This window comes from Microcebus murinus, chromosome 28 (assembly GCF_040939455.1).
Source record: "Microcebus murinus isolate Inina chromosome 28, M.murinus_Inina_mat1.0, whole genome shotgun sequence".
Lineage (NCBI taxonomy): Eukaryota > Metazoa > Chordata > Mammalia > Primates > Cheirogaleidae > Microcebus > Microcebus murinus.
The window spans coordinates 8935464-10088896 of NC_134131.1; the positions used below are offsets into that span (position 1 = coordinate 8935464).

Sequence of the window (1153433 nt, forward strand, 5' to 3'; positions counted from 1 at the left end):
TGGTATTTGTTGCCATAAACCTATCGATCTAGCAAACAGTCAATCAAATCATATTTTCAAAGCAACTTCCACGTGAAATCATAGTACAGCTGTGTCAGGGATTCCAACATGCAGCAGTAGTAAACATGTTTAACAGGTATAAATCTCTAGGAGCTGGTGTACATTAACTCATTTAGCACTCAGAATAATTCTTCAGGTAGGTCCTATTATCATCCCCTCTGTACAGATGAGGAAACTTTCACTGAATTCTATGAGCTCAAAGTTAATTTGAAGGCATAGGTTATTCCTGTAAGTACAACCAAAATCTTTTGATAAATGTCAATGTAGACCTGAGAATGAATTCGAAAGAAATTAGTGGGAATTAGAAGATACATCACACAGCTAAGTGATGAAAATACAAAAGAAATCAAACATCAGTAAAGCAGTGAATTGTGGACCACATTTAGTCCTCCGATACCTATTATGTAACTCACATCTTGAGAAATTTAATTAACCCCCAACATTAAATAACCAGTAGACTTCACATAAAATTCCAGATTTCTGGCTTCTCTCACAAGACAAAACAAATGAAAAAAATTAGATGATCTAGAAACCCTTGCTTCATGATGTCATATGGCCACTGGCAGCTGGGTCTAAGTACTATTTTCATCTTTTAGATGAGTATCTGGTTTCCAATTTACCACAGTCATCATTGCTCTCTAATATCTCTTAGAACCAGCCTGACTCCCTCAGATATTTTACCTCCCTGGCTGATGAAGTCGAATGTCCTAAATGTGCATTATTTTCTCACCACTAATGGGTGAGAATAAGTTCTTCCAGATTAATTTTGTTATCAGACACATGAAATGAATATACTGTCATTATCCATGTCCAGAAGCTCATAGTTGCATTTAAAGGAGAGTAACGGGAATAGCTCAGAGCAGGCCTTGGGTTACCTTTCTCTTTCTTTTCTCTCTAAGCATATTCTAGTTTCTTTTGTTTTCTTTCCATACTAAGCACTCTGTTTGGCCTGAGGTTCAGTTTTTGTTGTTGTTTTCATTTTTTCTTTTCAGAGTGGAGGGTGGGACTCCATTCAAACAATTTCGAAGGTAATTAGTGAAAAATTAAAAATAAGTTAACAGTCATGGTTTCTACCATTTTCATTTTTCATGAACAAAGTGACTTTTCAATAGCTCTCATTGGCAATTTTCTTTCTCTCTTTTACTTTCCTCTCTTTGCCGGCCTCCAGCAGAGAAACACAATTCAGGACCCTGAAAATCAGTAGGACCAACCTCAAACCCAATCAGAGGACATGCTGCTTGATGTTCTAACCGAGCATGTAAATCAGAGACCACGAGCACATGCAATCCTTTCTCTATATACGGACCACTGGACAGAAAAGTCTGGGAATTTTAAATTTCAAGCCTGTTGATCTCAGGAAGTTCCTACTGTGTATCTCAGTCACATATACCTGCCACAATACACTTCTTTTCCTCAGTCTATTTAGGAAATTTCCTCTGTGCATTGGCCCTCAAAATTTCTCATTTTGTGCTGCTGGTATGGTGTCATGTTGATTCTTCACTGAGTTATCACAAGGCAGAAGAAAATAGAGGAGCCAGCATTTATCAGGGATTTCTGTGGTCTCTCTTATAAAATTTCAAGCTTTATTTTCCCTTCTTAAGTTTTTTTTTTTCTTGCCATTTATGTTTAGCACCAAAAAAGACAGAAAACATGCCTTTAAAAGATGAAATTGTGGGTGAACATTTTTAGGAGGGTAAAAGCAACACGAGGAAAGAGTTGACACGGCTTATTTTGAAAGCGTGAATCACACGCTAGAACCGCGATGCCACCAAACAAACCGGGGAAATACACCTTTGGAGGTGAAAATATGATTTGAAGGAATGTGATAATAGTTTCTATAGAACACACAGAAAATATCGTTGAAATTCTGTTATTCCTTTTATTTCTCACTACAAATATTAGAAAATTGAAAATAAGACCTTGTCATAAAAAAAAATAAAATTGATATCGACCTTTGAAGTTTCTGTTAGAATTCAGTGTCAGAATTCTCCTGGAAAAAAACCATTCTACCACCATGCCCATTTCCAAGTTAAGTACCGCAGCTGAGTGACCTTGGAGTAGAGAACCGGTGGAGTTTTCTGCCTACGTGGAGGAGTGAGAGCGATAATGGTTCTCACACTTGGCTGGATATTGAAATCACAGGGGAGCTGAAAAAGTACTAACGTCTGGGTCCTTACACAGATATCACCCTGTCATCATGCTGGGGGGTAGCCTGTGCGTCAGAAGTTTTGAAAGCGCCCAAGTGGTTCAAATTTCAAACACGTCTGTGAACTATTGAGAAGAGGAAATGGTTGTGAAAAAGAGTGGGAGAAAGTATAAAGAGGTAACAGAAGGAAAGAAATCAGAGTCCCTCTTTTCTTTCTGAAACAAGTCATCACATGTACAGGAAAAGAGGGAAGAAGTAATTTCTTCTCCGTAGAAAAGATAAACACTAGAAAGCATGCATGATTTCCGCTAATTAAATCCTTCATACAAAACAAAAATGGCAATTATCATATGGCTCAACCTACTCAATAACTGGCCAACAATGATAGATATACTCAACACTGGTAAAATGTATAGCAATATAAAGGAAATTATATTATTGATCAAGTATACCAATGTACATAAAATATATAATTGTGTATCTTTGCATTTCTTATTGTTTCACAGTTAACTAAATGCTTGTGAATAGAGTATCTTATTTGTCTCAGTAATTCTATGTGGGACATGAGAAATTATCTTGATTTTACAGATAAAGATACTGAGGCCAAGAAAGTTAAGTGACATTCCAAAGGTAACACATGCTTGAGGTTCATTCAGCCCAGAAAGACAATCCAATGCCCCAATGGATAAACCTTGATTTATTTTTTTTTTTGTTTTTTTCTGGAAATACTTTTTTAACATATTATGGGGGTACAAATGTTTAGGTTACTTGTGTTGCCTTTCCCCCACTCCCTCCACGGAGTCAGAGCTTCAAGCATGTCCATCCCCTAGACGGTGCACATCGCACTCATTATGTATGTATATACCCATCCCCTCCTGCACCGTCCGACACCAATAAATGTCATTCCTATATGTCCACGTAGGTATTGATCAGTTAATACCAATTTGCTGGTGAGTACATGTGGTGCTTATTTTTCCATTCTTGGGATACTTCACTTAGTAGAATGGGCTCCAGCTCTAGCCAGCAAAACGCAAGAGGTGCTATATCACTGTTGTTTCTTATAGCTGAGTAGTACTCTGCTCCGTGGTATACATATACCACATTTTATTAATCCACTCATGTATTGATGAGCACTTGGATTGTTTCCACAGCTTTGCAATTGTGAATTGTGCTGCTATAAACATCCAAATGCAGGTATCTTTTTTATAGAGTGACTTTTGTTCTTTTGAGTAGATGCCCAGTAATGGGATTGCTAGATGAACACCTTGATTTCTTAAACCAGCTATTTCTTGCCTTTGAGGGCTGTTGACCTTTTGGATAATACTGACCCCAGCTGGCACTTAGGGGCATTTACGTGTTTTTAAAACAACTTTCTTGAAGCTTCCTGAGAGCAGGATGAAGGTGCTGTGGCTAAATGCACAGAAAAGATGGCTCTGTCCTCCATAAAACCAGGACAGAACAACTTCTATAATCTTTTGGGTAGAGAGAAAAGATAAAGAGAAAAAAAATACAATGAGAGTCATAATGGAATATGCTCTCTATTTGGTACAGTAATGACATTTAATATCTGATCCCCTAAATAAGCTTTTCCCCATTTAACAGAGGAAGAAACTGAGACTCAGAAATTCGTGTAACTTTAAGGTCCATGCTCTATCTATAATTCTAGAGGCATTAAAAAACAAAAACAAAACAAGCAGACAAAAAGCTTTCTTGAGAATTTAGTAGTCCTCAGTCAGAATCTTGGCTCTGCCACCAATTACTATATGATCCTAAAAAAAAAAAAGAAAGAAAGAAAACTCTCCCCTTCTCAGAAGATCAAATCTTTAAGGTCTCATCTAACTACAATTGTGTAGGTGTATGAGCTATAGTTAAAAGTACAATTCTAAAATGCTTAGAATTCAGCTTTTGTTTATATAATGCAGCGGGCATTTGCTATCTGCCATCTCTCATCTGTTCCAACTTAGTCTGGTCCAAGGTCCTCAGTTTTCCTCCAGTGAACACTGTTCCTCCCAGTGTCAGTGTGAGAACTTGTGGCCTCCATTCCCGGCCTCCTGACTTGACATGTGGCTTCATCCTCATCCATCATACACTCTTTACCACCGTCATTCATAGAGGGGAAGGAACCCAATTCCAGTCCAAAAGATCAGGGCTAAGACTAATTTTTTTTTTCAAAATTAGTGAAAGAGAAGTTTGTTTCCTTTCTCGCTGGGCTTGGGAGCAGAATGACACAGGCCTGGAGCTGCTGGCGGCCATTGAGCTATTTGGTGGAGCCTGAGACTTAAACAAATGGGGTGCAGAGCCGAGCAATGGAGGTAAAGTATAACCTGTCAATATCATTTGGATTCCTAAATCGAGATTTTCCTAAAACTTTCAGTGATAGGAGAAATAATTCCCTCTTTTGTTTAAGTTAATTTGCTTTGATTTTTCTATCACTTGGAACTGAAAAAGTTCTAGCCGATAGTCATATCCCATGTGCATCCTTTATTGGCAAACACAGAGACTCTTGAGCGGTTTAAAAGATAACACATTGGGTGACAGAAAAGAAACACTGGGTGATTATTACGGGTTCAGAACATGGGTGCCTTTGTCACAAAGCACTCAATTTAATCCGAGTTCTAGCAAAGCAGATGACTCATTAGAAAGCCTTTGGTTACAAATGAAAGAATGTCTCTTTCAAATGAGATTAAACAATAGGGGTCGTTAATGACACCGGTAACTGTAAGCACTAAAGGTTCATCAAGATCAAGCAGACCAACAATATTGCAGAGATCCAATTTATTTCTATATTTCTGCTTCACCCTGGGCAGTGGCTGTTTCATCCTGACGCTGTGACAAAATGGCCACCAGCTGCTACAAAAGCCACAAAGTGCTTTGTTCTTTTCCTACCAGTCAAGAGAACACTTTTCCCTATTACTCTCTTAAAAATGCAAGGAAGCTTCTTTCTCAGAAGCCCTCATTAAATGTCTGCTCATAACAACTTGGCCTTCCTTGGTTCCCGTGCCCTGAAGCTGTACCTGTGGCCCCCCGGGAATTGGATGTACTAATCTGCTTAAGCTGGGCGTGGGTTTGGCTTCACCAGAAACACAAAGGGTAAGTAAAGGGACAGAGGGAGTGAACATCATGACCACAAGTAGGATGCTACTGCCCAGATGATAAGGTAGTCAGAGGCTGGATGTTGAAAAATTACAGATGTTAACGACAGTGTCAAATGACCAAACATTTTACATCAGATTACACATGAACAGAGATGACTTGGGCCCCATGTCTGTGGGCTATATGTTTGTGCCAAACTGATTAATTTCCTCACTCTCCAAGCTGTGGCATGTATGTGGAATAACCCTAATGAAGAAAGTTATGTTGAGTAAAGAACAGGATGAGCCCAGTTGAACCAGGTGGTCTTGCCACTCCATTTCAGAAGATTGTCTCCAAAGCCACTTGTTTCACATTTTCAGTTCTCCCTGTAATTTATGTCTGCATTCAGCAAGTATTTAGTAGTCCCTTTATGTGCCAGGAACTATTCTACTCACTAATTTATAGCAGTGGGTCCATGGGCCAAACTCTGCATTAAGTTCCCTACAAAATTATCTTATTTATTTCTTATCAAAGTTCTTTTAGAGTAGGCAATTGTATTATTCAGCATTCTTGTTGCTCACAAAGACTCTGGATAAAATAAACAAAAAAGAATTAGTTGAAAAGATATTAGGGAGCTGAAAAAATTGACAGGATGTAGAGAACTGATGGGAGAAGGAAGCAAGAGATCTCCAGTGTCACAGGCTGTAAGAATCACAACAATTTCCTAGAAGCAATGAGTTCTCAATATACCATTAATTCTTTTTGCAACAAATGCCTTACAACTTTCCAAAAAAAAATGTCACTTAAGAAAGAAAGCATCTGATTAGCCAAGTCAAAATTATGTGGAGGGAAAAGGAGAAAAATCTGGCCTCTTATGATTCTAAAGCAGGATGGATAAGATTTTCCATCAAAAAACTAGTAGAATCAAGTATTCCTCCAACATGAGCTAGGAAGGAGTACTAAGTGGCAGGAGGGTTTGCAGGCAGGCCAGCCAAAGACTGATAAATGTCCACTCCAAAATTATTAGCTCTACTTTACAGATAAAAAATCAGAGGTTCAGACGAGATGAGTCACAAATTATTTTATTCTCATGCTCTCTAATATTCAACAAGTCAGCAACTGCATCATGTTGTGAGGCTAGTTTATAACATATATGAATTCCTAGGATTGGGAGGTATTTCTGTTTGGCATCTTGCTATATTTCATCTTAGTTTTTAACGTTGATAGTTTTAAGTCATAATGTAAGGAATCAATCGTATTCATAAAAGTCATTGGTAAGTGACTCTTGATTTTATGTTTCCACATAAGTTTGCTTAATAAGGTAAAAAACAGGATTATCAAATGCTTAGCATATTTAAACCTCAGTGGATCTACAAGGCATGAGTTAAAACCAACATGGACATCACTTATTGTGAGATATTTAATTTTCAACTCTGATTCAAAAATATTTATTGACTCATACTTTAAGAATAAGTTGAATGTGCACGGCACTGTGCTTGATACTATTAATCTAGTGAATCATTAGTTAAAATTTTGGTTGCTGACGAAACAAACCCAACCCATACCAGCTAAAGCAAAATAAACAAGAAATTAAAAATGTAATGTAATGTTTTGACCAGTTTAACAAAGCTAGTCAAAAAATGGAGCCAGCCTTGGCATACCATAGAATACAGTAACACCAGGGACTCCAATACATCAGAACTACCCCTCCTTCCACCCTTTATACTACATCTTCCTTTCATACTCTATCTTATCCCTGATTGTGCATATTGATCTCATTCCCTCAGGCCAGCTGGATCCAGGGCATTAGACGATTCTGGGGTTATATCCATATAACCTACCAACCAAGAGGAAAAACAGTATCTTCCTCACCATCTCCAGAAAAAAAAAAAGTTAAACATATAATCACCATTAATTACAATTAAGGTGAATGCTACTCAGAAATATAAGGGTATTTTTTTTAAAAAAGCGTTTATTATAGATAGAAAAGGATTCTTTCAAGAAAATGATACCTGAGATGACATGCAAAAAGAAGTGTAGGAGTTAACTAGATGAAGGGTGTGAGAAGTTCCTAGGCAGTGGGGAAAAAAGGAAAAAATGGAAAGCATAATTAAAGCTCAAAAATATGCTTTACAGAGTCAAGATTAGATGGTTAAAATATAGAAAAGTTATCTTGGATAATCTTTAATAAGATTTTTTTTTAAAACTTCTAAGGGTGTGTGATAGCTAATATTTTATTCTCCTCATTACATAATTTCTTTATCCAGTTACGTTTTATAGAACAAGCACTAGGCCAGGATCAGAAGACCTACTTCTGACACTGCCTGTACTGGATGATCTCTAGCAGATTATTTTTCTTCTGGGATCTCCATGTTCTCCTCTTTATATGAAGGATCTTGGATTGGACTAAGATGTCATTCCTAATAGTCAGTGTCTCATGCCCATGGTGCAAGCTCTGAGGGCAGTGAAGAGCTAGCTTCATTTGCAGTGAGGGCAGAATGGGATTAAGAGTTAGCCCTGTGGCGTGCCATTTGAGCCATTTGATAAAAGGCACTATAACATCACTGGAGTGATTATATATATATATATATATATATATATATATATATATATATATTACCTGGAAATAGGAGATGAAGGAAAAAAATATATTTAACAGACTCATTGTCAGGAAAAGTTCATTTGAAAGGACTCTTCTTCGGAGGAGTCACCCAGGGTAAGTAAGGGTGAGGCCACCAAGGGTAACTGGCTAGTTTTGTCTTTATGATTAGGATCTACTAGTCTGTTGCCAAAAGGGAATTGTTAGGAAAAATAAAACAGGGGCTGAAAAAGCCTAATAGCCGTGGTCCTCTGTCACCATCTGTTAATCTACACAACTCATATTATCTTCTAAAACACTGAAAACGTATCTCCTGCACATTGGTTTGAAGGGTTGCCAAAATATTGGGCTGTCCAGAGTCCATGCAGGCGTTGGTGCAGATCTAGGTGAGGAAGACTGCCTTTCCCATTACTGAAGTTCGTGGGCAGAGGTGGGGCAAATCTTGACGCTCTTTAAATGGCTTGCCAAGGAAATTTAACATCAGATACCGGCACAAATGTGTGGGTTTTTGGCAAAGTGTGAGATCACTCTGCGTCCATGGCTTTTAGACAATAGAGGTGCTGCGTAGACACCCCCTGACAAGAGAATATTGAGATAGCCCCTGGTTCTGCCTGTCAGAATCCCTCCCCTGGGAGGGACTGGGAAGGATGGGAGCAGAGGCACCCACCGTGACCTTTGGAATGAAATGTGACAGCTCCATGCAGAAATATTTAACCAGGAGAGTGAGAGGCTGAAGGTATGATCACATGTCTGTGGGACACGGGTAGACAGGAAATCATGTGGAATATCAATATTCATCTTTGCTAAAAGAGCAGCAGCTTCAGGGCGCATGTAGGCTCTTCAGAGGCAGTTGTTGTAAATATCATTTATTCTATTATACGCTTTCTGGAAAGGAACATATACAGACCAATTTGGTTGTTCATTGCAATGAAAAGAGTCGTCAGGATGCATTTTTAATCCAAATAGATCTCTTGTGCAATTATTTTCCAAAGACATAGTCTAATGACACAAACTAAACAGAATCTATAGCTAATTTTCAAATCAGTAGAGAGAACACTGAGATTTCGGGCATCTTTACTTAGTGCCACTTTCCTATATAAATAGAGAAAAGCAAAGTTGTAGTTCGGTGTTCTTTGTTTGCCTGTTTTGTTTTTAACTTTGAAGGAAAGATTGAAATTTATTTTAGATAAAACCTGTATTCTTATCGGTCCACAAAATAATTTTATTTTCCTTTGTTTTTGAAAATTATCTCTTAATTATTATAATATCCCTATCCTTTTTTTCCTGGAAAGAATATTCCGATAAAGAATATTCTAGACTACTAGCAGAACTAGGCTGACTCCTTTGATGCTGTTTTTATTCTTGATAAAGCTGCTTTTACTTATTTTAAGCCTTGTTTTTACTTTTCTTGAATGGATGTAGCTCTGTTCCTAATTCACTGAAATAATACGGAAAATTCAAATAATAAAATTTTAAGTTATCTATACATTCACTAGGAAAAAAGGAGAATTTCTCTTATTATCTTTAATACCAGAGACTGGATTTTGCCTCTACCAGTTCTTCATGCAGCATTTTGTATTATGTAAACAATAAGTAAATCCTTGATGAAGATGATGGTAATAATCATGATGATGATCAGAATAAAAACAATTAAAAGTATGGACAGTTGCTTTCTAAACTGTACATCTTTATAAAAGGAAAAGGTACAATGTTGAAATGGATCTGAGTTGCCACGAGTAATCATAGACTACTATTAGTGATGATAATATTATTCACATAGGTATGTGGTGATCCGACTTCTATCACCTCATTTTGCAAGGATTTCAAGATAAACGTGTGCCACCCTGAGTTATTTAGAACAAAAGATAAATGAGACTCATCAGCATTTTAGCAACCTCAGTATTATTAAAGTTGTTAAAACAATCCAATACAGATTTAAAAGCAACTAAATTCTGCTATATTTGCAAGCCCAAATGCTGCCTTTTAAAAACTGTGTACATAATGTTGGTTTTACTTACAAAGGTCAAAAGAGGGGCAGATTTAGTCCCTGAACTTGTTGATTAACAGTTTGAAGAATAAAATAACTAGAATACGTTACACACATAAGTCACAGTCATTTGAATGTATAATCTGTATATTAGCATCATTAACATATTCATATTTTCATGCCGTCTGATGTGTGCCAAGGAATTATAAATTGGTCTCTCAAAAAACTACCCAAGCGTGTTCCACAGAAAAGCAATGCAAGAGGTGGAAAGGAAACCAAAGGTCAAAATAAAGTGTTTCTGTCAAATGGAGCCAGAATGTCTCAAAGCCCTAGATTTGCAACCAGATAATCTGAGCTAAATACTTGAAAATTAATGCAGATGGAAGGACTGTGAATGCTGCCAGGAGCATGAGATTCTACTGGTGATTCTCTCACATTATTGTTTTGATATTTAAAAAGTTAAAGTGTTACAGATGTACCCCATTAACACACATGACTCCTTGGTCCCACAAAGAATGCCTAATGCTAAAAAAAGAAGACCATGGAAAGACACATACCTAAATAAAGAGTCAAATATAGGTAGGTGAATGGAGGCCATGGAACCTCTCAAGAATCCTAGCAGCTGCAGGATTCTGATCCACTTGGACACTTCTCGGTGGTTATGGGGGCTAAAGTGCTGTGGCATCAGCCTAGCTCACAGAAACCTCAAACTCCTGGGCTCAATCCATCCTCAGCCTCAGGTGCACACCACCATACCTGGCTAATTTTTTTCTATTTTTAGTAGAGACTGGTCTCATTCTTGCTCAGGCTGGTCTCGAGCTCTTGACCTCAAGTGATCCTCCTGCCTCGACTTCCCAGAATGCTAAGATTACAGGCCTGAGCCACTGTGCCAGGCCTTGGACGCTTCTTTTATGGACAATCACATGGCAAATCAATGGAGATTTCATGGTTTGGTTACAGCTGCCATTAAAACAAAAGATTGTTGAGTCTGGGGTCTTAGCTAAGAACTGTCATGTGTACAAATTTGCCTATACTCCTAAGTGCAAGCCCACTTTTTATACTGATAGACACTTATAATGAAGCCTGCTGACCACTGGACAGATTAACCAATGATTAGAATTGTCACTAAAAATATAAAAAAAAATTGCTAATGAATTTTTTCATATCTTGCAGAGCACAGTGGGGCCTCCCAGCTTAGTCACATTGTTACGGTTCAGCCTAGCAAGTAGTACTTTTTGTTGTCAGGATTCTCAAGACTATGAGAGTTTTAAACACATTTTTGTGGTGGTAAAAGGCTGTAGCAAAGACAACCATCAATAAATAAGCCACTGACTTAATTACAGAAGTCAACATGGCCATAATCATATGCAAACACGATAGATATATATTATCATGGGCGCTCACCCAAATTTATTCAGGACTTCCCAGCGGTCAGGAGAGACCCAGAACATTTTTACTCTCTGACATCCCTGGCATCATAAAAATTAGGTAACACCAAACAAAAATGATGTAATGTTTCAAACATTTTCATTGAACAAATGAATGTCTGATGAGGGTGTTTGGTCTTTGTTTTGATTCTGTCAGTATTTCTGGGACTACAGATAATACTTTATTTGAAGATAAGATCAGAAATTTAAATTAGAGCCACTGCCCTATTGCAATTGCCAGGCTTCCCTTGTGACATGGGATTTGGGTTTCAGATATAAGAGTGGGGTAAGAATAATACTCAAATACTTAATGCAAATATCACTACATAGGGAGGAATGATAGACATATAGAAAATATAGTTTGAAAGTTAAAAAAAAAAGTCAAGGCTAGAGAAGAGGAATAAATAAAGTATTGAAAGCTTAATATTTGAGCATGACTTCTCACTTTTAATTATTCTCTAAAGAATATCTTCTATTCTAGTCATCAGAGTACATGTCCTACTACCAGAAAACAAAGGCAGTGTGTTAAGCACATAAAACAAAGAAGTGCTGGAGTTACAAAGTTGAGCAAAAGAGTATGAACCCATAACATTGCCCTCGCAGTGCCTGGTATGTTGTCAATGCTCAAAAAATATTTTTATATAAATTAATGAATGAATGAGTAAATGTTAGTCTTATTACAATGTTAGGTGGCAAGGTGATTTTGGTTATAGTATTTTGCAGCCCATGACTCCTTTTTCTTTTTCTTAAGTTGGAGAATCTTCAATCCAGGCTTCATCTCTAGTGTTTTATCTCTTGTGCTTTTTTTCTGCTTAGCAGGCAGTTCTTGGTTTTGTGGACCTGAAGTACTGTAAGAGGAGCTTTTCAGTAGTAGTCTGGGACTGTAGCTTTCATGAGGTATGTAATCAAATGCATGAACTCTTGCTAAAGGCATGTATTGCATGAACCCTCTCCTTGAATCCAGTGCTTGGTAAATACTGTTCAACTTTCAAAACACACTGAGCCAAGACCACATCCTTTGCAGTCCTTCACTGCCTTTAGTAATGACCCAGCTATTATTCAGGCATGGGTCTCATTAGTCTCATTGTCCCTGAAGATATAGTTCCCTAATTCTTGATGTGTTTAAATGACTATGCAGATGCATAAAACTTCAGGTAATTTAGTCAGGATGGAAGTTCATTCACTCTGGTGCTCCTTTGTCAAAATGGTCTATGGTAAGAGTATATTCAAGCCACAGCCTTGGCATAAAGCATCTATACATACAATATTTTAATAGACTTGAATATCTAGAACCAAACTGTCTTATTGTGTGATTAAATTGAAACTTCTATTTTCTCCTTATTCTATTCAAATTAGATACCAACATCTCTGATCCTTTATTCCTTAGAACCAAGCTAACCAAAGGCCTAATTCTTTGAGCTTTCATGTTTGAATGTATTCAATGGTAATAAAATAACCAGGAAAATTAAAGCCTGTTCTATCATATTTTCTTCATAAGAAGTGCTTATATTTTGAGGTCAATTAAACAGTGGCCTCTGTTACAACAGGCTCTTCAACACAGAAATGAATCCATTATATGTACCTCATTTAATTACTTTACGGTCTACAGTATGCACAGGGAGAGATAAAATTCTGTACACACTGAGAAGTAGTCTTTTAGCAAACCTAAGACTGGTTTCAGTGGGCTTAGAGATTTCTCTTACAACAGCAGTAAAGAAATTAGTTACATAGGTCACAGTAAAACATGCTTATTTAGCACAAAACAGTAGGAAAGAGGGTGGCAATGATTCACCTTGACTACAGGGAATGATTTTGGAAAACATAGAAATGATAAGTAAAGAAGTTTTATTTGAAAGCATTTAAGAAGCAATTATAGACAATGAAGAGTAAAAAAAAAAATGATAAAATAAGTACTTGAAAGCTTATGAATAACAAATAAGGCTTATTCAGGTAATAATAGGTTGCAGCAAAGTTGCTGGAGTATAGTATTCTGTCAATATTAAGGAGAAGGACAAATACATTCATGCTTAGCTATTTGAAGAATAAATCCATGTGTGTATTTTTATCACTCCTCCAAAGGAATAAAAGTGTGCACTTAGTAAGCAAGTTAGGGTTTTATGGTCCTAATCAGGGTCAAATTTTAGCAATAAGTCAACCTCTAAGGTACACAAAAGGGCCCTGCACAGCAATAACATTAGTTAAAAATGTGAAATTCTCCTGAGCTGGTACAATTTCCCAACAAAGACATTATGCGTAAATTGTATTCAGAGCTTAAATTACTAAGACTAAACAGCAAATGCTTCTAGCAAAGGCTGTTTCATGATTTCTTGGGTTGTAAATTTCTCCAAAAGAAGGTTTGTAATATGATTGTTTTCTTTTTCTTTTTCTCCGTGGCCATGAAGACTGCCCACAAAAAACATGGACATGAATAAAGTTCATGAGTTAATGCAGGGCATTGCTGACCAGCAGGAACTTGCAGAGGGATTTCAAGAGCAATTTCAAAACCCATAGGATTTGGAGAAGAGTTTGATGAGGATGAACTCATGGCTGAATTAGAGGAACTAGGACAGGAGGAACTAGACAAGAATCTTCTTGGAAATCAGTGTACCTGAAAGAGTGCCACTACCAAATGTTCCCTCTATAGCTCTACCATAAAAATATGCCAAGAAAAAGGAAGAGAAAGACGATGACATGAAGGAATTATTATTATTTTGAGACAGAGTCTCACTCTCATGCCCAGGCTAGAGTCCCATAGGGTCAGCCTAGCTCACAGCAACCTTAAACTCCTAGGCTCAAGTGATCCTCCTTCCTCAGTCTCCCAGGTAGCTGGGTCTACAGGTATGTGCCACCATGGCCAGCTAATTTTTTCTAATTTTAGTGGAGACTGGGTCTCGCTCTTGCTCAGGCTAGTCTTGAACTCCTGAGGTCAAGCAATCCTCCCACCTCGGTCTCCCAGAGTGCTAGGATTATAGGCAAAAGCCACCACGCCCGGCCTACATGAAAGAATTAGAGAACCGGGCTGGATCCACGTAACTGGGCCAGTGTGGGCAGTGCCCAGGCAGACTCTGGTGGCCCCCACAGTGGACAAGTGTGTCTGTGCGCAGGGCAGGCAGGTTCCATCCTCTCATTCTCACTTCAAAGCTGTAGGGTCACATTGCTGCTCACTCTCTGCATAGCATGGTCTGCATCCTGTGGGATGGTTAGGGGGAAGGGAGCAGGTGGGGTGGAAGGTATCTGCTGTCTATAATATTGAATTTCTGTAAAATAAACTGTATTTGCAAACCCAAAAAAAATTTTTTTTTTTTTTTGCAATAGAGAGTGCACTTCTCATTGACCTAAAAATGGACTACACTATTCTTAAGTAATTACTTTATAACTAGCTAAGGAAATGTGCTGCTTTTGACTTGTAGACCTAGAATTGCCATAATTTAAGAGGTTTTAGGACATCCAGTTAAAAACTCAGAGAGATAATATTTTTTCAGAACCCAGTGCCATCAAATAAAATCAGATGCTCTATGTTGTTTCCTCACTAGTGCTTTAATTATAAGAACATCCTTTACCCAAAGAGTTCAGGTTGTAGCTATATGCACTTTGGTTCATAAGTTTTAGGAAGAAAGGTGATAAGTAAACTGAAACCACAGAATGGTCTGACATAGAGGTGGTGAAGTGCAGAGTTTCAGTAGTCTTCTCTGACCACAGTCCAGCTTGTTTTTCATGTCTAAGCTAATGTTATTGAAGAACAAGTTGAATATCATTCAAGAATGGTTTTCACTTCCAGACTAAACTGTTTCCTAACTTAGATAGCTGTTATTACATATATTGCCATTAATAATCTTAACCATGTCATAAAAGATGAAAAGCTAGTTCTATTCTTACTCAGTGTGTAACAAACACATTTGCAATTCCTGACATAGACTAAATGGATAATAAATGTTACGGAGTTAAACAAACTTGAGAATTCAGTAACTGCTGTGGCTCTGAAACTGTACCTTCCTGAACCCCTGCAAAAGGGAGCAGGTCTCAAGAGCCCACTAGTGGTGACTTCTTTACCCCTTCCTGTAAAGATTTTATCAAACATTAGACTCAACCCACATTACACAGTAAATAAATTTTAAATAATTTTATAACTGCGTTTTTGCAATTGTGTGGCTGTGAAAAACTCATTTAATTTATTGCCTATGATTTCTCGGCAATCATAATGCATATGCAAGAATTCTTACAAAGTGAGAAAAGTCTAATCGACAAAATGTTTTCATAAGTGGCAAGATTTTTAGGGATAGTGAAGTTGAGAAAATATGTTTGGAAGATATTTAATCAAATATTTATTAGTTTTTATTTGAGGTTTGTTTCTCTTTTTTTTGTTTTGTTTTGTTTTGTGCTTTTTTACTTTTTGGAAAATATACCTACTTGTTCTTAAGGTGCTGAAAAGTTGTAGGCCCTAAAAACTCTAGGTCCCAAAGGATAAAACAGTTCTATTTTCATCCCTTCTTTAACTAGAGCAGATCAAATTCGAACAATTTTACACATTGGACATCTGCTAAAAAAAAAACAATATTCGGAGTTGGCAAACCACTGATACAGAACTTTTTAGCTTCCCAAATGTGGAAACATAAACCCTCTATTTTGAGAAGAGAATTCAGGAAATCAGAAGTATGGAATCTTTTAAGAAAGAAATCGGCTTATTTTTAGAGAAAATGACAAAGCTCTCACCTAGACATTTCATTTATTTGGATTCAATGCAGTAAACTCCCTTTGCTTCAAAATATGTAAATTATCTTTGGGATTTGAATGCTGGCTAGCTAAATTACTTGGGTTATTTTTTTAAAAATCCAATTCAGGCTTATTCTGTTATACTCTATACTATGTTCTTTCTCATGAAGTTTCAGCTCCCTGAATCGCCTGACATCTAAAATCTGAGAAAGGAAAACCGATCTAAGATGTGTATGAGGCACATTTCTATCTCTATTTGAATATATATATTCTAGTGACATATTTTATAAAAAATAAATACTGTCAAATATATCTTCAATAATTATAAGAGGTCATGAAACATACCTAGTGCAGGAAATAGTGATAGTTGATAAAATGAACCTATGATAATCATATAAGATCCAAATGATTTCCAAATGAATTCTTCTGTCTTTCTCATCTTGAATTAAGAACTTTGTTTAATACCTCTCTCAAATTCTGCATGAAAACCTGAAATATGGCTTTGCAAAATCTGAATCCCTGATTATATTAAAAGAATATGCCTATACTTATTAAATGTACCTAGAAAAAAAATTAAGTCCTTTCTAGTGTAAGACAAGATCATTCAAAGAGTTTATGATTTTTTGTACTCAGATTCCAGCTCTCACAATTACCAGGCATGTTAGGAAAAAAAACCCAAATGACCAAACACTAAGGGGGAATAAAAACAGACTCAAGGTGATCGATATATTGGGAATGTCAGAGAGAGAATTTATATTAATGATAATTGGAAAGGGAGAAACTCTGCTTCCATTAAAGAAACAGTATAACCCATTCAGTTCCCCTTCAGGTAACAATTATAAATCTGTGAAAGAAGGGAATCACAACAAGTAGACACCTGAAGGTACATACCAGTTTGCTATGACACAGGAGAATGAGTTAAGTATTATGTAAAGAGGTAGGGCTGAAGAGACAGGGATTCAAGTTCAGGGCTACCAGATTGGCTTGAAATTGAGGAAAAAAAAATTCCCTAAAAGAAGCCAAGTCCAGGGTGGAGAGTTTTAAATATGAGTGCAGATTCACCTCAAATATTGGCAGATTCTTAAACTGCAGATGTACAGGGCAAGAATTTTCTTTTAAATCATAAAGCAACATGTGGGTGGGTAAATAGCTAAGCAGAGCTTTCAACAGATGCCCAATGCTAGGGAGAAAGTTTTGAGGTAAAATCTTAAGGTTAAAGGACACATACAAGGACAAACAACATTGCCTTGGAACTAATAACAAACTGAAATAAACCTATCTTAACAACTCTAAAACTAAGATTCAATATGAATAAAGTGAACTGCCAGTAAATTGCCTCCTTCCAGAGTAAAACTCAACACTAAAGGAAAATCGCAAAATAAAAAATGGCCAAAATACACCAACCACAGCACACAGCAAAGACTAAAATTTTCTAGACTTACAAAGAAGCAGACAGCTATGACCCATAACCAAGAGAAAAAAGGGAATCAAAAGAGACATATACGCAGACAATTCATGTGTTAGAATTTATAGATCAAAACTTCAGAGCAACTATTATAAACAGATTAAATCATACACAGGAATGGATGGACAGAATGAGGGAAGAAATGGAGAATTTCAAAACAAAATGGAAAGTTGAAAAAAGAATATAATAGGATCTCTAAAACTAAAAAGTGTAATATCAAAAATGCAGATTCATTGGCTGTACTTAATAGAACACTAAACAGAGAAAAAAAAAGATCAATGAACTCAAGGTGAAGCCAGCAGAAATTATTTTACAGAGGAAAAAAATAGTTTAAAAATTAGAACAGCTTTTCAACAAATAGTACTGTAAAATCGGACATCCACATGTCAAAAATGGATCTAAACATTGACTTTATACTTTTAACAAAAACTAACTCAAAATGGATCACAGAATTAAATGAAAAACTGTAAAACTCTTAGATGATAACATAGAGAAAATCTATGTGACCCTGAGTTTGCCAATGACTTTTTAGATACAATAACAAAAGTGCAATTTATGAAAGAAAAACTGAAAGTCGGAATTCAGTGAAGGCAAAAACTTATTCTGCAGAAGACACTGTTAAAACAATGAAAAGACAAGCAAAAGACTAAGTGAGAATCTCTGTGAAACACATACCTGGTTTGAAAACTGGCGTCAAAAATTAAAAAGTCTTAAAAGACAACAAAAGAAAACAAACAATATAGTCAAAAAAGATAAAGATCTCACCAAAGAAAATAAACTGATGACAAATAAACATAGCGCAAGATGTTCAACATCTTATGCCTTGAGAAAATCACAAACTAAAATACCCATGAGATACTACTACACACCTATTTGAATGGCTGAAATTCAAAACACTGACCACACCAAAGTTTGGTGAGGATACAGAGCAACAGGAACTCTCATTCATTACTGGCGGGAATGCGAAATGGTACAGCCACTTTAGAAGACAGTGTGACAGTTTCTTACAAAACTAAACATGCTTTAGCACAGATTCAACAATCATGCTCCTTGGTATTTACCCAAATGAGCCAAAACATACATCCACCAAAAACCCACAAATATTTTATTCATAATTGCTAAATTTTGGGAACAATCAAGATGATCTTTATTAGTTGAAAAGGCAAACAAATTAATATATCCAGACAATGGAATATTAGCAATGAAGAAATGACCTATCAAGCCACAAAAAGACAAGGAGGAAACTTAAATGCATATTGTCAAGTGAAAGAGGCCAATCCAAAAGGCTTCATACCGTAGGGTTCCGATTATACGACATTCTGGAAAAGACAAAACTATGCAGGCAGGAAAAAGATCAATGGCTTCCAGGAAAGGGCGAATAGGTGGAGGAGAACATATTCTTAGGGCAGTGGAACTATATCGCATGATTTTGTGATGATGGATACTTATCTGATACCTTTCTCAAAACCCACCAAATGTAACAACACCAAAAGTGAACCTTAATGCAAACTACGAGTTTTAATTAATTATGTATCAGTACTGGCTCATCCATTGTAATAAATGTATCACACAAATGCAAGACCTCAATTAATAGGGAGACTGGGTGTGTGTATGGGGGGTAGGCATTGGTAACATGGAGGCTGTATTTTTCACTCAATTTTTCTGTAAACTTAAGACTGCTCTAAAAAAAAAAAATAGTCTACTAATTTTAAAAAGTAGACCAGAACACCTGAATTGTGGGACAGTATGACATACTGTAATATACATATAAAAGGAGTCTAAGAGTGGAGAGAGATAGAGGGATAAGGCAGAAGAAATATTTGAAGAGATAATGGGCTGAAAACTTTCCACATTTGAAGAAAGTCACCAGTCCCAAACCCAAGAAGGAAAGAACATAACAAGCAGAATAATTGCAAATAATACTATCTATAGGCATATTACAGGCAAATTGCTAAAAAAAAAAAAACAAGAAAGAATATGAAAACAAATCTTCAAAGGCAGCCAGCAGGGAAAATAAAACCAACCAACCAACCAACCAACCAAGAGGAAACAACATTTTCAGAGGTCCAGGATGAATTACAAATGACTTCTTATTACAAACAGTAGAAACAGAAGACAAGGAATTACTCTTCAAAGTATGAAAAAATCAAGCTAGATGTCATCCTAGAATTCTAAGTCTTCAACAATAAAAGCATATAAGAAATTTCCAGAGAAATAAGATTTGATAGAATTTGTTTCCAAGAGACCCACACTAAAAGACTTTTTTTTTCAGGCTGAAGTAATGATTGTCTTTCTGATTTCTTCAGGAAGATATATTGTTAAATATTACACTTTAAAAATACTATTTAGAAAACTATTGTCTGTTTAAGCAAAAACATATTGTGGGTTTTCAAACACGTGTAGAAGTAAAATCTATGACAAAGAGAGCACAGCTAAAAAAGCCAATAGAAGAGATAAAATGAAATACTGAAAACAATTTCAAATCCAAAATAAGGCAGGGGAAAAAAAGGAACGAACAAACAAAGATGGGTCAAACAGAACACAAGTGGCAAGATGGTATATTTGAGTTAACTAGATGTATAACCACGTATGGTGCAAATAGATTGCACTCCAATTCAAAGACAGATTGTCCAGCTGAATTTTTTTCTAAATGCCTAATCTGCTCTGAAAAGGTATGAAATCCTCCAACTCTCAAGATCCAGGAAGAGATTCACTGTTTCAGGGAAGGGATAGAAAGAAAATCCATCTCCCCAGGGTAAGGGGCAGAAACCCTCTCACACAGAATCTTGCTTGGTATATTAGCCAGGGATGTTGGTCAGGAACACTGAGGAAGCCCCAACCTGTGCCCTGGGCTCATAGAATCTGCTTAATAAATGAATATTCAATGGTGATGAGTTTTTTTTGTCCTTTATATCACAGGCGACAGTTTGTTAGATATTTTCAAGAAAATTTAGAGTGCTAATATAGTCGGAATTTCACAAATTTTCTTGAAACTGCAGTCTTTTTTCTAAATCTGAACTTCTTTTCTGTTTATGCAAGACATTTTGAACAAGTTTTAATAAGGCATTTAAACATCTCTTCCCTTTTCTAAAATATACGTCTCTTCAATAATTGGAAGATACCATGACTTTTTATCACAGTTTCAAGTTTAGAGCTAGATAATAAAGTTAAACTAGTATATTCTTCCTTTAAGACTTCTAGGTGGATGATGTCTTTATATCTCAATTAAAATTTCTTTGCATGGTTTGAGTGGAAAAGCTTTAGGAATTTCTTATAATTGCTTAGATTGACTTTTCCTAGTCTTTAAATTCAGTCTTGCCTTATAATTAAGATTTCCATTACATTTGTGGTTTACATTTAAAAACCTATAAAGTATATTTTTCCCTTAGTAAGAAATATGCATTGGTTTTCTTTAGAAGCATTTGGAAATCTTAACCATAAAAGCAAATAGCTGATATTTTTTTTAGAAGAACATGAATAAGCTATATATTTTATGTAAGAAATAACATCGGGGGATGTATAATATCACAATGTGGTTTGTCTAAATAAGTTTCCTAAAATAATCTGTAGTTTTAGATATGTTGAAGAGAGGGAAAGCACACAGTTTAAGGGAGGTCACTTGATCTGGCTTTGTTTCCTGACTCTATCACTAACCAGCTGAGCGACCCTGTATGTCTCAGCTTTTCTTCTGTGCACTTAAGGGTTTGGGTTGTATTATATCTCTGGTTTCCTTCACACCTGACATTCTTTATGGATGCCAGAGTTTTTCTATTTCTGACTATGCAATTGCCTTATTCTACACTTAAGCCCTCTGTGCTGTCTTTAGGGAAGGTGACTAGAACCTCTCAAACTTACATGTGAAGATATCTATTGCAGAATAATCCCTAGCCCCACTCCTATAGCTAAAGTTTCTTAGGTATGAGGTAGGGCCCAGTTTATGAATTTTTAACCACCATGCCAGGTCATTCTGATTTAGTGGTCACAGATACAAAGAGCCTGAAAGCTGAGAATTTTTTTCTAAGTAATCTTTATTATCCAGCCAAGAGAAGTCTAGAGGCTATATTATGTCAATGGACATGGAAAGAATTAGATCGATTGTGGACATATTTATTAAATCTACCATAATAATCTTTCAATGTCATCAACATGTTAAAAGAGGTAATAGAGGAAGAGAGAGGAATCAACATGAAGATCGTGTTTTTGGCTTGGGCAGCTAGGTGGACAGTTAGGCCTTTGACTCTGAGGGCAATTAAGGAGTATGAACAAATGAGTTAGGAGAATAGTCAAGAACATTGGTAAGTGTTGGGCAGTCTTGCGTATGAAACATGCAGATTTATTCTGAAGGCATATGGACATGCAGGGCCAGTTTCCAAGAGGAAGTTTTAGGTTGAAGATAGAGATTTGATATTTATCCACATACAGATGGTAATTGAGGTCTCCAGAAAGGGTAAAACATCCAAGAAAAAAATGAGTAAGCTATAAGAGAAGTTCTTTTTAGAGGACTTAAATAACAGGTATACATATTAGGAAGTAGATATCCATATTTAATGTGCTTGAAGATCATCTGGGTGCTTTTGAAGTTTCCAAGGGCCTTACCAAAAGAGATTCATGTTTTCTTCAACGGAGCTGGACTTTGGAGACTGATTTTTAATAAGCACCCCATGTGATTTGAGTATAAGGATCCTTAACCACACTTGGAAATATATATAATATATGTAAATATATTACATGTAATTATATATAAATATATTATATAAAATATATTGATAATATATATAGATAACATAATATTAATATTATATATTAATTAATAATATTAATTGTATTGATTAATAATATAATATTAATAATATATAACTGAATTATAGACTCAAGAAGCAGATATTTTCCATTACAAAGATAGATGAATAAATAGGTGTGTGTTTGTACATAAATACATGTTTATTCTATGGAATTTGCATAGGATACAAATTAATTACTCTTGCATGCATAGACTAAATAGAAATAAAAGTCATCTGTGTTGATAAACCTTAGTAACTTTCTTCCCACTATTAGAATTGAGAACTGAGAAAGGGAAAGCACGCTTAATGTCCTAGTTGTCTCCACATCATTGCTTCCCAGTGTTTTATTGGGTGCTTAGTCCATAAGTGCTTAATAAATATTAATTGAACTAAACTATAAGAATAAATTTCTTGGCAGATGTTGCTTTTTTTCCTTTTCTGCTTTTTATAAATATATATAATTGCAAAAAAAAAATGAGCATTATTGAATTGGAACCCCTGGTCCTGTAAATATGTCAATTCCCTCCAATCTTTCATTTATTAGATGTGTGAACATGGTTAAGCTTTCTAAGCAGTACAACAGGATAATAATAGAAACTACTAAGGCATCCACTTTTGGCAAAGTAATTCAGACCACCCATCCCACTGATATCAAATTGAGTAATGTCTTGTTAAAAACATGCTTGCAGGCATCAGAGAGCTAACGAGGCGGTGAAGATCTTCAAGTGAAAGCCCAGGAAGGCAAGAATGTACTTGGGTGCTGTTGTTTCTCTAAGGAGGGCCATTTCTAATTCTGGAGGGGAGGGGGTTGAAAGGAAAAATTATCAGTGCTTTTAACAGCCCCATGGAGTAATGGGTATCTAGGTCCACAAAAAAGTGCATCTTGGTAAACCTACCATTCTGCGGGTTAGGATCATGTCAGGCTATGCTTTAGGAAAAGGGATGACCCATAATCCCTACAATAGAATTAAGGTAAAATGAGATCACTATTTCCTCTAGCCACCTATCAGAATCAAGCATAAATACTATCTAAAACAGACCACCTCATCCTGGATCCCAAATTATTTCTACAACTTTTCAGATGAAGTGTCCCACACTGAATGAGAAAGAATCAGTCACATGAGGAGGAAAGACCCCATGCCTGGAAAGGAGAGAGTATACAATAGAAATAGGAACTGCTTCATAAAGGGTCTGGATAATGGAGCTATTAGAACAATACTTTAAAATAACTAAGGTATTATAGACTAAAATAATAATAATAATAATAATGAGTAGGAACTTCCTACCAAATACAATTGAAAACACAAAAAATGGAGGTCCGAATTCATTGGATCCCACTATGAAGGCAGATTAGACATACCTGGAGAGAAAAATAGTAAATTAAATTACAGATCAGGAGAAAATATTCAGATTGAATATTAAAAGCCAAAAGAAAAAAGAAGAAGAAGAAAAATACAGAGGAGAGGATAATAAACATAAGAAATAGGCCCGGCAGAGAGGCTCACATCTATAATCCTATTACTCTGGGAGGCCCAGGTGGGAGGATCCCTTGAGTCAGGAGGTGGAGACTAGCCTGAGGAACATAGGGAGACCCTATCTCCACAAAAAATAAAAATATTAAACGGGTCTGGTGGTGCATATCTATAATCCCAGTTATTTGGGGGGCAGAGGCAGGAGGATCGCTTGAGCCCAGGAGTTTGAGGTTGCAGTGAGCTAGGCTCATGCCACTGCTCTCCTGCCCAGACAACAAAGTGAGACCTTGCCTCAAAACAAACAAATGAACAAACAAACAGAAATATAGAAAATATAGTAAGAAGATCTAAAATATGACATTAGTGTTCAAAAGGAAGCTATAGAAAGAACCAGGCAGAAGAAATATTTGAAGTTATGATGCATGAGACTTTTATAAAATTTAAAAAGATATTAAATCACAGATTACCAATAACATGGTAGATTATTTTTAAAAAATGGCCAGAAATTCCTCCCCTACCTAAATGAAAAACATTTTGCAATGTGGCCTTGTTGCTTATCCTACCAAGAAGTGAAGTGTATTATTACTTCAGCCCTTTGAATTTGGTCTGACCTTGACATTTGTCTCGACTGGTAAGCAAGAAGTTGGAAGAAGTTTGGGATTTCTGAGCGCAGACCTCAAGAAGCCTTGGAACTTCAGCTACCACTCTCTTCCTGCCTATAGACTTCCATGTGAAGAAGCAGAGTCTGTCCCCCTTGAGGAATGGAGGCTGGATGAGGAGAGAGTCCCAGTGAACAGCCAGCACCAACTATCAGACATATGACTATGTAGCCCCATTTGAGCAATCAAGTGATTGCAGCTGTGTAAGTCACTTCAGGGAGGACAAATGTAAGGACCATTCGGATGACTCCAACCCAAATTGCTGACTCACAGAATCATGAGAGAATGAATTGATTATTGTCTTAAGGCAGGCGTCCTCAAACTATGGCCTGAGGGCCACATGTGGGTGTTTTTGCCCATTTGTTTTTTTACTTCAAAATAAGATATGTGCAGTGTGCATAGGAATTTGTTCATAGCTTTTTATTTTAAACTACAGTCCGGCCCCCCAACGGTCTGAGGGACAGTGAACTGGCCCCCTGTTTAAAAAGTTTGAGGACCCCTGTCTTAAGGCATTGCACTTTGGGGTAGTTTATTAAGCAGCAACAGATAACTGATACAGAAGTTGATATCTAAAAGTAACTTCACAGCTGTATAAGAACATAAAACTCATACCAGTGACCTTGGGATTTGATGTTAAGTGAAGCCTGGAAAATTGTGGCGGAAATTCACAATGTGACCAGGAAAGGCAATTCGGAGGCTACAATTACCTGCGTAATTCGGTGGCAGGAGAAACTAACCTGAAGTAACTTGGAAGATAGAAAATGCACTTGATGGATGTGTGGCTCTACAAAAGGCAATCTGTAACAGAATATTGGCAGTGTCTCTTTTTGAGCAGAATTTAGAGGCAATGTAAAGGGTCTAGGATTTGCAGTCTTATAAAATAAAACTGTTTGTCATCCCCTATCCTTCCAGCTGGCAAAATATGCTCAATGTAAGAATTGGTCTCAGAGTAAAGATCAAATCCTGAGTGTGGCTCTAAGATGCTTTAATAAAACCTCAGAAAGATTAAAGGACGGAAATAGTAGACTATTAGCCAGGCAAAAGAATTTTAAGACTATTGCCTTCCAGCTGTCTGACATGACCAAAGTAGAGACAGATCTGTCTTAAAAATAACTGTGCATGTGGCTTTGGGGATTTGGCATATTACTCAATAAGGTTTAAAGGAAATCCCAAAGTTTTTAAGAGAATTGTATTAAAAAACAAAAGACTATTAATTTAATCTAAAAGGGACTGAGATTAGGCTGTTCAATATAAATGGTGGCTTTTGATCTGATAATTTTCTATGGTAAGAAAAATGATGAGAGATATATTCAGCTGCAAAATGGACCATTTCACATTGAAAAGGAATGATTATTCAAAGGGTAAAGCCAAGAGCCTTAGACAACAATGGACTAAAAATCTATGCCTAGGGAGCATAAATGGATCATAATCAAGGAGCATTCTCTGCATTTGAAGGAGGAGAAACTAACAATATGCATGTGCCTATTAAAAAACAAATCTTTGGACCAATGATTGCTATGTGCTTCCCGATCTTCCCCTTTTGAACAGGAATTTCTATTAGGTTATCCTATCCCTGTCTCACCATTGTATTCTAGGTGTATGGGAGAATTTAACTTGTCCTTTGAGTTAAGAAGAGATGCCACACAAAAAGAAGCTATACTATGGGAGCCTTGTGATCATCTAACCTGGTTGCAAACCACAAGATCTGAAACTATGAGCTTGATGCTGCAATTAGACAAGAATGTTGGGAGTCATCAGAATTTATGAGCGTATTTTACATGTGAGAGAAATGTGAATAATTTGGGACTACATGACATATTGTGGCCATTTAACAAAATTAGCCCCACATTTCTCCCATTCACATATGCACACCCCTTTGCAATATATTTCCATTCTTTTCATCAAAGAGGTGGAGTTTATTTCCCCATCATTTTGAATCCAGATTTATCTTATTATTTCGTTGACCAACAAAATGTAACAGAAGTTATATTTAGGGACTTATAAGCAAGGTCTTAAGAGGCTTTGCAGCTTCACTGCACACAAGTGAGTGAAGAAGCTAAGTTTCTTAAGTCCTTAAGAATGAGAAACTGCATGAAGAATGTCCAAGCAAGGTCTCACATGTAACATAGGCATGAGCAAAAAGGCATCTTAAAATGGCAAGCCCCAGTTAAGCTGCCAGACCACCTTAATAAGACAGGTAGGACCAAAAGACCAATCAATCCAAATTGCTGAGACACAGAATCTGAGCAAATAAAAGTATCGTTTTAAGCCCTTAATATTTGGGATTTTTTATATTGTAATTGATACAACCCCAAGTGAAGCCAATATATTCTCTACAAACAAAAAAAATAAATAAATTTTTAGACAAGTAACATATGAGGGAATTCCTTAGCAGTTCCTCAATTTAGGCAATTCTAAATGAACTTAGATAAAAGATAAGAGGTGCAGGCAAAAGAAGGGAGTCAAAGGGTAAATATGTGGGTATATAAATGAGTAATGACTGCAAAACAGTAGTGATACTGCTAAGGCGGATTAGATAGATACATAGGAAACAGGTAGAAGTTAGATAAAGAGAGCAGCAAAGAGAAAGATTTAAAAATCCCAATACCAATACCAATAAGTTTGGAGGGAGAAACATGGAGTTAGAATGTTCTAAGTTTCTTGAATTATTGGAGAAATGGTAAAAGTTCAGGAAAACATTAAATTTAATATATCAAGTTTGTATTTGTAATCTACAGGGTGCTAGGGTGGTGTCCTTTTTTTCTTTTTTGAGATAGAGTCTCACCTTGTTGCCCCAAGTAGAGTGTAGTGGCATTATCATAGCTTATGATATGAAAAAAAAAAAAAGAGGTGCAGGCAAAAGAAGGGAGTCAAAGGGTAAATATGCAACCTCAAACTCCTGGGCTCAAGTGATCCTCCTGCCTCAGCCTCCCAAAGTGCTAGGATGACAGGCATGTGCCACCACACCCTGCCTAGAGCAATTTCTAAAAGAAAAGTGAAAGAGGGGCTAATTATCCAGCTAATAAAAGCAGAAAATTATTGATAAAAACAATCCAGGGAAGACAAAAATAAAAAAGGGAAGAAAAGAACATAAAACAGGCAGGAAAAATAATGTGGTGGGCTTACACATAAATATGTTAGTATTATACTTACACCTGATATAAATGGAAAAATGACTCTACTTAAAAGATAAAAATTGTCAAAGTGGAATTAAAAAAATAAAATAAAACCCAGCTATTATTAGTTGCAAAAAACACACCTTAAATAATAAAAAATCATTGGAGGGGAGGGGGGCATGGGCAATATATGTAACCTTAACACTTGTATCCCCATAATATGCTAAAATTTAAAAAAAAAATGACGGTTAGAAGTCAGAAGTGTGGTTATCTTTTAGGGAGGAGGAAGCAGTAGTAATTAGGAGAAGATATAAGGGAGCTATCAGGTTGCTGGCAATGTTCTATTTCTTAATCTATTTACTGGTTGCACAAGTGTTCAATTTATAACAATATTTGTTCCTCCAAACCTTGTGTTGAAATTTGATCCCCAATGTTGCAGGTGAGGCATAATGGGAGGCCAAAGGGCATGGGGGCAGATCCCTCATAAAGGCTTCGATGTTGTCCTCACTGTAATGAGGAGGTTCTCACTCTATTAGTTACCTCTAAGCCTGGCATCTCCCTCCTCCCGTCTCTCTCTTGCTTCCTCTCTCTTGCCACGTGATCTCTCACACGCTACCTCCACTTCACCTTCCGCCATGAGTGGGAAGAGTCTGAGGCCCTCACCAGAAATAGATGCTGCCGTCAGGCCATGCTTCTTGTACAGTCAGCAGAACCAGGAGCCAAACAAACCCCTCTTCATTATAAATTACTCAGCCTCCAGTATTCCTTTATAACAACACAAACTGACTGAGACATGTGCGTTTTGCCTACCTTATAGAGGTCTCATAAAGATCAATTGATACAGGGAATATGAGGATTAAACTTAACAGTTTGCTACATCAAAAGCATAAAGAGATATATGTTAAGTATTATAATCATTATTGTTTTTCCATGTCATACACAATCCAAGTAATAATATCAATAATAATTTTTTTACCTGATAAATACATTCAATTAATAATGTTTATTTGGAAGAATTAGCCAACAACAACAAAAAAAAAAACAAGAATTCACAATGAAAGAAGAATCAAAAGGTTTACTTGCCCTAACAAAGATTAAATTATATATATATATATATATATATATATATATATAATTAGTAGTAAGAATGATACTGGTGTATCTCTAAAGAATATAATGAATAAATAATGTGTATATATATATATAAATGCATGTTATATTTTATCAAATAGTAAATCTAGCATTTCAGATATGTTGAAAAACAGATTTGATAGAAAAATAGAATGTGCATTACTTGGTGTCATTTTTATTTCAGCAGCAAATGCCTTATGACCTGATCTCTCAACCTTTCCTTCTACTTCCCCTGCTACTGTTCATCAGTTGGTTCTCATGGTATTCTCATGAGAGTAATTACACTCTTAAATTGTTAGGAGCACTCTTCTCTTCCAAGAGTTAGTCACCGTTTTATTTCATACTTATTCTTCCTCAAAGTAGGATCTTTGAGTGAAATGTTTCCAGCCCAAGTGCTATTTCTTCAATTTATTCCCTTTAGTGTCTTTTTTTCAATTTTTTTTTCTTTTTTACTATCCCTTTAGTATTTTGCTTGTATTCTTCTACATTAACACTTTTTTTCACAAAATTCAAAGTACACCCTTATTTCTTTTACAAAAGTAGAACTGATAATGTTAAGACTGAACTGCCGTATGTAATGATATTGGTACAACTGCTTAACCATTTAGTAAACACAAATGATATTTATAAAAACAAATAAAAATCACCCATTAAGTAAAATTAATGCCAGAAGAACTAAAGACAAGCATTTTAAAAATAAAAGCATGAATATGGTATGAGAAATATAGGTGCATATTTATGTTCCTTTAAAATTAGAACATTTTTTTTTGGTACCAGCTTTATTGAGATACATATTATAGACTTGATTTTTACTATAGTCTTCAAGCTGCGCCACCATTATCAAAATAAATATCGGGATTTTTTCATCACCCAAAATAAACCCTATGCCTTTTATCACTCTCCTATCTCCCTATCTTTCAACCCCCCAGGCCTAAGTGCCCATTTATCTACTTTCTGTACCGATAGATTATCCTGTTCTGGTTATTTCTTATGAATAGACTCATATAAAATGTGGTGTTATGACTACTTGCTTTAAGTTAGCATAAAGTTTACAAAGCTCATCTATGATGTATCATGTATCATTAAGTCACTACTTTTTATGGCTAAATAATATTCAATTTTATGAATATGCCACATTTTGTTTACTTATTCATCATTTGATAAATATTTAGATCTTTTCCACTTTTTAACTAGTTTGAATAATGCTGCTCTGAATATTCATGTACAAGGGCTTCTCTTTAGTTCTCACACTTTTCAATTCCAGAAATTCCATTAGACTCTTAAAAATATTTCTCTTTTTTGACATTCTCTGTTTGAAATAACAATGTCCTCATGTCTTCCTTTACTTCTTTAATCATTCTTTTCTTTAATACTGTAATCATATTTATAATGATTACTTTGAAGTTATTTTGTTTCCTGTTAAATCTGACATCTGGTTTCTTTCACAGGCAGTTTCTGTTATCTGCTTTTCTTCTTCTTTTTTTCTGTTGTATGGATCACACTTTCTTGTTTGTTTGCATATCTCATAATTTTTTGTTGAGAACTGGGTATTTTAGATAATATATTGTTACAAATCCAGAGAGTCATTCCCTCTTGCCTCAAGTGTTTATTGTTGTTTTCTTGTTTATTTGTATAGTTACTTGCCGGGCAATAATAATGAAGGCTATTTCCCTCACACTGTGAAGACTCTGATTTTGCTCCTCAGAGGGTGCAGGCTGGCTTTTAGAAGGGTTATCTTCCACTCCTTTTAGAAGGATTATCTTCCACTCCTTTTAAAAGGTTATATTCCTATCTCTCCACATCACTCCTACACTGCTGGTGGGATTGCAAACTAGTTCAATCTCTGTGGAAAGCAATATGGAAATGCCTTAAAGCGATACAAGTAGATCTACCATTTGATCCAGCAATCCCACTACTGGGCATCTACCCAAAAGATCAATAGTCACTTTATGAAAAAGGCACCTGCACTCGAATGTTTATAGCAGCACAATTCACAATTGCAAAGCTGTGGAAACAACCCAAGTGCCCATCAATTCTTGAGTGGATTAATAAAATGTGGTATATGTATACCATGGAGTACTATTCAGCTTTAAGAAACAAGGGTGATATAGCACCTCTTGTATTTTCCTGGATAGAGCTGGAACCCATTCTACTAGGTGAAGTACCTCAAGAATGTAAAAACAAGCACCACATGTACTCACCATCAAATTGGTATTAACGAATCAATACCTAAGTGGACATATAGGAATAACATTTATCGGGTGTCGGGAAGGAGGGAGGGGGGAGGAGGGGATGGGTACATACAAACACAATGAGTGAGATGTGCAACGTTTGGGGGATGGTCACGCATGAAGCTCTGACTCGAGGTGGGAGGGGAGGCAAGGGCAATATATGTAACCTAAACATTTATACCCCCATAATATGCTGAAATAAAAATAAATAAATAAATAAAAGGGTTATCTTCCACTTTCATTTTTCATCATTACACCCAGCTCTTAAGCTCTACTAATTTCCAACTGATTGATCCATTGTTTTTAAACAATACCCTGGGCCATAAATTACTCCCTAGACTGAGACCACTCTAATTAAATTTTGGCCTCCTTTATGGGGTAGTTTTGAGATCAATGTCTGAGTTTTGCTCTGACCCAAAGATGGCTCTTCTTAGTTTTCTTTTTCCCTGGTTTTCTCTTGTAAGCTCACTGGCTTGAAAGTTTGGCCTAGTTTATACCCCTCACAAACCTACCATCCTTTTCTTGATTGCTTTGCACCAAAATATCCTTTGTTTTTGAGAGCATCCTTAGGATGGAATGTCTCCATACTCTTTTTCAAGTAAGGTCAGGGAGGTTTTTTTGTTTTGTTTTGTTTTTGTTTTTGTTTTTTTTTCCTTATGGCCAACTATCCTTCTGGGCAAAATTTCTGAGCCATGGTTTTGGAACTCACTGCAGGGACAATGGGATGCTTTTGAGTGACACCCTAGATTTAAAAGGGATCTTAGCAGAGGCAGTAGCTTCCTCTATTCTAGGCTTCTCTCTCTTGACACAGAACCTCCACCTTACAAATAAACTGGAGTGAGGGCAATTGGGGCCCTAGTATTTTAAGCCTGCTGTGCTACAGGAAGAGCCTCTGCTTTTTGCTTGGGGGCTGGACGGAAGAAGGTAGCCCTAATCTCTTGGCCACACTCACCCAGTATTTAGCCTCCACAATAGGTGTGGGGAGGATAAGAAATGCTAAAGGCATGCCCCTCCCCCAAATATACTATAGTCCCTCTAGTGGGAGCCCTGGAGGTGGGGAAGTGCTGTGGTCCTGGCTGTACTCACCTGGAGAGGTGTTTCTGTCATGCTGAGCTGGTAGGGGAAGGTCATGTTTCAAATGCTACAGACTCTCACTATTCGTGCAGAGTTTTAGCAGATTTTCTTGAATAAACATTTCTTTATGAGCAACATAGCAAGACCTTGTCTCTATACACACACACACAAACACACACACAGAGATTAGCCCCTCATGGTGGCACATACCTGCAGTCCCAGCTACTCGGGAGGCTGAAGCTGGAGGATCTGCTTGAGCCCAGGAGTTTGAGGTTGCAGTGAGCTATGATGAAGCCACTGCATCACTGCATTCTAACTGGGGCAACAAAGTGAGACTGTGCTGGAAAAAAATAATTTCTTCATTTGATGTATGCCCTTCTCAATGGAAAAGAAGCAGAACTCTGTAAAAATATAATCTTAAAGAGATTTATTCTGAGCCAAATTTGAGGACCATGGCCCAGAGCCACGCCCAAGAAGCCTTGAGCAAGTAGACTGGCTGTGGTTGGGTTACAATTTGGTTTTACATTTCAGGGAGACAGGGGTTACAGGTAAAGTCATAAAACAATATGTGGGAGGCATACATGGGTTTGGCTCAAAAAGGTGGGACATCTCAAAGAGGGGCTTACAGATTATAGAAGGGTTTAAAGATTCTTTGACTTGTAATGGTTAAAGACATGAAGCTTTGTCTAAAGGCTTGGAATGTTTTAAGATAAGGAAGTCTGTTAAACAGAGACAAGCCACTGGACATATATTTATTGCTCCCTTCTCCAAGAAGGGAGAGGGGCATGCTGAGGCAAGTCTGACCTCCTTCCTCCTGGCAGACAATTTAGTTTCAGGATATCCCCTTGGCCAAGAGGGGGTCCATTCAGTCAGCTGGTGGAGGGTGTGGAGCCTTAAGATTTTATTTTAGTTCACACCCTTAAAACTACTTCTAGAGACTTTAAGTGTGTGTGTGTGTGTGTGTGTGTGTGTGTGTTTAAATAATGTTCACCTCAAGTTATGCCTGTTTTTCTGGGGAGTGGATCTGTTGAACTCATTACATTGCCATTCCAATGTAAAATCTAAGAGTATACTTTAAAAATACGACATCAAAGATAGAAATGTAAGAAAAACTAATAAATTTAATTATATAAAAATGTAAAGTAGATCTAAATTTCTAAAGGTAAAGGAAAATAGAAATTTTGCAACAGATAGAAGTTTACTATCTTAAATATACTGAAAATTTTGGCAAATCTCTAGGGCAAAAATAAACACTCAAATAAATACATGAACAAAGAACACAAAAAGGTAATTCATAAAATGCATACAACACATAAACTTACAGAAAACCTTAATCTCACTAGTAATAAAAGAAATGGAAAATTAAAAAAATCTTACGTCCACAAATTAGAAAAGATGTAAATAAAATTATAATACGCATTTAGCAAGTATGCAACGAACTGAAAAAAAAAACTGTGATGAAAGAGTGAATTGACACAAACTTTGGCAAAATGAATAGCTATCATGTTTAACATGTGTGTAAATTTTCACGTTGCATTTAATTTAATTAAAACTGTTATCTAGTGTGACATATGGCTGATGGTTGTGTGTGTGATTTTGAGTGTGTTGGTTTTAACTAGTGCTGTTGTTGGTTAACATTTGCAGTTTCCTAACCAGGAATCAGAGGTAGGAATTACAGTTAGCATCTGTAAACCTCTTATCAAAAACTCCCCAGAGATTGAATTAACTTTATTTATTAATACTATCAAGGATCGACTGCATAGAATATAAAGAGAGAAGCTTTGCTAATTGGCATAACTGAAGGTAGCAATGATTATTATTACTGGTAAATGATTATTTCACTAGTGAAATGAGTGGTGTTTAATATAAGGGTTTGGCTAGAAAATGGTACAATGAGGTTTGCCCTTGCAGACTATAGTATGAGAATCTGGTCAGCCCAATAGCCCAGTATTCTTAGAAAGGATGTTCCATGCTTATAATTCCAATCAGTTCTGTGCTGAGAAATTTCCAGAGGATTTTGTTACCTGACTCCAACTCAGACTTTAATTCAATCTTGTCCTTGCAACACTCTTGCCTGTAGTGAATGTTTCATTCCAAGCGCTGCTGGAAAACCTATAACAAGAGTTGCGACTTTATTGAGCTTACAGTTTGAATGACTATTATTTTGTTTTGTTTTGCTAATGTCTGCTCTGTTGTTACATGTGAGGAATTTAGCCTCGAATCTTCTTTTATCATAATTTACTCTCTTATTTTGAGAGTATTGGGAATGAGGCATAGAGCCCTCACCTATGCCTCCTCTAATTGTTTCTGATTATGGATACCTACCAAAGAGAATCTAATAATTAAGAATGAGCAAAATCACAATATTTTTTGACTCAGTAGTTCAAATTCTAGGAATTTGTTCTAAGGAAATAAGGATGTGTGTCAAATTTAACTTTTCTATATTTATCAATGAGTTATTTGTCAGCAGAATACAAGCAATTTAAATGCTCAACAATAGGGAATTGATTAACTTGTAGACTATTCTAAAATGAAATATTAAGCTGTTTTTAAAAATTAGGGCATAGAAAACTATTTAGTGACAGGAAAATATCAGGACACATTGGACTTGAAGAAAATGACACTGAAACAATATGCAAAAAATAAAAGTATTCTAAAAATATACAATTATGGTTATGTAAATATAGTATCAATTGTTTAGGATAAAATCAAAAGATATATGATTTGGTGAATTCTTTAATTTCTTTGTAACTTCAAATACCAGGGCTTAATAAAGAATGGATTATGAACCATCTACATCAAAATCACTTGGCTTGTTTTTTTAAAATGCCCTTACCAGAATATCTTGGGGGAAGTATAAATTATCCATTGCTATGTAAATGAATTACCAGGAAACAAAGGGACTTAACAAGCATTAATTACTGAACGCTTTTATCAGTCTGGAGTCTAGGTACTGTTTATGCTTGCTAGGTGTTTCTGGCTAACACTCTCTCATGAAGTTACAATCAAGCCTTTAGCCAGTGATTCAATCACTTTATGGCTTTACCAGGGCTGGAGAACCTGCTCCTTGGTGTAGCTGTTGGTAAGCCTCAAGATACCTCAAAACATCTACTTCACATCTCATTCACAGGATTGCTGGCAGGCCTTGGTTATTTGCCGTTTGGGCCTTTCTGTAGGCCTCCTGAGTGTCTTCACAGCATGGTAACTGGCTCTCTAAGAGAGAGAGATTACAAACAACACCCAAGATGGAAGCCACAGTCTTTGTGTAACCCCATTTTGGAGGTGACATCCATCATTTCAGTGAATCAATACGTCTAGCCAAGATTTAAAAGGAAAGGAATTAAATAAGGGCACAAATAGCAGAAGGCATGGATCACAGTGGTAGTGGGGGGGGGGCAGGCATGCATCTTAAATGCCTCCCAACATGGGCTGGGCCCCCTCAAATCTGAATTTTTAACAATATACTCAAAGGATTCATATATAAGCCATTTACTTTCAAAGTCCTAATAATAGACTAAACAATTTGATAGGTAGAATCTGACTGACTCATTTTAGCCCATAGATTGATTTCCTCTGAATCTGGGCTTCTGTGCAGATAATAGTCAGTCTTTGTTTCTCATCTAAATTCATCTTGTTCTTGGGGCCAAGACCAGAACTCCAGTTTTCTCAAGTTCTAAAAAGACACACTTCTCACTTCACTAAAGTCTCTCTTTTTTACCCTTTCGTGTAGTTCTTGGAACCGTCCTTCTTCGCAAAAAAACTCATGAATTACAAAGCTGAAAAGCAACAACAAAATCCACTTTGGAAATAGACACAAACCACTTGAGATCTGCAATAAACAAACAAACAAGATCCCACGTGATTGTAGTATATAATTTATTTGAGGAAGGTGGCAGAAGACAAACGGCATAAAAGATATCTTTTCTTCTTATGATAATGTATTCCTAAAATGATTGTGTGTAAATTGAGTATCTGTAAATGGCATCTGGTAAGATATGGGCTGAGGTGGCTAGCCATTTAAAGGCAACATTTGGTACAGCTGATCCTCATTCTTTGTAGATCCGTATTTTGTGAATTTGCCCATTTGCGCAAATTTATTTGTAACCCCAAAGTCGATGCTTAAGGCTCTTGAGTAGACACTTGTAGACACACAGAGAGCAATTAAAAATTTGAGTTGCTGAATGCCCACGCTCCCAGCTGAGCTCAAACAAGGTGATGCCCTGCCTTCTTGTTCAGCTCTCACACTGTTAAGAAGTCTCCCTTTATAGCAGTATATCTAGTGCCACGGTTTTCCAATTTTTATGGGGTTTTTTGTTTATTGGTGATTTTGCTGTTTAAAATGGCCTCAAGCATAGTGCTGTCTAGGGTTCCTAAACAAAAAAAAAAAGCTGTGATGTGCCTTACAGAGAACACGCACATGTTAGGTAAGTTTTGTTCAGGCAAGGGTTACAGTGCCACAAACTGTGAGTACAATGTTAATCAATCAACCATATGTATTTAAAGCAGATGTCTTGGTTTAAAAAAATCTTGTCACCCAGAGGCTCTGAGGAACCTAACCCTCTGTTTTTCATAGGAGCAATTCTGTGTTTGCAGTGACTTTATGGAACCTAACTAGTGAGAACAATAAAAATCAACCATAAATGCTTTTGCAAAGTAAAGACCTTTGGAACTATTACTTTCAGGTCTTGTATAAAGAATCCAATAAAATCTGGAAAACGTGTGGATGAGAGAAAAGCTGACTGAGTCCTAATTCCACTTTATTATGCTTAAATTCAGTGGGAGTCTCATAGTCTTGTTGATAAAGGAATCTTGGCTGGGGCTTCAGGTTTCCACTTTACTTTGACTCTATCTGTCAGTCTGTGTCACAACCTTCATGGCAATTAACTGTGCTTTTGTGTGCTAATTATCATTATCCCACTATGTGGCCATTATTATTCTGATGTCCTTAGTTTGAAGCTCAAATTTCAATCAGTCACCTAAAACAATTGCATAGGAGGGAACTTTGGAAGGCTGGTCTCAAAGTCCTTACCTGAGTTCTATTTTATTGTACTCCATTTCAAATCTCAACACAAGGTTATTCGTGACACAATTTTTTATAAAACTACTTCTTTAGCAACTTGATTAAAGCAAATTTGAAGCTATGCTTAAAAATGGGGATGGGACATGGGTACAAAACAAAATAATAGTCATTCAAACTGTAAGCTCAATAAAGTCGCAACTCTGTTGTTATGGGGCTTTATAACTGAAAATCTATTCAGGCACCTATGTATAAAAAAAATAAAATAAAAACAACTAATTATAAGACTATCTGATGGAGTCAACCCTGCCATTGGATGACCTTATTCAAGTCATTTAGAACAAAGAGGGTAGTGTTTATGAGTTTGTTTCAATCCCACTGGATGCCAGAGGTAAGAAGAAAATCAAATCAAATCAGATGTGGTCAGAAGAGACATATTTCTTTTTCTGTGATGCTCTTCCTCTTTCCACCTCTCGTATTATATCCACATCCACTAAATCCCCAGGATGTTTGGAAAAGAATAAGAGGGGAAGGGAAGGAGGGGACTGAGAGATGCCCTTTCTGGAGTTTGCAGAACTGTTGCATGCTGAGTAAAATCTGATAAAATATTCCATCCATGTCTCCAAAAAGTCAAAAGCATTTTCAGCGCTGATTTCCCTTAAGAGTTATCAGACCTCATTCAATCGGTTTAATGAGTGTAAGAGGTGACCTTGTGTCCACACAGATACTTCCATATTAAAAGACCTGGAGGTAAAACTTCACATAGGTCCCTAAATAGATATTTTGGAGGGTGTGGTGGGGCTTCCTGCAGCTCTATGCTGAGGTGCTACTCAGTCTAAAAGGGCAGGAGAAATTTTTCACTGCATTATAATGATGATTATTTGCCAATTACATGAGCAGCAGTAATTCATCCATGCACAGATACAGAGGTGGGTTTCAGTACAGTGGTATTGAACTTGATGCTGGCGTCGTTAATTGATTCTTTTGGAACATTTCCCCCAGAGAATCTCAATCACAGGTTCTCTGAGCAAGAAACTGACACCCAGCCTGGGTCCCGGATATGTGGGGACACACATGTGAGAATGTTGTGCTCAAAATAAACCTTTTCCATCTCCTGGCAGGGGACGATTCTATTAGGGGTACTCCTCAATCCTGGGAGCTTCAGTGAGAGCCTCTCTTTGCTGGCAGAGGTGGCAGTTGACCACTGTTTCTTCCCTGTAGGATGGAAAAAAGGGACTGGATTATTGGTTGCATTTTAAACTAGTGGCCATTATTCTGGGGGCAATTTTGGGGAAGTGCTGATCAAGCTTAGCATTTGATCAGAGGGGACATGTTGGGGAAAAGAAAAAGACACCTCCCAACTTAATGTTTGACTCACATCCCCTCAGCACAACTGAAATCTTTCTCCAGATACACAATGTCTGTTGACCTAACTCCATGGTGAACTGTGGAGCAGCAAGTCTTGGTCATGTTTACTTTCCTAGCACCTACTAGAATACAATGCCTAGCATATAGTAGGCACGGAATAAAGGTTTATGGGAAGAATGAAAACTAAACCTTTACTTTTAAAAATTTAGAAATGCAGTTAAAGGACTTTGCTTGAAATCTTCATAAAACTTTGAAAAATAGGTTCAATTTGTAGTCCCAGTGGGAGAATGTGACAACCTACTTTATTCACTTTATTCTTTGAAATTTTGTGTCCAGTCTAAAATACCATCTTTCCCCTGGATGTGTTAAGAGTGTGCATATATACACAGGAATATTTTCTGGAGAACTTCTGGGTAGGCATTTTTAAAATATATTTTTACTGAAAATTATATATATATTTACTTTTAATTGACTAGTTGAAGAAAAATAATCTGAAAAATGTCACAGTACAGGTAGTCAGGGTTCTGGCAGGAGCACAAAAGCCTTCAAATTGAGTGGAAGCCATTCATCTTAAGAAGTTATTTACCATGGAAAACACTCACATCAACCAACATTTCGGTTTTGTAAATTGCCTCTATTAGCGAAACAGATCAGACAAGGAGTGGGGAAAAGGTTTAAAATACCTCTTCAAGTTTAGGTAATCAGGAAATCTGGAAAAACAAACAAAGCAAAACAGCACTCCTTTCTTTGGCATTAATCTCAGCAATCATGAGAGCCATGGAATTTCTAGGGGTGCAAATTTGACCCCAACAATCAATACTTATCACCACATCTGGAATTGCCCATTTCTTGAATGGGAATTTTTTAAAAAAATTAATTAATTAAAAACCAGAAGACAGGCCGGGCGCTGTGGCTCACGCCTGTGATCCTAGCTCTTGGGAGGCCGAGGCGGGCGGATTGCTCAAGGTCAGGAGTTCAAAACCAGCCTGAGCAAGAGCGAGACCCGGTCTCTACTATAAATAGAAAGAAATTAATTGGCCAACTGATATATATATAAAAAATTAGCCGGGCATGGTGGCGCATGCCTGTAGTCCCAGCTACCTGGGAGGCTAAGGCAGAAGGATCACTCGAGCCCAGGAGTTTGAGGTTGCTGTGAGCTAGGCTGACGCCACGGCACTCACTCTAGCCTGGACAACAAAGCGAGACTCTGTCTCAAAAAAAAAAAAAAAAAAAAAAAACAGAAGACAAAACGCAAAGCAAAACTGACACGGTGTGAACTAAGAAGACTGCTGCATGTATTTGTAGGAGTTGGATGCTTGTTTGCTTACTACAGTAGTTTAAAAATAGTTTTCCAGTTAACATCTTTTCCACATAATGGAGATGTCAGGGTAGGTTTGCATGATTGTGTAAACGGTCAGAAGTTGTTTATGCAGCGCTGAGCCGCTGAGTGATGAGCAGGAAGACCTGGGTTCAGCAAAACCCTTGGGGCTTTTTTCCCCAGAGAGAGAAGCCCAGGTCTCTCCTCTCGGGCTTGCTGGAAATGCATTCCAGATGAGTTCTGCTGGGTTGGCTTTCCTCTGCCTGTCAGAGTCACTTTGCACAGTGCCGGTGAGCGGCTGTGGCATCAGCTGCCAATCTCTACGGCTGCCCTGAGGTTTGGAGTTGGGGTGAAGGGAGCCATGTCTGCGAGGAAACGGTGGATTCATACTGTAGTATGTCCATGGTAACGTCACCGCCTAAAGCACACGCTTCTGAATAACAACGCTTTCGATTTGACCCCCCCACACACACCCCAAATCGATCCTTGTACCTATTTTCTCGCAACCGTTTCGTCTCGCACACACACATTCCAGCTTGAAAGCGCGTTGTTGTAAGCGGGTCTCCAGGTCGGCAGCGCTGCCTCTTTGGCCAGTGCCCTGCGCCTAGGGACAGGCAGATAAAACCTTTCCAAAGCCCCCTCTTCAGGCTTCTTAAGTTCAGTGCCCCCCGCACCCCCCCCCCCCCCGTCCTTGTCCCCTGGCTCAGCACTTCGCAGCCCAGGGACAGAAATACTTGTTTCCCTGGCCAGAGCGTCCGAACCGTCCCCTTAATTCCGCGTCTCTCGGAGGCCAGAGGTTTGGGTACCTGGGCAGGTCGCGCCTCCTTGTGCCCCGACACCCAGGTTGCAAAGGAAGGCGACATCGCCTCAGTATCATCTATCTCCCTGGCCGCGGAAGCAGCATCCTCTGCGGGAACCCTCTACGGCCCCCGCACGGGAGCCAGGGGGACGGCCTCCACCGGCCCGGGGCTCAGGCGAGGCGCCCTCACCAGTCTCGCCGCGCGTGGGGTCTGGGGGCCGCGTCCTCGCGTCAGGGCCTGGCAGGTGCTGCGCCCCGGCGCGCGCCTCCTCCAGCCGCGCACTGAGCATGCCCGGCCGGGCTGCGCGCGGGCTCCCGCCCCCCCATCCTGCCCCCAGCCTCCCCCTCCCCCTCCCCGTCCCCACCCCCTCCCCGCGGCTGAGGAGCCGGCAGCCTCGACTCCGGCGCGCCGGGTTTTTCGAGCCGCCGCGAGCGCGGGGAGGGGAGGGGAGCGCCGCACCAGACAGAGCACCAGGTTCAACGCCGGGATTGGTCGCAAGTAGGTAGCTTTCGCCACGACGCCGGGACCCTCGGACTGTGCGGGCGCCGCACCGCAGGCTCGAGCCGGCCCAGCGCGCGGGTGCTGAGGTGAGTGAGGCGCTCGCCGTCCGGGTCCGCTCCGGCTCGGGCGCGCGCAGCCCCGGGCACCCCCCTGGCTTGCGGATTTTGGGGAAAGGGCACGGTCCTCTCCGGCTGCCGGGAGGACAGGGGGCTTGTCTCGGCTCTCCCTCCGGCGGGGCTGGCCAGCGGCTGTGGGGCCGCAGCACCCCAAGCCGGGTAGGACGACAGGGGCGCACCGGCGGGCGCTGAGCGCCCTGAACCCGGGAGGAGGCAGGGCCCCGACGACGCCACAGCCACCCCGCGGCGACCCTTCTTCCCCTTTTTAATCAGAAAATAAGTTTGTTGCGCTTGCGAGGCAGCCACAAAACAAGGAACCCAGCGCCCGGAATGCTTCGGGAACCCTTAAAATCGGCTCCTCCGGCCGCTGGTTCAGGCCGTTTCCCCTGTCAGAGCGCCCTGGCCCCGGGCGCGCGGTTCTGATACTGTTCCCCGGCTGTCCCCGGCCGCAGCCCCGGGTAGAGGAGGGCGAAGTTGGGTTGAGGTTGGAAGAGACTTGGGACTGAGGGGACCAGGGCCCGGAGCTGCGATGGAAGGGGGCGCGTGGACGGGGACAGACTCCGGTTTCTGGAGTGTCCGCCGGGAAGCGCGGGCGGAACGGAGCGAGCCGCCTCGGTCAGGTTCCCGCTCCTGTGGAAAGTACCCGCTTTCTGCTGGGGGAGCCTATAGCGGTGGCATTCATTTCCAGCAACTTCTGGGGAGAGGCGGGTAGAGATCCGTGTTCTTCTGAGAGGCGAAGGCAACCGCCTCGTCTCCTCCCCGGACTCCGCCTGCGAGACGCGCGCCGGGCGCCCCGCGGACGCCGGTCCGCCCGCCCGCCCGCTCGCTCTCCTGGAACGGAGGGCTCTAAACCTCCGTGCGTCTCCTCTCTTTGTGCTTCGTGTGTCTGTTTTACTATTTATGAAAGGTGTGGAGGTGAGGGTAGGAGGACGTGGGTTTCTGGAGGGAGGCTGGTGCAGGAGAACATGTTGCAGCGCAGCGGAGCTCCTGCGAGGAGGCGGCTCCTTCGCGCAACTGGAAGACGAGGCGCCTGGTGGCGGCCGGGGGTCTCCAGATTTGGAGCGGAAAGCCTGGCGCAGAGGTTGTGCAGGGCGAATCAACGGGACTGAGCCCCCTGGGGTGCGTGGTCAGCGTGGAGGAGGGTGCGCTGGTCTCTCGAGGTGTGTAGGACATTTGTTTTGTAAGGGGGAGCTCCCGACAGGAATGTTCGTGGAACTTTTTGTAGTTTTCCCAGTGAAATCAACACAGGGGCGGGGACGTGTTTGCCAGAATAACGGTGCCATTTAATTGCATGGGAAGCTCCCCGCGGCTCGCTGTGGCGGGAGCTGGGTATTATTATAAGGCATAACGCCACGTAGCTGGTTTGTTTGGAGACCTACATAGAATAATTGGGAACGTACTTGTATTTTTGCATTCGAAGTTTATGGTTTTTGTCCTTTAGGGACAGCGCGAAGACTGCAGATTTTTGTGCACGCAGGTCCACGCAGGAGCGTCTCGAGTCGGGTGGATTAGCAAGTTTGTTCGCTCTCTTCTGCCTCTGTCTCTCCCCGAGTGGGTGAGAAAGACTAGTGTGCATCATGAAGGCAGACACCTTGAGGCGATTTTGGTGGCATTCATGAGAAAACTCACATTTGACCCATAAGTTTATTCTTGCTATCTCCATCCTGATTTCATTCAAGACTTTGCGGGAATCCTGCAGTGGGTCACTGGAGTGGATACGATTGCTAAGGATCAAAAACAAGTCCCGTGGGAATATTATGTCTGCTACCTCATAAAACGGCTATAGATTTGTTTGTTTAAACTGGCGTCACTTGTGTTGTCTTGTTGAGGAGAGATCGTCATGATAAGCCTCATTATTTTTCAGTCTGAACCCTGTGAGTTGCTGGGATGGGAAAACTGACCTTTTTAATTAGGGGCTAAGATGCTAAGAGAAGTGAATTGCTGCTTGGAGCTGCATGTCAGAGCCACATGGAAATTTCAACAGAGGTAGATTTCTTTATTTGCAGCTTTTATGACAACACTTTTTCAGTTTCTTTGACCTGGAGGACATTCAAGTCAGTTGGGAGTTAGTTGAGCAACTCTTTTCATAGTCGTTTCATATTGGCAGGTGATTAAGAGTGATTAGTGACCAAACGTTTCAAATGCTATCGGAATTTTTATCATCCACTTATTTTACCTACTTCTTTCTCCTCCTTTTTGTTCAGAAATAAGCTTTATGATTTTCCCCCCTCTAAGCATTAAATCTTTTGGCTGCAGTTTTCCTTATGAAATGTACACAGGGTACCTGTTACTTCAATTTAGGTCTTACAAAATAAAAGTAACTTGACTGTTTAAGCTGCTCAGCAGAAAATTCCCCTTTATGGTTGTGTCTGTTCTACAAAAGTTTGTCTGACAATGGTTTTAACTTGTTGAATTCTTCTCTGTTATGTATGAAGACAGATACAACGTACATTAGTTTCAATCTCTCTTTTTAGGTCTAAAGGAATTAATCTTTTATAAAACTTGCTTTCATATGATTTTAATCCAATTAATCCATTTCACATGATAGGCAAAGGGATGTCTCTGCACACTGACTTGTTATTTTTGTGATTTTGTTTTCCATAATGAAAAATTTTTTTGACAGTCTCACTCTGTTGCCCCAGCTAGAGTGCCATGGCATCAGCCTAACTCATAGCAACCTCAAACCGCTGGGTTCAAGCCATCGTTCTGTCTCAGCCTCCCGAGTAGCTGGGACTACAGGCATATGCCAATGTGCCTGGCTAATTTTTTCTATATATTTTTAGTTGGCCAATTAAATTCTTTCTTTTTTTTGGTATAGACGGGGTCTCACTTTCGCTGAGGCTGGTTTTGAACTCCTGACCTTGAGCGCTAGGATTTCAGGCATGAGCCACTGCATCCAGCCTGTTTTCCATAATGAAATGTTTTAAGCTTGATTAAGGAATCAAGGAAGCAGGATTTATTGCCTAGATTTATTGGTATTCATTTATATATTATTTACTATCAGGACAAAATCTGACCACACATCAATAAAATTTATTTATACATTAAAGATATATACTCTTATATAATATGTACTTATAAAACACAGAAAAATAAACTAAATGATGAATACAGCAAAAATTATGAAACAGGAGTTTTAATGTTGTTTTTATGTATTCCAGTGGATCATGTTGCACAGCCCTGGGGTGTAGACCCCACTTTGGTGATGACTGCTATTGGAGATTTTCTTCTCTCCTTACCTCTACTCTGCTATTTTCTGATTCTGTGGGTGGTTACAAAACTGCTACAATTCTATCTCCTGTAACAGATAGATTAAGCTCAACTGTTTCCCTGTCATGGACTCCTATGTGTAAGGAATGAGGTATAAGAGATGAATGTGCTTAGGAGGCATCATCCTTGATCTCCCAAAGTGGCTATATAAATGATTAATAAAAAGTGAAGGTTTAGTTTAAGGACTAAAGCACCACTGGTCAGGAAGTGAAGAAACTAAGGAGTAAATGACTGAGGAAAGGAAGGACACTTTCCGCATTGTATTATTGTGTGGAGGCTAGAAAAGTCACGGATATTGAAGCAGATTGATCCAAATCTGGCCCTACCATTTATTACATTCACAGTATTAGTCAAGATAGTTCCTTAACTTCCGTGAGCCTTAGTTTCTTTAGCTATAAAATTGGGATAACATCTATTTCAAGACGTCGTGATAGGGATTAAACATGAGAGGATAGGTAAAAAACTTGGCTCTATTAGATTGGATCATTTAACAGCTAGAAAAAATGAATCTAAAAATACATACTGCCTCAGATCTGAAATACATTTATTTCTCATTTGTGTGAAGTCCCAAAATGTATGATCATGGCAGCACTCTTTCAAGGTGTGATTTGGAGACCCTGCTTCATCCATTCCGAGTCCTTGCCATCTTCAGCAGGGTCACCATGCTTATCTGCCTCAAGCCATTGGAAAGAGGACTTGGGAAGATGTTAATTGCCCAGATCGGGAAGTGGACCATGTCACTTTTGCTTGAATCCCACTGGCCAGAACTCAGTTCCATGTGGGTTATCTTGAGATGAGGTAGGCTGGGAAATGTAGTCTAGCTGTGTTAGCCAGGAAGGAGAATAAATGGTTGGGGGAACAGATAGCATTCACAGACATCCTATTACTATGCGTGATAGTTCCACCATGTTTAATAATTGTGACTTGCTTTTCTTTTCCCCACACCCCCTGTTTTTCCTGGCAGAAAAACTGGAACAGATGTAAGAAATAAAATAATAGTAGAAGCAGCGAATACATCTATAGTGGTTACAATTTTTGAGATACTTTTCTGAGCGCTTCACCCTCCTAGATTGGTATTATTCATATCTCTATTGTACACAGGCAAAGAAAAATTAAGTCATTTGTTCAACATAGCTAGTGAATGGCAGACTTGGGATCTGAACCAGGTTTTCTGGTTCCAGAATTGATTTTTTTTTTAACAGCTGCTCTGTACTACTTTTTTGGCTCTTGCTCCAATATTTTTCTTATTTAAGCCATTGGACCACGTTTTTGTTTGTCTATATTAAAAAAGTAAGGAAAATTTAAAAATCCTAAAGAAGAAAAAAGACCACGTCTAATCTTACACGTACTGGATTAGAGATGATGTAGATTTATCTTGAATACCTAGAAGAATCAAGAGCAGATATTTAAGTAATGCTCTTTCATTTCAACAAATTGTCATGATCTGTGCCCTAAATGATTACCTTTCTCTTAAGCATCCATTGTGGGGTAGTCTTGTTCTCCTACTTGCCTACAGCAGTATGCGAGAATAAATTCCTCTCCAATTCTCAGCATAATAAAACATTGTTCCTGGTAAATACACAGCTAAAATAGTCTCTCCTAACTTTTCTTTTGATAAGGCTTTACTCTTCATCAATATCACCAACCCTCAAGAAAGGAAATCCTCCTGTTCTCTCAGTTTTGCAAAACTTTTTTTTTTTTATTTCCTGCATGACTAAAGGGACCTATATCCCAAACCCTAGTGTCTGCTAAAAGAAAATGATTCCTCTTCTTCTCATCTTGTTGTCTCGCACCACTTACATTAGAGAATCTGCCTCAGCTCACCTTTTGTATTTGTCTTTTCTAAAAAAATGCCTGTTATGGTTTTGGTCCCCTGTGGCTGCAGTGGAAATGTGGTCAACAGCAAGAGAGTACTTTTTGCCAAGACAGTTCTTGTTCCAACATTAGTTATTTTTTTCTTCTTGTTCAGAATGTGTTTGTGGCATCTTCACAGTTAATCAATTGGTACATCTTCTCGCCATGGAGGAAGGCATGTGTACTGTACACTTATCAGTCATCTTTTTCCCAAAAGTCCCTGTTCATTTCCACCTGACTTTCCCTGAACCTCGTGACATAAGAAATCTGCCTTATTTTTCTCTAAACTCCTCTTCTTTCCAATGTTCCTCACTTCCACGCCATTTATGTATATGTATGTGTATGTGTGTATTTTTTCAAGCCCCTTCTATGATTTATTTAACGTGGTTGGAGGAATAGAGATGTTTTAACACATTGTTTTCAGACTCCCCATAAGCCAAGTTGCACAGGGAATTTTAGCAAACTAAGAAGAGCTGCTGTAACAAACTATAAATTTTCAGTGACTTAAAAATAACTTTTCCCATCTTTTTAAATATTACCTGGAAATTATTATTTTTTAATTTGATAATATGACAGGGGTGCAAACACTTCGGTTATCCATATTGCACATGTGGGGTAGTTCATTTTTCACAACATAGTTCCTGATTGAGTGGCTTTCCGTGCGGTCATTCAGAAAATCAAGTTCCTTATCCTCTTGTGATTTTTGTCCTCTGCTGTGTCCCTACAGTCCTCATCCTTTAGCCAAGGTAAGGAGTGTGAGGAGGAAATTATCCAGAGAGGTTTTCCAGGAGGTGGTTACAGGCCCAGCTTGGAGTGGTTATCGTGGCTTCTGCCTACACCCTGTTGGGCTGAACCCAGTCACTTGAACATTATTTGCTGCCAGGGAAGCTGGGAGGTGGAGTCTAGCTGAGTGCCTCAGAGAAAAAGAAGGGGTTTGGCAAATAACTAGCCAGACCCTCTCACAGGTTTCCAATGAGTGCATGTGAGAATACCAGCTAATTCCCTAGTTTTCTCTCTAAGGATGGGAAAAGGAGAGTATAGATACTGGTTATTTGCCTGATAAATACCCATTCCCTTTCTTCCTTTTAACTCTTTTAACTCCTTTCCTCTATTACTATCTCATTCTCAGTGCATATGGCCTGGGTGGGACTCCGTTTCCTACTTAAGGATTAGATGGTGCAAAGCGGGTCTTAGCTAAAAGAGCATTGACTCTCCCTGTCCACCATAATTGCTTTCAGAAGAGAGCAAACATGGAGCCCATAGAACCACTGTGGAGCAGGGAGATGATTTGCTGCTTCTCCGTGGCTCTGACTGGGCTGTATGTGTGCCCCTGAACCAGTTCCTGTGGACAAGGCAGCTGGGACCAGGGAGGGTGTCAGCCTGCCTCAGAGGCAGCTGCCCTGCCACCAGAAAGAGAGCTGAGAGCTGCTAGGGGTCACCACATGTTAATGAGATTGAAGCCCGCAGAAGGGAAAGCAGGGGCGTGATGGAGAGAAACTAGCTCAGTCCTCTTACATTGTTTGAGCCCGTTAAACCAGCTATGCCTAAGCCAAGTTTACCTGGTGACTTTATAGCTCTTTGAATTCATAAATTACCCTTTGACTTAAGCTAGTCTGGGTTGGATTTTTATCACTTAAAGTCAATACTAATTTATTTATAGAGGAGAAAAGAAGAAAGAATTCTAGACGGGAGAGGGGATCTCGTTGTTGTTTTTTTTTTCCCCTGAGCTCATTTTACGTGTTGCTTTGGTTCTGCTGCCTAACAATTCCACTTTCTTGTAATAAATCAGACTTCAGTCACCAAACATTTGGCACCCCCCTACCCAGGCACATACATACCTCACTAAATCATAAACCCAAAGTGCTTGTTTTTCCCCAAGCATATCGCTCTTTATAGAGTTATGGAAGGGAAATGGAGGTAAAACCACATGGTCAGGCATAATTCTCTCTTCCTAGATTTACTGTGGTCCCCCGTAGATGATGTTTTCCTATCTAACCCTACTTCCTCACCCCTTTCCTCCCTTAGGCCTGCAGCCCGTCTGCACCAGTCTAGTCAACCAATCCTAGAACTTGCCATAAGATTTTTTTTTCCACGCCTTTGTTTACATTGCCTCTCTGTTTGGTCTACTCTTGCTGTCCTTTTCTACTGTGTTTATTACAGTTTGCACAATGCCCAACTCAAATGTCACTCTGCTAAGCCTCTTTCAATACTACTGAGGCATAAAGAATGGCTCCCTCCTTTGTACATACTCCCATTGTGTTTGTTTCCATGCCACTGCTGTCATGTCTATCATGAGAATGACCAACCCTCCTGTTTTCCCCAGGATTGAGGGGTTCCCAAGATGCTGGACATACAGTTTTAAAACCAAGAAAGTCCTGAGCAAACCCAAATACATTCAGGGATACATTCATTGCCCTGCCTCCTACATTGTAATAGCTCTTATTTCACATGTCACTCAGTACAATGTAAGTTTTTTGAGATAATAGATAAGAGCTCAAAATTTGGAGTCAGAATCTTTACCAGTCCTAAATCCATTTTGTGCTAGCTACGTGATTGTTGAGCAAATTTTCTACCTTTTCTAGGTTTCAGTTTCATCATCCGTTTGATGGGATAATGTGTGTTTTGTAGGGCTGTTCAGATAATCGAAAGACATAATGAATTACATCACTTGGTTGAGTGACAGGCACATCTATAAAATGGGGTAGTACCTTAATGCATAAGAATTTTGTGAAGATTGTATGGAGAACTCCATGCAAAGTACAAGCAGTATAATGCCTAAAGCCTAGTATTGATTATTGCTATTCACCTTTAAGTATTTCTTGCCTAAAACATGGTAGGTGCCAAAAATACAATTAAACTCAGAGAATACATGTTCATGAGCATTAGTGATGTTACCCAGAGTTTGTGATAAGTGGAGCAAATAAGCCAGTGAGAGTGATTAGGAAATATTTGTGATAAAACTTGAACTTGTCTTTGAACTTGTCTTTGAAACTTTAAAAAGTAGGAATTGACTGCAGGATTAGTTACTTTTTAGTTACTATTTTTTGTTTTTTGTTTTTTTTCCCCTTGCTTATTTAAGTCACAGTCAACAATTTTCGTGGTTTAGAAGGAGGAAATATTTTCCATGTTTGGGCAGGGTCAATTTCAGCTCATGACCCTTACAGTGCCTATTTTTCACTATTAATTAAATAAAGGTGGTACGTTTGGGGGAAGGGAATTGGTTTGTGAGTAAATGAGGGTTCGGATAATAGAATCACTACTGATTCCATAATGATTTTGAGTTTAAAAAAATGGATACAAAATTTTCTTTATTCTTACCACAGAAAAAAATATACTCTCTACCTTTGGGCTGAATCTTTGTATACAGAAATATTTTGTACCCTGAACCATTATACTACTGTAAATATTGAGTATTCATTCATGTTGCCTATGCCTTTCAGGTTTGCCATGGAAATTTCCAGCAAGGGCAGGTGTTGCATGTGTGTTTATGCTGATATGGGTCCAGTTTGGACAAGAAGGAAATCAAACAAAAAAAAATGATATGACTCAAATCACCAAGTATATTTTATAAGGCTTGATTCTGGGCACACTGCCATCATTTCAAGTTGTGCAAATTTATATTGTCAACTGTATTATGATGGCTCTTCAACTGTCACATATAAATATGAATATTTTTGTCTTTAGTCACTCCTTTCATTAGGTATTAGCTAGCCTATTGATTCTAGATTCCTTGGAGATTAGTAAATTAATTGGGAGTCCAAGCACTATTGTTATTATATTTAATTGGGTGAATGACATCCTTATAGATATAATGATTGCCTATGTCTAATTCCTGGTAAAAATTATAGTACAAGCATAGTCATCTCAGTATTCTTGGATCTAAGTAATTGGATAGGGGGAGTTGTCTTTAATATAATAATAGTTTTTTTATTTCATTGAAATACCTATAAAATATATTCCTTTCTTGCCTAAACAGGTGACTAAATATAATTTACTTTGTCATGACACAAGATCATCATGAGAAACATAGTATAGTAGTTTAGACTAGAGCATGGGTCTTTGAATCAGACAGACCTGGTTTGAATTTTTGTTCTACTTCTTGCCAGCTGTGGTCTTGAACTTATTCTTACCCTGTTTAAGGCAGTTTTTTAAATTTATAAGATGAAGTTAATCATGCTCACCTTACAGAGATGCTGTGAACAAATGTTCTTATTTAAAGACTTTAGTGTAGCGTGCACAGCATATTCTAGAGTGCTGAGTAAGTTAGCCCAATGCTGTGATCCTTACAATTTATAAAGAACATAGTGTGTATAGATGTTTTATAAATTTATTGAAACAATGAATGTTGCCACATTCCTGTGACGCTGGTCTGTGCAATAGGCTACCATCAGGTGTGATGAGAAGTTGATACCTATGCTGGTGACCCCTGTCTGCTTTCTGCTGCCTTTCAGATTGTCACGTATGATCCCTTGCTTTGGTGAACTCGCCTTTTCTACTTGCTGTTTCTTACTGTTTGTAAACTAAAAAAAAAAAATAAAAATATGCAATATCTCTTCAAATTGCATTCATGGTAAGAGTGAATAGATTCTGAGTGAGACTCTAAAGGGCTCTGTTTTTTTGTTTATTCTACCTCCCACCCTTTTTTTGTGAGAGAAGAGTGGTATGTATGTTTCACATCCATTTTTACTGTTCTCAGTTTCACCTTCCCTACTTCCTGCATGAGGTACTGAGTGGTAAGATGTTACCATACTACAGCGGAAATAGAAAATAACTTGCTTTGGTAATATGGTGACATGCATTTGTGATATGCTTTGCAGAAGAGTCGTGTTTGTGAAGATTCCTCTGTTATAGTTGTGGGATGTTGGCTATCTTACCTGCAGTACAATAAACTTCATCCAAAAGTCTGCACTTGGAATACAGCATAGTCTTTACTGCATAAAGAAGTTCCTTTTATTTCTTTTTCAGCACATTTCAAGGTTTTGTTTACCAGTTACTAGAATCTAACTTAAACTTCCTATTATTTTCCTTTTTTATCCTAATGGCTGGGATTCCAGATACCACAGTAGTTCTAGATACAGTTATGGTGATTGTCACATGCATGTGTATGCACCGTGTAACATGAGGTTATTGTGAATTCATAGTTCCATTAATTCCACTCAATTGTTTCATTAGTAGCAAGTTACCATTATATTATAGTTTATATTAGGTGCTATAACCGAAATAAATACTTTTAAAGACATTACTGTTATTAGAAAAGAATCTTTTTCTATTAATGAATTTTTACAAATTTTAGTAGGTTTCTTATAATGTGGCTCCTTAAATCAGCATATTAAGATAAACTTTTAAGAAAAGAAACATAATATTATACACTCCCAAAAATAATGAATCCCATGTTTTGAATTGAGATTTAGTCTCCACAGATGGAAAACACTATTTTATGTGAGATAAAGGAAAGGCTGTAGTCAGACTTGGTGTTCAGAATAACTAGATGATTCAAATCCTGGCTCTACTACTAGTATATTTAGTACATACTAATGTATATTAATGTTGGTATGTAACATCAGACCAAGTTATTTAACCTCTCTTAGCTTCATTTTTGTCATGCATATAATAGAGATGTTTCCGCAGGGTTGTAAAGAATGAAATGAGTTGATCGTATGGACACATAGCCTAGTGCCAGGCACATAATTAGACCCTCTCTAAAAATGCAGAATTTATCATTATGATCTTACTCTTTTGATGCATTTATTCAATATGACACCTGCATTGTGGATCACATGTGGATGTTAGGATTTAAAAACTTGGAATTTCCTTCTTTTAAACTACTCAATGAAGTGATTTATGTTTGCTCCTGCGCCTTTATCTGCAGGATAGACAATGCAATCTCGCCTCGCTGTGTGGAGACAGAGGAAGGCAACATTTCCATAGTGCGTTGTTTTATGGTTGACTATTACTGCGAGCCACTGTGTCAGAACTGAGATGAGATTAGCACTATTTGAGATTTCATTTTGGAGAAATGGTTTTGGCTATGGTCAAGAATCTTATTTATTAAAAAGAATGAATTACTGAATAGGCTCTCATCTGTATTCTTTCTACTTCAGCTATAGCCCATGTTGCCATCCTGCAGAAGAAATGCTGACATGTGACACAGTAGAAATATAAAAATGTTTCAAGTTGCTTTCAGTCAAATGTGATTGAAATTTTATAAAAGATTTACGCTTTTTTTTTATTTGTAATACTGACAGTACCGGGAAATGGATTTCTGTTTACTCTGGAGAATATCAGTCACTTTTTGGATGCTTTGAATTTTAAAACTTAGGAAACATAACAGTAATGACTGGTATAATATTAATATCCCTGCAAGGAGTGTTACATATTTGAAGAGGAACTAGTTAATGTTGTTTTACTTCCTATGTGTTTTTACGGCCTTTCAAGTATGAAACATTGTTAGTAAGTTTGTTTTGAATGTTTCCTTCTTTCATCCTTACATGTAGGTTTATTATCTATTTCATGGAATTCAAAGAGTATTTATCACAAACTACTTTGTTCATAGTTCATTTAACCTCATACTACTTAGATGTCTTAATTTTTATACTTTTATATTTTTTTTCTATATTTCTAGCACATACAATGAGAATTCACTATTTTCCAGTGTGTTTTGTTTTTTTCTCCTGCTAAACTAAATCACATCAATATCTTAATTCCTAGAGGGAGATCTCCATCCATTTACTTATATCCTATAGCATCTGACTTATGGTTCTGTTATGGAAATTGGCTTGACTATAGGCTTCTAATCATACATGCCCTGGTATGCTCTGCTGTTGGATTATTTCCAGGGTGTACTATGTGCTACAGTTTCTAAGATCTAGCATTCCTGAAAGTCCTACAGTATTCACTTGCAATGGAAACGATGATAGAAATCTAGCCATTTCTGCTGTCTCAGTTTTTTAGATATTAGATAGAGCTACAGAAACATAATTACATAACTCACCACTCCCAATTGCCTAAATTATCTGGATCGAGCAATTGAGGACGCTGGAAGGGCTGTTCCCTAATATCTGAATATAATATAATGAATTGCCCTTCAAAAGGGACTGTTTGAGTTTGCTGTTGATTCTTGATGTGGTGTACCCTGTGTTTCTGTGATTGAAAACATTGATTTTAGTTGGGCCTAGGTACACAGTCTAAGTACATAGTCTATAGTTCAGAACAGAATATCATTCATATAAGAAATTTGCTCATTGCCTTGATGCCATTATAGTCCATAGATTGCTATCTTCTAGGAGCTTGTGACAAATGTGAAATGTGATCCCTACTCCAGACCCACTATATCAGAATCTTCATTTTATTAAGTGATTTGTGTACACATTAAAGATTGATAGACATTGATTTGCGTAGTATTCTTAACTAATTGAACCCACTGGTCCCATGCCACTAGGCTTCAATGCCAAGCATATACACAACATGCTTAATTGTATAGTGAGGACCCAATACTTTAGGATTAAAGGTAGGTACAGTAGGTTATTGCCAAAGGATGATCAGAGTTTATAGAGTTTAAGATACACACACACACAAATTTTCCAAAATACAGGTAGAATATAGTCAACATGAACAGAATAGACACTGCTTTGGAAATCACTGGAGGAAGGCTTTATCATTTTATGGGAATAAGTTCTTATCACTTTTCTGCTTCAAGCCCTTAGTGGCGAAATAGCACTAGCTATTCTTCCTTATGACGAAGATCAGGAACCCCAAGTGCCACATCTGTCATGTTACCCATGAATGTGATTGGTCCCCTCTAGTGAGTCCTACACAGCCAGTTTCAAGGGTAGACTTCTGGCATATACATGTGCTCCCAAGGACCTCCTGAGAAAAAATCATGTTACATGTATCCTCAAGGAGCTCTTTCCTTGTTAAAAAAAAAAAGAAAATTCAAATTACACTGTGATGTGGGATATAATGGTGGGAGTTGCATAGAGATGACAGGGAGGAATTGATAATTGAGATAACATGGAAAGATGAGCAGAGTTTTCAGATTGGATTTGGAAAGAGCACTTAAGAAAGAGGGTACAGTGTATACAATGGCCAGGGGGACATGAGGGAAAACGGCCTGTGCAGAGAATGGCAAAGGTGCGAGTGGACCTTAGGGATGTGGGAAGGTGGCAGCAGGGTCTTGGATTACACATTTTCATCGACCAGAATGTGAATGTTGCTCCCAGAGTTGGGCGGCCGACAAGCAATGGCAATGTGATGGTTGCATCATGAAGTTGTGCAAAGTAGTATCTCTAGCAAGTGGGGAACACGAGGAAATTGGGCCACATGCTTTATGCCACAGAAAGCCATTACAAGATTTTTAAGGGCTAAAATGACATCAGATTGTTAAATTTGAAAGATCCATCTGAATTCAGTATGGAAAGCTGAAGGATGGATTGGGGGGTAGCTTATAGATAGCATCTATAAGCTATCTAAGCTTTGAGATGTATGCCTGACCTATGATTAGTTATTTCCTATTCTGGCTCACATTAATTATGTGGGATAACAGTAAACTGAGTACAAAAGTGCATTTGCATTTTACATATAAAATATTTATACCTGTTTAATGCATTTCATATTTAAATCCAGTATGCAAAGGGATTAACAAGTAATTTGGGGTTTAAATTAGACAACCAAGAAAATAAGCAAACAACAAAGGTTATTATGCATATAGTGAAAATAAAAGCATCTCACAGTGTAATTAAGTGTTTTTATATTGTAGTATGAGAAGAATTGTCTCATGTAGGCTATAGGTTTTTTTTTTTTTTTTTTTTTTGAGACAGAGCCTTGCTTTGTTGCCCAGGCTAGAGTGAGTGCCGTGGTGTCAGCCTGGCTCACAGCAGCCTCAAACTCCTGGGCTCAGGTGATCCTCCTGCCTCAGCCTCCTGAGTAGCTGGGACTACAGGCATGCGCCACCATGCCCGGCTAATTTTTTTCTCTATATATTAGTTGGCCAATTAATTTCTTTCTATTAATAGTAGAGATGGGGTCTCGCTCTTGCTCAGGCTGGTTTCAAACTCCTGACCTTGAGCAATCCGCCCGCCTCGGCCTCCCAGAGTGCTAGGATTACAGGCGTGAGCCACCGCGCCCAACCGGCTATAGGTTTTTAAATGTACAAATTCAGTTGGTTATACGTCACTTTTTTTTATTGCATTTTAAAACTCTTGGATGTCAGAAGTTTACATGGCAAGATATCAAGTGCTCATCTGCTATCCAGTATATTTTCTGGCTTCATTCCATATTTCTCTCCTGTGAGTGAGGTGCATTCCTTTGCTGATAACATTTGCTGTTCCTAGACATTATTAAAGAGAAACTAATGTTGTTTGACAACATTTCAAGTAGTAGCCACTGATATTGTAGTGAATTTTTTTTTTTTTTTTTATTTCATAGGAACAAGTTTCGTTTTCTAACAGCAAAATCTCTTACAGTGGTTTTGGTCTTGTTGGGTGATAAAACCTGAGCCCACCCTCCTACTAGGAAGTGGACCAGAAGACCTTTCTGGGGAGCCTTCAACGAGGCTCTTCTCACTCCTCTGGTATACCAATGGTGGGGGGCATGTGACCTCACTTGTGACTGTCAGACCCTCTCCTCATATGTAGGATCTTGAGCTCAATAACACAAGGATGAAGAAATGGGCAGTAGGATGTATTCCTTTGGCTGTGTCAATGTTTTGGCCACACTGTCCAATGGTATTTGCTACTGGGGATTTGGGGAGCTGCTTGGTCCTCTAGTTCTCTCTTCTATGCCATGAGCTCCCCATATCCTATTTATAGAGCCTCCCTTTGCTTAGGTTCCCAGAGTTGGTTATTCTTGCTTGCAACCAAGGAATTATGAAGAGAAATGGAGGCGCTTCCAGTTAACGCTGTTTATTCTCTGTTAGGAACTTTCACAGCACGGACATACAGCTTACCTTTTCAGGGTGCATCAAATTATTAGCTCGAGGCCTGTCCAGTAATTTGGAAAATTAATCCCCTCGGACAGCCTATGGAATTTTCCTCAGTTTGCAGTAAATATTCTCATCCTACTGTTATGCAGAATGGGGGAAGATGTATGAATCTCTCTACCTCTCCTGGTTTTCTGGTTTTGGTGTGTGGCTTTATTCAGAAGAAGTTCTAACATTGCATATAACCACAGCTTCCAAGTTGCTTCTTTAAAAGTTTGTGCCTTCTCTGAGTAGTTCGCATCACCCCGTTCTCTGAGTAGTTCACATCACACCACCTTCTGATGTTTCATAAGATCAGCACCTGAAAGTTTCCTTCATGGTTTAGCCAGTACTTAGTCTTTTCTGCAAATATGTTTCTGGAGGCTCTGCTATCACAGCTGTGAGTAGGCATTTAGCTTTTTGTGCCTAGCCTGGAAACTTGTTGTAATTAACTCTGGGAACTGTAAGTCTTGGTATTTATGCACTAAGGTTTAAATCTTTCTCTAGGCTGTCTTATAATAACCTGAGCATAAAAGTCTCTGAATTTAACTGGAGCTTGACATTTATAATTGGGCTGGACCCCAGCCCTGATGCTCTTTGAATACTCTTTCATATATACCGTGTTTCCCTGAAAATAAGACCTACCCATAAAATAAGCCCTAGCAGGATTTCTAAGCATTTGCGTAATATAAGTCCTACCCCGAAAATAAGACCTAGTGATGGGCATGGCTATGCAGCGCATCTGCACAACCCATACATTTTGTCTCGGAGCAGTAAAGAAGATGAGCAGCCCTTCTCATCTGCCCCATCGTGACAGCTACTGTCCCAGAGGTGACCAGAAAGGTGCAGGCAGCCCCACCAACAAGGTCAGCTCCCCCTGTCAGGTCCCGGCCATCCTGTGCATGCTGCAAGCTGAGGTTTTGAGAGGAAAATAACACATCCCCTGAAAATAAGCCCTAGGGTGTCTTCTTGAGGAAAAATAAATATAAGACCCTGTCTTATTTTTGGGGAAACACGGTAGTCATTACTGCTAAACTGTTATTGAGCTTTTGTTAGAAGCAGGGCATTGGAGGAGTCCTCGTGTTGAATAAAAAGACCCATTCCATGTCCTCAACTTGGAAGTGGAAGAGGAGGGACATGTTTATTGGACGGAATATAAACTCCCTCTGGGGTAATTACTGCAAAATACTGTCCTCAGAAAAACCTGGGAACTTTAGAAGAAAATAAAGATATACAAGCGCTATTCTAGAGGTACTGCATCAGAGTCTCTGAGGATGAGCTTTAGGAAACTATATTTTGAATAAGCCCCTCATGTGATTCTGATATTCAGCCAGGTTTGGGGACTAGAGCATGTTTTGTGGGACACTAATTGTTCTAGATATAAATAGTATTCCCTTTAAGAAATTGTTTAACAGAAACAAGCAGAGGAAATTCTGCATTTTAAAAAAGTTCTCTTACATTAGGATTTTTCAGTATCTTTATGTCCATCGTGAAATGCACGTTTCTAAAACTTGTTTGACTATAGAGCAACCTCACCATCCACCATCCCTCCTGCCAACCTCCCATCTAGCACAAGGATGTCTATTAAGCATCTAGGGTTGTGGCTCTCGGCCTGGGCTGCCCCTTATAGTCATCTAACTTAGGTGGTCTACAGTGAGGGGTGGGTTCTGGAGTATTCTAGAGTATTTTAAAGCTTCCTGGGTGATTTTATTGGGCACAGCAGAGTTTAGGACTGTAGATATAGTGGAATAATCTTTGGAATACATTTTGGGAAATTTCATCTTGATATGTTCCATATCACCCAGCTTTTTATTGTTTCACATCTATCTGGTGGTTTTATTCAATTTATATACATATATATATACATATATATGTATATATTAGACTATGTTTTCAAATATCTTATTTTTATGATTATAATAAAAACATTTTAGGAAGATATGCCCCCAGTTCATTAGAGATACTCTGTAAGAAAAAAAAAATACATAGGTTGTCTAAGTGAATTTTAATCATAATGAATAACATGAATTGAACACTTTGAATTCACCAGGCAAGGTACTAAATGCTTTTGTTAGATTATCTCATTTAGACCTGTAATAATCCTGTGAGCTATTATGACCCTAGATGATGATCCTAGATGAGATAACTGAGAATCAGGGAGACTTAGTAACTTGACTCGGGTCATGCAGCTGCTAAACGGCAATACTGATGTCGGATCCCAGGTATGCCTGACTGTGAACTACTGCTCTTAACCAGTCTGGAATCCTAGTTAACGCAGAGACTTTTATGGTTAACGATCAGTGTATGGTTAAACACCTCAGTATGTGCACACTGCTTTCAGAACTACATTTGTTTTGCAAAGAAGGTGAATCTTTTATAGATTACGGGGATTTACGAAGGCATTCCACATGTTACAAACCATCTCAAAATGAGAATATTTTCAACCAAACGCTGGCATATGAAGATAAACAGAATTTTGTAGTTACAGTAGACTGGCAATTTGTGTCTGTAAATTGTATGTTATAGTCATTAATCTAAATGTATTTGAATATTCAAAATTCACTGTTTAAATATATTTTTCATACAAATAGGCTTCCAGATATTGCTAGGCATCTAGAAAATGTTGAATTTGATAAATTTGTTGTTACTCTGGCCACAAATTTAAACAAAAGGAAAAGAATGATTTTGACTACTGGCAATAAAACTCAATGAAGGGATTTATGTTTGGGTCCAAATGCATGCTTATTAGTCACTCAGAACATGATGTTTCATTTTAAAAGTACATGCCTTTGCATGTTGTTATGCCATTTATAAAAAGTTTTCAGCTGCATATCTTTCATTTTGCCAGATAAGATAAATTAAGTAATATGTAAATGACATTACGGGGTCCAAGTGTGATGGTTAATTTTATAATGTCAGCGTGGCTAGGCCCAGATATTTGGTCAAACATGTCTGGATAATGCTGTGAAGATAGTTTTAAAGTGAGGTTAACATTTAAATCAGTGGACTTTGAATAAAACAAATCCATAATGTGGGTGGGCCACATTCAATCAGCCGAAGGCTTCCAGAAAAAAGCTGACCTCCCCCAGAGAAGAGGGAATTCTGCTAGCTGACCGCTTTCAGATTCCAGCTACAGAATTAACTCTTCCTTGGGCCTCCAGCCTGTTGACCTACTCTGCAGATTTTGTACTTGCCAATCTCTACGATCATGTGAGCTAATTCTTTAACATAAATTCCTCTCCCATCTCTCTCTGTCTCTCTCTCCACTTATGTTTATGGTCCATCCTATTGGTTCTGTTTCCGTGGAGGACCCTGACACCAAGATTCCTTATTCTCCCTATTTAAACAAGGTTTTCCCATTATTTTTCAAGGCTTTTACTTGGATGTTCTTATCCACAGAGCTGCAACCAGATTTTGCAGAATGATGAGTGATGGGGATGGAGCCATAGTCTATCATCTCTGACACTGGAGATGTTTCCCCACATATCGAGCAATTTCATAGATGCCATATAGAGTACATGGGAACACAGAAAGTTCAAAAATGGAATATTTTTGGTTTTTTTTGCTCCCTGCAAATCTGTGGTGGTGTAGGTCTCCAGGTGTGGCTTTTGTCTTCTAGCCCAAGCATGACAATTTAGACAAATGTGAATAAAATCTCCTTCTAGAGTTTACTTCTAGAGTTTACTTCGTCCTTTCACTGAACCTACAAATACCAAGTGCTGTTAAGTGCTAGGGCCAAGCTAGGTCCTGTGGATAGAAAAGAGAAGAAGTCAGACATGGAGTCTGTCGTTGTAGAGCTTAGAGTCTGGTCAGGGATACCAAAGAAAGAATTAAACAATTAGTACTCAAAAATAATTATAAACTGTATAGGCATTCTGAAGAAGAGAAAGGGGTTCTGAGATAGAATATAATGATGCCAGGATCTACTTTAGATGACATTGTCAAGGAAGGCTTCTTGGTAGATGTGGGCTTTGATTCCCCCAAACTTGAGAAGAAGCCAGCCACACAATAACCAGAGAAGAAAATTCCAGGCAAAGAAGACAGCATATAAGAGACAGCAGGTAGGTAGGAGACTGGCTTACAACCTAACTTGAGTTTTATGTACAAACAGTCAAGTTGTCATTGGTCGAGAAAGCCTTAGACTAAGCTGAATGAAGGAGGCTATAAATAGAATGATGTAGCAGCAATGGTAACACCAGGAAAATGAGGACAGTTTAGCTGGATTCTAGTTTGAAAGTATGTTAAAAGGGAAACATTAGTTTCACACTTTACTAGTGTTTGAATATGTTTAACTTCCATATTATTTAAACCATAACATGAGGCATTTAGGTAACAGATAAGTCATATTTTTAATGTAAGTATGACCGAGTATGGATTACTACCCAAAGCTGGTGAATCAGTACTTATCTACAGACCTTGAATCTTTGAATGTAGTGTTGCTAGTTGGGAGGCTCATACTTTGGGAAGTGGTCTTTATATCTCAAGTCATTTCCTCTAGGCTCACTGATCTTGTGAATTTTAATATTTCCTCCCTCCCTTCCTCCTTCCTCTCTTTTTTCCTTCCTTCCTTTCTTCTTCCCAAAAGCTAGAAGTCACTGTAGCACTGGCTATGGTGAATATATCACTTCAAGTATAAGAAGTTATATGCCTGGAGATCTTTGTCTTTCAGTCTGGAAGAATTATAAAAAATAGGTTACCATAGAACTTGTGCTGTGTATAGAGCCTTTCACTGAATAATAGAAGCAAATGTTAAACTTGTAACTTGGCAGAGTTTCCATTTCACAGCTTGATGAATTTAAGTGTGCAACCTTCCTCTACATCATTGAAATGAAGTGTTAAGGTAATTATCCATAGAATTTAAAAGAAAAAAAACAACATTCTAGTACTACTGAAAAGTAGGATCTGGGACCTTGATTAATTTGGATTGGCTAATAGTGTTGTTTTATTTCCCTGGATAATGTCTGAACTTTCCGTTTCAGTTTGCCTTTATAACCCTTTGTATTTTTAAATTATTTTTCCTTAAAGGTTATATGTCTGTGAGTATGCATTTTAATAGTATAAAAGGGTGCCTAGTCAAAGCTAAGTTTCCTTTTTATCACTTTCTGTTAGCTTTTTCCTCAAGAGGCAATGTTACTATTATTTGTTTATCATTCCTTCATTGTGTATGGGCACATATATTTTAATATACTTCCCCAATTTAAAAAAATCTGAAAGCCTACTTATTAAAAAAAAAACACAGTGGCATGGAATATCCTTTATTCTCTTAAAGATGAATCTTAGCTATCTGTCTACATTAGTCTATATGTAGCTAACTCTTCCTTGCCAATGACTGCTAGGAGTATTTATTGCCTTTTATGAAAGGCATAAGAGTAGAACTTTGTTCATATTTATGTTCTTTACAGGTCTTTGTTACTATAAGCAAGATTTTTGTAAACATGTCTGAGTATATATAGAGTAAATAAATTCCTGAAAGAGGAATTGGAATTTTTTAGTCAAAAAGTACTGTGTTGTGTATTTTTTAACTTGTGTTTATTTTCAGATTGCCCTGAAAAGAGATTGTCACAACTTACATGCTCAAAATATGTCCTCATAACTTTTGAATTGATGCAGTAGCCCCTTAGCAATTAGCAGAAGTTCATTCCGTAATCTGTCAACATTAATAGTTTTTTACAAAGCCTTACAGGTGGGTCACATATCCAAGTAGGAAAGCTTTTGTTATCCATTCTGGTGCAAGGTTAAGGTTGGCTGTTGTTATTATCCTATTCATCCATAAGAGCTCATTGAAGGCTCTCAGCTCAGGGTTGCTATATTATATTATGAGGTATTGGGTACTATGGGTAAGCCCGTGGCTTGACTATATGGCCAAACGGGTCTTTGAAATTGCACATCAGGTAGAAGCCAGAAAAATGTGTTTTTGGCTTAGGGCAGCCTCAGCAAAGAGATAACCTAGTTGATCATTTGGGAACCCTGAGTCAGGCACAGTAAAGTTAACAGTGAATAATAGCTCTCACTTGTTGAGCATTAATGGCATGCCTCGCACCTTTGCATATATTATTTCTAATCTTTGCAGCAACACTCCAAGGTGGGAATTATTATCTTCACTTTATGGTAGTGGAAATTTAAGTTCAAAGAGGCTGAGTACGTTTCTCAAAGTCACATAACTAACGATTGGCAGCAATATTCTCCTCTGCACCACACCCATATTTTGCACATGGCTATACCTGTTTCCAGAGCAATTTTCCTTTTTATTGTATAATCACAATTGACCATCAGATTCACTTTGACATACTAGTCTTTGTGCATTGAAAAGGTGTCTTCTGGTCAGTATCCAAGAAAACTTAGACAGTCCTTGTCTAAAGGGTCCCTTTCTTTGGTTGGTCCAGTAATTTTGTCCCCTTGATGCTTATGGTGATGCTCAGATATCTCTGCTGTTCCTGTACCTAGCAGTGATGTGTCTCCTCATGTTCTCCACACCCTCATGTTCTGCACTGACATCTCATGAGATTTATTGAGATCCTGTAGTTTTTTTTTTTTTAGCACTACCCTGACTGTAATTAGTTGCTGACATATGATGATTTATTACAGGAGATCTCCTTAGAAATTTACTTTGTGTTTTGGGGCTGAGAAATGACTGTTAGAATTTCAGATTTACAGCTCTTGTCCTGCACCACTTAACATATCAAAACTACGTTTGGGATTACCAGGCAGCTTGACATCATAGCACTAGTCATCACGACCCTCTAAGTAGAACTGAAATGTGTAGCAAATTAAGAGCACTGAAGATGGTGCATGGCCAAATTAATTCTTCTTGATTAGGCCCCAGTGAATTTTTAAATATATAAACATATTAGGAGAATTTAAGATGTGGGCTAGTCAAAGCCGGAGAATCCAGGAAAACTTCTAACAATTCCACAAAGACAGAAAACAAAGAAAGCAGAGGACAAAACTCTAGACTATCAGTAGACTAGCATTTTGTTTAGGGTAGGAAAAGCAGGGAGGAGGCATCTCCCTGTGGCCAGGCTTGCAGGCAGAGTGAAATTAGGGGGAAAATTCGATTACAACAGGTTACCAGTATACCCTATCAAAAAGTGTGCCAGAATTCAGGTGAAATTTCCAATCTACTTGCAGAGATTTTGGAGAAGCAATGAGGATGGGAAAGGGGAGTGTACAAAAATATGAACAGGGTAATAATGAGAGAAAAGATATCAGCATCCACTTTTACTCTCACTTCTTTCTCACTCCTGTTAGCCAGGCCAGTGAGGTCAACTTGGTGTGTTGTTAAAATGAGACAGTTTTAGGTAATGGTGACTTTCTTGGTAGAAGATTCTCTTCTCTTTGAGGTCACGTACTTTTAAAACCCTTTGTCTGCATAGATTTCTTTTTCTAAAATGGCTTCGTTGAGGTGTAATTGACTTAAAAAACTGCACATATTTAATGTGTCACATTTGATGAGTTTGAACATATGCATACGTCCAGGAGACCATCAGCACAATCAAGGTAATAAATGCATCTATCACCTCCGAAAGTTTCCTCCTGACCCCCTCTCCATATCTGCGTGGTAAAATCACTTGAGTTTACTAACTTACAAGTTTCTAAGTATGCAGTACAGTATTGTTAAATATAGCCACTCTGTTTTGCAGAGATCTTTAGAACTCACTCATCTTGCATAACTGAAACTTGCACTCTTTATACCTGTTAAACAACAACTCTCCATTTTTCCCTCTGCTAGATCCGGGAAACCACCATTATTCTACTCTCTGTTTCTATGAGTTTGACTAGTTTATATCTTTCACTTAGCATAATGTCCTCCAGGCTCGTCTATGATGTCACATAAGGCAGGGTTTCCTTCTTTTTTAAGGCTGACTAATAGTCTATTGTGTGTGTGTGTGTGTGTGTGTGTGTGTGTGCGAGACACATTTTCTTTTATCCATCGATAGGTATTTAAGCTGTTTCCATATCTTGGCTATTGTGAATAATGCTACAAAGAACACAGGAGTGCAGATATCTCTTCTAGATCTAAATCTTCAAAATCGTGATTCCGATTCTCTTAGTCATAGATTTCTATGAAGTTCTCTAAGTACCTCAGTTTTTGTTTTTGGTTTGTGTATGTGTGTGTTTCAACTTTTAAAACGCCATCATATTTATGATGTCCCTCCTGATGAGTGTGATTGGCATTGATTGTGACTCTGTTGTACCAAAAGCCCTCTTTACCATTTATCTTAATTGCAAGTGTCCATTAACTCTGGAGCCCTGAATGGAATATAGCCATTTGAATATCTGAGTATTAAACCATTCACGGTCTTTATGGAATATCCTTCAGTGAACATGATTTTTCCTTAGAAGCTCACTTATCTTTGTCCAGTTAGAAACCACAGGCTCTTATGTGATAGATGGAAAATGGAAAAATGCATTTCTACTGTATGTTATGGTGTTTTTTTGTCCAAATCTCCCATTAGACTGAGCTCCTTGAGATAACTATTTCCATCTTGTCTTCTCTCCCTGCGCATGGAACATTTCGTTGTGCCACAGAGTTCCTGGTATTAAAGTGTTCAGTAAATATAAGAGTGAATTCTAGTTGGGCTCCATTATCTAACACCTTTTCCTGTACTTTCTGAGCAATAAGAAGTAGAGATCTGGTTTTCTAGTAGATTTATGCCTTATAATTAAAAAATATTGATTTTTTCATTCTGTGGACTTTATTTAATCATTAACTAATAAGATTTATTGAGCATTTTGTGGTTCTGTAGCCCTATACATAATGGTGTTAGCTCCTTAGCACATAATTGTTTTTGAACAGAATGGTAATTTAAGATAATTTGTTATACAAAACTAAGTGCTGTTTATGGCAAGGTTGAGAGGAGGAAAAGAAGAGGTAACTGTAAACATGGTTGAAAGCTCATCGGGTAGTAATTTTCCTACTTTTTTTTTTGTTTTTTGAGACATAGTCTCACTTTGTTGCCCTGGCTAGAGTGATTACCATGGCATCAGCATAACTCACTGCAACCTCAAACTCCTGGGCTCAAGCGATCCTCCTGCCTCAGCCTCCCGAGTAGCTGGCACTACAGGCATAAGCCACCACATCCTGATAATTTTTTGTTTCTGTTTTTAGTTGACTGGCTGTTTTTTTCCATTTTTTTTTTTTTTTTTTTTTTTTTTTTTTAGTAGAGATAGGGTCTCGCTCTTGCTCAGGCTGGTTTCAAACTCCTGAGCTCAAGAGATTCTCCCGCCTTGGCCTCCTAGAGTGCTAGGATTACAGGCGTGAGCCACTTTCACTGTGCGTGGCCCATTTTCCTGCTTTTAAATGAGCTTTGGCTTTTTTTGGTTGCAAGCAATAGAGACTTATTTAGGTTAAGTACTGGGGGCTTGTCAGAAGGTGAAGTAAAGGAATAAAGAAGAGAGAAATGTTTTCCACCTGGAAGATTCTGGTGGCAATTCTGAGAAAGCTACACTACCGTGGTTCACCTGGACCTCCAGACAGAGGGTAGTTCAGAACTAGAAAGATACGTCTGATCTTTTGTGGCTTTTACCCGATTAGGAGTGCTAGCAGTTTGTGGATCCAGATTTTACTGTTAAACAGTTAATTTGCTTTACTGACTTGCTGTCTTTCTTACTGTTGAGGTTTGTGTTTCCTTTCTTTCTCAATGAATCCCTTGCTCTTTGCTCAAGGGAAGACTGAATTGGTTTAAGTCACCATCTCCCCAACTTTGTAGGCAGTGCCCTTGCTAGGGTCCTCCTGATGACTTTTAAGTCACCTGGCCTTTATTGGTTTCACATCAATGTGCTGTGGTTGAATGAAGGTGTGGCCAGGGTGTTCAGAGATAACAAGTATATCAGAGAACTTAGAAGTCCCGTTCTGTGAATCATCCTTCAGAGCCTAGTAGGTGACCCCTCTTCCTTTAAATTTAAAAAGGAACTCAATATTTGGTCGAATTAAGTGGAGGGGGGGAGGGGAGTAACCTGATCTGAATATAGTAAAAAATTCAGGCTTATTTAACTTGTGTGATGCTCCATAATCTTTTGAGAACAAGCACCGTGATCGAAAATAGTCTCTTTTCTCTATTTGCTTTTTTCAATTGATTGTTAAAAAAAAATCAAGAACATTCCTAAAATATCAAAGAAATTACATGAGAGATAATTTGAGTCTCTTCACTTTTTATGCTCCTGCCAAGAGTTCTCCACAACCCCACCAATTATAGAAGGATCAGAATCCATACTGGAAATATATGCCAGCTTCAATTCAGCTGCTCTGTGCCAAGAATTCTTGCACCTATAAGATGCTAGAGGTTTGAGCTAAATGGAGCCACATTCATCAATGTTGTAGAACTCTGCCAGTATTTAAAAGGTGCTACAGGGAACTATAAGTCATGCACTGAATTAAAAGATTACAAGCTCCACTGGTATAGTCAAAAGCAAGCTCAAAGCTGAGTGGCGTCAGACTAAGAGTAGAAGATAACTTGACACTGAATTTTGTTCTGCCTCTGAATGCCAGTCTTTCAGGCAGAACAGGGAAAAGATGAAGTCTGTGTTGTTAAAAGATGTTTATTTCCACACCCCTATTTCTCTTTCAAATTGAAGGCTTTTTGCAGAGTATGTTTCACTGAAACCCTTAAAAGAAAGTGACATGTTACTACATGGGAAGACAAAGATAGAGTCTAGTTGGTAACGATTATGTAGTCAGGGCTTTATCTGCTTTCAGATAATTTGTGGCTTATTTTTAATCCTCTGCCAGTTTCTTTTCTTATTGTTCCATTTACCCGCTGATTGCAACCCTGAGCCAATCAGTCACTGTTGAGCGCTTCATGAATTCTACTCTTTTAAATTGGCTGCAAGAAAACACATATTTCCAAAATGGACATATTGATACTAAATAATATTTATTGAATACTTACTATGTGGGCAGATTCAATATTTTAAATTTAATGTTTACAGAAACCTCACTGGGCAAGAATTATTGTTATTACTGTTTTGCTGATGCATAGAGTGAGGCTTAGAAAGTTAGCTAACTTGTCAAGGTCTCGAAGATAGTGAATGGTATAGCCAGGGCTTGGACCCAGGGAAAACCTAGTCGTCATTAATCCTGCACTCACATATGATCACAGTCTGAGGACAGTGATCTACACGATGGCAGATTTTGCCAAGCAAGCATGTGTCATGAGGAGATCAGCTTAGGTGATGCTGGTATCCCAAACCACGTCCCATGAAGAAGAACTTAGGGTGTCGGGTGTATAGTGGTGAAAATTCAGTGCAAGGGATTCGAATAGATTTCTTAATGCAAATGAAGCAATTTCAATCGAAAGATGACTTTGATCTATTTTGCATTTGCCCAGAGGTCAGATCCAAGACACATTAAAGAAAACCATAGGGAGGTAACTGAGAGGAATGATCCAAAACTGAATGTGTTGCCTCAACATGTAGTGAGTTCCCTATCACTTGAAAATTTTAAAAAATAGACTATATTTTGGTTTAACAGGACTCTCAGAGCTATCGATTGATTAGCATGTATCATAGAGTATAACTAGCCAAAATGTAGTCCTTGGAACAAGGGGGGCACTACAGACTAATATTTTCTATGATCACATATTTGGCAGATGCCTATTTTGTTGATTCATGATATATACTAATGTATGAAAGCCAGAGAAATTATGTAGGAAAACAAAACTAAATTCTGCAAACTTTATTAACTTGAAATTTCCTATGTTTTTAAACTTTTTATTTGGTATTATTTTGTAATTCTGGGAAACCCTTCTTTTCTTGTGATACCATTAAGATCCCATAGAACACAGTGAAAGCTGGTCCAAATCTGCAAAGAAGAACATTATGGCAGAGACCTTCCATGGGCATTGGATGCAGCTATTTGTAATGAGAAACAAAAGGACTGCTGGCTTTCTTGGTGGACTTGTAAGAAGCCTGTAGTTTTGCATGGCGCAGGGATGGATAAACACAGTTGTTTTACATATATTATTTTACATTCTCTTTCATTCTCGGAAATAATCAAGTGTTGATGGCATTAACTTTCCTTTAGCACACGTGTATGGAGGGCATGTTTCTGGACTTTGATTTTAATTTTTTGAAACAGGTCTTATTTTCCCTGGGTATGTTTCTACTTACTTAAAAACAGATGCTGTTTGAAAAATTCATGAAAACCAAAAATATGCTGGAGACTTTGGAGAGAAGTGCTTTACTCTGTTATTAACATTAGATGGTTTTTAACAAATGGTCTTTTGCATCATCTTCTTGGCAGTTAACTACATGACCTTGAGCAAGTGTCTTGGCTTTTACGTAACTCAGTTTCTTAATTTATCTACTATGTAACCAGATTGTACATAAAATTACATAGTGTATGTATAGGAGCAGATAGATCCTTTCAAGCATATGTATTGGTGATATCATGAATGAACCTTACAGTTGTGGCAGATACACCTATTTTCTGAAATGAAGGTTTTCGAGACTGCCATTATATGTAAAAGTTACCTATTATCACTTGCTTGCCCCCCAAAACTATTTCCACTATTAATTGGAATATATCTTAAAGAAGAATTTTTAAAAAAGAATCTAAAGAACTACAGTAGTAAAGTGATACGGCACATTGTAAGTTTATGCATTAGCATGAGTAATGTAGCTCTGTTGATATGTCATTCTGATTTGAATTATAATTTTTATTTTTGTTGGTATGAAGGTTTACACACTTTTATTCTCAACCTTCCATTTTTGTTTTAAAAAACAGAGCCTCAGAATCTTTCTTCTGAAGTTAAAACTTAGCCCTAGAGAAAAGATGCTGCAGCATTTCAGTCTGTTTTTCTGAAGGTCTGAGCCATTGAGAGCTATATCTGAAAACGTAAGCAAAATGAGCAGTCCCAAAATGGGATTATAATTCAAACCTTTGATTTATTCAATTCAGTATAAGTAAGAGGATACACTATGAGTGAACAGCGAGCCTGTGAGAAACCTACAAGTGTGAAACCAATGATATTTAATTCAGGTAATAAAATAGAATTCTTAAACACGCACTAAATTAAAAAGCCAGAAGATGCAGTTCTAATTACATGCCTTAACTAGAAGTAGGATATTTGTTGAGCAGCTTATCAAATTATATGTAAATTTGTTCCTCTGGCACAATTTGCCTATATAAGCAGTATTAGTTCAGTATAAAATGTTTGTTTGTTATTGAAATTGGCTCTAATATAATTTCTGGGTTTTGAGAAATAGTCCCAGTTTTGTAGGATCACCCGCAGTTCTCCATTGCCACTGTTCTCAGTGTATGCAATTTTATTTTAGATTTTTCAAATAATAATATCTTACATATCTACAGTCTCTTATCTGAAATCCCTGGGGTCAAATGTGTTTTAGAATTTTAGATTTTAGGAAGGCAATATGCTATTTATGCTGTGTGTTGTGTGACATTCCCATAGGTTCTTGGGCAACACCCATGCATATTGACATTTCTTGGTGCTTGAATGGGATAAAGATCATAGAGACTCTTTTCAGCCAAGGGCAGCTTTGGCTGGCAACAGTTTGGTTTTTCAGAGCTTTGTGAATAATAGATTTGCAGAAAAGTATTCTTTAGTATTTTAAACATAATAATTAAATGTAATTATTAATATTATGTAATATTAAACATAATAGCTAATATGTATTGAGTTTACTCCAAGCTATACATGGCCGTCTACTTGTATTATCTCATTTAATCTTTGCCACTCTCTGAAAGAAAGTGATATTATTAGTTTTGTTAACAGGTGAGGAACAGTTTTGGGGAACTTAAGAAATTTGCCTAGGGATACATATACCTAGTAAGGAAGTGAGAGAGTCATATTTAAACTAAGTTGAAATAGATGCCAAAGTTGGTATACACAATGACTAGTTATCCTTCCTGTGTTCACCGTCTCTGACCTGCAGGCCATGGACTCTGTCTTATGTCAGCACAAAGGAAATTAAATGGGAAGGGTATCAGGTGGCCAGAGTTCCAGGCCCAGGGCATAACTGGGGAGGGAATGGGACTCAGTAGTGACAACTATGTAATTGGTGTCTCCAGGACATTGCCACTAGGATAAATGTGCTTCAAATATTGCAGTCCTTGTCACACCTTTTTGTGAGACAGAGTCTCACTCCACCCAGAGTGCAGTGTTGTCATCATAGCTCACAGCGACCTCAGTCTCTGGGGCTCAGATGATCCTCCCACCTCAGCCTCCAGAGTAGCTGGGACTACAGTCATGTGCCACCATGCCCGGCTAATTTTCCTGTTTTTAGTAGAGACGGAGCCTTGCTCTTGCTCAGGCTGGTCTCAAACTCCTGAGCTCAAGTGATCTTTCTGCCTTGGCCTCCGAGAGTGCTAGGATTATATTAATAGGAGTGAGCCACCGCACCTGGCCTTTTTCAGAAGAGAGAGAGAGAGAGAGAGAGAGAGAGAGAGAGAGAGAGAGAGAGAGAGAGAGGGAGAAGGGGAGAGGAGGGGTGAGGAGGGGTGAGGAGGGGAGAAGGGAGAGGAGAGGAGAGAGAATGAAAATGAATGAGAGAGAATGAATGAATGAATACTTGAGCCCATTGCCCTCAGCTAGTGCAGAGCAGAGTGTCCTGAATCCAGTATGATGGAACAGTGCTCCTAAAGGAAAATTGATTGTTTTTTAGTGAAAGAAGGTGTGATTAATGTGGGACAGCAGACTCCCCTGAAAATGCCCACTCTCTGTGGATGGTTAAGTCATTGTAGATGAAATTAACATTTGGATGAAAACTGCGTTTACCTTTTTAAGTGTAATCCGTTTTAAGTTTACCACTGCCTGGTATCAGCAGAACAGTGGGCTTACAATCTGACTACTCAGATTCCTGTCCCAGTTCAAACAATTTCTAGGGCTTGGATCTCAGACCTAGAATCATTGAGTCTGTTTCTTATTTGTAATCTGAAAGCAACTGTATGTCTCCCAGTTTACCCGCTGGGCGTTGTTTTAGCTAGAATGGCCCACTGGGGCCTCTGGAAGGAAGGTCATGCCCCATGTGGTCATCTACTACACTGAACCTACGCTGTCCCCGCGTGACCACTAGAGGGCAGTGGAGGGGGATGCTGCATGACTTCGTGGCTAAGTCACAAGTGGCCTTGCAGGGTCCACCTTGTTTTCGTGGCTTTGCTCGCTCAAGGGGAGGCCACTGCCATGTGAGAAGTCTGGCCATTATGTTATGAGGAAGCCCAAGCTAGCCACGTGGAGAAAGACCAATTGCTGGCCGGCCAACTGCTGTTCCAGCTTCCGTAACTGCTGTGCCAGGCGTGTCTCCACCCAGCTGAGCCAGCAGCCCTTTTCAGTCTGAAGTGCCATCTGGCTAGAATGGCCCGTGAGATGCCAAAGGGACGTGGGGCCATTCCACCCACAGAGACAGCAGAGGTAATAACCCGTGGTAATAAGGCACTAAGTTTCCCAGCAGTTTGTTATCCAGCCCAGATATCCAAAAACAGGTTTGTTGTGACGACGAAGAAGGGAGATAATGTGTTATATTCCTCCGATGAAGGCGAGCAGCTGCTTTATTATAATTGTTTTGACAATCCAGAAACCGAGGCCTCTCTCTCTAATATCCTCCGAGGTTTCATTATAATTTGCCATGGTGATGAGGGTAGTGATCATTCTGAGTCCTCTGGACAAGGATAGAGGGTGGGTGTTTGTGATTGGCCAGCATCCAAGATGGTCATCCTCTCTCCTTAGTGAAAGAGTTTTAAAACATTCTGCTTTTTTTTTCTTTCTCACTCTTATTATTATTATTTTTTTTTCAGAATGACTGGGATTTTCTATAATCATAGCAGTTTATTGTCATAAAGTCTCTTATTTAGAACTTCTGATAGATCCTCATTCTAGATGACAGGGCCCATTTCTATGTTTGTATAGGCTCCATCTGTTGGGAAGCTATAGGGGAAATAAGATGAGATGGAATTTGAAAAAAGTGACAGCAAAAATCAAAGAGCAGTTGGTGGAACAGGTTCCCACCGACGGGGGCAGGCTGGCAGAGCCAGTGTCAGAGTGAAATTGGTTCTTTGGTGGTGTCACAGAGCAAGGAGATCATGAAACAGAGAAATAAGAAAGAAGCAGGAGGGATGCAGAGGGGGAGGAACAAGGAACGAAGGATTTGATGTTAGAACACCAGAGCATTCAGTAATGGGTTGGATGGGAGGAGCTGGGAAGAGAGAGAAGGAAGCAGCTTAGGGTTGGTTGGGCCTTCAACGCGTAATGGGTTCAATCCCGCCTGTCCGTAATTAATTCTAGCTTTATTTAGTTTATTTTCTCTTCAGAGGAAAAGCAGGTGACCTAGACTGTCTTATTTATATTATAGCTGTTTGGAATCAAGGTGCATTTTCTGTAAAGTCTTTTACCCCGTGTAATTCTTCAGATTTCTTAAGTGTCATTGTCTCATCAAATTTAGAGTCTCGTGCATTCTATGACTGTTGCTAGCAGAAGAAGATAATGATCCTTTGCAAATAGTAGTAAAGAGCAATTTGTACATCCCAATGTCAGTCTCTTCTCAAAAGAGAATAACTCAATGTTTCTCCAAAGCTTTTTGAAATGTCTCTGATTTCTGTATTTTTCTTAGCTATGCAGAGATTTTATTTTGAGGAAAATTTTACATAGTTGCATTATCCTTAATATTTACTGATTTGCTGTAGAGTTTTAAAGTGGGCAAATGAAAGCCCTTGAGGATGAGATATTTATATTCTATCATAGCAAAGTAAATATATGTCTTGCAGCTTGAATTGTTGTTAGGAAATTTTGGGAAATTACTTGTGTTGCCTGAGTTCATGAATTATTTAATTTAAGGTTATTTTCCTTTTTAAATTTATCACTGACTAGGTCCTTTAACAACCTTTTGATTTATTAAGACTCACTTTCCAGAATTAGATTTAAAGCCTCATTGTTTTCTTATGATTTCCCTATGAAAATTAAGTATGTCTCTTATAAAACCTATATGTCTTTTCTATGACCTGTCCCATTTCTCTGTTATGAAAGGTAATCCTTTTACAACTGATGGAATTTTTAAAAAATTGACCTCATCTGAAGGACTAGCCCATTTCAGGGTCTGTCTTCAATTGTTAGAAAGACTATCGAATTGGGAGTTGGGGATTGCGTCGAGTTGCATCAGGAGGTAAATGACCTGCTTGTGTCTAGAGGTGTTCATGTCATTTGTCTCTCAAATCCTTCCTGCAATTTTAGGGGCACCGTGCTCCTACTGGGGTTATGTATCCGAATCCCCCATGAAGCTTTTTATTAATAGAGATCCCTCAGCCCCACAGTGAGCTTTATTAAATCAGAATCTCCAGGGCACTGGTGTGCTGAGCAAGCCTCGCAGGTGATTTGAATTCATGCCCAGTCTGGGTCTGAAAACCACTGCTTGACAAAGACAGGGCAGGCGGGTTGATGGATGATAGGATCCAGTCAGAAGCATGGAAAAGCTATGAGAAGAGACCACACGGAGGAATTCTTAATTTTGAGAAGGGCTGGGTAAGTTATGAATGGTGTTGTGATCCCTGCTAAAAATTCGTGAGGTTTCTAAGATAGTTTTATGTTCCCCAGTTGTCTTGAGGGTGTCTCCAGTTAAGCTCTAGTGCTGTGTTTCTCAACTAGGGGCATTTTTGTTTCCAGGGGATATTTGACAATGGCTGGAGACAGTTTGGGTTGTCATAGCTAAGGTGATGCTACTGGCCTCTAGTGGTTAGAGGCCAGGGATGCTGCTAGACATCCCAAGGTGCCTGGGAGAGCCCTGTATGAGTCAGAATTCTCCAGAGAAACAGAACTTGTAAGATGTCCCAGCTCATAGAGTCAGGCAGGGTGGGTTTTCTCTTGCTCAGCTTTTTTGTTCTGTTTAGATCTTCAGTTGATTGGATGAGGACCGCCCACATAATGGAAAGCAATGTGCTTTATTCAGTCTAGAGATTCATAGGTTTATCTCATCCAAAACACCCTCACTGAGGAACCCAGAATAACGTTTGACCCAATGTCTGGGCACCCTGTGGCCTAGTAAAGTGGAGCCATAAAGTTACCCTTCAGAGCCTCCTACACCAAATAATTGTATGGCCCAAAACATCAGTGGTACCAAGGTTGAGAAACCCTGATCCAGTGAAGTGGATCCTTAAAATAAAAATATTCGTGGGGGCCAGGATTGAGAAGGCTGCGACAGGGCCAGGCAAGAGGGCATTGGAGATGGCTCATGTGGACGTTGTGGAAGGCAGATGAGATTAAGAGGAGGAGGGGACATGAACATAGGCTAGAAGCCTGGGGCAGGAGGAGTTGGGGTTATAATGAACATTAGAAGCTTGGAAAGAGGCACGTGCATTGGAATATTATTTTTCCTAACAGTATTATATAAAACACAAGCGCTATCCATCTTATAGTCTGAACATATTGGGCAAATTTAATATCAGCTTTAAGATAGTAAATTTCCTCTACTCTATGAAGATGTAATGGTAGTTTCTGAGCCTTGAAAACTGGAAGTGAAAAACAATGGTAGCACAGGTAAGCCAGAGAGAATTTGCTGGTAAATTTTTCTCTAGACCAGTTTTTAGTGGAAAGAAGCATCAGAAAAACAGTAGGGGTAATCACACATTTGCTGCCTTTCCAGGGCTGGTAAGGAAGCTACAGTGTGGGGGCAGGGATATATTTTTTTGGTGGGGGGAGGTGGCACTGATCAATGCAGATAAAGGGCTAGTGTGAAAACTACATGCTTTAAAATACACTGTTTCGTTGTCATCACAAGTGTAGCTCTTCTTGCCTGATCTGGGTCCAGGTTTGTTGTCCATGGTGAATGGGGTTACCATAAGTATGGAAAATGGTTCCTGCCATATATTTAATTGGAGAGACTGGAGGGGTGAGGCCAGTGTCGCTAACAAGCAGTAACCCCTGTAAGTTCATATGCCATCACCTTCTGATAAATACTTCCTAATTTTGTCTAGGGGATGTGCTTCCCTAGGTTTGATCTGTCTGTTCTGAGAGGTGTTGGCTTTATCTCAGGTTATAGGGTTGGGTTTGTGGCATAGGAATTGCCTCTCAGAGGCACTTGACCATAAGTCCCATTCAGGTATGGGCCTGTGACCCCAGGTCAATTTAGTCAGATCTGCAGATCCTAATTATCAGGCTCTTTTCTTCCAGTACTTTTGCATTTGGAGGTATGAGGATGTAATCCCAAGTTCTTGACCATAACTTTGCCAATACCGTTGGAGGTACCTACTCAAAATATTATCATTTCAAAAGAGAGAAGAGATGAGAAATAGGATATCATTTGTGCTTCTGGATGAAACCCTGCCTGAAGCCAGCATAGTCCCAGAATTCAGTTATGTAAACCATTAAATTTCCTTTTTGGTTATACTAGTTTGTCTTGTTTCTTTCACTAAAGACTGAAAAATTTTATACTAAAAGATAACACCGAATTATTAAAAGAAAATGTGTAATGAGACAGGGGGTGATGTAGCCAACTAATGAATTTAGTCTTTCATGCTCCATTGTTTGGTCTTTGTGAACATATTGGTGATATTCTTCCATTATTGTGTTAAATATGTTTGTGTTTTAGAGAGTTTGACAGAAATGCACAGGCTTTCTCTGATGATGCTTTGTTTAAGGCATTTTTTCATATTTTAGAGGGTTTTTGTATTTGAGAAGTGATGTGAGAATAGTTTTTGAGAGTATAATTCTTAGAAAATAAAATGGTCACATTGTTTTGTTGGTTTTAAAAAAAAAGAGAAGAAAATGATAAAGAAAAGGAAGGAATAAAAAATATTCCAGCAGTGTTGACAGGGACAACACACTTCATGGTATTTGTCATTACAGACAGAGCTCGACAGAATTGAGTGTTTACGTTTTTATTTTTTATTATTGTACTGTGAGAATGAGTTAATTGTAAAGTCTGTCGTTATCCGACAATGCGGAATGAGTAAAGATAGAAATATATGGATTATGAGTTTAAAGGACTAGTTGCATGATTGCTGAAATGCAAAAAAAAAAAAACAGTTCTTAAATAGTATATTTGCGACATAATAAATTAGAATCTGTGAGGGGAAAATATTTTCACAGCGTCTAAAGCCATTGAATCAAAATAATCGTATAGATCATACTTGAGTTCAGATATAACGTAAATACATTCTCTAGCTGTGGCACCCATCTGTCAAGAATAAAACTCTGGCCCTCACTTAAAATGGCTCTCTGGGTCTGAGGTCATCTAGCTGTGTCTATAATGGACATGAAATGTCAATTTCATATGTTATAGTGGCACATTTCATATTGTGCTACTTAAGGTTATGTCAGCCTTACCCATAAAAAGCAAGTGATTTAGGTCTTATTCCAAATGAACTAACCATGGACATCGGCAATGTGCACTGCCTGGCCAACACAGACAAAGGGAATATGTGAAGGGGAGGCAGGAGCCTTTTCAGTTTCTCACCTCTGGAAGTATGAAATGTTCCAAGTCAGGATGTCCTGTCTGTATTTTTCCACATTTTCATTCCTTGTAAACGGTAATTTGAGGGCGGGGGTAGGGGGCGTGATTTTTGGAAATGTGCTTTATTCAAAATGAGTTTTGTTGCCTGCAGGTGACTCGCTTGCTTGGGTTATATTCGTGAGTTATTTTATGTAACTTTATCACGTTGGGAGGTTTATGAACCTTGTGTAGAAAGAAGATTGCATTTGGGAACCCGTGCTCATCCTGGCTTTCTCACAAGTGACAGAAAAGTACTGCAGATGATGTAAACAGAAATAAATGAATTTTTTGGAAGATGTTTGAGTCCAGCAGGGAGGTTGGAGAGTCAGTCTTAGAGGATGACAGGGAGAAAGGAGGCCGGGCAGGCATCCCTCAGCTGTAGCCTGACCCCACCCCTACTGCCCCGTGAGACTGAAGTGAAGGTGGCCACTGCCTCCTTATTCTGCTCCTTATTCTTCGCATCTCTGGATCCCAATCCAGAGTCCTGGGCACAATGTATCTCATTGGTCGAGCATGCATCAGGCATTGCTACTCCAGCTGCAAAGAGGCTAGGAGAAAGTAAGTGTCCTCCTTCTTTGACTTCTCTAATGGGAATCTGATTACCTCCCATTAAGTCTGCTTATGATAGGGATATCTCAAAAGAGAAAGAGGCTTCAGATGCTTGATAGCTGTAATGGTCAATTTTATATGTCAACTTGACTGCACCACAGAGTGCCTGGATTACACATTATTTCTGGGTGTGCCTGTGAGCGTGTTTTAGGATGAGATTAACATTTGATTCAATAGACTCAGGAAAGTAGATTGCTGTCCCCAGGGTGGGTGGGCAGTGTCCAATGGACTGAGGACATGCACAGAACAAAAATACAGGAGGAAGAACTTGCCCCTTTAATTTTCTTCTTTGTCTGGTCGAGCTGGGACATTGATCTTTTTCCTGTCCCGGAACGGGTATATACATACACCAAGTTCTCGAGCCTTCAGACTTGGACTGGAATCACACCATTAGCTCTTTACTGGGTCTTCAGTTTGAAGATGGCAGATCTCGGGACTTCCCAGCCTCCACGATTATGTGAGCCGATTCCTCTTAATACATCTCCTATCTGTCTATCATCTATCTATCTAATCTCCTATGGGTTCTCTTTCTCTGGAGAACTGTAACGAATACAGCAGCCAAAGCAAAGACGATTGTTATGTGTATGGTTTTATGGGGAGTCATTTTTCTGGAAAGCAGGAGAAAGTCCCAACTCCTAATACCATCATCTTGGGGATTAAGATTTCAACCTGTGAATTTTGGGCAGACACAAACGTTTTAGACCATAGCATAGGCCAGGTAAAAACTAGGTATAGATGAAAGCATGGTTTCCTTTGTTTGATATTGTACATATTAGCACAAAGCTGGTGTATGCCTTATCATTTATATTTGCACTCAAAGACAATTTCCTTTCTTTTTTTTTTTTTTTTTTTTCTGAGCTGCTTGTTCATGTGATCTCTACTTCTAGATGTCCAGGTCGGTTACTATGTCATTGTGGCAAGAACACCTTCCGGCCGGGCGCCGTGGCTCACGCCTGTAATCCTAGCACTCTGGGAGGCTGAGGCGGCGGATTGCTCGAGGTCAGGAGTTCGAAACCAGCCTGAGCAAGAGCGAGACCTTGTCTCTACTATAAATAAAAAGAAATTAATTGGCCAACTAATACATATATAGAAAAAATTAGCCGGGCATGGTGGCACCTGCCTGTAGTCCCAGCTACTTGGGAGGCTGCGGCAGGAGGATCGCTTGAGTCCAGGAGATTGAGGTTGCTGTGAGCTAGGCTGATGCCACAGCACTCACTATAGCCTGGGCAACAAAGTGAGACTCTGTCTCAAAAAAAAAAAAAAAGAACACCTGGTTTTGTTAAGAAACCCAGCTCCTTTTCCATAAACGTACCGAGTTTCATAATCTGCCAGCCTAACGGGCCTCAGTATACAGCATGCAGTCTAAGAGCTATACGAAACCCTCAAACCAGATATTCCTGTCCTTTAGCTGGAATATTAGTTCCTGGGAGAGTTGGGGAAAAATTCCTAACATGCAGAGTGCCTTGGCCCTTCAAATGTTTTTCCTCCATTACAATAGACAGCTTTCTACAAAGCTGTTGTGGGGTTTTGTGGTAGGCAGAATGATACACCCCCCAAAGAAGGCTCTGCGTAATCCCTGGAACCTGCCGCTGTGTTAGCTAACATGGCAAAGGGGACTCTGCTGGTGTGAGAGAATATTCTGGATTATCCTGGTTGACCCAGGATATGTACAAGTGTTCTCATAAGTGACAAAGGAAGGCAGGAGTTGTAGTGGTGGGATTACTGGCTTTGAAGATGGGAGAGGGCCATAAGCCAAGGAATGAGAGGAGCCTCTAGAAGCCAGAAAAGGTAAGAAAACAGATGGATTCTCTTCTAGATCCTTCAAAAGGAACAAGGAAAGCAGCCCTGCCAACACCTAATTTTAGCCCGGTGGAGACCCATTTTAGGCTTCTGACATCCAGAACTGTAAGATCATACATTTTTATTGTTTTAAATCATTACATTTGTGGTAATTTGTCATGGTAGCAATAGGAAATGAATACAGGTGTGAAGTTGAAGAAACCTTAGAAAGTTCACTGACGCTTTTGAAATTAATCCAGCACTCACATTCCAAAATCGCATAGCTCCCAGAGTCTCAAACTGATAACTACATAATCACACTTCCACTGTTCTCAGGTTTACTGCAGGCAGAATTATACCCTACTGGTGTTCAGGCAGATGTATTCTCACTGTGAAGTACTTTTTAAGTGGGGTTCTTGTGCTTGCCTCCAAAAAGCTTAAAAGCCTTTGGCAGATGCATCCATTTTATGAATCCATCTTCAACGGTGAAGATGGAAATGCTGGAAATCACCAACGATTAGTGGCTTAATCAGGAACCGAGGGTGGTGCAACTCCAAAGCTGCTGTCCTTTAGACTTGGCTGCCATCATTATATATTTCTTCATCCTGATGCATCTCACGTTCACCTGATGACACGTTAATGGTTTCTGTCGTAGCCATATTAACTATCCACACACAAACCTGATGGACACTGCTTCCGTTTACCATGGAGTTATTCGGCTGGTCACATAGCCAAAGCAGGAAGCAAAGGATGTAAGCAGTGTGGGTATATTACATCTTTTCCCAATGTTTGTGGAAGCATCTGTCTCTACATATTGATCACTGCAAGTAATATCTTTTCATAACATTATTTTGTAGTCTCTCCAAAACATGCTAGCCTTTCTGTTTTTGTTTGTTTGTTTTTTAGAGCTATGGCCTTTGTCTTTTTCCCTGCCTTTTTGCTATTCTTTTCTTTTTCACGTCAGTCTTCTTAATCATCCCCTCCCTGGTCCATTAGTTCACTTACTAGTACAACTGCCTTTGCAAAGGATAGAACAACAAAAATGAGGAAGAGAAGGGATGGGGGAGAAGAAAGAGAAGAGGGAAGGGGAGGAGGAAAAGCATTTCATAGACACTAAGGCTTTGCTTTCAGGAATATAGTGCGAGATCTTGAGAGAGAATTGAGGAGGGAATTTTCGTGTGACTTTCGGGTTTTGTGAATGGGCTCCCTCTATTTTTTTTTTATTCAGTTGTCAGGCAGTGAAGTGGTACTTTACTTCTGCTCTCCTCTGAAGGAACAAAATGAGTGCTCTATGGCTTTAACTTCTTTTTCTCTCTTACATACATTCAAATGTATGTCATGCTTTGTGCCTTCAACACGTAAGTGATGGTTGTCTACCTTATGGGTTTTTAGGGAGGTTCTAGAGGGGAAAGACAGACATATTTAAGAATTGTGCTTAGTGTAGAAAGTTCATCAGCCCTGGATGGGCACACAGATCAGGGAGTTCAAGGCTAGTGAATGTTTTCAAGGTCATTCGGAGCACCAAGCTCACTCCCTCTGGGTGGTTCACGGTACTGCAGTACAGTCTTTCTGGCCATCTCATGATTTGTGGAACATGTTCATTTTATAAACTGGATTTTTAAAAAATGTTTCCCTTTTTCTTGGAATCAACCATGGACACATTAATTAATAAAAATAGTTCTGTTTGCCTTATTCTATTTGTAGATTTGGTTTGCTGTTACCTTCCCAAATGTTTTGGCGGCTAATGACACTAAACCAAAGTTTGCCAATTCTGATTTTGCACAAACTGCATGTCAAAACTGTGTTAAGTCCAGTAATGAACACTTTCTTGTTTAGTCTTCATGACTTTTAGAAGGAGGTGATAACATTCCTACTTTTGAGATGAAGAATCTGAGGCTCAGAGAATCACCAGCAAAAGGCAACTTTGAGCCCAGATTGTCAACATCTAAATTCTTGCTCCTTTTATTATACTATTCTGCTAACTTATTAATAACTAGTGTTTGTTTTCAATGCATGCTGTGTGGTAGGCATCACGCCCTGTTCTTTATTTACATGGACTCATCTAATCAACAAACGTGAGCTATTACTATCTCTGATTTGTAGATGAGGAAAAGTGGGTTTAGAGGTAAGTGATTGCCCAGGGTTCTGCTGTTGTAAGTGCAGAATCAGTAACCAAACTGATGGGCTGTGTGCTCCAGGCCTGAGTGGGTCCACTCTGATGAGCCTTTAAAGGCAAGGTGCTAATTAAAGGAATCCGTGACTAATTTTGACGGCTAATGCGAGATTGGTGAAATTGATTTGTACCCTAGTATTTTGGTCACTTTTTAGGCCAGGTATACATTTTGAGGCTAGGTATACATTTTGAATAGTAGCAGCAAATGGTATGAGGGAAAACAGGAGTCTGAGCCCCTTTTTTGATGTACAGCAATGTTTGGGACTAAGAAGATGAAATAGAGTTATATTTGAGTAAAGCTGTGCCCCTTTCTTCAGCAGGTAGAATGAAAGCAACTTAGAGAGTATGAGAAGTAAATGATAAGTACCTCTTAGTCTTTCTTGATTTAGGCATCTGCCCCAGCTGGGACTGGGGCAATTGCCATGAAGTTCATGTTAGTCAGCCAGTGATCTATTTCTTTGACCATAGCCCACATATAAGGCACTGGGATTCTTCTGGACACTGGGAAGTCATGGCCTCCCAGCTTAAAATTATTCCTCTACTTCTAGGTCATTCCAACAGGTGCCTAAACTAGGAAGTTTTATGTAGACAGTTCTCATGGCAAGTCACTCAAAGTGATGGCATCTTAGAGCTAGCTGTTGTTTACCTTATGGGTTTTCAGAGAGGTTCTAGAAGGGAAAGACAGAAGAATTGTTCTTATTGTAGGAAGTTCGTCTGCCTTGGATGAGCACAAAGATCAGGAAGTTCAAGGCTAGGGGACAAAGGGTGGTTGTGAGGCGTGTGAGTGGCATTTGCCTATTGACAGTGGTTAGTTCCACTCTGCCTACACAGCCACATGGGCTGTTGAGGAGCTGGCTTGTGTCGTACTCATCCTCCTGGTCCCAGATCCTATTGTTAATGATTATTCTTAAACCTGTAATTGGGAGCCCAAAGATAAAGCAGGACTCAGCACATAGCAAGTCCTCAACTCAGTTTATTGAATTAAATAAAAAAATTGGAATTGTGTATATCAAAGCCAGATCAGCTCTGCCCAGGATTTCTCTGGAGAGATTTTGCAACACTGGAGCTACCTGTTAACACCAAGTTTATCATACTTATATAAATAGGAATAGGTGAGCAGGGAAGATCAGATACCACCCTGAGGCTTTGTACCCTGGTATACATCCTCTCCCCTCCCCTAGGAAAGCTTGAACTAAAACAATTTTGGGGGGGGGGTGGGTTTCTTGAGAGTAGATGTGCAGATGGAGCTTGTCTCTGGTGCTCTGGGCTTATTATTCATAATTTTCTCCCTAAAGAGAGTGATTTCTCAACCTCACAATCCCTTTGCTCATTTGGAAACAGAGTAGCAGAAAGATGAAAGAGAGTTTGTGACTCACAACTAAAATCTGTGTTCTCTTGTCACTTCGTCAAATTAGTTCTGGTGGCATTTTTGTTTTTCCCCTGGAAATAAATCATTATTAAGTGATTCTTTATGAAGGAGTCCACGCGTTTATCACAGCCCAGTGATCTAGACCCAGTTAGGGAATTTTAAGGTACAGGTCATGTTGATGGCCGAGCAAGGCTGGCCTTGCCACATTGCATTTCTCTCCACTCCCTGTGCTGCTATTAATCCTTCAGAACCAAAACTCAGGCCTTGCCAGTTAAGGGCTTGGAAGTAATCACATAAAACATAATAGTGTGACAAGGGGAGGTTGAGCTTTTAATTTTTTCCAGTTGATAGAAGAGGAATAGGAAAGGCCAGATGAACTGGGAGAAATCAGAAATAATGATAAAATATCCTCAGAACTTTAGCTTTTGTGATTCATGCCTCACATTCAGTTTAATTATTAAACTTACTTAAAAGCAACAGTTGGCTTTTGGAATAAATTAATCACGCCAATGATTAAACATGAAATACAATTCCAGTTATATTTGTTGATTGTTTTCTAAAAGCTTGGCATTCTTGCTCAGCCTTTTATATATAGTTTTTCATTATCTACCTTTATAAAATATATTATTATTATCATTCTCACTTTCAATATGAGAATATTTGGAGATTAGAAGGCTTAAGTAATTTGACTAAGGTCATATAGCTTAGTGTATAGTAGGCTGGAAAACAAACCCAGGATGTTTTAATTATACTAGAACAATCCTTTTTCTTTTCTTAATGAAGTCTTGGCATTAGGGTTTTTTTAATCTTTAATACTTTTATTTGGAAATTGATAATTAACCCTTTTAGGAAAGTAGTAATATAAATTTAGAAGTCATCTAGAATACAAGTGAAATCACTACATTATTTAATTTATGATTATTTCATTTAAAAAGTACTAATTTTTATTTATATTTGAGATATATCTGGGAATCCAATACTTTACCATGTATTAATTATTGATTTTGTTTACTGTAGTTTTGGGGGAAAATTTAATTGACTATTCTATTAATTCAGTCACCATATGCAAAACCTAGAGTAAGCACTATTAGAATTTTAGATTAAAATTTATTTATTCCTGAAAGTAAGCTGAGTTATATCTCAATACTTGTTTGAGGAACTGGTAATGCAAAAGCTTTCCAATTTATTTTGCTATTACCTAAAATAATAAATTTTATATTCTGTCCCAGTAAATACACAGATACACATGCATATATACTCATGTCTCATAAAATATTAGTTACCTTTATAGTCAGTGCTCACCAATATTTTATATTTTATCCCATTATATTAATAAAATATATACTGGTCATGATGCACAGTATTGATTTCATAACTCCCTTATGGTTGTAGCCTGCAGTTTGTCATTTGTTGAAGTGTAGTGTGGTGGAAAAAAGATGAGATGGCTTTTTAATCAGATACACTGGGGTTTGGTCCATACCCTGGAATATGTTAGCTGTGTGTCACCTTACCTGTAAAATGGTGATAATTAGTGCTTTTTCCAAAAGCCTGGTACCTAGTAAATGTTAGTTTCTTTTATCTTTAGAGTGCACACTTCATTCCATAGTATGGTAGAAAAATGTCTGGTTGTTTAAGCATACTAGCACTGTAGTTTGGATTTTTATATTATTTGTGATTCTATGTGTGTTTTTAATATCCTGTACTAAATATTAAAAGCCAATAAAAACTAATAAAAAACAGCAAAAAAAAAAAAGATCATGCAGTAATTTTAATAGACCAACATTAAGTACTCCAGAAAATGGAACAGAATCTGAGGGCTTGTTAATTTTTATGTATCATACTGGAAACGGTTCCTTTTATTTGTTAATTATTTTTATGACCACGTATTGTAGCATCTTCTGACACATTTTCTTTTTCTGTCCTCCACTTTTTAAACTTCCTAGCCCATTTTCTGTAGAGGTGCCAGTGAGTGCTTCAGTCTTGTTATTTCCCACCTTTGCAGGGTTCATTGGCTCTCTGTTATTTTTCAAATTAGTCACAGGCTCCTTAGCCTGAATTCAACCCTTTGCAGTACCATGCTAGCCTGCCTTTGGGGATTTGTTTCTTTTTAATCTGCTCTCTGTACTTTATACTTACTGCTCTGATCAAACAAGATGGCCTGCCTTTCCCCAGATGGATCTCACAATTTATAGTCTCTGTGTCTTTCCTTGCGTGGTATCCTCTACATAGAAGACTTGTCTCCTTCTCTATCTCTACCCATTAAAAACTCTGCCCCTGTTTTCAAATTCTGTATCAGAGCTGCTCGTTTCATTGTGACTCCTCTAATTGATTCCCCTTTCCCAACCTAGGACCCTATGTCTTCCTGTCTTTTTTATTATTATTATTATTTTTTATTAAGAGATGGGGTCTTGCTCTTTTGCCCAGGCTGGAGTGCAGTGGTGTGATCATATTTCACTGCAACCTTGAACTCTTGGGCTCAAGTGGTTCTCCCACCTCAGCCTCCGCAGTAGCTGAGACTCCAGGCATGCACCACCACACCTGGCTACATTGAATTATTTATGTTTTTAGACATGGGGTCTTGCCATGTTGCCCAGCTGTGTTCCTATCTTAAGGCATGTATGTTCTGTCCCAAGGTGCAAATGTTTCGTGGCCCCCATGTAGCTGATTGGTGGTGGGAGTTTATCCCTGAAGAGAATTGAGAAAAATATTAATAGGACTGGTTGCAGCTGCAACATTGGCCTTAAATATCTGCTGTTTCTTGGGCTGAGGTGGTTGGATAAATGTATCTAATGTAAAAAATCTTACAAGATTATTCAGGAAAATAGTAGTAGGAGTAACTGTACTTTTCTAACTTTTGGCTTTAAACATACAGTGTTTCTTGGGCTATGGCACTAAGGTAAAATTATCCAGTTTGTATAAATCTTATGAGGCTTGATAAATGGACTTAATAATTATCAGATGATGACAAAATTAAATGAGTCGGTGAATGTTAATGTGTCTCTCCTTTCATATAACTAGATGCCTTGGGACAGTTCCAATATGTGGCATTTATATTGTATTATGATGTGTTAATAACGTGGATCAGAGACAAGCAAAAGTCAAGGACAAATGTAATTTTCTGTGAAATGTATATTTAATACTTTTTAACATTTAGCTGAATTACTTTTGGATGGCAATTAAACATTTTATCTCCTTACTACTGTGATTTTATGTGTGTGTGTGTGTGTGTGTATGTGTGTGGTGTCTATAGAGTGAATATATTAATTCTCTTAATGCAGTCTCAAATACTAAATACTAAAGTATTATAGATTTTCTTTAATTGTATTGAGTTTTATATATTTTATCGATTCTCCTCTAACCTAAGAGATTTGGTGTTTTTTTTTTTTTTGATACAGACTGAACAAGGCAAATTTTACAATTTATGAAGCTTAGGTTATTATATTATTTCAGAAATGTTCCATCTGCCCTATGGTGGCCTTCAAGTTTGGTCAAGTAGTGAAGTAGTGCAAAGAGTACTGACAATGTAGAGGTCCCATGAGGGTAGACAGTGGTTTTACTTTGTTCTAAAGGGTACACACTTCCATTTGGCTGTTTTTATGCAGAGCACAGAATTCATATGAGGGCAAGTTCAGTAGCAGCCTTTAGTCTGTAGAGGGATGCATTGAGAAGTATGTCACATACCATAAATTACCAATTTGAGGTTAATGTATGCTATCGAGGACCCAGTGGCTCACAGTTACTGCTGTACCCTAAAAACACCTCAGGTTTATATGCTCAAGATAGAGAACTTCATAGTTAGAAAATAGCATTCCCCAAGGCTACAAGGAAACATTGCTTGACATTTTGCAACTCTATTTGATGTTTTTAAAACAGCATGCTATGTAGACACTACTCCAGGTCACGTGCATTTTTTTTTAATCTATACTTATACATGCTATTAAGCTTGCAGTTTTTATCAGTAGTAATGGTTACATTTCTATAATTTGATGCGATGAGTTTTCCCTGCAATATAAAATTAATTTACTCTTTAGTAAAAAGGCAAGAACCAAATGTCTTGCAGGTTACACAGTTGACTTGTGTGTTTTCATTTTCTCATACTGATAACATAACCAGGGGCCTGACCCATGCTAGTTAAATAACCAGAAATTATTTCCACAAGGTTGTCAGGCAAACCTTTGAGTTTTAATGCAAATTCAACAGAGAATGGGTAGGGAATAGCCCTTTTCCCCCTCTAGGTTGTAAAGTAGCTGGACATATGCAGGGTTAGAGTTAATGATTAAGGTCTATTCATATAAATTTAAAAGCTAATAATCTACAAGATGCTTAGCACGCTACTTGACACATTATAAGCACTCAATAAACTGATATTATCCTTTAAGAAGCATTTATCTCAGAGGTTAAGAGAATATACTCTGGAGCAAAACTCTGAGTTTAAGTTGAGTGACTTTAGACAAGTTGCTTAAACTATCTCTGCCTCTGTTTCCTCATTTCCACTATAGGCGTAGATCATTTACCTCATAGGGTGTTGTTAAATGCATATCAAGCATTTGTAACAGTGTTTTAATAAGCAAAAAAATGTCATCTAAATGTTAGTTTATTATTTGTGATACATTCTAAACCTATTTAAGTCTTAACATAAATATGCTTCTTAACATTCATGGAAAATTTGTATCTCCTGTTTTATTTACCTTTTTTTATATATATTTGAAACTATAAGTAGCTCTACCCAGGTGTAGGACATATGTTTTTCTATCTTTTTTTTCTCCCATGTTGGAGAAATCTATTTCCAAGGGGTGGTCTGGTTATTTGCCTACAGATCCTCCCCTGGGGACTATACAGCGGTGAGACTTCAAAGCTATCTCAGTTTGCACTTAATCATTTGAAACATCAAATAACTTGCTTGTTCATTTAATGCATGTTTTCTTATTGAGGAAATTAGTCAACCTAAAATGAGCACCAGAAGCTTATTTTTCTTGGTGTTGCTCTTAAAGTAGTTCTCACGCATGTTTATCTTGGAAGCGTAGGGGACTCTCCTGCAGCTTTTAAGGATGATTGAACTTGGGAATATTCTGTTTTACCACAAGACTCATGTTCCCTCTGTTTAATTTCTTAGAGCTTTCCCTCCCTTCCATGCAATTACCGTTTTCTTACACAGTAGGCAGACAAGATCTGTTTTGCTTCCTCCTTGGGGGAGTGTGTTTATTTGTTTGTCAAATACTCTCTGAGTTCCTGCTGGTCCACTGGGCACTGTCCTGGGTGGGTTGAAGATACAGTGATGAGCAAGATGGGCAAAGTCCTTGCTCTCTTGGAGCTTTCACCCGAGAAGGAGAAGACAGACAGCAACGACTAAACAAATAAGATATTTTTAGAATATGTGGAAGGATGATGAAGCAAATGATCAGTGGAAAAATGAGACAAAGAGGCAAGGAGAAAGGAGGCTGCTGAGATGAAGCTTCTCTCGTTTGCCTGCCTCTGTGCTGCCCTTCCTCCCCCCAACCCCGTTTCCTAAATTTCATGGAAGACAATTTTGCCATGGATAGGGCAGAGGGTATGGAGCTCAGGCAGTGATGTGCAGCCCAGTTCCTAACAGGCCATGGGCCACTACTGGCTGGGGCCTGGGATTTGGGGTCCCAGTTTTGAAGACTTCAAAAGTGGAGTATGAGATAAAGAAGAGTCTAGGATGACTCCCAGTGTCCTGAACAAATCTATTGAGATTGAGATGGAAAAGACTGAAGCTGGAGCAGGATGGGATGGGTGAGATTTGGGTATGTGGAGTGGGAGACACCACTGTTCCACTGGCAAACTATAAATGGTACCTCTCCCTTCCACGATCAGGGGTGGCAACATGACCTGGCGTTGGCCAGTGGTTCATTTAGACATGAAATAAAAGCAGGGGATTGAAATGTGCTCACAGGTTGGGCTCAGCCTCCTGTAATTCTGTCATCAGCATGAGAAGAAATTCCCCTGGGTGGCTGTTGCCCTCTTAGCCTGGTCCCCAAGTTGCATGCAAGTGATGTAGAGCTACCCCAGCTAAGCACAACTAGTTCCTCAGTTTGAAGCAGAACTGACCATGGAGCCCACCTGAGATCTTCAGACACTCCCTGGCCTACAGATGCATGAGAATAAACAGCTACTCTTATAAATCATTGAGTTTTGGGGTGGTTAGTTATGTAGAAGTTTTGTGGCAATAACTCAATAATGGAGAATCTAGGTAGTGAAGTGAAATAGGGAGTTGGATTTAAGAGATTTGATTTCAGAAGAAGTCTGGGATAGAGATAGAAATTTAGGCATTATTGGCAAACTGATGGTATTTGGAACCTCAAGGCGGAATGAGTTCAGCATGGGAGTGAGTGTGGCAGAGAAGGGGACCAAGGATTGCATCACTTCCTCCTTACAATGTCTTGAAGAAGAGGAGCAACCAGTGAGGTGGAAGGAAAATAGATTGCCCTGAAAACTGAGTGGACAAAAGCAATATTGAGGAGGAGGAAGTGATTCATGGTGTCAAAGGAAACTACTGAGAATTGGTTGTTGGATTTGATAACCTGGGGAGTAGGGGGTCACTGTTGACCTTGATAAATACAGTTTTATGGAAGTGTTGGAGATGAAAGCCTGATTACAATGAGTTTAAACATGACTATAACCAGAGAATGATTGGGGATAAGCAGCAAAGTAACTTTTTGAGGAGTTTTCTGGGAAGGAGACAGAAATGAGATGGAATAGTGACCCCATCACAGAAGGAGTAGTAACTCATGGTAAAGGTGTTATGCTTTATTCTGAGCAGGGTGGGAGGTAGTTGAAGTGTTTAAATAGTGATCTATTTGCATCAAGCTATGGCTGCTGGATAGAGAAGCATCTGGAGTGAAAGTGAGCTGAACAGTTACGAGGCTATTTCTGTTTCCTAGGTGAGAGATTATGTTGGCTTCAGCCTGAGACTTAGCACTGGCAATGTGGAAAGTCATGCATATATTTTGCAAAGTGGTATTAGAAAGAAAGCATGGTAGGATCTTTAGCTTAAAGTGCTTAAAAAGTTTTTGTGGTCAAATGAAAACCACAAATGTACATGAGATTTATTTATTTTTTTTTTTATAAATCCTCTCTACCTGTATCTTATCTTATGTAAATAATAACTGCTTGAAGCAATATGATACTGTACTGGTTAACTTTTATTAAAATTTATATCCTACCACTTTTTGAAGTAATTTTAGTTGTCTGTAAAAAAAATGGATATGATCATTTTTCTCTCCTTCAAATTCCATTCTGTTCCATTCTGAACCATCCCAGCTACACTGCCCTGTTTTGCTCAAGTGACATTAGAGACTATTTCTGGTATAATGTCCTTGTCTGAGTCTGTGGGCAAAATAACTTTTTAAGTGGAAAAAGTTCTATGATCTTTGTTTGGGATGGGTATTAACAACAACAAAACAGACTCTTCTTTCCTTAGATCTTGGATTCATATGTACTAGAGAGTTGTTTCTACAAAGATGGTGAATAAAGTATTTTTCCAAGTGTGCTTTCAGTAGAGACTTGAATGATTGTCTGTGATCTGTTTTGCTCTTATTCCACGTCCAGAGGTTCCCATGGGAACCACCCCCAATTCGTGGGAAGAGTCAAATTTAACAAACAATACAGAAAAGCCATTTAATCATCTTCTGTGTGATCCATGAAAGAGCCAGAAATATGGAGGAAATGAAATCACTAGAATCTCTTTCTATCTTATATGGGACTACCCCCAAACAAAGTCCTGCTCACGGTAAATAGATTTGATGGCAAAAAAAAAACCCTCCAAAAGTCCCAAATCTGATAATAACAAAAAAACCTCTCCTATCATCTGTCTCCTTCTCTGTTCATATACCTTTTCAAAATGTGTTAAATGTTTTTGTGCCTTACACTTTGGCATCTTGCCAGTCATTTTCATTTAACTGTTTTTCCCTTGAAAGATTTGTTTTCAGAAAAAAAGCTTAGGATTGTAATACAGAAAGCCTTCCACATAATCTTCTCATTATGTTCAGAAAGCTAATTTTAAACCTGAATCTCCCATCTCTCTCTCTCCATTCCAGTGCTCACCTGCCTGTGTTAATTAATTCCTACGCAGCAATGAAGATTGGATTCAGATACCTGATCCGTTAGCTATTGATTGCAGGGGCTGTGTGTCTTCTATGGGGAAATGGGGGCACCTGGTGCCACCAGGATGTATGAACAGATTATCAGTACTGGGGGGGGTGGCTTTGGTGACAGCAGAGACATAGACCTCCATCAGGAGCAGGTACTCAGAAAACCAGGGATAAGAACAGAGGGCACCTACACAATCTCATATTATGGGATGCAGCCCTTTTTCCTTTCCCTGAATGGATCGAAAACTATTTTTAAATGAATTTGCTTCAGCTAGATTATTAGAGAGCACTGAGTCCTACAGGTGGTGAGCTGGAACGGGTCTTGGCGACCACGTAGTCTAAGCTTCGTGTGATCTGGACCTCCAGGTTGACCTTCTCACTCTCCCCTTGCTCTCTACGGTGAACCCACACTGCCTTTATTCGGGTCCTCAATCACAACTAGCTCTTGTCTGCCCCGAAGTCTTTGTGCGTGTGGTTTATTCTGGCCGAGATGCCTCTAGATGATTCTTGTTCATTCCCAAGATCTTAGATTGTTTGTTATTTCCTCAGAAAGCAGGTTCTTGGCCCTCTAATCTACAGTCGGTTTCCCTGTGCTGTGTTGTCACAGCACCTTTACTTTTCCGTCAGAACATTTCACATAGTGCATAGGTATGTTTTGTAGATGAGGTCCTACTAAGACGGTGCCTTGCTTGGGTTGCTTTTTATCTTCCCCAGTAAAAGAGATTTTAGAATCTCCTCCCTTAGAAGCATATAGGTGATGTTTCCCCCTAAGGGCAGGCCGGTGGCACCACTGCCTTAGAAGGGGTGTAGTTAGGCTGGAAAGCAAAAATGCCTGGTATTTTTGAGGGGAAAGAGATGACATTTTGGACAGGTGGTAAATATCTGAGCCATTCCTGCCCCGGTGGGTCCATGCCAGCTGGGGACTTAGGAGGTGGCTGTTTGTGGGATCGAAAAACTGAGGCATGAGAACCTTGGGAGCCCAAGAGCCGGGCATCTTCGATGGGCATAGCAGTCAGGAGGTGAAGCTGCCCTCCGTGGGCCACGCGGGGCCTTTGCAGGAACCTGCATAGCAGCAGAGCCCAGCAAAGCAATGGCCCGGCTTCCCCAAAGCACGCTTACGCAGCGACTCTGTGTGGACGCAGTAAGCAATGGCAGCGGTCAGATTCCTCTCTAATGCTCCCTGGTGTGATGTCCTAGGAGGACCTCCTGTCGATTAAGCACATGGGACATCAAAAAATAAATTGGAAGAATAAGAAATGCAAGTATACACGAATGCCTCTCCTGATTTGGAGAGGCGTTTGTCTCCATCGGTCTGTAATATTCATTGTAGACCCTGCGCACGTGTTTTAGAGATGGAGGTGGAGAGAAGTCAAGTCACTCATCACAGAATCATAGCATTCACTGGTGGAAGAATTATAATAAGATTATGTGAATCTTCTGGCCCCAGTTTTGGTAGTTCTGTGGTCGAGAGGTAGCATGAAGAAAGCTGGGAAAATGTCTAAGATACATATTAAGAGGGCAGGGGCCATTCCCTCTTTACGAAATTACTGAAAATTATAGGTTGCCAGGGATATTTTAGAAAAGAGAAGTTTGAACCTACAGGTGCTTATGTTATGCCTGTCAGCCATTTTTGGGGGGGCATCCATATTTTCATCTGCATGTTTGTCCTCTTTGTTCCAGTTTTCCTAATGACCATCCTCCTTTTCCTTTTGCCTGCCTTGTTGGGGCAGTTCTCTTTCATCATGTTACCAGAGAGATCCCACTCTGAGACGTGTCTGTCATTGAGTCAGCTGCTTCCTGGCTAAAGAAAGAGAAGTTCTGGTTCCAGATCTGAAATTACCATTTTATACATTTTAAAATGGAAAGATATATTTTTGAAGAGTGAAATAAGTAAAGTAAGTGCATTATTAATATAACAAAATAGATTTCATAAGAGCTGGTGGGGTAATAAAAGTGAGACTAATGATTGATGGCTTCTTGGAGAAGGAAAGTTTTAAAGATATGAGATATAAAGATAGGAGGAGAAGATGTACACTCCAGGAAGAAATGAGACTTGTGGGGAAGATCAGGGTGCATGTGTTCATTGGGGTAGTGAGAAGAGAGTTGATAAGACTTTTGATGGGATCCCTCAGAAATAGCTAAGGAAAAGATGGCTTAGGGAAGGAGTTCCTTGAATCAGTGGAACGTTAGGCTGCTAAAGGAAAGTAAAAATTTAAAAAAAAAAAAAGAAAAATCTCTGAAATAATTTCTGGATTCAAAACCCGGATTTATTGTCAAATCCAGGGTGACTTTGGATAAGCTATTTAAGATCTGAGTCTGTTTCCTCATCTATGAAAATTGGTTTCTGTGAGGATCAAGTGCAATATCCTGTCATATGCTCTGAACAGTATATTCTGGCTTAGAGGAGGTGTCCAATAAATGCTAGAATATAACTCACTTAAAATTGTCATTACTGGCGCAGGTATGGTTCTGAAATAACGTTTTTAGTTTATCTTGACTTGTTTAGTTCCTGACTTTTACAGACTTTTTTCTTTGGATTTTCTCAGAATTTAATAGTCTTTCTTAAGTAGGTGCAGAATAAATCATTGTTTTCCTTCAAGAAACATGGATGAATAGGCACACACTTGCATCAAATCCTTCTTAGAAATCTATCAACATGAATGAAAAGAACCCCCAAATAGGAAAGATGATTTCATTTATACTAAAATTAGAGTGGAGCCTCAACCTCAAATGCTACATTACAAAGACTGGTTTGTAGATTAAATTTAGTAGAAGTTTCCAGGATTTCATGCACATGTTCTTTTAATCTTATATCTGCTGCGTATATGGGAAATGAAAAAAAAAAAGTTTGAAGGGCTTTCAATAACCCTGGAAAATAGGACAGGATGGCAAAGTTACACATCAAATTTCATGTTCCAGAAAATGCAACTTATAACAAAAAGACTTAAAAAGGAGGGATTGTTTTTCCCAAAAACATTAATTTAAGAAGTTTAGATATGTTTCCATAAGTCTACCGTCCTTCATTATTTGTCCATTAATATTTCAGTACAAACATACTCAGTGTTTCCTAAACACATTCCATTAATAATTAAGAAATGAAAGCTTATACTTAATGATTTCTTACCATATACACGTGGTTGTGGTCACAACAACGCTAAAAGAATTGTGGAGCACACACTCAGCTGTTGCACTAAAGACTGTCATCCTGCCTGCTTGCCTGTTACATGAACATGATTGGGCAGACTATCCTCATATTCTTTCCTGTTCTGCATCTGAAAATAACCTAGGCCGAAAGGACGGAATCCTCCCTGATTTGGGGAATTGAATGTGTCCCCATCAGCAGGGATCACAAACAGCAGCAGGTAACTTACACGAGAGAATCAGACTAGTTATTGAATATATATACAGCTACCGTGGAGCCTGCAGAGACATGTGGCAAACATGCAGCATGCGCTGGTGGTCAGCATCAGCCCATTCTTGCCATTTGGGAAAGTGAGCCCATTGTTTCTAGAGCTTTGATTTCCCAAGCGAAGCATGGAATCTGTTGGCTTTTTTGTTGTTGTTGTTGTTCATCTCTTTTTTTCTGGAAAGATGAAACCTCCAGCTTTAAAAGTGTTGGCAACTAATTCAAGATTCTTTTTAAAGCATAGTCAATGTAGGCAGCACTAGTAAGCTAGGACAGGACATAACTGTGAGCCACAGGCCCACAGGCTTTTGGTTGACAATCTCTGAGCCATAACGTATACAGTTGGAATCCTGAGAGGCAGAGAGTGGAGTAAGGATGAAGTCTCAGATCAAAGTCAGAACTCTTGGCATCAAACCTGTAACCTTTTTCCTGGAGCGCTTTGACTGTCTTAACACAAGACAAGGTCTGATCTGGGAGACCATTGTTTAAAATTGATAGTCCACATTATGCTTTTGACCAGAATCTCTCCACTACTGAGAATTTTGATCCTCGGTATGAACACACTGCTCTCAAGAAGTTGATAGGGTTTTTTTGTTTGTTTGTTTGTTTTGTTTTTGCATTTTTAAAAGAAAATAATAATTCTCAACATATCCCCAAAGCTTGCGACATCTATGCCTCTAACTGTTCCTTAGGAACTTTCTTAATATTATGAGAATTAAGTTTCGAAACAGAATACAGAATAGTTAAGCATAAATGGTCTCATCTCGTCCTGACCTATCTCAGGCTCTTTTTCAATCTTTTCACATGATGATATAAGCCAGTTCTATCTGAGCTTTGGGGAAAGCATTGCAGGGGTCTCAGAGCACTGGGAAAAGATACATAAGGCATCAGAAGGTTGGCTTTGACATGGCCTCCATGAAAGGTATACCGTTTTCCTGCCCTGTTGCTTTCATATTAAAAGGAATTTCTATCTGTCAAGCATTTCTCCTTCACTGCTTTCCCTGAGAACTATTGCAGCATTGTATTATGTGACACGGGGCATTTTTTTTAACATATGATTTGTAGACTATGAGATTTGTAAGCAGCTATTAACAATACCCTATTTTATTTTTAAAGCTATGTTTGAATGGATTCTGTTTGTTCCACTATGATCTTTTTTTTTTTTGTCTGAATAATAATGTTAGTTTGACATAGGCTGAATTTTTTTTTTTTTTAACATTTAGTTTAATCCTTTGACAAACCTTGCCCTCATTTGTGTTTGACCTTGGACCACTTGCCTTGGCTGGTTATTTAATTTGAAAATTAGAAAATGGCTATTTCATTTTTCTTGTTAGTAAACTCAAGAGCTCACCCAGGTTCTTCTTTTCCTTTGCCTTGTGTTTCCCCTCCATCTTCCTAATTTCTTATGTATGTATTAATAAAATTGCTTCAGAGATAATAGTCTAGTCAAACGCATAGCTACCTAATTTGTTTATGGAAAAGCTAAAGTAGGGTTGGAAGGACATATTACTAAATTGTAATTTTAAATTTTTTATCTTTGAATGTCAGCCTCACTGTGTTCCTTCTTTGAATCTATAAATATGCATTTTATTGAATGTTAGAGGTGGAAGGCAGTTTGGCGGTCACTTGGACTATAACCATTCTTTTACTGAAAGGGCAATTGTGAACTATGTAGGAGATGCTTCTTGGCCAAGGTCATACGTATGCTGGTGGCAGTTAGAGCTTAAGATCAAACAAATCTTCAAAACTGACTTTGTGTCCTGGATGGACATCTCATAATTATGTTGCTGTGACTTCAGACAAGCCAAATAACTTCTCTGTGTCCCAGTTTCAACAGTTTTAAAATGAAGGTTATAATACTGCTCACTATTTGTGATGAGGAATAAATGATAGATTCCATATCAACTGCATGACACAGCTTCTAACACCTGGTAAGTTCTCAGTAAGTTCACTGTTATTGCTGTATCTCTCATACTCATCACCCTAATCACCTGCCAATGTTTATTTTATCACAGAGCTCTGGCAATGTTTTCAAACTATCTGAAGGATTTCTTAACTTCTGTCGTACTTCCGCAGCAAGGGCTTGGTATCTGTTGTCATTTTTGTTCTTTGTTGAGGGTGTCTTAGGTGGTTCAGCAAAAGTATATGGGTGTGTTTTGTTAGGTTCACAACTCCTTGCTTCTCATTCTTCGCATTTGGTTCACAAATTCAGTCAGTATCGTATTGAGCAAGCACCTTCCTTCTGTGTGTAAGGCTCTTCGCTAGATCCCGACGATACAGGGTAAACAAGAAGACATAATCCCTCTCTTCCTGGAGCTTATGTTCTGTGGTGGGAGAATAGAAGCTAAAGAATTAATCATGCTTTTGTTTCTTTATGATTTGCTCAGTGGTTAAAATGAGTCCCGAGGGCTATGAGTGAGTGAAAAAGGGATATCAATCACAGAGCCCTGTAGAACAAATAGGTCTAAGTTAGGGGGCAGTGCAGGAAGCCTTTCATTTGGAAGGGATAGTGTCTGAAGAGGTGCAAGAAGGGGAAAGCATTGAAATTCTAGGAGTGGGTCGAAAGCCATTGTTGCTGAAGTAAATGGATGCTGGAGGATGAGGATGGAGAGGAAGAAGAGGCTAGATCATGGATTTTTAGGCCATGTTAACTTTTCCGGGCTCTATTATGAGAAAATCGAAGGTTACTGAAAAGTGATAAGCGGAAAAAATGTCACAGCCAGATCTTTTTAAAAGATCGTTTTAGTACTTCATGAAGAATGGGTGGAGGAAAGAAGAACAGAGGCAGAGAAATCTGTTCAGGGCAGAGGGTGGCCTGTACTAGGATGTAGGCAGTGGAATTGGAGAGAGATCTGAGAGTTGCACACTCTTGGATCTCGTGCAGTGCATGAGCCTGGGGTATGACAGGGTGCATCGACAGAGGCAGAGAGAGGGGTCAAGAGTGACTCTGCTTATGACTTGAGCCCCAGATGTCATTAATATTGGAGCAAGATGGATCCATGATTAGAATTTTTTCAGATGGAATCAAAGCACAAAGGAGTTCTACATTCTGGTAGAAGACTGATAGAAGTGAGAAGTGAAAAGAGGACTCTATTTGCAGTACACAAACCCCTTAGGAACTGGGCTGCACAGCAGAAGGTGAGTGACAGGTGAGCAAGCAAAGCTTCATCTGTATTTACACCTGCTCCCCATTGCTCACCGTTGCCACCACCCTGCCTCAGGTTTGTATGAAAATTGTCTTCCATGAAACTGGTCCCTGGTGCCAAAAAGGTTGGGGACCACTGCTCTAAGTCATGATTAAGACAGAAGACACACAAATATGTTAAGCAGTAAAAGAATCAAATGCCAAGAATCAGTATAGTTAAGGTGTGATTTGTGAGGTTTGTGTATGTTAATCAGAGTCAAGGAATTCCTGTTTCTTGCTGTTTTGATAGGCATGCATCACATTTAATCAGATGAACTACTGAGTTCAACTAAATTAATTAATCACTTTGTAGCAGAGACTGGGATAGTTTGTTTCAGTTCTTGGATGTAAATTGATTGGTTGGAATGTTTTTATCCTGAAATTAAGCTAAATCTACTGACATTTGTACACCAGATACTGGTCTTGCATCTTGTAAAAATGTATCAATTACAAACATTTTTTAAAATTTTTATTCTTTAATGAGGATGTGAGCTTCAGACTAAATCTTGTGTATCTATGAATGACAATAAAATACTAAATAAAAATGAATTATAATAAAATAAAATACTAAATAAAAAACTAAATAATTTAACATATTTAGTTTTCCTATATGCATCATATTTATTTCAGCACATTATGATTTCAGCTTGATTTGTGTTTGAATTACTCATTGTTTATCAACATGAGGTATCCATCTGTTTGAGAGTTAAGTATTTTATGTTCAGGGTTTTGTTCATTGTACTGAAAAAATACTCCTTTTGAATGTTCATGTATTGGATACATGTATACATGCTTGAATTAAAAAATAAAAGAATCCTGTCAATGTAAAGAATTTTGGGGGTAAGGCTGACAATTTAAGCAGGTTTTGTCTTGGACCTTTATTTCTTTTCCAACCTCCCATCAAATAATTAAGAAGGAAAACAACGTGCCACAACTGAAAGATCCATGAGGGTCCCCATCTATCTGCCTGAAATCTTGAGGGGTGTCTAAGGCTACCACTCTTGCAGAGAGATGTTAGTGAACTGTTCTGACCTGCTATTGACTCAATAGCATTTGTCAAACGTAGGGAATGGAGAAAGATGCTCTTGCTATTCTGCTGGTCATGTGGCCTGTCAAAGCCCACAACCACAAATGTTTAGAGAGAATTTAAAGCTGAATATAAGAGATAACTGTAATGATGTACTGATAGAAGTGTTCTATCAGACTCAAGAGGATATTGCATTTACCAAACAAAAGCAACCACAAAAAAGAGGAAAATTAAAAATTAAAGAAAAAAAAAAAGGAGATTGGGAGGGGAAAAAAGTACACATGTTGGTAGGGAGAGTACATATCAGAAAGGATGCTACTGGAAACCAAATTAATTAACTGGAAGGCTGGCAAAATTAGCATAACTACAAGTAAAAAGACAGTTTATAAAAGAGAAGATGAGACATGTAGGATAGGTCTTGGGGCTTATCTCATAGCTAATAAGAGGAGTTTTAGAAAGAGAGAACAGATGTGAGGATGGAGAAGAAATAATAGATTACCATTTCCCTTAAGCTGAACTAATTCTTAAAGCCTTCACATTAAATGAACTCACTAAAGGCTGGTGAAGATTAATGAAAATAAAAACTTTAGGCCTATCATGGCAAAATTTTTGAATTCCAGGTATAAAGAGAAAACTCATGCAAAAATTAACAGAAGGAAAAAAATTGGTTACCTACAAGGAAAAGAGAATTTGACTATTATCCAATTCCTATCTACCACACAAATGCTAATGGACAGTACAATAGTCCTGAGTGAAAAGAGTTTCAACCCTCGTAACACAACAAACTGCAATACAGTTTGCTCATATTTGCAGAGAAAATGTGCATTTTGATTCATGAAAGGACTCAAAGTATTCTGCACATGTACTGTTTCTTTCAAGCAAAAAAGAAGTGGGAAGAAGACTTAATGAGTACTATAGGAACTATAGGAAACAGTAAGTGAGTCAGAATATATCACAAATAAGTCACACAATGAGTAGGAGGAAACTTAATGAAGTACTATAGCATTTGACTCAATTCAGCATCCTTTTATGATAAAACTCTTAACAAAATAGGCATAGATGGAACATACCTCAAAATTATTAAAGCCATATACAACAAACCCACCACCAACATACTGAACAGGGAAAAATTGAAAGCATTCCTACTCAGAACTGGAACAAGACAAGTGTGCTCACTATCACCACTTCTGTTCAACATAGTGTTGGAAGTCCTTGCTAGAGCAATCAGGCAAGGGAAGGAAATCAAGGGTATCCAAATGGAGAAAGAAGAGGTCAGACTATCACTCTTTGCTGATAATATGATCTTCTATCTGGAAAACCCCAAAGATTCTACCAAGAAACTCTGGAATAAATAAATAAATTCAGCAAAGTCTCAAGTTGCAAAATCAGTGTGCACAATATGTTATAGTGTACACATATACAATGTACATAGTACATAGTCAGGAACATTCCTATACACCAACAACAGTCAAGCAGAGAATAAAATAAAAGATTTAATATCTCTCACAATAGCTAAAGTATCTGGGAATATATTTAACTGAGGTAAAAGATCTCTACAAAGAGAACTATGAATCACTGAGGATGAAATTTACAGACGATGTAAACAAATGGATAAACGTATCATGTTCATGAATTGGCAGAGTCAACACTGTGAAAATGTATGCACTACCCAAAGTAATTTTGAGATTAAATGCAATTTCCATCAAAATGCCAAAGTCATTTATCGCAGATCTACAAAAAATTACTCTATGTTTTGTTTGCAACCAGAAAGGAACACAAATAACCAAAGCAGCCTTAAGCAAAAGGAAGAAATTGGGAGGCATCATTTTAGCAGACTTACTAAAGGTTGCTAAAGTTACTACAAGGCTATAGTAACTGAAATAGCATGGCACAAAAATAAAGACATAGATCAATGGAATGGAACAGAAAACCCAGGTATAAAATCATCGACATGTTGCCATCTGATTTTCGACAAAGTAGACAGCAGTATACACTGGGGAAAAGAAGCCCTATTCACTAAATGGTGCTGGGAAAATTGGATAGCTATATGTAGAAGACTGAAACAGGATTCATATCACCCACCACTCACAAAAATTAATTGAAAATGGATCACACACTTAAATTTAAGACATTGAACCATAAGAATTCTAGAATAAAATGTTGGAAAAACTCTTCTAGATACTGCTCTAGGCAAAGAATTTATGAAGAAGATCCCAAGGACAAAATCACAGCAACAACAAAAATAAATAAATGGGACTTGATTAAATTAAAAACCTTCTGTACAGCCAAGGAAACAATCAACAAAGCAAATAGACAACCTATAGAATGGTAGAAAATATTTGCATGCTACATATCCATTAAAGAGTAATAACCTGAATCTACAAAGAACTCAAGCAAATCAGCTAGCAAAAATCAAACAACTCTATTAAAAAGTTGGCAAAAGACATGAATAGAAGCTTTTCAAAAGAAGGTATGCTAACGACCTATAAACATGAAAAAATGCTCAACATCACTAATCATCAGAGAAATGTAAATCAAAACAACAATGAGATATCACCTTACTCCAGTGAGAATGGCTTTATCAAAATGTCCCAAAACAATAGATGCTGGTGTGGATGCTGAGAGATAGGAATACTTATATACTATTGATGGGACCACAGACCTAGTGCAACCTCTGTGGAAAGTAGAATGGAGATTCCTCAACAAACTAAAAGTAGAACTACCATTTGACCCAGCAATCCTATTACGTGGTGTTTACCCAAAGGGAAAAAAGTCATTTTATCAAAAAGACACCAGAGGGACATTATATTAATAGTCTATATTCTGCCAGTATGATTAAGTAACATCGTAAGGCAACCTGTAATTCTTGGAAGTGTCCTGAATGACACATTCCAAAGCACAAGTAAGCACACTCACTGTTAGTGTCTGCCCACAGTTAGGAGGGAAATACGGCCTCCAGCCACATTGAAAACCATAAAAGACAAGAAAAGATCATTTGTATAAGGTGCTTACTTGAGTTCCTCACCGATTAGTATGCATTTAGCTCTTGATGTGTTTGATATTACTATTGTCTGTGGTACTCTAATCTAAACCATTGGTCCTTGGACCAACAGCACCTGAGAACTTGTAAGAACTGCAGATTCTCAGACTCCACCCCAGACCTGCTTAGTGATAAACTGCTGCAGTACACCCCCAGCATCTATGTTTTATCAAGTCTTCCACATGATTCTGACAGACACTAACGTTTGAGAACCAGTGCTCTAATGCACCCAAGGGAAATCTGTTTACTAAGTCAAGTTCTAATGTAAGGTGATCTTTCCTTTTAGAGTGTATCAGAGAGTCTATTGAGAATGCTTAGAAAACTGGTTGCTAGTAGGCCAGCCACGGAGAGCCCTTGAATACTTGGCTAAGTATGTTGAAGTTTTTTGTTTTTTTTTTTTCATAGATAGTAGGAAGCTTTAAATTTTTCTGAGTATGGAAAGTACATGAATGGTGATGTCCATCAAGGCAACTGCTTCAGCTGTAGTGTATAGCAAATTTCAGGGGACTGATACAAGAGATAGGGAGACAAGTTAGGAGGTTGTAAAATAGACCAAGCAAGATATAATAAAAACCTGGATTGGAGTAGATGAATGAGTTGGGGTGGGGGGTGGAGAGAGAGAGAGAGAGATTTCAAAGTGAAAACAGGACTTGGTTGCTGATTGCATGTATGGGCCAAAAGAGAAGAAAGGCAAAGATGATTGAAATTTTAAGCTTATGTGACAGGTATTATTGGCACTATAGATCAGAATGACCACCAGTGATCTATAAATTGGTAGATTGTGTTTGTGCTGATATCAGTCATCACACAAATGATTGGTTTGTTTGGATGTCTAAATTGGGGCTTTCAGTTCATCAGAAGGATGGCTAAAATTCTCAATGATTAGCATTAGAACAAAAGAGAACACAAATACAGTTGAGTACTTTGCCAGGCTCATCAAATATGATTTTGATGGGCTAAGAACTCCTAATGAGCACATAGTGATCAACTGAGCAAACAGACCACTTGGCTTGAACAAAAATGTCAACATAGGCATAATCTACTAAGTTGTTGATTAGGGATGGTACTAGCTGGTTGATGGATGTTAGCCAAGACATACAAAATGGTGGGAAGCCAGTGCATAGAGCCTCTGCAAATCTGAATGATTGGTTATTTTTCTTCCCATAATGTAATTTACCTGTATGAGTTTATATGCAGGGTTTAACACTCCTTCTTCAGAGTTCCACAGTACTTCATTTAGATTTTTATTGGAGTATTTATCTTAATAAATTATTTATCTTGAACAGAGCTTTTTTGTATAGTATAAACTGTTAATGGATATAAAGGAATAGAATGAATATTCTTGGGAGGTGGATTAGTGTTAATCAAAGTTTGAACTTGGTTGTACTATGGCAGGTATGATGTAAGAATGCAAGAGATCTTTGGAAGGTCAGTGCTCAACTTGGCTACTTACTTCCTATTATAATTGGATCCGGCTTGAACAATCTGGTTCCTTATCTGTTAAACAGACATGCTTATAATAGTTTACCTCATAAGGCCATTTTAAGAATTAAATGAAAAAATAAGATTACGCATATGTAATATTTAACACAGATTCTGGAAAAATAGTTTCCGGAAGAGGTAGCTATTGTTACTATTATTGCTGTTTTCTTTTATTGTCAAATAAGCATTGAGGGCCAACTAGAAATGTGCAGATCTTGAGTAAAGGAGTTTCTGCATCCCCCTAATACATCTACCAGCACTATTAGCTACAAGCCAAGCAAGTGTCATCGAGCCTGAACTTGTTTGGTGTGTAGTTGAGTAAGGAACTAATAAAGTCTACATTCACTTGTTTTTAGTTTTAGGGTAGAAGGGTACAGCAACTTGGTTATTTCAGGATATATCACTTGCTATCCTTTCTGTGCAAAAAAAAAAAAAAAGGCTATATTCAGTTATTTGGATTGAATAATTAATCCAAATAATCCAAATTTGGTAAAACTGTAATACTCCTAGATGGAGGTGGTTAAGAAAACTAGGCTATTTATTTTCATATATATATGTCTTAGTCCTTTTGAGTTTCTATAACAGCATGCCTATAGACTGGGTGGCTTATAAATAACAGAAATTTAGCAGTTCTGGAGGCTGCCGCTTCCAGGATCAAGGCCCTGGCAAATTTGGTGTCTGGTCTGGGCCTAGTTCCTGGTTCAGGGACAACCTTCATCTTCTGAGCCCTCACATGGTGGAAAAGATGAGGGAGGTCTCCAGAGAATCTTTTGTAAGGGCACTAATCTAATCTGTGAAGGTACCATTCTCATGATCCAATCACCTGCCAAAGATCTCACCTCCTAATGCTATCACTTTGGTGGTTAGGATGTCAACATATGAATTTTGTGGGGACACAAACATTTGGTGATCTACAGCAATATGTATACATCATTCATTTAATTTGTAAAAATAAGATTTCTACTGGGTGGAGTCATAAAAGGTACCTCCCGGGCTCACTGTTCTTTTGTAGGAAACTTCAGACTATACTCCTTAATCTCCTAAACCTCTATTAATGGCTTGAATTTTTCTCTGTAGCCTTGGAATTTTTTGTAGGTTTCCCTGCCAAGACATCCTGACTTGACATTGCTAAATATGGTAATCACTAATCCATCAAGACTCAGTTTATAATCCTCCTCCTTAGTAAAGTAATTTTCTTTCATTACAACCAAGGAATGAAGTCTGGGGAATTCTGTAGCATGTTGTACCAGTATTATGGCATGCATTTTAAGCAGTCTTGTATTGTATATGTTTGCATATAAATCTTACTTGTATTACAAGATTGTAAACTCCATAAGAGAAAGGCAGGAAAATCAATTTAAGAATATGGGAAAAGGTTTGAAGAGAACTCCTAGATACCATGCAGATTTAGCTTGGGTAGTGAGTAGTACTTGACACCACGTAACTTGATCTCACTGACCCTGGTTTAATGAACCAGAGATGGCCATCTGTTTCCAAAGGAAGACGATTTTCAAGAAGCAACTTGGCAAGAGCTCTGGCTAACAGGAATGCTGAATACATCGTGGTAGTGCTGACCCAGGCTGATCACACAGACAATGAGCAGAAACTGGTTGGGCTAAAGCTAAAAGGCACAGAGCCAAGGGCAATGATACTGCAGGCAAGCAGATAGCACAACATAAAAGTCAAGTAAAGAAAGTAGTTAGGAGAGGCGGGAGAAGATTATCTGCTCTCCTTACCAACCCATTTATCTTTATAGTAAATCTCATTGACCCAAGTTACCTGAAAATATGACTAATCTCTTGCATCTGAACAAAAGCCTAGCTAATGCTGCATCATTTTATAATCTCTTTGGTTAAACTAACTCTTTGTACATGTTGAGTCTAAATACGCTGCCTTGTAGTTTCCTTGCACAAGTACTTCTCATGCTTCCTGAAATCACACAGAATGCACTAACCCTCTTGCCAATTACAGGCCTTCTACAATAAAGAGGTTTTCCAACACTAGGGGAATGTTGTCTTTTACAGGAAACAAATGAGTGTCTGTGAGAGTTTCACTTTCTACCATGATCCCAGCGAGAAATAATAAGAGTATAAATAAAGAATGTAAAATTTGCTTATTAATGAAGTTTGCTAAATGGAATGTATATAAGTGGTAACATGATTTTTGTGTGTATGGCATATCTAAGATTAGCTCTAGCTTTAATAATTATATGTATTGGAATATATATCAGGAAAATATAATAACTAGCATGGGAGATGCCTGGCTTCCTAGATTCTATGGATTAGGACAAATGGAACATAGGTATTTAAATGTAAAATATGAATTAAAATGCTAATTAAATAATTTTAGTGGCATGCACTGTATGGCCAACATAACGGGGGGTGTTTGCTAATAAATGTAATTAGCGTAACACTTCTTTCAAGAAAAAGCATTAACAGTATGATATACCACAAGCAAACTGGATCAAGATTAACACTTTTAATTTTGCTTTCTAAATTCAGGGGGTATGTTTTATAATATTTGATCTAGTTTAGGAGATGCATGGCTTTAAAAACCAGCGTAAATATAAAAAGAAAATATTTTCTATACTAACACAAGTCATGCAAGAGATAAATGCCACTTCAAGGTCAATATCATGAAATTGGAATGCTTTCTGAATTTTTTAAAGAATGTATTGAGAAACAACTTTTGTGTTAGTAGAAATACAATGAAGTTATTGTTGAACCCAAGAAGACTTACAGACACATATAGCAGTTTGCAAAAATATAAGTTAAAAAAAAATCACTTTCAAGAGTCAGAGGAAAAAAACCTTTTTTCATAAAGGTTGTTAAAAGTCCATTTCCTTGTGGTATGCCAAATAGTTAAAGAAATGCAGTTGAAAGCAGAGCTGTGGTAAGCGATTCTAGGGTATATATCCATTAAGAAATCATGACAACAGAAAACAAAAAGTTTAAAGCAAGAGTGGCTAAAACCAGGTATCTCAAAAGAGCTCTTAAGCCCAATGTAGAGGTGAGAATATCTGATTTCATTACCGTATCATTTTATTACAGGATGGAATTCAAGACTGTCGGTGTGATTTTTCACAGGCTTTATTGAGTTGGGAAGGTTAGCTAATAAACCGCCTTCTACCTGGTTTCTCTACATCTCTTGTCTTGTCTTTCTGACCCATCAGGAATACTACGGTCACGTTTGTCTCCCTGAAGCACCTCTTAGATTGTTTTGCTCCTCTGATCACCGCACGTTCAGGGCCTTCTTTGTGAATGCCTCCTGACATCTGAATTCTTCAGCGTGCCATTCTGCATGTCTCCACTGTCTGTTCCACATCTGCCTTTCAATTAGTTTCCTTTGTCCTTGTGCTTGTTTACTTGATTTTATCTTAACATACTGTATCTGTCAGTGTTCTCCAGAGAAACAGGATCAATAGGAGTATATGTGTATGTGTGTGTGTGTGTGTATATATATGTGTGTATGTATGTGTGTATGTATATATATATATCTATATATATAGATATCTGGGAAATTGCCAGTTTTTGCTCTTAACACCTTCAAATGATTGGACAAGGCCCACCCAAAGTATGGAAGGTAATCTCTTTTACTTATACTCAGCTGACCATAGATGTTAATCACATCTGCAAAGTATTTTCACAGCGACATCAAAAGACTAGTATTTTACCAAACAACTGGGCTCCATAGCCTAGTCAAGTTGTTGCATAAAATTTCATTATCACAAAATGCCTTGCTTTTTCTTTCTTTATTGTGTTAATTTTTAAACATTTTTATTTTTTATACCTTATATGTCCTTGCTCACATTCCTCATCTTGAATACCCTTCAAGCCCCAGCTCATTTTCTTCCTTATTTGAGAAGTCATTACTGTTTACTTCAGCCAGTAATGATAGCTGGGACCTGTGAAATTCTGTAGCAGGATGCACCATTTTTATAGCATATATTTCATTCTGCCTAGTACTGAATGTATTTGTGTAAGGCTTTTATACTCTGTGAGAGCATTAAGCTTCGCAAGGACCAGGGTCATAAAGCACATGTCTTTGAATTGAGTTAATATATAGTACATTGCTCTACACAAAGGTGCTTCACAATTTTTTTTGTTTTTTGAAGTGTTGAGTGCCATTAATGCTTAACCTCAAAGAATTATAATACATTCTGGCATACTGTGGGAACATGGTACAGAAGAGTGTTTCACAAAGAGTTTTAGGCATTCTACCAGAGAAAGTAGTGTTTATTTTAATAGATGCAGATTAATGTTAGTGTGAGTTAGAAAAAATATGATTAACATCAAACCAATGAATTCTCAGATATTAAAAAGTTTAGGATGACATTAAAATAGAGACTTAGTTTTAAATCGATTATTAAATAAGTAATCGAGGGTCAATATGCAATTATGACAATGTTGTGAAGTAGTATGTGAAGAAATTATATTTGTGAAACATTAATGTAATGCAGTCTTAGACTGGAAATGAGGAGATCTGAAATTATATAGCTTCTCACTGCATGTCTGTGTGATATTAAGACCTTTTAGCTCTCTTGTTATCTATATCCTTTTTTTTTTGTATAGGTATTCTTTTAAATATAGTCAGACCACAACACAGGTAGTGCATACATAAAGAAAATCTGTGATGGGTAGACTAAGTTCAAATAAACTGTGTATATATTTAATGTAATAGGATCAAAGAATCTGCTAATAGCGGATATAGAACATCTGTAAGCTTAGAACTGAGTCAAGTAGATTTGTGATCTAATCTTATTATTCTGTGACATTTCTATTAAATGAAGGTCCTTGATCTTCCTGACATCCTCCTCACATCTCTAATGTGCTCATAGAACTCCAAGGTAATCATGATCGTTTGCAATTATAAATATCCTGTTATCAATTAATTTGCAGTTCACCAGTAACCATCTGATTATATCTAACAAAGCTGCACTGGCATGATAATTATGTTGAGAGTAATTATCATGTAATTGCACATAATTATTTGTACCTTATTAAGTGCTCACATGATTAAAATATTTCTGGTCAAATAAAAATTATCCATGAGACTAAATTTTTTTTGGAAAATAAGAGATGTTGTTTCTTGGTCTTCTCTTCTTTAGATAAAGTAGAGCTGTCTGGCTGACATTCCCATAATACCCCAAATAGGATGAATTGGTAAGGAGAGGAGAAACTTAGATTTCATTAATACAATGCCTTGTACATCGAATGAAGTTGAGATAATAAACTTCAACTTTCAGCATGGATGAATGCTTTCCCTGTAGTAGCTCTAACAAAAAATATTACCCTATTAAGAGTGTACACTATGAATGTCATTGAGGACAATGTGTTTTTCATGTTCAACACCACCATTAGCAATTTTACACTGAACACTTATTTTTCTCATAGTATTCTCCCTCCAAAACTTTGAATATTCACCTACTCATATTTAGTGTGTATTTTAATTTCCAAGGGCTATATTTAGGGTAGGGTGGGATACATGTATAATTATAAAAGCATCTCCCAAATTTGTTTATTCAGACATCCATTAGAGGACAACTATATATATCAGCATTGTCCTTCAGAGATATTATGTGAGCCACTTAACCAAATTTAATTTTTCTAGTAGATACACCTACAAAACTCCAGCAAGAAACAGGTAAAGTTAATATTAGTAATATATTTTATGTAAAATAATTATTAATTCAAAGGTACTCAAGTATAAAAAATTATCAATAAAATATTTTACATTATTTTGTGCTAAGCCTTAGAAATCTGGTGTGCATTTCACTTATAGCATATCTTCATTCAGATTAGCCACATGACAAATACTCAGTAACCACATGTAGCTTGTGGCTACGGAATTACATGATGCATGTATATTGACTATATCTACATGGTAGAAATATGAGAGTCCCAATTAATAGTTTGCTCTGTGATTGTATAGACTTTTATGTGAGTTTATATTTCCTAACCTGGTAGAAAAAAAAGATACATTGAGCCTAAAACATACCTGTTTAAAAAAAAAAAAAAGAAAGAAACTAAAATGTTTTCTAGAAGGATAGCAATAGAACTAACACTGATGGATTGCTTTACCAGGTCATATATGATACTATGTATATTTGCATTTATTATCTAGTTTAATCTCTTCAAGAGTCCATAGAGGTATCTTGTATATCCTTAACTTTACAGATTAGAAAAGAGAGGCTCAGAAAGTTTAGCCTTATCAAAATTGTATAGCACATATTGGAACTGAGGTTCAAACTTGGCTGTCTTTGACCACAAATTTTGTTTTATGATTTTCAAATAAGAAACACAGATTTTGGGTCCACTTGCTCATTGATGAGTCTAAGGAAGAAGATTTTGAATGACCGGTGCTTCCTTAAATATTGTGTAACACTCCTGATTGGAAGAAAGTTGCTGATTACTTTGATTCTTAGGGTTATTCTTGACCTCCCTTGGCCATTGGATTAAGTTTCCCAGTTCAGTTTCTTGAATTGGATTCTCCTGATAGCTAGTGCCAGCAAACTTATCTCAAATGCAGCATAAATTGTCTTCTGGTGGCATTTTAACTGAAAGTTTGTTGACTATCACACACACTTGTAGAAAGCCTACCTTTGGGGATAACTCAGTGACTGACAGTGATGCCTTAGCAACCATCTGATTGCAGTTACGGAGGAAATTTACCTTGGATTGAAGAATCGCATGCCACTGTGATTGACAGAGTCTGTAAGACAATCAAGGACAAACCCAGAGTGAATTGAGTAAGTGGCTATGAGCATTGACAGATAAGTCATGTGTCAAATATTGCCTAGCCGTCTGGTTACTACTCATGATTAGGCTAGGCTCATTGTGTTTAACTTCTTATTGAGGGCAACTACACGGGAAACTTGTTTGTTTTTAGTTTGTCAGTGAAATGTGCTTTATCTGCTAACACAAAATGGCTCTTCCTAAAGTCAACTTGTAAAAACATCAGCTATATGACTCCAGCGTGACCTTCAAAAAGCTTTATTTGGGAGATTGCCATAACTATGCTGTAAAATAGTTTCTCATTATTTTAAAGTGATGGATGCATTATTGAAAAAATATACTAGGTGCTGAATGTTGTACTCATGAATTGGTGCATAGTTTCTTAAATGGTAATAAGGACACAAAAGTGACCACCACCAGGGGATTTAGAAACCTGCAAACGTTTAAAGCCCATTAGCCAATCTGTATGGGTAATGAGAGGTGATGAGATGTCACCAATAATCCATGCATAAAGGGAAGGTGCCTTGTGTGAAATTCTGAAAATTCATGTTTATCAGAATGTGTCAAACACTAGGAGTCATTTGAGTGAAATACCTCTAGCAAGTATTTAGTTTATTTTTGATAAAAAAAATGAAAACACAGAGAAGTGAAATTAATTATTCCTTGTGATATTGTACTTGGAATGGGGCTCCAAGTTTACGGACTACTAATCCAGTGATACTTTTCCTCCAATAGCTTTGCCGCCTTTGTAAAGGATTACATTTTAAGTACAAGGACTATTTGGCTTATCAAATATTCATTAAGACAGCCAAAGTTGCTTTTTGTCACTGATGGGATAATAAAGTTCATTCTGTTTTCAACTACCAGTTTATCCTTTTTACTGCACTATTAGAAACATTTTGTTGTTGTTGGCGGTGAGAGGTATGGTGAGCAAGGTCTGAGCTAATCAAATGTAAATTCTCAGAGAAAATAGCAACAGCACCAGTTTGGGTGGTATGATATTTCTATTTCCATACGCAGAGTGGAACATTGCATGAGCAAGTAATATGGGCCAATTTTGTGTGATGATCTATGTATCATTTGTTCCTCTGTAAGAATGGGTATTGACTGCCGTTAGGTATTTGCAGTAACCATAGCAAATCCATTCCAATAGTGATGGATTCTTGCAAAAACAATATAATAGAATCAATAGGTTCTAGCAAAGTATAATTTTATCATCAATTACATGATGTCCCACTATGTTAACCCTTATTTTCCAACATATTTTGGACATTACTGCTGAGGTTGGACTTGTCAGCAAGTACACTAGGGAGTACCTATTTCAGGATATGGCCAGTGATAGCCATTTGTGAGTGGAAAATTAATATAACTGTGCTTTTTTTTTTTTTTAGCCAGGTGTCTGTCTGTGTGTTTCTTTATCTCTTCTCCTCTCCTTCCTCTCTCTATCTCTAGCTCTTTATCTCTTGTAAGCTATTCAAAAGAAAGATTCTAAATAAGTTCACAAAAACACTAACTGAATTGAGATGATATAGGTTGTTAATTATCTTTTAAAATATCTGAAGATATAATGTTAACTATGTCTTGTTAATTTCCTTATCACTAAATAAGAGATTCCAAGTTAATGCCTTTTCATCTTTTCATTAATAAGTAGCCAATATGTAATATCTACCATCCATATAACTTAATGAACTATCTGAGCTAGTGCTTAAAATTATGAGATGACCAGTCAAAAAAAAAAAAACAACTATTGAATATGCAGCTTATTGCATATATTTTGAATTATCTGAATTAGTATTTAAAATGATTGGCTAAATCACTCAAAAAGCCATTGAACATGTAACTCATTATAACATTAATAGAACAAAATATGTCTTCCCAAAATCCAATTATTAGTAATGTGGGAGCTATTTTCCAAGCAAAATTTCCCTATAAGTTTGTTTTTGTCTTGGTTGAGAACTGGCACTTTTGAGATAAAGCAACCAACTCAGCATGTGTGTGTGTGTTTTTTCCCTCCTGAATGATTTTATTCAACTTAAAATGACTGTTCCTAACAGCAGGTGCTCTCTTCTTTGTTTCGAATTATATACTGAACATGCTTGGGTGTTCAAAAATACTGAAAAATCAACTGTAAAAATGCTGGGAAAAAGAGAGCTATATACATATAGTAGGAAGATAAAATTTTAGTTCAAATTCACATTTTGTCTGAAGAATATTCTTCAATAAGTTCAATAACTAACTTTATACATTCAGTTTTTTAGGAAATTTTTGAATCCATTTTCAAAATATATCCAGTAGCAGAAAGCAGTTATAACATCTGCCTTGTTCTTACATTATGAATGAAATAAAATATTTGATACATATTAATCCTTATGTATGATAACCACGATTTTACTTTTCTTTTTTGTTGTATCTAATTTTAAAAGTTTTGGCAGTCCCCCACTGCAATATCTAATGAATTCAACTGACAAAGCCAAACGAGTTTTGTCACTAGAGGAGTTAACTTCATGGGCAATTTAAGTCTGTATATGTTTTCTCTTAGTTCCCAGAGGTGAATCTAAAGCAACAATAGAATTTTGCTAACATTGTTTTTTTTCTGATTTCAATTTTCCTCCCTACTAATTTCATGGCTTTTTTGTTTTGTTTTGGGTTCATTTTTGGTCCAATAAATTATTCTTCATTATTGACAAGAGTGAATGGGAATTTGGTTTTATGATCTGGCCATGTGATCTCTGTAAATAGATTAGTGGTTTATAGAGATCTGTTCTCTGTTAGGTGAGACAACAGGGAATGAAGTTGAAAGTCTTTATCTTTTTGTGTACTTGTCAATTTTGACTTCAGATATATTAGAGGTCAGAAAGAGAGCTTGAATTTTCAAGGAATTTTTGTGAATTCCCAGTATTTTACTCTGTTAGAATCTCTTCCATCCTCATCTCAGGCTTCCCTGCATAATGTGTGTGTGTGTGTTTGTTTTTTGTTTTAGAAACAAGGTCTCCTTGGGTTGCCTGGGCTGGATTTGAATACCCTGGCTCAGCCTCCCAAGTAGCTGGGACTGCAGGCAGGTACCACCACACCTGGTTTACCATGTGTTTTTTGTTTTGTTTTGTTTTTCTTGCATTAATTCAGACCTAGACCTCAACTACCACACGAACCTCAAGTTTACCCGAAATAATCTATTTTCACAAGCAAACCATTAGTGATTAGTGTAGCTTCTACATGAAAGGTTCTGCAGGAGAGATACAGCTGGAGAAAGATGGAAGCACAGCCATAGCAAAGTATTTGAAGCCTTTCTTAGTAGTAATTGTTATCCTTGTCCCCTTTGAGCTCCTCTGCCCAGAGCCTTCTCAAATCCCCCCTCTGTATCCATGTTGTGTCCAGACAGCCTGATCCCTCTCTCCTGTTACCCCTCTACCACTTAAATATGTTAAATATTTTCTCACCTACTCATATTGAGCAATTCAGGTCTTCCAAGTCTGGACCCTAACCTGCGTACATAATCATATTCTGATTTGGAGAGTGGGTGAGGCCATCTCTTTAGCACAATACAGTTTTTTTTTTTTTACGAGAGCGGTTGGAGTTACATAAGAGCAATATTCTGATCTGTTTTGAATTACACCTGTGTTTACTTTGCTCTGTGGATGGTTTTCTGGCTTTTCTCTTCTACCTTTTCACTTTTCAGCAGAACCACTACTGGCTTCCCAATATTAAAAAAAAATAAATAAATAAGTAATGAAGCCAAACATTTGTTGTTGATGGTGATGGTAGGAGGGGTGTGTGTGTGTTTTGCCATGTGTTACAGGCATATAACATATTTGCAACACTTACAGCTTCCCTATTAAGATTACAAACTGCTGAAGCTAAGCACTGTCTCATTTCCATGCTTCAATTCCCTCATTTCCCCTTTATTCTATTGTATCAGCCATGGCAGGACAAGCAAACCGTTCCCACTCATACTCTGAGTCTTTGCCAGAATTGACAACTCCTTTCTTTGCCCATTTTCTCCTGCATCTCAAGTTTCTGCATAGCTCCCTTCCGCCCCCCCCAAAAAAAAACTTAGACTTCAGACTGTTCCCCCATCTATTCTCTCTGCACTACAAACCTTTTTCTGTTTGAAAAATTCCCTCCACATATCCTAGCATCTCTGGCCTTGTCATTGATGGACTGATCTGGCCCTGACTGTCCTAAAGCCTCGGTCTATATATATATATATATATATATACACATATATATATGTATATATATATATATATTTATATGTATGTATGTGTATATATATATCACCTTTCTAAATTTGAAGGAGAAAACAAAAACTCCAGAAAGAGAATATCAAGGTGATAGAAGGGACTATAAAAACGGCTCATTGATTTTATTCTTCAAAAAATATCAATATCATAAAAGAAAAAGCAAGGCTGGGGAATTTTTACTGATTATAGAATACTAAAGAGATATGATAACTAAATTCAGTATATGGCCATAGACTGGATCATGAGGTGGAAGACATACATGTTATAAGGGAATATTACTGAGGGAATTAACAACATTGCACTGCAGCCAGCAGATTAGATAACTTTCCTGTATGAATATCGCTATACATCACATGATACGTTTCAGTCAGTGACCACATATACAACTGTGGTCACATCAAATTATGATACTGTATTTTTATGTACATTTTCTATGGCGAGATATGTTTTTTTGTTTGTTTTTTTTTGAGACAGAGTCTCGCTTTGTTGCCCAGGCTAGAGTGAGTGCTGTGGTGTCAGCCTAGCTCACAGCAACCTCAAACTCCTGGACTCAAGCAATCCTTTTGCCTCAGCCTCCTAAGTAGCTGGGACTACAGGCATGCACCACCATGCCCGGCTAATTTTTTCTATATATATGTTAGTTGGCCAATTAATTTCTTTCTATTTATAGTAGAGATGGGGTGTCACTCTTGCTCAGGCTGGTTTCAAACTCCTGACCTCGAGCAATCCGCCCACTTCAGCCTCCCAGAGTGCTAGGATTACAGGCGTGAGCCACTGCGCCCGGCCTATGGTGTAAGATATGTTTATGCTTACTATTGTGTTCCATTGCCTACACCATTCAGTAGAGTACCATGCCATACAGGTTTGTAGCCTGGGAGCACTGGCCTCCATGTGTAGTGGGATATACTGTCCAGGTTTGTGTAAACACACTCTGTGATCATATAATAACAAAGTCACCTAACAACACGTTTCTCAAAATGTATCCCCATGGTTAAGCAACTCATGCCTGTATTCAGTTCAATAAAATTAGCAGCTGTACTATGGATAACATAAGAAAATGTCCCTCTTTAAAGGAAGTGCTGGAATATCTAGATATAATGTCCATGATGTCTGTCCCAGATGTTTAGGGAAAAGAATAATATGGACATGTATAAAGAAAGCAAATTGCACAAAATGTTTTAACGAGGCATTATGGTTAAATTGTGTCCCCCCCCCCAAGAAGTTATGTTGAGATCCTAATCCCTGGTACCTCAGAATGTGCCTTTATTTGGAAATAGGGTTGTTGCATATGTAACTAGTTTAGCTGAGGTGATACTGGATGGAGTAGGGGAGGCCCCTAATCCAATATGATTGGGATCCTTGTAAGAAGAGGGCCATGGGAAGACAGAAATACAGGAAGGATGTCATGTGAAAACAGAGGCAGAGATTAGAGTTACACAACTGCAAGTCAAGGAGTGCCAGAGATTGCTGGCAAAGTGGCAGAGGCTAGAAGGCAAAGAAGGATTCCTCTGCAGGTTTCACATGGAACTTGCTCCTGCTGACACCCTGACTTCAGGCTTCCAGCCTCTGGAACTGTGAGACAGTAAATCCTCTGTTTCAAGCCACCCAATTTGTGGTCCTCCCTGGAAGCTGTTACGGTAGATAAACGATTGAGATGAGTTCTTTACTCTTCTTGAAACTTGCAGTTTGGAAATTTTGCAGAATTACTGGAAGATATTTGTAAAGACAGAATCTCCCTACGTTGCTCAGGCTAGTCTTGAACTTTTGGCCTTAAGCGATCCTCACACCTTGGCCTCCCAGAGTGCTGGGATTACAGGCGTGAGCCATCGTGCCCAGCCAAGTCGTTGAAATCACTGTTTGGAATTACTGGAAGATAAAAATATTTTTAAAATGGATACATACAACATACGCACACACACTGTCAGAAATGGGCAGCCTTTTACCACCTTCACTTTTACCACATGTCTCCCTTGGACCTCTGTAATACCTTTCACTAGCTCTCCCTGGTTTAATAGTTCTCCACTCCCCAATCGTTGGAGTCTAGTCTCAGCAGAGCGTAACCTATGCAAATTGTGCGTCAGATCATGGCACTTCTCCACTCTAGTCCTGCAGTGGACCCCGTGCCCCTCTGAGCATAAGCCAAAGTCTTTACAGTGACTCACAGGCTCTTACTTGATGTGGACGTATAATTTCTTCCACTGCTTTTCTCTCACTCTGTCTCAGCCACAGTGGCTTCCAACACTGCTAGGTATACACTTGAATCTTCTGACTGATGGATTCACTTCTTTACCCCATTGATTCCTTCACATCTTTGCTCAGATTATACCCCATTGAGTCAACGCAGATACCTCTACTTAACGTTGTATCCTCTCCTTGCCCTGGAATCCATCAAGAGTTCCAGTCCTCTTTATCATCCTAAGTTTTCTTCTGTCATACTGTTTACATTACTTGCTGTTTTGGATTATCGTCTGAGTGCCCCCACTGTAATATAAATTCCTCAAGGACAAGGGTCTTTTTCTGTTACCTTCTACTGTATCTCCAGTACCTAGTGGGTGATCAATAAATACCTATTTATTTATTTATTTTTTTTGAGTCAGAGTCTCACTCTCTTGCCCTTGCTAGAGTGCCGTGGCATCAGCCTACCTCACAGCAACCTCAAACTCCTGGGCACAAGCGATCCTCCTGCCTCAGCCTCCCAAGTAGCTGAGACTATAGGCATGCACCACCATGCCCGGCTAATTTTTTCTGTATATTTTTAGTTGTCCAATTAATTTCTTTCTATTTTTAGTAGAGACAGGGTCTCCCTCTTGGCTCAGGCTGGTTTCAAACTCCTGACCTTGAGCGATCCTCCCGCCTTGGCCTCCCAGAGTGCTAGGATTACAGGCGTGAGCCACCACGCCCGGCCACTAAATATCTATTGAATGAATGTCACTTTAAGTGGAATTGTCTTAAATCAGACTACAAACCTTGGCAGAAAAAATTTTCAGTAAATGTAATTTAGTAATCTCTTCCTTCCTTCCTTAGTTACCTGTGAAAAAAATATCATTTTGTTTAAAAATATATATGTTAATAACTATTCGAAATCATGGATTATGGCAAGTATCCATGTCTTAGAGTAGAATTTTTTTTTAAATGCAATGGAAACAGAATTCCTACTCTATTTTGTAGAGTGCAGTATGGATCATCAATCATCCTTCCAATCTTGCATTATTATAAAAAGTAAATGTCGTTTGCAGGGAGTTACTTCCTTAGTCTTACTAATGGCTACCTACTTCTATTCCTGTGTCTTTCCCTGGCCAGTCATTTCTTTCTCTGACATTCCATGAAATGGGAATATTATTCGGAAGCTTTTGGCTGCGTGTAAAAGTAAACAAGGCTTAAAAACGAGTAGCTTTATTATTTTACTTAAAGAGAAGCCCCAAGATAGGCAGCTGCTAAGGTTAGTTAATTTGGTGATCTGATGACTTCATCAAGGAACCAAGTTCTTTATTTTCACTAGGACTTCTTCAGTTTTTCTCCCACTGTTAATAAAACAAACAAACCAGACTGCCCAAATTTTAGCCACCATAGGCAGACATATCGACACCAAGATGAAGAAGAGGGGTTATTTCTTTCTGTGTGTTTCTCTTGATTAGCAAGCAAACTTTTCCCATACCTCTTCATAGACGTTGTCATGTATCTTCTTGGCTAGGATCGTGTCATATGCTTTTACTCAAACCAATTATTGGTAAATGGAATGGGGTGATTAAGATTGGTTTAGGGATTGGCAAAATTTTTCTAGAAAGGGCCAGCGGGTAAGTATTTTAGGGTTTGCAGGTAATACAGTCCCTGTGGCAGTTACTCAACTCTGTTGGTGTAACAGAGAAGCAACTAGAGACCATATGTAAAAGAACAATGTAGCTTTGTCCCCGTAAAACTTGTGTTCCAATGAAACAGATAGCCTGCTTTTCTTCACAGACCCCCGGTTTATGCTAATTTGGACTTAACCCTTAGTCACATCCTCAAGTTTGAGGAGAACTAGGTAAACTTCCCAATAAAACTCCTATTCTTCCTTCAGGTAAGAAAAAGATAATGGCTGTTACTCAGACACCAGCTGTGTGCCTTAGAATGGGCTCCCTGTGTTGAGTTTGAATTTTTTTTGCTATTAATATACAGATACATAACAAATATTTTAAAAAACAACTTAATAAACCTGTATTTCGGCTCTAAGAACTGAGATGTGGTAGTTTGCTGCCCCACTTAGTTCAGGTAGAGATGGATACTCAAGAAGGTAGTTACCCAATTTCACGCCTTTTGATTTTTCTTCCAACTCCCCATCCTAATACCTTCTACTTTAGATTCCACATGTAGGTGAGTATTTGTCTGTCTGTGCCTGGCTTATTTCACTCACCATAATGTTCTTCAGATTTATAAATGTTGTTGCAGATGACATACTTTCTCCCAGTTTAAAGGCTGAGTAGTATTCCATTGTGTTTATGTACCACATTTTCTTTATACATTTGTCTGTTGATGGAAGCTTAGTTTGATTCCATATCTTATCAATTGTGGAAAATGGTACAGAGAATATTGAAGTGCAGATAGCCTTTTGATATTGTATTGATTTCAGTTCCTTTGGATATATACCCAGCAGTGGGATTGCTAGATCATATGGCAGCTCTATTTTGAGTTTTTTAACAAACCTCCATACTGTTTTCCATAATATTTGGAAATAAGTGTTCTTCTGGTGTTATACAGAATGTTATATATAGCCTATCAGAAAAAATATGGAAGGGAAATTAGCATATGTTTCTAAGTATTGGTTACCTATGCAGGAGAGAAAATAACAGACACCTGTATATGTTTAGCACAGTTCTGGATCCAGAATGTTGGATTCACCACTGACAGGTGTCACTCTGAAAATCACATGACTGTTCAACTCATGGAGAGTTGACTTCATAAAAAAGAGTGAGGCCAGGCACAAGTGGCTCATGCTTGTAATCTCAGCGCTTCGGGAAGCTGAAGTGGGAAGTTGTCTTGAGGCCAGGAGTTTGAGACTAGCCTGGGCAATATAACAAGACCCTGTCTCTTCAAAAAATAATATTTTTAATAAAGTAGCTAGGCATGGAGGCATGCACCTAGCTACTTGGAAAGCTGAAGTGGGAGGATTGCTTGAGCCCAAGAATTTGAGATTGTAGTGAGTTGTGATCATGCCACTGCAATTCAGCCTGGGTGATAGAGCAAGACCCTTTCTCAAAACAAACAACAAACAAAAAACAAGGGTGGTTGCTTTCCCAATATCTTAAGACAATACTTATAGTGACACTTAATTACCTACTTTGGCTTGAAACAGCCTGGAGCATCTTCTTAATTTTGGAGATAAAATGATATACTGTAATTGGCAGGAAATAATAGAAGTCAACTTTCTCCATGAACTGTCAGTAGTGAGTGTGGCATTACCTTATATATTGCTAAGCTTTTAGTAAGTACTCACATGTGTTTGTTAGAGCCCTTTTTGAGTATAAACTTCACCCCAAAATCTAGAGATGGCATGGGAATAAGGAGGCTTCTGCAGACCCTAAAATGAGTAGTATCTATGTTTGATCAAAACTTATAAGACCCTAATTTATTTAGAGCTATATATCATCTATTAGTTGTACCCTATAAAGGGAATAGGCTGGGATTGACACCTCTTGGATATTTTTAAGTACCATGGCTTTTATGCCTTACTTGGAAAGAACTGGTCTGAGGTATGCGTGTGAAGGGCTTGGAGTAGAAAGAAAAAAAGTAGTGCCAGAGTACTTTTGACAGGGCCAGACTGATATTCTTGCTTTCCTGTAAATACTACCATGAATCCTGGCTCCTATCTTGGGCTTTGAATTCTTTCACTGACAGGATACTCTGAGAACACGTTTGTTTCTTTTAGTCATTGGTTAGTTGGTAGGCTCAATGGAACCTTTGTTCATTGCTTCAATAATTCTATCATTTGTTCATCACTTCAATTATATGTTCAATACAGAAATAATTTATTAAGCATCTATTATGGTGCTAGTCACTTTGGCCTCTGGTTTCTTTTCCATTGTTTTTTTTTTTTTTTTTTTTTTTTTTATCATTCACTCATTTGTTAATACTAGTGCTTACCGTGTGCCAGGTATAAAGGGATACAGGCAAGGTATCGCCTTCTTGTGAGGCTCTTGGCTCAGTTGACTGGGGTGTATTTTTAGTGAATCACCCCTATCTTCTCTGTGCTCTAAGCAGTGATCCACTCCTATCCTGTGAAAGGTGCCTGTACTCAGACCTATTCCCCTAGCAAATTGAGGCACAGGCTTTTCTGATGTTATAGAAACTTTTAAGGGACCTTCACGTTTTAGCATCACTTCCCTGGTTCTCCCCTCTTCAAACTGGTCCCTGGGCCTCTGCTGCTCTTTGTAGATTTCCGTGGATGTTCTTTTTACCTGGATTCATCCTATGTATGTAGTGGAGGGTGATGGCCCATTTTTAAATTGTAAAGACTGTCAATTTCCTTTCCATTCCTTCTTGGTTTACTAGCCTGAATGATTATATATTTATGAAAGAAAAAGCAGGAAAGAATGCATGTGAATTATTCTGAATGTAACATTTATTACATGCATATTGTGTTCCAGGATTGTGGTTCTGTGCCTTCATGCTCTACATTTCTGGTAATCCTTAAAATAATCCTACGGGCTGGTAAGAGTTGCTTTCTTCGTCTTGTGAGACGATGGAGACTCACAGGTTTTGCCAATGTCCCATGTGAATACATCTCACCAGTAATGAGATCTGGATTTGAATTCAGGATTTTCTGGCTGAAATTTTCTGCTTTTTTAACTCTATCATAAATAAAGAATACCAGTCTTATGAAAAGATAAAAGCTAATGGATACACACTTTTTTAAAAAAATATTTTTAATTATAGTGGGTGCATAACAGTTGTATATGTTTATGGGGCGACACATGCTTTTTAAAATAGAGAACTGTGGTAATGTGTAATTCTCTTGAGGGGAACAGTTTGACAGACACTTCAGTTTCACCACATGGGGTTCTTGATTGGTGACAAATTCATATTGAACCATAAATCCGTAATACTGTCATGCAAGGAGGAAAATGTGTTTGTCTTCCTAATCTCTTTTTAGCTTTGGAAAGTTTTAGGCTTTTCCTATTAACTTGATTTCTCTCAATTTTATTATTTTTTGAAATATATATCTTCTCATATCGTAGAGTGCTTTTGGATGATGAGTAGTTTTAATGTTTAAACGGAATCGCACATAGAATTCAAACTGGTGTCAGCTTTCAAGTTTGTATTATGCCGTTTGAAAAAGTTGGTCTATGCAGACCGTGCAAGTGTATTTGTATCAGCATGATTTCTACTAATTCCATGGTAATTGAACTTAACGGTTGTGAAATCATAACAGGGATATATCATATCAGAATCACAAAATGCTTGCTGTAATTAAGATTCCAGAAAATTTCCATTTCCAAATAAATTTATAAATAACTTTGGAGCTCTGAATTGAGACGGAATCAGTCAAGAAGAAAAAAAAAAATAGTATGAAGAAGTAAAATATTCTTCCTCCTCCCTCCGCCCGCCACAGTCATTGGGGACTTGCACAGAATATACTTGAGACTTAATTTGCTTCATTTTGAGTTTCATTTTCAAAGCTATTTCTTTTTCAGGCTTCCCATTACACTTTATTTGAAAACCAGCTCTTATCATTTTAGTCATTATTGTCACAGATCCCAAGTTCTTAAATTATGCCGATCACAAAAGATACTAGTTTTATGTTCTCATCTCATTCAGGGGCTGTTGCAATATCCCAGCCGAGGGCCGCATTGGTGACATTCAGCACAGATGACAGCTTTTGTTCTGAGCAGGCACACAGAGAAATGACAGGGGAAGCTGAATCACCATTTCACTCAGGCAAGGCAGGAGTGTGTCTCTGGGTCATGCAGCCCACGGCCAAGAGATGTCAGGATACCTACAGCAAACACAACAGCAGTGTTATTTGCTCGTGGTCTCTAGCCAGGCGTTCCCCCTCACTGGGCATTATTAATCGGGACCTCCTAAAGGACAAAGTGTTGACAGCCTGAGGTTTGCTGAAATATATATTGACCTATATGCTTTCTTCAAAATGCAGCTTCAGCTAGGCTCCTAAAAGAAGGCTTCTTTGACCCCACACTTCACTTCTTTCTTCCCCACTGTTTTGTATCCACACCACTATTTTGGCGTTTCTCACAAGTACTTTTTATTTTTTTTTATTTTTTATTTTTTTTTTGAGACAGAGTCTCGCTTTGTTGCCCAGGCTAGAGTGAGTGCCGTGGCGTCAGCCTTGCTCACAGCAACCTCAAACTCCTGGGCTCAAGGGATCCTCCTGCCTCAGCCTCCCAAGTAGCTGGGACTACAGGCATGCACCACCATGCCCGGCTAGTTTTTTCTATATGTATATTAGTTGGCCAATTAAGTTCTTTCTATTTATAGTAGAGACGGGGTCTCGCTCTTGCTCAGGCTGGTCTCGAACTCCTGACCTCGAGCAATCCGCCCACCTCGGCCTCCCAGAGTGCTAGGATTACAGGCGTGAGCCACCGCGCCCGGCCTATTTTTTTTTTTTATATGTTTAGAGATGGGGTGTCACTCGGTCAACTGGGCTAGAATGCAGTGGTGTGATCACAGCTCACTGCAGCCTCCATCTCTTGGGCCCAAGTGATCCTCCTGCCTCAGCTTCCAGAATTGCTAGGACTATAAGCACATGCCACTATGCCCAGCTAATTTTTGGTTTTTTTTTTAATTTTTTTGTAGAGACTGGGTCACACTATGTTGTCTAGGCTGGTCTCGAGCTCCTGTGCTCAAGCGATCCTCCCACTTCTGCCTCCCAAAGTGCTGGGATTGCAGGAGTGAGCCACTGTGCCCAGACACAAGTGCTTTTAAAAAAAAAAGTGTGTGTGTGTGTGTGTGTGTGTGTGTGTGTGTATGTGTATGTGTGTATTACTCTCCCATAGACTTTTGAGCTATTCCAGTGCAAAGATCTCACCTTACTCATCTCCTATCCCCTGTCCCTATCATATTTCTACTACAAATATTGTTATGTCTTGATAGCTTTGAAATTATTTGTTTTTTAATAGTATATTGGAAGTAGCCATCTGGATTCAGGTTCTAATTCCATGACTTATTAGTCATTATTTAATACTTTTATTTACACGTGTTAATTGAGTACCTACTATGTGCCAGACTGTCCCAGATGCTTGGAAACACAGGGCTGAACAAAATAGTCAGGATACAGGTACAAGACATTCCTGCTGTCCTGGAGTTTGCATTCTATGGAGAAGAAAGATAATAAATAACACAGCTTGTAGATAATCAAGACAAACATTCAATAAATGGTGTGTAGAGAAGTAAACAAGGAAATGTGTAAGTTGTTACTTTAGATTAGGTGGTTATTTTAGCTGAGAGATGAAGGAACCAGCCCGGAAGGTTAGGGAAAGGGCATTCATGGCAGAGGGGACAACTTGTGCAGAGACTCCAAGGTGGCAATGAATTTGTTATATTCTACGAACGTTAAGGTCATTATGATCACTGTGCTGGGTGAGGGTGAGATTCTAGAGAAATCAGCGAGGTAAGTGGCTTGGATTTTATTCTTAATGCACTTAATGCATTGGAAGCTTTAAACTACATAGTGTTTTGATTTAGTTTACTTTAAAAATATTACTCATGTGCTATGTGGAGAAAGGATTTAAGAGGGGAAGAGAGCTGAGTAGAACTCCATGGTATACGTATACCACATTTTATTAATCCACTCATGTACTGATGGGCACTTGGGTTGTTTATACCTCTTTGCCATTGTGAATTGTGCTGCTATAAACATTCGAGTGCAGATGTCTTTTTTATAGAATGCCTTTTTTTCCTTTGGGTAGATGCCCAGTAATGGGTTGCTGGATCAAACTGTAGTTCTACTTTATCTCTTTGAGATATCTCTGTATTGCTTTTCACAGAGGTTGTACTAGTTTGCAATCCCACCAGCAGTGTATGAGTTATCTCTCTGCATCCAGGCCAACATTTATTATTTTGGGACTTTTTGATAAAGGCCATTCTCACTGGAGATAAGCGATATCTCATTGTGGCTTTGATTTGCATTTCCCTGGTGATTAGAGATGGTGATCTAGCACCTCTTGTATTTTCCTGGGTAGAACTGGAGCCCATTTTATTAAGCGAAGTGTCACAAGAATGGAAAAACAAGCACCACATGTACTTGCCATCAAATGGGTACTAACTGATCAATACTTAAGTGCACAAGTCGTAGTAACATTCATCGGGTGTCAGGCAGGTGGGAGGGGGAAGAAAGAGATAGGTATATACACACCTAATGGGTGCAGTGTGCACCGTCTCGGGGATAGACATGCCTGAAGCTCCAACTCAGGTGGGGCAAAGGTAATATATGTAACCTAAACATTTATACCCCTGTAATATGATGAAATTAAAAAAAAAAAAGAAGAGGGGAAGAGAGGTAGTGGAGATCCTAGACAGAAAGTTATTGTACTAGGCCAAGCAACAGGTGATTCACTGTTCTAATTATCAGTGGTAGAGGTGGAGATTGGTAGGTGGACAGATTTTGGGATATGTTTGAGGTAGAGCTAAAAATGTACTAATGCTTTGGAGAGGTTAAGTAAAGAGAGAAATTGAAGTCTTTGTAAACTTGGGGAAATCCCTTAAGTATTTCTGGTGACAGGCCCCTCATAAAATCGGGTTTATAGATTCCCAACTGGGAGTGATTTTGCCACTCCCTTCTCCCTTCCTGGACGTTCGGTACTCTCTGGAGGCATTTTTGCCACAGTTGCCACAACTGTGGGGGGAGGGTAGGTTATGTTGCTAGCATCTAGCGGGTAGCAACCAGGGATGATGCTAAACATCCTGCAGTGTGCAGGACAGACCCCTCAGCAAAGTATTATGTGGCCTCAAGTGTCAGTAGTGCCAAGGTTGAGAAACCCTGAAATATTACCTCACAGGGTGGTTTTGAAGACCAGCTGAAATAATATACTGTAAAGCAGGATGGAAGTTTTAAATACTCTACAGAGACAAAGTGTTATTGATGCCGCAATTTTACCGTGTCTGTTGGGGTAAGACCATAAATTCCTGCAGATGAATAATCAAAAGAATCTTTTCTCTCCTAGTCCTGAATGGACGTGGTGCATTGCCAGTGTGGTTCTTTGGGCAGTAGTAGCCCCATACCACATCAAGTAGAGAATCAGAGAAGAATTGAAAATTTTTGCTTCAAGATTTCTTTTTACTCTACTACAGCCATCATTTTAAATTGTATTGTAGAAAGACTGGTTATAGAATTCACTAGAAATGAGTTTTAAAGTAAACTTTTATTTTTAAGAGAAAGTAATGAGTGGGAGAACATGAGACTTAGGGGGATCGTGGCACCTTTTTTTTTTCCCCCTGAGAAATGCCAAGGGCACTAATTAAAGAAGCTAGAGAGACAGGGAGAGAAAAGGCACGACTAGAGTAGCCCTTCTCCATTCCTTCTCCAGCACGAAACGCCCACCACACACCCCACCCACGCTGTACTCTGCACCATGCTCTTGTTAGTAACCTCCCACGGGACAGGACACCTGCTCTTCAGGAAGCCATACCTCAAAATGAGGGAAACAAGAAAGCCTTACCTGTCATTAGGTTCAAGAATACTCCCTACAATGAAAGGTTAAAAAAACAAAAAACAAACAAAAAAAAACTGCTTCAATGAGTTCTTAATTGGGTACAAGCTAATGTTGGTGGAAGTTTAAAATATTTAACCAGCAGTAAAATATTCAAGGCTGTCATTTGAAGTAATCAATGGCTAGGCGAATGCATGCATTAGCTGGCAAAGAATCACTTAATCAACAACAGTTCAGGTAAACAAGAGGAGAATTCAAAATGCAGAGCCAAAAATGCAGAGAATTAGCAAAGTTGCTAATGGCATCCAGGTACTTTCTTCCTCCAGTCATTGACTCTTTAAACATTTGTCAAAGTATTGCTAAAAATAACCAGTCGTGAAAAGATTCATTTCTTTTCAGAAGGACTGCTTGCTTAAGGTGAGTGATTGATGGCCAGGTCCAGTAGGCAGCTAGAAGTACCCAAGAATAAAGTGCTAGGAGGTGACCTGTGAATATAAAGCCTTGAGAATCCTTCAGCTGGCATGTGCTGCTGACAAAAAAAAAAAAAAGAACATTTTTTTTTCTTTTTTAGGCTTTACCACTTAAAAGTTTCCAACTTCTATCCGTGCTGTAAACATTATATGATAGACTCTATCAGGTAGACAGTGAGCTACATTTATGATAATATGCAGAAACTGACATAATGCATGATTTGGTTCATTTAAAAAATTCTTACTTATCTTCCTTTCCCGATCCTTCTCACTCTTTTCTACACCCTTCTATATTTAAAATAAAATATATTAAAAATGGTTTAAATCTTCCAGGGGAAGCTATTTTTAGTATCTCCAGCTACAAGAACAAAGCTCTTAAGTCATGTAGTGGAGTTACTGGTTAGAACAAGACTTTCCTATAGGCATTTTTCTTTTCTTTTTGAAGGAAATATGACTGCTCCTCCCCCCGCCCCCACCAATGAGCAGCTGTTTCTTCCTCTAGCTTCAGTAGCCATTAAGCAATTCTTCATGTTGAAGGACACATAGATTCAGAGACATTTTCTGGTTGGAGAAAAACAGAGTATATTTTCAAGGCTCCCTAACTTTAAGGTTCCTAGTTCTTATTAAAGTAGCAGGATAATCCCCTGAATGTGTAGTGGCTTATGCTTTTCATGGGAAAATCATGGGAGTGGAAGTTAGAAGTATTTGTTCTGATTTCAGCCTCATTACTAACTGCCTGCGCAGCCTTGTGGCTAGTCCTTTACCTTGAGTTTCTACTTAGATACGGGAGTGTTAAAGTCAAAAGAATCAATTTGTTACTGGATTTGAGACCTGATGAGAGTGTTAGAACCCTACCCAAGACTTAATTACTGAGTCAAGATGTTCCCAAAGTCTCAAAGTGATGGATTCTTTTACAACCAGGCTTTGTGTATCATTGAGAATTCACTCCCTTTGATTTGTAGACTATAGAAATTTAAGGTTGAGGGAAGCTTAGTAATTTACTCAAGGTCATATAGCTAAATAATGGTGGAACTTGGACTTTCACTGTCATCTACTAACCTCCAGACACTGCTCATCCCTTATTTGATTAGGTGCTTATTTAACCGAGAACAGCCATATATTTTTGTAACAATCACAATTTTATAAGAATCTATCTAGAACTTAAAAGAATAAACAAGAAAAAATCAAACAACCCCATCAAGAAATGGGCAATGGAAATAAACAGAAACTTCTCCAAGAAGACAGAATAATGGCCTGCAAACATAAAAAAAATGTTCAACATCTCTAATCATTAGAGAAATGCAAATCAAAACCACAATGAGATACCACCTAACCCCAGTGAGAATGGCCTGTATCAAGAAATCCCAAAACAACAAATGCTGGCGAGGATGCGGAGAGACAGGAACACTCTTACACTGCTGGTGGGACTGCAAATTAGTGCAATCTTTGTGGAAAAGAATTTCCTCAAACAGCTAGAAATAGAAATACCATTCGACCCAGCAATAGCATTGTTGGGCATCTACCCAAAAGAACATAAGTCTCTCTATTATACAGACATCTGCACCCGAATGTTTATGGCAGCACAATTCACTATTGCACGGTCATGGAAACTACCCAAGTGCCCGTCAAATCATGAGTGGATAACTAAAATGTGGTATATGCTCACAATATTATTATGCTCACAATATTATGCTCACAGTAATATTCACAAGGAGTATTATTCAATCCTAAGAAACGACAGTGAGCTAGCACCGTTTTTGCTATCCTGGATTAAGCTTAACCCTGTAATACAAAGCGAGATGACACAAGATCTGGAAAATAGGCTACACATCTACTCGCCATCAAATTGGTATTGACTGACTAAAACTATGGTGCTCAAAAAACGATAGTGTTCAACAGGGATTGACGGGGGGAGACCCACATCTTAAGGAAGTGGCGAGCATTGTCGGGGGGAAGGGATTACCTCTATCCCTTTTTAGGGAGAGGCAAAGATATACATTGTAACTAAAATGTCTAAAAAAAACCTGTAATCGGGAGGTGGGCAGGTGGACGGGGGGAGGAGGGGAAGGCTGTGTACTTACACGGTGGGTTCAGTGTGCACCACCTGGAGGCTGGGCACGCTTGAAGCTCTGGCATAGTGGGGTGGGGGAGGGGGTCAGGGACAAGATATGTAACCCTAACAATATCTGTACCCACATAATATGAGGTAATAAAAAATAATTAAACATAAAAATAAGAAATAAAAAAATAAAAATAAATAATATTAAAATGTATACAGATGTATGTTTCTATGTGTGTGTTTACTTTTACAATGGAAGGATAAGGACTAAATGATTAGGGACTATTTGGTTCTTATGTTCTGGAGAGAATGTGTATCACTACCTACCATTTTGTTGATGCACACTGTTTACCTGCTAGGTGTTACAGTTAGGCACTGAGAAATAGGGTGCTATCATTATGTTGGTGTCATAGTCATGCAACTGAATAATATCCAACTTCTGCTTGTCTTGGGTACCTCTTGTTTCTGTCATACTTCTGAGAGAAGCAGATGCATTGAAAAATAGAAAAGAAAGCAGAATAGAGCACTTCACATTTACCTGTGGCTTTGGCCAGCGATTAATACAATGGCATTGTAATATTATGCACCATGTGTAAGGCTCTGTTTTTCCCTAAGCTAATTATTCTAATACTGGCCTAGTTTGCCAGTTTTGCGCTGTCATACTCCTGAATAGGTGTATTCCTCAACCTGTGTGGTGGGTCCAGGCACTGAGTCAGCTCACATTGAAAGGGAGAAAAGAAAAAAATGCCAGAACATATCCAGGTACATTGACTTTCTGACCCCCTTGAAAGCACAACTCATAGAAGATGTGGCCCAATTAATGTCCTATAATTGTCTAAATCAGATCAGTAACACTCCCTTTCGTAGAAGCTAGTAAATAAAATATTGGGTATAACCCCTATTAAATGGATGAGAAAACTGACACATAATATGTTCAAATCGCAGGCTCAAAGTTGGTTAACTCCAAATTTCTTTCCCTTTTTCTCATGGCTTCATGTATATAAGAATTATATATATATATATAATTATATATGAAGAATTATATTAATTATATGAAGAATTATATTAATTATATGAAGAATTATATAAGAATATATACACAATTATATATTATTATATATAAGATTTATCATATATATTATATTATATAATATATTATATATATTATATATATGAATTATATATAAGAATATATACAAGAATTATATATAAGAATATATATGAATATATATGAATATATAAGAATATATATGTATATAAGAATTATATACATATACATATAATTATATATGTATATATATAATGTATATATATAATTATATGTACAATTATATACATATAATTATATGTATATATACTTACATACATATATACATATACATATAATTATATACATACATATACATATGTATATATATACGAATTATATATAATTCGTGGTATGAGTGTATTTTAAATCTGTATATTCAAAAGTTAATCATGTAAATGTAATAAACAATTATAATATTTAAATTATTAAACTGCATAGTAAAATATATCTTATAATTTGCATTTGATGTTTTGTTATTCATTCATTGTTGTTATTAATAATATAGTCCATGAGGAGTACTTGCGACTACTTGGAAGGTCAGAGAAATAGTTAACTTTTAAGATCTTTGATGCAGAGCTTCAAGTGGGACCATCCCTCAGAGGGTGTGCATCACTCTGACCCGAGAGGGGAGGGGAGACAAGAGCAATGTATATAACCTTAACGTTTTTATCCCCATAATATGCCGAAATGAAAAAAAAGAAAGGGAAAAATAAAGATCTTTGATGTATATACTTTAACAAATACGTTCAGTAAAATTAATATTTCTTGACATATTCATTACTCAGCAAAATTGCACACATCTTTTTAATTATTCCCAAACTTCCAGTGCCTTCAAACTCTTAACAATGAATTAATTCCTTTGATGTTATTATACACATTTTATGAAATTATATGCAACTGCCCAGGAAAATAACATAAGCTTCTCTTTTGATCCTAAAAATAGCTAACGCGACTGTTTCCTTTGCCATTCTAGAATTTGTTCGCAGATTCTTCGTGGAGTTGTGCACCATTGTGTGTCTCTGCTTGTTTTATTGGTTAAGCAAAGTAAAACTCCTGGATGGCTTTTAAAACTCTATACAAGCTTCAAAATTCATAAACACAACCTTTGTGCAAATGATGCTAAACTAAGAAAAAAAAACTATTACTTTAAAACCATTTTTCTCCTTTTAGATGTAGGCATAAGAGAGAAATGCTGCTGTTAACTTTTGTTTCAGGATTTTCAAGGCAGAGCACCATGTAGGATCAAGTCAGCTTTGTCGGAGTAATATTGATGTGTCAGCTCCTGAAGAACCACTTGGAGTTTGAAATAGTGACTTACCGACTAGATAACTGAGAAAGCTGAATCAGGATAGAATTTCTGGTCCTAATGACATATGGATTTCTCATAATTGTCCATATAAAATCCTGCGACAGTAACTTGCTTTGGAACACACTGAAGTTATTATTTCATTTCTATTTAAGTTATCTATTTACATGTAGTAAGTAGATCTGGGTCGGGATGTACTTAGGTGTTCATTAATTAATAGTTACTTTTTTTCAAATGATTATTTTTTGTCTTTTGGTAAGAAGAGGTCATGTGACAGTGAATTGTCTAGCAACATTTTAGTATTGCTTCTTTTTTATGGACTGATGGTTTTAAAACAGCTTTTTAACATACTTACTATATTCTTAAATACAGGGATAGTTTTCTACCATATCCAAGATATTTTTAATAATAAAACAGGTTTTTCTGTTTCCAAATATCATATCACTATTATCATATGTATTTTTCTGACTGTGAAACAATAGTGTGAAAATGCAAGAGAGTGTAATTACTGATTAAAAGTCCCATTAACTGTGGGAACTTGTTTATTCCTGGAACCAGTTTGGCCTCAAATGCAACCTGCACAAGTTCTTGCTCAGTTGTAAGCTCACAAGGGGCAGGGATTATTTCTGTTCTATTTTCAAGAGGCTAGCACAGTGACAGGCCCAAGTAGGCATTTAGTAATGAATGTCAAATATGCTAATGCAATTTTAAAACACAGTCCTTTAGTTCCTCTGCCTTAGAGTCCAGTAAGAATGCTAGAAACCCCGAATGAAACAGAAATAATATCTGTCCCAGCAAAATAACATGTGTATGGTTTTCAGGAAACTGGCTGTTTGTTTCTTTCAGAAGCACAAGATTATTAAATAAACTTCTGTAATGAGTGGATAAGATGGTGTATCCTATGCAAATAACCAGAGAATCACTTAATCAGCAGTTTGGAGAGATGAAAGTCTCATTTTGAAGAAATGCAAAACAATTGAATGCATTTCATTACTTTGCATTTAAAGTAGGGAGGGTGATGAATAGTCAGAAGGGTATCCCAGTTCTGTTTCTTAATAGGCAATTATTTTACTGGCAGTTGAGAACATTTCATCTTTATCTGATTTATAGATATAAGACCTCATATCTATATAAGACCTTATATCTATATCTTTATAGATATAAGGTCTTATATCTATAAATCTATGTAGATATTCTATAGATATAGATATATATTCTTAAATCCATAGATAGAAGCTCTTATGTTGCGCTTTTTCCTTCCTTGGGTCCTCTTTCCGTCTACTTCTTCCCAAGTAAATTATTGAAACAGGATTATTTTGAGGTGAAGTGAAGACGAAGAGAAGTAATATCTCTCTTCTTCCTTTTTCCAAACAATAGGGAGAGATCAAAGTTAGGGTCAGAGCTAATATCGTCAGCCTATAAAAAAGCCCACTCATCATGTCTAACTTTCTTTGACAGTGTCTACAAAGGATTCTGTATCTAGGGATGATTTTATTGTCAATATGCAATCAGGCAGGTCAATGTTCATTTCATTTGTGAAGAAAACTACATCAGGCAAATTTCATTATGAAACTTAAAAATCAATATACATTTGTGACAGTGTTCTCTAAATAATGAATGTGAATACTCCTTTACTCTGAAATAACATTTTTTAAGGATTGGATTTTTACTAAAAGAAATAAGAAGACATATCATTTTTTTCCTTGGACAATATTTGTATTTGATATGAAGACAGTGATATCAAGAATGATTTTTGGAGTCTGTTTTGTTTTAAATTAATTTGTTGGTCAGTTATGGTCTTTACATAGTTGAGACTAAATTGAGTAATAAAATATTCAGACATGTCAATTGATGATATTATAACAGCGATAATAATCATAGCTAGTAGTTGTTTAGTGTGCACTATTTATGGACACTATGATAAGACTTTTCATCCATTACTCACATCTAATCTTTATAACTGCTTTAGTATAGAAATGTAATACAGGGATACTTCATTTTATTGCACTTTGTAGATACTGTTTTGTTTTTTTTTAAAATTGAAGGTGTGTGGCAATCCTGCATCGAGCAAGGATGTCTGTGCCATTTTCACAACAGCACATGCTTGCTTCGTTTCTATGTATCATATTTTGATAATTCTCTCAGTATTTCAAATTTCTTTATCATTATTAAGTCTGTTAGGATGATCTGTGAGCAGTGACACTGGATGCAACTGTTGTAAGTTTTGGAGGTGCCATGAATCACGCCCATGTAAGACTAAGAGGGTGAGCTTAGTAAATGTGTGTGTTCTAACTGTTCCCCACACTGGCTATTCTATCTCTGTCTCTCTCTCTCTCTCTGTATTTCTCTCCCCTTCTTCCTTTCCCTCTTCCTGGGCTTCTCTATTCCTTGATACACAATTAGACCAATTAATAATGTTACATTGGCCTCTAAGTGTTCAAGTGAAGGGAAGAGTCACATATATCTCACTTTAAATAGAATTCTGGAAATCATTAAGCTTAGTGAGGAAGGCATGTCAAAATTGGAGATAGGCCCAAAAACCAGGCCTGTTAGGCCAAAAAATTAGCCAAGTTGTGAAAGCAAATGGAAAGTTCTTGAAGAAGATTATAAGTACTATGGTGGAAACACGGATGATAAAAAAAAAAAAAAAACCAAGGGGGCCTTATTGCTGATGTGGGTAACATTTTAGAGGTCTGGAGAGAGGATCAAACTAGCCACAACATTCCCTTAAAAGCCAGAACCTAATCCAGAGCAAGGCCCAACTCTCTTTAGTTCTATGGAGGCTGAGAGACATGAGGACACTGCAGGAGAAAACTTTGAAGCTAACAGAGGTTGGTTCAGAGATTTAAAGAGAGCAGCAAGTGCTGATGTAGAAGTTGCAGCAGCTATTCAGAAGATCTGCAGCTCAGCATGTCTTTTAAAGAAAAGTTATTCAGAAGATCTAGCTAAGATAATTGATGAAAGTGGCTACATTAAACCATACATTTTCAATGTACATAAAACAGCCTTTTATTGGAAGAAGATGCCACCTAGGACTCTAATAGCTAGAAAAGAGAAGGCAATGCCTGGCTTCAAAGCTTCAAAGGACAGGCTGACTCTCTGGTTAGAGACTAATGCCGCCGGTGACCTTAACTTGAAGCCGATGATTATTTATCATTCCCCAAGTCCCAGAACCCTTAAAAATGTTACTAAATCTACTCTGCCTGTGCTTTGTAAATGGAACAACAAAACCTGATGACAGCACATCTGTTTACAATATGGTTTGCTGAATATTTTAAGCCCTCTGTTGAGACCTACTGCTTAGAAAAAAAAAATTGCTTCCTTTCAAACTATTACTGCTCATTGACAATGCACCTGGTGACCCAAGAGCTCTGATGGAGATGTGCAAGGAAATTAATGTTGTTTTCATGCCGGCTAACACAAGCTCCATTCATCATGGAACAGTTTTTTCCTTTCAACTCAATATTATGACATACATTTTGTAAGCCTATAGGTCCCATAGATAGTGATTCCTCTAATGGATATATGGACATAGTAAACCTCCTCCCCCCTCCCACCCGCCCAATACCCAATTAATGTAGTACCTATGTGTCCACTTAAGTGCTGTTCAGTTAATACCAGTTTGCTGGTGAGTACATGTGGTGCTTGTTTTTCCATTCTTGGGATACTTCACTTAGTAGTATGGGTCCCAGCTCTACCCAGGAGAAATGCAAGAAAAAGTCAAACAACCCTATCAAAAAGTGGGCAAAGGACATGAACAGAAACTTTTCTAAAGAAGACAGAATAATGACTAATAAACATATGAAAAAATGTTCAACATATCTAATCATCAGGGAAATGCAAGTCAAAACTACAATGAGATATCACTTATTTCCAGTAAGAATGGTCTTTATCAAAAAGTCCCAAAACAATAGATGTTGACGTGGATGTGGAGCAATAAAGTATTTTTAAATTAAGATGTGTACATTGTTTTCTATGCATAATGCTATAGCACACTTAATAAACTATAGTGTAAAAATAACTTTTAAATGTACTGGGAAACCAAAAAAAATCTGTGTGACTCCATTTACTGGAATATTTTATTGGGGTGGTCTGGAACCAAATGGATAGCACAGATCTTTTACATGAGATGGGCCTGAAAGAATCCCTTTATCCACATTCTCTTGGGGAGAACACAGTCATTTGGCTACAAAACTGCAAGGGAGTTTGGGAAAAATAATCAAGTTTGCAGAACAAATAACTGGTCTCTTCCACAAGGGGGTATTTGTTATTCCCTTTTTATAAATGACGAAACTAAGCCTTAAAGTTCAAATAATAACCCATGCCGTCAACATCATCTAGGTGGATAATGGTAACACCAGGTCTGCCTTAAAAGTCCCTGTTTTTAAGCACTGCACTCTCCTGCAACCCTGTGATCTGGTAGTTTGCTGCTTACTGTGATTTACCCCAGAAACAACTGGTATCTTTCCAATGAAAAGGCTAGCGAGGACAATGGATGGCTGAGATTTTGACATTATGCTCTACGCAGTGTCCTCCACTTGACCTTGCTGTAGCTCTTCTGATAATGCTGAAATTGCAAAGCAGGAGTAATAAGTACAACTTCTGGGGGATAGTTTTAAGAACCAGCATGCAATTCCCCTGCTTTTTCTTTCCTGCTATTGTGACAATAGGCAGTGCTCCACTTGGAGCTATTCTGTCAAACTGGATCCATATTGAGGTTGATGAGCAGGGCCTCTCCGTGGACCCATGGTGGATGTGTAGTATGGAGTGAGTAAGAAAATTTTGTGTAAGCCACTGAGAGCAATATTTTTATTTTATTCTGTAGTGGTATTATTATTAAAGCACAATTTCCTGATTGATAATACACTCTAGCTCAGAATCTCTCCTTTTGTTGTCTATCTTATAATACTATCTGTAGAGGTGTATAAGATATTTATGTCCCTGTATCTATCCAGTGCTATTCACTAGAGTCTTGTTTTAATAAGTTACAGCTGAAAAAAGTATGCTTAGTATATGGTAGATGTATGTTTACCTACATGAAAAGATATCCACAAGCTATGTGAAAAATATGTGAAAAATACATAAAATCTTAGGTATGACATTTCACAATGGAAATAAACACTTTCTTCACATTATCGCAGGAAGGCAGACTTCCCAGGACTCCTGAGAGCTGGAGGAGGTAGGTGATGGCATGAGGCATCATCTCTGATGTAGTTCAAGCCACCAGTATCTTTTGCCTAAATAACCAAGTTAGCTTCCTTAGCAGTCTTCCTACCTCCAGTCTCAAACCCCTCCAATCCATTTTCCACACAATATAGCCAGTATGGCCTTTGTAAAAGATCTTTATACTGGATTATTCACCTATTAAAAAATTGAGGGCCGGGCGCGGTGGCTCACGCATGTAATCCTAGCACTCTGGGAGGCCAAGGCGGGCGGATTGCTTGAGTTTAGGAGTTCGAAACCAGCCTGAGCAAGAGCGAGACCCTGTCTCTACTATAAATGGAAAGAAATTAATTTGCCAACTAATATATATATCAAAAAAATTAGCCGGGCATGGTGGCGCATGCCTGTAGTCTCAGCTACTTGGGAGGCTGAGGCAGAAAGATTGCTTGAGCCCAGGAGTTTGAGGTTGCTGTGAGCTAGGCTGACGCCATGGCACTCACTCTAGCCTGGGCAACAAAGTGAGACTCTGTCTCAAAATAAATAAATAAATAAATAAATAAATAAATAAATAAATAAAATTAAAAAATTGAAAACTTCCACCATTGATATCATTAAGAAAATCAGTGTCTTGGCCATGAGTTCCTAAAAAACAGAGCCTAAGACAAAGTGCTCAAGCTTTCCTGATAGTTAGAATCCCATGGCAGCAAGAGGACCTAGACTTTGTTTCCTCCTGCTCTCTGGTACGCCTCCTCATCTCTCTCCTAGTTGCCTTTCTGTACTCACTGCTCTCTTAGCATCTTTTAATTGTCTTCTTAAATCTGCCAGCTTCTTTCATCACATCAAAAGCTCATTGGCAGTAAAGGCTTTCCGTTATTAACTGTTGTTATCTCCAATATTAAACACATAGAAGAAAAGCACATAGTGTTGTGTTCCACTAATGTTTATTGAACAGTTATCATATTTTAGCCAGTATAGCAATTTCCCTGATAATTGGGTGTTCAGAGGATTCTCAAGAAAGGCAGCACCTACTGCTTTAGTTCTGCCTTTTCCTGCAGGTTCAAAACAAACTCACAGCACCATATGCATGTTTAATTTTATGCATTTCTAGACACCACATTGATTTTGTTTTTTCCTTACTGTCAACAAAGAACTATGGATGTTTTCCTTGTTAGATTACAATCAACTCTTTTTTTTTCTAATTCCCATACTTAAGGCATTCTGAAACCTGTATGGTAACACAATTTTGTCTGTAACAACTACTACTTACGAGGAGTTTAAAGCAAAAATTCAGCAAATTCTTCATACTGAATTTTAAATTTTTATTTTTTTCTTGGTGGTTAGTTAAAAATTTTGATATTATTGAATGTTACAGTCTGTAACATTCTTCCACATGTCAGTCATGACATAGTTCATGAATCACTAACTCATTTAGTCAGTCATTTATTTAACAAGCACTTACTGAATACCCTCTATGAACAGACTTATGGATAGACTAAAGCCAGCTCTGATATAGTTTGTTTAGTATATGTCTTAAAAAAATTTTCCTACACTAATAATTTCTGTTGCCATTTTTACATCATGATTTAAAAAGTATCCTGATGCTTTAAAAATCTTCCTTCCTCATGTTAAATGATCTTAAAATGCCTCTCACCCAATTTTTGAATAAATTTTAATTTAATTTAAAACAGTGTTTTCTAGTGTTTGCACATTTGAATTGACCGAGCACTTAAAAAAAAAAAATAGCAGTGGCAGAGCCCCACTCCCAAAGATTATACTTTGATTCATCTGAGGTGAGGGCCAAAATTATTTTCTAAATTCACAAGTGTATCAGAATCTGATACGCTTTGGGCTGAGGATTTTGATTGAGAAGAATGTTTCTCAAAGTGTGATCCACAAATCATTGGAGATTTTTTATGAATCTTTGAGATGACCAAAGCTCTTATAATATTAATATGGACTTTGCTTTTAACATAAGATAATGAATTTTTCTATTTCAAACCTTCTAGTTATCTTTTCAGGATTGGTACCAATCCCATAAATGACGTGGCTTGTTTTGTGTTGGTTAGCAAGTTGGGAACCTGGTTTCCTGGATGAAATTACTGTTTTAAAGTATCAGAAAGTCAGGGAACACTTAGAATGTTGGAGTTGAGAGTTTTCGCTGTCTTCAGTCAAACACAATTCATTTTATGGATGGAGAAGTTGAAGCCAGAGGGATGAGATGTCTTGCCCAACTTTACATAGCTAGTCTGTTGATAAATGGGACTGAGAACTTGGGGCTCCCACCTGCAGTCCAGTGTTCTTTCTGCTGTATTTGCCCCTTGCCTCTCAGCAGCCTCTTGAAACATCCTAAGACTTCAGACTTCACTATTTCCCTCTGAGTGAAGTCCTAAAAATTCTACCAGTTGTTACTTAACCAGTGCCAATAAGTTCTAATTACCATTCAGTAATTACTATACAGTAGGCAGATGTATGTTACTTTCTAAGGGGGTGGGGGAAGCTGGAATGTGATCTACACCTGTGCCTTTGGTACTGTTTCTCCACTGAGCAGCAGCAGTCAGCATTAATATATAAACTCACATTGCCCAGGTCTCAAATTTAGCTGATGCGGAGCTGATCAGTGTAAGGGTTCTCCATAGGCGTTACCATTTGTCATTCTCCGAAAGTCAACTTTTTCCCCCTGAAAAACAAGTTTTGTTTTTGTACAGTTAACTGGTGCCTTGGTGAAACGAGATAGGGCCTTTCTCATAGGAAGTGCTTTTACTGGGAGAGTGAAGTAACAGAGTAACAAAGGGAATCTGTTGAGGATGTGTTTCTGTAGTTATTTTCTTATAGTGTACACAGCTAAGACGACAGAAGTTGAGATGAGGTTAGCAACAAACCATACTGATGGACTTAAAAAACAAATCAAAACAACAACTTCATGCTCATTAGCATGCTGCAGACTATATCATGTTCAGAAATGAGGATAGAAAATCCTCATTTGGGGGCTTATTTCTTACTATGATTCATTACATTATGTCATCTAGTGGAGTATTATGTTTGTTTCATTCTAACTGCATGGTTATAAAGTCTGCACTTTTTCCACCTGGGCCTAACCTAAGTGGTTTCCATAACTGGAAGGTGGCACTGATTTTTCAAATGTCTATTTGCTTAAGGTTTGCTCCTGGAGATCAGGTGGATAATGTGGTTAAAATAACTTAGCCCCCTGAGTGTGGAAATCTGATTCAGTGTTAGCTTAAGGGGATACAAGTATGAACACTTCATTTGAAGTCTGAAGTCTGCATATTTCTATGTCCCCAAACAGGCTAACACTTCATATGAGTTAGCACTTCACATCGGTTTCTCAATTTGGACAGCTGATGAGTAGATTATAGTAACCAGTCTTAAATAAGTCCTTGTGGTAGTCATCCATGATCAGACAATTGAACAGATTCCCATGTGTTTAATATTGAGTTTTTATAAATGTCTGTCATTTTCTTTTTCTTGAAAAGAAAAAGAACATAGAGCCCATGAAAACAATCACTTGAAGTCTGTCACAGTGATCAAGAGAAAACAGTCAAAGCCATAGGTAGGATGGCAATATCTGTGAGGAGTGTGTTAGGCAGCCCTTCAATAGGTACATAAAATATAAATAAATCTCCGTGAGTATGATCTTCAGTACTATTAAATGCAATCTGATATTTTTTTATTTTATTTTATTTTTATTTCAGCATAATATGGGGGTACAAATGTTGAGGTTACATACATTGCTATTGCCTTCCCTCACACCTCAAGTCAGAGTGTCCAGCATGTCCATGCCCCCGACAATACCTAATGCACTTATAATATATGGTATTTTTATTTATCAGTCATTTAAAATAATAGGGATCACTTAAGAGGATGTTCTACGAAAAAATTCTTTGATCATTTTAATTCTTAAACAATAAATTGTAAGTATTTAAAGCATTTAAAATATACAGAACATAATATCAATCCACATCCAGGTATTCACAACCTCCTTTGGAAAAAAAAATGTGAATATATTATTTTGCTGTGTTTGCTTTAGGTCCAGTTTAATTACAGATACAACTGAATCCTTAAATTCCAGATACAAATGGGCCCCTCTCACCTCTATCTCTTCTTGCCTGCCTTGTCAGAGTTGGTAAAGGTCCCTAAGTGTTCCCTCTTCATTTAAAAGTTTATACTTTTACATACAAATCCATTTATCCAAAATCTATAGTATTATTTGGTGTTGTTAAAATTTATATAAATAACATGATGCAATACATATCCTTTGGCTTCTTGCTTTCTTTCCTCTGTATTTGATGTGGTCAACATGGATTGTAGATCATTTATTTTAAATGCAATGTAACACTCCATTTTCTGACTGTACCACGATATATTTGTCTGCTCTTATGTTCCTGGGCATTTAAGTTTCATTTTAGGAAACTACAGCAATGAATTTCCTGGTACATACAGATGTCTTATGTAAACATTCCTCTAGAGCATGTAGCCACGGATGTGGATGTTGAATCTCTGGGTTATAGGGTATGTATGTCAACTTTGGTGGATGTTTCTGGATTGTTTTCTGAAATGATTGTTCAAATTTACATTCTCCCCACCAGTATTTAAGAGTTCCCTTAATTTGCTTCTGGTTGATGTTTTGAGCTGGCTGGTTCCAGTCTGCACATCCCTCCTCATGCCATGCTTGTCTCAGTCTTACCTACTTTTCTTGAATAGATCTTGCTCTTTTTCGGCACTTTTAACAAAGCCACAAACCAATAATTCTTAACTCATGGGTGGATTATGCCTGTTGCTAGTCTGCCTCTATTTTGTGACTTGGCTCAAATTACTAGACTTGTCTTTTATGTTAAAGGCACTTGGACACACGTTCTGAAAAGTAGATCTTTTTACTCCATCTCAGAGCCTATTCCTTTAGGATCCTATGTGTTAAATGCAGGATGAGACTTTATCTGACTTCTCAAGCTTCTCTTCCAAGGATTGAAAATTCAGCCCCTGAAATTCAGTCTGCTTCCCAGGACTTTGACTGATGCTACTGCGCTTTTCTGTGACATGAGTCTCTATCCCTATTCCTCAACAACCATCTCTTTGTCTTCTTTTGGAATGCCTATGTTTTAAGAGGGTTGCTCTTTATCTGTTACCATGCTTGAAGGCACTGTGTTTTCTGACTGGGCTTCCTCTCTTGTCACCTTTTGACCTCAAGAGCTGCTCTAGTGCCAGAGTGACTTAATCTTGTTCCTCTATGGACTCTGCCATTGATGCCATTTAAGAAAAAGATTTATTGCCATCACCTCTGGAAGTGATTTCATGCTGTTTATCCAATCTCCTGTAAACTCTCGGCAACTTTTTAAATCTCTGTTTCCTCTTTCAGTGTGCCTTGAAAATCATAATCACTTCCAGCACTACCAGATATTGTGATTTCCTCTCCACAGATGTGACTAATGTTCACATTCTGATGGCCAAGCAGCAAATGACCGTCTTTGGCCCAAATATCTGGGATATATCACAAAACCAAAGGCCATAAGAGAAGCATTATAAAGGGAAATCAACCCTTTAAAAGGGTATTTTTTTTTCCTGATTTCATAGGTAATGCATGTTCATTTTAGAAAATTTGCATAAAGAAAAATTAGTTTATCTAGGAACTACTATTAACTTTTTGCACCGATCCAGATAGAAACATACCCATGGACATATTAATTGATAATACATGTTTGAGTGCCCTTTAGGTGGTGGGAGTAGAAAGAGAATGGTAAACGTATCAAATATGCATCTACCACGCAGGGAGGTTAAAGTCTATCAGGGAGAGTTAGGTCACAGATTAATAACTAAATTGTTGAAAAATTGAAAACCAGTATATCTAACAAGAAATCCTTTCCACCAAGTTTCACAGAATGAGAAAAGCAGGCATGTGAACATCAAGGAGGAGAATGTTACAGGGAAAGAGAACTACATGTGAAGAATGTACATAGGCATGAGAGAGGTTGGTATGGGGCTAAATTTAGGAAGAGACACCACTAATTTAATGTGGCTTTTGACGGAGGAGTCAAGGGGAGATAAGAATATATATACCAGGCTGGGCGCAGTGGCTCATGCCTGTAATCCTAGCACTCTGGGAGGGTGAGGTGAGTGAATTGTTTGAGCTCGAGAGTTCAAGACCAGCCTGAGCAAGAGCGAGGGGAGACCCCATCTCTACTAAAAATAGAAAGAAATTAATTGGCTAACTAAAAATACACACACACACACACACATATATAAAAATTAGCCAGGCATGGTGGCGCATGCCTGTAGTCCCAGCTACTCGGGAGGCTGAGGCAGGAGGATCACTTGAGCCCAGGAGTTTGAGGTTGCTGTGAGGTAGGCTGATGCCACGGCACTCTAGCCCGGGCAAGAGTGAGACTCTGTTGCAAAAAATGAACAAACAAACAAACAAACAAAAAGAATATATACACCATTAAAATGTGCAATGCAATGTTAAGGTATAACCGGTTTAAGATAAATTAAAAGTTAAAAAAGGTTTATTTTAGAATCAGATAATATGGTATATTTTATGATATTGCCAATGTGTATACTGTTTCATAATTTTCTTTGGAAGTGTGAGTCTAGCTAGGCATAGTGGCAGGTACCTGTAGTCCCAGCTACTAGGGAGGCTGAGGTGGAAGGATCACTTGAGGTCAGGGATTTGAGGCTGTAGCATGCTGTGATTGGGCCTTTGAATAGCTACTGCCTTCTAGCCTGGGCAACATAGTGAGACCCCCATCTCTAAAAACAAAAAACAAACCAGTTTTTTGACATATGGTCAAGCCTGAACATATAGAAATTGACTAATTTGTGCATTGGCTTAAATATTGGTGGCATGCAACTATAAAAATCCCACAACTCCAACTGTTTATATATTATTCTGATACCCATGTTTATAGTATTAAACCAAAGGGATCTTTTCTCTGGTATAAAGGCAGAGTAAATGTTTACATGCAAAAAAGAAGGATTGATTCCAGTCTACCATTCTCCTCCTCAAAATTCTCCTGTCCTCAATGAGGTCCTTCCGTTTCTCATCATGATAGGAATGGTTTATCGGATTGTCCTATAGCAACTCCAATTTTTCTTATCAGTTAGAACCAAAATGTGTCATCCTCCTTTCTATATTTAGAAATTGTAAGAAGCTGTGCTTTGACATGTGAAATTGTGAGGAGCATCTGTTAAGGAGAATGCTGGGATTGAAGATGTGAAATGTTTAAACAAACGAGAAACTTTGGGCTTAGCATTCTCCTAGGATGACAGAGGGCTTGCAGATATTAGGGAGCTAATTCTCAACATAGTTCTGTGAGGTGGATTTCATCTTCCATAAATGCATAGATGCTTAGAAATGGTGAGTTGGCTCAGTGCTAATCTTTATATGTCTAGCTTGATGTTAACAGTAACTCTGAAGGTAGAGGGTTGGCGATTTATATTTTAACAGGTTCCTTATTTGGAACAATCATCTATCTCGGGTATGGTTTAACACTTTTTTAGGGCTCCAAAAAATACATGTGCAAATATAGGATAGTTTTGAATTTTTGTGTCCCAGTAATACAGAAAATTTCTAGAAATATACACAAAAACCAGTCAGATATTCTCTCAGTGAGTTGAACTTTATTCCTTTTATTTAATTTGTTTGTCTATTTATATGTCTTTGACTGTTACAGAAAAGCAAGTCTACTACTTGGGTATGTTGGATCTTTCAGGACATTGCATTCTTTTCCTGTTTATTATTTAGAGGTTCCCAGTTGCCCATTGAAGAGACTATTAAATGACATCTTCTAGAGCTTTGGTGTTGTCTCTCCCTAATTTTTCAGTCCCATTCCCTTGGAAGAGTCTTACATTTAGGCCTCTATCCACCATAAAAGATAATAAAATGATGGCTTGCTTTCTGTTTTAATTACAGTAAGGTAATTTATAACTGCTTTGTTTCTTTACTTAGAACCCATAATCATTAGTCACATTTCCGTCTGATTTAAGCATTATTTTTTATGGTTGTTCTGAGCTGGATCTTAGGCCATCAAATGTTCCCCTATAAAAGACGGCATTTTCCAGAAACATAGACCTTAAATTTAACAGAATTTGATTGCCAAATTCATACTGTGCTCCTAGTTATTTTCCTAGAATAAGTATATTTTTTCATCTAATTCTTTTTCCACTTCTTCTCCATCACCCAGAAAATATTGTTTTCTCTATCTTCAGGACACAGGTTTAAATGAGTTGATCAATATTTCACTATTTGCTGTAAGACAAATACGAATATTCATTTCTTCTGTGCCATCAGTCATAGTGTTTCCTCCATCTGATATCCTATATTCCTCTCTTGTTATGTTCCTTTATTGCCACCCAAATCGGATCCCAATTTTTAAAGTGGAGCTCAAATTGCACCTTTCTTGGCTTTCCCAGATCTTTCCATTTGGAATAATTGCACTCTTCCTGCAGTAATCACACATCGTGCTGTGAAAACTTACCATCCTCTGCCTTGCGTTATATGTAGGCGAGGATGTTTTTGTTTTCCCACTATGACAGCAACCACTAAAAGACATACTTCTTACATTTGTCAATCCCTAGGGCATCAACTTTATCCATAATGTGTATTCAGGAATATTGAGTAGATTAAATGAGAAAGTTTCTTAGCCAAGTTATTGATTCCCTTGAATTTACTGGCCTTCAAATATTTGCATGTGCCTACTTTATCAGGAGACATAAGAATGGAAATGAATAACATCAGTGTTCTTCCATGGAAACTGTGGACCCTGGGGACCTTCGGTTCTGTTTTACTTCCCAGCTCTGTGTCAGTCAACAAACTAACCTTTCTAAACCTTAGTTTGGTTATCTGAAAAAAAGAAGATGATGGTACCTCCTCATTGTTGTGGTGATTAAATAGATAATAATTGCAGGGAGCATGACATAATACTCTGGCATGTAGAAAGAGCTCAATAAATGCTACTTGCTAAAAATAGTAATAACTTGTTGTCTCCTTAGGTTACTCTTATCAGGATATCTCTTATGTGTGCAAGGGGATTGACTCAAGAAAAAATAGAATTAGAACTCAGATTTTTTGATAATATACTTATCCAAAAACAAAAAGAAAACACAAAAGTAGAAATGTTCATGTTTCTATCCATTTGATGAAAGGACAGTCTTGATGCATATTAATACTTCATCTTACGCCAAAAAAGTAAAATTTAGGGAGGCACCATTGAATAACTCTGCTTGAGTGATTCTACCTTGTTTCTAAGTAGACATTGCCTGCAGAATTTTTATGAAATATAGAATAGAGATATTTTGGAGAAAGGTCTTACATGTAAATTACAGAATACAATTGGTTGTACTGAAACATCCTGATGCAAAAATAATGAAATCATTGACACTAGATTTATGGGCATTTTGTGTATGTTTGTGTAGGTAGAAATTTAAGGTGTAAGGAAACAATTTTTTTTAATGTGAAAGCCTGAAAATTCTTACTTTTCAGATTTTTGGTTTTGTTTTCCATTCATATTAAACATTTCTTCCTTTATCTGTTGTATAGCTCAAAATGTCTCAGACCCCTACCTCACATCATATACAAATATTAGTGCAAAATTAATTTTAGACCACCTAAGTATAAGAGCTAAAACTCTGAGAAGAAAACATAGGAGTAAATTTTCATGAATTCTTGGGCTAGGCAGTAGTTTCTTAGATGAGACAAAAAAGGACAAGTGACAAAAGGAAAAGATAGATTGTACTTTATCAAAATTAAAAAAAAAAACTTTTTTGCTTTCAAGGCATCAAAGAAGTGAAAAGACAACTCAAAGAGTTAGAAAAAATATTTGTAAATATCATAAGGGACTTATATTTAGACCAAATAAGGAACTCTTACAAATTCAACAATAACAAGAAAAATAACCCAGTTAAAAATGGGCAAAGGATTTGAATGGACATATCTCCAAAGAAGATATACCAATAACCAATATGCACATGAAGTGATGCTCATCAGAAAAATGCAAATCAAAACCATAATGAGTTACCTAGTCCTACCCACTGGGATGGCCAAAATGAAAAAGAGAATAAGTATTGATGACAATGGGGAGTAATTAGAACCCTCATATATTGCTGGTGGGATTATAAAATGATGCAGCCAATTTGATAAACATCTTAGCAATTCCTCAAAATGTTAAAAACAGAGTTATCATTTCACCCAATAATTCCACTCCTAGATACAGACCCAAGCGAAACAAAAATGTACATGGAAAATAAAATCTGTGTATGAGTGTTTATAGCAGCATGATTTATAATTTCTAAAAAGTGGAATCAACACAGATGTCCATCAACAGGTAAGTCAATATACAAAATGTGCTTATTTCTGTATAACAGAATGCTATTCAGCAATGAGAAGGAATACTAATGTACTACGATGTGGATGAACCTTGAAAACATTCTGCTAAGTGAAAGTAGTCATAAAAGGCCACATATCATACGACACCATTTGTATGAAATGTCCAGAATTGTCAAATTTATTGAGACAGACAGTAGATCTGCAGTTTCCAGGGTCTGGGAGAAGAGAGGGGAATGCACCATACTCCAAAGGAAACATGGTAGTAAATTTATATGGGGTCTCTTTTTGTGGAGGTGAAAATGTTCTGAAATTGGATAATGGTGAAGATTGAACAACTCTTGAAAAGGCTAAAAACCACTGAATTGTTTAAAGGGGTGCATTTTATGTTATAAAAATTATATCTCAATATTCTTTTATACCCCCCCCCTACACACACACATACACATACCCCCAGGATACCAAACAGAAAACTGAGTCAGAGGCAGGCTTTCTGGTAGAACTTATTTTTGTAAATAAACCGTTGTTGATCTTACCCACTATGCTTCCTGAGGAGAATATTGAGGTGCATGGAATTTGTAAATCAGAGTTTTACTCTGTCATCTTCCTCTACACCAAGCAAAAATTGGAGTTACCACCATTATGTTGGTTCATATAATTTATTCCCTTGCCTAACCCCTGAAAGCCACTAAATAGACTTCTCATCCCTTATAGAGGAATCTGACAGAAGCCCACGAGGACTCAAATATAACACTGGGAAATCAGGCTGCTTGGGTCTTATACAGACTGCCTTAACATCTTTTATGTCCCATCTTGCATTCTCTGGATGGAAATTTTGGCTCCCACCTTTGCTGCAATATTGAGTTATATTTTACCTTATGGCTTCTTGCTTTCTGCCCTAGGGTTTCTCCAATATTGAGAGTTAATAGGTCCTGGGAATCTTGACCAAAAGAGAACAGAGAGACAGTAAATAAACACACTCCTCTTCTGTGTTCCAAGTGGACACATTGGAAGTTAATTTTACACTGTGCTGTCCGGTTACCCGCTAGTTGCCCAGAGTAATAACCAGTTTAATAACTCACCTTGGATTAGCTTTCCATCCTTTCCATCTTTTATTTCTCCTTGCTTCCTTGCCATTTCTTAACATATCCCCTCCCACTTCTGTTTTGGGGGATCCCTTCTAAAATTAAATGTCTTGCATATAAGCCTTTGTCTTTTTTTAAGGAGATGTCAAGCTAAGACACATTGTCTGACTCTTAGAACATCTAAGACCCTGTATGATTTACTTAATGTTTGTGTCTCAGTTGCTTCATCTATGTGGAATAGTAATAAAAATTGCCTCCTTTGCAAAAAAGAGTTGACAGAGTAGGCCTGAGACTGCTGTCCTTAGAGAGGCCTGCTTATGGGACTGTCTGTTGGCTGGCATCGGAGATCTTGACTGGTACCGATATAAAATTTCCCCTAATTGATAAGAGTGGCTCACTGTCCTTATATTGTATGATGTGGTCAATGCTCCACACCTGCTTCTTTTTGGTGGTTTGGAATTTTGGTACATGGTAGTGTAGGGGAGAGAAAATAGCTTCCCTCTGCACTTCTAGGTTCTTTGGCTGGGCTACAAATTAAATTGACAGGAGGAAAATCATATTTAAGTACGTAAGCATAGGAGACCCACAAACTGTGAGACTTGAAGAAGGGTCAGATGATTGAAGCTTATATAGCACCCTGAGCTAGAGAGAGGAATAGGGGCTGGGGCGTAGGGTGGGGGGAGTGGAAAGACAAGTTATGGGACGGTGAGGGGAGGAAATGTATCATGGATAAAGGTTGTCTTTTCCTGTAGGTCAGAAATCTTTCGGGTAGTAAAAATTGTCTGTAGCAGACTTCTTCCTAATACAGATAATTTTACTAATGCAGATTTCTTTTAAGATGTAAATTTCTTTTACAAAAGGACAGCCTTTTTAGAGCTACTACTGTGTCTATGTTTCTCAGAATAACCAGACAAATATATGCCAAATAAGTATATTTTGGGGTGGCATATTCTGGTCTCCTACAGTCATATTTTGGGGTGTTGTTCCCTGAGCACCAACAGCAGGCTGAGGATACTACGTGACTAGTTCTCCCCACTCCCACTCCCAGCCCCCAAAAAACCCCACGTGGGCACTGAGTCCCTGATAGGCTTCCCTGGACAGAAATATTACTCATGTGTTGCTGGATTTCTGTTCCTGGGGAAAACTACACTCTGTGTGCAGCCTCAAGTTAGGAAGAGAACATAAGGAAGCTTGCAGGTGTGTTCCTTCAGACACTGTGTCTTTTCCCCTTATTATCCAGTTGTGTGCAATTAATTCACTGATGCAATTAATCTTGGCCATGAGTGCAACTTATTATAGATTCCAAGTCCCACGCATTCTAGTGAATCTCTAAATGTAATAGTGGTCTTGGAGACCCCTGACACATCTGCTATGGTTGTTATGGTGAAGATTGGGTGAGATAAAGAATATAGAAGGCTTTTTAGCACAATGTTTCTAACATCCTAATGAATGTTAACATTTACTAAATGCACTGGGATCTCAATTGGTGTTGGGATTCCTGAATTAATCAGATTCACTGAGTCTATGACTCATACCAGCTTTTCAAGAGACATGAAATGATAGCCTGATAATAGAAGTCCTAGGGTTTGCATTTAGGGCAGGGATGCTCAGTGCAATTGTTTTATAACACAAGTCTTCCTCCCCTATCTTTAGCAGAGCCAATAGAAAATGAAGAATACTAGCTAATGACTTTTCTATTCTTGTCAACACCAGCCTCTCCCCCGATCACTACACTTAAAGTTACAGCTAGTTGTTTTTTACTGCACTGCCCTTTCTAGCATTCATTTCTGCAGCGACACCATCCCACATTTGGAGTAACCTTCCCTTGCCATCAGCTCACTCATGTCTTACCCGACTTACCCCACATGAATGGGTTCACATCCTCTCTCCAGGAAATTGTCATGCGATACTTTATTTTTTTTCTTTTGAGACAGAGTCTCATTTTGTTGTCCAGGCTAGAGTGAATGCCATGGCATCAGCCTAGCTCACAGCAACCTCAAACTTCTGGACTCAAGCAATCTTCCTGCCTCAGCCTCCCGAGTAGCTGGGACTACAGGCATGCGCCACCATGCCTGGCTAATTTTTTTCTATATATATTAGTTGGCCAATTAATTTATTTCTATTTATAGTAGAGATGGGGTCTCGCTCTTGCTCAGGCTGGTTCCGAACTCCTGACCTCGAGCAATCCGCCCACCTCGGCCTCCCAGAATGCTAGGATTATAGGCGTGAGCCACCAGGCCTCCCAGAGTGCTAGGATTATAGGCGTGAGCCACCGCGCCCGGCCTGTCATGCAATACTTGAATCCCATGGATCTCTCAGGCCATGCAGTGTCCCCACTTTAGTTTTAATATCATAGATTTGAGTACTAAGATCTGGATTCTGCACTATGGCTTTGCTTTTCTCTTGCACACCTTGAGAAAGTTACTTAGGTTTTCTGAGGCTGTGTTTGGTAATCCATAACACCAAGGAAATAATTTATGTACCACTCTGTATTTATGTAGTGCTGTCTTCTCTTCCAAAAATCCTAATGAATTACTGTTTCCAAACTCACAGAATAGTTTACCTCCTTGCTTTATAGTTTTATGTTGCCATTATGTTCTTACTTGTTTATGTTTTTATATTTTGTTTCTCCAAATAGTTTATAAGGTCCTTGAAGGTTAAGGTTGCCTCTTCTACATCTTGACATTTCCTATAGTAGTTAGCAAAGTGGTATGCAGTTATTTGGGGTTCCGTAAGAATCTTATCATGTTTATTGGTGAGGCTCTGTGAGTTTGGAAATAGTAATTCATTGGGATTTTTGGAAGAGAAGAAAGCACTGGATAGAGAATAACTGCTTTATATACAGAGTGGAAGCTAATGAAGTGGCAGAGTTTCAGGATTATTATGGGGCTGTCAGACCTTCTACACTGCTGGTTAGTGGCTCCTTAATTGTTGGCTGCTTTAGAAGTGCCCTATTGGCCTGTAATTTTGTTTCATTAATTATGCTCAGATTTAGTCGTATCTGAGATAAACAACCTTTAGACTTCCATTTCACCTTCATCGTTGGCAAATATTTATCATGGGTAGGGCTATTAAGTTCTTTATTAATAACTGTTTATTAAGGTGTTTTCCTCCCTGAAACCTAAAAAGAGCCATTTAGTAGTGACCTATGAAAATTCATGTATTGTAAAGAAGCAGTAGTGCAGAATATTTACTATTGAATAATAAATAATTATTTTAGCTCTTGTTTTATTTAACACTTAGTTGTTATTTCTTATTATGTACCAGACAATGTTACAGAAACTTTAAAAATATTAACTACTTTAATCTTTGTAACCCTTTGCAATAGCTGTGATTATTATTTCTATTTTATAGATGAAGAAATTGAGGCATAGCATGGTATGTGAATTATCTAAAGTCACACAGATATGGCTAAGCTCGCAGAAACAGTCTTGTTGTATAGTCTGTGCCCTTTAATCTCTATTCTATGCTGCTTTCTGTTATTACAGAATGCATTTATCTATTTGCAGATATATGCATTCGTGGTGATGTTGATATGGTTTTAATTGTTTTAGGGCCAATGGGATATCATATCAGAAAAAATAAGAGAGAGACCTATTTTGTGGATTCATAAGCTTCTGGTCTTAATTTAACTGTACATTCCTATATTTTCAGTTTTCATTGAAAATACATTCAAGAAGACAAATTGGTGGATGATAATGTATTGATAGATTAGGAATGCTAGGCGAATAGCTCCAAACTTTTTAAGTTGGTGGCATGAAGAGTAATTAATTGAAATCTCAACAGTCCATCCTTAGACGTTTTTGTCAGCCAGCCTGGTAGTCTCATCATAGCTGACCTAATATTCACTGTCCTTGTTCATTTTGCACATAATCCAGCATTAAAAGCATAAGGTATAAAAGGATGAAAAGATTATGCCCCACTTTACTTATTCAAGTAAGTTATTAGGCCTTGACCTTTTGACCAAATCGGATTCATCTTCTCTCTCCCTGCACTTATACCCATTTTAATACTGAAGCACAGATTTAATGGATTGTGAGTCTGTAAGTAATAAGAACACAGAGAAGAGTGGCCAACATGATTAAGATTTTATTTGTGGTGTAATTTCATTGTAATTAACGTTATGTAACTGGAGAAATATGGTGTTTGCACTTCTTCCTGGCAGATGTTTTTAAGTCAGTGGCAGAAAGGAGATTAAATAGTAAATGAAGACCTATTTATTGAAAATTATTTCTACATCCTATATCATTGGATTCATTTGTTTGATTCACAAACCACAGTTAATTTAGTAAGGGAAATAAGCAATATGTTTAACAAGCACTCTAAGTAAATTTGTTTGTACTGCTTTGAAGTACAATAGCTGGACTTTTGATAGTAGAGGTAGAATACTACTAGAAACATCTGCAAGTGAAGGGTACTTAAATAGTGGAAACAAAATATTTCTTTTTCCCAAGAATTACCAAAAGAATTTAAATTAAGCAAATGAAAATAATATAGTTTTGTGTGTAGAAAAAGGCATTTTCAATTTATTAGAAGTGATTTTTTTTTTCAAAAACAAATTGGGCCAATAATTATGTAATAAATTTATATAAATTTGCATCAGACACCTCTAGCCAAGGAATTGGCAATCTGTGGCCCATTGGCCAAATTTGGTTCTCCACTTCTTTTTGTGTTGCCCCGAACCTAAGAATGTTTTTTTATACATTTAGATGGTGGAAAAAAATCAAAAGAATAGTATTTTATGACACATGAAAATTATATACCATTGAAATTTCAGTGAGTGTCCATAGTAAAGTTTTACTGGGACACTTATTTGTGTATTGTTAATGGCTGCTTTTGCCCTACAGTGGCAGAGTTGAGTAGTTCTGACAGAAACTGCATGGCTTGGGACGCTGGAAATATTTATCATCTGGCCCTTTACAAACAAATTTGCAGACCTCTGCCCCAGTGAATAAATGAAACCATGTCATCAATAGTAATAACATGACCATGACTGTGATAAGTGCTTTGTACTGTAGGGGCAAAGGCCCTTTGCCCCCTAAAGTTTTGCTGAAAATCACTGACAGGAAGCAGATCGATTAATAGGAGAAAGGCATACAAATGTATTTAACGTGTATACGTGGGTGTCTTTAGCGTGAACCAAAGACACAGGGAGAAATTGCCCATTTTTATTCTTAGGTTCAACAAAGCATGAACAGACATGTAGAAATATAATTGGGCAAAAAGGGAACGATATGATGTCAATAGACTGAGTGGGGAAACCCAGCAAAGCCTGTCTATCTAGTCTTCTTGGATTCTCTGAGCATGCATTCCTTCCTTTTGGGTATGGGGCAGGACCCTCACTGGAATGGGGGTCTTTATGACAAGGTAGGTCAGATAATTTATTTTTAGACAGTTTTTACACAGAATAATTTTAGAGTGTACAACTTCCTTTCAGGGAAAACAAGCTCTGACTTTTATGGCATGCCTTGGGGAAGGGGGGTTCTAGTTTCCGTGGCTGGCAGCAGGGATGAATGGGACTGGCAGACAGGAGGACAGGGGAAGTTTAGAGAAAAACTTTTGCTTCTGAGTCCTTCATTTTGGGGGACTGTTTTCTAAACCACAGCAATATACATTGTCTTTGATCTTTCCAATGACCGCAATATAGATATATAATTGTCTTCATTGTATAGATCGACAGATAGGCTCTTAGACTGGGCTTTAGACATAATCTTTAAAGCAACTTGTAATATATTAATAAATGAAGGACTTCTAGAATTTAGACCTATTTAAAAACAACATTGTAAGTCTTTTTCATTTTCTCTTCTCTTTTTGTTTTTTTTTTTAATTTTTTTTTATTTTGGCATATTATGGGGGTACAGATTTTAAGGTTTCAATAAATGCCCATTTCCCCCCCATTGTAAGTCTTTTGAAAACGGAATTGTCTTCCATCACCCAACAATGATTATTAAATAGGGTTAGGTTGATTGATTTGTGAGTGATCATTCCAGAATATGGAGCTTGAGCTTTAGACATCCCAAATTATTTATAGCCACCTATTAAAGGGAAGTGCTCCATTTTGATGGTAGATATCACAGTCATTTTTCTGTGTCCATATGGATCCTGTTTGCCTCTGCTATATGTAAGAATGATTACAACGTGGTGCAAGTTTATGGTGAGGACTCTAATACAGGGTTCTTACAGGGTTGGCCTGTAGGGGACTTTCTTTGGAACTCTTTGATGCTTACTGATTTATTGCTGAAAAAAATTAAATTAGCAAAGATGATGGTTCAAAGTTCAAAGTTCAAAGATTGTTCAAAGTAAGAGTCCATTGAACCAGGTTTATGAAAGAAGTAGAGAAGTTATTGATATATTTTATCATTTATCTCTTAGTCACCCTTTCTGAATTGTAGGACTACAGTAAATGATTATTGCATTAGGATATGGTGATAATGGATTTTGAGTGTTATTCAAAAATGGTTTAAGAAGAGGTTCAGTTTACAGGGTATTTAACCTAACTTTAATCCTTCTGGAAGAGGGAACCACTATTTCTTCAAGAGCTTCCTGAAATCCAGTATCAAAAGATTAATTAAATGATACCTGTTAGGTAAACTGCATTTCAGTTTGTAGACATCATTAGGCTTATAAATAGACCCTTCTGAGGATGATGGCTGTAATTACACAGTGTTAAACATCAGGATAACAGCCTGATATTCATATAGTTACCTGGATATTTGAATAATCTAATCTTTCAGACTTCTTTAGACAGAGCTGAGTGATGATAATCTAGTGCTTTGAAGGCGGAGCCTGTGTCTTGCATCTTCATGGCTATACAATAACTAAATAATGGTAAATATTATTATTTTAGCTAACATTTAATGAGCACTATCTGCCAGGGGTTATGCTAATTTTTACAGTCAATAGCTCATTTATGTGTCAAAGAACCCTGCTGAATAATTATTAATAATTATTAATAATGTATTCCAACTTTACAGGGCTATTGTAAAACAGTCAACATATTTGAAATTAACATTCAAATATCTCTAACCCCAAAACTTGAGACCTTTTCCACTAGGCTGTGTTATATAGCATATTCCAAATGTTTGAATGCAAGAGTACATGAGAGGCTGTTAGTTGTTGTTAGGAAAACATCATTATAATGGAATTTCCATCTGTTCTCAAGCTGAAGTTTTCCTACTCCTAATTCTAGTAACCGTGGTCATCATTATTAAGCTTTTCAGAAATGCAGACTCTACTCATTTTGAAAAAGTACCATTTTCGAACCATCTCAGTTATTACTTATGATTGAACAAATCTGCTGCCACCTGTCCTACACAGCAGTGTGACTAGCAGCACAGGTGTGGTAAATTTCTGCTCCAATTTAGATGGATTACAAAGGATCAGTTTTTCCAAATGCCATTTGTTGAGATGAAACTAAATATTAATACTGCCTCGTGTGCCATAGTGAACAACTTGAAGAACGCTCATATACAGGACTGTCCCGAAAGTATACAGCCATTGTTAATATAAAGAGAAGGGCTACATGGCTGGACCCTTTCTGGACAACCCTCATATACCTTAAGTGATTTGCACAGCAATACTATTGGCCAGATGGACAACAGGCATTTTACACCTAAGGAAGGGAACAGCAAAGAAAAGATTTAAGAGATTTGTCCAAGTATCCTAGCTGGAAACTCAAGCCTTCTGACTTTAACAGCATGCTGAGAAGTGCCTAGGTTTGAGAAGGCAATGTCTGGACCCACATAATGGGAATGAGCCATCCTTCCCAGGCTCAGTGAAGATAGGATTGTATAGATGTATGGGTTCTTCCCTGCGGAGACTAACTTAGTCACCTGAACCATCAAAACACACACAGATACACCCAAAGGAACACATGTATCGTGCATAATGATGCTCTAGTTTTGCACTGTCCAGTAGAGATGTGACGTGAGCCAGAAAGGTAATTTCAACTTTTTTTTAGTTATTACAGTAAAAAGTACAATGAAGCAGGTGAAATTCACTGCAGTAATACATGTTATTGAACACAATATGTCCAAAACATTATCATTTCAACTCTACCAATATTAAAGCAATTATAAATGAGCTGTTTGACACTAAGTTTTTATATTAGCCACATGACAAATATTCAGTAGTCACCTCTGGCTAGTGGTTACTATGAATATCAGGGCTCTAAACGGCACATTAATGAGATCCAGCTTTCGTGTTTTTGGCACAGAGAGGCTCTGAAAGAAAAGTATGAGACAAAGTTTTTCTAACTCATCCCCTCTACGCCTCCATATTTTGTCATTCAGATGATCTCCTTTGTGTTTAAATGTAAATGGCTTTTCATATTTTTAACCTAACTGGGTAGTCATTTCACTGTTTGATATTCAATCATCTGATAAGGAGTTTCTATTTTCAAGAGTTCTCTGAGGAAGCAGTGTGTCTGTGCAAGGAAATACATAAACATGACTGCAGTGATTGGAACAAAATTAGAAGATTCCTGAGGAAAAATTGCTGCTATAATTTGACAAATGTACCTCAGCAACATCCAAGGCTCATGAGAAGCAAATTGGTTATTTTGGTTTAAAATCAAATGAATGTGCATTTTCTTCACCCCCCCCCTTTTTGTTATTTAGCTAAAATGAATGGCTGGTAATTGTTAAAATGTAATTTAACTATCGAAAGAAAAGATAAACCCAGAGGGAATTTAAACTACACTTCAACTCATTCAATCAATTATGTCCTGATAAAAGTACGGTAATTATGATCCAGATTATAAAGATTTTGGTATTTTTCCTTAGTCTTTTAGGTATTTATTAATGCAATACGAAACATTCCTAAGAAATTAACGTATAGAGTTATACATAAATTATGTATTTTCATATAGAAGTTTCCCCAACTGACAAGGCTTACCAGAGAGCATTTTTAAATATCATGTTTTAGATGCAGATATATATATAGTACACACAGGTAGTTTTTAAAAACGTTCATGAATATGACTATTCTCAGACTTTTCTGAAATTTTGTAGTATTTCCTAAAATGACTTGATCATATCATCTAATAATAACAATCAAAACAATGACATGAACAACTTCTAAGATTTAAACACTGTATACCCAGCAGAGATATTTCCAAGTTCAAGAAAATGTGCTTTTTACTTTTTATAGAAATTGCTGAATAACTCTCCACAGAGTTTGTGCTAATGAATCCACTCAGGAAAAATGTATGTGACTGTCTGATATCCCAGGCATTTACCAACAGTGTAAAACTTTTGATCTTTGACAATTCCATAGACAGAAAACACTGTGTGAAAATATTTTTGTTTTCATTTGCTTTTTTTGTTATCATTAAGATAGAATCCTTTCCTTTGCTCTTATTACCTTCCAGATCTCAATAACACTAACGTCCTGATGAAGGGATTAGCAAGTTTTAAATGACATAACTTTGTAGGTTAAAGACCACAAGAAAAGTTGAATTACAAGAAAAGATATAGGCACTTTTGACCCTAAAAGACAGATTCTGCTTTTCTGTAAAGCCTCTATTCTTTCTGAAATGATTAGAGCACTTTTGATTGAAATCTGTTTGCATGTTAAGAAGTTGGTTAATGGGGAACCTGTTAGGAGCATTCAAACCATCCAAGCATGTCTAGCAGCTCTGGCTGCTGTGATTATATTTTTAAACTAAATGGGGGTCAGAATGAAATGTCTTGAGACATGACAGTTATTAAACATATACTCACAGAAACCCCAAAGAGATGCTAAGAATTGACGGGCTTTTATTTTTATATACCAGATTCTTAACTGTTCCAGGTCTGAAATCTGCAGTTGACTCTTCACTCAATAAAATCATATGGATATTGAGTATTTTATTGTCAGTAGATGGCATTCTCCACTAGAAACACACTTTATAACTCCACCTTGTGGCCTCTACATAACCTCTTAAGTGGTCGATTAAGAAGCCTTTGCAACTTTTTGTTTTTTGCAGGCTTGTGATATATTCTGCATTCTCCCTGAAGGCTATATGCATTGATTAGCATATGGACAGCTATTCTGAACTAGGCCAATACAAATCACTAAGTAGTACTTAATTTAGAAATAATACCCATTTACTTAAGGATTTATCTCTAGTGAATCTGAACAAGCATAGATGGCTTGAGAATATTCTGACCATTTTCTAAGTGCTTATTTCAGTCCCCCCGTACCATAAGCCTTTTAACAAAGCAACAGTATGATAGTTCTAGGATGATAGAATTATCCTAAAAATAATAGTTCTTATCTGTTGCCAGGGCATGATCTGTTGCCATGCATAATGATGCTCTAGTTTCGCACTGTCCAGTAGAGATGTGACGTGAGCCAAAAAGGTAATTTCAACTTTTTTTTAGTTATTACCATAAAAAGTACAATGAAGCAGGTGAAATTCACTGCAGTAATACATTTTATTTAACACAATATGTCCAAAACATTATCATTTCAACTCTACCAATATTAAAGCAATTATAAATGAGCTGTTTGACACTAAGTTTTTATATTAGCCACATGACAAATATTCAGTAGTCACCTCTGGCTAGTGGTTACTATGAATATCAGGGCTCTAAATGGCTTATTTAGCTTATTAAACAGGTTATTTAGCTTATCCCTCTAATTTTGTAGATGAAGAAGTTCATTGTAGAAAAGACTTTTTCAAGAAAGTCAGCGGAAACTTCTGGGCTTTCTAATTTGAGTCCAGTGAATTCTCCCTTCTCAGAATTATCCATGCCTTGTTAGAATAAGAAGTGATATGCACAGCAAAAGGTAGAAGAAAAGCAAACAAAAAAAATCACCTGGAAAATCTACCCTATACAATTAGTATTGGTAAGGTCTTTTTATCATTCCAGTGATTCCATATATTCCTTGCTCTGTTAGGTATCTAATAGATTTTCCTTGTTTTCAGCTGATAGTTTGTCAGGTAGTTTCTGAAATGGCAACCTACCCTTTGGCAAGAAAACCAATAATGGATATGCATTTACAAAAAAAACTTCATCAGCTTGTAGAGTTAGTTTCTGCTTATCTTATATACAGAGCTACTTATCCAGTTTGCCTTTATTCCAGACACTGAACCAAGAAATCTTTGCTGATGTGGGCCTATGCTGATGATTCTAATAAGAAAATTCATTAAATGTTCCTTTATGGAAGTGACAAGATTGGGTACAATACTAGAGTTAGGAAAAAGTAAAACTATTTTCTTTAGCATGAGATGCATACGTTGTTGGTTGCCTTCGTTATAAAGAAATTTTGTTTTAAGCTTAATTAGTTACTCGAAAGAAGTTTGATCATTTTATCAGTGCGCTCCTAACAAACAGCATATTGCTCTTGTATTTTTTCTCTCCTCCTTTTCTCTTGCTTAATAACTAGCACCCATCTCTCTGCCAGAGAAGCATGTGATTGTATTTTTGGTATTCCCTCACTCACAAAAGATTCAGTCTATGCTAAATGGAGATCAGATACTTGCCTTTATTGTTGCTTAAAGCTTTGACAAAATTTGTTCACTTGCTTTGAACAGTATCACCCTGAGTTTATTTTCTTGGGAAAAAAGGCCAGAGTTATTTAGCAAAATTGAGTCCTCATTTACCTTGGCTTATCTGTGATATGGACAAGATCACTCAGAGCTCACCAAGGAACAAAGTACCAGAGAAGACCCATAAGTCTATATATTTCAGAAACAAAGAGGATTCATTTTTGCCTGTTCTGTTTGACTTTGGAATAGAGTGTGGAATGAATGATTATTGTGAATAGTTTAAGATTTAATGATGTCCGACATTATCCATTTGTACATTTATCTAAGTGTGAAGGATTATATATACCAGGATAACCTGAAAACTGATTAGAGCAGTTTTATTACTACGGAAGTTAACTTGATGCAGTTACAAAGAGAACTTCAAATATCTGTCCGGGAAAGGAATATCTAAGCCTATTTTTCAACATGCTACAGTAAATATTTTAAAGAAATCTGTCAAAATTTTGAAGAAATTAACATATGTTGTCAGTTTTTATTTTTTATCCCTTTGTTCAATAATTCCTATAATTATTTTTATAAATATTTGAACCTTCGTATCTGCTTAAAATAATATTTCTCCCCAATGCAAATCGCGTAGTCCATTAATGTCATTAAGAGGAGCTTTGCCATCCTATATAATGAACACATGACTGTGGATTTAGATTAATGGTTACTATGCCAACTAGAGAACCGGGTCTCAATAAAATGATCTCACTAGATTTTAAATTTTGATAAATTAGAAATAACAGAAGCATCTAGTACTGTGCATGATCTTGGGCTAACTCATTTATTTACTATCATTTATTTAATATTAATTCATTAATTTACTATTACACACGTCCCCTCAACAGCCAGGGTTTCAGTGACCACTCGGAGAGAGGCACTCTCCTCAGCGCTGGAATACAAATAAGAAGCACCACCCTGTCTCAGCGCACATAAGTTTAGCTCAAGGAGATGTTATCAGCATACCGGTCAAAAATTCAGTGCAAGAAGAAATGCTGTGAGAGCAGATGCAGCAGTGAGCCATCTTCATTCAGTGGAGGAGGGCTCGGGAAACTGAGGTTGGTCCAATTGAGATTTGAGGGATGTTAAGCAAGTGCTTCTTTAGGTATAAGGTACTGTAAGTTATGCCCGGTATTATGAAGATACTGGGTAGTAGCCACGTAATCATCATGAAGTTGCAAGATGATCTCATGGGGAGCATTTGTTAGGTTTGCATCTTCTGGACACTGCTAAGGATCTGTAATTTGACAGGAAGTAAACAGGAGTTCAAGATAGGAGAGTCCATTCTGCTGCTCACTAGCAGTGCAACCACAGGCCACCCACTGGACCTCTTACTCTACTTCCTTATCCGTGAACTGGGATAATGCCAGTAGGTGCTCAGTAAATGTTTGACTTAATGTCTAAACAACATCATATATCTGGAAGCATATTGTAAGTGGAAAAGTCTTCTGTCACTGCTTCTATTGTATACATATTTACTCAACACCTGCTACGTTCAATTCATTGATGTACATGTGGGGAATAAACAGTTTTGTTTTGTTTTCATCTTCAAGAAGCAGTGAGCGTTTTTAAAAAGTCATTATCTGATCACATACTTTTTTTTTATTTGGGGGCTCAGGAATACTCTTAAATATTTTCCTAAGAAATGCAACTTAAGTAAGTTCCATTCTGCTTTGGTCAGAATGGAACATAGAAAAAGACATACCCTAAACTATCTTTTTTTTTTTTTATTTATTCACTTTGATTTCACTCACTAATATCTATCGGATGGCAGGCTCTACACTGGGTATCAGGAATCTGTAACATAGATGTCACCCGCATTTGGCTTAGTGTGCAGTTAGGGCTATATTCACAAACCGCGTAATCACCTAGGCGATCTGTGATCGGTGCTCTGAAGAAGCAGCAAACGCTGTCCTGTAATAGTATACTCTGATACGGGGACCTGAGGGTGTCAGGGGAGTCCTCTTTTAGAAAGTGAAGTGGAAGTGGAAAGCCACAGCATGAACGGGTGGAGGAGAGTTAAGAGAGAGCATGCCAGAAAAAACAGTATGTACCAAAGCCCTGAAATGGGAAGGAACATGGCAAATTTGAAGAACTGAAGCTTCTTCAGTGTAGCTGGACTGCAGAGAGCAAGGTGGAAGATGAGATGGTGGGAATGTTTGGCAAAGGCTAGACAGTGCAGGGATTTGTAGGCCAGTGAAATAATTTTGGCCTTTTTCCTATGACTTCTTAGGAAGACAGTGAAGCATCTTAAGAAGACTGGGGCAGGAGAGGTGATCATACTAGCTACTAGATAGGGAAAGGACAGGTGGGATCAGGAGCGAGTGCAGCAAGAATGTTCTCCCTGGCATTACAGGTGAGAGATGGTGGTAGGTTGGGGGGAGGCGATGGTAGAGATAAAGAGATGTGGATGAAATAAAATAGTCTAGACTTAGCGGTGGGTTGGCTATTTAGAAGGTGAGAGAGAGAGGATGTTTTCTGTGACTCCTATCTTTTTGGCTTGTGAAACTGCATAAATTATGGGAGTGCCATACACTGCCAACACCGGAAATGGACCGCTGTGGAGAAAGGGTTGGTATAGGAAGTCACATGTTTGTATTCAGACAAGCTGAGCTTGACTTCTCTTTAAAGTCTCCAAACGGAGATGTCAGGACGTCAATTGGCTGTGTGGACATGGAGGTCAGAAAACAGAGTCTCAAGACAGGATATAGCAGTCACAGAAATGAAAACAAGTCTAAACTATCATTAATATCACCTAGAGTTTCAATTTAGACAGGTTTAGTGTAAGCCAGGTGTGGTGGTATGTGCTTCTTTTCCCAGCAACTCAGGAGGTTGAGGCAGGAGGATCACTGAAAGTCAGGAATTTGAGGATGCAGTGAGTTTTGATGAGCCACTGCACTCCAGCCTGGGCAACACAGTGAAACCAGGTCTCAGGAAGAAGAAAAAAAAAGGATGTTTTAGTGTAAAATTTTTGAGGATAAGAAAAGAGAGGGATTTTTAAATCTTGGATTGCTCTCATACCATCTAAAATTTTATAATTACCCAATTTATCTAATCTTTTTAATCTAACCTTTTTAAAAGTTATATTTCATGTTTTAAAAAATATTTTAGCTCTGGGCTAAAAATTTGGCATTGGTTTTATAGAAATGATAAGAAGGGAGTTTTTTCATATGGTTTAAAAGGAATGAATATTGTTGTTCTTTATGATCTTATGAAATTTATTTCTTAATTTCAAATGAGACAAAGTTTTGTCTTTCATATAAAGATTAAATAATTAATTTTGCTTATTTGAGCATATTACAGTATTATTATAGTATCTTTTTCTTACTTCAGATATTTAGATATAAATCAGCCCATAGGCCTTTTTAAAAAAATGATTTACTGTGACAGTTTCCTTGCTATTCAGGATAACTTATTAAACATATTTTTAAAAATATAGTAAAATAAGGTTTCCGTAATTCAGTGTAAAAACGTTTTCTAACATGACTTGCCATTGAGACTTTTTTCTAAAACTGATGATACCACTGGAATACAATTGACTACTTTAAAGAGAAAAAAGTCTGACTTTATTACTTATTCTAAAATCCATTTTTTAATTTTTATGCAATGTTTAATTGAACTTGAGATGAATAACATATTTTAGGAGAGGTACCATTTTTTAAAAATAGATTAATATATTTATAATATACATAAATATATGTTATATTTTAGGAATTGTGTAAAAGTTTTGACTACTGATATTGACTGGACTACTTTTCCTTATGACTTACAGAATTAATCTATAGCTATAATATTATACTATATAAATAATATATAAAGAGTACAACAGCAATAGATTTTATGTTAAATTACAAGCTAATAGGTGACTTTTAATATAATGTGTGTTCCACAAAATTCATTTGCAAATAAAATTTTATTATTAAATTTCATTTGCCAGTGTATTTTAAAGTTGTAGATTTTTCAAAATAGGAACACTAACTGTATTCAATGTATTATCTGAAACTTAAATATAATATGCAGTGCATTTATAGTTCTTTTCAACTATTTAGCTATAAATCTTTGATATTTTCAAATAAAATATGTTAATATGTTTTAATAAAATACATAGTTTGCTATGTTAAATCCTAATATTGCCAAAATTTACATTTTGGAACCTAACCTATCCCTGTAAAAATTATCTTATTTGTTGTGATTTTTAATGGTCAGTTGGCTCTATTTTTATTTAATAAATTCTCATTTTTTATATTGTTCAACCTAATATCTTTCTATTTTTGTACATACTTCTCTGTCTTTTCTTCCTCTGGCTTACTGCATATATTATATATACTGGAGAATTACCAGTTTGTTTGATTCTTTTAGCAATTTATAGTTTATTAAATCTGTATTAATAATGTGATTTGTATTTGGTTACCCAATTGTAGATAATCCTATGGTATTACAGAGTTTAATTTATCAAAAAGATCCTTAGACTTAAAAAGGATTACTGATCATTTAGGAATGATTAATTAATCAGGATAAAAAGTCCTAACTATACTAATGCCTGTCTGAGGTACATACAGGTACATACACAGACACAGATACACCCCCAATTCCATAGCACAAATGAGCAAATTATAACAAAACGAATGATATCCTGTGATGTTAGGCCCTCATAGTAGTGGGCCAGCTTTTTAGATCAAGTTTTGTGGGATATGATCTTCCACTAACTAGCTAGAGGATCGGGGGCAATTTAATTTCCCTGGGCTTAATTCCTTATTTGTAAAGTTCCTTGGATGGATCTGTCAATGGAAAGGAAGCCAAACTCTGTAAAATATTTTTTTAATTTTTTTTTTATTATTTCAGCATATCACGGGGGTACAAATGTTTAGGTTACATATGTTGCCTTTGCCCCACCCAAGTCAGAGCTTCAAGCATGTCCATCCCCCAGATGGTGCACACCACATCTATTAGGTGTGAATATATCCATCCCCTCCTCCCCCCTCCCACCTTCCCGGCACTCAATGAGTGTTGCTACTATATGTGCACTTAAGTGTTGATCAGTTAATATCAATTTGAAGGTGAGTACATGTGGTGCTTGTTCTTCCATTCTTGGGATACTTCACGTAGTAGAATGGGTTCCAGCTCTATCCAGGATAATACAAGAGGTGCTCTATCACCGTTGTTTTTTGTGGCTAAATAGTACTCCATGGTATGCATATACCACATTTTATTAGTCCACTTATGTATTGATGGGCTCTTGAGTTATTTCCACATCTTGCAATTGTGTATTATGCTGCTATAAATATTATAGTGCAGATGTCTTTTTTATATACTGTCTTTTGTTTGGGTAGATGGCCAGTAATGGGATTGCTGGATCAAATGGTGGTTCTACTTGCATCTCTTTGAGGTATCTCCATATTGCTTTCCACAGAGGTTGTGCTAGTTACAGTCCCACCAGCAGTGTATGAGTGCTCCTATCTCTCCGTATGCACACCAAAATTTATTGGTTTGTGACTTTTTGATAAAGGCCACTTGATAAAGGCCCTTCTTACTGGAGATAAGTGATATCTCATTGTGGTTTTGATTTCCATTTCCCTGATGCTTAGAGATGTTGAGCATTTTTTCATATGTTTGTTGGCCATTAGTCTATCTTCTTTTGAAAATTTTCTGTTCATGTCCTTTGCTCACTTTTTGATAGGGTTGCTTGATTTTTTTCTTACTGATTTTCCTGAGTTCTATATATAATTTAAAGAAGTTTATTCTGAGCCAAATTTGAGGACTGTGGCCTGGAGCCACGACCCAGAAGGCTTGAGCAAGTGGACTCTCATGGTTGGGTTACAGTCTGGTTTTATACATTTCTGGGAGACAGGAATTACAGGTGAAGTCATAAATCAATGCATGGAAGGTATACACATTGGTTTGGACCAAAAAAGTGGAACATCTCAAAGTGGGGGCTTATAGGTTTTAGGTGGGTTTGATTTGTAATTGGTTAAAGGAATGAAGCTTTGTCTAAAGGCTTGGAATGTTTTAAGTTAAGATAAGGAAGTCTGTTAATCAGACAAGCCATTGGACCTATAACCAGACTCAAGTGATTTGTTATGTAGATTGAGGACTTGCAGGTTTGTCTTGCATAGCCTTAGACCAGTTAATGAGTTATAAGGGATATATCTACAAGAAAAGGAGTGGGGGGAATGATGAGGCATGTCTGACCTCCCTTCTCATGGCCAGTAACTTAGCTTTAGGGCATTTCTGGGGTCTCATTGGCCAAGAGGAGGTCCATTCAGTCAGCTGGGAGGGAGCTTAAGATTCTATTTTATTAATAGTTTACAGATAATGTGGTTTCTTAGGTTCCTTCTTACTTTTATTTCCTGCTTCAAAAAGCTTGAGTTAGAGGTTAATAATTTTGTATTGGTAAGACTGATATTAAGAAGGTACAGGGAACGAGAAAGGCAAATTTGTTTATTGGGCTAACACAAGAAGGGTACCATTGATTCTTTGTCTAGTCAGCAATGTTCTTGTTTTTTTGCTGAATTTGTTGGGGTGGGCATGGATCTATCCTCTCTGTACCCTTTTACCCTATCTGACATGGAGACGCAGGATTGACTTGTTTTGAAAAATCACTCATTTTGAAAGAATCCCTCCTAACCTTGTTAGGTCAAGGATATCTTTTATCTGATTTCTCTCTTCCTGGATAGATAGGGTGCAGGCTGAAGAGAACATTAAAATATCTATTTTCTTAGTGGTATCCCTTTCTAGATGTGAATAATTCACTTGATTCTTCCAGGCTACTTGCATGAAAGGGTGTTGTCTAAGAATGCTAATCTTAGTTCCTTTTGTTTGAAATTACAGAAATAAATGCATTATGTTTTTAGTCTAGATAGTAAAACTTGCTGCCCTTTAAATAATCTTTATTTTCAGTTGCCTTTTATATTGTGGGGTTAGTTATTTGTTTGAGATGTGTTTTTCTTTTTTTTTTTCCCCTTTCTTTTCCTTTCCTTTATTTAAAAAAAAAAATCTTATCTGAAGTGGGAAATTGGGTGAAAGGTCCATTTAATTTGTGTAAGGGATTATTCTGCATTGAATGCTCTTTTTCGTTCCATTCCTGTATTGTCTTAAACTCCTTTTTTCAAACCTATCAAGGGTAGATACCATATAATTATTGCTTCATACTAGATGGAATTTTTATGAACCAGGCCAGAGAATCCACTAGATTTCTCAGATTTCTTTCCTAGCTCTTCTATGATTTTTATGGTATTCATATGTTAGGGTAAATGTAAGAAAAGTCATTTTTTTAGGTGAAAAATGGTCAAGTGGTGTCATATATGGGTGTTTAACCTATATGTGAAAGCTTAGTTATTGCAATATTTAGAATAAATATATAACTCATCTGCAAAAATGATAATGTCAAGCAGCAAAGCTTATTAAGATAATAACATCATTTAAAAAATTTAGATGAGTACCAGATATTAAAAACTATATTTTAAACATTTGTAAATCAAGTGAGAATAAAATGTTCTTTGCATATTTTACTTTTTTTCCCAGGGAGTTCTTTTTCTTGTGTTTTATGAGACAAATCACAGGCATTACAGTTTGAAATCAATTTCATTGTTTTCTGTGCAATTGCTACATAGCTGTTGAATATTTCCAGTTAGTTTTAATGAATAATGAAGTGCATGCTTGATTATATGCCATTAGTAAAAATATCTTTTTATGGCAAAGGGTGGTTTTCAGCATGGTGTTGACAAAGGCAACATATAAATGTGTTATTCCCCTTCAAAAGAATGCAAATCAGTATAACCAAATTTTAAGAGAAATATTTAAAAATAGACAATTAAAATTAATGGCTATTCTTTGTGTGTTACATATTTAAATTATATGAATATATAAATAGAGCATCTAGGTGTACTTATTTTCAGAGGCCAGTCTAGTACTAATTAGAAAAGTTGTAAATATCATAATTATTGTTGTAAATTAATTCCATTTTCGTTGCCTACATTTTATTGCTTAGTATGTCAGGCATTGGGTAGATGGTTTCAATTCTGACATCAAGAATGTTCCCATGACTATTTCTTACTTTTTCTAACAGTCATCTCCTCTCACGTTCCTTCTATTCCTGCTTCTTATTATCACTTGCCATCCCACTCATTATTTGATCTTCCCTCTCTGCCTTTTTTCATTCAGTCTTCCTTGCCAGGGATACCCCTGTCTTCCAGTTCTTACCTGGCGAAGTTGTACCTATCTTTCCACATCCAGCTTAATTTTGCCCCTTCTGGAAAGACATCTAGATGCCCACACTCAGAACTCCTGCTCTAGGTCACTGCTGTCTGCTTGTCTTTCCAGGCGGCCATCTAAAACATGTTGCCTTGTGACCAAACACATGCTCTCTGCTGTCTGTCTCCCAATTACACCGTGCACCTCTCTTCCCTTAGTCTCTGCTTTGGCACGTGCCACGCTTTTCTAAGCAATCCAGATTTGTTCACTTGAATTATTTTCTAAAATTAAAACGGCATACCAGACAGGGTAATAGTGGCCCAGGCTTTATTTTTCCCCTAGTGCTGCATTTGCGGTGGGTGGGCCAATTATTTCCGCCTCTTCCTTTTCGCAGGATCTCATTTATCCTCGTGTTTTCTGCCCCATTTGGTAAATCATCTCACACGATCATTTATTTAACTTCAAACACAATTCCTAAATGTTGAGAAATACGGGGGGGGGGGAGGGGGAGGAGCATGTTTGCATCTGCATATCTGGTGTTAGGCATTGGAGGAAAGAGCATGGAAATTTATATTGGTACTGGGAAGAACAGTTATTTAAAAACGAATTAAATGGAGAATAATAATTATTTTTTTTTTATCAAGGAGCAGAAGGAAATCTTTCTAGAAATCAGAAAATGATAGACATTTTCTTTGACCATTCTTGCTTTGCTTCTTTAATGTCTGTTTAATATTAATATAAAAAATAACAGCAGTAATGACAGCCATAGTGGCTACCATTGTTTCACAGAGTTTACTGTCTGCATACACATGCCTCATCTTATTTGATGTTCGTGTCATAACATGATATTAGTGAGGCAGGGGTTATATACATTATTCAGATTTGGTTGAGGTATGAAATATCTCATACTTTTTCAAACCTGATTGTAAAATCTTCCAGTTCCTTTATTGAATGTCAGTCTAATATTTGATATCTAATGACCTTTTTGCATCATTTTAGAAAGCTAACAACTATAAACCAGAACACAATGTCATGATTTACAGGGGTTGATAAGTTATAGAGATATTGTGGTAGACTATGAAAGCACTTAATTTTTTTGTCATCCCAACATATTTTCCCCCATCTCCCTTCTTTTATAAGAGATAGAATTATTTTGACCAAAATTCATGAACTAGAGTCCCAAGTCTCACCATTCCACTGTTCCCTATTCCTCTGGACAAAGGAATTAGATCAGCAATAAGCTTGTGAGTCCAAAGAGGACCATCTCTCTGCATGAGGTGACTAATGTCCATTGAGCTAAACCCAGAAGACACAGGGGAGTCATGCACAGGAGTCGGGGAAAGAGGACTAAAACTGTTGAGAGCTCATTTTCCTTATTTTAGGTCCTATTTCCTGCAAATTTTCCTCTAATCCCCTGAGCTACACCCTCAGGGTATCTAGGAGCTACAGGAGCCAATGAATTGCCCTTTCACTTAAGCTAGTTTGAATTGGGTATTTGTCATTTCCAAATCAGAATCCTGACTGATGTGTGGAAAATCATTGATATGACTTTTTTCTTCCTCTTTCTGCTCTACTTTCCATTATTCTTTTTTCCTCTCCTTTCTTTTCCTTTTCTTTCCTTCTCTTTCTACTTTTCCCTTTATCCCTTCTTTTGTCTTTCCCCCTCTCATCCATCCATGCATTCATCCCTACATTAATGCATCTAGTACTTATTCACTGCTTTGCATATATTATTAATAAATATTATGCTAGGTCCTAAGGGCAAAAAGGTAAGTAGTGTAGAGTCTTTGTTCTCTTTGGAATCAAATTTCTTCTCTTTGCTCATAATAAGTCGGTATTCTGAATAGGGAGAGAAAGCCCACGTCATATATGGGCGGGGGGGGGGGGATCCTAATGAAAGATTTCCTTAAAGATGTGGTCCCTGTCACCTCCATCCCACCCCCACCCCGCTGTGTCTTGTCAGGAACCAGACTGCACTGCAGGGTGAGAGAGCAAAGCTTCATCTGTATTTACAGCCTCTTCCCGTTGCTTTCATCACCACCCGAGCTCCACCTCCCGTCAGATCACTGGGGGCTTTAGATTCTCATAGGAGCGTGAACCCTACTGTAAACTGTGCATGCAAAGGATATAGGTTGCAAGCTCCTTTTGAGAATCTAATGCCTGATGATCCGAGGTGGAGCTGAGACAGTGATGCTAGCACTGGGTAGTGGCTGCACATACAGATTATCATTAGCAGACAGGTTTTACTGTACAGAGATCATAATAAGTCACTGTCTTCCATCACCCCCAGATGGGACTGTCTAGTTACAGGAAAACAAGCTCAGGCTCCCCGTGATTCTACATTATGGTGAGTTGTGTCATTATTTCATTGTATATTACAATGTAATAATAATAATAGAAATAAAGTGCACAGTAAATGTAATGTACTTGAATTATCCCCAAACCATCATCTCCCCACCCCCAAATCCCTGGAAAATTTGTCTTCTATGAAACCAGTCTCTGGTGCAAAAAAGGTGGGGGACCACTGCCTGAAACCATATGTATAATACTTTAGATTGGAGGAAAGATTCAAAATAGAATTAATAAGGAAAGAGATCATAAGAAAGTTAAGCTTAAAGCAGAGACTTTTTAAACATTGTCGTGATCAAGGCTCTTGGCCTCCTAAAGGTTCGCTGAAAATCACTGACATCAGGCGGATTGATCAATATCGGAGAAAAGGCAAAGAGACGTATTTAATGCATATAGACAGGAGCCTTCAGAATGAAAACTCAAAGATATGAGGGAAATTGTCCATTTCTATGCTTATTTTCAATAAAGTGTGGACAGCCGTGTAGAAATATGATTGGACAAAAAGGGTATGATGTAATGCTAATAGACTGAGTAGGGAAACGCAGCAAGGCCTGTCTGCCTCGATTCTTCTTGGGTTCTCTGAGCATGCATTCCTTCCTTCTGGTATGGGACAGGACCCTCACTGGAATGGGGGTCTTTGTGACGTATAGTCAAACAAGATAGGTCAGATAATTTGTTTCTGGACATTTTTTATACACAATAATTTTAGGTTTTATGGTCAACTCGATGGGGGAAGGGTCCTGGCTTTTATGACCTGCCTTGGGGAAGAGGGATTCTAGTTTCTATGGCAGTGTCAGGGAAGAATGGGACCAGGAGACAGGAGGACAGGAACAGTTCAGAGAAAAACTTCTGCTTCTGAGGACTTCATTTTGGGGTACTGTTTTCTGAGCCCTAGCAACATCGATTCTCCAGTGAGTTCAGGACAGATTACAGGGTCAAAATACATATGCCTATACCACAGTAAACATCATTTACCCTAAACATCATTTAAATTAAAGGTAAGAAAACTCTCCTTGAGTAGTTAATTCAATCTCCCTGTGCTCCCTTAAGTGTATCTATGTATGGATACAAGATGTGAATCAAGAGGGATCTGGACACATCGCCCTTCTGCTTTGGAAGAGTAAAAACTGTAAGACGACTAATACTATAGTGCATTACAAAATTACTCTCTGCAGTTAAAGACGCTTTATTAAGGTCATCATGATCTCATGCAGAACCAGTATTATGAGAGTTGATGAAAAACACTAATCACGCACAGCAGTTCAGTTCACGTCTACTCATATGGATATTCCCCAATACAGCAGTAATTTGGGAAGAAAAGATGTAAATTTTGAAGGCTCTGATCTGTAATGTTTCTTCTTAAAATATTTCAGCTGAGTTGCTTAGCTCAGTATGCAAGATCCTCTGTAAGCTGATCGTGGTCTAACTTGCCTCATCATCCCAGTCCTCCATGTGTCTTGGAAACTATTGCTCTCCTTCCATGGAATGTGTTATTCTTCTCTGCCACTGTCCTCTTAAACCTGGTGAACTCAGGGTTTTCATTTGAGACCTACTTTTGTTAAGGTTTTTTTCTCTTTGAAGCCTTTCCTGACTATTCGAGACAATATTGACTTCACTTTGTAACTCTGTATCTCTTTCTCGTGTCAGCAACCGCTGCTTTGGGTTGTTACTATGTTTGTCTCCCTCAAATGAGACAAGAGGCTGTATTGTGGAGGAAACCGAATATCAATTTGTAGGCACGTGAATGGGATATATTAAGCGGTTAATTCTTGTTAGTGATGAATAAATGAACAAAATGGGGTGGATGAGACACAGGGTATAGTCCCCTGTAGACAAGTAAAAGATAATGCCTTTCTCGACAGTAAGGGCAAAATAAAAGTTCTGAGATTTCAACATGCATTGTTCTTAAAACATTTAGGATTTTAGATGTGGAAAGGTTATTGTTCAAACTCTCAGTTGGTAGAGTAATCACCATTGCAGACATAGCCAGTGATGTAAGTTACTATGCTTTTGTAATGTGTTCTGATTGCCCCCAGGAAAATATTGAAAACAAAACTGAAGTGGTGTAGAAACTTTTGGAAGAAGCAGGATATGTCTTTGAAGAATCCAACCTGACATGTTATTCAGTCTATTGTGTGCATTTTAAGAAATACATTGATGAGTTGTATATAAGTCCCCCCTTATCCACGAGGGATATAAACCCCCCTTCCCCCCCGTGGATACCTGAAATTTCTCATGTTATTGAACTATGTTTTTTCATATAAATAGATACCTATGATAAAGTTTAATGTATAAATTAGGCATAGTAAGATATTAACAATAACTAATAATAAAATAGAACAATGATAACAATATGCTCTAATAACATTTATGTGCATGGGGTCTCTCTCTCAAAATATCTTATTGTACTGTACTCACCTATTTTTGGACTGCAGTTGACTGTGAGTAATTGAAACTGTGGAAAGTTAAACTATGGCTAAGGAGGGGACTCCTGTTTATGTTTTAAAGATATGTTGTCTGGTATGGTGGCCAGTTATCTAACGGGTACTTGAAATGTGTGTCCAAATTGCATGCGTGAAATGAATATCAGATTTCAAAATATAAGTACAAAAAATGAATAGAAAATATATCACCATTATTTTCAATTGTTTCTCTCTTGAAATGATCTTTTGAGATATTGGGTTAAATAAAATATATTATTACACTTAATTTTATTTTTTAAATATTGCTACCAGAAAATTTCAAATTATGAATACATATGTGTCTTACATTATATTTCTATTGGATAGTGCTGCTTTAGAAAGAGGAAATTAATCAAGAGAATAAAGGGATTAAATAAGAGTAAAGGCTAAATAAAATATGACACTTTAGGGGAGAGACAAACATGGAGAAGGGAATGGGATAAGTCAGCCAAACCATGGCAATGTGTAGAGATCATTTAGAAGTTTGTGCACGGAATCTGAAAGTGCTGTAACAGTTCTGTGAAAATAGTTTTGGAGCTATTAAATGAAAATAAGTGCTTATACAACATATAATAAATTTAAGGAATTCATGATATTTAATGTTCTATATTAATGGGAAGGTTTAACTAACCTACTATGATATTTTAGAAAGTATTCTGAAGTCAAATAAATTGAGATACACTACATATGTTTATCTTCCATCATATACACAATGTATGTTTTCGTATCAAATACCTTGATAAATCTTGCAGCTAAAACTCTATTACTGTTTCAAACAAAAATGCTCTCTTATCTTGAGGCTAGAACTCACTCCCTCTAAGTCTTTTGATAGCCACTGTTCCACAAGACATCTTTTATGAGGTACGGGCTTCACAGAAGATAAACTCAGTAGTTTATTAGGGAGGAAACTATGGCTAGGGGGATCCCTAATTTGTATGAGATTTTATGGTTGGGCAAAATAGACATATTGATGAAGTATTCACCACAGTTTAGCAAGCACTGAGTAGTTACTTTGTGCCAGGTCCTTATTCTTGAAATAAGATAAATAAGACAGGGAGGTTGGGGAATATCACAATTTATTGGCTCTCAGGTGATGGCTCTCATATTTTCAGAAAAAGGCAATGATAGTGTGTGTACCCTGACTCTGAGTATATTTCTGCTTCTATACTTAATTTTCCAACAGCTCATATTGCATTGAAACTGTTGCAAACATTCTTCAGAAGTATACACATTGAAATGAGTAAAATAAAACAGTTGTAAAACTGGAGTTTTAGAAATGTACCATGTGCCTGTTTTTAGAACTCTTACCATTTTTATTTAAAACCATAAAAATAGGTGCACATTTTTTTCTCTTTAGACAAAATATGTATAGTGAAAGTTTCTAAATTTAACCTATTTTTTTATTCCATTAATTAAGTCTCACTGGTCATATGTTATGAAAAGTGATACACCTTTCAGTTACTTGTAACTAGGTATCCTATCATTATTCTTAATCTGTCTAACTCTGCTGTTTTCAAAATTTTTTTTTTTTTAATGAAACTGTACTTAAAGCCTAGTAGTAAATATAGTGGCTTTTTTGAGAAGTATTCCTTTTCTCCCACACCTTCCTCCAACTTCACCAGCTACAGGTAGAAACCTAGGTACATGTTTGTGTGCACATGCATGTTCCCTCTTATACTCTCAAACTCTTACACTGTCAGATGCTGTTGGATGAACATCTTTCTGGATGTTAATTTTGCAGAATGTCAGTGGTCCAAATTATTTTCCCCGGGTACAGATAGGATTCTTAACCTATGCTCTCTGTTAGGATTCTGTTTAACAGCAATGATGTGTTTTCTTTCCATTTAACCTATAATTCAATTGCATATCATGGGCATTCTTATCCTGTAACCATCTTCCCTCCCCAAAACGTTTGAGATTCTATGTCTGAGATAGAAGTGCACATAATCATGCAATCATTTACTTATTCATTCAACAAATTTCCATCAAGGCAATGCTCTAGCAGTTGTGAGAATAATAATGAAGGGATTTATCATACCTCTTATCCTGACAGGAAACTTTTAATGGGGATCTATTTTTGCCATCGTATTTTAAGCGTTCCTTTTAAGTAATAAAACTCCTGTGTTTAACATTTGCTTTAGGTAAGTTCCATAGATAAATAGTTTGATTCTGTCCCATAGCAATGCTAGGGATAGTGGAAGGCACATCCTTAGCTCAGGATATTGGTTTGAAAGTGTGACATCATTTAGTGGGTAGTGTTTATTAATTCCCCACATATATTTGCAGCAGCATAATACATAGTGTTTAGTCAATAAAAGGTAAACTACTTACAGTAATTATCAAATAGTTATTTACCATCAAAAGGAGAGAGGGGTGGTGGATACAAAGAAATGATTCTAATACAAGGGAGAGACTACACGATAAGCTCCTAAGACAGGTGTAGATGGAGTCTGAAGGGAAATTCAGAATAGGTGAAACATACTTTTCTCTGGGGGATCCAGAGAAAGATTCATGGACAGGATTGGCACTGACTTTGTTCAGTGAAGCCTGGTTAGGATATGGACATACAGTGAAGGCGGAGATGTTCACTGCACGCTGAGTAAATTGTGTGAACATAAACATGGGGATATGAAAAGTCTTGGGCATGTACGTGAGCAGTGAGTGGAGGTGGTCAGTTAAGTACAAGTGTCCAGTGGGAAATGAGTGTGATTGCCATGTGCAAAGCACACGTCCATTGTGTTCTACAGTGTATGTACACAAGTGCCTTTTCTTTCCCCGGAAGGTAGACTTGGATGGATGCCTTTCTAGCTGGCCATCATTACACAGTCAATTCTGTTGATAAGTTAATGCTGATGTAGTGACTGCAATAATTCGTGAGTTACGCCGCTTTCACCAGCCCTGATAGAGTGTTGAATGTTCAAAAGAAAAAAAACTGAAGTGCCTATTAAATCATCAAATGCCATAGTGTGTTTATAAAATCAGATGAAAGCCAATTTCTACGTTAGAGCAAATCTACTTTTCTGTATTTGGTTTGTGTTGTAAGGAGAGATTACTCTGCTTCCCTAAGAAGGTTAAGCTGTCATCTAGTTAAATATGGACTTGAAATAATGCTGCCAAAGCAGCTGCCTCTGGTGATTGATGATGATGATGATGGATGATGATAGTTTTGAAATCAGTTTTGCAGGGGAAATTGCTATTTTTCTACTTTGGCTGATGTTGTAGTCTGGATTTGGGAATTTCTTGTCATATTAGGTATCTTTTTTTTTGATTAAAAAGGAAATTACTAAGGACTGTATTCTCTATGATAAAATACCTCTAAAACTGAGCTATGGGGCAATTGATTATAAGTTGCTCTGCACGTGTTAAACTTGAGTGGCAGCAGTTATTCTGGGCTTCCCAGTGTCATCTCCTGGTGAGTTATGTTTTGGAGAACAAATAGCAACCCATGTCTGGTCAGCAAAGTGGCAGAGAGTGTGGTATTTGGAAGATATGATAATAACAGCGCTCTGCTGAAGTCTTCAAAGAATGTTCATACGTATTAATATTTAATCTTCTCTGGAATTCCCTCAGAATGCATGAACATGTTCCCTCTCCTTGGATGCCCTCCTTCTCCCTAGCCCCACATATCCCATGGCTTGTTTTCTTCTTGCTTTGGCTCTGTCCTCAGGTGTTGTCTTATCAGAGAGGCCTTCCTTGGTGAATCTTCTGTAGAAGAGTATCCACTCCCCCTCTTCTCTCTCATTTCTACTGGGCATTTATCACCACCTGATGTGTCATACGTGTCTGTCTCCTCATGTAAGCTGCATGAGAACAGAGACTGGTATCTTCAGCGCGATAGACTGAGAACCCATAATAGTTTTTAGCCCATAGTAGGTACTCAGTAATCGTTGAGTCATTAGCTGTGTGAATGATTCTTTATTTTATACATGGAGGGCTAAATAATGTCATCATATTGTTAAAAAGAAGCTTATTAATGTTTGGCTCCAGAGTCAAGGTTAAGCTCTTTGGTTTATTTACCTAAATTGCTTTTGTTTGCATATATGCAAATAATATAGACAACAAACAGCCCTGAAAAAAATTGAATATTGAGGGCTTATTCTTAGGTTTGAACCATTTTTTTTTCTACTTCATCACATTCTAGAATAAAGGAATCAGTTTTGTTTATACAAAAGCACTAGTAATTACTACTCATTACCAGTGAATTGTGTAAGCCTGTGCAGGTACGTGTCTGAAAAAGCCATTTTCCAAAAAGGAAAAGAAAAGAAAACGTAACCCCCTCCCTCAGATATTTTTAAAGGCCAATAATATTTGTATCCATTGGGTAAACATGATCAATCAAAGCTCCACAAGCTTTATATGGGCTGCTTCCTAACAAATATGTTTTTCACCTTGGCCATTCATCATATCTGGAAGTTTGGATGATAAGCTTGAGCACTCCGTTAGGTGAACGCTGAAAATAGCCACTTGGTGGATTTGTAAAAGGAAAATCCCGTTAAAGTGTCAGAACAAACATGTATCCCCCTGGCAGCATAAAATAGCATATTGTAGCCTGTTTATGTTAGTGTTGGCCTGGTGTGGTGAAACTCAGATGAACTTTAGGAGGAGGATTGGTTTTAATGGGAAATTAGGTTATGAATGGAAAGAACCACAGCATAAATGTTGAAGGTATTCCCTTGCACCTTCCAAATGCATAGGGAATTTTCTCATGGGACTGAATATATTAGCTGTTGAAAGCAAAGCCATCTGATCTGTTGTCTGAGATGAACTACCTTAAAAAATTGTAGAGGGCCTTGAAAAACCAAAATATAGATAGTTGCCATCACCAGTACTATTTAGAAGGATTGATGAGCTATTCTGAGAGAGAAGAAAGGAGTATGATGAGAAATGAAATTTCAGATCATTGGAAGCAAACATGTGGTATCAAATCCAAAGGGTACTCCACATATAGGGTCTAGTCCAGAGGGATTAAAATGATCTTGAGACCTCTGAAATCAGATAATACACTAATACTATATGATATCATTATTAGAAAGTGGTCCTCCCACCTCAGGTAAGTTAGTATCTATGAAGGTTAGCAGATAGACAGGTAAAGAAGATAGACTCATTTATTTTTGGTTGTATAATGAGTGGGGCTTGGGCAAAGGATCTAGCTCCTAGAGACATGTTTAGTTACTTGTTGAGGTTTATAAGAAGCAGGAAGAGAGAAGAGCAGTTGAAGCAGCACGGGTTGGGCAAAGAATTGAATGGAAGGAGAAAAAGAGGGTCTTGGTAAGACAAGTAAATGAAATCCAGTGAGCTGGAAAGAAATCAACCAAACAGAAATTTCAGATGCTGAAGGTAATAGAGTGGGAAATGGTTGTACCATCACATTGTGGTTTTAGTTCCCACTCACAGTGTAAATACCACAATGCCTCTTGCTGTAGCCATTTTCTTTAAAGGAAACAAGGAATAATATTATGCCTTATCTCCCACATAATGAGTGTTTTTATTGAGACTCACTTTTAGATTTTTTTTCAAGTCCTCGCAGAGAGGGATTTTGAATCTTTTCAATTCCTGCTTTATCCAGGATGTTTGCCAGAAATGTATTTAAAGCAGTGGATGGATTTTAAAAATAAAACAACTTTTAGTATTTGTTTATCCATTTCCAGTATTTTGTGCATTGCCCCAAAATATTGCTGTATTCAATATGGGTTTGGGTCTCATATAGAGAAGGTGGCTCACTTTATCAAATAAAGTATCATATAATTGGCCCTTATGATTTAATTTTTAAAAATAAAATCACATTCACTTCTGCATGGTCAATTAAAAATATAAGAATTTAATTTCATGAGACAATTTTAGATTTGGAAGGACTTTAGAAGATCTGCTGTTGCTTCAATTAATAGACTAGGGAAGAAGAGGGAGATTATAACATTTTCCTTTAAATGACAGAGCTAATTAATAGCAAAATGGTAATACAACCCAGATTTTCTGAATCATGGCCTCAGTGTTATTTCTCCCAGGGAGAGCAGAATGGAGTGTTTAAGAATGTGGGCTCTATAGTTAAACAATGTTAGACTAAAATTTCAGCTATCGTGCATATTAACGAGTTATTTATCTGTAACGCTCTATTTCTTCATCTAGAAAATGGGGTTAATAATAGCATTGACTTTATCAGGTTGTTCTAATAATTAAATAGAAAATAAATATAAAAGTCTCAGCGCAATGCCTGGCAGAGTCTTAGAAAATATTCAGTAGTTGATAGTAAGTCTTTAATTTTTATTGTTGCATAACAAATGACCACAGACATAGAAGTTTAAAATAAGCCACATTTGTTTATCTTTCAAGTTCCATTGGCCAGGACTCTGGCACGTTTTAGCTGGGTCCTCTGCTCAGGGTCTCACAATGCGAGGAGGATCAAAGTTCCAGCTGAGTTACTCCTGATCTGGAGGCTCCCTTTGGTTAAGTAAAGATCTGTTTCCAGGATCCCTCAGTTGGTGGCAGCATTCATTCCCTTGTAGTGTCGGGACTGGGGTTCTCCTTAGCTGTGAGCTAGGGCTGTTCTCAGCACCCAGAGTCTGCTGTCAGGTTCTTGCCACATGGTCCTTTCCAATACGGGACAGCATGACCGTTTACCTCTTCAAAGTAGAGAGAATACTCTCCCATTTGAAATCTCTCCCTTCACAAATGTGGTCACCACCTGTTAAGAGCACACCTGATGAGGTCAAGACCACTCAGGAGAAACTCCCCTATTAATAACTCAAAACCAACCGATATCGGGTCTTAACTCAATCATCTCTGTACAGTAGCCTACTCACAGGAGTGAAATCTATGTTACTCACAGTCGAACCCCACCCTGGGGAGGGTGTTAAACAGGGGATGCACACCAGGGGGCAGGAATTATGGGGGGTCTCTCTCAGAATTCTGCCTTCCACAAAGCATTAATGTTATTGTTAATTATTAAACATTGTTCTTATCATTATATGTTTCTGAGGTTATAATGCTTTTAGAGCATTATAATTAAAGATGATTCTAGGGAAATAGTGGGAAATAACCAAACTGTTTTGGAACCCTTGCTCATGAAGGACTTTCCTTTGTGTCATGCTGTTTGCATGCTCATTTGGTTTTGGATTGCATTATGCATATTTAAAATATACTAAATATTATCCCCCAAAGAATGTAACTATTATAGTGTAACTTCTATACATCTTACCAGGTTCTGAATGAAGAAAAAAGTAGACAGTGATCATGGAACTCAGAACATGATATTCAATATCATGTAATATAATACCTAGCAATTTAAAATTGAATCTTTCACTGATTTTGCTCTAGTTCTAGTTAATGAATGAAGAGACGGGGAGAATCTTTTAAGGGAATAATTGATAAAGACACCTGCAAGTTTTATACATAAATCTGAGTAAGAGAAATTCTGCTTATAATGCTGATATTGTGTTGCCCCTTATTTACACAGTGTCATTATCTAAATATTTTGAAAATTCCAAATAAGTGTATCCTGCTTTTTACCATACAAAAGAAGCTAATGGAAAACCAATCCTCTGACCAGTTATTAAAATGCATTCTCTGTCCTATAAGCTCTGTTGTTAATTTTCTGATACACCTTGAATGTGCCACAAGCAATTTGTAATAGCATCAATTAACATTTGGGAAGTTGAGCATGGCCACCTAGGATATTAAATATTTGCTCCAGGAATGCTAATAAAGTCCACTGACGTTATATTCCCAAAGTGTTTTTTAATAATAAGAGCAAAGTTAAGGGTTACCAGATAAATGAAAGGATATCTATTTAGAGCAGTTTCCTGCAATTCTTTTGATTTTTTTTGTGTTCCCATTTCGGTTCTGAGCTCTCTCATTCATATTTGAGGTCAGAGTTTGGAAACGGGACTTTGAGGGCTGCATCACTAATGATCCCTTAGGAAATATGTCTTTGCATAATCAAAGTCATTGAGGGGACTTTCGTAAGAAAATGAAATGAAAGGATGAATTTGACCTTCCCTCCACTTCTTTATGGGGTCATTGCCATTTCTGTATTTGGGTATTCTTAGATAGCAGAGAAATGAAGTTCTGTTATTTAATTTAGCCCTAGATATCAAATATTATACAGTCTCTTCTATTAGGATAACATGTTGCCAGAAAAAGATATTGTCCTATTTTTAAAAGTTGGTTTAGTACTTTTCTTTTTTAAATCACAATATATTTTGTAGGCAGGTTTTATATTTTTCTGAACATCATACACTACAGATTCTATTAAAAATAAAGTTGGTGTAGTTTTACTAAAACAATGTCATGAAGCATAAGTATTAAGGAAAAAAGGCGGTTTTCCAATTTCAATCAGTTTTCTAGTTGATGTATTTATTTTTCATCTAATTTATTTTATATACAAAAAAACAACTGTTAGGAAAGTGAGTCCATTAAACTCAGTTTCACTGATTGATTTATTTTTATTTCAGCATATTGTGGGGGTACAAATTTTAAAGTTTCAAATAATGCCCTTACCCCGGGCTCCCCCCACAAGTCTGAGCTTCAAGTGTGACCATCTCCCAGATGGTGCACATCTCACTCATTATGTGTGTATTTACCTTCCCCCTTCTTTCCCCTCCCACCTGGCTTATACCCATTTAATGTAATTCCTATGTGTCCACTTAGGTGCTGATCAGTTAATACCAATTTGCTGGTGAGTACATGTGGTGCTTGTTTTTCCATTCTTGGGATACTTCACTTAGTAGAATGGGTTCCAGCTCTATCCAGGAAAATACAAGATGTGCTATGTCACTATTGTTTCTTAAAGCTGAATAGTACTCCATGGTATACACATACTACATTTTATTAATCCATTCATGAATTGATGGGCACTTAGGTTGTTTCCACAGCTTTATAATTGTGAATTGTGCTGCTATAAACATTCGAGCACAAGTGTCTTTTTTATTGAGTGTCATTGGATCTTTTGGGTAGATGCTCAGTAGTGGGATTGCTGGATCAAATGGTAGATCTACTTATATCGCTTTGAGGTATCTCCATATTGCTTTCCACAGAAGTTGAACTAGTTTGCAATCCCACCAGCAGTGTAGGAGTGTTCCTGTCTCTCCACATCCAAGCCAACATCTATTGTTTGGGGACTTTTTAATAAAGACCATTCTTATTGGAGATAAGTGATATCTCATTGTGGTTTTGATTTGCATTTCCCTGATGATTAGAGATGTTGAGCATTTTTTCATATGTTTGTTGGCCATTATTCTGTCTTCTTTAGAAAAGTTTCTGTTCATGTTCTTTGCCAATTTTTTGATTGGGCTGTTTGATTTTTTTCTTGCTGTTTTTCGTGAGTTCTACGTAGATTCTAGTTATCAGCCCCTTATCGGATGTGTAGGATGCAAAAATTTTATCCCATTGTGTAGGTTGTCTGTTTGCTTTCATGACTGTTTCTTTGGCTGTGCAGAAGCTTTTTAGTTTGGTCAGGTCTCATTTATATATTTTTGTTGCTGTTGTGATTGCCTTTTAATTTTGTTTACTTTATTTTGGCCTAATTTAATTCAAATAGTGTATATGTATGTCTGTTTAACCCATGATGATTTCTGCTCAGACTCTGTGTTTTGATTTACATGAATCAGGATATTGCTACATACACATTGATTTAATGAATGAAGACATTATAGATATTAAAAATAACAATATGAAATGATCAAATTTATTTTTCCTTCCAACATAATTAAATGGTAAAAATATACTCTTGATAAAATTTTTGATTATAACTTAATGCAGTATGTCCAGTAGGAAATAAAATGGACTTCGTTTCCAAATGGGTGTTCAGCAAAACATTTAAGCTTTTAAGTCACCTATATTACATTTTTGTGTGACTCTTTTGAAATATTAGTGCTTTATTCATTTTTAACTTTTTTGATATTCCTACTCATGTTTCCATAAATTCTCTGAATTTACATATCAGTAAAAATAGAAATTCTTTTTTTCTATCATTTTTTGCATTTTCATTGACTATGTTTCATACATATGAACAAGAAAAAAATTAGAAGGGATTCATTGGAAGTCAAAGATAGCTTTTCTAATAATGCTTATTTCATAGACTATCACTTTGATTTTACTGGTTGGTTTTGATAATGAAATATATACTCTTTGGGGGGTTAATCTGTACATTTAATATGGTTAATTATTTAGAATCATCTCCACTAGGAAACTTAACTGACATACTAAGAAAGGTGTTATAAATGCTGAACTCTTTTAAGTACATATTAGCTTGATGATCATATTTGATGATTCAGTCATTTGTCTTCCAAAACACTGTAGAATATTTTTTTTCTGAATTCAGCTATACTGTTGTTGTCAAAAGACTTTAGAAAGCCAAATTGTCTCAAAATTTAATACTTACTTGTTTTCAGTCTTTTAACATTTTGTCTTTAATTTTTTATGGCAGTTAAAGCTGTTTTTTTAATTTGCTTTTTCTCTTTTAGAGACTATCACAGTCACCAGGCCAGGTGCAGTAGCTCATACCTGTAATGCCAGCACTTTGGGAGGCTGAGATGAGACAATATCTTGAGGCCAGGCGTTCAAGGCAACATAGTGAGATCCTGTCTTTACAAAATAAATGAATGAATGAATAATAAATAAATAAATAAACAAATAAATAAATAAAATTAGCTGAGCATGGTGGCATATGCCTGCAGTACTAGCTACTTGTGAGGCTGAGATGGGGAAATCATTTGAGCCCAGGAGTTTGAGGTTACAGTGAGCTATGGCTGCAACACTCTACTCTAACCTGGGCGATAGTGAGATCTTATCTCTAAATTTTTTTTTTAAATGAGAAACTATCATATTCACAAAAGAATAGCAGAGAATACATGCAGAGCACCATGTATAGTAGTTGTATGATTACTTTCAGCAATCTAAATGGCCTTTGCAAATAATTTAGGATCCAAAGAATTTTCTTAGAGTCTAGAATTATTAGTTTGACTTTTTTCCAAATTAAATTGAAGTTGTTCAAGGTAAGGAGATAATCTTAAATCTCTCGTCTACTTCGTGCTGTGTGATTTTTGTAACCATATTGAAGAACTTTGTCTATTGTTCATCATTTTTAAAAGTGTTTAAACTACTTCCATTCCTGCTACCTTATTTTTCTGTCCATTAGGTGAAACAGTGACTTTATTTCAGGTAGAAATAATAGTCTTACATTTTTTAGAAAAAAATTTTGATATAGGTTGATGGGATGGTATTTATGAGAGCTGAGACCAGAAATTAAAAAGTTGTGACACATTGTTTTAGTCATCAAAACAAAGAAAAACAGCAAATGATTGATGTTTGCTGCATGATTTATGCCATTAATTCTAGAATTTCCTTTATCTGTCCTCTGATAAATTCTCTGCTAAAGAGCTCTGCCAACCAATTTTTATTTAATTAAATTATTTTCTTGAAACAGAATACAACTTCTTACTACTAATCTCCTTTTTACTGGCATCAGTTTGATTATATCATGCCAAGATTTCTTATTAATTTAACATTTTCAATTATTTCTGCATAGTTGATATGTGTCTTGTTACTTTCTGATGTGTTGATTTAAGAAGTTTCATTGAATATTACCAGAGATTGTCTTATTTCTTGCTGTCTCAATAAGCATTTAGAAAATTATTTCCTGATAAATAATAGGCCTAGGTAGTCATTAGATGAAATATTTTATTTTAGGATGAGCTATTACTTAAGAAAACAATGGAGAATGTTTTAATACCTTTTAAACCATTTATTCCTGCTAGATGCTCTGTATTTGCTCATGTTTGTGAACCTACCACCCATAATTTAATTGGTTCTGAACTTCCTGGATCATAAATGCTGTATTGAATAATTCTACTCAGGCAGCCTATTTCTCAAATTATTTCTGAACACTAATCTTTTATGGATACTTTGAACCTCATGTCTTAGCCTGAGTCCCTGACCTTTTATATTTTAATTTTGATTATTTGATGTTATTTATATGTAGATTTGCTCATCTCCCCCATTGAAATGTGAGGTATTTTTGAGGGTGGATAACTTTTCCATCTTGTCCACCAGTGTTTCCCTGGAACTTAGTGCACTGCTTGGCACAAGAGAGAGTGTTAAAAAAATAAAAGAAGAATACATGCATATATCCCAGCAGGTATTTAGCGTGTACTCTGACACTGTTCCTTTTCATTTATTATTTCACTTACTCCTTACAACCATATGAGGCATAGGTACTATTATCCAAGTGAGGAGGTGGAGACTTACAGAGGTTAAGTAATTCACCCAAAGCTATATTGCACTAGTAAGTTGGTTATTTAGTGATTATTTATTCTCTCTAAATTTCAGGCTTTTTTTTTTTCCCTCCAGAACTCCTTCTTTTAACCATATCTCTACACATTATGTCCCTCCTCCCCAACATCTTTATGGGGATCTGGCCATACGTTTGCTTTTGCCCATAAGCCTGTTTTTTTTTTTTTTTTGTTTATTCAATCTGCAAACACAAATCAGGAATCTGCTAACCAATTGATACGGGGGAAGGGAGAGGTCAGTAAAAATTATCTCTGACGTTAAAGACAATGAAAATATTGTACAGTGCCAGATGTTTTATAAAGTGCCTTTCCTGCGAATTCTTGTGTGGCTATTCCCACATGGCCAGTCTCGGAAAGGAGGTTCAGAGCTGTAAATGTTAAGTGCCACAGGCAAAGAGTCTATGGCTGGTGAGACGTGGGATTTACATCTGGTAGCTTTGTCTTCCATCCCATCCCTGCAGCGTGATGCTAGCAAGAACTACCTTCTTCCCACTCGTCTTTGTTGTTTGTCTGTCCCGCTATTTCTGGGAACTTCGCTCTATCGCTCTATTATTTTCAAGCTTTTTTTTTTTTTTTTTTTTTTTTTTTTTTTTGCTTTGTTCACTGAGATTTCTCCTGATGTCTACAGATTATTGGAAGTTTGTTTTGGTTTGTGAAATATACGCTGAAGCAAGATACTTGGCTACAGTTACAGTTTGTTGTATACCTTAGAGAGCATATGGGCCTCATTTTTTTGTTCAGACACGAGGATAACTATGGCGCCCAAATGGGGGTGGTGTTCACTAGGGTTTGGGGTAGCGGGAGATACACATCTTAGGGTTGTGGTGAGCATTGGGGGGGGGAGGGAATACCCTTTGTAGGGAAAGGCAAAGATATACAATGTAACCAAAAGGTCAAAAAAGGAAAAAAAAAAAAAAGAAAACTTTTATCTGGTGGTGGGCAGATGAGAGGGTGGAGGAGGGGAAGGACATATACTTACAAAATAGGTGCAATGCACACCACCTGGGGGTTGGACACGCTTTATGTTTTGGCAAGGTGGGGGTTGAGGGGAGGAATGGCAGGGGCAATATATGTAACCCTAACAATATTTGTACCCCCATAATATGATAAAAGGAAAAAAATGAGGATAACAATCCTTTTACTTTCTACCATGTAATGTAGCTATAGGACTAAATCAAGGTTTCTCAACTTGAGTGTGTTGATGTTTTAGGCCAGGCTGTCATTTGTCAGAGGAGTCTCTCCTGTGCCTCATATAGGAGGTTTAGTGGCTATCATGGCCTCTGTCCAGCAGCACCTGCCTAGTTGTGACAACCAAAAATGTCTTTAGTCTTTAGACATTGGCAACATTTTCAGCTTCCAGGGAATGCAAAATCACCCCTGGTTGAGAACCTCTGGATTAAGTTATGATAATGAATGTGAACAGTTTTCGTATATTTCAAAAGCATTTTTTAAATTCAGGTTATTGTTAGGATGAGCTTTAAGAACAATAAGAAATCATGATGGTAGATGGGGCAAGCAACAGAAGGGAAAACAATTTACCTACATCGAGGACCCGCGTGGGCCCCTCCTGTTATAGCCTGTGAAAGTTCACTCATAGGGATTACAGCTATGAGTTTCTTGCTGTTGCAGTATTTCAAGGAAAATATTTAATATAATATTGTCTGCTAATAGAACCTCCCATTACAGATTTGAGTTTTCATTGCTTTATGAAATATTTTGCAGCATATTCTCTACCATATGATGAATAATTAAAACTAAATTATACTTGTCAAAATAAATGAACACACCACATTTGGAGATAGAAAAATCCCCAATTTTTTTTTTTTTCTCCACATGGTTTATTGCATGTTATTCTTATTTGTGCTATTTGGTGCTACGAGGTGACTCAAAGTTAATATTCAGAGTTACAGCATTTATACTATATCTGTTTTGACAAACTGAGATCATAGAAGGTGCCAATTAAGTTTAAAGGAATATCATATATGTTGATTTGTCTACTACTTATAGTGTAAAAATTTGAAAATCTCATGAGGCATCCTTGTCTTAATGCCTTGGATATGCTATGTTACTGCTCATGCTGTTATTGTCAACTCTGCCGATATTCATTTATAAAATTTTATTGCATGACATATTATCCATTATTTATGTGATAGGCCTAGGTGATGGTGCTTTGACACACGGGAGAAGGATGTGAGCATTCTCTCTGTCAAGAACTTTCTATGATTTCATTTTAATGTAACTCGCTGCATTTACCATCTTGGATGGAAGCTTGGGCCATCAGCACCAACTATTCCAGGCTGCAGAGTTTCCATTTGAAACAGTTTAAAAATTTTATGGAACAGAGCAAGTGGTGTAAGGCAGGCTTTCCTTAGTGTGCTTTCCTTTCAGTGGAGTACTGCCCAGATGCAGAAGTTAGACATTTAATTTTCAGACAGAACCGTGTACCTTGAGAATGGCTGGACACTTTCCATTTGTACTACTTTTTGTTATTGTCAGAACTGATCAAATAAATCTAGCTGAGTATCTGTGTGTGGGATGCATGTAGAAAGTGATTTTATTTTTGCCCAATAAGTCCCCAAATGCTGTCGTCTTCATTTTATTTTCCTTCTCCCATCTTCAGTGCCTTTTGCAACTTGCCTCACAAATCACATTGTCTCCACTTATTGCCCAGGCTTTTCTCCAGCTGGTAAAATGGATTTTTTTTTCCTCAGCTAGATTCAGAGTTTTCCCTTTTCTTATTCCCTGTATGTTTCCCTTCACTTTTAATGTGAAAATTGCAAATATATTTCTAAACCCTTCTGCACAACACTTTCCATTTACGGAAAACTCACACTATATAAAGTAATGAGAAGAGATATCTAAAATGCTTCTTCTGCTTTCTGCTCTGTTTCTCCAACTGGACCAATTTTTCCAGATAATTTTCCCTTTCTTTCCAATTTTGTCTGCATCATATAATTCAGCAAACTGAAAGCATTTCTTTCTTTCTTTTGTTTTGTTTTTCAGATTCATTCTGTGCTGCAGACTTTTCTAACTGATGAAACACTGCCAAAGCCCACTTGGACATTTTTGCAACTTTATGTAACAGAATAAAAACCTTCATGCTGAGGTAAGGCAAGCAATCTGTGTAGGCTCTGACTGAAAAGAAGAGAGTAGGTGTTACAAGCTTGAACCTGTCTTATAACCTCTCTGTGCTTTGTTCTTGTATGTAAAATGAGAATTTTATCATCTGTCTTTCTCCTGCCCAGAGGATTTTTGAGGTTCACAAATGTGAAATATACAAAGATGTGAAATATATTTGCAGTTCCTTGTTTATTTTACTTTGCAAATCTCCCTTTCCACCCAAGAAGCTATCCTGATAACTAACCCCTCAGATCTAAGATAACTTTAAATGACATTTTTTTTTTCATACTATATTAGTTAGGGTTAGACTTGACTGCAAGAGACCCAAAACCCTTAAGGGCAGACACTTAAATAAGACAAAAATATATTTTTCTCTTTTAATTAAAAGTTGAGGTAAGCAGTCCAAAGCTGCTATGTTGTTCCATAATGTCAGGGATCCAAGCTTTGTCATACATAGTCCTGGTCCTTATGATTGCAGATGGAGCTTCTGTGTCTTAGTCATATTCCAAGCAGTAAAATGCAGAGAAGGTAAAATTATTTCCTTATAAAGAAAGTTCCCATTAGTTGCCATACAACTGCTCTGGTCAATCCTATGGGTCAGTGCTTAGTCACATGGCCACATGTGGCCGCAAAGAAGACTGTAAGATTCAGTTCCTTTTTTTTTTTTTTTTGAGACAGAGTCTCACTTTGTTACTCAGGCTAGAGTGAGTGCCGTGGCATCAGCCTAGCTCACAGCAACCTCAAACTCCTGGGCTCAAGTGATCCTCCTGCCTCAGCCTCCCAAGTAGCTGGGACTACAAGCACGCACCATCATGCCCGGCTAATTTTTTCTACATATATTAGTTGGCCAATTAATTTCTTTCTCTTTATAGTAGAGACGGAGTCTCGCTCTTGCTCAGGCTGGTTTTGAACTCCGGACCTCAAGCAATCCTCCCGCCTCAGCCTCCCAGAGTGCTAGGATAAGATTCAGTTTTTATTCTTGTGGTCACATGCCCTGCTAAAATTTTTGTCTTATGGTAGAAGAGAAAAATTAGCAGTATTTTCCACACAAACATTAATTTTAATATATCCTACATTTTAAAAAAAGAATGTTGCTAGGAAGATTGTGAACTACATGTGGGCAGGGACTATGTATAATAAAAAATTTAGCATTGTAAATGCTAAATTTTGTATTTTCAGCTCTTAGGTTAATGGCAGCACCAAACCAATGAATAAATATTCACTGAAAATATACATGGAGAGATGCTATTTTTGCTAAATGTGACATATGACTAAAAAGAAGACTGATTTTTTTAAAAAAATTAAAATAAATGCACCTAACCATTCCTTTATTTATTCAGTTATCATTGAATATCTTATGGTGCTGGTTAATTATAGTGTTATTTTTCTTTTTAAAAATTTTTTATTGCTATGTAGGCCGGGCGGGGTGGCTCATGCCTGTAGTCTCAGCATTCTGGGAGGCTGAAGAGGGAGGATTGCTTGAAGCCAGGTGTTCAAGACCAGCCTGGGCAACATAATGAGACCATGTCTTTACAAGAAATAAAAATAAATAAATTAGCTGGGTGTGGTGGCATGCACCAATGGTCCCAGCTATTCAGACGGATGAGGTGCGAGGATAACTTGAGCCCTGATTTCTAGATTATAGTAAACTATGATCATGGCATCGCACTCCAGCCTGAACAACAGAAAGTGACCGTGACCCTGTCTCTTACAAAAAAATTAATATATAATAATTGCTGTATGTAATTTTGGGGTGCATGTGATATTTTGATATCTGTATACAATGTGTAACGATCAAATCAGGGTAATTGGAATATCTACAAACTCAAACATTTATTTTTTTTCTTTATATTGAGAACCTAAAAATCTTATAGCTATTTTGAAATATATAATATTAATGTTATTGTTAACTATAATTCCCCCTATAGTACTATTGAATATTAGAGCTTATATGAATATGAATATTAGAACTTTTATCATGAAGGGATGTTGAATTTTATCAAATGTGAAAGTTGTTTTTCTTATAGTAGCCACTATAATGTAACCATTTATTAAGATGCCTTTTGGATTCTTCTTGGAAAATGAGTTTCAGGCTTAAGTTTCAAAACACATAGGGAAATAATTCTATTCACTGCTGTTTTTTCTTTCTAAGCCTGCTTTTTTTTTTTTTTTTTTTTCATATTTTGCTCTGACAACTTTTTAAGTCTTCCTAAAAATCAAATCTACCCCCACAGGATAGAGATTTGGTCTCCTTGGCGGATTTTTGAGTAAGGTCTATGGGGCTCCCATACATCTGAGACAAGGAACCTTCATGTGCTGGATCAAATTAATTAAATGTTTCATTTAATGTGCACTGTAATTGGAGAATTTATAATGCCTTCTATGCAAACTCATTCATGGTAAAGAACAGCATTGCTATTCTGAGTGTTTTAGAAATGTCACAATATTGGACTCTTCTCAGAAAGATTTCTGAAGAGTTCTTGGGAGGGGAAAGGCAATGACTGTACCAGCAGCTGCCACCACAGTCAAGCAGTTAGTTTGCTTGGCTTGGGATTTTTAGCTATCAAAAGTGTATGAGTTCTCCAATGCTAAAAGCAATGGCAAAATTGCTAAAGTTGCTTTTATTGCTCTTCAAATGTGAGCAAACAGTACTGTGATTCAATTTATTATAATAGAATTTTAAAGAGAACCAAATTAAGAATTAAATGCATTTATTGGCATAGTTCCGTCAAAGAAAAAAAAAATATGGAGCCAGGGGAATTTGCCTTTCAGGGATGTGGAGTTTCTAGTGAGTGAACTTGGCCTGTGTCTAAAAGATAGCATTCACCTCCTTTCCTGGTTCCTATGCCAAATATGACTGTGATACGTAGAAATTTAGTGTAGCAACCATTGAAAGAACCATTTCCTGAGGTGATGCTTCCTTTTACTCAAGAAATAAGTAGGTTCCCTTTGAATTGACCTGTGTGTGTTTGGAAAAGAGGCATAAATATCTCCTCTTCTCATAGGAAGAGCACTATTTCAAAGAGCCATTTTCTTTTCTAACAAAGAAATTCATGCTGGAGACAAATCAGCAATTTCACAGCTGGTTTGTGAAATCCTGAAATGATGTATACAAATCAAAGCAGGAGAGATTCATTTGGAATGAAAGGAATATTTGAATTGCATCCCAATTTCCAATAGGATATTGTTTCACGGCCCTACGATATTATAAACATGCCGTGTCTGCTATACATGACAATCATATTTCATCTGCGACTCATGAACTTTATAAGACAGTGGCAATTTGAAAGCGTAGAATTGCAAGATTGGGTGGGACTATCTCCTCTAATCCATCTCTTCTCCCTACTTTTCCCACTCCCAGTTGACCGTGCTAACCTCCCTCTAAGACATTTCTCAACAGCTACTTGAAAACACCCACTGATTCCTAAGGTAATCGATTATATTGTCAGTGAGTATTGGATTTTCTTATGCACATTGAAAAAAATGCCACTTTATTGGTTTTGATTTTGCCACCTGGAGTCACAGCAGGGGACTTTTCATCCTTTTATCTTATACATCGCAAGCTTTTCTTCCCATACATAGCAGTCCTTAAACATTCCCATATTGTAATCATTTCCTCTGGAATCCTGTTGACTCTTGTGCTAGGGTTGTAGCAATGGAGGTGATGAGAAGTGATCATATTCTGGACATACAGCATGGGCAGTTTGAAGGAATAGTCTATAGGAATTGGTCACGGAAAGGATACAGGCTGTGAGAGAAAGAGCAATCAATGTTTTGGCCTGAACGCATTTTACTAACATACGTTGAGCATCCACTAACTGTTCAGTCTACTTTGTTAGGCATTAAAGCACAATTAAATGTACATTTAGATAGTTGATGATACAGGTAGGGCTGCTCTGTAAGACTAAGAGAATGTTAGCTAGGCCTCTTCTATGGCTAGAAAGGGCGAGGGTACCCTTGCTTTCTACCCTCATGCTTTGACTTGAGAGAACCTCAGGATTAGAGAGTTCACCCTCAGTTTTAATTCTAAAAATATACTTTTGAGTATCTAGTATTTACATGAGTGTGACTTTACAGGACTGAGAATGAGAGTCTGATTAATTACCAGGAGCAACATTTTCAGTTCAGAGATGTTATATCCCAGTTACTGCCATGAAATTTTAAGCTCCATGGGAGCAGAATTTGATTCTTTTATTGTAGTATCCGTTGCATAATAGGAACTCAGTAAATGTGGCTGCACTCTTGTTAAACTGTAGTCTCGGTCTCTGTAGTGGATTTGTTATATGGATTAAATCCTAGTTAATGTGCTCTATCTCTATCTATCTATCTGAGAGAGGAAAATAATCTATCTTGGAAATCTCAGTTTTTTAATAACATTTTCTGTACCTCCCTTACCTCCTTTCTCAGCCACATGTGTGCAAATAGCATTATATCTGAAGTTAAAATGTACAGGATATAGGTTAAGGGAATCTTTGCTATGTTTTACCCTTCAACTCTTGTCTCTGGAGTAATAGCCTGTTTCTCCACTTTTGTTTATATGTGAGAAGAGGAAAGTAGGTGATAAACAGGTTTCTTCAACTACCCACAAGGTAGCATGGATTTGCAGGGAATTCTTAGCACCACCGTGACAGATTAACTATATAGGAATCTTTCTAGACAGTAGAATGGTGGTTACCAGAGCTGGGAAAGGTAGCAGGGAGAGGGAGACGAAGTGAGGATGCTTAATGGGTGCAAAAATATAGTTTAGTTAGATAGAACGGACAGTATTTGTTGGCACAACAAAGTGACTATAATCGACAAGGGAGGGCATAATTTAAAATAATTAAAAGAGTGGAGTTGGAATGTTCCTAACACACACACAAAAAATGTTGAATGCCTGAGATGATAGATGCCCCAATTACCCTGGTTTGATTAATTCATATTGTATGCCTGTATCAAAACATCACATCTACCTTATAAAGATATACAACTATTATGTATCCTTAATAATTAAAAATATAGATTTAAAAAATAGGCATCTGTCTAAATGCCTGATGCTCTGATGCATTAGTTGCCCTGCCTGGGAAAGAGCAGGGCTGCCTTGACATATAAACCCAGGCTGAATTCCAAATGTGGATATGTCCCCCAAACTAGCAAAATTTTCAAAGGTGTGCCCTTCAAAGGAGAGCAGAAGTAAACTGTACACTAAAAGAATTAGCACTCAGAGGCCTTTGTTTAATCAATGGTTAGTTTGGTGGTGATTGCACAAATTCACTACATTAAATTTAATCAAGGGTTGTTTCTGGCATGTGGGTGGCAAGCTTACTGATTAATTCATTTATATTCTTGCAATAAGATATGTTCTCCTGGATGAATTTCCACAGTTTGGCGACTCCACAGTATGCATTTCAGCATCTCTAAATGGCTGCTTTGTTCACAGTCCCGGAGCTTAAGTCATGCTGGGTGCTGGGTACTGATTAGCTTACTAGAGTAAGAATGACAGACAGGAAATGGCACCATTTTAGTTCATCTTTTGGAGGAACATCAAAAGAACAATTTAGGTGGCCTTAAATACTTTAGGATTTTATTGTCACCCTTTCGAGTTGCCTTAAGAAATCAATTAGGAGCGGTAGGGCAGATCATGATAAAACGAGGTCCTTCACAGAATTATACCTTTCTTCAGTGGGGTTCTGAAATTGATTCAGTATACCTATGTCTGTGATGGAATAGATTGCATTAAAACTATCATTTTGCAGCAGAAAAGAGACCCTATCAATTATAGAGTCTAATCCCTTATTTTAAAATATGATGAAAATGAGTCTCAGGAGTTACTGACTTTTTTAGCTGGAAAAATAGTTTGTAGTAGAGCTTTGAACTCAGGACTACTAGTTTTCTTCCCAATGCTCTTTTTATAGTCAGTGTAAAGGGTGTGGCGGGGGGGGGGGGGGAGAGGGGGAGAGTGGAGGGTTGTTCCTAGACAACTAGGTATAAAAAGAAGCAAAAGAATACGTGTGGTGTATATGGGATCGCCTTGTGTGAACATATCACTTGGCTTTAAGTGTGAAGTGGACAGGAACACCTGTTATGACCTATGGGGCCTTATTTCCCTACATTTTCAGAGATACTTTGCAGAAGTATTCCTGGGAAAGATTGCCTGAAATGTCTGTTAGTCTGCTTCATGTCTGTGTGCTCACAGACATGATGACAAGGAGAAGGGAGCATGTTGTTTGTTGTGGTCATTTTCTAGCAGGAACCGTGTGATTTACTTGAGGAAGACTGCAGGCTAGTGTTATAGGATATGGATCTCAGAACTACCCAGGAGAAATACATTCCTCTGGAGGGTCCTGGAGGGTGGAGAAGGCCATGGCTCAGTGCCTTCTATTCTGCTCATTTCTCATAGTTCAGCTGTCTCCTGGAATGTGGTTGTTTAGTATGCAAATCAGCAATCATCACCTGCATGGTGAGGCCTTAGCTAGCTCACAGGTTTGTAGGCTACTGTTGGTACCTGTTCCCTCCTCAGGAACTATCTCCAAGGTTGAACATCTGTTTTTCTTTCTATAAATCTGAATATTAATTAGGCTACTTCTTATGAACTTAGGGACCTCTTTGCTTTTTGGTGACACGTGGCAGAAAGAATACAGATGGTTAAAAAAGGAAAGCAAGGTAGGGAACAATGGCTGGAGACACATATATGGTGTTTCCCCTACCGTAGTTCCCACCTTGTGGCCCTTTATTAATTTTATAAAGGGTGGTTTCAAGTGCTTCTGGGTGTGGTCGACTGATACTCTACAGCTGAATCGCCTGGTGGGACCCCCACCTACAGAAGGTTTCTAAGAATTGTGAGGCAGCTTTCTCTGACTTGCCTTATATCTACATCTGAGATCTATTCATCAAAAAACACATTTTTGTGATCCAGAATCATCTCATTTCATTACTTTCTATATCAGAAATTTAAATAGTAAGAAACCAAGACATTATACAATAAATACTAAAAAAATTTATTAAAATTATGGTTTTTGAAGACTCTTTGGAAATGTGGGAACATGTTCACAAGATGTTAAATAGAAAAAAACAGGTTAACAGGTTGCAAAACAATATTTCAGTATGATTCTAAATTTGTAATCATCACAGAATTTTATAATCATGAAAAATGTTATTAAAATATTATAATCCTATGATAAATTTTAATGAGTACTTTCTTGATTTGCCTTAACATTCTTTAAAATGAAAATTGCTTTACAGATTTTTTACTGATTATAAAAGTAATAAGGCTCGTTATAGATATTATAAGCAAAATAGAAAAATATATTAATATAAAGATTCTTAAAATCATCCACAATCTCACTTTTCCTTACATGGCCTTACTAAGCTTTTTTTTTTTTTTAAAAAAAAAATCTTTCCTCTGGATACTTATTCATGAATTTCTGAATGTACCACTTTTCTCATTTTACTAAATAGAGCTTATATTATCTCCTTTTCCCATTGAACAGTATTTCATGGACACCTTTCCATTGCCAAAATACATTGATCTCAATCATTCTAATGATCCAGTCTATAGAATAGATATATGACAATCTCTTACTGATGGACATTTATAGTTTGTTTGCCTTTTATAAGTTGTACATTAAAACTACACCATGATAAACATCCTTGTGCATACCATTTTATGCTACCAAAATAAATGTATGAAAATACTTCCAGTCAAATTTTAAAATAAAAACCTCATGATTGTTCTAATTTACTCTTCTTTGATGATTGAGGTTGAGCACTTTTCATAGGGGTATTTGGGCCATTCAACTTAACAGTTGTATCCGTAATTATTCACTGTAAGATTGTTGAGATGAATGTGATTAAATGATTAGTCATTTATTGGAAGGAGTATTGTGAGGGTATCAGAAACACTTAGAGAGCCCCCACACACACATTTTTTGTTTTTATAAAACCACATTCCTGCCCTGAGGAGGAGGTGGTGCTTGCACTCTCAGATATTGCTTTTGCAATATTGCATGGTCAAATGAAAGGACACCACTGGAATCACATTCCCATCAGTTGTAGAGGAAGGGGCTGAGACTATGTCCCCAGGAGACCGATGAAGCTCTGTCAAAGTGCCCTGTCATGTCCTTTTATGTCTCCTCAGGGTTAAACTGTGTGTTCCCCAAACCAGATATCCCTGCATCTTTGAGGGTGGGCAGGGGAATTGTTTCCAAAGATATCGATATAAGATGTAAAGTTCTCTCTTAGATTACCTAAACTGGAAGGAAAGATAAAGTAAACCCAGAAACTTTCTTTGTGGTCAGATTTTCCTGCCATATTCAAAAGCTGGAAGTCAGACAGTGACTAGCTTTTGAGATGCCACCCAAAAGTTGATACTTTAGTACAAATCATTTTTTGAAATACAATAAATGGCGGTAAACCGTGACACTTTAAAATTGTTTACAGGGTTATTCAATGTTCACTTAAAAATAGATTGTTTTTCTGTTGTGCCGAGTTTTCGTTTTATAATTGACTGTAAGTGTAATTTACTGAAGGTGGTCAGTTTCCCCTTTTGGCCTATTCTGCTTATCTGTATCTTTTCCCAGTGAGGTGATGAAAGGCCCCAACTCAGCTTGCTTTGCAATGTAAGCAACAGACATATTGATAAGATGTGTCCCCTGTGTTGGTTTCCTTGTACTGTCAATGTCTTATGTACAGACATTTAACTTTACCTTTTGGTCTCATTTGAGGCAAACCACCATGCATGGTGAGCGATTTGAGCGAGTCTTTGGGATGATTGTTACACAGGTGGAAACAGGGTTTTCTTGGTTGGAAGTCAGTCGCCTGAATCTTCAAGTTTGTTTTTCCTAAAAGTTTATTGACCATGCCTGCCTGATAAAGGAAATCTTTGGCATAATAGTGGGAAGATCTTCCTCCCACTTGTGTATTTTCCTCTTAACACAGTGCTCATATATATTGCATCAAAAACAAAAACCTGCTATAAACATTTGAGTGCAGGTGTCTTTTTTGTAGAGTGTCATTGGATCTTTTGGGTAGATGCCCAGCAATGGGATTGCTGGATCAAATGGTAGATTCACTTGTATCGCTTTAAGGTATCTCCATATTGCTTTCCACAGAGGTTGAACTAGCAGCACAATTCATAATTGCAAGGCTGTGGAAACAGCCCAAGTGCCCATCAATCCAAGAATGGATTAATAAAATGTGGTATATGTATACCATGGAGCACTATTCAGCTCTAAGAAACAATGGTGATATAGCACATCTTACATTTTCCTGGTTAGAGCTGGAACCCATATTATTAAGTGAAGTTTCCCAAGAATGGAAAAACAAGCACCACATATACTCACCAGCAAATTGATATTAACTGAACAGCACTTAAGTGGTCACATAGGTACTACAGTAATAGGGTATTGGGCAGGTGGGAGGGGGAGGAAGGTGGGTATATATATATACATAATGAGTGAGATGTGTACCATCTGGGGGATGGTCATGCTGGAGACTCGGACTTGTGGGGGGAAGGAGGGAAATGGGCATTTATTGAAACCTTAAAATCTGTACCCCCATAATATGCTGAAATAAAAAAAAATAAAAAAAAAAAGAAATGAGAAAAACAAAACAAAACAAAACCTAAATGTTTGTGGGTAATCCCAGATGAGTTTTAATTATGATTTGATATAAAGATTGTAACTACCTCTGCCTTTCTGATTTCATGGTAATTAAATCTTGATAAAGGTTAAAAAAAAACAAAAACCTGGGCTTATAGCGTAACATACCTGGTTTTAAACTGTGGCTCTGCCATTTGTTATCAACTTTCTGAATGTCAATTTTCCCCATGTAAAATAGGGATAACAATATCTGTCTTGATGTATTTTTTTCAGATAAGGTAAGTAAGAAGTAAAGAAGTAAGCATCCCCTAGAGACTGTGAAAGAGAAAACAACCCATTTGGGATCTTAGGGAAGTGGTTGCACACTTTTCTATTCTTTCCCCAATCTTCAAAAAGGCCCAGGCCATACCCACATCTCCATCCAGAAATCAAGATATCATTCTAGACATTATTTGTTCTTCAAATCTGTAATATTTTCGGGATCTATGTTTGTTTACTTTTCTTTTCACCAAACCTAGAGAAGTACTGTTATTTACTTTAATTTTTTTTTTTTCTGGGGCTCGCTACTTACCTTTCTCTCTTATAGATAAATGCTGACAATGAATCGTATCCTATTTCCCTTTGATTAAAGCAGTCTCTAGTGAAATTCTCAGCACATTAAAAAGTCAAGTTTATGGGCCTTGACCAAAGAAGGCTGAATATGTATCCCTAGGGAGGGAGGGAGGGAGGAGAAATTTGGGAGAGCGGGAGGGAAGCCATGTGACCCGAGGAGAAGGAATTCCATACATGAAAACTAAGTTTACTGTCAAGCTTCCTAATGGAAATATTAAATATTATCGGTATCCATAGCCCATATTCCTACAACATGGCTGGTTAATTGTTGTGGTTAAAACACAATGCTAGGAATTCAAGAATGGGGACTGTCCCCTATCTAAGTGCTGGTGCTCCATCTTCAAAATGTATCATGGGGCACAGGGATGAGGGGTGGGAGGGTCTGGAAGGTGTGGATGAATTAGTACAAATCCAAATATCTGACTTGACAAGCAACTCATAGTGCAGGCATATCTTATTTATTCCATGGAGAGATTAGGATTTACTCCCTAGGGAGACTAAGGTGAGAATATCAGATTTGCCTGAAAATTCTGCATGGACATCACCAATGTTGCCTGTTTATCAGAGTCACTATAATGTTTAGTGCTGTAAGTGGTTAATTATGAACTTATCGACTGAATACTTCCATATAAACAGAGCTATGCAGTTGTCACAGTGAATACTCTTTACACGTAGACATTTGGATAAACCAGTGTCTAAATCGTGTTTTATACATTATATGAAAAAAGCCCAATATTATACCAAGAGTATGCCTTTTATGTGCTAACTGAATCATGTCCATTAGATATTGCCATAAGTATCTTTTATCTGCACTACAGAGTCATGTTATATACTAAAACTTAAGTCACTTGAAAGTTTTCTATGATAGTATCCTAAACTTTCTATTCTCTGATTGTTCCTTACTCTTCTCTCATGGATCATTATTTCTTCTGAATATTGTAGCCATTATTAATTATATGCCATGAATTTCACAATTATATATAATTTTATGTTTTTATGGTTTTGATCAAAAAATTAAATCTTAATTTGAAAGATTAGAAATATTGAATGAGTATAAAATCATCAATAATCCTAACAGTTGAAACTAATAATTTGAAAAATACTTTTATGTATATGTACATAAACTTTTAAATGTTGAAAACATATATATACATATATACATAAAAGTAAACATGCTGAGTTTGTATCATAGCTTTTTAACATCATCTGCATTATTGTTTTGAATTTCTATTTGTCTGATTTATTATCTTTTTAAAATTTGTCATGATGAATCAATTAAATGATGAGTATTTAGAAAGTAGGGCTCTTCTATTTTTATGATCCACCCACCATAATGCAATGCAAATGAAAGTTCTCAAATAGCTTTTGTTGTGAAATAATATGTTGGCCACTTTCTGAATAATTTGCTCTTTTGAAGTCCTTTTGGTCTACAAATATGGTAAGATAGTATAGATTAATGCAGTTGCTTTTAAAGAATTCATGTACCTCAAATATCAAACTATGTCTTGAAAAAATATTACACAAATAAACTGGCAGCAATATTGGAAAAAATTGGTAGATTTGGTAAAAACAGACCAAAAAAGCAATAAAGGAGGAGGGAGCTATGTGTTTTACAAACCACACATTTTCACCAGGGGAAATTTAAGGAGCTGTAAGGGTTCATAAAGTCATGGTACCCTGAGTCACTTGAGAATATGATATTTATCATTTCATTGTTTCTCTCTTCCTGTTAAAGAAAGGTAGTGTAGACTTATTCTTAGCAGACTATCAGCCAGGTTAATAATGAGCAACATGTATGTTTAGTAGGTTTTTTAAATATTAAGAAAATGACCTTTAAAGGTAAAGCACATGTAGACTGTTGCTTAGTTCAAAAAACATTTTATGGAGATAAACAAAACTTCAAAACTTCCCACTCAGTAGCTTATTGAAAAATAAGAAAGGAATATAGTTTTCAGCAGGCTCTGTCTGCCATAAAACATATTCCCTTCTACAGTTGTTTTTATTGTTTTTTTGCTGGTCTCCCTCTCTTGCCTGTGTTCACAGCTGGGCATTATTGTACACCTTTCAGGGTCTTTGTGTTGAATATCCCTATGTGCAACACACATATTCATAATTACTCAGCTTCCCCTCCTGTCTCCATTGTTATATGGAGCTAATATTACATATGATTTTGCTTTTCTCCTCCTCCTGGTTTGTCCTTTTCACCCTTGGGAAATACCGATTCTCCTCCATTGTAGGTGAGATGCACCTACATGGCTCATTTATGCTTACTTACTTCTTGTTTGGAGACTCAGCAAGTTTAGCACCATGATATTTATTGAATTTATCTGTCAATTTCTTCTTCCTTGCATGGCTGACTAATTCAGTGAAATCAGCACAACACTAGAAGCACACGGGATAATGGCTAAAATTTTTTTGAACAGAAAATTATAAACCAAAAATAGAGGTTAGATTTGAGGATGAATCCCTTCAGAAGGTGGCAACTTTTTAAGTTTGTGCAGGACTTTCTAAATGAATATGGCAGCAGACCATGACCTTCTAATGAACTACCACTCAGCTTTTCATAAGACATTTAAGAAGATACACAAAAAAAACATGAATTGGGAACAGGGTTGTAAAATAAAAAAGAAAGGAGCTTATAATAGGCAGAAACTTCCCTCCAAACAAACAAAGAAACAAAAAAGTATAATCAATAAAGAAATAAAAATCAAGATGGCCTCATTTTCTTCATAGCACAAAATATTAAAATTCAATAGTTTTCATGAATGAGTTAGTCTTTGGAATTGGCTCAGGACATGCACTCTTGGTCTACACATCCTACTGAACAGGAACACATTAGCTGGCCATTGATAAGGGAGAAAAGTAACTGTCTTTTACTCTTTGTGAACTTGGAGCTGCTTATAGTCATAGCTAGGATCTCACTGGCCTTTCTGCACCAAGGTCAGTTCCTGTTGTTCTGCATGAACACAGAAACTACAAATCTACACACTACAAATGTAACAGTTAGTTTTAGATCAGTGGTATGGAGAGGTACACATGCTTAGTGTTGAAAGAGAAATATTGTGCATGCTGTATACATGTGGAAGTTTCTATGCTGTTCAGAGAAGAACTTTAAAACATCCTTATGGCATAGTAGTTAAAAGAAAGGATGTTAAATATATGTGATGGTTTTGAATTCCAAGACCTCCATACCTAACTCTGGAAACGTTTTCAAACTTCTTTGTGCCTTAGTTTTCTCATTTGTAAAAAATGGGCATGCAACTCTTCATAGTAATCTTATTGTGAAGATTTAAAAGTAAGAACTAAGTACAGTGTCTGGTACATGTAGTAAGCCCTAGATGGATGATTTCCACTACTATCATTTATCCTCAATGAATTCATTATTTATCCTTGGTGGCTATTATACCACTGCTGTTATTTAGTTAGGCTTAGAAAGAAATGGCTCCCTGTTAGCTTTGAAGATTGAACTACCATACCATGTCCATCAAGTTCAAATTCAAGTTTAGATCTGACAATTGAAGGTGCCAATCTACAGTGATTATCTTCTGTGTGAGCAAAATGCCTGGGCTAAGTAGATTGCCCACATGATCTATGTAGAAACAAACAAAACAAAACAACTGAAACTAAAAGAACATCCAAATGAAATTATTGATTCAGGAGAGGATTAAGAGTTAATAAATTGGATGATGAGGAGCTGAATAATTGTACAATGTCCAGGTAGAACTACTCACGTAACTTTCTAGTCAAAGGAGAAGAAGGCACAATGGTGGAATCAGACTGTTTTTACTCTAATCCAGTAGTTGGTCAGTACTATATGCCTCCAAAATATAATGATATGATGCAAAATATAATATACGGCATCCACAATGTGGTATACTCAAAAACGTTGTTCTAAGATCAGATCATTAGGAGATACAGCGGCAGAAGAGCAAGCTAGATACCATCACATGGACACAGTCAGACAAATGGCAAACATAAGACATTTTTCAGGACAGCAGGCTTGGCCTCTTCCACAAGTTGGTCTGGAAAAACGGACTACACTATATTAAAAGAGACTAAAGAAACAAAATCATGTGCAATGCTTGGTCCTGAATTAGATATGTATTGTTTCAAACCAGATGAAAAGAAAACTTTTGACAGTGGTGCCTGTTTTTATAAACCAGGATATGCATCGTAAAAAATAAAGCAAGGCTTTGTTAAAATATTCTCAGATAAGAATTGCAACATACACATTTTTATGAGCTGTAAATGTTCTCGACATCTTTGATCAGGTCTTTTTGAACATGAGGTAGAAGTATAAAACTGATCAATCAGCAGACATTTATAAGCATAGGTAGGTGGGTCCTCTTGACTAAAAGAATATTTCAAGAGTTGTTTATTATGATTATTTGAAATGTAGTTATTATAAAACAAGAGTAAAAACATTAATCACTGCCCCGCTCTTTTGTTTTCTTATTTTATTTGCTTCTACCTTTCGGACCCAAGTTGTAAAATCTTGATTTACCTTTGAGGATACAAATGAAGAGAAATGCTCTTTGCCGCAGTTCCCACAGCTAGTGGCAGCTGAAATTGAAATGCAGCCAGCCTAATTTCAGAAACCATGCACTTATCCAGTATACTATAGGGTCCTCTGCTATTGTCCTCCTATAAAATACATCACCACAACCCTAGAGAACACAGCAAAATACCAAAATAAGAAAAGAGAATCCGGACTTTACTATTTTCCATGGAAAAACTCCACCTGCTTTGCCTGCTTTCTTTGTCAGCTTTGAGAACTTCCGTATGAAGTTTTGTACTTAGAGCCCCAACTCCTGAAAAACTGTTCCAAATGCCTTAACACCAGTTAATTTAAGTTCCTGACAGAAGTTGGAAACATTATGTGAATGACACACATAGTTTTTGTTCGGATCACCTGGGGAAGGCATGTCACGCTGGCATCAACCTCCAGCAGAGTCTCAGAGTGACAGAAGCAGCCGTTCAGAGGAGGCACCTACTCGCTCTGTTAGTGAAAAGTTGAGATTTGGATGGCGTTTTCTACACCCTTGACAGTTCGTGACATGCTGATGGGATGGAACAGACTGCATTCTGAAAGTTGGCTGTGACCTAACAAGCAAAAAGTTACACAAGTCATTCCTGGTCACAGGAGAGATTTCATAACCTCGTTTCTGAAAGCTCTGATAATCACTAGCTTTTTGTGATTACTGGATGCGCCTTTTCCATTTTTTGGCGCTTTCTACTCCATTAACATGGAAAGCATTGTTGAACTCAGGATCCGAAGTCAGGCATCACTGTAGTTTTGACTAAATTTCTTTAATTCTTTGAGCCTCAGTCTACTCATCAATGAAGAAGGGATGACGACAGTACTATCTGTGTAGTGTAGTTGTGAGCATAGATTATAAACATGTCCTGCACACTGCTGTCCAATAACTCCTTACCACAGCTACTATGCTTGTTAGTCCCCATGGCCCATCTATTTTAAGCCTAAAGCATCTTCAGGAGCTAAGCACTGTAATGCCCTGGAAGTGTCTTCCTAATCTCTTCTCCTCTTTCTACTGTGCGCTGTGGTCTTACACCTCTCCTGGCCACTGTCGGGTTATTCCTAAAGGAATACAGCAATTTCAGAGTCTCTGAAGCTCTCTGCCATGCCTGGCAGTATCACTATGTACTAACTGATATGTTTTTACTTTTCTCGATTCTTGAATAGCTTAAACAGTACCATTTCACACATCTGCTTGGAAAAATATTTGGCTAACAGCTTTTGGTATTGTTAGGCACTTTGCATTTTCTCTTTACCTTCTTGTTTGTTTATTTTAGTGTTAACTATGTGAGTTACTTCATTTGTCTAATTGCATTATTTCTCTGCTTAGCTAGCATCATCTTGCTGTGTGGAGACAAAGAGCAGTGGACTTTGAGTAGTACACAAGCATTCGGGTATTCTTGACTAACTCATTTTTGGCCAACTACTCTACTAACTCAAAAAGCAAAGATTTTCATGTGCTTTGAATTCTAATAAGCCACAAGCTTCTAACATCTCAATAGCCATTCTTTTTTTCCCTTTATTTTTATATATGCTCCTGCTCCATTTCTATAATTGCCTTTTGCAATTTTCTTATTTTCCTACATATTCTAGTTTATTAATATGCTGCAGCTGATAAATTTCTACTTTATTAACTGGAAGGTCATTGATATAAAATTTTATTTTATAGTATATTTTCTAGTGAATGGCTGTTTTATGCAGTTTTCAGGTGATTGGCCTGAATTTTATGAGGCCAGGCAAATGCAGCAAACATTTATAAAATTGCTGAAAATGTATATAAATGATGACAAACATTTAATGATTTGTTCATTGTTGGTTGGTTGTAGTTCCATTTTTCTCTAAAGCATTTTTGTTAAGATAGGGACAGTTTTATATAAAACGACCATCACAGTACACAGTGTGTATTTTTTCCTGTTCTCCGTCAATGAGAGCAAGAATACAGTAATGCAATCTCTGTCAACAATCTGTGCCCCGACGTGCTGTTCTTAGTTGTATTCCACAGTATGTGTTATTCACAAGTTTATGGTCTATTTCTACCATTCCATTTTTCCTGTTTTGATGAATAGTTGGGACCATAATGGCTTACCAAAGATGTATAAGTGATGCCAGGACACAGAGCAAGATCATCACACTGGCTATTAAAATGTAGCTTATAGGGTATCCTGAGTTGCCTTCAGAAAGATGTTATAGCGAACAGAAATAAAAACATGTTTACACAAAAATATGTACACAGATGTTGATAGCAGCATTATTTGTAATAGCCAAAAAATAGAAACAGCTCAAATATCCATGGCTATCAACTGATGAATGGATAAACAAAATGCGGCATGTCCATACATGAAAATATTATTCAGTCATAAAAAAGGAATTAAGTTCTGAAATACATTACAACTTGGGTTAACCTTGAACATATCATGGTAAGTGAAAGAAGCCAGACACAAAAGGCCACATGTTATATGCTTTCATGTGTATGAAATGTCCAGAATAGGCAAATCTGTATAAACAGAAAGTAGATAAAGGGTTGCCAGGGGTTGGGGGCAGAGGTAAATGGAGGATTATTACTAAATGGGTATAGGGTTTCTTTTGGAAGTAAAAAAAAGGTTCTGAGGTGGTGATGGTGGTTGCACAACCTTGTGAATATACTAAAAACCACTGAATTATGTACACTTTAAAATGGTTATATGGCAAATTTCATATTATGTGAATTTTATCTCAGTAAAAAAAAATTAAAAGAAGAAATTACAGTAAACAGAGAGTATAAAGATCAGAAGCCAAAAGAAATGAGTGGAAATTCTTTGACATTAGGAAAAGTGGCCGGGCGCGGTGGCTCACGCCTGTAATCCTAGCACTCTGGGAGGCTATATAATTTTATATATATATATATATATAGTTAGCCAGGCATGGTGGCGCATACTTGTAGTCCCAGCTACTCGGGAGACTGAGGCAGAAGGACCGCTTGAGCCCAGGAATTTAGTTTGAGGTTGCTGTGAGCTGGGCTGACGCCACGGCACTCACTCTAGCCTGGCAACAAAGTGAGACTCTGTCTCAAAAAAAAAAAAAAAAAAAAAGGAAAAGCATCATGAGTCTCAATTTTAGAAAATTAACCATAAGTGACAGACTCATTATATAAATGTTAATATTATAAAAATGAATTTGGATAAGAAACATGCATTATATCCTTCTATAATGATAATTTAGTAGGTGTTCCAATTTCCACAAATGGACCCCTTTTCCTCAAAATTGTAAGCAGTTACATCGAAAGTTGGAATGGAAAGATGGAGTAATGTCTTCACAAATCTGTCACTGAAACAGGCTGGCAAAGTAGTAAATGCCATGTCATGGGTGCTGGAGTACAGAAAAGAGAGTAATCAGTACTGCATAGCTTAATTGGAAGTAAAGAGGGGTTTCATAAGATAGGTTCCACTTAAACTTGTTTTGGAAGAATGAATTGGACATCTCCATGGTGTAGATAAAAGGGAACACTGTGAGTAGTAAGAACTTTCATCTTACCTTAATTGCTTTTTTCTCTCCAGGAAGGGTGAGTCAATCCTGAATTGAGCACAACTACCCATTACTAAAATATAATTTAAACAGCGTACAATCCTAATTTTTTAGGTGTAGCATGTGAGAGTTTTGTTTTTCTCCAACTTCTGCATTTCTGTTCAAGGGAGGCCATTAGAACCTTTTTTTTTTTTTTTCAATCTACAAAAGCTAAGAAAGCATATTTCTCTTTATGAATTTTTCATATGCTCATCTGATGCTTGTGCGCTCTCTGCCCCTTTGCCTGGCCTGAAATCTGCTTCTTACTTATCTAGTTCATCTCTTGCTATTTGCCAATGCAAATGTGAGACTAAAAACAGCTAAAATGATAAGGGCATGTTAGTAGAGTAAAAAAGGAAAAGAAAGAGAGACAAATAGAGTAAGTACCCAAAGAAGGAAAGAGAGTAGGGGACACAGATGGCTATACAATGTTCGGACAGAAGGGAAAAAAGGAAATGAGGAAACAGTGGGAAGAAATTAAAATGAAGCCTGTAGGCTGGAAGTAGTGAAGGAAGCAACTTTAGGAATGAAGCAAAAGTTAAGAACAGGATATAAAGTCTTTTTTAAAAAAATTGTGCTGCAAGAATGCAGAACCAGGTAAATTATTTGCAAGTATGTTGTGCTTTAGGCCAACCTATAATATACATATTAAGACTTAGCTTGTTATGGTGTCCAAGGTAGCTTTATATTTTTCAGGAATCCTGCATTAATTATTCCATTAATCCTTGTAACTGGAAGGCAGTTTTGTTTTTAAGTCTGTTACTGTTTTTCATGAATCTTATGTAGACCAAACTTCTGATGATTGCTTAAAACGAAGCAAATTATTATGTAAATTGTAATTTCAAGGACTTTATAATGGAGCATCAAGGTGTAAGGGTCTATGATACAATCATACTATTGTAATTTTCTGTTGTGGAGGAATTTATTTACTTAGTTGTTGAAATCAAACCCCTGAAACAGAACTGTTCAAATGGGTCAGCCCCATATTTGAGGATGTTCATTTTTTTTTTTTTTTTTTTTTGAGACAGAGTCTCGCTTTGTTGCCCAGGCTAGAGTGAGTGCCATGGCGTCAGCCTAGCTCACAGCAACCTCAAACTCCTGGGCACGAGTGATCCTCCTGCCTCAGCCTCCCGAGGAGCTGGGACTACAGGCATGCGCCACCATGCCCAGCTAATTTTTTATATATATATCAGTTGGCCAATTAATTTCTTTCTATTTATAGTAGAGACGGGGTCTTGCTCTTGCTCAGGCTGGTTTTGAGAGGATGTTCATTTTTAAAAGTAATATAAATCATTTCCAAAATGGAGGAAAAGTTAAGTAACTTATGATATGAATAGACTAAGAGCCATGAAAAATAGTCTTGAAGAAACACATTTAAAATATGTAAAATATTTCTGGTATGGTAGCATAAATACATATTATAGATCATTTATGTTAGAATGATTCAAATTATACCACAAAGATTCAACTTGGAAAATATATTAATGTGTCATTGATTGTTACATTAGGGCAGTAGGTGAAAGGATAGTTTTTATTTTATTTCCTTAAATACATTTTACTTACCAGATTAGCTAATATGATATGCTTTCATTAGGAACAAGAAGAGGGATAAATAATACAAATTAAAAATGACAAGTGCTCAGTCTCTGTAAAAATCATTTTCTTGCAACAAAGACACAATATGGAATTAAAAAGTAGTGATAACTATCAGCATATAAGTAGAGACTGAGGTTTGTAATTGTTACAGTCAGAGCTAAGACAAAATGCTGCAAGATGAGTAAGAAATACATACTTAAAAGCACAGAGCTATCCTTTGATCCAGCAATCCTATTACTGGGCATCTACCCAAAGGAACAAAAGACATTCTATAATAGAGACATGATGTTTATAGCAGCACAATTAACAAAATTGCCAAGATGTGGAAGCAACCCAAGTGCCCATCAATACATGAGTGGATTAGTAAAATGTGGTATATGTATACCATGGAGTACTACTCAGCCACAAAAAACAATGGTGATCTAGCACCTCTTGTTTTAACCTTGATGGAGCTGGAGACCATTCTTCTAAGTGAAGTGTCACAAGAATGGAAAAACGAGCACCACATGTACTCACCATTAAGTTGGTACTGATTGATCAACATTTGTGTGCACATATGGTAGTAACATTCATCAAGTGTCTGGCAGTGAGAGAGGGGAGGAGGGGATGGATATATTCACACATAATGGGTGTGGTGCACACTATCTGGGGGATGGGCATGCTTGTAATTCTGACGTGGGCGGGGCAAAGGCAATATATGTAACCTAAACATTTGTTTCCCCGTTACATTCTGAAATTTAAAAAAATGAAAATAAAAGAATAAAATTTCTTTAAAAAAAAAAAAAAAAAGCTTATTTAGCTGGACACGGTGGCTCATGCCTATAATTCCAGATCTTTGGGAGGCTGAGGCAGGAGGGTCCTTGAGCCCAGGAGTTAAGGTTGCAGTGAGCTGTGTTTGTGCCACTGCACTCCAGCCTGAGCAACAGAGGGAGACCCTGACTCTCTAAAAAAAGAAAAAAAAAAGTCTTACTTAAAGATTTCTTGGCCGGGCGCAGTGGCTCACGCCTGTAATCCCAGAACTGTGGGAGGCTGAGGCCGGTGGATTGCTCAAGGTCAGGAGTTCGAAACCAGCCTGAGCAAGAGCGAGACCCCCGTCTCTACAATAAATAGAAAGAAATTAATTGGCCAACTAATATATATATTAAAAAAAAATCAGCTGGGCATGGTGGCACATGCCTGTAGTCCCAGCTACTCAGGAGGCTGAAGCAGGAGGATTGCTTGAGCCCAGGAGTTGAGGTTGCTGTGAGCTAGGCTGATGCCATGGCACTCACTCTAGCCTGGGTAACAAAGCAAGACTCTGTCTCAAAAAAAAAAAATACATAAAAAATAAATAAAGATTTCTTAATCTGCAAAAAATTTTAATAGCACTTAATTTGATGAATTTGGTGAATGGACTGGTTAACCAAAATAGTTTATCTGGTTCAATTACTGTCGATAATCTGTTTAGTGACATTGCAATTGAAAATTATTCTGTTACACTGTAATTTCATTAATGACTCATATTAAAATTCTTGCAGAAGGGAAACATTTAAGATTACATTAACGTGCCTCACAGTTTTCTTTCTCTCCCTTTCTTCCCCTGTACATTTCTTCTTATAGTCTAAGTATACTGCTATGATAAAAAATTTAAAAAAAAATTCTTGTAACAAAAGAGGGATAACAAAATGAGACCCTCCTCATATTGAAGAAAACAATCATTGCTTCTCCTACCCTTTATTATACATACAATGTGTATTCCCTTTAGGAAACTAGAAAAATCTAAGTAAACAGACAAGGCAATTAGTCCTCTGTAACTCTAACACCAATTAGGTCATCACCAATGCCATTTTGTATTTTACCTAGATTTGTCTTCCTTTGCTTAAATTGGCACATAAATAAATGGTTATGGATTTTTCAAACTGTTTTATGGCCTGTATTTCACACTCAGATTTATAATATGAACATCTTCCGTGTCAGGAAATATGAATATTATTCACCATTATTTTAATGGCCAAATATTCTTCCATTTATGGATATACAACATTTATTAAAGTAATCCTCTATCTCTTTAGGATAAATTCCTGAAGCTGAATTGCTAAATCAAAGATGTGTATATTTTGATACTTTTAATGCATTGATAAATTGTGCTTAAGAAAGTTGTATCAAGGTATATATATCTGTCATCCTGAATTAGGTATATCCTTGGTGATTGGGGTGGAATTTTTACTCTATTTACCATTTTTATAAGCAAATAAGTATCATATTTTCTCAAATGCCATTAGTAGATTAGGCTTTTAAATATTTCACTGTAGTATATGTACATATATATAGATGCACATATCCATATATATATATATATACATATATATATATATCCCCCATCTCTCTTTTTCTTTCTCTCCTTATATATACGTACACATATATACATATATTAAGCTTTAAAAACAGTATGAACTTAAATTTTGAGGTTGTGGTTGGTCTGTACAACAACATTTTATTGATTAAAAAAAACAATTTTCATGAAGTGTATAGTAGCTAAATCAATATATCATGAAACCTAAAAGCAAAATACCACAGCCTCAAGCATAAAGGGTTCAGTTACTTTAAAATGCATTGTTATTAAACAAGACTTGTCAAGTTATTTTTTTAAAAAGGATAATGGATGGAAATTGTAATTTCTAAATATTAATAGGACAACTATCCTAAAATATGGTAAGTGATGTTTAGGTCAGATAAGTCTTAGAGTGAAAATATCCCATTAATGCATGTATGAGTTGCATTATAGCTGACTTGATAAGAAAGTCATTTACATTTACAACAGAACATTTCCTTCATAGAACATAGCAGAAGCTTAAAATCTTGGAATTATCCAAGGATATAATTGAACATATGTTTGGTTTACTCTGGGCAGCATATTTAAAAGGGACATAAATGAACTAGAGAGTACTAAAAGTATGGGAACAAAATTAATCCCCTTGTCATATGACAAATATTTGAAGAAACGAGGGGTGGTTTGGTCTGTATGAGTTAAAATTCAGAAATGACATTGTTGTATACAAACACTAGATGAATTATCAATGCAGATATAATGTTTTGATTATACACCTGAGATGGAACAAGGATTTGTAGGCAAAGTTATAAAGGGTCTAAACTGTCATATGGAGGAGATGCTCATAGTTGGATCAAATATTTCCCCTCAAAAATTTATGACACATTTTCTCAATGGAACTCTTTTTTTGTTTGTTTGTTTTTGGAGACAGGGTATCACTTTGTTGCCTGGGCTAGAGTGCAGTGGCATCATCATGGCTCACTGTCACTTCAAACTCTTGGGCTTAACCAATCCTCCTGCCTTAGCCTCCTGAACATGTGAGACTACAAGCATGTGCCACCATGCCTGGTTAATTTTTCCATGTTTTGTAGAGATGGGGTTCTCACTATATTGCTCAGGCTACTCTTGAGCTCCTGGCTTCAAGAGATCCTCCCATCTCAGCCTCCCAAAATGCTAGGATTATAGGCATGAGCTATCACTAGAACTCTGTATTCAGAAACTGGACATTTAATTAGCATGGTTTGTTGTAAAGATGATTTTTTCATTTGAAGGTAGTTGAGCAAGATAAAGTTTAAGGCCATTTTGAGCCCTGAGATTAAATATGAGTCCATAAACTTGACCGACTTGAGAATTTTGCGCCATTCTATACATTGTAGCTCTAGCATATAATGCATGAAAAAAGATGCTGCTTTTCCACATCACATTTTTAAACTGAAAATTTGCAGTTGTTTGTCTATGAAGGTAACTGTATTGACTTAGTGAACTTAGTAAATGATCTGCATTCCATCTACTGATGCTTAGATTATATTACAAGAGTAAAAAGCTAATAAACATTTTCTAACTAATTTTAAAATTGGTAAGTTGAGAATTAAGATCTCAGTTTGATTTTGATTTTGTTAATTTTATAAAGAACTGTGAGAGCCAGAAAGATATCAGGCACCGATGGCATTGACAGAAACAGAGATATTTCATAATGCAGTGAGAAAATTCACAGTAGAATTAGAAAATAAATTAGAGTCAATGTTAGTGGAAATAAAACGGATTGGATTTGAAAGGAAAGTAAGGAAGGGAATTGTCTTAGTTCGTTTTGTGTTGTTATAATATAAAGGAGTGCCTGAGACTGGGCAATTTATAAGAAAAGAGGCTCATCTAGCTTTCAGCTATGCGGGGTGTATAAGCAGCATGGCGTCAGCATCTGCTTGGCTTCTGGTCAGGGCCACGAGCTGCTTCCACTCATGATGGGGGGCAAAAGGCACCAGTATGTGCAGAGATCATATGGTGAGAAAGGAAACAAGAGAGAGGGAGGGTATGTGCCAGGCTCTCTTTAACAACCAAGTCTCATGGGGACTAGCAGAGGGAGACCTCACTCACTACTGTGAGAATGGCACCAAGTTGTTCCTGAGGGATCCAGTCCCCCAACCCAGTCACCTCCCACCATACCCCACCTCCAACATTGGGGATCAGATTTCCACAGGCGGTTTGGAGGGGACAAACCTCCAAACTGTAGCAAGAGGAAATTGCTATAAAGGCAGATTAAAGAAATTAAGAAATATTGCAATATGCTGATATCTTTAAAGTTTCTGTTTAGAAAGTAATAGATCAAGCCCTGCTAAGCAGAAAACAGAAAATATATTGCAAATGTCTGTGTTATCAAATAAGTAGAAGGATAGTAACAGAAATAGGAATCTGAAAAGCAGAATGAAAGAAAAAAAAATCATGTTTTGTGTTGTTTTCTTGGTAGAAAGGAGCTGGAAAATGTTAGATAAATATATAAATAAGAGAAAGTAGGTACATTTGTCTTCAGTGTTCATTTAATAATACAGGAAAGGTGGTGGAAGAATAAGAAATTCTAAGAAATGGAGTTAAATGAAGGCAGTTTATCCAGCTATTAAAGATAGGTAGTAAAATTCAGGGTACATAGAACCCTCTTAGGGCTAGAACGATCTTAAAATATTTTAATCCAATCTCCTGCCCGGCGAATGGATCTTAGCACCATATTTCTGAGAAGTGCTTGCTCAATATAGACTCAAAAGGGCATTTCTTCTAAGGTAATACATTTCTAGTTTTAAACAGCTTTCATTTATAAATTTGCATAATAAAATATGTATAAAGTATTTAAATTATATATGATATGAAAATTATATTTATATTTTAGAGATGCAAAAATAACTTTTGATCAGTCCCTTCCAACCTCAAACTCCTCTTAGATAAAACTTATACACATTGATAGAGAATGGGCCAATGCCATGCATTCTTTTTTTTCCCAATGTGTTGCAATCTTTCTTCTAATCTTCTGTTTCTACATAAGTAGATCTGAGATGTAAAACTAGCACAAGAGAGCCCAGGGTAGTAATAGAGGTGCCAGTTGGTACACATTTTATAAGACGTGATTTCTCAAGACAAGTGAGACTAGTTTTGAAGGAAGCAGGTGAAGAGAAAAAAGTGATGAGGATGAAAGCCCAGTAATGGGACTAGAACTCCCACAGGGGCCTGTGTGCCCTGACGTAACCCCATTCAGTCTCTCTGCATTCTCTGATAATTGCAGACAATTTATGCTTAACTGACTTAGCTCATCTCCTGGTGAAGGGTGGAATCATAACTGATCCAAATATGGGCCAATAGGAGACAGGAACATCAGTGGACCAAACAGTGAATGACTGAGTGACAGGCCCAGGGAGGGATGAGAGACCAGGTGCCCCAAACCCAAGGTGACGAAAGGTTACTTTTTTCCATACTGTTTATTACGTATTTCACCATAGGATAACAACTACTATAAAATTATTAAGGAATTAATTCACTAAAGTCTTTATGATAGAGTACTTATGGGGAGGGGGTCCCTAGAATTCTCCTGGGTTTTAAGCAGTTTTTATTTGTATTGCTTTGTTTTGAATAGCAGTATTTTAATGACAGTTTTGAAAGATAGTAGAATATTAACTCATCACATCCTTAACTGTTAAAGACAAAATGTCTCATGAGGCCTATTCCCTATCTCATTTATAAAAAGTGGTATTTGTAGTCTCACTTCTACAGCACTTATCTGCCCCACACATTTTGGCAGCAGGTTATTTTTCTTCTCTAAATGTTATGTATGTTTATGCTTGTCTCTTCCACAACAGAATGAACCTCACAAGGGCAAAGGCTTTTGTCAAATTTTTGTTCTATCTCTTAGTAAATAATCGTCACTCAGGATTTCTTTGAGCACAGTGCTAAACACATGGTAGGTACCCCATTGATATTTGTTAACTTAAGTTGAATATGACCAATTTTGTTTTATTTGCTTTTCAGGATCATTTGCATGCAGTAAAATGCTCATATCTGAAGTGTACAATGTGTTGACTTTTTAACACCCATTAACCACCACTCAGATAAAGATGCAGAATATCTGCATGATTGGCGAAGGTTCTTTTGTGTCTTTTTCCAATAGTAGTTCGCACACCCTCCCAGGTAGCCTCTTTTCTGACAGATTATCCTTTACAGTATTTTTACCTTGTCTAGAATTTCTTATAAATGGAGACACACAGGACATACTCTTCTTTGTCTACCTTTTTTTGCTCAACATAACATTTTGAAATTCATACGTATTATTTCATGTATCAGTAGATTGACCTTTTTTCAATTCCAGATAGTATTCTACTATCTGAATATACCAAAATACATTTTTCCATTCTCTTGTTGATGGACATTTCAGATGTCTTCAGTTTGGGACTATTAAAAATAAAATAGTCATGAATATGTATCTTTTTGTGGGCATACACGCTTGTTTTTCCAGGAGAAGAATTGCTGAATGATAGAGTATTTTAGACACTGCCAACCTGCTTTCTAAAGTGACTGCACATTTTGCCCTGTCACCTATAATGCATGGAAGTTATATTTGTGCCCACATCCTCACTAACATGTGTATAGTCAGTCTTTTAATATTAGCTATTCTTATGAGTGTGCCCTGGTATTGCATTGTGGCTTAACATGAATTTTCTTGATGAATGTTGATTGTGAAGCACTTAATTTTAAGGGAAGTATGTATACTTTTTTATTTTATAAAATTAAAAAAAATTAGTACAAGAAGAAGCAATTACTTTATCATTCTGTGCCTTTGTTATTCATTTAAAAATATGAATATTACTAGTACAATCTTAATCTGTTGCTCTGAAGACGAAATAAGATAAATTCAGCACCTTGCCTGACACATGGTAATCACTCAATAAAGGTTAGCTATTATTATGAGAAAAATCAATATGTTGTTATTTTATTGTTGTTACTATTATTTGAGAGGCAGAATTTCATAGTATTTATTGCTTCGATTCAAATCCCAGCCTTACCAGTTACTAGCTAAGTGGCTTTAGGCAGGTAACTTAACTTCTCTGTGTCTCAGTTTCCTCATCTATACAACAACCTATTTCATAAGGTAACTGTAATATTAAGTGAGTCAATAAATTTCATGGCACATAGTAAGCAATATACATGTGTTGGCTGTTACTGTTAATAGCGGTAGCATTGTTATTCCTTTGTATCTTTGTTATGGGTGTATGTCTTTAAAATAACCAGGAATAACAATTTATTTAAATATTTTCATTTTCATATCTTGATAAAATATTAATTTTAATCCAATAATTTGTTGTACCTAAATAGTCATTAAAAGTATAATCAGTGCTCGTAGTCCTGAGTCTGTCAGTTATCTATTGCTGTGTGACAAACCCCAAAACTTAGTGGTCTAAAACAGTGACCACTCATTTAGCTTATTAATTCTGGGGGTCAGCAACTTCGGCTGTGCTCAGCTGGTGATTTCTTCTGGTCTTGAATGCACTGTCAGTGAGCTCTGTTTCTAATAGTTGACTAGCTTCAGTTAGTGGAAACATCTAAGACACGTGTCTGTCCTCAGCCAGCTTACCCTGGCTTGTACACGCGTGCCGAGGCAGGACTCTAAAGAGAGAAAGAGAACACAGACACAAAGTCTCTTTGAGGCCAGCCTTATATCTTGTGTAGGGTTGCTCCCACCACTTTCTGTTGCCCAGTACAACTCATAAGGCCAGCCCATATCCAAGGGCCAGAGAAAGAGATGCAATCCCTTGATGTGAAGACCTGCAAAAAGGCGCATTGCAAAGGGAAGGGAACAGAATTGTGAGTTTTTTAGTGTATCACACTGTTGAAAGTTTTCCTTACTGAAGACATTATTCAAGTACTTGGTAAGAATAGGCTGTCTCTAGTTCTTTCTGTGGAAGTTATTAAAGAGAGTTTAAGTTTGTCAGGAAAAAAAAAATGCTGATACCGCTTTGATTTACCATCATTTAAAAGTGATAAATATTTGAAGACTAAGAGTAGGAGACCAAACTTAAATGGTCATGCCTGGGAAGAATGATCCGTCTCAGGGAGCGTAGATAACAACTGTTGCCAACCTACCATGACAAAGTTTAGTCAAATAGAAAGGGCAACACTAGCTTTAAGATTTTTATGGAACAAAAAGGCCCAAGAAAAGTAGTATAGTCCACACATATTCCAAGTGACAGTATGTGCAGACAGATGTTTGTTAAGTTTATGTTATCACCCTTTGTTCCTAAAAAAAACAAAAACAACAAAAACAAACAATAACAACAACAAAAACCCCTATAATTGCAATGAACTAGAAAATAGGATCATAAGGATAAAACTAACCTTTTAGATTTTTTTTTTATTTCGGCATATTATGGGGGTACAGATTTTAAGGTTTCAATAAATGCCCTTTTTCTCCCTCCCCCCACAAGTCTGAGTTTCCAGCATGACCATCCCTCAGATGGTGCACATGTCACTCGTTATGTATTCTAAAGGTTCTCTTGTGTTTATTTTAAACCACATTGCTTCTGTTTTCTTTCACACAGACTGAATGAAATAGAAGTTTGTATAGAGGTATGGCAAAATTTTAAAAGGTCTTCCTTCAGGCCTTTGATTGTAGGAATTGTTTTCATTTTGGATGCATCTTGGAATTCAGGGTATTCTGACTGCCTAACAATCCTCTTTTCAAAATGTGAATTTATATTATAATATAAATTCAGTTTGTGAGCTTTAAATGACAGCTGTAAGATTTTCCAGCAATTCATTAGTGACATTTTTCCAGTTTTTATTTGAGGTATCAAGTAGCTTATGTTATTTGCACCTATTAAAACACATGGGATGCTTTGTAATTTATATCTAAAAAGAATGCAGAACAGATTTGGTTTTAGTTTTATTTTTAAATTTCCATTGGTACGAAATCATAGCTCTATAAATGATATCCTGGAACATTGCCAGTGTTAAACATTTTGGCGTTTTAATGATTATGTTAAAAGTTATGGAATATTTAAAAAAAGTGTTAAGACATCATTAATTGCTTTAGAAAGCAGTGAAATAAAGACACAAATCACATGCCATCTTCTAAGTGTAAATAAATGCATACATGCCTATCCTGCATATAAATGCATACCCTGTAAATAAATGCATACATGCCTACCCTGACCTACCTATGCAAGATTGGAACTCCCTTGCAGTTTCTAATATCACCCTGCCTATTTAGTCCCTGAGGCATTTTGGACTTATAAAATACTATGTACTTTTCTTACTGGTTATTTTTTATTTTGTGAATACCTACATATAAATATAAGCACCATAAGACCAGAGGTTTTTGACTATTATTTTGAGTGATGAGTACTTATCAGCTAGAACAGTGCTTGGCACAAAGCGAAACGCTAGATAGTTATACGTTGAATGAACAATTTAATGGATAAATGCATGCGTTTAAATGGCCCCTACAAGAGAATGTAATTAGTAACAAATGGCCTTTAAATATATATCTCATTTTATGCTTAAAAAAATAGTTTATATTTTTAATATATTTTAATTTAATTTTAACTTTCTCTGTCAGGGATGTTGTCATTTTGTCAGTCAAATTAAAATCTACTCTCAACCTTTTCTTGAAATATAACAGGCTTATTTTCAAACCTACCTTTTGTTCTGATAGCTATAATTACTCAGAATTAGTATATTATTTTTTTTAACACACAATACCTCATCTATTGCCCAACTTAAGTAATTATCTAATTAACCTTGCTTTTTCAGCAAAGAGTTTCCCAATTGCATTCAGTATCAAAATGCCCTTGAAACAAATGAAATTTTAAAATTTTATTCTTCCCTCCCTCCACTCTTCCTTTCTCTGTGTCTCTGTCCATGTAAGTCTCCTTTTCTCTCATAAAAATTAGTGGAGAATGAATTTCAACTTTTTTTTTTACATTCATATTAAAAATCTAATGCCACATCTGTGGAGGAAAAATCATGTAGCTAAACTTAAACCAAAAAAAAGTATTGTTTATGAAATGTATATATTCCATAGGTTCCACTTAATGATTGTTATTGCTGAAGACCATGAATGACACCAAAGTAATTACATGGCATGTATGCTTAGATTAAATATGAGGACTTTTTCTAAAAGGAATGATTATTATTGTAAAATTTAACTATTACCTTCATGAGCATGATAGTTACTGTGAGGAGTAAATAAATGCATACATGAGAGAAAGCTTTGTAATATGTAAAGCACTTAGTACATGAGAATTTTTGTTTAACGCATTAACTGTCATGAGAGTTATATTTAACTCATTCTAGTTTTTACCCCGGGACCGAGTGAAACATATATATTGATAAAATCTTACTTGTTTATGTTCTTATTCTTACAATTAATATTGACAATTTACTTCTAAAAATGTGGATTAAATGAATAGAAGTCAATATGTTTCATTTTTCTATTTATGTTTACCTTTAAATTATACTTGAAGTTTCGATTCTATTTTTGTGATAAAACTCTATGGCCCCAAGGACAAGTTTCTGGGCTTTTTTGTGTGTGGCAGTCAATGTGTTAAATTATTAGTCATTAAAATCCCTTGTCCATAAAATTTTGGTAATCTTGTGTTTCTTCTGAGTCATTTGAAGCCATGGTCTGAAGCCATTTCTTCAGAGTCATTTTCCACTTCTGCAAGAGTCATTTGTACTGCTATTTTTGTCAGTTCTCACTGGTCAGAGGTGGTTTTTAACTTCTGTCCTCAGTGTTGTTCGAATGGTTGAGATTAAACAGAGTTCTGACTTCTGCATAGATAAGTGACTATGCTAATATCAAATGAGATTGAAAGTGGACTGGAAAGCTATATTCTTTATTGAGTTATGGAACAAGCTTATGGTAAGAAAATCAATCCAGTATTAAAATCTTCTCTATAAACTTAAAGAAGATTAACAAGATACATTATGAAACTTGGATTATTGGACAAGACTTGGAACATTTGGGGAATGTTTTTGTTAAATGAATTTCTTGTTTTACTGGAAGTTAATTAAAAAATAAACTCATAATATTAAACAATTTTCTCTAAATATTTTACTTTCAGGCCATAATCTGAAGTTTTATTTATGTTCATTCTTTTAAATTTGTTTCTTTTAGGGTTGAGATACATAATTATGATAAGCAGTAGTTAATTTATAGAATAGTAGATGTAAAAAGTTAGTATGTACAGACAAAAGAACATTTCAGAAAATTTTTATTTTTAAAAGTGTATTTACTTTATTAAATCATGTTTTATCTTTATTATATACTCCTGAAGATAAAGTACACAAAAGTTTTGTTTAATAGGATTATCTTAGAGACCTATATTAAAGAATTCTACAAAAAATAACTGTAGAATTATTTTCTAAAACATAAATAGTAAGTGTATTTATGAATTTTACTCAAGTTTAAATATAAATATAAATAGCATTTACCACATTAAAAATATATATTTATCTTAATTTTATACATCTCATTGTCCATTAGAGTCATATTTTATTTAGTATTCTGGTAATGACTACTTGAAATAAACCAGTAAGTGTAAGTCCCATAACAACTTAAGGTCTAGTTCAGGCTTTTCGGATAAAGATGACAAAGTGATTTGCCATATTGGCCTCTAATTATTTAATAGTGATATACTTCCTTGAGATAGATTATTTATAGTCCCTGCAAACAAGAGTAGGGTTGTTTTATATCAGTCAGAAATTTTTAATTGGAATTTTAGACACAGTGGGTTGAATAACCTATTCTTATGATTTAGCTAATTTTCTATAAAATATTCTCGCATGTATTAAAATTTGAAAGTCTGTTTTAAATTATTTCAACTGGTGATTTAATAAACACATTTGCATAAGGTCCTGGAAGTTCAGGGCAGACTTGTTTGTGTAAAGTTCTCAGAATAGAGGGGAGAATTGTTGGGGAAGTTTTACATTTTTTTTATCTTAAGGGACACTTCTTCCTTTAAAATAGGGCGCTTGAAAATTATGGTCACAAGTGAATGTTCGTTTTCGAGCCTAACTAGTGGAATTAGCCATCTCATTTATGAGTACTTGCTCCATCCATTTAGCACAGACACACACACACACACACACACACACACACACACAAGGTTGAGTATATTCAGTCAATGAACCTTCCTTATTTTTAATAAAATCTATCATCAGAGAAACCTGGCAAATAGCATGAGGGCTTGACTGTTTCATGGCTTCCAAATAGGAACTTGATTTACCTGCAGGAAGTGACCACTTAGTGGATGATCATTTTGAAAATATTGTTATTTCAATAACAATATTGAAGTCGGGATTTGCACTAAGCTGTCCATGCTTTATCTTTGACCCTTCTTTGAATCCATTACAAATTGAAATATCTGAATCTATCAAATTTTCCGATATTGAACGTTAACTGTATAATAGTAATGGTGAAATCTCAAACACATTAAACACACAATTTTAGTATCCATTATTGTAGAATAAAAAACTGCGTTAGCAAACATCAGTTACTTCTGTGATGGGAAGGACAACAGAAATCTCTATCAGTTTAGATTATTAGGGTCTGCATTACTACTCTTCATGTGTCATCTGTTTTAGCCATTTATCATAAATTTTTATAAATCTGGTTGACATTTAGGTATTTTATTAAACACAAGAAATGCCAGAGGAAATTGAATTAAGAAAGCTTGCAGTATGCTTTACTATTAGTTAAAAAATTTTTGTGGCTGTAAATGGTTCTGCTCTATGTAAAGAATAAATCTGTTCCCAGACCAGAGAATATTTATTTTTTTTCTTTTTCATGCTGAAGGCCCTGACCTTTTTTGTTGATAGCTGGTTTTTAACAGCTTCACCTTATGTTTTATTCCTTTTGATTTGTAAGAAATTTGATTATCAGCCTTGAGCAGAAATCATAATCACTGCACACAGAGGCAAGTCATTTAGGGAATAATACAGAGTTGTTTGAACAGCAGTGTGGAGTCTGAGTTTGACTGACTCAGATGTGTGCTCTGGTAGAACACTCATATCCGACTTAAGGCTGGAATCCACTTTGGACTTCTACAACCACTTCTGTTGGATATGTACTTTAAGCCACCGTAAGGCATTCAGACTCGGCTCCCCTGTCTTAAAAAAATAAACTCTTAGCAAGATGATAATAACTAAATTTAAAAATTCACTTCTAGTTTCCACAGATTAGAAATCTGCTTGAAATAAATCACCATGAACATCAAGCGTATAGTCTAAAATTGATGAGAAAGATAGATACAGCTGGGGGAATTAATTAATCATACGTGTGTGTGTGTGTGTGTGTGTGTGTATCTATAAAATTTCATCTAAATTGGAACTGAACTCATTCCTATTTATATTTTTTGTGACAAAATTTTATGGGGTAGGCAGGGAGAAGGAAGGCACTATTAGCTTTGACTTTATAAAACTCTGAGTTTTTTGGATCTAAGTTGGTTATGTAATTTAAGATAAGTATATGTTGTGGGAAAATGTTAGTGTGAGCAAATTAGTGTACATTAACTAAAGTTGTTGCAACACTAATCTTTGAAATGCAATCCAATTTTCTCAGATTGATTCTCCTGCCTGGAAACCTGCGGGCCAGATAGTTATGAATAATTTCTGCCTGTACCTATGATTCCTCTACTTCCATTTGTGTTCTCAATGGAAGTTCAAGAAAGACACAGAGCCCGCCACTTCAGCCCTGTATAGATGCTCAGGTGACACTGGTCACTTTGCCCAGTAAGGAAGATCATCTAATGATATGTTGGGATGTCTCATCTATGAGCTTATTAGTCCATCCAGGGTTTTATTTGTACCTAGAATACCAAGTTCATTTTATGTGCTTCACCGATACTTGTGAGTAAACACGTGAATGAAATTTTGAACAATGAAATGCCCTTTTGTTGACGCAATATGTTAAGTATAATAGCAAAGCCACCTGGAAGAAGCCATTTTGGTTAGTTGTAATAACAGCTTATTTTTATTGTGTGAGACATTGTTTTAAGAACCTTTACCTTATATAATAATTATGTAGGTCTTCAAGATTATGAAGTATAGATGCTGTTACATTTGTTTTCAGAAAAGATACTGAGGCTTAGAAAAGTTAGGTAACTCTTTTCAATCATTCTAAATTTCCTAAGTGGTAGAACAATGGCATAAATCCATGTAGTATTTTTTTTTAAAAAGAACAGCTTTATTGGGATGTAATTTATGTGCCATGCAATTCACCTTCTTAAAGTGTACAGCTTAATGTTTTTTAGTAGATTTACAGAGTGAATAATAAATATGCCAATTTATCGCCACAAACAATCTTAGAATGCTTTCATTGACCTACCCCCCAAAAGCCCTATACCTATTAGAGTCACTGCTCTTTGTCCCTCAAATACTCCCCCACTCAGCCCTATACAACCACTAATCTACTTTCTGTCTCTATATATTTGCCGATTCTGGAAATTTCTTATAAATTGAATCTGGTATGTGGTTCTTTATGACTACTTTCACCTAGTTTAGTGTTTTCAAGGTTCACCATGTTATAGCATATATGGATACTTTATTTCCATTTCTTTTTATTGCAGAAAATATTACATTGCATGGATATACCACATTTTATTTACTCATTCATTAGACATTGGACATTAATCCATGCTCATTTAACCACATCCGTCTACTACCTCTCTCTCATTACTTAGGATCGAATCATAATCCTAGCAGGTCTCTTATACCTGATAACTTTGAACAGTTCAGCTGTTTGGCACTACTACTACCCTTTCAGCATGACCACAGAGAACAGCTCCAAGCTTGTGGCTCCTGAGTCCTAGAGAGGGCATCATCTGCTTTCCTCCAAGGGTTGCTGTTTAGGGTGAAGTAGGCAAAATTTTGCCCTTAATCCTGGGTCTTAAAGACGGTTCTAGTCTTGTCCTTACTATATGCTCCCTGGGAGGAAGTCCTGTCCCTTACACATTCCAGGGCAGGGTGGGGCTGGGTAACCCTGGGGACTCCCCTCTCCCTTGCACCATTAGGACTTTGCTGCTGCTGTAGCATTTCACCAGCCATTGGCTCTGGCCTCAGTAGCCTCAAGTCTCCTCTCCCCACATGCCGTGCCCTGTGGGGGTGGGTGCAGCTGCTGCTGTATATAGAACTGATATGCTTATAGCTATTTAATGTGGGATATGTTCCTCAAGTCCTGTATATTTCCTTTAATCCTTCCTCCAATTTTCTTAACCGCCCAGTTGCAGTATTGAACTGAGCTTTGTAAGGGTTTCTCTGTTTGGGGGGAGGTTAGGGGCTCATCCTATGCTTGTAAATATTAATAAATAAGATCATGGATCTAAAAAGGATTCTCTGACTCTCAGAGAAATGGAATAAGATGAGTAGGCCTGGGTAAGAACAGGTGGACTTCCCCTCTATCTGTACTCTCAACTTCCTTCAGCTGACTCCTTAGCTTAACATGACCTTAGAGTCATACTACCACAGTTGCAGTAAAAGAGGTTGCAGCAGGTTTTCAGAACAAATAGGATCCTTGGAATACTGTGTAAAGAGTATATATTTTGTATCACAATAGATTATCACCTTTGGATTTTTCATTATCAAATAGCATTAGATTATGGCAAATTAAGTTGAGTGTTAATTGAGATTTCCTATAAATATAGATTACATGTGAATAGGTGAGATTCATAGTAATATTCAGTCTGCATATCTTTTGATGGGCTATTCAAAGTAGTAGTATCAAGGATAATGATTTGGTGAAATTACATGTTCATTACATTGTATTGGGAAGTTGGGAGCCAATATGTAAAGTAAAAAATTTCTCTTACAAAATATTTTCTTTTTATGTTCAGATTTATATGCTTATTAGTTTTATCCTTCACATCAAATTAAATTCTTTATTGAATGCCTTATGTAATGCTTAGTTATGATGCTTAATTTTCTCTGTTGCTAAAGTGTATTAGTATATTTAAAGAATGAACTTAATTGCACATTATAAATATCACATTGGAAAATATTAGTCTGATTATTAATCTACACCATGTACATTCAATGACACATATTTAGCGTCAGATTATGTTAGTGCTTTTTTGAATTTTACATGATGCTTGACGTTGATTATGATTAAAGATGGAGCAAAGGGAGGAAACTGGTGTATCACTTATGAGGTAGACACTTAACATCTTCTCGCTTGAGTTCACAGAGTAATTTAGATGAAACACTGTTGGCCTTGGTAATTAGGAAAATAATATAGGCAAAGAGTTGGCTTTATCACATTGTATGATCTGACCCAACAATAATGTGTCAGATAATACTACATATTCCCAGGATGTTTACTCAGAAAAAGTGAATAAACAGAATGAACTTTCTCTGTTGTAATTTATGGTATGTGTCTTGAGACCACTGTTGTACATAATAATCTGATATCTTTCAAAAATGTCAAATACGTTAGTTTTTAAAAAGTTGATTATCCAACAGGGAAAATTATGCAGTTGTTTACTTATTTATACACAGCTAACCGTGGCATAAGTGAGATTGTTAAAAGATTAAGAGAGTAATAAGGAAGGTATTAAAAAGTTATCTTTTGCTCCCTGTGGCAGGTGGAATTCACATATAGGGCCATTTCCCAAGTGCTCCTCTGGCTTTTACATTCAGTGTACACTTAGAGCTGTCAATTGCTTTCGAATTTTGACGCTTGCAAAGTATAAATGGAACAGATGAACATAAATTTCCCACTGTTGTTGGTGCTAGAAATTTCTGGTTCTACTCCGGCCGGGGGTAGCAAACAGACCAGCATGGCAGTAAGTACCTTTAATAGCTATTAGGCAATACACTCTCTTCAAGGAAAAGAGGTACATTATTTTGCAGCTGGGAAGATGGGTTGCTCCTGTAAGGGAATTCACTGAATGTTACTTCATAATATATTTGCTTCAGGCAAGTCTCTAGGAGTTATTTTATTTTATTTTATTTTATTTGGTGGTCATGACTTTTTCACATATTTATTTGCTTAATGTTTTGCATCAACGTATTGCTGAATTTCTAAGCAATGTGCTTTACTGGTTGCTAGATTCAACTTCTCTCAATTAATGTTCTAGTTTTCAAATCTTAGATTCCTCTTGAATAGCCCTTTTTTCTTTATGTAAGCCAAAACATATATTATACTGATATTTTTATGAACATATTTTTTGTGAATGTTCTTTTTTTCCAGTTGAGATATTGATATATCACAAACTTGATCTTTTTAAAGTGTGCAACTCAGTGGTTTTAGTATATTCACAAATTGTGCAACCATTATCATTATTCAATACCAGAATATGTTCAAAGTCAAAAGAAAACCCTGGTCCATTAACAGCCACTCCATATTTGGCTCTCCTTCAGCCTCTGGAAACCAGTAATCTATACTCTGCCCACACGGATTTGTCTATTCTGGATATTTTACGCAAATAGAATAATATAATGTTTAGAGTTTTGTGTCTGGCTTCTTTCACTTAGCAAAATCTTTCAAGGTTTTATTCATAAGGTAGCACATATTAGTACTTCATTTGTTTTTGTAGATGAATAATATTTAATTCTGTTTATATACAACATTTTGTTTATTCATCATCTGATGGACTTTGGAGTTGTTTCCATTTTTTACAATTGTACATAATGCTCCTATGAATATTTGTGTATAATTTTTCTGTGGATGTGTTTTCTTTTCATTGGAGTGACCTAGGAATGGAATTTTGGAGTCATATAGTAAATCTATGATGAACCTTTTGGAGGATGATCAACAAACTGGTTTACCAAAGTGTTTGCTCATTTTAAATTCTTGACAGCAATGTATGAAGGGTTTTTTTTTTATCATCACAGCCTTGCCAATCCTTGGGCTTGCTTTTTTTTTTTTTTTCCCATAACAATCCTAGAGGATATGAAGTGCTTCTCACTGTGGTTTTGATTTGCATTTCTCTTATCATTAATGATTTGAGCATCTTTTTATGTACTTCTTGGCCATTTATGTATCTTTTTTGGAGAAATATCTATTCAGATCCTTTGCCCATTTTTCAACTGGGTTATTTGTTTTTAACAAATTATGTTGTTAGAGTTTGTTGTTAGCATTATGTTGTTAGAGTTCTTGATATAGTCTGGATATGTAATGTGACATTGTTTTTCTTTTTCAAGACATTTTGGTAACTTGTAGCTCTTTGCATTTCCATATAAATTTAAGGACCAGCTTTATAACTTCTGCAATAAAACCACCTGGAACTTTGATAGGGATTGTATAGAATCTGTAGATTAGTTTGGGAGTATTGCCATCTTAACATTATTGTCTTCCAGTTCATGAATTTGGGATGTCTTTCCATTTATTTAGGTCTTCTTCAATTTACTGCATTGATATTTTGTAGTTTTCAGTGTTCACATGTAATACTTCTATTAAATTTGATCCTAACCATTTTATTCTTTTGATGCCATTTTAAATAAAATTGTTTCCTTAATTTCATTTTTGGATTGCTCTTCGCTAGTGTATAGAAATACAACTGATATATTAATCTTGTATCCTATAACTTGTGGTTCTTTACAACTACTTGTTATTAGATCTTAACTTACTTATTACATCTAACAATTTTGTAGATTCCATAGGATTTTCTGTATAGAATATCATGTCCTTGGTATTGCAATAGTTTTGCAATAGTTTTATTTCTTCTTGTGTGTCCTTGGTAAATTGTGATAGTTTTATTTCTTCTTTCCAATCTGGATGACTTTTTTGGCCTAATTTTCCTTACCAAAACCTTCATTACAATGTTGAATATTAATAGAAGTAGCAAGATAAGCTTTCTTGTCTTGGTTTTGATCTTATGGGAAAGACATTCAGTCTTTTATTGATAAGTATGATGCTAGCTTTAAGGTTTTTATAGATATCCTTTATTAGGTTTATGAAGTTATTTTTTCTACCTAGTTCCTTGAGTGTTTTTATCACAGAAGGGTGTTGCCTTTACTCAAATGCTTTTATGCATCTATGAAATGATCATGTGGCTTTTGTCTTTTACTGTATCAATATAATGTGTTACATTGATTAGTTTTCACATGTTGAAACAGTCTTGCATTGTTTGGATAAACCCACTAAGTTCAGGTGTATAACTCTTTGTATATGTTGCTAGATTTGCTTTGTTGAAGATTTTTGTGTCTATCTTTATGAGGAGTATGAATTTGTAGTTTTCTTGTGATTTTCTTATCTGGTTTTGGTATTAGGGTAATAATGGTTTCATATAATGAATTTGAAAGTGTTCCCTCCCCTTCTACTTTTGGAACATTTTATTAAACATTTTGCTTAGTTTACCAGTGAAGCTTTCTGGTTGTGGACTTTTCTGTGGAAAGCTTTTGATTATTAATTAGATTGCTTTATTGATACAAGTTCATTCAGATTTTCTGTTGATTCTTGACTCAGTTTCAGTAGTTTGTATCTTTCTAGGAATTTTTCCGTTTCATCTAGCTTACCTAATCTGTTGATATACAGTGGCTCATAATACTGCCTTTATAATCCTTTAAAAAAATACCTCTAAGTTCCATTATAATCCTCTTTTTTATTGATTTTAGGATTTTGAATCTTCTCCATTTTTTTTAATCAATCTAGCTAAAGTTTTGTAATTTTTTTATTGATGTTTTCAAAAAACCAACTTTTGGTTTCATTGATTTTTTTCTATTGTTTTTATTGTCTATTTCATTTATTTTTGCTCCAATCTTTACTATGTCCTCCATTATGCTAGCTTTGGTTTTATGTTGCTCTCCTTTTACATAGTCTTAAGGCAGAAAGTTAGGTTATTAATTTGAAATCTTTATTCTTTTTTAATATACATATTTAAAACTATAAGTTTCTCTTGAAGCACTGCTTTAGCTATATCCCATAAGTTTTGGCATATTTTGTCATCATTTTCATTCATCTCAAAGTAATTTGCCTTTTGATTTCTTTCTTGACCCTTTGGTTATTTATGGATATGTTATTTACACATTTTTGCAGATTTCCCAAATTTGTTTTGCTTTTGAATTCTTTAATTCCATTGTGATCAGAGGACTTTTTAATTATTTCATTCCTATTAAACTTATCAAAATTTATTTTATCATCTTTTATATTATTTATGAAACCTTTGATACTGCAATAGAGTTTATATATGTGTAAAATATAGCCCATAAATCTTTTAAAGTCTAATTTAGAAAATGTTTCCACGTGCACTTGAGAAGAATATGAACTCCACTGTTTGGAGTAGAGAGTTCTATAGTTGTTTGTTAGACTAGTTTGTTTGTGGTGCCATTCAAGTCTTCTATATCCTTGTTGATCTTCTAATATTCCTTTAACTATTTAAAGAGGGATATTGAAGATTTCAACTGTTATTGTTTAATTTTCTCTTTCTTATTTTTATTCTGTCTGTTTTCCGTCATGTCTTTTGGGTCTGTGTCATTAGGTAACATAACATAAGTTTATAAGTTATTAATATTACATTTTTCTGGCAGATTGACCCTTTTCTCATTATAAAATTCCCTGTTTCTTAAAATTTTTGGCTTAAAACATTAAAGTCTGGTATTAGTAAGACTGCTTCAGTTCTCTTTTTTTTTTTTTTTTTTTTGAGACAGAGTCTCTCTTTGTTGCCTAGGCTAGAGTGAGTGCCATGGCGTCAGCCTAGCTCACAGCAACCTCAAACTCCTGGGCTCAAGCGATCCTTCTGTCTCAGCCTCCCAAGTAGCTGGGACTACAGGCATGAGCCACCATGCCCGGCTAATTTTTTCTATATATATTAGTTGGCCAATTAATTTCTTTCTATTTATAGTAGAGACGGGGTCTCGCTCTTGCTCAGGCTGGTTTCGAACTCCCGACCTCGAGCAATCCACCCGCCTCGGCCTCCCAGAGTGCTAGGATTACAGGCGTGAGCCACCGTGCCCGGCCTCAGTTCTCTTTTGATTACTGTTGGCATGATATATCCTTTCCCATCCTTTTCTTTGAGCCTATTTGTGTCTTTGAATCTAAAATATTTCTATTGCAAACAGCATATAGTTACATCACATGTGTTTTGTCCATTCTACAGACATCTACCTTTTGTTCACAGTGTTTAATCTATTTACATTTGATGTAATTACCAATATTACCAATAAGGTAGGATTTATGTCTGCCATTTTGCTACTTGTTTTCTGTATGACTTATTTCTCTTTGTTTGTGACTTCTCCATTTCCACCGACATCCCTGCAGTCCAGGCCTTCACCTGGAAGGCAATTGACAGATATTCTACTTGGTTTTGGTAATAGTTGCCATTTCAGGATAGAGTCCCACTCATGCTGTGTCTTTTACTATATCAAAAGAAATCAAAATTTTTGGTTTTTTGAAAGTCCTTCAATTTTTTAATGCTGTAAAGTAATCGAGATTTTAGTTAGACATAGTTTGTGAACCAACCTAGTTGTGTGTGATTGGCAAATAGCATCAAAGAGAAATAATTTGCCAACTCTATTTCTTATATGTGTGGTAAGTCTTAGGACCAGCTTAAGCCTGGCATGCTTGCTTTTATATGTGTTCTTTTCCCACACTTACATAAATCTTGCCTATCTATAAAATAGTGTGAAATAACATTACTAAAAATTTACTTGTATTAAACACTTTATAGTATGCCATTTACATTTATATCCCTAACTATTTTTATTATACCTTATTTCAGTTGTTAGGGAGAATAGGTTCAGATTTTATCAGACTCTAATCAAATACTGCAAGAGTTTCTAAATGTTACAGCTGGTGGAACCAAATGCATGGATGGGTAAATACATGTTCTCTTGATTGAGACTTTCTGATAAAGGATAAGAGTGTTAGAACAGCAGGTAAATAACTTGGCTTTAGCCCGCACCTAATTTACTGGGTGCTTTTCAAGTTCTCCCACCTTATAGACTTCAGTTTTGGGGTTTTTTTTTTTTTAAAGGTTAGCTTTAACTACTTTAAAAGTCCAGCAGGTTAACATTATTTGGTTATGGCTGACACTATGGGATCTATATGAGAAGTTTTTCTCAGTCACTACAGCATGTAAAAGGGAGAATGGCTTTATTTTATGTCTCAGTGCATAATGTCTGTTATTCACTATCCCTAAAAGTGATGTCCTTTATAATGTACAAAGCTACTGGAGAGAAATTTATAGCATAAAGGTCAGCATTCCCACTTTTTCACTTCAGAACATTTTGCCTCATTATACTTTGTCCTTATTTTTACTTTTATATCATCATCTTTAGGTAATGTTTGACCTAAAACATACCCATTACTTGCTCTCTTTTGAAAATGGTTTCTCTTGTATCCCAATGGTGTATTAAGCTCCCGTGAGACTAGTTTGATATTTTAACTAAAATTATGATGATTATCTGTGTACATGAAATCCTCAACCCTCCAGTATCTAAAACTCACTCTTTCTCTGCCCCCTCTTCTTTTCTATTATGCTACAGAAATAAAAAAAGGATTGCAACTGAATACTAAAAAGTGGTCTTTCTGCAAGTGCTCGAGCGCACAGATCTGGTTAACTCTCAAATGATAGCTATTCAACCTGTCTTTCAAAGCAGTAGATGTGTTTTGAGATTTTCACATTTGATTTATAAACAAAACATTTCCCTTGACTTTATCCTCCTGTTTTTCACACTTCTTTTCCTTTTAAAGAATGAAAAATAACAGCTAAGGAATGTGGCCTGGAATGAAAAATATCGGAAACAGAAGCAGACCGAATAAAATATGCACCTACCATTCCCTCCTTGAAATAACATTAATGTCTTATTGGATCTGACAAAATTCAATGAATTTCTAATTGAAGACTGTTTCCCCATTCCTGATTCAACCTGTCCTGCCTAGCAAAAGCAGCAGGAATGAGTCATAGTCTCTTCAGAAAAGCAAGGCAGTGCAGATTGAGCTGATGATGAATTTTTTTTTTCCCTTTTGATTTGAATTCTCTTGACTCTGCCTTTCTGTCAACCCTGGAATAGTATTTTGATTTGTAATTTTATATTGATTTTAATTTGCTTCATTATTTTCTTGGAACCATTGAAGAAATATATCAAACAGGAACATATTTGACAAGGAGCAGAAAGAAGCCTTTCACTGACACTGGCACTGTTGGGTTTTCTTTCTATTGAAGCTTTTAATGACTCTTTGCCAATCTACTTTTTAATCATCCAAGGTAAAAGTAGTATATAGAGTGTTACTTGAAGCAGTCTTGACAGAGAGTGCGGCTCTGCACCTGTGAGAACAAATGACTGATGCTCCTTTTGGTCACTCAGCAGGAATAGCATTTCAATAGGTTTTTTGCACTGCTGTAGCATATGAAGAGTGGTTAGGAGTGTGCATTTAATCTGCTGTCTATACAGGTAGCTCGCTATGTCAAGGAAAGGCTTATACACATTTATAACACTTTTGGAAACTGTATGATTAGATCATTATTTGGAAAATTGCTTGTATGGAAAGTAGTTGAATAGAAATATGTTTTCCAAGCAATTACATTTCTTTCTAAAACTCTTTGCCCTTCATTTAAAGATTAACAGAACTTCTTAGGTAACCCTTAGATATTTTCCATAGTTTCAGAATGTGGAGGATTCTTAATCATGGGTGTGTATCTGATTTATATTAAAAGGCACTTAGTGAGTATGCATTGAATAGATGAATGAAAACTAAGGAAAAAAGGAGAGGTGATAGGCAAAAACATTTTTAAAAAAATAAAATTAAAAATAAACAGTGGATTTTGTGGTTGCTCTAGAGTTGTTCATCAGTATCCCAGCTCTCATCTTTTTCTGGGCATGTGGTCAAGTTGCACTTCCCCCAAAAGTGAGGCCAAGCATGTGGCTGCTAGCCAGGCATGGTGCTGTATACCTGTAGTCCCTGCTACTCGGGAGGCTGAGACAGGAGGATCGCTTGAGCCCAGGAGTTTAAGGTTGCTGTGAGCTAGGCAGACACCACAGCACTCTAGCCCGGGCAACAGAGTGAGACTCTGTCTCAAAAAAAAAAAAAAAAAAAAGCATGTTGCTGTGACCAATGGAATATGGAATATGGGTAGGAAGAACATGCATCACAACTAGATGGCAGGTTTAAAACCCGTGCCTAATTCTCGTATTCCATTCTTGCTGTTGTAGAGATTTTAAAAATGTTTATTGGTATTAAATCTTTTTCATCACCCTGAATAATTAGGGTAAGTAAATGCTGGCAGCCAATGTTGGTCATAGAGCATGAACAAAAACTAAACTGCATTAAGGCACTGATTTTGCTGTTAATATTGGACTAAAACACAGCTAATCTGACAAATATAAACTTCTTCGTCATTGATCAGTTTGTTACAGAAATCGTCAGAAAATTCTTTGCCCGAGAAGCCAGGAGAAATCTACCCAGGAGATCCTGAAGTCTGTGTAGTGTGGCACACACACTAGTTCTCCATATGACACTGTTGTGACTTAAGTGGTTCGGTCCCATCAAATAACCAAAAAGTGTGCTTTCTGGAACAGTTACGCTTTGTGCAAATACAGATTGTATTGTGAATACAATTTTTTTTTAAAAAACTATTTTGTTATTTTTTAAATGTTGGATAAACCTGTGTTTTCAGATGATTGAGAAAAAAGCCAGTATTTTGGGCTCTCTGGATTTTTGGTGGGTTGTTTTTTTGAGTGTGAGTCTCTGCCTGTGTGTCCTGTGTATGGGTGTGAGGGGGTTGTATTCATGGGTGTCCGGTGGTCATTGATGCGAACTACTGTTAAAATCTACAGTTACATACTACTGAGAACATAACAAAAACAAAAACATTACATGTCAAAGTCTGTGAGTTAGGACCAAAATTTATACCTTCAGGCAAATACATAGTCTTAAATAAAATTTTAGCACATAACATATTGTAAATAAAGTGAAATAATGTTCCACTTAAAAGTTAGAAAAGATAATGAAGTAATGAAGGGAGTAAGGAAAATGCTGAAAGAAATCATTAAATAATGTAACAACAGTAAGTAGAGTAGGAAAATCTAAGAACTATAACTTAAAAGAAAGACATACATAAGCTGTTCAAAAGTCTTACAGAGAAAAAAAATCAGGGAATATACACCAAAGTATAACGGGGATTATATCAATATAGAAGAGATGAAAAATGTTAAAGAAATGGGTAACTTTTTAGCAAAACAAATTATCTGAGTTAATTCAAGTAAAAAAATAATAAACTAAGCCAGAAACAAAACCCTGAAAAGTTGTGATTATCATCTCCAATAAATGCAGTGTCTGCCATCTTAATGGATATACAAATCCAATTTATTAATAAATTAGTAATTTTATGCAACAAAATTGATTCAGAGCACAGAAATAGGGGGAAAACTAACAAATGTATTTTATGAAGCAGAATAATATTAAAACACCTGACACGGACTCTGACACGTTGAATAAATGTACAGGCTGGAAGTGTGGTGGTGATTCTGAAACCTCTGTTGGACTAGGGTCATGGGCATGTAATCACACCCAACTATGTATGTTTGATACACTTTCCTGACCATTCCTGATTTAAAACATTATAAACTAACAAAAACAATTAGTACCCTAGTAATAGATTGATACTTCTTGTGAGCAAAATCTAAGTCAATATAGTAGTTAATGAGAAAGCATTTTAAGCATGCCTGCCACATTCCTAATAATAATAATAATAATGATAATAATAATAAAGATGCTCCTTTGTATTTTTTTTAACTTAAGTATTCTTAAAATTTTTCCAACCTGGTAAGGGATGAAGAAAGAATAAGTGAAAATTTTGGAAAGCAAACACAATTATTTCTGCTTATAAGAAATATGGCCGGGCGCGGTGGCACACGCCTGTAGTCCTAGCTCTCTGGGAGGCCGAGGCGGGCGGATTGCTCGAGTTCAGGAGTTCAAAACCAGCCTGAGCAAGAGTGAGACCCCGTCTCTACTACAAATGGAAAGAAATTAATTGGCTAACTAAAAGTATATACAAAAAATTAGCCGGGCATGGTGGCGCATGCCTGTAGTCCCAGCTACTCGGGAGGCTGAGGCAGGAGGATCGCTTGAGCCCAGGAGTTTGAGGTTGCTGTGAGCTAGGCTGACGCCACGGCACTCACTCTAGCCTGGGCAACAAAGTGAGACTCTGTCTCAAAAAAAAAAAAGAAATAGGATTGCACCCTTATTTATGCCTATCGGTTAAAAAGAACGTTAAGCAAAAATGTATTTTATAATACTTATTAAAATGTACTATTTCTATTTGTTTTTCTGTTATAAGAAAAAACAAAACTGTATAATAAAAAGATTCTTTAATAACCACAAACTATAAAATTCATAGGAAGTGACTTAAGAAATGTGAAATTCTTATGTGAAGGAAGCCATAACTTGTCAAGGAACATGAGGTTTTACTAAAATGGGAAGATAAACTATTATGCAGAATTTAGTTTCAAGCACACAAACACGCATACATATTAGAATTCTAATATAATTCTGAAGGTCAGCTGTGGGATTAATATCCAAGAGTAACCAAGAGATATTTGAACATAACTACAAAATTTTTAAAAATAATGTGAACTCCCAAAACTTCATCGTTGTATTTCATTTGATTTTGGAGATCTGGGTCATCTTTTATGATGACATACAGCTTCATTTTTTAATATCATAATCTCATGATGTTAATGGTGAAACCAACAAGTTAATGAATGAAAATAGTAGAATATTTGGTGAACTTTCAATAAATAGATATTGGGTACTTCATTGGATAGTCTTTTATTTTATGTGGTCTCTTCATATTAATTTATCTGTTTGACAATAAAATAGGTCTTTTAAGACCTGCCTAATCAAGCTATATTTGAAGCATTTGCCCCTACTGATTTATCCTAAAAATTTGGGGAAGGCTGCATGTGGTGGCTCACATCTGTAATCCTAGCACTCTGGGAGGCTGAGATAGGAGGATCACTTGAGACCAGGAGTTTGAGGTTGCTGTGAGCTGTGATAATGCCACTGTACTTTAGCCTGAATGACAGAACAATACTGTCTCAAAAAAAGATAAAAAAAATTGGGGTGGGAAGCTCAAATAAAATGATTGGAGAAAATGTCTCAAAATGCAAATTGCCAATAAGTTAAATAGTTTTAATAAACTAAGGTTTCTAATGAATATTCTGACAGCCTTTTTCCTTCGGGAATCTTGCAGTATAGAGTCATAACCTGTAATCTTTTACAGTGTTTTTATCCATTTCATCCATAATAGCATAAAACCTTGCCTATCATATCTCACCTTCCCAGTAATGTGTGCATTTCAGTTGCCCATTGACAATAAATGTTTTCCATGGTTATCTTTAAAATGCCTATTGATACTAGTTCTTTTAATAAGTAGCTCAAAAGGAAAAAATATGCACCAATTAAGTCAGGGGTGATCCCATATATTTCTTTCTGTAGTTTCTCCGTCATGATTTCTCTCTCTTCCCCCATGACTTCTTTTCATTACACATACATGTTCACTGTCGTCTTGTGAGGTGCTTCTGCCTTTAGGCACCCCATTGAAACTCTCAGACCTCTCTAAAGTAGTTATACTACCGATACTCCCTATTTCTTTAGCGTGGTTGTACAGACTACACGGCAAATATTTGTGAAGCACATTGTAAGCTTCTGTGTTAATGGTCAGGAGTAGCATTGCTGGCTGAATCTAGACTTGATGGATTGTCCTAAAGAAGACAGGTTTACATATCTGAATTCAATCAACAGTGTTAGTTGCTTGCGAAGCAGTTGGGGTCTCATTTAGCTTGACTTCATTACGTTACGTAGGGACCAGAATTATTTAGTGTGTTTTATTTTTTGGAGGACGCTAGCAGGCAGAGGATTCATCAAAATAATAACCAAAATACCCAGAAAAATCAATAGCTTCCTTTCAACTCCAGATCTTTTATCTTCACCCAGAGTAAGTCCTAAGCGAAATTGTACGGGGTTATGGTTCCTGGAGTCTGCCTGTCCCTCTTGCACACGAATCCTGAAGAGTGTTATCGTACAGATTGGTTCATGGTGCAGTGGATCACCTCGGCATTTCTTTATGTGTATTCGTTGGCCTACCATTCTGTTCTAATGGGCAGTCATAGTTTATAGTGACTTTGGAGGCTTTCTTCTAGTTAATCTGTCAATTTTTCTCACACAGTGCAGCTGCTGTGAAAGAAATTGGAGCTGTTACATTCCGTGCTTTGATACAGTTTGTAAAATGCTAGGTGGGAGACAGGAAACCAAACACAGCATGCTAGTAATTTCTTTAAAACGACTGATGTGCTAGCACTCAGAGTCTGTGTCCCAGGGAGCCGGCATCCCTTTTTTCTGAGAACACTAGCTTCTCTTTAGAGTGTTATTTCACTTTCGCGTCTGTAGTATAGATGTCCTTGGTGTGACTTCTAGGACTTCATGCAGAATACTTAAGTCTTCTGACTTCATTTTTCCTCATTGTTTTGTATTTCTCCACACTTAAGTCAAAATTAACTTGAATGTTAGTGTTAGGTGGAGTGGTATCATATGCTAAAACTAAGAGTTTGAGAAGCCAGGCGTAGTGGCCTGGGCCTCAGACCTCAGCTGCTCAGGAGGCTGAGGCAGCAGTTTGAGCCCAGAAGTCCGAGGCTGTAGTGCACCACGATCATGCCTGTGAACGGCCACTATGTTATGTAACCGAGATTCACAGGGCTGAGGGACAGAGAGACAGAGTCACCGAGGCTGTAATTATCAAAAGGAGTTTTAGCTCAAGCTAGGGTCTGAGCCCCCAGAGTGCCAACGCAGTGGCCTCTTCTTCGGGCAGGGACCCCCCTTTGTGTGCTAGTGAGCCTTTTATAACTAAGTTGTTTACACACTGGACATGCATCCGCCCCCACAGTGATTCTTACTTCATCCTGCCCCTGATAGGCTCTAACCTGTTCTGGGTCCTAGCTGAGAGAATCCGGTTTCCGCGTTCTTTGTCTTTCTCCTCTGCACCCCATAATGTACTCATAATGCCTTGCGGTTAGCAAACAAGCAGTAAACAGAAGCTGGAAGGTGTCCATTGTCCTTATAGCCCAGTATCTTACAACTACACACAGCCTGGCAACATAGCCAGACCTCGTCTCAAATAAAACAAAACAAGAGTGTGAGTATTAATATATTGATACATAATCATGTGAATAGACCCTTCGCTATATACTGTAATCCTATAATATACTACTAGGAAAAGATATATAATTGTGCTAGAAGTGAATATTACTAGAACTATTCTTATCAGAAAGGTAGCTTATTCCAGAAGAGCTTGGCCTTATCTCTATCAGGAATTGTCAGAATACCAGGTATGTGGCAAAGTCTCTTTTGACATGTCAGGATTATTTTCCCTGGAATGGAATGACTATATTCTTCCTTATTGAATCATTTCTGTAATTAATCAAAACTTTGGTTTATTCCTGTTCTACTAATATATGAGAGCTACAGGTAGTGTATTTTAATTGGTATTATCTCAGCGTGCAGATTTACTTTTCATTTTGTATCTTTCAGGTATGTGTCTGTTTATATTATAAAGAGTCTAATTAAGTAACTCTCTGTTGTAATAAAATTATTTTTTAAATTCAGATTTGCCCCAGACTGTTAGTATTATTTAAAACTTTGCAATTTAGTTACACCTAGTCAAAACAAAAAAAGGAAGATTCAAAAGGAACAGAAAATAAAATTAATATTTATCAAATATATACTAGACTTCAATCATTTTCCCAAATATTTTATATATATTATTTAATATTCATAAGAACCATAAGGATAAATATTATTATTTTGGTTTTAGACATCTAGAATGTCCAGAGATACTTTAGTATAGATAACCTGTAAGTTGGATGAACGGTGCCTAGAAGCCACATTTTTACTATCTGAAAGCCCATAAAGTTGACCCTTTTACAACATGGGCTTGAACTGTGCAGGTCCACTTCTACCGAAAAATTTTTCTATAAAAGTTACACCAAGTTTCCTGCCTCTCCTGCTGTTCTTTCCACCTCCTCTACCTCTTCAGCCTCCGCCACCTCTGAGACAGCAAGAGAAGCTCCACCTCTTTTTCCTCCTCCTCAGCCAACTTGACTTGGTGATGATGAGGATGAACATGGTGATCCATTGCCACCTAATGAATAGTAAATATATTTTTCTTCATTATGATTTTCTTAATAGCATTCTCTTTTTCCTAGCTTACTTTAACAATATAGCATGCAATACGCATGACACACAAAATACGTGTGAACTGCCTATGTTATGGGTAAGGCTTCCAGTTAACAGTAGGGTATTGGCAGTTAAGTTTTGGGGGACTCAAAAATTACTTGCAGATTTCCACTGCACAGGCAGTCATGGCCTCTAAAATCCATGTCGTTTAAGATTCAATTGTATATTCTTTTTGACTTGTCAGGGTTTATTTTTCAAGAGGTGTTGTCCTAGTTCTTCGGGTCCTTGCTTAGAAAAGTCACCAAGCAGGACCAGTGCAAGGGAGTGATGACAGACACTTAGCACTTCCACACAAGATAGGGAACCGAAAACTAATATTAGCTTATATGCCTAAATTTATGATTTTTTATTTCAACCTGGATTTAGTATTTGGATTCATTTACCTTTCCCTTTTGATGTCTACTTTCCACTTTAACATAGAGTTAATTTACATTTTCTGTGTGTCCCAGGTGGATAACTGTTCTTGTCTTAACAGTTGACCTTCGTAATGTAACTTCATGGGTATAGTTAAGGTTTATGGCACATTAACTTTACACAAGACATTAGTCAGTATTCCATTTTAATTTACCATTTTTATAATGACTACTGTTCCAAGTTGTTTGTGTCACTTTTGGCTGCCATAAATTATCCTGAAGCAAATATCTGTGTGAACTCAGGACCATACATACTGCTGACTTCTAAAATTATTAATACCAATTCTTTTTTTTTCTTGAGACAGAGTCTCACTTTGTTGCCCAGGCTAGAGTGAGTGTCGTGGTGTCAGCCTAATTCACAGCAACCTCCAACTCCTGGGCTCAAGCGATCCTCCTGCCTCAGCCTCCAGAGTAGATGGGACTACAGGCATGCGCCACCATGCCCCACTAATTGTTTGTATATATATATAATTTAGTTGGTCAATTTCTTTCTATTTTTAGTAGAGACAGGATCTCGCTCAGGCTGGTTTCGAACTCCTGACCTCGAACAATCCTCCTGCCTTTGCCTCTCATAGTGCTAGGATTACAGGCGTGAGCCACCATGCCCGGCCTATTAATACCAATCCTTAGGAAAAAGGAAACACATGAGTCTATATTTGGTTGATAATTTTTTTACAAATTACTATCAGTCTGTTTTTTTTAAGCAAATAGCGTGAATGCACCCTATGTTTACAACAGTTTTACAACAGTTTTAATTAAGAATAATTACAATAGCAGCAGTGAAACTCTCTTTAAAATATTCTGGATACGACGTGATCATTCCTAAAATACTTTTATTTTTGTGGAAACTAACATTAGGATCTCAGGGGAGAGGTCAAAGAGAAATGGTAGATGAATCTGTTTGGAGCCATGTTAGGTTGCTAAGCTCTCTGAGTGGAAATACCAAACAATGTGGGCTCTGTTAAATGCAGTCTGAGAAGGCTCCATCTTATAGCTCAGAGGGGACCCATTTTAATTCACAAAGCACATTAATTCTTATCTCCCTCATAAACACGTCTTTGTTTGAAGCATTGTCCCAGTTGTGAAATGTGGCTTGGAATGATTCTAAATAGTATAGTCATAAAAAGCTTCAACTCAAGAGTCACATAGATATGAGTTCAAATCTCATCTCTACCATTTATTAGCCATGTACCCCCATAAGAGTGATTTAAAACTCTTAGTTTTCTTAGCTTTAAATGGAAATAATTTGTCCCCACAGAACTGGTATGAGGGTTAAATAATCTTACCAGAGTGACCTGTACTTAGAAAGCATCCAGAAATGTGGAGTTCAGTAACTATTTAAATTAGAAGAGCTGCTCTGTTAAAATAAGTTTTCCAAATTTTTACTCTTTAGCATGCAATTATTACAATTCTTAATAACTTGAGTTTTCAGTACTATTTTTATGTTTCTTTCATATCAGCTTAAATGTATTCTATTTTCCTACTTAGACTTGTGAAAGCTAGATTGTCTCTGAAGTTTTGAGGCTATACAATCTATTATCTCAGGTTTCCTGTTTTGAAACAACTGAATTAATAATTGACATGGTTAGGAAAGGAATTTGTGGTCATAGAAACTATAGAACCCTTTACATTCAGTTCTATTCTGTCACTTGATTATCAGTGCTCTAAGAGAGAAACGGGTCATATAATAGATGATGACATGATTTGACCTTCATTTGAACTCAGCCAAAAATACAGTGAGCTGCTTTGAAATAGAGTAGTATTTGTTTATTCAAAATCCATGTTCATGGGCTATAATAGGGACTGGACATTTGGGGAGGTCATATAAAGAGAGGAAAGAACATGACAAACACCTGTAGTTATTTGTTTTGGATTTTTTGGAAAATAAGTTAAATGCTCTAAGTAATAGTGTTCATGTATGAAAATATTCTCTACTGTGCCACAAGGTAACATAGGATCATGTGATAAAATGTACACTAGGTTATTTCTTTTGTAACATTCTTCACAGCTATAGAGCAGTGTTTTTAAAGGAGCAAAAATGAATCAAAATTTAATTTGAAAGCAGGGACCCAAACAGATATTTCGATACTAATGCTCATAGGGGCATTATTTAAAATAGCTAAAAGGTGGAAACAACCCAAATGTCCATCAGTGAGTGAGTGGATAAACAAAATATGGCATGTGCGTGCAGTGGAATACTGTCCAACCTTTAAAAGAAATGAAATTCTGATACTTAGTATCAGTATATAAACAAAATATGTATATCAGTATACATATACATATACATAGTGTATCAGTATATAAACAAAATACATGCAATGGAATACTGTTCAGCCTTAAAAAGGAATGGAATTCTGATACTTAGTATAATGTCCATCCATGCTAAAACATGGATGGACATTATATTAATACTAAGTGAAATAAGCCAGACATAAAAGAAGAAATAATGATATAAAGATCACTTATGTAAAACACTCAGAGTAGTAAAATTCAGAGAGACAGAAAGTAAAATAGTGTTTACCAGGGGCCAAAGAGTTATTTTTTAATGGGTACAGGTTTCCTGCTGGGGAGGATGAAAAAGTTTCAGAAATGGATAGTGGTGGTGTTAGCACAATCTTGTCAATTGTACATAATGCCACTGAATGGTGCCCTTATAAATGGCTAAAATGCTATATTTCACACTGTGTTAGTTCTGCACAATAAAACATGTGTTTTAAATGAACCAAAATTTAGATCTTCAAACACTGAAAATCTAATCTGAAATATGGTGTTACCAGTGTCGTCGTCTTTTATTGAGCAACTAGCTGGATTTATTTAGCATTCTAAATGCAACAGGGCTTTCAAATAGAGAAAAAAAGTTGCAGTCTCAGATTAACGGATTTCAGATTAATGGAATACCAGAGGATTGCAGAAGTTCACTTTCCTGAGCACTCTAGTTCATGTCTGGCTGCTGTCACACGGGCCCGAAATTGCCATCTCAGTGGCACAGAGTCTCAGCTTGATAAGCAGAGGTATTTTTCGTGCAAGAGCTGTCTTGTCTCTGGAGGAACTGATCTGGAGTACTGTCAATAACAGCAACCATATACCTGAAGAATCAATCTCTTCCATTTTAATTTCATAGACATGCACCGCTGGAACTATGATTATACAGGATGAAGTCTCCTTTAGGAAAGCTGGCCGAGCTAAAAAAAAAAAAAAAAATCAAGCACTATTAGTGTGTCCCTGGAGCACAGACTGTAAATGCAAGGGGAGGGAAAGTCAGACAGGAGAGGGAAAGTGAATGGTAATTGCAGAATCTGGAGAACGTTGTTGCTTGCTTGCCTTGGTCTCATGGAGATTCATGGAACCTCGTCAATGACGGTGCACATCCTTCCCTTAAAGTGTCATTCTGCTTCAAGTCTATTGAATTCTTTGTGTACAGGCTTTTAGACATCTCTGCTTCTTCCATTGTTCAGAGTTCCAGGTTGGAACAATCACCTATTCTTTTTCTAGGCAGGGTGGGGCGTGTTCCAAATCATATAAACATATTTTGAAGTTAGGCAAATAACCCACTCATTAATTTAAGTTTCTTTGATGCTTTTTTTTTCTTTTTCCTGGCAGATTTTGGTCAGAGCAGGTATTACATTTGCAACTCTGATTTGAGTAAGCAAACACATGCGTGCTCATCTATCTGTGTGTACTCTCCTGTGGGTTTACTTTAGTGCATTGACTCAATTTACTTTCAAGTATGAACGATACGGCCGGGCGCGGTGGCTCACACCTGTAATCCTAGCACTCTGGGAGGCCGAAGCAGGCAGATTGCTCGAGGTCAGGAGTTCAAAACCAGCCTGAGAAAGAGTGAGACCCTGTCTCTAAAAATCAATAGAAAGAAATTAATTGGCCAACTAATATATATAGAAAAAAAATTAGCCAGACATGGTGGCGCATGCCTGTAGTCCCAGCTACTCGGGAGGCTGAGGCAGGAGGATTGCTTGAGCCCAGGAGTCTGAGGTTGCTGTGAGCTAGGCTGGCACTCACTCTAGCCTGGGCAACAAAGTGAGACTTTGTCTCAAAAAAAAACAAAAAACAAAAACTGTATGAACAATACAATCATAGTACAAGCAGCTTTGGGAGATAGCAAAGTTTAGTATTGGGCTTTATCGTATTGACTGTGTGCTTTTGGAAATTTGCGTCGTGCATTGGCAATCTAGAGAGTGCTAGTGGTGAGAGAGCTGAGAAAATGATTCCCAAACAATGTTATTTCCTAGAGAAAGGCTTCTCACCCTCAGCATTGTTGACATACTGGGCTAGATAATTCTTGGTTAGGGGGGGGACTCTCCTGTTCCTGATGAGATGTTTAACAGCACTCCTGGACTCTACCCATTAGATGCCAGTAACACCTGCCCCCCTCCAGTAGTGACAATCAAAAATTTCTTCAGATACTGTCCAGTGTCCATTGGAGTTGAGGTGGCAAATGACCCTTATTTGGGAAGAGCAGTCTAGAGCAAGGTGTGAAATCCCAGAAGCAGGGTGTTGGCCTAGTTCATAAAAGCTTAGGTTTTCGAAGCACTGAAGGGTGAGAGGAGAGGAATAATGGAGAAAATAGCTAGACAATATGTCTGTGGTATTTTCCCCATGGCATTGCTTCTTGTATGATGTGCGCGCGCGCACACACACACACACACACACACACACACACACACACATATAGTCTTTTAGTCTGCAAACCTGTATATGTGTTGCGTAGTATGAATTTTGTTTTTGTAATGGAAAAAGTTGAAGCACAACTTTATTTCTTTCCTGCTTCCTTGTCTTTATTGATATTACATTTTCTTCTTCTTCTTTTTTTTTTTCTTACCACTTTGCCAGAGCTATACCATTGTCCTATTATTCAGAAGCATAAGAAAGTAACGTAAAATATGACTCTGATTGAGCCACAAGTGATTTTCTTTTGGATATTGTTGGGACTCTTGGTTTCAGTTTTAATTTGTATAACTGACAATTCCAGAGTTTCGACCTGTGCCCTTGAAGCTCTGTCTCTCTGTGGGTCCTAGCTCTGCTTCCTTCCCTCAGTCTGTAGCCAGGACAGGGGCAACTGACTGCGGGAACCTTCAGCCTACCTCAAAAATATAAGAAAGGGGAAACCATCTTTCCCATTCTCCATAGATTAAACTCAGAAGAAGGAAAGGTGTTTGGGTCTGGTTGGGTCTTATATGTTCTTCTGACTCAGGCCCTGTTCCAGGGGAGGGACTAGCCTGTATCATCTAATCCCTACCCACCCCTACCTCCCAAATTTCCAGCCTTGCAAAGAGAATCATAATAATGATTCCCCTAAAGCAGAGATGCTTAATTTCATGCTGTTTTTAAGCTGCAAATTCTTTATGAAAATCTCTGCCCCAATTTTTTTATTTCCCTGTTTTGAGTGAGGTGTTCATCCTCTATTTTCAAGATATTCTCCTACGGTAGTTCTCAAAGTCTGGTCCAGGGGATTCCCCACGGGGGACTTTCAAATGGAAGATCAGATCAGAGCATTTTTCATAATAATACTAAGAAGGTATTTGCGTTTGTCACTCTCAGTTTCTCACAAGTGTACAGTGGAGTTTGCCAGAGGTTGCATGCCATTAGATACCACACAAGACCGAATGCAGAAGCACATAGAAGAATCTGGCTTCCTACTGTTGAGCCAGGCATGAAAGAGAAATTTGCAAAAATGCAGAATATGCCACCCTCCTCATTATTTTTTTTTGTATCAGATGGTATATTCATAGATATTTCCCATTAAACATGTTACTTGTGTTAATACATAATAGACCTTGTTAATTTTAAATGGATTAAAAGGTATTTTTAGAAGTCTCTATCTTAATTTCTAATGTGGTAAATATCAATAAACATAACCCATTGAATAAAAGCTCTTTGGGTTTCTCAATAATTTAAGAGTAAAAGTTTTCTTTATGGTTTCAGTTAAACACCTGTGTGTTAATCAAGTCCTCTCCACTATGGCTTTTGAAACCCTGGCATCTCCAGCCCTCAGAAAGTCATGGAATTTTTCCAGCACAAGCCCCCCAGTGGATGTTCTCTACTGGAAGTTCTCAATGGGACGTCTTCAGTTTCTTCCTGTATTTTTAGGTGTCTCTTAGCTTGAAGACACGGAACTCACCAATGGTTACCACACATGCCGGATTAGAAGCAAGACATTCATTTAAGGCTAGGGGAAATATGAGAACCTCTACTTAGGTATTTTATATCTTTTTAATAATATCTATTTACATTTTACATGTACATAATAACCTAGTAGTACCATTCGTGTATATACTTTAGAAATAAAAATATATAATTCAAGGTATATGTTTTTTTTTTTTTCCTAATGGATATATGCAACCAAAAAGGTGATACTTCTCATCCTACCTACAGTATTTGAGCCTATTTTGGGGGAAATTATACCCAAATATAAATAACTTGATACAAAGTGAAAAGAATAAATATTTATTTTAGAAATGAGGTGGTTAATTTTATGGTTCAATTTTACTGAGCCACAAGGTGTCCACATATTTGATCAGATATAATTCTGGGTGTGTCTGTGAGGGTGCTTATATATGAGATTAACATTTGAATCAGTAGACTGAGTAAAGCAGATTGAGCCCCTCACCCCCCAACAAGCCCTGCAATGTGGGTGGGCCTTATCCAATCAGCTGGAGGCCAGAATAGAACAAAAGCTGACCCTCCCTCCAGTGAGAGGGAATTTCTCTTGCCTTGCTGCCTTTGAACTGGGACATTGGCATTTTTCTGCATTGAGACTCAGACCAAAACATTGGATCTTCCAGGGTCTCAATGGACGTTCCTGGGTCTCTGGGCTTCCTGGAACTATACCATGGGCACACCTGCTTCTCCAGCTTGCTGGCTTACCCTGCAGATACTGGGACTTGTCAGCGTCCATAATTGTGTGAGGCAGTTCCCTATCATCAATCTCTATACACACACACACACACACACACACACACACACACACACACACACCCGTATTGGTTCTGCTTCTCTGGAGAACCCTAATTCAGGGGTTTAAGCAAACCATCAAGAAAATATACTGTAGCATATACCAACTGTAAGAGGCGAAATTGAGCAATTATATCTGTAACTTGTTCAGTCTGGGAGTTATTCATTCTGGTTACTGGGTGCCTTGCAAGCACAGAATTGGGGAATAGGATTTCACTTGAAGCAAGAGTAGGAGTGGCTGCCACTATTTTTTAATTAGTACTGTGTGCTAGGCCCTAGCCAATAAAGGTATTAAGATTACTGTCTCCATTTTAATAATGCAGAAATCAAAGCTAAGAAAGAACACTTTGCCCGTGGTCCTATAGAAGTAAATGAGGTAGCTACAATCTGAACCAGCCTTTTTCTAACTCTAGCATATTCTCTTCCTAGTTCACTAAGCCTTCTTGAACTTGACCGTCCACAAAACAATTTCCTACTTACAAAGATGTAGGACACCAAGATAATTTTCAAGATGCTTCAAATGTAGCATTGCCTACCCTGGAGTTCAGTTAAGCTACAACTGATTTATAGTGATTTAGGGAAAATTTCAACAACTTGATATAGAATTATAGAATCCTGGGAAATGAATGTGTGTCTGTATAGTGCTAAGTTTCTTTTCAGAAGGGGTAAAGATATTTCCCACTGAGTAGGAAATGTTTGCATTCTTCATATACTTCTGCATGGATTTTTCAAATTGATGGCTATTTGCTTCAAAATTAGGCAGGAAATCAATCCTGGAAATTATTGTGTGTGTAGTTCAATTTGGTAAAGTTGTAAAATATTGTTTCTTTCATCCTGTTTATACTCTTTAGTTGCCATTTTATTCTTCGTGGTAATAGAAAAATATTTGATGATATTGTAAACACGTATTGATCTTTAAGATTCTTTTCAGATTCTTTCTTCAGTGGCGCTTGGCTTTTGCATCATGATTTCCCTCTTTAGGAAAGAAAACCAGGTCATGCTTTATATTTCACATTTTGTTTTACATGTGTTTCCCCTCAAAAATATGTCATAGTATGATTAATATAGTCCTTCTGTCCTTAAAGAAAACCATAATGTATTACAGTTCTCTTTAAGGACCAGGAATAGCAATATATATGGGAAAGATCATACATCTTAAGTGATCTCCCTCCAGAGAGCCAGAATAAATAGAAGTCCTAGTGAAAGGCAGGGGCCATGTTGGGAGCCCTCCCCGTTCTGGGCTATTAGATCCAATTACTCATGTGCAATCTCCCTTTTCATACACTGGTGACAGTGTTCAGGACACATTACCCCAAAATATGGCATCTTGGCATCTGGGGATACACGAAACGCAGGCCTTCGAAACTAGAAAAAATTCCCCTTGCTCTTTCTCGAACCCTGAAGTAGGTCATAAGATCCTCGTTCCAGAGGAATGCTGTCTGCACACAGGAAAGCAGTGCCACACAGGGATGCCAAGAAGAATCTGAGCAAACAGGACGTACTAAGTTATTCCCAGTTTATTACCATTAGATCATACCCTTTTGTCCTCTCGTCATACTTCTGCACCACTGTCCATTAAAACTAGTTTGCCTTAGGTTTTGGTTCTTCCTTTCCGAAGGCTCTGGTGTCACGTAAAACTTGAATGAAATAAGTTTGTATGCATTTCTCTTGTTAGTCTGCCTTTTGCCGTAAGGGCTTCAGTCCTGAACCTTCCTGTGGGTGAGGAATCTTTCCTCCCTTAGACTGGTACAGTCAGTCCTCCGTATCTGTGGATGTTTGTCTGTGGAATCAACCAACTGCAGATCAAAAATATTCAGGGAAAAAAAATAACAATACAACAGTAAAAAATAATGCAAATGAAAAAATGCAGTGTTAGAATTATTTACATAGCATTTACATTGTATTAGGTGTTATAAGTGATCCAGAGATGATTTAAAGCATGTAAGAGGATGGCAGGGTTACATGTAAATATTACATTTTATATAAGGGACTTGAGCATCAGTGGATTTTGCTATTGGTAGGGCATCCCGGAACCAATCTGTTGTTTATTATATTCTCCAAGTTTTGAACAGCATACCACAATCATATTTCTTAACATAACTATGTACCATCTCTGCTATTGTCTATTTAACACTTTTCATAAATTGGCTGTACTCAAACTAATTTTGTATACGAGAAAAGTTTATATCGATAAAAATGGAAGTAAAATCTATCACAAATGAACACTAAAAATATATAAACATTTCCATAAGCATAAAATAAATTCACATCAATTTAAATTAAAATGTTTACAAAATGAAAACAATAGTGTTGATTTTGTGTCCTGCAACTTTACTGAATTTGTTTATCAGTTCTAATAGTGTTTTTGTAATGTCTTTAGGTTTTTCTAGGTATAAGATCATATCATCCGCAAACATGGATGATTTAACTTCTTCCTTTCCAATCCGGATGCCCTTTATTTCTTTCTATTTTCTGATTGCTTTAGCTAGAACTTCCAGTACTGTGTGGAATAACAGTGGAGAAAGTGGACATCCTTGTCTCGTTCCAGATCTTAGAGAAAAGGCTATCAGTTTATGTGAGGCTGGTTAAATGGGTACAAAAATATAATTAGATAATTAGATAGAATGAACAATATTTTATAGTAAAAAAACAAAGTGACTATAATGAACAATAAGTTAGGGTACACTTTAAAATAACTGAAAGAGTGGAATTGTAATGTTCCTAACACAAATAAACAATTAATGCTTGAGGTGATGGATACTCTAATTACTCTGATTTGTTTAATACACATTGCCTTCCTGTATCAAAACATCACATGCACCTATAAATATATACAAGTATTAGATACACATAATAATTAAAAATTAAAAAAAAAAGAAAAAAGAAAAAAAGAAAATAGTATGTACCACCAAAAGTGCCATGACCACATTTTTGAAAACTGTGAACTACCCTATACTCCTATTTTTCAGGGTTGAAATTGCCATTCAGAGCCCTTACCCTGGTTTCCACTGTATATAAGTAAACTGTGGCAATTAACAAATTTTCTGCCTCAAAGTGCCAGATTGTGAGCCCATCAGGTCTCTGGACTATGTTTCCTTCACCCCTCAACTCCATTATCTTGCACACTGCAGACAGTTATGCAGTGTATATATGATAAGTGCTCAATGAAGAAAACCAGGCCATGCTTTATATTTTAAATTTTGTTTTAGATGGGCTTCCCTTAAAAAAAAAAGTCACTGTGTAATTAGTCCTTCTGTCCTTAAGGAAAACTCACACTCACCCAGCAATCACCAGCAATGAGGTCCAGCCAGGGTAGGAGAACCAGGGCAGTACAGAACAAAAAGTTCAGATTGAGGAACCAGTGCTACCTGGGGAAAGGTACTTGAACTCCCAGGACCTTAGTTACCACTTCTGTTATATTCCAGATTCGCAGGGCCGCAGGACAGAGAGACAGAGTCACCGAGGCTGTAATTATCAAAAGGAGTTTTATTGTCTAGCTTGAGCTAGGGTCTGAACCCCCAGAGTGCCAGCGCAGTGGCCTCTTCTTCGGGCAGGGACCCTCCTTTGTGTGCTGGTGACCCTTTTATAACTAAGTTGTTTACACACTGATCCTGCATCCACCCCCACAGCGATTCTTACTTCATCCTGCCCCTGATAGGCTCTAACCTGTTCCGGGTCCTAGCTGAGAGACTCCGGTTCCTGCGTTCTCTGTCTTTTTCCTCTGCATCCCATAATGTACTCATAATGCCTTGCGGTTAGCAAACAAGCAGTAAACAGAAGCTGGAAGGTGTCCATTGTCCTTATAGCCCAGTATCTTAACACTTCTATAAAACGGGACCATGCATTCTCCCTTATTGAGGGGTTGATTTTTATTAAAAATCGCCTTTACCAAATTCTGAGCACTTCCTAAACATGAATTTAGGTAATCCTCATTAACAGCCCCCCATAAGCTATAAAGGAAAAAAAAAAGCTATTTTTGTTTCTACTTACATTCAACACAACACACTTTTGTGGCCAGATGAGTCGGTGTTTTTTGATCCCTCCATTTTTATCATACTTATGGTTCAATTCTGATACTATCTACCTGCAGTTAGAGTCAGATCCCACAGGTTGGGGGCTCAGTCACATAGGACTGCCCCCTACTGCCGCCTACTTTTAGACGCCAATCCTAAGTCCAGGCCTCCAGAATTTCTGACCAACCGGCTATAAATTTGAGGTTCCCAAGACCCTTTCCTTGGGTTCAATCATTTGCTAGAGTGGTTCACAGAACTCGGGAAAGCGATGTACTTATGCTCACAATTGATTATTATGAAAGATACTGCAAAGCATGTAGATGAACAGCCAGATGGGAGAAGTGCATAGGGCAAGGCATGTGGCAGAGCTTCCATGCCCTTTCTGGACACGCTGCCCTCTAGTTATAGCCACGTGTTCAGTGTTCAGCAACACAGAAGCTCTCCAGTCTCTGTCCTTTTTGGTTTTCATGGAGGCTTCATTGCATAGGCATAACTAGTTAAATCATTGGCCATTGGTGACCAGCTCAACCTTCATCCCCTCTCTCCTCCCTGGAGATTTGGGTGGAGTTGAAAGTTCCCACTCTCTAATCAGGTGGTTTCTCTCCTGGCAAAGGCCCCCATCCTGAGGCTATCTGGGAGCCCCCCAGGCAAGAGGACTTCTGATTAGCATGCAGAAAGCCACAAATTGCTTTGGAGATTCCAGGGGTTTTAGGAGTTGTGTGCCAGGAAATGAGAAGACCAAATATATGTTTCTTATTGTAAATCACAGTATCACAGAGGAAAAGATGCTCAATACCTTCGTTTTAGAAGTGAGAAAACTAAGGCACAGAGAGGTTAAGTAATTTGCTGAAGGTCACTCAGACAGAACATAGAGAACTGGGTTTTAAAAACTAGATTCTATATTCGCAATCACTATCCTCTGCTGTATGTCTTCTTACAGTATATGAAATTATCCATGTGAAAATATTTGAACTCTATCATTCTGTAGTTACTTTTCATGACTGCTGCTCTATTTTGTTTGTCTTCACTGAACAGAAATGTAGGTAATATTTCCCCCATGCAAGGGTGAATACTTAGATAAGGGGGCCAGCACCTAGAGGAAATACCAAATTCTAAATGTTCAATATATTTTTATATCATGTCACATAATGTGATACATTAAACAGTTGTGGAATGTTAAAATTGGGAATGTGGAATGACAGGTTGTCACTACTGCTATGCCATTTTTTTGTGATAATGGTGAACCCTAGAAAAATTTATTTTCTGATTTTGCAGCTTGCCAACCCGTTGATGCTTCCCGTACGGTTTCCCAATGGGAAAGACAGAGCTGCATTTAGCCAAACCTGATAATTTTCCTTGATGGAAATGTAAGGGGCTAAAACGTCTACACTTGGATGTGGGATTCAATATTTCGAAGAAAATCATTCTCCTTTTTTATGCCTAGCTTATAGAGGCAGATGACATAGTGTTTCAGGGTACTGAACTGTACAGACACAGGCACCTAATTGTTACTGACATGAGAGAGTTCTTGGTCCCTCAGTCAATAAAAATTGGCATGAAAGGGAAAAAGGGAATTGATACAGGTGAGGCTTTATGGGGGTTGGGGTGGGGGGTGTTGCTCAAATGAAAAGAAGGCAGTGCTGGTTAAGGAGCAGCCAGCACGCTGGCTCTCCAAACAAAGGGCTGAGGAACTTTTAGGGGTAGAGAACATTTGATGCTGTAAGGTTTTACGGTGGTGGTGAAAAGAAAAGACCAGACAGAGAGAAAGTGGGACCAAACATCCTGGGTTTCGACACCAAATGTAAGGTTTTTTGCTGGTGAAAGAAACAGAGAGAGATAGAGAGATGGGGGGGGGGAGCCAAACAACGTGGCTTTATTTACCGCTCCCGGAGGAGGTTCTGGGGTCCCAAGAGGGTGGGAGGGCCCAGAAGTCACATCCGTTTGAAGGGAGTGAGGCGTCTTATACCAGTTGGGCCAGGCTAGGGACTTGTGGCGGGAAGAGCTCGGGATTTTCCACTGTGACCTTGGGTGGTCATTGAGAAATAGGAAGAGCTGGTGGTATTTGGGGAACCCAGGAGCTGAAACGTGCCTATGTTTACTCAGCAGGGCCTGGCAGTTTATCCTTGGTGTTCTGGTCTCGTGAGCCTTTTCTTTATGATCTAGGGAGGGGAGTGGGGCCCACCACCAGCCTTACAGGTGCCAGCATTGAAATCATAGTGTATAGACGCAGACTTTGGTTGGCAGCTGCCCATCCTTCAAACATGCTTCTTCATACATCACAATTGTGTCATTAGCATGTTAAATCTCCACACTTGGGCATGATTTTAACGCCAAAATGAGGTAAAATGTCTATGAGTGGTCAACGTTGGGCTTCAACTCGAAGATAGCCAGCTTGTGCTGGCATTGACTGGGGCCATAGGACCCTACTCCAGTGATTACCGTGTCCTGGTAAAGAAAGCAGAACTGCCTTCTACTGAAGCTGGGTGTTAATCATTTTTAAAGCCCTTGTTCAGTATTGTAAGCAGACTTAAGCTTTGGCTCAAGATTCAGATAGGTAGGGACATTTCACCTCCTATACTATCCCATAGTGATTCAAGTCATTCAAATTGTGAGTTGAGTAAGTGCTCACATTAAGTGCCTATGTTTGGAACAGGGTCTGGTAGGTACATTGTGAGGGGTTTAGCTGCATTTCTGTCACCTACCCATGAGATGTTAGTAATACACCCCGTATGCCCCCCAATTATGACAATCAAAAATGTCTCCGGACTGCCAAAAAATTGCTTCTAGTTAATAATCACTGATATGGAGCAATAGAATCTCTGGATCTTTGTTGTTGTACATACTTAAAATTGATGATATCTTTGCATGTATTTGAAAACTTTAGATTTTTTTTTAGGATAGTAACTTATGGGCCATAATGCCAAATATGGTTCCAGTAATATTATTGTATGATGATTATTGTGTATTCTCTTGACTGTCATCGTCTCTTACAAATAAACTCCAGTCACGTCACTAGCAGAACCTCTGAGAAACTGTGTATTCTCATACCATCTTAAGGTTTATGTAAATAATCTGTCCAAATAATAACAGTATTAATATCTGACAGATATAGAGTGTTTAATATCTATAGGATGCTTTCAGCTCAATTTTTTTCTTTAATTTCCCCAGGAACTGAGGAGAGTTTTTATTCACCCATTTTATCAGCTAGAAACAGATACTCAAGAAGAGTAACTTTTGACTGTTTTTTTTTTTTTTTGAGTTATATCAGAAAGTACCATTGCTCTAAGTAATTGTAGGTGAAAAGAATTTTCTTGCTGATTAAAACCTTCATGGAAAGCTTGTCTTGATATAAGACTTTTTCCTATCCCTGAGGGCAGTGTCAGAAACTCAGGCCTGTTTCTTTCTCCTGATCTCTGAATTCTAAGCCACGTACCGCAGTTCCCTATTTTGACGTGTCACCGGTTGTTTGTCCAGGGACCTTGTGTAGAATGGAGCATCTGTCTCTAGCCTCTCAAATGAGCTGCCCTAATTATGTTATTCCAGGACAACTGCTGAAGCCCAGACTCTCAAGTTTCTGACCTTACAAGTGATGAGCAGCATAAGCCATTCCCATTGCTATTCTCAATCCCCTTCCTGTCTTAAATAGATTCATAGATTCCCTAGGCTCTTAACGATCCTCCAGCCCTGTTTATCTTATAGCCAAGACTCCAGAAATTAGTCTTCCTGAAAATGGCTCTTCAAGCCAGACTCTTCAAGGTGATGGTGCCTTGTGTAACCTTGATACGAAACCGCCTCCACTGTATAATACTGTCAACTCAGGGAGAGTCACTGTTCATTAGCTTAAATTGGCAGCTTGATGGTTCAGTAAAATAAATACACATTTTTCCCTATGGTAATGACTTTTTTCTCACTTCGTGAAAAGCAGTGGGGATCCTTGTTATCAAGAGATAATCATATTCTAGTGGTGCTACCTTATTGTGCCCAACGAAAGTCCTAAGGATGTGATTATCTCTTAATAACTCTAAAGCCTGTTATGCATCATGTTGTATTATTGTTTATTTTGAGTGTGTGTGTGCGTGTGTGTGGGAAACCCATTAATGATCTCTGTGGTTTATATTATTCATTGTGAAATGATAAAAGAATCAAATGACCATTTGTTTGCTTGTAGCTAGACAGCACAATTAGAAATGCATCCCAATTCCCATTGAAAAATGCATTTAAACGTAATCTCTTGCTTAATATTATTTTAATAACCCTGATGTTAATACTAAATTATGTCAAGCAAAGCTAATAGAAATTCTGAAAATAAGCATGGATAATTTAATGTCTACATGACCTTTACCTCCCACAGAAAATTCAGGTTGGGTTTTAACTGCCTGTGTAGGAAGTAAACACCCATGAGACGTACCTGCTGATTCAGTCATGGAAAAATGCCATCAATAACTTAAGCAAAATAGGAGAGATACAAGAAAAAGCCCATTAAATACAATGGCTTTTGAGAATATGGACAGTTATTGAATGTGGACTCTTTCCTTTCACTTCATGCCATCCCTTCATTTTCAAATAATGTTAATAGTAACAGGTGTCACTAATTGAACATCTGCTATAGACCAAATTGTTTTCATACATTATATATAATTTTATCTTTGTCAGAACCGTTCAAGGTAGTTAATATTGGCCCTCTTTTACAGCTGAGGAGATTGGGACTATGAGGGGTTACATAACTTGGTTGAGTATATGCAGCAGTAAGTGGTAAAGCTAAAATTCAAATCTGACTTCAGAATCCGTATTTTATCTGCTGATTATTTGAACGCATAATGTGCAGAATGATTAAGCACAGGTATAGGAGACTTGTAACGGATGGTGATCATATATACGTTTATTGTTAGGCAACTACATTTCTGACCCCAACAGGCAAAGCGGAGAGACCTTTATTTCCTCCCAAGCTTTGTGAGAACTGAAAGCTTTAGAGTTGCCTCATCTGGTTTTTGAACATGTTCATTAGAATTACCTTCGTGCGCTTACCTGTCACTTGGGAAGGGTTGTTTTTGTTCTGAATAAATAACCAACACACCTTTGGTTCTGAGGTATTTGGAAAGGGTGTAGATCAGGACTTTTTCATTCCCTAGAGTAAAATCATCCTTTTTGACCCAGGCCTTGCCAGCTGTTGCCTCTTCATATTTGCTTTTAGCTGAGAAGCTCTGCAGTCATTCATGGATTTGTCGTTCCTTTGTTGTAATGTAACTAGTGCATTTATGCATTTATGACAACAGCTGATTTGTTCAAAACTCATGGACCCAATCTTTCTGGGCAGAGGTAGAGTCATCCATTTATTCATTTGCGCATGTATTAATTTCCTGTCTATTCTCACATGTAGTTTTTTTGAGTTTGTAATAAAAACCATAAATAAAATTTAATCATAACTTGAAACTATTATGATAGTAGGTAGAAATTATGGATGTTAACATGGAAAATTTAATAAATTTTCAATGATTTTAAAAGTAATGATTATAATGATAACTAGCATTTATTTTGCGCATGTTATGAGCTGGCACTGTTCTTTACATGGATTAACTCAATCTACCATAACAACAACAGTATAATGTAGTGTTATAATTATTAGGTTCATTTATGCATAAGGAAGCTGACCTTTAAAAAGATAAGTAAAATAAAAGGTCTTTTCTTATGTTCTCCTTTGGGAAGAATCTATCAATCAATCAATCAATCTATCTATCAATCAGTCAAGTCTAATAGATTCACAGTGTCTTTCCTCTTTACATGGGAAGCACACAAAAGTGACCAGAAGAAATTCTATGATTTTACCTTGCTTCAAAGAATGGAATTAAGTGTCTACCTGATTCATCTGTGTTCATGCTCACGTAACTGAGATGGAAACATTTAACTCAATCACTTTTTCCCCTAATAAAGAATATGGATATTCTTTATAAAGTCAAGCTATTTATTTATTTATTCTAATTTTATCTTTATAATTGACAAATAACAATTGTACATATTCATGAGGTACACAGTGATGTTTTGATACATTTAATATATAGAGGTCAGATCAGGATAGTTAACATATCTGTCATCTCAAGCAATGATTATTTCTTTGTGTTGGAAATGTTCAATATCTTCCTTCTAGCTATTTGAAACTATATAATATATGAAGCTGTATAATAGTCATCCTACTTACTATAGAACACTAGAACTTGTTCCTCCCATCTAGCTGTAATTTTGTATCTAAAGTCAGGCTTTTAGATACATAATGAACTTTTGTAGCCAATTCATGTACATCCAGCTGGTAATTGACCATATTAAAACAAAACAGATGGTGGATGTACTTGTGATTCAGAGTTTACTTGAATAGAAAATTTTTCCTATTCCATAAGAAACACTTCTTACATTTGTCGTAATCATTTGTGGAACTTTATGTTTTTGGAATATGTAAGAAAGAATAAGGAAAACTTGTATTTCTGAATGTATTAAGAGTATGAAGAATACTTATTTGGTCCTTACTTTCTGGACATCAATACTATTCTGAAAGTAAATAAAGGTAGTTAGGTAGTATTTAATATAGAGATTAATTATTTGGTAATTCAGCATGAGAGAGCATACACTTATGAAGTGATGGTGTATCTATGGCTAATCAAGAAGATATAACATTTTTGTCCTAATCAGTTATGTTATTTTAAATATGAATCAGAGTAGACTTGTACAATTAAAGATATTTCTGAGTGGCTAAGCTATATATATGTACATATATATATATAAAATGATATCTTCAATTATTAGAAAATTATAAGACAGTTGTTTTATAAGAAATAAAGTTATTTACAGTAGAAACTTGGTGATAGGATACACACATATACATAAAGATGAAGATAGATATAAATATTCACATTAATTCCTGGTAAAATTAAGTTATTTCCCTTAGGGTGTAGTAGAAAATTTATTTCTTCAGGGAAAAAATACTACGAGGTAAAAATTATTTTCACAGGGAAAATATAATGGCATATGTATGTGAAGAGTGTTTTTTATTGTTGTTTTTGTTATTGCTACCCTCATTTTATGTATTCATATATGAAGCAAAAACCACAACACATGTCTTAGTTCATTGCTAAATTCTTATTTTAAAACTCTTTACATGTGCCTTCTTAGAAAACTATCTCTTTTATTGACACTGAATACCACAAAATATCATAGGCTTTTAGGGCCATTGTACTAATAGGGGAAGGAATGAGTGGTGGACTCACTTGTCAAACATTACTCAGCAAAGTACAGAATGGAACCTGGCTTCCTGGCTCCTAATCTAGGCAATTCTATCAAGCCTAAAATCCATTCCAGCTGTGTTTAATTTTTATTTCCTCCTAATTTGATTATAGAATGGGAAAAAAATAGTTAAGCATCAACTACATATAAGCCTATCTTTACTTGAAAAAAAATATTTATTTTGTATTTTTGTTTTTTATTCTAGGATTCATTAACATATAGCAACTCTACAGCATGTGGCTCCAAGAGCTGCCCTAAAAGGTAAGCTTCCCACAAGGGAAGGTTTTCTTCACCTGTAGATCACCTTTGATTAGCATCCTTAGTATCTTTGTGAATATTGAGGACCTTTCCTTACAGAGTGATGAGATCATTTTTGATGTTTTCATGCATGTTGAAGTTAATAAAGGTAGTAAAGTTATATAAAATAGAGCCTGGAAATAGGATATAGAGACCATTTCCATTTCCCTCTGGAGGAGACACTGAGGTAGGTTTTCTGTGGTTCAGATTAATTTGCTAATTCAAAAACTTTAGAGTTTGGCATTGTAGAAAGGGTACTGGAAATACAGTAAATGTTCTTGCATTTTTGCCAAATGGTTTTATGAGAGAGGATAATTTAGCAGTCAAGTCAACGCAAATATTAAGTTAAATGAGTCCTACAAAATATTCAGGTCTTAAAAGTTGAAAGTCTTTTAAGGGATAAAACACAAGCATTGTAACTCACTGTCTATAATGTATTCAAATTTTTTTGTTAGTAAAAGATAAAGATCTAAAAATGTAAAATTGGTATCCACTTTGGTTTCCCGAGGGTGATCTAATAAAGTGCAAAAAGTTTGGTGGGCTTAAAACAACAGAAATTTATTCTCTTACGGTTCTGGAGGCTGGAAGTTCAAAATCAAAATGTTGTCAGGGACATGCTCATTTTGAAGGCTCTAAGGGAGGAATTCTTCCTTGATCCTACTTTCTGGTGGTTGTTGGCAACTTTTGGTGCTCCTTGGCTTGTAGACGCATCATTCACATCTCAGCCTCTGTCTTTGCACGGCCTTCTCCTATGTGTGTTTCCAAATTTCCCTCTTCTTATAAAGAGATCAGTCACTGGATTAGGGCCCATACTAATCTGATTATGACCTCATCTTAACTTGATTTCATCTGCAAAGATCCTCTTTCCAAATAAGGTCACGTTCACAAATTCTGGGCTCAACATATCTTTTGGAGGGATGTAATTCACCCATAACAGCATCTATTCATTAAAAGTGAATTGAGTGACATTAAAGTTAAATATGGTTAAGTAGGTATTTAAGGGAAGAAAATACCAACATGAGGTGGGGTGGAGGAAGGTCTCATTCCATCGGTATACACAAAATAAAATGCTGCTTTAGTTTAAAGATGTAGTAATTATCTCTTCATGGCCAACTTTTCTCCCAAGCAAGATAAAAATTAAATGTTCAGTTATTCAATATAGAGATTGATAACATTGGGTGAATATTAGTGCATGATTCTTACTCTCAGATATTTTTTTAACACCTTCAATTTAAAAATCTTAGGAAAAAATTTATTTTACTTGATAAAATGTTTTCATTAAGCCAAGGTTGAATAAGTTTTTTTTTTTTTTGTTTGTTTTTTCCAATTAGCTACTGTTCTGTAACAAATCACTTTGAAACTCAGTGACTAAAAACAAAAAGGGTTTATTATTTCCCATGAGTCTATGGGGTCAGCTGCCTGAGTCTTCTGATCTGGAGCAGACGCCCCAGTCCTGGCTGGTTGTGTTCATGGCTGTGGGCCCAGCTCACAGGTCAGAGCAGGCTGCTCCTTGTGGGCTCTGCTCCACTAGCAGGAACCAAATTTCTCATTGTGGTAGCATTATTCCAAGGTATTCTGAGTGTTCCCAAGTTGCCATTAACTTATTTTCCGTTTTTACCTTTCTCAGTCCTGTGTACCACCTATAAACCATCCCGCACAAGAAAATAGGGGTGATCCTCCTAAATCACTTCCTAAATCTAATTGGATTACTACAGTCACTGATATTATCTTGTACTGGTTCCTAGCTTCCTTGGATCCATTTCTAGCCATTTAACTCAACTTTAGAAGGTCCTGCATTATTTGGCCATCACTTACCTTTCTATCTTCATTTCCTTCCCCTACCCTTCATTTCTTTCTCCCCACCTTGCAAAATAGAATCTACCAACTCGAAATTCTTTAAATTGTTCAAATGTGCCCTATTTCCCCTTGCCTTTGTTCATTCTATCCCTTCTTGGAATATTCTGTTCTCTTTCCTCTGCCCTCTTCTCCCATCTTTGTTTGATCAATGCTTTTTTGTTGTTGTTTTGTTTTTGCCAGTTGAAAACTCACACTTCTTTTAGAAAGACTTTTCTGGTTTCTCTTATTTGGGTTAGGCTTGCCTCCTGTGTCAACATCAATGTAAATAATAACATGACAATCACAGTGTAATGTAACTGCTTGCTTAATTATCTTACTCCTCCACTGTAGACTTTTGAAATCAGAGATCACATCTTCTTCATCATGATATTCCAAGAACCTAGCATTGCAATAACATAGAAGAACATACACAAAGGATCTAATTATCCATGGAAAGATTGAAAGATTTAACAACATCTTCCCTATTCTAATTCCTCTGTCTTAAAGTTATTGGACATTTCTAGCAGGCAGGAGGTCAGGTTCTGTCAAACTTTTCTGATCCTTCTTTGTCTCTACTTAAGAAGGGCCCTGGCACCACCGTCTGGTGGCCTGGCTTTTCTTCTTCTACCACAGGTCATACAAGTAGTAGCCAGAGGGACAGAACAGTTGTGAAAGATTTATTTTGATTTACAGATTTACTCTTTTTAAAATTTTAATTTCAAATAGAAGAAGTTTAATTGGTTGCAAACATGGAAATTAGGAGATTTCACACAAAATGATGATTTTTAGATTCTTTTGAAAGAAATCAGAATAAGTTTCTTCCCTGGGCCTGCATTGCCAGAGGGCTAGGAGGACTCAACCGAGTGGCAGCTGCCTTCCATGCTCAACTGAATGGCAGCTGCCTTCCATGCCTTCTCTGGTCCATCATGCTATGCCATTTGCAGTCTCTGTAGCCCAGCAGGCCCTTGAGCTCAGCATCCCCAGCTATACAAAGATATATAGATTAACAAAATGTGGGTGTTTAGCTCAGCTTCTAAGTGCCTGTCTCTGGTAAACAAAGGTCATAGGTTCAGTGGTTGGATGGGACATTTAAGTTGTTCCTGGCATATACTCATTGAGCAAGTGAAAATAATTTTGACTTTGTGTTCCAAGCCCTGAGCTTGAATTCCTGCTCTAATATTTTAGCAGATAGCCTAACCTCTCTGAGCCTCTTTTTTCCCCCTATCTGTGAAATAGAGACTATAATATTCTTTGTGGGCTTGCATCATGATAGGTTGCCTCATTAACACCACAAAATTTAGCCTAACCTACACCCATAGGGAAAATGGAAGAAAATAGGTACATTCTTCTTTTTTGGACTGGTACAAATAAATTTTCATCTTTTGTTAGTAAATTAACAATTAAAAAATACATTAGGAAAATGAAGTATTTATACATGCTGCAACATGGATGAACCTTGAAAACATGATAAATAAAAGAATCCCAACATAAAAGATCACATATTGTATGATTCAAAGTATATGAAATGTCCAAGATAGGCAAAACTGTAGAGACAGAAAGTAGATTCATGGTTTTGAGGAATTAAGGAAAGAGGGAAATGGGGAGTGACTGGCTGCTAAGGGTCACAGGGTGTCTTTTTTGGGGTGATGAGAATGTTCTGTAATTATATGGTAGTGATGGCTGCACAACCTTGTGAATATACTACATGCCACTGAATTGTACAGGGAATGGTGCATTTTATGGTATGTGAATTATATCTTAATGAAGTAATAGATACAGAAATGCATATTTTAGGAAGATAAAATTTCATCTTCAGCTATGGTAACTAGAGGATGTAATAAAATAAGTATACTGTCATTCAAATCAGTGCACACTATCCTCCTAAAAGATCCCGACTGACCTGTCTTCCAAGGCCAAAGACCAAATCAGACTTTTAATTGTCATGATTCATGGTTTTATGCAAAGGTGATGAGTGATGGGGTCAGTCAGCGATGGGTTTGTATTTTAAAACCTTCGCTGCTTAAGTCTCAAAGCCTCAGCTTCCTTAAACTGTAAAATAGGGTACTCATAGCCATTTTGCTGGATTAGGAAATATAAATGCCAAGTACTTACCATGATGCCAGTTAGAAAACAGGCCCTCCATAATTGATACTTTTATAATTAGTGTTGTTTCGTTGTAAATATTAGGCTATGACATTAGATATTTGGCAGCTCATCTGTTCCAGGGTTGGCATCTTACTGGCATCTTAGCCAGAAAAAAAAAAAAAAAAAAAAAAGAATGGCTAGAATTTCTGTTAGCACTTAATTAATTTAATCGGCCCCTGAGGGACTTTTGATGTAGCAGGGAAATATTTAACAGAGAAACATGATTTTTTATTCCTTCTGTCAGGTTTCTCTTGGTAGTTGACAGAGCCTTCCCTAGCAGAGGTAACATCACCTGTGCTGAGAGAGGAACATTAACATACCAGGAGTGAGATGTTAGAACTAAGAGAACACATCCCTGTGGCCTCATATTAAAATGTTTCTGTGCACATGCTTCTGAATACAATTTAAGCTGCTGCCAATAAGAAAATAAGCTGCTGTCTGAAAACGTGTGATTCAATTGTCCAGCATTTTTATTATTTATGGTTTTTTTTTCCTTTTAGTGACATTGTAGAGATTCCTTTTTACTTCTTTACCTTTGTCTTTGAGAATTGAAATGAAAATCATAGTGTGGAAATATAAAGGATAATTGTGTTCTGCTGTGAAGTATATTATATATTGTAATTTTAAACAGAAATTTTTAATCCAAATTATGAAAAAAAATATATCTATGTGAGTTGCTCCATTGGATCCAATTGCTGCTTTATGCTTCTCCTTATGGGTGATGGAAATGATTATGCTATGTTGAATGGCCAGAGTATCAGGAGATATTGGGTCATTTGTTTTCTCAGTAAGTATTTTTTTGGGAGTTAACTATATGCCAGATTCTGTATGAAGACTGGGTGAAATGGTGACAAATAAAATAGGTATGTTCCCTGGAATTTTGAGTTTGATATCTAATAGGGTAATAGATACTAAACAAGTAAAGAAAATACAAGTTGTGTTAGATGCTTTAAAGAAAAGGAAGAGAATGCAATGATAAAGAAGCAAGGGTTATAGTTCTCCATTAGAACTAATTTGATGTGTGACCATAGGTAGGCTACTTATCATGAATGGACAGCAGATTTCTATTCATTTGCTGGATTGATCCTTTGATCATTATGCCATCATTCTTTTTTTATTCGTAATAAAGCTTTTTTTGACATAACATTTATTTCATATCATGTTATTAATTTATGATCATACCTACTTTATTTAAATTAATTTTGCATAAGATTCCTTTACTACTTTGTTTTCAACCCTTATGTTTCATTTTAGGTATGTCTCCTTTTATTAGCATATACCCATATTTTTCGGCATGATTTTTTCCCCTTTTATCAAGGGAGTTAAATTTATTTGCACTTATCTTGATTCCTGAAATATTTTTAACATTCTTTCTATCATCTTATCGTGTGTTGGATTTTTTGTTTCTGCATATTTCTCTACTCCTACTAGATTAACTGATTTCCTTTATTCCACTATTCCTTCCTATTATTTTGGATTTTTCACTGTATTTTCATTTACAGTGTGCTTCCTTAAATTTTAAACTTACAAAGCAAAATTATAACAGTGTTCCCAAATAAAACCTAAAATTCTTTAATCCAAATTGTACCACCCAAAGTTCCAAGTTATTTTTCTATACATAGCATTTTAGTTCAATTTTATTTCTTTTTATAACAAGTAATTATTATATTTAATACAGTTAAGGCTTAACTTAATTTTTTTTATGTATTGGCCAATTTATTTTTTGTCATTAACTCCAGAATCTCACTTCCTTTGAGGCTAAATTCCTTTTACTCAATATACCAATTAAACTTTTAGCAGGTTCTCTTAATGGTAAAGTCTATAATATTTGTTTATCATTAAATATCATTCTTTTGCCATTATTTTTGAGTAATGTTAAGCTAGGTTTGGAATTCCTTGTTAATGGTATTTTTCCCCTTAATATTTTGAAGATATTATTCCATTGTTTTCTACCCTTTATTACTACAGATAATGGAGTCTGCCATTAGTCACATTATGTATGTGATCTGTCCTTTTTTCTCTGTTTACTTTTAAGATTTCCTCTTAATATTTGGACTTCTGCGGTTCTATTATGATATGTCCAAGTATGCAGTTAGGTTTAGTTCTTCTCCTGTGAAGAGAAGAACTCTCTGTTTTTCAGAGAGAACTTCTCTGTTTCTCAACCTCAGGACATATTTCTTTCGTCCAGTTTTGGGAAATTCTCATTCATTATTTGTGTGGATATTGACACTCTTAAAATTTATTCCTGATGTCCTTTTTCTGCATATCTCCTTAAACATATTTTGGACCATTCATTTCTCGTATTGAGAAGTCCTAGCTACCCTGTCATATTTTTTCTTCAACATCTTCGTTTTTGCATTCTGGGGAAATTCCTCCTCTGCTTTTTAAATTCTTTCATTATCATTGTTTAATCTGCTATTTAACTTTTGTATCAGTCAGGGTGGCCAGTTCATGCTACAGTAGCAAACATCTCCAAATCTCATGGGTTATTAATAAAACAACAAAAGTTTATTTCTCTCTGATGCTACACGCCCAGTGAAAGTTAACAGGGAAGCTCTCCTCGTTGTATTTACTCAGAGACCTGTGCTGAAGGAAGCACCATCTGGGAATGCTTCCACAAGCCCCAAGGCAAAGTAAAGAGAACTTGTGAAGCCACGAACTGTGTCTGAAAGCTTCTTTCCATAATCTACACATGTCATTTTTGCTCACATTTCCTTGGCAAAAGCAGCTACATGATCATAGATGTCTATGCCATTTTATATACTCTTAATTTTTACTCATTTTCATTAATCTTTTATTATTTTTAGTGCTTACATTGTATGTTTCTTTTACTGTGCCAGCGGACTCTGTTTGTGGTAGTTTTTTGTTGTTGTTTTTTTTTTTTGCTTTTTTACCACATATAGTTTGTAGTTTTTTATTGTGAGGTCACTTTAGATAAATATTTATTTGCTATGGTCTGTGTGTTGTGATGTTGTGGCAGTGTGTACAGCTCTTGTTACAGCTCTTATCCATTTGACCAGGGAAAGAACGGAGAGGCACACGAAGAGTTGGAGAACAGCCTTTATTCTTCTACAGCAGACTCAGCACACCTAGTATTACAGCTCCCTTCATGTCTTCCAATGTTCTCCCTCTTCCTGCCCTTCTGCCCCTGCTTTTATACCGTTGGTAGGGCTCAAGAAGCATCCAATCAACTATAAGCTTTAACATCCAATCAGCAACAGGCTTTAACATCCAATCAACAACAAGCTTTAACATCCAATCAAAAACAGTGGGATTCAAAAATTACCCAATCAGGATCACGCAAACAGCGTGGCTGGAAACAGGCAGCAGCATGTGGGCCTGGGGGCATTCCTGCACGCAGGGTCCCAGCCACTCGGGAGTGACCAGGGCGGCTGTGTACCACAGGGCCCAGCCCCAGCAGCGTGCCTCTAACTGGCCACACGCAGCACTGGAGATGCGGAACTACAGGGAGGTGGCAATCTGCCAGGACCTGGCGCCCGACATTTTCTGCATCAGTGAGAGAATTCCCCAAGAGTGGTTTTCCTTTTTTTTTTTTTCTTCTTTTTTAATCAAGGCTTTCATATTTAAAGGATCCCAGATCAGTCCTTTTGTTAATTTCTTTCATTTTATGAGTAGTATGATTAAGATCATATGCTTAAGCCCCGGATTGAGGTTTCAATTTCATTGAGTCCAGAGACAACACAATCCACACTTGTTGAGGCCATTTGGCAGTTTTTCAAGCTTTCTTTCGTGGATTTAGGGGATATGTGTTTTGTTCAGGGACTTTCCCTCTATCTCCTGGTGCTGGAAGGATGTGTCTCCTTAGACATTAATACTCCAGCTCCCACCCCTCTGTGCTATAGCAAGAACCAGCTTGTCCCAGAACCACCACCGGCTTAGCTAAAACTTACCGCTTAGTCTTTGATTCCTCTGTCCTTTTATGGCACCTTCAAAATTCCCTTTCTTGGGCTTCAGCTTGATGAAATTTTTAAAATTTGTTTTGGTTATATTTTGTTCATTATTTTTCTGTGCTTGTAGGTGGGCATTGATCTACATTAGCTGAGTTCTCTGTGTTTTGAAAATCAGAAGTTTCTAAGACCAGCTTTCTAACCTGAAAAAAGAAAAAAAAAGATGTTCAAATTGCATTATCCAAATTGCTCTTTTAACTCTATGATTCATCTCTTTATATGAACTAAAGGGAAGAAAAACATAGTGAATATCAGGTTTCTTGTCTTCTTTCCACTTTGATATTAATCAATCATGTCATGTTAGAAAAATCATTAAACTTTGTTGTTTCTCCATCTGTAAAATAAAGTTGAAACTCGATGCCTTAGACAAATGGATTCTCTTCCCCAAGCTGAGCAAGTTTAGATCTGAAAAGTTTTTAGGAAAGATACAACTTCATCCCAAATACTTTAATATTTAATTATTTGATTATATCTAGCAGAGTTCTTTTTAATCTTCATCACTGCAAAAAATATGTTTTACCCCACTTCATTTGCGATATTTTATATGTAGCCATCCATCTATGTACAAAGAATCATCACATCTTATTAAACCTGGGAATGAATGACATTAGGTTTAGCATTTTAAGGATCTCCAGAGATAATATTGACTAGGTACAGTGGCTCATGCCTATAATCCTAACACCCTGGGAGGCCAAGGTGGGAGGATCCCTTGAGCTCAGGAATTCCAGCCCAGCCTGAGCAAGGGCAAGACCCTATCTCTACTAAAAATAGAAAAAAATTAGCCGGGCATGGTGGCATGCACCTATAGTCCCAGCTACTAGGGAGGCTGAGGCAGAAGGATTGCTTGAGCCCACGAGTTTGAGGTTGCTGTAAGCTAGACTGACAGATGCCACAGCACTCCAGCCTGAACAACAGAGCAAGACTCTGTCTCAAAAAAAAGAAAAAAAAAAAAAAAGAGGTAATATTAACGTAAGTACTTGTTGACTGCATACGATATTTTTTCTAATGGCCTTCCAAAGTGAACCTACATTATTGCTTTCTACATACAGAAAGAGAAATCAGAGTGCACTTTTAACTTTGTCATGTTTAAATTAAGATATATGGTAGCTTGTCAAAATTGCAAACAAAGTCTTTAGAACATTTAGTACAGAATAACCCTTCTAATTGCATGTGAAATGAAGGAATGTAAAGTTTGTAGGTCACCCAGAACATAGTGTAATTCCCTTTAGAGTCTCCTCTTTAAATGTGATCACAAAATTAGAATCCATGATTTGAGCATCAGTCACAGATATACTAACAGATATTTGCCCTGTTGGCCAGTGAATTGTCGTCAGTTCATATTTTATCCATGTAATTTGTAAGGGAAAAATAAAGGTGATATATTCATCTGAACATTGTACATAAAATTTACTTAAAAATCCAAGCTGGAGGGAATGATGGACTATCAGCAGAACATTAGCATAGGTCCAATTTTGCAAACATATAGACTTGGATAATATTACCCAGTGGAGACATACAAATGCAAAGTGGAATATGATCTCAGACAGAGTGCTGATGGCCCAATATGAGTAACTGCGAACACTGAAACAAACAACCTGAAACAAGCTAGAGAAATCTGAGCAGCTTAAATCTGGGGATTGGTGCAGTGAAGTTGAAGGGAAACAATAGTCAACTTTATCTGAAAAGGATGAAATATCATACAACAGGATGACGTTTATGTACCTCTGGTGAATATGTTAGGGGCAGGGCATGGAAGAGTTAGCACAATCTACCTTTCCTATTGAGATCTCTTTTGAAATGAGACAGGCACTTGTCTCAAAGGTCAAGGATTGAATGTGTCTTAGAGAAGTGGTCGTGGTTATTTTACCTTTTCCATCCATCTTTGAAATAAAAGATTAGAGATAAGATGAGATCTGGCTAGACCCTTGCTAGGAGAATGAAACTTTTAAAGGACAGTCATAATTACAGCTATCTTCAAAGTAGTTGGATGCCAAGTCTTAGAGAAGTGTGGGATTAACCATGTTGGTAATGACAGAACGTAAAGTACCCCCAGCAGTGTTCTCAGGGGCATGAAAACCAAGGATTAGGAGAGCAGGTGATTGGGCACAGCTGCTGAATAAGCTTCTTAACCTCATCTGTACTCTGCAGGGAGGAAAAATAGCAGGAAAATAAAACCCTCCACCAAGTGGCTAATGGCAGTGAAATAAGAGGAGCATCAAAGGTACACAAGGACAGATTTGTCCTGATGCTAATATCTTGAACATAAGAGTCAAGCAATTGCTTAGAAAGCTGTGTTTCAGTATAAAATAAAGGCACAATAAGTATGTCTAAATAAAGAAAAAAAAAATAAGAGTAGAATTCCAGGGGTAGTTCTTTTTTCAAGGCACTTCTAACACTATTATTCACTGAGGACCTAAATACCTCTTAAATACCTCTTAATGTCTCTTCATTAAATTTTTGTTCATGAAATAGCTAGAAATGAATAGCTCTCAGTCAATATTGAATTGATGCTTATAAATTGAATTTAATCAGGAACTATCTGGATGCCTCACTAACCAACGAAAATTTAAGCAAGGCAAATGTAACGAAGAAAAATGGGGAGCAAAGCAAACAAATTGCACCAGACTTTGTGTGCGAGAGAGATAAAATTTTAATGTTTTAAGGCATTTGCATTCCTGGGTTATTGAACAATAGCCTAAACAGTCCTAACTAATCAGCTCCCTAAGACATGATAGAACCTGCAAGGAAGATAGTCCAACTTACATACCTTGATTTCTTTACAGGGTAATGGTTCTGTATTTTAGTAATTCTATATTTTTAAAAGTCCTTATATTGAGTTTACCTCAAACATATTGACTCTGGAAGCTTAAACTCTGTTTATTGTGTAATTAGAGAGCTATCTAGTACAACTTCTGGCTGGCATGAATGTGAGATTATTTAATCGAATTGGAAAGAGTAAACTCGTGGTATGCCATCTGTAAAATAAACCCCACATAACATTCACGCCAAATTTCTCATTTTAGAGTGGGTCAGAAATGTTTGGTCCAGAGCCACACAGTCAACCAAAAGAAAAATCTTGATAGATAGTGAGAATTTACTTTTCCACAAATTTTTTTTTTCTCTCAAGGAAAGAAAAAGGGTGACTGTACTCTCACTAAAAAGTGGATGGTGTTTAGCTGTACTCAGCAGGAACAGAGGAGAACACGGGAGAGTTCTCATGCTTTCACGCCATAAAGCAAATATACTTGTGACCTCACTTATACAGTAGTCCTCCCCTTATTAAGGGGGATACACTCCTCTTATGTGGGACAGTGTGGGGTTTCTCCACACTACTCAGAATGGCATGGAATTTAAAACTTATGAATTGTTTATTTCTGGAATTTTCCATTAAATATTTTGTGCCACAGTTGCATGCAGGTCACTGAAACTGCAGAAATCAAACCACGGATAAAAGGGGATCTCCTATATGTGAAATCTAAAAACCATGAAGTCATAGAAGTAGTAGAATGATGGTTACCAAGGGTGGGGGTACAGAGGAGGGAAGGAATGGGGAGCTGTTGGTCAAAAGGTACAAAGTTTCCTACACAGATAGGAGAGATAACTTTTCACATCTATTGCACAGCAGTGTGACTGTTAGTCAATAACATATTTCAAAATAGCTAAGTAAATTTCAAATGGTTCACCACAAAAAAATGATAAGTGAGGTGATGGGTATGTTAATTAGATTGATCTAATCATTCCATAATTTTTACAGACACCAAAACATCACATTATACCCCATAAAATATACAGAATTATGATTTGTCAATTAAAAAATAATAATAAAAACCCCTAAAGCGGTCCTAAATGATGATGATGATGACGACGATGATGATGATGATGATGATGACGACGACGACGATAACAGCTTACATATGTAGAGCACCTATCATGTGCCAGGTCCTGTCCTAATCCTTATAAACACATTTTCTCTTTTAATACTTATAATGTAATCTAAAGGTAGGTTCTAACATTGTCTTCATCTTATTGACAAAGAATCTGAAATTTAGAGTGGTTAAATAAGTTTCCCAATATTTCAGAGTAAATCTGTGGCAGAGTTGGGATTCACACTCATTTCCATCTTGATTCCAGGGCCAGAATTCGTAATCACTTCTTATCTTTGTAGAGGTGAACAGGAACTGAATGTTTTTGAACCTTAAGTGCAAAGATTTATGAAAATAAGTTTCAAGAAATGCACCCATTGGCGTGATATCTGAGAAGCCTGTTGCACCCCAAACTCTTACCATCCGCAAGGTGGCAAGGTACTAAGAGGGACCTTGCGGGTGAGAATCTGATATTAGCAGGAGACAGTTGTGCTGTATTGCTTTCAGCTAGTGCTGCAGAAAAATCACACTTGGCTGCAAAGAAGCTGTTGATTGCTTACACAGGTTTCTGTGGCATGCCAGCTCTTCTTTCTGCCTACTCTTTCTTATCAAAGGGCCAGGAGTTTCAAGTGAGGTGAGAATCCCACTTGACAAGCAGACATAAACCATTTGGGTAAAATACGAATTAAAAGGCTCAGAGATAGAAATAGGAGCATTAGCAGCAGAAAGTGTCTTGGGGATACATTGTGTCAGATTACATCAGGGAGTTGGGAGAATAAGTGAGTCATTGCCTCCCAGTGGATAAACCCTGCTGTGTCAGTGGTTGGGCAGCCTCAGAAGCTGTATTAGCTATTTAAAGTTGCCGGAGCTGTTCTCAATACCCCCAAGCCAGCATCTGCTTAGTGACATCCTCAGACATGCACACTATAACCTGTTTCTCAAGTAGCCTCAGCAATTATCCTCACTTCTGACCAGCGGCAAGGCATTGTGATACAGTTTTGTGTACCTTTAAGGATAGGGGTACAGAAATGTAAAGAATTTGGTATATTTTGCCTAAGATCACACAGCAATACAGCTGATGAGCTAAAATTACACTGTTGATTTCAAGGAACTTTTTGGTTTGTATAAAAATATGCAGCATAAATATGCTGTCATCGAGCACATTGAATCAATGTCTTGGCCAAGAATTCTGAGTCGTTCAGAAAACAGAAACCCTCTTAAACTAGCCCAGGCAAAAAGTTAGTTTACTGGAAGGAAACAGGAAATCTCACAGAACCTCTAGCTGTGAGGTACAGCTGTATTCAGGTCAGGAGCAAAGGTTGCTCTCTCTGTATTTATGGGACTATGTGGTCACTCAGTGCTTGCTTGGCATGGTCTCCCCCTCGCTGCCCCCACCTCTTGGTGTTTTGTCATTTTTTTTTGTTTTGTTTTTTTCTCTTTCCTGTTTCTTCTTTCTTATTTACTATGTACCCAGTTGAAATTGGCTATCCCAGCTATGGATTTACATGACCCACTGGCTCCCTCATTTAGGAATAATTAAGTGTCTGTATCCTAATCCGACATTCCACAGTGAGAAAAACCTACTGCTCCAATTAGATTGAGGTGCAAGGAGAAATAGGGATTTCCTTCTAAGAGAAAGGGTTGTGTAACTGGCAGACAACCCCAAAGATTCTTTTTTTTTTTTGTTGTTCAACATATTGCCATCTATGTTTAATTATGATGTAACTTAAATTATAGTAGGGGTGGGGCTTATCCTGCTTAATGTAACATGTGGATAATTAACACCCAGAGAGCCACTTCCTCCCTGCCTTCTAGGACTCCCTTCAGTAGTTGCCTAAGTGCTTTTTAGCTTGATCTGCTCAGTGTTTCCTGACTGCTAATCCTGTATCAAAGAAAATTCAATACAAGAATCAGGGTTTCTGTTTTCTGTTGCTCACGTCTTTGCTACAGGGAGAACGGGCAGGGTAGTTGCTGTCTTTTTCAAGCTCTGGCCAGGAACTTATTACAGGCACAGTGCTTTACAGCTTTAAAAGAGGGGACAAGAAGATAGATCCTGGCTTTGGCGTTGGGTTTTTATTTTTTATTTTTTTGTAGTGGCAACTCTTAAGTGAGCAGAGTGAATTTTTTATGAGACATTTGAATACCGTTAAAGACTAGCACATTTTTACTAGAGATTCCAAGACTGTTAACACAATCAGATTTATGCAGACTAGGTAGCATGGTCTGTGTTTATTATTATTTGATACCTAGACCAGTACTTCTCTGACTTAAATGTGCCCACAGATCACTTAGAAATTTTGTTACAATTTCAAATTCTGCTCCTGGATGACAAGCCTGAATGGGGCCTGGGATTTTGCATTTCTAACCAGGTTCCAGGTGATCCTGAGATTGGGGGTCCACAGACCATACTTTACATAGCAATGACATTATATTGTTTTTACAGAATCGCTGAATTTTTCAGAGCAGAAGAAAATATTATAGCTTCTTATTTTAGACCTGAACACAGTGAACTTCAGTTTAGTTAGGTTACTTGCTTAAGGACAATCTAGTTTGTAGCAGTGTAGGAATTAATAGCTAAATTCTTTCTATTCTACCAATTTCAGGGACTCATATTAATTATGTTGATCCATGCTCTTTTGTTCACTTTCGTGAAAATTACAGCATACATGGTCTTAATTTACTGTCATTGGTTTTCAGCTAGAGCAGGTATTGTAAACATAAACATATACACAGAAAGACAGATTTATCTGTTTTTCAGCCAAGCTTTTGCAAAGCAAAACCCAGGCTGCAGAGAGATTGTTGATTGATACTAAAATTTTGACAGCTGAGAGTATATTTTCAGCAACAAGATGAGTAACTTGGGCTAAAGGGGACCGATGAGAATAAAACTCAGATTTATTAAGGACCTTTCCAGTGAGCAGGCTGTGTCCTTTCTCAATGCAAAAACAGTGTCCAATTCCAATTATATGATCTTGCAACAAGTAATTTAGTTTTGATTAACTGCTATAAATTGCTATCACCCTCTTAATCCTATATATATTTGGTATCATTCTTTAACATCTGTAAATGTAAAATACTGTGATATTCAATAGATTTCTGAAAGAATACTCTACAGAATATATCATATTTCACTTAAAGCTTTTAAAACAACTCCAGGTACTGTCTTTTATGTAATAAAATATATGCATTCTACGCTTATCATTTGATTTATAAACCTACTATGTAGCATCATTAGTGGATGGGGAACATCTGTTTACCCCCATGGAACATTTTATTTAGTGCAAGTGAGGGAAAGTCAACTGCAGCAAAATCATTTCTTTTGCTTTCTAACAGTTTCTACTAGCCTTATCTTTAGGATACTTGACAAAAAAGGATACAATATTCCTATCTATTCAAGATGGATATCACAGTGCACTTAACAGTCTGAGCAATAACATGTCTGGGTAGTTTCGGTGACCTTGGGCAAGCTTACCATTTTCAGCCTCAATTTTTGTACTTACAACTTGCATATAGTAACATCTACCTCACAGTGATATGGATGAAATGACAGCATATTTAAAAGCACTTAGCCAGTGCTTGGCATATTAAGCACTCAGCAAATATTCTTTTCTTCTTATTCCCCCGAAGCATTTAATGTCTTTAGGATTAAGCTATAGCAAAATAATAATTCTCTTTACTTACCTCTGGCACCGAAAAATACTCTTGGGTGATTGGAATGAGTTTTAATTGTAATCAGAACTGAACAATTAATATTGTAAACTTGCTGAGGGAAAAATAAGAGAAACATGCTTCCCAGAACCAATTAAACATGATTTTAGACAATCCACTATTTCTGATTCTCCACGCCATTGCTTTCCCTATTAGCATGTATAAGTGAGAGTTAATGGTAAATAATGGGAACACAAATCAGAACTAAAGTGCACAGTCATTTTTCATCATGCAGCTAAAATGGTATTATTGATGTCAATTTATTGGTTGTATGGAATGAACTGCTATATTGGAGTTTTGTAGAAATCATTTTTTTATTCTAGTACAGCTATGTGATGAAGGAGAACTAAGCTCCTTTTTATAAAATACCAGAATCTGTCCCCCATGAATGAAGAAATATGACATAGGGCGTTGGTGCAGAAGCATGTGGTTTTCTCTTTCACAAGTACGGAGCCTCTAAGGAGGATTCTCTTTCCTGTCCTCCAGTGCGGAAAGGTGGGTTTATGAGCATGTCATAGTTGGGTCAAATAATTTAATCACTCTGGGCCTTTTCATTACATCCAAATAAAATAATTATATTCTCTAAATAAATTATAGTAAATATTTTTTTTTTTTTGCAGATTTTTATTAACCTATCACACCCCTCCGATATAATGAAATGGTGACGTTGTAAGATTTGATGCCATGTAGATACATTAGTCAGGTCTACACCCTTTAATTGGCTGGGCATGAGTTTATAAATAATCATCTTACTTTTGATAGGTGGGCTCATTTTCTGCTTAGAGAGAATCGCATGCTGTTACATAATTTTTACAATGTAAAATGTACAACATGCGTTATATGTATAGTGCGTAATACCCCGTATTTAGTTAGGAGCCCCTTTCTGGAATTGCTGGTGTTTCTGTTAAAAACAACTTAGGTGCTATAATTTCTGATGGATCTTACCCAAACATCAAGGGAATTTTAGCAGTATTATTTAAAACAAATCGTCTTTTTCTACCGTAAGACTGAGACAAACCCAGACTAGCATGTTGCTCAACTTAAATAATGTGTATTTGATTGTTCACTCACTCATTTAGTCACTCGCTAGGATATCTGGAAATAGGATATTTGGAAATCCTACCAAATTCTAGGTATTGTACAATATACTGTTAAACACAGGCCTTGCTTTAAAGAAGTTAATAGTCAAAGCAGAGTGAAAATCAGGTGAACAGATTATCGCTATATTTTGTGATAAGGCTTGTGCTATTTGAAGCACAGAATATATGGAAATGTCCCAGGAGAGGTGCCACTGGAATAGGATGATGGAGAGTAAGTAGGGTATTTCAAGGCACAATCTCTTTTGTTTAGGAACTTCCAAATGAAAGGCTGGTTTGAGCATAAATTGATGATTAATTCGTACTGTCTTATTCTTAGCAGTCAAAAAAGAAATACTAGAGTTCAATAATGTTTCTGAAATCTTAAGGGATTCGTTTTTTTTTTTTTTTCTCCCCTTAAACAATTCTGTATCATTGAACTGGAAATGCTGAAAAAATATATAATTTTCCCAGTATTTCCATCTTCTATGTTTGCCCAATGAAATATGAACACAGTCTTGCATAATGCTGAAAATTGGCTTTTAAAAAATTTCTAAATGCTCAGCATTCACCTTTCCTGAAAGATTGGAGTGGTGTTCAGGTTTTCCTCTAGCATAATCAGTCCGAGTACTGATGGTTGTAAATGTTCAGTGTGGCTCAGTCTCAGTCGTGGGCATTGTGTTATGATGTACTGTTGCTTTTCTTAAGCAGCTCATAATATAGATAAAGAACTGACTTGTACTGTGGCCATGGTATAACCTGAATGAGCACAGACATGATGAAATACTAAATCCTTGAGAAAGGAGAGATTATTCTTTAAGCTTAATAGCATTTTGTTTGTGTTTCTTTCCTAGTTGTATACCTGTATTAACCTTACCCCACCTTGGTTTGCAGCTCATTGAGAACAAGGAATTTTTATTAATACAGACACTCAAACTCAGTCGTTATCAACCAGGGGTAGCTTTGTCTCACAGGAGACATGTGTTGATGGCTGCAGACATTTTTCGTTGTCACAACCGGGGCTGGTGCTATTTGTATCTAGTAGTAGGTAGATGCCGGGCATGCTGTTTGACGTCCTATAGCATACAAGACAGCCTCCACAGCAAAAAAAATTATCTGGCCAAAAATTTCAAGTGTCAAGGTAGAGAAATCCTGCCCTAAATCATAGCCTGAGGTCGTTCTGTGACTTTGGTATTGTTAGCTCATACATTCAGCCCCCCCCCCCTTTAAAAAGGGGAATTAATTAACTAGTATGTTTATGCAACTCTGAATACCATGTTTCTCTGAAAATAAGACAGAGTCTTATATTTATTTTTCCTCAAAAAGACACGCTAGGGCTTATTTTCAGGGGATGTGTTATTTTTTTTTAAGTACAGTACAACAATCTACATTTATTCAAACATAGTTAAGTCATCTTCTTCTGGAACATCATCATAACTCTTTAAACCCCGAATTCCATCCTGAATGTCTTGCGACTCTATTTCCTTTAGAACCATTGGCCCCAGTCTCTCATGTTGAGCAATAGAGCCCTCATTAAATGAGCAGGGCTGGCGTATTCATCAGATATCCAGTGAGCACTGGGTCCAGTCTGCACAGTGGAGCAGAAATGATCTCTCTGGGCTCAGTAGGAAACTGCTTGCTAAGACTTTCCTCTGTCCCCTGGGGTTTGTGGGTGGTGAGAGGGGCCCACAGCACTGAGTAAAATGGCAGCCACAGCTTTCCTTCTTCCCCCTGGGGAAACACAATACCTAAAGTGGAGCGTCCCTCTCCTCACTTCACTCAGGAGACTTTCCCCTCAAAGCCTCAGCTTGCAGCAAGCACAGGATGGCCGGGACCTGACAGGGGGAGCCCACCTTGTTGGTGGGGCTGCCCATACCTTTCCGGTCACCTCTGGGACAGTAGCTGTCACGATGGGGCAGATGAGAAGGGCTGCTTGTCTTCTTGACCAGTCCGCTACGAAATGCATGGGTTGTGCAGATACGCCGAGTAGCCACGCCCAGCACTAGGTTTTATTTTCCGGGTAGGGCTTCTATTGTGCAAGTGCTTAGAAATCCTGCTCGGGCTTATTTTATGGGTAGGTCTTATTTTGGGGGAAACACGGTGTCTTGGAATAAGAGCTCAGTAATTAGGCTAGAAATTGCATGCTCTTCTGGAAAAAAACAAATGAAATACTTTGTTATCTAAAATAAAAATATTTTCTACATAAAGTAGCTGAAGAAATAACCGCTTAATATTGTGCGGCTGCAGCATCAGTGACTTCAGTCGGTAAGTCTACACAGAGCACTGGCCCTACTGGCAGGCACTGGGAATCTGTTAGGGAGCAGGCCGGACACAGTCATTGTTCTCATCAGGTCTGTAATTTCACGGGATCTGACAGTGACAGTAAACAAATAATCATGTAAATGCATATTAAAATTTTAATTTAGATAAGCGTTTTATGGTCAGCAGAAACACAGGATGATCTCAGAACTATAAAAAGACCTGAGTTAGAGGGAACTAGCAAAAGTTCCCATCTAAGTAGAAAAAAAGGAGGAGTAAGAGTTGACTAGGTTAAGGGAGCATTTCAAGCAGAGAGAACAGTATCATAGGCAAGAGCTTGGTGCATTTAAACAGTAAGGAGGAGCCAGGTATGACTAAGGAGCGTGCCTTGAGAATTAGGGAAGACCCAGATCTTCTGGAGGTCCTCTAAGTCATGTAAAGGATTTCTAACTTTTTAATTCTAAAACCAAGAGAAGACTTTTAGGTAGGAAAGTGACTGTGAGATTCGCACTGAAAAGCCCAAGCAAAACAATTAGAGAATGTTATATTCTAACTTTCTACATGAGCGTGTCTTGTGATGCTTTAACGATGGAAGCGATGCGATTGTCTACATCGGAACTAATCAAGGCCTGCCTAATTCTCTCATCTGTAAAATAGAATTATCTTCTTTCTGCACCTCTCCATTGGTGAGCCGGGTTTTTAGTCACTTTGTGGGAGGATATTATATATGCTATTAAAGGAAGTAGACCAGCCATTTTCAAATATCTCCCGTGTAAAGGGAGGAAACTAACATTTATTGGTTATTTACCAAGTGCCAGGACTAGGCTAAGCCTGTCACCTCTATCTATCCTTTCTGTGAGGCAGGTTATTTTCTTATAAAGCTCAGAAAACCAGATGTCAGAAATGCTGAAATATCCTACTAGGTTAAGACCCTACAGTTAGTAATTGGTAAACACGTGGTGGGAATTACTCTTACTCTACAACTTCTGTCTACTACATACAGGAGTTAGGTCATTGATATGTCTCATTTTTAAGCTATATTCCTACCTAGTGAAGTAGACATTATTATTGCCCTACATTATATGTGTAGGAACTCGATCTAGGGTGTCTTGGTTAGTAATTCCCAGGAGCTGCAGTTTAGATTTGAATCTACTTGTCTTGAAAACCTATTTTCTTTTCACTGCTGTCTCCAAAAATTACCAAAGTCTAACATCTTTCCTCTTTTTATAGACTTTTGTGAAGATGGAGAATAACTGGTCAGCATCCTCTTCAGAGTTGCTTTCTGTACAATTTAAAGTCATCTTCAAGGTGGTATTGGTAGCAAGCTACATAAAGCATGGAATGTAGTAATTCTGGCAAAGACTGAAACAATAAATAGTAAGGCAACACATAATCTATAGCCTTAATGTAGGCGATTTCCTACAAATAGAAAATAAATAATGCACATTGCATATTTCCAGTTACACGATCGCTTCTTAATGATCACTGAAGAAGGAAATATTTATAACAGACTAGGCAACTTTATGTTCCAGCCATCTAAGAGTCAGAGCTGTGCTTTCAATGTGATTCCTTAATCTAGTTTAGTTGGGGGCTTGTTTTTGGGGACAACATGGTATATTTCAAATTAAATTTGGAAATAAGACAGTGCTGGGTTTGAACTCTAGTGCTGAAACCAGCTAGCAGTGCCACTCTAACTCTCTGATTCTCTGAGACCTTTTCTATTTAATGGAAATAATATCTCAGAGTTCTTGTCAGGATATTTATAAGGTGCCTAGCACAGTGTTAGATAGAATCCTAATAAATTGAAAAGTTCCATCATAGTCATCATCACATAGTTGCTGTACTTGCTTTTTTATTCTGTTTTGTTGTTAATCTTTCTATTTCCAAGGACCTCTAAGTGTTAGCACAGCGGGGAAGATGGGTTGCTACCTAAATCATTGAAAATGATGACAATAGAATTTCCTTTTTCAAAACTCTCAAAAGTTAGCTGAGGTTAGATCATTTCAAAAGAACCTTCTAGCATTTTTCAACAATATATCCATTCTAGATCTCTTTTAATCTAGTTGAGTCCCTGGAGAACAGTTAAATAGTTATATTGCAGGCCTTGCACATGAAGCAAATAAAGTTAATGGATAGTGTATTGCATTGTATTTTGGAAGTTGCAAGTCAAAGGAAAAATTATGCAAAACCTGGTCCTATGAATCTGGTTTCCTGGTAATTGAAAGCACCTATTAGCGACTCTAACAAAGTTAAGGGGAAAAATTCTATTGTTACTATTTTTAAAAGAAACAACTCTCCATGGTGAATCTAGGCCATTGCCATGACAATATGAAGTCTTGTAATTTCTTTTTTTTTTTTTGTTCTGCCTCAAATATACTATTTTCATAGTCTAGAAAATAATGTTAATAATGTGCAATTTAACTTTGTATTTTTATGTTGGAGACATTTTTCAAAGCATTTATCCTTTGGGGATAAGGAAGTTACAATACAGTGTTTTATATTGTATGTGTATTTCACCTGGTGACTGAAGCACATTTCTGAATTTTTGATTTTGAAAACACCTACAGTTGTTATTTGTTTTCATGTTATTATTTTATGATGGGAGAAAAGACCACAAAGGGATTTGAAACAAACCATTGTTATAAGTACAGGTAATAATTCATACAGTGTATACAGCATCACTTTTTTTCTTCTCATTGCCACCTTACCTTACTTGGTTCAATCTGGCATTTTCTTTCATTTACACTTCTCTAGTAATTTCTAACTTTTCATCTTCCTGAAACACTGTTCCTCTAAGTCCCTCATGTGGATGAAAATATTCCCCGTTCTCCGGAGTGAAGAATCAGATCCTGACATTCAGTGTGTTCCATGATCTTTCTTCAACTTGCCTTTCTGATCTTTGTGATCATGTTTCCCTTTACTTCCCAGCCCAGCCAAATTAATCTAAATGATGTGGAATTACATGAAATACAAATTTATCTTTTCAAAATTCTGTTCCACCCAGTTAATAACAAAGGAGTCGTGGGGGACGGGGGTTGATGTCAGGATATGTGTAAGCTTGGGGTGAAATGGAAAGAGAGAAAACAGTGGGAAAGTGAGGGAATGGAGGGTGCAGATGCTTCGTGCATAAGTTCCGCTGGCGATATACTATTTGCCAAAGAGAGGACGAGATGAGCTGTGAGATTCCGTTCTCTGACTTCCCATCTGTCTCTTTTGTGTAAATACCTTGCAATGCCAAGTGTGATTCTAAAGTTCAAATATAAATACTTTTATACCAAGTGGTCCCTAAACACAAGTCAAAAGTCAACTCCTTGTAGTGCTCAGTGAAGGAGCAGTGACCTGTTCCTATGGCAGGGAAAAATAAAACAAAACAAAAACACAAAAATCTATCTCTGTTGGTCCTGTTGAGAGAGAGTAAAATATGTCCATCTGTAACATGGTAACTTTATAACGAAGTAGGGTAATTTTGATTATATGGTATTTTCAACTTGGTCTTTGAGTCTTAACTCTCAAATCTACTGCTTTCTGTGCTGGTAACCCATCAAAGCTTCTTTTCTTGGTTATATCCATTCCCAAAAAGTGAATTTCTACAGGTAAAAAAAGAAAAAAAAAGAGTACATTTTCACGTTAATTGAGGGTCTAGGAAACCAAATTCATTAAATAACTAAATAAGTGTAATTGAGAGTCCAAGAAACTAAATTCATCAAACAACTGTCAATTTGCATATAAGTACAGTTTTTCATAAGTGATCCACAGATATTAAACTTCAGGACCTAAACTCTGGGATTCTGACTTAAAATCCATGCCTGTTTTCATTCATGACATATTTTTATATATTATAATTACCCTGTTTGTTAAAAATTAAAAGAAAGGGGACAAAAGCTACCTTACCACTGTTCAGGTCTTTTAAAGCTTGGATTCAAGGTCATTTCTTCCTGAGGTTTCATTGTAAGCATTGTCCTATCAAGTATGTTTGCATAATTTAATTTAATAGGTAAAGAATACCATGTTTAATAAGTTGTACCCAGACATTTTAAATTGAAAATATCCATGCTTAGTTATAGTTTGTGGAAACTCTAAATAGTAAGGATATATGTACTATGTGTGATGATCCTTCAAATTAAATATATGTGACCTCTTAGATATAGCTATATTTAACCTTCATTTTCTAATAATATTTATTAAGCATCCCTCTGTGTGTGTGTGTGTGTATGTGTACACAAAGTGTCCTGACAGAAGGCTAAATGGCATATAGTGAAAGAGTAGTTTCTAGCATAAAAACAAGACAAAACAAAACAAAAAGCCAAACAATAATAAAAAATACACTGACCTACAGAATAAAAAAAATGCTAGATTTCTAAAAGTCACACTGTTATGCTTGGGACAAGCCTCCTGAAGAGGCATGCAAAAAATATACATTGCTTTTCTAGATTTACCTTTCCAATATACAAAGGCAAATTACTAGTGCTATATTTGCAAGCTTAAATTGTCCGCCCTCCATCAGATTTTTAGATTATTTCCACAGAAAGAAAAATAGAAACCACCCTTAAAACTATGAAAATCATAATTATAGTTATGATATATAGTGGAAATGTGAGAATAGAATATCTTTCCACTGGTAGAAAAGTCTCACTTGACTTTGAGGGGCTGGGTCTTTTCTTTTTTCAACATAGGGAGAGAATCCATTGAAACTTTTTTTCTCTACAACTCCTAAAAAAGTTCAGAATATTTGAGCCTTTAACCTTTTGGCCTTGCTGTGTAACATTAAATTCACCTCAGGATTCATAAGTACTGTCTATTATTTTTCTATTGAGGTTACCTCTAGATTTATTTAAGCATGAACCTTCTCAGTGATTCACTATGGCTTTACAATTCAGTATTTTTAAAATATGCAAATACAGCTGAAATTTAAAAAAAAAAAAAAAGAAAAAATGTGATTTGGGCAGGGCAAGGTGGCTCACACCTGGAATCCTAGCACTTTGGGAGGTCTAGGAGGGTGGATTGCTTGAGGCCTGGAGTTCAAGACCAGCCTGGGCAATAGCCTGTGTCAACCAAAAATAATGAAAAAAAACTAGCTGGGTGTGGTGGCATGCCTGTAGTCCTAGTTAAAAGGCTGATGCAGGAAGATTGCTTGAGCCCAGGAGTTCTAGGCTATGGTGAACTATGATTGTGTCAGTGCACTCTAGCCTGGGTAACAGAGTGAGACCCTGTCTCAAAAAAAAAAAAAAAAAATTACAATTACAATTTGTTGGTTATAAAACCTAAGCATTGTCCCTATTTCTTCTGGGTCTTGGAAAGCTAGCATTTTAAACTCCTATTCACAAAACAGGTGAAAATAATTTGGCTTTCCTCACTACTGATAATCTTGGTGCAACATTAATTAAAAAATCAGAGCCACAATTATTTAGCAACCTGTATTTTTCCCTTTAAGTGTCAAATGACAGATATTGATAAGGAGGAGCAAGAGGCTCTCCAAGGAAGCCTCACCTGTGCAAAGAAGAGCAGGAGGTTGGGTCAATTAGAAAAGTCACCAGATACAGTCCTAATTTAGGCAAAGTAGAATGATCCTCCTTACACATAATGGCTTTATCTTCAGGATTTGAGCCCATGCAACAGAATGTCCAGGCTATATTTGAAAACTGATGTTTGCTTCCTCATGCTTGGAAATTAGAAATATGTTTACATTTTTTTAAAAAAGCACAAAGTTCTTATCTAAGGTAGAGTCCTGCCTTTCTTCTAATGGTAGAAATTACAATACTTGTCCCACAGTTAAAAAAAGGAGGGAGGGAGAGAGAGAGAAAGAGAGAGAGAGAGAATTGCATTGATTTAGAGCTAGCTTCCTTTCTTTTTTGCATCCCCATAGGGTGGTGATTTAATCATTTCTCCTAAGTAAAATGATGTTTCCCTCTTGAGAGTGTCTGGGTCTATTTATACTGTTACCACTCTTTCGATATACAGTTGCCCATATTGATAGTCTGCTTTCACACTTAATTTCCCAAAGATCCTGTGAACTCATGGAGACTGCAACCACACACAGACTTGCTGCCCCAGTGCCCAGCCCCTGGTTAGTTGAGTACCAACACCACCTTTAGTTCCAAAGCATAGGAATAAGTATCCTTTTGTCTTTGTATTCTCTTTGCTCTCTTTAATACGCACAACTAGATTCACAACCTGGGTCCAGCAGGGAGATAAAAATACATTTCTGATATTTAATATCTTTAAAAGCATTTAATACTAGATAAATGTTAGTCATTCTGTGGGATGCTTAAGTCCATTACAATAAAAAAAAAAAAAGTTAATGACATTATGGCAGACAGAAATGTTTCATAACTGTGATACTCCGGTTTTCCTGAAATCATAAAATGGCCGTGAAAATGACTTAGGAAAGAATCGGGTTAGGGTGGACCACAGTTACAGCATCAAGTTTAATGACATCCAAAAGAATGAAACGAGCACAGGATAGAGGGGGGAGAGATGACAGAGCAATGAATTGCCCCCTACTGCTTCTGTTCCTGTTTGATCTGACAACATTGGAAGGATAACTGCTTAATGAGACGATGTGATTCAAATCCATTTGCATATTTTTCATCAGAGAAAGTGGTTTCCTAGTTTAGGGAGCGATTCTCTTATTCTAAATATGGTGGCAGTCTCAAGGACGGGTCTCCAAACGTCCCTACTTGTGTTTGGGTGTAATTTAGAGAAGGAAGGTGGGAACATGAGTCCAGAGTTTGCTGACCTCCTCTCTGTCCTGCATGCTGCGTTAGTGGAAGAATGAACTGGTGCCTGGAGGTTCCTCCTTCTGCAGTTCTTTTCACTCTTATAACTCAGCGAATAATCCCACCATTCATCTTAGCTAGCCGGTGAGAAATTTGAGTCAACCTTGAGTTACCCATGTGGTTAGCTTCCCACTGCACTTGGAGTCAAGACTAGCATGCTCTCCAGGGCTGACGCATCCCGGTGTGCTGTTCAAGACTGTCCTTCGCAGCGCTTACTGCTTTTTGAAAGTCTGCCCAAATGTCATCGTCAATAAAGCTTATCCTTAAAACCCTATTTGAAATTATAACCTCCGTCTCCAAGACCCTGGATCCCCTTTGCCCTTCTCCACTATTTTTTTTTTCTTCGCATCTGTCTCAGCCTCCTACCATATAAACTCACAAGGAACACTGATTTTGTCCATATTGTTTAATGATGTAACTCAAATATTTATAAGAGTCCCTTGCAACATAGGAGTCTCTCGATAAATATTTGTTAAGTGAATGATTGTTTTGTGTTTCCCTCATTATTATTTAATTTTTGGTCCCCCACTAGACTCGTGTTCATGGTTATACCCCCAGTACCTTGCACATATTTGTCACATGATATATATTTTTGAATGAGTGAGTGAACCCAGAAAAGGACCTGGAAAAATTTGAATCTTCACGTCTACTGAGATTTTCTCTCTTGACCTGATAGAAGCTCAAAGCTGAAGCGATGCTGATGTGATTTCCATGAAAAAAAAAAAAAAATTCCCCTGGCAGGCAATGATTAGGAGACATAATAAATAATCAAGTGCATGTAGTTGCAATAATAACAGCAGTTGGCCAAGTTATGTAAGTTTACAAATATATTTTCTGCAGAGGAGTTAAAAACCAGCATCTGATTACTTTGTACTGTTTGATTTAGATAAGAATAGTTTCATCTCATTTAAATAAACAATCCTCATATGTTTCCTATAAATGATGATGCAAGCTCTGGTAATAAGGGCTTATGTTCCCACTTAGCATAGGGAAGTTGTATAAATATGATCATTCTCACAATAATCTCTTGTTACACCTTGGGGGTGGGTAATGACAAGCACTTGCAATAGCTTTATTTACTTATTTATTCTTATTGAGGACATATGCTTCAGAGGCTAAAAACTTAAAAGACTGAAGCAGTATTATGACTGAAGCTGTATAATGAAAAGATAACTGGTTTTTAATGCTTGCCGAAAGCAGGAAAATAACAATAATTTTGTGCAGTTTTGAAAGTAATATTTTTGTGTGATTGATCAACTTAAAGACTGATCAATATTCTGGCTGAAAATATGCGATAGGATACAGAAGACAAAGGGCAATGAAGTATATTTCTATCATAATTTGTATATTGTTCTTTGTTTAGTATAGAACATGACACACTCAATGCTACAAGGTCCGTGTAGGAGGTACACTCATTCTTTAAAAACTGTAAATCAGGGACAGAGTTTAAATGTAATACCAGCTTTCAGTTCCTAGTGTCTTCTAAAACATTGGATTTGTAAAGGAAAGCAATGTTTCCAAGGTAAATTCCTTATCTCTCAGGCCCGGTTAGCTGTCTTTCAAAACACAACCAAAAAAAAAAAAAAATGTTTCTATATCTTCAGTTCCAGAAAAGTAAAACAGGCAAGAGATTGTAGAAAAAGCAACTGACTGGGATTCAGAAGGTATAGTAATAGTCTCATGTCAGGTGGGCTGTTTGACCTGAGGAAGTCACTTTATTTCTAATCTCCCTTCCCCCTAGTTTTTAAGGTAGGTAGGAGGACTGAGGGTACACCAATTAAGGTGGAAGGTTCATCCAGTGATTACAGATCTGTGATTACTGTTGTTCTCTAGTGAACCTCAGGAAATCTGTGACTTCGGCCCCAAGTGGATTGAGGACAGTCCCACTCTTGAGGGTGGTAGCAGTTAAAGACCTAGAGATGAATGAAATGATCACTCTCCCTGAACCTATTTCCTCATCTCTGAAATGGAGAACTGTTCTTCTGCACTTCCTAGGAATGTTGTGAGTTTCAAATGGAATAAAGTGTGTAGAACTGTTTTTTTAAACTCTGAAAGCCAAGATAAGTATTAGGCAAGTGCGGATGTCGCGATTATTTGGTAGACACTCTTTAAATGGATACATGGCTCAGTTTGTGCCTGATATCTTGGAGCAAGTTTTGTTTTTTTTTGTCCACCTTTCCACCCCACCTAAGAATTCAGTTTTGAGCATTAGGCAAATTCTCAACTGGTGTAAGCATACATTAAAATTTTAAATCTTTTAATGGACTCCACATAGGATTTTGATGTTTGGCAGAAGAAGTGGCAATAATGATATTTGGTGCCTAAAACAAATATTAAGTTGTGAACTTAAAGCTTTTATGATCATATTTGGACAGATAGATTACATGCAGATATAGTATGTGGAAGCATTTTAAGGAATTTCAGTTCCAGAAAAGCTCTTTAAAGGTCAACCTAATTAAAGCAATGTTTTTTGAACCAGTATAAAGTAGATACTATTATTGGAAATTCATTGCAACAGCACAGAATGGCATTTCACTTACAGTTTAAACTTTTTATAGTTAATTTGGAAAGCAAAAATGATCTTTTTTGGGGTTCCTGATCTCTGACTGAAATGACATTTTAATCAATAATAATGATTTCCTTGCTATGATTAGGAGAACTTTTGTTCTTTAGGATGTGTGGCAGGAATAATTAAGCAGCTCTATTTTAGAACCCGTAAAGGAAAGGGTTGTTTTGTAATGCAAGTGCTTATCTAACTCAGTAAAGGCAATGGGCTCCTCAGGTATCAGGCAATATTCATGGATATTTATTTACTGTCATCTGTACCTACATCAGTGAAATGAATTGTCTTATGTGGGAAATCCAGGATTATCTATCTCTGGAGCCCAGACGGAGATTCAGCTGGTACAGGGATGCAGGAAAAGTCACCCAGGTCCCCTAAAATCAATCTATAGTGAAGTTCACTTCCATGCTCCTTAATGCAGTTTAACTCTTCTAGAAAGAAGAGTTCTTCTTTTCCCTCGATGTTACATCTGATGTGTATATTAAGAGGTTAACTTAAAAATGTTACCCCTTTCATTAGATTGCTAGCAAATGATCTGTAACTACCCAGTATACTTCACAAAGTAGGTTCTTGGGGGGTTGGCACATTTTCACAAAACTAAAAATCTCCAGAGGTGTTGCTCACCTGTCTTTGATCTATGTGTAAAGTATGGACATCGTACATTCCTGATGGACCTTCCTAATGTGACAGGACTTATTTAAAAAAACATGGCTGTGTTCCTACCGAGAAATAATTATTAGAAGTGATAAAATATTTATATTTAGTCATTAAACACATTGACCATGAGGAAATTAAAAAGTCTTAATTGCCAAAACTATCATAAATACAGAAAATATAAATGAATGTTTAAATTTTTATTTAATGATAAAATGAAAGATCACATTCTTCACACTCTGCAATACTAATCAAGTGTCACTGGCTGAAAGATTGATTAAATAAATGGGAAAAGGACTAATGACTTTCCCAAAATATTAGTCCTATATTTAGATATAATTTAGCATTTTATGCCATAGTCTATTATTTATTTTAGCAAATTCATATTACATTGATTATCATTGCATTGAGTCATGCACTTGAAATAAATGAAAAAGTCCATTTGACCATATATATATATATATATAATGTGATATCTTAAAAAGTCATTGCACAAATCTGCTCAAGTAAAAAAAAAAGATTTATGAGACTGCAAATTAAGTTTGAAATTAATCAACAAGTTAACGATATAAGACAATTTCTAGTGTCTCTAAATACACAGCATGTCTTTGCCATAAAATAGAAATTGCAACCTGCAGATACTTTGTGAAGCATTATTCTGTCTTGTAGAAGGTTATCTGTTACAGAGGTGATTTATAAACAAACTCAGCTTTGCCAAAGTGTCATGCTGTTTCCATTTTACTTGGTATGTCACAAGTCATCCTAACATTTCCCCTTTTTTATTCCTTTCTTTTCCTTTTTTTCTTTTTTTCCCCCTAAAACCGAAGGAGATGGGTCATTTTGAAGATAGAAAGGATATTGTGGTGGCCCTATTCTCTGAGGGCCATTTAATACTCAATAATATGACAGCCTCAGCTTCGCTAGTAGAAAAGGCCACCTGGGTACATCAGTTAAGCTACAGATCTTACCCTGCTTTCTCTGGAGATAGAGGAGGCAGGTGATTGCCTAAACACAAAGCTCCTGCCAATTTCTGAAAGGCACAGTGGCGAGAGCAAAATTCAACTCATCTTCCCAGGGGCCTGCCCTATTCTGAACATCTCCAACTAAAATGATTCTTCTTTTCTTTCTTCTTTATCAGTCTTCAATCACTGTTTTTATACCATGAAGTGTCACCAGGTTTATGTGCCTGTCCACATTTCATAAAGTTAGAGGACACATGATAAAAATCTAAGAATAACATCATAAATCATCCATGCCTCTGAATTGCTTGAAAATGTTAAATGCCTTGGTTTTGGTCCAGATGTTCAACTCGCCCCTTTTATACCAGCCTGACATACATCAGTTGAAAGAGAAAAAAAAAAAAAAAAAGAAGAAGAAGAAGAACAGCTGGCTCTGCAAACCCTCTGCTGTTCTCTTTCAGCTTAACACTTGGTCTGTTTTTCTTTCTTCTCTTACTTTGCCATTTATTGAAGCATAGAAGGGTGCCCTACCTTACAGGAAAGCTATTTCCTACTGCTCATGAAAGAAAGAAATGTGAGATAAACACCTACTATTCTGTTACTAGGTGACAATAGAGTGCTAATTGCTGAATAAAGTCATGCAGTCCTGGGACTATGTTGGGGGACTCCATTATAAATTTGAAGACATCAGTAATCCATGGATCAGGCAGAAAATGATTTGCTGTGTTGCACTGTTCTTTTTTCTTTCCAGTGGAACTGTTTAAGTAGAATAATTCTTATTATTTTTCCCCTAATCCAAATTAGAACATTTTCTTGTTTGATGTCCCTGGTAAGTACTTAATAAATATTAGTGATAATGGTGATCATGATGGTGATTTGTGTATTTTACAGTAAGAACCAAGAATTATGGGAGCACACAGAAGGTAGATTACTTTTCCATTTGGGGCAGGAGCAGCTATAAGTAAGTCAGGTAAGGCCTTCCGGTAAGGGGGTGATGTTTGCAGTGGGCTTTAGAGTGTCAGTATTTGTATATTACCAGGTGATTTCTGAGTCAGAGATAAATGTTTTGAATACATTAAGCACAGTCCTCAGTTGTCACCGTTTTTTAGGTCTTTTCTACCTTGAGAATTCCAATTTCTCTGTTTTCATGTTTTGTCTGTTTCTGCATAATTTTATGGAGGGGGACTTTTTATGTAGAGAAATTGTCTGATTAATATTTAATATGTTCTGCTAGTTCCACTTTTGATATTTGCTTTCTCCTTTCAAAAGTGGAACTAGCAGAACAGAACTTGATGGTGTGCTGACCATGCATTGACTTATTATCCATCAGTGTGAAGTTCTTATATAGTAATGTTAAGGCACCAGCTGAATTAACACAAAAGGAAAATGACCGAGAGCTCTTCTCATGCCTGGTTTCCAGATAACAATATACAGTTTTGTTTTTTTGTGTTTTTTTTTTTTGTAAACACGAAGTCATTATTAATGTTTCTGGTTGCTCCACTCCCTGATAGAAAGCAAATAAGTTGCACAGAACTCTGTCTTTAATATCAATGCTATCTTGAGCTGTGCTTCATTATACAGAGTATTAATAGAATGATTGGCCATACCTGCAAGCCACTGTCTTTTTCTCTATCTCTTTCACCCACACACAGATTATTAAGTTGCCAAGGGATGTATTACCTCTGTGCCCTGTGAAAGCTTTCCTTTCTGGAGATGTGATTTCTTCACAGGAAAGGTCAAATAAGTTTCATTGTCTTTGCACACTAACACATTGATTTAAGATTTGACTTTCTTAAAAATCGAGGGAGAGAGACAGCTCCCATAGAACTGACAGTAAAGCTGAAGCTGCCCAGAATATTTATTTATATGTTTGCATAAAATATTTTCAAAAAGCAAATAAAATATCAGTATAAAATTTTCTTTTCCCAAGATAATGGGTTAAAAAAAAAAAAAGATGAGCCCTAACAGCTGTTATTGTCATATGATGGTTTTGTAAGTTGTCTGTATGGAATGGAGGAGTCACTGGCTCTTTCATTATTTGGAATGTGCATATAATGTAAACCGAGTACCCCAATGTGATTTGGGGCTTGAGTTCCATGAATACCCATTGCATTAATTTGGGCAGGAGAAATAGATGCAACAAATAGGCCCAAAATACATTAGGTCAATAAAATAGAATTGTATTTCTCGAGTTCTTAAAAATCCTGAGTGGTTCCATGTCCAGCAGTAGGGGAGGGGAGAGGTAGTCATCTGATCTACAATTATTCAGGGATCCAGGCAGATTCAGCAGGATGAGGGAAAGGACTTGGAGCAGCTTGTGAGATGTTTTATAGGACAGTCCTGGATGTGACATATCTTTACTGCCACCCACATTGGTTAGACTTCAGTTACACAACCTTTCTTGGCCATGCGTGGGAAATCGGGGAATCTAGTCTAGCTTAGTGCCCTGGAAAAACGGAAAAAGGACTTTGAGTGGACAGGTAGTAATCTTTGCTGTACTCACTTGTTTATTTTTTTTGTTCAACATATTTTGGGAGCAACCTATTTGTTAGGCATTATGCTAGGTGCTACGTTTATCATGTCATTGGCCCACTGGCCTCTGCATGGTACTTTAGGGAAACAACTAATTAATTTATGTCTTGCATGAGAATTAATATATGTCTTGCATGAGAGAAATTAAAGAGCCAACTAAAACATAGAGGGAACTTGAGACCTCAGAATTAGCTCTTCCTCTTTCTGGGGAAGGATTACAAATAATTCCGGGGGTGCCACTATTTTATTTTCTGCCCTATAAATTAACCATAGTAAGAATTTGTGGTGTTATTTGTGCTTTGTATAAGAATACATCCATTTATTATTGGTATTAGAGGAATGGAAAGGTTACACCATGATTCCATAAGCTTTTTAATGTAAGGCATTTTGTTCAATTATCATCCTTTCATTAACTATTTTTCTTTTCACTGCTGTTTAAGTTAAACAGGGGCAGACACAATGCTCTGTTTCTCATATGTCCCATTCATTGTCTAGCACGTTTTCTTACACAATAGGTATGTGACTTTTGATCTTTTCAATGGGATCATGGAATAACAACCTAAGCAGCCTAAAGCATTGTGACAGTTTTCTAATAATCACATCACACAGCCCATTTTTTTCCTCCTTTCCTATCTTTTCATTTTCTTGCATTGCTTTTTTTTTTCTTCCTGCCTACCTTTTCCCCCTTCCTTCCTTCCTTCCTTTCTTCTTCTGTTTTTAAGTTTTACCCTTCAGATAACTATCAATATGATTAAAATTCTTCAAGAAACATGCAGCTCTGCCTATTGCATAGGGGAAAAAGTCTAAGTTTATAAGTTCTGGGTCCTGGTCCCACTTTTGCTACTAATTTCTGATAGTACCTTGGATGGTTTTATCAATGTGGTTTTGACCTCAGTATCCTAATGTACAAAATGAAGCTATTGCATGCAGACACAGTCCTCTTTCACCTTTTGTACATAACCACTATGTTATGTAAAAAATTGTTATGTATAATTTGTTAGTTAGCAGCATGAGATAGATGTTTATAAAATATGTTGAGGGATAGGGAATATTATTCATCGATAAAATCTTACTTTTGCAATCAGACTGCAAGAACTTGAATCTCTCATCACTACTTGACTCGGTTACATGTCCTTGGGAACATTATATAACTTCTCAAAGCTTGGTTTCTACATTATCTTAAAATATTGGCCGGGCGCTGTGGCTCACGCCTGTAATCCTAGCTCTTGGGAGGCTGAGGCGGGCGGATTGCTCGAGGTCAGGAGTTCAAAACCAGCCTGAGCGAGACCCCGTCTCTACTATAAATAGAAAGAAATTAATTGGCTAACTGATATATATATATAAAAAAAAATTAGCCGGGCATGGTGGCGCATGCCTGTAGTCCCAGCTACCCGGGAGGCTGAAGCAGAAGGATCACTCGAGCCCAGGAGTTTGAGGTTGCTGTGAGCTAGGCTGACGCCACGGCACTCACTCTAGCCTGGGCAACAAAGTGAGACTCTGTCTCAAAAAAAAAAAAAAAAAAAAAATATTGTGGGTTATAAGAGTATCATCATCATAGGGTTTCGGTGAGAATTTTACTAGATATATCTCTTAGTGTAAGCTCTCAAAGAAAGGTTGATCAATTGAAATAAATATTTTATTCTCTTTTCTTAGCCCATTGTGTTTTCATAGAAGTTAGGGAAAATGGGATGAGATTTTTCCAAAGCAACCCTTCCTTTTTATGTAAAATTTAGGTATTGCCAATATATCTCAGCCATGATGGTGATGTTAGGATTTGCATCAGTGTTTGTCAGTTCCAGGTATCTGTTTTTCTCTTTTGATTCTTTTAGTCATTTGGATAAAACGTTAAAGCACTAAGATCAGATGTTGTAGATTGGAAGCAGGAAATAGTTGAAGAAAATGAAATGAGTCTATTTACATTTATATAGCTCTGTGGAAGAGGTGAGATTTAGTATTAATTTGAATAGTAATGATGCTTACCACTCTTGCAGGACATTTTGCAAACTTCAATTGGTTTATCTGATGCCACTTTCATGGGCTACGTAAATATTACTACTTGACAACTGAGGACATCTAACAAAATGGCCAACTTAACCATCTCAATTACTATATTGACTATGACCAAATTAAGTATGTCCAGACTGGATTTGCTGATCGTGCATGCTTGGTGGTTTTTATTTCTTATACTCCTATATTTCTTATAGGAGTATTTCTCCTATATTTTTATAGGAGAAATATTTATATATCTCCTCTATATTTCTCCTATATTTCTTATACTCCTATACTATTTGACATAAGAGTTAATAACTTATTCTCTTTAGAGTTTAGTAGGTACCTGAAAAATGGGATACCCAAGAGAGGAAAGGGAAGACCAGACATTTCTTTCTCACTTCAAACACTGCTATTTTGTGATTTCTGGGTTAGCTGGTTTATAAATGACCAGGTGAATTTGTATCATATCTGGTTTTTTTTTTTTCCTTTTTTGAAAAGGAAATCAGCAGTATTATTTTTTGTATTGTCTTGAGTACCGATTATTTTTGAATTTTTTAAACCTTTGCCTTCTTTTTCTTTTCTAGAGAAAGATGGGCCCCAGTGTTTGCTTTATTATAATTTGTGTCTTATGCTACATTTTCCCCCTTAGAATAGTGTACAGAGGACTAGACTTGGGAATCAGAAGAGTAAGCCTCTTCACAGAGTCTTCTTACTGAGAGGGAGACCTAATAGGGAGACCTTGGGAACATAATTGAAATTATTGGAGCTATTCTTTTCTTTCCTATAATGTGGCATTAATAAATCTAAAGTCACACGGTTGATATAAGAGCCATATAACATAAAATATGTAAAAGTGCTTAGGGGAATGTCTGGCACATGATACATGATGGTTCGTCCCTTCTAAGTATGTAGGTTAAGATGGAAATTTGAAGATTTTGAGATTGATTTTCTTCCAATTAAAATAAATATTTGCAAATGATTTATTTACAAACTCCCTTCTTTAACAAAGGCTTATCTCTGATACTGTTTTGATCATATAAATTAAGAAATGATGTATTTCTTATAAAATATTGCATATTTTAAAAATGTGTTTAGCTCATTGAAAATATTCAGAGAAAATCATGTATTACAATACCTTTTGCCAATACTTTTAAATCTTCCTATGAAGGGGACAGTTTCTGATACCAAATTGTCCCCTTAGAGTTGTTTAAAATTTTATTTCTAAAATTTTACAGTAAAATGGTAGAAAGTTTATTAGTTTTTCCAAATCTTGTGGTAGAGACAACAGAAACAAGAACACAAAGCCTGTTTCATTCACACACAGAAAATAATTTCGATTTGTTTATGGACAAAAGATATATGGCTCTGTGATGTCAGCTAAAGGCATGTTTATCCTGGATCATTCTACAGCTTTGTATAAAAAACACAATATATACCTGAACATTCTTTTCTTACATTTTCATGCCATGGTGATTTGTTAGTCTGAGTTTAAATTACTCACTCTGGGAGACATTTTTTAGTCTAAAACCATAATCAGTAAAACAGGAATACTTTCTAAGAAATGCTTCCTATTCCCTAAAAGGCTTCTACTTCTATTTTGCCCATTTAAGCCATTGGCTATTTGAGTTTGAATTACTGGTGGATTAGGACCAAGAATGAGGAATGCTTCCCTTTACTTTCAGATCAGGCACATTGTATAGTAAGTGTTAAAAGCACCAATGCTGTGAGTTTGACTCAGTTATAAAGTGCAAGAAACATAGCAACATCTGACTGAGCTGAAAAATGCTGGATTAAAAACAAGATAACCAACCTCATTGACCATTGAGACCCTTAATATGCCTGACATTAATTCTGAAAGTCCAAGAAGGAGATATATTATGTAGTATTTCTCAGATGTATATGAGCACAGACCCTAACCCATAGGATAATGATAATCTTATCTAGTTACCTATCCGGCCTGTGAATCCTTTTTATAATATCCTTGGCTCGTATTTGCCCAACCTCTGTTTAAGTATCTGCAGTAATGAGTAACCATTTACAGTAATGATGATGATGTGATGGTGATGAAAATGAGAAGATATTAGCTAAATAGTGCTTTCTTACTTCATGCCTTCCATGCAGTTTCATGTATTAACTGCTTTAATCCTCCTACAACCCTTTGAAGTAGATATTATTTATTTTTCCCATTTCATGGTTGAGGGAACCAAGGCCTAGAGGGATTAGGTAAATTGTCTCAGGTAACACAGCACAGATGGAGCTGGGTCTGGATCCTGTAGAATCTTGTGAAGAGCCTGTGAATTAAATCGCAACACTTCTCTCTCTCTCTCTCTCTCTCTCTCTCTCTCTCTCTCTCTCTCTCCACATATACAGAGAGAGAGAGAGAGAGAGGCTCCTGACTTACACCCTGATAAGCCCATCGTAAAGTAAAAAATCATAAGTTGAATCATCATTAAGTTGGAGACCATATGTGTCCATATATATATTATGGCCATTTAATACCTATGATTGACTCCAATAGCTTAATAATTAAAAACATATTCAAATCTCTAATTCGCCCCTTGAAAAAGTTGCTTGTCTTTGAAATCTGCTTTTCTACTAGGATTATATATATATATGATTAGAGCCTGTTTGATAGTGTGAATCAAATAAACTCATGCCTTGAGCTTACAGCATGGAACCTGGAGCATGAATAAAGGCTTGATACACATTAGTTGCTATTATCATTATTAGCATCATTATTAACACATTGATTGCCACACTAAAAAAAAAATGTTGTTTTTTGGGGGCCATGGTGTTTCATTATAAAAACAGAATAAAAACTTTGCAAGCAAAACAATACTTTCTAATTTAATGAAAAATTTGTTATTTTTTATTGTTTTCTGTGTGTGAGTTATATGCAACATGAAAAATAGTTCTCACGGCTCCCAAGGTGAAGAGATGTGTGAGTTACATATGCTTCATGAGGCCCCAGGCTCAAAACTAGCATGAGTTAAATACAACTCACATGGCAGTTAATGTGTCAATAAAATGTTGAACAAGACAAGCCTAAAGATAGGCCCAGGTGTACTGAGACCTGCATATGTTCACTAATTCTGAGCAACTGGAGGGCAAGGACTGTGAATCCTGAGATAAGTTGCTCCGGTCAGGCAGTGGAATGCTTCCGTTGAAGTTCTTGTCTTACCTCTTCCAAACTCATGTAATTACTGAGAGCACATAAATCCATCTATTAGATTAAATAGGGAGGAAAAGGCAGGGGGCATTTTCTTACTGTTTAGATTTAATATCAGAGAATGGCAAGAAGAGACATATTTATTATGCTTATTTTTATTTTTTTTTTTTAACACAGTAGATTGGGAAATAATGAGTTTGTCAAAAACAAATCTTAAGTCATGGTAAACTGCAAATGCCCAGCTAAATCAGGACTTAAAACAGTCCCATTGTGGAAGTCTCTTTATCTGCTGTGAGACCCAGAGGACTCCCTCACATCTGCCATGCTCTTAGCCTAGCATTTCAAACAGCTCCCGCATGCAGATTTGTCTCTGACTCCCACACCAAAAACCCGTGTGTGTGTGTGTGTGTGTGTGTTTGTGTGTGTGTGTGTGTGTGTGTGATCTCTACCTTTTATCCTGGGTTTCTAGGCAGAAGGACTAATTTTCACCTATCTTTTAAACCTACATTTTGTGGATTTTTTTCTTTTTTGTTATCACATTGTCTTAAACAATATTCTTTTAAAAAATATTAGTTTCACCCAGCCTCTACTATAATTGCCTACATTTGAAATCATTTAGCTTGAAAATCATTGTTGGTACCACTGACTCCATTCATTCAGATCCTCCTTTTCTGTTTTGCTTTGACTATTTCTCTAGCTTCCAGACTGGTCTCTCTCCTGGTATTGCCCAGAACTAGTCAATTATCTTGTTGCTATCAGAGTGATTTACTGAAAGTATAAACATATAATTTTCCTAGTTTACACTATAAGCTATAACTGATATCACCAGGATTAATCCTGAACTTTTTTTTTTTTTTTTTTAATTATCTGGCCCATGTGTAACTCTTTACTCATCCCATTTTTTTCTGTAGTAATATTAAATCACTTACAACTCACCTGAAAAATAATGCCTGTTCATAATTTTGTGTTTTTTTCATATTATTCTTATTGCATAGAATAGCCTTCTAGCAGCTGTAGGGCAAAGTCTTTGTCCCTTTCACCACTATTACTGGAGCTATAACCATGGCACCTTGTTCATAGGAAATGCTTGTATTAGCTTCTTAGGACCGCTTTAACAATATACCACACACAGGGTGGCTTAAAACAACAGAAATTTATTTTCCTATAGTTTTGGAGATTACAAATCCAGTAGCAGGTGTTGGAAAGATCATGCTCCCTCTGAAACTTCTGGGGGGAGATCTTTCTTCACCTGGTCCAGTTTCTGCTAGTCCCAGTTGCTCTGTAGCTTGTGGAAGCGTAACTGCAGGCTCTGCCACACTCTTCACATGGCCATATTTCCTCTATGTCTCTGGGTTTTTCAAATTTTTTCCTCCTCTTATAAGGACATCAGCCACATTGGATTATGGCCCACCTAATGACCTCACCTTAACTTAGTTCCATTTTATAAAAACCCAGTTTCCAAATAAGGTCATATTCACAGGTATCAGGGGTTCAGACTCCAACATATCTTTTTGGGGGAACATGATTTAACCCGTAACAATGTTCCATCAGTATTTGATGAATGGATGAATATAGGCATGCTCACTCAGCCACTACTTCTAAGAAATCTCTTTATGTTCAAAATAGAAGTCATCACCCTACTTCCATTTTACAGTAATTTCATATTGCTGTACTTTCCATATGCTATTCGTTAATTGCTTTGCAATGACATAAGATATTTGTTCATATATCTGTATTATTATTTAGACTGTGAATTCCTGGGAGAATGAATGCTTATTGAACTAAACTTTTGCTTTGATTCAGACTGGATTGTCATCTTTTTCCTCCTCAAAATTGCATTGCTGTTTGCTTGACCTTTGTGTGGCAGCGGGTGATTGGCCAGGTGATAATGTTATAGTATTATGATATACAATCCATAGTCTTTCTCCTATTTTACTGTAACCACTTCAGACAACAAAGAATGCTTTTCACATCTGGGGCCAGCTCCTCCAACTATCAATATCCTAGAATGCTAGTAGTCTGGTTTCTTGGAATCAGTTTAAATCAGTGTTTGCAATGTGTGTTTACGTTGCATTGAAAATATTTATTGGAAAAGATGTTTTCATTTTAGCAATAATTTTTTGGATAAGTTTAGGTAAGAAGAACAGACATTTCACGCGCTTGAGGCTAGGAAATGTCTATGGAGATGTATGAAAATTGCAAAGCTATTTCTGTTTGTAGCTTTTAGCTAAAAACCTGATGGCTTAAGGGCACATTTTCCTATTCAGAAACAAAAAGGAAACATTTCAACAAATTATTAATGAAATATTATGTGGCTCTTTCAACATTATTTGAAGTGGGTTATAACTAAAACTCATAAGCAGGATAGTTAGTGATAAATTGAGAATGCAAAAATTCCATTGAGCATAGGAGATAATTAGAACAGGAATTTGAGATAAGATGTAGCTGCAACTGAGCACTCAATTTAGAGGTAACAGAAGTCATATATGTAGCAAACCCTTGAATCTCCCTTTTCTTTTCTGTCTGCTGGCTTTGTGTCTTTATTTCAGGAAGATTATCTAAAGGGGAGGAAATCGAATTTAGAGTTTTGAACTTGCTAACCTTATGTTATAAAGTAACTAGTAATATAAGATGTTATAGTCTGCTATGGTAATAAATAAATGTTCATTTTTTGTGTCAACCTGAATTATTCAAATTTATAATACCTATCTTGATAATAAATAAACATTAAGTTAAATGAATGAAATATTTTTTAAAATACCTATAGTTACGGTAAAAAATTACTTAGATGTGACACAGTCCATTTTTATTATATGTCTCTTAAAAATGTTTTTGGTAATCCAAGGATTCTGGCTCTGATAGTTAATGGAACTAATATGTTTGCAAAGCACTTTGCAAATCACTTGTCAAATACTTAACCTGATGAGTTATTTTCATTATTCTTAAGGCAAGTCTTTATTAACAGTAAAAATAAGAACATTTAAAAATAAAATTGGCACAGACACAAATAAAATTATTGCTACTACCATGAATCCACTTTTTATCAAAGGAAATATAATTTCTATATCATTTTCTTTTGACTATGATGTTAAACAATAATGGAATCTTTTTCCATTTTATATATTGTGTTTTTTATTGACTAAGAAATTTGGTTAAATTATTGTTTGGTTATTTAATTTAGATGAAAGAAATATTTAATAATGAAAATATTTGAAAAAATATAAAACTTAATTATAAGGAATTTAATGATAATAAACCTCAAGGTAGATATCGGGATGAAATTCACTTTGACTTGTATCTCTAAGCTCTTTTCTAAAAAAACAATTTTCAAAGGAAGTTTTCTTGTTTTATTTTGCTATTTTTCCTGCAAGAGTTGTGATACCAGTTTTAAGAGATACACTTCCATTATTCTTCATTATTTCTTATGTTCCACCCATTATACCTGAACTATGTGTATCATCAGAAGACAGAAAACAAAGAGCTGGTCTTCCCAAGAACAAAGTGTGAATCAAATTGATTTTAAAATTGCACTGTGCCATGCAAGCTGTGAAGTTCTAGAAGAGTGCAGTCAGCTTCTTTCAAAACATGGTTAAAATAATATTTAGGATCCATTGTTTTGGGTTTTCATGCAGTGAGTTAATTAAGTGTGGCATTATGATTTGGGAGAAGGTTTCATTCCAAACTTAGTCTGTAGAGTTAAATTAACAATAAGGTCAATGAAATAATTTATTTTTTTGAAAACAATTTTTTATTTTCCCTCTGTAGAAGGTACTTAGAGTGGAGCCTTGCATGCTGAAAAAGCTAATACAGCATATTTCTGATGAGGCGTAGATATGTCTGGTTAAAAATTTTCAGGAATTATTAATACCACAGTACACCATGTACACATGATTAGTCTGTCTCTCATGATTAAATGTTCTGGATACAAGAATGCATAAGAAATAAGTATATCAGAACTGTTTTTTTTCTTGGAATCAACGCAGTGACACTCTCAGTGGTTGAAAAACTGGGAGTAGGCACACAACGTTGCAAATAGATGAACGCATGCTGGCCTTTCTTCCTCTGCCCTTAGCACATCCTGCAATTCATTATCCAAGAAGAAACTAGATTATTTTGCTCCTTTCCTTACTCTTACAATAAAATACAAACTTCTTGCTATGGCTTACATGGTCTTCCTATGATTAGAAACCTGTCTCACCAGCCTGACTCTAGCCACTCATTTCTGCCTGTTGAAATTCCTGTTCCCTCCATTAAGGATACTCTTTCTTTTGATATATCTTCACATGCTGGAACCTTCTTATTTTGTTTTCAGAGAAAGGTTTGATTTCTCACAGAGGCCTGGCCCCAACTACCTTGAGAGAACTATCCCTATTCTATTATCCCACCAACAAGCTTATTTTGTTTTCCCAAAAGCACTTACCGCTACTGCAGTTCACCTATTTATTATGTCTTTGTTTTTCCTATCCCTCCTTCATTTCCTTTCTTTCTCTTCCTCCTTTTTTTTTTCTCATTTTATTATGATCTACCTCCCTCGAGAAAATGTACATTCCATGAGAAAATGGACCTTACCTGTCACGTTCATTGATATATCCCCACTGCTTATCTATGAAGGGAAGAATAGGGACTTTGCAGTGAAGAAACCTGGCAGATACAACTTTAATCAAGTGATCAAGATTCTCATGACAGTATTGGGATGGACCAACATCATCTTTCTGTTGATAGGTTGCACTGAGAAAACAGAAAAATCTACAAAAACAATCTAATCTTGAGGAAACACCAAACAAAGCTAAATTCTACTAAATAATTGTCCTGTGATACTCAAAAGTGTCAAGGACATAAAAGAGGAAGAAAGATTGAGGAACTATTCAAGATTAAATGAGACTAAAGAGACATGTTGAATATATGGACTCTCTTGGATTTGCTTTTGCACTAAAGGACATAATTGGGACAATGGGAGAAATAGGAATAAGGTATTTAGGTTAGATAATCCACCAATGCTTCCCTATTTCTTATTGCTCTGGAAAATATTATTAGGTTATTAAGTATAAAATGTCCCATTTTCTTAAGTACTAAGTTTGACAGTTGTTATCTCTGACATTCATGTTAACACTCCTTGTTTTATTTTTAATGTGAAGGTACATCTTCATCCTTTCAAATGCACAGCTTGGCTTGTGGTTTTCTTTCAAATTTTTTTTAGAGCAATTTTTGTGAAACCATGGATAAGTCAAAAATTCATGTTACTTTCAAATATAAGTTCTATTGTGGAACCAATGCAGTGCAGATAAATCGAAATATCAGTGAAGTGTTTGGGAAGGATGTGTCTAATGAAACACTTAGTAGTAGTATATCAGTGGTTTGAGAAGTTTCTTTCTGATCATTTTAATCTTGAAAATGAACCACATGGGGGACCTGAGACCAAAATGGATAATGATGAGCTGAAAGCTGTAGTGGAAGTGAATCCATCTCAACCTATGTGTGAATTAGCAGCAAGGTTTGATGTTACTATTCCAATAATATTGGAGCATTTGAAACAAATGGACAAGCTAAAGAAGCTGGATAGATGGGTTCTGCATGAATTAAATACGCATGAGAAGAGAAATTGTCTTCAAGCCTGCCTTTCTTTGCTGTCATGGCTGGCATAAAGGTGTGCCATTTCTACACTGTATTGTTACGTGTGATGAAAATGGATTCTTTTTGACAGTCACAAGCATTTGAAACAATGGTTGGATAAAGATGAAGTCCTGAAACACAGTCCAAAACTAAACATTAATGAAAAAAAGCTAATGGTGTCTGTTTTATGGTCCAGCACTGGTATTGTCCACTACAGCTTCATGAAACCTGGTAAATCCTTTAGAGGGAAATATGACATTAAAAAAGTCAGGAGAAGAAGAGAGGGGCAAGATGATACATTGGGGAAAAGAATCCCCATTCAATAAATAGTGCTGGGAAAATTGAATAGCCACATGTAGAAGACTGAAACAGGATACACACCTTTCACCTCTCATAAAAATCAACTCATGATGGATAACAGACTTAAACCTAAGGCATGAAACTGTAAGAATTCTAGAAGAAAACATTGGAAAAACTCCTATACACATCAGCCTAGGCAAAGAATTTATGAAGAGGACCCCAAAGGCAATCACAGCAACAACAAAAATAAATGGGACCTGATCAAATTAAAAGCTTCTGCACAGCCAAGGAAACTATCATCAGAGCAAACAGACAACCTACAGAATGGGAGAAAATATTCACATGGTACACATCTGACAAAGGGCTGATAACTAGAATCTATATAGAACTCAGGAAAATCAGAAATAAAAAAAATCAAACAACCCTGTCAAAAAGTGGGCAAAGGACATGAACAGAAACTTTTCAAAAGAAGATAGACTAGTGGCTAACACACATATGAAAAAATGCTCAACATCTCTAATCATCAGGGAAATGCAAATCAAAACCACAATGAGATATCACTTATCTCCAGTGAGAATGGCCTTTATCAAAAAGTCCCAAAACAATAAATGTTGGCCTGGATGCAGAGAGATAGGAACACTCCTACACTGCTGGTGGGACTGCAAACTAGTTCAACCTCTGTGGAAAGCAATATGGAGATATCTCAACGAGATACAAGTAGATCTACCCTTTGATCCAGCAGTCCCATTACTGGGCATCTACCCAAAGGAAGAAAAGACATTCTGTAAAAAAGACATCTCACTAGAATGTTTATAGCAGCACAGTTCGCAATGACAAAGATGTGGAAATAACCCAAGTGTCCACCCATACATGAATGGATTATTAAAATGTGGCATATGTATACCATGGAGTACTATTCAGCTATAAGAAACAATGGTGATACAACCTATTGTATTTTCCTAGATATAGCTGGAGCCCATTATAGTAAGTAATGTATCCCAAGAGTGGAAAAACAAGCACCACATGCACTCACCATCAAATTGGTATTAGCAGATTGACACTGAAGTGCACACACAGTAATAACATTCATTGGGTGTCAGGTAGATAGGGAGGAGTGGATGTGTGCAGTGCGCATCGTCTGTGGCCTGGACACACTTGAATCTCTGAGTCAGCTGGGGCAAGGGCAATATATGTAACCTAAACATTTGTAGCCCCGTAATATGTTAAAATTAAAAAATACATATTTTAACAAATATCGATTACAGTAAATATCTACTGCAACCAAGTGGATGAAATGATGAGGATACTTGTGATTAAGCAGCCGAGATTGGTCAATAGAGACAGGCCAATGCTCTTGCAAGACAATGCTTGGCCACATGTGGCACAAACAATGCTGCTCAAACTACAGAAGCTGGACTTGGAAACTCCTTGTTATCCACCCTATTCACTAGACCTTGCACCAAATGACTACCAGTGCTTCCAGGCTTTGGACCACTTCTTGCAAGGAAAAATATTCAATTCTCAACAAGCTGAGCAAAACGCCTTTGTTGATTTCACCTCTACTCACTCTACAGGCTTCTTTGCTGCTGGCTTACGCAAGCTACTGTTAAGATGGCAAAACTGTGTTGATATTTTAGGTGCATACTTTGATTAATTGTACTGATTCTCATTTGGGATATAATAAACTACACTTTGATTCAAAATCAGACATTTCAGTTTTGACTTGAAATTGGACATTTTATACTTAATGATCTGAATAGTACTATGTAAATGTTTCTTTTCAGATTTTGTTATTTTTACTGTGGTTATATAAGAAAGTTTCTTTGTTTTTAAGAAATATATAGTAAATTACTTTGAGTTAAATAAATGCCATGTCTGAAACTTACTGTCAATGGGTTTAGGAAAAAAAAGTGTGTGTGTGTGTGTGTGTGTGTGTGTGTGTGTGTGTGTTATAGAAATGATAGAGAAAATGTAGTAAAATGTTAAAATTTGGGCAGTCTTAGCATACAGTATTCTTTTACTCTTATAGCAACTTTTTTGTAAGTCTGACATTATCAAAATTAACAGTTAAGAAAAATGCATCTAGTCAAAGTTTCATATAACAGAGGGCAAAATAGCCACAGAGAAACAACTTCCAATACTGATGTACCTAAAAGTATGCACAAGGAAACACATGATATAATAATGTTAATGTTCTACTTGTTTATAAGCTGAATTGATGTGAAACCAAAGACCTGTATTGTTACTACTTAAATAATTGTAGATAAGCGAGAGAGCTCATAGGTTCTACTCTGAGAATAACATGTAAGTTAAATACTTACATGTTATTTATATGTAAATAACATATAATTAAAATATATTTCTATACAGCTAATGATTGATAAATAACCCAAATGGGATTCAAAGCTTTTGTTTTCCACCTAACTGCTTTTGATGTAAAGTAATGTTTGCAGAATTGGAACAGTTGTACAAAAGAAACAATGCTGAGCATGTAACTGAGACTTCATCCAGCCACTTTAATTTCTAAATAATGATGTTTTATTTATTTCTTGCACTTGCAAATTTTGCTCATAATTACCAAACCTGAGCCTTCAACTGAATGCCTTTTAAATAGCATGTACTCCAAAATGGTATTTCCCTCTTTGAGAAAATATGTTGTTCTTCAAGTACATTTTTGAGGTTAAAAAATAAGAGGTGCAAAGCAGAATTCATAATGGTTATTAACTCACTTAAAGTTCTAATAACAGGTGTACCTTATAAATTCTGAATATCTGGACTCTAATAGGGGAGCCTGATTTAGTTTATAATGGGCTCAACATTGACCTCCCCTGCCTCACACTACCTGTGGGCATCATGCTAACATGATAAAATGGCTAGAATCTGAGAAGTACTTTTGTTTATGGAATTGGATACTTGCCATATCTTCAAACGTAATAACCAGCATCCAGTCAGATATTACTGAAGCAGAAAAGTGAAGCAGAGTGCATAATAACAGTGCGTTGGAATCATTTGGTACGTGCTTATTTTAAGCTCATTTGACTCGTTGTTCTCTGATTAAATCCATGCCAGCCCCTTTTATGATCATTTTTACAATTGCATTATCTCAGCTCTACATGGCTGGGAGTCATTATCAAATGCAATATAGGAAGCCATAACAAACCCTAAGAAAAATGAACAAGCTTTTGTGTTATATGAAGAATACAATGAAGTAGTTCTCCAAAGTCAGGGAGCTAGAGGAGATATTCAAACTCAGCTTCCTAAATCCTATTCCTGCATCACATGTGAAAATTTTGCCAGCACTCCCTAAAGAAAATATATAATCAGACTGAATTGAGCCTTGTTTTGTTGGGTGGTGTAGTAAATATAGAATGAAACAGAGGTAGTGTTTATAGGTGATGCTTAGTAAATTAGCTGAAAATGTTCATTGAGGAAAAAGAACTGGCTGCAAAAACATTGCATTGGATATTTACATGACCCCACCAAGACTTTAGAGCTCCGAACTGCTTCCCCCATAAACTGTTGAAAATCAAAGACTACCCTGAATGTAAGAACTTCAGTAGCTAGATTTTTCAGTAAATTCATGACCCAGGGTTGCTTATTGAAAGGGTTCTGATGCCTCATCAATTTTGTCAAAGCAGGAGTGAAGCCTCTTAGCTTGGGGCTTTCATTCTACTGCTTAGGTGGGCCGGGTACGGACAACAGCAGAAAGTACTTGTGATGAGTTTCATTCAACCTGTTTCAATCAGTGTGTTAGAATCACTGTGACTTCTTACGGAGCTCAGAATAGAACTGAACCGTCTCCAAATTGCACCTTGCTAGTAATGCCCAGCCCAGTAAAACTTGCTGTGTGACCCCAAATCAGAAATGCTGAATCAAATTCTGCCGTTCTATTTCTCAGCCTTCCTAAATCCATGTGGTTATCTTTCATAATGACAAGTTAGTGTCAAGGAAGCAAAAACAACTTTCGCTTCATTCTCCTATGAGGCTTTCTCTTCAAGTAGTCTATAGTCAGCTGTCCTTGGGTAGAGATTTGATGATTTGATACATCCTTTGTTTGTTCTCACTTCCCTTTAGGGCTTTCAACACTTTTTCTTTTTTGAATCTCTGCTCTCTACCTTCCTATCCATCAAATTCTCATCATTAAGTGTCTCTGATTAGTTTACTACTCATTCTGCCTTGTTATCATCTTATTAAAAATATGTGCACAGTCTCCATGTTCAAGGGGACATGAGTTTGATTTTATCTAACCTCTATTTTTTGTTGTTTTATTTTTTTTTTTTTTATTTTTTTTGAGACAGAGTCTCACTTTATTGCCCAGGCTAGAGTGAGTGCCGTGGCGTCAGTCTAGCTCACAGCAACCTCAAACTCCTGGCTCAAGCAATCCTCCTGCCTCAGCCTCCCAAGTAGCTGGGACTACAGGCATTCGCCACCATGCCCGGCTAATTTTTTGTACATATATATTAGTTGGCCAATTAATTTCTTTCTATTTATAGTAGAGACGGGGTCTCGCTCTTGCTCAGGCTGGTTTCGAACTCCTGACCTCGAGCAATCCGCCCGCCTCGGCCTCCCAGAGAGCTAGGATTACAGGCGTGAGCCACTGCGCCCGGCCTGTTGTTTTATTTTAAATTGAGAATAATTGTATATATTTATAGAGTATAGTTGTGATGTTTCAATGCATGTTTACATTGTGAAGTGATCAATTCAGGCTAATTAGCATATCCTTCTCCAGTATTTATCATTTATTTGAAATGACATTTACAATCCTCTCTTTTAGCTATTTTGAAATATACGATACAGTATTATTAACTGTAGTCACCGTGGTATGCAATAGAGCACTAAAACTCACTCTTCCTAACTAACTGAAATGTACCATACCTATTCACCCTTATTTCTGGAACTCGTGACTTACCCAATACGTTAGTTTCCTAGAGCTGCTATAACAAAAGTACCACACACTGGGTGGCTTAAACAACATGAATTTATTGTATCACAGTTCTGGATGCTAGAAGTCCAAAATCAAGGTATTGTCAGGTTGGTTACTTCTGAGGGCAGTGAGTGAATCTGTTCCATCCCATTCTTCTACCTTCTGATAATTTGCTTGCAACCTTTAGAAGTCCTTGGCTTGTATATCGCTGATTTCATTTTCACATGGTGTTCTTCCTGAGTGCATGTTTCTGTCTGCAAATTTCCCATTTTTATAAGGCTGCCATTCATGTTGGATTAGGGCCCACCCTAGTAAGACCTAATCTTAAAAGGTTATATCTGCAATGACTCTATATTTAAATACGGTCACCTTTTATTTTATTTTTTTGAGACAAAGTCTCACTCTGTTGCCCGGGCTAGAGTGAGTGTCATGGCGTCAGCCTCGCTCACAGCAACCTCAAATTGCTAGGCCCAAGCAATCCTTTGGTCTCAGCCTCTCAAGTAGCTGGGACTACAGGCATGTGCCACCATGCTCAGCTGATTTTTTTTCTATATATTTTTAGTTGGCCAATTAATTTATTTCTATTTTTAGTAGAGGTGGGGTCTCGCTCTTGCTCAGGCTGGTTTTGAACTCTTGACCTTGAGCTATCCACCTGCCTCGGCCTCCCAGAGTGGTAGGATTACAGGTGTGAGCCACCGCACCCGGCCTATGGTCATCTTTTGAGGTATTGGGTATTAGGACTTCATCACATGAATTTGGGGAGACACAATTTAATGCATACCTTCCAAAACCTTGCCATGGTGTTGTGAGGGTCTTTCTGCCTGGTAATAGTATATGACAAGTACTAATCAGTCATTTCTTTTTGGTACATTTCTGTTTTTTCACATATATATATATATATATATTTATATATATATATAATATATGTATTTGTCTATTCTGCTATACTTATGTGGATAGAGAAGTATTATACATATACTTACTCTATAGGCAGATGTGCATTTAACAACAACAACAACAAAAACCAGTGTGTGTGTGTGGGCCTAACTTAATATATGAGATTATATAAACTTCATTAATGAACATTTCAAATCACATTGCCTTCTTTTTCTATTATTATCCTAACATAAACTTTATGAATTGTTAAGTATCACCACCATCATCACTGAAGCTCTGAGAACATAAATGATATATCCAAAGAGATCAAGCAAAAGATAGGAAAGAATCACCATACATCCACTATACCACTACAAGAATATAATTATCAGTGTGAACTGAGATCACATTTAGATAATGTAATAGGAGTCACCATGGCTGCCCCCTTCATCATCATCACCACTTACTCTTAGTGAATCTGGATATTTTATATGCTAATTATCTGGTTTAATGCTCATAACAACCCTAAGATAAAGCTATTACTCTCATTTTACAAATAAGGAAAATTAAACTTAAGTTTTGGTCAGGGTTACTCATATATAATCAAACACTAGTCCATTTTAGTCCAAAGCCCATCAGTGATAGCTAAATTGATAGGCATATCAATGAACATGAAATTGCAGAGAGTCATTTTATGTACAGAGGAAGTTATTTTTGAAGGAGGACAATAACAAAAAAAAGACCACAGGGCATGACATCATCAAATCAGAATAAAGGGAGCCACTAGAGGCTGAGTAGGCAGATTTTAGGGTTTCCATGTTGACAGGAATGATCAAAGAGCAGGTGCTAGGCCTTGCTGGGTGAGAAGATAGTGGTTCACAGATGCACTATTTTAAAGACCATTGCGACTTAGACCCATATGGAAAGTCTTTTTATCTGCCACTAACTCAAAGACCACTTTATTAACAATTAGTGAAGACTGAGCCTTATACCAATATGTCCATGAAAAAAGTGCTCAATGTCATTAGCTAAAAGAGAAATGAAGCTATTGAAATTTTATGAAATACCAATGTGTACCCACTAAAACAGTTAATATGAAAGAGGTTGATAGTTACAAATATTGGCAAAGATGTGGAGCACCCAGAACTCTCATGTATTATGAGTTTGGGATATAAAATGGGGCAACTACTTTGGGAAAGTGTTTCACAGTTTTATAAAAAGTTAAAATACGCCTACCCTAGGGCCCAGCCATTATGTTTATACACAAAGGAATTTTTCCAAGAGAAATGAAAACATGTCTACAGTTAGCCTTATATTTGAATGTGAATAGCTTTATTCACAATAGCCAAAAAAATGGAAATGTCTTAGATGTCCATCAACAGGAGGATATGTAAACAGTGGTTTATTTGTACAGTGGAATATGACTATGCAGTATAAAGCAGCAGCATGAATGGATCTCATAGCATGGTGAGTGCAAGAAGCCATGCACAAAGAAATACATACTGCGTGATTCCATTAACATAGGACACCAAGACAGGCAACATGATCTATAGTAAGAAAAACTAGATAAGCCATTCTTTTGAGGGCATGGTGTTGACTTGGAAAGAATAGAAAGGGCATTTTCTGAAGCGATGAAAGTATCTTATGGCTCGATAGGATTATGGATTAAACTATACACACTTTAGATCTATGTAGTTTACGATATGTGAAGTATTCCTCAATTAAAAAAAATAGTCTTCAGGATCATTAAACTGTACAGATTATGGGCAGCCCAGGTGTTGAAGAGACTCAGTGTGAATTATCGGGCATAGCCACGCACTCATGTGGGAATGGGCACAAACGCGGGAACATATGACATGTGCATGGTAACCATGTCCTATACTCAGTGGTTTTTAAGAACGGGGGATGAAATGTAGGGTAGATTGGACCTGTAATGTCTTCTCAGAAATCATGTTAAAGGACCCTTTTTAGAAACAGTGGGGGGTTATCCCCCTACTTTTTGTCCAAAGTGCTCCTCAAATTGGCTTTACTGCCCCTTCCCTAACCTCCCACATTCTGTGCCTTGCTCTGGACATCCTCACTAGCCAGATAGATGCTCGTTTAAAATGAGCTCCTCGGAATAGACGGTTCAAAAAGATAGAGCTCCCGTGATGCCACAACAAACCCAGCTTGTGCAAAGGCAGTACTAATTTTAAAACTCAAGTGTTATGTCTGGGATTTTCTTCTTCTTCTTCTTTTTTTTTTTTTTTCCCTTATTAACCTCTCCTAGAACTCCTCTGTGCTGTCACACATAAATCAGAAGATTATGAAAGAAGTTGTCAAAGTAGCTGTTTCCTTCTAAGGCTGTAATTTGGTTCCATGAATTATTAATTATTAGACTGATATGGCATCAGCTTCTCAGAACCCAATATAAATGCAAAAGCTTCACTTTATCAGTTATAATCTAAGAAGCCACAGTAATGTAATCCTTACCATTTAGTGGTATGTTGTGGGATTTAGAATATTAAACCTACTAAACTTTCTGAAATAAAATACAAAGTGAAGAAGGATTTGTGTGTGTGTGTGTGTGTGTGTGATTTGATTTGATTTGAAATTCAGTATAAAGAAGCAGATGTGGATTGCTGCAAGGGTTTTAATTGTTGTGAAGGATGGAGTTTTTTCATAGCTGCTGCAGCAAGTGACAGGGCATGTGAAAGACTGTGGTCGAGAAAACTGTCTGAAAGTAAAGCTTTGGAACATCCTGCATCTCTGCTGTCGTTAGGGAAGAAATAAATAATGCACCGTGGATTGGAGTTGTGCTAAACATAAGTTGAGTGTATGTTGAAAGCAGACATCTGATATAGTAAGTATCTTATTTTTTTTTTCTTTTTTTTTTTTTTTTTTAGTATTGAACCTGATCAAGAGTATCTTATTTTTTTATATACAAATTGTAGCTCTTACATTCTTCAAAGAATCAAGAACTAAAAATGTATGATCTTTTTGTTTGTTTCTTGCTGGGGTACTTAGCTTTAATACTTGATGAAACCTCATAGTCTTCTTTGGTTCTCTCTTTAATATGTAATGTCATTTTATTTTAAAAATTTCTGCAGAAAAATACATGAGCTTAGATTCTGTTCCCTTTTGTGAGCATAAGTTTAGTCTCATTTTATGTGTAAGTTTTTCTGAGCAATTTCTGAATATTTCAGAAGTGTGCCATTCATATATACATACATCTACTCTATCAAATCCAGAGTACAGTACTCTTAGTTAATATTATAAATGCCACACTGCTCAGCATTACAGTTTAAAGAAGGAAGTAACACCCAAAGGTCTGATCTATCCAGTGATTTAAATTGGTGGTTTTATGAGTAGAAATCCTCATAAAGTAGAAATATGTGTTGTGGTTAGCTATGCTAAAATAAATGTGTTCTAGCTAGCTTAGCTATTCTAAGAGATTATTTAGAAGTAATTAGTTTGTTAAATCTCTCTAAACTTTCATATTATTCATAGGAATTTCAGTGGCTCTGTTACTTTGAGCACACTGCAGTGGTCTGGGTGCTTTTTGATTTAAACAGATTATGTGTTTTACAAATAATTTTACAGGGTTGAATTTGGTGCAGGAAAATGAAAATAAATTCATTCTGTAAAAATGGTTAAATATGAAAAGGATCTGGGTGATAAAAATGCAATAAATATGCTGTGTTTTTTTCTGCGTGATCAGTTTTAAGCAACTGACAAGTTAAAATTCTGCTTCAATTGTATACGAAGTTAAATTATCAAAAGTAGAAATAGTTTTCTACATTAAGTCTGAGAGGCGAGTGGGTGACACGTTAGATCTTGAAAGGTAAATAACAGTGCATGAAAAATTATGGAAACTTTAAGTATGCTTGAACAATAGCATTCATATCCAAAGAGTTTCCTGAAAGAAAGAGATTATGCCACATAATTGTATGACTCATTAGAACAAAAACAAAAGATGATGTTTTTTTCTTTAGGGTGAAATAACTCATTTTCTATTTTAAATTAACCATTTTGAATATGCAAAATGAGGGGCAAATATTCATCATAATGGCAATTACGTGAAATAGTTTCATATTTAATATGGTGCTATTTTCAACTCATTTATACTGCTGGCTAACAGCTAGCATAAAAAGTTAATGTTTTCCTGAATTTATATTCTATATAATAGTTTGATTCATTATATTGCTGTTAAGGGGGAAAAACTGTATAGAAGTAGGTTTGCTATGGACAGGTTTGGTAAATACTGTGTTGAGTAGACTGTGCATGAAATGTAGAGTAGATTTGGACCTGAAATAAAAATTCATCAAAAATTATGAAATTTGATTCAGTATTAAAACAACATTCTTTTTGTAACTAAAGCATCTCCGAGATGCCACCTCTGGCCCATCATTGTTGGGTAGTAGGATGCACTGGTAATGACTTTGGAAATGAACTTTGTTCTGGCCTGGACTTGATCACAAATGATGGGCTTATTCTCCTTTAAATTTTGCCAACCCAGTTTGACCTCCTATCTTCAATTTTACCAGAGATTTGAATTATATATTTAGATTTGCAATGAAATTATAGAATGTGGGGGTTCAAGCCTTTCCAGATGTTGATTTATTAGATAAGTCCTAGATTTTAAATTGATCTGGCCAGGCACGGTGGCTCACGCCTATAATCCTAGCACTCTGGGAGGCTGAGGTGGGTGGATCGCTTAAGGTCAGGAGTTCGAAACCAGCCTGAGCAAGAGCGAGGCCCTGTCTCTACTAAAAATAGAAAGAAATTAATTAGCCAACTAAAACTATATAGAAAAAATTAGCCGGGCATGAAGGCGCATGCCTGTAGTCCCAGCTACTCGGGAGGCTGAGGCAGGAGGATTGCTTGAGCCCAGGAGTTGAAGGTTGCTGTGAGCTAGGCTGATGCCACGGCATTATAGCCTGGGCAATAGACTGAGAGTCTGTCTCAAAAAAAAAAAAAAAAACCAAAAAAAAAATTGTAAATTGATCCAATCAAAGATGGTAAGCTTAAGATCCATAAGATAACTTAGGAATCAGGCAGCATTTTGGGACAAAGGAATATGCAGAAAACATCCTTTGGCCCAACCCAGTCAGCTATTGAACTAAGAAAGAGCTATTGAACTGGGGGGCGGGGAGGGGGGGAGAAAAAAAAATGTGTCCTTTTGGTTAGAGCATCTACTTCTTCCACCCAATCTCTGTGTTCATTTTTTTGAAGTCACTTTTTATTCTGATTTGCCCTTGCCCTGAATTAGTTACATTTCTTATCTCTGGCCATGGTAAGCCACGATAGGCATTTCAAGGTTACCCACTTGCTATATATAACCTGTTTGGGTCTTTTTTTTTTCTTTTTCTTTTTTTTTTAATTGAGAAAGGATTTTACTGTTTCACTCTGTTTCCCTGGTTAGAATGCAGTGGTGTTATCATAGCTCACTGGAACCTCAAACTCCTGCATTCAAATGATCCTCCTGCCTCAGCCTCCTGAGTACCAGGGGCTACAGGCATGCACCACCATGCCCGGCTGATTTTTCTATATATTTTTAGTTGTCAAGCTAATTTCTTTCTATTTTTTTTTTTTTTTTTTTTTTTTAGTAGAGACAGGGTCTCGCTCTTGCTCAGGCTGGTCTCAAACTCCTGAGCTCAAACGGTCCTCCCACCTCAACCTCCCAGAGTGCTAGGATTACAGGTGTGATCCCATTGTAAATTTGCATATAAAATTATAATTTTTTTAATGAAAGTTTCAAGACTGTGCTCTTGTTGTGGATTAAATTTTTATTTTTATGTGGGATATCTTAGGATTGATGTGTGATTTCAGACTGGAGTGAGATAGAGCTGTTTTTGAAAATAAGGTAAGCTAATTTGAGCTGTTACTAAAGTTCTCTGAGTCTCTGTCCCTATGTGTAAATGAAGATAATAATAAATTAGATAATGCATATAAAATACTTTAGCATTTGCCTTGCATATAGTAAATGTTCAACAAATCTCTTACTGCATTTACCTATTATATCAGGATGGTTTATGCTTTTCCAAAAATCATTGCAATTAATTCTAGTTTGGGTTAATAATGGATTTAGTCTTCTATATGGATTCTAAATGGGGTAACCATGAATCTTATTTAAATGTATATTTATTTCATTGAAGAGGAAAAGCCAAATGATTTCATCATTACCGGCTCACCACATAATCATGCTGTGGTGGAAATCTACCATGAAGAGTAGTAGCCTCCCCATTTTTTCTTCAAATATAATCAATAGATGTGAGTGATTTCATTACTTATGAAATATTTCAGGGAAAAACGTAATAGTGTACATAATTTAATATAATTTAATGTAGATAGACAAACTGAGACTAATTATGGGGTTAGATTTTCCCAGGAAATATCTATATAACTAACTTCCTTAGTTTGGAAATTGGTCCTGTAAAGATTTCCATGTTCCCTGCCCTCAGTAATTCAGCACTTTCTCATCGTCAAGACCTGGTTTCTTTATGGGGTTTCCTGAGTAACCCTGCTGTGGAATAGTATTTTTCTACTTTAAACATCTCTAGTATAACAAGACTAGAAAATTGTTTCTGTGTTATTTTGAAATTTTCTCAATTTTTTCATAATATATATATTTTCTTCTTCTCCTTCTCCTTCTCCTTCTCCTTCTCCTTCTCCTTCTCCTTCTCCTTCTCCTTCTCCTTCTCCTTCTCCTTCTCCTTCTCCTTCTCCTTCTTCTTCTTCTTCTTCTTCTTCTTCTTCTTCTTCTTCTTCTTCTTCTTCTTCTTCTTCTTCTTCCTCTTCTTCCTATTCCTCTTCCTCTTCCTCTTCCTCTTCCTCCTCCTCCTCCTTCTCCTTCTCCTCCTTCTCCTCCTTCTCCTCCTTCTTCTTCTTCTTCTCCTTCTTCTCCTTATACTTTGTTACAAGATTTTGGAATCCCCTGCTTCCATCAACCTTGTTTCTGCTCATGGTACATGTTTGTATGTTTGTAGGTAGTTAGGGAATTAAGTAACATAGCTCAACCTATAACTGTCAGTTAAATAAATCAAATAAACAGATGCAAAATGTAGGTTTAGTAACAAGGTTTATATCTAAAATATTAATATAAATACTAATAAATCTACATGACTTTCATAGTGTAAAAATCGTGACTACCATAATTTTAAATATGAAATAGTTGATGAAGTTTTGTAGCTATAAGCCAAGAAATTAACTTTTGGATGGCTTTTATTCCATGTTTTCCAGCAACTACTTTGAAATCATTTGAATTATGCTGTACATAATGGAAGAAATATTGCCCTGTGTTCCAACTTTCAATTTTTAAATGAATATATATATATATATATATATATATCCCTTAAACCCTCCATCCCTTGTTTGAACTTAAGCCCTTTGAGGGGTATGATTATAGTTCTCTTCTAGGATTCTAATAAGAGAGGTATGAATGTGTTGGGATATTAGCACAGACATGTTTTTGCACATCATAAGTAATCATTTCATTTTAATTTTTTGTTCTACTTTTCACCTTTAAAGTATGTATACCAAATACTGAAATGGAATGATCCCACTTTGATCAGCCGGTGCTAAAGAGTTAGGTTATTTTCTAAATTTGACACAATCACAGTCAAGAATTACTTCTTAGTAGACTTTGCAGGATTTCTCAGTTAGTTCTTTGGATCTCATAATTTTAATTTAGAAATGGACCTTAAAGAACATTTTGTTCATTACCCTAATTGGGAGATAGACCCCAAGAGGCTTCTCAAGGTTATAGAGCCTGTTAGTGGTGGAGTCAGATACAGAAATCAGGTCTCCTGCCTCCTTTTATATTGCCGTTTTTAGTACACCATATTTCCTCTGAGTCAGATCAATATAATGTTCCCTGCTGACATTCACAAATCTTTCAGGTATTTGTGGATAATGTAGCATAGTGGCTATTTTTGAGTGTCACCCCAGAATTTAAAATAATTAATGATAGTTCTCTCTTTAACATGCTTTTGCATGTAAATTAATTCACAACTTAAAAGACTTTTTTTTTTTTTTTTTGGTCTGTAAAATAATAATAGATTCCTGATATTTTTGTTTTTTCTAGTTTTTCTCAGGTGGGCTGATTAATGGAGACAATCTGAGTCATTCAAGGGGAGGAAAGCAAACAAGAAAGAAGAAAGAATTATTTCATTCTTATTCGGAGTGTACAGTGCACATAGTTTGATGTTTTCATCAGGGATTCCAAATCCGTTGTTTCTGTAGCTAATAATAGTTTGCTCTTCAGATAGACTGCAAAACTTTGTAGAGGTTAAAACTTTCACCACACAAGTGTGGCTGTTTGTTCACCGCAGTGCATTGCCAGGTAAACTTTAACCGAAAGCTCAGGAGATTTAATATTTTAATCCTACAGAAGCAATTTTGTTCACTGGCAAAATAGAACCTGGATTTTGGGTATTTCTTGGAGGAGCTAGGCTGAGAATTTAAAATATGTTAGAGCTCCTATTGGGGCAAAGGACATCTGCTGGGCTGCAATCTAACAAAACAGAATCAGACAAAGATGAGGTCTGTGACACATGCCCTGCCAGAACCAGATTTGAGTGCTCAAACTGGTTGCGTTGACAAACTGATCAGGACAACAGGCTTGTGGAAACTGCCTTGCTAGGACAGCTGTCCCCCTTCCTTCAGGGTTCTGCCCCCAAATCTCCCTTGCAGCTGATGTTAGTGGACGTTATCATGTCCCACATACAGAGGCTACAGGCTGAGCTCCCATCCCTTTTCTGTTTGATAGATCCTCCCATATGGGTTTAGGGGTAAATACTGGGACTTGGACCAAATAAAAATTAACCAAATGGCATAGGGAAAGGATATGAACTTTCAGGTTCAAGTCTTTTCCTCCTCCAACTTTGATTTTTACAAGCTTCCCGGTATATCTCATATCCACTAGTTTCTTGTAAAATATAACAATAGCAATTCCCACCTTCTTTATGGCACAAAATTCTTAAAGGAATTTAATATATACCCGAAGTATATGAAAGTTGGTCAGTTAGATCATACTCTATGCAGGATAAGTTGCTGTGATTGCAGTATTTCTTTGCAGAACATCTCTTTTAAAGGAAGGAGTGCATTCGTTTTCTAGGGCTACCACAAACGGGGTGGCTTAAGCAACAGAAATGTATTGTCTCACTGTTCTGGAGGCTAGAAGTTCAAGATCGAGGTGTCAGCAGGGTTTGTTCCCTCCGAGATCTGTGAACATCTGTTCCATACCTTTCTTTTTGCTTCTGGTGATTTGCTGGCAATCTTTGGCATTCCTCGATTTCTATTATCCCAATCTCTGTTTTCACCTTCCTATGACATTCTCCCAGGATATATCTATGTCCAAATGTCTCCTTTTTAAAATGGCACCAGTCATATTGGATCAAGGACCCACCCTACTCCAGTGTGACCTCATGCTGGAAGTGGGAGGGATGCATTCAACTTATAACAAGGAACATTGCTTTTTTTTTTTCTTTTTGTATTACTTTTCTTACTTATTGCTCCTTTTATTCATTTAAAAAATTGGGATTACCATAATGTTATTCTGGATCTCTTTGTTCCTCCATCCCTGCTCTCTTTATAAACCTAAAACCACATTCTTACATGTCCCTTTGTATAATCTCAAAGTACAAGAATTATGTGTACCATAAGATAAGCACTGAGTCATCGTGAATCAATCACAGTAAATTAATAGGCTAGGCTAATCTCACTTCCAACTATTATTTTAGTGGTTTCTGAGAATCACCAAATAGTACATCCAAACCTGGTGATTGTTTATGTATTTTTGAATCACAAAGAACTTTAATTTACATTATCTCACTTAAACCAACATAGTTACTATTTACACCCATGTTAAAGATGTGGAAATTCGGGTGAAGAGGTGATGAAATGCCAAAGGTCACATTTGGCTAGTCAGTGATAAACCCTGAATTAGGTTTTATGAGAGACTGTAATTTTTAATCTAGAATTCTTTCTCCTCCATCATCATGCTGCTCTTTAGAAGATGGATGTAAGTAGGCATATGACCTCTGTTTGAGAGCCATGGAATTATATGGTAGACCCTGTAAGTACAGATTGTCAACGTGCTTTCTCAATTTCCTCACATCAGACATTTCTGATTTCTATTATCTGTCAACAGTGGTTATCATGCATGGGGCTCTATAGTTGACACAGATTATGAAAAGAATTGTTTCATTTCTCCTTATCATTTTGCTTCTGCAGAAACCTCATGTATTTGTTTTCTATTGCCGCTCTAATGGATTACCACAAACTTAGTGGCTTAAAACATACTCATGTATTAGCTCATAATTTTCATGGGTCAGAAGTGTGGCATAGTAACCTAACTGAACCGGGTTTGTTTACCACATGCTATGGAAACCCAAACACCAAAGCTTCCGGTTTTTGCAGGGAGAAAAGTTTATTGTCAGGCAGCCAAAACAATAAGGCAGGAGTCAGACTCAAATCCGTCTCCCGAGCGCTTAGGTTCTACCTGTAGGTTGCATGCTGGGTTCATCTGGACATGTTCGGGTTAACGTTTTGACTGTCACACTAGAAAAGAAAGTTTTTTCCTTTGGGCCATGGTGTTTTATTAGGAAAATAGAATAAAAATTCTTAAGACAAAATGATCCTTTCTAATTTAATGAAAATCTTGTTATTTTTTATTGTTTTCTGTGTGTGAGTTATATGCAACTTGAAAATCAGTTCTAACAGCTCCCAGGGTGAAGAGACGTGAGTTATGTATGCTTCACTAGGCCCTGGGCTCAAAAGTAGCATGAGTTAAATACAACTCACATGGCAGTTAATGTGTTAAGTGACATTCAACGTGGTGGTTCATGGCAACAGAAAAACAACTCACAACTTTATTACATAAAAGTGGAACCAGATTGATCTGTTGCAGTTATAGGTGCAGCATGGATCTCTGCTTAGGGTGTCATAGGCCCAAAGCAAAACCAAGACAGGGTTGTTTTTTTTTCCCCCCTGGTCCTACGGTTGAAAATTTGTTTCCAAGCTCAAGCTGTTGGCAGAATTCAGCTCCATGCAATTGTAGGATTGAGATCCCCAATCCTACAATAACTTCTATTTCCCTGCAGCTTCTCAAATCTACTTTCTGTCTCTACCAATTTGAATATTCTAGATGTTTTCTATAAGTGGAATTATATAATATTTGTTTCTCTTTAATGCAGCTGTTTATTTTAATTTCAGTTCTGTATCTGCTGCTGTAAGCAATATTTTCATACTTGTGTTATTTGAATGATTGACAAAGTATTTTGTTAATGTGTTGTTAAGAAACAGCAAATGAGTGAGATGTGCAACGTTTGGGGGATGGTCACGCTTGAAGCCCTGACTTGAGGGGGGAGGCTGTGCATGGGCAATATGCGTAACCTTAACATTTGTACCCTCATAATATGCTGAAATAAAAACAAAAAAAATAAAAAATAAACAGCAAATGAAAACATAATTTTTCAATCTTATTTAATAACCAATGATTCTGACAAAAATTATATGTGAAAATGTTCATCACCATGCTATTAATTATAGCAAAATGATAAGCTATATGGTAATATGAATAAACTATATGCATATATGATAATAGGTGAATAATTAAGAAACTAAAAGAAAATGCTGCCTGATGATTTCTGCATAGTAGAGTAACAGGTGAATTTTATTTTCTGTTTTTATTTTACACATTTGTTACATTAAACATGATTATTTTCCTAAGAGAAATATATAAAAACAAGAACAAATTTATATAAACTTATGAACACTTCTATATATCTGTATATACTATTTATATAATCATTATTTAAGCTAAAAAGCTCAAACTACTACTAAGTATTATTAGTTCTTAAGTTATTTCTGAGTTAAAACACAAATCTGTGAATTCTTCCCAGGAGATGATCTGACAATGAGGAAATACAAATGTGAATCCAAAACCCTGGATTTCAGTTTTGCGTTATTTTAGCATAAAACACATATTAAAATTAATGTAAAATATTTGGCAGAGCACGGTGGCTCACACCTGTAATCCTAGCACTCTGGGAGGACGAGGCAGAAAGATCGCTTGAGCTCAGGAGTTCTAGACCAGCCTGAACAAAAGCTTGACCCCATCTCTACAAAAAGTAGAAAAATTAGCCAAGCAGCGTGGTGGCATGCACCCATAGTCCCGGCTACACAAGAGACTGAGACACTGGGATCGTTTGAGCCCAGGAGTTTGAGGTTGCAGGAAGCTATGATGGCACCACTGCACTCTAGCCAGGGTGACAGAGCAAGACCCTGTCTCCAAAAAGGAAAAATAAATAAATAAAAAATAAATTAATGTAAAATATTAATATAATTTAAAAATTTAACAACTTTTATTCAAAAATTTGTTGTAGATGAAAGAAAATTTAGTTCATGTTTTATTATTTTTGAAAGTGGCAGCAATAAATGTTTCATTAATAAGTTTATAGGTATATTTGCATCTGCAGAGAAGGTTCATAAAGAAAGAAGTTATTTTTACTTGTAATTCATTTAGCTTGAAACAAAGAGGAATAAAAATGTGAGATTAATCAGTTGTCACATAGCTTCTGAGAAACCCAATATCTAATTATGCTGAGATTTGACATTCTCTTAGGTTTTGGGGGGGTTTGTTTACGTCTTGTTTTGACTAATCACTAAGTCTATGGATTGACCAATGTCTGATTCCTGTCAGAACATAACTGCCACGGATCTATCCCATTATATGGAAGAATGCCTTAAAGCATAGAAAAATCATAAAATAAAATGAAGGGCATAAATATAAAGAAAACAGGGATTTGGGTAGCATATTTTTGCAACCTTACCTTCATGTATTGCTTGACCACATTCCTTGAAACTTCTCGTCTGTTCTTTGGGGTTTTACTACTTCTTTGGGTTATGAGAAATAGTGTTTTATGTTAAAATTGATTATCCAAATCAGACCAAGTGTCTTATTTGATGTCTGAAGGATAACAAATGTGTTCATTAAAAGTTATACCCATCCCTACACGGGAAAAATCTTGATTTAAGAAAAATCTACTGTTTCAAAAATTGGCAAATTAAAAGATTAACCACTATATAAAACAAATCTTCATGTCATGAAATAATCCCTATATGATACATCTAAATTATTGGCTGCTGTATCACTAATAATATTATATATATATATTATATATATATATATCTTTGTAATCCTATGTAAATGATCAATATTTGTGGTGTATTTATTTAAAATTACTTCATTTCTTATTTTACTTTTTGCCTTGTTTTTATTCTGATAAGCAATGTGTCATATAAACAATGTATCACCAAGTAGATATTTTCTGTACTGTCTTGAGAGGGGGTTTGGACTAGGGCATTTCTGTATCGATATCCTGAGAGTTACATATCCCTGGAGACCAATTACAAAGGTTCACAGGGTTGTTTTTATTTTGCTTTCTCTTGATGCCTTTTTAATGAGGCCTCCCAGTAAACAGCAAGCATGATGCTTTCCTGTTGGAGACCTGTCTGCCGCCTTCAACCATTTATTACTAATACATCTGGGAAAAGATTTATAAATTAAATATTAGGAAAATGTACTTGAGGAAAAGAAAGTGGTTAAGAGGTATAATTTATAATTCTCATTTAGGAGAAAGTCATGCTAGCCGTTTGCTGATGGAAGGATTCTGAGAGTCACTCAAAGAAGCACAGTTGTGGTTTCTGTAATAAATAGAGATGTACATGAAAAGAATCTTCAGTGTGTATATCAGGGCATGTGGTTCATTTTAATAACTGTGAAGACAGAAGTTCCCAATTTTTTCCTCCAAGTGACCCCTTGGAATATTGGGAAATAATAAAGAACTGAACTGACCTATCAATATATGCTATCTCATAACTCCTACACATGACAAAAATACAGTGTTTATAAATAGTAAGTGTAAATAGCTTCATCATAGCATAAAATGTGGTATTAGTAGATGTCACTGTCATCATGAGTTTGTGCTAGAGGATTTCAGAGGCTATTTTAGAACAGCCTTCCCATTGTTTGGCTGGTGAGATTGAGGCCATTCCTGTATTAATGACGTACCTAAGATCTCATAATGTTAAGATACTAAGTTTTGGAGGTTATCTGTGAAGCTTATTTGGAGATTTGTTTTTGCACATATATGGCAGATTTTGTATGATAGAAATCTGCTCTGTAGCTAAGCAATCAGATTAAGCCTGTGCATTGTGAGAATATCTTTTACATTTGTATTATTAAAGGAAGAAGAACAGAAGCTGTGTTTATCCACCCATAATTTAAGAGGAGCAGAATTGTAGCGTTGGGATCATTTTCTAAAATGTGAATTCCAGCTGGGCGCGGTGGCTCATGCCTATAATTCTAGTACTCTGGGAGGCTGCGGCAGGAGGATTGCTTGAGCTCAGCAGTTCCAGACCAGCCTGAGCAAGAGTGAGGCCCCCATCTCTACTAGAAATAGAAAAAATTAGCTGGACCTAGTGGTGCACTCCTATAGTCCCTGCTCTGTAGGCTGAGGCCGGAAGATCGCTTGAGCCCAGCAGTTTGAGGTTGCGGTGAGCTATGGTGACGCCACTGCACTCTAGCATGGCGACAGAGTGAGACTCTGCCTTAAAAAAAAAAAAAAGTATGAATTCAGGAATCAAAATATACTCATCTTGAGGTTTTATTTATTTATTTATTTATTTAGAAATATTAAGGGGGTACAAATGTTTTAGTTTACATGTTTTTGTAATGCTTGAGTGCTATAGCTGTGCCACCAGATAGTTGTCACCCAGATAGTGTTCATGGTATCCATTGGGTTGTTTCATGCCCCTCCCCTACTCCATCTGCCGCCTGGTTGATTTCCATTGACTTTTACTTCCCTCTGTGCACATGTGTGCTCATTGGTTAGTTCCAATTTTATAGTGAGAACATGTGGTGTTTGTTTCGCCATCCTCCTAAGTGAAGTATTAACAGGTTTTATTAATAAAGCATTTGTTCCTTTGTTTTTAAAGTTCTGAGTAATTTCCAAGTGTCTTCAATACTGCTATAATGGTTACATCTAATAAGTTCGAATGAATTCACAACTCTGAAATAATAACTTTGTGGTCAATATTTATTTTCAGATCCCATTTTAATCTTTTTTATTTCATTTTTACAAGAATGTTTGTTTAGACTGTACTTCAGTGTGAATTTCAAAGAAATACTGAAGCATGTATCATGATATCTATTCTATTTATTTGAAAGAAAATGCATATGTATTATCTATGCATACAATCTACCTATATGTATACATCTATATAAAATATATAATTTTATAAATATATAAAAGGATATATAAGGATAGATGGATAAATATAATAGTTGATATTTTTGGTGAAAAAAATTCACTAGTATCCAGCTGTTACCACATCATGAAAGGATTCCACTGGGTCCTTATAAAAATTTCAGTATTTCAGGTTAATGGAAATTAACAATAATTTTGTCAGTACCTATATATAGTTTCACTTACCCATATTAATCTAATCCAGGCTGGTTTATGAGGAGAGACAACAGAAATCAGTGATGCACATTTAGTCATTTCTCTTTATCTTATTTAAATCATGTTCTGCTTGATAAATGCTATCTTGGCAAATGTAAGAAGATAAATGACCCTTAAATGAACTTTGTGGGACAGACGCTGAAAATCTGTGTTGACAGCATGTCTCTAATTCATCCTGCTGACAACATTTACAGTTGGAAAAGAACAGAGTATTCTGTAAGAGTCACAGTTTTTAGATAAAGATTGTTACAGAGGCATAATAATTCTAGATGATTTCCATCTTCTAACAATCTCTTGAAATTAATAATAAAGACAATGGCTTTCTGCTCATCCAGCTTTACTACATCAGGCAGTGGAAATAGAAAATGATATAAAATTAATCCCCTCTCTTGACAGTTGTAAAATGGTAATCCTTCATTTTATCCTCTCAGAGGATATTTGAAGATAACTTTTTTATTTTCCTATTTTCACATTCTGTCTCATAACCTCATATACTGTGTAGCCCATTTCATTGCTGGTGGTCAAAATAAGACTGCAGTGGAAAGCCACAGCCAGGTTACTCGGGTTCTGAAGAATGTATCAACATAGAAAACCAATTTCAGATACAGTTTCAATGTTACTGCTTTAGAATACATGCCCTTTCCTGAGGTACCAAAAATCAAAGACTAGATCAGCTCATTCATGTGAATAAGCTCAGGGATAAATTACCTCTTTTTACTCTCATATTAAAAAAGTGGTAGTACAGCGGGCCTGACAGTGGGATCTTGGTCAAGCAAAGCCAAATGTTATTGTTACCAATTTATGATACTAATAAAATGTCAGAACCGTTCCTTAGTGTCTTTATTAGTTATGCTGTTGCTTTTGTAATCTGTGTTTTCAGAATGATCACCGGCCAACAAATACATTTCTACATTTCAACTGGACTATACATATAAAGTGATAGTGTTAATACAGTCAGTCTTCTCTGTGATAATTATTTAGTTAACTTACAAACGGATATGCATGATGCATGTTTATTTCTTCAGAAATATTGAGCGGTTTATTTAATACAATCCATAAAGTTACTTGAAATCTAATTAAGAAAATCTTAATTAATTGCATTTGTTGGAAAGAAGCTAGACTATTAATATAAAAGATTTGAAAGTTGTAGCCTTAGATGATTGTCCTGTTTCATGTTTTGGGATGGCTTTTCAAAAGAAAGTTTGATTTTTCAAACTGGGAATTCCAAAATTTCCTATCCTTTCAACCAGTGGACTAATTGCTTGTATGCCTGTCTGCTTGCCTACCTCCTGCCTTCCTTCCTCCCCTCCTTCCCTCCTTCCTTCCTTCCCACCTCTTTTTCTTCCTTTCTTTTATAATTAAAAAATCTCAAGTCTTCAGAAAAGGTATTGAATCCCTTTATTTTTTGTGTCTGTGTCTTAGGATATACATTTCATTTTTTTGTGCCTCTTTCCATTGATTCTGTGGTGATTGTATTTTGAAACATCATTTCCCCCTTTACAATTGTGATGGAATACACATACTAAAAACAAACAAACAAACAAAAAAACTCTTAAATTTTAAGTTTAATGTTTGCTCCATATATGTACTCATGTAACAATCACTACCCAGATCAAGATAGGGAATATTTTCATAAATTTGTGAAGTTCTCCTTTACTCTTCCTAGTCAATACCTCCCTTATTCTCGAGTAATTGCTCCTTTGACATTGATCATCATATATTAATATTGTATGTTTTGAACTTCATGTAGGTAGAATCCAAAAGTGGGTACCTTTTTGTGTCTGGCTTTTTATGCTCAACATAGCATCTTTGTGAGATGTTTTCATGCTATTCCGTGTATCAGGAATGTGTTCTTTTCATTGGGGTATATTATTCCATTGTAGGAATATATCAATCTTTTCATGCTTCTTTTGGTGATGGATATAACTGAAGCATATTTACTCATGTATTTTTGTTTGTCAACAATTCTCTTGCCAGGTAGATATAGCCATATGGACTATGGTTTGTTTTTCTAATTTTTATGTTATGGCAATTATTCTTATATAATTTCTATCTTTGAATGTTCTTGAAATCTCAGAAGTTATCTAGCAAGCAGAGGTTAAGGCAAATGATTCAGATGCCCTCTTTGTATTTACATGGCAAAGTTGTACCATCAGCCAGAATTTCCATTTCAATGTAGCATGAGCCCAGATTGGGTAACATCCCTCTTCTGGTAGTCATTGATCTTCATTACTTCTTTATGTTTCTTTTAATATCTCACCTTGACCACTCCAAAATTGGGGGTCTTTTGAGTGAATTTTTTTTCTAATTTCTGAGAATCTTGCATATTTTGTCACATAATAGGTGCTCAGTAGTTTTTGATGAATTAATAAGATTTTACTTAATAGTTTTGGATAGTTCATAGGGAGATTATTTATTAAATGTATAGCAAATACTTATTGTTTTTAGCGTTTTCATGAAAATGCTAATATAACTACACTTTCTAACATAGCATCAAGGGGAAGGAGTTAAATATGAGGACTCGACTTCTTTTTTCTCTTTTTAAGAGTCAGGGTCTTGCTCTGTCACCCAGGCTAGAGTGCGGTGGAAACTTCATAGCTCACTGCAGCCTCCAACTCCCAGGCTCAAGTGATTCTTCCAGCTCAACCTCCCAAGTAGCTGGGATTATAGGCACGTGCCACCACACCTGGCTATTTTTTTTTATTTTTTTGTAGAAGCGGGGTCTCACTCTGTTGCCCAGGCTGGTCTTGAACTCCTCTTCTCAAATGATCCTCCCAGCTCAACCTCTTAAAGTGCTGGGATTACAAGTGTGAGTCACCATGCCTGGCCAGAATCCTAGTTTTTAGTGTCAATCCTGTTTTACTTTATATTTTAAAGTAAATGTATAATCTACTTATAGTATATTTAAAAATTCTAAAATGAAATATATACTTCCATATCTTCACAGCAAGTATATGATCCATCCTTATACTTCATTTGGAAACATTGGTTATTGTATTGTCACAATTTTTATAGTTCTTTTGCTCTTTTCATCTCAGGCTTCTAGCATATCTCATTATTTTAACTCAACTCTAATTTCCCTCCTACCATTCAAGCCTCCTGATTTTCTGCTTTTGATATTCTTTTTTTTTTTTTTTATCTCAAGCAAGGAACCATGAGGAACCAGGATACAAATTTAACCCCGTAGCCTGTGGAAGAATCAAGTCTATGGGCATTAATTCATAGACTGTGTAAATTTTGTTTAGGAGACCATTCTCAGTGAATTGTGGAGGAATGGAGGTTACTTCTCTGATGTGTAATTTGAACTTTGAGCTCAGAATAACTAACTCGGTCAGGCATAGAAAAAAAAAAAAAAAACCTGTTCGAATATGGATGAAGTCATGCAGGTTTTCGTGTACCGATGTTAAGAACGAACATTATGAGCATTTACTAAATAGTCACTCACTCACTCAGTGCAGTTCATTAGAGTCCCCTTGGTTGAATGTCATGCTTCCATGACACTCATGTTCTTCCTTTAGGATGCTCCTCTCATTTCCATCACCTCATGTTTATATTACAAGCATACATGCTTCTGTACTTGTACTTAGCCTCCTTTATTTCATTTTATCCATTCATTTAGCCTTATTTTGAACTTTTCATATGATTATTTGCTCCTTGGGTCCTTTTTTAATATCATAGGTCTTATTTTATTTTGGTCATATTTCATGTATGTATCCGTTCTTCTTCTTATTTGCTCTTTGACTCATGTTTTTTTTGTTGTTGTTTTTTTGTTTTTTTTTGAGACAGAGTTTCACGTTGTTGTCCAGGCTAGAGTGCCGTGGTGTCAGCCTAGCTCACAGCAACCTCAAACTCCTGGGCTCAAGTGATCCTCCTGCCTCAGCCTCCCGAGTAGCTGGGACTACAGGCATGTGCCACCATGCCTGGCTAATTTTATATATATATATATATATATATATCAGTTGGCCAATTAATTTCTTTCTATTTATAGTAGAGACGGGATCTTGCTCTTGCTCAAGCTGGTTTTTGAACTCCTGACCTCGAGCAATCCTCCCGCCTCGGCCTCCCAGAGAGCTAGGATTACAGGCGTGAGCCACCGCGCCCGGCCCTGACTCATGTTTTTAACATCACATTTTATTACTTCCAGTTGCTATATATTACTCATTCTGTTCTCTCATTCTCTCTTTCTCTCTCTCTCTTCGCACACACACAGACACACACACACACACACATTTTTAAGTTTAATCATATATTATGCAATAAGTCCTACTGAACTGAAAACATGTGTCAAATAATGAGACTTCAATGTCTGAATCATAGGCCTCCTGTGTTACCACCAGAACACTGTGCTATCATCATGGGATAGTGATGCTGAACATAGTTTAACCCAGCTATTAAATAATTGATGACACTTTGGTCACAGGTTTTTTTCCCCCTGCATTTATGCATCATACATGTGTATGTTTGTAATTGAAAACAAAAGGTAGAATTGCCTAGTAGTTGAGATGGAAAGCTCTAGAATCAGATTGGCTTAGTTTGAATTACAAGATACTCTACTTGCTACTGTGTGGCTTGAGGCAATTTACATAAATTCAGGGGATCTTGCTTTATTCCTTTTTATAAAGGGTGATATTAGAACCTACTTCAGAGAATTGTTGTGGTGATTAAGTTACACTATTACCTTCAGAGTAGAGAGTAAGCACTCAATAAATGTTAGCTGTTATTACGATTGTTCCAGGTGTGTAGGTCATTTTTATTCAAAATATGTAGAAGATTTCATATGATCTTATATACATCTACATGGTAAAAATGTGCTATGTAAATTAGATTAATCTATTGACTGTTTTCTCTAACTGAAATTGTCTTTTCATTCATTTTGCCTCTTGTATCTCTACCTTAGCTGAACCAAAGTGAATGATAACAACCATAGAGAGATTGCTTCTTGACTACAAATAATGAGATACTCCTCTTCAAATTACTTCAACAGTTTTCTTGATAGAATTATCCTCAATCACTTATTTTCAGAATCCTGATATTACTGCTAAGAATAACAAAAGAAAACTCAAAGTTCCCTTTTTGAAACACCAAGCCTTTTTGAATATTGGGAAGATGTGTTAGCTATGAAAGAAAGATGAGCATCAAATCTGTTGGACACCTACATGTGTCATCTTAAATTCTTTAGCTTTGAAAAACAAATTTTTCTCGGTATTTTTCTCATTATGAAAAGATTTTTGTATAAACCCTGATTTTAAAAATAATAATTTTAAATTATTTTTATGACTACCTCCTAATCATGGCTAAAATTGTCGAATTCTTCAGTTAAACATTTCATGTTTTGTGTTAACAGCTCATTGTTTAACCTAATCCCTATATTAGCACCCAGAGTCTATTTTGGTGCCACTGTTGGATACTAAGGGATAGCACAAACAGATCTAAATCTCCTCTCAATATAAACACTAGGGACAGTACCTCCAGCACATGACTGGCAGCTGGTGTTCTGATAGGGCTGGAAATGGGGAGATATAAGACTTCCCTGACCTGGGGGATTTCAGGGTTTTCTAACAATGTAGGATGGCTAGTGGGTGCCAAAGGTCCATGCCTTTCATATACCAGAGGTGCTACTTGAATTATTTATACAGGTGTTTCATCCCACTTACTAGACTGCACCATCTTTGGGGTCACCTTTTAGGTTTAAGATTGTTTCTTCTTCACCCCTTAGCATAATGCCCTGCACGTAGTTGGTCCCACATAAATATTTCCCAATAAAGGAGATAAGCATATTAGCTTTAAAAAGCACAGTGAAATAAAAGGGTTATTTTAAAAGAAAAAAATAGCATATATATATGCACTGAAGAAATATGTAAAATGATTCACACTAAAATATTAATAGGTAGTTATCATTGGCTGAGAATTCAAGTGATTAAAAACTTCTCTTATTTGTAATTGTATCCTTTTTATAGTGATCATATATTACTTATATAATCAGAAATAAAAGAATGTACTCATAGTAGATTAAAAAGGAAAACCTAAACAAACCATTAACTGGAGAAAAATCAATAATTTTTTCCAAAACTACTTTCCCCCAAATCGTCACACCTAGACCTTCAAAGACTAGATTGTTCTTTTCTGTATTTAGATTTTTCTACAGTATGGAGAGAGAAGGAAATCTTAAAAAAATGTTATCAAGTCACCATTACATTAATACAAAGATCTGCCCAAAACAGCACAAAAAGAATATTTCAGATCAATTACACTTATGAATATAGGTTCATGAACCCTAATTTAAACCACATGAAGCAAGGAAAATAAAAAACATTAAGTGAGCTTTATTGGAAAATTCTTCCAATATTTCAAAATTGGGAGGCAGTTTCCTCTTCATTTAAATCATTATTTCCAGCATGTTAAGTATAATGCAAGTGTAGGTTTAATCACTTTCTATTTTGGTAGCTCATTTAAGAGCACCACTATTTTTACCCAGTGGATAAAGTATCCTGACTTCTTAATTGACTTAAAAGAGTGCCAGGTAGTCATACACTGTAGTGTGAAATGTGTTCTTCTGTCCTGCATTCAGGCTAAGAGACCTACAGTCTGTTACGTGGTCTCTGGCTTTAGCCCTCCCAGCATGGGTGACCATCACAGGAGCAACTGTATTTTGTAAAGGTATTGATTGTGTTGGTTTATAAAGGCCCCATAATGTTTTACCCATATCAAATTCGGGCTTTCTGTGCAAGAGACCTGTAATAGCTAAGGCCTTCCAGTTAATCTATATGGATTTTATAGAATTGCAGTTTATGGATCAAGCATTGTAATAGTGCAGAGTTTCATTGGGCTTAACCAGGTGTGGGAAATTGTCGAGTGCTTTTATAAAGTCATAACGTTTTCAAGGACATGGATGTGATGGGTCATTTTATAAGAAAGAAGAAAATGGATTAAACATACCACATTATTTTTAGTTCAATGGTAAGTGTAAGACAGAAAATAACTTTTTCTTGGCATACATTTCTGTGGGACTCAGGGCTTGGCTTTAGTGACCTGCTGATTTCCTTTGCCTTTTACTTTTTAAGACTTATTTTCTTTTATCTTTCTATTAATAATATAATTTCTATAAGTTTCATAAACCTTCTAAATACTACAATACTCCACATAGGGATTATTGCTGTTGTTGTTGACCTTATATATTCTCACCTATTTTTTGAAATTTGGTTTTGCATTTATTTTGGCACTGTCTCATTAGAATTCTGGATTTCACCACATTCTCCTCCCTCACTAACAACTCTGGAAGCTTAATAACCAAAGTTATAAACTGTGTTTGTAATTTTTTTATTAATATACTATAACAGTCTTAATTACTGGGTGGATTTCAATATAAGGTGAATTGGGCTGAGAAGTATTTAGTCAATCAACCGCCATTTAAATAGGCATTAGGTTACATTCTTTGGGGTTTTTAAGAGATATATAAGATAGTAGTGTATTCTGTCCTTAAGAGTGAACCATCTAGTAGGGAGAGAAATAAAAATATATATATTAAGCAGAGAATGGTTTTATGTAATAAAAGAGAACCTTTTCAATAAATTATGAGCTGATTCCCTCAGAATGATCATTACATATCATAGGCCAGCTGTATCCTCCAAAAAAAAAATAATAATTTCACGAAATTTGAGGGTTTATATATTATGTCACTTATATTCTTAACCCTAACTTACTTTTTTCCTACTAACTTTATGACCTTGGAGAATTTACTTAATTTATCTATGCCATCAATTTTTCATCTTTAAATTGAAGATAATAGCAATGTCTGCCTTATATGATACATTTAAAATATAATTTAAATGTACAGAAAATGTATAGAATGATAGCTGGTAGATAATCTAACCCTATTGTGTTACAGATGAGAAAATTGACATATCCAAGGAGGCTTTGATATCTAGGAGGCTTTTCCCAACTAGACTGTTATGTTCCCTTAATAGATATTATCTATGTTGACTCTTCATGTTTCCTCATTTGAATTACCACTTGCTACTCTTTCTTTGAAAAAGCCTTCGTGACTTGTGATGTAACAAAAATCAAGAGACTTCCCATTGTCCTGATTTTTAACCAAATCAGTCTTACTTCTTTCACCAGAAGTCTTGCAGTTGATAAGTAACCTTCTCAGCTGAGGGCTGGCAGATAGATTATGAACAAGGGGTTTCAGCTCACCTCTTGTGGGACATGCCACCCACCCCCTTCAGGTACTTTCCTTTCCTGGACTGGACAGAGGCACATTTGCTTTTCATATGTCATAATTTCCATTTCTGTTCTTCCTTTCTGTTGTCAGTGTTAAAGCTTAAAATGTTGAGACAGTCCAGTGGTTATTTGTTTATAATCAAATAGACAGTTGGTGGAGAATTCAAGACCAGAATCCAGTTCCTTCAATCTTACATTCTTTCTATCATATTGGGAGACAATCAAGAATATTAACGACCCATTTGAGCTGGTTTCTGAAACAGTAACCTGAATCCCACAATCTCAATCTAGATTTGGGTTCAGGGATTCTGAGCTTGCACCAAACTCTTTCATGCTTCACTCTGGGGTCTTGAGAAAGGCTAGGAATTTCAGCTGTCTTCCCATTCCTTCTTATTAATAACCTGCCAACAGACCACTGGGAGATTGATTGTAATAAACTAACTAAGAAAAAGGAGATTAGATCCTGCAAAACTGGATATCCTCTTACCATTCAATCCAGCAGTCACACTCCTTGGGGTTTACCCAGAAGAGTTGAAAACTTATGTCCATGCAAAAACCTGCACATGGATGTTCATAGCAGCTTTATTCATCATTGCCAAAACATGGAAGCAACCAAGATGTCCTTCAGCAGGCGAATGGATACATGAGCCATGGCACATCCAGACAATGGAGTATTATTTGGCCCTCAAAAGAAATGAGCTATCAAGCCACAAAAAGACAGGAAGGAAACTTCAATGCCTATTGCTAAGTGAAAAAAGCAAATCTGAAAAATCTATATACTGTATGGTTCCAACTATATGACTTTCTGGTAAAGGTGAAACCATGGAGACAGTAAAGAGATCAGTGGTTGCCAGAGGTCAGGAGTAAGGGAGAGATTATTAGGTAGAACACAGAGGATCTTTTAGGTCAGTGAAACTACTCTGCATGATGCTATAATGGTGTAGACATGCTATTCTGATTTTTTTTTCCCAAAGCTGTAGGATGTACAACACTGACAGTGAACTTTAAACTTTTGACTCTGGGTGATAATGATGTGTCGATGTGGGTTCCTTCATTATAACAACTGTACTGTTGCGGCACAGCTAGTGTTAAAGCTCCTGACCGGGGAAAGAACAGAGCAGCACACGAAGAGTCGGAGAACAGCCTTTATTCAGCCAGCAGGCTCAGCAGAGCAAGTGTCACAGCTCTCTTCTCTCTTCTGATCTTCTGATCTTGGTCTCCTCTTGCTTTTTGCCCTTGGTAGGAATCCAAAAGCGTCCAATCAACTATAAGCTTTAACACCCAATCAGCATCAAGCTTTAACATCCAATCAGCAACAGTGGGATTCAAAAATTACCCAATCAGGATCATGTGAGCTGCGAGGCAGGATGACAGGAGGCAGCGGAGCACCTGAGGGAGGCCGGGACAGCAGATGTCAGTGCAGGCCGGAAGCAGGTGGTGGCATGCAGGGGCCTGGCCCCAGCAGCGCTGGCCCCCAGATATGCGGATCCCTGGGGAGGGGGCAAGGCCGTGTCCCCGCGCCCGACATTTTCCGTGTCTGTACCACTGGTGAGGGATGTTGATGATGGGGGAAGCTGTGGGTTGGGGACAGGGGATATATGGGAAATCTACGTACCTTCCCCTCAGTTTTGCTGTGAACTTAAAACTGCTTTAAAAAATAAAGTATATTTAAAAGATCATCTTACATGAAAAAAATGAGATTTATAGCAATGTCTTAAAAATAAGCTCTGACTCTGGGTGGGGGAAGGGAGGAAAAGCAACACACGTAACCTAAACATTTGTACCCCCATAATATGCTGAAATAAAAAAATAGTAATAATAATAATATAGAGAGAATATTTACTAATGCCAAAACATGAGGTTCCCAACATAAAATTGCTTACAGCCAGGTCCTAAAATTACTAATTAATCATTATGTACAATAGAATCTACCCAAGTAACAAATATTTACTTCCTGTCCGGTTATGTACTACTTAAAACATGGTCCAGTGTCAGCATAAAATTATAATTTGGCAATTGCGTTTGTGTATTAAATAACTGATGATAAAGCTGAAATAAAGAATTGGTAAAAAGATTCCACTTTTGTAAAGCACATCCAGGGTTTATACAAAAGGAAATCATTCAGCATTTCTGATATATAAAAGACAGGAGGTACTATATTAAGAAGAAATAACAAATAAAATGATGCCAGGAACATTGAATTGACAAAAGTAATCAATAACATTTTTAATCAGTGTTGGCTAGCATTGTGAAAGCAAGTATAATTTAAAGTTCATGATGCTTGTATCATAGTGTTTAGATAATTCCAGGAGATGAAGGAAGCCTTGAATCTTATTTCAGGACAAGGACACTGAAAAGATAAAGAACTTCCTCAAGATCTTATGGTAAAAGTAGGTTTACGTACATTTGCTTTAGGATTCAGGAGTAAGATTAATATGTAGAAGTTAAATGGCTACATGGTTTCAGTTTTAAAAAGAATTCCCAGAAATTGGATACTCCCAATAATGGAAAATGTATTAAATAAGCTGCTTTGAATAATAGTGACTATTCCATTTTTCAAGTAATCAGTCATATTACAGGTAATCTCCTCACATGAATTATGTACCAAAAATTCTATTGGGCGAAAAGCTTCAATAAATACATCAACATTCCATAGTAGTATAGCTTTGTGTATCTTCTAACGTTCACACTTTAAAAATTTTATAGTTTTTAGGAGTCCATAGAGTTAAAGAACTTGGAATGTCCTATGCAGAAATAAAGAGAGTGAGGAGTGGGGGTGAGAACAGTCTACCTCCTGAGATTCTCATGTATTCAGGATGTATTCAGCATTTATTTGTTCCCAGACAGGGGACGGAATAAACTGATCTCCTTAAGTCCCTTCCAGCTCAGTGATTCAAAAAATGCTGGCATTTGAGTGAAATGTAATATGGATGACATAATATAACATTGCAAGTAGAGAAGTCTGCAACTAAAAGATAAAGCACTTATATGTCCAATAACGTTGTGTGAATAAATCTAAAATGTAATTTGCAAAAATTTTTTAAAATTCTACTGACAAACATAACATAGCGCCATGCAGAAGATGATGGGGAGGCAAAGGGTATGTTTAGGTAACCTGTAGACAACCAAATGCCTTCTTGTATTAAATGACTCGGGACAATCTTTAGAAGAATCATCCTATGTAACCAAATATGAGTGTGGTTTCCAGAATCTGTCCATTTTCCTCTTCTTCCCCCAAACACAAAAACATAAGCGTACACATCAGCTCAAATATTTATTTCCCTTTGGTTTCATGCTATTGAATGTTTATCATTATATGGCAATTGAGGATTATAATTTTTAGTTTATAGTTAAATTTGTCCCAGGTGTGGGACAAATTCTGCCAAAAGCCATGGTTATCGGCAACATGTCTGAAAGACAGTCCCATCTCAGCCCTCTCCCATGTCCCTGATAACCAACCTTGCATAATAAGCAATGTCTTGTGATGACGCATTAGAGGTGGTGGGGAGTGAGCATTGGGGCATGCTTAAGGGGGTTTCATATGTTGATCTTGAGTTCTTCTTTCTGGTGTTCTATAGTGGGTAGCACCAACCAGTCCTTGAGGCTGTTCTTCATACCTTCACTGGGCATTCTACTGAATGACATAGGTCCCCAGGCTTTCTGGCAGTAGGGACTGTTTTCATGGAAGACAATTTTTTCTTGGACCAGGGGTAAGGAAATGATTTGGGGATGATTCAAGCATATTATTTTTATTTTTCACTTTATTTTTATTATTACTGCATTGTAATATATAATCAAATAATTTTACAACCCACCATAGGTTGGGGACTCCTGACATATGTGACCTCCCCAAAGCCTAACCTCTGTTCATCGAAGATAGTGCAAACATCAAGATCATTTATAATGTGACTGCTGAGTCGTGAGTGTTTACTTGGTAGACAAAATGCTTAAGTACTTTACGTCATTCCTTTTACATAATATTATACTCGTGGCCATCTTTTGAGGTATCGCTCAAAAAAATGTTATTCCCATTTTACCAATTGAAAACTTTAGTCACAGAGAGATTGGTTTTCTCAACAACACGCTAGGAAGTAAGAGCCTGGGGGGGAATTTGGACTTTTACCTTCCTTTTAGATGTCGTCTCTAAAACGTGCATTCTGAACATTGGTGTACCTGATTTTAAGCTCCTAGCCACTGTCTAATCCTGCCTCTTTAACTAGCTGTTACGGTTGTTTTTATGGGCAGATTTATCTTTCTGTACTCTGAAAATGTGAAAATGAAGTAAAAAGACAGCACAAAATGTCACTAGGTGGCTTTCATCAGAGATGGAAGTTATGCAGAATTAGAGAGGGGTTTTAACCACATCTAGAGCAATGCCCAGAGGAAGAATGCGGACCAGGCTTTGAAGTCAATTTGTGTTATCCTCTGCCCCTTAACTAAAGTTCCAATACCAAATTCCACTTGAGGAACTTTCCACCCACCTCTTTTCAAATGTCTCCAGGGTAGAACAGTGGTAGTCCAGGGGTCAGGAGACTAGGGCTCTGGGGCTTTTATGAAATAGGGGGTCTGAATTGGATAGTGTCCCAAGTTCCTTCCAGCTCCAGACAGATGTTGTCATTTTCACTGCCTCTGAAAAGCAAAGGCACCTGTTCAATTATAAATTCTAAATGATTTCTGATAGTGCATTCTCTTTGGATTCCTGACAGCCTGTATCAGGAAAATTAGCAAAGTTTTGGATAAAGTCCTTGTATCCAAAGCCATTGCTCTATAAACTGGTCTCCACTGCCAGTCCCTTCTCTGCTATAGATTGTCGGTATTTCTGCTGTGGATGGTATACGAGAATTGATTTTTAGCATTTTGCTGAACCTCTATACATCTTTTGAAGCAATTCAGAATTTTAGAGGAAGATATTTAGCTCCTTGTCAGCAAGTAGGGAGATCTTTTTGACACAAAGGGAGAGCTGCTAATGTCCTGTTTCTCCTAATGTCTGAATATGACATGGTGTCAAAGGGTTGCTTTGTCATGTGTAGTGATGGAGGGAACATCAGGTCATGAGATATAACATTTCCTGAAGATTAGTTCATGCTCTGTTGTCCAGAAACTAAATTCCTTTTATCCCTGTTTGCCACCTGCCCAGGGTTTCTAGTGCTGAATCTGAATTTCCATGTCAAACGGAAAAAGCAGCATTGGCTTTAGTTGCCCTCTTTTCCACATCAACTTTGGGTGTTAGCGTGTAAGGCAATGCCGTTGTTCCTGGTGGAATGAACTTTGAATGAACTCCAATGGCAATGAACTAATAGCCAATAAAATAAATAATTGATCCATCTCAGAACACTCTGACTCCTAGAAGTGATGTTCCTGAGGAGCTGGTGTGTCACTGCCTTCTAGAAAGACTCACAAGTTTTTGTGTTTTTTTTTCTTTTTTATTTACTTTTTCCAAATGGACAATTTTTGACAAACAAACTCCTAAGAGCAGTCAAGTGTCAAATACAAAGTTACGGCTGGTGCAGCTGCCTTTGGGATCACACGCTCCATTTATTCATTACACAAAGCTCAGATGCACAGACATGTGGTGCCATTTTGTGTACCTGTCAGTTTAGTGCATTTAATGAACATTGATCACGCTCATCCAGACACCCTTCTTGATGCTGCAAACAAGAAGTCAGCGGCTTCTGAAAAACAGAGTAGAAACTTTGGTTTTTTTTTTTTGCAAATGTGCCTCGGCAGAATCCCCCCTCTTTTTCTTGCCAAAAATAAATAAATTAATAAACATGACTAAAATGTACCTTAAAAATGCACTACAAAAGAGAAAATAGGTTAATTAAAAATTTTGTTCTAGTTCTGCTAATGTAAATCCAGTGTTTGTCTACTTTAAGTTGAAGTTTTAATGACTTAAATAATCGTTAGATTACCATATGGATATCTGAAGTTTTGTAACTTTGCTCAAAAAAATCATTTTTTACTTTTTAAAAGTATCCTTTCCATTATAAAACCTCCTACCGCATATTTTCACCATTCATAAATTCTGTGAAGTACACTGATCAGTTGGTGCCAGATTTATTGTTCTACATTATAGTGAGACTAGCACTTCTTACTTTCTTACCATCTGATTTTTGCATCCTGTCAAAATTCTCATAAAAGGAATAGTTTAGCTTCTTATAATTGGAAGATGCCATTTTTTATAAATGAATTTTTTTTTTGTTTGCTGTCTCAGTTATTATCAGGAGCAAATTTAAAAAAAAAAAATACTTGTTCAATTAGATTGCCCCAGCTAGAGGGCCATTATATTTAGCAATGATTTATTTACAACTGTTGTGTTGGGAAAATATACTAATCAGTTTTTGGAAAGGCTAAGTACATTTGTATTATTCTACATGTGTTGTTATTTTAGCATTTATATTTCTTTTGATTGAGGTTTTATTTCATCACCCCGGCCCAACGTAGCTGAAAAAGACAGATGTGTTCAAATTATACTACAGATTCACCTGAACAACTCATGGGTTTTCCAAGATGATGATGAAAATTAGAATTGAATGATAATGCCAAGTGTCTTAGATACCCAACGTTTAAGCTTGACAACCTCATAAAACGGATTGAGCACTGCATCTGGAATGGGGTACACCTTTAAAAAAATTCACCTAGCTTTTTTAGTCTAAGTCTCTATTTATCCAAAGCCCTTAAATATGCATATGATGAAGTATATTCAAAGATATTCATTGTAGCTCTTTTTGCAATAGAGGAAAATTGTGAATAATCTAAGATTCTATCAACAGGGGAAGGGTTCTGAAAGTTATGCTCCACACCTACAGCAGATTATAAACCCATTAAAAATAAGGCAGACCAATGTGTTCTGTTAAGAAGTGATGTGCATATCCATAAGAAAAGCAACATGTGGAACAATCTGTATGTTGTGATGTTTTTTTTTTAATAAAATCAATGAAAAAATATACACATCTCTCTATGTGTACGTATGTAAAGGTAAAGAAGAATAAGTTTGGAAGCGGAAGTGTCTTCTTCAGTGGAGGAGAACAGGATGTGAAACATTAAAAAAGGGATTTTGGTACAAACTTCTCCATTTTTCAATATTTTACAAGAATGATGCATTAGAGTGGATTTCATGTAATTCTGTGTAACTGACTTCTTAAAGAAGAAAGTCCACGAAACAGGTGAGAAGAACCATAATTAATCCAATCAACTAGTACTTATTGAACACATGCTGTATGTCGGTCACCATGCTCGGCACAGGGAATGCAGCGCGGAGCAGAGAAATGCATTGGCCTTGAGCTCAGGGATATAGAAACTGTTGGAAATTGCATAAGCATACAAATTTATTATCATGTAGGGGAAGTACAGGGAATCAGAAAAGTTTACAATTATATGGTCAGTGAAGGTTTCCTGAGGAAGGAATTTTTGCAGCAACATCTGAAGCCTGAGTCATAGTTACCTAAGCAAGGAGGCTATTTATAAAGTCAAAACAATGGCAACCCTGAAGAGAGAGGTTGGGCAAGTAAAACTATAGAGTGTACCTGGGTCAAATGGAAATCTTATGAAATAGGCCAGATTACGTAGCCTATCTGATTGGCTCCAGCTAATGTGTAATGCTTTGCAAGTGGTAAACCATCTGGAAAATTCAGTCACTGTAACTCCGCACAAGCAATGAGCCAAGTAATGTTGAAGCCAGTATATCTTTATTTGTTCATTTCTGATCCACTCGTGCTGACCTATCCCAGTTGAGTTTCAGCTCACCATTACTAATATTATTTGGGTAACTGGACATCTGGCATTGCCCAGGCCATACCCAAACATCCCCTGTTTGAACTACCTCTCCTGTCTTTCTCCCTCTCCTTCCCTCCTTCCGTCCAAGTGCTGATGATTGTATGTGTCAGAAATTGGGGAGAGCAAACATGGGTTTTAACCCTATAAATGCATATTCTTTTGGAAGAAACAGACAAAAGTTAATAATAATCAGAAATAGTGACTGATGTTATAAATGAAATGGTTGGGGGTGCTGAGATAGAGAATAAAGAGAAGTTTAGTTAGTATATTTAGTATATTCATTGATGGACTCTTTGTGGAGGTGGTACTAAGCTGAAGATTCAGCATTAGAAAGAACCAGGTATGACAGGCTTCCTCCTCATATGCATTTTTAAAGCTGAATGATATTCCATTGTGTGTGTGTGTGTGTGTGTGAACACTGCATTTTCTTTATCCAATTATCTGATAGTAGACACCATGGTTGATTTCATATTTTACCTATTGTGAATAAGGCATCAATGAACATGCATGAATAGTACAGCTATCCCTTGACACACTAATTTCGATTCCTTTGGAAATATACCCAGACTTGAGATTACTGGAATCATATGGTAATTCTATTTTTAGTTTTCTGAGGAAGCGCCATATGGCTTTACGTAATGGCTGTTATCAATTTACATTCCTAATAGCAGTGCACAAGGATTCCCTTTTCTCCATACCCTTGCCAACTCTTGCTATCTTTCCTCTTTTTGATAATAGCCATTCTAACAGGTGTGAGGTGATACCTCATTGAGGTTTTAATTTGCATTTTTCTGATAATCAGTGATTATGAACAATTTTTTCATATATCTGTTGGCCATTTGTATGTCTAACTTTTGAGAATGTCTATTTGGGTTTCTTGCCCGTTTTTTGATTGAATTATTTGTTTTCTTGTTATTGAGCTGAGTTCCTTATATATTTAGGTTATCAGCCTCTTGTCAGATGTATGACATACAAATATTTTTTCCAAGTCCATAAGCTGCCATTTGATTTTTTAAATTGTTTCCTTTGCTGTGCAGAAGCTTTTTAGTTTGATGCAATCCCATTGTTTATTTTTGCTTCTGTTGCCTGTGCTTTGAAGTCATATCCAAGAAAACTTTGCCCAGACCAATGTTGTAGAGCATTTCCTCCATGTTTTCTTCTAGTGATTTTACAGTTTTAGGTATTGAATATTCAAGTCTTTAATCCATTTCAGGTTGATTCATGTGTATTGTGTGAGATAAGGGTCCAATTTCATTCTGCTCTGGATATCTGGTAATTTGCTACAACATGAACAAACCAGGAAGACATTAAGATGGTAGAATGAGCTTGGCACAGGAAGACAAATACCACATGATCTCACTTATATGTGGAATCTAAAAATATTGCACTTGTAGAAGTAGAGAGTAGAATGGTGGTTACCCAAAGCTGGCGGATGGTGGGTGGGGCAGTGGATAGGGAAAGGAGAGAGGTTGATCAAAGAGTACAAAGTCTCAGTAAGAAAGGAGAAACAAGCTTTAGTGATCCATGCCACACAATGGCGAATCTAACAAATGATAATCCATTGTGCACGTACAATTGCTAAAAGAGTAGAGTTTAAATGTTGTTGCTTCAAAAATAGTAAATATGTGAGGTGATGGATTTGTTCATTAGCCCGATTTAATCATTCCACATTGTAAACATACATCAAAACACGACATCGTACCCCATAAATATCTATAGACATTATTTATCAGTTAAAACTAAAATAAAAAAAAATAATTGAATGAATAAAATGTGGGAATATATCTTTAAAAAAAGAGAAAAGGCCAGGTTGGAGAAGAGTGAAGGGAAGGGTGTGTCCAAGTCTTGAGCTGGGAAAGAACTTGGAGCATTCAGGGACTGAAGCAGGGAGAATGCAAGTAGAGGAGCAGAATTGAACAAGTATTCTAGCCCCAGGTTGGTGCAGCACCTGGGGGGCAGATGCTGATGGCGCAGCCCTTAGGGAGACAGTGAAAGATCAGAGTGTTTTATAATTTCCAGGGCTGACATGCTTTATCATGAAATCATTGAATCTTAGATGTGGAAGAGAGTCTGAAGGTGATCTAATTAAATCATTTCCCCTGTTGCACGTGCTTTGGAGGGGAGGTCTGAGTAGCCGAAGTTCTCAGTCACTATTGTTTTGTTGGTTTTTTCCCCCCATAAGCCAGTTTTGTGGTTGATTCGAAGACTTCTCATCCTTTTCTTCCATAAAGGTGATCCTGAATACATAAAGAGCTCCATCCTGCTTCCTCTCATATGCTTTTAATTCATGCCTCCAATGTCCTGAATGAAAACCCTCATGGGAATCTTGGCGATAGGAAACATTTAAAGCAGTCATTATTTTAAGTGGAGCGCTCTTAAACCCTGAGACAAGAGGGAATAACTCTCTCTTAAAACATCTCCAGGGAAGGTTTCTTCCCAACTGTTCCCCATGAAATCTGTTTGTCTTTCCAAAATTTGTGAAGTGGAGAGTTGAGCCAACTCTCTAAATAATTTAAGTCAAAAGGCTTCATACTAAAGCAAATCTCCTGAATGATTCCAATGGTTGTCTGTACTATTAAGCACCAGTAATCGAATCAATTAATTACCAATTCAATGAGGTAAGTTCTGAAGAATTTATACATAAATACAGTCATCTTTCCATATCCATGGGGAATTTGTTCCAGAACCTCCCTCGGATACCAAAATCCTCAGATGCTAAAGTCTCTTATATAAAATGGTATTTGCATATATTAATAACCTATGAACATCCTCCTGAATCATCTCTGGATTACTTATAATACCTAATACAATGCAATGCTATGTAAATAGTTGTTTATACTGTATTTTTAGGGAATAATGACAAGGAAAAATGTCTGTACATGTTCAGTGCAAACAAAACCATCCATTTTTTTTCCAATTATTTTTTTTTATAGGTTTAGGGCATACAAGTTATGTTGTGTAGTGGTAAACTCTGGGCTCTTAGTGTACCCACCACCCAAATGATACCCAATAGATAATTTTTCATTCCTTTCCCCTCTCGCACCCTCCCTTTTCCCAAATATTTCTGATCTGTGGTGGATCCATACAGAAAGCCAACTATATATGGTACATATAATCTGTAATAGAAACACTGGCAGTGCACCTCTACTGGGGTTCCTCATTTGACCCACAAAACACAAGAGATAATATTTGAGTTACTATTTTCTCAGTTCTCCCAAGGAATACTAATGCTATTCTGTTACTATTCTAGATGCATAGGAGGAAAATATAATCTATTACATACAAAGGATGTTCCTCTTTTGAGGAAGCCTGCTTAAGAAAAGATTTAGATTAAAAAGATTAGATTATTTAAAGATAAAACCTATACATAAATAAATGTCTACCTACAATCTCTATGAAATTCTATAGAAAAAAAATTTATATCTATTTACTCTTATTTTCTTCCCACAAAACCTGAAGCACTACTATGATTTCTGTCCCCTTGTAATTAATTTCTAGTTGTCGACTTACACTGTGCCTTTATTGGGAAATTAAAGTGTTAAGGCAATTGAGGAGACAATGCAGGTCAAAACACTGTTTATATCTCTGTTACAGGCAAAGGCTAGACCTTTAGTAAATGTCTGTTGAGTGAAGTTGAATTGAATTAGTTTGAATTGAATTGAATTGCTTTGATAGAGCTGGAGCTGGAGCCAATTATTACTTCATCCTTTGGCCAGTATTTTCAGCTGAATATTCCAACAATTATTCAACCAACCAACATTTTATTGAATGCATCCCTATTCTGAGCCAGGCAAAAACTCGGCTTAGGGTTGTAGAGTCAAGGGTTAAATAAACATGGTCGCTAGTCCATTATTGCATACCCATGTGTATAAGTAGGGTCATAGGGATCTGTCACAGGGATAAGTAAATGAGATGGGAAAAGTGGTGGGTGGGGTACAAGAAGGCATCCTGGAGGGGGTGGCACCTGATTACAGTCCTAAGGCATGACCTTCCTAGTCAGATGAAGAAGGGAATATAACTTACAGGTGAAAATGTACAGTGTAGTATTTTCTTTCAGGTGTTTTCTAAGCTTTTTACTATCTTACTTTACTATCTTGACTCCTTCTAGAATCACTTTCTATTGGCCTCTGGTGTTGTAGATTTGAACATAGGGTGTTTGTTGGAAAGGAATCTTTTGTGATCTCAGTGTTTGGTGGGAATATAAACTGCAAAGTTTAACGTCTCATCTATCTTTTATTTTAAGCAGCTATATATATATTTTTTCCTGTTTTGTAAATAGACATGGACATAAATTGGTAGATGATAAATAAAATATGTGTGTTAAGCTGAGAATATTCCATAGAAATATACTTTCCATCCTCTAGGAATTGGCTAGAGGATTTTTCAGAACAGTCTTTGTAAAGTTTAGAATGGTGGATTTGGAGATTACAGAACCAAATGTTAAGTTCTGTTTTCATCAGGTAATAGAACGAAATGTTGCCAACATTAATTTTTGCCTAATTTAAACCCTTAAGAAAGGAAAGGGATCTATGTGAATCTTTAAATTGAGTTACATAAAATGTTTCCTTCATGTGTAGATTTCTTGAGGCAGATTGTGTTAAATGTTTTGTCATCTTAAACTTTTTTTTCTGCTTTTTCCCTGTTTTCATACCAATGGAACCTGTTTATTGCCAAAGTGCTCAGATACATTTAAGAATTATGTATGCCTCAATCTCAATTCTAGTAAGGAAAAGGGAGACACTGATAACTAAATCTGTTTAATTGACAGTTTCATAGATTTCCCCCCTTTGGAAATCACTTGAGCATATGAAAAATGAGATATGTATCAATAACTGCTCTAAGCCTTAGAAGAAACATTTCCATAAAGAAACTTATTCCATTAATGTTCCTTAAAATAAAATACTGTATAATAAAATAGCATATGTTAAAAGACCCAATTATTTTAATATTCTTTTTGCAATATGATGAATAACACCTTTTCCTTGCCATAAGTGTGCATTTTATATAAAGCCCTTTACATTGTGAAATTTAAAACATATCATTTCAAACAATCAAACTCCATATTTTTAAATCCATATATTTTATTTCAGAGAGCTTGCCACTTAAAAGCAATAGAAAAAAATGCAGAACTCTAACAGAAATTCTAAAAAATTTAATATGCATAATATCATCTCTATATTGATTAAAATATAGATATCCAAGCCTACTTCTAACCATTCTGATTGAAAAACCTCCTGGCCTGGGATCTGAAACATTTTTTAAGATGGAAATCATGAATGGTTATGATTCAAGTGGCTTCTAGCATACACTCTGAGAAACTTTGAATCATGAAGCCTTCTTACCTGTATCTTAGAAGATTTGCGGTATTTATTTTGGCAAGGGAGAAGGAACCACAATGAGCTAGGGTAGAGATAGTATAGCTGTCTGGAGGTAATGGCATGCTTAATTTATCAGTGGAGCCATACATCTTGGAAACAAATCAGCATTCAGTGGGGTCTTTGCAGTCTTTAGTCTGCAAGTATTAATGGATCCATTCCCAGCATCAGAACTGGCACTTGTGTTATATTTTAAACCTATGAGGTGATGACATGCCTCCAGCCAGAGTTGTTTTGCCTGCCTTACTTTCTCTTTATGAATTCTCCTTCTTTGCCTTATGTTTATCTTGACCTTCACGAGGTTGTAGAATGTTCACTCTTTGTTAACAGCGTGCACCCCTTTACCTTGTATTTCTTTCACTAGTTCTGGCTGTAAAAATGTTAAGGTAGCCCTTTATTTTAAAACTGTACTTATTTATTCATTGACTTGGTTGTTTACTTTGTGGCATTATTTGTTTCCAACAATGTCTTTTATTACACCTTCCTGTTCAAAATTATTTGCCAAAATAAGAAGTGAAAGGCAGAAATCGAGGTCTCAGTATGGTAGATAACATACATTTCAGGAGATGCTCAGTTCAGGTATGGGCGTAGACCACAGGCTTGTTTAGCAGGTACAGGCATCGCAGGCTAAGGAGCGTAGACCACAGCCTGGTTCTCAGGTGGGCAGGGTGTTTTAAACTTGGTATGAAAACATTTGTGATTTACTGATTTGATAAACCTCTGCAGTAGAGTTTCTCAAGGTTTGGTTCACAGAGCGGATAAACATGCTGTTCCTTCAACTCTACTTTTCAGAGAGAAAGGGACTACTAACCACATGGGATACTGGGACAGCAGGTGTAAACGAGGACATTCCAGGCTACGCTGTGGCCATGATCACCCTATTCCTCAACTACCATCCCTAGAATTATGGGAGATGTCTGTTAAAATTGCAGATCCTTAAGGATTATTTTTAAATTTCCAGAAGTAGGATGGGAATCTGCAGTGCATTTTGTTTCTGGGCAATTAAAACAAAGCGAGAGAAGCCCTGCTTTATAGCATTAGGACATTGGAGTTCCCAGTGTGGGCTCCAGACCAGCAACATCCACATCATCTGATAACTTGTTAGAAATGCAGATCCTCGGGCCCTGACCCTAGGCCTGCAGAATCAGAACCTGGGGCCGGGGCCAGAAAAGGTGTTTGAACAGAGGCTTAGCTTATCCTGATGCATCATAAAGTCTCAGAACCATTGTTCAATTGGATCTGACAAGCCAGTGCCTTTTTGATTTATTGTTTTTATTATTAATATTTAGTATTATAATGTGATTTAAAAAAAAATGGTTGCTCTTTAAACTTGCATTTTCTTATGTCGGAGATGGTAGAATTTTAGTCAACATTGAAAGAACTGTAAGGAGATAACTATAGGAAGATTTGAATGTTCTGCCTTAGCTCAATCTATAGTCCTCTGGACTGTTTCTGTGAGAGAGAGAGAGAGAGAGAGGGAGGGAGGGAGGGAGGAAGGGAGGAGGGAGGGAGAGGGAGAGGGAGGGAGAGAGATTCTAAATGGATCATTCTAAATGATTCTAAAATGGAGGAAGAGGACAAGTCTGGTGGCTAGATAACTAATGAAAAGGAGTGGATGGGATTTGGAGGAAGGGAAGAACAGTAAAATAGAGACAAATATTCTCTCAGAGAGCCTGGTTATGATCCTCCATTTCCGATGCCTGAGGCATTCTGTTCTACAGTGAGTACAAACATGGTCAAGTTCGCCTGTCTGCTCTTTAGCTCAACAAGCTGACTGTTTTAAAAGCAGTGCCTTTTGGAAAAAAAAAAAAAAATTGGAAGTAAATTTTTTAGTTTTAGCCTTAGGATTATCAGAACTAGTGTTAGTATAAGCCTCTGGCGATAAGTAAATGAGATTAACCAAGCCAAGGGAAATGCACAGAAGTTTTACAGACCTGGCAAGCAGTTTTCTTTTCTTTCTATAAATATTATATTTACAGAGATACACTTGGCATTCAGTCACATTTATCCACTGTCCGGATCGCTTTTTGGTTTCCTGATGGCAAAGGTACCGACTGAAAAACCGAGTCACGTAGACCTCAGATCCATCAACTGATGGTACTCAAAAATCAGTCACAGATCTTTAAAGTCCAATGTATGAGATTTTGTGTCATTATGTATTGCTGTGTATCTTTGCTTAATAAGATGGTACCTTAATAAATACTGTAAGCAGCCAAATTTGTGAATTACTCATAATTCTCAAGAGCTCCATTTCCTCAGTTTACATATATATATATATATATATTTTTTTTTTTTTTTTTTTTTTTGAGAGAGAGTGAGAGAGAGGTCTTGCTCTGTTGCCCAGTCTGGAGTGCAATGGTGCAATTGTAGCTTGCTACAGCCTCCAAATCGTGGAATCAAGCAATCCTCCTGGCTCAGCCTCCTGAGCAGCTAAGACTAATGGTCTTATCACCATGTCTGGCTGATTTTTTATTTAATTATTTTTTGTAAAGTTGGGGTCTTTCCATATTGCCCAGGCTGGTCTCGAATTCCTGGCCTCAAGCGATCTTCTCGTCTTGGCCTCCCAAAGTGCTGAGATTTGTAGGCCACTGTGCCTGGCATCCTCAGTTTACTTTTATTATGTCCAAGTCAGTCAGGGAAGGTTTTGCTAAAGGTCCCAATTAATGTATGTGCATATGTGTTTTTGAAGATATGTGTTTGTTCTAGAATGATTTGATGTCTGTGTATTACAAAGACAAATATTCTGATTTTCTTTTTTATTCACCCATCCATTCAACAGGGCCGTAGTCCATGGCCCTGTACTGGATTAATAGTCAGTTCAGGGTTGGAACTGGTGCCTTATGATGCAGCATATATTTCAAACACCATTCATGTGTATGGTCTTAAATTCATTTATAAAATATTTCCATTGAAGACAAAGGGAGTTTCTATATTTTACATCCAATAATTACTAATTAAAAGAAGTGAGAGCATTTGGATAAATCCAAGGGAACCTCTAATAACCCATTATTGAGATAAGTGGAATATGATATGCATTAATAGGCACATGTATTAATATGTGATTCAAAAGCAACATTTTCAAGGAAGGAAAGGTGTCTTATTTAAGCCTCCCAAGTCTGTGTGATGTGATTAAATCAGCATTGCTTACCATAGGGCCCAAGAGAAATAAAACTATATTTTCCAATATTATCTGTCCCCAAAAGAGACTTTTCTTCATGGGGAAATATTCTAACAAACTGACGATAAAGTATAACCTTTGGGGGCCTCTTCTTCAACATTGTCTATTCTGGAGAATAGAAGGTAATAAATAAGGTATTAGGCTAAATCTCCAGTTCAAATTTAATTTTGATTCCTGCAGTGGATTTGGCAGTGGCATTCAAACATAGTTTTTGCAGGTGTGGAGAGAGAAAGAGAGAGAGACAGAGAGTCATTTAACCCTGCAGTGTGACTAATTGCTCAGAATTGTCTATAGGAAGGGAGGGGTGGGTAAACCTGTCTCCAGATCTTCATCATATTTTATTCAGGGTCCTTGGGAGCAGAATAGGCAGTGAGAAATTGTCAGCAAGAGGGCAATATCCAAAGCAGGTGGATCTAGGGTTAAAGAAAATCTTGTGTCAAGTGAATCTTTTTATAAATAGCAAACTCTATGAAAATGCGATCTTTTAAAAAATGCTTTATTTTCATTTCTGATTAACCTTCATTTGAAGCTGGCTCTTACCAATATAGATTTTCCTCTTTTCATTTTTTTTTGCTTTTTTCTTCTTTCCAGTAACTAGCATTCTATAGCTATTAATAGTATTTAGTGTGCTGTTTAAAGAAGTATCAGGAGATCTACCTAGGTATGAAACAAAATCTATTTCTAATGAAAATGTTGAAGTAAGCTCTATAAAATAGGAATTTAGTATATCCTTAAATCGTATCTTTCTGCAACCTTGTGAAAATGTACAGTTCCTATGTCATTTTGATCACTTCTTTTTTTTCTTTACTTTTTGCCTTCTGGTCCTATTATACCTTTGTTAAATCTAACTCTGGATCAAGGATGGAATTTATCAGGTAATTAGCTTTTTTTACAATTGTCAGGAACTGAAAGAAACTAACCAAAAAACAAAAAAAAGCACCCAGTATTTTCTGAACCATAAAGATCTAAGTAGATATAACCCAATAATAAAATGGACTGTTCCTAAGTGTGAAATTAGGACAATCTAGGTCTTAGTGAATATTGAGGATTATTATTACCTTGCTATCTACAAAGCATCCTGCTGAATTTCAAGACATTTTTTGAACAGAAGCAGAATTGCAATACTTTTTTTGTGTGCTTTCTTTAATATTTCTTTTATCTTGCGATTCTTAAATACTGAGTTACCATAATCTTGTCATTTACTTTAGTCCCCACATAGAAAGTTTTATATCAGGAGCAAACACACTCTAATTTAGGACTTTTGTAATATTCAACTTAGTTTTATTATGTTAATATTATGTGGACCATAAACTACTTGGGTAGTTTAAAGAGCGACGTCTCAATAGTGATAGATCCACTGCTACTCTTCCTGTGATAGGTAAGATCCAGGCACTTATTTTTTAGGCATGACTGATATGAATCCTAAATTATCAAACATTTTTGAATGAGTTAATGAGAGTGCATCTGTTTCTTTATTCCAACTTTAATTCTGAACTGGATATCTGCACTTTGTCTTTGAAGAAATATATCCCAGAGAGGTAAAAAGCCTTTCTTTCCTTCTTAATAACTTAGTTAGGAGAAGTAGTTTACATAAAAATAGTAGCTTATTTATGAAAAAAAAATTACTGAGAATTCTGTAGGAGAAGGATGGCTTTAAAGGAAGTCATCCTGTGGAGTCATTGCAGGAAAGTTTCTTTTGACAAACGTGTCCCTTCAGCGTAATTGATGAGTTGGTTCCATCCTGGTTCCTGGTGACCCATCCAGCGCTGAGTAGGAAATGGTGCAAGAAATGAATGTTGTGGTCTCATTTGTCAGGCGGGGCCACTAGCTTCTTCTTGGCAGGAACTTGTCTTGGCAGGACACCTGAATTTCCTTCCATTCTTTTCTCACTCTCACCCATGCATCCTTTTCTCTTCCTGTAACCAGCAGGGTGACCGCCCTTTTAGTAGTATCTTAGCATTAGCTCTGAAGAGACTGGCAGCCTGTTTTAAAGTCCATATTAGGCTTCTATAGCAAAGAATACAAATCATCAAAAATCACAGTAGTGCAATAAGAAGGAATGTGGATCATTCCGAAGTAATTTCCGTCATACATGACTGAGCTCAATTTTAAATACGTATTTCAGTGTCTGCCTAACTCACTGAGGCTGTGTTTCTTGCAGGCAAGCCAGTTCATCCATGTAAGGGAAGAAAAGCAGTGACCGCTCCTTCTGGGGGTGGTTCCCTGTTGAACTTTCTTTCGTCTTCATGTAGTTGAGCAGTCCATTTTAATTTCACTAACCAGCTTTATTAATGTATAAGCTGATTCATTTGTAGTTTATCTTATTTCCTTCTAGAGTTTAGGCTAGGAAGGAACAAATGGCTCTACACGGTTTATCTGATAAACTAATACATGTGATTAAGTTTGGATATGAATTCATCAGGAAATCATTTTAGCCCCTTTCAGGATAGCTACCGCCACCTAATTTGTATACTCTTATAGGACTATTTATTTCTCCTTCATGGCAATATAATTATTATTTTATATGTGAGTATATATATATATATATATATATATATATATATGCATTCTCATTAAATTTTTCACTCGGTTTTTTCAAATACTATTTTTTTTTTAAGAGTCAGGATTTCACACTGTTGCCCAAGCTGGAGTGCAGTGTCATGATCACAGCCTACTACAGCCTTGAACTCCTGGCCTCAAGTGATCCTCCCACCTCAACCTCCCAATTAGCCAGGACTACAAGCACACACTACCACATGTGGCTAATCTTTTATTTATTTTTTTTATTTTAGCATATTATGGGGGTACAAGTATTAAGGTTACATATATTGCCCATGCCCCTCCTTCCCCTTGAGTCAGAGCCTCAAGCATGACCATCCCCCAAACGTTGCACATCTCACTCATTGTGTTTGTATATACCCATCCCCTCCTCCACCCTCCCACCTGCCGGACACCTGGTGAATGTTATTCCTTTATGTCCACTGAGGTATTGATCCATTAATACCAATTTGCTGGTGAGTACCTGTGGTGCTTGTTTTTCCATTATTGATATACTTCATTTAGTGGAATGGGTTAATTTTTAAAATTTTTTTGTAGAGACAGGGTCTCACTGTAATTGCCCAGGCTGGTCTTGAACTCCTGGATTCAAGCCATCCTCCTGCTTCAGCCTTCTAAACTACTGGGGTTGCAGGTATAAGCCACCGTGCCTGGCCAAACAACTACTTTATACCAGGCTCAGTTACCTCGGTGAATATAAATGGATAAAAACCCCTGCCTTGTGAAGTTTATATTGTAGTAAAGAGAGACAACTTAACAGCGTGTATTTTAGTGTCAGGTAATGAAAAGTGTTATGAAGATAAAATGAGGTAGAGTAAACATAGAGAATGACCGAGAAGGAGAGGCAGTGGCAACAGTACGTATGCCTGTTAGGAAAAGCCTCTCAGACAAGGAGGTGTAGAGTCAAGAACTGGATGACAAGGAGCGATGCATCCTGGGAAGACCAGTGGGAAGAATCCTTCAGGCAGAAGGGGCAGTCCTGAGGGGAACTCCATTATGAAGCTGGGCTGGTGAATGAGGGAAGGTGGTAGAAATGTCATGTGGAGAGGCTGGTAGGATCAGATCACAGAGCCCTGTTGACTGACATAAGAAGTTCAGGGTTTTTTTGTTTGTTTGTTTGGTTGGTTTTTGTTTTCTAAGTTCAGTGGGAAATCAAAGGAGGCTTTTAATTTATATCTCACTTGTTTAGACCACGCCTGCCATATGAGGACAGGGTCGTGGTCACCATTGCAGCCCAGCATTTAATAAATACTGGGCAGGTAAATGGGAGGTCAGAAAAACGAACTAATAATGTCCCTCCAACCCTGTTGTTCTTTTACTTGATTCTCTTAAAAAAACGTTTTGTTTGCTTGGCTTTTTAAAATATCAGAATTGTATACAGGAGAGCTATCCAGAAAGTACCCAGCCATGTTAACCGTTTTGTTATGTTAACAATGTCTGGATACTTTCTGTATACTTTCAGCACTGTATTGCTGTTTGGGATTGCATTTGTATCCCTTGATAAAGTTAAGTTTATAATTTACTATATCTAGGTAATTAGAATCTCCTACATCCCATACCTTTAATGCCATGGCCTTTTCCTTCCTCTCGTCTATAAAAAACAAAACAAAAACAAAACAAAACAAAACAAAACGTTGATTGGCTTGACAGCTTGAACATGATTGAGGGTCCATTTAAGCTTACTTGTGTTTCCATGTGATTACTAATCCCGGAGGATAATGTTAAGCCAGATTCTGTAGCACAGAGGTCAGGGGATCAGACATCAACTCTCCTGAAATGATGAGATGGGATAGATAGAATGATTATAACCCGGTTAATCTCCCTTCAGGAGGACTCTGGAGTCAGGAGATGTGTTTGTGGCCTTGGAAACAGCCTCCCTTGCTGGTCATGGATTCCTTTTTAAAAAGGGGTCACAGCACATCCAGGTACTAATACCTGGGAGTAGAAAGATGACGGCTATTTGCAATTCTTGATAAATCTAGAAAACAGAGGTGAAACCAAGGATATTGTGGGGTATAGCACACATGTTAACTAGATAGCCCTCTTTTGAAAATAATATTTAGGTTGGTCATGGTGGCTCATGCCTATTATTCCAGCATTTTCGGAAGCTGAGGCTGGAGGATTGCTTGAAGCCAAAAGTTCAAGACCAGCCTGGGCAATATAGGGAGAAACTTCATCATCTCTAAAAAAAAAAAAAAAAAAAAAGGAAAGAAAAGAAAAGAAAAAATATTAGCCAGGAATGGTGGTGAATGCCTGTAGTCTCAAGGTAGTCAGGAGGCTGAGACAGGAGGATTGCTTGAGCCTGTAAGTCTACAATGAGCTGTTATATGATTGTGCCACTGCACACCAGCCTAGGCTACAGAGTGAGACCCTGTCTCTAAAAAAGAAAGAATGAAAATAATATTTAAATTTATAGACAGTTTTTCTCAGAAGAAAGTCGTGTTTGCTGCATGAAACTTTTTCTTTTATATTGCTAAGTAGGAGCTGTTTTCTTATGATTTTGTAATTCTTTTTTACTTTGCTTGAATCATCTCTAAAAATTAGGCGTAGATTCAAATATAAGCCCAAAGAACACTTGGACTTTATTGCTAGAATCTTCATAAAATAAAAATAAGCAGTATTATTATGTAATAATATAATAAGAGTAATAATAACTGACTAATTCTCCTTTGCATTCTTCATGTCTTTAATATTTCACTTCTTTTCCATGACCCTCTTTGTTCTAAGGTTAGCACCTTTTTCTTGCCATATATTTGTCAGGCAGTATATTTGGCTGGAGCTTGCAAAACCCATCCCCCTCTACCACTTCCTCCTCTACTGACACTCAGGGATGCTCCTAAAATCAGTTTAAGGCTTTGCACAGAGATGGGGGTGGCCCACATAGGGTTTGCATGTTTTTCGTTGTCTGGGCTGTGTGATCCTTGAGGGCAGTGAGTATATCCTGCTCTTTTTCTATCTCCTGGAGCACACAGCAGAAACTGTACTTTATCAGAGAGATTCGGCTAGCTGTTCAATGACTAGATGGACAGATGAATGAATGAAAATTTTATTTCCTGTTCTGATTTCGGTTGGGTTCTTAAATCCATAATTCCCTAATCTGCCAGCCCTGCTAGGAGACACCAATTTCAAAATGCCTTGTGACCTTGCAGAGACCATGGGGAAGGTCGGCATTAGCCCGAGCAGAGGGGGAATTTTTTTAGTAGAAGGTTTTTTTTGTTTTTTCCTGCATATTTTCGCCTTTTAGAGAGTAGGCCCTTTTTTCCTACTGTGGCAAAGTCTTGTTTTTATTACCGCACGCAACTAGGCTGCAGTACATATGTTACGATGAGCCATGCCACACTGGTGCAAAGATAAACAAATGTGATGCTAATGTGACTTGAATGCAGAATCTGTTTTTCTCTTCCATAGCCTCCAGAGTTTTAGAGAATTTTGTCACTGTCCCGTTTAACTGGCATCTTTCTTAAAGGGCTGGCATTATTCATACCAATTATTTTCTCATTCTCTCCCTGATTCCTCTCACTCAAATCTAGTAAACTTTCACCTTCCAGTACGTTATCCTGCAGCTCATTTTTATACCTTCGCCCTTGCTCCTTGAATTCAATTCAGAATCTGATTTGGAGCTTGTCTCTCTAAGTGTAAAACACCTTCTGCTATAAATAAACACACGGAGTGTACTTAGGTTGGATACTTAGATGAGTCACATCAGCATATGTTTTGCTTTATGCTATCGGCATCTTATGGGTTGAATTCTCATCATTTTTTGCCCTGACAATGACAGTGCTAAATATGTCTGGAGGGGCTAAGGCAGGTTGAGGAAACAATCTCTGCAACTGTTGGAGAGAGCCACGCTAAATCTGGCCTACTAGCCTAATGAAAACAGTGCAACCCCTCTTTCCTTTCCTTCTTATTCCCTTTATTTGTGAGGACCATGGATTAGCAAACTGGGGTAAAGTAGACAAGCAAGGAATAGCTTAGGGGAAGAACAACACTGCCAGGGAAGTAGTCCCAACCCATTTTACAGTTGAATGCCCGAGGCTCAGAGAAGTGAATGACTTGTCCCTAGTCACAAAGCATACAAGTGATAAGCTTGGGATTTGAGTTCAGGCTTTCGAATTCTGAGTCAGGCCAAGAATGGAAAAACAAGCACCACATGTACTCACCAGCAAATTGGTATTAACTGATCAGCACCTAAGTGGACACATAGGAGTAACATTTATCGGGTGTCGGGCAGGTGGGAGGAGGGAGGAGGGGACGGGTATATACATACATAATGAGTGAGATGTGCACCATATGGGGGATGGTCACGCTAGAAGCTCAGACTCGAGGGGGGTGGGGGGGCAAGGGCATTATGTGCAACCTTAAAAATTGTAGCCCCATAATATGCTGAAATAAAATAAAATAAAATAAAATAAAATAAAATAAAATAAAATAAAACTTCTGTGAGTCTCTATTACTTGATCGAAGGTGAGACAATCTCCCTTCTCCCTTTATAAGTCAGGAATGGGTGGAACTGGAGATGCACAGTGCACTGACAGCTCTCCACGAGGAAACTCCCAGAAAAGCCATTCTCAGCAAATTTACTAACAGTAGTAGAAGCTACTTGGGATTTCCCCATTTGCAAGTCCTTTAAGGGTGATATACCACCAGGATTTAGAATGCAGGAATTTCTTTATATTATTTTATTTTTTTGTGGGGGGGAGTGCTGTCAAAACTCCAGGTCAGAATAGAGTCCTGTTTTAACGTCATTGACACCAACGTGTAGTTGAGTACTGACTTTGTGCTGATTACAGCTTTAAGTGACTTTATCTCTACTAAGTCATTCAATCATCATCACAATCCATATGATGTAGCTAATGTTAGTGTCATCTTATGAATGAGGAATTATTGAGAGAATAAGGAACTTGCCCAAGGTCACACAGCCAGTGAGTCAAGAATGCACTACCAGTCTGACTCTAGAGCCTCTGCCCTTAAATTCCATCCTACTACACTTCTGAGGTTCGAAGGAGTCAAGTAATAGCTAGCCTGAGGCCACATATCTGGTGAGAGGTAGACTTGAGATTAAGAACAGTTCCACTGATTTCCTGAATGCACTCTCTTTACCACCACCAAATGCATGAGGCCGAATAGCCCCCTCTCCCTATCTATGTCACTGTTTATTACTGAATTGCTCTTTATTGGAGGTATTTGCCCTCATGTCTTTTCCCTTCTAAGCTTTTAGTCCTTCTCCAATTATTTTCAGTGCTATGTTATTCAGCCTTTGTCAATGAACCTAAAGAAAATTATCTTCATTACAAGAGACCATCAAACCTAGAATCTTGATGTTTCTTTCTCATTGAAAATAACTGGTGGTTGTATTATCTTTGACTTTCCCAAGATCACACAGCAAAACTGTAATGATAATAATAATGAGCGCAATAATAACAAAAATAGTAACAAAGAATTATTTAGCGCTTAAAATGTGACAGAGACTATTTCAAGAAATTGATATATAATATTATACATATATACCATCATTTTATATTACATGTGTCTATCAAATGGATATTATATATACTTGTTATTTCCTTTGAAAAAAGAAAAAAAATTAGACAAAGAGTTTAAGTAACTTTTCCAAGATTTCTTAGCTAAGTAGAAAATAGAACCAGAATTCAAATTCAGGTGATCTGGCTTTTTAGAGACTTCTTTTAACCAAACTAATGACAACAGAAGTGTGTTTTCCAGTGCATGGGCACTTACACATAATTACAATATGAGCAAGTCACTGCTGCTGTTTCATTTATAAGGGGATACAGAAGGCACTAAAAATAATGCCAGGTACAATTAAACGATGGCATGTGTTAATATTTTTATCTTGAGCAGAGCCATGGCCAGCTTCTACTGTATCAGAAATGTTATTTTACTTGGAAAGGCCAATAACATGTAAAAAAACACTGTGCAGCTTTATTGAAAAGCACATGGGAATCTGGCACTACATGGAGTGTCAAGCCACCGAAAGAATACTGCTGCCTCTCTGTGTATGAACACCAGTCAATAAACGAGAGCATTTAAGTACTACTGTGAAAACCATATGTCTTTTTATGGCAGGACAATAATGCTCACAAAACAGAGGTGATCATGACCTTTCTATTTGTTCTTTATGTGTGGCTATTTATGTGAGTGTAGTATAGTGTACTTTATCTGTATATGCTTAAATGCATGCATGTAATTATATACCCACATATATGTAAAGAAGTCATGCACTATCTTTCCCAATAATTGCTGAATGCCATTTTATATTTCAAATTATTACAGCGATGGTGAATTTTTGAAAAGTAAAACTGCTTTATGTTGGTCACTTCCCAACAACTTGAAAACCCTTTAAGCTCTACAAAAAAGTTTGCAAAAATACTCTCTCCTCAGGCTGTTTTTCTGCACAAATACTGTCACTGAGTTTTAGACTCCATAATTTATATCCTGGACTATTACAATCACCTCTTAATTGTTCTCTCTGACTTCAGTCTCTTGCTCCTAATGTTTACTTCCCATTTGAAGGCCTTTCTCAGGCCTAACACAGGCTGAATTTTTCGATGGTTCATAATTGGGTACAGAGGGAAGACCCAACTTTTTACTTTTGCTTATGCAGCACAAGACGTATCATAATTTATCTTTCGGTTCAAGAAAAAATTGAAGTTTTGTGTGCTTGATGTCATCATCTTTCCTCCACTAAATGTCATCTGTAATAATGACTCTTCTTTTATTCCCCAGTCAACACATTGCATGCACCTCTATTTCACATTTATTTCTTCATTAGTTGTTCATGAGTGTATCTTGCCCCAACACTTCCACCTAAGCATAGTGCCCTCAGTGTAATAGATTCTAAGCGCATGCCTGTAGTGTTGAAATGTTGCCCATCAATCATAAATTTTGGCACATTCTAATTATCTAGTGTCTTTAAGAGTTAGTGTTGTAATAAAAATATAATAATTATTTTTCTATCAATCATTGAGTCCATATCAGTGTAGCAGGAGTTGTAACTCTTCAAATAGCCTGAAATGTCAGTGTTTGTGATTAACTTCTAATATTTAAATATATTGTATCTATATATTCATATTATATATTCTTTTTATGCTTGTTTATTGTCTGTCTTCACTATTATAATGTCCACAAGAGCAAATGCTTTGTTTTGTTTCTCTGTACATGACTGAAAAGAATATAGGAGAGCTACTCTCACTATATATATATACATATATATATTCAATAAATTTATTCAAAAATATGTATTGAGTACAGAGATATATATACATATTTGTGAATGAATATATTAAAATGTATATACTCTACATATTCATACATTCCATATGAATATTCTATTTATATCTATAGTCAAGATTTAGTTTTGAATGAATTTATGCATATTTATGTATTGGGTTCTGTCATAAGTACTTCAAATGCATCATTCCTTTATTTAAATCCCTCAAGATTCCATTTAATTGAGTTAATTGTAGATACTATTATTTCCCTAATTTTAAGGATAAGGAAATAGACTTGGAGTAGGTAAGTGGCTTGTTAAAGGATATTGAGCTCATAAAAGGTGGAATTAAGACTTAGATCCAGGTCTGCCTGACACAAAAGCAAATGTCCCTAGCCACTGTAATATACTTCTGTAATAATTAGCTAAAAGGAAATTTTGCATGGAAACGTAGAAATAATTACGCCTGGTGGGATCATGGGCACTAACAGGATAAGATCATCAAATGTTGTCATAGTCCCCTAGGATAAGGTGAGAACAGCCAAGCTGGGAGCAGGCAGTGAAGCCTGGTGGTGAGAGACAAGCTCTTGGGCACGCACGAGGAATAGGTCACAAGGCCGGGGCAGATAGTGTAGCAGTCATTTGGAAACATTATGAATCAGAATCTGGGTAACCAGAGAACCAGGGGCCAGAGTGTTAGGTTAAAGTGAGTAAATTCATCTCTGAGGAAGGGGAAAGCAAATGTCTACACAGTTGGAGAAGAAGATATACCAGGTGCTTTGTGATGATACCATTCTCTGCTGTTGGAGAGATAGGCACCTGTGTGTCATGTAGGGCTTCTCAATTGCGAGTGACAAAAAGCCAGCACACGTGAACTTGTGAATTCCCTTCTTTCTCACCAGGATCTAAATTAAACACTAGGAAGATTCTCTGAGGGTTTGCCCAGGGCACAAAGTACTGACTACTTTAGGTTTTCTGCCACGGGTTCTATATGAGCAGCCCTTCCTCTCCCAGATGCACATGGAGCTGGGAGAGATGGTTCTCTGAATGGATATTGGGCTAACAACACACGCAATTCTCTGTTTCCCGTTGTTGTGGCAGCTGTATCACAATTATCCATTTAACAAATATCACTGAGTACCAACTATGACAACATAGAGAATACAGTACTTCCTCTATCCTCCTCTGTTAACTGAGAGTGATCAAGGCTAATTTGCGTCTGGTATGTAGATTCAGTAAGAATGTATAGGAAAGTACTATGTGAATGATGAAGTGCCCTGTAAATATGAGGTGCTGTTTTATCATCAGTACTAAGCCATGCAAGGATGCCTTTCTATCCCCAGATGCTTTTACTTTAAGTTTTTCTACCTCGCCCATGTAACTTCCTTTCTAGTTTTGATGATCACTTTAATTTTCACTTCCAAACAGAAGTTCACAGTTTTGAGAGAGCAAGTATTACCTATATAATTGCCTAATCAAAAGATGATGCTAGGAGATAAGAAAAAACTAGAACCTTTATACATTTTTCCAAACCAAGGTGGTATTTGGAGCATGTCAGGTTTAAAAGAGGGGAAAATAATAGAGGAAAAGATTGTCATTTTCAAGATCGTTATGTGAACGATGGTTTTATCAACCGAGAACAGGCAAATTGTCTATCAATAGACATCTGGGTTGTTTTCATATCTTGGCTATTGTGAACAATGCTGCAGTCAACGTAGGGGTACAGACAGTTCTTCAAGATCCCGATTTCAATTCTTTTGGACATATATCCAGAAGTGGTATTGGTCTATCATATGGTAGTTCTTTTTTTAATTGTATAGAATATTCATGCAATAGAATATTTTCAGCCTTAAAAAGGAATGAAACCCTGCCATTTGTGACAATGTATATGAACCTGGAAGACATCATGCTAAGTAAAATAAGCTAGACATAGAAGGATGAATGCTGCATGATTCCACTTATATAAGGTATCTAACATAGTCAAACTCATAGAAGCAGAGAATACAATGACAGTTGCCAAGGGCTGGGAGAGGAGGAAATTGAACAATTGACAGTTATTCAATAGGTGAGAAGTTTCAGTCATGCAAGATGAAAAATCTTTAGAGATCTACTGCACAACACAGTGCCTGTAGTTAACAATACTGCACTGTGCGCTTAAACTGTTGTTAAGCGAGTAAAACTCATGTTAAGTGGCCTTGCAAAACAAAAAAGTCAAAGAGGCACAGGAAACTTTGGGAGGTGACAGGCATGTCTATTACCTTGATTGTGGCGTTAGTCTCACATAGGTAGCATATGTCTAAACTCAATAAATTGCATACATTAAAAGTGTGCAGTGTTTTATATATATTATACTTTGACAAAGCTGTTTTTTTATAAAGGATAGAAAGAGGAACCGAGAGGGAGAGGAATGAGCGGAGAATGAGCCTCTAGTAATAAGGCAGAGGAGCCAGCCCAGAAATCAGTCAGTCAAATCAAAACCAAATAAGATATCCCCCCACAACCGTTAGGATGGCTACCATCAAACAGACAAATACAAGTGTCAGCGAGGAGGTGGAGCAAAGGGAAATTGTGCATTGTTGGTGGGAGTGCAAATTGGTATAGCCATTGTGGAAAACTGCTTGGGAAGATGCAGACAAAATAGGAGCTAAGATCTGAGATAAATGTCCTCATGTAAGACCAGACTGTGTTATATAGAAGAACATAGGAGAAAAACAAAGGAAATACCCAACTCCTTTTTCCATGGCCTGAGAGAAGCATGTGAAAATTATGAGAAGGTATTTCCTCTTCCCTTTCATGATTAATCAGTTTTATTTATGATAATAGAGAAGAAATGTCCTTAAGTAAGGAAATAAGAATGACCTTGACCAGGTATATTATTATCCAGATATGGATATAGTCTGAATTTAATTTTTATTAATGTAGATAATAGCTTACATGGGCCTTATGGTGACATTACTAGCACTCAAAATTTAATTAGATTTTTAGAGCTTCTGTTAATGTCTTTTGTAGGATTATGCAATCTGGGGCATCACCAGCAAGCTTCATACATTTTATTTTCATTATGATCTGAAATTAGAGAAATGAAGTATTTTGCATAATGAAACAGTTTTGATTGGGGGGGGGTTCTTTAAAAAAATTAACCCCAAAGGGTTGAAATCAGTATTTTTTTATACCAAACTGCTTATATGTATTTTTAAATCTACTGTACATATATTTATTAACTAATATCAAGGAATCACCTCTGTTGTTGCTTTTATCAGTGTTGAGTTTTTCATAATTAATTGACTGTAACCCTATAAATTTATTTATCCTCTCGATGGTTTTAAAATAATTATTTTGATGCAACATGTTTCCTTTATTGTGTCTGTTTTCCTGATTTTTTTTTTCCTGGCGAAATGTTCCATTTTCATTGTCACCTCATTACTGTGCTCTGATTATATATGTACTATGCCATCGCAGGTCCAGCACGTCCCTTAAATTAGTAGGAAAAAAATGTGTTCAACCTTTTTTAGAGTCACCACATCAATGTGATGGATTCTTTTGTAAATCTTAACCCATTTATCTCTTTCCCTCGCAAGCCAAAAGCAGGGATTCAGGGCGAGAATTAAATCTCTATTTTATGTAACTCATGCTTATAAAAGGAGATAGATACTATTGATTCTTACTGACATTTTCTGTTTTTATTATCCGAACTCTTCATTTTGGGGAAGCGTACAAACCATGTACGAGATTAAGTGACGTCCAGAGAAACCGGGAAAGAATAACCGTATCCAGCATTGGTATAAAGAATCAGCGTGGTAGAGAAAGCAGGAAAAATGGGAACAACAACCAGAAGCTTTATGTATAGTCTCTGGCATTTATTGATGTTTGATCCAGAAAAGTCATTTTACTTGGCGTTTTCTTCTCTGCAAAATGAGAGTGTTGGGAAGGACAGTCCCAGGATCCCATTTGAGCTCCAGCATAATGAAAAGTTAATTATTGCAGGAACACCAAGTGTAGCTTGCTTTGTGCATGCATCATGTGAATTCACCCAGGCTTTGTGCAGCATTCTCTGCTGGAATAGCTCTGTCCTTATCTGCTTTCTGATGGCTTTAGAGAGAGATTCTGTTTGGGAAGGGATTTAGTGTGGCATGATTAGAGCCCAGTAATTGCAGAAGTACCAATTGGTCCTCATCTATAATTACAGTAAGAGCTTGCATTGGGTGGAGGAGGACATGGGCAAGATTCCAAAAACTTAAATGCATCCATACTTTTAGTCTTATATTTTTTGCTGTATTTGGTATTTATCTTTAATGATTGCCAGACTTATACTCCTTCAATCACCTCTATTAATGAGTTGGAAAAAGGAGAAGGGACTAGAGCACATAGGAGTATATAAGAAATAATCCCTTATCACACAGTTTATTTCCTCATTCCAGCATGAAGATAAGATCACAACAGATATGAAACAGTGGCAAGGAAAGGTAACATCAAGTTGCAGCTTGTTAAAGAGACCTGCCCCCAGAGAATCCTACCCACCTCTTCTTTACAAGCTCTAAAAAAAAAAAAAAATTACCTTTTTGTATGTTGTTTTTATACTGGCCTTGATTATTGCAGATATTCATGGTTGTGCTTTACAATGAATTTTTAATTTTTTCCTGATTAGATCTTTACAATTATTCATAACGTTCATCTGAGTGGAAAAAAAATGATACATACTGATGCGGGTGTTAACAGATTGTAAGATTTGATATGTTTTGATAAGAAATGGTAATGATAAATGACAGCGACCGGATTGGTGGGACAATCTTCTTGCATAAAATAATCTACCAGTTTGTAATTATGTGATTAACTCAACAAGAAATAAAAGTCAATCAAGTCAGAATCATCATGTTATAGAATCAAAAAATGTCTAGAATGTTTGAGTTTAATTTGTGAACTCTAATGTGAATTCCCACCATAAATACTATTTTTTTTAAAAATGTTAGGAAAGGGTGTTTATTTGCAACAAAAACTCAAAAGATAACCAAGAAGGAAAAAAGAGTAAATAAAAATCCTCCCAAGGAGCAATGGTGGCTGCTTATTGTTAGATCTTTAGTGCTTATGAAATGCTTCCACATATGTAAAACCTCAACTCAAAAGAAATAAATGAAGGAGTGAGGCAAAGTATAACCGAGTCCATTTTAAAAATGAAGAATCTGAGGCTGTGGGATTCAATGCCATGCTCATAATCCTGTAGCTTTTCAGAGGCAGAACTCGGAAATGGGTTGCAGACTTTAGGGTCTTTTAACTGTATATATACTATTAACAAAATAAAAATGAAAAATCGAAGGGATGTGGGTCCTAAAAAGCTTTTAGCACATTTGATTACGAACTTTTGTCATAGAGAGTTCAAGTTAGACTCCATTTATAGTACATACAAGAAATAGATATATTTAACTTAAAGGTTGCTATTATAAAAATAGCCCAAGCCACAATAAATAAACAGAATGAATTATAGTTTGGTTAATATGCAAAGTGATTAGGATGATTTAACTTGAAACTGGCTAACTCTGTGAAGATATATTGATAAAACTATAATTGAAATCTAGAAGTTATTTGGAAGAGAAAGTCACACTTTCATGGTGTGAATATCAAAAATATTGAAGTGATTTATGTGTTTGTGTCACGTATATCATCAGATTCTTACAACCTTCTCAGAAGGTAGACATAATCAGTCCCATATTATAAGCAAGGAACATGAGGCTCAAAGAAGTTAACTTGTCTGTTGTCACTCGGCAAGAACTTGGCCAGAATTCAAATCTAGGTCTTCCTAACTTCGACATCTATGTACTCCTGTTCTCTACCCCACTGATGATCTTCCCTCTACTCCAAGCTACCTTGCATTACAATTTGATACTCAATAAATGTTTCATGACTGAAGGGCTGAATACCTGAATGTGTGAACAACTTAAAAACTTTCTCGATCACATTCATTGCTGTTCCATTTAGGCATGTAAATAGTGAGTGAATAATTAAGACAAATCATAATTAACCTTTCAGAAGTACAGAAAAAGGGGAGTCTTTGATTATAAACGACTAAAAGCAATGGCTAAATTGCTGAATATTAGGCATACTTCATCTGTTAGAGGCCTGAGATTCAAAAATAAAACCAATAGGCCGGGCGCGATGGCTCACGCCTGTAATCCTAGCTCTTGGGAGGCCAAGGCAGGTGGATTGCTCAAGGTCAGGAGTTCAAAACCAGCCTGAGCAACAGCGAGACCCTGTCTCTACTATAAATAGAAAGAAACTAATTGGCCAACTGATATATATATATATATATGAAAAAAAAAATTAGCCGGGCATGGTGGCGCATGCCTGTAGTCCCAGCTACTCGGGAGGCTGAGGCAGAAGGATCGCTCCAGCCCAGGAGTTTGAGGTTGCTGTGAGCCAGGCTGACGCCACGGCACTCACTCTAGCCTGGGCAACAAAGCGAGACTCTGTCTCAAAAAAATAAATAAATAAATAAAAAAAATAAAACCAATAAATACGGTGTGCAAGCAACTAATCACCCCTGGATTGCTCAGGATAGGATATGCACGAGACTCGCATACGGGTAGGGGTGGACTTTTGAGTCCTTCCAGTAAAGTGCTGCAGTTGAATTCAGCAAGGGCAGTGGCATACAAATATGCAGGAAGTAATAGGCAAATTTAATATCAGTAAAGAAAAATCATCAGCCTGTGTTTGGCTTTATAATAACCATTACTCTTCATTTGGGGTTATTGATTGTTCTAAAGGCCGACAAAGTATAATGAACTGTTACTGCCACTCTGGGTGAATGTGGGCCCTTCCAATGATCATTATCCAGAGAGGACAATATATTGTTGAAGTGTGGAAAGTACAGGACAATGAAGACAGGCAGAAAAGGGGAAAGGTGACTTCTTGCTTCCGTTTTGGCCTTTGTTTTTTCTTTTTAAAGGGAAGACACTTTGCTTCTGTACTTTACTTCTCATGACCAGAAATCTCTCCAGCAATCTATTTTAACTGCTCTGGTAAGTGCATGAGGAGAAGGGCATTTTTACTGTTAAAAGTTTTGCCGATTTTGTCAGTGGTGGAGAAAGGGTGTCTTCAAAAAGTGTGGAAAATTTAAATTCAGTGTTTCAGTAAATTATGTGTTCAGCCAGGTGTGTCTATGTGTCTTGTCTCTTCAAGAAGTCATTCTTGAAGGGTGTCTTTGGGGGCATATTATGGTGTGGTCCCAGAGGAAGAACTACATAGACCAAGTTTTGTGGGAGGAGTTAATTGTTGAGTTAATAGTTAGCTAATGCTAAAAGCTAACACTGGGCCGGGTGTGGTGGCTCATGCCTGTAATCCTAGCACTCTGGGAGGCCGAGGTGGGCGGATTGCTCGAGGTCAGGAGTTCAAAACCAGCCTGAGCAAGAGCGAGACCACTTCTCTACTATAAATAGAAAGAAATTAATTGGCCAACTAATATATATAGAAAAAATTAGCCGGGCATGGTGGCGCATGCCTGTAGTCCCAGCTACCTGGGAGGCTGAGGCAGGAGGATCCCTTGAGCCCAGGAGATTGAGGTTGCTGTGAGCTAGGCTGACGCCACTGCACTCACTCTACCCTGGGCAACAAAGCGAGTCTCTTGTCTCAAAACAAAAACAAAAACAAAAAACAAAACCTAACACTAGGTGTTCAAAACTCACCCCTCTTGTTCTCTGCTCCAGTCTTTCCAGAATCAGGGTCAATATCTGGCTCTATTAATTTTGGTATTGTATTTGTTCCTGGTAAGCACCTAGTTTGTGCTGGATATTTTGCTAGGTGTTGTGTAGATTGTTGAATCCACACTGTTGACTGGTCAGATAGAAATTTGTCATCCCTATTTTATTTATCATTAATTGAGGTAAAGGGATCTTGGGTCACTTGCCAACTCTGCACAGCTAAGAGCAGATAGACACGAGCTCACCTCTCCCTGCATCTCAACTTCATGATCTTTCACTACACAAACCTGCCTGAACGTGGAATGGGTGGTCTCATGAGAGTGAGTTCCCCTTCCCTGAGGTTAGAGTAGTAGCAGTAGTAGCAGTCCTACCCCTCTTCCTCCTGCTCCTTCTCCTATTACTAATACAGCAACAGCTACCTCTTTATTATTATGAGTGTTATCTAAAACTTTATTTATTTTTATTCGAATGAAATTCATATAACATAGAACTAGCCATTTTATTTTATTTTATTTATTTTATTTTTATTTTTATTTATTTATTTTCTGAGACAGAGTCTCTCTTTGTTGCCCAGGCTAGAGTGAGTGCCGTGGCATCAGCCTAATTCACAGCAACCTCAAACTCCTGGGCTCAAGCGATCCTGCTGCCTCAGCCGCCAGAGTAGCTGGGACTACAGGCATGCGCCATCATTTTTCCATATATATTTTTATATATATATATTTTTCTAATTTTTTCTATATATATATATTAGTTGGCCAATTAATTTATTTCTATTTATAGTAGAAACGGGCATCTCGCTCTTGCTCAGGCTGGTTTCAAACTCCTGACTTCGAGCAATCCACCCACCTCGGCCTTCCAGAGTGCTAGGATTATAGGCGTGAGCCACCGCACCCGGCCAGAATTAGCCATTTTAAAATAAACGATTAAGTGGCAATGAGTACATGCACAATGTTGTGCAACCATCACCTTTATCTACTTCTGAAATATTTTCCTCACCTTAGAATAAAACTCCATTCCCATTAAGCAGTTACCATTGCTCTTCCACACCCCACCCCCAACCCTAGAAAACACCAATCTCTTTGGATTTACCTATTCTGAGTATTTCATATAAATTGAATCATACAATATGTAAGATTTTATGCGTGGCTTCTTTTACTGAGCGTAATGTTTTTGAAGTTCGTCCACACTGTAGCACGTATTAATTCTTCATTTCTTTTTATGCATGATTAATATTTCATTGTATCTATGTACCACATTTCATCTATCTATTCATCTGCCTATGGACACTTGAGTTGTTTCCACTTTTGGATGCTATGAACGTTTATGCTAAAGTATTTGTTTGAGTAACTGTTTTCAGTTCTTTGGGAGCTGCGTCTCTGAGCATTTATTTTGTGCTAGTTAATGAACTAAGTGCTTTACGTATAAGAACTCTTTAAATTCTCATTTTAAAGAGAGAATTTAAATGCTTTGAGGTGAACACCATTATTATCTCTGTTTTATGAAGGAGGAAACGAATTCACAGAGAGGTTAAGGTACCCTGTATTGGGTCATGTACTGGGTTGAGCTGAGATCCAAACCCCAGGAGCCAAGTTCCAGAGTCTGCTGTACTTCTTCTTCCGTGTGTTTCATCGGCTTCAGACTTAACACCTACAGCTGCTTTCGCCATCCCCTCCCTGATACCATCCTTGCCCGTCTTTCCTGGGCATATGCTGATTTGTCACATTTCCTCATAAAGTTCAGACTCCAATATTGGATACTGTATTCCAGAAGCAATTTTTAAAATTATTATTATTATCATCCTCACCATTATTGATTTTTTGATTACATTTGAAAGGTACTAACATATTAGTTTTTTAAAACAATATTTATTAGTTTTTGTCCCTTAATAATGACAATTATATAACAACAACAACAACAAAAAATAGCCCTGAGCTTCACAGCCCAGAGTGTCCCTGTTGCAATCAAAAAATAAAACAAAATAAAAAGTTGCAGTACATAAGCAAGGTTAAAAAAATCCAAACAGTGAAAAAATAGATAAAATTTTTCTTATGACTTTTTTCTGGAGAAAGGGATTTTGAATATTATCAAATGTACATTCCAGATGTATTCTGACAATGGTTGTATGCAGAGTCTCACTTGTTTCCTGTTTTAGCTAATTTAACAAGTATATAACAATCCAAAGGTTACCACTGAGTTTGTGGTGGGCTAAAACTCCCAGGTCATTTTCTCATGATCTGCTACCAAGGCATAGCCCCACTCTGCCATACTGGGCTTGTGCAGTTGATTTTCTTAACCTAATTGGAGTACTTGCCATGTCCCTGGGTAATTCACTGGGCATGTTTTAGCTCAGTGCCATTCTCTCAAGACAAATTCATATTCTAAGTCTGAGATCCAGTCTGTTCACTGTTTTGTTTTTGTTTTTTGTTTTTTTTTTTTTTTCAGTTCGGAAAGTGCAGAGAACTTTGCCACTTAGTGATGCTGAGTGCTTGTATTTTTCAAGTACCAAGGTTTCAGTTGCAAAGCCAGAGCTTTGTTTGCATGTATGTGATGTGGAGGGATGGAGAGTCGTTCTTTAACTGTAGCATTTCAAACTATACAGGTTCTATCCAATTCTCCGTTTGAGTATTGAATTGCACAGTCTCTTGCTCAGTCTAATTTATTAGCTGAGAGATGTGCCTACATTGGTAGTATTTGACCACATTTTAATCTCACTATGCTGTTATGAATTAAACCAAATGCTAAAGTTATAATATATGAGTCCATTTTTATACCATTATAAGTTAATATTAACCTATAAAATGAAATGTGTTTTAAAAAATGAAATGTGTTTTACCTAGCTCTGAAATACATCTCTTTCTTGCTTATAAGAGTCCTATAGTATTAAGTAAAGCAGAGTTTTTTCTTGTATCTTTTCCAAATAAACTATTTTGTGTTAGAATGGAAATCTCTAATTATCAGGTATATACAATTGAATTTTGATGTCTTCATTGATTTTAAATATATTAATTAAGCATTATCTATTTGTTCCCTTTTATGAGTTCTCTTATAAGATGTTGATAGTGATAATTTGGGACTAGTCATACTTGTTAAAACTATGCAATTTTCCACTGGGCTTTTCAAGAATGTATTTTTTCCCTCCATGTCAGTGCCCATGAATTTTGTGATTTCTTTTCTTTGCTTTTCTTTTTTGTTTAGGGATAAAGGCAAGCCAAATGGTTATCTTACTTTTATTAAGATTATTTTATATAAGCAGAGGTTCTTCTTGGCATCCTTTTTAAATGGATTTTGTGATAGGAAGAAAATGCAAATTAAGTGACAGCAGTGCTCATAAATTTCTAGCCTGGTGACTATAGTGCAGGGTATTGGCTTTGCTATCAAACCTCCCCACGTACATTTTCTTTGTGTTAGTGACTTATGCAATATTGGATCTTTCATCCGTACATTAGACTGTATAATTCTTCCTTTCCACCTAGTGTGTTTTGTGTTCCACCCTTTACATGTATAGATGTATGTGTGAATGTGGCATTCTTTCTTACCTGAATCTAAGAAGTATCAGCCTCAGATTTTCCCTATACATTTCAAATCTGATAAATGGATACCCTGTGGTTAGGAAAATTACACACACTTAATACCTAAGGCAAGGGGCTTGCAGCCTCAGCAAATTCCTAAATGATAATCTTCCCCATGTTGATGCAAAAGTGATGTTAACACTTTCCTGGGAAAGATCTTGGCCTGGTGATTGTTCCTTCGGAGATTTGAACGTACCACCATACCTTTTCAAACTTTCTTCTTCCTTTCACCTAATTTTATGAGTCATATCCATCTTTGAAAGGAAATGTTCATTTAGAATTATCCAAATATAGACACATGCCATAGAATCTCTGAAGATAGGGAAAAAGAACTTGAAAAGTAGAAGAATGCACAGGTGATATCAGGACTACTCGCAAATGCCTCTACCTTTCACAGGGCTTTTGCAGTCCCATCATTATCCCCTCTGCATTGAATCTCCAAAGCCAACTATGTTCCAAACAAGTTGTCTATGGTATTTCAAATTAAACAATAACATTTGCTAGGTGCAGCACTACTTTCATGATATGGCCAGTCAGACTTTTCATCTTGGTGTTGTTTCCCTTTAGACTTATGATGCTGGTGGCCTTTATGATGCTGGTGGCCAGGTGGTAAGCAGAGACAAAAGGAGATGATGTCTAGAGATGGCACCAAACACAGCTCAAAGCACTGAAAAATGTTCAAGTCATTTGTTAGACCACTCTGGCTGCTACAGAAGGCTAACTGGGTTCCTGGCCTATCTGGCTGTATAAGCCCAATACTTGGGTCCACAGGGTAACCGATGACTATAAGAGATGATCTGAGTTTTATAGGTTTACTTCAGATTCTGAGGCAAGCATAGCAAATACAGAGTTTAATTGTCGTCACTCTCTTCCTTTGTATTTATGGATGCTGTCACTAATTTGTTACTGAAGTCTTTTCTGCTAAACCAGATACTGCTTCATAATCTTTATTAATACAGCACCCGAGAGAGCAATTGTTTCTGGGTCAGGGTTGTCACGTGAGATGTAACTGACCTGGCCATCCATCTCTGAGTTGAGTTATAGTCATCTTTCTCTCTAACAAAGCTCTAATACGGCAGATGTTGAGTTAAAGGTCTTTTGCTTTTTCTGTTGGTCATCCCAATAATAGAAGTACCCTGAATTTCTCATCCTATGTATAATTTTTCACCGCAGGATGGTCTTTCCTGGTATTCCCAGCTCAACCCTAACTCTGGCCATTAGTTTTTCTCAAGTTTTCAATCACCTTATAACTGCCATTGTTCCAAAAGTCATTCCCTGGGCCATTCTGACTGTTTCCACTTTGAAAATCTCCTGACAAGTCACTAGAGATAAACATGTGTGTTCTGGAACTCCCAGACAACAATGCCATGGCTAATTCATGGCTCCACGAATGCCTGATAACACTCGGTACAGTGAAGCCTGAAACTTTGCTATGACGGCTGCCTCTTTTTGGTTCAAATATTAAGGAGAGATAAGGGCAGATACGGGGCCTTCAGTCAATATTTCCCCTCTGATGCACGTGACCACTGCATCATCTCCGTTTTCCTGATGCTCTTGAGAGTTGACATAGATAAGATGATGGCTTTGCCTAGCTTAAGTGCAAAACAATCCATGGTTAGCTCTGGGTAGACTGACTGACCTCTAAGAATTACAGTTAAAGATAGTCCCCCCCAAAAGGTCTCAAAGTCATCTTTCCCTGTAGATTAGTCTATTAAATATGCTTGATATCTCTCTGCTAGAGATTCCGGCAGGGTGGTAACATTGATTTTGAAATTATTAGCCAACAAATGTATATGGAGTAACTACTGGGTGTCTGGCACTGTACTAGTCAGTGGGCACAGCAGCTGATGAAAGGGAGAGAGCTCTTCATGTAGCCCCGGGTATTGGAGGAAAACAGGCATAAAGCTAAGAGCTCTGCTTCCTGATGGCCCTGACAAGGGAATATCCTTGTCTGACCTAATGAGCCCACGTCCTTTTAGGTCATGAGTAGAATTCATCTGCATGGTCTTATGACTGTCTATCCTAAAAGACTAGTAGCTCACCTTAGTCATGTTGTGAGGAATCTCCAATGTCCGTGTTGAAATGGACATTATCCACACCCAAAGCTACAGAAACAAAAATAAATTGGTCATTTCCCCTTTCTTTGTTATCCACTCTTAAATGACTTAGTTCCCCCTTGCTTTTATACATATATTTATTTTAAAAACTGGAAAGGTTAATATGAATAGTTCCAGCAAAAGCTACCACGTGTTGAGCATTTACACAATTACCCGGTACTCCGCTAATAATGTCTCTACACCATCTCAATTAATTATCACAATGACACTATGGGGTTTCGGTTTTCATATCCAGGTTTTGTGGATTCAGAAAACAAAATATAGGCAAATCCATTGATCTGTCAAAGGTTGGGTAGCTAGTAAGTGTTAGATCCAGGAAGCCCCAGCAGGTGGTCTGATTTTAGAGCCAGAGCTGCTTACTGAGCTACATCACTAGCAAACATTTGGCCTACTCTCTGCTTTATTATGGAGAAAACTGAAACCTGGGCTGTTCAGTGACTAGCCAATTTAACATACTGTTTAGCTACAGACTTGAGATTAAATCTTATGTCTTCATTTTATTGGGATGTAAATAACAATAAGAATTGGTAAATAATTTATAGTGCTGACTACATCCCAGCCACACTCCTAATGCTTTTTATATTGGTTCATGTATATAATCACCACAGCTACCTTGCAGAAGGTACTATTATTATCCCCATTTTATTTATCAGCAAACTGATGCATTCTGAGACTGTTAGTTGCTTAAGATCACACGGCTGCAAGACTAAGGAGCTAGAATTCTAAGTCAGTCTAGTGCCAGAGTTTGTGTTCTAACTTGGTGGTTCTCAAAGAGGAGAGGCTTTCTCCTCCCACTCTAGGAGCATTTGCAATGCCTGGAGACATTTTTGGTTGTTATAATTTGGGGGAGTGTGTACTTATATAATCTAGTGGGCAGAGGCCAGGGGTGCTGCTAAATGTCCTAGAATGCACAAGATAACCTTTTTATTTCTTTTTTAGACAGAGTCTCGCTTTGTTGCCCAGGTTAAAGTGAGTGCCGTGGCGTCAGCCTCGCTCACAGCAACCTCAATCTCCTGGGCTCAAGCGATCCTCCTGCCTCAGCCTCCCGAGTAGCTGGGACTACAGGCATGTGCCACCATGCCCGGCTGATTTATATATATATATATATATATATATATATATATATATATATATATATATTAGTCGGCCAGTTAATTTCTTTCTATTTATAGTAGAGATGGGTCTCGCTTTTGCTCAGGCTGCCACCGAGCCCGGCCAAGATAGCCCTTTACAACAAAAAACCATTTGCTCCTAAATGTCGGTGGTATTATAACCACTGTTCTAGCCTCTGTACTATCCTGTCTCTTTATGCCACCAATAAGATCCAGGAAGAAGGGTACAGTATAATATACTTTCCCAAATCAGGGGAGCAGAGAGTAGCCTTTAGTATGTATGCTTGGTTTAGTGTGCCTTTTATCATGACAGCAATTCTGGGTCAGAATATTATGGTTTAGTATGTACCTCATGAGGAAAAACTAGCATAGTGCCCAGCAAGATCCTATGGGGGCTCATCAATTATTACAATGGGAGCACAAATTGGTGTGCTTAGATTTAGGATGAAAGAATGGCAACCCAGTTGGAGAAGATGATAAAAGTAGCACTCTGATGACTAGTGGTGATTTTGGCTTCAGTAAAGAAAAAAGTAGCCACATTGTTATTCAAAAAACATGTTATTTTGGAAAGGAAGAAAGCTGATGTTCCAGGCATTTTCTTTTCATTAAAACAAACCTATTTTGCAGATTTAGTATGCCTTTTATCAGTTGCGCAGCTCGATTACAGTTTGGGCAGGAAGTTTGGACAAAAATAAAAAGAGGAATAAAAATATTTTTATACCTACATTGTATATTTCTCACAAGAGCTTCCAAGTATAATGATCCATGAATTTCATCCAAAAATCTTCAACTGTGTGAATCTTACATTTAGTTACTGGCTAATCAGAATTGGGCCTAAATCCAGTGTATACGTTTACAGAAAAGAGGTGGGGACAGAGATTCTGAGCAAAAGGAGATTTCCATATTACTCCCACAGAGGTTTTATGTGGTTCATTATCATCCAGATAATCAAACACAAGACTACCTTCCTACTCCACCTCTCCCTGTGTTTTCATGTAATAAATATTTTTGGCTTTCTACTATGTGCTAGCTTTTGTGGAGACCACAAAAGAAATGAGATAGAGTCTCTGCCTTCACAGAACCGGTAAGTCAGACAGAACTAACATTACCTCACACAGATAAAAGTCCGTGGACCCTTAGGAATCTCAAAAGATAACGTGGATATGAGGAGGCAAATGGAGATAAGGGGTGGTTTGCTGTGTGGGCTGGGTAGTATGATAGAACAAAGAGGCATTATACGGCTACAGTCCCCAACTCCTGGGCTGAGGACCGGTACCAGTCGGTGGGCTGTTAGGACCCAGGACACACAGCAGGAGGTGAGCAACGGGGAGGAACAAGTGAGGCTTCATCTATATTTACAGCCACTCCCCATCACTCGCATCACCCACTGAGCTCCGCCTCCTGTCTGTCAGATCATCAGTGGCATTAGATTCTCATAGGGGCACGAACCCTGCTGTAAACTGCACATGCACGGGATCTAGGCTGCACCTTCCTTATGAGAATCTAATGCCTGATGATCCGAGGAGGAGCTGAGACAGTGATTTCCTCACCCCCTTCACCCCCTCACCCCCCTGTCTGTGGAAAATTGTCTTTCATGAAACCGGTTCTTGGTGCCAAAGAGGTTGGGACCAGTACGTGACAGAACAGAAAAAGGCTTTGTTGGCTGAGATTTTCTTTTTTGGGTAAAAGAGCTCAGGTTCTAGGGTCAGACAGAACTGCATTTGGATCCTAGTTCTACCGCATACAAGTTGGGTGATTTCTGGAGTATCATTTTACTTTTCAGATTTTTTTTCTCATTTGTAAAATGAGCACAATAGAATTGTTCCGATTATCAAATAAGAGAACTCATGTAAAGCATTTAGTGCACTTACATGTCAACTATTATTACGACTGTTATCTCCCTCAGTCTCTAACTTCTATGCAATATACCTTTACATTTACTCACTAGGATCTGAATCTTTTCCCATACATAGCTGCACCCAATGTTCTCACATGTCTATTTATTATCTCCTGCAGTACATTAGAACTATAATACCGGCTATATGTGCAATTTAGAAGTTTTTTTAGTAGCCGCATTATAAAAAAGAAAAATAAGCAAGTGAAATTAATTTTAATATTCTATTTTATTTAACCTGATATATCCAAAATAGTATCAACATGGAATCCATATAAAATTTATTGAGATATTTTACATTGTTTTCACACTAAGTCTTTGAAACCTAGTATATATTTTACACTTATTGTACATCTCAGTTTGGAACGGCCACACCAGTGTTTCTGGAACTCACTGTATTTGAGAATTACTTCCTTGGTCTATGCGCTTAAGGAATAACATTGTTGGCCTTCACATGTCTTTTTACTGTATTTGTAGTCACATAGATTATGATGACTAAAAAGTCTTGTCTGAACACAAATGTCAAAAGGCAGAAGACCAAGTTGTAACCGGAGAAACAGAAGCCTATTTTTATTAAACAGGCTGACTTTAAAAAAAAAAAAAAATACTCGACTTTAAGGCTACTGATAAAACTTTAAAGTAAGAGTCTTCTTTTGAAATAAAAACGTATTATACAAAATAAAATCACAATTCAGCTCCTCCCTGCCTTAGGCTGAAATAAAAGTGTCTAGGACGACCTACCAATTTATATCATCAAAGTTAAGTGAACATAGGCCATCTTTAGGTTACAGAAAAAGAGTTTAGCATAAGGAACACTTCATGTCACTTTATATAAAATTATACTGTTTGATTTATGTGAAAGGTTGGGTTGTTGTTGTTGTTGTCGTTGTTTTAAGAGACAAGGTCTCTCTCTGTCACCCAGGCTGGAGTGCAGTGGCACAATCATAGCTCACAGCGACCTTGAACTCCCAGGTTCAAGTGAGCCTCCTGCATCAACGTCCTGAGTAGCTGGTACTACAGGTGCACTCCACCATGCCTGGCTAATTTTATTTATTTATTTATTTATTTATTTATTTATTTATTTATTTATTTTTTTTTTTTTTTTGTGGAGCTGGAGTCTGGCTATATTTTTGTAGAGTTGGGGTTAGGCTTTTTGCCTAACCCTGGTTTTGTGTCTGGTACTACACTATGATATGCCATGTTCCATTGCAGAAGAACTTTCTAAGTTTCTGCATAAAGCTGATTCTTATGACCTAGAGCCAAAACCTGTGTGTTAGGCTTCATTTTTCAAGCCTAATAATGGGCTGCCTTGAGTTATTCTCTTTCCTGTTCAATGTTCTTTGAAAAACTGTATTTGCACCCCTAACTGTGGGTGGCAGTTTTGTACTTCTCAAACCACTGCATCAACTTTGATTTCTACATGAAGTTTACTATTGTTTACTTGTATGGAACCACTTATGACAACTCCATTTGTACTCTGCTCTATCCAACTTTATTTGTGCTCTGCTCTATACAAACCCTGGTACATCAGTTTTAGTCTGTAAGTTGAACATTATAATTAACTGCCCCACTGCATTTCTCTTTTAAAAAGAAATACCACAGCATCTTATTAAATTAGAATTACATTAATTTTAAATTAAATTCAAAACCAAGCTCCTACCTATACATTCAATGTAAATTTCAAAATGGTAAATAGTATTTAGGGCTTGGATATCCTGTGTGCTGTAACTATAAAAGACACATATACCCCTGCCATTTAATAAATACTGGGTGCTATGGAATAGTCGTAAAGGAAATGGATGCCATCATTTTTTTTTCCTTGCCTACCCAAAAGGTTAACCAACCAAGAAATAACACATTCACGTTATAACCTTCCACAGATGACCACATAAACTACTTTGCTGCTCCTGAGAGGGGAGTTCTTAATTATTCCTGAAATAGCTTCTATAATTAAGGAACTTGTCTAATGTGAGAGAGAAAATGAAAGATATACAGTGAAGGTCAAAACTTCAGATGCACTGTGCTATATGTTTTGTTTGGTTTTATTGACCTCAAATATTTTTTAATACATAATGACATTTTGTAATCGGGCCTTTTATCTTATTTTTTTTAGAAAGAGTTAATTTGCCAAATATTGTTATCCATCCCTCTTCTTCTTTCTAAAGTTGATAGCATACCACTAACATTCTTTGAAAAATATCCTTCAGCTTTAAATGAAGACAACTCAGAAATAAAGCTATCAAAAATAAAAAGTAAAATATATATCTTCTTTTATTGAAAATATAAAACATAAGGAACTTGAGTAAGCACTGCATTTTTTTTGCATTTGGGGAAATGAAGAAATTTAGAAGCAAGCATAGCTGCTAGCAGTAATGATGAGGTATCTTGTATTTTTATTGTGGCTTCTGCCTCATTTTGTCTCATGACTCAATTGGTTAGGGTGAGGTTCAAGATACGGACTTGAGCACCATTTGAGATGGGTAGGAAGCCTCCTCTTCTTATCTTCTTGTCCTAGATCTTTGTGTTTTCTCTTCTTCCATCATCAAGTGTGCTTTTGCCCAAGAACTGCCCAATGATAGACAGGACAGGCATGGGCTTCTGAAATAGGTCATAGTTTAATAAGGCAGATAAAGCATAAATATTAGTGAAGTCTTACAAAATATACTGTGGATCACAGAGAAAGGAGATTGAAATTATGCATATAAAGCATCTATGGGGTGTTTTAATATTCTGGATATAGTTTCTTATCGAATGCCCTAAGTTTGTTAACCCACAGATCATTGGAAAAGCACAGCATAGTCACAAAGTTCCATACTTAAATAATTTCCAAGTTTACTTTGTGAGTTATTGAAGAAGTTATTAAGGAACAATTTTACTTATTTGTATACCTCAAGTACTTCATTATTTATGAATTATGCCATACATAATTCACAACTGGAGAAAATTATTTAATATATATATATACACACACCCTCTTCCTTTTTGGTCAGTTTGACCGTGAAGCGAATTCAGTTAGGTCTTCCTTTGACCAGTTATTTCTAAATGCTATTGTGGGAAATGGTGTACTAGGCACTAGTCCTCTGAGTCTGTTGTGAGGCTAAAATGTTTATATAATGCCCTTTACTTGAACCATTGCCTCTCTCATCAGCCAGCATGGCTTAAAGGAATGTTTAGGAAGTAAAAAGAAGGCATAAAGGTATTGTCCATGGGAGAGGGGATCTAGAGGGGCAACAGGAGGAGGGAGAAGAGTAACCATATAAGAGCTACAAGAGTCACGCAGTGTTTATCAAACTTCAGTGTGGTTTGCAGTCACCTATCGACCAGTTAGAATGAAACATGCTTGGAATGCTATACTTTTCCCAAAGAGGCTTTGATTTACGGGTCTCAGGTTGAAACTGAGAAACTGCATTTTATCAAGGGTCCCAAGACCGTGGACCACACCTGAGAAACCGTGCTGAAGAGGAAAGGCACACTCTGCCCTAGAAGAAAGTGACGTATCCTAAATTCCATTTTCCATTTTTTTTTTTTTTTTTTTTTTTTATCTCAAGGCAAAGGTAATCCCAGGACTGAGGTTATTTTGTTTTCAACCACATTTATTGAATCTCCTTCCCTGGCATGTAACCCAACTGGAAATGACTTTCCTATTGAGGCTTTGATAAACTTATAGACCACATAATTTGGATTCTGGAGCAGATTAGGATAAGAAGAAAAAAAAATCTTCCTTGTATTGCTAAAAATGTTTAAACTACATAATGAGTACAGAGTTTTTGTTTGGGATGGTGGAAAAAGTCTGGGTGGTGGTGGTCGCACAATAATTTGAATGTACTTAATGCCTTTGTTTTGTACTTAATGTACTTAATGCTTTGTTTTGCCATTTAAACAGGTACTAGGTATATTTTAGCATATATATTGTATATTATGTGTATCTTAACATTATATACATATATTATAATAATGATAGCTTTGCTTACTCACTAGTACCTTTTAGATTATTTTATTGACCTATAGGCATTTTTCTGTATGAGGACTTCAATGAGGCAGGCAACCATGGAGATTAACTGTTCATCATTTTAGAAAAAAACAACTTTTTGCAGTGTATTTTATTCTAGTTTTAGCAAAGATCTGAAAAATGGGAGTGACGTTTTCTTCAGTCTCCTAAAAAAATAAAAATTAATAGGAAAGCAATACATGTGTTAAACTTGAAACCTCTCTCTTTTGTGTCTTGACGCTTGAAAACTCTGGGTTTCTGGATTGGATCAGGTGGTGTCTCAGTCCTTTCCTGGCATGAAGTTCTACAGCTCCACAGTTTACTGAAATAACGTATATAACATTTGATATGGAATATTTCACCTAACAATGAGTGTGTAATTCATAATTGAGAGGTTTTGTGGGGAGCGTTTTCATTGTTGTTATTTGAAAGTGACTGTGTGCATTCGTTGTGTCATACACAAGGTCAAAAGCATCAAGTGTGTGAGTATTTTGTAATTGGCTGTCTGCTGAAGACACCAGGGAATTCAGTCTATTACCTGCACTTCAGTGTGCTAAACCAGCTCTTCATGAAGCCCTCAGAACATAGGATGGCTCCACTAATCTCACTGCAGTAAATTACTACAGGTGTATCCTGATCATTTAAAAAATGGACATTCATATTTGTATGCATTCTTCTTTTGAAATATTAAGACCATTAGGGAACAACATTATAAGAGAATTTCCTTTGAGTATCTGATAGAGAATATGAAACTCTTGTCAAACAAAAATATCCTGCACATTCTGCACACCTAAGATTACCTTCTTGGAACAAAAGTATGCATATGTGGAACAATACATAAGGGTTTATTGCTGTTCTCAACTTGCATTTGCATCTTTTACCAGGATCTACAGGAGTTGTATACAATGATGAGATTAGAACCCTTCAAAGCTTTAAGTGACACAACTGGGAAATCAAAATGAAAGAAATTTTCATGGGAGAGAAGGGAGGGTGGTAATTTTTTAAAGCACATTTTTGAAAGAACTTGAATGATTCCTTATTTTAACTTGTGATTTTGAGTTTGCTGGTGTGACAAAAAAAAAAAAAAAAAAAAAGCTCTTGTTGCTATGTTATCTTTGAACAATGCTTTTGGCATTGGCTGTCAAAGCTGTAACTGGTCATTTTAAAGGGGCGTCATATATGCATTTCGACTATCATCATGATAAAGCTGAGTTGTTTTGACATATGTTTTGTTTAAAATTAAAGTGTTCATTTAATGCAAAACCCTCTCAAAAATGAACATAGTAAGTGGACAAAATAGCACTTATATGTTAATTATTTTAATGACACAAAGGATTAACTGTTTTCATTTCAGCTGTTATGTGCATCATGGAAGTGGAAGTTCCTCTGTTTTTTTTTTTTTTAACAAGACCTTAATCTTCGTTTCTTGCTTTAATTTTTTTTTTTTTTTTGCATTTCCAGCTGCCAAATCTCTCAGTCACTGATCTAATTTTAGTATTCACATATGGAACAGACGCCAGTCTTGCTTTATTTAAAAAGTCTTACAGTATCACTAATGCATGTTTTTCCCGTTGGATGATATGCTAAAGTCATATCATTTTTTTGAGGATGAAAAAAAATCCTGGTCAGGCCTTGGCTACCAAAAATATCAAGGGTATGAATATTGATAAGATCCCTAAATGGGTGCAGTTTTGCTAATACGTTTAGTTTATGAGTTCTAAATTTAGTTTCCAGCAAGAGTCCCCATTAGTCCTTTCTGTAGTTTGGCCTCTCAGAGCAAGGACTAGGAAACTATAAATGTTAATTATATTTGCCCTTGGACAGTTTATAACTCCACTTTTCAACCATCTCCAACATATTTTTTAGGTAGGTCAAAGTAAAATTGGGTTATATGTGTAAGATGCATTTTAACATAATAGCAAGGGAATGTTTTTGTTGTAGTATAGACTTGTGTTCATATCTCAGCCTTTCTCCTTGTGTTTGTCTATTTGTAATTTCCTTAATGTTTCTGAGCCACTGTTTCCTCAAATGTGGATAGTAATATCTTCCTTGTGATGGTAATCTAAAATAAAATATGTAGATTTCTGAGTAGAATGCCTGATAAACGGTAGTTATGCAGTAATTAATTACTGCTATTATTATTATTATCAGTGATTATTTAATAAAAAAATGAACCTCTTAGATATAGGTAGAGAGTAAAGCAGAACAGAATCATCTTTTTAAATCTAGACCATATATGGCAGAGACAGACCTGAACTTGGCCTTTTGCTATCCTGCTCCGTCTTGTGAGTAGAGATGAGGCACACTAATGCAAATTGTACCTTTCATTTATCATTCCTACGGCACCCACATGTCAACCCATTATACTTTTCAAAAGAGTTTGACCAAGTAGGCATTATTACCCATATTTTATGGATGAGGGAACTATAACCCGAAGAGATGTTGGTAGATCTGCAAATGGGGACAAAGTCATATCTAGACCTGATCTCTCCTGATTCCTTAGTCCAGTGATCCTTCACTTGAACCATGCTGCTCCTTGCATACTGAGTCCCTTCTTTCTTAGGAAACCAAAGCACAACGTGTTCCATAAGTAAGATTGAATTTGATTATTTAAAGGTTTTGAAAATTTTGGCATTTTAATCATCTTATAAAACGAAATTAACCAAAATAGGAAAGTTAAGGGTAGAGAAATAACAAACCATTCAAATTCAGGATTCTTATATTTGGGTCCCCCCTGAAGACCATACGGGAGAGTTCACAACTGTTTTTCAGGGAGTCCCCCAAGCCCCATGAAATTGCATGTTCCATGTTGTGTGTTATCAGTGTTTTCAAGGGCAGAGGACATATCTGATTTTAGTTCTGTGTCTACTTTTCTGAACATAGAAAAAGAAATCACAAAGTATATAAAAGGAAGCAGATTGTTAAAACAGGGTACTAGATTGTCATGTAAGGATGGGATATATTCCATTTAAGAAATGCAGACTTTTATGGTGGACTCTTGTTTCTGAGATCTACACAGAGGACTGTATCAGTTAGGAATGTGTTAGGTTGCAGAACATCTACCTTAAACAATACATTATTCTCATTTAATTGGAAAACTGTAGGTGAGGTGGTTTTAAGATTAGCTCAGAGGTTTCTTTCCTCTCTGCCCTCATTAGTATCTTTGCTTTTAGTTCTCATGCATCTTAACATGCAGTCTCAAGATGGCTGTTATTACTATAGGAATCATATCAAGATTGAAAATAGGAAAACGTGGAGGAAGGGGATGCACCATTAGGATTTCTCTTATTCCTGTTACTTTTATAAAAGAAGGAAAAGTTTTCCCAGAAACCCTTCTCCTGTGTAAGATTTTCCTCATGGCTATTCCCAGCTATCTAGCAACACAAAATAAGATCGCTATAATTGACCTAGCCCAATCATAACTCATCACTGTGGCTGAGTTCATAGCTAACTCTGAAGAGAAACAGTATTCTATTGTCATAGCAAAAGGAGAGACTGCTAATTAGCTAGCCCACTACCCATATCTCTTTATTATGATAATTTCCCACAAATCCAGATACGTTGACTAAATTTTACTCTTTTTTACTAAATTGAGAAACATCTTGTCATTCCTAAAATATCCTAATGTGTTAAGTAATAACCATTTACTTAGTTCTTTGTCTCTTAAATATGGCAATTATTGCCAGTATTTCTGCTTTTAAAGTTGGAGCTATTCAGACAAGGAAAACAGTGAGTGATTTTATTTAAGAGACAAAGTCAGGCTAAACCTGCAAATAATCATTTTATTTTTGGCAGGTGCTCATTCTGTGCTATGTTAATCTTAACAATGGTCATATCTGAATATGATGCCTTATTTCTTATTTAATCTACGCCTAATTTTATGGACTTTGGGTCTTTTATAGTCTTAAATTTTTAGGATAACCTTTAAAAAGAAAAACATACCAGATAATTCTCAGCACTCCTTTATAGTACTTTTATCATGTAGGTCTGTCATTCAATTAGAGGAATAATCTAACACTGCATCAGTTGAAAAACTCATTTTGGGATTTATCAGAAAACACAATCTGCTGTTAGGAAGCAATGGCCACTTTTCAACCAGGTTTTCATTTAGTTTATAAAAGCTAGAGGTACATTGTGCCAATACAAAACAGATGCTCTGTTCTCTTGATCCATTGTTTCATATCTGGGGGTGATGGGCCTAGTATAAAAATATAATGTTTGAATTTGTGACATGTGTTAGAATCTACTCCCTAATGTTGTAGTGAAGGAAATCAAATAACTTTTCACTGAGTTAACTCAACTGAAGTGTGCTTGTCAACCTAGCCAAAGGAGGCAGGAAGGCTGAGTTAGTATTTATACGTGGGATGAAATTGTTGAGAGAAATATTTTTATACATTTATTTACTAGTATAAATGTATTCTGTGGGAGTGGTACTGCTTTCAAAGTACTATAAAATTGCTTTTATGACTAGGTATATATGGCTTATTTTTATAAAACATGGTTATTGAGTAGTTTTTCCTTTTCCAAACATGTACTTTCTCGATGGATAAAATTGTACAACTTTTTTTTTTTTTTTTTGCTTCCTTATCTCATTTCCAAACTCCTACACATTCTGGAGCTGGGTTGTAAATGTTCTTCTTAACTTCACATCTAGTCTCATGTCTGTTCCTGTCTTAATATTGTGACTTTTTTCCAGCAGTCTTGTTCTGCTACCCTGAGAGGCCATCACGCACTTGTACTCCCATAACTTATTTCTCCCTGTTATGTTCTTTTGAAGGACTCTGAAGGCTTTACCCATAAGAATGAATGTTACTTTTTGCCCGCTTGAGATTGTGGTAACATCTGACCTGCCTCCCAAGTAGAACTGAGGATAGCTTAATAAATTCATCAGCAAATCAATGGACAGATATTGTCAAGGCATCTGGTATATGGGAGGTTTGGGACTAGGTGCTCTGAGAAATGCAAAGAATATAAAATACAGTCTTTGTCCAGAAGACACTGCTACTTTTGCAAGGGAAAAGATGACATATGTATATAAAAAAAATTAATCTGTCATGTAAGACATTCTATACATTATTGGTTGAATTAATTTTTGTTGAATGAGTATGGTGCCAGTAACAGTAGGTATAGGAATCTGTAAAAGGGACAGATCATTGTGAGCCAAGGAGACTAAAAAAAAATCATAGCACATTTGATTTGGAAGAGGTTATCTAGTTCCTCCATCTTACAGATAAGTAAACAGAAGTCTCAAACTAAGTTCCAGAGAGCGATTATGATTTTCAAAGAGCTCCCAGCTTTTATTGACAGAACCAGGATTTGTTTATAGAGACGGATAAGACTAGATTTATTCAGGAAGGAATGGAGAAAAGGAAATCCTAAGTGGGAAAATGGGGAAGGGGCGATGAATATATTAATTTGACAGAGGTATTTGGAGAAAAACAAACATCAATCTGTTGTGAGTAGAGAGTTAATGAAGGTGGTACAAGGAAGCAGGCCTTCTGCTTCCCATCCTCCCACTTTATTTTCTCTAACATGAAGGCATTTTCTAGAGTTAATGGAGTAGTTTTTTCCTGAGTGGCATCTGTGTTTTCTCTTTTTAATGAGGAAAAATTATCATCTCCCCTCTGAAATAGTTAATTCTACAAATAATACTGCTTTAATCTTGTGATTGTCCTCCATAAATGCTAAACTTGTAAATCATCTGGCTTTGTTGAATTGGAGGCCATCTGTCCCTCCAGAGGTGTGTTGGTTCACACTATTCCAAAATGAGGCGATCACGGCATGTGCCAGCGTGGGAAATTAGGAAATCTCTCATCTACGTGTTCTGAGCATTAGTAGGTGATGGTGTCAAAATCATTTGCCAACGAACTTTTCATTAACCTTGCCTGTATCACGTATTAAAGTCGCGGGTCTTACCTTCTGAGAACATTTAGAAATGCCTTATTCTAGTCCAAGCTGTATACAATACACAAAGTCTAGTGAAAATGCTCAGAGGAGGCACCAAATGTGTTTTGAATAATTTTGTCACCAAGAATCTCAGAGATGTGCAGTGTTTCATAAACTACTTATAATTCAAACAAAGGAAGGAATCCAGGGTTTTAAAGTTTTTCTTCAGCTTTCCAGCAGATCAATTAACACATTGCCACACCAGAAAAAAAAATTTCCCTGGGGCCACGGTGTTTTATTATGAAAATAGAATAAAAACTTCGAAAACAAAATGATGCTTTCTAATTTAATGAAAAATTTGTTATTTTTTATTGTCTCCCATGCGTGAGTTATGTGCAACTCACGTGGCACTAGAATCGATATTTACACTCCAGTTGTATATGACTCATGTGACTTATGTACTTTAGTTATATGTGACTCATGACATACTTATTGAATTTGTTTCAGAGAAAATGAGTCTTCATATGCTTCGTGAGGCCCCGGGCTTGGCTCAGAACAAACATGAGTTAGATACAAATCACATGGCAGTTAATGTGTTAAAGGGAAGTTTTACTTAAATGGTGAGATTATTTTGGAAATGGTACGGTGCAATAAAGTTGGTTATGTGATTAAAGTAGATTACCCTTTGAGAAAAAGTTGAAAAAGAAAGAAAGCAGAGACAACATAGGGCCTTGATAGCAGAAGCAATAAATAAAATAGAAATGAATAGTTAGGCATGCTCCATTGTGGAGGGCATACATCTGACATTAGAATCCCCTAATTCCATATAAGGAAAAAGATGTAGAAAGAACTATAGAATTTTAGGGGTGAAGTAAAAGTATAAGATTGCCTATAGTGATCCTTTCACTTTCCTCCTATTTTCTTTGCAATGTAGTTATACCCGTTAACAGTATTTACATTCTTTATAGCAGCTACACATTTGTGCATGGGGGTTATTAAGGAAGCGGGTCCCCAATAAGTGGTTAAATTGAATTGAAAGATCACATAGTCAGGTTCTTGAGGGAGAAACCCTTATAATACCATGACAAATATCAATAGATAACTTGCTTTTTAGTTTTTTTTGTGTTTTTTTTTTTATTTCAGCATGTTATGTGGGTACAAATGTTTAGATTACATATATTGCTTTTGCCCCACCCAAGTCAGAGCTTCCGGTGTGTCCATCCCCCAGAGGGTGTGCACTGCACCCATTAGGTGTAAATATACCCACCTTCTCCTCCCCTCCCATCTGTCTGACACCCGATGAATGTTACTACCATATATGTGCTTAAGTGTGGGTCAGTTAATATCAATTTGATGATGAGTACATGTGGTGCTTGTTTTTCCATTCTTGTGATACTTCACTTAATAGAATGGGCTCCAGCTCTATCCAGGATAATACCAGAGGTGCTAGATCCCCACTGGTTTTTTGTGGCTGAGTAGAACTCCATGGTATGCATATACCACATTTCATTAATCATATATTGATGGGCACTTAGGTTTTTTCCACATCTTTGCCATTGTGAATTGTGCTGCTATAAACATTCTAGTGAAGATATCTTTTTTTATAGAATGTCTTTTCTTCCTTTGGGTAGATGCCCAGTAATGGGATTGCTGGATCAAATGGTAGTTTTACTTGTAGCTATTAGTGGTATCTCCGTAATACTTTCCACAGAGGTTGTACTAGATTTCAGTCCCACCAGCAGTGCACGAGTGTTCCTATCTCTCCGCATCCACGCCAACATCTATTGTTTTGGGACTTTTGATAAAGGCTATTCTAACTTTTATTGAACATTTGTGAGGTGCTATTTAATTAATTCTTTCAAGAAGTAGTTATTGAACACTTTCATTAGGAACAGGGCGTGTATCAGTGAACAGGCAGGAATACTCCTGACTTCTAGGAAATGTATGAGGTAAGCCAGGTTGTCTCATGCCAGAAAGCAAGGAATCTAACAGAGATGAATGGGATCATGGCAAAGGGACACAGAGGTGACTTGAAGGGCTCCTCATTGCTTTAAAATGGGACAATTTAAGCATCAATAAGAATAATGTCTTCAATTGATTTAAGAATCATAAATATATAATAAAATCCATTAGTTCATGAGTGATAGATAGTGTTCATCATAACCTGATGAATAGCTTCTGCTTATTTCCATTTACTGATGAGGAAGATGAGACTTTAGAAGGCTAAGCAATTGGCCCAAGACCCACACTTAGTAAGTGGTAGAACTTGGTGTTCAAACTCAAGAGAGCTTGCATTCACAGACAGCTACTGACAGCTGTATTCTACATCTTCCTGCTTAATTAATCAATGAGCTTGATGTTCTTCTTGTGGTCAAGAAAAGCAAAGCATGGGTGCACGGATTCATTTATTATTGCCTAATCCTTTTCTGGAAGGCTCATTCTGAACTTCTCCAGTGAAGAATTCCAGGGCTCATGAGATCAAGCTAGAAAGTTTCTAAATAAAAAAGTAGCTATCAGCCAACTGTCATTCTTATCTATACAGCTTGAAGGGCAGATCTTCGCATCCTATGTGTGCGTGTGTGTGTGTGTGTGTGTGTGTGTGTGTGTGTGTGTGTGTGTTTTCCACTTCGACACTTTCATTCCTAGAATTTGTTCTCTCAAGATAAGTGATAAAGGATATGACTCAGATTGAATCTAAAAGTAGCAATCCTCCAATCTTCTGAGTAACTTGGACTTGCAAGTTATCTGTGTGAAAACTGAGTTTGGACCATTCTATTTGATCTGAAATATATTTTAATCAAAGTAGAAATTATTATTGCCACTGAAAGAAAAACAAGGAAGAATAAATGCAGAATTTATATAAAAACATTACCACAAAATCAGGACTTAGACAATAAGAAGGGTTTTGTCATTTATTATTTCTGATGCGTGTGTGATTAACTACAGAACATGCTATCATATGTGGCCATACTGAGGAATGTACTCCAGAACTCTGTGTGTGTGTGTGTGTGTGTGTGTGTGCGCATTGGTGTAACTTAGGTATATAACTCAGTATATGAAATTACCAACAAGCGTAACCATATGCTCCCATCCATAATCAAGATTGGATTGAGAGAAGAGACGTGGCTCACAATATTATTTTTCAGTAACAAAGATCTTTGAAAAACAAGTTAAAGTTCTTGATAATAAAAATAAATATTCTTGGACTTTAACTCCTAAAATCAGTTGGAACAGATTTCACTGATCACCACCTCCAAAATTCTTTTTTGGAAAGGTAAGCCACGGGACCTTAAAACGTTAAGAGCCTTGACTAAAGTCACCCGCCCAGTGAGCAGCAGGGTCAGTACCAAGATCGCAGAATTATCTCCTCCCTAAGTCTGCTGCATTTCCTAAGCTTTTCATCTCCCCTAATGGCAACACCATCCACACTAGCCAAGCCAGGACAAGCATATCCCCTTTGAGCCCTCTGTCCACTTCTCTGCCTACACGCTGCCATCCCCAAATCTTATCCAAGACATCTACTACCAAATTCTTGACTGAGCTGCTTGGTTCATCCCACATCTATTACTGCCTTGCTAAAACCTCTAGTATTTTTCTCCTGCTGTACTGTGGCAGCATCCTAACTAGTCTCCTTGCCTCTAGTCTGGCTTCTTCACTTCCTTTTTCAGCACAAAATTTTCTAGAATGCACACTTAATTGTGAAATCACTGCAAGGCTCTTGGATACAGGTTGTAATCCCTTAACACGGCACACCCATAACCTGCGTAGTCTGACCTCTAGCCACAGTGAACTCATTTTAGTTAACTCAAAGTGCCTTCCAATGATGTAGCCATAAGCCACCTGTGACTATTTACCTTTAAATTAATTAGAATCAAAAACAATTAAAATTTCAGTTCCCAAGTCACAGTACCCTTCATTATTATTATCATTATTATTATTTTGAGACTGGGTTTCACTCTGCTCCTGGCTATAGTGCAGTGGCATCATCATAGCTCACTGCAACCTTAAACTCCTGGGCTCGAGTGATTCTCCTTCTTCAACCTCCTGAGTAGGAGGAACTACAGGCTCATAACACCAGGCCCGGCTAATTTTCCTATTTTTTATAAAGTGGCATCTTGCTCTTACTCAGAGCTGGTCTCTTGAACTCCTGGCCTCAAGTGATCCTCCCTCCAACCCCAGCCTCCCAAAGTGCTAGGATTACAGGTGTGAGCCACCACGCTAGGCTCACAGTGCCCTTATTTCAGGTGCCCAGTAGCTACTTGTGGCTTAGGGCTGCCATGTTGGACAGCAGAGATTTTATAACATGCCCAGGAACGTGCCCATCGTTACAGAAGGTTCATCTGAGCAGTGATGCTTCAGAGCTTAGTGCTCTCCTTGGCCTTTCGTCCTTCTCACAAGCTTGAGAGTCACCGGGATAACCGAGCACACTCCTTTTGCCAAATCTGCCTCATTTCTCTAACTCCTTCTCATTCTGGTTTCAAGTGGTGAAGGTCCTTCCCCTGGGGCTGTCTGCTGGGGTATCTTCCCCTCTCCCTTGCCAGCTTGCCAGCCTGCCTTAACTTCGGTTAGATTCCCTTACCATGCTGTTCTGTATACCTAGGGCTTCCCTTAGCATAGAATTTCATCACATATATTGTAATTGTGTGTTTATTTGTCTCTGTCCCCCACCGTACCCTAAACCAGTGTTGCTTGCTCATGCTAGTGTTTAGGGCATGCAGCTTAGTGCCTGGCACGTATGGGCACTCAATAAACTTTTGATTAATGGATTAGTTAAATGTTTATTTTATTTGAAATAAATAGGCAAACCTAATAAAATAAACGCATAAATACTTGCTGGTGAACGAAAGCCTTTTAAACATTTTGACTTCCATTATAAAACCAGAAATTAATTTCCTTATATGTTAGCCTTAAAAAAAATGACTCGGAGAAAAGTATAAGTTAGGTTAAGCATATATAACCCTGAACCACACGGTGATGATGATGATGGTCATAGTAGTAATAATAGGAAATCTAAGGAAAAAGAAAAGACAGTCTCACACCCAATTAAGGAGGAAATCATACTTAGCACAGCCTGCTTTGTGTCAAGCCATGTGAGAAGTCCATTATTTAATATAACGAGAACACATCATTTGTTTTCATTTTTCTGTGATGCCTTCTAACCCTTGAATATATGAATGCATAATTTTTAATTTGCCTCCACAGGTCAGATGGTTTCTATTTTTAGTTTTAGCATTAATGTTTCATCATAGGTATCTAACATATACCGTATAATTATTTTTAATGGCTGCACAATATTCTACCCCCTTACGACAATGTAATTTACTTAGAAATCCCTCTGTTACTTTTGGACAGTTAGATTGTTTTCAATGTTCCATATTTTAAATAGCAATGCATTGACTATTTTCATGTGAACAGCTTTTGTTATTGAAAGAGAGGTAATTTACCTTAGGGTAAATTGTTTAAGTTTGAAAATCTGTGAGTTTACGATATTTGAAACATTTTGCCAAATATTTCCCCATGCCATTGTGGGAATTGTCGTCGTTCTAAATTCTTTGTTTATTTAACAGGTACAAACCAGATGAAAGGATATTAAAGTTGAGTATGTGGTGGGAAATTTTTTTTTTTCTCAAAACACTTTAGATAAACCACCATCGTGTTGAGGAAGAAGTGAGTTCAAAGAAGAAAAATATGCCATTTGTTTTACTCAGTTCTTTAAACCAAATCTTTACCCTTACACACCCAAGTTAATATCCCCTTTATGAGCTCTAAGTTCATAGGTGTTTCCACTCAAGAGCTTGGTAAGGGAGTGACATTAGTGTCACCTTGCTCTGGAGCTTAAGCATGCATTCATCGCTTAGCTTTGATGGAAGCAATAGACTCCGTTTATTTTGCCCTAGGGAAGCTTTGCATTATGTTTTATTTCAAAACGTGACAAATGATAGCACACAGATATTTAAATCCTCCTGCATACATTCCCTTCCACTAGTCTCCCATATCAATTCTTGTTTACTGATACTTATTTTTGTTTGTTTAATTGCCGTGATTAAAACTATTAGCCGCTCAGTATACATTTCTCTTCCCAGTGTTGACAATAATAATGTGAAAATATTAATAGCAATAATAATGCCTCTTTTTTTGAGTTTTTGCAAAGATGTGAAAACTGAGTCACCTAAGTTAAGGAACTTGTCCATAATTGACCTGCTATATAAACCTAGGCAGTCTAGTTGTCTAAATTTCCCACTCTTAACTTGTATTTTATACACAGAGTATCAAGGTTTTTTGTTTTTTTTTGTTAAGCATTTCAAGTATTTATCTGTGAAATTCTAAAATACAAAATGTATTATATTAAAGGTGTTCTTGAAGCTTAATTTATAATTTAAGTTTTAGAGTACTTGCCAAATACCCACAAAATGACAGTTTGGAAAGCATAGGTATTAAATGGCCTGAGAACCGGTCTGAATTTATTCCAAACAAGTCACACAAAATTAATCTCCCTTTATGTTGATGATTGGTGGGCCAAAGGACCCTTTTAGGACAGGGCAACTGGCATTCAGCAAGATCTGGGGCAGCAACTTTAATTGTGTCCTTGTGGAAAATGTGGGGAATGGTGAGTAATTCAGCTGATTTTGTGAACTTGTGCTTGATCATTCTGTCAAAACTGGAGGCAGGTTAGGTTACATATATTGAGGTGGAGTCCCCCAGTCTAGATTCAGATTTTGGCTTGTCCACTGCAGGCTCTTGAGTAAATTTCTCCTTCGCCAACTTTCGGATTCTTCATCTCTGCTCTAGGGTGGCTGATGTGTAGGATTCACTTCCTAAAATAGCTGTCAATGTTAAAATGGGGTTATGTTGTATAGGTTATGTATATGCAGTGTCTTCATAGTACATCCATGCAATGGTATAACGTTCAGCAAAGGAACAGGCCACTGATGCATCCTACAGAATGGACGAACTTAAGAAACATTATGCTAAGTAAAAGAAAGCAGATGCATTGCATGATTCCATTTATACGATGTGCATCCAGGAAAGGCCAATATGTGTAGACCAAATGTCGATTAATGGTTACCTACCTGGGGCTGGAGATGTGCCTGAGGATTGAACTGCAAATGGGCACAAGGGGTCTCTTTGGGGTGATGGAAATATTCTAAAATTGGAATGTGGTCATAGTTGTGCAATTGTGTAAATACACAAGAAAATCATTGAATTACACATTTAAATCAGGTGAATTTTTATACTATACAAATTATACCTCAGCAAAATTGAAAAAAGGAAACATAACAATAATGTTTACCATAGTCAGTCATAGTTAGTGTCTTTTTATTTTGTAATTATTTTTATTACTCTTTATTTTTCATATCACTGAGTCTGTATTATCCATATTACTTATTATATGGAGAGATTCTATGGATATGCCATAGGACCCTGTATTTGACTGGGCTTCCTCAACATTTCATGGACTTTTCGTGTGAAGACATACTTTCAAATTTGAGAATCACACAGCTGGAAGGGATAACTAATAGAATAGAAGCCCAAACAAAGATTTGGAATTGTTTGGACAGCCTGAGAAGCTGGGGTAAAACCAATAAGATGAAATTAAGCAAAAATAAATGTAAAGTCTGCCACAGGCTGGCTTCCTCAGGCAGGCTCTAAAAGAGGTATAAGCAGCTGATTTCTAAAGTGGTTTTTTGCCCTTATAAAAAAAATGTGTTTTCCTCTTAAAAGCGAGTCCCATAAAACCTAGGATGGGATTCAGGCCAACATTGGAGTCTCCAAATATAAATGGTACTTTAGGTTTTTGGTAGGTGCTTGGGGACTGCTCATCTGCATATCCCATGCTTTATGTTCATACAATATTATCATCATTGTTATGTTTATAATGATAAAAGTCAGTGCTTGCAATGATATAAGCTCTGTGATAAGTGCTTTATAAGCATCATCTCATTTAATACTTATAACAACCCTACAAACAGAGAATATTTTTATCCAGTTGACACATGGATAACTTAGACGCAGTGAGTCTTTAGTGAGATAACTAGTGAGTGGCAGCCCAGTTATGAAGCAGTCAGAATCCAGGGCCCATATTTTCAACACTTAAGTTCTATGATCTGCCTTTACAATTTTTTATAACCAAAATATAGTTCTTGAACTCTAGCAAAGCGAAAATGCGGAAGCAAAGAGATACACAGTTTATGCATGTGGCGGGGAAACCACTGACGATTTTACTGATACCAGGGTTGGTTTATTTTAGCTCTAATCCTTTGGGAGGGACTAATTTCCATCCCTGTGTTCTAAACTGTGCTACATCTAATAAGCTGTGTGAAAGTGCTGAGGTATCACAGGCAATGGCCATTCAAGCAAGAAGGCAGTAAACTCAGTAGGAACAGCTGCTTAATAAAAGGCTATTAGTAGGCCAGAAAACAAACAAGAGATTTTGCTGAGACAGATAATCTATTTTTAAATTACTTTGAAATAATCGCTTGGGCATTGATATGGGGGAGGATTATCAAGAGTCAGATGTTTTATAGAAAAAAAAAACTGCAGCTTGAAATATACTTGAGATATTTTCTGTTTTATTTTCAATAATCTCAAGAGAGGGAAAGGGCAGTCACTATGTATTTATGAAAAGTAAAATAGATGGTGCATTGACTAGAAATCCTTTCATTTTAAAGAGGAAGCAAAATGCATTATGCAAAGTCAGAAAAGTACATAATTGATGTTTTCTTATTTCAGAGGGTCACAAAAGCAGATCTAAGTTAGTCTGAGATGCAGTATATTAATAAATCTGAGCATCAAGGGCTAGAAGTCCATCTTCAAGTTCTTTTGCAGTATTTATGCTTCCCATAAAAATAGCTCTTAAATTATTTTTTGAAAATAATGAATGAAAAATTTAAATGCCACGATATACTGGTATTTTTTCTTATATAGCTCTTAATTTTAACTACATAAAATTCTGATCACAACTTTGGCAAAAGACTTTATTTTCTTTTTATTTCCATACCGATAAGGGAAGCTTATCAATTGCATATTCTCTCCTTTAGTTTTTTTCACTCTTTCCAGTAGGACTTTCATCCTTGATCATTCTTTCTTTTTTTTTTTTTTTTTTCTTTTGAGACAGAGTCTCACTCTGTTGCCCAGGCTAGAGTGAGTGCTGTGGCATCTGCCTAGCTCACAGCAACCTCAGACTCCTGGAATGAAGCAATCCTTCTGCCTCAGCCTCCCAAGTAGCTGGAACTACAGGCATGCACCACCATGTCCAGCTAATTTTTTCTATATATATTAGTTGGCCAATTAATTTCTTTCTTTTTATAATAGAGATGGGGTCTCGCTCTTGCTCAGGCTGGTTTCGAACTCCTGACCTCGAGCAATCCGCCTGCCTCGGCCTCCCAGAGTGCTAGGATGACAGGCGTGAGCCACCTCACCCGGCAAGGTCATTCTTTCCATCATCCTTTTACTTTGACACAGTCTTTGACTAGAAACTCCCAACCATTTCAGTAATATTTGTTTTATTTCTCCCTCTAAACAATAACAACAACAAAAAAACTCTCTTACACAGGTTTCCTTTCCTTTCTAGAAAAAAAAAAAACAACCTATTATTCAAATATTTTTATCTGTTGTCACCATTTATTTAGCCTTTTATCATTTTGACCTAAGAAACAAGCTACTTTTAAACTTTTACCAGGTAACTAAACAAATTAACATTTTTAAAACTTAAAATTGGCCTGTTAGCAAACTAGACAAATCAAATGGAAATTTTTAGCCTAGTTGAAATGATGGACTACTGAATCCATACTGCCTTCTCCCAACTTTTTTCCCCTGAAGCAGCTTTTGAGGCATCATAAGGGATCCACAGAGCAGAGTTTGTAAAAATACTGCTATATAAAATTACCGGGATCCTACCCAGTGTGTTTTGCCAGTGGTGGCCAATTTGTTGGTGAAATTTCTAATGTAAGAACATTTTTAGTTTATGTAAGCATACCATTTCTTTTTTTTTTTAATGTTTCCTTTTATTTCTTCATATTATGGGGGTACAAATATTGTTAGGGTTACATATATTGCCCCTGCCACCCCTCCCCCACCCTGCAATGCCAGAGCTTCAAGCGTGTCCAACCCCCAGGTGGTGTGCACCGTACCCATTATGTAAGTATACACCCTTCCCTCCTCCCCTCTCCCACCGCCCACCTCCCGATAACAGGTGTTTTTTGGGTTTTTTTAGACATTTTGGTTACATTGTATATCTTTGCCTCTCCCTAAAAAGGGTTAAAGGTAATCCCTTCCCCCGCACAATGCTCCCCACATCCCTAAGATGTGAGTCTCCCCACCCCGAATTCCTGGTGAACACTACCACTATTTGAGCACCATAGTTTTAATCAGTCAGTACCAATTTGATGGCAGATAGATGTGTAGCCCATTTTCCAGATCTTGTGTTGTCTTGTTTTGTATAACAGGCTTAAGCTTAATCCAGGATAGCATAAACGGTGCTAGCTCACTGTCATTTCTTAGAATTGAGTAATATTCCATTGTGAGCATATACCAAATTTTAGTTATACACTCATGAATTGATGGGCACTTGGGTTGTTTCCAATACCGTGCAATAGTGAATTGTGCTGCCATAAACATTCAGGTGCAGATGTCTTTGTAATAGAATGTCTTTTGTTCTTTTGGGTAGATGCCCAAAATGCTATTGCTGGGTTGAATGATATTTCTATTTCTAGCTGTTTGAGGTATCTCCAAATTCTTTTCCACAAAGGTTGCACTAATTTGCAGTCCCACCAGCGGTGTAAGAGTGTCCTTGTCTCTCCACATCCTTGCCAGCATTTGTTGTTTTGGGATTTCTTTATACAGGCCATTCTCACTGGGGTTAAGTGGTATCTCATTGTGGTTTTGATTTGCATTTCTCTGATGATTACAGATGTTGAGCATTTTTTTTCTGTGTTTGCAGGCCATTATTCTGTCTTCTTAGGAGAAGTTTCTGTTCATTTCCATTGCCCATTTCTTGATGAGGTTGTTTGGTTTTTTCTTGTTTATTCTTTTAAGTTCTAGATAGATTCTTGTTATTAGACCTTTATCAGAAGTGCAGAGAGTGAATATTTTCTCCCACTCTGTGGGTTGTCTATTTTCTCTAATGATAGTTTCCTTGGCTGTACAGAAACTTTTTAATTTGATCAGATCCCATTTGTTTATTTTTGATGCGATGGTGATTGCCTTGGGGTCTTCCTCAAAAATTCTTTGCCCAGACCAATATTTGAAAGGGTTTTCCCAACATCTTCTTCTAGGATTCTTAAGGTTTCATGCCTTCAGTTTAAGTCCATTATCCATCTTGAATGAATTCACCATGACCAAGTGGGTTTTATTCCAGGAATGCAAGGCTGGTTCAACATACCCAAGTCTATAAATGCAATTCACTTCATAAATAAAATCAAGAACAAAGACCATATGATTCTGTCAGTAGATGCAGAAAAAGCATTTGACAATGTCCAACATACCTTTATGATAAAAACTCTTAACAAAATAGGCATAGATGGCCCATACCTTAAATTTATCAAATCAATTTATGACAAATCCCCTGCTAATATCATACTAAATGGGGAAAAATTGAAATCATTCCCTCTTTGAACCAGAACTAGACAAGGATGCCCACTATCTCCTCTCCTATTCAACAGAGTGCTCGAAGTCCTAGCTACAACAATCAGGCAAGAGAAGGGTATTAAGGGCTTCCAAGTGGGGGCAGATGAAATCAAACTCTGACTCTTCACTGATGATATGATATTATACCTAGAAAGCCCCATGGATTCATCTAAGAGACTCCTAGATTTGATAAATGAATTCGGTAAAGTTTCAGGTTATAAAATCAATATACACAAATCAGAAGCATTCATATATGCCAAGAACCATCAAGCAGAAACTCAAATCAAAAGTGCAGTACCCTTTATTATAGCCCAAAAGAAAATCAAATATCTAGGAGTATACTTAACGAGAGATACGAAAGATTTATACAAGGAGAACTACAAAACACTAAAAGAAATTGCAGATGATTTAAACAGATGGAAAAATCTACCTTGTTCATGGATTGGTAGAATCAATAGTGTTAAAATGTCAGTATTAACCTAAGGTGATCCACAGAATCAATGCAATCCCCATCAAAATACCATCATCATTCTTTACAGATCTAGAAAAAGTAATTCTTCACTTTGTATGGAACCAGAGAAAACCACGTATAGCCAAAGCAATCTTAAGTTAAAAGGACAAACTGGAAGGCATCAGTCTTCCTGACTTCAATCTGTATTATAAAGCAATAACAGTTAAATCAGCCTGGTACTGGCACAAGAACAGAAACATCGATATCTGGAATAGATCTGAAATATCAGAAATGAAACCATCAGTATAAGGTAACCTAATCTTTGATAAAGCAGACAAAAATATACAATGGGGAAAAGATTCTCTCTTCAATAAATGGTGCTGGGAAAACTGGTTAGCAATATGCAGAAGAGCGAATCAGGATCCCAACCTCTCACCTCTAGCATACCATTTCTGAGCCTGATTCCTTTCTCTCTTTATAAATATGCTTACCTTTACTCCAATACATAGTCTTTTACAAGTGTTGACGCTTCTTGGTGGGAGGGTTATTGTTTAAACTTAACCTAAGAAAGCCACAAAAAAGAAAGCTACATTTTATACAGCAACCAAACTTCTTACCTTTCTTCCTACCATCCAACCAATTTACCAACCACAACTGTCCATCCTTCTATTTGCCCCACCACAATTATCTGTTGCAGGGGATTTAGAAATGAAAACATATCATCCTTGTCTTCAAGAAGCTCAGTCAAGCTTATTCCATAGCACACTGCCAGCAATTTCAGATACTCCTTGGCACAGATTATTTCAATCAAACTAAAATAAAATGTGTATATGTATCCGTGTATATTTATAATGCATATATATTATATGCACTTAAAAAATTCTTAGCATTTGACCAAAGTTTCCTTTTACTTTTTTTTCATGCCAGAGATTCTGTGATTTCAAGAAAGCTTAAAAGCCTTTGGCTAGATGTTTCATTGATATTGATCTCTTTCTTCTTATGCCTTTGTAATTTCAGGAATATATGAGAAACTGTCTTTTATACTTTCCTTTCATTTTCCTATCTACTGTGGCATTTGCCACATACAGCTGGAAAGAAACAATATTAGCATTCAGTAACAGATTAATTTTTGCAATAACAAATGATATGACATTTATTCATGATAATAAATTTAGACAGTTAAATTATGACTTAGTGAATTTTAAAACTGAAAATAGAGAACTGACTTAGTAAACCTGGTAGTCAGCACAGATTAAAAGAGACTTCTGGTTTCTCCCTATTTCCCTTCTTTTGTGTACCTTGCCAGTTAACACCCTTAAAGCAATTAAACTATCTATAATTATCCCTAATACAGATTTATGTTCTTGGGCATCAGCCAAACTGCACATCCAACAATCTCTTACCCTTCAAGTACAACTATTGGTAATTATCTAAGATGTTTAGATGGGGAGGCTTCACAATTAACAATCTAAGTTCATGTTTGCTAGGAAAATGTACAGCAGGTCCTCAGATAACATACTTTCATTCAATGTCATTTTGTTTTAATGTTGGTCAGAAAAAAATCCCTTCCCAGCTAGAGCCACTGGACAGTGGAGTCTTCACGTTCTCCCCACATCTGTGCGGGTTTTCCCTGGTTTCCTCTCACATCCCAAAGCTGTGGACGTGAGGTGATTAGGGGTGTCTAAATGGTCCCAGTCTGAGTGAGTATGGGTGTGCATGTTTGTGCCCCCAGCAATGGGATGGCATCTTGTCCAGGGCTGGTTCCTGCCTTGTGCCCAAGCTGCTGCAATAGGCTCAGGCCACTTGCACCCCTGAACTGGGATAAGTACGTACGTCATTATCTTACTTGCTTTTATTAGTTTTTCTTAAATGTACGTATAGCTCACCTTTACTTCAATGTTTAATAATAGAAGTGTTTTTGGTCTTTATTTGAAGACCAAATTTAGAAGTTTGATGATGTTTTTGTGACCAGAAATATGCCTTTGGAACTTACTCTTGTTTATATCAATTAGCCTATGGTAAAATTAGATTCCTTCTATGTCCTTTTGCTTAGTCTCAGTTTCCAAGAACCTATCTATCAATAACAGTAAGTGAGGACTTACTGTACACAAGTCTGAACTTTCAGAGCTTGTGTAGCATTCAATGGAAATGCAGAGTCCTCTCTATGCATTAGTACATTAACATTCCCTTCAACTGGAATGAATGCTTACAAGTGAGAAAAGCAACTAACATAATGTTATTTAAATTGAATGTAGGCTCCATTTTTAATAATAGATAGTCTAGAATCATAGATAAAAAGGAATGATAAATAATACAATAGAATCCAAATCATTCATCTTTGCATAGCTCTACAGAGACATGCTGATTTCCATCAGATATTTTCCTGGCATCCAGCCTTGCTTTGTTTTTGCAAATTATTTTTTTTTTCTTTGAGTTTTTTATGTTGAAATGTTTTTCACAGTAGCATGTACGGACTCATTTTACTTTTTGGTGAAATATTGAAATAGCTCAATTTAACACATCATTTGGGAACTTATGCCAATCTTGAAAGGATGAAAAACTTGCTGAAAATTGTTTTTGCCCTTTCGACAAAAGACATTAGATATTTCAGCATCCTAGGATTATCATATTATAGCTAATAGTAGTCACTGTAGTGACTAAGGTTTCCCAGACCCCATCAAGATTGTGGGTAACAAATGAAACAATGGAGTAGCATCATTCACCCATTTTTCCTTACTTGAATAAAACCAGAAAGAGGGTGGACTAAAACAAGGAAGCCCACACTCCCACACCCACCCTTTATTTTCTCATTCCCTTATGCTAGAATTGTCTTTCTTGTTGGATGAAATGGGAAACCTCAGCTGAAATGAAGAGAAACACAGAAGTTATTTCTTAGATACTAGAGTACAGTGTTCTGAGAAATTGAGAGATTTTTGAAGTACAACTTCATATGTCCAGTTTGGGGAGAATTATGTACTCATTTTACAACCTCCCTGCTTCAAAATAAGGCTGCTCATATCAGTATCAGGCACTCATAAGAATGCCTTTTCTACATGTTGCTAAGTTTAAAGGATGTTTCTGTAGGATATAATGTTTATGCTTAGAATAAGCCACATGTGTAGCCACATGTTTAGGAAATGATGGAATTTACTCATATTCTCTTTCTTTCCTCCTTTTCTTTCTACCTTCTTTCTTCCTCCCTTCCAGCATTCTCCATTTTTTTTTTTATTCATTTTCTCTTTAAGAATACTGGGGACAGTCTAACCCACCTTGCCAATTTGACCTTCACTGTAAAAAGGCCATGTGTGTAGGTTTGTGTGTTGGAGGTATAAAATACACAATCTGTTCTGCTATTTTACATCTGTTTGAAACACTAATAATCTCATAGGTAAATAGGGGAACATGGAAGATCATATTAGGTCGCATGATATTTTCCTAGGCAGAGGTTTCTGAACTAGCAGGATTAGAATTATTATCTTTACCAGGAAAGGAAAAACCCCCTCAGCTAACAGCTGTATAGACAATAGCACTTTTAACTCTATTTACAGAAAGGAAAAAAAAAGAAAAAAAAAACCAAAGCTGAGCACCAGGGACTTTTTCCCTAGAAAGGTATACCCTCTTCTGAGCAAGCCTGTCTGCTTCTGCAAGCTGCACTTCCCCCTGGGCCCACCTTAGCAGCAGCCCTGCTGACTCAAAGCCAGTTGCCTTCTGCAAGAAACTATCAGACCCACTCTCACTATTTTGTGTCATTTTAAGTACCACCTTGGCAGTCTCCAACCATGCTCAGCTGCCTATCTAGGTTATCCAAGATAATTTCTAAAGGAGGCACCAGTAATAGTCTTTGTTTATGTTGTGGTTATAGAATTGCATGGGTTTTTAGTAGTCTGCCCCACATTTGTTTTTCCCATAAGCTATATTTTTAGTGCATAATTATACAAAAAGTGAGGTCTTTCAAAAATGCATGTATCCTAGTAGGGTGGAAATGCCTGTTTTATCCTCCTTTATGCCTGTATAGAACTCCTTTATGGTACTTTATTTCTGTACTAAGCAACATTATTTATGGAAATGTATGGAAAATATCTTGAACCCTGGAATATATGTTGCATTGTCAGTCATTCTATCTGCTTTGTACATATTATTAAATGTATTTTGTAGGAAAAATCTCACACTTACCCATACCTATGAATTAAGGACACAAACAAATTTCAGATCACTGATGTAGAGACCAAGGTATTATCTTCCTTAGTATAACATACTTCCAATTAAGTAAAAAGTAGGGGAAAAAGATATTTCTCCCAGCAGGGTAGATCTTCTACATAAAAACAATGAATATGCTTCTTGAGGGCCTGAATCAATCTCCGTAGTCAATACAAGAAGCCATTTAAGGGTGTATATAGTGTCTAATATGTCTCTTTTCCCCTCCACATCACCCAGCATGCATTAGGTGCTCAGATATGTCGGTAGAAAAGAGCTTATCGTGATATCAACAAATTCACCTCCACATGCATGGATTTATCATTACCAATAAAAATAAAGATAGTTCAAAGATCCAGTGACACTCTACAAAAAAGATACCTGCACTCGAATGTTTACAGCAGCACAATTCATAATTGCAAGGCTGTGGAAACAGCCCAAGCGCCCATCAATCCAAGAATGGATTAATAAAATGTGGTGTATGTATACCATGGAGTACTATTCAGCTCTAAGAAACAACGGTGATATAGCACCTCTTGTATTTTCCTGGTTAGAGCTGGAACCCATACTACTAAGTGAAGTATCCCAAGAATGGAAAAACAAGTACCACATATACTCACCAGCAAACTGGTATTAACTGAGCAGCACCTAAGTGGACACATAGGTACTACAGTAATAGGGTATTGGGCAGGTGGGAAGGGGGGGGCAGGTGTATACATACATGAGGAGTGAGATGTGCACCATCTGGGGGATGGTCATGCTGGAAACTCAGACTTGTGGGAGGAGGTGGGAAAAGGGCATTTTTTTTTGAAACCTTAAAATTTATACCCCCATAATATGCCTAAATAAAAAAAAAAAGATAATTCTAAATTGAAGAACTGAGTTAGAAAAGAGTAATAGATTCAGGATATTTGATATCATCATGGTCTCTTTACCAGATGTTTTGGTCTCCAGTGGGTCGAAAAATGAAATGAAAATGAACAAAATAATACATGTATGGTAAAATGTTAAACACTGTTGAATCTAAATGGTGGGCATATTGGTGAATCTTATACTATTTTTAAAATGTTTCTGAATGTGTAAGCACTTTCACAATAAACCATCGGGATAAAACAGATACTGTCGCTGTGTCTCATAAAAGAAATGTTATTTTCAAAAACTTGACAGACTCTCACAGACTATAAAAGTAATTTTCAAACTTTGTATTATTTAGTTTAAACCATCCCATCCAACCTATATTTTCATGTGTGGCTCCAGTCTCTTTAACTGTAGTTTAGCATGTGTGGCTTCTGATATTCAGTACGGTAGAAATGCCTCTTTATTCCCATAATTCAGATGCTCTGGTAAGACTGGAAATTCACTCTTTCCTGAAGAGTGAGAATATGAAGCTACCACTCCATGGAGCAGGGTGCCTGCCATGGTTTTATTGCACTCTACTGCTTTATACTGGTGTCCTGTGATTATTTGTGAGTCATTTCATGAGTTTTTATTTTGTTTCACAAACCTATACTGGAAACTTTTCAGAGAAGGATTGTATTACATCTTCAATACCATTTTACTTACCTGTGAATCAGAAAATGCAGCTATTTTAGGCTATCTCATGTTGTTTTGATTTTGATCGATTTTCAAAAAGTATCTGTGCAGCCTTCTAAGTTATCCGGTAATAACTGGATTGAAATATCCCTGTAGGCAGGAAATGTTGCCTTCTGGGTTCCTAGCATAGTGCCTTATACACAATAGGTACTTATTAAATACTGTTTGAATCTGATGTGAGAAGTGGCTCGTATGCTTTGCAGATACTTTGCATTCTTTTATTATAGCACCTGTTTCATAGCACTTGTAAGCCCTTCCTTCTAAAAATGTCCCAAATTGCAGAGAGATTTTAGGTTCAGATAGTGGGCCAGGTTGCTGGGCTTGGTGCTGGACACTTACATCAAATCCACAGTAGCAATCTGAAGAACTGAGACACCATACCCAGTTGAGAACTCTGGGGCTCTTTTTCAGGCCTTCAAGTTGACAGAATGACAGAGCAGACTCTTGTCTGCAGGTATATTGTTATGGAGATCCCAGAGCTTAGAAAAGCCATTTCTTCTCCTTCTACTTCCCCATATTTTTTTTTTTTACTGATATATAGATGACCATGTTATCCTTAATAGATACTTTTTCCTCTTTGTTGAAATAATTAAAAAGGAAAGTCTTAGTTATTTGGCTCATTACTAAATTTTCTACTTAGTTTTCCATTTAATCTCTTTTATATGATATTTTGGGTCCTTCCATTTAAGAAACTTCAATAAATGAAGGAAAGGAATGAAACAGATAAACTTAAATTAGCTATCTTCCTTGATAATGTTTAGAAAGAACCGTATGCCAGTGCCCTAATTAACAAACGTGAAGCGTGGTGGGTAGTTTATAGTTCAAACAGTATTGTCTATAGTCTTTTTTAATCTACCAGGTTTTATAGGAAGATGGGACAAAGACTTGATGGTTATATAGTTACACAGATTTAATTCTATAAACATAAAAAATTGATTATCCTGGGGACATTAAAAACTGTTTTTATTGATTGAATATTTTACTTGCATAAATGGTAGTACTTATAAGCAGCTGCACATTTTACTGTTAGTATCTTAGAGTTCTTAAATTGTAGGCATAAATGTTTCATTTTAATTGTGAATTTCCATCCTTTCACCCAATTATCAAGAAGATAATATACAGAGTGCTTTGCTTCTTATGGGTACCAAGGTGATAAAGTTGCTATCCACACTCAAGTCTCAAGAAAACTTCTTTCTTGCTCCCCTTCGTTTCTTTTTCTCTTCCTTTTATTTAAAAAAAATTAATATTTGCTCTAAAATAATTGAATCAATGGTCCTACTCTAATATCCTTGCAGAATCTAAACTAGATTACTCTAGACATTGGAATAGTTTAACATACCAGAAATGCCATTCCTCAGAACATAAAGTGGTGAGGTCACATCTTAGCTTCTTTAAGAAAGCTTTCTTGGAGAGATATTCTTGGAGCTGGAGGATATCTGGGAGGCATTCTCATATCTAGACTCTTGGATTTTACAGCTTAGGAGAACCAAACCACAAACATCTAGTTGGTATCAACTAGAAATCCCATCTTCAGAATCCTTGTCCACTGATATCTGCCACTGATAGTTTTATTGTTGTTTTGAATATTTAGTGTTGAACATTGATTTTGGAAGGAACTGCTAGTTGCCAACAAATACCCCTTCTTCTTTGTTCTTTAATAACAGATTACTAATTTTATTTAGGGCATCCATGTGCTCAGATAAAATACTATAATTGCTAGTGCATTCACAACTAATATAGTCATGAGACTAAATTTTGTCCAGTAACCAGAAAAAAATTTGAAGAACTTATGAGGATTCTCCTTAAAGGTAGATGATTGAGCTGTGAATTGTGTTGTCTTGTGTTTCCACTCTTCCTCCTCCTTTTTGCTGCCTGGCTGGAGACTCTAGTAGCTCTCTTGGACCAAATGGTGATCTTAAAGATGAAAATGCCATTCTACAGTAGTGAATGAAAAAGATAAAAGAAGCCTTTGGCTTTCATTGATGACTATAGAACAGCTATACCAGCACGGATTGCTAATTAGGATTTTTTTCCTGTGAGTCAGAAATGAACTTCTCTTTTATTTGAGCTATTAATATTTTTATTTTCCTCTCACATGTAGTTGAGCCAATTTTGATAGAGGGATGTTAAGAGAGGTGGAGTTTCAGCAGATGAGGGAAGTGTTGAAATGAATGCTGGGCATAATCCCAGTAATTTTCAGAAATTCATAATATTGGAAGAGTCATTTAATTTCTATGGATCTCACTTTTCTTATTTGAAAAATAGAGACAATGATAATAGGTTTAATTACTTCTCATAGTGAAATCATATATAAATTTATGGAAAATTGTAAAATACTATTTATATGCAATATTTTTCCAGTAATAATATTCCCTTGATCTAAAGCACAGTTTTTTTAACCCAAAGTCCATGAATTTATTGAGGTTTTATGAAAAATTGTTCTTGTAGGTATAATTTTTTTCCTAGGAAGAATGTCCATTAAATTGTCAAAAAAATCTACATATCAGAGACAGTGTCCAAAATGGGAAGATTATATTTATCTAGAGAAAGGCCTGTTCTATTGCAGAGTAGCTAAAGTGAAAGATTATTTGAAATGCCTCCTTCGACATCATAATCAACAATTAATAGCTGTCTCTGAACATTTAAAATTGACAGACCCTTCAATTTCTCATTTCAAACACCTCTTCTTCCCCAAAACATTTTCCAAAGTGTCAAGTAGGAAATCATCTTTTTCTTTTCTAAATTTTCATAGTATTTTAGTAAATACTGTCTAAAAATACTTATCTATATGTTTAAACTTCTCTACTGGATTTCAATTACCTTGAAAGCAAGTATCACTTCTAGATCAGTATTAAATCCCAGCCACCTACACATGTGACTGATTCAATAAATGTTGATTGGATAACTATTCCTCAAAACATTTGCTTATTTTAGTTGTATATACGCTACATTTTTTTGTGTGTAGATCTGGTTTGGTCTAAAACCTTGCAGACTTCAACTCTAAAGTAATTTAATAGGAAGACTAAAAATTGGGTCCAGGGGTCAGCCACTGGAAAATGGCACAGAGAAACAGCAGATGGTGATCTATAGTACCTTGCTGAAATGCAGATCTTGCCACTTATCTTCTGTCCCTAACCATCCAGATGACAATAGGAGTTAGATTTGTATGTGGGCTTGCTCAGAATAGTTAGACTTAAGAAGATATAAACCATTTCCTACCTGGGGGATATTGGTTGTCAGCATACCATACTTTCTCTGTAGTAGTTATATTAAAAAAAAAAAGGAAAGTTAATCAAATGTTTCCTTCCACAAACTCAAATTAGGCATGTAATTCAGAAATATACTGGTGCTATAAAGTTCTACCAGTAGGAAAGCCATTTATTTATTCTTGATGATATCTGACATGCTAATAGTCAATATTAGTTTAATTCTAACTGATTATTTTTTATTAGCTCATCTCATTTTTACTGGGGTATTAGAACATCTTAGATATTTTAGGAAAAAAACCTTTTTGGATTTTAGGGGGGCTTAACAACAATGCCCTTCTTTCTCCACAAAATTCAGAAGCAATAGGGAGATATACTGCTACCTATACTGCAGAAATTACTTAATAACATCATGAAGGAAGAAATCGTCCCCAACTCATTCTACAAAGCCAAAATCTTAATACCACAGCCAGGAAAGGACTCAACAAAAAAATACCTATATCCCTTACAAATATAAATACAAAAATTCTCAATAAAATCCTAGCAAACCAAATTCAGCTGCATATCAAAAAATAATCCACCATGACCAAGTGGGCTTCATCCCAGAGGAACAAGGATGGTTCAAAAGACACGAATCTATAAATGTGATTCGCCATGTAAATAGAAGCAAAAATGAAGACCATATGATCCTCTCAATAGATTCAGAAAAACCATTTGACAAAATTCACCACCTTTTTATGCTAACTCTTCAAAAATATGTATAGATGGAATATACCTCAAAATGATAAAAGCCATATATGATAGACTCATCATAGCCAACATCATACTGAATGGGGAAAAACTGAAAGCATTCCCATATAGAACTGGAACCAGACAAGGTTGCCCATTGTCACCACTTCCGTTCAACATAGTGCTGGAAGTTTTAGCCAGAGCAATCAGGCAAGAGAAGGAAACCATGGGTATCCAAATGGGAAATTAAGATGTCAAACTATCACCCTTTGATGACAATATGATCTTATATCTAGAAAACCCAAAGAGTCTTCCAAGAGACTCCTGGAATTGATAAATAAATTCAGCAAAATCTAGGGTTACAAAATCAATGTAAATCAGTAGCTTTCCTGTACACCAACAACAGTCAAGCTGAGAATCAAATCAAAGACTCAATCCCTTTCACAATAGCAACAAAGAAAATAAAATGCCTAGGAATGTATTCGACCAATGAGGTGAAAGACCTCTATAGGGAGAACTATGAAACTCTGAGAAAAGAAATCACAGGGATGTAAACAAATGGAAAAACATATGCTCATGGATCAGTAGAATCAACATTGTTAACATGTCTATACTATCCAAAATAATTTATGGATCCAATGCAATCCACATTAAAATATTCATGTCATTTTTCACAGATCTATAAAAATAATTCTACACTTTGTATGAAAGAAGAAAAGACCCAAATAGCCAAGGCAACCTTAAGCAAAAAGAACACATTGGGAGGCATCTCTTTACCAGACTTTGAGCTATAGTGCAAGGCTACAGTAACCAAAGCAGCATGGTACTAGCACAAGAACAAAGACAGAATAATGAATCAGAATAGATAACCCAGATATAAAACCACCCCCATATAGCCATTTGATCTTTGGCAGAGCAGACAAAAACATACACTGGGGAAAAGAATCCCTATTCAATAAATGGTGCTGGGGAAGTTGAAGAGCCATATGTAGAAGACTGAAACAGGATCAGCACCTCTCACCACTCACAAAAATTAATTCATGATCAATAACAGATTTAAACCTAAGGCATGAAAATGTATGAATTCTAGAAGAATAAGTAGCAAAAAATCTTATAAATATCAGCCTTGGCAAAGAATTTATGAAGAAGACCCCAAAGGTGATCACAGCAATAACAAAAATAAACAAATGAGACCTGATTAAATTAAAAAGCTTCTACACAGCCAAGGAAACAATCAATAGAGTGAATAGACAACCTATAGAATGGGAGAGAATATTTGAATGCTATCTATCCAATAAAGGGCTGATAACCAGAATCTACAAAGAACTCAAGTAAATCGCCAAGAAAACATCAAACAATCCCATTGAAAAGTGGGCTGGTTGGGCACGGTAGTTCATGCCTGTAATCCTAGCACTGTGGGAGGCTGAGGTGGGAGGACTGCTTGAGGTCAGGAGTTTGAGACCAGCCTGAGCAAGAGTGAGACCCATTCTCTACTAAAAATAGAAAAGATTAGCCAGGCAACTAAAAATAGAAACAAACAAACAAAAAACATTAGCCAGGCATGGCGACCAGCACTTGTAGTCCCAACTACTTGGGAGGCTGCTTGAGCCCAAGAGTTTGAGGTTGGCACTCACTCTAGTCCAGACAACAGAGCAAGATTCTGTCTCAAAAAAAAAAAAAAAATAGAAGTGGGCAAAAGACATAATCAAAAGCTTTTCAAAGGAGATAGACTAATGGCCAATAAACATATGAAAAAATGCTCAACATCTGTAATTATCAGAGAAATGCAAAGCAAAGCCACATTGATATACCACATAACTCCAGTGAGGATGGCTTTTATGAAAAATCCCCAAACAGATGCGGATGTAGAGAGATAGGAAGACTTATACACTGTTGATGGGACTGCAAACTAGTACAATATCTATGCAAAGTAGCATAGGGATATTTCAAAGAACTAAAAGTAGACCTACCATTTGATCCAGCAGTCCCATTATTGGATATTTACCAAAAGGGAAAAAAATCATCTTATCAAAAAGACTTGTAGTCCGATGTTTCTTGCAGCACAATTCCCAATCTCAATAATGTGGGATCAACCCAAGTGTGCATTAGTACATAAGTCAATTAATAAAATGTGGTATATGTATACCATGGAATACTACTCAGCCATAAAAAATGGTGAAGTAATATCTTTTATAGCAATCTGGATGGAACAGGAGACCATTGTTCTACATGATGTATCCCAAGAATGAAAAAACTCACTATTAATTTGGAACCAATTGAGCAACATTCATGTGCACTTATGGTAGTAAAGCTCAATGGAAATTAAGAAGGTGGCAGGGCAGGTAAATTCACACCTCCCGAAACAATGCACACTATCTGGGTGATGGACACACTTATAACTTTGATTCAAACTGTACAAAAGCAATTCATGTAACCAATATGTTTGTACCCCCGTAATATTCTGAAAGTTAAAAAAATAAAGTGAAATAAAATAAAATGCTAGCTTGAATCACCTTCCTTATGAGGCCCATTAATTTTAGTCTAGTATTTTAGATTTGCCCTGTTTTCACCCCTAAATATACTTATTATAAGTATTCTTGTTCCCTTGTGAGTCAACAATTATCTGGATTTCTCAAAATGTTAACTTTGCTTCTTATGTCATTATTTTTAATTAAAGTTTAGCCAAATAAAAGTTGAATAAAAATATAAAATTATACATTGACAGTTACTTTATTTTAATAGTTTAAAATAATATTATTCTATTGTGTTCTTGCCCCTTCTTTCTGATGGGTATTCTGCTTTTAGTCTAATTGCTAATTCTTTGTAGATAATTTGCTTTTTTTCTCTGTGGTTATTTTTAAGATTTTTCTCTCCTTCTTGGATATTCTCTGGTATACTAATGTAACTGGTTAATTGAAGCTTTGTTTTCATTGAACATTTTCAATGTTCATTATGTTTTTTTTTCTGAAGATAATCTTTTAATCTAATTCACTCTTAAATGGAATCTAGTATTTAATCTTCTATTGATATTTTTTCTTTAGTTTTTTTCTATTGAAGTATAATTTACATGTACCAAAATACACAGATGTTACATGTATAGTTTTATGAGTCTTTGCAAACATATATATATATAGCTGTGTTAGCATCATTTCTGTCAAGATATAGCACATTCCGTCCCTACAGAAATTTCCTTCACGTCCCACTTTTTCAAGTCCACTCACTGACACACACAATATATAGATATTTTAAATTGTACTCTCTGATTTTTTTTATTTCTAAAACAAATTTAAGTATTTTTATTATATCTTTCAGATATTTTAATTATTTTTAGTTAGTTGTGTGCCAGTTCATGGCAGCACCTTCAGTTTGCTGCTTCTGATGATAGTCATCGTATGACGTATTCTTGGCAGATTTTGTGTTAACTACGGCAGACCCACGTGTTCAGCATGGTAGACACATCTCTTTATAGAAAGTCTGTCCCTGGTTGTCTAGTGGCTAGGAAAAAGTAAAAGAAAAAAAGAAAGTCTGAATTAATTTCTGCTGGGTCTCAAATGGATTTTTAGGGTTTGTCTAGTTTTTGTGTTCACATTTCAGTTTGGGGTTACTGGACCACCACTAGGAAGTGTAAATTTGTACTTTACATCTGTGCAGATTGCAGTTAAATTTGTTAGCAGATTATACCCTCTGGTGCTAGTTTTCTATTCCTGTTATAACAAATTACCACAAACTTAGTGGCTTAAATCAACACAAATGTGTTATCATCCTGAACATCAGAAATCTAAAATGAATTGTAGGGGCTGAGTTTCTTTGGAGGTTTTAGGGGAGAATTGTTTTCTTACTTTTTTTAAACTTCTAGGGGCCACCTGTTTTCCTCAACTTGTGGCCTCTTCCTCCGTATTAAAAGCCAGAAGCAGAGCATCTTCAGATCTCCCCTCCTCCTCCTCCCCATTTCAGTTGTCACGTTGTCTTCTGTACTGGTGTTTTTGATCCTCCTATCTCTCTCTTATAAAGACCCTTGTTGGCCTAGTGCAGTGGCTCACACCTATAATCCTAGCACTCTGGGTGGCCGCGGCGGGAGGATCACTTGAGGCCAGGAGTTTGAGACCAGCCAGAGCAAGAGTGAGACCCTATCTCTACTAAAAATAGAAAAAATTAGCTGGATGTGGTGGTGCGTGCCTGTAGTCCTAGCTACTCGGGAGGCTGAGGCGGGAGGATCACGTGAGCACAGGAGTTTGAGGTTACTGTGAGCTAGGCTGATGCCACGGCACTCACTCTAGCCTGGGCAATGGAGCAAGACTGAATCTCAAAAAAAAAAAAAAAAAAAAAAGACCGTTGTGATTGTACAGGGCTCACCCACATAATCTAGGATAACCTCCCCATGTTAAGATCTTTAAATTAATCGCATACTCAAACCCCCTTTCACCATGAAATGTACAGATTGAGCAGCCCTAATCTGAAAACCTGAAATCCAAAATGCTCTGAAATCTTAAAACTTTTTGAGCCCTGGGCGTCGGCTCAGATTCCCCATCCCCTACACACACAAAACAACAGATTGTTCACATGAATGGCTGAGATAACGACACATTTCCTTTCTGATGGTTCAGTGTACTCCAACTTCGTTTCAGGCACAAAATTATTTAAAATATTGTATAAAATGACCTTCAGGCTATGTGTATAAGGCATATGAAAAACATAAATGAATTTCCTACTTAGAGTTGGATTTCATCCCCAAGATATCTTGTTATATATGTGCAAACATTACAAAATTAAACAAAACAAAAAAATCTAAATCTAAAATACTTCTGGCCCCAAGCATTTTAGATAAGGGATACTCAATCTGTACTCTATTCACAGTTTCCAGGGATTAGGACCTGGGCATTTGGGGGAAGGCATTATTTAGCCTACTACACCTCCTTTCTCCAAATTTTAGAGATAACACACTTCTTTAACACTTTTATATATTGGAGGGATGGAATTTTACTATCCATCTCTCACCTGGTACAGACCTCTAGTATCTGTATCAGCTTAAAGCTGGGGTTTTAAAGTTTTTTGTTTCATGCCTCATCTGTTCCTGCAGTATATTAAAATTCATTCACTAGCCCCAGAGGTGCTTTCTTGCACAACTCCAGGAAGTGCATTCAAGTTAGACAGTATACGAATGGCGCCTCCTAGGGGTGTGCAGTGTGACATCCCAGCCAACAACCAGGGCTCCACCATCAGCTTAACCTTACTCCTCTGGCTTGGCACTTTTTTTTTTGTTTGCTTTTTCAACAAGCTCAGCTATATACATGTGCTCACAAATAATATTGACATTTTTCTTTCCTCCTTTTAACTAACTTTTTTGTGACTATAAAAGGAGGAGGCTTAAATCCGCCACATTGCTAGAACATCACCTTCCTTTTACAGATGAAGAATGAGCTTTCTAGATAAGTGAGCTGACTTATCTGAGGACATTTGACTAATAAATGATCAGATCAGGTAGAACTTCAGTGTCCTGACTCTGAGACAAAAGATTTTTTGTTTTTGTATATCTTAATAACCATGCTGGTATTATATTATTATTATTGTTATTTGTTTTGTCACTGATACTTATTATTGAATTGCCAACTTATGCAAGAACCTGATGAATGCTGTGTTTTTGCGTTGCCCTGTAACTGCAACACATATACAAAAAAGAATTCGTTAGTTCTTGAGACATTTATTGAGCTGTATCACTGAGCTAGATGCTGAGTTTACAAAACTGAACGAGACTGATACCTGCCCTCAGGAGGTCAAAGTTAAAAGAAGGAACAGGTACATAAACAGATAATTGCAATGCAGCGTGCCTGAGTGTCACATGAACTCAAAGGAGACATAGTTGAGTTGTCCGGAGGGTGAGACTGATTGAAGGGGGAGGAGAGAGAATGGGTTCAGGAATGCTTCATCTGAAAATACTTATGGGGCTGATGGATGTATTAGACAGAGGGATGCATAGATGGATACTTAGTAAAATATTAATTGTAGAATCTAAATAAGAGGTACATGGTTTTTCACTGAGCCAGGTCTTTCAACTTTTCTCTATGTTTGAAAAATTCTATAATAAAAGATTGAGAAAGAATCATCTTCATCTTTATTATAGCTATCATTCATTGAGTGCTTAGTGTGCCAGGCATTTTTAAGAGCTTTACATGATTTAACTCATCTAATTCCCATATCATCCATAAGATAAGCACTACCATTATCCCCATTTTATAGAAAATCAGGCACAGGGAAGTTAAGTAACTTGTTCAATCTCTATAGTTAGTAACTGGAGAATATCGGATACCAGGCTGTCTGACTCCAGAATTTTGACTCTTGACTTTGACTGTTGGAGCTACCTCTTAAATATTGGAAGGATTTTCTTGATAAAGGGGTTAGGGATGAGGAAGCATTACACCAAAAGAGAGAATATAATTGCATGGAAGGGGAAAATAGCATGGGTTTTTAAAGAAAGAGGAACAAATCCTGGTTGCCAAATGGAATATAAAGTGCAAATCTGTGAGCAAGGGAGGTCTTTGATAGGGGAACTTTATAAGAATGGGTAGTGTTTGGCTTTACTAGGTAGATAGTTGATAGGGATCCACTGAAAGATTTGAAAAAAGAGCCTGATGTGTTTAGATTTCTATTTTGAAATGGGCATTCTGGTATCAGTGTGGAGAATGGATTTCAACTAGGGCTTTTCATTTTTTATTTATTTGCAGGTGAAAAATACTACAACAAAATAGAACAGTTTAGAGATCAATAAATGGTACAAGTAAAAACGCCTGGAAGGAACTCTGCTTCCTTAATATAGAGTGCATTCTGCAGAAGTTGAAAGTGACCCTAATCTGACAAGTATACTATTTTTAGCATTAGTAGATACAAAGAAGGATGTCTCATTATTCAATTTAAGATATTAATAACTAGACTGATTTCCAGGTTTATCTTGCAATTTCCCTCTTCTCTTCAGAAAAAAAGAAAGTTTGTATTTTGCTCCTATCTTCATGTTTTCTGTGTCTTATTAGTCTCCTGAATAGCTTGATTAGTTGTTATTGGCCTCTGTTCTGAGAAAACGTCAGAAAGCTAATATCTCCTGAATGCATTCATTGCTACCACTCTCATGTTGTGTGAGAGATTTGAGTGAGTGCATTGAGATACTTAAAAATAAAAAAAAAGAAAAGAGAAGAAATTGAGAGATGAGTTGATTATACAGATTATTGACATTTAAGAATAATGTAACTATCATTATTATATAAATTGATTCAATCAAGGTTCCTCAATATATACCAAAACTACTCGATGAAAGGCTACTAGAGAAAATTATCTTTGTATGACCTCAAAGTATCTGCCAAACATCACTGACTAGTTGAAAAAGTCAAATAGTACCTGTACATTTATAACAGAGAAGTCTGAGGATTAAACTTAATATTATCAATAGGACAAATGAACAATCCCTGCCTTCTAGTGTAATATGCTGAAGATACAGTGTCACCTCTATGTAGTATTCTTGACAGAAATTTTGAATTAATCACAGAGAACCAATTAGAATAATTGAAATCGAGTGACACTCTGTAAAACAATGAGCCTAGGTTATTTAATAATGTCAATGTCATAAAAGACAATAAAAGATGGAGGGACTGTTTCTATGAAAGGAAAGCGTGTCACAAAAAAAAGACAGTATGATTCTTGATTGGATCTAGGGTCAGAGAAACAGGAAGAAAAGAAAAACAAAAACCCACCTAGTTATAAAGGACCGGATGGATTGGGAACATTTGAGTGTAGACTACACAATAAATGATAGTTTTGTAGCACTGTTGAGTTGCTTGCATTGATACATTGTGTCATGGTTATGTAGATGAATGTTATTTATTTTTTTTGGAAAACATTATTTGGTGTATTCTTAGGAGAGTTATTTACATAGAAAGTGTCATGGTATCTGCTACTTCCTCTCAAAGGACTTAAAAAATGAGTATTACAGAGACAGAAGGAAGGAGGCAGGCTCCGAAGGGGAGAGAGAATACATTGGTTCTGGGTCAAATGCCAAAAGCATAGGGGTATTCATTGCACTGTTCTTCCAACTTTTTTGTAAGTTTGAAATTTTTCAACAAACAACAACAACAACAAAAAATGGGGAGAGAGGGGAATCCAGATGGTCAAGTTGAAATTGAATAGTCTATAGTCTTATCCAAAATTAGCATATTTTATATGTTATTTTAGATCAATCCTGCCCAAAAATTTCAAGGTTAATACATTTGCTTTATTTGATAGCAACCTATTTTAAATTTTCAAACCTAGGTAAATATATCACTTAGCCTAAGGGTGGATGTATACTTTAAACTTGCACATGATTATGTGGCTATGTCACATACATTACATGAAGTTCAGATTACTAGAATTAAAGGTTGATTTCCCTATAGTTGACATTTGCTTTCAATGTTATTACATCATATAGATGAAAGAGAGTAGAAAGTTATGAATTTAGGAGGCAGAGGGTTTCTCTGAATAGAGCTTTTAAAATTTCTGCTTAAAGAGACACTTGAACTCTGTGTTAAACTCTGACATACTTGTATTCTAAAATTAAGCCTTTCCTCAGTATCTGGGAATCAGCTAGGGAAAAAAACATTTACCCATTTTTTTTCAAAGCATGTAGGGAGAAAAGCAGGCATCTTATTCCTATGTTCACTCCATAAAATATATGTAACGGCAGGTTTTGCCCATTCTAAACAGACAATTTTTTTTTTCTAATGTAACACGATGGTAGTCTTAAACAAATATAGAACATTTTAGATTTAGCTTTGTTTCTGCCAGTTTTCCCTCATTTGGACACCTCCTTTCTCATTTTGCTCCATCTGCAGAGTGTCTTAGGGGAGACTGTTTCCCTTTAAGAAACAAAGGTTATCTGTGACTCCCCTCGTGTAAAAGCCTGAACAAGGCTTTTTGTAGTTGATGGAAGGAATGCCAAGGAATAAAATAAAAAGCCCCTGCCATCTACCTAGCGCCTGCACTCCCTGGAGCCGACAAAAGAGCTCGGCACCAGAGCCGAAGAGTCCATGGAACACTGCTTTAGTGAAAAAGCAGATTATAAATAATAATGACCTTAGCGGATGATGAGAAACGCAGTAAAGTTTCTCTGAGCCAGACAGGATGATGTAGGGGATACAATATAAGTGCATAAAGTCTGGAAGGGAAGCAGATGCTGAGAGATTCATTTTCTTTCTCCAATAACTTAAATTGACAATGAATTTAGTAGGTGCTCAGTAAATATTTGTTGAATGAGAAAGTAAACAAAAGCAGTCTAACAGCTGATTTCCTAGTGAAAGTCCGTGGATCGAAATGTGTCAGCATTAAATCCCAACTCTGTGTTAAAACTGCATGTATTTCGGGAGTAAGATCAGAATCCTTACAGAAGAACATGTAAGAAGCTGGCCATCTATTTAGGAACAATTGTGGAGATAGAAAGAAAAAAATTAGATACATAGAATTACGTGGAGCTCAATTTATCTGGGAGTTGTGTTCATTACGAAGGTAGGAGGTGGTGGGAGGGGAGAGCAAGAGAGGCTGGATTGAGACTGATTTTTCATAGTGCTATTTGATTTTGCGAGAAGCAGACTTCTGGTGAGCAGAGGGCCGTCTTGGCTGTGTTCTGACTTGACTTTTTTTGCTTAGTGATCATGCCGCTAATCATTTGTTCTAAGGCTCATGTTTGTTTGCATCGCTAGAGTTGGAATTAGAGGACTTTCTTGGCTTTTGAACTAGCTTTTTGTGCTGAATATGGTAATTTATTGTGAAAGCGTACTGAAAAGTCTAAAATAACTTCCAAGGCAAAACAGTTTAGTATAGCTACTGCTGCTATATCTAGAGCAACACCATTTATACTCGGTCGGTTTTTAATCTCAGCAGTCAGTTCTTAGGGATTCTAACTATAAGAACCCCATCACGCTTCCCTGGGGCCAGGGTTTCTTAAATGTGGCACTGTTGATAATTCTTTGTTGTGAGGACTGTCCTGTGCATTGTAGGGTGTTTAGCAGCCAGTAGCACACCCCTCCCCTTCGAGTTGTAACAACCAAAACTTAATCTTTCAAAACTTTCTGTTTTTGTTGGAAGAAAAATCAGAATCAGCTGAGGAGAAGTATTTTCACTCCCTTCTTGGATGACAAGAAAGTTGGCTTGTGTTCTTTAAGCATTATAATAAGAAGAAGTCAGTTCTACCCCAAAAAGTAAAAAAGAAGTATCACTCATAAAACAATTTGAAAACAATTTGTTCTCTTTCTCTTCCTCCCTCATTTATCTCTCTCTCTCTCTGTCTCTGTCTCTCTGTCTCTCTCTCTCTCCCCACATGCACACACACACAGACCCCTCGAATTGATAGACATTTTTTGCTAGTAGTGATGACAAATTTCTGAGAAGTTAGTGGTAGATAAATATGAAAGCACATTGCACTCTTTATCTAGCTCACAGGTCAATTTTATGTCATTTTGACATAATTTTTAATGGTCTATTTTCTCCATATACTTTTAATTTTGTGACCCTGGTCTATGTTGGTCATTGTTGTTAGAATCTGATTGCCTCCTGGAAAAATGAATATGGCTACACACTTTCTCGTGTGTATCACACTTTTGGCTTACTTCTTGGTTGTTTTATTACTGGCTTCACTGCTTCTGCTTGAAAAAGAAAGTCCATAGATTGGCATTCTAGTGGGTGCCTTGGGCAGCAATTTCTGAACCATACCTTCTTTTGAAATTTTGTTCCCAGCTGGAGACATGTCACAGTTGTCTCAGCTTTTGACTCTGACTTTTAGTGAGAGATGCAAAGAATAGGAAAATATGAACACTTTCTAGAAGAAGCAGTAAGCAATTGTATGCACATCTGTTGACTTACTGCTCAAGATTCCAAAGCATTTAAAAATATTGATTAAACTTCAACCTGTTGGGAAATTGTTGCCATAACTTTCATTTTGCCCCTAGATTTGCTGAGGCTTGGAGCTGTGCTTCACTTGCTGAGTCTTGTATTATGGCCAGAAAGAGACCTCAGGAGCCCCATTCCCCAGGTTCTTATTAGCCTTGACAAGAGTGTTGTTAAAATTGCAGGCTCCTCACAGTCACAAAGAGATGCAGTTTCTTGCCATTTCAATGCAAAATCTAAAACAATCTATATATTTTGCCTTCTGAAATACATTCTTGGATAATATTAATAGATCAGGCTCTCCTGTCTTTGAGAAGACAATTTCTTTTGTTTGCAGTTGCTAATTATGTTCTTTTCCCCCCTTCTCTTTGCTGTATTTATTTTGACTTTAATGTTGGCTATGACTTTAAACAAACAAATGAAAAACCCAGACATTTTCCAGATTTAAAGTTTTATTGTGAACCACTACATATTTTAAATGGCATGTCTCAGGGGAGAAATATATGGAGAATTGTTGGAAGTTCAAAATTTTTAGTTAGTAATTATCACCTACCATTAGAAACAAGTGCAAATCACATGATGTTAAAGTGAATCTATCACATACTATAATCAAAGATTAATCAAAGTAATTACCAGGCAAACAGGGATTGAAAGAACTTAAAACCAATTAAACTATTTATTTCATCTGTACCACTGAATAAACACTTTAGTATTTTAATTTGCTCCTCTTTTTATTTGCTTCAGCAATATGTTTGCTAATATGACTGAGATGCACAATTGCTATTTAATTAACCTATTTTTGTCAGCACCTCACATGAGCTGTGTGAAGTAGATGTGTCAAAGTCTCAATAATAATGAGCCAGGTAAAAATAGCAAACATGAAATTTGTGCTAGTCATTTTACAAGGTATGACGCATTGCAACAATATCCAAGGAAAAAAAGAAACAGGTTTACTATATAGAAATTGGATTGAAGATACTTACAATGTTGAACCATCACAAAATTACTCAAAAATTTAGTAAATTTTTTAAAACATATAATTGCACTGTTTCTTTATTCCTCACTTTGCATATTGTTACTATTAACTATTGATAATAAATCTGCTTGGGGCCATATATTTAGTTTGGAATAATTGAGTTGATAATGGGCAGGGAAGGGTTTGGTAGAATTTATCTTTTACCAGATCACATATCCTTTGGGAGAGCCACATTTGTAGTTATTGAGCAAGGCATCATGAAATTGTTGCTCCATTCCCTTTTTTATTCCCTAAGACCAGTATCAAAACCTTAAGACAGTGTGGATGGTCTTGACCTCGACAACACATTTTTCCACAAAATATAGCATAACTGACCATGTGAAGAGAAGCCCCACCTTTCTCTAATTTGGGGAAGTATGATGCAGTGATCCAAGTGAAACATAAAATACTCTTTCCACACAGAATTCCAGAGCTCTAGTGATTGACACCATGAAGACAAAACATTCTCATTAGACTTTTGGCTCTACCTATAGACGTTTTACTCTCAGGTAGACAGAGTTCGTGTGCAATTATAGATAAAATCATTTTGTGCCCAACCTTTCTTCTTTTTTTCTACACATTTAAATTTTATTCACACTTACTGAACATGATGCTTCCAGTTCTCTAAAACAGCTGCTTAGCGGCCAATTGATCATGAGCCCCCAAAGGTAACAGAGAACCCCTCCCCCTCCAATTTGGGCCAATCAACAAAGCATAACTTTATTTCATACCCATTACCCAAGTTGCTGTTATTATGAGGTGTAAGCACCCTTTTAATGGAGGGATGCTAATAGAATGTCACGTACAAGGGTCCTCAGAGATCCGGACCAAGGCTCCTATTGTGCAGACCAGAAAACCTAGACTCAGAAAAGTGAAGTGTCGTATTGTAGACCACCTGTTTTTTGCAGCAAGGTGAAGGTTAGAATTCATACTTCTGACTTTCTCAGTGTTCGCCCTTCTTTATTACACAGGTTCTTTATCTACTAGCTGTTTATATGTAGTAGAACTTTAATCACATGGGAGCCTTATTTATCGGGTACATGTTATATTTTGTTACATGCGCAGACTGTCCAGTGATCAAGTCAGGGTATATGGGATGTCTGTCACCTTGAGTATTTATCATTTCTTTGGGTTGGGAACATCCCAAGTCCTCCCTTCTAGTTATTTTGAAATATACAATACACTGTTGTTAACTATAGTCGTGCTGCTCTGCTACCGAACATCAGAACTTACGCCATCTATCTAATCATAGCCTTTTAATGAGTGACACAGGAGCTGAGTCTTCCTTTTTCTGAAATGGAATGTTTTATATCCCTAACCCAGACTTGCCTAACTAAGGTCAAATTTACATAAATAAATGTCTTCGGGGGCCAGCAGGTAGCACATCTGGGCAAAAACGAGTGTGGCAACGTTTTGATAAAGTGCAGAACACATTCTGTTTGAAAACATTCACATTCAAATTTTATCATCTCTGTTGCCAAACTAAGCATGTCCACAGGCTACTAGTTTGTAACTCCTGCCTGCAACACCATGCAGATGGAGTGGAGTGTTCTTTCAGTTATGCAAGGAGAATCCACATCACCAGCTCCTTTTAGAATGTTAGATGTCCCAAGTACCGAGCCAAACCCTCTGCCCCGGACTTCTAATACTCAGTGAAGAAGCACATTCTGGGGGGGCATATAAAATGCCTCCATAGAGACCAGCTGTAGTCCAGCCAATCTCCCGGGAGAATCAATCTGAAAAGAATAGACACGTGCACATCACATAAAATCCATAGGAAAAACCATGCTGCTGCCTCTAACCTTCCTGGGAGATGCTGAGAAACCCTAACAGACAAACCAAATCACAGGGCAAGCCCACCATGCGTACGGAACAACCAGCGTAATTATGTGCTGTGGTTGAGGAATTACATAAATTGCCCATTGGGAAAGAAGCCTTAATCTCCACCCCTCCCCCGAAACCTCTGAACAGCTGCATGAGTCTCCGTGTATTTTCGAAAAGGTTGAACACATTTGATCGGAGAACCAACTTCATTTCCTAATCAGGTTGGATGTGAGGAGAGCCAGTTTAGAGATGTGTGCGATTCTCCCGGTGTGCGTCTTTGATTCATGTGCTAATTATGTCGATCCTTTGGGGAACGCAGCCAGGAAGCTGGGTCCTCCTTGATTAATGCTGGCAGAGAGCCATGCAGCGCGCAGCGGAGAGCAGTTCAGCATCTCTAGTCCCAGCTGAGAATATGGTCCCATTATCTCCCAGCTGCCTAAGCAATCCATAAGGGCCTGTTCTGCGTGGATGATCAGTGTAGTGGAAGCAGGGGCTTGCTGAGAGCAGGAATCTCTGTTTGATTTGCTGTAACATGTAAAGCGAAACTGGGACATTTTACTTTACAGTCTGTAAGTACCAGGTTTTCTTCCCCCCCCCCTTCTCCCTACAGCTCCATGTGAATGTGACTTTGCAAGCTGCATTTGATTTTCTGTTCCATTGCTCTTTGTTGAATCAAGCTGGTGTGATAAGAGTATAATCTGTTTGGAGCTTGCTGTTTCTGTCAGATCTCTTACATAATTGATTCATACAAGGGAATAGGGGGTCTTTCTGAATGCTTTTATAGAAGTTAAAAATTATTGGCTTTGTTTTTAATTTGGGAGCATGGTTGCACTATCTGTGGTGCCCAGGGAGATTAGAGGATATATGTATCTTCTTCTGTACCTATGGCTGTTGCAGGACAAATGTAAGTAAGACGAATGTATGCGTGAAGAGATCATCTTACATGCACGTCTGTACAAAAGAAGCATGTGTCAGTATTTCCAGGATTTAGGATAGTTTATTTTGCTGCTCTCTGCTGCCACTGAGAAATACAGAAACGGAAAAGTTTCTCTTGTTTTTCAGTTGTATGCTGTTTAGAAACTTTGCCGGCAGGGGGGATGACTATTAGGAATATTTGCAAATATAACTGTACATCTTTTTTATTTATTTTAAGGGACAGTGTTTAAAAATAAAAATCTGTGTTTAGTCCATTATCACTTTGAATGCATGACTTTTAAAGAAATGATGTGAATTAAAAAAAATAAAATAAAATAAAAAAAGACACTCCAAATCTGGTTTATTTATCTTTTATGTGTCCGTCAGTGCCATCTATCAAATTAATATTTGTTATTCATGCAAGATGAATTGATCATAAAAATGCTATTAGAATTTAATATTGCTAATAATGTTTGCATGGTGTCTTTCAAATGATCAATGCCTTGGTGAAATTAAAGATTGTTATCACTGTGGAAAGGGATTTGTGGATGGTTGTGTCTGGGTTTCCCTAATGTAAATATAAATCACTCATTTCTTCTTGGATTGAAAGTGGAAAAATTGAGCTGTTTTAAAAATACAATTTGAATAAAAGTGGCTTGAACCACTTGAACCAGTGGCCAGTGTTGATGTGGACCAAAGTGAACTTAAAATCATTCTGATCCGAAAGGGGGAATTGAAGTTCCCACACGGAGCTTGAGACCATGGAGCCTGAGGATCCCATAATTTCCAGGGTGGAAACACAATTTCCCTGAATAGGCAGGAAGTGTCAAGGCAGAGAAAAACCACAGACTGTGAGGTATGGAGGCATCTCACTGGTGAGGACGAAGTATGTTCTCGTTAGATTTGGTTGAGAGGAACAAGGCAAGACAGAGAAGACTCAGAATAGACGGTTGTCTCCACGAGCACAGACATTTTCAGAGCTTGAGATCTGGAGGGGAAAAGATCATGAAGCATTAAAAAATGCTGATGAGATGAAGTGAAAGGGGGACAGCTGTGGTACCTCAGAGTAGCCAACAGTCCCGGGGCCGTTCTTGCCAAGAGATCTGTTCTCTGGAAAAAAAAAAAAAGTAAGTGTGTGAGTAGGTCTGACCCTGAAATGTGAAATAGCAGCAAGTGGTTTTGATGGTTGTATTTACCCTAAAGAATGCCCTCATGCCTTCTTCCAAGACTACGATGTCTTTTGTATGTGATGGTCTCCGAGGTTCCTTAGCTATATTTTAAAATGATTGTTGGTGTTTTTCTGACCAGTGCACGTGCATGATCTTGCCCAAGATGTGATCCTGTTTTCAGATGATGACAAGAACAGAAATAATAGGGTTCGTTAAGGTCCAATTATTTTTTTAAAACAAATGTTTAATTTGTTTCTACCTAATTTAGTAAATACTGTGTTCTTTTGAACTCTAGTTTATTTTTGCCAGGTTCTCGAATCTCTTTATTTGTATTTTGCGGGAACTTTTGCCTTCTGTAGAGGAGTGTTTTCCTGATGTAGTTAAATTTGCTGTTTGTTCTCCATTCAAACATTTGGAAATTTCAACCCATCTCTTATGATGTTAAAACATTTTTGTAGCTGGTCACCACAAAGCTCAGAGAGGTATTTGCAAGATTTTCAGTGTGCTCCTATTACTTTAGAAATGTTTTGATTATTTTGTAAAATCGGGACACTTGTCTCCCTAGTTGTGCTTAATCTGTAGAAAAGGGGATTGGTTAGTTTAGGGTATGGTCTCTTGACAGATGGGAAAGCCAGATGGGTGTTACATATACCTCGTAAGAGGTACTTTTAAAGCCATGATGATTTTTATTGGTCTTCGAAATAAATTTAAAGTGCTGTGAAAGCGAATAAAGGAAGAGTCCTGCATTGCATATGTAAAGATAGTGTATCTAGGTATGTGTTTACATGCATGCAAATCCACCCGACAACCTTGTAAACAGTTCCTGTGCTGCCCTACATACTGTGCCCTCTCAGCTCCTAGGAGGTGCTGGGGTTGAGCAAAGTGGAAAGAATCCTGTGAATAGGGACATTCAGCAGAGCGTAAAGCCTCCTGACATTCTGTGTTTTGGGCCCTGGGCAAACTGTTTTGTCTGCCGCCCAGAGCTGCTGGGCTAAGCACAAAGGGGACTTTGTGCCACCCACCCTCAGCCACATCTGTAAGCAGGTTCTCTTTGCACGCAAATTGCACTCTAGCCCTTCTTAACAGGTAGGGGTCAGCCAGTGTGAGGCCAGGAATGAAGCTCTGTGATCTCTCTCCACGGTAAGTTAAAAGGTGAATCTGGTTGAATGAAAACTAATTTAATAGCCCTGATAATTTTGGATAATCTTAAATGTCAGCAAGCCTCGACTATGCGTTGTCAAAGTGTACAGTCCGTAAGTTATCTCCAGTAACGGTAGGAGCTTTGAGCTAACCTACTTTAAGTTGCTGTACAACCTTTACCAAGCTGCTTTACCTCCTGTGCCTTGATACCTGCCTGTCAAATGAAGCATGATTTCTAAGATCCTTTATAGATGGGGAAAGTCTGCGATCTCATGACTCCTCATTCTAACCTTTTACTCACTCCTGAAAAGTCTTTCAGTTTGCCTAGGAACTGGGTGAAATGTGATGTAGTGTCATCCTAAACACTAGGATGTTTTCTTTTTTTTTTCTTCCTCCATTTCTCCATTTGTTTCTTCTTCCCCTTTATCTTCTTTTCTTCCCTCCTTCCCTCCTTCTTTTTCTCCTCCCCTCTCCCTTTCTCTCTGTTCTATTCTCTTATTCTCCTCTCCCTCTCTCCCTTTTTCATCAGTAAGTTGTTCCCAAATCAAGCTTAACTTTAGAAACAAGGTTGGGAATGTCTGCTCTTTTGCAAAACCTGTTCACTACTTTTTTCTTATGAGAATCCCTTGACATATACATGACATGTTGATATACTGTTCTTTTATGTATTACAGTTACTTAGCCCTAGGCATGTGTGTGTAGAGAGGACCCTGAAAGTTATAGGCATGTACCTATGTGAGTATAGATTGCCCATGTAATTTTTAAAGTAAGAGAATTATGTATCTTATATTCTACATTGAAGGTAATTAAGTAGGATTCATCCTAATGTGGTAAGTTAACAATGTTTAATTTAAAAATAAAACAAGAAAATTCATAAATGACAGTTCATTTCAACATAGTAGGATAGTAAAGAGCTTGATTTTTAAAAATAGGGGAAAAAAGTATACCAGTTTTCCCCCAAGAAATTATTGTCTTGGTAAACAGCATGGAAAAATCAAATCCATAAATTATTTCATTAAAAAATGCATACTTGACAATATAGTCAAGTTAGCAACTGTTTGGAACTTAAGTGGACTAAAAATATTTCATGGAAAATTTTCTTTATGATATATATATATATTTTATAAACTCAGAACTGTTTATTGCTAGATAAGTCTCTTAGTTAAATAAAACAAATACTGAAGTTATTAAACCTACCATGAATGATTCTGGTGCTAACTTGATAAGCTCAAACCAAATTGTGAATAAACTTCATTTGAGCATCTTTATGGCAAGTACTGGAAGAAGCTAAATTCATTTCAGAGTTTATATTTGTAGTGCAAAGATTGTAGTGCTTTTTGTTTTCTTAACTATTAGATGAAATAAAAATATGCATTGGCTGGATAGCTGGGAATGGCACAAAAATTGCAAGTTAATAGCGTACAATTGAAACTGTATACATTGAAAAAAATTTTAACATCAAGTATACTCTAAGCTGGATGCTAAGTGACCATTTGATGACAGTAATCACTTATATTGGCTCCTCTTATTTCAGATCAGGTAGTGTTATGACAGCTTTTAAATCTTAGTTGGAATATTCATTTTTTATCTCAGTTTTTACCATTAGGAAATCTCGGTCCTTGTGTCTTACTATTCTGGAGTTTGAGTATTAATGTTTTTCGTTATTGAACTTGTAGACTGTGCTTGATGTGATCCATGCAGAGTATAAAGTTAATTCTCCAAATCTCTTAAAACTGGGTAGTTATCCCGGCTTTTTAGGCAGCAGGCCTGTTGGTTGTAAGTAGAATCAGTTATGTGGAATAATTCCTCTATTTTATAGTTGTGCATCCTTCTATGAACAAAATTATTTTATATTTACAGACTATTTCAATGCAAAATATTTAATGGCAACAGATAACATTTGATAATTTGTGGCTCTCGAATCCTTGATTATAAAGTTACCAGGCAGCTTCAGGGGTACTGCTCTTGGTTCTAATCTAGTACCTCTGATGACTCGAGAGGTCCAATCCAATATGATTTAGTTAATAGCTCTAGTGGTTTACCAGACTCTTTTATTGTGTAATTAAAAAGATAAAGCCGCCATCGGACGTAGACGCGGCTCCAGGTTTTGCACATTGTTTTCACATGTCTTTGCCTCTCTTTCCAAAGTGGGAATATCAGGTCTTCTGCATTTTAGCATGACGTTTTCTCTGTTTTTCAAGGGAAGAATAGGAAGGTTTAATATCGAGAGGAGCATATCAGGAAGAGCTGCAAAGGAGTAAAGTGTTTCTTATGGTTAGATATAAAACGCAGAGCTACACATTCTGAAGATATGACAGAATTTAGAGAAGCTGACTGTGCCAGGCATTTGGCAAAGGGGACTAAAGGAGGCAGATTTAAGGCTTTCCAGAAGGAAACCCTATATCAGTGGATAGAAATTTGAATGCCCTGCTAGCAAGCAAGCAAAAAAAAAAAAAAAAAAAATGTAAATAAGGAAGTAGAAAAACGAGTATATTGTGGTTAGAAAAGACGTGGCTTCGTGTTGCAAAGGAAAATTGTGGTGAGTGAGTGAAATATATCAAGCGTAAGGGCACTGAGATGAATTCCAAAGTAGTTGGCGTAGGTATTGCTAAGTTACTGTGAAATGATTAACAAATTTGGATCAATGAAGAGATACAGAGAGAAAGGAGTGCTGTTGGCTGTTGATTGTACTGGCTGACAAGTTCTAAAAGTATAATTATCTTAAACGAACTGGATGCTATGGCACCAGAGATGGTCTTATGTGAATGAGGATTTCTGGAGTAGTGTGTGGAGATTTTCCATCTAGTTTGGCAGATGTTGATAAGCAACTATCTATGGGAATTGTGTGGCTGTTTATGCAGGTTGCTAGTAAATTGCCTTGATCCTACTGCCCGTTTTTGTGTTTCTGATGCGCCCCACCCTCCGTCTATCCGTATTATCTCAGATAGTCCTAGGAGAGATGGGATGGGAAGACTGAGTTTCAAGAGGTCACTTTTATTAAATAACTTCAACTTTCCAGGGAAGTCAACTTAAAAGTTCTTACTGTACGGTGTATTGTGTCACACGATACTGATGATTTCTTGAAATCATATCACTTCATTTTTCTTCTACCAAGCATTGTGTCGAGAGTAATACGTTTAGGTCTCCCAAGCATTTAGATGAGTAACCTGGTCTGGTTGTACACGAACCTCTCCACGAGTCACGTCCCTAATCAAACACAGCCATTTGCAAGAACTTCACTTGCAAGCTGGTTAGAATTCGATGCGTATCCGTGTGCCTTTCAGATTGCTAAAGCTGCTCCACACAGGCGTAATACTTGACATCAGGAGTGAAAACAACCACCGTCTCCCAGAAGAGAACAAATCATGTGTTCAAACATGGTCCCTGGCATCTTTATGATGTGTATGTTAAGTGTGAATCTGGTAATTTAAGGTGTGTGAGTCCTACTCCCTTCCAGCTGTCTGGCTGTGTGCTTAGAGAGAAGAATAGCAGCAGATTTAGACTGACACAGTCCTTCCCTGGAGTCCCCCCCTGTCCCCTACTTTTCCCTGCAGGAATCCACAAGGGTATTCAGTTGATTGCTGTTGTTAACCTCGCTTGTAGTATTATATTTCTTGTTTGAAAGTACTTTTTGTGGCATGTGAGTACATTGAAAAGATGTGAAAGCTTTAAAAATGACTTTACTTTTAAACTTTCTTACCCGAATAACTAGGAGGAAAACAGTTTCTTAGGCGTGTGTGTGTGTGTGTGTGTGTGTGTGTGTGTGTGTACATCTAAAATCTTCGCAAATCTTTAATGTTCATCCAGGGTTATAATGCTACATTGGGATATTTTTTTCCAAATCATTTTCATAATATGTGAATAATATTTAACATGTTCATGTAAAGTGATAGACTGAAATAATTCATTTGAGAAACTTTTTATTTGAGAAACATTCTTGATTTTGTACATGGCAGCATTCAATGTCAAAATAATCTGGAGGATAGAATTAGGAACATATTTTGAAGTCTAGGTAAGGCTCAGACAATTCATCTAAAGTATTTGTTTTGGTAAACTTTGGACTTCACACAGTTTTCCCAAAGTGTGAAGTGAAAAACTTCTGGTGGAATGTTTGATAACTTCAGTTCATATCAGGATAGGCGTTTTTAATAGATATTTTAAAAGAGAGAGAGAGAGAAACAATATATATATATATATATATATATATATATTTAACTAGTGAATAAAACACATAGTTTTACAGATATAATTGCTTAACACAAGGCTATATTGATAATCTTAAACAATTTTTTTTTCTTGAGAAACAATTTTAGAAGTGATTCTTAAATGTCACAAAACTCATGATGGTGGCATGCAGTGTAGGGAGGTAGACGTTTACCTCTGCCTCCATAGAGTGTCATGCTGGGCTTGAGAATTAAATTGATTTAAAACAGATTAACATAAGAGTATATTTTTTTACACATACTTGGGATTTCCCTATAGGAAATGAAGACTCAAAGAAGTGCCAAAACCTAGGTGCTTATACATTAGGTAGAACAAAAGAGATGCAGTTGTGGAAAAGTAACTATGATATATAGGGAAACTAAAGGATAAGATAAGAGTTATTTTAACAAGGTCTCTTTATACAAAATTCCCTCGGTCTTGAATTCTTGTCTCTGGTGATAAGAATGTTTCTTTCTGCTGGTGTAGGGAGAGACTGTCTTTCACATGGGAGTTCAGTCTCCCGCTTTTAAAATTACAAGGGTCAAGATCAGAGTGCCTTCCTGGCACCTGCTGTTTTTCAAGTGTCTTTAGCTCAAAATAACTCTTATGCCAAAGTTATATATTTTGAGAAGACATTCTGCCATCTATCACAAGTGGCCCTGCCAGAGGTTATTGTGTGTCCAAGGATAACACTCTAGCCAATGGGTAAACAGTCAATTATGGAATTTAAGGTCTAGAAGTGATCTACAGATTGTCTTGTCTGTTCCTCTTCTAATTGGTCCAGCAGCTTACCCAGGATTGGATGGTCATCCTGCCCTGTGACTAGGAATGGAACCTAGGATTTCCAGAGCCCCATATGGGCCTCTTTCCCTGGCAAGCAAGTCATTCCTGCATTTCTCTTCAGATTCTATGCCTGTCCCACAGAGCTGGAAGTCTGTTGAGAGTCAAAGAACCCAAAAGAAAAGACCTGCAGAAACCAGACTGAAAATCTGAAGAGTGAGGTAGACCAGTTATGAGACAATAGGGAGTCCACAGGGTTCAGAGCAGCACACAAGCATCTTCTTAAATGTTGTTGCCATGTAGGATTGTGGGGCCACTGTTGCCATATCTCACATATTTTAAATATTGCCATTTTTTTAAATGTTTGAAAACTAAACACATCTATCAAATCCATATATATCCAGTTTTCAACCTCTATGGCAAGTTATTTGAGGAATCTCTCATAGGTGGAGAAGAAAACAAGGAGTTCACAACTAGTTGAAGCAGCATATATTCTACCTAAAATGGGGAAAAGTATGTCAATGCATTCTGTGTATTTTTAGAGAGGAACCTAAAGGGAGAATGAAACAAAGCATGTTACAATTCCCACAAGGCTTTCTTTTAGACCCTCATATGTCTTATTGATCGTAACTGTGTAAAGATCAAATTTCAGAACTCCAATTACAGATATAAGTATGAAGTTAATGGCACAGAATTTAAAAAATAAATATATTTTGCTATAATTAAGCAATTCAGTTTAATTGTAGTTACTGGTTTTACTAACATGTTTAATGTTTTTATTTTACATCAGGCCCTAAAGTTGCCAATCATGATTTAGACTCCTGTTGAAAGGGATAGATTGATGATTATTTCCTTTTATTCCTTTTTTTTAAAAAAATGTTTTTTCTATAGATACTAATTAAGCAAGTAGGGTAAATCATTTGATTTTATCACACTCAAGGGATAGAAAAAAATGGTCTAGTATCTACTTGTTTTTGACCACAAGACACAGCCTAAATTCTATTTAGTTTTACACTAGGCATTTTACCATCTGTATCTGATAAAGGAACACATAACACAATGCTTTAGTGTTTAGCCACAGTCATTTTTCTTGTGCACCTGTGCTGCTGACAGAATGACCAGGTGGGCCCATCTCTAACACCAGTGGCCTCTGTTCATTCATTCATTTAAGTATTTTTTTTTTTATTAAATCACAAGTATTTACCTCATGCTAGTCTAGGGTGCAGGAATTCAAAATGAACAAAAGAAACAAAAAAATTCACTGCCCTTATGAAAGTATGTGCATCCTACTATGATATATAGCTGTGAAGAAGAAAGGAAAGGACACATTCTCCAGGCCACCTTTGGGATCTGGGGTGTCTTTTCTCTCTTTTCACTAGTTCTCTTTGCCCTGTTGGTTCTTTTCTCCGGATGAACATACTTCTGTGGCATTTAAATTGATTCCATAGAGGCCCTATGAAGTAGAGGAATGAAACAGTTTTTCAGATATCTTTGTGAATCCAAAATTACGTGGGCCTAAAATAGCTAAGGCACTCATTGAAGCAAACTCTTGTTTGTTTGAGGGTAGGATTTTTTTTTTTTTTGGTGAGTCAGACTCTAACTCTGTTGCCCAGGCTAGAGTGCCGTGGCATCAGCCTAGCTTACAGCAATCTCAAACTCCTGGGCTCAAGTGATCTTCCTGCCTCCCAAGTAGCTGGGACAATAGGCACATGCCACCATGCCCGGCTAATATTTTTGTATATATATTTTTAGTTGGCCAATTAATTTATCTCTATTTTTAGTGGAGACAGGGTATCACTCTTGCTCAGGAGCGAGATGGTTTTGAACTCCTGACCTTGAGTGATCCACCTGCCTTGCCATCCCAGAGTGCTAGGATTACAGGCGTGAGCCACTGAGCCCAGTGAGGGTAGGATTTTGTATTTAGGCCAGCAAGTTGCTAAGGCAGGCCTCTGCTTCATTCTGCTTTGATGAACAAAGCTGTACCTCTACCTCCCCAACAAGTCATTCATTTCTTAGCTGTTTTCCTTTCTACCTGCCTTCAATGATTCTTAACCAAATTGACTATTTCGAAACTCATTTATAACTCTCTATGTATGAGTACAACCATCCCTCTCTAGGACATGGTCTTAAGTAGAGCTGAATTATTATGTGGGGAAACATTTTGAGCTTTTTGGAACAAGTTGTTTTATAACTGCAAAGTGCTATTACTATTAAACATAATAATTTAGAGGTAAATATTATAGCAACTAAGTGCAAAGGAGCTCTTAGTGCACTATTTTCATTTCAGTGTGTAAAAGAAAATTGGTACTAAAATATATAGTGTCTGTCTGCCTTATAATTTCTTTCCCCCAAGTGTATTGACTTTTCTCTCCTTTCTAACTTCCCTTTGGTAACTCAGGAGCTTACCTAAGTTTTGAAGTAGCCCGTTAGAGGGATTTACAGAGTAGATGACAGCTTTGTCTTTTTTTTCCGATATCTGAGAGCTGAGCACGGTGCAGTGATTAAGTGTGGGGGCATCGGATGTCATTCAGAGACATGGAGGTAGCAGTGCTTACCTCTAAAGAGAGCAGGCTCTGAGCTTTGGTAAAGTGGTCCTAAAGCTGGGTGACCCCAGGAAATGGTGATGAGAGGGATGACTGGAGCCTATAGGCTCAATGGCCTTCTAACTCCGTTCCTTTAATTAAATACAGAGCACTCAGGGGTGTATTTCTCCATTATTGGGCAGGCAAATTCTCTACTGACATCATTAGATTTGCTATGCATGTAGCCTGCCTAAGCAGTTTATATACATATATATGTGTGTATATATATATATATATATATATATATATATATAGAGAGAGAGAGAGAGAGAGAGAGAGAGAGAGAGGGAGGGAGAGAGAGAGAGAGAGAGGAAGGGAGAAAGAAAGAGTATATGTGTGTCTGTGTATATAATGGTATATATATATATATGATGTGTATATATACAAGTAAAATATGAGGTACCTAACAAATATGAGGTATATTACATTACCTACCAGTACAATACAAGCTCCTTACTTTCTATAGTCTCTAAAAACACCACCTCCTTATGCAAAGTCACAACGTGCTTCAAATTGATGTAGCATTTTAAAGTTAAAAATCTATACTCAGTATTAGCAAGGTGGTTACATTTTCCACCGAGACTCTAACAAATGATGTAGTCTTTAATATCAATTGATTTAGAATATCCCTCAGCCTGACATCAATATTAAGGCTTTAGCATAGCTCTCACAAGAGAAATCATGTTTTGAACTTTGGATTACAATTAATTTAGCAATACAATATGTATTACCTCGTATTACATTTCTTTTCTCCTGTTAATCTGACTTAATGTCTGTTCGTAATAAGAAATTTATTATTTCGGTGGCCCGAGAGTCCAAACATTAGGTAGTGACACTAGAACAAAAATGGGTTGAACGGTGCTTCTCGAACCGTCAGTGTGTGAAGTGCAGTTTCTGATTTTGTAGGACTGGGTGGGGCTTGGGAATCTGCATTTGTGATTAGCTCCTGCATGATGTCAATCTTGGCAGTCTGAACATAGCACTGGAATAATAAGGATAAAGACCATTTGAAGTTTCTTATTCAGCCCACATTGATTTTTTTTTTAACTAAGAAATTTCTTGGGTATCCTTTTTCATCGTTTTCTCACTGCATTGTTATTTGAAATCAGAAAAGGAAATGTGCTAGATTGATAATTCTATCCACCTGTCAAGTGAAAAGTTTGCATCTCCTTTCGTATTACACCGCTTTGTGTCCTAAATCTTTGCTTTCTGTCTTAAATTGATCTTGTATATCATTTCCCGATACTGAAGCCTTGTGGTTTAGTTATTTAAAAACATGTGAAGTGAAAGATTCTGACTGTTTTTGGTAGGATAGGTGCTTTCTCCAGAATCTAGCAATGGAGGTGTATACCGGAGTCGAAACAGATCTGCTCGTTATGGACTATCCTGGAGTGTCGTGAACAATATTCTTGTTTATCTGTTTGTTACTCTGTGGTTTATAAAAGTGAAATGTGGGCTCTTCGAATATATGCATTCTCTATTGTCCCTGTCCACTGTCTATTTCCCCTTAGTTAACATTGCATATTACATTGCTACTGCTGGTGACAACTCTCAGGAAAGCAATAGGCCTCTTTGAAAAAAAAAAAAAAAAAAAAAAACAACTTTTCTCCATTGGTGATATGATGACAGCTGTCATGGGAATGGGGAAAGATAGAGCAATTTTTCAGAGTCCGTCAAATGAAGGTACATTCAATGCTGTAACTTAATGACAGTTGCTTCATTATGACACGTGTCAGAGGCTTTGGTGATGCCAGTGTGGAAGGATCTTTTCTGAAAGATTTATGCCTCCAGTCTTGATTTGAGCTGAAGGGACACGACCTTGGCTTTGAACTTACAAAACGTTACCCCCTCTAATAAAATCCAGAGTCCGTGTGAAGAGGTTTTCAGATCAGGAAGGCAACAGAGAGTAAACAAGAATGCAGGGTTGCTCTCTCTGAGATGTACAAATGCCATGGCCAGGGTAAGTCTCCTTCGCTTTATGTTACCCAGAATCCTCAGATCATAGGTGCATATTTAAGTAATCTTCTGGGTACTTAAAATCAAAATGAATGACTAACTTTTTCAGTGTTCATAAAAATAACGCTTGTCTTATAAATGCATGCAAATAATTGTTTCTTCTCATTTGATACTTCAATTACAAAACCTACTGTGCATGTGTGCATAGTTGAAAAGATTGGAAAAAATTAAAATGAAAATTGTCAACCAAATCTTTTGCTAAACAGCTTATTGCGTTATGATCCATAGACAATATAAACACATTTACACTGCACAATTCACTGTTTTTAGTATATTCATAGAGTTGTACAACAGTCACCACAATCAGTTTCAGAATATATTTATCATCCCCAAAAGAACCCCCCTAGCTCTTCGCAGTGACTTTTCATTTCTTCTCAGCCCTCCCCTAGCTCTAGGCAAACATTAATCTACTTTCTTTCTCTATGGATTTGCCTATTCTGGATATTTCATATAAATGGAATCATACAATTCTTCTTTTGTGACTGGCTTCTTTCAGTTAGCCTCTTGTTTTCAGGTTTCACCCATATTGTAAAATGTATCTGTATTTCATTCCTTTTTATGGCTAAATAATATTCCATTTTATTGGCTATACCACATTTTATTTATCCATTCTTCAGTTGATGGACATTTGGATTGTTGAAACTCTTTTGAGTTTTGTGAATAATGACCCTATGAATACTCTTGTATAGTTTTTTTTCTTTTTTGAGACAGAGTCTCACTTTGTTGCCCAGGCTAGAGTGAGTGCCGTGGCATTAGCCTGGCTCACAGCAACCTCAATCTCTGGGGCTCAGCGATCCTACTACCTCAGCCTCCCGAGTAGCTGGGACTACAGGCATGCGCCACCATGCCCAGCTAATTTTTTGTATATATATTTTTAGTTGGTCAATTGATTTATTTCTATTTTTGGTAGAGACGGGGTCTCGCTCAGGCTGGTTTCGAACTCCTGACCTTGAGCAATCCGCCCGCCTCGGCCTCCCAAAGTGCTAGGATTACAGGCGTGAGCCACCATGCCCGGCCTCTTGTATAGTTTTTGAGTGAACATATACCGAGGAGAGGAATTGCTAGATATGAACCAAAGATTTCTAATTAATATATGTTTACATTTTAGCAACCCTGAAATATAGTGAATTCATTTAAAGAGAATATGTAAAAAGGTATAAAAGAAAATATTTCTTTTGAGAAATAGTTTTACTCATTTAAATAAGGTAACTCTCTCTCCTATTTTTTAGTCTCTATAAAATAAACATTTCCAAAACTTTTAGTCTGTCTCCTCTAACTTCAATAGTGGTACATCCTACAAAGATTTAGATATGAATACTATATAACCGTACAACCAAACGAGTAAGATGTGCAATGTTTGGGGGATGGACATGCTTGAAACTCTTACTCAGGGGGACAGGGGAGCATGGGCAATATATGTAACCTTAACATTTGTACCCCCATAATATACTAAAATAAAAAAATTAAAAAGATATGAATACTAGGCACAAAGTTAAACTATTTATTCTGTAAAAAGTAAAAACAAAGAATTTGACCTTTCTGCTTACTGAGAGCAAGATACATGCAACTTGCATAAGGGGTATTTAAAAACTAGTTTAGCTAGCACAATGGGAAAAAAAAATCTAACTGAATCTCAGCTCAGCCTTTTGGAGGCTTACAATATTTGCAAGGTAAGATAGGAAACTGTGGGGAAATTTTGCCAGCTAGTCTGTAAAATCCAAAGGTTGCAGATGCAAAAGTGTGTCAAGTTGGAATTTTCTCATCCCTGAAAGTTCCAATCGGGATAATAAAATGTAGAGTATACCCATGTTGGAATTAGATCTTCACTGTGTAGCATTGAATAGGACGTACATGGATAAGAGCACCTGTTAGAGAGGAGGCCGAGTCAATGCACTAGGGGATAATGATGTTATTCATGCAGTGTGCACCTTGCAAGGCTGTTTGGATTGCATTTGATTACCACTCCTGTGTATTTGATGTTTTGCAAGTATTCTATGGGGACGGCCTTTTCTTTTTCCAATTGAATATAGGTAAGAGAAAGGATATAAACATGTTAGCGCTCTGAAATGAAAATATAAAGACATTGAGATATTTCTGCAAAATTGATCCCCCTTGATCTGAATCATAAAGGCAGCGTGAAAATACCAACAGACGGAATATTTTTACATATATTGTCTGTAAATTTCTAGTTAGGTGAAGACATTTTAAAATTTGTATATATCTGTGAAAGACATAGATATGAACTTCATTTGATGGGTGCCAAAATCAAAGTGTTTTATTTAAAATGCAAGATATTACCATAACCTTTATTGTACTTCCTTTCTTACTACAATGTTGTTGAGCACAAAGTATAAAGATACAGTAGTTTACTTTTTCTTTTTTTTTGCGGAATCTTGTCACTACTGTTTTCTTTCATTTTCCTTTTGTAGATGCCAAGGTTTTCCATTTAGTAAGTATTATTACTAACAACTGTATGATCTGGAAATCATACAATCGGTATAAAATGCAGCGTTTTAGATTATTGAAAATTTATATGCAGAGCTGAATATGGCAGATAAACTGAGTAATGAAGGAAGTGGTTGAGCAACTTTCATTCAGTTCTATTTTTAATGTGGCGATATAATATACGGATACATAGTGTCACATAAAAATAGAAATTAACACTGTAGCCCACACACCCACTGATCATCCAAACAAAGGTCTTAGCAAGGTAGGTTTCTTATCAAATATTTTGTAAGTATGTCAGTTAAGATCTAATCAGGCCCAGCATGATACAAATCTTTGCAGTATTTACTGTGTATTTTAGTGACTTTTTATTTATAATCCCACCCACTCTTTAACAAATTTTACCCATGCCTTTAACTATGGTCGTCTCTACCACCAGCTCTCAATCCCTTCTCCCCTCTCCACCCTCTCCTTCCCCTCCACCTTCTTAGTTCTCTTATTTAAACTCATTTTCTGTGAGAACTGAGAATACTCTGTTTCAGTACTTGGTAGAGTCCATAAGAGTTAAGAGAAGTAATAGAAGCAAGCTGCTATTTCTACAGTGTATCCGATAGTTTCAGCTAAGCCTTATGGCAAGTTTAAAGGAGAAATGGTTCTGTATGGCTAAAATTTTACACGTTGGAAAAGAAATATCAAAACAATAGCCATTCCTACCATCTGTAATTATTAAAAATCAGAGCTGTCAAAATAGTTGATTAATAAATGAAATACAGTGTTTTATAACACCAAAGTTGAAAACGTACTGCTTTATACATAGGTAACAAGAAGAAAAAGAATACAATAATAAATACATTCCACACTCAAAAAAATCTTGATTTACCAAAACATATAGGGAATTCAGAATAATTATTACTTGCAAAACAACATCTGTTTACTTTTTTAAAGAGTAACTATAGTGGTCTGCATACTCTTTCTCTCTTATAAGATGCACTTTTACATTTTGACAGAGAAAATTCTGATCTTCCTTAAGTTTGTCTACTATCTGCATAAATATGCGTATATCCATGATGGGGGCAGGGGGGAAAGGAGATCATACTTTACTGAAAAAAATAGTGGGAGCCATGGTCTTACTGGTTTACTGAAGGTACTAACAGCAGACTATGTGAAATGAGTTCCATCCTGGACAAGTGGTTTGTTTCATCATTGCACAAGCCTCTAGGATTTGAGTCCCATTTCAGTGTTCACTGTCTTTATGAACTCAGACATGTGACGTGAACTTCTCTGGACACTGGCTACTTTCTCAGAAAATGTAGAAGACAGACAGTTTCATCTTAAGACTTGCTCCAGTTCTGGCATTCCTTGAGAATGAGGTTGCTTCTAGCTGTGGTGTGGGCGAACTTGGGGTTGGTGCTTTTTCTGAGAAACTGCGTTGGGCAGAGATCTTAGCTGTGCATTGTTTTTTTTTTTTTTTTTTTTTTTGAGACAGAGTCTCACTTTGTTGCCCAGGCTAGAGTGAGTGCCGTGGCGTCAGCCTAGCTCACAGCAACCTCAAACTCCTGGGCTCGAGCGATCCTACTGCCTCGGCCTCCCGAGTAGCTGGGACTACAGGCATGCGCCACCATGCCCGGCTAATTTTTTATATACATATCAGTTGGCCAATTAATTTCTTTCTATTTATAGTAGAGACGGGGTCTAGCTCTTGCTCAGGCTGGTTTTGAACTCCTGACCTTGAGCAATCCGCCCGCCTCGGCCTCCCAGAGAGCTAGGATTACAGGCGTGAGCCACCGTGCCCGGCCTTAGCTGTGCATTGTTGATGTGAACTCTGGATTCTTTGTGGTCCTTAGTCCCTGGCACTGTTGTGCAGCTGAGGGATGTGACCTCAGAGCCTTGGCCTTGTTTCATCTTTGCATCTAAATGTCCTCTGATGTTTTAATTGGTTACACCATCCTCCTTTTGGCTCTCTGTCCTGTCACCTTGGAAGTGCTTATGAAAGTTGCTATTTACTCTTGGGGACTGTCACTATGAGTATATGACAGAAAACATATGCTCCTGTTGTGGTGGTGGTACTCTAGGAACATACCTGGAATTTGAGGGAGGTGGGTTCAGGTGGCTGGGTAGAAGTATCTTTAAAGATGTTGGTATCTTAAATGAGAAATGCTGTTGGGGAGATACAGTCTCCATACTACTTATTTTATCTTTGAAAATGGTGTAAACTCTCAAAGTCCTGCGCCATCCGGAAAATACGTTATCTATATAATATCAAGAATTGAGTTGAGGTACCGCTTGTGTTACTTCCTGCTCTTTTCTTGAGGATGACTGTAAATAGGAATAACATGCTCATGTTTTAAAGTTAATTTTGTCAGTTTGTCTTCTGTTATCTTGTCACCCCAAAGATGCCTTTTCTTCTTCAACAAAAATAGAGAAAGTTTGTTGGTATTCCTGATGACACATCTTCCCCCGCAGTTGGACACTCTCTGCTCCCCTTTTAAATCTGCCCTAGTTCTTTCTGAAGCTGTCTCTTTCTGATGCAAGAGTTCCTGCTTTTCCTGTTTCCAAATATGTGTCTCTTTATGGTGTCTCCCCTCAGTTCTAGGTTTCAGTTTTGAATTCTCTTTCTTTTGATCATAGGCTCTTTCTGTGCTCTTTCTAAAACAACGGGTATACTTTCATGTGTTCGCTTTTTCCCCTTAACTGTTGTCTGAGCTCTGAAGCTGTTCGGGCTTTCACTGAAGCTAAAGCCCTTTACTTGTCTCTCAGAGAGCCGCTGGCTTATGGTCCACAATACTTCGTAATTATATCACATCCAGTTCATGTATCGATTGGACGGCCCAGTCGTGACAAAGAGGAACCCTGTTTCCCTGTGTCAGATTTCAGAAAGGAAAACCGTAAGATTTGACTATTTTACAGTTTGAAGTCATTGCTCCTGTTTTATTGGGAGTGGATTTTGATTGTGTATCATTGCCTATGTCAGAAAAACAGGAATATCAGCCACATTATGCTACACTGATGACCACTCAACCCATCAGCCTGTAAAATGAGCACAGTATAAACCAAAGATCCAATCACACCCATTAAAATGACCACTTAAATAGCACTGACATTAGTAAAACCATGCTATGTGTGATATGAAAATAATTCCATCTGGGCAAAATCAAAACTGATTTCTCTGAGATTTTAGTGCCTTATTTATCCATTTCATCAAACATAATTTTCCCAAAATACTTTTAGGAGGTGTATTGTATATACGATAGGTTACTGAGGTTATACGTGGTCATTAAGGCTCTATATGTCTGTGGGTTGGGCAAATCTTGTCACCTTTATGGTAGAATATGAGCCAAGATTTCTTTCAATATTAACATGTTTTTTAAAAACCCTAATATTCCATTGTTAGCCTACCATATGATACTTTGTATCATAAGCCATTTATTTACTTTTTACTTCATACATACTAATTGTACGTATTTACGAAGTACATGGTAATGTTTCAATACATACAATGTATAGTAATCAAATCATGGTAATGGGCATATCCACCATCTCAAACATTTATCATTTATTTGATAAATAAATGTTGGGAACATTCAATTTCCTCTCTTCTAGCTATCCAAAAATATTCTATAAAATATTGTTAACTGTAATTATATATCTGTAGAACACTAGAACTATTCCTCTTATCTAGTTGTAATTTTGCATCCTTTAACCAATTTCTCCTTACCTCCTCATTCACCTCAGCCTCCAGTAATCTCTATTCTACTCTTTACTTCCTATGACATCAACTTTTCGAGCTTCACGTATGAGTAAGAACCCATGCAGTACTTATCTTTCTGTTCCTTCATTATTTCATTTAACATAATGACCTCCAGGCTCATCCATGTTGCCTGGAATGACAGGATATCATATTTTTTATGGATGAATAGTGTTCCATTCTATATCTATGTATCTATTTATCTAGACCATATTTTCTTTATCTGTTGATGGACACTTAGGTTGATTCCATATCTTGGCTATTGTGCATAATGGTGCAATAAACATCAGGGTGCAGTATCTCCCTGAAATACCAATTTCCTTTCCTTTTGGTTGTATACCCAATAGTAGGATTGCTGGATCATATTCATTATCTTTAATATTTGCATAGAGTAGAAAATGTGTGATATGTGTATTGTAATTTATAATCACATACATTGCCTACTATACACAAACAACAGATCCAATAAAATGAAATAACCTGTCTGTCAAGAAACCAATGTGAGAATAAGCATTGTTGGTTTTCAGGGATATACCTTCTTAAAAAAGAAATGTTGATCATTACATAGGCTAAGTTATTCATATCCTGTTTATTAGTTGGCTCAATTGTCTTTGTTGAGTAACTTGGTGATGGTGACCAAGTTACATTATCATCACCACATGTTGGTGATGATGATAATATTGACAAGGATAATGGCAGCACTGGGAATAGGCAATATCAGCATATCTTTAAATCCTAGTCCCATAACAGCTACTGATTTTATTCCAGTTAGGCTGCTTTGTTTTCTTTGCCCTAATGTAGTAGAACAGTTACTTGCAGTTGATATATTTTCATCAGTGAATAGTTTGTGGAAATGCCATGCTTTTTAAATTCCCCTCAATGTGATGCCTGGGCTATATCATCACACTTCTTGCCTGGCAGTGGAACCATTACCTTCTGCTGTTACTAGTGCAGATTCTCAGAGATCTTATATTAAAACCACTGATTTGAGAGCAGCAGGAACTTCTCTTTCCCGGTTTATTGCTGCTTCTACAACATTTTCATCACGATGTGCATTGGCTTAGAATTTATCCAAAATAAACAAATAAACTCCTGCCTCATCACTGACTGCTAAAATGCAATACATCGTCAGTATACTTCTTTGTCTCACTGACATATCCTATTTCTTTCTTTAAAACCACATGGATTGGACCTTGGCCTAAAATTTTCCCATGACTTAGTTCTTGTGTATTATCAATATGCTGTAGGTGCTATTTGCATTTTCTGTTTGTTATATAGAGAAAATTTATTTCAATTGATTTTTTTTTACCTTGAGAAAATATTCAAGAGTAAATCATGTGGTCCAAGAAATGTGGCTTAGCCAAGGAGTTACTCCAAGCTTTGTTATCTTAAATAATTTGGAAATAGCCCTCTTGAAATTTTGGAAGTAAACATAAATAGACCATAGTTATGTTTTTAGTTGTTTTTAACCATGTGTTAAAGCTTTCCCTGTCTCTTAAGATGTTTTGTACGTTGTGTTAATGTGGTGATTATAAGAATCTCCGTAGATGACTCATGTGGAAGTGGATTTCTTTTACCAACAGAAGTAATTAGACACATGCAAAAAATGGCTGCTGAGTCTAGGAAAAGAAGCTCCTAAAGAAGAGTAAACATGTGTGATGACATTAAACTGTACCCTGTTGACTGTAAGCATTTTCACTGGTCCATTGGAAAACAGTAGCAGGTCTTGAGATTCTATCTCCTCCTTTTTTGTCCCCTAAACAAAAACAACTTGTTTCCTTCAGGGTGTTTTCCCATCACCCTGGGCCATTTGGGACCAGAGAAAGAAGGGAAAATGAGGAGCTCCGGTGGGTAGGGCTGGAGAGGAGGGAGGCATATTTTGCTTAGTTTGCTCAGGGATAGTCAGAATTCTCTAATGAGCCTAGTCAAGGGTAAGGCTGAGGGAACAAATGGGGGGGCGCCTTCCATCTCAACAGCCCCTCCATCCCACCAACCTGGGAGGCAGTATGTCCTTAGGCATCCAAGCTGTTACCCCTAGCTTGTTGTCATTTAATTACCGCACTCCCTAAATAATATTGTACTCTTTGCGCTATTCCCCGCCACAAATGCGAGGGTAGAATAATGACTTGATGTTGGATGTCCATTTACTCCTTCAGCCATTGACTGTCTCATTCCATTAAACAGAAAATAGTGACTATTTCCTGACTCTTCTAATGAGATCTCTGACCTTTTTTGTTTCTCTTTGTGGTGTCTTTAGAAGTGAAGATTGAGTCTGAGGAGTGAAATTATCTCCCCCGTGTCAATGGTCATGAATGCCCTAGAGAGGCGAGTGCATGCAGTTTAACAAATTCAAAGTCAAAAATCTGTCTTGATATTCATAATAAGAACTTATGTGATATCGCTGACATCCAGCAGAAATAACCTGTGGCAGTGTTAGCTCTAACACTTGATCTTATAAGGGACAATTCCAACCTTATACGAATGGAAGAATTGAAATTGAGCCAGTATTACAGTACTAGGAAATGAGAAAATGTTGAGTTGCTGTTTTTAAATGTACCAAAAGCCATGTTTTGAGAGTAATTGACTTCTTAACTCACACTGGATGTTTTATATCCTCAGTTCCTACAACCTATATACTCGTAGCTGATTCAGTTATGGATATGACTTTCAAGTCTTCTGCCTATTGGAAGATCATATATTTAGAGTTAAAAGAAGTAAAAGAGGCTGGTATTTTTCTGTTTTGTCCTAGGTCTTATGGCAGGTTAAAGAGACAGTTCTTTCTTTTAGCCAAAATGTTCATATTACGGAAAAAACAAATCAAAATATTAGACATTCCTAGAATCTGTATATTTAATAATCAAAGTTGTCATAGTAGAAAGTGATTTAAAAAGGAAATACAAGTTTATAGAGTAACCAAATTTAAAACTCCTTGCTTTGTATGTAAGTAATTATGAGAAAAGGAAATAAAGAATAAATATATTCTAGTCTCAAAAAGCTTAATTTACCAAATATAAGTTAAAACCAGGGTAAATATTCACTGCAAAATGACAGTTGTTTACTTTTTAAAAGAGTAACTACAGAGGGCTGCATGTTCTTTCTCTCTTATATTCATAAGATGCACTTTTACATTTTGATAGAGAAAATTCTGATCTTCCTTAAGTTTGTTTACTATCTGCATAAATATGCATATATCCATGGTAGGAGAGGGCAGAGGGGAAAGGAGATAATAATTCACTGAAAAAATAGTGGGAGCCATGGTCTTACTGGTTTACTGAAGGTACTAACAGCAGACTATGTGAAATGATTTCCATCCTGGACAAGTGGTTTGTTTCATCATTGCACAAGCCTCTAGGATTTGAGTCCCATTTCAGTGTTCACTGTCTTTATGAACTCAGACATGTGACGTGAACTTCTCTGGACACTGGCTACTTTCTCAGAAAATGTAGAAGACAGACAGTTTCATCTTAAGACTTGCTCCAGTTCTGGCATTCCTTGAGAATAAGGTTGCTTCTAGCTGCGGTGTGGGCGAACTTGGGGTTGGTGCTTTTTCTGAGAAACTGCGTTGGGCAGAGATCTTAGCTGTGCATTGTTGACGTGAACTCTGGATTCTTTGTGGTCCTTAGTCCCTGGCACTGTTGTGCAGCTGAGGGATGTGACCTCAGAGCCTTGGCCTTGTTTCATCTTTGCATCTAAATGTCCTCTGATGTTTTAATTGGTTACACCATCCTCCTTTTGGCTCTCTGTCCTGTCACCTTGGAAGTGCTTATGAAAAGCTGCTATTTACTCCTGGGGACTGTCACTATATGACAGAAAACATATGCTCCTGTTGTGGTGGTGGTCCTCTAGGAACATACCTGGAATTTGAGGGAGGTGGGTTCAGGTGGCTGGGTAGAAGTGTCTTTAAAGATGCTGGTATCTTAAATGAGGAATGCTGTTGGGGAGATACAGTCTCCATACTACTTATTTTATCTTTGAAAATGGTGTAAATTCTCAAAGCCCTGCGCCATCTGGAAAATACATTATCTATATAATATCAAGAATTGAGTTGAGGTATTGCTTGTGTTACTTCCTGCTCTTTTCTTGAAGATGACTTTAATTGAAATACCTGCCCATTTTTTAATAATAATTTTGTCAGTGTGTCTTCTGAGATCTAGCTGCCCCAGAGATGCCCTTCCCTTTTGAGCTGTAACAAAAATAGAGAAAGTTTGTTGATATTCCTGATGACTCATCTTCCCCCGCAGTTGGACACTCCACGCCCCCTTTTAAATCTGCCCTCAGTTCTTTCTGAAGCTGTCCCTTTCTGATGCAAGAGTTCATGCTTTCCCTCTGTTTCCAAATATGTTTCTCTTTGTGGTATCTCCCCTCAGTTCTAAGTTTTAGTTTTGAATTCTCTTTCATTTGATCCTAGGCTCTTTCTAAAACAATCGGCATACTTTCATGTTTTCACTTTTTTCCCTCAACTATTGTCCAACCTAAGTAGCTGTTCAGAATTTTATTAAAGTCTCAGTCCTTGCCTTATCCCTCCAGAGAGTTGTTTCTTGTTCACTGTACTTTGTAATTGCATTGCATCCCACTTCGTATATTGATTGGCCTGCCCTTTTATACTACAGAGACTCTTGTGATCTAATCTACTCCTAAATATTGTTATTAAGAGGAGCCCTGCTTCTTGACATTAGACCTCAGGAAGGAACCCTAAAAGATTAGATTGTTTTATATTCTGTTGTCATTTTCTTCTATTAGGTTTTTGAACATTTTAAGGAGAAGTGAAAACCTCTGTTCAGACATGTTTAGGAGACCCTCTCAAAATAGATTGAGTCAAAAATATCTTTTATTAGCACACTTTCAATAGAATTTTTGAGACTGATCTAAGAAAGGGCCAATCTGGAACTCTTCAACAGCTTGATAGCCTGCTCCCAAAGGTGTGTTTTTGAAAAATCTTCTTCAAAGAGCAAGCCCACTGTTTTGCTATTAGTGCCAAGCAAGGACAAGTAGATGTTTGGTGTCACAAAGAAAAGCAGTAGATGAAATACCAGATGGCCACCGTGTTGCACATGAAACCTCATTTTCTTTAGAAAACTGTCCAAAGGGTTCTCAAATAGGCAGGGATTTAAGGGTGAAGCAATTCAGACTCATGTGTACCACCATATCACTCAAAGGTGACTTTATATATCAGGGAAACTTTCAAAGACCATCTAGATCTATGGGTAAATTTCAAATCTACAAAGTTCAACTGGATGGAAAGTTTACTCAACTGCATTCTTTCATCCCTGTTTTTAAGCCTAATCCTACTGCTTTTAGCCTGGCTCAGAGTTATAAAGCTAAAATCATTATTGTACTTCCCCAACGACTGGTGGTGGTATTTTATTTCATAAGCTGAGACCAGTTTTTATTTAATTCACTATTTTTAAAAAGCTTGACCTGAAAGTCAATGTCATATGCTGAATATATTAAATTAATGTTCTTAAATATATATCATAGAAACAGTTGACCCCATTGAGTTGAAGCCATATCAAAGTAGTACACTGAGTTTCTGATTCCTGAAAAAAAAATATGAATATATTTTTTAGATCGCAAAGCCTAGCAATTTTTCTAGGTTAGCAAAAATAGTTTGTTCTTTCTCTATTTCAGAAGTTTCACATTTGATGTCAAGTAGATGTTGTAGAACGTAGTGTTGAAGAGTCAAGTCTCTAGAATACTATCATATAGTTTCAATCTTGGCTCTGGTGCTTGGTCAGTACGACCCTGAGAAAGTTTCTTAATATTTCTCTCCTAGGTTTTCTCATCTATAAAACAAAGTGAAAGACACTATCATATGTGGGGTTTGTGCCTATTAAGTCAGTATATATTGTGTGCTACTGTACTGCATGAAAAGATGCAATGGGTTTCTACATTTTGGGGGAGAATTATGTTTTACGCCCATGCTTTCTCTGTAGGAGAATTTAGAAAGCCATGCACTGTGTGTTTCCATACACTATTTTGGTACTGGTATTGAGGAATATAATATAAAGAATTAGAATGCTGTTTCAAAGACATATAATTTTAAATTAGAGAACCTTGTGAATTCATTAGGACAGAAGGTATAGACTGGAGTTAGTAGATCGAGGATATTGCCCAGAAAGTCTAAAGGATAATATCAGGGTATAAATGCCAAGATTTAAGGCTGCAGAATACTGAGAGTTCTTGCACTTGTGTGTAATTTCTCCCTTAGTTGTGAAGATACTTAATGCTGCCTTTTGAGTTGTAGCTATTCAGATCAATTGTTCATCTGCCCCTGGCCTCATATGTCTCTCTGGGTGAGAATATTTTGCTTGTATCTAACAAAGAATATTTACTCTACAAATTATCTGGCATAGGTGTCATCTTGAAGCAGACCAAGACACTTCTAGTGGAATTTGGTACTTTCTGACTCACAAAATCAGATTCATCATCCTTAATACTAGCTACCCCCAACATTTGGGAAGTTCCCTGATCTCAGGGACCAAGGTCATGAGAATGTTTAGAAAGATGAATTTCAAGAATTGCCACCCACACATTTATCCACTCATCCACATATCTACCCATCATAAATATTCAGCCCAGTTACTTATGCTCCTGCAGAAGTGAGCAAGCTGAGCAGAAAGTAATTGGATGTAAATCTCCACTAGCACTCCTCCTGGAAGCGGAATCAGAGTCCCCTTCCTTCCTCCCATCCTCTTTCCATGAGAACATGTTAAATTGTGTCCTCCTCCCACCCCCGGATACATATGTTGAAGGCCTAACCCCAAGTACATCAGTATATGACTTTATTTGGAAATAGGGTTGTTGCAGATGTAATGAGTTAAGATGAGGTCACACAGGGGTAGGGTGGCTCCCTAATCCAATATGCCTGATGTCCTTATGAAAAGGAGAAATTTGGACACAAGTAGGCACACAAGGAGAATGCCAGGTGAACATTGGGGTTATCTGCCACAAGCCAAGAAACTACCAGAAGCTAGGTAGAAACAGAGCCTTTTCTAGTGCCTTCAAAGGAAACATGGCCCTACTGACACCATTATCTCATACTTCTAGCTCCAGAATTTTGAGACAATATATTTCTCTTGTTTAAGTAAGTTTGTGTTACTGTGTTACAGCAGTAGCCCTAGTAAACTAATGTAGTAAACTATGAGATGAATCCTCTCCCCAATATTATATAAACTATTCAACTTAGAAACGTATTTTGGATATTTTTCTGTGTCAATAAATATGTTTCTATGTTGTTTCTAGTAGTTTTTAAATTTTTCACATTTAAAAAAGTTAAGCTGTTCACAGAAATATACATTAATATGCTAACTTGTCTCTAACATATTAATAGTTAAAAATTTGGCAGACTGATGGTATAATCTGATTCAGATACCAAGCTAACTGTGGCACTTGTTAATTTTCATAACTGCCTCTTTATATACCTACACTTATACTTTTGTTATTATAAATTTCTTACATTGGCTAATGTTGAAAAGCAGGAATGGATAACAAATAAATAAAATATTGTCCCTAATGGCCCAATGGCAGTTATTTTTCTTGTGTATTCACACCCTAATTTTTGCCCATATGCATGCATTTTACATATTTCTAATTCTGATATGCATGTACCTATACATCCATTTTTCTGTAATTTATTAATATTTTATAAATATATTCTGTCTTTATATTATTTATGGAATATTTTGACTGACCACACAATATCCAATCAAATTTATATACCCAAAATATTATTGATGTAAATATTCCCCTTTATGGAACATTTAGTTTCTTTTTTTAAGCTATTAGAATCTAGTCTATAGTACCTATGACTATTCTAGCCATAAGAAGGATAGGTCAAAGGTTTTGAAATTTTGTTGATTTTCTGCAATTATTTCCATAAGGATTATCTGTAAGCAAGATAATAGTGAAATTGACTAATTTAGGATGGCAATTTATTCTTGAAATTAACATAAACCAGCAGTATAGAAAACAGTAATACAGGGATACAATTCAATTCTAGTGCTAAATTTTAGTAATCAGAATGGTAGTTTTCTAAGTATATTGTTTGCTTTATCTGGTGAATACTTTAACCTCAGCTGGCCCCACACCTGCAACATAATGCTTTTGTCTTTAGAATATCTGTCAAGGTACTAACTTTTCTTCAGACATGTGTCTGGGAAAAAAATTAGATTTTTCTTAGTTTGCCAACTTCATTACTTTCTTCTAATCTCCACCTAAGATAATAATCTTGAGAACAAAAGTATTTGGAAATGCCCCTAGGTATAAATCCCCAAAGAGATTCAATATAAGAAATCCACGTTATTTACACTTGGAAAACAAACTTTGACTTTTTGTCCTTTGCCACGTAGGCTTGATACAAAAATCAATGAGGTGTTCTAGTTTTATGAATTTAATTTCTTTTTATCTTTTTCACAATAAAGGAAAACATGAAATTAATGTTATAAGTAAACAGATTCCTAAGCTTTGTTCCCTAATGCTGAACATCTACATACTTCAAAGGCTATTTAGAATCTTTGAGATGAAGTGGTATTTTTTTTCCCTTCTAATACCTGATATTCTAGGATAGGAAACAGTTTGCTTTAAAAAATGCTATTTTGCATACTATAAATTGCCACTGATCACTCAAAACTTACAGGTTTAGAGCAAGGAGAGAACTCAAACTGGTTCTACTATTTATCTTGCAGATTCAATAACATATATTGAGAGGATGTCTTTAAAAAAATACAGGTAGTCTGTTAAAAATGAAAGTGGCAGAGGAAGGGATAATATGGCATAATCTGCATCATCAGTGTGTGTATCACCAAGTATATTTTGAGCTAACCTAATAGATGATTAGAAAAATTGAGATCTGTAAGAGCCATCCAAAGAAGAAAGCATAAAATACTAGCCATACAATTTTATTTGCCTCCCTTTTGGGGATTTATTTCCTTTTCTGATTAGTAACGAACTTGAATGTAGGTGTGGTTGTATGTTAAAAGGCATCTACCATTTGATTACATGGAGTTGCATCATGTTCTACTCAGTTGAGTCTCCAAACAGCTAGTTTGCAGGTACCTGTCTCGTGGGCACTGAGTATTAATTTCTCTTGCAACAAAACAGAAAGCAGTTAACTGAGAGAGCAAAGGTGTGTAGTTATAGAGCAGAGAGGAGAAAAAGAGTGTGAGGAACAGAATCTAATTTGTACTGCTTCTACTCCAGGTACTGGATATCTACTGCCTACTGCTATAGACAGTTTCTTTCAAAAACTGGCAGGTGTTTTAGTATGATTTCTCCATTTTCTATAGAAATTATAATATGGATAATTTTCAGACATAATATATAGAAGTATAATTAATAAGAAAATAAATTTCATAAACATAATCTAATAACTAATTGCAGGTAAAAAATACTCCAGGTTAATTACAAGAAAAAGTATAATTTTTTGTAACTGTCTTGATCCAAGTATATTAAGTAATTAAGTAATTTTTATTCTGTGCTTATGTAACCTTTTTTTATTTGCCCATTAACAGATAGAGATGAAAAAAGTATAGGAGGAAAAAGGGCAATAGCCAATATTATCACTTAACAGTTGTACCTGTAATGCTATAGTGGAGAGTGAGGAAATATTAAAATAATAAATTAGAATTTGGGTTGGGCACGGTGGCTTAGGTCTGTAATCCTAGCATTCTGGGAGGCCGAGGGCAAGAGGATTGTTTGAGGTTAGGAGTTCAACACCAGCCCAAGCAAGAGCAAGACCCTTTCTTTATTAGACATAGAAAGAAATTAGCCACACAACTAAAAATGTATAGAAAAAATTAGCCATGCATGGTGGCACATGCCTGTAGTACCAGCTACTCAGGAGGCTCAGGCAGAAGATTGCTTAAGCTCAATAGTTTGAGGTTGCTGTGAGCTAGGATGATGTCATGGTACTCTAGCCCAGGCAACAGGGCCAGACTCTGTCTCAGAAAAATAAATAAATAAATACATTAGGGTTTGAAAATATCCATTTTGCATATGAAGAAACTGAGGCTTGTGAAATTTCTTGACTTGTTATATATCTGGAATTTAAATCCATATCTCTGTTTCCTAGTCTTGTCTTCAAGCTTTCTAGAGCTATCTTCTGGGATTGAGGGCCAGATTTAGGTTGCGTCAGGAATTATTTGTTTGTACACTTAAACTCATTTGAGTTTTGAGAAATTCGGAGTAAAATACCTTTACCTTAGCTGTTGCAATTGGCCATGGCAACTTGGACCGATAGCTATTGGAGATAAGGAGGTCTTGGTGTTCTTGGGCACTTTCCTGTTTTTTTGTTTTTGTTTTTGTTTTTTTCTGGAGTGAAGTGAGGATATAATAAATAAATAATATTAAATCATATAGTCATTTATGTATTCATTACTTTCCTCTGCCAATACAGCCTCTCAGCTTACTATTATTAACCTTATTTTGCAAATAAGTCAGGAGAAAAACCGCTTTAGTCAGTATGAAGGAACCAGTCCAGGCAGGATTGGTAGGGTGGATATAGAATTCCCCAAGCACTTAGCATAGCTTCCTTCTCCCTAAATACAGGTACAGTGGAAGTTAAACTTTGGAATTTTAATACTATTCACTGTTCGTGACACTGTTTATCCTGCATTTGTCACATACAATTTTCCTGGGATACCTGACATAACCTCTCCAAGACATTTGGTTTAAAATTAATTGGCAGACAGTGGCAGAGGGTAGAGTCACTTAAATTTGCTGAAGCAAGCGCAGTGGCACCTACCGGATTACATGTCAGATTGTTGTCAGACTGCCAAGGGCAAAAATACGTGCTGAGGGAGGCTGTGCTAGTGCCACTAAGTTGGGAGGCCTCTTTCAACTCTTAATTAGCTTGCAATGAATGGAGACGCCATCTTGACTGGCTCTCTGGGATGCCATTAGGCAGGGCCACTGACCTTGGCAACTCTGATATTTATCTCTGTAGAATTGAGTTGTGAAACTAAAAGGCGCTGCACAGGTGTTTCCAAGTATTTTAAACCAGCAATGTGGAGACTACACGTAGGTCATTAAAACTAACTACCAGCCCATACGGTGACCTGGTGCAGGACACACGCTCTGCAGTTATCCACCTACCTTTCGGTCGGTAGCACAGGACCCCTTGCCATTTAATGCCACTTTAACGGCATTATTTTTATTTTTAGCCTGAGCATAAAACCTCCGGGTAAAATTATGTGGGGAGTAGTTCGTGATAAGATCAGTAAGGATGCTAGAAGTAGGACTGAGTGTGAAATAGCTACAGCCAGCCGGCCTCTCAGCCACCAGTCTTATCTCCTGGATAAATAAGAAGCCTGCAATTACATTTTGAGAATCTATAATAGACAGATAACCAAAACAGGCCTTCCGTAGACTCAGGTTAAAAGGTTTGATTGTGAGATGTGATTTAAGGCCAAAGGAAGAAAAGTAGAGAAGGAAGAATAGTAGAGGGTGGCACACAGAATCTCGGTAATGAACTGGCACCAGAAAATCTTTAGCGAAGAAGAGTATCAACAAGAAATAATCTCCCAAACACAGGACTTAAGCTTCTGCATTTTCTTCCTATTCCTAACGGTGTGCCTAGCAGCTGCTGATATAGCACAAATTCCACCGAATGTCAGATTGAGAGCTCCAGAAGGTTTATTTCTGCAGGAGATTAAGGTGCAAATATTTCTAGATTCATTTCAGGGTGGCAAGATCAACTCACAGCATGAGGCTTCTGCCATCCGTAGAGATGCTCTGTGGTGCTTTGTCTTCACTCATAAATGAATTGGTGAAATTGCCTCTTGAGTCAAATGGAAGAAGTAAAAATGTCTCTGTGTTAGGTGTCCTGGGGAGTGACTGGCATGTTTCCTGGGCTGGATAGTAGGTCAGCATTCAGGAAGGGAACTGAATGTTCTCTGTGGAACCAGAAGACCAGAAAACACCTGACCATGCCTGTGTTGTATCAGTGATGGCCTCGAAAAGATACATTTCCACCCCTTCTGTTACCACTGTAGTGACCATGCCTTAAGAGAGCAGGAGTAGAAGTCATAGCACTCACAATTTTATGAAAATTGCCAGATTACGCACATGGACATGCATGATACACCAAGATAAATCCTGACAATTTATTTTAGTCCCCAGTTGCTCTGGGAAACTTATTTTTTGTTAGTTACAGAAAAATATACAGCTCACTGGCTACCATTAGTTTGAAAAACAAGGAGGATATATTTCGGCCTAAAGGATCAGGACTCTAATGATGTTGCAGCTATAATAAAGAGCTAAGCACCTAAACTTAAGTCTGAAAAAGTTACTGGGTGAAGACAGAGCTGTTCACTTAAAGCAGTCAGATCCAGAAGCGACCTTTTACAATAAAACCCAGAGGAAAACCATTTAATAAACAAATAATAAGGCATGCTGGAGAGGCAGTTGTGGAAATCCAAGTGTAATCAAGTGTTTCTGTCTTAGTGCTGTGTGCCACTCCACTCAACCGGAGCCCTGGGTCACCTGGGATTTGGGCCCTGAGAGGGGATAATAGAGAGCAGGGTTTAGCTCTGGACTCTGCTATCTTTGGAGATACTGTGGGCCAACTGGAGCTCATAGACTTCACAGCTGCATCAATTTCAGCTTCATCAGGGATAACAGGAAGCCAAAACAAGGCAATCCCATTGCTCCAATCATTCCACCTCATTCCTCTTTCCTTGGTAGGCATTTAAATACTGCAGAGAGTTCTTGGGACAGACAGAATAAGAAATCCTTGTGCTATGTTCACAAATGCTCCAAGACTATGTTTAAGAGTTAGAATGGGGTTCCCTGTATTAGTGTATACTTCCTTTACCTATACACATAGAGTATTTAAGAAGTTGTTTAGGAAGAAGAGAGCAGAGTTGTTTACGAGATGGTTTTTGTTGAATTACATGGAATGGTCCACGAGGAAATATTCAGTAAGCGCCTAAAATCTAGGACCTTGAATTCCAGGGACTGGCGCAATTAGAGAAAGAGTGAAGAGTTGAATGCTTAGAGAAGGTACCTCAGCTCACCGGGGTGTATGTGGGAGCCCACGATTATGGGCATCCTTGAGAGGTTTCACATCTAGAGGAGACTGAGGCAGAGTCAGCTTTCATTTCTCTCATGTGCGGAGAGAATTTATTAACAACCTGGTTTCCTATGATCTGTCCAAAGGTCCCCAAGAGACGTTTCCTTCTTTTCATAGAGACATGCAGATTAAGGCAAGCTAAAGAAGGCAAAAAGAACAACAACAACAACAACAAAAATGTGAAGGGAAAATGCTCGTGAAGGACAAGTGGAATCTGTCAGCTCCCTTTTATCCCAGAGGTCTGTGGAGTGTGTCCTACGGTTTTGTGCTTATTCCTTAAGAACCAAGAAAGGTATCGCTTAATGGAGAACCTTATCAGTAGAGAAATGGTGTGGTTTTTTGAGGTCTGATGCAATATTTTGAGTAGAAAAGGATGTCAGCTGGAAAATCCAAAATGTGAGCTGGATGGCAGAAGAATAAAAGTGGCCATACACGGGTGCATACATATGTGTATGTAGAAGCGTGTGTGTGTGTGTGTGTTTGGGCATGTGTAGGCCTACACATGCACACACACACACAAACACACAATTTATTTCTTCTTATTCCTCCACAGTGATAACGGATCAAGATGGTTTGTGATGCCCACAGATTTAAGCAGATAACTAAAATTATGTTAGAATAGCAGTGAGAGGAATGATTTGCACCATGTGTAAATCTTACCGATCCTTGAGGATCCTGACTTTGAAATGATCGTGGAAACTTTTCTGAATAAAAAAAAAAAAAGACCTAATTATTTTCTTTAGTAGAAATAGCAGAAGGACTACCACACAACATCAGTTTCTTAGGCACATGAAGGCTTTCAGTAATCCAGAAAAAAATGAATAATTTCCCCGATAGGATGTACAGGAATGTGTTTTCCATTAGCCCTTTTATAACTTTTCTCCCATCTCAGTTTCTATTAGAGGATTATGCATAATGTATTCTGAGTAACTAACTTTAACTGGAATTACTGGATTTCAATAGCTCTTTGTAGGTCTTTTATTTCTTTAGTTATTAATAGAATCCCTCATTTGCAACCTAAACATTGCTGTAGTCTTAGAGAGATGGTAAAGCATCAGAGAGGAAATAAAAATGGGCTAAAATGTACATTCAGAATGTGTTGCTACCTGATTCATTATTTAAAACAAGATACCCTTTCCTTCACTGGTTACTCTGTTAAAGAGAATGATTTTCTCAATATATAAAGTTGGGGGTAAAGTGAACTGAATCCTAAGATAAGCAAAGACAGAGTACAGAAGCACCAAGCCTCACTTAAATGGATTCATATATCCAGGCCCCAATGGGTTAAAATGCATGGTACTTTTGCAAGCATAGCAATTCAAAAAGCAAGAACAATCAGATGTTCTTGTAAAAACCAGTGAAATAGGATTTTAAGAATCTTGGAAATCAGGGAAAATTCCAGAAGTCTCTGAGAACAACAATTCCAATAGCCCTGACTTTTCAAGAGAAGCTTAAAGAATAAGTTCTGAAAAATACAAATGTCACCAGAGACACTTATCTGCCCTTGTAAATTCGGGAACATAGTTTCGGGTACCTACCATGTGCAAGACATACTGCCGAGCATATTGTGCAGGGAGCAAAATTTTTAAAGATGTGGACTGTACTCAACCTCAAAGAGTGTACATCGTAATAAAGGAATTGATATGCAGTTATAACATACATTGGGATTTGACAAGGGGCACAGGAAAGATACAGGAAAGGTGCTTTATTATTCAGAGCAGAACTGGTAACTTTGATCTGTGGGCATGTGGGTGGAAAAGTCGGCTGTTTGGAAGGTGACAGTGGAGCTGGGTCTCAAAAGGGGGGACTTCATTTTAAAAGGTGGGCACAGAGTGGAAGAAACTGTCAAAACAAACCTATGTAGGCAGTATAATACGCAGCAGGCGCATGCATGGAAAAACCAATTTGACTGACACGCTGCCGTATGCCAGGGAGATTGGGATGGAAAAGTCAGTAGAATTGAATGGAGGTGGTCACACGAGGAAGATGAATTGCTGTGGCATGGTGAAGCGCTGAGTGGACATCTGGAGCCCGGGGTTTCAGTCCTGCCTCTGTCACTCTCTCACTGCATGCTCTGGAGACTCATTTGACCTCAGGATGTACGTTTCTCACCTGGAAAATGGTGCTGCCCGATTTGAGACTAGCGTGTCATCTCACAGTGATTCTATACAGCGAGTGTTTCTTCCGGGTTTGGGGAAGATCACCAAGTTATTGGTTAAATATCACATGAAGTCATTGACTTGAATTTAGGAACCATATTTTATAAAAATGCTCATACCTCTAAAGAGAAGAACCCTGCTCAGCCTGGGAAGATGCCCGCATTGTGAGAGAGGGGAGAACTGAAAATTCCCATGGGAATAGTGGATTAGATTTGTATATCTCCCGGCTGAAATGCATTCCGGGGCATATGCTGCTTGCCATGTTATACCTCGATAGGTATGTTTTTGTTTGTTTTTATTCCTTTTCATAGCACATGTAGTTAACTATGTACATTAAATATGAAATGTCCGGTTTCGAATCAAAAGTGATATATCCGATTTTGAATCAAAGGTGTAGTTTATCATAGCTCAGACGAGAAGCAGCACATTAATCGCCTAAACTATCAACATAGTTTTGCCATCTTAGCAGTAGCTGGTTTATGCCAACAGTGAAGAAGCCTGGAGAGTGAGTGGCAAAGAAATCGCAAAAGGCCTTTTCCACAGCTTGTTGAGAATTAAATGTTTTTCCTTGCGAGAAGTGGTCCAAAGCCTGGAAGGAGTGGTAGTCAGTTGGTGCAAGGTCTGGTGAATATGGTGGATGACAGAGAGTTACCCAGTCCAGCTGCTGTAGTTTGAGCAACATTGCTTGTGCAACATGGGTTCACGCGTTGTCTTGCAGGAGGATTGGACTGAATCTGGTGACCAGTCTTGGCTGCTTAATCACAAACATCCTCATCATTTTGTCCAGTTGGTTGCAGTAGATATCTGCTGTCATAGACTGACCAGGTTTCATGAAGCTGTAGTGGATGATACCAGCGCTGGACCACCAAACAGACACCATTAGCTTTATTTCATGAATATTTGATTTGGGACTGTGTTTTGGCACTTGATCTTTTTTTTTTTTCCTTTTTATTTCATCATATTATGGGGGAACAAATATTGTTAAGGTTACATATATTGCCCTTGCCATCCCTCCCCCCACCCCCACTGTGTCAGAGCTTCAAGTGTGTCCATCCTCCAGGTGGTGGGCATTGCACTCATTATGTAAGTGTACACCATCCCCTCCTCCCCCCTCTCACCTGCACACCACCCGATAAAAGGTGGGTTTTTTTGGCATTTTGGTTACATTTTATATCTTTGCCTCTCCCTAAGAAGGGTTAGAGGTATGCCCTTCCCCTCCACAATACTCAGTACTTGATCTTTATCCAACCATTGTGCTGAATGCTTGTGACTGTCAAAGGGAATCCATTTGTCATCACACGTAACAATACGGTGTAGAATGGTTTGTCTTTATATCGCAACAGCAGAGAAAGGCAAGGTTTGGGAGGATTTCTCTTTTGACACTCATTTGATTCATGCAGAACCCATCTATCCAGCTTCTTTACCTTGCCGATTTCTTTCAAATGGCCCAATATTGTTGGAATAGTAAAGGCAAACTTTGCTGCTAATTCACATATAGGTTGAGATGGATTCGCTTCCACTACAGCTTTCTGCTCATCATTATCCACCTTGGTCTCAGGTCGCCCACCTGGCTCGTTCTCAAGCCATCAGTGTACTGTGCGTTCATTAGACACATCCTTCCCCGACGCTTTTTTGATATTTCAAGCTGTCTGCACTGCATTGGTTCCGCGACGGAACTCATATTCAAAAATAACACGAATTTTTGACTTATCCATGATTTCACAAAAATTGCTCTAAAAATTTTTGAAAGATAATCACAAGCCAAAATGTGTGTTTGAAAGACTGAGGTAGCACCTTCACAATAAAAATAAAACAAGTGTCAAAGTGAAATGTCAGAGATATCTGTCAACTGTCAAACTCAGTACTTAAGGAAATCAGACATTCCATACTTAATAATCTAATAGGTAGTAAATATTTTTTATTGTACAGGCCATGTGATCTTTGTCTCACTACTTGCCTCTGCGGTCTTATCACAAAAGCAGTTGTAGACGAAGCTGCAACATGGCTGTGTTCCAGTGTTATTTACAAAAACAGATGTTAGGCTTTAGCCCTTAGGCTTTGGGATTTAGTCTTTAGGCCATAATTTGTAAAGGATTTGTCCAAATCCCATAGTACGGGCTTCAGCCCTTAGGCCATAGTTTGCCAATCCTTGCTGTAGATGATAGACATGTCCCAAAATGAGTTCTGAGCAACTTTTCTCCCATGGGATGCTCATGGATGAAAAACTAAATCCGGGAAACACCACTCAGAATACCTCTCTCCTTAGACAGTTACATGCCATATCATCTTAGTTAAGGCTCTAAGACATCTTACAATAAAATGATCTATGTTGGGTAACTCAGTTTCCCCAAATAGATATGACCTTGAAATTCTTTTTATCATATTAACTTTTAGACATATTTGGATACCTGTGATTTAGAAACAAATTTGCAAACTGATCATTTGTATATCTATTCAGATTATCAATACACATACTTTTAAATCCCTGATCAACTCACAAACTCTTGTCCACAAAGGTAGCCAAGGGAAATACAAACCTCCTTAAATAGTTCTGAGTAACTTTCTGATTATTCCTTTCTAGCTACATCAGTTTCTGCTTAAAATTTGAGCTGTTGGCCTTACTCTGCTTTTTCATCAGTAATTAGATGCATTATAGTTTAAATCAGTTCAACGTATATTTACTATGCATATTTTCCAAGCACACTGATGAATGAGATAGACTTTATCTCTCCCTTTAGAGCATTTATAATAACAAAGGGGATGAAGACAAAAGTTAGACTGTTATATGATAACGTCTCTAATAAGAGAAATTCTGGATGCTGTCAGAGCACATATAAGAAGTACTAAACTGATATTAGGAGATCAGAGAAAGCTTTTAGCAGGAGTTCATCTTAAGCTACAAATTCGAAGCAAGTCACAGAGGGGAAGAGACAGGGGAGCAGCAGGTACCAAGGGAAGGAGACAAGATTGCCTGATGTACCCGGCTCACATGGAGTGTGACAGTAATATAGATTTATGCTGCAGGGATGAGTGGGAGTTGGAATAAGCAGGTCTTCCCTGGCTTTGTAAAAGTAGGTGGAAAGTTGAGGGAATTGCTTGGTCAGAGAAGTACTATGGTGATACGGCTGTGGCTGGAGTGTGGAGAATGGCCTAGAGGGGCTGGTTGCTCAGAGATGGGGCTCTTCTTACGCCACTATAAACCTTTCCCAGGGAGTCTACACTGGCAACCTATTACTCCAGGTTCTTACTTCAGACAGGTAATGTGCTCTCAAGCCTCCTAGGTTATTATAAGAAACAAGAGCCAGGGAATTTTTTTTTTTCCCTGAAACCATCTGTTTGCTAATGTAAATAATAAACTGTCTTTTCACTTGGGGGTATTGAAAAGATCGTAAAGAGCAAGCAATTTTAAATGTTTTTTTTGTTGTTGTTGTTTTTTTTTAAATCAAGCAAGGTTTTATTATGTTTATAGTTAGACAAAAATCAGCACCAAGAGGCTAGCCTGAGTGTTGCACCTGAAGGAATATTGACTGTTGAGGCAAACCCAGGCATTTTCCTTGGAAATAGCAATTAACCCAGAAGAGCATCACCTAAGGTCTGTTTTAAGACAATACAACTAGTGGGGGTGTATATATATATATATATATATATATATATATATATATATATACACACACACACATATAATTTCACACCCTGCTTACCTTTGTGCACCTGTACTGTTTACTTATAAATGCATGAGATAATTCCGGAAGTTATCTTCAATTAGAATGCAGCATAATATGTTCACTGTATAGGAAATATGTCCACCTTACCAGTCTAGCACACTGAAATGCTAAAAGGATGTGAAATTGTTGTTTTTGGTTTTTGGGTTTTTTTTTTTAATCCACAGAACAAATTATTCTGTTAACAATTGGATGGGTCCTGAAAATTTTAAGTATGCATAGACACACATATCCATATATATGCATATATAACATATAGTACTCAGAAGTGTGATTTCTGTATTCTTCCTGTATGCTGGCTATATGAGGAATGTCTATTCAACATTGCTTAGAAATGCAAATTCTAAGCTCCAGACTTGAAGGTGTGTGGAGTTTTTAGTTAATGATTATTGTGGTTGTGGTAGAGGATTGAGTGTTCAAAAAGAAATGGGGGGAAAAAAACATCAGTAACATTTGGGGATTGGGATCAAAGGGATGCTTCCTTAGAGTCCATGTTATATTAATATCAACAAAAGATAAGTAATATATTTTTCCTCTAACTCTTTTCTTGATTTCTCTGAACATGTTCACCATGGCTACCAGACTCATTCCTCAGTCGTGTGAATTCAGGAGAAAGTAGAGTATTTTGGGAGGAATTGATGCCAGAGCTTAGAAGTGACATGAGTCTGTTGTCAGAGCTTGATGTATTTCCGTCACCACTGCCACCAGCCCTACGTGATGGCTTACTGTGAGCCAAGAACAGAGTTAAAATATATACAAAAATATTTCATTCCAGTAAGCAAAAATCTGTCTTCCTTGCACTGGCTGGACACTTGGAAGATGATTTAACTGTATTACGTAGGTTATTCTTTTTCATCTGCTTTCCAGGGGATTTTTTTGGTTTTCCTCTACACAGGGGTTCCATAAGTAACGTAAGACACAGTCTGAGCCTGCAATGTGAAGCTAGAAAAAAATCACATAAGAGCTTTGGTATATTTATAGTTATATAAACATAGGCACCAAAGGGACATATTTCACCCAGTTTTTTCATAGACTTGAAAATACTGTCCTGAAACTTGAAGCTGAGATGTAGTAAGATAGGGGCTTGTAGGTAATAAAATAAAAACTTAAATTCTGTGTAGGCATGTACCTTTAATAAAAATCATGGAACTGAATTTCCCTAAAGTAACTTCAACTCCTTAGGTTTTTCTTTTGTTCTTTGCCAGATCTCTGAAATAGCCCTAAGTCTCAAAATTTATATTATTGCTAATTAGAATCCTGTTCTCAAAATTTTTTTTTGTAGGTGATTCAACCATTTCTTAGTGTCCACAGATAACTAAAATTACTACAGTTTCTCCTACCAACAATAGGCCCAGACTACCAATTTAAGGAGGAAGTTTGATGTGAGGAAAAAAAACAACAACAAAAGCAAAATTGGAGTGTTGTAGCTATTTCCACTTTCATATTTTTATCTTTCTTTTCTTAGATCTCACATTTCATTGCAGAAAACTCACTCTGGTAGTAAATAAGCAAATTTAGGGGAAACCTGCATGCTACATTTTTAGCATACAAGAAGTATAGAAGTCTGGCTTTATTTTTTTCTTCATTAAGATAAGCAGGGTGAGCTTGATTCTTTTTACACCTCAGTTTGACTATTCAGCAGTTTAATTTTAATTAATTTACAATGAAATATCTACATTGATAATATTAATTGCATCTTAGATGCCAGATCTTTTTTTTTTTTTTGAGACAGAGTTTGACTCTGTCACCCTAAGTAGAGTATAGTAGCCTCATCTTGCTCACAGCAACCTCAAACTCCTGAATTCAAGCAATCCTCTTGCCTCGGGCTCCCAAGGAGCTAGGGCTACAGGCTCATGCCGTGATGCCTGGCTAATTTTTCTGTTTTTAGTAGAGAAAGGTTCTTGCTCTTGCTCAGGCTGATCTCAAACTCCTGAGCTCAAGTGATCCCCCTGCGTTGGCCTCCCAGAGTGCTAGGATTAAAGGTGTGAGCCACTGCGCCCAGCGTTTTTTTTCACATAATTTTTTCTATGACTATCTTGTCTTCTATGAGTGAACTTTTGTGATCCTTGAACTTTTTCTGGAAATGATGCTGCAAGCCACAAATACAACATCTACAATAATGTGATGTATGCACAATTCTCTGAAGAAGAATAGCCCCACTGTTATAAAACAAAGGATAAAAAGTCTGAGTCTCAGGCTAGGAAATATGCAACATTATCTTAATTTCAAAATAATCATAGATTTGCAGAAAAGTTACAAAGAAGGTACAGAGTTTTCATATGCCCTTCACTCTGGTTCCCCTAATGTTAATATTATATATTATTATAGTATAATAATCAAAACCAAGAAATTGACATTGCTACAACACTGTTAATTAAACAACAAATCTTATCTGACATTGATCAGTTTTTCCACTAATGTCCATCTCCAGTGCAGAATCTCACATTGTTTATAGCTGCAGTCCCAACCCCAGGCCGCAGACCTGTGCCATTCCTGGGCCTGTTAGGAACCGGGCCACGGTCGCTCCCCATCCCCGGCATCACAGCCTGAGCTCCAGCCCCTGCCGCCCCCACCCTCCCATGCGTGTAAGTGGAAAAAATGTCTTCCATGAAACAGTCCCTGGTGCCAAAAAGGTTGGGGTCTGCTGGTTTATAGTATTCATTTATCCTTTAGTCTGTGTGACAGTTCCTGACTTTTTTTCTTGCCTTTTGTGATTGCGGCACTTTTGAAAACAACTGATCGATTATATCATAGACTATTACTCAGTTGTGTGATTTTTTTTTTCATGATGATATTGAGGTCATGCATTGTTGGCAAAATGCCACAGGAGGGTACTGTGTCCCTCTCAGTGCATGATATCGTAAGGTGCATGGGGCCAAGATGTCTTATCACTGCCACTGCCAACCTTGGCCACGTGATTAAGGTGCAGTCTGCTGAGTTTCTCCACTGTAAAACTAGTATTCTCAGCATTAGCTGAAACAGCATTAACTTTAGACAAAGACACATGTATTTATTCTTAATTTACTAAATATTATGTATTCACTCTACTCTTTTATGTTTCAGGATGTGTTTTTTTTTTTTTTTTTTTTGCCTAAAATAATTATTCTACTGGAACCTATCCATCATTTCAACCAGTGTGCTAAGAATTAATACAGTGTCCTTTCTTGGAGAAAAGTCACTTTTTAACTGGAAATGATCACTCTATCTCATTTTAAAATAAGAACATAAATAGAACGGTTAAAAGTAGATTGGCAACATGTGCTCATTTCACACCCAGAACTACAAGGACATCTGTTATATATGTGACAGGCCAGGCCTGAAATCTGGCTCTCCCAGAACCAGCCAGTGTTTGCCCAATTTAGCCTAAGTCAGCCTGATTAAACAGAGAACACATTTATCACTTGCCACCTATGCTGGCTGTTAAACTAACTAGATGGACAACCACCCATTGATAAGGACAATAAATAACTATTTTAAAAACTGTCACATTCACAGTTTTTTCTGTTTATATAAGGGGGGGGTCCCTTGACATGTTAATGATTCTGGATCTATGTGCTGTAATTCATTTTCGTTAATTTGTATGTGATGATGAAGTATCCCCACCAAAGCAGAGAATGACGGCGACCTTTACAAAGGGGTTTACTGACTTTCTACTCTTTTTTTTTTTTTTTTTTGAGACACTCTTGCTTTGTTGCCCAGGCTAGAGTGAGTGCCGTGGCATCAGCCTAGCTCACAGCAACCTCAAACTCCTGAGCTCAAGCAATCCTGCTGCCTCAGCCTCCCGAGTAGCTGGGACTACAGGCATGCACCACCATGCCTGGCTAATTTTTTCTATATATATTAGTTGACCAATTAATTTCTTTCTATTTATATTAGAGACGGGGGGGTCTCACTCTTGCTCAGGCTGGCTTCGAACTCCTGATCTCAAGCAATCCACCCGCCTCAGCCTCCCAGAGTGCTAGGATTACAGGTGTGAGCCACCGCGCCTGGCCTCTTTTATTTATTTATTTATTTATTTATTTATTTATTTATTTATTTATTTATTTGTTTGTTTGTTTATTTAGAATGTCAGTGCTATCATCCTTGACACAATACACCATGAGCAAATTGGCCATTTACAGGTGTAGAATATAAGCAGGTAGAGGAAGGTATACTAAAGAAATATGTGCCTCACATACCCCTCCAAGCCCCATTTTCCTCTTTGACAAATGGGAATAACAATATTCCTATCTCCTCAAGTCATAATGAGGGTGTTGATAATTTTTGCGTAGTAACTGACCCACAGTTGAGTACTTAAGGAAAAACCCAGCTTGTCATTTTTATCGCTTTATCATCTTTCATGCCTGAGGATCAGATTTGGGTGCAAAAGACAAGAAAATGGAGGTGAGGCTTGCCTGAATGTTTCTGTTTAATTTGCAGGAAGTTTCTGAAAAACTTATACAAAATAAGAATTCAGTAGGATTTGTCAAATGATATTCCATCATCTGCATATAGTCAGGGACTAAAGCTGCAGGCCCCAGCCCCTGGGCCACCAACCGCGACTGGCCGTGGCCTGTTAGGAACTGGGCAGAACAGCAGGAGGTGAGCAACGGGGGCGTGAGCAAAGCTTCATCTGTATTTACAGCTGCTCCCCATTGCTTGCATCACTGTCTGAGCTTTGCCTCCTGCCAGATCAGCAGCAGCATTAGATTCTCATAGGAGCGCAAACCCTGCTGTAAACTGCACATGCGAGGGATCTGGGTTGTGCACTCCTTATGCGAATCTCATGCCTGATGATCTGAGGTGGAGCTGAGGTGGTGATGCTAGCGCTGAGGAGTGGCTGCAAATCCAGATTAACAAAAAGGTTTCACTGCACAGAGTCTGTAATAAATCAGTTGCTTGCAGACTCATATCAAAACCCTATCAGTGGCCGGGCGCGGTGGCTCACGCCTGTAATCCTAGCTCTTGGGAGGCCGAGGCGGGCGGATTGCTCAAGGTCAGGAGTTCAAAACCAGCCTGAGCAAGAGCGAGACCCCGTCTCTACTAAAAATAGAAAGAAATTAATTGGCCAACTGATATATATATTAAAAAAATTAGCCGGGCATGGTGGCTCATGCCTGTAGTCCCAGCTACTCGGGAGGCTGAGGCAGTAGGATTGCTCGAGCCCAGGAGTTTGAGGTTGCTGTGAGCTAGGCTGACGCCACGGCACTCACTCTAGCCTGGGCAACAAAGCGAGACTCTGTCTCAAAAAAAAAAAAAAAAAAAAAAAAACCCTATCAGTGAGTGGCAAGTGACAATCAAGCTGCATCTATCTGTGGCAGACTTTATAGTGGCAAGTGAGTCAAAGTACAGCTGCATCTGGTGGCAGGCTTTAAGTCAGAATCGGACACTTATTTTAGCACGTGTGTGGCCTGCCCACTCATTTTATTTACCACTTCCATCCTCACCTCTTTCCCACACCGCACACTTGTCTCAGTCACACAGTTTTGGTAAGCCCACAAGCTAAACCCAGCAAAAATGGGTAACAAACAAACGTCACTGGAGAGCTTCTTTGAAAAGGGGGAAAGACCCAATGATGAGATAGCGGAAGACTCTAAGATGGCCAACAAAATGAAAGCTGCATTTAAAAGAAAATGCCAAGAGTCATACTTAAATTATGGGCTCATTGCAACAGGTGATTCACATTCTCCAAGCCTGCTTTGTACGTGTGGAGACTGGCTATCCAAGGAAGCCATGAAACCTTCTAAACAGCTTGGGCGCATGGAGACCAATCACCCTGCATGAAAAGGCAAGCCTTTGGAGCTTTTAAAAAGAGAGAGAAAAAAATGTAAACATGAAGAACAGAAGCAGTTATTGAAGGCCACCACTTCATCAAATGTGTCTGCACAGAGAGCATCATTTTGAGTGGCTAACCATATTGCTAAAGGTAAAGAGCCCTTTGCTTTTGGTGAAGAGTTGATCCTGCCTGCTGCTGCTAAGGACATTTTCCAACCTCTACTTTTAGGGAAGGTTGCAGTTCAAAAAGTGGCACATATTCCTCGTTTAGCTAGCATCATGACCAGACAAATTGATGGAATAGCAGAGGATATTCAGGCACAATTGCTAGAGAGGATTAATGAGTCACCCTGCTACGCAATCCAGGCTGATGAGTCTACTGATGTTGACAACAAGGCAACGGTGTTTGTTGCTGTACAATATATTTTTCAGGAGGATGTGCATGGGCTTATGTTATGTGCACTTTTGTTGCCAACCAACACCACAGCTGCACAACTATTCAAGTCTTTGAGTGATTAGACATCAGGAACACTGAATGGGTCACTCTGTGTTGGTATGTGCATGGATAGAGCAGCTGCCGTAACTGGTGGCTTTCTGGTCTCACTACGTGGGTCAAGGAGGTCGCTCCTGAATATGAGTCTACACACTGCGTCCGCCATCCCTAGAGAAATGCTGGCTAGCCGAAAAATGTCACCTAAACTAGAGGTTTTGCAGGATGTGATTAAAATTATCAACCACATTAAAGGACATGCCCTTGAGTTCTCACATCTGCTCACACAGCTCTGTGAGGAGAAGGACGCAGAGCACACATGTCTTCTCTTATACACAGGAGTGAGATGGCTTTCTAAAGGTAGATTGACATGGAAAATGTTGGGTGCCGGGACACGACCGCTTGCTGCCTCCCCGTTGCTCCGCTTCTCCACGGGCACGCTGCTGGGGCTCGAGTGCCAGAATGCCCCCGGCCCGGGTGCCCCTGCCTGCTTCTAGCCAAGTTGCTTGTGTGATCCTGATTGGGTAATTTTTGAATCCCACTGTTGTTGATTGGATGTTAAAGCTTGTTGCTGATTGGATGTCAAAGCTTGTAGTTGATTGGACACTTTTTGAGCCCTACCAAGGGTATAAAAGCAGGAGGAGAACAAGGAAGGGGGCGGGGGTCAGAAGATCAGAAGATGGGAAGAGAGTTGTAGCACTTGCTGGGCTGAGCCTGCTGGAGGAGTAGAGACGGTTCTCCGCCTCTGTGTGTGCCGCTCGGTTCTTTCCCCGGTCAAGAGCTGTAACACTAGCTGTACACCTGGCCGCAACAAGATCACTGGCCAGAGCTTTTGAGTTACGAGAGCCACCCCAGAGAGTAGGGCTGGCAGCACATTTCAGCGACACAGAACGGGTCACAAAACTTGCTTACTTGTGTGACATACTCAACCTGCTCAACGGACTCAATCTGTCACTTCTTGAGAGAACAACAACTGTGTTCAAGTTGGCAGTTAAAGTGGCTGCATTTGAAGCCAAACTGGAATCATGGGGGCAGCAAGTGAACACTGGGGTTTTTGACATGTTTCAAACATTAGCAGAGACTTTGAAAGAGACTGAGCCAGGGCCTTCTTTCTCCCAGCTGGTGCATGATCACCTGTCTCAGCTTTCAAAAGAGTTCAAGCGCAATTTCTCAACCGCAAAAGACCCCCAAACTGGGAAGGAACGGATCCGTGACCCATTTGCGAATAAGCCAGGTGAATCAACTTTGTCCGTGCTGGAAGAAGGTCAACTGCTAGAGATCTCGAGTGACCGTAGTCTTAAAAGTATGTTAGGCAACTCCAAGTCTCCATGCATTCTGGATTAAAGTCAAGGCAGAATATTCTGAGATTTCCACAAAAAGCACTGAAAATCCCGCTTCTATTTCCAACATCCTATCTTTGTGAAGCAGGGTTTTCTGCAGTGACAGCAACCAAGAAGAGATTATGGAGTAGGCTGGACACAAGCAACACACTTCGGGTGTCACTGTCTCCCATCACCCCCAGATGGGACCGTGTAGTTGCAGGGAAACAAGCTCAGGGCTCCCACTGATTCTGCATCATGGTGAGTTGTATAATTATGTCATTATATATTGCAGTGTAATAACAATAGAAATAAAGTGCACAATAAATCGTAATGGGCTTGAATCATCCCGGAACCATCCGTGCCACCCCTGCCCCCGGGCCTGTGGAAAAATTGTCTTGCATGAAACCTGTCCCTGGTGCGGAAAATATTGGGGACCAGTGGATTAAATGACAATGATACTGAGGTGTGCTTCAAAGGAAATTGGCCTATTATTCAAGAATATGGGTTCATGGGCAAATAAACCTGGAAAGTACACCAGAATGCAAGCTCCATGATGGACTTTTCAACTTTAATTTGATATCCAGTGTCTAGCATAGTGCCTGACATATTGCATGCATCCAACAAATATTTTAGATGAATGTTCTAATATAATATTTTGTTCTATAAATAATAGCACAGGATCTTGAATACATAGTTTATTTACCATTATGTGAGATGGAAGGCTTATACACAGATCCCATGCTAACGCTTAGCTAAAGAGTAGGGTGGTTTCATGTGACACATTTCATTTATTTTAAAGAGAGTGACTTTTGCGCTCCTTATAGGTAAGACAGAACTGATATTGAGATTGTGTTGCTTTTTCATTATGGTGCTAATCATATTACTTACATTATCTCATCTGCTCCTCTATAAACTTCTGAAGTAGGTGACAGTATCTCTATTTTATAGATGAAAAACTGGACAATAAGAAATAACTTGTCTAGAACAACACATCAGTAGATATAAAAATCAAGATTTGAACTTAGGCCTGTCTCCAAAGACCATATATATTCTTGACTAATACTAATGCACTTGTCCACTGTTCTAGACCCCTTAGAGTATTATATTATTATTTTCCCCCCAGTAGAATAAAACAATCTCCATGAGGGCAGACCCTGTCTTATTCATTGCTATATCATACTGCATGTCAGTTACTGGAAATTCAGTTAATAATTTGCAAGTAAAGAACGGAGCGTAATGGATTTTCTTTAGCCCTTTATTTGTATAGCCTATTATAATTTGTGTTTTTGTGTTTGAAATCTTATTTCTGCTTCTGATGAAGTAGATACAGATTCCCTTTCAGGCCACCAGATATCTGATTTGGCTGTTCGAGCAATCGGCAAGCTGTGCATGATGATGAATATACTAGTAAGCTTTACTTCCCCACTCAGCGTGCCCAAGTAAAAGCCCTGAAAGTCACACAGTTCTTGCCACTTTAAATCCGACACCTAATATATTAGGTATTAGAGTGTTTTGTGCTTACCTTTAGCTCTTCTTTAGTTTAGGTGATTAAAAAATGCCTGTTGCTGTCTGTGTGTGCAGCACGCTTCATTAACAGTGATTTATTTGGGAGGTTAGCAGAATTGGCACTCTGCAGCACGCCGGTGGGCGCAGAAGGAAAACAGACGTGAGATGATTGCTAAGAAATTCTTCTTTCCTGCTCTGGTGGTGGGAAGCTTGGGAGAGAGTTTGCAAAGTTTACTTCCCAGTGCCCCAGAAAGCATGGCTAAGGGTCTCTGAGGGAGTGTCATTTCTCCCAAGTCCCCTGCACCCCACCACCCCCGTGCTCAGTAGGGAATCCAAGGGATCGTGGATTTCAGCCTTAGGCACAGTGTGCTCCCTGCATCTGTTGCCTCCCAGAGCCAGATGTTTCCACCACTTGCCCATCTTTTTTTTTTTTTTCTTTTCCCAAAGAATTTGCCTACACAAAGCCATAGTCAACTTTTTCTAGCAGAATCCAATTATATGGATTTTCCCTCATATTCTTTTCAACAACCCTGCATCTTCACTGTCACTTTACCAGAGAGGAAAGTGAGGATAACAGAGGTTAAGTGACTTAAGCCCAACAACAGCAGCTAAACAGCAGAGCTGGGACTTGAACCAGGCTGGCGTGATTCTGAAGCCAACAATCCCAGCCACCATAGGGAAGCAAAGGAATTTTTGTTTTGCTCGCAACCTGTATTGATTTTGTCATGTCTACTTGAAATGCCACGTTGGTAAGGTTCTGGGGCTGCCCCTGAGCCAAGCAGGGAAGAGTGCCATAATCAATTAGCATTGCTTTCCTTAGGAGTGGGAAGGAGGAGCAGGAGGTGCCATGTATTTTCCTGTCTTGAGCTGTGATCTGTTTTTGTTCTTGTTGTATTATTATAATGGCAGTGTAATAACATAGGAATGGCACTGTAAAGGAAGGATGAAGTAACTGAGAAGCAGTCTAAATACAAGGTGAAAACACCATGTATTTTGTATATACTACAACTGCCTGCTATTATAATAATAAGCCTACCTATAGCTAGCTATTGGGGCCGATTCCAAGAGAGTGGTTAAGTATCCAAACTCTGAAGTCAAACTTTCAGGGTTCATTTTTGGGGTGATGGAAATAGTCTACAATTGATTTTGGAGGGGATGGTAATATGACTGTATACATTTTTGAAATCTCATCAAACTACACATGAAAAGGATGCATATCAATATGTAAAATATACCTCAATAAACTTAGGGGGAATAATTCAGGGTTAAGGTCCTGTCTCCATTTCTTAGCAACTCTAACTGAGGGCAATTTGCTTAACCCATAAAATGAAAATAATGTTTTCTACCTTAATGGGTTGTTTTAAAGATTATATGAGTTAGTTCATCACAGGGACTACTACGTAGTAAGTGCTATGTAAAGAATATATATTATTTATTATTTCCCCAGTTATTTTGTATTATGTTTTACCATTACATTGCCTCCAACATTGCTTAATAGTTTAATCACATATCCTTTTATGTTGTTGATATACTGCCTACGTTGTACTGTATACTCTCACAAACACCTAATTATATGGATAATTGTGGGGGGGGAAACATAGCTTTGAATACATGGTTATTCTGTTTTCAGCTAAATTATGTTAGAAGAGTGGAACCATTCAAGCCTGTTTTTCAACTGAATTATTAAACTTTTCAATATCTATATGCCCTAAATACATAATACTTATTAAAATTGGTGGACTTACAAAGTGTGTTTGAACATATCGAAAGCATTAGATATGGTAGAGTGTTTAGGATGAATTTTGTGATATATATTTAGAAACCTAAGCAAGTAAATGGGAAATTATTAACTCTAAGAAAAATAAATAAAATCTATGGAAAAGGGAATGTAAGCACTATACTCTTAGGTTCAGCTGAAAAATAACCACATTATGTGCTATCACTAAATTGGGACAACAGTGTAGCAAAGTATGTTTGCATTTGTACATGTATCTATCATTGGGAGTGATTATGTAAGATACCGTGTTTCCCCAAAATAAGACCTACCCATAAAATAAGCCCTAGCAAGATTTCTAAGCATTTGCTCAATAAAAACCCTACCCCGAAAATAAGCCCTAGTGATGGGCGTGGCTACGCAGCGCATCTGCACAACCCATGCATTTCGTCGTGGAGCAGTGAAGAAGACCAGCAGCCCTTCTCATCTGCCGTGACAGCTACTAGCCCAGAGGTGACCAGAAAGGTGTGGGCAGCCCCACCAACAAGGTCGGCTCCCCCTGTCAGGTCCCGGTCATCCTGTGTGTGCTGCAGGATTAGGCTTTGAGGGGGAAATAACACCCCCTGAAAATTAAGCCCTAGGGTATTGTCTTGAGGAGAAATAAATATAAGACCCTGTCTTATTTTTTGGGAAACACGGTGGCTGAATTATCATTGTCTATAAAGACACTAATACACATAGACCCCAAAATCAAGAAATAGTAGTAGCTTATGCGTTTTTTAAAAATTATCAATACTGAGATACTCAAAAACAGCTTGTTCCCCCTGGGAAGCAACTCCCTCAAGAGAGTGAGAGTTAGTCTTTAAGCTATGATCATGTATTACTTTAGCAAAAGCAAAAATTAAATAAAACTTTAAAAAGTTGTACAATAAGTGATTACTTAGTAGAGGCTATGGATAGATAATGTGTACTTGTGGCTTAGGATTAAATTTCCAATAATGGCATCATGTATAGAATTTTAAAGCAGTACACATCTCAAATAACTTTGATGGTTGGGAAGATAATGTAATCTGAGACATTGTCAGAAGCCTCAGATGGCTCTGAGGGTGACAAAGGCATGGTGACCACCCTTGATTTTATTAATTGATTATCTTTGGAATATGCAACCTTTCTCTGATAGAATAACACAACTCCAAGTTTCAAGAATCCTTAGTAACTGCCTGGCCCAGTCCCCTCTTATATTGGTGAAGACACTTGCCGGGCAAGTAAATAACAGCACTGATACTGCATCTTAATGCAGTGATCTTTTGACACACCCACCCTGTGATTATTGGGTTGACTTCCATTTTTGTAAAAGGGCAGGTGGGAGGGGGAAGGAGGGGACAGATATATACATACATAATGAGTGAGATGTGCACCGTCTGGGGGATGGTCATGCTTGAAGCTCAGACTTGAGGGGGGAGGGGGGGCGACAAAGGCATTATACGTAACCTTAAAATTTGTACACCCATAATATGCTAAATTATAAATAAATAAAAAATAAAAAATAGAAAAAAAAATAAAAGTATTTCCTCAGTAGCAAAGTGTAAAGGGTCTAACATGAAAGTAGAATAAGGTTTCATAAGCAGAAAGTGTATTGAAAAATTGGTAGTGGATATATACTTGAGTAACTTTAGTAAAAGAATCTTCGAAATTAATCTGTATAACTCTGTTGGCTCTCAGACTGCATAAAAGAAATCCTTTAGTAATTGAAATGGTGATATATTCTCTGGCTGGCTTTTGTTCCAGAGGATGTCTGCCTAATGTAATCTTTATATTTCTGGGTTAGAATCGTCATAAGTGACAGACACTATTTTGCCTAGAGAGTCTTTAAAAATGAGGGGAACTCGTGTACCTTAGCTGACCTTCGATCATTTTTCAGGGTCCTCTCTAATGTAGTCTTATGATGGAAACGGAGTCCAAATCAGCCATTGGGTGGGTGAGTAGGGTCTCAATAAAGGATTCCATCTTATACATGTCTATCTCTTGGTTAATAGGTACGATTTCCCAGATATATTATCTAGTCCCGTAATAGCTTCTGTTCTTTTTCACTGTTCTCTTCATACCTTCAGATGCTTGGGACAAGCAACCCAATGAGAGAAACCAAGTAACACACATTTTCTCACCATTCCTAGCAGATGACTGACTGCAGTCTCCAGTGAAGTAGGGAAGACATCACTTGGAGGAATGAAAATAGGTCCTTTCCAGTAGAGCATAAAGCTGATAAAAGGAAAAAAATCTAGTAAATAATTTGATTGCCTCATAGAATATGAATTTTCATTATCCAAGAAGAATCTATAGGCCTGCTACCATAATCACAGAAAGTATAGATTATCTGTACTATTCTTTGACATGTAAACCAACTTGTACAGTCAGTAATCTTTTCTACTTAGCTTATTTGTAGTGTCCTTGTGGGCAGAGACCTTGACCCAAAACTTTGTCTTTTGCATATTACCATTTGAATAATGGACACTCAATAAATATCTGTTGACTGAACATTAAGATTTGACTGTATGCCATTTTCTCTTAAAATGATTGGCATGGTGCTTTGTAAGGAAGCCTGTTTTCTCTCTCGCTTTCAGTTCTGTTCACTGCTTCTCCGCCATTGTGATTGACTGCACCCCCTCATTAGCTAATTGTAAAGTGAGAAAACACTCACCTGTACAACTGGGAACAGAGAACGATCCTTTTTTTTTTTTTTTTTTTTTTTTTTTTTTTTTTTTTTTGAGACAGAGTCTCACTTTGTTGCCCAGGCTAGAGTGAGTGCCGTGGCGTCAGCCTGGCTCACAGCAACCTCAATCTCCTGGGCTCAGCGATCCTACTGCCTCAGCCTCCCGAGTAGCTAGGACTACAGGCATGCGCCACCATGCCCGGCTAATGTTTTGTATATATATATATTTTAGTTGGTCAATTAATTTCTTTCTATTTTTGGTAGAGACGGGGTCTCGCTCAGGCTGGTTTCGAACTCCTGACCTTGAGCGATCCGCCCGCCTCAGCCTCCCAAAGTGCTAGGATTACAGGCGTGAGCCACCGCGCCCGGCTGAGAACGATCCTTTTTAAAATCCCTGCCTTAAGAATGGTAGCCCTCGGCCCGGTCTGGTGGCTCGCACCTGTAATCCCAGCACTCTGGAAGGCAGAGGCGGGAGGATCGCTCAAGGTCAGGAGTTTGAAACCAGCCTGAACAAGAGCGAGACCCCATCTCTACTAAAAATAGAAATTAATTGGCCAACTAAAAATATATAGAAAAAATTAGCCGGTCATGGTGGCACATGCCTGTAGTCCCAGCTACTCAGGAGGCTGAGGCAGGAGGATTGCTTGAGGTTGCTGTGAGCTAGGCTGGTGCGATAGCACTCTAGCCCAGGCAACAGAGTGAGACTCTGTCTCAAGGAAAGAAAAAGAAAAGAATGGTAGCTCTCTACATAATAATTAGCAAGAAAACAAACGCTCATGTTGTTCTTATACTTAGGGAGAGAGGAACTTATCCACGGTTATGTTGTCGTAAGAAGACTTCTGAACTAACATTAATGATACGTAGCCACCTCCAAAACCCGTGCTATCCTTTGCATTGTGAATGTTGTCGATACTGCACTTTGGTTTCCTGGCGTCTGGTTTCGCTTCTGCTGAAGAACAACACAAAAAGAAGCTTTAGAAAAGAGTCACCATCAGAATGTTATGTCACTCTTTAAAAGACACATTGCTTTAGAAGAGTTTACTACTTTTAGGGAAAAAGTTTGGTACTTGAAAAATGAAGGCATAAATTTGAATGCTAGCTCTACTGATTTCTAGAGATTTGACCTTGGAGAAATTTCACAGCCTGTCATATTCTAATTTTCAAGGTTGTGATCGTATAGAGGATGGTGATGCCTGACCCCTTAAGTTGTTATAAAGGCTAATCAAGAAGTGAGTGTGAGAGCCGGGCGGGCGTGGTGGCTCACGCCTGTAATCCTAGCACTCTTGGAGGCCCAAGTAGGTGGATCATTTGAGCTCAGGAGTTCGAGACCAGCCTGAGCAAGAGCGAGACTCTGTCTCTACTAAAAATAGAAACAAATTATTTGGACAGCTAAAATTATATAGAAAAAATTAACCGGGCATGGTGGTGCATGCCTATAGTCCCAGCTACTCGGAGGCTGAGGCAGGAGGATCGCTTAAGCCCAGGAGTTTGAGGTTGCTGTGAGCTAGACTGACACCACAGCACTCAAGCCTGAGCAACAGAAAAAAAAAAAAAAAAAAAAAAAGGAAAGAAAGAAAGTGTGAACGCACATAGTAGTTCCACAAAAGATATTAGTTACATTTATTCTTTCATCTAGACCAACTGTTGACTGGCTACTCTGAGCATTCACTATTCTATGTGCTTCAGAAATATCAGTTTAGAGAACAGAGATTCCCTACCTTCATGAAGTTAAAAATCTATTTGGGGGCAGGTAGGAGGGCAGAATTTGAATCCCAAGTGTGAACAATAACAACAACAACAATAATAATAATATTTACTTACAGAACAAGTCAGTTGAACTTTACAGTGTGCTTATGCAGAAGATAAGGGTTTCTGGCATGCTCCCCAGCCTACACACAAGCAAACACATTTGCAGAGATTAAGTGGCTTTCCCGAAGTCAGATAATTTGTGATCAAACCAGGAAGAAAGAACTCAGTGTGCTTGATTTCAAAACCAGTGTTCTCCTATTCTCTCTTGCTGTCATGAGGCCTTAAAAAATATGTTATATATTGAAAGTATACTTACTAATTATAGATAAAACTTAACTTGTTGACCAGAGGAAAAAAGAAATAAAGGTAAAATAGATATTCTGTGCTTTAATGCAAATCTCCACACAGGAAGATCAAATTTGTTCAGGTCCCTTCTCTGTTTAAAGCCATTCCTCCTCCTTCTTAGCCACATCCAAAATCTTTAGTATACATTCAAGGTTGATTAGAGACCAGACCCTGGACTGACTTACCTTCGAGCCTCTTTTCCTCTCAGCCCTTACAACCTCAGGCCGCGCTGTGCTATGCTAACAAGGATAGCTACAGTGTGTCAACTGCACTGGTACCTGTTCTTGGTGCCTTCCCTACATTCGGACTGATCTTTACAGCAGGCTTCGTAGATATGTATTATTGCCTGTATTGTGTCGGGCGTCCTCAAACTCGGCCCGTGGGCCACATGCGGGTGTTTTTGCCCATTTGTTTTTATTTTTACTTCAAAATAAGATATGTGCAGTGTGCATAGGAATTTGTTCATAGTTTTGTTTTTTTTTTAACTATAGTCTGGCCCTCCAACGGTCTGAGGGACAGTGAACTGGCCCCCTGTGTAAAAAGTATGAGGACCCCTGGTGTAGATGAACCACACAGCTGGAGAAGGCGAGGTCCAGGATTAGAGCACAAGTCTGACTCAGCGGACTGCGCTTTTCATTGTCTTGCATTGCTGTGACTTGAACACGTACTCTGAAGTTCCCACAGCTTTGTGCCCGTTTTCCTCAACACTTGGCTGAGAATGCCCTTCCTCTTTCTTATTTATCCTCTTAAGACTTAGTTCAAACTGTTATCCCCTTTGGGGAGCTTTCTTGAAACCTCTACCCCACTCTACCCCCTGGCTCAGATGATATTCTTTTTCTTCATTAGCACCTTGTACTTAATGGACTTACTGCACACGTTGCACTGAATGATAATTCCTGGTTTATTTGCTTCTCTCACCAAGTAAACTGTGAAGCTCCTTGAAGACAAGGCCCACAACTCCTTTGCCTCTGCACACCCTACATCTAGCACTGTCTCTACCACACAGTAAACACAGTCACCTTTTGTTGAGCCGAATGAGTACTATTTGGGTACCAGCAAAATTTTTAATTTGATAGAGTGCCAAAACAGATAAATATGTGACCCAGGACCTGTGTGTAGATTTTTGGAAACTAGGACTCTTAAAATAAAACTGAATCATGCCTATTTTATTTTTTTGAGGCAGCGCCTCACTCTGTCACCCAGGCTAGAGTGCAGTGGTGTGACCTTAGCTCACTGCAACCTCAAACTCTTGAGCTCAAGTAATCCTCCCACCTTAGCCTCTCAAGTAACTGGGACTACAGGCGTGTGCCACCACAGCCAGCTAATTTTTCTTTTTCTTTGTATTTATTTATTTCTTTATTTATTTTTGTGGAGACAGAGTCTTACTTTTGATCAGGCTGGTCTCTAATCCTCCTGCCACAGCCTTCCAGAGTTCTAGGATTACAGGTGTGAGCCATGGCACCCAGCCTGAATCATGTTTTTGTTTTGTTTTGTTCCCCTAGCACTTTATACTGAGGTCTTCAGAATGACTGATAGTATCAGAATTGTTTGAAGGGTTGAAGGAAGTTTTATTCTGTGCAGGAAAGTGAAAAAAAAAATATCTTGTACAGTTCTTGGTTATTTATTTCCTTCCAGCTCAGTCAGTCAGAGAAAGCAACCAAGTCCTGTTTCATTATGTGGCTTCTTCCCCAGGATTTATTTACGAGTCTCATTCTTGGGCGAGATCTCAAAGTTAGTGCTGAGTACACTACCTCTGCTATAGTCACCTTCAGATAATCCGGAGACGGCTCAGAGCTGCAGGGGAGATCTATTGCCACCATAACTCTCCGCTCATCCCGAAGCTTTCTTTCTGGCTCTGGCAGAAAAACGGAAATTATGAAACTTTGTGTCCTGCGCCACAGCCACCTGAGATTCATGAATCTTCAGCTCCCTTCAGGAAACCTGGTGCTTGGGTTACCACTGCCCACTAGACAAATGACTGTCAATGACCCCATTATTTCTGATTAGTGAGGGTGAACCTTACGTACCTGAATGTAAATAAATGCCAGCGGGGTTCTCGAATTTCTCCATCCTTCCAAATCTACAGCTCTTACCAGAACGTGCACCGTAAAGAGTATCATATCATGAATTAATTCTTTATCATGTAATCGGATGCATTTCCCAAGCTAATTTTAATTGCTTCAAGAAACTGCTTAACATTGTAGATCAATCCTCAGGTCTGAGATGACATTTCCCTCGCAAAATTAATTATTAATACCCTGATCATTTGCTTAAGACATTAATAGTTTTCATTGATCAGCACATCCTGTTTATCTAAAATGGCCTAATCACCATGCATGTCAGAGGAGCATGTGAACATATCCAATTAGGGTTGCTACCTGCCTTCAGCCACGTCAGCAGATCAGAAGTTAAGAGTCCCTTTTTGTCTTCACAACATATTAAGTCTGGCTTTATCAGAAACTGAACTATTTCAGGGCACAAAAGAAAGGCGAGTTCTCTAATGATGGTTCTTCACTTTCTATTAGCTTCTCGGTAAACACAAAGGCCTTTCAGTGACCATGTGATTTAATTTAATGCTAAGAAGCCCTTGATTAACTAACTAGCTTGTGTTGGTCCGTGTTTTTTCATGGACGCCTGCAGTTTGCTCAGGTGTTTTTCTTGTAAGTGGAAATGAGATGAGAAGCTACCAGGTTATTATCAGGTTAAAAATATTAGGGCTCCCACAATGTGTACATATATCTAAGCATCATATGCTACACCATAAATATATATAATTTTTGTTTGTCCGTTTCAAAATAACATAAATTTAAAATATTTCAAATATAAAAGCTAAAAAGTATATTGAGATTAAAATAGTATCTGGCAATGTATGGTGCTGTGTCATTTTCAGAGAGGTTTCATTGACTTACCCAGGAGGTTTCCCTTGAAACAACCTTCAGGGGGAGGCAGGGCGCAGCAGCCTTCCAAGAACCATCTGCAACTAGATACTGCCAGAGTTGTAAATAGAATGCAAGTCTCCCAGTTCCTTAGATTTCTCACTTACTATTTGATGAACTGATGGATAGAAAGCGTCCTGCTCATCTTTCAAACCCAGGGGGATCTGGGCGCAGTGGCTCACGCTTGTAATCCTAGCACTCTGGGAGGCCAAGGCGGGAGGATAGCTCAAGGTCCGGAGTTCGAGATCAGCCTGAGCAAGAGCAAGACCTTGTCTCTACTAAAAATAGAAAGAAATTAATTGGCCAACTAAAAATACATAGAAAAAAATTAGCTGGGCATGGTGGCACATGCCTGTAGTCCCAGCTACTGGGGAGGCTGAGGCAGGAGGAGCACTTGAGCCCAGGAGTTTGAGGTTGCTGTGAGCTAGGCTGATGCCACGGCACTCTAGCCAGAGCAACAGAGTGAGATTCTGTCTAAAAAAAAAAAAAAAATTACAAACCCAGGGGGAGCTCATCTCCTTTAAGAAGACTCCAAGGCAAAATGTTTTCTTGATCATGGCATTATCATATTGCAATTATATGAACTTGTGGATAACTGCCCCCACTGGAGTAGAAGACCCTAGAGGATAGATATGGTGTCTCTTTCATCTGGGCAGGTCCGCACCTCATGTCTGGCCAGCAGAAGGTGCTCCAGCGATGCATGGCTGACCGGCAGGATGGGTGGGAGACGGGGAGGGTGGAAGGGAGGAAGCACAGTGAGAGTTCTGCTGTACCGAGGTCATGTTGCAAACCTTCAGCACCATGGGCCGTTTGGCTTTGTTTGAGTCAGGCGGTACTTCAAAAATATTTTAAGCTGATTTCCAACATTTAAAACTTGTGAGATTTTCGAAATGCAATCATGGTTTCAACTTTTTTGGGAAAGTCGTGGATGCTCCTGCATCCCTGGGCCTGAGCCCCACAGGTTCCTTATCTGTCTGAGCTGAAGAGCACCTGCCCACTCTAAATCAAGACATGCCTCTCTCCAGGATGCCAGTGTCTGCCCACCGGTTTCACTTGTTTGGCTACTCGTTTTGTAGTTTTTGATACACATAACAGGTGGCCTCTCTTTATCATGGAATTCTCCCATTTTAAGATTTCCGACTAACTGAGGTATTGCTGTTTTTAATCATGCTCTGGATTTATCCAAATGAACCTAGTAGGTGCCTGCTTATAGTTGGAAGGATTTCTCTAAGTAGGCACCGGAGCTGCATATTTCTGTTGCATGTTAGAAAAAAAACAAAACAAAACATGGTGCTTAGGGGGAAAACTGTTTGAATTGATGAATTGATTGAATTTTCCCACACATAACTCCATTCTAAAAATTGGGAATTTTTCCTTAAGATCCCCAGTGCTAACTCTATCTTGTTCTGGGGCAACTCTTCTGTATTTACTTTTTTGGGTGTAAACAAAAAATGGGGACTAGGGACTAGGAGGAAACTTACAAAGCTCAGTCCATTCTCTGCCTTCAGGTTGGTTCATGCCAAATCAGAAGCCGTTCTTGTCTTCACTCAGTAGCCACAGGGCACACCGGCTCCAATCCCTCTCCAAGTATTATTTGCAAGAAAAGAATAGGAGGCTTATTTGCTTTGTATTGATAATCTAACATACTTCTGTCTTCTCCTTCAACAGTACTTTTCCACAAGTGCATTTTATTTATATTCAAGTAAAGATAAATTTGCAGAGACCACGAGGAGAAGTATTCCCAAATCTCATTGTAATGTCTCTTCTTTCCCACAGATTAAAGGTTGTACAGAACTTAAAGGAAACAACGATTCTATTCACTTGTTATTGGACTTGAAACTCCTTTGACCTCGGAAACTGAAGATGAGGTTGCCATGGGAACTGCTGGTACTGCAGTCATTCATGTTGTGCCTTGCAGGTAGAGTGTCATTTTAAAACTTTTTGATTTAAAAACGCCACTGTATTTCACACTAATTCCAAAGTGGGCCTTCACTTTAGATGGCAATGATAAAATTTGAAGAGTGCACACTACTATGACTACTATTTGCTGATGCTGTTGAATACACCTTCCTGATGGTCTTTTAGTGGCTCTTTTCAGGGTGTTGTATCCAGAGATAGACATTGATGTTTCACCTGTCTGTCTGGTCCTTTTAGAGTCATCTGAGCCATTATTTAGTTTGAAAGTTGTTATTTTTGCTCATCTGTGTGTTCAATTGCACAGAGATGTTGGGCAATAAAACTGATAATATAGACTATTGCCTACTTTGATGTCGGTGGATGGAATTTTATCTAGGTAACTCTTTCATCGTCTTTGTTGCTATGACTCCATCTTTTGATATTGACTTTCTTTTTCATTTCAGTGCACCTGCAGTTTAGCAGGAGCTAGGAAGAAAAAGATAGGAAGTTTTTATCATATACTCATTCATGGTCAACTAGTAGAAAAGGGACTTTAAACATTTAAACAAGCTATTTATTGCTTTCTCAGTTTTCTGGAAGAAGTGAGCCTAGCAGTTGACATACATAATTCAAGTAATGATGCATTGTAAGTTCAGCATGCACTGGGAATTGGTTTCAAGGTTGGGATAGTTTACATCTTTTCAGGTCCTTTTGCAATGAGTCTAGTTGACCTATTTTGTTATTCAGGGTGTCAAGTTCAAGTGGGGCACCTGAATCTGTTTACATTTTTGCAACATGAAACAAAAATGACTTTTGAATCACCATTATTTTGATTTATGCATTCACTCAAATAATATCACTGAGTACCTTGTGACCAGCCAGCCCTGTGCTGGGATATGGGAATATACTCCTGAACAAGACAGACATGCTACTTGCTCTCTCAGAGCTCTATTAGCTGAGTTCTCTAGCTACTGAAAACTCCTTACAGCAGATTTCTTGCAATTGTTATCAAGTCAAAGGCAGTAATGGGAATACTAACATGTAGATCCCTTACTACATGTCAGGCTCCACACTAAGCACTTGGTGTATTTTATCGCATTCCATTTTCCCATAACCCCTAGGACATGTTTATTGTTTATTTTTACTCTAATCACTGTTAATATTACTGACACATTAAAGAAGTTAAGAAAGTCACCCAAGTTCACAAAGCCAAGAAGTGGTAGAGCTAAGATTCAAACCCAAGCAGCCTGTTGTCTTGACCATGTAGTCGATTTGGCCAGTGCAGATTTAGTTTTGAAATCTAGGCTTTCATTCTTTCTGTGTTTTCATAAATGTAAACTCTCATTTATTTATAATATTTATATTCTTTATAATACTCTACCCATATATTCCAAACTTCTTGCCTTGAGTTCACAACATCCTCACTATTCCAGGATTATGAACATTTTGGCATCTCTTTTAGAGAAATTATTTATTTCCCTGATCTGGTCAGAACCTAAATCTTCCTTCCAGCAATATGCCCAAGGCTCAACTGGTTTTTTTGTTTACCATATCATATTTTATGTTTACCATAATCTGTGAATCTCAAATATGCCTTTTCCTGATAACATATTTTTTCAAGTACAACAGAGGATGCAAATTTATAAGTAGGTTAATCATGCAAGGGTCATCTTGACCCTCCTAAAGGATTCAACTGAGACCTCGAGCTTTAACTCCTCATAATGACTCCGATATAAAGATACTCTTTAAAACATAAGGCAATGAATTGATTTCTTGTGTTTGGCTACAGCAGTGTGCTTATATAACCCAATGGGCTAAGTAGATACAGAGAATTTAAAGGGTTGAAAATCAAGGAAGTCATTAATCTCTTCAGTTGTGTTTTTGAAAAACTTGGAATTCTCACCTAGGGTGTGTACCTGTATCTTTTTTTATTGACTTAGCTTTTTGTAGGGAATCAGTATATTGATTGCTTTGTGAGCCTTTTTTGTAAACTATTTTACATGGCATTAGTATTCCCTTACTATATTCCTCCTTCAGTGTAGGTAAAGTCAAGCTTTAATTAATGTTTTTGTTTTCCTACTATTTGTCTTGATTTCATTAATTTACATAGCACTCAGCACTCTGAATTTTGATTTTCTTAACTGCTTTTTTATTTATATATATATATATATATATATATATATATATACACACACATAAATTATCACAGTCTACTCATATCAGTGTTTTGTCCCTTTGAATGAAGGGTAGAAACTTCACATTTATTTAGGTACCCTTTCCTAACTACTCATTTTTTTTCCTTTTGTGTGTCATCCGTGACTTTTCTATACTTTCTTAGTCATAGATTTCTCAGTGAGTTTTTGGCAAAGAATGTATTTATGTTTATTATGTTTACCATAATCTGTGAATCTCAAATATGTCTTTTCCTGATATATTTTTTTCCAAGTACAACAGAGGCTGCAAATAGATAAGCAGGTTAATCATGCAAGGAATGCATCTTTTAAGGTCTGATAATTATTTTAGGACGTTGATTAGTACTTTATGGCACAATGGGAATGTTGTTTTTGCTATATGCTAGACTCAGTCTCTAGCAATAATTTTAAATTAAAAAAAAACTATTGATACTAGTAGTCTAAAATTTCAATCACTACAAAGATCAGTTTTATTATTCTCTTTCTGAACCAGTTTAAACCCAGGATCAAAAAACCCTACTACCTAAAAGAACAAAGAAGCTAACAAATAAAGAAAACATTCCTAAAGAATTAAAAATGTACAATATAATAGGGAAGGCTAATGACTGTTAAACTGGAGAAAACATGTCCCACTCAGATATCAACCGGTGCCCTGCCCTATTCCTGTGGGAAGTTTGCCCAGTTTTTGAGATTTTTATGCATAATCTCCTAATTCTTTCATATTGCCATAATGATTATGAATTAAAAATTCAAATTATTTTTTAAAATAAAAGGCCCATATAAAGCAGACAGAATGGTCTGCAAGCTCAATACCGTTCCTAGTCTACCATATTGCAAAGTTTATTTCAAATGTTTGTTATATTGTACATTTCAAAATAGCTAGAAGACAATAATTCAAATATTTTTAGCATAAAGAAAAAAATGAAACCAATGAATATCCCAATTACACTGAATTGATCTTTATCAATTATATGATTGCATAAATTATCACATGTACCCTGAAAATTCGTACATCTATTTTATTTATATATATAACCCAGAAATGATGCCAAGTACATTTACACCTTAGCGCCTTTATAGGAACTCTTCCTTTTGTCAGGAATACACTTGCCTCAAATGTGCCCATGACTCACCCTCGAACCTTCTATAGACCTATGCTCAAATGCCATCTAGTTGGTGAGGCGTTTCCTGACCTCAGCAAATAAATTAAAATAGCAATATTCCTTTTCACCAACATCTTCTGTGTTTCTTATTGCTTAATTTTTCTTCAGAGCTCTTATCAATATATGAATAATGATATATTTTCCTTGATGCTTATCATACAAAAATATCTTTGCCCACTAGACTGTAGGCTCTGTTTGGGCAGATATTTCTGTTTTTGTGTTTTGTTTGGTTTTATTTTTAGTACACTGCTGAAATATTTTTAGTCCACTGCTAACTGCTGTATACCCAGCATCTGGAAAATGCCAGGCACATAGTGCCATTCAAATAAATGTATGTTGGATGAATGAATGAATGCTGCATCCTGGCCAGTCATGAGAGAGAGAGAGAGAGAGAGAGAGAGAGAGAGAGAGAACGAACTTTGATTGCAAGCTATACAATGGACCCAGGGTATTCTATAGTCACCTTTATACTAACTCAGTGAACTAGCCACCTGTGAGGCTAATCCATACAAGTTTTTTTTTTTTTAAACTAGATACAAATATTTAAAGTATTAAAATTGGTTTGTGTGCCTTGAGTTCTATATCTTGGTGCAACACCTGCTTGCCCATTTCTGACGTTAAGTGCAGCCAGGGTAGACTCTTCCCCTTCTGGACATTTGTGCTTCAGGTCTTTCTCTGAGTCACAAGCAGGGGGAATTATGAGAAGTTAACCCCATCCTTAGGGGCAGTCCCCAACTAGTGGGTTATGAGAACCAGTATAAAAATGCCTCCGTCTCCTGTCCTAAGGTAAGGCAGTTCTTAGGCACATTCAACATAATTTCTTAGGAGTCCTCAACGGCATTGAGTCCCAGTTGCTCACAGTAGCTCTTTCTACTTCTTTTGTTTTTTACTTGTGCTTCCTAGGATCACCTCCCAAATAAACTAACTGCTCTGAAGTCCTTCTCTCAGCCTCTGCTTTTGGAGGAATCCAAACCGAGTATACACACACACCAGTTAATAGCAGAGAGGCAGCACCCAATATTGGTTCATGTCAGTAGTTAGGAAGAAACCAGACAGGAAGCATAGCTTTAACAGAGATTATTGAAGAGTTGGCTATGTATGCAGATCCATATGTGTGTGTGTGTATATATATATATATATATATACACATGCATGTGCTTGCATAAATACATGTACACAAACCACTATATACTTATGTCCTTAAACATTATCTGGGTCCTGCAACTGGATAGTTTCCTCTTTTTACTATTTGCTAGTTTTATTATTAACCAGATGTTGAGCAAGTAGTTTTGCCTCTCTGGGATTCAGTCTACACCTTTGTACAAAAAGGGGGTTGAACAGATGGTTTCTAAAGTCCCTTTCAGCTCTAAAAATTTACAATTCTATCTATACACATGATTTGAGAGGCAGATATGTATGCTGATAGGGTTAGAGCTCAGCCTAGAATTTTATTCAGCTAATATGAAATTTCACATAGGTCACATGCCTTACCATGTGTTATTGATTCTGTTCACATTGGCAGCATTTGAAAGAAGGAATAAAATGGCTGGCCCATATGTTCATGTGCAGCAAAAGGCGTGAAGACATTTAAAAACTCTCTGTGAATGAGTGCAAAAAATGTATGCTTGGTGCATTCTCAATTGATCTTGGTTTCAGGGAGGCTAAATTTATTCCTATATCTCTGTGGTGCAGTTTACCAATTTCAACAATTATCTCTTCTTGAGAGAGCGCATCCTTCCCCAAATGCATTTTGTTGATTTGCTCACAAAATCTATGCTGTTGTTGCAGCTGCATCTTGGGGAGCTAAGCAGTGGAGAAAAGGTCCTGTATAATTCATGGGAGACATTCTGACACTGGTGAGTGTTCACAAAAAGTGGAACAAGAAGGAGCCCTGGATTGAATAGTCAATCACAGGATGTAGCTTGAGTCTATGAAAAAACATGCAAACCAAAGGCCAGTACCTGCAGTCAGAGTGCATGTAAAGAATGCTCAGAAGACACATTATACTCAGGAAGTCACTGTCACTAACCCTGAAGTAGGCTGTCTGGTTTGGTCTGATTCAAGGGTTTGAGAGCACAGATACACAATAGGTGTTCCCAGTATTTATTGTTGGTGATGATAGAACCCAATGAGCACAATTTTCCACTTCATGAAAATATTTCAGCAAAGCTCAGAACCAGCCCTCAACTATTCTCCCTTTTTCATAATGCCCATATATGCCCAGCAGGATGGAGTGAGCCCACAGAAGTGAATTTCAAGTCTTGACGTCACCTGTGTGGTCAGGTATATTTCAGTTCCCAAGACCCTCATATTTTTTGCCCAGAATAAGCAGTAAAACAGGCAACATTCAAATACCTCGCAGTTCTAGACAGATAGCAAACCTAGTTCTGCCTCTGTTCTTGCAAAAGTAGCAAATATTTTCAATTAAGACCAAAAGAGAGTTGAGCCAATGTCAGTTTTCATTTAGTTACTGCAAAACATAGTCCTAAAGTGACCTTGTATTTAATTGTTTCTCTTTCTAAGAAACTGGCTTGCCAGTGCTTTTACAATCACTCTGACTGAAGTCAAAGCGTGGATTTCCTATTTCCTTTGTGCTTTCTTATAACCATGGCCATAAAATGAAGCCCAAGTAGTAGAAAGACTGAGCCAAGAAAAGAGTTAATAAGTAGATTAAAAAACACTGACTCCATTGATGAAAATTGAGGAAAAGAATAGGCTAAGCAGTATGACCAGAAAACAATAAATAGCAAATGGAAAACTTCTTCTCAACATCAAATTAAGTATTTAAATACATTTTATGATGGGAAAATATTAATCATTAATGAAGATGTTTTGAGGTAAATAGAGAAACTGACAGTGATTTTATATCCCCATAGGCATGGATCTATAGTAGCAGACATGCAAACCAAAAGTTGTTGGAGATACTCAATTTAAGACCTCTCCCAAGGCAAAATCATCCATGGTTCCATTAGATATGCTCAGCCATGCTGGACCATAAATAAAACTCCCTTAGGGATGGAGTCTAGGACATATTGTATCTAGGGAAAAAATGATAGAACTCTGTTGAATGAAACAAATTAGGAAGAGGGGAGAAAAACAGACAAGTGAAAACCTAAACATTATATGGACTTAATACCAAGGTGTGATAATTCTCTGTTGAAAGGTGTGATAATTCTCTTTCAACAGAGAATTATCACTCAGTGAAGCTGCCTCAAAGCTCGAGGATGGCAGGTGCAGGAGTAGCCTGTGGCAGGTGGTACCATGCCGGAAACACCACCTGGAGACAAGCAGAGCTGGAGAACATGGACTCTGAAGTTACGTAGGTAGGTCTGCCGTTTATGAGATGTGTGATCCCCCAAAGTCATGGGTTGCTTCTTTTTCTGTCTGTAAAATGGGCAGAATAACAGAATTTACTTCATTAGCGTCTCTATGAGGATTGAGATCATGTATACATTCTTTGCACTTGGACGATACTTATTAGCAAACACTGATTAATGTGAGCAATTATTCATCGAGTCATTTAACATATGATGGAGGGCCTGCCAGTGCAGATGCCTAAGAATATAGCTTAGTTCTAAGTTAAACGTAGTTACTGTTATTGCGACGATGAGGACGATGATGATGCCAATATCAGTTTCTTAGAACGTTAGTTTTGGAATATTCCTAAGTGGTGGAAGGCTGTACATACAGCAAGAGCTTATAGCACGTCTGTTTCCCTTTCTCTGTCTTTTTGAAATCTCACCTCGTCTGTGCGATGGGGATATAATAATGAATACCTGTAAGTAATAAATACCTAAATGGGTTAAACTTTTGTGTATCTGTGTACGTGTATAGAGCACTCAGGGAGGTGTCTGTCTTAGTATATGGACTAAGTACCAGTTGTTGTTAATATCATTAGCAGGAGCAGGAAACCAGTGAGTATCATTTATTTTCATGTTGGTGACAGCCAGAACATTTAGAGTCTGCCTCCTGGCAGCAAGGCACCTAGGACAGGTGTCACTTGGGGGCATTCGTCCCGGGGCCTGGCACGGGGAAAGAGCTAGAGAGGTTCCAATGTTGGGGCTCCTAGAAATTCATCAAGATGCAAGAGAATAAGAGTTACAAACAGAGAAGGATCTAGTGATTCAAAATGATGAAAGATTTTTAAAATGTATTTTACTACAACAACAACAATGACAGCAGCAACAGCAATAACAACAATGACTAACATAAAGCAAAGAGCACATGAAAGCCCCTAATGTTCCTGTGATAAAATATGCCAGAGCACAGACTCCTTTGTACCATATGCTGCCCTTATTCTCCACTCCTAAACCCCTGTGCTGATTTTAACCAGATATTTCACCTGTATGAAGACCTTCATTGGATGATGACGTGGCTCCACCCTGCCTTAATAATGCCTTTAATTTGTTTAGCTCTTGTCAGTCTGCAAAATATTTGCTGAACAGTCTGTTTAAGAAGCCTTTCAGAAGTTAGGCTTCAATAGTGACTTCAATACTAATAGGAAGAGTAAAAACGTACTGAGCATTTATATGTCAGCGATAGCACCACATTCTTGTGTGCACTGTGCTATTTAACCTCTCAACAACCCTCTGAGCATCCTCATTTCACAGACGAGGGGTTACATGGCCTGCCTAAGAAACCAGAGCTTGTACAAGTCCAAAGCAATGTTTGAACTCGGGTCTGCCCAGCTCCAAAGCCTGGGTTTTTTACTGTTATGCTATGATGTCTATTGAAATAGGGTCCCTGTCTTCATAAAGCTCACCAACTTATAAAACACTGTCAACCAGTGGTCCTCAAAATGTCGTCCATGGACCTGTACTACATTTTGTAGTCCACCAGTATCACCTGGTAATTTATTACAAAGGGAAATTCTTGAGCCCCATCCCAGCCCTCGGGAATGATAATCTCTGTCCGTGGGATTGTCTGTGTTTTAACAGCCCTTCAGGGGGTTCCAATGCTCAGGAAAGATTGAGAACCACAGTAAACTCTCTTGAAAGACAAGTAGGGCATAAATTGTCATTCTCCCAATTTTGCATATAAAAATTGGAGGGCTAAGTAACAAGCCCAGGTTATATGGCTGACACCAATGGCAAAGCTAGAATCTAGACTTTCTGATTCCTAATCCAGGGAGTTGTTTTTCCCCTGGTATATTTGTTACCATTTTACCCAAGTCAGAGCACCTGGCTTTCAGAGCACCTTCTGAATAGCTGATGATATAAAAGGAAGGATTTTTATATTCAAGAGGTGTCCTGAGTATTGAAATGATTTAATTTTTCTGAGAAGCCTTGTTTTATTGCCCCTAAACCACCACCAAGTGTGATGCCAGCCTGTGCCCTATTTCCATTTTATGATGTAATGAATGCAGGAAAGATTATATTCCTTAATTTTAAAGAGAAATAGAACTATGTTGCAAAATCTCTGGACAGAAGAAAAGTATTCCCTGAGCCTACAAATAGAATACAACTACTCATCATCTTGGTAAACAATAATATACATATTATTATATGTGAGTTCTGTGCTTAGAGAGAATAAAGAAAAACGTGTCCATATTTTGCAAAACCCCTAGTGGATTGCTGGGTTGCTTTGTGTCTTCATAAAGTAATCAAGAATACTTTACCTTACGGAAGATAACATTATTTTGTTTGGAAAACAATTGATTCCAGGGGAGAGGTCTCACCTCTTTTGATACGAATTAAGACTTATTTTCAAGGTTTTCATTTCTAAAGCAAGGTCTGGAAAATGGCCACAAAAGAAGGCTTCCCTCTGAAGATTTTAAAATTGTGCTGAAACTAGGCACATGTAGCTATGGAGCACTTGAAAAGTGGCTAGTACCAACTGAATTACCAAAATCTGAATTCGTTTCTTAGGGCTGCCATAACAAATTACCACAAACTGGGTGGCTTAACGCAACAGAAATGTATTCTCTTACAGGTCTTGAGCCAAGGGGCGGGAGAGGGTAAGAAAGGACAGTTACTGGATATGAGGTTTCTTTTTTAGGATGATGAAACTCTTCTGGAATTAGATAGTGGTGAGGGTTGCACAACCTTGGGACTATATGAAAAACAACTGTATAGTTTAAAAGTTTGAATTGTATGATGTGTAAGTTATATCTAAAAAAATAATAATTTTTATTATTACATAATAAAAATATAATTATTATTATAATTAAATCCTCCCCAAAAAAGAAATAAGAAGTAGCACTATCTCCTGAGAGACTGTCTTCTGTCGAGAAGTCAGTTACGTCAGTTACTTAGGGACAACTTCCCTCATACATGATAAACAGTATTAGAGCATTGTAGGCCTATCCCCGCTCCCTGATTTTATAGACAAGTTCATTGATTCGTCCAAAGTCACACGGCTCCTTAGTGGTGTTATCAGATTCCAAGTTTCCCAAACTGTAATAATCCCAGTCTCTCTTCCAACACTCTATGCCGGAGCCTCCTAGTTGTGTGTTCTGCCATCAGGGGGATGGGGGGGGGGCTTGTTGTCTCTACCCTGTACCCCCTGGAAGTAGTGGGGATGGGGGGGCTTGTTGTCTCTACCCCGTACCCCCTGGAAGTAGTGGGGATGGGGGAGGCTTGTTGTCTCTACCCCGTACCCCCTGGAAGTAGTGCAGCTTCTTTAATAAGAGCAGAGGAATAAAGCATAAACTTGCCTCGGAGAGTGAAGTCTCTGAAGTTGATTTACCTGAGGTGTGATGTTGGAATCCACCCCGGGAGCAGAAGATGGGAAGATTTCCGGCGGGGGAAGGAGGGCACCTGTGTTGTGAGCCTGATCTCGAAGAGAGGAGAGCACAGGCACCAACTTTACCTCTTTTCAGTTTTGTTCCAGATCGGCATCCCTAGGAAGCAGGGTAGCTTTTCATTTCCCGCCTGCCTGTACCTGGCAGCCAAAATTAAAAATCCATATTGAGGCTGTGATGAAGCTTCCTCCTACCCGAGGGTTATATCCCAGACCAATGCTTCAGAAATAGTTCTGGTACAAAAAAAGGAAGGCAGTTTCGTGGAGAAAGAGTATCTCAAGTAAGAATATTGTTAAACAGATTTAAAAGATATGAATGCAACACATTGTATCTGTTGCTTGACCTACTTAAGTAAAAAGAAGCAGAAATCAGTGTAAACATCCTGGTTTCAACTATACCGCTTGCACATATGTGGCATCTATACCAGGAAAAAAATTAACATAACTAGAAATGCATTCCTCTTGTTGTAGTGAAAACAAATGTCAAAACAAACAACTCAGGATAAACTTGAGACACAGAAGAAAGATTTGCTTTATTCTTTCCTAAGGAGCTTTGAAGATCTGGCCAACGGTTAGCATAACAACCCATTGCAGCAAATATGTTTCTTCAACTGTGAGGGATTCACAGATTGTCACAGTTGTGCTGTCATCCAGTCCAGCCTGTCTTTGGGAGGGCGAGAAAACTGAAGAGCAAAGACATTAATTCATTTGCCCAAGTTCACATGGCTAACTGCTTTCAGAGCAAGAATCAGATACTGGGAACATTTTATTTACTTTTATCAAAAAGAGTAACGATTTTTCCTGATGTGAACTTGATAATTGTTTTCTTGTTACATCATGACACTTCTAAACTCTGCTTATATAAATGGGCACAAATTCTATTTTTAGAAGTGTTTTTAGCCAAATGTTTTTGATTGGCTTTGTCAATAGTTTTCAGATGACAGTTTTAGGGAACTTAGCTAATGATGATACAGTGACAAATACTATTTTTAAGAAGAGATTACTTTCTTAACTTTAGAATTTTTTATTTGTTAGAAAATATTTACACACTCTTCATTTATTATTTTATCCATTTATTTGATAGCAATTTATTAAGCATCTACTACACTCTATGAATTGATATATCTTGGGCATATCAAGATATTTTTGATTTAGTCTTGGGATTTAAGGAGTTTATCATCTTGTGGGCAAAAACAATTTCTTTCAAACACATGTGTTCTGCTAGATTTAATTGAAAAATACAGTGTTTCTGTCAACGAACCATAGTGTTACAATATCAGACGCTATTGCTTTGATACAGCCAATGGTGAATAAGATTATAGTCCTGAGGCTGAGAAAAATCTGGGCTCAAAATCTACCTCTTAGAGAATAGAAAGACTGATACCAGAGGCTGAGAAGAGTGTGTGGGTAGGAGGGGAAGATGAAGAGAGGTTGGTCAGTGGGTATAAACATAGAGTTAGATATCAGAATAGGGTGACTATAATTAGCAACAACACTGTATATTTCCAAGTAGTTAGAAGAGAGAACTTGAAATGTTCTCTCTTCTAACATTCTGAAATGTATATAAGCATGGTTTCTGTATTTTTACCAAGTCCATTAAGCAATCTGCTAATATTCAAATTAGAGAATTTTAGAAATGAAGGAAAATACTGTATCACCCATCTATGTTTTATCGTTAACTATATAACTATATGAATAACTATTATTGTATATTTCTTAATATCATAACATGACTTAGAGTCCAAGGCAACTTTTTCATCACTAATAATGATAATGATAATATTAATAACACCAATAATTACTGTCCTTCTTCCTCTCCTCTAAATGCTTTAAATACATTATGTAATTTATATTTGGCTCAGAGCAGTTCTAATATGGCTAATATTGTTACCTCTATATCATAGATGGGGCAGATGAATTGGATTAAGTGGCTAAAGATCATGCAAGTAGGGCTTCCTCAGATATCTTCCATCTTCCTTGTCCTCACCAGCATCAGCCTCAGGTATTACCACGTTCCTTCTACAGCAAGACTCTTGTGCAGAAACTCAAACCATCGTCCCTTTCATAGTGCCCTTCACCTCAGTCCTTCAGCAGCTTCCTCCCTAGTTATTGATTGACTATATTAGTATAGGAAAAAACAAACTAAACTGTGCAGGTGTTACCTCCCAAAGTTACTGTATGTCTGTAACCATAACCGCAGTCTGGTGATTTCTGAGTTCCCTCCAAGGAGACATCTGTCCCCCAAATGCTAATGTTTTTATCTCTTTGAATTGTTACATTGTTTTCTCTCCACGCCCTGTGGCAATATTCAGCCACTCTCCCTTCTGACCTACTGTGAGTATGTTCTTCCTCCCTCCCTCTGCCCTCCTTTGCTTTCCATTTTATCTTAGCTTAAAATATTGACTTAAAACTAATGGAATTGCCTTTAAACACGCCTTCAAAACCCAACTGTTCAGCTTCCTCTGAGTTAAAATGAGTAAAGTTTTGATGTATTTGTTTAAAATTCACTAGGCTAATATATTCATATATGGCATATACTTCATACACACTCTTTTCTGTGTTTCTTTAAAGGAGAGTGTGAAATTCTCTAATAAAGCCCTGTCCATAGGAAAAAAAAATACCACAATCCCGCATGGGAATTTTGATAATTCAAAGAGCAAATCAAAACCAAAATAAATTCATATCTTCTCTGAGCAAAAGAATAAATAATAAAAATGCAGCAATATTTGTCAGGGTCAACAGTTCTTGCCAGAACCTGATGTGATATTCTCTAAAGAATTTGAGAAGTTATGAACAACTGATAAGATGGGCAAATATGCACACAAATGATCTTTGCAAAATAAAAATTGTCAAGTAAAAATAGATTCTCCCCTATCCCCTTTTTTACCTTTAGCAGAATTCATTGGATACCCTTTTTGGGAATGCTCTTCTCCCGCAGTGTTGTGATATTTGCACAAAAACTTTGGTTTTAATATAATATTTATCTAACTAGATATAACCAAATTTGAAGTTGATGCTCTAGATTTCTCATATTTCCCTTAGATTTCATCTAATTGCTCTATTTAGTTGCATTTAAGATGAGGGAAGGGAAAGAAGATTATCAATTATATTTTGTAATTTGTATGGATTTGATATTATTTAAACTTGACCTTTAATTCAGTAAATATAAAAATAAATATATATTTTGTGTGTGTGTGTGTGTGTGTGTCTGTGTTTTGTTCAGTGATTAGAAGTCACTTCTGAATTTTGGCTTTTACCTTTTTATGATGTAATAGAAACCGATGGAATCTAGAACCATATTTGCTACTTTCTAGTTTTATGACTTTGATCAAATCACTCTACCTCTCAGGATTTCAGACTCTGCATAAGTAAAATAATGCAATAGAGCCCAAGTGTGTTTTCTAGGCCAGAGTTTCCCAAAATTTGATCATCTACTTGTGTTCAAACTGTACACTTGCTATTATTACTCACTTTAATTTTTTTTATAAACTACATTTTTTTTTTACCTAAAGCGAGTTCATCACAGCAGTATCACTTGTTATAAATAAAAAATAGCCATAAAAATAAATATTGTGGAAACAAACATATTAAAGCCTGGCTTGTCCTCAGAAGACTCAGATGCTGAGCCCTGATATTTCTCCGCAGAAATAAGGCTGTCAAATGTTAGCGAGGTTTTAAAGACACGCTAGCACCAACTGAGACTTTATTTTTAGTTTAATCAGAACAACTCAAAGAGAATTAACTGAAAGAGGAGTGATTTATTCTTAAGTGAGTCAATATTATTTAACTGCTTTATCTCTTTACAGTCTAAAAACCATCCCACATTAGTGTTATGCAACCGACACGTGGGGAAATGCTAATGGAGAGAAAGAGAGAGAGAGAGAGAGAGAGAGACAGAGAGAGAGAGAGACAGCCAGAGAGAGAGAGAGAGAGAGAGAGAGACCTTCCAGCCCTAAAAACATGGATGCTGTAATGCCCCAACATGATATATCAAATGCACCCTGGCAATAATGATTCAGATGAATCATATTTGTGATTACTTTTTCTTCCTGCATTGTTTTACGTATATGTAAATGTTTGTTTTTGTATATTTAAACTCATCTGCTTTGGAAAAGGTGGTCTAAATCCATCTGGGACAAAGACATGCAACAACATCGTTGCCTTTGTGCTTTAATTTAATGATGTTCAAAAGCTTTCTAAGTACCATGTTTCCCCGAAAATAAGACCTACCCATAAAGTAAACCCTAGCAGGATGTCTAAGCATGTGCGCAATAGAAGCCCTACCCCGAAAATAAGACCTAGTGATGGGTGCGGCTACACAGCGCATCTGCACAACCCATGCATGTCGTCGCGGAGCGGTCAAGAACATGAGCAGCCCTTCTCATCTGCCCCGTGAGAGCTCTATGGCTCAACATGAGAGATCGGTGCCGATGGTTCTAAAGGAAATAGAGTCGCAAGACATTCAGGATGGAATTCAGGGTTTGGAGAGTGGTGGTGATGTTCCAGAAGAAGACAACTTACCTATATTTGAATAAATGTAGATGGTTGTACCATACTTAAAAAAAAAAAAAATCCCCTGAAAATAAGCCCTAGGGTGTCTTCTTGAGGAAAAATAAATATAAGACCCTGTCTGATTTTCGTGGTAGTAAATCTACAGCTCATTTTGCTACTTACCTCTCCTCATCCAGAATATCATGCAATGAGTGACATAAATAACCTCTGGCCAGTCTAACCCCTAAACTGGAGCCCTGGAACAGGGACATCCTGGTGTATCATGTTACCATGACTAGAGGCCTTTTAAACACATAGTGTTTTCATGGAGTGCTGAGTAGTTGTGGCATTAGTAGTGGGAGATTTAACACAGAAACCATTCTTAAAGTCTTAGGGAGCCCCGTTGGTTCTTAAAAACATAACTCATGAGTTTCCTTGGTTTCAGTGCCTTATATTTGACATTATTTGGAGTGTGTTTTTCTTCACTGATTGGTTAAAGTGCAGTCTTGTTTCTGTTTTTAGCCATTCATTGCTATGGTCATAGTAAGTCTAGTGTTTCAAACATGTGTGTCTCTGGGTATAATTCCTCCTGAAACAGGACTACTGAAGCCATTCCTACATATCTTCTACCCCTGTGGCCCACCATGACGACAATATCTGAATTCTGGAGGCATTAGAAGAATCTGAGGGTCATTCTCAACTTTTCTTCCCCTCTGTAAAATGGTAACACACATTTACTCTGTCATGCAAGTTTTTTTGGGTCAGGAATTTGGGGGCAGCTTCGCTGGCTGGTTCTGATTTAGGAAATTGCAATCAGATGTCACTTGGAGCTGCATTTGTTGAAGCCTTGACTGAGATTGGAGCATCCATTTTCAAGTTGTCTCAGTGGTTGCCTATGTGGTTGGCACTTGCTGCTGGTGGGAGACTTCTGTTCCTCACCACGTGGGGCCCTCACATGGCAGCCTGAGCATCTTCATGACACGGCCCCTGCTTTCCAACAGAGCGAAAGATCCAGAGAGAAAGCAGGAAGAAGCCACAGTGCCTTGTTACGGGAGTCACAATTGTTATCGCCACATCATCCTGTTTGTTATAAGCAACTCACTATATTCTGCCCCACACTCCCGGGAAGGGAATTAAGCTCCATCTTTTGGAAGGAGGAGTGTCAAAGAGTGTTTGGATGTAATTTCCAACTACCACAATCTACTTCTCTTCCTCTCCCTTGCTTCCATCCTGGGGCAAGTTGTCATCAGTTCTTACCTAGATGAAACATCTTCACTGAGTGGCTTACTATTACACAAGGAATAAAATTGAGAGAATTTTTCACAGCATAAAACGTCCTATGTCATTCGCTTCCCACTTTTTTCTTTAACCTCATCCCATGCAACTCTCTCCCTAGCTCAGTGGGAATTCTAACCTTCTTTCCATGGCTGAAACATGTCCACCTCTCCTCAGTCAGGGCCTGTGCACCTGTGCTCTCTGTTGGGAAGGGTCTTCCCCCACACCCTTGCCTTTCTGTGACTGACTGTCTTTATCTTTTGGATGCCTGCTAAATACCTGTCCAACAGAAAAAGCCTTTCCTGATAAAACTAAGGTAGCAGCCTCCCACTTGTTTTCTCTTAAGAAAACAAAGATATATTGAACTATAATTGACATGCAATCAACTGTACACTTTGATATATTTTGCTATAGGTATACAAATCATCACCACAATCAAAATAATGAATGCATCACTGCCAGAAGATTCCTCTTGGCCCTTCAAAACGAGCATCCTCCATTATTTTCTAAATTAAACACACAGCCTAGACCATCACAACACTTCTTACAATTTATCATCGGTAATTGCTCTGATCTCAGTTTGCAGTAACTCACTTGTGCGTCTCACCATCTAGACTGTGAACTCCAGGTGAAGAGAGATTGTGTCTGGCGAGTTCACTCTGCAGCTCCATTGATCGCATTGCTCAGAACCTTGGAGATGCTCAATATGCTTTTTGAATAAATGAATAATGAAATCTCATTATAAGCTGACAAGGTCCCTTGAACAGATACAGGTCAAGTGCTCAGGTACTTTTTTTGAGGCAGTTAGGGGTAGCCGGGAGATTCGTGTGAGGTTGGTGCTATGGTGGCTACCCTGTGAAAAGCAGATTTGTGATTAAAAAAAAAATTGGTTCTGAGATTGAGCAGAAAGGGTAAGGTGTAGATTTCAGAAGCATTAGCAAAGAAAAACAAGATACCAGTTTGCGTCTCAAGTAAGGGAAGTGGTATGGTTTGGATATTTGTCCTCTCCAAATTTCATGCTGAAATTTGATCTCCAGCATTGAATGTGGTCCCTGGTGGGAGGTGTTTGCATCATGGGGGTGGATCCCTCATGAATGGCTAGGTGCCCTCCCTGTGATAGGAGTGAGTTCTCACTTTATTGGTTCACCAAACACCTGGTTGTTTAAAAGAGCCTGGGACCACCTTCTTCCTCTCTTTCTCCCTCTTGCACCATGCGACACCACTGTTCCCCCTTCCCTCCCACTTTGCTTGGAAGCTCCCTGAAGCCCTCACCAGAAGCAGATGCTAGCATGATGCTTCTTGTATAGTCTGCAGAACCGTGAGCCAAATAGACCTCTTTTCTTTATAAATTACCCAGCCCCAGGCATTTCTTTATAGCAGCACAAAACAGAATAACGCAGGAGGTAAAGGAAAGTGAGCACTGAATGCCAGGTGTAGCAGTAGCCTGATCAGTATTTCAGTAGAGACTGAGAAGCAATCACTGAAGGTTTTTAGCCTGGCCCTGACTTTATACTGTCCTGGCTTAGCCTCAAGGACAATTAATATGGCACTGATAGATAAGGGAACATGTGAATATCTTAGAAACCTTTGCCTGTCTTTGCATGATTTATATCGTTTCAAATAAAGAAGATAGGAAAATACAAATATAATTCAAAGTATGTGTTTTAACTTCTCTAAAACTAAAGAGAGGGTTGGTTTAACTGTTATCTGGAGTGGTCTATTCATGGGTGAGTAACAAACTGTTTATTGTTAAGGTTTTCATAGCTTTAGAAATGCTTACACAGATGTTAGGGAATATGTTTGGTATGCGACAGGAGCTTTGTACAGATTTTTTTTTTGTATATATTGCATTGTGCCAAGGGTTTGTAATCAGGTAACTGTATCATGGAGAGAAAGTGGCATCAGAATAGGAAGCTTGCGTTTGAATTGTGGAAATCTTTAAGCAGATTTCCCTCCTTTACTAGCTCTAATTTGAGTATATCTAGTATATGTCTGCTCATATATGGTACACATTCCACATTCTTGAAACTAACATGTTGAATTTTCCCACACAATTTTAATACAAATAAAAAGTAGAACAGATGTTTTTGGTCTTATACATTTTCTGAATGTATGGAAACATCCATGTTATAGAAAAAGCACAATATAATTGCCCAACTCTGTTGATATCATTTTTATATTTTGGCTGCTATTGACTGACAAGGAGAAGGGAGGCTGAAACGTAAATGGCATGGCTGGCAGTGAAATGCCACATGCATGCAAATATCCAACTCCAAAAATATCCATCACTTGTTTGTTCAGCACCTACTATATGGCAAAATCTCTACTCGGTGAATTTACCTCCATTAATCTTCACAATTATTCTTGTAGATAGATACATTGAGGTTACCCTTGTTCAATATATGAGAGAACTGAAGGTTAGGGCATAACTCGCCCATGATAACACCACTTGTAAGTATCAGAGTTTCAGTTGAAACTAGTGTTTGTGGCCTCTGTAGTTATTGACTTTTAAGTCCTTATAATTACACATTTTTAAGTCCTTATAATTACAAATTTTTGTTTGGCCTTAGAATCAAGTCTGAGTATTTTTGATAGAAAGGAAGGGGTCATATTTTTGGGATAAGCATATGAAGGTCCCATAAGAATGTTACTGCCGCAGATCATAGCTAGGGGTGTTGAAAATATTTTAGCGAAGAGAACATATTTGTTGATGGATTTGTTTCATATGCTTCTGGTTTGAATGATTAAAGCCAGTGTTTTCTTGTGGCTAAAAGTATCTGATAAAAAATCAATCGTTTATTATAAGGAAGAGAAGTGGAGAGACTATGTCATCATTACTATCACCATCTGAGGGAGTCACATATATTGCATTTCTTGTGATGTCCCAGTCAGTTCTAAATAGTTATACTTGTATTTATATAAAGTCATATATTTCAATAAATATTGCGGCCTTGTAAGAATTGCATATTTTTACATAAATAGGTGTTTCCAGATAGTCTCATTATTTGTGTATTCCAAAAATATAGTACCTTGAAGACCTTGACTTATTTGGGAATGACATGCAAATTTGGCTGCCTGAAAATCTATTGGCATATATTCAAGATAAATTTTACAAGCAGGAGATTATTTTGGGAACATAATTCATCACTTTGCTTACATAGTTTGTGCTCTTAGCCTGTCATTTTTTTGGCGAGCTATATTTTCTTGGAGTAATGTTGAACAAAGTTTCCTGAGAAACTGTTTTATTGACAATTTGAAATGTTACTGATTATGATCCCTTGAGGTCAATTCTGTACACAAGTTACATACTTATCCATTGATTCCATGAAAACAAAAATTATTTGCATTTTATAAATAGATAATTTGATAGAATATTATTAGTATTTTGCTCTGGGGTTTTTGGTTGACCAGGATATAAGAAGTTGGATTTTGGAGAGTTCTTTTTTATTAAGTCAGAAGAAGAGTGTGTGTGTGTGTATCTGTACCTCTGTGTAATTGTGTATATGTATACACTTGCATTTAGAGTAGTTTTTTTCTTATTCATTTAAAAAAGTAAATGCGATAAATTTTGCATATTATTTGCCTGTGGTCCAAATCTATTAGTGGAAACAATTGAGATTCAACCATAATTGGAAAAGTCATAGCCTTTTTAAAGAAATAATATTTATCATATTAATTACCATTCCATTTCACATTGAGTATGTGTCCAGCCATTGACCAGGAAAATATAGAACCCTGCATCTAATCCAAGTTATATATTAATGGGAATGATACATCTCTTGATAGTGACACTATACTCTCTTTGAATGTCTTAAGCTTTCATTGGTATATTTTTATTAGTTCCTTCAAAATGTTGGCCAATATTATACAATTTACCAAGTATTTCTGATGCATTCATTCTGTTAATATCACATGCCAATAAATCCTATAGAAAAATTACTTGGCTTTGGCATTTTAAAGATGATATTGTCCATATTTGCCTTGACAGTTAGGTCCTGAGTCTATATGCATGCCATAGATTTCAGGGAAAATTCCACAATGTCACACAGCATGGACTAGAGAGCATGCTTTTTGGGGAAATTTAAATAGGTCAAGGTTGACATGATCCCCAAGCAGACAGGTATAACATTTTCTCAAAGCTGGCCACCTCTTAGAGTCTCATCATTTAGTGGAAGTCTCTCTAATCACCAGGAGGATTATTTATCAGCATCTGTCATACGTGGGTGGCTCCGAGCTAATACTGGATAAAACAAATGAAGCTGTCATGGATTTTCCCTTCTAGGAGTTTGAGATGACGTCATTTTCAAAGTCGAAACTTTGTGAATAAATAATAACACTATAGTATGTGCCTTTACATGAAGGCATAATTAAAAGCAATAAATGGATACATATGCTCCTACTCACATTAAATTTATTGGTAATATTTTTAAGGATCCTGCAGTTTGTAGATAGGATTAAGTGTTAAAAATAGACCTTATAACCATACTGATTTACATACTGTCTTGGAGAGAAGCATATTGAATAAATGCTAATTCTTATAAATATTGATTTCCTTATAAAATTAATTTACTAAACATTATAGTTGATACATTGAGCATATTTATTTAATTTTAACAGACTGGGGTAAAATGGACATTGGTTGTCCTCCAAATTCTGTCCTCCAAATTCATTTGGATAAAGATGATAATGTTGACAATAATAATCTGAAGCTTAGTCTTATAATAGCAGCAATCATTTTTGAGTATTTACTTTGTAGATAGTAAAGAATCAATCCATACGTATTTACATGTGTTTATATCAATCTATCTACACACATATATATTTACACACACATATTAATATATATATTCATTTAATCTACACACCATCCCTTGAATGTAGGCTCTTTTCTACACTTATTTTTCAGATAAACTGAGAAATAAGGAAGTTCAATAATTTGCCCCAATCACTCTGCTACTGGAAGCAAGATTGCAATCTAGGCAATTTGGCTCCAAAGGCTCATGCTCTCTATCAAAATTCAATACTGTGTACGTTGTAAATTGTAAGATCATCTTGTATGTGTGATTTGAATACAATACATGCTATCTGCTGACCATTTTTTAAAGACTGACTTTTGAATCTGCAGTGAACTGGCTACTTACCTGATTACAACCATGTCTTTTGGGGTACTATATCTAGGACAAGTATAAACGTCCCTGACCCTATTTTCTTATTTGAGTTTCTCTGATTTTCGCCTACAGTCCATCTAAACTCAGAAACTGTTGATTTAGGAATCTTAACTGAACAAAATATCTTGAGCTTTATAGTGGGAAGGGGATAAAAGAGTCAGGTCACTCAAACTTATTAACAGCTTGCAATTGCTGCGGCAGGTACTCTCGGCAGCCACGGTCCTTTCCCTAGCATTTCCAAGGCACCTGCACACTTCCGCAGCTACTACTGCTCTCCCAATCCTCTTCCCTCCCAGTTCCATGGCCAAGATTTCCGAGATTGTTACAGACATCCCAGTGAGGTCAGTGCTTTGTTAGAAATTTAATGTGGACCACAGTATTAAGTTGCAAGGAAGGGACAGTGCCTTTTCTGAGTTTGTAACGTGCCTTCTAGGTTCAGCATTAACACTTTATATGAAGTGTTAGGAGCTTTAAGAATGGTCTTTGGCAGGTAGCACCTTGTATCTCAATGAGAGGGCCTTAAAGAAAGTTAATAAAAATGCTCTTTCCTGACACGGGGCTCCTGAGTCATAATTTTGATAAACTTCAGCATAGAGCTCTTAGCAGCACGACGCATCTGGTGACGGCATCCCAGCTGTTCCCCAGAAAAGGTGCAAAATTGAGAATCAGCAGCCTGAAGGCATAACAGACAGTGTCTGAGGAGTGACGCCGTGTCCCTGTGGAGGAGCCAAATCAGAGGAGTTACAGACTCAAACTGAACCATCCCCCAGTGTAGAGATGCACACGTATCAAGGGACCGCAAACAAGGTAACTGGACTTCCTCAAGCCTCCTGCAGTGTCAGAGAACAGGTCGACAATGTTCTTCCCTGTCCCTTAAAACAGCCTGTTTGCTGCTATCTAACCCAGTGACTTTGCTGTGTAAGAAAATACTTCTGAAAGCAAATACTATACGAGCAACCTACACACGGGAGGAAAAAGAGCACTGTATTACAGTTGTCACTTTTTCTTCTCCTCTCTCCCAACCTAATGAACTTTTTTGCATCCATCAGTTTGTAACCAGGCAGCTGCTGAAGTTTTTATTCATGCTTTGGTTTCCTCAAGAATTGATTTTTGTAATTCTCTTTTATGGCCTTCCCTTACCGGGATATTTTGAGGTCGCAACATATTCTGAATTCAGCAGGTGCTTCAAGCCTGGCAGCATCTTATTGCCTCTCTTCTGGCTTCCTTTAGTGCCTCCCAGTATCAAACATGATTGCTCCTACAATTTTAATTTTTTCTTGCTGTGTCACCGAACAACCTTGTTAGTGCTATCACTGAGCCCAGTTTGCAGTGTTAGGAGGTCTGAGGAGTTCCACACTCCGTAAACTGCAGTGGTATTAGCATGTACAATTGCACACTCTGCATCATCTTACCCTTATTATACAGGAAGTCTCACACTTATTTTAAGGGAGAAAATTCTTTAGAGAGGAAAGCAAAAAAAAAAAAAATCAAAGCAAATTCTGTTTGCCTCTCGATATTCTAATCACCAAGGATTGGAATTTTCAGGAACCAATTTCAATTTTGTGTTTCTATTTACAATTGAATTCAGGGTGTGTGTGTGTGTGTGTGTGTGTGTGTGTATGTGTAAGAGTGAGAGAGTGTGTGTGTGTGCACACATTCACATATACTCCTTCCTTGATTTTATGTGTACCACTTTTAATCCATAATTTATAAATATAAGGAAACCTATGTAGTTTAATAGAAATTCAGTGAAGTTAGAGATTAAAGGCAAATAAACATAAATAGCTGCCAGCAACAAAGACTTTGCAAATCCGTTTAGTTGATGCATTTATTTGTGCATGTAAAGCCATGGCATTTGTACAAATGTTGTCCCAATATATGTACATGAATGGGGGCATAAAGATCTGCTCTCTTGGTTTTGTAGCTGAACAAATTTCCTCAAGCTGATACTAATGGTAATAACTTTCCCTATTTAAAGGGTATTTCAAAATGGGAGAAGTAGGCTCCCTCCTCCCCCCTGGTTTTAAAAATCATTTCTGATCTAAGGAAAACATATTTACACCTCTACAACAGAGTACATTATTAATAATAACTGCCATTTGTTGAATATTTGCTAAATACCCAGGATTGTGCATTAAAGACTAATGAAATTTGAAATGCAATGTATTTCTTAATATTGAAACTATACAACATGAATTTTTGTCTTCAATTCCAGAAGGTACTTTAACATGTCCTAGTGGGGGAAAATCATTATAAATTGTCAGTCTCTTGTAAAATTATGGAAGCGCTGGTTTATAGAGATCTTTCTGTGGCAAGAGAAGCAGATAATCAAATCTTTACAGAAACGAAATCCTACCGAAAATAATCCTGGCAGTCTGCTGATTTAAGTGCCTGAATAGAATGGATTAGGTAAATAAAAAGAATGAGCATGTAAGTAGAAGAAATCGTAGTTTCTAAATATCAAAATCAGAAACTTTTGATTAATGACTTATGTTTCATGTTGTACAGCTTTAAAGACTTTTTTTTTCCTTTTTTCAATTTTTTTTCTTTTATTTCATCATATTATGGGGGTACAAATATTGTTAGGGTTACATATATTGCCCCTGCCACCCCCCACCCCACGTGCCAGAGCTTCAAGCATGTCCAACCCCCAGGTGGTGTGCACCACACCCATTATGTAAGTATACACCCTTCTCCTCCTCTCCTCTCCCACCTGCCCACCACCGATAAAAGTTGTTTTGTTTTTTTTTTTGACATTTTGGTTACATTGTATATCTTTGCCTCTCCCTAAGAAGGGTTAGAGGTATGTCTTTCCCCTCCACAATGCTCGCCACAATTTATTCCAGAGATGCAAGGATGGTTCAACATACGCAAATCTATAAATGCAATTCACTTCATAAATAAAAATCAAGAACAAAGACTTTTTTTTTTCTTATTCCCCGTCCTTGAAAACAAAATGAAGTGCATATGACAGCACCAATGGAATGAAAACAGCCCATTATGGCCTGATGTATTCCTTCTTTAACAAGGCTTTGTCTGCTGTCACAGAGCAGCTCAGTATGATACAAAGGAAACTTACATGTGTGTTCCATTTCTTCCACTGAATAGCTATGTAAATCAGTTAGAATATACAGCTGGTCTAGTGCTACACTAAAAATCCTCTCTAAAATTTCAGTGGCAGAAGACTGCACACGTGTGTACATCTCACACACTATCATCCAAGGAGATTTGGCAAAGGGGCTCTGCTGGTAGGTCATTCAGAGACCTGGGCTGATAGAGACTTGCTAACTGTCCATTGAAAGAGGAATGAATAAATAATCTGTTTATTCATACAGTAGGATACTACGTGATAAAGTAACAGAATTAGAGCTACGTATATCAATGTGAATAACTGCAAAAATGTACTCTTAAGTGAAAATAGACAATTTCAAAAGGATGTAGAACTCCTGGCCTTCAGTGATCCTCAGACCTTGGCCTCCCAAACTGCTAGGATTACAGGCGTGAGCCACCGCGCCCAGTCTACGATGCAGTTTGTAAGCCAACATCAGATGAACACGTGTGCTCAGAATGGGTTGGAAGAATTCAAGGGAGAGAAAAAACAATTATACCAGGTGTCCCAGCCCGTTCACATGAACCATTGAATTGAGCACTATTAGTACTAGGCTCTTTTTAAAAGATCCATTTGTTTGAGTGTGAAGGGTAGAGAAGGGAGTTATGGCAAGAACTGATTCCCTTATTCTTCCATCATTAGGAGATTCCATGGAGCAGATTTTCCCTCTAGAGACAGGCATGCCGCATGATGCTGACAGTCAATAAATAGTCTGGTCTTGCTCTGTTTTCATCATCTAATGAGGAAGGATAATCAACAACAGCAGCTTAAGAAACCCTTTAATATTTTAGCCAACTCAGATTGAGCCACTCTGTAGAAACAGATTTTTCTTCTAGGCTTTTTAAGGAAATAAGTACATATGCTTCGTGTGATGACAGATATTGCTATTATTTGTGACTGTGTCCCTTCCAAAATTCCTGTTGTAACTTAACCCCTGTTGTGGAGGTATTAAGCGGTGGGGCCATGTGGAAAGTGATTAAGTCAAGAGCGATGTCCCCTCATGAATAGTTTTTCTAATGCCTTATAAAAGGTCTGCAGAGGCCTGGAGCAGTGGTTCACACCTGTAATCCTAGCTCTCTGGGAGGCCGAGGTGGGCGGATTGCTTGAGGTCAGGAGTTCGAAACCAGCCTGAGCAAGAGCCAGATCCTGTCTCTACTATAAATAGAAAGAAATTAATTGGCTAACTAATATATATAGAAAAAATTAGCCAGGCATGGTGGCACATGCCTGTAGTCCCAGCTACTCGGGAGGCTGAGGCAGGAGGATCACTTGAGCCCAGGAGTTTGAGGTTGCTGTGAGCTAGGCTGATGCTACGGCACTCACTCTAGCCTGGGCAACAAGGTGAGACTCTGTCTCAAATAAATAAATAAATGATAGATAGATAGATAGATAGATAGATAGATAGATAGATAGATAGACTGCAGAGAACTAGATTAGGATTTGTTGCCCCCTTTGGCCTTCTGCCATGTGAGAACATGGCATTCAAGGCACTATTGTGGATGCAGACAGTGGCCCCCCACCAGACACCAGACCTGCTCAGGCTTCTTGGACTTCTCAGCCTCCATAACTGTAAGGAAAAAAATTCATGTTATTTATAAATTATCTGGTCTCAGTTATTTTGCTATAGCAGCAGGAATAGACTAAGATAGAATGAACATAGAATTCCAAACAATGAAATGGCTATTCGTACTTATAAAATGTAGGTAGTTCTCAAAAGCAGTATGTTCAGTAGGATAGCTCTCTAACTTATCTCTAAATGAGTTAATTAAAAATTATGGTTTACAAATGAGTTTTAGTTTCTTCTCTTCATTCTTTTCTAAAGAAAATATATCTTTGGGACTTGAAAAATTAAATGTTGTGAAATATATTACTAGAGTGGTCTGGGTAGCACCTAAGGTACCCTATAATTAAATTTTATATTTTCCCTTTAAAAATTTTCTGTTTTATAATTTTCAAATAATACAGCATCTTTTTGTTTCATTAGACAAATATCATCACTGATGTAGTAGGCATAAAACTTCTGGGCTTTTTTTTTTTTAAACTTAATTTCAAATATATTCACCAAGAAAAAAGACTATTTATCTTCATCCCTTTGAGGTTAGGGATGATATCTCATTGATTTTTCTGTATCTCTCTAGCACAGTGCCTGCATATGGTATAGGTACTTAAGTGTCTGTTGACTTGTTAAAAGTGTCTGTATTACAATAAATATAGAATACTAAGTTTTACAATATATAATATATTCAACACGCTGTCTGTTGCTCCCACCCTACTTTATTTTTCACTATAGAGTAAGTTATTATTAAGATAGTATTTGTTATACTATCCATTTACTTGTTTGTTTCTTACCTGTCTCCTTCCATAGAATGCACACTCCAAAAAGACAGGGATTGTATTATGCACACTGCCTGTCACATAATAAGCATGGTATAATTTTTAAATCAATGAACAAATACAGGTTTGTGATAATTCTAAAGCAAATGGTTAAAGGAAAGACTAAGAATAGGAATCCTTCTTTAATTTTCTTCTCCCGGGATTTTAACACAAAATTGAGCATTTTGAGTATTTCCTATGAAAATATGCTCAATTCACTTCCTCTTTTCTTATCAAGTATGTTTTTCCCCAAATGGAGAAGTGATCATTTTTATTCCACTGGACTTTAGGAAAATCTACTGATTTTTGCATATTGTTCTGTGTTCCAGGGAAGTTTTCTCACTTCCATTCTTGAAACTGTAATCTTCTCTTACTAAAGAAAAAAAAAAAAAAAAACTAAATTAGAAATGTTTAAGGGCATCTTTGATAGGTTAGTTCTTGTTTGGATGATGGGATAATTTTATTTCTTTGGTTGCCGTCCTGAAGGAACAGTTTCTGGGTCTTTAGAAACCTATGACTATTTTTAAATTGCTGTTGCTATACATGTTCAACTTTAGATGTGTTGTCTTCCAAGATTATTCATTTAATCAGTTCCAACATCTCTTTTTGGTGGCACTGCTTTGTGTGTGTGTGTGTGTGTGTGTGTGTGTGTGTGTGTGTGTGTGTGTTTGTTATCTTCACCTTTTCTGCAGCTATTTTCACTGAGTCATGTTTTAGCCCTTGTGGAAACTCATGACGACTTGTCATCGAGTAAAACCTTACGCTTTGTGCACTTTGCTGTTACGGGGGTGGCTTACCGTGCTATAAATTGTACAAATCCTTGTTTTAAAAACACATTTAGGTAGAGAAGAGACCATGAAGATGTTTTGTTTTATTTTTATTAGTGTGATATTTTTCTGAGAAACTTATTAGGAATCTCATATGACTGAGATCAGAATATTTAAAAAATTAAAAACATGCAGCCAAGAGGAGAGCAACCATTATGGATGTTTTTAGAGTGTATTGTCTGAGAATAGGTGGTATTTCCTATTGCCATTGACATAGTGTTCCTTTAATAACTTGGGGAAAATACTTTTTCAGGTATATGATGCACAAAGTTATTTGACCTGAAATGGGTGCTTGCCTTTGCACTGTTTATATAAAGACATGTGAATAAAGAGTTTTCTCTTTCTCGCCAGAGCTGTTTTCATGTAAATCTTATAATAATACTTCTGTTATAATTTGCTTTATATGTATTATCTCTCCTGATCCACATTATGCCCGTTTCCAGTAGATATTGCTGCTGTACCCATTTTACAGGTGTTGTAGGCAACATTTACCGATGTTTAGATGAGTCACATTGATTGAAAGTGACAGATCTGAAACTTTTCACCTTGATTTTGTTACAACATTCATTAAATAATGGAGCCTGCCATGTGTGCAGCCTTTCAACTCATGAACAGCCGAAGGTTTAGGGGGGAAAAGTACTCTTAGCACCTGGGACCAAACAAACAAACAACAAAAAGAGGATCTATTAAAAATTCCTGGATCACAGATAAGACTTCTCCAAGAGTGATGATAGCCATGGGACAGAGGTAAGGGCAGGTAAAGGTGATCAGCCATTCAGCCAATAAGAGCAGCACACCTTCCCCAGCCTAAGCTCCAGGAGTGTAGTGAGGAGCTAACTAGCCTCTGCACTTCGATCGTTGGCCCTTGCAAGAAACTGTACTACCTTGAGAGGCAAAGATGGGCTTGACCTGTCCAGCTTCAGCAAAGAGTAAATCATGTAGCCACACAGAAGGCTCACATTTGGAGAGAACCAAATTACATTCTATTATTCTGTGTTACCCAAAGGTTATCACAGTCCTTGGTTCATAACAGATTCTCGGTATGTAATGATTTCAAAGCAATGAAATGAATGCCAACATGGCTATGAAAGTAACTAGCGTATTACCTTGGGGAAGTCACTTTTCTTCTCTGAATCTGGGTTTCCTCTTCTCTTAGAATGGGTGGTACTACTCGCCTACCCGTTACATTAATTCACTTTGTGAACTCCAAAAACAAATGTAACTTAGGTATGTTCACACACTCTCTCTCTTTCCTTTCTTCCCTGGTCTACCTGGCGTCCACTTGGCTCTGACTTGATTGTAAGTACACAATGAGTGGGGGGAATACACAATGAGAAGGAGCCTGGAAATGTTAATTGTTTTGTATTTTAAAAGGCAGGAAGGTACTCACGAAAGAACAAATCTAGAGGCAGAAAGGGAAGGTGAATGGGGATGAGGGACAAAAACAATGAATTTTTTAGAAGCTGTCTTGAGGAGAATAGCTAAGGTGTTTTGTTCTCTGTTGTACAGTGCAGTTGCCTATGGCATCTCTTGTACAGGTGGCTACAAACATCTGAATCACATTTTTTAATGTTAGATGAACATTATTCTTTTTCAATGAAAACCTGTTATTCAACTTATTGTAACCAATTGTACACACCCCCCCCCCACACACACACACATACAGATGCTCCTCAACTTATGGTGAGTTTACATCCAATAAACCCATAATAATTTGAAAATATCCTAAGTGGAAAGTCCATTTAATACACCTAAACTGACTGAATATCACAGCCTCGCCTAACGTACCTTTTTTTTTTTTTTTAGACAGGCTAGAGTACAGTGGTCCAATCTTAGTTCACTGCTGCCTCAAACTCCTGGGCTCAAGCCATCCTCTTGCCTGAGCCTCCTGAGCAGATGGGACTATAGGCACAAGCCAGCTACCACACCCACCAAGAAAATATCTTTATTTTTATTTTTTTGTAGAGACAAAGTCTCATAATGTTGCCCAGGCTGGTCTCAAACTCCTGGCCTCAAGCACTCCTCCCACCTCTGCCTCCCAAAGTGCTGGGGTTATTATAGTCATGTGCCACCACACCCAGCCAGCCAAGACTACTTTAAATGTGCTCAGAGCACTTACATTAGCCTACAGTTGGGCCAAGTCATCCAACATAAAGCCTATTTTATATTAATAATAAAGTGTTGAGTGTTATCTCATGTAATTTATTGAATACTCTATTGAAAATGGAAAACAGAATGGTTGCATGGGTGCTTAAAGTGTGGGTTCTAGCAAATACATATCACTTTTGGGGGCCATACGTGTGTGTGTGTGTGTGTGTGAGAGAGAGAGAGACAGACAGACAGACAGAGACAGACAGAGAGACAGAGACAGAGAGAATTGGAACACACATAGTTGCTTTGCAGCAGTTTTGAAGTCAAGATACAACATATATTAATACAAGTTTCACAAGGTGAGGTTACATTATTATTGCTGAGGGAATTCAGTAAGGAGAATATTGCTTTCAGCCAGGTAGAGCGGTGTAGATAAAAGATATTTTGATTCTTTGAATTAGGGGTTTTAAGTGATAAGCTACATCGATACATTTCTTATTTCTTACTCTTTAAAGGAATCAACACGTTCTTTATGTCGTCTTTATTGCAATTGAAAATAGAGTAGTATGCCAACATTGAGGCATTTAATTTAGTCAAATTCAACTATGCAAACTTGAAAGGAAAGGACGGGGGGAGATATAACAATTTAAATAGCCTGAGCAGTTTCTCACACTATTTCACCCAAAGCATACTGGCCTCGGTGACCTTGAGATAGAAGAAGTGAATCACTCAGTAGATCTCATTTTATTTCATGCTTGACTAGAGTGAGCATCTTAAGGTGCTTCATGTGAGCATTATGTTTAAAGAGACACTATTTTAGAAGTGTATTTTGCATATCGTAGCAGAGGCTTTGGCTGCATTTCAGTGGTGCCATAGCATCATCAATGACCTAAGATTTTTCTTTTATCATTAATTAGTTCTGTCATTCTGAGCATGTCAACTCATTTCTCTTAAGATAGCTTCCGTGGTTCTAGGCTCACATGACGACTCCATGTCCAGTGGATAAAGTTCTATTTCTTTTCATATATTTTATTAGTGATAACAAGTTTTCTCTTAAGCTTCCCAGCTTGTTTCTTCTCAATTCTTGTTGGCAAGAATTGCATCACATAACCAAACTAATTCCTGGCAAGGAAAATGGTACGATGATGATGGAATTAGATCAATCAAGACTCAACCATTGGCCTGTGGATGGGCCCATTTTCCCTGATGCACTGGCCAGTCCTGGGAAAATTCTGGATTCCGTAAGAAAAGGGAAAGGGAGTGAGTAAATAGTGGTCAGGTAGGTTCTACAACATGTTTATTCATTAATGTGCTAAGCACTATTTGTGTTTCACATTTATACATTCATATTCATTTATAAAATGGTATACCTAAGACCATGTGTATTATACTTTATGAGCAATAGAAAGGCTTTTTGTGGGATTAATTTTGACTCAGATTTTTGCTTTAGGATTGAAGTTGCGCTAAAACCTATGCCTAAGATGAGACAACTCTAATATCAATATTTGCCTTGGTTTACAATTTTACCATTATCAGATGTGTCATAAGCATTTGTTTAAGGATGAATAGAGAACCTGTTATAAAAGTTTGATCAAAAATTTAAATGATTATTTTATGTTTTTCAAAGGATAACATTGTAAAGTTTCTTTCTACTCTATATTGAATAAACCTCACCAGATCTATCCAGACATCCAGATACTCAGCCCACAGATACTGAGTACCACCTGTGTGCTCACCAGTGTTCTGATCATTATGGATAGAGCAAAGGTACTCATTTTCATGGAGATAACATTCTATTGTGGAAAGAAAGAAAATTACCAGATAAGTCAACAATAACAAACAAACAAACAAACATACCAAATGAGATCATGAGAAGTGCTTGATGGGAAGCCAGTGGGTGACTACTTTAGGGTTCGGGGAAGTCCTCTTTGAGGAAGTGGAGTTTCAGCTGAAATCAAAATGATAAAAAAAAAGGACAATGAACCAGCATGAAAATATACTCGGGGGAGTATATTCTAAGCATTGACAATAGCTGGTGCAAAGACTCTCGGGTGAGAATCAGTTTGAAACATGTCCAGCAGGTGGGAAAGAAGAAGGAGAAGTCAGAGAGAAACACGAGGGCTGGATCACACAGGATTTTGTAATCCAGGATAAGAGAATTTGGTATTGATTCTAAATATAGTGGGAAGTCACAGGGAAGCTCCACCTGATCAAGAAGTGATAAGGTAACGCACCACATGAACTGTGGGGGCAGTCTTATGGGGAAACAGTTGAAGTACAGTCAGGCTGCTGTCCAGCAGAGAGGTGGTAGTGGGTAAGACCACGGTAGCACTAGAGAAATGTACAAAAAAGGGCACAGATTCAGGATGTTTTGGAGATAAGGATGTAGGGAATGAGGAAATCGTATAAAAGAGGATAACTTCTAAATTTTTGCCTTAGCCTACAGAGTGGATGGAGAATTTTTTTTTTTTTTTCTGAGATGAGTAGGAAGCAGGTTTGTTGGGAGAGATGGCAGGCAGAATTGAGAGTTCAGTTTTGGTCCTATTAAAGTAGAGATGCCCATTAAGACATCCTTGTAGAGTTGCCAAATAAACAGTTGGATCCATCCTCCTGGAGTTCCAGGAAGAGATGGAGCCTGGAGATACAGATTTGGGAGTCATCTACATTATAAAAAAGCAGAGAAATGCCTCCACAGTTATTTTAATTAATTCCACAGAGCATTCTAAAGTATAATTTGGATAACTGAAAATTGATGCGTACTTATTTATCGAAACATTTGTCTTGAAAATTTGTTGACACCACAATTGCTGGGAAATTAATTGATAGCTCATGACAAGCAGTGATGGCTCATTTCATCAAAGTTTCCCTAAAAGACAAAGAAAGTTTTATGTTATCAGCTGTGGCTCGCTTTGAAAATTTGTTTTTGCACATCACTGTTTTGAGTTAGCAATAAAATTCCGTGCTTTTGCTTCATAAATCAAAGAAGGACACAATTGTTAAATAGTCTATATCATATTAATTAAGCTCCGAAACAAGGCAAGCATTACAGCCATTTATAACAGGGTATTGCATAAGTTGCTAATCAATGAGAAAAGCAACTAATTAACAAGCCACCAGTCAGCATTTTGAGGAGAAGTTGGTGACTTTCAGCTTAATTAAACCTTGCAGGTGTCAGTGATGATATGAAAGAATCTTTAATCTTTTTGTGTCTAAATTCCCCCAGATCATTTTCACATCTGTACATGTTTAAAGCCCCTATCTATTTTGAGGTAGGTAAGGGGATTTCAGTGTCTTAAAGCACTTTGCATTTTCAAAAGCCCTCTTCTTAAGTAAATCTTTGAGATATCTCTCGGATTAAGATAATGGAATGAAGTTCATGAATTATTTTACCCTAAAAATAATAAATTTAGAAGACGAAGAAGCTTTATTGAAGTGTAATTTATGTAACATAAAATTCACTTGTTTTAAATGTAAAATTTAATGATTTTAAGTTAATGTTTAGAGCTGTGCAATCGTCACTTTGATATAATTAGAATAAAGGAAATTTTAAAATTTGGACATATTTATCCATGATGGTTTCAAAATTAGCTTGCAAAGGAAGCTGGTATGTCCCTAGCCTTAGGAATGACCTATAAAAGTATTGGTGTGTTTTTCTTTCTTCCAGCACTTACATGTTTCCATGCATCTGCTAAAGCTACCATCAAAAACAGGATTGTAGACAGGATGAATCAAGGATTAGGAGTAATCTATTCCTTAAATAACATTTAAATGCTGCAAATTTCTCTGTAATTACGTACATTATTTGGCAAAAATTAAGAACCCTCGTTCTTCGGCTGCCCTTATTTCTTTTTAGGGATAGTTCTTTCATGGCTAATTTAAGAAATAAGATTCTTTTATAATGACAATGTTCCTATTTCTTCTCAGTTATGATATTTGTGCAGGATGACGTCATTTTCAAAAAGTTGTATAGGAAATGGGCAAATATATTTGAGATTTAGATAGACATACTTTTCAAAAATATTTTCAAAATTACTGCTTTTCAATATAGTTTATAAGTTTATAATATAGTTCATAAGAAACTATTTGAGATTTTCAAGAGATGGATAGTGGTTTTTTGAATGGAAGTAGCAAATATTAAGTTAAATAGCAGACATCATTTTCTTTGTGCTAGGAACTGTTCTAAACACTATCCATACACTTAGAACAGTGTTTAAAACAGTGGGCTTATAGTGATTAGAACATATACATACACATAAATGCATGGAATATATATAGGGTAAGTGTATATATGTGTGTGTGTATATATATATATATGTACACATTTATGGGCTATATATAGGTTATCCAATATAAATAACTATTCTATAAGGTTGTAAAAATTAAATGAGCATATATGTGTGTGGATAGTGTTCAGAACATATTCATTTAATTTTTACAACAACCTTGTGGAATAGGCATTTATATTGGCCCCATTCCACAAACTGGGAAACCAAGGCACTGAGAAATTAAACCATTTGCTCAAGGTGCAAATAATAAGCAACAGAGCTGAGATAAAGTATGCAGGCAGTCGGGCTCTGGAGTCCCGGCTCTTATTTCATCACTATCTGCTACTAGAAATTTTGATTATCTACAGTTTTCATATCATATGGCTTCAATTGTTTATCATCAGTGAGACCTGCAAAGTTTCATGCAGTGCCCCAATCTAACAAAACAATCCGAATTTGCTCCGAAATACATCTTTTTAAAATGTCAGGTATATTCAGATGCATTTGCAACCTGCAAAGAATGATAAATTTGGGAATCTGGAGACTTAGGTTAGAAGTGATAAATCTTCAACAGGTAATTACAGGAACTTGGGGAATTATTTTGGCTAATTGAACCAGTTATCTGTATAGTAGGGATTACATTCATTGACTAACCCAAAACCTCTCTTTTGTGCCTTTGTAATAACAAGATGGTAGCACTTACATTTCCTGAGAGTTTCTGTTTACTTGAATATCTCTCCATAAGCCATAAGCAGGGACCATACCTTTTTTTTTTTTTTTTTTGCCTTTATATCTTCAGCATCATTTAGGCTACTCCCGGTCATCTCAGAAGCACATATTAAATAAGTGCAGAAGTAAAGTATAAAAGAATAGAAAATGTTGTGTTTCCCAAAACAGTTGTCATCAGGATCAAATGTAATAAGTGGAATTCTGTTCTTGGGCTCTTGCTACCAGCTGTACTATGAGTAAAACACCGGTGGGGTGCTCCTTCTAGTAGCAATATGCACTTACTCAAAGGCACAGAAGCAATATAGAAATCACTTTTGGAGTAAATATTTTCAAATGAATAGCTTGAAGAATAGATTCGGAACATTATTCATCTATGGGGGAAACATTTGCAGCATCTGTATATGCCTTTATTTTGTGTTTCCTTTATCTCTTTTTTTTGTTTGTTTTTGTTTTTGTTTTTGTTTTTTTTTGTTTTAGACTGAGTAGATATCCTTTATCTCTTGAAGTCTTTCGAAACCGTCAGAGACAAAAGGTGGCTATGGCATCACAGTCGTAAAATGAAGGACATCAGAAAAATTATTTAGTTAAGTAATGAGAGAAGGGAAAAGTCCTGTAGAATTTCGTTCTAGGGTATCACACAGCACATTTCAGGACTCTCTTTTATATCTTTAGGGAGAAGGCTTTTTATTTGCCTGATGAAGAACATGAAGGAACAAGCCATGTTTCCTTGAAATGTTGTTTGTATTGATCTGACGCACTAATAACACAACATGGACTACCAGAGGTGCAACTGCTTACATCTTCTCTGTCCACAGAACATTGCAGTGTGTGTTGAGCCTTCACTTTCCTCAGTGATACCCATAGCTCATGGCTTTAACCTTTTCAATGCTGGAATCTGTTGTTTCCAAGATAGAAAACTATGCTTTGTTTCTGTACCTCGTGCTTTGGTTTTTCCTGGCATAAATGAGTGTGTCTCCAAATGTGTACCCCAATAGTGACACATAATCTGTCCCAGTCCCTGGGAAGCTGTGCAAATTGGAAATAATAAGCCAGTGATTCATTTGATTATATTAAGGTTAAATAATTGAAAACAGGGCAATGACATAGCCATATGAAATCATATTTTATTTTCTCACTTAACATGACTTCAGTTCAGCTACTTTGGTGATGTCGAAAGTGGTTTTGAATTTAAGATAGTTATTCATTTCTTAAGGGCCCAGAGAAATCTAAGTTATACGAAAATGGATGGGCTAAATTATCAACTTCATATCTTTATTCTACTCATAAAAGATTTAGCTATATAAAATAAACATTGCTACAGGTTGAATTTAATCCTTTATAATTGCTTGGATTTAAGTGAAGAACTTGTTTGCACAAGAATGTCCTTGTGCCTTGTGCATGGAATAAATAGGATTTTAGAAAATCTGAAAACCTCATTGATACAGAAATGCACACATCACTGGACTCTGTAATAGCCCCTGCCCCCCCATCCCTCCTTTGAAATAAGGCATTCTAACTCCAGAATGCCTCTGTTAAAAACGAAGTTTGATCAGCCATGATTTTTCCTTTTGGACCCTTTCCTGAATGTTGAACAAAACGAGACAATGTTTTAAGACACACAAACCTAAAGATGAAATAGAAAGACTTGAAATTTGGTACTAGAAACTACATATTTGAGTTTGGATAGGTTACTGTACCTTACCAAATATCAATTTCATCCTTTGAAATAATAAAAATAATGCCCGCCTTATAAGGTTGTTTGGAAAGTTACATGGGAAAACTCTTGCAACTGACTTATTAAAACTATGGTGCTCAAATGGTGGCAGTGCTCACCAGGGATTCAGAGGTGGGGAGAGACCCACATCTTAGGGATATGGCGAGAACTGTGAAGGGGGAAGGCTTACCTCTAACCCCTCTAAGTGAGAGGCAAAGATATAAAACACAACCAAAATTTCAAAAAAAACACAAAAACATAGCAAAAGAAATAAACAAAAAAAATGTTTATTGGGTGGCGGGCAGGTGGGAGGGGGATGAGAGGAAGGGTGTATACTTACACAATGAGTGCCATATGCACCACCTGGAATATGCACAGGCTTGAAGCTCTGACACAGCAGGGTGGTAGGGGAGCAATGGCAAGGGCAATATATGTAACCTTAACAATATTTGTACCCTCATAATATGATGCATTTATAAGCAACACACTTTTCAATGGGTTTTGAAAATGGGTTGTCCCTTTCACGGAATAATTTGTGAAAGCCTAAAGTATATATGGCCAAGAGAAAAATACCCATTCTGATTCAATTCAGATTTAACTTCTCAGAAGATTAACGTCCTCCTTGGCGTCCTTTTTGTGTCCCGCGTACTACTTGCAGCAGAGCATTATGTGCTGTCATTTTGCTTTTTGATGTACAGACTCTTGGTTTGCTCTGCAGAATTGCCGCCTTTGCTATGTATTTGAATTCAGGAAATCCACGTGCCAGATAGATTGCTGAGGCAATTTCAGTTTCATCTACACTTTAATTGTTAGAAAACATTCCCTTTCTCTCATTCTATCCTTGCTCTGCCTGTATGTATTTTGCTTTGCTCTTTCAGGATCCTCCTTTTTATTGTGTGTTCTATACTCGCCATGACAGTAGGAGAAGATTAAATATGTACTACCTTTTTTGGTGGAAAGAGTAGCTTATGGCTGCAAACATAGTCCCCATTAGACAAGAAGTTAAAGACTTCATTCTGTCCAAGCAGCATTATTAGACACTTGACTGCAGTAAATGTGATGTTACTAAACATCAGAAAAGCTATGGAGCTGAGAACAAATAAAGTAGTTGCTCAATAAAGAATTATTGGGAATAGTTCCCCATACCTGAGTCTTTTTAAGTTAATTAATTAATTTGTATGCTTTTAAATTTTATTTATGTATTTATTTTTAATTTCAGAGTACTACAGAGGTACAAACGCTTTGGTTAAATAAACTTCCTTTACACTCCCTGAGTCAGAGCTACAAGCGTGCCCATACCCCAGACAGCATGCATGCACCTTGAATTTACCCATCCCTTCCTTCCCCCTCCCACCTGCCCGACACCCTATGAATGTTACTTCCCATATGTGCGCATGAGAATTAATAAATTAGTACCAATTTAATGGTGAGTACATGTGGTGTTTCTTTATCCATTCTTGTTGATACTTCACTTAGAAGAATGGACTCCAGCTCCATCCAGGATAATATAATAGATGGTTCACCAATTTTTTTATGGCTGAGTAGTAATCCATATACCTAACAGTCTTTATACAGATGTTGAATGACCTATTATGGGTACTGTATGAGAAACTTGAGAAAATGAAGTTAGTGTAACTTATTATTGATATATTAGGAGGACCATTTGTTAGTTTTATATCTCCAAGAATGATTCTGGGAGTATGGAAGTGGTATAGAAGTAAGACAAGTTTTGAAGCAGGGGAGATGTCTTAAAAATCTGGAATGTTTGGATAATTATGGAAAAATAATAAGTAGTACTGTTTATTGAATGTTGAATGTGTGCCAGACCCTTTGAGAAGTTCTTCAATATACATTATGTTAGCCTAGTCTAAATCAACCATAAAAGGGTGTGCGTTAATATATAGTTATTCATAGATGAAGTGACAGAAGCTCAGAAAGGTTGATGTCTCACATAAGATCACACAGCTTGTGTAGAAAAGCTGGGATTTGAAACCAGTACACACTGACACAAAAGCCAGTACTCTGAAGAAATAGATTTCCTTTTGTGAAAAAGTAGGTCAGATGAATGATGGAGGCATGTAGCTACTTTTCTTTTTAACCCGAAATTAATTCTGTATATACACATAGTAAAGTAGTTTTTCTATAGCTATCAAGGAGTTACCTGCGAAGGAATGGATGAAAATAGAGATCCATGCTGTGTTTTGGAGAGCATATTTGCTCGTACCTTGATAAATGGTGCAAAGCATTATAGAAAACTACTTCTCTGCTCTTCCAAATATGACAAAATCTCTTCATCTCTGCTTTATTCAATGGTGATATTCCGGTGGGCCTGCAAACACTAAACATCAGCTTCTTGAAGGGTCCTTTATTGAGACTAATTCTTTTTTGTTTCCATTTTTCATTCTCATGTTTTCTTTCCTGATTTTCTACCCCCTTGTTTTGCCCATTCATGGTCCATATATTTTTGTCATTTTAACTTTTCATCCTGAAGCTCAGCAATCATTTCTGAGTTTTATGGATCACTGCACAGATATTCTGGTGGTATGCTATTAATCCTTCTCCGAACACACGGCGGTTTTACCAAGGCTCTGGGATGATATTTAGCTGTTACCGTGGAGTTTCCTAGTGGAATCTAGACAGAAGGGGGGCGGGGGAGGTCAGAGGATAGGTAAACATAAATCAGGTTTGTGCAAACAAGCATGATGAATGCTAGTTCCCAAAGTGCTCTGCCTTTTGTCAAACTTATATATTAGGAGAGAGGGCTGTGTGGCGTGAATGATAAATCATAAAACTGTTCCCTGGTGAAGGAGCAAGCATAGAAACTACCGCAGTAACATGGTAGCTTGGATACATCGCAGGTCTTGGGAATACAGAGTGAGAAACAATAGTATCTGTATCAGCCCGGAAAGCCCAGAATGAAACAGTAAAGAGAAGCGAGCAGGATCCCCTGACTGGGAAACCAGTTCAGTAACAGGGAGGTGAGCCTGGAGAAGCAAAATAAGACGCAGTGCATCGGAGTTTCTTAATCAGCATTCACAGACAGAAAAAGAAAGCAAAAAACTCTATGTTCATTACTCATTAACTGAAATTTAATAGCTCCTTCAATTATGAAGGAAATAGTCACAGAATTAGGATCAGGTATGATGGCTTTACCACTAGTAAAAGTCACCAATCTATTCACATAGTACAGTTACTTTTTAAAAAATTCATATAGTACAGTTACTTTTCAAAATTGTATTTATGACAGTTACTACTTTGACATTTCAGTAGTTATATGACACTTACCACTAGAAACACATATTTTATTACAAAGTTTACAAATATTTTTTTTTTATAATTTTACTTCAGTGTAAATGGTTTCATTTGTAATTCTCTGTATGTTGTTTTATGTACTAAAAATTATTATGTTGAGAAAGCATCTGTGGGTTTCACCAGAGCAGCAAAAGGGTCTAAGGAACAACAACAACAACAAAAAGCTATGAATTCTTACAGTTGATGTTTTTGATGTTAGGTAAAAATCTAGCTTTTTAAGGATATAATTTTTAAAAATGGCTTGAGGGAGAGAAATTTCCGTTTTGATTATATCCAGTACAATACACGTTGCCACAAGTCAGCATCTACCATGAATAAAGATTAATTTGGGGAGTAACGCCTTACCTTCCACTTGTCAAACCTTGCAACCTGGATGTAAACATGGGACCATGGCGTGGTTTTCAGACTAATCAGTGCTAATCCAGCTCCCTCGCCCCTTTACTTTTATCATACAGGTGGAGTTTGCATTGAGATTAAGAGTTCTGGCTCTTAATTGGAATTTCTGGTTCTCAATTTTTTTAGCTGCACTGCTTAATTAGATGTGTGATAACTGGGTATGTTATTATACACCCCTAATCCTCAGTTTGTTCGTTTATAAAAATGGGAAAAATAACAGTGCCTACCTATAGGGTTCTGGTAAGGGCCAAATGAAATAGTAGAGCACTTAAGGCAGTATAGATACATGGTAATGCTTCATACCCAATTGCCGTATTGTTTTCAGTACGTACCATAATTATGTGCTTAATAAGAATTGTAGCCCACCACCATCTTCATTCTCCAGAAATATAGTAGGTCCCTAAAAACCCATACCCACACCCCAGAATGCCACAACAGCAGAGTTCTGTGATACCGAGCATCCTGGTACCTACCTCATCAGATGGCTTGTGTATTCTATTCTAAAATTGTTTTCATTAAATATCGGATCCATGTGCAAGAATATGTATAAAGTATGCATAAAAATAACAATATAATATATACCATGACAGTTTAAGCAAAATATCATTACCATTAGCTATGAAATTTCCAGAATGCCCCTCTGTGATACCAGTTTCTCCTCTCTCTTCAAATGTAACCACTACCCTAAATTTTGTGTTTATTATTCCATGCCTTGATTTCATAGTTTTACCACACATATGTCCAAATGTGAACTTCGTATGATTGGAGTTACAGTGAAGCTTGCGGCATGCTTTTTTAACTCAGTTTAAGTTTCTGAGATTCATCCATGCTGCTATAACTAGCTCTAATCAGTTTATTTTGTTTTTACTTTTTTATCAACATTCATTGAATGAGTACAACAATTTGTCATCCAGTTACTGCTGAAAGCCTCTTTTTTTTTTTTTTGCTACTACCAATAAGTGCTGCTGTGAATATCATCAATTATGTCTCCTACTGTACCTGATTCCAAGTGGTGTTATTGAGTCATGAAGTATTGGCATCCTAAGCTTCACCCAATAAAACTAAATTTTTTTCAAAAGGTTCTAATTTGCTTTTCTACTAACAGTGTCTCATTGTTTCAGTTCCTTCACTTTGTTGACAACACTTGGTATCGTCAGGCTTGATATTGCCTGTTTGATGATTTGTTGACTATGAAATGGTATCTCAATATGATTTGAATTTGCAATCTTTATTTTCATCTTTATTTCAGAATATTAAGGGTACACGAATATTTTTGGTTACATGGATTGCTTTTCTAATGCTTGAGTCATGGCTATAGGTGTGCCCATCACCTAAATAGTGTTCATTATAAGACCATTAGGTGGGGTTTTGGCTCTCCCCTCCCCACCCTCCTTCCCTCACTTGATTTCCACTGAGTTTTACTTCCCTCTGTGCACATGTGTGCTCATTGGTTAGTTCCAGTTTAGTAATGAGTACACGTGGTATTCATTTTTCCAATCTTGAAATACTTCACTTAGGAGAATGATCTCTAGTACCATCCAAATTGTTGCAAAAGGCATTAATTCATCCTTTTTATGGCTGAGTAGTACTCCAGGGTAGACATATACCACATTTTATTAATCCATTCACGAATTGATGGGCACTTGGGTTTCCATGTTTGCAATTGTGAAATGTGCTGCAGTAAACATTTGAGTGCAGGTGTCTTTTTTTGTTGTTGTTGTTTTTAGAAATTATTATTATTATTTTTTTATTTCAGCATATTATGGGGGTACAGATTTTAAAGTTTCAATACATGCCCATTTCCCCCCCTCCCCCCACAAGTCTGAGTCTCCATCATGACCATCCCCCAGATGGTGCACATCTCACTCATTATGTATGTATATACCTACCCCCCTCCCCCCTCCCACCTGCCCAATACCCTATTGCAAGTGTCTTTTTGATAGGAAGACTTCTTTTCCTTTTGGTAGATAGCCAGTAGTGGGAATTTTCTTCTGTAAATTGCCTATTCAAGTCATTTGACATTTTTCTTCAGGATTGTTTGTGTTCTTCTTAATTTAGAGAAGTTATGTATATTCTGGACACTATCTTTTGTTAGTCCTGTGTCTTTTCTCCATTTCTTATTGGCCTTTTCACTCTCATTTGGAGTCTTTTGAAGAGCAGAAATTCTTAATTTTAATATAATTGAGATTGTTGTGCTTTTTCCTTATGACTGTGCTTTGTATCTTAGGTAGACTCCACAGTCTATTTTTCCTGGCAGTAAAATGGATCAAATAAAAACCACTTTATGCCAGTTAAGAGGGAAAATTATGATCTAAGAAAAGAGGAAAGGGTTCCTCTGGCTTAAAAATGGTTATTTTTACATTTTAAATCTTTGGCTACATTGTGGGTAAAAACCAGAAAATTACTTGTGGTTACCCAGATCATTTACATAGAATCTTAAGCTGATAAAAGTTTAATGTTCCTGTGTCTTTCACCTCACTCTAACTTAAAGAGTCCAGGTCACTGTTTTCTTACTCAAATGCACTAGGTGCTAGAGATACAAAAGCTGTTACAAGAAGGAAGCATTGTGCCTGGGCCTCTGTATCTGGACAGCCTTTCTCATAGTTAACATGTCACAGGGAGGCGACTGAAGGGTGATATGTAGAAGTATATCTGTATTTCATTTTATAATCTCTGTATTTGATATGACCATGCTCAGACTACACTTGGTTCCCATGTTCCATTTTGCTCATGTACTTATATAATTTGTTTTGTGCCCCATCTTCTCACTAGTCTGAACACGCTTTTGAGGCATAGGATATCCTGGTTTGGCTGAGGTCGGAAGTTTTCCTGGAATGCAGGACTTTTATGTTAAAACCAAGCCCCACACAGCTGGGACAAGTTGGGCGCCCGACTTTGAGGGCAAGGACTGTGTATGCTGCATCTTTGTATAGTGAGCACCTCTTTTCACCGCATTTACACATGGTCAGTAGTTTTAAAATAGGTTTTGCATGAAGTTGGACGGTTCTCAGCTCTGACTTGGATCCTATCCTTTCTTGCAAGTTACGTTTATTTTGTAGCATATGATTTCATTAAGCTGCCACTTTTCTTAGATATGTTTAATCTTTATCCTTTAATCCACTAATTTTAAGGCAGTGATAGACTTTGTTTACCAACAGCATTCTGTTATCTGTATGAATGATGTTACCATTAGTGGTCATTTTTTTTTTTTTTCACTTTCACAAGTGCATCAAAGTTTACTAATGAAAACAAATTTATTACGAATTTTAGGATTATCGGCAGATTAATTAACAATTTGCAGACTTTAATTGAAGATACCAATTTAGTTTTTGTTCAGTCATCAAGTATCTCTTCCAAGAATCACAAAAGTTATAGCCATCAAGTCTTCTGCCATTATTGAATTATCCAGGAGGTGACATTTTCCTGTAAAAATTGATGAGGGCTGTGCTTCCTAGTATAATTTGAGAGGCGGCTGAAATGGCTTCTGGAGCTAGAAGTATTTCTTCTTTTGCCGAGTCTAGTGAGTACCTTACACTCCATAAAATTGATTCCCCTTCCATCAGTTAAGACATTTCTTCCTCCAGCGCTCCCTTCTAAAACACAAACGCCTTGAGGAGGCTCAACATATTAAGATAGTTTTGATCAGTACCCCTTTAGTAGCAGAAATTATTTTATCAGCTGCCTTCCAAAGTGACAACATAGATGAGAGGGAATTGGACTACAGGAAAGACATTTGTGAGGCATCCAGGGGGGTAGCGTTATCAGGAACACCAAGCAGTAGGGACGAAAGATTGCAGCAGCACATCCAGAGTCAGAATAGAGAACCTTAAGAGAAACGGCTCCAGAGACCAACTTTGCTTTTCCACAAAGCCCTGATCTTGGGCAGGAAAAATGTCTTTAACAGCTTTGATTCATGAGCATATTTCCCACTCTCGATAGCATGCAATGGATATCTGATGTAGTTTTGTGCCAATCTAAGTGACTATTGAGAGATTTCCAAATTTCTCTGATTGCCATCAGTAGGCAGTGATGAAGTGAGATTTTTTTTTTTCCTAGTTGCCTTTATCAGTGTCAGTGAAATGAGAACAAAGCTACTCTATTCTCCCAAATTGGAAAGAAATCAGGTCTGAATCTCCAAAAATCAGTTGAACACCCTTCAACCTCTAGTTCCATGTCTGATTCATAGACAGTAGTAATTCTGCCTTATTGAAAGAAACCTACTCTTGCAATAATACAGAACTGGACATAATTAAAAAAAATTTTTTTTCAAACCAGAAAATATTTTTTTCCGGATCGTGATAATTTGGAAGTGAACGTAACCAAAAAGTTTTGTTTTGTTTTTTTTTTAAACACACGAGATAATTTTTCTGAGAAAAAGCTTCCCCAGTTGTGTGGCAAATAGATTAGCATGCCTGTCAGAGTAAGAATCCAACTGCTGTTTACTGTGGACCTTCAGAATAATTTAATTTGGTCAATTGTCAGTGCTTATGGTGAAATTTTATCTTAAGAAAATGTATCTGAAGTGGGCACGTGTAATGGACTGGATTGCGTCCCCCCAGAATTGAAGCCTTCGTGTGGCTATGTTTTGAGTTAGCCTTAAAGAGGTAATTAAGGTTACATGCGGTCATAAGGGTTTGGCCCCAATCCCGTAGGACTAGTGTCTTTGTAAGAGGAAGAGATGCCAGGGATGCACACACAGAATGGGCTGTGTGAGGACACAGAGAGAGAAGGTGGCCACCTGCAAGCTGGGGGGAGAGCCCTTGCCAGAAACCAACCCTGCTGGCACCTTAGTCTTGGACTTCCAGCCTCCCGAACTGTGGGAAGATAAATTGATGTGGTTTAAGCCACTTCGTCTGCGGCATTCTGTTATGGCAGCCCAAGCAGACCAATAATACAGCATCCAATTTTCAAACAAACATTTTCCAACACCCCGTTTCCCCACGATCTGTTGATCACCTCTTGGTTTCTGAATTAGATTCTCTGTTTGCTAATGAAGAATTTTGACCCTGGTCCTCCACATCCCAGGTTCACAGACTGACTGCTGGTCCTTGCTGGGGGTGCACCAGCTCGGAGGCTGGTGACGTGACCTGTTAAATTTAATGCGAAAATAGAAAGCCCAGGGTATAGCACCAGCCCTCTTGGTTTGACCCAGTCCATCTTTAGGGCTCTAAGGTTTCTGAAACATGCCTCTAGCTTTTGTCATGCCCAAAACTGGTTAACTCATATGTGACGGCTGCTTGAGCTGATGCTGTGTTATTTTGGTTTTCCTAAAGGGGAAACTTGTTGATTATTAGAGAGGTTATGATACTCTGTGATCAGTGAGGCCACAAACTAATATTAATCCATGGACATTCCTCCTGCAACCTGCCCCAGAAACTCAGTTTGAAGCTTTTCTCTATGTTTCTTTTAGAGATAACGTTCATCTTCTGCTAAGTTATCTTTTCTCTTTACCTGGGGCCAAAAATTAGAATCTTGAGCCAAATTTGGTCCTCCATCTGATTTTGTAAATTAAGTTTTATTGGGACACAACTGTATTAATTGGCTTATGCATTATCTATGACTGTTTTATCACACTACAATGGCAAAATTAAGAAATTGCAAGAGAGCAAAAAAGATAATATAAGCCTAAAATATTTACAATCTACATATCTGTATTACTAAAATATTTACTATCTGTAAAAACATATTTACTTTAAGGAAAATGTTTGTTACCCCTGATGTATATTAAGCTATTCGCTTGATAGCCCCAAAGTATTTCTATCTCTTACTAGTATATAAATAAATCATAAATAATGCTGAGAAACTATAAATTAATATTATTAAATATTTTTCTCTTAAATTATAGTAAAATTTGAGAGAAATTAGTATGATATCTCTAGGAGTATGTTTGTATATATATACATACTTTATGTTTAATATACTCTTAGGAACATTAGGATTTATTGAGAAGCTTCTTTTTTTTAAAAATGTGTAAAATTTAAAATTATTTAAATCTTCATAATACAGGAATCTTATTAAATTTAGTAAAAGATTTACCTGAGTAAATTCTCTGTACTCGATCAAGCAAATTTTCAAGTTCACTCAAATATAGCATATTTCACATCCATCTTATCAACCCCTCCACTTATTTATTATTGGTTGACTGAAATACAAAAGGTTTTGTTTGCATTCCCGTGAGATCTCACCCATATTGGTGGATGTGGGAGTAGCAATACTATAAGGCCAAGTTTCTCATCACTTCTTAACGAAATTAAGTCTCGACAACATTTTCTAAGAGTAATGGTCTTGATACAGTGCTTGATGCTTTATTTCCACGTTTGTTATTTCTGACTGCTAGAAAGCCAAGGTTACTAGGTCAGGAAATTAGCTTGAGGGGGAAAAGCGCATGCAGTTACTCTAAGGTTAAAATCCATATAGTATGATGGGTTATTGTGATGAATACTTAGTTTTGATAGGCCTCATTTATTATGTAATAGCAATATGCAGTTAGCAGAATGCTTTTGTTAGTGAACCTCACACATGTTTTAGTAACCCCCAGAGATCAGCTAGATGTTCATGTGCACTATAAGAAGAAAGCAAATCTGACATTAAGAACAGCACATAATCCAGTGAAAACAAAATACCTCTTAGGAGTTACCACGTACTGTGCAAGACCCCAGAACCAGTAAGAGCCTAAGGAGGGGTCAATCAACTCTGCCATCTGGTTTTATACAGGTTGTATCATGTCTTAATTATCACACTTCCGATAAAGTACCAGGCACTATACCAAGGGCTTCATATATAAATAATTTAATTTAATTTTGAAACTTTTTTTTTTTATCTGAAGAAATAGAAGTCAAATTAACTAAGATGCCTTAGGTAAAGTAAAATTCAAATCAAGTGTGTAAGAATTCGTAGTTTGTTCTATATTAAAAATCATTTCATTCTTCAGCAGCTGCATTATGTATACCTTCTTTTCTGATCTATAATCTTATAAAAGACAGAGACTATATTTTATTAATTGTTTAATTCCCCTTGTGCTCATCAAGGACATTTCGCCCCAGTGCAGTCATATCTTATTTAGAGTTTCATTTCTAAAAACAGTGCAGAGACAAAATTACTTTTCTTTTCTTTTCTTTTCTTCCTTTTATTTCATCATATTATGGAGGTACAAATATTGTTAGGGTTACAAATATTGCCCCTGCCCCCCCTCCATGTGTCCAGTCCCCCAGTGGTGTGCACCACACACGTTATGGAAGCACACACCCCTTTCCTCCTTCCTCCTCCCCCCTCCCGTCTGCCCACCACCGGATAAAAAGTTGTTTGTTTTTTTGACATTTTGGTTACATTGTATATCTCCCTAAGAAGGGTTAGAATTATGCCCTTTCCCTCTGAAGTGCTCGCCACATCCCTAAGATTGGGTCCCCCCCCGCCCCCCCGAATCCCTGGTGAGCATTGCCACCATTTGAAAATCATAGTTTTAATCAGTCAGTACCAATTTGATGGCGAGTAGCTGTGGGGCCCATTTTCCATGTCTTGTGTCGCCTCGCTTTGGATAACGGACTTTAAGCTTAATCCAGGATAGCATAAGCGGTGCTAGCTCACAGTCATTTCTTAGGATTGAGTAATATTCCATTGTGAGCATATATCACATTTTAATTATCCACTCATGACAAATTTACTTTTCAAAACCTTTTAGGCAAGGACCTTATTGGAGACTGGTCTGTTATCTTTCTGTGAATCCAACACTTCTGAATTTCCCCGTAACACTGGAACAAATGGCTGTTTTTCAGTTGAGCATTAGATAAAGTATTTGTCTTAGCCTCAGGGGCTATGTTGTATGTAAAATATGCCCCTTCATACACTGGAATCACACTGAACATGGCATTGAGAGGCGCAAAGAGATCAAGACTTACTCAAAGGGCTTCAGATGTATGCCTCTCTCCTCATTGCTCACTGTGGGGCATAGCACAGTGTTCAAAGAATTCTGAACAGGATCATCCACGACCTCTCTTGGTGTAATTTAACTCAAGTTAAATTCACCAATGATGCCAAAACATTGTACCAAGTGGAGATCAAGAGCTCGCATTTCTTTTGTACTTACTATGTGCCAGCCACGTTATATGAACTCTTCACTTAATAATTCTCATGAGACTGCACAAGGTATATATCATCACTCTCTTCATTTTAGGGGTAATGAAGCTGAGAGGCAGAAAAGCTGGGTACATTTCCCAAGGTCACCCTGCCTGTGAACCCCAAAACCGGGATTTAAAGACCACGAACTCAGGCCGGGCACAGCAGCTCACACCTGTCATCCTAGCTCTCTGGGAAGCCGAGGTGGGCGGAGCACTCAAGGTCAGGGGTTTGAAACCAGCCTGAGCAAGAGCGAGACCCCGTCTCTACTATAAATAGAAAGAAATTAATTGGCCAGCTAATACATATAGAAAAAAATTAGCCGGGCATGGTGGCGCATGCCTGTAGTCCCAGCTACTCGGGAGGCTGAGGCAGGAGGATCTCTGGAGCCCAGGAGATTGAGGTTGCTGTGAGCTAGGCTGACGCCACGGCACTCACTCTAGCCTGGGCAACAAAGCGAGATTCTGTCTCAAAATAAATAAATGAATAAATAAAAAATAAAGACCACAAACTTAACCACTGAGCTGTGCACAGTCTTAAGTGGTCAATCAGTACATGTTGATATTAACAGAAAAGTTGCAAGTGATGTATATATTTAAGACTATACAGTGTCTGGCTTTTGTTTCAAGTATTTTTTTTATATATATATATTCTTTTCTACATTCATTGTTCCCATGATCCAAAGGATTATTTAAAGTAGTGACATCGACAGCCATTTGTGCAAAGGAACTGAGTCGCACATAAACCTTGGCTGTAGCCCACCGAGGCCTGCCACAGTGCTCAGACTTGGGAATGCTGTTCATATAAAGCACATAAACGGGGCCCCTACCCCAGCGTGCAGAGTGTGGAGCAATCAGCGTCGTTGCCTTCTGGCCACACGTTGGAATCGTCAAAAAAGTTTATCAAATGGGTGAACTCCTAAAACTATCACACTTCGCTAGATACATTCGGTGCTGAGTCTCCAAATTCTCCTCTCGTACATCTTTGATACACAGAGATGCCAACACATTGTCTGATGTTAAGTCGTGAAGATTTTCAGCTTGGCGGACTTTCGGCCCATAAACGTGTTGATTTCTCATGTTTATACGGAAAACTGACCTTGATTTCAGGCTTAAGTCCATTGTGAAAGTAACAGCATAAATCTATTAATTGAGGATTTTTCTAAAGATGTCTTATATATTTTTTTTATTAGCGATGATAATGTAATCATAAAAACAGCTAGATCCAAAGTCTCCTCTCAGCAATCACAATAGTCTACAGCCTGTAAAATTTTCAAGAAAGCAGAAGTGCTGTGTTCATAACCTTGCTGGCATGAGGTTAATTCAGAAAGTCACTTGGTCTTTGCTCTTGACCTCAAAAATCTACCTCCCGTTAGGAAGGAGAAAGGGGAGAAAAAAAGCATTTGCTTGCCACTTGTGAGGAAATGAAATGAAGAAATGGGATACTCAGAGAGTCAAGTAATACAGTGAAAACGTGAAATTTCTACTTTAAGTCCCATTACCTTTCGACATTGTTGATATTGTAGATAAAGAAATGCTTGCCTACTCTCTACAAATGACAACCTACCCCTCACGAGCATTATTTCTCATGAGCAGACGAACATAGTGGTTGGGAAATGCTTTAAATTGTTTCCCAGTTCTTTGGAGGGTCTCGTGTAAATTCATTAGTAACTCTGGAACCATCTACTGTGCATTTAAGTAATGAAAAATGTATTAGTTTCACTACGCAAATGTATTAGCTTCCACTCTGTAGTTAAATGAAAAATGTATTAGCCTCTGTGTATAAATATATTAACATTCACTCTGTGGCATTTTCTCTTAGACGTTACTCCACTTGGACTAGTCTATAATGCAAACACTGCTTAAACTCTCAATGCTGGAGAATTATACTTTTTAAAAAATTCTCTTAACTAGCAAAAAATATTTGTGTCCACAGTGGTATTTGTTTAATATAGCAAATAAGTATTTGTTCCTAAAAAATGCTGTCTCAGAACATATTCGCTGCTAGTTTTTTATGGTATACTGTAAGAAAGAACTTATTTTTAAAAATTGTATAAATGATTACATTCGTTAACTATTTGAAATCTAAAAAAAAAAAAAAAATCACCAAACCCAGAATTGGTATGATTTTTTCTCAGCAAAAGACATGGCATGCACTGCTCAGTTAATTGAAGGGATGAAGGGATTCACTTTCTGTAGTAACTAAATATAGATCAGCAAGACAGAGCTCTCTGAACCATCCAGGGGAATTTTTTAAGTTTTCATGGAACAATTTTTTTTCTGGTGAACAATATTGCTCTATTACATTTAAACTGAAACCTATTCACTCTCTACCTACCTATTCAATGCCACCATTCTGTATAACTGTTAAAATTCCTTCCTCTCTGTATCTCCTTGAAAAATAGCCTGTTACCTTTGATGGGTCAATCCGACAATCTCTAAAGAAAGATAAAAGTAACGTCTGGAAAAAAAAATCCAAAAAGAATAGTTATCAGTTACCAAACTGTAATTTGAAATCAAGGTATTTTCTTTTAATTATTCCAATTCTTACATGCTTTCTCTAGTAACACTTTTTAGCCAGGTCTTATCTCCTGTTAAGTGGGAATTTGAAAATAAAGAGTCTGTGAGCAAAAAAATAAAGTGTTATCTTCATGTATAGGAACATACACATCCATGCATCTATATGATCTCTATCCCACATGTCTAATGACTCCTTCACCATGGAATAACCAGATCTCAACTCTCTGCTCCTTTGTCCTTCAGTTATTTTCAGAAGCTCCCACAAGGATGTCTCGAATGTGCTTGCAGCAGGACTTATTATTTAGAGGCACCAACCAGCATCCACTCTGCTCTTTTCCTACTCTGGCTTCTTCTGGCCATGTTCAGAGCTTTCTCTTTGCTCTTGATGGGAGCTCCCAGCACCCATGAGGAGGAGAAGGACAAGAGAGCTAATACCACATACTTTCAGGACTTCCCCTCATTAGGCATCAGTAGATCCTTCACCCCTCTCCTCTCTGTGCCCCTGTTACTGCTGAGCAACATTAAATATGTCCATTTAAATTAAGCATAGAAGAGAGAACGTATGTAGCCTTTGGGGACCATGCAGTCATTTTACAGAAGTATAAAACCTCTAATCTGAGAGAGACCTGCTCACTTGAAAGAGAGAAAGTACTAGAAAATGTTTATTTCTGTTCCTTAAGTTTATCTGAGCTCTCCTGGAAATGAAGTAGTTTAAACAATAAATAAAAGTCCTTCTTAATGAATTTTGTTGCATTGTCCAAGCTCCCCAATGCCCAAGCTCCCCAACCTAAACCCAGACCCGTTTATTACTTTATAGCTTCCCCCCACTCCTCGTGTCAACAATGAAATCCAAATACCCTTATAAAAATCCTAACAGAATTTACAAGCACAGGTCTTTTAAAAGCATCAAATTTTATGAAGACTATTTTCTACTTCATTTTAATGTATATGCTGCTGAAGAACAAAACAGTATTAACTATCTCAAAGGCAGCTGCTTTAGAATTGACAATACTTCCCTTTAGTATACAGAAGTTTTTAATTGTTAATTGTAGTACATAATTTTCATTTTCTTTACATACACAGGCTTTAAAAATTTTTTTTTAATAAACTAATGTCTTACTTTGCTTTATTTCTAAAATAAGCAGAGTACACATATTTCGGTGGTTCTTCAGATGGTGCAATGCAAAGGCCCAAGTGTGTCATCCCGGAATAGGTGTCTGCCTCAACAGGAAACATCACTGAGTTTTGACAGTACCTCAAGGTCTCTTGGAATTTGCATTCTTCTTCCTGATCATTGCTGTCCTGCTTAACTTCTATAAATCCCTGATTCTTAGCCATTAGCTTATATTCTTGACTGCAGTTGTCCCTAGTCATGTGACACAGTACATCTGCCGGAGCTCTGATGCCCCTTTCATTTAGGGACATCATTAGGGACATTTAGGCCTGTCATTTAGTGCACATGCCTACCCTTGCCTAAATGCACTTCCTAAATTTCTAATTTCCAATTACAGAAGACACCCTTATTGCTTCTTCATGTGACACCTAATCTGACTTTGATCACATGTTGGCATAGAAAAAGCCAGAACTTGGATGTCGTTCCTGGAATCAAAACCCATCGCACTTCTAAACTTTAAAGCATTGGGCAAATCGCTTATCCCCTCAAATATAAATTCTGCCCTGACAATGGAGGTAGATAAATGATAGGTATTTAATGAGTTACCTATATAAAGTGTCAAGCATGGTGCAGTCTTTCAAGGGAATTTAACAAATGGTAGCTGTTGTTTTCCTCTTGCTTGACTTTAGCTTCCACCTTATTGGAAAAGTCTCTCCATTAGTTTCTGCCTTTGTGCCCGCTCTCATTTGGCTTCCGATACATGAGTCCACGTAGATATTTGAAATCTTTCAGGGCTCTGTGGGCCCCCTGATCGCAGCCCTTCTCCATTCCTAGCCTCACTTTCAATCCTCTGGTCTCACGTGGTTCAGTGCTGTGTCCCCCTGTCCCCCAACCCTGTCAGAGCAATAAAAGGTTTTCATTTCAGTAAGATCTGGGTATACCTTAAACATTTTGAAACACTTAAAATTTATATAGAATTTTATTTATATCAAAGAAGGTTGATGTGTACAAATTAAAGATTTCTGGAATGAATAACCATTTGTTTCTCATTTTGTACTTTCTAAAATTCATTCAGACATTCCGTGTTTCATTCATAAAAATTCACATATTTTTTAAAAACTGAAATAGTCAATAAGTTTTTTTCTTCCTTGGCTGATCGGCTTCTCCATTTTTTATTTGCTTAGGAGAACAAACGTACTTAAGCTAGGTACTCATAGGCATCTGGAGACCATTACTCAAGCAGCTCCATCTGCTAAAACTTCCATATCTTGTGACATTGGGTTGTTTTGTTCTTGGGCAGGCGCCATCTAAGAGTGACGATTCGCTGTATACCACGGTAATCCTGGCTCAGAGCAAAAGTGTCCATTACTAGATATTAGGCCAGGCGTAGTCATTGTCTGAGACTAAAGTTTGTGCAGTAGTTAATAAGCTTTGCTACTAATTTATTTTAACTCTATTCACAACTCCAAACCCCTATCAGAGTGAACTTCTATGTTTAAAAACAAATGTAGTTGATGAAACCATTCAGCTAGACATACACAGTGTGAAATCTCATAGGCGCCTCAGACTCAGCAGGTTGACCCGATCTCCTCATTTTCTCCCCGGGATGTGTTTCACCTGCACAATTCCCCGTTTCGGATGATGGCACTTCATCGTTTCCATTGCTCAGACCAAAACCTTAAATTCCTCCTAACTTCTTTGCTTTCTCACGTGTCCCTCATCCAGTCTGTGGTTTTACCTGGTAAAATACGTTCAGAATCCACCTACTCGTTCTCGCCATCTCCCATGCTGCCAGTCGTGGTCTGAGGCAGCAGCAAGCATCTCTCTTCTGGAATACTGAAGCGTCTTCTTGATCGGTCTCCCGTTGGTCCCCTACAATCTATTCTGCAGTCTTCTCTCGCTGCTTTCACCCTTTACTCCCTATAGTCTGTTCTCAGCACAACTATCAGAGTGATTGTTTTAAAAAGTAGACGAGAATTTGGCATCCCTCTATTCAAACACTTGTGTTGACCCTCCCTCTTAAACTCAGAGCAAAGCCAAAAGTCCTTCTGGTAGCCTGTGCTCATTCCCTCCCCGACCATCTCATGCCTTTCCTCCTACTTCTGTTCTATTCCTGTCTCATTCTATCCCAGTTTCACCGGCGATCTTGCCCCACCTGTATACACACATCAGGCCTATACCTGCCATCAGGCCATGATGCACGCTTGTTGAGCTCTGTCTCCTCCCTGGGGTGTGGCTCAGATCTTGCCTTCTTCCATGGACCTGTCCTAAACACTGTATTTCCTACTGCGCCTTACCCATCTCCCTCCACATTTATGGGTCGCCCTAATCCTGTCCCACTTTTTCTATAACATGTATAAACTCCTAACATACTATATGTTTTACATATCTATTATATTTGTTTATAAGCTTTTCAAGGGTAGTCACCTTTGTTTTGTTCCCTGAGAGTGGTCCCTGGCACAGAGCAGGCACTTAGGAGATACTGGTTGAATAATACATGAATGAATGAATTTTACTTTATCTGAAATAAATTCATTTGGAAAAGGTTTAATACATTCGTGTTTTGTTTGCTGTGGATGGGGGAGGGGAGGATTATTACTACTGCTATTTCTAGACAAGGTTGCAATACAGAAAGGAAAAGAAAATCTCACTAGTTATCTGGCTTTGTACAGATAAAGCCAAATGATTGAATGCTTGACTGAATTGACTGGTTGTTTGGACATATTTTTTATAATAGCTTAAGGAAAAACTAAGCTATGTGACTTCCACCCTACCTCCCCTTGCTAGAGCTAGAATTGTCAAAAAGGCACATAATACACACTTGGTTTTTAAAGAATTTAGTTAATTGAATTCAATGAACCAGAAATACTCACAGTGAAAATCATCAACATTTATATGTAAAACAAAATCTGTTTTTGTCTGTCTTGAAGGGGATGTAGCCAGGGGCTAAAGGATTAGAAATGAGTAAGAAAATAATCTGACATTGCTTTTCTTTTCATGCAAGCTTTCTGAACTCTCAAATGGCAGTGTGGGGAAATTCATTACATTCATTACATGATGGTAACAGTATGACAAGTCGAAGGGTTTAAATTGAGTAACAAAAGCAAACACTAACATATCACACATGAAATTGCTGTCGAAACAACAGACCAAAAGCTGTACTTGAACAACGTAGTTGTTTGTAGGACACAGCTTTGTCTATATTCAGAAGTTTTGTAAGGCCGTTTAAGGGTTAGCATGGAAAGAATAAAACTTTCCACCAAAAGGAGGTACACAGTTTTTATACAGATATATGTCTGCCGGGGATAATATAATTATGAAATAGTGCGTTGGTGGCAAGACTAGGATGTGAAAAAGGGAAAAATGTAGTAAAGAACCGCTAGTTACCTGATACAGTTCTTTAGGAAAAGGAAGATTGAGTAAAGGTAAGGATGTCTTGGAACTCTTACAGAGCTAAGCAGTGACTGCAACATGAATGAACAGCTCTTTAATGTCCATGGATGTGAGTGTACATGTGCACATACACACACACACTTCATATGTGTATAGGAAGAGCACTAGGAAGGTCTTTGATCAAAAGTACTAACATCACTATTCAGTCCTTGATGTCAGATTGTCTACTCCCGATTGATAATTCCTTTATTGATGATTCAGTTTGGAAGGAGAGAGTTTCTTCCAACAATGCATCTATTCCTAGGATTATATGGTCTCATCAATACCTCTTTTTAAGTGTGTTATATTTGTCAGGTAACATTTCTCCCTGAATGGAGAAATGTTGGACAAAGGATAAGAGGGGAAGAGAATAATAAGGGTATTTAATAGGAAGATAGAAAAATTGGAGGATGTGGAATATGGTCATGAAGCTTTCCTTGATTTCTCAATCCTGCATTGGCATGGAACTAAGAAAAATTTTGCCAGTTTCCTCATTAAAACTCAGTGTATTCATTAATACCCTCAAAATTAACACAATACACAACTTCAAGTATATGTTTCTTTAAAAATGCGCCAAATGCATCAGATTTTAATAATGGACGACATTGAATGTTGTCATGTGTTTGGCTGTTGCCAAATTGTTCCATTAATTATTATAGGCAGTTCCACTATGGCATGTGAGTATTAAAAACTCTATTGAATTTATCTATAAACAGATTTGAAATGATTTGTTTACATTCTGTTGATGCTTCACAGGAAGGACATATTATTCACATTTTTCACAGAGACATGAAAGAAGGAAACATTTAAACTGTCTAAAAATCAGCCTTTGCATTAAAACATCTAGGTTATTTTATTCTTCATAAGTGCAGGAAATATCTCATTTAAGCAATCCTGACATCAGTCAAATTAATGTAAACAAATTCTCCAGTGAAGAATGACAAATTCATCTTTATTTTCCCCCATCCCTGACATTATCGGTCTTGCTGTTAAGATTGGTCCACAACTGATATGTTGTACACCATCTTCCAAATTGCTCCGGTCACTATTACAAGCTGTATGTGATTACTTTAAATAGCCACCACCCCCAAAATTGTGGCCAAGCTTTGCACCACAGTGACTTACAATGCAATTTGGTATCCTGGAGGTGAATTTTTAAAATTTTGTTCCTTGCTAGTTTGCCAGAGCTTATTGATGCCAGCAAGGAAAATTGCTTAGAAGCTAGGATTCTATCATAGCCTGTCTTGACAGATGGAATTTTAAAAGCCAGTCATATTGCAAATCATATTTATATTATGTTGAATAATATACTTAATTATATCTGTACTTCTTTCACACCTTAACTTTAGTGGATCTCAAAATATTTCATGGAAACTTGGGGAGGGGGCAAATGCTCTTGTTCCTCAGATAAACCACATAAATGATACAAAGTATGTTGCATCTCTTCAGTGCCATTGTCTGCCAGCCTGACCATATTTTTGTATAGGTGTGCATACCTAGAAACAGGTATGTGTATACATTTTCTGTGAATGTTTACATTATAGCCAAATCTCATATGTGTACACTTTCCTGTCTTTCACTAATTCTCTCCCCAACTTCTCTCCTGCTGCTCAGTGATCACACATGTATTTATTTCTGCAGTTAAAAGATAGAAACTTGTTTGTTTGTTTTTTTTTCCTGTCCTTCTGCCTTTGTTCCTGCCATTCCTTCCTCTCCCATCTGCATTTGTTGGAACTCTGTCGGCACTTCAAGACCCAAGGGGCATACTGTGTTCCGATTCCTTGGATCCCGATTCAAAACCCACCAGCAGATAGGCTGTGTGCTTTGGTGCAAGTGACCTGTCTACTTCAAATGTCAGTGTCCTCCGCTTGACAGTGGTGATGGTAATAGAATATGACTCATAGGGCAGGTGTAAGGCTATATTAAAATAATCCTTTTAAAACACTGCACACCATAACTGCCACAAAGGAAAGGCTTAAACCGTGCGAGCTGAGCTCTATCATCTGCATGGAGCCCCTTTTATCCTCATGTATTAGTGACCTCCCAGTGATTTGCTCTTAGAAAGGTCTCGTGGAACTGTGTTCTCTAGCCCAGCGACTTGTGTACGTGCCCACCTTCTGCATTGCTGAGCACTTAGAGAGCTTCCACAATGGCAAACTCTGTGGTAGATGCTGAGGAGGTGGCAGTAAAAATGCAGGTAAGGTGTCCTCGGCCTTACCTTTCAGCTGGGAAAGATAGATAATAAACAAGTAAATATATAAACGGCATATTTCTTGATAAGAGCTATGAAGGAAATAGAAGAGGTGATGTGATAGTCTCTGTTTTGAGTTGCATGTTAGGAGCTACATTACGGAAGAATACGGTGTGAGACCACACTACTGCTTTAGTTTCTCTTTCAAAGGCTTCCTGGCTGCCTATATCCAAGGTCACAGGAGTCCTATATAACACTGCCACTGCTATACCTTATAGCAGGCATCCTCGGACTACAGCCCACAGGCCACATGCGGGTGTTTTTGCCTGTTTGTTTTTTTACTTCAAAATAAGGTATGTGCAATGGGCATAGGAATTTGTTCATAGTTTTTTTTTAAACTATAGTCCAGCCCTCCAACGGTCTGAGGGACGGTGAACTGGCCCCCTGTTTAAAAAGTTTGGGGACCCCTACCTTATAGCTTCGCTGGGAGCTGCTTCCTGCCTTTCATTCAAATTCATTTGCTCTCATCAGATTTAAACCCATTTTCTTCTTGTAACTTAGCACTCCATTATGTCTTCCATTCTACTCTGAATAAGCCCTCGGTCTGCCTGGTATTGATTTCAGGTTCATCCCAAGACACTGTCACCAACTTATGATTCCATCTCCCATAGCCTAAGCACAGAGCCAGGGCTTCTCTTCCTGCATCCTGCTCCCCAATGCGTGTTCTTCCTTGCCAGGTGGGGAAGAGCAGATGAGGAATCCCCTACAGGTATGTTTTAATTATCTCCCCAAAGGAAAAGAACTTAGAGATGTTCTCAGCTACAGTACCAGCTGTCATTGTTGGTTTTAATTTTAGAGATTGAGAAGGGGTCCAGCAACACTTGTTCTTATAATAAGGTAGAAGAAACGTTGCTTTTGGATAAATTGATCCACAGTCTTCTTTACCACAAGTTGCATAGACCTGGGTCCCTAATATCTTCACCATCTTCTGAGCTTCGTTCAGGACCTCTCTTGAGTCTCAGAGCCAAGAATGAGTGCCGAGGGCAACGGGAGATCACACCTGCCTGTCCATCCGTCTGTCTGTCACTCAAATCAGATACATGCTTTATCCATCCTGTGTTCTGCAAAACACCCCTGCCTACCCCTGAAAGCACATGCCTATAGTTGAATTGGATTTCATAAGTTAATCCATAAATTTGACTCACCGTGCCCTGTATGGTCTGTTGGCAGGATGGTCACAGAAACTAGGACCTTTGTGCTCTCTGACCTAGAGTCTCTAAAAATGGACCCAGTCTTAGTGGGGCTAACCCTGTGCACACTGGGTTAGTATTTCTGTTTGGGCTGTGTGTTGGTGCTGCATCTAGAGGTAGCTCTGGATGACACAGTGACACTAACTGCCGTCAAGGAAAGAGACCAATTCCTCATCTTGTGTTTTGCAAACATCTAGTATTACTCTGCTTGTTCCCAAGACACAGGCTTCATGAATTAATGCCTCCTTTCCCGGTTAAGTATTCAAGACTCATTTACCTACACTAAGTGGCAAAAAAAAAAAAAAAAATAGTTAAAGATGCGTGGTGGAGGAGTGTTGTTTGATTGTATTGAAAGCATTTGATTAAATAGATTTGAGAGCCACAGGCAAATTAAAAAAGACTGGCACACTTTACTCATTTTTTTTTTTATCCTTATTTTTCAGACATGAAAATTGCTCAGACTTCAAGTCTAGTCTGTGTGAAAGCATTAAGTGTTTCAGAAATCAACATGTCTTATCAATCTATTGTGCTCTAGGGGAAAAAAAGCCAGCTTGTGACATTATTTCCTTATGTTCTAGAAACCTGATAATACCTTATTGTACATCAGGAGTATAAGCAAATTTCATTGTAAAGAGGTTCTTGTGACAAGATCTGTGATGAACATTATGTTATTAACTTAGACGTCTGCACTTACAATATAGCTTTTCCAAGACAATTTTTGCTGGGCTACAGGTGGTTATTTAAGACAATCAATTTACATAGAACAATTTATTCTTTTTTCATGCTGTTAAAGCAAATTGGTATGTAATTAGATTTATATACTGAATAATCTCATTTGCATATCCAATTAATTCTTCCTGTTTTAATTTGCTAGGGTTGAATTCACATTAGTAGTAAAAATAACACTTAAATTATCAGGGCCTCAAATTTTCCTTTGCTGTAATTTGTTCAAGATGTTCCATTTAAAAATTGGTCGCCAGAATTCTTTTCAAAATCTTTTGGGAATATGTTAAAGACTTCACTTAAAAATGCCCTCAGCCAAAAATCACAAAGATGAGGTTTACTCTTTGTTCAAGATGAAAAATGTAATGGATGATACAAAGCTACATCTTGCCTCAATACTCAATATTATTCAAAACAAGGAAAAGTCAGGTTCCAGTATTTTACCCTCTGACCTCTTTTCACATTTCAGAGTATGTTTAATCACAGAAACACACATGTACAGAAATGATGTCTTTCCTTAATGATCTATATTTATACCTCAATTGTATCACTTCAACCATTTTGGTTTATCACCATACACATGGACGTACAACAGAAAAATTATATGACATTGGGATTCAAACACACCAGGACTTAATGTTTGTTTGCTCATTTTTGCTGACTCTGGTGTTGGAAAACTGATTTTATCTATCTGAGAGTCAGTGTCCTCATCTGTAAAAAATAAGGGGGAATAGTATTAATATGTACCTTCCAGAATTACTGTTTTCATATGGCATAACATAGGAAAGGATCTACTCGTGGGGATCTGACAACAGAAGATGTTCACTCAGCAATTATATCTTGTCTGTACTAAAGATACATGAATGCTATCAAAATAAATGTGCAGTTTCTAGGACTCTGTAATATTTTTATTAAGCTCAGTGAATATTTATTAATGACCAATGGTGGTGAGAATTAAAGGGATGAGTCCATGTTAAACCCTTAGAATATTTTCTGGTGCATAGTAAGCTCTCTATAAGTGTTAACTATGGCTGTCATTGTTACCATTTTGAAAGAACACTTGCACATATCAGAGTTTCTTTAGCATGATCTATTTACCAAGTATGTTAGTTTCCTGGGGCTACCGTTAACAACGGACCACAGGCTGTGTAGCTTAAACAACAGAAACGTATTCTCACGGTTCTAAAAGCTAGAGGTGTCAGCAGTTTGGGCCTGTCCTGAGGCCTCTCTCTGCCTTCTTCTCCCGATGTCCTCACATGGCCTCTCTCTGTTTTCAAATTTCCTCTTCTTATAAGGACTCCAGTCAGATTGGATTATGACCCACCGTAAAGGTGTCATTTTAACTTAATCACCTCTTCAAAGGCCCTGTCTCCAAATGCAGTCAAACTTTGAGGTTGTGGGGCTTAGGGCTTCCTTCCGCCTGTGAATTTTGGGAGAACACGATTCAGCTCCTAACATCAAGGTTAGACTTTCCTTGTATAGACCCTGACGCTCTGCTTTCAGAACTGATAACGGAATGTAAACGTAGCTATTTACTTAAGGTATTTAAAAACGTATGTAATCTATGTTTTATCTCAAAGTCCCTGCCCATTTTCTGTGGCTACCTCCATCCTTTCACCTCCACACTTCTATTTTCTCCCCTTAGATGTTTAACCCGTATATCAGATTCACGTAGTAGAAATGCCATTACATTTATGGTCCAGACCTAGGTTTACACCTCAGATTTGCTATTTATTACACAAATATACACATGCAGATTACCTAAACTCTGGCAAGTCACTTCACCTCTGTGAGACTTATCTGTAAAAGGGGACATACATTCTCACAGACGGATGCAAACTAAGACAGGACAGAGAAAATAATTTTGCAAATTCTAAATCGCTGTACACACGCCTGCAGTCTTTGCTTACCAAAAAGGCAAGCTTAATTCCATTTTCTGTTTCATGATTGTTGTTAGTTTACTGTTGCTAATATTAAAGGACTTCAGTGGTCACTTTAGGAAAGACATTTACTTTCTTTCTAAAGCAATACATTTACAATTAGATGCAAGTTTCCTTCTAGATTTTAAGATAACTGTAATTTGCAGTTGACACTTAAGCAAATTGCTATGTTCTGTGGCATACCCATTTGAAAATATAAATCCTTCCCGGGCATCATTGAGTGTATATAACACCTACAAAGCAAATGCTCTGAAGTTGTTTGTTTGTTTGTTTGTTTTTTCCCTATTAAAATGCCACTTTGCCTTTAGAACTTTCATCTAAACATGTGAATGTCACTTACTTTATTTGGAAGGTCTGTAGCCTGTGTGTAAATTGTTAAATAGCCTACAGATATTTGAAAAATGTTACCAGCTTCATCATTTCAATTTGAAAAATGAACGATCTATTACAGGCATGCCTCATTTTATTGTGCTTTGTTTTATTGGGCTTCACAGAGACTGTGTTTTCTATAAATGGAAGTATTATGGCAACCCTGTGTCCAGCAAGTCTACAGTTGCCATTTTTCCAATGCCATGTGTTCTTCATGTTTCATGTCTCTATGTCACATTTCGGTAATTTTGCAACTTTGCAAACTTTATTGTTATTATCATTATCTGTTATGGTGATCCAGGATCAATAGTCTTTGATGTTATTATTGTGATTGTTTTGGGGCATCATGAACAGTACCCATATAAGACAAGGGACTTAACTGATAAATGTTGCATGTGTCTGGCTGCTCCACTGACTAGCCGTCCACCTGTCTCTCTCCCTTCTCCTCTGGCCTCCCCATTCCCTGATACATGATATTGAAATGAGGCCAGTTAATAAGCCTTCAATGACCTCTAAGTGTTCTCGTGAAAGGAGGAGTCACACATCTCTCACTTTAAACCAAAATCTGGAAATGGTGAAGCTTAGAAAGCTGAGATAGACTGAAAGCTTGGCCTCTTGTGCCAAGCAGCTAACCAAGTTGTGAATACAAAGGAAAAAAGTCTTGAAGGTAATTGAAGGTAACTATTCCAGTGAACACATGAATGACAAGAAGGCAAAACAGGCTTATTGCTGTTATGGAGAAAGTTTTAGTGGCCTAGATATAAGATCAAACCAGCCACCACATTCCCTTAAGCCAAAGCCTCATCAGAGAAAGGCCCTGACTCTCTTCAATTCTATGAAGGCTGAGAGAGGTGAAGAGGTGGCAGAAGAAAAAGTTGGAAGCTAGCAGAGGTCGGTTCATGAGGTATAAGGAAAGGAGCCATCTATGTAGCATAACAGTTCAAGGTGAAGCAGCAAGTGCAGATGTAGAGTCTGCAGCAGGTTACTCAGAAGATCTAGCTGAAATAAATGATGAGAGTGTCTACACTAAACAACAGATATTCGCTGTAGATAAAACAGCCTTCTATTGGAAGAAGATGCTATTTAGAACTTTCATAGCTAGACAGGAGGAGTCAACGTCTGGCTTTAAAGCTTCAAAGGATAGACTGACTCTCTTGATAGGGTATAATACAGCTGGCGATTTTGAATTGACGCCAATGCTCACTGACCATTCTGAAAATCCTAGGGCCCTTAACAATGATAGTAAATCTACTCCGCTTGTGCTCTATAAATGGAATAACAGAGCCTATATGACAGCACATCTGTTTATAGCGTAGTTTACTGAATATTTGATGCCTGCTGTCAAGACCTACTGCTCAGGAAAGACAAGAAAATTCCTTTCAAAATATTATTGTTCATTGACAATACACCTAGTCACCAAAGATCTCTGATGGACATGTACTTAGGTTGTTATCATGCCTACAAACTATATCCAATCTGAAGCTCATGGATCAGAGAGTAATTTTGAATTTCATGTCTTATTATTTAAGAAATGCATTTTATAGGGTTATGGCTACTATCCATAATGATTCCTCTGATGGATCTTAGCAAATAAAATTGAAAGCCTGGAAAGGATTTACCATTCCCGGTACCATAAGGAACATTTGTGATTCGTAGGAGGAGGTCAAATATCAACATGAACAGGAGTTTTGAAAAAGTTGATTTCAACCCTCATGGATGACTTTGGAGGGGTTCAAGATTTCAGTGGAGGATGAAACTCCAAATGTGGTAGAAAGAGCAAGAGAACTAAAAGTGGAGCATGAAGATGTGACTGAATAGTTAAAATCTCATGACAAGGCCGGGCGCGGTGGCTCACGCCTGTAATCCTAGCTCTTGGGAGGCCGAGGCGGGCGGATTGCTCAAGGTCAGGAGTTCAAAACCAGCCTGAGCAAGAGCGAGACCCCGTCTCTACTATAAATAGAAAGAAATTAATTGGCCAACTGATATATATATAAAAAATTAGCCGGGCATGGTGGCGCATGCCTGTAGTCCCAGCTACTCGGGAGGCTGAGGCAGAAGGATCGCTCGAGCCCAGGAGTTTGAGGTTGCTGTGAGCTAGGCTGACGCCACGGCACTCACTCTAGCCTGGGCAACAAAGCAAGACTCTGTCTCAAAAAAAAAAAAAAAAAAAAAAAAAAAAAAAAAAAAAAATCTCATGACAGAACTTGAATGGATGAGGACTTGCTTCATATGGATGAGCAAGGAAAATGGTTTCTTGGGATGGAATCTACTTCTAGTGAAATGACAACAGAAGATTTAGAATATTACATAAACTTAGTTGATAAAGCAACAGCAGACGATGATTGACTTTGATTTTGAAAAAAGTTCTACTGTGGGTAAAATGCTGTCAAATCACATGGCATACTACAGAGAAATCTTCTGTGACAGGAAGAGTCTATTGATGCAGGAGACATCATTATTGTCTTATTTTCAGAAATTTCCTTAGCCACTTCAACCTTCAGCAGCCACCACCCTAATCAATCAACAGCTATCAACACTGAGGCAAGACCCTCCACCAGCAAAGATTACTACTTGCAAAAGGCTTAGATGATCATCAGCATTTTTTAGCAATAAAGTACTTTTAAATTAAGGTATGTACATTTTTTAGATACAATACTATTGCACACTAAATAGACTACTATATAGTGTAAACATGGCTTTTTATGCACAGGGAAGCCTAAGAATTCTTGTGACTCATTTTACTGCAATATTCAGTTTATCGTACTGGTCTAGAACTGAACCTGAAATATTTCCGAGGTATGCCTGTATAATATGATCATAAGGACACAGAAATGTATAGGCTGGAGGGATCTTAAGAAACATCTAATTCATTTATAATTGTGCTATAAAGGGTTTTAGACCCTTTACTTTGGAAAGCAATATGCAAGTGTTTTTTATTAACAGATATTGACTGACCAAGTTCACAAGTCAAGAAGACTATTCCAGTCTCTTCTTTTGTCATATCATCTAAGACATGGAGGATATACCAGGATAAAGATTCAAGAGTGGCAGTTGTAGTCTATTTAACAGCTCCATTCTTCCACCCCTCACCCCCAATCTCATCTCTTCAAGCCTCCTGTCTTGCAGTGAGGGTCCAAGTAGGGCAGAAAGAAATCTTCCCTTAGGACTGTCTCTGGTTGCTTTGTGCTTCCTATGATCTCTTTGTATCTTCAGTCTGTGAGTCTCTTTGATGCCTTTATTCCCTCCTTCTCTCTAAAATACTACATCTTCACCAAGGCCACCTATGTAGGTTTTTGGTCATTCAATTCTATAAAATTTGCATGAAACCTACAAGACGAACACCCTTTTCACTTTTCCAAGAATGGCCTCCACTTAGCATATACTCGGGGTTTTATGACAAAAGGAAATCTATCTCTTCCTTTGACCAAGTAGCAGCATCAAAGCCACCAAGAAAGTGGAGAGCAGAAGAGAGAGAAAAACTTCATCCCATTACGCACATACTCATTCATAAAACAAATATTTAGGAAGTGCCTAAATAAGTACTGGTTGCTGAGAATGTGGTCTAATAAGACACAGTCCCTGCCCTCGTGGATCTGTTGATGCAAACAGACACACTTTTCCCCAAAATACAGTGTAAGTGTCAGACAGGTAATGAATGGAGACTGCTGTGCAGCTATAGTGGGGCACATCATCAAACTGAATCCAGTGCAAACTGGGTCTTTGAGGTAGATGGAATGTTGTGAGAGGGAGGAAGAGAGAGAAGACTTCCTGGAGAATGTGCTAATGTTTCTAGACACAAAGGAGTTAACAAAGAAAACTTAGAGGGACTTGTCCAGTGACAGGAAGCAAGGAAGTACTAATAGTAGTACAGGTCTCAGTGCAATCCATGCCTCAGGATAGTAAGTGATTTTTTTAGAATGCAGACTGGATCTCTCGTGTGTAAATGCATTCTCCATCCCAGAAGTATGGTTCTTGAAACTTACACACTTATCACATTTTGGCTAGTGTTTAAAACATTTATGAATCTTTTCTTCTGGAGTTTTCTTTATGGTTTGTGTTTTATTCCTCTGAATATTTTACGTGCCGGTAAATCCTTTAGATTTCATTTCTGGCTCCAGCTAAGCTTTCTATTTTTAGAATCTTGTTCAGAGCCAAGTCACGGTAAATGTTGGTGTTCATGCTGGGCAATACTGTTTTTTGGTTGAAAATGAATTGTGACTATAAATTAATGAAGCTAATTATTTTATGTGTGTTCATAAATCAGTTCTCTATAGTTTTAAAAAGGGGTTTTAAAACTTCTATGAGTTAATACATGTGAGAGCTTTTTGAAAAGTTGTAAATCTCTGTACAAAAGCAAGGACTTTTTTATTTTTATTAATTTTTAAAATATATTTCAACACTGCTTTAAAATGCAACAAATATGTTTAAAATTACCTTGAATCTACTAAGTTAGTTTCTTTAGTAATTGTTCATTTGGTGGTATCCACTAGTTAATCTGTAGATTAAGTTCTTTTCCACAGTCAGATCTCGGGTCTATAGTAAAATATCTTAAGAGAATTGTCAAATGAGGAAATTGAGACTCAGAAAGGAGAAATAAGTAATCTAAAGTCACAGGGTTGAGGCTGGGTGCAGTGGCTCATACCTGTAATCCTAGCACTCTGGGAGGCTGTGGCGGGAGGATCACTTGAGGTTAGGAGTTTGAGACTAGCCTGAGCAAGAGCAAGGTCCCATCTCTACTAAAAATAGAAAAATTAGCTGGGCGTGGTGGCACATGCCTGTAGTCCCAGCTACTCAAGAGGCTGAGACAAGAGGATCACTTGAGCCCCAGGAGTGTGAGGTTGCTATGAGCTAGGCTGACACCATAGCACTCTAGCCCAGGTGACAGAGTGAGACTGTCTCAAAAAAAAAAGTGAAAAATAAAGTCACAAGATTGGCAACTGATTTACCAGAGAATATAGTTCAAATTTCCTGACCCTAAAACCACTAACTTTCTTCTTTAACTCATGTAGGTCCAGTGATTTTAGCCAGAAATACTCTTCTTTCTCCTATTTTCTCTCTAAAACCTCTGCCTTCAATCTCCACTAGTCTACCCCATTTTCTTTGTATTGCTTCTGTGTTTGGGTTTGAATAACAAGAAAACAGTCTTCTTGCCTTTGTATTTCCTTTGTGTCCCTTCAGTGCCTAGTTAAAAATGATGCATAGAGTGGACACGGGGGGTGGGTGGGGGGGATGAACTTCTAATTGTTTTGCAGTTTTCTCTTCTATAAGGACCAAGTGACCAGTTCCTCTGTACCAAAACTAGGATGTGTTTTTGATGTACGTGTTTTGTGTTTCTGAGTTATAAGTGGTTCCATAGGGCCAACTAGCAGCTGGAAAGGAATAAGTTTGGGAATATAGATACTGTTAGGCCGCAGAAATGTACAGCCCGTGTGGGGGAGAGACGACCGCTCAAAAAGACTCAGAGTCCAGAGACTTGATGCAAGAGCAAGAGGATTTATTTCCAGCGCAGCGCAGGGGCGAGCAGCACCACCAAGCTAGGGAAGCTGCTGCGCCGACCTTTTTTTATTTCCTTAGGATTTTATAGGCAGAAACCACACGCAGGTGGCTAGGGATCACAGGGTGGGGGGAAATTCCATGGGCTTTGACCTTGCACAAACATGTACCAGATGGGCTAATATCGGGAACTTCTAAACTTGGTCAATAATTTCCAAGGACTAATGGCAAGCGGTTTTTGGGAAGTTACAGAGTGGCGCCGGCAGGGGAGGGAGTAGGGTTGAGCGAGCGGAGGGGCGCCAGCGGGGGAAGGGAGTAGGGTTGAGCGAGCGGATTTTACAGAAGCAGAACGGCGGGTTAGATTTTTCTCCACAATACTTCCGGGGAAGTGGAGGTTTTTGGTTGTTTTGTTGTTGTTAGTTTTTCATTTTGTTGCCCTTGGTGGATAAAACTTACTTGGTAATAGGATTTATGTTTGCTAATTTACCCAATGCCTTGCTTTCTTTCTTAAAAGAAATCCCTGTGCTTCCCTTTAGGGTATGAGGTATACCTACTCCCTCTCCTCCAAAATGGGACTGTATGAATTCAAATGGGATCTGAAAAGACCATTGAAAGTAGAGTTCTTTACCACCTTGGCAATAGCCAATGGTTCTTTGGCATGGTCAACCTCTTTGTTGTTTATTGACAATATTGTCTAAGGAAACTCCCTCAAAAATGGAAGACTTATGAAACTATACAGATCTCAAGGCCCTAGAAGGAAAATGGTATCATGTTAATTATTGTGCTACTTTCAAAAGTATACTCTTTCTAATCATGGATGTTGAAATAGCCTAAAAATTTGGGTTCAATTATATGCTTTAGAATCACAAGATACATTCCTTTATTCCCTTATACTTTTTAATTAGGTGTCTCTCCCTTTTCTAAAAGACTTAATGAGGCCAGCCCAAGGGTATTAATTCTGAGAATGAGCAAAAATGGTGTTCCTCTTTTTCAAAGCATAGTCAGGTCAGTGCACAAGCATTCCGCCCTGCTATGCAGTGTGTATTTGAAGAATGTATCTTTGTTTAGGAAAGAAAAGACTGTTTCTTTGTTTAGGGAAGAAAAGAATGTTATCTTTGGGAAGAGTGTGGAGTGGATATTATATGCTGCTTCCTTTGGGCCTTTTCTTTTTCCAGTCTTTTCTAACCCTGGCAAATGTAGGCAGAAGACCTGGATTTAACTTTGTAAGAACAAATAGAAATATGTAGGCCTTCCTGGGAGGTCTGGGTCATAACAACTTCTTTGCTGCTGCTTCCTACATTCTTCATGGAGCTGGCTGGCTACTGTGGCCCAGATACTGGTGGGAAGGAATTGGACTCAATGACATCTTACGCACAACCAAACACTCCAGAACGTATAGAACTTTATGAATCGAAGTAGCATCTCACTCTGAAAATTAGGTGCACTTTTTAAAAAATTATTCCCCAAATAATTGTTTTCAAAGAACTTCTTAGTCTATGCAAGGTGGAAAGTCACATCTGGTCACTTTCTCTCTGAAAAGTGACATTCCATAAATGATACAAATCCTGATGTTTCAAGAAATTTAGAAAATATTTTTGCTTTATGCCTCCTCCCTCCAGCGTCATACAGAATCTTGATGAGAAACCTACACTGACTTTTGAATCATTAACTCTGAAGAGAGTTCAGGGATGTGAGACTTGGGAGATTCGTAGCTGTAACTGCACAGAGAAATCTTGTCTGTTAAAGGATTTGCGCGCACTACTGCGTCACCCAGCATGTGTGCCAGGCTTTCTATTTTTAACATTTTTAATGACAAGCTGTCTCCTTGGGTCTGTTTGCCCTTCACCTCTGTCAGGATGAGATTGATAGTGAAAGTTCCTCTGCTGTTCTCATAAAAGTTGAATTAAGGGTCTTGATTTCGGTTTAATGCACTGCAGCATTATCTTGAATTCATCTAGTGGCCTGGTCTCTGTTTCCTGCTCTGCCTGTATTCTAGCAAGCAGGGCACCTGGCAGGGACTGGTCATGCGAAATAGTAACTTTTCCCAGAGTAGGTCATTGATTCTGCTTAGCACACCCTATAGTGAGATGCCTGACTTCTTTTTAAGACAGAAAAGGAGTCAAAAGAACTTAAAACAAAGGATTACACACTGACAGAGCTGTTTGAAATGATGGAACATGAATATTTTGACATCTAGTAGCTCAGTGCCTTTTTGCCAGAAGATGCTAATAACACAAATATGCAAATCCTGCAGTATTATTAATACCAAGGTTCTTTTGACTCTTGCTTATTTTTAGGGCATCCCATTGGGTTTTCAACTTTCAGGTTTTTGAAAGCCTATCACGTGGAGCTGGAAGCTGACTTGTTTGCAATAGAACTTGGACACATGGTAAAAACTGAAAGCACTTTCTACCTCAGATTTAGGATTTGCTTTCTGATAATTAGAGACAGCTCAGAAATAAAATGGACTTTCTGGCATGGAGAATATGAGAGTGTTTTTATTGTCATGGAGACATTAGAATTGTGGCCATATTTGGCAAGAATATTGAAGAGTGGGACCGTTGCTTCCTGTGGAATTTTAAAAGCAATTAACACAGAATAATTATCATTCAAGTTATAAGGAAGGACAGATGTAGTCATTTCACTGTGTGATAGTAGATGAGGATACACATAATATCTCATGAGAGAAAAATCTATTCAAAGTTCCAGAAATTCAGGGTAAATTCAAATGGATAAAAAGATAGCCTAAGGGTCATAGCTATTTTTACTCGTGCAAAAAGCAGTTTAAATTGCTTGGAAGCGTAATCAGATTCCCTATGCGATTCTGTCTTTAGAGCATGTTTTACCAATTGTAATCAGATTTGTTTTTATGACCGATTAATGTCTGTTTTCTCTCAATTCACTGTAAATTCTATGAAGACAGCAACTATGTCTGTTCTCCATTTGAATTTCAAACTCTAGTACAGTGCCTCGAACATAATGTGGACTCACTTAAAATTTGTTGAAGGAATTAACGAATGGGTAAATATTGACAATTATAGTGTGGCAATAAATTTTTGAGAGGTCAGTCTCAAAAGGGAGGTCTAAGCTAATTAATGTTTTGAATTTGTACGCAGTAACAGCTTCATTTTAAAAATTCTTCAAATGTGGGTTAGGTGAGCAGCAACTAGAACTCAGTGGTGACATATAGTCTCAAGTGTGGATATCCATTCAAGTATTCTACTCATACCTTATCAGTTATCTTCCTTTTCCTGTGGTAGAAGGACTGCCAGTTTCATCTAAGTGGTCGGCCTCAGAGAATAGCTCATTGGGAGTTCTGGGTTAGATACTTTCAAATGAGTAAGCTCTCTGAAAAACCTATACATAATGCAAAATAGTTTAAGATTACAGTGGCCATTTGATGTGATCTGGAACAGTTCACTCACTCCTACATGGCAATAAAAATAAATTATATAATAAGACAGCCAACTGTTACAGCTTGGAAAACTATTAAAGACTCAAAATAAATATATAGATTAACGCCATGAAGTACTTGACCAGACAAGCATATTTTTCCAATTCTAAGGGCAGAGAATGTCTGTAAACATTCCTGCATGTCACAAGACTACGTAAAAATGACCTCTAGGTTTGAGCCACTTATTGAAAACCTACTTTAAATTGAATACACAACCCAAGATAATACAGGCTGCTTGATAAGAAACATTAGCGAAATCTATAACATAAGGCATTTTATTATAGGTTTATTACATCAATCTCTCCAGTGGGTAATGGAACTTGTAAATATACTCTTATGTAGGAGTCTCCTTGCGGCCTTTTTATTCATGCTGAAGTAAGCACAGCAACCTATTTGCTGTCAGGGTACATTGAATTTAAGATGCGTATTTATTTTGGTTCTAAGGAGGTTTTGCTTTTGTGAATTGAAAGTTGGATCAGCTGCACGAAAACAAGATGGGACTACAGGGAGCACAGGAAGTAAATTAGTTTTTTTCTAACTATGCATTCTGTAAACCTACATATTTAATCATAGTTAGCATGGGGCACATATGTGCAGTTTCTCAGATGAGTGAGTCATGCATCGGATGTGTACATTTATGACTCTGTGGTTTGGGTAGAGAGAGACGGCATGTTGCCATCACTGGTTTCTAATGCAAAGAATTCTAGAGCAAAAAAATAAAAATATATTTATTTAGAAAGGAGTTTTTTGAACCTCTTTTGACCAGTGACTTTATTAATTTTAGAGAGGCATATGAAATAAAAATCTCAGAGGTCATCAGCTATGCTATACATTCCATAAAACTGACAAATAACGTTGACAAATTATTCCATCTTGTTCTGACACTTGAATAGAAGTTTAATGGAGGTGTAACTGAAGCCATGAGAATGACACCCATAGAAAGGACCATAGTAGAAATAACAGTAAATAGCAATGATTTATTAATAATACACTAGATTAGTGATCTATATGTGCTATGTCATTTAATGCTATGATTAAATCACATAACTATGAAAGTAGTTACCATTGATACTCCCATGTTACCAAGGGGGGAAAGTAAAGGTCACAGAAGTAACACGATTAACTGAAGTTCACCCAAGGAATTCAAAGTCTGTTTTATCTATCTGCCTTGTATTGTCATTTTATGATCTCACTTCTTATTTGTGAAGAATGATCCTTCCTATTTTCTTAAATCACCAAACCAGGAATATTTGTACCATCTCTTGTTTCTTTTAGACATTTGCAATGGAATGCCTATTTTGTTTAATCTTAACTCATTATCTGGGAAGTGAGTGGTATTATTCAGATTTTATCTGAAGGAACTGAGGCTTAGAGAGGTGGAATGACTTGCTCAAGGTTGGTTTACTTTTTCTTCATTTCAGGCGTTTTTTTTATAACAAAGCCCACTCTCCCTCCAATAGAGCATGTTCAAGATTCATGTTCTGAGATTTGAACCCAGATGAAGATCAGCTGCAAGTCATGAATCCATGAGAATAAATACCTGCTTAAAAAATGTTTTATGTGGACACACACAGAACACACACACATATATAGAGCTAGCATTGCAAGTCTCATGCACTATATTTGGTTTTGCAATACAGTGATATGAGAGATAACGCCTCTGTTAAAAAAAAATCACGCATTTTGTGTCATTGAGATGAAGTTGGTACTCTTTGTTGAAGAATAAAGTTCCGTAAGAATCTTCTTAGAAATATAATAGGTGCAGAGCATAGGTCTCAGAAATGTCATAGAAAAAAATGATAGTGGCAATTGCCACTATGAATAAAAGCATAATACCTACTTAAAAAAAAAAATAGGAGCAGAGGACAAATCTGTACTCTCTTGCAGGTATCACTCATCTGCAGTTAGGGTTCTATTCTGTTATCTCCCTTAATTATCAGTGAATTGTAACATCTTTTACATTAGTATTCAAGTTGCTCCCTAATTATTATTATTATTTACATTTTCACCCATTTGACTTGGCTTTCTAAATATAAGATGGTCAACCTGACCTCAGGCACACATTGTCTTCTTTTTCTAATCTTTTACAATTTCTCATAGTATCTGGTATATATTTAATATGCACAAATATTTGGTCATTTTCCTCTGATTGGGGAGGTTTAAAATCATCCACAGTGTACATAATCTTTCTGACAGACATCATATTAAACACAGCAACGTGAATTTCTCAAAGTGTTGCCCTATTCAGAGACATAGAACTGGGAATGTGATCAAGGATTGTTTGAACAGCTTCATTTTCTCAGCTGTACCTTGTACATGAAATTCTATGGCTGTTTGTCTTTTATTGGATTTTGAAATAGCATGACAATTTGATGCATAGTCACTGGGCTTTGGCAAATCTCTGTTTCCTCACGGCCAGAGAAATTTACATTTCTTCCCTAGCTACTCTGTCTGTGAACAATCTATCTGAGGAGTGACCTCAGTTCGGTTGAAAGCATCCAACATCCTGAAAACTGTAAAGCCACAGCACTTACTGATTTTCCAAGGTCTAAGAGATGGTTTATAAATGATAACAAAGCTACAGTAGTATGCTCAAACCGTTTTTTAAAAGGAAATAGAGTTATAAGTCTAAAAGGACTTATTTAAGAAAGATGCACTAATGTTGGGGGCAGTGGATTCAGTCACACTGTTATATCAAACAAGTATTTCATGTGTGAGGAGATAAAACAGCATACTATACAAAATAAACAGCATGTGTTCACCTTAGATATCTGGGACATTTTTCTTTGAATAAATTTGCTTTGCTTTTAAGGATCCAGGGCAATATTGTCTGTTAAACAAGTTCTGCATTTGGCCTGCCTCTGCGTGTCTTAACCTTGCCTTTAATTGGCATAAGCCCAGGCAATTAAAACTATAGTATCTAGCAAATTAAGAGAGCCATTTGAAATTCCAAGGTCCAATTGAAATGACATTGAATTGTCTTCTTTGGGAGATGATTCCTGCCTCTATATTTGTCTCCACCAGTGGTGATAATCTAGGCTTAGGTTACCTCCTCTTTGCGTGTTCAAAAGGGGAAAAACACAGGAAGGCAATTTACCAAAGGCCAGAATGACAGATGGAAGACTGAAGTTAAACAAGACTGAAGCCCAGCAGGTCAGAGCAGGATAAAGAGTCGGAGGCAACTTAATCCTATTCCATGCTTCTGCAAGACAAAGGAACCCAAGCCCAGAGTAGTGAGATGATTTACTTAGGGTCATCACAACTAGGCTACCCTCCAGTGATCTTTCTGTCAAAAATTACAGTAGGGGATATTCATTGAACACTTACCTACACCAAGCACTATAAAGCCAGTGAAATAAGTTTCCACTATATCATACTGTCCGCAAAACTACTTCTCTGTAGCTGAGCCAGTAGTTGCAGTCTCTGCAGCTCATTCTCAGCCAGACTGAGACAACAAAGGAAATACAGGAAGCATGTTTAGCTCACTTTCACATCCCTCCTTCTTGTTCTGAAAGTATACTTATGGCAGAGAAATATCCCAAAGCGAGGCAGCTCCAAGAAGGAGTGCCTCTGGCACGAATATTCTAAAAAATCCTCAACCCTGAATATTTAAGTTGACTCTGTGATTTATGCATCTAGGGCTGAAATAAAACATTTTGGAGTTTCCATGCAAGACTTTGCAATATTCATATTAGTCAGGGTCAGCTTTTTCCAAAATATGCTCTGTGGATCACTTGCCTCTCAGATACTCTATTGGAAAAAAAAAAAAAGCCTTTGATTAAATAATTTTGGGGGGGGAAAACTGTGTCATCTTGATGATGTTCATTACCATATAGAAGTTTTGAGAATACCTATAATAAAGAACATGATTTTTGTTTAACTCAGCATTTCCCAAATTTAGATAAACAACAGAGCTCAACCCCCACCACCTTTTATTTAAAAATTCCTATTAACATTTCTGCAGCACAGATATAGGCAAAGATGTGTGAGTGAAAATTTAATTCATTCAAAAAACACTTACCAAGTACTGATATTATAGTTGATGCTGGGTTATAGAGACCAGAGATCTGGTCTCTGACTTCATGGAGCTCACAAGCTACAGAGGGAGATAAGCTTATAAATCAGAGTTATAATATGGTTTGCAAAGAAGGAAGGGATATAGGGCTAGAAACCAAGACTTTTCTGATCACCTGGTTGGTGAAGAGTAGTGCTGACCACTGAATTGCATGACTCCTAAATTCTGAGGCTTAACATACTAGAAATTTAGTTCTCACTCATGTACGATCCAATGGAGGAGAGCAGCATAAACAACTGTGGTCCACACAGTCATTCAATAACGCAGGCTAATGTTCAGTGTGTGGCTTCCGAGATGTCCCTGGACTTCAGCATCCAGCTGCTAGACAGGATAAGAGAAAAGAGAGAAGAACATTGGGCAATGGGCTTTTATGGCCCAGGCCTGAGGAGACACCTCGCTTTCACCCATGGTCTGGTGGCTGGAGTTCATCCATATGGTTGACCATACCTAACTTAGTTAGCAAGAGAGTCTGAGAAATGTGGTCCGGCTTTGGCTCTAGCCAGGAAGGGAAAAGTGTTGGGTAAGCAGCTTACTAGTCTCTGCCTCAATGGATAATATGAACTTAGGCAACACAAGGTGTGAGGACATTCCAGGCAGAGGGAATAAACTATCCAGTGACATAAAGGGAAGGCACTCATCACACTATTGGCAACCCACAAAAAGTCTGATATGGCTAGAGAGCAGGGGCCATGAGGGAAGGGTGGTAGGAGATAAGTTAGTATTATAAAGAGGCAAGAACATGTGTGGTTTTTTTTTCTCTATTTCGAGACTGGGTCTCACCCTGTCACCCAGGGTAGAGTGCAGTGGCCACATCATAGCTCACTGCAACCTCGAATTCCTTGGCTCAAGCAATTCTCCTGCCTCAGCCTCTCCAATAGCTGGGACTACAGGCAAGTGTCACCACACCCAGATCATTTGTCTATTTTTTGTAGAGACGGGGTCTCGCTCTTGCTCAGGCTGGTCTCGAACTCCTGGCCTCAAGCAATCCTCCAGCCTCAGCCTCCCAGAGAACTAGGATTATAGGCATGATCAAGTGTGCCCGGCCAGCGTGGCCTTTTTGTCCTGTGCCAAAGAGCTTGCATTTTATTTTTCAAAAGGGTGAGTTATTAAAGAATCTAAAAAGTGTTGAACTAGAATCCAAAGAACGGGTTAAAAGGTTAGTGGTGTAGAATAGCTATAAATAATGAGCTAAGAAGTGGCACAGAATAGGGATGGATTCATGAAATACCAGTAGGTAACATACACAGACTTGGGGACTAATTGAAGGTAAAAAGTGAGGAAGAAAGAAGGAGAGTCGAGACTACCCCCTTGATAGGTCTGGCTGGTGAGATGTTGGTCTGACTTATTAAAAACAAAAGAAGATTTAGAGGGGAAGACAATAAGTGGGAGGAACCTTTTGGGGTCTGAAGTGCAAGACGAGGTCTCTTGAGGCTGAGATTTGAGGCTTGTCAACATGCAGGTTTCCTTACAGTGTGTAGAATGAATGTAATCTCAAAGAGAAAGAAAATCAAGGCATGCAGAAGGCTCATAACAAACCCACAAGCCCAGAATTTAAAAGGGCTAGAAGAAGAAGAATTTTTCAATGAATTGATAACTATTTTTGTCCTTAACATCCTAAAATCATAAGAGAACCAGGGGAAGAAAGAATTTTGGAAAGGAAGGTAGGAATGTACATCAACTGATGAATGCATGATGTGTTGTATATATATACATAAAATAATGTTATTCATCAATAAAATGGAATGAACTACTGATGCATGCTATAACAGATGAACCTTGGAAACAAATTATGCTAAATTAAAGAATCTTGTCACTAAAGACCATTTGTATGAAATGTTCAGTACAGGCAAATCTATTGAGATGGGAAGTAGATTAGTTGTTCCCTAGGACATTGAGAGGAGGAAGATGAGGACTGGTTAGATAGTGAAAGGAAAAGAGAGTGACTACTAGTGGACCGAGGATTTTTTGGAGGAATAATTAAAATATTCTAAAATTGATTGTGGTGATGGCACGCAACTATGTCAATGTACTAAAAACCATTGAATTTGAGACTTTAAATGGGCAAATTGTATGTTATATGAATTATGTCTCAATAAAGCTGTCATTTAAAAAGTTTTTTTTTTTTTTTTAAAAAAAGGAAGGAGAGACCAGAAAAGCAGAAAAGTCTTGGGTAAAAGAAACAGAAATGTCTTCTAAGCAACCTTCTAGAGGCACAATTCTGTGATTTCTATACCAACCATGTGGGGGTTTTTGTCTAGAATTATATTTAAATTTCTGTGTAGAGAACACTTTCATTTTAATTATAATTGGTCACATTCTTGAGGGATTTCAATCACCACCTATGTCTTTTTCGTCTTAAATAAGTCTAGGTTTTCTGCAAATTAGCACTGAGTTTTATGATAAGTAAGTTGGGGAAGTTTTATTTGTAGTAAAATAATTTTAATATCAAAGTTAATGTCAGGCCAGGTGCGATGGCTCATGCCTGTAATCCTAGCACTCTGAGAGGCTGAGGCTGGCAGATCATTTGAGCTCAGGAGTTCAAGACCAGCCTGAGCAAGAGCGAGACCCTTATCTACTAAAAATAGAAAGAAATTAATCAGCCAACTAAAAATATATAGAAAAAATTATCTGGACATGGTGGCACATGCCTGTAGTCCCAGCTACTCAGGAGGCTGATGCAGAAGGATCACTTGAGCCCAGGAGTTGGAGGTTGCTGTGAGCTAGGCTGACGCCATGGCACTCTAGCCCAGGCAACAGAGTGAGACTCTGTCTCAAAAAAAAAAAAATAGTTAATATCAAAATTATTTTGGAAGATATTACAACTGGCTATGAACATGCATCCTCCTTTTATTCAGGGTTATATGCTCACTATCCACACGCTCAGTCATGTCTGGGATTCAAGTAAACCCAGCCAAATCTTATCAGAGGAAAACATTTGTCATTTTACATTTAAAATTCTCATCCAAGATACTCTCCATGTTTTCTTGGAGCTGGAGAAATACCACAGTAATACATTATTTAGCAACCAGCTTGCTTTGCGAAGGTCAGATTCATATTATTCAAAACGTAATGCTTAGTATGCAATAACACAAACAGTTTTGTTGTTTTAAAGTAATAGAATGTGATGAATGAAACCAACTTTCTCTGGGAGAAAGATGTCTCCCTTTCTCGGCATTTGATTTGTAAGTGGGTTTGGCTTCATTAATATTTAATTTTCTTTTTAATCTGTATGTCACTTTTTATTGCAACCTGCCCCTGGGAAGGTTTTCCTTTGAAATACCAATAACATACATTCTTCACTCTAACATCAAAACAAGGGCTCTCTCTGGGACACCTAGTTGTATTTCTTCCCTAGAGATACAATTATTTTGTGTTTATCTGTAGTTCCTCAAGGGGCTGATGAGGTAGGACACCCTTCTCGAAGACTTTTATATTTCAAAAGAAGAATCTGATTTGTTAGTGTTGTCAATGTTAATTCAGATGGTCTTGCATCATTCTTGTGAGTTACCTGTTCTTAACTGAGCTATGTAGAAGTTCTACTTTTTTATTAGCTTGGCACTTGGGTCTTTGAAGCTATCTTAGTTGATCTTTTCAAAATGTTTTCATGAGCTTTAGTAGTTTAGAGAAAAGAGTGTCTTTTCTGTTGGCTCATTTTAAACATTTAAATTTATTTTCAAACTCAGAATAAATCAGAATAGGGAATAGAATTATAGGCAACCCTTTTTGAATTTTCAACATGATCACATATAGCAATAAAGTTACAAATAGGAACTCAGAATCAATATCACCGGAGATTGACATTGAGAAATCAGGGTTGGTGTCTCTTTAGCAAGCTTGAGCCTCTTTCATGTGCATTGGTAATTTTTATTTCCTGGTCACTGTGTAGAAACTGAGTGAAAAAAAAAAAAATGAAAGTCTTAGTTCTTGTTTCTGATAGGAGAAATCCCTAGGATTTGAGCCTCAACCTGATTAAATGACCACTCTTGGCTCTCAGAGAATGTGAGAGTAGATATGATGGGAAAAACTTAAGCTACCCTCTCAGTCAATCCCAGTGGGGCAAATGGAATAATTTCTAACATTTTTCTCTAGCTGGATACTTGGCATATGAGAAAAAAGCTGGGATACGGAAGATGTGTCTATCCACATCCTACAATGTCAACACTGACCTGTGCTTACCAAAATGTCATGAGGCATCCGTATAGTGGATGCCCCCATCATCCTTTCTATGAAGGTCAATCGTGGCATCACCTTGATTCTTCAAAGATTTTATCTCCCTGGTAAATGATATTATCCATTTAAATAGATACACTTTGAAGCTTAAAAACATCTTTTAATTATGAATGGCAAAGGTAACTGGTCCTCAGAAAGTTCAGACCCCTTATAGCGTCTGTACAGCAGGTGTGCTCACCTTTTGTAGGTAACACACTGTAGCTGATACAACAGAACAAATTCACATGACGATTTCACGGTTCTTCCTAGAAGAGGAATAGCAATGAATCATCTTGTTATCAGGTCAATTAATACTCTTTCTCTTTAGATTGCTTAATTCAGTTTACTGGTTATTTGGGGTATTAGGATAACTGGTTTCATTTCCTCAGGGTCTTCATTTACTTGTAGAGTCTTATTTTTGTAGAATAGCTTAAGTGTTCATAGCCATTGTTTATGATTGTACAAATAGGTCATTATAAGTAAGATCTGATTTTTAGACTGGTATTAGGAAAATGGACACTAAAAAAATTTTTAAAAAAACCTATTTCAGGGAGCAAACATTTTCCTTTCTAGATCGTAGTGCAACACAGGGCTCTTTTATGATCATTATTGATTTTTTCAAAGTAAGACATCACTGATTTATCTATGTTAGCTTTTTCTTCTAAAGAAATTCCTTCGGGCACTTGTATCACAAGGAATAAACTTTTAAAAATACGCAACTTTCCATTGCTCAAGGCAGAAAGCACCCTTGATTAGCTTTGTAACATTTAAATTCATTAACTAATTCAGTAATAGTTATAAGAAGTCTACTGTGAGCCAGCCAGCCACGGGTTTAGGCCATGAGGATTAAGATCTTGTCCTTGCCCTATAGGAGCTCTTATTCTAGTGGGATAGGAAATCACATAAATAGGTAACTGCAATGCAGTCTGACGGCTGCGATAATAGACATTCAAAAGTAATAGATATACAAAGAATATTCTCATTTATGAGAAGACATACATGCGAATACATACTTATAGGTTTCCAAAGTAGTTTTATACTTCTGTAATAGCAAGTGTAGTATTCTTGTGAGGATCTGTTTGTTTTTCTCTCCCAGAAATATAATATGGTGGGAAGTGGTAGAATTTTTTTTTTATTATTAAGAATGCCCAATCTGTGGTCAGACAACCTGGGCTTAAATGTCTGGCCTTAATAACTGGGTAACATTGGGAAGTCATTTAGTCTCCACAAGCTTTACTGCAGAAATAGTAAAATGGGCATAAAAGTAGAGGCCTCTAAGGTAGTTGTGTACATTCCATTTTTTGTTGTCACATCACACCCAGATCTAAGCCACCCTTACCTGAACCAATGAGACCCTTCTTGCTGACACTGATTGCAAAATATAACCATGAATTCCTCCCGCACAGGTGTGCATATTCGTTTACAATGTTACTTTCCTGTCTCCCTCCCCACTTCCCCCATCAATAGGTATGAATGTTTCCCTATCCCTTTAGTCTTGCCTAGACTTGCAACCTGGCTTGACCTGTAGAAAGCAGCGGAAGCGACCCTAGTTGAAGCCTGGCTTTAAGAGGCCTTGCAGCTTCCACTTTTGTCCTCTTGAAATGTCGTTTTGAGACTACCGTAGCGGGAAGCCAGTGTAACCCACTGAAGGATGGCAGCCCGTGGAGAAGAGAACCGAGGCAAACCCAGTGGACTGCCAACTCCTACTGCCAGAGTTTTGAGTAGGGTCGCCTCAGACCTTATAGCCCAGCTGACACTCCAGCTGATTGTAGCCACGTAAGACAGCCCAGATGAAAGAACTATGAGAAATAATAAACTGTGATAGTTTCAGCCACTCAGTTTTGAAGTAGCCTATTATGTAGCAACAGATAGTTAAAGTACTCACCCCATATAATCCATAAGCCTCATAATAGGAAAACGGCCCTTTTAAAACAGAAACCGATTTCATAAATCCAATTTCATCACCACATACTTAATGTTGTTTTTATTATTTTTAATTGACACATAACAATTGTACATATTTATTGTGTACAGCGTGGTATTTCAGTTCACGCCTACAGTGTATAATCTAATCAGGGTGATTAGCATATCCTTCAGCTCAAACATTTATCGTTTCTTTGTGTTGGGTACATTCAAAATCCTCTCTTCTAGCTTTTTGAAAATATACAATAAATTATTAACAATTATAATAACCCCACAGTGCTGTAGAACACCGGAACTTATTCCTCCCATCCACCTGTAATTTTATATCCATTAACCAACCTTCTCTCACCTGCCTACACTTCCCCACCTCTAGTAACTGCTATTCTACTCTCTACTTCTATGAGATCCACTTTATTAGCTTCCACATGTGAGTGAGAGCATGTCGTATTTGTCTTCCTCTGCCTGGTGAATTTTACTTAACGTTGGTCTGGGCAAACATTGTATGGATGAGACCTCAAAGGAATAGGCAGCAAAAGCAAAGATAGAGAGAAGGGATTGTATGAAACTAATAAGCTTCTGCACAGAAAAAGAAACAATCCACTGAATGGAGAAGACCACCTCACCCCATATTTGTAAAAAGGGTTTCCTTCCTACCTGATCTGGCCCTGTCCACCCCTCCTCACCTTTGTCACCTCCCATCTTCTCTCTGACTCACTGCTCCAGCCACATTCCCAGAACATGCTCAGCCTTTTCAGGCTTTAGGACTTTTGTTCTTTCCCTTTTCTCTTCCTGGAATTCTTTTCCCTGGACTTTGGCATGCCTGACTCTGTCTCATCGTTCAGTTTTCACCTAAAATGTCACTTTCTCAGCTAGGTCTTCTCTGACTTCCTAAAATAGCCCCACTCTCACCACCAGCTAATACGTACCCAGTTTCTCTATTTTTTTTTCATCATAATATTCACCACTATTTATAATTACCTTGTTTATGCTTCCATTATTGTCCGTTCTTCCCACTTTCCCAAGAGGGGAAGCTCCATGGAGTTCCAGGAAAAGACTTATGGGCCACTATGTGTCCACCTCCTAGAACAATGTCTGGCACATAGTATATGCTTAGTAGATACACATTGAAGGAATGGGTAAAATAGATGTTCTGAGCAATGACTTAGAATAACAAAATATGAAAGCATCTAGAAGAGGACCTGAATCTTGAGAACAGTACTACTAACTATTAATAAATCTTAATGCACGCTGCTCTTCCTACTTGTTAACATTTCTCAAGTACTTCCCATGTACCAGGCATTTGGCTAAGCATATTATGTCCATTATCTTGTTTGGATACCTCCTATCAACCCTAAGTTTTAGGTTCTAGAGTTATTATCCTTTTTTTATTTTTTTGCCAATAAAAAAACTGAGTCCTAGAGAATTTAACTCAGATAAAATGCCCACAGTTTAACTCAAGAAGTTTAACTTTAGAGTTCCATTTTCTTTTTCTTTTTTTTTTAATTTCAGAATATTATGAGAGTATAAACATTTTGGTTACATATAATGCCTTTGCCTCGCCTAAGCCAGGGCTACAACCATGCCCTTTCCCCATATAGTGTGCTCCCCTTCCATTAGTTGTGAGTTTAACTCACCCACCCCCACCTGCCCTGCACCCATTGAATATTACTGCCACATGAGCACCTTAGTGTTGATCAGTTAGTACCAAATTGATGGTGAGTATATGTTGTGCTTGCTTTTCCATTCTTGGGACACCTCACTTTGAAGGATGGACTCAAGCTCTATCCAGGTTAATATAGGAGGTGCTATTTCATCATTGTTTTTTGTAGTTGAGTAGTAGTCCATGGTATACATATACCACATTTTATTAATCCATTCATGTATTGATGGGCACCTGGGTTGTTTCCACATCTTTGCAATTGTGAATTGTGCTGCTATAAACATTTGAGTGCAGATGTCTTTATTACAGAACACCTTTTTTTTCCTTTAGGTAGATGCCTAGTAGTAGGATTGCTGGATCAAATGGTATTTCTATTTTTAGCTCTTTGAGTATCTTCAAATTACTTTCCACAGGGGTTGTACTAATTTGCAGTCCCACCAGTAGTGTAAGAGTGTTCCAATCTCTCCACATCCACACTAGCATTTGTTGTTGTGGGACTTTTTGATGAAGGCCATTCTCACTGGAGTTAGGTGATATCTCATTGTGGTTTTCATTTGCATTTCCCTAATGATTAGAGATGTTGAGTACTATTTTACTGTACTTTGTTGACCATTATTCTGTATTCTTTTGAAATGTTTCTGTTCATGTCCTTTGCCCATTTATTGATGGGGTTGTTTGATTTTTTTTCTTGTTAATTTTCTTATGTTCTATATAGATTCTTGTTATCAGCCTTTATCAGATGTGTAGAATGCAAATATTTTCTCCCATTCTGTAGGTTGTCTATTCGCTCTGATTAGAATTCCATTATAGAATAATGTACTGATACTCAGATTTCTCTTCAGATCATATAAATCTTTAACTTTTCAAATAATGTGAAATAATATACTGGACTATTATTCCCTGAATAAATTATTATTTATATTATTACTCCACTTTTATCCCTCCCTCCAACATGATTATAGTATTTTACTTATGTTTGGATCCTGAGCACCAAGCATCCAGTGAGTAGAACTGAAGGTGTAACCCATCGAGACTGAGCATTTATGGACAAATTCAGTGCATACAGTTTGAGAATATGGTGAACACTCCATGGGAAAACTTCACTGGAGCTGGACCTTGCAGAATGCATGGGCAGGCAGAAAATGGGACTTCTAGAGAAAGGAAACTACATGGGAATTTTTAATGTGATTTTCAAAATTTCTAGTATTTGGAATGAAATGTTTTAGTGAGGAGACCTTCCTGATGGTCTTTACAATATCTTGATCCTCTTTGGAAACTTTATACACATTTAGAAAGACACATTAAAAAAAAAAAAGTGGAAGGAAAATGGCTAGAGAGCTGATTACACAGAGAAGATCCTAACTGGACAACATTCTTCAATAGAATTTGGTGCTTGTCCTTATTTAAAAAGATCTTTTTGTGAACTCGAGGCATCTAAACAGACTTTTCAGCCTGCAGACGAGCTCTTCAGAGTCTGGGGCATTTTGGGTTTTTAACTAAGTGTCTATCTGAGGAATACCCTGCATGTCAAATCCGAAATCCGGTAACAGGTGATAACTGTTCAGGGATTAACATACTGGATTCTATTGAGAGGTTTAAATACCTTTATGGTTGAGCAGAAATTGTTTTGCTCTCTCTATATATACATATACATGCATATATACATACATATATGTATATGAGACTTAGAACCTGTTTATCTTAGCAAGAGCTTTAGGATGTCCGGAAAGTAATAAGTCTTCATGAAGATGGGTCGAACATTATCGAGCAGCGTGGTTCATTGTGAGTTTTTGTTTTAAGCATTTTAAACAGTTGACTTCAAATTCCCAGCAGATGGTGGTGGCAGCAGGCAGGCACTCTAGTCAATGAGAAGTCAAAGCGAACTTTTAAAACAGCTGATTCTTAAACTTGGAACAAAAAGGAGTGAATGTTAGAAAAAAAAATATAACAAGTTTCTTACGATGCATCTTATTATGTGCAAATCAAAAAATGAGAAACAGTAGAATTTGCAATAAGCACAGGAATGTGTATTTACATTATGGAAATGTAAAGCATTTAATCAGTCTCTTAGCAGAGAACTTGAATATTAGCTGTCACCAAATCTCTTTAGTGTATAATAACCTCAGAAACGCAGACAAATGTGTTTTCCCCCCAACAAAGCTTACCAGAGGTGTTTTCTAAAAGATTGTGGTTTTTCTATGAATGATTTACAGTGGAAAAAATAGGGAGACATTTATTTCTTAGTAGCTCATTCCACCATATAACGATGATTATCTCACTATACTTAATGCTACTCTTAACCATCATGATTTTTTAAAAAAATACTATTTTGGGAAAAGAAGTGATTATTTTTAATTATTAAAGTACTTTGTATAGATTTTTGAGTACCTCAAAGTCTAGCATTCCATGATTCTGTGAAGAAATTCTTATTTAACCCTGGCGAAAAAAAATATATATATTTTTGCTTTTTTATCCTTGGTCATGTTTGCACTTATCCTTACAAATATTGATTATAACTTCTCTTTCAGCAGAAAATTTTACACATGTTCAACTTCATCTTACTAGATAGCTGCTTAATAAAAACCAAACCCAAATTACTTAATGTTGCTTTCTTTCCCTTCTATATTTTTTGTTAGTCTGTGTTTGGGCTCTACTTCATGGTGGTGGAAGTGGTGGTTATAGTGGGGGGAGGGAAGGGAAGGAGGAGTTGCTTGGAGTAAGTGGCGGGAACCTCCAGAAACATCCCTAGCAGAGAGAGGCTGTGTTTGCAGATTGCCTTTCTGTTTTATTTCCCACGCTGTATCTTCTGTATTCCCAGATCCCTCAGGCCATCTTTGCACAATCGATTTATCAGCACGAAATGGAATAGCTCAAACTACAACTCAGCCCCTCCAAATGTCAGGCCCAGGATGTAGCTAAGGAACGTCGTCAGGTGCCAATAATAGGAGAACTCTATGTCTTGTGAAGCAGGCCCCCATTAAGGCTTTTGGACTATATGGCTTTTCTCATGCCTTAGAAAGTCAACAGATGTGTTAACTCCCCAACCAACTGGCTGCCTTGCCTTAGTTGGGTGATCAAGGGGGTAGAAGTACAGCTGTCGTTTTAGCTGCAAAGGTACATTTTTTTACATTACATCGTGAAAGTGCACATGTGTTTTATTGAAATGCCCTCTATATCTGTTTCGAATTTCAGTTCATCGAATGCCCTGAAAATGAAATAAACACAAAACAGGGCTTGCTAATACCTTCAATGAGGTGCTTAATTCCCCATCTTAATCAGCCATTTTCCATCCCGTTTCTCTTCCCTGCCTATCTGTCAAATGTTTCTTAATTAAGAATTATTCTTAATTACAAAGTTTATGTGTCATTTTATTTTAGAGGTAATTAATTAAATTTAACACTAATCGTTGGGGATATTGCGTTTTCTGCACACACATTGTTGCTTAATTATTGGAATACCTTGAATCCCCTGACTGGGGGTTGGGGGGAGGTTAGAGCATATTGATTTGTGTCTGGTATGTGACAGCCCATACTGAATAGGACAGAGACTCAGCCCATCCACTAGACAAAGAAGTAGGAAGCATTTTTTTTTTTCCTTACTTGATAAAGGACAGCGAACAAATGCACTGTGGTCATTCAGTGCATTGTGTGGCATCTGTGAGGGCTAGGAAGTGTGATGACTATGGATGAAATTCGATCCTCAAAAAATTAGCCAGAGTAAAGGATTCTTTAAGAGTCCTTGGATACCTGTTAGAATGCATTTGCTAATTTTTGTATGTGTGGGGCTATACAGAGGTCACCTTGAGCAGGTCACTTGGTTGGAGGAGAGAAGAGATCCAGTAGCCAGATTACGAAAGGGACACAGTAGCTCTTGGTTCCTTCTCCCTGTCCTTTTTGCTCAAACACCCCCAGATCTGGTCTCCAGCATCACTTACTCAAAGAAGCCTTCCATACCTTTCTTTGGCATCTATCATTCTTAGTAGAAATTCAACTTAATTTGCTTATCTGCCTTACCTGATGAATAAAGTGTCCCTGAGGGCAGAGATAATTTCCAATTTTGCTTATCATTTATTTGTCATTTGCTTAACTACTATGTGACACAGAGTAGACACGAATACATTTTTGAAAGGATGAATGAATGAATGATTAGGTGTTTTTTATAAACTACGTTTCCCCGAAAATAAGACCTACCCATAAAATAAGCCCTTGTAGGATTTCTAAGCATTTGTGCAATAGAAGCCCCACCCCGAAAATAAGCCCTAGGGACGGGCGTGGCTGCGCAGCGCATCTGCACAACCCATGCCATGCATGTCGTCGCGGAGCGGGAAAGAACATGAGCAGCCCTTCTCATCCGCCCCGTGACAGCTCTAGTACTCGATGTGAGAGATTGGGGCCAGTGGTTCTAAAGGAAATAGAATCTCAAGAAATTCAGGATGGAATTCGAGGTTTGGAGAGTTATGATGTTCCAGAAGAAGACGACCTCACTCTATTTGAATCAGTGTAGATTGTTGTACCGTACTTAAAAAAATAACACATTCCCTGAAAATAAGCCCTAGGGTGTTTTCTTGAGGAAAAATAAAAGACCCTGTCTTATTTTTGGGGAAACACGATACCATTTGACTTTTTAAAATATTAAATGTCCATTATGTTTGCTGGCACTGTATTATTAGGTTCCAGGAGCAAGGGATGGACAGGTAAAAGTTAATTCCTGCCTTTAGCAACGTATAACACAGTACAGGAGAAACTCGTACAGCTATATAATATAAGCTAGATGGTGCTACATGCTGTAATGGAGGTGTGAACACATCGCTATGAGAACACATAGAAAGCAAGTCAGCCAAGCTGGGCAAGTCTTCAGAAATGGGGAGATTATTTGAAATCTGTCTTGAAGGTAGTTTTGGACAACTGGAGAACTAGGGAAAAGGCATGCTGGGAAGAGGTGACAAGATGAACAAAAGCCAGATGCACAGATGAATATGATGTTATCGAGTTGTCAAAGATTGGAAAACCCGACGGTGCTCAATGCTGGCGAGGTTACAGTGAGACAGGCGTTCTCTACACGGCGGGAAGGACTGCAGATGGGCAGAAATTTTTGGCAAAACACATCAGAAGATTCAATATTTCCTCTTCTGGAAATCTATTTAATGATCAGGGATGTGTGCAATTCTTTATGTTCAAAATTGCTTATCACAGCGTATTTAACAAGCATTATTAACAGCCTAAACAACTAATTGTAGGTCAATAGTTAAATGAATTATGGAATTTCTTTAGGATGAAATGCTACACATTCATTAAATCATGTTTTTGAAGACTATTTAATGACATAGGTAGGTGCTTTGAATACAGTGTACATAAAAGTAATGAAAATCTCTATGAAAAGTTAGACACCAGTTTTATAAACAGAAGAAAAAAAGGAAATAACAGTACTGCATGAATTTGTTAACATTAGTAGCTATTTTGGGGGTTCTAGGTTTATAAGGACTTTCCATTTTTTCTGGATATTTTCTTTTTTCCAGATTTTCTACATTGGATATATTTTTTATAACAAAGAAAACAGATTAGAACTTTTATATCTCCTAAAGGAATCACAATATGATGTCTTACAGTCAAAATATTAAAGGCATAGGGAATAGTTTCAGAAAACGAAGCTTGAGTTTTCAAGATTATTTAGATTCTAATGTAGGTAGAGCCTTGTAACAAGTATTCAGGATAACAGGAAAAAAAATACAAGATGTGCCCTATCACGCAAGGATTCTGTAATCCGGCTAAGGAGGCAAGACACAAATATTAAATATATAATTGAATAACAATGGCAGGTGATGGTTCTAGTAATACCATGGGGCAGGATGCTCTACAGTGCCAAATGCATGGCACAGTACATGAATTATGGCCTGGAAGTTCAGAGCAGAGATTCTTGAGTAAATTACATAGAGTCTGTGAGTGTTTCTTGTCATCTCCCAGCCATGCCCCCTGAGGGGATATGTGATCTCCCCAACTGTGCCTGGGCATTTGGCTGCACAAATGCCTGCTGTGGCAGCAGGATCAGAAGATGACTGAGAAGGTGGGGAGGAGGATAGAGAGACCCCAGAACTTATATTGCTGGGGATCCGGACACAAGTGGATGCTAGTCGACTTCCTTAGTTCCTGAATTATGTATCTTTCCATAGGGCCCCACCTTAAGTATCTAAATACATAGGTTGTGCCTTCTTCCACACTTGATGAACTTAGTTATATGAGTGTATACATATGTGTGTGTATATACATAATATACCTATGTGTGTATATTTGTATGGGGGTGTGTAAATAAACACATCTACATACACCACCATATATATGTATAAATATATATATATATTGTGTGTATAAAAACTTTTTGCCAGTAATCACTCAATTTCTATGCAATGTGATTTTATAAACTGCCTTCAATGGATTTACCATTTTCATTCTTTGTTGCCAGAAGTCTTACCTCATCCTAAAATATGATTGAATTACTAGACTACCCAAAAATGTGTACCGTAATTGAAAAATGCCTTATATTTTGGAAAAGAACAAGGCGAATATTTTTTCTAGATACCCAGACAACAATTAAATTCCCCTATTTTCAGTGTTATTTTAGAATAGGTTATTTTTAGATGTTCACTTAATATTTCTGTGTTTGTTCTTTAAATATGGATGTTCATCCATTCACAAATGTTTATAAATCCTCTACTAGGTGTAAAGCCATTGATAAGTGTTGTAGGAAAATGAAGTGCAAATTAAGGAACACAAGTCCTTACTATCTACTGATACTAAGAATTCTAGAATAAATAAGATTCATTCCTTGACCATGAAATATTTATAGTATCTTAGAGGAATCAGGTGAATAAAGGTGTTGATTTTGTTTCAAGTCGATTCTACCTGTTGATCTTGAAGACCTTGATGTGTGAGCTAGAGAGATCAAGGACATCTGTATGGAAAAGGTGGCTCATGATGGAGGCTTTAGGTTGCAATTGTTCATAACGTTTTTGGTGGAGGAATCAGAGACCCCTTTAATCATCTGATAAAAATGATTGTTTTTCACCTGCAAAATTCACAAGTCTAGCACATTGTAATTCAGCTTAACAAACGTATGGATTCTTTCTAGCCAATTTATGTGCGTTTAGCTCACAGATCTCTAATGAGTAGTTAGAATTTGGACATGCATTAGGCTAGAAGCAAGCAAAGGCAATTTTAGGCGAGTAAAAACACTGAGGCAAAATGCGTGAAGTATGCATAGAAAATTCATGGTAGCTTCTTTTGAATACCTGGAATTGGGTAATGGAATATCTAGACTGGAAAGTAGGGGGATCAAATTCCTAATTACTAAAGATTGTACTGTATATCCTGTTATACCATGAGTTCCTTTCCAAGGGCCTAGCCTTTTAGCCATTGTTAGCCTTCACTTTGTTCAGCAAAAGTACCCAACCTTCCCGAAGATAGGCCATTAGCAACAACAAATTTTGTTCTCATCCTTCACAGGGTTGTTTTCCTTCTGCTGCCAGCATCCAAATGTGCACTTGGCCCTCTGAAACCCAAGGAGAGACTGAGACAGACCATAGCAATCACTGACCCTATCATTCAGAATGATTGAGGTCTGTCTTGTCACTTTCCTGTGTGGAGACATTTTCTCTCCTCGAATTCTCTATAAGTCAAAACAATCCACTACCATTATTTTTATAGCATGTCCATCTCCCAGAGTGTCACAAACTCTTTACAACAAGAAATGGAATAGAAAAATGATGCTTTGCAGACTTGGGTATAGTTTATTTTCAAGGAGAAAGGGAAAGGAAAATGACAAGAAGAGATGGAGTGGAGTAAAAGCAAAGATAAGGCTGATAACTTGAAAGAACAGTCAAGGCAAGATTGATAGACCCCATACAAATGCACGTCTCTCATGTGGACACACATATGCACGCGTGCAGATGGGCTATCTCAGGCAGCAGCTTTTACCGAGAGTCTCGTTGATGATGTGATCTTCCTGATATAAATTTTTAATGATGGGAATATGATGGCTTGCTTATTCTTGAACATAAATCAGTTGGTCTCTGTGAACAACATCCAGATTTTGAAGATTAAATGAGTTAATGTATGTAAACACTTAGAACAATGCTGACACATGTGAACACATGTCAAATGTTTTCCCATTAATATTGATGAAGACGATGATGATGAACAATGGTATAATATTAATTTGTTCATTCCTTATAGGAACCCAGCAAGGTAACGATTCTCTGTAACCCTTTTGACATTTGAGGAAAGGTGAATGGAGAGAGATAAGTGGCCGATCCAGGTCTTGCATTCTGATCCTTGGCTAGAAATGTTCCAGTAGCCTTTCAGGTGGCAAGTATTCCTTAAAATGTTTTTTTCAAGACCACTTAGAATCACTTGTGTTACTTATTTAAAACACAGATCCCTGGACTGTACCTTAAACCTACTAAAATAGCATCTCTGGGAATAGGTTACTAAACTTGCCTTTTAAAGAAATTCCCCCAGATGATTCTTAAACACTCAAATTTGAGAACAATCACCCTATTCAGACTTTGAAATAACTTGTGTTTACATGTCATATACAAGATCCTCCAAATTAAAGGAGGGCTTTAATTTGATGAGCACTAGTGGAAGAGAACACTGGCTCTAATATTATCTTTCACCAATTTTCCTGCAATTCACACTATTAAATATTTATTCCTTTGGTTTCCAGTGTACATATAGGAGTCTCCATTTAAAATCTAAATACAGGGGGATGCCATTAACATCCATTAGCACTACATGTGAATTAGGGATTTGAAAGTCAATCATTTAGCAAGGGAAGAAGAAAATAAATGAATCCCTTTGAGGACAAAGGGGAGGGAAGGCAGGCAGGGAGCAGAACAGGCTGGCCCAACAGAGGCATTGCAGCTGAGCATCCTAGACAAATAGGGGAATATGGAAACAATGGATTCCATAGCCTAGCAGCTGGGAACACACACACACACACACAAAAAAAAAAAAAAAAAAAAAAAAAGGAGAAATGGTGCAAAGTGGTATAAATAAATGGGTTTAAAATGTGTTTATGGTAGAGGTGGACCCCTAGGACAAGTTTTGCCTGTTTCTTTCATAGTATGACCTACAGTAGAATCTGATGCTCTGCTTACATATTTAAATGTCTAATGCTCAGCAGTAGACATCTCAGCGTAAATTATGAGACTAAGCATGGCCCCTGAACAAGTTGGACAAAATTACACCTAGATTTAGCCAAAAAATACTAATCAGCTAATTTTGTTTTAGAATAAAATAGTTCTTCTCTTCCCTATGAATACTATTTATCCTAAATTAGTTTAAAATTTACTTATATAATTTTCAACATTATTTTTCTTTCCAATGGTCATAAGTAAAACAATTTAGCAAAAATCCATTACCCATATGACTTTGTTATCAGTGTGAACATGTCATTGTGCAGCTTAAAATGATAAGAGAAGAATCAGGAGTGCTCAGACAAGAAGAATTGGAGAGGAAAAGAAGAAAAGATACTTAAAAGTATAATTAGCCAGGCCAGTGCCTTATCCATGGATCAGTATGACAGTTTGGACTTGTCTGAATTTGTGGAACAGAAAGATTAGCTATACATTCTTGTGAAAAGAAAACTACATTTATTTAGTGATTAGCTTTTTGTTTTTTTTTTAAGAGATAAGGTCTCACTCTGTCTCCCAGGCTGGAGTACAGTGGCATGATCGTAGCTCACTGCAGCCTCAAACTCCTGGGCTCAAGGGATCCTTCTACCTCAGCCTCCCAAGTAGCTGGGACTGTAGGCACATGCTGCCACACCTGGCTAATTTAAAAAAAAAAATTTTAGAGACCAGTTCTCCCTGTGTTGCTCAGGCTAGTCTTGAACTCTTGGCCTCAAGCAATCCCCCCACCTTGGCCTCCCAAAGAGCTGGGATTACAGACATGAGCCACCGTGCCAAGACAGCTTGTTCTTTACTTGACAATTAGCATTAGTCATTTTGATGCATGTACATATAAACAACAGTGAAATTCATCTGTCATCTTTTCCTTATATGTATATTGTCTACTGTCTGGATTTTAACCCAAAAATGTCCACATTATGAATCATCTTGATCAGGGTCAAAAGTAATTGGGATAAAAGGCAGGGCAAAGAACTGAAGAAGACATATGAAGAGAAGTAACTTGAGCATCAAGATACACACACACACACACGCACACTTACCCATATATGTATCTCATATCCCCATTAACTCAAGCATCAAGATTTGAGAAGTAGTGAGGAGTGAATACCTGAGTTGTCCTAATCCACTTTCTGTTCCCTTCGATTTGTGATAAAAGTGTTAATGATTATCTTCAGATACAAGAGTACATATAAATCTAGGCCGAGGTGGGTATTCACGCCTGTAATCCCAGGACTTTAGGAGGCTGAGTCAGGAGGATCTCTTGATGTCAGGAGTTCAAGACCATCAAGGTCAGCCTGGGAAACATAACAGGACCTCATCTTTAAAAAAAAAAAAAAAGTCGGATGTGGCGGCACATACTTGCAGTCCTAGCCACGCAGGAGGCTAAGACGGGAGGGAGGATTGCCTGAGCCCAGGAGTATAAGGTTACAGTGAGCTATGATCAGGCCACTGCACTCTATCTAGCCTGGGCGCCAAAGCAAGGCCCTGCCTCAACAACAACAGCAACAACAACAACAAAAGTAAACCCCTGAGGAAATCAAAGGAAACAGTATAATTCTTCCCCCACATTCTTGCATCTAGTCTTATTTCAATTTAGGAGGTAGTGATGGCCCTACAATTCAGCAGTGTTTGGTCTCATACCAAGAAAAGACTTAACAAAAATTGAAGGTTCCTTCCAAGAAATATGGCTGATTTGACAATTATGCAAACATTTTTCAGGTTAACAACTCAAGTAAGTTTCATAGGTCATGGTATTGATTTAAGTGAGAAAATCTAACTGCTTTTTGATTTTGGTTTGCTTGATTTTTGTTGTTGTTGTTAAAGCATGAAATTTATGTTTTCTTCTTGCTAGATTAAAGGCTTGTGTCCCCTCTGTTTTAATACTTTGTTATTTAAATCTCATACTAAAGGAATTAAAGAGTCTTAAAGCAGGTGGTTGTGATTTTAGTTTATATCAGTGGACTCTTCACAATTATGTTTCTATTCCAATTTCCAGCCTCAGTTAGCAGTATTACTCTCTGTGATTTGGGGAAGGAGAAAACCCAAACCACAGATTAACTGGATTTTTACATGAAGAAGATGTACCAGCCAATTCCCAATTATTCAAACTGTATTTTAATCCCAGAGTGCATGGAATTAAAATAATTGCAAATGTGAGTGTGCACAAAAAGAAATACATGCTATAGAGAAAACTAGCTCCCTTGTTGTTAGTAGGAGGGCAAGGATATCTGCTCTGGAGTGGTATGTGATTTCTGTTATTAAACAAAGCCCTTTACTTGAGAGTGCATTTATTTAAAAAAGCAGGTGAGTGCTGTAGGGGAAGCTAACAATAGGTATGTTGCATGCAGCCTGATTATGAGACACTCTGCTAGCAGAGTTTAACCCTCACATCAATCCAAATCTGCCTCCTTTTAACTTTTACTTTTTTGTTAAATTTACTTGTTAATTAATTTTTTTTAAGAAACAGGGTCTGACTCTGTCACCCAGGCTAGAATACAGTGGCCTGATCATAGCTCACTATAACCTCAAGCTTCTGAGCACAAACTATCTTCCCACCTCAGCCTCCTAAGTAGCTAAGAGTATAGGTGTAGGTTGGCATGCCCAGATTATTTTTAAATTTTTTGTAGAGACAGCAGTCTCGCTATGTTGCCCAGGCTAGTCTTGAACTGCTGGTCTCAAAGGATCCTCCTACCTGAGCCTGCCAAAGTGCTGGGATTACAGGCATAAGATTTTCAGCCTGGCCCTTAACTTTTGCTTTTTGGTAAAAACAACAACAACAACAAAAAAAAAAAAAACGTAAGTCCAATGCTTCTAACAGTATAAGAGGTCACAATAAATATTTAAAGGTAGTGACCATGTCACCTAATCCACCCTCTGCAACACATACCCCACCCATCTCCTCCAGGGTATATATTACTCATTTCTCCTTTCATTCTTTAGCACCAAATATCTATACTCATGTCTCTTCCCCCCTTTTAAAAATTTATTGAGATATCATTGACATATAAAATTATATATATTTAATGTCTAAAACTTTATGTTTGCATATGTATATACATTATGAAATGATCACCACAATCCTAAATGGTTATCATTTTTTGTGTGCATGTTTATGTGTATGCTGTACCCTTTTCTCTTGATAGTTTCTGTTTTAACAACGACAGGTGCACGCCACCATGCCGGTTACTAAAGCTGTGGTTGCCCCCAATTTCTAATTTCTGTGCTGTGATTGTATGCAAAGCCTAACTATAATATCCTCTGTTGTGGACTTCCCTATTATTTCTATAAGCCCATTTTAGTTTACACTAGCATCTGCCCGCTTTTTCTGTGCCCAGAACTGAATTCCTGAATGCTGTAGGAGAGCACCAGTGTATACATCGTTGTCACTAAAAGGTGATGGTGTCTAAGCGACGATGCCTAGGAGGTCACTAAAAACATGACCTGAGGTTTAGGAGTCAGAGAGCCAAGCGAAAGATTTAGATTCTGGAGTCCTTAGCCCAGAAGTATGCATGAAGCCACAGGTGGGAAAAGGACAGACCTTAAATAGGAAACCGTGATTCATCTTTTGCCCACACAGAGCTTCAATCATTTAACTGTCAGTCTGGATTTATGACTTCTCTTGATGATATGGAGAGAGTGGACTCACATTTCTGCATGGCAGCAGTAGCCTGGAGCTGAGAAGCTGCCTCCTGTAGACAGGGTGCTTGCTCTTTGGTTCCCTGGAGTTCCCACCACTTGCTCCTCCTCTCCACCACCCATGTCTGTCCTCTGTTGGCATTTGAAGATGCAATATCTGATAGACAATAGTAAACATATATCTATGCTTTTGATTTCATTCTCTTCAGTTGGATGTGCAGGTTTTTTTTGTTTTTTTTTTTGCAATTGAATGGTAGTTAAACATGTGGCTCTTTGATAGAGTTGTTTTCATCAAGTTGTTAGAAAGATGCACGCCATCAAATGGTAGAATAGAAAGAAATCTTAGCAATTAATTAGTCAATCATTCATTTTGCAAATGGAGACTATAAAACCCAAGCAGGCAGAAGCAGTCACTTGTTCAATGTTGGTGATACGTTAACATCACAGCCAGGATAAAACTCAAGTCACATGGTTCTCCTGAAACCTTGGAACTCTTAGCTATTAACATAGATACTGACATATTTGCTCATAATTGCACACAAAAGTTTGGTTCTTGTATCTGGATGGGAATCACAAAACATCAAAAACAAAATAAAAACCCATAACTACTTTGGCAGCTTATTACTAATAAAGTATGAAAATACACAGATTTTGAAGCAATCGCAACTTTATTTATTGCTGTTGTACTTTGAACAGTGCCTTTTAAAAAATAATCTGCTTATTTCTACCTATTGAGAGAAATAGCTATTTTTTCAGTATTTTCCTCTGGACCACATTGGGTTTTTTCCCCAACACAGTTTGCCATCCAACCAAATTACAAGGTCCATAGGCACCACCCTCTGCCCAAGAATCAAAGGCATCATTTGATGTGAAAGGTATGAGTCGTGCCAGGCTCAGCACCAGCCAATTACTGATTACCCAAGCTGTGTTTTGTCACCCCAAATACATGGAATTAAAATAATTGCAAATGTGTGTATACACACAAGAAATATATCATATGCACACAACTCCTTGTTATTGGTGGAGGGCAGGGATATTTTCTCTGCACTGAAAGTGATTCCTGTTATCGAACAAGGCCCTTACCCTGAACCCATATTTATTAAAACAGCAGATGAGTACAGGCAGCTTGATAAGGAGGAACCATCTAAAACGGTTAACCCCTTTTCGTTAGAGGTGTGAATAGTCCTATCCAGTTACCAGCTGAAAAATTTTCAGAAAATGGGCATTCACCTAATGAAGTATATATCAAACTGAGCTCCCTCTGTGGGTCTTTGTAACCCCACTGGGAATGTCTGGAGCAATTTCCTGAGCCCAAGCCAATGAGCTAAGTATTTCTGTGGTCCAACCACTAGTCAGGATTAAGCATTAAGAACATTGCAAAAGTTGGCAAAGATGGGGAGCTATATATATCCTTACTGAAGTCCAGTGTAGTACCTGAAGACTATCTAGTAAATCATCCTCGATTGAGACTAGAAGTTTAATACAAGAGAGTTCTAAATGTTGCAGAAATAAGTAACAGCTGTTTGTAAAACTTCATTTCCTTATTTTCTTTAAAGCAACTCAACTCTGACTACCAAGCTCCATCCAATTCTTGCCAAGTTGGTTGCATTTCCATTCTTCTTGGAGCCAACTCAGCACCTAAAGTTGTACACAGAAAACGGGGAAGGATATCTAAATTCCAGTCTGTCTGTTAAAGTTGCTACTGACAATTGCATTGTCAAATCCCAAGTAGTTCCTTGAAATGTGGCAGCTTAGAAAAAGAATCATTACTGAGGTTATAGTATTAGTACCTGGGATAACTCCTATCTAGGCGCATCATGGAGCTACCATTGGGTAGCTAAATAGCTAAACAAACAGGTGCCTCCCACAAAACTGCATCTCTTCCCCAGTCCAGGGAAAACTCTTCATTCTTGTTTTTTGTGACTCTTTCCCCAACCCATTTGTCTGCATCTTGTTAAAGACCATCTCCTTTTCACTAATCCTTTACTGTACCTTAAGGGGTAGAGAAACAGAGGGAGGGAAGGGGAGAGAGAGAACATGAGCAGAGAGGGAGGGGCTAAATGGATACCTGAGAGGAGGAATCTGCGGGAGGGTAGTGGTTCAGAAGGTCAGAACAGAGCGAACTCTCTGAAATCCACTCTAGGATTAGAGGTGGACAGACTGATAGAAGAAATCTGCCTTTTTAATGCAGTGCTCCAGCCCTGATTCCCTCTACCTTGTCTCTCCTATACACCACAATGTGAATCCAGGGTTTCTACAGGGATACTGAGCAACCGATATCTCCTTCCCTACCTCCAGCATATACATAAATGTTCTTGTTGGGTCACTATTTCACATGTGTTTTTTACGAAAAGCCAGGTGTGCCCCATGAGGGGTATGTGTGTGTGTGTGTGTTTATGTGTGTGTTTCCAATATGCCCCAGAGCTATGATTATATGTCTTCTCACTATTTTCTATTTTTGTTGCTCAGGGGGAAACTGAACACTTAAACTTATTAATAGAAAAGCAGACATACCGCCCTATGGTGCTCAGAGGAGCTACTACATTTCCTCTTGTCTTTACAAACTCCAGTTCCTGTGGTGAATCCTCGGGGCAATAGGTTTTCCAAAATAAAGTTTCTATTCTATCAGCAGCGAATGCGCATTCTACAGCTTCTGGATATTTTGCTACAACTACAGTTTCAGTTAAATTACATTCTCTGGGACAGGTAATGAGAAATAAAAGTGCTCTGCTTTTAGTTACATGCATCCTTGTCCTTGAATAAACTCACCAAAAGACAAAGTAACTTGGAGAAAGGTCCCAAGCATATTCATAATTTCTAGGAGAAGCCATTCAGCATAGTAGAATGAGCATGATCTTTGAAATAAATAGTCCAGACATGTACCCACAGACTAGCTATGTGACCTTCGGTGAGGTATTTAACTCTCTCACCCTTATTTTATCATCTGTAAGTGAGGTAATGCTGCCAACATCACAATTCAGACAAATAACTGGTATTCAATCCACAAGAGAGGTTGTTATTGCTGCATTTACCATCCTTAACAATGGGCTCTTCATTTGTGAAGAAGAGTCATTACCCATCATTAAGTGACAGATCTTGGTTACCATGCATCTTAGAGCAGGGTTCAGCAGAATACTGCCTGTGGGGCAAATCCTGACAGTTGCCTATTTTTGTACAGCTCATGGACTAAGAATGATTTTAGTTGTCAAAAAATCAGAAGAAGAAGAATATTAATATTTCAGAATGCATGAAAAATAAATGAAATTCAAATTGCAGTGTCCATCAATAAAGTTTTATTGGGACATAGCCAAATTCACTCCTTTACGTATTGCCTATGACAGCTTTCATGCTATAGCTGTGGAGTTGAATACTTGTAAAAAAAAAACAAAAAACACTTGTCCCACAAAACATAAAAGTATTTATGATCTGGCCCTTTACAGCAAAAGTTTATCAGCCCCTGCCCTGTATAGGGAAGACCATGTGATAAATAGCTCCATCCCAAATAATCACCCTTACCCTTGTGATCTCTGACGTGGGTCTTGCACTAGAAATCCATGTTTACTTTTTATATGTCCCCTGTGTTAGTATGTATGGCTTGTCTCTCTCCCGTGGTAGTTATCTTGGCATATCTCAGTTTCCATATCTCAGTTTCATCTCTTTGAGAGCATGTGCGTTGATTTCTATGAGGCATTCCTCAAGAACTTTCCAGAATGCATTCCCTATCTGCCTCATTGACCATGTTTTAAGTCACATTACCCATGTAATCCGTCCGAGTTTGTTGAAAATTTACCCAGAACTTTGTACAATGGTATAATAACAAAGAGGCAAAAAGATAATTTTATTTATCATAGATGATGGTTGTAATGGTGGTTCTGAAGAAGGAGGAGGAGGAGGAAGGGGGGAGGGAAAGAAGAGGAAAAAGAAGATTCAGTGTAGGGTATTTTTTGTCAACAGCTGGCTTGAGGATGATATGATCTCAGTTCCAAGCTGGGTGAAATCAAGGTGGGAGTTCTCTCCGCTAGGGTACTGAGAATGAGGCACTGACTGGAAAGAAATAGAAACTATTAATTGCAGGATCTAGTCCTTGCACCATATTATTTCATCATGCTATTTACCTGAAGCTGTTGCCTCAGGGGAATATAGTAATTAGCATAGCTATCAACACCAGTGGCACATAGGCATAAGTTGAAACATATGTATTTTGACTAACAAATCGTCTCACTAACAAAAGAGGGTCAGATGTACTTTTTTGGTTCTGCGGAAATGTGAAAGTTAAGATAAACAATTATTACAGATGTTTTCTTTCCTATTGTTTCTCACTGAGCTGGGCTAAAACCCTGCTGTTTCCCATTGCAAACATGTTTGTGGCCTTTGTTAGTTAGCTCACCAGTATGTGTCAACATATTAGACAAGCAGGTACCTCCTTGCCAGGGATGGTGACATTTGTTCTTACTGCTTTGCAGAGTATCCAGATGTAATGAGTGTCAACACTCTGCATCCCTGTTATTGTTGGCAGCACGCAATCCAGCTGATTTTCCTTTAGCATGTTGCAAAAAATTAAATTTCAGATTCTTAAAGTTAAGTGGCACACTTGGACCCAGGAGAAGTATTAAGTTTCTTGGTAGGCAACTGGCAATTCTGTCTGCTTATTCACAAATATTTGAAGATGCAATCCCTTGACTGAGTATTTCAGCAAATAGCAGGGGGAAAAGTTGGCAGGAAGAAGCTTTGCTTCTGAGAGAGTTTGATGCTCTTCTTTCTGAAAAACAGTGAAAACCCGCAGTGCCCAATGCTTTACCTCCGCTACCTGTGCCCTCCCTGCAGGCAGTTCCAATAATTTTCCTTTTCCTGCCAGCCTACCTTCTCCTGGATGTAGCTCAGTGAATATTTAAGCCTTGAGGATTGGGACTGAAGGGAGGGGGCATTGGTTTCATCAGTTGTTTTAGAACACTTGGATCTTTTCTATTTTTCCTTTTGCTTCTTTTTTAAGTAGGACTAAAAAAAAAAAAAAAAAAAAAAAGGAATTACATTGATCTCTCTGAGGCCCGTTGCTGTTTATTTCTTTGACTAAAACATCCTGCGATAATACATCATGAGCAGCTTTCTTTCTTAATACGCTTTTGTAAATATTTTTTTGTCATACACCAACACATTCAAATACCATTTCATTTAATCTTGTGGTGAGTCTGCCAAGAAAAGGATATATCCTTATAGAAAAACTCAGAATGTGTAACAACCATTAGTAAAAAAGATATTCCTTTTTTTACTTCCTTTCATTTCTTTACCATAAGGTTAGAGTAACTTTTTTAAACTATGATAGTCTCAACGAATTAATGTGGTCTCCTCCTATATTTGTTCTTGATTTTAATTTTTTCTATTAAAATTGTTTCTGTTATTTTCTCATGAAAATTCTCAAACATGCATGAAATGCGAAAGAATGTTACAGTGAACACCTGTATACCCACCAGCTAGATTCTACCTTCAACATTTTATTGTATTCATCTAATCATCCCCATTCATCCATCAGATCACCTTTATTTTTGATGCATTGCAACGTAACTACAGATATCCATATACTTCTTCCTACTTATTCTGCATATCATAAATTAGCATTTGATATTTGTTTACAGTTTTGTCCTCCCTTAAGCATAAATGTATGTAGAATAAAATACACAGATTTTAAGGGGCTATTTCTTGAGATTTGACTAGTACATATACCTGTGTAAACTAAACTCCAAGATATATCAAGATAAAGAACTGTTATCCCAGAAAACTTCTTCCTGCCCCTTCTAAGTCTGAGTTGCTTTAAGTCAAATATCAAAACCGATTGATTTTATAGGGTTTTCTTTGAAACTCTTTAGAGATAGGAGAAAACATCAGTTAAACTCACAGATTAATCCTGGGTAGGTTTGCATACAGCCTGAGTTTATGAATGTTCTTGTCTTGATTTTCTCCTTTGAATATTTTAGTGACATTGGGCAGAGACTGCTTAGCTATGATGGGAATTATTATCTTTGTTCTTATGTTCATGTCTGTGAGCTATTATCTTTCCTCTTATGTCCATCAAATAGATATGCCCCAGTCCTGTTACATTCTTGTAGTTTCCTGACTCTTGTCTGGGAGTCTTTTAATGCGAACTGATCTTTCAATCTAAGTAGTTGGTGACCTGCCGTTAATGGACTATATCTGCCATTAGAATTACTCTGCAGAACACATCACTGATCCAGTCATCTGAATTTCTTTATGAAGAACCAGAAGTCACAAAGAAGCAAGTGACTTGGCCAAGATTATACTGCTTAGCAGTAACACAGCTAAAGTTAGAAGATAAGTCTAAATGCCTGTCTGGTTCTTTTTAAATGAATACATTTCCCTAGGAAAAAAAATTTTTTTTAGATGCAGGTGGAATACAAAAGATGAATAAGACACAATTCCTATCCTCTTCAAAGCACATACACATAGATGGCGGTGAAAAACATCAAAATAGAAAATTCCAATTTTTCAATGTGTTCTAAATAATAACAAGTAGTGAATGCTGGGGTACAAATTGGGAGTGTCTGTCGATCCATATGGCCACTTAGGAAAGGATTTTGGAGGAGAAGTCAGCTTAAGTCTGGATAAAAAAAAAGTTAGCAAGGAGAAAAAAAGAATAATAACTGAAATTGCTCCAAGAAATGGAATATGTATTTTGAAACAATGTCTGCTGTGCTAGTGTTAGGGAGAATTTGTGAATCAGAGCACCCACAGGAACTTGCATCATCCTCTCAAGAAATGCCAAGAAACATATCACAGGAATTCATTGAGAAGCCCAGAATCTCTCTGTGCCCCAAGCACATTCCCAGTACATGCTCCCCATCTTCTGAGTTGCTGGGCCCCAACTTATCAGAAGAACCTTTCTCAAAACCTTCCTCAGTGTCTCCCTTTTGCTTCCGATACTGGACACATTCTTTTTATCCTCGTGCCTCTGGGTGCCTTACATCAAGATCTCCACAATGGAGTCCTCACCTGACTTTCCAGTGCTTGCCCCTTTATTTACATCTTATACACAAATGGTACCCAGCTCTGCAAATCTCTAATCTCCATTCTTTCCTGCTATTATGCCTTTGCCCAAGCCTTTTCCTCTCCCTAGAATTCACTCTCCTTAGTGTCTACCTTTCAAAATCCCATCTATCTGCCAGGTCCTTCCCCCTTCCCATCAGATACTGTTTTACCTTTAAAAAAAAAAAATCCCATAGCGGTTTGCTCCTACCATGTCTACTTTTTTTTTTTTTTTTTTTTTTTGAGACAGAGTCTCGCTTTGTTGCCCAGGCTAGAGTGAGTGCCGTGGCGTCAGCCTAGCTCACAGCAACCTCAAACTCCTGGGCTCGAGTGATCCTTCTGCCTCAGCCTCCCAAGTAGCTGGAACTACAGGCATGCGCCACCATGCCCGGCTAATTTTATATATATATATCAGTTGGCCAATTAATTTCTTTCTATTTATAGTAGAGACGGGGTCTCGCTCTTGCTCAGGCTGGTTTTGAACTCCTGACCTTGAGCAATCCGCCCGCCTCGGCCTCCCAAGAGCTAGGATTACAGGCGTGAGCCACAGCGCCCAGCCCATGTCTACTTTTAAAGTCAACACAACTATTAAGACTGAAGGGAAAGGTTTACTTCAGTTCCAGAAGAATTGTGTCTCAGGAATTCTTTGCATTCTAGAAGCCAAACTTTATCTGGTGCTTTCCAGTTTAATATAACCAACTAGGTCAATAATTGCCATGAATGGAATGGGCAATATTGAATAAACCATGTGAATAAAAAGGGAAGCTTGTGAATTTAAAACAAAATTCTTCTAATGTTGACTCAATACTACATATCACTCGCCACAACGCTCACTGCATAATCTATGTTACTGTGTTTGAGTTCATGAATCTGTGCTTGTTTTAAGAAGAGAGATGGCAAATTTAGCACTCACAGTATTAATTACCATAGGAAATACAACAAGCTATTAAGAAGTCGTCTTTTCAAGAACTTTATAGTGTAGTTAAGTAGATATCAGGCATATGCTCATGAAAAGATAGCCTATAATATTGAGCACTGGCTAAGTGTTCCGGACTGTGTAAAGAACATCTGTGTTATGCCTGCCCGGTGACCATTTCTCCTGCTTTTGCAATAGCATTTTATTTTTTCTTTGGAGATCTATGTTTGTCCTATTTTCAGTTCGTTGGATTTCTTCTGAGCATCTTTCTCTGTCTCCAAAACATAAAGAGATCAAGGTTTGACTTCTCGAAGTCCATATTTGAACCCATGCTGAATCTATGTGGAAAGGAGATATGTCCACTCATTACCATATTTGAGGTGGCAGAATGTGAGCTTGGGGTTGCCAACGACCATATTCGTAACCACAAGTGAGAGCCTCTCTGAAAATACAGACAACAGACCTTAGACTTTGCAGTTATGTCATTGGGTTGAGTTCTCTGTCACTTGTTGTACTAGTTATGATTCTCCAGGGTACAGAACCAATAGGATGAGAAAGACACGTATTTTAGGGAATTGGCTTATGCATTTATGGGGGCTGTCAAGTCTGAATTCTGCAGGGCAGGATGGCAGGCTGGAGACTCAGGGAAGAGTTGACATTGTAGTCTCAAGTTCAAAGGAAGTCTGGAGGAAGCACAGTCTTTCTCTTAAGGCTTTCAACTGATTGGATGAGACCCACCTACAGGATCAAAGGCAACCTGCTTTAATGATTTAAATGCTAGTCGCATCTAAAAAATACCTCACAGCATTTATCTGGACGGATGTTTGACCAAACAACTGACTATAGTCTAGCCAAGTTAACACATGAAATTAAGCATCACATTTTGTAAATGAAAAAGCTATGGCTAATCCGGACAGTATCTACCATCGATGCTCAGGTATTATAGAAATCATCCTGGCATAGAGGTAGTCAGGAGAGGCTGTCAAGAGGCTGTACTACTTCATGATAGGTAGGTCATAAAATCCATACTTTAGTACTCTGCATCTGTAAAGTAGGAATATCTTTCATAGCTTTGGGAGAGTTGAATAAGCTGATGTATAGTGTCAGTGTATGAGAGGTACCTAAATATTTATTTTTCTATCCCTTTTCCCTCTCCCTTTTTGTGTTTTGGGCTCTAATTAACCTGGTGCCATCCCTGAGTCTGGAACTTTGCAAGGTACTTTATGTTGAGAGTTTCTATTTTAGAGATAAATTGGTTTCAAATGACCAGGCAGCATTCCAAGAGTCTAGAGCTCAAAATGGCCACAGAGGAGAGCACCTAGCCCTGTACTTATTTTACAAATAGGAAGCTGCTCTCTGCGGTGATGATTTAAAAAAAAAAAAAAAAAAAACTTAAGTTTTGACTGTAGTGTTCTTTGTAAGGCAGGTGTCTGCGTACATTTCCAAGTCAGTGAAGCTAAAATATATGTTTCAAATAATACTAAAAGAGTTGAAGTTACTTAACACATGGTCTCATATCTATTTGATCATGCCATTGGAGCATTCCTTTAAGATATAAAAAGCAAAAATATGTAAAGGTAGCCATTTCTGCATTGCAGAGTCTGTTTCAGGAGCCTGGGATTGTTAGCATACCTATTCCAGGTGTTTAACTTATAAATGGAAGAATAGCTAATGCTTGGGATAATTTGATGATGATATTTTAAAATCCCACCAGATATAATTACTCAGCCCTAAACTATATCCTCTAGGTTATAACTTCAGATTACCATGACGTAAGACTTGTTGGGAGGGCTTTGGAGTGGAAATTTCCGCCACAGTTAATCTGTAGGGAGACATGTCTGGTGTGTTTTTTCCCCGTGATTTTGCACTTGGCACTCTGTCTCCTGGACACTTGACTGTTCTTCACTTGGCTCCTTCTTGATTGTTGCATCTGGGGTGTCAAAGAACACTTGAGACCAGATCCATGCCCTGCAGAAGTCATGTGCGACTTCATAAAAGAGTTCCACCTGACATTTTCAAGTGCAACTCACTTGAACTTACAAAAGTCAGGTGTAAATTGAGAATGGATTTACACCTAAGCCTTTTTGGTTGATTTTGGTATTTATTTGGAACTGACATTTGAAGAATAACTCAATTGCCCTTAGAATTGGTCCCCTGCTCCTTCCAAAGTATTGACAGGGTGAGGGTTAGTGTCCAAGTGGCTAGTACAGTATGCTTCGGGTGAATTTCAGGCACTCTTATTTACTGGGGTTGGGCCAGTTTGGAAGGGAAGCCAGCAATATGTGAATTCAGTGATTTCACCAATTGTGGCCTCCTCAGTGGGAGCTGGACCTCTGAATGACGTTTGTTGCCTAAAGATGTTAATGATTATGTGGCTTGGCCTCATGGGCCTGATTCTTCAGTGGTAATCTGTTGATTATTGGCATCTTAGACATGGTTGGCGTTACACAGCCGAATCTCTGCGCAAATTCAGAGCATCCACGCAGGCCTCTGCCACTGGGTGAGTTGATGAAGCAGAAGGTGCCGCCTCTCATAATGGAATGGCAGGCTGTCTGTGACTCTGAGTGTCTCTGAGCAGGAACCTGTCCTCCTGCCTACCCCAGTCATTCCACTTTCATGAAGTGCACTGCCGACCCACAGAGAGATGACACAACGAGCTGTAGTTGTGGTGACTTAAGCCAACGCAACTCTTGAACTGGAAATTTAATCCACGTGTGAAATCCATCACAGTTACAAAGCCCTTAAGAGACTATTATTTTGAAAGGTGAAATTAGAGATGTATTATCCCTTATAAAAATCCTCATGCCTGATTATCTAATTCTAGGGATGATAAAATTGTGATGCAGAAGGGTTAAGTCCCTTATCTAAGGTTACATAGTCAGTGGAAGAGATGGGGCAAGAATTCTAGATCCTTTAGAATCACAGTATTATCTTGTAATAGAGAACGATCAGCGAATGCGTGATTTGGACTGCAAGAAAATGTGCAATCCGGTGGTTTTCATCATTTCCAACAATGCAAGAAAGTTGAATCCTAAAATACAGGCTCTTTGACTTTTCCCTGTATTTATTCTGTTTCTCTTTTTAGATGCCTGGAAGGAAGTACTCTTGACATAATTTGCCTTGTAGAAATAGTCGTTTATAAGTTGATTTGAAATTAGCCTGTCATCTGATTCACTAAGATAGAGTTAAATAAATTCCTTCAGAAAACAACAACAACAAAACAGGGAGAAAGGATTTTATCATTTGTATGGATCAATTCCAAGAGTTTGCTTCAGTTTAGTTATTAGCTTTCCCTACAGTATGAGATATTCAATTAAACCTTCCCTCAAATTGGCCATAAATTCCAATGAAAATGAAAGAAGTTTCATTTAGCAAACCATTTCTGTCAAGGAATCTAATAATGGGATGCAATAAGAATGATTTTCACCTACACACCTGAATGAACATGTTTGGTCTGGTTTTTCTTTTGGTTTATTTTTTGTGTGTCTTTATTTTTGTCCGTGTTTTTGTTTTTTGCCCAAATTCAGTGTAGCATATCCAAAGTGGCTGGGATGTGGGATCAGGTGAAATTGCTCACAGACACGGGCATTTTATAGCAATGTTTTCATCACTGATTTAGGGCTGTTTTGGATAAAGTCTTAAAATATGCCATACCTACATCTTTCTCCATGAAAAAAAAAATGCTGGAATGTAAGTCATGTCTAATGCTTGTTCTCTCATTCTCATTAGAGCACATATAACAATTTTCATAGCCTTTGTCTGGGGCCTTCCTTGCAGCTACCTGCACCCACTTAGCATCTGTGGAATGGATGTAGGTAGGAATAACCCACTCTGAAAAATTCTTCCAGCATATTTTGAATAGGGACTGATTATGGGTTCTGATCTAGGTCCCAGATATAAGAGATAAATCGGCTTTGTAACTTATGGTCTAGTGCAGGAGATGAGGCGGAAATGAGAAAGAAGACATAAGTGAGGATAACACAGCATAAATTAGTGAGTATTGCTAATGAAAATGGAATTATTTTCACCCCCAAGGGCATTTGAACTATAATTCACAATGTCCTGCAGATCCCCGTATCCAAGTTTTGTTTTGCTCTCTTTGTGAATGGTTTGAGCCAAAGTTCTACAGGGAGAAGCTGGGTGGGGAGGAGGCATCCATAGCATTCTGACAAATGTTTCTAGACATGAGCTATAGCCTTCTCAGCCCCACTTTACATTTTACAGATGAGATAACTCGGGCTCAACAAGGTTAATAACTTAGTCAGTCATAAACACTCTGGGATTTCAGCCCTCATCTTGTGATTCCTCTTTCATTGTTGTTTCCAGGATTCCTTGATTCATTAGCATGCTTAGGATATAAGCAACAGAAACTAACTCTGGATAATTTATGCAGAAAATGGAATTTATTGAAAAGTCAGCAGGCATTCCCAGAAACTATACAGATATTAGACAGCCAGAGTAGAGTGAAAGGTGTAGATAACAAAATTAACTGTAGTCTCAGGAAAACATGGCCAATCAGAATGAGTGGGCTCCAATCTTTGTTGTTTTTTATCTCTGTGTTATTGCTCAATATGCAGAATCTTAGAGAAAACAATGTCTGACTGACTTAGTTTGAATGATGTGTCGGTGCTCACCTCTGTGCTAGGGGCAGGCTGGGCGTCTTGATTTATACCCAACTGTGATAGCACCCATAGCTGAAGAGGTAATGCCACCAAATGAAACCAGAGTGGATGACCAGGAATGTGCATGTGTCCATGATGGGAATAAAGGCACATCTAAGTAAAAGAACAAACCAACAACACTTATCCTTTATCTGGATAAAGCAACAAGTGATTTTTGTAGGCCTGAATTAACAAATGAAATATAGCACAATTTTTTTCATAATATTTAGAATATGACTAATACATTCCAAGTGCTCAGCCAAAGTCAATGAGGTCTAAGAACACTTCTTCCAAAAACTGTGGCTACTTGTATCTCCTTGTGTCCTGTAACATGTAATTAGACAAAATTTGAAAGGACTTGAATGTAGGAGAGATGCTCTCTATTAAGGTATAAGAATTATGATAGGATTTACCCCCAGGTTTATCTTTTGGGTGTGCTCCCTCCAGAAAGAAAAAGTGTTCTTAAGAAAGGGCAGTATGATTTTAATCTTACCTAGAGGCTAAAGCACATGATGTATGTGTGTGTTTTTTGTGTGTGTATGTTTGTGTGTGTGTGCATATTCATGCACTCCTTCAATATGCATATGCACTGTTTAGAAGGAAAGTTAAGGACAAAAAGGAGTTTCCCAGCACAAATTGAGCACTTTTATATATTATGAAGTCATTCGCGATTTCTTCCGTAGTTTGTTCCATATACAGCAACCTCCTGCTTGCCTTTCCAAAGGAAATGTGGTACTGAAATAGATTTCAACTACAAACAGCAACTATTCTGGCTAGAGTGGACTTTCTCACTACTCTCAGAAATGTTCTACTTGTAATTTTTATAACTTTTCAAACATAATGAAAGAGTTACTATTCTAAGGGTTTTATAGGTAGTATCTCATTCAGTTATCACAGTGCTATAAGATAGTTATTCTTACTATCCTAAGAAGCTGAGGAAACTGAAACACTTCAGGGAACTGAGAAGGTTTAGTAAATTAAGATCATTATATATATATATCTTTTATCACACTTGCCATACTCTTCATGCCTTTTTTTTTTTTTTTTTTTTTGAGAAAGGTCTTACTATATTGCCTTACTATGTCGTCTCAAAAGTAAGACCTTTTGAGAAAGGTCTTACTATGTCTCATAGTAAGACATGAGAGCAGTGGTATGCTCATAGCTCACTGCAGCCTCAGACTCCTGGGCTCAAGGGATCCTCCTGCCTCAGCCTCCCTAGTAGCTGGGACTATAAGCATGCACCACCATACCCAAATATTTTTTTTTTTTTATTTTTTGAAGTGACAGGGTCTCACTAATGTTGCCTAGGCTGGTCTGGAACTCCTGACCTCAAGCAATTCTCCCACCTTGGCCTCCCAAAGTTCTAGGATTACAGGAGTGAGCCACTGTCCTGGCCCCTTTTCATGATTATTTTATTTATTAAACTAAAGGCTCCTTAAGAGCAGGAGTAGTTTATCCTTCATATTTATATCATGTATGCCTAACATGGTGCCGGTACAGAGCTAAGGTTGAATGAATGATTGAATAAATAAATTAAAGAGGATATTGTACAATATAAGAGTTATATATTGCAATGTTTGTGAATCACTGAATATAATAGCTTACATGAGATGGCAAAACCACCCAGCATTTTCTAATATGTTTACAGCTTTCACATCCATTAGCTCATTTGATTTTTTTTTATAAGAAATGCGTTTAGTTGTAGGGTATTATTATTCCTATTTTTTAACTTAAAATCAAATCTCAAAGCAGATGTAACTTGCCCATGGTGTCATAATGGTAACAGTTAGTTCTTAATTATAAATGGCATGCAGTACTATGCGACAAAGAAATCTTCAGTAAATTCTAGTATCTAGAAATCTAGATACTCTACAAGCTATGTCATATTAGCACAGGATCTCAAAACTAGAAATTGTACAAAAAAGCATAAAGAAGTTATTAAACTTAAAGAGCGTATGAAAGAAGAAAACAAAATTGCAATCACAGTTACTTGTAAACCAGTGATAACAGCACAATATATCAAAATTAACAGAAAATGCAAAATCCATTCTAAGAGGAAAAAAATCATAGTTTTATATGTGTTTATTTGACCAAAAAAATTGAAAACAAAAAAGCTAAGTAGTATACTACAAAAATGTTTTAAAAGATGGCAGCATAAATATAAAGAAAGCAGGAGGAAGGAAACTGGAATTTGGAAAATCTCCATGTAATTATTGGGGAAGCGGGGGAGAGATGAAAAAGAGGAACCAGCCTTTCTCTTTAAGTTGAAGTTGACCTGGAACATACTCCCTCTTATGCATACTTCTACTGCAAGATCCCTTTAAAGTAAATGACAATAAGACAGATAAAATAACAGAGATAGAAAATATCCTATCACTGAAAAAATAAAATCAATTTTATTTTTATTTATTTATTTTGAGACAGAGTCTCACTCTGTTGCCCAGGCTAGAGTGAGTGCCGTGGCGTCAGCCTAGCTCACAGCAACCACAGACTGCTAGGCTCAAGCGATCCTCCTGCCTCAGCCTCCCGAGTAGCTGGGACTACAGGCATGCGCCACCATGCCTGGCTAATTTTTTGTATATATTAATTTGTATATATAATTTTTATTTGTATATATTATTTGTATATATAATTTTTTGTATATATATATTTTTATATTTTATATATATTTTGTATATATATTTTTTTAGTTGGTCAATTAATTTCTTTCTATTTTTAGTAGAGACGGGGTCTCGCTCAGGCTGGTTTGGAACTCCTGACTTTGAGCAATCCTCCCACCTCAGCCTCCCAGAGTGCTAGGATTACAGGCATGAGCCACTGCACCCAGCCCAATTTAAAAAATATTAATACAATGAACTGCTCTCCAGTGGCTTAAGAAAAAGGAGGAAATAGAGGATGAAGTTGGTTCATCAGGGGGTATGACAAGATTGGTGCACCTGCCCAGAAGAGCTTCACATATGGTACAGGCTGGGGCAGTGGTTCCTTATAACAAGTATTAGAATGTCTTGGAAGACTTGTCAAAGCACAGATTACTACCCCCATTCCCACAGCTTCTGCTGCTGCAGATATGGGTGGGGCCTCAAATTTGCATTTTAGGTTCCCGGGTGAAGCTGCTGCTTGTCTGAAAACCACATTCACAACTACTGTGTTAGAATATTGGCATTCCTCTCCTTGGAGCTCCCTTATCAGCACCCCACAGTATAGAGCTAGGTCTCTCACTACTCAAGTGATGATTGGGTTTATTCTGTAACCTGGAGATGCACTTTATATACACCTAGGAAAAGCACAAATCACTAGCCTCCTGTTCAGACCTTATATTGTATATGTGTATTGCCCAAATTACTAAAATATAGACTTAGCTATGGACCATAAGATTGACTTTTAAAATGCATTAGTGGGTTCGCATTTTTTTTGTGTGTGTATGCCTGGCTTATTTTTTGTTGTTGTTTTGTTTTGTTTTGTTTTATTTCGGCATATTATGGGGGTACAAATTTTAAGGTTTCAATAAATGCCCTTTTTCCCCCTCCCCCCACAAGTCTGAGTTTCCAGCATGACCATCCCCCAGATGGTGCACATCTCACTCATTATGTATGTATATACCCGCCCCCCTCCCACCTGCCCAATACCCTGTTACTGTAGTATACCACCCTGAACGCGCCCGATCTCATCTGGGTTCACATTTTTATAAGACAGGAACATTTAGAGCAAATGAAATGAGAGATGCTGAACAAAAGACTTTAATGTGTAATATAATTTATTAAAGTCAGCTATAGATAATGATAGCTAAAGTTTAAGTCTCAAGAAGACTGTGTTCTTATGGAACATTAATGTAAATTTTCCTTAACCATCTCAAGCTGCATCCTAAAGACTACATGAGTGATGATAGGATCAAAGATCACTGGAGCACTGTATTAGATATATATCAAACGTGAGTTCTAAAGAAAGTATTCATATATATATATATATATATATATATAGAGAGAGAGAGAGAGAGAGAGAGAGAGAGAAAGAGAGAGAGAGAGACATGTATATGCTTAGGCTTTATAAAGCATTAATTGTAAAATTCACATCTCCTTTGGTGGAGTTTAGACATCTTCTAACCCAGTAGAATTGTCAAGTGACTATAGAAGTCTACTTTTAAAATTTGCTGTGTAGAATAGAGGGAAACCCTGTGACACAATGCATAATGCATGGACATCACTTTTGTGTTAGTCCTTTCCATGGTTTATACCCAACACTGTCATCAGTGAAATCTGCCTAATATCCATTCTCTCTGACAATATTCCATTGTCATTTCCAAGAAAATAGTAGCATGATCACGTAAAGAAAAACGGTGCGTGGGGATGTTTTGTTAACTGTAAATAAAGTGCCCCGAAATGTGAATCAGCATGTGGAGGTGGTGATATTGATTTTTAGTATTATTATTGTTTGACTCTGAAATCACATTTGCATTTTGCTTTTCACAGCTGATGAACAGTCCTCCTGCATCTTCATATCAGACCATATCGTTCACCCACTTAGTGTAATATTGGAGAGGCAAGGCAAGGTGGAGATTTCATTGCAAATTAAATATGCAGCAGTTTATTATTACTCAGGTGATCTATCTATAATTATTTAATGTCACCTGCCATAGCAAAATATTACTTGTGTAATCTAAGTGAGTAGGTAGATGGGTACTTGTGTATAATTCTTATAACTTTGCTATTTATTTAAAAGTTTTCACCATGAAATGTTAGTGGAGAGAGATAAAAAAGATCATGGAGATTCCAGAGACAAACTGCCTAGATGTAAATCCCACCTCTCCTTGTATGTCCTTGAACAAGTCCCTTAGGCACCCTGTGCCTCAGTTTCCACTCCTACAAAACATTGTCCATTAGATTGTAATGAAACTGGAGTCAATATTTCCAAAGTGCCCAGAAAACTAACTAGCATGAGAAAGCACTATATTTGTATGTACGTGGATCTCTAATTAAGAAATAAAATAAAACTTCACCTACCATTTGGTAAATGTCCTTGTGTTTTCTCTTCACTTAAAACCATAGAAATTTAAAATCAAGAAGTCTTTAGGGATTATTTAATGTAACTCTTGTAATTCCCAAGGGATAGTTCAAATGAGTATTTTAAGAATTATCAGATAGTTAATAGGAAAATCAGGTCTATACATCAGGTTTTCCAATTGAAAACCCCTTAATAATCCTAACAATATTTTTTTGCTAACTAGGATTTCTCCTTTGGCAATGGCAAGGAAGAAAATGAGCAGGTTTTGTTATTTCTTTTTGTTTAACTTAATAATGTTTGATGCTTTTAAATAAGTTAAAATATGTTTGAATTTTCACAAATCTGACTGCATTTCATGTGCTGAAATATTTGCAAGTACAGTTACCTTAGCTATAATTGAAACTAAGAAATAAGTCTGGAAATACTACAATAAATTATATTATTTTAATTTTATTTCTTACATAGTCATTTTGAGCTATAGTAGGAAAAAGAGAAAAGATTGCTTGTTTAATATAATACCAGTCCATTCTCCTCATGGTTTTTTTGGTTGCTGAGAAAACAAAATGTGAATGTAACAAATTGCCTTCAAGCTAGGAAGCTGACCAAATACTTTATCTTAAGATTGTCCTGTGTTACGTTTCAAAGTTGTAATGGGCTAATCTCATAGTTACCATTTACTTCAAAATGAAAGCTAGTGACATGAAATTGAAATATATAATAATTATAATCTTCATTACTTACCTTAAAAATGATGATGAAATATCTTTATTTGTTGACAATACAATGGGATTTTTAAAAGGAAATAGGATTTGGGATAAAAGATAATCATTTATGGCCGGGCTCGGTGGCTCACGCCTGTAATCCTAGCACTCTGGGAGGCTGAGGTGGGAGAATTGCTTGAGATCAGGAGTTCCAGACTAGCTTGAGCAAGAGTGAGACATCCATCTCTACTAAAATTAGAAAAAATTAGCTGAGCATGGTGGCATGCACCTGTAGTCCCAGCTACTTGGGAGGCCCAGGCAGGAGGATTGCTTGAGCCAAGGAGTTTAACGTTGCAGTGAGCTATGATCATGCCACTGCACTCCAGCTGGGATGACAGAGCAAAATTCTGTCTCAAAAAAAAAGAAAAATCATCTACATCCAAATAAACATAAAAAGTAACCCATATGGGTTACAAAAAAATAGTTTTAGGCCAGGCGCAGTGGCTCACGCCTGTAATCCCAGCTCTCTGGGAGGCCGAGCCGGGCGGATCATTTGAGTTCAGGAGTTCAAAACCAACCTGAGCAAGAGTGAGACCCCCATCTCTACTATAAATAGAAAGAAATTAATTGGCCAACTAATATATATAGAAAAAATTAGCCGGGCATCGTGGTGCATGCCTGTAGTCCCAGCTACTCGGGAGGCTGAGGCAGGAGGATTGCTTGAGCCCAGGAGTTTGAGGTTGCTGTGAGCTAGGCTGACGCCACGGCGCTCACTCTAGCCTGGGCAACAAAGTGAGACTCTGTCTCAAAAAAAAAAAAATAGTTTTAAAAATAACCCATGTTACCTGCAAGAAATGATTATAATTACTGGGAAAGGTAGCGATATAGGATCCCATAGAAGACTGCCCATTCTTGGAGGGCATACATTTTCCAGATTTTTGAGAATTAGGTTATCTCCAGCTGCTGTGCTGAAGCTCTGGGAGATGAGCAATCACCTTCAGTGACAAAACTGTGAAGTTTTAATAAAGGAGCCTACTGGTTGTGGGCCTAAGGCTCTAGCACTGTGGCTTGATGTCCCACACCATGAATATTCAAAGCCTGAATTCTGGAGACCTTCATGCACCTCCTGGAAAGGCAGTCCATTCCCTCCTACCCAGACAGCAGGCGTGTGCATCCACACACACACACACACACACACACACACACACACACACACACACATACACACACACACACATCACACACACACACACACACACACACACATACACGCAGAAGAAAACGATGGGATGCTTTTTTCCTAAGGTTAAAAGCATTACTATTCTGCAAGAAGTAAACAAATTAAGCTTTTGTGTTGGAAATGCATATTTTTAAAAAAAGTTTCTCCATTCTTCTGTAAAATATTTTATTGGAGAACTTTTAAGTGTAAATCCAGTATCCCATATGGGTGGCGTCCTGCTTGATATTGCATTGCAGAAGTGTGTGTACATATCTTAATGGCTGTCGCTACTTGCATCCTCAGAATAAAAGGTATATCTCTTTTCAGATATTCCACAGATACCCCCACCACAAGTGAATTTCGCTCAGACCACAGAGGCTGAGTTTCAGGCAAGATCATCTCAAATATGGCCTTAACATTTGATGTAATTCTGGCAAAAATGCATATTGCATTTACAACAGACAAAGCCAAATTTTACTGGTAGAGATAACCATTTATTTTAGAATAAGGAATAATTATATTCATTGTTTTGGTTTTTAAATCTTGAAAGGTACCTGAATTAACAGTCAGTACAGTATGATTCTCGACCTTCGCAGCACATCGGAATTAACTGAGGGGCTTTAAAAAATACTGATGTGTGGGTCTCCCTCCTGGTTTATGACTATGATTTGATTGATAAAGGTACAACCTGAGAATCAGGGATTTTTAAAGTTCCCTCAGGCTATTGTAATGTGCTGTGGAAGGTGGGAATTGCTGAAACCTAATCCCCACAATTACAATGAGTTTATGCAGTTCTCCTAAGACCAAAGATTTATACTAAATTTCTGGACCATCTTCTTTCCAATTCTATGAGATGAACAATTACGTATATTACACAAGTGTCTTAAATAATTATTTAAATTCCACAATGCGTGTTTCCTCGATTACTACTTATTGCTAAAATCTTCCTTTGTTAGCATATCAATTCCTTCCTCTGTAGATATCATTACCTTTCCAGTGGAAAAGGCTTTGATTAAGAAATAAATTACTAGCACTTGCTATAATATTTGGACCATGTTACAGTTAGAACCACAGTTAGTAAATGTAAAATGCACCATCTAGTCAAAATGTCTTAAGACCATTTTAGTGTATCACAATCACATACTTTATATGGGAGCAATTTGGGTTTCCAGTTGTGTGGTACATGAGAGTGATTTGGGTTGGGGAACTTTATATTTGTTCAGACTTCAGAAAACTATAAAATAATACATTACTTAGTGGCATCCATCCTGTATGGGGTATGTGTAAAGCAGTTTACAGATTGCTTATCTTGGCCAGACACAAGTAGTAATTGGAGAGGAGAAAGAAAAAACAGTCAGGAATAATTTTAATTGTGCATTGTTGTGGCAATTTTATTCTGGCTTTTGTTGTATTTTAATAGTGACAGCTGCACCCAGAATTTGTTTCTATAACTAGTGCAATTTCCTTTTCACAAAAGCTCTGTGTACTTGTAACCTGGTCTTTTGTTTTCCTGCTTTCACTGAGGAAATTAATTTTTTTTTGTTACTAGACAGATTAAAAACAAATGTTAAAAGGTGTCAATTGCATTCATTTTTTTTTTAAATATGGAGAAAGCATCCCATCTTGTGGTCTGTCTTCAACTAATTTTAGATATGATTTTATTTTTCTGGCCACCCGTGGACTTGTCACAAATTAATTAAATGCTCCATTTCTTTTATCTAATTGAGGCGATTTTTGCCTCTAATGAATAATTTCATAAAGTTTGTTACAAAAGGAAATGGTTTGTGAGTGGCTGTTTATGCAAAGTAAACACACAGAACAGCTCTATTGTACCCTTTGCTCCTGGCAAAGACTTTCCAACAACACTCCACTGGGAGTGGTTCCCTCTCTAAGAAGGCCGATCTTTTCCTTTTTTTTAATGTTCAGCATGAAAATGTACTTGACCCTGAGCTTCAGAGGAGAGAAGTCAGCTTTATCCAGCAGGTACAATGTGCATTAAATCAATAAAATGGCAGAGTGTGAAACCAGTGGAATTGGGAATTGGATTCAAGTCAGGGTCCATCAGCCCGAAGGAGAGATCCAATATTTTCTGAATGAACTTTTGGAAGCACTGGCCTTCAGAGTCATCGCGAGTTTTTAATAATTTCCGCAGCCAACAAAGTGTCGCATATAGCAAGGGGGTCGCAAAGCCGGATGCCTATAGGGGCCAGGTACAAAAAGAAAGTGAAGCCGACCAGGTAGAAGATAATAGATGGTGATAGAGGTTCTGCTCAGGACTTTGGAGAGTGCAAGGGTTATCCAGTGCGGTCGGCCCTTACTGAGTTCCAGCTACTTCCTACCCCTTATGAACGCTGGCCTGGTGTTATATAAGAGCTCCTGACTTTTTCAAAGCCGTTATGAATTCAGATTTTTCTTTTAAATGTTGGAAACTAATTTAAAAGATGTGAAAACAGACACCAGCAACACAACTGATATGGGGGAGGGCAGATTTAGCATAAGACTTGAGACGTGCGATATTCAAGATCCTCTAACTGTTCTGTACGAAGGTGGATGGAGGAAGAGCATCTAGAATTGGAGGAAGTTTAGGATGATGGCAAAGTTCCTGACGATGCAAGAATGGGGTTCCTATCAGGGTCACTCTCCAAATTAGAGATGCTAATCACAGAGAGGATTAGCATGGCACAAAGAGAATTGCTCATTTAGTATCACCTCTTCACATGCTAGGGAATTTGTCTAGTCACCCAATTGCCGGTTGTCAAAACTGGGACCAGGCACTAATCATAATAAAATTATAAAACTTGTATAAAATTTTGGGAGAATATAAATTCCAGTTCATTTTATAATAAATGTCCAAAGACCGCCCAGGATAATAAGTAACTTATACAAATCCTATCATTAGTTAGTGACAGAGCCTATCTACCAGTTGCATTTAGTACAAATATTGTAGAGCAAATGGATACTCAACCATTTATTTTTTTCAGCTCTTCCTTCATTAAATAAGACTTTTTAAAAATGTTATTTATGGCATAATTTATCAGAGGGCTGCATGGTTCATTTGCTCTGGCTGTTAATGGTAGATGAATCATCATTCTGCATTTACTAAATTATACAGCTATTAAAAATGCAGTTTATGAAGGCTCTGTAGAAATATGGAAAGCGCTTATCATCACTGCAAAAGCTTGATACAAAATTGTGTATATATTGTTATTATAACTATTATTACAGTTGAATTAGAAATAAAATTGAAGGAAATATACCAAAAGTATTTGTTGAGGTGGCATTACATGTTGTTATAAAGTTTCTTTCTTCTGAATTGTTGTTATGTGTCTGTATTAATTTCAATTTAAATATGTATAGCCACCAAAATAAATTATGATTTGAACATCTACTGAAAGCCAAGCAATGTGCTAGTTGGCATAGAAAGACAGAATTCTACTAGATAGTGTAGAACCCCCACCTATGGCAGGGTTCATGACTGAGACTCCCATAATGAAAAACAGATTAACAAGAGAAGAGTATATGGATTTATTTAATATAAATGTTATGTTACTCGAGAGTCTTCAGAAATGAAGACACTAAGAAACAGGGAAAACTGTGTGTTTTTATGCTTAGGTTTGATGAAGAGTGGGAGTTGTGTAGAGATGTGATTGAACAAAAGGGGGTGGGATCTAATGCTAATAAACTGGGGGGGGCAAACCCTGATTGTTCATATTCTCCTTGGAATCTCTATGCCTTCCTTCCTTTCCTCTGTGTATAGTGAGGAGCCCTCTGGAATTAGGGTCTTATGACCTACTTGAGGGTCAGACAATTCTTTATGGCCTGCTTCATGGGAGAACCACAGGATGAGATCAGAGAGTCCTGCTTACATCGGCTGTTTTCTGAAATGCCAAGATGCCATGTTTTGGGATAGTGTGTCCTGAAGCCCATCAGTAGTCTCATCTGTAAAATGGGAATGCTGAGAAGTATTTAAAATAAATATAGAAAGAAATATTTGAAATAAATATACAAAAAACAGGCTTTGTATTCTGCCAGACTTGAATTTTCTTCTCAGTTCTATCATTTAGGCCCCTTGCCTTGGGAATAGATCCTGACCTCTCTCCAAATCTCACACTTCTCACCTATGAATCCGGATGATGATAATACCTTCCTCATGGTTGACATGAGACAGTACATGTAAAGCACTTTGCAAGGAGCCTGTCATGAAAACATGCTCTAGAAATGTTAGCCATTACCATTATTGTTGTGGATTTTACCCTTCCTTACAGAACTAGGACTACAACTACTACTAATAATGGCACCAGCAATCTAGTAACTACATTAGTGATCACTCATTATTGAAACAGGTACCCAATATTTGCCAGGCAGTGAGCTAGGAAAATTTACATGATTGTTTTCTAAATTTTACAATGATCCTTTTTTTTGAAAAGGTAGGTATTACTAATAGTATTTCAGTACTATTTACAAAGAAAGTGAGACTCGTAGGGTTTAAGTAATCATTCCAACATCTCATAGCTAGAAATAGAGGAGCTGGGATTTAAACCCGAAATTTACGATTACAAAACTGTGTTCTTCCCACTCTTCTAGGACAAATCTATGTCTAGCCTTAGGAAATAGCACGACTCTATATAAGGAAGGGCCAAGAGGGGAAGTCTTGGGGCTTTGCCAAAACAACACACACACACACACACACACACACACAATAACCCTGAAAGAGGTAAGAAGCATCTTTTAACCTGCATCTGTGAAGTAAAGCCAGGTTGTCAAAGCCAAGAAATCTATAGTACAAAGACAAAGCCACATCAAGCAAGTATTCAGCCCCAAAGACAAAAACCATAGTAAGGAAGCAATACTCAATGAGAAAGCAGGCCAGAGTAATGCCAGACACAGCTTTGTATTCATTCCCAGTATTGAGGTTGGGATTGGGGTAGGGGAGAGGTTAAATAGCTTAAAGGCATGGAAAGAAATGGACAGTGATATTTTGGGGGACAGCTATGGCCTTTTAGGAAATACATTTCTTAAATTAAAATATTAGAATATGTTATTAGGGTTTAGGAGACCTTTGATATATAGAAATACCTAAATTCACAAGTACCTTATAGCATGCCTTTTTTTGGGGGGGGGGCATTTTTTTTTCCACAAAGAAATAAAGTTTACTCTCCGCATCCTTTTTATTCAGTGTATGGTGAGGAATTGGTACCAGAAAAGCCACATAGCAATGCTGAGTGAATGTTGAGTCCACCTGCTGACTCCTTTCTCCCAGCTTCTCAGAGGAAACAGTTTACAATGGCACCTCAGCAGCATCACAAGATGTGAGGGAGAACTTTGGGACCACTTATAAACATCCCAAATGTTCATCCTTCAAAGGCAAGATTCTCTTTTAATTAAAAGTACCCATGGGCTGGGCACAGTGGCTCACACCTGTAATCCTAGCACTCTGGGAGGCCGAGGCGGGCGGATTGCTCAAGTCGGGAGTTCGAGACCAGCCTGAGCAAGAGCAAGACCCTGTCTCTACTAAAAATAGAAAGAAATTAATTGGTCAACTATAAATATATAGAAAAAATTAGCTGGGCGTGGTGGCACATGCCTGTAGTCCCAGCTACTCAGGAGGCTGAGACAAAAGGATTGCTTGAGCCCAGGAGTTGGAGGTTGCTGTGAGCTAGGCTGATGCCATGGCACTCTAGCCTGGGCAACAAAGTGAGACTCTGTCTCAAAAACAAAAAAAAAATGTACTCATGAACTTTACAGAGAAATCTTCATAGGCTTCCATGAAGGTTTCTGGGACATGTAGAGAAAGACAGCATATTCAAATCAACAAACAATCATTAGGAGATGAGCCCAGATCAAGCTGTTCACTTTAACTTCATCATACTCTACAGACATGTTCTGTCCTTCCTTCTTCAGCCAAACCACTCCACTTTCTTGCATCCACCTTTTAGTGAACAGAATTAGCTTTTTGCTTGTGCATAGAAGAAAGCAGAGACCTAATTGTACAATGGCATGGTGAATCTACCTGTTAATTTTCTATTCTTTGACAATAGTAAATTGTTCAGTCATGAAGAAAACTGCTGTAGTTCTGAGTAATTTTGATCTGTTAAATTTTTGACTGATCCGTTAAACGAAATTAGCACCGCACAATAAGACAACAGAAACAAAACAATTATAAGGCCCTTACAGAGGAGATATGGCTTCTAAATGACACAATTATGACATCAGAATAAAAAGAAGGGGTACAGTAAGACTCAAATTCACCTAAACATGTCTTGGTCCTCTGCCAAACATCAGATTTTTCAGGGGGAGGTGGGTGGCTTGGCTGTGGCTTTGCTTATACAAATCTCAGTTCGTGATAATCAGTGTTTTAGATTCTTGTTTGTTCCTAAATGTTAACATTTGTCTACTCTTATATTCTGGGCTTAATTGGGGGTACTTTATATATTTCATGTGTAAAATTTAAAGGTTCCTGAATATAGTTTGAAAGAGTGAATTTAGCAGGTCTGACTGCTATGCTTTGAAAGTCCTTTGGCCTATGGGAACTTGGATTTCGGTAGGGTTCTCACTACCCCAACTGATAAGAGTGGCTGCTTGTGTAAACAATATGGTTTATAATGAATACCTACTTTCCTTCTGGGAATCTGGAATTTGGCATATGCCAAGGAAAGGCTGCCTACATGACCAAACCCCCAGTAAAAACCCTGGGTGCTGAGTCTCTAATGAGTATTCTTGGCGGGCAACATTCATGTCATGTGTTCTCACAACTCATTGCTGTTTTGTGTGAGTGAGTCCCCTGGGAGAGGTCATTAGAATTTTCTTTCTGGTTTTCTCCAGTCTTCACTAATGTGCTCTTTCTTATGTTACATTTTTTTTAATTTCAAAATATTACAGAGGTACAGATGATTTTGTAATTTGCAATGCTTGAGTCAGGGCTGTAAGCGTGCCCACAGCCAGATGGTGTTCGTTGTACCCATTCGGCAGGTTTTCACCTGTACCCTCCCCCCCACTCCCCCCTGTTTCATTTCCACTGAGTTTTTCTTCCTTCTGTGCACATGTGTGCTCATCAGTTTGTTCCAATTTAATAGCAAGTACATGCGCTGTTTGTTTTTCCATTCTTTAGATACTTCACTTAGGCAAATGGTCTCCCGTCCCATCCAAATTGTTGCAAAAGGCATTAATTCATCCTTATTTTAGGGCTGATTCCATGGTGTACATACACCACATTTTGTTAATCCACTCATGAATTGATGGGCACTTGGGTTGATTCCACATCTTTGCAATTGTGAATTCTGCTACAATAAACATTCTAGTGCAAGTATCCTTTTGATAAAAATGACTTATTTTCCTTTGGGTAAATACCCAGTACTAGGATTGCTGGATCAAATCGTAGTTCTACTTTTAGTTCTTTGAGGAATCTCCTCACTGTTTTCCATAGAGGTTTTACCAGTTTGCAGTACCAACAACAGTTTATAAGCGTTCTTTCTTTCTGCATCCACACCAGCATCTACTGTTTTCGTACTTTTTATGAAAGCCATTTTGGCTGGGGTAAGATGATATCTCATTGTGGTTTTAATTTGCATTTCCCTGATTGGCTGATTTTGCTCTATAACCTTTTACATTATGCTGTAATATCATTTCTGTGACTACTTCTAGCAAATCATCAAATTTGGGAATGGCTTTGAGAATCCCTGACCCATGTGTATACCTAGGTAGAAGTGGAATTTCTGGGTCACTTAACTCTTTGAGCAGCTGCACACTGTTTTCCACAATGTCTATAACATTTTACATTACCATCAGCAATTTCTGAGGTCTCTGATTTCTCCACATTCTTGTCAACACTTATTTTCTGTTTTGGGGGGTTTGGGTATGTCTTTGTGTGTTTGTGTTTTATAGCTAATCTACTGGGTGTGAAGTGGTATCTCATTTGATTTGCATTTCTCTAATGTCTAATGATGTTGAGCATCTTTTCATGTTTTTATTGACTATATATCTTTTTTAGAGAAGTGTTTAAGTCCTTTACCTATTTTTATAATTAGGTTGTGTTGTCATTATTGAGTTCCAAGAGTTCTTTATATATACTGAATACCAGATCCTTATTAGATATATGATTTGTAAATATTTTCTCCCATCCTGTGGCCCATGACATTTAAGTGCTTCATAAACATTAGCTATAATTAGTATTTTTAAATGAATGTCTCTTCACATCATCACCAGCCTTTTCTCAGTTCACCAAAATGGTCTCATATATATTATCTCCATATGCATATATTTTCCTGGTTATTTTTTCTGACCCTTTAACTCTTGCTATGTTGACAACACACTGAATTCCCTATGTTGGAAAAGTGTTTCACACATTTCAGTAATTATCTATGGAAAGATTATAAATACCTCTGTTATGTTTTCATGCTGAAAGTTTTGCTTGGAGTAGAAGCCTATCAACTCTCAAGGGCCACTTCCTGAAATCCCTTTGAGAAAATGGTAACAATTGCCCAGATCCTACTTCAAGTGCTTTTTGGGTCAAGATCTCAAAGGTTTGGTAATGAATGGTTCCTTCTCAGTTGAAGGCAACTGTTACCCAGGCAAAACTGGTTGTATTTCACTTAATCTTTTTATAGACATTGGCTTCTAGCACCACAAGTAGTATTTTTCTGTTCTTTTCCTGGGGATAGGGAAGAGTTTAGGATAGTTTTATTGCTTAAAATATATTTTCTTATTTTTGCTACTAAATGAGACCAAGTAAAATTCTCCCTAATTATTTTTTTTCATTTTCACTTTAAAATTTTTACTTTTACATTTGCAATTTCTCAAGCCCCTTAAATACCCTAAAGAGACTTATTTATAGTTAATCTTTTGCTGTGAAGCTTCTACTATAAGCCAAACATTTTACTTTGTATTGACTCCTCCCCATCTATTTATCAATGTGTTCTCTAATTTAAAAAATAATAATTAAGAACTACTGAACTAGGTGATGTCTTAGACCTGTCCAGATCACGGATTTTTTGTTGTTTTGTTTTGTTTTTTGTTTGTTTTGTTTAACTACTAAGTATCAACTTGTCAGTGAGTATATGGTCAATGAGGGAAGAGTGAGCCCTTGTCAGTCTTCTTTCACTATTGTATCCTCAGCATGTGAAACACAGTAGGTGCTCAGAAAACATTTGTTGAATGAATAAATGAGGAATAATTTCTCAAAAATAAAGTGACCTAGCATTAGAAACAGGGCTTGTAAAGACAAGACTTCATTTTTAAAATAGAATGAAAAGTTAATTTTCATAGAATGTGCAGAAATTAACTTTCTTGGTGGGCCAAACCTCAGTTTTCTCATGCTTCTTTCAAAAGCATGAATTTCTATTATAAGTAATATTTGGCAAGCAATCAGGATATTTAGCATTCAACCCTAGTTCTGCTACATACCAACTTATACTATACTTCTTGGCATCAAAGGACAGAAACCAATCAGAGGGTTGTACACTGCTTTATTCTCTATTCAATGCAGGCAGACATTACCTACCTCTTGTCCAGCCCTGTCTGAAGGTGGCTTCCTTTGATTGTTTAAACTATTCTGAGCCTGGGTGTTGCACATCACTTGTTCAAAGACCTGGGGAAGGATTAAAGACAGGTTGTCTGGGACTCACAGTTGAGTTTTTATAGACTCAAGCCACCAATTTTGGAATAAAGAGGGCAAGGCAGAAAGATGGGCTGACTCACTTTATTACTTTCCTAGAGGTAAAACTTTGTGTCCGTGGTGATTTACATCCAAAATTTTTAGTGTATCTGGACCACTGAGGGACAGGTGTGTCCTCCTACCTATAAGAGAAGCACTAAAATGTCACAAGGGCACATTCTCCTCCATATCCCCAATACCCTCAACCTGAGGGAATTTGCAGACGTTTTGTGTTTCCATCTTTGTGTAGGATTAATTAGATGCCAGGCACTATTCTAAGCGTTTTATATATATTGAGATATTTAGTATTCACAACCCTATAAGGTAGGCTCCGTTTTACAAATGAGGAAGCTGAGGCACAAAGTCTGAGTAACTTACTTAAAGTCTCATACTGGTAAAGCTGAGATTTGAACCCAAGCACTATGATCTGGAGTCCATGCTTTCGATCCTTATAAATAGCTTGTAGATATTGGCATATTCTATTTGAGAAATTTGGTTAAGAAATAGTTTTCTAATTCCACCTGCATCCCTTAAGAGACAGAAAAAAATTTAAAAAAATAGAAAACAACATCATAGTAGTTCCAGAGCAACCAAGGCTTGATACAGTAGATTTGGGGAGGTCTCACTTTGTTTGTCTATACAATCAGGATACAGCAATATCTTGCCTTAGCTTATACAGTATGAATTGGGGAACTCTGCCATGAATGTGGCAATATCAAACACTGATAGGTGACATAATGCTGCCACCATTGCTACTTCATCTCCTGTGATGCATATGGGGTTGAAGGCACATTGACTGCCGGAGAGAGGAGAGAGGAGAGAGGGGAAGAGACAGAGAGAGAGAGAGGGAGAGAGAGGAGAGGAGAGGAGAGGAGAGGAGAGGAGAGGAGAGGAGAGGAGAGGAGAGGAGAGGAGAGGAGAGGAGAGGGGAGGGGAGGGGAGGGGAGGGGAGGGGAGGGGAGGGGAGGGGAGGGGAGGGGAGGGGAGGGGAGGGGAAAGAAGGGGAGGGGAAAGAAGGGGAGGGGAGGGGAAAGAAGGGGAGGGGAGGGGAGGGGAGGGGAGGGGAGGGGAGGGGAGGTGGGGAGCAACCCCTCCCATGGCCCCATAGCTCTTGTAGTTACTGCTGTCTTTGCCTGTAGTGCTTGCCTCCCAGATATCCTCATGGTTTGTTCAGACTTCCTCAAGTCTTGGATCAAGTATAATTTTCTCAGAAAGGACTTCACTGTCAACCCTATTTGCTATGGTCTGAATGTTTCTATACCCTGCAAAATTCATGTGTTGAAATCCTAACACCCAAGGTGATGGCAATAGGAAGTTGGGCCTTTGGGAAGTGATTTAGGTCATGAGAGTAGAGCCCTCATGAACGGTATTGGTACCTTTGTGAAGGGGACCCCACAGAGCTACCCTTCTGCCATATAAGGACACAGCCGATAGGTGCCCTCTATGAACCACAAAGCAGACCTCACTAGACATCACATCCGCCAGCACCTTGATCGTGAGCATCTCAGCCTCTAGAATTGTAAGCAATACATTTCTGTTGTTTATACACCACCCAGTTTATGGTATTTTGTGATAGCAGCCTGAACAAAGACACTATTTAAAATTGCAGTGCTGTTCCTAGACTCACTCTATTCCCTTTCTTGATATATTTGACTCCATGACACTAATCACCTTTCTACACACCATACAAATTACACAGAGTCCGCCTCCCCCAGCCTAGAATATGAGCTCCTAGGGCAACGTGTTTACTTACTTCTCCGTCTATCCTCAGTGTGTTGAATATAGCCTAGTGCATAGTGGTTCCTTGGTAAATACTTGAAATAATGAAAGATGTTAATCCATTATCCCCTGTCAGTTACTTCTTACTTAGTGTGTTGCTCAAGCAAACAGATGCTCCTGTTATAAAGGTAGAGAAAATCATAGTCATCCACCCTCTCTATGGTTAGAGGTCTGTGGGAAATGATTTGAGCATTACTTGATAGTAAAATGAAGAGGACAGATGGATGACGTATTCAAACAACCCGAAAACTTAATGGACATGCTTTTTACCTTGTCTTAAGAAAGCTAAGAAAACATTTTTACCTCGCTTTTAATAAGCCTGTGAATTCAAGTCAATTACATTTTCCTGCTGCCATTTATCCCTTCACAGAAAAGAGTTTTTGCTTTGTGTTTGCCCAAATCAGCGTGCATGCCACTTTAACTTATGACAAAATGACATAGAAAAGGCAGAATGCCCAATAATTAGATGCAAATTTTATGCTTGTCATTTTGAAAGGTTATAAATCCCCTCTTTTATAAAGTTTTCTATAGAGGATACTTTGGGACAAAATATCCCCTCTGTACATCAATATGCTGCTAATTCCAGAAAAGAACAACCTTGTAATTTGAAAGAATTTGCAATGAGTGCAGCATATGATGAATCACATTTATCCATTCTGCTCTCTATTGACAGGAAATAAGCTTTCACTTATTTCCTTCTAAACCAAAGTTTCAAGACATAAATATTGACAAAATAGATTATTTTTCTTCCTATGGGATGATTCCATCATCCTCCCCACTGTGTTTCTAGGTAGAAGTGGACCAATTCTACTGTTATCCAAACGATAAACTGAAGGAGACTTAGGGTACTATGAAAAACATTCAATTTGTAATCAGAAAATCAGGATTCTGGTTAGAGCTCCATCGCTGAGAGTCTGTGTGAGTTTGGGTAAACCACTTAATCTCTGAAAACCATTTTTCCTTGCCCAGAAACTGGGGTTGGATAAAAATCTGAAGTCATTAACATTTTTTTGTGATTTGCTTATTTTTTTTGTTACAAAATATTAAAGGGGTACAAATGTTTTTGGTTATATGGATCACTTTTATAATGCTTGAGTCATAGCTATAGGTGTGCCCGTCCCCCAGTGGGTGTTCATTGTACACATTGGGTAGGTTTTTGCCCCTCCCTCTCACCCCTGCTTGATTTCCACTGTGCTCTACCTCCCTCTGTGCACACATGTACTCATCAGTTAGTTCAGATTTAATAGTGAGTACATATAGTTTTTGCTTTTCTATTCTTGAGATACTTTAGGAGAATGATCTCCAGTTCTATCCAAACTGTTGCAAAAAAAACATTAATCCATTTTTTATGGCTGAGTAGTACTCCATGGTATACACATACCACATTTTATTAATCCACTCATCATTCGCATTTACTATGCCATTCTTACTCAGAGTCTTTTCCATTTGTGCTGCTATAGCAAAATATTTGAAACTGTGTAACTTATAAACAACACAAATTTATTTCTCACCATTCTGGAGGCTACAAAGTTCTAAGATCAAAGTGCCAGCAGGTTTGGTGTCTGGTAAGGGCCGCCCTGTGTTTGCAAGGTGGCTCCTTGTCACTGCATCCTCTGGAGGGTATGAACACTGTGTCCTCACATGACCGGAGGGATGGAAGGGCACAATGGCCTAATGCCGTGTGAAAACTCTTTTATAAAGGCCTTAATTCAATTCACGAGGGAGGAGTTCTTATGACCCAATCACCCCCTAAAGGCCACAACTCTTAATACTATTGCATTCTGCATTAACTTTCAACATGAATTTTGGAGGGGGCAAAAACATTCAAACCATAGCACTCAGCATATTAGAATCTCATGTGGTATTTGTTGGTGGTAATGCGTAGAGAGCAATTGCCATCGTATATCATAGTGCCATTAAGTACTTGGCTCTGATCTTAGAAGAAACTGAGTTCCAGTCCCTGTTCTGCAACGTATTATAACAGTGACTTTTCTCCTGGACGCGTCTGTCCCATCGTTAAATGAGGAGAGGATAGTTCCAGTCTATCTCCTGTTAGGTAAGACAAGGCCGTAATAAGCATTTTTACTTAGCAGAGAGCCTGACCTTATTATGCACTCAAAAAATATGGTTATTATTGTCATTATTCTACATGACTCTAAATGGGATACACAGGGCTTATCTTTTGAAGAAGGAAAATTTGAAATTGATTTGTGGTTTTCTAAGCATCTTTTTTCCCAAGGTAAGCACATCTATGCCTAAGTTGACTGATTACGGACTGTGTTTATCCTGCCCTAACGGGACTTTCTGGTTTCAGGCAGTGAGTGATATAAAATATGTCTGGTTTGGGTCTCCCGACCAACTTTTTAATTAAAATACCCACGTCCCAGCAGGGAGCCCCATATCCGGAGCCCATTGCCTACATGAACTTTGTCTCAATAATTTTGTCCTTCCCAGCTTCACTGTGGATATCACGATAGCTGTCTCCTAAGAAACAAAGTGCAAAATAATTAAGATAGTTACGAACCAGAAAGAGAAGCAAGCTAAATTCAAATTTAGTGGATCTTTACTGTTGGAAATATGTTCTCAAAGTCTTGCTCGAGTAGCTCCCAGATTACCCCTCCCTTTGCATTTCCTTGTATATGTATTGATGCATTCACTATGTGCCAAGTTAAAACCTGAAGCATTTAAGGAAAGGCAGAAGTGGGGTATGTTAGCTGCCAAAGAGACAGGTGCAAAGGTTCATGAATATTAGTTGAGGAGCTGCAGCGAATGTAACATGAAAGTTCCACCCGCAGGCCTTCCGTGTTTGGGCAATTTAATGTCAGGGAAGGCAGTGGGGAACAGAGGGTGTCACTGAGGAGTTAAGAACACCAGCAGTGCACCCCGGAAGGGCTTAAAACAGATGGTCTCCAAGAAAGTGTGAAGTTATGACTGAGTGTAGAAAAAGGCAAGCTCAACACTTTGGTCCTACTTTTGTTTGGTTGAGAAGGAGGATGCTTTGGCTCTGGGAGGTTTGGAGAGATAGTTGCTGGGGGAAAAAGTTGTTTGTTCCTCCCAGTCCCACGAAAGCTTAGACAACTCTCGATGACAGCATTTTTAATACGTGATAACTCAAGCATCGGAAGCCAAACCAGAGTCATTTGTACCTCCTATCAAACAAGAAATAGATCTCCATGAGCACGAGTAATGGGAGACACTCTGCTCACTCAGAGCATAAAAGAGAGGCATTTCCAGCATTTGATTTGAGAGCAATTCAGGTGCTCTCTTTCCTTGGTTACAGTTCTGGAAACCACCTGGTGCTTCAAACAGCCTAATGCGGTTGCTGAAATTGCCCTACTCTGTCCTCCTTAAATAGTGGCTCATGATTGTGGATCACCTGTACCTGAGTAACCCGGGGCGCATGATTCTAATGCATATGCCTGCACGCCACCCCCAAATCTAGCTAATCAGAAATCTTGGGGAAGGACATGGAGTTCTCTAGTCGTCATTTTAAACTGGCTCCCTAGGAGATTTTCTTATGCATACAAAGGATACACAAAAGCATATTGAAAACATTACCACTGCTTTAGGTTAATGATCTTTTCAAAAGGCCACCATAAAGTGTGTGAATTCCAGCTTGAAGCTAACAGTCTCCAGAATGGATTAACATGCAGTTATATATATATATATTTTTTTTTTCCGACAAAAAACAATGTCCTGTGATGGGGAGGAATATGGGAAAGACACATTTTGATGAGGTTTGCCATATACATCCAGGCAAATCAGAAGGGGCAAAGTTCAAGGGTACAGACTTCTAGGGAGCAGTACACCACAGGATGTCCAGATTGAGGTATAGGCACACAAATGAATAGGTCCACCCAGAGAAGGTTTTTTCCTGCATGTTGCTGAAGACAAATCCTATTTGTGTGCATTCACACACACACAAAAGTGCCTTTTGAGAACTGGCAAAAAGAAATGGGAGGAATAGAAGAAAGAACAGTGACATGAAAAATTAACCCCCTGAATAAATTGATGTGTGCCTTTCTATGACCACAGTGTTAATAAGGCATTACTTAGCTACTGCTGATATCAAATTTGCTTACAAGAAGTTAATCATTAGCTCACCTATCTGGGAATCTCAAGTATGAAGCTTACTTGGGACAGAACCTGTTCCAGACCTCACATGATGTCATTAGAATTCAGTCTGCCGCCATCCTTTGGTTTTGCTATCTTGTGTTTTGGCTTCATTCTCTTATTGGGCTCTCTCTATGTGGGAGTCTTTGGAAGCCCCAGGCTTCCTTCTACCAAGCAATCTTAGACTACAAGGGAGTTGGGTTTGTTTTTTTTTTTTCAGTAGTTTTATGGAAAGTCCTGCAGTGGAGTCTCATTACCCTGGTCACATGCTTGGGAACTAGTTTAAACATGGAAATGGAATATTCATTGGCCCAGCCTGAGTTATCTGCTGCTCCTGACCTAGGTGGAGGAATTTAGTGTATGTGAACCACTGAGGTTGAAAGAGTGGGAGGGTTGGTTCGCCAAGGAAACAGTGGAATGCTCTACCCTAAAGAGGACCAGTGGCTACTAAGGCAAAAACCATAGACATCCACTCCATACTTATGTCACTAGGGAAGCAGTGTTGAGTAAATTCATAACCTGATATCTCATTTAGATTTCTTTAGCTGAAACCAATCAATTATATACACATGTGTTTCTGGACTCTTATTTGCTCTCATGAGTAAATTAGATAGCAGTGTATTTGAATATAAATCAAAAGTTAGCTACAGTGGAACGCAGAGGATTTGGGGGGCAGTAAACTATTCTGTGTGATATTGCAATAGTGGATACATGTCAGAGTGCATTTGTCAAAACCGTAGGATGTACAACACAAAGAGTGAACCCTAATGTAAATTATGGGCTTGAATTAATATGAATGCACTTATGTTTTGGTTCATCCATTGTAACAAATATAGCACACTAATACAAGATGTTAATAATGGGAAACTGTGCAAGAGAGAAGGGGTAGGTATATAGGCACTCTCTGAACTCTCTGCTCGATTTTTCTATAAACCTAAAACTGCTCTTAATAATAAAGTCTATTAAATTAAAAAAGTAAAATTAGTTATACTTATCTGATTGTTATCTGTCATTCCCTCTAGAATAAAAATTCCATAAGGGCAAGACAATGTCTGCTTGGCATACTATTTTGTCCCCTCCATGTAATATTAGAACTAAAATAGAATGTAGGCCCCAAAACTCTGATCAGAAGCTATTTGGATCAGAAATGTTAGAAATTCAAGAATTTTCTTTTTTATTTTAGAAAAGAAATAAGGCCTACAAAACATGCCCAGTATTACATAATAGCATCCCCAGCTGAGGCTGGGTCAGCACTGCATAATCAAACCCATTTCGAATTCTGCAGCAAAAGCATATGAATATTCACACTATAAAACTATAAATAACCTCACATCAGTTCAGGTCAGTTTTTGCCTCCAGATGAGTTAGAGAGTATTTTCATTGGTTGAAGATGCATCTTTCTTGTCATAACTGGGGCTTGACGTCAATATTACTCAATTACTTATTTTTAAGGGACTGATTAATCCATTGTTGCTGATACGCGCCAAGGTTTGCGGCCAGTTCAGAGTGGGATGTGCTGATACAGGCCCCTGTTCTTTTCCTCTCCTTAGGTGCTCCAGCAATGCAGAATTTTTCCCTAAGGAGAGACCCCCTTTGTCTCCTAACACTCCCCCTGCCCACCATTATTTCTAAGGTCTGACATTATGTATGATTCAGCAGTCCTCATTATAAGTGACATACTCTATGGTGGCAGCAGCAGCAGCAGCAGCATTATTTTCTTAACTACAGAACAAAGAAATAGCATGAGCACAATTCACTTCTCATTTGGATTTTCTTTCACTTTGTGCCTTCAGACACGCACCCGCTGTCAGTAGCCTTCTCTGTTTCTTGCTGTTTAAAATGCTCATTTGAGGGGGTTAAAAGAAGGAAGGCGGAAGCAAGGACAAATCAAAGAAACATTTTATCCTCTAAGCAGGCATGTCTGTCTCCTATAATATTTGTTTTGCCTCTGCTCTATTCAGCCGAACAACCAAATGGAATACTTATTCAAAAGAAATGCTGTACCTTGCCTGGTTTTACATGTAGGCTCTTGTGTGGGGCCTTTGAACCTCCCTTGCTATTTATCTTATAAATACTAGCAACACGGAGTCGTATCTGTGATGACACTGTGACAGCTGTCCAGTCATCATTGCTACAATCAGCCATTTCATGTTAGAGGCATTCTCCCGCTCAGGAAAATCACTGTTACAGGATTTCATTTGTTTCTGAATTTCCTTAGGTTATTGCCCATATGAGTGATTTAGATTCACAGAGATGCTGCTGACCTTACAGGTTCTTAGCCAAAATGAATTGCCACGATCATTAGGAAGCCTGAAGGAGGAGGCTCGCAGCCAGTGGGACACAGTAGGTCCTGTGTGTGCCCTTGTTGGAAGGTTCTGGATACAGAAAGAGTAATGGTACTTCCCACTGGGCTTCCCCCTTGATGTGAGTGGTGAGGGAGAAAGTGAAATAGGCGCAGGACTCTGGAAGCACGCCCAACAAACCAGCTCAGTGGAAGAACTTCCCCTTCCTCTCCCTGGTGGCTTTGCTCCACAATCCGACAAGGCAACACGTTCCCGCTGATTACACACAGGCACACGGAGCATTTACTCTCTTGATTGGTCAAGGGCTCTGCAGGGTGTAGACAAGCCACTCTGGTTTGCCCCAGGATACTTACGTGCATGCACAATGCAAAATCTACATACCCTCCAGACGTGACCCAGATATGACTCTCATCTGAACCCATGCCATCTTCCCTGCCTGGTATTCTAAGCTTACATTCAAGCTCTTGCATTCCCCATTAGGTGCCCTAGAGTTTACTTCCCAAATTGAGATTGTTGCCATTTAAGTGTTTTTTGTTTTTTTTTTTCCCCAAGACCAGGTGTTTGATCAAGCAGCCTGTTTGATGTCGTAGGAAGATTGACTGTATACCACAGTCCCAGATTCTTGGCTGTTATGGCAGCACTTCTTACCTGCCATTAGGATTAAGGGACCTAAACAACCATCAGGTGCAACACCTGGGAACTCCACAGCAGTGACAAGCAGAATTGAATCTAGAATTTTTAGTTTTTTAAGATGAAATTATAGTATTGCATTTATATATTTTTTTCCCAGCAGAGTGGGGTCACAGAGTCGGCAACAGATAGAAATATTTCTAGCAGAAGAGCATTGTCCTAAGGGTCATGCAGGGAAAACGTGGCATTCATCCCACGAGGTAGCCACAGAGTGAGCTAGCACACGGAACAGAACTCTGCACGGTGATTTTTCTTCATTGGGATCTTTAACCCTTTGCACTCACTTGCTTTTTTCTCGATTCCTTATTTTACTCGGGATTTAATCTTTTAAATACCCCAGATTTTACAAAGCGCGGCAGTAGAATAAAAAACTGGAGTTCCTTTTCATACAAACTTATTGATTTGGATTTTTTTATATTTCAAATTATTGATACATTCAAAGAGTAATTTTAATCTCTATAATTTTTGCTAACCGTGTCGAGTCACACTCGACATCCGAGTGCAAAGGGTTAACTGGCTCAGGGCTGGAAGTTTTCTGCCCTCAATTCATAACTTTTAAGGTACGAGTTTTTAAACTTTAGATTGCATGAAAATCAACAGAGGTGCTTGCTAAAATGCTCTTTCCTGAGTCCTGATAGTAAGAGTCTCATAGGTCTACGAAGGACTCAAGAATCTTTTAACAAACAGCCCGAACTAAGGTGATGCAAGTTGAGTATCCCTTATGCCAAGATGCTTGGGAACAGAAGTGTTTCAGATTTCAGAATTTTTTTGGATTTTGGATCATTTCACATACATAATGAGATATCTTGGGGTTGGGATCCAAGTCTAAACATGAAATTCATTTATGTTTCATATATACCTTATTCACATAGCCTGAAGGTAAAAGGTAATTCGTATAATATTTTTAATAATTTTGCACATGAAACAAAGCTTACATACATTGAACCATTAAAAAGCAAAATATCACTATCTCATGGCGGCTCTCAAAAAATTTTGGATTTTGGAATATTTCGGATTTTTGGATTAGGGACGTTCAACCTGTATTCATGCAGGAGGTTTCTTGACCACTCTGAGAAATAATTATTTTAGGTATAACTAGACTTTTTTTTTTTTTACACTAAGTTGTGTCTCTGAAATGTTTATTCTGAGATCACACCTCCTGCCTGATTGGCTCTGTTCCTTTAATGCCTTTCCCCCATCTTGGCTACCTGATAGGATTGTTTGCAATGCCCTAAAAAAAAAAAAAAAAAAAAAAAAAAAGAACTCCCTTTAGCATCAGTGGATTTTTCCCATCTCCACACACCCTCTAGCTTGCTGCTTTCTGCATGTTCTCTTTTACTAACCTTTCACTTGGAATCCAGATTTTGCTCTACACCTGCTCACTCCTATGGACTTGCAACGTGGGCCTCTGCCTTGCTTCCTGGAGTTAGACATCACCTGAGATTCAGTGTTATTTTTCAGCCCCAGAAAACCTCAGGCCAGCCCCATCCATTCCAATTCCCTGTCCCAACCTGGCTTCTGCTTCTGGCTGTGTAACTAAGTAGCATCCGGTTTGCCTAGGAGGGAAGTTTAGGGACATGCAGAAATGGGTCAAATTAATTCAAAGAAAAAGAAAATGGAGATAATTAATGTCCCCAAACTGCAAATAAATTAAGTGACACCTAACAGCAGAAAGATACTTTATTACTGTTTTTCTTCTAGGGTTATCTTTTTCTTTTTAGGCAAAAAATTATTTTTGTTTCCATTACAGATGTAGTACATTTTTAGTCTGTGACCTGGGAAAATATGTTTAGGATTAAATAACATCTTCTAATCTAAATTCTGTGATTCTATGCATCTCTTTCAGTAATCCAAAAATTTCAGAATAGCCTGACATTACATTTTGTTTTGAGGATACTTGCAGGAAAAAGTTAGCTGACAAACATATTGATTTTATCTCCTCCTCCGCCCCCAACAAAATAGATTTTAAAAAGAAAAGGATCAAATGGAAAAAATGTATTTGAGAACCACTGGCTTAAAGCAATGTTTTCCAATAATTTTCAATATTTGATGAACAAGTGCAATAGTAGCCTGACCTTTAACTTAAATAAGTTACTGGTCACAAAATCTCTGCTTTTTTAATGAAAACCCAAAGGTTTCCCATTCTTTGTTGAAGCATGAAAGGAGGCATTTCTCAGCCTAGGTCTTCTCCCTTCCCTTTATAGAGATGCAGTTTGCATATTCTATTTCAGGAGAATTTCGGGGTTATGGAACTTTAGGGAATACTGATAGTGTGGTAGAAGTTAGCCTAGTGATCAACTGGCAGGTACATAGTCGCTAAGGAGAAAAGAACCCAAGAAATCATGATGTACCAGTATGTGCGTTAAACCCCCCAAGCTGAAGCTCAGATCAATGGTCTGGAATCTGTTAGGCTTATATGGGCTGTTGGCAATCACACTACTCCCTCCTTCTCACCTAGGGAGGTGCTGAACTAGGGCAACTTTCGCCTTTTTGGGGAGCCCAAATGTAGAAGCATCAATCCCAACGTTCTGTCACTTAAATAACGAGAGATTCATTACTTATAAATAAAAGGTAGTGGTTATGGCAGGAATGCTGTGTATAACAAGTGAGGATAAGCTGTAACTATAGGTCAGTGGACTACTGGGGTCTCTCTGAGAATGCCTGTTCTTTGTCAATTCAGTGCAGCCCTTGATGGGGAGGTTGGGGAGGGGCGTCCTCACAATTAGCATCTGGAGTTCAACTACAAGTGTTCTAAGGGAGAGCTAGTTTATACAACTTTAGTACCAGACCTTGACAAATGCATCCACTTTCTTTGTGTGAGTCATTTTTAAAGTTTTCTGTTCCCGGATACTTCCCTCTCAACTCTTAGTCCAGGCATGTGCTAAAATTACTTCTATAAATGTTATCCAGCAAAGATATATTATTGGTTAGATTTTGCCTAACAACAACAACAAAAGCCTAGGAGTATTGCTGCAAGGTGTACAGCTAGTGTTACAGCTCTCGTGTTACAGCTCTTGACCAGGGGAAGATCTGAGAGGCACACGGAGAGTCAAAGAACAGTCTTCATTCCTTCAGCAGGCTCAGCCGGCTTCTGACTTCTGACCACCCCCACTTCCTTGCTGTCCTCCAGTTTTTATATCCTTGGTAGGACTCATAAAGCGTCCAATCAACAACAAGCTTTAACATCCAATCAGCAACAAGCTTTAACATCCAATCAGCTTCAAGCTTTAACATCCAATCAGCATCAAGCTTTAGCATCCAATCAGCAACAGTGGGATTCAAAAGTACCCAATCAGGATGGCGCAGCCATAGCACAGGCTGGGATAGCAGGTGGTGGCATGCCGCCCGGCCCCAGCAGTGTGCCCTCCAACCAGCCATGCAGCGCCAGGATGCGGAGTGGTGGGGAGGCAGTGTGTGGCTGCGTCTTGGGGCCTGGCAGCCTTCTGCGTCAGGAGTGGGTCTAAAGCAAGCCTTGGCTGATGTTCTGTTCTTAGTTAATGGAGAGCTAGGAATAAAAGAAGGGTCTGTCTTGGTAGTTCTCAGACTCGAGTGTGCAAAGGAGTCGCCCAGAGAGCCAGGTTAAAGGGCAGACTCATGGACCCCAGGTTCTCCTGGTGCAGTCTGTCTAGACTGGGATTTGCTAAACTAAGTATGACATGATTAAAAGGTAGGTGGTCTGCAGCCTAACTCTGAGAGGTATTGGATTATTAAATCCTGTCCTCTGTCATTTGCTGAGACACTCCTTTACCTCTTTAGACTGAAAAAAAGTCAAACAGCCACTCTTCTGGTGACAAAGAACAACTTACGGTGATAAAGAAGAGGGGAGAACTTTATCTTCCAGGCTTTGAAAACGGTAAATGCACAGTCTTTTGTGTGTGCCTTCAAGACACTTGAAAGTCACTTTGTGGCTACTACACAGAGAGAGAACAAACTCAGTGACACCTCCCCCGTGTTTCATCTAAGAACACTTCTCTCAAGACTCTTTGTCTCACCCAGAAACTTCAGGGTTTTGGTAAAATAAAGTAACTCTTTTTTTTTCTCTCAAAAATAGCGGTAACCCCGGTCTAAAGGTTTAAAAGCTAGGATGTCTGTTTTTCTATACCCGGATAGCTAGACTTTCTAAAACCTCTCCCTCCATCTTCGTGTAACTCAATAACTCATGCATGAAAAGGCCGTGGATTTCCTTAAATGAAAACTGAAATACTGTTTCCTTTATGCTAATGTTAGTATCCAGGCAGTGAGCTTGGTTAACCATGAGAAAATAAAAACTTTAGAGGGAAGGTATTATTTATAGCAAATGCAAAGCATCATTATTATCAATTCTTATTACAAAATACACAGAAAAAAATATCTTCTTTGTTATTTAAATATGGCATGACTACATTGAGAAATAGTACAGATGTTGATCCACAGCTTCTCAGCTGCATCCTGAGTAATCATTATTATGTTTTATTCTTATTTGGAATTACTAGTAATAGACTGTATATTTCTGTGTGAAATTCAAATCAGGGAACGCCAATGAATCGAGATGATTGATATTATATATACACACACATAATTTTGGAATTGGGACAACAATGGAAATATTTCTCTCTCAGAGAAAATCCACCAAACTTGCTACTCTATCAGTGATCTTGATGAATAACGTTTTTCATTTAACTAGATGTGCCAAAAATTCACTTAATTCTTCGCAGTTGAAATGAGTCAACCTTTGGCCAGTATCTAAATTTGTTTTGAATGTATCTGTGTAATTGTTGAAAATGTGAAATGTAAATATCTGGATTTTGAAATATCCAGCTTCTTGTATAAGTATTTTTTAAAAGTACATGCTTGTGTACTTTTATCCTGTGCTTTTATTGTGTGTTCTTTGATAAATCCTATTTTCTTCGTTTAAACCTCTCATTGTGTGGGATTTCGTACATGGAGTTAGGAGAGAGGAGAGAGGATGATGATGGGAATATAATTCACGTCTTCTTTGAATGTGAATTTCATGTGTATGTGCATAGTAGTTTATGGGGAAATATTCATGACTGCTTTCTGATTTTTAACTGGTGTAGAATCACTGGTCTTATCTAGTCTCATTAATTTATAGATGAGAAAATTGAAGAATAGAGAAAGTAGGTGATTTTTACAGAGTTCTTAGAGTAAGTATTAGACTCAAGACATTGAATCTCAGCTCATGGTCTTTCTAAATCCTTGTCCTCCTTGTTCTCACAACAAGGTCATGGGCTGTCCCCATTCCTCTATAATAAGGTAGAAGTCTGTTTGGTCATCTTGTCTTCTTAACTTTTCTCCTATTCCAACCTTAACATGAAAGGTTTTTGTTTTGCCTCTCTCTCTCTCTCTCTCTCTCTCTCTCTCTTTCTTTATCTCTCTCCCCCCCTTCTCTCCCCCTCTCTCCCTCTCTCTCTCTCTCTCCCCCCACCTCTCTCTCTGTGTGTGTGTGGTTAAGTCTGGGTTAAAAGCCTTAAAAGAAATTACCTTGCCAGGCTTCAACTAGATCCCCAAACCAACTTTATTCTTTTTCCTCAGTCCTGATTCACCTGAATGAATCCAGTCTCATCCTATCACCTATCAACAAAAGGCTGGTTATGAAGGTTTTCCAGGATAGCAGTTGCAATTCATGCCCTTCAAAATAATCGTAGCTAAAGGGAAAATGGACTGTCAGCTGTAGGGTGAGATTCAATATCATTTTACCTCATACCCACCGGTGTTTCTATCTGAAAATTCATCAGACAATGGCTAAGTAAGCTAATTGAATGTATTAAAAAGTGAAAAAGAACACTTTGCCATAGAACAAATCCTTACTAATCACCTCTTCTGTGCATATGCTGCTATACTTGGTACCACAGGAGATACAAAAATGGGTAAGATACAGTCATGCTCTCAAGAAGCTTGCAATCCAAAGAAAGGGAAAGAAAGATACAGATGCATTTGAGTAAAAAAAAAAAAAAAAGGTAAGTGTTCATGGAGAGATATAATTTAAAAATTATGTGGTTAAAGGAAGAAAGGGTCTAGAGAAGCCTTCTAGGAAAAAAGAAAAGAATTTGAACTTGATTTTGAAAAATGAACATAACTTTCCTGGGCATAAGCAGCAAGGTGCATTTTGAACATATATTTATTGTGTGCAAAGTCTAGAAACGTTTGTACTTTACACTGGTACTTATAGTTTGGTTTGGGGATTATTCCAGTCTTTGAACAAAATAAGTCTCATACTTTCTTATTGAAAGAAAGCATTCAGAAATGCATAGCTCTTTGCTATTTCTGCACCATCCAAGCACATAATCAGTGGACTCAAATCATTGAACCTGTTATAGATCAATATGGGTATTACCCAGTCATGTGTGGTACCAGCTGTGTGATACTTATGCAAGATAGGCCATGTATGGGTTCATAATGGGTCAGGAAAGCAAAAACAACTAGTCCTTTGCCAGAGATAATTTGAAAATCAGGACTGTAAGTTGTTCTTTATTTGCCTACATAGCCATGTTAAGAAAGTTCTATCTACATTAGCAATACCAACCTGTTTCTCATGATTAATGTATTTACAAAATCATCATTGCCTGTTTCTAAATATATTATTTCATTACAGTGCAGAAAAAAATGTTAACTTTGTGACATTAGACAGGCTTCCACAGTGACAGCAGCATAAAATAGATATAGGAGGAACAAAATGTGAGCAAAGGAAAAGGGTGGTCCAAAGACGGTTGGAACAAGAAGAAGGAGAGGAGAAAAAGGGAGATGTCAAGCAGTCTGTGTCTGGAATTTGTTGGTACCATAACTGATAATAATGAAATAGGAGAGCCCATGTTTTCACTTCCTAACAATCCACAGAATATTAGTCTTTAATGGGAAATTTTGTCCAGAAACTGAAACAGAATCTATTTTGTATTATCATTTTTTGTTAACTTTTTTATTTTGTTTTCGTTGTGGTGTTGTTTCCTGTTGTTCTTATTTGGAAGATGTTCTTAATTTTGGACATTCTGTCTTCTCATTTCAGATGACTACACGCTGCATGGCCCAATTTTTATTCAAGAACCAAGTCATATAATGTTCCCTTTGGATTCGGAGGAGAAAAAAGTGAAGCTCAATTGTGAAGTGAAAGGGAATCCAAAACCTCATATCAGGTTTGTTGATTTAAAAGCATGCGTTTCCATGCATATAGTTTCTATTACTAAAATCAACAACTACCTATAGAGTACTGATTACATAAATAGCTTTTAGTTCGGCATTATCACATACCCTAGAAGTCTTTAGGAGATGATGGTTTCATGAAAAGTTAAGTGCTCATCCTCTGTTTTTGGCAGTACTGGGAATTAAATATTCTGATTGACCTTCTCATTGAAAATTTTAACAATTCCTAATAACATATTTTTAGTTAAAAAAACACCATTTAAAAATGTATCAGTAAACTAGTATGAAAATAAAATATTCAGAAGTCTAAAAGTAAGTGGGTTTGGAAACCAGAGAGCTGGACAGTAAAGGCAGTTTTCACATTGATGAGCTACATATATAAATTGAGCTTTGGTTTTCATAGCCTCACAGTCCCTGGGGTCACAAGACAAAGCAACCAACAAGAAACTTAACTAGCAAGAGAGTGTAACATGAGAACGCCTCCCAGAATAAATCTGGGATCTAAAGGCTACATCCCTACATTAGATATGAATGAAAAATAAGCTTGCCATTAAGAAATAAGCCTACCTTACCAAGACACTGTAAAGTATATGCGATTGCCTATTTCAAACCTCAGGTCTGCGTGGTTTTAATAGCAGATGAGATACAGCTGAAAAGAAAATTACTAAACTGCAAAATAGGTCTGAAGAAATCATCCAATGGCAGCAGAAAGAGACGAAGTAAAACGTTTAAGAGAGAGAGAAAGAGAGAACACATATCTAATCAGAGTTTCAGAAAGGCAAGAAATAACCAGGCAGAGGCAATATTTAAAGAGAAGGCTAAGAATTTTCCAAACCAATTAAAACTCCCATGATACAGATTTAGCAAGCCCAATGAACTTCAAGCAGTGCAAATAAAAAATGAAGCCTCATCTTTAGAATAGTGAAATAGCAGAACACCAAGTCAGAGAGACAATCATAAAAATAACCACTGCTGTAATACAGATAACCTTCAAAGAACTGACAATTCAACTGGCAGCTGGTTTCTGAATAGCAGCAAAAAAGCAAGAGAGAAAAGATAGACTCTTCAATATGGCGAGAGAAATTAATTGTCAAATTTATAGATAGCAGAAATATTTTTAATAAAGTAGAACACAACCAATGTTTTCACGCAGACGTAAACTGAAGTTTTTGACTCCAGCAGAACTTCACTAAAGGAAATCGTTTTTAATATTTTATCTTTATTGCGAAGGCAGCACATGAAGTTGAAACTAAAGGAAATTCTAAAAGACATACTTTAGGTAGAATAAAACTGGTCCCAGACAGAAGATCTGAGATATAAGAAGAACTGATAAGTAAAGCAAGTTGATTGCGCTAAACATTAAAAAGAATACTGTCTTCTGAAGACAAAAATAAGAAAAGTTAAAATTCATGGCAATAATAGAAATAAATTGAAAAGAGGTATGCTGGACAATGGATTATGTTTAAAGAGATAAAATAAAATTAGACCCCTACCTCACACCATACACAAAAAATCAATTCCAGGTGGATAGAAGACCTAAATAGGAAATTTACAACACTTTTAAAGGAAAATAAGGAATACATATTTTTGAAATTAGGGGAGGAAAATATTTCTTAAATGTGAAAGAAGAAGTACAATTCATAAAAGAAAATGTTTAACTTTATTAATATTAAGAACTTCTGTTCAATAGAATATGCTGAGATAAGCAGAATTACAAACTACAAAACCCAAGAGAAGAAATATATTTTTAGTATATTTGTCATTGGTAAAGGATTACTGTCTAGAATATTTAAAGAATTCCCACAAATCAAAGTATAAAAAACAAGTTACCCAATGGAAACATTGGCAAAGCACTTGAGCAGGTACTTCTAAGAAAATGAAAACCAAATATCCAGTAAACATATAAAAAGATTACCAATCTCTTTAGTGAACAGAAACATACAATTAAAACTAAAGCGGCTGGGAGGCCGAGGCGGGCGGATTGCTCAAGGTCAGGAGTTCGAAACCAGCCTGAGCGAGACCCCGTCTCTACCAAAAATAGAAAGAAATTAATTGACCAACTAAAAATATATATACAAAAAATTAGCCGGGCATGGTGGTGCATGCCTGTAGTCCCAGCTACTCGGGAGGCTGAGGCAGGAGGATCGCTTGAGCCCAGGAGTTTGAGGTTGCTGTGAGCCAGGCTGACGCCATGGCACTCACTCTAGCCTGGGCAACAAAGTGAGACTCTGTCTCAAAAAAAAAAAAAAAAAAAAAAAAACAAAAAAAACTAAAGCGGCATGCTTTTTCAAACCTGACCAGAAGGACACAAATTTAGAAAGACAGCCTGTTGGTGAAGGTGTGGAGCAAACAGAACCCTTGCATGTTGCTGGTAGGAATGTAAATTGGTAAAAGCCACTGTGAGAAAATAGGTAGTCTCTAGTAAAGCTAAAGAATACACACACCCTGTGACCCAGAATGTATAAGTATGCTCACGGTACATTTGTAAATAAACATACCCTGGCATCTTCATACAAGGTAACCCCAGTGCAGTAATAAAAATGAATGAATTACAGCTGCCACAATATGGGTGGGTCACAGGCACATACATCTGAGTAAGTAGAGCAAGCCACAGCAGAATGCACGCTCTATGGTTATTTATACAGCTCAAAAGCAGGTGAGATGGAGTGGTTATTGAAGGTGTAGAGGAGGTAAAACCTAACTCTTTTGGGCTTTTTAAGCTGGGCCTGAGGATTAAATTCAACATAAAACAGATCAAAAGAAGAAAAGCATACACATTTATTTAATACAACTTTTACATGGCAAGGGAGCCTTCACAAGGAAATCAAGACCTAAAGATGCAGTTATCAGCCAGGCATGGTGGCTCACGCCTGTAATCCCAGCACTCTGGGAGGCCGAGGCGGGAGGATTGCTTAAGGTCAGGAGTTCGAGACCAGCCTGAGCAAGAGTGAGACCCCGTCTCTACTAAAAATAGAAAAAAATAGCCAGAAAAAATTAGCCGGGCATGGTGGCACATGCCTGTTAGTCCCAGCTACTCGGGAGGTTGAGGCAGGAAGATCGATTGAACCCAGGAGTTTGAGGTTACTGTGAGCTTGCCACAGCACTCACTCTAGCCTGGGGGACCAAGCAAGAATCTGACTCAAAAAAAAAAAAAAAAAAGATATTTATATACTGAATTGGACAGAGAATAATAAATTGTGGAAAAGTAACTAAATTATGTGGGGAGCCTAGAAGAAAATATTTTAACAAAGTCTGTATAGAATTTTCTTTGTCTTAATTTCCCATCCTTGATAATAAAAATATTACTTTCCTTCTAGTATAGGAAGGGCATCTTTCACATGAGAATTTTATCTCCTGCTTTTTAGAAACAGAACGAAAATCATAGTGATCTCCTCGCCCTTGCTGTTTTGCAAGTATGTTTAACTCAAAATAGTCCGTATGCCAGTGTGGCATATTTTGGGGTAACATGTTCTAAACTCCTTCAGAGGATACCAACATACATGATAAATTCATAAAATAAAGTCACAGGGATGAAAAAGCCAAAATTAAAGATTATAATTAACCATTGAGAAGGAAGTAATTGCAATCAAAGTAGACACAGCAGACTTCAAAATTAATAATAAACTAAAACATATTCATTCATTCATTCATCAAACATATCATCTTTCATCCAGCAACCCTCACCAGTGTTTAAACTGTGAATTCTAGGGTACAACATGGAATTGGGTCCAGGATTACCCGGGGTGGAAAATAGCAGAATTTCCACTCAAGATTCAACCTAAGCAGCTCCACCTTGAACTGGGGTATATATTAGGACTCTGAAAAATGTGTCATCCGGGAAAAGTATTTAAACCACTACATTAAGTAGCTACAATGTATCAAGCACCTGGCTAGGTTGGAAGTATTCAAAGATTGATAATAAACTATAACATATTCTACTGGTGTAATTGGGGACTGCCTAGCTGTGGAGGTAGTTGGAGCACTATGATGTAAATGCAAGTGAAGGATGACCAAGTTTTAGGGCATCCTGGAGGATAGAAAGTCTAATTCGGAATGGGGAGGGCAGGTACCAGTGAAGGTTGCACAAAAAAGGAGGTATTTTAACCTAGGTGGAGGGTGAATGGTGTTTTGCCACAGACATAAGGAAAGAAAGTGCATTCCAGAAAGTAAGGAAACAGTAACCCTCCAATGGACCCAGTAATTAGTGTGAACACATAATTTATCATCCCAAACAGGACACTTTTGAGAGTAAAAGGCCACTGTTAATAATTATTCTAGGACAGCAGATATAAACCCTGCACTGTCTTGCGTAAGCCAGAATGGTTATTCTCCCTATAATATAGTAAACTCCAGGCTAACTCAGAGATTTTTAAATGCTGTATGCAGTAAAGAATGCAAGAGACAAAGGGTTCCTAGATACATAAATGATGAGTTAGCTGGTCCCAGTTTTTAGTGCATAGCCAAGTGTAAGTTCAGATGTTAGCCATAAATGAAAACAAATTTTGCAGCAGAATTTGGCAAGTTGCTGCTTTGTTTTTCCCCAAACTGTGACCTTTAATTAACATTGCTTTTGTAACACTGTGTTTCTAGACATAGGGCTTGCCTTGTTATTTAAAACAAGCAGTGGAACAGAAACCTATTATGTTTTTAGAGATTGCCAGGAAAAGCTGAGTGGAAAACTTTTAATCAAATGCACTAGCAATTCATTGCAGCATGCTTTGCTTGTCTTTATACCTTGGGCAGTTTCCCTGTAACATAATAGCAGACTGGTACCTGGAAGGTAAAAAATCCCTCTTATTGAAGGAAAGTGCAAGAGAAAGAATGGAGAGATCAGGTATTTTCAAACACCTTTCTGGCTGAACTTTTTCAGTCTTCGGGCTGACTTTGAGGGGAAAGAACAAGTAGGAGAATTCCAAAGTGAGCTCTCTGTGGGGATCTTCAGCATTAGGTTTTCCCCTCAGACAGGGCAACTGACCTCTCTTCTTTGTGTTTTTTCCCTCTACTGAGCCTTCTCTTTTCACTGTTTCCTGCCCCTAGATTTTGAAAGGATTGACCCAGACCCAGGAAAATTTAAGAAGTTTTGATTTGTGCCAACTTCCCTTGAATTAAAGTTCCCTAAGGACACATGACATTACTTAATGCACTCAGCATCCCTTTCCAGACAAAAGAAACGTTCAAGTACTTGGCTGGAGTACTTTTGCTGTGAGGTTTATATTCAACTGACTTGTCTGAAAACAAATTCCAAGCCACAAAGGCCCTGCCTCTCCCTTAGTGCCAGGTTGAAACAGTTAACAAAGAAAGAGGGTTTAGCTACAGCAGATCCCATAGATATCTTCCCAGCAAAGCCACAAAATTGTGCCTTCCAGAGCTTCACAATGTCAGTGTTTGGGTTGTGTATGGCCCCACTCTGGAGAGAGCTGGGTCAAGGTTTCCCAGGGGATTCAGAAATCAGCGTATGAGACTCACAAATGTCTCTTGGCCCTTGAGAAAATCTCTGTTTGCTTCAAATGAGCATTGCCTCTTTATTACCAATACTTAAAAGATTCCTCAAACATCGAAAGTGGAGTGTGCATTTTTCAAGAGTGTTTCAGTGTGCCACGAGAGAAGGAATGCAATGCAATCCACATTCAACTGGAATGAACAGTGACTGCACTGCAATAAAACTTGGTATAGTGCTTTGTAATAGAGACTCAACTGCATTTCACAGAAAGCACTTTATTTTCTAAATAATCCCCTTTCCTTTGCTATTTGTATGTAAAAACAGGCAGTAAAGCAGATTAATGGACTTTCTGCGCAGCGTTTTGGTTGAGATGACTGGTGTAGACAAACCTGCAGAGGGGTTCTCATTATCTCCACAACCACTTTTCTAAAAAGACTTACATGGTCCCATTCCAAAATTCCACACTCTGCTTGCAGCCCATATTATATTGCAATTTCCTCTTTGAGTTCTTAGATTTGTCATATTAAATTGCTCTACTATCATTTGGAGTGAGAGTTATGGCCGAGACGTGATCAGCTGACTCAAAAAAAAAAAAAATAGTGTCTAGGGCAGGCAGTCAGTTCTAGGGATTCATGTGCATATAGGGCTGCTAGAATATAACCCAGCCGTTCTCTCTTTATCGCTTATTCCTTGCTTGTCTGTGTCACAGCACAGAGAGAATTACTGTGGAGCCTAAAAACATTGTCAGTTTTTATACCCACCTTCTTATGAGCAAACACATAGAGAGCTATCTCCTATTTCTGTTGGGCCGCAGAAATGTACAGCCCGTGTGGGGGAGAGACGACCGCTCAAAAAGACTCAGAGTCCAGAGACTTGATGCAAGAGCAAGAGGATTTATTTTCCAGCGCAGCGCAGGGGCAAGCAGCACCACCGAGCTAGGGAAGCTGCCGCCCCGGCCTTTTTTTCCTTAGGATTTTTATAGGCAGAAACCGCACGCAGGTGGCTAGGGATCACAGGGTGGGGGGAAATTCCATGGGCTTTGACCTTGCACAAACATGTACCAGATGGGCTAATATCGGGAACTTCTAATCTTGGTCAATAATTTCCAAGGACTAACGGCAAGCGGTTTTTGGGAAGTTACAGAGTGGCGCCGGCGGGGGAGGGAGTAGGGTTGAGCGAGCGGCGCCAGCGGGGGAAGGGAGTAGGGTTGAGCAAGCGGATTTTACAGAAGCAGAACAGCGGGTTAGATTTTTCTCCACATTTCATGCTTCTAGCCCACCTTTCTCACTCCTCTTGTTTCTAAATTTTTGTATCTCAAAGACATAGATGTGAATAAGCATATGCTGCTTTGCTGTGATGTGGCTACAATGCTTCATAAATTGTGTGTGCTTGAAAATGTCCAGCAAAGAAGTAAACTATTTAGTCAATTCAACAAGTATTTATGGACCACAGTGAGAGTGTTCAATTCTAGATGGCTAACGTGAGAATACATAAGGGCTTTAGGCAAATGATCTAAAGCCGAAGGCAGAATTTCTACCTAAAGGAACAGGGAAAATTCTAGGAGATTGGATGAAACTTTGATTAATTTTCACTAGTAATATCCAAGAAGACTTCATTGGAAGAGGTGTCATTGAAAATTGGCTTTGAAGTGGGAAAGAGGTCCCACAGAAAGAAAGACTTACTCTTCTGGCTGGGTGAGGTGGCTCACGCCTATAATCCTAGCACTCTGAGAGGCCGAGGCAGGAGGATAGAATGAGGCCAGGAGTTCAGGAAAGACTTAACTCTTCTATACATTTGCTTTTGTTGATACCAGATATCCAAAACCTTGAAACTAACTGGCTTGCATTTTTTTTGCCATTTAAATCCTTTTACATTATGCACACACAGCCATAGTGCCCTAGAATATTATAAGAGGTTGCACAATGAGTGTGCATGTGCACACACACAAGTATTTAAATGGTGATTTTTACTATTTGAAGGGATAAAAATGAATGTCTCTCATTCTTTACACCTGTTATAGAAGTGGATCAATTTCCTTTGTGCTACAGTGTTTCCTTACTTTTTGATCTTCCAAGGTGAATGCTAGGTATGCGCGACTCCTGATAATACACAAACTTCAACTATGCTATCTTCCTTACCTGATATTCTGTGTTAGGATTTGTGGAGGGTGAGGGTAAAAACTAAGATAGATAGTCATTGAGTTATATTAGCTCCAAAGTTCCTAAGTATTTAAATGACTTCCTGGTAGCCTGTTTGGTTAAGATAAGCTCTCACTTTTTGGAATGTTCCTGGCTACAGAAACAAACAAAAATTTAGATCTTATCACTATAGTCAGCTCTGCTGCTGAAATGTGTTGAGTCCTGCAAACATTATTTTATTCTGCTAAATACTATTGCCAGATACACAGATGATCTAAGTAAATAAACAGAAGGACAACAAAAATCTTTCTTTGCCTGAGTTGCCTAATGGCCTGATCTGCAGTTTACTGGGAGGGCTGATTGATGTTTGAGTACCAGTGGCTAAGGAGAGCTTCAAAGTGATCCACGGTTAAGACAAGTTTGGTCCCTAAGACAGCTCTAGATCGATAGAGTTCCTCTGCTTTGCAGTCAGGCATTTCTGTCATATTAAGGACCAAATCAAAGCAACTCTGCTTCAATTTCATCAAATACTCAGCAATCTACCTGAAAATGGTATATTCTGTGGTCTGTATGGGCCTATTTAAAGAATGACTGAAAACTAGAAAAAGAACTTTTACGGAGGAGCCCTATTTGAAGAAATACACAAGGTGCTATGGGAAATCTATGTCCCCCACCCCACCAAAAACAGTGAAGTGTTGTAGCAACATAGTCACCAAAAGAGGTGTTAACATTTTAATATCATTGTTTACTTTAAAGGACATGCTCTTTCCATTAGCATTTATGATGTCACCATTGCTGGGTAGAGCATTTCTAATTTTTATATTATGCTTTAAAAAAAATGGTATGCCATGCTATTTATAGTTTTTGTATATTTTAGACAATTCAGAAATATTGATTAATATTACAAGGCTTTATCTACTGGCATTTTTATACTATAGGTGGAAGTTAAATGGAACAGATGTTGACATTGGTATGGATTTCCGCTACAGTGTTGTTGAAGGCAACTTGTTGATCAATAACCCCAATAAAACCCAAGATGCCGGCGCCTACCAGTGCGTAGCAACAAACTCGTTTGGAACAATTGTTAGCAGAGAAGCAAAGCTCCAGTTTGCTTGTAAGTAGCAATTATATTATGCTGCAAATGTTACTTTGAGTTTTTGTGCCAATGTTACCAATGCAGCTCTAAAACAATTTCTTTTTAAAAACCCAACAGATTTTAATATTTTATATATGATCTTCTTTACCCTTTCATCGTATTTGGCAAATAAATTATTTGTAGGATAAATTGTAAAGCTAAGTGGGAAGATATATGCTTCTGCTTTTGTGAGAACTGACGTAGTTTGATTATATAATAATTTGGTTGTATATGCTTAATACACATAAATATACACACTGAAATTTGTACATGTATAAATTTATGTATACAACAAACATATTTTAAATATTTTAAATAGAATGTGTATAAGCAAGCAATTGAACTGCCAGTTAATTTAGTAGTCAATAAGTAAAGCATTTTAAACATAACACTCAGAGTTGGAAGAAAAACCCTAGGTAGTTAATTAATCCTATAATTCTCTAATTATTTGTTACTTCATAGAGTAGAAGAAATTTTAAAACAACTACAATAATAGCAAAAAGTAGAAACAAAATGTTAACCACCTTTTGTGTTTCCAATGTAGAACATTTAAAAAACAAATTACCATTTCTTAAAACCACCATTTAATAAAAGTCCATGAATATATGAAAGAAAGTGGAATTTAGAAATAACACGTTGAAAATAAAATCCACAGGCAAGAGCAGTAAGCACACATTTGAGTATAGACGCTTTTGAGGATGGATGTTCAGCTGCATTTTTAGGAGCTTATGTATATGCATATGACTATATATCTCCATGTGTGAAATCCCAACTCATATAGCAGTGCATTAATGTCAAAGGTTTCATAATTACAAAATCTGTTGGCAGTAACACTGTGGAATATTCTCATTAACAAAATCCTCTCCGGGAACTCAACATCAAATACACCTAATATCCAGTGCTTAATCTATTATTGCCGTTTGGTGGCATTTTTATTAGTTGAGAAATGGATTTTCTAAGTATTATGTATATATGGGATTCCAGGATTATTTTGTTTGTGAATGTCTCCTGAGATCATCTTCTAAATATTGTTAGGTGTGCAGAATAGTAGGAGGATGATATGTCTGATTGAGTGCAAAAAAACCAAAGTGTTTATTTCTCTTATTTTAATCCAAGTCATAGCTATATTTATTTTTTAGTAATGACAGATTAATTTTGCTGCATTCATTGTCAGAAATCATCACAGAATCATGGGCTTTCAGGGTAGAAAAAACAATCTCAGTATTCAATAAACCTTTTAGGTCTTTAATTTTTGGATATCATAGTGCAGGAAATTTTTAACAACAGTAACACCAAAAAATGGAGATGGAAATGGCATTATCCAACTTTGATTTGTCTAACTTACATTTAAAAAACAAATTACTATTCATCCGACATACTTTGTACATTCAAAAAAAAAACAAATTACTTACCCTTAAGATTATCCTTTTGTAAAAGCCTAGACATTTTTCTTACCAAAACATCAGAAAAACAGAATCTCATATTTAACAACAGTCATTTAAATATTAAAATAGTTTATTTAACCTGAGGGAAAGCTCTGCCACTCACTTTGCAGTGTGTCGGCCTCACGGCCACTATTTGAAATCCACATCGCTCCATCCTTCTTCTTGTGTGATGGGGGCATTCCCACCACTCTTAAAATCCTCCGCTGAGAATCACTTAGCTTGAAAGTTTTTAGTGGCAAAGAGTTCACCTGTTCAGCACAAACATCCTGGCCCACAATGGACTGCTCTTGTTGTTGAAAAATACAAAAACAAATGTGCCACTTTCGTAAAATTGAGCCAAATGCCTAAATTTCTATCACTTTCACTCCCAATTCTTACTGTATGAGGCTAGTTCAGCTTCATGTATGTGAAAACACGATCGTGTCTCTTGTCCCATAATTCTTTTTTCCTTTTAATTCTTTTTTGTGTACCTAGTCCGCAACCATCTTCTTCACAACGCACTCAATTATGTTAATTCATCAATTAAATCATGCTCTTATGGAAACGTACACCTGTACGTTTCTTAGAAATTCTATACCTATGTCTTGACCTTTGTAAAGAACACTGGAAATACTAGTGTCCCATGATGTGAACTTCTTTTTCAATTAATAATATTCATTTTTTAAAGCACTAGCTCCATACTGTAACCTTATTTTGAACATATAGTCATGTAAAATCTGAGAGTTGATTTTACATAAGTTTTTATTAATCCAGAGCTACCCAGCCATGTTATTTTATTAAGCTAAATTCAGAAGATTATATTTACCCCTAATAAATTTACCTTCTGAGCAGTGACCCTTTGTTTCAGCATATTTGAAATTGTTTTAAATCTTTTTCTTTTAATATGACATATTGATTGTCCTCCTAGTTTAGTGTCAGTGGAAAATTTGATAAGTGTGTCTACATTCAAATAATTGATACAACGTGTTGACCAGGACAGGGCAGCATGCCACTAGAGAATTTCCACTAAAATGAGATTAAACCTTTAATTTAATATTGTTTGGACACTCTCGTTCAACCAGCTATATATTTAGCCAAATATACTGTAATTGAACTTTGATCTCCCCTATTGTTTTTAAAGTAGTGAGAATCTTTGCTAAACACTTTGCTAAAATCAAGATGTATTGTTTCTACAACATACACTCCTACCTGGTCTCTCTGCATCTTCTTAAGACTTTATTTAACTGTTTATCATAAAACAGCCAGACTAATCCTTTAAAAATGTAAATTAGATCATTCCGTTTTCCTGCTTTATGCCTTCTACTGCACTTAGAATAAATCTCAAATTCATTACCACGGTCTCATTTTAATTTCACAAAAACGACAAAACTATTTTTTGCGCCAAAGCCTCAATACTTTTGTTCCTTCTGCCTGACATGCTTTTCTCCTGATCTTTCACATAGCTGACTTCTTATGATCCTCAATTCTCAATTTCAGTATGACCTCCTAAGAGGAAGTTGCCATATCACCCTAACATAACAAGCAATTCCTGTCATTTCTCCTTCCCTCTTCTGCCTACCTTCCTTCAGCCCTCTACTTTTACATAACAACACCCTTCTATTTAATTTGTCAGGATTTAATAAAACCTGGAGTGATTTTGGTTTATGTATTTTTTTCTCATTTGTTATTTGACTCCTATAATAGAATCTAAGTTAAAAAAGAGCTGAGACTATCTCATCCATCCTCATATCTCCATAGTCTATAACAGTTTATATGTATGAATAAAGGGATTCCTTTATTAAGTGCCTATGATAAAACAAAGAAAATATATGTATAAGGTTAATTTGGGGATGATGTATTTTTAAACCCACATCGTTTCTATTCTAGTTATTGTCTGGAGTTCAGCCTCTTGATCACCAATCTATAGTTTATAGACTTTTTCCCCTATTCTTTTTAAATTAAAAAAAAATGTATGGCTTGTATTCAAAAATCATTTTCAATTGGTTAGAATAAAATACTTTTCTTCAGTGAATAAAGGTGAAACAAGACAATGACATCTTTTGAATGTTACTGATTTCTTTTACTCCAAGCATTTTCATAATCATTAAGAAAAACAATGTTGCTTTTTGACCACACTTACTGCCCTATGCTATGCAAGTGAGAATATTTCATTTTTAATCGTATGATTTTATGGCTGAAAGGGACATTAAAGGTCTCCTGGCCTGACTCGTTTTAAAAAATGAAATTGAATATTGGAGTAACTGAATTATTCACTGTTATTACACAATTGTGAAATAAGTTGCAGAGCCAAGGAAATCCAGTCTTCAGCTCCCATTCCTGTACACCCTGGCTGTCTTCTGCTTTAGACTCACCTTAATTTATAAGAAAATGTCCCTTCACCTTTATTTAACATGTCACAGTTTTCAAATCTCATTTGTATGCTTTGTGTAATGCTACCCACACGATAGTCATATAAGGTAGACATTATTATTTCTATTTTACACTTCAAAAGTATTTTCATGCTGTTTTTGTATAAAGAATTTGGTGGTGTTTAAGATTAGCATTTATAAATAGAATCATTGCATAACTAAAATTTCTAGTTAAGTAAAGATGATGATTCTCAGAACCTGCTCCTCTTCCCACTTTTTTCCAGTTAACATATTTAGAATAGAAATCCTTCTTTGATTACATAGGGATAGCATGATTTAAGTCCCTCTTGATGAGATATGGACATTTTCATAAGCATAAATTATTGTGATGTAATTTGGAGCATATTTTGTTTTTCAGTCCCCCTTCAGTATTAAACTACCGCTAATCACTTGCCTACTGTCACTTAGCCTGTTACCAATACCCCTTCTGCCATTTAGTCCTTCTGTTTCACCTATGGCTACAAAATTTGATTGACTGATTTACCCAGTGCGTGGCACTTAGCAACCTCACAATTGTTAAATGAATGAAAAATAAGAATTAGAAGGTCTTCCTGCAATGTGTGAGGCATAGGAATGAGGTGGGCCACTGAGTTCAACGGCTTTCTGATGGTCCTTTGGAGTGCTTTGGAGACAGGTGCAAGCATTTCCACCTTGGTGTTGTACAAAAGACAGTTGGCACCTTAATTCCTCATAAGTCTATGTGTTGGGGTGGGAGGCCTTAGCCCACATGAAAAAAATAAAAAAGATGCTCATGCATGGATCACTTGAAGTCAGGAAGTTCGAGACCAGCCTGAGCAAGCGAGACCCCATCTCTACTAAAAATAGAAAAAGTTGCTGGGCATGGTGGCACATGCCTGTAGTCCCAGCTACTAGGGAGGCTGAGGCAGGAAGATTACTTTTGCCTAGGAGTTTGAGGTGACAGTGAGCTGAACTGATGCCAAGGCACTCTAGCCCAAGCAACAGAGTGAGACTTTGTCTCAAGAAAAAGAAAAAAGAAAAGGAAAGAAAGCTATGTAATACTGTTTCTCTGTTCCTTTCTTCCTTTCCTCCTATTTCCTTCCCTGTTTTGCCTTCTTAAAATAAGAATAACATTTTCAAAAACTTTTTAATTGACACATAATAATTGTACATATTTATAGGTTACAGTGTGATATTTCAATATCTATATACATAGATTGTGCAATTATTCAATCCATTCCTCAAATAATTATCATTTCTTCATCCCCGGAACATTCAAAATTGTCTGCAACTATTTGAAAATATAGGCAATTGTTATTAACTATAGTCACCCCACAGTGCTATAGAACTTATTCCTCCCATCTAGCTGTAATTTTGTATCTGTTAACCAACCTCTCCCTATTGTCCTACCTTTCCTAGCCTCTAGTTACCACTATTCTACTCTCTACTTCTGTGAGATCCACTTATTTACCTTCCACATGTGAGTGAGAACATGCGGATATTTGCCTTTCTGGGCCAGGCTTATTCCACTTACCATAATGTCCTTCAGGCTTATCCATGTTGCCACAAGTGAGAGAACTTCATTCCTTTTTATGCCTGCATAGTATTCCATTGTGGAACTATATACCACATTTTCTTTATCCACTCATTTGTCGATAGCCTGATTTCATATCTGGGCTGTTGTGGGCAGTGCTGCAGCAAACATGGGGGTGGAGATATATATCTCTTAGACATCAGGATTTCCTTTCCTTTCAGTATACACCCAGAAGTGGGATTGCTGCATTGTATGAATAACTACCATTTTTTAAAAAAGCTTAGGGGTGTAGTTGATAAGAGCACAACCCTCAGAGTCTGATGCCTCGATTCAAATTTTGCTTCCTCCTGTAGCTTCATGACCTGGAACAGGGCGCTTCTTTCTGCCTCAGTTTCTTCACCCCTAAACATCTAAAAATGAGATTAATAACTATATAACTGCAAAACTCCTAGACCACTGTTTAGCAACACAGTAAGGGCTTAATAAATGTTACTTACCATAACTTTTATTACTCTTTGATGGATATTCTGCTCAGCATTCTGGAAGCGTTATTCCATTTAGAGCTCCACACACCCAAGGAAATATAGATATTCCTTTTATTTCGTAGGCGAAGAACCTGAGGACTAGTGCAGTGAAATCACCTTCATCAAGGATGCAGCAGTGGGAGGAGGGGATTAGGTCGCCTAACTCTGAGCAGATGCCCCCTCCATGGCATTTGAAATGTACGGCTCCCCCGTGCCACTTAAGACTACCCTTTCCTTATGGAATTTATGTGCAAACCATAGGCTTGGGTGGTTGGTAAAAAAAATATTTCCTTTGTAGACAAGCTTGGACTTTCCACTGTGCTTACAACCTTTGATATAGTAAATATACATCATCATACATTTTTTTTGTTTTCAATTTTAGTTAGAGGCATTGTTGATGCCCTCATACTGTTGATTTACTGTTAACATCTAAAAGCATAATATTGTGTACCACAATTATGCCTACATTTGTGACTCTAATTTTAATATAATTGGTTTCAGGTTCCATAATGAGAATAATTAATAACAATATTTCTGCTCTAAAAGTTAAGATGCAAATTTCCAATTTATTGCAAGCAGGCCGTAAAACATTTTGAATATTGATATTTTATGGTAAATAACAGTGGTTGGTAAACTGTTTATCCCCAAGCAGTAAATGACATATTTTTGTGAGTTTGTTGCTCCCCTAGCATTCCTCCCCCACATGTGAAAAACATGCACTTCAAATGTAGGTTATTATGAAGAGCATCCAAGAGAATAATGTAATAACTCCAGATTTTAGCTTGTCAAACTGATTGCTCTATAAACATTGTTTGGGGCCTTCTTCCTGGAAGTTCAGCTGTTTTATAACTGTTCAGATTTGCAAAAACAAAAGATTTAAGCTATTCGTCATCTCAGGTTCTGAATAACTATAATTCATATGTAAGTACCTCCAAATTTTTCATGGTAAGATTAAATCATTTAATAAACTCCAGTTACCTGCTTGCTGTAGGACACTGGCTTCATCTTACCATGGGAAAAGCAGTGTTATTCTGGAAGAAACAATGGGTGACACCTATGTTGGTAACATCTCTTTTGATACTTAAGATGGGAAAAGACGTTGGACTGATACACCATGCTTACCCTGCATAGCTCCCTCCTGAGCTTGTATTAAGGGAAAGGACATAGAGGAGGGAAGGTAAAAAAAAAAAAAAAAAGAAAAGAAAAAGTAAAAGAAAGACAAAGAAAAATGGAGATGATAAGTGAAGGGGAGACCTTACATAAAAAAGCCACTCTGTTTTGGCCTTCCTCCGACCTCAAGCAATGTTATCTAGGAGAGTAAAGCAATTCGATAAACCAATCCGTTCTGAGCTTAATATCAGTTAGCTTTATCAGTTAAATGGCAGCCAACATTTTTTATGGTGAAAATGTCAAATGAATGAACAGCAACTGATTAGACAGACTCATTTTGAAAAAGGTCTTTCTTATGACAGCTACAGTAAGCCTTGTCTGAGTTCTTAACTGGGGGTGGTAGTGGTGGTGGTGGTGATAGAAAAATGTATTATACTGAGAATGTTGTACAGTAGTCACATCAGGGATTTGGGCAACATGGTTTTTGAGCCCTGATCATTGCTTCTCTTCACTGTAATTTTCAAATGTTCAATTACTGATACTGATTTTCAAATGTTCAATATTCAATAACTAGCTTAACCTTTATAGCCAAAGAGTCAAATGTGCAATCAGAACAATATCCGGGAGTTTGACAGACGGCTGAATCCATGACCGACTTGACTAATTTTTAATTAGGAAGGCTATTGAAATAGACAGAGTTTTGTTTCTGAGCAATAAAATGTTAATAGATGACCGTTTGGGTAAATAATTAATGAATATTTAGATCAATTAAAACTTAGTCAACTTTAAGAACATTGAACGGCACAACTGAAAATATCAGTGGAGGACTGTGATCTTCAATAAAAGAGTGAAGTATTTTTTTTTTAATCTGAATAGGATTCAACCCGAAATTTGGTGAGTTTTTAAAATAATGCTTTTAGTAGGTAGTTTCTGCCACCGAGTGTACTGGTATACCAGAAAGACATCAATGGTGACCATTGGCATCTGTTGAAAATCCCATAATGTAAATCTTAAGAGCTGTTAAAGGGTAGATTGCTAGTGAGGTGTAGCTAGTAGCTGATTAGGAAGATCTCCCTTCAGTCATCCTGCAGTGTAGTTTGAGCTTTGTGTGACTGACAAAAAGTAGTTTGTGCTTTAAGACAATCAATGAAGCATAGAGATTTTTCAAAATTCAAGAGCATCCTAACAAACTGGCAAACAAGACCCGATGGGGGTCCAAATAGGATTGACATGACAGGTCTTTAACGAAACACTGAGGTTAAAGAAGAGCAATTAATACTTTGTTCTTGCAATTAAATACTCTGCAATTAAAAACAGCCAAGTTACTAAAGTATCATTCCTTTTTGTTTCATTGTTGTGAACTCATAATTCAGTCAATAAATATTAAAATAATTTTTATTGTTTTTTTCAAGTTTAAAATTTTAGCCACTAGGGATTTGGTCAACAATCGAGTGTCACCATTCAGGGGAAAAGGAGGAGCACTTTACGAATGGGTTAAAATATCAAAATCACTCCAATCATATTAATATCCATTTCTTAAGAGTTTTAATTTGACAGGTTATGGTGCTATAGAACATATATATATATTCACTTATGGTTAACCAGAATCTAATTGACCAGCCATAGTGAGTTGAATAGTAATTGCTACACATTGAATGTTTATGTCCCTCCAAAATCCATATGTTGAAAACCTAACCACCATGTGATCATATTAGGAGGCAGGGCCTTTGGTGGCGATTAGGTCATGAGGGATCTTTCCTCAAAAATAGGATTGGTGCCCTTATAAAAGGTTTCTGAGACTCCCTTGACCCTGTGCCACATGAGGATACAGTAAGAAGATGGTGGATGGCTGTCTATGATCCAGGAAGTGGGCCCTCCTAGACACTATATCCGCCAGCACCTTGATCTTGGACTTCCCAGCTTCCGTATCTGTGATAAATACATTTCTGTTGTTTATATACCACCCAGTCTATGGTAGTGTGTTACAGCAGCCCTCATAGGCTAAGACAGCAACCCCCAAAAGATAGGTTTGCCTGGAAACTCTGAATGTGACCTTACTTGGAAAAAAAAGGATCTTTTCAGATGCAATTGGGAATCGGAGATGACGTCATCCAGGATGACCCTAAATCCAGTGGCACCTGCTTTCATAAGGGGCTGAGAAGAGGATACACGAAGAGAAGGAGATAATGTAACCACAGAGGTGGAGAAGGGTTCTCCCCCAGGAGCCTTCCAGTGAGCCCAAGTCTGACCCCTGGATTTCAGACGTCCAACCTCCAGATCTGAGAGAGAATGAATTTTCGTTGTAAGTCACTCAATTCGTAGTCACTTGTTTGCCCTTGGCCTGAGGAAACGAAAAGACCAACCTATGCACAGTTCTTCTCCTTTCCTTTCCTGACCGCTTTCTTTGATCAAAATAAATAGATAAATAAATAAGGCCACCGAGGGAATAAGCTCGAAATCTGGTGCTTTTGTAACTTAGCTGTATTAGGGTGAAAAATATTAAAGAGAGTTAATGCATGAACTGTGGGATTATCTGAGCAAGTGTTGTGTCATGCTAGTCATTTTCCCATGGAGAGCGTAACAGGGTTTTGAACTTTATTTAGGATGATTTGACCAAATAATGAAAATGGCAGCTGCAAAAAAAAATCAAAGAGTAACCTTTCTGTTTCCCGGGCACGTTTCTGCCTCTCGCTTGGAGCAGACCTCTGCGGGCCTTCCCCGAAACAGGTTGGATCGGCCCTTTGTCCGTAGGGCGATAATTTGAAGTGATGCAGAGTCGTCTGTTGGCCCTGCGACCCTCTCTCTGGACTTCTTCCTTTCTCTAGGTCATTTTCCCTGGGTTCAACCCCTTTGTCTGGCACTCAAAAGCCCTGGAAACTGGCTATTATCCCATTTAGAGTGTCTGACCTACCCGTGGCTGTGACTATTCCACTGTGGTCTCTCAAGCATTGTTATCGCTCGTGTTATGACATTTCTAGCCCCAGAAAGCTCCTGTGCTGGGAAGGCCCCGCATCTATCCTCTTCCCGGCCTGCACCTTTCCCCGAGTTGGCCCTAATGTACACAAGCCGTTTACCTTCTAGCCAGCGTCTATTTTATGCACCATGCTAGCTAGTTTTTACTTCCCAGGTATAATGTGCAATCCCTTTAGAGAACAAAGCGTGCTTTAGGGTTCAGGGGTTAAATCTCAAGTTCAAGGGCATCATGGAAAGAGGTGCGTGTGTGCTCTGTACTAAGCAATCTCTTCTAAATTTACCTAGCTCTTTCAATTGTCCCCTTGGCTTTGTACATGTTGTTTCCTTTATCTAGAATCACAAAAGGGCTGTGATCTTGAATAAGTTCCTATACTCCTGTCACCTTTAGTGCCTTCATCTATATTGAATGGGCATGATGATATTATGATATTATTTTAGAGTTATATAAATTAAACAGTGACCTTCAGAGTTTTGAGGGTTAACTATGCCCAGGAAATGTAGTTTCTATGTATGTGAACAGGCTTTTACATATTCAGGTATAGATGTACATTAACATATGAATGCTATGCTTTCTTTTCTCTTTTGTCTACTAGTGTTCTACTATTTATTATACTATACTATAATTACAGAGTATGGTTTGGTCTGGCTTACTAGTCTGTATACACTTCCAGAATTGGACTAGGTCCATGTTTTTATATTTTACTTGGTACTAGACATTGGTTCCTTGTACCTAGTAGATGTTCAAAGGTCAAACAGTTTGCACTTGCTTTATCTAGGACATTAAGTTTCATTTTACTCTAGCTGAACATTTATCCTACATAAAATTCAAGATCAGTAATTACAACCTGAGGTTTCTAATAAGATATTATTATTAATTAATTATTTTATCCTGTCAAGAACTTGTTAATTGCCCTATCTATCTGCATAATCAAGTACCCTTGGAAAATACTACCACATCATTCAGACAAATGTGTTGTAAAAAGTTGAGTTCCCAGTACTCAGTGTGGAGATTTTCTTTGTTTGCTTTTCCTTTTTCCCATAAATATTTAATGAGTATCAGCTAGATAGTAAGCACTGTGTTGGATGTGGAGAATACATCAATGAACTAGACAAATAAGAAGTTTACATCCAGCAGGGAAGACAGACATTGAACCAGTAACCGCAAGTGTGATGAATGCTCGGAAGGTGGAAGCTCTTGATTTCCAAGGAATAAAGGTTAGAATAAGCGGCAGCAGAGAGGGAATGAGAGATGGCCTGAGAGTACAGCTTGTGTATAAGGCAGTGTAGATAGATGTTCCAGGAGAGGGATGAGGTGGGAGAGTGCAGAGAGAAGCGCAAGACATCTCAAGAGAGGAGTAAACATACAGACGGGATGTGGCATTTATCCATTCGGACTTTTTTCTGTCTGCTCTGTGCTGGGCAGGTCAACCAAACCAGAACCGGTCCCACATCTTACACAGTCCGTGTTCTAGTGAGGGGGAAACACATTCATCAAGTCATCACACAAGAAATACGTGATCATCAGTCGAGATAAATGCTGAGAAAATGTGTGTGGCTCTATTTGTGACAAAGGAAGTGAACGCAGAGGGAGGGTGTTAAAGAAACCTTCCCTGAGGAAGTGACCGTACTTGAGATCCGAAGGATGGATAAGGATTTGAGAGGAAGCATTTTCTAGACAGAAAAAAAACACAGGGCGTGTAAAGGCACTGCGGTGGAACAGAGCATGGCACATCCAAGGGATTCAGAGAAGACCTGCTTGTGTGGCTGGAAGGCACAGAGCAAATCTGAATGCAGCAGAATAAAACACAGTGGCAGGAGGCCAGCATGGTGGCTCATGCCTATAATCCCAGCACTCTGTGGGGCTGAGGCGGGAGGATCGCTTAAGCCAGAAGTTCGAGACCAGCCTAGGCAAGCCTGCCTCTACAAATAATAATAATAATTAGCTGGGTGCAGTGGCATGCATCTGTAGTCCTAGCTACTCAGGAGGCTGAGGCTGGGGGATCCGTTGAGCCCAGGAGTTTTAGTTTACGATGAGCTATCATCGGGCCACGGCACTCCAGCCTGAGCAACAGAGACTCTGTCTCTAAAACAGCAACAACAAAGACGGTGGGAAGGAGGGAGAAAAGAGAAGAGTATTTGTACTCGCCCTGCATTTTATCTCAAGAATTCCTTGTGTCGCTATACTCTTAAGCAGGTCCACTTTACTGACAGAAGATTAGGACGGTTCTCACAGACTCCCGTAAAACATGCTGGGTGTTTGGGATTCTACGTGGCGTTCGGTACAGTAGCTTTCTGCAAGGCTAAGCCTCGGTTCACGCATCCCCACCAACCACCTGGGACGACAGGAGCTCGCACTTCTCGCTTGCTTTACACACACCAGCCGTCGAGGTATGAATTCTCTCTTTTGATCCTTACCTCGACACTACATACTTGTACTCTTTCGGTATTTTCGTTTTACAAGGGCAGGAACAGAGGCATGAAAAAAAAAAAATGAAATAACTTGCCAAGCGTCGCAGAGCTGTTAGTCGAAAGGCCCAGGGTCTGATTCCGTGCTATTTGGCCTCAACACTTGCGTTATTCATCGCGACACTGTCCTGGCCCTCTGTTATTTGCACAGCAGTGAAAATTCATCTCCATCGGAGCCGACAAATCCCAAAACTGAGCCTGGAATTGAATGCTGATAATAATAGCTAAACTCGATTTTAAACTGCCATATGGTTAATGTAACTCCGCCTGCGTTCATGGGTGAAAGGGTGAAGCCCGTTTTGTTCTTTGGCCAGTAAGTGGCAGTGCTGAGAACAGAACAGTGAGGGGATTCCACCATCACCGCTCCTGTCTGTCATCACTGAGATTCTGCACAGAGATGGGAGGTTGAGATTAAAGATGCTAAGGAAGTCAGGAAAAGCTCAGGCACCCAGCAGCGCTAGAGAACGGAGCTCAAGCGATGCTGCCAGTGCTCTCTCCTTCCAGGTTAAGGAGACTTTTCTCCTGGCTCCCCTTCCCAGAGTACAGCCATCTCTCACGGTGATTGCAAGAATTAGAAAACGTGTGTGAAGTGTCTGGGGTGGAGTAGAACGGGGAAACTGTTTGTTTTCCTAGTGTGAGATGACTAATCAAATACTGCTCTAATAGCCTCATTTGTGTTTTTAATTTTGTTTGATAAATTTAAATGATTAACCATCAATTAAATGTGGTTAGCTGTCATTAGATGTTGTTACATGACATAGAGTTTTTATACCTGTGAATACCTGCGTATACGTTTCTCCGCCTTTCTGTCTTTGTCTCTGGTTATCAAACAGTTGCCCTCAGAGAGCATCTCACGGATTGACAAAGCAAGTGCCACCTGCAGAAGCCTAATTTTGGATTAAAGTCCAAAGTCACAATAGGGCTTACTTTTGGTTTTTCATTTTTTTTTTTTTTTACTTTTTTTTTTTTTCTGATACAGAGTCTCACTCTGTTGCCCAGACTAGAGTGCCGTGGCATCAGCCTAGCTCACAGCAACCTCAAACTCCTGGGCTCAAGCCATCCTCCTGCCTCAGCCTCCCGAGTAGCTGGGACTACAGGCATGTGCCACCATGCCCAGCTAATTTTTTCCTATATATAAGTTGGCCAATTAATTTCTATTTGTACTAGAGACGGGGGTCTCGCTCTTGCTCGGGCTGGTTTCGAACTCCTGACCTCAAGCAATCCGCCTGCCTCGGTCTCCCAGAGTGCTAGGATTACAGGCATGAGCCACCGCACCCGGCCTTGATTTTTCATTCAAAGTTGAAATATCACCTGGCTCTGCCACCCCGGCCAAGGCAGCCTTCCCCCAATGACCGCCTCTCTCAATGTCCTGTAGATTCCCTTCACATCTCCCCTGATTACGATCTACAGTTGTATCTGTCAGTCTACCTACTGCTGGTCAGCCTCACTAGAGACTCCACCCTTGCCTCACGGGCGTTAAACTCGGTTTTTCTTGGATACGCAGGCTAGTAAGTCACTCTGCGTTGAAGCCAGGGTCACAAACAGAAGCTAGGAGGAAAGGCAACCTTGCAAGTTTTCACACTTTAGAGCTAAACATGCAAAAGAAATTCAGAGTCAGAGGTGAATGTGCTTTCCTGTATAGTGATCCAGGGGAGGAGAGAGGGAGGGAGATCTTCCAAAGATGTTATTTCTTTTGTTACCAAGTGATTGACATGTGTGTGACGTTTTGGTCACAGGAACGGAGACACGCTGGAGTGGCAGTGTCCTCTCTCCTCTTATTGAACTGCTATCTTGTGATTGATTTGTGAATAGACCCATTGTTTGCCTCAGCTAATCAGGGCCTAGTTAGTGTATTCTGAAAAGGGGCATTTATTTATGAAAGTGCCTTTAAGGAATAATTGATTTCTTAAAAAAAAAAAATGTATGTAGTTGTCCCACTGACAGACAATACAGATAACAACGAGTCCATGGAAAACCTCAAGGTGGAACATACACGCCCACTGGAGACACGTTCTGCTTGAGAGCAGCAAACTGGGAATCCCAGAGGTGGATTCTGATCGCATTTCTGTCTCTGATTTGCTCCACGACCTGCATTTTGCAGGGATAAAAGCAAAGTCTGGAATGTGAGTTCATTCATGGTAGCAATTCTGGCTCACCTGTCCTGGAAGCCCAGCACCTGGTACGGTGCCCTGCAGGCAGCAGGTGATCAATACAACCTTCTCACATCAAATAGGTTGTCTTCTCAGTGTTTTCATACCTTTTCCTTTAAGTGGTTAGAAGGAAGAAGAATTTAAAATATCATCACCTTGCAGTGGGTGTGTGAGGTCGTTTGCTGTTTGTCAGTCAAATAATGAAGCTAGAAAACATTTGCATGTAAATGTTACATCGAGTTGAGGTTTTAAATTTGCTGAAATGCAGGTAAGATGGTCAGAGAGTGGCACTTAGAGATGAACGAATGTATTACATCTGTGGAATCTTCATATTTATTACGTTGAGTGTCATTGCCATTTCCTGCTAGGAAATTAAACATCACAAATGTATCCTTCGTTTGACCGGGTGGCCTCCATGCCTCTAAAATGAATGGTGAATCCGGGAATATAAATTATAATCACGTCATAAGCATCTTCCTCTTAACCTTGGTAAATGATTATAAAATAGTGCATTTTAAGCTTGTTTTGAAGGTTAAGCAGGAAATCTTGTTCTAGATAATTAATATTTCAACAAAAATCAATGTGGCTACAGTTAGCAGGTAGGTAATCTGACTAATCGGCTCAATATTAAATTTGTTAACTACAAATTGTCTTTTAGCTGCAATTGTGTTTGTAGAAAAATGGAAATCGGTGGGGTATTTGCTGCATTTGTAGCACGGTCTTGTTCAGCCAGCTGCAGAGAGCCCGCGATGTAAATATGGAGGACCACAGACGCTCATTCTCAGATAGCACCCAAAACAAATCCTGGTGGTTTTCCCTAACTGCTTTGTAAAGCTTAGGAAATCGTCACCCTGCTCACAGAATGTAGGTTAGTCCTTTGCATCCACTCCTCACCTTGTCCTTGATAATCTAACTCACCACTGTTATGCCTTGAAAAAATAACTAACAGTTAACTTGCCTATGCTATCTTCCTATTCAGAAAGTGCTTTCAAACCTGTCATATCTTTTGGCCTTTACAAAGCCGCATGAGGTATGATTTTTCATTAGCATCGTCTCCATTTTACATTTAGAATGTGCAGCTCAGAAATAGGAAGGGACTTCCTCAAGTCCATGACGTTGTTAAGGGTCAGGTCTAGGAATCAAAACTCAGACTTCTGACCTCAAGCCCTGACGTCAGCTCACTACATCACATTTCTGTTTTCATTTGAAACGGGCTGTATCGTGAAGCCAAGGAAACAGATCATCACTAGTGGTGTATCTGATGTGTGTCATTATTTTATGAAGATATTTTTGGGCACACCTTCAAATGCTAGCTCCCAAAACGTGTCTGTGATAAAATTTCCTCTCATCTGTAGAAACATGTACTACTTAAAAATTAAAAAATAAAAATAAGGCAGATTTTAGTTCACTGGAAGGACGATTTTTCTCCTGATGTTATGTTCTTCCTATAATTCTTAGTGTACAAAAGTTCACTGTTTTATGAATTGATGATAGTAGAAGAAAGTGGTGGTAGTGGCGTTAGTTTTTAGTGTCAATTCTTGGAAATACGTATGTAGGGTTCACACACATTGCATTTTTCCCCTTAAAATTCTATTGCCCCATTAAATCTAAAAGTCTACAAACCAGCATTTTAATAAACAACACACAGCTGATAGAATGGCTGGCAGGTAAAGTACTTCTTGCCCACAGCACAGGTCTTTTGGAAATAATCAGGAGAGTCAAGGGTCTACAAAGAGTAGATTACACAGTGCAGCAAGACGAGCAAATTTTCTTCGGGAATCAATGCCAGCCTCTCATGGCATCCCCTAGAGACCAGCTCGTAGGCCCCAGCACCTGTGCCAGGTGTCATGGGCAGGTTAATTATATCCTGTTACTGAAGAACAAAGAGTGGCTCCTCTTCCATCTCCTTCGATTTAGCTTTGGGGGCAAATGTTGGAGCTTTACAACTATTTAGGACATGGCAGTATTGCTTTTTGCACGCACCTGTCTCTCGACCCTGGAACCAGACCAGTCAGCTCCCTTCATCCCATGAGAGAAAGTGTGTTGTTGTTATAGAATCCCTCACCAGTCTGGCTCTACCAAAGGAAAGGGATCTTAAAGGCTGCAGAGGTTTCTGCAGAACAGCATCTCTTCTCCAAATCTTTCTTGCGGGGCTACTCCACATGCACCACTGCACCGACCCATAAGGATTAGGGAAAATAAACAAACAGAAACTGCCCTGGGCCTGAGATGATCAGTGGTCTGGGCTCAGCAAAGGAATGTAAATCCAAGTGTCATGTAGCTGAGAACTGCCATGTGAGAAGCTGAGGCAGTGGGAATAGCAGGAGTGGAAAAGCAATGCTTTGCGGATGGTGAAATGTTCAGAGCAAGACTCTTGCCATTTGAGGTACAGCTCGGGGACTCTCCTCCCAAGAGTGGTGGATAACTCTCAGAAATACAGACAGTGCATACCCAGCTGATGCCAGCAGTGTTTTCCTTATTTATTAGTTTGCTTTTATATTTAAAATTCAGAGTGAGAAGCAAATGTTCTTGAAACATACTGTTTCTCCTTTGCTGACAGTGTCTAGAAGCCCTGAGTGGTCAGGAATGGAAAGAGCGAGGTGGAGCCTCACACATCTTCACAGAGATTTGTTTCCAAAGTCAGCCCGTACAGCAAAATGCCCATGGTTAAAGTTACCCTCACAATTCCCTTACATAGTGGGCATGCATGCCCACATTGGAGACAGGCATGCCGCTTCCCCCCCCAGGATTGGAGCATGCAAGTAATTGTTTCTTTAGTTGAGCATCAGATGAAGAAGTTAGCTTCAGTCCAAAGCCATGTTGTTTGAAAAATAGATATCTTTAAATAGTAGACAATGTGGTAAGATACTCTCTCTGCATGAAGCCGGTGAGAATCAAAGCTAAGAAATAAAATAGGCCGGGCGCGGTGGCTCACGCCTGTAATCCTAGCTCTCTGGGAGGCCGAGGCGGGCGGATTGCTCGAGGTCAGGAGTTCGAAACCAGCCTGAGCAAGAGCGAGACCCCGTCTCTACTATAGATAGAAAGAAATTAATTGGCCAACTAATATATACAAAAAATTAGCCGGGCATGGTGGCGAATGCCTGTAGTCCCAGCTACTTGGGAGGCTGAGGCAGGAGGATTGCTTGAGCCAGGAGTTTGAGGTTGCTGTGAGCTAGGCTGACGCCACGGCACTCACTCTAGCCTGGGCAACAAAGCGAGACTCTGTCTCAAAAAAAAAAAAAAAAAAGAAATAAAATAGATCTGGGTCCCCCCCATCTCGAACACAGTGTGGGAGATTGACCCAGCAAGCTCATGGTGTGCAGAATTGCCTACCCTGTGTACATGGCCGCCCCTTCTCTCTCACACCTGCCACCCACTCTGTGGCCTCTGGCAAGTCGTGTTCCTCTCTGGGTCTCAGTTTCATCCTCTGTATGATGTACATTCGATGTCGATATCAACGGCTGTCTGAAGGGTCAACTGACACTAAATGGGTCAACATTTTCTTCCAACTGTAAAAGTGAGACATGCCTTGTTGAAAAAAAAAAACAGTAATAGAAAAAGAGCTAAATAAAAAAATGTCTGAATGGAGTAAAAATGAATAAGAGGGACCTTTCACTCTAATGGAAGAGACCGGCATACAGTGTTAATTCCAGAATTATTATATGGTAAATGAAAAGACAGCAGCGTGCCCAGTCTGTAAGGACAGCATGGAGGAGAATGCAGGACCCATCCTAGGGTACACAGTAGGCTCCCCAAGGGCGACGATGACTGAGCCGTGCCTTGACAGATGGTTGATAGTTAAAGAGGCCCAGGGAGCTGGCACGCGGTTTATGCAATAAGAGCAGCAAAGCCTGAATCTTCCTGGACATGCAGGGGGCCTGGAAACACTCCACACATCAAGGTGATCAAACATGAGATGGGAAGTGGGAGCCTACGAGGCTAGACGCAGAGGTGAGGGTCAGGTCATGTGGGCCTTGTTCGGCATGCTAATGAGCTTCAGTTAATCTTTCGGTGGCTGGTGATTTTTAAGGGTTTTTGAGCAGCAGGGGGATAGAAACAGGTTTGCATTTTAGGAGTTGGTTACTGTGGCTTCATTTCGGAGTGTGCATTTAAGGCACTGGGATACCAGAGTCTAGAAGAACGGTTAAGAAGAATTTCCACTATTCCAGGCAGGAAATGATAAGAGTCTGTCCTAAGGCAAAGGCAGTGGAATTAGAGGAGGCATATGAAATATGTCTGTGATGAAATCATCAGGGCTTGGTGGATGGTTTGGGTGAGGATGGGGAGAGAGACTGAGAAGAAAGAGTACAGAATGGAAATGAAAAGATGATAGGATGACTGCCAGGTCTATGTCTTGGGTGGTGGAGTGTCATTGACTGACTTTGGAATAAGCTTAGGGTTAGAGATTGAGAAGTGTCCAATTTACATAAAGACATCCCCAGTTTTATGACTTATCATCCAAATCTGGATACTTATGAGTGTGAAAGGGGGCTCGCATTGATAAATTTGCCAGGACAGTAAATGTAAACCATAACTATCTCAGGAAAACTAGAGTGTGAAGTTACCTTATCTATGGGACATTCGAGTAAACATGTCTATGCTGATCAGACAGTTAAATTTATTAGAATAGTACATCAACAGGATTGAAGATTTATGATAAGCAGACATGGGCATAAAAGTTAGAATTAAAATTATGAGGATAAATCAGACCATCCAAAAGAGAGAGAAGAGCAGCAGGCCAAGGCAGCACCATGGTGAACAGTACTGAGTAAAGATTAGGAGAAGCTGAAAGAACTCTCAAAGGGGACTAAGAGGGTGGAGGCACAGAAGGTAGGAATTAGGAGAGGACAGAGAGCAGACCTTTTCAGGGAGCATTCGAAAAGGTCCAGTACAACAAAAAAGTAGAGAAGGATTGAAAAACGCCCGCTGGACGTGGCAACACGGAGCTGACTTTTGCCAGAGCGAGTGCAGGGGCAGCCGAGGCCAGCATCCAGATGGGTGGGTTGCAGCGTGCACGGTAAGTGAAGAAGCAGAGAAAGCTGGGACTTTCCTTTTATGTTCAATGAGAGTATTGATAACTTACTTCAGTTTTGTTTTGCATTTTGCTCTGTTCAGATGTAGGCAGGGAAGGGAATCCAACATTCTTAGTGGGCACATGCCACTGCACATGGAGTGCAGGATTATTTGAGAGCGTGGGGCAACTGGAGGGAGACCTCAGAAAGGTAGTGGACACTCTAGCCCGGGCAACAAAGTGAGACTCTGTCTCTAGAAAAAGAAAATAATACAAAATAAAAAAAGAGAGAAAGGTAACGGATGTGCGACTCTGGATGACGACGAGACGGGAAGTCCGGTTGAGTGCCTGCTCCTGAATTACTGCAGTGAGGCCGCATCACTGATGTCCCTGTCTGTGGATAGAAAGGGTGCCATCTTTTCTAAATAAGCCAGCCGGTATTAGGGGCTTAAAGGGCTACCAAACCTATAGTATTGGGTAAGAATGAAGCCTTCCCCTCAACTTAGTAGACTGTTGACCAAGATGAGTGTTAGTCCAGAAAAGATATGTCATGCCCCTCCCCCGATATCCATTTCATCCGCCACACTTGTTGCTCTCTGATCAACCTGCCTTTTCCACGACGGTTCTTCCTTCTCTCTTCCATGTCACTTTTATGTCGTGACATGGAAGGACATTTTATCTCCTCTATTTCCTCTACCTTCAAAGTAGTACCTCTTTCCTTGTGCACATCAAAATGTAGGAGGGACCCATTTGTCTACAAATAATTGACTAAAAAATAATGACTACCCTTCCCTCCATTAGCTGTTGTGAACATTGAGAAAACAACTGCTAATGTATATATTTTGAGTTTTGGAAGGCCTTCAGGAAGAGGTGACCTTTGAAATTGTGTACTGTACTGTGGGGGTGGGACCACTAAATAGAATAACACTTCTTAGACTAGTGAGTGTGTCTCTGTTTTGTTTTGTTTTGTTTTTAAGACAGAGTCTCGCTTTGTTGCCCAGGCTAGAGTGAGTGCCATGGCATCAGCCTAGCTCACAGCAACCTCAAACTCCTGGGCTGAAGCCATCCTCCTGCCTCAGCCTTCCAAGTAGCTGGGACTACAGGCATGCGCCACCATGCCCGGCTAATTTTTTCTATATATATATTAGTTTGCCAATTAACTTCTTTCTCTTTATAGTAGAGACGGGGTCTCGCTCTTGCTCAGGCTGGTTTCGAACTCCTGACCTCGAGCAATCCGTCTGCCTCGGCCTCCCAGAGTGCTAGGATGACAGTCTGTTTTCATTTGGGAAGACTGCAGGAGGACAACCGAGTCCTTTTGGAACCGATCTCTGACCATATCCCATGAGACAATTTGGCCTCAAGATGTTTATTTAATACTGTTTTCTTATTTTTCTTAACCATCTAGGACACGAAACAGAAGCATTTTGGGGCAATTTACAAAATAGCCTATTGTACTTGCAGGAGTCCGAGGATTCTTAATGTCAATTCCCTTCAATCGTGGACTGAACAGTCCTCTTCTTTGAAGGCCTGGACAGCAATTTCAGCTTTGGGAAAGGCTGGCCGTGTTTGTAATGTTCGTCCAGCAGTGTGCTGGTGCTCTTTATTCATCATAGGCTCTGTAGGACAGTAATGACTTTCCAGCAGGCGCAAGTGATGGTTTGCTTTTGCATCTTAAAAGCATTCATCTTGTATGATATGGTGCATATGGTTTGTACAGTGGCTGTAACAATTAAACGTTCTCATGGACTCCTTTAGGGCATTGCATTAGCTTATTTCAGCATTCAAATGCCGCTTAGTGTTTTTATTTCTAGCCAGTTCATTCTTATGAATATATTTTCAAGCCTCATTTCTTTTGCTCCTGTTGTCCAGCCACCCTCACTTTCCTCCCCATACAAAATTCTTCTCCATGTAGAGTTCCTATGGAAATGCACCATCTCTGACCACCCCCTAGATAGTGATTTCTTACCATTTACTCTCTATAACATTAAAAAAATTTCCAACAGAGCAATTACCATGCTCTGGGATTATCTAATTTTTTTTCTTATTTGATAAGCTATTGCCTTTCTCTTTCACTGTAATATGAGCTCCCTGAGGGCAGGAACTTTTTCCTTTATATTCATAGTGATAATACAAACACCTAGCATTGGAACTGACCCATACAGGCAGTTAACGTATATTTGTTGATTGAAGTATTGCTCTTCAGGTAGAATTGACCCCTTCCCTCTGTCACGCTTTGCATTTCATATATATATTTATATTATTGAGTATTTATTACATGAATGTGTGTGACATACCCTGTCCCCTTAGTAGACTTGGTAGACTGTGAACTTCTGGAGAGAAAGGACTATGTCTTCCTCATCTTTGATTCCCTGTCACCCAGCATAAAGCCTATTGTTGAGTCAGTGCTCAATAAATATTTGCTGTTTTGCCTATAGGTTTCTCTGCATTAAAGATAACCACATTAAATCCTATTTAATAAGTTTTTGCTGAGTCCATAGGTTGCAAAGTCCTCAGTTATGCATTATGCTAGCTGGAAATAGACATAGCCCCTCCATTTGAGCTTTGAGGTCATGATGTAGACTTTGTGTGTGTGTGAGAGGGTGGGCGTATATATAAAATATACTGAAAAATCTCTTAATTTCTATGCCAATAGAGACACCATACATCTTTGAATTTAAGGACATTATGTTTTCAGGAAAATCGAGTGTGTTTAACATGATATTTAAACAGAAATTGAGTATCACTCATGATCAGTACTTCTGACATGAGAGAAAATATAAGACTACTCGGTACACTCTCTCTATCTCAGGCTGGCATGGTTTTCGGCCCCTAAATTTAGTAAAGAAGGATTAAAGATAGCGCGGGTTATGATTAGCACTGTGGACATCTCCAACTGATGATTCTAAGTGTCTGTTTGGAGCTCTATCAGGGAGTATATCTGCTCATACGCCTTTCACTGAACACAGGTGTGCTTTAGGTAACGTGCCTGGCATCCATTACCCATCCAACACAAGGTGGCTGACCCTGACCCTCTGGCAGCAGCAAAGTACAGGAAGACCAGCTGGGCACCAGATTCCCCCGTTATTGTAAACTGAGTCACCTCACATGTAGCCAGGAGAGTGGGCTCTGCTGTACTGCAGTGTAGGGTTTCTGCATACATAGCATACAGACAGGAAAGATGGAAGTCATGAACTCTTGGTTTATTTGGGAGGTATCTCACCCAAGACATCCTCAAGCAACCCTTTCTCTGTTCTCTTACCCCCTACAGAAATTCTTTCCAATATGACCAACATATATCCAAACAAGCCCAACCATGTAATTTAATCTTTTTCTCTATGAAAGAATATATCTTCTTAAAAGATATAGTTCTCATTCAATGACTTAACCTATTATTATGTCTATGTATTTTAATGCAGTAATTTTGTTTCCTGATACCTGTTCTCAGGTGTAACTACAGAAATATTTGATGTCATCTATATCCCATATATGTACAAGAGAAAACCATGATATAATCGTTTTAATGACTTTTAAAGTTGATGTACAGAATAGTACTCTTCTAAGCCAAACAAATTAAATTATTTTCTCAAAATGTGAGCCCACAATATGATCTTTGCAAAGCAAGCATGCACCTGAAAATTGCCTAAGCTCTGAGACCCAAGACCACTCAAATTTCATTACCGTTTTCCTCTGTTAACAACATGTAGAATTCTTTAAAATCCCTATTGCTCTCACTCAAATCTATTATAAAAATTTTAATTTACTCTATCCATGACTATATTCAGTAAGCACTGTTTCAGACAGGAAATGCAACTATTAAAGTGATGAACTCTTTTCTCCTTATTAATAAAGGATTCTGTTTTTATCCTGCTGATTCTTTTCAACTTATCATAATGCATGGAACAACCAATACAGGGGGTTCAGTATAATAGGGGAGAAAAGGGAAGAAAACAATGCACATAATAAGAGCTGACTTTTAATGAGAATTCTTTAGGGCTTTGACCAGATGGATCCAAAATAATTTATCTTATGATAGTAGCAAGAGCAAATTACTCACAAGATTATACTATTAAGAACTGTCGCAATATTCCCAGGGCTGTAGTGCTGCCTCTTTTAGATATTTTAGAATCACCTTTGTAACTTTTGCTATTAGTTGCTAAGAAACAAATTATAATTGCAGCTCAAACTCTTTACTGTGTTAGCCTCGTAATGCCCCGTAGTGGCATTTATTTCCTTCAGAAGATTAAATGATCAACAAAGTAATTGTTTTAAAAATAATTGGCAATGAAAGCATTTTCAGAAAGCTAGACATTATTGTACAATTTTTATTTGGGGGAGAGGATAGTTGGAGTAATTATTTTATTGACATCACCATGTTGAAATGACTTGAAACTTTGAAAAACATCTACTGGCTTCCTTTTCAGGCAATTCATTATTAATTAGAAATCAGTTTTACTGTTTTTTTTTTTAATTGTTATGTTGGATGGGAAGAGATGATGAAGACTAGAAAACTTTGAAGTGAGACTAGTCAGAGTTTGTATGGTAGCTCTACCACCTACTAGATATGACTAACTTTGGTTAAGTCATTTAATTTTCTAAAAATCTCAGCATTCTCTTCAGAAAAGGGGGGATAACAATACATACTTTGCAACGCACACAAGCAATAAACAGGTTAATGTGTTTGGAGTATCTAGAAGCCACACAGTAAGTCATAGTGGTTAGTTGTGTTATTGTTAACTCCTAAAACTGGAGGGAAAATTCTTAGGATAGTCTTAAAAGCCTTCATAAAGATAAATGGCTAATTAGATAGATTAGCAATATATTACTTCAATTAGTACAATATTAATTCTCAATAAGTCACACCAAACTCAGAGGGTGACATGAGAAATTCATTGAACTGTTCATTTATTTGAAGAACTAACTGACCATTATTATTTTAAGATTATTAATCATTGATAAAAGTATAAAGGTAAGGGGAGAGGTCTTAATCTCTTTAACATGTAATTGAAGAGAAAATGTTAATGTGTATATATGACTCATATTCTAAACCAACAGGTTTTACATCTGAGAATAAGATGAAACGAATTGCCCTGCAAATCTGCATTGTGAGGGCCAAATGTCTATACAGAATGATTATAAATATTTTCAATTTAGCTGTAGTAAGCACCGTAGTTTTTATTATTAATGTCTTTTCTGGTGTCTTAGTGCCTGATTGAACGGACCTTTTCAGTATAAGAGATCACTTATGCCTGTTAGCTTCTGTGAAATAAATTCCGGCCCTCTCCCCTGCTCCCCCCAAAAACATATGTATAATTTCCAAAGGGCTCTAGATCCTCTAACCCTAAATATGAGTATGTTCCCTTTTACATGTTTTATATTTGGGTTCTTTATAAGAATAAAGGACTCTTTTTTTCCCCCCTTAAAGTGATTTCTCCAGAAAATAATCTGGGTTTTAAACTTCTCTTAAAGACAATAGAATTTCTGGCAATCATGTCTGCCATTGAGTTCCTCCAAATGGGGCATGTTCTTTCCCATGTTGATCTTATATGTAATATGCAGCTACACCCAGCCTACTTCACTTGTTTAATGTTTGTCTCTGATCCCTAAAGGCAAGTGAGTTTATGCTACGCTATACATACTCATGCCCTTAAAATTCCATAATCACGCCCTTAAAATTCCATACTCACATGGGTGAAAAAAATGGCACATTCATATCTATACATTTTCATTCTTTGAGAGGGAAAGTTTTGTTGCTGTTTGTCATAGAGAGTTAAATAATTCTGAGAGTCCCTGCGTTATAAATTTCAGATAGTGTAAATTCTTTGCTGATCGTAATTCTCTCACAATTCCAAGCCCACGTGAAGTCAAATATTTTGATCTACATTTAAACACCAACTGAGCACATGCCACTGTGCTAGGAACTCTGGAAGCAAGAGGCAAATTAGATATGATCCTGCCAAAATCTCAAATGAGTAGGAATGGGAGAAATAAAAAGAAATACACAGAGTGCTTAGCTTCAAATGAAAAGGAAAGAAACCAACATGCCATAAAACCAGCTGAAACAGGGTATCTGCCAGAAGCCTGAACAAGGAATAAAAGTGCTTTTAATCTTAATTCTAGCAAGCTCAAACTTGCTGAATTCAGTAAATATCATTTATTTTCTTCATTTTTCTGTATCCGTCATTCCTCTGGAAACTGTGGAGAAAATACTGTCTTCTGTTTATCATCATTAACAAATCCAATTTATAACACTTTACAAATTAAAACAATGGAAAAAGGAGCAAGAAATAACACTCTACTGCGAATTAGGTCTAAACTGTATGCTAAGGATTTATGTGAGTGAACAAGATACCTAAGAAGACTGTATTAACCCTTTTAATCTGCCTTCCACAGAGGTTCTTTTTACTAAATGGTTTCCTGGTGGCAATAAAGACTTGAAAATGCACGCCCACATTGTTGTCAAAACTGCAAGAGGGTTTTAGTCTAGATCCAGTTGCTGTTCGCACAAAGATCCAATTACTGAGACAATGAGGGCTTCCAAGGAAGAAAGGAATTTTTCAATATGACCAACGTCTTGTTGGGAGAAGGCAGAAGCAGGCTTGTGTCTGTCTCCCCTACTACGGGAGGTCATTGTCTTTTTAAGCAGGAGCCGTGTACCTTGGGGCAGGTCACGGTGTAACTAACAAGGGGCTACATGCACTGGGACAGGTTATGTGCATTGGGGCGGGTCGTGGGGTGCAGTGATTCTTGGCATCAGGAATCTTGCTTAGGGGACTTCGGAATGTCGACTCCTTTGTCTTGCAAAAAGAAATCCACCATTTCTGGGAAACAACTCAACAAGTTAAAGTAGTTAAGAGAAGAGAGTATAAACTTACAGGGTTTGTGAAGCTGGTTACAACAGCCCCCTTCTTTTTAGTTCATTCCTAAATCTTGAGGAATCAGGATGTAGATCGATCTGGGTGCTTCCTGCTAAAATGGGATGTAGCTGTAGTATGAGGAAGAACAAAGAGTTGGGCCTATAACTGAAACTTTTTAGTACACGTTGTTGAATTACTACCTTTTCCCCATCAAGGTAGCAAAGTATATCGAAGAAAGTACCCATCCTTGTCTGGGATGCTTCCCAGGAAAATATTGGCCTAGTGTTCCCCAGATAAAATCCCCATCCTAAAATTTCCCTAGTTACTCATAGAGAAAGTTTTAGATGGCTAAGATAGGTTAGTGGGAAGAGGCAGTAGATTGAGAGATATTAACTAGAGAATCGTCTTGCCAGGCAAACAAAATTCCCCAAAGGACAAGCTAGACATACAGGGTTTATATATTTCTAGACATCTCAGGGAGTAGGACTTGTGCCTCAATTGCCTTTTGGCCAGTAACCATAGAATACCCAGCTTTGCATCATCCCTGTTCTGTAATGCTGCTAAACAGCTCCTCATCTGCATCTGACAGGGGCTGATCAGTCAAATCCTGGAGGCTAGAATACATATGGCCAATAATCTGAATGTAATCATGGAACAACGGGGAATAAGAATCCTTGGACAGCAAGGTAGCTGGACCTAAGGTGGACACCAGCTTCAGAGTTATATGAGGATTACCTAATAAAGTAGCCTGATATTTACTCATCTGGCCACTCACTGATATCCAAAAGCTTCCCTTTTTTTCTGGTAGGGTTAATACATAATGCATGGTTTGAACAGTCACCAGTTGCCCAAGGGCAAACTTTTCAGCTTCCTGTAAAATATCATAAATAGCAGCTACTGCTCTCAGACAAGTGGGCCATCCTTTTATTATCACATCCAGTTGCTCAGAGAAATAAAGTGCAGGTTGCTTCTGATCCCCCCAAAGTTTGTGTCAATACCCTGAGTCCAGTTCCTTGCCTTTCTCAAATGAACAGATCAAAAGGCTTATATAAGTTCAGGGGTCCCAATGTGGGGGCAGTCGTTAATTTTTAATAGTCAAGAAAGCCCTGTGGCATTCCCCGGTCCAAGTAAGTTGTTCTTTTTCTTCTCCTTTTAAAGCTCTTGAGGAAGGTTTTGCCATTAGTATGAAGCTAGGAATCTAAATCCGGCAAAACCCAGCCATACCCAAGAATCGTCCCGTAACTGCTTATGGGTGATATGGACTGTCGTGAGACTTATAGCTTTTCTCCAGTCTGCAAGGAGGTTCTGAGTTTCAAGAGACAATTCAAACCCCAAGTATTTTACAGTAAAAAGTGAGATCTGAACGTTCTGAGATGCTTTATTTCCTTTGTTAGCCAATAAATTGAATACAATTATGGCCGGTTGCCTGGATTCAGCCTCAGTCTCACTGGCTATCAGGATATTGTCTACATACTATAAAATCATTCCTTGCCTAAAATTATTTCCCTCAAATCTCTGGCTAGAATTTTCTGAAGATTTCAGAGGATTCCCATTCAAAAGCAAATAGTACTTGGGATCTTGGGGGCAGGAGGCATGCAAGCAAAAGCATCTTTTAAATCTATTACTGAAAATCAGGCAAAATTTCCAGATAAGAATATCCTCCACTGTTTGGTTCATTGCCTTTAGATCTTGAATAAAGTGGTATTCCTGGGTTCCAGGTTTTTTTGTTTTTTGACCAACAGAATGGGGGTTTAATGAGGCATGACTGACCTCCCTTCCCCTTTATGGCCAGGAACTCAGTTTTAAATTTTTTCTTTGGTGTCTCCTTGGCCAAGAGGGGGTCCGTTTAGTTGGTGGTGGAGGTGCCTAGGATTTTGTTTTGGTTTACATTCCTCCCCTTTTGGCCAAGATTGGCCATAGACAGCATCAATAGCCAGACTTTTATTTTGTCTCACTGTTGCCCGTGTTGTGTGCTACCTGCCCCAGTTCCATCCTGTCCGTCAGTGGGGCCCTGTGGCCAAAGGACTTAAAGTCAAAAGACATTTATAGCAAATTCAATGTTCTGGGCCAGATGGGAATGGATGTAGACAGGCATTTATCAAACTTTAAAACCTTTTAAGCAACAGAATAGCAAAAAAAAACCAAACTCTAAAAGCAAGATTATAAAATTAACTTATCTATTAGCATCGAGCAACTGTCAAACTTGTAGGAATTCACTATACAAAACATAAGCATTTGCTAATACCGTTCGAATTAAGGATTTAATTCTCTTGTATCAGAATGAACTCTTGTATCAGACTCTTGTATCAGAATGAACAAACAACATTCTAAAGAAAAAGTTATATGTCCTGCCTACTTCCAACAGTGACAGGAAAACAGAAGCTTACAGGTAGCTAAACATTCAAATTATCTAGACGTCGTGGACATTTGTCAAAGATGTTAAAAGGCTCAAAACATTTGATCAAAACAGAACCACAGGTTATTGTAAAATAATAGCAATTCACTTAACCAAGAGTGATAATCAGACTTTAAGGCAATATAGCAAAAAAAAAAAAAAAAAAAAACCTTAACTTTTTAAAGCTCAGTTTTCCTGGGAACATAATCAAAAACCTGATGAAGACAATATAGGAATTATCTTGATATGACATAAAATCTTTGTTTTGTAGGCCAGGTAACAAAAAGTCAAGAAAAACCTTTAGTGCAATTGTTTTTTTTTTTGTTGTTGTTGTTGTTTCTGTTTTTTTGTTTTTAATATGGGAAACTTGTTTAGACAACTTTGAAGTCAAACCTCATGAAAAGGTTACCAGAATTTATCAGTCATAAGAAGACTGTGTCCCAGGTCATGAGTCAACATTATATTATAAAGGAAACGGGAAACTGGAAAACTAATACCTTGAGAAGGGGAATATACAACTCTTAGTAACAGCATAGGAAGACCATGTTGAACAATACATACATATCAAGAAGCTAAAGAAAAAAAAAAAATTGCTTTTCAGACCTTTAAGATTCCAGTGTCAGACCTTAACAGCAGACTTAGAACCAGAGGAGGAAAAAAGTTGTAGGAGCCGATGAAAAGGTAGAAAGATAGAGTTATCATCCCAGTCCTTCTCGAGGGGAAGAAAAGCTGAAAGCAGTAAGACATAGCAAAAGCTGAACTTATGAGAAAATAAGTAAATCTGAGAAGTTTCCAAAGATAAACCTGTTGCAATTTTATTACATTTACCTCATTTACAGTTGCCTAATTTCTTTTAGCAGTTTACTTAACCATTTTGATAGCCTGTGAACATTAGATAGAAAACCAATGTGATTAATCGTGCCCTCCACCAACTCATTTAACATCTAAACAAATTTAATAGCCAAACATATTTTCATGAACAAAATTGGGAAATGGATTTTCAAACATAGACCAAACAATCACAAAATATAATTTTAACTATTATTTTTAAACTTAAAAGAAGCCTACCAAATTAATAAATGGAAGTATTCTAGTAAGGCTTGCTATTCTGAGAAATGTAACATCTTTAAGTTCTATAAATACCTGTAGAAGTTTTAGAACACATCCTGCTTAAGGATGTTAACTAATTTGATCTTTCTAAAATGCCAATATCCCAAAATAAAATTTATTGACGTGGTATCACCTGACTATAGACTGAATAAACCTCTAACGTCAATCGTAAGCATCTCAAATAATGGCACAAAAATCATAACTTTTTTTTTTACATCAAGATCAAGCTATATTAAAAGGCAATCTAACTGGTCTCAAAACAATTTTTTACTTAAATGCCAATTTAATTACATGTATACTTCCAAAGAGTAAGATTGTTTGGAGATTCTCTTTGGATTCTAAGAATAACCATTTTGTTCATTTCGAAATAAATTACTATACAAAAATTAACCGTTCAAGGACTCTTTGTAAAATTTTTTTAGGCAAAGATTTTTTTTCAATTACAACACAATATACACATAACAGGCCAGCTTACAAATCAGTACTCAGAAAGAGTGACCAAAACCAAAATATCTTCATAAACATTTCACCGTAAGTTTCTGTTTCTGTGCTATCATTTACATAGAGTTTTATTTATTCTAACTTATTAACACTTATTTTTGTTTAGGCAAGCCAATATTTTACCGGAGTAAGAACCTTAAAGTTAAACACATGGGTATTTTTACCAATAACTCAGGAGATTTAGCTGTTTTTATTCATACAAACACAGATCACTTTGTTTTGGCTGGGTTTTTAGTTTTATAACCTTTGTGACAAACCCTGACACTTTCAAATATAAAAATGACCACTAAACTCAGGCAAAAATGTATGTTGACAATTTTTTAAGACATTTTTATTGCTATTTCATCAATAATTTTTGAAAACAAGCTTGTTTATACTAAAGATTATTAAATTCGCATGAACTTGGAAAGCATTTGGGCTTATTTATTTAGTTTATGAGAGTTCCTTTTATTTATAAGCCAGTTTGGGTATCATGTAGACACATAATACATGTAAACACATGCGCACACAAAGTTTCAATTGCTTTCATCTCAGAGCTCTGGCCCTGAGATCCTCTGAAGTTCCAGATGAATCTATGTATTAATGCATCATGTTTCTGTTCCTCTTTCCCTGTCCAACAGTGGGCGTCCCCGCCTCTCAGCCAGGCTGCCTCCACGGGTGCAGATGTCTTTCAGTCTCCTAGGCCTGGGGACAGAGATGTCCCCTAATTTCCCAGACTTTAGAATGGAGACGTCTTTTACCCTTTTAGACCTTAGAACCTGCCGCAAGAAACAGCACCATCCAAGGTGTCTTTCAACCTCCCAGACCTTGGGCTGTGCGTGTAGTACCATCAACAGCAAATGGAAAGCGGGCAGAAAGAAAACAGAGACAAAGAGCTTACCAGATCTCACGTTCCCACCCCGCACACTAATACAAACAGGCACTCAGCACAAAGGAAGTTCGAGAGGTTCCAGACACACCACGAACTGCAGTTTCCCCTACTAAGCCCCGGGAGTGCAAAATCAAAACGGTTAGGTTGGTTCCCACTCTCTGCAAACCAAATGGCTGGGGGGCTTGTCCCACCCCAAACAAACAGGGATTCCTTCACAACCCCCAAATTGAGAGAGGCGTCCCCTGACCGTGTGTGCGGCACCTTCCGATAAGGCTCACAGGCCCAGACGCAGATTTCCAAATCCAAATCCAGAGGACCTTTCTAACGAGGCAATTAGGAAGTGATCACAATGCCTGGGGCCCCATAACACTGGAGCTGATGGGAGAGTCCCAAGCTGCCTTCTGGAAAATACGGCCCCCAGCTGCTGAGAGAGGCTTTTGGTCTCCCTACCCCACAGCCGCTGAAACAGGAGCGGCATCCCAAAGAAGCCTCCAGAATTGTTGGAAGCATAAGAGAGTTTGGGTCTAGGACCAATTGCTCATCCCACAAAGACCCAATTGCCAAGGAAGAAAGGGATTTTTAATACAACAGAGGTCCTGTGGGGAGAATGGGAGAAGCTGCCTCAAATCTGCCTCCCCTACTAAGGGAGGTCTTGGGCTTTTTAAGCAGGGGCCACGTGCCTTGGGGCAGGTCACAGTGTAACCAACAAGGGGCTAGTGCACTGGGGCAGGTCACGTGCATTGGGATGACAGGTCGTGGGGGACAGTGATTCTTAGCATCAGGAATCTTGCTTAGGGGCCTTCGGAATCTCAACTCCTGTGTCTTGCAGAAAGTCCACCATTTCTGGGAAACAACTCAGAAAGTTCAAGTAGTTAATTAAGAGGAGATTATAAAAAAACATATACGGGTTCCTGGAGCTAGTTATAATACTGTTTCCTGTTCTTTCATTGTGTGTGTGTGTGTGTGTGTGTTTAATGGGAAGGAATAGACAGTTTATAAAGGGTCCTGTCTTTCTTACTAACAAAGAATTAGTTTATGTCCTAGAAAATTCTGCCTGTTTCTCTAAGAAGTTATGATGTTCCACTGGGCAGATGGGAGACCAGGTGTCATGACTCACTTTGAGAAGCAAAAGCCAGTAACATTGCACTTTGAAAACTTTTTAGTGCCCATTCCCTGTGGCTTGCAGGATAAGCTACTACTTTTCTTTCTCTCTCTACTCTTTAATGCACAAGAAAGCAAAGAAAAAGAAGACATGTGTCCTACAGATTCTTGGTGATGAAAAGCAACGGTGTTTACGTTCTGTGCTTTCAAGGAGATCAAAATCTTAGGGCTAAAGAGTGACCTGAAATCAGTCTTGTGTTTCTTGTGAGTGTCCTGGCCTCACTGATGTATTTACTTAGCTATGTACGGGCTCCTGGAGAGTTCTTGTTCAGTTCCCCAACTTTAAAGGTGAGGAGGATTGAGGCCTTGGAGGGGATGCATCTTGAAGAAGGTCACAGCCTTTAGCTGCAGTCCTTTGCTATTATTAGTCTTCCTATCCCTCTCCCCATCTTACCTCTTGTTCTCACACTGGTGGCCTTCCTTCATCTCTAGAGACATGTCACTAGAGTTATCCTGGGGACCTAGGGTTCAGAAGGAATAAGAGTGAAATGGGAACAAAAGGGAGAAGTTAGAAGCTACTTGTGATTTTTCTCAGCAGGATCCAGGCTTCTAAACTTTTTTAAACTTCAAAACTTTTCTCTGGAGTAATTGAAATGATCAATATTTTAGTGCTGAAATGTTTGCCGTGCTTAGAAAAATTCTCAAATAAATTCCATGCCTCCCATGTTATAAAACAGCATTTGAACTCAAGACTAGAGAGGAGTTGTCACTTAAAAAAAAATACTGTTGGCATTTTGAAATATCATTTGATCACTGCAGGCTAATTATTGCTGTTCCTAATCCACCAGGTTGACATTTAATAAATGTTCATGATGAATCCATTTTTTAGTTAGTTGAACCCTGTAATTTTCTTGCTTCTTTTTCAATTTACAATTTTTGTAATAAGGGTGCCAGGCATAGTTCCCTGGGAAAGGTCAGTATACTCTTTGTTAACCGTACGCCTTTCTGGTCTTCTGGGTGTATATTCGTCAGAGAATAGATTATTCTATTATGATTTCGAATTTTAGATTCTACCAATCGGTTCTCTTCATCACATTGCCTGCTGAAATAACTGGGGTAATAACAGCCACCATTTGTAATTATTCTTTCAGGAATTATAAACTCAGACCCATGTAGGAATTGGACAGGTGATGTGAATGGGCGGAACAGGGGGAGGGACACAAGGCCAATAGAGACAGGTAAAGGTAGACGAGAGCTTGTGCACTCTTCCTTACAGTTCACTGTTTTGAAAACAGTTTAATCGTTATGCTGAGCAAGCACAACACACCCTTGTTTCTGTTTACTGAACACTTCCACATACATGTGATCCCCAAAATACTATAAATCAGGGGTCCCCAACCTATGGTGAGTTGTATAATTATTTCATTTTATATCACAATGTAATAATAATATAAATAAAGTGCAAAATAAATGCAGTGCACTTGAGTCATCCCAAAACGATCCCCTCTTCCCCGGTCCATGGAAAAATTGTCTTCCATGAAAACAGTCCCCAGTGCCAAAAAGGTTTGGGGACCAGGGGCCGTTGCTATAGTGGGAAAATACTATAGCCCCATTTTTCAGATGAGGAAACTGAGCTTTAGAGATGTTATGGTCTTTGCCTTAAGTTGTACAGCTAAGAAGTGGTAGAAATGATACTCAGACTCAACTCTAACTATACTCTGGTGCCTACAAAACCAAAACTGTGGTCTAAGGGAAAAAAGATAATGCAGTGAATGCAGTTGGTTAGTGGTGAAAGAACATTAAGCAAGAAACTGATTTGCCTTTCAGGCCCAGCTTGCCGTTAGCAAAATGGCTTTAAAGTGATGTTTAAGTGTTTGGTTCCCATTCTGGTGTATTTACGACTTTGTGCCCACTCTGGAATCTTCCATGCTGGATTCTTGGAGCCATTTTACAGATCGCGTTTGTCAAACGTACACTAGTGAGTTGACCCAGACAGGAAAGATGGGTTACAGCTTAAAGAATCTGTTTAACCCCTCAGAAAGGAAAGAAGCTCAGGCCCTACTGTCTTCTCTGATCTCTGTGCATAAGCAAGGGCAGGACATTTACCCTCCTGCATTTCATTCTCTTCATCTGCAAAATGAAAGGGGTTGAATACCTTGATCATTTTTAAGATCCCTTCTGGGTGTTATATTCCATTAATATGTGTGACCTAATTAGAATAACTCCATTTTAGGCTGAATCATACTGATACAATGTGTCGAAATGGAGGTGATGCCGTGGGAAATGGGACTGAACTCTGGGACAACCTAACGATCAGGCAGGCAGGGAGGAAGGAGTGAGCAGGGAGCACAACAGTGACCTCGAAGGAACAGCGAGTTTTGGTGGCAGACACGGCTGGATTCAAAACCCAGCTCCTCGCGCCACTTCACAGTTGTCTCTTTTTGAGTTTCATTGTCCTCTCTGTATAAAAGGGATAATGTGACCAGTTAGTTTTGGGAATTCAATGCCATGGCTCATAGAAGTCATTCGGTAAGGAACTAGTTCCCTTTCTCCTATAGACGGAAGTGCTGGTAAGAGTATAGGGAACATTTCTACAAATTAGTCCTTTCTGTTTATTTGAGTACTTGCATGATTAAATTTGAGTAATTCCTTCTTCGATATACTCTCACGACTTAGCTTACTTGGCCCTGGACACCCCAAGTCCGTTGAGTCTTGCTTGTTCGTGTGTTCATCTAGTCATAGAGATGGGCACATTTGTTCGTCCATTCTATAAGTACTTATAGACATCTACTGTATTCTCAACATTGCACAATGTTGTATTAGTCAGGCTTCTTCAGAGAAACCAAAAATACACACACACACACACACACACACACACACACACACACGGGCTGTCTGGACAGCCCCATGGAATCCCACAATTCCGCAAGAGGGTGAGGGGGGCCTGTGAGCAGGCTGAGCATAAGCTGAAGCCCAACCCCAACCTGCTCTTCTCGGACGTGTATCAGGAGATGCCGGCCTGGCCCCACAAGCAGCCGGAGTCCCTACCCCGTCACCTGCAGACCTATGGGGGAGCACTAGCCCCTGGACCACTTTGAGAAGGGAGGCTCGGTCACTCTACCCCCACCCACCTTCAGCCACCCAGCGAGGCAGCCCCACTCAGGGGAGGGGGCAGAGCTGGCAGGACGCGGCCCCTTCCCCAGCCAGTTCCCTCTGCACACTCAGGGCCCAGGTGGCTCCCACTCCCCATTCCTGCTCCTCCAGGCTGTTAGATTGGAGGGTGGTGGTGTTTGCAGCGGTTGCTGAGGCTCCGTCAGCCCCTTCTTCACCTGTTGTTACCGCTCCTTCTCCCAGGGCTGGGTGAGGGCGTCACCAGGACTAGCAGCCCCTTGGTTTGGGCTGGGCATGGCAGGGCAGCCTGTGGAACTTGCTGACAGTGAGAGGTGGTCAGCAGAGAGAGTGAATAAACTGTGTCTCTGCAAAAAAAATTATATATATATCCATGCATGTGACTGGATACTTTCTGGACAGCCCTCATCCGTGTGTGTGTGTGTGTGTGTGTGTGTGTGTGTGTGTGTGTGTGTTTAGAGAGAGACACAGATTTAATATGAGGAATTGGCTCATACGATTATGGAGAGTGAGAAGTCCCATGTTCTTTCTCCTGTAAACTGGAAACCTAGGAAAGTTGGTGGTATAGTTCTAGTCCAAGTTTGAAGGCCTGAGAACCAGGCGATCATACAGTGTAAATTCCAGTCCAAGGGCAGGAGAAGACCAATGTCTCAGCTTAGTAGGCAGGCAGGAAGCAAAAAGGAGCAAATTCCCCTTCCTCTGCCTTTCGTTCTGTTCAAGGCCTTCAGTGAATTGCATGGTGCCCACCACTTTGGGGAGGGCAATCTGCTTTGCCAAGTCCACTGATTCAAATACTAATCTTACCTGGGAATACCCTCACGCTCAGAAATAATGTGTAAGCTGGCCATTCCTTGGCCTGGTCAAAATTGCTTAGAATTAATCATCACAAATGTATAAGCAAGCAAGTTCTCTGCTTTCCTGGTGCTTGTAGAGACTAGCGGGGAAACCAAATGTAAACCAACAGAACACACAAATAAGATAATTTAAGACAGTGATCATGCTATGGTGAAAATACAATTGGTTTTATGATAGATGGGAGGTGTGATAATGAGTGGTCAGGGAAGTCTCCCGGGTGGCAGGATTACACTGGGTGGTTTGTCCTCCCCCACGTGGTGGCTCTGCTGATGAGGCAGGTATTTGAGTTTCAAATTGGAAGACAAGAAGTGATGTCCACCCCTCATTGTCTGCCTGAAATGATGGACAGTGTTGGTAATTATCAAAACCCATCTCATATGTTTTTCAAGAGTATTAATCACATTAAAAAAAAAATGTCTATAGGCCCTACTGGAGCCAACAGTGACTTGGCCTCAAAATAAAAAGTGCTTTTTGTCTATGGTTGCCTGTATTTAAAAATTGTTAGGTCTGTTTCTGTGAAGTGCGATTGAATTGCATAGCAGGCATCATCACAGGTTGGCGGGGGCAGCTTTCCAGAAGAGTAAAATCTGGTGTCAGTCTTGAGGCCAAATATAAAATATTAAGCTTAAATGCAGTGAGCAACCTCAGTAATTTATTCAAATGATTCTATTTTTTTTTTGAACTATTTTTTGGCACTCGGGCATGCAAAAACTGTGTCAGAAATTGGTATAATAGATACATGTTATAATATGAACATACAGTTTGATCTTGACAGTTAAGAGGAATAAGAAAAACTTGAAGATATTTCAAGAAAATAAAATATTTGATTTTTTTTTATTTTTAGGAAGAATTTTGAGAGAGGTTATTTAAAAATGCATACAGCCAGAAATAGTTTACCTCTTAAGGAGTAAGTTGAGGAGGCATAGCAGTGATTGTTATATACAGAAATTATTTCAATAAAAGCCACAGTGTTTATTTGATCAACGTCTGAACAATTTATGAGATGACAGAGAAGAGAAATAATTCTATGATGATTAAGTTTCATATTGCGGAATAAGATTCCCTGAGTTCAAATTCATTCTGTGTCACTTACCAGCTATGTAACCACGGGTAAGTTATTTAACTTCTCTGAATCTACTTTCCTCATCTGTAAAATGGGGCTGTTATAGCACATCCTCAATGGGTTCATTAAGTTAGCTAATGTACGAAGTGTAGTTATCACAGGCCTGCTGCAGTGTTAATAATAATAATATGTAATGTATTAATAAGAATAGTAACAATTATACGTCATCATAATAGAAATAGCTAATATGTACTGGGCACTTACTATGTACCAGGCACTATTCTAAGCACAGAGTTGAAGTGGGCATTCAGGAATAGAAAAGTAATTGAAGCACTCAAGGGAAATGTATTTTTTAAGTGCTAATTGTCTTCTGTGTCCTATGGCCTCCTGTATTGCAGGCACCCGCTCATTTCACTGTATAATTTGGGATTATTTAACCCAATGGAATATAAATTGATGAAGTCTGTATTACCTCATAGTATTACATAATGATAAAATGGAATTTGGAGATATAAATAATTGATCTCTCGAATGACACAGCTACCTATTTACAATATTCTTAACAAGTTAAGATGTTCAAAACCAGTCAGACTTTCAAAAAAATATATAAAAGAGGGATCTATGATAGGATAACTTTTAAACTCTATTATTTGGCTAATGATTCTCCACAGTCATTTTGAAGACTACACTCTGTCTGTTAAATTCTTTTCCAATTAAATTGTAATCCCATATAAAACTTTCTGTTCTAAAGGTCAAATTAGAAAGCATTTATCCTCAAAGGCTCTAAAAAATAGTCATTAGAATGCCAACCCTTAAATGGAAACACCATTAAGCTCATTATCCAAAGGGCTTTTGTTAGAACCAACCATCCATCCCTCCAGCCAACCCTGCAGCCTTGCTGGCATGCCCAGGGCCTGCAGGAGAATGTAACCTCTGCATTTGCTTAAGAAATGACAAGCAACGTTTCCTTTTTGAAAGATACAACACTTAGAGACATCGGTCTCTACATAGTTCAGCATAGCAATCTTCTCAGAGATGCAGACATGTTCTGATTCTGTCCTCTTTTTTTTTTTCTGATGCCTTTAAGGATTTCCCTATATTATTATTATTTTTTTCTATTTATGCCTTTGAGGATTTCCTGTAATACATAATCAGGTGAATCTCCACCAGGTGTGATGCTGTGTTCCTTTAGTCTCAATCATATAAACTGAGGACCCCTAGGATTTGCCTGACCATTTGAAGGAGACATAGTCAGTTAAATCCGGGTCTCTAGAACCAAACTGTGGAGGGTCAAATTTTGGCTGCTCTTATTATCTATGTGCCTCTGGGCAGGTCATTTACTCTAAATCTGTTTTCTCATGTATAAATGATAATAATCATAATTTCTAACCCATTGGGAAGTCTCAAGAATTAAAGATATGACACATGTAAAGTGTGGAATCATGTGTAATTATTTTCATTGCACGTTCATCATGAGGCCTGAGAAGTCTTAGCCCTGACCTGCTTGCCCAAATGGATACAACTCAGAACTTTTCTTTCGATGAAAAACGGAGGTTATCTCAAAGAACAATGTAGAGAGGTAAAGGACAAAAGCAACTAAACTGGAGGAGACCTGGAAAGGTATCTATCTGGTTGCAAGATTAAGAGTAAAGTTTCCATAGTGTAGACCTGGCCTTTAATTCTGGCTGTTTCAGACTGGAGAAATGGTGTCCAGCCCTTTGGTAGAGTTTCCAAGTGAGGTAGCCTTTTCTTTGCAGTGGTGCAGTTGCTAATATGATTATGACAAGCACAGCAATTGACATTTAGTGCTTTTCATTTTCGAGATGCCAGGTCACACACTTTACAAGCATAATCTCACCTCTTAAGGGGAAAAAAAAAACGTATATCTTTTAAAAATGAGAAAACTAAAGTTAAGTCAAATGAAGTAATTTATATGGAGTCACACAGTAAGTAGCAAAGTTAGAATTTGAACCTGAGTTTCTCAGATTCTGATCTTCTAAATCAGGGGTCCTCAGACTTTTTAAACATGGGGACTATCATTTAAAAAAAAAAAAGCATGAAAAAATTCCTATGCACACTGCACATATCTTATTTTGAAGTAAAAAAACAAACGTGCAAAAACACCCGTATGTGGCCCGCAGGCCGTGGTTTGAGGATACCTGTTCTAAATGCTACTGCCTCCCCTGGGCCAGGTGCCCTCTTCCGTATTTGGGGCCATCTAAAGGGATTAGTTGTGGCTAAGTGAGCTGCAGAGAGAAGAACATCATGCCACGATAGCTCTCGAGAGATCAGCTGGGCCAGCTCGCTGCCTTTCATCAGGTAAACGACCCAGCCATCTAGGACAGATGCTTGCTAATTTTCGTCTGCAAGATCTTCAGGGATGGTCATTTCACAACCTCCTCAGAAGGTAGAGGAGCAGAACTGGTCAGGCACGGCAAAGTAAGGGCCTAAGTAGGCAGATGTGCTCTGTGTGACCGGGACCCCCAGCTGACAAGCTTACTGTGAAATGTTCTGCTTGAGAACTTTCTGTTTAACAGGCCAGGCATAACCAGCGAGTTAAGTCTTAAGTCCAGGAAAATCACTTTGCTTTTGGTGAGTATTGTGCAAATTTATCCAGCAGCTTTGGTTGCAGCAGAGCAAGTTTGATATCTATTACAGACCCCTCTACTGTCTGTGAAAGCAATTCAGAGGATGACCAATGAGTTGCCTCATCCCACCATCTATAACTTGTGCATTTTTTTTTACTTGCTTCTGTTGCAAGGAAAATGATCTTATTTTGTATGCAAAGTCTGCGCATGAAACGGATAAGTATTTGATGATAATCAGCATCTGCCACCACCAATTTGCAGAAATAACAGATATTATTACTTCTGTTTAGATACGATTCAGATGAGATTGGATTTAGTTGTTTATTTAATATTTGTCTTCCCAGCTCGCCTGTAAACTCCATGTCACCCGGGCAATCACAGTTTCTTAAGCACATTATGCACTGAATGATGAAGGGAGAAAAAAGACCAAGGTTTGAGTCCCTCACAAACTCTGTTTCCACAAGGACGAGTCCTTCAGCCTCTCTGAGGTTGTTAAAATGAGTTTTGTCCCACAACTCACAGGATTTATTGTGAGAAATTATGCACACGATGGTGGTATCATTATTTATTGTTATTATTTTCAGTATTTAGTTCAGAAGCCACTTGTTAAAGATGAGGAAACTGAGATCTATAGAAATGTAGTAACTGTTTGCCCAAGGTCATGGAGTGGAAGAATGCAAACCTGGTGTATTAGTTTCCTAGTCTGCTATTATAAATTACCCTAAATTTGGTGGCTAGAAGCCCAAAACTCAGTAGGAATGTGTTCCCTCTGGGGGCCTCTGGGAAGAACCTGTTCTATGCGTCCCCACCTCCTGGTGGCTGCCCTGGCATTGCTGAGCTTCTGGCCACATCATTCCCATCTATGCTTCTGTCTTCACGTTACTGTCTCCTCTGTGTGTCTGTCTAATCTCCCTCTGCCTCACTCTTAAAAGACACCTGTCACTGGATTTAGGGCCCACCCAGGTAATCCAGGATGGTCTCCTCATCTCAAGATCCTTAACTTAATTATGTCTGCAAAGATCCCTTTTTTCCAATAAAGTGACACTCACGGGTCCCAGGGCTATGGATACGGACATATCTTTGGTGTTGGGGTGAGGTGGGGCACTATCCATTCCATATTTTTACATGATCCTTATGCGTTCCTGGCATGGATTGTAATTTGGACATTTTTATAATGAGAAATGTTGGGCTGTCTGAGTCAAATAATAGGAATTTCTTCCATACAACCACCTTGGTGATAATGGCTATATATAATCTTTATTTCAGAGATGAATCATTTCAGGATCCAAAGTCCTCCTGTTTAATAGAAATAACATCAATTTGCTTGAATATTAATGTTTCTCTTTTGAATGATATTTTTTAAAAATTTCAGAATATTACAAGGCTAAAAATGTTTTAGTTACATGGATTGTTGCTCGAGACAAAGTTATACGTGTGCCCATCACCCAGATAGAGTACACTGTACCTGTTAATATGATTCCACCCATCCCCTCTGCCCCCTCCCACCTGCACAATTTCTGTTGAGTTTTACTTCCATCTGTGCACATGAGTGCTGTTCAGTTAGTTCCAATTTAATAGTGAGTACATGTGGCATTTATTTTTCCATTCTTGCAATACTTCATTAAGGAGAATGGTCTCCAGTTCCATCCAGATTGTTATAATTTTTTTTTACATTGTTACTTATTTTTTTTAATGGCTGAGTAGAACTCCATGGCATACGTATACCACATTTTATTCATCCACTCATGAATTGATGGACACTTGAGTTGATTCCACATCTTTGCAATTGTGAATTATGCTGGAATAAACATCTGAGTGCAAGTGTCTTTTTGATAAAATGACTTTTTTCCCTTTGGGTAAATACCCAGTTGTAGGATTCCTGGATCAAATGTAGGTCTACTTTTAGTCCTTTGGTGAATTTCCATACTATTTTCCATAGAGGTTGTATTAGTTTGGAGTCCCACCAACAGTGTATAAGTGTTCTTTTCTCTCCACATCCACACCAACATCTATTGTTTTGGGGCTTTATGATAAAATCCATTCTCACTGGGGTGAGGTGATATGTCAGTGTGGTTTTGATTTGCATTTTCCTGGTGATTAGCGATGTTGAGCATTTTTTCATATGTTTATTGGCCATTAGTCTTGTCTTCTTTTGAAAAGCTTCTTTTCATGTCTTTTGTCCACTTTTTAATGGGGTTGTTTGATTTTTTCTTGCTGCTTTGCTTGAGTTCTTTGCAGATTCTGGTTATTAGCCCTTTTGCAGGAGTCCCTGCAAAAGGGACCTCTTTCGTGGAAGACAGTTTTTCCACAGATGGGAGCAGGGCAGCTGTCACCTCGGCTCCACCTCAGATCATCAGGTGTTGGATTCTCTAAGGCGAGCAGCAACCTGGATCCCTCCCATGTGCAGCTTGCAGTGAGGCTCGTCGCCTATGAGGATCTGATCCCACACTGATCTGTTGGGGGGTTGGGGCTCTCAGGCAGTGATGCAAACCATGGGGAATGGCTGTGGGTGAAGGGAGGCCTTTGCTCTCAGGCCACTTGACTCCCGTCAGTAGCTTGGGGGTTGGAGACTGCAGCTTGATGGGATATATAGCATGCAAATATTTTCTCCTATTCTGTAGGTTGTCTGTTCGCTCTATTGATAATTTATTTCCTTAGCTGTGCAGAAGCTTTTTAAATTTAATCAAGTCCCATTTATTTATTTTTGTTATTGCTGTGATTGGTATCAGAGTCTTCTTCATAAATTCTTTGCTGAGGCCAATATTTGTGATAGAAGAGTTTTTTTCAACATTTTCTTCTAGAATTCTAATGGTTTCATGTCTTAGATTTAAGTCTGTTATCCATCTTGAGGTGCTTTTTAAAGCATCTAAAACTGATTGATACATGCATCTTTTAGTTTGCAGCTGAATATGTACTAATTCTGGCTGTGAGTTTCCTAAGAAAAAGAAAATGCTAGAAAGTCAATTGAATTAACAAATGCACTCGGGTTTTGATAGCATTATTCCACTAAATGTGGAGTCCTTCAGGAAGAATCAGCTACTGAAAGCATCTTGCTAAGAGATACCTGTCAAAACCAATTCCATTCACTTAGCACTTCTAATATTGAAGGGTGTTTTGTTATGACTTCAGTATCTTCTCTCCCTTGAGAAACAGTGAGAGACAGAGATCCTTAGGTTAGGCTCTTTGTTTTAAAATGGATATAACAACAATAAATCCCACACAATTAACATAAGATGTATATATACTGTGCATTTTCAAAATATGCGTTCTGAAATGCCAGTATTTATGGGAACATTCCCTTAGCAAGCAAAGATTTGCAAAGCAGAAGTGAGCTTTCATAAAAGATAGGGACATCTCTGTCACACCACCAATGACCTGAGACATGTAACCCTCTTGGGGAAGTATTATTGTTTTCATTACGGTTGCCGGGGAGCAGCAAGTTCAGTTGCTGAATTACTTCCACATTATAGGCAATGAAATGAAGAAAGCTAACCTTGTACAAAATGCTGTAAACAAGATGACAAAGTTCAAATGAAAAAAAAAAAAAAAACCCTCACAATTAGCTGCATCCTAAATGGAAATAGGTTTGCCTGCTGGAATGGAAACACAGGTCACACTTTTCACTCTCGATTCCTATCACGCTTCTGCTTGTTTCTCCAAAGCGATAAGAAGGCTGGTTAATCATCTTACCTATTCATCAAGCCTATTAATCTTTTTTTATTAACCGACAAGACCTTGTCAGCTGAGGTCCAAAGCGAGTTTTAAGACCTCACTAGTACTGGCACTGATGTGACAGTGTTTCTCCATTTCTACTTTTTACCCATCCTCATGTGGCTTATTTCCATGTATTATGGGGAAAAAAAAAAGACTTTGGGTTTTTCACTGGATTTTGGGCCCCTAATTATTAGTAGTTTCCTACATGAAATAAGGCATGGTTTTGGTTTCATTAAAGAGTCAATGACATCAAGAACCTCAGTGATTTTTATTTTGAGTTCTTGATCACTGTTATTTGAAGGGCATTTTGATAGTATTGTTTCTTATTCGCATTTCCCAAAAAATGATTTGTTTCAACTGCCACGTTTCCAGACCTTGGTGATCACCTCACTGTGGCTACTAGTGTCGTATAACCTCATCCCATGCTATGCAGGGAAAACAACAGGGAAGGAAAGGTATCCATGTTTGGTCTTGGCCACAGCTACCAAGAACACAATAAGGAGAGAACAGGAAAGTCATGTGGAGCTTCAGGTTCTGGGAATTTGAAAGGGCCCACGTAATATTCAGGTCACCCCTTCCTATGAATGGGTTTTGAGGAATGAATGACTTTAAATTCATGTCTGAGAAAAATGACCAACTGCTGCCTGTCACTTTGCTGGTAGGCTGTGACTAGTTGGAAGGACCAAGTAAATACATGGAATGCCGCACATATTTTTGTCAGTGGTGATGTTTATATAGCATAACGCATAGCATGTTCCACATCTACCGTGGGTTTTTTTTTTTTTTTTGGTATATTTTCCTCTTCTTTCGCCTCTTTTAGTAGTTTGGAACAAATAATGAAAAACATGTGCCATGTTTTATGCTTTCTCATCCTCAAAGCTAATTAAATCATCAGAACTGTTTCAACCTCTGCAAAACAACAAAACAAAACAAAACAAAACAAAACAACAATGTCCCGTGCCCAATCCATCAATAGAAAAAGACTTGCAGACAGGATGCTCTGCTGCAGCAGTTTGCAATCTGTGGTTAGGACACTGATTCTAAGAGAGAATTAACAATTAGCAGTGCACAGCTTTGTTTCCTACAGGACTTCTGGGAGTCTTTGATGCATAATACACATTATATATCCCCAAAAAGGAGATACAGTAAATCGGAACTCCAAATCTCTTGAAGGATGAATCCCTTTTTTGTTCATACAGAAGTGCTGTTTTCAGAACAGTCTGCAATAACTCTAGCAGATTACGAGATAGTGGGGTGAAAGAGGAGGGTACATGTCAACTTGGGTTCTAACCCCGGCTCTGCCACGGACAGGGTATGGGAAGCAGATCACTTGCAACTCGAGGCTTCAAATTCCTTTGAGTAGAAAGAAATAATCTCTTGAGCCCTTTGAAAATGTGTGTCTTGGTCTATTCAGGCTTGTATAATAAGCTACCATAGACTGGGTGGATTACAAGCAAAAGAAATTTCTGTCTCGCAGTTCTGGAGCCTGGGAAGTCCTAGGTCAAAGCACTGGCAGATTTGGTGTCTGGTGAGGGGCTGCTTCCTCGTTCTCAGACTGCTGTCTTCTCACTGTGTCCTCATATGGCAGAAGGGGCAAGAAGAGAGCTCTATGGGGTCTCTTTTATAAGGGCACTAATCCCATTCCTGAGGTCTCCGCCTTCAGATACCATCACACTGGGATTTCAACAGAGAATTTAGAGGTGGGAAGGACACAAGCATTCAGTGTATAACCTATTGAAATACTATAATTCTCCACCCATGGTTAAGAAGGCTCCTGTATCGTATATATGCACATTTCCACTCTGCAAGTTTTATTATGATCTGCTAATTTTAGTAAGAATTGTCAAACCCACTAGAATATCTAAACGAGTAAATAACCTGAAAATGTTACCTTTTGCAAGTATCACAGTCATGAGCAAATAATCCAAATTAGGCAGGTTACATATCAAAAGTGGGCCTGGCAGGCTGACACTTTGGTCTTCTACCCAAATAAAGAGCTAGTATAGATTTTGGCCCATCACAAGGTTTTTGGGAAAGTGAGTGGCTGGGGTATTGAAGGACTCTGACATTTTCCAGATGGAAAAGGTCAAACATCTGTCCCCTTTCTCCGGGGTGCAAAGCTACATCATCTGTGTCCGTTGTGTTTCCATTCTCATCTGTCATTCTCTTTTCTTCTCTCCAAAAAGCATGGACAGGAACTTGTGTAACTTTTCCCACAACTCTAGTGACATTCCCACCGGGAAGGGGACTCTCCGTAATCTGCTAAGTAAGTGAGAAGTGTCTCACTGTACATACTCCATACTCCTTGCTGTCTTACTTTACAGTAACAAATGGGTATCTTTTTTTTTTTTAATGAGTATCTTTGGATTCAAATATTTCTTGCATCCAAAAAAAAAAAAGATATGCATGATCAATGCAAAGACTAATCAAAACTATGTGACATTTGATTGTGAGCAATCTTTTTGTTACACCTAATTTTTGTGTGTTCATGATTACAGAAAATATAAACAACCCTTTCTCGGGCTTTTGTAAATTACTTATTCTTTCATTAATCACAGAGATAGCTGGAGAAAAGGATGTTTTGTTCTCACTGTAGTATTGTCGGTTAGGGCTTTCTTGACACATGAGATATAAAATGTTAAAATTGTCTTTGTTTTCTTCTTTTAAATTAAATCCAAGTGAATTTGAATCAGGTTACATACTTGGTTTGGGGCAAAAAAGTAGGGACTTAAACAAGCTACACTATAACTTGAACAAACTGAAGTTACTTTGTTTTTGAGTAGCTCTTGGTAGTTGTTGGTAGCTTTTGCCTTTCTTCATCATTGCAGTTCTTACTAAAATGGAATTATTGGGAGATAGATGTCCCTTAATGGGTTATATCTGAAGGTTTTCTGGAAACCAAAATGTAAAAATTTGAAGAGCTCATCAGTATGGCATGACATGAATTTGAGGTTTCTTAAAGCCGTTCAAGCAGAATCTTTCAGCAACCACTACCTAAAAATACCACTTAATTAAATTCACTTTTCAATATCCCTTTTTTATAGTATGCTTTTTAATGTGCCCTTATTTCTCTGAAAAAAAATGAAAATGAAAAGCTGGAATCTAAAAATAAAATCCGTACTTAATACACAAGCTAAATATACTCCCAAGTTTTCTCACTGCTACATTAATTCAATGAAATCTAATTTAGGCTAGTACCACTGTTCCGAATAAAGATGAATACGTATTACCCGTTCACATTGTGTTTTAGCTTTTTTCTTTGAGACTTATCAGAAGAAATGTTAATTGCTTAAGTCCTTACATAAAATCCTGTGTTCTTTAAAGTTTTCTTGAAGGAAGATTAAGAGATGGGTGACAACCAAGTTTGCATTTATTTTTAGCTTGATCCCATTTTATTGCTCTATTACCAAAGTAGTAGTCCTGACTTCATACCATTCCTTAAGAGTTAGCTTTCCAAAACCCAGATACTATAATGTTGCTCAGCACTTCACTTCCACTTCGTACTCCAATTCCTAGCATAGCCCATGTTGTCTAAAGGAGTATTTCCTAAACTGGTGAACTTTGGTTCTACAGAATGTTAATAAAGGAAATCTCAAAGTGTTCAGTGCTCAGATAAGTTTAGGAAATGTTGGATTAAAGGCAAACAACTCCCTTTCCTGCAGGATTTTTTTCTGCAGTGTGAACTGAATCTCTGAGAGGTCAATGTAGTTTTTAACCTTTTGCAACTTAAACATAAAGCGTTTTTAAAAGCACTCCTATTTAGGAAGATTATTGTGTGGGGAAAAAAATACAATTCTAAGGTATCAATGATGTCTACACTATGATTTTTATTAGTTTCTACTTTCATGTCTTTTACTCGCATGCCAACACCTTACCCACCATTTGGTGACCACACTGCATGTTTTTAATGCTTCTTGTTCTCTGAGCATGTTGTCCCTTACCCTGGCAGTCTATCTCTCCCTTTGTTCTTCTCTTAAAATCTTCATTTATTTTTCCAGATCAAGACTGCATGCTATGTAATCTCTCATTATTTTCATTTCCCTGCAAGAAAAAATAATTTGCTTTCTCATTTGTAATCCCATAGCATTTTTGCTTACTGTGCTCTCTGAATTTCTCATTGTCTGTTTGGAATTTGGTAATTGTCCACACATTACCCTACAAGATAAGGAGCTCTTCAGGGGTAAGGGCCTTATTTTGATTTATCTCTGCATCTTTCGTTGCTTAGCACTTTGCCAGACACTGAATAGGCGCTCATTCTGGTTGAAGAGAATTGAGTTGAATAACCACAAAACTGTAAGTCAAACCATGTCACTCCTCTGTTCAGGAGCCCACAGTGGCTGCCACACTCACTAAGAATAGGAGCCAGAGATTTTCCAGAGGCCCACAAGGCCCTGCATGGTTGTCCGCTCTCTCTGTCCCAATACCTCCCTGACTGCATGTCTTAACTTCTCCTCCCACCCACCCGCCCCCCATTCATTCTACCTCAGCCTAACTGGCCTCAGTGATACGCCCTGAACATGTTCGGGATCCTGTCTTTTGGAGCCCTCTCTTCTCCCTGGAATGATTTCTCCAAGCACTCATCTGGCTCAATTCCTCACCTCCTTCAAGTCTTTGCTTGTCCAGATTGGAAGTCTTTTGCTTCCAGTCCTCCTTCAAGTCCTTGCTTCCTGCTTGATGAGACTTACCCTGAGTCCATTATTTAAAATTGCATCCTTCCTTCCTACTCCCAGCTCTCACAGTCCTTCTTATTCTACTCTGTTGTTTCCTCCCTACACCTGCATTACCTTCTGACATCCTATGTCATTGACTTCTGGTCCAGATTTACTATTTTCCTGCCTCACCTAGCCAGTTATCTGTCTGTTCTGTTCATTGCTGCATCCCAAGAGCCTAGAGCAGGGTCTGGACTATATTAGGCACTTCATGAGCATATGTTAAGAGAATTGAATGGATGGATACAGTTTTTATCCCATTTTCTAGCTCAGTGAATTTGAGACGTCTGTGTGTCACAGTATGCACATATAAAACTTAGTAAGATCAGGGTGGGTTTTGTTAGTTTTTATTATTGAGAAATTGTTCTCTGCACTTCAACTCACTCAAGCTGTGAAGGCAGTAAAACATCGCATCAATTAAAATATTCCAATTAACACTAATCAGGAAGAGCAATATTAATAACACAGCTGAACCAAGTAGCTGAATCGCCGTAGTCTCCCATATCACTCTGGGCACAGTATGTCAGTTTCACAAGATAATTTTTCTTTCCTATTATCAATTTTGGTAAAATAATGAAGATGTTCTCCAGGGGAGTAAAAACAAGAGCATTATAAAATTTAGGTTCCTATTTTAAAATACCACGTTTCTGCTCTTCAACCCAATATAGCATTGTTTGCATCAACATCATGGTTAAGAATAAAATTTCGTGGCATGTTCACCCCATCAAAGCATTGAGATAGCTTTGGGGACCCTAAGGAATATGAGATGGCATCCTTGCTCTCAGGGAGCTGGGACTCTCCACTGAAAGTAAGTGCTTTGGATTCTAGTACCAGCCTTTTCATTTATTAGAGGTTTAACTGTGAGCAAATCTCTTAACTTTTCTGAGTTTCAAATGTCTTCTACACATTAAAGTTTGTATTTAATGCTTCCCATGTCTACTTCACGGAGATGTTTTCATAATCAGATGAGTTTTCATGAGTGAAAATGTTGGAGTTTTCTTACTTTTCAAAAAAGCACTATTGGTTGGGTGTGGTGGCCCACACCTGTAATGCTGGCATTTTGGGAGACTGAGGCAGGAGGATCACTCAAGCCCAGGAGTTTGAGTCTGCAGTGAGCTGTGATGATGCCACTGCACTCTATCTCTAGCAACAGAGTGAGACCTTGTCTTCAAAAAAACCAAAACAAAAAAACTATCATTCGTGAATCACTTGAAGAAAAACATTTTGAAAAGGAGAAAAAATTTAAAAATTAAGCACTATAAAAATATAAGGAAACATCATCACTGGTCTAGTTTCTGCTACTATGATTGTTACTACTACTTCTAATTTTATTCTTACCATTATTGTTGTTGTTATTACTATTGTTATCATTATCATTATCTTCATAATCATTTTATCTGAAGTATGGCCTAAGAGAATATATTTAACAATGATATTTAATGAATGCCTGCAAAGTACCCATCCATCCCTGTGCCAAATGCCCTGAAATTTATGAGTAACCCCAAAATCAATACTGTTGGAGCCTTCGTGGTCATTCATGAATATGTGCAGAGCAGCAAAATATTTGAGTCACCTGACATTTTCCTCATTGAGGTTGAACAAGGTGACACTTTGCCTTCTTGTTTCAGCTCTCATTCTAATATAAACTAGTATCCTTAATGCACTTTAATGGCATGTTTTTTTGCATTAAATGCTTTTTGTTGGTGATCTCACTGTTTGAAATAGCAATAGTACTAAAGTCGATGTCTAGTGTTCCCAAGCACAGAAAAAGCTGTGCCTTGCAGTGGAAATACATGTGTTAAGTAAGCTTTGTTCAGGCATGAACTATAGTGCTGTTGGCCATGAGTTCAATGTTAATCAGTCAACATTATGTATTAAATAAGGTGTCTTAGAACAGAAACACAGATAAAGCAAAGTTATGTATTGATTGGTTGATGAAAATGTGGTGACCAGAAACTCACAGAAACCTAACCGTGTATTTCCTCTAGGAGCAATGATCACTAATTCAGTGTTTGTGGCGACTTTATAGAGCATAACTACCTCCAGTAATGAGAATTGACTTATAGAAACTCGGTAGTATGGTACTGTAGTTGAGAGCAAGCCCTTGACTTAAATAAGAACAACAAAACTTTAATACTTTTAGAAAGTGTTAATTAATACTTTTAGAAAGAATTAATTAATACTTTCTAAAATTAATACTTTTTTCTAAAACTTAATTAATTTTTAGAAAAAACTTTAGGAGAATATCGTTACGATTTTGGGATAAAGATTTTTTTTAAATAAGAAGCCAAGAACATTAGCCATAAACAAAAGATTGATACATTCATAGGACTTCCATTCATCAAAAAATACCAGAAAAAGAGTGAAAAAGACAGTCATATAGTAGGAGAAAATATTTGTTAAAAAAGAATGGGTCCCAAATGTATAAAGAACTCCAATGAGTCAGTAAGAAAAAGACAAAAATCCTTTAGATGACTGGCTAAGAGAAATTAACTGGCATTTCCAGAATGATGAAATGTGAATGGCCTATAAACATATGAAAAAACAACTTTATTAGCAATTAAAGCTATGCAAATTAAAATTACCATTTCATACGCCTGGTTGACAAAAGTTACAATGCTGAATTTTGGTGAGGAGCAACAGGAATTCTCATTTAGTCTGACAGGATGGAAAATTGTCCCAGCTGCATTAGGAAACAGATGTGTACATCTCTTGTGAACTTGCAAACCTAATCTTGTATTTTATAATCTTAGATATACATACTCTAAACCAGAGAAACTTGAAAATGTGCCCAGGAAACATGCCTTCTATACCAATTTAGTTTATAATTGCAAATAAGTGGGGAAAAATATAAATATTGATGGTCAGTGGAAAGGATATATCAACTGTGGCAAATTCCTACAAAGAAGTATTAAACCACAGTGAAAATGAATGAACCACAGCTATACCCATCAAGATTGAACGTCAAAGGAAACATATTAAGCAAAAACAGCAAGTCTTAGTACAGTTCCATTTTTATAAAGTGTAAATTACTTTCAAGATTAAACAATAAGTTGTATATATAATATATATTATATATATCTTTATGAGCCATTCATATTTCATCATTCTGAAAATATCAGTTCATGCCATGTCAGTGTGTGTGTGTGTGTGTGTGTATGTATAAAAAGCACTGTCTGAAAAGTATCCAGCCATGTAACCATTCTCATTATATTAACAATGGCTGAATACTTTCCAGAAAGCCCTCATTTTATAGTATATATAATATTAAAACACATATATATGTGTGTATATATGTATGTGTGTGTGTGTGTGTATATATATGGTTATATATATATATATATACATATATATATATATATATAAAACCATAGCAGAAAACACAGAATTATAAACAAAATAATCAGAATGGGGTAGGTGTAGTCATGGAAGAATACCCAGGGGGCTTCAATATTACTGCTAGTGTTCCATTTGTTACACTGGATGTTAGGATCACAAGTGTGCATTTTATTAGCTGTTAAACTCTACATAATCGTTATCCATTTTCTTTTGAGTGCTTAATATGCCTCACAATAAAAAATTAAAAATAAAAAAAGCATCAGGCTACCTGGAGCCAGACAGCCTGGGTTAGAATGTTGCCAGTGCCATTTATTAATCCAGCTAATGTGAATCTGAGTAAATTATTTTACTTTTCAGGCCTCAGTTTCCTCAGGTATAAAAAGGAATGTAAAAGTACCCACCTCACAGTATTGTTAGGATTAAATTCCAAGTATTTTAAATATGTGAAAAACACTTAGAATAATGCCTGACACAAGGTAAGCGCTCAATCAATCTTAGATCTAAATTTTCTTTTTACTGCAACCAAGAGGTGGCTGAATTAGCTACCAAACTTCCAACTAGGCAGGATGGTGTGAGCATTGCTCTTGTCACTTTAGTTACCAGGATGCCTCATCAGAGATCCATGCATTATATTCACTAGATCTCCCAAGTACATGCACATATTTTAGGGACATTTTTTTTTACAGGGTCTCACTACGTTGCTCAGGCTGGTCTCAAACTCCTCAGCTCTAGCGATCCTCCTGCCTCAGCCCCCGAATAGCTGGGATTGTAGGCATGTGCCACCGTACTTAGCTATTCTAGAGACATTTAAAAATGTCCTTATCACTTGCTGTGCTGTGTAGCATCCTGCTAACTGCGGTTCCATCTGCAATCTTTGAAGAAGTCTGTGGCAACCTGGGTGCCACGTTAGGTTGCAGCTACAAAGTTTCTTCTATATAGAAAAACACAGAGAGTTGTGCTGGAACTCAGTCGCTGAAAACTGCAGCAGGAAAGTTGCAAGGCAGACAAACTCGATGTAATCAGAATGGAAAATGACCCCAGGAGCAATGCCGCGAAGACGGAAGGATGACAGGCGAGTGCTTCTAAGTGCAAGATGAGGCTGTAGCTGGATATGAGCTTGTCTCATGTTTTGGAAAACCAGAGCACTAGTAGTCTCAATATTGATAAAGTCCGGGTTTGAGTAACTCTCCTGAATTCACTCGATGCCGAAGGTCTCATAAGGATCCAGTCGCCTTTGCAGTGAGGTGAGGCTGTGGCTGGCACTGTCTGTGTTCACAGACCTCAGTAGGAACAAAGGGACAAACAGCGGGGCGGAGGTGGGGGTGGATAGAAGCCAGGTCATGGATCAAAGGAGAAGAAATTGGACAGCTTTTTACCCTGCAAACTAAAACCAAAACTCAAGTCTCTTGATCCTCATTGTTCCTGGGTCCATCATCTGTGCAAATGGAATATGGATTACGTGATCCATCCCCCCAGCAAAAACCACATTACTGTCTTTCCACTCCCATAGAATACCCTCTGTAATACTCTATAGCAGGCATCCTCAAACTATGGCCCGTGGACCACATGCCGCCCGCCCCGCTGAGGACATTTATCCCCCGCTGGGTGCTTTGCCGCCGCCAACTTGTCCTGGGCCCACAGTGCACATGTGTGGAATGTGCGCCGCACTCTCCAACGGCCCTCCAGAGGTCTGAGGGACAGTGAACTGGCCTCCTGTTTAAAAAGTTTGAGGACCCCTGCTCTGTGGCATTGATTACATTCTTTATGTTTTGCAATAGAGTTTTTATGTCCTGTCATATCTGGATTGTAAATGTCCTGAGGTCAGTGACCATGTTAGATTCATCTTCATATTCCCCAGAGCATCTACCACACATGGCAGCATAAATAATATTAAAGAAGGAGGGGCAGAGCATGGTGGCTCATGTCTGTAATCCCAGCAGTTTGGCAGGTGGAAGCCAGAGGATCACTTGAGGCCAGGAGTTCAAGACCAGCCTAGGGAATAGCAAGACTCTATCTCTACATAAAATAGAAAAATCAACAGGGTGTGGTGGCAATCGCCTATGGTCCCAGCTACTCAGGAGGTTGAGGCAGGAGGATCTCTTGAGCCCAGGAGTTCAAGGTTGCAGTGAGCTATGATGAGGCCACTGCCCTCCAGCCTGGGCAATGGAGGGAGACCCTGTCTGTCTATAAATAAATAGATAGGTAGATAGATAAAAGAAGAGCAAAGGAGAGAGGTCAGAATGGATAAAGGATGGTAAGATCATCCCAACTCTGAAATTCTCTGGATTCCTAGGATTTCTGAGGCAGAAAACAGTAACTTCATCCGGTGTGGACGCACAAATGATCACAATGCCAGTTTGGTGAATGCCTTCTTTTCACAAATCAGTGCATATGTGTCTGTCCTCTGTTTGTTTCTCCCACTTCTCCAGTGGTTTAGAAGTTTGTGTTTTGCCAGGGAACTGTTTTAAACTTCTAAATGTAAGGCGAAAATGCTTATTTATTAGTTTCCTCAGGTGTTACATGAACTGAGATGACTTCCACATCGGTTATAAATAAGAAAGCACAAAACTAAACCAAGACTGCTGTGTCACTTGGCACTACCTCGTGCCCTTGTTAGCAACCTCGGTGGGGGATGAGAGCTGAGTTGGCAAGGGGGAGAGTGGTTTATCCTCCCACATGTGGAAGGAGGATGGAAAGTAAAAAGGTTCTACTTTTATATATTACTTCCTGTTTTAAGGTTTTCATACCAACATCCCCTATTCTGTTTCCCTAGTACATATATGTCACCACCAAAGGCACGATGTGTGATTTATTTATTTTGCTTGTTGTCTATTGTACCCATAGGAAGCTCTTTGAGAAGAAAGATTTTCATTTTGTTTTCTTTTGTTTGTCAATAATGCATTCCCAGTGCCTAAAACAGTGACTGGCATTCCAATGGGTGCTGGATGTGGGCACAGTGCAGGTACTGAGTGAGTCTTCATTACTTCTCATCTACTGTAAAGTGCATTCAAAGAGCAAGGGGCACTTCTAAAAACTGGCAGGTTTGACTCACTGCAGCCTTATCTCTGATTCCTCTTTGTGAGAATGAACACAGGGAAACAGCACCCATAGCAAAATCTAAATAGATGATGAATAAACACATAGCTTGCATGTATATTTGATGATGGTCTTATTTTCAAAACTGTAATTAAATGAGATAAAAATATATGGTTGAAGTTGCCGAAGCAACTTAAATTCAACATAAATAACAGCTGCTCCTCATCTGGGAATTTCATTTGTATACAGAACTTTTTTTTTTTTTTATGCCCTTAAAAATTTTTAACCAGTATACAGCTAATTCAGCATCCAGTATCCCAAGAAATGTTTTAGACTCAAAGAAGAGGAAGGAAAAGGGAAGAGAAACAGCCCTCGTTGAGCAAGTGATTAAACAAACCTGTTAAATGCCTACAGCTTTGATTTCAGCCGCATGGCAAAACATGTCCAGTTTCTTAGGAGCCCTGAATATAAGCATGACTGGCATATTTTTTTATGAGTCACCAATCCCTATTTTATTAGTTCAAAAACCCAAAAGTGAGCAGGCAGTGAGGAGTCTTCTCTTTGTTTTTAAAGCAAAACCTTCCTGCAGAGCATGAGTGTCAAGGAAGTAGTGATAACATCTGCCTCTCCTTTTTAAAGTAAGGATCAGTACAATTATCTCCCAAGCTTCTTGGGAAAAAAGTTCCTACTTTTGGGCAATAGAATTAAGGGAAAATATAAGTACATGAGCATCCATCTGGTTTCATTTACAAGCAGGAAGTGAGAAACTGCCCCTTTCCTGAGAGGTCATATCCACTGCCTCTAAGTGCTAGGCAAATCTGGTAGCAGGTTCATTGCCCAGGTTTATATCCCCAAGAGGTTAACAAAATAAAAGATATGGAATGAAGAAGTTTGAAAAGAGATTTCTTTCTCTTTGAAGCCAGATTTTTCATGACCCATTTGTGTGGCTGATAAATTTCTAGTCTCTCAGGTTTGATCGTGACCTTTGCCCTCTTCTATCTCTGTTTAGTGATACATTTCCCAGGTTTTTTTCCAAGATTTATGACTTTATGATGGCTTCTTGATGGGTAACTTTCAGACATTTTTCTGCAGAGGATATCCATTCTGGTGGGGTTACTCGATTGTATCCGATTTGCCTTCTAAGGTTGCCCGTTTATGAAGACGGCAGGTACCAATGAATTGCAACTTGATGATTTTAACTTTCAGTGGGGAGAAGGAAAGGCTATAAAGGAAAAATTCTAAATGAAGAGTCATGTCTCTTTCTGTCAAAACTACAGTGGTCATATGCCTATCAGTTACAGAAATCTCACTGTAGATGAAGAACAGATAATTGCATAGCATATCACTGACTAGCTGATAACAGCCAGACCACAAATAACAGGCCCACACAATCTGCACGATGTTGGTTCATGCTTCATCATCTCAGGTATTCCCTGGAGCAGGGGCAAGTGGGCAGGTGGGGAGGTATTTCTTTTGGAAAGTGTCAGGGAATAAGGCTGGTGACGCAGGCAGGGGTTGGATCCAAAAGGGCCTTCTTAGAACACAGTATAGGCTCCATATTTTTTTTATTCTGAAATTTACTAGGCCAAATGCTTTTCTGAAACCTTTGTTTCTCTTTGTGTTGTATAAGTATGAAACCAAAGATAGAGAATGCAGCTGCCTAACCATTAACACTCCTGAGTCAGGATGATAGGCAAAAAGAGATGAGCTCCCGTAGAGAAAAATGCTGATAATAATAGCTTACATGTTAGAGCACCTGTCTCCAAAGGAGGACAACATTATTAACGATGCCACATCTCACTAATTGCAGTAACCTCCTAAGGTAGATGGGTGCGCATTTTTGCGGAACACACAGGGAAACCCAAACATTTTAAATTGAGTTGTTCTCTGGCTTCTTAAATAGCACAAAGGTCTAGATAAAATAGAACATTTCAAAGAAATGAGGAAACAGAACTAAAATGAGAAAAATAGCTATCAAGAAAGTCATAGACTTACAGAGAAAAGGCGGCAGAGCAACCTTTATTTTCTTGTAAAGTCAAGAAAATAATAGTTGAGAGGTGAAGAAGGGTGAGAGTCTCAGTCAATCACGTGATCAACAAGTGTGGTTTCACTCCTGTTACTTAATTCATTGTAAAACAGATGCTATGTATATTAAGATGTGGACTTACGGGTCAGGAAGACCTGGATTCTAATCTAAGTTCTCCCTTGTACTGTGTTTATGACCTTGGGTGTTGATTTTTCTTTCTGTTAAATGGTATTAATAAATAGAACCTACTTCATAGAGTTGTGGTGAGGATTAAATCAATAAATACATAGAAATTGAGAGATTGTGTTCTTTAGGTAAGCTAGTTGGAACTGGCCTTAACATTCTTCCAAACAGGTAATATTTATAAAAGTGGTTAAATTGCCAACGTAGCCCACAGAAGCCTTCTTAACATTCAATATTGATTATACTATTTTTAATTCTTGCCTAGTTTTTTTTTTCTTTTTCCTGGAAACAAAGAGTGATGTAGCAATATGGTGCAAGAGGAAAAAGAGGAGAGTAACCTCTTCTTTTACTAAATGCAGGTTTGCTGACCCTAGGCACATTTGTCTTTGGCAATCTCCCCATACCTTTCCTTGTCCCATTTTTTTTTTAGGCATTATTCCTTCTTGAACTTTCTTAGCCTTACTTTCCCTTTCCCACTACTTCATAGATGAAATTTCCTTTTGTTTCTTTTTTTGGTTACTCAAAACTCATATTGAAAGAATCCACACTGCTCTTAACTTACTTGTTAAGTGGAAGCAATATGATTGTATTCATTTGCTTTTCCCTGTAAATAACTAATATCAAGGTAATACCTTTGGAGATATTTATGGTTTAAAATGGCATTTCTATAATTTCAAAGTAATATTTAAATTGCAGCGTTTCATCTCCTGTGACCAAACAGGGTGACAAAAAGGTTCAGACAGAAGACAGGGTGAGAGCTGGAGACAGTACCCCTAAGAGCTCAGAATGAGCCTTTCCTTTTGCTTTGAAATCAGTGCACTGAGGATTTTCATAGTGTTGTTCATGACAGCAGCGTTAAGGGGCTGTGATAGAACAAGGTCAGAAGCCATTTCTATGAAGGAGTCATTTGTAAATTGAGTGTACATTATCTTAGGAATATTAATGAGGCCTTTTGTTATCTATACAAAGATCTCCAGGAAAGAGGTTTATTTTTCAATGTCAAGCCTGACACGCTGCATAAGATTTTGGTCCTTTGCTTTAGACTGCCCACAAATTGGAGTAATGAATGTTAGGTTTTTATAATAGCCGTAGGTTGGCTTTGTTTTGTTTTGTTTTACTTAGTTGTTGAAGAGAGAAAGTGGCTGACACCAATACTTAGCACCAATAGGGAACTAAAAAGATGTTTGCTGAATATTGGATACACAAATGGAAGAATGAATAACATAGGGAACAGCAAGATACTGACGTGCATGTCTGTCAATATTTTATCATTTTTAGTATAATACGGATATATCCGAATTTCCATTTATATCTATCTTATTTCCATTTGATATAAGTATGAACTTCTAAAAGTTTATGCTTGGTGAGTGAATTTATGTAATCAGTAAATAATATAATGCTTAATCTTTTATTTCTGTTTAGAAATCACATATTTTTATATCCTTTAAAAAAGATAAACAAATATCAATTTCATTGCTTTATGAAAATGATATTTTTAATCCTTACCTTAAAAAGTAATAGGCTCTCTCAGACCATAATATCATAAAAAGGAGTTCTTGTGGACAGTTATCTGAATCCAGGCTCTATGTGTGTGTGTGTCTTAATTGTAATTCTCACAAAGAATACAGTCTACACACTGCAAAGGGCAAGATACCTGATTCACTTCAGCACCAGTCTTGACTTGGAAACATAATTAAGACTAGCAAAAAAGAGGATGAAGTTTAAGTCTTATCAACATTTTTTTTTCCCCAATAGGACTGACTTGACCACTCTAATATTACTTTATTTAATGGAAGTTTGGATTCAACTGGTTTTCTCCCAGTGAGTCTACTTTCTGTAGACTTTTCTTGGATGCTCAAAACTTCATAATGATAGTGCTAATGTTTATAGACTACTGAACCATGCAGTATGTTAAATGCTTTACATGTATGATCTTAATCTTCAGAAAGCCCTATGTATGAGGTAGTAATTATTGCCCTGACATTAGAGAAAAAGAAACTGAAGTTCAAGGAGATTAAGTAACTCACCCACATCACGTAGCTAGAGAGTAAGAGTGCTGAGTTTGTACTCAGGTCCTTCTGATTCCCAAGCCAATGTGTTAAACTATTATGTGATTCTTCCTCTTGCTACTTACTCTCTCACAGAGAGATCCAGTCAATCATGCCAGTCTCACTAATGGTTTCTTCCTCCTTCCTCAGTGGAAAGAATGTCAAAAATAATGGCTTTGCAACTCATAAAGTTTTGTAAATTTAGATTTATTTTGAGCATGAGTCTCTACAATCCAAGAAACCATACAAATGTGCATCAACGTAGACACAAAAACTCAGAGAGCAAAATGGCTGAGAGTCAAGACATAATTTTAAATATGCTTCATGATAATGGGTTTTTAGAGTTACTCTCCAAAAATATATCTTTCTTTTTTATAAACGGTGCAATCATCATTATGGAAATCATATTCATAACAAATGTATCACTTGACCATTTTTTCCAAGTTGATATCGATTTCCTTATTGATTGCTTCTTCCAAAATGGAAGGAAGCAATAACAAAGGGGACCGGTGCTGACAATTTCTTGTTCTGAGGCCACCTTGTGAGAATTAATAGAATCCAGGTCTACACAAGTCAAGAAAAATGTGAATTGGTATTTTTTTATTTGATTAAATAATACATGAGTTACATGCATGTATTGTTTGTCCTTTTTTTCTTTTCTTCTTTCTGTAAATTCTAAACAAACCATGTGCTATTATCTCATTCACTTTTCCTGGCCATTTTACTTTTTATTTATTTATTCATCTATTTGTTTCTTTGTTTGTTTGTTTGTTTATTAGAGGTAGGATCTCACTCTGTAGCTCAGGCTAGAGTGCAATGAGGTCATCATAGCTCACTGCAACCTCAAACTCCAGGACTCCTGAGATCCTCCTTGCATCAGCCTCCTGAGTAGCTGGGACTACAGGCGTGCACCACTATGCCTGGCTACTTTTTCTGTTTTTTGTAGAAATGGGGTCTCCCACTTGCTCAGGCTGATCTCAAACTCCTGGCCTCAAGCGATCCTCCTGCCTCAGCCTCCCAAAGTGCTAGGATTACAGGCATGAGCCACCACTCCTGGCCCTTTCCACCATCTTAAAACTAAACTTTTTATATCCTCCTCTGAGTGGTCTCACCCTGTTAATAGCTTCAGCTCTTCCTGTCCATACATGTGATGACTAGTCCCTTAATGATGGTGTGAATAAATTACCGTTTCTTATTTACCATTATTACTTATCTGAAAAGATCGTATATCCTCTTGATTTGATTTTCTCCAGACATATTTAGGTATTTATGGTAAGCTACTTCTTCTGCAGCTATAAACATTTAGAAAACTTTTCGGATAAAAAATATGTGGACGTCCCCCCCCTTATTTTCTGATTTAGTCTGTGGTCTAAATTACAAATGTTTTCCTATATGAAAGCTTTTTATTATTAATAGCATATTGCAACTTTAAGACCTGTGTACAGTTTCATATCTCCAGAAATTTAACAGCTGAATCACTTCTTCTCCACTCTCAATGAGATAACACTTTCCAAATACTGTAATGTATTTTCTAATCTCATTTGAAACCAAAAAGGAAGATATTATATTCCATAGCAGAATAAAGGACAGTTGTTTTCATGGAAAACTACAATATGAAAACACATCTGCCACAAATTTGTGCATTGCTTGGCACATGACTGATGGGAAAAGTTATGTAAAATTCTGATGAATGAAATCAACACAAAAATCTAGAGCTGTTTATTTTTTACAGTCTACACATCACATGTTAATACACTGTAAACAAAACTGGAAAAAGAAGCTGTTTTGAGAGACCACAGTACATAGATATTAATTCCTTGTTGCACATATACATCATTTATTCAACCATGTCTTTAGTAACCAAATGCATGAACTAAAGGGAATACAAGCCAAGTGGAATTATTTATGTATCTTTCTAACAAGTCTGCAATCCTGCCTGTTAATAGACTTGTTTCTGATTATTTTCTTTTTGATCAACTTCATTCTTTGCACCTAATGTTTAAAATCCCCACATCGAGTGCTCATCCACAAAGAAAAGCAAAGGAATAGATGCTTTGGAACCGGCGTACCAACCCATCATCACATTGTACATTGAAATGCGGGTTTTCTTACATATTCACTGAGTGTAAAACTCATTTAAATGAATTTTTTGTTGTTGTCTCTCAGATGTCAAGTAACAGGTTTGAATGCTCTTTTTCACTGGCTTAACTAAATCAGTGGGGAAGCCATACATTCTGGTGCTTCGAGCAGGGACTTTGGAGAGAGACAAAACAGGAGTTTGTATCTTTGTTCTGGCCACTTTCTATTAATAGGTGCGTGAAGAAGGTGCTGAACCTCTCTGAGCTTCGGCTGTATCGCCTGTACATCGGGAATTTAAACTGTAATGGAATTAAATGAGATCATGTGAGAAAAGTACTTGGCACATGGTATGACCTCAATACATTTTGCAAGTAGGTCGCATTGTAGCTATCAGTGTGATGGTCACGGTGAGAAAGCATTATACATAATGTATTCTAATTGTCTCATAGTGCCTGCTGCTACTGATCATTACCCCAGTACCAAGGCTTTAGAGAGAAAATGATTCTAAATAAAATTATATATGTGGGAATGTTGCTGGCAAATGTAAGGCTGGTGGCTGGCCCCCCTCCCCTCCCTAGATCACAAAAGAAAAGGCTCACGAGGCCAGACCCGCCAAGGACAACTGCCAGGCCCCGCTGAGAACAACCACACCTAGATGTCCACCCAGATAAGAAAGTTTTGGGTCCTGGATTCTGCAAATACTGCCAGCCCCTCCTATTTCTCAATGACCACCAAAGGTCACAGTGGAAAAAACCCCACCTCTTCCCACCAAAAGTCCTCAGCCCACTTAAAAGGGTATAAAAGCCTCCCCCCCTTTCAGATGGGCCAGACTTCTCAGCCCCCCCCCCCTTGGGATCCACGAACCTCGCCCAAGAACGCTCAATAAAGCCACATTGTTTGGTCCCACTCTATCTCTCTGCTTCTTTCACCACCAAAAAAATTTACAGCAAAGACTTAGCCATGAGTGTACAAGCTTCAAAAAGTACCCATTCAGACACATAGTTCTTTGAGTTGAAAATTACCATGTGGCTAGCATTTAGGATCTGGATAGCTAATCTGAAAAGGCTGATTTTGGACATGTAATCTTTCCCTAAATGTGTGCATAAATATCATGTCCTTTGATTAGCATCTACAGCACACTCTAGTGTGTGTTTGGTATTTGGAACCCTTCCGTAAATCGAGTTGTGGGGGTATGATCTGGATCACAGCATTCCCTAGTGCTGCGGTCCCCAAACCCCTGGCCTTGGCCCACTAGGAACTGGGCTGCACAGCAGGAGGCAGTTGGTGGGCAAACGAAATCTCTCGAAATCTAGCTTGCCTCATCACCCCGCCCTCCCGCCCCCTGCCATCCATAGAAAAACTGTCCTCCCTGAAACAAGTTCGTGGTGTCAAAAACAAACACCACACGTACTCACCATTAAATCTGAACTAATCCAACAACACTTACATGCACACGTGGAAATAAAACTCTTCGGAAATTAAGTAGGGGGAAAGGGGGAGGAGAGGATGAGAAAATTCGCACCCAACTCATAATCTGGGTGATGGGCCCACTCCTAACATTGACTCAAATTGTACAAAAGCAATTTATGTAATCAAAACATTTGTCCCCCCGTAATACTCTGAAATAAAATAAAAAACGTTGGGGACCACTGCCCCAGTGGACAGAATGAACACATGTTAAGCACCAACCCTGCAGCATGAAAGGCCATGTGCTTGCCCTGATGGCTTTTCAAAGATTATCTCGTTTAATCTTTGCACAGGATTGTTTTAAAGAAAAGCACATTTCTTTTCATATTACTTATGTGAAAATTAAGACTTGTCCAAGGTCAACATAGATAATAGGTGGCAGAGATGGTTTTCAAACTCAGGTCTACCTAAATACAGTATTTCCATTCATTGTGGAGGTGGGGTTCACCATGTAGAATCTATATCAGTTAACTACTGAGAAGTATTTTTAAGTATTTTCTCAGATACCAGATTGATGTGATATACTTTGCACAAATCTTATAGAACTGAATGAATTCATAAACTAAAAAGGAAAAAACAGGAATATAGTTTTTTAAGCTCAGAAAGGACAGTTAAAAATCATTGTACGTATTTCCCATTTTCTTTCTCATTTCTTAGTATTATTTCTCTAGACAGAAACTATGATTGTCTTTGCCTAGATGAGATCTGATCTTTATTATCTCTCAGCTCTTAATTTTTCATGAAACTCTGGAAATCAAATGGGATAGCTATACAAAAACGTAGATGACTTGCTCTAAGAACTTGTATACAGAAGTGACCATTTAGACTGACTCAGTGTCACTTTTAGGGATGATGATTTAAAATATTAACCCCATAATAAAGTTTTTAAAAATCTGTAGTTTAATTCCTTTTGAAGAAATCTCAAACCATGTCCTTAAACAGAAAAATATCATGGTCTACCTTCACCTGGTGCCCATTTAATAAAAAGAAGTTTATCACATCAGAAGTGTAATTCAAATTATAGCACTGATTTGTTTTGTGCTGAGTATGTGTGTGTCCTTCATGTGCCCTTTTCACGCCTCGATTCTAGCAGTCTTTAGGTTGCTGTGATTAGGTGTGAAGTGTCAGACCTGCCTGCTAACCTCTTGAGTCCCTACTGGGCAGATGCTGTGTTCTCACAATGCCTGCATCCTGAGCTGCCAATCAAACGGTACTTAATGGAATTTTTATAAATACTTATGTGATGAAGACAATAATGTAAAAACTTAAAAGTTTCCTAATTCCAGAAGAATCTGGTCATTAAGACATATGTATGTGTATAATTTTTTTTATTATCCTGAGCTCTCCCTGAAACTAAGCAAGCCTGAGTGTGGAAACATTCCTATTAGTAACTGCAGCCTTCCTGATTGTTGTTGGGGTCACATGAGATAATCATCCTCAAATACTTAGCAAAGTGGTCAGCATGGAGGAAGTCATCAGTAAACATTACTGTACTCCAGTGTGCACAGCCAGATGGCTTGCAACCCTGCCCGGCATACTTGAGTTGGAATAGCCCTCAAATCCAATAAGACGTTATTAAATCAAATATTGTAGACAACAAAAAAATAAAATGGCACTTAACACTCGCTGTAGTGAGAGGATTTACATTTGGGAGGGTAGGAGGAAAAACATTTTTTGCAGAATAATATGTCTCATTTTATTAGACATATTTCTTATATTAACTCATTTTTATTTGCAACTGCTTATTTACTGACTTAAGCTGTGATCTTTGGGTCTATAAATGTCTTATCTCTCTAACCAGATTTGACCTCCTTAAAGGAGTAAAACTTTCTTCCAAAAGAAACCATGAACAGTAACTTCTAAATATTTAAAAATACACAACATTAAAAAAATTATGTGCCCATATATATGTCTACTAATATGTTGTATGTAGTAGTGTGTGTGTGTGTGCAGAGAGAGAAAGTGAGAGTCCTATGCTGGGTATATATGGAGAGAGAAGTATAATTGCAGATAATAGAATTTTTTTTTCACTATATAATTTTAAAGCTTTATTCCAACCCCCAACAATTAGCAAATGGATTTCATATTAGTTCAACTGCAAGTTTTCTCTGTATAGTTGCCTTTCTCATTGACCGTGCCATTGGTGTGGAAAACTGCTTTCTCATGGGGGAAGTGAACAGAATTATCAGAAAGCATGAGTTTGCTTCCCAGTAATGATATTTAATTACAGAGAGGTCTTAGATGGGTTGCTTAACATCTTTAAACCTCAGTTTCTTCACCTAGACCCGCCCTGTCCAATAGAATTTTCTGGAATGATGGAAATATTCTATGTCTGTGCTGTCCAATATGGTAACCACTGACCGGGTGCGGCCATTGAGCACTTGGAATGTGACTGGTGTGTCTTGGGGCACTGAATTTTAAGTTGTATTTAGTTTTAATTATTTAAAATGTAAGCAGGCACATGCGGCAAGTGGCCATTTTAATGGCCAACATAGCTAGAGAATCAAGGAGCATGGGGCAATAGCACGTGGAAGGAAGCTAAACTGAATTTCCCCAGTACAGGCGCTACCAAGGCTCTTTTCGGCAGAAGAACTATTGTCTTTTGGAACAGTGATACTCTCCCATGGTATTTTAGGACTTTAAAGTTTAAATGCTTTTTCCTTTATTTCTCCCAACAGATCTTGAAAACTTTAAAACGAGAACGAGGAGCACCGTGTCTGTCCGTCGAGGTCAGGGAATGGTACTGCTCTGCGGCCCGCCACCTCATTCTGGAGGTATCTATAAATGCGCCCACATGCACTCTTCACCGACTGCTGTTTTTCTTGCTCCATGTTCTCCTTGACACCAGCTGAGCGGGCAGTGTCCTTTATAGAGATTCCCAAAATCCTTCTATGTGTGAGAACCATTGCGAATGCCTCCCGTAATTAGGACAGGAAAATATCCAATTGTGCAAATGTTCCAACCCACTGCTGTCTCCCTGGCACAAGGGGAAAGACACCTGAGTCCATCAAAATCGGAATCCTGTTGCTTGGGAAAGCTTTGTAGCTTAAGCCACCAGCACTTCCAACTTGGTTGGGTTGAAAAAGATGGTCCTGCTTCAAGATCTCATCTCAGTGTTGGTCTGGGAATGGCCTGTGAGCTGTTGCTGCTACTCACAGTACTTTTGATGCCAACGATATGGGTTTTTTTCCCATACCAACAACCAATTTCACAACCCTCTGGGCACCAGCTGGCTGTCCAGTGATTCAGTTCCACCCTGGCACTAACTACCTCAGTGTTAGTGTCAGACCTCACATGGGTGGAGGCTCAGTCCCACACTCAGCCTCCACTTCAGATGCCAGTCACAAGTCCCTGGCCTCCTGTACTTCTGCCCAACTGGCTATAACCCGCGAGGTCCCACAACCCCCTCCTTGGGTTCCACAATTTGTCAGAATGGCTCCCAGAACTCAGGGGAACCAGTGTACTGACCATACCGGCTTATTACAAAGGGCGCATATGGTCAGCCAGATAAAGACTTACATAGGGAGAGGTCTGGAAGGGTTCTGAGCACAGGAGTTTCTATCCCCGTGGACCCTCCCAGCACATGGATAAGCTCATCAACCCAGGAGCTGTCCAAACCCTCTCATTTAGGGTTTTTATGGAGATTCCACTATGTAGGCATGATGGATTGAATCTTTGGCCATTGTCACCAATGTACTCAATTTCCAGCCCCGCTCCCCTCCCCAGAGGCCAGGGATCGGGGGTACAGTGGCAGAAGTGGCAGCTGAAATTTCCAACCCTCCAATCACATAGTTGGCTCCTTTAGCACCTGGTTCCCATCCTGGAGCTCTCTAGGCACCCACCAAGAGTCTACTCATTAGCATAAACTCAGGTACTGTGTTTCCCTGAAAATAAGACAGGGTCTTATACTTGTTTTTCCTTAAGAAGACACCCTAGGGCTTATTTTCAGGGGATGTGTTATTTTTTTAAAGTATGGTACAACAGTCTACATTTATTCAAATCTAGTTAAGTCGTCATCTTCTGGAACATCATCATCACTCTCCAAACCCCGAATTCCATCCTGAATTTCTTGGGACTCTATTTCCTTTAGAACCATTAGTTTCCTTTAGAACCAATCTCTCATGTCGAGCAGTAAAGCTTTCATGGGGCAGATGAGAAGGGCTGCTTGTCTTCTTTACCGCTCCGCGACCAAATGCATGGATCGTGCGGATATGCTGCATACCCACGCCTATCACTAGGTCTTATTTTCGTGGTAGGGCTTCCATTGCACAAATGCTTAGAAATCCTACTAGGGCTTATTTTATGGGTAGGTCTTATTTTCAGGGAAACACGGTATGTTTGAAAGGGACCTAGGATGAAAAACAAAAGATGTTCCTCTCACCCCTGTCACTCAGGAAATTGCAACGGTTTTAAGAGTTCTATGCCAGAAACGGGATGAACACCAAATATATATTTCTTATTAATCACAATATTATAGGATCAGACCAAGAACAAAAGTCCCTTGACCATAGAATCCAAGATCACTTTGTGGAAACTCATGACAACTAGATCAGTTAGGAATGCATTTGACTGCAAATAACTGAAAACCCAGTGACCACTGGCTTAAATAGGTGAGAGTTTGTTTTTCTCACACGTTAAGATTTCCAAAGACATGCAGTCTAGAGCTAGCACGGCTTCTTGATGATGTCTTAGCACTCAAGCCATTTCTCCTTTCCTTCTCTGAAGTCCTTTTTCATGTGGAATGGCTGAGGCATGAAGTCTGCTTTCCAAACAGGATGAAATGGGAAGAAACAAGGACAAAAGGCAAAAGTTTTTCTCCTTTTCAATATGCTTTTATTATGGAAAGCTTGCTTTGCCGAGGACTTTGCCTACATTTCCTTGATCACCGGCAGTGGGAAAGGAGACTAAAAATCAAGCATTTTATGCAGATGCATCATGCCCTGGAAAATGTCATAATTCTGTTAATAAGGGAGAATATGGAGAGATGTTGTGTAGGCAACTTGAAGTGTCTGCTAAAAGGACCAATGAGGACTAAAGGGCAAATATAAATGCATGTGGAGGGCTCAATGGTGTGGAGGTTTAATAAATAGTAATATTTATTAGGATCTCACTAGGGTCTGCAATGACAAGATTGACAAACTCTACACTTGGAAATTCGGGCTGAAGTTTAGTTTAGTATCTACTATTCTTATTATTGCCTTAATTTTCTATTTGGCTTTACACATGATTAAAAGAGCAAACTTTTTAACCTAGAATTTGCAAAACCCTTTTTTATTTTTGTCCTATATTCAAAAGTTGTAACTTTTCCTTTCTTATCTAATGCTCTGGCCAGCATTTCCAGCAGAACATCACAATTAGCAGAATAGCTAAAAGGCTTGCACTTCAAGCACACTGCAAATAAAGGCAGGGTGCAAGAAACAGGTGTCCTTCCACTCTGGATCAAGGACATGAAATTGTTAGGGTTTCTGGTTTTTGAAGACTGGCAGAAAATCTAGGTTCAATTTCAGGGGCTTGTGTATGGAAAATGGGATTATTCTTTAGGACTTGCATTTTGCCTTCAAGTTAGTATCAGAAGCACTAAATTTGGTGTCCAAGATACGAGTTCTGGTCCTGGTTCTGTTTCAAATCATTAGTTGATATTGGATAAACATCTTCACATTCTTTATGCCTCATTATACTTATCTGTAAAGTGAAGAGATTAAAAGCAATCTTTCAGATCCCTTTTAGTCCTATCATTTACACAATTATAACTAAATAAAAGCCAAGCATCTCATTTATCAAGAATGAAACCATGTAACTGTGGACATATATTTAGATTCAGGTGAAGTTCACTCAGAGTAACACTTCTCTCAATATGAAATCCGATCAAAATAAAAATGGAAGGTTTCGCGAATATCTTCTGCAGGCCATGCTCACAGCATTAAGCTTTCATAACATGGCAGCAACCCTAAAAATTAATCTTGCAGGTACATTAAGAAAAAGTGCCACTACTCTCTCATCTAATGGTATCTTTAGGAAAGGCAAAACACATGAAGTGATGCCGTGCTGCTACACAATGAAGCACCTGACTACTTTCGCCTTCCCACAGAGAGATATATTAAAAATTTCCGTGGACGTCTACCGAAATGTGCTTGTCTCTGCTGGCAGCAGTCAGCAGCTCTGAAATCCAGCTCCTTGAGCTGTGCTGTCATTCCTGACAATCTTGATGGTGAAAGACAAGGAAATAAATATTCTTATTATGGGCTTTATTAGAAACTCTGGGCACAGTAACACTGCGAGCAAGACAGGCACGGCAAGGAAATTGTCGAGAGAACAACAAAGAAGATCTTCAAGGTTGTAAGAGAGCATCTCAGACATCCATCAATTTGGGGCGTTAAAGACAATGGTTATCTGATGAAATCTACCCCAATGACTCAAAAGCCTCCAGTGCACACTATACAGCAGTGATTCTCTCCCTGCGTTTCCGGGCTGTGTGTCACCTTAGAGCTGGCAGAATCACCATGAGCTACTGGACACACTGAGCATTTTAGACCCAGCATATGGCATCCCAGTTTCAACTGTCACAGATCATGCAGAGGAAAGGAAATGAGTCAGCCTTTTATTATATCAGTGGGGTACCGAGTAATGGCACGAAATGCATTGTAAGGGATGCTGCCTGTCCTATTTCAAAAGCCGTGCGGTGTCAGGCCTTCGTAGGGTAACAGAGAAATGAGCAGCAATTAATCTGTTTTGAAAAGCATTTCCGTCAGCAGGTATTTCCAGCACTCTACCAATCACTGTGTGTGGCACCTTTGTCATTTCTTGCTCTACATATGTGAATTCAGATGTGATGTTGTTGTAGATTTTACCATTAAATGTCGACAAAAGCACCAAAAAATAGAAATGACTCTGATGGACTCCGGTTGTCCTTGGTACTCCTTCATGTTAGAAACAGGGATTATTGAGGTCCAGGATATTCATTTTGCTTTCTGCCAACTCCAGGGTCATTTTGGCACCAAGAGTTCATGACCTTTAACCAAGCTCTCATGAAATAAGCATAGAACAGAGGAACTTTGAGATTCTTCCTCCTAATATACTAAAACTGCTGGGTTATGAAATCCTCAAGAATCATTCATTCTTCAGGGGAGGCTTTTGTCCGTACGTCCTTTTATATGTCTCCAAGATCCTTGCTACTTAAAGGGTGGTCCGTGTACTAGCAGCATCTGTCCCGCCTGGATATTTGATTAAAAGCAGAATGTCAGACCCCACGTAGCGCCTACTGAGTCAGGACTTGCATTTTAATAAGAGCTCCAAGTGATCCTCTGCAAGGGAATGCTTGAGAAGCCCTGAGCTACATCTTCGGTTCCCACGCACAGCGCCCCCTCTGGTCAGTGGTGGACAAGCAGCTTGAGAATCACCAGGGCAACCTGTTAAAGCCATGAGTGCATAGCCTCTTCTCAAGGACGATCTCACTCCATAAATGGAGGGGAGTCCCCAAAACTGCTTTAAAACAAAAACTCTAATTACCTCTGAGGCAGCACCATATTGAAGAGCCACTCACTATGATTACCTTCTACAAAACCAGCCCAGGTCCAGCCCTGAATGCAGAAACAGGGTGCTTTGATTTCTACATCACCCAAGCAGAAGGTTTGAGCATGCTTTTTATATCTCAAATTTATATTTAAAAGAATTTAAAATAAAATCTAATCATCTCAGGCTTCACCTTTTAACTTCATGTGTTTTGCGGTTACACATGGGGCAATGACCAACTAAGGAAAGAACAGCTTTTCTTTGGTATTCATATTCAGAAGTAGCATTTGGCCAGCTTTTCCTACATTATTATTAGTGGAAGTGTGGTTTCCAAGGGTATTAAAAAAAAAAAAAAAAGAAAGAAAGAGACCTGATTCTGAGATTATTTTCATTGTTACGGATTTTGTAGAAACTAGCTAGAATTTTCATTAGATGCTTTTGCACACAACACATTATCACTAAAGTTGGATCCCATTCACAGGGATCAGACCCAGGGACCTTATTACAGAACATCTGCAGAGTTCTTTATGGTGTTGATCATGCTTTAGTTTACATTATATTATCTTTTGATCCTCACGATAATCCCATAAGAAGTAAAGGCATGTGTTTCACAGATAAAGAAATCAAAGCAAAGAGATTACGTGAGGGCACACGCTAATCAGTGGCAGAAATAAGAGTCACTGTTATCCAGAATGTGCCCTTTTATTGCAGATAGCAGAGAATTGTGGGAATGTATAATGCTCTCTCTGCCAGTTGCTCTTTGGGCTCTACCCCAGGTCAATTAAATCTGAATTTACTGAGAGCTGGGCTCCTCTAGCATCATTTAAACTTTTAAAAGCACCTCAGGTAATTTTGATATGCAGCCAGGGTGGAAAACCTGTGTCCTTACATTACAAAATCAAGTAGGTCTTCTCCCAGCAAAACTTGTCTATTTTCAAACCTCTCCAGGGTTCCACAAATTTAATTTAATCTGGACGTACCAATACAGATTATAATCGGAGCCCTAAAAGAAGCACTCATGCCTTCTCACAGGATAGTTATTTCAGCTATACCATATTGCATTTACTTACGACAGAGGTAAAAGTGTGAAAGTAGGACACCTGTGGTCTAGTCCTAGCTCTCCTCTTAACTTACTTTGTGGTCTTGGGCCAATTATGTAACTCCTGTGAGTGCTATTTCCTTGTTTGACTTCTGTTTCTATCTTCCCACACCTGCTCAGCTTTCGGCATCAAGATGTCACCATCGGGGTCAGGCTCACCCAGTTTCTTACTTAGTCCAAACTTCTTACTGCACAAAAATTTAGCATCCCCTATGCCCAGAATACTCTTCCAGACATCCACATTCTAGCCAAGCTGCCAGTTCTCCCTAACTCCTCACTCAATTCCTTTTTCCCGTCTTCTTTCCAAAACTGGCTCCCATGTTTACTAGTTCTTTGTAACCTTAGATTTCTAGGTGCCTCTTTATTTGCTCCAAAAACCAACCCATTTCACTGTAGTCTGGACACTTAGCTCTTGTCCTCATTTCTTACCCAAGGGTGAACCACATCCCATTTTAACCCTACTCCAAACCTACAACCATAACACTGCATCCTTTGGATTCTAACTATTGCTGATGTTTAGGACATCTGTCACTGAGCCCCACCCACCATATCAGACCCTGGTGGACATTGACATCAGCCTGGCTGGGTCCTAGGTTTGTTACCCTGTACTTTCATCAACTGGCCAGTTGGAAGCTTCCTCAAGAAGCTCCAACTTACATTCTCTCTACTTTCCCTCCTTGGCCTTTTAGGCTCCCTCTCCTTCCCCATATCTTGGTTCCCGGGATAACACTCAAATCTTCACACAGAATTAAGCCGGCCGAATGGATTCATTCATCTTTGTCCTGTAAACCTTTCAAATGTGTTCTGAGGATAAAAAGACATAACAAATGTGGCATGCACAGTTAAAACTTCCAAACATTCCTGACTTTATTAATTAGGCTTGGTTTGATGATTTTCATTTGCTTGCCTTGAAATTGAGGTTAGATCAGAAAACTGCTTATCATTGGAGATGTATAATTTTTGATTTACATGCATGTAACAACTTTTAAGTAGGCAAATGTTTTTCAGATATTTCTCCCAAGAGATTCATTTAGAATTTCCATCTATTATTAACATAAATTGCTTATGCTCTGGCATTGTGGCTTTATTAAAATGCTGATTTAGCCATTCTTCTAACATTTGAACATTGCTCTTCAAGACTCAAAATGACAACGCTACCAATAGTTTTCTCACAGGCCAAACCCGGTGTAAGTCTTTATATTTGCATTTTCTATTTAGTTATGTGCAATATGCACCTGGACTCTCTTTTCTCAGAAGAAACAGGCATAAAGTAGACCTAGGAGGAGCCAAGGCCTTTAAAATATGGCTGAAATAATGCTGAAGATTTAAAAAATAATAAATAATGTTGTCTTAAAATACGTATGTTATATGGCAGTTTAAAAACAAGCAAAATGTGAGAATTTTGAATGGTTATGGGATTAACAGTCACTTAATTATCATGAAAAGCTGTAAGAACACCACTCTACATATTGATATCCTTCTGTGGCCATAAAGAAAACATGGGTGAACAAATGGCCCAGCATTCCACTTTAGTCCTTTCATTCTGAGTGTGTGTGAGATGAGAGAAGGTGCTCAAATATACCTCCAGTTTTAAAAACACTTAAATAACAAATGATACATAATGGCTCTAGGATTTTGAATCTTTGTTGCTTAGCCACCCTGAGATGCTTATCCTGTGATGCCCATTTCCTGTTACCTGACAAGTGACTTCCCTGAGAGATGTCTTACCACCTGCAAATAACTTTAAAACCACAGGTGTCCAACACTGCGGAACTGACCTCAGCTGGAACTGACCTCATTGGAAATCAATGATTCAGAGAAGCTTCTTTCATAAGGCAAAATGTGGGTTCTTGTCATCTGGACTTGGTACCCTAGAAAATGATGTTTAAAATACTGGTTGGGAGTGGCATTGAAATACTGTAACTGTGCCATTCTTCAAGAGTGTTGAGGGTCAGTCAAACTTGGGTTAAACCCCCTTGTATAATATAATTTCTATAGAACATGCATGCTGATGCATGTTCTCAATTCACTGAGGAAAGTCTAACATTTAGTTGGTGATAGGTTAATCAACATGTTATACTAATAGGTATTTAAAAAAAAAATCAGTTCTTAAATCTTCTCAAGGCAATCTTGTTTGGCGCTTCTCGATTCTCACTACGTTCTTCTGAAAGATATGAACCTGCACTCTTTTATCCGAAAAGTAATCACCTAATTCCTACTTTTTCTCTATTGCCCACTTTGCCAATCATAGGAGGTTATAGCGCATTAGTGATTTAATCAGCATAGAATAATGTGAGGCACTTTGCAAGGTGATGCTCTTCTGTATTCATTAAGCCTCTTCTTTCATCCACTGAGCACCAAAAAAGAGCCACATGGAACAGGGACTACTTGTCACAACCTATCTGACCCAAATGGCATGGTGGAGCATCTCAGAGTTAGGAAGAGAGGCCCGTGAGAGTGTTTGTCTGGACCACACCAAACACACAGGCTCCATTCCTCTCAGCCATGAGATCATTCAGCTCAAAGAAAGAATCAGTAAAGGAAGCAAAAGGGAGGAATTGAGGCCTGGCATGTCTACAGGAGTGACTTGCTTCTCCACTGCCAGATATGTCAAGAAAAAAGTGGAGGTGACTATTTCTGGTGCCAGTTATCTCAAAAATTGGTGAGGTGTATTCTTTGATGCTGCCGACATGCATTTTGCCTTTGAATTTCCCTGTCAACTCTCTTGAAAAACAACTTGAATGTTTTATGACTGTACTTTGGAATGCCTAGATGTCAACAACTATACACTTGTGAGTAGAAAAAAGTAAGTTTATATAAGTAACAAACATTCCCTGGTCATGCAATGATTCTAGACCTTATGTGGCCGGGCCCTCAATTTCTTAAATTAACCTGTATAGAGAATTGCTGGTCTGGTTTCTAGGAAGATTTCCCCAGGAGTGGTAGGTATATACCTCACACTTTAATTCTCCTCTTAGTTCTGGTAAGAGAGATGTTTAAGCTGTTTTTGCAGCTACAGGGAGTCCCAGGCCATAGCAGTTAGAAATAGTCTCAGCTACTTAATAAATAACAGTTAATTAAATATCTTGTTCAGTAGTCTAAGGAGAATCATTTAGTTTTTAAAAATAGCTAAAATTTCAAGAGATTCTTTTTCTATCTCTTCTTTTGCTTCTTTGCTTTTGTGCAAATGTTTCCATGTACTTTACTGGGCAGAAACCAGGGATTTTAGTTCATTAATGATGGCTCCAATTACCCAGCTTCTCTCCTGACTGTTACCCCACTCTGTACTTACTCTAATGATATGCAGTGCATACGTGTATTTGTGGCTATAATAACCTGATGTAAATTCAAGTTGGGAAAGTCTTTATTTTATTTTTAAACATAAAAAAAAAAAAATCAAAAGGTTTGATCCTTAAAAAAAAAATAAAAATCTTCCTAATTTTCGTGAGTTCTAAGTATATTCTAGTTATCAGTCCCTTATCATGGAGTACTATTCAGCTCTAAGAAACAACGGTGATATAGCACATCTTATATTTTCCTGGATAGAGCTGGAACCCATTCTACTAAGTGAAGTATCCCAAGAATGGAAAAACAAGCACCAGATATATTCTCCAGCAAACTAGTATTAACTGAGTAGCACCTAAGTGGACACATAGGTACTACAGTAATAGGGTATTGGGGGGAGGGGGGAGGGGGGCGGGTATATACACACATAATGAGTGAGATGTGCACCATCTGGGGGATGGTCATGATGGAGACTCAGACTTTTGGGGGGAGGGGGGAAATGGGCATTTATTGAAACCTTAAAATCTGTACCCCCATAATATGCCAAAATAAAAAAAAAAAAACTTAGAAGAAAGTGAAAAAATAAATAAATAAATAAAAATCTTAAAATAAATAAATAAATAAAACATTAAAAAAAAAATCTTAAGGTTTGATCCTTAAGAGTTGGAGGCCCAGTGATCAGTCAGAGTAAGGGCCAAACCTGTTAGTACCAAAAGGAAATGGCAACTGGAGAGTGAGATTTGATCCATAAAGCTAAATGATCTACACACTGTGATCATTCAGCAAAGCTCAACTGCATGCAGAGCTTTCTCTTTTGGAGTTGTCCTGGCCCAGAAAACAGCGCGGGGTGATATTGTGTTGGAACACAGGTGCTAGTTGGGGTGTGAAGAGTCTGGAGATGGGAGAAGACACACTACATAGACAGTAGAGTGTTACCAGGGACACGCTGGCCCGAATAGAGCAAACGGTCAACACTGACCTTTCCACAACATGAACCTGGCTGAGCATTTCATAAATAATCCACTGGACAACCCTTGCAGGATATATGGGAACCATTCTTGTTTTAATGCCTGCTGGAAATCTATCCTATGAATCTCGTCTTTTCAGCTGAAAAAGAAATGAGCAGTTCTTTGGATACATTTTCAGCAATGAATCGGCACTTTTGTCACGTCAGTGCATCGCGATGTTTCATTGAACTAAGCAGGATAACGGTGCAGTGCATAGAATGAGGAAATGCTGACCAAGTCCTGGAATTTGGGAACGAGACTCTGGTCAGGAGCTTAGCAATGGAATAGTTGCCACTGTCAGGAATCCTGATCCAGTGATTCTTAGGCACAAATAACAAGCTGATCATTTTTCTGATTTTTTTTAAGCCTGCTCAGTTTAGCTTTAGACATTGAGGAAGAAAATAACTAGAGTAGGCCAAATTAAAGATCAGAGAAAACTATATAGTTGGGCAAGTGAATTTCGCTTTCACACACAAAAGAATCTATTGTGGCATTTTATCCCAAGGGTAGGATTAAAACTTCTGATTCTGCGTCAAAAATGTCACAATACAGGCCGGGCGTGGTGGCTCACGCTTGTAACCCTAGCACTCTGGGAGGCCGAGGCGGGCGGATTGCTCAAGATCAGGAGTTCAAAACCAGCCTGAGCGAGACCCTGTCTCTACTATAAAAATAGAAAGAAACTAATTGGCCAACTAATATATATATATATAATTAGCCGGGCATGGTGGTGCGTGCCTGTAGTCCCAGCTACTCGGGAGGCTGAGGCAGGAGGATTGCTTGAGCCCAGGAGTTTGAGGTTGCTGTGAGCCAGGCTGACGCCACGGCACTCACTCTAGCCTGGGCAACAAGCGAGACTCTGTCTCAAAAACCAAAAAAAAAAAAAAAAAAAATGTCACAATACTGATTTGAAAGGAAATTATTTAATTAATTAAGTGGCTGAATATTCATCAAGGACAAACAATATGGGTGAAAAACTTTCAGTCAGTCAAGCCGATTGGAGTTCACCATGTTCGCTAATGATTTTGACATTTGTAGATACACAGAATAAATACAAGATTCCAAATGAGGTATAATCGTTTTACAGAGAGACCAACTCTGCCTGTATTATGAACTAAAAAAAAAAAAAAATGTCTAATCTATAACTTAGAGGCTGGCTGGGGGAATGCTCATCATATTTTAGGTAGATGCCGGCTGCTAACAAAACCATGGGCAACCACTGTACCCAGCCAGAAAGCTCTCCCCTTCTCTAGCTGTTAACACACCCTCTTTTTCTCACATCAGCTGGTTGCAGGTTAACACATTATCACAGTCTTCACCGTCACAATTAACCCCTGGATAGGAGTTGTGTTATAACAACTCTCCACAGGAATTCTTAAGTCCATATGGCAGGCACAGCTGGAAAGGTAGTTGCAGCTGATAATGTAGCATTTCAGAAGTATCCGAAGAGTCTCTACTTTGTGAAGTAATTCAGAATGTTCACTCTTCCTCATTCCCTCAAATCAGCACATACTCTAGGGAACGCCTGGGAAATGCCAAGATGCTTCCGTTGTTGGAAGCCCAGTTCTTATTACCATGCCATGCAAACCAGGGCGTACCTTTTGGATCAGGATTTTAAAAAACAAAAAGTGGCTGATTTAAGTAGCACACTTCTTCCTTTTGCGGTTTCCACCGTCAATGGGAAAGGGCTCCAATTCTGTAAAATAATTTAAAGAGGTTTATTCTGAGCCAAATATGTGTGACGACGGCCTGGAGAGCCACCCCCAAGAAGCCTTGAGCCAAGTGGTCCCGCCGTGATTGGGTTACAGTTTGCTTTTATACATATTAGGGAGACAGGAATTACACATAAAACCATAAATCAATACATGAAAGGCAATACAGTGGTTTGGCCCAGTGAGGCAGGACACCTCGAAGCAGGGGCTTACAGGTTGTAGGCGGGTTTAAAGATGATTTGATTTATAATTGGTTAAAGAAATGAAGCTTTGTCGAAAGGTTTGGAATGTTTTAAATTAAGGAAGTCTGTTCATGAGAGACAAGCCACTGAACATACACCAAGACTTTAGTGATCTGTTAGGTAAACTGATGACCGGCAGGTATGGTTTAACCTTTGGCTTACATGGCTTTAGGCCTGTTAATGATTTTGTATCTTGTTATTACAAAGAATAACTGCAAAACGGATAGGATATAACCAGGTGTGTCTCACCTCCCTTGTCCTTCTGGCTGGCAACTCAGCTTCAAGGTTTTTTTTTTCTTTTTGGTGGGGAACAGGTCCCATTATCCAAGAGGAGATCCATTCAGTCAGCTGGGGGGAGGGGGGCTTAATATTTTATTTTAGTTTACACCACTTACTGCAAAATAAAGTAGGTACGGCAACTCTCTGAAATCAGTACCTAACTATAAGAAAGGCATTCACGCACCTTCTTCTCTGTGTGCCGTGCTACCTTGCAAATTTGTTCACTGTATCTGCAAGCCAGCACTCCTTCTAAATGTACAGCTCTAGTTGACTTCAGTAGAAATGGTTGTGATGCATGAGATTTATGATTGTGTTCTAATGGAGTACGTAAATCAGGATTTCAAGGGGAAAAAGAATAGATTGCTTTTAAAAAGTAAAAATATAAGATTCTGGCAGAGCCTATCAGATACCAAGCCTTGTAGCGGACACAGCAGATACAGGAGTAAGCAAGAACAAAATGGTCCTTTATGCCGTTTGGCCCACAGGTCTGGCTGGGGAGTAGGAAGGTAATCAAATCTTCACACTGGGATGTGTGCTCTTGGTCGTGAGGTGGGGGTGAGGGGAAGGGGATTAGGGTTCAGTGACCTGTTAAATAGAAGGACATGATATGGGCTGGGGAGTCAGGGAAGGCTTTCTTGGAGAAGTGGGTCTGGAACTTACGTCTGAAGGATGAGAGAGTAAAAGGAAAGAAGGAGCCTCATAGAACAACAGTATGTAAGTCTGGAGTAGGGAGGCTGACATAGCATATTGGGTGTGGACATAGGGGTAAGGTTTCCCAGTTTACTGTGAGAGAGGGAATTGAAGCAATAGAAAGTTCTATCTTGGGTCCTCAAAATCTTACTAAAGCATGATAGCCAGACACCAGTAAGTTGGAAATGGAAAATGGCTATCAAATTGCCTCAAACTTAAGATCTTAGATTGGGATTCTGGAAGCCCTATGTGGTCACTCTATAGAAATAGAAGGATGCACCCATTTTTTAGCTGGTGAATCCAAGGTCTGGAGAGAATGACAACTAATGTTCATAAACAAAGTTAAAATTTAAAAATCTACTCCATCATGATGAGTTAAGAAAAAACTCAGTGATAAAAGAGGTAGAGAGGAGGGGGGAAATATCAGATATTGCCTAAGGATGCAAAATAAAACAAAACAAAGGAAAAATGCATGTGAAAGGGGCACCTTAAGAAACTAAAAGTAATGGATGTGTATCCATTGTGCTTTCAGTCAAGTACAGGAAAGCATGGATTCTGTGAAACAAAGATGCTAATGTAAAAAGAGAGCTTCCTCCAAAGCAGATTGAGGTTTGAAGGGAATTGGCAAAGATTAGAAACGAAAGAATTAAAATCTGCAATGCAGACTCAGTAAAAAGCCAAATGAACATTGTAGAAAATTGAAATAGTAATAAGCATGACTAACTAGATAAGTTTTGTAACGAGCATGAAAGGAAAGTATAATGATCAGAAACCTTCATAAAGATGGAAATTTGGTAGTAAAGTTCCAATCCATATGTAATCAATGTAACTGATAAAGTTACATGGTCAGTGGATACATATTATTTTATTATTTAATTTCATGATGTAATTACCATACCATGTTTGTTCTCCTTCTAATAGTAAAAGCATATTGTAACTTCTCATTTTTGAGGAGTAAAAAGTTATTATGGTAGTCCTTATTTTAATAATTTAAACAATATAGACCTAGGCCAAAATAAAAATGGGATGTGAACCTTCTAAGTTGCTAGAGACAGTAAAATCAAAGTTGTAATCTATTTAACCAGAGACTAAAAATTAAAATGAACAAAAAAAGTATAAATGGAAAAAATATATGGAAATACAACAGATGTAAGAGTATATATAGGTTATGACAGATATAGAGATTTAACTTCCTTATTAAACATAAAAGCCTCAGATTGAATTAGAAATCTTTGTGATCTAACCAAAATATGATAGCATAAAGTGTGTCTTCTAACAAAATAGATTTTAAAATGAAAAAAAGAGGGCAGAATTATTAGTTTCAGATCAGGTATTATTCAAATATGAAACCATTAAAGGCAATTTTTTATTACTAAAATGCACAAACCATAATGAAGACATTCCATTTATATTATTTTAAATACCACAAAACATAGAGTCAAAATATATAAAGCTAAAAATTTGGAAATACAAGGAAAATTACTGAAGCACATTTGTTATTTAACTTAATAAGCCAAGGAAATAAAAATAAGAATATGGAGAATTTGAATAATGTAATAATAATATTGACCCTTTTAAGTATAAACATATATTTATGTACTTTCTTTTCAAGCACCTCTGTAATTCTTAGTTTAATTGGTTGCATGTTCAGGCAAAAAAATTATTTTAAATAAAATTGAAATTATATAGGCCAGGCCTTATTTTCTGCTATAATGCAATTAAATAAAAAATTAGTTACAGACCAGTTTTATACAACACCACAACAAATTTTTAAAAAATCAACCCATGTAAATTTCAAATCAGATTTCTAATATCTACTGGCTCAAAGAAAAAATAAAAAGCATAATAATACATGTTTCAAAAATGAAAGAAACTAAAACACATATATCTATACTTACAGAAGTATGAAAAGTAGACTCTGAAGCAAATTAACCTTAAATTCATTTTTGAGCAAAGAATGCTGGAAATCAAAACCAGTACCTTAAGTATTCACTTCATGAAGTTCAAAAGGAACTAACAAACCTAAGGGAAATGAAAGGAAGGAAGATAAAAGTCAAAATTATTGAATTAGAAAATAGAAAACAGTACACTTGAGACATTCAAGAAGAACTTTGAGAGAGAGAAATATATATATACATTTCTCTCCAAATCTAATCAAGAACAAACAAGAGAAATACAGATACATAAAATTAGAAATTAAAAAGAGCATAAAATTTTGCATAAAAGATGTAAAATCATAAAAGAAAACTATGAACAACTCTATGATCATTTGAACATCTGGATAAAATGAATAATCTACTGAGACTCTATAAATAACAAAATTGAACCAAGAAAATATAGAATATATGAATAGTTCAATTATCATGGAAGAAATTGAAAGATGTCAGGAATTACTTTCTCCCAATGCTCTGGGCTATGCATTTTATAAAGAAAATCTTTCAAACTTTTAAGGGAATTCCCTTGCCAAATAATTTGTGTCAGAGCTAAGACAGATGAAAAGCTACCAGTTTATCTTATGAGATGAGAGTAATCCTGGCACCAAAATTTGGCAATGACAGCAAAAGGAGAGAGGCTCTCACTTAGGAATGTTAGTAACACTTATATATCATGGATAATATTTGCCAGGCACTATTTTAAATGTTTTAGAAATAGTAGCTCATTTAAACCTTACAAAAACCTCATGATATAGGTGTTATACCCATTTTATAGATGATAAACTTGAGATGTTGTTGGAGTAAATATGGTATTCCTCAACAATTCATGAACATTCACTTTAGGATATGTATATAACATGGGATCAAAGTTTTAAAAATATAGGTAACTCACAGGAAGCCAAAAGAAGTATTTGCTCAAATCGTACCATACTCCAGATTAAAAATACAAAAATGCAAACAAAATTTAAAAATAAAACAAAGCATAATGAAGACTAAAAAGATACTTTCATGGCCTGCTAAATGATGCCAATACCATATTTAATAGAGGGCATAGAGACAAATAAGAAGGAAACAATGCTTATAATTATTGTCTGCTGATACATGAGGGTGCATTATATCATGATTCCTACTTTTGTTCTTTGTAAGGAAAACACTTTTCTAATGAGAATTTCCATAACAAAAATGAAAAGAATATGGTTGGATTGAGTGGATTCCAAGGTTGCTTCCAACTCAGGTTTCACTAGGTTCCCCATTGTTAATCACCTCTTCCTCCAAAAAGGAGTTTTTGTCCTAGCCTTTGGGGGAGAAAGATGTTTGCATTAAATGGGGGAGTTTCTGCAATGCATGGGCATATTGGTCTCCAGCAAATCCTCTAGCTCTTTTATTACTTAGTTTTTCATTTGAAAAATCACTCTGGATACTCAAGTTAAAATTGCTGTCCTTGCTACCTTGCCTTGAGAGATGAGTATCACTAAAAATGCCTGGATTGGCAGTAATCCGCTTTGCTCCTGCCTGGAGCTGTGCTGAGTCTCCAGTGGCAGGTCCTCGCCGTGTTAGTGGGGCAAGTGTGCAGTGATGTGCATTAAATCTGCGCTCAGCAATGCTCAGACGACTTGACTTTCTGCAGAGAAGGGGAAAAAAAAAAATATACAAACACCCCCGTTCCCAAATGGCACTGTAGCCTAGTTAAGAAAATTGCTTGTGGGGGAGTGCATTCTGCTAAAAGGACTAGTTCATTTTCAGGTTAGAAAACTTTAAAATTCTCTTTGACATGGCTTCTATTTTCACTTCCATACTTATCTTGACTCAGAAAATGTAGTGTTTGGCACTAAAAACGAGCCAGTGAAATATAGAGAAGGGCTGGGAGAGTCCGTAGTCGAAAGCCTGTAGGTGTTGTGGTCTGAAATATCTCATGTGTTAGTTTGTAGCAGATACCATCCCAAATTTGCTTTCTACCGGTAGATCTTCTCCTTTTATTTTCAGCAAAATCATAGGTACCCAGAGGCAATCTTTAACAGCAAAAATGCAATTAACACAAGTTATCTCATTATGTACTAGCATTCTCAATAGCTCATAAACAATTAAGAGTCAAGTCTGACAAGTAAACGCAGAGGTTCAGGGCTAAGCATGTTAGAGAAAGGCCCAGAATGCTGTTCTGTCAGTTTTCTGACCAGGAGCAGCTTCATTCACCAAATAGAAGGTGTTCCACTGTTAAGTACCCCAGGCGATCTCTCTGGTTTGAATATCAAAATAGATCCGTAAAGCTTAAAGTATATAAGCTTTCATGTGACTATACTGAATTTTTCAGAATGAGGGTGAATGGGCCCATTAAAAGATAAAACTGGGTAAGACCAAAATTAATCCTCCATAATCCTAGCTTTAAAAGCTCTCATCTTGGCAGCATACAAGTGTCTTCCAAATGAGTTATGAGGCAGTAAAAGGGTTCTTCTGGTCACCCTTTCACCTATCGTCTACCCTATTCCGATTCCAGTAGAAACTGGGAAACATTCCAGGATACATTCATTGAAGAATCAGTTTGCTTCTATAGACCATCGATATGAGATATATTAAAGTTTTAAGAGTTTCTCTTGACAGACTGGTGGAATATATTTGCCATCCAGACCCTATGCCTTGTAAAAAAAAAAATTAAGAAGCATTTTGTGTGTTGACCCTGGGCTGTGTAATTTATGCATGGCTCTTGTGCGCCGTTACCTCTTAATCGCCTAGCAGCCCAGCTCTTGAAGCAGACTAATGATCCCCTGCTGACGATGTGCTCTGCTTGCAGTTCTGCCTCCAACACAGCTGCCAGCACCGCTCCCCAAGGGGACTGCACGCAAGTTGGGAAGTCTGACATCCGTACATTAACTACCCCGTGACTTTCTCCATTAATAATGGACTGTCCCGCCGTAAGCTGTGAGCTCCCTCCCCAACACCGACTGCTTTTCCTTTTATGTGCCACCAGGCCTGTCATCAGAGAGACAGCCAGAGAAAAGACATCTGGCATCTGTAACTCATAGCGGGTTCATAAAAACTAAAGCAGGTAGATTGTTCTCTCAAGTGAAGTTCCTGGAAATACCGAATGATGGATGTCGTGCTGTTGGCCTCCTTCCTCTAGCTTGGTGACAGCCTATAACCAGTTTTGTTTAAAAAAAAAACAAAACACGCACAAACACATCCTAAATTTTTATTTAAGAGATATAGTTCTAATTGTTATGTTGAATCCTTGGAGATACAGCCCAATTATTTTGAACACATTATTTCTTGCTGCATATGCAAAGGAATTGTCCTAAGATATGACAGTTGAATATGATGTCAAGATCTATTCTCCAATTAATTGTTTAAAGAAGAATTCTCTGAAGTAAATCACACCTGCCTTTAAGATTCTGGGTGGACTGGTCTTTCATCTACCCTAGATGCAGATAAAAACTGAGAGCAGGAAAGAGAAAGTTGGAGGCTCACTGGGTCCACGTGGCAAGTTTTTGCTCTTGTCCAAAAAAAAACAAGGAAGAAACGGTCTGGACTGGGGACAGATTCATGGGAGAGGACCTCAGTGAAATCTGAATGAGCTGAGTCGTGAAAGTCTACACAAATTCTTGGGATATAGCAGAATGACTTTGAGTTACCACTAACAGTACACAGTATAACACAGTATTACACAGGATTATTTCATTAAAATCATTGCTATCATACTATGGGGAAATTGAATTACTTTAACTGCTAAATATTATAGGATATAAATATATAATATACCAGTATATATCATAATTCATTTCTAATAGTCAAAAAAAGTTAAGACTCTGATAAATAAAAATATAGGGTCAAATTAAAAAAGGGAAGAAAGGGAGGGAAGGAGAGAGGGGAGAGAAAGAGAGAGAGAGAGAAGAAAGAAAGAAAGAAAGAAAGAAAGAAAGAAAGAAAGAAAGAAAGAAAGAAAGAGAGAGAAAGAAAGAAAAAGAAAGAAAGAAAGAAAGAAAAGAAAGAAAGAAAGAAAGAAAGAAAGAAAGAAAGAAAGAAAGAAAGAAAGAAAGAAAGAAAGAAAGAAAGAAAGAAAAGGAAGGGAGGAAGGAAACAAAAAGAAAAGAAAGAAAGATGGATGGAAAGAAGGAAGGAAATAAAGAATAAAGAAGGAAAGAAGAAAGACAGTGAAGGGATCAAAACAAGTAGGTTGGACCCTGTTAGTGGGTGGTTTTGTATCTCTAAAGCTTATAAATATTGAGAGGTTTATTGCTTCCCTTGATAGATTACTTGTCAAGTTACTGTAGGAATAACTTACAATACCTTGAATCTAGAACAGGGCTCTGAAATTTTGAAGGACTACACTGCAGGTGAATTGGAGTGAGCCAGATGTGAGATAATAGAGAATGATGAGAACCTTGAAGGACTAGAGAGCACATGTCCCATCAAAAGGGGCAGCATATTGTGCTACAGTGCACCCAAGGGGGTGTTCTCAGACTCAACTAGACAATCAAACTTACTTGATTACACCTGGCATCTGACTCACTCAGGGACAGGACGCAGTGCATGCCAACAGAGCAGTGCCAGGCCTTTGTCTTCAGGGGGAGTCCCTGGAGTCATCCAAACAGCAATCTAGTGCTTTTCCCTTTTTTTAAAAAAAAAAAAAAAATTGTTTTCCCAAGTGTTATCTCAAGAGCAAAGAATTAAAATTCATGTAGCTAAGTGTGGAGGCTTCTGACTCAGAAGGTCCATGTCTTAAATAGGAGCCAAGATCTCTTGTAACATTCCTATAGGCATAGTTTCCAAAGTCCCCATGAGGGATAAGCCCAGTGGCAAGGGTCACCACACACAGGGAAGCCCAAGGCAGTCACTTCTTACCAGCTGTGCACAGTTCGCTTGCAGTCCTCCCAGCTAGATGCAGCAAATCAGTCCTGGTTTATTTTAACCATGACAACATTGCCAGCTCACATGCTGACATTTCTCCCTACCAAGTTTCCAGGATAATAAAGCTGGAAAGTTAACCCAAGATGAATGTGTCCATAAGGAGAAAGGGTTTTACCTTTCCCCACTGTTATCCTATGGGAGTGCAAGCTCAGACCTTTTCTTTTCCTTCTCTCCCTTCTTCTCTTCCCCTCACCCTCCTCCTTCTTTTAGAAAAGCTTTCGGAAGTCTAGTTTTTTTTTAAGTGATAAATCTTCCAATTTTAAGTGAGAATACTAGAGTAAGAGTACTGAACCAGAAAAAACAAAAGACCTGGGTGCTAGTGTTCTAGCAGTTAGTTGTGTGACCTCCCTTTATAAAATGACAGGCTTACATAAGCTCTGCTGAAAAGCTATTTCTGTGATTCCATTACTCTTTTCTAGTTGCTGACGAGGTGATACTTCTTTTCTCGCTCTCAATGCCAAGGAACCCAGTTCTCTTCCCTCAACTTTCCCCTTTGCTACTCTGCGTTATCAAGTGAAACCAAAGAGTAAGATGAAAACAGGCAAGGGTCTTTCAAAACCATAAATGACTGATACCAATCTCATCATGGACTAGATTTCCCCATGGAGATAATATAAAGGTTAATGCTAACTCTCCTAGAATTTAGGCCAACATATCTGCTTTTATTGGCATTGCCCAGAGAAGCTGAATTTTAAAAAGTTGCATCTGGGTGGATTTTAACTTTTAATCCAGTTTTTCAGAGCATCCACATTTTAACATACAGTGCAAATAGTCCAATGCCATTAGAGTTGTTACAACCCCAGTTGGAATTGCTTCATATTGTGGCATCGTTATATCCTGTAATCCTCAAATATTGTTACTTTGCCAACCCTGTCATCACCATGAAGAAAATATAATGTGCTATATTTTCTTACAAATGAAAAAAAAAATTCACTTACAAATGAAAAAAAAAATGGGATTATTTTCATTTTAATATTCCCTGCCATTATTTCATCTGCAGTGTTATGAAGACCAAGTCAAGGATTCCATCAGTAGCCAGCAATAAAGAAATGAATTTATAAATTTCCAATCTGGCTCTCACACCAAATCTATGTTTGCCCAGTGGTGTAGGGATTTGGGTATTTCCTCAAGCCTTTTTGAACAAATCTTTTAGATTTTGTGGGTCAGAGGCTCCTTTTGTTATGGAGTACAGGTATATAGTCCATAAGGAATAGGAGGGACTGGGTTGAAAGTAACTGTGCCTTGTAGTTATTAAAAATATGTCTCGCTCATGATGACATGGTCATTCTCAGGAATTTCATTCTTCTTCCATTTGACCAAAATATTAAACATTTCACCAAGGAAATATCCCACAGGCAATTTAGTCTTAGGAATAGGATCTAATCTTTTATATCACTGTAAGCAGTTGATCAAAGGTATTAAAAGGATTGACTGGCTCACACTGAAATATGTGATTTTAAAACATTATTCAATAGAAGAAAAAAAAAAAAGAAGATCCCTCCCCATTTTTTTTTTCAAGAACACATTACTGAAGAGAAAATATCGAGCCTTCATTCGTCATTTAAAATATTCTTAGGGAACAGTGTCGAAGCTTTCTTAAGAAAAGAGGAGGGTGGAAGATGGGTGAGGGATCAAAAATTGCCTGTTGGATACAATGCACGCTATTCTGGTGAAGGCTGCACTGAAAGTCCTGACTTCCCTGCTGTACCGTTCATCCGTGTGATGAAAAACACGCGTATCCCCTAAATCTATTGAAAAAAAAATAATAAAGATTTTAAAAAAAATTTTGTTCCTAAACATAAGGGCAATTAAAAGCCATTAGGTGTTTTAGATAATTGAGCTTTTATGCTTTCAAGATACCACTCTTTTGAAGGGTATGGGGAGTGAGTTGCAGCAGCATAGGACTGTCTGCAGAGAGATCAAGAAAAGTTGCGATGATACCAAGTCAGAGATGCTGGTGCCGTTGTCTTAGGCAGTGGCTGTGGTGATGGATTCTTTGTGCTTCCTCTGCTGAATCCAAACACAAAATCTTGTCGGGCCCAACATGAAGTCAACCCCACCAGCTCACTGTGCACTGAACTGCATGCCTTCTTACCCGTTCATGGACTTTGCTGTTGCCATTGTTTTACTTGTTTCTCCTGAGTTATATAAATGTTCCTTACCTGCTGCATCACTCCCATTGATCTTATATCAAAATATTAACAAATAGTAGTTTTGATTACCTAAACGATAAATATTTTTACTAATGAAATAATGGAAATAAATTACATATGGACATATAAACTATATTAATATATAATTTATAATAAGTTCATCTCATTCCATAAAATGTTTAAGACATAAGATTGGTATTTCTTTATGGTTTCCCCCTTCTGCCAACTTTTTTAATTTACCAAACAACTCTTGGCCCTGAAAGTGTAGGATAAGAGGATTTTTACATGGTTTGAGGATTTTTACATGGTTCGAGAATGGCTTTCCAAAGTGGAGATTGCAGTCCTATAACAGACATGATGAGAACAGCAACAGAGGTAAAATATTCAGAACAATCTCGAGAGAATAATACAATTAATGTTCTCATTTTACACATAAGACTTAAGGAGAGTAAATGACCTAGAGCTGAGCTGTTTTTGAAACTAAGATTCAACTTACTCAAGGCTCATTCTCTTCCTTTGATGGTATAATATCTTTTCAAACCTCTTCTCCTATACTTCTCATTTAGATCTTTTTTAACTTGGCTTTTTCAAAATAGAGGTCAACTAAAGGCTACTGAGCTAATCATTTATTTTAATTAATGATGTCTGAATTACTCTGACGTAATGATGGAGATGCCTTTTTTGTCTTTGGTAATCAACTCTTGTTTCTTAAGAGCAGGTGTGAGGGCAGGTCCTTGGTTAAATAAATTTAGGAAACGCTGCATATCAAATTCTCCTCTTAGAGATTCTACAATGCTAAAATCAGGAGAAATCCTGTAGTAAAGAAATCTGCCCAACTTTTGTTAACCCAGTATCTCTAAAAGATATTTGTCCATGTACTTTTTAAAAAATGTTTTTGTTTCCTTTATGTCTTTATTTTTTTTTCTATTTTTAGTTGGCAGCTTTCATCTTCAGTGTCCATATGATTTTAGCATGTAATACCTCTTTACATCCCATTGAACCAGAAATCCATGGCCCGCATTTTAAAAATATTGCTTTATGGAAGGCGTGCTCACACTTTTTTTCTTACGTCCATTCCTGTTGTTATATACTCTCAGAGAACTCATAGTTCTCTGGTCTGAATCTTGTTCAGTGCACCCTTATTTTTCTCAGCTCCTTGTCATAATCAGGAGAGAAAAGGCAAATGTTGCAAAAAAAAAAATAGACTTGGCAGTTTCTTCTAATAGCTAAACTGTGACCTTGGCACCCATCCTCTTAGAGGTCAGTGAGAGGTACATGTAATCATCCACAAGCGGAGAGTCAGCTAAAGACTGAGATCACCCCTTGCTCATCAGGTCCTGGTTAAGAAGCTTACGAAGAGCAAAGAAAAAGAAAGCTCAGATTCCTGCCACAAGCTGAATAAGTGCATCCAGGGTCAGGCATCTTCAAAGAGGGTCAACTAATCAATGTTCACCCAGCAATTTGTGATCTGAAGGGCTGCAGGAATGCTAAAATTATATGTATCTTGTTGTTCCTTACAACTAAAGATGACACATCAGGAGGTGATTGCTCTGTGCGCGTGAGGCTGGCTGAAAATAACTCTGTGCAGACCTTAGCCCTGGCCCTGCTGCAGCCACACGCACTCCTTTATGGGATAACCAGGCCATTTGCAGTTGGCTGCCTGCTGTGTCTGTCCTGTCCAAGCTCATAGCGTGCCAGCACCTGACTGTTTGGTAAATATCAGGTTAAGATTGAATGCTTGTGCTCAGAGCTTTTATTGAGAGAGGGACCTTCCCTGATTCCACCATTTGCCCCTCTCCTGAATCTTTATCACCATGCGTCAGAAGAGATCAGCTATGGAGATACCTACAGGGAATGCCACTCTGCTTGTCTTCCCTGTCCCCATGCTCGTTCCAGGGCAGATCTGACTACCAGAATGGCTCAGAGATTGAAGTGACTTGCCCAAGATTACACAGCTAGCAATTGGAAGATGTGGCATTGTATCTAAAATCTTAGCATAGGCTTTAGTTTTATTTTATTTTTTAATGTATTTTTTATTTCAGCATATTATGGGGCACAAATGTTAAGGTTATGTATATTTCCCATGCCCCCCTTCCCCCTCAAGTCAGAGCTTCAAGCGTGACCATGCCCCAGACGGTGCACATCTCACTCATCATGTATTCTACTAAGTGAAGTGTCCCAAGAATGGAAAAACAAGCACCACATGTACTCACCAGCAAATTGGTATTAACTGATCAACACCTAAGTGGATGTATAGCATAGGCTTTTAGTTGAGGGGATTTGCAGTTAGAATGAGGCTGGGTAGAAATCTAGAGAAGAAGAATGAAAGCAGAGAAGCCAGAGATGTAGTGGGGCAGGAGCAGGACTCGTGGAGGAACAAGACAAGGGGAATGATTTTGTTTTAAACAGAATTAGGAACATAGAGTTTGAGAACACATTTTCAGAAGTCCCTGTGTAGTTACCCACTGAATGCTTGTTCAGATTATTTAACACTCTTCAATACTAGGTCTGTTGTCTAATTGTTCTACTATTCAGAATCCTTTTATGGCTGCAAATGCCAACATCCAATTCAAATAGCAAAAACAAACATGGGAATTTATTGTCATAAAATTCCTATTAGATTCCACTAGATTTTAGTTCTCAAATGATACGGTTAGGAATCTCACTCTTCATCTCTTGGCTTTGCATTCTTTCTTTTTTCATTTTTTCTTTTTAAGAAGGGTCTCACTCTGTTGCCTAGGCCAGAGTACAGTGGCATGATCATAGCTCACTGCAACCTTGAAATCCTATCCTCAAGTTATTGTCCCACCCCTGCCTCCCAAAGTGTGTGATTACAGGCATGAGCCACTGTGCCCAGCCATACCTTTGATTTCCTCAAGCCACCTCTTACTGAACTCAGCAGGAACAGAATGCCTCACTCCCAGTAATTATAGCAAATCCTTCAAAATTGACTTTTATATGCCAACTTGAGTCATATGCCCATCCTTAAACCAATTATGTTGAGTGGAGCGTATGGGGCTGGTGCTGGATAGAAAATGCTGATTAGGCAGGCACAGGACATAGGTCCATTCTTGGAGCCAGAACAGAGATTAATCTCACTTACATAACATCTCCTGAGAATGGGGGAAAAAAACTGGGATGAGGTTACCCAATGAGGGGAAGCTAGGTACCAAAACCAAAGGATGCCCAGTGTCACCTTATTGCAAGGTATGGTTGCAGACCAGGGTCCCATCCCCAAGAGTTATTTCAAGGTGGAAGAGGTATATACCATGCACCATGAGATCCGCTGTCCTGGACATGTGAGCAGGATTCAGGAAACTTGATTTTCCTAGAACTCTATCCCTGCTGTGTATATCCTGCTATGTCCCTAGTGCCTAGAAGAACTACCTGCACATAGTAGGCACACACTATGCTTTTGTTGAAAGAGCGATTAAAAACTAAGCATAAGGGATACAGAGGTTTAGTTTGGGATTTTGGAAAAATTCCAGAGATGAATAATGATATATAACAAAGTGAATGGACTTAATGCCACTGAACTGCACACTTTAAAAAATGGTAAATTTTTTAAATATTTTGCCCAATAATTTTTTTTAAAAAAGGGGAAAACCTTAGGCATTAAGAAAGACAAGATTTTGGTGGTTTCTTCTGGACTCTTCCTTTCCATCTAAGCTTGCCCTCGTCAGTCACAGGACCTCAGGAGTTAGGTAGTCACCACTGGGAGCAGAAGGAAGTGCTTACCCAGTGCTTGTCTAGCAAAGTTGAGCACAGATATTAATTAGCTTCCCCTACTTTACTTAAGGAGATCAAAGGATACAAACTGGTTGGGGCCTACGGAAGTCAGGAGAATTTGTTTTATGAGTGCATGTGATGCGTGAGTGAGGTTCAGCCAGAATTCAAGAACTCTGTCATCTCCTATGGCCAGGCAGGTAAGAACGTAAATTAGTAAGATAACATAGGTCAGGTGGAGATCCTCCTGACCTTTAAGCAGGCCAGCCACTGCTCATGTTGGGCCAATTACTGCCTTGAAGAAATATAGGCTCAGTATTGCCTGACCTTCTGGTTTTTCACGAGAAGCCATAAATGTGGACTTTTATGTGAAATCTTTCAATTTTTGAATGTTAGCAATCACTTTTAAAAATGTTATACAGTAGCATGGGAAACAGAACACAGCTATTTTCCAGATCTGGGCCATTGTGAGCTTGCGGTACCTGTTGTAAGTGCTACTGACTGTCTTTCCATTGATTTTTCACTTTCTTCCAAAGTTGAGACTATTGTTCGCTTTCTAGCAAATGACAGTCATGATCCCATGTATTTTTTACATTTTACAGTTTAAGGTGACACAGGTGGTTAGGACAGATATTAACGTGCCAATTTTATGTTTGAAACCATCAAGGCTTTAAGTGGAGGGACCAGCTTGCACTCAGATCATGTGAAACAATGTTCTGTACTGTGTGACTTCAGGTGGTTGCTTTCAAAACTCCCCCTCAAGTTTCCTTATTTATATCATTTATCTAGATGAACCGTTTCCACCTTACATTGGAAAAAACTGAGTTTCTCAATTTCCCACAATTCCTTTTGTTCGTCAGATGGCAGAAGTCATTACCTATGCAAAACTATAGAAATAGATTTGTGTATTTAGCAGTAATAAATACAATAACTAGGGAATTTAAGTCATATAATATTTTCCATCTTGCCAGAGATGGATAATTTTTTATCCCCCCTGAGGGAACTTTTGACTTAAGAATGTGTTCCAATCCCTTTGACAAGTTGGAATAATCATTAATGTTTACAGTTGCTATAGCAACCAGAAATGCTGGCAATTGAGTAGGAAAGGAGCCTGAGAGAGGAAGATAAGCTGTGTCAATTATTGAACATCTGTCAAACAGTTAGCCAATTTAAAGTGACAGACAAAAAGCTAGAAATTGAAGGTGGGTAAAATGTATTTTTACTAATGTTCAGTTAAGAGCATCAGTTTTGTATTGTTTTGCCACTATTACAGAGGTTTAATTAACTCTTATTTTCATCCACATAAAGGACGTATTTTCTAAGGGTAAGATCTGGTTGCAAGCAAGGGTAATTTTTTTGTGCCATAATAATCTTAATCCATCTCTGCTGAATGCTACTCTGAGGTTTCCTGAGCTCTTCTACGTGCAGTATTTAATTAGTCTTCATGACAACACACTGGATGTGGTACAATAATATCCATTTTACAGACTTTTACATTTATTTCGTGGGAGCAGAGAGGTGGAACACCTCTAATCACAGGCCGCCCTAGCCACTACTCACCGCAGAGGCGGTGCCCTAAATATTTGTCATGTGTGTCTGCAATACCTTCCCTAGTTCCCATGGCAGTTATCACAGATCAGTTAAAACTCCTTTTTCCTCCCAGTCCCAGGCACTCCCAAAACTCTACCACAAGCATTCTGGACTGCCAATACCCATTAGGCAGAGCTCCGTAGTCTAGACAAAATGCATTTGCAACCCATGTCCGATAGTGATTTCTCACCACCGCTTGGTGTTTTATTGTTTATAAAGCGTTTTCATGTACACGGTCCCATTTGGTCATCAAGCCTCTGAAGTGAGGGGTTGGTATCCCTTCTTTGCATGTGAGAGGATTGAAGCTGAAAGAGACTGAGTGATTTGGCCAAGACCAAGATAGAGTTGGGTGGAAGATGTGTCCTCCTCAACTACTGCCTTTTCCAATACATGATGAAAAAAAAAAAAAATAAGTAAGAAATATAGAGTAGTAGGATTCATTTCTGCCCTGATTACTTATTAACCAAAAGGAAAAAGAAAAAAGAATAAAATAGGAAAGTATTTAATGTTTCTTTAGAAACCTCTTCCTGCTCCTGACAAAGGAGAGTTGGACAGATTTTTTCCTAGGGAGCTCTCCAGCTGTAATCGGTAACACGTGAGCTCTGTATAGCTTCACTGCCAAATCTCACAAATGCCATATGTGTTTATTACCTGCCACATCTCAATTCATCATTGCATCCCCAGTTTCTCCCAGATCTCAGTTTCTAGAAAGTGATAGAGCATATTAATTTTAAGTTATTATTTTTGCTACTTCAATTTATTAGCATAATAAGCATTCTAACACTACATATAAATGATCAGAAGATTCAATTTTCTGGCCTGGCTTTGTTTAATGTTGAGTTTTAATGAGTCACTTTTTTCTCTCTGTTCCTCATTTTCTTTTCTGGAAAGCAGATATTATTACCTCCTAGAGAGGAACCAAATGAATTAACATAAATGAAAATAATTGTAGAAAAGAAAAGTACTATCCACAATAAGATATCAATGTAGCTTTGTTAATCGTAAAATCTGACCTGGTCTGTTAATATAAGTAAATGATTTTAAATGGGTCTTTAGAATGAATTGGAATGAATATATAATTTGTCAAATGATTCCATTTACTATCTTTGCCTTAACAATAATAATAAACACAAACTAACATTTATTGAGTGTTAGTATGTGCCAGACAGTGTGCTAATTATAATTAGCACTCTGCTTAGTATTGCACTTTATCCTCTCAACCACTCTGTGGGGTATTAAGTATTATCATCTCTATTTTTCAGATGAGCAAATTGAGTCTCAGATAAGTAACTTTCCATGTTTACATAGTAGTGGCTAAGTAAGGTTTCAGGACCAGATATGTCTCATTCTAAATGCTAGGGTAGATACTTGACCGGTTATAAAAAAAATACTTAAAACACCTGAGATAAAGATATGTATTTTAAAACGAAACAAAACATGGTCTTGCCTAGATGTCACATCATCTGATGTTTTTTTCTCCTGAAATATTTTTCTTGAAGCTGACTTTTTTTTTTCTTGCAAGTCTTTATTTTATTCCCTTGAAAAAATTGTAAGAGTCCTCCATAAGAATCCACTGTTTCTAGGAGCCGGTTGTTATAAAGAACACTTTTAAGTGGTAGTGAGTGGATGGGAAATTAGTGTACAAGTATTTTTCAAAGGGCATTCTGAGGGGACTTATGAACAATGGTTAAGGAGAGGCCATTACTAAATAAGAGAAATCTCTAAGGAGAAAAGAAATGGCAAGGGTTTATATTGGTCAAGATACTTTTGATCAGAGGAGACAAAAAAAAAAAACCAGTATCCACTAGGGAATCTTTTTAAATAAATGAATTTATTGATTTCAAAAGAAAAAGCATATTACCTGAAGGCAAAGAATGTTTCTTCTGAGTAGATTTTCTCAAGAAATTGAACCGCCACCTGCACTCATATCATCTGCCTGTCAGCTCTGAATCTTAGCTTCATCCTCTCAGACCAGCTTATCAGTGGTACATTAGACATGGGACTGGGGGAGTCTCTGCTCCCAGTTTCAGAGTCTTGAAACCAGAGGAAAAAAATGGCCCTTTTTGCTCAGCTTGAATTTTAAAAGTTTCTGATTGGCTGACTTGAGTCATAAGATTCTCACTGGGCCAATCAATTACTGTGCCTTGGGTGCTCAGTCGATATGATTGGTCTACCTCGTAACTCATCCCCATCTGTATGGCTGGCCATAGAAGGGTGATAATTGGATGCCATGAGAACCAACTGAAAAAGCATTGCTAAGAAGAAGAAAAGTGCCTTTTGTGGATGAGCCAAACTCGTTGGTGATTAATCTTTCATCTGATCCTATCCAAGCTACACCTCAAGGCAGAGCCCCACCATTATAATCTGTGATTATCTCTTTTGTTGTTCATTGTCCAAATTATAAAAGTAAAATACCTTTATTTGGGGAAGAACCATTCCATTCTTCATAGAACACTGGGCCAAATGCTTTTTTGCTGGTCTCACTGGAGCTTAGGAAAATGTATGGAAGTGGGGTGGGGAGGAAAAGCATGTTGGGTTATGATGCAAACTGGTATTTTCTTAGCCAATTTGATTGAGGGTTAATTCATGCTCAGAATTTAAATGTCAATTTTCTGAATTTTAGATCACATCTTTAATTAAGGAGGGTGTAGAATTGTTTAATAATCTGGTAAAAAAGTTGTGCATTGGTGACTTGTGTGGGAATTGGTTATATTACTTGAAAGCCTGCTTAGTCATATTACTGCTTGAAGCCTCTTAAAAATGCAAATAATTATAGTTTAATTGGCATTTTCCACCATTCAAAATTTTTCATTATTCCTGAGAATCCATTTCAGTTCCCATATTGAATTCTCCTTATTTCTCCTTCTCCCCAGAAATTGCTTAGACTAAAGCATTAAGACAGATTTTGATTATGCTGTGACAAAAAGCAAAAATTCTATTAATTATGATTTGTGGAGACTTTTCCTTAGAAATATGTTTAAATGCTGATGATGCAAGTGACATATACACACTGATACTTCAGGATTTAACTGGTTGCCTAGTTCCCTAAAATTCCAAGCATCTCCTCGGTGTAGACATGGTGTTAGGCACTACAGTGGCGTACAAAAGCGAATGAGACTGTCCTGATCCACACAAAAAAATGTTCTCAAGAGATGTCCGTTTTAATCCCAAATCTAATTCCACTGCTCTGTGGCCTCAGAATAGCTCACACAACTTTCCTACGTCGTACTTTCCCTATCTCTCCAATGGAACTAATCCTTATTCTACTTGCTTTTAAAAATTGTCAGAGGCCCCAGGATAATGGATATAAAAGTGCTATGAGAATACAAGGAATTAAGCACGTTGCAGATCTGCCATTGTTCTTAAAAGAAGGAGCCTTACTTAAAGTAGATGGGGGAAAGATCTAACTCACAGGATCCATTTTAACTTTCCTTGTGCTTGGCAATCTCTTACTTGGTCCAGGGGTTACTGCCGCTTTTGAGCAACTGAGATCTAGCCAGCACACACCAGTGCCATCTGGTAGCTCAAGTAATTTCATCAACATATGTCATTTAGTCTAAGTCATGTGTGGGCTAACTTCACCTCTCCACTTCTCCCAAGTCCGTCTTACTCTTGGATAATCAGTCATCTGTTCTTTCTGCCATTTAGTTCACTCAGCAAAGCTTCATCAGAGAGTCATAAAAAAATGGAAAGAGAAGGATTTTTAAAAGAAAAGACTTAGGAATTATGATTTAAAACATTTCTGGTATTCTAGATTTTTTTGTGTGTATGTGTGTAGGGGTGCTTCCTCTGATTTCAGTGAATTTGATTTACCATCAGTGGCCTGATGAAAGTATTGTACCTCCTTATTTACAGATAACTTCTTTCTCACTTAGACTCCTGGCCTGGGGTTCAGTCATGATATTGTTGCCCCAGGAAACTTCTGACATTTGGAATTCCACTTCAGTTCAGCTCATGTTTACTGAGCTGATTGCATGAAAGTCAAGCATATATTCTCCTGCCGTATGTATTGCTGCCCACGAGTAGTACTCAAGTCTGATAGAGAAGAATTGAGTAACTGAACCATTTTAATACGGTAAAAATAAAATTTTAATATGTGAAATAATGTGCTAGTTGCTATGAGGCATAAAAGGAACAAATGCTGAATTTTGTTGTTGAGGAAAGACCACATATACTTTCTGGGTCAGAAAATGGCTCTTTGCAAAAAAAAAATAAAATAAAATAATGGTTGAGATAAGCAAAAACAGGGGAGGGCATCCTGAGAAGAGATTGTACTAGCCTAGGCTAGGGGCTGAACACACCCAGCCCACACGGGAATCCGGGACTATTTTCCACTTTACCTTAAGCAACCCCTTGTGAGAAGTATAAACCTTCCTGAAAATACATTGTTGTATGGAAGTGCAAATTGCAAAAAAAAAGAATAAAAAACGCAGCTCTCTGCTTACAGTCCAGATGGATGGGCAGAGCCCTCCCACTGGGCCTTATCTTTGCATCTAAACTGTGCCCCCTGTGGGAATACTATGTACTGTATACATACGTTTACCAAAGATGCCCCTCCTCAGCCTGCCTAGGGTTTTGCAGAGCCTAGCTTGAGGGATCCTCCCCCAGAGTATAAATTTACACAGAGAGAGAGATGAGTGGGTAGCTAAGACTAGATAACTTGGGGCCCTGTTAGGAAGGATTTGGATATGAGCTTGATGCATTTTAGTTAATCCAGGAGGCAGTGGGACTCACAGAGGATTTGTGTGGGAAGGAGGGACATGACTCAAAGCTGTCCTTTAGTAGGATTAAGCTGGCAGTGGTGTGTGGTTCGGCCTGGAGTGGCACTGAGCCTGAAGTGGACAAAATAGCAAGATGATCTTAGGCCAGGGACAGATAAGGGGAGACTGGCAAGTAAACGAAACCCCTCATGGGATTGAAATCCATAGTAGCTGGATGCTGATTGTATATACTCTCCCCCCAGCCATGGGAACCTCACTCCTTCCTAGAGAGGATCTAGGATCTGGCAGAGGGGCTGCAGGAGGGGGCCTAAGTGTTGAGCTGTGAAAAAGTTTTATCATCTGATTCCCTTCTGGTTTCCCACCACCTGGGAAAAAGTAATGTTCTTTCTGGAACTTGGCATTGAACTTGGATAGGTGTCTCTTTCTTATGCAGTTTTCACATTACCTGAAGCATTTTATACTTGGCTATCAAAGGGCATCCATGCTTCAAGAGATTAATACCGCTAAATTGAGCTTAACTGTGTGTGTTTGAGCTCTTCGTAAAATGTGGTGATACTTTTGATGTCTTAAAATGCCCAATTTCTAACAAATAACGGAGATAAACGCTCTTTATCCTCCATGAACATTGTTTCCATCTGCCCATCATAGTCCACGAGAGCTGCACCCGTCTGCTGTGGCGTGACTGGTCTGACTACACCGAGAGACGGGGCCACTCTTTGTCACAATCAGGCAACACGCCAGTGTCGATTCTGTTTGGTTTCAGCACCAAACCCATTTTTTATCCCATCCGAATACTCACATTAATTTATATTTGTGTTCTCCAGTGCCATTCTTGTGGCAACCAAAGTGTGCAACTAAGGGGTCAATGCCATCGGTCGTCTCTGTGTCTATATCTGAAGCAGGGGTTGCAAACTGAAGCGCCCGCAGAGTACTAAGGGACTGCTGTGGCAGTAGGGAGTGGTAGAAACTGTAGCTCACTGGAGACCGGGTGCCTGCTGCTCAGTGCGGAGCTGGCTCTCAGCTCTGCCAGTTGTTTCCCTGCTGGAATGACAGCCTGGTGCATTCAGATCTTTTAAAGCAGTGTTTCTGCGAGGGGCTTCAGACCAACAGCGCCAGCAGCATCTGGAAACATGCTAGAAATTCAGATGTTTGTCCCTTCCCCAACTCACCTGCTGCGTAAGAACCTCTGAAGCCTCGACACAGCCCTGTGTTTCGTAACAAGCCCTTCTGAGGATTCTGAAGCTTGATATTCTGAAGTTTCAGAGCCACTTGCCACGGTGAGCTCTCAGCAGACCCACCCGGATTGCTCTTGAGGACTGATATTTTTAGAACTGTGTTTAAGTTTCAAGAAAATCCCAACATCAAGATGTTTACTTGATTTTCAGGCTTTTTTAATTACTTATTTTTTAATTGACAAATAAGCATTTGCATATATTTATGGTGTATAACATGACGTTTCAAAACGTACGCATTGTGGAACGGCTGTGTTACAGCAAACAAGACCAGGAAACAAACCAAAAGCCACATAAGAAAAGAGTACTGCAGAACAGGCTTTTATTACTCCGGTGGGCTCAGAGGGGTCTCGCCTCCAAATTCTGAGCAAAATGGGGTCTGAGCCTGGTGGCTTTTATAGGTTACAGAAACAAAGGGTTACAAAGTCTGCAGGAGCCCGTGGTCTAGTCACCTGTTACTCTCTAGTTGCTTAGTCATGCTATTTTGCAGTTATGCACAAGATTGAAATCTTGTCAAAGGTCACTCTATAGTTGCTTATGCTAATTTGCAGTTATGCACTACTAGGAAGGGAGTGGAAAATTCTCCCTTACACCTACATCAAGCTAATTGACGTGTCTATTACCTAACATGCTTTTCTTTTGTGGTGAGAACATTTAAAATCTACTCTCAGCCATTTTCAAGAATACAGTACATTGTTGTTAAATATAGTCACCATGTTGCCAATAGATCTCTTGAACTTGTGCCTCTTATCTAACTGAAATTTTGTATTCTTTGACCAACATTTCCCCAACCTCCCTGTTTTCCCCAGTCCCTGGTAACCACCATTGCACTCTTTGTTTCTGTGAGTTCAATTTTTTTTTTATTCCACATATAAGTGAGAGCCTGTGGTGTTTGTCCTTCTGTGCCTGGTTTATTTCACTTAGCACAATGTCCTCCACGTTCATCCATGTGGCTGCAAATGCCAGGATTTCATTCGTTTTTATAACTGAATACCATTCCATTGTGTATATATGCTGCATTTTCTTTATCCATTCATCCATTGATGGGCACTTAGTTTGATTCTGTATCTCGGCTATTGCGAATAGTGCCGCAGAGAACCTGGGAGTACAGCTATCTCTTCGACATCCTGATTTCATTTCCTTTGGATTGTCACTGTTTTTAAAACATGGGGAAACTATAAAAGACACTCACACTTGTCAAGGGAAGTCTGTTCTATGAGCTGTCACTTTTCAGCCTCCATTCGAGAGCCTGAGCATACTAACAAAAAGGATGCTTTTTTTGTTTAAAAAAAATAGGAATTCTTCCCTTAGAGGATGCAAAGTTTATTGGCTCCAAATGTAGGCGATACTTCTCAAACGTCTCCACTGATACAGTTCTGAGACCAAAGGAGAGCCAGAATCGACTCCTGGGAATTGGGAGTATATCCTGAATTAACCGCAAGGACAAGATTTTGTTGAAATCTTCCCATTTGCCTTTAAAATTCCTGTGAGTTTTATATCCTATTCCATCATATATTCTTAATTAGCTTATTGTCAAAACAATGTTTTACATTGCTTTCAAGTTGAATTCCTTAACGTCCACAAGTTCTTAAAGAAAATCAATACCCCAGAAAAATGCCCAAATTGCCCAGTAAATTAGAGGCAAGAAAATAGGAAGTAACACATAAAAGGGGGCAAATTGTAAGCCCTACTCAAGAGCAATATTCAAGAGTGATGTGCATGACTAACAAGTGCTCCTTTTGCCATCTTAATTTTCACACCTCCATTGCCACATGGGAATGAGTGAATAGCAGGTACTAAAAATACCATTGCACAAAGTGGGTAGCCCCTGAGTCAGAAGGCTTATTTTTAGAAATGCTTGGCACAAGTTTGGATGAGACTCAGCACTAGGCTTTATCTAATCCTTGCCTCATCTGGTCACTGTTTCATTTCTCCAAAATCAGTATTGTGAAGACGGTGGAAAGGTTTGAGTTTATGTGGCAACACAGATTGGTCGGAGATAACTGCCTGGAGCAGTGTATTGAGGATGATTCTGAGTCTGTGTCTGGCAGAGTCCATTATAAATGTCAGCCGTGGGTGTAGGAGTGCAACTGCCGGTCCAAGTGACAGATATATGTCACCCTCCTCTACTCAGCACTAATAAATAATGAAAACAGTGTCTGGACCGTGAATGGGTCCTGCCTGATGCTGGAGACCTGCCCAAACCAAGTTCTCTGGGCCACAGAACATTCATAACAGGGGCCCTGACACAGCCACGGGCATGGTTCCAGTGGCCTTCGCTGCACAGGGTTATTGCCATCATTATAGCTGTTAAGAATTCATTCGTCTTCTAATTAATAGAGATACAATCTCTCTCTTATCTCCACCCCTTTGGATTCCAGCTCCTCTCAGACTCTTCCCCTCCTCTCCTGTTCCCCAAAGCATTGTTCACTGGATGACAGCTCACATGTGACTTTAGATTTGTCATTTAGTTATTGGTACAATCAGAGGTGTCACCCAGAGGCTTCCTCTCTCAGAAGCCAAAGTCTGTCGGTCACGCTCTTATTGAGACAGCTCACGAATCTTTCATACAACATACTCTTGGACTCTTCCGCTACCTGTGTATTGTACATGATCACTAGTGCTATTTAGTTCCTGAGGTTCCTGGTACAGATCTTGCTTTGGGGGAGGGGGAGGCTTTTTTAGGTTGCTCATAATTTACAACCTTTTCCTTTCCCAAAGGTCAGAGAAAAACAAATGACTTACCAGTCCATTTACAGGAAGATATTTTTGTTGTTGTTGTTGTTGTTGGAAAGAATCCATAAAAGTTTACATTAATATGTGTGGTGATCAGTGCAACTGTTGGTTCTGGCGGGGCAGATATCTTTTTCATTGTCCTATTTTTCAGATGAGAAAACTGAATACTTTACAGCTGATAAGCACTGAAGCCAAGACTCAACCCATAGCTCCTGACACCAATTCCAGGGATCTTTCCATGGAATTATGCCATCTTTCCCTTTGCCCAGCAAACTGCCAACTGGTTCCCAACCCCTGTTTTCCTAACTGCTGTCCAGCATTTGCCAGCACTGCCCTCCAGCTCAGCACCGAGCTCAGTGCTTTTGCAAACAGTTGATGCTTGATAAATATTTGACCAGCAAATGAACCAATGAATGCATTCGCATTACCCACTTCATTTGTAGACTCACTTAAAAATATACTTTTCACATCTACTTGTCTAGAATCAAATCTCCATTTAAATTCAATCTCACAAACACTGTGCAAAAGGTAGGATAAGTGTGGATAAAACTGAAGATAAGGAGACTCTCTCATGCTATGAAAATAATTTGTCAAAGCCAAAATTGGTTGCAATACAAAGACTAGCAGCCAAGTCTATTAACTCTAGTTTCTTTGTTTTACAAAACATAACACAACTTAGTAACTGTAGTGTGTGTGTGTTTGTGTGTGTGTGTATCTGTGTGTGTGTTCTGGTTCTTGCCCTTGCCAGTAACTACCACTGTGATTCATAGCAAGTTGTGAGTTTCTTTGCATCTCACTTCTCTTATTTATCAAATGAGGATGTTGGATTTGATGACCTATATGTAGGATTTATGGAATTTTAACGCTAGAAGAGATTTAGAGATCATATAATCCTACTCCCTCAATTTGCAGATAAGGAAAACTGACCTCTTCTAGCTCCAAAATAAATTCTTAGAGGAACATATGGCTTCCTAACAGAACCAGCTCTTCTGAATACTGAGGCCACCCCATAATTTCATCCCTGCCACTTATCAAACGTGGGATCATTATCTGCCTCGTGTCATTCCTGTAGACTTCTCTTTTCTGATCTGTAACATTGCCGGGGTTGGTCTAAGGATACTTTCAGATTGAAAACTTTGAGGATTGAGAAAGGCATCTTTGGAAACTGACATCTTTGCTACCCCTGGGACATGACTCAGAACATAATGAAGCATAATATAGCTCTAGAAAGAAATGGGTGTCGAGAGCAAGTTAAGACCATCCTTCCAGAGCATTCTGATTTATTGTTGGGTGGATTTACTCAATGATTACCTGGATTTTACAATTCAGTGATGGGTGTCTTCTTTAAAATAAGAATAGCCAAACATCCTTTAGGGTTGGCCCAAAGATATGGAAGAAGGAACCAATTAAGAGAGTGAAGTTTTAGAGTTAATTTCCAACAGATTTGGATGCTACAGATCAGAAAATCATCACTAGATCTTTCTACCTTAATGAGTATCACATTATAATGAGTCTCAGTGTTTTCCAATTGAGCATCAGAAGTTTCACAATCTATTTAATATATTGCATTCCAAGTATCTGTTTACTCGGTTGTTACAAATTGCCAATGGGACAGAAACTGTCTGTCACTTCCAGAGCAATTAGTGTGTGAAAACTTATCAAAAGAAATCTGTCAAGTTTGAGTAAGTATAAATATTGCATGGAAGTCCCTAAGGAAATCAAACTGAGTGGGATACATTTTCGCTAGTTGCAGCACACGAGAATTTATTTTGTTTTATTTACTTGGCTTTATTTTTCAGAATGTTGATAGCATTTCGTGTAACCCAGTGGATTAATGCTTTGCTCTGATAAAAATAGATTTTAGTTCTTAGGGGAAATCTGAATTGTCTGTTGAATGACATAACAATACTAGCTCTTTGCTTTCAAATGTCAAGAGCTCTTACTGCTTTCTAGGCGGAGCATTGGAATAGGAACTTCGACTCGAGGGCTCTGCCACTTTTTGATGCTCCAACCTTACCCTTTCTAGTCCTCAGGATCTTCATAGCTTTAAAACAGGGAAATAGGACAAGTAATCTATTGGGTACTTTTCCGCTTTACTGCGCATTTTGCCTGCTCTGATATCTGCATTGTTAGTGCATTATAACCCTCCTGCTCCTTCTTGATTGCACTGCACACATAAACAATAAAAATATAATATTCCAGGTGGTGCCACTGGCTGGGAAGAAAATGAAGTTAATGTCTTGGCTAGAGATTCCCCCTTGTTTTGGGAGCTCAGCATTTATTAATAGCTCAACGTGCTCTCACCTGTACACCAGCCAGGACTTTTCGGCCGCACCTTCCGAAAGCAACAGCGTTTACCAGCGTCAGGTGTTGAACTGATGTTAGGATCCTTAGCACCTTCTGTCCGAGGCCGTTCTTGGCAACTGTGGTTGGTACCCTTTTTTGCTGCATGAAAGATGGTTCTAGTGTTAAATTGTTGCAACAATTTCAGAAACTTATTACAACTTTAATTCAACGTTTTGCTGGTTTCTGTTGTTCTATTTAATGGTGCTTAATGGTTTTCCAAAAAAACTGAAGTAACAGAGTCAATGATCATTATATTATACTTACCATTTTTTGAGTTGAAGTAATAACATCAGTTCATGGTTTCCCAAACTAGGTTTTGTGAGCTACTAATAGATGTCTCAGAAAAGCTGTGTGTGTATGAGTGGGAGTAGATCATGTTGGTGGTAATTCCATGATCAAGTAAGTTTGGATGCTTTAACACTCTCTAACGAATTTCAAGGACATTAGCATGACAAAAATCTCTTGTCATCCTTGAAGGACAAAATTTAAAAATCTGTTTAATCCAGTGCTTCTCAAAGTTATTTGATTATGTAACCCTTTGAATTTCGGGGAGGTAGGGTGACAAAGCAAGGAATTAATAATCAAGGACCACAGTTTAGGAAATGCTGTGGGGTACACTAAAAGTTCTTTGCATCTCCCACTAAAGCACTAAGTTATTTAAGTCACAAAAGCAGTGAAACCAAAAGAATTAACTTATTTTCAATTAGATCAAACAGCATGTTAATTGAATATATATTTTTTTAAATGTTTACTTTTATAAAAACTAACCCGGTAAAGTGCAACACCAATAATAACTGACATCTGTGCAGCCCTTTAGAGAATTCAGATGGTTTTACATGAGCAGACCCTCACCACATGCCTTTATCATGTTTAAAATCATTCTCATTTATTATGAATTAAGCAGTCGAAAGTAAGAGTTTCAATGGCTTCCCTTACATAACATAGGTGTGAACTTAAAGTCTTCTTGTGTTCTGTCTTTTTTCCCCCTCCATTAGAAACATAACAAAGTAGATGCATTTTTTCTAATATCCACTTTGTACTTGCTAAATGAGCCTCCTAACACAGAATTCAGAGAGCCTTGCAGCCACTAACCACCACCACCAGTTCTGAAAAATATCTTCAGGGGGAAAAAATATAGTTCCCTGTATTTGATTACAACTCTCCTTGGAGAAATGTGGGTTGATTAATATTGTGCTGGCAAATTACTTTCTAACGTCTACCTTGTGACTTTGGAAATGCTAATTTATACTTAAAACTCTCTAATTAGGGGATACGCAGTGTTCTCCTCACTGTGCATAGGAGAAAACTGAGGTGCTGAACAGATTGCTAGGTTTTCCTGAAACTCACATATCAAGTTGAGCAAGCAAGGAGCACATTGCCTGCTGTGCTGATTCTTAAAATCTCCTGTTTTTATGGTAAGCCTACCATACAGGATGGTACTTCTTCAGGACCTATTATATGGGTTTTTCCTTCCCCACGTTTTGGTTTCTTGAGGAAGTAACTGGCTTGTTACTGGAAAGCACTTCTTATTTACACTGAGTATCCTCTTGACATCAGCATGGGGCTACTTATAATTACACGCACATTTGTAAATAAAATGATTAGCTATTCTCATCTAAACATAATTATATCTCTCTAAAATAGTGCGTGTGGCAATGTTGTAATCCAGTGATAAAGGGAAAGCAATCTGCATGGCCCCTCCTTTGTATGTAAACAGTGGATTATTGAGGCAGAATGTGTTTCCTGTTTCACATTCAGTTGTTGAGGTCAAGTACAATTGGGACTCATTGAAGGATTAAACAACAAAAATGCCTTTTACAGTAATTAGTGTTCTCTATTCAAAGCTGAAGTGACCTTCCTGCCATTTTCCAAGGACACTTTATGCATTTAGTCTTTAGCCCAGGATCATATTAAAGAGTGACACATAATAGCTCAGCCAACTTGTTCTGACACCAGAGGCTCCTTTTGCATCTAGTCTCTCCCTCACCCTCCCAGCCACAAAGTAATTTTTGAAGATAAAATAGGACATGTTGGCTAATCAGTGCCAGCAACTAGTGTATCATCCTTTCTCCACCTTTGGACAAATCTGGAGATCACTCTTCAAAGAGAGGAACCCAGGAGTGCCTGGAGCTGAGGAAGTTTGATTTCCTTGGAGCACAATAGTTCAATGCAGCAAATCACTTAAACTCACGGTCTTCTGGGATTTTCCTCTGAAATGGAAAGCATGGGCTCAAGTGTTCATTCATTCACAAAACATTTACCTAACTTTTATGAAAAATTAGAACTTTCAAAGGAACATTTTCTGGTACAGCTGCCTATTACATTCGTGCCACTGCCATTCTGGAATGAATATATATTTGTGAGAACGTTGCTCTTCGATCACTATTTCATGTTCATTCCCTCATGGATATAATAATTTTTTCAGCTGATTTGTAAAGGTACGGATGTACATTTGTGGGATCAATCAACTAGTTAGTCAATGTGTATTTGATGACTGTTTGCTACCGCATTAAACCACCATGTCACTAACATGATGGAAAACTGTTCAACCTTACAAATGAGAAGAGAGAGTAAGTATTTGAGTTGATACTCGGAGACACGGGGAGAAGACTGTATTGAGACTCAGGAATTATTCTGTCTTTAACTAGGGCAAGAGTTTGAGTTATTTACTCTACTCCTCTGAGCCAAAGTTTCTCAGTTAAGGGAAAACTATCAAATGTATTTGGAAACCACAAAGTGCTAGGCACGTATGCGGTATTATGATACACTACAATGATTATTATCTATAAAGTGAAATAAATTATCTCAACAGTTTCCACAGTGGCTTTTGGCATTTCTATATCAAGACTATAGATTCCCTGGGTCTGTAATTTGGGCGTTAGCTCAGTATTCGTTGCATATAGTGCTTGGGACATGCTTAGCAAACTATAAATGCATGGTCCCTTGACTTAAAGAGGTTGGGACTCTCTCTTAGTCAACTGTCAGTGTATCTTCTAGTTCTCCAGAAATAAAACCTTGTTGACTGACAGTAGGAAGGCTGGTAAAATGTTTTAGGGGATTGCGATTACTTCCTATTTATATTTAGACAGCTGAAAATGCATAATTGGGCAACAGTGTGAATTTTAACCTAACCATGTCTTTCATGAATACAGTAGAGTTCCAGTGCCAAAAGACATATGGAGATTCCTTTTCCTTTCAGAGCTGAGCTATGCGTGGATCTTCAACGAATACCCTTCCTATCAGGATAATCGCCGCTTCGTTTCTCAAGAGACTGGGAATCTGTATATTGCCAAAGTAGAAAAATCAGACGTTGGGAACTATACCTGTGTGGTTACCAACACCGTGACAAACCACAAGGTGCTGGGACCACCGACACCACTAATACTGAGAAATGATGGTGAGTTTCCTAAGTGATTTTGTTAATTCTGGGTTTTGAGGGGTTTTTTTTGCGATCACAGGTTGAATGTGGAAAGGTGTTATGTTAATGGCCCACAGAGCTTGATTTTCTAAATTAAATTTAAGAAAAATGTGATGCTTTCTACTTTTGTCACCCATATTTTCTTCACTTGTGTAGGCAATAAGCCCATTAATCCATTTTGGAAAAACTAATTAGAAATCTAATTGCTAATCTCAACAGGAATGGAATGTGGATTAGTGTGAATATAAATAACAAAGGAATCTCCTTCTTGTTTCTCTCCCCGTCAAATTGTATACACAGGCAGAATGAAGTGATAGGTTGAACAATTAGCTCATTAATCATTTCTGTGTAGTTTAGTATTCAGTGTCCAGAAAGAAGGTTTTAATTGTCGAAATAACCTCTGGATGTATAATACTGAAGGCATAGTTCCCGAGCACAGTGAAACAGACAAAACAAGGCTCATTTGGGACAGAAGTTTTAATTCCCCATGCTATTGTGAGACTATCTCAAGAAAACATATGAATTTCACCTTAACTACCTAAATGACTTAAGAACACATGGTAAATCACCATGTGCTTTTTAAAGGTAGTCTTGTATGCCAAACTCAAGGAGTTCCATGTTTTTTCACACCATGGGTTTTTATCTATGCCATTCCCTCTAACTGAAATGCTCTTCCTCCCCTTAGTCCCAGCCTCTCACTTGGATAACTGATACTGGTCCTTCCCATTTCATCAAAGATACACCTTGTCCAGGAAGCCATCTCTGCCTGCCCATCCCACCACCACCTTGTCAGGCTGCATCAGGTGCCTTCTCTATAATGACCACTACTGTCCCCCCAAAACTCTTTATTCCGTATCATAATTGTCAGTGTACATCACGGTCTCCCTTACTAAAAGCACATGTCGTACCTTATTCACTGCCGTCTCTCCGGCACCTAGCATAGTACCTGGTACGTAGAAGATGCTCAATAAACACTTGTTGACTAAACAAAAACAAAGACATAATTAAGCCCTTCAGGAAGGGCCGATATAATGATTTAAGCAGTCATAGTTGACATGTTTGGGTTTCTATTCTTTTTAAATCCCTTCCCCATGTAGTACACATTTAACCTTCCATGATGAACGGCAATGACTACATACAGGTGAGGAAAGTGTCGTCCAAACCGCAAACATTTGTCAGGCACTTTGTATGTGCCTAGTCACCATGCTCAGCACTTTACATGAATTATCAAAATAATGAGAATTCAAGTCTCAAGCAATTCCATGATGGGTATCCTCCTTTACAGATGGGGAAACTAGGGCTCAAACATGTTAACTAATGGATTTCAAAACCACATGGTCAATTAGAAAATGAGTCCGGGACTCCCAACCAGCACTCATGTTTTATTGACTCCAAAGCCTGATCTCTTAAACCCTTACTATGTTCCCTTTCATTATACTATACCACTTCTTACCTGAATTTATAAGAAAAAATCGGCAAATTCAAGAAAGGAACTCAACTTTCTGCTCCTTGAGTTTGTTACTCTTTCCTTCTGTATTGTCAATGAACTTTGCACTCAAGTGGGGCTCTGAACTTGAACCTTCCAGAATAGGGTATTTACAGACAAACCAGCTCTGCAGAGAGGATCTGAGCATCCTTGTGGCATAGACCACACTGTGGAATTTTTGAGAAAATAATTTAGATTTTAATCATTTATTTATTTCCCTTTTAACGTATATCTATTTGGAACTTGCTGTGTGACTGCCACCATTCTGGGTGCCGGTGAAGAAGAGCAATAAGGCCTTTGTCTCATGGCACTTATATTTTCTTGGGGGTACAGACATAAGTAAACAAACATAAACAAGAACAAAAGTCAAACTACTTTAGATTGTAATAAGTACCACTATGATAAAATAGTAGCTGTGTGGGGTGGGTGTCTACTTTAGAAAGGGTTGTCATGGAAAGCCTTTCTAAGGAGGTGACATACGAGGTGAGACTTGACTTCTTATAAGAAGTCAGTCCTCTGAAGAGCAGAGGGAGGAGCACTCCAGGCTGAACTAGCATCACATGCAAAGGCCCTGAGGCCTAATAAAAAAACACTTGGCATGTTCAGGGAACAAAAAGAATGTGAGCAGATCGGAGCATAGCGAGCAGGATGGAAGGCACTTTGAATTGAGGTTAGAAGGAAGTCAGGGACCAGACCATGGAGGCCACAGAAGACAGAATCCATATAGAGGATTATATGCAAGAGAGTGACTTATGTTTTAAAAGAGGTGGCTCAGCTGCTATGTAGAAAATGGACCTTCCAAAAGCAGGAATGGAAACTGGAAGTCCAATCAGAATACTAGTGCAGTTATTCAGTTTGGAAATGATGGTGGCTTGGACCAGAGAGTGACAGCAGAAGGAGAGAGAGATGAATTCAGGATATATAGTATGCAGGCAAAGCGGCCAGGACTTGCTGATGCGTTGGCTTTGGGAGGTGGTGGAAGAGAAACTCGAGGATGACACATAGGTTTCTGGCATAGCGACTGAGTGCATGAGAATGGCATTTACTGAAATGCTTTTACTGAACAAGTTTGCAAGGGAAAAATCAAAATTCCATTTTAGACATTATTTGTAAAGCCAACTACATACCTTGTCCCTTGGCAGCAGGAAGAATTGTTTTGTGTTTTTTTGTTGTTGTTGTTGTTGTTGATCTCTCTGTTATAATATTAATCTGTTGTAGTCACATTTACTTGTCAGCTTGCCTTCCCCGCCCTGCTCACATTACGATCAAGCAAAGAGCGTAGTTTTCATCCGACTTTGTATTAGGCCCCAGCAAAGTGCTTGCCACGTGGCAAATGTTGAATTAATATGTCGGATTAAATGGCATTCCATTGAATAAAACTGAAAACTCTTTCCAGTTTAAAGAGAAAATAAGCAAGGTACCAGTTCTGTCAGAAGCTATCAGGGCTATGTCTCCTGACCTACACATGAAGAAACCTTCGAAAGATTTGCTCCAGTGGCATTATGTTATATAAGAAATCATGAAAAAACATACAGCCTCTCTGGCCTCTACCCAAAATGCACTTACGCCAAAATGTCTGCTCAGTGGCATCATCTGTTCTGGTGTGTCAAAGTCGCAGATGTAACGCCATATTGACTTTGACGTCCTCTGACATTGCTGGGGACAGACATCACACAGAACTACTGCTTCAAAAAGAAAGAACAAAAATTCAGACTCACAAGAACTCCGGAATCATGGTGCACACTTCACGTTGGCAGCAACTCTGCCTTTTGTTTGGCTTTTAGATTTATCTCGACTTGTCTGGTATACCTGCATAGAGACGACAGATGTTTTGTATTAGAATGTTTTATCACAAAACTAGCATGCAAAAGGTCTCATTCTTCAGCCACCAATGCCCATTCATTCTTCATTTCCATGAGAGTTGCATGGTGAAGATTCATTATGTCCTTCCCATTTAAGACTGGAGTACGTAAAACAGATACTGGAACTATATACTACTAAGCACAAAAAGATTATTTAATTAGGTCTGTTCTGGAGCTGAAAGAAAAGGGGAAATATAAATCAAGAAAAGATTGTGAAATAAGGATGACATTCTTGTCAAAATCTAAAGATGTGGAAACAACCCAAGTGCCCATCAATATATGGGTGGATTAATAAAATGTGATATATGTATGCCATGGAGTTCTACTCAGGCACAAAAAACAATGGTGATCTAGCACCTCTTGTATTATCCTGGATAGAGCTGGAGCCCATTTAACAGCAGTTCAGAAAAGGCTGTTTGGGACTCTAGATTTACACGTTTACTCTGTTTCTTTCCCTTTATGATTTTTGAAAACTTTATATCGGGAATTCTTCCAAATAACTGCATGTTATTTTGTAGTATTCACCTCAAGGAAGTATAAAATTGGGAGATGTTAGAGAAATGTGGGAGAATTTTATATCAGAACTTATAGTTACTTATCTAAATATTTTAAGATCTAAAATAAAAGATACATAACCTGTTATATGTTGGTACCATGAAAGGAAGAGGTTTTCAGTGGGAAATATACGTCATCCTTATTATTACCATAGTTACTAAAGTATCCCCTTGATCAATCTTAGACCAATTGCTGGTTATTAATAAGGATGAGTTAGCTGTCTTATGTGCTTCCTACACAGATTTCAAAGAATTGTCCCTAAATTTCTATAATACAAAGACAACAGACCACCCATATAGCATAACTACTAGGGAAATAATAGATAATTTCTTCTACTTTTAGGTATCATCCTTGACTCCCTTTAAAATGGTGAAAGATGCAGAGAATTAGAAGCGATTAGGACAGTCTTGAGGAAAATGAGATAATGTCTGTTATGACATGTATGTGCATTACACACAGGTGCATAACTGAGCATGGAAAATCGTTTTTTAGACTTTGCCTTTTTACTATGTTTTCCTTGAGACTGGCTGGAAATGGTTTTGGTAGTTCTTTATTTTGCTTACCAGAAGAACCAAGACAATTGTTGAGCATTTTACAGACCGTGTCTGTCTGATGGGTCCATGCTTTTACACACTGATAGTTAAATATTTTCACATATTATTCCTAATTCGAACTCTACCTATAAGAGATGCTACAGAACAGAGAACAATGAAATTTTCCTATCTCGGAGTTTCAAATTCTCTATCCCTGTGTTCTCTTTCCCTTTCTCTCCTCCCCTACCATGTTTACAAACATTGTTAAGCATGTATATGTTGGGTGTGTGTACATATATACACACTAGCTATATTGTCTTTGGAGGATAAAATGTAAACTTCACTTTTCTAAATGTTTCTTATTCTAAATATATTTAAAATTTATATTTCTGTTCTCAAATAGAACTGAAATAAGTGACCATGTTTTCCTAAGTCTTCACTCATTCTCCCAAGCCTAATTTTATTTAGCCATGAAAACACTGAGTAAGGTCAGCACTGAAGTATTTAATCTTCTTGCCTTAAATCGAGCTTTAACCCAGTGGAAAAGAGCTCAACTGACAACCTCAGCATCCTGCAGTTTCAGAGCAATCTGGGGTGAGGCAGAAATAGATGTGTCGAACATGCACAGGACTAATAGTCCAGAGGGGACATGAAGGGTTTTATAGGGTATGGCCCCAGCCCTACCACCAACTCTCACAAGGCAAATCAAACCATTTCTTTGGTCCTTAATTTTCTCATCTATAAAAATAAATAATTTATAATAAAATATATCTGAGGTTCCTTCTCATTGTCCTCTAGGATTCTAGTCACAACTTTCTAGCTTGCTTACCCCAATTTCCATGTTTCCACACACCAGATCAATCATATCAGACTCACCAGACAGATGTTGTCCGTTGTATCAGATATCTTCCCAGTGCTAACGACCGATCCTGGCAGCAAGCAAGGTGCAATCCCTCTACCAGGCCACACAGAGGGTCATTTTGTGAACCTCCATCTCCATGACCATTGAATCTCCTAGTGGCTTAGAAGACTATATTCCCCTCAAAGTTCCAAATTTAAGACCAAAGAGAACCTTTAAAATGGAAAGGAGAAAACTAGAATATTCTGGAATATTTTGATGCAGTGTCACATATCAACCTCCATTATGATCCTGCCAACTGTTCAGGATCTTCCCTCACATTGCCCCAAACTGCATTAGATCCTCAAGTGGGCATTAACACTCACTATTTGCCTTCATGAATAGATCAGCCTTATTTGTAGGCCACTTACTTAACCTAGTGGCGTGTTCAAAAACCCAGGCCTTAAGAGAATCTCTTTCAGATTGTAGACTTGATCTTGTAATGACGACCTAACATTTAGACAGGCAACATGTAGAGACATGCCTCCGACTTAAGACATCATTTTATATTGTTTAAGATCAGGAATTTATACCAAAACACTTTGCTTTATTTTACTCTCAGTTCTAATTGCAACTTTCGTGTGGCTTTGTCACAGCAATCGTGTCTTGTTTTTAATTCTCTAACAACATCGCAGTTGAGGATCTGTGGGCGTAAAACATGTTTTATGAGGAGAAAAATCTAAATGACTGAAGGATGTGTGAGATATTTTGCTAAACTGCCATTGCTAATCTGATTTAACAGCGCCTTAATGGCTCCAGATATTTTGAAGGTTTGACAAGCTTAGGAACTTGGCAGCCAGCTTTAGGCCTCGAGCACAGCCAGTTCCATTTCAGGTCCATGGGGGCCAAGGGTCTTGGATGGTCGCTTGGCTAGTCACTTAGGAAGCATCTGTTAAGTGCTCGTTGTGTGCGGCACACTAGGAAATAAAAAGACGTTATTTCAGTCCCTGGAAACCTACAGTCTCAGAGAACTCCAGATTAGTGAAGGGCAAAGTTTCATTCTCTTTATTGGAATTATTGGGTTGAATTCCAAACAATACATTTCCAGATAGAGGGATTTGAAATGGAGGAAGGAAGTAGAGGTGGTTAGCCTGGAATGGAGTTGACTTGGGCATTCTTTTGCTCATGCATTTAGCCCACGAATATTCATTGACTACCTATTGGAGGCAGGTAATCAATTGATTACCATACTTGGAGGCAAAAGTCTTTGTCTACCCTCACAGATTATAGTCTGGCTGAGGAGCCTAATCGTACATTCCCAGGCAAGAGTGGGGCCTTACTGGGAGCGAGTAGAGAATTAAACCTGGTCCACTTGCATTTCAACTGTGGTAAGAGCTACCATGGAATGGTGAAGGCTGTAATGAAATTATATATATAATCACAGTTTGAGAATAAAGCAACCTGGCCAGGTGCTGGGAATCAGCCCAAGCTTCCATAAAGACTTGGAAAACCTAAGAGAGAGAGGAAAAAAAGGAATTCCAGGCAGCAGGCACAGTGTTTGTTTAAACCAGGAATTGGCAAACTCCCTCCCACAGGCCAAATCTTGCCCATGGCCTGTTTCTGTAAGTAAAATTCAAAATTTTCTCTATAGTAGGCCGGGCGCTGTGGCTCACGCCTGTAATCCTAGCTCTTGGGAGGCCGAGGCGGGCGGATTGCTCAAGGTCAGGAGTTCAAAACCAGCCTGAGCAAGAGTGAGACCCCGTCTCTACTATAAATAGAAAGAAATTAATTGGCCAACTGATATATATATAAAAAATTAGCCGGGCATGGTGGCACATGCCTGTAGTCCCAGCTACTCGGGAGGCTGAGGCAGGAGGATCGCTTGAGCCCAGGAGTTTGAGGTTGCTGTGAGCTAGGCTGACGCCACGGCACTCACTCTAGCCTGGGCAGCAAAGTGAGACTCTGTCTCAAAAAAAAAAAAAAAATTTTCTCTATAGAAATGTTGGATATTCTTGGCTAATTCCTAAATGCGCTACCATTTTTGTTGCTGTTGTAAATAATATCTTATTTTTAATCACGTTCTCTAATTAGTTATTGCTTATGTACGGAAATGCTGTTATTCTTGTAAGTGATTCAGTCTCTGGCAAGCTTGCAGAAATTTCTTGTTAGTTCTAATAGTTATTCTGTTGATTCTATTGATTCTTTAAAACTTTGCTATCTTCTCTATTTCCTCTAAGCCAAGGATCAGCCAGTTTGGGCTCATGGCTCTACCGCCTGTTCTTGTAAATAAAGTTTTATTGGCACACATCCACTCCTATTGGTTTACCTTTTGTCTAAGGCTGCTTTCCAGCTACAGTGGCAGCGTTGAGTAGCAACAGAGACCATATAGTCCACAACACATAAATAAAATCCATACTATCTGACCTTTTGCAGAAAAACTTTGTTGACTCCTGACAACATGGTAGTATTTTTAAATATCTAAACTGTCTAAATATCTAGACTGTCCATTAAAAGATTTGTTCTTTGTGGCCTCCAAAGACTCAAACTAGACCAACATGTAGAGGTAGAGAGAATGTTTAGTTCAACACAAAGTGAATAACAATTTTAGCAGGACGAATATAGGAGTACTTCCTCAAAGGAAGGTAAAAGTTGGCTCTACAGATGACCTTATAATTAATTGCCCAAACTGGAAACTATTAGCAAGTTAATTCAGGAATTCAAGTAAACCAGGACCATCCCAGACAAGTGAGGATACGAAGTTACTATGCTGTTATATGAGACAGTCTTCTGGAAAAAGGTTATGTCTGCATTTTAATTATTCAAAAGGAAAGAAAGAGAAGCAGGTTTGATTGAAGTTAAATGTTAGGATTTACGTTCATCTCTCACAGGTTGCTGAGACCACCTGAAAACCCTACGTATAAGAGGTGATACATAATCTCGAGGTACCTTACTCCTCCTCTTCCTCAGTGGGGAGGTTCTCGTTTGCACAGTTGCTGCCCCAAACTCAGTGGGAACCTACCTACTGGATGCTGGCAGTGGTGGAAGAGATTGCTTGATCAGTCCACCAGACTGCATATGTCTCCTTCAAGCCAGGGAAAAACATGTCTTTTTAGAAAGGGGAAAATGGTAAACTCAGCCAAGGGGAATCTGTATGACTGATCAGATATTTCCAAATATTTTTAGTTTAACGGAATACATATCATATGACTTGTTTCTCGAGAAAGTCAACGTGGGAAATTTTCATAAAATATTTTTTGCAACTTTTTTTCAGTAGGGAAAAACTCCTCCTCTGTAGAATTTGGTAAATGTCCCTTTCTGTGGTTTAATTTAGCAAGCACAGATTCCAGCTAAGGCAGGTGTTGGCAAAATCTTACCGCACACAACTCTGCAAACTGGCCTCCTTCTGCCAACACAGTGCTCTGCAAATTGTACTTAAATGAGTGTGATGTATGGCTGATTTGTCTTTCATATTATATAAATTGCTAGTTGTTTTGTTAAGTCTATGTTCTTAGAGACATCAGCATCAGCCTTAATAATTGCCCAGGTTTTGAAAGAGGGACAGTTGCCACAAGGTTATCTACTGTGTCCAGGCTCCTGATGTCCCCCCTTGGTCAGGTGGGACCCCGTCACTAGCACTCTCTCTTGGCTAGCCCATTAAACACGCTTATTCATGTTAGGTGGAACTTCTTGCTTTTGCTCATAGCTAGCAAGGCGGTTCTCAAAGTGTGTTCCCCAGAACAGCAGCATCAACATCACTGGGGGAACTTCTTAGAAATGCAAATTCTCAGGCTCTATCCCAACTTACTAAATCAGAAACTGGAGCCCTCCAATTGGCTTACAGTTTGAGAACCACCGCTTTAGGAAAAATACCTAGGAATTTCTAGCCGTGTCTTCATGAAACCAGCTCTTTCAGTTATTCAATAAACAGCTAGGCATTGCCTTCATTAGCCGCATTGCTATGCAATGCACTGAAAGCGAGTGGCCTACACGCGTCATGAACGTAAAGATCGAGGCTGTATTGTCCACAGCATGCCCTCGTTGCTAGGCACAGCTCTTGGCTTATGGTTAGTGTTAAGTGAATATTTATTGAGTTAATTTATTAGAATATTAATAGAGCTAAAGCCCTTGCTTCCTCAGGAATTTGATATATGAAATTTCAAGTGCTGTAACATTCATTATTGTTATAGTGGCTCCCTTATTCCAAAGAATAGAAAACATTGACAATGCGTTTGAATGAATTAAGACTTCTTTTTTTCTTTTTTTTTTTACTTTATGTGTAAAATTACAGGTATAAGTGTCTATTTGGAATGGAAAGCAAGAGTTGTTTCTATAGGCAAATCAGATATTTCATGCAGCAGAAAATGAGTATTGCTGAGGTTATATATCCTGGCTAAACTAGACTATATTTATTATATGTGCTCCTTACTTCTACTTTACCTTGGTTGTGTAGACTTGGCTAGATCTTTACATCTTCCACCTATTTAAATAGTTTGAAGATGGAAAAAGGGTTCTGGAGCAATTCCATCAGTAGCCTCACTATTTTAGTCTAATCATTCTGTAAATCACCAGAGCAGCAATAGCCCAATTAATTTCAAGAGTGTACAGGTGGTCATCTGAATGACTTTTAAAATGCACTGTTCTAAGGGCCCTTTGTTTCTTAAAAAACAGAAAAGGCAACAGCTTTTAAATGTAACACAGAAAGTTAAGGCCAAAATAGTTAAAATGAAAAAAAAAATAGTAAAATAACAATATAGCCTATGCCAGATGTAACCAAATTAAATGAAGCAGGTCACATGTGTTCCAAAAAAATGTTCATAATATAGTTGAAGAAAATTGCTTCCCTCATTTTTATGGCTTTAATAATAGGACAGTGTTTATATACAATGAAAATTCTTTAAGCAGCAGTGAAACCAGGCCATTCCATCTCTGATCCATCTCTTTATGTACTATAACTTCTGCTGTATATGTGGATTAATCTGTGTTATTACCGATGACTCTGTTATTCACATTTCCATAGCCATAAGTATGGCTCACTGTATCTCAACCCAGAAATCACTCCATGTGACCAGATAAACAACCTGTACACATCATTTTCGTAAAAGATGATCTTAACTGAGTGAGCTTGTACTGGAAGCCACAGTGACACTTAATAAGTGACATCCATGCATGGAAAGAAATACATGTTTGACTTAATGGCTACTATATAATAGTATAAAGGCCTCCTATATTCCTATATCTTTTCCTCCCATCCACAAATTCCTCCTCATACATTTTTCCCCGTGTTCTGGTACTGGGCTAGGATTTGTGAGGGATATAGAAAAAAAAACAGAAGGATTTCCATTCCTCAAGCAGGTAAGAGTACAACATAGAAGATGTCATGTATATAAATAGCTGTTAAGATGATAGAAAACGGTTACTATAGCTTTGTAGTATAGCTTGAAGTCTGGTAGATTGATGCCCCCCAATTTGTCCTGTTTGCTTAAGGTTGCTTTGGCTATATGGGGTCTTCTCTGGTTTCATATGAAGTACAGAATTATTTTTTCTTGATCTGTGAAAAATGATGTTGGCATTTTAATAGGGGTTGCATTGAATCTTTTGGGTGTCGGGCAGGTGGGAGGGCGGAGGAGGCAATGGGTACATTCACACATAATGTGTGTGGTGTGTTCTCACTCTCTGGTGGATGGGCACACTTATAACTCTGACTCAGGAGGTGCAAAGGCAATATATGCAACCAAAGTGTTTGTACCCCCGTAATATTCTGAAATAAAAACAAAACAAAAATTTTCAAAAAGATGATAGAAAAGGTAATGGTATTCAAGAGTTTCCTTGAAGTTTTTATGTACAATGTTTTATGTCAGTAGTTTATTACCAAATATCTAGTAAGTGAAGGGACCGCAAGAGAAGTTAAGAATACAACTATGAAAAAGACACACTATTTGGTATTATAGGTTTTGCCATCTATATGGAAAACAAACACCAAACACATGAACAAACAAGAGGATTATTAATTTTGATAAGTACCATGAAGGAAACAAGATGTTAATAGAGAATAAACAGCAGGGACCTATTTTAGATAGGGTGATCAGAAAATACTACCCTCAGGCGGCATCATTTGAGCTGAGGCATGAAGCATGAGAAAGAGCCATCCATGTAAAAGTTACGGGAAACACAAGAGAAGTAAAAACATGTCCACACAAAGACCTGCATGTAAATCTTCACAGAAGAATCAGTGGTAATAGCTAAAAGTAGAAGCCACCCTAACTCGGCAAGTCAACTGGTGTTAAGGGTCGAACTGTGTCCCCCAAAAAGATAAGTTGAAGCCCTGACACACAGTGCCCCAGAATGGGACCTTATTTGGAGTAGAGTAACTGCAGGTGTAATTAGCGAAGAAGAGATCACAGGGCAGTAGGACAGGCCCTTACACCGATAGGACTAGTGTTTTTCCAGGAAGACAGTGGTCTGAGACACACAGAGAGAATGCCATGTGATGACAGGCAGAAATGAAGTGACATGGCCGCAAGCCAAGAAACATGAAGGATTATTGACAGCTACCACCGGAAGGCAGAAGGAGGCATAAAAAAAGGTTCTCCCCAAGTCCAGGAGAGAGCATGGCCATCTCAACACCTTTGTTTATGATTTCTACCCTCTGGAACTGTGATAGAATCGGTTTCTTTTGCTTAAGGTCAGTTTGTGGTACTTTTGTTACGGGCATCCCTAAAAAACTAATGCAACCAGCGAATAGTTAAATAAAATGTGGTATATCCACACAGTGGAACACTATCTTGCAATGAAAAGGAACAAACGACTAGTCTGTGCTACAATGTGGATGCACTTTGCAAACATTATGTCAAGCGAAAGAAGCTAGACAAAAAAGACTAATATCGTATGGTTTGATTTATAGGAAATATCCAGAAAGAGCAAATGCATACAGACAGAAAGCAGATCAGAGGCGGCCTGGGGCTGGGACTGGTAACAGGGATTAAAACTGTAAACGAGCAGGAGGGATCTTTTTGGGGTGATGGAAATGCTCTAAAACTGGATTATGGTGATGTTTGCACAACTCAGCAAATTTGCTAAAAATCATTGCATTGTACACTTAAAATTTTTTCTTTTTGATATGTAAATTCTACCTCAAAAACCTTGTTTTTTTAAAAAAAAAATATATATATAATGGGAAATAGTGAGACTGAAACAGTAGAGGTTTTGATCCTTTCTGGTCATTTAAAGACCACCATGGGCTAGACAGCAGGGCATACAGAGGAGAGTGGAAGGCAGTAAGCAGGTAAAGGACCCTGGGAAAGTGGACTTTCAGTCTGGGCCTTCGTAGGTAGGGTTTTAGGATGAGGAGATGACACTTCAGGGATCTGGGACATTGCATCTCTGCATTGCCAGTGGTATTTCAGTTCCTCAGAACAAGGTTGTGCAGGGATATATTTGCTCCTTGGGGGCAATTTCCATGACGAGATTAAAGAAATACGATTTATAAGTAATGTTTCCAGAAAGAAGGAGGCTGGAGAAAAACCTGATCGCTTCTAAGATGTACTTGCCCCTTGTATTTTAATCTTATTGTCTTAACTCCCTTCGATACCTGATACACTGCAATGCAGACTATCGTGATTTCCTGGGAGGATGAAAGACCTCTCTCTCTCAAGGCAATTCCTTTTTTTAATTAACGCTGCTCTCAGAGTATGCAGCCACATACATAGCACTAAAAGGTGTTAACTCGCTCACTGTGCTCAGAGTCATACTACTGATATTTATGGGAGGATGATTCAACGATATGGGCTGTTTGTTAGCAAGTTCAGCAGCTGCGTGTGAACACCATTGTTAGCACACACTGCATCACTCCCAGGCCGGCTTTGTGCAAATGCTCAAAGCAAGGCAAACCCCACCTTAGGTGCAAGAGAACTCAGAGGGCAGAGGCTGGCCAAGAAAGGAGGAATAATTTTCTTTCTGAACATGTCGGGCATGGATGCCGTGTATTTTAATCTAGTTTTGTAGTGTTACTCATTGCAGTGGTGAGAGGCCATAGTGAAAGATTAAGGCAAGGAGTCAGGGGTCTGAGTTTCAACCTAGCTAGTTGTTCTGTGGGACTAAAGATAAGCTGTTCGTCTCCTTTGAGATGACAGCCTTGCTGGTGAAAGGAAGGGATGGGTAAAGAACTGTGATTTTAACCTTTTGAGCCATAACCATTGCTTTGAGAATAGGTTGCTAACTATGGGTCTTCTCTTTAGAAAAGCTCGCATCCATTAGGACACTAGGACCAGGATTAACAGGGACGCTGAAATAAATTACATTAAAGCTCCCTTCCAAATCCAATACCCCTTCTGTCATTCCAGGAAAGGGAAAAAAAATAAATGAAAATGCAAAAACCAATTTTGTTCAAGCTTGTACTTTTGACGACAATACTTCACAAGAAACCCAGCTAGACTGTAGGTCGTCTGACACTCAGGGTTGATACTTTTTTTCCCACCGCAGTTTGGGGAGATCTTCTTGATGCCCCACAAACTCTGGAATGGCAGATGTAAAGGGTCACCTCTACTAAAAGACTGAAATCATTTCTCTTTGTTATTGTGCCTGTCCCCATCCATTCCTTGTTTTTGACCTTTTCTTCTAAGGTTCAGTCTCTTTCTCCTCTGGCTATGGGAAGCCTAAAGGAAATGAAATGGAGAGTCCTGTCTTTTTATGTATTAAGCTGGATAATTCCAAAGCCTTTTTGGCCTGGTTGAATCAGGGATCATAGAAAACGACCGGAGACAGAATAGAAATAAATGTATTAAAACAATCAGAGCAGTGGTAGATGGGGTCAGGAATGTATTGATCAGAAATAATTGATAAGTATTTAGGTATAAAACATGGACTTGGTTTATTAGGCTGTTTCCTTGGCCATAAGTGTACAGTCATTTTCCAGGTTATGAAAAAAGTGGAGCCGGGCGCGGTGGCTCACGCCTGTAATCCTAGCTCTCTGGGAGACTGAGGCGGGCGGATTGCTCAAGGTCAGGAGTTCGAAACCAGCCTGAGCAAGAGTGAGACCCCGTCTCTACTATAAATAGAAAGAAATTAATTGGCCAACTAATATATATACAAAAAATTAGCCGGGCATGGTGGCAAATGCCTGTAGTCCCAGCTACTTGGGAGGCTGAGGCAGCAGGATTGCTTGAGCCAGGAGTTTGAGGTTGCTGTGAGCTAGGCTGACGCCATGGCACTCACTCTAGCCTGGGCAACAAAGCGAGACTCTGTCTCAAAAAAAAAAAAAAAAAAAAGTGGGAGAATATGACCCTCAAGGTAAGTATGTAATTGGCAAGGTAGGTAGAACTTAAAGGTTGTTTTATAGAGTTATTTCCTATTATTAATTTTTCATTAGTCCAAAATATAATAAAAATACAGGCATGTGATGTTACCTCGCACATACTAATTTATGCCTGATTCAATTTGGCCTTGGAAATGAAAGTAAAAGTTGTGGCTACAGAATGATTACTCAGAAAAATTGTTTGCTTTTTTAAAAATATAGACATAATAAAACATGCAAGTATTTTTAAAAGTACTTTAAAATATTATAGGTTTTTCTGCAGTATACTTCCAAGAAGATAATTTATTTGATTTTCCTGGTAATGAGGACTGTATTCTCTTCTTTTTTTTTTTTTCCTATGACTACCTTAAAAAATATTTTTGAGACGTGAAGTTGTATGCATGAAGAATTTAATCCTAGGCAGATGGTGTTGCACTGTGACACAAATTTTCTCTGGCAGTAACTGAAAGAAGAACCATAATTCATGGCCATTAAAGATAGGAACTGCTTTAAGAGAAGGAATTAATTGTGCACATAATGTTATATAGCAGCATCCCACATTAACAGAAAAATGCTTCTGTACATTTGAAAAGAACCTCCAAGACTTAACCCGTTTGTTTATTCACAGGGGTGATGGGCGAATATGAGCCCAAAATAGAAGTGCAGTTCCCAGAAACAGTCCCGACTGCAAAGGGAGCAACGGTGAAGCTGGAATGCTTTGCGTTAGGAAAGTAAGTTCCGGTTTCTCTTCCTCCTTGTTCTCCCTTCAGCATGGGCAGGTATAGAATTTTCCTTGCACTGTTCCCAGCGATAGTCAAGTCGAGCTTTGCTCTTTGTAATTCTTTGCATGCATCTTTGATTCTGCCCTCTCACCATGGAGAGAGGACAGGTAATGGGGCAGGTAGGATTAAGCTGCCACAGTTGACACGGCCACAAAGGAGAGGAGAATGGGCAATTCTGAAAAAGAGATTTGTTCTATTATTATGACTGTAATGCGCATTCTGTCTAACCCAGAATGACAGGAAAACAATGGCCTTCATTTGAGGTACAGTCAAGCTGGCTATTTGAAAAAATAGGTACTTTCATTCTGGCCCCAGTTTGCAGAGGGTGCATCAAATGGTTCTTGAATTTCTTTTTAAATTGTCAGTCTCTTCTCTCTATTTCGGATTGCCTTCTGCTCTGGCAAGAGATACTAGGTAAGATCTGATATTCTGTAAGAGATTCTGTTTTACAGAATGATCTGAAAATTAATTACAACTTTATTATTCAGTCCGGATCTTTAGAAAAGTCTGCTTAGGAACTAGTTAATTTTTCCATAGAGTGTCTGTCAGAGGGCTTAAAGAAAACGAAATGCAGATCAGTTGGGATTGTCATTTGCCAGTAACCAGCAGTAAAAGTTTGGCATAAACAAAAATAAACTATCATCCAAAGTGAGAATGTTCACATCTTCTGTGGTTTTTAATGGTCCATGTCAGTCCCCCATCTATCCAGCTAACCCATTACCAAATTCCTGTCTTTGTCCCCTGCCCAAATGTTGACCAAGACGGCAGCACTAACTCTCACCCAATCCTTGTATCAGCATGTAATCTATTTTCTTACAGTTTTTGTGTTTTACAGCAACCATGGAAGAAAAAGTTTCCTTTTTTTCATTTTATTTTCAGCTCTAATAGAAAGGGTGTTGTTTTCCAGTCATGCTAGCATAAACTACAGTAGTATCTTTACTTTGCTATAGTACAATACAGTGGTAACTTTTTATGTTCTGAAAACTTACCACATTAAATAAATTATGACATAGCTACAGAATTGAACACTGTACAGCCATTAAAAGTCAGGTTGTAAGAAAATATGTGAGACATAGAAAAATCTCCACAATTTGTTGCTAAGAAAATAAAAGCAGATTACAAACAGATAATACAGTCACATTTTTAAAGTTAAAGTATCTGTGTGTGCGTAAGTATTTATATCTGTGAAATCCATCAGGGAAAAGGTAAAAGCTGGTAACTAGATAGTAGGTATATATTGGTGAACCCTACAAGGAGACACCTTGAGAAATCTTCTGTGGATAAAGAGAGCAAAATTCATATTGTTCACACTTCAAAGGGAGCTATAAATTAAACTCCATTCACACTGCTTGAATGGTACTAGAATCAAAACAAAAGGTGTAAATTGGGCTCCTTCAGTCTGCATGGAAATGTTTGCTGTTGCTGAAAGACATCATCATTGCCCGCTTAAGAGCAGAAAGACCATGTCTAAGTACAGTTTTTAAAGGCATATGTTATGTGTATATTTCATCAGATCAGATGTAAAGTTACCCATAATGTTGCTTTTTGTAGAGCCCTTTCTGCATTTTGAGTTAATGACTGTCTGTCTAATGAACTTAAATTCCTCTAAAACAAGTAGAATAGAGTTGATGGATTTAATGTTTTAAATACCATCTCAGGTTTCCCAGAGAAGATTAGCCAAGTCTTTAGTCTAATTACTTCTCTGGGTATGTTTTTGCGAAAAATAAATAAGTAAATAATTGTATCCCCTCAATCTCAAAAGCTGTGGTTAGCTCACTAAAACGTGGATTTGCAGACCCAGTGATACCCTCTTTGCAGTTTCAGATGTGTGCTAAGAGTTATGGCAGTAGGATGACAGAAGCCTTGAGAGTAGATAAAGACCCCACAGATTGCTTCTTTCTGTATCTCACTATTTTAAGTTTCCCCAAACCACTCTCCAAGTGGACTCCTATAAGATGGTAAGGTTCTCAGAATATAAATAACAACAAGGAGACTAACCACCTTGTCAGAAACAGCGTACCTTGAGTGAACCCTTTCCCTATGTCAACCATTAGGTTGTGTCTCCCAAATTTTGTGAGCTCATTATTTCTGCTATCATTTATTCATTATTTGGGTGATTCTCAAAGTAGGGTACCTTGCATTGTTGGCACAGAAGATTTATAAAAATATGTTATTTCTGTTGTCTGTTGCTGCCTAACAAACTGAGAAAGAACAAATGACCAGCATTTTATCATATCTCACAATTTGTGGGTTAAGAATTAAGGCAGGGCTTGGCTGGCTGGTTCTCTTGCTCAATGTGATGTCGCTTGAGGTCTCTCACTGGTCTTCCGCTGACAGATGAGCTGGTCTAGGATGCGCAAGACAGTCTTACGTTTCTGGTGTTCTGATGGGAATGTTGGAAGGCTGGTCTCACTGGGACTGTCAGCTGGGAGCCTCATTTAGGGCCTTACATTTCTGGTGTTCTGATGGGAATGTTGGAAGGCTGGTCTCACTGGGACGGTCAGCTGGGAGCCTCATTTAGGGCCTTACATTTCTGTTGTTCTGATGGGAATGTTGGAAGGCTGGTCTCACTGGGACGGTCAGCTGGGAGCCTCATTTAGGGCCTGTCTTGCATGGCAGTCTCAAGATACTCACAGTTCTCATAGGACACCTCAGGGATCCCATGGAGAGTGTTCTAAGAGACAGAAAGTAGAAGCTGCCAGCTTCTTAACCCCTGAGCTTAGATACCAACACAACAGCACTTCTGCCTTATTTTATCAGTCAAAGTGGTCAAAAAAAAAAAACCCTCTCTGGGTTCAAAACAAGGGAGCACAGACCTCATCTCCCTGGGAGGAATGTGGAAGAATTTACAGCCACAAATGCACATGAACATTTTTATTTTCATATTGAGGATTTAGAGGAAAAAAAAATGCTGAAAAAATATAACATAAAAATATGTTTTTATTTCAGTGAGAATATTGTACAGGAGATAGATCACCTACTTTAAAGTTAATAAAAATTAATTTGATTTTAAGAAAAATAATAATAATACTAGAGGTGTGGATATAGTTAAAATCATAATAGCGATGACAGGCAGGAATGAAGTTTGGGAAACACTGTCTCAAGCGAGCTTGTATGTTTAGAACCACAGTTGCGGTAGGAAGTGGTTGTTGGGAGCCTAAGTTCAAATGAAAGATACAGTTTCCTCTCGTTTGATTCACTCCTGTTTATTCTCGCTATCAGCCCTGTACCAACTATTATCTGGCGAAGAGCTGATGGCAAGCCCATAGCGAGGAAAGCCAGAAGACACAAGTCAAATGGGATTCTTGAAATCCCTAATTTTCAGCAGGAAGATGCTGGTTTATATGAATGTGTGGCTGAGAATTCCAGAGGCAAGAACGTAGCAAGGGGACAGCTGACCTTTTACGGTAAGTTTGTGGTTGCAATTTATCATCTGTAGCTCTCCAGCACTTGTTGGCATTACAGTCATTAAGCTGGGAGGTTTGCATTCAGGCTTCTTGGGCGGGATTGTGCAGAAGAGGACTGGGTGAAGCTCTTGGTTTGCTACATAATTAGAATTCCCGGGGATGATTCTGGGTGTGGAGAGTGAGGGCGGGGGACAAGGATGTTGACAGAGCAGAGAGGAAGAAATTAGGCTGATGTGTTTGGGGGATGGATATTAGTGTGAACACACTTGCAAAGAAATCTGTTTCTCCTCTTCCCGTCAAGGTGCTAACCTGACACAGGAAACGTTTTGTTATTCCTGCTCCCGATTTATTTTTGTGTAAAGCTCTATGCTTTTCTTCATTAGAATTTTGACTTTTGATTTGGGGCTTGTGTTAATCCTTTGTAATTGCTCCTGTTTGGTAGCAGTTTAATGTAGTACCATGAACATTTCGAAATGCCACTGTCCAAATTTAGTTCTTATCAGAGTGGAACGTGACAAATCTCTCTCACCCCCAAAGACTTTTTATGTGCAGCTGCTCCTATTCCAATCAAATCATCAGCATTGATCCAAACATAATATAAATGTAAAACCTCTAGCACATGGTCATTATCGAGCCCATCTTGGAAATCCTGTTAGGATATTGATTTGAAATCCAGAAAATAATTTCATTGGGTAGGCATTTTGAAAGCAAATTGAGTTCTGCCAAATTGGAGCATGCCTGAATACCATCTGTCTGGGATATAGAAAACAAATATTATAGATTGTTAATTATTTAAGAATGGTTTAAATAAACAACAATGCCTATTAAAATGATGAGAGTAGTTCTGTAGGGATGAGTCGTAACCAAAGCTTTAAATGTTCTTATTTCTTGCAATAACTAATACCACAAAAATGTATTTATTTTACCAAATCTTCTTCCAAAGTGCTTTGGTTTTAAGAAATGGCCAAAGAATTCTGTTCAAATATCACAAAGTTTTTTAAAAGCTTGATTGGGGGAATGGTGATTCCATTAGTTTGGAGTCAGTGTTGCTAGGTGGAAAATAAATTAAAATTTGAAAGAAAAAAAGAGGAAAAAACTTGATTGAAAGCTGGGCGAAGAGTTCCAATATCTGCCAGCCTTTAGCAACATCTCGCGTGTAACCCTCTGTATTTTGTTTGAAGAAATCTGCACTTCTCTTTAATCATTCAATTTCCCTCAAGAATAATAGAGAACTATCTCTACTCATGCCAAATAACAGAACTGATATTTGATATCTTCCTTAAACTGTGTCCATTGCTATCTTATTTGATTAGTTGAAAAGCCACGGACACCACACTTAACTGACTGGGGAAAAACATAAGAAAGTTACAGATTTATTCAGTGAGGTGCAATTACCATATATCTTTAACCATTTAGAGTTTCTTTTCTTCACCCACGTAATAATCATTTTTCATATGTCAGGTAGGGACAATCTGAAAATATTCAGGCAATTAGCCAATATGTTCTCTTCTTTCCTAATGGAATAGGCTTTTCAATTCAGTGGTGGTCATTCCAATGTTATTTGAGTTGCTTAACTAATTGAATAAGGCCATTTTCACTTTCGTGATTGTCTTTTAAGTGAAATGCCTGCTTTAAGTATGTTAAAAAGATGTGAAATTTTGTGTGACCAGGGGTTGGCGTAGTGCTTTCTAGTGGGTTAGAGGTTTCCTACACTGGAAGAAGAGAGTACTCCAGAGTTACTGTTAGAGAAAATCAACTTTGTCATTGGCCCCCAGCCTTGTGGGGGGGAATGTTTTTTCACACATCCTGCCCTGGAGATGAAAATCAGGTTCTAACAGTGTTTCCTTGTTAAATGGAGTTATCTGCAGCCATGCAGGGGGAAGAGAGCAGAATGGAATTTGCCTGCTTTCTGAAGATAACTCAGCTTAACCCCAGTTGTCAAACCACGCTTGGTGTTAGAAACTTGGCAGATAGGTTGACTTTCATAGCGCTTGGCTATTGCATCTATGTTTATCCTTTTGTCTTTCCTCAACTAGCGTATCAGTGACACAGAAATCATCTAATTGTTCCATTGTCACAGGAGAGTTTAATTATACATAAGTGCTTGGCTGTCAGTTTTTTTTTTGTTTTTTTTTTTCCCTCTCTTTCTAGTCTGGGTTTTCCCAGTACTGTATTCCTAATATCCAGCTGCCTAGATCTTCAATTTAAGTGAATTACTATAATTAAAATCACTGTGTAGATCACAAAAGGGGAGAAAGTAGCCCCAGTCACTTATCCATGAACATTCTGTCTTTGATGACAAGACAATTTCTTACAACATTAATATGTGCTGCGCTCAGGGATTATAAGCCGTGGGTTTGAGTTTTGGAACCTGTTTCTCTTTTTTTTTTTTTTTTTTTCTGGTTCCAAGTTGTTGCATTTCCATTCATCAACTCTCCACTTCAACAACCACAGGTGTGCTAACTCCTATTCGGGCTTGACAAAATGGCAACTGTTTTTTTTTTTCTTCTTGCTCTAAAACCATCTTACCTTCTTCAAAAGGCCTACTGGGCATGATTCCATAATGCTCCTGCCTTCCGTGTGCTGGATAACAGGAGCTGCTCTGTGTCCGTGTCTCTAGGTTAGCAGGTGCTACTCATGTTGGGTGTGTATGAACAGAAATGGGGTCAGACATAAAACATTTTTACTCTACCACATCTTCCCAATTTAATTTTGCCATAACTTGTACTAGTGGTCAGAGTGGTCTAGTTTTAATCTGCTCTTTGAGTCTATTTTTTTTGGGGGGGGGGACATGAAGAACTTCCTAAAAATTGATCTGTTTTCAGAGATAGATGCTATAGATCTTTGTTACTAAAGGTAGAAATTTTCCAAAATGACTTTAATATATTATTAAATATATTAATATATTATATAAATATATTACTCATAAATTATCAATATATTAATTATATAAATTATATGCATTAATATTTAATATATCACTATATTGATAATTAATTAATATTAATTGATACAATTAATTGATATTAATTAATGTATATTGCATGTGAGAGGCACTGTTGGGCACTAGGGCTACAAGACAAAAATCGCTGCCTTCAAAGACCTAACATTTTAGTGGAAGGTAACAGACAATATACTCGTAAGCAAATAAATGAACTACAATATTTCAATTGTGGTAAGATTTATAAAGAAAATAATTAAGTTGGTAGATAGAGAGTAGCAGAGAGCATGAGAAAGACTTCATACGGTAAGGTGGTCACAAGGGAAAACTTGTCTGAGAATTGCCCTTTGAGCTAAAACCTGGAGGATGAAAGTGAGCCAGGCTTTCAAGGAGAAGTATATTCCTGGCAAGATGGTAAGAAAGTGCAAAGGTCCTGAGGTAGAAAACTATTTGACATGCAGCAAGAAAGTCAGTGTAGGAGACAAAGGTTTCATACATAGGAAGGTGACAGATTGTGTAGTACCTTGCAAGCCAGGCAGAGAGCTTAGGTTTGATTCTGAGTATAATGGGAAGCCATTAGAGGATTTCAAGAAGGGGTATGTATGTGTCTATTTGATTCATGCTTTTAAAAGATCAGTCTGGCGAATAGATGATTGGAAGCCAAGAACAAAAGCAAGACACCAGCTGGGAGGCCATTGTCAATATCTAGGTGAGAAACGTTGGTGGCTAGGGCTCAAGGTAGGAAGAGAAATGGAGAGAGTTGAGACAGATTTTGGAGTTAGAGCCAACGGGACATTCCATTTCACTCCTACAGCTGCCTAGTTTATGGGTATTGAAACTTACTCCTGAAGCAATTAAAATAACTGAGTTAAGTCTACGCAGTAAGAAGCAGAGCAAGATTCCAAATGCTATGCGAGAGGTTCTGAAACTCTGGAGTGCATCAGAATAACTTGGAAGTCCCAATAAAATTACAGAATTCTGGGCCCTATCCCAACAGGTTTTCATTTAATAGGTCCAGAGTGGGACCCAAGAGTGTGCATTTCTATTATGTTCCCAAATGATACTCATGGCTGCTTTCTGGGGACCACATTGTGAGAACCATTGCTCTATGCATAGGCTGTTTCAAGTGCATAGTGAAGCTGAAGTTTAAATTACATGCAAGGGAAGGTGTTCCTAGTACTCTGGAAAGCTAACAGGTTGCTGTCTCACCAGGCATTGTAGCCAGTCTACACAGACAAAGTAGAATAAGAGTGCTAAGGCAATTACATTTGAAGAAAGAAAAGGGAAGTACAAAGTGAATTTAATTCACTTGATAAGTATTCATCTTTCCACTTCATTGTGTCTATATAGTCACTTCCTTTCTGCACAAATAGATGGATAGAATTGCAGTCATCATTTGAAAGAATGATGAACTAAAAGAACCTGATATTTAATACCTTTTATATAATTTCTTCAATAGGTAGCAGGCATTGTGAGAGTAAAACCATCTTCATCATTAGGAAATAGGGAATATAATATTTGAGCAATAAATAAGGCTATATTTCACAGAATCCAGTAATACTTGAGCTGAGAGGAACTGCTGGGGCTAAGCCTTTGATTTTTATAAATAAAGAAAATACCGCCCAGAGACATAAAATAAATTTCCTCAAGGCCATACAATGAGTGAGAATCATAGCTATGACTAGAACTGCTCTTTCTGCTGTACTTCATGTGTTACTTTTCCTGCTAGTATAACATTTTAATATTGTTAATAGGTAAGGGGGGAAAAAAATAGGTAACGGGGGAAAAAAAAATCCATCAATCATCCAGATACTTTTTCTGTGTATTTTCACAAATGAAAACATCTGGACAAACAACTGACTTATTCACTTTCTGTTTTCTAAGTTGGTCGCCAGATTATTGAGTCCAAAAGAGCTCTTTTCCTCTTCTTCAAATTACATGTAAGACTAGCCCTTGTATGCTACAGTTTTTTGGCTCTAAAGGCAAAACTGTGGGCTTGATGACACTGCGAATGGCGTGTGAGTATCTCTAAGGTCATCAAGAAGTGAATACGGAAGCAATCTTGCAGCACAGCATACTAATTCCCCATGGGTGTGCCATGTATATGTGATCACTAGATAATATTCAGCCCTGCAAAGAGGCTTAAAGGACAGAGTGACCAAAAAAAATGAACACAGCAGATAAGGCGATTTCACAGTAGAGCAATAGTCTGCTTAATTGTCCTAGACAGAACTGATACCGATAGCCTAAGTTCCCCTGAGCGTCCCTTAAGAAAAAGTCAACAATTTTTGTTTCTTTCCTTCATCTGGTAGTTCTGATAAAGTAGGTGGCTGCAATTTTTCCAAGGGGTGCACACTGAGAACATATTGTACGTAACAGTCGGTGGGAATGAATACAGGAGTGGGGGTGGGGTACAAGGTCCTCACCCCATGAGAAACTTTAAGCCACGAAAGAGTCATATCAAGGACAACATATGGAAATGCGATTCACGTCTCACTCTCTAGTGCCACAGAAGGCAAAATGTAGCTGCTATGTTTTTATCTATCAAGGAATATTGCTTAAATTTACTTGTGGGAAGTTTTGCTTAAGTGAATTCATTTATCTGAGAATTCCTCTGCTTGTATAATGCAGGAGTTCTCAGACCGTTGGCTTCAGGGCTCTTTTTACCCTGAAAAATTAGTAAATACCTCAAAGAGTTTTTGTTCATGTGAATTATATCTACCGATATACATCATACCGTAAATTAAAGCCAAGAATTTAACTTAGTACTTAATTTATTTTAAAACGACAAAAATATAATCAGTGCCGGTTAACACAACTAATATATTTTAAGAAAACTGACTATGTTTTTCCAAATAAAAAAAATTAATGAGAAGAGTAGCATTGTTTATGTTTTTGTAATTCTCTTTAATATCTGTTTGGATGGAAGAAAGCAGGATTCTCATATGTGCTTGTGTACTCAACCTGTCATGATATGTTGTTTTGGATGAAATATATGAAGAAAATCTGGTCTCCCACATATATTATTGGAAAGAAAGAATATCATGGACCCCCTGAAGAGAGCTTGGGCACCCACAATAGTCCTTAGACTGCACTTTGAGAACTATAGTTCCAAAAGAATACTCCTATTGCCATTGGCAGTAGGGTTAGATGTATTTTGAGAGCTTCTAGATAGAGAACAGATGTTGGAGCCAAGTGGGCTTGTGTACCAGTCCTAACTGAGCCACTTTCTGAATCTGGAGATTAATATCTCTAGGCCTCATCTATAAAATGGGAATAATTCTGCTTAATTTGCATATTGTTATGAGGTTTAGAAATGGGACACATAAAGTGATACTGGTAAGATATTCTATAGATAAGCAGTGTCCATGATTGATTACATTTGGGACTAAAAGTGGATAGAGGAAGGAGGAGGGGACGAATTCAGCCCAGTAAGAGTAGATTCAGAGAAACACTAGGTAGAGGCTGAGTTGAGCTTTAAATAGGAAATGTAAAGAAATTAATCCATACTAGGTTAGAGTCATAGATTGGTTAATCTGGGTATAATTTAATAAATCAGTTTTACACCCTTTTTGAAAATGAACATTTTGCTGATTTACAATTGTTTTCTTTCATGATTCATTTTATAAAGTTCTGGATTAACTACAGCACCTCTGGGAAGAAAATAGAAAATGTGCACTCTTACAGAAATTGGTTAACAATATGTGAGTTAAACCAACACATAAGGAAACAGTACAACGGATGGCACAAAACAGTTATGCTATTTGTGCCAAATGAACGGTACATGTTTGGGAGGATTAAAATTTGCAGATCAGGAAGGCTTCATGGAGGAGGTGGTACTGCAGAGTAAAAAGCTGCTTAGGGGACAGAGGGAAGTGAGACATTCCAAAAAGACAAGATGATACAAAAAAGATACTGGGGTAGGATCTGGCTTGTTGGAGTGGAGGACAAAGACCCACTATTTGACAGGAGCTGTGGGTTTACTGGGCATAGTTGGACAGAGATTAGGTGAGAACAGATTCCAGAGGACTTCAAATATTTGCGTAAAGATATGTAATAACCGTAACTGTCTCCTCATTTGTCTAACGTGCACAGCATGTAAAGCACATTCATGATTCTCACCCGTTATCTCATACACAGATTACTTCCTGCAGTTATATTTGGTTTATGTTTTGATGGATACCCATTAGTAGAAAGATGGCTGCTTTGGGTTAACTTCTAGCGCATCTTCACGTCCTTGGTTTTCGTATTCGGTCCAGAGTTTATCATTGTTACCTGCAAACAGATTGGCCTGATGGCATCCACTTTCAGTCGTAACTTATCTGAATGAAGCAAAAGTTAACAGCAAAACCAGGAGAGCCATGAATCCAGTTGGTTCGAGAGGCAAGCTAAAGGCTAAAGGCTTCACATGCTACAGTCAGAAGGAACTGTAGACATCACCAAGTTCAGCCTTCCCTCAATCTGAGGGAGAAAATGTGGGCTTTCGGTCTCCAGGCTCCATTTCCAAAGCTCTTCTTACAACACAAGATACTGCAACAGTGTAGTATTTTTCATAGGATGTGTATATCTAATCCTGGAGTTACTTTTTTGGTTGTTTTTTTGTTACATGACATTTTACAGGAAATGCTCAATACTTAAAACTAAGCGAGGCTGCTCTAGTTGAAGGTGGCACATTCCAAGAGCCCGCAGGGCTTCATGGAGTGGAGTTGGAAAAACCCCTGTGAGGATCATGATTGGTGCTGTATAGGGAATGGCTGAAAGAAGTTTGAGCAGTGGAGAAAGGGCTGAGGAAAGATCTATGCTGGGCCCTGCTCTGGAACACAACGTGAGTGTTTCTTGTGAGGCTGAGCCTTCTTTTCAGTGACTTCTTCAAGCTGGAAGTCAGGGGTTTAGGAGAAGACTAATAATAAACTGGGAAACTCTCTACAGTAACGTTAGAAAATGAGTAGTTCTAGTGCCAAAACTGGGGGCATTGGATTTGAGGCAAATTGAGAATATCTTGCCTATTCTATCAATAGTATAAGAATCCCAAGCTGGAGATAGAGATTTGGGAAGCATCTATATATAGGTGGTAAACTTAAGCCCAGTAATTATCTTCAGGCTCATAAAGTCTACCGTCACTAAAATTCTTAAGCAATGGTAAAGAAACCTCTGCATTCCCTGGAGATGATCCATCTTCTCCAAGATTGTATAAGCAAGCAAAAAATAATTGCAAATATCTGCAGGACATCTTCGTAATAGTAATTTAAAGGTTTTTAAGCAATCTTATCCTGCCTTTTAGATTTTCAAGTTTCTAAGGTTGAAAGCCCAAGTTGGCGTTTCTTTCTGTCAGAAATCTCTGTTTTCGGAAACTTAGAGAGCCAGATACCCCTGAGAATTGTTTGGCCCAGTGAGTTCAAATTATTTCTCCCCGCAGCATAAATTATTATCGGATAAGACACTTGCACGATTCCAGTGGCTGCAACACATAAGCGTTGATTTAGGTCATTTCCTGGCAGCTGTTGAACAAAAGATTGGGATGAAGAGATTGTTCATTTATCCAAGAGACAGTGTCCCAGGGTCAAAGCCCAGCACAACCATTTAACCTTATATTTGAATTTGTAGCTTGAGAACAAGACTCAGGGACTCTTAGGGGAAAAATTCTTCTGTTTCAAACTCTGAAAGAACATGAAAGCCCAAAACAGATGGTTTTGTTTCGACACACGAATTTGTTTTGTTCTGTTTCATAGGTGGGATCTACATATATTACAAAAAAAAAAAAAAACATTTAGAAATGCTTTCTGAAATAATAGTACTGAACCAACCTGTTAAGGCCTTCCTCTGAGCTAGTGCACGTTGAGTATCCCTCACCCAAAATGCTTGAGACCAGAATGTTTTTTGGATTTTGAATGTTTCCAGATTTTGGAACATTTATATATATATATATATATATATATATATATATATATATATATATATAATGAGATATATATACACATAATTATATATATATGTATATATATATATATATATATAAAATGAGATATCTTGGGGACGGGGCCTAGGTCTAATACATGAAATTCATTTACTGTTCATATATACCTTATGTACATTGCCTGAAGGTAATGTATCACAATATATATATATTTTTTGAGACAGAGTCTCACTTTGTTGCCCAGGCTAGAGTGAGTGCTGTAGCATCAGCCTAGCTCACAGCAACCTCAACCTCCTGGGCTCAAGCAATCCTGCTGCCTCAGTCTCCCAAGTAGCTGGGACTACAGGCATGCACCACCATGCCCAGTTAATTTTTTTCTATATATATATTAGTTGGCCAATTAATTTCTTTCTATTTTTAGTAGAGACGGGGTCTTGCTCTTGCTCAGGCTGCTTTCGAACTCCTGACCTCTAGCAATCCGCCCACCTCGGCCTCCCAGAGTGCTAGGATTACAGGCGTGAGCCACCGCGCCCGGCCTGTATACAATATTTTTAATGCTTCTGTATACAAAACAAAGGTTTGACTGCAACCCATCACATGAGATTAGGTGTGGGATTTTCCATTTGTGACATCCTATCAGTGCATAAAAAGTTTTGAATTTGGGATTTTGAATTTTCAGATTAGGGATGCTGAACCTGTATGTAGATATGGACTTGTAAAATGTAGTTGAACTTTGATATTAAGTGATAAATACCAGGTACCCGGGTGCATTATCAAAAAGGGAGGGAGGAGCAAATGATATTTTCTATGATACACTAGCCCAAAATGTTTGTGATCCAAGGACTTTGAATGAGGAGACCCCAAAACCATATGAAGATATATGAGCCATTTTCATCAAGGACAGGACTTTATTTTAGTTTCACAAATTCACCCACTTAGATATGATTCATCCATTCTAAGTCAGTAGGAGTGAAACCTTCACTATGTGGGCTCTTGCCTTGTAGATCTGAAATTGGCATGTTAAACACTGTCTCATTCTTTGCCCTTTATATAATAGAATATTCCATTTCTGATCTTCATGGGCCCATGTTCAGATATTTACTTCAAGAGGAGTGTGTTTGTATCACTTCAAATTTGGCTTCTGTGATTTTAATTTTACTTTATAAACAAAAAGGAAATCACTTTAAAAATTGCTCCTAATTTTACTTTAAAAACAAAGAAAGATGGCTCACAAACACTGAATCGGCTGTTGATTTCACTTTGGCCAGCGCAAATAACTACCACGGAGCATTCTTGCCGAGCACCTTGACCTCCATAACCCTGTTTGTTGGAAGAGACAGAATGAGCCCTCCGGAGTGTTTAATTAATTAGAACTTTGCAAAGTCTTTTCAAAATTCTCTCAAATCCCTCCCTTCCCTGCCCTACCGACTTCTTGAGATGGCAAAGTTTTGCTTCCAGCTTTCCACGTTTTTAAAAGAAAGAAGTAAGTCTGAGTGTTGCAGGAAATCTATGGCATTGAAATCTCTCTGTCTGTCTGCATGTGGTTGGATCTTTCCCTCTCGAACTTCACCTTCACGTTGCTTCGTAAGTTACGTTCGCCCTTCCGTTTTTCTTTTTTTCCTCGCTCGCTTTCGAAAGTTTGGCTTAGTTGTTAATACCCCGCACAGGTTTCTGCGGGCTTTCCTTATTTGCTTTGTTTTCGTGGACTCCATAGGGGGTAAGTATTTCTGCAAGTTGGATGTGCAGCCAGGCACACGATTGCCCTTAGCCCTATCAGGGTCACACGTGGGATTCTCCGAGCAGAGAACCTTTTTAGCTCCCTTGCATTAGCAGCAGGGAGAGAGAGAATAAGGAAGACTTGCAGCTCCTTCAAGGATGTGGGTTATAACCCTTCATTCAAGTTAATGCTTGTTGATGTTACAACTATTTTTTTTTTGAAGTTGACCCTTTTGGCCTCCCTCCATATGCACCGGGGCATCATCCCCATCAGCGGAGGATGTGGGAAATCGTGTTTTGTTCCTTGAAAAACATGAAATTGCTTGCAGATGGAAAAAAAGAAGAAAGGAGCATTTATTCAAGGGCCTAGAGACCTCTGCTGGTTAAGCGAGTTAACCAGCAGAGTTAAGTGACAACGTCGAGTGTCTTTCTAGTTTTCTTTATGATTGAGGAGGTGAGATATGCAGCGTGGCCCCAATACTAGCGGTTCCCTTTCGAATTAAATCACAGATGATCTGAAGCCTCCTTGAATGAAGATGCTGAGGTCCAGTCAGCTAGAAGACATGTTAACAATATTGAGTGGCATCTTCTAATTAAATACTGATATCAACTTTGATCATTACATTGGTAGACATCACCCTATAGAAATGCCCTATGAACATAAAATTCCAGAATAACAGCTATGGTTACCTTCTGAGTAACTTTGGGCTAAAGGTCTTCTACCTAAATATATTTATTAATACCATTATAAGTTAGTTGTATGAATTGTGCTGGAGGCAAGATTTGATATTTATGAAGACTTTTGTGGGACATGGAATTAACATTGTCGTTATATCCATTAAGAACAAGGAAACAAAACGTGACTTCCATCGAAGCACGAAAAATGTGTTATTTGGGTGGTGGGGGTGGGGAACGGCAGTGGGCAATGTAGCAATTAAAGTGCTGCTTTGAATTCCTGTGTTAGTCTGTGGGCAGGACTTGATTTCCTAAGAAGGTTTGATAAAACTTAGGACTCACTCAGACATTTGGGGTTCTAGGGCCATTACTCCTGTGGATAACATTCTATCGATATGGAATCAGTCATTAATAAATAACATTGATAGTCTCAGAGGAGGAAGGAGTCACAAAAGTTAGCTACACAGCATGTTGGAGTGAAGTGTACTAGTTAGGGACAGGCTAAGCTATTCTAATAAAGGAGACCCCAAAATCCAGTGGCTTCAATAAGAAGTTTATTTCTCTCTCACGCAATCTCTCCAAAAATAGGCAAGTAGGTCTGTGGCTGCGTCACTCCACAAAATCGTTCAAGGTCCGAGGCTGGCAGATGAGCCATCCTACCTACATAGCTTCCATCTCTGAGCCCAAGGCTGTTTCAGTTATCACTGTTTTCCAATCAGTGTGAAGGAGCGAGAAGCTGGAGCAAGTATTTTTGATTAACCTGGAAGTTTCTCTCGCCACTTTCACACACATGCAATTGGTATGAACTTAGTCACATAGTTACTGCCAGCTGCAAAGGAATCTGGGAAATGTAGTGGTAGTTGGGAATCCATGAGTCCAGCCAAAAGTGGTGGGGTGGTGGTGGGAGATTTTCTCTACTAAAAGGATAAAAAGAAATAATAGATACTTGAGGAGGGAGTGGTACAGTTAATTTGCCCTATGAATGATGGTAGCTTTATCCATTCTGCATTTAGTGATGAAAAGACTATCCATATAAGCCACAAAATCTGTATTCTCAGAGTAGGGTTACAGGCACCCCCTTCAACTTTTACCCAGCCTTGTTATTTGCATAACATCTGGAAAAGGAATTTTATTATAAATGTACTTTTGCCCTGTGATTGCATATGATAAAAATAGACTGAGCATACGCTGAATGTATGCTTTTTCTTTGCTTTTTGAATCCCTGTAGCTCAACCTAATTGGATTCAAAAAATAAATGATATCCACGTGGCCATGGAGGAAAATGTCTTTTGGGAATGTAAAGCAAATGGAAGGCCCAAGCCTACGTACAGGTGGCTAAAAAATGGTGAACCACTGCTAACTCGGGTAAGCAAATTGATGATACTTGTGTCTCAGTATTGACTGCAATGTTTAATGTGGCATCATTACCATAGAAACAGAAAAATGATGAGCTGTTTCCAAAAATAACATGCAACTAAATGCCACTAAATGTGGAAAAAGTGAAAGCGAATGCAGTTGATAAACAGAAAGTGTACATAAATCCAGTTCTCCAGGCTTGTTCGGGTAAGTTTCTGTACTCGATGTTTGGTCTTCACTTATTAACTCACTTATTACCATCTGGGGCTTTACAATGGGAAAGGTACCCAGAAGGTCTGGACCAGGGGATCCTCAAACTACGGCCCATGGGCCACATGCGGCCCGCCGAGGACATTTATCCAGCCTGCCGAGTGTTTTTGCCGCCGCTGCCTGTCCTGCTTAGCAGCTGACTCATCCGGGGCCCACAGTGCGCATGTGTGGAATGTGCACCCCACTCTCCAGCGGCCCTCCAACGGTCTGAGGGACAGTGAGCTGGCCCCCTGTTTAAAAAGTTTGAGGACCCCTGGCTCTGGACCATGTAATTCTTCTAAGATGCAAAGGAAGGTACATCTCAGGATCCACTACAAGAGAAGGAGGAGTATTGACACAATACAGGAATGCCAGTCTATATGCCAGTCTAAGACTCAGACGAAGAAATCTGAATGACACACGGGCAGAGTTGGAGGCCCTTAGAGCGAGGAACAATTGGGTCCGATTTAGTTTTCCTTGTTGTATTTTCCTATTGAACTTCAAATATTAATTGAAATTAGACATTTTCCCCCTGGCCCCAATTTGAGAGCCAATCTTTTTCACGTTCAGATTTCCTCCTCAAAATAGGCCACCCAGGGAAGAATGCCTGCTCTGAGCAATGGCCCAGACATGAGTGTTCACAACACGAAGACAAAGGGACCCCTTTCTCCCAACACGCCTCATGTCTCATATACCTTCTCCATTCACTGGAAGGGCTCCCGTGAGTCCGTGACTCAGCTATAAAAGCCAAACTCAGACAAATTGCCAGAGTGTAGGTACGCAGGTAACCGGCATTTTCTTCCCTTTGTGTAACATGAGGAAATCGGGATGCCTAGATTTGATCGAAGCCTGATAAAGCGTCCACTCAGCTCAACCACAAGCCTGCAGTAAACAGAAAGTCAGTACTTTTTTGCATACATTCTTTTTTAAAAATGGTAAATTTCCTACAGAGGAGATCCTTTATGATACTTACGAAAATTGATACACAATTTGTATATCCTCAGGGTGACAAATTAGAAATTTCTCTTGTGCCATACACTAACTTTGCTGGCTTCATATTGGCTACCAGCAAATGGTTCTAGGCTTAAGTGACACAACTGATGACAACAAAGTAAGGGAACGTTTCATTATTAATACATTTTTGCGTTTTTTTAGTAAACCTCAACGTATATTAAATATTTGCCTCTGCTACATCTGAGAAGATAACAATCCTATCAACCTTCAAAGTGTCACCTGCTCATAATTTGAGTGTTTTAAATACTCCAAACAGTAAATTTGGTTGTATTTCCAAACCCCTTTCACTCAGTTAGCACACAGCCTTAGAGTAAGAAAGCATTTTAAATTTCAAATTCTTCTATTTAGAGGGGATATTAATCTGAATGGCTTCCCTATTAAATCAATGAGAACTCAAGAGAATCCTACAATTTAAATTCCATTTACCAACTGATGTACTGGTTGTTCCATTTAGCATCTGACCTGCCACAAATTTAGTTGACAGATAAATAGATCATGTTATGTAAATTGCTTATATGATGGCTGTTTTCTTCCCATTAAGCTCCTGTGATATAAGACATAGCAAAATTGCCTTCAGGTCTCGGTTGTAGAAGGTCATTGTTTTTGTGTCCCTCTTTTCTTTCACAGGATAGAATTCAAATCGAACAAGGAACGCTCAACATAACAATAGTGAACCTCTCCGATGCTGGCATGTACCAGTGTGTGGCAGAGAATAAGCACGGAGTTATCTTTTCCAGTGCAGAGCTTAGTGTTATAGGTGAGTCTTATATATACTGGGAAGAAAAAAATAAATAAATAAAAGCTCTTTAAATCACTAACCTCACATGTGCTTTACCAAGCATAAATGTCCAATCCAAGAAAAAGAGTAAAGAAATCTTTGGACCAAAGATATTGCTGGCGAAAAACAAGTAAGGCAGTCTACAAGCAGTAAGAAGAGACCACTTTCTAAATCTGCTTCTTCCGACGTTTACAAGGGGTAGCACAGTTCCCCCGGCACTCATTTTTATTCTTCTGTTGACCGCACTTCTAAATTGAGCAAAGTTTCTGAAATGCTTGGGAATCTGCTGCTATGGTTCTGATTTGGTGCAAACTTCAGCCTGGAGGGAGTAAGGGCGAAGCTGGTGTGGAAGGCCGATGTGAAAAGCTGGCAGGGTGAACCATGTTCTTTCTGTACTTTCCAGACTGTGCGTTAATGGTCTTTCACCACGCACCACTTCCTCCCTCCTCTTCAGCAATGCTGGCCTTTTGGTTCTGCATATTCACCATCCTCCTCCTCCATAAGCTACCGGCCCTTAGCGTTGCTTCTGCCTGGAATGTCTTTCCTCCCCCTCTTTATTTCTGTAACTCTAATCATTCTCCATTTCCCAGCTCCGCGCTGGCTTCCCCAGAAAGTCATGCCCGGCCCTGTGCCTAGGTCAACTCATCAGCTCCTCCTATTACAGATTTTCATAGTGTCTTTTACCTCCTTTATAACAGATTCCACAGTTACTTCTTTACGTTTATTTATGTGACCATTCTGTCTTTTTCTCCCACTGCACTTTAACTTCTCCATGATGTCAAGGGTCATATTTGGTTCAATTCATCATTTTATTCCCAAGACTCATTACAATATTGAAGCACATGGTAGGTACTCAATAAATATCGAATGAACGTGGGAATGAATGCCTTAAATGAACGAAGAAGTTGAGAGATTGTTTTACGAAATAGGTTAATGAGTTAAGTAAATAAATAATTGAAAGCATAAGTTGAGTGAAAGGACAAATCTATGGGCATAAAAAAAAAAAAAAAAGATCAAGCCATTAACTTGCATCATCCCATAGAAAAATCTTGAATTTATCTATTATAAAAGAAGAAAAGGTAATAATAAAAGCAAAAAAACACCAAAACAGATGTAAATGATTTTGGCACGGCCTCCTGTTTTAGAGGATCTAAGCAGTAGTTCTTCTTGGTGAAAGCATAATAGGAGGATTATGAATAAGAGAAAAATAGCACACAAAGAGAGCTGATTCACATGCCCTGGTAATTTGCCCAATTTCAGAGTTCCGACTGTCTCTTCTGCAAAGCACTCGTCAGTGCCTGGCATGTAGATCTTGCATGTATATAAGTAGATGCTCTCAAGTTGCATGTATTTCCACCCTGTGCAAGGTGAAAAAAAAAAAAAAAAGAAGGAAATGCTTCCACAACTGCTTTCTCACCAAGTTCTTTAGCCTGGACCAAGATCCCTTCAAAGACAAGGATTTTATGGGGCTATAGCCTTTCTCAAGAAGGCCTAGGAATGGTTCCGTGCTCTTGGAATAATCATCCGCTTGGCTTGGCCTGTTATAGGCATAACATTTTTGAAAGTCTACATCTACTTACCTTCCACACTATAAATGCTGGGAACAATAATTCCAACCTCCTCCAGAACAGGTATGGTGGTTTGACTGTGCCCAGATTTGTTCTGATCATTGATACTTGGAACTGACTCTTTTAGAGTGCAGTGTACTATGGCAGATTGCTTAGCAGTTTATTCTGAAAGAAACTATTGAAATCTATGTAAACTAGTTGGAAGGACAGCTAAAGGTGAGGGGGTGTGGGCCTAATGAAATGAGTCATATTGTCCTAAAACACCTCGAGGTGAGTGCTTGCCAGTTTATAAGCCTGGGAACCCCTTTATCATTCAAAAGATTTTGTAGATCCCTTTGTTAAAATAAGAAAATTTGATAGTAAATGACTACAATGAAGTGAGAGAGGCTATTAAGTGATTTTTATCTAGAGCCCCTACCTTTAGTTAAAAATAACAGAATGTGTGTGTGTATGAGTGTGTTTGTGTGCGTGTGTGTGTGTGCGCTGCAAAGCCCTGCATCCCCCTTGCCATGTGTATTGTGCAACATGGTGACTATAGTTAACAATATATTGTATTCTTGAAAAATGCTAAGAGAATGGATATTAAGTGTTCTCACCACAAGAAAATGATAACTATGTAAGGTAGTGCATATGTTAATTAGCTAGATTGAGTCATTCTACAATGTGTGTATACTTCAGAAAATCATGTTGTAAACATTACATACAATTTTATCTGTCCATTTAAAAAATGAAATAACGAAATTAACTAAATAAATATTTTGATTCAAATACATAAAGCATGTATAGTCGAAGTTTCAACTTGAAAAGGGAAAACGGAAAATTCTTTAAGGACCAATTTTAGATGTTATTGAATGACAGGCGCAGAAGTTCTCTCTTTAATATCCCATTTTCCCTTCCTCCAAATCACATTAATATATTCCAAGTGAATTGAATGAAGAGTGCTTGAGTATCGAGTGGGTAAGTCCCTAGACTCCCTCTTGAGTGAATGAGGAAAAAGAGACCTCTGGCTATTTAAATATGCATAAATTAATATTAGTTAACTTGGGTAAACTCTAATATGACTGTATTCCACAAAAGTCACTTTGTTCCTTAAAGCAGTTGTCTCCGACCTTTTTGGCATCGGGGAACATTTTCATGGAAGACAATTTTTTCCATGGACCGGGAAGTGGCGGGGTATGATTTCAGGATGATTCAAGCGCATTACATTTATTGTGCACTTTATTTCTGTTATTACTACGTTGTAATATATAGTGAAGTAATTATACAACTCACCGTAGGTTGGGGACCCCTGCCTTAAAAAACAGTAATAATTTGGCTCTTTGAAGTCATATAACTAAATTGTTATTACCTGTGTTAGAATCCTAAGGAGATTGAATTGAATAAAGAAAGAAAATGGAAACAAGATACTTCTGGATAAGCAAGGAAAACAATACCTTGGTTCCAGCTATTGTTCAAATATCAGGGATCCCCAATGCTATAGTGGAGAGTCCCTTTAATGCTAGGTAGTAGCCCTAAAGTCATGAATAAGAGATGGTTAGGAAGCATGTATTTAATAGGCTTTTCCCTTGGCTTTGTTTTATATGTTCTGTCTGGGTAGTTAATGTGTATGGAACATATCTATATTTAATGGATTGAAACTGCTAAATAATTAACCTGGGTGCTGGGTGATTTACTCACTGGATGGGCAAATGCCATAGAGAGACTTTTACCTTGAGGTCAGTATATTAGTAGACCTGGTTAAGAGTATATCAAATGGAAATGTCCTTGTTTGCAAATGACCTATTGCAATTGATAGTTTATTATTTCTCAAGGCTACTATTTCCAGACTTTTCCTCCTGTCTCAGCCTGTGTTGTGGGTGAGGTTCACTTGTGTGATGCACTCCCGAGGTCATCCCTGGGGTGCAGCATAGTTCCCTGGGTGGTAACCATCGTTCCATCCCTCTGAAACTGGAGTGAATAGAGTCTTATAATCTATTCAAGGAAACTCGAATCTTCTATTAATAAGTTAAAAAGTAATGATAACTATGTAAGTTAGGTGTTTTACTGGATTTCAAAATAGTGTTTTTAATATGATATTTCTACTCATGTTTATTATTTGTGTCCCCTCAGTCAGATTATCAGATTGGTGATGGGGACTGCTGATTAAATTGCCAAACTTGAAATTTTCTGTGATGCTTCATATAGAATGCTTCTGCCATGTACATAATCATGGGGCACATAGAAAGGCTATCTAAGGTCCCCCAAAACCAAGTCTGAGGCAATTCATTGATGGAGCGTTCTCCAGGAAAAACCTATAAGTAAAAGCACAGTGGGGAAAGGGGAGGAACTGAGCAAGGATGAGGTCTTAGGTAAAGTCTAGTCTAGGTCTAATGCAGAAGGAGGATTTCTGGAACATAAATTGCACTTCAAAGCCATTCCCACCTTGATGCAAGCCTTTTTAAAAAATCTCATATGAATCGGTCCTTAAATTGGAGGCAGAAGTGGTAGCCATCAAAAATCTTTGATTTTGCAATGGGATGAGCTATCCCTAAGAGAAAGGGGCTATCCGCCTACTGGTTTTTGAATATGACTCGACTTCTTACCAAGACTGTATAATGGAATAGAAGTCGATTCTTCCCCTGGGAAATCATGTATAATGGTTCAGTATCACGGGGATTCTCCTGTCCTGCATGGTGTAGGACATCTGACACTGGAAGGACACCCAAATTTCATCAAGTAACTGATGGTCCAATTAAAGTGAGGTGCAGGCTTGAGCAATTTTCTGGCTAATTTGGCATTTATCCAGATGATTGGCTCCTAAATTAGAAAAACATTAAGGCTAAACTAAAAGTTATTTCATAGGGACTTTCACAAGTGCTCATCTGCATCCAAGTCTGATTTCTCAACTGCCTCGTTGAGCCAGATTACAAAATAATCAAATGTGCTGAGTGTGATCAGCATCTAATGAGAGAACAAACGCCTTTCTTATCCAATGCTGTCATCTAGGAAGGAGGTTTACTTAAATTGTCATGAAGAGTGAAGCTATGCACTTGGACCTCAAAATCAAATTTGATATCTTCAGCAAGTTACTGAGTATACATTTACCAGGAGGAGGATGTTGCTATTACTCACCTTACTGAGAAAACTAACAGAAATCACACGCGAAAGTCTTTTGGAAACCTAAAAGTGTTTGCAACAATATAAGAAGCTTTTTGTTGTTGTTAACAAGTATCCATACCCCAAACTTGTAATATAGATAGCCACAAAATCACCAGTAAATCCCACTTCTGTGGCTTTCAATTTTTGCTGCAGATTACAATCATCTGGGGAACTATTTAATATCCTGATGCTATACTTCATAGCAACTAATTCAATCCCTGGGCCTGGAATCTAGACATTTTTTCTTAAAGCTCACCAGGTGTGACTCCAATGAACAGCAAAATTTGGGATCTATTACTGTAATTGATCAGATTTAAAAAGCCATTGAGTTTTCCTAAAGTATTGATTCTCAAACTTTATCATGCATCAAAATCATCTAGAGGGCATGTTAAATTATAGATTGCTGGGTGCTACCCCCAGAATATCTGATATAAAATTCTGGGGTGGGACCTGATAATTTAGATTTCTAACAAGTTTCCAGGTGATACTGATGGTCCAAGACCACATTTGTAGAACTACTATCCTAAAATGGGAAATCTATCCTACACAGATTTTTTTTTTTTATTGAACATAGTCTACCTATCAAAATATCTGATTTTTGGATCAGAACTCTGAATCCAAAATCCTCTTGTATATGAGAAGCATCAGGCCTCAGAGATTCCAACCATGACTGAAGGCCCCATTTCACCAAGACATGAGTAGCAATAAGGTACACAGAGTGGCTTTATAGACTTACCATGTGAGGACTGAGCTAAGGTGTTGCATAGTGAGACTCTGGTAACTTAAAGCAAGCAGAGGGGAGACATTAAAAGCTGAGAGAGAAATATTATGACAATTCCTTACATCAGTTTCCCCAAATAAATGCTGTCAGTGAGTTAAACATATAACTCAGGAACAGCCCAAGGCATGACAGCCCAAGGCATGACTGTAACCAAAGTCCGAGACTCTTCTGTAAAACCACTATGAAGGGATTATCCATCTTGAAGTCCATAGTCCTTTACATAAAGAGATTTCTTGTAAATTCCTCTTAAAATGTAGAACTTTTCTCTTAAAAGAAGACAAGTTGGAGTCTTCTAGCAAAGAAGCAAAGCCAACCCGTAAGAAGTATGTTCTTCTTTTTCTCTGTCCTTCCATGTTGTCCTATCTGCTTTGGCTTCCCAAAATCCAGGACTGATTTAAATTATTTTGTACTAATTTTAGTGGTATTGTTCCCTACTCTTCTGTTTGACTTCAGTCATATTTTAAATGTATTTATTACTTTTTTATCTTTCACCATTATCCACCTCAAGTCTCTCTGACTTCATGAATAAATAAACAAATTAAACGAAGTGACTATGATTTGCTATCTGCTGTCTTGTGGCAAAAAAAAAAATTGATTACAGTTGGCTAGGCTGATCTAGCGAGTACTAGAATTGACGTTCGAGAAGATTTAGTAGTGAGGAGTGATGTCAGCAAGACAGACGTGGGAAGGCTCAGATCCTCTTTCTCCAATGGAGACGCAGACTTAACAACGATACACAGACCAATTGTGGTCGGGAGAAATCCAGAGACCACTTAAGAGGTTTCTCCACTCCAGTCAAGTGTGAAGCCGACCACGTCAAAGCACTGTAGGAAAATTTATCACACTCGCTCCCTGAACCTTCCCCCACTTCTAGGACAGCATGTGATCCCAACACCTGACTCCATGCCAGGGAGAGAGTGAGAAAAGTGCAAGGTCCATCTAAAATCTTGATTTTGCGGGGGTCTGCTCAAGGAAGTGGTTTCTGTTTTGCCTGAATCTAAGTGCTGACAGGAACCAGGGCAGGTGGGACACCCACTGAGAACAAAGGCTATCAATGTGGTTTGGTCTGATATCAGAGTTGGCTGATGCCACAGGCACCAGGGGGAGCTCTAGTACCTCCAGAAGGAGATCTAGTGCTTGTCACAGCTCTAGAGTCCACACGCAGTACCTCATAAGGACATCAGGGAAAGCTCCTGAGTGGAATCTGGAAGTCTCCTTCAGTTGGGCGATTACACACAAAATCCCATACAGTACTGATGCCTAGAAAAGGCTTGAGAAGTCTCCAGAATCTCTAGGTGGGCTGATTGGTGAAAGTCCTCCCAGACTGCAAAGACTGGGAGAGGTATCTGATTTTTCAAATGCCAAAATCCTTACAAAAGATAACAAGGCACACACAAAAACAGGAAAACATGGCCTAATCAAATGAACAAATTAGATATCCAGAAAAAAAAAAACCTAAAGAAACAGAGACAGATGAATTACCAGACACAGAATTCAAATTATCCATCATAAAGGTGCTCAATGAATTAAAAGAGCGCATAGATAGATAAGTAAACAAAATTAGGAAAACAATGCATGAACAAAATGAGAATATCAACAGAGATAGAAGATAAAGAAGAAGCTAAAGAAATTCTGAAGCTGAAAAACATAATAACTTTTAAATCTGGTATAGATGTAAAAACCCTGAGATTAAAGATGAGACTAAAGTTAGTTTGAAATAGATTATTATAACTTTAAGATATGTTATATAATTGCAATGATTATGACAAAGATAATATCTATAGAATATGCTAAAAGGAAAATAAGGGAATCAAATTATGTCTCTAAAAAAAACAAGGAAACACAAAAGAAAACAGAAATAGGGGAAAGGAGGGACACAAAAGCTACAAGACATACAGAAAATGATAGCAAAAATGGCAATTGTAAGTCTTTTTCTATCAGTAATTACTTTAAATATAAATGAATTAAATGCCTCAATTAAAGGACATAAGCTGACTCAATGGATTTATTAAAAAAACAATATTCAACTATATGCTATTTGTATAAGATTTACTTTAGATCTAAGGACACACATAAGCTAAAAGTAAAAAAAATGAAAGAAGATATCCCATGCAAACCAAAACCTAAAAAGGGCAAGAGTGACTGTATTTATATCAGATAAAATAGACTTGAAGGAAATAACTGTCACAAAAGCAAAGAAAGACATTATATAATTATAAAAGGGTCAAGTCACCAGGAAGATATAACAATTAGACATATATGTGCACCTAACATTATAGCTCTCAAATATAAGAAACAAACATTGACAGAACTGAAGGAAGAAATAGACAGCAACATAATAGTAAGAAACTAAATACCCTATTTTTAATTGTGGCTAGAACAATAAGACAAAAGATCAATAAGGAAACAGAAGGTGCAAATAGCACTATAGACCAATTGGACATAACAGGCACGTACATAAAACTATCCCCTACAACAGCAGAATATAATTCTACTCAAACACACATGGAACATTCTCCAAGATAAACCACATGTTAGAATATAAACAAATCTTAACAGACTTAAGAAAATTGAAATCATACATAATATCCTCTCTTTTACCATAATAGAATGAAATTAGAAATCAATAACAGATGGAAACAGGAAATCCCAAAACATGTGAAAATTAAACAACTGATTCTTAACAAATGAGTCAAACATGAAATCATAGGAAATTTAGAAAATGTTAGGAAAAAATTAAAATGAAAACACAACATACCAGAATTTATAGATGCAGAAAAAGCAATACTAAGAGGGAAGTTAATAAATAAATGCTTATTTTTTTAAAAAAATAAAGGAAGATGTCAAATCAAAATTCTAACTTTGTACCTGAAGGAACTAGAAAAAGAATAAGCAAAACCAATAATAGCAGGAAATAAGGAAATAATAAAGATTAGAGCAGAGACAAATATAAACTAGAAAAATAAAAAATTAGTGAAACCAGTAATTGAGTTTTTGCAAAGATCAAGAAAATTGACAAACTCTTGGCTAGACTAAGAAAAAAGAGGGAAGACTCAAATAAATAAAATCAGAAATGAAAGAAGAGACATAACAACTGATGGACACAGAAATAAAAAGGCTTGTAAGAGACTACTAAAAACAATTGTACACCAGAAAATTGAATAACCTAGAAGAAACAGATAAATTGCTGGAAACATAACAACTGCTCAAGAATGAGTCATGAAGAAATGGAAAACCTGAACAGACTTATCCCTAGTAAAAAGATTAACACAGTAATTTAAGTGTCCCAATAAAGAAAAGGCCAGAACCAGATGCTCCATTGGAGAATTCTACAACATGTTTAAAAAAGAACTAACACCAGTATTCCTCAAATTTTCTGCAGAACCTAAGAAGAGGGAACACATCCAAACTCATTTTCTGAGCTCAGCATTATTCCAATACCAAAAGCAGACAAAGACACAAGAAAACTACAGACCAATATTCCTGATGAATATTGATGCAAAAATACTCAAGAAAATACTAGCATACTGAATTCAGCAGCACGTTAAAATGATTATACACCATGACAAATTGGGATTACACCTGGAATGCAAAGATGATTTAACATATAAAAAAATCAGTTGATATACACCACATTAACAGAATGAAGGACAAGAAGCACATGATCATTTCAATTGATAAAAATGCACTTGTGAAAATTCAACATCCTTTCAATAAACTAATAGAAGGAAATACCTAAACATAATAAAAGCTATATATGAAAAGGCCACAGCTAATGTTGTACTTAACTTCAATTTCACAAAAAATTGAAAGCTTTTCCTCTAAGATCAGAAGCAAGGAAAGAATTCCCACTCTCACTACTACTATTTAATTGGGAAGTCCTAGACAAGACAATTAGACAAGAAAAAGAAATGAAAGGCATACAAATTGTAAAGGAAAGAAGCAAAATTCTGTTTGCAGATGACATGATCTTATATGTAGAAAACCCTAAAGTATCTATGGAAAAACCTGTTATAACTAATAAACAATTTCAGTAAAGCTGCAGGATACAAAATCAACACACAAAATCAGTAGCATTTCTGCACATTAATAATGACCAATCTGAAAATAAATTAAGAAAACAATCCCATTTACAATAACATCTAAAATAATAAAATTTAGTAATAAATTTAACCAAGTAGGCAAAGACTTGTGCATTGAAAACTACAAAACATTGCTGAAATAAGCCAAAGAAACTATAAATAGATATTCTATATTCGTGGGTAAGATTTTAACTTAATATTGTTAAAATGTCCATTCTACCCAAAGCAACCTACAGATTCAATGCAATTCCCATTAAAATCTCAATGGCATTTGTCTTTTGGCTTGCAGAGATAGAAAAAAGATTCCAAAATTCATACAAAATCTCAAGGGATTCACAAATAGCCAAAACAATCTTGAAAAAAGAAGAACAAAGTTGTAGGTCTAACATTTCCTGATTTCAAAACATACTGCATAGCAACAGTAGTTAAGACAATTAGCTACTGACATAAAGGTAAATGTATAGACCAATAGACCCAAAGAGAGTACTCAGAAATAAATATTGGTGTCTATGACTAAATGATCTTCAACAAGTATGCCAAGACTATACACTGGTGAAAAGACAATCTCTTCAACAAATATTGGGGAAACTGGATATTCACATGCAAAAGAACAAAGTTGGGCCCTTACCTTATACCATATATAAAAATTGGTGCAAAACAGATTAAAGACCTAAACATAAAACCTAAAACTATAAACTCCTAAAAGAAAACATAGCTTTAAGACATTGGATTTAGCAATCATTTGTTGGATATGACGCTAAAAGTATAAGGAACAAAATCAAAAACAAGGTTACATCAAACTTAAAAACTTAAATGCACTATCTGCAAACCATATATCTGATAAGAGGTTAATATCCAGAATATGCAAAGAACTACAACTCAACAAGAACAAAAAATAAGTAACCCAATGAAAAAATAGACAAAGGACTTGAATAGACATTTCTCCAAACAAAATATACAAATGGCCAATAAACAATGAAAAGATGCTTATTCACTAATCTGTAGGGAAATACAAATCAAAACCACAATGAGACCTCACACCAGATATGATGACCACTATAAAAATAACAATGCTACCATCAACACCAACACCAACAACTGAAAATAGGAAGTCCTAGTAAGGATGTAGAGAAATTAGAACCCTTGTAACCTACTGAAGTAGCTTAGCTGGGAGAGCACTAAATTGAAGAAATTAGAACCCTTGTGCCCGGTTGGTATGAATGTAAAATGGCTACAGTCATTATGGAAAATAGAAAATTGTCTTTTTTGCTCAGAAAATTAAACACAGAATTGTCACACAATCCGTCAATCCTACTCTTTGGTATATATCCAAAGTAATTGAAAATGGCATCTAAAAAGATATTTGCACACCTTTGTTCATTGCAGCATAATTCTCAATAAGCCAAGGGGCGAAAACTATCTAAATGCCCATGGATGGATGAATGGATAAAGAAAACGTGGTATCTACACACTATGGAATATTATTAAAAAGAAAGAAATCCTCTTATGTGCTACAACACGGATGAACCTTGAGAACATTATGCTGAGTAAAACAAGCCAGTCACAAAAAGATGAATGCTGTATGATTGCACTTATGAGATATCTAAAGTAGTCAAACACGTAGAAACAGAGATCAGAATGTAGTTAGTTACCAAGGGCTGAGGAAGAGGAGGGGGAAATGGGAAATTGTTGTTTAATGGTTATAAAGTTTCAGTTTTGGAAAATAAAGTTCTAGAGATCTGTTGCACAACATTTAAAAATGGTTAAGATGGTAAATTTTATTTTATGTGCTTTTTTACCACAGTAATAAATGGAAGATTTAGAAGTGTTTTTCGAAGTTTAATGCACCTATGAATTACTTGGGGATTTTGTTAAATTCAGGTTCTGATTTCAGGTGTTGGGGAGGGTTGCTGAGATTCTATGCTTCTGACAAGCTCCATAGAGACACCAATGCTTCTGCTCCAGGGATCACAATTGTCAGTGACAAAAAGTGTAAAATCCCAGGTCTCTCTCTCATGGTTGGTGGAGGTCAAGAGTATGTATACTTAACAGGTTCCTCTAGGCGAGTCCCATGATCAGTTAAAGTGAGGTGCCACAGAGCTAGAATCTGCTTTCTAGATCCCCTCTTTACCCAATCGTAAGCCATCACACTGAGTAGCTTTCTAATGCATAGAAGCAAATAGAGGTTGGAAGGAGGGCAGGGCTGTTCTGTTGGTATAACTACTCTATGTCCAGTTAATCCCTGTTTCCATTGCTGTTACATCATCCAAGAGTACAATGTGAACATAGGATTGACAAAAGCTGTATTGGCCGGGCGCGGTGGCTCACGCCTGTAATCCTAGCACTCTGGGAGGCCGAGGCGGGCGGATTGCTCGAGGTCAGGAGTTCAAAACCAGCCTGAGCAAGAGCGAGACCCCGTCTCTACTATAAATAGAAAGAAATTAATTGGCCAACTAATATATGTGGAAAAAATCAGCCGGACATAGTGGCACATGCCTGTAGTCCCAGCTACTCGGGAGGCTGAGGCAGAAGGATTGCTTGAGCCCAGGAGACTGAGGTTGCTGTGAGCTAGGCTGACGCCATGGCACTCACTCTAGCCTGGGCAACAGAGTGAGACTCTGTCTCAAAAAAAAAAAAAAAAAAAAAAAAAAAAAAAAAAAAAAAAAAAAGCTGTATTGGTCATGAGAGAGAATTTTTTCCAAAAACAGAGTGTAGTGTTTGCACCAACAACCATTCCAGCTCTTCCCCCCCCCCAACATGGTTCTTCTAGACTCCTAAAGAAATTCATTTGTACTTAGCATGTTGATTTTAATAAAGCCTTTTGAATGTGGTGAAAATGAACATAGCAAAAAGGCAAAATATGTGCTCTCTTTGCCTGCAAAACTATTTCTGGTGCCTTATTGAAGGAACATGATGATGAAGCTATGGGTCACTGCCGCATTGCATGAATGTCGCCCACCTACCTTATAATATGTTTCTCGTGACCTACATGTCTAGGCAGAGCCTGTGTCACTAGAGCCTTTAAAACTACTGGGATGCCTTGACTCTCTAAGCCTCAGGGAACAGATTCTTTGAGTAAAGTGAAGCCATCAAAGGGATTAGAAGGGAGTTGAAGTTCTTGTCTGCTCGGCACAGGGTCCGTTGTTTAGAGTACCTGGGGAGGAAACAGGAGACCGTGTACTTCTGCAGAGTAAGATTCAAGTCTGGGGAAAGCTGAACATCCCAGGGCCCATTTGCCCTGTTACCTTCCCCTAAGTATGTGTTTGGGGGAAAGGCAGTTATGTGCTGGAGCTACCTCATAGTGGTAAGAGCGATTCTGTGCATCTCTTCTCAACCCAGCATTCAGCAACCTCATGCCGATAGTTAGAAATTGGCCATGGTAGGAGTATTTACACCACAGAATTAGCAAACACTACAAACCAAGTTTTGGTTTTTTTTGTTTTGATTTTTTTTTTCTGGAGTTTTCTTTTGTCTAGAGAGTCATATATTAAACACCTACCATCACACCAGTTCAGGTGGTTTAGGAGTATAAACAGACCATATGGTATTTCTTGGGTAATTTTGCTTTGTTAGACTGAGGTCCAACTCCAGAGTGTCCTGTACACAGGCCAGGAAGTTCGAGAAGCTGTTTATTTGGAGGGAAAAAAGGGATTTGGTAGCCAGGCCAAGGATTGTAAGAGGGGAATTTCTGTTTTGAACTGAATCCCTGAGTTCTTTCCTACAACATATGTTAATTCAACAAATATTGATTAAATATCAACTTTATGCCAAACACCAGGTCCAAGGAATATACAGATCCATGATACCTATTCTTGCCTTCCAAGAACCAATTGTTCTAATAATAGCTAATGACAAGAGCTACTATATCTTAACCACTGCTATACGAGGATTCTCACCATCACAGTCTAGTGACTCTCTTTTCTGTCCATTTAGCAAACATCCCTATCATATTACAGAGTTATCCATGATCAGACATGACGTTGCAATAATATATAGTACTTGCCTAACCAAGGATATGAATCTGCATAAGAGTTTAGGACACGGGGCCAAATACAATGAAATATCACTAATTTGGGCTGACATAAGAAAGCCATTATGATTACATAGTTTAAAAATGCATAATATCTTATTATCTTTATATAGATAGGATATCTCAAAGGAGATTAACAGGGGTTTAGCAGCTGAAGCCCTACTTAAAGCATTATAGAAGAATGATTTTTAATCATCATGTTAATTGTATAAGAAATGATGTTATAAAATGGCTTTAAAATGTTTTCCTGGGAGTAAGAAAAAGAGTTTTTACCCATGTTTACATAATTAATTTTCAGCTTTTCAAACCTTTTATAAAAAAATATTAAAAGGCTATCCCTAGGCCGGGCGCGGTGGCTCACGCCTGTAATCCTAGCTCTCTGGGAGGCCGAGGCGGGCGGATTGCTCGAGGTCAGGAGTTCGAAACCAGCCTGAGCAAGAGTGAGACCCCGTCTCTACTATAAATAGAAAGAAATTAATTGGCCAAATAATATATATAGAAAAAATTAGCCGGGCATGGTGGTGCATGCCTGTAGTCCCAGCCACTTGGGAGGCTGAGGCAGAAGGATCGCTTGAGCCCAGGAGTTTGAGGTTGCTGTGTGCTAGGCTGATGCCATGGCACTCATTCTAGCCTGGGCAACAAAGCGAGACTCTGTCTCAAAAAAAAAAAAAAGGCTATCCCTGATCTTACTTGTTGGCAGAGAAAACATTGACAGATCTTGAAATGGTTCCTACGCTTAAAAGTATTTGTCAGTTATCACAGAGCATGAAATGCCAACATTAAAGATGTAGTTCTTATCTATACCAGCATATACTACTCAGAAATAAACAGGAGCTATTGATACACACAACAACTTATGCGGATCTCAAGAGCATTATGCTGAGTGAAAAACAGCTCCCAAAAGATCACATACTATCTGTTTCCGTATATATGTATACACACACGCATGCATATATATATTCTCAAAATGACAAAACTATAGCAGAAGACACTAACGGTTTCCAGGGATTAGGGAGGGTAAGTAGGTGGAGGCTGGGTGTGACTATTAAGAGTGGGCATGAGGAAGATCTTTGTAGAGAGAGAATAGTTCTCTATCCTAATTTCAGTGGTGCTTATTGAAGTCTAACGTGATTAAATGACACAGAACTACACACACACATTATACCAATGATCAGTTGCCTTATTTGATATTGGACTGTATTCACATAAGATACAACCACGTGGGGGGACCTAGGTAAGGGGTGCACAGCACCTCTCTGTATTATCTTTGGAACTTTCTGTGAATGGATATTAATAATTATTTCAAAATAAAAAGTTATCTTTTTTCAAACAAAGATGTATTTCTCTGACTCTAAGAAATTGTTCAGCATAAAAAAAAAGTCCCTGATAATGGTGGTGAGTGTAGAGTTGTGGTGGAAATAGGAGTAGGGAATGGGAAGTAGGAAGTTCTTAATTTTGCCAAATATTTTGCTAAGTACTTTATGTACATACAATACATGTATTATTTCATTTAATCCTCAAAACAACCTTGTGACTGTAAATATTATTTTTTGCTTCGTAATAACTTGTCCAAAGGAATAAGAGCCCATAAATATAAGAGCTGCCATGGTAGAAGCATTATTAGAGCCCTCAGGAAATAGGGCATTCAGTCAGACCCGAACGAGCAGGGTACACTTCTTAGGGACATTACAAGGGATGCATGTTGCTAACATCAGAAGGAATGGAAAAATCATCTACTTCAGAGTTTTGCAGAGAGTCTCTTTGCTGAGAGTCTCTCCATTGCTGGTTAGAGCGGGCCGATTTTGAATCCGCCATTCTGAAATGATGTACCTAGAAGGAAGAAAATTTCCACTGTACCCTGCCTTCTGTTAATAGACAGCAACTCAGCAGGCCAGAAGAAGGTTTGGGTCTTATAATCTGATGCCAGCATTTTCTTCTCCGTTGTGGGAAGATTTGAATCAATGCATTCACTGTAAGCTTATTTTTAGAGAAGGATGAGGTAATAAAGATAATAGACAAAGTTTAGAATAATATGAAATTCTGTACTTCCAAAAGGGCCAGCCTTAATAGTCTCCATCAACGTGCCGTATTCCCAGTGATGCTTCTACAGGCCAACTGTGGTAGAACTGGCATGCATAATCATCCTTTCCTCTTCAGCAATATAGTAAAACGTCACAACCATATATTTCCCAAATGGGACCGCCACTGCCTGTCTAGTTAAGGAGTTATCATTCTACTATCTGTCTTGAAAAATTACACTAATGAAGGCACAGAACTTTTGTTTTTAAGGGTTCTCTTGGCCTTAGACTGCCTTTGATAATGTGACCAAGAGTCATTTTATTAAGTGGAAACAAACAGTTGTAAGTTGCTTACAAGGCTTCTTTTTAGCCAGATGCTTCTCATCGATAAAGTTAATGTAGTAAAGATCATTGATAAATAAAAAACAGTTGCATTTTCCACATGGAAGAGGTCCTGTAGCATGACTCGTTCCAACACTGAGGGAGTGGTGCCCTCTAGCAGTGGACTTGAGAAATATTCTCCTTTCAGTGTATCAGATTTAGCAGATTCGGGTCTCCCAGAATCCGAGCTACTTAAGTGTGTAATTTGACAGTTGGTTTTGTCTTTTCTGAACTATTAGGAACCTACTGAAGTTTCGCCTTACCAATAACTTTTAAAACCTCACTCTTTGTGAGTATCAAATTGGAAGTGCTGCTTTCACTTTTCCTTCAAGCCTCTGCTACCCCAATGTTTGAAGATCACAGTAAATGCAGGGTCCAGATAATCCCACATGCTGAACAGCATCTCAGGTGCAAAAGATGCAGCATCTCAGGTGCACAAAATGGCAGAATGTTAAGAAACCCATCGCTGAGTCAACTATTCAAAACTTGATGAAGTTCTGACAGTTTTGCAGCAGAAAGCACTGTAGCCTCTGGTGACAACTGATACATTTGCAGGGTTAGATAACACTAGAAGCAAATTGAGCAGACAAAAGAAAAATGTTTGAATTGATAATTCCATTTTTTTTATGCAATCAATTTTTTTTAGCTGTAAATAAGGCACCAAGTTTATTTATAGTCATAATTGCATCCTAAACTGTTTTATAATTCATATTTACAACCCCCCATAAAGCTTTTGTATTTTGGGTTAGTCCTTCACATTTTCTGATATTTGGTATAATGTTCAAAACATACTTCATACACTGACCTCTTCTAATGAAACCACTCACAAGATAAATAAATACTATAGAAACAAATTAGATTACTTGAAGTCTTAATCTTCTGTTTACTTCAAGATAAGAGTCAGTTCCTTGTGACGAAATACTACAGGAGTGAAGAAGATAACTGTACTTTTAACATGGTCAAATATACTTGGCTAAGAGTTCAGATTTAAAAAATAAAAAAGTATCTAGCCCAATTGTACAATCATACAGCTTTGTACAGAACATTCCATGGATCAACAGAAAATACATTTGAGCACAAAAATAAAAAAATATTTAAAGAGAATCTCTAAACAGCATTTCTGCAAAAGATGTATCTTGTACTGATTAAATATCTACAAGTGCTTTTCCTTTACAAAAATACATATGTTCTTAATAGACTAAGTCATTAACAATGACCTGGTAACATAATAATAATTACATTTTTATTAGAGAAAAAGATGTTCAAGTCAGTCTTATCTCTAAAATCTCCAAAAGATAACATGCACATAAATAATACATTACAAATGCCTTTGAAACTGGAAGGTGTATTTTCTGTTTTCTGTGTGGCTAATACGCTATTTAAAATCCAGTAAAAGCAATATATAGTTTTTGGGGTTTTTTTTGACAAATACACCCATGTGTTGTGCACGGTTTGATTTATGTAAATTCATTTCAAATGCTACTGCAGAATTCCTCCTGAACAGCTGAAAAATGTCTGCCTAAAGTGATAAAAAAAATGTATGTTGAAAGATACAGTTTTAAGAAGGGATTTTTATGTAATACAGATTTACAACTTTATTTCACAAACTATCTGTTTAAAAGAACTTCTAGAAGACTTGTTTTGGTTTTTTTTTTTTTTATATTTTGGCGTCAACTCAGATGTTTATCTAAGATGAGAATGAGTCTGTTTTGCTAAAACACTTTTCCATGACAAAAACTAGCTTATAAGGAATTGGTAAGTGGGGAACGATGTCAGTGTAACATAGACACTGGTTCTGTTCATGTATTTCACTAAGTAGCAGCAACTCAAAACACAAAGCCCACCAACAGAGCAACACAGCTAGCCAAGAGAAGGAACCTACCGCACAAGATTCCCATTCAAGGCACATTCTTCCTCTTGCCCCCCTGCCCTCCGCCATGTACCCTAACACGGTGATGCTTATTGCATAGTTCTCAATTGTCCTGCACTTTGCCCTTATTTCAGAGCTTAGTGATCTCAACTCTTCCTTCTTTTTTCTTCCTTCAAGCTGCTTTCTTATACTCACGTACATGTGTGCACACACGCATGTCAGACACAGTATTTTTGTATTTTCTCTATTATGAATTCGACTTGTCTTTTTAATAGTGTTTTATATTTAATCATGATTAATGTTTAGCGGGATGGTTATCATTTTTGTTAGTGTTCTTGTTACATAAACTCTGAGTAGGTCTTCCCTGACCCTTTTTCATAGACCCTGTAATTTTTATGATGTGATTTTGGCAGACCATACTAGGAATGCGTTTATCTCATTATAGCAGAAACATCTATCTATACTTGCACTCCACTTGTTAATTGCACTTATTGTTATCGAACTGCTCTCTGAATTACAGACTCCACTCGTGAATCCAAGGTACACAGATTAAGATATCAGTTGCCTACTGGATTCATTTATTTAATTTCACTTTCACATGGTAATGCCAGTTCTATGTGTGCATCGTATCACCCCATTAAAAAGTAACCTTTCTATCTCTATCTGTTTCTAGGCAATTACTGAAAATATTTCCACAACAAAAGCACTTAATAAAGATTTAATTTGCTTCTTCCACTGAAGCTTGTTTTTACGTTTTAAAATCACTAGCATATGGTTTAGGTACATTTAAGAAATTGACCTCCACCCCCCCACCCACATAACACAAACTCATTCCCAGTCCTCCTTTAAGTAATCTGTGGTTTGTATTTAAATTTTACATTCCACATGATCTGAAATCTTAAATTCTGTCAGGTCAAATTGCAGTGAGTCAGGGGTTTTAAATATAGTAAAATTAAGATTCCAAGAGATGAATTCATCCATTCCAAAATCTCTTCTCACACATTGATCAATTAACTCTGAAGAAAATATAGATTTTTCTAGAAAGACATCTTTTATTTTACTTTCGTGAAGAGATAGATATGTATCTTTTGTTTTAAAAAATATATGCCTTAATATTATTTCCATATGACTGTGTAACTGGTGTCAGCATGAATGATTTTTTTAGAACACTAGAGATGAGCATGTAATACAGTTTTCTAAAGATCTATGCTCCGAGAGCAAGCCACAGGTTTTCCTAAATGGTCCAAGCATTGCATTAGGCACTGGTAGTGAATAGCTGAATAAAGCCCTTGTTTTTAAGGAGAAACTTACAGAAGATGTCAGTATAGACATTTCAGCATGTTTCCTAATGAAGATGTATATGTGCACAGTGTTATGGGACTGAGCAGAGGTGCTAACTATATCAGAGAGGGGATGCTTTAACCTACACAATCAAAAGAATGCCTCATAGAGGTTCTTATTTTGTTTCTCCCTCTTTTACTCATCTGAAATTTTAAAATTTTTGTCCACTTGAAAATAGAATAAGTTGTTTTTCTAAGAATCCCTCAATAGGTTGATAAAAATGTTCTCTGTCTTGATCTTCATGGTGTATACCAAATTCATCAAGCTGTACACATACAACTTGTGCATTTTAGTAAATCTATCGAAATTTACAGTGCTACTTGCTTTACTTTAAAAAAAATTTAGCATCCTTCTTTGATGATTAACACACCAATAAGTGCATTAGAGAAAGAAAAAGACTCTACAGAATGATCTCGTGGGGGGAGGCTTCTTGCATAATAATAATTTAATTTTTTACGTTGTCTTCCAGCTGCAGGTCCAGATTTTTCAAGAACACTTTTGAAAAGAGTAACTCTTGTCAAAGTGGGAGGTGAAGTTGTCATTGAGTGTAAGCCAAAAGCTTCTCCAAAACCTGTGTACACTTGGAAGAAAGGAAGGGACATATTAAGAGAAAATGAAAGGTACTATCTTGAAATATTTTTAATATTCGGTTAACCTGCAATACTTTGTTGGTCTGTAATTAATAGTTTGGGGGAGGCATGGTATATACTCTCTGCTGTTCCTTGACTAAACGTTAATCAAAGGACTGAGGCTTGTAAGTGTGGATGGTAAATTACTGGCCTTTATAGTCTTTCTTGATATTAGGAATCTACAAAGCACTCCCCGAAGAGGCAGTTCACATGGTCCCTATTGAAGATTGCCAGAGCTTCCTGAAGATGAGCAGCTAGAAACAGCCTCCTTAATTTTAGTCTAAAATTTCATTGCAGATTTGCCCACTTTTCTCCATCCTACCTCCTTTGGCATACACAAATAAAGCCGCTGCTCCTTTGCCATGGCAACCCTTCGATTATTTGGCAATGGCTATTATGTCTCCTGTTAGTCTCTCCTTTTTCAAGGCTAAATATCTCTAATTTCAAAACTCCTTCTACATAGAGCAGATTTTTTTACTTGATTTTTGTTTGTTTCAATTACATCATTTTGAGACAACAGGTTTTTCTTTCTAATATCCAAATTCTTCACCTGTGTATTTCCTATTTTGCATGAATTACATTCAGAATGCACGTTGTTTCTACAATGCATATATATATATATATATATATATATATATATGAGTTACTTGAGGTTTTACAGTAGATTGCACCAAATGGCAGGTGTCTCTGAGACCTTTTCTTGGCTGTCACTCCCATAAAATATCCCCTACCTTTTTTTATAATCTACTCAGTCTGTTTCAAAATGGTAATTATGCATGCGTTTATGTTTGTCACCCCTAAGACAGGATTTGCCAGCTGTATACATAATGATTTTAATTGATGCTAAAGGTCAAGTACTCAAGGATGCAATAAGGAAGGCTGTAAAACCATGTATGGATCTATCTTTACACCTGTACACCTTTGTATTTGCATATACAAATTAGACCATTTTGCTGATGATGTCGTCCTTTTTAATGGCTTTTGTAAACAAACCTGATATGGTTTATAGATGATGTATCCACTTAAATATTAAACTCATAACATACATCCCTTCCTGATTGCTGGTATGTCCAAAAAGCAGTATAGTTAACTGAATGTTGGCATGGCATTCAAATTCAGACCCAAATCTGAAGATTTAGAGCACAGTTTCCTGTTTTGCAGCCTTCAACATCAGGTGTATCTCTGATTTTTACCTCAGTGTTTCCCCAAATGTGGTATGTTAGATTACTTTTAATAGCTATCTGTCTATCTCCTTTGAACATCATTGAAATATATTAATAACTAGTATGTACCACATGTATTGCTTAGAATAAGGCTACATTTAAAAAGTTTTCATTTGAAGATGATATAAAGAAAAAAATATTAAGAAATAATAATAATATGGGGTAAAAGACAGATAGGCCCCAAACCATAAATGAGTCATATTGTAGATTAATCAGGAGAGGCTCAGCTATGCTGCTGTAACAAACAACCCACACTGCCTTGAAACAACAAAAGGCAATTTATCATTCATACTGCATGCACATCAGGGTCCAGCTGGTGGCTCTCTCCCCTCTAAGGCCAAGCTGGCTAGAGCAGCACAATCTAGAACATTGCAGAAGGAAAACAGCATGGACTTAAAACTCCTGCCTAGCAGTGCAACACTTCCCTTTCATTCACGTTTCACTGGCCAAAATAAGACCCATGGCCCTGCAACCCAGCAGAGAAATGCAGTCTTACTATGTGCCTGTAAGAAAAGAGACAACCTAATATATATTTTTTAACAGTATTCATGATTGCTTACCACTGCTGCAGCTCAACCATTGTGACATTCTAATTAAATTCCCTTTGGGAAAATGGTATATCGATATCCAGAATTCTATGTAATAAGTGAATTTAATTGATTGTTTCCACCACTTGACTTACCTGTTTTCATTCCTTCTATTTCTGATTTGATTTAATAGGGTTCCAATATGCTTCAACATTTATTTGGGACTAAAAATAAATTTAGACTGAGGAAACTCCCCGTCATTACCCAATTTATCACCTCCACCTTCAGTGTCACCAGGCTGGTCCCAAACTATCAATATTAGCACTTCATTCTCCACATGGGTGCTGTGTTCTCAAAGCTCTGCTCTTCCCTCCACCTCGCTCAGAATGTATTAACCGGATGGCTGGTTGGGTGATGTGAATGCATTCGATAACTGGCCAGGTATAGCAAAAAGGAGAACAGCAGGGACTTCGGTGTGTGCCCAACCAAGGGAGATCCCACCACCTGGCCTCAGGGGGCTGCAGGTCAGGCACCTCCACTTCTCATTGTTCAAAAGAAACTGGAAACACGGCTTTTATTTGAGCTTCTGACTTTTGAATGCCAGCAACTTACATTTAATTTTAATGTCAGTTCACTATGGACCATCCGTTCATAGATTGGGGGAAAGAATGCAGAAAAGGGTGATAATTATTGTCATACGACATCTCTCTAAAGAAGGAAAATTATCTTCAGTGAGCTTAAATTAGTAAGGCAAGCAAGCGATCTATCTGTGATATAGAAATTCCGCCCATTGCCAATGTTTGTTTTTAAAAATTAACTTGGTGCTTAAAAGGGTAAGTTTAGTTGCCTGGAAAATTCACTTAGACAAAAATATGTTACTAATCATTAAAGCTGAAAAATGAGTGAAGTGCTACTCTGGTTAACATTGTGTACATAAAGACTTTTGTTCTTACTCATGCTTGAGAATCACTCTCCTCCCTTTTAAACATTAGGCTAATATATTATGCAAGGCTGATGGATATAACCAGGTGTAGACGTGCCACTGAATGTTCCCGAAAAGAATCTCAGACCTACAGCCTGTACGTCCGTCACGGGCATGGTCTTAGAACAGCAGCATGGCTCTGTTTTGTCAAACTAGCCAATTCCAATTTCATTCAATGAGCAGGGCATTCACTGGGTGCTTGCCTCTGCTCGGCACCGGAGACAGAGAGAACAAGGAGATGTAAACCCAGCCCTCAGGGTGCTCTTAGACCTGTGCAGGGGCCCAGCAGCAAAATAGCAATAAAAGTTTTTCAACCATCCTAAGCCGTATGTTATAAAGGTGATATATCGGGAAGGAACACTGAGAAGTGCAGGGCAGCAGTAGATCGTGGAGGCCTTGTATTTTATGGCTGTAGAGTTTAGACTGGAGTCACAAGACCCTGGACAGAAGCGAAGGATTTTATGCGAGGGGCGCACAGTCCTGCGCGTGCTGCAGAGAGCTTGCCGTGCCTGCAACGTGGAGAAGCAGCACAGAGGAAGGTCGGGATGCGGGGAGGCCAGATGCAGGCCGTAGTCCAGGGCAGAACCATCAGGACTCCGTCACGTGCATCTCCTGAGAGTGAAGGAGGGAAGACAGAGACACAGGCTATTAAAGGGTAGAATTCGAAACCCTTAATGACATAGAGAGCAGGATCGAAAAAAAGAAGGAGAAAATAAAAGAAAATGACTCCTAGAATTCCCACTTGAGGAGCCGTTCCATGGCACTGCCATTGGCCGCAGCACTGAATAGAGAAAGAGCAATTTGAGAGGGGAAAATAAAGAGGATAGTATTAATGTGTTGAATTCGAGGTGTCTGTAAGCAGCGATGCCATTCAACTGGAGAGTCCTACTCAAATGTCACTTTCTCCGTGAAGCCTTCGCCACTAAACCTTGTTAAAATTTTGACTCCTATCCTCCTTCCTTAATTTATACTTGTCACAGTATTTATCACCATCCAACAAACTACATGTTTACTTTTTAATTTTATTATCTGTCTCCTCCACCCTCTGCCCAATCAGACATTTTTGCATGTGCCTCTGTGTGTGTGTGTGTGTGTGTGTGTGTGTGTGTGTGTGTGTGTGTGTGTTTGGCTTGAATAATACATATTTAGATTCTTATCGTTCTGGAGGTCAAAAGTCTGGAATGGGTCTCATGGAGCTGCAATCAAAGTTTCAGCAAAAAAAAAAAAAATCGCATTCCTTCTGGAGGCTCTAGGGGAGAGATTGTTTCCAGCTTCCAGAAGTCACCTCCATTCCTTGGCTTCCTTCCGGCTCCTTTCCTCCGTCCTCAAAGCTAGCAAAGGCAAGTCCTCCTCTCTTCCCATCACTCTGACCTCTTCGTCTGCCTCTCTTTTCCATTTTGAAGGGCTCTCTTGATTTCACTGGGCCTTTTGTGGGCGTTCTGTTCCACTCCGTAACATTAGCATCTAGAACACTGCCTGGCCTAGAGTGGGTGCTGCCTGAGCGTCCAATAGGAAGCTGGGAATGTGGGTCTGAGTTCCGCAGCAGAGACAGAGATGAGAGGCCATGGAGTGAATGAGTTCATCCAGAGAGAGTTTTATAGTATGAGAACATCTCTGGCTCAAAAGAAGGAACCCCGAGGAACAGCCACCTTCAAAGACCGGGCAGAAGCCAAGGCTGCTGGGAGGTTTGAAGGAAGAGACTCAAAGAGGTGGGGGAGGCTGGGCGCGGTGGCTCACGCCTGTCATCCCAGCACTCTGGGAGGCCGAGCCGGGAGGATTGCTCAAGGTCCGGAGTTCGAAACCAGCCTGAGCAAGAGTGAGACCCCGTCTCTACTAAAATTAGAAACAAATTAATTAGGCAACTAAATATATATAGAAAAAATTAGCCGGGCATGATGGCGCATGCCTATAGTCCCAGCTACTTGGGAGGCTGAGGCAGGAGGATTGCTTGAGCCCAGGAGTTTGAGGTTGCTATGAGCTAGGTTGATGCCACAGCACTCTAGCCCAGGCAACAAAGTGAGACTCTGTCTCAAAAAAAAAAAAAAAAAAAAAAAAGAGGTGGGGGAATGTAAGGAACAGAAGCTAAGGGAGCAGAAAGGTGCAAGAAGGAGCAATTGCTAGGTGCTTCCAAGAGGTCCAAAAAATAATGGCGCAAAGACAACCGCTGGATTTAGGAACCTTAACAGTTACCTCGGGCAAGAGCACTTTTAGGCCACTGTGGACCACTTCTGGAAACACAATAAAATTGTATAAACATCCATATTCTTAGGCATGTCTTTCCAGACTGAAATATATGTTTAGGTTTGCCTGACCCCCACAGGATAATCAGATCAAGTCTGGCGTTCTGTGAAAATATCTAACTCAAATAGAAATAAAATTCATGTGCATGCATCTTGTCTAGAGACACTGAAGTCTGCCTCCAAGGCGAAATTAGATCATGGCCCTAATTTGCCTCTCCTCCCAAAGGCTCTTGGAGGAGTTGAAATTCATGTAAGACATGGAAGGAAATCCCTGCACAGGGCTGCAAAACTCCACGTTGTGTATAAGGCGTGAAGCCCGGGGTCTGAAGACGCTGGCAGTCTGGGAGGCAGAGCAAATGTGATGGCAGGTATTTGCCCAGAAGGCCAGTGGAATCCTAGTGTGGAAAGGAAAGTTTATTGCTCCAGGCATTCTGTTTCTCTTCTGGAGGCAGAGTATCTATATATATGTGCTCTTAATGAGAAACCTGCCCTCAGGATATCTCTTACAGTTGCTGCAGAGCTATACAGCTCTGTTATTAGGAATTCTGCCCTGGGGAACAATTATGTTATTGCAATAATTAGAGGCAGTTCATCTCCATAATAATGGAAATACTGCCTTGGAGGCAAAACAACATCAAAGCAACACAAGCATCATTGCTCTAGTTAGAATCTGTTGCCCTGCTTATTGGTAGTACTATATCATTTTAATTTTGCATGTGCAGTTATGGAAATAGAGAGAGCTTATCCTGCTCTCAGATTCAGACCCAGGCCTCCCTGCCATTCCCTCTGTTTTTCTCTCCTATGGCCACAGATGAAAGTTATGGCTTCATTCTCTCCTGAAGGGCAATTGCAAAAGAGTTTAGGGAGATTTGTCTTAAAGTGTTTGCCACAATCCACAGATCCACGGACCCAGGCCTCTGGGAGACCCCATGAACTTACCCTCAGCCACAGACATTTTCTACCTCAGTAGAGTACACGTCATGATGTATTATGGTCGGGGTTAAAGTGATGGCCAAATTCAGGTATCAACCACCCAAGACTGGCCTGACTCCTAATTCTATTTACATGTCATAGAATAATATTGGTTATACCTCCAGGATATACATATATAGAATTTGTATATGAAACTATTTATTAAAAGGCCCCTAATCTAAAGGCAACTCTTGACTTTAAAAAAAAAAAAAGATCTTTCAGAGCATCTCCCATATGAATCTTCCCTTTACAAGTCAGTTCTCTGCCACTCTGCTAGTTTTCAGCCCTCACTGTCTCGTACCAACTTCGCAACCATTAAACCAACCTCTTAACCTGGTTTCCTTGGAACCAGCCCTCACCCAAATCTTTACAAGATGAAACTTCCCACATCACACCTCTGATTAATTCAGTTTAATGAATGCATGTCACACATCTGCTCTGTACAAGATGCGTTTGAGATTATGAACATAACCTAATTTAAATCAAGAATTTTACAGGTGTCATTTAAAAAAGGACAAAATAATTTCTACCCTGGGTTAAAGGACAGAGACTTTTCATCTTATTACAGTTATAAATTGTATATTTATAGGTATGATTATTTAATTAATGCTTATTTTCTTAACAAGCTGAAAGGGCTATGAGCAAAGGGGGCGTTTGTGTTGGATCACACGGGTCCCCTAGCTCCTTGTGCTGTGCCAGGAATAGACACTCAGTGTTCTTGTAGGAAATGAATGAACCAGCCAACCCAAATCATCTGATTCCTAGAGGGGATTGGTGGAGAAGGTAGTGATTGGATATTTAGGTGCAAGGAGCAGCAGGAAAGAAACATATTTGAAGAAAAAAAAAAGTAGTTTGAGCAGGGAGAGAGAAGGCTGGGAAATTTCTCAGAATCAGGTTGAGAAAACCATCGCTTGGCAAGTTGAGGAGTTTGCATTTCGCTGGGGAACAAAGTGAGGGAGTGATTTTGTCCATGGGTCTCCACACTCCCTTTTAAGTTGTTTCCTGTCCTTGATTGGTTGAGTCCAATGTGTAGCATCTGCTCTTGCTGGGCACCCATCTAGGAGACCACGTGAGCTTCCTAGGGCAGTTGTTTTTCCATTCTCTAAGGAAAAGATCCAGGGGTAGCTCCAAGTTTAGGTCTGCGGACCAGTGGCAGGCTGACTGTGGCAGATGCATGTTCCACTGGTGCATGTTGAAATGCAGAATCCCACCTCCCATCCCTAGGAAGCCTTCTCAGGAATTCTGCGGTGGGACCTAGGAATCTGAATGCTTTTTCACGTTTCCCAGATGATTGGAACACACAGCCAGGTGGGACACTGTATCCGTGGCCTCAGGACACAGACTAGGCTGGTCAGGCTCCTGCCTCCCTATTCTGCCTGCTCTCTCCCTTCACTCGCCTTCACCCTTAGTTCCTGGGCCACATGGACCTTCTGTCAGTTCTTCTGATGATCTCCTTCCTCCAGCCACAAGCCTTTGAACATGCTGTACTCTCCGCCTGAAATGCTCTTATCCGGGGCGTGGCAAGCTGCAACGCACAGGCTAGCCCTGGCCCTTCATTTCTGCTTGTGCAGTCTGCAAGCTGAGAATGGTTTACAGTTTCAAAGACTAGGAAATAAGGAAATAAATTAAAAGACAAATAGCATTTTATTTGATGTGAAAACCACACGATTGTCGAATTTCGGTGTCCGCAAACAAAGTTTTGTTGAGCACAGGCACGCTCATTCAGTTACCAATTATCAATGGCTGCTTTCCCACTGCAAGGGCAGGGTTGACTAGTTACAACAGAGCCCACCCAGATCACAAAGCCTAACTTCTTTACTATCTTGCCCTTTACAGAAAAAGCGTGCCAACCCCTGGTCTAACTCATGGTACATTTCTGAAAATGCGGAGTATCGAAACATCTTCCCAGTAGCATGGCCTTTCCCCAGCTTGGGTTTTTGTTTGGTTTACTGTGCCTTTTATTTGTCCTTTGTGACTTACACTTTTGATTAAATTGTCACTTCCAACGGATCCGTCTAATGCAAAATGAAGGGGAAGTAAGTTTGGTTGGAGGCCTGAATTATCTCCCCTTGCTCTCTAGGGCAGTGGCTCCCAGCTTTTGCTAGGGAGAAAATTCTTTTCATGCCCCCAAAGCCCGAACTCCCTGGAGAAATCAGAGCCAGGGCAGCTTTAATGGTCGGAGGGAGTTGAGAGAAAGGTAGATCCCCGATCATCTTCCCCACATTTCTGAACAAAGTAGAAGAATGAAGTAATGGGACATCTTCATCCCTGCTGAGGATCCATGGTTTTACGTGGACTCTTTTACACAGTGGCTTTATTTTAATTTTGTGATTATAAACATGTATAAAAGGTCTGGTTCAGTTGAAGGTGGAGAGAGAAGATAGAAATCATACTACAAGACTTGCTTCCTGGAGTTTTATGAAATTCAGCTATGGTGACCACATACACACACACGAAACTATCTAGAAACCACTGGCAAAGCAAAAATGAACATACTATGGTCCAAACAGAGTACAGAGCATGGCTTATGGAGCACACGGGGAGGAATCTCTCAAAATCAAGCAGTCTGCCCAAATTGGCTTCCAGCGGGAAGTGAATGCAAGCCTTTGTCAAGGAAAGTGATCCCTGTGGACAGGCAGAGGCGGGAGAACTGCCCGTGTTGGAGCCCAGGAACACGTGAGATTAAGGGACAGACACAAGCAAGCGACATAGAGGAAATGAGGGTGAGAGGAGGGTCCAGCCAGGTGTAAGACCATGAACACATCTGTAGAGTGTAGACAGAAGAAATGGAAGAAAAATCTTCAGTAGGGAGAAGCTATGGGTTTAACAAGACATTATTAGTGTTTTGAGATAACGTGGATGGAAATAAAATAATAATGACAGAGACAACGTGAGGCAGATTAGTTGCGAAGAAGCTCAGGAATCTCTAGCCGTTAAGATGAAATGAGACTTTCATCCCCCCCCACACACACACACACACACTTTATGTCCCTGGTGCATTTATGACAACATTTTAGGCTTTCGGGATCCTTGTGGATTCAGGTCACATTACTTTGACTCTTAGTTTGTATTTTTTGGTTGTCTTGTGGCCTTGATTTTTATCTCCACAAAAACGGACACTGACAGCCTCCCTCATTTGTTAAAAATTGTAGCAATTTTAATATCTCGCTTTTTCTTTTCAAACTTTACTATATGCTCTGCTAAACGCTTTATGTCATTTCTCTTAAAAATCCTCACAAAAGTGTTATGAGAGCTGTCCTAGCATTAACTTCTTCTTTTAGATAGGGAAACCAAGCCGGAAGGGGATACTTATTTGCTTTAACTAAAGTTGCAAAGCCTGATGATGTTAGGCCGGAATTCGAATCCAGGTCTCACTTATTCCAAAGTCCATGTCTTTACCAGTTTTGCTTTAAAACAGAAGCATTTGATGCTCTTCTCGACTGCAAAGAGAACGTGGAATTTGGTGATAAGTCAAAAAAAAAATTATTAGTAAAAATAAAGCACTGCTACCTTTTTGAAACAGTGGAATGTTGCTGGTGCCTTAGATATGATATCAGTTGGATGACTGGCCAGAGCAGCTTTTACTGTTATTCACTTGATATTTTCAATAATAAGTTGGCAGCCTGCAGATCCGTAGCTTTATAGTTTCCCGAGGGGGGGAGGGAAGTATGATGGTCTGATTTCAGGGCTGGGTTAGAACCATCCAAGCCCCTTGCAGAAGAGGTAAATTAAGTCCTTGAACTACCTCAGCAGTGCCTTTGTTCAGAGAAAATAGCTCTGTATCATCAAATGGATTTAAGTGATCATGAAAATATTCAAACCAAAGTGGCATGTAATTAAGAGCAATTAGGACTGAAGTGATGTGACTGGGTATTAAAACCAGACAGGCAGTGCTTTGTGCCTTCTCAGTAGAGACAAGGCAGATAATTTGGATGCCTCCTAACTTTGTCATCTCCAGAAATAAAATCTGCTAGACTGCCTAGATGCATTGATGACGTGTAAATACTGCAGGTCTGGGATCCACTACTAAGTTTGACCCCTATATTTCTGTTATGTGGTTTTATCTTCATATTTCAGTCACAGATATGCCAGAGTTAATTAGATCTGTACTAGTAAATATCCATCATGATGTTTCTAAATCCCTTTTGCCAAATGATCTAATTAGAGCAACACTTGGCTCTCTATATAATTACAACATATGGCACCTAGAGGGTACATATAGTAGAATTATAGGTTGCCTGATGAGAAATCCAGGTGGTGGGTAAAAGACTCTATTAAATAGAGTTGTGGTGTATGTGCATGTGTGTGTTTTAATGTACACAATTCCTCCAATAACTCTCCCCAGAATAAGTAATATTTTGTATTCAACTGTCCTTCCTGCATGAAACAACAAGATTATATGGAACAGGAGTTTTAAAATTTAAAAGAAAACAAATAATTGATAATATTAGCATAAATCATTTAACCTTCCGTGTCTCCAAGAATCATCATTTGTAGTCAGTCTGCAAGGTTGAAAGCAGCTCTGTGCGAGATGAATTATTGGAGACATATTCCTCTCTCCAAGCAAGATCACTTATCCATATTGCTAAATATATAACAAAGATGGGACTGAATCCTTCAACCAAAAAGGAAGAAGGATTTCTTAATCCTATCTAGTAATATAATCTCTGGAAGTAGACTAACCAGTCTGTATAGGTGATGAGTTCAGTTGTGGTTTGTTGAGTTTGGAAGGCTCACCATGCAATGGTGTACTAGAGCCCAAGGCTGAAAAGAACGGTTCTGCAGGTCTGTCCCTGGCTCCATGTTCAGTGATATCACACTGGTAGCTTGAAATTGTCCGTAGTGGGAATCTTTACACCAGGGAAACTGGCCCACTTCAAGGGCAAATCTTTCCACAGAGCCAGTTTGTGAGACATTTACAGCACACCACTACTCACGGAGCATTGGCAGCTCAGAGTTGTCAGTGCCGGTTTATAGTTCACAAGAGAGGTCAGGTGGAGACACATGGCTTTCTAAATCATCTTCTTAGGAGTGACGAGGGTGCCTGAGGTTCATTGAGAGAAAATGGAAAAACACAAGGACTTTGGAAGACTCTTCTGAATTATGTGAAGTGTGCACGAGAGAGAAAGAGAAACAGAGAAATTCATGAGAAAGCTAAGAGGAGAACCAGGAAATTGGGGTGCCGTGAAATTCTAGGTATCACGCATAGACAGGCATCAACCAGGCCAGGGCATTGCTACAAAGTCATGAAGGATGGGGACCGCGGACTCCATGAATTTGGCCATAATGAAGTCAAAAGTGACCTAGAAATGAACACTTTGGACCAGAGCAGAAGCTGCAGGATGGTGAGCAGCTGGATGCAGTGCATACTTATTGCAGGTGTCAAGTAATGAAAAGAGGAAGATGAGACATACTAGAGATATACTGACGTATTTGTGGCGAGGATCTCGTTAGGATGGAGGAGACTGGCAAATATGTATGGCCTCTGGGAAATCAGACTGTGTCAAAGAAGGGGTTAAAGAAGTAAGGCAGGAGAGAGATGATTCTCAAGGCGACAGTAGGAAAATGGGCCCCACATCAATTATTGTGGAAAACGAGGACGGCCCTGTCTTGTGTAACTGTGGGTAGGAAGAGAGGATGAGTAAAAGCACAGAGAAGTTAATGGCGAAAAAGGGAATTGAGGAATTTCACGTAATATAACCTTGACCTCGGTCTCAGCGAAATGAGAGACGAGGTCATCTTTTGAAAGCGTGGGATGGGGGTGACTGTGTGCTTGAGAGAAGGGGAGAGCGGGACCGTCACTTATAGTCCATGTGATAGAAATAACATTTGGGTTGAGCTTTTTATATTTCCAGCTGCTTCCATACGCCTTGACTTTCCCACATATTGATTTGCTCTAAAGGGTTTTATTCCACAAGAGGTGGTTTTGTTCCAAAGGATGCATAAAGTTGTTATAAAAAAAATGAGGCTGACTACTCTCAATACCAAGAAAAAAAATGTTTTTCTCAGGTGAATGTAATCTGTTCTGACTCAGAAGAAAAGCAATGCATTTTAAAATTACTATTATCCTCTCTCATTTTCTCAAGGACTTTCACTGCGTTGGTCACCCCTATTCCTTCCTATATCATCAGACTCTCCCTCTTCTTACCCTTCCAATGGGATCATTACCATCAGCCCATCAGCAGCCTCCTCTTCCCCTGAGTCTCCTTTGATCTCCTTACACCTTCTCTCTCTCTAGATAATCCCTCCCCTCCCCTGGCTTTAAACACCGTCTATGTACTGACGACTCCCCAATGTGTATCCTTAGTACAAGTTTCTCCCCTGAACCATACTCTTTCCTGCTACCAATCTCCACCCTGAAACCCAGAGTTCTTCCAGTTAGTTAGTCACCATCTCCCTCTGATCGCTCAGGCCTGGAACCTAGAAGTTATTGCTGATCTCTCTGTTCCATTCCCCTGCATATCCAGTGCATTAATAAATGTTAGAAATTCTACTTGCAGAGAATATAATCAGTCTCTCTTTCTTTCCATGTGCATTGCCAGTGCCCTGGCCCATGCACCATAATTCCTTGCAGGACTGTGGCCATGGTCCCAACCAACTGATTACCCTGCTTCTGTACTCGGCCCCACCCAATCTGTTCTCCATAGGACAGCCAGGGTGGTCTTTGAGAACAGGAATCAAATCTCATCACTAATGCTGAAGGTAGAAACTAAGCTGCTGAGCGTGATCTGGCTCCTCATTGTGTTGTTTTTGCGATTTGTTTCATTCGTTCTGCCCCTGTCCTAACTCCAAGTGCCAAGAGGTCTGAGGCCACGAGTATCTTGTTTCCCATTAGAACACCAGCGCCTGCTTCCCTCTTCAATTCCTTCTTTGCATTTTTCTGAATTTATAATTTCACATTTATGTCTTGGTTTACTAGACTAATTGGCTTCCTAATCTGGTCTGTAAGCTGTGTGAGGACAGGACCTACCTGGTTTCATTCACCACTGTTTATCCAGCAGTAGCACAGAAATACAGTTTGGGGGCTTAATATTTGTTGGATAACAAGAATTTATTTCCAGGAGAAATAATTCAATGAACTCACAGTATTATTTCACAAAGGATTTGAGATTACTTATGAAAAAAATAAAAGCAATAGAAAAGATAAAAGTAAATTAATTATTTTATTTATTTATTTTGAGATAGAGTCTCGCTTTGTCGCAGTAGGCTAGAGTGAGTGCCGTGGCATCAGCCTAGCTCACGGCAACCTCAAGCTCCTGGGCTCAAGCAATCCTCCTGCCTCAGCCTCCCGAGTAGCTGGGACTACAGGCATGCGCTACCATGCCCGGCTAATTTTTTCTGTATATTTTAGTTGGCCAATTAATTTCTTTCCATTTATAGTAGAGACGGGGTCTCACTCTTGCTCAGGCTAGTTTCGAACTCCTGACCTCAAGCAATCTGCCCACCTTGGCCTCCCAGAGTGCTAGGATTACAGGCGTGAGCCACCACGCCTGGCCAAAAGTAAATAATTTTAAGAGATGGAATAATGGAGAATTATCAGTAAAAAATAAAAGTGGCAGGAATAAAATTAGTACATAGAAATGCATTTCATGTAATCTACAGGTTTGGTTGTACCCGTCTGGCTAAACAATCAAAGAAAGAAACATAATTAGTCAAAGTCATAGTGTTTATAAGATTAAAAAAATGTTTTGTCTGATAATAAGATCTTAGCAAAATCTTCCTTGTGAGACACAATTATTACGCAAGAATTCATAGATGTGTCTTATAATTTTCATATATTTGGCAAATTGTGTAGTGACAAACGACAAGTTAGTAAATTCAGTTCTGTGAGGTAGGGTGAAATATATAGTTTTTTTAAATGAGGAAACTGATCCAAGGGCAAAGTTTTAAGTATCTATGTCAGTGTTTCCCAGCACCAGTTCCGGGATGAGCAGAATATCTATTGTATAACATGTTGTTCTATAATCCAACGAGTATAAGAAATGTAGTTTAAACATTCTGTACTGCAGCCCTCTCACAACCTTTAATATGCTGATTGCGTTGCAAGTCTCCCGGAATCATGGCTCCCAAATTTATCTGGAAATGAACCTTATGCACATACTGCCTCAAGGGACTAGGGTTTTAGGAGAAATTAAAACAAACAAACAAACAAAAAACTCTGCTCTAAATGGATGTGGGGGTTTATTTGCTTTAGGAGTTCCATCATTAATTTTTACAGCCAGAATTATAAGGACAGATCAGAAAAAAATTTCGAGATTATAATTGCTAGCAAGAATATGGGATGCAACTGTTTTGTATTTCCAATCTAGACCAGGTACATATATGTACTATTAAGCAGGCCAAAGAGATTCACGAGGCCAATGCTGGAATGCCAAGTCTGGGGTGGTTCAAAGATGCGAGTTCCACGTGAGAACCATTAAGCAGGATCTTGGCTTTCAACTTATGACTGATTCCTCCCCACAAAGTCAAAGATAAAGAAGGCTGGACAAAAGCTACAGATAGTCTCAAGTTTTCCCTGACATATTTTTCCACAGAGCTGTTAGACATTATAACTGAATAGCTAAATTCACAACAAACCAGCTATTCCTGTGTAGAACAAGAGCGCGAACAACTCAAGCCTACAATTAGCCAAGGAAAAGTGGGGCTTTCCTCTTAGTTCACTCAAGTGTGAAAAGGCATGAAGTTGGAGCACAGTCAAGTAAGAAGGAACACTCAGCAGGGTCTTTGCAATTTCATCATCATCCTTGTTGATCTGACATCCATTTTATGTTGATGAGTGAGTACTTGGTTATAAAAGCATAGATGTTATTTAGATTGTAACATTATATATTTTTAGATTCCTGGACTGTATTTATAATGGCCATAAACAGCTCCCTAAAAATTGGCTTAAAAGTGTGGGTGATGCCACGAGGGAATGCCCATATCAAAAATTTTGCCTAAAAATGGATGCATTTGTGTGTGTGGTCATATAATAATGGATTGTGGTTTCAGGGTTAAAAAATTCCATTGGTGAGTTATTCCTCAGGAGTCCTTGCTGTTGCATGCCTAATAACCTTTATCTGTATCACTCAAACAACCATAGTCACAAACCAAGAACATGGCCCAGAGAAATGATGATTTTTGTTTTATTTTGCATTGTTTTGGTTTTTTTTGTGTTTTTTTTTGAGACAGAGTCTCACTTTGTTGCCCGGGCTAGAGTGAGTGCCATGGCGTCAGCCTAGCTCACAGCAACCTCAAACTCCTGGGCTCAAGCGATCCTCCTGCCTCAGCCTCCCAAGTAGCTGGGACTACAGGCATGCGCCACCATGCCCAGCTAATTTTTTCTTTATATATTAGTTGGCCAATTAATTTCTTTCTATTTATAGTAGAGACAGGGGTCTCACTCTTATGCAGGCTGGTTTCAAACTCCTGACCTTGAGCAATTTGCCTGCCTCGGCCTCCCAGAATGCTAAGATGACAGGCGTGAGCCACCTTGCCCAGCCTGTTTTGCATCGTTTGGTTTGGTTTTTGCTCCACACCCTCAAACACCAACAGAAACGTAACACCTGCTTTATTAAAGTTTATATTAACAGCAACATTTCAAGGTAACTAGAGCATAAATTTTACTTTTCCATTTTATTATTGGGGACACTGTATCACAGAGCTAAAAAAAAAAAAAACATAAATTCAAGTAGTAGGTTTATAAAGCTAATAGCAGTAGTATTCAGTCTAAGAACTCCCAAACTAGCTCCTCCTCTACGAGACTACATTGGTTTGTTTTCTAATAGTCATGGGAGGTCTGGAGCTGAGCTAGCCCTTCTGAGTCATCACATCTTGAAATAAGGGGGTCTGGTCTTTAAATCCCTGGATCAGCCATGCATTCATTGGCCTGAGACCATCCACTATAAGAGACATAAACACAGTAGAAGCCGTTCCCCATCGCAGAGGGTAATTCAGTGAGGGTCGCAGCTGTAAGCTGTCAGCAAGCAATGATTTTGGACCTAGTTTTAGGGGTAGAATGCACTGGCACCCAGGAGGAGGATCTGAGTCCTCTTTCATATAATTGTGAGAAATGACTGTATGGCACCCTTGTCATGGGAAGAAACATTCAGAGCCACTCATTATTAAAACATGTCTTAGGTTAGCCAATTAGTCTTCCTTCCACAGGCTGCCCAGAGGAGTCTGTTTGAATTTCATGTCATGTTCAAAGCATAAGTCTAATTGATAGAGTTTTGGCAAGGGAACAAAGTGCGATTCCTCTGTCTGATTTCATTTTTCCAGCCCTTTCCTCAGAAGGCAGACTCAGGAAGTGTGACCTCGCCAGCAACCCCAATTCTAGACCGTGGCGACTCTCTGTCCATGGACACTCTGTGTCTTAAAACCATGCACCTCCGCCTCCTTTATCCTCTCCTCCTTAACTTTTGTCCAGGACCGTCAGTAATTTAATTCCACTTTTTCCCTTACTTGATGAAGTTGTAGATCTCGGATCCACATAGAAGGTGGGAGGGAGAAAGGAAGGGAGGGAGGGAGGGAGGCAAACCTGTAGAAAATCAAAACTTTTACACAAGATCAGTAAGACCACCTCCTGGTTCTTATGGCCTTATGCAAGAGTGAGTATCTTTTCTCTGCTTTGAGTTGTATGAAGAAAAGGATGCTTTCGTTAGCCTAACTTGGTACATGCCCGTTGCCCCCAGGGAAGATGTATGTCAAACCCAAAAAGAGAGAGTTAAAAAAAGAAATAGAACCCATTATATATACATCACTGCATGTGGTTATTCATTCAGATTCATTGGGGAGTTTTCAAAGTGAGAAGATTTTCATGCTGGAAATGTTTTGTACAACTTATATATGCAAGTACTAATTGGTATGGATAGGATCCAGAGATTCTCATCTTCTTTGAACGATGTATATCTTTTCATGTAACTAATGTGATTCGTTAGGATATTAGGGATGTATGAAGCTTTGGAGATAAATGGACGGGTGGTTTTCAACCCGTTTCTACTTTAGCATCTCTAAGGGATACAACACATCCCCATTGTTTGAAACGGTTCATTACACGCTAATCGTCAGAGGAAACGGGTTCAGGAAAGAGGCAGACAAAAGAAGAAAGGGAGCTTAGGTGCACATAGTGTATAAGAATCTCAGGCAAGAGTATGGTTTGAAAAATCTCACCTGTCATGCACGGCTCTTCAACTCATGGGAATCATGGTTCCCCTAGCATTTTGTTTTACATTTATGGGAAGACTAAGATGAGATGACTCATAAGAAGGTCTCACAGCTAGCTATTAACATGCACATGCTCACGTAACATCTTGTCCAGACTAAAGAAACCTCTTCTCGTTGTAAAGCAATAAAGCTTCCTAGCAAAAATAGTGTTAGAATCTCAGAAAGACACCGTAAGAAGGTCCTAAAAGTTATCTAGCAAGGGTTCACTGAATCTAGCTTTCTTCAGCAGGCATGGTATATTAGCCAGCACCATGTTTTGTTTTGTTTTTTAAATCAGGTTCCAACAATTAAAATTCGATATGTCATATAATCCAGACTTCTAACCTCTCTTAAAAAACTGGATGATCTGCAACAAACTGCCTGCCATTTCTATATGGCAGTAACTGCCTAAAGCTGAGAAAGAGTTAGGCTTTTAGCAAGAGCAAGAAATCTCCAGTTAGCCATTCAACCCTTGTGCCCCAAATTAAGATATGATGTCAGCTCCCTTTTATCATTGCTTTTGCATGGTAGTCTTTCTTACAGAAGAGTTAAGATAAAAGTAAAATATTTCTGGTACTATTTCTCTATCAAAAATGAAAATTAGAAAGCATGGTCAAAAGGGCCACGCATTTCAAAAAATATATAGGAAAGAGTAGGTTTTCTTATGCCCATAATGAATTTTCCTGTGTTTTTAAGTACAAAGTGTATCCTGAAAACATTCTAACCTGCTTCCTTCATTTTTATTACCTGCCTACCTCCTGTAGGCAATGAGGCAGTGATGTTTGTAACGTACCTCTGTCCATTTGTTACCAATGATAATTAAGAAGAACAAGAAGGTTTTGGATCCTTCAGACTACTGTGGAAACCTGGATAAGAATCTATTTCCTTATATCTAGCCCAGTGTTCTTTTTTATCCTACCATGAATGGTTAAATAGTAGAAACTCTGTATTTTGTCTTCCCTGGAGACTGTGCTAATTCTCTCCTGTTATTTTTTGGTTTTCTGTTCTCTGTCATCCTGACATGAATGACAGGTTGTCCGTTATCTCTCTTCCCAGATTATATTAAAATCTGAGCATAAAAGCTATGGCAAGCTCCCTCCCTGACCTCCTAAGCGAAGGTTTTCTTTTACAGTTTTTCCTGAGCAGCTGATTGTCAGCCTAACTTAGTGCCTGATAAATAAAACAGAGAATTAAACTTTTAAACCAGGAAATTATTCTGTTCTAACGTTATTGCTCATATTAAACTCTTGTGCCATTAAAGCTGTCTCTTTTAAACGAATGTGCGCTGGGTGCTTTGTTTATTCAATTTAATTGTAGGCAAAAAAAATAAAAAATAAAAAAACCTCATCGAGGGAAATGGTTGTTTGAACTGGTTTTTACCAGTCACAAGCCATGTGAGTGAGTGTCCAATTAAACAGTGGCTCACTAGGACTTGTGTAATAGTAACATCTGTTATCTTAATTAAACAAGTTACTATATAAAGGAGCTTTCATAGCTCACTTTGTTAGAGTAGGTTCTGACCTAGAAACTCTAGGAAGGTTTGTTCTCTTTGTGGGATTTCGTTGGCGGTGGAGTTCCCAGCTGGCCCCATTAGACTGCAGACCTGACAAGCTCTGTGATCTACAAACCTACAATATGTTCAAGCCCACAGAGCCCAGGGAGAGGAAGGAACTGAAGTTCACGATGCAAAGTGGAACAAATAAAACAGTAAGAACCCAGGGTAAGAATGGTTTGCATTCATCCTGGTGTACTTGGGTGTCGTGACTGAGAGAGAAGTTGTGGGTGGTGGGTGGTACAGCGGAGAAACGAAAGTGCACAAATACTGTGTTTCTCCGAAAATAAGACAGCGTCTTGTATTTATTTTTTCTCAAGAAGACACCCTAGGACTTATTTTCAGGGGATGTGTTTTTTTTTAAGTACGGTACAACAATCTACATTGATTGAAATAGTTAAGTTGTCTTCTTCTGGAACATCATCATCACTCTCCAAATCCCAAATTCCATCCTGAATGTCTTGTGACTCTATTTCCTTTAGAACCATCGGCCCCGATCTCTCCTGTGGAGCACTAGAGCTGTCACGGGGCAGATGAGAAGGGCTGCTCGTGTTCTTTCCCGCTCCGCACGGTTGTGCAGACGCGCTGCGCAGCCACGCCTGTCAGTGGGTCTTATTTTCCGGGTAGGGCTTCTGTTGCGCACATCCTTAGAAATCCTGCTAGGGCTTATTTCCTGAGTAGGTCTTATTTTGGGGGAAACCCGGTATTTATTGACTCCCCATTGCTTTTCAGTACCCAGGAAAACCGTAAACTGTAGGCGCAGGCCCATAATCCTGTGTCTGTATTTTGAAATCCAAAAAGCTCTGGAAACAAAAGGTTCTTTTTTATTTCTTTCTTCTTTCTTCTTCTTCTTCTTACTCATGTATTTGTTTATTTTTGGCAGGTTTGCAGCAAACTCGTTTGTTGGCAAAACTCAACGGAGGCTGTTGATAGCCTTTGTCTTTATTTACCCCGTGTTTATCACAGACATAATACTAAGCTGGATTGTGAGATGCTACATCAGACTTTTCTGGGGGGGGGGCATTATAAAAAATAAAATATTTGTAAAATAGTATGTTTCTTAACGTTAGAAATCCTGAATCCCGAAACATAACTCTCCTGAGCGTTTTTGATAAGGGGTTGTGTATTAGACAGTTTTAAAAAGAGTAAAGTAGTAAAGTATACTGGGGCTCAGTGATTAAGTGTCTTGCTCGAGGCCAGACAGCTAAGCAGCCCCTCCAGCGGCTTCCCATTCGCTTCAAATCCAGTCTCACCTTGCCCTGCCCTGCAATGTCCTCCACGTCCAGGTCTCTGCTTACCTCTCTGACCGTATCTGCCATTCGCCAGCTCTTTCACTTGTTGCAATCACGCTGGCTCTGCAGTTCCTCGGTGACATCATGCTCTTTTCTGCCTCCTGGCCTTTGCATTTGCCTTCCCTGACTGAGTCACTGTCCTCCCTGATCTTTAATGGCCAGCTCCCTCTTGTCCCAAACCAGAGGTAGCTGAAATGCTACCTCTGCAGAGAAACCTCGGGCACTTTCAAAGGGACCTTGCCCCTGTCCTGCAAACCAAAAATAGTTGGTGGAAAGTTAGGTGAATTTCTACCGAGTTTGTAGAGGAAATGATATCAAGAAGGCACAGGCTAAGCCAACCAGACCCTCTCGTTCTGTCATGTGTCAGAATGTTCCTATGGGTGGAACATAGTTAGAACAGTCATTGGGGATATTGTCCCTTAGATTCTTCTCTCTAGACCCCCAAAACTACTACTGGTCACTGTCTTTTCCAAGCCCTGTTTGTTCAGCTTCCTCTCCAGTTTGCAGGATACCCCATATCCTTTCAACAAATTCCTCTTTCTGCATAATGTAAGCAAAGTCTGTTTCAGTTACAACACCAAAACCCTAACTAACACAGGCAAGCAGATGGATCATCTTTAGCAAGATTATTTTCTCTCCAAATCCAACTTCAAAAAACAAAAAGCAATCCTTTAATAAGCATTTGGGTACTTAGCTTAGTTCTTTTCTTTTTTTATGCTTAGTTCTTAATAATGCTTATACCTTATGCATATACCCTATGAACAGACAACTTAATGGCTTGAATATCTGGAATTTGAGGGATGGGGCAGTGTGGAACATTTTGCTGCACGAAGGTGTCTGCATTCAACTGACCTAGTTACCCCGCTGATTATTAAGTGCCCCGTCCATGACTGATGGAGCTGCTGAGCATGTGGAATTGCAGGGTTCCCTGGAATTAAAACATACATGTTGCCTCCAGAGAGCTCTTTTCCCTCGACAGAGAGCCAGCACTGGAGCGGGCTGCTGCCTGGCCTCACAGGCATGTGCTGACGCAGGAGTCAGGGAAGTTTGGGGGACGAAACCTTGGCAGCTTTTGTGCAGACTCAGGTTGTCTGGCATCTGCATCCTCCCGGAATGAGTCATTGTGCGTCCATGCTTCATTGATTCTCGCTGAAGGAGATTTGGACAATGGGCCTGAACCTGCCAAATGAGTTTGGGAAGCCCCCAACACATCAGTAGCTTGTTATATAAGCATCTTGTGCTCAGCAGTTAGGCCTACCACTGTTAGTGATGAGTGGCAGGTTCCTGTCCTAGATGCGGTCCTTTGCCCACCTCGGTGCGTGATGAGTGAGCCCAGAGATGCCCAGAATAGGTTCTGTTTCAGCACAGTGAGCTCCCATTGCCCTGACGGCATTGCATAAACTGCAAAAGAATAGAGAAGGCAGCATGTGGCTCCTCACCTAGACTTTGATTTGAACTCCCTTGTCACTGTTGTGTGTGTTTGGAGGAAGGAAAAGATGTCTCAGCACTCTTGCATGAACTGGTTTTGACCCTATATGGAGACCTTTCTGAATCCCAAGATAATCAAATCTCTATCCTTACAGACCATGAACTTTTATAATTTTTGAAGTTGAAATTACTTGTTTAGAGTCTCCCTCCTACTGTAGACTATATAATCTATGGGGACAGGAGCTTGCCTGTCTTGGTCATTGTCATATCTTAAGCACTTAGCACAATATTTGGCATATAATAGACATTAAGTAAATACGTGATGAGTGAACTCACTAGCTGTATAACTTTGGGCAGGTAACTTAATCTCTCCGAACCTGATTGCCCCATCTGTACAATGGTGATACTAACAGTAACCACCTATATGACCTAACCCGTGAAAGGCTTAGAATTGTGTTTGCTTTCGTTATTTATAATCGATAATAAATAATGAAGAATGAATCTGCCCTCTACTTTCGAAAAAGGAAGTCATCTGAACTGCTGTGTAGATTTTGTTCATGTATAATTGGCCTAAAATAATGGAAGGAAGGAAGGAAGGAAGGAAGGAAGGAAGGAAGGAAGGAAGGAAGGAAGGAAGGAAGGAAGGAAGGAAGGAGGGAAGGAGGGAGGGAGGGAGGGAGGGAGGGAGGGAGGGAGGGAGGGAGGGAGGGAAGGAGGGAAGGAGGGAAGGAGGGAAGGAAGAAAGGAAGGAAGGAGGGAGGGAGGGAGGGAGGGAGGGAGGGAGGAAGGAAGGAAGGAAGGAAGGAAGGAAGGAAGGAAGGAAGGAAGGAAGGAAGGAAGGAAGGAAGGAAGGAAGGAAGGAAGGAAGGTCTTTTCTGTGACTGTAAGAAATATTTTAACTTTCTGGATGAAAAGTTCCCAAAAGGAAAGTTTCATTCATTTTTATGTGTATATCAGACAACAAATGTGTCTCATCTCCCTGTGACAATTCCACTGGTTGTACTTTCATTCCAAATTCCTTGTCACCAGTGTTAAAATCATAATATACGTGAATGTCCACCTCCAGTGACTTCACCTTCCAGGCACTATTTCAAAAAGGAGTTTTGGTTTGGAATGCCGGCATTTTAACCCCCAAACCAGCCACAGATGCCGTGGATCCCTGTGCTGGTGGCTCGCAAACAAATGGGTTAACGAAAGGGACACTTTGCAGACAGAACATCAGCTACAGGAAGAGCTAGGTGATTCTCCACTCTATACCCAGGTGCCAGGGAGGTTCTGAAAGTCACGCAACACAGAGGGGCCGTGCTGCTACCCCTGGCCTGGAAGCCCCAGGTGCTGGTGATGAGTTCTGCTGCCCCCGCAGTCCAGAGCTTCTTAAAGCAGGGGCCGCAGTGCTCACAAATGGAGGAGGAAAGAGGATGAGCGTAGAACTGCCTTCTCCCAAAGCAGCCTTGTCTAAAGCCTTAGCAACATGGTGTCTAGGATGTAGATGGTCTGGACTCACAGCTTCGCAAGTATTTTGAACTCTTAGATCTAGACTCTCTTGCAACTTGAGGCTACTGCAGTACCATAAAAAAGACTAGGTTTGCGGGATGGAATCGGAGGCCCACCTTTGCCATCTGTGTGGCCCCGAGCATGTCACTTAATTTCTTGTCTTTAAAAATGAGTTAGTAATAAATACTTGTGGTATTTATGGTGTTCTGGTGAGATTTCCTTAGATGGGAAAGCACCATAGAGCTTTTGTCCTATGCTCTTTTTCCAGATCTGTACACATTTTTTTAAAAATGGGGTTATATCATATCTACTGTTTTATAACTTGACTTTTTGATGTGCAATATATGGTAGATACCATGCCATACTGAAGGATATAACATTTTCATTTTCATTTGATATTTTCATTTTTTTAATGGCTCCATCATATGGCATTGTATGATTTTGTCAATTCACTACAAATATTTATTAGTTAATTTTAAACAACTCAGTATCTTCTTTAGAATTGCCATTTAACCTACTACAGTTCACATCAACCACATTAAATCTCTAGGATTCTAATTAGAACTGCAATCGTAACTATGGGAATTTCCAAGCAGCTGTATTTTGAGCATCTCCACCAATGTGATTGCAGTAACAGCTAGCATTTATTGAGTACCAAATGTGTGCTTGGTGTCTTACCCATACTGTACCTTGCCTAAATCTCCCCGAAAACAATCCAGCTCATTATTGTTTTTCTCGTTTGCACTTGAAGGAACTGAAGCTCATCAACATAAAGTAAGTTAATGATAGACATACAGGTTGAGTAAGTGGCAAAACCAGAATTCATCTGAAGATTTATGTGACTTCGAAACAACATAAACTCCATCCACCATATCTCACTTGATCTCAAACTGAAGGTATACAAATTCGATCTCTCCATCTTACCCTACCCTCGACACGTCCCTATGGTGCACCCCATTTCTTTGAATGGTACCACCATCTGCCAAGCTGCCCTGACCAGCAACCTTCCCCACCACTGCCCTGAAACCACTCTTGTTGAGGCTAATTACCCGGAGATTGTCAAATCTAGTGACCAGCTCTCGTTCTTGAACTTTGCATGTCAGTAGCATTGGATATAGGTATGGATCCCCCTTCCCTTCTGAAATCCTTGCTTTGCTTGTTATCAAGGACCTGATAGTCCCCTGGGCTTTTGCTAACCCCTCCCCACCATGCTAGCCCCTTCTCAGTGTGTCTCTTGGATCCTTCTCTCTACAACCTCTAAACCTCTGGGATTCCCACCCCTGCCTAAACTTACCCAGGGCCCAGTGCTTGGGCCTCTTCTCCAGTTGTCCCTTCTTCCTAGGTGTGTTCATATCTAGTCCACAGCCTTACAACCTATCTAAATGCAAGATAAATCCAAGTTTATATTTCTAGCCCACAATTCTCCCAGAACTCCAGAGTAGTATATTGAATGGTCTGTTCATCTGCCAAGGTCTTCGCTATCCATCCTAGGCATAAAAAGTTCTGACTCCAATATATAAACTGTCTTTCCACTCAGTGAAAGGAGGAGAAAGCAGTCAGGCTCTATCGGGCCTATCGATTTGGATGACACATGGTCTCTGCACCACCTAGAGGGATTCATTGATTAATCGAGTCAGTAATTCATTGATTGATTCATTCAAATATTATTTAGCGGCTACATCCTGTCCCAAGTACCATGCTAAGAATCTAGATAAAAATTTTTGGAGGCAATTGTCTAGGAAGTAAGTACGTCTAAATTAAATTGATAACTTAGGAATCAGAGCATAGTTTTCACACTACACAGTAAATGGAGGATTGCTGAATCACTCATTCCCAAATTTGCTTTTCTAAAACATGCCTGCTTCTTTCCAAAATGGAGATTTATTTGGACGCCCACACAAGATAATTGCAGCTTTGTAAACCTGACCTAAGGGAGATTGAGTTTTCATTCAGAAACCTTATCTTGATTGCCTAGACATCACCCAGCATCGTCTGATCCTCCTGCTTGATGTCATTGTGTCAGCCTGTCTTCAGGAGAGAAAGAAGAAATGTCACCAAAATGAACAAGGTCTTTCAGCTTCTCCCTTTGGGTTACAGGAAGAAACTATTTATGAGAGTTGTCTCCCAGTGCCCACTGGGACCTTGCAGAAGATCAATTACTGTAGATGGACAGTATGTCTGGTCTCTCTCCATCTTTCCACATATTAAATTGTCATTGTGTCAAATGTCTTGTCATCAAATAGGCTGCTGCAAGGAAATTGCAATTATATTTATCAGTTTTTTTTTTTCTCTGACCTTTGGATTCCACTCAGTCTACGGAGAATCCCTCTAGGTGGTTCAGAGAACATGTGTCATCCAAATCAATAGAGCCAACAATGCCTGACTCCATCCTCCTCTTTTCACCGGGGAGGAGGGCGATTCTTGTATTAGCGTCGGAACTTTTTATTGCCAAGGATGGATAGCAAAAATCTATAGCTTCAGGGGGTCTCATCTTGCAACGTAATAAAAGCCTTAGTCATGCCATCTAGGACTGGTGACTGGTGAGTAATTACAGTAGTACCATATGGAGTTTTCTATCCTGTGTGCCTAGTGCTAATTTTGAGCTTCTGTCTCTGGACAGTTTTGTTTAGGTACTTAAAAATTTTGGCTTTTTGTTCTTTAGATCATTTTCTTTTACTATACGAATTCTGACTGTCAAAATGGAGTAGGTTGTAAAACGAATACTTATAGTCCCACTCCCCCCTCTAGTCACCTAGAATATTTTGAGGGGCTGCATGGCAGATAACAGCAGCTAGGTTCTCCAGCAGGGCAACCTCATTTTAATATTAGCTAAAGCAGAAATAATCAAGAAGACAAACCTGCCATGAAAAGTCTTATAAAACATTCCAAAGTTAAATGGACCATTAAAGAATAGGAGGCAGAAGAGACAGCCAGGTGCTCACCAAAATCTAAGAGTTGAACTTTAAAAGTCATACATAATGAGCGAGATTTAGATGCAAAGTCAGCCTTAGAGATAAAATATTCCCCTAGGCTCAAAGCTCAAATGCACCTAAATCTTATTTATTAGCATGACTGAGCTAGCAGCAAAGTGAGTGGTGTTTGCATGTGTCAGTCAGGTGGAGTTTATTAGACCTTTTCTGATTTCAAGTAACAAAATTCACACAAACTCGGCTCTCTTGTCCACCTTGTTGACTTGTGTTCTCAGACAGGCGTTCTCCTCATTACCAAAATATGGCTGCTGCAGCTCCAGACATTAAATCTTCAGATATTCACTTCCAGAAGGATAGAGTAAGAATGATTTTCCAGAAAGTCCCAGAAAAGTCTCACTGTTTGACTCAGATCCGGGTCGTATAATTGTCCCTAACTAATCGCTATGGCCAGAAGAAATTGAATGCTGTGATCAATTTTAAGCCTGGGCCCTAAGTTTCACTGCAGAATGTAGTAGTGGAGCCTACCAAAGTCTCATGGCTGATACTGAAAGAGGGGTAGCTTTTAAAATGGCTATTCTTAGATATAAGGCTAATGGATACTGGGCACAATCTTCTGTGTACAAGAAGGAATGGTTAAAAATGGAAGCGATCTTGGAGAAATTGGAAATCTTGTGCACTGCTGGTGGGAATGTAAAACGATACAGCTGCTATAGAAACAGTGTGGCACGTCCTCAATGAATTAAAAATAGAACTACTATCTGATTCAGCAATTCCACTGCTAGGGGTTACTCAAAAGAATTGAAAGCAAGGACTCAAATAGATATTTGTATATCCGTGATCATAGCAGCAGCATTCACAATGATCAAAAGGTGGAAACGACCCAAATGTTTATTGACCGAAGAATGGATAAACAAACTGTGGTATGGACGTACAGTGGAATGCTTTTCACCCTTAAAGAGGAATGAGTGAAAGGCCACCACACGGGTGAGCCTTGAAAATGTCATGCTAAGTGAAATAAAACAGACATAAAAGGACAAATATTGCATGATTCTGCTTATATGAAATACCTAGAATAGCCAAATTCATAGAAACAGAAAGTAGAATAGTGGTGACCAGGGACTGTGGGGAAGGAATAATGGGAAGTTACTATTTAAATGGGTACAGAGTTTCAGTTAGAGATGATGAAAAAGTTCTGAAGATGCATGGTGGTGATAGTTGCATAACAGTGTGAATGTGCTTAATGCCACTGAATTATACACTTAAACATGGTAAAAATAGAAATTTTTGTCATACGTTTTATCTCAACAAAAATCTTTAAAAATGGAAGATAGCTGCAAATAAAAAGTGGAAGAGGCAATATCTACCTATATCTATGTTAATAAATGACCGATATATCACTTCTTTATTTTTTAATAGGACACTCACTGACATAACCTACCAGGGGTCCTCAAAGTTTTTAAACAGGGGGCCAGCTCACTGTCCCTCGGACCATTGGAGGCCGTTGGAGAGAGCGGCGCACATTCCACACATGCGCACTGTGGGCCCCGGGGCGAGTCGGCTGCTAAGCAGGACAGGCAGCGGCGGCAAAAACACCCGGCGGGCTGCATGTGGCCCGCGGGCCGTAGTTTGAGGACCCCTGGACCTAGACTATTGAATTCTTATGGCAGCCAGACTAGCACCCTCCCTGCTCTCTTTGCAATGTGCTTCTTTTAAACTTCAGCATAAACAATCTGCATTTTTTTTTAATTATCCCTGTCATTGCTCCCCTAGTACAACTGTGAGTGATAAAAAGAAGACAGATGTAGGGTCTACCGCTAGGAGCATATAAAATGGAAGTATCATAATACAACATAGAAAGCAAGAATTCCCTTAAGGGGCACAGACTCATAGGCTGCAAGAGTGCAGGGGAGGCAGAAAGACTTCTAGCTGCGAGAAGCAGAGATGGCTTCATAAAAGAGGCAACACCTAAGAGGAGCTGTGCACCATAAACAAGGTGTACGTCGGTGGAGGGGGTAGGGAGGGATATTCTGGGCGTTCCATGAGTCAAGTAGGAAACTAAACCTCAGTGCAGGGAGCTTGGGTTTTATGAACTTCGAGATTCCTCCACAACTCCAGAGCCACTGGCAGAAAGATGACATAGCCATGCCCTCGACTAGTTATCTTGCCCAAATGACTTGTTTGACAAAAATTGTGCCCCTGGGGAACAAAAGGGTCAGCAGTCACTTTGGGTATCCACGTACATGCAGAGAAAGACACATATATAATGAGAGCAACTGAGGCGGAAATTGAAATCAAAGCTCTTATAGTGTATCCATGCCAGAACCTTTTCCTGAGTAAAACACATAGCACTTAAGGTTAGCCATAAACTATTCCTTTGTGCGCAGGAATAAATATCATTACAGGAAACTGCAGCAATATCTTGACATCAAGAAAAGAATATGGTCCTTTGAAGTCCTTTTAGGTCAAGGAAATTAGCTTCTAGGGAAAAATATATTAAAAACAAAGAGTCAGATAATATTTTCCAAGCAAGTTTTCAGAAGGCAATATATCCTCAGTTTATGGTATCCATAGAGTGTCTGTGAAAAGCTCTTTAAAAATGTAAATACCTAAATGTATTTCAGTATGACAGGACCAGAAAGTCCTTAGGTCTATACAGATGTTTGTGAATTCTTCAGATTGATCATAATTTTTATAGCCCTTTTCACATTTATACCTATCAACATATTGTATGAAAATCATTGAGGAGCTGAATTGGTATATACAATCTAATTATTATTTTAATATAAATCATTTCCTTACCATTAGGCTGAATACCTCATCCATCTCATATTTAATTAAGAAAGCGGATCCTTTATTTTTGAACCCATACGAATTTGCAAGTGACTGATTTATCAAAAAGACATCTTCGACTCATTATCAGAAACAATTTGGGATCTGCAGAAATCTCTGGTTTATTCCAGAGCTAAATTTCCCCAAAGACTTTCAGCACCTGTGAAGTCTTTGTGTCAGTAGGTGTGAGAGTTTGCTGTCAGTTGAGAGGAAATTTATAAGAAAATGTTAAAAAACAGCTTAAATAATTCTCTAGTTCTATTTAACACTGGTACAACTTCAATGAAAATATTTCAAGTCAGCATTTCAGATTCAATTGCCAAGACTCAGGTAATATTTCCCGGGCTCAATCATGTGGGCAATGAAACACTGCAGCTCTATCTTCAAAGTCCTTTGAAAATCTGTCTCATGGTAGCTTTAGAAGAAAATATTCCAAAATGAAATGAAGAACTTCATTTTCAGCTGAATTTTCCTAACGTTTGTCACCTGCTTAGGGAATGGGTTGTGAATTTTAAAACAGTTCTCTTTTTTGAACCTGTAGGGAGGTTTGAACCTTGTAAAAGGCTACATCCCTAGTGAAAATTGGTTTGAGATAATTCCCCGAAAAACTTTTGTTGAGATGTACAGTTGTCACTTTAGTTCACAATAGAACCAGGAGAATGTAATAGATAATAATGACTAATGCCCCCTTAAAAGGCAGAGCTTCCCCCTCTCTCTCTTCTTCACAAATACGTCAAGTGTCTGTAGGTACCACATGCACAAGAGCCCTACCTTGGATATACATAAGCATTTATTTTTTTTTTGTTAATATACTAACTCTCCCCCAAACAAAAGCACGATGCTTGAGGCAGCTTACAATAGAAGTTATGTACAATACATTTGTTAAGATAGGAGATTTAGACCACGTAGAAGAGGAGGAAAGCATGCATGAGTAATGATTTAGCTAATAATATTTTTGAGCTTCCTAGAATCCTAAGCCAAAAGGGAAATGAGCAAGCTACTAAAGTTCAGTGTATGGAAAAAAAATTCTGAAGAGAGACAACTTGCTCCTGAAATTAAATTATAAATTAGCTACTCGAATCCAGTAACAGATTGATTGCAGTAAGGGCCACTGTTTCTCACCCCTGCCTGTGTCCATATGCTGTCGTAGTGCCTTCTCGCTTTGCCTCTAGACTTGGCCCAGGGGACTTGGTTTGGCCAATGGAGTGTCGGTAAATCTGATGCAAGCAAAGGCTTTAAAAAGTGCTCGCGCGTTGGAGCTTGCCCCTTACTGCTTTTGAAACCTTGTCACTACCATGCAAAGATGAAAAGGAGGCCTGTTGAGCTAGGAGGAGACATAGGGCCTATTAACTAATCCCTGTCACCCCAGGCAACACCCAGCTGACCCCTGGACTCATAAGCAATAAAAACTCTTGTTGTTTTAAGCAACTCAGTTTGGGCTTCTATGTTGTGTGGTAATAGATAACTGATGCAGATCTTTAGACAATGGATATTTAATAATGTGATGGGCAGTGTCTTGCATAGTACTTTTAAGCAACTACAAGGACTATCTCCATATAGCAAACATTGTCCATATGACAAACGTTGAGAGCACGCCTTGCATAAAAATAAAAAGAATTGCTTTTTATTTGTCTCAGAGCCCATTGTATGAAATGTTATTCAGTTTCTGCTAGAGACAACATGCTTTCCTCTGAGCCAAACCGCCTTGTCATTGGGAAACAGCCATCCATTCCGTGGTGCGCAGGAACGCTGCTTACTGGCTGGGGAAACAAAGGCAATTATTATTCTCTTAAATGTTAGATGTGGCCTGGGGAGAACAAAATGACCAGGCTGCAGTTTAGCCACCGGTGCCATACTCTGAGGGTAAAACAAAGCCATTCGCACAGAATAACTTCTGAGAAACATTTCATAAAGGGGAATCGGTCTAAGAAGACATGTCCCACTTTTGCAGTCCATTCAGTACTTGAAAGGTTTGCATTACAGCTTTCAGCAGTACTTTTTATTTAAAAAAAAAAATCCATTGCCTTTTTTTCTTCATCAAAGTCTATTTAAGCTTGGGGAAAATCTACTTGCAAAAACATGTCAAAGAAAATTAGATTTGAAATTTTAAGTTGTATGAAAGATGTCATTTGAACCTCAAGACTTACTGAATCTCTGGGCCTTACAATTTATTTAGGTCAACCCCATCTGCTTCTTGAGTTCCCTCCAAGAAAAGTGTAACTTGTCTAGATCTCTTCTGCCCCAAAGACGTCCAGTAAGAGAAACTTTCATGGAGGATTACACCCCTTAGGGAATTTTTGGATATTAAAATGTTTATCCCCAGATAGACGCGTTCAGTTTTCAGCCAGCGTCTTGGCACGGTGCAGGAGAAATCCCAGCTCTCTTTCCTGTGACAGTCGCCCAAGTATTTCAGGGCAGCAGCTCTCCTGTCCCCAGGTTCACCCAAGTCCTTCCTTTGTTCAGCAGGCTAAATGTGTCAGCGTTCTTTGGATGCAATTAACAGAAATAACTCCAGCTAACTCAAGCAAACAGGAATTTTATTGGAAGGTTACGAGGGACTTAGAAAACCCCTGGAAGAAGCAGTTTTGAAGCTAAGTGGATCTAAGGCGGCTCTCTGGGGCTAGGAAACAGGAAATGCAGAAGCTGTTTCTTTACAGGAAGAGTTTGATCAGGCTGCCCCTGCTGAGTGGGATTCCAGGCATAGTCAGGTTCTCTGTCCTGCTGTTCTAGGAGAAAGCAATTACCTGCCATAGGGCGGTTACAGGTTTGATTATAGAACACAGGCATGGGGAGGGCTCCTGAGTACAGTTCCGCTGTCTCGAATCCGCTGGGAACAGCCATCCTCAGCAGAAAATATGGGTGCTGTGAAAAGGAGAAAATGGATGCTAGGTAGCTACCGTGTTTCCCTGAAAATAAGACAGGGTCTTATATGTATTTTTCCTTAAGAAGACACCCTAGGGCTTATTTTCAGGGGATGTGTTATTTTTTTTTTTTAAGTACGGTACAACAATCTACATTTATTCAGATATAGTTAAATCATCTTCTTCTGGAACATCATCTTCACTCTCCAAAGCCCGAATTCCATCCTGATTGTCTTGTGACTCTGTGTCCTTTAGAACCATCGGCCCCGATCTCTCATGTCGAGCAGTAGAGCTCTCATGGGGCAGATGAGAAGGGCTGCTAGTCATCTTGAGCGCTCCACGACGAAATGCATGGGTTGTGCAGATGCGCTGCGTAGCCACGCCCATCAGTGGGTCTTATTTTCGGGGTAGGGCTTCTATTGTGCAAATGCTTAGAAATCCTGCTAGGGCTTATTTTATGGGTAGGTCTTATTTTTGGGAAAACACGGTAGGTAGCCAAAGACAACAACAAATAGAAAACAGAGACGAATGTTGAGCGCCATTCTTTCATCTTCGTGTGAAGTGGCTTTGAGTCCCATCCTTCTTGTTCCTACGAATCCTCCAGTGTCCTTGGCTGCGATCTTAGGCAGAGTTTACTTCTTCAGCCTCCCTCTCCAGTGGTGGTGCCTGCAGCTCTAGCTGCAGTGTGGTCAGCACAGAGTAGAGTGGGGCCATCCCCTCCCTCGTTCTGGATGTCGTGTATCTATTAATGCAGCCTAGGATGGTGTTCACAGTCTTGGCAATCTCATCACCCCATCGACTCAGACCGAGTTTAAAGTCGCCTAAAACTTAGTAATTAATATTCTCACTGTTTCTGTGTCTACACCACGTTCTGTCCCCACTGTGAGCATTTCTCTTCCTCTTCCAAGAATGCACTCATGTGCTTTCTGCTTTTGCAGTATAGTTAACTCTTCCTTTTGCTTCGGAATCCACTTAGAGCATCACTTACTTAGACCTAATTCCTCTTATTATTATAGACTCTTATAAAACCATGGACTTCTCCTTTACTGCCACTATTATGATGCAGTTTCTCATTTACCCATATGATTATTTTGGCTTCGAATTGGTCTAGTAGTAAAATCTAAATTTCTTACTACCCTACCTAGCCCAAGCCTCAGCAGCCAAGCTCTTCTCTTGTCACTCTTCCCACCCCCACCCCCACCCCCACCCGCTGCCACCTCTCCCACTGGCTCTTTTTCTATTCCCAAAACACACAAATCCTGCCATTTCCTTAGCGCCTTGGCAGTTGATGTTCTCTCTCATTCCCTGTTCTTTGCATCATGGCTACTTCTTATCAATGAGACCTTAGCTCAAATAAGGAGGTCCTCAAAGAGAGGTCTTCCATGAGTAACCTGAAGAAATACGCCATCCTCTCAAGTTCCTCCTTTGCATCATGAGAGTGTCTGTATTTTCTGCTTAGCCCATCGTACTGAACTTCATTATTATGTCTCCCCTCCTACTGAGATGTGAGCTCCTGGAGAACGGTGACATTATTGTCTTATTTACTGCTGTGTATCCAATGCCCAGAAGAGTGTAGGGCCCACAGTGGGTGCTCAGGAAATGTTTGCTGAATTAATCAATGAAAGAGTGGTCATGCACACAGTAAGTGGTCTTCCCCAATAGAGTTTGGGTTTCATAAAGACAGGACATGATCAGGTTTGTTCACTATTCCACCTTCAGCACATTGCCTGACACATGGTATGTTCCTATGTACATATCTGTTCAATGAGTGAAATGCCATATTTGCACTGTTAATGTATTTGAGTCTTATAGGGACATTTATATCTACCCTTGTCAAATATCATTCATTGTTATATTTAGATCCTGATTGATACACAATATGTGAGCTTTTCTTCTCAATTTTGTATCATCAGGAAAAGCAATTAGCGTGTTGTCTCTACCCTCATCCAAAGTAATCAGCAATCCCATTGGGGAAATTTGGCCACCACCAAGACTAGATCTACATAAGAAAATTAGACTAGGATCTAGCAGTTTTCTAGGGCCATCAATTAATTATGAGCACCCAGTGTAAGTCAGACTTCAAATTATATGTATTTCCCACCAAATTGCTTAATAATTGTATTGACTCTTCCATTCATTGTCCTCTAGGAATTGGGGGACTCGAGGTGAATTCCAGTCTGCTAATAAGTAGTTCAGTGTCTCTCTGGACTTTAAGGAGCATACAAATCACCTAGGAACCTTAATAAAATGCAGATTCTGATGTGGAAGTTCTGGGCGAGGGCCCGAGACTCTGCATTACTTACCAGCTCCCACATATAATAGTGCTGCTGATCCAAAACCAGACTTTGAGTGAGGAACTAGATAACCCTGGTGTTTATTAATAATAAACACCAATCTTAGGCAAAGGCAGCACTTCATAGTTTTCAAAGAACTTATTTGTAAATTCATTTTTTTAATCCCCAGAAAGACCCAGTGCTTTAGGTATAGATGAGGAAACCAAGGTTTAGGAAACAATTTATCTGAAATTCAACTGGCACAGCTGGAAAATTATCCACCTTTCTCACTCCGGAAACAGTGATTGTTCCCCCTTTTGTGCCCCTTCACATCACCTGTCCAGGCCACATTCGTCCGCTCATTCACAGTAAATTTAGTTGTGTTTCTCTACACATCGGGCACTGTTAGAGGGACTGAGGATGCAGCAATGAATGAGACGGAGACCTTTCTGTGTTTTCTGATCTGTAAATGGTCCTTCCCAACACCATTGTTTTGTGATTCGATTCTAGTGTGCCATATTTACAAAACGCAATTATAGAATTAAGGCATTATCTTATGCATCATTTTCTTTTTTTTTTAATTTCGGCATATTATGGGGGTACAGATTTTAAGGTTTCAATAAATGCCCATTCCCTCCCTCCCCCCACAAGTCTGAGTCTCCAGCATGACCATCCCCCAGATGGTGCACATCTCACTCATTATGTATGTATATTACCCCCCCTCCCCCCTCCCACCTGCCCAATACCCTATTACTGTAGTACCTATGTGACCACTTAGGTGCTGTTCAGTTAGTACCAATTTGCTGGTGAGTATATGTGGTGCTTATTTTTCCATTCTTGGGAAACTTCACTTAATAGTATGGGTTCCAGCTCTAACCAGGAAAATATAAGATGTGCTATGTCACCATTGTTTCTTAGAGCTGAATAGTACTCCATGGTATACATATACCACATTTTATTAATCCATTCTTGGATTGATGGACACTTGGGCTGTTTCCACAGCCTTGCAATTATGAATTGTGTTGCTATAAACATTCGAGTGCCGGTGTCTTTTTTGTAGAGTGTCATTGGATCTTTTGGGTAGATGCCCAGCAATGGGATTGCTGGATCAAATGGTAGAATCACTTGTATCGCTTTAAGATATCTCCATATTGCTTTCCACAGAGGTTGAACTAGTTTGCAGTCCCACCAGCAGTGTAGGAGTGTTCCTCACGCCAGCATTTATTGTTTGGAGATTTTTTGATAAAGGCCATTCTCACTGGGGTTAAGTGATATCTCATTGTGGTTTTGATTTGCATTTCCCTGATGATTAGAGATGTTGAGCATTTTTTCATATGTTTGTTGGCCATTCTTCTGTCTTCTTTAGAAAAGTTTCTGTTCAAGTCCTTTGCCCACTTTTTAATGGAGTTATTTGATTTTTTCTTCCTGATTTTCGTGAGTTCTAAGTATATTCTAGTTATCAGTCCCTTATCGGATGCATAGGATGCAAAAATTTTCTCCCATTCTGTAGGTTGTCTGTTTACTTTCATGACTATTTCTTTGGCTGTGCAGAAGCTTATCTGCATGCCCTCAGAGTCTATAAACTTAAATTTGTCTGATCATCACCATCATGCAAAAATTTTTGCCAAATTCTCTGTCTCATTGCAGTCAAGCATGTCTGAATCTTTCTTCACCTTCACAAATCCATCCAATCAGTGCCTAGTTCTCTTCCTCACCTTCCCTCCTAATTTGTGTGGCTTTGTGGTCATCTGGCCACTGTTGCCCCAGTTCAGGCTTCCTCTTGTCTGGTCTAGCAGCATGCAATAGTGCTTTCTGTGCTGGTGGAAGTCGTGAGTATCTGTACTGTCCAGTGCAATAGCCACCTGCCATATGTGGCTCTTGAGTGCTTGAAAGGTGACCAGTTGCAACTGAGGAATTGGAACTTTAATTTTACTTAATTTTAATTTAAGTTTAAATAGCCCCATGTACTTAGTAAGCTGTCTCTTGGACAGCACATGGCTGGACCCTGGCGGGAGCTTTTCTGCCTGGCCTCACTGGTTCCATTTTCCTCACTCACTCACCAGCACGATCCTTCAAAAATGCAAATCTGATGATGTTGCTCCCAAGCCCTAAGTCCTGAGCCTCAGGATAAAGTCTTTGCTTCCTAACATGACTTACAAAGCGCTTTGTGGTCCCTTGCTGAGTCCTCTAGCCCGCTTTTCTGTGTCATAGTTAATGCTCTGACAATGCTGTGCCACGTTTCCACATGTTGTCCTCCGTGTGTGTCTAAGCCCTCCATATCCTTTAAGAATCGGTTCATCTCCCTGATAAACCTTCCTTGCTTCATCTCCACCCAAGATCTCTGCCGTGTCTTCAGGATGCTCTACAAATATAATGCATATATCATTCCACTTACCCACACTGTTTTATCTGTCTCTTACTTATTGGTGGTGATGGTGATGGGGTTTCATTTTTCACCAGACTGTGAATTTCCTGAAGGAAGGGACTATGTCTTACTCATCTTTATTGACTGAGAGACCACCATGGGCAGTAACCACTACCAGGCATTGAATAAATATGGGAGGAAAAGAAGGAAAGAGGGAAAAATAAGCAAAGGAGGGATTAAACCCATTAATATAAATATTTTAAAAATAAATTTCACTTGTTAATTGCTTGGGAATCTCAATTTTCCAGTTAACTTTATTTTCTTCCAGCGGGTATGGTGGCTCACGCCTGTAATCCTAGCATTCTGGGAGGCCCAGGCAGGAGGATCGCTCAAGGTCAATAGTTTGAAACCAGCCTGAGCAAGAACGAGACCCTGTCTCTACTAAAAATAGAAAGAAATTAATTGGCCAACTAAAAATATATAGAAAAAATGAGCCAGGCATGGTGGCGCATGCCTGTAGTCCCAGCTACTTGAGAGGCTGAGGCAGGAGGATCGCTTGAACCCAGGAGTTTGAGGTTGCTGTGAGCTAGGCTGATGCCATGGCACTCTAGCCCTGGCAACAGAGTGAGACTCTGTTTCAAAAAAAAAAAAAAAAAAACCAACAACTTTATTTTCTTCCCATTGACAGCTGGTGTAATTCCTAGTTGGACATGTTAGGGTTTTTTTGTGGGGAATGGGTTTCCTATGAACAACTAAGCTTTCGAATTCTGTTTCAACTGTACAAAATAAAAGGTGTTGCATCTTCTCTACATAGACACATTGTTTCAACCCACCAGATTGTTTTTCCTTTAGCAAAATGTCTGAGTCTTTGACTATGTTGACGGGTAACACAATCGTGGACTTTTAAACCCAGAAAAATACTAAGTTCAGCCACATCATTTTTCAGAGAAGGAAACTGTACGACATGCCCACGATGAATAAGTAAGTGGTGAATTCATTTGAACCCGATGTGTACTTGGATACATTCTAAAAGTCCTAGTCTGGAAGGAAAGGCATTTTGTTTTTCAAATGCCTCCTGCAAGGGAGTTTATTTTTTTTAGAAAAAGCATGACAATGATTTTGGTTGAGATTTCACTTAAAAGGGAAATTACAAAGTGTGCTGCCTTTTGTACTTCGTGTTGTGTCTGTTAAAAGTGGGATGGGTCATCCGTCTTTGAACCGTGACCATTTTCAGTTGAAAGTTAGGGAAGTCTGCCTTATCTCAAAAGCCCTTGCCTTTGGGCTGCTGTTCAGATGGTATCAGCTGGAACAAATAAGCTGAGATTGCATTTGCTGTTTTCTGTGCTAATCTCGAGAACATTCCAAAAATGGTTTGTCAGCAGCTGAACTGAGAGTACCGAATCTGTGGGCATGTACGTATTTCTCCTCACAAGAAAATCACTTTTTTAAGTTTCTGGAAAGCTGATTACAATGTGCTTTTTTTCCTCCCTCCTCAAAAGTAAGATTAAGTCTCAGAATCTATCATGGTATATACATTGGAATGTATTCCTAAACAGCGAAAGGAGTGCAGCCGCCCCGAGGGAAAAAAATGTGGAGGGGCCACCATCAATGGCTCCAAAGACCCTGCCGCCCGATGGACAAACTTGAGGTGAAGAACTTGGCAGTTATCAGGGGATTTTCCCAGTTTGGTTGATAAACTTGACAGTCCAGACTTCCTCTTCTCAAATACTTTTTTCCCCTGAAATTTCTGAAAACCAGAAATCGCAGTAAAAGTGAAGCCTGAGTTCTGAATAATTGTTATAAGGCAGGGAAAATAAATTGGGAGGATCAGCCACTGAAAGGGAAGCCATATACTTACCCTTGTGTCTCGTACAATCAAGGTAATTTTGAAGGTACCGTCTTTCCACAACCCGCTTCTCACAGGGACAGTTCCCAGCCACCAACACCACCACGGAACAAACTTGATGACAGCCTCTCTGAGTCATTACTGTGCTAGGTTTCGAACACTGGGAGGAAAAGGAATATACTACATGAACTTACAGTCTAGTGAGGAGGCAGACAAGGAGGTAGACTGTTATAATCAGTATAAACACATATGTTGATGCCCTTCTTTTAGTGTTTCACCCATGGGATGCATCATCTATTGGCACAGAGATACTATTTCCTTTGCATGCACTAGCTCACCAGTGAGACTGTGTATTGGTCACAACTCTTTAGGTGGCAGATGACAGAAATCCAACTCAAACTGGGATTACAAGATATTTTTAAACAACTTTACTGAGTTATAATTTACATATAATAAAATTCACCCACTTCAAGTGTACGACTCAGTGATTTTTTAGTAGATTTACTAAGTTTTGCAACTATCACCATGATACGTGTTGTACAATGTTTTCATTACCCTTCAAAGGGAATTTTCTGGCTAATGTATCTGAAAATCCTAAGATTTGGTCTATTGGTCTATGTCCTAGGGGAATATCATCAAGATTTGATTTCTTTTGGTTTCATTCTCAGGTGAGCTATTGCCTTTTGTAATGAGAAGGTAACCTCTAGAGGATCATCCTCCATTTTAGTAATGCAGCAGAAAAGTTTACCCCAATTGGCCCAGGCTAGGTCACATGCTCACCCCTGAACCAATCACTCTAGCCAAGAGTATATGAAGTTCTCCTATTGGTCATGTCTGAGTCACATGAACTATACATGGCAGCCAACTCTGGCAACCAGAGGACGATGTTATCTAGCCACCCAAAATATGTGGTCTAAGCATGAGGAGACACAGTTTCCTAAAGGAAGACTGGGATTATTATTATTAGACAAAGAGCAATGAATGCTGGGAAGGCGATGCAATAGATGTCCACGCCACAGGAAAACTCTGAGCAGAGTGGCGTTGCTTCCTTCCTTTTGAGTTTCCTGCATTGGTTATGACTGAGCCCTTCATCTAGCAGGTGCTCAAGAAATATCTGTGAATTGATGATGGATCGGTGATAGCACTTACAGAAGACCAAGGATGGAAGATTTTGTTCTTCCTTATTTTGTTGTTTGGGAAGGCTACAAAAATTAGGAAGATTAACATTCTTAAAAGCTAATAATTTGGGGCTTGTCCGAGAAGCCACATGGTGTGGTCAGAGAATGGTTGGATGGGTGTCAGAACTCAAAAGCAGGTTGTGACCAGACTCTTTCCCTGGGTAGGGCGTTAAATTTATGCATTAAATAAATGATGCATTAAATTTCTTTATCTGCATACATGTACTCTTGACCCTTGAACACCATGGGAGTTAGGGGTGCCAACCTTCCAGGCAGTCAAAAATCTCTGTGTAATCTTTGACGCCACAAAACTTAACTGTTAATAGCCTACTGGTGACTGGAGGCCTTACGGGTAACATGAAGTCACATGTTTTGTATGATAAGTTGTATTGTATACTGTATTTTTACAATAAAGTAAGCTAGAGAAAAGAAAATGTTAATAAGAAAATCATAAGAGAAAATATATTTAAAATTAATTAAATGGAAGTAGATCATCATAATGACCTTCAGCCACATCATCTTTATAATGAGTAGGCTGAGGAGGAGGAGAGGAGGGGTTGGTCTTGCTGTTTCATGGGTAGCAGAGGAGGAAGAAAATTCATGTATAAGTGGACCCACACAGTTCAACCCTGTGTTGAGCTGTGTGTGTATTAATATATATACTTTTTTAAATGCCCTTTTATCAGAAGAGTGATGCCAGTGAATGACCTGGAATTAATTCAGTGGTGTAACATAATCTGGCAAGGAATCTAGCACATTGTAATTTATAGTCACAGAATATTTTTTTCAAACAATATAAATCTTTACACATAACATAAAAACACTAAGCGAAATTCCAGAAATGTTAGAACAAATAATTCAGTAGCAAGGGATACCTTAAAGTATATTGTTTCTAGAAAGGACCAGAGTGGAAAATTACAAAGAAACAACTTATATTTTAAAAGTAAATGTTATCCTTAATTTCATAAAAGAAATACAGTTCATGGCAAATTTTAGATCTGCAAAAACTTTATTTTCTAGTAACTTTTAAAGTTTTCTTTGTTGACATGAACTTCAAGAATGGAAAGACATTTCTTTCTTATACTTAACTGCAATGTGACTATTAAGATGCTGCAAAAATTTGCAAATTAGGTTGTAAATAGCAGCAATGAAAGCATTAGCTCTCTTGGCCACATTTCCTAAAGTGCACTTTACGTTATTCTAGAGGTAGATATTAAGAAATAAACCTGAACGCTTATATAAAAAGTCCAGCTTTCTATTTTCCAAGCCCAGTAGTATAATTGCAGCTCTAATTTATGGCATACTTTGTAAGATTTCTGATTAATTATACAGACCCCCTGATGTTTTATAGTCTTTTCAACTTTGTTTCCCTCTGCTGTTTGACCACTACAAAGTGAATATCTCTGAAAAACTTATTATTCAGGTTACCGAATTTTTTAAAAAATGAATTTGTTATTAGTATCAGTTTTCTCATATATCACTCTAACTCATAGATGTTAAAAATCATTCTGCTCCTTGATTTTGGAGCCAACTCATATACACACCCCCTCACACACACCCACTACCTAGGTACACACACATAATACACACTCTCTCACTCCTACCCAGTGCAAACACATCTAACAGGTCTGCATCACTTGATCTGAAATATTGGACACATCAACAAAGCAACAAAGTATGCTTTGTTAGGGATAAGATTAACCAATCTGATTTTTAAAATGATTATAGGGATCCAATTTGAATAATTTGCTACTGTAGATTCTTTAGAAACAACTGCAGTATATTTGGTTTGTTTTGTGAGGTTAACAGTGTTTTCAGAATTAATATATTCCTGTCATCATTCTTTTGGGTTTATCCTTTATACAAAAGCCTCATTTACCTGATTTTCCAAGAAATGTGGTGTGCTGATTATTAGAAGAGGATTTTCCAAAAAACTCCTTTATACATGTATAGTACAGTGATGTTCAAATATTATCCTGTTCTTTGCTTTAAAGTAGGTCAGGTTGACAATGGTCTGTTCTCTTCAAACTCCTCCCCTCATATCCTGATCAAACTCCTTTTATCACTGTCGTATCTAAATTACATCTCTACCAAGATACTTTTAATAATGAGAGCTTCTGGCTCCTTTCTTGAGCTCTTCCCTTCTTTTGTCATCAACTTCCCCTTGGAATTAGGAAAAGCTCCTTGCAGATTTGGGCTATTAAATAGGAGAGGACCCATATATCAAGTCCTTAAATGTTCTGTCATCACGAGAATTATTTATTGGAACCCATTACCTGTGTGACTTCACAGTTCTTTTTAGATGGTTTGTCTGAAAAAGAATAAAGACTCTTCCTTGAAAAGAGATAGCTTTCTTTTCTAGGGAGAAAATAAAGTTGAGTTTAAGAGTTGAGAGAAGAGAGGAGGATGGCTGCAAGAACTTGTGTTGATCATGGAAATTTCTCCTATGCAAAATAGATCTGAAGGTACAGAGAGCATAAAACTAGCTTCCCTGGTAAGAGAGTAGCCAAGTATTAACTTCAGCCCATAGAACACATCAGCACTTTACAGAGCTTTATAGGAAACAATGAATACAGCTAACACACCTTCATGACTAAAACTTTTGGTAACATCTCTCTTTATCCAAGAACAGTGATTTCTCTTTGCAGTTTTGAGATGTGGAGAGCCTCTAGAAAACCCATACATGTTCCAAAAGAGTGTGCATAGTTGCATTTTGAGGGGAGAATGTTATAATTTGCTTCAGAATCTTAAGGAATCCCCGACCTCCACCCACCCATCAAAAAAGCTTAGAAATCAGGGTCCTAATCCCAAGAGGTATCATCAATGTCTCCAAAATTTCAAGACTAAATCAATTTTAATGCAATAATCAACCATTTACTATACGCCTGTTGGTATATAAAGGACTATATGAAATGACAAGGAGACAGAAAGATGCACAAGACCTGAGTCCTGATTTCTGGAAATTCTTGGATTGGATGGGGACAAGGTCGATGGAAGGCAGTGTAAGATCGGATGCCATGTGAATGTATTGGACAACTTTGGAAGATCAAGAATTGGCAGTAGTGGAATTTGTCCAGCACTGGTTAATGGCTTGCTTGTTCACAATGTTGTAAAAGAAAGTTGATCATGTGATCAGGGTTGAAATAGATGTGCATTTCACCAAGTATAAGATTGGCGCTTTGGACACATAGGTACTACAGTAATAGGGTATTGGGCAGGTGGGAGGGGGGCGGGTATATACATATATAATGAGTGGGAAGTACACCATCTGGGGGATGGTCATGCTGGAGACTCAGATTTGTGGGGGCAGGGGGGAAATGGGTATTTATTGAAACCTTGAAATCTGTACCCCCATAATATGCCGGAAAAAAAAAAAGATTGGCACTTCTCCAAGCACTCAGGTAATCTTGTACAGTATACAGTACCCAGACATTAAATAACACTGAGCAACATAGTTCTCTTAACACTTCTTCTAAATATACCATGGGGAAACTCAGTTTGATCCTAGCTTGTCTGAACACTTTTGAAACCCTGAGTAATCACTTTTACCAAAGAAAAAGCAGGCCCTACATTCAGAATCCTGGCAGACAACTGTACCTAGCTAGAATGCAACACTTTAGGTATGTTTTTTATCATATTTATTTTTATACTTACCACCATTTATGGCAAGTGGATACTAGTTTCCATTTATCATAGCAATATAAAGTTTTCTTTATTCAGCCTCTTTAATTTTGAACTTCGAGCAAGTTAAAAATATTAAGCGACTACTGATTATGAGCATGATGCTGAAAATAATAATAATAAACTTGACAATTACAGCTAACGTTTATCAGTTGCTTACTGTGTGCCACCACGGTTGTAAACGTTTTGCAGGTATTTTTTACATTTGACCTTCCCCCCAAATTTATGAAATTGGGGTGCTATTATTATGATCCCCATTTTATAGATGGCAGTCTGGAACCCAGAGACATTCCCAAGTCACGTGTCTAACAAACACTGGGGCAAGAATTCAGGCCACCTGGTGATACGTGAGTTTGGCAGAAACTGTGAGCGTGTCAGGGAGTTTGGGAAAGCTTGGATTGTGTGACTTTGAAGGTGACACTGTGAATCAGAAGGCAAAGATGTGGCTGGTGTGCAGGGCAGGGAGAGACATTAGGAATTTTAACCAGAACCTTGGCAACGGCATTCTATTGTGATAAGTGCATGAGCTAGGAAATGCCACTCTGATTTCCCCTCTTAAAAATGTTATAAGTTCTGGTATAAAGAGTTGAAGCGAGCAAAGCAAGATCCTGCAATTACCAAAGGGCTGAGACTCAACTACGTAATAAAATTAAAACTTTTTTTTTTTTCTGGCATGGCCAACATTGCCATTTGTGTTGTAGAAACCTCTTCTGCTTGCTAACTTATTCATATCATGGGCTTCCCTTTCCAGTTACTAATTACTATTGTCTTCCAGGCATTTTAGTTACTAAGGGGTAAAGGAATCTTCTCTGATTTCAACTTCAAGTTATTTTTCGTGCATTCTTTTGCTTCTGCTTTCAGACACATTAGTATGAACATGAATTCCTCAATATTAGAAAAAGCTATCTTGACAAGTAAAACATTAGAAAGCAAAAATAAGAATACTATTTAATTATAACCAAAGATCTAATGGCAAATTTAAGAAAAACCTCTTCGGTGTGGTCATATTTTTTTTGCTTCTAGTTTTCTTTCTTTCTTACACTTTCCAACACCACGAGGTGGCATGCTAGGAGGACTACAGGCTTCGTAGTGAGAGCTGAACTTAACCACTTGGGTACTAGCGTCGACTATAGTCGACAGCCACAGATGAACACGCACAGCGACTTTACCTGACAGCCGTGATGTGACTTTTCTAATTTTTCATTTATCAAAATAAAATCGTGAACATTTAAAAATAACGTAATGAAAACATATATGTATGTGTTACCTATTCTGATTTACATGACAAGTAAAGCTGCCTGTAAAGTAAAACAAGCTCTCAGTGCTTTCAAGCTTTCCCCATCACATAGGAGCAAAACGGACACGTCGTCAGTGCGCAGCGCATGCTGCCGTGCGGACTGCGAGTGCCGTGGGCGAGGTTTCGCGGCCAGGGAGCGCCGTCCCGAAGTGGTTAAAATGCCACTCTATTCCTTAATAATTGCATTGATCTTGGACATTTTAATTCTCTGGATTTCGTTTTTCTCAGCTGAAGAATTGGGATAGTAATGCTCCTCGGAACCGTGCAGATTAATTGAGATAATAAACACAAGCACGCAACAGCACCCAGTAGGATGTTGTAGATGCTTAATAAACTTGCTAAGCACCTCAGCATGCTCATCACTCAACTCAGTATATTTGCAGTTTTTCCTCTGGGTCTTTTGGTCCATTTCTGTTCATGTCGTCTTTATCCTAATTATTTCTAAAGACAGCTGCACTCGGTTGTTTTAATAAGTTTTTTTTCTCATTATAAAAGAAATATTCCTTATTGTGATGCTTTGATAAAACTACATGGAAGTGTTAAAAAAAATAACATATGATATTGCTTTCCTATCCCTTCCCCCTGCCCCCATTCATCTTCACAATACCTTGTAGAATTATGTTAAAATTATCTCAGGTTATAAGTTCCCAGAGGAAAGGAATTCTAAATCTTGTATTAATGGAGACACAGAGAGATCTTGCATAAATTAAAGGCAGCAATTTAAGAAACAAATTTTAGACAAAACCACATCCCGTGAACACATCTTTTGTTTTATTTCTTTCTCCCCACGACATGGTATTTTCAGAATTACCTGCCTACCATGCGAATGAATAAAATTACGAAGTTTTACCAGCCCAAGAAAAGTATTTCCCACATTCATCATACACTGCGTCACCAAAAAAAATAAAATAAAATAAATACTTAAAATTAACTTTATGATCTTTAATACTCATCTAGCCCTAGGCAGATAGTTGTTTCCAGGTTATTTTACAGGGCTTTAAAACTGTTGTTCGGAAGACGGCAGACCTGGATGAAACCAGGTTAAACAAACACAAGTTTATTTTCTCTCTCAAGCAATGCTACAGACAAGGGCAATGGGGTCTGAACTGCAGGTTGTTCTTCAGCCTGAAATACTCGGGCTGCTCAGTGGTTTATTAAACCCAAGTCTTACAACAGAAAGCAAATTATCTCTAAGGGAACTTTGTCACCAGGGCGTCTGTTCAATAGCGATGTCTATTGCTGCCACGGAGACGACATGGGAAAGATCAATGACAGGTTTGCTTGAAATTGCCCTTCCAGTAAGTCTCTTCCCGTTGACCTACATTTAAATTGTAACCCAGAACATCTTTTTCCCCTTAAGATGAGTAGCAAAGCCATCTTCTAGGGCTCTCCATGGACTCTTTATCCATCGCGCATTCCCACAAAGCAACCGTTCTTTCTTTCTTTCCGTAAATCAGAATAATTCACTCCTTCCCATCATCAGGCCGAGAACTTCCACGTGTCTTTTGAAATTAAGTGTGCAAACTCAGGCTAATTCCCTTTTAAAGTTAAAAATGCCTTTTGAGGCCGGGCATGGTGGCTCACGCCTGTAATCCTAGCACTCTGGGAGGCCGAGGCGGGCGCATTGCTCAAGGTTGGGAGTTCGAAACCATCCTGAGCGAGACCCCGTCTCTACTGAAAATAGAAAGAAATTAATTGACCAACTAAAAATATATATACAAAAAATTAGCCGGCCATGGTGGCGCATGCCTGTAGTCCCAGCTACTCGGGAGGCTGAGGCAGGAGGATCGCTTGAGCCCAGGAGTTTGAGGTTGCTGTGAGCTATGCTGACGCCACGGCACTCACTCTAGCCAGGGCAACAAAAGTGAGACTCTGTCTCAAAAAAAAAAATGCCTTTTGAATTTTATTAAAATAGATAGCAGAGGAAATGTAAACCAAAACAAGTCCTCTTTTTTGTTTTTTCCTTTCAGGGAAAAGTGATGGTGTTAATTGGCATCACATAGGTCTGTAGCATGCAGCATACCGATGCCAATAAATCTGCTAGACTTTTCTAACTTCTGAACTGACACAAAGCCAGGGACCCCGTAACTAAGTCCATAGGTCAACTCTGTTGGCCACGGACTACTTCTCCTATTGATAGGTTGAATATACAAATCTTTATCTCTGTCTCTTCATTGCTACCTCTCCACTCCTTCCACATTTGGACTATTTCTTGTATTCTAACACTATGGTGTAGGCTGGGTGCAGTGGCTCATGCCTATAATCTTGGCGCTCTGGGGGGCTGAGATGGGAGGATCACTTAAGGTCAGGAGTTCGAGACCAGCCTAAGCAAAAGCGAGACCCTGTGTCTACTAAAAATAGAAAAATTAGCTGGGTATGGTAGCGTGCACTGTAATCCCAGCTACTCAGGAGGCTGAGGCAGGAGAATCACTTGAGCCTAGGAGTTTGAGGTTGCTGGGAGCTAGGCTGACTCCACAGCACTCTAGCCCAGGTGACAGAGCGGGACTCTATCTCAAAAAAGTTAAAATGAAATAAAACTAAGGTGTAGTTCTAGTGCTTCAAGGGCAGGCAAAAACATTTGCCTTTCTCAGAAGCAGTTCAGCTTTTGTGCAGAACAGCTTAGAAAACGATAGGCCATCATTTTGGTGTAGACCTCCTCTGTCTCATTTTGGTTATAATTTCCATATCAAAATAAATATTGATTCATTGGCCAGAGTAACAACAAAAGGATTGAATGAGTGATGTAATTTAATGCAACAAACAAACAAACTGGGGTCCTTAAAGAAGTTAAAACAGGCTTTAATTTTTTTTTCCCATTAGACTTTTTATTCTTTTGTACATTATCCATTGCCACACAAAAGCTATCTCTCATACTCCACATTTGATTGTTAAGATACTCCCCAAAGAGCAGTGATTTCAAGTCTCTGCCAGCCGCTGCCAGGAAAAGGGTCAGAGCCATACAGGCAGGAAGCAGGTTGAGCAGAGGGTGTATGAGGTGGCACTGAGCCCATGGGAGAAAGCCCCTTCCTATGTCACTCCCTCTCCTCTGCCCCTCCTCTAAGGACCAGAAAGAAGGTCGTGAAGCTGCTTGTTCACCAACAGCCCTGGTGGGGTTCCTCTCTTGACCCTTGTTAGGGGTTAAATAGCATCCCCTTAAATTTCATATTCACCCAGAACCTGAACACATGGCCTTTGGCCAGGCGCAGTGGGTCACGCCTGTCATCCTAGCACTCTGGGAGGCTGAGGTGGGAGGATTGCTTAAAGTCAAGAGTTCAAAACCAGCCTGAGCAAGAGCGAGACCCCGTCTCTACTAAAACATAGAAAGAAATTAATTGGACAACTAAAAACATATATAGAAAAAGTTAGCCGGGCATGGTGGCGCATGCCTGTAGTCCCAGCTACTCGGGAGGCTGAGGCAGGAGGATCACTTGAGCCCAGAAGTTGGAGGTTGCTATGAGCTAGGCCGATGCCACAGCACTCTAGCCCGGGCAACAGAGTGAGACAATGTCTCAAAAAATAAAATAAAATAAAATAAAAAATATATATATATGACCTTGTTTGGAAATCAGGTCTTTGCAGATGTACCCAAAATAAGATGAGGTCATACTGGATTTGCATAAGGCCTAGTCCAATGACCAGTGTCCTGGTAAGAAGAGGGAAATTTAGATGTAGACACATACGCAGAGGGAAGACAGTGTGTAGACAGACAGAGAACACTCTGTGATGACGGAGACAGAGCTGGGAGCGATGCGTCTGCGAGACAAGGCACACCAAGGGTGGCCAACAGCCAGCGGAAGCCAGGAGAGAGCGTGGTGTGGTTTCTCCCTCAGACCCGCCAGCGGCGACCAGCCCCGCCCGTACCTTGATTTCAGACTTCCACCCGCTCCAGAACCGTGGGAGAGTAGATCCTTTTCCTTGCAAGCCCCCTGGTTTCTGGTATGTTGCCATGGCAGCCAGAGGAAACTGTCACGACGCCCAGTGTCCCCTCCTGCCCCACTGCTCTGTTGTCACCCTGGGGTGTGTCTGGAGTGGGGGAGCATCCGAGAGGGGGGTGGGATCGAGGCCCCGTGCCCTAAGGCTGCCCCAGATCCCTGCCCCATGTCCTTGGCCCATGGTGGCAGTTGGAAGTAAGAGGTCACAGTCTTGGAGCCAGGGACGGACCTGATCTAGAAAGGCCACCATCAGCTCGAAGGGGCTGCTTCCCCTCCCCCTTCCCTCCAGCCTCTTGGTCCCCTGGGGGACATGTCCTCGTAGTGCTCTATCTTCCTGAGTGTCACAGTGAGCCAAGAATGGCCTTTCTTATGAAATCTCCCAGTTTATTTAGATTAATAAATGTTCTGTGCAGAACAAAGTAAGCATGTCTGTGGCTAGGCAGCCCTTCCTCTGGTCTTGTGATGAGGGGTTGATTGGCATGTCCTCGCCCCGTGTCACCCCTGGGCTCAGTGGTCCCTCCTGCCTGGAGCCGAACCCCCGTGACAGCTCCACCATCCTGCCCATTTGCTCGAGCTGGGAATTCTCAATAACTGCATTAACCCTGTTTGGGTTTCTATAATGAATTTTTCTTCTTCTTCTTTTTTTTTTATTTCGGCATATTATGGGGATACAGATTTTAAGGTTTCAATAAATGCCCTTTCCCCCCTCCCCCCACAAGTCTGAGTTTCCAGCATGACCATCCCCCAGATGGTGCACATCTCACTCATTATGTATGTATATACCCGCCCCCCTCCCCCTGCCCAATACCCTCTATAATGAATTTTAACTCTTTAGAACATAGCCTCATTTGTAATGTGTAAACCTGTTGTCTCACTGTCACGCTTTCAACTTTCAAACATGGTTTTTTGCAACCTATCATGTATTACGTAAAACAAAGGAGAAGCCTGTTATGACCCTTTGAGATTTTTAAGAAATTGCACATGATATTAAGTGAGCTGTGTTATTCCGGATCTAACAGTATTAAAGATGACTTAAAATTTAACTTAATAGCTTGAAAACTTTATTTTTGTTTGTGTGTTTGTCGAAAGGAAATTACCATTCCGTAATTCCCCCCCTTTGCAGAAGTGGAGAAGTGTTTTGTAAGCTGTATTCCAAAGGGATGCATTAATAAGGGAGGTGTTTCAAAGTGACTCAAGGGTAGGTGAGGATATTCTGTCTCCCTCCCCAGAAGTTGGGCTTCCATGGAGAACGGCTCAGAAAAACCGCAGGTCGCCATTTTGGGATAATCTTCCTCTTTCGGGTGATAGAATATTGTGGAGTTGACAGCTTGGGTCATCTGTTACGGAAGCCCCCCCCCCCCCCCCCCGCTAAAAAAAAGAAGAAAAGATCAGCATTTTTAAAGGTCCTATGTCCCCAAACTGATTTTGATTTATAGGAATGACAAGGTCAGCTCCTCCGTGGCTGTAACCCAGAGCCTCATATGAAGAAAGAGAGATTCAGTTTATCTCATAAATCCAGATTTGTTCCTATCCTCAGTGGATCAGGAATCTCTAAATGACAGTGAGGGAACAACTGCTTCTCTGTGCCGCAGGTAATTTACTGTGCTGTGAATTAGATGACCTCCTTTCGTGTAGGGAGAATTAAGTTTCGTGTCCCACCTTTATTTTTACTAGTTGCTGCTTTGTCAAGCTAATAGCTACAGGTCAGTCAATAGTCTAAAATAAGGAGGACCAAGGTGAGATGGACCTTGGCCTGGTGCAGTGGCTCATGCCTGTAATCCTAGCACTCTGGGAGGCCGAGGCAGGTGGATAGCTCGAGGTCAGGAGTTCGAAACCAGCCTGAGCAAGAGCGAGACCCCGTCTCTACTATAAATAGAAAGAAATGAATTAGCCAACTAATATATATAGAAAAAAAAAATCAGCCAGGCATGGTGGCGCATGCCTGTAGTCCCAGCTACTCGGAAGGCTGAGGCAGCAGGATTGCTTGAGCCCAGGAGTTGGAGATTGCTGTGAGCTAGGCTGACGCCATGGCACTCACTCTAGCCTGGGCAACAGAGTGAGACTCTGTCTCAGAAAAAAAAAAAAGATGAGATGGACCACAAAGGAAACTTTAAAATCTCATCAAGAAACAAATGTGAAAATAAAGCTATCCTTGAACTGGATTTAGGGATCATATTGATGAAAAAAGTGAATGTAGAAATATTAGTTGAAAATTTTTTTCTAATAGTTTGATATAGGATCTAAATTGATAGAAAGCAAATACCTGAGTATTCGTATTGAGTTGCATTTCAAAAGTTCCTTGAGTTAGTCCAAATTAGCACCCAAGGCCAAATGCTAGCTTTATAGCTAATTCCTAGCTCATAAAAATCCCATACAACAAATTAAAAGCAACATGTCAAATTATATACCTAGCCTTTCTATGCACAAATACATAGCCAAAAGTATATGATATATCGGTATATGAGGAAATACCAGGTCAACATTTTTTCATATTCAGAGCTCTGTGGTTGTTTCTCCATTATAGATAGCATCCACCAATCTTCTGGAAAGAAAGTCTATAGAGACAGCCATCACTGGCTCATCTGCAGAATCCATTCCCTCCTCTCCAGTTTTACTACCAATATCACCCAAACAAGTTCAGTAATTTCCTGAAAAGATTACACTCTTCTAGTTGTAAAGGCTGAAAACTTAATTGCTAATATCTTAAATTGTTGGGATGCTGTTAATTTCAGGCATGGTTAGAAACAGAGACTCAAAGATGTCATAAGGTATCTGCTTCTCTCTCTCTCTCTTTCTCTCTCTGTCTCTGTCTCTCCTCTGTCTCCTGGGCTTGTTTTGTCTTTTCTTGGCTTCCTTAAGGTATGCTTTCTCTATGTGGCAGGAAAAACGACTGCCAACAGTTTCATATTCCCATTTCCCAAATTTCACAATCCCAGCAGAAAGAGATTGTTTCCTCAAAGAGCTCCTGGTTTTGGAGGCATGCTTATCCCTAAACCAGTCTCTGTGGCCAAAAGAATAGGATCTCCTGATTGTCTAGGTCTGGCTCCCTGCCCATCTTTATAGCTAGATAGTGTGTGGAGTAGCTTTCCCTTTGGAAAAAGTAATGCTCCTACTACAATGCACTTATAGAAATGTATGCATTATTAATATACTACATTGGCATTATTTCCAGGTATATAATCGTCTAAAAGTCTTCATTTATTATGAACTTCTTGAAAACAGAAACTATAATTTTCACATCACTATATACTAGCATAAGGCCTAATATATGTGAGGTATTTAGTAAATATCTATGAATGAATGAGTCCAGCATATCATCCGCCTTCTGTATCTACTTGGTGTCACCCATATGCTTCCTTAGGCATAATAGCAAAGTTGGACTCAAAGTGGCAGAACTACTGAGCAGGTATCTTAGACTTAATAGAGTCCTTTATAAATGCTTGAAACAATGGGTTGACGAGGGCACAGAGCTTCACTTAATAGAACATTTGGCTAATGTACTTAAGTGGTGCATTTTATGTGCCAGGCATTGTCCTAAGCACTGCACATCTTAATAACAACGCTAAGAGATAGGGTTACTTTCATTATTCCATTATCTCAAATAGGGAGACAGGTATGAGATATTAGCTTACCCAAAGTCACACAGCCCATAAGTAGTAGAAGCATGATTTGAGGGTAGACAGTTTAGTTGCAGAGTTTATGTTTTTAGTCACTACACTACATTGCTTGTGTAAGAAAGGGGTTGAGTTTCACAAAAGCACAGTTCCTCAGACTTCATATTGCCCCACATTTGGGTAACACCTAGGAAGAATAAGTGGTCACAGCAATATGACATGATATAATGAAGGCCACTGTAAGTTACCTCCTCTACAAATGATCTTGCTCACTGACCTTCTGCCATCTGGAATTCTATTAATAGCATTTAGAGTCTTGCCTCTTTTACTTACCTCTTTGCAAATAATAATGGGAGAATTAAGGCACTAAATCAATGTCAGGCATTGATATCTTTAAAATTAATAGTGCAATAGCCTGTGAAATTATTTTATCATTTCCAAAGGCCTATAGGAAACTGAGTAGGGAAGCCTTGAGGACAAGGGGCAAAGAGAGACTCGTATGAGGATTGTGAAGAGCGAGTTGGGTTTTGTGCAAGGAGATACCAAAAACGGGAAGTGATGGTGGGAAAAATATTTGTAGAGCAGTCGACAGTTAACAGAACTTTTCATATGTCTTCTCTCATTATGGAAGATATTCATCTCACAATAGTCTGTGCGATTTTTGAAAAATGACTTAGACCAGCAGTTCTCAACTGGGGGTGATTTTTGACCCCCAGTGCCAAGGTTAAGAAACCTTGTTTTAAGGCATAAGTACTCCAGCCAGGATTGACCCTTGACAAGTTTCTGAGTCAAGGCTAGAACCCAAATCATCTGATGCCAAATCCTTTTTTTTCTTTATTCATATCCTTTGGCATTTTACAGCTTGATACAAGCAATAGGTTTTTGGAATTATAATGATACCACTTTAAGTGGTGTAAATTATTGATAATTTAAATTTTAAAATGCCAAAGGCTTTGTGCTTTGGAAGAGTCGCCCTTACTCCTTAGAATGTTTCCTACGCCCCAGGCCAGTGGAAGACAGTCCCTTTCCACAACACGCATGTTACCTTGCTCATTGAGTCCTCATACACCAACATGTGACAATTTCTAGCAAATTATTTTGTAAACAGGATTATGACTAACTCCTTTAAAGCTATTCTTGTTATTATTGAGGTAATTAAAGATTTGATCACCACTCTATTTTTGTCAGTACATCTGCTCTTTGGCAAATGAGGTATCAGATGGTCTTTATAGAGCAAGTGTTATGTGTGTCTCTGTGGTGTGAATGAACAAAAGGCCTCCTTGTCTGTATCTGTAAAAAAAAAAAAAAAACCTAAGGCTTTGATTTAGCTTATATTAAATCATTTTTAAATGCAGCTTTAAGGCCATTTATTATAAAAAGCTGGTACTCATACATAAATTATTATGAACTTATAATTCATCATACATACTTCATTTTTTAAGCTTGAGCTTCTAGTAAATTTGTGGCTTCGTCGATTTGGGCTGCTGTATAAGGACATCTCCTTGGTGTCCTTTGTCTGGGTGATTTAAGAGCATAATTTTACCATGAGCCTCGCTTATGTTTCCTTTATCGGCAGTAGGACTTACACCTAGTGTTAATGCTGCTTCCCAATTTGTCATTTTAGGCTCAAACCCACTTCTGTAATAGCCACCACTGGAGGTAGATTTCAGTAGACTTTGTAAAAACTTATTTTACTCGAAGCTCCGTATGCTGCATGGCTTGCAAAACCTAACAGCTGGCAAATCCTGCGGCGGCAATGGTCAGTCCAGCTGCTGCCACTGTGCTGGCCACTGCTCCAGCTCAGCAGTTCGGAGCTGGGGGCACGGCTGGGGCCATGGCTCTCCCCAGCCCAGAAGCCAAGGCCCTCGACTTCAGGCCTCTGCCAGAGAGCCACACCACCACCAGCAGCAGCGGATACAGACCGCCCAACCGCAGGCTCCCTACCATGTTTCCCCGAAAATAAGACAGGCTCTTGTATTTATTTTTCCTCAATAAGACACCGTAGGGCTCATTTTCAGGGGGTGTGTTATTTTTTTTAAGTACGGTACAACAATCTACATTTATTCAAATCTAGTTAAGTCATCTTCTTCTGGAACATCATCATCACTCTCCAAACCCCGAATCCCATCCTGAATTTCTTGCGACTCTGTTTCCTTTAGGACCACGGGCCCCGATCTCTCATGTGGAGCACTAGAGCTCTCACGGGGCGGATGAGAAGGGCTGCTCGTCTTCTTTACCGCTCGGTGACGACATGCATGGGTTGTGCAGGTGTGCTACGTAGCCACGCGCGCCACTAGGGCTGATTTTCGGGGTAGGGCTTCTATTGTGCACATGCTTAGAAATCCTGCTAGGGCTTATTTTATACGAAGGGCTTATTTTCGGGGAAACACGGTACTTCCTTGCCTGTATCTTGCACATTGACTTGGGATGGCTCAGTTAATTCGTATGTTGACTTCAGATTGCCAGAAATGACAGTCAAAGTACAAAAAGAGGACTGATGTAATTATTATATTAAAAGGACACAGCTTTAAAGATGAAAGAGGAGCACTGTCTAAAAAATACCAGGAAACGTGCTAGGAATCTCACTGACCCTATCTTCTCTCATTCTTACATCAACCTGCAAAACAGGCATCGTCAGTTCCATTTTACAGATGAGGAAGCTAAAATTGTGCAAGTTAAGCAAATTGCCCCCGGTCACACAGCTAGAAATGACAGGACTGGAATGTGAGCCCCCATCCTTTGGATTCCAAAATCCTTTGTGAAGTTCTTCCACGTTAATATTAGATCTTCTCATCATCTGGAGTCAGAGACCCTGTGATGGATGCTCAGGGTAGCTGTAGCTTTTCCATCCATGAGAGGCTTCGTAAAATGTATATGTAGCATTTGCAAACAGTGTATTTAAACCTGCACTTGTGCTTTTACAATACTTAGTCAAAAGTTCTATAAAGTGAAGCTTTGCCCATCCTAGACCCTTTGTTTCAAATATTTGTAAAGGACTCTGTTGCATACTAAATTTAGCATACTAAATCAGATGCTGGAAGTTACACGTGTTTAGCCACTAACCATTTTGGAACTGCTAGCAGTACAGAAAACTTGGTAGTAAAAGGTAACGGCTAACCTAAAGAACTCATATATCAATATATGTTTCTAATAATGTAATCTTTAGAAGTGGCATCATTCATATTAATACATACAGATATCACTGTGTGGCTAAATTAATTCACTTAGCCACTTGACAAATATTTATAGGGTTTCTACTACACGCTATCCTGTGGACTAGATCCAGGAGGTTCAGTTGTAAGACAAACACTGTCACAGCCCTCAGAGCCGCTAACATTCCATGTGATAAAACAACGAACAAGTAAACAAATAAAACTTCTAGATTGTGTTTAGTGGGAAGAAATAAAATGGTTGCAGGAAAAGAGACTGAGAGGGAGATCCGCGTTAGAAAGTGAGTCAGGAAAGATCTACAAGAAAAAACTACCTCTGTGCCGAAGTCCAGAAGGCGAACAGGTGGCAGCTATGTCCAGACCCGGGGCAATGAATTTAAGGCAGGCAGAACAGCAAGTGCAACAGCTCTGAGGCAGGAAGGAGTTCCACATACTCTAGGAACTTGCAAAAGGTCCATGTGACTAGAGTTTATTGAAGGGTAGAAAGATTAGAATGAAATAGTAGGCAATAGAGGCCTTAAAAAGAAAAAAAAAAAAAAACCTAGATCTGTTAGATCCCATAGGCTCTAGAAGGAATTTATTCAGAATACGTAAGCCAGGGGAGTGATGTAATCTGATTTAAAACTTAAAAGGTGATCTGGCCACTGACTGAAGAACGGATTTGTCTGTAAGGATAGAAATAGAACAATTGGGAGGCTCGTTTGAGAAACTAAGTGAGAAGGAGAGAGCAGAAGAGATGGAAAGAAGTGGACATATTTGAAATACACAAGAGAAATGTAAAAGACATTTTCCTTGAATGCACCATCTGTGTACATTTTTTTTAATTTCTTAGAATAGCCTCTAAGCCAGGCTGTCTGTCTTATATTCATCTTTGTATTTTCCTGTTCCTTTTCTGGTAATCACATCAAAAACAAGGTTCTCTAAAAATCTCTCCTGTTCCAGATTTTGGATCTGTCAACAAAAGCATTTTCTTCCTTGCAGAAAGTAGATGTTAGTCCCTATTGTGTGGAGCATGAGATATACCATCCACATTTGCTATTCTGCCAAAGTCACACCAAGTTGTAGAATATTTCAATTTTTTTTAAGTTCAATTCTTATATCTCGTTAAAAATGCATTGGCTGACATATTTCAGAAATAAATATGCTTAATAATACCTCATTTAATTTAATCTTGTCATTTAGAAAAAACATTTTTAATGAAAAGACATAAATTGATTAATCAAGGGATTTTTTTTTCTTATTCATCAGTAGCAGTTTTAAGACTAATGGTGACCTATAATAAGCCTTCCCTTTGCATAATGTGATTAGAGCTACCAAAAAGAGAGGAATGGTCACAACCTATCTAATATCTATAATAGTTATTCCAACTGAATCTTGAGATCATTTTAGCAAGAAAAGTAAAATTACTAAACAGTCACACATCTCAATTATGTTTATGCATATGTGGACAAACATCCTAAATAAAGATGAGGCTGTCAAATGATAGAGCCATGATTTATAGTTTGAAAGATGACAGAATGACAGAAATAATTTGCAATGAGTCCTATGAAATAAACTTTACCATTTTTGCTTCATTTATTTCGATTTCAGAATTACCGTTTCTGAAGATGGAAACCTCAGAATCATCAACGTGACTAAGTCAGACGCTGGAAGTTACACGTGTATAGCCACTAACCATTTTGGAACTGCTAGCAGCACTGGAAACTTGGTAGTAAAAGGTAACAGCTAACCCAAAGAACTCATATATCAATATATGTGTCCTCATTTCTAATAATGTAATCTTTAGAAGTGGCATCATTTGTATTAATACATACAGATATCACTGTGTGGCTAAATTAATTCATCATGGCACACATGATAGGATTAATAATTCTTGGGGAAGTGTTGGTAATGAATATGATTGAAAGGCTATCTTATTTCAGAATCATCTAATACAATTTTGAGAATTACAGCCATTGTATCTATTATAGTATTGTAACTAATGTTATCTTCAATCCTTTAATTAAATTTCTTTCAAGTCTCTATAGATTTGAAATTCATGTCTAGGAACACTGCGTTAACAAATTAAAAACTCACAGCTCAAGTACTATTTTTAGCAAACATTGTTTAAACAGTGACATTGGTGATTTTTAAAAGAGCAGCCCCTGTTATTCAGAGATATGGATATGGCTTATTATGCTAATAAAAGGTTTTGATCACCTCTGTGCTTTGCCTTAGTCACCCAGCCAACCCTGTCAATTTTAAGGAAATGAAATTTCCACATACTGCACGAGCCTGAGTGCTTTATAGTTTATAACAGAAAGTCCTTTATGCTCTTAAAGCAGCAATGATGTGAAACTATTCCAACATCCTGGGTTGAGGACATGGGCTGGAAGTATTAAGTCACAATTGTGAAGGATGAGATCTTAATTTACATTTCATTTGCATTTCTATCACTTTGTATTTTGCCCTGTCCTAAGATTTTTGAGTTAGGAGGATCTTTGGCAAGGATTTGACCGAAGAAGATGAGGCTCAGCTTGGTGACTTTCTCAAAGTCACCAGTAGCAGAAGAGGGAATTGAACCCAGGAATCCTGATTCTGAATTCTCCTTGGTTTCTTTACATGGCATCAGGAAATTGTTTTACCCATTTTTCCTATTTCTGCATAATAGATACAGATGGGTCACAACATATTATTTCCATTTTGCCCATTGGCAGCTCCTTCTGTGACATCAGATAGCCGAGGCTGTGGTCCCCAAGCCCAGCCACAGCCCATTAGTGGTCCATGGCCTGTCAGGAAACGGGCTAGGCAGCACCCCCTGAGCTGTGCACCACACCCCCCCATGACACCCCGCCCCTCCCATCCCCAGTCCTTGGAAAAATTGTCTTCCATGAAACCAGTCCCTGGTGCCAAAAAGGTTGGGGACCAAAACAAATAATTACCTCTATTTTAATTTAAAAAGAGAAAGCTAGAAAGTCACCCAATTATAGACTTTAGGGTCAGTGGAAGTTGGAAATGACTACCATTGTGGGAAGTCTTTTTTTTATCATAAACATATTTGCGCAGATAGAAAATTGGAAGTCCAAGTGTTGGAACCAAATCTGTGTTTAGATTGATTCCAACTATTTCAGTCCATTAATTACTTCCTCAGAGCAATAGCACCAGTGTATGCCCATGTGTTTCCTCTGTTTCGTAGGGCAAAGGACAAAGAAGTTAAATAATATTTTGTAAAACACAGTTCCAGCTAGAGCTCTTTGCTAATGTGTGGCTGTCTCAGCTACCAACAGGAATTTAGTGACTCAATAGGATCGAGGGAGATCCCAAGGTTTCAGAGCTGGTTAGTGTCACAGCTGAGGCTTGTTATAGAATATTTGCAAGTTATGGAGATATAAGAGAATAATAGGCAGCTATCTTAAATCATGATTAAAGGGCAGGGATTAGAATCAGAGAGTTGTGGGTTTGAATCTCATTTCTCCCACTTACTAGCTCTGTGACCTTGGACAAGACGGTTAGCCTATGTGGGGATAATAGCAGTGGCAAGCTCCTGGGATTGTTTTGTTGACTGTGATGATCCATGTTAAGTGATTAGCATTGGTGCCCGGCACCTAAGAAATATTAGTAGTAGTTTCTTTATTGTTGTTTATATTTTAACAAAACGTCCATGCATATATTCCAAATCATACCGAAATGACCATTTGTGAAGTTTTCCCACCAATAGCATAGTTAGCAGAGAGAAATGAGCCTACCACAAAGCAAGGACTAAGAGTGTGAAAGATTATAAACACCTAAACCATAGAAACCATGAGTATGTTCTTTATCGTTGAAGGTGAGGTATTTTCCCGCGTAGGAACAAGTTATGCCCTGTATTTCATCATCGTAAGCATTGGCTCCCTTGGCTCTCAGGAGAGTTGGCAAAAAGGAGTCTTCTATTTCCCGTCAGAGTTCATTCGGCAGTGGTAGCACCAGCCCCAGGACAAAGCCATTCCCAACCAACTGTGCAGTTCCCTGCCGTTTGCCTCCTACTGAATCATGGTGCAAAGCTTACAGATATACCCGGGATGAAAAATGTTAGGGTCACCTCGTTTTCTGTGTGGATATAAATATTGCTGGGATAGTAACTTCTACCTATTTTAACAAACTAATTTATTTCTTGCCTTCTAGTAAAGTGGTGAACAGTGATTCCCCAAGTAGAGTAAGACATAGTTTTAGGAAGTTTACAGTGAAGCCTTTTTTTTCTTTTTTTAATTTGAGTAATTATTTGTATATCTCAAAGTATTAGGAAAACACTAGTTTTCCATTAATGGCAATGATAAAAACAGTCTTTTAAAATATACTTAACTGGCTGGGTGCGGTGGCTCACACCTGTAATCCTAGCACTCTGGGAGGCTGAGGCGGGAGGATCACTCAAGGTCAGAAGTTCGAGACCAGCCTGAGCAAGAGTGAGACCCCCGTCTCTACTAAAAATAGAAAGAAATTAGCTGGACAACTAAAAAAATATAGAAAAAATTAGCCAGGCATGGTGGTGCGTGCCTGTAGTCCCAGCTACTCAGGAGGCTGAGGCAGGAGGATCGCTTGAGCCCAGGAGTTGGAGGTTGCTGTGAGCGAGGCTGACGCCACGGCACTCTAGCCCTGGCAACAGAGTGAGACTCTGTCTCAAAAATGTATATATATATATGTAATATATATATACACTTAACTAAAGAAGTGAGTCAGCGTAGAGAAAGGTAGCGTCTGCTGCATTGTTATAGAGGACATGCAAAAGAAATCGTGAAAATGGTATGTGAGTGGCTAAAGCTGGGGAACATGACTTGAGGACAATTTTCAGGAGAGTTTCAGTGGACTTATGGAAAAGAATTATAGGGACGTGTGACAGAATGAGAATGTCGTGCCTCTGCTGGCCGCGTGCTTTGTGGAGGCACATGAAACACTTTAAAAACTGAAATTTCCTAACAGATGAGAGAGAGGATTAGGACCGAGGGCAGGAAGAACCTGGTCCAGTACGAAAGGAGGGAGGCAGAGGTGAGCGGGTGTGAGCCGTGGGTCAAGGGCCAACGCACCCAGGTAGCCCGATCACCAGGCGGGACTCACTTGTTTCAAAGCAGAGTTCCTTGGGCGACAGGGGGACCATGGGGCTCAGCTGCACTCAGTTTCCCCACGAGGTCCACAGATTCTTACCCTCTTCTTCTAGGTGAGGTGGGGAAAGAAACAGAAATGTGAGCTTTGTCTGGCCAGTGTGTTCATAGCAGTTAACAATCCTGTTACTTTGGGTCAGGTCAGAAGAGGTTTGGGAGGCCGTCTGTCTCCCAGTGCGCTTGGCTCCCAGCCCCATTAGCGCTAATGGGAAGTACATGTGTGTGCGGACGGACACCACACGGCTGGGTCTCCGAGAAGGACTTTAACATAAACTGGGAAATGCAATTTAGAAATCCGCCCCATAAAGCACGAGGCAGGCAGAGAAAACCATCCTGAACTCCACGTGAACCGTGCCAAGTGCTGAATCCTACATCAAAATGCTCGAGCCCTGCACTTCTAATGCAAATGCAACAGTTCAGCCCGAAATGTGACTGAGCGCTGTGTTTTAATTCAATTTTGAGATCTACAAAGGGACTAATTTATCAAAGAAGGTGTTCTCTAACCTTAAAAACTTGCTTGTATTCATTTCGGCCTCCTCGTGTGTCTGGGACTGACACGCCGTGAAGGTCAGGCATCAGAACACATCTTTCCTAACCTTTTTACGATAATTCTATCATTAAACCACGCTTTTAGAATCCAATTCTCTTTCTCCCCACCCCTGCCCCCATGTTTTGAAGATAGTGTCAAACACAGGGTCAGTAAGTAGAAGAGAAGGAGGAGGGGACCACCCCACCACACCACGCACAGGAGGTTTAAAATAAATCCCTGGCAAGTAACCATCAAATGGATAAATATTCAGATTATGCATGAGCCTGCTCCCAAACTGCACAGTTCTGACAGGTGCCCAGGGGGCTCTTGATTACCATCCCATCATCTGAATTTCTAAATTGTACTGATTTTATTTTTCAAGCTACTACTTTTAATATATTGGGGATTTGGGTTGCTGTTTAAAATTAAGCAAGAGCAGTTCTCAAGTCAAACCCCCATATCCCACCAGAAAGCATAATAGCTGACCTTTAAGCACAGATGTGCTTTAGCAACTGTTGACATCATTAAGAACTCTATGGGAGACAGAGTTACATTTTACATGCAATATTGTACTTACTAATTCATTTTTATCTCTATAGCAGAGTTAAAGGCAGGCCATTTTGCATGACGCAATGTCTTTGCTGAACAGGTTTTATATGGACATGTATTCTTAAGTAGCAGGCCCAGAGAAGAGCAACTTAGAGTAACACGCCTTGCATGTAGTTCAACACGATAACCATGGTAATAGCAACCCAACTCCCATTGCTCCCCTCTGGGACTGAAAATGTAGGGCTTTAAGCTATGCATGCTGTTACGCTAATAGCTCTCTTGCTGAACTATATCCAAAATGACCCCCAGTAACTCTGAGGCTCCCGGTTCCAGGCTATACTTTGAGAAACTCTGTCATATACCAAAGAACTTTGCATACGTCACCTAGCAAGTGAAAGATCGATAGAGTGCTTGATAGAAGTGCAGATCTCCTGGACTTCACGCTCACCTGGGAAATCTAACTCTCTAGGGATAAGGCCTGGGGGGGAAAAACTGCATTTTAGATAAATATCCCAGTTGATCCTCCTGCACATCACAATTTGAGAACACTTCATTTTCAGGAGTTTTCAAACTATGACCTGCAGGCCAAATCCATCTAGCTGCCTGTTTTGGGTACCCCAGAAGCTAACAGTGGTTTTCACGTATTGACTGGTGAGGGGGAAAAAAATCGAAAGAGCAATAATATTTTCAGGCATGTGAAAATTTTAATGAAATTCATAGTTCAGTGTCCAGAAATAAAGTTTTGCTGTAGCCGAGCCATGTCATTTGTTTTGCATATTAACTGTGGTTGCTTTTGCCCTGCAACTGCGGAGTGGAGTTGTTACAAGAGAAACCATACAGTGTGAAGTGCCTACATAATACCCTCACCTTTGCCTCTTGAACCTGCAAAGCCCTAAATATTTACTATTACACCCTCTAAAAAAAAAAAAAGTACTTATCCCTTCTTTTGACGACTTTTTCTCTTCCTTAGATCTTCAGAATTCATTCTAAGAAGTAGTCTAGTCAGGCTATACACAACATTTCCTGCACCTCATGCTGATGCTGTGTGCTGGAAATTTCACACATCCCTGCGTCTGATTACTAGCTGGAACTTGGTTAGGGAGGTTTCTTTCCCAGGACCCTAGCCTCATCCTAGAATCCAAAGGGTTGACCCCAGATCTTAGCTATAAGGTGAAAATCCAGAGGAGAGGCAATGGATCATTGGTTGAGATAGAGGAAGAAAATAACTCGGCAGACACTGGAACTATGTATTCGATTTGATTTTCCAGGATTTGAGGAGGCTCCACACTGCTGGAACCAGAGTGGCAGGCCAGGAAGATCCTCAAGTATGAAACATGCCAACTGGGATTTTTCAAACCACTGCTCGCTTCCTAAACCTCCCACTGTTGCCAGCCTTAATCGGCTGAGCTGTTCTACCTTTCCTTTTCACACTACTCAGGCTACATTATGTTTTCTTCTTTTGAAGTTGCCTGTGTAAGTTTTTACCCTGGTGTCATTTGGATTTTAAAAGAGTTCTTTTTTATTCTTCTATTTATTTAAATTTTTAAATTCAGTACACAGAATTACTTTTGTAATAAGAGAAAATGAATTTGCCCTTTAAGTAGCTTTGATAGAAAAGAGGTCTTTAGTAGGATTTAACTAAGATCACATACACTCCCAAGAAGAAATTATTTTGCATTTGCATTCTCCGACCCTGCAAACTGAGGATGCTCCTGTGGCTTATGGAGCATTTAAGTGTTTCCTTCATTACCCAAACTAGTGCTCATTGTTCATCCCCTAGAAAGTTCATGTTTAGAAGAAAAAATTTCCTAATATGTATGTGCGTGTGTGTGTGTGTGTGTGTGTGTGTATCACACATATATAACATAAAGGAAATTTTCTTACGAGCACCAAAGGTTGTCTACAGCATTATTGTTTTGCACTACAGAAAAATTCTTCTGTTGTAACTGTTCGGTGTTGGGAAATATCAACCTTTCCATGCATAGCATTGACAGACACAATAATGTAGAGTCTTTTCAATTGGAACCTTTCTTGAAAATGAGTTTGAAGCAGCCCACATCTTCTATGTAAAATTATTCAAGGTTTTATCCAGATTTGACTGAGGATCAGTCAGAAATCAGGAACCAGCAATGACATTTGGTTGCTAATGCACAACAAAAGCTTTTAATGCTGGTCCCTTATAACGGAATACATTTCGACCTAATTAGATGTCTTCCACTGGAACCAATTATTTCTAGGTGATAATTAGCGGTCTTTCTAATAGGATTAACATAAATTCTGACCCAAGGCATCTAGAGTAGGAGGGAAAAGTTTGTTGTTAGAAGTGTTAAATGCTAATTATGATAGGTCCCTCAGGTGGAAGGGCAGTGGCCAAAACATTTCAATACTAGATCTGAGAAGATCTGCTATGTTGGAGCCGGTAACAGCTAAGATAGAAGAATCCTTCAAAAACGGGTAACTGTGCCTCTTTGTTCTTCCTGTGTTCACAAGGCATGAAATAACCTGGAAGTCTGATAAAACGGGGCATAATTATTTCCCCTGACATTCTTGTGGACACTCAGGAAGACCACGTAGATTTAGCAAATAGTGTACCTTTCGCAGTATCAACCAGGGATAGCATGATTCGCCTTTTGTCCACATTTCTCTGTAAGAGAGCTCTCCCCTTTCGTAATGCTGAGATTTCAGTTTATTGAAATGACGTACTACGACAGTCTGCCCTGACTCCATCCTGCCCATCCCTTCTCCATGCTCGGTGTGGAGAGAAGACATAATTCCCTTACAGTTGCATTTCGCACTCTTGTCCTTTCATCGCAAAGCCTCTATGCCAAAGGCAATCATGTAAAAGAAACGCTGGGGGCCAAGAAACTTGTGCAGAAACATCAGCCTCATTAGTAATCAGGGAAATGCAGTTTAAGCACCTCCGTGGTATGGTTTTCTTTACATGTGAGGCGTGCAATAGAGAAACACCCAACAATACCTTTTATTGGTGAGCATGTGAGGAAAATGGTACTCACACACTTTAAGCAGGGATGCAAATTGGAATAGACAGTGTGGAGAGCAAGTAGGATTTACAAAGTGCATTCTCCATGGCCCATCAATTCCAGTTCCGGGCACTTAACCTAGAGGAAGTGACACATGTTCCGAGGCAGAAACTGGCAGAGATGTTCATTGTGTTGTTTACGATGAAGGAAAATACACAGGAAAATTAAAGAACAATACATATGGTATTATTTAATATTTATCTAACATATATAGTATGATTAAATATAAAATTAGTAACGTAAAATAATAACACATGACGTTTAAACCCCAAATTTGTGTGCAAATGTAAGTACTAACTCATGATAGAATTTTGGCGGGAGGAGCCTGAAGTGAGATGATGTGAGATTTTATTATTAAATTAAAAATTTAAATTTAATTTTTAATATATATTCATAGGGGAAAAGGCTAGAGGTACATGAAAATGTGTTGAGGACTGCTAATTCCAGAAGTGTGGATATGAGTACCTATTGGTAAATTTTTGTTGTAGCTACATAGTCGGATATTGCAGGCAAAATCACCCAGACAGTGGATCTTATTTCCTACTTCTCTCCCGGATTTTGTAGAAGAGATGCAAACCTTTTAATTGGTGATATTTAACCCATTCAGTGCAAATGCTTTCTTTTAAGGTAAAAAGCTCTGCTGTAGAATGAAATAATGGATTTTTTTTTTTTTTGGTAATGAATACTTACTAATCAGAATAAAAAAAACAAACAAACAAAAAAGGCAAACAGAATATGACTCTTTGGCTTCATTAAATGTGAAGCACATAATTAATTTCTTTTCCGACAATTCAAAGAGACTTGTGTTGTACTGATTCAATTTAATTGAACTTATTACCACAAGCAGATAATAAGAAGTATATTGAAGATATCCATCTGGCTGGCATTGAAAACCTCACATGTTTCATTCTTCATGGCTGTCACAGGCCATACTAATTGCCTCATTTCAGCTGTTTTACAATCAGTATGATTTAGCTATTAATGTGATAAAATCCTTACTGGAGAGGAAGTTGATATTAAAAAGCATAGATCTCTGACCTACCTCTGCTACCACACTGAACGCATCCTCAGCATTATTAAAGTTATATATTTTTGAAATACATAAATAAAAATCCATCTCCTTCTCCTGCATATCTTTTTAGGTTACATCTGTCATCTTACATCTGTCATCTTGCTGTAGAGCCATTTCCCTACCGAAGGAAAGAGATGGTTTATGTTGAGCTTTTCAGTTCATTTAAATGTTTAGAGCTCAGTGTAGTTTGTTTTCAAACTACGGTTTGTTTTCTCTTTCATAATTTCCAAAGCTGAAGTGGATTTTAAATGCCTAATTGTGTAATAAATAAAGAGAAGAGTAAAATTAGGCACTTTTATCTTCTCTTTCTAAATATCTGAACTTCCCGTGGTGTGAGAATGATGCTTTGTCATGTAGACTGATTTTATGTGCACGCAATCTCTCAGAAGCAGAGGAGATTTTGGGGTGTGTGTGTGTGTGTGTGTGTGTGTGTGTGTTTCAAATCACCTGTCTCTTTGTATTTTAGAGGTACTCTCATGGGGGGAGCCAACACTTGGTCCCAAATCTGAAAGGGAGGGTTTTGTTCTCTTACAAACCCTGAACCAAAAAAGCAGAAGTGTCAGAATAATTCATGAGTGACTCTCACCTTCCATTCTTGGCATTTGTTTTCTGCGCCAGAGGCAGGAGTATCACTCTGTCAAAGAAGCAGTTCCACCAAACCATGATTGAATTTCTCTGCCTGTCATAGGCAATCAGATCTAAGAAAACCACCCAAAAGATGTAGGCCTTTAGGTTAAATACAGAATTTGACCAAGATGAAAGCAAGTTAATTAACATTTCCATCATCTCTCTCTGATTTACTTTAGTAAGATCCATTTCTAAAGGTTAAAATGGTTGTCTCTTTTATGTATCCATTTAAGGAGCTGAAAGTAGGTTCCTTGTTACGGGAGAGGAAATGTAAGCAGAACATTTAGAGAAACAGTGGCTTTTTACGTGGCCTTCTAGCAGGTCTATAATCAGTGTGCAAAAGTGCAGGACATAATTAGGTGAAGATTAGCAACATCTGCTTTGAAGATTTCTCAAACTGGAAAACATGCCACCTGTCATTTTATTAACTCTTGCCCCCTTTCTCTCTCTTTAGAAGTAGAGCTGCTTATACATGTAAGCAAAGCTTGGATTGTACTGGAAGAACAGGATTCTGCCTTCTCTTCCCTATATACTTCCATAAGCCTAGCCTTGCAACTCTTCTGATATCACATACATCTGTCTCCATTGGCTCTGTCCACAACATGGGTAAAGCATCTGGTCACTGTGCTATTTGCACCAGCACTTCTTGATGTGTCAGCCAAAGGAAAATAAATTATAACAACCAGTGTAGTTGATCAGGGGACACTCTGATACAGTCCAAATACGAAAGAATGGTCAAAAGGTTCAAAAGACATAGCCATTTTCCTCCCTCTGGTCCATTGTTTTAGTTGACTGTAAGATCACTGATGGGTCATCAACATGATATGCTTTCAAAAAAAAAAAAAAAAAAGAAGAAGAAGAAAATTAAATCTAGAACATACTAGAGTATCCAAAGCAAGAGAGGGAAAAATCTAAAGATCTATTGTAGCACTGATGAATATACAACTAAAGGAGAAGAGCCTTTTTGTTTTCAGATATTAAAATTTGAAATCAGCTTAAAGAGTGACAACTGGGATGATGACAGGAGGAACAGCTGAGGAAGCTGAAGCTGGGAAAGCCAAGGAAGAGAAGACTTGCAGATTGTAGAAGGGGAGGGAGGGTCCATGTTTTCAAATATTTAAAAAGCTTTCAAATTCTATGTGACGTCAGAAAGCTGTACCACAAGAGATGGGTGGTGACTATCAGAGCAGAGGATATTATTTGTGTTCGTTAAAAGGAAAAAGTTTCAAACAATTAGGCCATGAAAATGAAATTAGTGATATTTCCATTATTGGCGATATTCATTGACTAGACATCTACTCCGGGGAAATATTGCAGAAAGAATCCATGCATCAGATCAGATTGTATGGTCTGAGTGGCTTGTATGGATTATTTAGTATTCATCTTCGCATTCTCAGAGCCTACCCTGAATAAACCTGTAGGTCCCTTTCAACTCCAAAATTTTATCATTTGTGATTCTATGGTTTTGAAAACTTATTTCTACCCTAGTGTTTTTCTACCCCCGAGGAAAATCATGCCCCTAGGTTGAATGCTGTCATGTTGACTTTGTTTTCTTATTGCAGGCTCTTTCATTTTTTTTTCTTCCAGCATGAACTTATCCTTAATCAGCAAGGCAGCATGAGTTGAAAAGGTTACTCTGCTAATTTTGAGTAATATATTCTCAAGTAATGTATTCTTAAAATAGAGTCCAATAAAAGGATCTCTTTTCTATTTAATTGTATGGGTTGTGGTTTGAAGGAGTTCAATAAACAACATCCCTGTTCGATGCCTGAGTTTTGTCCCAGTGGCGAAGTCGGTAGAGGTAGTCGGGCAAATGGCAATCAAATGTCAGGTTTGTTACTGGTACAACGGACAGAGGAGAATGTGGCTCAGGTCATAGCAATAGTGGGCTTCCTAATATGGAACCCCAAATTATGCAGACTTGTACCACTGTACACCCTCAGGTCTCTCTCACTATAAAACTTATGGAATAGAAGATCAACCCAATATGTGTGTTTCCTTCATCCTTCCAGGAGAAAGAATGGCACTGAGTCAAAGATTCCTTTGCTTTTTCCAAGACTGACCATCACATAAGGCAAGAGTAAGGGGAGGGGAAAGGACAGGTGTGTTAGGAAACATCAGGTATGTTTAAATGTCAGCTAGAGATGAAACTGGTAGCTCTCACAGCTAACTTGACTTGAACCCACAGACTTGTATTGTTTGGCTTTCATGGTGTTTAAAATTTGTGAATTGGAATGCCTTTCGACAGGGGGCCTGCGTTCTGTAAATTGACCCCAGACCTCATAATTCCTTAATGCCTTATATCTCTAAATCACACATTTATGATACTGCAAGGTCCTCTATAAGCACTTGACATGCTGTCTTAAGTGGGTCTCGTTGCTCTGTGGAATAGGCCCGCCTTTGATTATTTCTAATTTTTAAATTATTAAGTAGATATAAATTGACCATGATGGGGACAAGAGAAGAAGACGACTGGAAAAGAGGCTGTTTTGAGTCTATTTATAATTCTGTGCATGGTTGTGTACTGAATCTGCATTTCGCTCCCATGTCTGTACCAGAAGGTTATCAGTGGGAAAGAAACTCAGTTATCTGAACAGACATGGTCTTCTTGGGAGCAGTCAGTGGTTAATTGGGACAAGAAAACACAAGTCATTATCTTTCAGAAATCTCAAGCAAATGAGGCAGGTTGTCACCTTTTACCAGAAACAAATTAGTCCTGTCTTTAAAAAGACTGCTCTCTCCAGCTGCTGATTGGGAATTCCTGTCAACTGCCAAAGAAGCAAGGAGAGTGTGGATTAATGGCACTAAAATAGTGGTCATGAAACACCCGTCAGCCACCTGTTTTCTTATTTTTATGAATATTTCTGATAGATTTGACTAATTTGTTTGAATGACAAAATTTGTGCTAAGCTTCAGATTCAGAAAATGGGGTGCAATTTTCAGCCAAGATCATTAGTGTACCTATATGTTTTGGAAAAGTTTTGTGTATAAAGGAAAAACCATAAATTATAGACAAAATAGTTCTTTCTCTTGGCTAATTTACCTTCACGGACTCCCTGCCAGCTAGGGAGGAATATAGTTCAGCTTTAGCACAAAAAAAGAGAGAGAGAGAAAAAAAAATAATGAAATAGTAGATAACATGCTGGGTTATAAAGGTTGTGAATAGTATAAAACTTGAGAAGGTCTGACCTACTTTTTCTAAAATTTGTGGATGTGGGGAAGGATTGCAGTCTAGTGAGTGGAAAGAACAGTGAACTTGGGTCTTGTGCACCTGGGTTCTGGTCACCAGGATCTAGTTTTCGCACCTGTAAAATGAAGAGCCTTTAATAGAGACGGTTAAGGCCTCTTCGAGTTGTAAAGTCCTATGATTCGATTTGAAAAAAAAGCAAAAAAAAAAAGCACTTTGTTGAAATCAAGCATCAAAGCATTCTAATTTCGAATTTCTTTGTCACTCCAAAACAAAAAACCTATCCGAAGGTTCTCTGACATAGGCGCTCTCCCAAAGAAAGAGAGATGAAATCTGTGCAAGAAATATACATGGTGTGAACATTTATTTTGCACAAATTCAGGTTATGATACTGAAGGAAACAGAGAGATATTACAGTTTGAAGAGTGTGGGCTGTTCCCCCAACCAGGATCGAAGCCTGAATTCCATGACCACTATTTCAGTACCATTAATCCACACTCTCCTTATTGGCATTTCTCCCTATCCTCCTTCTACTAGGACAGAAACCCTCAACTCCACTCCTAGAAAACATTGCTGGAAAATATTCCCCCCATCAGTCTTCTGTCCACTGTAGCTCTACAGAATCTTGGCACCTTCCTCTTTATTTCTGTGACACTGTGCCAGATATTAAGAGCGTAAGAAAATGGACAGAGGAGGTCTCCAGTAGATCCAACAGAGTCCTTCTGTTCTCATTTCTTCTAAAATATTACAGGAGGAAGAATACAGGCTTTGGAGATAGACCAGTCAGGTTCGAATTTCAACATTACCACTTGCAAGCTATTCAAAGTGAAACCTGTAAAATGAGTATAACAGGACCTATTTCATAGTGTAATTGGGAAGACTCAATTATATCATGTTTTTTATATTAATGAGCACACATCAACACTCAGATAGTTGTCGCTTTCTTTTTCTCTGACTACTGTTCACATCCCACCAATGGAGAGCTCTAGCATCTGGCCAAATGGCCCTGTGCTACAAACATCTTGTCTGTGCCACTGCCTACCTGGTTTCCCAAATAAAGCCTTCCAGACCCACTGGGGCAGTAGTCCTGCCCCTGGGGGTCTTCAGGGCTCTGCTGGGTCTTCAGGGCTCTGTAGGGGTGGGGAGCCCCACCCCTACAGCTTTGGGTGGAGGCTGGCTGGCCTGTTGGAAGCAAGGTGATGGTTCTCCTTTGGAAACCCAGAAGACAGCCCTGGCGATCTCTGAATTGCCTTCAGGGTCATTCTTCCCACGTCTTGAAGAATAGCAGACTTTCATGGCCAAATAAGTCTATAGTCCTGTTCTAATAAATCCAAAAGTTCTAACAGCCTCCCACCTCCTTCCCCTGAGTTCAAACTGCAAGTTTTCCTGCTGGAGTGGCTGAGTAAGTCTGCGATTCATACCCAGAGTACATTCCTTAATAAAAGGTCCTTTGGCCACAATCTCAGCGTTCTCTTCAGAAAATGCTTTCTCGTTGGTTTTTTGTGTTTTTTTTTTTTAATATGCATAGACTGAGGATTTTCCACATCTTTTATTTCTAATTCCTTTTTGCTTAATCATTCTATCTCCCCATCATGTCTTTCTTCTTGTAATTTACTATAAGCAGTCGGGAGCAACCAAGCTACTCTAACCATTTGCTTGAAACCTCCCTCAGTTAAATATCCAGCTTCATTGCTTGCAAGTTCTACCTTCCAGAAAGTACTAGAACACAAACACAGTTCAGCCGAGTTCTTTGCCACTTTCCCAACTTCTGCAGCAGAAATTTATCTCTCACAGTTCTGGAGACTAGAGAGTCCAAGATCAGGGCATCGGCTGACCCACTGTCTGGTGAGGGCACACTTCTTGGTTTGGGACTGGCTGTCACCTCACTGCATCCTCACATGACAGAAAGAAAGCTCATTAGCTTCTGACCTGTTCTCATGAGGGCACTAATTCCATTCGTGAGGGCCCCACCCTCATGACCTAATCACGGCCCAAAGCCCCCACCTGCTAATACCAGCACATTGGGATTAAAAGTTTCAGTGTATCAATTTGGGGGGAGGACCCAAACATTTTAGTCTATTGCCATCTATCACAGGACCCTATTCATTTCTTTCGTAACACTTCTGTAATGTAAACACATTTCTGTTTTTGTTTACTTACACATCATGTCACCCTTAGTAAAATGAAAGCTTCATGAAGATCAGAACTGCTGACCTGCACCCACAGTCTTTAGTGCACATGTCGTGTACACACTAGGTGCTCTGTAGCCGAATGAATGAACAAATGAGCACCTAGTGTGCACATGTCGTGTACACACTAGGTGCTCTGTAGCTCTGTAGCCGAATGAATGAACAAATGAATATATTAAAAGACCATATAACCAGGTCTTTATATTATATATAATATATATATTATATATATTAAAAGACCATATAACCAGGTCTCCTTTTGCAATGTGTTGGAATCATCCTCTCATAGTTGATTCATAAATTGTCCCAACTAGAAGGTCCCTTTGGCACCCTTGGAAGAGATGCGATCATCTCTTCCAGCCCCTCCTTTTTGCAGAAGAGACTAGAAAGGGAAAATTTCATTTCCAAGCTAAGGCCATTTCTACTACACCACACTGTCTCAGAGAGGAGCTCAGAAGATTCTTTTTTTTTTTTTGAGACAGAGTCTCGCTTTGTTTCCGTGAGTGCCACGGCATCAGCCTCACTCACAGCAACCTCAGACTCCTGGGCTCAAGCAATCCTTCTGCCTCAGCCTCCCGAGTAGCTGGGACTACAGGCATGCGCCACCATGCCCAGCTCATTTTTTCTATATATATTAGTTGGCCAATTAATTTCTTTCTATTTGTAGTAGAGACAGGGTCTCGCTCTTGCTCAGGCTGGTTTGGAACTCCTGACCTCGAGCAATCCGCCTGCCTCGGCCTCCCAGAGTGCTGGGATTACAGGCATGAGCCACCGCGCCCAGCCAGAAGATTCTTATTATTAAAGAAACTGCTGAGCAAATTAGTAAGTAGCAGATCAGGAAAAATAGAGGTTCTCAAAGGAGTCCTCTACTATAATGGGCTTTGATATCTGATAGGCCCAGTCTCGTATAACAACTCCAACCCTCTTAGCAGTTCTATGGCCTGGGACAAATTAACATTTAGAAGTTTCAGTTTTTCCCCTATAAAATGGGAAGTATTACCTGTGCTAAGAATTAGAATTCTCTATGTCAAGTACCTAACAGCTCCTGGAGTTTAGTAGGTACCTAGTAGGTACCGTTAACTGATAATCAGTATCACTCTATATTTCTTTTCCTCCTTCCCCCCATCACCTCCACTGCCACTTATCCAAGATCAATGTCTCAAAGTGCTGAACTTTGTGTTCTGCTGTAGTTCCCTAAAAATTTACCAAACTCCAGCAGTCTTTTTGTAGCCTCACTGAGGTCTAAGAGATTAGTCACTCCCTTCTCAGAAAAAGTAAATCATTACTGTATATCTATTTCTCATATTTATGTTGTTTACCATTGTGCATTTATTATAAAATCCACAAATCAATGCTCTCAGCAGGTGAAACTGTTCAAACCTGCAGCCTTTCCTGTTTTTGTACCAGGTCTTTGACAAACCAGTATTCCACCTGCCCTGAATTCTGTTTTCTGGGGGATGGTGGTTTGGGCACCTGGAGTCTGTGATTGATTTCTGAGTGACTTGTACTTTATCAAGGAGCAGATATGATTTCTCATGTATCTGATTAACCTTCTCTGTAAGATTGCCATCGTTTCTGTAATGCCAGTGGATTATTCTGTGCTTGGAAAGATGTATATCAGCTCATTTTAATCAATAGCCTACAAAAGGTGTCACCTGGCTCTACCTGTGGTTATCTATAACGTCTGGCCCAAAGGGTACTGTCATTTGTCAAATAACCTGGTTTAATTTAAAGCATCTAGGAGATGAAGTTACCTTTATTTTAAAACAGTATGCAGAACAATACATTAGGTTAATAAAATGCATGCTTCTTTTCTAGGTGCTACCCTATTAAAAACAGATAATACCAGTGGGGTAAAATATCCCCTTATCTGTCTCTATCACACAAGACTGGCTCAGTAACCTGTATGTTGGCACAGGAGGAAGAGAGGAGTAAGGCATGCAATAGGTTCTATGCCAGCGTAGCACAAAGGAGCAATGATGAAGTATCACTGGGCTATCACATAATTTTTCATCAAAACTAGAATAAATGGAAGGCCACTGATAGGCTGGGACAACAGGGATAAACCAGGACTGTCTTGGGCATGCAAATCATATGTCCACCCTAAGCCTGGCCCTTTTTTGGTAATTTAAGAAACTTCCTCGTAATGTTGAGTAACTGGGACGTTTGAGGTTGATGATGTTTGTGTGATGTACTTCTCTTCTAGCTTCACCGAGAAAAGTCTTTTGGGATATTAAACTAAGCATTGCTTATTATTCAGCCATGTAGGGAATGTGCGTTTCCCTATTTGAGAAAATGGGTCTTATGAGGAGACAGGAGGTATAAATTCTTGGGAAGGATAGTCTTACATCAAGTTCAGACAGTTTTCAGTCTGTGCTAAGCTCCTTTTCCATGGTCAGTTTAGGGAAAATGCTAATGCCTCCTACCCAAACTTCTGCTTGGAGATATAGCAAGTCAAGCAGAAGAAAGCCATTCTCCTAAATGAGCATTAGGCAACGGAACAAGAAATCTACCAGGTGGTATATTACCTGGCATAGATGCTCCAAAGAAAACAAACAAATCAGAGTTGGATTTTTTGAGACTAAATAACTGCAAGCCAAAGAAACAGGATCTGCACTGAGAAAACTGTAGGAATCTTATATAAAGGTCGACAGTATCCCCAACTCATTAATACGATGGGCAGGATTAAAATACGTAGCATTTTTGGGCTTCTTAGCATGGGTTTTGAAACCAACCTCCCTTCAGATCCTGACTTCACTACTTTCTAAGTTTCAGATTCTGCCTTCAGAAAAATGAAAATAATACCCACCTCCTCGAGATTTTATACGTTTGAGTGAGGTAACGTTATGCAGAGAAACATAAACCCTCTTGCCTCATTTTTTTCCCCTTTCCCTAAAGGCAGAAACCACTCTCACCTCTTTGGGCTTTTTTGGGTTTTGTTTGTTTGTTTACATTGATTTTCATCTTTCATCCTTTTTTTTTTTTGCAGCATATCCTAGAGGTACAAATGCTTTAGTTATATAAATTGCCTTCCCCCCCCACACACAAGTATGCCCATCTCTCAGCCCACAACACATCCATTAGGTATGGATTTACCCATCCCCTCCTCCCCTCTCCCACCTGCCCTACACCCTATGAATGTCATTTCCCATTTGTGCACATTAGTGTTGATCAATTAGTACCAATTTAATGGTAAGTACAAGTGGCGTTTGTTTTTCCCTTCTTGTGGTACTTCACTTAGGAGAGTGGGCTCCAGCTCCATCCAGGATAATACAATAGATAGTTCATCTTTTTTTGTTTGTTTGTTTTAAATGGCTGAGTAGTAACTGCATGGTACACATATGCCACATTTTGTTACTCCACTCATGTATTGATGGGCACTTGGGTTGTTTCCACATCTTTGCAATTGTGAATTGTGCTGCTATAAACATTTGAGTCCAGATGTCTTTTTCATAGCATGTCTTTTTTTTTTTTTCCTTTGGGTAGATACCCAGTAGTGGGATTGCTGGATCAAATGGTCTCATCTTTAAATATATACTTATATTGCTATTTCTTGATTCTTACGTAGTAAGTATTATGTTTTGACTAAGATAGAAAATGAGTTTTTAGCTCTCCTTCACATACCCTCCTAATATAAACAAATCATAATTCTGGTTAGATCATTAACCCACGATTATCTAACTATGATTATGCAATGCTGTTTTCAAGTGAGCAATGTACCAAACCATGATTATGTTTTCTTATTTGTCCTTTCTTTCTTTTATATATCATTTTGCTTTATCTAGGATCTTTTTGCGGGGCTAGACACCAAGAGTTAGAGTTGATTAGTATCAATTGCCTTAAACACTGGGCCATGGTTAGTTTCATCAGAACATTGAAGACGACCCCTTTCTTTTCTGGGAGGTCAGCCTATAGGAGATCAGTCTTAGGCAAGTTAACTCTTACCTCTCAATTATCATGGCTTAAATTTCTAAGAACTCTCTTCCGGACTGTATGTACCTCATTGGTAACATCCTTTTCTTGTTTATGCGTGAATTCAACATCTCATATTTCTCTGAAAATATTGATGATAGAATTTCCTTTTGCTTGCTTTGAACTTAATCTTTTATGTTAGAAGCAGTCCTCAGATGTCTATTGATTCTTAGCTGCCAGTCCATGTTTAAGAGTGAGGCACTAAAATGTTAACATGAAGCCACGAACGCGTAGATGATGTTTACTAACTGTAAGTTCAATATGGCGGAACCATTTCCTTAACTCCCCCAACTCATGTCAGCATTTTAGGTCTTTCCCGTAGGACTCATCACTGCCCACAAAATGCATGTCCAATCTCCTTCTTGAAGGACACAGGGTTCACTGCCAGTGTTCTGGGAGCCATGTTTAGGAAGGAGTGAGACTCTCATCCCTCACGACATGAGCATTCACCAAATCCCTGCTACTCTCAGTTCAACCTGGTATTCTTTGGCCCAGAGACCTTCCTCTGTATTATCTGCTTGGAATTTAAGATCCCAGCATACTTCTGGGATGGGAGAGTTATTCACCTAGCTGCATGAAATAGGGGAGACTCTCTAGGGGCCTAACTGATTCTAAATGATATCCATCCAGTGTTCTATTACCTGCACTTCTGGCAATATCGTAATTCCTGAATCTTTGAGGCTTGTTCTTATGAAGTAAGTCAGACTGCTTCTCGTCTTCTCCCATTGCCAGCTCAGGGGTTAGAGCTTTTCGTCTGCTAACCATCTCTAACTGCTTCCCAGTATCCGCAGTTTTAATGTAATAACTCCCACCATTCTTTCCGTCCTTATCGGCTTACACTTTTATGAAAAGGATTCCTGCACTAGTGTGTAATGAAGTTTTAGAAGGCTCCTAAGACCCTAATAGGGTTCTCATAAAGAGGAAAAGAGTTAAAATATGAAGTCATATGAAGTCAGCACAGTGCCTGCCATGTAATTGTAGTGATTATTTGTGTTGCTTTGTTGTTATTCTATCCTTATAAAATCACTCAAGTATATAAGTTACTTTCAGTCAACTCCGTATAGCTGAATAGTGTGGATGGGGAGGGCCCAGTGAAATTAAGACCTTTCTAGTTCTCCTCACCGCCGTTCTTAGGTTGCCTGTGCAACCATGATCGTTTAGACTGAGGCTGTGCAAGAAACAGGGGTTGAGTATAGGTGACATCCAGCCAGGAACCGGATGAGGATTCTAAGTCTGTGTTCAGCGTCATGTAAGTAGGCCCTCATATGGAAATGCGGGTCTCTGCTACTGGTACCTTCTGCTGACTCCTGTGGAAGAATGAATCGCTCATCCGAAGTTTGTTTCCCACCTCCCTGCGTGCATCACTTGTACAAAGTCCCAGGCAGCATGCCTAAGGTGACCCTGCAGGGTCAGCAGTCTCGCCGTGTGTGTGAGAATCTGTGCAGATGCTCCGGAAGCAACTCTCGGTGCTTGTGCCATTCCCCAGGCCTCTGGGGAGTTATGAATTAGAAGACACGTGGGGGAAGACAAAGGTTTGAAAAGATCCTGTGATTTAAAGACAAAGATGCCACTCAACTAAGCTTTGCTTAGACCTTTCATGTCCCTCCATAAAGTGTATTTTTGGCTATGCCCAATAAACTACTCAAATAATCCATTAAGATAGCTGTGGAAATCAGCATAGCAAACTATCAGCGAGCTGGTTTAGCTATTCACCGGTTATTAATCTTCTCAGCTCAGGGTCATATTGTCCTGTCTTCAGCATTTTTCACAGTGTCTGATGATGTCCAGAGAGTTAATGGGGGTCCTGGAATGTGGATACGAAACAGGCATGATGATCCCTGACTTGATGTTATTCTAGGGATCATCTTTAAACTCCGTGTGTCGCCCTGGCAAACGAGCAAGAGAGCACCTGCGCCATTAATCCGGGTGTCTGTACTCTGTTCTGGCAAAGAAATGCCTGTGTTCAATGATAATTTCCTTACGATGCTTTTACTAGCAGCGAATTCCTTTGAACATATGTTACCAATTTCAGTAGCTGTCAGTTTTGTCTCTTCTTTAGCTTCCTTGTAAAGTTGGGGCAGATTTTGCCTTGACTTAGAGGCCCACCATATTTCTTTAGAGATCTGTATGGACATTTTTCTCTAAATTTTACTCCCCCACTCCCCAGTCTCTGCATGTTTAGAGAAGTTGCTCTTCTCTGAAACTTCCTGCACTTAAAACACATGAACCTGCGCACAAATAGGTTCAATGATGATGATGATGATGACAATGATGATAATGAAGACGACAGCTAACTTGTATCAAGCACTTAGAATGTTCATCGTATTACATTTGCAGCCATAAGTCTACCACAAATTAAGATGAACTAACTTTCAAGTCAAGTAACTTTCAAGTCAAGTAACTTTCCTATAATCAGTCAACTAGTAAATGGTAGAGCAGAAATTTGCATACAGATTTCTGTGACTTCAGAGCTCAGTTTCTTAGCCACTTCTAGTCTGTAAGAGCAACTTTCTATTTAGAATATACAATCTCTCGCTATAAGAGTTTAGATAGCAATCTTCAGTTTGGATCTGCATGGTGAAAATATCTATCTTTACACCTGAAAGAGATTCTTTTACTCAGGCTTTTTATCTTCAACAGAATATCAGTTGAGATTATGCAGGTATTCTTGGCCTTCCTAAGGACTTTGGCATTTACTGTGAGCCAGAAGTGGAGGCATCTTTTTTTCTGCTACACTCTTAGGAACAGCTAACCTTTGTTGACTGCTTATCATGTGGCAAGCTCTATTCTCAAACTTTACGTTAATTTGCTCATATAGTCCTCAAAATATGAAGGATACATTATCATTACCATAAAATCTGGGGAAACTGAGGTGCTAAGGAAATAAGCAATTTATCAACATGGGAAATGGTAGAATTAAAATTAAAACTCGTGAAGTCTAGCTCCACTGTCCACATTTAATCCCTAAATTAAACTGCCTCTCATTCAAAGAGTCTAATTTTCATATAATGAATTACATAATATATATATATATATATTCTATAATGCATAATGAATATAGAACTTGGAAATGTTTTAAATCCATGTTTTTTGCCTCCTATTGGGCTGAGCCTTCCTTTCTGGAGCTGGGCTCTGTCAATAACGGAGACGTGGCTATGTTTGCGAGCATTTGCAGTAAAATCTAATGATTCCTTTTTGGCTTCCCCAGAGTTGCTGCTTGTCATTCTTCTCTTGGATCCTTTTCCTAACCTCATCACATGGGCTTAGTCAGATTCCCATTTTTTTTTCCTTTCTTATGTCTCGACTCCTGCAGATACCTCTGGTTCAAACGTGTCATGTCACATTCTATCAGAATAAAAAGAGAATTAGCCAAAGCTCATTTATACCTAAACATTGGCAGCCACCCAAACACCTCTTTCATGGTGAATTAGAGTGAACAGTGAGCTACAGTCATACCAGGATGAATAGAAATTAGTAACTTATAGGGCTTCTGAGTCAACCAGACCCGGGATCCGATGCCTGTTTTCTCCTTCTAATTGCATCTTTAGCCTTGGAGAATATATTTAGCCTCCCTAAGACAGCCTCAAGGACACCGTCTATTACACGATGATAATAATGATGCCTGTATCGTAGAGTTCCGAAGTTGAACGGCCAGTGACCCATTCACTCTACAGATATTTACTGAGCACCTGTTATGTGTAACTGCACATGTATAAGGTATCTACGCTGAACCAAAGAGACATGGTCTCCGCCCCCGCAGTGCTTCTATTTTAACGAGGCCATAAATGCAGGCATGTCACTCAGATCCTGGCACGAGGCAAACGCACCATCTGTGTATTGCGCTGATGACAAGGATGATGGCACTCAGCAGTGGTGACGGAGCCATCATGGCATCATGTGGTTGTCACCACTGGACCAAAAACTCGAAGTGGAAATTCCGGTCTACGGAAATCAGGCATCATCAATAGCAATCCTACGTGTTCTTTCTTTTTCTGCTCGTATAAATTATCCACATTTAATATAAATAATTACAAAGCAATAGGGAAAAATTTCAGCAAATGCATTCCCTGAACACCTTGATAAAAATATGGTGACCTTAGCTCTTGGCGGGAGCAATGAAGGCAGACAGACATTTTTAACAATTTCTTTCAAGCACATACATTGAATCTTCTGCTGAAAGACAAAAAGGGTTGACAGAGTTCCAAAAGTCGTAAGGAAAGTAGCGTCTTCCGACGTCAAGGTGAATGGTCATCATCATCGTTAGCAAACAGCAGTTACCTTTTACCATGCAACCATGCTGCTGCATTTTCTCTGTTCTTGCTTTACCTCCTTTTCTAACCTGCGGCATAATGTTTCCTTCTGAATTTGCCGCCTTTCTCATCAGTCTCACGATTCATCCTTCTGGGTGGTCTTCCGGTGACATCCTCTCCTTTTGGAATGTGCATTTACGCAGTCTTCCGACTTGAGAAGCCAGAATATTGTTGGTGCATGAAGTGTCTTTGGTGTCTTTGGATTTAGCCACTCGCTTGAAGCAGCTGGCAATCGAACATAAACTCCCGTACTTGAGCATTCATGCTTGAACCAGAAATGACTTTGTCATCTTCGCTGGCTTTTATTGAGCAGCCAGCAGCTGCCTTGGAACTATGACTTGCTGCAGTGAGCTCGTTCCCTCAGAATGTCACTCTCTTTTCATTTTCTCATAATAAGTGGTTCTTTTTTTAATTTCTTCCCAAGCAAATCCTTGGCATCAATAGTAACAGTAATAATAGTATCTCACACTGTGTAGCTCTTTATGGTTTATGAAGCATGTTAGAATCCATTAACTCATTTTGAATTTCATAGTCATCCTGGGATGCCAAATATCATCACCTCCAAATTACAGATGAGAAAACTACAGCTCAGAGATGTCAAACGACTTCCTGGCGGTTCCATGCCTAATCAGTGCTATATGGCCAAACCTAGAAATTAGGTTTTTTGACACTAAATTGAGTGTTTTATGTGCATTTTCATTATGCTGACATTTTTAGCAAAACCGATGTCAGCATTGGAGTATCACTAATAGAAATTCTTAGACTCCCTGAGAAATAACTTCCAGCTACCATTTCTGAGATAAGGTCTGGGCCCGGGCTTATTTCCAGCGAGCCGAGTGTCTGGCTTATTCTCGGGGCTCCAGCGTGGAGAGCTTCTGCTGTGGGGAATCGTGGCAGGGAGTTCTGTTGGCTGCCTTGTTGCCCGAGTGGGGAACCCTGCATCCTGCGTGCACGATGCCCTCTGGGGTTGTGAAAATTGGAATAGCAGGTCCTGGTATGGTGACCAGAGCAAAGATGGCCTTTCTTATGCAAAGCAAATGTGTGATGGATAAGAAAAGGTTTTATAAACTATGTAATAATCTACAAAGGCAAAGGACTGTGTGCCTTGCGCATCTTGCCTGCTTGAATGAATAATTTTCCTGTGAGTATACTCAAGTATCTCTCTGTGGGTGTCGGTCTGTTTGATAATGCAGCATTTTCCAAGCTCTGTTCACTCTTCTGTACTGCGTCCCAGAAACACGCCCTAGGAACTTGGAACGAGCCATCAAATAATGTGTGCATAATCATTATAACCTAGGCTGGGGTCTTGCCTCAGTATCTTCCCTACCAATAGTGACCTGTTAGATTCGAATGGGTAATCTAGGAAGTGACTGTATTTCCTGTGACTTTTAAAAAGATTTATTGAGGAATGGACATTTAAATGCACACACACACACAAACATACACATACACCCTCCTAGGGGTTTTGTTTGTTTTAATTCAAGTTGTCAACATGTTTCTAGAATGAAGACATCATTAATTTTTTTTTTTATCCAACTAACCAAGACCTAGCCAGAAATCTATTTTTCTTTATCCCTTAATAAATCTCTCTGAAGCATCCCGCCAGTTTTTAATGCTGACCATTACCCAATATTTTCAGACTATAGTAGCACTAAAGTGCTTCACCTATCACCATGGCAAAGGCCCATTGTCATGGTAGACAACAGTAAATGGAGATTTGGAAAATAGGGGCTTTGGGGCACGAGAACTCTGACTTAAACTCCAGGCACCTTTTAGATGGAAGTAGCAGGATACAGTGTATCTGCAGATGACTATATTTACAAAGATGCAGCTTGCCCAATAAAGGTGTTCTCTTTTAACCTCCTCTATTTTAATCCCCAAAGGATGGAATGTTCTTCCACAAAAGACTGCCTTTCGGCTTTTTAAAAATCATTTGCTGGCTACCTGCATTCCCCTTGGTGTGAGAGTCCTTTATTGAGCATGTGATATCTTTGGTGTTTGTGGGACTTTGCTGCCCTTTGCCTGTGTCTTCCTTGCTCTGTTTTCTCTGTATTTTCATCTCCTTTCCCTGTCTCCTGGCTTTCCCATTCTCCCTCACCTCCATTATCCTTTACTTAGGTTAGATCAAAGTTGTAAATGATTTGATGTATCTTTAGATTTTTATGTCCCCTGTATGCAATTGAAAAGACATGAAAAGTTATAAACATCTCTCTGAAAATAAACTGAATTAAGTTGCTTTATACTTCTCTGACCCTCCATTGATTTTTTTTTCCCCTCTCTCTTTTTCTCTCTTTGGGTCAGCAACTTTTCAATAGAAAGAAAAGTTTTCCTATCTCTGGTGTGGAAGATTGGACTAAATGTGCAGTGACCTGCAAACCTACTCCAGAGAGTAGTTCTTCCTGACAAGAGTGTGTGTTTTCCAACAATTTGACTCTTTTTCCTCCTCAGTTCAGCATGCTTCTAATTTTCATTCTCCTTCCATTAAATTTCGTGTAATGCGTTTACGGACCCCAAATAAGCTAGTCAGTGGGGGGGGCATGGAGGAGGGCAGTGTTTGATTTTGTTTTGCAGAAAGCTTTATAAATCAGTCTTAACTAATACATAAAATAAAGAGAGGGTAGCTAATAATGCCCACCAAGATATTAATACCCTCTGCTTTAAGCCTCATATGCTCCTTGGTGACCTCTTCTCAGATCTATAAGCAAACAAGTCCTGCTTTAGAATATGAGAATTATTGCCTCTTTCTCCATATGCTGAGTTCTTAAACTGAGGAACCTGAAAACATGTAGCAAATCGCTGACAGGAGCAGGTTAAACAGAAAGGAGGGACACTTTCTCCTTCTGCTGAGGCTTCAGCACCATCTACTGTCCAGAAGATTAATCCTTCCCCACGTTGCAAATTGTGCGCGACATGACCGGGCGGCACTCGGTTGTTACTTTGCCTGTAATGACAGTGGAAGGCATTGTCTTTGGAATTCATTGTCCTTGCCTCAAAGTGTACCTTTCATTTTTTCCTTTCTGTAGTTTAAGTAAATATTCACTTACTTTGTATCAGTTGTTACAGCCCAATGCCCAGCAGATGCAATGATACATTTTCTTTAATCAGCAAAGACCTCATTATGCCATTCTTATGCATGGTCAATGATGGAATTTCCTTTATTTCAATGACACTAATGGGATTTCTTTGGGACCCTTTTGCTCAGTAACTCATAAGGGAGAGTCACTCATGTGTAGTAGCTGCAAGAAATAGGCTTATAATCTCTGCTTCTCAAACAGAAAACATTCTATTTATTATTTGATGAAAACGTTCCTCCACGGGTAAAAGATATCTGTGGTTCCCATTTATGATTCTTTTTTATCTTCTGTCACAGTCAAAGGCATGCCATGGAATGATTTTAATTATACCTTGGCTTGAAGAGAGAATTTATTTAATTTGCCAGTGAGAACAGTCTTTTCCAATAGTCCTTTTATATTGTCATTTCTTTTAAATCATAAAGAAAGCTTCAAAAAGAAATTGCGAGAGGGTAAATTTAACATATCCCTCCCTCCCCACCTCTTTTAGTACTTGCTGTTTGGCTTGGGGAGTACTCTTATTCATAAAGGAAGCTTAGGCACCTACGGAAAATTCTTTGCATGTAGAAAGAAGTCCTGGATGAGAAACCCGGCTCCTAGAACATGGCATAAATCTAACTCCAGGAGGTTTGCTTTTTCTTTCCTGATGACATGTAAAAATGAGAGCAAACAAGATGACCATAAATGATTTTAAGACAAATTATACCTTGCTTGTTAAAAACAAACAAACAAAAAACTCCTTATTAATAGTTGTAATGAAGTTAGGGACTTGAGAGGCCAGCAGGAGCGTTTGGGTGTCATTAGAACAGGCATCATAATTAAATAGGTGCTTTATGCTACACATTTCGACCAGGCAAATCTAATAACTTTGATTATCGTTTGGCTGCTTGCTTCCCAGGTACCTATACTTGGCCACCCTCAATTGGCTTGTGCATAGCAGTTTCTATTTGTGGCAGTCAAGCTTATTAAACAGCTCTGCTTTCTGGGTTTTTTTCCCCCCCAGTCCTTGAAAATAGATCAGTAAGCATTCTTCTCAGGGGCGATTTGTAAATTGCTTTACAGAAGACTCCAGTTTGTGCTCAATCGGATTAGGGTCAGAATTTGCCTTGTGTTTTCTTCTGATGTCATGTGTCAAATTGCACAACTTGTTCAAAGAACCAGGTGACAATACTACTATGTGGCCGTGCTTTTCAGCATGAATCAATTAAAAAACCTCAACTAATGAAGGTGCCCTATGCCATGGCTGTGTTATTTCCACCACTGAAAAGGGAAGATTCACTTGTCTTTCACCAAGATGAAATTATGGTTCTTTTTCCAATTGGTTCCTCTTCCCTTCTTCATATAACAAAGTCGCATTTTAATCATGTTAACAAAAAGAGAAGTAAGATAAATAAGGATGCTATGGAGAAAAAATAACATATGTTTGTTTTAAAATCTTAAAAATTCTCAATTCATGAGCATAGCTATTCAATAGCAAACAAATCTTAGTGAAAAGTAAATATGTCTAAAAGAAATCAAATCTCTAAATGATTTGCAAAAGTAATAATTATAACCAAAGTAGATATTTAGAAACAAACCAATTATATGGATATGTTGTCTGGATGATGACACACTCAATACATTTTATTTCATTAGGATATTTTGACAGTTAAAGTTTATGCCTAAAGTTAGGGCCTGGGTCTAGTCTCCTGGCTCCTTGCCAGGGAACTAGGGCAAACAAAAAAAATTCTACCTAAATTTCAGATCTTTTTTTTTGTTTATTGTTTTTTATTTTATTCATTTATTTCAAAATACAGGTGTACAAATATTTTCAGTTGCATGGATAGCTTTTGTAATGCATGAGTCAGGGTTATAAGAGTGCCCATCACCCATATAGTGTTCATTGTACCCATTAGGTACAATGGTAAGTTTTCACCCAACCCTCCTTCTTCCCCGCTGCTTGATTTCCACTGAGTTTTTCTTCCCTCTGTGCATATGTGTGCTCATCAGTTAGTTCTGATTTAATAGCAAGTACATGTGGTGCTTGTGTTTCCATTCTTTAGATACTTTACTTAGGATAATGGTCTCCAGTTTTATCTAAATTGTTGCAAAAGGCATTAACCCATCATTTTTTATGGCTGAGTAGCACTCCATGGTGTACATGTACCACATTTTGTTAATCCACTTATGAATTGATAGGCACTTGGGTTGTTTCCACATCTTTGCAACTGAATTGTGCTGCAATAAACATTCCAGTGCAGGTGTCTTTTGATAAAATGCCTTCTTTCCCTTTGGGTAAATACACAGCACTGGGATTGCTGGATAGAGTAGTTGGTGTACTTTTAGTTCTTTGAGAAATCTCCATACCATTTTCTATAAAAGTTGTACTAATTTGTAGTTCCACCAACAGTGTATAAGCATTCCATTCTCTCTGCATCCACACCAGCGTCTTTTTTTTTTTTTTTTTGGACTTTTTAATAAAAGCCATTCTAACTGGGGTAAGGTAATATCTCATTGTGGTTTTAATTTGCATTCCCCTGATGATCATTGATGTTGAACATTTGTTTCATATGTTTATTGTCCATTTGTCTATCTTCTTTTGAAAAGCTTCTGTTCATATCTTTTACCCATTTTGTAATGGGATTATTTGGTTTTTTCTTGCTCATTTGCTTAAGTTCTTTATAGATCCTGGTTATTAGCTCTTTCTTGGATGTTTAGCTTGTGAATATTTTCTCCCATTCTGTAGGTTGTCTATTTGTTCTGTTCTTTATTTCCTTAGCTGTGCAGAAGCTTTTTAGTTTAATCAGGTCCCATTTATTTATTTTGTTGCTGCTGTGATTGCCATTGGGTCTCCTTCATAAATACTTTGCCTAGGCCTATATCTATTATAAAAGAGCTTTTCCCTACATTTTCTGGTAGAATTCCTATGGTTTTGTGTCTTATATTTGAGTCTTTTATTCATCTTAAATTAATTTTTGTGAGTGTTGAGAGATATGGATCCTGTTTCATTCTTCTGAATATGGCTATCCACGTTTCCCAGCCCCATCTATTGAATGAGGCTTCTTTTCTTCAGTGTATATTGTTGTCTGCTTTGTCAAAGATCACTTGGCTGTATGTGGATAGTTTTATATCTGGGTTCTTCATTCTGTTTCGTTGGTCTAGGTCTCTATTTTTGTGCCAATACCATGCTGTTTTTAGGTACTATAGCTTTGTAGTATAGTTTGAAGTCTCATAAATTGATGCCTTCAGATTTGTTCTTTTTGCTTAAAATTGCATTGGCTATTTGGGCTCTTTTCTATTCACAAAGTGTAGAATTATTTTTTCTAGATCTGTGAAATATGACAATGGTATTTTGATGGGGATTGTATTGAATCTGCAAATCACTTTGGGTAGTATGGGCATTTTAACAAGATCAGACCAAACCTAAAGTCAGCAGAAGAAAAGAAATAACTAAGGTCAGAGCAGAACTAAACAAAATGAAAAACAAAAAACAATGCAAATGATCAATGAAACAAAAAGTTGGTTCTTTGAAAATATAAACAAAATTGATAGACATCTTGTTAGATTAACCAGGAATAGAAGAGAAAGGACCCAAATAAGCCCAATCAGCAATGAAAAGGGAGATATTACAACTGATACCATAGAAATACCAAGTATCAACTATGAATACTGTGAAAGTCTCTATGTACAAACTCTGTAAGGTAGAGGAAATGAAGAAATTCCTGGAAACACACAACCTCCCAAGACTCAATCAGAAAGAAATAGAACACCTGAACAGACCAATAATGAGCAGCAAGATTGAAACAGTAATAAAAAATCTTCCAAAAAATACAAAGCCCTGGACAAAATGGATTCATGACTGAATTTTACCAGACCCACAAAGAAAAACTTGTACCCATACAGTAGAAATTATTCCATAATGACGGAGGGAATCCTTCCCAGCTCATTCTACAAAGCCAATATCACCTTGATACCAAAGCAAGGAAAGGACAAAACAAAACAACAAAAAAATGACAGACCAATATCCCTTATGAATGTAGATGCAAAAATCCTCAATAAAATACCTGCAAACCAAATTCAACTGCACATCAAAAAAATAATCCACCGTGACGAAGTGGGCTTCATCCCAGGGATGTAAGGATTGCTCAACATATGTAAATCTATAAATGTGATTCACCACATAAACAGAAGCAAAAACAAAGACCATATGTTCATCATCTTAATAGATGCAGAAAAGCATTTGACAAAATCCAACACCCTTTCATGTTAAAAGCCATTGACAAACTAGGCATAGAAGGAACATGTTATATCACAAAATTATAAAAGCCATATATGACAAACCCACAGCCAACATCATATTAAATGGAGAAAAGTTGAAAGCATTCCCACTGAAAACTGGAACAAGATAAGTGTATCCACTATCACCACTCCTATTCAACATAGTGCTGGAAAGTCCTAGCCAGAGCAATCAAGCAAGAGAAAGAAATAAAGGGTATCCAAATCAGGAGAAAGGAAGTCAGACTATCACTTTTTGCTGATGATATGATCTTATATCTAGAAAACCCCAAAGACTCCACCAAGAGACTCCTGGAATTGATGAATAAATTCAGCCAAATCTCAGGTTACAAAATCAATGTACACAAATCAGTAGCATTTCTATACACCAATAACAGCCAAGCTGAGAGTCAAATCAAAGACTCACTACCATTCACAATAGCTACAAAGAAAATAAAATACCTAGGAATATACTTAACCAAGGAGGTGAAAGGTCTCTACAAAGAGGACTACAAAACACTGAGAAAAGAAATCACAGATAATACAAACAAATGGAAAAATACATCATGCTCATGGATTGGTAGAAACATTGTTAAAATGTCCATACTACCCAAAGTGATTTACAGGTTCAATGCAATCCTCATCAAAATCCTAATGTCATATTTCACAGATACAGAAAAAATAATTCTACACTTTGTTTGAAACCAGAAAAGAGCCCGGATAGCCAAAGCAATCTTAAGCAAAAAGAACAAATCTGGAAGCATCACATTACCAGACTTCAAACTATACTACAAGGCTACAGCAACCAAAACAGCATGGTATTGGCACAGAAATAGAGACAGACAGACCCTCCACATATTCGAAAACCACTATCATGTCTCTCCTAATTTCTCTTTTTCATGCCAAATACTTTCAGCTATGTAGCTGTTACAGATTTATTATATCCTTCACTAACTCAGGAGTATTGATTTGTCAATGAATCCAAATCATGTTCCTAGTAATCTGTGGTCTGATTAATGAAAAATAAAACCAAATTATTACCTCTCTAAACTGTAACACCACATGTTATTAATGCAACCTAAGATTGTGTTGTCTTTCTTTGGCAGCTACACGGACCCCTTGGAGACTGAAATGTTCAAGTTTTATCCATGTGAAGTGTAAATCCTCCAGTGTGTATCTATGTAGCTGATTTTTTTAGTGTATCTTTTTGCCTTTGTTCCCATTAAATCTCATCCCAGATGAAAAGGTTGATCCTCCTTGAAATCACTGTGAATCTTGATTCTCACCTAATGTTTAGGGTAGTCTTTTTAGATGTGTATTTTATGCAGAATTGATAAGTACCGTTTATCTGGCATGGATTTTATCTTTATTGAAAAAACGGGTTCAACTATCAGTGCCAAAATCCATCCCTCAAGATGCTACTTCCAGGATTATTGTCATCATTAATTAGCAGCCTTTGCTGTATCATTTAACTATTATTAAAAATAGTTCTCTGTCTAGTCTTCTTTTGTCATTTGAGGTGAGCTTGGCATCAACTCTTTGACTAGCTCCAGGCCTTTGAAGAGTTTCCATTTTTTAAATTCTCCTTATAAATATTAATTTTTTAAAAAATAAACCACAACACTACTGAAAGGTACCATCAAAACCATTTATAGTCAAGAAATTTGCTAACAAAACAGATGTGTCTCCTTCCATGAATGAAGATGACTAAAGTATACATGAAACATTTTCCTGATAGGCAACGAGTAAGTACCTTGATGCTGTGAATAAAAGGTGAAAAAAATTATAAACTAAAATAAAGCATTGGTATGGTATAGGGAGAGTAGCATCAAAATGGAATTATTATCCTATGGACCCCAAAGTGCCTGTTTCTTACAAATAATAAGAGCTATAAATCAGAAAGTCTTTCCACCAGCTGTGAAAGTTGGAATATCACATGGCTTAGATAAATGTTGTAATTTATATACCTAATTGTTATGATTATTAACTGAGTGGTTATTAACCACTTCATGGTTGTTACAATCCTTAAAACAAAGCACTTAGCTTATCTTCTGTCGTCTGTACAGTATAGAAAAAACTATAGAAACTAAAAGAATTCTTTTTATACTCTAGGAGGATTAAGTGTATGGTAAATACATATTTTTAAGTATCAGTCCTCTGGAGTTCTAGACTTATTCTCTGCAGCATGAACCAACCACAATTAGGGACGTTTAGGCGTCTTGTTGGTCCTATTTATTGTTGCTATTTAGTTACATCCAAATTCAGCCATCAATTTGCATCTCAAGTTCTAATTGCCTTTGAGAGTTCTATGCACAGAACAATAGCTGAAGCGACTCTTCAGAATAAAAGTCGTAAATATAGGTTCTTCCTGATTTTGATGAATTAAAACCAAAGAAGGGGAGACAGTTTGTTTAGCAAGAAGCCATCTGTTTATTTGTGTACAGTGTTTGTATTCAAATTTAAGGGAATTAATCAAGTAAAAAAGCATCAGAATTCACAACACAGAAAACAGGAGTGCTGAACAAACACACACTTTGAGAAAACAAAGTAGCTAATGAGATTTTGAACCTCTTTAGTTTAATCTTCTCTAGTCCCAAGGAGACCTCTCTGGTTTGTGTACAGAGCATGACTTACTTTGCATCGATTCTTGCTACTTCAGGGCTCAGAAACAGGAATTGGCGACAAGTGCTAAGTTAATGAATTAGCAGCATTCAGCACAGCAGCCGTACCGACATAAGCCTTTATTTAGGGGACTTCTATGGTCCTTGCTTAACAGGCAGCTGAGTTTACCAATAATAAAAATTCTATCCCAGATCCCTACTTGTGTATAAAGAGATGAGCGTTTCTTTAGGAAACCAATGTCATTCGAAACTGCGGGCCAGAATTTCAAATGCCTCCATGCTTTGGGGTATGTGCTGCTTGCCCAGAAGTTGTGAGAAAATAGGGAGACAAGATGTTCTGAGGGACTGCAGCCTGGGCATTTGACTCTACACTCACAGGTTTGATGTGTAAGCTTAGAGCTAGAGCCAGCATATAAAATCATCACTGCTCGTTACCTGTCTAAGGCAGTAACTTCATTACTCATGCAGTGAAGCTCTCTGCAACCATCTGCACCCCATGGCAGGAATTCTTTGAATTCCTTCAGCATTTAAATATCTTCAGTTGGCTACTCATAATCGAAAGTGCAAATTTCCGTATTACGCCCTCAGACTTGTTCTCTGCATGGTTTGTGTATGGAGAGCATGTTTTCAGCAAAACAAGGAGAAGGGGCATAGCACAAGAGACAGTTTCTAATCCTCTCTGAGACATCAGTCTCCTCATCTGTTAAATAGGGATGATAATAGTGACTCTTTGTTAGGAATAAATGAAATAATCCATGCAAGACACTTAACAGTGCTAAGGGGCTCAGTTACTATGAATGTCACAATTCTCTCAACCTCCATTGTATCTGCTACCCATGGGACACACAATACCTGCTTGGAGGATAAATCAACAAAGGAATGTATTACAGTGAAAATCTAAATTGCAAAATCAGTGCTCTTTACAGTAGAATTAGGCAACATCTTTGTCAAATAAAAAACACAGTGGTACCTAATTTCAGCCTGGGATTACCTGTTTGGGCTTTCATTTTATAGATGAGGAAAATTTCAATTCAAAAATGTCAAGTGACATATCAAATCGAAATGGGGTTATTCCTAGATTTTTGCTTAGAATAATATTTGCTCTTAACCTCCTTTCCTCCTTTAAAAACAAAATCTTATTCTGTATCCATTCCTGAGTGTCAGTGAATCAATAAAGCAGATTTTTATTATATGGCTCGCAAAAGCCTCAGGTTTTAAAATAAGGGATTTTCCATCCCATTGCCTCTCAGCTGGCAGGACCTGTTGTTCACTTTTCATCTCATGGACATGACTCATCCAGCAGTGACTAAAATCACATTAATCCACTTATTCTGATCTTTTCCTATTTTCAGAAAACAGCAAAAGTATATCCCACTGCTAGATTGTAATCTATTTAGGGCAGAGATTTCCCTTCTCCAACAACCTGAGATGTTTTCTTTCCATATTTGGATAAAAGGGTAAAAAAAACAAAAATCTTGTAAATGTTCTATTTAAAAAGGAAATTTTAATATGGGTTGTAAGGAAGGAAGACCCATAAAAGTTCTCCTATGAGAGATAATTTCAAAATTCACAGCTTAGATGTTTAATCCAAGGAGTTCACTTAATGAATATTTGTAAACCTCACAGCCTGAAAGACAATCCTGTGGCTGTGGAAGAGAATTAGCCAATGTTCTTTTATTATTTGGTTTTGATTTGCCTTCTTTGTAATTGTTTGGTTTAGTATAGTACATAGATATTTTTGGAATGTGGCTGAATTCAGAATTTTACTCTTTAAGCATATATATGGCCTATGTATTGTATTCAAACTGCTTCTCACCATTATACTCTCTGAGTGAAAATTAAGGTACTACAAGTTGAGCAGGGTGGCTCAAGCCTATAATCCCAGCACTTTGGAAGGCCCAAGCAGAAGGATTGCTTGAGCCCAGACGTTTGACACCAGCCTAGACAATATAGTGAGATCCCATCTCTACAAAAAAATTTAAAAAAAAAAAATTATCTAGGCACCATGGTGTGTGTTTATAGTCCTAGCTACTTGAGAGGCTGAGGCAGGAGGATTGCTTGAGCCCAGGAGTTCAAGGCTGCAGTAAGCTATGATGGTGCCACTGCACTCTAGCCTGGGCAACAGAGTGCGACCCCATCTCAAAAATAAATAAAAGTTAAGGGACTATGAGTGTGTGAATGTAGTTTTAGAGTTTATAAACTGCCTCAGCTAAGCAAGTTCATTCTATTCCCAGTTGAAACTATAATTTAAAGTATGAATTTAAAAACAAATTGGTAGTCCTTATTTTGAAGAAATATCATACATATATCATTTTGTCGATGATGTTCATTACAGCATTATTTATAATTACATTATATTTCTAATAAAATTTCCTAAAATGCCTGCTAGTTTCAAATGGCTAAAACTATAAACTCAACAGCACATTATGCAGATTATAAAAATATGTCGATAAAGTTGTAAACATACTTATATTAATACTATGTAGGGAAAAAAGGAAGTGTATGTGTCACGTGTTTACAAGGATGTAAAACAAAACAACTGAAAAACTATGCATCAAAAAAGACTGGGGGGCCGGGCACAGTGGCTCACGCCTGTAATCCTAGCACTCTGGGAGGCCGAGGTGGGAGGATTGCTCGAGGTCAGGAGTTCGAAACCAGCCTGAGCAAGAGTGAGACCCCTGTCTCTACTATAAATAGAAAGAAATTAATTGGCTAACTAATATACATATATATAATTAGCCGGTCATGGTGGCGCATGCCTGTAGTCCCAGCTACTCAGGAGGCTGAGGCAGGAGGATTGCTTGAGCCCAGGAGTTTGAGGTTGCTGTGAGCTAGGCTGACGCCACGGCACTCACTCTAGCCTGGACAACAAAGAGAGACTGTTTCTCAAAAAAAAAGAAAAGAAAAGACTGGGGGAAATTACACCAAAATGAAAATAGATGTTTTATCTCTGGGTTTTTTTCGGGGGTTGGTTTTTATTCTGTCCCTTCTTTTAATTCTCCTGCATTTTCTGAATTTCCTGTACTAAAACATTTATCACTGTTACAATAGCAAAAATAAAGAAGAAGCCCGACAAACTTCAAGTCAACATGGATTTTCCTGTTTGCACTCAGCTGAAATGTAGCTTTCTAGTGAGACTGAAGAGAGATGAAAACCTTTTCAAAGAGGTCGTTCCGAGGAGGCTTCCAGAAAGCCCTTCCATGAGCGTCTTCAGAGATCTCACCTTTGTGCTCCCCAGCTGAGTTCTCTTGCTCAGGGAAGGTTCTCATAATGAGTGTTCTCATCTTTTCATATTAAAAATGACCTCCTGACCTGAACCTAAGCTTCCCAGATGACTGGGGTTTGGCGGTGCCGGTCACAGCCTGAGAAAAAAATAAAACAAAACTTCTCAGGACTTCATCCTGGTGTTGGATTCCGCATTTTATTTCCACATGAGCTCACGGGCTTTGTCGCTGGTGGTGTTTGTTTTAACTCTCCAGATCCAACAAGGGTGATGGTGCCCCCTTCCAGCATGGACGTCACGGTTGGGGAAAGTATCGTCCTGCCGTGCCAGGTGACGCACGACCACTCCCTGGACATTGTGTTCACGTGGTCATTTAACGGACGCCTGATAGACTTCGACAGAGATGGAGATCACTTCGAGAGAGTCGGAGGGGTAAGTATTAAAATCAAAGAAGTACCATACATATATCATTTAGTCAGTGATGTTCATTACAGCATTGTTTATAATTACATTATATTTCTAATACAATTTGCTAAAAAAACGCCTGCTAGTTTCAGATGGTTAAAACTATAAACTCAAACTAGCCACAAGAATCACAGTATGCTAGTGAACTTCTCGAAACTGACTCACACTAACTTGTTCAGACTAACTTGAAAAAAAATACATGAAAGTTACTATATTGTAGCTTTGTTCGAGCATCTTATGTATTTGGCAGGGCTGCTCATTCATTCCTATTAATGAATTAGGAAACTGAGGCTCACAGAGTTGTATGCCTTGGTTTGGTCTCATAGCTACTAAATTGCAGAGCTCAGCTGTAAACCTCAAATCCTGGGCTCTGTTCCCCGTACCATAGCCTATGCCACAGAACCTGATTAAGAAAAGAGCTTAAGGATAGTTTCCTTATATGTTCTTAGGCTGCTAATTAAACTCCCTTTGGTCTTGTACAAGACCCCTCTTTGTGAACTTAGGGCTTCCTTCAATCTGAAAGTCTGATGGGGTTAATTGTTATCTCCAGGCATAATAATAATTTGAATTCAAATGTTTTAAGTTTCAAAATGCCTTACTTTCCATAAAAATATGTATTATCGTTGAATACATAACAAAAAGAAGTTAAACCATGAAATGATTTGTATCTATCACAGTAGTCCTCAAAAACTGTTTTTCTGGTCTAACACAGCCCTACATTCCCACCGATAATAAAGATTCTCTCCAGCCGCCACTCTCATGGAGGGGTCCAGCCAAAAGACAGAATATAAAAATGGACCTATAATTTGAAAAGCCCTGCCTACTCTCTGTGCCTCCATAAGAATCTGATTTGTACACCCCACTTATGTGGAGAATAAATGCCCTAAAGCTTACAAAGTCATCCGTATGATATATCGGGGGCATATTTTCTACTCCACTATAGTACTAGTCCTGTTCATTGCATTCTTGCTGCATTTCTCGAACAAGGCTTCCCAGCTGAGTCATAGAACACCAGAAATTATTTGGATGACTATTTTCTCAATTCCCACCAAGGATGGTATCTGACTGGTACCACTTTATAGATGCACAGGAGAGAAGTTAATTCATTTCTTCGGTGAATGGCCCCATTCCTTAGGGATTTTCTCTTAGAACCCTAGTTGAGAAAGATGGGATAAAATTGCTAATAGTAACTATTATGGACCTCTTTTGTATGGTTCCACTTAATAACTTTGGCTAAGCAAGAGAAATGTTAACTATTAATGCTTCACAAGGACATTGAGGATATTAAATACCTTGAGGTCTAGCAAAGTACATAGCCCAATGCCTACCACAAGAGAAGTACTTGATCAACTTTAAGGGCTGTATTAATTGAAAGAAGGGTAACATTGATTGTCATAACAGGAAAGCATAAATCAAGAAAATTCTTCATAAATTAAGCAGAATTATTTTTTTTCACACTAAAACCAATTTCTTGGGCAGTGGAAATATTAAAAATACAATCTCCCAGAATGGCATGGGCACCGGCCAATCAAAACTGATGCCTGACTATCAAAATGGGTGGCCTGCCAGTCACAAATGGCCTTCATGCTGGACCAGTGCCAGGGCTGAGGCACAGGGAAGACCCCTACTGGACTCCAGCACTAGTGACCATCTTTCATAGAGACCTACCTGCAGAGTCGCTCTCATCCGCTTTCCCTGTGGGAAAAACGTGTTTCCTCTGTGAAACTAGCATGAACACCAATCAGCTATGGCTCAGGAATTTGTGAGGCTGGGCACAGTGGCTCACGCCTTTAATCTCAGCACTTTGGAAGGCCAAGGTGGAAGGATCACTTGAGGCCAGGAGTTCCAGACCAGCCTGAGAAACATAGCAAGATCCCATCTCTACGAAAAAATTAAAAGAATTAGCCGGGCACATGCCTGGAATCCCAGCTACTCAGAGAGGCTGAGGTGGGAAGATTGCTCGAGCCCAGGAGTTTGAGGTTGCCGTGAGCTATGATGATACCACTGCACTCTAGCCTGGGCGACAGAATGAGACCGTATCTCAAAAATAAGAAAGAAAGAAAGAAAGAGAGAGAGAGAGAGAGAGAGAAGGAAGGGAAGGAAGGAGAAGAAAGAGAGAGAGAAGGAAGGAAGGAAGGAAGGAAGGAAGGAAGGAAGGAAGGAAGGAAGGAAGGAAGGAAGGAAGGAAGGAAGGAAGGAAGGAAGGAAGGAAGGAAGGAAGGAAATAAGTGCAAATTAAGGATAGCACTACAGCGTGTGAGATCTAAGTGTATGAACCACCAGGATCGTTAATATCTGTGGAGTTCGGACTTACATGCAATTCTGAAGTCGAGCCCATTTCAGTTTCTACTCCTGGGTCAGCATGGTGGCATGATGCTTGGTAGAGTCTGCCTTCTGAGGATTTAGAAAAGTTATTATTTCATTGTCCTCTGATACCTCGGAGTGCTCTCTCAGAAACAGAACAGACTACCGTGGGGGGAAATAAGCTGAAGCCATTGTGTTCTTTTTGTTAGGAACATAAAAAAATATAGATCTTAGTTAATAGTTTGGTCTGGGTGACTTCAAAGGGAAAGAGAAAGTTATCGTGGTGTCCTTCTGTGAGACTCTTACCTCAGGCCTGCCTTTATTTTTTTCTTGGTTTCAGTTTTACTTTAAAGATACTTTAAAGATTCAAAATTTGTAAATAACTAGAGTATGTTCTAATTCACAGAATCACGTATTTCTGTTAATAGGTGGTTGCGCTATGGAACACCCAGGCTACAGATTTCTTTGCCATTCAAGCCTTTGGTGAATAAAATGAATTATTGAGATAGTGTAGGCATTGCCTTAAAGCTAATTTGACTTCCCACCTTAACAACAATGTCCTTTCTCACCTTCCCTGCACACATTCTCTTGTGAGGCGTATTTTGTATTTGAACCTGTGCTTCAAGTCCCAACACGGGAAGTGTCTTCAGTAAATAAGTAATGATAATAACCATAATGCTGATGATAATTTATATACTTGCAAAGTACCTAATCATGTTATCAAGTGCTTCCTTATAGACAGTTGACCCTTGGATGAGTTTGAGCTGCGCAGGCCCACTTATATGCAGTTTTTTTTCAACCAAATATGATTGAAAATATAGTCTTTGCAGGATGCTTAACCTGCAGATACAGAGGGCCGACTTTTCGTATACATGAGTTCTGCAGGGCTGACTGTGGGACTTGGGTTTGTACACATTTTGGTATACTTGGGGTCCTGGAACCAATCCCTGTGTATACCATGGGACGAGTGTACTAGTAGCTAATCCTCACAGAAACCCTATGAAATAGGTTAGCAATTATTTTCCCATTTTACTGAGCAATTATAGGAACTTGATCAGTAAACAGAAGAATCTAGATGAGAACCCAAGTATTATAAATAAAAGGACTTCCTGGCGAACAAAAAAATCACAACTTTTCTTAAATTTGATTTAATATCTTTGACATGATTGTTTCACAAAGTAAATTGATTGTGACCATCGATGATACCAGTTTAGATTTGCTCTGCGCTTCACAGTTTTCTGAAGGATTTCACTTACACATAAAATCGCACTTGATTCTCATAACCTAGCACAAAGTTCCTTCAGAGAGACTCAAAGGCATATGAAATCACACAGCGGGGATCAGCCTAAGACAAACAACTAAGTAGCAAAACTGTAGCTCTTCCTTCACCATATGTTTTTGCCTGTCTTCTAAACCTGTTGATAATTGGCAGTTCCATCTCTTCTATTCTCCTCCATAAGTTTGAGTGTTATGTGCTTAAACAACGGAATAACAATAAGTGCACATTAGTTCTGAATGAGGAAAAAGCCCTTCTAGATGGTAGTATATTAATAGCATTATCATTAAGAACAGGGACTGGAGCTGGCTGTGTGGGGGTTCAAATCCTGGCCCTGCCATGTAGTAGCTAAGTAGCCTTAGGCAAATCACCCGACCTCTCTGTGCTAGAGTTTTCTTGTCTGTAAAAACAAGCATAGCAAGAGTACCTGCGCCATAAGACCTGCGAGTATGCAGAGAGTCAGTATAAGTAGAGCACATGGAAAGTGCCAGCCATGGACTCAATACCGTGAAGTGCCATCCATTGATATTGTCTTTGAAGAAATAGCAACACAAGGGTCTATAGTTGGAAATGAGAAAACCAGGGTGGGCCAGTGCACCCTACATTATCTCGGCATCCATGAGGGGCTCAGAATGCAGTGTAGCTTCCCAGTTCTGGCCCGAAGGGTGGGCTCTTGCTGAAGCAGCTGTTCCCCAAGCTTTTCATTAACAGGGCTATGACACCCAACTCCAAGGCGTAGCAGCGTTCTTCAGCTAAAGCGCTGCCTCTGTGATAGCCCGTGGCAGCATCTCCTCGTACTTATTAAAAGTACTGGCGAACGGTGGAGAAATATTTCTGGGGCGCAGAGACATCCATACCGGGATGTAATTAGTCCTATTCATCTGCTCATCAAACATGCATTTGGTATTTGCAAAACAAATTAGCACTGTTCCACTGTAGGAGATGCAGGATTTCCTTGGAGAGTCTGATCTTCATAATCCTTTAATTCAAACCTGGGAGCAATCAAAATGCTGGCTGTAAGACAGGGTTGTGCAGTAAAAGGCAGATGCCTCCAAATGCGGGCTTCCTTCCTTCTCCCAAATATAATAGAGTTCCAAAGTGTTAGCATGCCAGGGCAGGCTGTAGACTGAAGGCCTGTCTGCAGAATCCCACGGGACTGAAATCGAGAGCCACCTTACGCAAGTTTAAATGCTTCCAACCTGGGTGGCAAACTGCTCCGGAGACCCAGAGAAGCCAGACACCTGAGGTCTTGTCAAAGGTGCGCGGGGAAAACGCCGGTGTTCTTGTCTCTCGGACGGGCCCCCATGCTTTCAACAGGCCACGGATTGCGTCGCTAATGTTTTCGTCAGCCGGTGTAAAATAAATCCATTAGTCACAGTGTCCTTCATGTGATAATGATATCTAGAGCTCATTAAAAAGTAATTGTAGCCACTTCCCCCGACTTCATCAGCAGGACTCAGCCGGCGATCTGATGATCCGGAACATCCAGCTGAAGCATGCTGGGAGGTACGTCTGCATGGTCCAGACAAGCGTGGACAAGCTCTCTGCCACCGCAGACCTGACTGTCAGAGGTACCAGATTCTGTTTTTTATTTCTATTTATTTATTTTTTTGCCCTTAAAGTATTTTTGTGATGTCTCCTCTAGCACGGAGTTCTAAGTACCTTAGTGGTTTAGGATGATGGAACAACGTCAGGCAGAAGCCGAATGTTGTAGACGGTGGCTACGACCTCCAGCCGCTTTGCCTGCGTGTCCAGTTTCTCGTAGGGGATTGCTGCAAAGCGCCCGGAGCTAATCCAGTTACTTTACACTAAAAATAACTCCTTTGAGTGCACTGATGATTATGGCTGTTGGAGTTGATACGACCTTTCAGAATGACTTGAGATTAACAAAAGCAAACAGTTCAAAGAGGGGATCACACTGTGACTTTTTATGCCTCATCCGGGCTCAACTGAATTCGTAATTTAGGCCACTGGTATAACATTGGATTTAAGTAAAATCATCACCAGGTTTTTCTTGGTTTCCTTTCTTTCCCTGAAGTGAATAGTGCCGTTGAGTTCCTAAATTAGGGCTTTGCGGGTGGGGAGGTGGGGAACGGCACTTCCTGACTTCCTGAGATGTAGTAAATAAACTGGGAGTCGACGTGAAAACTCACATATGTGAGATGCGCTTGCGCACTGCCAACGTGGCCTAATTTGGACCTCGCAGCTATGCCCAGCAAGGCTGAGCCACACAGCTTGAGTGCGTTCCAAGTCTCACCAAACCAGTTTGTAAAGGAACTGTAAACGGACATTTTTAAGAACTATTTTTAAATGAAAATTAAAATATTTTTAAGAACTATTTTTAAATGAAAATTAAAATATTTGTGAACCACAGTATACACTAGAGCCAAATCTCTGAATGCTCAGCAGTTTTCTAAAGTATTAAAAGTGAGGCCAGGGGGGGAAATGGGCATTTATTGAAACCTTAAAATCTGTACCCCCATAATATGCCAAAATAAAAAAAAAAAAAAAAGTGAGGCCAGATCCCATCCCGCTCTTATCTCAAAAAAAATAATAAAAAAATAAAAAATAGAAAAAATAAAATAAAAGTGAGGCCGGCCAGGTGCAGTGGCCCATCATGCCTGTAATCCCAGCACTCTGGGAGGCCGAGGCAGGAGGAACTCTCAAGGTCAGGAATTGGAAACCAGCCTGAGCAAGAGCGAGATCCCCGTCTTGCTAAAAAATAGAAAGAAATTCATTGGACAGCTAAAAATATATAGAAAAAATTAGCCGGGCATGGTGGCGCATGCCTGTAGTCCCAGCTACTCAGGAGGCTGAGGCAGGAGGATCGCTTGAGCCCAAGAGTTGGAAGTTGCTGTGAGCTAAGCTGATGCCACGGCACTCTAGGCCAGGCAACACAGCGAGACTCTGACTCAAAAAAAAAAAAAAAAAAAAAAGAGGCCATCACAGAGCATCAAAATAATCTCTTGGCTGCTGGAGTTCCTGAACTGTTGGTGTTGAGGCATCTCTGGCCAGCCGAGCCCACAGCAGAACTTTGAATGCAAGAACATAAAAATGTAGGCTATCAGAGTTGGAGGCAGGGTGAGTCTGAATGCACAGGGAGCAAGGTACCCTTGGAAGCAACAGAAAGTGTTGCAAATATCGTCTCTGCATAACGTGAGGGCTGAAATGAGGGAGCATTAGCAACTTAAAACTAATTGTCCAGAGAGGTCCAAGAAAAATAGCATTCCATCATGTCTGCTTTGCCTCCCCTTTAAATTGCCTAAAACCTTTTCAGTCATGGTGCAGGTAAGGGCTAAATAAGAGAAAAACTTCCAACCTAGGTAGATCTGCCCACATAATAACTTACGGAAACATGTTTATTTCCATTTTAAAATACACCAGCGTGGGTCTGCTCTCCCCTCGGGGGGCAAAAGAATTCTGTTGCTGAAATTTATCCTCTGTTTAATTAGGATAATGTTCAGATCAGCAGCTTAAACACCAATAAATTAGACTAATAAATATTTAAATCAGTAATACTCGAAGTTCTTAAATGATATTGTATACTTCATTTCACAGAAAATAACATTAAATACCAAGAGGAATTTGCAAACGCAGTGCAAAAGGAAATCTAGTGTCTCATCAGTTAATAAGGCCAATAAATTAATGTGCCATTTAAAGCCATAATCTTTCATTTTATCTCCTCCTGCTCTGCCCTTGCAGCTTTTCTCCACATTACGGAGGGAAGGCAGAAACGCATTTTGCCACCCGTAAGAGATTTTCGTATTTGAAACTAGAATAGCTTTGAGTCTTGGCTCTGGCTGCTTTGATTCTATTTAACCTACAGCACCGTAATGGCAGCAACAGTGGGAAGCAGACGCAGGTATCGGACCGATATTCATCCTTTGCCGTTAACCTGGGACAAAAACTTGCAGGGACCTCTGAGCACGTTATCGTTTTGTTCAGAGGACAAAGATTTGCACATTTTGTCATTTTGAAAGAGGGAGCCAACTTCCCTAAAACCAAGTTGGTAAACATTCTGCAAAGCGGATCTCTGCCCAGTGAGGGGACAGATGCAGGAAGATAGAGACCAACAGACCCAGGAAAGTACCATCTTCTCTCTAATGGCCAAATTCACACCAGCCCTTCATTTCCTTCCCACACGGTGGCCAACAACAGGCTCAGATACTTCCCATCGATCGAATTCTTTGAGACGTTCACAGGGGAACACTTTTCTATTTGTGGTACTTAGATGCTAAAGGCCATTGAAGCAGCATCCATAAAAGAAAAAAAGATGGAGAGTGCTAGGATGAGAAAGCTGGTAAGGAAAAAAAAAAAAAGATTATATTGTCTTCTGGACCTTATCTGGTTAAAAAGATTCCCAAAGACCAAAGGTTACATCAGCCCTATCTCGATGGCATTCGATTGACGTGCTGAAATGTCACCATGGAAAGTTAATCAGTTCCAGCATACAGATTTTTCAGACATTTCATTCAGGAGTGGGAGGGAGCAGATAAATTTAGTCTCACCTGTGTGTCTATAAAAACGGTTTTTAAAAAAGGAAAGGGAATTTAGGGCATCCTATGAAGGGTAAAGGAGTGAATTCTAGAACAAAGTCTAACTTCAGGAAAGTGCCATTAACTTTTCGCCACTCTGCGAGACGTCTCTTTTCCCTGTCCCTGCGACGTGGCCATGTAGTGTTTTGGTAGTACATTTGATTGCTCTACTGGGGATTAGTAAATCCCTCCTGCGAATATCTTCTTATGCCCGTTGAATGGGCATGGGGCTTGTCATTATGTCCCTGCAAAATCACCTTCTCTCCAGAGGCGTTCGGCTGTGCCTTGTTAAAAATGCATTTAACTGCCTGGTAAGAGCGTTCGTGTTGGAAGCTGGGCCAGTGCTGGGCTTTTGCTCTGGCTCTGCTGTTATTTTGTCTTTGCCCACCAACTGCTTTCCATCCCTCTGCTTCTTTTGTGACTCTCAAGCCCTCATTTAAATCTGATTTCCGCCCCCTTTCGATGGTTTAAGCACAAGGAAAGAAGCAATGCACGTCAGGAAGATAAGCAGAAAAATACAGGTGTGACTGTCGGAAACGACAAATGAGGGTGTTTCGACTCCAGCCCAATTTTGAAATTGCTTTGAAGAGGGGAGAGCCTCGTGACTGTCGAGCACAGCACATTGTCACAGCGGTTCCCTTGCACACCAGCGTGTGCTCGTATGGGATGCGGGGGTGGGGGGGGTGGGGAGGGGCAAGGGGCTGTGCTAGCAATGACAGGGGAGAGGAATGTGCAGAGCAGCACTGTGACTCCCCAAATCTCAAAGCCATTTCCTGCCCAAATCCACAAATCCATATTCTCCGTGGTGAAAATGACCATTTCCAGCAGACTGTAATCTTCATAAAATCAGCAGCAGGATCTGTCTCTTCTCCTGACTTTGTCCCCAGATGACAGTGCCTGTCGCATAGTAGCAATCTACAAACACACGAGGAAGGAATTCATGAATTGGGGCCCTTCACGGTAGCCGGTAATTTTAACATCAAAACAAATACTCTGTTGTAATTCTTTGTTTACATGTAAGTTCCTCCTGTTGTGCTGTGAGCCTCAAGGAGGAAGAACTGTGTCTCGTGCATTTCTGTGGCTTCTGTGGCTTCAGAGCCCAGCGGGGTTCCCACCATCTAGTACCGTGTTGCCCCCCAAATCAGACAGGGTCTTATATTTATTTTTCCTCAAGAAGACACCCCAGGGCTTATTTTCAGGGGATGTGTTATTTTTTTTAAGCACGGTACAACAACCTACATTTATCCAAATCTAGTGAAGTCGTCGTCTTCTGGAACATCATCTTCACTCTCCAGACCCCGAGTCCCATCCTGAATGTCTTGCGACTCTGTTTCCTTTAGAGCCATCGGCCCCGATCTCTCCTGTGGAGCACTAGAGCTGTCACGGGCGGATGAGAAGGGCTGCTAGTGTTCTTTCCCGCTCCGCGACGACATACATGGGTTGTGCAGATGCTCTGCATAGCCATGCCCATCGCTAGGTCTTATTTTCAGGGTAGGGCTTACGTTGAACAAATGCTTAGACATCTTGCTAGGGCTTATTTTATGGGTAGGTCTTATTTTCGGGGAAACACGGTAGGTGTTCAGAAAGGATTCGACAAGTGCTAGATCCGTGCATGGGTCAATAAATGATTGAATGGGTCAGCACCCATTCAAGTCAGCGGATCATTTACGTAGACGTTTGAACACACTGCTCCGATTCTGAGCACCTCGCTCTTTTTCCCAGGTCCCCCAGGCCCCCCCGAGGCTGTGACCATAGATGAAATCACAGACACCACGGCTCAGCTCTCCTGGAGACCCGGGCCTGACAACCACAGTCCCATCACCATGTACGTCATCCAAGCCCGGACTCCCTTCTCCGTGGGCTGGCAAGCAGTCAATACAGGTACCATATTGGATGCTTGGTGCGGGGCCTTCTGGAACTCAGCGTAATAATGCACAAAGCACTGCTGTAGATGCCAACAGGCATCGAGGTTCTCACCCAGACACTACTATAAATGACACATTATGACTGTTTCCCAAACCTCAGCCCATTCTACTATCTTCCGTTTAATATTTTTCTGGATATCAACTCACATTTCTTCTTTAACTCCTCCTAAGCAATAATATCTCTGCAATGATGCATCTGTTGTGCTGGTTATACATTTTTTTCTTAGCACATACTAAAAAAAATACACTAGTTATAAAAATGAAATGCATCAATTTGTGCCTTACCTAAAATCATCTGTGTTTCACTGTGGTACACTTTGGGAAACAGTGGAACCTGCTAGACTACAATCACAGTCTTCGCAAAGTTTATACACTGCTCTCAATAACCAATAACTAAGGACTGTAGAGAGTCTCTTAATGCCCGTTTTTTAAGATGGAGAAATTTGGGGATAAAATGATATGGGGGGGTTAACCAATTTTAAAGATGCAAGGTGTTGGTTTTTTTTTAACCATTGTTAGAAGCAGCATTTTCATCCTCTTCATTCATTATATTTATACAGCACTTCCTATTTTTTTGAAAAGTTTCACATTCGTTTCTCTTTGAGCCTTAAACAATTCTTATACCATCCTCGCTTCTGTCAATACCTCCAAGTTGACTCACTGTTTAGTTTAGATTTCATTTGGGGAAAAACTGGACAAACAAGTAATCGTAAGCAAGATGCACACTCCTCTAGACCCTAACGCTTAACGGTGTGGCCTCGGTGTTTCGAAGGAGAAATAAATGGAGTGACATGCCCTGGTTTATGCAGTACGTATGAATTGTCTTGATTTTAACAACCCCAATTTGTTTTATTCATTTTAGCTTACGGATCCTCAGAAATGGGTTTCTGTGTTTCCTGCCGTAATCCCTTGGCTTTCTGCTGAGTCACGGGAGTGCTCTAGGAAGGAAAGGCGAGGAAAATCTGGAAGTTAGGAGATGAGCCCTGATCCTGGCTTCTAATGAGCTGATCATTGTACCTCTTCATTTTCCTCCTCCGTTAAATGAGCACACTAAGAATCTGTTTAAGAAGGAACATAGTAATTTTACCTTGTATCGTGGGATAGTTTCGAGAATGAAACAGTGTGCCTGGCATTAAATGATAAATGCTGGAAAACATGTTAGGGTGATAGCAATAATGATTGCAGTCAAGTAGGCTTGGGTCCTGAGGACTTTGTGTCTTTTATGTTGTCATCGTCCGCTGGTATCGGATTTATTAGTTTACATGCATAGATGGAGATGACCTCCCTGTAATGGCCGTTTGTGCAGCTACTGTCAGACCACCTACACCGCCCTGCATGCAACGATGATGATGGTGGATGCTCCGCCCTTCCTGTGGCTGCCTCTGCATTCGTTTTCTGAGAATCCTACGAAGCAGTCCCCTCTTCCCCCTCCTTCTGATGTCTTTCAGTCCCAGAGCTCATCGACGGGAAGACGTTCACCGCCACCGTGGTGGGTTTGAACCCTTGGGTGGAGTACGAATTCCGCACGGTCGCCGCCAACGTGATCGGGATCGGGGAGCCCAGCCGTCCCTCGGAGAAGCGGAGGACGGAGGAAGCCCGTGAGTAGCACCCGGGAGACAGCCTGTCCCGGCAGCACCTGCTCCTGGGGGGGGGGGGGGGAGGCACCGGCTTCTTGCCGCTCTCCAGCCCTAACGAGGCTCTGTCTTCGCAGCCCCTTCCCCTTAAATGATGAGGATGATCAGAAATCAGGCCAGTAGAGTCTCAGCTTCACAGGCAGTGAGTTTCGGTCAAGAGTGAAGTTCCCTTCATTGGGTCCGCTTATGTAGCAAGGAACACACGCACACTGTGCTTGGCTTTCTCAAAAGCCACCTCTTTCTTCATCGATTCATTTGTCACCAAGATGCCCCTAACAGGAATTTTCTTTTTTTTTAAATACCCCACCCTTCAGATAAAAATCATCTCACGGAAAGCACTAATGGCAAAGAATAACTTCTTTAGAAATGTTCGCTACCATTTTCTTAGGGTATGAACTGTTCCCAAAAGCTATGATTCAGAACATGCTGCTAATTCATACAAGACCAGTCAGCAATTTAGTACAGCCTTCTGCACACACGGCCTGAGTGAGCACAGGGCGAGAATAACAGATTTGTCTCAGTCAGTCATAATTTTATTTCCCCAATGTGAAGCCAGAGGCCTGCGTGTGTGGTCTTTATGGAGAGTTCCCAGCTGTGGAGAGGCCAGAGTATTGAAGGAAATAGCAAAGTCTCTAAGCAAATGAGAGCTCTGAGCCTATTCTCAGGGAAAAAAAAAAAAAATCCACCTAGATCTGTGTCCCTGGCTTTAACTAAGAGGGGACCTCCCCAGTCACCAGGTACATGCCCCAGTGAGATATTTTTTATTCTGTCTGGAGTTTTTCAGCTCCATGATGATACTATAGCTAACCCCATGCTTTCTCTTCACCCTTCCTGAACTGTAATTAAGTCCTCCCAGCCACCCTGAGGAGGAAGCTAGCATGATGTCCCCTCTGTTACGGAGAAAACTGGGCATCAAAGAGGTTAAGCACAGTGATCCGGGGGTCAGCCTGTGTCCACCACTTCCTTCGACACCCAGCTCAGAGCTCACCTTCCTCCCAGAAGCCGTAGTGGCCCCTGCTCTGAGCAGCCCGCTACTTCTCCATGCCGTCTGTCCCCTGCTCTTGTGTGTCGTCAGCCCTGCTCTGTGATCGCTGTCTGTGTGCTCTCGTCCCCCCGCCCCCAACCAGATTGTCACCAGGCTCTGCAGGGGCCGAGTCCGTACCGTCTTTCCTTTGTGTGCCACCACTCAGTTAATAAACGCGTTAGGACCAGAACCTCAGCCCTGTCCTCTTCCCGGGAGCCTCTCGGCCTCTGGGGGACCGAGCTTCAATTGTCCAGACGTGTCAGATAACATGTGTGCCTTGTTGGACGCGAAACAGGTAATTAATGGCAATTTCCTTGGTGCGTTTCGCTTCCTCAAGCTGATGCCCCTTGGCGACAGTGTGTCCAATCCCAAAGGACAAAGGTAGACACGGTGTACTTGGCACCACAGCACTCTCTGAAGGCGAGTCTCCTCGGCCAGGCAGGCGACCTTCCTGGCCCCCGCGTGACTTTGCCATTTGACGTGACTTGTGTTCTTTGTCTCCCGAGCAGTCCCCGAAGTCACCCCGGCTAACGTCAGCGGCGGAGGAGGCAGCAAGTCTGAACTGGTTATAACCTGGGAGGTAAATGAATCACAGAACAGAAGGAGCATGCGTTTGAGCTGTTTTATTATTTTCCTCCGTGTTAAACATAGCCGTGAAATTGCCTCCTCTGTATTTCACAGCTAAAGTCCATTTGAGCGCAAACACTCCCTTTCCGTAGAGCTAATGGCCAGCGGGAAAAGACGGTGCCTTGCCCATCAATCGTAGAGGCAAGCTTTAATTTGATTCATCACGGGAAAAACAGTCGTGAAAGGGAAAACAACACAAGCAAAAAAATATATACACACACACACACACACACACACACACACACACACACACACACACATATATATATATATATATAAAAGGTTAGTTCAGAGAAAACCAGTTTTTCTCTTCTTCCTGAATTGCCACATTGCCCGTTGATTTAAACATCTGCTTCCTGGCCATTGACTTTGCTTCTGGAGCCCTCTCTTAGGAGATATTTTTTTAAACAACCTGGAGGAAAGTTAGGCACCAATTTATTAAGTATTGACTATTTGAGAGGAGGTGGGAGCTTTAGGAAAGGATTCTTAATGTATTTTTTTAAAGAGTCGAGACAGCAGCCCCAGAAATTAGGGTCTTTTCACTTACCCAGAGCGCAGCCATGAAAGAAACCCCGCACCCTCCAGCTGGACTCCGCTCGCTCGCTCTCTCTCTCTCTCTCTCTCTCTCTCTCTCTCTCTCTCTCTCTCTCTCTCTCTCTCTCTCTCCTGAGCCGTAAGGGTCTTTGTTCCTTCAATGAGATCATTTGTCTCTTTTGCACCGGAGGGAGGAGATGAGCATTAGGACGGCAGGTGCCAAAAACGTCGGTTTTTAGGAGATCGATGTCCAGGTTCTTTCCCGATCTTTTCCCGCTGTCTTAGTTGAGAGCGTGCCCCATCAGAGAGCCAGGCTCTGAACTGCAGGTCTTCATTTAGGTCATTAACCCTGCCATCGGCACAGCCCCACGTGAGCTATTGAAAGTAGCCTGTAGCTAACCAGTCTTCCTATGCTGTCCTGGATTAAGCTTAAGCCGGTTGTCCAAAGTGAGGCAACACAAGATAAGGAAAGTGGGCTCCCCATCTCCTCGCCATCAAACTGGTACTGACTGATTAAAACTATGGTGCTCAAATGGTGGTGGTGCTCAGCAGGGTTTAGGGGAGGGGGAGACACACATCTTAGGGTTGTGGCAAACATTTGGGGGGGGAAGGAATACCTCTAACCCTTCGTAAGGAAAGGCAAAGGTATACAATGTAACCAAAAGGTCAAAAAAGGAAAAAAAAAAAAGAAAACTTTTATCAGGTGGTGGGCAGATGGGAGGGGGAGGAGGGGAAGGATATATACTTACAAAACAGGTGCAATGCGCACCACCTGGGGGCTGGACACGCTTGATGTTTTGGCAAGGCGAGGGGCAGGGGGAGGAATGGCAGGGGCGATATATGAAACCCTAACAATATTTGTACCCCCATAATATGATAAAATAAAAGGAAAAAATAAAAGGAAAAAAACAGGAAGAACAAAAAAGTAAACAAATAACTAAAGTAGCCTGACCGCAAGCCCTAGACTCAAAAGACTCCTGACAAAACCCCAAATGAGATACGGAGGGCAGGGTGTAGACGAGGATGTCGAGGCTGGAGGGAGCACCTTCCAGGTTCGGGTCGAGCCGCCGTGGTCTCTGAAGGCCGCCTCCCTCCCTCCCTCTGTCCCCAGACGGTCCCTGAGGAGTTACAGAACGGGAGGGGCTTCGGCTACGTGGTGGCCTTCCGGCCCTACGGCAAGATGAGCTGGATGCTGACGGTGCTGGCCTCGGCGGACGCCTCCAGATACGTGTTCAGGAACGAGAGCGTGCGCCCCTTCTCGCCCTTCGAGGTGAAGGTGGGCGTCTTCAACAACAAGGGGGAAGGCCCCTTCAGCCCCGCCACCGTGGTGTACTCCGCAGAGGAAGGTAGGGGCCACGCTGCCTCCCTGGTTGGATGTTTCTTCAGCTCTGAAATATGTCAGGGCGTGCTAACCCACTGAGCGCTGTGCGTGTCAATTGAAGGCATGCCCTGGTTTGAGAAAAGGATAATGCAAAAAAATGTGGTCCGTTATCCACCGCCAATCTCTTGAAAAGACAGCAGCTCTGCCCCTATATAGGAACACATGGCTGTCACCATTGATTGCATTCATTGCTAAACACCCGAATTGTGAGTACCCCATAAGATCCTCATATCTGTACGTACATGCCATCGTTGCACTTAAAAGGATTGTATGCTATGCCTTTAGGTGAATGTCAAAACAGGCTTCGCATTTTATCTCACCACTTGTATTTCCATAAATCATATTGTACTTACAATTTATTCTAACTCATTAAAGAAAAGAGTAAGTCACGAAGCACTGTGGTTGCATTCATTGCCATCCACACTGTCATTATGTTTAATGTTTCTGACACATTATTACCACTTCTGTGCTGCGCCTGCTCTCAGGATGCCTCCCACACAGCGTTCCTTCCCGTTGGAGTTCAGCTATGTTGTTTTAAAGATGATGTTCAGAATGAGGACATATTCAAACGTCTGAGGCTGGTCCCAGTGTCTCACGCCTGTAATCCTAGCACTCTGGGAGGCCGAGGCGGGAGGATCGCTTGAAGTCAGGAGTTCGAAACCAGCCAGAGCAACAGCGAGACCCCGTGTCTACTAAAAATAGAAAGCAATTGATTGGACAGCTAAAAATATATAGAAAAATCAGCCGGGCGTGGTGGCACATGCCTGTAGTCCCAGCTACTCGGGAGGCTGAGGCAGAAGGATCGCTTGATCCCAGGAGTTTGAGGTTGCTGTGAGCGAGGCTGACGCCACAGCACTCTAGCCAAGGCAACAGAGGGTATCTTGTCTCAAAAATACTCTGTCTCAAAAAAAAAAAAAAAAAGAGAAAGAGAAAAATTAGCTGGGTGTGGTGGCATGCATCTGTAGACCCTGCTATTCAGGAGGCTGAGGCAGGAGGATCACTTGAGCCCAGGAGTTTGAGGTTGTAGTGAGTTAAGATGATGCCACTGCACTCACTCTACCTGGGGCAACAGAGTAAGACTCTGTCTCAAAAAAAAAAAAGAAAGAAAAACTTTAAGTTGAGTAATTAATTTAGAGTCAGTTAAGATGCAAGAAATTCTTCTCCCCAAGTAGAATAATGATCCCCTTAGATTCAGTAGTCCTCCGTCATACAGCCCCTGCTTCTGTCTGTACCAACACCTGATGCTCTTCCCTGCATACTCCGTGCTCCAACCAAATCCAAAGGATTTACAATGATCCAAAAACTTCACCCCCTTGCATAGGCTTCATCTTCTCCTAGGTGACGGTCCTAGTCACTAGATTATGAAAATGGGAGAGACAAGGAAAAGGGGCAGTCAAGTGAGTTGGCTAAAACTTAGGAGAGCTAGGTGACAGTGCAGTCCCATGTTCCAATCTGTGTAACACAAGTATAAACTCTCCGGGCCTCAGCATCTTCAGCTGCAAAGGAGAGGCTGGATGGACACTTCCCAAATGTCAGCTATTTTTCCCAGATGCTGCCAGAACTATGTACCATTTGTATAGGTTAACATTTTCCTTTCATGCGTCTTTCTTAAAGAAAAACATAGTTTAGCCAACGTCGTAAGCAATAAAATTCATTAAATGCTAATTAAGAAGGATCTGCGTTAAAGGAATTGCTGGCTGTGAAAATTTGGCGCTTAAACGTACCTAGTTATGGGTTCCTTCTCTTCCACCTACCCCCAAATTTAGAGCCGAAAGACATTGGACAAAGTTTCACACTATCCCCAACCCTCTGCCGTTAATCACTGCTCTTCTGCAAAATGAGGGTTTGGCTCACAATCATTAAGGATGATTCTATAACCCTGAATTGTTTTGTACCTTGTGTCACGCCAGTATCAAGAAGCCTGTCCAGGTACAGCTGATAGAGTAATAACTTTTTCCACATTCGTCTGCAGAACCCACCAAACCGCCAGCCAGCATCTTTGCCAGAAGTCTTTCTGCCACAGACATTGAAGTCTTCTGGGCCTCCCCCCTGGAAAAGAATAGAGGACGCATACAAGGTTACGAGGTAGGCAAGAGGCCTTGGGTCTGGCAAAGAGTCTATGCCCCTCAGTGAGGCCTCCAAGACACCCTCTGATGAGAAAAGACCCAGGCCTGGCTTCCAGCTGGGCATTTCTGGAAGCATTGAACATCCAGCTGTGAGATTACCCTTTTTCTGTGTTACACTCTAGAGGTATTTTTCAAAATACACGCAAGTCTAAGCATTTCTGAGATGGTTGACAAAATGAGCTTTGATTTCTGATATGCCCGGGATCACTTGAGCTCAAAACAAATGTGGGCTGGGGGTGGGGAAAGAGGAAGAAATAACCAATGAGGGTTGTGCCGATTTAGCATCTCACTAGGAAGTGAAGAAGAGAAAAGGGACCCTTCTTACTGTGGATAATTTCATGGGACATACCATGAAAGTTCTTTGTTCTGAAAGGTCTGCTTCATGAATGGGTATAGAAAACTAACTCTTGCATAAAAATGTGCATAAAAAAATTACTGCCAGGTGACACTGGAAATATCCCCAGTGGGTGTGATTCCCAAGGTCTTTCTTTTTATTTTCTCAGGTTAAATACTGGAGACATGAAGACAAGGAAGAAAATGCGAGAAAAATACGAACAGTTGGAAATCAGACATCCACAAAAATCACCAACTTAAAAGGCAGTGCGCTGTATCACTTGGCTGTCAAGGCATATAATTCCGCTGGGACAGGCCCCTCCAGTGCCACAGTCAACGTGACAACCAGGAAGCCACGTAAGAGCACACTTGCTCAGGAATACTTGGGGCATGCATCAAACATATCCCAAGTTCATTTTCTGGCCCCACCTCCCAGTGACCATTTGCATACTAATCAGCAACACTATGTGGTTTCAAATTTCCCTTAACATCTTAACTGAACCTTTCTGAATACCACGCAAAATCCAACTGCTCCAGAGGACAGAAAGATAAATGTTTTCTCCTCGCTGGGAAGGGCTACTTCTCTTAGCTATAAATGTTAGGCGACCAACTGAATCTTTTTCCATTTGCGATGCCGTATCTCATCAGATTTTAGTGACCTTGAAGACACATATTAGTGCAATCGCCCATTAAATTGTCTCCACTCTCAAATGCTAGTACAGAGATATTCCTCAGAATCCATTGAGACTTAATAATCTGTGACTTCGTATATCTTAATTTTTTATAGCACCAAGTCAACCCCCCGGAAACATCATATGGAATTCATCGGACTCCAAAATTATCCTGAATTGGGATCAAGTGAAGGCCTTGGATAATGAGTCTGAAGTAAAAGGATACAAAGTGGGTAATTTCTTTTCTTTGCAAAGGCACCTAATCCTGCATGAGTGGGGTTAGTCTCTCACGTGAATCATATGGTCGATTCGAATTCTTACGTTCTCTGGTGCTCTCCCAGCCTCTGTAGGAGTTGCTGCCCCCTAAGTGGTGTGGTCTGAGTTTTATAAGTGTGGTCTGTGGCCACTGGCCTGGATTTAGACAGTCACCTAAAAAAGGTTAGGCAGAAATCCTGAAGAAGCGTTTTTTAAACATTCCTGCTGTCAGCTTTGTTTTGATCTTGTCTCAGTATTTTTTTTAAATCAACACTAGAAACTTCCCAATATTACTAATGATTAATCATTTTTTGTTCATGTTTCTATAGTTTCTATAGAAAAAGCAAAATTTTTCAGAAAATTTGTTTGCCTGATCCCATGAATGTTGGCCTATCTTTAAAGAGAAAATGGGAAAAAACATGTATATAGTCTCATTGCCACAGTTAAAAGGGGTTATACATATCTTGACAAGGTGTTCAGCTGTCTATTTCTGCCTAACAAACCACTCCAAAGCTAGGGGCTAAAACAACAATGACGCATCATGCTTCATTATTCTACAATCCAGACAGGGCTAAAGTAGGCAGTTTCTCGGGCTGGAATGTCTAACATGCTTCTTCACACACTTCTGGCTCCTCACTTGGAATGACAGGTGGAACTGGAGCCTGGCCAGGGATCATTCTCTGCATGAGGCCTCCCCGCGTGGGTAAGTTGGGCTTCCTCACAGTATGGTGGTCTCAGAGTAGACAGACTTCTTACTTACATGGTTGCTGGCTTCGAGAAGGAGAAAGCAGAAGCTGCCAGTCCTTTTTAATAAAAGCTAAAGACGAAACTGACCACTGTGAGGCCACCTCAGATTCAAAGGGAGAGGAAATGGTTTCTGCCTCTCGGAGTGAGGAGCAACTTGCCTGTGCAGACGGGGAAAGAACTGATGACGGCTATACTTATAGACTACGGCATGCATTGAGACGCCGTGACCAGGAGATTGACAAATCTGTGAGGGATGAACAAAGGAACCGAGGATATTTAGCTGGATAAACAAGTCTCAGAAGCATGATAAACACTTGCAATATCTGAAGGGCTATTGTAAGACACGGCAAGTAGAATTGTTCCTCAAGGTTACAAGGAATAAAACTATGGCCAATGAGTGAAAGCTACATGGAGGTATTTCGGCTCAGTTTTGCTTTCTGATAGCCAAAGCTCTTCAAAAACAGACTGTCAGGGAGAGATGGAGGGTTCTCCATCACTGCAAATAATCTAGCGTTAGCTGCATCACCCCAAGGAGATGTTAGAAAAGGAAATATAATGTGGCTATTTAAATTATATGGCATTTTGTTCCCTCTCTAGCGCTAGAATGTTATGAGTAAATGGCTTTCAAAAAGCTTTTGAGAAACCATAATCACTGGGCTATGTTAACAATGTTCTTGACCTTCAGTGGTTTCGTATTCAAAAGAAAAATGGTTCTTACAACTTCAATGAACTGTCCCGTAGTTTTCATTGTAAAAGGAAGATTATAAATCTGGGCATGGTGGCGCATGCCTTATAGAGTCCCAGTGACTGGGAAGACTGAGGCAGGAGGATCACATGAACCCAGGCGTTTGAGTTCAGCCTGGGCAACATAGCGAGACCCTGTCTCTAAAATAAATAAATAAATAAATGAATAAAATACAAAAATAAAGTAAAGGAAGATTATAAACCCAAATCTGTGATGTTGAAAATGTTTTCAAATAGGAAATCTTGGAAGGCAAAATTTTCAGGAGTCTTGTGAACTGGTCTTTTGTCTACCCCACAATAAATGAAAGGATCGCAGAGACTAGAGAACTTGAGAGGCAGACGCAGGAAGGTGGAAGCTGTAGCCAACGAGAGAGAGTGCTGCTGTCAAGATGCACCAGCTGCTCCTAACTTCCTGCCTCCGCCGTGGCCTCGTGAAAAAGTGGGCACAACGCCCCAGATATGTCAACGTTTCAAAAGATGGCAGGAAAAAAAAATATGGATTATTCTGCACAATTTTTCCATTTTTAAATGTTGGCAACTCCTCTAATTTTGTTTTGTTTTGCTTTTAAACAACATTCGAGGCAACAAATCGGCGTGCAGTCTGAATTGAGCCTGCAGGCTGCGGCTTGCGACACTTTTGTGCAGAGCTGCTGAGCTGGCAGAGAGACAGTGCTGTCAGGCACTGGTCAGAGAACACGGGGCCGTTGGGAAGCAGTAGGTGAAGCAAGGGCTGGAATTAGGGGTTGATGTGGAAGGAGGTAGAGCCTTAGATAATGTGCATAGAGAAAAACTCAGAAGACCCTCCCAGCCAAGTACTGTTTTTCCTTCATCCTCATGGCACAGTGACTTGTATTCTGCCAGTGGAGGAACATTCCCTGAGAACTCATCTGCAGAGCTTTCACTGGATCCTTTTTGAAACCAGACTCTTCTGGGAGGATCCTAATATATAGGACAAAGAGATAGGAATTGGATATGTGACTTTAGGTAAATCACTTAACTCTCTAGGACTGCATTTACTTTTTTTTTTTTTTTTTTTAAACCAAAGGAGAAATTTCTAGTGTCTTTATTTTTCTCTGACCCTTTGCAAATCTGTTCCTTCTTTCCTGGACTGCCACCCTATGTGGCCCCAAGGAGCCACTCAGCTTTCGGGTCTCAGCATAGGAGCCTTCTCTTGATGGCTAGAGCTCCTTCTAGTTACCAGATTTAAAAAAAAAAAAAAAAATCCTTTGCATCCTCTTGGGTAGTTGCCAATTAACTGATGACTTATTGTAAATTCCCAGACTACGGGCTTCCAGAGGACCATGTTTGAATTGTCACTGTTATTTCCCCAGGCAAGGGTACATTCATTCCCTATGGTCATATTATTAGAGTGGAGGTTGTATTAGAATGGAGATCTCACATCCTAAACTCCTAGATCATTAACCTCTTGGTGTGAAATAATGTGAAAGAGCTTATCTGATCAGTTTTGTCCAAGATAAAACAGACATGGGGTTGAATAAGTTGGAAGACAGATGAGCAAAGGGAAAACTGAAACGAAGAGAAGAAAGAAGGCTAGAATGAAGACAGACCTTTGCAACCTTGGATTTCTGACCCAGGCTAACACTGCCGGAGCACCTTGACCTTGATTACCACAACAAGCAAAAGCGCATGAGATGCAGGGAACACTAATTTAACCAAACCAAGGGAGAGAGTAAAAAAATACAAGAGAAAAATGTTTCCTCCCAGCTTCCAGTTACACCTGGTAGACCAGGTAGAAGAAAGCACAATAAAAACACAGTAAGCTTTGAGAGTCCCTGGGAACTGCACAAGCTGCATGGGCAAACCTTTAACTAAATTCGAAGCTCCTTTTCAAGCTGTTGCTAAAATAAAACTGGTGGGCAGGGAGCTACCCGAAGCATTTCAGCAGCCAGGCAAAATGTTCGCTTGGCGAAGGATCCTAGAGATCACTTTATAGGTGCAAAAATAGAAGTCCATCAAGTACTGTGATGTGGAGTTCCTCCAGCTTTCTCAGGGGCAGGGATCAATGAAGCCGGTCTGCTTCAGTGAACTGTGTCTGAGAAATTATAGGCGTTAGAAGAAAAACTGAGTAACAATTATTATTTAGTTGCTACTTCTTTGCAAAGAAGTGGTAGAGTCTCAGAGACTCACATGAGCTCTTGGTAGCACCCTTCCAAGAAGGTCTACCTTACGTTTATTACCTCAACACCCGCTTTTGCAGACATCCAGAAGATTCGCTTGAGCAGCATAAAATCAGGCAGCATGTGTGGTGGGGACAAAGCAGGTCAGGACACACTGAAGTGGCGTTTGATCTCCAAGGAAAGATCTGCTGGGCTTAGTGTAGGATTTAGGGAAACTGCTCTTATTTCTATGGAAATAAAATAAGACATTGGAACAAATTGAAGTTTCAGATATGAGCAGACCAGATGATAAACATAGACTTAGACATTTTTTTCCCAAATATGTCTTTTTATGTTGGTTCATTATGTCTTCTAGATGTAGTCTAGACTGTCTCTCTGTTGGGAATTTTGCATCCAAGAAAGCATGAGTGATGAGCGGAGATCAAGTGTATGAAATGCTGCAGAAACCACATGTGGTGACAGCAGAGGAAAGAGACTGGGTGACAAGGTTAGAATAGGTGCTAGGAAAGGGTACTTTCTGAGTTGTTCTTAATTCCCAACTTAATCACTTCCCTTATTTTTAGGGCAGAGAGTAGAGAGGTGAGTCCCCATACCTCCTCAGTTAGACTGAGGAATCCCACGTAACTGGCTATAGAAATTGAATTGCTACACATACATACGAACGTTTCGGGGTATGCAATTTAAATATATATGCAGTTGGCCCTCTGCATCTGCAGATGCAACCAACCGTGGATCAAAGATACTCAGAAAAAAGGCTGGGTGCTGTGGCTCAAGCCTGTAATCCTAGCACTTTGGGAAGCTGAGGCAGGGACATCACTTGAGCTCAGGAGTTCGAGAATAGCCTGAGAAAAAGCAAGACCTGGTCTCCACAAAAAATAGAAAAATTAACTGGGTGTAGTGGTACACATCTGTAGTCCCCGCTACTCAGGAGGCTGAAGCAGGAGGATCCCTTGAGCCTAGCAGTTTGAGGCTGCAGTGAGCTGTGATGACGCCACTGCACTCTAGCCCAGGTGACAGAGTGAGACCCTGTCTCAAAACGAAATTCATGAAAATAAAAATAACACAGTAAAAATAATAAAAATTAAAAAAAATATAGAGTAGCAACTATTTACATAGCATATACTTGTACTAAGTATTATAATTAAAGATGATTTGAAGTATACAGTAGGATGTGCTTAGGTTATATGCACATGCTATACCATTTTATATAAGGGACTTTAGCATCCCCAGAGTTCGGTATCTATGGGGGGTCCTGGAACCAATCCTCTGCAGATAACAAGGGACAACTGTTTGTGTGTATATATGCCCCCATATATATATATACATGCATATATACACACTATATATATATATATATATATATATATATATATATATGCGCATACACACACACACACACACACACACACACACACGGCACCTCCCAGGGTACCACTCCCTCATGTCACTTATAACAGTCAGAATATAGGCTGAATAAAATACAAATCTAATTGCAATGGCAGAGCGATCTTTCCTGGAGAATTTGACTCCTTAAAAATGGCTATTGTTTATATCAGACTTACAAAATTTGCTTCTTATCCTAAATACTGAAGGTGTTGGGGTGTGGGTTTATTTTTGCTTTTTAAATAAATTTTCTGGATTTGTGAGGTCTCAGCTTGGGCAGGCAGTCTCACCAAAAAGTTGACTTAAGAAAATGTGAGGCCTGGACTATTCTGTTAGCACAAATCCTGTACGACTTTATTGACACCAGAGGGAAAAGGAGAACCTCTGGTCTCAGCATCACAAAATAAACTGCCTGCAGACTTAGGTAGGCAACATAAAAGAGTTACATTGACACAGTCCATTCGAAAAAGTATTAATATATATGCCAAGGCTAAGCACTGTTACGATTCATCTTAAATTCATAACAACCCATGAAGTAGGTGAAGTTATTAGCCTGCAATTTTATAGATGCAGAACCGTGGCACAGAGTTCAGTAACTTGCCCAAATCACACAGCTTCTATGTTGAAGACCCAGGATCTCGATGCAGAAGGATGGGTCCAGAGTCCCACCTTCTAGCTGCTCGGTTATTCAGCCTGCCAGCCACTCATTGCCGGACAGGAAGGACCACTGTCTTAGTCAAGTTCGTGCTACTATAACAGGATACCTGAGACCAGGGAATTACTGATAATAATAACAGGGATTGATTGCCTTACAGTTCTAGAGGCTGGGAAGTCCAGTATCGAAGTTCTGATGTCTGATAAGGACATTCGTGCTGCATCACCCTACGGCAGACAATGAGAGGGTGAGAGAGAGAGAAAGAGAGGAGGCAGAACTTTCCCTTTTATCACAGCTCCAATCCCACCCACAAGGCTGGAGCCCTCACGACCTAATCAACTCCTAAAGGTCCCACCTCTTTAAACTGTTACGATGGCTTTTAAATAATTTCAAGTGGCGTTTTGGAAGGGACAGACATTCAAACTGTAGCAACCAGCGTGGCCATATCTTCCGGTTTTTCAACAGAACCCAAAACTTTTCTATGTATAATATAATTTCTTGGTTTTTAAATGTTGACATCTAACAACAACAACAACAACAAAAACCACTTCAACACCATGAGTCCCAGACAGATAATACTTGCGGACTGGATAGGACCCATGCTCCACCAGTTTTCTCCCATCTAAACCCCTTGTTTTGCATTTACAAAGACACAGACTAGAGAGGGGGAGCAACTGTGCCCAGAGGCACACGGCTGGTGGCCAAGCTGATCTTAGCTCAGAATCAGGGCTCTGAAGGCAGCCCGCCTGGGCCTGAGTGCAGGCTCAGCCACTCGCTGGCCATGCGACCCTGGGCAATGGCTGAACATCTCCGGGTCTCAGGGTCTCATCTTTGAAATCAGAATAATAACAGTGCGACTTTAAGCACTGTATAAGCACTTAGAACTTACAGTGTCGAGACATTCAATAATGGGAGTAGAAGTAGTCGATAATATTTGCTATCATCATTATTATTCCCACGAATCCATCCTTTCCGCTTGTCTTCCCCCCTGGATTATATCAGATGCAAGCACTGCCTTCACGTCAATCAGAGGCACCAAGCGTTTGGTGTAAATAAAGATTTTACAGGACTTTATTTAGGTCCCGCCGCAGTTCCTAATACTACAAAACGGATGAGCAGTGCTGATAAAAGGGCTGCCTTTGCCTGGAAGTGTTTCTTTTGGATTTATATTCGAAACTGGTTGAATCTCTCTGAGCTCTTGCAAGGACCAGAGGTAAATCAAAAGAAGCAATTTACTCCTCAAAGCCAGCTGTGACCTTGCATCCCATCAGCCGGCCCATTCTCCTGGAGGGCCGCGATGAGAAGCTTGGACGCTCCGGGATGTGCCTGAGGATTTATCTGTGCCTAATCATTAGCGAGGGGGTGCTGAGTGTGATACAGCTGGCGCTGCAGAGGAGGGAGGGGGAGGCACTTATGAATCTTTCCACCTTAAGGAAATTGTGTTTTCCCCCTTGTATTAGAGAGACATCAATTAAGGTGATGAAACGCCAGGGGACAAATGGGATCTAAACCATTTTAAGGGAATTTTATGAATTTCATTTGTGTTTGGTTTTGTCTTGAGATAGAGGAGTGACCTTAAGTCCCTAACATCAGCGGATCAGAATCTATAGAGGATTTTAGGGAAGGATGAGCTAATCTTGTGGTTCTCAAGGTGTGAGCCCTGGCCCGGAGACGCTGGCATTAGCCGGGAACTTGTTAGAAATACAAATCTTCCGGTCCCACTCCAGACCTACCTACACAACCAGAAACTCCGGGAATGGGGCCCCGGCAGCCTGTGTTTCAACAGACTTTCCCGGCGATTCTGAGGCACGCCCGAGTTTGAGATCCACTCATGGAATGCATGAGGCCCATCCCATATTTACATCGCCTGAGGATCTTTTTTTATGAAAACATACCACAGCCTGGCCCCCACCTCTGCTGGGCTCCTCAGCCTCCTCACTGTTGACACCTTGAGTTGGATGACTCCGGGTCGTGGGGCTGTCCTCTGCATCGTAAGATGTTCCGCAGCAGCCCGGACCTCTACCTGCTACACCAGTTAGCACCTGCTGTGACAACCAAGAATGTCCGCGGACATTGCCAAATACCTCCCGATGGGGCAAAGTTTCTCCCCCACCCGTCCCGCCCCTGAGCTAGAGCCTCAGTATTTTGCAGGCACCCCAAGTGCTTCTAACAAGCAGTCGGGACAGAGAACCACTGATCTCACCCAACCCTATCGTTTCAATTGCCAGGGGAAACTGGAGAGGGTGAGCCGGGGCGGTTCTGCAGGTAAATGCGCTTTCTGTAGATAAAAGCGGACGCGCTTTCCCGAGCCTGTGTGTTTTGTTCCTCGTTGGAGCTGATGCCAATCAGAGCAGGCAGTCCCAGGGGGGCGAATGCGTTTTCAGGAGAGCTAGCTGGCCGCCTCATCGGATGGATCCCACCACAAACTCAAAACCCAGCGGGCGGTCAAGAAGAAAAACAAAGATGTGGGAGTGGGACTGTGTTGGGAGCTCCAGACACTCGCAGGGCGACAGTGACTGACTCTTTTCTGCATCGCCTCTCAAAGAAGGACCCCAGTTGGAGGAAAGGGGGAAGGGCTGTGACTGCCCTTGCCTTTCAGAGATCTTCCTGTGCCGAAATGTCCCTTCTCCAAAAGATTCATGATAATAACAACCTGTTGGCTATTCTTGCCTTATGCTTCTTAAAACTTTTGCCATGTATGTTTCTCTTATTCTCTTTAAGCCTTCGTAGATACTGTTTCTCACGTGTTTCCTTTGAGCCAGACCCTCGGCATATCCCAACCTGGTGCAATCTTGAAAATGCTCCAAAAGAGAGGGTATTACTGTCCCCATTTTACAGACGACAGAAGTGAGGCTCACAGGGGTGAAGTAAGTGGCCCACAGTCCATTCTGACGCCAAAGCCCGGTGTATAACTGAGCTCTGTGCATCCTGAAGGAGGATGCACTTTCCCCATTTTTGCAGGCGTGTCCACGGAGCCTCGGATGGGGCAGGCAGTTGGTAGAATCACGCTGCCCCATTCCCCTGATGTCGTTTCCTTTTAAGCTCTTTCCTCCTAATGAAATGGTAGCCGCAGACACGGCCTCGCGGCCCACGAGCCTTCCAGATGCAAGCGGGCAGCCGGACAACCTCGCCGTCCCTGCCTTTAGCTGCTGGTGCCCAGAGGTGAAAGCCAACGGACGCCCCATCTCGGGGGCCTTTGTGAGAACGGCAGGTGACACCTGTTCTTTCCGCCTTGGCAGGTCCTGTACAGATGGAACAGACAAAGCAGCACATCTGTCATTGAGACAAACAAAACATCGGTGGAGCTTTCTTTGCCTTTTGACGAGGATTATATAATAGAAATCAAGCCGTTCAGTGACGGGGGCGATGGCAGCAGCAGCGAGCAGATTCGAATCCCAAAGATATCAAGTAAGAATGTCCCTCTTCCCTGTTTCCCCCCGGCTGTCTTACCGGCCTCCCAGATGAGTTGGGGCTTGAAATACATTCAGCCCTGGAAAAAGAAGACTTGTAGTAAAAACGGAGGCGACCACCTCTCTCCCTCAGACAACCGAAGTTTGCCGATCACAGGCAGTTGCATGCAGAGCACAGCTTGCCCTGTTTTGACTGATGAATCTGTTGCTAATCCAAAACAGGGGTAAAGCAGCCCGAATCAGTCGCTCGGGCTTTTCCATGTTGGCACATGTGGTTTGCATTTACATAACCCCCAAATCACGGCTTAGAAAGTTAAAAGCATCACTCCCTCAGGAGGAACGAGCAAAAGCATTCCAGAAAAGGCTATAGCAGTTTGTCTCCAGTGAAACGATGCAGTTCAGATCTTCAGTTGAAAATATTTCGAACTTGCTATTTATTTTTGAATGTGCCTATGTAACCTACGTGTAAACGCATTTGTGTCTATTACCTTCACTTTCAAATATCATTGAAGGATGTGTGAGAGTATTCTTTTTTTTTCATTCTGGTCTTCAAATGTTTGCAAATGTCTCAGCAGCCTATTATTTTTCGTTCTCATGTGTGATTCCATTTATTTAAAGACTAAACACAGAATGGGCAGATCCGTGGAGACAGAAATCAGGGTAGTGATGGGCAGCGCCAGTGGCAGCTTCGTGGCTACCAGGTTTCCACTTGGGGTGACGAAACAATTCTAGAACTAAATATGCAGTTCTGGTTGCACAACATTGAGGCGTCCCTAATGCCACTGAATTGCACACTTTAAGCTAGTTAAAATGGTAAATTATATGTGTATTCTAAAATTTAGAATAATAAAAAAGCATAATAAAAAAGAACAATTGGCCAGGTTCAGTGGTTCACTGCTGTAATCCTAGCTCTCTGGGAGGCCAAGACGGGAGGATCGCTCAAGGTCAGGAGTTTGAGACTAGCCTGAGCAAGAGTGAGACCTCTGTCTCCAATAAAAATAGAAAGAAATTAATTGGCCAATTAAAAATATATACAAAAAATTAGCTGGGCATGGTGGCGCATACCTGTAGTCCCAGCCACTGGGGAGGCTGAGGCAGGAGGATCGCTTGAGCCCAGGAGTTGGAGGTTGCTGTGAGCTAGGCTGACACCACGGCACTCTAGCCCAGTCAACAGAGTAAGACTCTGTCTCAAAAAAAAGAACAATTGCAGTTAGATATCTAAGTGTAGATTTTCGCTGGTCTCTGGCTTTAGCAGTCTAGAGATTAGTGGGAGCAATGGAGGCTGGCGATATAAATTTTCAAGCCATCAGTGAAGATATGATATTTTATAATGCAGGCAAAATCCTCCCCACAGAGTCCTAAGTTTTAGCTGTGCTGTGTGCCTTTGCCATCATATTATTTTTCAGATGAGGAAAGAGCCTATGGTGTCCTTCTGATACAAGCAGTAGTAAAGCACCCGCCAAGCAATTTTAATTGCATCCGCAAAATTCCAGTGCCTCAAATCAGAAGAGGCAAAGTTCCTCGGTCATTTCCCCCTTCTTCTGAATCTCTTTGTGTTTATGTGGGATTCACTAGGCATGTCTTAATGCTAATAGACAGGCCTTCAGGTGGGCAGAGAGCCGTGCTTTAGAACTCAGGGGTGATTTGCCAGTGTTTCTAGAAGGGGTTTATATTTGCCCAATCTTTTTTGCATACAAACAATAAAGACATTTTTATCTTTTTAAGAAAACTGGGGAGAATTGGAGTCTGCGCTTCACCACACAGGGGCTCTAACTTCTGTTGAAAAGGAGCCAGATTTATGGCGAGATGCAGAAGTAATCTCCAGGCCACAAACACACATAATTGGGGTTTATTTATCTCCCTCTGTTAAAAATCTGACTTCAGCCTTTCTTATTGCAAGTAGTCATTTTTCTGACTGATTCCTGGTTTTATTATTCATCATAAAAACATAGATTAAGCAATTGTATTAAGTATGGTTATTAGCGGATAAGGATACGATTGTGGCTGGGCGCAGTGGCTCACGCCTGTAATCCTAGCACTCTGGGAGGCCAATGCAGGAGGATTGCTCGAGGTCAGGAGTTCGAAACCAGCCTGAGCAAGAGCAAGACCCCGTCTCTACTATAAATAGAAAGAAACTAATTGGCCAACTAATATATATAGAAAAAATTAGCCGGGCATGGTGGCGCATGCCTGTAGTCCCAGCTGCTCGGGAGGCTGAGGCAGGAGGATCAGCTTGAGCCCAGGAGTTTGAGGTTGCTGTGAGCTAGGCTGACACCATGGCATTCACTCTAGCCTGGGCGACAAAGGTAGACCCTGTCTCAAAAAAAAAAAAAAAAGGATGCGATTGTGAGCAAAACATGATCTCTTCCCTCGAGAGGTTTTTCATTATGTGGGCCACAGAGATCTTACAATATTGAAGAAACCCCGGATGACAGATGATAATTTCTTACTATGAAAAATGTCAGACCCAGCTGGTCCGAGTGCAGTGGTCTTTACAAACTAATTGATCACAACCAGTTACCGATTCCTTTGTTCCTTCTCCACTCCCTCTGCTTCACTTGACTAGCCTTGAAATTAAAAAAAAAGAACAAAGAAAAAAAAAGAAAAATGTAGGACCCATAAGAAAAAGTTTAAAAAAGGATTGAGATTATTTTGTTTGAAGAAAAGGGGTGTATTTAGACAGACATGGGTTTGAATCCCAATCCAGCTATTTACTGAGAAAAGTTACCTTACTTCTCTGGGCCCAGATCTCATCTGTTCAATGGGGTAATAGCAGTAGCTGGCCGTCATTCCAGTTTTTTTGCAAGATTTTAAGTGTGACATAGACTTGTGCCCAGCACAAAGGTAGAGTTCAAAAGGCAGTAGCCATTTTCATTTTGTTGCATTGTCAACATATTCGTCAGTATCGTTAATTAGTGATATCGGATGTGGACATTGCCATTTCACAAATGCTTTAGCAGAGGCACGAGGAGGGATGTCCCACGCCCTGCCCCCAAGTTCATTGCTAGGTGGCAACAGCACCGATGTGGAAAAGGCATTAGGAGGTCATCATTTCTAGCAGGACCCCCGGCAGTGCTGCTGTTTCAAAAAGCCCTTTGGTCTCTCCTTCCCTTTGTACCCAGGATGAGGCTGCTTTGAGTGGACTTTGTTCTCTCTTTCCAGACGCCTACGCGAGAGGATCCGGGGCTTCCACCTCGAACGCGTGCACGCTGTCCGCCATCAGCACGATCATGATCTCCCTCACAGCCAGGTCCAGTTTATGACAAAAGTCACCCAAAGGACTTGCTATTTATAATACAAGCAACATTTAGCTAGTTGTTTTGAAGACACCCAGTACTAAGTAATATTGTTGTTCGAGTACATCTTATTACCGGAAAAAAAAAAAAAATGTTTTTTGCTTCTTTAGGAATGGCATCCTACAGTACTTCCTCAAAGCAAATCTAGCTTTGTCCGAAGGTTCTTTGGAAACTCTGCAATGCACTGAAGACATCTGTAATATGATGTTACCAAAGCAGTTTACATATGTCCTTATATGCATATTTTTTATTATATATTTAGTGTTTTATAGAATTTTTTAAAGTTAACATATAATGTAGATATTGATTTTTTTCCTCTGCTGTAAAATGCTAATGGGCAACACAACCATGCAATTATCATTTGAAAATGCTTCCTTTAAAAGCGGAGTTCGAAACTCGCCTTGGTTAATAAATTGCAAATGACTTGTACAGTTTTATGAGGATCTAGTGGCAGAACAGCTGAAGATTTGGTCTCTTAACTCGAGGCTGCCATATGCAAATGACTCTTTGAATGGTTAATGCATTTTGATGTGTACAATATGTTTTCCCGCCCCGTTGTGAATTCTGTTGTTCAACACAACTTGAGATGATTTCAGGAATGGCTGCAATCTCAAAAATTAAATCGACTGCCTAAGAGGCATCTTGTGCAATACTCCCATCCCTGAATTTAGTGTTGTACAGTAAGACTTTCTTTTCACTCAGCTAACTTAGCATTGTCTTTGTAGTAGCATTCTCTTAGACCTTCAATTTGAAGTTATATATCCTGTAGTAACATAGACCAAAAGTTACTATAGTCAATCAAGTCTTTCAAAGGATACGAGATAATTTTACTATCTTTCAATGTATCTGTTTTGAATGTAAATTTAAAAAAAAAAGAAGTAATTCTCTGTCAATAGAGTCATAATTTCTTTACAAAATTTCTTATATATAATACGTGTATCTCTGTAATTATAGAGCCCTTCTTTTGATTCAAAATTACATATGGAGTTTGGAAGATTTCTCCTATTTTAGCAAATAGTTACCGCAAAGGAATTTTTCATATGACTCTATAAGAGATCTTTAGTATAATTGTATGTATCTTGATGATTCTCCTGTTTTACAATAGGTAGCCTATAGTTGCTTTATAAGCTTTACCTTCTAAGTCTTTAAATCACACATTGGAAAATGACAATATCAACAAATCCGTATTCTTATGAAAAGAACTATTTGTTATGATGGGGAGGTTTTGTAAGCTGACACTAGTTGGAACAGTGATATAAAAGGCAATGAAATTTTCTATAAAAATTTTCACATGTAAACATGCTGCCACCTTTTCTTCTTTCTCAGAGAGCTCAAATTTGCCTGTCATTTGTCATTTTTGCTTACAAATAATATAACTTAACTTTTCAACCTTCTAGTTATCCAATAAAGTCATAATCAGGATTCCATTTGTGTAAAAATTAGGGTGGTAACCAGAAAAAAAAATATTGTCAGTATTTCAAGCTGTGTTCCTTTCTTAGTTTGATATGGTTACTTACTTCTATGTTAAAATAAAATAAAATTTAAAATCACACGCAAAATAAAAAAAATCAACAAAATAATAAAATGAATGAAAAAAAAAGATGACACCCCAGGTAGTTCCACCCCCAGTGTAAATGACATTTATCAGTGATCTAGCATATGTAATCTTTTTTTAAAGGTATTGTTAATAAATATTCTGTCATTTGTAAAGATACTTGTCTTTTGGGAGCATTTTTCCTGCCTGCCTGTCAGGGAATTTGTTAGCTCACCGTTGTGCTAGTTATAATTTGGGATCATCGTGGGACCCAGAAGTCCCTGGCCATGACCCAAAGCTAGACACAGCCCCGAGCCATTCCTTTGGAACTGACAACCCTGCAGACATCGTTCCAAATCCTCTTTGGAAGTAGAGAGGGTCAGACTCCACAAATAAATGTCCTGAGATCAGACTTGAATATTTTCTCTTGATGAACTAAGCCTTTCGTATATTTAATCTAAGTAGATCTGTCGATTCCCTCACTCCCACTGCTAAAAAGGATGAGCTCTAACCTTGAGCATTGAAGGCCCTTCTCGATCTAAAACAACTGAACTTTGTTTCCAGCTGTGCTGAGCCTTCCCTGGCCTCTGGACACTGCTTGCTTTTGGTCTCACCTCCGTGCCTTTTGGTCTTATGGCTGCCCATTCCGGACATGCCCTCCCCCCTCTTCTCTCCCTCCCAGATCCCGACCGTCCTAGGGTAGCCCCTGCCCCAGCTTGTCTGTGACGTCTTCCCACATGTCGGCCTTCTGTGACATCCTTCCTCTGAATTAGCTGCAGCCCCTATCAATGCCGCTCATTTAGTAAATTAATCAGGTATGAACGTTTGGAAATCTCTTGTACTGTTACCTTGCATTTTAACTTCACTCCTGTATTGTTACTTACTTTTCCTTGTATGTATGCCTTGTCTTCCCGGCTAGATTGTAAGCTCCTTGAGGGCAGGGACTTTGGTCTTATCTTCCATGTACTCTCCATAGTGCCTAGCACAGTGCCTTGCAATAATAAATACTCATTGATTAATTGATCGAAGGGGTCTTTGAAGTAGCATTTTGCATCAGTCCCCCACCTGTGTGCCATAGCAAACCACCCGGGGAAGACGGTGTCATCACTACCTCTGTGGTGCAGTGGAAAGCGTTAGAAGGCCTGGCTTCTAACTTTGTGATCTGGAGAAGTCCTCTAACCGCTCAGCTTCACCACCTGATAAATGAGGCCCTGGATTGGCAGAGTCTGACTGAAGGTGTTTTAGAAGGCGCCCCATGGGCACCTCCTGGCTTCCGTGGTGGTCGCGGGTAGTGTTCCACTGGTTGCAAGCAACAGAAACAACCCTGGCTAATGTGAGCAGGCAGAAAGGAATTAACTAGAATGGCACGGGTTAGATGGATGAGCCAAGGAAACACTGAAGGGCCAAACCGTGGTGAGAGTAGCAACCAGGCCACTCTAGTGGTCCGGACTGCAAGAACTTCAGAATGTCTTTTGGGGGTCCTGTTGCGGGAATGAATCCGCTCTGTGTCCAGTTCTGATGCCGCTCTGCTCAATATCCAAATTCCTGGGCAAGTGTCTCATCAGTCCCGTTGGGGCCACACAGCCAGAGCACCTGGATCACACTAAGCCTGCACTCCTAGGGGAGGGATAATTTGTTAAGAGGAAAACTGAGATGATGTTTCCAGAAGGTGAGGGCATTAAGTGCTGGCTGGGGCTGAGCAATAGACTTTCTATGGTTAGCCAGCCAGGAAAGACGCTCCCAGGCCCTAAGCTGAAGCAATGCACTCAAGTGGAAAGTATTACTGCTTCAGAGATTGTTTTCTTTTGTCTGAAAGAGGAGCACTAGTAAAAATTTGCTTTGCTTAAACCTTTTCAAGTACTTCCTCCTATCCTCTTTTGTGTGTGTGATCCCCCTGTGATTTAACAGTATGAAAGGAAATTCTATCCTCCCAGATAAATGGATTCTCCCACCGAACCCAGTTTCTATACAGCCCACACGGGCTACACACAAAGCCACACCTTCCCAGGGGGCAGCAGCCGTGGATGATAAACTTCTTTTCTCAGGTAAGTTCTGAATTCTTCCAGCCTGTGAGGTGGGAGGCGCCGTAAACCTGAATCTTAACGTTGAGTTATTTCTCCCATCCAAATTGTGGTTGCTTACAGCTGGGAGGCGATGTCAAACCCTGCTTGACCTTTCCCAGTCTCCCTCATCACCTTACCTTGGCACAAATATGCTCAAAGAATGTGGGGTTATAAAAAAGTATATAAATAGCACATAATTCGCTACTAAAATGTCATGTAATTTTTAAGGTCATTTAATGTGATGTAATCAACCAACAGGTGATTTTTTTTTTGCACACCCTATTGGATTACGCTTTTCTCCTCCATTAACACAGATGATCAAGAATTGACTGTATTTTCCTGATCTTACGATTAGAACAGTGTCCTGCCTAAAAAAAGTTATGTGGACACCCGTAGTGATTTGAGGGGTAAGCCTTTAAAATCAAATATTTATAGTCAATCTGTGAGCACATCCAAAATGATTCCATTACAAAATGCTGGACACTGAAGCCTTAGAAAGGCAGTTTAATGCAGAGGCGAAGAGTATGGATTCTGGAGTTTTCCTGGGATGCATGTTCTGACAGTTGGTACTTACTAGATAGGATAAAAGTGGGTAAAGTTCTAAATCAGGGGTCCTCGAACTTTTTAAACAGGGGCCAGTGCACTGTCCCTCAGACCGCTGGAGAGTGCGCACTGTGGGCCCGGGACGAGTCGGCTGCTAAGCAGGACAGGCAGCGGTGGCAAAAACACCTGGCAGGCTGGATAAATGTCCTTGGCAGGTGGCATGTGGCCCGCGGGCCATAGTTTGAGGACACCTGCTCTAAATGCACAGCTCTCCAAACATTAGTGATTGTTTTATCATCAATTCTTTTTTTTTTTTCTCAAGGGACTTCAGATCTACAGATGCAGAATGTTGATGGTTCTTAGCACCAAAATGGGTTGGACTCAACTAGCACATCCATGATCACCTTTTATTTAAATGCAGTTTCTTAATATGAAATAATTTTAATAACACCATAGACTCTTAACTAATCTAAATATGGATATTAATGTTAATATAAAAGAATTTAGCAGTAGGTTCTTCATTCAGATGCCAGGTTTTCCACAAAGCCTCCCTCGGTTTCCCCAGCTGGTATCGACCTCTTGTTGCTCTGATCTCCAAGGCACGTGATCAGTACCTGCTCATGTCTAGTTATCCCTCTGTACCTGGTGTGTGCATTGCTTTAGTTCATGTCTTCTTCCCTCCAGTAGACAGAGAGCACCTTGGGGACAGAATCTGGGTGTGATTCCTGACTGTTCTACCCGAGCCCGAATCCCCCACTCTAAGACCTAGAGGGCAGAGAATTCATGGCACCATTTCATCTGATGTCCCCAGCCCCCATCCCAGCGTGACAGCCACAGGCCAGTCAGGCAGCCCATTCTGCAAGCAGGGCTCTTTCCCCTTGTGCTAAATGGGCCATGCAGATTAAATGTGCCAGCTCCACAATTCAAGTGTAAACCACAATACTCCACAGGGCTCGTGGTTTAACCCAAATTGGCCTCTAGCCTTTATTACCAAGAGTTATGGGCAGTTATAGATTAGCAGAGCCCGGATCATGTAGATCACATGGCGAAGGCTTTTTTTTTTTTTTTAAAAGGGTCAACCATATGATAGATCTGAGAGTCTGGAAACAGCGAGGCTGAGGTACTTAAATATCGCTGCCATTAAATGTGTTATCTCCAATCTCTGTACGCTGGGCTTTTGCTACATATTCTTGCCAGTTGTTAGGAATAACACAAACTACACCAGGAAATATGTGTGTCTCAGGATTTTAACTAACAAAGAGTAGTATCTTTAATTTGGTTTTATAGGTTTCAAAGGGCTCTTCCCAGTAAGAAGCAGGGGACACAGGTTTTATTCCTTTTTCCTTTATGAAAGGAAGGCAAAGAAGTGATGCAAGAAGCCCAGACTAACACAGACAATTAGAAAGTGGGGACTAGAACGTATAACTCTTAATTCAGTGCATTTCAACACCTCCAAATAAGTGTTTAACAAGAGAAAGGACAGATAGAGCAAGGAACTAGACCAGGGGTCCTCAAACTATTTAAACTGGGGACCAGTTCACTGTCCTTCAGACAGTTGGAGGGCCGTTGGAGAGCACGGTGCACAGTCCGCACATGCGCACTGTGGGCCCAGAACAAGTCGGCTGCTAAGCAGGACAGGCAGCGGTGGCAAAAACACCTGGCGGGCCAGATAAATGTCCTCCGAGGGCCGCATGTGGTCCGCGGGCCGTAGTTTGAGGATGCCTGAACTAGACTGGAGAGAACTAGAATGAGAGAATGTTGTAGGGGACTGAGTAGGCGAGAGGAACACGGTGAGGAAGGAGGGTGGGTGTCTGAGGGTCAGATGTTGGAAGTGAGAAGCTCTGCGTGATGGCCAGGCCCTTGTCCACGTCTGGAGCAGTGGACAAGGACAAGGCCCCCAACGTTGGTTACTCGGCCAAGGACTCTACTGGCTGTCCTCTCCGTCTGCTCCAGGCACGATTCCAGGCACAGGGCAATGATGCCGCATCCAGATGTGGGTGAGGAAGGCAAGGGACCCATGACCAGGGCGTTGTCACAGGACAGAGAAATGCCATGATGATAATAACAGGCGACAGTGGTGATGCTTAGCGTGTGTGCCCTTCTCAGTGTGAATCAACCCGGCGATTTAGTCACTCTTTATTATTTATATTATTATTTCTACTGAGGCTGAGAGGTTCAGAGATTTGTCCCTGGTCCTACAGCTGGCCACAGAGGCCAGGCATGCAGTTGCTGGTGGCTTGGCTTCAGGGCCCCCTGCAAAACATTAGCTGTCTCTACCTACAGATAGCTGGATGACAAATACACAAACAATAGGTAAGATGATAGAGAGATAGACACTGGTTCCCACGTAGCGACAAGAAGGGAAGGCAGTAGGAGTTTCCATGGAAGTTGTACACAGGTTGTTGAAAAGTGACCAGGGCCATGGGCCGAGCTCCCAGGCATGGCATTCCTGCAGCAAGAGTCCACACGGCTTAAGTGGGGTCACTTCTGTGCTCCGAAGCACCCCAGCTCATCTGCTGCTCTTTCCTTGACTGCAAATGGTGGGGTTTTTTTGCTTGTTGGTTTGCCTGTTGCGTTTGACTTCAGGTGTCTTAGAGATGTTTCTTCAAACTTATGCTATCCCATGAGGTGACAGTTTCCAGACAAAATGCAAGAGGATCCGTTAAACTTGGATTTCAGATTTAAAGAAAATATGCCCTTTGAGTATAAATATGTCCTCTGCAATATTCTTCTGAAATTCTAATGTAACTGGGCCTCCTCTATTTTCATTTGCTAAATCTGGCAACCTTACATAGGCAGGAAGAAGCACCCCACATTGAGGTAATTAATTTCTAATTCGGAATTCCAGAGGCTTGCTCATGTGCTATCGGATCTCTGAAGGTCGATGGCTCTGAGGATGAGGCGTGAGGTTTGTTGTTATGAGTTCTGTTTGGTTTGCTGAACTCTTCTTCCCCCGGTGCTGTGAGAATGGTGTGTGTGTGTGTGTGTGTGTGTGTGTGTGTGTGTGTGTGTGTCTGTTTGTATTTCCAGAGAGCCAGGACTGGTGAGTGAGATTCCTCTTAGAGCTGGCACCAAAGAACGTGAATATAAAGGCCCATATTATGTGGCAAGGAGGTAAAAAATGGTGGGGTGGAGGGTGGGGGAGGGGAGGAGAATTCCAGAAATATTTTAGAAAGTTATGAAAATGGGCTTGTTGCTAAGAACGTAAACCACAGCATAGCTAACTGGAAAATTATGTAATTGACGCACCATTTATCAACTACAACATTCAGACTCAATATCCGAGACCAAATAACTGGCCGTTTGAATCAGCCCAGCTATTGCTCCTGAATTTAGTGATTAACAAACAAGATACTGAGTGTTTGCTATGCGCCAAGCCCCATTCTGGGCACTGGAGAAACTGAGATAAACAGGTTTAAGGCTGCCCTCCCATGGTTCTCTGGAGGAGACAAACATGCATTTATTTGAAAGATGCTGTGCAAAGTGTGGACAGGTAAAGTATGAACAGAATGCTGGATCTGGGTTGCTTGAAAACCAACTTACAACAAGGTTAAGTTCAGTCAAACACAACAAATATTTTCACCACCGATCCCCCAATGGAATGATTTTTATTGATTAAACATAATTGTTATTTTCTTAAACTGGTTGCTTTTCTGAAAAAAAAAAAAAAAGAAAAAAACAAACAACACACCCAAATGTGACATTTTTTTTTATTTCGGCATATTATGGGGGTACAGATTTTAAGGTTTCAATAAATGCCCATTCCCTCCCTCCCCCCACAAGTCTGAGTCTCCAGCATGACCATCCCCCAGATGGTTCACATCTCACTTATTATGTATGTATACACCTGCTCCTCTCCCCCCTCCCCCCTGCCCAATACCCTATTACTGTAGTACCTATGTGTCCACTTAGGTGCTGCTCAGTTAATACCAGTTTGCTGGTGAGTATATGTGGTGCTTGTTTTTCCATTCTTGGGAAACTTCACTTAGTAGTATGGGTTCCAGCTCTAACCAGGAAAATATAAGATGTGCTATATCACCATTGTTTCTTAGAGCTGAATAGTACTCCATGGTGTACATATACCACATTTTATTAATCCATTCTTGGATAGATGGGCACTTGGGCTGTTTCCACAGCCTTGCAATTATGAATTGTGCTGCTATAAACATTCGAGTGCAGGTGTCTTTCTTGTAGAGTGTCATTGGATCTTTTGGGTAGATGCCCAGCAATGGGATTGCTGGATCAAATGGTAGATTCACTTGTATCGCTTTAAGGTATCTCCATATTGCATATTTTTTAACCCATTAAGCTATGTACTGATAAATACTGGCCCTCTGGACAAATCCATCCAGCTTAATGCCCACTTTTTTGTGAATAAAAATTTATTGGAACATAGCCATGCTCATTTATGTACAGTCTGTGGCTCTTTATGCTATTGTGGCAAAACCTATAGCTGCAATTGAGACCATTAGGGTCCTCAGAGCTGACGCTATTGTCTGGCCCTTTAAGAAGCTTGCTGACCTTTGAACTATGACACCAGGTACCTTATTGTTCATTTCTTTCCTCCAGTTTTCAACTTCAGGTTTGTGTATCCTTTCACGTTGTCACCCGGCAGGCAGGGACAAATCTTGGCCTTTAATGTTAATAAATGAAACAAAGCTAATCACACACCTTCGAGTCGAAAAAGAGACCACTTGAACTTTAAAATAACGCCCTCTGGGCCACGTGGGCTACTTAGCGTTGCCCCTGACAACCAACAGGTGCACCGAGAGCCCAACGGCTGGTGCTGGAAGGCCCCTGCTTGGCGGGGGGACAGGGGGAGCCCTGAGGAGCCCGAGGTGTTTTGGTGGCTGCTGAGGTCATGGAGGAGTTTCTGAAGCCAGCATCATGCCAACTGTGAGTCCTTATTGCTTTGTTACTTTAAGCTCCAGTGATGAATTAATCTCCGTTATAATCACACAGCTTGAACACATGAGTCTACCGAGCCGAATGTTCTGGAACACACTTAAGAAGGTCGCTTTGTTTTTCTTAGGCTACGCTCAGCCAGCCGCTCGGTCCCTACCTGTGTACACCAAGGTAAATAAACACGACCTCGGGGTGTTTACTCTTAAGTGAGACAGAACATTTGGAAAGAGTGTAGGAACCGACAGAAATCAACACAAGGTGCCTGGGTTGGGGGGGGAGGGGAACACATACAGGGTCATTTAACTCAAACTGGAAGTTGAGGGAGGACTTTGGGGTCACAGAGCGTGCCGATTTAGGGGATGCATTGTCAGCAAGGGGAAGAAAAGGTTGAAAGGGATATTTTTCCAGCCGAGCCGTGGCGGGATGAGAACACCTGGCGTCTGCAGAGAAGTGATGGGCAGGTGGATCGTATCAACAGAGGGAGCGGCCTTGGATTGGGGCGTGGCTGGAATGCTGCTGAGGAGCTGAGTCCTAGCCGGCTTTGTTCAAAAGGAGCTTTAGTCGGAAGGTGATGGGGAGCTATATAAGGGTTTTGTTTTGGACAGGGGTGCCTTTTATCTAGGTTGTTCTGAGGGAGGCCATACTAGAGGCCAGGAGGTCAGTGCAGAGGCTAATGCACCAGTCCTAGCTGAGAGCAGCTGAAGACAACAGTAGGGGCAGAGGATGGGAGTATTTAGGAATATTTATGGGGGAAAAAATTGGGAAATGTACCCCTCTTCAATTTGCAGACTTAAGACAATCCACTGTCATGTATGTTAAACACGTCTCATTCTGAACCGCATTTATATTCATACCTATTCCTTAAAGCAGAGGGATACTGCAGGGGGGAAAAAAATACAAGAGTATCTTTTCGTTCGATATAGAATTCTAAAGTAAGACGTGGTTTCCAGAAACTTCGTACCCTGGGACTCGGTCTGTAGGACTTAGAAGCAGGAGCGGCGACAGAGTCACTGTCACGGAGACCCTCGGGCTAATACTCAGCCCTATTCTTCTTATTAGGTTTTTCACCTTTGCTCTGTGCCATCAAAGATTGTTTTCGGTTCTCTGTTCTCACTTCCAGATATCTGCTTTTTCTTTAGCAAATTAGCACCTAAGGTTTATTCATTCCACCAACAGATGGTCCTGACACATGCAGGTCTCACCATGCAGACGTTTGGATTTTTAATCAGGATGTTCTCTGCCCACGTGGGTTCTTCCCCAGCCTGCACGCGTAGCTTGAGGCCTCGGGCATCCCGGTGAGGCTCAGGTGGCTGAGCTGTTGGCAAACGTCACCTGGACCAACCTCCAGTGTCCCCAACCGGCCCCCGTGCTGCATGCAGCAAATTCCAAATGCCAAGAAAAATTCCACCGGGCTGGAATTCCTTGTTGGAAAGGGTGTTGTGGAGAAGCATGTGCGTTCTGGTCCCCTGGCTGTGACGGCTGCAGGAGGAAGGGGACCCTTGACACTCCCCTGGTGGGAGGCGGGGAGAACTGGGAGCCAACTGCCTGGCCTCAGTTTACATCAGCCTGCTGACGACGCTGTTCCCCGCTAAGCAGCGTGCAAACTCTCTGACTCGCCGAGGCAAGGCCAGTGGGAACGGCGTAGGCTACTGACCCCTCTCGTACAGCAGTTGACAGGTGACAACGTAGCCGCGGTGCCAGCAGAGAGCGATCACGTCCCGATGGCTGGGCACCTGCGTCACCCCTGACTCCCAGTCACCCGTCTTGCTCGCTGGGGTGCTGTTGTCGGCCTTGGTGGCCTCCTCTGGCGGCCAGGTGCCGTGCCCGGGCCGACAGGGGCTTTAAGAGGGTCCGATGAGCACTTCCATATTCTAAGGTCAGGCGCGGTCGCAGACACGGTGGATAAAGAGGTGCGTTTCCCGTGAGCTCTGTGCTCCTGGTGCTCGCAGTCTACACTGGCACCTCCCACAAGGCGATGGCTCCAGAGTGGGGGTGGGGCCCAGGGTGAGAGCCCCATCCCCACCCCCCTGGATCCACCAACTCTGTTTTTGAAGGCTTCGTGGAAGAGGTGACCACGTTGGGCATGGGGTCCCCCCAAAATGAGTCTGGGTTCCACAAGCCAAAGAGGGAGGAGGACGTCCCCATTCCAGCAGGGAGGCCACCTGGGAGACTCTGTGCTGCTCCTGACACGCGCCCAGGCCCAGGTGACAGGGCAGCTCGGGGCGGGCAGGGAGCCCTGCAGAGCCCAGGCGACTGCCGAGGTCGAGGAAGGCGTCTCAGAAGTGAGCCCCGCACCAGCCGATGGGGGACTGGCCACACTCGGGGGGCTGCCGCCTTCTGTCCCAGCCTCCTAGGCAGAGGGGGCCTCCACAGTGCTGGATTTCCAGGCCAGAGCTCCAGGTCCCCCGGGAGGGCAGGGGTGCTGGCAGGCCTTTTCTGCCACTTATTCCTTCAGCGGTCGGTTTTCAGATTTTGACATTCGTAGGAATCGCCCAGAGCAGCGGTTCTCAAAGTGTGGGCCGGGGACCTGCAGCATCGGCATCGCTTGGGAACGTGTTAGAAATGCAGATTCCCGGGCCTTGCCTTCTAGGCCACACCCCGAAGCCAGCCTCGGCCTCTCCCTGCCTCTCCCCTCCACCTTACTGGGGCCACCTGGCCTGGTCTTCCATCCTCGCTATGCCGTTCCTAACAGCCTCTCTGCACCTCAGTGACCGCACCTGTAAAATGGGGGCAGTGATGCGGGTTACTGTAAGATAAGGTGGGCTCATCAAGATGAGAGACGACGGCCAGAGTATCGGGCACAACACGCTGACACTCGGGAAACAAGCGTTACCTGACAGCTGTCATGCCTGCTGTCACGCCTGTCATCCAGGGCCCAGCTCTGCTAGTAACGGAGGGTGGTTATGGGTCAATCAGAAAAATAACAGCCCCGGGAGAGAGACAGTGGTCAATGGGTCCCCATTGTTGCATCAAAACAGGCTAAACTAACTCCAGAAAGGCTGTGCCCCGGTGAGGGTTCTGAGCGCTGTCACCTCCTTTCCCTGTCCACGGCTTCTTGACGCAGGGCCAAGCGCTGGTTGGGTCCCTTCAGCCTCCTCCTGCCCGCCTCTGCCCAGGACTGACCTGTGCCTGGTTCCACCTGTGTAGCCCACTCATTGCCCACCACAAAGGCCTCCAATTGGACGCAGACTCAGATGCAAAGATGGTAGCAGGAAGAATTTCTGTATCTATTGGGGTGTTTGATGGCCCTTCCAAATTTAAGAGATTAGGGATCCACCTAGTGCTTCCTGACCAACAAGTTGCCCTGAAATCTTGGGCAGCAAACATCTCTTCTGAAAGTTCCTTCTTGACCTCTTGATCCTTTTCGCCATTGAATTCTGCTCAATTCCGTTCTCGGTGTATTTTCAGAATATTGAGGCTTTCTTCAAGAATGTAATGTTTGGACAAAATCCTGTTCTACCTTTTAATATGGGGTGATGTCTTAGCTCTTTAGGTTTTTGTTTTTTTTGAGACAGAGTCTCACTCTGTTGCCCAGGCTAGAGTGAGTGCCGTGGCGTCAGCCTCACTCACAGCAACCTCCAACTCCTGGGCTCAAGCGATCCTCCTGCCTCAGCCTCCCGAGTAGCTGGAACTGCAGGCATGCACCACCATGCCTGGCTAATTTTTTCTATATGTTTTTAGTTGGCCAATTAATTTCTTTCATTTTTAGTAGAGACGAGGTCTCACTCTTGCTCAGGCTGTTAAATTAGTTTGCCTCAGATCATGCTCCCTGGACCAGGCCTCTGGAACTTGAGATAATCCTTTTCTTTTCTTTTCTTTTCTTTTCTTTTCTTTTCTTTTCTTTTCTTTTCTTTTCTTTTCTTTTTTCTTCTCTTCTCTTCTCTTCCTTTTCCTCTTCTCTCTCTCTCTCTCTCTCTCTCTCTCTCTCTCTCTCTCATATACATACACTACTTGAAAGAAAAGTATTCTAGAACCCAGGAAAAGAAAAAAAGAAAGGCACCATGAAACTGTGGCTCCCCTCTGCCATGGGAAAGGCAGTCTTGAATCCAAGTTCACGATCACCCTAGGCGGGTGCAGACTGCTTCCTTCCTGAGATTTCAGCTGAGTGCCGCCGTTGGCAGCTTCAGCAGCCACTCTGGCACTGCCAGAAGTAAACGTAGTTGGGTATCAGTCTTAGACACCGTCTCTCGTGCAAAAAAGTTTGAGGTAGGCTGCGCAAAGCGCAGAGACCGGCAGGCGGGGAGGCGCTACCCCGCGAGGTGACCACAGACGCGGTGGAATGCCCAGACGAGCCCGCCTCCACGCTGGGAGGACTCTTTGGTGACTCATGTCTCATCAAAAGAGCTACAAGACCAGTGTTTCCTGATGCCCCCATTGCCTTGCAGCTAAACTGAGGACTCAGTAAATTCTGCACGCCTCTGAGCCGGGAAGCAGCGGCCCCTGATCTTCTGCGCACGGGGGCCTGCTCCTGTGAGCCCCTCTGAGAACGCGGCGGTGACAGTCAAAACACAGAATCTTCCAGCGTCTCAAACGCAGCCTCCTCCACGTAACTCACGACTTCGGTCTCCGTCTCCGTGGACCCAGCTTTCTGCAAAACAAATCACCTTTTCTCAGACATCTGTTAGAGGATTTATTTTTTTTTCTTTGAATGCTTTGCAATTAGTTTTAAGGCTGTCTTTAAAGTAAAAATAGTAAATGTTCACTGAAGTTGAAATGCGGACAGTCAAATGGGAAGAAGCAGGAAAAAAAAAGTCTGCCCGTAAACCTGTCTCCCCAACACAGCCCACTGCTTCTCCACGGCTCTTTTTTTTTTAGGCATAAAATGTTCTTTGCATTTACACGAAGTCATGGATACACAGCTTTGTAAATTGATTTTTTTCTCTGTAGCATCACATGATATTTTAAATTATGTTATATGTACTTTGGCTACATGATTTTTTTTTTTTTTTGATACAGAGTCTCACTCTGTTGCCCAGGCTAGAGTGAGTGTCATGGCGTCAGCCTAGCTCACAGCAACCTCAAACTCCTGGGCTCAAGCGATCCTTCTGCCTCAGCCTCCCAAGTAGCTGGGACTACAGGCATGCACCACCATGCCCAGCTAATTTTATATATATATATTAGTTGGCCAATTAATTTCTTTCTATTTATAGTAGAGACGGGGTCTTGCTCTTGCTCAGGCTGGTTTCGAACTCCTGACCTCGAGCAATCCGCCCGCCTCAGCCTCCCAGAGTGCTGGGATGACAGGCTGGCTACATGATTTTTAACAGCACCGTCATATTTCATCCATAGTTTACTGTAGTATCCCCCTAAATTAGAGCAACTCAGTCCAACCTTGGCATTATTATAATAAATAATGCTGCTAATAACTAGAACATTGGTAACAAAACCACCCATAAGGGGTCCTATTTCTTTGCCATTTACTCAACCAACACATTTTGTCACACCCGCTCCACACAGACATGACACTGAGCCTTGGGGACACACTGAGGGCCACAAGAGAGTCTCTGCCTTATGCGCATTACTTTAAATAGTTTACAGGCAACTTAATTCGGGGAGGTGACCACGATAGAAACAAAGAACGGCTGGAAACCAGTCCCGTCAGTGGAAAGTTCAGGATAAGATTTTTTTAAATAAGCTTTTTTTTTTTTCTTTCTCCAACTGTTGAAAGCCAACTCACCTCCCTCCTTCACTGTCACCTGAACATCACAGAACAGTTTCTAACTGAGGTCTGAGCAAGCGGAGACTTGTTTCGCCGGGAGCTCTGGGGTGCCGGGTCTCCTCTAAGCCCAGGACCCTGGGCGCCCGCCCCGAGCTCCGGAGTGCAAATTATCCTGAAAAGCAGACGGTTTCCTTTCCGACGACAGCCACTCACTTCTCAGTGGCTGCTGCCCGTGGCACCCACGTGCACTCTTGTCCTTGGAGCAGAGGCTCCGAGAGCGGGTTGCACGGCTTTTGCCGTCTTTGGAGGTAGAGGCAGGACACTGCCACGTGTGGCCCGGCTGTGGTCAGCGTCCCGCTCGCTCACATGTTCTCTCCGGGGAGAATTCCGCCCAGAGGGCTGACAGCACTGGCCAGTGCTTCATTTCCCCAAAATCTCAATCTCTCTCTCTCTCTCCCTCTCTCTCTCTCTCCCTCTCCCTCTCTCCCTCCTTCCCCCCTCCCTCCCCCTCTTCTCTCTCTCTCTCTCTCTCCCTCCCTCCCTCTCTCCCTCTCCCTCTCCCTTCCCCTCTCCTCTCTCTCCCTGTTTTTATGTGAATACCCCCCCCCATGTGAGAGGAGAATAAGTTGTCAAGTGGGAAGCCAGGCAATGTCAGGCTGTGACATTAATCCTTCGCTTCCTCTGAAACCAGCTCGTCTAGCCCAAGTTGTTATTTTGCACACACGACCTGACTGTAATTAACAACAAACCATGCTCAGTCACAGAATGGAGTGCCTGACTAGGTCGGGGTTTTTTGTTGTTTTTTTCCTGAGCAACTCATGCAAAAATTTGGATAGTTTTTCAAAAATTCTTACTAATAAAATGTATTTACAAAAACAAAACAAAACAAAAAAAAACAAACCACAAGCTTTATACAAGAAGCTTTTAAGCCAGTGTCTTTCACCGACTTCAGGATATTAAAGAAAACCTTCCAGGGCTCTGTAGGGAAATTAGATACAAGTATTAAGATGTTCCATTAAGAAGCCAGGACCAATGACTTAGGTCTGCTGCTGAAGTCAGACGTGTTTGCTCAGGGTTGAGTGTGCTGGACCAAGGGGAGGTCAGCAGCCACACACAGTCACGTGAACCAAGGCCAAACTCCATACTGGGGCCCACTCTCCTTCCAGAAAACTCAGGGAACAAGAGCAGATGGGCCACTTCTCTGATAAAAGACAACACAAGGATCGAACGGAGGGCAGGACGATTCTTTTGCCAGCCTTAATTCTCTGCTTCAATAGGTTAGTCACTGCTATTATCTATAAATCATCCCAAACACCCAAACTACACACTCTTAAAGAAAGGTCTTAGCTTATTGAAATGAACCATTTTGGTGAGTTTTGCATTGACCCTCTCTTTTCCCTACAACCAGTCACGAGGCGGATAGTCCAATCATGAGTTACTTTGTCAGAGAGAAACCTGAATTTGTTGGGGAAATTGCTTGATCTAAATCAGGGGTTGGAAAAACAACAGCCTTGGACTGAATCTGGCTTGTTGCCCATCTCCGTAAATGAAGTTCTATTGGACCACAGCCATGCTCGTTCATTAGCACATTTTCTGTGCCAGCTTTCATACCACAGTGGCAGATTTCAAGAGTTGAGACAGAAACCATTTGTCTATCAAAAATTTACTATCTGGCTTTTTATTAAAAAAAAAAAATCTGCTGACCCGTGATCTAAACAACCATTCAACTTAAGGACAAATTTGACAGAGTGCAATAATTATCCACTGAAAAATCATCAAACACTGCTGAGAGAAATGAATGAAAACCTAAATTAATGAGGTGATACACCGTGTTTATAAATTAGAAGACTCCATGTTGTTCAGATGTCACTGCTCCCCAAACTAATCTCTAATTCAACACAATCCCACTCAAAACCCCAGCTGCCTTTTCTTGTAGAAAATAATAAACTGACTCTACAATTGATATGAGAATGCAAAGGACTTACAATAACCAGAACAACTTTGGAAAACAATCCTTTTTGGAGGCCTTACACAACTGGTCTCAAGGTTTACAATAAAGCTACAGTAATCAAGACAGCATTGTACTGGCATAAAGATAGGCAAATCGATCAATGAAATTAAAAAGATATTCCAGAAATAGACCTACCCATGTATAGACAACTGATTTCCAACAAAGATGCCAAGACAGTTCACTGGGGAAAAGATTTTTTTGTTTGTTTGTTTCAACAAATGATGCTGGAACTATTGGGTAGCCATAGGTAAGTGACTACTCGTTTAAGTCTAAGTGTTCTTAATGGTGAATAGGACTGAGAAAAAGCATACTTGGGGAAATCATTTGCTTTCTGTATGTTTTTTTATATTCAAGAACTAAAATACCCCTAAAAATTCTATACTGACTAGATACTCACATGCAGAAACACAGAATCTTGAAACGTTGGAGCTAAGCGGAATATTGTACAATCTCATCTGTGCCCCTTGCTATACACAGCAGGAAGTTGGGGCTCGTAGGGCTGAAGGAATTGCCCAAGGTCAGTTAAGAGATGATTGATATGAGTTAAATTAAAATTCAAGTCTGACTGGCGAGAACACTCATAATGGAGTGGGACCTTTCCAATGTGTAAAGACACTGATGAACGTATCTAACGAAACAGCCGAAGACTGAAGCAACCGAAAGACTCCTGGCCTCCTTAGGTAAAGACCCTGCCTCATAATATCAAAAACCAAAACCCAGTGACGGTTCCCAGGGGACTCAACTCTGGACACCTATGGCAGCAGTCCCCAACCGTTTTGGCACCAGGGACCAGTTTCATGGAAGACGATCTTTCCATGGATAATGGGGGAGGCGGGCATGTGATGGGGAGTGGCTGTGATTACACATGAAGCTCCGCTCACTTGCCCACTACTGATTTCTGACTGTGCAACCCGGTTCCTAACAGGCCACAGACCAGTACTTGTCTGAGGTCCAGGGGTTGGGGACCGCAGACATGCGGCATATCATAAGAACTTTCAACATTACCTCATGGTTAGTGGTTACCAAGAAATCTTGGATGTTACTTTTCGGTGCTGGAACCGGTGGAAACAACCTGGACCATAAACGACACCTGGAAACAGAGCAGGGGAAGGAACCAGGTGAGCGTGAGTGTCCCTTTTGTCCCTAAGTATCTATCTGGTTAATTCCAGGACATGCTATTTTGTAAATTCAAAATCTTTATGGGCCGGGCGCGGTGGCTCACGCCTGTCATCCCAGCACTCTGGGAGGCCGAGGCAGGAGGATCGCTCAAGCTCAGGAGTTCCAAACCAGCCTGAGCAAGAGTGAGACCCCATCTCTACTATAAATAGAAAGAAATTAATTAGCCAACTAATATATAGAGAAAAAAAATGTAGCTGGGCATGATGGCGCATGCCTGTAGTCCTAGCTACTTGGGAGGCTGAGGCAGGAGGATCGCTTGAGCCCAGGAGTTGGAGGTTGCTGTGAGCGAGGCTGACGCCACGGCACTCACTCTAGCCTGGGCAACAAAGCGAGATTCTGTCTCAAAAAAAAAAAGTCTTTATGGACCAAGACTCCACAATGATAGTTGAAGACCTGGAGGGTACCGCAGGGCTCCGATGTAATGGTAACCGCTTCCTGTCGACACATGTCCCCAGGCCTACTCTCTGGAAAATGGACCGCGTACGTCAAGTTCGAGTGTGCGGTGCCTCACCATTGCCCACAACACCGACTGCAGCATCCGTTCCTCGGCTGCGCTGGCTCACAGTTTTTCTTTTCCCCTCCTTTGGACGGCCAGCCCCCAACCCATAGAAGACACCTGGCTATGACATTGAAAGCTGTTTACTAGCAAAGTCACTTTCTAAATCGTGCAAGGGCCGAGGCAGAACACGCTCTCAGGCCTCCGCAAAGGCGCTTTGCCTCAGCGCACGCTAGAATGGACGGGGAGTGCTCACGGGCCATTTGCAGGCTCTAGGACAGGACCTCAGATCTGCGTGACATTTCTAGAATCTGTGCTGGACCTAACAGCCATCAGCCACCGGGGCCTGGCCACTGAGGGCCAGGTGGGGTAGGCACCTGCTGATTGAGCGCTGGACGGGGAGGCACCGTGGTGACGGCAGCCTCCACTGGCCAGCCTTGCTCGCCTGGGAGAGACCCGTGCTGGCGGATTAGCAAGGACAGCCAGGTCCCCAGTGGAAAGCCGTGGAGGCGTCCAAAGAACAGGCCTGGGAAAACCTTCACGCAAACTAACAGGCTGTCGACAAGTTCGAGAAGGTGTGAGCAACGGCTGAGCGCTGTGTCGTGTGCTGTCCGGTCACTGCAAATCACCTCCTGATGTTCCTCCCGCCTTTGGTTTGGCCCACACTCACCCTGCAGAGGCCACCAGGAACAGGACGATGCCAGAAATCCCACCCGATAACAAGACCCCTCCGTCTAACAGATATGCGGGAGACTGCAAAGATCCGACTCCCAGCCCCGCTGGAGGCAGCGACAGGTAAAGCACACCTACCCCCTGCAGAGCAGCGAGGACGTCAGCAAGAGGAAACAGGCGGCTGCCATAAGCACGACGAGAAACCATCTTGCCAGGGGCTTCTGCTCATCCGTTCCTGATGGGAAACAAAGACAGAGATCCAAATGAGAATCGAAGGCAGGAAAAGGAAACAGAGTTTGAGCCGCAGGCCCCGGGTGACCCTGGGCAAGTAGCTTCACTTTCCTGAGCCTTAGGTTGCTCGTCTGCAAAAGGGGATGACAGCCATGTCACAAAGTTGGCAAGGTGGATGGCAGTGAGGCCGCTTTCAAACTTAAAGCATCGTGCAGTCGATCAGCGAACAGTTGTGGGGTCCATCCCCCGGGCTGTGCTGCCTGGGTCCTGCGGCTTATCAGCTCGTCGTGCAATAGTGAGTGTCTAGGCGACGAAGCCACAAACCCGTGAGCCTGCGCAGGAACCCGGCTGCACCGCAATGGAACTATTTTACGAAGTTGTCAACTGAACTCTGGGGGAGGCAAAGCGTGAGACAATACCCGTAGTTAACAATAAAGCCATCAGACTCTGCTGTAGCTGCTTCACCATCTCAGTTCTCCCCGAAGCTGCCCTGACCGGTTAGTCCCATTTCACAGATAGGAAGGAAGAAAATGATCGGGAAGTCGGTACACAAGTCGGACGTTTGCAGGCCGCCCGGTGCTCTTTTTGAATTTGCTTGTAATCTACATTCAAGGGACAGAATCTTTTATGGGCTTCGACGATAGCTTCGGGGGGGGGGCGGTGTGATTTTTGGTTTTTTCTGAAGTGCAGCAAATACATTCGAGGAAAATTCAAGGCCATTTACCAAATGGTATTTATTTATTTATTTATTTATGAATGAATGAATGAATGAATGACAGAATCTCACTTTTGTTGCCCAGGCTAGAGTGAGTGCCGTGGCATCAGCCTCGCTCACAGCAAGCTCAGACTCCTGGGCTCAAGCGATCCTCCTGCCTCAGCCTCCCGAGTAGCTGGGACTATAGGCATGCGCCACCATGCCCGGCTAAGTTTTTTTTTTTTTTTGTGTGTGTATATATATATATATTTTATATATATATCATATATATGAAATATTAAATATTGAAATATATATTATATATATATTTATTTATTTACATTTTAGTTGGCCAATTAATTTATTTCTACTTATAGTAGAGACGGGGTCTGGCTCTTGCTCAGGCTGGTTTCGAGATCCTGACCTCAAGCGATCCTCCCACCTCAGCCTCCCAGAGCGCTGGGATGACAGGCCTGAGCCACCGCGCCCGGCCAACCAAACGATGTTTAAATGCTGGATTCGCTGGCAGAGAGCAGTGCGAATCCAAGTCGTCTCCGAAAATCAGCGCTTCCCTTACCCGTTCACTCCTCACCGTCCATGGGACCCGCACTCCCTGGGCCCTGCTGTGTGTGGCGCCGCGCCGGGTACTGGGTACCGCGGGTAAAGGCACCAGCGAGCTCGCCCGGCGTGCAGGTTAGCCTGTCGGAGGAGAACAGGTGATCTAGTGACACACGGTGATCTAGTGACAGTCTCGCTCAGCACTGTGGCGGGGCCGGCCACACCCCCGGGAGCAGGGAGTCTGATCTGCTTTCGGTTCATCCCCTGCTTCATCTACAAATGAGAAGCACGCGTGCGTGGGATTTTCAGGTTCTGGATGACAGCCTAAGCCTTCCCCAAACCCCAGAATACTTAAAACCCCAAACGTTCGAGTGTCAGGAGCGCAGTGACTGCGGAGCTAACGCCGGTGACCCCAGCCTGGCCTCGATCGCTGGCTCTTTTGCCTCCTGAAGACACCTCCTCGAGGCTTGTCTTCTGCCTCGCCGGCGCTGTGATCTCTCCCTCCACCTCTTCCCCCTGCTTTCAAACACCCCGGCACCCTCCGTGTCCAGTAGGCCACCGCGCTGCCCGCCCGCCCTCTCGGCTGCCATCGAACCTTCTGCCTTCATTCCCGCCTCATCTCTTGAATGAGGGATTCAGGCGGCCTCGCTCCCCCATCCCTAAAACTGCTTTTGAAATCGCTGGTGACTTCCCTTTTAGCTGAACCACAGGACTCTTGGTTTTGTTTCCCCACTTTTATTTCACTGTCCCCCTTGCTGCTCTGCAGAAGGTGACAGTCGAGCCCACCTTGAAACCCTGGTCTTGGCTTTTTTTCCCGAATCTTCCTCCTCTTCTCCCGTGGCCTTTTCTCCTCCCTTTTTGGATTCCGACTGGCCCTCTCGGCTCACCCCTTGGCCCCTGGGTATTTCCTGCTACAGCCTATTCTTTGTCGCAGCGCCATCCTTTCACTGCCCGTCCTGATTCCCGGCCCTGCCCGGACACGCGGCTTCAGGTCCAGATCTCGGGCGTTCTGACAACAGGCGACCCAAGCTCTGCTCTTCCCCTCGAAGCTGCTTCGCACCCGAGCTGCCCCGTCCCAGGCCCCGGGGGGCCTTGCCGGCCCCAAACCTGCATCCTCCCAGTCAGTCGGGTTCTTCCCCTTCCTCACGCCCCTGGCCCTCCCCGTTCCCTCCCTGGTGCCCGTCGTCACCGGCACACCAGGGCACTGCCGTTTCACACACGCACACCTTTAGAATCCAAAACCGATTTTAGAAAAGTAGTCCCTTTTTGCTGCTGAACGTTTGAAAGCTAAAGTATTAAATAAATAAATAGGGCCGGGCGTGGTTAGCTCACGCCTGTCATCCCAGCACTCTGGGAGGCCGAGGCGGGCGGATTGCTCAAGGTCAGGAGTTCGAAACCAGCCTGAGCAGGAGCGAGACCCCGTCTGTACTAAAAATAGAAAGAAATTAATTGACCAACTAAAATATATATACACAAAAATTTAGCCGGGCATGGTGGCGCATGCCTGTAGTCCCAGCTACTCGGGAGGCTGAGGCAGGAGGATTGCTTGAGCCCAGGAGTTGGAGGTTGCTGTGAGCTAGGCTGACGCCACGGCACTCACTCTAGCCTGGGCAACAGAGTGAGACTCTGTCTCAAGAAAAAAAAAATAAAATAATAATAATAATAAAAATCATCAGTTGCCAGGAGTAACTGAAAGTTTATTTTCTTTTTTATCTGTTTTATTTTCTTTTCTTTTTAGAGATGGGAGTCTAGCTCTGTCCTAGTAACTGGGACTACAGGTACACAACATTACACTGGGCTAAATTTTAAGTTGTTGTTTTTTTAAAAAGATGAGGTCTTGCTATGTTGCCCAGGCTGGTCTTAAACTCCCGGCCTCAAGTGGCCTCTCGAGTCTTTGGGATCACAGGCATGCGCCACTGCACCTGGCTGAGAGCTTATCTTCCGTACATGTTTCTACGTTCACTTATTTCTGAGGGCTCGTAGGTGCCCAGACACCGTGCAAAGTGCTCGACAGACATCCTCGATTCTCACAGCGATGCTTCGAGCTGGGCCCTGTCATGCCCACGGCTCACACGGAGAGACTTAAGCTGAGAAGGTCAGAATAAGTCAGCGGAGGCCACACAGCTCAGTGATTCGGGGAGCCCAGGTTCAAGCCCTGGACGGGCCAACCAGCCCGGGCTCTTCACCAGGGCGCAGAGATCCCCACTCCTGTCCCCTCCGTCTGCAAAGCCCAGGGCACCCTGAGCGTGCGGGACATTCACTGCACTTATTCTGAACGTCGTTTTGTCACTGAGAATCCTGCAGAGCGTGATCTCCGTAGCTGAACGTGCTTCCCTGGAGGGACGCTCCTCTTGGTCATTTTGCATGTCCCCACCGTGTGAGACGGCTGTGTGCACCGGCTGCTTCCCTAACTGAAGGTGGCTGCTTTGCAAACTACCCTCCCTCCCACGTTCCCTGGGCTCTCGGTGGGACTGAGTCACATCACTCAAAATGTATGCCTATACTATTTCCTTTTTAAGTTTTATTTTAAAATGCATCTTTGTCTATTATTTTGCAAACAGGTATTAGCCACACTTTGCAAAATGATGGAAAACAGACCCTCGGGGAGACACAAGCCTTTTCTTTTCCTAAATCCCACAGATGACGTGGTAGTTGTAGGATTCACGGTCAGTTCTCTGGATTGGAAATGAGTGTCTTGTTAAAACTTGTTTTTACTGCACTTAACAGAAAGAGCAAGTGAGATGAACTAGCAGCGACAAACCAAACACCGTCTGTCTGTATTTGCCAGTCTGGTTTCCCGAAAGAGGAATCCAGCCTGCTTCACTCCCACAGCGTTGAAACTGACCCTTCCATGCCCTTCCCCATCACGCAAGGCTCCTGATAAGCACACTCAGACTCGTGTATATGGGCTGCGAGTTTAGCAAGGCGTAGGTCAGCAGAGAAAAAGTTACCCTGTTTACAACTCGGTTAAACAGAGAAAGTCCGGGCCCTGCAGAAAGAGCCAGCAGTGTTGTGAATACTACCAGCACCGCATGCTGGGCCACACTTGTTCCTCGGATTGTGCACGGATACATCAGGTCCCGATAACAGCGCCGTTTCTTCCACCCACGATTACAAAAATCTTTTCAGTTAAACCACTCTCTGGTTACCCGCTGCAGCTCTCGCTTGGATGAGCCAAGATTCTCCCTGAATGAGCAAAGATCCAGAGACAACTGATTTTATTTCCTTCAATCAAAAAAAAAGTTAGGCCGGGCACGGTGGCTCACGCCTGTAATCCTAGCACTTTGGGAGGCCGAGGGGGGCGGATCGCTCAGGTCAGGAGTTCGAAACCAGCCTGAGCGAGACCCCGTCTCTACCAAAAATAGAAAGAAATTAATTGACCAACTAAAAATATATATACAAAAAATTAGCCGGGCATGGTGGCGCATGCCTGTAGTCCCAGCTACTCAGGAGGCTGAGGCAGGAGGATGGCTTGAGCCCAGGAGTTGGAAGTTGCTGTGAGCGAGGCTCATGCCACGGCACTCACTCTAGCCTGGGCAACAAAGTGAGACTCTGTCTCAAAAAAAAAAAAAAAATGTTAGGGATGCACACGAGGGTACTATGTGGGAAGCAAAGTCATGGTCACCGCCTGGAGGGGACTGGCAACACAGGCATTTCTCCCGGCCTGGCCTCTCCTGTCACCCAAGGTACATGAGAGCAACTCCCCTAGGGACAGCCAGGGAGAGAACCAACCCCCAGGAACACCAACTAGGGCAGCTAGTCTGTGAGGAAAGCATGACTTGGCAGGTAAATTCAGCGCAAGATAAAGTTTTTGCACGCTCAAGGGGAAATTACCTGCAGATTGTCTATTGTTCAGGTATTCATTAATGCAAAAAAATTGAGATCGGTTATATTACTATAAATAGGTGAATTAGCATCAACTCTGCTTTTGCTGAAGGTAGAGCAAGGGGGACAAGTCCCACCGACAGTGTGCGTTTTTGGGGGTGGAAGTGTTTAAGAATTTTAATACTGTAAAAGTTGGGAAATCCCTTCACAAATCCTTAATTTGAATTCTGGGGTCTCCTGCCTTGAGATTTTTTTTTTTTTTAAGTATTTCTAGGTAATTTGAATCTTTTCTCTGACTCAAGGAGAATGCCTTTCCTGCCATTGAAACGGAAGCCGCACGTTTCTTTTCAAGAAAGGGACGGGGACTGCCATTTGGTCATGCAGAGACCAGTTTCAGAAAGAGGAAGTCACACAACCTGTCCCGAGCAGAGGGGGGCGGAGGGGGGCGGGGGGCCCTTCAGACTCTCCTCCTCATTCCTGGTGGCTCTTCAGACGTGGCCAACTGAGAACATTCTGGAAACTCAGCCTGTCTGGTTTCTGGTTGGTGACCTCGGTTTCCATCATTTTTGACATCTCAACCGTTTGACCTTGCAAACACGTCCACTGATGGAGACTCTGCTGTTGTCCTGTGACCCAGGGATGCATGAGGAGTGGCACACGGGGTGGGGGGAGGGGAGAGGTGCAGGTGGGATGGGACGGTGGCAATGCACATGGCAGAAGCCTCTAGGGTTGGACCCGGCTTAGTCCCAGCTCTGCCCCTGGCTGCCCTGGTAACTGTGTCAAATCTGTTCCCTCCCGGCACCGCAGCGCCTCTTGCTCTAGAATTCTGTGATCCTGCAGTTCAGACTCACGGCTCTTGGAAGGTAAATTTGATTGGGAAGCTGCTCCACCTTAAATTAGCCATGCAAGTATGAACTTTCAGTGCTTCCGTATTGATTTTGGATCTGATCTCAGACTCAACAGTGGGTGTCAAGGGAAAGGAGCTAATTAGAGAACTGATGGGGTTCTTCCCGCAGAGCAGCCCCGCCGTGTTTTCAGAAACAGCAGGTGCCGGGAGAAGCTCAAATGGTACCGACGGGGCCGGTGATTGCAAGCGTGTCAGTATGTGAGTCTGTGATCCAGGGTTTAACCTGGGCATCCCGTGGCTTGCCTCTGGCTGGAGCGTGAGGCCGTGGTGTCATTTAGGAAGAAGGGACCCCTCCCCCCAGACCAGATCACGGGCCCCCAAATCAAGCAAAGAGCCAGGAGCAAACTTCTCCTGGGTGCGTGAGCTTTCCAAGGCAGCTGTCAATAGATTGTGGGCAGCAACTGGTTTAGGGAGCCAGAAAGAGTGGGCACAGCAAGATGCAATGTCAACAAACAAAACAGAGAGAAGTCCAGGGCCGGGAGCGAAATGCACACGACTTGCACTACGTTCATCTGGAGGAGCCAGGCGCAGTGAACCAAAGGAGGGAGAGGAGGAAGTGACCGTGTGCTTGTGTGCGTGCATGTGTGCGTCCGTGTGTGTGCTCAGGACAACTGCCACTTGGCCTTAAGCAGGGTGGCCTCTCCCACTCCGATTCCCTGTTTATAAAACAGGGATAAGGATTGAATGAATTAACACATGTGAAGTGCTTAGCGCAGCGCTGGTACACAGCAGGTGCTCAATAAATATTACGCATGATCATTATGATTAGGATGAAATATATTGCGTCCAGCTGAGGCATCAAGGCAGTTCCCCCAAAGCATCAAAGCAAGACCAAAGTTGGAGCGCCGCGGGAATCCTCCGCGCACAGGTCAAGAGAAGCAAACACACGGCAAATATTCCAGAAACCGGGGCAGACCAGGAGGCTCAAGGCGTGGCTGGTCTAATCGTCAAGGATCTGTGTCAAAAGGAACATTATCAGCAACTTGGAGAGAAGCAACCAAACAAGAGTAGCCTGAAGAGGCGACTTCATTCCCCTTTGCTCGGTCTGGGTGGAGGCCGACCCCTTCCCAGCCCCTCCTGCCTCAGTCTCCCTGGCTGGAATAATAACCCGCAGGGCAGCAGAGCGAGGCAGAAAGAGCAAAGGGGTGCAGCCAGTCCTGCGGCCGGGCGACAGGCCCGGGGCCGCCTCTTACTAGCGTGTGACTTTTAGGGCAGTTCCTTCACCTCTCTGCACCTGTTTTCTCACCCATGTAACCAGGGAAACCGTGTGTGTGTGTGAAGACACACGAGACAATGCAGGTGAGAAGGTGCCCAGAACAGAGCCCGCTTCTGTGACAGAGCCCCCTCTCTCCTCGAAGCCACCGTCCCATCACGGGGCAGGATTTCTGCGTGGAAGGGCGGTGTGGGCACCGATAGAGGCAGCTGTGCCCCCACCCCTGGCTTTTGGGGACAGCTCTGAAAGCTCCCGGCCAGCCCTCCTTGGGGCCAGCAGGACGGCCAGGACAGGGGTGAGGTGGCCCTGCCTCCCTGCTGGGAACAGACAGTGGGGCCACCAAGGCGGGACCAGCCAGCCTCGAAACCTCAGCAGCCCGAGCAGGAGGAAGCGGCCGGACCAGCGCCAGGTTTGCCCTCCCGAAATCCCCCCATTTGCACACAAAAAAAGCCCCAGCCCCACGATCAGCCGTGCTGGTCTTAGGTGAGCCTAAGCTCACTGGGTCACCCCTTTCTACGTCCCGGCAGTCTGTGCCACCACGCGGCCCAGGGGCTGCCGTCTCCCGCCTCCACGAGAGCTCCAGAGAGCGCACGATTCTTCCGGAAGGTGTCGTGCGGCCTTTCTGTGACGCGTCCCTTCGTCTTGCCCTTGCCTGGTCCTCTCCCCGTTCCGCCACAGTGTGAGAAATGTAGGAAGATGGTGGCCGGGCCAGGAGGGGGAGAGAGAGAGAAAGGAGGGAGGGGAGGGGAGGGAAGAGCAGGTCTTGGGCGTGGGGGTCAGCGGGGGTCACAGTCAGATGGACGGGGTTGCCGCTATAGGCCTTGGCGCGCCACGAAGATGCATGTGACGGTCTCCCAGGTGACTCCTGCCCCCGCACCCGGCTTTTGAGTCCAGGTGCCCGGGACAAATGTCCCAGGTTTCCTGACGCGTCGGCCCATGACTGTCCGGTCAGGGCAAAGGGCACGGGAGGTTCCTGCGGTGGCCTTGCCCCCACCCCAGCCCAGGCTCCTGGAGGACACCTGTCCCCTCCCCATCTCCCACGTCAGCCCTTCTTCGTGAGGTCCTAACAGACTCCGAGATGTGCCACACAACTCTACCCCCCCCCCCCGGCTCATATGGCAACAGGAGAGACGGTCGGGATTTCCTTCCAGAGACACGTAGATGCCGGGGAGGTGGCAGCACCCCGTCCGCTGAGACCTGCCGACCGAGCCGTCTGGGAACTCTGCTGAACCTTGTTCTGTCCCCCTGGGGGCAAGTGCCACACGTCTCAAGCCCAAAGAAAGCTTTTTAAAAAGACACATTTTGGGCCTGGTGCTGTGGATCATGGCTATCATCCTAGCACTCTGGGAGGCCAAGGCGGGAGGATCGCTCAATGCCAGGAATTCAAAACCAGCCTGAGCAAGAGCAAGACCCTGTCTCTACTAAAAATAGAAATTAATTGGCCAACTAATATATATAGAAAAAATGAGCCGGGCATGGTGCCGCATGCCTGTAGTCCCAGCTCCTTGGGAGGCTGAGGCAGGAGGATCGCTTGAGCCCAGGAGATTGAGGTTGCTGTGAAGGAGGCTGATGCCACAGCATCACTCTAGCCTGGGCAACAGAGTAAGACTCTGACTCAACATAAACAAATAAACAAACACACACATTTTAAATGGTACCCAAGAGCATCGTCACCCAGATCCTGGCCTTCCATGGGGTCAGGGCGAGACCCCGCTGTTTGAGGGGTGACAGCATCACCGTGGATAGGCCCTGTCACTGAGAGGCGGGGGGCGGGGGCTCAGAGCCACTGAGGCCAACCCCACACAGCCGGGAGCAGCGCGGGCACGTGACCAACTGGTGGGAAAATTCGTTTTCACGCTTGTTTGTTTCGAGGTTGGCATGTGAGCTTCCTCAAGCAGAGGGAAGAGGAGGAGATGAAGGACGTCCGAAAGCAAACTGCACTGAGACCAGGGTGGGGGAACAAGAGGTCTCAGTAAACAGGAGATAGTAAAGATAACACCGGGCACCAGAAGAATCCGGAAGTTAAGAAAGTTTAAAAAGGAGAATTGTGAAAAGTGGGAAGTTAGCTGTTGAGATAAGGCGGAGAGGCGAGCTGCTCAGGGGCCGTTGATGACCAGCACTGATAAGTGCAACTGCTGCTGCCCTTGAAAAATTCCAGCCGGGCACAGGAGGTCCGCCTGCAGCCCCCGCTCATGGGGAGACCGAGGAGGAGGGAGGGTCGCTTGAGGCCAGGAGTTTGAATCCAGCCTGGACATCATAGCAAGACCCTATCTCTTAAGAAAGGAAAAAGAAATCCATGCTCTGGAAATCCTAGGACAGGACGGGGGCCAATCTCTGGCACAGTTCAGGGCAGGCAAAGAGCACCTGCTCTCAGCCCTCCCCCCACCCCATGCCCTGCACCTCCCGGAGGGCCAGGGACCTTGCCCACCAGAGCGGGACAGCACCCCTGCCTCCCTGCACCCCTCATCTCATCACTCAAAGCTTACCCTGTGTCTCATTCTTTATGCTATAACCTCAGGCTATAATGGGTTAATTAGTAATCGAATCTATTCTCGTTCACTAATTGGCTCGTATGTCACTTATCTGAGAAGATTGTACAGTAATAGCCGCTTCTCTGCTGTTTGACAACCCCTGAGTCACTTTATATCTCTGGGCCTCCATTCCTTACCTTAAACAGGGTGGACTTAATAGCTAAGAAAGGGGGGATAGCTGGGCTGGGCTTTGGAAGGGTATGGAAAGGAAGCGAGCGTGGCGGTGGCGGCAAAGTCGCCTGGCAGACTCCGAGCTGAGCATGAATAATTATTGCTGCATCCTTGAGGGACAAAGAAGAGCCTGCAGAACGTCCCAGAGGGGCTTGGACTTCCTACTATGTTTGTTAATCATCTTGATGCAAATGGAAAGTCTGCATTGATTAAATTCACTAATGACCCTAAACGGAGCAGGGGAGTAAATTCCAGAAAGGATGGATTTATAAGGTGACGAGCGATATTAATCAGCTCATCTGCATGAAAGGGTGGCAGTAAAGGGAATGGGATTCGCCACCGCTAATGGCAGCCAGGTACACCTGGGGGGGAGCTATCGTAAGCCCAGCTCCCAACCGGGAGGCTGTTATTTAGGAAATAATAGTGGAACGAGAGCTCTACAGCGGAGAGTTGAATAATAAGTTAAAAACAAGCTCAGACGAAGTGCTCGCTAGGGATTGCAGTTTCACTCTCAGCACTTCCATGGTGGGCTGGTGCTGGGTGGGAGGGCAGGCGTGAGCGGCAGGGCTGGAAGCAGCCTTGCATGTAGCACTCACACGTCACAGGTGAGGAAACTGAGGCACAGAGAGGTTGGTGTGAATGACTAGGTCAGGGTGGCAAAACCCAGGCAGGCTGGTCATCAGTGTCCCTGGCAATGGTGGCAGGAAATCACTGCTGCTCCTGACAACTTAAATAGAGCTTCTTTATTTTTTTTGAGACAGAGTCTCACTCTGTTGCCTGGGCTAGAGTGCCGTGGCATCAGCCTAGCTCACAGCAACCTCAAACTCCTGGGCTCAAGAGATCCTCCTGCCTCAGCCTCCTGAGTAGCTGGGACTACAGGCATGCACCACCATGCCCGGCTCATTTTTTCTCTGTATTTTTAGTTGGCCAATTAATTTCTTTCTATTTTTAGTAGAGACGGGGTCTCGCTCTTGCTCAGGCTGGTTTCGAACTCCTGACCTTGAGCAATCCTCCCGCCTCGGCCTCCCAGAGTGCTTTGATTACAGGCATGAGCCACCATGCCCGACCAAATTGAGCTTCTTAACACTGTACCGTAAGCGGGCTCTGATCCCTTGGCTTGTAAAATATTATCTTTTGCCGTGTCTGACTTTGGTCAGAGAGCTAGAGAGTGGCAGAGCCATCCGTGGCTAAAACGTACATCTCCCCAATTCAGCTAATGCTTCTTCGCATGCTACAAGTTCTAAACTCTCGGCACTAACTTTGTAACTTCAAAACTCAAAGACCCAGAAGGCATCACTGGTTTCTTACTTGGGATTCTGACCTTGGTCCCCACCATGTTGGTTTGAGGTCCCTTGGATGGCACTAAAAAAAGAAAAAAATCTCTAAAATTGAATACGTGGTAGTGTTGGGAAGACATTTAGAAATATCAATAGTTTGGGGCTGGTGAGTTTTGAGCCCTTGGGGAATAACATACAGCATTTTCGAAAAGAAACCCACCAAATTCAAGGAAGAAAAATTAAGCTTCCACCAATGGGCATTTGGTTAATAATGACCTCAATAGAAATTCCCTGAGCCTGATTAATGTGTCTCCTATTATTTCCCTCTTGGGGAACAGAGTGAATTTTCTCTGTGCAAATGAAGCAGGTTGAGGGGGGCCTGGGGGTGCTGGGTGAGTTTGGTCAGGTCGGGGCACCAACCTGGGGAGGCGGGGGAGGATGGGGAGGGAAGATCGGCCTCAGTGAGATCATGGAGGAGGTGAGTGTGTCTCAGTTCCTTTTACCCTCCTTTCAGTTCCCTCTCCCCAGGAAGCCTTGTGCTGCTCCTCTGCGGGAGTCCCCCTCTCAGGGACTCCAGGCCACCCCGTAAGGCTGTGCTGGTTGTGCACTGCACAACCCTAGAGGCACCATTCTCCTGTGGGTGCTCAGCGGTTTAGCAGCTTAGCATGACCCGGCCCCTTGCAGATTCCAAACCTTTGTCCATTTCTCAGGCCTCTTCCTCATCATTCCCAGCCATCCATGGAAATCTCTCTGCTGTGTGTCGGATCTGACTCACACCCACGTGGGCTAACGCATCGCCACCCAACAATGTCCTGAAGACCCACCCCGCAGCCTAAGCGAATGAGTTAAACAGCAGAACAGCTTAGTGTGTGCCCGAGAGAAATCGCTCCTTAGGTATACTCTGGAAAAGGTCATCAACCCCTCGTAGGGTTCATGAGTAGATGACATTTCACGTGCTTGGCCACCCATAATTATAAAGTTGGCCACCAGGATCTCATAAATAAGTCTTCCATGTGTACCACACTTTGCAGCTTGCCGAATCCTGTGACACGGTTTGCCCAAGTGCCAGGGGATCGGGCGCTGGGGTCAGCCAGCCTGGGTTTGAGACCCGTCTCTGCCACTTGCTGGCCAGGCAGAGTTAAGTAAAGCACCTAAACATTCCAATCTGCAAAACGGGCTTGTTGAAACGATCACCTAAGATAACGCGCGTGAGGCATTTAGCATAGCGCCTGGCAAAAACGTAACAATATCTGTGATCTGCTATCGTTCTTGTTTTTACGTTGCGATACCCATGGGGCCGGCAAGGTGAGTGTTACCTCCTTTATCCCGAGAAGCCCAGCAAAGAGCTAGATGCTTTGTCTGAGGATGCGTAGGCGATACCTGCCAAGGCTGAGCATTAAACGTGGGCTCTTTATGGAAGACACCGGTGTTCTTGCCACTGTCCCCTGCTCTTGCAGACCTCACGCAACCCTTAGCCACGTGTGTCCGCAACCCCAGGCTGCGTGGCCGAGGCATATGCAAGCGACACGCTGTCTCATAAGCATCCCTCTCTCCCGTTGCATGCCCGCGCTTGCTTGCCCAAGAAACCCAAGCGACAGCCAACACAGAGCGTGGATTTTCTATCTCCAAGGTGCGACGTCACTTCTCCTGGGAATGGCATCGCCGCCTGACTCGGGGTGCCGCTAGGAATGTGCCCCTCGTCACCTTTCATGGACCCCGCTAGCAAACGAGATGCTCGTCCTACTTGCCCAACAAACCGGCCATAAACGAAAACAGCCACGGACCCGACACAGGAGCCCCGCGACGCCCAGACCTTTTGATCCTCGGTGTCTGTCGGGCCGAAGACTCGGGGATCTCATGGGCTCTGACGAAGATGCAGGTTTTTTCGATTTGGGAATCTTCTTTTTAAAAAGCAAACAAGTATGCATTCAAAACGAGGTATGGGAAAATTAGGGAGAGGGAGAACAGACTAGCAGTTGCCCGGGGGACAGGGCCGGAGGAGAGGAGAAGAGAGGTGAGTGTGTTTATAGAGGGCAACGCCAGCAGCCTCGTGGTGACGGATCTGGACAGGTGATGGGCACATGAACTTACACCTGTGCTGCAGCTGCACAGATCCAAACACACACACACACACACACACACACACACACACACACACACACACACACAAATGGGTGCATGTAAAACTGGCTAAATCTGAACAAGATCAGTGGGTTGTCAATACCAGCATTCCGGTTGCGACATTGGACTATTGTTTTGCAAGATGTTACCCTTGGCGGAAACTGGGGGAAATGGACACGGTGTCTCTCCTTATTATTTCTTACAATAGCACGGGACTCTACCATTATCTCAATGAGTTTCATTTAAAAATTTGGGTACCAGTAGAAACAAAAAGAATTGAGGGCAAAAAATAGGTACCAAGCCGAGAAGGGACCATGCTAATGAGAAGCTGGGACGGACACGTCAACTTCACTGGCTGCTCGGCTAATCCATCTGAGCGGAAAGGCGGGAAACCAACAGAAGATGAGACGCGGCAGAGGTGTGAGGCCGTTTCCAGACCCACGAGGGCAGGCAGACGCTTTCCGGGGCGATCTGCTTGGGCCACCAGTGAGGTCCCCGCTGCGAAATCAACACCGTGACACTAACACTGCGAAGCCAGCGCGAGCCACTCACCCACGCAGAGGGGACGGCTCCGGCGGGCCACTCACCCACGCAGAGGGGACGGCTCCGGCGAGAGCCACTCACCCACGTAGAGGGGACGGCTCCGGCGTGAGCCACACACCCACGCAGAGGGGACGGCTCCGGCGAGCCACTCACCCACGTAGAGGGGACGGCTCCGGCGAGAGCCACTCACCCACGTAGAGGGGACGGCTCCGGCGGGCCACTCACCCACGCAGAGGGGACGGCTCCGGCGAGAGCCACTCACCCACGTAGAGGGGACGGCTCCGGCGTGAGCCACACACCCACGCAGAGGGGACGGCTCCGGCGTGAGCCACACACCCACGTAGAGGGGACGGCTCCGGCGAGAGCCACACACCCACGTAGAGGGGACGGCTCTGGCGTGAGCCACTCACCCACGTAGAGGGGACGGCTCCGGCGTGGGCCACTCACCCACGTAGAGGGGACGGCTCCGGCGTGAGCCACTCACCCACGTAGAGGGGACGGCTCCGGCGAGCCACTCACCCACGCAGAGAGGACGGCTCCGGCGAGGGCCACTCACCCACGCAGAGGGGACGGCTCCGGCGTGGGCCACCCACCACGTAGAGGGGACGGCTCCGGCGAGAGCCACCCACCCACGCAGAGGGGACGGCTCCGGCGTGAGCCACTCACCCACGTAGAGGGGACGGCTCCGGCGTGGGCCACTCACCCACGCAGAGGGGACGGCTCCGGCGTGAGCCACCCACCACGTAGAGGGGACGGCTCCGGCGAGAGCCACCCACCCACGCAGAGGGGACGGCTCCGGCGGGCCACTCACCCACGTAGCGGGGACGGCTCCGGCGTGAGCCACTCACCCACGTAGAGGGGACGGCTCCGGCGAGAGCCACTCACCCACGTAGAGGGGACGGCTCCGGCGTGGGCCACTCACCCACGTAGCGGGGACGGCTCCGGCGTGAGCCACTCACCCACGCAGAGGGGACGGCTCCGGCGTGAGCCACTCACCCACGCAGAGGGGACGGCTCCGGCGAGAGCCACTCACCCACGTAGCGGGGACGGCTCCGGCGGGCCACTCACCCACGCAGAGGGGACGGCTCCGGCGTGAGCCACTCACCCACGCAGAGGGGACGGCTCCGGCGAGAGCCACTCACCCACGTAGCGGGGACGGCTCCGGCGAGAGCCACTCACCCACGTAGCGGGGACGGCTCCGGCGAGAGCCACTCACCCACGCAGGGGGGACGGCTCCGGCGTGAGCCACTCACCCACGTAGCGGGGACGGCTCCGGCGAGAGCCACTCACCCACGTAGAGGGGACGGCTCCGGCGTGAGCCACTCACCCACGCAGAGGGGACGGCTCCGGCGAGAGCCACTCACCCACGCAGAGGGGACGGCTCCGGCGAGCCACTCACCCACGCAGAGGGGACGGCTCCGGCGTGAGCCACTCACCCACGCAGAGGGGACGGCTCCGGCGTGGGCCACTCACCCACGTAGAGGGGACGGCTCCGGCGTGGGCCACTCACCCACGTAGAGGGGACGGCTCCGGCGGGCCACTCACCCACGTAGAGGGGACGGCTCCGGCGGGCCACTCACCCACGTAGAGGGGACGGCTCCGGCGTGGGCCACTCACCCACGCAGAGGGGACGGCTCCGGCGAGAGCCACTCACCCACGCAGAGGGGACGGCTCCGGCGGGCCACTCACCCACGTAGAGGGGACGGCTCCGGCGGGCCACTCACCCACGTAGAGGGGACGGCTCCGGCGGGCCACTCACCCACGCAGAGGGGACGGCTCCGGCGGGCCACTCACCCACGTAGAGGGGACGGCTCCGGCGGGCCACTCACCCACGCAGAGGGGACGGCTCCGGCGAGAGCCACTCACCCACGTAGAGGGGACGGCTCCGGCGTGGGCCACTCACCCACGTAGAGGGGACGGCTCCGGCGTGAGCCACTCACCCACGCAGAGGGGACGGCTCCGGCGAGAGCCACTCACCCACGCAGAGGGGACGGCTCCGGCGTGAGCCACTCACCCACGCAGAGGGGACGGCTCCGGCGTGAGCCACTCACCCACGCAGAGGGGACGGCTCCGGCGAGAGCCACCCACCCACGCAGAGGGGACGGCTCCGGCGTGAGCCACTCACCCACGTAGAGGGGACGGCTCCGGCATGAGCCACTCACCCACGTAGAGGGGACGGCTCCGGCGTGGGCCACTCACCCACGTAGAGGGGACGGCTCCGGCGTGAGCCACTCACCCACGCAGAGGGGACGGCTCCGGCGTGAGCCACTCACCCACGCAGAGGGGACGGCTCCGGCGTGAGCCACTCACCCACGTAGAGGGGACGGCTCCGGCATGAGCCACTCACCCACGCAGAGGGGACGGCTCCAGCGGGCCACTCACCCACGTAGAGGGGACGGCTCCGGCGTGAGCCACTCACCCACGTAGAGGGGACGGCTCCGGCGTGAGCCACTCACCCACGTAGAGGGGACGGCTCCGGCGGGCCACTCACCCACGCAGAGGGGACGGCTCCGGCGTGAGCCACTCACCCACGTAGAGGGGACGGCTCCGGCGAGAGCCACTCACCCACGTAGAGGGGACGGCTCCGGCGTGGGCCACTCACCCACGCAGAGGGGACGGCTCCGGCGTGAGCCACTCACCCACGCAGAGGGGACGGCTCCGGCGTGGGCCACTCACCCACGTAGAGGGGACGGCTCCGGCGGGCCACTCACCCACGTAGAGGGGACGGCTCCGACGGGCCACTCACCCACGTAGAGGGGACGGCTCCGGCGGGCCACTCACCCACGTAGAGGGGACGGCTCCGGCGTGAGCCACTCACCCACGCAGAGGGGACGGCTCCGACGGGCCACTCACCCACGTAGAGGGGACGGCTCCGACGGGCCACTCACCCACGTAGAGGGGACGGCTCCGGCGTGAGCCACTCACCCACGCAGAGGGGACGGCTCCGGAGAGCCACTCACCCACGCAGAGGGGACGGCTCCGGAGAGCCACTCACCCACGTAGAGGGGACGGCTCCGGCGGGCCACTCACCCACGTAGAGGGGACGGCTCCGGCGTGAGCCACTCACCCACGCAGAGGGGACGGCTCCGGCGGGCCACTCACCCACGCAGAGGGGACGGCTCCGGAGAGCCACTCACCCACGTAGAGGGGACGGCTCCGGCGGGCCACTCACCCACGTAGAGGGGACGGCTCCGGCGTGAGCCACTCACCCACGTAGAGGGGACGGCTCCGGCGTGGGCCACTCACCCACGTAGAGGGGACGGCTCCGGCGTGAGCCACTCACCCACGCAGAGGGGACGGCTCCGGCGGGCCACTCACCCATGCAGAGGGGACGGCTCCGGCGGGCCACTCACCCACGTAGAGGGGACGGCTCCGGCGTGAGCCACTCACCCACATAGAGGGGACGGCTCCGGAGAGCCACTCACCCACGCAGAGGGGACGGCTCCGGAGAGCCACTCACCCACGTAGAGGGGACGGCTCCGGCGTGAGCCACTCACCCACGTAGAGGGGACGGCTCCGGCGTGAGCCACTCACCCACGCAGAGGGGACGGCTCCGGCGTGAGCCACTCACCCACGTAGAGGGGACGGCTCCGGCGTGAGCCACTCACCCACGCAGAGGGGACGGCTCCGGCGGGCCACTCACCCACGTAGAGGGGACGGCTCCGGCGGGCCACTCACCCACGTAGAGGGGACGGCTCCGGCGTGGGCCACTCACCCACATAGAGGGGACGGCTCCGGCGTGGGCCACTCACCCACGTAGCGGGGACGGCTCCAGCGGCTCCAGCTCCCCGCCGCTCTGCACGTGGCGCTCACGGCCGCCCTCACTTGAACGCAGTACTTGGAGGCGTCGTCAACGATTGAGACGAATGCCCTGGTCGTCACTTTCTCTGTCTATGTGGGGAAAGAACGGCATTATGGGAATCCCTAGACACACATTTTAAGTTCTGCCAGTTATCCGAGCGAGAGACACTATGTGGGTGATGTGACTCACTGTGCAGCACGCAACTTCAAATCAACAGGGCACACACTGATTGTTCTAGACTGCGTCAGTGTGGATGTGTTGGCAGTCACCTTTGGGGGCGGGGGCGGGGCGAAGCTATCTTTTTTTTTTTTTTTTTTTTTTTTTTTAGACAGAGTCTCACTTTGTTGCCCAGGCTAGAGTGAGTGCCGTGGCATCAGCCTCGCTCACAGCAACCTCAGACTCCTGGGCTCAAGCGATCCTCCTGCCTCAGCCTCCCGAGTAGCTGGGACTACAGGCACAGAGGCCACTGTGCCCGGCTGATTTTTTCTATGTTTTTAGTTGTTTGGCTAATTTCTTTCTATTAGTAGAGACGGGGTCTCGTTCTTGCTCAGGCTGGTCTTGAACTCCTAAGTTCAAGCGATCCTCCCGCCTCGGCCTCCCAGAGCGCCAGGATTACAGGCGTGAGCCACCGCGCCCGGCCTGGGAAGCTATCTTATAATCAAAATATATAAAATCGTCAGTTGAAGATGTAGATGATTCAATCCAGGCCCAACTGGTGTTTCCAGATTGAAAGACTGGAGTGGCGTGTATTAGAATAACTAGAATACGTAATCGCTCTCCCTGTCCCTCCATATCCTGGTAGTCTCGTCGCTAGACAACGCCCCACGATTTCCATCGTATTCTGCAGACATCAGCAAACAGGCAGCCTGCTGTCTGTTTCTGTGTGGCCTGGAAGCTAAGAATGATCTATATATTTTTAAATGGTTGAAAAGAATCAAATGAATAAATAATACGATACATGAATATTACATGAAATGGACATTTCCGGGTCCACAAATAAAGTTTCACTGCAACTCAGCCACACCCATTTGTGTGTGTATTGTCATTGTCTGCTTTTGTTCTGCGATGGCAGAGCTGAGTAACTGCGACAGGAACCGTGTGGCCTGCAAAATGTAAAATATTTAGTATCTGGCTTTTTAGGCAGAAAGTCTGCAGATCCTTAATATATATAGGAACGTCTCAAACAGCCGGAGCCAGGGGCTTGGAGGAGGGTGGGGGGCAGGGAGGGGCCGCATAGAGAAGCAGAAAGAGCAGCGACCTTGAGTCTATAACACGGGCCAGGCTTCGAGTGCTAGCTCTACCTCCAGCTACCTGCAGGGCAAGTGCCTTGGCCTCTCCACGCCTCTTGTTTACTCATCTGTAAAATGGGGATAACGATATCTACGTTATGGATTATTGAGTTCAATGGAATTAGCTTTGTAAAGCCCAAGCTTAAGAAGATATCAGGTTGCGTTATATGAGAATTATCAACGTTCAACCCATTTTTTGAATTGTAAAAAAGGTCAGTTTGGGATGGGTCAGTCTCATCATACATCATACTAAGTGCTGGTTCGCTGCAGGCAACTTAGACTGACATGAGATTGTCTAGTGTTGAAATGAAGCCGTTTCTCACACATAAGCCCTTCTCCTTTTTCCTTCTACTGGGCAGTGTCGTTACTGTCCAGCTCGTCCCTTGTGCGAGAGATGTCTCTGTGACACCTGCCTCTTACCTACCCCTTGGATGTGTCTCTGTCCCTCACACTTGCCCCATGATCATCGCCTACGTTAGCTCTTGTTACCTTTTGCCTGGACTTGTGCAGTAGCCACTACCTGATATCCCTATGTCCTCGTGCTACCCCCCTCCCCATCCAGCTTGTCCACTGCTACTAAAACTACTATTTAACTCTGCATATGTGGGCATAATTCTCTACCATGTAAAACTCTTCAGTGGTTTCCATTGCCCATGGCCACGGCTTTAAAAAGAGAACCCATCTCTTTCTTTTTTTTCTTTTTTTTTTTTTTTTTTGAGACAGAGTCTCACTTTGTTGCCCAGGCTAGAGTGAGTGCCGTGGCGTCAGCCTCCACCATGCCCGGCTAATTTTTCTATACATATATATATATTAGTTGGCCAATTAATTTCTTTCTATTTATATTAGAGACAGGGGTCTCACTCTTGCTCAGGCTGGTTTCGAACTCCTGACCTTGAGCAATCCGCCCGCCTCGGCCTCCTAGAGTGCTAGGATGACAGGCGTGAGCCACCGCGCCCGGCCAAGAGAAGCCATTCCTTAACAAAATGTTACAGAGCCACTCTGGGAGAAGTCTCAGGGTAGGGGGTGCAGTTGCGATTCCAATGTTGGCCTGAATTACCTGCCACTTGGCTGGGGGAACCCTGCTCTCTCAAGCCTTTGAGTTCCTCCTTTTCCTAGACTGGTGCAGGTCAGGAACTGTTCATTACTGATGTACAACTCGAGGTGAATACAGAAATTGAGACTGTAATTTAGGAGCTTTGATAGTAATTTGGCATTGCCACGACATCCGAGCACATGATCAGTGGGCTTGTATTTTACACGTCTTTGGCGATGTTTGATTTCTCTAGCGAATCATTTTTATCGTGTTTGGCAAAAGCACCAATCTATGGTGGATTAGAAATTTAAAAAAAAATAGTCCTTCCCCGTAGGCATTTTTGGAGGCACTGGCTTGGAAATTCTTTCTCTTTTTGTCTCATCAGGCAAGCTTGTCTTCCTCCTTGTGGGTGCCACTACATTCCTTTCTCTGCGGGTCACTGTGCCCACGTCCCCCTCCCTCACTTCTCTGGCTTTCACTGTAGCAGGGCCAGTCTGAGGCTGGGCGAGTGTGACTAAGCCCCTGAATGGCAGAAACGGTCTTATTCAACCTCGAGTGTCTCCCCCAAAGAAGCCAATTTGTAAATATTTGTTGGATCAAACTGAATGGCATTTGCTTTGTCTCCTATCAGTGAAACATAACTTTGAATCCCAGCTTCCCTATTTTTTTTTCCCCTAGCTTTGTGACTTGGGGCGAGTTATCTTCATCTCTTTTGCCTCATGTTCCCATAGAATGGGAACGGTAATTGCATATTAGATTTATTGTTAGTATGGCATTAACTAACATAATAAAGCTTGACACATAATTCATGCTCAGCAAATGTCGACTCTCTTCTCAGTTTCTTTTCCGTGGAACCTTTTGCTAATACGTTTAACAGAAACTTAGTGCTAGTAAGTTGTGGTTTTTTTAATTGTGGTAAAATACATATAACAAAATTCTACCATTTTAACCAACTTTTATATGTACAGTTTAGTCGTGTTAAGCACATTCACATTGTCATGCAAGCAGTGTTCAACACTCTTTTCATCTTGCAAAACTGAAATTCTGCACCCATTAAACAATAGCTCCTCATTCTTCCCTCCACGCCCCGGTTCCTGGCAACAGCCATTCTACTGTCTGTTTCTATGCATTTGACTACCCACCCTCAAAAAAGTGGAATCAGACAGTATTTGTCTTTTTGTAACTAGCTCATGTCATGTAATATCCTCAAGGTACCTCCAAGTTGTAGCATGTGCCAGAATTTCCTTCCTTTTAAGGGCTGAATAATATTTCAGTGTATGTATATGCTATCTTTTGTTTATCCACTCACCCGTACATGAGCACTGGGGTTGCTTCCAGGTTTTGGCTATTGTGAATAATGCTGCTATGAACATGGGTATGCAAACGTCTCTTTGAGTCCCTGCTCTCAATCATATATATTATATATATATATAATATATCCAGAAGTAGAATGATAATTATATTTGTAATTTTATGGGAACTTGTCAAAATGCTTTTCAAGGCAGCTGCACCATTTTAAAATTGTAACCAACACCAGTACCAATGAGGTTTTATCTGATCCTCTGTATTAATTTCAACCCAAAGTATGTCCTTCCAAAACAAAAGGCCAGTAAGATTTGGTTTATTTCCATAATGCCTGGGTAGCTGTTAGTTAACTTTGACCTCATTAATACCAAGATGGAACTTGGTTACAGTCACTGAAAATATATATATATATATATTTTTTTTTTTAAGACAGAGTCTCACTTTGTTGCCTGGGCTAGAGTGAGTGCCGTGGCGTCAGCCTAGCTCACAGCAACCTCAAACTCCTGGACTCAAGCAATCCTCCTGCCTCAGCCTCCGGAGTAGCTGAGACTACAGGCATGCGCCACCATGCCCCGCTAATTTTTTGTATCTATTTTTAGTTGGCCAATTAATTTCTTTCTATTTATAGTAGAGACGAGGTCTCGCTCTTGCTCAGGCTGGTTTCAAACTCCTGACCTCAAGCAATCCGCCCGCCTCGGACTCCCAGAGTGCTAGGATTACAGGTGTGAGCCACCGCGCCCAGCTGAAAATAATTTTTAAATGCTTCTCAAAGGAACGTCTATCATCAAATAACAGAATGACGCAAAGAATTACCTGAAAATAACCCTTCCTTATGTTGTATATTTTCACTTCGTAATCAAAGCAGTGGGTTGGGAAGGCAGAAACTGGTTTCTCCCACTGGATGGAGAGATGGGTTCCTTCAATCTCAGCCGTGACGTTCAGTGGAGGATTTACTTGGTCTAGGTTAGAGAGAGAATGAGAGATCAGTGATATTTCTTTAGAATCAGTGATCGGGGCCGATAAGTGCAATCCACACACACTTCTCAAGGCTTTTCTGAGATATGCTTTTCTCAAGTATTTACCATCGGGTCTTAATCAACTGATCTCCAAGCCACAGGAAGCCGGTGGCCTCCCACAAGACGAGTGCTTTGTAGAGCTGAAGAAGAGACCCCTCCTGTGACCTCCAAGACTTACTCCCAGTGGAGTAGAATGGCTGAACCCCTGCCCTGTGAGCTCACTACAAGACTTACCCAACACCAACCCTTCTAACTTCCCAAGTTGAACCAAGTCCACGATAAACTTGGCCATGGAGAACACTTTGCCCCGGAGCGCCCGCGCGCCCACCAAGTCCTGCCTCTACCTGCTGGCAGGTGTGTGGCCCTGGGCAAATCACTTCCCCTTTCTGGGCTTCAGTTTTTGTCTCATTTTGATGAGCGTGTCTTGTTTTGTTTTGGGGATAGAGCCGGAAGCTTCAGTTTGCTTTTGCGTAAAAAGAATGGATTGGGCAACATTTGCCTTATGAATCTAAAGTTCTTCCCCCCTGAGATCTCACTTGATTGTGTTACGGCCCTGGGAGGTAAGCAGAAATTATTGCCAAGCGAGTGTCCTCATCTTGGTTGTCTGATTTGGATCTCACAGTTAACGGATCATAGGAACGAGCTAAGAATGGGGTCCCCGCTGGCTTCAGAGCCTGCCATGCCCTAAGCCGGAAATTCTTAATGGAGAAAGTCCTCCTTTCTTTTAGGAATCCCAGGAATTGTCCTCGATAAACTAGAAATCATGAAAGAAAATGAATCCTGTAGTCTGTACCAGACCACATCCATGTTCATATTAATATCCTTGCGTCTCAAGTCTTCCTGGGCATCTCCTGCTGCCCATTTCCACAAAAGTGGCATTTTTAGGTCAACTATGAAATAGACTATTGAAGGGAATTGCATAATCTCTTTAGCAAGGGCTATAATTCTTTGAACAAAGTTATACTCCCCTTGATAGCAATGTGACAGCTGAATCATGCCCTTTGGATAGTATTTTAGGGTATTTATTCAACACTTATGCCAGGCACGGTTCTAAGCACTTCATATAAGTACCGCATGCTGACCAATTGCGCAACTGGAGCTCTCTAAGCGCTTTGTAATAATAGTAACACACATCTCACGAAAACCTCACAGGAAGTGTTCATTTCTCTCTGTTTTCCAGATAAGATGAGGTGCAGAGGAGTGGCCAGCTGGCCTGCGGTCCCTGTGTGAGTCGGTGGGGACATCCGGGACCCACATCCAGGCAGCCTGACCCGCCACCCCCCTAGTAACCACCCACCACTGAGTCTCGAACATTGGTATCAAGAATGCTACCTGACAGCCTCCGGATGGCTTTCATTAGCAGACTTTTTTAGGAGGAAGACAAGTATCTTCCGTATGGGAAGGTGAGACCTTGAGTGACATGTTTGGAGCTCAGAGTCCCAGCCCAAGAGAGAGACTCGGGAGTGTCCAGAGGAGAGGGACCGGGAGGGTGGCAGGTCGTGGGGGGCTGACGTGAGGAATGCACCACCTGGGGAAGAAGGGCCCCAGGGTGGGAGACGCGGCTGCCTTTGAGCAGCCGAGGGGCCATGCAGTGGGGAAAGGGTAGAGTCATTCAGAGGGACCAGTCCCTCACAGGACCCAGGGGCAGACACTTCACAGACCCGTCAGAACTGATGAAAGAATAAACAGGCTCCTCCCTCAAACAGTGCGTGCTCTTTTCCTGGTGCAGTGATTCTCAGTGGAGGGAAAGTTTACCCCCCAAGGGATGTTTGGCAACGTCCAAGGCAATGTTTTGTCACAAGTTTGGGAGGGGCAGGGAAGATGCTGCTGACATATGGCAGGTAGAGGCCACAGATGCTGCTGGACATCCTACAGTGCCCAGGACAGACCCTCGTAACACAGAGTTTCCAGGGTGTTCCAGCCCAAAATATCAACATCAGTAGTGCTGCAAGTCTTGCCCCAGCGGTTTTCAAACATGGGACAGATGAAAACACAGCATCAGAAAAGCAGTCAAGGCTGGGTGCGGTGGCTCACGCCTGTAATCCTAGCACTCTGGGAGGCCGAGGCGGGCGGATTGCTCGAGGTCAGGAGTTCGAAACCGGCCTGAGCAAGAGCGAGACCCATGTCTCTACTATAAGTAGAAAGAAATTAATTGGCCAACTAATATATATTGGAAAAATTAGTTGGGCATGGTGGCGCATGCCTGTAGTCCCAGCTACTCGGAGGCTGAGGCAGGAGGATCGCTTGAGCCCAGGAGTTTGAGGTTGCTGTGAGCTAGGCTGACGCCACGGCACTCACTCTAGCCTGGGCGACAAAGTGAGACTCTGTCTCAAAAAAAAAAGAAAAGAAAAGCAGTCAAATGAGGTGACTTTTTTTTTTTTCTTGAGACAGAGTCTCACTTTATCACCCAGGCTAGAGTGAGTGCCGTGGCGTCAGCCTAGCTCACAGCAACCTCAAACTCCTGGGCTCAAGCCATCCTCCTGCCTCAGCCTCCTGGGTAGCTGAGCACCACCACACCTGGATGATTTTTTTGTTTTGTTTTGTTTCTATTTTTAGTTGCCTGGCTAAGTTTTTCTGTTTTTTAGTAGAGATGGGGGTCTCGCTCTTGCTCAGGCTGGTCTCGAACTCCTGACCTGAAGTGATCCTCCCATCTCAGCCCCCTAGAACGCCAAGATTATAGGCATGAGCCACCACCGCGCCCGGCCCAAGGTGATCTTTATCATCCCTTCCAGTACCGAGATTCTGCCACCCCGTCAGCGTGGCTTTGGGTCAGATCTGTCTTACCAATGGCGTGAAGAGCGAAGAGCTGATCAAAGGGCTCGATCGCGGCGTGCTTGCTTGAGCCATTCACGTGGACCGCAAGCCAGTCTCGCCCTTTGCCCTGGATAAAAGTCCTTGGAAACCAGCACGCGATGTTTCTCTTCAGTGCGTCCTTGCTGTATTCTTGGCATTCTTCCGTCTGAGAGCCATACCTACATTGGAACACTCATGGGTTTTATAAAGTTGGAGGAAACAACCCATTTGCATGAGGAAAAATAGGTGTGGTACTAACCTGTAATAGAGAAAATACTGCGTGTCCTCAGGGGCGTCCTGGCCAACGAGCCAGGTGCAGCGAAGAGACACTTGGTACGGCCACAAGCTCGAGCCGTTGTCGGCTGCCGTGTTCGTGGTACAAGTCAAATTCACAACGGAGGTTCCAGGGGACCCTAGGTGGTCAAAAATAAAAAGAACAAAACATTGTCAACGACGCCTTCTGAATTTTGTACTTCTCTGGGGACCACAGCGATTGTGACCGTCTCACCCACTACCGAAAAGTAATCATCATCACGTGTTTATAGAAACCTACTGTTTGCAGAAGGCCAACTTACTGGATGGAGGGTGAAACTAAGCCTTACAAAGCCCCAATTTCTGACATTGAAGAACTTTCTAGCTACTTTGGTGGGAGGTGCGGAGGGTTGTGTTTGTGAGATACCATGCGTGAAAATTCAAGAGGTTGGTGTCCAGCAAAACGCCACCGGGAACTAGCCGTGACACCTTCGCCCCTAGTACTTCTGGGCCTCTGTGTTTCCAACTGTTCAAGAGAGGGCTGGACAAGGAAGGTCTCCAGGGCCCCTGTCAATCCTGGAATTGTATGACTGGTTCCATTGTATCCAGATGCTTCCTGAGTGAAAATAGATGGCTGCCCCCCCCCCAAAGGAAATGAGTATTATTTTGCAAAATAATATCGCTACTTTAGAGACTCGATGCACATTAGCATGTTAAAGTCCTCTTTAATATACCAGGACTTCAAAGGAGATGTTGAGATTTTAATGCAACCTCTTTATGTTTGTTTCACCCGAGATTTGCCAAAATTACGGGATTGGAACGGCTCATTTTCATTCCAATCCTCTTGTTATGATGTTAACTGTTGCTCTTCAGAACTCAGTGTGGGAAACACTGGGCCTGTTTGTGATTGCTAAGAGAAAGCAAAAAGCACCTTGGGATGGGGGTCAGGGAGTCAGCCAAAGTGGGAGCCTCCAAAGATAGAAGGGGCTTTTTAGCTCAGTTTAAGTCACCTGCAGCTCATGTGTATCACTGTCAGCCAGTGTCTTTCAGGGGTAGAGGGAAAAGGTGATGGGAGCGAGTCTCCTATTATCCGTGGAGAATTTAAAGACAGAAAGAAGACTGAGTAAAGCCAGTTTGTTTTGAGATAGATAGATAGATAGATAGATAGATAGATAGATAGATAGATAGATAGATAGATAGATAGATAATAGATAGATAGATAGATAGATGGATGATATAAATATTACTTATGTATATATGTCCATGTACTGCATGACCAGATAGATAGTCCATGGCCAAGTCCAGTTTAGAGTTTCCAAAGTCTGCTCATCTTACAGTTCCCACCCGAGGAATTATTTGGTGTGAATTCCATTTGCTTCAAGGCAGAAATAATTAAATTTTTATTATGATCAATTTGTGCTGGAGCACTCAGAGAATAATGGAACTACAGAAACGTAAGCTGAAAAGTGCATCATGGGTAAAATCGTTACTCACTATAGACAGGTGGAATAGTGGTTTAACATAAGGCACATATGAGGACCCGTATTTATGATCTTGTGACTACCTTGGATTAGTCTCTGTTACTTGAGATCATGCCCTTCTGAATTGGCTGGTACAGAACAAGTCGTAACGAGTAAGTGGGAAGATCTTTATGGTACCGTTTGAAGTCCCCAGTGCAATCCGGGAGGCATGATCTTTCCATCCAGTGATGTGACAAGAGGAAAATTTGAAAATTGCTCATGGCCGGGTTGACCAACACCATTGTTAATCAGGATCACTCACGTATCTCAGGATCTGGTGGCTTCTCCTGTGTTCTTTCTTTCCCCTCGTGTGTGTGTGTGTGTGTGTGTGTGTGTGTGTGTGTGTGTGTGTGTTCAAGTGTTTCATCAGAAGTATCACTGGTTCTAAGTAGCAGGAGCACCAACTTTCCACTGGAGGCCAACACAGAGATAGTGGAGTCTGTAGGAACGTGCCAGATGGAATCGGATGGGTTAGGATGACAAGGACTAATAGCAGCCCGGGGTGGGACGTCAATGATATGGCAGAGGGCTTAGTAGGAACTGGTGACTGGCTGAAGACAAAACTAGTTATTGCTAGTTTTTCTACATTCCCATATTGGCAAAGTCTAAAACATAAAACAGGGTGCTTGAGGCCTGCATTTACCCGGTGGTGCTTTGAGCTCAGCAGAAACCCAGCTGCTGGCGAGGAGGGAGGGGCCGTGCCACAGGATGGTCTGCACGCTCGCCGAGAAGCCTCTGTGGAGGATGGTGACACATTTGCTTTCGGTGTTTCTGGTTTCATACTAAAAATAAAACCCACAAGTCATGACACACAACAGAGAAATACCCTTAAGGGAGCTATTCTAACCAAATGTGCATTTTCTTCCACTTTGCAAATGACACATAAAGGAAATGCAATGCAATAGTTTTTTGCCAGAAAAAAAATTAAAAACAAAACCATCGAAATAATAATATGATTCCTCAATGATACATGAACACATTCCTCTTATAAAAACAAACACGATATTGCAAGTATCCCTTTTACCACCATCTGTAGTTCCAGCCACCTCCATAGAGGTGAATGTTTTGACAGAAAACTCCCTAGAATTCCACACTGATTGAAAAATCGTTATTACAAATCACTTCTGCCTTTGTTTGACTTTATTGGACACCTGATATTCAGCAGGTGCTTTTAGCTTGGTTTCTATAACTGTATCCCCTGCCTGCCTCTTCCCATTTGACTAGGCTACTGTCTTCTGTTTTGTTGGCCATTTTAGAGGAAACAGAACACCCATATCTAATTCGTTGTGCCTAAACATTCTTTCTTTTTTTTTTTTTAGGAGAAACCACTTTTAATTGAAAAATAAAACAATGCATTTCAAATAAGACTCTATTTAACAACATAAACTATAATTTGCAGAGAGAAATAGCTTTCCTAAGTGGTATTGTGAAATTTAGGTATCAGAGTATCAGTAGAGTTTCCAACCTTTATCCTGACTTAGCTATAAGCAATATTAAAAATAAGAACTTTTTCCCATAAATTTAATTTCCATAAATTAAATCTCTATAGTCTAGCCCTATCCCCAATGGACTGACAAAAGGAGAGATTTTAAATAATCATTTCTATAATGAGGAGTTCCCAGATAAAAGCAAATAATTTTCCTTATAAAAAAGCTTATATGTGAGACGCACAAAACTTAGCATTTAACTCGATTTCCACAAAACTTCAAAGCACAATGAAAATAGTCTATGCACAGCACGAGTTTACAGCCATTGCTGCAGAGACACTACTGACAACATAACATCAAACCCTTTAGTAGTTTCCTTTCTTCTTCTTTTTTTAACTTAAAATTTCATTTGATAAAACACAGTCAAAATCCATATTTACTCGAAATAAGGATTGCCATCGGAATAAACACTTACATCATCATCCTGTGGGGCATTTATTTTCACGTGATACTCTAGATTAACGTTTCTTGGCTTTTGATCAGGATTCGGTTCCCAATGTAAAAGAACTTGAGCCAAACCAGTAACTTTGATGGTGAAATTGACAGGTGGAAGAAGTAAAACTGTTGGTTGAAAGAACAGAGCAGTGAGGCAATGTTCAAATACATGCACAGCACTTTTAATTTTTTTAAAAAAATATTCTATTATGTAGCATACTATTTTATTATGGCTCTTTGTATGCCTCATCCTGAAACAATTTTGAAAGATATTTCTTTAAAATCGTTTTTAAATCATTGTCCCTTTTACCTTGCCCAGGTATTTACCTCTAACATCTACATGATTTTTTATCGAAATATGAACATTTTACTACATCATTATTTGCTATAGCCATCGTTTTCAAACTGAGAGTTATTATGCATTAATGATCTGTGACAACAATTTATTAGTTTGTGGCCAGTAATTTTTTTTTAACGCTATGGAAGAAAAATAGAATAGAAAATACCAGGGTGCATAAAACATAAGAAGAATGAGAGCTGGTTGATGAATCTTTTGTTTCTCTTAATGAAGGTGCTTACCTATGGGTATGTGTGCTAGTTCATCCTGTAAAGTGTATTTGCCTCTCATTGTGAGTCACAGTCAAGAATATTTGTGAGCAAAATTTCTTAAATAGGCATTTATAGAAAGAACAGCCTTTGTCTTCCCTTCATGACTCACTGTCTGACTTGGCTTTCAAAAGAAAAGCCTTCGTTTAATTACAAACTCAAGACCTGTTCATTGTATCAGTTTTGGAAAGCACAGATGAGCAAAAAGAGGAAAATAAAAACATCCCACAATCCTACTACCAAGAATGGCATTAACAAATGATATATTCACTATACTTTTGGGGGGGGGGCATATATTTATAAAACTCTTTAATTTTTTTTTTTACTAAAATTAGGACAATACTGTGAATATAATTACAAAAACCTTCTTTTATTTACATACTCAGTTGTCAGGACTTTTCCATCGCACAACCTTCCACAACTCTGTATCCACACTATACGGTTTTCTAGGGCTCTGTCTGCATATCATTGTCCACTATGAGAGCCACTTGTGGCTGTTCAAATTTAAATTACCTCGAATAAGATCAAATGCTCATTACTTTAGGTGCACTATCCACATTTCAGTGCTCCATGGTCACATTTGGCTGGTGGCTATTATATTGGGCAGTACAGAGTTAGAACCTCGTCATTAGCATAGAAAGTTCTATTAGACAAGGCTACATTAGGACCATGTCACAGTTTTCCTTTCTTGAATTCTGTCACCACACCATGCCATAGATGCAACATGCATCAGAACAAAACGTAGTGGGAGTTTCTTAATGTTTGGTTGTGAGGCTTTCTAACTATTTATTCCCTTGCAAGAGAAGACATTGCAAACGTGGTCACCGGCACCAGATTTAGTCCACAGTGTCCGTCTGTCCACACTTGGAATCTGGTCTCCCACTGCAGCATAAAATTTGCATTTCTCTAACATTGCTTTCTTAAAATAGGATATGTTAAAAGAGCTTGTCTTCAGAAAGAGATACTCTCTTTTTATAAAAATCCATATATATTTCTAATTGTAATTTGAGAAAAGAATGCTATCCTTTTATAATGTCTGTTAAGGAAAACATCACTGAATAGAATAGAAGGCTCTTACACTTTTCAGCAGGCAATAATTCTGCTTGCAATATTGCCACAGCCCCCGAAAGAATCAGCAACACAGGCACCATGGTGATCATAGCCTACAGAAAACAAGGGAAATGAAAATCTAAATCATCCTGTTGCCATTTTTTTTTTTTTTTTTACAAAAACAGACAGCTACTTTCTAATGTAAGACATGGTCATTTGGCTATTTAACAAACACTGATGACATATCTGTTATGTGCTGGAAATACAGACATGACCAAATCTTAGTCTGTCCCTTCAAAGGGACATCCATAATCTGAGAGGCAGAAGGAAATGTGAAATCAATCATTGTAAATCAGTCAAAAATCCTCCCCAGTAAAGGTATGTATGGGGCCCAGTACGAGCAAAGAGACTCCTGATTTGACATCTCAAGGATGAAGTAGAGTTCTGGACACACACAAAAGGGGAAAGAACATTCCGGGTGGAGCACAGAGCCTGTGCGAAGCTGGAAGAGAGGGAAACAGCAGGGCAGGGCTGCTAGCCAGCCGGAGACCAGAGCAGATCTCTCTGCACAGCGAAAATTCCAGGCACAGTTCATAAAAGAAAGAAGCAACAGTACCATTTTCATTAATGAGTAATTTAAATAGGAACCAACATGGCAAGAAACTTGAATCCAAAACAATTTGTAATGTGGGGGAGAGAAACATTGTATCATGAACACAGAATAAACTTGTGCTACTTTGAGCTTTGGAGAGGCTGATTTTTTTTTTCTCTTTTTCTTTTTTTTTTTTTAATGAACCCAAATGGGAGCAAGTCATAAAAGAATGGAAGAACATAGACCTGGAGAAAAAAAAGACAACATTTCTACCTACTTGAAACAACTGGGCAATGCGAATGAATCGAGAGTAGGGAACGTCGTCATAACCCAGTGTGAACAGGCAGAAAAGCCTCAGCCTCATGTTCTACATGTCAGAGAAGAAAATTGGGGATCGCGTGCTGGGAATTGTGGATGAGGAGCCTTGAGTTTTTCCTCTGCAAATTTTGAAAGGCGTATTTCGTAGGAACAGAACTTTAAAGGACAAATAGCACACACGGTTTCCACCTGCCGAGTGCTGTCCTCAATTTAACAAAGAAGTTCTTCCTGCAGGCACTCACTCCTCCAGCGATTTGGTGCCAGGCATGTACAGTTATTATCCATTATGGAAATTCCTTCCATGGATAGTATTCCTACTACCCACAAAGGAAAGGAGTCTGAAAGGTTAAACGATTCACCAAAAATCAAACAGCTGCTAAGTAATGCAACTTGGACCTGATCTGAGATCTTCCAGCAGCAAAACCTAAGCTCTGTCAACTCTGTGGCACTAATTACGATGAATTATAATGTTCAGTTTAAAGATTTACTTAAATGGCTTGATATATTTCAAATGTAATTCCAGTAGAACCACAGGAGAGAGCTTAGCTAAATGGAGACCTTCAGGAAATAGCACGAACTCTTAATTTCATTATTCCTTCTTAACTTACTACTTAACTTACTACTATTGCTGCTTAACTGACTAATGAAATTGATAAAAAATGCCACAATAGCAGGGAAGGAGCAGCATGTAAATCATTCAATTCCCTTTTCAGGTACACTTAAGAATTGCTAATCAGGATTATGCCAGTTTTGATAAACAATAATCCTGTTTCTTTTTCTCTGACAATTCCACGCGACATAAAAAAAAAAAAAAAAGAATGTTTGAAAACAATGATGATGACGACAAAAGCAGGTACTCTAATTTTTCATAAAGTTTCAGCAAGTGAGAATTTTAACATATTAAAGGGAAGCATTAGTAATTTGCTAAGCCCGAGAAGCAAAGATTAAAAAATCCTTAACAACAACAGCAATAACAAATACAGCTTCCTCTTCAAGTTATAAAGGTGATGCCTTGAAATATCAGCATTTCCTGAAATGATATTTAATATGCTCTAACTCTGTGCTAATTTTTAATAGTAAGAATTCTAGGTCAAAAAAGGACTTTTGCTGACTGGCAAAGTAAGAAGTATGTTATAACCATACTTGTAAAAATAATAAACATCTATCCTTTGCAATTAAAATGTTGAAGTAAATAATGAAATCGTTCAGTGGGAGATAATTGAATATTTTATATAAGTAAGCACTCTCTCTTGGAATTTGCCATGCATTTTGACTTTATCACTGCTGAAAATAGAATTTTTTTCAAATTTGATCATTCAAAAATTTTTTGATTATAAAGTTTTTGCCATAAATAGACACTTTTATCACATCTTATTGTTATATTTTCTATTTAAAAAGAGACACTTTTAAAAAAATAACTTGTCCCATAGACAGCACAAAATACTCAAATAGGAGTCTAAATATTACCAAGAATAACAATTTTTTTGTGAGCCAGATAAATTTCACACAAGGCTGAGTAGTATTGGAGCTTCAGCATTTGATCTCATGTTTTCTATAATTCTGCTCACTCTCTGCTCTGTTCGCTTTAGCCTTGTCCCATGGCCCTTTAATATTTCTGGTCCCTACCAAAAATTTTTAAAAAAGACTCAAATGTCTTTGGACTTTCTCTTTAATTCAACGATACACTATTATATAGATGTCAACTAGGCCATATTTCATTGTGCAAGAATAAAGCTATTTCATTAGCTGGAAGTATATATATATATATATCAAAATAACAATATGCTCAACTCATTCTTCTCATGGTTACCAATTAAAATTCAAGCAAAAAACCATTAAATTGTTAAAATAAGACTAAATTTAAGCAAAATGAGGCAACCACGAGTTGCCTACCTACAATCATAAGGAACCACATGCTCAACCGCTAAGAGAAATCATGACATACTTGTTGATGTTGGGTTTCATTGAGTCAATCTAAAATTCCTCGGGGGCTCTCTGAGGATCTAGCTTTCAGCAGGTGTGATATTCCTTAAAATTTGGGAGAAAACATGAGCACAGTCTCTTTCACTACAGATGTCTCTAGAAAGTTAGTTGGGTAAAGTTTTGACAATTGGTGATGGGTTTCCCCTGTGTTCTTGAGAATTGTTCAAATTCTATTGAAGTGCAGACTTACAAATATTTCCCCCCTTTGTTTTTCCTTTGCAACATAATTCTCTGCCTGGGGAATTTGGTTTTACAATCAAAGTTGTGCTTGCAGCTCTGTTTCTAGAAAATTTTTGAGTCAGCAGTGGTGAGACCTAATTCCAGACTCAACCTCAGTAGCAGAAATTGAAAAGCAACTGAAAGGATTCATGCTCTGTTAGACTCTTAAGTGGAAAGAGTGTATTTCCTCTTTTACCTTGTACAGCATAATCAGCAATAAAACCTCTCTCTTTGAGGGATGAAGAATAATAAATAAACCAAGGTGTGCTCTACAAAGGACATAGTTAGCTAGGTGGATTGCATGACCCACCAATGAGAAACCATGCACACTCCTAAAAATATAAATGAGTCTTATCATACATGCACTTTTTATTGCTATGTTGGACTTCTCATCACATTTCTGAAAATATAACTCATGGGTTCAGACTGTGGCCACAGACATAAAACAAGCTGCCAGTCCAGATGGAAATGGTGCTGCACCCCCCACCCCCAGTATCTGGCAAATGAATTTGCTACAAACACCCCAATGGTTAAATGGCTTCCAGCCAATCACATATGTTGTGATTTGTCACAACACCCGCATCCTCGCGCCTCCGTTCCTGGGCATACCTGTCTACAGACGACCGTCTTGTTTGATCAGTGAGGACCACGTCCGTCGTGTCTGTGCTCCTGGTGCAGCCCCAGCTCCAGGCACGGTGCCAGGCACAGGATGGATGCTCAAGGCGCCAGGTCCTGTGTGGAACAGAGGAGAGTGAATATGCAACCCTCCCAGGCTAAGCCCTGTGCGCTGAGATCTACTAAAGAGACGTGTTAGGTCAGGAGCACGACAGGCCTGGGAGCGTGAAACGGGCCCGGTCCCTTTTGCTGTCTTGCCTATAACTCCCCCCCCCCCCGCCCCCCGCAGCACTGCAAGTAATACATGCAAATGAGGTGGTTAGATTTCCAAAACTTTATTGTATTTTGAGATGCTAACTTTTAACACATAGCTACAGAGACTCGTTTCCTTTTCAGTCATTCTCAAAGGGGACATATTCGCACAAAATAGAAATTCTGCCAGGGAATGGCATGTTCAGTATGGCAAGTCATCAAATCAAGTATTAAATATGCTATTATTCAACATGGTTATAAAAGCATAGTCGCTATAAAAGCATAGCGACTATAAAAGCATAGTCGCTTTTCATACGTTTTATTCATTTTAGGCTCATAGTGTATTTAAATATTCTGATTTTTCTTTCTTGCTCTCTCTTCTTTATGCTTCCTTTTTTTTTTTTTTTTTTTTTGTTCCATTCCATGTATTTCTTCTGTCTACATGGAAACAGGTTTATCTTGCTTTGGGTAAATAATTAAATTAGTGAACATAAAACCAAGTGATAAATGTTTCAGCAAAGTTTTGTACATTTTATATAAAATGTAACGCTCTTAGAAATCTAAGAAGCTTCAGCAGAAGCAAAAAGCAGAAAGCCTTTGGTTAGATACAATGCTATCCTCTCCTGTTTGTTGTTTCTTAATTTGTGGCTTTTTAAATTAACTCTGAAACTTCCTCACCAAGACATTTGTATTATGCCCTGTACCCTATTGTCTACACTCATATATTTTCTTTTTTTTTTTTTTTTTTTTTTTTTTGAGACAGAGTCTCGCTTTGTTGCCCAGGCTAGAGTGAGTGCCGTGGCGTCAGCCTAGCTCACAGCAACCTCAAACTCCTGGGCTCGAGTGATCCTTCTGCCTCAGCCTCCCGAGTAGCTGGGACTACAGGCATGCGCCACCATGCCCGGCTAATTTTTTATATATATATCAGTTGGCCAATTAATTTCTTTCTATTTATAGTAGAGACGGGGTCTCGCTCAGGCTGGTTTTGAACTCCTGACCTTGAGCAGTCCGCCCGCCTCGGCCTCCCAAGAGCTAGGATTACAGGCGTGAGCCACAGCGCCCGGCCTACACTCATATATTTTCTAAAAAATCTTGAGGATGTAATAAACGTCCTCATTTTAATCCCATAAAGTAGCTGGAGCCGCAGAAAACAATTGTCCTGTATTTATGTAAACATTAACAAAACTGTAGGTGTTATTTCAACACGACTCACCTTGCCATGGATTTGCACATCTGGGTTACTTACACAAGACCAGAATGTTATACCCAGAATCAATATGACCCGCCTGATACAAGTTTAATAGCACAGTTATTAGTTCCATCCCTGGTAATAAACAGAGTTACAAGGGGGTTTGTTCCCCCTTTTTCATGACTTAAAAGTTTGCCATGTATTTATAAATCATTGCTTCTTGCTTCTCCTACCTGCTTTCTCCCCGGCGTAATGAAATTATTAGGAGGTGGCACACGGGGTATTATTAGAGCCTATGTCGTAGGAAAAAAAAAAGGTATTTATTTGCTTACTGTGTGGGTGGTGAGTCGAGCGTTCGATTCCAACCTACCCAGCAGCACGGAGCCCACGAGGTCAGAAGCACGAGCAGGGCCTTGGGCTGAGCCTTATCTCCGGGGGACACTTTTTGACTTAGAGGCGGTTCTTCACTCTTTCATCATCACGGCTGTGATAGTTGAAAACTCTCAGGCAGTTTCCTTTCTGAGGGACGGGCAGTGCAACTTCTCTAGCACATATGCAGGAGCATTTGCAAGAGAGCAATTAGGACGAGCCCGAGTGGATCTCCTCCCAACCACCAAGCTGCTGTCACACCAGAGAATCTCTGCGCTCCAGATAGCTGCGCTATCTGATAACTGTCTCGCCTGCGTTTTCGCTCTCCTGCAGCGCCGGGTTGCTCTCTGCTCGGGGGCTGAAATGAACTTTTACTCATGGTCGCAAGGTAGCCACGTTTGCTGAGGGTGCTCTAAAGCATTGCAATTTCTTTTCCTTCGTGTGCTTCATTCTGCTGGAGTTGTCACTGCGCCTCTAGCCGCTGTGCGACAACAGCACAAGATGTGACGGGAATACCCTCTCCCTGCACGGGGCCTTGGCAGCAATTCTTGGTCGTTAAGGGATGCCCTTGGCCCGTCCCTGCTTTGTGAGCAGGTCCTGCATCTGCAAGTAACTGTGTGTGGGGGGGAGGTTGGGGGCGGGAGTGATTCTGGGTGGGATAAATTGCTGGTGTCTGTCACTTGGGCTCAGCCTAGGCAAACCGTGGCAGTGGCAGTGGCGGTCTGTGGGCCCCACCACCCCAAGACCTCTTCCCTGAAGTCACCACCCGGTCCCCAGTGGAGCCCCGCAGCTGTCCTCAGTAGGCTTGTATTTGAAGCAAACCTTCATGGCTTCTCCTGCCCTTGTTTCTTCTCTGTTTCACTCTGGGGAATTTCAAGGTAACCGCCCAGCAAAAGCTGACTTTCAGGGTGTAAATAGATAGGAATGGTGCCTATTGCATGAAGCAGACAATAGTAGCTGCCTCTTAAAGGAGACCTTCTGGCTTAGCCCGAGGGATCAGGGATGCTGGGTTACCCGTCCCCTCAGGCCTGTGCAGCAGACTCCAGGAGCTGGGGACTGAGGTCCCCTCAGAGCAGGCGGAGCCGAGGTTAGACGAGCGGTTCTGTTTGTGAGATGAGAAATGATGCCCTCCCTGCAGGAAACTTCCCCAGCGCTTGGTGTCTGTGCTTCCGAGCTGCATGGTCTGTGTGCCTGGGGTTCCCAAGGTAACCATTTCACAAAGTGAAACCGGATCAGTCGTTGTCAGATGACTTGAAAAATATGATTTTCCTTGGGGGAAGGGGAAGTAAAATCAAGAACAGAGAGCGATCCATTTATTTGCTAAGAGGTACCCAGAAAAGTTTAGCTGTACTACCGGCCATTTGGCCTGCTCTTTAAAAGTCCTACACATCTAATTTTAGGTATAGCCTATCTGTCACTAAAGAAACCTTAAAAAAATACTTATTCATCATTGTGAGGGGAGTGATTTCTGGCTTGAAAGGCTGCTTTAATGTCTTCTATATTTCTTACATCCATTTACTCAATAAATATGTATCGAATGCACTTACCTGCAAAGCCAGGCACTGTGAAGGGTTTAACCCTTTGCGCTCGGGTGTCGAGTGTGACTCGACACAGCATCAGCAGCAGCTCACACCATGAAAAATTATAGAGATTAAAATTACTCTTTGAATGTATCAATAATTGGAAATATTTAAAAAAATCCAAATAAATAAGTTTGTATGAAAAGAAACTCCAGTATTTATTATTCTAGAGTATTTAAAAAATTAAATCCCGAGTAGAATAAAGGAATCGAGAAAAAAGCAAGTGAGTGCAAAGGGTTTAAAAAAAATGAGTCCTGGGTATGTGATCTCTAATCAACTATGCCAATAGAAACAAACAAGCAAGCAAACGTGCTCATATTTTGTTTTCATGTTTTTGCATAAGCCCAACAGAAAACCAGAGAGGCAGGGATTTTTACTGTTTATTTTTTTTATTTTTATTTTTGTACTGTTTATTTTTGATGGCAATGATTTCATTCGTCAGAATAAAATATAAACGCCCAAAAGACAGTATAATGGAACATGCTGGAAGAATTCACAAAAGTGTTGTTTTTTTTTTAAAGTGAAATCAAGTTTGCCCATATCCCTTAAGAAGCAAAACAATGTGGGTTTAGCCATGCACAGCTTGGGTGGAAACATGAATAGTAATAACATGGAAATCAGGATTCAGTGGGTCCACCTTGAACTCTGGTTCAAGGAGCTTAGTAAAGTTATCAATTTCTAGGAATCCATTCTATGGAAATAATGTGAAATGTAGCCTAAGATTTATATAAAAGAGGGAGAGATTGAAATTTATTGTACCTTCCCTTGTAATAGTAAAAGTAATATAGGAATGCTTAAGAGAAATATATACCTGCTCAAGATTGACATATATGAATATTCAAGAGGGGTGTTTATCAATAGCTTTTAACAATACAGGGTATTATGGAAAGAAATGTTAAGTAAAAACAGGAAAGTATACACATACACGCACATAATTTTTTTAATAATCTCGTTTTGGGTCAGAAGCTCAGATTGTTAGGAGTGGTTATCTCTAAGTGGTGGGTGTATCAGTCAGCTATTGCTACAGCACAAACAACCACAAACACCTCAGTGGTACACACTGATAGGCATTTATTTCCCGCCTATGAGTCAGCAAGGATGCCTGATCTTGGTCTGGGCTCCATATCACAAAGTGGATTCAGGTTCGTTGCAAGCGCCTGCCATTAATTTGGAAACTACGGCTAATATTTTCATGGCGATAGCAAAAGTGCAAGAGATCAAGACCCATGGCACGAGCAGCACATTTCCAGTTTCTGTTCATGTCACCACCCATGACATCCCAAGAGTCTGAGCAAATTGCTAGGCTCAGAGTCAGACGGACCAAGCCTGAAGTTCGCCCCACACACTGAGATAAGGATGTGATATCTACACCTACCAAAACGGTATAAAGAGTTGGGACCAACAGTTTATTCTACCACAGCGGGATCAAAGTTTCTTTTACTTTTATTCTATGCATCTACGTAGACAAATGCTGTATTAGGTTATTAAGTATGAAATGTCCAATTCCCTTGAGTACTAAATTTGACAGTTGATATCTCTAACATTTCACTTCGGCCCTTCAAGTTTTATTTTTATTGTGAAGTTACATCCTCAGTCTTTCAAATGCATGGTTTGGCTTGTGATTATCTTTCACATTTTTTTTTTTTTTAGAGTAGTTTTTGTGAGACCATGGATGAGTCAAAAATTCGTGTTATTTTCAAATATGAGTTCCATCGTGGAACCAATGCAGCACGATAATTCGGATAGCTCGAATTATCAACAAAGTGTTTGGGAAGGATGTGACTGATGAATGCACAGTACACTGATGGTCTGAGAACTTCTGTTCTGGTGATGTTAATCTTGAAAATGAGCCACGTGGGCGACCTGAGACCATGGTGGATATTGATGAGCTGAGAGCTGTAGTGGAAGCGAATCCAACTCAACCTGCACATGGATTGGCAGCAAGGTTTGAAGTTGCTATTAGAACAATATTGGGCCATTTGAAACAGATGGGCAAGGTAGAGAAGCTGGATAGATGGGTTCCACAGGAATCACACGAGCATAGGAAGGGAAATTGTCTTCAAGCTTGCCTTTCTTTGTTGTCACGACATAAAGGCCAACCGTTTCTACACCGTATTGTTACACGTGATGAAAAATGAATTATTTTTGACAGTTGCGAGCATTCGGCACAATGGTTGGATAACGATGAAGTTCTGAACCACAGTCCAAAACCAAATACTCATCAAACAAATAAAAGCTAATGGTGTCTGTTTGGTGGTCCAGTGCTGGGATTGTCCACTACAGCTTCCTGTAACCCAGTCAATCAATTACAGCAGATGTGTACTATAACCAGTTGGATGAAATGATGAGGATGCTTGTGATCAAGCAGCTGAGATTGGTCAATAGAGACAGGCCAGTCCTCTTGCAAGACAACACTTGGCCACATGTTGCACAAACAATTCTGCTCAAACCACAGAATCTGGACTCGGAAACTCTCCGTCAACCACTGAATTCAGCAGATCTGCACTAGCTGTTTCCCACTTCTTCCAGGCTTTGGACCACTTCTTGCAAGGAAATATATTCAATTCTCAACAAGCTGTGGAAAACACCTTTCGTGATTTCATCAGCACCTGCTCTCCAGGCTTCTTCACTGCTGGCATATAAGCAAGCCACTGCTAAGATGGCAAAACTATGACCATAGGTTAGGCGCATGCTTTGATTAATTGTACTGCTCCTTGTTTGAGATAAACTGTGCTTTTTATTCAAAATCATACATTTCATATTTAATGAACTATATTCTGTACAGATGCAGAAATAAAAGTTATTTTAAAAATCATCACAGACATACAGAATAGAGGAATAAGATTGAGAGTCCAGAAGTAAGCCCTCACATTTATGGTCAACTGATTTTTGACAAGAATCGCAAGATATCCATCTTTCCAACAAACAGTGCATGTCCACATGCAAAAAAGTGATGTCGAACCCTTACCTCAAGACATACACAAAAATTAACTTCCAAGGAATCAAAGACCTAAGAGTAAGAGATAAAACAATAAAATTTTTGGAAGAAAAGAAAACATAAGCATAAATTTCTTTATGACCTTGGATTAGGGAAGGCTTTCTTAAATAAGATGTAAAAGCACACACAATGAAAGGAAAAATAGATAAATTGATCTTCACCAAAATTAAAAGCTTTTGTGCTTCCAAGGACACCATCAAGAAAGTGAAAAGAAGACAACCCATAGAATGGGAAAAAAATATTTTCAAATATCTATCTGATGAGGAACTTGGACTGAGAATATGTAAAGGATTTTTATAACCCAAGAATAAAAAGAAGAATAACTGAATGGGTGCCAAAATGTAGTTAGATAGAATGAACAATATTTGACAGCACAACAAAGTGATTATAACCAACAATAAGCTAAGATACACTTTAAAATAACTAAAAGAGTAGAATTGGAATGCGCCTAACACAAAGAAATGTTAAATGCCTGAGGTGATGGATACCCTAATTACCCCAATTTGATTAATTCACATTGTATGTCTACATCAAAATATCACATGTATCCTATAAAGATATACAACTACTATGTACTGATAATAATTAAAAATATAATACAATAAAAAATAAAACAAGAAAAATAACCCAATTTAAAAATGGACAAAAGTTTGAGTAGAGCTATCTCCAGAAAAGGTATACCAACAGTCAATCTTCATATGAAAAGGTGCTCAACAACATTTACCAACAGAAAAATGCAAATCAAAACCAGGAGATACTTCTTCACACCCACTAGGATGGCTAAAATAAAAGACACACAATAACAAGTGTTGGTGAAGATGTGGAGAAATTGGAACCCTCATGCACTGTTGGTGGGAATGTAAAATGGTGCAGCCATTTTGGAAAATAGTCTGGTCTTTCCTCAAAGGGTTAAACATGGAGTTACCATATGACCCAGCCATTCCATTCCTAGGCAAATACCCAACCAAGAGAATTGAAAACATAGGATCACATAAAAATGTGTACATGAATGCTCACAGCAGCACATATAAGTGGAAACAATCCAAATGTCCATCAACTGATGATTGGATAAACAGTATGAGGTATATCCACACAATGGAATATTATTCAATATTATTCCATAAAATATTATATTAGTCAGCATTCAATACTATCAATAAAGAAGTGTTTATACTACCACGTGGATGAAACTTGAAAACATGAAGCTAAGTAAAAAAAATATATATCGGTTATAAAAGACCACACATTGCATGAATACCACTTCTACAAAATGTCCAGAATAGGCAAATCTATAGGGATAGAAAATAAATTAATGGTTGCCTAGGGCTGTAGGGCAGGGGGTGAAGGAAGAGTTTGGCGGAAAGTGACTGTAAATGGGTATGAAGTTTCTTTGTGGGTAATAAAAATATTCTAAATTGATTCTGATGATGGTTGCTAACTGAATATACTAAAACCATTGAGTTGTACAATTTAAATAGGTGAATTTTATGATATGTGAATTATATCTCAAAAAAGTTGTTATAAAAATACCAGAAAGATGCCCTAACAGGATTTAAATAGAATCCTAGGTAATTATTAGAAAGATTCTAGTGTAAAACCAATCTGTAGATTTACCACGTACAGGTAAAATAAAAGGCTTATCTTTATTGAACAGTAAAGAATTTCAATAACTTAAGCTTTTTCTGTTCTTGACTCAGTGACCGGTTCTTTGCTCTGAAAGCCAGATGTAAGAAATTAACCAGAATGTGTATAACAAAATAACAATAACAAAAATGATGCAATTAAACTTTTGTCAATATAAATTAATGTTCCATTTCAGTCCATAGATAACCTATATCCCTGGGGCTGTCAATTACTTTATATGCATTATCAGGTCATAGCCCCATAATCCTATTTCACAGATGAGTAAACTGAGGCTTAGAGAATCTGAGATCAGAAGATAGGTCTTTATTTTATCTAGGTTGGTTTTTTCAGCATCTATCCTAGTATACAGCATATAGAGTAGGTTCTCATGCTTTAGTGAGAGAAGGGGGTTTCTGTTTTTGCAATAGGGAATTCCATTTGAACCCGTATTTAAAGGTAAGAAATAACAATGGCGAGCATCACAAGAAAGCTGAGTTTATAGTCCTCTTGCTTCTGATCTGAGGCTGCTGAGAATTCCGAATTTTGAAGGTGATTATTCTCAGTCTTTACCCTTGGGCCTTTGTTCTTTTAACTATTATTGAAGTCCCATCTTTTAAAATTAATGACCCGGTATGAAATTTCAGAGCAGCTAAAATTGATTTGTCTATTTACTTACCTCTTTTAAATGTAAAATAAAATTGCATTCGTGTGTAAAATCCCCCAGCACCAATGAAAATTGCGATTCTACATTTGCCGAGAAATATCTTTATTTGTCCTCTGGGAGATCTTAAACTTTAGTTGGCTTCTATTAAACTTTTATGAGAACAAAACTAGCGAATGACTTTTTCTCCAAACAGGTACTTTTCGTTGTTTCAAAGAAAAGTACTTGTTCTTGAAACACAACTTGTTCTTTTAAACAAATTACTCAGTGCGGCTTATGGAGAAAAAGTGGGGCTGGTGTGGGGGGGGGGGACTGCCACCACTGCTCCTAAATGACAGAACACTGCAATCAGGTCATAATTGTTTTATTTGACTTGTCTAAATATTGCCACACGCATCTCCCCCAAGGGGCCTACAGTGCTATCACTAATAATTCATAGCTTTATGGGAAGTCTTTCTCTCCCTTCCCTGTCCTATTTTAAAATGCAAGTGCTTCTGGGAGGAGCTCTGATCACAGAGGTCTCGCCCTGCCATTTAACGGGCCTACCTCTGCTCAGGCATGGGCTTCCACCTAAAATCACACCACCTGCCCAAAGCCCAAAAAGTGGAGCACCAGCGCAGGGACGGAAAATGCAGTGCTGAGGCTGACATAGTTAATTTAATGCTCCGAGTTGGCCAATCAATCATCTTATAAGACAGTATTTCTTGGCCTTCCTGTGTCCTCTTGCCCACCTAGTTACCAAAGCACAGGCTTGGAGGCTACAGCAGGCAGCCCTGTGGACCCGTTTCAGACTCTGACTTCCAGAACGTCCAGAAGATGACAGATTTAAGTGTGTGGTGGTTTGCTGCAGCTGCCATAGGAAATGACAGCAGGCGTCGCCTGTGGTTTCCTCTGTCCCTCACATCTCACGTAGGCTCCTTCCTCACCTCGGATCCATCCTTCCGTCCTCTGCTTTTACTCTGGAGTCCACCCCGTTCTCACCCCCTCGAGCATGACCGTTGGCCCAGCCTCCTTGGAACAACTGCCCGGGACCCCCTTCCCATCCCGTCAATGCTGCGGTCAGACTGACTGCAGGGAAACACAAGTGGGTTTATGGAAACTCCTAGTTTTAAAGAAAATCCTTTAATGTCTTGCTATTTCCATTAAACTTAAGTCCTACTGTGCTAATGTGAAGTGCCCAGCCCTGCGTGGTCCAGTCCCCGCCGGCTTCTGCAGTCTTTCTTATCAGTCAGTGTGCAGGGGTGGTTTTCAGTGGGAATGCCCGGGTTCAAATTCTGTCTGTGCCGCTGCTCACTCTCTGTGTGATCCTAGACTAATAAACCTCTCTGTGCCTCAGTTTCCTCTCCTATAAAACGCCTCATTGAGTGAGTGCGAAGACTAAACAAGTTAATTCATATAAAATGCCCGGCACTGTTGCAAACACAATATGATTTGGTAGGTAGCCTTCTTATTACTGTATTACCCATGACGTTGGCATGCGATGAGCACTAAAGAAACATGTTGTGAATGAATGAATGAGAGAATGAAAGCTTTTCTCTCCGGCATGCAGAAATGAATTGGAGTCCCATAAACACAAGCAAAACTCAGATGAACCTAGGGACAATTGAACACTGGGAAGCCACAGTTCGGCCACTAGTTGTATAAACACCAGGATCGAAAGTTCTGGTTTTACTAAGAAGAAAGATGGAAGCTCTTTTAGGGAAACCCTAAACTCTTGGGGGAATCTCTAACAAGTCCTGAAAGGCATTCAAGCCTGCAGTAATGAAGACCTAATGTTGGCATATCTAATAAATATTGACATATATTAACAGTTCTAAACTGTCTCACTTTGTTTTGTTTTTATTTTTTTTTTATTTCAGAGTATGTCTCACTTTCTTGAATGTCCTTCTTAAAAATGTGTTGCCTTCTAACTGAAGAATAATCTTATGCCTGTGGTGTTTGTAGGGAACGGCAGAAACTTGCCACACCCTAGCAGTCCTCTCTGTTCATATTTACTTTGGGGTGTGTACTATACAAAGAGGATACTTCCTGTAGGATTTCTGTGCAGTAAATGTCAGTTCCTTTGCAGATAAAGTTTTATTTCCTTTAGGCCAGATCTATATTAAGAGATAACAGTAAACACTTTGTGTGGGGTGGAGAGGACTTCTGGATCGCTTTTGTTGTCCTCATAATATCTTGGGGGTTGAACTGGTCATTCTGTCCATAGACTTCTTTCCCCTCTAGTATAATGGCCTTGGCATTCCTCATCCTGCTTTCCTATGTACCTGCTTTAATAACTGAATTAATTTGAATAAACATTCCTTTTAAGTGAGAGCCAATTATTATTATTTTTTTTTTGCTATATATATAAATACAAATAATTTTTGGGTCAGGTTTACTGAGGTATGATTTACAAACAAGGAAGTTTTTCCCTTTTTAGTGTACAGTTCTGTGCATTTTGGCAAACACACATAGTTGTGTAATCACCACTATAAGCAAGTTATAAAACAATTCTGTCACCTCCCCCCACCCCAAATTCCCTTATGCCCTTTTATAGAAAACCTCTTCTCCCATCTCCGGTCCCTAGAGACAAAACAGGTCAGCTGTCAACCAACCTGTTTTGTCTCCATGGTTTTGCCTTTACTGTATGTCATATAAATAGAATCGTATGTATCCCCTTGAACCTGGCTTTCTTGAGAGTGAAGAAACAACTGATACACGTTGTTGTGCATATCAGCAGTTTGTTCTTTTATATGGCTAAGTAGTATTTCATTGCATGGATATACTCCAGTTGGCTTATCCACTCATCTGTGGAAGGAAATTTGGGTTTCTTCCAGTTTGGGTTAATTATGAGTAAAGTGACTACAGCCATTCACATACACTTTTTGGAATGAACAAAAGTTTTCATTTCTCTAAGATAAATATCTAGGAGTAGGATTGCTGGGTCTTAAGGTTTAAGTGTAACTTAAACTGTTTTCTAAAGCGGTGTGAACTAAAATAAAATATTAAGGCTCCCTCCCACCAGCTGACTGAATGGATCCCCTTCCTGGACAAGGGGATATCCTAAAACTAAATTGCCTGCAGGAGGAAGGAGGTCAGACATGCCTTATCATGCCCTCCTCCCTTCTTGGGGACATCCTTTGTAACCCATTAACAGGCCCAAGTCTAAGCAAGGCAAACCTGCAGGTCCTCAATTTGCACAACAAATCTATGTCCTGTGGTGGCTTGTCTCTGATTAACAGACCTCCTTATTTTAAACATCCTAATCCTTTAGATAAAGCTTCATGTCTTAAACCAATTGTAAGTCAAAGAATCTTTAAACCCACCTATAACCTGTAAGCCCCTCTCCCCCTTTGAGACGGCCCACCTTTTCAGGCTAAACCAATGTAATCTTTTCATGTCTTGATTTATGACTTTACCTGCAACCCCTGTCTCCCTGAAATGTATGAAACCAAACTGCAACCCAATCACAGTGAGTCCACTTGCTCAAGGCTTCTTGGGTGTGGCTCCAGGTCATGGTCCTCAAATGTGGCTCAGAACAAATCTCTTTAAAATTATTTTACGGAGTTTGGTTTCTTTTCCATTGGCCGTGGCTATGCTAGATTGTATCCCCACCAACAGGGCGTGAGAGCTCCAGTTGCTCTACATCCTCATCTGCTCTTGGTATTATTGGCAGATGTTTCCATTTTAGTTATCCTGTAACAGGTGTGTACTGATAGCTCATTGTGGTTTTAATTTGTTTTTCCCTGGTGATCGATGATGTTTAATATGTTAGGTTTTTTCCAGGTGGGAACCCGAAAAGTGTGTACAGGACAGAATGTGGTTAATGCAAAACTTAGGCTTGTAAAATGACAGCCGCAGGAGTCCGGGGAGTCCCTGGACTTTGTAGATCTAACAGAAAGCTGCAGCCAGCATTCCTTCCCCCTTCCCCCTCCCTCCCTGATGGAGATAAAGCCCACCCCTCCCTAGGTCTCCTGATAAGGACGATGCCAGAGCAGAAGGGGTCGCAGGCGTTGGTTGGTTGAAGAAGAATTTACTACAGACAGCTGTTCTGCCTACCGCCCTGTGCCATACATGGAACTGCACGTAGCAGGAAGCAATTCTTCACCTGCCAGTTTGGCCCAGAAACAAAGAACTGAATAGAGCAGATGGGAGGAGGGGGTCAGCTATCCCCATTTATAAAAACTCTCACCAAACCACCTTCTGTGCTGACTCTCTTTTCGAGCTGAGCCCACTCGCACCCTGGTGAATAAACCAGCTGTGTTGCTCTCACACGGCCTATGTGTGAAATCTGTCCTTTGGGTCATTCACCCTTTCAGTATCTTTATATATGCTTGGGTGCCAACAGTACAACTTCTCTTGTTATACCTATGTCTACATGTTTGATAGATATATATTTTTACATTCTATATTTTTGCTGCTAATATATTAAATAGATTACTTTTCATATTTTAATCTGGTATCCCAAGACCTCACTTAATTCCCTTATTAGTTGTAGTGGTTGTTTTGTTGATTCCTATGATTTCCATGTAAAGCATCATGTCATCTGAAAACAGTGGCAATTTTACTCTGTTTCCAATTGTTATACTTTTACTTTGTTCTTGCTTTATGTTAATGGTTGTGAGCTACAAGCAGATGCTGAACAGAAGAGGTGAAACTGGGCACCCTTGTCTTGTCCCTGATATTAGGGGAAAAAGTATTAAATATTGTACTATCAAGTCTGATATTAGCTGTAGATTTTTCATAGATGCCCTTTACCATATTGAGGAAGTCCCTTCTAAATTTTAATTTTCTGGTAGTTTTTATAATAAATAGCTGTTGAATTTTAAGTGTTCTTTCTGTGTCTATTGGGGTGATCAAATAGCTTCACTTTTTTAGTCTGTTAATATGGTGAATTACATTGATTGGTCTGTCTTTCTTTCTCTCTCTCTCTCTCTCTCTCTCTCTCTCTCTCTCTCTCTCTCTCTCTCTCTCTCTTTCTTTCTTTCTTTCTTTTTTTTTGAGACAGAGTCTCACTCTGTTGCCCAAGCTAGAGTGCCATGGCGTCAGCCTAGCTCACAGCAACCTCAAACTCCTGGGCTCAGGTGATCCTCCTGCCTCAGCCTCCCTAGTAGCTGGGACTACAGGCAGGTGCCACCATGCCCGGCTAATTTTTTCTATATATATTTTTAGTTGGCCAATTAATTTCTTTCTATTTTTGGTAGAGACGGGGTCTCGCTCTTGCTCAGGCTGGTTTCGAACTCCTAACCTTGAGCGGACCCTCCCGCCTCAGCCTCCCAAAGTGCTGGAATTACAGGCGTGAGCCACAGCGCCAGCCTACATTGATTGGTTTTTGAACATCAAATCTACCTTGAATTCCTTGCATTTGGGATAAACACAAGTTGATCACGATGTATTATTTTTCTACATATGGTTGGATTCAGTCTGCTAATATTTTATCAAACTGTTTTGTTTCTATGTTCATGTTGGATATTAATCTGTAAATTTTTGGCAATATTTATTTCAAAGATTATTAGGATTACGCTAGATTATTATGCTGGATTATTGGGATTATTATTAGGATTATTCCTCCTTTATTTTCCAGACAAATTTTGTGCAAGACTGGCATTATTTCTTCCTTATAAGTCTGATAAATTTGATTACTGAAATCATCTGGGCCTGGAATTAGCTTTCTGGGAAGTTTGTTGAACAAAATTTAATTTCTTTACAAATAAAGGGCTAATCAGATTTTAAATTTTATCTTATTTCAGTTCTGATAATTTTTTTCATATAATTTGACCATTTCATCTACATTTTCAATTTGACTATCATAAAATTATACAAATATCTCCTTATGATGATCTATACAGATATACCTTTTTTCATTTTATTTCCTTGGTCAATATAGTTAGGAATTCTCTCTCTCATCAGTTGGCCTTCTGTATCTATGGATTCTGCATCAGCAGATTCAACCAACTGCAGGGCAAAAATATTCCAAAAAACAAACAAACAAAAAAAATAAAAAACAGTACAACAATAAAAATACAAATTAAAAAGTAATATAGTATAACAAATATTTACATAGCATTTGCATTGCATCAAGTATTACGAGTAATCTAGAGATGATTTAAAGCATACAGGAGATGCTAATTGTGTTCACTTAAAAAAATGAAATGTACAGGAGTATGTATGTAGGTTATTTACAAATACTATGCCATTTTATATAAAGGACTTGAGACTTGTGGGATTTTTGTTATCTGCGGGGTTGGAGGGGAGGTTTTCTGGAAATAATCCTCCATGGATACTGAGGAATGACTGTATATATCTGTATCTATATATATGTATATATAAACTACATATTGACAAGGCCAAAAGTTGGCTCTTTGAGAGTGCCCAGCAGAGTAACTGGCAAAAAGTAAGTTATTATAATAGCTGTTATAATTTAATTAGTGTTGCCTTCAATAAGTGGTACTTTGGAGAATGCTAATCTAAGTGGGGACAGCAATGAAGGCTATGGGCCGGTTTGTCTAGAGTCATGGTGGAGAGAAATGGGAGCAAGAGTGAAAATGATTTGGGCTTTCCTTGTTCTGTACAGGCATTGACTGAATCAATGCGGTAGCTCTCTCTGAATGTCAACTCCGAAGAGGTAGTCTTAGCACCCGTGAAGATATGAGGCCTGGTAATTGGAAACCACCAAAATACCATGGCTCATGCATTTTTTTCCAGGAAAATTTTAAGGGAGGTTATGCTGAAAAGACTACATGTTTCCCCATTTTAAGGGTTTTACAGCTGTACTCCCCTTCCTTTGCCACTGTCTTCACTCTTCTTTGCCCTAGAAAAAAATTAATGAACTGAATCAAATCCACGTTCTCCACTTTACAGCTGCGAAGCTTCCAGACTAGGGAGCCAGAGGTTACACAAACCGGGTAGGAAAATAAAATAGGCCCAGTAATTCCAGCAGATTGGAAAGGCTTAGATTTAGGGAATATGTGTGTTTTGAACACACTGCCTAGGTTCTGATGATGCTGGCAACTGTGGACTTAATTCTATGCAGAGATTAGGGTAGAGTAGTAACATGAGCCGCGTGCCAACTGGGGAACAGGCAAGAATAACAAGTTAGCATTTATCCAATACTTCGTCGGTGCCAGGGAGTAACGCGACATTTAAGCTTGGCAACACCCAGAGATAGGTTTTATTAAAAGTCGCATTTTACAAAGGCAGGCAGTGGTCAATTGTCCAAGGTCACACAGGTATGCAGTGCACATGGGCGTCTGAGCACCTCGGAGCAACTGACAGGTGCGCTGGGAGGCACATACCGTGTTTCCCCGAAAATAAGACAGGGTCTTATATTTTTCCTCAAGAACACACCCTAGGGCTTATTTTCAGCAATGTGTTATTTTTTTTTAAGTACAGTAAAACAACCTACATTGATTCAAATAGAGTGAAGTCGTCTTCTTCTGGAACATCATCCTCACTCTCCAAACCCCGAATGCCATCCTGAATGTCTTGGGACTCTGTTTCCTTTGGAACCATAGGCCCCATCTCTCCTGTGGAGCACTAGAGCTGTCACGGGGGGATGAGAAGGGCTGCTCGTGTTCTTTCCCGCTCCGCCACGACAGGCACGGGTTGTGCAGACGCTGCGCAGCCACGCCGTCACTAGGGCTGATTTTCGGGGTGGGGCTTCTATTGCGCACATGCTCAGACATCCTGCTAGGGCTTGTTTTGTGGGGAGGGCTTATTTTCGGGGAGACACGGTAAATGAAAGAAGTGAATAGGCCGGGGCTCCCCACCGCCCACCCATCAAGCCTGGGAGCGGGACCCTCCTGCAGCCCTACGCCAGGCCCCACACACCAGCCCACAGCCCCGGAGTGCCCTGGGAAGGCGGAAGGGGCGGGGAGAAGCCACCCAGGCCCCGCCCACGTCCAGTCATGACTGCCCATTCGCCGCCGACCCACGTGCGCCGGTGACGTCAACGCGCCCGCGTCCCGGAAGTGCATGCGGCTGTACGGCGGCGGGGACGGTGAGCGGGGCGCGCGCTGAGGGGAGGGCCGCCGTGAGGGGCTGAGGGGCCCGCCGGCCGCCGTCCCGGAGGAAGGCGAGAGCCGGGTGCGGCCGGAGGCGTCCTGGGCAGAAGGGCGCCGACGTGGAGGTCGTGTTCGCCTTTCCCTGCCGGCCGGGACTTCCCCGCGGCCCGCTCCCCGGGCCTTCCTCACCTGGCGCGGGCCGGGCGCGCTTGTCCGGGCCGGGTCCCCGCGGGCTTTTCAGAGTTGGGGCCGAGCGGCCTCGCCTCTGTCCTCCGCACGTGGCCGGGGGGCAGCGCCGCTCTTCAGACCTGCTCCCCCGGGGGCGGAGGGGCCTTGTCCGGTGAGGTACGCGTGGGGGTCCCTGCTGGCCACCCGGTGGGGGGAGAGCCGCGGGGCGAGCACGCAGGGGACGGGGAGGCCACGTCCTGGGCAGAGCTATTTTACAATTCCTAGGAAACGTCCCTGAGTCGTCAGTTTGGGGTACCAGTGGGGAAGTAGGCCGATAACCCATCCACCTGTGACCGCGACGGTTCTGGGGGAGCCACGTCTGGCCGCAGGTCTTCCAGATGCAGTTTCTGGAACCTCACGCTTCACCTGAAGCCCGCCCCTCGGGGGAGTGTTACAGCGACGACAGAAGGGTGGTATGGGAGCATAGCAGTATGTGCTTCCGGAGTACAAAACCAGGTGGCTGCAAGCATGAATTCAGGGACTGTCCCGCAAGTTGTCACCTTTTTCATCTGAACAAGAGATGAGCTTTTCTCAGTTGATAAATAAAGTTGGTGAGGTGTCCCTTTACTTTCCTCACTCGTAAATTTCATTGTGTGTGTGCGTGTTTGACTTGCAGATGCGTGGTCGGTGACTTTCCCACCAGATGCTGAGGCACCTGTATCCTTGGCACAGGCCGGTACCCAGCTGCAGTTGGAGTAGGCTGAGCCTTCTGAAGCGGTACCTGTTTACAATGAAGTTGCAGTCCCCGGAATTCCAGTCACTTTTCACGGAAGGATTGAAGAGTCTGACCGGTGAGAGATTAGGATGCCTTTTCTTGATTTGGGAAGCCTGTGTGAATAGAGAATCACAGGGTTTACATTTTTTTAAGCTAACATTCAGGTATTTTTGATGTTGTCGAGGTAATAGAAGAAAGGTTTACTTACAGGTATTCCAAAACTACAGCCAAGTCACTAGAGGAGGCAAGAAGTTGACTGCAACAAAAAGCTGGACTTTTCTGAATACTATGCCAAGAAGTAGTTTCCTTACATTGCAGGATTGGTCCTATTAACCTAATGAGTAGGTACAATTTCCCTTGTTACAGGGAGGAGGAAACAGGTGCTTAGGAATGTCAAGTGCTTTGCCTGTGTTTCTGCCACAGATAACTAGATAGCTGGGTCTTAGACCTCTGCAGTCTGATTTCCGAGCCCACCTGTAAGCACTAAGCTCCATTTCCTGCCTTGGCATAAGCGCTTTCGGAGAGAACTGAAGGCAGCAGGGAAATAGGAGTTAGCTCCATGTGCGCATGCAAAACTTACCTGGAAGGAACACTGGAAGTGGGTTTGCTTCTTGCTGCTGCCATGGTTTTATCAGTGTTGGTCCTTAATGTCAGCTACTGATGTCACTGAAGCAGCCACACAGCTGCATTTCAGAGCCTGTGGGCATTTTAGTAGCACTTCAGAAATATATTAGGCTACGGTATCTATGTAGAAATATGACCTAAACGGTGCTTTGCAGCCCTGGCTGGTCCTTAGATTCACCTGAGGAGCTTTCAAAACATACAGGTGCGGGGATTCTGCCCCCAGCCTACTGAACTGAGAGGGATGAGCATCTACGTGTGTGTGTGTGTGTATTTATATATATATATATTTTTTTTATATATATATATATAAAAACTCCACAGATGAATTCTTATGCACAGAAGGCAGAGGTATCGTTGCTGTAAAATTACTTTCCTTGTGTTAGCTTATTCATGAAGCTACTTTCCCGTTCTTGAAATTAGGTGATGGCTTTTTCCCTTGCTGTCTACCTGATGTGATGTCAGAAAGTAGTATTAACATTTGGGACAGTGGGATCAACTGATCACTCTTGAAGGTTGGATGCTCTTCGAAGAAATTGTTTTCCTGTGGCAATGATCTTCCCACCCGTACTTCTCGCTCACCTTCACCAGCCCCCACCCTAGCCCCCAGTCCTCAAACTTCAAAATTGTAAAGGGAATAAGTTTGTGAAAATTTAATTGCAAATTAACATTAGGAAGGTGACAATTATAAAAGTTTTCGGAGTGGTAAATATCCCAGAATGTGTTGATTAGTTTAGTTTTTTCAGTTGGTCTTGAAGCAGAGTGCTGAAATGCCAGTTTATGCTGATGCCTCACTGATTTTTAATAGGACAGTGAAAAATATAGGTGCCTGTATGTAATACAAACTTTCCTACAAACAACATTGAAGGTAAAAAGAAATGGGTAAAATTAATTTTAATAATTATTTTAGTACATTTTACTTAATGTATCTAAGATAATATTTCAGTATGAAACATGTAAATTATTGAGGTATATTCTTCTATGTCTTTGGAATCTAGCACGTGTTTAACACGTGCAGCACATCTCATTTCAGACTCACCACATTTCTAGTGTTCAATAACCATGATTGGCTAGTGACTACTGTTTGAACAAGGCAAATCTAGAAGCTCTAAATCTGGGTTGAATTTGAGCTTTTGTCTTTCTCTATATGCCCTTCCTAGCCCCCAGTCTTCTCATTCTCAATTGTAGAGGCCTCTTGGAAGAAAGATTCAGTAGCTCTCAGTGGCTTATTTGAGCTCATTCTGCATTTTTTTTTTTTTTTTTGGAAACAGGGTGTTGGATTTTTTTTTTTAAATAGACAGGGTCTTGCTCTGTTGCCTAGGCTGGAGAGTGGTGATGCGATCACAGCTCACTGCAGCCTCTAATTCCTGGGCTCAAGCGATCCTCCTGCCTCAGCCTCCTAAGTAGCTGGGAGGGCAGGTGTCTCTACTGCACCTGGCTAATTTTAGTTTTTATAAGGATGGGGTCAGGTTGTGTTGTTCAGGCTGGTCTTGAACTCCTGGCCTCAAGTGATCCTCCCAACTTGGCCTCCCAAAGTGCTGGAATTACTGGTGTGAGCCACCATGCCTGGTCTAGATGATGATTACTGTAGTTTTTTGAAAATCTTTTAACGGTTGTGTTTAACTTTCTAAACCTGACTTTAAGAGCTGAATTTTCTCTAACCTGAGAAATGAAGTCCTGAGGAAGTTAGAGTCTCAGTGGTATGGTAAGATAGAAATGGTGGTTGTTTCCGGGTCCTGTCCTTGAAAGACTGGCACAGGAGAGCATGGACATATCTAAAGTTGACTTTTTCTAGGTTATGGTAGAAGTGGCAACAATAGAATCTTTAAGTGCATTGCTCAACAGTTAGAAAATCAAAGACTTGGGTGCCCCGGTAAAGTTCTGTATAAAAACAAAATGCACAAAAACACAAAAAGCCTTTGTGATGGCTGCCATATGGTGATACATACAGTTTAGATCTTACTGGTACCAGTTCTCAAATCTTAATATCTGCTTTGTGATGTGTAGAATTTGTATGTAGTATGTGGTATACTACATGTAGTATGTAGAATTAGTATGCAAGAACTTGGGAGGCTATGGTCATATAATACAGTTTTATAATTTGTCAGGTTATTTCACATATTTTATTTTTGTTTTTGCTTCAGTACAACCATATACTGCTAGTGGTGCATAAGATTATTTCCCTGTTCCAGAGATGAGGTTGAAATGCCAAATATAAGGGATTTTTGCCTGAGTTACATGATTAGTGAACAAGCAAGGACTTCTTTAGTTAACTTGGTTGTGGCCCATGGTCACTGCTGGGTGACAGTGCTCAGTGGTATTGTTAGGTTTTAGTCTGAAATGTTGGTTCTCAATCTTGGTGTGCTCAGGGTTGAAGAATGACCACACACACCAAAGTAAGGCAAGCATGAAAATGAGGTTTATGGAGGAGAGAAAGATAGGATTGTAGAACGAGAGTAAAGTACAAGTTTACAGAGCATGATACATATGCCACAGATGACGACCAGACCCAGCAGCAAAGGGAGAGCCAAAGGAAGGGCAATGAGTTTGGTTATGGTCCGTGACTTGTTATATAGTGCCCAGATTGGGGCCGCCAGGGTGGCTCAGACGTCACCATGGAACCACTTTCATTGGACAGTTGGGAGTTGCATGACTACAAATGCGGGTTGTTCTAGGTCAGTTTCTGGACTCTATGGTCTTGGCCTGTGGGCTAGAGTGTCCTGTGCATTCTTTTGCAGCTGGTGCACTAAGTTATGATTGGCAGATTCATAGGGTATTCCCTCCTCTCCCAGGTATGGCAGTCGCTCGGGAAGGATTAGGGTGGAGCAGGACCAAGGTAGGGGAGCCTGGGGCCCCAGCCTTGTCCTTCCTAGGTGGGGCAGTTGCCCCAAGGCAACAGCACCCACACTCGTCCCTAGGAGCCCCGGAATCCCTTGCTGTGTACCTGATGTGATGTCAGAAAGTAGTATTAACATTTGGGACAGTGGGAACAACTGATCACTCTTGAAGGTTGGATGCTTTTCAAAGAGATTGTTTTCCTGTGGCAATGATCTTCCCACCCGTACTTCTCGCTCACCTTCACCAGCCCCCACCCTAGCCCCCAGTCCTCAAACTTCAAAATTGTAAAGGGAATAAGTTTGTGAAAATTTAATTGCAAATTAGCATTAGGAAGGTGACAATTATAAAAGTTTCGGACACATCAATGTGTGGTCTTTTGGATTGCAAACAAGAATAATGAATACTAGCTTACCATCGTGTAGCAGAGCAAATTAACATAGTTCTGGAATGATGAGATTCTGCGTTTCTGAATATCAGGTTTAAATTTATAATGAAATTTAGCTGCGTTAGGTGTTACTTTTACTGGATATGTGTGTAACTTATAAAGTCTTTTGGCATGTTGAATGTATCCCTGTTCTTGTAAGATTGAAGGTATCAGTAACTGAGGAATAAAGGAGTCTTTACGCTTGATAGTCCCTACTGTTTTAGGCCAATATAAATTCATGCCTTTTATATAATTTTTATGACTCCTATTTCACACAGACATAAATGTCTTTATGTGCCTTTCTCAATTGTATTAAAATGTTATTTTAAATGTCCTGAATTGTGAGTATTTTGTAAATGGTTTAATAACTAGAGCTAATCAAAATGGTGAATAAATTTAAGTCGTGATCTCTTTTTCTGTAATGCAATCCATTTATTAAGTGACTTTGAACTTAAAATTTTATTTAGTAAAGCTAGTATGAGAATCTTAAAACAGTGGTTATCTTTGTAAATTTGACTTTGACCTTATCCCATTCTTCAAAGTAGGTTCAAAAGAATATAAAAGTTGCCCTTTATTTGCTTTCCAAAGCAGTTTCTTAGATACTGTTTTAATTTTAAGGAAGAAAACTTAAAGAAAAATCCCAGGGAAGCCATTCTTTTTTTTTACTAGCTAGAATATCATAATTCTGTTCCATTGTGAGCCATGTTGGTACAAAGATGAATAAGATAGGGTTTCTACCCTGAGAAGTGGGGAGACAAAGACATAATCAGTAATTTTAACATAATTAGTATATGTAAAGATGTGCTACACTAGTAGCTTAGAAGAAATTCACTTAACCTCACCTTCAGGGGAGGCTTTCTAAATAATCTCAATGAATACGTGTGAGCTAGAGTGGTGTTTTCCCAGCTGGTTAGTGACCAGTAGTGGTTCATGTCAATTTAGTGGTCATGGCCAGCATTTTTTAAAAGAGAGAATAGAATGTATAATAGATTGCATGGTGTGCAGTAAGAGGGTAAGTTTTATTTCATGAAATTTTAGTTTACCACATGGATACACACACAGGTATGGGTGACTGCTGTGTGAATGTCCTTCCTAGTGGGTTATGGCCCTACAAGTTGGACAGGCCAGTGAGTTGGGCGGGTGTTTCAGTGAAATTCTTCACACAAGTGAAGTTACAGAGGGAAACACAGGGAGAGTTTGGTGCAGGTGAAGTGTGATGCAGATAGGTCCCAGACGCCTTTGTATGTTGTACTGAAGAATTTGGCTGTTGTACTCTGAGTAGTTAGGGGCAGTTGCACGGCATGATTAACCCGGTGTTTGAGATCCCTGTCTGGATTATGGAGGCTGGGCTGATAGGAGGGTGGTGTGGCACTGGCAGTGGGACTTGATTGGAAATGTGGCATTAAAGGAATGTGCACACTTCCTTGTGCAGAGGGCTTATGGAAGTGGAATCCTTGTGGGAGAGCCAGTTTTTGGTTAAGGCAAGGTGGAGGGAGAGGCAGCATTTGTTATTTTTCAGCAAATCATTTAGGGAGTCTGCAGCAGGGCTGGAAGGTTTGGGAAGAATCGGTAGAAGAGGTGCGTGGGGAGGGGTCTGGGGTGGGGGTGGAGGATTACGTGCTGAGATGCGGTTACAGTGCTGCAGCTCCAGCGTGTGTTGAGTTTAGCTGAATGCTCGTGTCACTGTCCTCCAGCCAGAGACCACCCTGGGACACACCAAGTTGGGTCGTTACTCCTGGCCGTGAGGGAGAGCACTGACCATGGAGAACCTCGGTGCATCTCAGTAAGAGGGTTTTAGAAAGGACTTCTGACATTCGGGCTCTGGAGAGAGTGCAAGTCAGGGGGGCTTTGCGGTGGATTCGATGCTCTCAGGGAGCAGAAGTCATGCTATGATTGGGGATCTTAATAATCTTACCGAAATCTTACCGAAAAGGTGAGAAAAGTGTGAGACTAAACCTGATTGGTAAGGAGCAGTCACCTGTATTAACTAGTACAGGGGTGTCTTAGTGTTCATGTTTTGTTGGTGTTCAGATGATTACAGAGTGGTCTCGTTTTGTCCTGATCCATCGTGGTCACAGGATGGCCTTGTCTGGTATTGATGTTCTGTGAAATTATTTATGTTCCACAGGACACCAGGACCTAGCTGTGAGTAGCAGGACAACTTGTAGCAACACCAAGGCTTAGTATCAGGCCAGTTCCTGGACATCATTCTCACTAGATTCCATGGGATGTCCTTTGGGTCATATGAGTATAGTTGTGGTGGACTTTGTCCTATCCTGTATCCGTAGGGGAATCAGTTGTGTAGTTACAGTAGCTCCAGTGTTCATATGGTTCTACCAAGAGCACAGCTGTGAGTTGGTTTTAAACATCATATGCAGATTATTTCTTGAAGGATTCTTTGCCATAACATTTATCATAAGTGATATGATAGGCCAATGTTGTCTGACAGTTTCACAGTTTCATACATGAACTTACTGCCTCAGCATCTAGACCAGGGGTCCTCAAACTTTTTAAACAGGGGGCCAGTTCACTGTCCCTCAGACTGTTGGAGAGTGCGCACTGTGGGCCCGGGACAAGTCGGCTGTTAAGCAGGACAGGCAGTGGCGGCAAAGACACCCGGCGGGCTAGATAAATGTACTAGGTGGCCCACATGTGGCTCTCGGGCCTTAGTACAAAACACTTCACCATTTTTAAAGTATGCACATAAACTGGGAAAAAGTAAGCAGAATTATTTGCTTTACTCATGGGTAATAATTCAAATTTATATTGATGACCTAGAGGTACTGTGGAATTCTGAATTATCTCCTAAATAAGCAAAGACAAATTCTGCAAGTTCCCTGCTTCCCACAGTTCTCACAGGCTGTCTGCTATAAGGAAGTCATTTCACTTTTTGGGGCCTTGTTCTCATTTTTCATATGAAGAGCCTCAGTTAAGTGATCTCTCCTGTCCCACTAGATGGAAGAGTCTAGTGAATCACTTCTGTGCTGTTTAAAAGAAACACGTTGAAATGAAAATCATCTTTCTTTCTTCTCAGAATTATTCGTCAAAGAGAACCATGAATTGAGAATAGCAGGAGGTGCAGTGAGGGATTTGTTAAATGGAGTGAAGCCCCAGGATGTGGATTTTGCCACCACTGCCACCCCGGCTCAGATGAAGGAGATGTTTCAGTCTGCTGGGATCCGGATGATAAACAACAAAGGAGAAAAGCACGGGACGATTACTGCTAGGGTGAGTGAAAAGCTTACACTTTGTTAAATTGCATTGCCTTTTTTGTAATTTTTAAAAATTTAATACTTTTTTTCTAGTTTAAAAAAGTGAATAATATAAAGCCCAATAAAAAATGTGAGTCTCCTCTAAACCCTCTTAAACCCGGCAGCCTCCGAGGTTACAGCCACATTTAACCAATTCTTAGGATACCTGTTACCTTTCCATTTCTAAAAAGATCTTTGTATGCTGCGGTTTTTTTTGTTTTTACTTCCCAGTTTTAAGATGTTAGCTATTGACCTCCTACCAGGGAAGATGATTTAGCTTTCATACTGCACCTTTCTCAACAAAAGCCATGTATAATACTCCTTCCGCTGTCTTCCTAGTATATTTATGTCATAATTTTTGGTTAAATCAATATTCAGGGTTTACATTTATGACTTTGTATTGTTTACAGCCAGATTGTGGAGTATGCTATGATTATATTTCTTCTGTTGCATGTTTTTTGTTTTTCCGACAGGTAATAATAGCATTTTTCTTTACCATAGCTTTCTGTGTACCACTAATTGTTTGTTGTACTCTGTGCCAGAACTGTAAAGTTCCTCTCAAAAGATTTAAACACATCGAGCTTCAGTTCGTTCTTTTTTCATTGGAGACATCTTACCTGGTGCTGTCTTCCTGCTCCAACATGGACTTTTAGGATTTCCTTGGCCTCTCCTTATCAGAACTACTGTTTCCTGGATCCCATGTGGTGTTCTTCTATGGCCTCATTTTAATACTTCAAAACCTGAAGAAGCCTGATATGTCTGAAAATATTTTTATTGTACCTCCACTCTGGTTTGATAGTTTTGTTGGTTATGGGTTTCTAGGTGGGGAATGGTTTTCACTCAAGGGCTTTGTTTTCTAGCTTCCGGTCCTGCCCCTGAGAAGTCTGACCCCATTTAGATTCTGCCTTTGTTTGAAACCTGATTATTATGCTAGCCTTTTGGAAGCCTTTCTGGTCTTTTTTTATTTTAATTTTTTAAATTTCAAGATATTAAGGGGTTACAAATGTTTTTGTTATATGGATCTCTTGTATATGCTGAAGGTCACAGCTTTTAGTGTTGCCTGTTGTCAGAATAGTGTTCATTGCACCCCCCCCCCCCCCCCCCCCCCCGCCCAACCTCCCCCTTTAATGGTTCCAATGTCCTTTACATCTCTTTGTGCCCATGTGGACCCATCTTTAGCTCCCACTTACTAGTGAGACCATGTGGTATTTGTTTTTCCATTCCTGAGATATTTAAGATCATTGTCTCCACTTCCATCCAAGTTGCTGCGAGAGACGTGATTTCATTCCCTTTTCTGGCTCAGCAGTACTCCATGGCACGTATGGACCACATTTTCTTCTACTCGTGACCTACTAGTGACATTTTCTTCTTCTACTTGTGTTGGGCACATAGGTCAATTCCCTATCTTTGCAATTGTGAATTGTGCTGTGATGAACATTCGGGTATAGGTGTCTTTTTGACATAGTTACTTCTTTTCCTTTGGGTAGATACCCACTAGTGGGATTGCTGGATCAAATGATAGGTCTACTTGTAGTTCCCTGAGGAATCTCCATACTGTTTTCCTAGAGGTTTACCAGTTTGCATTCCCACCAACAGTGCATAAGCATTTTTTTTTTTTTTACTGCATTCATATCAACACCTACTGTTTTTTAATTTTTTAATAATGGGCTCTTTGATAGGGGTAAGGTGGTATCTCATTGTGGTTTTAACTTGCATTTTTCTGATGATTAGTGATGATGACCATTTTTTCATACATTTGTTGACCATTTGTCTATATTTGGGAATTAGTCTGGTCATGGAGTTCACTTGCTCAAGGCTTCTTGGGTGTGGCTCCGGGTCAAAAATAAAAAAAAAAAATACTCTGGTCATGTCTTTTGCCACTTTTTAATGGGGTTATTTGTTTGTTTCTTGCTTATTTGTGTTCTTTATAGATTTCAGGTATTAGTCCATTGTTGGATGTATAGTTTGAGAATATTTTCTCTCATTCTGTAAGTTGTCTGTTTACTCTGTTGATTATTTCCCTTCCTGTGCAGAAACTGTTTAATTAAATTAAGCCCCATTTATGTATTCTTAGTGTTGCTATATTTGTTTATTTGTTAACCGGGGTCTTGGTTATAAATTTTATGCCTAGGCTAGTGTATAGAAGAGTTTTTCTTACGTTTTCTTGTAGAATTGTTATGGTTTTGGGTCTTACATTTAATTCTTTAACCATCTTGAGTTCTGATCTTTTCATCTCTTAATTTTAAGATAATGTGCCTTGCTCTGGATTTATTTTCATTTATTGTGCAGGGCACTTAGTGGGCCTTCTTGGGTTTCTTTTATGATTTCATCCTGTTTGTTAAATGTTTTCTTTGGAAACTCCTATTATTTGGTTGGTAGGCCACTGGGACTGATCTTCTAGTTTTATCTTTTGTTGTCTCGTTCTCAGGTCTTTTATTTTCTATGCAAATGCCTTAACTTCATTTTCTAACCTATTATATTACATTTTCTAACCTATTATATATTTATGGCCTTTTACATTTTCAGGAAGTCTTTCTTAGTATATTTCTTTTGAAAGCTTCCTGTTCTTGTTTTCAGATGCAATATCTTCTTTCCCTTAGGATATTTTGTAGTTATTTTGACAATGTTTGTTTTCTCTGGGCTTTTCTTTCTTGTTGGCTTTCCTTAAATAAAGCTGTTTTTTGGCTCTCTCTGTATATTTGAGTGATGCTCTAAAAAGCAGGCATCCTCAAACTATGGTCCGTGGGCCACATGTGGGGGTTTTTGCCCGTTTGTTTTTTTACTTCAAAATAAGATACGTGCACTGTGTATAGGAATTTGTTCGCAGTTTTTTTTAAACTATAGTCCGGCCCTCCAAGGGTCTGAGGGATAGCGAACTGGCCCCCTGTTTAAAAAGTTTGAGGACCCCTGTTCTAAAGTGTTACCAAAATGACTTGAGGGCTTTATTTTAATTTTGAGCAGGAAGTGTCAGCCAGTTGGGACTCCCAGAGTCAGTCTCAGTAGGAGATTTCCTTAGGAGAAATCAGAGAGGAACCCAGTGTTTTTATGCAGGGGATAATCCTGGTGGTTAGCATTTTGGAACCAAGTAGGGAAAGGGATGGTGGTCATGTGGATTCTCAGTGAATCTTGTTTTCATTGTGATGCTTCATTCCTGTGATCATCTGTGCCTGGTGCACCAAGTTCTGATTCCTTTTGGTTTAACCTTTCTAGAGAGTTAATCCCTGGCTTTCTGCCCTGTTAAGAGAGGCATTCTAGGGGAAGAGGGTCTAATTGTTTCTTATAATGATTTTCAAACAATTTTTCCTATTTCAAACCCTTTCTTACCCTTTGCCTTCAGAGATACTTGTGTCTCAAAATTCCTGAGTTCTAGAATTCTGTAGTGAGAATACAGATATAGATACACTTGTATCTAGAGAACAACATGTATTAAATTGGAGAAATCCTAGAACAGACTTCTAGTGCTCCTTAGTGGCTTTTACTTCTTAAGGAAGAGATTCCAAACTCTTGCTTGGCATGTAAAACCCTTTGCTCTTTACCTCTAAATGCTAACATGCTATTTGTCAGGTACACTTTGTCTTTTACATATTTTCCTCTTTATCCATTGCTTTTGGTCATCTTTTAAAACTTCATTTGAAATGTTCTTGTCACCACAATTCCATGTACAGATCCTATTTATTGTTCAAGGCTTAGCTCAGATGTCACTCTATGAGGAAGCTACTCAGCTTTCCCAGTGGGAGGTGATATCTCTTCCCAAAATGTATGTAATACTTTATTATTTTATTTTTTATTTTTTTGTGCTGTTACTTGGATATGAACCGAGGTTGCTTTGGACACTTCATTGGTGATTACCAGTTAAGGAATTGAGGATCTTTTAACTGACTTCCTTTATCAATCCTTTGATCAGTGGTATATATCCTATGAATTGACATTCAGCTCTTTGAAAACTGGAGCTGTTAAAAAGTATTTCAGAGAATAACCTGATTTGAAATTATAGAATGAGAATAGTTGTGGGGGTTCCTCCTTTCTAGCTACCACATCACTTAGCAGAGTTGACATGTTTATATGTCAGACTCATATTTTGCAATCATCATGGGTATTTAAAAAATTCATTCTTTGCATCTATCTTTGAATATTGTGGGTGTCAGTCTGTTTCAATGTTTATGTATAGTAGTTGAATTTAGAAACACATAGCTAATTGTCAGGGCCTACAGCACTGTGCCTTAAAGAAGACAAACTAGTTTTGATCTATCCAGCAATGCTAAAAACTAATGTTTTTTAAAAAATCTATTGTAGCTTCATGAAGAAAATTTTGAAATTACAACACTACGGATTGATGTCCTCACTGATGGAAGACATGCTGAGGTAGAATTCACAACTGACTGGCAGAAAGATGCCGAACGCAGAGATCTCACTATAAATTCAATGTTTTTAGGTAATGCATGGAGATAAAATATGACTAATTGTTTTAAGTCTATCAGAATGCCTTCTTTTCAAGTGAAACTTGCATTCCAGAAATGTTCGCCAACTTGAGAAGTGACATTAGTTTCTTCTAAGAGGCAGTGTGGCATATTCATTGGAAAGAGTTGACTGTGGAGCCAAAATCCTTGGGTGCAAATTCTGACTCCATCACTCACTAGCCATAAAACGAAGGTGTTAATAGCAGCTGCTTTTGTAGGGCTGTAATTGTAAATAATTACAACAGTGCCTGACACATGTACACATTCAGTGTTAATTTCTTAAAATTATATCTAAACAACATTAACACTTAAGGAAGAAAAATGTGCATATACATGTCTGTGCATGTTCATACTCTTACCTGCCCCCCTACCCCCCATCATTCTTTTTCTTCTGCGCTGTCTTTCATGCATCCATTTCCACTCTTTCTTCTGCTGCCCTGGCACACACCTTGGTGAATGAGCGTCTTTTGTATTGGTGAGCCTACACACAACTTCAAATTCCTTTTTAACACCACATTTTAGGAATCACCAATAATCAGAGCCGCATGTCAGATGAAACCTGTCACTACCTCGTAACTTTTTCATTAATGAAAGCAATAGGAATCATGTGAAGTTAGATAAGAATTAGGTTACTGTTTTGGTACATTATTGATGCACCATATTTTGTACTTTTAATTTTAGATAAGCCCTTTATGTTTAAGACTGGATTAGAAAAGAGGTGATGAAGCATCCGCTAGCCGTAATCTATTAATAGTCTGTGGCAACAATAGTGGTTTAATGATGAAGTAATAGGATTTGCTTTGTGGGATGAGGAAGGAGTTTGTAAGCATGGTGGGATCTCTTGCTGATTACATTAATGACAAATGGGTACCTAGGGTACCTACTAGGTTCTAGGTATATCAGTGAGTACCTTATGTACTTGATCTTATTTAATGGTCAGAAAAACTTCATAACGTAAGTAGTTTGACAGATGAGGAAACTGAGACTCACAGATGCTGAATCACTTAGTTCAAGTCACAGAGTGCCATGACTTCAGCCTATTTCCAAAGCTTAAGCAATTTATCAGCATAGGGAGCCCAACTGGTGCATTTTTTCTCTCAATCATGTAGTCAATCTCCGGGTATTTATTTCTTCTTACATTATTAGTACTTAGAGTAAACTGCTCCAACTAGTGCAATATACAGAGAGCTGTGTCTAACTGGCTTCTAATAAGCATACTTAAATTAAAAGAGAGAAACTAATATTCTTTTTACGATATTATTTTATAAAGTAAAAGCTATTCTCACTGGTACTACTGTTTTCTAACATTTGCTGAGTCCTTATAATGTGCCAGGCACTGTTCTAAGCACATTACGTAAATTAAATTTCCTGACAACCCTATGAAGCAGATACCACTATTTAACCCATGGTAATTTGTCCAAAGTTGCACAGGTCTTAAGTGTAGAATTAGGCTTCCAACTCAAGCCGTCTGGATCCAGAAGTCATGTTCTTAACCACTATATTATTCCCTGCAACTCAACTTTATTTCATATTTTTATCTACTGTATTTTACAAGAATGATATTCACAGCAAAACAAAATACACACTGATATGGTGCCTATTGATCCTTGCCCAGTTTTCTGTCCAGGCTTTTTTTTTTTTTTTTTTGAGACAGAGTCTCGCTTTCTTGCCTAGGCTAGAGTGAGTGCCATGGCGTCAGCCTAGCTCACAGCAACCTCAGACTCCTGGGCTCAAGCGATCCTCCTGCCTCAGCCTCCCGAGTAGCTGGGACTACAGGCACGAGCCACCATGCCCGGCTGATTTTTATATTATATATATTAGTTGGCCAATTAATTTCTTTCTATTTTTATGGTAGAGACGGGGTCTCACTCAGGCTGGTTTTGAACTCTTGACCTTGAGCAATCCGCCCGCCTCGGCCTCCCAGAGTGCTAGGATTACAGGCTTGAGCCACCGCGCCCGGCCTTATGTCCAGGCTTTTTTCAGCCCTTACTGGATCAAGTATTCAGTTCTGACATTTATAGTTGGCTACTTTGCTTCTGAAAGCCTTGTTTTTACTTCTGTCATATTCTTGTGATTTTTTTCTCTCCAAATTTTGATCTTTCCATTAAGCTATCTACAGAGAGACTAGAACCAGAGTTTTTTCTTCATTAGGAGAAATAATGTTAAGACCAACAGATACACTGTGTTATTTGCTACTTTGTGATCGTATTTTTGTGTTTATTTTCTATTTCTTTAAGTCTTTTTGAATCTAGAGCCTGTCATGTTTGCCATATACAACAAGATGAGTCCCTTTTAACAGTTTATTGTATAAAACCATAATAACATCTTGGGAACAGTTAAGTGTTAAGTCCGAGCTTACCAGTATTTGTTGTGTCTGGGATAATGGGCGAGCATTCAAGTTCCAGCAACACTAAATTTGATAAGAGGCATTTTTCATTAGTAGTGGCAGTGCCTTTCTGTGATGCCACGGCGTAAAGTATGTCATAGGATCAGTGACCTCCCCATTTGGATGATTGGATAGTATTTGTATTTTTGCTCTAAATTTTTAAGTCTCTAGGGTGACCAACTGTGTGAATTTGCCTGGGATTGAAAAATTTCCTGGGATGTGTGATTTTCAATTTTAAAACTAGGAAAGTCCTAGGCAAACCAGGGTAAATTGGTTGTTATACTAACATGAGGTTTTATGTACTTATGTATAAAACGAGTTAATTGGTCAGTTTTTTTTCTTTTAGTTGAACATATTATAGTTGGGAATTTCTTGTTTATATCATTTTGTGAATGGCTAATAATTTTACATGGCTCAAAATTGACCGTTTAAAAGGCTATAAAAGGAAGTCTCCTAAACTGTACTGAACAGGACTCCTTTTCACCATTGCTTTGCTAACAATGTTATCAAACATTTGGATCTTTGCTAATCTGATAGAAATCTGAAAAATGCTGTCTCAAAAGATTAAGGTTGAGAATTTTTTTTTTTTTTTAGATAGGGTCTTGCTCTGTTGCCTAGGCTAGAATGCAGTAATGTCCTCATAGCTCACAGCAACCTCAAACTTGTAGGCTCAAGTGATCCTCCTGCCTCAGCCTCCCGGGTAGCTGGGATTATAGGCACATGAGCCACTGTGCCTGGCCAAAATTCTTAATTTTTTTGAGACAGTCTCACTGTGTTACCTGGGCTAGAGTGCGTGGCATCAGCCTGGCTCACAGCAACCTCAAACTCCTGGGCTCAAGTGATCCTCCTGCTTCAGCCTCCTGAGCAGCTGGGACTATAGGCATGTGCCACCATCCCCAGCTATTTTTTTTATACATATATATTTTTAGTTGTCCTGCTAATTTCTTTCTGTTTTGTTTTTAGTAGAGATGGGCTCTTACTCAGGCTGGTCTTGGACTGCTGAGCTCAAAGGATCCACCTGCCTTGGCCTCCTAGAGTGCTAGAGCTATCATGCCGGGCCTAAAATCTTCATTTTTTAAAGAGACTTCTGTATTTCCTGTGTACATTTTAGCCCATTTTTTATTTATATAGTTCATAAGAACTTTTATGTATTATGGAAATTAGCCATTTGTCTTTATGATACTGACTTACATATATTTTCCCCAAAATACCACTTGTCTTACAGCTCTGTGAGATGGTGGTTTCTGCCATTCAGGCATGTTTGATTTTTTTTTTTTAATGTAGTTCAGTTATTTCTTTGAAGACTGGTGTGTGTTTGTGTTTTGTTTTCTTGGTAGAGTCTGAAAGGTTTTTACCATTCCAGGATTATAAAACACCTTCCTGTTGTTTCTTTTGTCACCACTGTTGTTTATATTTTCTAGATTATTTTTGCTATTGTTCATTTTCCCATATTAACTTGAAAGTCAGCTTGTTTGGTGTCTTCTTATCCCCACCCCACTTCATACGGGCCTTGCACCCGTATGCATTTCTTGTTTAGTTTGTTCCTGGATGTATTATTTTTTTTAGTTACCATGTAGCTTTTCATTCTATTATGTCTTCCATTTGATGGTTGATATGTATGAATAGTATTAATATCTGTATTTTAATTTTATAACTCATCATACCTTGCTGAATTTTTACTGTTTGTGATAGTTTTTAGCTGATTTTGTGTTTTCAAATTCTTACTTGCCAATAGTGATTTTTCTCCTTTTTCTAATGAATAGGTTTTGATGGTACCTTATTTGACTATTTTAATGGTTATGAAGATTTAAAAAATAAGAAAGTTACATTTGTTGGACATGCTAAACAGAGAATACAAGAAGATTATCTAAGAATTTTAAGATACTTCAGGTAAGCATTTTAAAATATTTTTAAAACAACAACAACAAACAAAAACATAGTTTTTAATATCACCAGAATACAATACTGGTCAGGTGAAATAGCAGGTCTGTGTGCAAAATGGTGACATGCCAAATGTCTGTGTCCAGTAAAGCCTTACTAACCTATGACTTATTACTTAGATATACTTCATATTGTATTTTCATCCCCAGAACATACACATACTTACTCTATTTTATATGATCTTTTCTGCTTTGAATAATTTTTTAAAATGCCTAGTTTTCTTTGATATTTTCTACATTGATTAATTTATTACACAGTTGTCTGAGTGCTTAGCACAGGCCACGTACTGTGTAGGTGCTTTGAATATGTAATGAATGAAAGTGTCTGCCTTTATATGGCTTAAAGGGTCAGGTGGTCATGGAAATCTCTGATACAACAAAACGATATTGGTGAAAATAAATACCTGTTATATGACCAGTGAAACAATTAAAGTATAAAAGACATGCTTAACAACTTAGTAAGTCTGAAATGCATGCATGGTTTTGTGGACATTAGTGATTTTTACACTCCTTACTGTAACCTTTTGAAAAAACTATTGTAACTGGTTAGATTAAGCCCAGTAGTAGTCATTTTATGCTGGTTAAGATCATCCTCAGAATATTCTGCAACATCTTGCACATTTTGTTAATAAATGCTATTTCTCTAAACTTAAGTATATGCAGATAGTCCCTATATAAATAACAGTACATAGATCAGAACTTACCTGTAATTAGCATTTAATTTAGATTACTAATGAATTAAATTTTAAGGGTATGAGTGGTAGAATGGATATACTCTAGGGCTTCCAGTTCTGAGATTCCATGAAATAAACTCCAGTTTCTGCAACTAGGTATGTCATATTTGAAAGTCTTTGAAATTCTTAATGTGTACAAACAGCAAACTTTGAGGGTTTAAGACAGCTCCACGATGGCGTTCCAATCTTGTTTTGGTGCCTTTATAAGGATGCTCCTTTTTCCATCCACTGTAAGTACCAATTCAGGAACTGCATTTGATGGCCATTGTGAGCATCTCAGCCAGTCATTTTGAAGTGAAATTGAGACCTTGGGGTTCTGTGTCTTGCTAACTTTAAGGTGACTTGACTTATATTTTATTAAATCTTTGGTTTTCTCATCTGGAAACAAAAGGAGGTAGAAAATTGGCCAAGTGCCTTCTAATGTCCCTGCTAAACCTAACTAGTTCATGTTGTTAAGTAGACGTATGGGATAGTAAGAGTAAAAAAAAAAGTTATTTCTTGTGATATGCCAATATACCGATAATATGCCGTGAAGATTTTTGTGTTACAGGTTTTATGGGAAAATTGTAGACAAACCTGGTGATCATGATCCTGAAACCTTGGAAGCAATTGCAGAAAATGCAAAAGGCCTGGCTGGAATATCAGGAGAGAGGATTTGGGTAGAACTGAAAAAAATTCTCATTGGTAACCATGTAAATCATTTGATTCACCTTATGTATGATCTTGATGTAGCTCCATATATAGGTAAGAACAAGTTATAAAGTGTTTGAATTTTTGATAACGAAACATCTAGTGTAGTTTAACCACTTTGGTACCACGCTCACTGGCCGTGGAACCTTGCCCATAGCCGGCACTCATAGTCCGCACGATAGTCTGTGCTGTGCATTGACAACGGGTCTGTTTTGCTCTTGTGTGATGAGGAAAGCTTGAAAGCACTGAGAGCTTGTTTTACTTTACAGGCAGCTTTACTTGTCATGTAAATCAGAATAGGTAACATAGACATACATGTTTTCATTACGTTATTTTTAAATGTTCACAATTTTATTTTGATAAATGAAAAATTAGAAAAGTCAATTCAAAATTATAAAGTCGACGCTCGGCTATGAGCCTTATCACGGCTGAAGTCGCTGTGGGCGTTCATCTGTGGCTGTTGACTATAGTTGATGCTGGTACCGAAGTGGTTAAAATTTCATAAAAAATGTTTGATTCATTTAAATAAGAATTCTGAATGGAGTATTTTAAAATAAGATAAGCCTTGGGGTATGGGGAAGATCAGTTTTGTCATGAGTAGGGAATAGCTCAAAGATGGCATACTGCACAGAATAGTTTCTGGAGTCAGATCTGGGTTTGAATGAGGCTCAGGCACATACCAGCTTTGTGACATAGTATCTATCTAATAGAAGGGTAAGAGGATTCAGTGAGTTAATACAGGTAAAACACCTGTAGAAGAGTGGCTTAAATATGGAAATTGTTAAATGTTACTCATGTTCACAAAGAACGTGAAGAGCATTATATGGTTTATCACACTTCAGAAAACTTGGGTTTATTTCAACTAAAGATAGAAAATTATTGACGGTCGGTGTCACATGGTAGTCTGTCAGTGGGAAGTAGTTTATGATTGGAAAAAGTGGCCCATGTGAACCTGACACTGCCACCACCATCGCTTCTGGACCTCCCCATGTAGCTTGTTAATGGAAGCAACATTTTAGGGGCTTCTCGGTTTTGAGAGTGATGTGTCAGTGCTTCACCTGAAGATGGAGCATCAGGTCTCCATCTGTCCTTATAACGTGTCCTGGTGACAGGGCATTTCAGCATACTGAAACAATGGTTGGTGTAGGATATGAGTTTTTTTCCCCCTCACTAAAAACAGGTGAAAAATGATTTTGTCCCTACAGGTTTACCTGCTAATGCAAGTTTAGAAGAATTTAACAGAGTCTGTAAAAATGTTGAAGGTTTTTCACCAAAGCCAATGACTCTTTTGGCCTCATTATTCAAAGTACAGGATGATGTCACAAAATTGGATTTGAGGCTGAAGATTTCAAAAGAAGAGAAAAACCTTGGCTTATTTATAGTTAAAAATAGGAAAGATTTGATTAAAGCAACAGATAGTTCAGAACCACTGAAACCGTATCAAGACTTCATTATAGATGTAAGTATATACTAGGCTTGGGCAGAATATAAATTATCTTCACTAGTTATAGAACTAATTTATTAAAACTTAGATCTACAATTCTGTGGATTTTACTGATTTTAAATGAAAAATTTCATATTGAGCATTTAGTATAAGATCACAAGTGATTGTTCTGTGCGATGAAACTAAATATTTGATTTTGGCACCCAGTCTAGGGAACCTGACGCGTCTGCTCGCGTGTGTGAGCTACTGAAGTACCAAGGAGAGCGCAGCCTCCTGAAGGAAATGGAGCAGTGGTCCGTTCCTCCCTTTCCTGTCAGTGGCCACGACATCAGGAAAGCGGGCATCTCTTCAGGAAAAGAAATTGGGGCTCTATTACAACAATTGCGAGAGCAGTGGAAAAAAAGTGGTTACCAAATGGAAAAAGATGAACTTCTAAGTTACATAAAGAAGAACTAAAATTGATGGCTACTAAAAACTGGAACATTTTGGTAATACTGTTTTTCTTACCCTCCTTCATAGTGAGATTTAGGAAACTATAGTGGAATAAAAACCAGCATAGAGGACCTTTTCAGTAGAATAAAGGTCTTTGTGAACTATAATTCGGGCACTAAACTGAAGTCTACCTCCTCTTGATCTGATTGAACCTTATCATGCATTTGGAATAGTTCCACTGAGAAAGGTATAGCTAAGTGGCTTCTATCTATGTTTTGCATAAGGCAGTACTAAGATTGATCTTAAAAAGGTAATTGTCTTAGACACTTACTTGCAAGTGAAATGACTGTCTTCAAGTGTCACTTATCTGAATTCTAAAATAGTTGACAAATTTGCATAAAATACCAAATGTGCCATGGGTGGCTGACATTCGTTCATAACAAGATTTGTTCTAGTAAGCTATGTTTCAGTCTGTATTACAAAGTCTGGGAAAGTTATGGGATTGAGGGTTACTCTTAGAAGTATACAGGTATTCCTTGGTATATTGCACTTGAGATATAGGAGGGCTGTCTGGAAATCTTCTGGATGGCCCTATGACTAGTGTCTCTTCAAAGATTTGAGCCCTAGTGCTTTCGTTGCATAAACTATTGATATTTTATAATAGATTTTCCTTTCTGTGTAGCCAGTCGTACCATCTTTGTACTCTATGGGCACGTAGTAATTTTGGACCTTGATAAAACGATTTTGGAAAGCATATTATTTCTGTTAAAACCCAACTAAAAGGAAGTGTGACAAACAGTATAACAGGGACTATGGTACAAGAATTGGAGCCTCAGAAACAACTGCACCCAGGTCAGTAATTAAATACTACTGTAGTACATATTTGGATTCAGTATCATATAATTCGTATTCTTTTTATATAAAAAGTATACAGATTTCAGAGGGCTGGTTTTGTATGCAAGTGTTTGAACATTCTGAGATTATACCCTTCATGGAGCAAAGGCAGAAAGCAGTGTTCCCTCACTGAGGGTTTCAATTCCAGAGTATTACTGTGCTACTGAAAAGAACTTGCTCGAATCCATTAGAAATAGTTGTAGGGCAGTGTACTTACTTATGAACATCTAGTGAGCACATAAAACAAATATCCTAAACAGCAGCATTCTTGTGTTGCTTTTCATTTACTCTGATTTCAAAGTTGGTAAAAACATGCAGAAATTAAATGGTCTGTTTATAGTCGGTTAATTCTCCCTGCTATAAATTACATAAACGGGTAAAGGATCTGCTGAACCCTTGAATATGTAAGTAAGGAGGTAGGTAGCAAAGTAGTTTATCTATCTTAAAACTTATTTCTTACACCTAAGTTATTTGCTTATGAGTAGATATTTACATTATTTAAATAAAGTTGAGAGATCTTCAATTTACATTGAACAAAATTACAGTTCCACTTCTGTCCTATATGTGGAGACAGAAGACATGTTTGGCCATCTCTGCCCCCCCAGTAGTTTTAAGCTTTGTATGGAACAGAATAATGAGGGTTAGTACAAACACAAATGAAAACTTCATTTCTGGACTCAAACTGCATGTTTTAATGTTTTCGAGATTTACAAATCAGTATCTCAGAGAAGCTAAAGAAAATTGAAATGAACAAACGGCCTTTAACACACAATGCCTGGCCTCTTACAAAAAGGAACATGTGCTTGGCACCCTAGCCTTTATCATCTGGAGCAGGTATGATGTCCCATACATCATGATCAAACGTTTTCACATTGTAGGAATTTAAAATGCTTTGTGCAATCTCAAATGACATGGTACCAGACATAACAGATTCCACAGGATAGTGGCACCATGCTACTAAAGTACATATTCCTGAAACCAAACTTGTACTCGATACTGCTTTTCATCCTCTCCAAAGTATACTTTAACTTAAATCTTCATATACAGTTTGACTAAGAAACTTCAACCCTCCATGTTGTATTTACTTAGGTAAATATCAGAGGCTATGATTTTAGAATACCAAATTGTTAGATAACTCGATCCCTACCATATTTGTTTACAAGCAAAGTATCACTTTGTCTGGACTTATTTCATCTTCAGTGTCTGGGATTGTGGGCAACAGAGCAGATCGAGTTAAACCCCAAAATTTTTGAGGCGACATGTCTTTTTTGGTGGCTGTAAATTTCCACCCAATGTGGCTTGCACAGATCCTACATTGGGCTATAGTCCAGGCATACCTACAAAATAAAGAGAGAGTTTTCTTAGCTATCATAGAAAGCTGTTAAGACAAACAGAATATTCTGACCTGAGATTTTTTACATAAGCTGTTTAAATTTTTCCTCTAAAGAGAGAAAAAGACGGATCTTATTATTATAGATTTCTTTATACATTCTAACTTGCACTGGCTTTTCCTTTGTTTTCTACTGCAGTCAAGTTAGAAAACAACTACTGTCTGAGTTCAACTGGGTGGGATATGAGCATAAGATTAAAAAACATGAATGATTTTGTCAGTTTAACCAGGAATACTAACCATGTCCTCATTAACAAATTAATTCTACTTTTATTCCTTACAAAGGGTGACAAAATAGGACAGTCCTAGTTAATCCACCCCACCTCTTTCAAAATAAAAGGCCGACGCTGACCCAGAATTTGGAACATAAATCAAGCAAAATACAGCTAAGGGAATCTAGTAAGTTCCCAGGATCATACTTTGAGAATCAGTGGGCTAAAAAAAAAAATGCAAAAACTGGAAGAAAAGCATGATTCAGTGGTTTCTGCATCTACTTAGTCTATCACTGCTTGGGAAACATTCTCTGGTTTTACAGCATTAGGGGTCCACGTAGAAATGATTTTACTGGGCCACAAGACAGCTGAATGAGGTGACAGTAATTTTGGGACAACTGCAGTTACCAACCTGCTTTCACCTTCAATAAAAGCGTAATAGATGTTTCCAGTTATTTATGGAATGAAAAGTATTCCATAAAGTACTTCATCGTGTATTTTTTTCTTTTAATTCTAGCAACTCTGATTAGGACTCTGGGTTTTTCTGCCCAATTAAGGTTAAAAAAAAAAAAAAGCAACCACCACCAACATATTACCCAGGAAACCAGCTGTGCTCTGTCGAAGGCCGGCCTATCAGATTCAGGTTGCAAGCCTTATACACGGTGAGCGTCTCATGCACATATCCGTGAGGATTGACATACGCTGCCATTGGCCCACATAAGGATAAACTACAACAAAGAATCAACAGGGAGGATAAGTCAAAATGAAGAAAAAGGTCTAACTCTAAATGGACAGATTTTTTTAAAGTTCTCTAAGAAATGAGCTGCAGGTTTTAATCTTTTAGGTTTGGGCAATACCAGAATCTTAGCATCATGTTAAGGGATTGGCAGACAGTCCCATTTCAGTCAGTATGTTTTCTGTGATGACTGAAAGGGAAATAGTACTAGTTTTTAAAACCCTTCTCATGATAGACATTGTAAAGCATACATAGCTCAATCAAATTCATCTATCAGTCTCTCTGGGAATGTTAGTACAATAAAAAGGTGTTATGTGGTCATCCTTGTGCTGTTGATTATTTTCTAAATAGCACTTTTTTGATTTGTAATTTTGATGAATTCATCGTAAAATCGTTTTCAAACACTGTTATATCACAACATCAGTAGGTGTTCAGAAGCATATTCTACTTTAGTCTTACGAGGCAAAACCAATGATTGAACTATAATGCCTGAGGCATCCGTGTTAGGTCATTAATCACTATGATAATCATAGTACATGTCTATAAATTTCCAAGATACTCTAATATATAGATTTTCAACAAGGATTGCTCAGTTTTATTTTACCATGCACATTACCTATAAATAATCCCTGACATATCCACACTGCCATGATTACCTAATGTGAAAGATGGTCTTAACCAAATCTGAGTTAACTCCCCATGTTTCATTTGCTGAGTATTTATAATTTTTAGGTATTGGAGGGAAATATATGGAAAATGGAAATACAGTCTTGATTGTATTAGTAATTCTGGTAAGGTGGTCGGAAATGTATTCAGGGGTATACTAGAAATATAATAAAGATCTTACCTGAATATTTCATTTTTGGTTGTTATTTCTGTTTCTTGACACTGTTTACAGCAAAGGGAAGTACACTATAAAATTTAAGAGAAAATTATCAGTGGGAAAAGTAGGCACTTGTTTTATTATGCAATTATATATAGCTCATCAAGAAACTTCTAAATATATTTTCCTTTCAGCCATTTACAAACTTAGTTTTAAAGATGGAACAAGAAACACATTGAATATAAGATCTGCCACATAATTCACTTATAAAACTAAATGATCTTCTAGGATAAATAGGGATATATAACCACATATGTTCCATGTAGAAATCACATATTTTTCACAAAGTTAGACAAAGGTATTCATATTTGAAAAATACAAACCAATCTGAGTTTCTTTCTGCATGAATCCAATTGAAATATTTACATTACACTTGAACATATTTTAAGTGCAAAGCATGGCAGGTTAAACAATTTTTCCTAATCGCTCAACTACATTACTGGACTCCACAGACAGCTTTCAGTCCCAACAGCGCATCCTAGTTCTCTCGCCTGCCTAGACACAAGCATCACAAACATAGTCAACTTTACTCACTTTATTCATAATGTCTAATTCACAGCGAAGTCGTTGGATAGCACTACCAATTTTAAGGAGCTGAATTCTTAATACATCATCAATAGGAAGACAAGCAGCTACTCTGTAAGAAAAATCTTAAAGACATGGTGGGGTTTTGAAGTTTGAGACTCATGAGTTAGATAAGCATCAAATAACTTAAGAATCAGATAGTGAAATAAACCCTTCTCTACAGGGTTCTCCAAACATATTTTATACAATTGTAAACATACTAAAATATACCAGCTATCAAGTATATCTTCTTACCAAGTCCTAAATGTAACTTCTTTTCCCATGAGTTTTTTTCGTAAATGTTTTTAATGTGAAATATGAACTTGAATCCATAAGTCACTTATTTGCCAAAAGACTAGAATAATTAAACTATATGGTATAAACAAACAGATTATATATAAATAAGGGTAAAGTCCTGGAATGAGGGTCACCTTTAAAGAGCAAAGAGTCTTTACACTTAGGAAGTGTTTTTAGATGAGAGCCACTTACTGCAATTTGAACTTTTCATGGTAAACTTGCCTAAAATCGGAGTGTTCACAGACTCTAAGAATTTTGGTAAAATTAAAAACCACTCATTTTTTCAACTGCTCAAAGCAAAGGAAATTTGTATGCTTTTCAGATTTAATTAAAATATTAATCAGTAAAAAAAAAAATAAAAACTGCTGTTTCTGCCACAGGAAAGAAAGTAATTTTTCATACCTATTGGATTTGAAGGAAGAGAATCATCTTTTAGATTTTCATCCCATTCACGGAGCTGTTTCTTGATTCTATCCATTAAGGTTTCCTTTTTAAAATAAAAGGAGCCACAATAAACTTCACAACCTTATTAAAATTTACTGTCAGCTTTTCAACTTTTTTTTTTTTTAAATAAAACTAATATATTGGTAGCAATTTAAGTTATCCCTATATAGTAAAATCTTGGTCCCATCGAGTCCCGGTTTCAATGTCTCCTTTTTCTCATGCAGAAATGACCAAGTCCCACTCCTTTCCCCAGCAACATCGTGGCTTCCCAGGCCTCTCTCACCAACAGTCTGTCTACCCTAGGGGCACACTGCTCCTAAGTGCCTTGCAGATGCCTCTCTACGCTCCTGCCAAACTATCTCTGGCCTCTCTTCTGCTCGGCATGAAGCCTTTTCTGACCCAGTTCAGAGACTACAGCACCTATAAATTGCACTAGCATTTGCTATCTGTGTACCTTGGCCCTGTTTACAACATGAAACTGTTTTCAATCTTTTCACGCCCATATGCAAAAAATACTCGTGTACAGCATATCTTTGTAATAGCTCGAGCCAAAAGAACAGACCAACTGCAGTCCCCTCAGTGTCATGCATGTCATAAGTGCTCAAAACTTGTTTAGTTTTCCCAGGACTCCAGGTTTATGGGCAAAGTGATTCACTAAAGGAAATGACTAACCTTTGCTAAATGCCTATAGCTACTATTATCCCGTTTTTATAGGTCCACAGAGATGTAATACTTTTTTTTGAGAAAAACCAAAACATATTTAAGGATTCTTTAATTTTCTAAATTTAACTGCCACTTTGCCCCCAAAATTTTCAAATGCTTAATAAACCATAACATGTCTCACAGTATCTTATCCTTAACTTATAAAGCCACCAGAAACTGGAAACACTAAAACTTACAGAAATAAGAGGCAGAGTCTATCCAGCAATCTCTCTTAACTCCCACCCATTTCACTCTAAATGTAACAAATGGTACCAGTTCTGACCCTTAATTATGATGTGGCTTACTACAGATACAAAATGTTTAAGGTAAGTTACTTACAGCATCATATAAGGAATATAGCCAGCGAGGCCATGAAGTCAGATTTGCACAATGGAACTTTCTCTGAAAACAAAAAAAAAGTCACGTAAAAACACAGACCACAGACTCTAATGATGGAAAGAGCAACATTTGAAAAATGATTTAGGCCTAGGAAAACCTTTTCTAATTTAAAACGTTAAAAAACATTGATAATCCCATAATAGATGACTATTAAGTTTGAAATCATGCTTTCATAGCCTTAATATATTATACACTGTAATGAGAATCTTGATTCCTACTGAAAAGTTCAAATATTAACATTTCAATGCTGAAGACAACTTAGTAAAAATGAGATGAACCTGAAGAGTAGCTAAATAACATACTTCTATTACAACCACATTAGTTGCCTTTATACCAGTAATTACCTGGCCAGTATCTATGGTGAAAACCTCAAAGAACAATCCGAATTGTCTTTCTGTAAAAACTTCAAAGGTATCTTAACTAAATCACTACAAGGGCAAAAATAGGAAGTGATAAAATTCCAAGAAGAATAAAATGATCATATACTTCAGACTTCATGATCAAATCCCCCATTTCATAAAATTCAGGGAGAGGGGAACCCATTACCTATCTCCAACTGTTGTAATTTGGGATCAAATTACAGAATCATGCCTAAATCCACATAAAAATGGGAATTACACTTAAATTCCTGCAGAATTTCAGTATTTGATGGGAAGACTCAATACTGTTAAGAGGTCAGTCCTCAAAATATATGTTCAATGCAATACCAATGAGATTAGAATTTATAAGCATAATTTCAAGTTCATTTTGAAGATTAGATGTGCAAAAATAACCAAATAATTTTTCAATAGGACACAAAAACATGACTGAAAGGATACTGCGCAGTGCTGTTGACAGCAAGACTGAAAACCACCTAAATATCAACAAGATGATGGTTAAAAACATTAGGATATGTTTATACTCAGGAATATTCTGCAAGTGATCAAAGAATGAGGCATACTAAACCTACAGAATATAAAGAATATTTTTCTCAAAAAACAAAACCTACATATGTACAAGTGTTTGTAATTTCATTGTAAACAAATTTGTTAATTGACAAGTGACAGGACACATGAAACTGGGAGGGAAAAGGAATAAGGTAGATCAAAAAGGTCTTTTAACAGACCAGAACAAGAAAAGCAAGGCACCAGTTAACAAAATAACAGGAAGATTCTACTCTTGCACCTGTGACATCTATGACTACCGTGTTTCCCTGATAATAAGACAGGGTCTTATATTTATTTTTCCTCAAGACGACATCCTAGGGCTTATTTTCAGGGGATGTGTTACTTTTCCCTCAAAGCCTCAGCTTGCAGCACACGTGGGATGGCTGGGACCTAACGGGGAGCTGGCCTTGGTGGGGCTGCCTGCACCTTTCCTGTCACCTCTGGGCTAGTAGCTGTCACGATGGGGCAGATGAGAAGGGCTGCTCGTGTTCTTGACTGCTCTGTGACGACACGCATGGGTTGTGCAGATGCGCTGCGCAGCCACGCCCGTCACTAGGGCTTATTTTCAGTGTAGGGCTTCCACTGCACAAATGCTTAGAAATCCTGCTAGGGCTTATTTTATGGGCAGGTCTTATTTTCGGGGAAACACGGTAGGTATGAAATGTGGGTACACAACACACATAGACTTGAGGACTCAGTTGTTATGAGCTGTGCTGTACAGTTGTACGATGTGCTGTATAGCTCGCACCCTCTGCTCCTCACCCCATCTTATTCTAGCTATACTGGAAGTCCAGAATCCAAGAAAAGAGATCAGAAAGCTACTCTATTCTGTGAAGGCTGGAAATGGGAACTTTCATTGTCAAAGAAGAGAATGTCTTGCGTTAACGGGGATGTGTAGGTTGGAGCTGCCTGTTGGGCTTACAGGCATGAACCATCACTCCCGGCCTGTCCTTTATTTTTAAGACCAAATATCTAATGCTAGGAATTACTGCCACAGTCCAATTACAGAATTAAAAAAACAAAACAAAACAAAAAAACTACCAACAGTATATCAGATAACTCGGTGAATATTCAGGAACAGCAAGGGCAACCATTAATATTGGGTCAAAAACTTCACATCTCATAAGAATATTGTAAGATTGGTAATATTATTATCGCCATTTTAAAGATAAAGCCACAGGCACAGAAGGATGGTAATAACTTGTCAATGGTCATGAAGTCCGTAAATGGGAGGAGCTAGGATTTGCACAGGAAGTCTGACTCTAACCATCATTCATTCAACAAATATTTTGAGCACCTAACATGTCAGGCATTATTTTTATGCATTTAGGATATCCCAGCAAATAAAAAAAAGACTAACATCATTGCCCCGTGGAGCTTGTACTTCAGTGGAGAGCAGCTTACTTTCTAAAATTACATATTCTTAGAAATACAAAATGCCAAAGACCCAACAGAAAGTTTCAGTTTGGCTGATTGACATACTCCCAATTCAGTCATTAAAACATACTTGACACAAATAGAATGATCAATTTTGCAGCACAAAGTATATGAAAGTATAGTACAAAGGTGTAATCTTATTTGGCATCCATGTCAATATAAAGAGAAGCCAAAATAATTTATTCATATATAAATAAATTCCAATTACAAAGAAAACAGAGTATGGCACCCTAGTAAATGCAGAGAAATGCACTGGTTCAGGGCCATTGCCACTCACTCTGCCACCACCCCCCACGAACAAGCAGTCTCAGGTATCTCTGAGTTCCCTTGCTTTTAGAGTGAGAAGACCTCTAAAATTCTTTATCTAGATTATCCTGACAGATTCTAAAATTTCTAGTTAGAAATCTAAATGCTTAAACAGACCCTTGATGTCTGTGATGTGTTTTATACAGTCAAACATACAAGTGAAGAGAAGCATACCAGAAAAGATTAGCTAGCTTGCACAGGGCAACTACCAGAATTTAAGCCTCTTCAATATCCTCAAATTTAAGAGTCCCATTTAGCTTTCTGGCACAAAAGGAGAGGCTCCTGTCTTAAATCTGGGTAAAATTGATGGTAAATTCCAGCAATTTATGGGCATTCTTTGAATATATCAACACTATGATTTATATCATAAAAGAGTTACACCTCAAGAAAATTTTAATACCAGCTAAAAAAGTTTAGGCACTTAAAAGTAACCAATGACTGATTCTCCAGTGAAGTAGTATTCACGCTGGGAACAGGATTTACTATTGAAAGCAGGCATAAAGACCCTTAAAATGAATCTCTGTTACCTGGAGGTAATCCATCACATTCTTCCACTTTTAAACCTAAATAACTATGGCTTCAGCTTTGCCTCTCAACAGTGTAGAATGTTCAAAAAATGTGAAACTCCATTTAAATGAGTCTTTGAAGTGCAATGAAAATTGGAAGAGTAATGTGAAAAGCTAAATATAAATAGTATATCATTATCATTGATTTCTCCTATATAGTGACCAAAAGTGGTTATTTATTGTGTTACATTACAATCAGCAACATAAATGCTAAACATAATTTATCCAAATAATTCAAAAGTTACCGATTTTTGTTTCCTTTTTTTCATTTACCAAATTCCTACTTGGTAGTAAGAACTGGAATGGAATGATAAGCTCTTTCCTCCTCCTGAGGCTTACAGAGCTAACCGCAGATACACAAATGCACAGGTACGACGCACGCCTGGGAAATCACCAGTCTGTCTGAGGAAGCACCTGACTACAAATAGCCTAAGACTAAGATTTCAAGACTTTTCTTTAGTATAAAAATACAAATATTATTGCTGTTACCACTGTTATTATCATCCTGGAGCAAGGTGAAACAGATTCTCAAGTTCATGTGCAAAAGTTAATCAATAGTAGTTATTAAAAGCTTGACAAAAGAAGGGCAGTGAGGGCTTTCTGGTCCTAATTTTATTGCTGCAAACTATAAAGTGCCAACGGTTGTAATACCATGATGGTGGTACGTAAGCAGACTGACAGACCAACAGAGCAGAAGAAAAGTAAAATAAAAAGCCTATGAATTTGGTCTGTGATAAAGGTGGCTCCTCAAATCAGTGGGGGGCAAATGTGGATTCTTCAAAAAAATGGAAAAAAGTAAAGAGGAACTCATGCCAGGATAAACTATACATGGATTTACAAGATAAAAGTAATGAAATCATAGTAGTATAAAAAGAAAACAAAGGAACACATTCCTTTGCATGGGGAAGTCATTTTTAGCTATGATTTAGAATACAGAGCATTAAAAAAAATTCAACTATATAATAAAAAAAAGTACTTCCATATGATAGAGCACACACACACACACAGAAAAAGTTAAAAGACAAATGGCAAACTAGGGAAAATGTTTGGAACTCATTAATTACAGAGATTTTACATAGAGATTACAAAGAACTCCTAGAATACAACAAGCCAACAGAAAAATGGGCAAAGACTTCATAAAAAAGGAAATATAAATTGTTCTTAAAATGTTCAATCTCTCTCAGAAAAATTCAAATTAACCCTTCAACAAGATCCTATATTTCACTTACGAGATTAGCAAATATTAGCTTTGATAGTAATTGTCTGTGAAGTCAGGATGCAACAGTGATAATGACGGTGCATATAGGCACAACCTCCGTAATAAGGTACTTTGAAAATATCTGTCAAAATTACAAATGTGTTTATCCTGAAACCCAATTATCCCACTCCTCAAAACTGACAATGTATATTTACTGTCATTTATTCACATTATGTGTAGTGCAGATCTGTTGTCAATAGGGGACTGGGTCATATAAATTATAGTGTATTCAAACAACAGAATTCTGTGTAGTTCTAAAGAGAAAAAAGCAGTGCTCTATAAACTCAACAACAAAAAAAAGTTCTATATGATATGATGTTAAGAGAATAAGGTCCAAGGCAGTAGGTATCCTTTTGCATAAGAAAGAGGAAAGAAATAAGAATATTTGTATTTTCACAAAGAAACTGTAAAAGGAGACTTGAAAGCTAATCTGTGAGATCATGTTTGAGGGTCCTAACCTTCTGGATGGGTGCAGGTCCTCCCTGTTCTATATGGTAAGCAAGAGCAACCATGGCTTTGAAATTTAGCAGAAACTAGAGAGATAAGCATCAATCACTTTCTTAATATCTGTTTCCACATTTGATTTCTCTTTACATTTCAAATTAAACTCTATTCTGATTAACATAGTAAGCCTTTGTAGATAAATATGCAGATGGTCTGGGCAAGCAACATGTACACTTAGAAATATTTAAGTCATACTCCAAAATAGATTAACAAAAAGTTTCCTCACTTTGAGAAAATCCCCCAGCAAACACAATGAAAAGGGAAAGGCTCTGTAGTGGGAAAAGTAGTAAACAGTTTCAAGGCTTGAATCACAGAATACAGAAAGTCGCTAGATGGGAGTGGGATTTGAAGCAATGTTTCCTCATTACACTGGCCTAACTCCTTAATCAGTAGGGACGTGTTGAATCTTCTGTAACACTCCCTTGTTAGAACGGAAGATTACACAGAAATACTTTGAGAAGTCTAAATAATTTTATTTCATGCCATTTGGGATGTTTAGTTTTCAATGACAAAAGTGTGCATAGTTTCAAGGTTAACTGAATACATCTCAGGAAGACTACAATCCTGGATCCTTTAAGTACCTTTTCCGCTGGAAAAGTGATGGCCACCTAATTAGCTTGGATTAGCTCAGAATCATGTAAGAATCTCCCAACTCAGACAATTGTAACTACTATTCACACATGGAGGAAAACACACTGTGGTGTGACGTAAGAGTAAGATGCAAGTAAGCACTATGAAGAGGAATTAACCGAGCCCTAGATCTGTCTGAAGACAAGCACCGTTACATAGTCCATCCCCTTGGTAAGCTAGTGTCCTGCTAAACGTGCCGTACGCCAAGTCCCTGAAATGGCACCCCTGCACATGGAGTCTCCACCAATGGGGTCTGGAATCCCCTTTCCCTGGGCTACATTCTACTTTTTGATGCATACAGATTGGCTCTAAGTGGTCTCTTTAAAGTAGAACAGAGTTTTTAGGTCACCTGGAGTTCAAAATAGAACAAACAGCTAGCAATTTTTCTTGCCCTAATGACCTAGATCCCAAATTTCAGGACCTAAGAAACTCTACTCAAAGTCTAAACAAGAGAACCCTTTAAACAATGTGACAAATACACAGGATGAAGGCATCCGTATCTCTTAAAACCTTTTATGCCTCTCTCATTCCTTAGCACCTTCTGTTTAGCCCGTGGCAACTCTGAATATGAAAATAACTGAGGGCTAATGTTGAGAGTCCAGAATGACTTGGAGAAGTAAGACAACAGGGAAAGGTAGAGGATCTGGTCTCAAATAAGGGACTGTCTTTCCTGGCTCTTGTGGAGCCAGTGACAACCCAGTTGCAAAGGGCTAATTCTGAATTCAACGTGAACCATCCCAGGCACTTTAACCACAGAAAGGGAAGAATTTAATCAGTAATTTACACAACAAGTCAATTTAAAAAGCAGTCTTATTTGTTTAGCTGAAGTTCAAGACTGTAAGATCCTGTGGGCAGGTCACAGAACTAGCTGTACAGAGCACTAAAGTCAGGAATCAATTACAGACACTTTCACCCTATGCTTAGAACTTTGCTAAGAATACTTGATTTAGGATTTTTAAACGGTTAAGAATTTTTAATCAATCTTGGCATGGAAGAACTATTATATAAACCAAAGCAACTTAATACAGGCATACCTCATTTTACTGTGCTTCTTAAAAATTCCAGGTTTGTGGGAACCCTGTTGTTGAGCAAGTCTATCAGTGCCATTTTTCCAACAGCACGTGCTCACTTTATGGCTCTGTGTCACACTTTGGTAACTGTTCAATATTTCAAGTGTTTTCATTATTATTATATCTGTTATGGTGATCTGTGATCAGAGATCTTTAACATTACTATCGTAGTTGTTTTGGGGTGCCATGAACTGCACGGTGAACTGAATCAATAAATGCTGGGTTCTGACTGGCTAGTCCCACATCTCTCTCCCTCTCCTCCCTATTCTGAGACAAAAAAAAAATATTGAAATTAGGACAATTATTAACGCTACAGTGGCCTCGAAGTATTCAAGTGAGAGGAAGAGTTGCATGTCTTTCACTTTAAATCAAAAGCTAGAAATGATTAAGCTTAGCAAGGAAGGCATGTCAAAAGTCAAGACAGGCCCCGAGCTAGGTCTCTTGCTCCAAACAGTTAGCCAAGTTGTGAATGCAAAGGTAAACGTTCTTGAAGGAAATTAAAAGTACACATGAATGATAGATAGGAAAGTCAAACAGCTTTATGGCTGATATGAAGTTTTAGTGGCCTAGTTAGATCAAACTGGCCACATCATTCCCTTAAACCAAAGCCTAATCCAGAGCATTCTTATTCTTTTCAATTATCTGAAGGCTGAGAGAGGTGAGAAAGCTGCAGAAGAAAAGTTGGAAGCTAGCAGAGGGTAGTTCAAGAGATTTAAGGAAAGAAGCCATCTCCATAACATAAAAGAGTAAGCAGCAGCAGCAAGTGCCGCTGGAGAAGCTGCAGCAAGATATTCAGAAAATCTAGCTAGGATCATTAATGAAGGTGGTTACTAAACAACAGAGTTTCAATGTCCATGAAGCAACCTTCCATTGGAAGAGATGCCATCTACGGGACTTTCATAGCTAAAGAGAAATCAAAGCCTGGTTCCAAAGCTTCAAAGGACAGGCTGACTCTCATTAGGAACGAATGCAGCCGGTGACTTAAAGTTGAAGCCAATGCTTATTTACCATTCCTAGGGCCCTTAAGAATTATGCTAAATCTCCTCTTCCTGTGCTCTATAAATGGAACAACAAAGCCTGGCTGACAGCCTGTCTGCTTACAGCATGGTTTACTGAATATTTTAAGCCCACTGGTGAGACCTACTGCTCAAAAAAGATTCCTTTCACAATGTTTCTGCTCACTGACAATGTACCTGGTCGATCAAGAGCTATGACAGAGATGTACAAGGAGATGAATGTTGTTTTCATGCCTGCTAACACAACACCATCCTGCAGCCCGTGAATCAAGGAGTTATTTCAACTTTCAAGCTCTTATTTAAGAAATATATTCTGTGACACTATAGCTGCAGAAACAGTGATTCCTCTGATGGATCTGGGCAAAGTAAATTGAAAACCTTCTGGAAAGAATTCATCACTCTAAATGCCACTGAGAACATTCATGATTCATGAGAGGAGTTCAGAATATCAACATCAACAGGAATTTGGAGGAAAATGATTCCAAGTCTTATCGATGACTTTGAGGGGTTCAAGACTTCAGTGGAGGAAATAACTGCAGATGTGGCAGAAAAAGCAAGACAACTAGATTTAGAAGTGGGGCCTGAAGACATGAATGAATCCGGATTTGAGAGGATTGATTCCAGTGTTGAAAGACAGTTCTACTGTGGGTCAAATGCTATCAAACAGCACTGCATACTAAAGAGAAATCTTTGCGTCGATACAGCAAACTTCACTGTCTTATTTTAAGACATTGCCAAAGCCACCCAACCTTCAGCCCCCACCGCCCTGCTCGGTCAGCAGCCATCGACGCTGCGGCAAGACCCTCCTCCAGCAAGAAGATTAGGATGCGCTAAAGGCACAGGTGATCGTCTACATTTTTCGCCACAAAATATTTTTTAGTTTTTTAGTTTTTTAGACACAATGCTATTCCACACTTAATAGACTACAGCACAGCGTGAAGATAACTTTTGTGCGCACTGGGAATTGCGTCACTGTGATGTCACTTTATTGTCGCTGCCTAAAACCACACCTGTGATATCTTTGAGGTGCGAGTGTACCTCCAGAAAAAAATATCCAGCGATTAAAATTCACAACTATGTAAATACTGAGATGACATATAGGGAAGGTCTTGACGCAATTACCTTACCACATAATATTTCAGTAGCAAACCAGGACCAAGCACACTATTAGGCACTAAATGACCTAATAAATTCCAAAATCACTCCCTGGAGCCCGCAAACTGACAGAGTCATCTTTGACATACTTACTTCAACAATTACATTTAAAATGATTATGGGAATAAAATTTCCCACTGTTCTGTTACAAGAAACAAGGGTAAAAATATACTTAAAGTGTATCAGGTTTAGAGAAGGAAATATTGCACAGCCATACAAAAGCTGCCTGCAACTTAAGGCAGTATCAATATTGTTAAACCTTCGTAAGTATTACTTTAAGGTTGTTTGGGAGTCTTCAAGCAATAAATCTTTCTTATTAGAATCTTCTTAGAAACAGTAATTAAACACATTGTACTATGTAATAGATTATTCTAAGTTTTAGTTGACCAATGAGACCAAGAAGTCGAAGACACCAAGCATGTGCCTGATGCCCATCCTACACAAGTTCTCTCCGAAAACTGGAGGAATTCCACTGCGCGAACATTAAACGTGGTGGTAAGCCGACTAGTGTATGAGACCCCTTCGTGAATAATTGATACCAATTCATACTAACTTAATACAGATTAATTAGTATCCTATACTGATTTACACCCAAATTTAAAACTCTCACTACTAAAGAGTAAGGGATGAGTAATACAGGATTTCTAAGGTTAAATGGAAATTGTTTTTCCACAGTTTTAAAAGATAAACCTCAAAAGGCCATTTATTCTAAATTTAGAAACTAGTCATCTTTTTCTTTAGGCAGAAATCATAAATATTAACCACTTTGTACTTAAAACTATACATCTCACAAATGAGTAGAAACAGGTTTCATCTACTTTGTCTTTATTCCCTAAGACAAAGAATGATTTAGCCAAAAGGATATATAGAAAAATTAATGTCCAAATAAGTAATACCCATAAAGAGCACCTAGTCCTGTCAATTTTTGTGATGTCAATAGAGATGTACAAAATAATAGCCAAACTTTTCTCTCGGAAGTCTGGTAGAAGGAAATCATACTCTACTTCTCTATTCTCTACTACTACTACTCTGTGCTACCCCAAAGGAACCCTCTCTTTTCTTTAAGGTAATGTACATTTTTGACTCAAGAGCCAAGCATCTGATCTGATCATATTTTGATAAGAGATTCCTGTGGAATTAAAAATTATAAGCTATTAATACATAACTGATAAGCATAATATCAAGGATAGCTATGTGACATTTTACTACTTTTGCAAACTGCTTTTACAGAAATAGCTGCCTGTGAAATTTTCAGAAGCTCCAGCTATGATCAAATGCAGCTAGGATATTGCCACAGAAGGTGGCTGGGGAATGAATCAAGAGAGTTGTTTGTGTTTCTTTCTTAAAACAGGAAAAAAGCAACCTGTCTGTAGTTTTTGAAGATGCATAAGAAAATTAGTTTCTCACCTTCTGGTATTTCTGCCACCATTTATAGGAACACTGGTCTTCCCATGATACAGGTTTTGAAGGAAATATCTGGCATTTATTGAGGGATTCTAACTGAACTGCAGACATGGTTGAAGGCAATACACATTCGGGAAGAATTTGCACTTTAGCTTGCTGGATTCTAAAATAAAGAGAATCAAGAATGGTGTTCCATTTTTAAGATTAACTCAAACTATAAGTTTCTAAACATTGATAATTTTAAATACTAAGATTTTCAAAGTCTTCTTTTTAAACATATTCATCAAATGCTGATGTTAAGACATTTTCAGAAAATAACTTTATTTCATAAATCATACCAACATTAAAACCAAAGATAACCTAAGGTATATATTTTAAATCTCACTGTGGAATGGAAAGGGAGATCTTTACATTTCAGATAAATACAGAGTCTATAAATGAAACAAAGTATTAAAAAAACATACAACCAACTACTGCTTGATACCTATAAATTAATTTCTTAGACATTCTTAGATATCCCAACCCCCCCTTGTTGCCGAACTCTTACACCTACCCTTTCTCATAAATCATGCAAACTGAGGAACAGATAGAAAAATGAAGAGAAAAATCAAGAAGCCATTTACAGGGATGAGTTAAAATAAGACTAGGGAATTACATGTAGCTTTTATTTCTGTGTGTGTTCCTTTTCTCATTCTTAAAAGTTTAACTTTAACATTCTAAGATTCAAAGGATCAAAATATACATATTATCTATTTCACTTAAAAATTAAATTCTTATGATAGTCATCATTTCCAAAATGTTACTTGAAAATGTCATAATTGCAAGCATCACAAACTAATGCAAACAGGACATTTGAACCTGTGAGCTACTTTCCTATGAGGAGGCATTATATCTCTTAGAGTGTAGCTTTTGAAATGTTAAGCATGTAACTACATTCAAATGCTAGAGCAAAACACTGTCAGATTGATAAATTCAAATATATTAAAAGTCTGTTTCATTATTAGTTATATTTACGACTTCTAAAGTGTTCTTTCATAACTACTGTTCTGACCACAAAATGTTATGAATGAAATTCTGATATTGCCACTGATTAAAAGAAAACTACCAAGTTTGTCTGAAAATATCTAAGGTTAATTTCATGATATTAGACTCATCCTATTAACTTTAGTTCCTTCCTTGCAAGCTCATTAAACCACTTCGGTATGGTGCTCACCGGCCGCAAAACTTTGCCTGCCCACAGCCGGCACTCACAGTCCGCACGATAGCTTGTGCTGTGCATTGACAACGAATCCGTTTTGCTCTTGTGTGATGAGGAAAGCTTGAAAGCACTGAAAGCTTGTTTTACTTTACAGGCAGCTTTACTTGTCATGTAAATCAGAATAGGTAACATATACATATATGCTTTCATTACGTTACTTTTAAATGTTCACAATTTTATTTTGATAAATGAAAAATTAGAAAAGTCAATTCAAAATTACAGACTAAAGTCAACGCTTGGCGGTGCACCTTCTTAACGGCTGTCGGCTACAGTCACTGTGCACGTTCATCTGTGGCTGTCAACTGTGGTCGACGCTCGTACCGAAGTGGTTGAAATACTCAGAAAATTTAACATTTTTATGACTTTGGAAAATGTTAAAATATTTTACTATGTTCAAACTATGGTCAAATGTTCTTATATTATTAGAGCTCACTGAAAACAAACCAAATTTCAATTTTCTTCACCTGATACACGAACATAAATAACCTGATAATTATATTCTTAAGGTCAAAGTATATACCATCCTATAGAAATTTTTAAAAATCTGATTCTTATTTAAGGTTATCGGTAACTGGATTAAGAATTATGTTTTACCCAACTGCAGCATAAGACATTATACTATTATGATAAAACAATAATGCTATCAAACTCCTGGCTTATAGATAATGTTAATAATTATTCTCAGTACAAGCTGTCTGAAATTGCCTTGCAGAATTAAAGAGCGCTCTCTTTTAGCCCCGTCAAATATGCCCAGGGTCTGCTGCATGCATACAGGGCTGGTTCTTCCCCCAGCAGCTGAGTTTTGTTTTTACTATAAGCTACTTTTTTTTCTTCCCAACCTGTTTCTGGCAGTTGTTATCTGATTATAGTAACGTAATTTATATAAATGTTACAAAACCAGTGAAATATGAATATAAAAATAAAATTGTTTCAAGGAACACAGACATAAAAAACTGCTTTCAAAGTAGGGACAGATAGCTCTAATAGTAGGGAAAAAAATTACACAAATCTGGAAGGATTCTGCACTCAAATTGCCTTGTGACTATCTTTAGAATCTCTCTTTAAAGGAAAACTAAGTATAAACTATAGATAGATGATACAGAATGAAAGTGCCAGAAAGTCTACAGCCATCTCTAATCTAAAGACCCACTTCAAAGAAAAGACCTTGTCTCTCCGTCAAATGAAAAATGAATTAATACATTTATAAATTTTAAGTTAAAATGTTGAAGGTATGTATGTGTAACTTTTTGTAATTCCCAGCTTTAACTTTAATTTTCTTCTGTCACCTTAGCTGGAGTGCAGTGGCGTCACTGTGGCTCACAGCAACCGCAAACTCCTAGGGTCAAGCAATCCTCTTGCTTCAGCCTCCCACGTAGCTGAGACTACCAGCACACACTATGATCCCCAGCTAATTTTTCTATTTTCGGTAAAGATGGAATCTCACCTTGCTTGGGCTGGTCTTGAACTCCTGAGCTCAAGCAATCCTCCTGCCTCCGTCTTCCAGAGTGTTAGGATTACATGCGTGAGCCATGGTGCTAGGCCAAGTTAGCTTTTTTGATTAACAATTACTGGTCTCAATTATGACAGGTAAGGGGTATTCTCTTGTAATTCCAATTAAGTAATCCCCTTCTCCTCTGTAACATGCTAAGAAATACTCCAGAATTTCTGAAGAGTCTTACAGTGAGATTCTGCAGAGATTTTACTGCAGAAAAGAAAACTAGCTCGAGTTTCAAGTGTGCTATGCAGAAATTTTGGTATAGTGGAAAGAGCACTAGTTTGGGAATCAGGAGTCCTAGAACCAACCAGCTCTGTCACTTACTAGCTGTATGACTCTACACAAATTACTTAACCTCTCTAGTACTTGGCTTCCTTATTTCAAAAAAGAGTAGACTGAACTAGATTAAATTCATGGTTTTTTTTTTTTTTTCATAACTTCACCAAGGTGTTTACAGGACCAGAGGAACAGTAGAGACAGAGAACTCATATTCCAAAGGGGCCTTTTAAATTAAGACAGCCACGCCTTAATGAGAGAACTTAACAGTGGGTCTATGGAATGCTACAGAGAATGTGCCCTTTCCAAGTCTAGTCCAGACCCAGCAGTTTGATGTTACATATACTCCTTGATTTGTTTTCAAAGTTAATGATCTACTGCCATCTTGTGTTCAAAAGAGGTTTTCCACGATTAAAATGTACTGATGTCAAGATAGTCTGAAAAACACACTTTTCCCCAAGATGATTTTCTTTTATGGTTTCTGGAAAATAGTATTCACAAATAATCAAAATTGTATAAGGATAAGAAGTACTTTCAAAATGGAACTGTTAGAAAAATCCACAGCAACAAAACAGTTTGCTGACTATCACCATGGAGAGCCCTCAGGAGATAGGAGATCCTTTCATTCATTCACTCGTGAAACATTTACGGTCCTAAATGTAGAACATACGAAAGTCTCACTCACTGTTCTCAAGCAGCTCATCTACTGAGGGAGAGAGACAAACAATCCTATAAGGAAAGTACAATGTGGTAAGGGCTGTAAGAGTTTTGCACAATGAATATTCCAGAGAAGTACCAGGAGAGAACTTAAACCCCATAAGAGCTTTGGCAACCCCATCCCACATTCCTCTACACTTTCTCTAGCCCTAAAAGGCTGCCTGACCCATCTATATTTTCATAATTCAATAATTAGAAATGCCCACTATGTAAAGAAAACAGACAAAAAATTCCTTCCCTCATGCAGTTCCATTCTTTTTTAACTTAAAAAAAAAAAAATCCACCAAATAACCAAAACTCTGAATTTCCATGTTTTCAGAAGATATTACCTGTGCAACACACAGAAGTCTGATGAGATTTTCAACTCTGGCTACAGATCAGAGACCAATTCACTAGGACTGGGTGGAATCCGAGTATCTGTATCTGTAAGACTTCACAGTCGGTGTGCCAGGTTGAGAACCGCTCTCGTTAGAAATAACATCCAATGATCAAGATAAATGCTTTGTTTTGTGTTGTTTTTTAACAAAGAATAAAGGTAAACTGGTTTTTAAAAAAAATTATAGTATTCCTTGAACTTGTGAAAAAACCTAACCATGAGAGCTGTGTCAAAATGAGTAACTGCTAAAACAGTATGCTCTGGGAATTCCTAATCTTTATAAGGCGCAGAGACAAGTATTAGTAAATAATTGTTATGTAAATAGCATTTCTGGGTGCCAAAAAATTCACACTGGAGAGGGGCACTAAATACTAAAGGCTTGTACAGCTCAAATGGAGCAGTTGGTGGGTGTAGCCAGCACGGCGTCAAACATCAATCACAAGAATGCCGCAAACACCGCAGCTGTCCAGTGAGCACCGAGCGCTCCATGGCCTCTGGTCTCCCCACTTTACTACAGGCCGAAGAGAGGTCCTCCATCCCAAAGAAGTCACGTCCCAAATGATACTTCGCTTTGGGTTTACGATACTGTTCTTAAACCTGGAGAGACATTCGAATCACCTGAAAATTATTTTTAAAACATGCTGCAGCCTCATCCCAGGCCAAATCACTCTCAGGGGTTGGGAGATGAGGGTGGACCTCAAGCTTCTACAGTTTTAAAAACTTCCCAGGTGATTCTTATGCACAGAAAAGTTGAAAACCACTATTTTCGAAGGGAAAAAGAACAATGAGTTAAAAGTTAAAAAATATAAAGGATCAGTAGAATAGAGAAAATGTAAAACCATTTCATTATAAGATGTTCACAAAGCTTTAAGATATATGTTATTTCTTACCCATCTGATTGTGTTCTGAGCTCAAGGACTTTGAACCTTTGCCTTCCAACTGCTTTCACTTTCACTATCTCAATTCCAAAATCCTGTTCTTCTCGGTAGGCGTATATCTCTGCTGTTGTTCCAAACTGTGCTTCCCTTTCCTGTATGTTACTTCCAAGATAAAATTTAAAAGGAAAGAGTTTTGAACATTTGACTTTTAAATATGTAAAGTTGGCAAAAGCAATACATATGGAAAAACAATTTATAGTAATCAACCTTCATTGCAAAGCTAGTATAATTTTATTTATTTAAAAACCACATGTGAGATATATAAGGAGGCTTCAGGAAGTAAAATGAGAGCACTTTAGGGAAAGAATAGATATCTAGTCACTGAAAATGATCTAGGACTGATAAGGTTTTAAACTCTCCTTTCCCAAATCAGCCCTCTTTCACTTTGTTAGATCATCGTTTCTGCTGATTAGCAGCACTGTACTAGGGTGGGGAACTTCCTGTACTTATTTCCTGCTTCTACCACAGATTTCCTACATTTGCCGTGGGATACTTGAAGTTCAGCTTCAATTTGCCACTGGTTTGGAACTGTACAACTTGTGAATTTTGAAAGAGAAGGAAAGAACAAATCACACTTTTGGACAAGTAATCCTTAACGTTAGAATAGGAAAGCCCTGTTTCTCCTTGGATAAAGACAGCTCTTGAAACTAAGATTCCAGAAATGTTTTCCATTAAATATTAATGATTAAAAATTTCTCAAATACCAGAAAGTTAAATTGTGCAAGAAGATAAATGTCTGATTTAGTATGGTAATGAAAATAACAAAAACACTCCAACTTGTACTTTCAAAATTTTACACAAAATTCTTTATCTCACGTTCTCACCCGACCTCTCCTATACATGCAAAATAATAGTCTGCGTTAGCCTCAACATTGACCTCTGCTGCCTGCCATGGCACATGGGGGGAAATGTGTTAAGCGATTTACTCTTAATATTTTACCTGTATGCAAGAACAGCAAAGGTTCTATCTTTCTGAATTAAATTCCGAACCATACTGACTTCTTGAGGGCTAAAAAGCTGAAGAGGTAATGTCTGCCCAGGAATCAGGATCATCATCACCTGTGGCAGAACTGGAATAACCTGACAGCTGTCATCATCATGCAAAGTCCTGCCATGAAATTCTTCCATGTCAGAGCCCAGATACTATTTAAGAACATACATAGGTACAGTGTCAGGATAGATATGTAGCAAAAATACAAGCTCAACAGACTAAAGAACAAATCAGATAAAAAGAATATAAACAGAGGGTACAAATATTTGTTTAAATAATAAACTTGGTATATAAACATACCACATGAAGAGCTAGTTTTTAATCTAATTTTTACTCTTAGAAATAGAATTTCCAATCATTTATGAAGAATCTCTCACATTCAAGAGCATTTTTTAATTCAAAATATTTTATTTTGACTAAGAAACATCTCTATGTCCAAATATCACAAATGACAAGTATAAAATGTTAGTATGTTAAATAACACCCCAGTACCTAGTAGTACAGAGAGTAAGTACTTAATAGCGCAATTACTAGCAAAACCATAAGGAGAGCAATAATTCCTTAAAACAATTACACTAGGACATAATATTAACCTGCTTAAAAATTATAGTTATATGTTTATCTAATGGCAAAGAGCCATGTCCTCATCCACAGTTTCTAGAGAGAAGTAAAAGCCAGTAATGCTAACATAAGTCACTTGGTTTTAGGAACTGACGTTAATAGTTACATGTATATCATATTAGATCTGTTATTAAATTACATACTGTATGTGATGTTGGCAGACTGGTGTCAAAATTTATGACATTTGGTTTTTTGGCTTCTTTGCTATCCTGGTCCTCAACTTCCATTTCAATTTCATCTTCTTCCTCATTCTCTGCTATAGAAACACAGTATCGTAAGGAAAAAAAAACAAGATATGTGAAAATGTCAAAGCTATGCACCCTCTCAAATACATAATTTCTTCTTGAGCAAAGGGGTTCTTCTAAACACTACATACAACTGGTAGCTCTACAGCACTGCGGAGAGGCTGCCAGAGGGCTAGGGTATATGCTGGGCTCTATTACTAGCTACTTTTTTTTTTTTTTTTTACAAATTAACTTTTTATTTTAGAATAGCTTAAGATTTACAGAAAAGATGCAAAGATAGTACAGTGTTCCCATACAGCCCACATCCGTTGTCCCCTATAGCTAACATCCTATATTAGTATGGTACAACTAAGGAATCAACATCGTCCCATTACTATTAACTAAACTCCACATTTTATTTGGATTGCCTCAGTTTTAACCCAAGCCCCTTCTTCTGTTCCAGCAACCCGTCCATTCCACCACACTACATTCAGCTGTCGTATCTCCTTGGCCTCCTCTGGGCTGGGCGGTTTCTCAGACTTTCCTTTTTCCTGATGCAGTTTTGGGGAGTACTGGCCAGCTTGTTTTGCAGAGTAACCCTCAATTAGGGTTTGTTTGGTGTAATTCTTGTGATTAGACTGGGGCTATGTATTTTGGGGAAGAACACCACAAAAGTGACGTGCCATTTTCACAGCATGTCAAGCGTACATACTATCAACTTGACTTAGCCCTGCTTATGTTAACCTTGATCACCCAGCTGAGGTAGTTCTTTGTCAGGTTTCTCCACTGTAAAATTACTCTCCCCCTTTTCATATCATACTATTTGGAAGCCAATAACTAGGTTCAGCCTACACTTAAGGGCGAGGAGTTGTGCTCCACTGCCTCGCAGGGGAACTATCTATATAAATTATTTGTCATTCTTCTGTATGAGAGATATTTCCCTTCTCCCTTGCTAGTAACTAATTTTAACCTTAGCCAACTTATTCCACTTGATTAAACCTTAGTTTCCTCTTCTGAAAAATGACAGGCTTGAACAAGACATCTCAAAGATTCTTTCAAACTTATAATTTTAAACAGTTCCTTCATAAGAAAGGAAGAAAAGAAATAAAGCAAGCAAGAAGATCTGTTAATTAAAACTGAAAAAAGATAACACCATAACCTGGGAGACTTTCATAACATTTTTCCAGTGACACCACTTCCCTGGCTGACTGCATTTAAAAATGAAATGTTTGTAAACCTTCTCATACACATTTTGCTCTGTAATTTTAGGTTTAAAATAAAGCTGGCATGAAGCATGAAGCATAGTTTAAAAGAAATGTCTTAGAAGGCTTTCTCCACACATTTTTTAAATGATGAAAACTAAGCTGATCTGTTTTATAAAGCTGATGTTACCAACGACAGGGATGAAAGTCAGAAAAAGCTACACAGTACAGCTGCTATTCTATTAAGTGGGAGTCCGTCCTTTTCATGCCGACTATGGGTAAATTTCCTATCTTAGACCAGGGATTCTCCATTAGCGGTGATCATGCCCTCAGGGGACGCTATTTGTCACAACTAAGGGAGCTGCAATGGCATCTTGTGGGAAGAGGCCAGGGTGCTGCTAAATATGCCACACCGCACAGGACAGTCCCCACACAAAGAAATTTCCAGCTCAAAATGTCACGAGTGCCGAGGTTAGGAAACTCTGGCCTAGATTAATGATAAAGAATAATCTCTTTTCTGACCTCACAGTTCATATATTTTTAAATGCCCCAAGTTAAACACCTAAAAAGATAAAATGTCTTTACAAAACAGTCATTTTTTTTCTTTTATGCATATCATTATATTTAAGTCAAACCACCTCTACCTAAGAAACAGAAAACACAAATGTTTTTCAATATGGTAACTGCTATAGACCTTCTATGTATTCTTATATATTCTTGGATATAAGGCTTTATCAATTATTTCAACTTATAGGCAAACAGTCAATGGTCTATCACTTCATATAAATTTTTCCTAAGAACATGTAAGTTTCACAAAGAGATAAAGAAAAATCTAAACTGAGGAGAAAGATGTTCTGCATCTAATTCTTTGTATTTATAACTCTGAACGCACGGCTTTCACTTAGCATGTGGTGAGACCCACTTTCCTGCTCTAATACAGAAAGTTTAAAAGATTAACTATTAGCTCAAAGGCTGGAATTAATATTTTTTAAAGTTAACATTTTAACTCTTCTAATTTTAGTCTAGTCTCTAAACAATTTCCTTAGTAGCCTTTCCCATAAATATGGCTAAAACCCACTTCCCCTGACTCTGCTATGTTTATCTACTAATGTTCCATCTGGCCAGGATAGATTCTTCACATCTCAAATATAAAGCTATTTCCTGAGCACTTAAAGAAAATTACTCTTCAAAACAACTCATGCGACATGGATTTATGGACAATCCAATGTTTCTGTACAAATTAAAAAACTCACATATAATCGGAGAGTATTATTGCTACATCTACAACACCTCTGGGCCCTCTCACCTCTGATTTTTTTCCTGAGAAAACAAACACAGTTTAGAGCAGGCGTCCTCAAACTATGGCCCGTGGGCCACATGCGGGTGTTTTTGCCAGTTTGTTTTTTTACTTCAAAATAAGATATGTGCAGTGTGCACAGGAATTTGTTCATAGTTTTTCTTAAACTATAGTCCGGCCCTCCAATGGTCTAAAGGACAGTGAACTGGCCCCCTGTTTAAAAAGTTTTGAGGAACCCTGGTTTAGAGCTACCAGGATGAAGTCTGATGACTCATCTCATGCAGAGGCATCCTGTGAATGCCAACAGAACATCAGTATCCTCTCTCCTATTCAGCATTCTCCCTGAAACACTGAATTTGGCACATGCAAAGTGGGACTGATTTCTCTGAAGAAAATAAAAAACACAGCCCCGCTTTTCTGCTGAAGGCTGGCACACTTACCTTTATGTAAATTCAGTTAGGATGGCTTCAAGAACCACCACTGATTCTGTGGTTTATTTTTATAGAAAAGTTCCCTCCTAGATGGTGGGCATACTCCCAGTCTCTTCCTCTTTCAATCCATGCTACTCCGAGTGAACAACTTAATCTTGCAAGCATAGCTTTCCTTAGGCAACTAACTGAAACCCAGTATTGTTTCTTGGCAATCTACAGAAAAAAACCCAACCTCACTGGTAAGAGACGCAAGTTCCCCAACTACTTAGACCCGACCTTCTTCCTGGGCCTCATCTTCCACAACCTTATCCTAAGTGTATGGCTTTGGATGCTTCCAGATCGACCTCACAAAGCTTTTCCCCAATTCCTCTGACCCCTGAACAATCCGTCCCTCCCTCTGAACCACCAAATAGCATTCATTTATCTGGCCCTAAATCACCTGCCTCTGCTAGTTATATTCTCAGTAGCCTCACCTGGACTGTGAACCAAGTACCAGACTGTGTATCATACCTCTTTTCATTCCCACAACACCTAACATACTGCCTGGCATATAGAGAAGGGAGCAAGCCAGTCTCAGTCTGGATGATACACTTCTTGGAAAGCATCTCTTGCCTACAGCATTCCATACAAAGTTTGTGCAATTATTCCATTCCTTTTCTCTATTCAGTGTTCCAACACAAGGCCAAGGTCTAAAATTTCACAAAACACACAGGGAAGAGAAAACTGAGTTTAACATCACACACTTGTGTATGTCTAACTAAGTATATGCCTAAGAAAAACAGACCAAATACTGACAAGTACAGACTAAACAGAGAAGGGGTTAAGAGACACCCGCTATGCTGACAGATAAACCCGGGTTGGAGTCCCGGCTCTGCGACTGTGTGACCTTGGGCAAGTCACTGAACCAATCTGCCAATTCATTTCTCGCCTACCGAATCGGAATCCGAATCGTGATGTGGAAAGGATTAAACGCAGAAATGCATGCCAAATGCTTACTGCAGGGCTCGTAACGTGATGTAAGTGCTTAATACTTATCAGCCGTCACTCTCGTCGAAGGGAGAGTCCAGGGAAACCGACGGCTGCTAGCCTGACCAGTGCCCCCGTTTCCGAGCACGTCCTCGGAGCTAAGCTCAGGGCACGAGGAGGGGAAGAGGACTAGGGAGCGAAGCGCCCTGCCCGCGCCGGCCCGCGGCGACCGGGCAGGGACGGACGCTCTGCAACCGGGGCCGACGCGAAACCGCCGCCCGGGGCGGCCCTACGGGGCCGGCCGGCCTCGGCGCGCCCGCCCGCCTCCCCGGCCCCGCCGCGGCCCCGCCGGCTCCGGGCCTCGCCCCCCGCCCGCCGCCGGGCACCCGCCCCGGGCGGTTACCAGGCAAGAGCGGCAGGTGGTTGCCCATGTTGTGCGCAGCGTCCTGCGGATCTCCCTCGCCAGCCATGTCTGTTTACCCGCAAAGGACGACGGGACAGGGCGGCGCCCGAGACGCCGGGGGAGGGTCCGCGCCGAGCCGCGCCGCCGCCGCGCACCGGGCCACAGCGTCCCCTGGCGGCCCCAGCGGGCGGCGCCGGCCCAGGCCGGCCAGACTGCAGCTCAGCCACCGACTTGAAGGCCGGCGTGGACATTACAGTTACAGAGCCTTCGACTTGTGACTTGTCCCAGCGTCTGCCATGACCCAGTTGATCATGACATGTCACATACGGAGCGTTCTTAAACGAAGGAGCAAACAGAAACATGTTTCTACAGCATTAGCTCCTAGTCTTAACACACACACACACACACACACACACACACACGAGAGAATATATGTGGAGACTGGGAAAATGCATTCGTTTTTCTTTCGAAGGGTGGTTGAAATATAGCTGATTTTTTCCCCAGCGACTTCAGTAGTCTCCATATACATATATTCCAAAATTAACACATATTAATCAGAAACAAATACTTGATAATTATATAGAATGGAAAAATGCCTGCTACTGACTGGTAGGGCAACTTGTCAGAATATAAACTAGCCTGCTCATTATGGTTTAAAGTAGAAACAAGTCACTGAGAAGAAAAAACAAACAAACAAAAACAACAACTATGCAAAACTGAAACTATTTCTGTTATAATGGTGCGATTGTGGCCGGTCAGATTTTTGTTTTGGAGGGTGGACAAAAGTGTTCTTAGTGTCTTTTCAACCTCATTTTTCAGCAAAGGAGGAGAACTGAAAAATCCTTAAATGAGATAACACATCTAGAAGTGGGTAGAGGGTGAGAGGAAGTAGTAGTCTTGCTCTAGAGAAAAAACATCAACCGGAAATTTTGGACAATTTTTTTTCCAGAAAATTTGCCTCCTTGAAAAGTTACAAGCTGAAAACCTCCACGTGGTAGCCGCTAGTGGATCGATTCTGTGTTGTTCTGCTTTCTGTGTCTGAATCACTCTGTGGTCTTGGCCAAATTACTTGCACCCCAAGCCTCAGTTACCCACCTGTGAAATAAGAATGGACCAACAGCTTCCCATATTTGTTATAGTTAATAATGTCTGCAATATTAATTATAGTATTGATTGTAATGTATCTACAATCACATATATATATATATATATATATATATATATATATATATTATTGTGATGAGTTAATGGAGTCAAGGTGATCACTCTAGTGTTGAAAGAAGATGATTCTGTGCCAGAATGCCAGAGAAGATATGGAGCACAGAACAATGAGGGGAATGGCTGTGTGTGTGTGTGTGTGTGTGTGTGTGTTTGTGTGTGTGTGAACATGAGCCAAAGCAAGTGCGTGTATGTGTGTGAGAGACAGACGCTGTTGCATGATCAGTCTCACTATAGTTTGCAGAATTTCAATCAGCTGTGCTTACCTGCAGAACTTTCTTTATGCAACAAGCATCTGGCCTCTAAACAAGGAAGCTCTGTCTTTCCAGCGGTCCTCCCAGAGGTGGCACCAGAATTGCTGTCTGAACCCTGGGTCAGTCAAGAACTCTCTGGAAAAGAAAGGACAGCTGCAAGCCCAGCGGAGTCTGGCAGAGTCCCTGGATGTGGCTGGAAAAGCACTCGCTCTTTCTTTCTTCTTTTGTGCATTGCTCCAGGGTCACAGGAGCTCCCCCGCCTGTGTATCTTTTACTCCCCAGTCTCCTCCTTTTCTCCTCTCCATTTACATTCGCCATCTGCTCCATTCTTCATTTTATCCCTCCAGAGCCTACTCAGTCATCCATAGCTACATCTTTCTATAGGGATGACAACAGATGATCATTGAGCAAAAGTATCTAAGCAAGCAGGTTGCTTGGATTAAGCCCTGGTTATTAAAACCAAAAAAAAAAGGAAAACACGATCATTTCCCATTTATTTTTAATTTGGTAACTTTAACCTGAAACAAGATACCACACTGAGTTTCTCACATTTCCTTTTGCTTGCAAGAGTGTGTTGATTGACAAGGAGCACTGCAAACCAGAGGGATACGGGTTCACAGACCATTGTCTCACGGCTCAAGAATGAACTTTAATAGTGCATAATTAAGGCTGGTAGGAGACGAGAGAAAATGAGAATGAAGAAGCCCATTGCTCTTTCAATTTGTGGCTTCTACACAATATTAGCAGCAAGGGACACATATACTGGGAGAAGAGATTTCTGTCTCCCTATTTTTGTATTTCCTATTTTTTTAACATATTAAAGAATGCTGCTACCTTGGTCTAAGCAGTTGAGTATCTCTTGCCTGGATTATTGCAACACCCTTAATACCAGTTTCTTGGCTTCTACCCTTGAGCTCACTCTCAACAAAGCATTCTGAGTGGTGCTGTTAAAGCACATCAGGTCATGTAACTGCCTGCTTAGTACCCTTCCTGGGCTCCCCATCTCACTGCAAGCCACTTTCTTGCAGTGACCCTTGTAATGTGCAGTGGGCCCCCATGTTCTGTTCTGACCCACCTCACTACTGCTCTGCAGGCTCTCACTTCCCTCCATCAACACCAGCCTTCTTGATCCAAAACCACGCGAGGCCCACCCCAGCCCAAGGCCTTTGCACTTGCCTTTCCCTTTGCCTGGAATGCACTTTCCCCACGTGGGTGCATGGCTTGCTCCCTTATATCCTCCAGGTCTTTGATCAAATGCCCTCTCCTTAGAGAGTCCTTCCCAGGCTCCCTGATACCAAATTGCGACCCTATTCCCAGTTTCACCCTTCTCTGTCCTCCTCCTCTGCTTCATTTCCCTTCAAAGCATGTATCAATTTCTAAAATACTACCAGGCTTACTTTTTAAAATCATCTCATCCCCACCTGCTTAAAAATGTAAAATCTGGATGGGGGGCAGGGATCTCTGCTCCCAAGAACAGGATCTGAGATTTAAAAAGTGCTCAAAAAATGTTTCCTGGGCCAGGCATGGTTCATGCCTGCAATCCTAGCACTCTTGGAGGACAAGGCTGGTGGATCGCTCAAGGTCAGGAGTTCGAAACCAGCCTGACCAAGTGCGAGACCCCATCTCTACTAAAAAAATAGAAAGAAATTAATTGGCCAACTAAAAATATACAGAAAAAATTAGCTGGGCATGATGGCACATGCCTGTAGTCCCAGCGACTCGGGAGGCCGAGGCAGAAGGATCACTTGAGCCCAGGAATTTGAGGTTGCTGTGAGCTAGGTTAACACCACAGCACTCTAGCCCGGGCAACAGAGTGAGACTCTAACTCAAAAAAAAAAAAAAATGTTTGCTGAATGAATGAATGAATTGCACAGCTGTGACAGACACTGCGATTCTCCCAACAGCAATTCCTCTTTCCTTCCTTGCTAAGAACTCTGATTTTTCTTGGGGAAGCAGTCTACTCTGCCATGCGGTTGCATTGCTCTGGGCCCGTGGTAGGTAGCCTGTTCCTGCCCCATGTTCCACTACAGCAGAGGGTGTCATGAGACCAGTTCTGGCTGATGACACCTAAAGAAAGTAGCTTGGTGGCCTCTGAATTCATTAATTTGGGGAATGCATAAATCCTCCAGTTCTTTCCCCTTTGGGGCAAAAGCACGTGTAAGCGTCAGATGTATGTCACCCCAAGAGAGTTTTCCTCTTTCTTTTTTTTTTTTTTTTTTTTTTTTTTCTTTTTCTGTGTGCTAGTCCTTATAAGTTTTCCTCTTTCAATAGGGCAGTTCCCCCTGCCACTCTGTAAGACGGAGGTCAAAAACTGGTGACCCTTGAGCTAGAGTCATGACGCTTTGTTTGGTCTTTGTGGTATTTTGAGTTTTAGAATTAAGTGATTGCCAGCATTTAGAAACTGAAGACTACACATACTGATTGTCAGCTTCTCTTTAAAAATGGGATGATTTGGCAATCATAGGTCAAATTCATGCACGAGAACAATTGTCTTGGCAATTAAGTGGCAATGCCCCAGTTTAGATGTTGGCCAAAGACCTCAACCAGACAGTGTGTTACTTGCCTGGGTCTGGCTGACATTTGTATTTGCAATTGCTCATATGAGTGTGTGTAGACAGTGTGACCCAACTCCCTGATTTGCCCAGGACTGCCCTGGTATGTGTTGCCTTCTGTATAAGGGTAATTTCCAGAACACCCTCCAGCCCTTATCCCTTGGCCCATTCCATTCTCCAAAGTGTGCCGGTTTGGACAACATCTTATCCTACCGATAGCCACAAAGGTGCTTGGAGCACTGGGGCAGGGCCATGTGGGCTGAGTGACCTGCCCGGGGTGGGGTGGGGGTGGGGATTCACATTCACATCCTTCCTCCATTGACAATAAAGGATCCTAATTATGGCTTTTTAAATTATTTGTACCTCTGTGATTCATTCATAAGGGGACCATTTTCATGAACTTTTTAAAAATCATTCTAGTTGTCATTAACTTAAAAAAAAATCTTTAGATAATCAGTGTAATTCTCATGTTTCTAGTCTTCAGAAGCTACAACCCATGTCTTAAATTTATCCCACTGAAGAAATCTTTTAATTTTTTTTTAGCAGCCTATATATCAGGAAAAATAGTAACATATCCAGGAATGCATCTTTTTTTTTTTTTTTTTTTTTACCTCTACTTCTTACTAACAAGTGCTGGGTCTGGCAGCCATGGCTACGGAATGTGTAGCATCTTATCCCATAAATCCCACAGTTACAAGGGAATGAAAGATGGATCTTGTCAGCTTTATGGAGTCCTAGAGGGGAGAAAAACAGGGAAACCTGCTCTTTGAGCAGGCATAAAACCAGAGGTGGTAAGAGTATTTCATGGCCCCTGCAAAATGGTAACAATTTTATTAACGACTCACTTTCCTATTTCAGTAATATGGTGAATAATTGGGGATTTGAAAAAAAAAATCTTTATATGCAACTTTCACTGTTATGGTAATATTTTCAGGTACACCAGAGCCTATACAAGTCCCAAGCACGTTGGATTATTTGCAAAAAAATGGTTATTTGTGACGATACTTAAAGTTGCCATTTACTGAGACTTTCTGCCACTACATCCATCTCTAACTTGACAGGTAAAGTAGGGAAGATTTTGCAACATAGTAAAATGTTGGGCAATTTATGGTTTTTAAACTTATATACAAAATTGTTTTCATGACTCACTCACACCATGTGGAATAACCAATACAGTTAAGGAAGCAAAGGGGTGTCGGGTATTGCAGAGGGATAGACACAAAACAGGGAGCAAGGAGTCTAGGTGCTGCTCATTGCCTTGTTGTTAACTGTAATTTTGGCTGGGTTATTTCAATGTCTTCCTTCCTCCTTGGCCTCATATTCTTGGTCTTGCATGTAGGGGTTTACAATGGCCAAGTTACATGAGTTGTTACAATAACAAATGTCAATGGATTAAGATAACAAAAGCGTAGTTTTTGCTCAAATCCTGTCTACTGTGGTTTTGGTGGCTCTCCGGGACACCATCTTCTCTGTTGATGGATCACATTAGGCTGCTTCAATCTCAAGTCACCTCTACATCAGTATGTGCTTCTGTCATCGCTGATTGTCATGGCAGAAGGTGCTACTGGCCAGCTGGGTGCATTTTGCCCGCTGTGCAGAGAAGAGCCAATACACAGACAGCAGGTGTTGCAGCAGAGAGAGTTTGATAATCACTGGGCACCCGAATGAGGAGACAGGAGCGATTCCTCAAATCTGTCTCCTCCAAAAGTTCTAGGCTAGGGTTTTTAAAGGAAATCTGGTGGGAAGAGGACTTAGGGAAGTGGCCTTGCCGATTGGCTGGGGGTGAAATCATGGGGATGTGGAAACTGCAGTCTTGCACTGAGTCAGTTCCTCAGTGGGGGTCATAGCAATGATTAAATTCCAGCGTATGGGCCACTGGTCCAGTTGGTGTCAGTGGGCCCATTGGAATATAGGGCCCGGAAAATATCTTTAAAAAGCAATCTTAGTTTTCACAATAGAAATGTTACCTATAAAAGCGATTAAGGGAAGTTATAAACCAGGGGTCCTCAAACTTTTTAAACAGGGGGCCAGTTCACTGTCCCTCAGACCGTTGGAGAGTGCAGCGCACATTCCACACATGCGCACTGTGGGCCCAGGACCAGTCAGCTGCTAAGCAGGAAAGGCAGCCGTGGCAAAAACACCCGGAGGGCCGGATAAATGTCCTCTGTGGGCTGTAGTTTGAGGATGCCTGTTATAAACCTTGTGATTACCAGCTACATGACTGCTAGGCAGTAAGCAATAATAGGGAAGCTGGCTATGGGGCAATAGCTCGTTAATTTTTAGCTATAGCTATACCTTGCAAAACTTAGGCCTCTATTAAAGCTTTAACCTCCTGGTTTCAACTGATTTTGTAAAGACAGTTTCAAAGTAAAAGGCTTGGAGAATTGAACACTACCTCTTAAATGCTTCTGCCTGGAAGTGACTCACATCACCCTAACTAGCATTTCACTGACCAAAGTGAATCCCTGGGCCCAGTCTAACTTCAAGGGAGCAGAGAAATCTATTACTCTGTGTAGAAGAAGTGGAATTTGGTTGGATTAGTAATGTCTGGAACTAACTTGGTGGTTTTCACATGTGTGTATGGACAACTATTGATATATGCATATGTGAATATAGACATATTACACATGTATATATATACACACACAGTAGCATAAGAATGTCAACCTCAATAGTTACGCTTTCATCTGTTGTGTCTATTTATGTTTCCACGCAGGATTTCATTTGAGCAAAGAATTCTGAAGCTTATATATATGTGTGTTGGCCATTATTCTGTCTTCTTGTGGGAAGTTTCTGTTCATGTCCTTTGCCCATTTTTTGACAGGGTTGTTTGATTTTTTTCTTGCTGATTTTCCTGAGTTCGAAATAGATTCCAGTCATCAGCCCTTTATCGGATGTGTAGCTTGTGAAAATTTTCTCCCATTCTGTGGGTTGTCTGTTTGCTCTCTTGACGGTTTCTTTGGCTGTGCAGAAGCTTTTTAATTTGATCAGGTCCCATTTATTTATTTTTGTTGCTGCTGTGATTGCCTGTGGGGTCTTCTTCATAAACTCTTTGCCTAGGCCAATGTCTAGAAGAGTATTTCCAACGTTTTCCTCTAGCATTCTAATAGTTTCACACCTAATGTTCAAGTCTATTACCCAGCGTGAGTTGATTTTTGTGAGAAGTGAAAGGTGTGGGTCTTGTTTCAGTATTCAACATGTAGCTATCCAGTTTTCCCAGCACCATTTATTGAATAAGGATTCTTTTCCCCAGTGTATGTTTTTGTCTGCTTTGTCGAAGATTAGTTGGCTATATGAGGATGGTTTTATATCTGGGTTCCCGGTTCCGTTCCACTGGTCAATGTCCCTGTTCTTGTGCCCGTCCAAAGCTGTTTTAATGACTATAGCCTTGTAGTATAGTTTGAAGTCTGGTAAGTTGATACTTCCTATTTTGTTTTTATTGCCTAGGATTGATTTTGCTATACAGGGTCTTCTCTGGTTCCATACGAAGCATAAAATTATTTTTTCTATATCTGTGAAAAATGATGATGATATTTTGATAGGGATTGCGTTGACTCTGTAGGTCACTTTGGGTAGTATAGACACTTTAACAATGTTGATTCTGCCGACCCACAAACATGGTATTTTCTTCCACCTGTTTACATCCTCTGCTACTTCTTTCTTCAGTGTTTCATAGTTCTCCCTGTAGAGGTCTTTTATCTCCTTAAATATATTCCTAGGTACTTTATTTTCTTTGTTGCTATTTTGAAGGGAATTGAGTCTTTGATTTGGTTCTCACTTTGTCTGTTGTTGGCGTATATGAACGCCTCCAATTTCTGTGTATTGATTTTGTATCCTGAGTCTTCACCAAATTCATTTATCAATTCAAGAAGTCTCTTGGTTGAATCCTTGGGGTTTTCTAGGTATAATATCATGCCATCAGCAAAGAGTGAGAGTTTGATCTCTTCTGCTCCCATTTGGATGCCTTTAATTCCGCTCTCTTGTCTGACTGCTATAGCAAGGACTTCCAGCACTGTGTTGAACAAAAGTGGAGATAGTGGACAACCTTGTCTTATTCCACTTCTAAATGGGGATGCTTTCAATTTTTCCCCCTTCAGTATGATATTGGCTGTGGGTATGTCATATATGACTTGTATCAATTTTAGGTAAGCCCCATCTATGCCTATTTTGTTGAGTATTCCTATCATAAAAGAGTGTTGAATTTTGTCGAATGCTTTTTCTGCGTCTACTGAGAGGATCATATGGTCTTTGTTTTTGCTTCTGTTTATATGGTGAATGGCATTTATAGATTTGCATATGTTGAACCATCCCTGCATCCCTGGGTACATTTTTTCTTAAGAGAAACAATGTGAACCATGGCGGTTACTGGAAGACGAGTGGACACATTCCTGTAAGGAGTGCACGGGCCTTCTCAGGGGAGAAGAATTCAGAAAGAGGTTGGTCTCAGCCACCAGCCAACTGCTGGACTCAGCATGGACACAGGGCTACTCAGTGTGGTGGCAGCATCAGTAGCTGATGATGGCTTCTCTCCCAACGTCCAGATTTCAACCATGACATGACACTTCTGTGTGTGGCTGCAGCAATAGCCACAATTTGAACAATGAGCAGTCGGCAGGTCTTCTAGTGTACATGTCTCAGGCATGCACTGAAAGAATTTATCACTCGTCTATTTTCCTTCATAAAAATTACTTGTAGACTTATACTAGGTATCCAAGATATTAATCAAAATTAAGGGCCCATAGCACTCTGGGAGGCCTAGGCAGGTGGATTGCTCAAGGTCAGAAGTTCGAAACCAGCCTGAGCAAGAGCGAGACCCCGTCTTTACTATAAAATAGAAATAAATTAATTGGCCAACTAATATATATATATATATATATATATATATATAGAAAAATTAGCCGGGCATGGTGGTGCATGCCTGTAGTCCCGGCTACTCGGGAGGCTGAGGCAGGAGGATTGCTTGAGCCCAGGAGTTTGAGGTTGCTGTGAGCTAGGCTGATGCCATGGCACTCACTCTAGCCTGGGCAAAAAAGTGAGACTCTGTCTCAAAAAAAAAAAAAAAAAAAAAAAATTAAGGGCCCAAAATAGGGACTCTCATGATATAAAAAGAGTCACCTTCATTCTTTATTTCTAGAAATCTATCCTATGGAAATAATTCAAAAAGCAGACAAAAATTTATGCACCAAGATGTTCACGTCACTATTATTTAAAATATGCCAGGTAGAAACATGCTGAATGATAAAAATTTTGTGAGTTATCTGATATCTTTCTAATAAATTATTTCTCTTGTAAGATACTGGGCTATAAGGACAATAGACACCTTCCAGCTTCTGTTTACTGCTTGTTTGCTAACCGCAAGGCATTATGAGTACATTATGGGATGCAGAGGAAAAAGACAAAGAATGTGGAAACCGGAGTCTCTCAGCTAGGACCCAGAATAGGTTAGGGCCTATGAGGGGCAGGATGAAGTAAGAACCACTGTGGGGGCGGATGCATGACCAGTGTGTAAACAACTTAGTTATAAAAGGGCACTAGCACACAAAGGAGGGTCCCTGCCCGGAAAAGAGGCCACTGCGCTGGCACTCTGGGGCTCGGACCCTAGCTCGAGCTAGACAATAAAACTCCTTTTGATAATTACAGCCTCGGTAACTCTGTCTCTCTGTCCTGCGGCCTTGTAAATCTCGAATATAACACTCTGATTAAGTAGCCAGAGTCAGTTTCTGTTGTTTGTGAATGAAAACCCTGATGTATACATGACAAGAAATGCACAGACAAAATAAGCTACATCCAAAATAATGAAATATGACAAAACAATGGTTGCCTCTGGATACTGGAATATATTCCCCCAACTGGCTTCTAAAATCTTTATATTTTCCCAAGATGTCATAAGGAATTATGCATAAACATAATTGTGAGTAATTACCCTCATAATTTAGAAAATTTAAAAGCAGGTATATGTTTTTCAAAGAGGTCACAATAGTATCTGCCATAAGACACACACACATACACACATAAATAATATTATAGGCCCAACATGGCACGTGCTACCTATAAGAACTTTATTGTTGCAGGAGTATAGCAAATAATAAATTACTTTACTGGATAGAGTCACATTCTGGGCCTGGGACTCATTCCTATCTGAACAGAAATGTACACAATCCCTCTGAGTGGACTAGAATTGGACCCAGTATGATCCTCTGAAGATTGCCATTGTTTTATTATGAATCTCCTATACACTTGGGATTTCTGGCAGCCTGACAGAGCACTTGCCTCTAAATTAGAAGACTTAGTTCTGATACTGCCACTCATGAATGAACAAACACTTGTTTAACACTTACTCTGATCCAAAATCGATATGCGTGCTTTGCATGTGTTCTTTCATTGAACTTTACAGCTATCTTGAGAGAGCAGTGCATTACCTCTACATTTTATGAGCACAAGTCACTTTCCTCCTTTAAAAAGATTGTTTCAGGCTAGATGATTTTCTAGGTCTCAATCAGCTTTTATGTTTCTACAACTTTGTAACTTCAAGCCTCCTCATATCTTAACTTACTGTGTCTTCCTTAACTTTTGTCCTGTCTACTTGATCTCTGATCCTCTACTGCCTGGGTCAACCTCCGGATTCCTTCTCTTACTGTAGATTTCTGGACTTACTCTTGCTTCTTGCAGTCCTACGTGACTTCCCTCAAGACAGACACCAAAGAGGCCAAATCAAGGAGTCTAGGAAACAGGGAGATGCTGGTTACATCTGGAGTCGTGTTTCTCAGCATAGGGTGATGAGCCCACTATAGGCTGCAAGAGGTCTTCCTGGATAGATTATAAACGTGTCCCATAGTGTATGCCATTTTGGGGAGGGGACTGAACATACAAGCCTGTGGACGTTCATTCTGACGCACAACAAAGGACTTTTGTATTGATAAAATGTTAAAATATAGATAAAACGTGGTTTTTATAAACCAAAATGAGGGCATTATCAGAGCTTACTATAGACTACAATTTTATGTTCTATCAAGAAGTCTGGCAGCCATGCCGCGTGTTGGCAATATTGGAAAGCTTCTACCGAGACTGCACAGTGCAAAGCAGAGGCATCGCCACGACTTTCTGGAAGGGAGTTGCATTACTTACACGGCATCAGCACTGCCTTAAGTTGGCTTTGGTTTTGGATTGCTGCTCGTATTGCATTACTTAATACAGTTGAGAAAATGTTGGGATTTGCTTTAGGTGATCATTATGTAGGTTGATGCATTTTTAGAGATTTTTTTTTTATTGATACTGTCCTCATGCCAATTCTTAGTCCTCACAGAAGCCTTTTGCTCTAGAAAGCAAGAATGCATTAGATGGGCAGAGCTAGGTCTTTCGCTGTACTGAGGGGATCCAGAAAGACACTGATTTATAGCCCGGCCTGATGTCTTTTGAGCTTCATCACACGGCCATTTTCCTGTCGGCAGGAGTCTCTGTCCCGGTGGAGGACGGCTGGGCAGCCACCATATTCCAGCCCAGCAAACTAACCATGCTGCTTTACATTTCTGTCTTTCCTGTTGGAAAAACAGGGAACCCTGGGATTGGCCAGGCCCCAGCCACAGGCTCTCTCTCTTTACCAGGGCTGGACTGGAAAGGGCAGAGTGCTGAAGCTCTTATTATTCTGAAGCACTCAAACATAAATCTTGCTGATGACAAGAGATTGGCCCAGTGCCTTGGGCAATGATATAATGAATTAACACAAAGAGCAATAATGCTTATAATTTAACCCTTTTCCTGCAAAAGTATTTCTTGCCTCACTCAGTTCAAGAAATCTTTCCTGAGTCTTCCAAACAACTAACGTATTTACCAATATTATTTTGAAATTTTATCCTTCCACGTCCGGTTCTGCAGCTCTACAGAACGCTGGCTGAGGGTGGGGGCCAAGCCTCACTCACCTCTGTGTGCTCAATGCACACAATTGTTGTTGTTGTTGTTGAAGTCATACTCCAAATAGATTAACAAAAAGTTTCCTCATTTCGAGAAAATCCTCCTTCAGCAAACCCAGTGAAAAGAGAAAGGCTCTATAATGGGAAAAGAAGTAAACATTAGTTTCAAGGCTTGAATCACAGAATAAGGAAGGTCGCTAGATAGGAGTGGGATTTGAAAGAATGTTTCCTCGTTACACTGTCCTAACTCCTTAATCATTAAAGACCTGTCGAATCTTCTGTAACACTCCCTTGTTAGAACGGAAGATTACACAGAAATACTTTGAGAAGTTTAAATAATTTTATTTCATGTCATTTGGGATGTTTAGTTTTCAATGACAAAAGTGTATACAGTCTCAAGGTTAACTGAATACATCTCAGGATGACTACAGTCCTGGATCCTTTAAGTTCCTTTTCCGCTGGAAAAATGTATGGCCACCTAATTAGCTTGAGTTAGCTCAGAATCACGTAAGAAGGTTGACCTGAATTCAACTCAGAAAAGGAGGTTTGGCCTACATCTATGCAATCGTGGTATGTGCTCTTACAGTGATGGCTGAGAGCCAGAACCCAACCATTTTGAAAAGCAGTATAGACCTTCAGAACCCCAGTTAGGACAGAATACTGTGGGAGACATTGAAGGTCATGACTATGCTAACCTACATTCGCTGAATGCTTCCCACCTACCGGGTTCTGGAAGAGAAACATCCATCCCTCACTTTCAGCTAATCGTCTTCACGACAGCCCAGACGGTAGACAACTGGAGGCCAACTTAAAGGGAACTGCCTTGGCTAGTACTAGAGGCATTTCTTGCCTAGAAATAGGAGGACGAAATAACAATGGGGTGGGGTTTGGGGCGTATAGGAGGCTGAATAATGGTCCTCCAAAGACATCCATACCCTCACCCTGGAACCTGTGACTATGTCACCTTACATGGAAAAAGGGGCTTCACAGATGTGTGAAATATAGGATTTTGAGATGGCAAAATTTTCCTGGACTATCTGGCTGGTCTCCATTTAATTTTAAGGGTTCTTACAAGAAGGATGCATGAGGATCAATGTCAGAGAAGGAGATGTGATGGGAGAAACAGAGGGCCAGGATGTTGGACCACCATGAGCCAAGAAATGTACCAACCTCTAGGAGCTGGGAAAGGCAAGGCAAGGATTCTCTCAGTAATCTCCATAAGGAATGTGGCCCTGCCAATACCTTGATTTTACCCCTTTGAGACTAATTTTGGACTTTTGACCTCTAGAACTGTAAGATAAATTTGTGTCATTCTAAGTCACCGAGTTCATGCCTCATTTGTTGTAGTGGAAGAAGGAAACTAATGTGCCTCTACAGAGATCTTGAAGTGCAAAAGAGAGTTCTGCTGTCAGAGTTGGCTTCTGGGTGGGGATGGAGCAGCGTAAGTGACCAGGGCGGTGTTCTCCAAAGTAGACCCACGGCACCTGGGTGCTTGCTAACTTGCAGATAGGTCCCTGGGCCCCACATCAGAACTCCCCAATCAGACTGTTCCTACGGCGACCCTCACAACCTTGTGTGTGCTGCGGTGTCCCCAACAGTGATGATCAGATTGACAAATAAAAAGTAGGCAACATGAGAATACTGATTTGCACTGGCCTTAGTTGAGGGAAAAATTCAGACCAGATATCAGACCAGATATCAGATAAAGGGGCTGCTCACTGCACCCCACCAACTGTGGTCACAGGGATATAATGTCATTTAATTAACCCTTCGTCACGTTCAAATGGTTTCTATGGTCCAGTGCAGGGTTAGGAATCGAGGACAGACAGTAGTGAACAAAACCGAGGTGGCTATTCTCACCCAGAACCTGCAGTTCCAGTGGGGAAAACAGACATTGATTAAATAAATGTGCAAACATCTAACATAAATGATGAGCGTGTAAAGACAAAGTCCAGGTGCTATGAGCCTCTAATTGGAGGACCTGCCTGTCTGGGGAGGAAAGCCCAAGGACCTTCCCTGGGGGGAAGTGACATCTGAAACATTACTAAGAGTTAACTGTGGGAAGGCGCTGCAGAGAGTAGCAGGAACAGGATATGCAAGAGCCCTGAGGCTGGAGGGACCTGATGGGGACAGAGGTCAGCGAGTGAAGGTATAAGTGGATGAGGTGAGGCTGCAAGAAAATTAGCTCCTTGTGGATCATGTTAAGATTTTTCACCTTCCCAAGAGCAGTGAGTCATGTGACCAGGTGTGCATTTGGAAATCAGCATTTGGCTGCAACGTAGATGAACAATTAATTAGATGGGGACAGGTGTGGACCAGGAGACACCAATAAGGGGGCAGTGGCAATACCTGCCACAGCACCTGAGACACAGAGGGGACCCAGTAAAGCTTAGCTGCCCCCTCTCATTCCAGAAGACTGCCCCCTGATCTATCTTGTAAAGAAAGTCAGGTTTCCAGCTTACCCTTCATGTTCAGTGCAAGTATAAGTGAGTCCTCATATTTTCTCCAAATCTCTGAGCAAAAAGCATGTCCAGACAGCAAAAACAAGTGGAGAAAAGTGAACTTGCTGTGCCTGTAGGAAATGTAGTTACAGTCATACAATACGTACAGGCCATGAGTAAACTAGAGGGTCTTTCTGTGGATGACTGCTTTGGGAGTAGTTTGGGCTTAAGTTTTGATTCCAGGGAAGGACAAGGAAGAACTGTTCTCACCCGGAGACAATTATCATCTGCAAGAACAAAGTACAGAAAGCAAAGCAACAGTCAGTATATGTAATTTCAAACAACCCACATTAATAAAAACTGTGGGTTTTCACCACAGAGACAGCAGTTCCTGAACGACCAACTCAAGGCAGAGAAGGACTGTGCAGAAGGTACAGGAAGAAAGATGTTGATGCCATGGGTGATATCTTTATGAGCTCATATAACCAGAAAATATTGATTACTATAAAAATTCCCTTAAGTCAGAAGACCTGCTATTAATTTTCATGTCTCATTTACTATAATATCTTTTTTTTTTTTACAGTAAATCTTCTTTATTTTTGAATTTGAGTATGAAGATAAAAATGAAATAAATTTATAGGAATAGTTATCTACTCTATCTGGCACTTCCTGGATGGGTGACCTTGAGCAGGTTATTTAAACTCTCTGGTCTCTATTTTCTCATCTTCCAAGCGAGGATGATGAGAGTTCACATCTTCAAGGGCTGTTGTGAGATGAAACGTGACCATACGGTGCAGCCTTAGAAAAGGCACGTGGTGAGCATGTTCTAGAAGCTTAGCTACATACGCCACTCCAACACAGAGCCCGGTCCATTGGTGGTTCTAGATCTTCTCCTGCTCTTTGGTTTGCAAGGTTGTTCTCTCGTCAGTCATTAAGCTATTGGCTCTTATCTCCAACCCACCCTTCCCTGTTTGGCTTTGTGCTGTTGGGAGACCACAGGGGCCTAGAGGCAAATGCAAGGCTGGAGAAGGAAGGGACTCACACCTTCCTGTCTACTTCTTGTTCCTGGGAGCATTACTCTAGTCCCACTGCTGCAGTGGGTCAGTGTGTTCCCACAGCAGGAATTGCATTCAGTGTGTCGTTTCTCCAAACAATTGCAAAACTAGCTTCTCACCCAACAGCTTCCAAAATGCCTCCTCCTCGGAGGATGGCATTTCAGCCCAACAACTACTGAGTCGAACAGTGTCAACGTCAACCTTTCCCTTTGTTGCTCCAGTCCTGGGGTGGTAGCTGTTTCCTGCAATTGCTACCTACATGATACCTCAAATGTTCTCTTTTTGCCTTTTCAGTTATCTGGTTAACAATTCCATATATGGTGTACAATTCCTTATATTAAACCCTCTCTTCATCTAACTGGGTGGTTTATATATCCTGACTTGAACCTGACTGGTACACATTCTTGTGGTGTCTTTTTATTTTTTTTTAATTATTTTTTATTTTAGCGTATTATGGGGGTACAAGTGTTAAGGTTACTTATATTGCCCATGCTCCCCTCCCCTTTGAGTAAGAGCTTCAAGCATGTCCATCCCCCAAACGTTGCACATCTTACTCGTTTGGTTGTATATTCCCCCCCCACCCTCCTGACACCTGATAAATGTTACTCCTATATGCCCACTTAGGTGTTGACTTGTTAATACCAATTTGCTGGTGAGTACATGTGGTGCTGGTTTTTCCATTCTTGAGATACTTCACTTAATAGGATGGGTTCCAGCTCTAGCCAGGAATATACAAGAGGTGCTAGATCACTGTTGTTTCTTAAAGCTGAGTAGTATTCCATGGTATACATATATCACATTTTATTAATCCACTCATGAATTGATGGGCACTTGGGTTGTTTCCATAGCTTTGCAATTGTGAATTGTGCTGCTATAAACATTCAAGTGCAGGTGTCTTTTGACGAACAGAAGTTCTTACTTTGAACGTAATTCAATTTCTCAAGGAACTTCTACAAATAAAAAAAAAAAAATCCAAAGAAAATTGAGCAAGAGGAATGAACATGCACCTCATAAAAGAGGCTATCCAAATGCCCAAGAAACAGGAGATTGTATTCAACTTCCTTAGAAAAGAAATCCAAATTTGAACTCTAACGAGACCCCTACTACACTAATCTCCTATGCTATGAGTATGAGTATAAATTGGTTACAGCCATTCTAGAAAACTATTTGGAAGTTATTAACATCTTAACCATATCTACAGCCTATTACTCAGCAATTGCAATCCTGGGTGTATCCTCAGTTGAAATGAATGCAGTTAAAGTCATGTACCAAAATGTTTATAGAAGCATCATCCGATCTGTAATGATTCCAATCCAGTAGCAACAGAGGTCTATATCCTCTAATAAAAGAATGGATAAAGAAACTGAAGTATATTTATAGAGTGTGATATTATACAGTAATAAAAATAGATAAATAGCTACTCAGAACATAGATAACTCTGACAAAATATTGTTGAGCTAAAGAAGCCAGACAAAAAACAATAACTATAATGAGATCCCATCAATATGAAGTTCAAACGTTGGAGAAACGAATCTGGTGTTGAAAGTCAGGATAGTAGCTACCCTTGGGCTAATGTGAAGGGTATGGATGGGTAGGAGGATGAGGGGTGTTTCTGGGTTCTGTTTCTTCCTTGACCTGGATGACAGTTTCATGGGTGTGATCACTCCATTCCTTGTGTGATAATTCATCGAGCTATGGGGCCTATGTACATGTACTATATGCTAATAAAGAATTTACAATATGTAAAGCCTTAAAGTTTCCAATCTTCACTGAGCATTTGTTTAGAAAAACTGTCAGCTTCTCCCTTACACTATACTTTAACTTTCTTCAGGACACGACTTTGATCTGTGGTTTCCTGGGTCCCCTACAGATGTAAAACACAAAACAAAACGAAGTCGCTTTAACCCTTTGCTATGGTGCCAGATGTCACCGACTAGGCTAACAACTGCTTCAAGGCAGAGCTTTACTTGATTTTTAATCTCCAGGACTGAGTACTTTGTCAGACTCCAGCAACTGCTCAATAGGTGTTTACTGAATGACTGCTAGGGGATTTTCACTTAAAGTATCATTATTTTAAATTATCACTTAAAAATATTACTACCCTCACAACTGTAATGTAGTAACTTGCATAGAGAAAACACTCAAACATATTTATTGAGTATATAAAAATAAATTCTGAAAGCATAATTATAGTTTAAACTACATGATGGTTCACAAGAAAATTGAATCTTATAAACTATTATAAATCTTATAAACTATTCTATGAATTGCCACCAATTTCCTAGGTAAATTATATCACCATCCAAATATGTTTTCTTTATTTTTTTTATTTATTTATTTATTTTGAGACAGAGTCTCGCTTTGTTGCCTAGGCTAGAGTGAGTGCCGTGGCGTCAGCCTAGCTCACAGCAACCTCAAACTCCTGGGCTCAAGCGATCCTCCTGCCTCAGCCTTCCAAGTAGCTGGGACTACAGGCATTCGCCACCATGCCCGGCTCATTTTTTCTATATATATTAGTTGGCCAATTAATTTCTTTCTGTTTATAGTAGAGACAGGGTCTCGCTCTTGCTCAAGCTGGTCTCGAACTCCTGACCTCGAGCAATCCGCCCGCCTCGGCCTCCCAGAGAGCTAGGATTACAGGCGTGAGCCACCGCGCCCGGCCTGTATTTTTTTATTTTAACGTATTATGGGGGTACAAGTGTTAAGGTTACTTATACTGCCCATGCCCACCCCTCGAGTAAGAGCTTCAAGCATGTCCATCCCCAAACGTTGCACATCTTACTCGTTTGGTTGTATATACCCATCCCCTCCTCCCCCTCCCACCCTCCCGACACCAGATAAATGTTATTCCTATATGTCCACTTAGGTGTTGATCCATTAATACCAATTTGCTGGTGAGTACATGTGGTGCTTGTTTTTCCATTCTTGAGATACTTCACTTAGTAGAATGGGCTCCAGCTCTATCCAGGAATATACAAGAGGTGCTAGATCACCATTGTTTCTTAAAGCTGAGTAGTATTCCATGGTGTACATATACCACATTTTATTAATCCACTCATGAATTGACAAATATGTTTTCTACTTAGTTGTTGTTTGAGACAGAGTCTTACTCTGTCACCTGGGCTACAGTGCTATAGCGTCAGCCTCACAGCAACCTCAAACTCCTGGGCTCAAGTGATCCTTCTGCCTGAGCCTCCCAGAGTGCTAAGATTACAGGTGTGAGTCTCTGTGCCCAGTCCAGTTGGCTATTTTATTTTCTGCCAATGTTTTTAGATACCCAAGAAACTGTTATTCAGTTTCCTATTTTCTAGAAGTTGTGAGGTGACATTATAGCACTAACATGCTATTACAGAAATAGTAGAGCTAGTTCAGCTTGACCACAGACCAGCTGGTTGACTGGCAAATCCCTTTAAGTATGTTTCACCTTAGGTGACTCGTCCTTAAAATGAGGAGGTTGAGCTCATCAAGGATAACAAATAAATGCCATATCGGCCACTATTTCTTCCACCCAGTCTTGGCAGACACTGTTAATCACTCACATCACACTTTTCCACTGAGTCCAAATGTAGCCTCAGAATTCTTAGCACACCAGAACCATACCAAGTGATTGTTAGCAACTAGGCAAAATCTAGCTGTCAGCCTTTAACTGGATGATCCAAAATGTCCCTCTCAATTCCCAAGTCCTGTGGTCCTATGATCTATAAAAAGTAATATTCTCTCTGATGAGTCCGAGCCACTGCACAATTTTAAAGTGCATTCAGACTCATCAAAGAAAGATTACATTTTATTACTCACATTTTCAAAGATAAGAGTATTTTATTGTATTATCAATCTTTTCAAATGGATAATCCACGGACAGTGCTCATTTAACACAACTCTTCTTACCTATGCGTTTCATTTCTAGGATGAGATTTAAAATTAGCACAGGGACCCATATCAGGTATCCCCATAGAATGCAGATGTCTCAAATCTGAAATCCCTCTGTCCCTTAAGTATTAGCAGTAAAATGAATTTTACTAAAACTATAGCACTTGACAGGTAGGCATTTGGTGTGTCTTTTTATCCCTGGAGCGAATGTAGAGAAATCAAGAGCAAAGATCTAAGAAACTGCCCTACAAAGGCCAGAGGTTTGAACTATTTGAACAATATCCTCATATTAGGTTCAACATCAACTTGAGTTTATTCTAAATGGCTCTGGATGGACATCTTTATCTAATGTTAAATATACTAATATTATGCTGAATGTCTGGGTAATCGATGCCAGCCTGTTAAGACAGCATTACCTGGTGGATGAAAGGAAAGAGAGACCCGTGGTTTTCACAAACACTGTGGGTGGGCTGCATATCAGATCGCTGGCAAATAATTCCTGCTTTCCATCTCCTTTCTAAATGGTGGGTGCTCAATTAATGTTTGCAAAGCAATCAAACACACCAGAGATGATATTATCCAGATAATTTAGGCCAACGTGGATTACAGACCGCTATAAAGTACAGGTTATGCTTATTATTTTGAGCCAGCACGAGTTGATTGCTTGGAATAGCGTTAGTTCTTTCCTCTCAGCTGCCCCATCTTCAACCTGTTACCTCCTTAAACCACGGCCACCTTCCGGCTTTGGTTAGCAAGCCTTCGAAATGCAATAGAGAAGCTGGCTTTCCAGACAGGCTCACACAATGAGATTCTAGGATGCTGTGATACACGTCCACTTGCCAATCCTGCTTTCCTTTCCATTATAAGAACTTCCACTGTAGCGGAGAAAAATACTTAAAGCGTGGTTTGGGAACAGTTCTTGACCATCACGGTCTCTGTCTGTGGAATGAAGTAGGCAGCCTGGGAGACTTCCACCATCCCTTCCTAGGCTATATAAGTTTATACGTATCCAGATGCTTCTTTGAGCCTCCGTGTTTCTCAAACCCACAATAACTACCTTTCTGATCCAGTCCTGCATGACAAAGGCCACTCGCCCCAGAGTGTCCTTATGCTATTTACACTGGGCTGACCCACTGCAACTGGCTTAGCTAGAGTGGCATTTGTTATGAGTTTACAACTGTGCTTTTAGACTATTCAATGGTTTTGCTAGGAATGCTGAAAAAATAACCTCACCAACTATATCTGACTGAATATGTGTATGTATGCATATATGTGTGTATATGTATGTGTGTATATACCGTGTTTCCCCCAAAATAAGACAGGGTCTTATATTTATTTTTCCTCAAGACGACACCCAAAGGCTTATTTTCAGGGGATGTGTTATTTTCCCCTCAAAGCCTCAGCTTGCAGCACGCACAGGATGGCCGGGACCTCAAAGGGAGAGCCGGCCTTGTTGGTGGGGCTGCCCGCACCTTTCCCGTCACCTCTGGGCTGGTAGCTGTCACGATGGGGCAGATGAGAAGGGCTGCTCGTCTTCTTGACTGCTCCCCGACAAAATACATGGGTTGTGCAGATGCACTGCGTAGCCACGATCATCACTAGGGCTTATTTTCGGGGTAGGGCTTCTATTGCCCACATGCTTAGAAATCCTGCTAGGGGCTGGGCACGGTGGCTCACACCTGTAATCCTAGCTCTCTGGGAGTCCGAGGCGGGCAGATTGCTCGAGGTCAGGAGTTCAAAACCAACCTAAGCAAGAGCGAGACCCCCTCTACTATAAATAGAAAGAAATTAATTGGCCAACTAATATATAGAGAAAAAATTAGCCGGGCATGATGGTGCATGCCTGTAGTCCCAGATACTCGGGAGGCTGAGGCAGGAGGATCGCTTGAGCCCAGGAGTCTGAGGTTGCTGTGAGCGAGGCTGATGCCACGGCACTCACTCTACACTTTTCAAAGGAATTGCCAGGAGATAAGTATCAAAAAGTCTAACTTTGAGGACTCCAGTGAGTATGAGGGCCAGGCCAAATGACCTTCCCGAATCCCATTAAAGGAGGCCCTGATTTACTTATGAAGTCAGCTAGGGAAAGTGCCAGACTCCTGAATATTTCCTGTAATTTTCAGACATATTTATTAACGCTCTATTGGTGTCAGAATAAATTACCACAGGCTTGGAAGTTTAAGCGATACAAAATCTTACAGTTCTGTGAATCAGAAGTCTGACTCAGGTCTCACTGGGCTATGATCAGGTGTCCTGGGTGTCAGCAGGGCTGGGTTCCCTTCTGGAAACTCTCGGGAAGAAGCTTGGCCATCCAGTGCCTAGAAGCTGCTCACGTTCCTTGGCTTGTGGCCTTCGTTCTCAACCTTCAAAGCCAACAATGTCATGTGTCTCTGACCCCTTACTTCCATCCTCACGTCTCCTGCCCCTCCCATGACTTCAGCTGGGAGAGGGTCTCTGGTTTTAAGGACTTGTGCTCAGACTGGGCCCATGTGTATAATCCAGGATGCTCTTCCTGCCTCAAGGTTCTTTTAACTCCATCACATCTACAAAGTCCTTCTTGCCACACAAGGTGACATATTCACTGGTTCGGGGGACCAGAATGTGGACACTGCTGGGGGAACTATTATTCTACCTACCACAATACAATTAACGGACGCTCTTAGGAGAGCCTATTTCTCACACCCAAGCGTGAGGCACACAGGGACATCCAATGCCTCAAAATGATGCTAAATGACATGCAGGGCCCAAAGGGTCTTGGGGACCATCTGTTTAAATGTCTTACTTTGCAGATGAGGAAACTGGGGCTCAAACAGATGCATGACTTGTTCAAGGTCACACAAGTGGTTAGCAAAGCAGCTACAAATGCACTCAGGTCCCCTGGCACATAGTCTACTCCTCTTTCCCCAGCTTCCTGTGGCTTTTTAAATGGATTTTTACTACAAAGGATTCTCACTACAAAGAGGCATTTTGTTTTATAAAACCACTGATCGAAGTCTCTGTTGTAGTTGGAAGTATAGTTTTGGATGAGACCAGAAATTTGTTAAAAAGCCTTGTAGATGAAATGTCAAAATGGTTTGCCATTTTGCAAAAAAAAAAAAAAAAAATCATTTTTAATCCCAAGTGACAAAATTATTCTGTTGCCAAAGGGAGATGGTATTTAAATAAAGGTTGCATAAAATCGGGTGGTGAATTCGGTGTGGAATATATCCAAAACGTAAGAATAAGTTCAAAGAATCTTTGGACCTTGGAAACTTTGCAATTCTCTCTTCTTCTCTTGTTCATCCTCTAAGTCTTTGATTCCACATATCCATCCATGGTCCACACCTACGGGTTATTCTCAGCGTCACGTGGGATACATTGGTGAACGAAACAGAGTTCCCGCATTCATAGGGCCAAAAGTAGTAGACTGAGTTTCCCAAAGTGTTTTCTATGTGTTACCTATATGAGAAAGACCAGATTCCTGGCTCCCTTCCTACACACCTATAGAGGTAGAATGGGGTAGGTCTGGGACTCTACATTTTAGCAAGCTTCCTAGGTGATTTTCATACACATTACATTTTAGATCTCACTGCTGTAAATACAAAACAATTCAGCTGTCCATGCTCTGTCCACAGTTCACTGGGATCCCAAGCACCCCCTACCCCCAGGCATCACTAGGCCTCCTTGTACCTCGTTTTCTTTTGGGAGGTTCTCAAACTTTCAGTGAATATTTGGGAACCCACAAACTTACTCTCTAAATGGAATGAAGTCAACCAGACTCAACATCTACACAATGTCAAATTCAAGCCCACGTGCAATTCAATTTTCTACCCTTTACCATCTCCTCCGGCGTTCAAACAAGTTCTTACCAGGACAAGAGTATATGCGTCAGGAAACACTTAGCATTTGTCAAACGTGGTGCTATAATTTAAAATGGATGTTTGATGTGACAGTCATGACTAAGCTCAGATCCAAGAAGGCAGAGCCCCGCACATTGCTCCATGTGCTGAAATCCACAAGTTATGAAGCTCCCAGCGGCGAGGCTCAAATCAGTTAACTAAATGTCACTTAATAACCCAGTGAAAGCCAGCAAACATCAAAATATGAATTTCCCAGCTGTTCTCTGATTGATTCTGAAAGGCACCAGCATACTGCTAAAGACCCCAGCTTTCTTTAGAGGGTGTTTCACTGCTAATGACTTACTGGTGAATAAATGGATACATTCTCCTAGCAGTTATACTTTTAACACCATGGCCTTAAACATTGCAGATTTTGAAGATACCAGAGACATATACTCAAACCAGACTCACTGAATTCCTGGAAAAAAATGTCAGTTCACTTTTAGTCAGAGGGCTTTTTCTAATTTATATGTGATCCTATAAATTCTTATTTTTATTTAAGAGCTTATTTTATTTATTATTTTTAATCAATTACATTTATTTGTCAAGCATTTATTGAGTGTCTACTGTGTGCCAGGAACAATGCTAAGTACTGGGGATACGACGGGGAAACACACACAGGCAATCCCTAATCTTATGAAATTTGTGACATTTTAAAAGCAAAGCTGAGGGGAAAAACAAAGTAACAAAAATCATAACAAATAATCTGAAGGAAATTACAGGGGTTGAAGTAGAGAAGGATGAGGAAGATCTACTTGAGCTAGGATGGAAAACAAAAGCCTTCACAATTGTAATCACACAGATTACAAATTCTCAAGCCTGAGTTTATGTGTAAAATTCCAGTAAGGAGTTTTATATCTGTTATATTTTTAATTGGCCTTCATTTCATAATAAATATTTTACAACAAGTATCTAGTTCGTTAACACTTGCAGTATAGTCAATTTTCATAGCATTGGAATTCATATCTTGTTTAATGGTTGGAGGTAATGAGACATTATGACATTGGTGTGGTTTAAACCTGTTCATTTTTCAAAGTGAGATTTCAGCCAGGTGCACCAATACTCCTTAGCCACAAGATGGCGCAGTTGCTATTTACAGAGAGTGTTGGGGGCAGGGAATATTGGACCTTTTGAGCAGAATTATTCACACACACATTCTCTTTCTCTTTCCACTTAATAAAGAAGAAAACGAAAGCAGATGAGAAATAAAAGACAGTTTTAAAAAATGCTCAACTGAGTGTTTAGAAAAAATTTCCCCGGACTTACCTGTGAAAACCAAAGTTGTCCAGGTTTGGGGCCCCTCTTAGAAGGTCTGACTTACACATCATGATGACAGTGATTTGAATTCATCAATTCCCAAAACATATCTGCCACCAGCACCACCTTTTTCCCTTTCACCAAGACCCTCCCCCCAAAACAAATGTTTTAAAAATTAAAAAAAGGTGAGGTGGGAAGACCTTGAACTTTGGTCACAGTAACAGCCCTGTGTCTTGGGCACACACTTCTCTAGGTGTCAGGCCCTGGGGACAAGCTTCTATGCTTTGTCCCGCTTTGACCTGCACCTCCAGGCACGTTCTGTCTAAATCACAGTCATTTTCATCCTCTGGGTTAAAGGAAACAATTGCTGGGCTTCATTTTTTGGCTAGTTCTCTTTGCTTATGTGAACCTTTTTCTTGTTTATTTCCATTCATTTCTGTAAATACAGTCCAGGAACTCCTTGGGTTGGCTTTATGACTTAGAATTTGAATTTCCACTCTTCTTCCGATTACGATTATCCCTTTCATAGGGACCCCCGTGTGCCGGCGACCCTGCCTCACTCCACCCCATTCTCACCCCAGCAACTGGCTTCCTAAGGCTCACCTATCCCTTGACAATCTTATATGCTAAAATTCTTACCTTGGCCTTCCTGGGATTTTCATCCCTAGGGAACTACAAAGATTTCTCAGGGCTACTCTTGCTCAGCATGCAACTCAGATAAATTTCAATTTCATCCTGCCCTGGCATTAGAGCGAAAAACCTGATTCTCACATTTTGCTAACGGATTCTCCTCGCAGTGTGGAACCATGATGAAAATAAGAGCAGAGCAAATTTACTCTGTTTTAGGTAGGTCTCTTGGTTTCGGGTGAAAATAGCACATATTTTTTATGCGGCATGTTGGAACCTACCCAACTAGCATAAAATCAGAGACCCAGGCAGCTAGTCCTGATGCCTCCACATCACCTGTGACCTTGGCCATGACCTCCTTGGGCCCTGGAGTCCTGCGTCAAATGAGGGCCTCAGAAACATGCTCCTGGAAGCCCTTCTAGTTCTAACCTTTTAAAATTCTGTGAATCAGCGAGTACATACTCTGCCCAAACTCCTCCAACGTGGTTTTTGTTGACTCCTAACTAATACGTGCAGGCTGCTTTGGTGGGAGATGGAGGGGTGGGGGTGGGGAGAGGAGTCTGGGAAGAGGGTGGGGCCGAGCCCCCATCACCCTCTTCTCCAAATCCTGTCTTCCCTACACAAGTTCCCCAGGGATTACAAAATCAGGAATAACACCTCACCTATTAAGGTGATTTACTGGCTTCTGTAAGCCATTTCTAAAATTGTATTTGGAACAATGACGGGAATAAACAAAATAAGTACCGAATGATAGTAAACATCATAGCAATTTAACCTGCAAAGAATTTATAGGTCTCTTAGTGACATTTCTGCTTGACAAAGAATAAATGAGAGACAGCTGCTCCCGAGGGCATGCACAGAATACCATTCCTGGCTTCCATGGCAGTTTGCAAACTCCAGCCGGCTGTCACCTTGGCCTTGAGGGCGGGTCACCACCACTAATTGCCAAGCCCCACCTGCTGGAGTTCCCCGTTCCTCAGTTTACATATCCACCAAGTTCCAGGTGATGCTGATGCTGCTGGTCCGAGAAGTACCCAGGAGCCATCGCCCTAAGTGGAGCAGGTGCCTGGCTGCACACGTCTCCCTGTTCAGGCTGCTTGTGACCTGTGCTTCTGGTAGCATAATGTTGCCCCAAACACCCGCGTTCTCAGAGCACGTGAACACGTGCATTATGAGGCAAAAGGGATTTTGTAGATGCATTGAGTATCTCGAGACGGGAGATCATCCAGGACGACCCGGGGAGATCTGATTAGAGGGAGGCAAGAGGGCCAAGGCGAGGAAAAGGAGTTGTGAGCACAGGAGCAGCGGTTGGGTGCTGTCAGGAAGGAGCCAGGGGGCGCAGGGGCCTCGAGAACTGGAAGAGGCTGCAGGAGAGAACCTGTTTCCTTGCCTCTTCCAGCTTCTTTCCATTGAACGTCTAGAATGGAATAAACTCTCTCCATCTGCAGACTCGGTAACTTCTCCCATTTCCAGTCCCTCTTTAGGAACGTTTATTTATTTATTTTTCCAGTTGTGTCTTTATCACTTTTGCTCTAAACATTCTGCTTGCATCCTCGCGTACACCCCGGCCGCAACGTGCTCCTTTGTCCTGCGCATGGGTTATTCTGATGCAGCTCACCGTCTCGCCCTTTGCATGTTCTTCTGCACTCTGGAAGCCCTTCCGACGTCCCTCTGCACAATGCCAGCCCCACCGCTGGCCTTCTGTGACCGGCCACGTCCCTGTCCACCGGCAGCTTGCTAACTTGGCATCTGTCCTGTAGTCTTCCTACGTCAGCCTGTTTTTTCCATAAGATTTCTCATATCACAGAAGTTTTTTTTTTTTTTTCCTGCATAGTTTTGAAGACACCAAGTGTTTTCTTCTGTTTCCCAGAATCAGTCGTTTTCAGAAGTATGCTTGCACCGCAGTCAGTACGCTGCTCTCTTTTCTGGTTCTGTTGTGTTTGTCTTGATTTTCCTTTGCTTATCCCAGAATGTAGGAGATCTAGTCAAATTGTCCGGCTCCCACCCTGTTCACTGTCTGTCCCCGTGTGGGTACTGTTGGGCCGTAGAAATGTACAGCCCGTTTGGGAGAGAGACGACCGCCCAAAAAGACTCAGAGTCCAGAGGCTTGATGCAAGAGAGCAAGAGGATTTATTTCCAGCGCAGCGCAGGGGCTAGCAGCATCACCGAGCTAGGGGAGCTGCCGCCCCGACTCTCAAGCTTAGGGGTTTTTTATAGGCTAAAACCGCACGCCGGTGGTTAGGGAGTTTAGGGTGGGGAAATTCCACTGGTCTTGTCTTGCACAACTGGTTGCACTCAGTTCTGGGAACTTGCAACAGCTACTTACTGGAAGGGCGGAAGGGGTGTGGGGTCTTGGTTTTCTAAAAGCAAGCGTGGTTACAGAAGCGGAGAGCTGGTTAGGCTAGTTTGGGGTCTTACAGTACTTGCCTCTTTTCAGACGTGTTGGAGAACACGCAAAGGTGAACGGCTCCTGCACCAATTGCCAGGATGCAACTGAAACCACGTTCCTGTGATTCTGCCCGGCCAACTATTTTTCTGCCATTCTGCACTAAAAGAACGCACAGAATCTATAATCTCCTACTAAATTGTACTTCTTTTATTTTTTTATTATTATTATTATTTTTTTGGTCTGGAAGAGCTTTTAGTTACAATAAATTAGCTAGTATTCCTTTAGTCTTCTACTTTGTGCTGGGCACTGATCTGAATGCTTTATGTGAATGAACTATTTACATATTATTAGTGAATACATACTAGTCAATACATAACTATTTACTAGTTACACTAGTTGCATTTTCGATAACAGGGTTATTGTAAAGTACCTGTGCCCGCCTTCAGAGAGATGAAGAAATAAAAGGAACAGAGAAGTTAAGAAACTCTCCTGAAGTCACACAGGCAGTAAATGGTAGAACCAGGTTTCAAACCTAGGTAGTTGTCTTAAGCACTCTTAAACAGATGGTCTCTACCTGAACTATCTTATTTTGAAAGACTTGGGAAATTCCACCCATTTTGTGTGAGTGGTAAAAAGCTCAGGCCTGGCATGAGAATGGACTTGGAGTCTGCAGCTGTCCGAGCCTTCCAGAGGTGTTTTCCTAAAGACAAGCGTGTGAATTTGTAAGCCTGCCCTTTCACACCGTTTAGCAACATCGGATTTACAGAATCTACAGAATGAGAGGCACTGAATACACGCTTTCTAAACCATTCACTGTCATATCCTCATGTTGAGCACTTACGAGGAAATGTGTTTGTTTGCATTTAATGCTTCTTAAATCATGCCTATTTAAAGAACCAGTGAGTAGAAAATTTCTAATAAATTGTTGATTCTTTATTGTCGATGAAACACACAGAATTGCACTCTGTAAGAACAGAGGGCTTGAAGATTTCTCCCACACCGTCTTAGGATAAGGCAACGGGGCAAGTCTCTTTTTGCAATTTAAGCTGGAAGTCTCTTTCACACGAATCACAATATCTGAGTTCCAGGGTTCAATATTGAAAACCAATAAACCAAATATCTCCAACATATGCTTCTGCCAAGTAGTAAATATATTTCTCTTATTAGACTTCATAACCTGCATTTCTCTTTTCTGCCTGCGTCTCTCTTTGCTTAGGGGCTTAGAGTTCTGTATTGTCCAATATGGTAGCCACTAGTCAAGTGTGGCTATTTAAATGTAAATTATTCAAAAATCAATAAAATTAAATATTCAGTTCCTCGGTCACACTAGCTGCATTTCAAGTACTCAGTAGCCACGTGTGACCACTGGCTGCCATATGAGTCAGTACAGACATGGAACATTCCGGCCTTACAGAAAGTTCTGTCGAACAGAGCTTCCTTAGACACTGCTCTGACAGGTGCAAACCATTCATGAACAACGGAAAAGATTTCTTCTTTTATAATGTCATTCCGAGGATTTTTAGAACTGGAAGAAATATTGGTGTTTACCTAGTTCCTTAATGGTGGTGATACTAACTAGAGTTTATAAGGTCTAGGACATGTAGTTGGTCAATAAATGGCAATTTATAACTGTTTGCTGAGTTGAATTAATGATGATTTAGAGTTTATGGTGTGCTCATGTATAGACTCTCTCACTTGATCCTTACCCCTGTGATGGGCTGGGATGATAGTTCCATTTTAAAGATGAAGAATCTGAGGTTTAGAGAATTTATAAGATTTGGCCAAATATTAAACCAGCAAAATGAAGAGAAGAACTTACAACCATGTCTTAGTCTAAATTTAGGGAGAAAGTTGAGGTGCGGAACAGGGAGGTTCTGTTACATTTTCGAGAACACACAGCAGTTGGGAGCACTAGAACCCAGGTATGCCAAAGGTGAGCTCGGTATTTTTCTGTTTTATTATGACATCATATGTAACTTTGGAACATATTTTTTATTTCTTTATGTCAGAATTCTCTGTGGTTATTTCCCATCTTTATTTCCTTATCTGACTCTGAATTTGTGACTTTGGTAATAATCTTCTAGAAGCTGCCTTCAAAATATTGGTACATGATACTAATAATAACAACCTATATTATTAGGTCTTACTATATGCCAGGCTCTATTCTAAACACTCAACATTGATTATTTCATTAAATCTTTCTCAGAGCCCTGTGAGTTAGATTCTATTATCATCCCTTTTTCCTGGGTGGGGAAACTGAGGCATGGGTAATTTATTCACAATTAACAGTACAAACCCCTGTAATTTGAGGTATACACAATTAACAATACAAACCCCTGTAATCAAAGCCTAAGGGAGGGAACCCATGAGACTGGACAAAGAGAGATGTCCCCAGAGTACAGCTGGAGGTTTGTAGGAGGGAAATCTGAGAAACACACAAAAGCACCCCACCAGAGAAAAAAAAGTCTCAAAGAAAGAGAAGTAGTTAACAAACATCCTCCATGTCTATGTACAGAAAGTCCTGATGCCAGATCATGGCAGCACCATAGTGCACATAGTGCTGTGACGCTCTCACCTGCCTGTCACCCTCCAGTCCCAGGTCTGGAGGGGCAAACCCAGCCAGGGAGCACCAGGACACAGAGAAGCTGCCCTCCCTCTTTACAGACTTCAGCAAAGCTAAAAAGAGCCAAAAGCTCTACTGAGTCCAGGGACGGAGAACCTCTGGAATCAGATAAGGGTTTGGAGGTTTGATTCTTGCAGATTCCTTGAACTGAGGTTGTCTGGTGAACAGAAAGTATGGGTGAGATTTTGTAATTATTTGAGAGTGACCCATGAAACTTCAGAGATATGATCAAGATTTCACCCAAGCAATGAACTTGAACAGTCACAGGGGAAAATAAAGTGGGCTTCTGCCCTCACATTGTTGAGCTCAGCTGTATGAGAAAATGGTTACAGAATTTACAAAGAGAAGTTTGTCACCATTCAGGGTTAGAAACTTCTAATTTTATCCAGGTATGTACTCAGCTCAATTTACCAGCTCTCAGACTAGAGGTTGTGCTATTTTAAAAGCCTGAGGGGAAAATCTTTAATGATCTACGCTGCCCAACTTCCTCCGAGAATAATAGCAAGGAATCAATTTCTCACAACACAAATTTGGAGAGATTGCTCCTAAGAGCCTAGTGTCTATGCCCAGACCCCTGCGAGAATCTCCTTTGCCTTGAGATGCCCAACTTTGGAAATTAACCAAAGGTACAAGGAACAGAGGAAAGGCTTTCTCAGGTATTCTGAGACCCAGGCCCCTGAAGCAGAAACTGCATGTACCAATTCACTTGCTGAGTACATATCCATCAGTAAGCTAAGTACAAGTTAAAGTTGTATCAGGAATTGAAAGAGAGAAAAGTTGTGAAGCAACAGGAACTCATATTGTTGGTGGGAATGAAAAATGGTACAACCACTTTGGAAGGCTGTGTCGCAGTTCTTTACATAGCTCCTAACAAAGTCATACTGTTTTTTTTGGGGGGGGACAGAGTTTCACTTTGTCGCTCAGGCTAGAGTGAGTGCCGGGGCATCAGCCTAGCTCACAGCAACCTCAATCTCCTGGGCTCAAGCGATCCTCCTGCCTCAGCCTCCCGAGTAGCTGGGACTACAGGAATGCGCCACCATGCCCGGCTAATTTTTAGTATATGTATTTTTAGTTGGTCAATTAATTTCTTTCTATTTCTTTAGTAGAGACGGGGTCTCACTCTTGCTCAGGCCGGCTTCAAACTCTTGACCTCGAGTGACCCGCCCACCTCGGCCTCCCAAAGTGCTAGGATTACAGGCGTGAGCCACCGCGCCTGGTCACAAAGTCATACTCTTAACATACCATCCAGCAGTTGTGTTTCTTGGACTTCATCCAAATGAGTTGAAAAGTTATTCCACACAAATGTCGATGGCAGCTACAGTCATAATTGCCGTAACTTGGAAGAAACCAAGATTTCCTTTAGCAGGTGCGTGGATAAATGAACCGTAGCACATCCAGATAATGGAATACTATTAAACACTGAAAAGAAATGAGCTATCAAGCCACAAAAAGATATGAAGATCCCTTAAATGCATATTACTAGGTGAAAGAAGCCAAGTTAGAAAGGCTACATACTGTCATTTGGTATGACATTCTGGAAAAGACAAAACTTCGGAGACAGTAAAAAAGATCAGTGGTTTGCAGGGGTTAGGGAGGAGGGAGAGATGAGAGGGCAGAACACAGAGTATTTTACGGGCAGTGAGACCACCCTGAATGACACCATGACAGTGGATACAGGGCATTATACATCTGTAAAACCCATAGAACGATTGTATCACATGTACCACTCTGGTGGGGAATGTAGACATCGGGGGAGGCTGGGGGGGTAGGGAGTATATGGGAACTTCCTGTAGTTTCCTTTAATTTTGCTGTGTACGTAAAAATGCTCTAAAAATAGTCTATTAGAAAGAAATTAATTTTTAAAAAAGATAAAATAGAGTGGGAAACAGCTAGGATCTCTCTCCTTCTCTTTATCTCTGACCTTCTGTTTCTGGCTTTCTCCGTTCTTTTGTACGATTTGGTTACAATGGAAAATGGAAGTTGGGAACGGGAAATAGCTCTGGCCTCCTGAGTGTGTGACTCTAGATAGAGTTGTGGTCCCCAACCCACAGACCGGTACCGCTCCATGCCTGGCCTGTTAGGAACCTAGCCACACAGCGGGAAGTGAGCCCTGGATGAGCAAGCGAACCTTCATCTGTGTTTACAGCCGCTCCCCATGACTCACATCACCGCATAAGCCCCGCCTCCTGTCAGATCAGCGGGGGCGTTAGATTCTCACGGGCGCTCAGACCCTCCTGCAAACTGCGCACGGGAGGGATCTATGCACGCTCCTGACGCCTACCATCTGAGGTGCAGCTCAGGCGGTGGTGCTAGTGCTGGGGAGCGGCTGCACATACAGGTTATCATTAGCAGAGACGATTGACTGCACAGTAAATTCAATGCACTTGAGTCATCCCCAAATCACCCCCACGCTGGTCATGGAAAACTTGTCTTCCATGAAACCAGTCCCTGGTGCCACAAAGCTTGGCGACTGCTGGCCTAGAGGACACCGAGAGCTCTGCCCCACCACTGCCCAGCTGCCAAGTCAGGAGAGAGAACTGGACCATTCCAAATCATAAAGCAGAGGCTGGAAACTGAATTCTGCCTGCAGGTGTATACTGTTGGCCGGAAAGTTAGTTTTTAATTTGAACTACTTGCCAACATTTAAAACTGGTAAGTTCCACTTAAAAACTTAACATTCCCGGCTCTCTCTTTTAAAACATTAGAACTAGCAACACAGAGCCCAGATTTCCACCAAGCAATAGTTGGCTAAAGCCGGGCTGTTTCACTTGTATTCCCTCTCTGGCTGCAGAGGCAATGAGGTCTAAGACCCCTGTTTGTAGTGGGTTGTGCCTATTTACACAATTACCTAGAAGTAGATACATATTTATTTTTTGTTTTTCTTAGAGGTGGAGTCTTGCTCTGTCACCCTGGCTCGTGTGTAGTGGCACCATCATAGTTTACTGTAACCTTGAACTCCTGGGCTTAAGCAATCCTCCTGCCTCAGTCTCCTGATTATCTGGGACTACAGGCACATGCTACCATGCCCAGCTAATTTTCTTACTTTTTGGTAGAGATGGAGTCTTGCTATATTGCCCAGGCTGGTTATATGCATTTTTAAAACTATAAAATTCATGGGCAATATAAGTAACCCCCATAATACACTAAAACAAAATAAATTTTAAAAAATTCATTTAGACTACGAAAAGCATAAATTAGGCTATAACACATCTGTTGTTCCCTATACAAAAATTCTGGAATCTTCTAAAAAAGTAGAAATTTGTAAATGTGTCAATATCACATGAGCTTCTGTTACATGGGGAGGCAGTGAAGGTGCAAGAGGTAGCAGAGAGGTGTGCTGAGAATCAGGGGACCTGAAGCTTTATTTCTATTTCAACCTTAAGTCAGCTGGGTGACCTCAGAGGAGTCACTTTAATTTCCTGGGCTACAGTTCGATTATTATAATAACATCAAAGATTGATGTAGCCAACTCGACCCAAGAGTGTTTCTTACAACACCTATCTCTTGAAAGAGGACTCATGAAAACAGGGTCCCTTTTCAAATAGTTTGGGAATGCTGCATCTTTTATCTGGTTTTGGAAGATAACACTTGGACACTAGCATATTTAGGAAGGGTCCTATAAGAATGAAAACTTGGTTAACTTTGATTAATCTGATGCATTTTGCAAATCTGCTTGACAAAAAGAACATACTTCTAAAACATAGCATCTATTAACATTGCTCAGAACTTACAAAAAAGCGGTACACGCTTTAATGAGTCAATGGTTACGCCTAGATCCCTCCAGGCTGAGGGTCCGGGGGTCCTGGGAAGGGTTTTAAGTATAGTTTTAGAATTTGAGGGCTTTGCATTTTATGCTATTTCTATTCTAATTAATTCACTTGAATTTTATCCATTTTTTTCGCCTGGAGGTAACATTCTATTTTTCTCTCTTGCTAAGATAACTACGAAACAAATTAGCAAGGGAAAGTATGTTCTCTTTGCATTATCTGAATTTGATTTTCCAGGGTCTTCCTTCTCTGGATGTAATGGGTGCTCATCCCTTTCCAAGAGACCGTTATGCTGCTAAAATATCGAAGTCTGGCAAAAGCAGAGCTGTTGTGGAAACATTAAGGAAAACATAATTACAGCACAATGGCACCGCCTAATTTGCATATTGTTGAAATGTATCTTGACCACAGAAGAAACAATTTTCAGAAAACATTTTCTGTGTCACGATTTCCATCCTCTTTGTTTCTCTTACACACATGGGGCTGACTGGAATGCTTTATTACACAAATCTGAAATCAATCAAGATTTTTCAAAATCGACTTTTCATGAATGAGGCAAGCTTAATCTTTTATGGCACCCCAAGGGTGATGTTTGGGAGCCCTGAAAAATTATAGCCCCTTCTGGAGCACTAAATTCCTTGAAAGAGCTCATGGAAATGTGACTTCCCTCCAGATGATGGGAGACTGCACGCAGGCATGGAAGAGTAAGCCCGAGAGCCTATTTCACCAGGTATTAAGCAAACCATCCAGTGTTACGGGATGAATTTGGATTTATATCTCCCAAACAGTCTGAATGGGAACATTCAAATTCATCCTATAGAGCTCCATTTTTTTTCCAACAAAGGTAAATGTTGCTGCAGATATTCTTTTCAGTATTGAACATCGACTCTCCTTGTTGCCTTTTCTAAAGCACTCAATGGCAAGGGATTTGGGACTGACAGTGAGTGACTTTTACAGTTGCTTTAGTTCACCTTCAGTGGACTAGAGGGTTACTCTTGGCTCAGAAAGAGGCTTGAGTCTAAAAAGGATTTTGAAACAAATAAACCACAAGTCAAGAGTCCAGACCATTAAGATAAAATTTGATAGGGATGGATATGTATAGTCTTTTACTAGAAGTTCAAAGAAGTCAATTGCACAAATGCACAATGGATATCTGGACCAGGGAACTTCTGTTAATCACATGTTCATTTTAAGCCAGCAAGTTCTTAGGCTTTATGAATAAAGACACAATCTTTAATACACATGGATGGTTTCTATCCCACTACCTTCCGCACTGGTTAGACCAGATCTAGACTACTAGCTTGATCCCAAATGCCATATTTTCCACAGGGCCAGTGACAAATCAGAGAGTATGTTGAAGAGGTTGATGGGGTGGGGGACACCCTGACAGTTTGCAGGGTATGAACTCTCTGAAGTCAAGAACCTTTCCCATATGCTTTCTTCTGAGAGTTTTATGCTCTTAGCTCTCACAGTTAGGTCTTTGAACTATTCTCAACTACTTTTTGTATATGGTGGGTCCAACTTTATTCTTTTGCATAGGGATGCCCTGTTCTCCCAGTGCCATTTGTCAAATGATCTCTGGCACCCTTGTCACAGATGATTTGACTATATTTCTGGGTTCTCTATTCTACCCAAAATAACAATCTTTAAAGTTAGTTTTGATATTGCATACATAAGGGAATTGACTCCCAGAGAGGGAGGTCTATTGTAAATTATTCTCTGTATATTATAGGTGTGGGACCAGAGCTCAAGTCTCCTGATTCCTAGGTCACGGTGCCTCCCCTAGTGACCCTCTGCAATCCATCTCCCACTGTGGACAGTGGTTATAACTGCTTAGGATTCTCGATTCCCCCCCATCCTGCTTTTGTAATCAAACCAAAATCTTGACCACAGAGATGGGAACATGGCTTAGTCTGAATCAAGATAGTGCTTATTGTGAAGATTATGTTAAAGGATAAACAAATTTAATCTTGTTCTTCCTCCTGGGCACACAGAAAAACGTCATAATTTTCTGGTTTCCCTCACTGTTGGGAGAGGTGTGTTATTTGGTGGCACTTGGGTGGAAATGGCATGTGGAGCATCCAGGTATGGATTTTAAAAGCTGTTTAAAACATGCTTTATAAACTTCCAACTTTCTCCCCATGTCTTGGGACTTTGGAGGCCAGGTGTTTGGATCAAGTATCATAAGATGAAGGAAGTTTAGATCCTGAGTCACTTCATGGAGGAGAGCCCTGCTGAAATGCACCATACGCACTTGTGTTTGTGTGATCGGAAATAAAGTTTGATCTGCCGAATCATGGAGATTTGGAGGGCTGTAACCACGGGATAGCCAGGGCTGTCTTTGGTAACATAGTGGCCCATGCCCCTGGACACAGCGATTGTCCGAGGGTGGGCATATGATATAAAGACAGCCAAGCAGAGTCCTCCTTTGCAGTATCAGGCAGATTTGCTGCAGTAACAATCTCAATAACTCAGTGCATCAATACAGCACACATTTACTTTTCTCTCACATTACACATCAGCAGCTTCAGGCTGGCTGTGGTGACTCCAGGTACCTTTTCATTAGGGGGCCGCGGGCCAGTGGCACAGCCCCTCCAAGGGGCAATCCTGGTCTTGTGGCAGAGGAGAAAAGCAGGAGGGCTGGTGGAAACTATGATGCCCTTTCCCCCAGCCTCACCCCTACCACTCCTCTTCTTCTACACTCCACCGCTGCCACACAGCCTTCATGCCAGTCCTGAGAAATATCGGATACGCTCCTGCCCCAGGGCCTTTGCACTTCTGGCCCCTCTGCTTATACCACTCTTTCCCAAGAGCATTTACTTCGTCCCTTCCTTCTAATCTTCACTCAAGAGTGACCTTGTCAGGGAGACCTTCCCTTTGTACAATCGTTCTCCGGTCTGCCAGTCACATCTCTGTTCCATGGCTGTGATTTGCTTATATTCGTCAGAGCACTAGTAACCACCTGACATGTGGTGTATTTATTAACTTCTGTAAACTTTAGGTGAGTGGGGACTGGGTTTTGGAAACTACTTTATCTCCAGTTTTGGGAACATTGTAAATGCTTGCTATATATCTGTTGTGTAAATGAATACATGAAATAATACAGTTGATATAGGGATTACCTTAAACCACGTCTGTAAAATACACAATGAAAGACTGGGCGCACAGTAGGAGATCAAACTATATTGTCACAAGGTGTTTGTATTCTAAGCCTTACCTCCACCGATGATCCTTCACAAAATAGAGGCCAATCTGGGATAATTTGGGAGCAAGACTCCTTCCTAAGTCCCTGGGGCCACCATCACGAGCAGCTCTGTCATCTGGAAATTTAGCCCTGAGCTCTGGGCAGCGAGATTCTACAGAGAATCCGGGTGTGACAACCAGCAACGCCCAGCCTCGGCCAGTGGCTTGTTTAGACATTAAGTAATGAAAACATCAGGCAAAGCCACCCCTGGAAGAGGATTATTGAATTCTAACAGGACGGATGAAAATAGACAGAAATGTCCCAAATCCATCCTGTAGAGGTCACAGGCACCAGCTGCTACGGAGCGTAGGCGAGGAAAGAGCCAGAACTGCGACGAGCGTCACAGTGAGAAGCATGTGCGCAGACCCCAGGCGACGCTGCCCGCAGGCCAGCAGCGGTGGAGGTGGCCGTCGTCATCATTTAGAATCTGCGAGCCCCAGAAAGACTCAGCCCTCAGCCCTGCACCCCTCCGACACTGAAATCCCAGCGGTCCTCGTTCTAGTATATTCTGAGGTTTCATCAGAGCAGCGCGCAGAACAGCGAGGGGGCGGAGTGGCAGTCTCATCAGAGAGTCTGTTATACGTTCTGCCGCAGAGAGCCCATTGCACATTCGCTGAGGACCACACAGGGACACTGTTTACACAGAGCTGCTTTATTCTCCCAGCGATCCCACTGAAGAGCCACAGGGGCCATTTGCAGGCTGGTGGCAGCAGCCATGGCGGGGACGTCACAGCCACGTGCCTCTCACCTTCGTCCCCTTCTCTCCCACTGGCTCCTTCCCTGGGCCTCCTCTGGCCGGCTGCTTTGGGATGCGTTTGTGCTCTCGCTTTCCACCTGCCTCCTCTTCCTCTCGCTCCCACCCTCCTGCCTCATGTCCCCTTTCCCTCTCTCTGCCTCTCCCAGCACCGAAGACTGATCCAGCACCTGATGTTTGTCGCATGCTGGGCTGGCCCTGGGGCTCTCAGGAAGGTGACAGGGGCTGGCTTCCTGAGCTCACAGAGTTGACGGCCAGTTGCTAGGGTGTGTCTCTTCCAAGGAACAAAACGAGGTGGCAGGAGAGGGAACGGTGACCTTCAGAGGAGGCAGGGAGCTGGGAAGCTGTCTGGAGAGGCACTTGATGATGAGTCTGGACCCGAAGAGACGGGCTGGCAAGAGCCTCTGAGCAGCAAGGACTAATATATACAAACCCTGAAGGTGGGTCACTGCTCGGGGAACAGAGAAAAGCTCACCCTCACTTCACCATAGCTTCGTTCCTGGCATTTCTACTCTGAGTCAGGCACGGAGCTAAGCACATGACACAGACGATCTCATTTAATCCTTGTTTGAGTCTACGGTGAGTAACCCCCTTTAACAGATGGAGAAATTGAGGCCAAAATGAATTGTGTAACCTTATCTAAAGTCTCACAACTGGTTAGTGGTGGAATTAGAAATTAGACACAGATTCTTAACCACTAGGCATTACTACCTCCTGAGTGGCATAGTAGAAAAAATGTCTAAAGCAGAGAAGTGACAGCCAGATGGCAAAGGGTCTTGAATACCTGAGGAGTCCCAAATTTTCTCGGTAAGTAATAGATGGGGTGGGAGGCATCTAAAAATGTTTTAAAAAGGGATTAATCTGCGCTCTCATTTAATCTTTATCTTGCCCGAGTATAAACAGGCAAACACATGCAAGTTGCACTCCCTCACCATAGTTCTCTGTCTCTTGTTCCTTTCATGATCCTACAGATCACTGAAGATGAACGTATTTCCTTTCTTTCTTTTCCACACTTCCTTCCTGGTGTCTTCATTACCGTTCAATATTGTGCCAAGGACGTTCTAATGCACCTACTTAAAACAAAGTTCCAGAAATCCATATTTAATCAACGTTGGTCATTGCAGATTTCGGCGGTGGTGGTTTGTTTTCTTTCTAGTGCATTATTTAGTAACGAAGGAACCTTCTGGCTCAGGCATTGTGGGCTAATTATCATTTTCATAGTTATAGGGTAAACACATTCCCAAATTGCGATTTTAAATTTTCTAAGAGTCCCCAGGAATTTCATTTTCTTTAAAAACTTGCTTATTACTTATTCATTAAATAGATTTTTATCCTGAAGTAGATAATATCATCTCTCTTGAGTGCAAGTTTCATTACTTTTCCTTGAGGTTAATAGATGAAGTTCAGACATAAACATGTCAAAGAGCTTTTAACTCCCTTGGCATGGCCATTGCCTGGGTAGTTACTGGTTGTATTTTAAAATATTCCCACTAAAGCTTTGATCAGGGACTTGACCTTTGAGATCCTCAGTGTGGCCCCTAAGGTAGAGTGTTAAAGGACCAGTCTGTCCTTTAAGGAATGGGGACCGGCTATCAATGGTTTCATGGGTTCTATAGATATCTTTACTTGGGAAGAGGAAAAAGGCATTAGAGTTTGCTCTTATCAAGATGGAACAGGCAAATGCTTCCATTTAAGCTTAAATCGGTTTAAGATAACATGAGACCTCCTCCTCGTGACAAGCATATGAAAAGAGGAGGGAAGGAAGTTGAAACTAAATGTATTCAGGGTGATTCTTAAAACTCTAGACACAGGAGAGACCTTTGCGCTTGCTTGCCTTCTTTTCAGTTCTGACAGATCTCAAACCTCCTTGGGTTCAAGAGCATGAGACTGTGAACAAACAATCTGATAACCACTCATCATTGTCCAGTAGGAAAATTTCTTGGTTTTAAGATTGGTGGTGTGCACTTCCATACACTGGTGGCATATCCAGGCCACCATGCCACCTTGGGACGCAAAACGTATACACTCTTTTCTTTTGCATTAATTCATGTATTGATTCAGATGCTCCGTCCGCATTTACAGGAACACCGTGGTGGCTAATTTTATGTGCCAGCTTGACTGGGCCATGCATGAGATGCCCAGATGGCTGGTTAAATATTATTTTGGGGTGTGTCTGTGAGGGAGTTTCTAGAAGTGATTAGCATTTGAATTGGTGGACTCAGTAGATTGCCCTCCTCAATGTTGTGGGGACCATCATCCAATCCACTGGGGGCCTGAATAGAACAAAAAAAGTGACAGAGGATTCACTCTTTCTCTCTCCCTGAATGCCAGAGTTGGGGCACTGATCTTTCTCCTACCCTCAGCACTCCTAATTCTCAGGCCTTCAGACCCTTACTTGAACTTGTATCATCAGCTCTCCAGCTCTCAGGCCTTTGGATAGAAGACGTTGAGACTTTTTTGCCTCCATAATCACGAGTCCATCACTTAAAATAAATCCCCCTGCCATATGTATCTATCTCCTATTTGTTTGGTTTCTCTGGAGAACCCTGACTGGAACAAACACTAAATGTTGTTGGAACAACAAGCGAAATCAGGGATTGTGGACTCAAGGGCCTTGAGAGAAACAAAAGAGTGTGAGAAGGTGCTCTCCCCATTTTCTGTGAAACGTGAAGCCCTCTCTGTCCTTGTTATTTTCCTACTTTCTCTAGGAACATGCATAGAAGAATTATTTCACCTTTACTGTAAGAAAAAGACTAGCACCAATAGTAAACAGCAACCGCTATTTTATCTTTTCAGGTGACGACAGAGCTTAATGGACCTGAGGTAAAGTGCAAAGTGTGTGCGGGGTAAAAAGGGGTCACTTGTTACCAAGCCTGAGCTGACGGGTGCAGGCGGCAGAACAGTACTGCGAGATCTGCCACTTTTTTCGCAAGAAAAGTTAGAAATCTGGATTTCTATGTAAACAATCCAATTTGTGAAGCTGGCCACTAAATTAAAATTTTTTTAAAAATCACATACATTTGGAGGAGAAAACGTTAGGCCTTTTCTGACTCATGGATCACCTGCTTGAGAAGTCTGGGGTAAATGGATGGTAGGAATGCTGAGAGGGGTGGAAGTGGGGAGGGAAAAAAATCGCTGTAAGAACAAGATATCTGCATCATCCTCACAGCATGAGAGAAGCGGATTCATTCATATGATTTCCTATGTCAGACAACGAGAACCTATCAAGTCAAAGCCATATTCATTTTAGGGTAGTTAAAAAAGATTACTAGAATGATATGTTGGTAATTTGAATTAATTGCATAATGATCCACCACAAATTACAGTAAGTGGAGGAGAAAATAAAAATAAACACTGAGCTGGAACAGATTTGTAGGATGAGCAGAGAATAACAAATCCAGAAGAGGTAGATGTGGAATTCATAATTTCTATTCTTTCACCCTTTTACTGAAAACACGAAGGGGACTAGCAAAAATGCGGGCAAAAATAGTTATACTTATTGCTCTTCTATGAAGAAATTATTTCAAATTCAGAAATGTCATCAAAGGGTCTTCAAAAGGATTACCCTTCTGGAAATTATTATAAGTCAAATACTGATTTTATACCCCAATAAAGTTTTTGTATAGCTTGTTTGTAACAGGTAAACAATCCCATTGGGACAGGGGACTTGTCTTGAACTTGATAGCTTCTGAGAATTCTTATAACACTACCATTTTATGAGATGCTATTACCAGAAGTAGTTGTCCTATTACAGAGGATGATGCTTGCACCGCAAAAAGACCATTTTAAATGAAGGCAATTATAATGGGGACCAAAAATTCACAGCAAATAGTGAAATGTTTGATTGGATCTTTATCTTGAAAAAGTGAAACCAAAATTACAAAATTTTATTCCCAAGTTAACAACATTTAGGTTACAAATGCAACTATGCATAAAACGCCAGAATGAGCACAGCACGAACCAGCAGTGATTGATTTGGGGCAAGCATAATTTTCTTCTAATTTGAACGGCAGAGGATACAACATCCTTTATTTCATATTTGACTTTCACAGTGTGGTAATCACGATGGGTACTTCTGTAAAAGTGTTTGAAGGCTTCAACAATTTTCCCGAGAGCCTCTCTTCATCTTTGATATTTAAATCGTTCTCATCTGAAGCATCTATCTGTAATCATTCTTGTCTATTTTTCTCTTAATTGTTAACCCATTGGACTTTAACTAGATCCTTATGTGTCAATAGCTTTATGTTCAATTTGAGCAGTTTTCTGTCTTTTTTTCATAGGCTTTATAAAACCCCGCATTTCAGAGGAAGACTTATAGGCTCTGCAATTGCTTTGCATTGTTGAAGCACAGAACACAACAAGTCATCACCTTAGGGATATAGACCCCGATATAGACAATAGTCTCTGAGTCTGTGGATAGGGGCTACTTTTCTAATGAGTCAATTGTTAGTAAACATTTTTGTGCTTTCAAAGCTTTTCCTTCTCCTACTCAAGTAATTCTAGGGAAAAAAAAACAATGAAATATTCTTTAATTCCTTTATAAAAGTGAATTTACAGCCTTACCTGATTCTTTTCTACTTGAGGGAGTTATTTACCACACACATGATAAGCTCATTATAGTAAAACTCCGATTTTCTATCTTACCAGTGACGGATACAGTAAATGAAATAATGTTTACTTTCTGAAGTTTATATTTAGGAGAAAGAGACAAGAAAATAAACTCATGCAATTAGTCTGAAAATCTCTGATTTTTCAAGTATGGACCAAAGTTTGTGAATTTCAAACCAAACCCCTATGCTTTCTCTAATAATAAGAATTGAGGCTCAGAATCCTGACATCATGCCTGTTTAATTGCACGTGGTAAATTATAGAAATAATTTTTAAAGTAAAATATAGGTCATAATTAAAAGGGTACAATAAGTTAAAGGGTAAAAATCATAGGAAAATCTGTCATGAAATGGTTTCAAGAGTTAAAATGAAAACTCTCAGAATCCTTCATCAGATCCACCCACATGTTCATTTTTAAAGCTGAAATGATTAAAAGAAGGTTAGCAAAAGGCCCTCACATCTAGTAATAGCAGGACTGGGGCAGGACCGTGACTCACTGCTGGGATGTCCTCTGAATTACAAGTTAAAATAGGAGCTACTTTACAATCCAATCATTTGTCTAAAACAAGCAGGAAATTGAAACCAAAGGGAAAATCACCCAACAAGAATTGCCAATTACAACGTGAGGCGTGGACTTTGTCAGATAGAGCCTGGCCTTCAGCAAAGATGAGTGTCATTCCCTAGAGGGCTTCCGGCACGTCCAGCCAGGGTAGAGCAGGGCCCTTCCACCTCGGCACGACTGATGTCATGGGCTGGACAGGTCACTGTCTCGGGGCTGTCCCTGTGCACCGTAGCGTATTTAGCGCCACCCCTGGCCTCTCCAGCTAGACACCTGTAGCACAACCTCCACCCAGGCCCTGCCTCCCTGCCCTGGAAAAGTTGTGACAACCAATACGCGTCCCCAGGGATATAAAATTCCCCCCTGCCCCCTGGTTGAGTACTGCTGGAACTGAGACTCTCACTTGAGGGTAGTATTCACTTTTTTTTCAATAGCTTCTATAAGAACTATTCTATTTTTTTTTTTTTTTTTTTTTTTTTTGAGACAGAGTCTTGCTTTCTTGCCTAGGCTAGAGTGAGTGCCGTGGCATCAGCCTAGCTCACAGCAACCTCAAACTCCTGGGCTCAAGTGATCCTCCTGCCTCAGCCTCCCGAGTAGCTGGGACTACAGGCACAAGCCACCATGCCCGGCTGATTTTTATATATATATATATTAGTTGGCCAATTAATTTCTTTCTATTTTTATGGTAGAGACGGGGTCTCGCTCAGGTTGGTTTTGAACTCCTGACCTTGAGCAATCCGCCCGCCTCGGCCTCCCAGAGTGCTAGGATTACAGGCGTGAGCCACCGCGCCCGGCCAGAACTATTCTATTTTAATTGAGAATTTTCCAAATTTTAGTCATTCTAGTGTCATGTTTATGTGTTTTCTCATTACCAAGTATTACTTTTAAGAATTTTGATAATTTATATATCACTTGTTCTATCACTCAGTTAATATTCTTTAAGCTATTTACTTCTTTAAAGGAAATGAATTTTATTTATAGTTTAATAGATTTAGGGGGTACAGGTTGAATTCTGTTACATGTATATATTGCACAGTGGTGGAGTCTGGGCTTTTGGTGTACCCATCACCTGACTAGTGTCCATTGTACCCAACAGGTATATTTCTATTCCTTCCCCTTTGTGAGTTTTCAGTGTCCATTATACCTCTTTGTGTGTCCTTGTGTAGCCATAGTTTAGCTCCTACTTATAAGTGAGAACATGTGGCATTTATTTTTCTGTCCCCGAGACACTTCATTTAGGATAATGGCCTCCAGTTCCATCCAAGTTGCTGTGAAAGACATTTCATTGTTTTTCACGGCTGAGTAATATTCCATGACATGTATATACCACATTTTCTTTATCCACTTATTGGTTGATGTGCACTTAGGTTGGTTCCATATCTTTGCAATTGTGAATTGTGCTGCAACAAATATGAGTACAGGTATCTTCTTGATATAATGACTTCTTTTCCTTTGAGTAGATACCCAATAGGATTGCTATATTAAGTGGTAGATCTATTTTTAGTTCTTTGAGAAATCTCCATGTTGATCTCCATAGAGGTTGTACTAATTTACATTCCCACCAATAGTGTATAAGTGCTCCCTTGTTAGTACCTCCACATCATCTATTGCTTTTTTGACTTTTTAATAAAGGCCATTCTAATTACAGTAAGATAGTAAGTTACTGTGTTTTCATTTGCATTTCTCTGATGACTAGTGATATGCAGCATTTTTTTTCATCTGATGGTCATTTCTGTATCTTCTTTTGAAAGTTGTCTTTTCATGTTATTTGCCCACTTTTTAATGTTTTTTTTTTTTACTAGCTGGGTTGTTTGAATTCTTTGTAGATCCTAGTCTTTTATCAGACACATAGTTTGTGAATATTTTCTCCCATTTCATAGGTTGTCTATTTACTGTTTTGATTACTTCTTTTCTGTGAAGAAACTTTTTAGTTTAATTAAGTTCAATTTTTCTATTCTTGTTTTCACTGCATTTGCTTTTGCGGTCTTAGTCATAAATTCTTTGCCTAGGCTAAAGTCCAGAACAGTTTTACCTAGATTTTTTCCCAGGATTTTTATTGTTTCGGGTCTTACATTTAAATCTTTAAGTCATCTTGAATTAATTTTTGTATATGGTGAGAGATAGAGATTCAGTTTCATTCTTTTGCAAATGGAAATCCAATTTTCCCTCCACCATTTATTGAATAGTGTGTTCTTTTTACTTTGTTACCTGGGCTAGAGCTCCATGGCATCAGCCTAGCTCACAGCAACCTCAAACTCCTAGGCTCAAGCGATCCTCCTGCCTCAGCCTCCCGAGTAGCTGGGACTACAGGCATGCACCACCACGTCTGGCTAATTTTTTTCTTCCCCTACGTTTAGTAGAGACAGGGTCTCACTCTTGTCAGGCTGGTCGTGAACTCCTTACCTCAAACGATCCTCCTGTGTTGGCCTCCTAGAGTGCTAGGATAACAGGCGTGAGCCACCTTGCCAAGCCCAGACCTTCCTTTTTTAATCTTCCTAATAGTTCTATGAAGTTCCTGTTATTCTAAACAAAAGATGAAGAAATTAAGATTCAGTGAAGTTACATAACTTGCTCAGGTTTTCATGCCTAGTAAGTGGTAGATTTGAATCCAGAGCTGATTCCAAAATCCACATTATACCTGATCTCTAGTAAAGACACCTCCGTGGTGTATGGACAAACCCACTGGAAATGTTTACAGTCCGCATTTGTGTAGTACTTTAGACTACTTTATAATGTCACAGCTAGTATTTCATTTGTAATTCACAATCCCCATTTTTGCAGAAAAGCAATATTTTTTTTAAGTCCAGGGAGTGGCTTACCTAATCTCCTCTTGTAAACTTACTTTGGCAGGCGAAGATTGTTCTAATTGTATCCTCTAGTCATTTCAAATTAGAAGCTGCAGCTCCAGGGCTGTAAGAGTTTATTATCCTTATGACCAAGTGCTAACATTCAGTACTTATTTATTCCTGGGCTGAGACAGGTCCAGATTCTTACAGTCTCAAAGTCCCACGAAAGCCAAATTGAAACATTTTAGAACAGACAAGCAAAGGGACACAAACTTTATTAAACCTACTCTGTGATTTCAATCCGATACCTTAATTTTTCCTAGCCCTGGACTTGTGGGCTGGTATATAGTTTCATGGTTATTCCAGAACCATGGACAATGATGGTCTCTAAGTTGTGACACGCTGCAAAGGTTACACCAGGCTTACAATCCATAACCTAGCCTGCTGTTTTCATTTTCTTCATGATTGCCTGGTATGTTTCTTCCCTTACCAATTGTTTTACTTTACCAAGACACTCCAAGTAACTGGGAGACAACTTTGCATTCAAGCTTAGTTTTCCTATTCCCTAAGCCAGGGGTCCTCAAACTTTTTAAACAGGGGGCCAGTTCACTGTCCCTCAGACCGCTGGAGGGCCATTGGAGAGCGCGGTGCTCATTCCACACATGCGCACTGTGGGCCCCGGACGAGTTGGCCGCTAAGCAGGACAGGCAGCGGCAGCAAAAACACCCGGCGGGCAGGATAAATGTCCTCAGCGGGCCTCATGTGGCCTGTGGGCTGTAGTTTGAGGACACCTGCCCTAAACTCACAGAAAAGGCAACCCAATACTCCAAATCCTATCTAGGACAAATTACAAAAGAATGGAAAGAAATGTGTTGCCTCTAGTGGTAACAGGGAGGTTTTGTGATAAGGAAAGAGATATACTAGAAAACTCACGTTGATCATTTTCACCACTGGACTCAATCTGCTTGGAGGCCAATTTCCAGTCCTCTAATTTTTTTCTGCCTTCAATAACTAGTAATTAACTATAGAAAGCAAAGAGGAAAAACATGTTCCTTCACTTGAAAATGCTTGCTAGGTATTCCTTTTACTTTTTGAAAGGATTAATTTGGTGTCTCTTGGATATTACATTGTTCTCAGTGCACTGAGGAATGGTTCTATTTGCATTTCAACGTGGGTCTGTTTTCTGGTCTCCTAATCTAGCCTGGGACACTGTGCAGTAATTCTGAGCTCTTCCAGGACGCAGTCTGGCTCAGCACCCAGGCTCTGTGAGTCCAGCCAGACTAAAGTCACCAATGCCAGATGCTCAGGTCTTCTGCAGGCCCGTGGTTTCTTGCCCAGGGGTCTTGAGCGAACTATAAAGCAGAAGCTTATCCTAGTTGCCTCTCTGTTCCCTTTTACTGACTTCTACCCTCTTGGATGCTCCTCTGTTTTCATTTCTAACTGGATTATTACAACAGACAGAGAATGCGACAGATCGACAGATACTGGTAGGAGTTTATGAAACCACTGTTGTTTTTTTTATTCTCTTGGACATCAGCCGACATTTCCTAGCCTCCCTCAAGTTGGGGAGGGGGCAGGCACGTAACTGAATTTTGGAGAGTAGTATGTGGGCAAAAGTGACGTCCCCAATTTCCAGGCCTGGCACACAATGGTTGGCTAATTTCTAACTGGCAGTGTGCTACTAAGAAGTAAAGAAGCATGTTATACTGGAATAATATCAAAACAAGACAAAGCAGCTCTGAGCTGGGACTCCACACTGAATGAAGTCTGTGAACTGTAACATATGGTTATTACGGCATGTATTTGGCATAAACTGTGGTAGTCTGAATAATGTCTCCCCAACAAAGATGTCCAGATTCTCATCCCCAGAATGTATCCAGATCAATATGTCAGCTTACATGGCGAAAGGGACTTTGCAAATGTGATTAAGCTAAGAATCTAGAGATTATTCTCAACTAGATGGGCCCAGTGTAATCACAAGAATCCTTATTAGAGGAAGGCAGATGGTTATTTGACTACAGAAGAGAAATATCAGGGTGATGCGGTGTAAGACTTAGCCATCCATTCATTGCTGGCTTCGAAGACAGAAGAAAGGGTCGTTCCCAAGCTGGAAAAGGCAAGAAAATGGAGGCTCCAGAAGGGATGCAGTACTCGATATCAGTGCAGTGAAACCAATTTCTGGCCTCCAGAACTTTAAGACAATCAATTCATGTGTTTTTAAGCCATTATATGTATGGTAATCTGTTATAACAGCAGCAGCAAAGTCCTTTTTACTTTCTCCTCCTGGCTCCGTTTTAAATTCTCCTTTATGTTGCTGTCTAAGTCACTTTGGGTGAGTGAGATCATCTTGCAAATAATAACAACAATAGATAATACCCACTGATGATAACCACGGGCAGGCTAGTATACCTACCATTTGCTAGCAGTTATATTGTTTATTCTTCAAAGCAAGTGCATGAAATAGATCTGATTATTCATTTCATCTCTAATTCTTAAATAACTTCCAATAACTTTTCTTAAGGTCGCATAGCTTATTACTGATATACACAGGTGGTTCAGTCCCACGTCTGCTTTTAACTGCTTACAGCACATGTATGGTAGGGATCTCTGTGTGTGGGTATAGGTGGTATGTGCTACACCACGCTATGCTCTAAAAGCCCTGGTAAAACTTGATTTGAAAGTAAACCTCTAGTGTAAATAATAGTAAAACATCACTTTAAAACACCACTTTTAGAATATGTATTCACGTTTTTCCAGGCAAAAAGGGCACATTTTACGTTCATGTGTAACTATGACTTAAAAATGGACCAGTAAATCAGGTCAGGTTGGAGTAGTTTTATCTAAGAAGCTTAGTTTCTGCCACCAGGACTACACTACATAAAATAAGTACAGAAGAAAAGAAAAGAAGAGAAAAATATCAGATACGTTTCCCTCATTGTATTATAATAGGTTGTAGTGGACTGAAATTAGGTAAAGTACTTAAATTTTTGCACACAACCTATTAGATCATTTTCAATAGCCTTACATTATTGAAGGAACTGGTAAAACGTACCCCGCTTGAAAATCATTTAGACTGTGGAGATATTCTAAGGGACCACAGGAATTTTTACCTTTCTAGAATAGAGATGCCTGCTATTACTGTTCAGAAGAAGGTAGAATGCTATCTTTTATTTCCTAGTGTTAAATACTGCGCTCCTTTCACACTGAGACATCTGAAAACCAAAGTGGAACCCATACTACTAAGTGAAGTATCCCAAGATTGGAAAAACAAGCACCACATGTATTCACCAGCAAATTGGTATTAACTGATCAGCACCTAAGTGGATATATAGGAACTACATTTATTGGGTGTTGGGCAGGTGGGAGGGGGTGGAGGGGGTGGGTATATACATACTTAATGAGTGAGATGTGTACTATCTGGGGGATGGTCACTCATGAAGCTCTGACTTGAAGGGGGAGGGGGGCAAAGGCATTATATGTAACCTTAAAATTTGTACCCCCATAATATGCTGAAATACAAAAAAAACAAAGGGGAAAAGTTAACTCATCACGTGCATGTCTTGGGGACTTAACTCCTCCGAGGCTCAGCTTTTTCATGTATAAAAGGAGGCGACACGCCTGCCCTATGTATCCAGCTGAACCAGAGCACATGTGTGAATGTTACTTGCAAGATAAGAGTCCTATTGCAATAAAAAAGGATTATAATTAAATTTAAATCATAATAGAAAACACAAAAATACTCAGCCATTAAAATATTCATCTTTACAAACAGCCATGTGAAATGTTTAGGAAAAGGGAAATAGGCACACACAAAAACTCTGGTTTTATACATTTCAGTTTAAGAAGTAGGAGATTCTTTTTGCTCTGAGGAAGCAGCCAGGTAAAGCTGCTTAAGCCCTCCCTGGGCTTTCATTCACATCTGGCTCATCCCTTTGATGTGCTGGATTTCTTGGCTATGCCCAGCTTTGGAGATAAGAAGAAGCCTGGAAGATTGTATCTGCTTTAACACCCTTGCTGTCTTCTCCTGAGATCAATGTATATTCAAAGTATCTCTCCTACACCTTCGGATAACCCTCGGAACCAACTCAGAGGACAGACTTCCTCTTAGGGACCCTGACCTAATTTCCAGCAACTGCCCAGGGGACGGCAGTGGTAGAAGATGCACGTTCCGGAGGAAGCTGCCAGCACTGAAATAGAGCTTGGAGTTCTTCCCTGAACCCCGACACCCCAACTCCTGGAACAGGTCCTAGTATGAGACAGGCACTCAGTAAATGCTCATCAAATGTCAAACGAAGGCACAGGTCACTATCTTAGGTAGCTGTACAAAGTCAAAACAGGATTCAAGGTAATCACCGCAGTAGGAGGAAGAGAAAGAAGAGAAAGGAGAAATTACTACAGAAACTACCCCACCCTTACCGTAGTTGTCGCTCACATATAATAAGGGAATTAGCAAGTAAAAAATATCCAGGCAGTGATATCAAATGTTGAATGTCATTTAAAGGTAGGAGAAAATAAAGATGAAGATTTATCAGAAATGGGACTCTCTATTCCAAGCTTAATTGGATAAAGCCAGACTGCTTGGTTCAAATCCTAGTTCTATCACTTACAGGCTGTGTGACTTCAAATTCCTTATCTTCTCTGTTTTAGCATCTTCGTTTGTAAAATGGTAATGATAATACCAATTCTCCTCCCGAAGGTATTATGAATATTACATGAGTTAAAATATGTAAAAGCTTATAACAGTGCCTATAATTTAATAACTTACTGTGGTAGGCTGATAATGCCCCCCCCCAAGATATGTCCATAACTAATCCCTGTGTGATGATTAATTTTATATGTCAGTTTGGCTGGGTCCAGATAGTTGGGCAAATGTTTTTCTGGGTGTTTCTGTGGAGGTGTTTTTTGGATGAGATTAACAACTTAAATCTGTAGTTTTTTAGTAAAGCAGATTGCCCTCCATAATGTGGGTGGGCCTTGTCCCAACAGTTGAAGGTCAGACCATCCTCCTTTGAGCAAGAAAGAATTCTTCCAGCAATTTCTCTTTGGACGTGAACTGCAAGTCTTCTCAGGGCCTCTAGCCTGCCAGCCTAGCCCCTCAGACTTTGGACTCTCTAAGCCTCTACCACTACATAAGCCAATTCCTTAAAATCTGCCTCTCTCCCTCTTCCCCTCCCCACGTCCCATTGGTTCTGTTTCTCAAGAGAATTCTAATATGTCTTGATGACATGCTGACTGTGGACTTCCGGCCTCCAGAACCGTAAGAGAATACGTTTCTATTATTATAAGGCGCTGAGACTGTGGTAAATTGTTCCAGCAGCCCTAGGAAATGAATATATTAACCATATAGGTACTTGATATTATTATTCAGTATCTGCTCACTTATTAGCCACAAAACCTCAAGCAGTAGTTGGAGAGTCCAAAACCAGGAAGAAAACAGGTAAAATGTCTGAGTATCCATGGCAATGTTTATCTACTAGTATTTTCACATATTACTCTGAAGATCCTGACTCAGAGGATTGCTCTAAACGTTGATCCTATTATTATAAATACTGATGGAGATAGTCTCCCTCCTCTAGGTCCCATGGAGGTTGGTACCCCAAAACTGCCTTGATCTCTCTTGGGGGTCAGTGGTAGAACCTACCTTTCAGCCACTACATGAAGCTCCTCCCTCTGCCCCCTAGGATTCTCTGGAAGCAATGAGGGGGGACATCTTTAGAAGAATGGGTTGAGACCACCATGGTACTGGGAGGAGCATCATCAACCCTTCATGTCTGAGAGTTCCGAGTAGAAGCTACCTAGTCCCACGAGGAGTGAGGTTGGAGCCTGGGTCCAAAGTTGGCAGACACGACCGGAGCTCATCTTTACCCTGCATTCGGGCACGGGCTCGTGGATTGCTTCAGCACGGCACCACGGCAATCCTTAGGGCAGTATATGGAATCGTGGACCCAGCCAGGCACAAGGCTCTGGATAAAACCATCCGGGCCAGCTGCTGCCAGTGTTTCGTGTCTGCTCATGAAATCCTCTACTATGAGGTGTCTCCACTGCCAGTCATTTGTACAGCCCTTTGTCATTTTCTCTGTATCTCTGTACCTCCTGTACTATTATTCTTTAAATAAGCTCACTGGTTTTATTTTAGTTGCATCCTAAAAAATCCACAAATTCATGAATTTGATGTAATGGGATAGTTCAATTACTCAAATAGTCTATGCACATATTTATACCGCTGAATACCACCCTGGGCACCTTCAATAGTCAGCCTTCCACCTTGTGTTCCATGTGTGCTATGGGAAACAAACACTGCCATTGTGGAGATGTGACCTGGGGCTCGCTGGGCCACACTAGAGCCTCCTGCGCTTGGGCTGGGGACATGGGGAAAGGGGGGGAGGGAGAAACGCCTCTCCTACTTAATACTTATAAGATTAGCAAATGGTCAATATAATAGACCAGTAGCTATCCCTTTGTCCCAACCCCTTCTTATTCCAACCCTCCAGGAGAGAAGGTGTACTTTTCCTACACCCTGGAGCAGAGTAGAGGACTGACTGATTTCCTTGACAGGCTGTAAGTGGCAAAAGGACAAGACAGCCTTGAGATGGTAATGACTACAAGTTCTGCCAACTAAGAGGATCTGTAGACGCCACAGGCCAGGGCCAATGCAGGAAGCCCTGGTGGCTCACAGGGCAGATGAGTAAGGTAGGACCAGGTCGGGCAAGAAATCTGAAAAAGTCACTAAGAGCAGCATCAGTGGGACCCTGCCTCATTGTCTATCTGTACCTGAGAATTGAGGACATTGGACCTCAGAGATGTGTCAGCTGGCCTGCCCCATCCAGGGGCAGGAACGTGATGCCTGGGAATTTCTGCCAGTTCTGAGCTGCGGATGGGATCCTGATAGATGATTCTGGAAAGGAAGCTTCCCAGCTATGAAGCAGTGCAGCTGGCATGTTCCCACATAGACTTATCAGTTTTTGTTCTCCAGTTTCTTCAGACAGCTGCACATCATGAGCTAGTCATAGTCCAGGTTCTTTTTAGCTGCTACTTTTCCCTCCCATTAAGTGGTAAAACCCTGGTCACTCCTGTCTCCATGGTTCTGCCTTATGCTGGTTCCATTTGCACTCTGCTGCTCGTCTCCTCTGTGCTCGGTCTCCTCGGCAAAGCAGAAGGACAGGGGACACTGCCTTGTCCCACTCGGAACTCAGAAGCCTCTCTTGGAGCAAAGTAGCTGAGTCCTACCCACCCCAGTATTCGGGGATGACAGTTTCTCTCGGCTGACTCCCACACCACGCTTGTCCATTAGTGACTCAATGCATCTTCTCTTCCCTAGAAACCAGTTTCTAAGGAATAAACACCCTGGTGCTACTTTCTCTGGACAAATTCTATTACTGCTAGCATCATTGGTCATGGAAAGATTTTTTTAAATGTTAATAACTCTGCTCGTTTATATAAAAGAGATCAATACTAGACAATGATCTTTCCCTGAGGCTCATCTACGTTGTCACGTAATGTTCTATACGGCAGCGCACTCTCTGTGATACCAACGTGGGAATAAATGGGTGTAGAAGGAAATAATTATGAGAAAATGCAAAAATTATTTGGAAATTGGTGCTGACTTTTTCTTCCAGTCTATCTTCTGTTTGTTTAATAAAGCATCAAAAGCAAGAAATTAAAAAATAATGGTATGATAATGTCAGTTTTCATCTAGTGGATCCACAGTGGCCATAAATCTAAATTTTGTTTTATATTTAATAAAACCCTTCGCATTCCCTGCATTAGAGGCCGGGAAACTGATTTGCTTCACCCTGATTGCTTTTCCTACACATTAAGCTGCATATTGTATCTAATCATCTGCTTTGGTGCCTTTCAAACATACCCGACTTCAAACCTGCCTTAAAATCCGTCCAGTTGATAAATCTTGTTCTCCTTTTTATATGATTTATGGTGATTCTATCTTTGCTTACATTATTCTCAATTATCTTTGCTGCTTTGCAATTTATAACTTAGGCCACCTAAAAAGTACAAGTCACTGTTTGATTTAGCTTTGCTCTTGCCTTTGGCAGAGTAAGCTTTAGCTGCAGAGAGCCTGCATGGTTTGACTTTTACACTATGCCTCATGTGCTTGGAAGTGAAAACAAGTGACTCGAAGAGCTTGTCCTGGTGAATATCATATAAGGGGAGAGAAATGCAATAGAGTGGTGGATGGACCGGGGCTGGAGCAGAGCTTTCAACCGAGTTTCCACTAAAGGTTTTGAATAACAGTAGCAAAAAGTACACAGTTCAAAACTTTGTAGCCACAACTTTTTACATCATCCAAACTTGAGAGGCCGAAAACCCAGTGAGACCGAATACATGCCATGCCTTGATTGATGGGCTGCTGAAGACTCGATCTCATATAAATCATATATACATTTTTATATTATAGCGAGCATGTTATGATGAACCGTATACATTTGCTATTTTGGTAGGTCAAAGTGGTTCAGTGGTTCATGGCAATTTCAAATGGTTCAACCTAAAACATGCTCCAACTGAAAACTCCTCTGGCAGCCCAGTAAATACCAGCAGCTTTCTAGACATCCCCAAAATGAGAGTCATGTCACTGAATTGAATATATCAGAAGTGCCATTAGCTGCAGTAGACGCTCAGCATATGGGTCTACTTCTGATGGCAGTGGGCTTGGCACAGAAGTAGGAAAATGTGGCTCCCACAGGCTCTGACAGCTTCCTGGATTCAACCATCCAATTCTCTGCACAGTCCAACCCTAAGTGAAGTAGAAGAATTCAGTGCTAGCTTCCCGTTAGGAATTTCTCACGGAAAATCTTGAGTGCTGCAAGTCAAGACTGACATGGGACCTCGGTCTTTTCTGGCTGAGCTGGGACAGCAAAGGAGCCAAGTCTTTGTAAAGATCAATAAAGACAGGAAAGGCCTGGAGAGTTGTGACTTCCGTGCTTTAATTGGAGTGTCACATTTGCAAAAGAGACATAATCTCTGAGGAGCTCTCCTTTGAATTGGGTGATTCCAAGCATGGCCCAAGAATCAGGCCCAGGAGCAATTAGCAATGAGTCATGGTCTAGAGCGAAGTCCCCTCGGTGAGGGGGCGACTTTTCTCTTTTCCAGAGCGCTTGGCAGCTGCGACACAATCGCCTGCTGCTTCTGAGGCTGCCACCTCCCCAGGAGATGATATATTGACATGCCTGATAATATTTGTTGGTGTAACAGGCCCAGGGTTCAAACACAAAATTTAAAAACAAACAGCAATTCACTACGGGAATAGGAAAATTAAGTCCTAATCAGTTGTTCAAGGACACATTATTAGACTATTTGCATGACTTTTAATAAGCATCCTTCTTCCTTCGGAACACAATCTTACTGTATTTTGGAGTTCCACCACATCACGCAAAAGGAGTCAGATAAAACCGATGGGCCAGGTTATATGATTTTTTTAAAATAAATTTTTCCCTTTTACAGAAAAAAAAATTATCTTTATGGCTCTCTGAAGAGTTTCTGACCTGGAGAAGTTGTTTTGTGTCATTTTATGGCCTCAAGAAATGTTCTAAGAAATATTTAGACGGGACACCCACTGCGCAAGTCAAACAGTTTTAAGCCAAAGGGAACAGCGGCTTGGTTTTGCCGTGGACATGTTGAGAAGGTCATTCACTGGGCACTGCAGTAAGAGCTCAGATTCTCCTAGAACTCTCTGGAGCGTACGACTTGGTTGGATGCCAGTGTCTTTAAGACCGTGTTCTTGGGATTGTGGTGCTGGTGAATTGCAGTGCATCGAGTGCAAACCTGCCCATGGGATCCCTACAGGAATAATTAGCTCTGAGGCTGACGTGGAAGCTGCTAGATTCCTTGCGTCTGGCAACTGCTTTCCGTGGTGGAGAATTTTGACACAATGTAGGCAAATCTAGGCATGCTGTTTCACCCCTCCAAACTGTCCTTTTCTGCTTCCGCTTGTTTTCTCGAGATGCACAATAAAATGGGATCAAGGAATATGCAGGGACCAGATTCCTCCTGCTTCGCCCTCGGCACTGAAAATGCGCTGGAATAACCATGCAAACAATCTTTCCACATCTTTCCAAATGCTGTGAGGACAGACATAGCTCCAGTGTTGTTAAGTGTATGAATTCTCGTCCAAACCTCTCAGAATTTTGTGATTAGAAATCTAATACTCCTTTGTACTGCAGTTATATTATGACAGCACTGTTGCCTATTACATTTCCCTTTTTTGCACTGGCTGCCAGGAAGCTCAGAAGGTGTTCTGTGCTCTATCTTAGCAAATTTCATTAACCTCAGTGTGCTATACAGTTTTCCTCTTCCAGCAACCTGTATTTCATTGATTTGCCCTTTTTTGTTTTTAATAATTCTATTACATCTGTGTCTTTTAGTGTAAGCAGGCTAGAAATAAGTGTACAGAACCCATTTATTCTACTGGTAGAATATTTAACCTGATATATCTTTGTTCCCAGGACTCTCTAGAGCAATAGTTTTCATTTTGGGAGACACTCTTTTTAAGACTAAGCTAGCTACTACTTACCCTTCCTTTGGGAAGTGCCAGACATGTGTAATTTAGAATAGATGCCTTGATGATACCTATAAAATCATTCAATCCCTCCACCCAGACTGAAAGCTACCAGCGCAAAAGCAACACAGTTGACACTTGAACAATGCAGGGGTTAGGTGCACCAACCCCTGCGCAAAGTCAAAAATCCACATGTAACTTTTGACTGCCCCCGAAACTTAACTACTAACAGCCTACGGTTGACTGGAAGCCTTACAGATAACATAAATAGTCAATCAACACATATTTTCTGTTGTATGCATTTTAGACTGCATTCTTACAATAAAGTAAGCTAGAGAAAAGAAAATGTTATTAAGAAAATCATAAGGAAGAGAAAACATATTTACTGTTCAGTAAGTGGAAGGAGATCACCATAAAGGCCCTCATCCTTGTCGTCTTCATACTGAGAAGGCTGAGGGGGAGGAGGAAGAGGAGGGGTTGGTCTTGTTGTCTCAGGGGTGGCAGAGGAAAAAGAAAAAGAGGAGGTGGAAGGGAAGGTAGGTGAGGCAGGAACACTCGGGGTAAACTTTAAGTGAAAAAAAATCCACATAGTAGACCTGCTTAGTTCAAGTTCAGTTCCTTGAACTTGAAATCTCTTTGTTCGAGGGTCAACTGTAGTTTTGAGCTTTAGTATTTGTATCCTGTATCCTACTGGATACACTCTGATCCAGTAGGTCTCCCGTAGGGTCCAGAAATGTACAATTAAATTTTTTCTTAAAGGAGTATTCACACAGGGCATCTGAAACAGGGTTATGAAGATTCTAAGAAACAGTGACTAAACAAAGTTAAAAAAAAGAAAAAGTGATGTGAGGTTGGAGGTTAACCTCATCCTATTAACGCAAGCCAATGCCAGATGACAATTTCAGAATGAGAGAGGCTCTGCTGCCATGGAATGTCCCCTGCCTTGGTGGAACAGGAAGGCAGGTGGCCCTAGAGTCCAGTCCCTGTTTTGTCTGACATCTTGGCGACCTTGAGGTCACCTCTTAACAACTGTACCTCTGGATTCTCGTCTGTGTAATAAACCTGTGAGCCTATGATCACAAAAGGGCTCTTTCCGCCCAAGAAAATGCAATGATTCTTCACCACCATCCACGGAGATGGAGCATTTAGAAACAGAAGGAGTTTTAGCACCTGGGCAGCAAGAGTGACGGGGAAAAGCCTTTTCTGTAAACGGTCAATACGGCTCGGTTTTCTGCCAGGGAAGCGCATGTCCACTTTTGTTCCCTGGCATTATGGATGTGAAAAGAGAATTCACAAGTTGCGTGAATGGCCATTTTGTCAACAGGAGTTGGAAGCCAAATGCGATGGTTAAATATTCCCAATCAATAAAATCGATCTGTAAACTTGATTTAGCTTGGAATAAAGCAGCCGGGCTGAAGGAGATCTTGGGAAGGCGCCATGCAGGGCAGGCAGGCGTGGGGTTGGAGGGGGGCATTCTGGCTCTTTCCTCCTAGATCCGCTGAACCCTGGGATCACAGCCCCTCCAGCACAGAAGATGGAAATGACTTTGCAGCAACGGCCACTTGAAATTAATGAGTTCACGATGCCACGTCTCTCTTGGAAACATTATGACCAAGACTAATTACCTTCAATATGAAAAGACACTTTTCTTTTATTAACATAAACTCCCTTTTTTTCCACTGCCCTATCTTACAGTTCAGTACAACATTTTAAACGGAGGAGATGTAATTAAATTAGAATTTGTGGTGGAAGGCAGTGGAGGCTAATAATTGCTTTTCAGAGACTGCTATAATTGGCGCTCCCAGGATCTTATTTCAAAGCATCGCAGTCAATTTGGGAGGCTTGTTTTATCTGGACTTGAGTGGCTCTGATGAAGACACTATGCCTTGATGCGTCTAGGTTTTCTTAAATTTAACTAAACTGTTTTTTAATGATTATGTTAATAATTACAGTGCCACGACTCTGTTTAATGGACACTGGATGATAAAATTCAAATTCCCCTTCTGCCCATTAGTTAAAGTTGTAACCACAAAATGTATACAATCCTTGCTCATTAACCATTTGATAAGCCCTTGAAATTCTATGACCAATAACTATGTCTCTATCATTTGGCACCTTCATGATAATATAGTTGGATAATCTTGTTTTGCACAAAAGATAATTGAAGCCCAGAAAAGCAAAGTGACCTTCCCATCTGGCACGTCCCATGCAGTGTTTAATATAGTCAATCAGAGCAGGAGAGGAAGTTTGATAATGAACACCCCAATATGCCACTTGGTTTTGCTCCTGCTGTTTCCTTCATCTGGAATGCCTCCTCCTTTTCTGTTCTGGTCCAATGGGTAAAATTCTACTTATTCTTTAAGTCCCAGCTCAAATTCCACTGTTTCCATGAAGTCTTCCTTGATTTATCACAAGAGGAGTTAGTCATTCCAAATCCCACATCCCAGATCTTAAGCTTTCTCGTCTAGGGTGTGGGGATTACAGGGCCATGGTGATGCTAAAATGAGTTAACGTTTCTGGAAGCTGAAAGGATGTTGTTATCGCTGTGATGAGTCTTTCTCCACTGACCTGCCAGGATGCAGAGCTGGGATACCACCCAGAAGCTGGCTAACTTCCAGTCATCAGGACAAAATTTTCCCCTCTGCGTGGCGAGTACTAATTAATTATCTGCAGGATGAATGATCTGTCTGAAAGGAAGGCGGAGGTCCTGAGATAGACATGCTACCTGGCTAGGTGACCTTGGGAAGGTCACTCTTGCTTTTCTGGGCTTCAATTATCTTTTGTGCAAAACAAGTTTAACAAACAATATTATCATTAAGATTACTTTTGCCTCCAGAGTTTCAGAGTGTAATTACACATGGTATAAACCTTACGATTGTGCCCAAGGTAGTTGCGGCATTAAAACTAATTAATATCTTACCTAATCGTGCCAAGAGAGAGAGGATTTCTCCAGTGCAATTATTGTCCCCGGCTTCATAAAGACAAAGCAGAGCAAAATTTCATTATCTTACCACTCCATGCAAAGCTGATTAGTTATGTCAAATAGGCCGGGTAATTAATAACGAAGTGGAACTCTCCATCTCATTGTTATATCATCATCTCGACAAAATACCAGAGTCCCTCCCCTTTTGTAGGGAATATGCTGAATTTTGTAATGTTTGCTGGTTCTATGGAAGATAAAAACAATCTCAATGATAGATCAAATATTGGCTAACATTTGGTATAATCTTTATTATTATTTTTTTTAGTAATAGCAGCAGCAGTGATGGAGTGACTGCTTGTTAAGCATTCCCACGTGCCGGGCACTGTGCCCAATGCTTTATACAGATTCTAGCACATACTCAGTGCTGTGAGTGAGGTTCTCATTATCCCTGATGACGAAACGGAGGCTCAGGGAGGTCAAGTAGCTTGACTAGGATTACACAGCTTGTGTGTGGAAGAAACTGGATTTCAATGCAGTGTGAGCTGGCTCCAGAGTTCTGGCTCTCAGCTGGAAGGTTAAAATGACGTGGCTGTAGTAGCACTGATAAGGATTAGCATCTGGTTTGCAGAGGACCGGTGCTAGAAGGTAAGATGAGCACAGGTAGCAAGGCTGGTGATTGGCTGCCATGTGTACGTATGGTTCTGACACTTAAAATACAGAAACAACCCTGCTGGTTGGAAATTGCTGCTGCCCTCACTTTCCCGAGCACCTGCCCCATGGCCCCAAGCTGCCATGGCCTCTCCTACGGGAAGCCCCTCTGCCTTGGACCATTCCAGTATCCCCTCCTGACCTAGGAACAGGGGGCTGTCATGCCTGTGACAGCAGGGGAGTCTAGGATCCTGTCTCTGGGTGGAGGCTGGCATCTAATTTGGCCAGTTCCTTCCCTTGCCATAATGATCGTGAGTTTCTGAAAAATAGTACTCTTGGTAAACAGGACTGTGTCAACGTGTTGTTTACGTTTGAGGCTGAGGGTCTGTGCTCTTTGTTTATGGGTGGGTGGGAGACCTCCTGAAGCACTCACCTGGCAAAGACAATGATCAAGACAGTGAGTCTGTGACACTTCAGTAGCACCATTCTCCAGACCATTCTCCAATACAAGCAACCAAAGGTGCTTTGGTGAACTGGTTGATTCCAGGGCTGGGGTAGGGAAAATACAGGACGAGCCTGGAGCATCTGGGAGTGCCAGATGATGATGAAGTGCTCAAAAACCAAAACCAAAACCAACACAAGCAGACAAAAAGAAGGAGGCATCTTGAAAGGGTACAAGAGACACCTGGAAGAGCTCTGACCGGCTAAAGTTAACAACCTAAAGAACAAAAGAAATATCCATTAGCCCATTCTGGTATAAATAAACAAATGACCAAGTAAACAGGGGAAGAAGTGATAACTCTTCTTTATAAAAGAATCCTGATTAATAAACATACGTGGAGTGAGAGCAATAGAAAATCATTACAGCGTGCAGTAATATTACTGCTGGCGAGATCCCCTGATGGATGCTAAAACGTTTAAACAGAAATAGAGTATTTGAATATTTTCAGGATCCCCCCCAAATATTTGGTAATGACAAGGGGAACATAGCAACTTCACAGTGGAGAATGCTGGCAGATACTACCTTGGACGAAGGATCGAGGTTAATATCGCCACTGACACCTGTCGCTGTCATGCACCCCCGACCTGCCGCACAAAGAAGAGCACATCACCACTCGGTACCCTTCCAACAGTCACCTCTTTAATTTAACAATGAGAAAACATCAGACAAACATAAATGGAAGGACTATCTACACAACAAATGACCAGCACTCTTCAAAAGTGTCAAGGACATAAAGACAAAGAAAGAAGAAGTTGTCATAGACCGAAGGAGACTAAAGAGATTCAACAGCTGAACGAAAGTTGAGACCCTAAATTGGGTCCAGGAACAGAAAAAGAACACTACTGTAAAAACTGGTGAAATATGAATAAATTCTGCTGTTTAGTTTGACAGTGGTGTAGAAGGCTAATTTCTCAGGTTTGATCATTGTTCTGTGGTTACGTAAGGGGATATTAATATAAAGGGAAGGTGAGCGAAAGGTATGTGGGAACTCTCTGAACGACTTTTGCAATTTTTCTCTAAGTCTAAAAGTACCTTAAAATAAAAAGCTTTTAGAAGTGAAGTTAAGAATCAAAGCCCAAGAGAGTTTTCCACATTTGTGGCCTCAGAAGAAAGAATTTCCCCCCACTTTTGTGAAGCATATGAAATTATAGACAGAATTTATCATAATAAGAACAAAATGTAAGGGATAGATTTCAACCATTGATCATCATAGGGACATTCACTTGCTTAAAAAAATTCATGCAATAAATCTTTCTGCATCTTCTACTGTGAGTTAAGAACTGTCTTATCACGAATACCTTTTCTCCTGTGTTGTATAACCACTTCAAAACCATTCTTTCTGCCATATGAAGTGGAATGAATTTTCCAGATACAAATCTTTTTTCTCTCAAGCCATTGCTGCTGGTCAGGTTGTGCCACCAGCGATGCCCTAGTTGGCTGTCGGTGGTTTTGTTTGTTTCCTTGGGCGCTACTGGTTGTGTGAACGTTCGGCAAGTTTTTGCTCTATTTCACTCTGAAAGAATAAATCATGGAGCCTGTTGAGTTCCCTCAATGATTAAATGAGACCATGGGATTGCACCAGTCTGCTTGGGAGACATGAGGCTTAGCTGGTCTCTTGTCTGACAGGGACAAGGAACCAGGAGCAAAATCTTGACAAGGTGCTATCCAAGTGTCCGTCCCACGTCCCACCATGAATTCTACTGCCCCGGCAATGGGATGCAACTTCATTCATGGCTGCCAGGCTAGAGCTTCGATTATGTGTATAGTACGAAATGGGAAAAACAATCCGACCTGATAGTTTTGCTCATGGGGAGTATTTTAAAATTCACAATTTGAAGAGAGGAGTCCACAGTACACGGCAGGGAGTAACAGGAACAAAATCAAGGGACATTACAGTGGCTGTAGCTCAGTCAGTTCATATGACACGGTTAAAACCTTTCTATTAATTTCTTTCATGTGCTTTGGCTCCTGTGTTTACTTGCCTTGAACTTTGGTCTACTGATTAGGAAAATAAAGACTCACTTAATAGATTTGGTAACAGTGAGCCAAGAGAACAGGAAGAGAGGTTTGAAGGTGAGGTCTTACAGGGTATGGGAATCACTGTGGGAGTAATAACTGCAATAGTACTGACTGATGACTTATAGAAAAAGTGGCTACAATTTACATATACACACATACCCCCCCACACACAAATATATACGTACGTGTGTGTGTGTGTGTAGATATGCTGAAGGTGTGTAGATTATGTATGGGAGAAAAAGGACAGACAAAAAAGATATCTGATTGATAAGAATGAGTATGGATAAGGGAACAGCACATAGCTTAAACATATGTGTGGGCCTCGTGTGGTCCCGGGTCTATACAAAGTTGCATTCTAAGAAGTACAGTCTCTGCATCATGGGAAGGTGTTTAAAAAAATATCCCCATCCTTACTTGTGTCTCCTGAAAACCACGAAAGGAACCCTATCCATACCATTTAGCAACACGTATCCAAAGTCCTTCCTACATTTCCCTCTACACCACATCACCACACTCTTGAGTCTGAGCTTAATGGATTTTCTTCCACTGTGTTTATTCCTTTATCCCCAGTTCTTTATTTTGCAATTCCATCCTACTAGTCTCTCATTTGCTTCTCTGATCTGCTTCTCGCCTGCGATTCTGTTTCATCAAAGATCAGGAAACTCGAGTGGCTAAGACTTTTTCAGTGGGTGAAAGAGGCTGGGGGCAGCTGACGGGGGTGGGTTCTGGGAACAAACTCCTAGTAAAGCCCCCGTGGAAAGTTCTGGCTTTCTTCAGCCTCCACCTGGAAGTGAGCAGAATCCCTTTGGTCCATAAAGAGGTTCCTCCTCTTCCTCTACCAGGCAGGGGCTCTGTCACTGTGTCCTTGGTTACAGAAGGAGATTTTCTCAGATTTAAAAATTGAGACACTCCAGCGAGGAGCCGGGCTGTAACTGTCACCCAGTGGCAATTCCGCCCCAGCGGGGCCGTAGGTAGCGCCACTCGCGCTCTCTCCAACCAGCTGTCTCCGCAGCCAGCTCTCTTTCCCACAAAAGTTTCATAAAGGCTTTTTACTACATAATTATACTTCTGTGCCTCGTAGTTATGGGAGGTAACGACTCACAATTAGCATGTTTAATTAGGAAATTAGGTGTTATAATCACAATATGGGGCAAGAATTTGTCATGAAGTTGTAGTTCATACACAAATGGCTTTTTTTTCTTTAAGTTTGGAAAAAAAAACCCCACAAAATGAATGCAAACTTTTGGTTTTGGCAGATAGTGAGATTTAATTTATTTTTAGCGCTAAAAGGGGAGCATGCCTCCTGTTTCCCGGGTGGAGGCTGCCTTCCCCCTTGAGCTGGGACTCAGTCGCTCTGGTATGTACATGTCCCCTCGGCCACTACTGGGCTGTCCTGGGTTTTCTCTGCAGCATAGACATTGAGTTGATCTACCCTGAGACCTGGCTTGCAGAGTCTCAACACCCAAGGGGTCCAGTTCATTCTGTTCGAGATACAATTAGCATGTCCTGCTGGGTGCTAGGCACCTTGCAGTTCTTAGTTGTAAGGCAACTTCTACGTAGATTGGGCACCGACAGAGGACGCAGGGAAGGCCTGTGTTATACAGGAGGGAGAACCTAGTCATAAGGGCAAAGTAGCTGTTCTTCTGTGGTGCTCCCAGGAATAAGAAGTATGTTTGAACCAATCAAACCAAAGTGCAAAGAATTTGTTCAGACCCACTGTGTATCCGTACACCATAGCTCTCAATGTGGGGTTCAAAGACCCGCTCCGGCTGAGATTCCATGGTTGGGCTTGATGGCATTCTGGGCCTTGCTTCATTCTCTTTGAGGACAGGTGATGAGTCTACCTATGCTGTGACATGCGAGATATGACATTGTAAGTAAAATTTTATAGACTTGCATTTGCTTTTTGGTAGAAAAAATACATGACTTTGTTTATATGACATATTCTCAATGGTGTCTGTCTGTGACCTGTGAAATGATAAAGCCACTGATCTATACAGTTGATCCTTGAGCCACACGGGGGCGAGGGGGACTCACCCCCACCCCTGCACAATCAAACATTCACGTATAACTGTTGACTCCCCCCAAAAAAACTTAATTACCAATAGCCTACAGTTGACTGGAAGCCTTACCGATAATATAAACAGTTAATTAACATATATTTTGTTTATTATGTGTGTTATATACTTCATTCTTACAATAGCATAAGCTAAAGAAAAGAAAATGTTATTTTAAAAAATTTAAGGAAAAGGAGATATATTTACTATACATTATATGGAAGTGGATCGTCATAAGGTCTTTATCCTCATGATCTTCACACTGAGAAGGCTGAGGAGGAGGAGGAGGAAGAGGAAGAAGAGGGGTTGGTCTTACTGTGTCAAGGGTGGCAAAAGTGGAAGAGAATTCATGGATAAGTGGACCCGTGCAGTTCAAATCTGTGTTGCCCAACGGTCAACTGTATTGACGTGTGTGTGTATATATATGTATGTGTATGTGTGTCATATACATATCAGGTATGTGTGTATCTATTCATTTATTTCATAAATGTAGTCTAGGAGATAGAGATAGGGACACAGTCCCTATGTTCAAGTGACGAGGAATAACAAAGAACACAGGGAAGGCAGAAATGGCCAGTAACCAAAGTGCATACTCCCTTCTGTAATATCATTTTGTTGCTAGGAAGCCTCTGTCCAGCCAGGGATATTTCCCAACTCTTTTTGCATCTAATTGTAGCCACATGGTCATTTTATCAATGAAATATGAATAACGTGATGTGCGCTGCTTTCAACCTGACCAGGCTAAGAAATGGGTCTCATTTCTCTACCCTCTTTTTCCCCTCAATGTACTGTTGTTTAAACCAAAAAGAATTTAACATTTTTGTGTTTATGTGTTACAGAAACTAAGGTTTCCATACCTGATACAAAAGGCATGTTCAACAGAATATGGTTAAGAGTTACAATGGTGTTAAATGTGATGGGATGATGGAAGAGGAAGACTGAGGAAGATTAAGGAAGGCATCTAAAGTAGAATAAATTATGAGCAATGTCTAAAGTAGAATAAGGAGTAGATACCAAAGTGAAGGGCCCAGAGCAGGTTCTCGGGGTTGACAGAAAGTAGGCGACATTTCAAGCAGGGGGAAAGACACGTGCACAGCCCTGGAGGTGAGAGTGAGTGGGGACTGGCTGAGAGCGGGTCAATACAGCTAGAGTAGAGAATGGTACAGGGGTGGAGGTTAGAGAAATACACAAGGTCTAGATCTTGAAGGAGTTTAGACTTGACCCAAAGGGCAACAGTAATGGGTTATAAGGAGAAAATGACATAATCAGATTTGGGTTTTTGAAAGATAACTCTGGCTATTGTGTGAAGGGTGAAGCCAACAAGACTGGAGACAGGGTGACCAACGCAAAGGGAGTGTGTTAATCCTAGTGATAAAAGGCTGTGCCCCAAACCAAGGAAGAGGCAATGGAAAAAGAAAGAAGTGGCAGGATTTGACGATGACTAGATAAGGAAGAAAGGGGACACACTGTCATCCCTTGGTGCCTGTGGGGGTTTGTTCCAGGTACCCCCACAGATGCTCAAGTCCCTGATATGAAATGGCGCAGTATTTGCATATAACCTATGCACATCCTTCCTTACAATTCATCTCTCCATTACTTATAATACCTACTACAATGTCTATACATCCCCTCATCCACATGGTTCAACATAGTACTTGGCATGTAGCAGATTTAAGTTGTATTTTTTGGAATATTTTTTGTTCCAAATATTTTCAATCCATGTTTGCTGGAATGCATGGATGTGGAACCCACAGATACAGAAGGCTGACCATATACAGCTAGAGCCAGAGATACCTGCCAGGTGGGAAAGAGCAGAGAACTTGGGATACATAATGAAGGTACCAAACTTGGCTTTGCTATTAGATTGGTTCATGAGTTTTCTCTCTGTAGGCTTAGTTTTACCTGCAAATGGGGGCACCAACTAGTTTATAGGGGATTTGTCAAGATTAAATGAGACCCAGCATGTGAAGTATTATGTAATTCTATAGTGCTTTATAAAGGGAGGGTTCTCACGTACTGATATAGTTTACCTAACCCTGTCCAAGTCTCCCACCTTCAGGAATCTGAGGATTGAAGTTTCATCAAGACAACATACACTGGGGAAAAGAAGCCCTATTTAATAAATGATGCTGGGAAAACTGGGTAGCTACATGCAGAAGAATGAAACAGGACCCCTATGTCTCACCACTCACATAAATTAAATCAGGATGGATAAGAGACTTAAATGTAAGGCATGAAACCACAAGAATTATAGAAGAAAATGTAGGAAAAACTCTTCTAGATAGCAGCGTAGGCAAAGAAGTTATGACTAAGACCCCAACAGCAATTACAGCAACAACAAAAATAAATAAAATGGGACTTTATTAAATTAAAAGGCTTCTACACAGCTAAGGAAATAATCAACAGAGCAAATAGACAACCTATAGAATGGGAGAAAATATTCACAAATTATATATCTGATCGAAAGGCTAATATCCAGAATCTACAAATAATTCAAACAAATCAGCAACAAAGAAACAAATAACCCCATTAAAAAGTGAGCAAAAGACATAAACAGAAGCTTTTCAAAAGAAGACAGACAAATGGCCAAAAAAACACATGAAAAAAATACTTAATGTCACTAATCATCAGGGAAATACAAATTAAAACCACAATGAGATATCACCTTATCCCAGTTAGAATGGCTTTTATCAAAAAGTCCAAAAACTATAAATGCTGGCATGGATGCAGAAAGGAACACTTATACACCTTTGGTGGGACTGCAAATTAGTACAACCTCTATGAAAAACAGTATGGAGATTTCTCAAAGAACTAAAAGTAGAACTACTGTTTGACCCAGCAATCCCACTACTGGGTATCCACCCATAGCAAAAGAAGTCGTTTTATCAAAAAGACACCTTCACTCAAATGTTTATAGCAGCACAATTCACAATTGCAAATATGTGGAATCAACCCAAGTGCCCATCAATTCATGGACAGATTAACAAAATGTGGTATATGTATACCATAGAGTACTACTCAGCCATAAAAAGGATAAAGTAATGCCTTTTGTAGCAATTTGGATAGAACTGGAGACCATTATCCTAAGGGAAGTATCCCAAGAATAGAAAAACCAACACCATGTGTACTCTCTAATAAACTGGAACTAACTGATGAGCATACATGTGCATTGACAGAAGTAAAAATCATCGGAAATCAAGTAGGGAGGGAGGAGAGAGATGGGGAGGGGCAGAAACCTACCTAACGGGTACAGCAAACACTATTGGGGTGATAGGCAACCTTATAGCCCTGACTCAATTACTACAAAATCTATCCAAGTAACAAAAACATTTGTACCCCCTTATTACTTTGGAAAAAAAAAAAAAGGATTCTAAAGGTGGAGTTTTAGAGGGTGCACATGGAGAAGAATCAATTTGTACCCGCAGTGGATCAATCTCACAGGTACTGTGGGGTGGTGTCTCCCCATTTTCATCAAAATGAGTTCTAGAGGCCTCAGGGTGGCTGGACTTTCCCTAGCTCAACTGCATTTGGGGACAGCACAGGCCTGGACGTCTTTGAGGTCACCCTTTCTTCTGGTACAGCCCTGAAGCCCTACATATGCAACTTCCTCAAACTGTTCAAGTTGTCTCAGTCTTTTGGCTACCAATAATAGCAGGAAGTTCTCCATGATGGAAATCAGTGTTTTTAAGTTTCCTCATTTCTTCCACAAGCACCGAGGCGTGTGGATAGCTGGACAATTCAGAATGACCTGTCCCTCAACAAATGAAGTCATGGACGGCTTCTTCGTGAGCACAGGGTAGAAACACCAGGCTCTCAAAAAACATGTGCCATGCAACTCTCACTATCACATGACATCTATGGTGTGGCAGTTTTCTTTGATTTCTGATACCAGCTGGGCTCACTGTACCATATTTTACAGTTAGTGATCAAGATACTGAGTTCAATTTTGAAAAACAGAACTACTTCTGCATTTAGCTTGTAAGATTTAGATATTTAGGTCTGTCTGACATGCATAAACACTTGCCATTTTTCTACACATCTGGACCTTGGAAATAATTCAATCAGATTGACAGCATTTTTTTGCACCCAAAGAAACTTGATTCAAGCAATTTTCCTTACATGTACTTTCCGAGGCTTGGCCGGCCAACTTGACAGGTGGCAATTCACTGGAGTTTATAGTAGAATGAATCTTTGATTGAAGTACCTGGGTCAAAGATAAAAAGAAGAACAGTTCATACAAAACAGCAGCTGGTTATTATAAACTCTTTGCATAAAACAACAATTTGCAACATGTATAGATGTATCATCAGTGCTTTGGGGACAATAAACCTCTCATTTGATTGCACCATTTTAAATGTTTGATGGAGTATATTGTGATACCTAATTTAGTTGTTCTTGAATGGCAGCGTGGATGATGTTCCCCATTTGCATTTGCAGTTCATCAAGTGTCTGCCATTCTCCTGAGATGAGAAATGATTCCAGAAGGGAAAGAGAGTATAGAAAGTGAAATGCAATAGAAACTCTCAAAGAGCAATGTAGGTCCATGCAAGGTGGCAGGCGCCAGGCAGATGGCACTGGAGTCCAAGCTTGTCAGCCCTCTCAGGCGGGGCTTGTGCGTGGTGTCGCCCAAGAATCCAGCCGCAAAGCACTTACGCACAATGGGTTTTGTCTGCTCTGCATGTACTCCCTTCTCCTCCTTCCCATTGGGGAGCTCCTCCATCTGTACGTGGGGTCATTGTGGGGCTGTCAATCATAAACACCCCCACCCCCACACCTGGAGTGGGCATATAAGTTTCCTAGACCTGCCTTAGTGTATTTCCCCCTCTTGGAATGATGATTGGCTTAGGAACAGACATGTGACCAAAATCAGACCAGTCAGGTTCTGTCCTCAGACTTGACCGAACTAGTCAGAGAGACAGCGTTCTCTTGTTTATGGCTCACAGCATCTCAGCATGTAGACCTACAGCACCTGTCTTTCCCCACACGTGGAAAGAGCCTCCCTGAGGCAGGAGGGAGCTAGATGAGTAACCAGAGAAAAGCAGAGCCCAGACACAGTGAGAGTTTCGTAGAGCACTTGTAGTCCAAGTCCCTGCATCCAGAAAATAAATCCACCCTTGGACTCTCCAGGTACATAAGCTAATACATTCGAATTCTTCCATCTCTTGTTATAGTTACATGTTTTCCCCCAAAAAAGCTTTGATTTAACCTGGAGTTATAGCTACTGTGACTTGGGTTTCTGTCACTTGAAACAAAGAGTTCTGACAAATACAGTAGTTAAAAAATGCAATTACAATGAAGGAACCTATTAAGAATTTCCAGAACTCATTCTATCATGACTCATGGCCTAGGCACGACTCATGCTAGACCTTTGCTTCTAGCATAGACAAGACGACTACTTGTAGCACATTTTCTTTCTATGAGAATGATAAAAATCACACTGGGGTAAAGTCAGTCAAGAGGTCATTTTATTTTTTTTACCTGTGGAAGGAAACTGTGTTCAAACGTTGGCGTGAAGATGCTGCCGTCCATTGCTGCCCCAACAGGCCCAGTTGTGCACAGCAATGGCCTCTCAGACGAAGGGAGAAAGAGTTGTCATGAGAGATGGGAGGTTGTCATGGAGAAAAATCTTCCCTTTCTCAGCACTTGTATCCTGAGCTCCCTTTCAAGTCTCCATTTCCTATCATTTCTACTTTGTAAAAAGTAACAGCTTTGAGATACATTCCATACCCTGTGTAATGCACTGACTTAAAGCACATACACAATTCAATGGTGTTTAGTACATTTGCAGAGTCGTTAAACCATCACCACAGTAAATGTTAGCACATTTCATCACCCCCCAAAACACTCTGTACCCTTTAGCAGTCTCCCTCAGTACCTCCTCCCCTCCACCCTTGGCAACCACTAATCTGCTTTCTGTCTCTATGGATTTGCCTGTTCTGAGATTTCATATGAATGAAATCATACAATACATGATCTTTCAGGACTTTTACTTAGTGTCTGGTTTTCAAGGTTCATCTATGTAGCAGAAGTAGTCATTCCTTCTTATGGCAGAAGGACATTCTATTCTATGGCTACGCCACATTTTGTTTGTGCATTTATTACCGATGGGCATCTGGGCTGTTTCTGCTTTTTTGGCTGTTACGAATAATGCTGCTATGAATGTTGGTGTACAATGTTGGTGTGGACATATGTTCTCATTACTCTTGGGCATACATCTAGGAATGGAAATGCTGGGTCATTTGATGATTCCGTTTTTAAACTTTTTGAGGAATTGTCGTACTGTTTTCCAAAGTGGCTACACCATTTTGTGTGCCCACCTGAAGTATATGAGGCTTCCAATTCCTCCCCATTCTTGCCAGTATTTATCAGGTGTCCTTTTGGTTACAGCCATCCTAGGGGGCACAAAGTGATGTCTCACTGTGATTTGGATTTGCACATCCCTGATGGCTAATGAGGCAGAATGTCTTTTCATGTGCTTGGTGGCCATTTATATGTTTTCTGTGGCAAAATGTCTATGTGGATCCCTTGCCTAGTTTTCAACTGGGTACGATCACTTTGATAGCACTGGAGAGGTCACACTGGTGAACAAAACTTGGCCTTGGGTTTTGCTTAAAATTGCACTGTGAGCCGGGCGTGGTGGCTCACGCCTGTAATCCTAGCACTCTGGGAGGCTGAGGCGGGCGGATTGCTCCAGGTCGGGAGTTCGAAATCAGCCTGAGCGAGACCCCGTCTCTACTAAAAATAGAAAGAAATTAATTGACCAACTAAAAGTATCTATACAAAAAAATTAGCCGGGCATGGTGGTGCGTGCCTGTAGTCCCAGCTACTTGGGAGGCTGAGGCAGGAGGATCGCTTGAGCCCAGGAGTTTGAGGTTGCTGTGAGCTAGGCTGACGCCATGGCACTCACTCTAGCCTGGGCAACAAAAGTGAGACTCTGTCTCAAAAAAAAAAAAAAAAAAAAAATTGCACTGTGTGTGGTAAATGGAATTAGGAAGGTGAACGTGCGAGGAATAGAGCAGAGAGAGGACACGCTTTCCACACCCTTCCTGGGGCAGGAGGTAAAGTAGGTGCACCAGGGGGCAAGTGTTGATACCTCTGGCTTCTTCCCAACCTTCAGAACCTGGTTTATGTGTCACCTCCTCAAAGAGATCTTCCTTGCTTACTTTTATGGAGATTTACTTTCTGCGAATTCTATCTTATAGTAGGCCTGTTGTTTCTGTCATAACACTTTTACGATTTATAATTAACTGATTTCACTTGTTAGATTTCTTTATTTCTTTTTCAAACTGTCTCCTAGTCCCTTTAGGGCAGGATCCACATCTGTCTCACTACTGCTTTGTTCTCAGCAGCTACCTCGGTGCCTGGCATTGAGCCTTTGCTCAACAAGTATTTCTTGAATGGAAAATAGCTCATGTTATAAGAGAGAACAGTCACATTAGTTTATGTCTATTATATACTGGGGAAAGCTTTATAAAATAGTCCTTACTAAAAAACTAATTTTCAAACAAACTCACTTCTGCCTCTGTATCATTTACTTAGCAGAATCACATTAAAACATATTTGAAAACCATGGGCCCGGCATGGTGGCTCATACCTATAATCCTAGCACCCTGGAGCCCAGGCAAGAGGATTGTTTGAGGTCAGGAGTTTGAGACCAGCCTGAGCAAGAGTGAGACCCTGTTGCTACCAAAAATAAAAAAAAAAATTAGCCGGGCGTGGTGGCACTCGCCTGTAGTCCCAGCTACTTGGGAGGCTGGGGCAGGAGGATGGCTTGAGCCCAGGAGTTTGTAGTTTCAGTGAGCTGTGATGACTCTAGAATGTAACATTCTAGCCCTGGGGAACAGAGTAAGACTCTGTCTCAAAAAAAAAAAAAAAGCAAAAATTATAAAACTAAAAAAACTATGAAGGGCAGTAGACATTCTTCACATACTCCTCATTCAGAGGAAAGTTCAGCTTGAGAAAGGCTCTTCCTGTCCCATATGCATGGACCAAGAGGATTTTATTGACAGAGTGGCAGTGTATCCTATATCGGAATCCTACTGCACTGAGCCTACCTGTGATAGAACTTGGAGACTCCACAGGTCTCCACCCTTTGTTCTGTATTCTGTGCCAAGGAAAAATGCTTCTTAGACTAACACATAAGCACAAGTTGTATAAGCACAAGTTCCGAACTTCACTCTATGCTGAAGCACCATTCTCATGTCATTTCCTGTATTGGTCATGCTGGTATAGAATGCACGTTTGAACAATATTCAAAAATAGGACATGAACTCCCAGGCTGTGATATGAGATTTTTAAAAATTACAAGTGATTTTAAATGTTTATTCATATATGCATCATGTTGCAGAACTCTAGGTAAATGGAAGGGCCTTTTTCTCCCTTCTTAACAATCCTCCCTCCCGAGAATAGAAGCAAAGATCCTGTTAGTGGGTGCTGAGGAAGAAGGAGGTATCTAGGTTCATTCTCAGGTGACTGAAAGGGTAGTGGTGCCATCGTCTGAAACAGAGAAGTAGTATGCAAGGCGGAATTGAGGGCCATGGGTTTGCGTCTTGGTGCTGTCACTATTGGCTAGGTGTCTTTGGGCAAGTTAATCTCTCTTTGTCTCCGTTTCTTTATCTGTAAATTCAGGATAATAATAGTACTCACCTCATGGGATTAATGTAAAAACCAAATGATTTAACATACATAAAGCACTTAGGATGGCATGTGTTTACAATTGTTTGCTTTCTACTTTCTACCCTTCATCTTCATGAATATCACCATCAAGAAATGCAAGAGGAAGAGGAATTTAAGAGAAGGTAGATAAAGTGTTGATAAGCTCTATTTGGGACACGTTCACTTTGGGGCAGCTGTGGGACATCCAGTTAGACACTCCTAGTTGGTAAGTGAAGAAATTGGCCTGGAGCTAATATCAGAGCTGCTGGTGTGACGTATGGAACCACAAGTCGACAGGACCCAGTTGAAGGCCTGCGTGGGATAAGAGCACGTAGGGACAGCAGGTGGAGTGAGAAGAGAATGGGGATTAAGGGCAATGCCTTACAAGGAAATGCAAAGGAAGAGGAGCCAGGAACAAAAGCTAGTGGTCGTAGACCAGGAAGGCACTAGGGCTAGTACTGTGTTACAAATTAAGGGAAGAGAGGTTTCATGAAGAGAGTGGTCCACATCACTAAATGACCTAGAAAGTTCAAATAATATTGGGGACTGGCAAGCCTATTCAACTGAGTAATTAGGAGGTCCCTGGTTGCATTTACTAGAGCATTTTTGGAGGATGGGGCCTCCCTCCCTTGACCAATGGCTACACTGAAGTTGGAGGCCATGATTTGGCACATAATTACATGATTTCTTCCGGTAGAAAAGAAAGTAAATGGTTGGTATTAAGAATTCAGGGAACTGAATCCCACATGGGTACCTCTTTTCCTGCAGGCTGTCAATGCAAGAAGCTTATTCCAAAGAAGAGTAATTCACAGACTAAGGAATAAGGCCAGGGTTGGTAGTCACTTGGCACATAATTCCAATGGGAGGCCTTTAGGATAAATACAAACTGGAACCTGAACCTGAACATGTGGCCTGGCCTTTGGGCTTAAGCTTCTTACCTGTATCAGATGGAAGGCAGAAGTTGAGTAGGTGATGGGAAGAGTGCCTCACAGAGTGGGGGCGGGATGGAAGAGAGAAATTGGCGTGGCAATTTCCCGATGAGGCACCAGTACCCTGCTCACTAGTAAACCATCGCCCAATGACCCTATGCGCGAACCATTCCTCCTCTGCTGGGAGGGCCCAGTATTCTTTCATGATTTCACCCTATGAGTCATTCCAGAAATTTGAGTTAAGGGGCCCAACTATTCTCCTCCCTCCCCGGGCAGTTTGACTGAGCTGGGGTTGGGGGTTACCAGAGTATATATGCCAGAGGATGCGGTTCCCATATCCACATTTGATTCATCACTTTCTTGATCTTTTAAAGAGTTCTTAATCACAGAATCATGGAAGATATTATACTCCTCATAGAACACCACGAAATATTGATACATTTAATTCTCAGAATAATTTCAGGCAGAAAATGTGGCTCTATTATATGCCACAATATAAAATCATAACCACAAACACACACATCCATAAAAACACATGCTGCTGAATTAAGAGTGATTGGCTGTTTGCATTAACTTTTGCTTGCTACTTACTCATTTCATTTGTTATCAGCTGGCACTCACTAGCAGACAAGCAGTAGCAGGTGCAAAAAGGCTGGAAAATTTTGGCAAAGAAAAGCTCAAAATTGTGCAAATTTTATCCATTAAGTTATAGTTTCTAGAAATTGCAAAACCCCAGCAATTATTTCAATTTAGTGATGGAACATATCCGTTTTGCAGAGACTGAGAATCTCTAAACTAGTTCTAAAAATTTATTACTACAAATTGTCCTGTACCCCAGAGGCCATGACTTTTCTATTCGTAGACACAATATATTAATGAAAGAGCTCAGATTCGCCTTGACAGGGGTCTCTGAGAACAATTACATGAAGGCTGTACCGTGTTTCCTTGAAAATAAGACCTACCCATAAAATAAGCCCTAGCAGGATGTCTAAGCATTTGTGCAATAGAAACTCTACCCCGAAAATAAGCCCTAGTGACAGGCGTGGCTGCACAGCGCATCTGCACAACCCATGCATTTTGTCACACAGCAGTCAAGACGACGAGCAGCCCTTCTCATCCGCCCCATCGTGACAGCTACTAGCCCAGAGGTGACCGGAAAGGTGTGGGCAGCCCCACCAGCAAGGTCGGCTCCCCCTGTGAGGTCCCGGCCATCCTGTGAGTGCTGCAAACTGAGGCTTTGAGGGGAAAATAACACATCCCCTGAAAATAAGCCCTAGGGTGTCTTCTTGAGGAAAAATAAATATAAAACCCTGTCTCATTTTCAGGGAAACATGGTATATAGTTTAGCTGTTTGTAATCCCCATTTCCTGTTACCAAATGGAAAAGAACTCTTCAACTCTTTTGCCCTTTCTCATATTCACTTTCTAAAATGTTTACCTTCTGGCTACTATATTCTCCTAAATTGCTTATGGAGTAAATTTCTTCATCTCCATTAGAGTATAAGCTATGGAGCAAAGTCTTTTCATCATTAACTGTTATACAATCAGTAGCTATGATTGGGCCTAGCACATAGTAGGTGCTTAATAAAAACTTGTTCATTGAATGAAGTTCATTGAGAACTTCATTTAACTTCACTGAAGTAGTTCTAGAAGCATAGCGGTTGAGATGGTATGACTTTTGGAGTAAGACATAGATAGATTTGATCTCAGCTTACTATCTTACATAAGAAACGTAACATCTCAAAATGTATTTACACATCTGTTAAATTGAAACAGCAATACATAGTAATAGTTTTTATAGCATTAAGAGTTACTCCAAGTAAAGCATTAATATTGCACATAGGAGTTAATTAAAAAATGGCAGCTACTTTTACTACAGACTGCAAATGAGAATTCCTGCAATTTCATATACTTAACTAAATTGCATGATAATAAACCAGTGTGGATTTATTATAATACAATTTTGACAATTTAGTGCTTCATGTTTTTAAAAAGTATGTAAATTTGCTTATTAACACATTTTAGAAATTAGCAGTCCACATAGTGGGCAATAATTTCCTATCTCCAATTTAATCCTCTACTGTTAAAAATTAAAAACAAAGAACTCTGTCAAACTAAAACTTTTAGTTGCAGAGTGATCAAAAAGCTCAGAAAATGAACTATTTTAAAGGAAATCACTTTTGCCTTCCTATATTGGTACAGACTTCACTAATTAACTAGATTCTCTGTGATTACCATTTAAGCAAAACACATGGGCCCTAGGTTTGATAGCCAATTTTATAAATTGATTTGCCTATAAAAGAAACTATTGGGAACTATTTATATGATGCAACAGTTAAATTTACAATTTACATACTAAAGTAAATAAAAGGAAGGCAATATGAAACCCACAAGAAGATCATACCATTAAGCTTAATAAAGGAATGAAAACCACTGGAGCATTCTGAGATACATTTCTGAATTTGGATGGGCCTTAAGATAATTAAAATAGTAGCACTCTCCTTGGCCACCAGGTGGGGCTATTTTTCTGATTGTGGCAATGCTCTAGGCAGGTCAAGGCTAACCATAGCCCTCTTGTGCTCATACATACAACCCTGGACTTGAATAGGTTAAGTTGGCCAGTGTATTACTTTGTGCCTACCACAGGTGTTATGAAATGTCACCTCCAGCCTGGAACTAGGGAGAAACAGCAAATACTAGTAATGCAGATGAGCCTGTAAATCTAATTTTGGAGGAGAGCTGGTCTCAGGAGGTGGCACAAGTTACGCAATCTGAATCTAAGGATATATCTGTAATATACAGCTTCCTCAATCTACTCTGTAGCTTCCAGATTTCTAGCATTGAAGATGATCTTATCAATTCCAGTGGCTCTCATTTAAATGTAAGATGTTTAATCCAATATTTATTGAACACCTGCATCATACTAGGCATTGTGGATACAGCAGTGAACAATAATTCTGATTAACTTATCTCATTGATGCTTTAATATGGACCCATTTATCAGAAAAATTTCCTCTACGAAGAGTGAGAGGAGCAGGTGGGAAAGAGAAAATCTGAAAAATTTAGAATGTGGGGATAAGTGGGCATTGTTTAATAAGAACTTTTGGTGGTAACAGAACACAATTGGAGTTATCTCAAGAAGTTATCTTTTCAAAGAACCAGCATTTGGTGTTATTGATTTTCTCTATTTTTATTTTCAATTTTATTGGTTTCTGCTCTAATTTTTACTGTATCTCTTCTTCTGCTTGCTTTAGGAATAAATTGCTCTTCTTTCTCTACTTCCCTAATGTGGAAGCTTAGGTTATTGATTCCACATTTTTTTAAATCTTTTGCTATATTATTCATTTAATGCTATAAATTTTCATTTAAGCATGGCTGTGTTGCATTCTATATATCTGATGTTATATTTTCACTTATATTTAGTTCAAAGTATTTTAACATCTCTCTTGATATTTCTTTGATCCACATGTTAGTTATAAATGTATTATTTAATTTTAAGATATTTTACAATTCTCTAGTAATGTTTCTGTTATTAGTTTCTAGTTTATTTCCATTGTGGTCTGAGAATACACTTTGTATGATTTGCATACATTTTTTTCAGGTGCATTTTATAGTCCAGAATGTGGCCTATCTTGGTTGAAGTGCCACGTGAGCTTGAGAAGAACGTCTATTTTGCTGCGGTTGGAGTATTCTGTAAATGTCAATTAGATCAAGTTGATTGATAGTCCTGTTCAGGTTATATATATCCTTACTGATTTTCTGCCTGCTTGATCTATGAATTATTGACAGAGGGGTGTTGAAGTCTCCAACTATAATAATGGATTTGTCTATTTCTTCTTTTAGTTCCATCAGTTTTTGCCTCAGGTATTTTGACAGTCTCCTGTAGGTGCATATACAATAAGGACTATTGTATCTTCTTGGGGAATTGACCCCTTTATCATTATGTAATGCCCTTCTTTGTCCCTGATAACCTTCCTTGTTATGAAGCCTCCTTTGTTTGAAATTAATATAGCTATTTCAGCTTTCTTTTAATTAGTGTTAGCATGGTATATCTTTCTCTACATCCCTTTACTTTTAAACTATTTAAGTTTTTACATTTAAAGTAGATTTATTATAGATAACATAGTTTTGTTATAGATAATGTTATAGATAACATTGTTTTGTTTTTATTTTTGTTTTTTAATCCACTCTAACAATCTTTTATTTGGCATATTTAGACCATTCATATCCAATGTGATTACTAATATAATTTCTACCATGTTTGTAACTTTTCTATGCATATTTGTTCTTCATTACTCATCTCCCTCTTTTCTGCCTTCTCTAGTTTTAATTGAGCATTTTACATAACTCTATTTCTCTTTTAGCAAATGAATTGTATTTATTTTTTAGTATTTCTTAGTGGTTGTCCTAGAGTTCACAATATACTTTTTAAGGTTTTAAACCATTTTTTGGTAAAATATACTTACCAAAAAAATTATAATTTTAACCATTTTTAGGTGTGCAATTCAGTGGCATTAAGTACATTCACATTGTTGTGCACTCATCCAGAAGTTTCTTATCTTTCCAAAATGAAGCACTATAACCATTATGCAATATACATTTTAAATCTCTGATCACCTTCAAATAACACTAGTCTTCTTGTGCAGTACAGGTACCTTAAAGTATTCTTGTTTAGTACTTCCTATCCTCTGTGACATTCCTGTCATTCATTTTCCTCATCCATATGCTATAATCACTAACACATTGTTACTATTATTTCGTTTTCTTAAATTTTATTGTGTATATTTAAGGTATACAACATGATGCTACCAAATACATATATAGTAAAATAGTTGCTATAGTGGATCAAATTACCATATCCATCATCTCACATAGTTACCCATTTTCCCTCTCCGTGTCAAGAGCAGTTGTAATGTACTCACTTAGCAAAAATCCTAAATTCAATACACTATTATTAACTATAGTCCTCGTGTTGTGCATTAGATCTTTAGATGTGTTCACCTTCCCCATCTGCTACTTTGTATCCTTTGACATACGTCTCCTCATTTCCTCCCTCCCACCTTGCCCCCAGTAACCAGTTTTATTCTATCTGTATATTTGAGTTTTAAAAACAGATTCCACATGTAAGTGAGATGATGAAATACTTTTCCTGTGTATGGCTTACTTCATTTGAATAATGTTCTCTAGGTTCATATATGTTTGCCAAATGGCAGAATCTCCTCCTTTTCAAAGGCTGAATAATATCCCTTTGTATTTTTACATATATATAATCTTTATGTACACATTTCTATATCTATATATAGTTTCTTTATCCATTTTTCTGTGGATGCTAGGTTGCTTCCATACCTTGTCTACTGTGAATGCTGCAATGAACATATGAGTACAGATATCTTTATGAGGTAGTGATTTCATTCCCTTTGGGAATATACCCAGAAGAGGGATTGCTGGATCATATGGTAATTCTATTTCTAATTACTATTATTTCTGTTTAAAAAGTTACCCTTTAGGTCAATTTAGAGAAAACAATTAAAAGAATTTGTTTTATCTTTATTCCTTTTCTGAAGCTTTTCCTTCCTTTATGGAGATCCTTGTTTTGACACATCCATTTCCTTTTGTCCGAAAGACTTCTATTAATATTTCTTGCAGTGCAAGTCTACTGGGATGAATTCCCTCAGTTTTTGTTTGAGAGAGTATATATCCTTTATTCTTGAAGAATTACTTTTGCTGGATATAAAATTCTAGGTTGGTGGAGGCTTTTTCTTTTTTTCTTTTTCTTTCACCACTTTAAGATATATTGCTCCATGCTCTTGCTTGCATAATTTCTGGTGAGAAGCATGCTGTAATTCTTATCCTTGTTCCTCTATAGGTAAGGTATTTTGTTCCCCTGGCCTCTTTCAAGAAAACATTTCAAGATTTTCTCTTTGTCTTTGGCTTCTGAAGTTTGAATGTGATATGCCTGAGTGTGGTTTTGGCATTTATCCTGGTCAATATTTTAGCAGCTTTTTGCATCTGTGGTTTGGTGTCTCTCATTAATTTTGTGAAGTTCTCAGCCATTACTCAGCTGTTCCTTCCACTACATTCTTTCTTTTCCTTCTGATACCCCAATTACGTGTATGTTACACCTTTTAAAATCGTCCCACAGTTCTTGGATGTTTGTTATTTTTCTTTGCCTTTGGGAAGTTTTTATTGATCTAACTTCAAGCACACAGATGCTTTCTTGGACTTGGTCAAGTTCACTGATGAGCCCATTTAAAGGCATTCTTCACTTGTGGTACAGTGTTTTGATTTCTAGCATTTCCTTTAGACTCTTTCTTAGAGTTTCCATTTACATTATCTATATGTTCTTGCATGTTCTCTATTTTCCCCACTAGAGCCCATATCATATTAATCATAGCTATTTTAAATACCCTGTCTACTGTTTTCTACTCCTATGTCATATCTGATTCTGTTTCTGATGACTTCTTTGTATCTTCAGACTGTCTTTTTTCTTGCTTTTGGCATGCTTTGTATCATTTTGTTGAAATTAAGACATGTATACAATAATAGAATTTGAGGTAAATGGGCCTTTTGTGAGGACTTATGGTAATATGGGTAGGAACTGGATTGTGTTTCATGTTTGATATAGCTACATGTGCCAGGGGCTTCAACTTTCTCTAGTCTGCCTGGTTTTTTTCCTCCCTTTAGATTTTGGGCTTCCCTAAGTACTTCTTCCTTAGAGAGTCTGCATTTTACATCTGTTTTAGATATAATCCAATATAGTATTATACTGGGGTCCTGTTGATGTGGTGTTAAGGGTAAAGGAAGGGAATATTCTATAATCTTCTAATTAAATCTCAGTGTGTTAGTGGGCTTGAGTCTTGCGGTTGTGATCTTCACAGGTATTTCCCCAGTGGTACACCTTACCCCCCCTGCCTCCTACTCTCTTCCCTGGCTGCATCATACTTAATCTGTTTCCTTAGAGTCCTAACCACCACTGAGTAATCCCCCCCCCCACATTATGTGATACAGGAAAGCTTGAGGAGGAAGGAGTTGGAAGAATGTCCTTTCCTCTACTGGGTAAGGCTCTGGCAAAGCCTTTTCTCCCGGATATAAGGTCTTTGCTATGGAGAAGACTCTGCGTAAATTTTACAATGATCACTCTTTTTTGTCCCTACCAGAGCTATGGCGGCATCATTCTGGGATTTTCATTATGAAAACCTGGTGGGATTTCTAGACGTAATGCTCATGAATTGTGCTTCCCCTCCCCAAAGACGGTGGTCCTCAGGAATTTCAAGGAAAGTCTTTAAAAAAAAGTAATCGATTCTGTGTGTCTAGGTTTTTTTCTTGATGCAAGGATGGGAATGTCTCCTAAGCTCTTTATATGTCAGAGCTAATACTGGAAGTCTCTTTCTTCAGAAATTAAGATGTATGTATTTACATAATAACAAATTCATGGGAAGGGCAGGCTGATCTGGCTTTAGTAATGACCAGGACTACAGCCTTGAATGTTGCCAAAACCTCTTTTCTACATTTTGACGTCTCCCTGTGACAGCACTATTTACTACTGCCAACTGTCAATCTGTTTCCTCCATGGCTGTAGACAGCTCTGGACTCACTCCTAACAGTTCTGCTACCACAGAAGCAGACGATCTTCCCCTTTAGCTTCAACAACAACAGAAAATTCCATGGGAGGATTGTGATTGGCTCATCTTGTTTCCCATGCCCACAATCTGGACCAATCACTGTGGCTCTCGAAGTGAGAGATTGTAATTGGGCCATCCGGAACTGCGTGTAGACACTTGGTACCATGGAGATGGGATCGTTATCAGAAAAGTTAATGGAGATTCTTACTAGGCACAGGGAGAGGAGAAGGAAGGAGGAAGCTGTTTTAGAAGCATGAGTGTAGGAAGCAAAAGGAAGTCAAATAATCCATGCACAGGAAGGGGAAATGTGGACTAGCTCAGTCAAGGCAAAATTTGCCCAATTCACAATTTCCTCAGCTTAGAAACCTCTTTGAATCCTTCGGGATGTTTATGAGAAGGGATGATTTCCAACCTTGCCTCTCACAGTCCTTACTGAAGTGGATAACTGAGTCTATTAATCTCACAACGCATTTAAACTGAGTTATTGTGACAAGGGATTTCCATTATCTATTTCATCGAGTTGCAAACTGTCAGAATAAATCTCCTGAGGGGGGAAGATCAAAGCTGCTTTCTTTTATTTCCCATTTTTATATTCCACGAATGCTTAGATTCAACTTGGTTTAATGCATAACTCAGGACAGAAGAGCAAGGTGGTGATTTCCACTGTAAGCTCTGGAAGTCCCAACTCCTGTAAGATAAAAGTAAAAATCCCTTAAGATGACAATTTCTGGCAGCTGAACCTGAATGAAATTGCCATTTTAAAAAAGTTGATTAATGTTTGCTCATGCAAGTTTGCCCTGTGGTGGCCTGAATCTCATGAAAAACTTCAAAAATAGAACAAAAATTTCAATAAAACTTCCTGTAAAAATAATGAGAAGGTGTGTAAGTTCCCCTGTTAAACACAACTTGAATTGGTTTAAGCAAAAAGGACATTTATAGCCCTCGCCCCCCAATATATATCTCCATGGGTCTCAAGAAGGATTTCATCTAGGATTTTAAATATTGTCATCAGGACCTACTTTTCCATCTCTTGACTTTGTTCTTTGTAACGGGCTTCATTCTCAGCCTACTTCCTTATGAGTTGATGTCCAGTGGAAGAGAAAATATGTGTCTCTCTCACAAAGCCATCAAATCTAAAGATTGCACCTCATTGGTCAGATTGGGTCACATGCTCAAACCTCAATCTGTCACTGAAGCCAGAGGATGATGGCTGCAATTGGACAGGCTGGGAGAGTGGAGTCAGAATTTATAGAACACAATTTTAACTGAAGAAGGGGTTGCTCCCCAGAATAAACTTCCCGAAATAGAAGTAATAGCTATAACAAAAGGGATGATAATGACAACATATATTTATAGAGTGCTTGGTATGTGCCCAGCACTCTTCTGAGCATTTTAAATGGTTTAAATAATTTAGTCTTCATCACAACCACATGAGAAGTCAGAGAGGTTGTGTAACTTGCCAAAAGTTACCTAACTAATAAGTAGTAGAACCAGGGTTTGGACCTGGGCAATCTGGTTCCTGAGTTAGTGCAGTTACTGCTCATTTCTCTCTTCAAAGACATAGGCAATCAAATCCAAAGGGCTACCCTAGAATGTACAAGTACAAACAATTGCCAACATCCCTTCTAGGAAGTTATTTCTTCCTATTCCCTTCAGTTAACTGTAAATTATATCCTGATCCCAGGCTGCCCCCTAGCTCATTTGGAAAATGAATACATCTGAGATCAAAGGCTAAAAATTTCTACTTTTAATTGATATACACTGTTTTGGTCTTGTTTCTCCAGTCTCAGCCTGAATAGATGAATTTCTACAAAGGATTAGGTTTTAAGTGAACTCATGTTTGTGTATCTGTCTCATCCTTTCTGTTTCTCTCTTGGAAAAAAAAAAGTATCTCTAGTTTACAAATATATAGAACCCAGCCTGCTTCTCGATTCCTATGAATTCCATGTCTTTTCTCCTCAAGCCCCAAGGGAAAGCCACTGAGTTGGAAGTCTGGAGATTGAGTTCACCCTCTGCAGCGATGCAAGCCACCTGCAATACCCTTTGACAGCAGATGAGTTTTAAGGGAATTTGCAAAGAGAATTTGCACTGGCAAGTCAAAACATCTTGTTTCAGCCCTTTACAGATATTTATGGAATTTGTGGGCAAAATAGGCTGAGAAAAACTTTAACGTCAGGAGAGTCAATGGGAAGAGAAGAAACATCAGAATTTTGGAGTTAGGAACTGTGAGCAACCTAGTTTTAAAGAAAAAAAGTAGCTTGATGAATTCAGTAAAAAATATTTTATAAAAGTACTTAAGTGTGGCTTTTAATTGAATAAAATGATATGTTACCAGGTTCAACCAGATATATATCTTTTTTTCTAAAATGGTTTATGCTGTGTAACAACCACTCAAAACCCAATGGCATAAAACAACAATCATGTCTTATTTCTCATCAGTCTGCTGGGCAACGGGGTTGGCTCATCGAGGCTGGGCTTGGTCAGGGCTGGCTCCAGTCCACATGCTTGTCATCCTCCTCCTCAATTAGCAGGTCAGCTTGGGCATGACCTCCTCACAATGATGGCAGAAGATCAAGAGGGTAACCTCAACTGTGCAAACACTTTTCAGGTTTCTGTCTTATGTCTGCCAACTTCCTATTAGCCAAAGCAAGTCAGCTACCAAGCCTGGCATTAAGGAAGGGGTCCTCAAACTTTTTAAACAGGGGGCCAGTTCACTGTCCCTCAGACCGTTGGAGGGCCGTTGGAGAGTGCGGCGCACATTCCACACATGCGCACTGTGGGCCCGGGACGAGTCGGCTGCTAAGCAGGACAGGCAGCAGTGGCAAAAACACCTGGCGGGCCGGATAAATGTCCTTGGGGGGCCGCATGTGGCCCATGGGCATAGTTTGAGGATGCCTGCATTAAGGTATGAGAAGCATGTCCTACCAGAATAGGAAGGTACTAAAAAATTACATTAAAAAGCCAGTGAGTACAGGGAGGGGCAAAGAATTGAGGCCTTTAATGCAATCTACCCTGCCCTCTCACCCAGCCTGTGCTGATTAGACCTATGGGTGGTAGCTGACATGAGATGAGCCCTAAAACACTTTTAGGTTGACGAGAGGCCCACCCATGGCTTGGCTGAGCCAATCAGATACTAATGAGAGCTAACACCTCCATCATGCTAACTACATGCCAGACATTGTTCTAACTATCTTACGTATATTATTTAATTCCCACGGCAACCTCAAGAGATAGGTGTGATTATTAGCCCCATTGCACTCATAAGGAAACGGGAAGCACAGAGAAGTAACTTAACAATTCCTCTGCTTACCAAATGGGCAAGTAGAAGAGCCAAGATTCCAATCTGGGCTACTACAATGCTCATCCCTTTAACTCACTAGGGTTTTTTTTTTTTTCTCTTGGAGAGAAACAGAAAGAATTTGCAAAATAGGAATGGAGCAAAATTTACAAGGATGCCATGGGCAGCCAAAGCCACATGGAAGGGAGTTAAGAGCACGTGCAGAGGTTGAAGAAATTGGTATGGAAAGAGGATGAAAAAAGATGTAGGCAGAAATGAAGGTGAGGAGACCTGAGAACTGGGTAGAGAAGGTGAATGAGTCCCAGCCAAGACTCCAGGGCCTGCTTTTCCCGCAGAACCCTCTGCTTTGATGGGGAAGGAGTGATAACAGGTCCCTGTATCCTGGAAAGCGCATTGCCTGTTACTGATTACTTAGCTTGGAAAAGTGCTAAGAAAAAAAAAAAAAGATTTAAAAAGCTTTGTGATTTAAAAACTCATGGCTTGCCACAGTTTTAAACTTTTTATGAACTTTTATAAAATCAATCTTTGACTTCCAAAGTATAAAAGAGGTAAAAGCAGAATGATTTTGGTTGTATGAAGATGAAGATGGTCTGTGTGGTGCCTTCCTAGGGTTCCTTCCCCTTCCCTGCTCTGAGATGAGCTCTGTTGAACCACCAGGATCCTTAGGACACTGTTTTAAAAACATTGACCTACACTTTAGCCAAATTGTCTCTTACAAAGTCCAGTAGTAAATATTTTAGGTGCTTCGGGCTCCCTGGGCTGTCACAATGACTCAACCCTGCTGTTGCAGTGTACTATGTAAATGAGTGTACGATGCTGTGTTCCAGTAAAACTTGGATGCTAAAATTTGAATTTCATACCATTTTTGCAAGTCACAAGATAGTATTATTTTCTTGATTCTTTTCAACTGTTTTAAAATGCAAAAACTATCCTTAGCTCACAGACCACATGAAAACAGACCACAGATTGCCAAGCCCTGAACTAGATTTTGTCAAGGGGCCCAGGGTGAGAACTCTGCCCTTACTTATGTGAAGGGACAGGGACAATGTCAGATATAGGCTAAGGTGGTACGTAGTCTATAGAGCATGTCTTCAGCACTTGAGGTGAATATTCCATCCCCGAAGATTTTCTACCAAGTCACAGCTATTTTCTGTCCTTTTCAACCCATGGCATCTTTTATTCCACAATAAATAGGAAGATTAGAAAACCTATCTGAGATTCTGCAGGTGTCAGATCCTTTTCTGAGCTCAAGCTTTGACCTGAGGGGCTAGGGAGGGAACAGCTAAGCTTTTCCATTCTAGAGGTTTTCAGATTCCATCATAGAAATAGAAGGTGGAGGCATGGAGAGCATCGTGAAGGCAGAAGTTCACTGCCTGGGGCCAATGCTGGTTGCAAATCTATAGATGCTTCCTCACGCAGGGCTCTGAAACTGTATTGCCAACTTTCAATTTGCTATGCCACCATCAGTGGAGTGAGCTTGGATGATGAAAATCTAACAACTCCTGGCAACTCTTCTATGTCAAAATCTTTTTTTTTTTTATCCCAACTATACATTTTTTTAAAATTTCAGACTATTATTGGGGTACAAATGGTCGATTACATGATTTGCTTTTGTGTAGTTTGAGTCAAAGTTGTAAGTGCCCATCACCAAGGTAGTGTGCATTGTACCCATGAGGTATAAATTTATCCATCCCTTCCTCCCTCCACCCAGCTATTTAGTTTCTGTTGAATATTACTACCATATGTGAACATGGGTGTTGATCAATTAGCTCCAATTTAATAGTGAGTACATGTGGTGTTTGTTTTTCCCTTCTTGCAATACTTTGCTTAGAAGAATGGTCTCTAGTTCCATCCAGGTTCTTAGAAAAGGTATTAGTTACACCATATTTTTTTAATGCTGAGTGGTACTCTATGGCATACATATACCACATTTTATTAATCCACTCATGTATTCATGGGTACTTAGGTCGATTCCACATCTTTGTGATTATCAATTGTGCTGCAATGAACATTCAAGTGCACATGTCTTTTGATAAAGTGACTTTTTTTTTCCTTTGGGTAAATACCCAATAGTGAGATTGCAGGATCAAATGGTAGGTCAACATTTAGTTCTTTGAGGTATCACCACATTGTTTTCCATAGAGGTCGAGAAACAAGTCAATAGAGTGAATAGACACCCTACAGAATGGGAGAAAGTATTTGTATGCCATACATCCTATAAAGGGCTGATAATAAGAATCTATCAAGAACCCAAACAAATCAGCAAGAAAAAAATCAAACCCCATAAAAAAGTAGTCTAAACACATGAACAGAACCTTTTCAAAAGTAGACTAATGGCCAATAAACATATGAAAAATGCTCCAAGTCTCTAATCATCTAGGAACTGCATATCAAAACCACAATATCACCTAACCCCAGTGAGAATGGCTTTTATCAAAAAGTCCCAAAGCAACCGATGCTGGTGTGGATATGAAGAGAAGAGAACACTTACACACTGTTGGTGGGACTGCAAACTAGTACAACCTCTATGGAAAATAGTACGTCAAAGTTTTTAATAAATACTTCTGGAGTATCTGTGGTTCTTTCCTCCCCATTTGGAGCCAATAAACATAAAGAAAGGAAATGCAAGAAGGAAGAAACAAGGTCCCAAGAAGGCCCCACATGTAATCAGCTTTAGAGCAATTAAGGATTGACAATATTTTTATTACCATCTAAATCCCCTTTGTGAACGTTAACAGCTAATTCATTTTGTATCTTTAATGCAGATTTATTTTTTTTAAAAGTCATTTGCAGAATAAAACTAAAAGATGACAAAATGCTTCTATTTTGATTGACCACGATTTGTTAATTGCTTGACCAGTCAAGTTAGATTGAGTTGAGTGTCAATTCAAGCCAAAAAGTCAAGTGGTTTTCTGTAGATGAAGCCACATCTACAGTAGAAAGTGGATTTGAGTAATTAATCCTCCCCCAAATTTCTACTTCCCTCTTACTTTCTACAGAAACACTTCACAAATCAATCTTCCCACTTCGATCCCCCAAATAACTGACTTAACCTGAAGATTTGCTTTCCTTCTTTTCTTTGACTAATTAAATAAATTGAATAAAATATTCTCTAAAATGCCTGTTGAAAACACATCATCAAACTTGGGAAAATGTGATAAAATGGTAATTTGCAAATGCCTTTTTTCCCCCCAGCAGTGACTCTGGTTTATGTGATTAAATGATCTGGGTCAGGAGGAGACCTGGTTCAGTGAAAACATTACTCCACTCATGACACAGGAAAGTGGGAAGAGAAAATAAAAAGCACACATCTAAGACTCCTTCTCTGTTGGGGAATCAGCAGTTACACTGACTAATTGTATTTGTGCAAATTCTAACTATTATATAAAGTGCTAAAAAAAAATCTTAATTCATGATTTCCCCTGAAGCTGTCATTTGGTCTCAGTGGGTGGTCAGAAGTGAAGAGCAAAACATCAGTTTCTGCATCTCAGCCAGTCTTCCCTTTGATCAAACTTGGAGCCCAGACAGGAAACAATATGCTCCTTGCTTTACTGCCATTGCGGATTGTTCATTAGTTTTAATTATTTTCTAAGATCTAGAGGGAGCCATCAAAAAAAATTAATCATGAGTGGAAGGCAAGGCAGCCTTCTGTGATCATAAAAACAGATAAAGCGTTTTGGATTATGGACTTTTTATGATTTACACTCAAATCTGAACTGAAGGGGGCATATGGTATATCAGCATTTATTAAAAAAGCATGGGAACTTACGATAAATCATAAGTTTTGTTGTCAAAATCAAATAAATTGCCTTTCTTTTTGTTTTTATGGCTAATTTTGTGAGTGTATGTCGAGGAATCCTTTCCTAATTTTAACCTCGCTAGAAAAATAAATAAAAATACAGCATCTATTGCTAGGAGTGATTGTAAAGATTAGGCCAATTATGCAATGCTTGTAGTTCTGCCAGCATTCCTGCCAAGTGCAGGGAAGTTCTCTTTTCTGGAGCAGCCTATTCTATTCTGGAAAGTTCATGCCTCTGCCTCACTTCACAAATGACCTCCCATGGTTTCATAAATTCAGCTCAGTCTTTCTCTATGACAGCCCTTCAAGTATCAAAGAAGTTGTTGAGTTATCCTCAAAATTTAAGGCTGTGGGCTCTGAATCCCACTGATCGGGTTCAACATGAGGTTCTACCATTTACTAGATGTGTCATTGGGCAATTATGTTAGCCATTGTAAGCCTCATTTTCCTGATGAAAAATTGAGAAGATAATTATGCCTACTTATAAGATGGTTGTGGAGACTGAATGAGGATATTCGTCTAAAGTCCTTCACAGTCTGCCAAATGGCAAGTGCTCAGGAAATGCTATTACTATTAATATTATGACCATGTTCCAGATGAAACAAATTCCATATATCCTCATGAGACATGGCTGTGCATGTCCTCACTATCAGGGTGGTCAAGTTGTCCTGGTTTAATGAGTGAAAATCCCACATCCTGCGACTATCCCTCAGTCGCTGGCAAACTGGGACGATTGGCCACCTTATTCACTATATTTGGTTACTTAACTTGAGGATTTTCCTACTCCAATTAAAGTACCTTTTAGATATCCCTTAAAAAACCTGCTACATGCGACAGTCCCATTAAAAACTGCCTGGAGTGAACTATGTTGGGGATATTGTCTGACTTACTTTTAGATTAAATCTTGCTTCTACTTTGATAACTGTCTGAAACTTTTAATGCTATGCACCCTTGGTGTTCAGATTTGGGCCTATTCTGGATTGGTGTTGAGTAACTCCTTATAAATCTTCTTACCTGACCCTTCACTTATCTATCTCCCATATCATAGACGGAACTAAACTTATGTTCACTTGTGCTTACCTGGGGCTGACTTGGCATGTCTTGGAGCCTGCCTCCATCCTGCCCTAGGAACTAGATAAATTGCCCTGCACCAAACCACAAAACATGGGATTGGAATTAAATGAAAATTAATCGGTCTGCACCCTTAGAGACTGTCTTCTCAACCACATATAAACCCTCTCAATTGTTACTGTCCTCTGCTACATACCTCTGTCTCTGTCGATAAGCATATAAAAGAACTATGCCTTACTGGAATTTCAACATACTATTTCTCCTACATTTATTGATCCTTTGTTTTGAAGACCCTTTCAAGAAGGGAAATGAGGTTGAGCTAGCATGGTAGTTGGTTCCTGTGATTACGCCTTCCTTTTTTAGCAGCTCTAAAACCATCTACCTGCTTGTTACAAGGTATGTGATTCATGAAAAGACAGACACAGGAAAAAGTTGTAAGGGTTCTTTAATTGCAAAAGATAATCAAATTTGTCTGTATAGAGGTGTGATCTGAGAGACCAAAACAAATGGTCCTCTGTCAACTAAGACCAGCCCTAAGGTTAAGGAAACAAAAGATACCTGCAGGTCAAGGATTCAGGGACCAGGTGGCATGGTAAATTTCTAAATTCCTATGGCTACAAGAAAAACCACACCCTTTCTAGAATCTCCAGCAATAAGAGTTATCAGGCTGATTTATAATCCCAACCACTACAACCCTGACTGGACAGAGGACCAGCCTCACAAACATTCTTTTCTGATAAGCTACTGCAAGCAAACCTGAAGCCAGTTTCAGCCAACTTATAGAGACTGTGCACAAACTGTCTTTGCATCCTGTAGTTCACCTTTTGACATCAACAGCCAAGTTCCACCTCATTTTAATGCTAAACCTCCACCCCAAAGTTAATCCGGGATGTATGTCACATACATGATTACTCATCATGCATGTGACTCAGTTCCTTCCATAAGTATGGAGAGCTTTTCCTTCCAAATCTGCTAAATATGCATGAAAGGCCCTATGAGGTGTAAAATCCAACCTGTCCTTCCCCTCTTTGAAGGGAGAGCATATTAGGTACACACTGGAGACTGTCTCTTCCCTGCTTACAAACCAGTATTGCCAATAAGCAATAATATTTCTACTATAGAGCCATCCTGGTGGTCTTCTGGACAACAGAGGTAACTACTCAAAGCTGGAAGTAGTATGTTTTCGGCTTCCCAGGTCTCTCAACATTCCCCATGGAGACCTATGGCTGGTACCTCCCCTTCATGCAGTGTTGAATCTTCAGTATGCAAAAAGCTCTTCAGTATGCTCTATCCTCTATCTATAAAGGTCCCTAAACCTTCTTTCCTTCTAACTGCCCTTAAGATTTTGACTATAAGCCACCTACTCATCAGGTGAGTCAATTAGTAGAAAACAGCCTCAGTATATTTCTGAGTGTTTACTGCCAGCTTTAGGTGAATCTAAGATGAACTTTTTAGGCATAGCCCCCTTCTGGCATGGGCAACTTTCAGACTTGCTTTGGATTTCTATTGATATTATATGCTGGAAAAACTGCCTAAGACTGTTACTAACATACTGGTCAATGATGTACCCAATCTACTTTTCTCCTTCTAAAATTCAGAACTAGATTTGCTAATCTTCGGGCTTCTGAAAAGGTTCCATAGTGTTTGTTCTCTTGTAAGACTTGTGATATTTCACAGAAGTATGGAACGCAAGCAGGAGTGCCAGAGGGTTAGTAATACGGTAAGGTACAAGCAGGTTTCAAGGATGAAGTGGTCTTTGGAAATCTTTATTGTTTCTGAACTTCTATAGAATGCAATAATGTATTTTTAACATGCCATATTCATTTTATCTCTTATAAGATTGGAAACTCTGCAAGAACAGCAAGTAGCATGGGGATATTACAAATAGCTAATTTTTTTTTTCTGTGTGGAAGAACACTTTATAAGTATAGGAATTAGTCACAGCCCTCAAGGTAAAAGAAAATGATCTTGTTGGAACTCCAGTTATCTATAAACGGGAACTCAGCATAAAGCTTAATGGGTACCACTGGGAGGGGGATGGTTTCGTGGAGTCCCACGAAAATGGTGTTCAGATCCACGTCCCTGCCCATCTCTCCCAGGACGAACAATGAGCATGAAATTTCCATTTGGGTGGTAGCTAATTGCTCACAAAGTCAATGCTTCGTCCTAACGTCTATCTTTTGAGGTAGGTTATCAATAATTCCATTTTATAGTTTTAAAGTGTTAGAGAAAACGAAGGCTCAGAGAGTGTAGGCGACTTTACCAAGGAAACAGAACGACTAAGTACAGAGCGACGACATAACCGAATCATTTGGCTCTGTCTTTCTAACTCGGGGACCTGTGTCTTTGCTGTTCTGCCTATACTTTCGAGGCATGTGGGAAGCAAAGGTGATATAAGAGGAACGATGCAAACCACATACTTGGGAATTAGCCCTTTTCTCCTTCATCTCCACATCCAACCCATGAGCAGGCTCTCTCAATCTTTCCTGCCAAATAGATGCTGGATTTGATCTCCACAGCCACCACCCGAGTCTAAGCTAGCATTATCCCTGCCTGGATGCGTGCAATAGCTTGCTGAGGGGTCTTTCTCCCATCATTCTTCAACATCTGTGATTCTCAGCTCGAGCACGCATCAGAATCCCCCGGAGGGCTCATTAAAGCACAGATGGCTGGGCACCACGCTTCAGTTTCTGATTCAGTAAGTTTAGATGCAGCCTGAGAATTTGCATCTCTGACCAATTCCCAGGTGATGCTACTGCTGCTCTCTAGGGACCATACATTGAAAACCTGCTCTACACAATCTATTTCCCATGTAACAACACCCTGAGTGATCTCACCTAAACTCAAATCGGATTAAGTCATTCCCTGGCACACAAGTCTCTGATGCCTTCTCATTCACACTCATTACATAAACCTCCCTCCTTCCCCTGGCCTCTGAGGTCCTTTCTGATATGGCTTTGTTTGAGTTGCCTCTCAGTAACTTGATCACTCCATTCTCTTCTTGTTGGTTTCATTTGTTTTTTCTCCCCATATTGCAAGAATGCAAGCTCTAACAGAATAGAGCCATTGTCCGCTTTGTTTACCATCCTGAGCACTGTGCCCAAAACTATGTCTGGCAGCATGTAGCTTGACTCAGTAAATATTTGATAAATGACTGAGTGAGTCTCTAAGACATTCTTAAAACTCACAACATCCTGCAAATCAGTAATCTAGCTGGGGTCTCAGGTCTCGTGCTTTGTGGCTCTCTGAGGGTCGGTGTCAGTTTCAGGTATTCTGTAATACAGTCTGCTTTGCCACCAAGGAAACAACTGTAGGAGACCAAGTGCACCCTGCAGTTGTCTGAGTCAGAGAAGAACAAGAAGAAAAAGTAGGTGCTAAATGTGGTAATGACTAGAGCCCCAGGACCAATTTTCTGCATTATTTAGTTACAGTAGAAAAAGAGATCCTTACAGAGCTAAGGAATTTTGAGAGATATCAGGAATTGAATCTAAGCACTGTCTATAAAGTACCCTTATTTGTGTTGTTGAACCCAAGGCTTGTATAAGGCTACACTCGGGAATAGGTGCAGCAGCTATAGTGTGTGTGTGTTTGTGTAAATAAATAATATATAGACAGCAGACAGAACATCCGTGATCTAACTTCCACTCCTTTGAGGAAATCCCTAGTATACGTGGCTCTGGTAGAGAACTCCACTGCCCCCTGCTCTGTGCTGGGCACGTCCCTCAAGCCTGGCCAATCAGATCACTCCATTCCTCTGGCTAGCAATTGGTCAGGGGACATGTAACTGTGTCATTTTGAGCCAATGAGAATCCCCTCTATGATTTCTCCTATTGGTATCAGGAAATGTACTCTCTTTCTGGAATCATGGGAACAATGTAAGCTTGGGGACCAACTTGTCACTGCATCTGAAAATTAAGCTGAATCCAGAGACAGAGAGGTAGACTTTGAATGCTATCATTTTAACCTTTGCATCCAGGTGATCCTGAATCTAATAGTTGGATTTCCTTCTTAAGCGCACACATTATTTTCCATTTGTTCTTAAGAGAATTTGAGTTAGATTCTGTCACTTACAACTGAAAGCATGTCCTACATGTCCTCGAGAGACTCCTCCCTGAATAGCCCTGATGTGCTGTGTTATTTTTTCTGTCAACACCTAGTTCAAAGGCAGTTGGAACCACCCACAACTTGCACTGAAGCTACCGAGAATCTGGGGCCCACGCACCATTGCACAGACTGTTCGGAAAATGTTATTCATAACAGCGCCTCCATTTCTGCGGAGTTATCTTCTAAAGAGGTTGAAAGAAAGAAAAAAAAAAAAAACCTAGTATTTATTTCTCTTCTTGTTACGCTGTTCCTGTAAAGGAGAAAGGAACACAGATACTCCCAAGCTGTGTGACCCTGAGAATTTATGTCACCTCTATGGGTGTTTTTTTTTTTTTAAGTGCTAAACCAGGGGGACAGAGGTGACTGAGGAGTTTCAGATTTAACATTCAATGAGATTGTGAGGCCTAATGTGAAATAATTAGCATCTTGGCTGCAGAGTTTTGCAAAATAAAATGTTGGTATTGAATACTGTTGTCCTCAAGTAAGGTCTGAGAAAATACATTCTAGGCCACATCAGAATATTTCAATGTCACCCAGAAGCAGCATGGGAAAATTATTTTTATGCTTCCCAAAGAGATGTTTTATCTCAAAAGAGTGCCAGATAGACTGAAACAATTCTAAGAGATCCACTTACTTTACTACCAACATCTCTAGGGAAATAATATTGTCATTTTACCATAAACCTTGGGTATAAAGCAGCATAATGTGCTCAAGAGTTAAGCTGTGAATTACAGATGTCTTCATGTTTTCCCAAAGCAAATCTGACTATGAGAAAGATGAGTTTATGTGATCTACACTTGCCAAAGATTATATTTAAATCATTCCATGTGAAAGGGTTATAATTCAACTGATAATCCGCATTCTGCCACTTTATTCAAAGCCCTTCAGGCCAATGCAACTCAAATATGAGCAAAGAAAGCAGGAGTTGCTTGAGTTCAGGAGTTTGAGACCAGCCTGAGCAAGAATGAGACCCTGTCTCTACTAAAAATAGAAAAAATAGCTAGGCGTTGTGTTGCATGACTATAGTCCCACCTACTTGGGAGGCTGAGGCAGGAAGATCACTTGAGCCCAGGAGTTTGAGGACGGAGTGAGTTACGATGATGCCACTGCACTGTAGCCAGGGCGACAGAGTAACACTCTGTCTCAAAAATAAAAAAAAGAAATAAAATAAACCCAATATTAGTCAGCTCTTTTTGAACACTCACTGGGTTCAGAGTTGAGAAATAGATATTATGGGAAAATATAAAACAGATTTCATGCTTCAATGTATATAGTAACTCACTGGAAGTCCATGGGAGAAATCAAGAAAAAACATTGAATTATCTGCTAATTAATATAACAAATAGAATAAAAATTACAAAGAGACAGATATGTTGAGAAAAAGTTTAGTGGTAGAGTTGATCTTTTCTAGAGGGTGGCGAATATGTATGTATTTGGGATTATTTGAAGAGTTGCATGTTTTTGGGGGGTGATAGAGGGAGGCAGTTTATAAATGTGGGCCAAAATCTTGGCATGATTCAAGAATATGTCATTACACACTAACTACAATGTCAATGAAGTGGAACAGGACACATCTATCTCTTTTAAGGAGTGGTATTCAACAGCTACAACAGCAGCAGTTGTTAATTTTGGGGTGAAAAGTCCCAAATATTGCACAGAACATATTTATACATGAAATTTTTTAAAACCTGAAATTAAAATAGGGCATTCTGTATTTTTACTTCCTAAACCTGGAAATCCTACACAGAAGGATCTTAGTCTAAATTTGCTCTATAAAAAAGGAGATTAGCAACTGTTAAAGATTTTTCTATCAATATCATATAGTATTTATTATGTGCCAGGCTCTGTTCTGGGCACTGCACATGTTTTGATTCATTGAATCCTTATAAAACCCTATGAGTCAGGTATTATTATATTATCCTCTTTTTCCCAGAGGAAGAAACTGAGGCACACAGAGGTTAAGTAACTTGCCCAAGGCTGGTAAGGGGCAGAGCTGGAATTTGAACACAGACTGGCTGCAGAATCTGTGCTTCTTATTACTACATAATAATGCCAGTCAAGGTCTGTAGCCACATAGTAATTGAGAAAAATACCTCTTTACAGCTCTTTTAAAATAATGAATCCTAGTGCTTAACTGTTGACTTAACCTTTAAAACCAAGAGCACAGTCTCTGGGAGGAAGGACCTCTAATCTCAGAGAGAGCCCTAGACATCCCTGCCTGGAGTCTGGGCTCCATCAGACTGGTAGCTGGCTATAGTTGGCCAGCTCCTTATCTTCCCATTCCTTCCATTCATCTCCTCCAAATGCCCTCCCCCCCCCTTCTGCCACCAATGTCCTTCTCTGTTTGGCTGGTATCAGTCATTTTATGGTTATGTCACTTGATAAAAAGACAGCATCATGTTACAGCCAACCAGCATTTGCCCAGAGACTTGCCCGGCCAGATGCTTTCTTGCAATGTAGCAAGTGGTAGGGCCTCCAGGGAACTGAACAAGGACATATGCCACCCACGCGCCTAATGTATTGCCAGCGACTCAGACGTTCACTGGGCTAAGAGACCATTCCTTTTATACTATTTTATATCTGTCAAAGTTTGTCCTCAAGATAGATGGGAAGCTCCTGATGTATTTTCAGATAGGTGTAAATACCACATAAGTCCAGTAGATGCATCCTAAGAATTCCAATGAGAAGAATTATGTTTATTACCTATGAGTATTTTTCATTGAATTGATGCCCTAATTTGTACAATGTAAATGAGAGTGAATCATAAATATGCATCTTAAACATATTTAAAAATCATCAGGTTCCTGCGTTGACTTATTTTGGCTTTTTGTACCACACTATCAATTTGTGGAGTGTTTGAGCACTTGTAGTAAGACATTTATTTCAATAAAGTGATATAAAACCTTTCGTCCGTTCCTACTTGCAGCTGAGGAATAAGCCTCTTTGTAATGACTCTTACATGAGAATTGTATTGAATGCTTCTCTATGTAATCAGACATTACATGAAATTAGAAACAATAGGGGGGCAAAATCAATCAGCCATGGCAGAGGGATTGAGATAATAATGACTCATTTGACTGGCTTGCTTTGGAAAATTAATAACAACAGAGGTAATTACTAACCTGGGAGAGCCAGGCTCTTGATCATTCTTTTATACTTTTAAACAAGAAGTGTGCAGAAGCTCATCACTTTAAGCCACACGCTGTTTGCTGCAGCCAACAAGCGACTGGCTCAGGTGGCTCAAAAATCACATCCTCTGGATCACTGGTTCTCAACCGGAGGTGACTTTGTCCCCATTTAGCAATGGCAGGAGACATTTCTGGTTGTCTGAACTTGGGGGTTGGTCTCTGTAATGCCTAGGAGAGCCCTCCACAACACAGAATTATCCAGTCCCCAATGTTAACAGTGCCAAGGGTGAGAAACTCTGGTCTTAGGTGCATGCTGCTTTATAAACTGCCTTGACACGGAGCTCAAAAGGCAGGTCACGAGAGCACTGGGGGAAGGAGCAGCAATAATGATAGGGCCAAGATGAATGGCTCATCTCCTGTTTCCTTTGGTTGAGGTCTCTATTCCGCACAAAGGGCTTCGTAAAGCCCTTCATTTTTCTTCCAGCTCTATCTGCTCTTCAGTGCCGGGGATGTATCACAGCCACCCGTCTGCCGGCTGTAAGACTCTCCTGCAGGAACAGACAGCTGAATGCCTCAGAGAAAGGGCCACTCTGGACACAGCTGGACAAAAGGATGCTCAACTGGGAAAGCTCCTTTTTCCCAGTTCCCAGCTCTCGAATGTTTGGAAGTGCCTTGGCCTTTACAATCAGAAATATTTACTGAGCCAGATTCCAGGTGGCAAAGGTGTAGGTGCATAAGAAAAGCATGAGATTGTTAACCAGATGTTCTGAAAACATCTGTTTTCCGTGCACAAATATTGCTTGTTTATGCCTCAAGTTAGTCTTACATGCAATTTGCCTTATGTTGTACAAGGCAGACGGCAACTGCTTTGCAGTACAGGCAAAATAATACAGTAGACTTCCTACTAAACCTGCCATTCGATCCACAAGACCTGGAAGTAATGTGGCTTCTCTCTGTTACCTCAGCTCTATTTCTGTTACCCATATGGTCACATGTCCCCGTGCTCGACTTTTACCATAATAGGAAAAAGTCAAATTGGGGTGGGAAAAATTGTCTAAATCATCTGCTTTAGGAGTAATCACAAAGTAAATGGAGTTTAATTTGTAATGTGCATACCTTCTCTCCATAGCTCTCAATCAGAGCTGGTCCTTAGGTGTTCTAATCCCCTATAGCACCTGGATGCCCACAGTATACTCCACTGTGCATCTACAGTGGGTGTCTCTGGAAATGTCTGAGATCGTTCCTATTCCTTTCTTACCTCCAACAATAGGGACCTACTCTTTGCAAAGGTGACGTTGGCACTAAGTTGCCCCATATCTGTCATTAGGAGGGCTCTCTGGCAAAGCAGAAAGGTGAGTCTTCAGGTGTGGGAATCTCTAGCTCTATGGCTGGTTTGGCAGGAGAGGATTTTGGCATGTCTCAAATCATGACATTTGGGTGGCTTACACACTCTGTGAAACTCTTGAAATCAAGAAACTATTGTTCCTCCTTCACCCTATGTGATACAGGCATTGCACTGTATTTTCCAGAAGAAGTGTCCATTTTCATACACTTTTTTCAGAGTTAGTATTTAATCTCCACCTGAATTCCCCAACATGTGCCTTCCTCAGCTTTGTAAACATTACATTTTATTACAAGCACAGGATTTCCAGAGATGCTCAGTCCTATCTTCCCATTTTACAGATGAGTAAACTGAAGTCTAATGCCTCCCTTGAGGTTACTTTGGTAGATTTTTTACCCTCCAAGATATTTGCTGCCCCTCCTTGTGGAATGATTTCATTTGTTTACTCCTTTGCCATTGAGTTTGGCCATGCTGTTTGCTGCGGCCAATGAAACATAAGCAGATATGATATGTGCCACTTTCAAGCAGAGACTTCAAGAGCCATCACGAAGTTCTGCCATGTTCCATACCTCTTTCTATGTGACAAGCAGTGTCTGAGATAGGACTATTGCTTCAGCCTAGGCTCCAGATCAAAGAAGAGGGGAGGCAGAACTGCAGTCAACTCCCAGCAATGTAAATGAGCAACAAACCTTTGCTATTGTGAGCTACCTGTGTTGACACTGTTGACTTGTGGTCTTTTGTTACTGCAGCATCATGTAACCTATACTGACTGATACTGTTACCCAGAAAATAAATAACAGAGCTGCTTTAAGTCTTCATGCTGATTTCTTGACTTGCTTTTTTTCCTACAACATAACACACTCAACAAAACATATTTCAGCTATAATGAGGTACAAAGAGAATGATATCCAACACTTGAGCACAGGGGCCATGGCTTTTAATATTTTTAGTTTCTATTCCAAAACCAATTAGAAAGGATTTAGGGATTACTCACACCACGGATCATTTGTATTGTGGGACTACTTAAGGGCACAATTCCTCAAGCAAGGCCTAGCCCAAAGGTTTAGGCTTTCCATAAACTTGTATTCCATGTTCTGCAGAAGGCATATTTTTAGAGCACCGAACCTAATGCTTTGTTTAAAATCAAAGATAAAAAAGTAAACAAAACAAAAACTCCTGAAATTCAGGTGACATCAAACAAAAAATAAGACAGAATGACAGAAAGGCAGAAAGAAAGAAAGAAAAAATAAAACCCCACTTCAGACATTCCACATAATTGTAAACATCAATTAGGCATATAAATTTACTTCATTATTTCTAGTTAACGAGTTTTCAAATAAGCTGAGAACATTCTGGTGATGTCTTTACTTAACATTGTAATTTCACAAACTGTCAAGAATGAAGAACTCCACTGGGGTAAATGCAGATATGCTTGAATTTCCTTAATTGCCACCTTGCTAAGGCTGCGAGCTCATTGTTTGGTTGTGTGACAAATGGTTCCAAGCACTGGCAGGCAGGCGTGGGGGAGACTGGGCTGCTACACAACATGCCCATCTCATTACTGTGCTCCTGACAGCCCAGGCTGAGACAGAAAACAAAACTCGTTTCAGGAGCAGAGTTGCAAGGGCCAGCGTGGCAGCTACTGACAAAATGAGGCGCTCTCCTTATTGTCAGAATGTTAGCTCTCCTGGGACCTGGTCATCCCCCCTGGGACAAGTGCCAGCTGCAGGTAAAGACCCAATGCTCTACGCTGGCCCTCTGCATCAGACCCAATACAGTGCCTGGGACAAGGCGTGTTCTCAAGAAATACTTGCTGCATGGATGAAGGGGTGAATGAATGAATCAGCATCTCTGTCCTACCCTACCTCATCAGCCCCTTCCTTTTGACTCCCCACTTTCTAGAAGATAGACTGAATAAACCAATCACATGATGACACTACAGTTTGACCCTCCGAGGCTGGGTCCCTCCCCTCCATGCCTTCATTCACTCTCCCATACCCAATTCCCTGTCTGGCAAGTTCTGGACTCTTCTAAGGCATGAACCTGCAGCTGAGTCAACTTCCAATCCTCCTCAGTGCTTCACAAAGCATAGTGATCTTAGCAGGTGCTCTATGTGTTGTAATTAAAAATAATAATGTTTTATATTCTTAATGGGTTGTGTCTCAGAAATATTTGCTCCTTAGAAGAGAAATGGGATAAGAATAGAAAATGATGAACACATAAGAACGAATTGCTGAAGGAGAGATTTCAGATGCAAGGGTAGGGGAAACACTTCTGGAATCTTATGTCATAAATTTAGGTTTCGAGTCCTGGTTCGCAGACTGGCTTTCTGTGTGGTGTGCACTCTCAGCGGGGGATGACATTATCACCAAGAGAGGGAAAATTGGTTCTTGGGGAGGGGTGAACAAACGATCAAATATTACAATGGTTTGTGGTGCTCCAAAGAGCCACGGAACATAAACAGATACATGGTATGTATTAACATTTCATCTGGCGGGGGGGGGGGGGGGGGGAGGGGGGAGTGTGATTAGAAAAATATCCAAAAAGACTTTTTGGGGAAAGGGAGATGATAATGAAAAAAAGTTTGGGAAATACTTGTTGATGAAGATATTTTCTCAGCCTGAAGAAAAATGGGTATGTACGCTATCACATCTATATCGATATACTTCCGCATGGAGTAGACAGATAAGATAGACAATCTGTGTGATTTTGCTAACAGGGCTTTTTTTGGGGGAGAATCTAATACTTTATTTTCATTTTGAGATTTTCCTTTCTTAGCAAATTAGACATGCGATAACTCTGTGGGTATCCAGGTTAAAAAAAAAAAAAAAAAGCTTCTGATTATTAAAATCCCCAAGTCTGAGAATCACTGTTTTGAACAATAGCCAACTCAATGTGTTGGCCAATGTGTAAAATCACCCCATGTGTAAAATTAGTCCTGTCAAATATTAAACGAAGTGACCACTCTTAGAGCACAGGAGGCAGAGGCCTCAGTCCCAGAAAGAACTCGAGAAAGGGATCACTTTTGCGTAAAGATCTGGCGCAGGGGCCGAGTTTATCGGGCCCTTCAGTTCCTAGTAACTGATCACCATGGGGCTGTTTGGTTGATTGATTACATTAACCCCCTCTCCACGCCCGCGCCCCTCTCCTCCAACATTCCAGTATGTTCCATGTGTACTCTGTTCATTTTATATATTATTGCAAAATATGCACTGTTGTCCTGGTGTTTTCTGTCTTACTGTTTTTTACTCTATTTTTACTCTGTTTTTAAGATCTGTGTTGCTCTGAGGCCTTCTCTGTGTGTGTCACTTCCTTGATCCTCCCAGGTGTGCATCCATCATGGTATATGCACCCCCACCTGTTCTAGAAACACACACCCAGGTTTTCTCCAGCTCCTCGGTACCCCAAATATCATCCCCACCCCTGATATCCTAGAGCTGTGTGCAGATAAATAATTTCCAACTTCCCCCAGATGCTTGAGACAAATGGCTAGATGTGGAGTAGTTATTAATTAAAAGTCACGTACCGTGGGCATCTTTTTGATGGTTCTAAAACTGCTAATCACCTGCTCTGTCTACCGTGGTCCGTCTATGGGCCTGTGGGATTGGGTTGCTCAGGTATTTAATGAGAAAATGCCAAGACTGGGTTTAATTTACTTGAAGGCTCCCTCCCCTCTCAACTCACACACAGAGAAGCTCAATTTCAGTGCAACGGAGAACATTAAGAGTGTCTTAAATCCTTTGAAATCCTCTTCAATCAAATCATATGCTTGAGGGAAGGGCCCCAGAAAATTAAATGGAGACCATCTGCTTACTAGGAAGAAGAGTCTTTGTTCGGGTACCGCTGATGATCTGGGAGGCCCCCTTGCTTGTTCAGATTTTTCAAAGTCTGGACAGATGTTATCTCTTCCTCCACCCCACCTGCCTCCTCCTCCATGGAGCCTTCCTGCATCTCACCAGCCTCCAGAGCTGAATTCTGAACTTGCAGCCCTTGCTCTTTTTCCCATTTCTTTGGTGATGAACTGAACTTGGCCATATGATGTCACCAACACTGTGCGTTCATGTGGTGGGTGGCAGAGGGCAGGTGTATAGTGGGCAGGGGCAGGGTACCGCTATACACTGAAAGTCCCAATCATTATCTCTGCTTATCTTCGTGTCTCCGGACTTGGCAAACTGTTTTCTCTTCAAGAGCCAGTATCTTGATATCACAACCAAGGTAACTAATTACTCTCTTGTCCTTGGAACACTCTTCCCCATGTCTCGTATCTAGCTGGCTTCTCATGCTAAAGAGCCAGCTCCAACTTGAGGAAGACTTCCTTGATCCTTGCAGCTGAGCTCTGCAACTCTCTGTGATAAACTCACAACCCTGCCAACTACCTACTCCAGGACTCAGCTAACCATTTTTTTATAAAGGCCAGAAAGTAAATATTTCCAGCTGTGTGGGCCACATAAGGTCTCTGTCATAACCACTCAGCTGCACCATGGTAGCTTAAAAGCAACTATGGGGATGACTGTATTTCAATAAAACTTTATTTGATGGACACTGAAATTTGAATTTTGTATCATTTTCATGTATCCTGAAATATTATTCTTCTTTTGATTTTTTTCCCCTGACCATTTAAAAGTGTGAAGGCCATTCTTAGCTGAAAACTGTACATAAAGGGGTGGCAGGCTGGATTTGGTCCATGGGCTATACTGTAGTTTGCTGATCTCTGACCTAAGCGTGTATTTGTATACTTGACTTTTAAAAATCTTTCCATGGTAAAAGCTTCCCTTAAAGACCTCTCATCTTGGCACGTCTAGGACCTAGCAGGGAGCCCGGCCTGTGTGGCAGAGGTTAACCTTGCTAACTGCTAGTCACCTGTTCTGCCCCTGTAGTCCGCACGTGGGCCAGTGGGATGGACGACTCAGGGGTTTCATGAGAAAGTGCTTTAGCTGCATGTAAGTCCCATAAAGCTCTCTTTGTTCCCCACCACACCCAGACAGGAAAAAGCACAACATCAATGCAACCTGAGAACATTAAAAGGGGCTTTGAATCCTTTAACATCTTCTGCATTTGAATTGTGTGCTTAAGAGAAGGGCCCCAGACACAACGCTGTAAGTGGAAATACTCTGCTTATTTCCTTCTTCTGCTCTTAGTTCAACAGCTCTGCTCACCTGGATAATCCTACCTGCTTGGTAAAAATCCTCCCAGGCCTGGATAATTCCTATCCTCTTCTCCTCCATGAAACCTTCTCAGGCTCATGAGTGTTTATGTATAAGCTGTTCCCTCTGCTTGGCATTTTCTTCTTTTGGCTCATTCCTTCTCATTTTTCAGTCTCAGCTTCAATGTCACCTCCTGTGAGAGGCTTTCTGTGACCACGCTGACAACACAGACACCCTTTTCCATTCTGTACTGCAGTTCTGGTCTTTTCCCTTCCCCACACAACCATGACTTGCAACTCCGTATCTATCTATTCATGTGCTTGATTTTTATCTTCACAGTCTAGCACATTTCCTAATGCATAGTAGGTGCTCGATAAATATTTGTTGGAGGAATGAACAAGAAGTTGGCTTCTCAAGTCACACTGCCTATATTTAAATTCCAGCAGCCCACTTTCTAACTTGTTGGGGAATTTATTTGCTAAGCTTTGTTATTTTTTTTTTCATCTATAAAATGCAAATAACCTACTTCTTAATATTGTCAGTATAAAATGAGAACAGCTTAGCACAGTTGTCTAGTGGGTAGTATGAACACTAGCAATATCTATCTCTCCACCCATCCGTATATCAATCTCTCATCTGTCCCTCTACCTAGCTTTCATGTGATCTAGCATATCTATCATCCATCAATCATCATTATCACTGAATTCATTGTCATCTCTTGAATGAATCAATTCATATCTGAGATAGTCTTACTAATGGTTTTAAATCCATTCCTTTGTCTTTGGCTACAACATGCTGGAGACTTCTACCATCACTTTATTCTGCCTAAAAACCAGAACAAACCAGCCAAATCATGAGATTTCTCATGTTTCCAACTTCTCACCATGTGATTGCCCTTGGCTTACATGCATGAACATGCATCCACTCCTGGACGGCTACTTCAGCATTAAGAGTGAATTCTGAGCTACTGTGTCATCTGTGAGTATTTTATGCAACATGAGAAATATCAGTTAGTCATACCTTGTGGATGCTGGCTAGTTGAAAACAGCCATTTTTTATTTATTTAAACAAAAAACATATCTCTGCTTTAACTTTTGGCGCTGGATGGTCTCCGTCAAACCGAGACTTTTGCTAATGAAAGCAAGACTCTCTCTCGTCTACCACTACAGAAAGGTACAAGGAGTTAATTGTTGCAATTATCCACTGAGTGGACTTGGACTGAGAATCCCTTAAAGGATGGATTGTTAATTGCTGCTAAATGGAGATTAGATTACACTCTTTGTGTTTTCACAATGAACTGGAGTTTAGCAGACCTGAAAGAACTGTCTGAGTTGAACTAAAGGGCAGAGAGGATATCATCAGTTTTATGAACACACACACACACACACACACACAGACACACACACACACAGGAACATAAACTCAGAATTTGTTTCAAATTCTTTCTTCAATCCCTGCTTCCCAAGATACATAAGATAGTACATGTTCTATTAGACCATAATTTTTTCCTCTTCCAAATAATTGGTTAAAAAAAAGAAAATCAGTGCCTTTTTGAAAATTAGATATGAACTATAGAAACTACCGATGTAACTTTAATATAAATGCTGCATGGTAATTGTTTGAGTGGTTACTTTGCATTGACATGGCCCTTTTTTCTCTGAAGGGTTTATTATGGTTTTCAAACTTTCCATAATTGGCAGCAATTGTAGTGCTGGATTACAGCAATGTTTTTAAGCAAAAAATTTTAAAATTCCAATATTTCTACATTACCAACTACGTTGTTCTTTTGTTTGGCTTTGTTATAAGTAATATACTGCATGTGTATCCTAAGGGCAAGCACTATATCTTGACAATTCTCTGGCTTTCACTGCCCCTAGCACAGTGTCTAGCACAAAGTTGACTCAATTAATAGTACATGAATTAATAAATGAACATCATGAAACAATGTAAATTCAATAGTATGCTACTCGATAGAAGAACTAACATAAATCTCTTAGGAGTTCTGTGTCTAGAGTCTACATAGAAATAGGGTTTTTTTCCCCTCCCTGAAAATTTCTGTTCAATAATCTTCAGCTATGAAGTTGGCCACTGAGGACCCACAAGATATGTGGAAGTGCAACCCCCGGCTTCATGTCGGGATTCACTGCATTGGTATTGATTTTATACCTTTATGTGGATTAAAAGGAAACAAAATAGATTGGGGATGTTGGTCCCTAAATGCCCTATAAGAAAAGAAAGAAGCCGGGCGCGGTGGCTCACGCCTGTAATCCTAGCACTCTGGGAGGCTGAGGCGGGCAGATTGCTCGAGGTCAGGAGTTCGAAACCAGCCTGAGCAAGAGCGAGACCCCGTCTCTACTATAAATAGAAAGAAATTAATTGGCCAACTAATATATATATAAAATTAGCCGGGCATGGTGGCGCATGCCTGTAGTCCCAGCTACTCGAGAGGCTGAGGCAGCAAGATTGCTTGAGCCCAGGAGTTTGAGGTTGCTGTGAGCTAGGCTGATGCCACGGCACTCACTCTAGCCTGGGCAACAAGTGAGACTCTGTCTCAAAAAAAAAAAAAAAAAAAGAAAGAAAGAAAGAAAAGAAAGGAAGGTCTACAAGCAAGGTGCTTTAAAGCACTGTATGCAAACAAGAAATCACAAGAAAGAAAATCATCCTTCATTACAAGCAATGAAACAGGACTTGAACCTATTGAACAAGAGGTTCTGCTGTCATTGTCTAGGACCCACCTAAGAAGTTTGGTGGAAGTTTTGCATTTTAAAGGAGGAATGTTGTGGCAGGATGAGTAATGGCTATCAAAGACATAAGGTTCTAATTCCTGCAACCTGTAAATATTACTTTATGTGAGAAAAGGGACTTTGAAGATAGGATTAAAGCTAAGGATCTTGAGATGGGGAGATTATCCTGCATAAACTGGGTGGCTCTAAGTGTAATCACAATAACCCTTAAAAGAAGGAAGAAGAGAGATTTTAGCAGATAGAAGAGAAGGCAACGTGACCACAGAGGCAGAGATTGGAATCGTGTGACCACAAGCCAAGAAACGCCAGCAGCCACAAGAAACGGCAAGAGACAAGAACAAATTCTTCTCTACAGCCTATGGAGGTAGCATGGCCCTGTGAACACCTTGATTTTGGCCCAGTGAAACTGATTCTGTACTGCCCCAGAACTATAAGAGAATACATTTCTGTTGTTTTACACTGACAACGAAGTTTGTTGTGATCTGTTAAAGAAGCCACAGGGAACTAACACAAATATAAAAGTTTGTTTTTACTCACATAGGAACCCAAATCCTTCTAAGTTCTATAAATTCGTATTACTACCGCATGAGAGTTTTGTTTGCTGGAAATGCAGAATCTTCTGGCCCCAATGTTAGGATCAGAATTTGCTATTTAACAAGATCCCAGGTAACTCACATGCACTTTCAAGTTTGAGAATCACTGTTCTTCTAAACGACTCTGCAGCCTTCGGTGAGAAGCTGCTTCTCACTTATGTAAAGGTTTAAGGTCACCATCTGGGGTAGGGTTAAGTGTTACGTGAAAAGGCTGGGGAGGGTTTTATGAATACAGGAGAAAGAGGCTACCACTGCAGCTAAAATTCCTCTCTCAAACTGGAACCCCAACACAGCTTAGGCCTTGAGAAGGAATGTGTGAGTGGCAACCATCTTGGAGCTGCATCAGGTGACAACAGGATTCTTTAAGATGGTGCTCAAAGGCCTAAAAATGATTCTAATATTTCCATTTATTCTAAGAATTAACAGAAAAAAAATTTCTGATAAGAGCCATCCCTAGAGAAAAGAGTTTCCAGGTGCAAATTACATGAGTAATTGACAAAGCTGTTGCAGGAAAACAAGCTTTAAAGGTGACTGCAGTGACCAGGTGACCTTTAACTTCTTTTTTAGCAGAAAGCTTCTGTCATTCTTAAACACCATCTAAGGGCATATCTATACTTTTGACAACAGTTTTTTTTTTAAACAAAGCAAACAAACTGAATTACTGCAGCTATAGCCAAGAAAGAACTCATTAAACAGTCTGGATAGATTCCAAAGCTGCGCAGGACTGTTTTCTGATCTACAGAAGAATCCAGCAGAGGAAATTTACCTGTCAACTCTTGCTTTAATAGGCAACACCAGCATTCTGGAGTCAACAGCGCAATCTATAAATGTGTGTGGCAGCTAATTTTTAATTGGCACTTTCTCTTGCACCTGCCATAGGAGTTTCACACATTTATCAACATACTGAAAATGCTTACTGAGTATTTGAGATCTCGTTCCTTTCACACGTGACCAACACTGCTCAAATTAGTGTGCTTCTAAACATTCGCTGATAATCGGAGTAGAGAAAAGATCATTTTACAGTTGGCTAGCTGGAAGGGCTCAGGTTAGTTCTAACTCTTTCACTCTAAAAATGAAAAAGCCATGTAAGTAGTTAGAAGACTGGAAGGGAGGTACCCAAGATTAGTAGGCTGATATCTATGCCCCCTGTTTCAGCTTTTCATAGCACTGGGGGTTTCTAGGATGATAGGACATCCTAGCAGAGATGTGAGATATGAGCAGAAACATGATGGGGAAAGAGATGAAGTAGTTATGGCAAGACTATGAATCTCCTGTACTGGATTGAATAGAGTTCCCCAAATTTCATGTTAACCTGGAATCTCAGGATAAGATTTATTTAGATCTTTTAAACAGATCTTTTCATATGTCATTGGTTAAGCTGAGGGCATACTGGATCAGGGTGGGCCCTAAATCCAGCGATTGCTGTCCTTATAACAGAGCCATGTGGGCACATGCACTCACACAGAGGAGACACTATATGAAGACAGAGGTGGAAATCTGAGTGATGCTTCTACAAGCCAAAGAATGCCAAGGATTTCTAGCAACCTTCAGAAGCTAGATAATGGCAAGGAAGGCTCCTGCCCTAGAGTTTTCAGAGGAATCATGGCCCTGCCAACATCTCAATTTTGGACTTTTGGCCTCCATCGTTGTGAGACAATAAATCTCTTTTGTTTTAAGCCACCCAGTTTGTGTTAATTTGTGACAGCAACCCTAGAAACGAATACACATCCATCCCAATTTATAATAATAAATGACGATAATGTGGCAGACAGCTCACATTTATGGGGTATTTACTAGGAGCCAGTGTGTCCTTTTACATCTGAGGTCCTGGTCCCCAAGGCTACGGCCTGGTACTGCTCTGTTAGCAACTGGTGGCTGCGCATCACCGCCTGAGCTCCGCCCCCCTGGGCCCACCCAGACCATGGAAAAATTGTCTTCCATGAAGCTCAGGGACCAGGCTGCACAGTAGGAGGTGAGCAGCAGGCGAGGGAGCTAAGCTTCATCTGTATTTATAGCTGCTCCCCATAGCTCGCATCACCGCCTAAGCTCCGCCTCCCCCACCCCTACCCCGCCCATGGAAAAATTGTCTTCCATGAAACCAGTCCTTGGCACCCAAAGGCTTGGGGACCACTGCTTTACATAGGTTGTTCCATTTAACCCACATAACATTCCTGTGAGGTAGGTTTAATTATTATCCCATTCTACACTCGCTTGCCTAAGGAACCACACACAGCAAGTGAATTTCCACCAGAGTTTGAAGCCTTGTAATTCTGAATAGGGCTCGTCCTCTCCATAATCATATTCAGCTGTCTTCCAGGCATTGCCTCGATGCTCATGGGGCCAACTGTGCCCTCTGTCTGCTTTGCTACCTCTTCCTACTCCTTGTAGGGGAATCCAGAACTTTCAGGCAAATAACCAAGTATTCCACTGGGCATGGGCAATATATGTAACCATAACTTTTGTACTCCCATAATATGCTGAAATAAACAAAACAAAACAAAACAAAACCCCCTTTTAGCTGGGAATTACCACAATCAACCATCAGGCCTCATTCGTAAGGTCACCGGTAATTGATGCCATCTTATTATTTAAGACGCAAAAGCTCTGGTTGAATTATGTCATTACTGAGGGAAGACGATACACAGACAGAACATAGGAGACATTATTCTTTTTCAGGGAGGGAGCAGGTTTAAGTTCACATCGAGAAAGCAGAATCATATTTTCAGCAGTTTTAAGTCTAATGAAATCACAGGCATTTTACACATGAGGAAACTGAGGGCTAGAAATGACAACGGTCTTATCCAATATTAGAGGCAAGTTAACTAAAGATTTGGGGTTAGAATCCAGTTTTCTGAATGCTAGCCTAATATACATTATATACAGCCCTCCACCCACTCATCTACTCTTTTTTTGGTCTGGTTGTCCATCCATGTAATCCTTCCATTCATTTACCCACCCACCCATCCATTCATTCATCCCAGCACCCATCCACCTATGCACACATCCTTCCATACCGATGACTGCGGGTAATAAGACTAACAAATGTTAGAGCAGAAAGGACTTTTAATGACTTTACTGTGACTTAGGTGCGCACATGTATAAGCTCATTCAATATTTACAACCAGCATGGATTGTATGCTCTTCATCAACTCCACTTTGATTAAGGAAACCGAGGCATAGTGTTGGTGTGTTAGTAATGGCAAAGGAAGCACATGTAAGATATAAACCAGCTATTGCATCCATTGTTTGAATTTCTTTTGTGCCATGATTTTGTTTTTACTTACCTATTTTGGGTGCTACTCAGTTACTCAGTGCCTCTGCCTGTCTTAGATATTCCTCATGGCAGATACCATAGGATATGGCAGAAAAAGTCCTCAGAAGAGAGCTCAGAAGATGGGGCTTTCAGTGGTGGCTATTCTGTTTGCCTTACTGCATGTGTGGCCCCAGGCAAGTTATTGATTCATCAATTATTAAGCCAGAAGAGACTTCTCCAGTGGTCTGTGTCCATATCCTGTCTACAGATCAAAACACCAAGATCCAAAGGGGCTCATGTGTGTTCAAGGTCACACAATTAATTACTGGCATAAGTCATTCACCTTAAAAAAAATCTTACTCCCCCTAAACACAGATTAAAAATGTTTGGACCTTGTTATATAGTTTCTTTTACTCTAGGATTGGGTTGCATGGGTTCAAATCCCCACTCTTCCTCCTATGAAGCATATAACCCAGGGAAAATAACCTGTGTTTCAGTCTTGATTATATAATAGGATAAATTAATAATATCTATATCATTGTGATTTTGAAAAGATTAAATAATGCAATGAGTAGTTTGGATCATACTGGACACTATATTATTATTATTATAGGTTTGAATCACATCTTATGTCTTCCTTTGTGTGGCTTTTGATAAAGTCAAAAGACTTAAAGACTTAATTTTTTCAAAATGGTTCACTAAATAAGAAAAATGATCTTAACTTCACTTGTTATTTACTTACTTATTAGCCAAATATTTACTGAATACTTATTATCTGTAGGCATTGTTCTAGGTTCTGGGACAACACAGAAACAAAATATATTGAACTCCTTTATATTCCTGTAGGGTTAGAGGACAACAATGAAATAATAAGTAAATTATATATGTGTTAGAAGGTGCTAAGTGCTATAGAGAAAAATAAACCAGAGAAGAAGATAAGGAGGGATAAGGGGAACTGGGCAAGAGTTGACATTTGAAACAGGGTGGCCAAGGAAGGTAACATTTAAGGGATATTTGAGGAACAGGAGGGAGTTATCCAGGTAGGTATCTAGGTAAAGGGTGTCCAACAAAGGGAGGAACAAGTGCGAAAGCCCTGTGGCAGTAGCGTGCCCGGCATGCCAATGGACTACAAGGCGTGCAATGTGGTTAGGATGGGATGGGTACAGGGGAGAGTTGTGGGCCATGAGATCAGGGAAGGAACAGGAGCCAGACCATGAAGGGCTTTTATCAGCCATTGAGGGCCCTTGCTTTTTTACTTTGCATGCTAAAGTTATGAAGCTATCGGGTGGTTTTGAGCAGAGGGTACACAAACATTACATTTTCCAGCCCTTTTGTATCTGGATGGATCCACATGCCTGGTTCTGGCCAACGCAACGTGAGTGGAAGAGATGCATGTTATTTCCAGTCCTGGCTCCTGAAAGGTCCCATGCTTCTCCTTGCCTGTGGGGCTGGAGGCTAAGAACTCCAACAGCAGAGCTATGTGATGGGTCCCTAAGTCGTCACTTAGAGGGGAGCTATCCAGGAGCTCCCCCGGGCCTGCATCAAACAGGGAGTGGAATGAGAAACCTTTATTATGCTAGGGCCCTGACAGTCGGGGATGTGTGTTACAAGTTTTTGTTATAGCTCTAGAGAGCTTTACCCTAGTACCCTTCACTCTAGAGAGCAAATCCAAGAGGCTACTGCAATACACAAGGCAAGAGGCTGTAATGACTTGTATCTGGGTGTCAGCAGGTTAGGAAAGTGGACCGGATACTGGACATATTTTGAAGGTAGTGCCTACAAGATTTTCTGACAGATCTGAAAAGGGGTGTGAACAAAAGTGTCAAGGATGGCACGAAGGATTTTGGTGAGAAGGATGGAGTTGTCATTAACTGAGATGGCGAAGACCACGGTTGCAAGTGCTATATGTCAGGGGACGGTGAGGCAGGGGGGCAGCAGGAGTTCAGGATTTGGACATATGAAGTTTGAAATGATTATCAGCCACAAGAGGAGACTCTGCGCGTGGTCAGTTACGCCACTATACACAGAGGCGTGCAGAGCCAGCTTGTACCAGCTGGGGAGAACCAACTACAACATTTTCAGGAGTTTTATGAGTCAGTTATTAAACTATTGGTAACTTGAAAATAGCCATAGTGCGAGTATTTACACCACAGAGATTAGAAAATGCTCAGCTCTGGTCTTACTGGGTTTTTTTTCCCCCAGAGAGCTACTTGTGAAACATTTCCCAGCACCTCATTAGATCTAAGAGTCGAGCTAGAGGTCAAGTTTACAAATGAGATTGTGTCTTTATGATTTTTTTCCACAAGACGTCTTAGACTATATCTAGTGCTGGAAACATCTATATACAACTATATCTAGTGCTGGAAACATCTTCCATGTTATAATATTTTTCCTAGTCATGTTCTATTAACCAAAGCTATTTTCAGATGACTTAGACATATGCAGCCCCACTGTAGGTGGCTCTGTGTGTTGACAGCTATTACACTGTGGAAATGTTAAGAGTTTTACTTCTATTGTCTGTTATATTTAAGGCAACAAAATAAAACTGAGTAATCTCACAGTCTTAAATCTCACTATGCACTTACACATCTTTTGTAAAATTTCCCCAAATTCACAATATCCCAAATAATTCCATCTTTATTATTTATTTAGAGTCAAACTCTTACTGAACACAATCTCCTCTAACCTCAGATTACCCATTTGTGAAATAAGGATTATGTTTCCCCTGCCTACATTCACATATAATTGTGAAGAGGAAATGAGACGACATACATAAAAGCGCTTTGTCAACCGTGGGGCAAACAGAACAAATGTTGAGAGATCTGAAATAAAATGACAAAGAGTCTTTGCATTGACTGTGATCTTTAAAAGATTTATTAATGCATTTTTGTGGCTGGCTAGGTATCATTCAGAACCAATCAGGTTAATATGGTCCTGCTCTTCTAGAACTTTTTAATATGATAACACATTATGGAACTTAATCTGGAGGGACTCCATGTCAACTTATATTTGACAGGTACAAGAGGAATATAAGGAAATACCTTCTTATTTCAGTTACTTCATTACCTTCCTCACCCTGGACACTTCCTTTTATTCTTGGAAAGGAATCTGACTCTCCATCAGCTATAAAGATGGAATCTAATTTTTGTATATTGTATTTTTGTCTTTAACTTTTAAGCAATGTCTTCTACAAAAGACACTTATCTCAATCTTCTAATTCAAACTGAGTTAAAAAGAGAAAAAATAATGACATAAAATATCTTTATGATATCTTTATATTTTATATGAGTTAAGATATAGAAATAAAATTATCTCTATTACTATTTAGTCTATATTTACTCTATAGTACTGATAAATGGGATATCCAACATTTCAGTCCTTTTTATTAAAAATGGAAAATTAAAGGATTGATAAACAGAAACACTTATGTGAATATATCAGTATAACTTAAATGGAAATGCTTATAAACATAATATGGCATTGGGGATTTTAATGTTTAAATGTTTCTCAATGCCTTATATGCCTTGTATGCATCTTGGTATCTTTGGTCCTGCTGCTGAGGCTTCAAAAAAGGGATTAGATCAAACACAGAGGATCTGTGTCATGTAAAGTAGGAATTGTTGTCTACTCTGATGCTGTATTTACATGAAACTTCTTCAGGCAACTTAAACATTGGTTGGTTCAGGGGGCTGAAAGACAGATGGTGAATATGATTGAGACTACAGGTAAATGAACTCTGCAAGACCCTCTAAATACTTTGAGAGCTTAATGGCTATTTTCTTTTCTAAAAGCTGGTGCTATGTATACATATGTGAGGGGGCATACCAGAAAACTGGCGATTTGGGGATATTTTTATTAGGACCAATTTCAATAAAGGAAGGGATTTTCACTGACAGAGAAATTTGATGAAAAACAGTAAGCTGAAATGCCTGACAGGGCCCCTTTCTCATTCAACATTTTTTCCCTGGTATTTTATAGACCCAGATGGAACGTTGCAATGAGTACATCAGCCACAGTGACCACACTGAGTGACAGACTCAACACAACATCATGCAGTTGCAAGGGGGCACCCAAATTAATAAGAGGACGTGAACAGGCAAAACTCATCGACTGTGTGAGTGTAGCAGCACCTGTGGTGCATGGTGATGCATTTGGGGTCTTCTCTATCTCACTGGCCTCCTGGGCCTTGGTCATTTTTTCTGGCCCCAGCTGCTTCTCAGGTGATAAGTGCTTTATGTTGTCTGACCAGCTCCAGATGGGCACAACTGGCTGCACCTTGCCTTATACCTGCGCCTCACACCTCTCGTCTCCTCTGGGAATTGGACATCTGAAGATCTGCTTGGTACCCAGGCACCTGCAACTTGGAAGGATGGGGCAATGACTGCCCCCACGGAGCAAGCCTTTGGAAACGGAACCTGACATGAGTAGATCGATACATCTCCTTTCCTCGTGGTTCTGAGCATCAGTTGTTGATGTGGCCTCCCAGCAGCTAGCAGACCCCCAAGATCTGTCAATCTGTCATGCCTGTCACTATGAAGAGGCCTGCAGGACACTGCACTATCTTTATGACTCTTCTGTCTCCTGCCTCTCTTGTTTTTCCCTACTCCTCCTCCCTTTAGGAGACCCTAAGCTAAGATCGCCCCTCCTTTCTTCCACCCCTACCTTACTTTCCCATTCCCTGAAAATAGACACCAGCTGCAGAAGGACATCGCATATATGAAAAAGACCTGGGGTTTTTTTTGTTTCTTTTTTTTTTTTTTTTTTTGAGACAGAGTCTGACTTTGTTGCCCAGGCTAGAGTGAGTGCCGTGGCATCAGCCTAGCTCACAGCAACCTCAGACTCCTGGGCTCAAGCGATCCTGCTGCCTCAGCCTCCCGAGTAGCTGGGACTACAGAGGCATGCGCCACCATGCCAGGCTAATTTTTTCTATATATATTTTTAGTTGGTCAATTAATTTCTTTCTATTTTTAGTAGAGATGAGGTGTCACTCAGGCTGGTTTCGAACTCCTGACCTCGAGTAATCCTCCCACCTCGGCCTCCCAGAGTGATAGGATTACAGGCATGAGCCACCACACCAAGCCTGACCTGGGGTTTTTGATGGTGAGTTAAATGTGATGAACGGTATAAGATGTAACTACCTTTGAGAAACCTCAGCTCTAAATTAGACTACCTTTATCAAAGACACTATATGTGATTTGCTTAAATTCCTACAGTTAGTAAGAAGTGGAGGTTATATTTGAACCCATCTTCTCTGAGTCTATACCATATACTCTGATCCTCTGTCTTATAGGAAAGAGATGCAAATCACAAAAGCCATTATTAAAGTAGCAGGAATCTTCATCCTGGAAAAACTAATCCTTTGGTAGGGTATGAAAATTATCTTCAAACAAATGAAGGGCTGTTATGTAGAAGATTTGGACTTATCACATATGATTCCAATGAGAAAGATTAAGATGAATAAGCAGAATAACAACAGGAACGCAACTGCAACAACAAAAACGTAAGGACCTACATGTGTCAGTCACTGTGCTGCTAAGTGCTTTATAAACATCTTCATTTATATGCACAAGATCCCTATAAAATACTTATGGGTGCTATTTCCATTTTAAAGACTAGAAAATTAATGTGTGTATATACTGATCAATTTTGCAAACGGCCAGTATCAAGGACACGGTGGCACTGGGATCGGAACCTGGCTCAGAGGATATCCAAACACGTGCATTAGTCAGTAAGGTATCTTGCCACTGCAGAGGTGCAGCTGTTAGCTCAGTGACAGAAATTTAACATATTTGACAATCAGGGTCTTGAAGATGTAACCAGCTGCTCCATGCATTTGCTAGCTGACCTGCTGGGTGTGACGCGGCTGATTCTCCTAAGATGGAGACAGCAGACAGAACGTCACCACTCCATTAATTTCTCCACATAAATGGAGGTAGTGGACAGGAGGCAGTGTACCCAGGGCACCAAAGCAGGAATGAAGCTCTTGACAGGGGTGTCAAGAGCTCACGCTGGAGCTGTGCCTGGAGTGAACTCAGAGTCCGGCAAGGGGGAGCATGGCAACAGAAACAGACATGTGGAAGTCAGGAGCGGAAAAAGTTCTGATTGTTGAATGGGAAGGGTCATTGTGTTTTAATTAACACGAATCTTCTCAGACCAGAGACATTTACCCCTTAAGAAAACCTCAAATAGAGTTGGCCATACCAGGCTTCTAGAAAGGCCTAGATATTCACTTAGGGAGATATAGCAAAGCAAATTTGTGCATTAGCCAAGAGCAGGGCTGCATGACCTTCAAAAATCCTTTAAACTCAGAAAGACTAACTAAAAGAGGAAGCCGAGGAAGGGCTGGACGACCGCTGGGAGGGCCTGTTCTAAGACATAATGGCTTTTGATGGTGACACAAGAAGTTGACAGTGCGAGCCTAGATTAGTTAGCAGTTGATTATCAGGGAAATGTTTCAGAATATATTGCTAGTTACCTTTGGGAATAAATAATAACGTTAGCGCTGGTTGACTCACCGGACTTCTGACGCTATTCGAATCTTCTTAGGATAATCCCTGGAATTCCTCCCCCAGCGCTTTTCCGGTGGGTGAACACGTGGGACTCCCATTAACGACCCCGTCTGTCACGACAGACACGGGGAACTCATTCTGCCTGGCACTGACAACAGTTTGCACAAACTGGCACAAGACAGCGTGACTCATGAGTAGCAGGCACACTTGGAACGCGGAGAATCACACAACGCCGTTCCCGCAGTCACCGAGAGGCCCTCATCATTTCTGCAGGCAAGAGTCTCCTGCCTTTTCTCAATTATGCTCCATGTGCACTTATCTCGAAATCTAATTGAATTGCTTGCTTCCCAGATGGGCTTAAAGGATATTTCGGTTTCCAAGCACCGAAGACAAAAGAATGACTGGTATTGGTTCTCAAATTCGAAGCCATTAGGAAGGAGGAGGTTTCAGGGGGTTTGAGAGAGTTTCGCCAGCTTTGGAGAGAAGGAAGGGGTGTGTTTCCTGAGCAGCAGGGAGATTCAGCTCTTAGTAGGGAGAAGGGGAAGGGAGGCTGGAGCTGGACTGTGGGTCATGTCTGCCTAGGGCCGAAGGAAGGAGAGACACCTGCCCAGCAGGGACGTGGTTCTCAGCCCTGCTGGGGAGGGCCACACGGGCCAGGAGAGGAAGGAGGACTCTTGGAGGGAGAAGAGAGAAGAGAGGTGAGAGGCTCAGGAGGGAAGAGTCCAAAGCAACAAGGAACGATTGGGGAAATGGGCAAGAGATGAAGACAACTCGCTTCTTTCTGTATCATGATCTTCTGGACACATAATTCATTATGCTGAAATGAATCCTTATACTAACCCAACACTAATCCCAACTCCAATCCAAACCCATATACTAACTTAATGGCAGATCAAGCTATGCAGGGGGTCTACCCAGAAAGCTCTTAAATAAGAGAACTGTCCTAAAATAATTTTTAAATCGGTATCAGTCTATAGAAATATGCTGCTATAATAACTCAATAATGATGTGCATTGGGCTAAGCGATCTCTAGGGCTTCCCTTGTTTAGTTCTCACGTCAAGTGAGAAATTCGCAGAGGAGTCGTCTGAGGCTTAGAGGAGGTACATACCGTGCTGGGGGTCACGGAGCTCGCATGACGGGGGTTGGAGTGGGCTGGGTGGGCATTGGAGTCAGAGAGTCTAGTTCCAGTGTGGATGGTGGGGACAAGACAGAAGGCCTGAACTGTGTCCTCAGTCATATGACACTGCACACGGAGAGCTTGCCAGCGTCCTAGGCACTGCGTTCAGCTCTTCCTTGGCACTCTCAATTAACCTGCACGACAATGCACTGTGCGTTGGCAATGAACCAGCCTCCTCTGACGGATGAGGAAACCAAGGCTCCCCAAGGCTACTTTACTCACTTGCTCAAGGTCATTCCCAATCAAGGGTGGCACCGTGCTCAAACTCAGAACCGCTGGGCTCCAGAGCCCAAATGACTCATCTGTATACACAAAATCCACTTTCCCATTTTCGAAGAACCAGATGGGAACCCCAGGGGCAGATGGGAGGAGATGGGCACTCTTATTCTATAGCCGTACTGGCTACATTAAAGGTAATCAACAAATATTTTAAAACTCATTAGTTGAAATTAGCCAAACAACAGAGAGACTTTGATGAGACATGAACATGAGCAGAAAACTGAGCACTGGAACAGGGAGCCTGGGGGAAGCAACTCTCTCAAAACAAGAATAATTTTATCAGCAGGCGTGAGGGGCTTGGGGATCTACGCCACTCACTCATGACCTCGGCTGCATGTTGTGGTTAGGGCTGGGATAGTGCTAGAGACTGAATGTTGGTGTCCCTGCAAAGTCCACATGATGAGATGCAAACCCCGGTGTGGTGTAGCAGGAGGTGGGGGCTCTGGGAAGTGATTGGATCCTGAGTGGGATCAGTGCACTGACGGAAGAGACGCCAGAGGGCTCCCTTGCCTTTCCCGCCATGTGAGGACACAGGAGGAACATGTCGTCTGTGGACCAGAGAAAAAGGGTCCTCACTGGAAGCCAATCGTGCTGGCACCCTGATCTCAAACTTCCAGCCTCCAGAACTGTGCAAAATGTATTTCTGCTATTTATAACCCACCCAGCTACTGGTATTCCCTTATAGTAGCCTGAACCAACTAAGGTAGGCACTTTTAAAAAACAAGGTGACTACACCCAAGACTAATGAAGTCAGAATCTCTGGGGACAAAGCCTGGACAGAGGATTCTTAAAAATCTCTGGTGACCCCCACGTGGAGCTGAAGGCCCTCTCGACCTAGGGTGCCTCGACCACTCTTGGAAACATCTTAACCGCCTTCCTTTACTAGGCATCTCTCTCCTAAATCTGCAACTGAAGAATACATACTCCATATCACACGCTCTTTCCCTTCTACCAAATGTATTGAAGAATGGAGTTGACAAAACACGGGTTCTGAGATTCCAGCAAGCACCAGACTGGTGAGAGAGCTTCTTACAACACGACTGCTGGGCCCTGTGCCTGCAGTTTCTGATTCAGCAGGTGTAGCGTGGAGGCTGAGAGTTTTCGTTTCTCCCAGGTTCCCAGGTGAACGTCAATGCTGCTGGCCCAGGGACCACACTTTGAGAATCACTTTCACACGGGGTTTGAAGGGACGGGGGTGAAAAAAGGTGGTTTTCTGCCATAACTGTCAGTCCAACTTATTCAAAGCCAAATCTACTCCTACTTGGTAGAGTGTCCGGGTCAGAGGACACCAGGCTGCTCTTTTGTCATTTGACCTCGTTTCCTTAGTTACCAACATTTCAGATGCCTGCTTTGCAGAAGTGCAGCTCGTCAGTTGCCTCTGATAGATTCTGATTTGCCGCTTAAGGCAGGTTTATTTTGGCATCCTAGAGCAGTTGAAAAGTAGCCAGAATCAGTCAGATTCTCTGTTTTCCCAAGATCACTTGGCAAAGTCCCACTCCCTGGACTGGCCAGCTGGGAACGGTGGCTGAGAGCTGTCGAATCTCAAAGCCACCGTATTACAGGCGAGGTGAGTTGATTCTGTCCCACGAAACCTAGTAGCAGGGCAAGGCGGGACAAACGCCAACTCTGATTCAAAGTGACATCTAGAAATCTTCAGAAAAAACCATCAACGCTGGCACAGCAGGGCACTCTGCCATCTGGTCACACAAAGCCAGGGCAAAATCACCATCCTCCAGATCAAAGAATTTATCACCAACACCCCTAAAGCTCACTTTCTGTCCGCTCCCAGGGGATATTCTCATCAATGGGTAAGCATACCCTGACTTCACAAGTGTCAGGAGTTTACTGGTTTCCACGGTGCCATAGTATTCCAGTGTATGGGTATGTCTTTATTTACCCACTCAATTTTTGAAAGATGGTTGGGCAATTCCTAGTTTGGGGCTACCAATAATAATGCTGTTTTAATTATTTTTGTACAAATATTTTGGAGCCCATTGCAGGCAATTATGTTGGATATATACTTAGGAGTAGAGTTGCTGGGTCATGGAAATGCTTATGTTCAGCTTTAATAGATACCACCAGAAAATTTTCCAACAATCTATCAATTTATGCTGTGAGTGGCAGTGTGTGAGAGTTCCAGTTGTTTCACATTCATGCTAACACCTGATACAGTTGTCCCCCTTTTTCCAAGTGGGGCGATACATTCCAAGACCCCCAGTGGATGCCTAAAACTGCAGGTAGTACTGAAGCCTATGTACCCTATGTTTTTCCTTATATGAATATGCCTAAGATAAAGTTTAATTTATAAATTAGGCACATAAGAGATTAACAATAATAATAAAATAGGACAATTAGAACAATATGCTGTGATAAAAGTTCGTGAATGTAGTCTCTTTCTTAAACTGGCTTATTGTATGTAATATTTTTGGACTGCAGCTAACTGAAACTACAGAAAGCAAAACCGCGGGTAAGGGTGAACTACCGTGTTGTTCTGTTCCTTTAAACCAGGTGTCCTCAAACTACGGCCCTCGGGCCACATGCGCGTGTTTTTGCCCATTTGTTTTCTTACTTCAAAATAAGAGATGTGTAGTGTGCATAGGAATTTGTTCATAGTTTTTTTTAAACTATAGTCCAGCCCTCCAACGGTCTGAGGGACAGTGAACTGGCCCCCTGTTTAAAAAGTTTGAGGACCCCTGACCAAGCTGGTGTGTGTATACCAGTGTCTCATTGTGGTTTTGATCTGCATTTCTCTAATGAGCAGTGATGTTGAACACCTTGTTATATATTTATGTATTCTGGACTTGAATGCAGAACAGATTTTATATGTATATACGCATAGATATATATACACACACACACACACATGTGTGTGTGTGTATATACATTAATATAATCTTCTGCAGCATGGCTTGCCCTCACTCTTTTAATGATGTCTTTTCATGAACAGTCTATATATGTTTCAAGGGTGTTTTCCCTTATAACCCAAAGTAATCTCTCTTCTACAATTCTGACAAATGGAAACAAATCATTTAACAGAAATGAACAAATCAAATGGTGTGACTTCTGACAGACTCAGTGGTGAAATGAATACCCCTTCATTCCCTGCTGACCATGAGCACACGATTCTTCATTCATTTCTATGCTTGGGCCCGCGGGTGCTCCTTCTATATATAGTGTCTGCCCATTACAATCTCTCCGCAGTGGTCAACTGCCAGTCAACTTTGGTGACAGCTCAAATACAAAGTGACTTCTAGTTATTATTCCATCACACCCATCTCACCAGCTCACACAGGGGGCCAGGGGAGAAGGACTAGAACAAGGAGAATGTTCAAATATAAACAACGGGACTTAAAAAGATAACTGGGGAAGCAGAGAAAGGAGGCGAGGTTTTATTCAGCTGCAAATTAGGCTTTGAATGAAATCTTTTGAGGATGTTGGTTAAGTGTCCTCAGAGGCCAGTTTCTTTTGCACATTTACACAGAAGACAATTTACATAAGTAGAAGCCGGGTATCAGAAGTAACCATAGAAACCTTGCCCTTCCATGGCATTCAGGGTGTGCATTTGTTCCCCATTTAGCGAAATCTCCCTACACACTAGGTACGTGAAGCTTTACAAGTTGATGTAACATTTAATAAATGGATCAGAGTTGGAGGAAATGCTGGAGGAACTGTAAAGAGGATTGGGAGCAAGGGGTGGAAGGAGATTGCTAAAACAAAGAAAACAAATCCTTGGAGGTTTTAGTGGAAATTACACCTGCCGAGGAAGTTACAGACCTAGCCTATGACTGCGGAGATGTATGATTTTTTTTTTTTTCTTCTTTAGCCTAGAATTATGTAAACTCATACAGAAAGAAAAAAAAGGGAAAAAGTTAGAAAGGAAGGGTACTATCACATATAATTAGTCTCCTAAAAAAAATTCCAATAAATTGTGCTCCAGTCTAGCCCCTGGGGATCCTGCCTCTGGACAATGAGGTGATGTATTAATCACTGCAGAACATTTGTTTTTTGAGTGAGAACAAGGGCAATTTATGGAGTTGCGTCATCCACCTCCACCTCCCTATGCCCAGACCCTCCCATTAGACCGTCTCCAGGTTCTTCTGGGTTCCATTAGCTATAAACTTAAACCCAAAGTATATAGTGATGGCTCTTTTAGCATTAAAAATCTAATCTTGTCTTTCAAATGATTAGAACTGGTATCAGCAATATTATTCATTATTTAAGGCATTTCTTTTTCTACTTTGCTTTCTCTAAAGTGATTTTTGCTGTGATTGCTTGGCAAGTCTGGAAGACTCCAGGCGCTGAGTCTCTAAGGGGAAGGGAAACCAAAGATCAATCCAATACAGCTGACCTGACTGGCCAATGCTTTGATTTGAAGTGTGCTGAAATCACAAGGAGAGAAGAGCAGAACATTATCATATTTCAATTAGACATTCCATCAGCAAATATTCACCATGGCCAAGCAATGCATTTATATCCTTGTGGAGAAAACACTTAGATGATGTCATCAATAAATGAAGCTTATTTTCATTGCATAGATTGTGTGTCTGGGATTAATGGGCCCATGACTCGTGGCCAAATGGAATATTCTGGAAAACAACTTTCTGACGTAGAAAACTCCCATTTTTAATACAAGTAATATCATAAAATGCTCACTCATTCTACTAAGGAATGAGTATGGATTTTTTTTAGTGTAACACAGTATCTCAGCAAAAGACAACTTGAGTATCAATTTTTGAGAAAGAAAAAGGGAAAATTATATAATAAACAAAATTGCCCAGAGTCACCACAATCATTTAATATCCTTTTATGCCTGCTTATGTCAAGGCTTATATACTCCTTTCACAAATAAAATCTCTCCCCATGAACTAAATTGCTTAAAACATTATCCCTTCTGTTCTGCAAACATTCCCTGCAGATGAAAACATATTCTGAATTTGCATACAGGAACCCAAATATGGCTTATGGCAACTATCTGATGTTGCTTATTAGAAATGCTTGTTGCCTTTGTGGTTATTGTATAAGGAAATTGAGTTTCCAGCTTACATTTCTCCATAGTAGACGCCTACAGTAAGATTTCAATTGTGGACATTTCTCTTACAATTTCTCATATATAATTTTGCAGTAAATTTTATTTGTGGGTAATGGGACTATTTTGCTCAGAGAAAATTTGCTGATTATACACATTCTTTCCACCTTCCTTGCCTATAAAAAATGGAGGATAAATGTAAATGAATCATTCTTAATGTGATATGCGGTATGGATGTATGTATTTTTAAAAATTATGTTTGCATTACTCTAGCCATTTTGTAAAAGCATTCCAAAGGAGCCAGAATTTTACTTTCATGCAGAAAAATTATTTGATGAATAGTGTTATCTAATTTGGTTTCACCAACATTGTAGTGCTTCTAATGAATACAAATGAAATACAAAGCAAAACCAGTTCAGATAACACCAAACATTTGGGTTTTGACTTGCTACAGAATAGTATATCAGAATATTAAAACTTATAAATTCTAATATAAGAAGTTATGGTTTGCTCATAGCAATGTGCTGTGCACACAACAGATGGTAATACACATCTCTTGGCAGACTGATGGGTAAGTGGGATTCAACTGGTTAAAAATGAGGTGGGCTGAATTATTCACACCAGCTAAAATGTGGAGGCAACCCAGGTGCCTCGACAGATGAACGGATGAGCAAAATGTGATGTACACACACAATATCATATTAGCTTTAAAAAGGAAGGAAATTCTGACACATGCTACAACAGGGATGAACCTTGAGGTCACTATGTTAAGTTAAATAAGCCAGTCATAAAAAGATTAATATGGTATGACTCCACTAATAATGAGGTGCTTAGAATAGTTAAAATCATGGAGACACAAAGTCGAATGGTGATTGCTAGGGGCCGGGATGAGGGAGAAATGGGAAGTTATTGTTTAATGAGTACAGAGTTTCTACAGATGGGTGGTGGTGATAGTTGCACAACAACGTGGCTGCATTTAATGCCACTGAACTGTAAGCTTAAAAATGATTTAAAAAGTAAATGTTATGTATATGTATTTTACCACAATGTAAAAATTGAAAAAAAAATTACCTATGGCCATAACATGAAGGGATAACAGTATATTTAAGAATTTTCCCAGATATTTCTACAACAAGAAAAGGTTAAGATGGTAAATTTTTTGTTATAGGTATTATATCACAATAAAAAAATTGGTTTCTCAGCAAAGAACAGAACTATTTGCCTCATGATAATTTTCTCTATCTCTTTGCCCCAATCATTCCTGTCTCAGTAAAGGATACTTTGAGCAAATCAGCTGCTCAAGATAGAAACCTGGGTGACACCTGGGCTGCTTCTCCTCCCGTGTCCCACCCCCAGAGCACCAGGAGCACAGAAGTCTCCTCCCTGCTGGCTGCTTCCTCCCTCGACTGTGACAGCCCATTCTCCGTACAGAAGCCAGGCAGTATCAAACACACGAGACGGACTCCCTATGTAAAACGCATTCCTGTTTTCCCTCGCACTTGCAATAAAATCTAAACTCTTTCCTATGGCCCAGGGGACCCTGCGTGAGTCTCACCCCCTCCTTTCTGCCCCTGCCCTTTCCCCTCCTGCTCTTGCCACACTGGCCCTCTTCCAGTGACTTCAACACGCCACCCTCCCCCACCCCTTGGAACCTTCATTTATGCCCCTCTTCCCGCCTGGAGCGCTCTTCCCCTGCTCTTTGAAAAGCTGTGTCCTTTTCATGATTTGGTTCTCAGTTTATGTGTTAGGCCCTCAGGCCTCCCCCTCCAATGCTGTCTAAAATCTTTCAGCTTGCCGGTTTCACTCATTGAGCTCTTTGCCCTTCATATCATTTTCATAACTTGTAATTACATATGTATATAGTTGTATGTATCATTTCTGCATAGACATCAATGTGTATTCATAGCTCATATTTTATATGTATTGTGTTTAGTGTCTGTCCTGTGAGACTGTACGCTTTATAAAAACAGGGCCTGCATTAGGTTCATTTTTGTTTTCTAAGGTGTTAGCACCATTGTATAGCACATAATAGAAACCATTGGGCCATTTGCAGAAGAAATGAATGAATGGATTGTAGCTACATAGTATTCAAGAGAAAGAAAGAAAACCTGGCTCTTTTCATCAAGTCAAACTTAAGAGTCAACTGCATTTGGTAAAGGATGTGAAAATCCTTCATAAAGCGTTGTAAAAATGTTAGGCGTGATGATTTTCATTTCCTACTGATAGCATGGCTGATTTAGAATCATAATATTATATAATTTTATAGCTGAAAGAACTCTTTAAACATAATCTTATTCAACCTTTTCATTTTACAGCCAACGAAACTGCCCAACTCATTAATTCTGGTACCCTCCCCCCGCCCCATCATTTATATGACTCAGGCCACTGGCTTCTTTCCTGTCTTGCCTGCAAATCTATACTTTTTGGCTCTAGGTATTGGTGAAATATTGTAAAATTGTATAAAACTCATTTATGAGAACAATTAGCTGATGGTCATATTTAGTTCTTAAATATAAAGAAAGGTTCGTGTCATTGTGCTTTGCTCTTTGATTGCAGGAGTAGAGATGAGAAATAGATTATCAAGAGATCACCTCCCCATCTCCCCTCTTCCTAAATAACTGTGCAGCAATAAGCATAAAAGCCTCAGAAGTCCCTTCTTCTGTCTCAGTGGTACTTTGGATTGTTAGACTGGACGGGGAGAATAGAAAAACAAAGGAACATTTTCATCTCCTTTTCTTTTATCCCAGCACTCTTGATCTTCTATTCAGGAATATGATTATGTTTTCAACCTAGCTGAAAATGAGAGCTTCAGAGCGGTTACACGCTATGTCTTTTCCAACATCAAAATGTACAGGTTGCAAATATCCAGCTCCTGTGAGGTGTTTTCATCTGTGTCTGAATTTAATTTTTTACAAATGGGGACATCAGGGTAGGCGGACTGCTCTGATGTCAATGCAACTCCTGCTCGAGTTGTAAATGTGTATGTGCAGGGGCATAACTACTTTGCTAAAAGTACTGATGTTTACTGCAATTTGGCAGATCTTTGTTTAAAGGATTAAAACAAACAGATTAAAACCTGTGTAATGTCTTCCCGAAGTAGCTTCTGCTTTACTCTTCTATTCTCCGGACTCCTGCTCTGTGCCTGCCCTGTGCACTGCACCA

The 1153433-nt window shown here is 39.1% G+C and overlaps 4 protein-coding genes and 1 pseudogene across 11 annotated transcripts; 2 read left to right on the forward strand and 3 right to left on the reverse strand.

Annotated features, from left to right (window-relative positions):
* The first annotated feature begins 40820 nt into the window (after positions 1 to 40820).
* On the forward strand, positions 40821 to 913118 carry CNTN4 (contactin 4). Of its 2 annotated transcripts, XM_075998444.1 has the most exons (25): positions 40821 to 41020; positions 186666 to 186768; positions 256021 to 256076; positions 475202 to 475343; positions 615516 to 615642; positions 624166 to 624341; positions 689688 to 689783; positions 731366 to 731563; positions 746776 to 746878; positions 750152 to 750336; positions 762811 to 762947; positions 764829 to 764958; positions 784658 to 784808; positions 841278 to 841405; positions 877700 to 877875; positions 882939 to 883059; positions 887746 to 887904; positions 889397 to 889546; positions 891116 to 891186; positions 892879 to 893113; positions 895121 to 895233; positions 895778 to 895964; positions 896395 to 896507; positions 905440 to 905608; positions 908773 to 913118. In XM_075998444.1, exons 4-25 carry the CDS (start codon positions 475289 to 475291, stop codon positions 908871 to 908873), a joined length of 3081 nt encoding a protein of 1026 aa, XP_075854559.1. In that variant the 5' UTR covers positions 40821 to 41020; positions 186666 to 186768; positions 256021 to 256076; positions 475202 to 475288; the 3' UTR covers positions 908874 to 913118. The 2 variants fall into 2 exon arrangements, with proteins under 2 accessions (XP_075854559.1, XP_075854558.1); XM_075998443.1 differs by lacking the exons at positions 40821 to 41020; positions 186666 to 186768; positions 256021 to 256076; positions 905440 to 905608; positions 908773 to 913118 and adding an exon at positions 407550 to 417523 and having other exon boundaries at positions 896395 to 898604.
* LOC105867612 (mitochondrial import inner membrane translocase subunit TIM14 pseudogene) lies at positions 837955 to 838233 on the reverse strand (annotated as a pseudogene).
* Positions 913119 to 922298: 9180 nt separating the features above from the next.
* IL5RA (interleukin 5 receptor subunit alpha) lies at positions 922299 to 958737 on the reverse strand. 2 transcript variants are annotated; one of them, XM_012757872.3, is made up of 10 exons: positions 958656 to 958737; positions 956952 to 957097; positions 955693 to 955831; positions 953537 to 953690; positions 953269 to 953456; positions 950282 to 950427; positions 945792 to 945930; positions 928107 to 928203; positions 926627 to 926711; positions 922299 to 922539 (listed from the first exon to the last, which is right to left on the reverse strand). In XM_012757872.3, exons 1-10 carry the CDS (start codon positions 958735 to 958737, stop codon positions 922453 to 922455), a joined length of 1263 nt encoding a protein of 420 aa, XP_012613326.2. In that variant the 3' UTR covers positions 922299 to 922452. The 2 variants fall into 2 exon arrangements, with proteins under 2 accessions (XP_012613326.2, XP_075854572.1); XM_075998457.1 differs by lacking the exon at positions 926627 to 926711 and having other exon boundaries at positions 922426 to 922539.
* Positions 958738 to 978939: 20202 nt separating this feature from the next.
* TRNT1 (tRNA nucleotidyl transferase 1) lies at positions 978940 to 1003252 on the forward strand. Of its 5 annotated transcripts, none has more exons than XR_012915305.1 (9): positions 978940 to 979004; positions 979853 to 980027; positions 986869 to 987062; positions 991379 to 991517; positions 995692 to 995818; positions 997153 to 997346; positions 998498 to 998751; positions 998944 to 1000020; positions 1002182 to 1003252. XR_012915305.1 is itself a non-coding variant. In XM_075998448.1 (9 exons), the coding sequence occupies exons 2-8, from the start codon at positions 979880 to 979882 to the stop codon at positions 999190 to 999192; spliced, it is 1305 nt and encodes a 434-aa protein (XP_075854563.1). In that variant the 5' UTR covers positions 978940 to 979004; positions 979853 to 979879; the 3' UTR covers positions 999193 to 999224; positions 999851 to 1003252. The 5 variants fall into 5 exon arrangements, 4 of the variants coding, with proteins under 4 accessions (XP_075854563.1, XP_012613322.1, XP_012613321.1 ...); XM_075998448.1 differs by having other exon boundaries at positions 998944 to 999224; positions 999851 to 1003252; XM_012757868.3 differs by having other exon boundaries at positions 998944 to 1003252.
* CRBN (cereblon) lies at positions 1000731 to 1027246 on the reverse strand. 2 transcript variants are annotated; one of them, XM_020284270.2, is made up of 11 exons: positions 1027157 to 1027246; positions 1022777 to 1022889; positions 1021962 to 1022164; positions 1020974 to 1021123; positions 1015965 to 1016124; positions 1005630 to 1005692; positions 1004547 to 1004631; positions 1003818 to 1003933; positions 1003248 to 1003312; positions 1002261 to 1002392; positions 1000731 to 1001399 (listed from the first exon to the last, which is right to left on the reverse strand). In XM_020284270.2, the coding sequence occupies exons 1-11, from the start codon at positions 1027221 to 1027223 to the stop codon at positions 1001219 to 1001221; spliced, it is 1335 nt and encodes a 444-aa protein (XP_020139859.1). In that variant the 5' UTR covers positions 1027224 to 1027246; the 3' UTR covers positions 1000731 to 1001218. The 2 variants fall into 2 exon arrangements, with proteins under 2 accessions (XP_020139859.1, XP_075854560.1); XM_075998445.1 differs by lacking the exon at positions 1027157 to 1027246 and adding an exon at positions 1026298 to 1026424.
* Positions 1027247 to 1153433: the final 126187 nt, after the last annotated feature.

Bases quoted from the DNA above. Each gene is read 5' to 3' on its own strand.
- CNTN4 (XM_075998444.1), top strand. From the start codon at position 475,289: ATGAGGTTGCCATGGGAACTGCTGGTACTGCAGTCATTCATGTTGTGC. The intron at 893,114-895,120 runs GTAGGGGCCACG...ATTCGTCTGCAG, and splicing joins GGTGTACTCCGCAGAGGAAG to AACCCACCAAACCGCCAGCC. The intron at 895,965-896,394 runs GTAAGAGCACAC...AATTTTTTATAG, and splicing joins CGTGACAACCAGGAAGCCAC to CACCAAGTCAACCCCCCGGA.
- IL5RA (XM_012757872.3), bottom strand. From the start codon at position 958,737: ATGATCACCATGGTGCCTGTGTTGCTGATTCTTTCGGGGGCTGTGGCA. The intron at 945,931-950,281 runs GTAATTCTTTGC...TTCCCCACATAG, and splicing joins TAAGGAAGGGTTATTTTCAG to ACAGAGAAAGTGACGACCAG. The intron at 926,712-928,106 runs GTAGGTGTGCTT...CTCTGTTTCCAG, and splicing joins TCCTCGCTGCTCTGCAGGGG to GTGTCGTTTATGGTCCAGGT.
- TRNT1 (XM_012757868.3), top strand. From the start codon at position 979,880: ATGCTGAGGCACCTGTATCCTTGGCACAGGCCGGTACCCAGCTGCAGT. The intron at 991,518-995,691 runs GTAATGCATGGA...TCTAATGAATAG, and splicing joins TATAAATTCAATGTTTTTAG to GTTTTGATGGTACCTTATTT. The intron at 995,819-997,152 runs GTAAGCATTTTA...TTTGTGTTACAG, and splicing joins AGAATTTTAAGATACTTCAG to GTTTTATGGGAAAATTGTAG.
- CRBN (XM_020284270.2), bottom strand. From the start codon at position 1,027,223: ATGGCTGGCGAGGGAGATCCGCAGGACGCTGCGCACAACATGGGCAAC. The intron at 1,022,890-1,027,156 runs GTAACCGCCCGG...GTGTTTCTATAG, and splicing joins CCACCTGCCGCTCTTGCCTG to CAGAGAATGAGGAAGAAGAT. The intron at 1,004,632-1,005,629 runs GTAAGTAACTTA...TATTTTAAAAAG, and splicing joins TATATTCCTTATATGATGCT to GAAACCTTAATGGATAGAAT.